This window comes from Phasianus colchicus, chromosome 6, assembly GCF_987193195.1.
Source record: "Phasianus colchicus chromosome 6, bPhaCol1.hap1.1, whole genome shotgun sequence".
Classification (NCBI taxonomy): Eukaryota; Metazoa; Chordata; class Aves; order Galliformes; family Phasianidae; genus Phasianus; species Phasianus colchicus.
This window is the reverse complement of record NC_143441.1, coordinates 20028498-21174206: the sequence shown is the minus strand read 5'-3', so window position 1 is coordinate 21174206 and position 1145709 is coordinate 20028498. Positions and strand designations below refer to the sequence as shown.

Here is a 1145709-nt window from a genome sequence, read left to right as displayed (position 1 = left end):
GGTCAATTCCGACTAAACTGAGCTAATTTGGCATGCGTTGGGTGTAGCTACCGCATTGCCGGCGCTTAACAACGTGTCCCTCGGAGCTTAACCCCCGTTTAAAAGAAATTTTAAAGAATATTGTGGACGCCAGGGGACGAGAAACGCTTTCTTTCTAACTCCGCTTCCGTAAGGAAAGCCGTCCCAGGGTCCATAAAACCGAGCAAATAAAATTCTGATAAATATCAAAGCCGGCGAGCGGGTGATTTCGTGGAGAATCTGAATTCGCGGCGTGCGTAGACAACGCTATCAAAATAAAACTTTATTGATCTAAGAAAAATATAATAGATGCATTAATAGCGTCGTTAAGCCGTTTTATTGGTTGGCCTAAAATTAAAAACAAAAAGGGAATAAATAAAACCCGACAGCTCAGCCCCAGCGAACTCCTGACTGGAAATTTCAAAACGCGTCACGTTAAACCGTGATTTATCTTTTTTATTATTAGCCCGTATAAAGCAAAAGATCAGCGCCGTTAATCCGGAGACCCATTTTGCGAGCTAATTAAAATATGTTTTTATTTGTAGACACGGGGAAAAGTGCGACGTGCGGAAAGGCGGAGGGCCTCGCAGCGCGCAGCGGAGTGCATGCGCCGCCTGGCTGAGGACAGAGCGCGCAGTGCGTCGTGTGCCTTTGCCCAAATTAATGCAATCAGGGTATCGTTCTTTAATATTGGAACTGTCAGTCGTCAGCAACGTGCGTGTGTGTGCGCGCCAGATTCCTCCTTTATTTATTTATTTACCCTCCCTTCTCCCCCCTCTTTTTGCTGGAATTGCTCCAAAGAAGGCGGATTTCAAACAGGAGGTTTAGGAACTGCGGCCGTGCCAAGTTAGGTGACAAATGACGGCCCCACTAATTTTATCTTGCCTAGAAATACTTTCACGCTGAGGGTTGGGGTGGGCGAGGGGGAGGGGGGAGCTTGGCTTGTTGTGGCGGATTATGCTGTTAAAAATTAAGGTGGGATTCAATTTTATTCCGCCATCCGGGGGCTCGTTCTCCTAAATATATTTCGGAGGTTGCGCGGATCGGTTTACTCGTTTGGATTAGGAACATATTTTGCGAATGAGTCTGACGAGCTCCGAATTCTGGCGTGCGGCGGAACAAAAAGCGCCCCGACCGATTCATTCCGGCTCCATCCCATCGCCATTCCCCGGCCCCGCTCCGAACAAGGGGGTCCTATTGTCTGCTGAGCCCCAACACCGCGAGGAAGTACCAGCGGTATCGGGTTATGCGGCCGTCGGTAGAACCGTAAACATACAAATCCGCCTTTTTAAGTGCACCCTTTTTATTGAGAGAGATGGGCCGCGCAGCTGTAACGGAGCGTTTGAAACTGTATCCCCTCTCCCCTTTTTGTAGCTGCCCATAAGATCTGGGTGCGCATACAAATATTTTTCTGCTTGTGGTGCAGCGCTCACACACACACACGTTGACCCGACGCTTTGTTTCGGGGCGTTTAATGAAAAGATTATGACACACATACACACACACACACAAATAGAAGACGGCGACAAAACACAAACCCAAAGAGCTCATGAAAAAGCCTCCCAGGGGTTTGGATGTGGTATGTGCACTGAAGTCGAGTACACGATTAATTAAACACAGTGTAGACACTGAGTTGGCTTCGCCTCTTCCCTCCGAAACACGCAAACCCAAATCATGTGAAATAATAAACAGTTATTGTAAGAAACTAGCTTGTTTTTTTTAAATATTATCCTATGACCGCGGCCGTCAGTAAACAATTCGTAACCAGAGGGCGCTTTAACTGCTGCTGGGGTCCCTTTGATTTATTCAGCGGAGTATTGAATGGAGCAGGGAAACAACAAGGGGAAAAATAAATATTTGATCAAATATGCTGAGTTTAACTCGGCTGGTGTAAAATGAAACGTTGCAAAGGGACCCTCAGCGACTGCCCCGCTCCTCCTCGGGACGTGACTTCTTAGGGCCCGACGTTTCCGAGGGGAGGTCAGGAGAGATCGGGTCCCGAGCTTTTAATGGAGCATCTTTGGTGAAATCGATAGGTTCCGATAATCATCTGAGAAATGCTCTCTGCCGGCTCAACATGTGCTTTTAACTAGGCTTGCAACAGCTCCCCAGGAGCACGGTTTTAAAGGCCGCTGTCTTTCAAATAGAGGCAACTCGCATTAGTTTATATACAAAGACTCTTAGGGGAGCAAAGACAACACAATTATTTTTTTTTTTTTCCTGAGATAGCTATTTAAATAGAGTATACCCTCTGTTAATATACAAGCGGGTTGAAGTATGTAGCCAAACCAGTATCTCCATACAATACCGCATTTCCTCTCCCCCTGCCTCCCCGCCCCTTCTCAAATGGAGACATAACAAAAACATGTGAAACTTTTATGGGCGAGAAAAGTAACCTGGAGTTAGGGATACTCATAGCCGGGATAGAGTTTCAAAGCTACAACCCCGAGCAGCCCTGAGCACATGAGAATGTGAGACTGCTGGTTGTTTACGGCCCATGTTCTAGCTCGGATAGATAGATCGACGGATAGATAGGTAAATGAATGGATGGATGGATGGATGGATGGATGGATGGATGGATGGATGGATGGCCAATCTGGTCCTTCATGCATGCTGACTTAACGCGCAACAGCACGCTTAATTTTGAGCGTAAGTGTGTCAAAACTTGTTTACCACAGGCTGCATCCAGCTGCGAGGAAGCAGGCTCTCCTTTTAAGTTACCAAGCGACCCTAACTAAACTACAGTTCAAGTCCAATAAGATCGTCAGAATTGTCTGTCATTTGTAGTCTGGGTTGCCATAGATCTAGTTGATTGAAGACACCTACTGTTCCCCACATAAATGTCAAGTTTCATAATATTTCCAGCGCTACAGTTTTTATAACTGGAAGAAATCTACGAGTTTCTCTGCAAAAAGAAGTATTTCCAGATACCGTGGATTTTCCACGCCGCCGGCCAAAACTTTACCAAGAGACAGAAAAAGGTCAGCAGCGCCTCAGAAGGCTCCTGCGACGTTCATTCACCGCTTTAATCACCAACTTTCGAGCTCCGCTTCCACTGCCGGTGCCGAGGCCGGCCCTCCCCGCGCCCCGCGGTGGCACCGCACCCGCCGTCCCCTCTCTCCGCGGGGCGCGCACGGAGCACTTACCTCCGCGCATTGCCTACGCCGGAGCCCCGCGGCCCGACCTCCGCCGGGTCCCTCGCGCTAATTGAGCGTGCGGCCGCGAAGTGAACAAAGGCCAAGATTCCGCCGGGCTGCTCAACTCGGCCGGCGGCTTTGACATTGATCTGACGATCGCCATCTGGCGGCCGCGCCGCCCCGCGCAGCTCCGGGCCCCGCCGCGGGCCGCCGGCCGCTCACCTCCCGCTCCGCCCGGCGCAGCAGCCGCCGCCTTTATAGCGGTGCATTCCGCCTCTGCGAGCGGACAAGTCACGGACACTTTTTATGGCCGCATTGTCACAGCAACACAGAGGATGCGAGTTTATTGGGCTAGGAAATCAAACCCCGAGCGGAGAAACTCCGTGGTTTAACTGTCTCTGGGATTGGCCGTGAATGCCAGTTAATTTTTAACAGGGAAAGGAAGCTTTCTCGCTAAACTTTCATTGCCCGTCCGCTCCCCATCCGTCCCTCTCTCCCTGCCTGCCGCCGGTCCATCCGTCCGTCGCCTCTCGGCTCGCGTTCCCCGCAGACAGACAGACCAACAAACAGACAAACAAACGCCAGAGCCTCCCTTCCCTTCGTTTTTCAGCGCTCCCTCCGCCGAGGCTCTGTCTGGCCGGCGGCGGTTGTCAGCGAGGCCCGCGTCAGTGGGAGTGCTTCACCTCAAGGTTATGGGTGATGTCCAAGCAATACAGAAGTTCAAAGCCAGCAAACAATGCGAAAACAGAATGTACTTTCTTCTCCCGATCAGGACCGGGGTCAACACTCAACATTCAGCTGCTCTTCCCAAAACACGTTCCCATCCCAGCCATTGTTTTGGTTTGGTCCTCCCCCCCCACCTATTTTCTCCCTGCAGCCCTCCCCCCGCCCCATCCCACCCCTCCCTGCCCTGGAGATCAAGGACAACCCCAGCCGGCCCATTTCCACCGCGCTGCCAGGCGCGTTTTTTCTCGAAGGAGGCAACGGTTTTCTTAGGGCCTTCATCCTCCTGAGCACGTCCAGGGCTCGTCTGTCCCTTTTCTTTGGGGACGGGTCTCTAAAATGAGCCCCAAGCACTCCCAGCACCGCTTACGTTGCCACACGTGGCGGAGCACACTGCGGTGTCACACGCTGGTGTGACAAGGATCCTCACCCTACAGGACAAGGACACGGTCTAACGAGAAGCCTTCTCCACCTTCCTTCCCTAACCAGCCCACGTCTGCTTGGCCACACCAAGGCAGAAGACTTGACAGCCGAGCTCTACGAAAGAACAGTCGTTTCTCCCCAAATGACCCCACAAGGTCATGGGGAAATTCGGGTGCCATAGCCACATGAGGCAAAGCGACATGCAGGAACGCGACGCCAGAATGAAAAAGAGAAAGTTTCCATTGTTTTTATTTGCCTTGTGCGCTGTTCCACTGTATACATGCAACCAAGTACTTTCAGATATTAAAAGAAAACGGTATATACACATAGTCGATACATATGGAAAACAGTGATGGCATATAAAGATACTGCGTTTGGTGAACCGTGACAAAGAACTTACATCCATTTGATAAATTTACTCATCAAAAAACTTCCTTATCACCACTTTGTTGCACATGTAAAGAAACCCCACACCCTTTAGCCCCGAAGGAGAAAAAAAAATCAGGAAAAAAAAAAAAAAAAGGCATTCGAACAAAATAGGTCCTGGGTTCCTCTTTTTTATTATTTACAAGTCTTGTAAAACATCGCTCCTGTATGAAATATACATTCAGATATTCTCAACAGCAAATTACCTTAACGATAGAACTCCGTAGCCTTTGTAAACTGATATAGAATTTTAAATATTTTCCTTTTTTTTCCTCTTTTTCTTTTTTAAATTGCATTTTTTTTTTTTTTCACGCTTTGGTTCCTGCAGGGAAATATATATATTTATAGATACTTAAAATAACTCCGAACAACTCTCCGTTCTTTGCATACGTCGGCTGGGCGACAAAGTAGAGCTCATGACATTTAAAGTAGACGACAACAAAATGACCGTATTTACACTGTTTGGCTTCTGATTAAACTCCTCACTGGTCACCTTTACAAGAGCATGCGTTGAGTTATTTTAATGATCCAACGTTAGCGCATTGCACAACTCCAAGTTTCAATTAAGTGTTGTGTGGTATTTGCTAAACTGTCGTTCTCCACAGGTATTTCCTGAAGAAAGTTTGCGAGCCAGAAGCCAGAAGGTCAGTTTCCTCTCCGTATTTTTTTTCTTTTAAAACGCTGAAATTCACACTTTTTTTTTTTTTTAACGGTTTATTTTTAGCATTTTAATATGATTTGTCTCCAAAAAGATGGCAACGCACAGGCCGTTGTCATAAATAGAATGAGAGCTAGTTACAATTTGAGAGATCTTTGTTTTGTTTTGTTTTGTTTTTCCTTTTTCTTTTCAGTGATTGTTTCTTTGCGATGTATGGCAAATTTATACCTGATTTTTCTTTTTAAAGTCAATATTTCAGTCTTTCATTTCTTTCTCTTCCCACCCCCATCCCCGCTTCCTCCCACCCCAAAGGAAACACTATCGTACCCATCGCTACATCCATGTTACTACTGCTCTTGGCCGGCCTCGTGAAGGTGTAGGCATGTCACCCCCCCTCTCCCCTCCCTTTTACTTCTCTCCCCCCTCCCTTAATTCCCCTTTCAAACCCATGGGCAATGGCGCACTGCCTCAACCACAGACATTTTCCTTCCGGGAAAGACGAGAGATCATTTCCCAAAATTTGCGTCCTGGCTGCGGCCGCTCGCGGTGCCGGTACCCACGCCACGCTCCGAGGGGGCAGCGGGACACGGGGACAACCCCGTCCCCTCCCGGAGCTGCCCAACGCGGTGCCCGAGAAGGTGAGAAGCGTGGGCCGGGCGCTCGGAGGTGACGCGCGCGGTGGAAATGGATGGACGCCACGTGTGGCAAAATCAAACCGATTCCAGTTGGAACGTAAATATATAGACAAAACAATAAACCGTCATGGAAGGTCCAGAGCAGATTTACATGTATGGAAAACCTCGGGTTCTTCGAGTCCCGTCAGATACACACCTCCTTTCTCCACGTAACCTCGTGGCTTGACCTTGTCAAGGGCGAAATCTGAATTTAATCTCGTCTTGAAAAACGCTACGAGTTTTAGAGTAGTGGATTAGCTGAGTAATATTGTAATCGGTCCCTGTTAATTTTTTTTTCTTTCATTCTTCTGTTTTGAAACCATATTTTTACTTGGCGGTCGGTCAGATTGAGCATTCGGGAGAGCTGGAGGCGTTTCTCTTTGTTTATGTAGACACTGAAGAAGAATTCCCTTTCTAGCTCTCTAATCTGATATTTGGTGTAGGGGCATCTCTTTTTACGGGTCCGTTGTCCACCTGTGGAGCGAGAAAAGGCAGAAGGTTTTGTCACGACGGGGCCGGGGAGGGGGGGAAACAGCGGGGCAAAGCACCTCGACACGCTACAACGCTCGTTCCGCCCGCTCCGCGGCCGCCCTCGGCAGCCGCAGGACTGAGCGCACGGAGGGCTGCGGGGAGCCGGGACCCACCGGGACGCCTCCGGCCCCGGGCAGGGCGGAACCCCGCCGGGAAGCGGGGCTGAGGCCTCCTTCCGCGGGAGGAAGGGGCGAGCGGCCGGGAGGAAGCACCCGGAGGCGGCTCGGCCGGAGCCGGGCGAGCTGAGAGCGGGCAGCGGCCGCCCCCCGCCGCCCTCGCAGCAGCCGGGCGCCCCGCGGAGCTCCGTTCCCCGCTCCGGAGGCCGAGGGCGACCGCGCGGCCCCGGCACGGCGCAGCCCCGCGCCCGCTGCAGCCGCACGCTCCGCCGGCAGCTTTCCAGCACGCTCGGCCACCATCTCGGGGTGTTCTCCTCGCGCTTAGCAGCCGCGGTTTTAAAGTTCATTAAGCGCAATAGAAAAGGGCTCGAGGCTCAGAAACCCTTTGCATTCAATCTAGCCGCTACCCCTTTAAAAACTTCCTTTTCTGGTACAGTTCATTGTCGAGGTATTTTTCCCCGAGCTGTATACTGGCGTTGCCTTTTAAAAAGCCCACATAAAAAAATCAGCCTTTGACAGATTGAATAACAATTGTAAGTAACAAACTGTTGGACAGAAGGCAACGCGTAATTGCCACAGCGCCCGGGTAAAATGGCTTCCTTTAGACAAAAAGGCCAGCTTTAGGTTAATTTGTTTCTTTTAATATATTGCTACAGTTCAGGCGGCTACTTTATCTGCTCAACGCGGCTCGAGCGCAATCGTTAAAGCGGCGATGGCTTTGAATGCGGCTCCTAACTAGGCTCCCGGTGCAACACATGGCTTTTATAAAATCACGGGATTACATCGGTATCAAAGGAGCCGGGATCGCCCTTCTCTGCCGAATTTACAGGCGCCCGACGCACGTTATTATATTTTCGAGAGCCGACCGCAGAGCCCCCTTTTATTACGATTCCCGAAAAAAAAGAAGGGGGAAAAAAAAAAAAAGGGAAAGAGGAAGGAGAAAGAAAATTTTTTAAAGGCATCCGTCGCCCGGTGGGTATTTCACGGCCAATTTCAGCACTAAACACGTGATCTCGCCTTTTATAACAAAGTTTTGTTGGGGGAAATCTAAAGGCCCTTCATAAACCTTATATGCTTATAAAACAGCATATAAAAATTTAACAGCGGCGGTGCGCTACATTTCCAAGTCCCTCTCCGAAAGCGCTCGGGCGCTGCCTTTATACGTACTGGAGCTGCCGGATTTCTCCTCATTGTTGCCGGAAGATGACTCGGGGCTGCTGCCGCTCTCCGGCCGCCTCCGCCTCTCCTTCCCCGCCGCCGCCGCCCCGCCGCAGCCGCCCTCCGAACTTGAAGTTGCCGCCGTCGCCCCGGCGGCCGCGGGCGCCTTCTCGCCGCTCTTGTCCGGCGGATAGTCCGCGGAGGACGGGTTCTCCGCCGTGCCGTACGCCGTCTCGAAAAACTGGTCGAAAGCCTGCGGCAGGACCCCGTTCCTGCCCACCGTGCTATAGAAATTGGAGGAGACGTTGGCGCTGGGGTGGTGGTAGACGTTCGCGGTGCTTTTGCCGAACACCTCGCCCATGCTGGCGGTGGTGGTGGAAGGCAAGCAGTCTCTGTGCATGATCTCCTCTGCGGAGTAGCAGTGGGGCAGGTTGTTCCGGGGGTGCCATTTACTGGAGGGATCAATGGCATATTCCCTGAAGGTCACTTCTCTCACGGGTTGGACCTGGGGCAGGTTGGAGGAGTAGGAGTATGTCATAGGGCGAGAAGACGGGGTCTGGGGCAGAAAAGAAGGGAGGCTGGAGAAATCAGGACCCGAGACGTAGTACGTACAACTTGGCAAATACATGTTAGAGGAACAAGGAACACGCTCATCAAAATCCATCATTAGGGCTACCTCGGCTTCTCCGCATTAGCTGAGCTTAACATGATTCTCTAGCGCAGCTGCCCCTTTGAAGCAGATCCGTGAAGTAAGAAATTGGGAGACGTAAGCTGACGTGGAGAGCCTCCGGCCTCGGCGGGGAGGTGCGGCCACGTGACGCGCCGTGCAAATTGACAAGCGGCGGCTGCGGGCCCGCGCCTCTTTGTAGCCATCTCGGGGGAAGCAACAGATCGGCGCGGCGCGGCCCCGCACCGCACGGCCCCGCTCCGCACCGCGCCGCCCCGCACCCGCACCGCGCGGCCCCGCGCCGCCCGCCCCCGCCGCTCTCCCAGCCCAGCGCAGCACCGCGCAGCAGCGCGCAGGTTGGCCCCGGTACAGTGCAGGACACAAAGGCACCGCTCGGCACTGCCCCACACTTAGCGCCCGGCCCCTCGCACCCCCTGGCTCTGCAGCACTTAGCAATGCCCACAGGGCTAGGTGAGAGCTCTCTGTTTGTTTGTTCGCTTGCTGGGGTGTGTGGCGGCTCGTTGGCAGGCTCCGAAAGGAAGGGAGCAGGAGAAATGAAGCAACGACTCCTTCTAGAAAGCTGCTTCCTAGCAGGAAGCGCTCTTTGGGAAAGCGGTCAGTTTAGGGTTGATGGCTTCCCCCACTTTGATTTTTTCCCTTATTTATTTATTTATTTATTTATTTTACATTCGCCTTGATTGGGTCTTTAGGTTCACCCCATCCCCCCCACCCCTCACCAAAAAAAAAAATATATATATATATATATATATATATATATATATATATATATTTAAAGCCCCCTCGCCCTGCAGGGTTTTGCTGGAAACCTTCCTAGCAAGAATGTGCCAGGGTCAAGTCTGCACTGATTTTCATGGTGAATAGATTACATGCTTGCATTCATGTTCACTTCCGAAGCGCTTAGTGTCTTCCTTCCCTCCCTTACATATTAACCTCAAATACCCCGTGCGGCTCCAGCCAAGCCTCACCAGAGGTACTTAGCAATATTGGATTCCCAGAACGCAGGTTCGCTTTCCTCACCGCCACCCCCGCCTCCCCGAACCATCGCCTGCCTATTTGCCACGCCAGAAAAGCCCTTTAAACTGCAGAGCACTGGGCTAAAAAGTGTTTGCTGATCTCTTCGCCTCCGCACCGCCTCTAAACGCTCGGAAAACCGGTGGATGTAGGGCTGCCCCGCTTCGACAAATACTCCGGCTTTAATTGCCAGAAGCCCAGTTAAAATTATTTGACATACTGTTAACCCCTAGGAACAAACTCGCCGTCCCGAGATCCTTTCCTTTCTGCCTCGTACCGTCGCCGAAGGCTGAGACCCGGGGAGACCTATTTTAAAAACGTGGTTAAATTTTTACTATTGTTTCATGAAAGGGATGATATAGAAAGCGGATTGTACAGGGCAGAGACTAAAAAGTACTTCTCTGCCAATAAAAAATGCACACCCCACCGAACGAGCGCAGCCAAAGAAAACAGAGAAATACGCCAAAGAATACAGCACCTTTTGAGGCATGGACATCCCTCGGCTGTTGGGAAAAATAATAAAAGTTGTTGGTTTTTTTTTTTTTTTTTTTTTTTTTTTTTTTTTTTTTTGCTGTTCTGATGCTCGATTTCAGAAAAGAAACATTTGGGTTCCGGCTGGATTTAATGATAACAGAAAAACAGCGTGGCAAAAGGCTGTTGTGGTGTCGGTGCTCTGATGAAATCAGATGGAGCTCGAGGTCTCTGCCCCAGTGGACAGGGGAGGCTGATGGAAAGGAGACCGAAATGCTGGAGAAATAATATTTGGATTTCCCCCCACCCCACCCCCCTTTTCCTCTGCAGCGCTGTGGAAGTATTTATATATCCGGAGAAAGTTCTATAGTAAATTCTGGAGATCTTCGGTATTTAAATATCAACATCGATTTGTTTATTTATTGCTCAGCTTATCGTAACCGACTTGATAACAAATCTAATCATGTTGCTTGCAGAAAAAAAAAATATTCTCATTATGTATTTTCCCTACGTTATAGTTAACTGATGCATTTGAATTCGAGCTGTAAATTCAATATTATCCAGTAATTACTTTGTAGTGGAGTAAACTAATTTATTAGCATTAATGTTTATATGCCGTTTTCTTATTTTACAAGGGTTACCGTTCACAAATCAAACGCTCCGGACGTATCCCCGTAATGAACTCTTTATTTTGGTTTGCTGCGAGAACTTCTTATGCTCGCTGCGTGTCTGCGAGCTGAACTTGAAATTAGTGAATTAATCTTCAGGCTTGACGTGTTTGCTAGAAAGTGGATGGAAAGGGATCGCATGTCGTCAAAACCGCTAGCAGAAGACTGCATTGTCGTTTGGGGATTGTAAAAGCGCTTGGGGATTCTCCTTCTCCCTCTCTCCCCCCTCCTCTAACTTGGGGGTGGGGGGGGTGCAAGAGCTCTGGTTGGCTTTTTCTTTAACGCATCTCATTTCTCCCCCGGTTCTTCGGCTGGGAAGGGGGGGTCGAGGGGTGGGAGCCCTCTTTGGGCACCCGGCATGGACCGTGCCCCCACCCCGTCCCCCCGCGCTGCCGCCCCTCCCCGCGCACAGAGAGGCAGCGTTGGGATTTCGGTGACTTTGAGATAACAAAGGCGCCACCATTGCAGAGCCTCGCCCCGCCTCTGGGTGATGGCAAACAAATTCTTGCACTTGTATTACGGCTTTTAAGGCTATAATTGAACGCGGCGCGTCTAGGAGAACCGAAAACAGTTCTAGACTGACCTGCGGTTTTATAGCACTTTGGCAGTCAACTTCAGCTTGTGTCAGAGCAGACACGACAGGGCTGCCCGGCCCCGGGACGCCACCTACTTGGCCCGGCTGCGCCCCCCCCCCCCCGCATTCACCCCGTGGCAGAGCCGGGGCAGCGCTGGCACAAGGCTGTGCGTGTCCGAGGTGGGGGGCAGCTCCTGCACACAAAGGGAAATCGAGGCAAGGGGGAGGCGTTGGAGGGGGGTGAAGGGGTACGAGGGGAGGCTGGAGCTCGGCCACCGCCTGCGAACCGGGCGTGTGTGTGCGCGGGCACAGCGCGCACACGTGCGGCCCCGATGCCTACTTTGAGACTGCTCCTCCCCGCTGCTCGCTCCCAAAAGTAAAAATAAGAATAATAATAAAAACGCGACACCCCCTCAAGCAGCATATTGGTTTCATCCAGTTTTCAAGGCGGGGGGACCCCAAAACGCCTCTCCCAGCCATCGGGAGAGTTCCGGGGAAGGCAGGGAGCGAGAAAACACGCCCGGCACGGACTGTTCTCTGCTTTATTTGCTGTTAAGTGAAACAGAGATAATGTTCGCTTAAAGCCCCGGAATGTGTGGGTAATTGCAGGGAGCCTGCTGTTAGGTTGCTGCGCTCAGCACAATTATCAATGTCGATTATTTGGTCTAACGTTGAATTGCTCTTTTAATACAGTAATTGGGACTTCCGTGTCGAGGAAGGGGGAAAATCGAGCCTTCCCTTTCCTAAGCCCGACGAAAACAACATCAACAAAGGGAGGCTTTGCGTTTGGAGAAGCAAAATGCATTCGTTCCGCCTCCCCGAGTATTTCGGCCGGATTAGGGAGACTCAAAACGCTGCGAATTTTGCAGCTCTGCTGCTGCAGAACGTTTTGCAAAGGACGGACGTGGCCAAGAGGCGGAGAGGCTGGGAGCACGGTCACCCGGTTAGCTAAGCTAAACAAAGCGGGGGAAAGCTACAGCTCTTCTTTGGAGGAATATAAACAGAGCCGGGACGCCTCGATAGCGCGGCTCTATGTATACACATCGCGTGCAAAGGGACTGTTTAACTTACTGCCGCTGTTCTCCGAAAGGTCAAGTTCTATAGTATCCAAATTGTTGTCTTTCTTTCTTTCTTTCTTTTTTCTTTCTTTCTTTCTTTTTTCTTTTCCTTTTTTTTTTTTTTTTTTTTTTTCTTTTTTTTTTCCCCTCGGCTCTGTTTCGCTTTAAAAATATGGTAAGCCGAGTGTTTACCTTTGCCGGTAGGGTGGGTGCCTGCAATTAACAGCAGCAACGTGTGCTAAAAGGCATTCGTTGTCGGGTAGAGCTAATTGAAATATTCCCGGTTGCTGGTTTGAGCCTCGTAGGCTCCTTCCGCGTAGGCACGGCGGGGCTCGCTCCGACTCTGCCACGGGAAAGTAGCTTAGGAATTAGGACAGCGCTTTGTAAGCGTGCGGACTGATGACAGCCTACAAAGTCTTATTAGAAAAATGTAGGATGAGGGAATTCACGGCTCTCTCGCCACATCCCCTTCTCTCTTTTCCAATGAAAATAATGCCAGAAGGCGATAATTCTTCTCAAAATTGGCCAGGAATGCAGCTTCAGAAAAGCGTGGTTATTGTTTGGATTTAAAGTATTTGGAGCTCAGAAGGTCTTAACAGGCGTTTGTTCTTTTCTTTTTGCCTTTTGTCAGTTAGGGAAAGCACGTATCTTTCTGTTAAAATCAAACCAAAACACCACCACCAACTAAAACCTAATTTCGCTTTAACGCCGCAATGGAAGGAAGTGCTACAATACTTAGATACGATTTTTCAAATACTGGTTTACCCCGTAGTATGAAGTGATTTTTCATATCGGCGAGAGGGAAGCCCCATGCTGTGACACAGAGTAGCTATTTGTGTCCCGAACCCGAGCGGTATGGTTGTGATTTTGCGTAGGGAACTGCAGACTACGTGGAACGAGAAAGGGCAGAGGTAAACAGGACCCGAGGCAAGGTGATTCTGTCTTGTTTGTTTCATTGAATCTCACCGCGTTGTTTAGGAGACGTGAACTTCTCGAATGGCTGTGCTCATCTGGGCGTAGAAAAAATTAGGTTGATTTTTAATATCAATTACCGAGATTCTTTCCTTTGCTCTGTCACGCTCTCTTTTTAATCGCAGAGATGCAAAAGTTGCAGGGAGGTATTTTTTTCCACCTCTCAGCTTGAGCTCCGGACCTAAAGAGATCTGCCCTGTGTCTCTGGCCACCGAACACGATATTTTGCATCCCTTTGCGTGGATGGATCGCTCCTTCTGAACTCACCCTGTCTCCTATCGTATCACCAAGCACAAACACTGAGCGCAGTTTTCAGAACAGGAAGCTTATTGCGGCAAGGAGGCTTTCCTTTCCCCAGAACTATTTTCTTGCCCTTTTGCAGCCGAACAATTTGTTGTCGTCATGCACACCCAGCATCTTTACAAGCGCGGAGGGTTTCTCATCGCCGTGTGCCCCACAGCCCGCCTCCCCAGCATTGTGTCCCCCCCCCTCCGGTCTCTCTGAAGACCCTCTAAAATTTAGGTTATGTTTACTGCTCGCGGTTTGCTTCCGACTGACAATACAGGGAGATTTGGCAACAAAGAGGGCATAAGGAGGCTCGATCGTAGACGGTCAAGTATTTCAAACTAGACTGACTGGGGATACTGCCGTCATGTCTCCTTTTCTGCACTTGAAAGCTCCGCAGACCTTCTCGACGCGTGAAAAGGCACAACCAGTCTTTCCTCCCCCTGTGGAGCCAACTACAGGTGCAGGAGCGCTCTGACAAAAAACAAGGTGCAGGGAGGGCTGTCCGCACCGAGCGGCGGGCTCGAGAACGAACCCGAAAGCCAACTCCCTCCGTTATTTCCCCCCGATACCGAACCCAGCCTCTTTCCACCGTTTCCCACCCAAATCCACAATAAAAACCGGGACATTGGCGCCGGGGGCGGCCGGCAGCTCGCAGCCACCTTTCACGCCCAACGCTTTTACGTGGGATTAATCCGAGCGTTTACTGAACGTCCCCAGCGAGCCTTGGGAAGCGCGGGGCCGTCACACAACGCCGAGATCCCCGCACACGGCCACAACCCGGCGGTGTTCCCGTGCAAAGTTCCCCCGCAGCCCGGAACGCCGCTTCCCTACATATAGGGGAAAGAAAAAAAAAAAGAAAAGAAAAAAAAAAAGAAAAAAAAAGTCCTCCCAAACATTCCCACGTCGCTCTACGTTTAAAAGTATCGCTACAACGGGTGCCTTGAACTTGACCTTAGATTTGTTAATCCAGGAAATATATTCGGCGAGAGAAAAAAAAAAAATCCAGCCGCCGTGCCTCTGACAAAAGGGAATCCTTCTCCCTCCGAGCTCCGAGCGAGCAACACACGAGAAATACGAGCTATAGAGAACGTGCCCTCCGCATCAGGAGCAGAAAAACTACCGAAATCGAAATGCCTCAACGCCGGGACGCGCTGCTCGCAGTCACACCGTTCCGTGATGCTGGGGTGCAACTTTACCGCACTCGGTACAGCAATTCGAGTCGAGGTAATCGACCGGGATTCTCAGCAGCATTGAATTTTATAGGATATGAGGCTTTCTCTAACGCACACTGGTTTTTAACAGTGATTTATAAACTTGCTGGGTTTTGGTTTTTTTTTTTCCCTTTTATTTTTGCCCGACTCGCCAAGAAACACAGAGGATTTTACTGTACCACACCGCTAACTTTATGGGAGAGCCTTTTTCACATATCATGAAACCCACCGGAGTAAGAACGCTTCTTCCTCAGGATAGTTCAGGGGGCGGGCACAGGAAGTATCCCAGTGCCGGGGCTGTCAAATCAACGACTTGAAAGCCCCAACTTCGTGTATGGATGGCTTCTCAGAGCTGCGTTATAATGGAGGTACCTGTACTCAGATAACGACCTTCACAGCAATCTATTGATCTAAAACCAGAGCTGAAAACATTCATTCAGTTCCGCACGGAGCCGTTTGCCCCGCACAGCCAACCCGGCTCCGCGAGGACTGCTCTCTGTCTGTCCTCCTCTCTGTCACGCAAAGACACCCGCACGGGCAGAGCTCCCCGTGCGCCCAACATGGCTGCTTCGGGCGGTGCGGGCTGAGCTCCCGCTCCCGGTGCCGCACCGCAGCGCTGCGGGCAGAGCCGCTCCGACAGCGCAGCGCGGAGCCGGGGCCGTCCCGGCACTGCCGTTCTCAGCCTTTCCCTTTTTGGTTTACTCCTCATCTCCAAGAGCTCACACGATGCGGTGTTTCCATTTTGCAAAACCTGTCGTATTTAAATGGTAGCCAACCGCTGGCCGCAGCCGGAGCTCATCCAAGATGGCCTTGTATTCAAATCTATCGTTTTTTACGCGTGCCCGAGAGCACATCGAGGTGTAAGTCCAGAGCGTTGCAAACAGCCTAGTAGTAATCGAAAATTACTGCTAACCCAAGCCGACGGCCGAGGCCAATTTATGCTATCAGGAATAAATACACACGCATTGCCCGTTGTGTTCAGCCCAGAGCGGCTCCGACGCCCTCAGATCGCTGTAAGCCGGCAGGTTGCAGCACCCGGCCCGCGTTTCCTTCCCCAGACACACGCCCAAGACCTGGCCACCAGCAGACAGGTTAACCCGCCTCTCACATCCTTCCCCGCATCATCCCACACAGAGCGTCCGACCCTCCTCCCCGTCTCATCAAAGAGTACAGTAATTTCAGAGGCGACCACGCACAGACGACCGGGGATAAATAACAGCCGGGAGCCGCTTCGCAGAGCCGCCCGACCCAACGCTACCGGCGTACAAAGCCCGGAGAGCCGCAACCCCGACTGCGAGCACTCTCGCACCCTGCGCTCTGCCCCAGCCCTCCCGGCCCCCCGCCAGCCGAGAGCCTTTTTCCACCTATGCTGGGTAGCTCTGGGAAAGGTGGAGTCAGCTGGATAAACGAGCTTACATTTGGGAGCGGCTCCCCGTGCCTATCAGCATCACCCCGCAGCCTCCGCACCCCTCTCCCAGTGAGCGTGGGACGCACGGAGCCGGGCGGGTGGGTGGGCGCGGGGAGGGGGGGGAGCGGGGCCCTGCAAAACCCTCCGCAAAGGCCTTCCGAGTCACGCACGGGACCGTGCGGGTGGGTTTGTTGTTGGTTTCGTGGCTTCGTTCACCACGGAACACGGGGAGAGGACAAAGATTCACTTCCAGGAAGAGCAGGAAAATCTTACCCCGGCATCCCGACGTGTCTCTCCCGTGCAAAGAGCAATCCTCGCGGAGGCTGACAGCGAGGATCCTGCGCTGGGCTGGAGACCTCCACAGCAGTGAGGATGGAGCGCACAATTTTTGGTTTTCTCCCCTACTGCTTAAATATCCCCGGTCCACAAAATATTCCTTCTCGATCTCCCATTACTCAGGTCTCTGTTGGTTTGGGTTTATATACGTATTTTTTATTTTGTTGCTCTAGTTGCTGTTTGACTGCCTTTGAACGAAGAGAAGTGTAGCCATTAGGGCATAGCGTCCTTCCTGCCAGCTCCAGCCTGATTGCAAAACGCAGCGATACCACGGGCTAATTAGGATCGTTGCCGTTATTATCACTGCTGTCAGAGCTGTTTATTTTCCCTCTCTCTGTCTCTCCCGGTCCCCTATGCTTTCCGATGTCGATTTGCACACACACAAGGTGATGGCAGGAGGCTAAAACGCTGTCTAATTCCATCGAATCCCACCGCAAGAGAAAGAGAGGGAAAAAAAAAAAAAAAAAAGAATAAGGGGAAAAAAAAAAAAGAGGAAAAAAAAAAAAGAAGTCCAAGTGTTTTTGATCACGGGACACCCGTCCGTTCCTCCCCAGTACACCCCGGGTCACAGTACAGTAATGACCGTGGGTTGCGCGCTGTAGGACTTGACCTTTCCTACGTAGCAGAGGGCGCTTTTCTCCCTGCCACGGGGAGGGGAGGGCGGGGGAGCGAGGGAGGAAGGGAGATGCTCTCTTTGGGGATGTTTAATCACAATTCAGATCTAGGAGCGGGCAAAGCCTCCTTCCTTTCAGCACGCCATGTTGAAGCCATTCACTGGAGCAAAAAAAAAAGAAAAAGAAAAGAAAAAAAAAGAAATTCTTTTTTTTTTTCTCTAGGATGGGGGGGGCTGGGGGGGGGGGGGGGGAGGAGGCCGGAGGGAGGGAGGAAGGGAGGAGGGAGGGAGGAAAGACTTAATGAACATTTGCATTTCGTCCCCTAGTTCATGAATCAACTGCATTCACGGGGGAGGCTGCCCGGCCGTGAGGCGGGGGCAGGGAAGGGCCCGCGATGAGGTTAAAGCCCCACGGGCGGCACCCACGGCCCCACGGCCCCTCCGCGACACGCGGGACACCCCTATGACCCCCTCTTCTCTCTCGACTCCCGCACCGGCCGGGGACGCACGAGGCCATCTCTCCAAATCATCATTAAAGTGCATTAAAAAGCATTTAAAAAAAAAAAAAGTTACGAATGGCAACAACCGGCCTTTTAGCGCCTGCCAAATCATTTTATTTTTTTCCGTATGAAAAGCTGTCTTGCTTTTACTGCTCACACTGCCCACGGAGAACGCTGAAATGCGCGAGGAGTGGGGTTTCATTTAAGCGTTAGTCGTTTTTTCCCCCCTCAGCTTCAGTTTATAGGCTAAAGGCCGAGATGCTTACCCGCTCGTTCGTACACAAAATAAAGCCCCCGCTCTGGAAGCACGGGGCGATTTTTTTTTGAATGCTTCAATGTTGTGCACCATATTTCCCCCCCTTCGCTTCAGAAGGGCTCCTCGTTCTTAAGCGGAAGTCTTTCAGAGATAAAGAAGGCGGAAAAAGAGACATCTTTGCAGTTCTCCTTCTCTTCCTCTTCTTTTTCTTTTTTCTTTCTTTCTTTTTTTTTTTTTTTTTCGGAAATATGCTCCTGTCAGAGTTTATTTCCCACAGCAAACCACCTTCTCTTCTGCCAAGAGCTCGAGGAGCGGATAGATTGGATAGATAAAATACGAATTCTTTCCTCGGTGGGACAAAAAAAAAAAAAGACAAAACATTTGCTGTGCCCTCTGCCCGCATCGCAGCCGAAGGGCCCAGTTCTGTCCATGGGAATTCCCAGTTATAGGGACTACGGACGTCAGGAGCTGGGTGATCATACACAAAAAAAGAGCCGACACTCGGAATTCGAGTATCAGCGCCGAAACTTGCAAGAATTATTTGAAGTGAAAGCGAAGTAATTAAAAATATTTATCTTGAATTGTATTTCGCGTTTTACACTGGGAATGAAATATCGCTCTGACGTGAATGTTTCGATGGAGGCTCTCACTGTACAGCAGTAACGAGCTTCTCTGTCCCTCAGTGTCCCTCCTCACATCGAGTTCTATGGGCAACGGCTGTATTTCTGGGGGAGCCGAGAAAATATTGGGTTTGTGCGCAGTTGGATTTCTAGTTTTGTGTTTGTTTTGTCTCCAAATCCCTCTTCCGGTATATATATGTATACTTTTCCATGCTTTCAACTAAAACCCTTGCTGGTCTGTCTCCGCACAACAAGGCAGGACAATGAGCTCCCCACCACCGTCTTAAAACATTGCCGGTAACGCGAGGAATATAAATACTAATTCCTTCCGAGCCCCGTATATGGACGGACGACGTGAAGCAATGCGTCCCGGGGCTTCATTATTTTCCTTGGTGAAAATTTTCTTATTTAACATATTAAAGATGCATTTGAGCACTCTGGCGGCGGATTGGTGAGAGGGGAATACGTACTACAACAGCAATTTGTACTTGAAAATGCATGTGCCAACAGCTTTTGGACGGTAAATGAAGGCAATAAATAACGCGAACACACACACACACATCTCCACCCGAGGCCCCGAACACGCGGCGATGGACGGGGCGATGGGTGCGGGCTGCGGGCTGCGGGCAGAGGTGGGACGCGGTAGCGGTGTTTTACACGCTTTCCCACGAGCCCCGCACACGAGCAATCCCCGCGGCTCGGCGCACCGCCCGCTGCCCCGCAGTCCCGGCCATCACTCACCTGAGAGAGCCGCCGCGCTCCGGGCCGTGTCCCGCAGCCCGAGGGGAGGCAGCGGGGTCACCGCAGCTCCTCGGGGACGCACCGGGCCCGGGGATGCTCGGCTCCGCCGCCCGCGGGCCCGAATCCTGCGGCCGGGCCGTGCGCTGCGCGGGGAAACGCGACCGCTCCGCTCCTCCTGCAGAGCTCGGGCTGCCTCGCACGGGAGCGGGGGTCCGGTCCAAAATGTCACCTTACTCCTGCCAGCGGTCACAAGTCAAGCTCTCCCCTTTTTACCCTGTGAAATATATCTGCGACGCAGCTATTTGAACGGTAGTGGGAATTCGAGTTCGCTAATCCACGGTCTAAAAATGCTTAGCAGATTTGAACGGTAAGCACTGCAGTGTGAAAACATAATCTCCAAGCGGTAGCTACGATTCCATGTTACTTTTTTTTTTTTTTCTTCATTTTTCCCCCCTTTCTTTCCTCTTTTTTTAAAAATTTTTCTTTTTTTTTTCCTTTTCTTTCTTTCTTTTTTTTTTTTTTAAGCGGTTATTGTACTAAAGTCGGCCATATTCTCGTTGAGCTTTTCTTTCAAGGTCTCCTGAATTGTATCGCTCTGGGGCACGGTATGAAAAGCTCTTGCCACAGATTCACAATCACCGCGGGCTCGAGTCGTGCCTGTCGCCCTCAGCTCCGACCTGAAATACATGCAATTTGCGGCGTGTCTCATGCCATAATTACACAGGTTGCGAAATATAACGGGATAAATAGAATTATCTTCTCTGTTCGAGAACAAGTGCAGGTCACAAGTGCCTTTCTCCAGGCCATTTGGCTCCTTTAGAAGGAAGCTTTGCAATGAGCTTTCCTGCCTGCTGCCTGTCTCAGGTATCTGCCGGCCGGCCGCAGGTACACTCCATGCAAGCAGCTATCGCCAGACCTGTGCGCATGGTGCAACCGAGAAGAACCCATTCCCAGGGTCCAAACAGTCCCAGCACGGTATTTTTGTGGAGCTCTTGGGCTGAAAATCAGCCCGGGGCCGGGCAGGCTGCTGCACTTCAGTGGGGCCGTAGATGCTGCTGGCATCCCAGCCGGGCTCTGCTTGGCCCTGACAGCCAGAGGCCCCGCAGTTCCGTGGCCTCTGCTCCCCCTCAGCCTTGCCATGGGGACTGCATCAAGTCCCCTCCTGGAATAACGCTGTCACCCCACAACAGAGCCCAAGGGCGAGACCCACAGACCACATGGCCAGTTCTCTCCTGCTGTTCCCGCACAGAAGTTGGGGAAACCTCACTCAGAGAGCTCCCAAACATCTCCTACATGGGTGCATCGGTGTTCTCATGTCACAGTGTTGTGGGGTGCCAGAGGCCTGGCACCGCCTGAGCCATCTCCGCGCTTCCCAGGCCCTGCCATTCCAACAGGCCTCAAGCATGGCGGCTTCCTGGAAAACAGAGAGCTTTCCTGCAGGTACTTTCCTTGTAAGTTATGGCACAGATGTATTATGCTCCAGTCTGAGCGCCAGCAAGCCCTCGGCAGAGGTACGGCCCTTTGAATTTCAGAAATGTAAGTCTAGAAGTCTGCACTGCCAGCGGCATCCGATACCCTCTAAACATACCGTAAAGGTTCCTCGATAACTCTAATTAGAGCTGCAGACCACCGAAGGAGACAGGAGGCGAAAGCGGTTCTGCTTTGTACCCGACCGAACCCGTGGCGCTGCGGCCCCGCGCACCGCACGGACACCGATTTTCAACGCCGGGCCGGGCCTGCCGCTCCCCCACCACCTCCGGAGAAGGGAGAGCCGAGCACAACCGCTACGCCTTCTTTCTCCCTCCCTCACGCACCGTAGTCAAGAAGAGATACGCGAGCACGGTGACGCGGAGAGCCGACGCCGAGCGCGGTGCCGCGCGGTTGCAGCCGGCTCCGGGGATGCTGCGCGGACGCGGCCAGGTGCGGGCACGGCGCGGCCACCAGGTGGCGCCATCGTCCCGCGAATGGCGGCGGCGGTCGCGGCGGCGGCGGCGCTGGGAGCTGTCAAAAGTCAAGGTCACAAACCGGCGTTTTTCCCATCAAGGTCAAGGTTTGGGCCTTCCCCGGCCCGGCCTCGCCGCAGTGCCCCCACCTTCCCCTCCGCCGCCGCCCCCGCGGCCCCAGGACTGCTCTCCGGCTTCCATTTCCCGGAGCGGGCCGCCCTGCGCTGCTGGTGCCATCCTCCTCTTCCTCCCCCGGCCCCAAAACCTCTGCAAAGCTCTCCCGAACATCACTGCGCATCTCTAGAAACGCCGGCTACCGGGCGGGCCTGCTCCCACACAAACACCCTCCATCAAGAAAACAAAGTAAAAGAGCCACCGATACATCTCTACGCACACGTCTATCTGTATATAAGCTACACAATGGAAGGCAACAGTAGCACAGTCCCATGACAGGTCATACATTATATTTTTTCACTTTCTTATGGAATGCATGTAGGTATCGAAAAATAAAGAGTGTTTCTTCCAGGTTTTATTACAGTGACTATTTTATTATAACAGTATTAATACTACTATGCCTATCTACATGTCTTGGATTTTCGTTTTTCAGTAGAAATATTTAAAAAAAAAAAAATGAGGGTGCACAAATACATTTTCACAGTGCGCTGATTTTTTGTCTTTTATTTACACAATAGCTTCTTATAGTGAATAAAAACAAAATAATGTGCTGGTTGAAATAACTGATTGGATTAAAAGGTGCTGTAAAAAGAATCCCTAAACGTCCTACTGCGGCCTCATAACAGACAATAAACAAGGAGAAACGACTAATTACTTATAGATCAAAATATAGATTATATAAATCAAAATACTTCTGGGGAAAAAAAAAAAATGTATTTCAGTTCAAAGTTCTCGGGTATTTTTTTCCACAGAGGGATTTATTTTTTAGCTATGCAGGAATGCCAATGGTGGTGTTTTGGTATCCACCCAGAGTCAAACAACTACAAATTTCCGGGGACTTAAAGTATTTATTCTAGAAGATCATTTGAGGTTTAAAATAGGCAGAGTCCTTTACAACGTATCTATTGTACGGTCTGAGGGGGAACACAAAACAACAAAACAGATGACAAGAAATCATCTTTTGGAAACAAAAATAATAAAACCAACAGATATCTCCAAGCAAATATTTCCCTTTCTATCCCCACTGTGTGCGATGGTTCTAATTTGCTATCAGGATAGATCCTCCACAGAGCTTCCTTCATTACTGATGTCTCTGAAATCCTTATTCAGTACCTTCGAGGTTTATTATTACTTTTTTAAAAATCTTTTTTTTTTTTTTTAACACTAAATGCATTGCTTTAAAACATACAGTAATTGTATTTTTTTTCACTATGGTTTACCTGAGCAGTCATTCAACATACAGTTTGGATTGCAATGGAAGAAAACAAGCTTATGTGTACGCATCGAGCTCCTGACGTTCACCAGCTCCCATCGTGGCCACGACGAGCGTTCTCAAACAGGAAGGTCACCGAAGTACTTACAAGTTGCTCGGAAAATGGTGTGTCTGAACTGCAAGCGCTTCTCTCGGGCGGGGGATGTGGGTTTTAGTTTGGCAGTTACACTGTCTGCTTGGGATTGCGGGAGAACTGTCAGCTTTAACCATTTGCTACAGCAATCTTTTTTTCAAAAATGCTATAATTCCAAGGATACAGATCGCTTGTTCTGAGAGAAGAGGTTCATTGTCTTTTCTTTTCTTTTTTTTCTTTTTAATTATTATTAATAATTATTTAAATCTGAACACCAAAAAGAAAAAAAAAAAAAAAAAAAAGGAAAAAAAAAAAGAAAAAAAAAAAGAAAGAAAGAAAAAAAAGAAAGAAAAAAAGTTCGGATCCTTCCGAGCTGCCGCTTCTCCACGGTTAATCCATTAACTGGTCGTCTTCAATTTGTTGATGACTTTTTTCTCTTTGACCCTTCTGTTCTGGAACCAGATTGTGACCTGTCTCTCTGACAGATTCGTGGTCGCCGATATCCTCCGCCGTTTGTCTTTGGTTATGAATTTATTTGTAGCATATTCCCTTTCGAGTTCTTTTAACTGCACCTTTGTGTAGGGCACTCGCTTCTTCCTCCCACGTCTGTACGAGTTCGCATCCGAGGGATGCGAAACGACGTCTACAACACAAAAACCAAGCGACAAGCGTTAGAAAATCGCAACGACCGCTCGGGACATCCTCCGGCGGCCCCGAGCTCGGTGCCGACTCCTCCGGCCGCCTCCCTCCCCCCTCCCCGGTCCCGGCTCCGCGCTCGGGGCTCGGCTCAGCGGCACGGGGGGGCCCGGTCCTGGCAGCGCCCGGGCTCATCCCTGCGAGGGGCAGTCCCGGCCTCAACGCTTATGGAAAATTCTGCTCCGGCGCGCTTCCCCGCGGGCTCCAGCCCCGGCAGTCCCTCTCAGCTGTTTCCTCTCCCGCAGCCCCGGGCGGGCGAGGCGCGATGCGTCGGGCGCGGGGGAGGGGGCGGCACCGGTGCCATCCCCGCGGCGCCGGGGCGGGCTGGGGCCGGGGAGCGCGGGCGGGGCGGGGACGGGGCAGCCGGGGGGGAGTCCGGGGGGGACCCGGACGCGGGAGCGGGGAGGGGGCGAGCGGGTGGGGGCCGAGAGGAGCGCAGGTGGATTACCCGGGAGGGTGGACTTCCAGAGGTGAGGCGGCTGGCTCTGCTCCTTGGGGCAGTACACTTGCCCGTTCCACCCGTTGGTGATGGCCCACGGCTGGTAGCTGTCCATGGGGAGCAGGGAGTCGTGGCGCGGCTCGCCGGGGCCGCCGATGGTGGGCACCACGGGCATGTCCAGGTAGCCGGGCACCGGCTGGTAGGGCCCGGCCGCGTAGCCCTGGTAGAAGGCGAACTCCTTGGCCCGCGACGTGAACTCCTCGCCGGAGACCGACGTGTCCATGTACTTGTCGGCGAAGGTGGAGGCGGGCTGGGCGCAGGACTTGATGGCGTTGTGGTGGGTCATGCGGCACGGGTAGTAGCCGCTGCCGAAGTAGCCGTAGGGCAGCGCGGCGCCGGAGGAGCTCTGCACGGCGGCGGAGCAGGGGCTGCACTGCTTGACAGCGGGCTCGGCCATGCCGGCGGCGGGGGCCTCGCTCGACGTGTAGGCGGCGGCGCTGGGGGCGGCCAGGGGCGCGGGGTGAGCCATCAGGTTGCGGCACGGGTTGGCCGCCGCAGCCGCCGCGAAGTTGCTGCCGGCGTGAAACCCGTCCATGTTCTTATTGATCTCATCCAGGCTGTTGTCGTAGAGGAACATGACGGGCTCGATCCAGCGGGGGTGGAGGAGCACGGAGGCTGTCATAGCCCGCTCCGCATTGAGACTAGTGGCTCTTTTTTAAAAGCCCCAAAGACTGAAAAAAGAGATACTAAATCTCCGGGACTTGACCAAGGCTGACGCGCCAGTGTCGCGCCAGGCGGGCCCTCATTGGGCCGCCCGCCCCCACGTGATATGCAAAGCAGCTGATAAACATCTGAAGGAATAAAGTGGAGATAATTAAATAATGCAATAACCGCGCGGGGCCGGGTCCCGGCCCGGGGGCGCGGGCACGGGCGCGGGCACGGCGCGGCCCGGCGGCCGCCGCGCGGGGCACGGGCGCGGCCGGGGGGGGGCCGAGGGGCCCCGTCTCCTCCCTCCCTCTCTCCCTCCTTCCTCCCTCCCTCCTCCCCTCGCCACCGAGGCGTGAGCCGCTCGGCCCTGTTGTCGCCGCGGAGCGCTCCCCGAGGTGCGGGGCTCCCCCCGGACCGCGGCCGCTTCGCCCCCGCGCCGATTCCCTCGGTCCTCCCCGCCCCGGGAGCCGCGGAAACCCGAGAGGCCCCCTCCGGCCTTCGCGAGGAGGGGAAGAGCTCCCCTCACCCGCTCCGGTTTCCCGAGCTCCGCTCTGCGCGGCCGCCGCTCCCCGGGGAGGGCCCGGCCCCCCCCCGCCCAGGTGCCGCGGGGACCCCGCCGCGAGGACCGGGCGGAACAGCGCTGCCGGGGCCCCAGATAAGGCTCCAGCAGAGCCTCCCGGGGGCCTTTCGGGTGCTTTCCCTCTTCCTTCCTGCCCGTCGACCGCCCGAGAGCCGCTCTGCTCCTCTCGCCACAAAGCTTCTGAAGCCAGATAAGAGGAACTGACTGGGAAATCCAGATTTGCTTCGTGTATTGATTTGTTCTAGGATAGGCTCGGGGAGCGGGAGGGTTAACTGGATCTCCGTCGTAACTCTGCTGTATTATTTGTTACCGTGATAATAAAAGCCGGGGCCTACAATTCCGCTTGAATCGTCTTTGGCCGTAAAATCTCACGTCGGATTGCACAGTGTGCACACGGAGCCACGGCGCCTTTTTGTGCTGGGAAAAATGCTTTATTGGCTGTTTTATGTATATATATATATTTAAGGTCATACCTCTAATGCGAGCGATCTCTAGAAAAAGAAATTACGTTCTTCTCTCGCGGTAAACGTCGGATTTTTATTATTATTATTTTTTTTTTTAGGGCGAAATGATTTCCATTTTTAATACCCTCCGCACCTCCCAGCAATGCGGATGCGTTTCCCCGACCTCCAGATATCCGTTCACAACCTTGAACCACTGCACTACCCATAAACTTGACCCAAAGCGGCGATCATCCCATCACCACCACCAGCTCCCGGCCCTCCCGTGTGCCGGACGAGCACCCCCAGATCCTCCCATCCTGAAAATCTTTTTTTTTTTTTTTTTTTTTTTTTTTTTTTTGCTGTTGCATGTCGCTTTGTTATGCCCCTGACAGCTCGGCGTATTTATGATGCTATTGTGCTTCCCATTGACGTTGGAGCATTGTTTTTCCCGCATAGCGACCAGCGCGGAGCGGTCCCGGGGACGTCCATCGTGGCCGCGAGGGCTGTGCTTCGCCCATCGCTGCCGGCCCTGGGAAATGGCCCTTCGGAGCCCATCTATCTTTCAAGGTGATTTTTACGTGCGACGGGCCGGGATACCTGAAGTCGCTGTCATTCCCCCCGCTAATTTGGCAACGCTTTAGCCCCTTTCTTCCTTCATTGTAGCCAATAAACGGTTCCCATTTTGACTTAGCGTACTCCTTTCCGCATTCTTCCTCGTGGCCAAAAGCAAATATTTATTCCCCGCATATTTTTCCTTTTCTTCCAGGCTCCAGCTCTGAAACCTGTGGATTCCCCCGGGCAAACGGCGCTCGGCTGGCACGAACCGGGCCGGTTTGTTTTCCTCCGCTTCCCGAGCCGCTTCCCCGCATCGCCCTGCGGCGGAACGAAGGAGGGGGAGGGGGGGGCAGGGAAAGGCGAAGGGGCGGCAGCTCCGTGGGGCAGCGCTGCTTTCCATACGGGTTAGACACGGCGAGAGGCCAAGGTCAAGTTGAAAGCTGCAGCCTAGCCAATGTGAGAAGTGTCATTCACAGCCCGAAGATGTGTCTGATTTGTTCAAAGCGGGGAGCCATGAGAAAGCGATCTCCCCAGCTCGCCTCCCCCCAGCCCGCCCCCATCGCCCTGCTCTCCTCTCAGCTCCGCTGCTCGCTTATCTGCCCCGGCTCTTCCAGCCTCTTCCATCGGGAAGGAGAAGCCGTGTGAAACTGCAGCTCTGAACCCCGGTGCGAACTGTACAAGTGGTGGAGAGGGGGAGCGGGGGGAAGGGGGGTGGGGGGGTGGGGAGGCATCCGGTCTGCTGAGTTTTGGTGGTTGTTTTTTTGTTTTGTTTACTCACTTGGACCCGTTCCAGCTCTGTGTGCAAAAGGGAGAAGGGAGATCAGATTAAAGAGATCTCTTTTCTCTCTTCCACGTATCTCTCCCAACGCCAGGGCTCTATTTACCGCTCGGAAAGAGGGCCGCGCTTTTCAGCGCTGATAAGAGCGAGGATGCAGCCGTACCCTTCCCCTGTTGTTGTGGCGCGGGTGGGAGCCCTGCAATGGTTCCGTTCCCTCAAAATATTCAAAATTACGGGTACGTGGGAGGCACCAAGAAGAAGCTATTGTCGGACACGGGACCTGATGTGTTTGTTTTGCTTCCGAATTTTGCCAGGACTCGCTTTTAATAAATTATTGACACCGAGAGGGGAACTATTTCATCCCCCCAACCCCCTCCCCAATAACTGGTTTAATTCCCCAGCTATGGGGCTGTAATTCCTTCCTGCCTTAATGGGGATCTGCCATTAAATATCAGAAAAGAACCGTGAGGGCTGAAGGCATCGGGCAGAACAGATGTTCTCCGAAAATCATGGACCCTGTAACGAACACCAGGGATAAAATAGGCTTGAGCCTATCCCCTCGCCATGACAGTGGTATATTTCTGATACTACTGTGCTTCATTCCTTACCAATTCTAGAGGAGCTTCTATTTTATTTTATTTTATTTTATTTTATTTTATTTTATTTTATTTTATTTTATTTTATTTTATTTTATTTTATTTTATTTTTATAAAACGGAGTTTGGGATGTACTAACTAAATTAACCAAGAGTAAGGAAGCGTTCACTTGAAGCCACCGATTGGTTTTGGCCATTCTCTACAGATACTTAATTTTGGAAATTTGGCTCCAGAGCTGAATGATTCCATTTATGCCTCCGAAAACAAAAACAAAAACAAACAAACAACAACAACAACAAAAAACACCACCATGTAAAGCTTCTAAGCTTCTTCTATGTTATTTTTTTCCTATTTTTTCTTTTCTTTTTTTTCCCTTCTCGTACAAAGTGAGGTTAAGATACAGCAACCACGCTCCTATGACAGAGCGCATGTATTTTCCAGGAGCTCTGATGCAAACCTCCAAACAGATTTTCATTTACATAGCGCGCAAAACATCTCGGAGAGAAACACATCCGTGAAGTCGTTTCCTCTAAGACGAGCGTTAATACCTTGGGGGACGAGGCGATGGACAGCCGTGATCACAAGGGGAATTTTAAAAAGCGCTGGATCCTCTCGGAACCGGACCATTTTCGTGCGATTTTCAGTCTGAGCGCAGCGCGCAGCCATCCCCGCGGGAGCTATCGCAGCTGGTTGCAGTGGCAGATGCGTCCCCTGGCTGCGCTGGGGTCACACGCCCGTCACCCAATCCGCAGGTGTAAGCCGAGGGCAGAATTTGCCCCCCGTAAGAGCTCTGAACGCAGCCACTGCGCGCCCGTGACGCCGTGAAGGCGAAGGTACAGCCTTGTCCCGCCGAGGGCTGCAGGATTTTGGCCTCAGACGGGAAATTAGAAATGATTTGTAAATCTCTCCCTGCAGTAGTTACAGAGTCACTCGTTTTTCTGAAGAGGCCTTGCGTGCGACGTCTCTGCACTTCGAGTAGCAAAAAGTGCTTTCGGCTGAATGTCAATCTTGGCCAAAAAAAAAAAAAAAAAAAAAAGCCAAATCAAAACAACAATCAACAAAACAAAACAAAAAACAAACCCGGGTTTGTCGGCACGGATTACCTGGGAGGCTTTTTAAGCCTCGTCCCTTTGTGTGACAGCACTCGGAGTGCCCTGCCGAGGGGATCCGAACTTCTTGGGGGTTAATCAAAGTCGGACGGAGACGGAAGAAAAGCTGTAGTCAGAGGAAATTCACTCTTACTTTCCGCTCCATTGTTTCTAGCTAATTAATGAGCAGTGGGGAAAAATAAAAATTAAAATTAATCGGGGTTGATGGCTGAAAATATGTGTTTAACCCGGAGCTAAATCTCTGCAAACCTGCTGAAAGAGCTGAGCTGATGATTGAGGAGATAGAGCGTGATCTTAGTTACTAATACGAACCTCCGTGCTCCCGAGCCCAGGAGCCCTGGGAGTCGCGGGAGTCAAGTGATGGCAGGAGAGATCCTTAATCGAATCTGATTTTCATGAGCGAGTGAAGTTTACCTGCCAGAAGGGCAACTGGAAGGAGAGCTGTCACCGCTGTTTTCTTCCACAATTTCTAAAGCATCACGGATGGAGATAAACATTCCTGAGCCCGTTTTAAAAGACACTCTGTATTTCAGGATATTCATGTGTTTCTAATGGAAGTGAGCAGCTTTACGAGCGGGGTTCGCAGGACATCTTAACTCTCTCCCTCCCACCGCGTTCTGCGGGGGGGGGTGTGGGTGGGAGGGGTAGCGAGGGAGCTGCAAAATAGGGAGAATTCGTAAAAGAAAAGGCAGATGGGGGGGAGAAATAGCGGGAAGATTCGCCAAGGACTTCATCCCGCATTTTCCTCAGGTAAAAAAAGGCGTCCCACAGCTCCTTGGGCGCACGTTCGATGCGGACCCACCTATGTTGTCCACCCAAACTCTCAGGCTGCCACCTCCTATAAATCAGGTGTGCTCGAAAAGAGCCGAACGCCGTACACGCGAAGTGTGGCACACGGAGCCATCTCCGCAGAGCACAGAATCTCGGATCACCTCTCTTCGTATTGTTTTTTTTCTCCCTAGAAAACACGCAGGAGGTGTTCCAAGCGATTAAAGAGAAAAAGGAACAATCCTGATTTGTCCCTCACACATAAGGTCTACATTCTGGGTTAGGTTGGGTTTGCTTAATTATTCTCTGATCTTTTCACCAGTGTCCTTCCAGCGGGTGCGAATGCTTTCTGTTAATATTCGGCGGCTGGAAGCACAGAAATCCGTCTCTCCACGGTGGCAGTGAGCAGAAAGGATTTCCCTGCGGCTGCCGTGTGCACGCACGGCCCTGCAGCCCTCGCTGCCTCTCTGTCGGCCGCGGGCTGCCCGAACGCAGTGATAAATCCCACCTCCCACCTCCATCCACGTTGCTTTGCCATGCAAACCGAGACGGATTCCACCGCAACCGGCTCTTCCCGTCCGCACAAAGGGAGCCGGGAACATTTTCATTTTAGCCTTTGCGAATGGCGATAAGTGAGGAGGCGGACACCCACCGCAGCAGTTTATCAGGTCGGTTACATCTGCCCTTGGAAACGCTTCAGTACGAACGGGAAGGGGGCGATGGATAAATGCACTCAAATTAACGTCCCTTGGTAATTGTTGGGCTTAGAGTTCGGAGGGTGTATTCATTTTTGCCTTATCTATCAGCGGGTCACGTCTTTTGAAAAAGAAAATAAGCCCGGTGTACAGCGAGCTGCAATGGTGTCGCCTCTATTTCTGCTGGGAGCGTGTAATAATTGCTACCACATGACCGCATGGTGTATTGTTGCAGCCTGATTACAATTAAACGTATCCTTCCACCTTTTTCATTACCAGAAAGAAAAACGGAAAAAAAAAAAAAAGAAAAAAAAAGAGGGGGAAAAGTTATTCCTGAACTTCAGGCCCACTTTGTGCCTTTCTCTTTCCCTTTAAACGGCTGTCGGGGGCAAGCTGAAGTCGCTTGTTCCTTAACAGGGTGGGAGAGAGCGTTCCCCCGAGGCCCCCCCGCATTCCCGCAGCACTGTGACATTCCCACAGCAGCACTCGGTGGCCGCAGACGTGGGTCTGTGTTTTTTGGTGCGGACTCCAAAGCCGTACTTTCACCTAAGGGAAGCAGCGAGGCTCGCAGTGCTGAGGGCGGCTGTGTGTAGTCTATACAGAAAGAAAGAGGAGTGAAAAAAAAAAAAAAATCATACAGGAAATATTGGACATGTTTGCCTTTACTGGAAGACAGCTGTTTGAGTACATTCTCCAAGAGGTTTTTTTTTGGTTGCCTTTTCAGAAGTGGTTTTACTGATTAAAATGTTGACTTGATGGAGGCAGTTTATCTCTAATGTCTGGGTCTGTCTAACAGCTCTTTTTCCTCACATTTCCAGTCCCTTGCTCGGATGAGACTTTACATCCGTGGGGCGCTCATCGCGGCTGTCCTAAGAAGTACCCCATGAGATACGGGGGCTCAGCGCAGTGAGGACAGCGACTGCTTACTCGAGCCACGAGTGGAGATCCACGGAGAGGAAAACAAACCCCCCAGATAAACCACCGTGCGTCTGGCAAAACTACGCAAGTTTACTGCAGGTTGGGGGGTGGGGGCTGCCCTTCCCCTCCGTAGCTGGCAGTACTCATCGTCTGCCTCAGTGACTCCTCCAAGGGGCCGGGTGACTGCGGAGAAGGCGGCTCGGGGACCACGGTTCGCCCTGTCCAGCTCCGTGCCCATCTCCATCCCCGACTCTTCCCGACTGGGAGGCGGTGGGCGCTGTTACCAGGCGCAGCCGGAGCTCCCCGTCCCGTCGGGCCCCGTCGAGCAGCCCGGTGGTCTCGAGGGTCGACGGCCAAGGCCCCAGTCCCTGTATGGACGCTTGGAGCTCATAGGCGGCCCCGTTACACCTGTGCCCCGCCGCCGTGCCCACGGGCCAGTGCCTCCCTTCACGCACCGAGCACCAGCCAGTCCCACACCGAAGAGGCTCACTCCAGTGTCAGCGTGTGTGTGCGCCCTTCACCTTTTGAGATGTTACATTCCCCCAAAGTAAGGGAGTGGAGCACCCCTTGGTCTCAGAATGGGGTTCCCATCGCCCTCCACGCGTTCCACTGCTTCTCGCGTGGGTGGCACAGCCGTCGGGTCGCGCCCCGCAGGGCTCCACGCACCATCTGGGACCGGGTGAGGGGCAGAGGCGGCCAGCTGGCCTCGGCGGAGCGCTCTGCAGCGTCTACGTGCCCTCGGCTCAAGCCCTGGGTGCTCTGGGCTTCAGCCACCTCCCAGCAGAAAGTTACCCGATACTGCGATACGATCCCGTGTTCTCCAATTAGCTTTACATTTCACCACGCACACGCATTTCTGTTAAAATTTTATTCGGTAAAACACTAGTAAAACCGGAGTCTAGAAAATGCTTTCTAGCGCCTAGAGTACATTTCTCAGGTATATATATTACGTGCTGCCTTTAATAACAACAGACATTTGCTACTCTTCATGTTAGATGGAACTAATGTTTTTCCACCCATACCGTGAACACGTTCTCCAAACAGGAATTATCCAGTATTTTCCTTTAAACATTACACCAACCAAATGCACGCTAGCCGATAACTTGCATCTCCGGGTAAATATATTACTCCCTCTATTTTTGCTGAATCATGAATTTTTTCCAAAGCTTATTGTATTTTATGTCTTCTTTAGATAAGCACTTACATATGTGGCCCTGTTGAGAGCTAAATCCCATTCTTAAATACCCGACAGCTGACTGCGCTTCCAACACGTTCTTCACTCTGGAAGCGACCCAGACCTCTGCGTTTGAGCCCCGCGGTTATCCAGGACGTGGAGGAGGGGGAGGGGGATGTGAGCCGGTCCCTGCTGACCCCTCACGCGGCGGCTCCCACCTGGGCGCTGCCACCCACCCGTGTCCCCGGACCCACGCACGGCACTGCGCTGAGCGCAGACAATGGGCCGGGCTCTCCCATTGTCTCCGGGGCAGGAGGAGCAGCTCCCGCCCGGCAGGAGCAGCCCGAGATACCCGGGGAGGAGCGGCGGCGGTGCCAAGCGGCTGAGAGGAGCTGAGGGCACACGCCGGGGTTCCCACGCTCTGAAGACAATTCGCAACGTCCCGGGAGCCGAAATATATTTAGTCCAATAGTGGCACAGAGAACAGGGAGTGGTCTCGTAGCAACCTCTGTGACATGCAGAATAACGAGCGGCCGAACAATGAAGGTCCGTCTCTAGCCAAGCGTGCCCCCTGGTCCTGAGCACCGATACCTAAAGGAAGAAATTCCGCCGACTCTTGCACGCAACTCGAGGTCGCTTTCCTGCCGCTCTGCCAGCTCCGTGTCCCCGCTCCGAGCCGCTTCCTTCCCATTGTGAGCGAGGAAGATCCCTGCAGCCTGCCAGTAATTACCGATTGTCATCCACTCTCACAACGCCATGTTGCCTTGCGGGTCCTTTGCGATGTGAAATCATCTGCCATCTCCTGGCGCAGCCCTTTGCCAACCCTTAAGAAAATAATAATAATAATAATAAATCAACAAATAAAAAGGAAAAAAAAAGAAAAAGAAAGAAAAATACAACAGCTGGTTGTAACGTAAAGCTGCATCTCATAGGTCGCGTTGCAAAGGAAACGTGCAGAGTGCCGTGCCTTTGCCCAGCAGAGTTGTCCTTATTCACCAGGTGCGAGTTCTCCCTGCCCGACAACCCCGGGTGTGGGGGTTCGCTGGGGAAGCCCGGGGTGAGGGCCGGGTGGGCAGGGAAGTGATGAGCGGAGGGGCACGGCCAGGGCTGGGAGAGCCCCGGGAGCAGCTGGGGCATCCCCAGAGCCCGACCTGGGGCCCACCTGCTGCCGGGGGAGCCCCGCGCTCCCGTAACCCTTTGGAAAGCGTTGCCTAGAAGGAATAATTCCGCGGTGAGGTGATGAAGGCACGAACGGACACGTCATCTGTACTTTGGATGATGTAAATATTTGGCAAATAAAGAAGAGGGAGCTTGTTTGACCCATTAACTTTAGTGGGAGGCTGGAGGGAGAGTGTTTCCGGGTCTGTAACTACCCCGGGGGTCACTAAAAGAGAGGTCAGAAGTTTGCTGAGGTTCCGCTGAAGTTTGGACACCACCGTATCCAAAAGCCACACTATTTGTGGCATTTCACAATTAGCTTTCAATCAAGTTCGCATCCTCCGGAGGATGGCAAAACCACAGCAAAAGGGAAAAAAAAAAACAAAACTAATCCAACCCCCAAACCCAATAATTAGCCGCTATCTGTGAAGAAATCATTAGGCATACAATGCTCTAATGAGAGAGTTAAGATGAAGTATCTGAGAAGAGAGAGGGAGCGACAGATTGTACTATATATACTTTTTACTATAACCACAGGATGGAAACCTTAAAAACTGTGAGCAAGAATATGCCAGCTAACATGAAAGTTGCCTATATAGAAAAAGAGAATCCCATATAATTCCGCAGCGGAAATCAGTTAGCAAGTACCTTCTGCCCCTTTGCAAACATCAAATGCTCCTGCCATATGTCCATTCTTATTTGTATGCCGGCTGAGAAACCTGAAATGTATACATGCGATATTAAAACAAAACATGAAAGATTTTCTCAGAAATCTGTGAAAGGGGAATGTAGTCTGAGGCGGGGGTAAAAGGAAGTAAAAGACCAAGTGATGCTATTGCCAAAACCTTTAATATTGAACAACACAGCTGAAGCTTTTATCACGGTACGAAATTTATAGCCTAATAATTCAAACCTGTGTGCTCGCAACAAGATGTCTCTGCCCCTATCTGGGTATCGAAGGGATGGTTTTACTTTCTGAGGTGCGGAGCATCCCCGCAGGTCCTGGCAGCCTCTGGGGACTGCAGGTGAGGGAAGGGCAAGAGGTAGAGGAAAGGAAAGAGGATGGGGGCTAATTGGGATCTGAAGCGGATTCTGCTATGTAAGGTGGGGATAAAAATGGGATCTCTGTGTAAATCAGTGAAAGAACCAGACGACAGAGAAAACCCTGCCTGGAAGAATGAAAAACCAAAACCCAGAGCAGAACGTGTGGGTTCGAAGAGCATTAGTGTGAGTCCTTCCAAGGTGGCAATCTCTGAGACCATGCGTGAGCATCTTCATCATTTGGGAAGGCGATGGGACTACCCGTGTCTCAGCTGCTGCACAATAAGGTATCGGCTGGGAGGCTGGAGGTGATCCGAACATCCTGGGGGGGGAGGGGGGGCAGGTGGAGCGGGGAGCAGATCCCTAAATGTGTACCCACATAGCTCTGAAGGAAATGGGACCAATTCTGGCGTCAGCGGGACTTGCTGCAGCTTGACAACGCTCGTCAAGACCAATAGATCACCTGCTAGATGGGGACACCTGGATCCCCCCAGCACGGGGTCGGTGGCTCAAGTGCCAGCACGTGTCACCGCTCACGGGGAGCGTCTCATATCCTCACCCTCCTGGGACACCCCATTCTCTCCCTGGACCAGCGGTCGAGGCAGACGCTAACCGCGATTTAGAGCCCTCCCCGCCTCCTCTGCCCGCTCCCGGCCACATCCACCGCTCAGGGAGCAGCAGGAGGGTCTCCAGACAATCTCTCGCCCCTCCCGGAGCAGCTCCCTGCCCGCCCCGGCTGCTCCGGAGCCGCTCATCGATAACCATCGGCTATTTCAAGGGTAAACAGCGACAGAGCCGGCGGCACAAGCGAGGGAGGGAGGGAAGGAGGGGGAGAGCCTCGCCTGCCTCGGGAGCACCGCCCGTGGCACAGCGAGCGCGGCAGCGGGCAGAACCGCACGGAAAGCGGCGGGCGGAGGGGTCGCGGGCGCGGGGCCGAGCCCGGTCTGGTCTGGAGGGGTCCGTCCCGTCGGGGCAGACCCCGGGCGGGGCCGGGTGGCGGCGGCGGCCTCCAATGGGGGCGAGCGAGGGCCGCTCCACGGGGCTGCCCGCTGCCCGCCGCCCTCTCCGCGCTGCTCGGCGGCTCTCGGCGGGAGACGGCGGCGGGGAGAAGCGGCCGGAGGAGAGGACGGAACCGGGCGGCCGAGAGCCGGTAAGCGCCTGTCCGGGGGCCGGGGGAGGGCGGGTTGCAGTGGCGAGGCTTTCCCGCTAGATGTCTGTGCAGCTAATGGTTGCGGAGGGCTCTGCCCTGCCCGAGTGTAGCCCCCGAGAGGGCGACCCTCCGGCCGCTTTGAAGTCTGCCATCCTCGGTGCAAATGGTATTCCTTTTCTCCCTTCCAACCCCTTTTCTTTCTCTTTATTTTCTCGTTCTTTAACGAGCTCTGTTTAGCTTAGCCTGGGATGAAACACGGATTTCTCCACAGAGAACGCTTTCTGCTGTACGATTCATGCTATTGGAATCCCTTTATGACCTTTGATGTGTTTAAATAACACGGTAAAGCTGTGCACACACCTCGGATTAAACTTTAATCATCCGAAGTCAAGGACGTCCAGGTGGTAAATGACTTTACTTTGACATTTCTACTTTAGAACAATATATGATCCCGGCGCAGGTCAGAGAGACGTTCCCGTTCTTCTCGCCCTCAGAAGTGCAAATATGCTTTTGCCAATAGAGATTAGAAACTCGTTGCTCCTGTTACCTTATTACAAAACAAAACAAAACAAAAACAATGAGCTCCCCGAAAACAATGATCATAATAGGGAAAAAAAAAAAAAAAAAAGAAAGGAAAACAAAACTGAACCAAGAATCATGGCTCCCAGGTTTCTAGTTCTGTAGTGTACCTTCGGACTCCTCACAGGACTCGGAAACCCTTCCTCACTATTAAGCACCGCTCTGCATCCCTCAGCGTGTGTGCATACAGTGACCCATACAGGAATCTAGAGAAGGCTTTGGGATGTACGTACACGTACATATATATGCATAAAATTACAAACATTGTAAAATTAAAAATTTCAAGTTGGCCAACGACTCGGCGCATTTGAATGTTTCCTTCTCAGCAAGCCTTACCTCTGACAAACTCCGTCCTAGCTTAACCTCCACCCCCCCTAAATCCCCAGCAGGATTTCTTCTTGTCCCCGCAGTGAGGACACGGCACGTGAGCCCAAGGTGAGCTGCTCCTCGCGAACAAAAAGCGCAGCAAATGATGTCTGTTTAATAGAAATCTGGAACTCTTTATTTGCTCCGCCGCTAGCACCTGGTTTTAAATCAGACAACTTTTGGTTAACGCGTACAAGTGAGGGGGATTTGTGGGCCTTTTTATTGGCAATCAATCGGTGACAGCTAATTTTTGCGCTGATTTTTACCAATGAATCCTTGCTTTGCCTCGGCGTACGCTTGGAAGCAGTGGAGCACAGGGAGTTAAGCCAAAGCTTTCACAGGGAGCTTTAGGTCCTGGGCTCTGTTGAAGGAAAGGCCCAAGCATGGGAAATCCTATCCTTTAAGAAAAATAAAAACGTTCTCATCGCTGGTTTGGCCCACAGAGGCTTTACACCCGCTCTGAAGGAAATTAAAATTTGAAGAAATACCGGGGAAACTATAGGAAAATCGGCGGGAGGGAGGTGGGCTCAAGCTGCAAACAGAGAGCTCTAGCGGGCAGCGCAGTCGCAAGGGGAGGAAGGGTGAAATTTCGTCCCCACAGTGGAGTGGGGGCAAGTTCAATTCCTCGGGCACCGAGCGTTCGCAGCCCGGCGACCTTCACGGCACACAGAGAAGGAGATGAGCGAACGGCCGCCTTGGAGGCGCGGCGGGAGGAAAGCAAAAAGGGCATCGGCGCCTCCCTGCTGGGCTCTGCCCCTCGGCCCCGCCGGCTGAGTGGTGTCCCACGGGTCCCCGCGGGAGCAACGGGGCGTCGAGGGGAAGAAGCGTAACGCAGCCACCAGGGAGAGCCGAGGCTGTGCACCGACCTTGCAGAACGCCGGAGACCTTACAGCGGTCGTTTCGAGGCGTTCGGAAGCGTTCAAGAAGAAATCAAACCTCTTCGCTCAGCTTCGTTTGGTAGCGCTGCGGATGCAGGAGCCCAAATCTCTGCTCCGCACTGCCCGGCAGCCGGGCGCTGCGCAGATCGCGTTACCTCCGCGCCCGTACCGGCGGCGTTATCGTCCTCTGTATCGGCGCTGCTCGGCGCTCGTATCTCTGCGCTAAGGAGGAACGATCGCCATAACCGAAGCTCAGCGTTAGACAAAAGAGTGCTCCCTTATTTCTGAAAGGTCCCGGGAAAATTTTCCCTAAAATCCCCAAGTCCGTTTATTTAGCTGTCCGCTCTGTTCTCCGTTTTTAATTACGAACTCGTGATGTTTAGTGCTGGAAAAATGCATCGGTTGTTTTATACCCGGACAGAGCCTTTACTTGTGAAACTCACTTCTTCTTTAAAAAAAAAAAAAAAAAAAAAAAAAAAAAAAAAAAAAGGAAATCTGGAAATAATTAACTCGTACAGTTGAGAACATTATGTTGCTTATACTGTAAACGTGTCCTTACACCTTTACAAGACGTTACAGAGGACTTACTCAACTAATTGAAACTGTTATATAGGAGCGTTATGTATTCAACATTCTCGTTACATTTCATCTTTATGGACTTAGGGTTTTATTCCTTTCACAGTCTTATGATTTTTTTTTTCCTTTTTATTTTTCCTTTTTATTTTTTGCCTCTTTTTTCTCTTTTTTCATTTTTACCCCTTTTTCTTTCAGCAGCCGGTCGTTTCATCTGCAAGGAGGGACACCAGTAAGGTTGTGAATAGAGAAGAAATGCAGTATTACCTTCTCTATGGAAGGGTGAGATGGGTCGTACCGTCACGGATAGAGCACTGGGAAAGGAGCTGGGCTGGGAAAGCATCAGCTATAACACAGCCCAAATACTTCTTCCCATCCCGACACCTGGGAGAGGAATGAATATACGTGTACGGGAGGGTTTCTATGCTAACTGTGCTCGGGTGGTGGAACCTCTTATGACAATAATAAAAATAATGATGATGATAGTAATAATAATGACGATGATGAAAATAATAATTGCGACAATGGAACTCCTCCAGCTGCATCTCCAAGCAGAGTGGCGGGGCAGAGTGAATTCGGGTGGGCTGCGACATGCACCCATCCTTCTGGGGATGGGAGATGGGCAGCCCCAGGGAAGGACGCGATGTCCCCACAAGAGGAGCGGGGGAGCATCTATGAGTGGAAGAGTGTGTCCGCATGCCCACCCGCTCCCTGCTCCTGCAGTCCGTTCGCCCTTCATGCCATGTGAGCCCACCGCGAGTTGCTCTCCCCGCTCCCACCGGAGTTCCGCCTTCGGGAGCTGATGGAGACTTTTGTTCAGGGAGGAATAAGTAGCACTCACATCGGTGCATACAAACGCCCGATTCACGGGAAATAAGGACCAGGATGTGGGCTGCCCTCTAGGCTCGTTTTTGCCGAAGACGCAGTCCTGCACTGAATATATTACGTTATTTTCAGAGCAAGGGACATGGGGCTCCTTCAGATGAATAGATATTTCTCCCGCAGAGATCGCCCCGAAAAACTTCTGCCCGATTGTTGACTACAGGCAAATACATGTCAGAAAGTCGGGCGAAGAGAAGAAGGAAAATCCCGGAGGTATCCAAAGGGTCACTTACAGGAGGGAGGTAGGCGCATCGCACTCACGTCTACAGTCCGATACGCCACGGATGTGTTTGTCGATGTGCGGGAGTGCACGTTCGAAATGTTGTTTTACGCAAAAGTGTTTCGAAGGGCTCGCGAGGAGGGCAGCCGGCGCGGCACATCGAACCCTGCAGCCAGGCGCTGTGCCCAGAAGCCGTGCCGCAGCGCCGTGCCCCCAGCCGGCTGTCAGAGCGAGGACCCGCCCCAGCGAGCCGGCGACAAACCTGCTTCAACCCGTCACCCCGCGTGCTTCACAGCGAGGTGTGGCGGGGGCAGGGAGGGAGACAGAAAGCGAAGGGAACCAGGGGAAACCCCGCGGGGGCGACGGGGCGAGGGCACCCGACGGGGAGCTGAAGGCGCGGCTGCGGGCGGGCCTCGGGCCGCGCAGGTGCCGGGGTTCCGCGGCCGCGCTGCCTTCGCCTCGCTCCACGGGGCCTCGCGCAGGGCCGGGACGCCCTGCACAGGTGTGGCGGGGACGGCGACACCGTCCCGTCGGGTTCCCGGCCCAGAAGGAGAGGGGAGCGCGGCCGTCGGCACATGTGCGCTGCACACACCGGCGCTGTCTCCTCTCGACAAAGCGGACCCGTGATTAATGCCGACGGACAGCTCCCCCCGACCCCGCTCCCCCTCCCCTTTTCTCCTCCCCTCCCGCCCCCTCCTCCCGAGGTCCTCCGCTGGTTTCAATAAAAGGCAGGATCCGAGCTTTCTCTCGTTCGAATCAAAGAGGTGTTACGATTGGCTGAAACGAGGGGCACGCGGGGTATTTGCAAAGATATTTCCAAACAATACCCGGCCGAGCCTCCCGAAGTTCCTCGGGAAGCGAGCATTGTCTGGTAAAACAATGACAGAAAATAAATCAGTCGTCGGGGTCCCGTCGGGATCCCGGGGGTTTCAGCCCGGCTCGGTGGCTCGCCTTCCCAGGCTCTCCTACTCATTAGAAGGTTAATAAGAGGCGCCGGAGACTTACCCCGGGGTAACAGCGGGGGGACCGGGCTGCCGAGCCCGCGGCACGGGGGGCTCTGCTAACAGCCGTCCGCTCAAAGCGGCTCCGCCGCGGCGAGGCCGTCCGTGAGCACCGTGGCGCGACCGCTCCGCGGGGCTCGGAGGGGGCGTTTCGCCGCGTGGGGCGGCCGGGCGTGGGCTGCTTCAGCGCGCTGCTCGGCCGCGGCCAACGAGTGTTTTTCGGGAGGGTAAGCGGGCGCAAAGCCTCTGTGCGAGAGTAAATCTCGTTTTGTGCGTGCGGTAAACCAGAGGAGCGTTTCCCTTCGGAGTAATACGGAGTTTATCAACTAAAAACCGAGCAAATAAACGTCGAAACTTTATTCTGGTGCGCATTTTATACCCGAAAGACCGACTTCTCACGTCTTCGCAGAGGCCTATAAATCTTACTTTGCACCCGCTTACCCTTCCGAAAGAGATGGTGGAGCTGTGAGGTCCTTTTGAATACGCTCTGCTGAGCCCCACACCTCCCCGTCCCCCCTGAACGGTGCGAATATTCTGCTGCCTCGGATGAATGAAAGCGAAGATTTTTATGGCCTCCACCGCGACTTCAGCTGAAGAGTTTCACATGAGATCAGTGCCCCAGAGCTACATTTTCCGCCGGGGAGCTCAGAGCCCTGCACAGAGCCGCTGTTTTGCCGGTAAGTGCCCTCGTACCGCACAGCTCTATCGACTGTCACTTCCAGAGGGGCATTTTCAAAAGGGATTTCACTTCTAAGCGGACACTCGTTTTAAATCTTGAGAGGTTCAAACCCAAGGTAGAGCTGTCTGGCGATAAGTAACCCGCCCCAGTGCCCAACTGTTAATGAACAGAACGATCCCACTTTCATCTCGCCCCTCAGAAATATTTTTGCTTAGAAAGGACTGGCTGCTAATTGGGGTGTGCAGTTGCCTTTAATCTCCAACACAGCGCTTGGAACCTACCCAGAATGAATTAAAATAAGTCTGATAAACAAGAAGTAAACATGGCTTCCCAGTAAAACCCGTTTTATGATCACAGCTTGTGTGCCACCTCCAAATATTAGGTTTAGGCATTTAGGGCATAAAGAGCAAACCCCTTTTCCAAAGCCGCTAATGCTCACATTTGGTACTGTTTTAATCTTCCCTATTAGAAGTACAAGGAAGGAACATCTTTTGTTCCAGTAAACTCTAGATGGAGTACAAATTTGCATGTTTACACATACTTTCTGCGCTGGAACGATCTCCTAAATCTAGGGATAAACATGTGTAATTTTTTTTATTTTTTATTTTTTTCCCCCCTGAAAGCAGCCTGCGGGAGAGGAATAATCAGCAGAGGAGTGATTTTTTTCTCTCTCCTCTTCTGCATTTCTACTGGCAAGGAGAGAGAGCAGAGCCTGCGTAGAAGCGTGTGTGCAGGAGAGACTCCGTCTCGCACCTCCGCAGACTTTCAGGTTTGTACACGTCGAGACGGCAGGGACCGCCGCTCCGAGCACCGACAGCCCCGGGAGCTGCGGGTCCCGCTCCCACCGCAAAACGCCGTTTGCAGTTTATCGGCTTGTTTCTTCTATTTATAGCCTTTCTCCCGAGCTCGTCCCCGGAGCGTGCCCGCTGCAGCGAGATCTGGTTTCCTGGGCGCAGCTCCATCCTTCCCCAACAGCAGAGCGTTGCGAATGCCTCCTGCTAAAAAGGAGCGAGCCCGAGCCGCAAGATCCCGTTAAGGACCGGAGTCCGTCCCTGTGCTCCCGGCCAGAAACACAGCACGGCCCCGCGAGCCCCAGAGCTGCTCGACACAGTTGAAACGCCTCGTGTTTGTCGAAGGATTTCAGAAAACAGGTGAAGAATTAAGATAGGACTTAATGCCGTGCTTATCGCATGTAAATGAAATATTTAATCTGCCATTTCATCTCTCCTGTGTGCTCAAACACCTCCAAAAGTTCTTTGAACAAATATTTAGTTTCCAAGCTATAAATTCGTCTTATGCAAAGAGAAAGCTTTCAGGATCTCCAGTTTAAACTCGTTCCTACCACTTGTTGTGGTGCTGGGAATTATCAAACCGGTCAGCTTACCTTTCCCACGAGTGGTAATTAACAGAGAGCTGGGGGGCGTGGGGGGAGGAATAAAACAGGCAATAATTACATTCAAATACTGGGAGCTCACAATTTGTGATCAGCAGCCTTCCTACTTCACTTATTTATTCAGTTGATTATTATTACTATTTTTATTCTCAATATCTCCACAGCGACTCTGCACATAGGGTAACCCTGCAGCATCTCAAGATCCCCTAATCATTGTCAGAAAGGAAAATGGAGAAATAAAACTGTAAGGGGGGAGGAACCTATATGTCATTCTATGGTCTGTCAGGGGAGCTATCTAAATCGAGAACTTCTTTTCCTAATCTTTCTGAGATCCAAGAAAAGCATGCAGGGATTGTCTGCTTTTTTAGCATGCTGATTTGGAATGGGATGGGATGGGGCAGGGAGGGGGGAAGGATGATCCTTCTGAAAGGCTTCCATGGAGGCAAGTGCCCTCCACTTGTGAAGAGGAGAAAGCTGGCCGTGGTGACAGTGAGTTAGTGGCTTTGACAGGCAGGTGAGGGGCCCCTTTCCCAGCCAGCCTTTGGTGGGAGGGTCAGGGGGGGAGCAGGAACCTTTTCCAGGACCCTACACTACTTAGACAGCATTTATGGACGGATAAAGCTGAACATTGGACAGGACTCCCTGTAGGAAAAGAACCTTTCAGTGGAGCCATCAACCTGTCATCGCTGCAATAAAGGTGTAACACACAGGAGTGCTGGTAAGAGCCCAGGGTTTATTTCCTGGCCCTGTCACATGACATGGGGCCAGGGTTACCAAAGGTTACCCCCTCACATGGAAAGGATCAGTGGCCATCAAGCAAGGCAGCTACTTCTGCTGCCTCCTGTCTCATTTTTTTATTTCAACTCATGTGAGTGTCTTGTTCAAAATGGAAATTCATCCACACCATTCAGCTAGAATCATACAGGTGATGAATACCCACTGCCCTGGAACAGCAGCCAGCTCAGAGCCAACGGTTGAGCCCCTTCTGCACTCACCTCACTGCTCTGGAGGAGCTCCTTCTCCCAGCTGGTGGAAGAACGCCTCTCCAAAGGAGTCATTCAGTGTCTTCCAAGTCAATCCCTCTGGACACATATGCTCACACGCTTTGGGAAATGTGTGGTGTTTATGGCTGGGTATTGCAGTGTCAGTCCTCTCATGAGTGGCACTGTGAAATTAGTGCCAGGATTTCTGTGAGAAATCTAGACAAAGACTTGGGCCATTCCTTGTCATGTAATTCTTTGTCACATGAGAGATGCAAACTCTATTACAGCTTCCTAAGCAGAGCATATAGGCACAACAGGGACGATGGCAAGAGAGGCCTGGAATCAAGGAAATAGAAGGGAAATAACCAGAGACTACAGAATTAATAAGAAAGGCTGTTTTCCACAAAAAGTTGGTCATGATGGCTTTGCTGTGGTTTCCTCCAGACAGACACTTGTCAGACACACTGTCCTACCCAGGATGTGGGTGTAGGTAAATGACTTTCTATTAAACATTCTTGCAATAAAATCTACAACGGAACATTAGAGAGTGCAAAGCATTGGTTATAGATCTTGGAGGTTTACATTACTTTTATAGAGGGTTTGGGCTATATTTCAGATTTACTTAGTGCTTACAGAGCCAAACAGTGGTGTGACAGATGGAATATATTTGCCACCTCTGAAGAGCCCGAACTACAGATGGGTCCTTTGGTTCAGCTTCCCAACCCTCCATACAAAGTCTTGGAGCAAGGATGGCCAGGAACTCTTGGCTGCGCCTGTCTTCATGGGTCAGATAGGCTGAGAATGGCCTCTGGGACTGCTCCAGCAGTGAGGAATTACTGGGGATAACAAATCCTTCGTTGTACCTCTTCATTGCTGTTATTACTGCCACTGCTGCTTAGCACCATTAAGCAGGACTCAATTTGGAGACAGCAGAAAAAACAGAGATGTCCCCTACCACAGTGGGTTTTCTATCTCTGGGAAAAGAGGTGGTGGATGAGCACTGGGGACAGCTAAGAAACACAAGATAGCAGCAGCTTACTTAGCCACAGTCTGCCCAGGGAGTGGCTTGGGAACATAGGTGGCTTGAAAAAGAGTTGACAGCAAGCAGCTATTTTTCATGAAAAAAAATCTTAAACAGAGACTTTAAATCTGCAAAGTTTCAGGAGTTTCATTTTAACTTGTTGAGAGGGAAAAGGGAGATGTTTTTGTGTGATCAAAATGGGTAAAAAGAGAAAGTGGTACAGGATAGGAGCCTGGGGGAAAGCGTGAAGATTGCCATTTAAAAAAATTTTCTTCCAGTCAAAATCTGCTGTGATGAAAATTGGGCTGTTTCCATTTCAGATGTTGCACAGCAGCTGTATAATGCCTGGGATGCCCCTAAGCAGATGAATCGGATTACAAACTGGATTTGTCCCTTTTCCAGATACAGACTTGTGGAGGAGTGCTGTAAAGTGATCCTAATGAATAGGGTGAGCGGGTGGGTTTTTCTGTGCTTATTGTCCTTAAATATCAATATGAACAATGAGGATGTTGTTCCTCTTTAAAATACTACTGGCAGTAATGTTCAAAGTTTTCTTTACCATAGAAAAACTGCCAACCGGTCACTCCTGCAGCCATCACCACGAAGTAACTGATATTTTACAGGCCGGGAAGTGGAGTCGGAAAGATTAGGGCTTGCCCAAGGCCACAGAGCCAGCAGTCAGGCAGGAAAGGAGCTCCAGATTTCCTGGCTCCCACTCTCCTCCTAAATTCATCATCCACACTCCAGTGCCTTCTAAACAGATTTTTTTTCTGAGATTAAAAAAAAAAAAAAGCCTTTACAACCGGTTAAGCTATGTCACGAGGTTCCGTCCCAAATCTGTGTTGTGGAATCAGGCAAGGCTGGAATGTGATTTAGCACGGTTTGGAGATGCTGTTTTGGAGATATCCCATACAACAGGACACAGTGTGTGAGCGCCCTGTAAACATGGCCACAGTCTGAGCGGTTTGAGCTGAGCAGAACAGTCCAGATGGGAGAGCAGCAGTGTGGATCAGAACAAACCCATGTGAGCATGGATAACACCAAGGAAAATTTATTGTTGAGGCTTCAGAGCTGATCTGCAGCAAAAAAACCCCATCACTTTAGCTAGAGTTTTGTCTGTGCACCCATTTACACAGGTTACAGGAGAAGTAATGTTTGGTTAAACTGTTCTGTAGATGACATTTCCAGAGGTGACATCCCCACTCCTGAGTCATTACTATCTTAACATGCTGACTGGTTGCCCTCTTGCTGACAAAAAGCTGCTCATATAGAAATGAGATGCTTAAGCAGGAGTAAATACATAAGCAGTGTATCTGGGTAGCACAGCATTTAGCTGAGGGCCATGATTGATTATTCATCTTCAATTTAGCTGATGTAGCTGAAGAGGTTACTGCTGTTTTTGCTCCAGCTGTAAAAGGGGGATGTCTGCTCCTCAGCCGTGGTGTCTGGTGTGTTAATTTAAACTGAAATCATGTTAGGTTAATTAATAACAGTAACTGGGAATGAAGCAGCTGAAGGTAGAGATCTCTTCTGCCCTGTCAGCAGAGCTGTCAGGGCTCAGGAGTCAGAGATTCTAATTAATGTGTTCCAGCAGTGGTTTCTACAAACCTATTTTCCATCTCACTGTGGTGGACTATGAGATGCTGTGTCCATCAGCTGTGCTGTCATAGCTGTGAGGTGCTAACTTGCATCTGAGCACATCATCATTCCTCGAGTGGTCTGCCAGGCACAGTGGGGGTGAGTGGGTCTACTCTGCTCAAATGAGGCCTCCTCCATTTCCAAACAAATTAGTTTCAACACCTCGTACCCAACCTCTGTTCAGAATTTAAGTGCCCTGCATTGTGGTTCCAACCGAAAATCTACATGGAGACTTATGGGAGCCGTTTGCCTCATCTGAGTTTAATTTGATTACACTTAGATGAGATGAACACGGTGCAAACCATCACAGGACACTCCGGATGAACTAGGAAGTTAGTGAAAGGATTACACCATGCTAATTAGCATCTACTATTAAGATAGGATCTGAGTCTAAAACACAATGGGCCTCCCGGAGTACCTCCATACATGAACATTCTTGTTCTGAATGAGATCCTGTGTTCTTCCTTATCTCCATTGCAAACTTGGGTTTGTCTAACAAGGAAACTCACCCAGGCTGAGACGGGGTGTGGATCTGAGGTGGAGTAGCAAGTTCTGCATGGATGTTCGCAGCTATTTCCATGTGTGAACAAGTCTTTAGCCTCCAGTCACAGACTTCTTTAATAATAGCTCTCTATCTGGAGCTGTGTCACTCTACAGATTACAAAGTACAAATTACTCATTGAACTTGCCTGGTACATAGGTCAGATCCACCTCTTCGTTATGTAGTAAGCGAGTAGGCATCTGAAAACTAGCACCCACTGAAAAGCATTGGTTGGCTCAAAACAAATATCCATCACTTTTAACTCTGTGATACACACATCCTCTGAACTGTTCTGATTAACTTCTGCCATACAAAGAGTGTGCAAAATCCTCCAAGTAGGAGGCAGAGAGGTTAGTTAGTGAATCCAAGGTGCATCTGAGTGCAAGTACTTGCATGCAGGAAACTTCAGTTCATGGGTATTGGTGGGAGACTGCCACTCCTTAGGAAGGATCTCATGTACGAGTGTAAAGGCTTGATGCCATGGAAAGTCTCTGGGCAGCACATCTGCCATTCATATAGAGATGGTGCCTTTCTCTTGCACTGGAGAGGGAAGCCCTCAGACACTTGGCAGAAGGGGTGCCTTCTTTCTCCTGGCTAGCTTTTTCGGTTCTTTTAGGATATGTTATTCCTGTTAAAAGATACCTCATCCAACACTGTTAGAAGCCCAAGTTCTCTTCATGGACCACTGCCTCTCTGAAGGGGTTGGAAGCAACCGTGTTTTCACTGAGAATATCCTTAACTCATACATTAGCTCCTGTCCTAGGAGCGAAGCGCTGGCTTCTATTCTAGACTGCTTTCACTGAGGCACATACGGATCTCCTGTAATCTGCCAGAGCTCTGACCAAGACCCACGTGTTGCCTTCCTTGGCATTTACCCCGTGGAGCTCTCCTGCAGAGCCATTTCTTGCAGGGGAGGTAGAGATGGGCTCTCTCTAAAGGTTGTGCTATCATCAGGAAAACACTTGGCAAATGCACAGCGTAGAAGTAAGGAGAGTGGAATAACATCCCTGTATGGAGAGACGAGCTGAGAATTCCCCTCTACGCAAAGAGCTATCAGGTTTAGAGCACTACTTTCCTGATTCCTGTCATCATTGCCACTTGCATTTGCTTTTCTTGAGCTGGTGATGACTGGCTTGGGCCTTAACCTCCTGCAAACACAGACCCTTCGGCTCTCCCAGCAGCTGCTCTTCCACTGTCCAATTTTCATGCTGAGGTATCCATTTGATTTCATCCTAATCCACACAAAGTTCGGATTTCTCAGTGCTGGGGGAATTCTGACCCAGCAGGCACCAGGGTGGTTATTATATGGGATTAATGCATCTGCTATACAAAGATTCCTTCAAGACTATTTGTTTTTGGAGGGGAGTTTGGGTGTCTTTTTTTTTTTCTTCTCTTTCACAGTACATACTTGAAGAATATTTTAACCCTTCTTTAGGCATGACTTTGTGTGTACGTGTGCATGGGAGTGTGTGCCTAACCCCCTAATGTGGGTGCAAGTTAAGGGATTGGTTTACAAACCCACATTTCCAAAGCACTAGATCTTGCATGGATCTGGCATGGAAACTTATGAAAGCAGCCAGAAATCAAGTCGTCTCCACTCCCACCCTTTTTATTTCTGTGAATGAGTATGTAAGAGACCTATAAATCCAAAACTGTGCAGGCGTGGAGGAAATCATAAGAGTCAGCCTGGTGATATTACCGTGGGGAGCTGTGAAATCACCGAGGATTTATACAAGCACACACGGCGATGTTGTCATTAAAAAGAAAAAAAAAAAGAAATGGAAGGATGGCTGTTTGGCTGCGTGCTGTGTGTGGCAGCCACTTAGGACACATGGTTTTGGTATGTCCACTCTGTGTTCTGCTGGGAGTTGCCAACTCAAGGGCAGAAATTTTTCCAGCCCTATCGCCGGATTGGAAATCAGCCCCTTCTGGGGCAGTATAAAGCAAAACAAAGTTGGTTTGGTGACTTCAGCATTAGGGGAAAGGCTTTTAGGGGAGAGAGGTTATTCCCAATGCTACATTCCAAGCTGCTGTCACTGAAGCCAGCCTCCAGATGACCTCAAAAGGATCTGACCCATCTCACTGCCCCTTCTGTAGGGTAAAATAATAAGCTCCATGCAATTAAAAATGTTCTGTCTACTATGAAGTTGGGTGTCCTCCCTTCCACCATCTCAGCAGAAGATGCTCTGCAGGGTGCGGTGTGCAGCGAGCTCAGCCCACACTGCTCCATTGGATTGGGTTGGTGGATTTGTCTCCTCCACAGAAAATCCACATCCACCCATGATGGGGTGGGCAGCCAGCTCCCACCGTGCAGCTGCCCCCTGCAGCCCCCAGCCTTGCTCCTTCCCCCACTGGGAGGGTTTGGCAGCACGCACTCTTGGCTTTATCCTATTTCTAGTGCATCTCTTGCACTCAGCCTGGGTGTCAAGGAGCATTTCCCCTTTCACACTGTATGTATCTGAGTTGGGAGGGTTTTGTTTTATTTATTATTATTTTTTTTAAATTTATATAGAGGTATTTTCAAAAGAAACATAGAGAATGATAGGTAGGGTTTTTCCCCAAGCACTCTAACGACTGCAATTAAACATACTTAGGAAATAGAACTGACCTGCTCAGGTTTTTCCCTTCTCTACGGAGTGCTTATTTGCCGCAAGGGAAATGGGAGCAGGGAGGGGGTCGGGGATGCCTTAGCAAAGCGTGGCATCCCGTAAAGAGCACTTCATGCGTCTCAAGGGCCCGGCAACCTGCTGCTAGGCAAAGCAGAATCAAAATGTGTTTAAAGCGTGTGTGCCTCTTCTCGCGTTTTCTGGTGTCCGGCTCTGCCGAGGGGACCGAGCTCCGGCTGCGGGCCGGGATGGGTAGAGAGCTGCGGGCGGCGGCTCCCATCCCTGCGGTGCGGGGGCTGAACCCCGTGATAATGCCCTAGCGGAAAGGAGAGAGAAGAGCTGGAGGGGAGAAAGCCGTGAAGGGAAAAAGTTTCAAAGCTTTCCCTACGGAACGGTCTTGCCGTGTTGGTGCCGGGGGGAGGAAGATAAAGATCGGGTCATTCGTTTTTCCTACCCAGCACGAGTCGGGGTTAAGTAGAAAATCGGCAATCGAGGCGTACCTGAGCACTGAACAAGAAAGGAGCAGCACGTGGGATGTGTTCCACAGACTTTCACTTCTTATTTTTTATTTTTTATTTTGATTGGCAGCGTGACTAATAGCATTCAAAACGGGCGTTGTGGATTGGAAGTGAATGATTCCTTCGGGTTGCTGCATAGCCGTGGCACGAGGTATGTGCTGGCATGTTGATGTGGTCCTTCCGGATTTGAGCAGATTTTTTGAAACTGGATTTTAACGGGAGAACGAGGGCAGGAAGATATATCTATATGTGAAAGTGTCATAAATAATGTGCGTGTGTGTGTTTATATTCGGATACATGGATATGCATATCAGAGAAGATGTGGGATAAGGCACACACCATGGATTTAAGTGAAGAGTGTTATGTCTCAGGAGAAGCCGGTGAAGCCAGCTAAAGCACAGAGGGGTGTTTATTCCTCTGCACTCACACTCTGCACATCCGATCCTTGGCCACCTGTCCATTTTTGGGGTGGCCAACGGCAGCCGGGAGTGCAGTAGGGACAGATGGACAACTGCGGCCAAACTGAGGCCATGTGCCACGACATTCTCAAGGTGCTGGAAGGACTTGTTCCAGTTCAGATGTAACCTGTAACGGCGATTTCTCCCCTAGCCGCGTTGCCAGAACTTTTACGTTGGTCTGAGCAAAATGTTCTTGGCCTGGAAAAATGATGCTGATGTCAGCTCGGAAAGACCCAGAGAATTTGTCCCGGATTGTGACACTCGGGGGGAGGCATCGGGAGGTGCCGGTGCCCCCAGTCGCTGGGGATGCCGCGGTCTCGCTGTCTCCTGCGTTGCCCGGGGTGCCGCCCGCCCGCTCCTGGGAAAAGGGCTTCTCTGTCACGGGGGAAAAAAAAAGAATGGGCGAGCACCTGGCTTGGCTCCTTTCATCTCTGCGGCCCATCAGCAGTGGGGGGCGCAAGAAGACAGCAGTTTGTGTAGGGCCGCGGTGATCACAGCCGGGGACCGCCGGCCGGGTGGGAGGAGGAGGTGGGATGCGGCGATTGGCGCTGCGGGAGGAGGGATGCGGCACATGGAGGGGAGTGGGAGGCATGCGCAGGGCTGAGCTGGCCGGGAAACAGGGATCTCGGAGCCCCGCAGAGCCAGGGCTGGGCCGCGTTCCCTCCTCGAATCCTTCATGGATGCCAGAGACTTTGGGATTTGTTCCCGGGAGATGAATCTCTGAAGGCGTGCGCTCCGAGCCGGCAGAGAACCAGAGCCGGCCAGCATGGAACAGCACTGCAGGACAGCCCGGGAGAGAGCAGTTAACCACGTCTGCAGCCTTCACGCTATTAGCCGTGCCTCGGGCAGTACTGCCCTTCCTGAGAAACAACCCCTGCCTTTCCCTGCCAGGGCTTCCCAGTATGTGCTCATTTCCTCTTTCAGAGACAGCAAACACACAAGCACTTGAGCTTTGCTTCTAACATTAGCCTTTCTCACGCCCACTTTCAGGCAGGGCAGTTGCACGAACGTGCCCTGATTTCTCTCTCCCACACAATGCCAATGCACCCCGGAGATGGTCTGTCTCAGCTGCAGGCTTCCCACCTCGGTTTTCAGGATTCCCTGTTTGTTCCTAGCTGAACTCAGTGCCTGCTGACAAAAGCATGTTACTTACTGTGAAAGTTTCCTACACCTCTACTTTTACCTTGTTTATTTTTCTCATAGGCTCAATAGTCTTCTGAAGTGCAATCAAGCTGAGCTCTGGGAGCATGGAGACAAGCACGGGTTGCAAGCTTGATCCCCATCAGTACAATTCAGCTGTGCTGCCAGCAGTGCTCAGGGCACTGCTCCGTGCTCACCTGCCACAGGAGATACCCCTGTCCCTGGCCAGTGGACTGTGGGTTGGCCAGACAGGGGAAGGAGAGGTGGTGGGCAGGCATTGGGGATGCAAACAGGATGCAAGCCCCAGGCAGATCTGAATGAAATAACTTGAAGTACTTGGCTAGAGCTCTGGGATGGATGTTCTGCTTTTGTCAGATAAAACCAGCCTATGGATGCAGTACCCCTGAGAGCTCTGCATGGACATAGTGGTGCAAAAATAAACCAGGCAGTCACAGCTGCCGTCAAGGTGTACGATGATAATTTGGTGTTATTTCAGCTTGAATGCCAGTAGTGAAAGTTTCTTGAATTCATGGCTGGGTGTTAAGAGTTTTGACTTTTGACTCATGATAGTAGATATTGGGTAAAATTTTCAGTCAGTGTCCCAAAGGTCCATATTTGAGGTTTGTTTGTTTGTTTGTTTGTTTGTTTTCCCCTGGGTAGAACTTGAATGAGGCAGAGATGGACAAAAGCTCCTGTCTCAGTCCATCCACTTTTCTCAGGACCCTCGGCATGGAGTGAGGAGATTGCCATTGGAATGGCTGTGCTAGGTAGCTGGATTTTCTTTTTTCTTTCTCCCCCCCCCCCCTTATTTTTTACCTTCTTTTCTAGTTTTGGTTTTTTTTTTTTTTTTTTTTTTTGTACATACCTTTCCATTCCTCCTCCCCCAAATGGAATGCCTTTACATGTATCTTTACATATATCTCTATTTACATGCAGTTTGTTCCCATGAGGTCACATTTTCTCCTATGTGAATCAAAAGGAAAATTCCCCTTCTTTCCAAGTGATGTACGGCTGTGTCTCTGGAGCAATACATCCACTTCAGAAAACGCTTGATTAACCAATCCCCTGATTGTGAGAGATCCCTCAGCTCTTCAGAGAAACGTTCCATAGAGACTTCTCAATCCTTTCCTGGGGAAGAAAAGGGTCCCCAGGATCCCCAAGCTGAGACTTCTGGAATCACAGAAGCATAGAATAGCTTGGTTTGGAAATGACCTTAAGGCCCATCGAGTTCCAATTCTCCTGCAATGGGCAGGGCTGCCACCAGCTCAGGCTGCCCAGGGACCCATCCAAACTGGTCTTGAGTGCCTCCAGGGATGGGGCATCCACAGCTTCTCTGCACCCATTCTCTCTGTCCAGAGCAGATGGGGATTCCACTTCTACCTCTCAGGGTTTATCCCCAGTGCTTTGAGCTTTGGCTCCACCCCTCTCCACCCTGGCTTGATAAGACTGTGTAAGAGTAGCTTTGCTTCAGCCCAGTGTCGATTTGGCCCATATGGAGTAGAATGAGGCCTAAAACTTCCCTATGTCTGGGAAGGGAAGTTATGCAAGAGGGAACAGACAGCTGCATGCTGTGTGATGAGGCAGACACCAATGACACCGTGTGTGACAAACACCCCTCATTCAGCCATTTCTCCTGGGGCACAGACACCCATGATGGGAGCCCTGGGGGTGTATAGCTGGGGGCTGAGTTCTCCTTTGGTTTAATCTAAAACAACCAAAAATCAAAAGTCTTCATCATGGGAGCCACCAAAACTCTGTCCATTTTCATTTACCTATGCCTTCTGCCAAATGAAATTCACACCATAAATATTCTTCTGTTTTCAAATCTGTGAGTTTGCCACGCAGATTGTGTTTTTACAGTTCATGGTAACATTAAAAAGATGCCGCAGTTTTATGGCTCTCGACGAGTCTGGAAGTGATAGCAACTGAAATCGAAAGCCCAAATTCCTTCACAATGTACTCACTGACAACAGTGAAGCAACAGATCTGGTTTCCACGAGCAAATTGTCCTGGTTGTTCTTGGAGCAGAATCAGGCCCTTCTTCTTCAGGTCTTGATGGAACAAGTAATAATCTCTGAAGCCTTTGGCAGTGGCAGAGAAATGCTGCTTCTGGCAGCTAGCAAGGAAAACAATAATAATAATAATGAAAAGAAAAAGCAGATGCCCTCCGTGCAGATGCCTGGATCCCATATTCAGAGCTACACAGAGGCAGATATCTGTGCTGGATCGGATCCTGTAAATGCCATTACATGCTCTCCTGGGCACATCCCACTCGCAGAGCTGTCCTCTCTCCTCAGTGCCACTTATGTGTTATTTGCTGTCAGTCTATCAGCTTGTATTTACACCCAGCATCATGCACCTATCATTCTCTTCTTTCCAAAGATTCCACCTCTAACCGTGTTGTAAAAAATAGCCTTAATAAAACAGTGCTAATTATGCCATAATTGTTAACACTATCCATTAAAAATGGAAAAATAAGCTGTTTGATTTCGTTGCCCATTTGCGCTGCATATCAGCCTTCTTTGGCATTAAATTGCTATGCGATGTGCCAGTGCTTTCTCTCTCTTAGGGAGACTACAGGGGCTGTGTTTCAGATGGGCTGAGGATGCACCGTGGGATCACAGCCACCACCGAACAGCACTGGCCTAGAGTTCCCATATCCAATGACCGACGGGAGAAAAGGAATCTCCCGCGGCTAAAATGTGTGTGATGGATTTTTCCTTCTCAGGGCTCTACACTTCCGAAGGACACCTTTGATTTATGACTATGTTACTCTGGAAATGTTTGAATGCCCCTCTATATTTCTTTGGTTTGGGATGGGAGTGTGTTCGTTGCCTATTTGTACATCGGGAATCCTTTCTGCTGCGATCTGTGCCTTCTGAATGCTGTCTGCCCGCTATTGCTTCGGCTGTATTTCAGCAAGGAGAGCTGAAAGGTCGAAGGAATAAATCAGTTTGGAAAGTTTTGAGGGTAGTTCTGACGTCCGGACTGTGACCAACAGAGCGAGGGAGACTTCATAAAAATCTCTGTAGAAAAAAAAAAAAAAAAGAAAAAGAAAACCCCGCAGAGATATACTTTCCAATCTGCCTGGAAATTAATCCCAAATGAGGGAGCCTCCTTCCAAATCGGACTTGACAGATCTGTGGGAAACACAAGGCAGAGGCAGAGCCGGAGCCGTTCCCGGCGCAGCATCACCGCGCAGGGAGAGGGGAGCGGGACGGGACGGGCTGTACGGGAAGGGGCTGTCGTGGCCGTGCATCCTCCTCGGGGCTGTGAAAATAAAGGCAATGTACGAAGCGCCGTGCTAATGCACTTTGAGCCCAGCAGAGCCTTTTTTCTTTCTTCCTTTATTTTCTTTTCTTTCTTTCTTTCTTTTTTCTTTTTTTTTCTTCCCTTCCCTTAGACTCCATTCGGGCCTTGAGCTCTATGTTTACTCTTGGCAAATAGCTCTGCGTGTAGGGTGTCTGTCTGCCTGTACGTGTGTAAGTGTGTTTTGCAGCCCGTGCTGCCGCTGGCTCACATCGCCCCGCACAATAGCCGACAGCACGGGAGCAACAAACCCGGGGGGTGGTGTCCGGTGGGATCGGGCTAAGAGCAGGGCGAGGAATGGATTATAAACGAAAATAATCAAATCGATGGGGATCGGCCGGGGAACCCGTGGGGACCATCGCGAGGGCTCCAGTCTGATGCAGGCAGGAAGATCTCCTGCAAACTTCCCGGCAGTCATCATGTACATCGGCCCGTCTGGGGAAGCTCCCCTGAGTTCTGCATTCGGCTCCCCGTTACTGTTTTATTCAGAAAGAGACATGAACGTCCCTCCCCTCGCTGTCCCAAAACTCGAAGTAATGGGGAATCGCGCAGACGCAACAGACCTCCTCGACTACCTGCCTGAGCCAGGAGGCAGTCCGAAGGCAAGCTTCCCCGTGAGACCGGCTCTGAGCGGGGCCTCGGGGGAGGCGAACCCTTCACGCAGCCCTCAGAGGCGATGGTGACACGAAACCAGTCCGCAGCGAAGCGCAGTGGCGATGCCACCGGACGTGGGTAAGCGGCCACCAGAGCCCCACGGGCACGGCGCTGCCCGAACCGCCCCACCTCGGCCAGGCTGCTCCGCTCCGCGCTGCCCTCATCACCGTGCACCGCTCCCCGTCCCAGCCTCGGCCTCTGGGAGCACGAGGCGGTGGAGATGGACTGCCGTCCATCCGTCCTCCAGCAGCTGGGCCCGATTCTGCAGCCCGCTTCTGGGGCTCCCCTGTCCCTGTCCGCTCTCGGGAGCCAGACTGCGGCGGGTCCTCGTCCGGAGCACGAAGGGCACACATCGGGTCTGAGGCTGGCAAGGGAAAGAAGGGGAAAGGAACCGAGAGAGGAGTTTTCGATACATAGGCAACACACGTGTGATGAAATCAGTGCGGTCTGAGCGGGGTGGGTGCGTGGTGTGTGTGCCCATAAACGAGTACGCGTGTCTCACAGGCAGAGCGAGAGATTGGTGGCGGTACCCTGTAAAAATTCCTGCTTTATCCCCCTGAAATCGGCATGCGTATTGCTGCAGCACGTCTTCACCCATGGACCGAGAGGATGGGGAATCTGTTTGTTTGTCTGTCTGTCTGTCTGTCTGTCTCTCAGTCTGCCTGCCTCCTCGCTCCCTGCTCACGGGGCTCTACAGAAAATCCCAGCGTGTTTCCCATTGCGCTGCCCGTTCCCTACCAAAGCAACGTCACCTCAAATATGCCAGTAAATTCCTTACCGGGTAGGAAACGTAATTGGCTGAATGTTTTCTGTAACCCGACTAGCCAATAACGCTCCGAGAAAAAAAAAATTGAGAACAATCTCGTTACGGCAGATGGTGAGAATGACCTGACACTACACATGCGAGTCAATATGAACTCGAGATGAGATCCTTGCTGCACTCATTAGAAATATCGAAATACACCAAGGAGAGCACATTTTTGGTGCGAGGTCTCTGATTTTCAGACAAGTGCTGTTCGAGTGGCTGCCCCCGTCATCTCTGGTTTGCAGCATCTGCTGGTGAGAACGAGTTCTGGCCTTGATAATGCGAATTTCTCTCTGTATTGCTCTGGCAGAGCTTCTTCTCGCAGTTGTTCCTCCTGAAAGTAGATAACAATATATGCAAAACTATTAAATAAAAGATAGAAAGGGGAGGAGGAAGAAAACCCTCCTAAAAGCGAATCGAAAATATGAAAAGTGAAGGAAGAAATGGGAGTAAATGATAAAGATCAGGTAGACAGACTACCTACAGTTACGAAAAGTGAAGTCGGTTCTATCTTTTCCGCTGTAAAACGCAATAAATTTGTAACCGCATTTCCGAATTTTCAACTATCGTTTAATCTCAATCAAAATTCTACGAACAGGCACCGGTACTTAATCAGCACGAGAAGCCAAGGCTGTTTCTACATTCGAATGTCAGTAGCGCATTTCCTTATCCTCGAGTTTGCAAAGGATTCCTAAAGCCTCATCCATGCAGCTCTGCGGAAGCCGATTGCCAGCAATAAATAATGCATCGAAGGAAGAGGCTTCGGTACGCATCTTCTCACTCCCAGGATGCGGCTAGGGCTCTTCGCCTCGGTTTTACATCAAGGCGGTGGCTTAAAGCAATCAAAAGGCTCTATTTAATGGCCAAGCGAGGCTTCCCCCCGCGGAACTCTGCCCGCATGTTACAACCTCTTTGCAGCTCCGCTCCATATGCATCTCCCTTTCACACTTCCCTCTCCATCGCGGCTCCTACACCAGGTGCATCACGCGTTGAGCCCATTAGCTCCGACTCTTCCTTTCATCTTCCCCATGGCAGACGTTTCTATTTATCCGCTGGCAATCAATGTGTGGCGTCACCAGTGGTACTGTAATGACGACTGCACCATTGAGGATGACAGCTTAGAAAGAAGAGGGCAATGGTGATCCCTCCCAGAGCAGCACGGCACAGAGCAGCGCTCGCATCACAAGGTCACCCCATCTCCCCGCTGCTCCTCCGCACCGCCGGCAGCGGGTCGCGGGCTGCGCACGGGGCTGGGGCGGGAGCGGCGGGGAGGGGGGGGACGAGATCTGGATTTGTTTCCCCCCTCCCTTAAGAGAAGCCACGATGGAAAGCAGGAAGGAGATGGTGATGTTTCTGGAAGGGACGCAACTTGGAGCTCTGGTTGGCAAGAGGGTGCCTAATTTGGCCGAAACGGTGAGGAGCCCCGCTCCGGAGCCGCAGGAGAAGATGATCCCTCGGAACTGCCTCAGCCCCAGACCTGGCCCCTTGTCGTCCCGGGAGAGAGGAGGAGGAGGAGGAGGTGGCGGCGGAGAAGACGAAGAGGAGGTGGAGGTGCTGCCGGGGACAGGGACGGTGCCGGAGAGCCGCTCGGCGGCGGCAGCGCTGCTCGGGGCCGGACAGCAACCCCCCGGCACGGAGCCCCCCTCCAGCAAAGGGCAGCAGAGCAGCTCGGACACCGAGTCGGATTTCTATGAGGAAATCGAGGTGAGCTGCACCCCGGACTGCGCCACGGGGAGCGCCGAGTACCAGCACAGCAAAGGTACCCAACTCCTTCCCATGCCTGCAGCCCCCTCCCGCTCCCGGGCCGGGGGGCAGCACCGGGGGGCGGGGGGCTGCCGGAGGGGGGCTTCCCCTCAAAGCCGGGGCGGGGGGTGGCGGGGGGGATTCCCTTCTCCAGTCCTTCCCTCGGCCCCCGGCTTCCTGGCATCGGGCGGCTCGCTGGGGAGGCGGAGGGCACGACAGCGGGCAGCCGCCGCGCCCCTGGAGGGCAGCCAGGTTTCCCTGAACATCAAGTCCCGCAGGGCCCCTTGGCCAAGAGCCCCCCGCACCGATCCTTTCATTTTATTTTCGTCCTTCCCTACTACGCGGACGGTGCGTTCTCCAGGAAACCCCTTCGGATCTTCCCCAGCGGCGCGGTTCTGAGGGCGAAGGGGGTGGGCACGGGGGAGCAACATCAAACGGGTTTTCTGGCCGAGAGCTGTTTGTGGTTTTGCAGGGTGAAATGTGCCCGGGCGAGTGCGGAAGCGCCCGTAAAGACCGTAAAATCGCTCGCCGACTCCTGCCTGCCCCGAGTGCGGCGGAGAGGTCCTTGTTTGCACGTTGGGTTTAAAAAAAAAAAAAAAAAAAAAAGGGAGAGGTCCAAATTACCTTGTCACTTCTGTGTCTCGATGGCGCCAGCTCGGAAATGGTCCCAATGAATTAATTGCCTTTGGTCTCGGGCACAATGAGAGAGAGTTGCATTTGAAAGCAAACGCAGCAGCCAGGCCCCTTCTCCCCCTGCCCCCGCTCCCTATTCCCACCTTCTCATCCCGGCGGAGCCCCCCCACTCCTAACAACGATCCGCTTCTCTCCTCTCCCCGCTCCTCCATCACTCGAAGAAGAAGCCGAGAAGTGCGGACGGCGATGTCCGCCTCCATTCCGTCCTTTAGGGGCTCTTGGAAAACATCCCACCTCGAGCTCTGGAGGCTGAGCAGAGGGTCCCCAGGGCCTGACCCCCTCCCTGGGGTGGGGGCTGGGCTCCTGCCGGCCGACTGCTCCGCTCCCGGGCCCTCGCTGGGCTGCGGGAAGGCCCTGGGCACACCTGCCCTTCCCAGCCCTCGGGGCCGGGGATGCTGCGGCAGCCTCCGGCTTCACAGCGCGGGGTTGAGCGGGCGGCCCAGCGGACACTGCCGGGGTGCCGTGTGTGTGTTTTGGGGCATCACCCCTTTCTCCAGCCCCGCTCTTCATAGTTATCTCCCAAGCATCCCTACTTTAGGGGAGCAGGCATAGAAAAGACACAAAAGGGGAGGTGTGTGGAGGAGAAGGCAGCTCGACGGGGCGGCGGACGGGGAGCATTGCCCCGTGTCCACCCGTCTCCCAGCACGTGTCCTTTCCGCGGGCTCCCTTCTTAGGCCAGTGCTCCGAGGCTCGTGCCGGCAGCCCCGGCGGCGGCGGGGATCACCCCAAGGGCGGCGGCGGCGGCGGCTCTCAGGGCCCGCTGAGCTGCAGCGCCAGCGACCAGATGCGCCGGTACCGCACCGCCTTCACCCGCGAGCAGATCGCCCGGTTGGAGAAGGAGTTTTACCGGGAGAACTACGTGTCCAGGCCCCGGAGATGTGAGCTGGCGGCTGCTCTAAATCTGCCAGAAACCACCATCAAGGTACACACGGCTCGGACATGTTTCCAATTAGCACGATATAAATCTATATAGCCAAACTTCCTTGCAAAACTCGGGAAAGCACTTCGCCAGCGCAGCCCTCTCTCACCCCCCCATCCCCCGCCCCTCTCCCGGCCCTGCCCGCACCCCGCAGCATGCGGCATTGCGGGGGGAGGGGGACGACGCGGCTCTGGGGCCATCCCAGCCAGCACCGCTAATCCGGTCTCTCCCCACTGGATTACAGTTTATCTTCCCCTCAGCCCGATCCAAAACTCTCTCGGCTGTCGAGGGAGGGAATAGGAGGGCAGTAGAAGCTCCAAATCTCTTTTTTCCCCGCTCTGCTTTGCTATTTGCTATAACATTTGCACAACATAATAATAATAATTTAAAAAAAAAAAAAAAAAAAGGAATCCCAGGGAATTCTGTCTGCAAGAGGCAGAGCGGTCGGGTTTGCCCGGAGGGTTCCCTGAGACGAGCCCCCGGTAGGAAGAAATGGAGATAAGCACCTTAACGAGGCAACCCCATTGGGTCTCTCTCAGGATTTAGAGCGCTTTAAGCGATCCCTTCAGGGAGCGGGGGCCGGCACCGGTGTCGGCTCGGCCGCGGGGAGCGGTCCCGGGGCTCAGCCACGCACGGAGCCGGGAGATGCGCGGCGGCGGCGGGTGACGGCTGTGGCCTCCCCTCTCTCCGCAGGTGTGGTTCCAGAACCGGCGGATGAAGGACAAGCGGCAGCGCCTGGCCATGACCTGGCCGCACCCGGCGGACCCGGCGTTCTACACCTACATGATGAGCCACGCGGCCGCCACCGGCAACCTGCCTTACCCCTTCCCATCCCACCTGCCCCTGCCCTACTACTCCCACATGGGCATCGGGGCCACCTCGGCCTCGGCCGCCGCTCCCTTCAGCACCCCGCTGCGGCCGCTGGACACCTTCCGCGTCCTGTCCCACCCGTACCCGCGGCCGGAGCTGCTCTGCGCCTTCAGGCACCCCTCTCTGTACCCAGCCCCGAGCCATGGACTCGGCAGCGCCGGTGGCAGCCCCTGCTCGTGCCTGGCGTGCCACGGCAGCCCGTCCAACGGGTTGGCACAGAGACCCGCCAGCTCAGACTTTACCTGCTCGGCCACCACCAGGACGGACTCCTTCCTCACTTTCACTCCTTCGGTGCTGAGCAAAGCCACCTCGGTTTCCATGGACCAGCGGGAAGAAGTACCTTTAACGAGATAAAGCTTCGTCTCAGGGTTGTTCAATAATTTGCCCCTTTCCCGGGTGCTCTTCGAGTTAATGTACGTACGGTCGATGTTTATTTAATCGTGTTCTCTCCCTATGGACACCTATGGGGGAAAAAAAAAGAAAAGAAAAAAAAAAAGAAAAAAGAAAAAAAAAGACTAAAAATAACTCAATCTTGAAAGGATTTACATTCCAAGGGGAAAAAAAAAAAAGAAAAAGAACAGGGATGAGCAGTGATTGATCACGGAGAAGGGTTTTAGGCACGGAGGAGAAACAAAATCTACCTGAATGAAACACATTTAAGTAATGCACAGAGATGAGCGTGGACTTTCTTGTCGATTGACGGACTTACTACCGGGGCCAGAACTTCTGCGGGTTACAGCAACCGACCTTATGCACAGAGCACAGAGCATGGGACTGAGAGGGGAAATCTGAAATACTTGAAAGAAACATTATCTCGATAACGAAATGGCTGGTGAGCATGAAGAAAGCAAAGCTGCGATCTACCGGGGCGTTCAGAAAACAAAACCAACGATCAAACAGCAAAACCAAAAGGTTTCCGGATTGCAACTCAATAGTATTATCCAGTAATTTCTATAGAGAAAAACAATGCTTTGCCATAAAGAAAAAAACTGACATTCTGTACATTGCTATCGTGGTTTAATTGCATTATTTACTGTCCCTTGTCTCTTCCTTCGCTCTGAGCAGAATTGCAGCACCGCGTCTCCTCTTTCATTCCAACTTTTAGTTTTAAGAGGTAGACTGGAATTGGCAGGGAAAAAAAAAAAAAAAACAACCCACGAGCTGCTGCTTCTCTACGGGTCAGAGCTATTTGTCCTTTAAATAACAACGTCCTATTATCAGTCGCAGAAATGTGCACACACCGACGAAATTAGCAAGTGATGTATATGTAAGGAGGGTTTTTGAATATCGAATGTATAATGCTCCGTGAGCAGAGCCCCCGTGCCAAACGCTAACAAGCCGCCAAGGGAAGAGATTAGGTGACAGGGAGCAGCACTCCTTCAGACAATCACCAGTCTGTAAATTGGAGCAAAGGCGATTTCCCTTCCTTTGTACTGCCTTCAGTTCTCTCACTGACTTCTCCTGGATGCGGCTCTTTCCCACCCGCCTCCCTCCCCCCCACTTTTTTTTTTTTTTTTACATTTCAAGTGCTGTTTTTTATCTCCTTCCCCACCCCTGCTCTTTGCATCTGTATGTGCCCTTCACACTGCTCTCTTCCTCTGGAGGAGGATTTCTTCCGCATCTCCTCCCCTTTCCCCTTCAGGTATTTCGGAAGGAGGTAGCACCATCGCTTTTGCTCGGGTTTCCGTCAGCCTACAGTTCTAAAAGCAAACACGCACACCGAGCTGGGCTGAAGTTCCTTCCAAAACAGAATTTGTTTATTTGACTCTATTTTTAAATAGCCCAAGAACCGTCATCATTTGTTACCGTGTCGGAACAAAACACAGTACCACCACAGTACCACCACCGCCAACTGCAGTGCTGACAGGCACATTTAAACACATCATCCACACTTTTATTGCGCTTGTTTAAAAAGAAAAGACAAGAAAACAAACAAACAAACAAACAAACAAAAACCGCCAACAAAGCGTTGCTTAAGAGAATTTCACCTCCGTGAGGTTTCTAACGGTTGCGGTTCGCCAAGCAGGAGGACAAGAGATGGCCGAACCGAGCGGGCTGACACCTCCGCTATCCGCTGTGCTTTCAGCTGCTGAGGACCCTCCGGTTCGTTGTCGCTCTGTCCTCAACGCGGGGAGCACATAGCAGCTCTTCGCTGCAGTGGATGGAAAGCAGGGGAGAGACACGAGCGTGCCAGGATATGTTTTTCCAATCAAAAAATTATTTATTAGAGTCTTTTCTTATAAAACGGATCCAAAGTTATCATCTTTAAATCGTTAAGGGCAGATTGTTCCTCCCTCTCTGAGCGAGATGTCCTCATGGACATGGAAACTGATGGCCCTTTTTGGACACTCGCAAATAGACTCCCCTCCCCCCACCCTCTGGAAATAACAACTGTAAACAGCGTCCAAGGGCAGAGCTAGGGAAAATCTTGGCTTCCCTCTCCTCCCCGACTTTGTCTTTTAGCACGCTCGAGAAAAAAAAAAAAAAAAAAAAAAAAAGAAGTTCGGTAGGACAGGAGCTAAGGAGCGACCCAGAAGCCCTGGCAACGCCGGGGACAGACGGTATCGGGTGGGTCGGAGTGCCACGCAGTAAAATCCGGGGGGAAATGGGGGATCCTGAGTGGCCGCAGTCCTCCCTGCGGCCGGGTAGAGGCACCTGCTGCCATCGCAGGGCACGGTCACCCCTTCTGGGATGCAGCGGGTTGCAATGCGCAGTGAGCTAGGGGGCTATATGTATATATATACATACAAATATACATATTAAAATATATATACACGCATATACATGTGCGTCAAATACACATATTTTATATACATGGGGGTGCGTGATGCGCGTGTGAGGGGGAATGTAGCCACCCCGCACCACCTGTGAGGGTAAAGGGGACAGTCCCCGTGCTGAGACACGCACCGAGCACGGTCACCCCGCACCCGCGGCTCCTGCACCCCCCGGCCGTCGTGCCCGGAGGGGGCTGCGGCACAGAGGGTGGCAGTGAATTTCTCTGCGGCTCGGTCACAGGGCAGAGATTGCCTGCGACAGGTAAATAGGCTCCGGGTCGCAGTAATGCCGAGAGTATTTTCATTTAATAGGGGAGGGAAAATGAGGTGTCTGGAGCGATATTGGAAAGTACAAGATCGATGATCCGTCCTCGTGTCCAATCAGCAGCCTTTAATTGACTGTATTTTCTAGGTAATTGAGCCGCTGTGCTCCTAAATTGAAGTGGAAGATATAACAATACATCTCGCCGGGAGGAATTACTCATTACTTCATAATGAAATTTTCCTTTTGCTGCGTGGGGCCGGGGCCATTAACGCCTTCGCCGCCGGAGGGGGTGCCCACGGCCCTAAGCGGGGCTTCGCTCTCGGCCACACGCGGGGCACCCACCGGGAGGGCAGCGGCTCTGCCTCGGCCCTCTCCCCCTCCCGACCCCCCCGCCGCCTCTCGGCTCCTACGGTGGCCGAGGTTGAGACCCCCGATCGCTGAGGTGTTGGGCCGGGCCGGGTCCTGCGGGAGGTGCCCACCCCCGTGTCACCGACGGGCTTTGGGCTGCCTCCGCTCCACAGCCAGTCCAATTCGGCTCCGAAAGGCCTTCCCCGCCTTGTTAGCGTTTGATTGATTGCCTTATTAAAGCGTGTTCTTGTAAGTGTGACCGAGCTGATTGCACTGCATATGTTTGGGATAATGCTCATTTTAAACAACTGAATAATAATAATACCAATAAAAAAAGGACCGTGAGAGGAAGAAGATGAGCTCTGGAGAATGGGTTAAGCCTAAACGATCCCGAGGAGCGGTGCTGTAACTCGCGCATTAAATTGCTCCGTTACCATCAAATCACTCAGCCCCCTTCGGCTCCGCTCAGCCCATCTCTGTTGTGTTTTATGTCACCTTCTGTGCCATTAAGTGAGATAGCGCCGAGACTGCCGCTTACGTCCCCGTCTCAGACCATACGTTTTTATTAAGGCTGTATGATTAAACGGGACCGGATCTGCTTTCCCAGCACTATTCTTTCCTCCAGCGCCCAAATCATTAGAAAATCGGCTCTCCATCTTCCCCATTTTCTGCTCCGTTGTTAGGTCGTTTGCCAGCACCTGCAGCAAGGCGTGCGGCACCCTTAGCTTTTGGCTCGTGTATCCGAAGGATCCTTTTGTTTCCTATTCTTCTCCCGCTCGCACGGCCACTTAATTTTACTGCCCCTGCGAACACCCTCCGCCATATGTCGCCCCGAGGCCGGGTCCCGCAGCTCACAATGCTGTCACCCGGGGTACCGCACCGCAGGGGTGAGTCGGAGCGTCCTAGCACGAATGGCTCCGTTCGGGCGCATCAGGTTCCTGCGTGGGATGCGACTCCCACGTCCTTTCGCTTTATCCCTTCACTCTCGATCCCCCGTTTGTTCCCCGCTCCCCTCTCGTTGTTCGTTTTCGCGTCCCTCCGCGCCCGCAGAGGCTCTGAGCATCCTGTCCCGTGGATGGGCAGATCCCGCGTGGGGCAGCTCCTCGCCTTCGCCAAGTTTTTTCTTTTTCTAATTCTCTCATTCCCTCCTTTCAAACAAGAAAGCAAAGAAATCACCACAATTTCCCACTCTTCTTTTTCCCTTGTTTTTTTCCCTTTATTTTTCATTTTTTTTTTTCCCCAGTCAAACTGAGTGTGCCCCCGCCTGACCCGGGTTGACACCAATATTTACACAACTCGCGTTAAAGAATCACCATCGGTGCATCGCGTGAACGTACACAGACACAAAGCAAGCAGGCAAAGTGCTTTTCCCCGCTGCCCTTCTTGCGAAGGAGTGCCTGGGATTTGAGAGACAGAAATTGCCACTTAAGAACATCACATGAAAGTATTAAGTAATTATTTAAAACAAGGCTGTTTAGAAAAATATTTGTATTTATTGCAGCTGCTCGATTGGCCTCGTTAAAGCCGGAGAGCATTTAAATTGTGTTACAGTCTCATTTAAATCCAGTTTCGTTCCAGCAGGCTGCAGAGCCTGAATAGAACCAATCACTCCATAATGATGATGAATGAGAAATTAATTCAGATACAAGCAAGACAATTTAGGCCTTCATCTGTTTAAATAGCCTTCCAAGATTATTCGCAATTGCAGGTCACAGTTTTAATCAATTGTCCAATCTTGTGAAAGTCATATCCTTGCATCTTCATCGGGATTATTTATAGTGCGGCAGAGCCCGGTGAAAGGTACACGCTCTTAACAGGAACAATTACTTAAAGGGAAGCGTTCGCAAAATGAAAAACAAATGCCTCCGTGGGCAGTAAATGATGAGCCACCTCCTCGCTCCCGGCACATCCTCGGAGGGAGGAAGGGAGCTGCAGGGAGGGCGGAAAGGGGACAACCGCCCAACTCCATCCCCGCCGTCAGCTCCGCATCGAGTGCTCTGTCATTTTTCCCTTCCGCCCTTTTGAAGACTTACAGATAGAGATGAGCCTGAAACCCTAAAATCCTTCGGAATGAGGGCTCCAGGCTGCTGCCCAAAGCCGGGAGAGGACCGCGGGCTCATATGGACACCCGCTGCCAACGCACGGGGAAGGCAGCACAGGGGGTGCCCGAGCTGTGAGAGACACCGCTCCGGCTGCGCACCTCTCTTCCCAGGGAGGGCGTGTGTGGAGCCGGCCCCGGGGTGAGGTTTTCCCGCATCCTGTCGCAAAGGGGAGCGGGGCCGGGCCGGCATCCACCCCCAGCGAAGACATAGAGATTTGGGGCGGGTGGGTGCACGCGTGGCCGTGTACCGACACGGGAACCCGGAGCATCGCTGTTCTTTACAACAAAAGCCTGCCCGCAGGACCCCCGGAGCTCGGAGAAGCCGATCTCAGCGGCGGACTTTGATGTATTGCTGTCCAATTAGTGCCTTTAATTGGTGTCCTCTGGGACAGGCAACCCGGGAGCATGGACGGCGAGCGCTCGCTCAGCAAGCTCTGCCCGCTCACGAGGCAACGAGGGCATCTCTCGGCTGGGGGCACGGATCTCGCACCCCTCCGAGCAGATCAACCGCTGCAAGCCGTCCCGCGGGGCCATATGCTAACGGACACGCCGTGCCCGAGCGGTGCGGGGGTGACAGCATCCCGCATCAGATCCGCTTCTGCTCCAGAGGAGGAAGGGTGTTCATCGGCACTGTTTAAAACAGAGAACACGTTCCTTCCAATTTGGCTAATGAAGCTCGTCTGTTAAGAGTAATTTTAGAGGTTAAATGAGGCTGAGTGCAGATTTAAAGATGCTTGATAAAACGTTTTGTTTAAATGCCACATACTGTATATATAGATCCCATTACATGCTCTGGATTTACCTTGGGGGAGGAGGAAAGAAAACAAACAGCCGGACAGGGAGAAGAACCCAAAAACGCTCAGTCGAAAAAGAAATTGATCGCTTCATCCATCAAACATACAAAATACATTTCTGAGATCAGAAGTCGCTCTGAAAGAGAAACGAAGAGTCAGGGGGGAGGAAGTTCGTTCTTGACAAGCACCCTCAGAAGGGCTGTGCTAGAAAAAACAGGAGGAATAAAAGACAGCTGTCACTGTAAGCTCACCTTGATGCAACTCTGTTTTTCTTTCTTTCCTTCTTCCCCCCCCAGCCCCCAGTACCCATAAAGCATTTTAAGCGAAAAGAAATCTTATGAAGGCAGAGAAAGATGAGACTTCTGATGAATAAGGAAATAAATTTGGGAGAATGGAAAGTGATGCTGACTTCAAGTGTCTCCAGGGAATGTGGCCAGCCCAAGGCTGCCTCTGGTGCCATCCATTCCCAGTGCCTGGGTACACCTCGAAGAACAGCCACCAGGTTTCTGCAGGAAAACATGTCTGATGATATTTGTAAGGGAACTATTTTATTTCCTCTTCTGCATGTTGTCTTCCTGCTTTGAAGTACTGCATCTCAAGCAGCAATACAATATTACAGCAGGGATGTCCTTTACAGCTGGCCCCCAGAAGCAGACCTAAAGATGTCATCCATTTCCACCAGAAATACCAGCCTGAAAATGCCACTTGATTTCACCCTGCTGCAGTTACACTTTCCACCTTGTTTGTCTCTGACCAGATTCTGAAAGTTCTAACTAACCCCCAAACACATTTTTCCTTCCTTAGGAGAGTTTGCTTACTGCTGTTGCACTGCAGGATTCAAGATGAATTGCAGAGCAAATAAAGTAACTATTACGAGGTCCACACAATTAATATGTGGCCTTGTACTCACATAGACTGTGAATCACTCCTGGGAATGAATTACAATTATTCTAACATTTACTCAAGCCCGTGGACTTTAGGGAGGGAAGTTTTCTCTAATGCGGAGACATTGAGTCATAGGTTCCAAAACCACTTTCCACAAATGACCTGACCTGAAGTAAAATTTAATCCAAAACCAGAGGGTCTGGCTTACTAAACCTTCAGCTAGAAAGGAGCACAGACTTGTCTCCTCTGACAGCTACAAATTAAATAGAAAATCATACAGAAAAGAGAAGGAAAAAAAAGAAAAGGGAAAAACCTAGGTTTTGTCAGTGTTTATACTTCCCTCGCAGCCAGCTGTAATGTGGCTGGGATCTATTCCAGAGGCAGGAGAGTGCTCAGCCAGATGATGGGGGTTGGTTTGGCTCCAAATGATGTTCCTAACACATTCCTTGTTTGGTGGCAGTGCAGATTTGGATGAGAGGAAAAGCGCGAGTGTCTCAGCCGTTCTCAGCCCTGAGCAGTACGTTGCTGCCCACTAACGCTTGCTTACAAGATATGAGAACATAGAGTGCACAATCCCATTCCCTTCTCCCTCTGTTTTGGCACTCAAATTCCCACCTGCAAGCCTGCATGCCATTTGTGTCACAAAGGCAAGCTTTTACAACAACTAAACTGAGCAACCAAATCTGATAACAAGGCACTTACTCCTGCAGCCATTAAGCACATTTTAACAAATCTAACTCCAGGATAAAATGCAATAGCATCATTACTTACAGTTCCCCACTTGATGTCAACAGGGCAGTTCATACCCATATCTTTGACACAGCTACTGATTTTTGTACTATAAGATGCTAACTGGAAGCCATTATATCTCAAATAATGTGCCCAAGTATTTCTAGGCTGGTAGTGCAAGATGGGCAGGAAAAAGAGCAATGCGACTTTCATTTTCTAAAGCTGCTCCATATCCACCTATGGGAATCTGGTGTGGGAATGAGAGATGCTGGTACTTTACTGATTCCCACTGTTGAACTGCCTAGTATTGCAGGGGATATCTTGTGGTATTCTCCCACCAAACCCAGATCTCAGCTGAGATTTGAAGCAAATGATGATCAGCAACTTTGGCACATCCAGTAGCTCATAAGATGCCCATACCTAATACAAAGTTTGTGCCCAGACATTTTGCCAGAAGAAAGGTACTCCTAGGTTTGATTTTATACTTCTCAATATGTAAGTAGTTGGCTAGGGTAACACTTCTACACTACGGCGCATAGCTTTGTATCACCACTGTTTAACTCCAGCAAGGGCAAAAATGTCAACTCTAATAGCTCTAATCACTTTTTATTCAGGAACATGATTCTCACAACAGCCTCTTCTTGGAAAGAAGTTGTAAAGCTGAGCATCTGTGTGCATGTCATTTCACTTTGGCATAACTGCTCCTTCAGCAAGGGGTGCTACTGAGTCATGTCTACTGCAATCCTCCATACCAACAGAAATCAGAGTTGCTGTTATCTCCTCATACTGATGCTTTTTAAGTATGCCTCTGATGCATCGTTTCCCATACTGACTACAATTTTGTAGTATGAACTGCAAGTTTAAATCTAGAAAAACCTACAGCTTGGTCTGTACATCACAAACTGTTAGATTTTTCCCTAGTTGTTTATTATGATGCATTTGACAGTAAAAGAGTTTTGAAACAGGTGCCTGATGTGATCTGGCATATCAGCATGTAGAGAATCTTGGTAGTATATGCCAAATACGACTCACTCTTACTGAGAAAACAAACAGAAGAGTTCAGGAAAAAGAGACCCCACCTCACTTTTCTTTGTGGTAGAAAAAACATTTGGCAGTTTATCCTTCTGTTCTGCTTACTAAGTGACTAAACTGTTACTTCCCTGTATTTTCCACAGAAGAATTTTGCATGCTGTAGTAAACCACCATGCTGCCTTCACTCTGACAACCTGAGCAAACCAGATTTGTGTGGCCTGTCAGTGAGAGGCACTTAGTTCAGTCATTGATCTCTGAGTGAGGCTTTCCTCTACACCATCCCCAATTTTACAGTCTCCTTTTTAAGCATGTATGACAGTACTTAGCATGTGTTCCAGCAATAGTCTGTCATTCATGTTTCATCTTTTATTTCTATCTAACATTTCCTGTACAGGCAGCCAAGAACTGCGCTCGTCTGAAAGCAGTTCTGCAGCACTGCAATGGGACCTCATGGTCTCACATTTCTCCAGTATAATCTTGCTTTTCTCCATCTCTGTTTTCTAGGACATTTTTCCCCAGTCTGTAAGGTCTATAAGGTGCTACATACACAAACCCTTGACACACATTTGGGCAACGGTGGGCATGAACAGACTTCTTGTTCGCAGCAATCCCACGTCACGATGCTTTCAACACTGGTAACTCCTCTTGGTGATCTTTAGTAAGTTGTCAAACAAAGAATTGCACTAATCAGGGACACTGTACAATATAGTGACAATGTACAGTAAGATTTGAATGTTGTGTGATATCTTCCTTACAAAGCCCACGCTGGGGCATCTATAAACTCAACTAAAATCTCATCAAAATAAATTAAATGTACAATGTTAAGACCTATTATTTCTTAAAGATTTGACTCGCGTCACTTTTACACCTTTCCTTTGGTATTAATTTTAATAATGAACATGTCAGTTTTGTTTTTATTTTCTTTTATATTGGCCTCATGCTAATCAGCCCAAGTAGTATGTCACCTCTTTCTACCCTTCTGAATAGAAGCAAAACCCCTTTTGGAATTCCACCAGTATTCCAAGACTTCTTGCAAATAAACATCAGATTTCTCCCCAGTCACTTTTTTTAAGAACAGCAGATTTGCTGATTATCTCTCTATCCCATTAGGCATTGTTTAACACCCTCTTCAGTTAATAATCTCATTAAAAGTGCTTCTTTTTTTTTTTTTTTAATGTCACTCTGCTTCCCAAATGCAAATTAAAACATCCAGCTAGTATCAGTTGAGAGGATTTATTTATTATTATTTTTTTTAATAAATTCAACCTTTTTCTTACTGCTTTTATGCATATCACTCCTGAAGCTTTCCTCTTCTTTTTATCTTCCCTTCTCAACTTTCTATGTTTTAGGATTTTTAATCTATGCTAATTGCTACTTACTGCAGGTCTCTCATGTTGCACAGTGACCTTTTTCCTTAAATTATTTGCTACCACTTTGTTCTCTCCTAGTAGTATTCTGTACTCAAAAAGCTGCCCTACATAAAGATATTGCTCAGAATTGCTCACATTCAATGTAATTTCCAGTCTCCAGCCATCTACCATTTTCCTGTCTAAAAATCTATCTACCATAACAAGATTCAAAATATATATTTTTCCTTTTTTTCTCCATGCTAGACAGCACACCTTCCAAGTTGGAAAATTGTCTACGATTTTTAGAAGCTACCAATGATGGTTTAGTGCTACCTGCATAAGATAATAGAACAGCACATGTGCTGCACTGAGTTTGTCCAGATGTCACTACTTTTATTCCTAGATATTGCAGACAAATGTTTAAGAGGTAATTCATCCCATTCTCAGGTTTGTGACACACTTCTGTCAGCATTCTTGGTCTTTTTTTAGTCAGTACATCAATTCACATGTATTTGAGCCCTTCTAGCCAAGAGTTATAATTACCAAGTTGTCTTCCCTCCTTCTGCTCACTGTTTTTACCTACTCCATCTCTTTATCCTTATAACCTGTGTGTAAAGCTCTGTTCACATGCACATCACACACTAATGATGTTTTCCCAAGTGAGAATTTCCTGCATTACTCACACACCCTTCTGCTTTGGTAGAAGAATCTGAAATGTTCATTTTTTTCACATTCTTTGTTACATAGGTTCAAGGTTTATCATTTATTAAACCATATCTGCAGCTGGAAACATGTCTGTATCTTCAACTGCTTTCCCTGGGGTCACTGTACTAATTCACTCCTGCTGTTCTAGCTAACTTACTCATGGATGGGACACACTATTCACACAGCCTCTCTCCTACTGGCATGTCACACCACCATCAAAGAAAATGTTCAGCTTCAGACCAGAAGCAAAGTCCCAAGTTGACTTCATATATCCTTTTCGTAATGTGTAAGCATGGAAAGATCTCCAAAACTTTTGTATGGGTATTCATCCAGCCTTTCTTCTTTCTTCCCTCTCATAGCCCCAAAACCTTTCTTTAACCCCCTGCCACTAACTCCAGTCAGTATCAGAGCAAACACTTCCAGGAATCTTTCACAAACATTATTGCTTATATCATGCATTAAGTCTTGTTTTTTAACATATCCATTTTAGTGACTTCCTTGTCTTACTAGCTGCTTGCAACCCAGCAGATACCAAGTTGTGATTTTTAAAGTCTCTACGTGCTTTAGAAATCCTACAGCATTAGGCATCTGGTTTAGCTACAACCCCATGTGACTTGTTGAACTCAGTCTATTTCAGTTCAAGCCATTTTCTGGCAACTTTTCCATTTCCCAAAGCTTTTAGCCATGTCACATCATCACAGATACTTTCAGTACAACATTTAGCAATGACTGATGAGAAGCAATGGTACATAAACACAATAACACAAATCTTAAATTGAATTTTTGAATCTAAATTGCCTCCTTCATTAAGATTTTTCCAACTATTTTCACAAATTGTCTGTATCTTTTACACACGAAGATTATATTTTATTATTCAACTTGTATTAAACAATATTTAAAAATATCTCTGTACTTGCTACCTCCATTTGAATTTCTTCTATGAGCTACCGCATTGCCTTGGAAATTTGTATAATCAATGAACACACAGATGTCATAATTATGAAACATACAATAGAGTTTGGCTAAGCAGGTTATTACACCAAAAAAGAATAGACTTGCCCTTGTCCTGGGCTCGCTGTAAAGCTCCAAAGGAGGGACCTCCAGAAAGAGATCCTTCCCCACTGGCAGTCAGCCCTTAAATGGGGTCTAGGAGAGGTGCAGCCAGGCTCCATCCCTTCCAGCAGCACAGGTGAATTGCCTTCACCTGTGCTCCCAGGGCTGACTCATTGCTCACCTCAGCTGATCAATCAGAGGTTCAGGCTGTGACTCAGCAGTTCCCACACAGAATTCATGGTCGTGATTCTCTCCTAATCCTTTGGAGGTTTAAACCTTTTCGAACACAGGCTGCCCCACATCCACATTCTGTGATAAAATCTAATGGAGAATTAGGTGTGTGACCATTTACCATGTGATCTTGGTAATTTTGTCAAAGTGAGACATCCTAACAATTTATTTATATTCAAAGATGTGTGCATTCTTTTCCATTATCTCCCCACCTCAAAATATTGATAAAAGTAAAGAGCAGTGGTAATCTTTAGGAAAACTGCTGGAGGTTCTGTGATAGTTTTCCCTTTAGGTTAGGACTGTCTCCCATGCTGATCTATTAGTCCTCTGGTTTTCTGCCCATTTAATATGTGTTACATTCAAATAATATTGCTTTTTACATCAGAATCTGGATAAAATCAAAAGGAATTCTGAGTCTGCTAAAGAAATGCAAAATTTTTTGCCAACCAAGTATATTATCATTAAAAGAAAAAGGCAGATCCTTTTAACAGGACTTATTCTTTCTTAATTAAGCAGACCAAAAAAAAAAAAAAAAAAAAGCTTTTAATGGCAGTAAGTTGTTTTGTCATCTTCTCGTTCTTTGCTGGTTGCAACTTACATTAGTTCTTCTGTGGCTCTGCCTCGAAGCAACTACTCATTTTTATTTTGGTATGCTGCTTTTTTTTTCTTCTTTTTTTCTCCAAGCTCTTTGAAACTGCCTCAGTATTACAAGCATTTCTACAAGCCTTTAATGCACCCTGTATTCTTCAGTGTTGCATGGTAATTCTTTGACAGGAAGTCTAGAATTCAATCCCATAGATAGGTTATCTATTCGTTTTGATCATCTGCATTTGCAGACTGCCCTTCAATCAAGCACACTTGGGACTTTTCATTCCATGATTCCAACACTTCTATCTGTTAGCAGGCAGGCCAGAGTGATTTTGCCAAATGGGCTCGTTTTGATCTTGTTATTTGAAATATGCAGAGCTTTGAATTTTAACCTCGGGCACAGTGCTTGCTGTGGTTTTGTTGTGTTCAGCTCCAGTATCTATTTGTAATTCACTTTTTACCCATTTCTTTCCAATGCCTGAAAGCAATCTGCCGTAGAATCTACCAGTGCAGATCTGATTAAGAAACTCAGTAAAACTTCTGTTTCGTAAGCAGAACTTCATCTTCCAGCTGCATTTTCACACGTGCAATTTCCTACCGAAGAGCAGTGCCAGCACCTTTGTGCTGTGTCAGTTCACTCCAGCGTCACGGCAAGCACTGGTTGCTACAACATCCTTCCCCTTGCAGCCTCACATTCAGTTTGGGCATGTGTTTTCAATTGCATGCTTTATTCTTCCAGCACTTATTAGATACTTGGATTAGGAAAACATGCTTTCTGCTGTGTTTTAAATACCTCTGCAACTTTGAATTTGTCTCTCACATTAGAATTGCAGTGGCCTACTTATCCTTTATTTTGTCACAGATAGCTTTGTTTAGTCTGTTAGTCTGTTAACATCCATGTGATTTGGCTTCACCACACAGACTGATGACTTAATGGGTCAAGCATTTCAACAACGAGGTACTTTTTGCTGAACAGAATGTCTTTCTTTAGAAGAGATGTCTTCTGCATGGATCTTCTTCCTGCTGCTTTGTGCAAGGCGTCACATTCCCCCGAATTATCTTCACTTAAAAAATCCCAGTCTAGGAAAGCCTTTCAGTCCTTCTAATCTTGCATTGCTTTTGTCTTCCGTTGCAATACTGCGGGTAAGGACACACTACTGCTTCTTTCTCCTGTTGTAACATTTCCACTGTTATAATTTTTATAATCACATCTGCTCCTCACAGCAGGCTTTGATGTAGGCCAACAGATGTAGCTCAGGCTTAGCTCTAGCAGACTGAGGTACAGCTCCCCAAGTAAAGCTCTGTTTAGCAATTGCCTAACCCCTGAAATATTTTATTCAACTGATATCAGGCTCCAATCACTACAGCTAAGGGGACCTAGGGAGAAAGGAGTAGGACCTGGGGATCCCAAATAGCTTTGGAGAGTAGATTGTACACAACTAACTGTTTTATTATGTGGTTTCCTAAGGGAAATACTCATGTTCCAGTAGATGTATGGTGTTGGATCCTGTTGAACCCTAAAATGGAAAAAACAACTGCAGACCTACCTGAGGATGCAGGCTCTGCAGCAGGAAGGGATGGATCCTACATGTGTGTCTGCTCCTCTGTGCTCCTGGAGAAAGTCCTGGTGCCTAATACTGCCTCCTGGATTTGCTGCTGGAGCCTGGAATACTTCTGAAACTCCCTACTATATTGTTATATAGTGGTATTAGTATGCAAAGGGCATTTGTGTAAAGTATATTATACTAAATCATATTTTTGGTGGATGAAAAGCTCAGCATAAATTAGCAGTGTGCACTTGCAGTCCAGAAGACCTACAGTATCCTGGGAGGTGATTGTCCTCCTTTATTCTGCCCTTGTAAGGTCCCATTTGCAGTAGTGAGTCCAGGCCTGGTGTCCCCGGCAAAAGAATGCTGCAGAGCTGTTGGAGAGGGTCCAGAGGAGGATCATGATGAACAAAGGGCTGCAGCACCTCTCCCATGAAGAAAGTCTGAGAGAGCTGGTCTTGTTCACCTTGGAGAAGAGAAGGCTCTGGAGAGACCTAATTGTGACCTTCCAGTACTTGATGAGAGCTTACAAGCAGTAAATAAACTAACTTTTTACACAATCAGATGGTGACAGGACAAGGGGGAATGGCTTTAAACTAAAAGAGAGAAGACTTTGGTTAGATGTTAGGTGGAAATTCTTTACTCAGAGAGTGGTACAGGCTTCCCAGAGAAGCTGTGGGTGCTCCATCCCTGGAGACACTCAAGACCAGGTTGGATGGGGCCCAGGGCAGCCTGAGCTGGTGGGTGACAACCATGCCCACGGCTGGGAGGCTGAAATTACACGGGTTTTAAGGTCCCTTCTAAACTGAATCTTGCTATCACTGTGATTAAACTTACCTGTTCTGTCAGATCCTTCTTGAGGCTGGATATTTAAAGTAGCAATGAGGAAGTACATGCATTGCAACGGCTCTCAGTCTGTTCCCAGCTACCAGTCCATTCATACTTCAGAATTTAGTACTCTTTTCATCATAATCAGTCTGTTATGTACAGTATTCATTTATTTCTCTTGAAGAGACATTGAGTTTGTAGTCCAAACTGTTGGGTCTAGAACAGTTTTCTTCTCATTCCTGAAAATAATTGCATTTTAAATGATTTGCTTTTAATAGCCTGCATGCAAACCTCAGCAGTGCACATAATAAGTTCTGAAATATTATTGATAAAAATAGTAGTTTCTGGACCATCCTTGGATCTTGCTCTGAAATGGCAGAAGAAAACCATTTTAGAAAAAGTTGGATAAAGCAAAACTTGCAAGTACAATATCTCCCTCTGCAGACACGTGCCTTCTGTAAGGGTAATTAATGACTCTTGTTAATAGCAAGATGTAATTTATAAAGAAGCCAGCTTAAGACAATCATGAGAAAATGAGATAAATAATCAGCTGAAACAATAAAGATCAGTTGTGACATAATTGCAGTATTCAAGCACTCAGGAGATCTAATGCCTTTCTATTCATTAACTGGAGTAGATATAACATTACAGATGTTACTTATTCAAAGATGGTTGCGTGTGCATCTGAGTCTATGCAGCATATCTATGAGAGCAGCTGCCAAATTAAGTATATGTAGCTTCCTGGTTCTCTATATAGAGAACACAGATAACAGCAGGATCCATAAGAACTTTAAATTCCAGAAAAGCTATTTTTAAGCTAATATATAGCTTTGGTGGATACAATATTTAGCTTTCATGTTTCAAGTGTTGAGGAAGAACACTTTCAGATCCCAAAATCTCTCCAGAAGACAGGTTAAACCAGAGAGGATTACTGTAACTAGGTTCCCCTTGTGACACACTCCCATTTGGGTAACTCAGTAAGGTACTGTATGGAAATGATGAAGTCCAGTTGGAAGATGCTTGAGCAGCCTAATACCTACCTGCACTACTGGAGTGAGAGGTGTTCTGTTATATAACTCGATGTCTCACCATTTCTATATGTGCCAATAAAAGCTCAGACATAATTTTGTCTAAATTGTGAGCAGCTAACCAACTTCAGAATTTACAAATAGATATCAGGTGTAGCATCTCCTTGACAGATCTACCCTATTTCCTTAAACTGGGCTGGTGGAAACTGTAGTTCTCCTTGCAGCTTCTCTTTACAACTGTCTGCATTTTACTTAGTGGTTGATCATTTATCTCTGCAAATTTTATACAGAACTTCATCTGGGCATCATCATTGTGCAGGCTGCTGAGCTAAAGCCTACTCTGCCCCCTCCCAGTTAGTGCAAGCGGACTTTGCCAGTTGTGTGCCACAAGACTAGCTGAGAAAGGCAAAAGTGACACCAAATGGATGAAAAAAACCCATTCCATGTTATTTGCTCCCACTTCTGAGATCTTTGTTCCAGACCATATGTTAAACCTAGGGAAAATGTTCTCTTTGTGGAAGTCAAGTTGCTGGTCCACGGGTCAAATTTTCTCACCTATTATACCTATTTCCCAAGGAGTAAAGTTCTGCTATATATCTTGCTTTCCTCAATATATTTCTCATGAGCTCCTTGCTGAAATATATGGTTAAAGATGTGAAGCAGAAAATCTGCCAGTGCAAGATGTTCTCCACCCAAGTTTTATTATATGCAAGTAGGACAACTCTCCCTATTACTATGGTTGCCTGATGTTTCCCATGATAGAATCCTTTGAGTAACTTTCAACTTTGCCAAACACCATAGAAAATGTCTATGTTGGGTGTACAGTCCGTGGTGAACGTACACACATACACGCACGCGTATATTTAAGCAGAAAATAAACTATCACTTCTAAGAAGGAGTATGGAGAAAACCATGGTGTTCTTCCCATGCTAAAAATTTCTGTTGACCTTTTATTTGGAAAAACATAGGTCATCTCTCCCCTGTCTTGAAATCTGGCAGCATTTATTCATGTGTGGCCTTTACCCAAGGACATGCCTTTTATCATCCCTTTGAGACGCTCCCCAAACCTGCCATCATATAAGCCCTTGAAAAATTATGGCTCTCAAGAGTTCGGTAGGAGTATTTTAAGACTGACTGGACAACAAAGTCATCATCTCTCTTTTATTCTCAGTCTTTGACTCACTGTATCATGACTTACTCCATGGGTAGGTACACAAGTCCATGCATCTCAAAATATCCTATAGGTTGGGAATGAGGTTACTTGTATGAGAGGTGTAAGATGGTTGGTATAGATCCTACTATGAGAAAATGGAGCATAGGCACCTATATACCTACATGCTTGTGTATGTGTACAAAAGCAGGCAGTCCTACCTTTTTAGCTAAATTTTGAAATGGACTATTGTGTTTTTGGTGGAGTCAGATCCTGCAGTTGATGGCAGAATGCACCTACACTTTCCAGAGCCTCTTGGAGAATGGAGGGATGGATAATTTCTAGTTTCTGCTTTAGATTTGGAGTCAGATAGGTAACAACATTTTCAGAGCTGTAGCCCCGTGATAGTTCTAGGACAGCAGATACAACCTTGGTACCTGGGAAGATTTACAATAAAAACAAACAAAAAAAAATAATACAGAGCTTAGAAATCGACAACTTTGCAAAGAGGTTTTTACAATTGCAGTTTTGGACATTATTGCTTAGGTTCTGCCTAACTTTATGCAATAATCTTCTATAATGCCCGTGGCAGGAATATTTTCCCAAGGTCATGAATGTTCCCCTGTGTTAGCAGTAGGCTGAGCCAAGCTCATGCTCCTTGTCCATCAATCTAGCCCAGGTATTAACAAGATCCAGGCCAGGGTCTTCCTACTATGTGTGATGGATCTTTAGGTCAGTAACTTCTTAACTGAGTGACACAATATTTCTCCTGATAAAAAACCCAGCACATAATCATATAAGAAAATGCAGATTGAAGTCAATCAGATTTTTGCCTTCTCCTAACTTTACTTTTATGATCTAGCAACTTCAAAGACTTCTCTTCAACATTCTTTCTCTCTCTTATCTTCCAAACACTGTTTTATGCTTACTTTGCCATCCATTATTCCCACCTCCTTTGGGTTGCCTTCCTTCCTCCGTTGCAGTGCTGAAGACTCTTAGAGTGAGGACTGCCTTTTTAATTAGTGTCTACATGGCATCTAGCACAGCAGGCAACTGAATCTGGTCCCAAACACATAATTTATGTACCTTGTTTGAGTCACCTCACATCTGCTCATGTGATTTGTATGGCCAAATGTGTGGGTAGCTTCTGATCAATTTCAGACTGATTTGAAAGTGTGGGGTGACAGAGCACATCAGATATGATGGATCAAGAGTTCAGAGAAGTTCACAGCCCAGAACTGCTGCTGCTAGAGAACATTTTAAAAACAGTCCACTCATTTCTATATGTAAAACTATTACTTAACAATGGTCAAAGGGACAGTACATTTCTTTACTGGATACTGCTAATATCTGCTAGAATTTACTGGTATGTGTAGCATTTGTGCACAGTGCCTGAAACAAAGGACAAAGGCTTAGAATATTTGAAGGAGTGTGATTTCAAGGGGAGAAGATGTGAAGAATTTGGACCAAAGGGAGAAGTGAGATCCTTTTTCATAAAGGGATGAAAAGTTTGAACGAGTACACACTGAAGTCAGGGGAAATATTTACATCAATTTGTTCCTTGCCCAGTGATGCAGGGTGTAATAAACACGATCAGAGTGAGCTGCAAACCAAATGCTCTGCAACATGGACAGTAATGAGCAAGAGTCAAGAAAAGTCCATCAGCTCCATGAGAGGTTTCATTATTGGTATGCAATGCTGTCAAAGTAAGGAAAGATTTTTCCTCCTGCACTTTCCCCTACAACTGGTGTTTGTTTAGGTGTGGGTGTGGGCACACAGCTCTCCTAGCTACTACTGGCACATGTGTGGGTTCTTGGATAGTTTTTGGCTTTCACACAGTGTTGTGGTTGTGGATTTTAACAGCAAGAATGGTGTGCTTCAATGTGAAACTGGAAACTGACATCTGACTATGAAATGATGATGTAGATATTGTCGTGATGATTATTTAATCAAACAGGAGAACTGAGAGTGTCAAACGAGTACTAGCAATTTATCAAGAGCAAGTTGTAGAAGGAAGCGTTCTCTGAAACATCAGAGTGCTAATTACCACTGACATTTCCCCAAGGGGAACCGCATTTTTAATTGTTACAAATATAATCACACTTCTACAGAGAAATGGGAACAGAATCCTCTCAAGCCTGTTTCTGGAAATAGAAACGTCTGAAGTTTCCATGTGGAAAAAATTTTGTGATAAGAAATTATTGGGTACACCAGAATAAATATGACATTGGAAAGGTTAACTAAAATATCAGCTACTGTGCACTAATTTCCAGAAGAAAATACATTTAACAGCAGTCTCTGGGTTAAGCCCTGGTCCTGCTGCAGCTTTCCTAGCTGGGCTGGGCTGCAGGCAAAAGCCCTTAGCTACCCATATTTCTCCTTTCATTCTGACAGTTGTGCAAATTGTGGGATTTTTCCTGACAGGATGCTCTAAGAGTGAAGGTGCTCAGTGCAAGTGCTGACTTTTTGGTTGGCTGTTGCTTGAAGACTGCTTAAATGAACTGAGTCAATTTACTTGCCACTAAAATCTGCTTACCAGTTTTGTCAACGCCTTTATTAATTAAGGTGGCTGTGCTGCCCTGAGGATCAGGGAGGTAAGTTTGGTAGGGGCAGATTATGTCTTTTACTGAACCAGGTGATAAAAAGGAAAGTGAATTTTCATCAGGGCAGCAAATCATTTATTCTGTCAGCTGAAGCAATTGAAAATCTTTTAAACTAAAAATTATATGAGGTGTTTTAACTTTTCTGCTCTCAGAAGAGCAACAGTGGGGAGGCAAAGAGTACTTAATCCTTCCTTAATAGTGTGTACTCTGCCATACGATGCCGTCACCAGCACAGGTCTGCCCAGCCCCAACTTCCTCCCTTCTGCTTGGTCAGGTGCTGCTCCTGTCCCAGTAGCATGCAGATCACAAGCGGGCACCTCTAACTAAACTGTGATTTGTAGAAGCTGCAGTCTTTTTGTTCAGAGGCGTTGATTTAGCTAGCAGAGGCTGAACATCAGTGGATAATACAATCTGATAAGTAATCTACACGATTTCGGATTTCAGATGGTAAATTTGTGGAAAAAAATACCCAGTATTGCACTGTTTGGCTAAGAACTATTTGGTTTTACTCCTTTTTCATTAAGGACTTTGGCCCTTCTTCAATTGAAATCAATGGAAATTCAACTCTAGGTTAAGGAGACACCACTCAGTAATGCTGACACAGTCATTCCAATTTAGCTCGGGCTGCATTTATTCTATTAAATTACAATGCTCTCTGCCCCTTCCTAGCTAAAATCAAAAGGGTTGCTTTTGTTCTATGTTAAAGAAAAAAAAAGACAATACACAGAGAAAAAAGTCATACTGAAGCAAAATATAGAATACATATTAGCTACCACTTTGTTAATACACTAAAAAGGGAAGAAACACTATATTCAGGAAGCTGTAAATAGCTTAGAAGGGTGCAGATAACTGATCACAGCAAGATTTGCTGAAGTTTTACCTCAATGTATAGGTGAATATGAAATTAAGTAATAAAAACAAAGAACAGAATTTGCACGCATATTAACTCTGAATGTGCCTACAATCAGGAGTTGCATGTGCAAACAGTTGATTTGTTACGGCTTTGCTTATCCAGACTTTACATGATGCACCATCTTGGAAACTGAACAGAATTTAGGAGCACCTGTATACATGGCATTTTCTAGAAAACCTTTATTTTCCTTTTTTCTTTTTTTTTTTTTTTTTCCCCAAGGAGCTCTGTATAAATAGGACTAAACTGTTTTGTAGATGTTTCATGGCATTCCCTTCCACCAGACCATGAAATCACAGATAGGTTCCTCAACCACCCATCTTTTTCCCCATCCCTCATCTCAGCCCTGTTGTGAAAACATGCAGATCTTTCCAACTCCAACTCCAATTTCTGTGACCTTGTGTTTGCCACCAGTTTGACGAAGGGCCTTGGCTTATGTTGACAATAGAAGGTATTTCCAGTCCAAGCATTTCACAGGAACAGACCTTCTTAGCTGCCAAAGATCAAATACGAGGAGGTGAATTCATTCTACTACAGTCAATTTCTTGAGCTTACCTTAACACTTACAGAAAAATTACAGCTTGCAAGATGAGTCTTCTAAATGAGGCCAGTATTTCAAAGGGCTCACTGGAGCACCGCATTCAAAGATATACAGATGATGTTAAGTCTTTGCAGTAATGCATGGTAGTTACATTTTATAGACTACTAAAAGCATGCAGTACTTTCAATTATAAATATAATTTAACAATGACAAAAGGTTCTTAAAATAACTCTTTAGAAAGCAAAGCCTTGAAGTATTTGACAGGATTTCACCCATTTCAGACTTAACATATATTTCAGCTTTATACAAACACTTTTTTCCTGGATGTCTGAAGCTATTCCTTCCAATGCAAAGTTGAAAAGCTATGAGATCGTTTTCCTCTGGAACAGTAAAAAGAATTCACTGAACAATTCATGATGTCAGGAGGTGTTTTGACTGATCACATTTGATGTGATTTGACTCCACAGAGGTATGATGCATGAGTTATGACAGAAGAAGAACTTCTGGCAATTTGTTCCTAACTTATAATGGGACATCAGCACTTCTTGAAAGCTAATCCAACATACAGGAAACATCCCATTTTCTGAAGATCTATCTCTATTTTTACCATTACAGATAATATTCCTTAGTAAGCCTTTAGACTTTGGTCTGCTTAACATTAAAACTTTTTTTTTTTTTTTTTTTTTTGAGTTATGTACATTTATCTCTCACCGAGGAAGATAAGTGTCCCCTAGGAGAGACATGATAGAAAGATTTGTGAGATCTAACAGATTTGTATAAGACAATCATGACAGGTATTTCATAATGGAAAGATTCTCAAAAAGATAAGTCTTCAGCATACAGATGAGTTTGCTACCTTAGCAGATGTTCACCTTTTCAATAAAAATATGCTTTTAAGAGACTCTCTGAAATGTCACAGTTATCCCCATTATTAAAAGATATCTTGATTTATGTTATTACAATTGTTGAAACACTGCTAAGCAACAGGTTTTGAAAGCGGTACTTTACCTGCCCTGCAAGACATTTAATTAATTCCACACTTTCATTGTAGACACTGCAATTAAAATAATTCTTGACTACCTCATGGAATTTTAAACATTTTCAAGAAATGAATTCAATACAAGATAGTGTGTGTGCAATTCTGCAACTAGGTCTCCCAGCTGTGCAATAAATTGCTGGGAGAAACAATTAGTGTAGAGTCATTTGTTAGAGAATGAACCAAAAATGTATCTAAAAATGCCAGTACTAAATGTGCTGACAATTAAGAGCAAATTACTTAGCAAAGATGCCATGTGTTCATATGTATGCTTCAGCTACATGCTTTTGATGTTTACACCACATTTTTGTTTAAGACCTAATTGCGCGTTTTGTTCAGTTTTGCATCTGTACTGAAATAAGATGATATGATGCCATCACTTTTTAGGGAGGACTCCCTGGTGACTCCAGTTATCACCATACCTTTTCATTCCAAGGGCAAAAATATTTTTAATTAAATGTGATGCAAATCTTACTCATTCATTTTGATTATTTTCCCCCTGCCCCCCAGAAAGTTTTATAGGGCAACAGAATGAGAAACAGAAGTGACTTGCAGTGAATTGATATTACATGAAAACATCTCTCAGGGGAAGCCCTAGGACTGTCATTGTCCTATCAAGTGAAAACTAGACTAGACAAAGCATTTATTAACCCTTTGCTGAGGACATTCCTGCATTGCTTGGACTTTTATGATGGCCTAAAAGCTCTCAATCCCAAAGAGTTTACTTTGTAGAATGGTTTGCATTGCTACATTTCACTAAATGCTCCTAGACAGATACACAGAGTTTTCTGATCAGATTTGGCTTCACAGTACACATTAATCATAGAATCATAGACTCATAGAATAGCTCAGGTTGAAGAACACCTTACAGATCATCAGGTTCAACCACAACCTAACCATACTACCCTAACTCTAACAGCCCTCCCCTAAATCATGCCCCTGAGCACTACATCCAAACGATTTTTAAACACATTCAGGGATGGTGACTCAACAACCTCCCTGGGGAGCCTATTCCATCTTAATAACACTTTCTGTAATGATGTTTTTTAATGCGTTGCAAAGACATTTCAATAGTGTTTAAGAATAGATTTACAGTTTACACAGTTCAGAAGTGCTTAAGTAACTGAGAACTGATCCTCTTCCCTGAAATAATAAGATCTGACAGAAGGAATCTCTGGAACTCTCTCTGAAGTCCAGAGAGGAGGTAACACTTTGGGAGCAGTAAGTGGCAGTTTTACTAGTCATGCTTGGTGAGTATGAGCCTCAGTCTCCCACAGACTACTAATAGTTACTTGTTCCCATCAACATGTTTCCCTACAAAGCTGAAACCAAGGTGACATACACAGATGCAGTGGAAGACCAAAACAGAAGCTATTTCTATCCAGTAAGTTTATTAAAAGCTGAAACAAGGGTTGAATTTTCCAAACGATGCTGTGCTAGAAATGTATCCTTCTAATCCAGAAAACTGGAGCAATAAACTTCAAAATCTGTTGCAGTTCTCTCACATTTCAATCAGACCTCTTTCAAGATTACTTAATTTGCTCCTTCCAAATCTGTTTTGGATAACAATAAGTGAAAATTATTGTGACATGCATATAACACTGTTGTGAATTAATAGTGCTTCATAGTTAGAAGGCAGGGAAAAGATCTGTATTAGCACTTATAGCAAAGATTCACTGAAATAGCTTCTCTTTGTCAACTCATTTGCCATACTTGATAACTGTCTAGTGCTTTCTTAAAAGGTAAATCAGGACAATGGTCTGGGAATTTGACTCACTTCCAGTGCTCCTAACAACATTTCTAAGGTTTATTACTTCAAGCTTCAGCCAGATCGAATCATTAAAATTGTTCTAATTGAATAAGTACTTTGCTATAGATCTATCTAGTCATTTGTAAACATCATGCATATAGAGAATATCACCAACTTCTTCACCTGCTGTAGGTCTTAATGGCCGTAGGTCCATATTTATAGATCATACAATATGTAGAGATGAGGTACGTAATCCTTAGGATAATGAAGCCAACTCAACCCTCAATAGATTCATTTTCTCCTGCTTATGTCTTTTCATTGGATTTTTGGAAGCTTTCAAACCCTTTTATGATGCTAGAAGATAAGTAAGCATTACAATCCTTGTGTCTTCAGAGCTGAGACTTGCTAGAAATTTTGGAAGAATGAGGAATAATGTATTGTAGCTATGTCCTTCCACTGAGATCCCGCTTCATAACAGACTTCACTTTTGGACAGCGAAACAGTAAGGAGTGTGACAGAGAAAATGGATAACTGTATTTTCTTTATCTGGACAAAAGTTAATCTGTCTAAAATGCTGACAATATTAAGGTCAACAAAAATAGCTTTACCCTTAGGATTCCAATTATATACATTTCCTATCTTCTAGTCCCCTCCAAATCACATTGTAATCCACTTTTCTGCAAGGAAGCCATCTTATCCAAGAACTTTATTTCCCACAAAATGGGGATTTTTTAGGTTTCTTCATTTTTTTTCTTTCTTGTCAACCTTTCCATTCCCACTTACTAAATTCAATAGCACCCACCTTTCCTGCATTTTCTTTTATTGTGCTTTTGTTGTCTCCTTGGATCACTCCTTATTTTCCCATTTCCCTTTCCCTGAGGAAGTAGGCATGCTTTTTTGAGCTTCAGGTACAATTCCTGAAGCTTTAGCTGTAACTATCTACGAACTCTGTCTCTAGATCAAGCTCTGTCTCTCATCTAAGCTCATCTCTCTTTTATGACTGCTCTATGTCTTAAAAAGCCTTGTGTATTCTAGCATCTTCCTTTCTTGCTAATAGATCCTGAAGTATTCTGGTTTCCACTCTCTCCTGTCCTATCATGGCTAATTTTGCTTTTAGCCTTACTAGCTGTGCATTAATATTTTCCTTTTTACTTTTCTTTGTTGTTTTAAAAAATATCTCAGTGAAAACCATCATCTTCTGAGAACATGCACCAGAGAAATATTTCCTTCCTTCTGTTGGCCACTGTCCTCCTTCCATTTTCCATTTCCACTTCAAACTCCTCACTCTCATTTACAAAGTCCCTGCGTGTATCTTCAGTTATGTTTCATTTCACATTCTTCTTTCCTCAACTTCTCTTATTCTAGTATCCATTAGCAGAAAGTGACCTTAGTGAGACTTCTTTTATCTTTCTCATTTTAGGACAAGCATTCTGACACATCTTCCAGTGCAAGTCACACCTTCTTCTTTCTTGTACCAGACTCTTCATTCTTGTTTAGATCCACTTCCTTCCTTCCTTCCTTCCTTCCTTTCTTCCTTCCTTCCTTCCTTCCTTCCTTCCTTCCTTCCTTCCTTCCTTCCTTCCTTCCTTCCTTCCTTCCTTCCTTCCTTCCTTCCTTCCTTCCTTCCTTCCTTCCTTCCTTCCTTCCTTCCTTCCTTCCTTCCTTCCTTCCTTCCTTCCTTCCTTCCTTCCTTTCTTCCTTCCTTCCTTCCTTCCTTCCTTCCTTTTTTAAAGATCACTTACTTCTTCAGGCCAGCAGTCTTTTGTCTTGCATTTCTTGCCTTGAAAACTGTGCTATAATTCTTTCAGTACTACCAAAGTACTGTGTCATATTATTATGAGTAGAATGTAATGGTTTCTATTTATATATATAATGCAGTTATATTAATACAGATGTTAAAATACAAGTCTTTCGGCATGGTTGTGTTCAAATCTGATCCAATTTTGCATTCACTTTTTTTTCTGTTGTTTCCACATTTTTTAATACTTTTCTACAGTGGCTGGCTAATAAAGTTTTTCATTTGTTGAAAGTTTTGGAAGTGTGACTCCTTCGTTTATTTATTAATTATTTTTAATTAATTATAATTAATTATATATAATTATATATATAATATATATTATATATATATAATATATAATTATATTTATTAATTATAATTAATTAATTATTAAAGAAAATATTAAGTGCTGATTTGAATGTGATCCATAAGTAGATAGAGATATTTTAATGGAATAGTGTTTTTCAGACTGTCAGATATGGCAGTACTTAACTATTTGAAGCTGAACACATGCAAAAATAGGAAGTAAGATTCATTTTTAAGAGCGAGAATAATTAGACATTGAAATAACTTTGATATGCAACAAATTCTTCTTTTCAAACTTTTTCATCAAGATTGGATTTTGATAACATCTTAAAGTAGATATAATTTAGTTCAGACAAAATTTCTGAGTTTGACACAGGGATTTCCAGATGAGTTTCCTCAACTGACCATCAGACAAGATGGCTGTTATCTGTACAGTCTGTGTGTGAAGGCCTGGCCATGTTCCAGTAAACTCCTGATTTCAATGGGGTCAAGAGTTTAACCTGGATGTATATGAAAAACTGCAGCTATGAACAAACAGCTAAACCTCACTTTGACAGTCGTTACTTGCTGGCCACTGGTGGATCCCACGTTCCAAAATGTCCTAAGGCAGTCTTGTGCCAACAACAATTTTGCATGGTTCTCACTAATGCTGGTTTATCAAGTGACAAGACAGCTTTAAATGTTTTCAGCTACACACCCTGTTTTCTTGCTTTGCAGAACAGGAATGAGTTTTGATACGTGCTTTAAGATAAGCAAGTACTTTGCAGAGCTCAGGTAAAACATACGACACTCTTGGTTTGCTAACAAGATGGTTATTTTCTTGTCGATGAAGGAGGGGAGAGAGTATTTTTATTTTGTTTTTCAGGTTGGATTTCCTGAGAGGTTGCATCATGAGAAAGAAACCTTCAACCCTTTCATGCTGCAGCAGAATTTAACTCAGAGTATTTCTTCCCATGCAGCCAGAATCATATTTCTGAGTGCAATAACCCTGTGTCGAAAGGCTACTGCCTGCCAGCTCTGAAAACTAAAAGTCTTTCTATAGCAGTTTAGGCTTCTTGCCACAATCTTGGCTTGAAGTATTCACTTCAAGAAGTGCTATTTTTTCACCACACCACTGAGCACAATATTGATGAGTTTTTTTGCCTCTCTGCTAGTACCTACCAGCTTCAAACTGGGTTAGATTTTGAAGGCAGCTACATCCGAATCCTGAGAAGCACCGAGATGGAGGGCTAGATACTAAAATAACTCTAAGGACCTGTGGTCTTTTGTTCTGGGAGCTATGCTGAAAACACTGTCTGACAAATTTCACGTATGTTTTTTGAATAGCCGTCCAATGGTAGCATCATTGACTGTTATTCTTAAAGAGAAACATAGACAATGAATGCTCTACTGAGATAGGTATTTGAATGTTTTTAATGAATTATGCAGGCTTTTTTTAATGTAGGTGATCATCTGGCAAAGGTTAGGTTGAGCCCATCACTCATTCACTTGTGACCTGTCAAGCACATAAAAATACAAACATCTACCAGTAAGAAGCTAACGCCTTAGACTACAGCAGCTCTTCACAGCATACTGCAAAGTTCCCAAATGAAATAGCAGGTCATTTCCGATAATGACCACACAATCAAACGATCAAGTATAATTAAAACAAGAGATTCATCATTTTTGCCTGTGTCTGCACTCCTGCTTAAACACTGTCTGCATGCCACTATGTAATTAAGCACCTAACTAACTGCCAAACTCTCTTTCTGAATCCAGCATTTCACTCTTTATCTCTCACTCTCATTCATCCTGACTTGCATGTTAATATCAGATTGGAAAATGGCAGAGGACCAGTGTCTGCTCTCACAGAAGTCACTGGCAAAACTCCCGCTGGCTCCAAATCTTACTTCCCCCATACGTACATGCTTACCTGCTCATAGCTTCAAAGAGAAGTATTTTCTTTAAAACTCAATTATGTATAACTTAAAGAAAACAAAAAGGCAAACACTGAAAAGTCTTTGTTGCATCTCAGCACATGCTATTCTCTTTAATAAAAGATTAAGATCCATTAACTCAAGAACTGTCAAATCTCATCCAGAATAACAGTGCCTAATGCTAAAGCTGGCTTATAAAGTGTGGGAGGACAGATAAACTATCTTTTCCCCTGGGTTCCCTCTTTTTCTTTTTCCTTTCCTTTTCAAACGACCCTCCCCAAATAATAGAACACAGTGTTTTATGTTTCAAATGTACCATATGGCATGACGTGAGTGCAGTTTAATTACATATTAGCATATTCTTACAACAAGGGTTGGCTGTTTAAAGCAGCTTGACAAAACATGAATTAAAATATATGCATGAACACTTTTGGACTAAATCTGTCTTTGTCATTATGAACACTTTTAAAATTGTGAATGTGTGATGATTTCACTAAACTTTCACAGCATGATATTGTGAAACAGCAAAAAAACAACAACCCTAGATCATCCTTTTCCTGATAGAAATTATAACTGTTATATTAAGGATCACTTAAATAAACAAATGACAACAACTCTCAGCTCTCTATGATCATATGATTTTAACTCATTTTTCAAATTTTAAGGTGAAAAACAGTAAAGTTAATGATACAGTCAATATTCCTTTAAATTACGAAGTAGGGAAATTTGCTGGTCAAGATTTACCCTGCTTTCTGTCTCATTAAGAACGCTTCTTTACTGATATATTTAACCACCCTTGTGCTGTCCTCAGCACTTGCAAATGATCAATGGGATCATTTGGTTTCTAAAGAAGAAGGAAGCAATTAGCAGCAAATTTATATGAAAGATTTCTCTGAATGTGAACCTTCTCCTACACTCTGCCTTCTCTTCTATTATTTCCTCTACTGTTGGGGAAACATCACAGTTTAAAATCCCTTTTAGATAGAACAATCTAAAAAGTACCAATGCAGACTGCCTATACAATGTCTGCTGCCCTCAGATGGTACTGAGGACATCCTTCCCTTTGATGTTCGAAATACAGTTTTGGGGCATTTTTTGCAAATGTTTATATATGTATTTCATGGAATTACTTCTGCTGATGATCCCTCATACAAATAATTGTTTAAAGGCTTAGACCCAACATTTGTTAAGTGGTCCGGCTCTTTCCCGTACTGACATTTCAACTCCCCAGTGCTCAATGAATTAGGGGGCATTCTCCAAACATGCTCCTTCAATCCTTTATCAGTGACATTTTCCTCACAGTTTGTCTTGAATTGTTTTTATTTTACTTCCCATGGGTAAAATTCTTGACTTTCTATGGTCTGGACAAAGCCTGTATACCCTCGAAGCTTATAGAAGAGGGATTATGTGGAATTCGTACGGTACATTGGCCTGGTGCTGGCTCCATGTGCATGGATGAATGGCATCCATGTCCAATTGTTAGTCTCCCCAGAATGCTCTCTACAGTGATAAAGACAGCTCATGTTTCATGACGATCGGTGGGCCAGCAACATCTGATCAGACTTTTCCCATCATTTGTTCCAGCCACCCTTGGACTGAATGTTATCTTCAGAGAATTTTTTAAACATATAAAAGAAGCATTCAAGAGTTTGCCAGTAAAATGTATATCTAATCCAATTTGTGGGATAATTTTCATTTTAAGCCTGATTTTAGCCCTGGCTAATTTTCTGAAAGCAAAATAAAAGCTACTATTTTTCACACGAGATATACAAAAATAATATGCTTTCTACTGGAAAGCTCTGTGGGAAGAGGAGCATTGCTATTGGAAGGAGTCATCAGATTAGGAATAATAATAACAGCAATAAGTCAGTTTAAGGTGATCATTTTGATAGATGACATTTGTCCTAGTTGCAGAAGTTTGCATGTAAACTTATTCTTTGTCTTGATCGTCTGTATGATGAGTACAATGCACTAATTTTCCTGCACCAGAAATCTACTCAAGAGCAATCTGTTTTCTATTTGTGCTTGGGGATACAGTCCTTGCACATGCCCATGTGTGATTTGATGTGTAGGGGTGAAGGTAGCTTGTCAGGCAGGAACGAGTTGATCTGAAAACACAAGGATAGGGCCCTGCCTCTGCTGGCAAAAAAGGAGAAGGAGAAAGTAGAACCTGGAGGAGCAACACTTGCAGCCCTTGTGACAGAGCTTCTTGGTGGCCTTGGTCTCACCCCCTTGCCCACTCTGGTGGAGCAACGACCAGCCTAAGCTGTGGCACTAATGGTAGGCAGTGGGGATGTTGCAAAAGCTCTGTCATTTGCCTTGAGTTGGATTAGGAACAGATATGGGAACCATGCACAGAGCATCAGATCTCCATGGCCAGAGAGAGTGTACTTGAGCACGTCCACAAGTGGGATCCCTAGAGCTACTGATGTGTCACAGCTGTGCAGACAGCCTCCGCTCATCCACTGCCCATGTCAACATGGTGGTGTCAATGCAGGTTATTTAAGAGTTCACTACCAAAATTACTAGGTTCTCCAAGCAATTAGATGCATTTCCTCTCTCCCTCCTTATCAGGGAAGAGAAAATTCTGGAGTACCTTCAATTTCTTTGGACAGGTCAAAGTGCTGTTTGAGCCATGCTTGTCAACCAGTCACATTACTAGTAGTTTACTTGAATAAAGGTTTATATGAGGGCAACTTTGAAAATGAGCTGTGTATTCTGGCTTGGGTACCAGTCAGGTGTGTTTAAAGTGTAAAGTGGGCTTTTAGTTTTACAGTGCATTTCTGAGACTTCTGCTTAAGATGGCAGGAATCTCACAAAATCCATTTTTACTGAAGGGTAATAGGAGTACCTAAATCTGGACAAGAAAAAATGATTCAGATCTGAAGCAGAACCAGTTGCTTTGTACCTGAAAGTGTGCAAGTGAAATGTCTCAGCTCCTAGAAACACAGATGAACTTAGTTTTGAATTTCTGTCCTGGACCAGTTTCTGTATAAATGGTACTTTTGGTGATGTAAGTTATTTGGGGAGTACATATTCAATAATGCTGAGTTATAAACCATACACTTAACTCCTGAACTTTCAAACAAAGCCATAAATGCGCATTCCATAGTTCCCAGACAAAAATAAACAGAGCTTACTATTTCTAATCCATTCCTCCTCTCCCTGGGTGCTGATTAGATTGCGTATCCTGAAAGGGAAGAATTCAGGCTTTTCTGAAGTTATTTCTATGAGATTCATTTGTGATTCAATGCAAATGTTTTGTAGATTTGAAAGATATACGGAACAGCTGTTCCTTCTGCATATGACAACTTATGTCAAAAAAAACCCAACAACCCAAACAACCTTAGTTGCCACTGGATGCTGTGGCTTTCTTAAAGCCTGAAGAACCTCTTCTCATTCCAAAATCTTAGATAGGGGGTGATTTTGGCCATCACTTATCTGACACTAATTCCATGTTTAGGAAACTGAGAGATGGTATGTTTTTATCTCCTCTCTTAAAAAACAAAAAACAAAAGACATTTCCGGGGTCAAAATGAAATATCTTGTAATGAATTCTGATAAGTACAGAGTAACCAGATAAATTAAGAGGCTTTAGAAGTAATTCAAATATCAGTGTTTAAAATAAAATAGCATATAAGAATGTCTCCACAGAAAAACAATTTCAGCACATGATTTAACTGAACCCATGCTCCTGGCAACTGCCCGTGTTTTCCCCTTAGATGTTACATTTGTGCTCCAAACCCAAGTGGCAAACACCAAGCTCTCTGTTTTTTGCTTTGTACTACTGTCAGACTCTTCAGATGCAAAATAGCACCCCACCGCCTAATCCCTAATCTGCACTAAAATCCAGAGTTGCCCTTTCAGGTTTAATGCTTATGGGTCATTTTTAACCTGGTAAGGCAGTGGGTGGTGCCTCCAAAGCCAGCTTTTTCTTAGGTTGCCAGCAGATTGGCAGATGAACAACACAAATGGCACTTTATAAAGGCCGATCCTTCCAGCGACCTGAAGATAATCCAGTGCTCCTCTACTCTCAGTGATCTGCCTGATTCATAGCCAACATGGTCATTTTGACTTTTCCTGGTTGGAACCAATGTATACCAGACTGAAGGACAAAAGCGCGACACAGCATCAAACGCCATTAATAGTATATGGATTGGCATCATTGAATATGTCATGGGAGTGAGAAAAGTCTCAGGCTGATATGTTAAGTGTACAAAGGCCTTAATCTCTGCTTATTTCACACTTCCTTTCTGAATAGACTTTCAGGGTCAAAAAATGCTAGAATTAGTGATGTTTAAAAACACGCATTGATGATAGAGGAACCTGAAAAAAGAGCATGCAAAGCCTGGATAGAAAATGTATGGTTAAAAGGTGCTCCAAAGCAATATAAAACATGGAGATTTGTAAATAAAATTTGAAATAATAGTAGCGCTATTTTGTCTTAAGGCATGGAATATGATAGAACAAAGATACAGTTAAGAGCAAGACAGATTTATGTTTTCAGTCCTAAATAGATTAAACTGATTTGCAGCAATTTTTTTTCAGACATCTCTCTCTTCTCTGAAGGAGCAGAATGACAGTGTTTGGTATGTAACAGCATGCATTCATAGGACCTACCTGAGATGTTAGCTGATGTAATTGTTGATAACAACCTGTTTCCTCCATATGTAGCCTGTTCTGATGACTTACATTCTTTGGAACCGCATTTGAAGTTTAAGATTGACGACACCATTATGCTGCTATGACCTCTTAGTCTGAAAACAGTTGGCAAGTGTTCCAACTTCTACAGATTTATTTTGCTGTTGATTAGTGACTGATTAAAAGATCTGTTTGAAAACCATGACAAAATCATCTAATTTTCAGTTTTGTAGCAACACAAATAGAGGGACACCAACCTCTGAATGTCATCAAGAACTTGGAGGTTGGATTCTTACTTGGGTGACATAACAGCAGCCTACTGAAAGCAGCTAGCTACTCCAGACTGGATGTTCTTTGCCTGTGATGACACTTTTTGTCATTCTTCTAGGCCCTGTTTTAACCAGGTAAATTTTCCCTGTCTCTCAAGGGATATTAAAAAAAAATTATTTATTTATTTATTTATTTATTTATTTATTTAGATTTTTAATTTAATTTAATTTTTTGAGAGGATCAACTCAAAGCAGGAGCTTTGTGTACCATACTGCTCTTTTGGTTTGGTTTATATTGTGCTGGTAACTTGTGGGATCCTTTTCCCGGTGTCATGAGGCAGCTATGTTATTAAAAAGCCAATTATGAAAATAAAAGGGTATTTGATAGTGATACGGAAACAGGAAAGCTCAGTCTCCATGCTTCCTTATCTCAGGAGCACTGAGATACACAGTTTCTGTGAGCTCATGTGAGCTCTACACTTACTGTTATTCAGAGGAATCAAAGAAACGAACAAAAAGGAATCTGAGGTTGTGGCTGAACTTCAGGAAATGCTTTTTTTCACGTGCAGGCGACAGAGCTGCACAGAAGCTGTGGGGTCTCCTGCTTGGAGATCTCCAAAAGCCACCTGTACACGGGCCTGGGCACCCTACTCTGTAGGTCTCTGCTGGAGCTGGGGTTGGACAGATGGATCTAGAAGTCCCTGCCAACCTCAGCCATTCCATAGGAAGATTTTGGCATAAGTGTACTTATTTTATACAGATCTAATTTGAGATTCCAGTACTACCTTACAAAGTCACCTTCAGTTTGAGGACTACCAATCATTTTAATCTGAAGATTATTTTATCTTCATTCTAAGCTCGGTGTTTAACCTTTCATGTTAAGCTTTCATGTTTCTTTCACAAACAGTATTTTTACTTCAGTCTTTGAGCGCTGTTGGGTTAATGCTCATGAAGTGTGGTGGGCTCATATATACCATTCAAATCAGGGTAGGTGTTTGCAGTGTAATCCACTTCAATTAATCATCCAAATGCTTTTTATGTCTCTATTAGCTCAGAAAGAGCCACTATGGTATCACAAACACTGACCTCATTGATAGTTAGACTCCGGACCTTACATTAGCTTTTCTGTGCAAGTACACTGAGAAAACACATACCTGAAGAAAAAATTATAATAATTTACATGGGATAAGAACATGAAAAAGTCTGTGTGCAATGTACAACAAGAGACTTGATTTCAGCTGGTCTTAGCTTCTTCCATGTTTTTTTCTTAGTGCACTCTAAATGACCTAGCCAAATGCCGAAAGAACCGTTCACACAGCTCAAAATTAGTCTTGTTCTTTCTTCTTCACAATCCAGAGGATGAACAGAATAATTGTAGAGGATTAATCCTGTGGAACTGTACTCTGTTAGATTCCAGCATCAGGAAATAGCTGGGAAAAATTCCCATACTGACATGAGAAGAGTGCAAAAGCATGAGTTTTATTAATTCAATCTAATTACATTATCCACCCCTTATCTATGCAGTTAGTCAAAATCACTGTTATGCTCGACAAAGAGTCTTCATAAAACCCAAGTACTAGAGGAGAGGTGTTGTTTGACAAGATACAGTTTATGACAGAAAATGGTTTCCTTTCCTTGAAAAGAATGTCATTATGGTCATGTTCAGAGATGATTAATTGTAATTATTGTGTTTGTTTCACTTAATTCCCCCTAGATGGGCTCATTGGATTTCTGCTGCATATGTGTGTGTATGAATGCACTTTTTACTGGACCTCTCATGCAAATATGAATGATGTGAAGCTTGTATGGATCTGTTTGGAAATGGTAGCCAGCTTTGTTGAAATGCAGAACATCACCCAGCTGGCACAGGGAAAGCAAATGACACTCAAGCTTCAGACTCTCTGTGAGCATGCAAGAAAACCACTTCCTTTACATTTTTTAATGCTTCACAGCATTGCTTCTAATCACAACTAATGCTTACTTTGTGCCTAATGGTGCAAATATCATGTATGATGGCATTTTATCTGAGGTGGCATAAATACAGTGCAAGAAATCATTAGAGAAAACACTAAGCAAATGTGAAAAATCAGCAAAGTTTAAAATGAAATGTTCTCTCTTGATTTCATACATTCCTGACATAATAATACTGTAGCATATCATTATCATTAGTTGTGCTGCTTGAATTAATGTTATATAAACCAGTTGGTTCTGTCCTCGCGTTAGAAGGCGTTCTTTGCAGTCTGATTCCACCACAGCTGTCCGAGCTGCACTTCGATATGAAGCTTCAGAATGAAAGACAATATATCTAACCACCAGTTTGACCCTTTCTTCAATTAGGGTGTGGGTTTGCTACACAAATAATGGAGAGAAAACCTGCATTTTCACAGCTTCTCAAACAGAAGCTAGGAATGGTAAGAAATAGAGAAGTCTACAACAGGTGACTTATGGGCTCCCTGTAGGAGCTGAAAACTCAGGGTCAGACACAATACCTGAGTGTCTTAAGTCAAAACAGGAGATCAAGCTGGGAAAGGAAATATTTAATCATTATGACTACTTTTTTTTTTTTCTTCTCTCCAAAGTAGTGCTGGACTCTCACTTGAAGTTGAAATAGCTGCAGGGAGCAACTGGCAAGATTGTGGTTTAGTACATCTATTTTAGCCTTTGCAAACCATGGCTGAAGGAAGAATGTAGTGGTCAGATTGCTTTTTCCCCTCTTCTCTTTTTTCTTTTCACTCAAAATAAGGAGGGATTTGTTATTGTGTCTATAACGCAGTTTCATTCTATTCACCCATTTCAAAAAAATAAGCACAGGTAGAATTCTACTTTGAGCCCAGACCTAAAATCCTTATCTTCAGACCATAATCCATATCCCCTCCATACAACCATTTCGAAGTTAATCTTGCTCATTCAATAAAATTTTAGTATCTTCATAAACGTAGGAAGGTGTGTACTACTAGAAAAAAATGAAACCAAAAACAAAATAAAGAAAAAAATCTCACAGATCAACCCACAGATTCCCTAAAAGGGTATCATGCTTTTAAATTACAGGTACTATTTTATGCATTGCCAGTGTGTCAGGACAGTTCTTCTGAGGATGAACAGTGATTTGTATGCAGATAAAAATGCATACGACCAGAAAAGGATATTAATACTTCCTGTCACTCCTCCACACTGGTAGTAGCCTCTCAGAATTAGGCCAAGAAGCCAGCTGTAACTATCAGTCTGCCAACACTGCCTACACTGTAGGTTCAGTGTAAGCACAAACACAGCACAAGTAGTCAGAAAGAAAAGTCAGGCTTGTCAGATTCATACTTTTGAGAGAGATATATATATACACATATTTATTGACATATATATATGTATATTTATTTATTTATTTCCCATTACTTGTTTCCATTTTACAGCTTTGGACTGCATGGAAGGGAGACCACTGAAGTAAACTGAGCCATGACTTCTGATGGAGTTGTCCTTGAAATGCAAGAACTACAGTTTTAAATGACATCTGTATTCTATATGAGGCAAGAGTATACTCAAAAAAAGCATAGTTCCATTAAAAATCTCTCTTTGTTTTGCAGGGAAATTTTATATCAAACAACAAAATAATCATTTTCATTTTGTGGTAACAATATCCACAGCAAAGTATTTAGAGCTGGAAGTGCTGAAGAACAAGACAGAATCTTCAAATAAAATTTCTTCCTACATACTTTCTGCTGAAATAAACTTCAGTGCTATGTAGGAAACACTCGCACCATATCAATACCCTGTTATATTCTCAGGCGTTCTCTCAAAAGGAAAACCAACAGCACAATGCAAATTTTTATGCACCTAAGTGATGTGTGCTCAGAATAGTGATAGGCCCCCTGTGGTATAGAGAAAAAATGAAAATCTTTGCTAATTAGACACCTTTATAATAAGGAAATTTAATGGTTACTGTTATGCAATCGAGAATGAGAATTTCTTCTATTACAAAGAGCTATTCTTCACTACTGTGCCAGAGCAACCACTAATTTTATTTTCTGATCAATAGCTTGTATGTTGAGTTAATAAATGTGAAATGTTAATGCAGTATCAAACAGCAATCTAGGCCTCTGGGTCCTAGTAGCATCCCTTCTAATCAGCATGCTCTGCAGTGATATATAGGGCTATCTATAGGGACAGATGAATCATACAATGTGGAGAGCTGCTGTTAGCTCTCATAATAATTCCAAGCTGGACAGGCATCTCAAAAGAGGAGCAGAACATCCATGTTATTTTATCCTGTTGGTCTAATAAAATCTGTGTAATTGTGAAACTTGTTTTCTCAAGAGATATAATGCATATTTATTCTCTGTCTCAGACCAGTTGAGCTAATAATGATTGCAATCAATAAGAAAGTCTTTCATTGGTATAGTTTTCTAATAGACACTTTAAGGGTCTCCAGCTCTCAGATGAACCCGCTTATATCTTGCGCGTAATTTACCAGAGACATCTTGCGAAAATTACTTAGAGGAGCTAACACTTATTTTCATTTGAAGCTTGTGAAAACCCTGTGAGATCAAGGGAAAGAAAAAATGTTTCATCTCTGCACTAGAATAGCAACTAGCAGATTCAGTTTTCAAAGGCCTCTTTTCACAGCCTCTGAAATTACATGAGGAATGGTCACACGCCAGCCTTCACGTGCATCTCAACACAAAAACATGAGTTTTACACAGGCCAAAATCATCATATGAAAAACAGACATGCAATGCTGCATGAAAAGTTAAGGGGACACATTTGAAAATTTCCCTCTAATTGTCTAGTTTTGCAGTGCTTGCAAATGGGTTCATTGCCAATGTATATTTATGGGACACGTGAAAGTCATTGTTACTCTCTTTTTATTCCTTTTGTCTGCTTTAGTAATTTGGGTGCTCTAACATTTTCCATATGGAGGTGATGGCAGCAGAAGGCCTCAGTGCGAGGCTCTGGGCGTGCTCATAGCTTTCCTGGGCAGCCAGGTTCCTCCTCGTGGTGTACTGGAGATAAAACAAATAGATGTAATGGTTTCATGGTGCCACAAGGCTGACAGCTTTCCTGACTATCCTGTGATTCCTGTAATGTTCTATTTTTTTTTAATGTAAAGCCCCAGGCACTAGGCTTAAGAGGATGTTGGCTTTTCTTTGAAGAAAATGAGTTTCCAGTCCTCATCTTTGTGAAGAAAAGCTTCAAGTTGTAACAGAGATGCATACATTGAAGCATATGGATTAAGACTAAAAATTTTGTTTCAAAACACCACAAGTTCTAGACAGAGTACTCTATATTTCAAAGAGCTGGAGTTGTTCAGCCTGGAGAAGAGAAGGCTCCGGGGAGACCTGAGAGCAGCCTTTTGGAATCTGAAGGGGGGTTGTAAGAAAGAAAGGATCAGACTCTTTAGCAGGGTTGGTTGTGATAGGACAAGGGGAAACAGTTTCAAACTAAAAGAGGGGAGATTTAGACTGTATATAAGGAAGTAGTTTTTACAATAAGGCTGGGTTGCCCGAAGTTGTGGATGCCCCATCCATGCAGACACTCAAGGTCAGGTTGGAAAGATCTCTGAACAACCTCCTCTGGCTGTAGGTGTCCCTGTTTATTGCAGGGGAGTCAGACTAGATAACCATTAATGGTCCCTTCCAACTCAAACTCTATGATTCCATGATTAAGGTTGAACTCTTGCTTTTGGAATTATATGCAATAGCGATATCAGAAGTTTTAAAAGCACATCATTACTCTTACCTTGCTGTTGTTGCTTTTATTAATAATGGCATTTTTATCTCAATGTTTATAATGGTGCCTGAAGGTCAGCCAAGCTGAAGTTTGCTCAAATACAATTTTATTTAAACAGTTGCAAATAGTGATCTCTATGAAATATATTAAAAAGATATCATCTAGGATTTCTCTTGTAAAACCTTGTCATTTTTTAGTGAAAGATGAAAGTAAAAAAAATGTTGATAAGCTAAACCAAAGGTGCAGACACTAATGTGTTGTGAATGCTTTTCCCCTTACTGTACGGAAAAAAATAAAAAGAATCTAACATTCTTCAAGTAGAGGTCTTGTCTTTGCAGAACTAGAGTCATTGTAAAGCCATTTACAGTGTTTCCCTTCAAATTATAAGCATGTGTTTGAGGTTCAGAGGGAGGGCACACGCTTTGCAGTTTACAGATAGCATGTGATGGCTATGATGATTAGCACAGAGAGAAATTTCACTGAAGTGTTTTGTTCATGTGGTACTTTAAATCCCACAGAAGTATTACATCATGATTCAGAACACAAGGAGGTTCTTTCCCTTTCTCATCATATTTCATATCATGTTTAGTTAAGGGCAGACATCCCCTTTTTGGAAAAAACCTCCATTTAAAAGCCTGCCCTCCTGATGTGGTCACATCTGGGAATCTGCAACCACATATTCTTATCATCATTTTAAAGACAGTACCAACGTTAAATTTCCAAAAGTAAAATTTGAGAAATGAACAAGAAAAATATTTTTGTTTTCTGTAGCAACTGGAGGAAATAGTGATCAACCATTACAACTAGTCTATCATAAAATGTGGTACTTCTTGTGGAGATGCACATTTCTTCTGCCCTGATCTTTTGATACATTAGTAGGAAAATATTTACAGTGAAAATACTGCCTATTCAGTAAACTGTAATTTCACAGTAAGAACAAAGCTGTTGCAATTACTTTCCTATCATGTAATCCTGTGGATTTACACTATCATTTAGCAGGTGGTGTGTTGACCTTCAGCCACTGGATAGCTCTATGTGTGTTAAGGTGGCCATTCCTAAAATATAACATTTACCTGCTGAGAATTACATTATGCTATTTATGAAACCATATAATTTCAATAGCCAAGCTCAGCAAGATTTTATTGCTCTCTCCACTTATAATTGTGGGAGTGCTGATTCATCAGTCCATAATCACCTCTCACCAATGAACTGCTTTGCTAAAATTCTTGAAGAGACTGGCTTTCTTATAATTCCTTCAAGTGTTACCTCTCAGATGCAAGCTCCTCACTCAGAAGGTTGTAGTTAATTACAATTCAGATTAACACTAGGGGAACATCTATGTGACAAACTCTTCACTGCCTTGTTCATCAGAAAGATGTACAAGGGCTTCTCCCAAAGCAATGCCTATTTCATAATGTCAGCCCATGATGTCAGAGGCAGATGTTGGTGGTAGCGCAGTAGATGCTGAATCTTCCCAGCAATATTCCATTACATATTGTTGTCATGTGACAGATGGCAGCAGAGGGGCAGTCTGACAAAATGGTGTCAGACATGGAAGTGTAGATGAAGCAAAGGTGTCCCATTAAATTCCTCCATGCAGAAAAAAAGGCACCCACTGACATTCATCAGCACTTGCTGAACATTTATGAAGACCAAATGGAAGATGTGAGCACAGTGAAGTGGTGAGTGGTGCATTTCAGCAGTGGTGATAGCAACAGCGGATCACCTCCAGTGGTGCAGATTTTGATGAGTGTGGCATGCAGGCATTTGTCCATCACTGGCAAAAGTGCACAGCTAATAGTGGTGAATATGTTGCAAAAGAGTGTTTTGTAGCTGAGAATTTGCTCTATCAAAGAGTGTTTCTGTGCTCTTTGCAGCTGTTGTAATTTCCACAAAAATAAATAGGAGGCGTTAATTTTGGAGCAACCAGTGTATATTTTAGTAACATGAAGATAAATTAAAATTCATTAATATCTAAAAAAAGTTATGGGCATTTTAACAGTCAATTAACCTTTTATCTAAGATGTAGTAAAATAAACATTCCTTTAAAGATAAATACAGTTTCCTCTGTTTTTCCTCATTCCCTACTACATAATGCTTCGTAAAATGTTCTCATCTACCTGACAACTTTTCTCTTTTAAATCTTGTAGTAACAGAAATTTTCCACTATGATCTCCAATATTTATCAAGGAGCCAAACATCTGTGAAGTCAAAAATTTTCCTATTTATCCCCTTCAATGCTTAGTCCAGAAACTGGAGAGAAATTTTGCTTTTGTAATAGCTATAGCTATAGCTCTGCATTAATACAGGACTGTAGTCAAGTCATGCTTCAGGGTTTTAGTGAATTAGTTGCAAGGATCAGGAAAGAATGCCCAGCACTATGGAATGTAACTGGAATTTGCACCCTTCTCCCCATCCTCTGCCCCTGTTTAGGCATTTGCTCTGGTGGCAGCTGGGTTGGGATGTTAGGAAGGATGGCACTGCATTCTGCTCCTCCTTTCTCAGATGTTTACTGGTACATGGTTTTATAACCTAGACAAACGAGTGACCAAAGTTGGAAGGAAAGAAGATCTGACAGAAACCCCATTTTTTTTTTTCTTCCCAACATAGAATATAGGTCACCTGTCAGAACAATCTGATTCAAACAAATTCCCTGCCCTTCAGCAAGACAAACTGTTATGCTGAAGAGTATGGCCATATCTGCAGAGCAGTAAATTAGTGCTCTTCAGCAGATAAATGGTTGGATAGTTCACCATAAATACCTCAGAGTACCTGTTTTCTACTTATGGGGTACAATCAGTGTATGACTGATGAACTGAAATCCTTCAGATTCACCTAAGCCATTGGACTCAATCTGTCAACAGCTGTACTAAACTGCTTGGCTTGAGCTCTGCAAAAGGTCAGGCTGAACAATGCAAAAAATCCCCCATGGCAAGAGGCTCTGAATTAGGGGGATTTGTGCAACAGAATTTTAATCTCTCATTTATATTTGCAAGGGAAGAAAAATATTGCCAGAGGGACTGAAGGAAAGCCACAATAGAACTCAGCATCTATATCTTAGTAAATCCAGGATCCTGGCTTCAAGACCTCCTGATGTCAGAGCATGGGGTTCCCTTTCTTCTCTTTTTTTTTTTTTGGCAGTAGAGCATGTAGTTGTTACACTTGATTAGGTCATCATGCCAGATATGTTACTAAATGCAAGTAAGGGTTAGTTGTTACTTTGGAAGATGATACTAACCTTTTTAGATGGTTTCCCAAACTCCTCCATCTCCTAACCTTCTCCTGATGAAGGGAAGGTGGTATTTGACTTTTACAGTTCGCTTGCCAAAATTTATCTGAAAAGCAAATGTTCTTTGTTGTATAAAGACAAAAGTAATGTTATTTGAATTAAGGCTACATCTGAAGTGCTAAGTGGTGCCTAAAGGGAAAAAAAGAAAAAGATGGAATATGAGCATGGGTCAGATTCTCAGCAAGTAAAGTTGTCATATTCTCACTGCTTTTGAGTGAACTTGCACCAGCTGAAGCTTTGACCCAAACATGAAAGATGCTGGGAAAGGCAGTTTATTAGTCATCTCAGGTAAATGGAAAGAATGCTCAGAAAAGAAAGACAACACCCTTTATTTGACTTCTTCAAAACATTTTGAGTCTTTATTGTTAATAAGATTAAAAAGCAGATGAGCAATAAAGATATTGGAGAGGAGTTTATTATGAGAAAAAGTACACTTCAGGAAGAGTGCTCTCCCTCCACTTAGCCTGAAAGTTTGTGTACACATCCTTCCATTCACGTTTTTTTATTGCTGTTTGCCTAGAAAAGAAGTCGCTGTAAAAGAATGTGAGTGGGAGTGCTTTGCCTCCCCTCTCCAGGTTACTCTAGATGCACCGATCCACGTATTTCCCTGAACTGTGTAATTTTCTGCCAGTCATCACTGTAGATCCTTCAGTGGGTGAAACCTAATACTTCCTTGAAAATAAAGCAAGTCATCTGACAAACTGTATGCCTCTTGCCTTTTGTGGGCCATTCAGTGACTTTATTTTACTGAGGGAACAAGGGGAAGTTTATAATAGGATCAGTTTTGTTTGCAATTTGTTTCTAATAGATGCCAATAAGCCGGTTAACTAGGCTCTAGTTAATGGAAATTTTATTGTTTTTCCCCCTGCAGTGCACATGACCTTTTCTTACAAGACTTTGTGATTCTTGAAAACATGTATCTGCTGCCTTGCCTCAGGGTCTGCTTACAACAGCAGGGATATGACCATGGGCTCTTCTGAACTTGCTCACCAGCCCTCCTCTTTGAGCAGACCAAAATACTTTGATCATCCTGTCAGTGGCAAATTTACAGCAACGTACCAGCTTTTGTTCCATGTGTATTTCTCCAAATATAATATCTCCCTCAAGAAATCAATGATAAGCTGTTAAACTAAAGAGCATGGTAACATCCACAGAGCAGTAAATTAATGGTCTTTTGTGGATAGATGGTTACAGATTTCATCATAAAAAATGGATAAAAGATTACATATCACACAGAGCGAAACTTTTAATAACTCAACATGACTTTTCTTAATGGGTTTTATTCATTTTAATCATTATAGTGTCAATGATGATTATAGCCTTATTAGATTCTGGTGATTGAGGAGCCTGTTTATGAGATATTGAAAATCTTACTCTGTTCAGAAGTGGAGTTGCAGTCTGTGTAGGTTTGATGTGTAACTTCATCTGCAGAAACAGGGCTTGCCAGAAGAGTTTCAATTAATACTTTTACTAAATTGCTCCTGTCTGTAGTGACCTAGGTCACAGATGACTTAAGGATTCCACAACAGTGGCTTCTCAAAACAGTAGACCAGAGACTGTATAAATCAAAGAGAGATGAGAAACCAAAGAAAATGAAGAAAATAAAAGGAGGTGAGGGTGGAATCCTGTGGCAAAAGAAACTGATTTGCCTTCCTCTCTAGCAGCCAAATAAAGATCCAGACTTACGTTATCACTCCAGCTGAACTTTCATTCCTAGGCCACATAGACTTGAGAGTATATGAACAGGAACAACTAAAATGGCTCTTAATATTATCTGGAACACAAACAAAATCAGGTTAACTGATACAACGTTGTGTAGTTATCTGCAAGGGAGAATTACAGTGCCATTAAAAAAAAAAATACTTAAAAATGGATATCTATGTTCATTTCCTTTAGCATGGCCAAGAAGATGCAAGACGCCATTTTGAGTTTGGCTGGCTCTTGTTTAAAGCTTGTTAAAAGAACACTTTTCCTGTGAAGGTACAGATATGATCTAGAAATCACCAGTTGAAAATGATGCCCTAAGATCCTTTACCATTAAAATATAATATTTTTGTAGTCACACATAGCTCACTCTCTCTGTAGGACAAGTGCCAACTTAGTCTTACAAATCCACAGTGTATGAACTAGAAAAGGTTTAGATCTGAATCACATAAATCTGTATAAATCATCCTGAATTCATTCAATTTTGGGTCCTGCAAATGTAAGTAGTATCTCATACATATCCTTTTTCCTAACCTCCCTCTTCCATGTGGCCTTCTCCCTCACCATCAGATGTGTGGGGCTTCCGGGCTAGCTGGCTTCCTGCAGGTGCTCACAGTCACAGTCACTCCTACCTATTCTCAAATGTCTCAGGAGTGTAGAGCTCTCCCTATACTGGGGGAATTGGCAGGATATCTTCAGAAGTGTCTGTGTTCTCAACCTCTCTGCTTTGCTGGGTATGGTCCAGAAGCAGCCATGGCCATGTCTACAGAATCTTCACCTTGTTGTCCGGCAGGTACTCTTAGGTACTGTCATGACTTCTTCAGAAAAACTCTCTGGAATCTCTGCAAGTTTATCCTGAACAAGGATTTTGGGATTTGTCCTGCTAAAGATTCAGTAAAATCTGCCATTGCCACTGTGTCTATTCTTTTTTCCCTCTTTTCAGCTTTAAAGCAGTGCTAGCAGTATTCAAAGATGTAAAAGGTATCTCTGACAGAAAGGAAATGATATTTCCTGTGTCCACTGGTGATAAATCAGTGAGTGTTGGGCTTAAATCACAGTGAAGATGGTTTAGACTACACAAAAAAACAAGGCATTATAGATGAGTAAGAGCACAGATAGTTACATATTTATGTTGGTGTTGTATGGATGTTGTGGGAAACATCACCTCTGGAGGGAAAGAGCTAGACAATTTTCAAAGTTCCTTTTAGCTCAGTTTTTGATGATTTCTAAGATTCTCCTCCCTGTTCACAAATCCGTACTACTTTTTAATTTCTTTTTTTTTTTTGAAAGCTCCAGATAGTCAAACTCTAAGTTACTTAAACTTCCTCCAGATTTGCTTTTTTCAAGATGAATTTTTCAAGGACAGCATTTTCTTTCCTACCTGCTCAGATTGTACTAATCATCACAATAGTTTGTCAATAGTTTCTTAAACCACCATATTTGTAACTGAATAACCATACTGTGTCATAATTGCAGTTTACATTTTTTTAAAAAAATCTCATCATTCTTAAGAAAGAGTGACACAAAAAGAAGCCAGAGAAATTCAACATGAAAAAGAATCTATCAAAGGCCTGTCAACATAGTCTATATGATGTTGTAGTTATGTACAACTGCTGTGAGGATTTGTTGTTTTTGATTCACTCTTCTATTACGCCACTTGCATTGCAGACAATGCCCCCACTGCAGACAATTCACAATATTCACAAAAATATTCACAATGAGTGAAATAGCATTTGCTATATTCTTATGGATACCAAGGGCTGGCAGAAGATAAAATACAGACTTAAATCCCACTGATCCTTATATTCCTTTCTGCACGCTTGGTGTCAAGTATTGCTTCTGACAGCCAAGGAAACACCATTCTTGCTTTGCTGTATTAGGCAAAACACGTGTACACAATCAAGGTAAGCAAAGAGATTTCTGGATTATCATTTCTACAGTTCATTCACTTGATTCCTCAGTTTATTGCAAAGTGCATTGGAAAGGTAACAAACATCTCAAGGAAGGGGGAGAAACAACAAAGAGTGTTTGTTTTAGAAATGTCTGGGGATTTTTTTTTAATTAATGTGCTGATCACTTAGGGAGCTGCAGGGCAGGCTCAGTAGCTGGGACAACCCATATAAAGCCCACATGCTCCTGTTCAGTCACCTCCCTTTCCTCAGGGTAGGCTTATTAACTCAGAAATGGGAAACCATGGTTGAAGGTAGTGCTTGTGCACTTAAAAGCAGAAATCCTTCTAGCTGTGCATAGATGAAAAGTTGGGAATTGGCCTCTCTCCATCCTGATATCTCTGTTTGAGCCATTGTGCAGCTTCTTTGCCAATCCCAAGTTTTTCTGTCGCTCTCCTATTTATTTCTGTTTCTCTGCAAAACTGTTACATGCTTTCAGATAGAGCACCCAGAAAGGACCAGCATCCCCAAAAAAGGGAGCAAAAAGATTTTATGCCCTGGGGCTGCTGCACAGCTCCATCTAGATCGGTCTCACTCTACTTGTGAGGCAGAGTGCTGCCTCCTCAGGAGGCAGGAGCTGGGCAGCAGTGCTTTCCCCTGTGGTTCTCCCATTAATGAGAGAGCAGAGCCGGCTGCCCCTGGCCCAGATCACCAGTAAATTGCCTCCCGCGGTGTGCCGGGCTGGGGCTTGGGGCTCCCTGGCAGCCAGCTCTGCTCGTCAGGCACAGCCGGGATGCACGGGGGCCACCCAGGGAGACTCTCACTTCCTTATTCCCCGCGTGGGTGCATGGGGCAACCTTGCCCTGTACTAGCAGGAAACACACAGCACATATATCAAAAGCACCAGGGCAGAACCTTGCAAACCACAGCCTCTTTATGCTTCTGGGAAAGGCTGATAGCATTTAATAGAAAATGAATCTCTCTCTTAACTCTCCTATCAAGATTCATAGGGATTTCCACAGACTGGGTTTTGAAGACATAGAGGTGAACATGGCTGCAGGAATCCTCAGAGCAGTGTGAAAAACAGCTATCCTCCTTACTGTAGTCATCTGTTGAGCTCCATCAAACATGTAGTCACCTACTGAGTTTCCATCCTATCAAGCATTATGAGACACCATAAAACTTCACATGGTCCCATCAGATGGACTGAACTGCTCTAGCATGGGTGTACGTTACTTTGGGATGTGGCAGATTTGGCCAAGTGTGCTGCAGTCTGCATGTGTTACCAGCTGGTGACTATCCAAGGTACACCGCTGCATGTTCTGCTCAACCGCTTTCTTTTCAGATGATGTAGTAGGAGATTTGTAATGCAAACAAATAAATGGTCATTTATCAAAGTGACTGATCAAAGCCATTAAATTAATATAAAGCAGTATCAGTGGTAAATTGGGTGATTAAAAAAAAATGAACCAATTTATTTAGAGAGATATACTAAAATATCTACTCCAAATATTTGTTGGTTTATTCTTTCGTTAAGATCAAACAGCCTATGCTGTTTCTTGGAATTTGGCTGGTGGGTTCACAGTCCCATCTTTCTTTTTATTTTATTGAGGTAATAACGAATTGTTTCTGCTCCATACCTTTGTCATATGTAATTGCCATTTTATTGTTCCCTAAGGTCAGTTTTATGAAGACTTTTAAAAAGCTGAATTTAAAATGACTAATGCCGATTAAAAGTAGGAATTCGAGGTTGCAAAGCCTATCACAGCCTTATGCCATTTCCTGTGGCTGTATTTTAAGGTAATTAAGAGCAGATCTCCTTGTAGTGCATCTTTGTAAAGTAGCTGCAAGTGCATTAAGGTGCAGGCCTACCTACTAAATATTCACACTTGTTTGTGAGATGGAAAGCTTTCCTTTAGTTTGTTTCTAAATACTTCTTCAGTTCCACATGCATGCCAGCAAAAGTTCTTCCAGTTGGTTGTCATCAGAATTAATTTAAACCTCTTCCCCCAGAAAATAAAACCCAGAGACAACAGCACGTTATACAACAGTGATGTAGTCCTGCCACCTTACTCACCCAAGAAAACTTCTCATGGGGGTGACGGTGTTGGTTGTACTTCTTTTGTTCAGGGTGGGACCTTTTGGACTGAAGATCACTTTCCAGATCTTCCTATCCAGTTGGAGAGGATTACTTTCAAACTAAAATCCTGGCAGCTTCCCTGGGTCTGCTAGTGCCAGCATCTTTGGAAAACAGGGCTACTTGCTTACAAAGATAGCAAGAGATTTTGAACATTTGAAATTCTTGAGCTGAGAAAAAGCAGGCTGTAAGTAAGCCTGATGGAGTTAATGAGCCTGGTCGCTGGGTGTGGAACTGCTTGCAAAGGTAACGAGTTTTACCTTTCACAGAGCTTGCCAGATTTAGTCTATTTCTGGTCTTACTCCCAAGGTTTTACTTTTCAACCCAGAATTCACAGCAGAGGAAAATAAAGGTATGTACTAAAAGTTTCTGGAAAGACACTAGTCACCCTGTGGGAGAAAGCTGGCTAAAGTATGATACAGAGGAAATATTTGTATGGTAATTATGATGATTTTTTTTTGCAGTTGTATGATGCCTCTTTTTAAAGGTACTATAAACATTATTCAAACCAGGTTCCCATTACTAGGAAAGGTCAAATCTTACAGTAGACTCACAAAGTCAGGCTAGCCATTAGTAAATAAGGGTTTATGGAAAACTCATAAAGCACCTAAAGTGCCAGCTTATGTAATGTATCTAATATAATAAACACTCTGAGGGGAGTCTAGGAGTGGAAAAAATGCAGTTTCTTATTATAAAATATTTGAGCATAGTTGAGACTTTAGAAATGATGAAACTGTGAGCCAGAAGGCCCTGTCACAAAGCCTGAAAACTCGAGAGACCTATAGCTTGCTGAGAGGAAGCATCTTAGCAGACCCTACAGGGTGAATGGTTAATATAAACTTAAATTCACAGTGCTCCAAAGTTGTGTATCTGGCACGGTCATTGTTAGATTCATGTTACACTAACTACTGTATAGGAAACTGCATGACTTAGGATTGTAACAACCATACTGTACTGCCAGCGAGACCAAACACAGGAGGAATGGAGCATATCATTCATTTTGTTGCACAGATGCCTTTTAGTGGCTGAGAAAGTCAGTCATTGATGGCTACTTGGCACTGAGTCGGACTGCTTTCCTGAGCAAGGGTATTCCCACAACAGTTATCGTCACCTGGTATTGTACAAACCGCCTGCTCACAGGCATTTGATTTGACACACCATCATTGTGCTATTTTTGGCGTGCTCCTTCCTAATTTGTGATTAACAAGGATTAGGTTGTTCTCACTTTGTAAGAGCTATTTATAGTTCAATAGGAGATTTCCCCCCACCCCTTCCTGACCCTACAGTGTATCAATGGCACAATTTTAGTCTTAACGTGAGCGCTCTTATACAGCCATGTTAAGTAATTAGAAAAAAGAAAAAGAGCTGATTATGAAGCACAAATGACTAACTGAAAACATGTGAACAATATGTTGCATTTATGCAGCATGTATTTCGCTTAAGAGAACCAGATCCTGACAAGACTTTGTATGATGCTTTCACAACTAATGTGCTAACTAACAGTCCTTTAAATGGAATACACTGTATAGCAGTTTCAAAACACAATAAAATCATGTGCTACACGAGCAGTAGAATAAACTCAAACTTGAAATAATTAGTCAATGACTGATTCTTTCTAACCCTGAATACAACGACAGTATTATGACTGAATGTAATGGGAGCAGGAGCAAGCTTGGAGAACAGTCATCTATGATGGAATTTGAACGGGAATGTGGAGTTATGATGCAAATTATGATTTACAAGTTACGATGCAACCCATGTGACAAAATTGTGCCCATAACAAGTTGGCTGGAGGACAAGCAATCAGTATACAAAAGTTATTAAAAAGACTGAATACTGGACCTGTGAAGCTGTGCTTCTACTGACAGCAGTAAAATTGAAACATTTCAGTATTTCTTTTAAAAGCTGAATGTTTGTCCCCTTCAGATGGGGACAGTAGTCTTCCCAACTTCTTCCATCATTGAAATAATAGGGCTTTCACAGTAAGTCAGTTGAGTGATGCAACAGAAACATTGGTCACAGGTCCAGAAGAACTGTCAGTAGCGGGCTGCTACTGCTACTGGTCCTGAGCTCTTCAGAAGAAAAGATGTATGTAGTTGGAATGAGATACACATCTGGTAATGTCTCCTACCAAAAAAATCAGGTCCCTAATCTAACTAGGTCCTAAGCTGGCAGTTGAGAGAAAGATGGTCTTTCATCTCCTTGCAAGACAAATGTGAAAAGATGCATGTTGAAATATTCTCTGAAGGAGCTTGCCTCTGATGAAAGGACAACTGCAGGATTCTAGACAGATGAGATGCCAAGCTTTTGGACTGCTCATGGTGCATGAGATGCATTTAATGTCAGTGACTGCAAAGTGCCTGCCTGGAAGCTCCCACCTCCCTTGCTGTGTATGCTTGTCTAGTCTGCTTCAACCATATGCTGTTAATGGGTAACTTGAGCCTGAACAGCTAGAGAGCTGTATTTGTGATGGGCTGCTGAGATTCCTGGCTTTGTTTGCTTTCCCAGTTGGGCTATCTTCATGCCCACTTAACTGCTGTGTGCAATCCGCTGTGCTTGCCCTACTGAGCCAAACCTGTGCTGTTCTGTTTCAATTATCATTTACTCTTCCTACATTTGTGCATCAGCAGATGGGTCTGTTACCAAGGTGTCGACGGTTTATGGGCTGGTTCGGCCCAGTTCCGTGACTAGTGGGTCAGAGGGACCCCAAAATAATTAAAAACAGCGGCAATGATCTGAGGAGAAACAAACTAATTTACTAAATACGGTATCAGAATTCAAGATAACACACTATAATACAATATAATTAGAACTGAAGCTAATAAATATAATGAGAGAGTGTCCAAAAGCTGGATAGGCCTCACCATAACACTGCGGTGAGATGTGCAGTCTGGTTGAGCAGCAGGGAGGAGTGCCTGACAAAGAAAGAAGGGGAGGTCAGATGACCTACCAAGGCTTTATATCTGTTCCCCCTGAGCAGAAATGACAACAACACAGCGAACAGTCTTCTGGGGAATGTAGTTCTTCTTCTCTTCTGGGACAGGTACCCAGAACTGGAGCATTAACACTTTAACTCCCAGTGCACTGCATGATGTTATGATGTGGAATACCAATAACCAAAAATCATAAAACCATGACACAAGGCTGTTTGTGCTGGTGTCAGTTGTCCTCTTTTCCCATCATTGTTCTGTATAGGGATGCAGCATGCTTTGCTGAAGGTGTGCTTCTTTGCTTAGTGCAAGGAGCCTGATAGGAGTAAAGCAATGAGATTTAAGAGAGCAAAAATCTGGCAGACAGCCTTGTACGTTATTGACAGAGAGCATTCCAGTTCCCTTCAGTCCCTTTCTCAGTTTCCATTTCTGCATATCCTTTGAGTGTGACTCTGTTCAGCCCCCCTATCTTCCTCCGGGTTTTTTTTTCACACTGCTGTGGGCCGAGCAGCCTCCAACCCAGCCTACTTTCTACCCCAGCGTGTTTTACTCTTCTGACAGTTTCTCTAGGAAATGCTGTGCCCCAGAATGGTTAGTATTAAGCTGCAGCTGGCAACAAAATGGCCACTCTTTTCATCTGTTAGAAACCTTTCACCTACTTGCTCCCTTTCTGTTTTGTCCTCTTGGTAGATACGCCCTTTGGTGCAGAGATGCAAATCTCAGCTAGCTTTGATGTCATGAATACAAATGTCTTTTTTATTAACCTTCCAAACGACTGCTGCACTGGGGCACATCCTGCTTTTAGTTAGTCAAATGCAAGTAATGTTTCTGCTTGATTTCCTTCTGTTTTCCAGGCACTCATGGTGCTTGATATCATTTTGCACAACAATATTCTTATTTTCATGTGTCTTTTTGATTAGTTGGTCACTTACATATTATTCTCCTTCACTGATAATTCCTTTGCCTTTACTGTATATTTTCCTACCCTTACTAAAAAGTGAAACATGAATAAGAGCCATTAAGCATAACCAAATATAATGCAATGTACTTTAGGAAGTCATTACACTTGTTCATTTGCATTCTTTATTGCTTGTTTTTCTTACAAAGTATCAGGAAACATGTAGATTACCATTTGGTTTTATGACTTAAAAGCCATAGCCACCCTTACTTAAGATTAAAATCATTGTTGCCACAATAGCTCTTCCAATTCATAGAAAGGGATTGAGTTTGCAGAGGAATGCAGTCAGTATAAATAGGTTCTGCTGCATCTCCAAGTCTTCTGCTTAGATTAGAGCAGAGTTTTAGGTTGGGAAATGACATATCTGAGCTGTGATCAGTTGTGCTATCCAGGCAAGTCTATTTAAAAGCACTTTCCATTTTAAATATAGCAATAAAATACCCCACTAGCAAACCTTCTTGATAAGGGTAAAAGCAATACATCCAAATCCAATCTAAATTTGACAGTCCCTAGAACAAGAATTCACATTGATAAGTCGGGACTCATTTACAGGGCCATAAATGGGTGTGTAGCTATAATTTGGGTATTAAACTTGTAAAATATATTGATGGCATGCAAGGACTAAATAAATAATTTACTACAAGAAAATTGGAAATCTTTACACGGTACTTAATTGACCAGCTACTCTCCCATGTTTTTGATAGTTCCCTATTTTGCATTTTTTTTTTTTATTTTTCACACACGGAAATTTTCCCCGTGTGTATTTTTTTCCAACTTCAGCAAATATTCGTAATTTGCTATTTATCTGCAAGCATCACCTGTTTCCATCTTTGTTTCATCAGTCAATTACACTTTTTTGACATTTTCATTTGTTTGTTTAAAGACATGAATTAATCAGATGGATTTTCTCAGCATGGATCAGTGTTATTCTTAAAACTAAAATGAAATTGCCTCAGTGATCAGCCTAACTTTTAATGTTAGTTAAATCCATTTTCAGAGCAAAGCCGAGTGAGGTAGTACAGTTAATGGGTATTCCAGTGGTCACAGTAAGAGTGAGATTGTGGCTTTATACAAGCTTATAACAATTCTCATGACCACTGGCTGGTGGAAACCAGGGTAGTTGCTCTACAGCCAATGGATTTTGGCTTTGAAGGAGTTCTGCCATCTGTAGATATTGCAAAACTGGTTTTGAGATTTCACACAAGCCCATTGGTTTACCGTGCCCTCCAAAGCACCCCATGAGTCATGGATCAGACCTACAACATTCATAAGATTTTATTTTTAACTGCTCACACTAGCTTTTTGTTAGAATTTTACTCCAAGGCCAGATCTGCAGGGTACACAGCCACTACCTTTTCCTATGACCCCAGGAAGAGAAGTTGTCTACTCCATCTCCCTAGAGATTGTGACTTCCTTGCAGGTCTGTAGCATAACTGTACTGTGGCAAGGTGTTTGGAACTAGATGATCTTTGAGTGCCTTCCAACCCAAGCTGTTCTATGATTTTGTAATTCCATGTTTATGACTCAATGTTCGTATCCCTTCGATGGTATGGTGAGGGAGGAAGGGGAGATCCAGTCCCTGTTGGAGCAGCGAGAGGACAGAAATATGCCTTTTTTGTCCATTAAGTGTGCTATAGTCTCTCATTGTAGTGGCTTTCACTGAGTACAAACAATAAGATGACAAAGCATATAAATGCTTTTAGGGTAAAAAGGAAATGTATTTGAAGTCAGGTTATTCCTGGCTGTGTTTTGGCTCATTCCCGTCTTTAGCCATCCACAGTAAACTTCCTCATGTTGACATCCCCAGAGAGTCTCTTACCAGAGCTACCACTCACATGAACTTGGCACAGCCCATACAGATTTCCTGGGTGATACAAGGTAGAGTGTCAAAGCACTCTGTAGCCATTAGTTCTTCTCTGTGAGGGCTGTTACCAGAATGAAATGCCACAGTGAAATTGGTTCTGTAATGCCCTGAGTCAAACACCAGACCCAAGCACGACAGAGGTAAAGGAGCAGATCAGAAGGGAGTACAGCAAAATTAGGTTAACCAGAGTGGGAGCTTTGCTCCAGCTGCTCTGGGCCACTGCCACCTGCCTCCCTACTGTTACAGGTGCCTTGAGACTTCCATCAGATTCCACTTTCCACCTGCCCTCCACAATAAATTCCTTTTAAAACTGTAGTTGTTTTTGCTCAAAATATTTCCATTGCTTCCTCAGGAATGTGACTCCCCCTCAGCTGGAACTTGCATCCTAGATCAGGTTGACAGTACTCTTCTTAGCAGCCACATGACCAGTTTGGAGCCTGGACATGGCTTCAGAATAAAATATTTGGGGAGGAAGGAGGAAAACCCACTGTTGCATGAATGGTGACATAGTGGGTTGTGGATTAAGATCTTTAAGCAAGAGTCACTGTATCCAGATACATATCTGAAAAAACTCTCTTGGCTACAGGAGAAAGGGAACACCCTGGCAAGAGAGCCAGAAGAAGGCAAAACCCAAATGCTCTGCTTTACATGTGTGTAGAATGCTGCTGCCTGAGGGAGTGAGAACCTACTTACAGCCCCATGTGGATTACCCAGGCTCTGTCCAGGTGCATGAAACAAGCAGGGCCACACATCTGCTTATTTCCTCTCCAGGGATTAGAAATTGGAGGGTGGGAAATGAGTAGAGCCTCGGGTCCATTCTCCCTTGCCAGCTCAACTGAGCTGCTCAGCACTCGAGGGGGCTGAGGGAGGAAGGGGGAGTATTATTTTATTTCTGGCTTTGGTCAGAGGTAAATGACTGCCTGAGGGAATAGGAGAGGAGAAGGTGTGCCTGTGAGTTACTGTGCCTCAGAGGGCTCCTGCTGCAATGGCATGGCTATGTAACTTGCTCCCTTGGGGACTGCATCTGAAATAAAAATGCAGCCTGTTACTTATTGGCATTAACGTTCACTTACTAATGTCTTTTATTGCTTAACTCTTCTATTTTGGCGCCTGGGTAACCACTTAGGCTCTTATAAATTCACTGAACCAAATTCAGAGATCACATATCCAGAGATCTAAGCAGAGTTCACAGCTGGCAGGGTAGTCTGGATTAAAAGTAATATGTTTAAGAAAATTGAGAGAGAGAGTCATCATTTATAAAAGGACCAATGCTGGTAAGATCTCTCTCACCACCCCCACTTACTTTCAGTGAGCTTAATTTGAGCACAGCGTTGTGTCTCCAGGCCCCTTTAAATAGCATATACTGGTTTTGGATCTGAGGTATCTCTCAATGCAAGGAAATGTTGACTGAGAGCAGACTCCTAGCACACTCAAGAAACCTCTGCACAATATTTGGTAATACAACATGTAGATATTACAGTAATTTAAAGGCAAAAAAAACCATTGCGATGACCTATATGAAACTCATCATGAACTATCCTCCTAGAAAATCCGTTCTCAATCCGAAAAGAACCCCCAGATCCTTGAAATACTGAGTACATTCCAGAATCCACATTTCCTTACTTAATTACCATGAAGAACATTATCACCCTTCACTGTAGTTTGGAACTCAGACACTTTTACCAGGTATTTCTCTGACTGTATGCATTCAGATTACCTGCAGAGAAAACCTAAACAGCCTTTCTCATCCATCTCTCATGACTGTTACAACAGTTGTTGATTCAGTCCCAAGTACTCCCCATGCATGCTATGGGTATGGATGCTGGATCAGGATTGTCCTTGTTTTCTGGCCATGCCCAGCAGATTTGTAGCTGGTTGTTGGCCATTAAGAACACTGTTGCCAAGTTCTTTTCCACAGCTCATTGTGCTTTTCTATGCCACCTCCCACTCATTGCCTGTTTTCATTTTCAGACCACCTCACATTATGTGCTCACTTTTTCATATCTCTTTCTAGCACTCCCTGTTCCCACTTCCCATTGGAAAGTATTAGGGTTAGGATTAGGCAAGTATTGTGTGCTTTCTCACCTATTTTCCTCCAGGTACAGAAGGTACTCCCCTAAATCCCTACCAATCCATTTCATTCTCTGCAGCCAAATGCTGTCTTGAGGCACGAGGCATACAGCTATGCTGTATGTCCCTGCTCCCCCATTTGTGTCTGCCCATTTTTTGCCATCAGCAGGACTGCTTGTACAGCTCCTTGCACCATGGGACTGGCCTCATTGTTCTAACCACAAAAATTGCATGTAACAATATCTTCCTCAAAAGCCACAGGCATCTTCCACAAGATTTAAAATTACATGCCAGCCCCAGAGTCTTGCCCCGTTGCTGAGCCACCGCACGGCAGCTGTGGAGAAGAGGGAAGGAGAAGAACAAGCTTTGTGTATTTAGTTACAGTTAATTATAAGTTTATGACCTTATGATGCAATTGTTGTATCCCTTGCTCAATATACTTTTTGGGCAGAGCATGCTGAACCTACTAAGGGGGTGTATTTTATGGCTGCAGTGTTTGCTTGAGCTATGTAGATAAGAGTTGTGGAGAGGTCCCTTGCAGGACAAGGCAAAGACATTCCGGCCTTGTGTTGGCAAGGTTTGAGTTTTTCTGCCGAAGGAGAGCGGAGTTTTGATTTCACTCCTGTGCTTTCAGAGACAAGGAAAGCTGAAGAAGGGAGTAGGTATCAATAATGTGTAAGGAAAATGGAATAGGTTTTAAGGGAGACAGCTTTGGAATTTGACATTTGTTTCACTCAAAGATTTTCCAATATTGCACTGTTTTTTTTTTTTTTTTTTTCCCCACACACTTCAACATATGATGCCCATTTTATGGATAAGTTAACTCAACCAGAAGGTGAACAGTCAAGAGTCACTGCAGGTCTATGAATAGATTCAAAGACTCCTGAAACCTTAATCCACTTGATTCCACTTAATGCTTTCAAGATGCATTAATAGGACAAAAAGATGCGTAATAAAAAAATATCAAACTCAGTTTAGGAACTGTAGCTCTTCTGCTTACAAAACTATCCCACATAATGAAAAATAAGAAAGCATTAGTTTGAATTTCCTTGGAAAAAAAATGTAAGCAGGAATTTATGCCACATCCTGACTGGCATTTTAATCTCATCAAAGCTGAGCTTTAAAAATGGCTGTTCTTTCCCTATCGTGCTTTCCAAGATGCACAGCACAAATGCGCTGTGAACACTACAGAACTAATTGAACAATCACAGCAAAGGAGGTCAAAACCCAGCAAACAGTGTAGCATCTAAAATGACTCTGGAGGATTTTAACAGATGGACACTTGTAAATCTAACAGGATTTCCTACTGGTGAGAATGCCTTAGGTAAAATTCAGAATGTCTCATTAAATTGTCAGCCAGCTAAGAGGCATTGCTCATGTGAATATGAACAGCTATGCAGCTTTACTATAAACACACGCAGTCATACGTTAACGTAGGCAAGAAAAGCAACATTTGGACGTGTGTTAGGTTAGAAAACCCTTTCAAAACTGCAGGAGGATCAGATGTAATGTTTCTGGCTGGGATCCACTGGAGATACAGGTGGGAAATGAAGCCAGAGGTCAGGGTTTTTCTCCATTCTTGAAGTTGCACAGCTTTACCACCGCATGCGCTTCCATTCAAATCTGCAAATCAACGCAGCTTAGACTTCTCTAATCCCTTTTGCTATGGCTTTCTTGTAACCTTCAGTGGTCTTGTGCTGTTGGTGAAATGCGTTACCAGACCCAACATAGGCATAATAGTGCTCTGTGTCTCCCAGGTAGATGCCCTTGTGCCAAGAATTTGAGGGCAGGTTCGCACAATGCAACGACACAGTGGTTACACGTTTCCATTTTTACATGTCTGTTTTACACAGTGCCAGTGATCTGGATAAGAGCAATTAGTCTGCTTCTCACCGAAATGCTGCGTGTGCCCCTTTACCTCATCCAGTAACCCCACTGCTCACGGGATCTGTGTGGCTGTTGTTCAAATCCACATTCCTGTACAGCCCCACTTTCTCGGTAAGAAATAGTCTCTGCTGGGTTTATTGGCATTTCTCACAGTATCTGAGTTCAAAGAAAATGATTACAAGTTAAGGCAGAGCTCTGTTCTTTAAAGCTCCACAGTGTATAGATTTGTTGAGTGATATATAACATAGAACAACTTCCAACTGGGGAAAGCTTAACACAGCTCGGGCTAGCTTGCTGATAGCTGCTCAGCTCCTAGAATTACTGCTTACAAATCATAAAGGCCCCAGCTTGAGTTTCATGGCGGGTGGGGGTGCGGTGTGTGCTGCGCACACCGCAAATAGAGCCACGGGGTGGGTAACCTACCAGGTCCCAAACCCCAGCCAAAAAATCTGGCCGCTGCCTGACAGGCAGTGTGTGTGCATTCACTATCAGTGGCAGCAAAAGAGCTTCGAGTCAAAAAAGAATCGTGTGAAACCACCGAGTTCAGTCATGGGAGTGTTCATGTGCCAAATCAACAGGCTCAGGATCTGTTAAAACTGCCCTTCATTGCTGTGATATTTTTGGCAAGGGAAGAGCCCATAAATATAAACAGATCACTTCTCTCCTCACTGAAAAGCAGGCACCTCAGAGGGAGGAAGCACAGTGCATGTTTATCAGAACTATAAATTCTGCACATGATTTTAGAACCAGCACACAGGGGCAATTCGCATGATGGGGAGAAGAGATCTGAGGAAGGACAAGTCAGCTACGAGAGAAAAACACATGCAGCATAACCCACAAACCACAGAATGCACCTCTGTTGGGACTGTTTGCTCTAATGTGAGCAGGGGAACTGTGCCAGGACAGGACACACAGGTCTATGATTACTGATCCAGTCTTTCAGCAGAGAATAGGCACAGCAGCTGTGGGCTGAAGCAATAATCATGGAGCTGCATTCCCACACAGCATCCAGTCCAAGAGCCATCATCGCCACCTCGACAGCCTTTATTTAGTGAAGCACTGGAACAGGTTGCCCAGAGAGGCGGTGGATACCCCACCATTGGAGACATTCAGGGTCAGTCTGGATGGGGCTCGGAGCAACATAATCTGGCCGTAGCTGCCCCTGTTCACTGCAGGGCTGTTGGAGTAGACCACCTCTGAAGTTCCCTTCCAACTCAAATGATTCTACGATTCTATGATCTGCCCCACCACCCCTCGCCCACTCTCAAGGCTCTTGCATTTGGTCTGGCTCTGGAAAAAGAGGATATGATATGTACGCACGAGAAGGGGTCAGGTGCCTAGGCCAGTACAAAAACTGTGCATGATGTCACTGTAATTCAAGGGGAAATAGTGTGTAGCATATTGTTACACTAAATAAAGCAAATGTAATCTTGATAAGAGCTTCAACAAAGCGGAGCGACCACAAATGCCATGCAAGATACATCATATTATGTTATATGAATGCTTCATATTTAATACAGTTGATCAGAAGTACAAATTATTTTTAATAGAAAATTGTAAAAGACTGCAAATTGCAATTTTTTAAAAAAAGGATTTTGATTGAAAAATGAGTAAGTTATTAAATCCATTGTTTAAGGACTAATTTCTGTAGAGGCTATTTTTTTCATGTTTAATTTTTTTTTTCAGTTTTCTCCATCTTAACTGCCCATCTTCATTTGCATTCTGCCATCATCAAGCATATACTTGTACTTTGCCTGAAGACACCAAGTTTCTGATAGAAGTTAATCTACAATCACACTTTTATATTTATATATACTTCTCCTTTCTTCATAATTTAAAAGTATCTTTCTTTTTCCTTGTGTCTAGACTGAGCGTGAAGGAGAGAAGGAAAATTAATAGAGTGTTAATGACAGAAGATATGCTAAATCTTCCAAACAAGTAAGTCCTGAAAACATACATAAATATGGAATTCCTATATTTGTTTATCCTGCCCAGTATGTACTAACTGCTCTTCTTCAGCAAAATCTCTTTGACAGTACTCCTCTATGCTGTTTCGAGGCCCCATCTGGAGTACTTTGTCCAGGCCTGTAGCCCTTGGCACAAGAAAGATTTAGAGCTGTTGGAGTGGGTGGCTATGAAGATGATCAGAGGGCTGGAGCACCTCTCCTTCAAAGACAGGCTGAGGGAGCTGAGCTTGATCAGTCTGGAGAAGAGAAAGCGCCAGGGAGACCTCATTATTGCCTTCCAGTAGCTAAAAGGAACTTGTAAACACTGACAATCTAATAGTTACAAAACAAGGCAGAAAGGTTTTAAATGAAAAGAGGGACGATTTAAGTTAGAAATTAGGAGGAAATTTTTTACTCTGAGGGTAGCGAGGCACTGGCACAGGCTGCCCAGAGAAGCTGTGGATACCCTATCCCTGTAGATGCTCAAGGCTGGGTTGTATGGGGCCCGGGGCAGCCTGAGATAGTGGGTGACAGCCCTGGCCACAGCAGGGGGTTGGAACTAGATGATCTTTAACGTCCCTTCCAACCTAAGCCTTTCTGTGATTCTATAATTCTAACCTTTAATAGGGTGCGTGGCAGATAAAGTCAGATCACAAACCTGTAATTCCCATGATCAATCCAACAGTCCTTCCTAACATCATGTTTATGACCTCAATGCCATCTGGCATCAAGTCATGTGTGATCAGTAAGTTACCTGTACAATAATTATTAAAGCAGTTTTCATACTGAAGTTCATTTAGACCTTCTGTGTGAATACTGTCTGACTTTGGCAATTTCTTGCTGCTCAATTTATTGAGTTTCCTGTAGCCTGGGTCATTAACTCCAGAATGTAAAAATAATCTTTAAATTCATAGAACAGCTTTATTGTAAGAACATCACTGATCTCCAATTAGTGAGCACAAGTGCAAAGGATTCATTTAGATTATCTTCTAATTGTTCCTTCTGTAGTTTGTAAATGTTTTCACTATGCCAGGTCTCTGGAAGGCATCCTGTTTCTGATGACTTTGTTATTATTAGTTTTTTATGGCTGTAACATAAAATCCAAATCCAGATTTGAACTTTCCCAGATTTTAGATGTTCAGATTTGGATTGTTAGAAAAACTGAATCAAGATGTGGGACCTGAGGGATAGCTGTGAGCCTAACATTTCTTTGCATACATGGCCATGCTCTGCAAGGTATGTCAGCATGGTGTGGCTATAGGTGCTCATCTTCAGAAAACCTTCTACATTCAACTGCACATAAGAAAGAATACATTGTTCATGCTTTGCAAATGAAAGGCGGAATGGGGGTATTTGCTTTTTAGGTGTAAGCATCATAAGGGTTACACACACACAACCCTACAGAGAAGAAGGCCTCAAAGTTCTTTACTGTTGATGATCATTTAAGAGAAAGAAAGGATCCACCTCTGAGACAAAACCTGCGTGTTTATCTCTTGCCAGTCTGTTGGCTGTCAGATCTTACAACATCTACAGGAAGCACCTACACTTTTCTCTGTTGTGTTACAAGCCATTGTCAGCTCATTCTGAACAGCTTCTGAACTGACTGCCAGCCATGTAGCTGCAGGGAGGGTAGTGCCCTAGCTAATTAAATCCTTCTGAGAGAAAGGTATATTACCACTAAGTTGTGGTGACACCGCTTTTGACTATCTTGTGGTGCAGACTTATAGCTGTTGGGCTTATACCACTTAGTACCTTCTGAAGAGAAATTTCAGGTTCCACCTTTAAAGTATACTGTGGCTTCTGAGTCTCCTCCAAACCAGCAACCTTGCATTAGTATTCTATGAGCTGCTAAAAGTAAAGATGATTTCTCAGACAAGTGTCCATCTTTTTAATTTGCTATCTTCTCCTTCACTGTTATGTCCCATGCGACAGCTCTCATTGTACCTTCATATTCTGTCACTGAAACAAGACACCAAAGTATTGTGTTCTTTTCCTGTGGTATCATTTCACATGAGGCAGGAAGGTAAGAACAACCTAGATTTGCTTCTAGGAAGCTGGCTTAAAAAAATATCAAAGCAGTGGGAAAGGTTAAATAGTGAGCTAGTTTTTTCTTCCTAACCACATATTTCAGTTCTGTAAACAGTAAATAAACCCAACAACAAATTCTCATTGAGTGACGTTTCCCTTACTTGTCCTATTATTAACTGTCAGAGAGATAAGAAAGAAGTGAACAAAGAGGATAGAAACTAGTCCAAGAGGCTTATCCAGGGGGGAAAAAAAACCTAATTTGCAACTTCTGCTTTTATGTTTTCAGAAAACTCATGGCTTACACTTAAGTATAGCAGTACTAAAGACCTGACTGACTGCACATCAAATACAGTGAATAACTCCCCTACATAAAGAAAAAAAGCTTTTCTGTAATTGAACTCTCACCAAGAAGGAAGTGGAGAAGATAGGGAAAGACAACTCCTAACATAATTCATGTATACCCAAACTTAAAAGATTATCCAGCTAAAGAATCAATTTTTTGCCTTTGTATTTGTAGAAAAAGGAGACATTATTTTGGTGGAAAATTTTACATACAAAGAGGCAAACTCTGAAGAAAGCCATTGCACTTTTCAGTAATGGTATTTCTTACAACTAGTTAAAGACAGTAAGATTTATGTTTTAAGAGAAACAGAATGTAGAAGCAATAGAAACTATATGAAGCAGAAGAATGCTGAGATTGGGGTGAAAACCTGCATTAAAAAAATCAAATGCAATTGAAGAAAAGCTTCAGCATATATTCAGACAGATGTTTTTTTCTGAGCACATCCAGTGCAGCCAGCAAGGGCTGTCAGCAATAATGCCCTTCCCTTTTGCTCAGGAACCCAACTTTTCTCTGAGAAATGAAAGACTTTGGACCAACGCCTCTCTCTGATCCCTGGACCATGCATATCTATCCTCTCTGAAAATCCCTATTGACCCAGACTATGAGAGAAGTTCATCCACTTCTGTTGAAGCTGTTTTGATGTGCATAGGATGGGCAAATCTGCATAGTGAGGAAGGAAGGAGAAAGATTGTCCGGACAGCCTCTTCAATCCAAGGCGTTTACAGCTTTTACTGATAAGGACTGAAGCTTATTATCCTAAATAATGTTTAATTCAAATGCAATGTAAATCAACCCTAACAGAAGAAAGAGCAGCTTTCCCACTCTGGAGCCCTGTAAGAGTCAATGGACAGATAGGAAATGTCCTTGTACAGTATGTATTCAGAACCTCCTGGCTTGGAGCACTGGAGGCACCTAATGTAGCTGTGGCAACTAAATGCAGAACCAGCTGTAATTCCCTACTAACTGAAAAACAAACCCGTTTCAAGTAATTATACATGTATTTACAGCTTCCAAAGGGAAAATAAATACAGCAATTAATGTAATTTACAAAAACAAAGCGGCTTGTTCACATTAGGAACGTCTCACTCGACGAAAAGTATTTTCCGAAGTGATCAATTTCTTAGCAGTTTAGAAAACATAGAAATAATGAAGTAAATAATGATATTACTTTGTTTTTAAAAAGGTGCAAAATAATGCAGTTAGGATAACAAAAATGCTTCAGATAAAACCACATGCTGAGTTTCTACTCTAGGAAGGTTTTGCCTTTGTTTCTGAAATCAGTAGACAATATAGCATATCCAAGATTTGTGGGCTGTGGCACATGCATCCATAATAGAGATCACACACAATGTATGTACTGAATCTCATGCAGTAATCTGGCATCAAGGGAAATGCTCCCTTTGACTTCAGTGGGAATTGAAGACACCCTTAAGGAATAAAGAGTACACCAAAACAGAAACAAAGCTTAGTTTAGATGTAAATCACAATGCTGCCATAGAGTTTATGCTCAGTTTAACCTATTAAACAATGTAAGATGAGCAAAAATTACTAATTTACATACTGCTGATTTTGCAGGCTTCAGAAACCCTGAGCATGAAATAAATAACCTGCTCTTAATAAATGTCTACTTTCAGTGCGTATAATATATTTAAATGTAGGAAGATGTAAATGATGTATTTTTATTGCGTTGCTGGTTACCTTTCTATTTCAATATAGATAAATGCAGAAGTTTAAAATTACAATGAACTGCCTAAATTATTTTCTCTGCTCATCACAAGTAATACATCGTGTAGACTATGCTGTTATGGAAAATTCTGAAGATCGAATCAACTGTATCAATACAATCAGTACTTTATTTCCTCAATAACTGGCCTGGTTGTGTAGCTATGCCTGTATCATAAAAAAATGCAATGATAAAATTGCACAGAAGAGTGGAAGCCACAGTACACAAATTTAAGTAATATTTTACTGCATTATTCTTCATTAGATGGATTTCCTGTGTCAGTACACCACGCTTATACCTAAAAAGAGCACTCTGAAAAGAGAAGATAATTCTGAAGAGCCCTTAGCACTTGGGAAGTGTGCAGCTGATGGATGCTTTTTTCTTTAAATAAAATGAACATTTCTTAGAACCAATGCTTCCGGAGTTAAAAAGATAAATTATTCACATTGCAAGACAGGATGTAAAGGACTAATTTATCTGACATACTAGGGAGCATTTGGGAAATTGGTGATTATGAAATTTGTTTGCTTTTCTGCTGGCTAATTTGCTGATATGATAAATCCTTATGAAATGTTCCTTATGCTTAGTAGGTAAACTGTGGTCATTTTCTGCATAGCTGCTTGCCATTGTGAATTCTTTTCATCTCTCTTTCTCTACTGGACCCAGACTGTGGCACTTTTCACTGCCAAATCTCAATTTCATGTACGAAACTGATGAAATAATTGAGTACACAAAAGTCGCTAATCTATCCTCATTCCTCTCATCAGCCTTATTTTGTTTTCTCCGTCTTATTATGTTTTCTTCCCAGTTACTTTTCCTGTATGTGTTTTCCTTGCCCTGACCATGAAGAGTTGACGAATCAAAAATGTGCTTAGTACTCACAGATCCACCTGTGCAGGTCTGAGTTCATTGCACCCATAGCTATTTTGCCCTAGAATCAAAGAATCACAGGATAATTTGAACTGGAAAAGACCATAAGCTCCCAAATCTCCAGCTGTAGTTCACTAAATCAGGTTGCTCAAAGCCCCATCTGACCTGGCTTTGAACATCTGGCACATCCACAACTTTTCTGGACACTCTCTTCCAGTGCTTCTCCACTTTCATAGTAAAGAATCTCTTTCCAATATCTAAGCAAAACCTACCCTTCTTCAGTTTAAAAGTGTTACTCCTTGTCATTATGCTACACTACCTGACAGAGTCCCTCCCCCAAATCTTTCCTTTGTAGCGTTTCCTATGACTGTAGCTGCCTCACGAGAGCAAAAATGGGTTGTCAGGTCCTTAGAAAGCATTTCATAAACAGCCAAAACTATTAGGGGACTATTAGTATTACTGGGGGCCATTAAAATGTATGAGACTATAGTTTGATGTTCTTCTGAATACCTGTCATGCTTAGAAATGGAACTACAGTAGTTGCTCAAGTTTCCACACATCTTCCTTCAGTAGTCCTAATGGTTATACATTTCTTTTTTCTGAGCTCCTGCACCATTGGATGTTTGTCTGTTTTCAGGATTGTTCTCTTTGGCTTTGCCTTACTAGAAAAATGAATAATTTCTAGCAACAGGAGCTGGCAGTGGGGTCAGCTGCAACAGTGCTGTGGCCTCTCTGAGTGCAGACAGAGAGATTCAAATCTGATGGGAACACAAAATCTATCTGTGAGACACTGGAAACCACCAGCTTGTGTCATGTGGGTAAAAGAGCTTTTGGGAAAATAATGACTTCCATAGCTCTGAAAATGTGTAACTACTACTTTTTTTTTCCCCTCCCCCTGAGGTCAGGGCACAGCAATCCCCTGAGTTGAAAGTGATCTGTTCCTGAATACGAGCTTCTGCAGTTCTTTGCCATTGTGCAGGAGATGAGCTCATGCATAGTGACTCATTCTGCATGACCCATTATTTCTGAAAAAGTCAGCATTCAGAGGGTTGAGAGAAAAACCATAACTGATAAACAGCAAGTGAAAAAAATACATAATGCGTAGCATTTGGGATTTGGATCTCACTGAATATGAGAGAAAAAAGGAGAGAGGAACAGAGAGGGGGAAAGAGGAACACACATTTGTTAGCTTAAAAGAATTAAAGTTCTCCTAAGCTTTTAAAATCTCCCCTCTCAATATGATCTCTTTTTTTTTTTTACAACAAAAAATACTGGACTATAATATGGATTATACTATGTATGCCAACCCATAAACAAAAAAAAATATCATACATGGGACGCCTTATACTCAAATCCAGTTATCTAGGAAACAGATGTTGATTTTAGTTCAGATATAGCTCTGGAATTATTGCTCCTTGTTTAAAAATAGGAAGTTAAACTAGGTTTGAAGATACAGTATGTTTCATTGTGATTTCCATTATAAATCCTGTATGATGCATTTTAATTCCTGCATTCTTATTTGCAGAGAGAATTTTTTTTTTCTTTAATATAGAGAAAAACATTTTGTGATTTTTAAAGCAATGTATATGAATTAAACTTGGAATCACCTTTCAGAATAAGTTGGTAAACTGGATTAAATGGATGACAGCAAATCTGCAAAAGCGTGTCTGGAGGCAAGCTCCAGTAAGACTGCAAACTACATAGCCTTTTTATTAGTGGTGACTAATATTTTTTGGAATGGACGAAGATCTGATTTTTAGCAATTAAACTCATAATAGATATAATCTCATTAGGCAAATTTGTGTACAAAGAACACTCTGCTTTAGCTGTTTTTTCCTTAAAGTTCATTTTGTTTTCCATCTGCTTTTTATCAGATCAGCAACTGCATGATGAGAAAGGCACATAGCAGAAGTTTCTCTACTTCCCTGAGAGGAGTCAGTAGGTGGGGCCAACTGTTTTGGGCTCTCAAAGTTTTCAGCATTGTATGTTGTTATTTTCAAAATCACCGTTTCCAGATCGCCTTCCCAAGCTGATTCATGGAGACAGGCAGATGCTGGCTTTAGCCTTCATTACCGTAGCGTCACAAGGAATTAAATCAAGATGTTGAAAGTATCTACCTGAAGATCCTCCCTGAGATGAATTCCAGTGTGTTCTATACTTTGAAATAACAGCACTTTCAACTTGGCATTGACCTCTTACACATAAGAGTTAAGCCTAACAGTAGAAGAGATAAACATCAAGGGGTTACCAGAGGTATGCCAGTTCTTTACATTGTTTCAACATAACCCAATATTTATGTCTATACTTTATATGCAAAATCCATCATTTACTAGATATTTGAAAATCTCTTCATGCTACCAGTCCTTCTTATTTTTCTGTAGGTGAAGCAGACAAGACTTTAAGAGGAAAGTTGCATCAAGCAACAGAAGATGGAGTTCTCTAGGGTAACGTGCCCTATGCTTCCTGCTGCTGCAACTGCCACAGAAACAGAAATGCCACTTACACTGTTAAGCCTTGTCTGCAATGAAATATCACCACCTGAGGGGATTTAGATGGTCACATGCAAAGGCCTGGACCCTGCCAGGTGCTGGACGCCTGTAGTGAGGTGCTGGGACCCTGATCCCCAGTGTATTTAGATATATCACATCCACCCATTTCCAAAATCAGTGTGAGCTCGATGCAGAAAGACTGCTGAAGATGTGAGCTCTGTGTCTTTAAACTCTTGTTGAAAGGGCAGAGGGTCTAGAACTTAACTCATTTTCCACTGATATGGTATGGAACATTTGCTGTTTAAATGATAATAAGTCCAGGCCCTTTCTAAGTCTACATGGTAATTTTCTGAGGTTAGATGTATTTGTTTGAGGCAGCTGCTGAGACAGTACATACGTCAGCACTGCCCTAGGTGCATTGGTTTAACTTGCCCAGTTCTCACTGTTCTCATATCCTTACTTCAGAACTACCACTCAGGTGGCTGATGCATGATATAACTCTTGTTTGACATTGAAGGTACCAGAAACTATCCAAACCAAGGCCAGATAACTGTCTACATTTTAAACAAAATTTGGGATTTCTTTTAGATCTATTAAGGGATTTCATTTTTTTTTTTTTTTTTTACAGAGAAAGCAGACTGGGGCAATAATGATCAAAGTAATATTTACCCCTTAATAACTACCTATTTTTACACCGGTGCTAGAGGTTAATAGCACTGTTATTTACTCCTCTGCCAAAAAGTACCAAAGGATGTGAAATGTAGCAGTCAATAAAGCTGAGCCGTCAGATAAATAACATTCATATTACTCCCTGACAAATTCTTTTGCTATTCAGGGATATAAATAACACTAAGAAAGCGATTCCTACATTACAAGTTTACTGATGTGTAAAATGTAATTTTAAAAAGAGCCCAAAGCACCAGGATCGTGGCTCACCGTAACATGATATATAGAAGGTGATACATGGCATATCTAGCACCTGTAAGGAGAAGAAACTAGAGAGATATCTTTGTGAATGTGGGATGCAACACTAAGGCAAGAGAGAAAGAAAGGGACCAACTCCCATTCAGAGCAGTGAAGATATTTTCGTGTGAAATAGTACTGTTTGCACTTTTACATGGGGTTTTTGAGTGATTCAGTAAGGAAAGAGCTATAGGTAGGTAGGAGCAAAGGGAGGAAGGGAGGGAGGTAAATAAACAGAAAGATGGATAGGTAGACAGGCAGACAGAGGAAGATAGACAGACAGATAGAGGAATGTGACTCCTAAACTAACCAGGTACACAATACTGACATTAGAAAAAATGGATGAGGAAAACATACATGAAATGAGCTGGGGTGAGAAATAAATGTGAGAATTGTTTTCAGCACTGTAAATGTTTCATGCAAATACATATCCCTTGGCAGAGATGGAGAAAGATGTATCTTTCCCCTGGATGAAGTGATTCCAATTCCTTTAAGTTGGTCTACCTCCTGTTTCTATACTATTTGTTCTTTCAAAAAGCTTTTTTTTTCTTTCAGTTCCTTGGATTCAAAACTACCCTGGGTTGGCTACTTCCATGAAGTATGCTGAAAATCAGTGAAATCTTTGGCTTCATATAACGCAGCTTGTGAAATTATGGTCATATGATTAGGATGGAGAGGCCCTGAAGCTCTGCCTGGAGGATGGCTCCATGGCCATGCTCTAAGTGCTGTATAACATGACCTACTGGGTGACTGCTTCCAACAGGTTTTATTTTAGAGCTTATTGAATAATTACTTCCCACCCCAGTGTCTGTGAGTCAGGTATTTACAGGAGTCTCTTGTCCTGCAAATAGCTGCATTGTGTTCAAAGCTCCTTTATGTCATTAAAGAGAGTTGCTACACCGTGCTACCCATCAATATGTACAAGTTATAAAACTTTCAACTTTCTGAAAATCTGATTTTGAAAAAATGCCAATCTTGCCCAATGTTTGGTGCACTAAATCCAACAAAGACCCCAGTGATATCTGCCTTTTGTAAGATAAAGAAGAGAAAGAAGAATAGAGAGAAAAAAGAAGAGTGGACTGCTTGCTATCAACTTTAAAGCTGATCTTGGCTATTGCTGAGATAGATGGGCATTCCGGAGTAGCACTAGATTTTTTTTTCCTTTTTTTTAATGAGTAATAATAAAAAGATAATCTGGGCTTATTGTCCTTGATATTAATATTTTGATACTTCTTGGAAATATTATGTTAGCATTTTAAGGTCTATGTTTCTGGAACAATTGCATGTGTCTCTTGAATTCCAAATGTTCAGCCTCAGAGTATTAACAAGCATTCAAAGAAATGAGAATAAGAAAACCATTTTTAAAGTGTCGGAAATGTCTTTAGCCAACTAAGAAGACTTACAGCACAAACCAGAGGAGTGTTTAAACTGAAGTAGAATAATGACAAAAATCAGCAAATGTACTCATAGTGTGCAATAAATATTTAAGCAGCACATTTCAATCAGACCTTGATATTCTGGGAGTATTTAGATGTGAGTGGACAGATCTCTTCAGACTTTTCCCTAACAATTGGAAAAGCATTTTTGTAATTCAAACAACTTCATATTCTGTCTTCTTCCAAGAAAATAAAGTACTTGAGTTAATATTAAGGCTATATGGGAAAGTAGTTTGCAGCAGTGGAGTGAGACCTCTCTAATTCCTTTTAAAATGTGTTTCAAACACGGTAGCTGGCATAATCAAAAGGATAAATATTGCAGACTTTAGAAACACATCCCTATGATAAGTCAAAACAAATATAATGCAGACCAGGCTTTTGTCATAGATAAATAGTTCTTTTTGTAGCATGCCCTAGAGTATTTAGAGCAACCCAGCAAAGTCCAATGAAGTGTCAGCTCAAGCCAGGAGCATTATTATTTTTTGTCAATTAGGACCTTTATCACTTTCAGACATCACTGGAAATATTACCGGTGATTGATACTGATGGCAACGATGATTACTCTTGCAATAAGCTTAATTAAAATAATGAAGTACTGTTGCACAGAACTTGGTTGTTGCACAGGCAGGATAATGTATAAGCAGCACAAGGAAGCCATCAGCTCTGAGAGTGCTTCATATTTCAAGTGTGACATAGCTAGGGAAGCAAAGAGGCACAGCACATTGTTTCACCACTATCCCTGCTTCATCTCCTACATACATGCATACAAGTAATTGCAGGAGTAGACACTGCAGTGATTGCCTCAGATATTAATCCTGGCTCTCTATCATAATGGAGTATATATATTGGTCACACTGGCTGTATTGCTGTTTTTATAATATACTTTGTACATCCAAGAAACATTTTTTGTTATTATTCTTCAGGGAGCTTTTCTCTCTGACCACTTGGTTATGGCACTTTAATTGATCTTCATGTGCCACAGTAAGTAACCTGTACAAGCAAAGGTTGTAGGAGACTTGGAGGGAGGAGAGTCATTTCTGACCTCTCTTGTTCTAGGTACCTGATGTTAGAAAAAAAAACAAGCAGTAAGGTGTAATATCGTCTCATTACTCTTAGATAGTCAACTGAAGCTGCTTGCTGTGCAGTTAGAAGCTCAGAATATATAAATCTAAGCTCTGAACTATCCAGGCTGGCTGAGCTGGTTGCAGGCACTGATCTCCCCCAGCATGGGGAGCAGCTATAGAGATCATGGGCAGCTCCAATCTCAGAACAGAAAGATATGCATTTGTAAATAATACTATCCCCATATTCTTTTTGAATTGGGTTATTTAATAGTAAGCTATAGTAAAAATTCAAGGTTAAATTTTATTATAAGGGTTTTCCTAAGAAAATTTGTATTTTCAGCTAGTGTAGCCTAATTATTCAAAGTGAAGGACGCATAATTTAGAAGTGATTTAAAGAATGTCACATGCATTTTATTAGCTAAGACTAGGATACACAGTTAGAAGGAAGTCTCATAGAAGGCTAGGAAAAAGCATTTTGTGAACAGGTGAAATGCAACTGTGTGATCAAATCAGGAGCTAAGTTGCCATCACACTTTGACTGAGACATTCTAGTTTTGAATATTCTGTCAGTAGCCCTTCCTTTTTCTAGGAAAAAGACTGATGATGTTCACTATTGTTTTGCATGGAAGCTTGCACCTTGTCCTTTTGTCTCTTTGTAGCTCATGAAAAATGCCAAATGTTGTATTTCTTCCCTGCTACTTTCAACTTACTAAAATTCATTACACACTTTCCATTCACACCAAAGTTTTGAATATAACCTTCCTCTTCAATGAGAAAATACTGTAATGCTAAGCAATATGTTGTATAAATTACATACAGTGTATGTGAAAAGAAAGAGACAGCTGATGTTCAGATAAATCTGGAAGGGCACGACATGGGCACTTGTGTTACTTGCACAGACTTGAAGAGATTCCTCAGGCATGGGGGATGAACCACCCTCCCCAACACTGGTCCTGTTCCAATACTCCCAGTGTACCCTCTCAACTGATACCAGTAAATGATCTTGCCCCAATAAATCACCTTTTCACATTAGTTAAGCCTGGATTCTGTTAAGAGGAATGGAACTACAAAAGAGATATGCAATCAGTTGAACACTGTTGGTTGTAAAACTGGTTTCACAAAAGATGGTATCAGGGTTCAAATTATCTTGTGCATACCAAGAAAGTATATTTGCCTTTGCAATGAGACGTTTTGCCTATTAAACAAGATAAAGTGCCAGTTGCAAAGTGGGAAACCACCTCAAACCTCTCTTGCAGTTGTTAGAGACAATCACACAGATTGTGGTCTCATATTTCTTAATGAAAAGATAAATGGTTCAACTAAGACAGATGTGGTTGGCTAAGCTCCTGTTCTCATCAGAAAGCAGGGTGACATTTTCAAAGAGGTAAATCTGAACCAATTCTACAGTAAGAAAGATCTCTGTGTTTTTGCATCTTGATAAACCATAAAGATGCTGAAGAAGAGGTTGCCTCATTCAGGCCATTTGAAAAAACTGGAGGGAATACATTAAGCAGGAGTGGAGCAGCAAAGAGAGACAAGAATCATGGAATCATAGAATATCCCAAGATGGAAGGGACTCACAAGGATCACTGCGTCCAACTCATGGTTCCATTCAGGACCACCCAAAAGAGAAAGAACACTGGAGTGTGGGTATGCATGCCCAGATGTATGCTTGAGAAGCAGGCATGCTGGCCATATTGCTCTTCCTAACTTATTCCAGAAGGGAGAAGACTCGTGCAAGTGGAAGTATTCAGAGTACAGGCTCAAGAGAAACAAGAAATTTATTCAGTTAAAATAAAAAAAATACCTCTTGAGTAAATCAATACTTAAAGGTGTAGTACAGGAAAGGAGTAGAAAAAAAAAAGTAAAGCACTAAAATATTCAAGACTATATAAATTCAGTGACAATATGAAGCCATACAGCTTTAGTTAAAAAACAAACAGGAGCTAAACTTTAAATAGGCGTACTTCATACTGCATAGTGTAATGCTGAACAATAAAGTTGGAGGGGGCTGGCTGGGGGCTACTGCTTAGGGACTGCCTGGGCCTTCCTTGGCTGGTAGTGAGCAGTGTAGTGAGTTGTGAATCACTTTTTAATTTTTAATTCTCATTTTTTCCTCTTTCTTATTAAACTGACCTTATCTCAACCAATAAATTTTTGTTATTGTACATTTTCTGATTCTCCCCTCCCATTCCAGCCTTTTCAAAATTCATTATATATTTTTTTTTTTACCTCTTTGATACAGGCCATCCACATTTCTTGCAGTCTTGACATTTGAAAGCAGATCTTGTGTTAAATATTATGTAACTGTTTTATCTCAAAGTAGAAATTTAAATAAATGATGAAGAACACAAAAGCATTTCTGGCAGAGTTCTACGGGAATTGGGTGTATGCTAAAAAGTTGTGTTTTTAATTTAACGCAGAAAGTACTATTGTGAAGCATCTTTGATAAGGATGGAGGAATTCATTTACTATGACACGAGCAGGTCAGGTAGTTTTGTGATCCTGATAATGTGATGAATTGGAAACAGTGCAAAAGTATGCAGTTTAACAGTCATTTACAAGGTCATATACGTAGGAAGAAATCACAGAGAGAAAATATGTTCTTAGCACTGGGAAACGTGGTTTTGGAGAGGACTGAGAGGTCACAGCAGACAGATAATTAAATGTGATTTCTCAGTATAAACTATCAGAAAAAGATTGTGCTGTTTTGATATATAACTGAGAATAAGAGCATGATATTGTCTATAAATACAGTATCAGTTCAGTTGTATTATGCTATGTTTCTTTTTTAGTGTCCTTCCTCAATAAGGATACTAAAGCATTGGTTAAGAGAACATCTTTAAGAACAATTTGAAGCTGGAAACATTGATTTATAAAGGAAATTTATTGTATTTAGTTTATGAAGGTAAAAATTAAGTTCTAACCTGATTTTTATTTATAAATATCCATCAAAAGAAAGAATTTCTAAGTAATTATAACACTTCTCAATTAAAAAATGCACATCAAGATCCAGACAGCAGAGGCCAAAAGTAGAACTTAGAAATGTGCAGATTTGGAGGTGAACAAGTTCATTCCTACATCAGGCTAACAATAGAGAAAGAAGTCTCCTGCCACTTGATGTTTCTAAATTGACATCAGATTGTCCACTAAAATTTGTGCTTTAGATGAACCAAAACAACCTATCACCATCTAAGGATCTACAGTCTGTGCAAACAGCTCATTAAGATGATGTTTTATTGCTCCAATCTTCACTATTTATCAATATATCAAAAGAGAACCATGAGGGCACATAATGGATCAGGCTTTATCAGCATTTATTTGAGGAAACTGATCTTATCAAGTACAAAACCAAAGAGAAGGTAGAAGACCATATTTCCCTACATATGATATTATACAGAGGTAGAGGAGGAAGAAACGTCACTCTTTGTAAGGGTGAAGATCAAAGTAGCAATGCTGCAGAAATGACAGCAAGATTTAGGAACAAGAGATAAAGTCCTACCCAAATCAGATGAAAAAGCAATATGCTGATAATAATTCTAAATGATAAAATATGAAGTAATGCATATAGGAAAGATTAATTTGAACTATCCAAACTTATCTGGTTCTGATCTGGTAGCTACTCTGTAATACCAAGTCAGCACCACTTGAAGTAGAAGAAAAAACAAACAAAAATGATAGAGACTGAGCCTGGAACTATGGCATGATATAAATCTTACCAGGTTTCTTTTGTTTTCCTATTTCAAAGATGACATAACAGAAATTGGAGAGCTTAGAAACAGCTAAGGATGATAAGAATGGTAAGTAAAAGCTTCTTATTGAGAGGTTTTATTGTAGAATCATAGAATGGCCTGGGTTGAAAAGGACCACAATGATCATCTAGTTTCAACTCCCCTGCTATGCGCAGGGTCACCAACCATCAGACCAGGCTGCCCAGAGCCACATCCAGCCTGGCCTTGAATGCTTTCAGGGATGGGGCATCCACAGCCTCCTTGGGCAACCTGTTCCAGTGCATCACCAATCTCTGAGTGGAGAAGATTAATTTAACAACTTATAATAGGATATAGCATCATGTCTAGTGTAAAGAAGATGGGATACTTTGTACTTTTGTCTACCATCAGTCTTAATTCAAAAATGAAAGGTAGTCAATAAAATTAAAGGGCAACTTTGTGTGCGTGTATGTGTACAAGAGATGGACACATTTTAGCCAAGGGAAGATGTATACTGCCTAAAAGAATGGCAAGCATCACCTTAAACCCCCCCAAAAATATATTTTCCTTAAGCATGCAAATAAACCATAATACCCAAGGGCAAAAGCAAGCCAGCCAGCCACTAGATGACAGACATCAAACAAGCATTTTCTCTATTGTAGCAGTTACTCTGTAAGCCCAGCAGTTCAACACCCTTTAAGAAAACATGTTGAGAGGAAATTTTCAAAGGGGTAGAGAACAACGAGGCGTGTAACTCCCATTCAAAGCCATGGGGAGGGGAAAAGGAGAGGTGAACGCCAGACTTACAGGTTGTTGAAAATCTTCCCACGCCTGAAGTTAAGCATGTGCTTAAATGCCTTGGACTTTCATGGTACAGACAGGAGCCTGGCTTAGACGGCTTGTGGAGTGGATGGAGTGTAGGGAGCCCTATGCTGCTGTACAATAAATCTGAAGTCTCTTTTCCGGTTGTTAATCTCTTTCCTGTCTGTTAGCCTCAAGGCGCAGTGAAGAGTTAATTGATTTTCATCCAGGAAAAGAGGACTTCACTGAGAAGTGCAGTCATGGAATTTTTTATTTTATTTTAAGCACCAGGCACACCTGCCAGGCCTCCAATTATTCCTCAGGAGGAGAAAGTCTACTGTTTTTCCTGTGAGGAAACCCTCTGATCCAAGCACTTGTCAGAGGTTTGTACTTCATCTACGCACTGTGTTAATCTGTCTTCCCTTTTAAAACCCAGCTGCTGGTGAAGGAATGAGGGTGCCTGTCTTTTAGTATAGGTGTTTAGTAGCTAGAGCATTTAACCAGAGAAAGAGAGAGCCAGAGCTGGTTTCCTCTTCAGCTGGGGATGCTAAAAGTCCTGCTGGTTGCTAAGGCTCTTTTCAGCCTTACTTAGTACCAGAACAAGGGGCAGTGGGCACAAACTAGAACACACGATCTTCCACCTGACCATGAGGAAACACTTCTGTGCTGTGCAGGTGACAGAGCACAGGCTGAGCAAAGAGGCTGTGGATTTCCTCCCTGGAGATCTCCAAAAACCACCTGGGCACCTTGCTCTGGCATCCCTGCTTGAGCAGAGGTTGGACCTGTTGGACCCAGAAGTTCCTTCCCACCTTGACCAATCTGTGATTCAATGAAGTGATGGGGGTGATGAGGTTTCCTGATCTAATGAAGATTAGGAATCTAGAAGTGCCCATTGGACCATGTCTCCTTATTGAGTTAGCAAGCAGAGTTGGTGCTAACACAGCATCAGAGAAGAGACAACTTCAGAGTTGTTCTGTGTTTCTGAGGAGAGTTGTAATCTGATATTAGGAAGCACCAGTAGAACCAGGATCTGAAGAGAGACATTTTGCCTCACTTTTCCCAGGATCATTACCATGATGTTCAACTCCTAAACATCAGGGGGCTGTGTCATTACAAAACATGGATCATCTCTGGTGAAATCAAATCAAAAGTTCTCCTCCAGGACCACAGAGTACTCTAATGACTCACAGTCTACTGCACAGGAAGGGTGCTGGTCTGAGGTTTCTCAATTTGTTTCTCATTTTGATACTGCCAATTTCTGCTTCTGCTGCACTACTTTACACATAAATTAAGCCTTAGGTGTTCAAAATCAGTGGAATTCTTATTTGTGGCATCTCTTTACTTTTTGTTTGGTTTTCATCAGCCATGTTCCGAGTCACTACAGCAGTACTCTGCCAGAATAATTTTGACAGTATTATATGGGGAAATTAAACTCATTTTGAGGTTTGAGATAAAAGAAAAATAAGCAAGAAAAGTGCAAAATATTTGTAATATAGTCAACATGCACAGGAGACTATAATGGCTCTACATTTTTTTTTTTTAAATACCAGCATGAGTTCTGTTGTGTGTCTTGTACCCACTAATGGATTTTAACTTTATTACTATCCAGTTTTATTGGAACTAATCAGAAGACTGTAGGAATGAAAGGACTCCCACATTACTGAAACAGTTAATTTTTTTTAAAGCCAGGCTACTGAAGTGCAAGTTAAAAGGGAGGAGCAGATCAAATCCATGTGCAGGTCATTTAAGAGCTCAGTCTCATTTTTGAGATATAGATTATCCAGGATAACATGAATTCAGCTTTTCTATGTAATGTTTCATTGATTGATCCCTTAGGCCAACAGGATTTGGCTGCAGATAGATATCTAAAAATGAGTTTTAAAACTTTACCATCTTTTAATATTTTTACAACCTGCCAAAAAAAAAAAAACAAACAAAACCTGTCAGTCAGAGGATCTGTCTTTTCTCAGGTTCTGATATCATGGCAGCAGATCCTTAGCAGAAATGAGGTTTTTTTTTTTTTCCATACAGCTGAATGGTAGTTGCCACAAAAGCACACAGTGAGTCATGACTCCTAAGAAATTCCTGGATGAACAGTTGCAAAGGTGAAATGAATGGCTAACACCTGCCAAAACCTGCATGTAGAGTGCTGATGTCATCAGCAGGGCCATCATTTTGCAGGCAAAGCCTCCGCTCAGGTCTTGACAGGTAAGGGTAGGAGGCTATGACCTTCAAATGGTCTATTTTAAGATGCATTTTCTGTGTGGTCCTTTTAAGTCTTGCTGAAGCCTGAGCAGGGCCCAGCCTTTTACTCATCAGGTCCTTATTTATGTTTATTTATAAGCTTTTCTATGGAGGTCATCCTGGTAGTATGCGAGTGCATTATGTATATTAATGGCCTTGTCCTCAAGCTATGCTGGGAGTGATGAAAGTGTGATGCCTCCTTTTAACCGCAGGGAACTGATGCATAGAGGGGTGAGGTGATGGGCCAAGGTCATGCACAGTGTCTGAGACAGCAGCTCCTGCACCCCAGCCTCAGCCTTAACTACTGTTCTCACTGTGTTAAGTTGCAGCTGTTCAGTTCTGTTGGAGCTGATGGCATTCATAACACTTCCCAGGGACAAGTCTAAAGTGGTTGCAATGTACCAGTAATGAGGTAAATGAACAGACAGACACACAAGCATGCCATACTATTTGCTAGGATCAAAGCCTCATGAAGAGTTTCACAGACAACCCTTAAGCTCTTCTGGCACATTCCGTAAGCAGAATGGAGACATTGTCATCTAACAAGCAGAACTGAGGATGAATCTCTGCCTTTCCTTAGGCTCAGCACAGGAGCATTGGCAAGTTGTTTAATTTCACAGCAGCATACTGTAAAACAGACATCCTGACACTGAAGCCAACCCGCCAAAGCTTTTTTGAACAAAATATTCAGATTAAAAGCAAGAAGCAATAACAAATTCCAAACGTTTGTTATCTCAAAATGTGTGTTAAAAACTGTCCAGCCAAACACTGGGGATACCCACTTAGCATCACATGACACTTAATGCAGTTAAGTATCAGTAGTAGCTATAACAGCAAAGTATGATATTTGCCCACTTGCCAAGCCACCATTCAGGACAGCTCTGCACATGGAACTAGTTAACCTACATGATAGTTAAACACTAGCAATTTTTATTATATTGACCTTAGTAACTAATCATGAAAAGGAGAAAACACAAAGGAAATTGCAACTTGCTCTGAAGGATACTGCAAAAAGTGTATTACTCTCATCTCTTAAAAACCTAGGTGCATTGCAGTATCAGAACAGATAGCTCAGGCTAACTGGCAACAGATTTAAGATTTCAGGACACACAGCAGCTGAAATTGAAAGTAATGTGAAGGAAGGCGATGTGTTTAGCCTCAGGAAGCATGGAATTAAACTGTCTGCTGGTAGGAGGCGAGAGGGGGAAAGGCTGGGAACACAGCAGTCCCTCATTTCAGCAACCCACAGGAAGGTGGGAGGGGGGAGGAAAGAGGGGGATGAAACCACAGCAAGTTTTCCCTTCGGTGCACCTAGCAGGAGATTAACAAAGAATATGCTTAATTATTGCTTCCTGCCCACCTGCCTAGTTCCTTCAAGAACCAGAGCTCTCTCACTCAAATAACATACGCTTCCTTAGCAAATGCCCTCTTAATAGAAGCAGTTACAAATTGACCAAGTCAGTTCACTTCTTTTAACCAAGAAGAATTCCAGTACTATCCTTTTTTTATTTTTAAACAGACTTGCTGATAGATTTTCAGTTTTCAAGGATCACAATCTAGATGTCATGCTGGGGTAAATCAGCGTAACTTTTGTTCAAGGCAGCAATATCATATCCATTTACACCAGTCAGTCATCCATCAGTTCTGGATGATCAAACTCACTGTCCTAGTTACTGCCTTCAGTAATTGCGTTATCCTAGTGGTGCTAGATTTATTTGGTAAATAATTCATGTGTTGCCTTCAACTTATGACTGTGTTACACAAGTGATGTGCAGTAATTAACTACCTTTAAAACACCTTGAGTGCTGTTGGCAGGAACAATAGCAAGTATTTAAAAGAATATTTAATATCACGCACTGCCAGTATGCATGCTGGGAAACAAACTCACATCCCAGAGTCTACCCTAGGCCAATCACAGGAGAATGGCTTAATTGGTTAATCATATAAATTACAGTCACTTAATCATTTTAATCACCATCAGCCAATTAGCTCAGAGTTATGGGCTCTGAGGTAACAGTTATGCAAATGTTTGTTCCACTGCAAGCTATTAGCAGCCATATTTTCTATATCAAGCTGACAGTGACTGATGTGAAGAGAGAAGAGAAGGAAAGTGAGCATTTGTTTCATATGAACTTCTCTACGGTTAGAATAGAGCAAATTATGGGAATGACCTTAAAGTGGAGCAGTTGTATTTTCAGCATAGAACATAGCCTCTGTAGATTATGCTGGCGTGGGCATGCTGAGGTGCCCGCCTCATTTTTTGTGGAACACTACAGTGATTGTCTCAGTGTCCTAGCATCACTATCACAATTAGTGAACTGTTTCACTACTGGGATAGAAATACACAATAGCATTCAGCTACTGGAAACCTGCAATAATGAGTGGTTCAACAACACTGGACAATTTTCTGGGACAGGGGCACAAGACTTTCATTGCATAAATTTGGGTTTCACCTGCTCCATTTCTATCAGAGTGACTCCAGAGTCTCATCTCCATTAGTGCAGTGGCACCACACTGGCTTGAGTAGAAACACTTACTACACAGGGTGAGGATAAAAAGCTCGATACAGGTCTTTTTCAGAGATCAGATTTTTCAGTATAATGCAGTTCATTTGCACTGTTCAGATAAAAATGGGTGACACTGCAAGAACTCAGACACAGGACACACAGAACAGAAGGAGCATGATTAGTACAGGGGAACCCATGGTGCATCAGAGCTGGGACGTGCAAGGCATACTTGTGATCAAAAGATCAGCAGTATTAGCTTTGTTCAGGTAATACACTATCATTCTGTCCTGTTACCAACCCTGTCTCACTTGATACACATGCAGAAGTCTCAGAAACACACTGCTGTGATTAAATTGATATAGAGAAGGAGAAAGTCTAGTGATACTATGTCTTGTAGTATATATTTATCAACCAAAACTACACATAGTAGATAACTATGGTGCAACTAACACGATTCTCTGAGGAAACTGGAAGTCTCAGCTTGGTTTGCCATTGAAGGAGTGACACATCTCTTAGAGAAACACTACACAGCTGGAAAGCCTCATACAAAACTCCACAGTTAACAAATACACAGTTAGAAGAGTGGTACAGTTAGGATGGTACTTCACAGGCTTATAATTGAAAAGATCAGATCATCATGGTGGAAAGAGAGAGAAAAAAAAAAAAAAAGAAATACTCACCTATGATCTAGGCTCACAGTAGAAAACTCCGTAAGAAGAGATCTCCAAAAAGAAACCCCTCCCCAGTGGCAGTCAGCCCTTAAATGGGGTCTAGGAGAGGTGCAGCCAGGCTCCGCTCCTTCCAATCACACAGCTGAATTGCCTTCACCTGTGCTCCCATGGCTGACTCAGTGCTTGCCTCAGGTGATCAATCAGAGGTTCAGACTGTGACTCAACAGTTCCCATACAAAAATGAACTTGTTATACTTGATGTGAGAAGCCACAAGCAGCCCATTTAAAAAAATGCCATGCTACAGTCAAGAAACTGAGGTAGAAGTTTAAGGGCGAGTTTTCCATGAAACTTCACTAGCTTCCATAGCAACCATACCATTTTGGCTCGACTTTTGTTGTTGTTTCAAAACATTCTGGGTAGTAAAGTTCCATAACTGAGAGACTAAAAATAGCGATTACATATGCATGTGTATCACACATACCAGTTACATATCATGGCTTAAATTAAATATGTGTTCAATGGATATTGACAGAAAAGATTATAAACAGATCTAAGCCATGGTTATTTGAAGCCAATTAACCTGTTGGTCTTTATAATTCAAACTGTAACAACTCTTATTAGCCATTTATTGGTCCTTTTATTACTCATTAAAAGAACCTTCATGTAAAGCATTATCATTTTGGCCATTTAGATTAACAGCCCTTTTGGAGAGTCCTGGCAGAGCAGAGGGCCAGCTGCACTCTGGGGTGCCCCAGACCCAGCACTGCCACCGGGTGAGGGAGGGTTGTCCCACTCTGCTCTGTGCTGTGCAGCCTCATCTTGAGCACTGGGTGTGGGTTTGGGTTCCACAATGTAAGAAGGGTGTAAAACTATTAGAGATCATCTAGGGTACAAAGGTGGTGAAGGGTCTAGAGGCAAGATGTATGAAGAGCGGCTGAGCCCTTTGTTTGTTCAGCCCAGAGCAGAGGAGCTGAGGGGAGGCCTCATGGCAGCTGCAGCTCTCACAGGGAGTGGAGGGTAGCGCTGAGCTCTGCTCTGTGTGACAGTGACAGGGCCCGAGGGAACGGCATGGAGCTGTGTCAGGGGACTGTCAGGTTGGGTGTCAGGAAAAGACTGTTCACTAGAAGGTGGTGGACACCACGGCAAAGTGCAGAGTTTTGCACTTGGGCCGGAGGAATCGCAGGCATCCATACAGACTGGAAGGAGCGGTCCTTGGGAGCAGCCCTGTGGAGAAGGACCTGTGGGTCTTGATAGATGAAAAACTTAACATAAGCCAGCAGTGTACACTTGCGGCTCGGAAGACAAAAGGTATCCTGGGCTCCATCAAAAGAGGGATGGCCAGCAGGGACAGGGAGGAGATTGTTCCCCTCTACTCTGCTCTTGTGAGGCCCCATCTGGAATACTGCATCCAAGTGTGGAGCCCCCAGTACAAAAATGACAGGGAGCTGGAGAGGGTCCAGAGGAGGGCCACAAAGATGATCAGGGGACTGGAGCACCTCCCCTATGAAGACAGGCTGAGGGAGCTGGGCTTGTTCAGCCTGGAGAAAAGAAGGCTGTGGGGTGACCTCATTGCAGCCTTTCAGTACCTAAAGGATGCCTACAAACAGGAGGGGAATCAACTCTTTGAAAGGGTTGATAACTGCAGGACGAGGGGAAATGGTTTTAAGTTGAGGGAGGGGAGATTTAGGTTGGACATCAGGGGGAAATTCTTTACAGAGAGAGTAGTGAGGTGCTGGAACAGGCTGCCCAGAGAGGTTGTGGATGCCCTGTCCCTGGAGGTGTTCAAGGCTAGATTGGATGGGGCCCTGGGCAGCCTGGTCTAGCATTAGGTGAGAAGGTTGGTGGCCCTGCGTGTGGCAGGGGGGTTGGAGATTCATGATCCTTGAGGTCCCTTTCAACCCTGGCCATTCTGTGATTCTGTGATTCTGTGACATGGAACTGGCTCCACAAGACAGTGGCCATGGCACTCAGCTCCTGGAGCCCAGGAAGCACTTGCACAGTGCTCTCAGGCATAGAGTTTGAATTTTGGGTGGTGGTGTGCAGAGCCAGGAGCTGGACTTCATCTTTGTGTGTCTCTTCCAACTCAGAGTAATCTATGAGATGATGTATAAGTTAAGAGAAGAAAAATCAAACTCTCCATTGATCACCAACCAACACAGGAACAACTTGTGACTGGAAGAGCTTTGCATGGAGTGTTGGGTGTTCCCTTGGTTGCAAGGGAATAGGAAAGAAATATATTTCAGAGTCTCAATGATGCTGCAAATAAAGGTGCTGGTGCACGTATTTGAAATGCCTCGAAGAACAAAGCTCTACAGATAGGTTGCCACCTCTGACATGCAAAAATATCTGGCAAAGCTGGAGAAAAAATGGCCTATACCATTGCAGACGAGTCTGTACATGCAAAATAACTCTGATGCCAACCAGTAAAGTCTACAGAAGAGGCAGCCAAGCTGAATGGCAACCACCCAGAGGGCAATCCCATTCATAATAGCTCTGTGAGCTGGGAAAATATTTGCATACAAGTTTTATGGAGGAAATTGAAATTGAGATTAAAGCCTTGATCTAATAAAAAGACTAGGCCAAACAGTGTTCTATGCCTGAGGAGACAAGATACATTTGTGGCACTGCACACACAAACGCAGCCTGAGTGGCTGGGAATCAGAGCTGCAGGAAAGCCCAGACCTGAGGCTCAATCCCAAATAAAACCAAGTTGGGAATGACACATCCTTTCCTTGCAAAGGAATGACATGCCTTATTTCACTCTTACAGTGCCCCAGTGTTACTGCATTTTTTTATAATATCACTTAGGAGAAATCAGATAAATACTTAAGTAATACTTTTACATTTCTGTCTTTAAGCAAAATCTTACCTTTCTGTAGCACAAAAGATGTTACCATTGCTGGCATTACCTTTCAGCTGTGTTGACAGGGTCCCCTGGTCTTTGCCATGCCCTCAGCAGAGAGACTTATGCCTTGTAAGCACTGCTTCCCATCAAGGTTATTTTGCAGCTTCACAGACACACTGCCCGAAATAAATTAATAATAGAACACACCTATCAATATTTATTACAATTACTTAGCAAGAATATAAAACAAAGGCTTCATCCACTGACACTGTCTCATCAGACTAGTGCAATGACTCCAGGACCAGGCTCCCAAAAATTCCCCCCCCTGCAAACTATGTCACGTCCCATCAGAAGGTTGAGGTTGCTCTTCTGCTTCCATAAGGAAAATGAGCACAGTCTAAACAGGAAATCTTCCCACAGAGGAATGAGAAGGCTGATAGGACTCAAGTTAGCCTTACAATAAAATATTTCCTGGTGCCAAAGAGGATTGTTGTCAAGGATATTCATTTATTCTATCAGAGTGAAATACTCTAAAATCTTTCTAAGGCCGTAACTTGTATACCAAAGCGTATGTTCAAGATAGCGGTTGTACAAAACCACTGCAGTTGATAACTAAGTGGTCACATTACAGAACATTGCTTTTCAGATATAAAATATAGGTACAGCTTTGATTTTGGGTGTGTGGCTTCACTCTTTAACAACATTAAGGAGGAGTTGTATTATTTTTTTGCTAGTGTGTCAAATGACCATTACCTTTCATATTTCGTGGCTGCTACATTTTTGTGGATGCTTAAAAAGATGTCTTAGTGTCTTTTATTTTTCTTCTTTTTTTCCCCATTTCTTTATAAGCTCTATTGTTTCTCTGGTTCTTCATTCACTTCAACCAAGCAGTGTGCAAGAAGTGCCAGATCAGGCTTCCTGAAAATTAAGCTCAATTAAGCTAGGTGGCCTTTGATTGTTAACGATTGATTAGAAAGGAAAAGACAGATTTACAGCAAGTTCAGTCAATAACTGAACATTTTTTTTCCTTGGTAAAAGAGACTTCCTTTCTGCCTATTGTTATTTTAGGTATTCTATTAAGATGTCTCTATTCATGTTGCTATGACTAGATAAGAAAGGCTTTTTTATTCTCTTGGCAAACCTGTCACCTAGAAAAGAACCTAATGCTGCTGGTGGTTTTACTGATTAGTGGTAGTGTTGACTATATTAAATACAGTAATGATGCTAATATATTGCTGCTTAGGTACACAGTGATGCTTGCTTTCTGCATATAGGGAGGTCACACTCTACCACACTATTTGTTTTCATTAGTGTGGTGAGGGCAGAGAGGTACATCAGTGCATAACCCCAGAGCAGGAGTAATCTGCAGGTTGGAACACCACTGCACAAATGTTTTCTTTCTGATATTTCTAGCCTTACAAAGAGCATGATGAATCTTTGACCTGACTTAAGCAACAGTGTGCCTAAGGAGTGGCTTGCATCACAAACTCAATCAATATTTGTTTCAGGCATTTTATTCCAGACAGACAAGTTTTCTGAGGTTGTGAATAGCAGAAAATACAGGTGGATGGCTAAAGCCAGGGAAGGGTGCAGCAATGCACAGCACCAGTGGAAGTTTAGTACCTCAGGGAACAGCGTCATAATTTTCTGAATTGTAATTTTGGCCTGAACTCCTGTTTGGATGCTGCTACATTCACTAGCCATTAGTATCAGTCATAATTTAAGTTGCTAAGTACCTCTGAGAAAAATGATAGTCACTTCTAGTTTTAGAAGCCTACATACTTTTGAAAATCTGATAATCAGCTGCACAGTAGAGCATCTTGCAACCCACTGCCAAAGCTCAGGGAACAGGCATGAACAGGATTTTCTCTTTTCCTTCCTCTCTATCTGATCTGTCTGTCAGACATCCTCACCAGGCTGCGGGAAACAATGAGCCGCTGAATCACATCTAAAAGCAAGGGAGGGACGTATGGGAGCGGATAAAGTAATAGGTAAAGAAAACGATTGGGAAAGCGTTTTATGATGAGAGTGAGTTCCAAAACTCAAAACTCTCCATCAAGCACCAGTATGGCCTGCGTTTATCCAGGGCATGCCACTTTGATACAGTGCAAAGGCAGTGTACAGCAGCAGTTTTATTGAGGGCACAGGAAACCGCAAATTCCCTACTGACTTTCTCCCTCTGCACTGATTGAAAGTATGGATTTTAATGAAGTCTAAGGGTAACAGGGAAATTAAGACAAAATCACAGCTGTACTGCTTAAGAAACTTAGGAATAGAAATGACATGGTCAAATTAATGGAGGTGTTCTGTTGTTCAGATCTGGGAACATGGAATACAAGCCTGGTCTGGGCAATGGATGTTAAAGAAGCAGTAAAATGGGTAGCATTAAAAGTATAAAAGGACTATTATAAACTCCTGATGTAGCCTTCTTAATAAAATCTTAAAACTGGCATTGCTTCCAGTAAGGGCTACTGAAAGTGTGACTGTGTTAGTTCAAGTGGGGCCAAGAAGAGGGAAAGGAAGAGAAAACAGAGCATCAGGAGAAAGTGTGTTTTTCTTGTCTGATTTTGGTTTTAATTAGCAGAGTTTGTAATGGAAAAAAAAAAAAAAAGAGTTGCTGGATTCCTCCACTTTATGTAATGAAGGGGAGCCTGAAGAATTCCCACAAAGAAGGACCTTGTTTTTCTGACATGTGACCTCTTCCACCTTTGTTTCCAGAGGTTTCAGGCCCCAGTTAGCGGTCACGACAGAAGTTAAACTAAGAAGACAGAAGAGCTTCTCTCCTTATCTTTGTGCTGGCAGTAAGTGAGACATCATCTGACTTCTCTAAAAACTCTTAGCTCATTGAGGCAAAGAAGATGATGACCTTGCGTTGGCTATGGACTGGAAAAAAGCAAGCTACTGTTACCTCACCAAAGTCTGACTCACTCATCCTCTGGAAAGGTCCTTGCCTTTTTCCCCACTGACTGCACTAGGGGCCTTAGCAACATGCCCAATTAAGGTGCTGTGAACCTGGAAGCACTTTGTGACAAAACATGATCTCTCAGTATGCTGTGGATCATTCTTGCCAGTGCCACTTCCATCAAAGATAATTACTTCTTCTTGTTGTGTGCTAGGTTTCTGGAAACGTGTCACCAGTCCAAAATTCAATTCTGGAGGCCTGTCCCTATCCCAGACTAGGGGCTAGAGGCTTTATTCTTTGATTATTATCGAGAGAACCCTGTGCTGTCCATTCTTTTCTCATAAACTGTATTTTTAATTAACTAATGAATTTTCCCCTGAAAAACTCCATCTTCTTCTCATCGCTCTTACTCCTTTAGCCCTTAACTATAACATGTAAAATGATTGAGAACTAGAAATAAAATAGATAAAAATGAAACAGCTGTTGACCCTGATCTTTCAACTGTTCTTTTCAATTTTACTTACTCTTGTAAAGACCTTTAATGAGGAAAACATAGTAGTTTTATCATCTTAACTAATTCCAATCATTTTCTTAGTTGTGTCATGTAATATTCTGCTATTGATTATGATAATGCAGATTTTTTTCTTAGAAAGAAGTAGGGTAGATACATTTGTGACTGGTCAAGAGATTTGGTTTACTGTTGTTCTCTCTAATTGAGAAAGTAAGGTAGAGAAATGATTGAAAGACCATTTCACACCAAGTTTGAGTTGGATAGTGGATTCACATTGACCTAAGTCTGCAGATATGCACGTATGAATTAGGAGAACCATGTTTAATTAATTTCTGCATATATTTATCCATTTACAGGATATAACTTCCTGAGCTGTCTGATCAGCTTCAGAGAAATCACATGATCTGATGACATAAAGAATGAGTTAGGTGGCACTGAGTACATCCCCTCCTGCTCATTGTGTAGCGTCTTGCAGGATTAATCCCAAACTGAGAGGTGTTATCGTTCACATTTATTAGAGTGAGCTGGTCATTATAAGAAACAAGACACAAATTTCAATCAAATTTTGATTGAAAACTAGATTGGCTGCTGGTCAATTAAACAGAAATTAGATTATCACTCACTAGGCCAAAGGCATCAACAGTATGTTGATGCATTTCTCAATAGCGATTTCTTGAAATCATTCTCAGCTGTAATCAGAGAAAGAAGGAGGTTAATTTCTCTGCTTTCTTGTAGCTCTGTCCCTTGTGAGTCCAAGAGGTGGCAGCTGTGGTCACACTCTGGTATGTGGAAGCTCAGGAGATTTGAGGCTCTATATAAGGAAGCCATATGATGAATGGAAGGAATGAGATGACAATTTGCAAAGTCTGGTTCCTGAAGATACACACAGGGTCTCATGTCTCCCTGGGAAAAACTGACTGGGAAAAAAAAAAAGTGTTTTAAATAGACAAACAAACAAAATAATCTCACCAACTATGAGGTGGAGTATGGAATAAGAGTAGGAATTTCTGTGGATTTAGCCCCCTGGAGATGAAAAGAATGTGGTAAGACATTACAGGACAAAATGTCCTAATCATTGCTTGAATTTTAACAAGTAACTATGGAAAGAGGTGAGGAATCAGCATCAAGGTCACTAGTGCAGTAAATACAGTAATTGTTCACTGAGGAATATAGTTATGTCAAGAGCACTTTGTAAAAGTCAGGAAAAGCAGCTGTTTGATCCTGTGTTCATGAGTAATACGTGTCTTACAGGTCTGTGAGTGCTTACTATGCATCATACTCTCTGTATTTCCATTTTTATTTTATTTTATTCCACATAATTACAAATGGCTAATATTCCCACAAGTACAAAGCTACAGGGATGTACTTTCATCTCTTTCTGAGGACTTGGTGTCATTTTAAGAATAAGAAAACCTCCCACAACTGGATCAAGTGTTTGCTCTGGAATAAAATTATATCCTAACTATAAGAGAATGTCTCCCAACCCAAAGGCTGTCTGAAGATTCCTCTCAAAGATCAAAGGATTGTGCAAAGCACTGTATGTGGGAATCTATGTGCACTTTATGCTCTCTGCTGGATAACAAATGTTGTGAGCACTGTTGCAAAAACTTAAAGATGTCCTTTTGATTGTGTTAACCTTGTTTGTACTTCCATCTTCACCATCTTTCATTTACTTTCACAATGAAATGACAAGGGTCAGAGGTAGAAAAAATAATACTAGAAAATTGTTCATTTTAACACTAGAGATATCCATTTCAGTAACATAGCAAGTGCCTTGAAGATTCAAAACCGTTTATCAGCATATTTATGAAAAAAAAAAGTCCTACCTCTGGGCTGGTGTTGGTCAGGTACCAAGATAAGGACAAAGGTTAAGCCAGCAAAGTTCAACAGCAGAAACTGTCATTTTTGACTCTATGGAGAATGAAGGAAGGTGGACCAGTGTTTTCAGTATAGTGAATATGGCATTGGAGGCCAGCAAGGAAATATGGAAAAGTACCCAAGAAGACAATACAGTACAGAAGGTAGCAAGCTGAGCAAGGAGCTAGGGTGTGCAGACTGAGAAGGAATCATGGGATGAGAGAAAGGAGACATCATATTGATTACAACACTGGTGTCAACAGGCAATGAAACAACAGGCAGATGACAGGGGTTGCCCAGTGCAGTGAAGGTCCTGGGGCAGGAGGATTCTGCAGCCTAACAGAGAGGCTGTAGGAGTCCTGGCTGAGATCCATGCTTTAGAAGGGGAGAATATGAGAAAGATGTCTCCAGAGTCATAAATGGAACACAAGATCTTACTCCAAGCCTCCCCGTTCCTCTGCCAGCACATAACTATGAGAACTGGTGAATATTCCTAGTACTGGTCTCGCAGAAGGATGACCACTTAGTACTACTTGATTACTCCATGAGCTCATCTACTGGAGGTCTAAGGGTTCAGCTCTGCTGATGGCCCATAGAAGCATCGGTGTGTTGCCATGTGATGAAGTTTGTTTTTCCATGGGCTTTCCTGAAAGCCCTAGAAAATTACTCTCACAAAACCGTATTTAAAGGACCTTATTAATACAGCACAGCTAATCAGAGGATAAGCTAGGAAATGCCAGAAGTGCCACAACCAGTTGACTGTTTCTCCTCTAGGGTGTCACAGTGTCCGCTAATACAATGTCACAACCAAAATTGTAATAAAAAAAGCAATCAGATTTGTTTTAGACAATCATGCTTTGAAAATGACTGTGTGGCAAGGCAAGATTTAAAAAATTCCAAACAGAAGCAATTGAGTAGGAAAAAGAAAATATAGCTATTTGCAAATATGCCTTCTCCTCCTTCACTCTCCAGTGCAAGAGTGCTCCTAAGGGACCAGTTAACTTCCGCATGTATGTGTACTGTTCTTTAGGTCACAGTACAGCAGACTGAGACACAGAAGTTCAAGCCAAAACTGTTTTGCAATTAAGAAAGTGTTGCAAGGTGAAGTCGTGAGGGGAAACAATAAAAAGGAGGTCTTAAGTATCATATATATGTATTTTTACTTCAGTGGGTCTGAATGTTTTAACCTAAAGTACATACTTGAGAAATATTGTGTTGAGTTAGGCCAGACGCAGGTGTTTAAGAGAATTCATGAACAAGGAGCAAAGCCATTTATGCTACACATTGTTCAGTACTTGGCTTAAAGTTCTCTGGCTATCTGAGGACAAAACTGATATAAATCACATTAGACACATGAAATATGAATAAAACTTGAGAAAGGACTGAGTGAGGAGCAGCTCTAATTGCAGGCACCTTACAACTAATGGAGACCCTGCTTTATCACAAGGAATTGCTTTCCAGCAGGCCAGTGAGATATCAGCAGAAATTAAGAGTCTTTTCCATTGTCTCAAAGAAGACTTTGGATTGAACCGGTGTCTTCCAAGCCTTAGCCCAAACTTATAAGCCCTAGGCAGTTGTACATAAGCCCCTCCATCCTAACTATAAATAGGCTTAATACATTTTAAATGGAAAGATTTTGAGAATTGTGTTTTCTCAACAATACCGAACAAAGCAGAGTCCAAGTATTAATCGCTCCAGCCTTGTAATTAAATGCAGACATACTGTACTCTGACTGTGATTCTTGAAAGCTTGCCCACTTGATTTTTTTTCAGTGCAATAAAAAAGAACACCACCAAATTTTTGTTTGAGTAAATGCAGTTTGCAATAGCTGATGTGACAATAGGTCGTTGGCATCATTACAATTAGAAATGCTTTCATGCATTAGTTGCAAATAATAATAATAAAAAAAATCAGTACTCAAGCCACTGCAAATTATTCTGCTTATTAACATTCAGTATTATTTAAAAATCAGTGAATGCTCATCTGTTTATTTTGTGGTTCTGTGGGGGAACAGCCCTGGGATCTGCTTTGGCACATGCCTGCCCACATGAGCCCATGTTCATAGTTGGACGGATGTAAGCCTGTCTGGCCCAGAAGCAAAACCCTCCGAACAGAGTAGTATCGTGAGCAATGGTGTGTCTTCATCAGTCTGGAACAAAAGCCAGGCTATTTGCTCCCAAATCAAAGTGTCTGCAGCCAGAACCATTGTCAGTCTTCCTCCATTCATGTCCCATGATCAGTTTTTCCCCAGCCCAAAGCAGGTAGGTGCTGTTGTCCCTCTCCAGACCTGACCTTCACTGTTGGCTCCATCTAGGAATTAAATGCATGCTGAATATTTATGATTTAGCTTTGCCAAGATCAAGCCTTTACTTCCCACTAAAAATCAGGTGGATGGTTTAATAAACAAGAAATCAGTTCCAAAAACTGAATCAACACATTATATGCCTTCAGGGTTTGGACCCCCTAGGCTACCTTCTGCTTCTCTTTTATTTGCAACCTGCACATTTTCTTTGCAGACCTAAGGCATTCAGTTACAAACAAAACAAAAGCTGAGATTTTCTTACAATAGCTTATGTATTCTTAAATCAGATACCAGATTTGATGGGCCACAGTAGCTTAAGGGCAATAATTTCCATTTTCAGGGCATTGCTTCCATGAACCACCTATAGGTCAATGAGTCCCCTGGGACAGCAAAGGAGCCACAAAGCTCCTATTTTTGCCGTGGGGGCCCTCTGACGATCCCTGTGAAACCCTGCCCAGCATTGAACCAAATTTTTACATTGTCAGATAGTGATAGAAGAAAGGAGAACAGTTTTAAACTAAAAGAAGAAGAATCTAATTTATATCTAAAGTAGATATGAGGAGGAAATTTTTTATTTAGGGAATGGCAGGGTGATGAAACAGATTGCCCAGAGAAGCTGTGGGTTCCCCATCCCTGGAGGTGTTCAAGGTCACGTTGGACGGGGTTCTGTGCAGCCCCAGGACTGCAATAAGCTGCCTCTGAGTAACAGCCAAGATCAGGCCAAGAGTTGGCAGGTATAGATCAGGGACCGGACCAATAAGGAACATGTGGTGCTTGAGCATCCTCTGCTTTCTCTTCTTGCATCTTCTGCTCCCTTTTCTTCTCTGAAATGCCTGTATATCAATACATGCAGCATATACCAACTGGAAATCACAGGACCATGATCTCATTGCAATCATGGAGACATGGTAGGACAGTTCAACATGGTTGGAATGCTGTCATGGATAGCTATGTACTTTTTAGGAAAGACTGACAAGCAAGGCGAGGTGGGGATGATGCTATTTATGTGAGAGAACAACTGGAATGCATTGAACTCTGCCTAGAGATGAATGATGAATGAGTTGAGAGCTTATGGATGAGAATTAAAGGGCTGGGTATTATGGATGACACTGTCATAGATATTTAACATAGGCTGCCAGATCAGAAGGAGGAAGTTGATGATGCCTTCTTCTGAAAGTAGCTGAAAGTAGCCTCACAATCACAGGCACTGGTTCTCATGGGTGATTTCAACCAGTTTGATACTTGCTGGAAAAGCAGTACTTCCAGGCACACACAAGAGATTCCAGCAGTGCATGGAATGCGGGCGATGGAGGAGCCAACAAGGAGAGGTGTGTGCTGCTGGGCCTTGTTCTTACAAACAAGGAAGCATTGGCTGGGAATGCAGAGGCTGGGGGCAGCCTTAGATGCCGAGATCACGAGATAGTGATGTTTAGGATCTTACATGGGAGAAACAAGGCAAAAAGTAGGATTTCAACCCTGGACTTCAGGAGAGCCAACTTTGACCTCTTCAGAGACTCGCTTGGTATCTCACTGAAAGGTAAAGAGGTCCAAGAGAGGTGGTTGACATTCAACCAGCACTTCTTCCAAGCTCAAGGTATGTGCATCCCTAAGATTAAGAAATCAGGCAAAGGTGGCAGGAAACCTGAATGGATGAACAAGTTGCTCATGGAAAAACTCAAATGGAAGAAAAAAGTCTGCAGAATGTGGAAAAGTGGTCTGGCTACTTGGCAGGAATATAAAAACATTGTCAGGGCATGCAGGGATGTGACAAGGAAGGCTAAGGGCTACTTGGAATTAAATCTGGCAAAGTAGGTCAAGGACAAGAAGAAAGGCTTTGTTGAGTGTGTCAATAGGAAAAGGAAGATTAGGGAAAATATGGTCCTGCTGCTGAATGAGGTAGGTGCCCTGGTAACAGAGGATACTGAGAAGGTGGGGTTATAGAACTCCTTCTGTGCTTCAGTCTTTACTGCTAATCTTGCCTTTCAGGAATTCCAGACCCTAATGGTAAGAGAGAGTCTGTGAAAAGAATGATCTCCACTGAATTGAGCAGGATCTGGTCAGAGACTATCTAAGCAAACTTGATGCACACAAATCCGTGGGCTGCAATGGGATGCACCCGTGAGTGCTGAAGGAACTGGCAGAAGTGATTGCCAAACTATTCTCTATCGTCTCTGAGAGATCATGGAGAATGGGAGAGGTGCCTGAAGATTAGAGGAAAGCCAGTGTCTCTCCAGTCCTCAAACAGTGCAAGAAATAGGACCCAGAAAACTACAGGCCAGTCAGATTCACCTGCATCCCTAGGAAAGTGATGGAGAAGTGTGTTCTGGATGTCATCTCCAAACAAGTGGAAGAGAAGGTTAGCAGGAGTAGTCAACATGGAATTCATCAAGGGGAAATCATGCTTGACTAATTTGGTGGCCTTTTATGATGTCAGGACCAGCTAGGTAGGTGAGAGGAGAACAGTGGATGTTGCGTACCTTGACTTCATCAGGCTTTTAACATTCTCTCTCATAACATCCTCAGAAGTAAGTTTAGGAATTGTGGGATGGATGAGTGGATGGTGAGGCAGACTAAGAAGACTGGCTGACCAACTGAGCGCAGAGGGATGGGATCAGTGGTGCAGTGTCTAGTTTGAGGCCTGTAGCTAGAGGTGTTCCCCAGGGGTCAGTACTGGGTCTATTTTTATTTGACATCTTCATCAGTGACCTGGATGAAGTGATAGAATGCATCCTGTATAAGTTTGCTGATGATATATTAAGATTTACCTGGACTACTGTGTTCAGGCCTGGGACCCCCAGCACAAAGAAGATTTAGAGCTGTTGGAATGGGTCCAGAGGAGGGCCACAAAGATGCTCAGAAGGCTGGAGCACCTCTCATATGAGAAAATGCTGAGGGCTTGTTCAACCTGGAGAAGAGAAGGCTCCAGGTAGATCCCATAGTGGCCTTCCAGAATTTAAAGCATGCTTATAATCAGAAGGTAGACAGACAGATTTTTTCATGGTCTGACAGTGATAGGACAAAGGGGAATGGTTTTAAACTAAAAGAGGGGAGATTTAAATTAGAAGTTAGGAGGAAATTTTCACTCAGACTGTGGTGAGGCATTGGCATGAGATGCCCAGAGAGGTTGTGGGTGCCCCATCCCTGGAGGTGCACAAGACCAGGTTGGGTGGGATCCTGAGCAGGCTGAGCTGGTGGGTAGCAGCCCAACCCATGCAGGGGAGCTGGATGATTTTTAAGGTCCCTTTCAAACCAAGCCATTCTATGATTCTATGAAATGCATGTTGCCAGTGTCTAGAGCCACTTTTGTCCCCCACTTGCACCATCTGTCCTTTGACCAATTTACCTTCTGTCTCCAGATTCCCATACAGAGAGAGGCTAAATCATTGCTACACTTGCATCCTATGCTAAACAGACTTTGTATCACAATGGTTTCTGCTATGCCCCTGTACTGGCTGGTAATTTGAAAGGTGCTTTATGATCCCTGCAGAGTGAAATAAACTCGTGAGAGGTAAAGCCTTGAGCCTAAATAGTGCCATAAAGCTGTTTAACTCCAGCCAGTTAGGCAGTCTCAAATAGTATCCCCTTGGGGGCTGAGTACATTCCTGTGGAAGAGGAGACAGAGGATGAAGATGTTCCGCAGGCACCGTGCTACTATCAGTGTTGGGACTTCTTCTGTCAGTGCAGACCATGCCCTTTGTTCCTCCATCCTTAGCCTGGTGGTCTGTACATCAGTCACAAAGTCACTCTCCAAGATTGTGAAGAGGTCTTCTGACTCTCACTTGCATTTCCAAAGCATCTCTAAATCTGATCTGATCCTTTGCTGATTATCCCAGTATACCTGCTATTTTTTCCCCCCTCAGTATCCAAATATAATACAGGTAGTGAATTAATTGATGGTTTTTCTTCCCGTAGCAGTGCTGTCACATTTGCATTCTGCCTTAGATATTCATTATAAATAAGACACTAAAACTGAGGAAGCTGCAGGTGTTTTAGGGAGTCTCTGACACACTTAAGAAATCTTCCCAGAAAAATATAAATTGTTCACTTCTAAATTTATTTCAGATCAGAATAAAATCATTCTTCTGATGCTATTAAATATAATGCAATTTCTAAAAAACTGTGGCGTGCTCAGCCAAGATCAACAGTATCATTCCATATAGGTAAACCACCCCTGCAGAGTGTCTTAGAGATCCTTTGTAATAAAAGTAAATTATTAATATCAGATCTATAACCAAACTGTTTCAGGCCCATAGGAATGCAGGGAGAGAGCTGACTTCTTCAGTGAGAGCTGCAGCCATTATTTTGGCAGCACTGAATCTAGATTTATGGTATTCCATTAAGAAGGAATGCATTAACTCTACAACTGTCACCACTGCATTGATGTCAAAGGAAGTGCTCTGCCTGGCTTTGCTGACTTGATTGATGGAAAATAGTATATCAGTCTAGTTGCTCTCTCTCTGATGAGAAAGGCAAGTATCTTGGATCCCTGAAGCTAGAGAAAGACTCCATTTTTTTTCCCCCTCTCTTGGATAATTTTCATGCATTCTTTGGCCCTGGCCATGGAAAATGAAAAACAAGACTGTTGACTTTTTTTCACATTGTCCAGAAAGGGAACAACCCAATAGGCAGAGCAATGCAGTTGAACCCTTCTCCTTTTCCACTCCAGTTCAGTTCCAAGCTTGAATGTTGCACCAAGCACTACCACCATAGCAGGCCAAATTGAAATAGTGAATTCTAGCAACTACAGATTCTAAGATAATCACAGGTTGAAACCCAGTCAAAATCTTGATTGCAGCGCAGAGATTTCTCACCATGTATCCACTCTCCCAGCAGTCTGCAAAAATATTGGATTAATCTCTGGCAAATACTTAAAATAGCACCTATTCCTGCAGCACATTAAAAAGGCATTTATTTTTGCAAAACAGGGAAGTCCTGCTATTGCTCTTGAGCAGACGGAGAATTAAGACACACAGGAAATGTCTAATAAGTAAAATAACCAGGGCCCATTCCCGGCCCCGAGGCCAAGCAGCACAGCATGGTTCAGCTTTACATATCATGGTCTCTTCTTTCCCTTCCCCACCCCCTCAAAATGAGGGTATTTGAGTCGAAATTGCCTGCTGGGAGTAGTCCCTGGCATATGCTCTCCCCTGAAGCATGTCTGTGTGTTGTCTGGAGGAGCAGCAATCAACACAGCCAGAGCTCTGGTGCTGGTGAGTGTGCAAGCAATTAGAGAGCAGGGACAGTCACTGGCTTGTGTGCTGCCCTGTTCTGTCTGGCAAGCAGACAGCTAAAGGAGCTGTGGGCCCTGTTATGGACCCATTAAGGACATGGCAACACGGAGGCATTCAAGTCCATGAATTTTATTCTTGAAACTCTCCTCTAGCCATATTGGCTACATTTTGAACAGCAAACCATGTTGGTAACGTGCTGTGTTGGCGCTGTGGTGATCTAGATGTTTGCCTTTCTGCTCTGAAAGACCTTGGTCTGGGTGCCATTCGTTTCTCAGGGAACAGTGTACACAAGAGATTGGATCACAATGAGCTTGATCAGGCCTGCAGATGAGATTTGCAGAAGTGTGCACACAAGCATGCAGAACCCAAGAAATATTGCCGAGTAAAACTTTTCAGATCCATCTAACAAACATAGGCAGAGAGTTTTTATCCAAAACGGTACATAAGAGGTGGACATGGCAATAGAACACATTTTCTGATTATTTTTCTTTGTGTCAAAAAATAAATTCATATTACAGAAGATGTAATTTTGTCAACATCTTGCCCATTGATGGTTTTGATTCCATCAGGATGTTTTCTGTTAGTTTTCTTCCTTTGTTATTATTAGAAGTTGTCCCTGAAGACTTAAATGTTCTCTTTACAGAAATAATCTCCATAATTCATAATATTTTTGGCCTGAAATTAGACCTTCCACAAAGCCTTCCCATCTCAGCTGAAAGATCAGTCTCCCTACTGGCTTGTTTCACTGCCCTCTTCTGTTACTTATCTGCTTGTACTTCTCATCCAGAGCTTTTGCAAAAGCAAGTGGTGTACAATGAACTCATTAATCAATGTTTCTGGAGTTAAGATGTAGTGAAGTCTCACCCTTGCACATCCTCTCATCATTGCTGTGCTTATCATCATCTTAAATTGGTTTTTCAGACAGCCTCTCACCTCACTTGCTGTTTCTTGCTATGCCAGCATCACACTCTCTGTAAGAAATCACAAATTATGGCATGTAGCGAGGTTCCCGTTCCATTCAGCCAAAATAATCACTTAGAATCGTTACCTATATTTCCCTCACAGCCTCCTGAACAAATGAGTATTTCTAACACAAAATTTTACATTTTCTATCAGCCAGTTTTCAGTCTCATGCTTTTATTAAACTGTGTTAGTTTATTAAACTATGTTAGCTATTGAACTAATTCAGTTCACTGAGTTATTTCATAAATGATTGACAAAGATCATTCTGAAAAACCATCACCCTTAATTCTTTACCATCCAAAATGTATTTATATATTAGATTTCTCTGAATTGCCCGAGTAAGAACCGAGACTGCAGTTTTCTGATCATGCTACTGGAAGAACACTTGTATTCACAGCATGTCAGATTAGTATAAAAGATCATAAATGTAGCTGTGCACAGAACAGTTAAAAAAAAAAAAAGTCCTTTCCATTGCAGGGGGTCATTTTCTTTGTATTTGCTGGGCCACCATCTTGCCTTTTTTAATGCACTTAGTCATCATTGTTTGAGAGTCCCAGACAAAGTGATTCAGCAGTCTTAGGCAAAACATAGCACAGATGTGTTTGGTCAGTCTGCTGGTTAATTGATAACGTATCAGCTGGCAGCCTGAGGGGGAACCGGCTACAGATGTCTTGTACTGAGAGCCATGTAGCTGTGATGACCATTAGGAGTGCACTGAACTTCCAATTTTGTATTCTTGTAAAGAACTCTGATCACCTGATGAGCAGTTAAATATTCTGAAATAAATACGCTAAGCATATTCTCGACTATTGGATTTTATTATCCAAATCTGCAGTTTCCAGGGACTTGTTTTTAATATAGCCCTAGAAAGTACAGATGGAATGAAGAAGTGAAAGCTTTATTTGATAATATATATTTTTAATTGTTTGCATAAACCCTTGTAGGAAACAACTCTGCACCAGCCTAGCACACACTCTCATCTTTCAGTTTGATTACATCCGAACAACCACTGGCAGGACTAGCAGAATGCAAGCATCTGCATGTCTGCATCAGTTTCTATCGCCGTGACAATTATCTGTATGAAACTGGTTCTTTACAGTAATACGCGCTGTACCGTAACAGACCCAGTCAGTTTGCTACAATGACTCTTCAGAGGATTTAAGTTTTTATTATATCAAATCAAAAAGAAAGAAGCAATGTGACTGAATAGCTGGCTCTTGATCTAAAACACGTTTTATCCATTCATTTTTCAGCAGGCTATCAAGACTGCACTGCATAAAGTTTATTTTAGCTATCAAAAAAGCTATCAAGATGCGTTACTCATTTTAAGCAAATGTTCCTATTGTAGTGTCAGATTTACATGTTTTTCTGGCTCTGTCTGACTCAGATGAATTCTTCATGGAGATCAAAGTGGTAAAGTTTCTTATATCAGAAAACACACTTAGATCAACTTGCAGTACTTCAACGAAAGCGAGTTTCCCCTGCTGGAGCAACTTAAAGTACGTGCATACATTTTGATATTCCTGATCCCAGTCCTGTGATGCTCTCAGGCCCAAATACTCTGAGTGGCTCCAGAGACACAGAAAAAGTCATGCAAATATTCTGAAATTGTACTAATATAAAAACAGGTCCCCATGATGAAAGATTGATAGAAACTGAATTTATTTAACTTTCCCACCAAAAGCCCAATATATCATTCAGGATAATTTTTACAGTCTTCAGTGGGCTCTAGGTTACACATTTAATGAGCTGTGTAATTTTAGGTATATCACAGCCATCTCCTATAGAATATTGCCCAAACTGTAACATATCTTCACACACACTCACCTATTTATGGAAATGAAAGGAAAATCAGGTAAAGAACTTTAAAAACTGTTTTTAGTGAAAAAAATACAGATCTATCCATTGGAACATTTTGTGAGAAGTTGTCTTTTACACAAATATTACAGAAGTTGGAGGATCCAGAATGGAAATGGCTGGGTTTTCCTTGGTTACTGAAATGTTGGATCTTCTGAGCTGGAATTTTTTTCTTTCCTGTAAAATGGGTTGAGTGAAGCCTCACTTCGAGATAAGTCAAAAGCAAATGCCAAACACTGTTTTTTTCTTTCCCAAAACAGAATTTCTGTTTTCCATTCAGCCCTACCTGCATAAAACTGATGGCAGAATTAACCCCTCCATCTTCTATTTGCACAAGCTCTTTGATTTCGTACCACATTATTTTGTTGGACAGTATTTCCACCTGAGTTGATCACTGTAACTCATGATTTACTAGTCAACAGTGTTTTCAAATAGCTAAATATTTCTTCTGACATCTTATTAGCAGTAATGAAGACTATGGTACAGCTGTCTGACTTGTCCTCAAATAGCTTTTTCCACCACATGCTCTATAACTTCTGGAGGGAAATTTTCTTGGACACCCTTACCTAAATGGGGCCCCTTTTGCAATTGCCACTTAGCAAGCACTTCTGTTCTGTTGCAAAACTTCAATTTCTCTGCCCTAGGTGCTACAGCAAATGGGCAATCTTGAAGCATGCGGGATGTTCCATGACATGATTAAAGATAATGTCGATCTACTGCTGTATTGCTCAGATAAGTACCACCAGCCCATGTGACAGAAATGTGCTGACCTGTGCAAAGACAAGTTAAGTACTCGGCAAAATGGCAGAGTTAGAAAGCAGTGTGTTGAAGGCATGTGTTTCAATGGATTCCCAAAGTGCTAACTGTGAATGTCTTTAAGTGATGGGTGGATAGTTTAGATCTAAGCCTGAGAACATCTAAGTACCTGCATAGATTTCTTACCACGTGGCTGTTAAGAATGACCAATGAGGACTTGAAAAGTTATGCTAAACAGGGATCAGTAAGGCTACTGGCTGTTCTAAAGCACTTTCTTCTCTGCTTCCAAACCTATTTCTACATCTGACATTAAAACCAAGCCCCAGTGAGACTATCAGATACGAACCTCTGCCATCCAGATCTTAGCACTAAGTCTAACTCAAAGATATCTGTCTTTCACAAGGGGAGAAGCGTCCCCTTTAAAGATGAGGGCAAATATGAGAATTGCAATAGAACAGATGATTTCATGAAATTTTCACAATGTTGAGATGAAATCTCATTGGAGTCCCTTAGGGGATTTCTCTGCCTTTAAACCAGAATCTGAACCTCAGCCAAGGTTCAGCCTTTAACTTGAAATCCAAACCTTAATTTAAAGGTGATCTTGGACCACATCTGTTCACCATCTTCTGAGTCTACATACTAAAGAAATCTCAAGTTGGCTTTGTTCTTTGTAAAGGTGATGTGCTGCTGTTTGAAAGGTGAAGAACAGAATGATTCCATTTTATTATTATAGTAACTTACATTTATATAGTATGTTTTCATCCCAGACGATCCTAAAGTGCTCCAGAAACTATACAAAGGAATCTCTTAATCTACTTCTGAAATACAGCACTTAATGCACTAACACATAGTGGTTTAGGAGAGGATGTATGCCAGAAGTCTTTAATGACCACAAGCAGACAGGACCTTGGTTTTAAGTTTCACCCCAAACACGGTAGCTCTATCAGCACAGTCTCTTAAACTCCAGGCTGGGTCAGCAGTTCAATTCCTACTCCAAAGAGAGATTGCCACCTACTAAATCATGGATGCCTTGTTCAGCAGCACCGGCACATTCCACAGAACCCTTCTGCTCAAGCCCTCCTTGGTCACAAATCCCCTCTAACCTGTAAGATATGATATGCCTATGCTGGAAAGTGTAAGGAGTGGCAAAGCAGGGAGGAGTATTGGAGAAAAAATGCTTGCCACCCAATCTACACTTTCTTCTTGCCAGACTGGTCAACCTGCCAGATCTTTCAGTTATCTTGTTTATAGAAAGCCCAGAAAGAAGCTTTCTTAAAACATAATACCACTGAGGCATAGTTGCTAGCACATAAAGGTTAATCCATAAATCACATTAATTCACGTATTGATCACATCATCTTTTTTAAAAATAAGCATAACAGCCCCTCTGGTAATATAAAACATGAAGGAAAAAAAAAAGGATACATCTCAAATGGTACCTGAATTATCTCTCTCCCCAGAAAACCTAGATTCAACTATAACACTGACAATTCACTGTTTGTTTTTCATAGAGTGCATCTGCAAAAATAAATTTCTGAATCATCGTGCATACTTTGATGAAAGTTATCAAAAACATTCTTTAAGCATTGTGGTACAACTCAGATTTATGTCCTAAATATTTTTTAATCACCAAACTTCTAGAAATATGCAGAGATGAAAAACAATCCAGGCAATACTTTTACAGTATATATGTTCTATCACAAAAGAGCAAATAATGAAAAAAAGTACTGTCAAGCAGACAGTAGCAGACAAGATCAGCAAACAAGGTCAAAAGAGGTTTCAAGCAACAGGGCTTACACTTACTAAAGCTAAAGGCTAAGTTTTTCAAGACTAAGTAGCAAGTTGGGAATTCTCATTTTTGATTGCTCAACCAGGCAAAACTCTAGTTTTCACTAAAGATCTTGTATTTGGCACTCCAAATCACTTATCCTGTTTTAATATTTTAGTTGGAAAGTGAAATAAAAGAAAAGAATGAACTGTTTTTGTAGATTGTATCTGTGATAAGAAAGTGGAAGAAGCAAATACATCTTAACAATTGCTGCAAGTTTTGAACTTGGCCATTTTCACTTCCCAAGTAGAAAGCCATGAGAATAATACAGGAATTGAATCCACTTGCACAAAACTAAAAGGCTACAACTACCATATCAGGAGAAGGCAGCTGCAGAAGAAGGATCCAAGAGATAAGCAGGAATAATGCTGGAACTCAAGAACTAATGAAGTCAGTCTCATTTCATTCCCTTCAAACTGATCATACACTTTTCCTGTAAAGTAATTTCATAAGAACTTAGCTTGGCTCCTCCAAAATTAAGAGTATTATAATACAAGAAACAATATCAAGTCAGCTTTTTCCTTGGTAAACAATGCAAAGCCTTACTGTGCTATTAAGGTACACAATCCAATTACTAAAATACGTAAAATTGAAATAATAAACATGTAGTTTTGATTAAATGAGGTTATAAAAATTGTGGTAATAAAGTCAACATCTGAATCCATCATATTTATGAAAATTAAACTAGCAGAGCATGCACATATTACTTAAGCAAGCTAGCATTACCAAAGGATTCAACATTTATTAGGGAAAGTTTTGTTTTCATCTAAAATGATATCACCCAACACACAAGCTCCATCATCTCGTCAGTGCTAAGTGAGCTTAGTGGTAAATGCCCTTAGTAATTCTCATTGTTTACTACTGCTTCTCATGGAAATTTTCATTATTTTTGGTGCTGCAAAGTATTAAAATAATCACAATTTTACCCGAGCAAACTGTGACTATCATTTTTGCACACAGAAGGTGCAAAGGAAGGCCCATGATGCCAGTCTGCCTTACTCACACTGAAGACAGCATTGCTCCTGAGCTATGAGTGCCTGTTTCTATGAGACTGCTTCTAGCTGATGGTGTTTGGATTTTAGTGCTGAATCTTTTCCAGTTTCCAGACTTCTGCCTCTATTGGTTGCAACAGAAAAATAAAATGCAAAATCAAAATTTCAGGTTAGTTTTCGCATTCCATTTGGAAAAATGCATTCATAAAAATGTATATTTAGAATCTGAATGATCCAAAACAGATGGAGTGTGGATAATTTTCTCCCATGTGTTCCCATTTCTATGCTTCATACGCAAAAGCAAAGGGTCATATATAATGCAAATGGTAGTAAGAAGAAATGCAGTATCAAGTCTGAGAGCCCATCATGTGTAACAACACCTTGAGGGCCACTGTCAATTGCTGAAAGAAAAAAAGGGTGCCTGCTGCCTAGGGATGCATATCTGCTCCATTTATGGCCCTTCTGTTTCCTTTATTAGCCCAAATTGACACATTTTCCTTGATCTCTTTCTCCTGCTCCAGAGATCCATTCAAAGGTTATTTTCCCGATGAGGAAACAAGTCTTTAGGCAGATTTGTTATCCTGAATTTAGCAACTACAAGGCTAATTCGTCCTTCTGCGCAGAAGAGATACCTGCTCATCTGCTGGCCACCACAGCTGTTTTGTCCAACCCTTTCCTGTAGCCTCTGGCAACAGATTTGTGTCTCCAGTCTTCCTATCAGACAAGTTAGACTATCTCCTCTAAACCTTGACCACTGATGTCCAATTGCTTGAGGGTTTAAAACAGTTAAATGGGATGTGTTTTTTTCTTTCTTCTTAGTAGCTGCTATTAGCCTTATCCTTATGTTTCAGTGAGTTTTCTCCCAGCAGGGAAACTGCCTGCTGCAGGGTGCTTTGTTGCTTTCAGAAATCTCTAATTAGGTCCCTATCTGATTTAACAAGAAGTCAGTCCTGTCCCCAGCCATCCTGAAAGCTTTACAAATCTTTGCTTTTTGAAGATCCCAGTGAGAAAACAGCTTCCCACCTATCCCACAGCTAATGTTTTTCACTTGCTTTGAAGGTGTTTACTAATACTCTACCCTCCTATCTAAATAAAATCAGAGCAATTACATAGGAAAACACTGTATCATAAATTTCCATGCTCAAAGGATGGTTGGGAATGGTTCCTTACTGAGGGTAAGGCCCTGAACTGGCAATAACAGGGTTCATAAGTCAGATACAGCTCCGCTAGCGCTTTGGCAATGTCAGGATATTATCTGAATATCAGAACCCTTGTTTTTCTTTTTCTTTTTCTTTTTCTTTTTCTTTTTCTTTTTCTTTTTCTTTTTCTTTTTCTTTTTCTTTTTCTTTTTCTTTTTCTTTTTCTTTTTTTTAAGACTAATTTATTTTAATTTTTATTTTAATTTATTTCATTTTAGTCACTCCTTGCCTGCGAAGTACAGGAGGAAAATGGAAGGAGCAGCTGTTTGAAAGCTGGAAACAGTCTGGAAATTGAGACCAGGAGAATACAGGCATTGATTGTGTACTTGAGATCCCCCTGGGCTTTTAAAAGGAAATGTAACATTTCCAGAGTCTGAAGAGATTATTTCTGTACATATAACACAAGTGGGATTAAGAACAAGAAGTTTCTCTGATAGCAAAAACTGAAATAGCAATACTGATGTTTACCCCCCTTAAACTTCTTTCATGGCTTTCATCCCCAAGGACAGTCCATCTTGGCTCAGTGATTGCCTATGTGGCCCGCCTTTCTGTGCAGTTTTCAGCTCAAGTCAGGGACCAGATAAGATTCTTTCACAAAGTCATACAAAACAACTTATGAGAGGTGCTGGGTGCCCTTGTCTCACAGGGCCAGGTCCATAGGAAAGTAGATAAATGACTAGAAAACATGAAGAGTGCAGGAGAGAAGGAAAAATGTCAGCCTGTCTTTCCTTGTTGTCACATTCTTCCCACCAGGTCCATCACTTGCTGTCTATGACAGCAGGCAGAGCAATACAGTCAGACCTGATGTGGTGTTTATTCTTACACAAGACCACAATTCAAAGGGAACAATTTTGCATAAATTGTTTCACTGTAACTATACAGTCATTCACACAGAAAACAAATCGCAGTTCTTACACTCATAGCCACATTTCCAAGTGCAAACTTTAGATTTTAAAAAATTTATTCTCCAGTCAATTCCAGCTCAGTTAATTTAGTGCAAACAGGGAGGAAGAAGAGCTGAAGACGCAGCTGAGAACACTGATTATGCCAGAAAGAACTTCAGCTCTAGACACCATTGAGAAGAAAGACCCAGAAATAGCTTTCGTTGCTATGACATAACAGTAAATGCTGAAATCCATCATGAATGCACCTGTATCACACATCTAGCTATCACTGGGTATCTTGTACCACAAATTAATAGTGCAAAAAGCTAAAAAAAGCCACCTACATTCTAAATGTATTGAATGGTTGTTATTGTGACGTCTCTTCTCCCAGGTAACTAGCAATAGGATGAGAAGGAATGGCCTCAAGTTGTGCCAAGGGAGGTTTGGGTTGTTTATTGGAAGAATTTCTTCTCAGAAGGAGTGATGATGTATTGGAAAAGGCTGCTCAGGGAGATGGTAGGATCACTGTCCCTTGGAGGTGTTAAAGAATCATGTAGATGTGGCACTGAGGGACATTGTTAGTGGGCATGGTGGGGGGATGGACTGACAGTCAGACTAGATGACCATAGTGGTCTTTTCTAACTTATGTTCTTTATAATGCCAAAGCCCTTGTTTAATATTGAATTCAAATAAGACAAAAATTCAAGGGTCATCGATGACCCTGATTATGATAAACCAGTAGCTGAGTGACTGAGCTAGAAAAGGCTGTTAGATGCATTCTAAAGAATGAATTTGTCACTTTTCCTCATTAACTGCTTGATGCCATCAGAAAGCATTTTATTTGCCTCGCTTGACTTCTTCAGGACTCTGTGCTGGTCACTGCAATAGAGCTCATTCCTCTGCCAGGCTGAGGAGGCCACCAGCCTCGGAAGGCTCCCTGCCTTAATCAGGCCTTTCTTAGCCTCCTCTTTGGATACCCAGCTGATTCGTGCTTCCTGAGCACATCTGTTATGTGTGCTGTCCACACACTGTGGCCACGGCCCTGCAGCAAGCACTGGGAGGCCAGGTGGGTCAGAGGGGCCCTTGGCCAACACAGTGCTGCTGGCAGCTGCCCCATGCAGGTGATGGTCTGGCAGTGAAGTTGTGCTCCATCTGATGTAATCTGTCACTCTGTGGCCGTCCAAAGATGCCTTTGCCTGTGACAGAGCATGTGTGTGGTTAGCACCCTCCAGGCTGTCTCTGTTAGCAGTATTACTAATGTGGGCTTAGCACAGCTGGCCAAAATACTCCTGGAACTTTTGCCAAGATCACATCCAGCTTTCTAATGTGCGCATATCTCTAAATATCAAAGCTTATCCTAAAAGCAACACTGGGACATCAGCGGTGCTAAAAGGGACTGTGAAGATGTTGATGTGCAAATGAGCAGCCTGGCTAAATCTCAGGTTAACTCTAATTTGAAAGCTTCTTGGTATAGAAATTGTTGGACGCAGCAGGTCACTCCTTCGGAGCTTGTTTCTGCATCTCAATACACAGCATGCACTTGTGGTAACTGAGGAGCTAAGCCAGCAGTAAGCTGGCAGGTGGCTCTTTTGGGGAGGGTCTCCATGAGAACTGAGATTTAATTTTGGGGGGTATGAGGTCTGTGAGTGAAGACACGGCAAAATTCCTGCATATTGAATGTGCAAACTGACAGTGCAGTACAAGTGAGATTTGTCACCTGGCAATGTTTTGGAAGCACTCTGGGTACATGGCAAGGGGCTCGCACACATGCAAGTCACCCTTTTGATCTAAATCAGAAGAAAAAGGCAAAGTATAAGGCTAGCTCATCAGCACAATAAAAACAAAAACCTGGAGACATATTCACACATTAAAGCTATACTCAAGTCACCTGTGAGAGTGATGAGCCAAAAAGAAGGGCTGAGAGGATATACTCATTCATGATGCAACATACAAAAGCTCTGTGAATGCTCAAAGAAAACAAGCAATCTATTTAAAAGTATTGGGTCTGTTAAAAACTTGCATTCTGCATTAAGGTGATAACAGAAAACAGTGACATTTTGCTGCCTGGCTCTTACCTCCTGCTAAGTACATTGTATTACTGCCAAACGGTGACAAACAAAATTGAACATTTCTCCAAAGGTCACATCTATCACAGCTTTTATTTTCTCATTTGATTCAGTGTATTAGGGTCTTGTTATTTATTCTATTTTATCTGCTCATTGAAGTAAACCATTCCTTCTCCGGATAGAAACCAAATGTTATTTAGAGAGTTGAGTGAGTGTTTCACAGCAAATAGCCTATCCAGCCAGTTCAGATTTTCTTTCTGGTCATTATTTGTTTATGATCAGCTTGCTATTTGTTATCTCAAATTAGAGGCAGTACTTCAGCCTAGATCAATGGAAGATTCAAACTGCCAGGCACGAGATCATTGTACTTCACCAAGTTATGGCAAATGAAATTATTGCCAGTTGAATCTGGAGTTTATCCTTCTGCACATTAGCAGAAAAGCCTCCAAACAGGACACTGCAGCTATACTCAGACTGAAGTCTGCATTTCACTTTGATTATGACTATCACTGCTCACAAGGCCACGCTATAAAGGGGAAACAGACAAATTTGTAGCACCAAGTACAGATTCAGACAAAATCTCTTTCCCACAGTAATAAGCATGAACTTGATAGCTATACCACTGCATGCTAGGATGAATTTCCAACTTAGAGCCTGAGCTGTGTTCACTACAACTCCTTTTGTGTATCCCTTTTGGGCACCATTACAGATCTTTCACCTAGAGCCTCGATGTTATTTTTTTTCCCTTTAGTTCTGCTTATAGAATGAATAGTACAAGAAAATCTTCTTTTAGATGGCTTGGTCTTTCACAGAGGTCTTGTGCACCTCTCTGGTTGTGTAGGCAGAACACTACAGTGAAGTCATAGGTTTCTGACCTGACCCCAAGGCAGAGCATCTCATCGCAGAGCAGCCTGCCTGGCTGTCTGTGGGAAATGCTTCAGATGAGAACATGCAGAGAAGCAGGGTTTAGTCCCTGTTTCTCCCCAGAGAAACTCTGCCCATGGGAATTTCATCAACGTGTGCTTTTGGGGTGGGAAAACAGCAGGCAGTGTCTTCCATTTGGAGTTAAACATCGTTACTGTGGAAAACCAACAGAAATCCCTGGAGACAAAAGCTGGCTTATGAAACACACACTTTGAGAAATTCAAAAATAAGTATCCACTACGTACAAAATGGTACAGCATTTTTACCCTGCCATCCTTAGATCAAGCCACAGCCTAGCTGCAGAAACCACTCAGCAACAATCCCAGTTCTTTGAACACCAAAAGGGGATCTCTTATGGGAACATCAGGATATTTAAGTTCATCAGTTTTCTAGCTATATGCAAGACAAATGCCCACCTATGATACGGCTGTTAACAGCACCACAGAGCACTGGCAGGTCAGGCAGTGCAGTCATAATGGTAGCAAGCACTGACTTCACCTTTAGTGTCTCACTGATTTCTTCCATACACCTAAAGCTGCAGGGGATGACAGAACACTGCTCAGCATGGCCACATCTGCAAATGTCACCAACAGGTTGTTCTCATTCACCTCTTTATCTGTGAAAAGTTTAAATAGGGCAGTTTCCTAACTGGAACCCTGCAAATCCTGACTTCTAGATATTTAGTATTAGGCCACCAACTTTTAAGTTGAGATGATTTGTACCCTTTGCATTTTTGAAACATCCTATCACACGGTTATATGATGTAGAATTTGACTTCATTCTTCGTGTTGACTGTTTCCTGCAAAATTATTTGTTTCCATGGCAGAATCATAGGCTCATAGAATCATTAAGGTTGGAAAAGATCTCTAAGATCATCTTTAGGATACAATTATTCTACAAAAATCCCAATACTTCTTGTAACTTGAAGAGCCATATTCTAATTTGAATTGCACTCCCCCAAAAAAGAAAATTCTGCCATTTTTCATGCCCTACTGAAATAAATAACAAAATTTCCATTAAATCTGTAAGGATTCAGATTTTCTGAGTTGCTTATGATAGAAACGTGCCCAAGTGGCACAACTCAAGTCAAAGAAGGAAAGAAAGATGTTCACATCTACCAGTTGCACCCACAGCGGTTTTTCTCCTTCACATTCGTAATAGTACAATGCATCTCAGGTCTGCCTTACAGCACAGCCGATTAATATGCCTAATGCTGCCACGATTTTCCCATGCAAGGAAGAAGACAAGGAAGGAAATTCTTTAAGATAAGGATTTTTTTTTTTCAATATTAAACACTTTTAGTAAATACCTTGGCAGTATATCTTTAGTACAGTACAGATTGTTTGCCTTTATGGCATGCAGTAAATTAGTAGGACCTATACACTGTTTTTTATTACTTTAGGTAGAAAGATCACAGTCTTCTCAATGTAACTGAGCAACTGTAAATTACTGTTAACAACAACATGAGAGAGAAGGAAGTGGAAAACATTAATGCTTGTTTTCTATTCTTCCTTTGTGGATTTTGGGAAGGGACGCTCTTAAATAAAATGAATAAATGAAATGAAAGAGAGGCTAATGGGTTGGAAGCCCTGCATCTCTACCAGGGCTGCTGAGGACTTTGTAGCTCACCATCAAAGGAATTCTTTGCAACTCGTGGGGTTGTCAGCCATTATGTTGTTAAAATACATTTTTCACAAATGCAAATGTATTTTGAAATCTTTTAAAGACTGGAGTCATAAAAACAAGGTCTCACAGAGCATAGGTTTTAACCAAAGTTACTCTATTTTGTTTCCACAATAATAACCTTGTTATCTCTATTGAAATACAAAGCTGCAACTCTTCTAACAGAAAAGCTACTGGTTTATATTTAGGCTAGTATCAGCATGCTTCCCAGAGAGAACACTTACAAAAAGCAGGATATGGTTTTGGGGATGATGTTTCACCAAACTGAAAATACTTTTCAGTTTGGATCTCTCTTTGGATGAGAGAAAAGAGAATCCCCACAGAAGTCCATGAGTGTGGCTGTATACAGAATCAATGTTGATAAGTGGAGGATCAGAGCCATACTGTTGGAAGGCCAATCTTGCTTGCAATCCCACACTGATCTGAGGTGGCACAGACAGATCTCAGCTGTTACAACAAACAGATTTTCAACAGCAGTGAAAAATCAACTCCTCTGGCAAGGAACTTCTACATTTCCAGCAAGTCTGGGAAGCTCAACAGTTGGTTTTGAGGAGCTGGTGTCCACTGTCTATGTATATTATAGATGGAGTTCTCTCCAGACTAATTGCAGTGTGCTCCTGTGTACAGAAGCCCCAGGAGGAAGTCAAAGTGCATGAAGCAGACCTTCTGTCTATTGCTGCTCTTTAAATGACGATGCAACATGTGTAACAGCTGTGTGAATATCAGGGGCTGCAGAGGACGAGAAAACAGAAGTGCAGTTCAAATGGAGCAGAAGGGCTAAGGGAGACAAAGCGAGCCGGTTAACAAGAAAATGTAAAGGAAAACTAAAATCAGTGGTGGCTGACTCTCAGGTTGGATATTAGAAAAAAAGTTCTTCTCAGGAAGAACAGTGATGCATTGGAACAGGCTGCCCAGGGAGGTGGAGTCAACATCTCTGGAGGTGTTCAAGAAATGTGGAGACGTAGCACTGAGGGACATGGTCAGTGAGCAGGGTGGGATGGGTCGATGGCTGGACTAGATTATTTCAGGGTTTTGTCCTACCCTAGTGATTCTATCATTGTTTTTAGGGATGAGAGTGATGTGTCTCTGTGGATCGTGGATATGTGCATTTATGTGTGATAGAAGAAGCCAGAAGACCATATGTCAGACTGGCTGTGGGAGGAGGCAAGAAAAGATTGTATTTTTACATACTGGTCCAGAGGCAAACAGCAAAGTTTGCCAGAGAGGGAGAAATGAGAATCAGCAATAGGATAAACAAAGAAGGCTTGGCTTATGCAGAGTACATTGAAGATGTTGCCTTGTCCACCCTGGAGGTAACATGAAGCAATATGAGCAGATACGGACACCTAAGGAGTGGATGAAGACAGAAGAGGGTTCCATGAAGCTCAGAAAGATGCATTTGTTTGGGTACTGAAGTGTGAAGCCACGCAGGGCAGGGAGCCCATTACTGCCCCTGGTTGGCCTCTGGGGGTTGGTGGGAGCCGGGCAGCAGCTGCAGTGCTCAGGGACAGGGCACCCCAATGGAGGATGTCACACCCTGGATCACAGCTGTGTTCCACTCAACCTCACTTTTCGCCCTCAGCCATACTCAGCACTCAGAGCACCAGAAAAGAACAGGCTCCAGTGCTTTGCAGTGCACAATGTGCTGGCGTGGTCGGAAGGGGCTAAAGACAAAATACATTTCTGCCTGCTATTTGTATCCTTAAGCGTAAGATTTTATTACAGCTTGCTGGATAGCTGCGTATTTTACCAAACCCTTTAAAATAATTCCAAGAATTTGACACATTGGTCTCCAAGAAGAAAGCAAAGAATTCCAAGAGGTGTTTTACATGCTGTGAAATTGCAGGTTCTTTCCTTTGTTCTAAATTTACTAGTAATTAATTTCCTCTAGCAATCCCATATTTGAATCTTGGCACTATAAAACGGAGGGGCTGAACACAGGCCTTCAAAGGCAGACAGCTGATGGACTAACGCAGAGTGCCCTGTAATAATGTAGATCTTATTTTTTGAGGAGGTGTTTGGGTAGTGTTTCTATCGAAGCCTAAGTGAAAAACTAGCATCTGGCTGGTGAAATAAATAAATGAAAGCCAAACAGGGATTTACAGGGAAGAGTTTATAACTATATTTAGCATGCCCGAGAGAATGATGTGTGTTTTCCTCAGTCCAGCCTTCCACCCTATTTTTGCAGGCACAAAGACACTAACCTATGTTTACTTTTCAAGCAAAAGGGGAAACAGTGTAAGCAGTGAAAAAACAGATTCATCGTGCTTACCCTGGAGTTACAGGGTAAGGCAGAACTTCATGATTAACTTTCCCGTGTCTAACATAGGTATTGTGTTCAAAACTCATGTACCTCCATGATACCCCTGACTGTATACCTGTCACTCCAAAGTTTGTGAGACTGTTAATGCAGAAAGAATCTAGTTTATCATTTTTAAGATCTTCCCAGCGGCAGCAGGTTTACTCTGAAAGTGCTGACAGCAGTTTCATCGAGACTTCACGGGTTCTGTTTGTCCCAATTTTCTGGTTTTGTCTCCATCAGAAAAAGCTGTGCTTTTACTGCTTTCTTGATTCAGAAGAATAGCAAACCATTGGCCAGGGTGAAATAAATGGAGAAGTAATGCACTTTAAAATGCAAACGATACTGAAGTACGGTGCTCTTCAATGCTCGAGGGCGAGTCCCACCATCTGCTCTGGCTGTGGCTAAGGCTGACCTCCCTTTGTATTAGGGAAAAAAAAAAGTAACTGTGCAGATCAAAAGAAGTTTAAACAGGGAAAACCTAACTCCCAAATTCACAGGCTGCACACAGCTTCTGCACACACAACAGCGAGCATCCAGGAGGAATTTATTTTATTCTGAGGTGATGAGTATTTTACAGCCCAGAGAAATCCTCTTCGGCGAACCCTTCAGCCCTGGGATCCTTCTCACTCACACGCCCATGTCTGCTTCACAATCCCCTCTATGTATGTTCTTCATCAAACCAAGGATGAAAGCCACCAGCAAGCAGAGGGAAGTCACTTTCTTCCGAATTTCCAGGTATTTGTGCAGTTCCCACCCTCCGGCATTAAAGATGCTCAGGAAACACACCAGACCGTTGGTCACCATTTGCATGTTGACATCTTTGCAGGGAACGATGCTGTTTCTAAGTCATGCTCCTCCTTCTCACAAAGCAGTTTTTGACTGAGACTGCTAACTAAAAGGAATCCAGTAGCTTTCCTGCAAGTAAATAGCTCGTTAATGCTGGGAGTAGGGCTTGTGTGCAAAGACTGTCCTATGCAAATGAGAGCTGATGAGCACTTAACTAATCTGTTTACAGACCAGAGCTGCTGGGCAGGCCTCAGCGATTTTCTATCAAAGCAAAGAACCATTCTTTATGGGCATCTGGTTGTCCCTGAATTGGTAGTTTAAACATATACCCTTGCTTCAAAGAAAGATCAAAGGATTTATTACTTCTAAATGAGTGCATTATTTCCACTTACTACTTTCTTGTTTGCAATGTGTTATTAACAGCACCATGGCAGGGTTACCTCCAGACCTGAGTTTCTCATAGCTTCCAGAATGTGATTTTAGATGGTATATATAGCCAACAACATGCAGGCTGTTACATGGACGGAGAAAGAAGCAGGAAACATATTAGAGCAGCCAGTTATGGAAAATGGATTAAAAAAACAAAGCGGCTACAACTTAACATACAAAAGTGGCAAATTATCATTTGAGCTTTAAAAGAACACAATGTGTGTGTTTCAAAATGACAGCCACAGTTCTGCAGACAGAGCCAGTTCTGGCTCCCCCTCATATGAAAAGAAACACACATCACTCCTGCTTGCAGCAAAAGCCGAGATACCACAGACATGAAGTAGCACAACGATGGGTTCAATGAACAAATTCCTATTACCCCATAAATGCCTACCATCCCCATCCTTTTGGCTTACTGTTTATAGCTCCGTTTACTTATTAAGTCTGGAAGAAACAAGGGAGACACATTCATTATGTGCTTTCTGGCACTACTGGGAGCACATGGAAAGCAAGTAAGACCTAACATCTTATTTACACTCACACTGAAGGCCCACAGTTAGCTCAGGCACAGAGCTAAAAAGGAAATTTTCAAGAGGAAGTGCAGAAGTAGGTTCCAGGCAGCAAGGGCCAAGGCAGACAAAGCTGCCAAAACTATAGCCACAAGCGGCCCACGGGAGAATTTGGAGAGGCTGGTGTGATGTTTATTGCTCAAACTTCAGCGTTGGGTGGTGCAATGGGGACAGGAACTGCATTCTGCTGCCTGGGAGCTCAGCAGCAGTATCTAGAGATGGCTGCGGACTTGGCATCTCCACCTTTAACACAGTTCCACAGGGAGCCCATTGCAGTCCCTATCTGTTTTACAAGGAGCCACCTCACACTGATAGGCCTGGCAAGCCACATCAGCACAGGGTCTGTTTAGTTCTCCTCTTTTTATTACACCCAGACTCAGTTTGCATCCACATCATCTAGCAGTTCCCTATCTAGGACAAGCAGAAATAATACACGTCGTAGCATTGGGGGGTTGGGGACACAACCTAGTGACCTTGCAGGAAGAGCATCATGTTGGTTTTAGCTCCTGTGATAGATGTAAACCTACTGATTTCCACTGGTTTAGCAGTGTTGTTCTCCCTTTTTCCTGGCAGGGACCAGACGTTGGCTAATTTTTAGCATTAACTGCAATGACAACCCCAGCAAAGTCAAAGGAAGTAATGGAGTAATGTAATAGCCCAGTTTAGTGTTTGCACCACAGCTGTAACAAACTCAAACAACTGATACACTGCAGGCTTCTGGTTCCAGGCAATCCATAGCTGCAAACAAGCAGAGCTTGCATTGAAGCCTGACTGCACAGGAATCCATGCATGTCTTAAATCCACATATCTGAAGCTCCAGATTCCATCACCATTAAGTGGCATCAGTTAGCCTTCCTTGTGGGTTGCAGACTGATTGGAAGCCTGGTGTTATCATTACAAAACACCAACAATTCACATCACAGTTAAACATAACAGTCAGCAAATGTTTATCAGCAAAATCCTGTCATACATAGTACAGATATAGATACTAATGCACAAAGGCACTGGAAATAGCTACTCACAGTTTAAAAAAAAAGATTTTTTTTTTAGTGTACGTAATTGTGTAGAGAAAAAGGAAACTAGAATATTTAACCAAATACATATCAGTATGGTATGTAGGGATATAGCACTAAGAGATGTGATTTAGTGATGGCACTGGGGAGGTCAGGTAGATGGCTGGACTTGATCTGGATGCTCTTTTCCCACCTAGATGATTCTATTCTATGGTTTGATTGATGATTCTAAAGCTATCCAGAATGTGTCAGGAATATATTGGGAAGCTGGGATCTGAAAGATAGCCCTTGAAAAGTCCACAGTTTTGTGAATTACAGGAGACTGAGCAGATAAGATGGTTCAACAGAACCATCAGGCAGGGGATACATCCTGGGCATCGTGCAAAAAGAGAAAGCAGCAGCAGATGATGCCAAGATGATGCTGTAAAAACAGACAAAAGCAACAACATCCAAGACATTAGCTTACTAAATATTGGTCGCTGAATTTGAACAGCATCTACAGTCATGGAAAAACAGGCATGATAACTGGAATCCTCCTATTGTTACCCACAAACCATCCAGTTTAGGTATTGCAAACAGCCTACACAACACTTGGGCTAGGTGCCCAAGTATTCACCAAGATCCCTAGGAAAGTCTCTGGGACAAAAGAGCTGTAGATATGTAAGCAAAGTGCAGCTGGCTCAGATGTGACTACAGCCCAGTTAACAGTGTGGCATCATCTGGAAGAAGGCACTAAGAACAAGTATAATACACATTATTATAAGTATTTTTTAAGTTACTTTCCAAATCCTTTTCCAAATCACTAATACTTTTGTTTTACTTGTCTGGCTTTTCATTTGAATTTCTACAAAGCAAATTTTTAATATACAATTAATTTCTTTTCTTAAAATACCGTAGGCATTGAAATGTACTATAACAATACTTGCTTTTCTTTCCAGGGTATCTGCATTTCAGGTATGAGCAAACATACCTTTGTATCAGTTGCATGATATATATCAGCAATCCAAGTTTTTTTGAAATCAGTAAAATTCACAGAATGTATGTTTGCATATTTATTATTTCCAGGCCTAACATTTAGCTTACTAAGCAGAACACTGCTATCACCAATGAGAGCTCAGCAACACCAAATGAAGAAGCACACTGAGCTATCTCCGACCTTAAATGAAAATCAAGATCTCATTTCAGGCCAAGGTCAAAAGGAAGAGTTGGGTGTCAGCACAGAAAGAGCCAGACGGCTTTTAATCATACAGTTGCTATAAGAAGACATTTAGTACTTTAAAAAGGTTTATCCACCTGTTTCAATTTACTGCAAGTGCTCACCATCTATGATGAATACGACCACCAACAAAAAATCATTGCCATATGGATGCCTAATTCTATGTCATACATCTACTGAGTGCACCAGCCATAAAAATACTCATTCTCTGTCCACCTAAGAAAATTTTCTAACTGTTGTTATTACTCTTATTGGAGAAAAAATTATGTGCAACTGTGCCAGCAGACAGGACGCTCTGCGACAAATCATATATAGAAAGCAACAAATCTTAAAAATACCAGCAGCCTTTAAAGACCATACATCCATTATGCTATTGCACAGAATGTCAAACATGTCTTGTAAGCTTGCGCTTTTCTAAAACACTGCTTATTCATTTGTAGACCTTGAATTAAATTTCTCCCCCTGCAGAAGTATAATTTTTCAGTTTTGCAGCAAGTTCTAAGAACTTGATACAAACGTCAACAAAAAGGCTTTGCTTTGTAATGTCCCATGACTTTAAGGGGATCCTACCAATCCATAAATCTAGAACACCACAGAGGGCCCAAGCTCCATGCATTGCTTCAGTGAGCCATGAAAACACAGCACAGACCTCTACACTGCATCAAAGTTTCTACAACTTGTTAGACAGTTTCCTCTTGTAAGACAGAAAATATTCTCAGCTTTTCTTGAGCAAAATGGAATTACATCTGGTTTTATACGGAGAAGGGGACAGTAATGATGACATAAAAGCAAATCAAAAGCAAGAGGTACCACTCCAGTCTTAAAGTACCCTTTGGGTAGGATCTGGATAGTTTTGATCTTGCTGATCAAGATGGAGAACTAAGATTGCAGAAAGACATTGATTACATAAATATCATAGCTCTTGTACGACAGTTTTCTCTGCTTGCTCCATGAACAGCCTCAGTCTTTATGTTCTGCAGATCATTTGGGAACATCCTTTCATGTCAGTTGTAACATTTATACAGCTGAAAAGATGGGCAGCTCTGTTCTCAGGCTGGAAGTGACAGCAGCTGTTCTGTGCTCTCAGCAGCTCTATCATCTGCTGCAGGACAAGGCTGGGACACAGATTGACAATATCACCCCCAGCAGCTCCAGCTGTCTCCTTCCTTTCACAGCCAGCACCCCAACTTTTCAGAATCCTGATGCCATCAATGTGGCACAATCCCTGCCTGAGACATGCCCTGAAGCTGCATCTTGGCCACATCAGCACTGGAATTACACCACCATTCCAAAAATGCTGTGAAATCCTGACAGTTAAAGGCAACATTCTCATTGATTAAACCAGAGCCAGACTATCATGTATAATGCTTTTACTTGGTCAAAATGCCTCCTCTTCCACCTGAGGCTCGTAAGAGCCATAAATAAAGTTAAAGCAACATCATACTCAGCAGTTTTAATAGAAGGCCTCCTCTGTTAAACGACCACCAAAAATAGTTACTTAAGATGGGTTATACAGAATCATAAATGAGAGAAGGCTGCTTAGGTATTTTTTTAAAAAACCATCACTACTTTTATTGGTTGACAATGTTTTCCTGCTAGTCAATAAATGCATTTGATATAGGTGAATTTCCAAGCAAGCACGATGGGAGGGCTAGTTTAACATTCCAAACAATTTTAAAAGAAGTCACCTCAAGTTTCCCTTTGGGACATTTATAAAATATGCAGCTAATTTGCTGTACCTAATTTGTGTGTATGCACTGGGAAGTAATTAGTGTAGAAATTTAACCAATTTCACTGTCTTTCTGTTCAGCTCAATAAATTGCTGTTTTCAACACCTGTTTCTGGCAGTGACAACAGTTTTAGTACTTGCTTAATTTCCATAGGCCAGAAGTATACCCCATGCAGAGCAAAAGACGCATTACACACACAGGCAGATGCAGAATAGATGTAGCTAGCATGAATACCACCACCACTATATGTACCCGGTAATACAGTATTTCCCTGCAGAATTAGGAAAAATGTGTATTCTACCAGAAATTGTATTACTGGTTTCAGGTATTGGACATTATTAAAAGTTTCAAGGCACTTCCCACAGTAAGATTTATGTTATAAGTTGTTTCTAACTTTGCCAAACTGCTCGGTCTAAAATTTTACATGCTGGCTGTCTGCCCTGAGGCTGGCTTTTGTTTTGTTTTGTTTTTGTTTTTAATTTCAGCCAAAATCCTCCTCTAAGAAACAGATCAGAAAACATTTAATTTTGTTGGTTTGCCAAGAGAGCATTCGGGCAGTCTCTACTCCAACGTGAGCTTCAGAGCAGGAATTTAAAATTTGATCGGTGGTTGTAGGAGAGGAGAAATGGACCCCAAGGAGCCTGAGTAAGCCTTGAGCAGAAACATACAAGTAACTCAAAGTTTTTACATGCTTAACAAAGACTTTATGATTTCAGAAACTAAAAGTTTCAAGGGGTCTGTCTCACTAAACGTATTCCGTTCCTCGTGGCTCCTAACGTTTATATGTGCATGTACCATATTAAGAAAGCAAATTATTATGCTTCATGCAAGCAAACACATTGATAGAAACTGCTGCACCAAGCTGGGCTGGACGCTAGAAGGATACATCTATCAGAAATCCTCAGCAATCCTGCTACCAGACAGCTCTCCAAGTCAAATACAGAGGAGACTTAACCAGACCTCCCCTACCATTCCTTGTCTCATTCACTGTAAAACTGCCAAGCGAACAAGGATCCTATCAGCAAAAGCATCCCTGTAGTCTCAAATTCATTATGAGACTGGGTCCATCTTTTGTGTTGTGTGAGGCAGGAATGCTGTAGGAAAACAAAAACACCTCTATGTGATCTTGCAGTCAAAGGTTGAGCCACACACCTCTAACAGTGGTTCCACATTTATGCATTTTCCAGCGCTCATGAGGTTGACTTGGCAATTTTAATAGTTTTTATTGCAGATAGTTTTGTGTCTGATTTCAAGGAATGAGTGGAATCAATACCTTTATCAAATGAGAGAAGAACAACTATTAGAAAGTAGGATTGCTCCTAGTAGTCTTCAACTCATACAACATTAATGAGCCCCTAAGCTCTGAATAACCTGGGACGTCATAGTCTTTGAAGCAAACTGAAAGGAAACCAGATCAATCTGTAGTTTAATGACTTCATATAATGTCACTAACAGGTTAAAATGTAACATTCAAGTTATCAGAAGTTACCGAGTTAAGCTAATTCAAACACAAAATTTTCTCATCTGAATGTGCACATATAAAGGGATCTGTCACAGAACCAAAATTGGAATGTAAATGCATAATTGACCATTGATTGAACCTAGAACCTGTGAGTCAGTATGGATGTGAGTACTTATATTCATAAATTTAAGTTTACACTTGTATTTTGCCAGAAGCAGTGAATGATTAAAGTAATACATAGGCAAATATACTACTGTATGCATCACACAGTCAAGAGTTCTTCAAAAACCTGTTCCTGAAAGATAATTTGTAAAAACCCAAGCAAATTAAAATGTAAGACCACTTAGTGCCTTTTTAGTGAATTGTGTGTATGCAAGATTACATCAAAACTAAAAGCAAATAATCATAGAGCAAGTATTTACCAGCATAGATTTTTATTTCTTCTCAAAATAATGGGGTTTAGGTTTCTATTACTTCAGTAGTTGCTTAAAGCAAACACACACTTGGTTAGAACTTCTGGAAAGTGCTGTTCTTGAGCTCTGAAAAATGTGTGACAGAAAATGTGTGACAGAATACAAGAAAATATAAAACTGGATTAGCAAAATACAGTAAGAGTTTTACAGCAGAGACACGCATACCATGTTATTTTAACTAAGTCTATCAGGCAAACATGCTGTAACAGCTCTCCACTTAGTAACATGTGCCTATAAACTTAATCTGCAACCTGAACCCCAGGTAAAATTCACTACATATCAATCCAAGGCTAGTAGGTCCAAGAAAAAAATAATAAAACCCATCTCAAGCTGTGTTTCTTCATTGAAAAAGAAATCTTCCCTTTTTCCATACAGTATTCACTTTTAATTTTGATAGATCGCTATATATCATTAAATCACTATATAACTTTACTCTTCAAGATTCACCTAAGTTTGCGGTCGTAATGTAAATTATTTTATATGCAATTAAGTGTTTAATAAAAAAAAATATTCATTTATTTATTGCATCTAGTGAAAAAACTTTTGATGGTTCTTATAAAACGAAATCACTGTCTGGCTAGCTGCCAAACCACCCCTTCCTCTGGCTCACTTTTTCAAGAATTGATGAAGTCCCGGAGTTTGTTGTGATTCAGACAACCAAAGATTATTAGTCTGTATGAGATCAGTATGCACAGTATTTCATTAAACCCATGTATTTCTCAAATGAGCTGTAAGGATAAAAAAAAAATGTGGTTTATTATTGTGTCCATTGCCAAAGGACAGCTCACAAGCTTTCCTCCTCACGTAAAAACTGGAACACAGCTGAGAAGTCTTTCAGGGCATAGCCTTTCGCACACATCATCCTGTAGATCTGATGTGCCTGGGATCCCAAAGGAACTGGTGTCTTTGTGTTGGTGGCAGAAATCTGGGCCAGGCCAAGATCCTGAGAGGAAGGATAGAGGAAGAGGGAAGAGAGGAAGAAGGGAAGGAAAAAGGTCAAGAAAAAAATGACAAGATTATCAATAGCCATGTACATACAATACGTTAAATGATTTTCATTATTAAGAGAAGTCTACTGTATAAGATTTCAGTCCTGGAAGAAAGAAGTCTTTGTTTAGTTTTTAATTTTGAAAACAGTAACTCAATGTTATTCAATAGGAAAAAAACAAAACAAAACCCAACCCAACCCACACACAGCTCTGCAAGGAAGACAACTTCCTTCAGGACAGGGAAAATTTTCTTGATCACTATGCAACCTGATAGGAAGGCTCAGACTTTTTTTTCCTCTACTTTACTACACTATCACCAAAACTAAAATTCTTCTGGATATTTACTTAAGTATTTCACATACGTTTTATATTGTTTGAGTGAGACGACATTTTTCTTGCTAAGAAAAGTTAAAAACAAAGGTATTTGAAAAGCAACAAAATTGAAGCCTCTCATTTACATTTACTATAATGTGACCGTGCAATTAATGAAAGAATGATAGGTGTGAGCCATTTTGCGAATATAAATGGTCTGCAGCCTCACTGAAAGGATGTATTAAGGAATTCCCTAGGGAACTGTCCTGGTTTTGCAACAACTTGATACCTTCTGTAATGAGCGAAGATGAAAGGATATAGAGAATAATTCAATTGCATTTTTAAACACTAAGTTTGGGGCAAAAAATGAGGTTGTCAAGAAGAAGAATTTGAAATCCTTTCCTTCCAGAGCATTTGGTCAACTATATCTATAATCCAAAATAAACAGGAGAAAAATAAAAGGCAAGTACCAGCACAATGACTAACTAAAGTTAGTTAGAAAAAAATCAGCTTCATGCTGGACAGAAATGACGAGTCAGGTTCGAGGATGTCTTGAATTTTAAAGCTGAATCAGACATGAAACTCACTGACGAAAGAATAGCTAGCAAGAGCCTGGATACAGAAACAGATCTTTTTCTAAGTATGACAGTAATGCTTACTCTCAAGGTTGCTTTCATAAGGTATTGCAAGAGAATGGAACTTAATTATGAGGTCCACATTTTAAGAAAGCTGCAGAAACACTTCTCCAGTGTTACTAGTGTGTGACTACATTTGCTGTCCATCCAAGACTGTGGTGGCTCATAGAATTTGCACTTTTTAGTGGGTTTAATTTAAAAATATATGTATATTTATGACAAATAAGAAGAACTGAGAGACTGTAGTACTGCTGAGAGCACTTTTGGCTTCTCAGGAATGACTTACAAGACAGGTCTTTACTTTCTGTGCGTCTGTATTTGAATTAGCACAAGGAAATTCAAGATCTTACTCTATTCTCTAAATGTCACTTCGATCTGTAAATCGGCCCTATAAAGGTCATTCTGATACAAATCAGAATTATAGTTACTCTTCCTATTACCCTTGAATGACTTCAAGATCTAGGAAAATGGGAAAAACATACGTATCACATGCCACAGGATTCAGATAAAATTCCTCATCTGCATCACTGCAGATCATTCCTTTTTGCCTAGCAATGACTGATGACTTAAGTCTAAGAATAGTGACTTCAGCCTAACTTACAGTAAGATATTCCATGATATAATCCTAACCTTGTCCAGCCCCTCTTTGTGAAATGTTGCCATATTGTCCACTTCATTCAAAAAATCTTAAATCACTTCATGTAATAACAGAACAGCAAAATCATCCTGCTCCAAACTAATGAAGGTCCTTAGTTTCAATAGTAGTGGTTTATTTTTCTCTGAAGGGGCTTGCACAAAAACAGTCCCTGAAACTCTCTGAACAGACTGCTTGCACAGGGACAATTTTATAAAGCAGGTCTGTTTGCTTTTACAATGAAACCTGGGCTCCAAGATGGCTGAAATATTAGATAGCATCTCAGCATTTACTTGAACCAGGACTCCTGACTCCAAAGTCAGGAAGGTCCTGGGGGTTTCTGTTTGTTTTTAAAATTTTCATTCTATTAATTGGAACTTTGAAGGAATAAAAACACAACCTGGTAATAAAGTTTATCTTTAGCTTGAGGTTGTAAAAGATTTTGCATCTTTTCTCTCAAAGCTGGAGATTCCTTGAGTGAAATAGCACAAAACTGCTCTAAAGGAAATTTGTCTTTTGCTGACCTTTTGGAAAAAGTGAAAATCGGAGCATAATCTACGGGCCTTCTCATACTCAACAGAGCTGATAAAACCTTGCAGATCTCTTACTGTACCAACTATTTTGTTCACTTTTTCTCAGCTTGGAAAAGGGAAACATTCTCTTTCAAGAGACAGTTGCAAACTTATTTTAAAAAAGTAAAAACAAACAACAACGACAAAAAGATCCACAAAAAATGGTCACAGTAGAAACGTGTGATTCCTTAGACTTATTTTGGAGCTGATGTAAATGAAACTTAGTCATTTGAAATAAAGCACAATCAGTCAAGAATACTATGGTATAAATCTTGCTTTTCTCAGGATTCAAGGACAACATTTAATCAGTAACCATGCTGTGAACATAGTTGGCTTTTGCTTCTTGTAAGTGGAAAAGCATGCTTTGTACTTCCCAGACAAGAGTCCCCAGCTCAACTTATATACTACATGATCTATCACATACCAGGATGAAAGGGATCATAGAAGTCCTCTGACAACTAAGGAGCAGTGTCTTAAAACTGGTCACTACTTCACCATGTAAATCACAAATGTGATCAGCTTTCTCTTGGCTCCTTACTCATTCAAGTAATTTTCTATCGATACTGAAGAGGCATGAAAGGAATTTATTGTCTTTCCCTCTTACTGAGGCAGCCTATAAGCTGTCTAGAAGACAGGATGGGCAGGTGAGGCATCAGAAAAGGTGAAGAGCAACTAAAAATGTCTGAGAAACAATCCTCTTTTGTGTTGATAATACTTTAAACAAAAGCTGACAGTTTCAACGAACAAGCACAAGCCAAGCTGCTGTTCCTCCAACAAAGATCTTAGACACAGGTCCCTCTTAGAAGCAGAACAAAAGGGAGAAAAAATTCACCATTTACACAGAAAGTTAAAAGGGAGGGGAATATGTTCCATCCTATTTATATTATGAGGTTAATCAAGACAAGTGTGACAGTTAAGAACCAGAAGAACAGAGATTCCAGTGTGAAACAATGCACAACAGGCAGAATGGATTTTGAAAGCTGCACGTGATAGCAACAAGAGCTTTGAGACACAGCTAGGATCATGTTGCTCATCTCCAATCAATAACCCTGGCCAACCTCAAATGCATAATATGAAGCATTTTATAAATCAGGAATTTTAATAATGTTTTCTTGTCTCCTGTGTCCAATGACATGAACACGACGTAAAAACTGCTGCTTTCCAGTATTTTAACACATCCCTCAAAGACATGAAAGCTGCTGGCTGTTGTTGCATAAACTTAGATTACTGCACACCAGCCATCAAGGGATGAGATCAGAGTTCTCCTCCAGGGCTGTTTTTGTAATTAACCTTAGGCAATCATTGTGTAAAAGCAGAAGAAGTTCAAAAGTCAGTGCCCTACAGTTCCTCCCTCCAACTGCATCCTCATCAGCATGATGCACAGCCCTGACCTCCTTGCCTACTTTCCTCTGGCCTCCAAGAGCTTTGCTTTCCTGACCACAGAGTGACTCAGGACAGTACTTTTCCTCTAACAGCCAAGAGTGTGGCAGTAAGTGTACCCTCCTGGGATGGAATAGCTGTAAGTTACAAATTCTTCATACTGAGAAGGACCTAAAACCCAGATTTCTCACTTTGCAGACAAGTAATTTAAATCACTGGGTTATTACTTCTTAGAAGTATTACATTTGCCGCCACTGACAACAATTCAAGAGAGGTCACAGCACAGCACAAGCACTTGTAGAAAATCAGTCTGCAGAGGATATGGGTAGAAGCCTGTCTGCATTATGCATTCTACATGATCTTAGGCAAACACATTAGAAACTGGCTCAGCAAGGAAGGGGATGCTAGAAGGCATTTGTGGTAGCACAGCATAAGGTATCTGGAAGAGATCAGGCCAAAAGTTTTAGATGCTTTCGCCATTATGGGCAAGTAATTTGTTCAGCACGGTTTTCCTGAACTTGAGCTGAGGCTCTTAAGTTTCAGAGCAGTCATGCGAGAGCCACCTAAAAGGCTTGCTGAGCACTTGCCATACACACAAGTCCATTGGGAGCTCTAGGGCAAGTGAGAACTAAGAAAGTGCATATCATCTCACTGAGTGGCTCTGCAGTAACAATAGCTAGGAAGAGGCTGGAAATTAAAGGAAAGCCCACTACACTACTCATTAATTCAGAGCTACAGTAACAGGTTGAGATGTCCTCTGTCAATGCACGCACATCTCCTTGTAATCATAAATCTTCACTGAGAATGCTTGCTAGAAGCCCAGAGAGAAGCAATATACCTTTACATGTCAGTATTCCATACCTTAGCCATGAGCGTTGTTCCAAAGCCACCTTGATAATTATTAGCAGATGGTACTCCTTCCATCACTCCAGGAACAGGGTTGTACGTATCGCTTGACCAACAGCGACCCGAGCTCATATTTAGAATTTTGGCCAGCAGCTTTGGGTCAAGCCCTAATCTGTCAAAGGTCAAGGAAGAGAACTGTTAATGTCAAAATGCGCAAGACATGGGTGACTTGTTTTATATTTTAGGACTCTGCCATCATTTCTCTCCCTTTACTATGAGCCATGAAAAATGACACAGTATTGATATTGGGGGTAGCAGAGCTGTATTTTAGATTAAAGACCATCAATCCACCATTTAAGCAGTAGATTTTCAGAGATTTTTTCCTTTGCACTAAGCAAAGTGCCTTCAATCTAGCAATTCTGAAAGTGCAAGCAAAATAAAGGCCTTCTCAGAAGTGCAGCTCCCTTCTAATTGCTATAAGGCATTCTGTTCTGTCAGTGACTAGATCATACACCTGTTCTTTGTAACAAAATTGTACTATCTAAAGCTGAACAAAACAAATAATTGAGAAGCAAGTATCGAACCCGATACATTTCTAAAAATATATATATTACTATTGTATACATCTGTATTTTGCTTCGCTGTTACTTGATCTTCATTACATACTCTAGCTTATGAGGCAAGTCTGCCTCTTACCGTGACATATGCTATCTATTCACAAACATACATCATAGTTCTGGGTCAACTGTTGATAAGGTTACTGATCCTGGTAAAACAAAGCTTGTCCAAGTAGAAAATTTGTTTTAGAATGGTTCCATTTGTTCGAAAATAGAGCTGATGGCACAAACTGCTGCTCAATGTAGACTGAAAGTATATTAATATTTTAGAAAATTAACTGTTTTACGAATTTGTATTAATGCTGACATCAAGTTGCTAATATAAATTTTACTCTAATTATATTTATACCAACGCTAATCGACAGTAGCTTATCTGATCCTGTAGAAATGGTCAGTTACAGTTGTACAAGAAAGAAATCAAGGTAATTATTTCCAGCAACAATCAAAGATGAGAAAAGGACATTTTAAAATGGATATATTGCACCCCCTTTGCCAGGGACAGGAAAACAGGTTAAAAATAAAAAAAACTTTCCCACAAAATTCCAGAGGAGCTTTAGCCTTTATACAAGTCCTTACATTAGCTTTTAACACAGACTTTTTGCAGATCTCCATAGCCATTGGAATCCTAACACCCCTTCCAGGCTCTGCAGCTCTCGAGGTTTTAATTTTTAGGTGATTAAGTCTCATTATCAGTGGAACAGTTCCTAAATTTATGTCTGTTTATTCCAATAGGATTTTAGGATTTGAAAAAAAATGTTTCAGGCAGCAATCTCTACAATACGCTTCTTGTTCCCACAACAGCACACGTCTCTGCAATTCTGTCTTCCTAATGCAAAGCAAGATCACTTTCTGTACTGCAGAGGTACCTTTTTAGCATCACTGCTGTACAGCCTTATTTATGACTTGCTGCACCAGCCCCTGGGACTGGGCTTTATCCTCCTCCCCATTTACTGAAGTCCTCTGAAAGCTTTCAATTGCCATTTCTTTAAAAAAAAAGGATCGTATTTTCCAGCACCAGTATGTCCTCACAGTATTTTAATTGTACTTTTATCCTGTATAGCGTATCAAAATCTTCATCAAGAACCTCTCAAAATAAAGGCCTTAATTGTTGTCATCAAAAATATCAAAACCAAATGCAACCGACCCAAACCAACCAACCAAAAAACCCCAGATGCATTGGGAGCACACAATGCCTGAGCTTTCAAGCACAAAGCAGCTGCTTTTTGGCCAAAAGAAATCTTTTGGTTTGTTTGTTTCCTTATCATTCTTACACCCAGATCGGTATTTTTAGCAGTGCAGTGCCTGCGTGCAGTGATCTGTAATTACAGCTACAAGTACACTGCAAGGCAGAGAACTTATTATTTCCAAATGCATATATAACCCTTCCCAAAAATGCTCTCCTCAAAGCGTACCAACTGCCTCTCTGTGAAAATACATTTTAAAAGATAACCATGTGTCAGGCAGATATGTAAAATACCACCTGCATTACTGGCATATTTTTGCTCCAGCAAAGGAAAAAGGCAGACAGCATCAGTTTAAATCCCTGCTCCTTCAAACTCCGCTGCTCTTAAAACATCATGCAGATTCTCTGCAGGAGACCTGAACCTATTTTTTTTTTCCTCCTTTGCAGCAAGTGTATCATTAATAAGAGCAAGTTAGAAGTGCTTTGCATTTCATCTTTCTGAGGATTCATCCAATGGTGCATATATAACTGACAGTTAAAATTAGACATATTAAAATCAGTTACTGAAGAAGTCCTCTGTCTTCCACTGTGCCCAAGGCTTGTAATGGTCTGAAACTAGCTAGAATATACAGTAATTGTCATTCAGTGAGAGTCTATCCTAGAAAGTCATGCTTCAGTGGAGAAGACTGAGTTTCCATTTGAAATCAACAAATTAATCCGAGACAGGTATCTGAAAGGGCAAGTTTAATAGGAAGCAGCTACTGGGCTCTCAACCATGATAAAATGTTATTGCTGTTTCCCTGTAAATTGGCTGGGAACATATGATACTCTCTGCATAAGAGCTCCATTGCTGTTCAGGAGATATACTGCTCAAGCTATCAAAATGATGACAGTCTGCCAGTCCCCATAACAACTTGCCATTGAATGTGGCAAGAGCTTGTGCATGTGCGTGTGAATTTACAATTACCAAAATATTCTTATTCCTTATAAGCAGAAGTCTATGTACTAACTGTACTTCTAATAGAGCACAAAAACAATTCATTGCCCCAAATTACAGCTTCTTCACTAACATTCCTCATGAAACAAATAGCAGAAATTAAGCAATGAGCACACAAACAACAACAAAAAATGGTTCAAGTAGGATCCCTTTGAGCCACTGCTCAATATTTAAGTTTTACAGAGCTTTAACAAAATAAAATACTGCATTTTTCACACATACCTCCAGGAGTTCAGTCTGGAACAGAGAGAGAAACTCACAAGACATTTCACAGAAAAGAAAAAAATATATGCCCTCATATTATGGTGTATATGTCTCATTTTATGGTGTAACAATGGTAGTAGCTGAACTGTTGATCCACATCTCAAGGTGCTTGGGAGAAATACTATATGAAGTTGCAAAATATTCAAATGGAACCTTATGACTTTTCTACCACAGCTAAAAATGATTGTGCTATTGGTGTTTTAAACAAGGTAAGTGCTCTGAAGCATCATTAGTAACCTTCAGAAGACTTAGATGAAGACAGCAGAGACAGAGTTCTCAGAGGAATTCAGTTTTAAGGCCTTCTTTCTAAAATTTGTGATGGGAATGCGCTCAGGGCTGCATGCCTCAGGCTGGCGCGCAGGCCTTTTTATGCTGCTGACTCCCATTTCTGCTCATCTACAACCCAAGGATGCTCACTAAAACCAGATCTGGAGGCTTGGCAATAGACGGCAAAGTTCTTTCACCATCTTTGCACTTTAAAGATCTAAAAATGCACAAGGAAGCACAAACTAATTTACAGTAAAACTGCTAAGGAAACAGCAGTCTTCTGACACAAATCTGAGTACCAGAGTAATTCCTTCTAGTGGAGAAGACTTCCTCTGCTGTTAGAAGCCCAACAGTGATTCTGCAGTGCCAAAGACCACTTACTGCTGTCATGGTCCTTCATATCCCAACCCCATTAAACTACCTTGTACTGTCTTGTGTCAGCAGAGAAGCCCTTCCCTGAGCCTCTGAAGGGACTAAGCACTGCTTGACGAGCAGCAGCTTCCATCTGACCCAAACACAAACTCATTATCATCAATAACTCATTTCCAAGCCTTACTTTGCTAGTATTAGACACTGCTACACTGGAACTCAGAACTCAGTAAGCTACTGACGTTGAGATGAGAGAAAGAAAAAAAGAGTAAGAAAAGTAGTCTCTGGCTGTGGATAGTTTCAACTAATGTTTTCATTTTTTATTTGTGGAGCTTACACATAATCTGTGCATTGATTTGACACAGTAATTCACTATGGCATTTTGAGATATGCACATTACTGAATGTGTTTAAAAACCATTTGGATGTGGTGCTCAGGGACATGATTTAGCAGTGGTTTGTTAGAGTTAGGGTAGTATGGTTAGGTTCTGCCTGGACTTGATGATCTTGAAGGTCTTTTCCAACCTGAGCCATTCTATGATTCTATCATCCATAAAAACATGTAGTAAAAATCTACTTATGCAAAATTTTTCTACTGAGGACTGTCACTATCATGCTAGAGAAACAATAATACAAATGAAAGTGTAAATTCATTTCCAGAATGTCTGCCACAGCTTCAAAACTTTTAATGGCAACATTCATAAAGCATGAAATTAGTGGAAAAATAAAATAGGTTTTTCAATGATCAGACCTCAGACTGAATTTTTTCTTAATATTACTTATGGAATCCAAATCCAATAACTTCCAATGAAAGTGGACATTTACATTAGTAAAGGCAGATGATACTGAGTAAAGTCTAAAGGCAAGCTAATATAATAAAAGCAATTATGTAGCAATATCACCTGTTTTTTCTGGGAGCTTATGGGGATTTTTTGTTCATTAATGCCAATTTTCCTTCCTTCGGACAATGTTCTATTTGCTACTTATGCTGAAGTATGGAAAAATTCTGTAATTTCAAATAGAAATAAACAATAACAAATGTAATTTAAAAATCTGAAATGAATAAAGTGAAAATTGAGGCCACATGGTTAATGAAAACAATAGAGAAGTGGTTTATTAATAGTATAATGCCATACTGTTTTAAAGAAAGTACATATTGATTTCTGAAAGGTACTGTAATATGACTTTCTAGTGGCATATAGTTCAGTCAGTAATATTTTGAGTAACTGATCATCCAAAGTGCTTAAAACTCAAGACTAGAATGCAGCAAATATATGCGATGTATGACAGAGATTTTATATTGTATCTAGAAGTTAAAAAGATGTATAAGCTCCACTGTTTCTACTCTGAGGGTATTTTTGGGTTTCCAGAGTCCTTTACTATTATTAGGTCGAGTCAGATTTTATCAGTTCATCTTCCAACTCTCCCCAGGTAGTCAAACCATTTCTCACTAGGTAGTCAACCCATCATTAAAGTTTTATACTTAAAAAACAAACAAACAAACAACAAGAAAAAAAACACCCACAGACAAGTAATCCATTTAATAAAAATTGAAAACTTTTAACAATTAGAAAACTGTGACTTGCATGTTAGAAATCTGTACGCACCAAGAGTGGAAAGCTCTTGTTCTACTTGTACACAAAAGTCATCTCCAGGATTTAATCCACGGCACATTAAAATCAGTGCAAGGGTCCTGAACTGCTTTACATTACTGCCTACGCCTTAATCTCGTTTAGTCCAAAACTGCACGAGGTTTCTACGTTTCATATTATTCAGGTTACAATCAGCAGGTTTCTTCTACAATAACTACAGTTTCTTCTTGACTGCTATCATTGTAAGCAAGGAAGGACAGTAAATCGTCACCTCCAGATGGATTTTTGCTCTCAAATACTGAATACAAATTCAGCCAAAATTTTCAGTGGAAGCCAATAAAATGAAAATTCTAAAAATTTTACTACAGTGGCTGCAGGCATCCATTTGTTCTGTGCACAGATTACATGCCCAGAATACCTGTGTTCCAAACCTCTTGACTTTATTCTTTATTTTTAATTCTAAACATAGTAATTTCTACAAATGCAGACAAAAAATTAATGAAAAATCAGTTGCATATGCTTTATTAAGTGAAACATGACTTAAACCAGAACATGATGAAAGCTTTACACCATACTAAATTACAACAGTTGTATACAATGCCACTGTTTTTATTATGGCTTAATACAGACGTGCCTCTGTATCTTACAGACTCTCAATTTTAAAATGTAAATGGTACAGGATATTGATAAACCAATTAGCACTGATGCAAAGCAAATTCCTCTTTTATCTCAATTACAACATGACAACTTAATAGGTCAAGATAGTCTAACATCTGAGACAAGGGCAATTCAATAAAACAACTGCATCTTGATATGGTAATTAAGAGGAAATGTGAATCCATTACGCTGCCTCGTGTATTTGCACACACATAGGTGTTCTTTTTTATTTATTTAAGCATTTGATGCCCTCTTGTTGTTTTTATAGTTCAGCAAATCCACATGAGCATACCAAAGCCCAGTTGATAAGTATCTACACTACCTACAGTTTTAGCAGACCAACTGGAAGGATGCAACTGTGAGATGAATAATTCGTGAAGAGCCCTTAAAAGATACACAACTGGAAGATAATCTCTTCAAACCTAGAACTGCATATAAATTTGCAAATGTTTTAGATCTGGCCAAGAGAATTTAGGAAGGTTCAAATACTGTGATACTGAAGCAGTACTTGCGCTCATTGTATTTAAAAAATTTCAAACAAAACAGGAAAAATAAATTGGTTACACAACTGGAGAGGAAAAATCAGTTTGTTTCAATATACTGCTTCTTACAAGTCAAATGCATCACCTGCTAGAAATGAAACTTTTAGCACTGAAAAGAGCAGAGTGGAACATACTCCAGCTCTTTGACAAAGCATTAGTTTTGGAAATTAGGTCAAACCACAGTGATAAACTCTGACAGAAAGGATGTTTTTTTATGCGCTGATCTTAATCTGATACATGCACTGCATAAGAACTTTTATTTCACAGTATATTTTGGAAGATTTCACAAAGGTAAATAAAGCCAATATGAGCCATATGAGAGAATAATGTTCAGAATACAATGCACATTAGCTTAGAATCTGAATACCTATCTCTATATTACCCCCTATGCATGTGATATAAGACAAACATTATTGTATAGAGCACTATAACAGAATAAATAAAGTCTTATCTTCAGATGCAGAATGTAACAACCTTTACAGTCAACACAAGAGAATATTCCTGTTCTGAAGAGCCCTACCTTAGTTAAATAACACCTTTAGCATGCTAATGGCTTTTATAAGAGAATTTCTGGCAAAAGATTTTCTATGCCATCCAATTATCACTGTCTCAGCAAAAGTCAACTGTAAATCACAAGACTGTTAACACAGAGAAAACACCTTCAATCCAATACAAAAGTCAAACAAACCTGATTCCAAGATTCATAGTCTCAGCAGTTCCAATCATACTGATGGCCAAAAGCATGTTGTTACAAATCTTTGCAGCCTGGAAATAAGTTTATCAGTCAATTAGTTTTTGCATTTTCAATGAAAATGCATTACATTTATGCATAAGTAATACACAGAGATCTTTTTAACTAAATTGGGGATAGTTTTGATTAAATATGCTCAGACAGCTCTTCTCTAGAGGTAGCATCAGTAAGCATAAATGTATAGTAGCATAACACGTCAATGAAAGGTGCCCTATGGTTTCTTTAGCGATTAGGAAATATTTTTTTCTTAGTACAGTAGCTCAGTTAGTAAACATGGCACGTGGGTGCTCTTTATCCTCCAGAACATTCAATAAATCTAAATTTAGAAGAAATAAAATAAAAATCTGTATCCTTTAACAAGTACAATTTAAGAAGACAATGTGAAAAAGCACCAGGTCAGATGTTCTGCTACTAAGCTAACTTACAAGGAAGGTTTTCATACAGAGAGTGGTGACACAGTGGAACAGGTTGCCCAAGAGGTTGTGGATGCCCCATCCCTGGAGGCATTCAAGGCCAGGCTGGATGTGGCTCTGGGCAGCCTGGTCTGGTGGTTGGCGACCCTGCACATAGCAGGGGGGTTGAAACTAAATGATCATTGTGGCCCTTTTCAACCCAGGCCATTCTATGATTCTATACAAAATACTGGAGAATGGTACCAAGATATTATTTCATCATGGTTGAAGAATAAGGAAACAAGTGAGAAAACATAATACAAGGCATTTCATTTTGGAATACGAGAGTAAATATCATTCAAGAAAAATAAAGTAGTCAAAGTAAAAGTCTGAGATAACCCTTCATGCCTCAGCATTACCTGTCCAGTTCCAACCTCTCCACAGTAGACTACATTGGAACCCATGCATATTAGCAACTCTTTGGCAGCATCAAATTCCTGTTCCACTCCACCAACCATGAAAGTAAGGTTTCCAGCTCGAGCAGCTCCAACACCTGAATCAAGACAATATTGGATTTAACACCAGTACTTTTAAAAAGCCTTAACAACTTCACCTGATCAGTAGGGTCCGATGATGTAAAATCTATGCATTTAGTATGTCTGAGTATTTACAGGGTTATATATCTTAATTCTCAAACACTTGAGAAGATAAAACCATCTTAAAGAATGCTGTATCTTCAGCAATAATGGCAGACAAATAACTCATAAGAATTACAGAAAACTGGTAATGTGACTTTTCATAATTTCATACGAAGAAACAACCAACCCTTCCTGTGACTTTGCACCCCATAAAATTCATTGTAACTGAATCACTACATAAAATGTCTGTGTCGCCAAACTGCTCTTCAAACACGACTATTCACAAACAGTTGCTCAAAGTTAGCTCTTGTTTTATCAGCTTTTCCAAACTCCTAAGTTTTTATCAATGCTTGCTGACTGATAACTGAACAACTAAAAGTCACAGACGTGCGAAACCTACTGCTTGCCTTTTGAAATGCCACAGTTCTAATGGTTCTAATCAGAAGCAAAGTTCTACTATGTTTCAGAAACCTTATATTAGCTTTTTATGCATAAACATAACACACAATCATATAAAGTACTAAGTAAAACCAATATATAACAATTGACAGGCACACATACATACAAACTCACTATTCCCGGTTTTATTCAAAAAAATCTATCCGATCTTTACCACAGGTCAGTAAGAACACCCCATAGTTCTTAATCATATTCTTCTTAAGCACAAAAAGAGCACCTTTTTTTTTTCCCCGTGTGATATTTAGCACCTGCATGAAGTGTTTCACTCTTTAAAAGATGCCTAATTCTAATACAAATTACTCTTATAATGTCGATCTCCTCAACACCAACAGATTTAATTGGTAGAGCTTCTAGGAAAATTTACCCCAAACTAATTAACACATTGGCTTCCCCAGTATTTTTCACTTCAGCAAGAAATACAACCAGTACAAATTTTCTGTGTTACGCATCAAGCTTTGGCCTTTTAGGACGTACAGCTACAGATTATGGCCCCTTTGATATAAAACACTAGTTTTATTTGAAATAATTTGAAATAAAACTAGTTAACAGTGTTCTTGCAAACAGAACATCCAAATAAAATGGTTTGTTCTCCCTTTATGGGGTAGACCATTCTGCTTCTACATAAGCCAGACTGTTCTCTAGCTATGATTCACAATTCTTTTTCATGAACTAACTACCATCACATCCATAACAATCCTCATATTGAAGTAGTTTCCAGGGTGTAAGTGGAACACCCTGCACTGTGCTAGGTGCTGTGTAATCACAAATGAAAACCCACTCCCAAAATGGAATTTCACGTATTTTAGTTTGCACTCATTACCTCTTGTCTTGGAACAACTAATAAAGATCTGCCCCTCTCCTTTTCATCAGACACTTCTATATAATAACATCCCCTTGAGCCTTCTCCAAGCTTCTCCTCATGAAAGATGCTCCAGTCCCCTCATCAGCTTAGTGGCCCTTTGCTGGACTCACTCCATTACTGGGGAGTCCCAAACTGGAATGTCTTGAAAAACACAGACCCAAAGCTTTCAAGTGATATATACAAAACATGCTGCTCCTTGAAAAGCACTTTTGTACTGAAATATCGACAATGGTGAAGACTTTTCTGCTCTTGTTAAGACATCCTATCTGCAGCCAATCCTTAATCTCACTTGAACACCTCCTCCCCAGCCAACTCATGTGGCAAATCCCAAGAACTTGGCAAAGAGCAAAGCCTAGATTTAGAACTAACACAAACAGGTCATTGTCATCTTGTTGGCTACCAATTTACTACGTAGCAATCTTTGCGGTCGTGTACATTAATAAACACAATGATTTTCATTCCATTCCTCCAGCTATTTTTATTCAAACCACATAATGGCCTTTACCACTAATCCTGTGATCTGACCTGCAGCAAATTAAGTAGACAATTTAAGTCAAAGCTTACAAACAAAATCCAGTACTATCCATCATAGGTCAATAGCCTTGTATCTAGATTACAGACTGCTAAATAGCTTCAGAGAGTCATTTATTAGAGCAAAATTAATGCTGACAATAGTTTTCAGCTGGTTAATCTTCTGACAGCTGCACTCTCTCACTTGTTCAAACACTTACATTTTAAGTAGAAAAAATAAATTAGCTAACCAGAAAAAAAAAAAGAGCAATTTGTCGTATAATGCAGAAGGCTTGGAAAGTTCTGTTTTTAAAAACAAAAGCCTATGTAATTCACAATAGATTTTATCATTGAGGCCCCTCCCCAATTACTAGCTGTTTTATCAGAATTAAACAAACAATGCAGCAATTCTAGAACATTGGTAATTTCTGCAAGATTAGGCAGGAAGGAGCAGAAGAACTGTAACTTCAGCTAAAAATAGAAAGTCATTAGATAAGAATATACTGCTTTATTTCAAAAATCACAGATTCCTCACCAACAACGCAGGCCAGTGAAGTATTCACAGTTTCTAACACTGATGAGAGCAAGGAAGAAAGAAATGCAGCTCAATGTAATAAAAAACAAAGCTAATGACTACTTTTCACGTTTTGACTTCTGTAGGATTTCTTACCGCCTCAGACATCGCTTTGCGTACCGTGCCAGGTCAAAAGTCCATATCCAGGATCTATTTGTTCTTTTCAAAATACTGAGAGCTTGTTCTTGTTGTCAGGGGGCAGTTTCTGAGAAACTCTGTTAGCAAGCAACATGTGCAAAGACCTGCTCTTCTGCAAGGCAGGGCTACTGGTGCCCATGGCTGCAGCCCTGTGCTCCGTAAGAGCCCCCCAGCCCACATGCAGAATCCTCTAAGGAGGTCGTGCCAGCAGATTGCACAGAGTAGCTCAATTCTGAGTCAGTAAATCATAAGACTATCAGAGTGTTTCCCAGAAATATAAATTGACAGGAACAGGTTTGCAGATAAGAGAGCTAGCCAGTGGGAGGGAGGGACAGACGGACACGCGCGCACACACACACACACACACAAAGAATCTGGGAAAAAAGCACAATGAGAAGTTCTAGAGAAGGTCTGTGATACGCATACCCACCTAGGGACAGGCTTTCCACTTGGGAAGATTAATTACCACTTGGGAAGATTTGGAAGATTAATGTCTTGCAATGAGAACAGGTAAATAGAGAGCAGCTCCTTAAGACATTCTGTCACATCTGCCTGAGTCATTTGCAGGGCAAGGATTAGTGCAATCCACGTAGTTCTCACTGAATGCCCACAGTATGCCCAGCGAACCTGACATAGAGCAGCTCCTAAGTTCACAGTTTTATATGAAAAAGTGAATGGAAGCTTAGGGGCCCTCATATAATAGCAGCAACTGGCCACAGCTGTCCTGAGACAGTTTGGATTCAGACAGTCTCAAGTTTTAGGCTCCCAGCCAGGCAGCCTATAGGTTCTCCAGTCACCAAGCACTTCCATATCCATTTTTCCTTGCTTATTACACCTCCTGCAATATTTAGTACCTTGGAAACAGTCTTGTAATTTGCAACGGATGGCTCCAGCTCCAAAAACAAAGGCCCTACCCCTAGAGATACATCAGTAAGAGGAGTTTGTCTACAAGCAGTTTGCTTATTATAAAGAGTAGAAATTGCTAGGAAAATGAAAGTTAATGAAGATGCTACATGAATATATCTGCTTCTAGTTTCAGTTGTGTTATATTTCTGAAAGAAGAGGAGGGCACAGTCAAGTTAAAAAGAAGTGGCACTGCAGGGCTGTGCGTTAGAGGAGGATTCCAGCTACACTGCTGAATACACAGAGCACCCAACCATTCCCCTACGCCAAGACACTTAGATCACTGTTGTGTTGCACCTGCAGATAATAACTTTTGCTGCTGACAAAGTTGAGAAGAAAAATTTAAAGCAAACATGAATGAAGCAGCACTTAGCTGCTTTGAACAAACTAAGGATGAGGGAAGAAGCTCAGAAAGCAAACATCCATTTCAACGGTGACCTATTCAGCATACAGCCTATTGAGCAAGACGTAATTTCAGCAACTGGCTTACGATCCAAAATAGATGTAAAAATCAACAAGAAAAATTAAAGTGATAAAGTTTGAATGCTCTCTCCTATTTTACAGTGTTGTACCTTCAATGAGCAAGGAAACACTGGTCCCTTATCCCAATATCTTTGCAAAACTGTAACCCAAGTGATTATGGTTACCCCAAACAAGCAGTTTCTTGTTGTGATTGCTCTCCTTCAGTTAGGCTGAACTTAAGAGCTTGCATCTGTCTATGTGTGTACGTGCTTCTAAGCGCAAAGCAGTGCCTTCTAAGTACCTGACAGGTCAAGAGGAATATTTTGGCTTTTGCAGCTCGCAAGAAGTTAAACCAAAATACACAAGGAGAGATTAACCAGAAAGATTACTATTGTTTTGTTACACGTATAAATCAAAAACCAACTAAAAGGCAATTGCAGGTACAGGCAACCAACATGTATGGGCAACATCAGCTACAAATCCTTACTGGAAATAAAGGACATTTAAAATTATTTTAAAATGTAATTTCAAATATATATATAATATAATTATATATTAAAAATAATTTGAAATTATACTGTAAATGTAAAATGACCCAGAGGAAACTACTTATTTTATCCAATATAAATAGAAGGTCATTCCCTTCTAGTTGCTTCATAGACGAAGTGTTACGGGCTTAATCTATTTCTAAGAAATGAGTAAACAGAATGACCTCAGATAATTAAAAAAACCAACAACACAGAACAAAACCCCCCCCACCGCTCCAAGGGATTGCATTTCTCTCCCTATTACAAAAATCGGCACCAAAGGTAGAGCTATGAAGCTATTCTATCGCTGTAGAACCGAAACACAGTAAATCACTTAATTTGCTCCAAAGAACTTAAATGTTTTAACCAGTCTGCCATCACCAGAGATAAAGAAGAGGGCCGATGGGACCGGGCTGCGATGTGAGCCGTCTTTAAAATGCAATTGTTCTAATCATTTTCTACAGATGCAGCCTCACAAGGGGCTGCTGTCACAGGGACCATTTACGACTTGTTATGGTGTCTCTATTGTTTACCAGAGACATTCGCTAAAAAGGCGACAGCTGGGACAGAAAGCTGCTACTCAACGAACAATATAATCCCGTGAAAGTAATCAACAAATTTAAGGGTGTTAATTAACTTTACACTTTATCATGTTCAATTAGTTGTCCTTTCTCGAAAAGATTGCCGTGCACAATCGGTTTAGAGCGTGCCATGTTTGATTTGTAAGCGATCACGGTCTCTGTTCCTTAGCCCATGTCAGATGTCCTCTGGGGTGCTGGTGACACAGACGGATGGCTCTGCACATGCTGGGGGTGATGCGGAATAGCTGGGACCAGCAGCACGTCAGCCCGGCCTCGCACAACCGGAGCACCACCCGTGCACAAAGCCCCTCTGCCGCAGCACAGCCAACAACCCAAAGTTTGTTTTTTTTGCCGAAGCACAAAGGCACAAATAAACGGGCAATTTTTCATCATTATATCCCGGAGCACGGGGCTTGTCTTTTAGGGGCACGCTCGGGATCATTTCCTCCCAGCAAGACCCTGAGTCGTGCCGCATTATGCGCACGTTCCTACATTTTACATAATGCACGGCCGCCTCTCCGCGTGGCAGCTGAGCAAATGGGAAGTTCTTGTGGATATAAAATTCTGCAGTGACTTTTAAATGTCCATTCTGCGTTTATGACGGCAGGGATTCTAGCGGAAAGTTAATTTAATTTATTACTAAAATCTGCCATTTTCCCTTGCACGCACCAGTTTTGCTTGCTAATGGGACAAGGCAAAGCTCATGATGAAGCGATGGCATACCTGGAATTACGCCTTAATGAAAGTCATTGCTACCTCACTCTTCTGATGAATAAGCCTCGCACCAGCATATCTCACGAACTACTGATGTTTGAACAAAAATGGAGGTTCAGGTCAGTGCTTTGAAGATTTATACAACGAGAGCTCAGTGCAACTCCTGGAGAAAAAGCACGCTTGAGGAAGTAGATGCATCCCTTTTACAGCATCACCCAATTACAAAAGCTGCAAAATTATGGCTGTGCAAAGAAAAAAAACGAGTTGATTTCTATTCTGCAGCAACAGGCAAATTAAATGCACATTATCATAATTATTAAAGCACTTACGTTGTACATAAAAACAAACTGAAAAAAAAGAAAAAAAACAACAAAAAAAATCGAAACAATAAAAATGAGAAGAAAGCCCCATGGAAAAGTTGTTAACTCTGAAAGCTAATAATGGACTAGGTTAAATATTTAAGAGGAAATTATAGGCTATATCAGAAATAGCTGAAACCACAAAACAAAGCAGTAGAAAACATTAGTTTTCTGCTCGGAAGAAGATCTGCAGGGAGAAGGGAAGCGGTCGATAGATCCTTAAATTGGACGCAATAGCTGTTCTTCTATCCCAAGTTGGCAGCTGCTACATTTGCAGCCCTGGTTCATTATTTACCCATAATGACCATCAAGCTCCAGTCAAAGTCAGATCACAACAACTGTCAGCAGCTCTTTTAATTAGCCTTGTTTGAATTCAGATAAATATCACAATGGCCCAGCTTCTGCTGAAAAAGCAACAGAAGACTGCAAGGAGTAAGCTGCTCTGAATTCCAAACAAACAGCATTGTGAAGAAGTCTAGCAAACAAAAGTTTATTTTTTTAATTGAGGAAGGAATGATGATGTGCACGCTATTATTTCTCCCTCATGCGATATTCATATCGCAGCCCACCGTTCCTGTTTACGGGCAGATTTGTGCTTCTCAAATGCCAACTCAAAGCATCACTCCTCAACCTATAAGGTAAACTTCAAGAGATGGTTTACAGTTACTAATTAAATCTCTAACCTCTGTGAAATTGTACGTTTTGAAAAACTGAATCAGAATTAAGGAATGCACATATTAACAGGATTATCCTCTCTCCTAATTTATCTCCTTCTGTTTGTTTATCCTCAGGGAACATAATCTTCTGTTGCATCAAGCCCCTCTCATTCTCCCTGTGTCAGCAGCAGAATAATAATTCCCTCCTCCTCCTCCACCCTCGTCTCCCACAAGCACAGGCAAGAATGAGGAGTGGATCAGGCTGTGAGCATCAGCACTAATGCTCCATGCAGCTATTTTCATAACAGTAGCATAGAGTGAAAGAAAGATGAGAGAGAGGTGAGCAATATGCTACCTGTTCTAGAAGCCCAGTGTGAGAGAGTAATTGAAAGCATTTTGCCTCCTAGAATAATATGGAGACAGAAGATGGGGCAGAGCACACTTTAATACCCATTCTCTAGCACGTGTGTTGCCCTTGTGGTTGGCTATATTTTGCTAGATGCTGTGCAAAGACAAAAGCCAGCACCAATCTCTCCCATTCCCTGTGGCAACCAAAGAGGCACTGATGTACATGCAGGGACCCATAGGGACATTAAGAGAACATGCTGAGGGAATCAGGATACATATATGTGAACAGCAGGAACACACATGTGCTACACTGGTTCAAGAGCACAGAAAAAAATATTTAAACGTCATCAGGAAGGCAATGTAGAGAGAATGATGAAGAAATAATAAAACAGGCAAAACAGTAAAGAGAAGCTTTTAGAGGAAGCACTGAGTGGAATTCCGCAGGGATTACTGCATGAACTTGGCCATGGACACCAGCATAAAAATCTTCCATCTGATTTAGATGTATTACAGAAGGATGCCAAAACACAGAAAACAATACGTCCTCTCAATAAATCATGCAAAAACGGAGTGGAAGCTATTGTTAAAGAGGCTTAACATGAAGCAAATGCACCAGAAAAAATTATGAGATAGTATTAAGTAGCAACTGACACCTCCAAAATGATAAGCCAAAGAAAATAAGTTGCAACAGACAAATGCACACAGAAGGTGCTTTAACCTTGTCAACAAAGTACAAGCTGAAAGAAAGGCCTGATGAGGGCTGTTCTGTTGGCAGCACTGTGTTTAGTTCTAGTTATTGGAATGGCAAAGTGAAATACCAGAGCACCTGGAAAGTTACCAAGAAAAATGGTTCACAGCATTGCAGTAAGAAAGGAAATAAAACACGATCAATTAAATTAGCAGCTTATTTTTAATACCCCAAATTCTGCATCAGAAACATTTTTGAGCAGTAGTTCATGCCAGTCATCTCTCATATGCCCTCTCTTTAATCCATACTCCACCATAAAAAGCCCTTGGGTGTCCCTGCTGGAGTACCACAGTTAGCTGTTCCTCAATATCTACGAGTATGGTCTAAATCTCATTTAGGGCCACAAGCCTATACAGAACTATTAAAACTTAACACCAACTGCAAACATCTACCATCTTGGGCTAACTGCATACGGTTTAGCACAGTTCAAAGCAGGTATTTCAGTTTTTATCCCAACATCAGCAAGAAGGCTGGCCAGCCAGTGCACAACTGAGTGCTATGTTCCAGGCATCCCATAAGCCAAGTGTTCCCATCAGACTTTGGGATAATCCACATGTAAAAAGCACATGGCACTAAGCTATTTTGTTAACCATAGCTGTGTTTTGAGTAAGCACAGCATAAATACAAAAGAAACAAAGAAAATAACCCAAGATCTTCTTGGCCAGCACTACTGTTTGAAATTCTAGGGCTTCAGTGAAGATCTGAAAATGAAACATAAACATGCACACAGTTCATCAACCATGTGGGCCAGTGCTATCCCTCCACACAACTGATTTTCAGCAGACAGGCTCCAGCACAATTCCCATGCTGGCTGGATTACGCATCACATCCTAGAAACAAAAGAACTTCTCAATCACATATTGCAAAAACAAGAATATTTTATGTTTAGCATTAGAAAGATGGCAGAACCTCATATTTAATATACACTGATGGCTCCACAACTCCTCTTTCTTCAGAATATTCCAGAAGACCAGCAACTTGAAAACTTGAAGTCTGTTATGGAACAATATGAGAAAAAAGCTGAAGGGGATGAGCATTTGCAGTGTCCCCTTTAGAAAAAGTAAAATGCTGGAAAAGCGATTCCATCTGCTCTAGTCAAAATCCACAGGAAAAACCCAAACAAACTACAGTAACCAAATCACCACATAAGCTTAAGGTTTGTGTGGAACAGCAAAGGCCACACGCAGAACCAGAATTCCACCTTGGCGTCACAGCTTTCGATCTCATCAGCCTCGAGTGAGCACCATAGAGCTGCTGGGATCTGTGACCAACAAAAAGAGACATTTGGTCACATTTGCTGAGCTCTGCAAATTATAGAAAGCAGTTTGCCATACGCCACCATGTTTGCAGATTTTGCTGGTTGGACCTGGATGTCTCTATTGAGAAAGCATGAAATACTCACGTATAATACCTTAACTCAAAACAAAATGCAAACACGTTTACATTCCACTGTGGAACAGATAAACTGCAGCCAAAACCCCACATTTTAACAGCATAGCAAGGACTTTATGAAAGAAGAATAGACCAGGAAATATTATTTCTTATATATTCCTCCAGTATCAGTACTGTAACGTTATTCCCTTTTTACAAAAACAAAAAAACAGTTTTGTCCTTTGTACTTTTCTTTACCATGTTACTCTCAGATTGGCCCCCAAAAGCAACAAAACAGAGCAGCATTTTTCTTTCTTTCTTTCTTTTTCTTTTCTTTTTTTTTTTAAATAAAGAGGGCATTAAGCACATTGTTAAGAGAAAAAGAAAACTAAATCACACAGAGGCATGCATTTAAACTGCACTGCTCCACAGGTATGGGTTCTAGTGCTCTGCTTAGTAAAACATTCCCTTTTAAGAAAGCCAGCTACAGAAGCATAAAGTCACACAGACCAATTTCTGTTGATGCATTCATTAATTCTTTCTTGTCATATAATAAAAAACATTGCAAAAAAACCCAAAAAATCAACAACAAAAAAGCATTAAAATGGGGGTGGAAGAGCACAGCATACCTAGCCCTAAGCATTTCTGGCTTATCTAAGAGCTGAAGATGTAGCAATGCCATAGTCCGACCCCAAGCAGTAGGAGCTCATTTACATTTACAAAACTTATCTAGTTTCTAACTGCATCAGTCTAACGAAATTCTGAACAACATTGGGCTAGATATAGTCAGAAAGAAGGGCTAGATGTTATTTTAAAAGTATCAAATATTTTCTGCTAGATACTTGCCCAATCCAGAGTTTTAATTTTACCTACTTCAGGTACAATCTATGATTGGACAGCTGATAAGGTTTTACCAGATGAAACTGGAAAGAAACAGTTGGAAAAATAACAGGACTGAAGACTGCAGTGAACATTTTTGAAATAACTTTTGGCTTCTGTCCCTTAAAATGCTTTGCATGGTATGTGGACCACAGATTTTTTCCATCAGGTGAGCCACTATCACAGCACACGGCTGCAGATGTGCTGAGCATTTCTGCAACTGCTGTCACTGAATCTTAATGTAGGATACAGTAAAAAACCCATACATCACCTTTCAGTTTCTCCTTTAAAATACGTGCTTATTTTTAAGCAAGCCTAACTTTATAACCATAGAGTAATATAGCATTTTCTGCTGCCTTCTTTCAGCATATTCGTGGTTAATTCTAGAACTTTTATTCCACTCTAAAAAAGAAAGTAGAAAATGCAAGATGACATCTGCTAGAAGAGCAGATGAAATTGGAACGATCAGACCTTCCATTTAAGGCATCTTGTCGCTTTTTATTTTTATTTTTAAGCCTGTTCTCATACCTATTTCCTGTTTAGGAATCCTCTGCACATAATTCTATTATTATTCCTTTGCAAAATAGAAAATACGTATCTTCCACAGAACTAGATTTAGCCTTGCCCTCCAGCCTAAAATGTAATGTACCATTCGATGTTCTCAAATTTATTTAATGACTCTTACCCAATGAATTCAAACCCTGTAATTTAATTACGAGCCTAAATACTTCTTTACATCACACTAATTCTAAGTTTAATATGGAAATATTTTTAAAAAGAGACGTTATTTATATTATTACTTTTATTGTTTCAGGAAGGACAAATATGCAATCGTATGGTTTAAATTTACCAATCTTTACATGCTCCCAATGCTGCATTTTCATGAAACAAAACACATTTTCACATTGAACTGTACAAAATGTCAGCTGAAAGAAACTCACTATAATTATTGTACTTTTTTTCTTCCAAGTAATTGCAACTATTCCAGTGCTACAACTTAAGAGATTTTGCACAAAACCAAATTAACATTTTTCTTTAATGTAAAGGTATCTAAAGCAAACACGCACCCTGGTCTTCTATAAGAAGAAGAAAACAATAAGACTGCATTTTGCCTATGAACAGAATCAAGAGGGTAACAAAGTTAATTATTCCTCATAATCAGTAATTATGATTAGATAAGAGAGTCTTTGGTAATGAACTGCTCTAATGATGGAGGACCTCCATCCTAAGAAATATAATAGTACATTAACATAACTGTGTATGCAAAGTACATAGAACCACTGCCACAGTTAACTTGTCATTGAATGATTAAATAGGAATTCATAATTAGAAAAATCCACAGCGTAATTTATTGGCCTTCCCGACGGTTCTGGTTCATTAGAAGTTGATTACCAAACAGTGACCTCTAGTGGCCTGCAAGTTTGTCATGCCACCTTGTTTCTCTAAGCAGCTCCTTGCTGCTAGCTCACCTACAAACCTCATCAGAAAGAGGCAATTCGAGGAATTTAAAATGTTTCCCTCGATAATTCATTTCTTACTTTTCTTAACGCCTACAGTGTGTTAATGGTTTCAAAAAAGGTTTCCCTTTCTGAGAGCAGTTATAAATGTATACACTGACACAAGATAGACGGATATTAATGTACATACACTGGAACACAAAACAGGCAAAAACCAGCTTCTCAATTTTAATGTTAGTAGCAAGGCTAACATAGCTCTCGTGCTGCTTAATACCGGTATACTGATTAAACTCACTGTTTCCTGGAGCTATTTAAAAACATCCACACCAGCAGTGTTTGTTAGAGATCCTGATTAGCTCAGAGTACCGTACCTTGAGGCCAAGGGCCTCTGAGCAGTGCCCCTACATACTCATTCCTGCACTAAAGCAAATGATACTGGCACAGACAGGCAGGGCAGAGAGCTCACGAGAAATAAGCCCTATGTTTCATAGTAAGTGCTGAACAGATGCCTTGCAACGCTTTCAACTCCCATTTCATTTACAAGAACACAACTTAAGTAGGATCCACAGCTAATTGCAAAATCTTTGCAAGCATTAGAGGGTGGAATTTCCCCCTCATTCAACATCACAAACCCATTGGTAAGCTAGTTGGGAAGTTTTTAGGTTTTCCATTAGGATATCCATACTTTATTATTATTATTATTATTTTTGCAAAAGGACAGCAGATAATTTGCTTTTTTTTTAAATCCAAATATTTTTTAACAGGAAAGAAGCACATCTGAAACTAATACAGAAGTCACTCAAACACAGCGTTAAACAAAAATCCGCGTTCAGGGAAATCCAGGCAATTTCATTTCAGTTGTTTTCATTTTGCATCTTGTTAGTGTTGGAAAGCAGAACATTTTAGAAGCGACGTGCACGTAGTTTTCTTTGTTTCTGTCTAACATAGAACTGAATATACAGAAGTAATACTCTCCCATCAGGGAGAAGCTAGAAAAACTGCAGAGTCCTGTTTCACACACAAACAGATTTCCCAGAACAACTCCCGCCTCTCAAATGAGGTGGAGCTGATGGTGCCAGTGTGCTGGAAACCAGTTGCAATAAACAGAGGAATGGATAGAAATCTGCACCCCTGATTTTCCCATGCACGAGTGAGAGAGTGCATGTGTGTGTGCATATGTGTGCACATGCTGGATTCTGGCTGTTTGTGGCGATGATTTAATATAGTGAGTGGATAATGAGCTGTGCTCCCCGCAGCAAGTGAATCACCATTTAATGCTATTATCAACAGTTCATGACCCACCGGCATGAAGTGTCAGCCTGATTAATCTGAACACCACTGACCCCGGCGAGGGAAAGCTACCTTATTGTCAGAATTTAATATATAATAAAATCACGGGCAGAATATAAATACCCGATAAAGCAAAGCTGATAACAGAAAATACAGTTTATTCTGGTCTTCCTTTTGCACTTGTTAAGGCCCGGTTTATTTCTTTATTTTTAAATAAATATTTTTTGTCTAGTCAAGCAGGAAGCAATCCATTAGGACCTATTATTTTGATGTACAACGAAACGTCTCAAAATGGCTGTCCAAACACAAACCCCAGGTTGATACAAATAAGAGAAAAAAAATTAGAATATGCCAGTGCAGTACTTGCTACTGTCAATTCGTATCAGGAAATGATCAGAAATTATTCGTGCTTTTCTAAGGTCAACGAGGCAATAAAAATACTTATCTGTAAACAGTAAGGGTTTGTAGAGTGATGCTGTATGACTCATAGAAGAACACTACCTGCACCGAATAAGACCAATATACATCAGATAGATTAGAAACCTGTGCCAGTTACATCATGAATATAAGGGGAAGAAATAACCAAACAATAGACATTTACAGTCAAGATTTTTGCATATACAATTCAACATCATCATCATGAGCATCACTCAATGCAATAAAAATTTAACCATTCTCCACAGAGAATAAACCACAGAATCAAGGAAAAAAGCCCTATCACACATCACAAGGATATTAGCACAATGCTGCTCTGTCTTCTCTACACTTCCTTCTAATTCAACCCAGTCACAAGCCTGATAGAATGTGTAACTTTTAAAATGTCTTTTGTGAATCCTATACATCACAAGATATAAGTAAGTTAGATTAAAGCTGGTGGGACTATATGGCATTTACCTGTAAAATTACATAAACTTATGCAAGTACAGGAACTGCTATGGCTTATTATTAAAAAGGCCTACTGCAAAATAGGTAAAAACTACTGCAATTATTTTTAAAATTAAAACAATTGTTTCACATCTCACTTTCCACTGTTACCACCTGGTACTCTGAGGGTTATGAGATTTTCAGGACAAGGGACTGAGAAAGAACTGGGACTGAAATCCCCAAATCTGTCCACATATGGATGGAATGATGGTGGGTGAGACAAGAGTCTGATCATTCCAAGTATTATAACAACTGGCAGCCAAGTGGAGGGGAACATGTCAAACTGACTTGACTAAAACTTGGACAAAACAAGAACCTTGGTGTCTGAGCTCCCAGTTAAGAGCTCTGCTGGAAATGTAAAGAAAGAATAACGGAATTCTGGACACTTATGCAGGAAAGTAATTTATGCTGCCAACACAGACATATGTTTAAACTTCACTTTTCCATTCAGAAACCAAAACGTTCTTGTATGCCAGCTGACTAGTAAGAGTTGGCTTGTTCTGCAGAGGCTGTTCTCAAATACAGCTAGCTGCAGTGTGCCCAAATGGGTAAAGGAATATGATTAGCTGCTTAAAATCTCTTATGAACCTTCTTTTATAATCTCTTTCTGAGCAAGTTTGCCACACAACAGCAGAGAGCCACGGCGCACTCAATTCCTGGAAGCGTTGAACCCAGGAATAAGGAGCCTTAACACAGAGAAACCATGTCTAGGTCTCCATCAAGGACAGACTGTACACCTGTTTGCTAGGATGCCCAGAACCCTCTCATTTATCTGATGACCATCTTCATGACGACGGGACTCTTGTAGATCAGCCTGGCTCTTGCAGTTAGCTCACTTCTGCTGTTAGAAGGCTCCACCAATTTCCTCTTCCATACAACACGTTGTTATTTCCATGGTTCCTCACTGTGCACTTGTTCTGCAACCCCCTTAAAGACCCAATTTGAGTAAACGCAATTTTCACTGCATTTGCTTCTTAGAGAGGCAGAGGAACAAGGGAGCAGACATAATTTTTCCCTAATCAGCTGCATGATACAGCCAAATCCAACAAGGGAGCATGAAGCAAACAAGGGGACTACAACACCTTCCAAGAGTTTCATATTCACAGAGGTGGGGAGGCATAGTTGGGTCTTATTCCTACAGTGTGGCATACTGCCCAGGAACACTGTTGAAAGCACTGTTGAAATTAAGTAGAGATTCAGTAGAGCAATGACTGGTTCTAAGTAAAATTAAAGAACAACAAAAGTTTAAACAAACAGATGAGAGATCAATTTTCAACTGGTGGTGATGGCTGCATATACACTGGCCCATGTATGTGCTCACAGATGAAGAAAATAGAGGTAAGGAAGAAAGATTATCTAGAATATGGAATCTCAAATTCATTTGTATCTTATGAAAACAAAAGCTGTAACTAGGAAATACAAACATAGTACATATGAAGCAACTTCAACAGCAGTATATTAGAGAAAAATAAAAAAAACACCACTTAAGTATGTAAGTCTGCTACAAAAACAACAACAAAGAATAAAGTAAGCATAGAAAATGTAATAGTAGACAAGATTAAATTGTTACTGCTCAGAGAGCAGTCCAAGCAACAAGGGATAGGCACCCAGTGAGGGCACAGAAACATTTCTTCCTAAGAAAAGAAAGAATATTAGCATCAAAAACTAAATAAATAAAAATGAATTACAAAAGCCACATGTGGAAAAAACAACCTGATAACTAGTAAGGCTTGTGTGATGCATGCATAAGAAACAGGCATCCTCCAGGATAAAGTATTGTCTCATCTCGAGCCGTGTTTATGTTCTGTTCTCAACATTTTACAGAAATCAATTACATCAGAAATGAACTGGATCATACACACTGAAGAAATGCAGCTATTGGCAATACTGTAGAAAGAAGTCACAGGGTTGTATCCCAAAACCTGTCATCTTCAAGTGTTCTCTAGAATATTTTGACATGCATGTAAATTGTTCAGTTGATTTTAACTTCCTCAATCAAAAAATATCATGAAGTAAGAACCTGGAATAAACTGTGCAATTTCATGTTTTATACTTCATTTATAGCTATCTATTAAATGCCCAAAAAACATTACAGAAAGAAAACAGTGGGTAAAATAATTTTAATTATGCTTTTTAAAAGCTCTTAAATCAGAAGAAAAAAAATGTGGAGATAACACTGCAGTTTCAAACTAGCTTTTTAATTACACCCTGAAACGAAGATGGAAAAGAACTGCAGTTGTATGATAAAAGCATAGAAAAAAATGTTCATGAGTGATTGTACTGCGATTCTTTCCGTGCTTATTCTTGTCTCAGAACATGTAACTAGGAAGCTGCATTTATTTTTTTTTGTCCCCAGAGATCTGGGCTTTCATTCATAAATGACAGGGAAAATGGGAAGAATAGGTGAACTACAGCAACTTAATTCTGAATAGACACTTCATTCTAACAAACATCCTTGAACAGCAAAACTTCCTAATTTTGGTACTGTCTCCTCTAACAGGAGAGAGGACATGCATGAGTATGGCTCTTGCTCATGCTGTACACCTTGTTAATTAGCACAATACACTTTAGTGGGCACTTTAGGGGGAAAAATACAGAAATGTGTCCATAGCAGTATTCAATATACTTGGCAAAATATCCAGAGCCTCAGGGGGAAGTCAGTCTGTGTTCTCTGCACACTCAAGAGGTTTTGATGACACCCACATCACCCTTTTCCTGGAAAGTGGATGAAGGAGGAAGGCAGAAGAGAGTTGTTGCCTGATAAACTTACAAAGCACATTTAATTCTATGTATACTTAAATAAATAATTGTTCAAAATGTGAATTGAATATTCTACATGGCATCAGAAATTCAATGCATGAACCAGCTACTGAGCAACTGGCATAAAAGTATCCACATCAGAAACTACTAACACTGGCACAGATAATACACAGACAATTATCAGATCTGCTAAACACAGCCTAACATTACAGTATTACCAGGGAAGTTAATGATGCCTGATACAATGTTTGAAATGCCAGCTCCTTAATCACTTTTGGCTAAACATATAAGGTGTACTTTTGCCTTTCAGTAATTCTTCTTAATTTCTCTGGAGTACTTTTTCAGACTGCATTCCTTATCTCAGTGCAGCCTCTATATTCATCTCAAGTAAGACTCCTCATGTTCTTTGTGCAAAAACAGGAAAGCAAGCAGATCAGAATCTCATACAGAATCCAAAGATGCAGCACTTTGTCTTAAAAAAGGCTTTTTTACATCTTGTATCGAGAGATAGCTACAACTCAATGTACGAAACAGTGAAATGATGATGTAAGCATTTTGAAAACGTCACCAAAACTCTCTTCCTCAGGAAGCTGCTTAATGCGTCAGGAAAGCCCCTTCAATCAACACTTCCCAAAATTTGAGTCAATTCATGGAAAAAAAAGGACATCTCCAGAATCAGATAAAAGCACAGTCAAAAGTATTTATTTAGAATATAGGCTTAAAGAGAATATATATATATATATATCAGACTTGAAGGCTTTTCCCATTCCAAAACAACGTACGTAACCAAAAAATAAGGTGGCAAGGGAATACAAGTATGTTCTCCAGTTTTGGGGATTTTTTTAAATCTGATGGACACAAATTAGTGATTTCATCATCCATCACAGCTGTTTGAACATAAATGCTTTCAGTTTACTGTTCTACAAGCTAAATCTTACAAGTTTTGTGTTTCAGTATTGTGGGAGTCAATAAAAATTGTAACTTGTAATGTCAGCTTCTTTCATGAATGGATACAAAAAATAATTAAAAGGTTCAATAGGACTATCCCATTTCTTTCCAAGAGAAGTTTTTTTGAAACTACTTATTGCATACTAAGCATGTAGTAAATAAGAAAAAAATAATTTAAAATGTCACAAGTCTGCAAAACAGTGTGGTCTTTATTTTGTCATTTTCTCTGATCTGTTCTCCATTCACGTGAACCTCTTTTAGAAGAGAGAACCCTTTCTGGACAGTGCTATCACAATACATTTGATAAAAACTCTCCCGAATCAAACAAAATAACTCTGAAATGAAAGAAAGACCCAGCACTAAGTTAATGTGCTACAGCCAGCTCAAAAACTGGGTTGCTGGGATGGATCACAAAGCTGTTTCACACTGCTCTCGCCAATACAGAGTCCTGTATGTGCAAGGCCTTTTCTGCCAGTAACTGTCCTGACTTCAGTCGGGTACAAGATCCTCCTTCATCAAAGACAGGCTCTACTCTAGCCTGACCAAAGGCAGAGTGCTGAAGTGCTGAACCTCAGCCCACCTGCAGAGACATGAACCTTTACAGCAGTAATGCGGGAGCGCCTCTGTTACTTTCACATTATGGAGTGGGTGGGGAAGAGTTTCCAGCCAGGTTGCCCTGAGCTGAGATTGCTAACTGAGCAAGGCCACGGCAGAATTAGGCATGCCTGTTACAAGTAGTGAAGTTTCCAGAGGTGGAAGGGTAAGGGTGGATAAAGGTCGTCATAAGTTAAGTCATAATCATGTTACAGTACAAATGAAGTGATAAAGGCAGAAAAGAGTACCAGTATCTACTGGACATGTTTACAAAGGCTAAACATTACTTTCTAGTAGAGAGTACAACAAGAAGGAAAAGACTAATGTCCAATTCTGATTTACTGCTTTTCAGAAAAAAGGCAGAAGTTAGGGCTACTGGCTTGGCAAAGTCTATGGATGATACCTCCTCAGGACAGTTCAAACTCTAATACTTGAACAGTAGGAAACACCTCTCCTCCAGCGTTCCCAAATGAAAGTAAAGTTTGATGAAGCAAAAAGATCCTTAAGAAGTTAGGACATTTAGGTATACTAAAATCTTAGTTCCCTCTGTTCATGGTGATTCGCATGTATCAAAAAATGGAGTGCTCAAACCACAAGCCCATATGTTAAACAGCGGCACCTACTTCTGTCAGTTGTGGCACCTAGTAAGCAGGCCATGTAACACTAATGGGGACAGAAAGGATAAGTTGATGAGACTGCATAGCTCCTGTAATGGTTTTGTTCCTATTTTGAAAATGGAATGACCTGGACTCTAAACTTGTGGTGAACTAGAACTTTCCCAATTTGAGAGGGGGACCAGTTTTAAATGTAACACCTTGGTGCTTAGTGTCTGAGGCTCAGGAACATCAGAGTTAAGCAGCTTGGAACAATAAAGGAATAACTTGATTTTTTACATAATTTGAGGAGGATGACTGAGGAAGAGATTTCTAGAATCACATGTTCTTTTCCTACCTACACTGAATATTTTGTGCACACTGTTCAAGTAGAACAGTTGTTGCCTGGATTGTTACTAACACTTTCCTTTACAGCGTATTTCCACAAACTGCTCCCTTTAACTGAACGTGGGAAATCCAGAATACAGCAGGATTAGTTCAGATGGAAGGAATACAGGAGGAAAAAAGCTCCAGCATTTCATGTTACAAATGTATGAAGTCCATAAAACTCATTTATGTCACTGACGGGGCATGCTTGGTTAGACACATAAATATTGGTATTGAAACCCAACATGTAGAAACTAACACCAAATGAGAGATTTCCAAACAAACTGCTGGAGAACAGGTCTGTCCTGTCCTTGTTAAAGGATGGAAAGAGCTTTCAGGAGGCTCACTCTCAGCGGCACAGCAGCAGCCATTTAACAGAAGCAGGCTTCTGAAGCATCTTAACAACTCTCACTGGTGACTTGTTACATCCTCCCACCGGTCCCTGCAGGTCCTGTACCCTGACAGGCAGGATGAAAAGCTCCTCTAGCGGGGCCGCGGGCTGTCAGAAGCCACCAGCTGTCCTGCCAGGGCTCCGCCATCGCAGGGGCCAGCTGACAGCCTGGGTGTTGCTGGCCATGCTGAGAAACGTGCCACCCAGCTGCTGTGTGGTCACGTCCATCTGGAGATCTCCAGCCAGACAAATCTCTGGGCCTGTCAGCTCTCTTCAGCAAGCCTTGTTATGCAAATTCAATTACTCAAGTGTGCCCTATTACTGCTGGCTAACTGCTCCTAGAACCGATCTCACACTGACAGTCAGCTCACATTTTTACCCACCAAAAGTACCTCATTTATTCTTGCTCAACTACTCCCTTGTATCATTAAGGCAGAACAGACAAAGTCCATAGTACTGTAACCTCTCTGCAGTGGGTTACTATTCCTTGCAAAGAGCTTAGAGATAAATTAATTTGAAAACATAAAGCTTCTCATCAAACACGAGTTAAAGCCACACTGTCTACATAACTTATAACTGGAAATAAGAGCTAGTAAACTTCAACAGAATTCTGGTTCACGTGGCAAGTTTTTAAAAAGCAAACAGATAAACATGAAACATTACTGAGAAAGAAATGAGCCCTGTTTGAGGTATTTACTTTAACGGAGGGGTACAGGTAATGAGAAGTACAATTTCTCATTTTCTCTAGCACACCAGTGTTTGGATTTGTTCAATTAGTGGGACTGCTACAGCAATAACCACCTACTTCTTTCACATATTTATTTACGGAATCTAATTTAAAAGTAGTCTGAACTATTAGAAGTTTTCCCCAATGCAGAGATAAGAAGTATTTTACTTAGAGGACTCAATGTAAGTATGACAACGTGTAATAAAAAGTTAGATGAAAAATTGGAAAGGAAGAGTATGGCATCATAGTGTATAGTTTCCCCATATATAAAAGTTTCAACTCAAAACATTGTCACGAAATTGCATGCCTTCATTTAGAATAATTACTCAAGATCTGTCATAGGAGACTGTGGCAGATAGTGCAATTTGCTACAACAAATGAGTGTGTCTGTATCTAGCATATAAGCCAAATCTCAAGGATTTGTTTTCCAAACTGCCAACAAGCAAAAGAAATACTATTAGTGAGCAATAATACTGATGGGATTTTCTGAAACAAAGAACTCAACTGTAACCAGTACAAAGCGACAGTACGATTATTTGGCTAAACCAGTAAGCAGATTCAGGTTTCAGGGCAAAAGACAAGTCAAGCCAAGTTTCTGTAACCCCGCTCTCTTCACCTTCACAGGAATAAAGTTACATTTCTAAGTATTGATTTCTCTCTCAATGCCTTTCAAAAGTGAATTTTTGGTGAAGGGCAAAAGGATGAGGGGAAGACATGCTTTGAAAACTTAAACACCTACACTCAAATGGTCTTTTCTTTAAAAGCAACTGCTAAACAAATTTAAAAAAAAAATAAAAAATCAGTGTTGGAAGACCACGGGGAAAATACTGAAATGTGAGATTGTGAGTTGATTAATACCTAGGAACTTGAGAAAAGATATGAGTCCAGCTCTGGGAGAAACAGGAAAAATGGCACAGCACACTGTGCTGGCAGAATGCTTGGCATGAGCGAGGGAGATGGGGAGAAAGATGTATTTGAGGGATAAGAATTGTTGTGTTAAGTCTTGAAAGATAAAGATATGTGATGCAGACAGATCAGAAACCAGGACAAGGATTCCAGGAACATATTTAAAGCAGTTTGCAAGAAATGCAGTCTTTAGGTTAAAGATAATAGAAGGGAGACAAAGGAACGTGAGAGACAAGAAAAAACTAAAAAACCAAAACAAAACACCCACAGTTACCAAAGTCTGAGATAACTGGGTCATGGACCACAGTCATATCAATAGCATGGGAAGATTCTAAAACAAATCTAGGTGAAATATCAGCAATACTTAAAACATAACCAACTTTGTGGAAGAAAGAGAAACTCTAGTCACATTTGGTAGTGAGACTGGACTGTGAATGGGAGTACTAGTGACTATGGAACAGCAAAACCTCTCTAAGACTGCAAAGTGGTGGGAGTGAGACGGATGTTTGTTACAAATCAGTGCAATTAATAAAATAAGACATCCGCAAGGACATTGGAAAACAGGTATCTGAATTCAGAATAAGACTGATACTAACAGAAATGATTTTGAAAAAAGCTGTTTTTGCTTAAATTTTTATAAAGGCATCCAAATTCAATTAAACACAGTGACTGAAGCATAAAATTAACAGCAACAGTGAAGGGTCCTCACAAATTAATAACCCCAAAGAAGTCAAAAGGATTACCATTCTCAGAGATTATTTTTGTTGATTTGAGCAGCATTAGAATGAGACAAAGAAAGAAAAATAGAATGGAAAAGCACATCATTGACACATCTGGTTTTGATTGAAGATCACTACTTTTAAAGGAGATTTTTTAAAAGCCTCATTCCTAAGAAGCCAACTATATTCTGAAAATCAACGGAGGGATGGGCACTGACTTCACATCCACCTCCTCATCCTCTCCTTCTTAAAGAGGCAGCATAGAAAAGCATTTGTTTTTAAAACAGTCTGAGAAAAAAACTACATCTAAAATGAATTTCATTCTACCAGTTCTTACACACATGCCTATATTCTATCACCAAAACCCACGACACCTCTATTCAGAGATAAATTAGCACTGTGGGAAAGTTCAGTTTCATTGACACCTTCCAGATAATACAATGACAGCTCTGATGACATCACCCCCTGTCTACTGGTGTCTGACAAAACCAAGCCAACATCATGTAAAGTTTCTGTAACAATAATGCAAATACTGCGGCCAGACTCAATCTATTCTTCTTGATTTATGTGACTTCAAATCAAGATACAACTGTATAAATGGAAGCTAAAGAAGCAATCCTAAGGCACATTCCATTGACAATAAGACAAGGACAGTAATCCAAAGAAAAGTATTTCAAGAAAATAGAGCAAATATCAAGTCAACTAACTTGTTCACCTGAGAAGCTGTGGTGATTTCACACCAGTAGATAGCTAAGCTCCAACATGCTGTTTTTTAACTTCCCTTCCTCAAAAGGGCAGGGAGAGAAAATACAACAAAAAAAACCAAACCAACAATCCTGTGGATTGCGATAAGGACTGGGAATTTACTCACCAATTACTGTCATGGGCAAAGCAGACTCAGCATAAAGGAGATTAATATAATTTATTACCTATTGATAACAGACTAGAGCACTGAGAACTAAAAGCAAACTAAAACCATCTTTTCCCCCCCATCTACTCTCTTCTACCTCCTCCCCTCCAGCAATACAAGGCAATGGGGGCTGCGGTCAGTCCATAATGCTTCACCTCTGCCGCTCCTTCACGGTCACTCTCTGCCTCTGCTCCATGTGGGGCCCCTTCCATGGGATACCCTTTCAAAACTGATCCCACATGGGCTTCCCACAGGCTGCAGCTCCTCAAGCGCTGCTCCAACACACGACCATACCACAGAGCCCATCCTGCAGGAACCACTCCAGCAAGTAGTACCCACAAGCAACAACTCCCCCAGATCTCCTGCCTCACCATGGGCTTATCCCCACAGTCTGCAGCTCTGGCCCAAGACTACTCCTGTGGGGGCTCTCCACAGGCTGCAGTCTCCTTTTAGCCACATCCAGTGCTGCTCAGAAGGCTCCTCCATGGGCTACAGGGAACTCATGGCTCAGCGCTGGCCGACAGTGGGTCTCTTTTGGAACAGCGCAGTTGGCCTTGATCTGACATGGGGCAGTGTTGGACTGTGCTCATAGAGGCTACCCCTGCAGCCCCTCTGCTATCAAAAGCTTGCCATGTAAGCCCAGCACAGAAGTACCCTCAAGCCAACAGGATTCTATGTGGCTTTCTGTTTCCTCAGTCATGGTGTGCCTTATAGTATGGGCTGAGGGTAGTTACTGTAACTACCCTGTAAGCCAAGCTCTTAATTGTTCAGTTTCTTGCTAAGAACATAGCAATAGCATAATTATTTCCCTATCAACAGAAGAAACATAAGTAGTAATAAAAAAAAAAGTGCAATTGGGCAGAACGAAGGCATGCAGAAAAAGCTCCTTTTTTTGACTTTTTCCTCTCTTACCTCCTTCCTACCAGAAGCAAGAAGAGTTGCACCACTCAGGTATTTCTAGATCAAGCTAGAAAAGCCCCATGCCTTTCCTTCAAAAATGCCAAAGAAATCATTAAGGCTGTTCATGAAATTCTCATGGCAAATTTTATCCCTGCATTACGCAAAATTTTGTGCTGATGTTCATTAGAAATACAGCTTTAAAGCTCACACAGTTCAATGTTCTCATTTAAAAGAACTCAACTGCTCTCTCCCATACATACATTCAGAAATTCCAGAAGCAAAAAAGTCTGAGATCTTACATGAGAGTAACATGAAAATTATTCATTCTTAACCTCTGTCATTTCCTAGGTTTTTGATGCAGTGAAGTATGAAAATGTATATGTCTCAACGATTTCTGTTTAATTGTGTCTAATGAAGCTGTGGGTGTTCTTGGCAGCTGTATATACTGATTTAATTCTTTAATCTAACAAGATTCTACCCCAAATGATAATTTATGGCAGTATGTTCACTCCATACATTAAAATTGCACTGAATTAGAAAAAAAATTGTTCTAGCTGTTAGTTCATTGCCTTTCAGTTGTCCCAATGTCCTGTTATCATCATATCTTTAGAAAAGCCAGACATATATGAGCTTTTTACTCAGTCCATGTACATACTCTGTATATACTTCTACCCATGTACACCTCTGGAGATGCAATTTCGAAAATGAAAGGAAACGATTATTTCCTTCCTTTTCCTATGTTTCAAATTCTATTGCACCAGGCTGAAAGTCTCCTCCATTTTAGCTGCATCCTTGTGATTCTTACAATCAGAATACGTTACACATAAAACTGGAGTGGCACATCACTCACTACTACAGTGGAATTACATTTTAGCATTACTTTTTAGGACTTGCTTCTCATACACACCAACATTTGTTTGTTTTGTACGCTGATCAACATTAAACAGAAGTTTTTGCTAATTACATGCAAGGATAAAGTTAGTGGCGTGAAATAAAAAAAAAAGTCTTAAGTGCACCCAGCTAATTCAAAATCAGGCAACAATGAGGAGTTACTCAAGTGTTTTTCCCCTTAGTGATTACCAGTTTATACATATCAACATTGAACTGTATTTGACTCCATGCTGCTTGATCATGAATCTTAATTTATTGCCTTACAATTTAATGTAATGTACTTTTGTCATCGTATCTCCCCAAAAGCCAGTGTATCTTGCTATTTTTCACTCACAATCAGAGTAAGTCTGAGGGACTTGTAAAAGATTTATCTTAATTTTTTCCCCCTCAACATAACTAGTTCCCAAAATGGAGGGTTGTGGGGCAAGAAATTGTAATATTTTTAGACTGAGTGGCAGCAGGTGGCAAAAGGTGCAGAGCAGAAATGAAGGTTAAGGCAGCTGTAGTTTTCCTATTCTGAAAACAGAAACAGATCTTGAAGAGATTAGAGAAATAAATCTCTCTGTAGATCAGAATTAGTTCACTTAGGGTCACTGCCAATAGTTAAGGGGCATTTTAAAGGGTTAAAAAGAGTAACCTTCCTGTCTAGCCAGACTTTTCCACTCATACAAGCTGCCAAAAAAGTTTGGTCCTTTTTTTTTTTTTTTTATATAATTTTATTTGAGTACTCATCCTGTCACACCCACCATGTTACTGCTGGTAGCCAAGTTGAGTTTTTTTTCCTGGGCTCACTGAGACAGTGTTGTGAGATAAGAGATCATTTGTATTGAAGCTGACTTCTGCTTGGTGTTGTGATCCTTTCAACAGCAGCTGTTGGGCATCCGCCGTCTCCCACATTCCTAGCAACTACCACACTTCTTCTCAGACACTGTTCTCATAAAGGAATTAAGAGTAGATCCAATTCACATATACTATACTAAAAGCAGACTTCCAATGGGCCTAGAAGAAAAGAATATATGCATGTGGACCTGAATACAAGTATTTTAGTATTCTATTTAGTATAAAATATTAGACAACCTGGCTCAACTGCTTCTGCAAAATGTTAGCAATTTCTATTAAAATATAAGCCAAAAGAGAAAGAAAACAAAGCAGAACACATACTTTCCTTGCCTCAGTTCATTATGAGCAGAGTTCTGAATGTTTTTCTTTGAAAACCATTCCTTTCTGTACGTGAGATTAATAATGGAGTCTGTAAGGTCATTCTTCAGCAATTTTCAAGTTCTCTGAAAACTGAAGTGGTCAAGTCAGAAATATAATCAAGTCAGAAACAGAAGGATGTCTATGACAAGTGTTCACCTTGTAAAGACACTATGACAACTAATTTATTCCAAAACAGATGGGAGCTGTTATTTCCATATAGCAAGCTTCCATCTAACTCACACTAAAAAAAACAAAACAACAAAAAAAGAACAAATATAGTTAATCTGCAATATTTTAACATAGGTGATGAATGAAAAGAATATATAATAAACACTTTCCAACATTTCACAGAACTTGCCAAAAAGTGAACTGCAGACCTGAGACTTTCAAAAGAAAAAAGAAATTGCAGACACAGTCAAGAATGTTGTCTAATGGAGGCACCTGTGAATTGGTGGCGGTAGAAATCTTTGGATTGTGCAGTTAAGAAGACAAAAACAAATGTTACAAGGCTAAACCTCCAAAATATACAACTTTTTGACTACGTGAAGCAATCAGGTGTTGCTTCTTCTATCATTAGGTGAAAATCTAGGGAAAGGTTTTTTCCCCCCCCATTGTACTTTTTTCCACAAAACTTGATATTTACCTTCCAATCCACCTATATAAAATGAACATTTAAAAAGAGCAACACATGAGTAGAACATGTGTGAAATATTATCTGAGGATAATGATGTATTACAGTAGTAAATATTTCACAGAAATGCACTACAGTAATGGAGATCTGCCTGCTGAAATTCTGAACTTGACCGTTTGTGTCCCAGACTTTCATTTGTGTAATCTGACATGATGATATTGCATTGAAACTGTTTCACTACTTTTTAAAGAAATTCTGGGCAAGAAATAAACAACTTTGAAATAAAATCTAATCTGTATGCAGACTTCTTTCAGCACTGCCTTTAAGTTTCACATTTAAATACCATCAAGAATGGGTAATAGAGACTCTGTAATCATATTGAATTATTTTCCAGTTTATAACCTTGTGTCAGTGTCATTGGAGTTCACTGGAGTTTTGTGTGTATGTACAGCAACTTCTACACAGATAGCAAGCCAACTATAAAACAAGTTAACATACACAGAACGTATAACCAACACAACAAAGTCTCCACTCTTTTTTGCAGTTAACTCAAGTATTTAGTAGTATGTAGTAGAACAGTCTGACATTTAAGTACAATTTTATTCTACCATCACTAACGCAGTCAACCAATAATGCAGTTAGTTACCTTCAGAAAAATTTTCTTGAGAAAATTCTAATTCTGTTCAAGTCACAAAGGACAGAAGATCAGATACAACAGAGATACGAGAGCACTCCTGGTAGCAAAAATTATAGTTACCGCTTTGATGAAGAAAGGAGAAATGATATGTTACTCAATTACGAGGCCAATGCCAATCATAAACACTACCTTCCATTTCGACTGTGTTCTCTGGAACAACAAACCCCTCAAGCAACATCTCTGAGGTCACATAAGCTTATGCTAACCAAATCTAAGAAATTTGGATCTGGCATTTATTTTTCTTGTCTGTGCTAGAAGTCACATTTTCCTTGGCATGTTTGCTTTGGCAAAGAGGATTTCTATTTGAGAGTTAGATTTCAACCACAGAATTATGTCAGAAGGTTTAAGCAAACCATTACTGGTATATTCTCAGTCATGACAAGCCATCTTTTCTTTATGACAAAATAAACTCCTAGTTCCCCCACCGTGCCTAGTACCTGCTACTGTATACTTTGATGAACTGCAGAAAAGAAGTTATGACATCATGGTAAGACATCACCAAGTTTTAAGTCACAAAACCTGTGAATGAGGAGATAAACATTCAATGAAAGATGACAGCAAACTCCAGAGATGGCTTTAAGTAGTTTTGCAAAAAGAAAACTGGGAGGAGGAAAGTACAGTCACCCAGGAGCCTCAAGTCACAGCTAGAGATCTACAGTGAGATTCATTGTATAGGAAGTTCTTCTTGCCTGGGAGAAGAATGTTCACTTGAAATATTTCACTAGAGGAAGTTAAAATGAAGCCATATGGCCACCTGGTCAAAGCAAGGAAGAGTGGGCCAATGGAGGGCTATCATTAATGAGGTCAAGAGACACACACAATTAAACTGTCAAAGTGATAGCTATGCCACAGATAAGATAACCTAGTAGAAAAAAGAAAAAAGAATGGTGGATCAGAGAATTTAATCTTGTGGAATGACAGGCAGGAACATTTTAGTCACAGTTTTCAATCATCCTAGATAAAGAAAGCTTCCTTCTGGTACCTTGAATGGCGTCTTTACAATTTGCTTTGTCACTGTTACGATCAGTTTTTCTATTCTAGCTGCTTCCACTTTACTGTGGGGTACAGCCTGCTGCATCAGTTCCCAAGCAAAATGAAATTCTACAACAGGCTCATCTTAGCTTCAAAGCAGGAAGCATTGTATTAAATTTATTGCCACTTAATACACTCCCTTTTGAAGTTCTGCAGAAAACACAAGCCAGGGGTCACAGATTCAGGATAGCAGTACCATGCAACAAATCACGTGCCAGCCTCCTGCAGTTCTCCCCAAATCTCTACCAGAGATGGTCCATCACAGTGGTGGTCTGATAGCACTCCTTTCACTAGAACAGTCAAGTCCTCCTTCTTGTCTTGTAACTCTGTTCTCTTGACTATGTTGGTTAGGACTCTACTCTCATTGCAATAGCTGAGGGCTCCAGCCAGGCATCCCACAGGCACTCTGGATACTCTGCTAATTGCAGCAAGTGCAAGTGGATGATAATCTCTGGAATAAATACTCTCCTGCACTGCTAGAAAGGACAGAGATGGAAATAGACGTTTTTAATTACTTTCTTCCTTTCCTTATCAATACCAACATTACAAATCTGCCTGCATACTGAATGGATATCTCTTATGCATAATGACTTAAACCGATAGTGCTGGTCTTGGTAATGATATAGAGATATTGCCAAAAGAGGAAAGAACAGGAGCATTTCCATAAACATCTCCCCAGCCAGAGAAGGCAGTAGATGAACATCAATACAGTCACCTTAGTTCCTACAACAAAATTGTATTAGTTTACAGAAATAAGGGTGCTTGTGTCCTAGTTACTTTGGAAATGATGCTAAATGTCAGGTACCAGAACTAAAGATTATGCCAGGAGAAATGAAACATTTCTTAAGGTTCATCACCCCAGTGAGTCACAGCGTTCACCCAGGCAATATTTCTCCAGTAGGTTTCAAACCCCTACAGCAAAGTTTTCTTTACTGGAAAGAATCTCTGTATCTATGCATACCATTGACTATATTAAACTGAAGAGGCATATAAACTCCTTCCTACAGATCTGCTTGGGAGATTATTTCCCATGAGAACAAGATGTATTGATGTCATCAAACCAGTCAGATATCAGTTCTTTTCATCACAAGATATGAAAAAACACCTCTATGATCTGTATTTTATCTGGAGTTGGAGATGGTCCACGAGTTTCATCCTTATCTCCTATGTCTTGGCCCTTTCACTGAAAAGGGTACTGGCCATTTACATAACATGTTAAATGTCACTCTCTGAAGCTCTCACACAACTATTTTTATGATCTCTAGGAACTCACTGGGAAAGCCAATGAAACCACATGGGCTGAAGCACTAGGAATACATGAAGGAAAGCTCAGAACTACATCTTCTTTGTATTTATTCTTAACAATCACCAATCTTTCTCAAGTCAGCATCAGTACTCAAATAAAAAACAGCTGACTGAAAATAAATGCCACTACCAAGAAGTATTAATAGACATCAAACTGTGGAAATGACTTGAAGAATGTACACTCTATGTTATCAGTGTAGTGAAAGGGACAAATAAAGGAGAATACCAGACCTACAAAATTCTGCTACACCTCTGGCAGCGGAATACATGCAGCTAATGCGTGGCTAGCTAGAAGTCTGTCTATTTATCAGGCTTTGGACACACTGTAATTAGACACTGCAGATACAAATCAGGCAAGAATTCCCACTACACAGAAAAGAGATGGTGAAGGAAAATGAACAACTTCCAGAAGAGCCATGGAAAAAAAATATCCCACCACACAGCACAATTCATGAACTTCAACCAATACCAAAATACATAGTATCACTTCTATAATAGTTTATGTAGAAGCATATTCACTCCTATCCTTATAAGACCCCAGTATATTAGTTCCCCGTCGAACTGAGCTGATTTCACAGTCCTTACCATTTTTCTGGAGATGTTCCTACTTGCGGATCTAGCTAACCATAAGATATTCGTTCCCTTGGTAAATAAAGCTCCCAGCAAACACCACTGAAGTTCACCAACACCAGACGTACACACACAAAATAGAGAAAACGTATAGCAGTTGCTCTAAGATTACAGATGTCAATTCTGTGAAAATAAAGAGAAGTATATCAAGTGATACACTATTTACAATACATTCTGAGCTAAAACAGATTGTGTGGTTTTCCCCACATGTAAATAAGAATCTTTATAAGCTAAAGCTTAAAAGACAGTTAATGTATTTTCTGCTTTAAAACTAACTAGAAACAGCTCAGTTATTATGGTAACAGACAGAAAAGGAAGGTCTGTAACACTGAAGTTTAAAAGCTAAGTAATTATGTGCCCATGTACTGTTTATAGTCAGAAAAGGGCTTGACTATTTGACCTGTAGCAAAATATATCGGTATTGCTGATAAGACTGGTAATGCATACATGCCTTCAGCAGACGGTGTCTCTGTTGATAAATTATGCCAGACATTTTTCAGAATTGGCTCTTATTATCTTTTACCTTTAGCTCAGTCAACTTATCAGTTTTCAGTTTCTGAGATCCTACTACTAGAAGTGCTCCCAAGTACCTTTTTTTAAAAGTTTATTTAAAGTATTACTTTCATCCAGCTTGCATGTAATACTCATGTGCCAGTTTATGCAAAAAGTTATTCCTTTGTTCATCCATTCCTAGAATACCATCAGAGATGGGATAGCAAAATAACTTACGTGGCAGGCCTCCAAGGCAGTATTTTTGCTTAATCTGGCCACTTAATATCTTCTAACAGTTTAAAAGGTCTTAAAAAAAAAAAAAATGTATTAAACAGCTCAACATTACTCTGGCAGAATAGCAAGGTGCTTACTTTTAAGTGCAATGTATAATTAAGAGGAAAGCAGTACAGCATAATACAATTTGATCTCATTACATTTGCTGTCAGCAAAAAAAAAAAGTAGCAAACTAAATTTCCAGGGAAAGATAATACACCATAGTTCTTAATATCCTCATGTTGAGAGGGTTACTGAAGTATCCCCTCAACATATGTAAAAATGTGGTCACAGTGCCATAAATTCAGTATGTGGGAAGTGTTGGTACTAATTACTGGTATAGAACCTTGACATTACACATTGCAAAAACCAAGCATCAACTAGACCAGCTCTCTGACAGCAAAGAGATAATTATTAGGCTCCTACTCTCACAGAATTCCCAGGTCTTATTAATGCCAGTGTGTGCACAGACACACAAAACTCAAAAGAATGGAAGCTTCTCTCACTTGATATGATAACCCACTTAAAAAAAAAAAAACAACACAGAAAATAACTCCTTTGTTATGTGCTTATTTGTAGCTGTCCTAATCTGATCACTTTTTTTTTTCCCCCCCCACAGGAGCATCTATGGACATGATTGACTAAATATGCCAGTAGTTTCTTACAGGCTGCACACTTTGAAAGAGGTCTATTTGTTACCTTTCCTTTAGTATTTGTCACTATCTATCCAAGACAAAGACAACCCAGCAAATTTGTGACTCAATCTGTTTGTTCACACAAATGCAGTGAAAATCACGTGCTCAGAGAAATTGTGGGTTCATGTATCAACTTGTCCTAATTCTGGTTCCCACACACATCCCAAAGCCTGTTTTAGAACTAGTTGGGTAATACAAATATTAAGTCCAACACATCACTGGATCACTGCTAGATATGTTAAGAACAATTCTATAGATGATGCCACACCCAAACAAGAAAATTTTAGGCTAACTTAAAGGTTCTTGGACAGCTAGGCTGATCTTATTTATCTTTCCCTTACGATTTCTTTAGAGAATCTTCTTCCTTCAATACAGCCTCCACCATTTTACTTGCCTGTCCATTTTTACTGGTAAAGCACTGATATTATGCTGAGAACACCAAATATCCCTCATTCAACACATTACGTGGAACAAAGGGCTTATAATAAAGCAATATCATATTTTTTTTTTTCCTCCAGTGTCTAATCACACTAACCTGCATTTTCCATAACACTTTATATATATGTATGTTATTTATATATAAATAATTACAAAGTCCTCTCGGTACCGTGAGGCATTGCAGTGTTGTAAATTTTAAACATCAAAAGACTGTACATGGACACAACAATTGAGATCACAACACAATTTAGTTACTGTCAAACTGAAAATCTATCAATTCTCCTTTCTGTAAACTTTTGTAGTTGCAACAAAAATTAATTTGCTGGATAATCATTAATGTAGCAGAAATAATCCAGCAAGAAAGTAAGGTGCACACTACTACAATTACTCTCATTTTATGGCTTCGATACATATTTGTGTGGAAGGCTGAATGCAGTAAACACATTAGAGAACATCTTATTACCCAGTAATGCACACAGTCAACTACCTCATTGGCATTATAAAATTGTTATTTTGGGTTGCTGTTGTTGTAAGGAAATTTTACACTTTTTGTTATTCATTTTATTGGCTCACTTCTGATGTGTAAGGTAGGGCAATGTAAGATAAGAGAAAAGAACAGGGATATAAATGCACACATGCATACTATTTAACTTGCCCTACATATACCAACACCTAAAAAAAATACAGTTCATAGGTGAGAACTTTAAACAGTTTATGAGCACTACTACTAGCTTTAAATATTATTTCTGACATCATTAAAAAGGGTCAAACAGGAACACAAAATGATGTACTTAAAATAAAGCCTGAACCAATTTTTTTTTAACCAGTTGTCAACCCTAATTGGTATTTTATTTTAAAGAAAACAAAAAAGTACAAAAGTGCTTATATCAGCAAAATGTTTACAAACCCATAAAAGACAGAAATGCTTGTTCTTCCAGAATGTACATTGTTCCTTCAGAGAGGAAACCCTTTGCCTGTTGCCTAGGAGAATATTACTGCTTTTGCACTGTAAAACGAAATTAGTACTTGGATGCTGAACAGGTTGATAACATCCTGTTCTATGATGCAATCCATTCCTTTCCCTGTGAACCCTTCCATTTATTTGTGACAGCAGTCATCTAACCATTTGTACTAGGCAAAGAAAAACAATAAATTTCCAAGAACCACATAGCTGAGATTTTCTTATTATAGTTATTCATTGTCCTGAGAGGAATAAGATCTCAGTCTCACCACAGTGTGCCCAGCCAGGTACAGCCCTGAACAATGATACAGAAGAATTTAAGTGCAGTAGAAAGGCTGTAACAGGACTTACTTTGGGATAGTGTTCATATCTATTCTCAATAGTACTCCATTATACAACCAGTGTCAGCTGTGAATCCCGCTTTGAAAGCATGTTCTGCAGATTTCATTTTTGGATCTAGTGAAAGCTTCTTAGCTCTTACCTTATGACCAGTTTACTGATCTATTTTACACCTGGTTTGCAAAATTATGATGGTCCTGGGCATCTGCTATAAAAGCTTTCCACACAGGTAGCAGTAATTTTGTTCTCTACAATTATTTCTAAACATGTATCAGCAGGAGTATTAACCACAGATCAGAAATTTAACATGGTACCATTAATGTGATATCTGTATTTTCCACTAACCAATGTTGGGCTAAAAAAGATAATTGGATTTTGTTTTATTTTAGTAGTGGGATCTCAGTGCATCTGTTATGGATCTATGAGTCCTTGACAGTGTGCAGAATTTTTTTTATTCCTCTAAGAAAAGACCTTTCTATACTTTTTGAAATTCATGTAGGGGTAGAAAAAACATCACTGGGAACATCAACTGCAAAAAAAAAAAAACCAACCACATATATGCACAGACACAACCTTTATATATATATGTATAAATATAAAGGTTGTGTACGTTATCTTATAAAAATCCCACTTTTGACAATAAAGTAGTCAAACACTTTTCGTATTTTCTAAGGATCACATGCTGCATGCTTAAGCATTTCCATTTTTACTGACCCAAAAGCTAAATATTTTTACAAACAGAAAGAAAAAAAAAAAATCAGAAGTGTCTACGTAGGAAATAACTCTTGTAAAGTTTAAAGCAGTACGTATACAAATACTATAAAATCCAGCCACTCTAAAAGGGTGGTAGGTGTAACTGATTACAGTAATTAAACATTCCCATTATACACTCTTATTGAATTTTCTAATTTAAAATACGTTTTTATCAAACTACTTTAAGAATGGGCAAAGCAACCCACAACATTAGCACCTTTTTGACTCAATATGCATACATGTATATGTCAAATGAAAAGTCAAAGAGAAATCTCTTTTCTAAAGACATTAAAATGCATTTTATTAGTTCATTCTTCTCCCCTTCTCACCCAATTCCCAATTTATTTATTTATTTATTTATTTTTAAATCAGGCTAACTCATGCAGTGGATCTTAGAATATACTCATTTGTTTCTTCCTTTAATCCAGACATTCCCGTTTTTCACCTCTCCTCTATGATTCTCATTATTGCTCCCAGTAGCAGTGGTCACACGAGACTGAGCTGGCAGACACAGAATCAAAACTGTGTTATGATTAAATAGGTCTATAAGAAAAACACTCCAAGTTACAGAGATTCTTTCCTCAGCAACCATTATTTTTAATGAGGCCAGTTTACTTTTGGAATCTTGGCAAAAAACAGTCATTTACTCTAGTCCTAGAGCAATGACTGCAAACTGGGCAAATATAAAGATTACATGCAATATAAAATCTGCATGTGCATATCATTACACAACGAAAGCATGATGTGCTGGGAAAGAGGCCTGTCAAGCTATTCTGTTTGTTAATGAAAAGAACAGTTTTATTCCAAAACAATCTACTGTATCAGATTTGATAGAGCAAGTGTTAACTAAACATTGTGCTTAAAAGCTTTGATGAGAAAATCTAACACTTTAAACCAAGAAACAGTTCAAGGACAGCAGGAGGCAATTCCAGAACACAGGCACAATCTATAAAGGCGAAGTACCACAGCTTTTTGATGTTAAGTAAGTAGCAATATCAGTATACAACAAAGCTTAAAAGCAGACTGTTGTATCAAGTTTAAAAGTTTAATATCCAGGGTCAAAAGCCTCAATTACCTATTCTACTACTACTCCTCTTAGCAAACAGATCAGTATTACTTTTAAAGACTTATTTGCTTAAAGCATTACCTGAATGATCATCCTTTCTTTCCTTATTCTCTTAGTATCTGCATTTTTAGTATTTTCATTATGCTGCATCTCAGACACTAAGGCAAAACACGTATGTTTGGACTTGAACAAGGTGGGAGGTCAGAGACACTTAATTTGAAAACATACATTTCTTAAAATGGGCTGTGTCCATTAAGTGCACTAAGAAAAAGGGCAATAGCACAAGAGGAGTGGCACTTAGTAAAACTGCAGGTAAATTACTGCAATAGCGTTTAGGCTGAAAGCATTAAAGTACACATTCAAAAAATACAAGATTGGGAAAAAAAAATCCCTCTTATGCAGACTAGGGATTTATTACACTTTTGACTATGCTATCATATTAAATTTGTCAAACGGGCCACATGACACATGTTATTAGCCATGTAATAATTTAATTAAGTGATGAAAGATGATTTCCTAGTTATTTGTAATGGCCACGTGCTTTCTTTTATCTGTTTCTAAAACAGTATGGAGGGTATGATTAAATAGTAACTAGAAAACATTTGTAAGGCAAAAGAAGATTCAAAACCAATTTCATGAATTTGCTTTCTCAATTTTATTTTGGAGATATCAAGATACCTTCACACTTGATACAAGAAATCATATGGATTCCTCTACATATACTCTTATGTCTCTGCACTCCATAGCTTATAAGAAATTACTGTGAGCATCCCAGCAGACAAATCTAAGTTCATTCATTAACTTAAATAGGAACACAGTTCTGTTGTTGTCGCCTTACCAAAGAGTAAATATTCTGGTATAGCAGTTTTAACACTTCTTAATGTTTGTAAACAAAATGTAGCACTAAATCACTACTGTTTAAAGGAATATTAATGATCATATATTATAAATTTAGCCCTAAAACCTAGAGAAAATAAATAAATGGAGTGAAGGGGAGAATTGTAATCTGTACAAGTTTTCACAAATTATCAAGTGCTCATGTTGAGCAGGCTAGGCTACAATGCCACCTGGTGGCTTAGAAAACATACCAGGATTCTGTGTGAACAGTGCTTAGTGGTTTGGAAAATATGCAATATTCTACAAAAATACCAAACATGGCAACAATGTTTAAGTTAATTATTTGCATTTCTTAGCTAACTAGTCTTTTTTCCTTTATTGTGTTGCTTCTGTTGCAGTGTTTTATTTAAGTTTTAAAGCTTTATAATGTCCAGATCTAACCAGCTAGGATTTTACAGTTGTTTTAAATAATGAGTTGAACTTGCTGTTGAGTATATTACACTGTACACATACACACAGCATAATTCACACAATCCTTAAAATTGAATTCTTCCCCATTTGAGGAAAAATCAGATGCAGCAGAAGTCTAAAAGGAAGGTTACTGAAATGCTTTGTAAAATTACACTGTATAATTAATTCCATAGTAAGAACGTTTTTATGGTGTGTGTTGGTGACCTTTTATTACCATCAAGTTCACAATGCTGGTGGGCTGCCTTTTAATCCCTCCGCAGACAAAGGCCCTAAATAAACACAGATTCCTTCCTGGGAAAAAGTCCTCTCTGGTTAAATGGTAAGGAAATGAGTAAATCATTAGTAATCTTTAAAGCCAAAGCTATAAACTCAAGTTACCTTAAGTTAAAATGAAAGTGTCCTGCAAGAGTTTCAAAGTTCTGTCACAGATAGAAATCTCCAGCTCTTGACTCCAGACTAGGCGCCAGCTGATAAACAAACAATTTAAGTCAAGAGCTGGAGAATTCCCAGCTTTTTCATTTAATGGCCTTGGCCAAGAGTATTTATTGCCTCCAGTTTTATTCTCACTTAGCTCTAAGAGGAAATTTAAACTCATCATTATCTTAAAGCCCCATATGGGCCACAGTCAGCTCACCTGATAGAGCTCCTTTTACTCTCCACAAGTTCTACTCCCCACTAGAAGTGATGTAATAGTGTAAACTAATTAAAAGTAGTTTTAGGCTGACTTTTTAATAGACTAAATAAATTTTGTCCAATATGGTTTATATTCCCACTTTGGGCAGTAACGATTCCAAAAAGTTTAACTTCACAGTTTCCAATCTAAACTACTAAGAGTTTATTCCATAAAAGACAATTGAAACAAACAAACAAACAGTCTTTCGTACAAGAGCATCCAGGTGTTAAAACGAACTCCTTTGGAAATTCTTTGCCATAAATTGATTTTGTGGCTCCAAAAGATACACAGAATTGCAAAAAAGCAGACTGCGTAACATTTCTGACACTTCTAACAAAACATTTCAGGAATGCAAAGTCGTATGTAATTAGAACACTATACTTAGTATTTGTTCTGGTCTTAGAATGAAAACAATCAAAAATATGGAGATAGAAATTAAATTTTAACTAGGCACTGGTGGTTAAGCCAAGGTGTTGAATGTGGTGAGCAAATTCAACATGGAAATACTTTGTCCTAACAGGAGAGGAAGATAACACGATCCTGTGTCTCAGACAACACCTTCCTTCTGTTCTAATATAGTACATATAGTACTGGAGGAGGTTAGGATTCCTTAGTAGAGATTCTTTCGCTCCAGAGATTCTTAAATCCATCATCAATTAGATTCAGCACTTGCCATCTCATCTCAGGCATCTCCCCCAGATAAAACACATTGGTCTTCCATATAAAGGTTTAGAATCTTTTAATTAAGAAATCAATTTCACAATTGTCAGAGACAGAGAACCTTACTTAGCAGAAAGTCTACCATTCCTAAAGGGTTAATGGAAGTCAAACTTGAAGCCAGAAGGTTGTATTCTCCTCCCACCCAACCCCCTCCCCCAGAAATACTTTCCTAACCTGACTTGGCTGAAAAAGGCAATTAATTGTTCCAGTGTCTGCCAAGACTTCTTATTCCTTTAAAAATGCGGATAGTGTTTGAGACAGCTGGCTATTCCAAACCCAGGTAACACTCCTAAATGTGGAAAGAATGAGGGAACATGAATTATGATTAGTATTTTAAATGGATTTAAAACAGACAGGCTGACAGATATTTTAAAGCTACTGTACTTCCAGCATGTATTATTTAAAAAGGAAAAGATGTTATCTAAATGTCTGCACAGCTACGCTAAGTATAAGGAAGCAGTTTAATGCAAATTACATTAAAATGTGTAATTAGTTTTTCCATCTTTGTTATGAACTAAAAGCGCAGACAATTTAAACACATGCACACACACAAAGCAACCACAAAGTGACAGACAAGAACCTGTCTGAGCCTGAGCCGTTACAATTCCTACAGAAAGTATTAATTTTAGGTCAAGTTGAGGTCATTGTAAGGCAGAGAAAAGAAACCCTGAAGACAGTAGTCTGCCAAGTATCTGACTTAGTACTGAGAACAGAAATGCAATTAAACCCTTATTTGTTTTTCTACAATAGTAAGAACTCTGAAAGATACCACAATGCTAGGGAAAACAACAGAAAATCCAGAAAATTAATCTTGCAGCATTTCTGCTAATGAAGAAGCTCACAGTAAGAAATTGCTGGCTGATCAACTGCACTTGGAGTCAATGTAATAAGGAACATTAAACGCTTGCATAATAAGGTGAAACATTCAAATATTATTAATTAATAGCTAAAACACTGTAATTTATATGTAGCATATGTAATCTATATGAAGTTATGATTATGCTGCATTATTGTAATAATAGAAATTACTTTTAGAAGAGGCAGCAGTTACTTTTATCTCATGATAGTACTTCCATTATCACCAAATACAACAGATCTATTGTCTTTTTGTAACTTCTGGTTTATAGGACGTACAAGTCACAGGATGTATTTTTAAGAAATAATCTTCTGTTTGAATAAACAGGGATACCAGCCTGTAATTTTTTTGGTGCACTTTTCAATAGTCATTCTATTCTAGATATACAGCACACAGGTTAGATGTGAGCCAATATTAGTAATTCCTAAATACTGGAAGAGATATTACAGGGTTTTACAAACATGAGAACTAGCACAAAAAAAAAAATTAAAAAAAAAAATCAGGCACATCCTTCTATCCTTTTTTTAGTTTGCTTGCTTTTATTTGTTTAAGAAAAAAGTCAGGAGTGCAACACTTAATACAGTGGCTTTACACCTGAACTAAATTGCTCTGTCTCTACCCTTGATTTTCATGCAGGTTAAATACACTGGAAGCTACAGAGTTCTATCTCATTATAGTACTTATTCATATTGACAGTTACATTTGTTGGTTTCCACAGGGACTGTGTGAGGCAAAGTAATCACGTGCTGAACAGATCACCTCCCAAATTTTACTATATACACATTATACTGCTGTCAGAAAATGCATCCTCAACTTGGGAAAATCAGAAAAAAAACATGCAAGATTCAGTTGAAGCAACACATGCAAGTGACCACGATTAGGTAGATAGCTCCCTAGAAACTTGGCAGAGTTGCAGACAAAGTTGTGTAGTTTCAGAGACCTACATGAGCATTAGGAATAGTAAAATCTCCACGCTAACGCCACACACCAATGAAGGAAACACTCCTTATTGCTTCTTTTGCAACTGCAGTCTGTGCCAGGTACTTACAGACAAGTACCTTCCAGCTAATAAACCTTCTCTTTCTCCCATGAAGTGCTGTATATTCTATCACTGGAAATCCAGGGCAGCGTTCAGAATTTAGAAAATGTGCTTTATTTCATGAGCCAACGCAGATGATACTCAAGTCATTATCGAATCAAGTAACAGAGACTCAAGAATGCTCATTCCCAGCTGTGACCTCATTACAAACAGCAGAATACATAACACAGACGATCAGGGAAGAATGGATGTTATTTCTGCTTCAGTTATAGAGTTAGGAGGTAAGGGATTTTAAAATGAAGCCAATATTGCTGTGCTGAGGAGACATGAATACAGTAGTAACAAAACATAGCTTGTCAAACATGTGATTCTGCTTCAAGATCACATTTGCAGGAGACATTGCTTTGAAAATAACAATAAAACTGTAAATCCATACTATCCCATTTCCAAGAATGGCAAAAAGGAGTAGAAGGCATTGTGTCAAATCATACTTTGACAAGGTTTAAATTATATATCAACAAGGCTAGATATGAAAAACAGAAAACAATAAATCCCTGGATGTAGGTGACACCAAACAACAAATCCTCTGTGTATAGTTCAGGATGAAGGATATAATTAATACTCTTAGATGTACTGCATCCCCTTATTGCTGAACTACTTAAAAAAACAAAACAAAACAAACCCTCAGGTCCAGATGCTTAAAGGGTTTTATGCTGCACTGGAGCTTTACAGCCGTACTTGGTCACAGGCTCACCTATAGCTACTTCTAACGATAGGATCCCATGACTGCACATAGCTTAAATTTCTTGATTATAAGCAGTAAAGAAATATCAGTGACAGCATGACAGTTTTGATAGTGAACTGATAGTTTTGATAGTGAACCTTGTGACATTTGCTACTTGAGGAAGCTTATGTTTCCAGAATACAAAACTGAATTTGGTGGGTTTTAACATATACCATAGTTTTAGCCTTCAGTGCTTTTAAACACTAATACCAGCGAGTTAAAAATAAAGTAATAAAATTTGAGATGAGTTGTCTATAAAACACTTAACATTTGGAACACGTAGGAATTTGTCAACATCTGGAGCTAGGAAAAACAAAAACAAACAAACTCTTAAACGCTTCAGTGGGATCCAGTGGCCCACAGTTCAGAAAGCTGCTGATACTTGCCTCCACAGTTAATTTTACCTTCGTCTTATTGACAAGAAAGAAAACAAAAGCAGATGACAAAACACAAATCAGTTTTATTATGTGTTTGTCCAATCAGTAAGTATCACTCTACAAATCCAAACGTACTACCTGAACTAGATGACCTCAAAATGATGAGGACACAAGAAGTTGCCAAACCACATATCCTCTTCCCACTTTGTTTTCCATTCAGTAGTTTTTTCTTCTGTGTAATTCAATAGAAGAGGAAAAAAAGTTATTGTACTTTGCTGCTTCTTGCATAAAGTGATGAAAGAATTGATTCAAAGACTTGTTTTCTATTTTCATCTGTATTATTTGGTCTAATAAAAGCTTCTGTCCCTCTGTACACAGTCCTCCTCCTTTGTATTCTTAAACCATCATGTAAAAGAACACTGGCACTGTGTTACTGCGAGTGCTACTGAGTCATTATAGATATGTTATTTGTGTGGCAAGAATTTAATTAGCATAATACTACAGTACTTTGGTAAAAATTTATTACTAGGAGGAGCCAAAATGCCTCTGTGGTTCAGCATCCAGGAGCATGTGAAACTGATAATGCACACCACTTTTAGACTGAGGGGATTAGTACACCCAATAGTAATTCACACGCATCCCACAAGCAACAGCAGAGCCATGGCAAATGCCATTCTTAGCCGCATAGGGCTATATTTGACTGACAACTGCATTTGGCCTGTCTTTTTCCAATTAAACTCCATCTGTTTGCTCTGCTGTACAGGCTGGCTTCAGGCTTCTCAACAGAACATCTACAGTATGTTATTGCATCCACTTCCCCCAAACTGTTTGATGCCAGAAGCCTGGAGATGCTTCCTCGAAACACGTTGTTGGGAGAGGCAAACAAGATGGGCGTGTGGGTAGGAAAGGATGTCTGGCATGCGAGTACTGGGAGTGACTTGAAAGAAAGCATGGTTTTAATAACTTTGGCACATCCACGGAAGGGTTAAGCGCCTACCAAAAAAGGTAAAAGCACCATTCTTCGTTATATAGTCTGACCAAAATGTTGCTGAAACCAAAATTAAATGTTATGATCCCTTCCATTCCCCAGCTTTTTCACTCAAAAATAAAGAACAACCAAACTGAATGAATTTAAATGAAATTCTGTACAGGAATTTGTGCTCGCATGAAAATGGGGCATTTGAGCCTGAAGCAAAAGTAAAACCACAAAGTTATAAACCTCTCAAAGGGAAGGTTTATAATGGATATGCCAACAGACCCTTAACTATAGTGCAGCTGTTAGATGCCAACATATAAATAACTTTAGTTTTTGTGGTCAGCTAATGATAAATCAGATACAGTGCAAGTGGATACAGTAGGGTTCTGATTCAGTAAACAGTAAGGGCCAAGAGTGCATGTTTGGATTTTTAGACAAGTATAGCATAGATTTGATGCTGGCTCTGAAACAGCCTATAAGGGACATTTGGACTTTTAAGTAGTACACAAGCCATATTCTGAATTCTTGAGGGCTTGTAAAATAAAACCTCCTTAACAAGCTTTGCTGCCTACTGTTTCAACCTTCTAAGAGTCCTTTAACCATGTTACCAAAACATGCTTCACTCAAATTTGGTATAACTATCTGCTAAGGAAAACAACATGCTAAGTAAGTATACATAATCACCTTCACTAGTATGAACTGCTAAGCATACTCATACAGTACAAAAAAAAATGTCAGTGACAGAACAGTAACAGATTTGCCATCTTCTTTATTACCTGTCAGTTACTTCATCACTAACAGCCTTCCTGTAGCCCAGTTCTGTTCAGCACTGGAACATCTTTGTGTGCAGGTATATTTGTGTTGGCCCTGGGAAACATTTATTACATTGCTCCACAGCAGTCAAGTCTTACATCTTATGATATGTGGTGGCAGTGAGCAATGCTATTAGTATTTGCTGTGGGACTTCCATCTTGGAGCAGGGGGGAGCACTCAGAAACAGCCAGGATTCAGGCCAAGGCTGATGAGAGGATGCTCCAGCTCAGGAACTTTGCCAGATCCACATCAGCTTCTCATTTGGTCTTCCACTACAAAATCTTCACAGTGCCCTAGCATCACCCTTAGCTTCCCACTAATGTAAGCCCTAAGATGAAAATCTCTAGAGATAGGAAAGCTCTAAAATAAAGCTCTATTACAACAGGGCCTCACGCGCTGATAACGCACAAGCAAAAAGGTTCCCACTCCCACTTGCCAATTAAATTCTCAAGGAAAAAGAAAAATATCTATTCTTTCACCATATTCAACACATTATTCAGGGCAAAGATTACATAGCTGATCTCTCATACAGTTTTCAGGCCATTACCAATTGTAGCAATTTGGGAAAATAGATTCATATCAGAAAAACATGAGACATAAACCAAGTCTGAAGACCTAACTACATACAGTCATATCCCTGCATGTGCTATCTGTAGTTAAAACCTGAATTTATGTTGACTACTGAAAAGTCATGAATTCAAGCAAAACCAAGAGATCTAATAAACAAAACACAAGAAGCACACCCCTCAGCTCAAGTCCAAGTGATCTTCTCTATACTCACAGCAGCAAGTATACGAACAGCCACAAGCCATGCACTCCTACATATATTCTCAGAAAGCAGACTGAAAACAAAAGGACAGCAAAAAACACGTTTCTGACTGCGCATTTGCAAAGCAACTAGGATCTAATAGTTTACAGCAACTCAAATAAAATAAATGAGTAATCATGTCAGTTTAGTATTATTGCCAATGATCTAAATTACATATTAAAAAAGCCCCAGAAGTTTATGAAGAATTAAATACCATATAACGATAGCATCACATCATTATGTGATTTAAAATACATAAAGGACTTAATAAAGTGATACACCACGTTTTACACTTTCAATTTTACTAGGGACAAATTCAATATGCTTCCACAGTTCTTCTTCAGCTAAATTAATTACAAGAATGAAAGAGGTAACTACATTTTAAGAGTTAAAATTGAAGGTCAAACACAGTACAGCAAATCATTTTGTTTCCACTTTGGGTTGTATGCTGTGCTTTGCATTAAGAGAACCGTAATTAGAAACTCTATCTTTCCAGTTCAGGAACTCATTTGTCCTCTGCATTTGAGGAAATAGAAGGAATGAACTAACAGGACTAAATACTGTTGAAGACACTGAAAGGTGAACATTTACATAGTTTGTGTGTTTACACCTGAATTCTAACTGCATATCAACAGCGAGAGACCATACTGTTTGTTCTTATGCTTTTGTTTCATCATACAAATCACAGACTTTTAAAGTGTGGCTGAAGCAGAAAGTATAAAGAAATCTTGTTTTTACCATGTGCTCTCTGAGAATTAATCAAGAACGATGATTAAGCTGCTGAATTGTCTCAAAGCTGGCAATACTAAAAACAGCATAAAAATTGAATAATATGCAGGTATTTGTTTAAAGTACAAAGGGAATACCTTTTTCTCCCCTCTTTTTATTGGCACAAGTTAAGAAACCTGTCAGAACAAAGATGCTCTCCATTACAAGACAATTTTCTATAAGCTAGCACCTTACAATGATTTTTCCACCTAAACCCCTACCTCACTCTACTCATGACCATGATTTTAAAAACAGAAGTAACTCATAACACTAACATCATTCAGATGAGGGGCAACTGAAGATCAACCTTCCTTTCTTCCTACTGATCTTGGATTCAGCCATTCAAAGGGTCAGTGAATGCTGTACTTTCAAAGACCAGCCTCAAAGGCCTCTGCACCACTGATGAAGGGCAACCGACCAAACAGCAAAGTTTCTCCTACTGTTTTACTCCGCTCCTTTGAAATAGCGTGTGTATAATGGGACTAACAAAGGAGTCTTCTTCAAAAGAGCAGTTCGCATGAAAGTGTCCCAAGACATTGGTTCAAGTATTACGATATTAATCTTTCTTCTTATGTGATCAGTGTAAGACTTACTGATTTGTTTTGAAAACAAATAAGACAAATTAAAGCTTGCAATTCTAACTCTTCAAAGGCCAAATCCACTTAACCAAGTCAGGTTTCTTTGGATTGGTGTGGGATTATTTTGTTTGTTTAAACCAGAGGAAGTTGCACCAGCAAACTGAAAAAGTACACTGAAGGCAACACTGAATTGTTGCAAGTACAACAGCTTTTAATTAAGATCAGAATAAGCTGCATTTTCTCTAAGGCACCCCCAGTGCTCGCAGCTGGTAAGGAATGTCCTTAAGGTGAAGGCTGCAGTGAAGACAGTGTACTTCCAGTTCTGCTCTGTGCTACCTGCTCCACTTTATCCATCTAGCTCCAGTGTGCCATGGTGTTGGGCTCATTCCTGATGTGTGCCATCCACATTTAGTGCAGTACAGAAGTAGGATTCAGAGGGAGACAGGGTGTTACTAAGAGCTGGTGCTGATCATCCCCCACCATCCCAAACACAAGAGTCATGCTAAGTTCCTTAACAAGATGAAAAACACACTCTCTGAACAACACACTATGTAATGAGCAAAAATAGAAGATGATGCTCATGGACATTTAAAAACAGAACAAATCTGGTAGAAAGCTTCAGAGTCATCAGTGCATTCCAGAAACGTTTCCAAACACCACCTGCACCTCCTTAACTTTAAAAGTTCCCTAGAAGAAGCAATCAAATCTTAAAAAAAATAAAAATAAAAATAAAAAATTAGTTTTCATTTCCTAGGACTTACAACTGGCTGAAACCTGAAGATCTTTCTTACTCTGTATCTCTCTCTAAATGCTTGCTGGGATGAACCAAAGTAAACAGAGCAGCTATTATGAAGTCAGTAACAGTTTACATGCAGCCATGGATATTAGAAGCAGTTTTATTGAGAAAAGGAATGTTGGCCATAATTCCACAGTTATCCCTTGCTCTTTTTCAAAGAGTGCCACAGGGATTTTCAACTTCCATCTGGACAATTTTCTTTTAACTGTTTTTGAACACCATGTGAGTATACAACATTAGAGATGGAAAAGACCTATTAGATCATGTAGCCATCCCTCCACCAGTTAACAATTTTTCCCTACAGAACAGTTCCTAGCACTTTGCCCAGTACTGTTTAAAGCATGTTGAGATGCTTGGCTTTAACCATCCCCTTTGGAAAGTTATTCCTCAGAGTGTGAAGAATGTTGTTAGGAAGTTTTTCCTGGTAGACACAGCATGCATTTTTCTTTCCTTAATAATTTCCAAGCCACTATTCCTGGTTATATCCCATTGGGCCTGCCTGAATAACTCATCTTTACACCTTCAAATAAATGGAGACAGATATGTTTCCCTACACACGGGTCACTAGTTGGCCAGACTACACACACTTTTCAAGCCAAAATATACACTGTACTTTAATAAAAAAAAAATAAAATAAAAAAATCAGTCATTCCACCCCTTAAGTCATTGTAGGAATGATGATTCTCTCCACCCCGGTAAATATTTTCAGATGACACCCTCAATAAATCTGTTTATTCTTGGTTATATACTATCTTTATTTCCATTTTACGGAGAATGCAAAGAAGCATAACACCCACAGAAGAAAAATACACTCAAAGTCAGCACATCAGTAATCATAAGGACTAATCCTTCTGCAATGGAAACTACTGCCAACAAAGTAATCTCTACACAGGGTTTATACTTTCTCAGAATCATTTTGACAATGTGCACATTTAAGAACATCACTCCTTTCCCTTTTCTCTCCAAGGAAACAGACTTCTATTAAAGAAGTTTTATTTTGACAAAAGTTGTTAAATTGTTTCAAATACTGTAAAGGTATTGGGAATCACAGAATTGTAGGGGTTGGAAAGGACCTCCAGAGATCATCGAGTCCAACCCCCAAAGCTTTTTAAACATCTCAGATTTCAAAAGCATTTGTTGTCATTTCAGCCTTCTTCAATGACAGCCTGATAGCTCCCCGTCTGTATCAGTTACTTCCTGCATGAATTTAGCTTCATGTATGTCTCAGAAACTCAGTAACATTTTCCATAATACCTTAATATTAAAAGGTTGCACAATGAATTTTTATTACTGTCCCAAAATCACAAAGCTTTGCAAAAAATGATTAAGATCAGAAACATTTGGCAAGAATGTAAACAGAGAAACTGAAAAGCAGAAAGTGATAGCAAGGTAGAAGTTCAATACTTGGGAGCAAAGAACATTGTGGCAAACATGAAATATGCATATAAGGAATTTAAAACTAAAAGCATAAATCCAGAAATAGTGATGCAGGCTTCTTCTGACAGTGTTTCAAGGATTGTAACATATTCCAATCACCACATCAATAGGCCAAAAAGGCAAGTACTAACAAAAACTCCCCAGCACTAAATACAGAGAATTCCTTCTTTCATGTACTTTTTTACTACATGGAAGACATCATCTCTCAAGTTAGAGATGTTACAATCATAGAATCACAGCACGGTTGGAAGGGACCTCAAGAGCCCACCCAGTTCAACTACTGCCATGGGCAGTGTTGCCCCTGACCAGATCAGGCTGCCCAGGGCCCCATCCAACCTGGCCTTGAACACCTCCAGCAGTGCAGGCCACTCAGAAAAGCTGTGGATGTTCTAGCATCTCGCCAACCTCTCAATGAAAAATCTGACATCTAATATAAATGTCACCTCCTTTAGGTTAAAACTGCTCCTGTTCAATCAACTAACTCCCATGAATTCATAATATTGAATTACTCTTTAACAATGCATAAAGCACAAGAAATACAGGGATCCAACCTGGGAAATCTAGTTTGAAGAGCAGTTCTATTGAGGTTCTCCAACAAAAGACAGATCTATAAAACCAGCTTTATTATGACAAATCTATCATTGATGCTTCATTAGAAAATATTTTATAAGCCAAGAGCTGCAGCGTTTGAATCACTCATTACCATTTTAAGACAATGAAAAGTATCTTACAAATAATCTCTGCAAGCATGAATATACGTAGACATACTCCTAACCTCTTAAGTCTCTGCTTCTGTTGGAGATGACACTGCAATGATCCTTCAGTGTTAGAGCAAGACAAACATTCACCAATTTCTAATTGGCCTGTTTCACCTCTTCCATTATGCCATAAATTACACCACTGATACACATTCACTTCTCCAGTTTTGAAATTGTGTCCTTATTCTTCCTTAAAAGAATAAAATCTTAGAACAGAGATCTCCACAGCATTTCTAAATATTGTTTTACTTTGCTCCATGTTAAGGATAGATCCAGCTGAGCATAAGTAAGCCTGGAACTCATTCTTCCAGGTCTCAAGTTTTACTCCATTATCAGATACCAGAAGTCTCAATTTGTCAGTGTTTTTAGTAATATTCCTTCCATCACTTAGCATTTAGCTGGGGCTTATGGAAACACTACTGCAAGATGAAATAATTTGAAGTGACAGCTGGATTAAAAACTCCAGCCCACGGTTCCTACAAAAATGTGTTTATTGCCATTTTAGCACGATTCCAGTTCTCTATGACAGCTCTTATTAACAATTACCAACCCGACATTTTTATTGATTCCTACACCTTGGCTAATGTTGACAGTGAGGAGAAAGAGTTACCTAAGTTTCTAGAGAACCATGCCTAAACAGTTTTCAATTATATACCTGTAACTTCAAAAACATAAAAGCTAATCAAGCTGATACATTTTTGTGAAGTTCCAGCAACACGCAACACAACATATTTTGGACCAAACAGGAGCTAACAGACAGTATCTGAACACAAATACTGCTTAAAGTGAAGAAGATATCACACTGGAAATTAAAAGCAATAATCCACAAACATTTTATCCATTGTACTTTAGACAATCTGTATTTTGTGTGCTGAATTCAAAGAGAAACTGATGTTACAGTGATATCTGCAAAACAAACAAACAAAAAAACACTAGAGAAGTTCACTCTGAACTTCACAATGAGAATTAAACTTTCAATGAAAAGACTAAGTTGACCCAGATCTCCAAGTCTAAATTTAGACCTCTTGCTCAGCCTCCTTTCAGTGGCAACGGAAGTTAGTTTTAGATATGACTGTGATACTTGGTGCATTAAAAGCCTTTTACATGTACAAAGTCGCAGAATCTAACCTGAAAACAATGTTTGCTGTGCTAGATTTTAAAAATATTAAACTTGGATTATGAGGACATCTTCTCATTCACATACGCTCACAAAGAGTTCACAAAGCAGGACAGCATTGAACTGTGACACAGCTTTCTCACGGGGAACAAGGGATCCTAAGCCCAGGACAAAGGAAGTGCTATCTCTAAACAGCATTAGCAGCATAATCTGCATGCACCTACTGGGTTGAGAAGTAGTTTCCAAAGTTAGTCAATACAAAATGATACTACAGTAATGAGGTATATTAGCTTCCACTTAATGGGTCTTGACTGTAAGCTGCAGATAAATTCTATAGGCCAATCATATGAATAGCACAGCATTACTATATTGGTAGCATAGGCCCACCTGAAAGAGATCAAGGGAAAGAATCTTTCAGGAGTAAGGATACAAACAAGCTACTGTAATCTGGCTCTATCTCTAGGCCTTAAAACACTTTATTTGCAGTGTTAGAACAGGAATAAAAATCTCTAGTATTTCTCCATGAAGTTAATATTTTGAAAATAGCTTTATCTATTATTTGGTTTTTGAAATAGTTTCATTGCAGTGCAGATTAACATTCATTAGACATGCCCCAAATACTCAAATACATAAGTGGAATAACCTGCCAGTTAGAACTAGTAAGCTCGCATGTATAGAAATGAGAGCTAGGCTCACTGGTTCCTTTCACCCCACACATTTCCTCATTGATGCTCCTGCCAAGGCTATTGTGTTTTACAGTAACAGAAAAACATCTGTCCATTTTTAGAGAGCTGAGCGTAATTCTTCATTCAGGGCTTTGTCTAATGGCCAGCAATGCAGTCAAGACACACAAAAATACCCTGAATGACAAGATGCATTAGGTCCTAGAAGATATAAAAACCCAAAAATAACACTGAAGATTTAACCACCAGTTTTCCAGCAACTGGCCACTCTTTAAACATGATGTGAACAGTGTGCTATTTGGCACAAAATTCTCTTCCCTCCTTCAGAATATCACTTAACCTGAAATTCACATCAAACAGCAAATAATTTATATTTAGATGAACCATTAAACACCAAAACAGCTATGTGTATTCAGACTAGTCAGTGGTATTGTGTAATATAAACCCAGCCTCAGCACTAACACTTCCCAAGGAAGCAAAACCCAAAAGACAGCTAGAGTTGCTCTGGAATAAAACTTTACTTTCTTTATTTGTAGATATAGCATAATCAGCCTTTAAGCAAAAAATTATCAGTAAAAACAGATTACAGATGTGTCCAAAAAAAAGTAATTCCCGCAGAAAAACAAGATATTTGGAGGAAAGGGATTGAAGAGAACCACATAAAAGATGTCAGAATTGCCCAAGGAATAAGAATAAAGCTATGCTATATTTAGAAAAGGATCAGACATAAATACACACCACCCACGACATACATTTCTCTGTGCTTTTTATTCCTCTGCAGAGAACTTATTTAACTTTATAAAACAATGTCTAATATTTTGGATATGAGCAATGATCTCGTCTTCCCCACTGTGATCTTGAATATCCTTTGGCTCTTCTTACTTCGTATTCACATTAAATTGAGATGGATATTTTGATGTCTAATACGTTGCCAAATGCTACCTCATTTTTCACTTGAAGATTAAAAAAAAAAAAAGGTTAGGTTTTGATCCTCATCTACACTCATCCGGATGACCTGAAATACAGCTGTACACTTTCTAGCTTGTTCATCACGCCTTTGATAAATGATGTAAAGCCAAATTCTCTCATACCTTTTGCATTTTTATTATTTCAAGTGTAACTATCTGAATCATCTTAGTTAATACAGTAAAAATAAAGAAAACTATTCACATTATTAGTATTTTTAAAGAGTGAATTGTATGAAAACATCTTGTGGGTTTTTTTCACAAAATGAATTTTCCTCATCTAATTCTAGGAGTTTCAGATAATAATTCAACAACAACAACTAGCTATGGTTCTGTTTTCAAAACCTTGATTTTTTGCTTCTGCTCACCTTCATCCACAAAATGAAAGACTTCCCTACTCTAAATTATTTTTTACAATAGATGCAGTGCTCAAAAATCAGTAGTTAGCAATTTCCAGCTTCAACACAACACACACTTCAACCATCATGAATTGAAGGAAACCTCTTACTCTCGTTTATTGAGAATGAAATCCTCTTTTCTCTTAGCTTTAATTTATACAAAACAGAAGAACTGCCCAACAATAACCAAATAGCTTTGCCCTGACATAAACACCTGGAGATTGAAGTGATACGAACACCTGCATCATAATACAACTGATGGAAGCTAAATTAAAAGGACCATGTAACTTGTGAAAACTCAGTTAATCCAGATCTATCACAAAAGCAGATTCCAAAAGGGTAAAAACATTCCTAAAGCAACTTAAACACCAAGCTTCCTCAACTGCTCCAAAGTCTGTAGTACAACCGCAAAGAACAAAAAATACACTGCACTGGAAGATCTGGTTTATCAGCCTGAGGTTCTTCACTGCTACAGCACTGCCTTAAGGCAAGAGATGACAAAAAAGAATTGTGCCTTGTTTCACAGAAAGCATTAAACTCTTTCCACAGAGGTAAATAGCTGTCCACGACACAGAAAACAGACATCATCATCTTTAATATAATGAAACAACAACAAAAAAAAAACTATATATACAGCAAGAAAAGCAACCCGTACTAACAAGAGCACAGAGTGGCAGCTAAGATTGCTAACAAGACAAGACATCCAATGTTAATGAAGACTTACCTCCAGAAACTGGTGCATCCATGAAAACAGCTCCCATTTTTTCAACTGCTTTAGCCAATTCTTTCGAAACAGAAGGGTCTATAGTACTGGAATCTATTAATAACGAGCCTTTCTTCACTTTCCTAAAATAAAGATTAATTATTTTTAAATATCTGGTGGAATTACCATGGTAATGACTTTTCTCAGCATGATAAATACACATTTTTTGTACAATAGTCATTAAACAGTTTTAAAATCTACTGAGCAAGGTCTACTCAGTGTACATACTCCTGAGTGTATAACTGCACTGAGTTTGAATGACTCAAAACACAGTAGGACTTAAAAAACACACAGACACACAAAAGTAATTTATTTTTTTAAAACTAAATACTACATTAAAAAAACCACAAACAAACCTACATAAAATGAGCTCCTTAGGAAAGTCTGCCATCTTACAAGCTTTAACAGTTTATCATATACAGATCACTGAAGATACATTCTAAGCAATAGAACTAAATGCTGATATTGCTTAAAGTTTTATATACCTTAATATAGTTTTCTTTCTATATACAGTATTTTAAGCATCTTACCAGAATAGTCTGATTGCATTCTTTTAATTATTTTCACAACTTATTTTACATAAAGATCACAACTTGAACATCAAAAGCCCATTACAGACTTAAAAGCAAAGCCTGTAGAAGAATTTCCATGCTGACAACTAGTAATTTTATGCAGATAAATTGTATCTCAAATGGTGGAACATAAAAAGTTGCACACGTGATTAAAAACAGGCAATTAACTTTTAAAATGCGTTCAACAACAGCAACCTTCTATACTCTTAGCCCTTCTTCCATTCAATTGCACTATTATTTAACGTCCTCTGGACCCACAAGCACTATGAAATGTAACAGCATAATTTTTAAGTCATAAAAAGGTGAGTAATTTAAAGCTACATGTTACATTAGACAGAAAGCCTTTCTGCATCTAGAAAGGAAGAGACTCAGGGGAGACCTTATCGCTCTCTACAACTTCCTGAAAGGAGACTGTAGCGATGTGGGGCTGGCCTCTTCTCCCCAGTAACTAGTGATAGGACAGGTAAGAATCAAAGCATCATAGAAGTCTTAGGTTAGAAGGGTCCTTCAAGATCATTGCGCTCCAACCTTATGCCATGGGCAGGGCTGCCACTCACCAGATCAGGCTGCCAAAGGTCCCATCCAGCCTGATCTTGAACAGCTCCAAGGATGAGACATCCACAGCTCCCCTGGGCAGCCTGCGCCAGTTCCTCAACACCCTCTGAATAAAGAATTTTTTCCTAACATCTAACCTAAGTTTCCCCTCTTTTAGTTTAAAGCCATAGAAGAAGTGAACTTCCCTTGTGTCAGCAGAAATGACTAACGCTTCAGACCTTAAGTTTCAGGTTGATACCAAGAAAAGTTTATTCTAAAGAGCAGTGGCTCATGAAAACAGGCTGCCCGGGGAGGTGGTGGAGTCACCATCCTGCAAGGCATTCAGAACCACGTAGATGTAGCACTTAGGGACATCATTAGTGGGCATAGTGGGAATGGGTCGGTGGTTGGACTTGATCTTAGAGGTCTTTTCCAACTCTTAACGATCCTATGACTCTATATGAGTCTATACAGTGCGCTGTGGAACAAATTCCTAGAATGTGGATGACTAAGTTAACCCTTAAATGTTCCATAACAGCACTGTTCTCTTCAGAAAAAACTCAAAAAGTTTTAAAAAAAAATTCAAAGTCAAAACAGTTGTCAGTGAGGAAGCCACTCAGAGCAACAATGAAAAACTGTCAAATGACACTTTCTTCTCTTGAATATGCAGACTGAGAAACTACATGACGGCCTTCTGTATCCTGTTTCCCTCAGTACTAGGTACTCAGAAGATTAACTGTATTAACTGGTATAATGCAGGTAGTAAATACTGCCAAGCAGTCTTCAAAGCACTGCCATCCTGGATACAGTTCTCCCACAGCTGTTTGCCCAGATTTGTGGGACTGATCCAATTACCCTTCTTCCTTGAAAGGTCTAAGCTACAAAGACTTAGATCTGCTCAGTCCTGCTTTGTGCAGAATTAAACTACAGACAGTAAGGGAAGAAAGCAACTATTACTCCCTGTGTTGAAAGTAGGAAAGAAAAACTGCTCTCCATTTCATTTTCTAGTCACTACTCCTTAATATAGCCTAAATCAACAACTATAATTTTATCAGTTTTAGTAGACCTACTGCATTTTTCTCACCTTTATGTATGTTTCTTCCTCTACGTTATTAAGATGGATAGCAGTACGATCCTGCAAAATCTAGGTAATGAGTAGCCTTAGTCATCTTGCTAGAAGCAATGAGCACATGGCCAGAAGAGGTTTTAAAATACTATTCATTTATTAATTTGGCATGTCCCGAAACTATTCCTATTATTAGAACTCTGCAAATAATGGATTTTAGGCTCAGTGGGAATCCCTCCACAAAAGCTAATAAAACCACCACTACAGACTAAACAAACTCTTCAGGTATTTTCTTGATTAATAAACAAGGAAAGGTAAGCCAAAGCAAAGTTTTCTTCCCAGATCTGAAGACTGAAGCCTACCTGAACTTGGAAAATAATAGCAAAATAAAACTGAGGTTTCAAACAAATTCTTACATTTTTTTCCCCCAGTCAAATCAGTCAGACACAGAAGTGGTAATCTGAAGCTAATCATCTCTAAAACTTACTATCTCTAAAGACTTATTTCATGGTTTTTGGAACAGGAAGAGTATCTCCTTTTTCAGGAACCTTATGGCAAAACATAGGTCAGAGTGAATCCTGAAGGAACCCTGTAGTCCACTACTTCTGTGCAAGATCCATTAAAATCATTGAACCCTGAGTCAAGACCGCAAGCTACTCAGAACATAGAGTTATTTTTAACAGTGTTGTATATAAAAGTATTTTCAATAAGTCAAAATGAGAAGCTGATTAAGTCACCTTTTATACTCAGAAAAGCCTATTATCTCTAATAAAGGAATTAACCGTAACATTGATCTTCACTCTTAGGTATGAACAGACGCAGATGTTACCGTAGCTTAACCAGCAAGACAGTTTGGTTTAGTGTGACATACAATACTAGATTCAAGAATTTTCAGTGATCCTTCCTGTTCATATTTATATAAAAATCCCAAAATTCCATTATCAACAGTAAGGAGTCTGCCAAGACTACAAACAATAAGAGTTGAAATTATAGAGTTTTGTCAGCTATTTTATGTTAATACACTTTTAACACAATGAGAAATAACTACATCTTTCAGAGCATTTCATTTATGAGATGTGATGTCAAGAAAAAGAGTAAAAATAGTTGTTGTCAGCAGTTATTCTACTTTCACTTGTCTGCAGTGCATAAACTTATCTGTAAGAGACACGAGCATCTGAGAAGTTTGGTAAGTCAGTTATCTTAGAGTCACATAAATTGTTATTCCACTGGAAATAAAATTAGATTTTAGCCATAAGTCAATCAAAATGATCACAGTTTAAGAGTTCTCATGTAATTAGAAATATCAATAATAAAAATGAGAGAGTATCCAAGTATCAAATTAAGCATGTTGAAAGACATTAAGAGTCACAGCAATAGTTACATAACACAATAGAAAGAGCAACAAGACAGCAAAGCAGCAAGGTCCCAGGCCACAGCAAGTAAAAAAACCACTCAGATGCAACAGGAACAGAAATAAGGGAAAGAAGCTACTTACCTTCAGGTCTGTAAAGCCCTCAGGAAGGTAGGGATCTCCAGTGAGATACCCTTACCTTCCCTGCCAAACCTTAAATGAGGTATGGAAAGGGGTGGATCCTGGTTCTATCCCTTCTGATCACTCAGGTGCATTGTATCACTTGCACCTGAGCTCCCCTGGGCTGGCCCTGCCTTCTCACCAGCTGCTCAATCACTGCTTCAAGCCCTGACAGCATTTCCACTACAAGCTATCATGTGAAAAACACTGTAACAGCGATTGAGTACAAAAGGGAATTCTTTAGACTACAGTAAATTCTTACTTTAGAATTCCATTTGCTCCTGTGTAAACTTCTATTGCATTGGGACTTGAAGGCAGCATGGTAATAATTCTGTCTGCTCTTTCAGCCACATCTGCTGGGGAATCTGTTACCTTTAAAAGAAAAAAAAAAAAAAGAAAATTTAAGTAAGCTTTCCCTTTTTGAGAAAGAGTTGCCAAATATTTGCAGATTTTAAATATTTGCAATTCATTAGTAACACCTAGGCTAAGTAAAAAAACTAGAAGGCAAAATCTGCCCTTATAATGGAAATGTCAATTAATTTGAATTAGTAACATAAAAATTAAAATATAAAAATAAAATAGAAAAGGATGTTCTGCTTCTCCAGAACATCCATCAGTGGAAATGTTTGTAACCCATTCATGAATCTTCAATTTGCTCAAAAACATGCCTCTAAAGAAAATACTGTTCCACATTTCTAAGTAGGAACAGCATTAAGAATCACAAAAATCTCTTTTTTTTCCTCAGATTCCAATCTTTTGGAATATTTGTCCTTGGATTCCTCTCTTCTAACTCAGAAAGGGAGATTGAGGAAAAAAGAAAAAAAAAAAGACTCACTGTATTCCCAACCTCACCATAAATAACATCAGATAAACTAAATGAAGTTTCTCAAAATATTATACTGACATTTTTAAAGAAAAAAATTATCAGCTCAAGCATCATTTACCAAAATGTCTAAACAAACTGAAAAATATATTGTTAGAACTTTTAAGAAATATTTGAAGTACAATTTTATATGTATTTATTACTCAGTATGAATAAATCAGAATTTTCATTCTACATGGCATTAGGGTTTAAGAAATTGCAGTTTAAAAGCTTTCTAAAAATTGATTCTTTTCTCTAAGGTATACAAATTAGCAAAGAGATTATCTTGTTTCACCATTCCCTATCTGTTTATACTTACAGGTATTTGTTAACTATTTGTGTTAGTTTTGATACTAAAGGCACTTATGTGAATATATACAATGTTTTTTTAAGGTCTTAGCACCAAAGAAAACATTTTTGTACATGTTGGGAAGAAATGACAAATAACATCTTAAATGACTCCTGGAGTACAAGATAAGCTTCTTGACTGCTACCACTGTGAAATAAGTAAAAGAAGGGAAGACTGTATATTCACTGTAAAAAAGTTCTAAAATAAAAAAGGACTTAAAAACTTGTACATTTTGTTTTGAAAATATAAGTTAATACTAAGTTAATACTACATTAAACAGCTGGTATCATGCACAGATAGAAAAAGAAAACATATCCTAGACCAAAGAACAAACATTAGGAAGAATAAATGAGGGAATTATAAGCAGAGAAGATTCTACACCTGATTAGTTAATTTTATGACTGGTGTATGACACTTTTGCCTTTAGTTCAGAGTGTCTCTGGTTCAGTTCAGTCCCAATGTATATTATTAGAGGAGTAGAGAAAAAATGTGTAATTAGAACCTGGATTTATGTACATCTTCTTACTTGAAAATATTACCTCCAGTATTCTCAAAGGTTTGCAAGCTATCAACTGAAGATCCTGTGGTCCATTTTAATCTTTCAGCAAGTTGGAAAATGCAATATTTCACACACAAATTAAAAACTGTAGCAGCCTCACATTTCCACTTTGCTTTACAGATAGGATGAAGCTGTTTTATTGTAGTCTGGCAGATATAAGGAAAGCTCAGGCAACACAGGTAGAAGGCATAGTACAGTAGTCATCTATACACAAATTTTTCCATTTATATCTTTCAAAATGTGACAATTTACAATTTGTAATTTCAAATTAGAAAAATGTATTAGAAACGAAAAAATGAGAGTAAGAATGCACACTAACTGTGAGAGCACTTCTGCAATCATGCAAAGGAAAATCATTTTGCCACCATAAAGTACATAGCAAAAAACATGAAAATTCAAGTGGGAATTGTTATTCTTGACTTTTTGGTACAAATATAATTAGCAATCCCAGAGGAAACCTATCTAGCTCTTCCAACAAGCAGCTTGCATTTTTTTTTTTTAATTTGGAACCTTATGTCTCAGAATTATAAGTTAACTTGAATGATTTGGATGTTATTAAAAAACATTAAGCATTTGAAGTTACTATGAATATGCATGTAACTTTGAAAAAAAAAACCAAATACTAATTACTGACTACTAATATAGAACATACTAGGACAGACTGGCAGCCCAAATTCCATATATCTTCTGACATAAGTCAGTTCAAGCTAATTTTTGCAGTATGCAATTGGATAGCTCAGACTTTTCTTCACACTGGTCACTGGCTTATGTCCTCCAGCGTGTACATCTGCTTATATTTGTTCTAAAATACTTCTCTATTTTTTTCTTTATATTTACAGTAAGTCAACTAACAGTTGCCTGAAATGCCATTCTTACTAAATACACTGAAAAATGCTCCATGTTTATGCTGCTTTACTTATCAGCTGACTTCAGTAGTTTTTCCAAATTTGAGATATGATTCAAAGACACATAAGCTGAGGCAAAGTAAGTCTAATATATATGCAGAGCACTGTGAGAAAGAAAGGCTAAATATGAGGAAAGCAAAAGTACAGTAGAGAACAAGAGTGCAGGAAGTTCACTTGCTCACAGTACTACTCATTATTCCCCATTTGTAAACCTGCAGGTTTCACCCCAGCTGCTAGAGGGGTGAATAACTCCCACTCAGCCAGTTTTTCCCTTACCAGTTACTACCAGCAGGCAGGTGGCTGCCTCCTTACATATACTACCTCCCAGTTCTTACTTCAGAGAATAAGGAAATTGGAGTCATACAATATGCAGTCTTTATAATCAAACAACCCTTGTCTTGCATCTACCCTGGCAGTAGCATTGACTTTAAACAATGGACATTTGAGGACATTTACTGTCTCTTGGGGGGCATCTTTTCACCTCTGTAACATTCCTGATAGTTTTACCCTACCAGCCAGACGAAAGAAAAAACAGTCCTTAGAGCCCAATGTTCCTTCTACATCAGTTTCTACAAGGCCCCTTGGACCCACAAGTTTCTAAGTCCTGAGAAAAGTGTTGAGGTAGGATTTACACCTGTAGATCAAAAAGAGGAAGTTATGTTCAAATATTTTCTTTAAGTGTGTTTTATTTGTGTTTAAGCCTACTCACGTATTCTATTAGTGATTTACAATCTTAAAACATACCTTTGGCTCTTAGAGCATTATAGTTCACCTATAATATCACACATGAAGTCTTGCAGTGGATGCTAAAGATTCTATTACTGTGGCAATAAGTTACCCAAATGGGCAGGCACAGTAAAGAGATCTCACTGCAGAAAGTGAATTTAGAACATAAGTAATTGTTCAAACCATTTCATCCATGCAGCCTCTTACTCAAGATCCGGTTCATCACTGAAAGTCTCACCAACTTCAATTAAATAAGAACAGCAGTTAGGAAAACAAGCTGAAAAGCTTCTTTTCCCACTTCAAGCCAAGATTTTGTAATTATTTCCGGGGAAGTATAGTTAATTATCAAGAGATGCATTTTACTGTTTTATCTATCAGAAATCTTGATGTTATCTCCTTATTTAAATCAGCTGCAATTAGATCCAAAAGTTTAGACTTTCATAGCATACGGTTCTTCTATCTAGATTTATCTAAAATTTCCTTGCCACTGATGCAAAATTTCTTCCATGTATGATTTCTGTACTGGTTTCTCCTTACTCAAGCACATTCTTTATTTCCATGTTCTACATACCTCTCCTTCATCCACAACTATCTGAACTGCTATAGCTTTGAAGTACGTCAAAGCCACAGAAATACTTTTCAGACATTCAGAAAAGACAGCCCAACTATGTGAAAAATGAAATGAGATTCTGGGTGTATTAACAGATTAACAAAGGCAATAGCACTGGCTGGAACAGGGCCAAGATTTCACAGGGTATATGGCAGGAAGGTAAGCCTCCTTAATGTGATCAATTTCCTTCCCCCCATTTTCCTTTTCATTCCTTCCTTTTCTCTCACTATAACCTTCCTCACCTCCAAGAAAATAAGCACTTAAATAATTAGGTTTTTCCCCAACCCATGAGGACTGCACCTTGAAGCAGCAGGAAAGCTCATATGTCCCTATAACCCTTACAGCTATGCCAGCAGGAATTTTTAACTAGGGTCATCTAACCTGAAAAGGTCAAAGTAGGAACCAGATGAAAAGCAGCTCACTGGCCATCTAGACCTGGGGGAGGAGGAAGCAACAGAAAGGAGGTGAAAGAACAGGCCATCAACTTACTCTCATAAAAGAACACACAACAAAAACACACACACACAAAAACAAAACAGGTAGCAATTCTGGCTGACAGTATGAAAATAGCTTAGGGTGGAATTTTGTCTTTGCTCGACATAAAATCTCACAGATTCTGACTGTATTCACTAAATTGTTTAATTCTGAATAGGATCATCACCAAAACAAAACAAAAAAACAACCCAAACAGATTATTCAAAAACCATTCCATGTAATCACCACTAAATACATACAGTTATTGTCAGAATATAGAAAGCGTACTACTATACCTGAGCACCCAGGTCTTGAAATTCCTTGCAAGCTTCTGGGAAAACATCATATGCAATAACTGGATATCCGTGTTTTATCAGGTTTTTTGCCATTGGATTTCCCATGTTACCAAGACCAATGAATCCAACGGGAGTTTTGGAAGCCATTGCCCTAGAACACACTGATTTCAAAACAATAAATATCAATATTTCTGTATCTTAAAGTGTGATAATAACACAACAAAAAGCACGTAATTAGTGTGCCATGCTTTAAACAACTTAAATATTTAAGCTTAAAAAGTGTGGAAATGTGAATCCTATTCCACATAATTTAAATTGTTAAAGCTTACATTGAACCACAAATACCACCCCAGAATTATTTTTCTACTTTTCAGATAAAATTATTTTCTTGGGGAAAATGTAGATGTTTCAAAAAGTGTAGTAATCATCAAACTGCAGCAACATCCCTGAAAGCTAAAATCAGAGTTTCAGTCTGAGAAGAGGACTTCAAAGCATGCAGGCTTATCACTGTTCCCTTTTGTGTCTAAATCCTAAACTGGATAAGCAAAATCATTTTTTATATATATTTTACAGACTTCTTTGCAATCTTGGCTACAGCCCTGGGATATTGCACTTGTTCTCTAGAAGTGGACTGAGGCTGCCACTTTATTTCCTGCAGCTCCTAACAAGCAGGCAATAAGCAGACTATTCTTATCCTGCAGTCAGACATGAAGCCCAAATCTAAAGGTGAAATTCTCTGTAATAAATCACTGCCAATTCTTTGAGCCATGGAATCACTTGCACTACAGTTTAAAAGCAAATATTGAAAAATAGAACAAAATACAGTATAAATACAAAATGATTAAATTTTTAGTGGAATGTGTGCTGTATTCTATTTGCTCTGCTACCAAGGTAGAACTATAAAGCATATTCTATAACCAATGGAAAACACTGCACTTTCAGCCAGCTACTACTTTTTACAAGTAGCTAGTGACTATCAAATGCTGGATTACTCACTAGTTTTGCAGGCCTGTAGCATGCTGGATAGAAAGTAGTGTTGCATTCACATACTGCAAACAGCGTTTCACTACTTTTAACACTCCTGACCCAATGCCAGCAAATTTGGTGACTCCTAGATTTCTTTGTTGATTCCACAGGATAATTTCTCCTTTACAAGAAAGGAAAAAGTTATGCAGAATAAATGCTAAAGCATGTGGCAGTGAAGCAAGCAGAAACAAGGCTAGCTATGGAACTACTGCAACTCAGAAGCACACATACAGAAGTGCTTAAGCTGGATCTGGACTCTAAGAGGTCTCAACGCTTAGTGAAGAATCCTCTCTAGGCCAATAACACTTGATTAATCATTTTAAAGTCTTTCTGACTTTAAGCTCCTTCTTAGCCAGCAACGGTCATGCTCTTTCATCTCCAGCACTATTTTGGAAGTGCCACATTTAATAGATCAAGTTCATTGAGAGAACTTTGGTCTGAGACTGCTTCAACAGATGCCTGCAGTAATTATATAGCTACAGAAGTAGCACGATTTAAAATAAAACTGTTCTGGGAAAACACTTAATGCAAACTGAGATAAGTCACAGAAAGAGCACACTGCTTTTTTTAAGAAGCGCTACATGCCAAATCTAGGAAACAAATGAACAAAGAGCTTAAAACACCACCATCAGTCACGGAGATCATCTTGAAGTCCCTTCTTCTCATAGTTTCTATGAATCAGTCTTCCCAAGTATATCACTTCCATTGACCTAAAACTACTCTGTTTGCTAGCCAGCAGCTTCAAGCTTACTGCAAAGGTTCAATTCCTGATTTTCAGCATCTTTCCTTCTTTACCCCATAATACCAGGGGATGTTATTTACCTTAATTCTAGGAAAATCTTAATTACATGTGAGATACAGCTTTTCTCTCTCAGTTATGTCAAAACTTGGCCACCTGTTTCAATGCATGCAATTTTATCTTGTCCTTCGAGGAAATACTGGGAACCAAGAAGGACATTTTGCTTACACTGCTTTGTGCCATTTCTTCACTTCACCCTGCCTTGCTTGTCTCCACCATCACCACATAACCACAGAAGGCTGCTTTGTTTTAATGACTTCCCATGATTACCTATCATCACATTCTATGATTAAGATACAAAAAGCCTCTGGCAATTGGGCCATAACAACAGACCTATTGCCAACAAGTATTTCTATGACTTCTCAAAGACCCTCCTCTCAGTGTAAATGTCTATGAAGCTAACTCATTCTACTATAATACCTTCCTTAAGGCCCATTATTTCACAACATCCCCAAAAGGCTTAGATATAGATCAGCTGTAATATGAGGTAACATCTCCGCCAGTCCCAACAGTTTTGTCTCACTGTGTTCGTTCTGCTGTTTCCCCTTCTGGCTATCTCTGTAGTTATCTCTTTTCTTAAAAGTTAATGAATCAGGTGTCATTTCCTTTTCTATGTTAATTAATATTCCAATCTACAGGAAACGAGACTTCTTAGAGTAACAATTCAATCCCTGACTCAACTTTTGTCTTCTTCATTAACTTCTCACAGTCCAACATTAAATTGGCCACTTCAGTACTATACAATCACACAGCTGAAAAAACGCTCAGTTCACTTCCAACAACTAACAGAGTACAGAACATCAGTAACAGGAACAACAGAAGCTACTTTTGAAATTATTGCTGATACCACATGCAATTAATTTTCCTTCACTGGAAATAGGGCTAGTAGCATTATGTTAATTTATACATGAAATTAATTGTTAGCAAAGCCAGCTATAGCTACACTAGTTCCAAAGAATTTGGCTTTTTCTGGGAGTGTCTTCATTATTATTTGAGGGAGTTTGTGCTCAAGGAATCCTGTGCCTGTTAAGACTGCACTGATGAGGATCTACTCACAATCCTCCCATCATATCAGGGGCTAACACACAATACAGATAAATGTTTTGCATTGACAAGTTATCCTATAATATATACACTTAATTAAATCTGTGTAATTGCACAAGAATTTTCCCTTAAAAATAATTTCAGAAAGAAAATCAGTATGAGTTCATGAATTTCAAAATGCTTTTTCTTGAACAACATATATCCATTAAGAAAGGAAAGTCAGAAGCGCACAGACAGCAACCTGTCTTTAATCCTGTCCTTAGAATACCTGGCCTGTCAATGACCTCAAAAGCAAGTCTTTTCTAGCTACTACATACTATTTAAAGTAACTTTCTTTTTGAACCTGAGCAATGACAGTTACAAGTTTAAAAGATCACTTCACACACACTTCATTTTACACTGTTTCCTGAGTTAATAATTCTTAGAGCCTTAAGAAGAGATTTCAAATCCAGTGGTGCCTTGAATTCACTGCGAAAAGTAGACTGCACAGACAATATAATATGCAGTGCAGAGCATCTTCTTCTATACAAAAAAACTACTGGCTGGCTAGAATCACAGACAGTATAGCTGGAAAAGGTCCAGTCTGCCTGTACTCTAAGGCACTCTAACTGGCCAAGAACAGGCCCAAGAAATCAGTGACTTTTCAACTGTAATTTCAGCTCTTTTATTTACTTTTTGGATGTAAAAAATACATCTTGAATTATGTTCACCAAAAATGCCTAGCTCCTGGGCTGGAATTCTTAGCTCTCATGCCAAACATGGTAAGTATAACTGGCACAAAGGATAAGAGCCCACAAATTCATCTCTGATATGAATTCCCTAATTAGAGTGGCTGCGAGTCATACTAACAATCCCAATCCCTCTAGATCACTGAACACTGGCTTCTTTCCCATCCAGTAGAAGAGAATTAACAGGAGTATGGGAAGATGCCCATAGTGAGTTGAGGCTATCAAAGAAGGCTGTTTTTTTGTTTGTATGAGAAAGTACAGTTGAACGTGAAGTACTTTGACATGGACAGGGAAGCATGTTAGCAGCTCAGTATGGGCCACTAAATGAAAGCTGTTGCCCCTGATTCAGTATACGGAATTTTGGTACAATAAAAAACATCACCCTTTTCACTTTCCTGCTTCGAAAAAAAGGATCAGAGAGAGCTTCTGTATTTTGTGCAGAGTTCTCTATGGAAACTCCTACAGTCTATACTGAAGTAGATCCTGGAGGGAAACAGATGAAGAAATACAGAAGTTAGGAAGGTTAGCTGTACTCATGTAGCATCAGGTCTTTCTGCTCCTAGAAGCTTTGCCAATGGAATTTAAATTGCCCAAGGGTCAGAGGCTTTTAAAGTTTATGGAATGATTTTGTGAACTGCACTCTGCCAAAATCATGATTTAAGAAGATTACAAGACTCTAAATTTGGCCAGCTTTACATTGAAAATGTCCCACTTGGTTCTCCTTGCCTCTGTAAAGGTTTGCTGATGAGAAACAGACACACTATCTTCTAAGTGTCAGTATTCTTACATCTTACATTTTTTTTATCTGTAGGTATAATTCATTACATGCTTGTTAATGTAATAAAGGCAAAAACATGTACTAAGTATTTTCATCTAAAAAGAACATCAAGTGTACACTTGATCTCTTAACTAAGTAATGTGCTAGGCTTTAGAGCAGTAGGTCTTTCAGTTGTAATCCTTGCTTAGTAATTAATGCTTCTCTGCACCAGAGCATGGAATCATCCAACAGTTCACACACAGCTAGTGCCATCAACAGAAGTGTTATTAAACTGTTAAGTTAAATGGGTTCCTTTTACTCATCCAAAGCTGTTGGCAATGACATTTGCACTCTCTAGTAGGATATCATCTTCTTTGATGAACAGCTCCCTCAGATGATGCATTTCTTTCACCTGTAAATCTTTGTCTCTCAGCCACAAACATCCCTCTTCCTTCATCCCTACTAGCAGTCCCCAGGAAGGATTTATCTACACCTAGCCCAAAAAAGTGCTTTAAGATCATGAACACCCTCTCCAAGAAGCACCTTTGTCAGCAACATCACAAGACAATACCTTCTCTGTCAACTATCCAGTTTGCCAATACACGAACATACATAACCAAGGTGTCTTCATCTATTTCCACCAGGAAGATTTAAGCCTCTAGTATGTACAGAAGGAACAACCCACCATGGTTTGTTGTCCAAGAGGAATTAACAAACTAAAGAACATTCTGTAAGTGAATGGCAAGAGACCACTGACAAAGCTGTTATGTTGGACATGCTATGTTGTGTTGGACAGATTCGTCAGATTGGGCAGAGCTCCTTCTCTATCATGGTGTTTCACTCAGAACAATGCTCACTGAAATCCCTAATCAAAATACAACTTTTAGTCTACTGAAAGCCAAAGAAAGGGTTGCAAATCTAATAAAGACATTAGATATGAGGATACCTAGACATGTAACAGTGCAATAGAGCTTAGCAGATAAGAAAGCTTAATGCTCTTCATCCCATGAACAGTTTTCAGAGTCAGAAGGACTTTCAGTGCAGTCACTACTAAGTCAGTAGCTTAAACACTGCGGTTGAAAGTTTGTTCTGTGGGAGATTCCAGAGAGACACAATTTCTCCTTATAGCCAGTTTCTTGATCAGGTCTTTCAGTCAATGGCAAATTGTATTTTTCAACTTAAAGAGTCAGTGTGGTGGTTTTGGTTGCTTTTTGCAGCTGTGCTCACCACCAACCATCTTCATGTGTGCTGTATTCTTAACATGAAACATGGAGACCAGGATATTGACCAGGATGGGATGTCAAAGCTCTTATACAGATATTCCTGATGACTACCACGTAGAGAAAATTCAAAATGCATTGGAAGCTGTTGCTACAAAAATGGCAGCGTCACTAAAGGTACCAAATGCACAAGCAGGAATCTTGTATTTAACTTTACTAGCACATGACCAATACACCTGCTGCACTTGAGCTATTACCTGGCATAAAATCAGGGCTGCAACCATGAAGAAAAATCATGCATTAGTAACAGAGTAGTAATTGAGCAAGATAACACTGAAAGCTAATTTCAAAATTAAGTGTCAAACACTTTTCATTGATCTGTTTAAATGAGGTTTGAGGCCAAATCAGAATTTAAAAACTTACTTTAATGATCTGAGTAATTCCTGAATCTCTTTAAGTGCCATGATTTTAAAAGCATATACCACACAAAATATTATATCTCTTCCACTTTACTACTTGAAAAGTCTTCACCTACTAGTCTATTGGGAGCCTAACATGACATATGTGAGCTGCTACTGATATTGGCTGGTTACATCACTTTCAAAATGACACTAAAAACGCTGCTGAGGGAATGCTTTCAGATATCTGCTTCAGTGGGTAAAACTGTGAGGCTAAAACATGTTTTCAAGCCTCAGAGAAGGAAAAGATCTGGGCACCCGCTCTACCAGAGCATTCCTCTTCCCTAGCACTGAGAGGACTCTGAAATGCATCCCTCCCTTTCACCACCAATTGAGCACGTGTGGAACTCTCACGGGAAAAAGTGCTGCCGGGTCTACCTTCAGGTAAAGGAAATAACTTGGTGCAATGATTAAGAGGGCTGAACAGAACAGATCCAGATCGCTGGTACCGTTAACGTGTCACCGGTTCCGCAAAGAACACGTGTGTGTTCTCTCACTCTCCACGCACGCTATTTGAAGAGGCAGAACACCGATGCAGTGAGGCCACTCCGAGCCCCTGAGGCGACCTTGGCACATCTGGGCAGCGGGCTCCGTGCGGCGGTGCGCGCCGTGACAGCCGCGCCGTGACAGCCCCGCCGCGCTCCCGGGGGCTCCATCCCCTCGGCCGCCGCTCGGCGGGGCGGCGCGGGGCCGCCCGCGACAGCGCGGGGTCCGGCGACGCCGCCCGGCCGAGCCCCGAGCCAGGCCCGGCCCGCCCGCCGCCCGTGTCAGCGCGGAGCCGCGGGGAGGGACAGGTCCTTACCCATCGCCGCGCGAGCGGCACGCACCCCTCGGTGCCAGCGCCACCAGCCCGCCGGTCCCCCGAGCACCACAGCCGCGGCCATGCTGCGCCCCGGCGCCGACTGACCTCCGGCCAACCGCCAACCGCCACCCTCCCCGGCGCCTCCCCGCCCGACACCGCCACCGCCCCGCGAGCGGCAGCCGCCGCAGCCAACCACGGCTGGCGCACGGCGGAGCGCAGCCCGTGGCGGCGCAGCCTCCTCCCCGTGACCGCCCGGCTCCGCCCGCCGCTCGATGACGGCCGCGCCGTGCCCGCTCCGCGCTGCGGTGCCAGGAGCGGGGCGGGGCGGGGCGGGGGCCGGGGCACCGTACTGGGGTAGCGCAGCTGGCGGTGGTAACTCGACTCCGCTGCCCGCGGCGGCGTTCCAGCACTTCTCGCCGCTGCCTTCTGTGCCAAGGCCGCTCCCTGAAGGGAGGGAGCGGGCCGCGCTGCGGCATTGGGCCACGGAGGCATTTGCCTTTCCCCGGGGCGGGGCGGGCAGCCAAGCGAGTGGGGCCTCCCCAGGCCCGCGGCTGTGGGGTGGCCTGTGAGAGCCTCCCGAGGCGGGGCCCGGGTTTTGTGGTGAATAGGGTGTTGTTTGAGGCTGAGGCGACACGCGATTTTGTGTGGTACGTTGCTTGTCCCTGTAACATGAAAACGGTGTGGTGTTCATGGTGCCCTGGCTGTGAGGAGAAAGGCCCTTTCCTCATCTGAGTGGAAAACAGCTGCTGGTGTTCGTCATATAATCATTAAACTTGGAAAAGACCACTGGTCTTTTCTAGGCATCTGGTGTGACCATCTACTCATCGTCACCATGCCCACGGAACCACGTCTCTCAGTGTCACATCTACATGTTTCTTGAACACCTTCATGGGTGGTTGCTTAACCACATCCCTGGACAGCCTGTTCCAATGCTTGACCACTCTTCCTGACATCCAACCTGATTTTTTTTCTCCTGACATCCAACCTGAATCTCCCCCTGTGCAACTTAAAGCCGATACATCTCATTCTGTTGCTGTTAACCTGGGAAAAGATGCTGACCCCCACCTCACTACAGTCTACTTTCAGGCAGTTGTAGAGGGTGGTAAGGTCTCCCCTAAGCCCCCTTCAGACAAACAACCCCAGTTCCCTCAACTGCTCCCCATAAAACTTGTGCTCTAGACTCCTCACAACTTTGTTCCCCTTCTCTGGACACTGTCCAGGGCCTTAATGTCTTCATTGTAGTGTGAGTCCCAAACTGAATACAATACTCAAGGTGTGGCCTCAACAGTGCTGAATACAGAGGGATGATCATGTCCCTGCTCCTGCTGATTATACTAACTGTCATACAAGCCAGGATGCCATTGGCTTTCTTGGCCATCTGGGCACACAGTTGGCTCGTGTTCAGCTGGCAGTCAACTAACACTCCCAGATCCTTCTCCTCCATTCAGCTTCATGACCAGCTTCATTGTGTTATGATCCCAAGAGCAGTTCCAGAAGGTCTGACCACCACCAGTTAGCAAACAACTAGTGAGAATTGTGCTATGTGTCTGCAATGTGGGATCCAAAGGGGCCTGGAGACCTACAGACGGTGTGGGGAAAGCCCCAGACTGGGTGCAAGGCTCTAAGGGTGAGCAGGATAGAGCTGCGCAACTGACATATCTCTGTCTCATGAACAGAACAGTTACTGTCTTTTCTTGAGGGCAAAACTTGCCTTAGTTTGTTGTGGTGCCACTGTAGAGCAGCGTTGGGTACTCCTTTAGTCATTAAGGTATTTGTACTTTGTCAGAGGGTGTTGTGTGTTTTTCTTTACTTTGTAGCTGTTCCCTGAGGAATGTAGTTATCAGGAGACCTCAGGCCTCACAAAGTCAGGTATTCACTCAGTTATGTGTTAGTACAGAAAGAATAGGCTCTCTCTCCCTACATAAATACACACTTGGCTCTTCTGTCAGTATCACAGTGTATACTTGTATACTTGCCCCTATAAAACAGTGGATGATACACAGTTAAATTAATGCAGCTCAACATAAAGGCATCTTGTGGGCAGGAAACAAGGCTGTGGTTATACAATTGCTTTAATCTGGCATGTGTCACCACTCCACAGGCTGATCTCATGCCTTCACTCAGTTGCTTCTTGATTCCTACAGCTAAGGCATGGGAAAGAGACAGAAAAACAGAAACTCTTTAGCTTGCTAGCACTTTGCAAATTATTTGAAGCTCCAGAGACTCATATATGCCAGTATTTTCATAAGCTCACTTGTTTCTTCCAGCGTGCCATTTGAAAAGTGCCAAGTGAATGAAGCTACTGAGCTGTGTTTACTTATTTCCTCAGTGGTGACGAGGCTAACAAACATCTTAGCACAAATTCTGTTGAGATGAGGTGTGATTCCCCATCAATATAGCTATGCTGGCAGAAATCTGTACTAGTCCAAATAAGGTCTTTGAAAGTCATTAAAACCTGAATTTTACACACAATCACGTGTAACTTTTACTCAGCTTGTTAATGTGGTTTTTACCTTCACTGCCTTGCAATTTTAGAGTCATTTATCTTTTTCCAGCTGGCTGCAGACTCCTGCTAGAGCTGAACTGAGTTAGAAAATGATTGATTTGATGTTCTGGGGGGTGGGGACCAAGCAAGCAGTATCTACTGATATCACTCACTGTTCTAGTCACACACAGAATTTTAATTCTCATTACAAGACACAGCTTTGCCTGAACAGCTGCACCTTTCCTAGAACTTTATCATGTCCAAGAGGGTTTTATTTGTACAGGTATATGAGATTCGTACTAGCAAAATATAAATACAGCACAATCATTTCCAAACATAGCATGAGAAACTGCAAAAAGGAAAGTCCTGATGCTAAAAGTATAGCAGACTGAGGCTTACATTGCTTTGCCAGCACACCTGTGAATAAACTCTATTGTCTATTGACATGTTCGCTCTTATCTTACTGTGCTTTTTACATTGCTTTTGTACAGAACATGATTTTGTAGATGACAAAATACAAGAAATTTGATTAATTTCTGCTCATACACTGAGCAGTGATACAACTTATACTAGTACTTTAGAACTTCTAAGATGGACACTATGAGAAGAAAACATTTGTAGGACTAGATGGTATGGATTAAATATTGCAGAACACTTATAAGAAAACAGACTAAAATGAAATCTAGCTGCTTTTTTCCCCCTCCAAAATGCCCTCCAGTGATGTTTGAGCTTTTAGCAGGCGTATAGTAAAGTTGGCTCATTTTGTTAAAAATAATTTTGTCTTTCATAAAAGTTTATCTCATTATAAATTAACCCTTGCTAGTTAATTTTATTTTCTGTGTTTCTTATTTCTTTCCCAACCTAATCACATTCTTTCCATGCAAAATGAAGAAAAAAGACTTAGTTAAGATTGCAATATTTTTAAGTAAATAGGTATGAAAGCTTTTACTTACAATAAAACACAGGATAAAAACATTCTGATTTTTTTTGTTGTTTTGTAAAGCAGCAGTATCTCCTTACTCACACCTACTTAAGAGAGTATTTCATGAAGATTTGTATGAGATGATTTCTTAAACTGTTAACTAGTTAAAATGCAGATAAAAAAATTATTGTTTGTACAGTTTGTTTCTACAAATTAAAGAATATCTTTCCCATGTGTTAAAATGTGGATATGTACCTCATTTGAGAGCATAAAAGCCCTACTTTTTAAAGTAAAATGCTTTAAATTAATATGAGGAAAGTCTAAAATTGCCTATAAAAATAAATTCATTAAATATTTCAAAATATCTTGAAGTGCCAAAAAAGCTTTCCAGAAATCAGCGATTACACTCCAAACATGCCACAAAGGGGAACTGTTAACAAGTGTTACTTTGCCAGTGGTAGGAAGATTGCCAACATTTAATTGGCTTTAAAGTTTTGTTCTATCAATGGTGTATTGTATCTTAAAAGCATTAATACCAACCTTATGATTTAGGCATGAAATGGGACCTCAAAATATCTGACTGACTATGGAAGGAGGGAACTATTTTCTAAAGGCAAGCTAGCCAGTCTCCTTGTTACTCTACTATTAGAAAACAGTTCATTTTTTAACACAACAAAAAGCGTATCATAAAAATAAATCATATGTGAGAATGATGAATAGTAAATATATAACCTGTATGTATCTGTTTTCATCAGTAGATCGATCTTGCAGTGCTTTATCAAAAAGAGTATGGATGCTATTACAAAAACTGATCTGTTGGCTGCCAGGTCAATCTAAGTCAACCTTGCTCTGCAAACCTAGGTGGATCCCAGAGGCTCCTCTCTCTCTCTCAAGATCATTGAACCTCCCAGTGTTACACAATCCATCAGTAACAGCAAAGGGAAAGTAAATAGAACTTTCTTGATTGTCCTTATCGTATAATCATACCATGCTAATTGCCATTATTTCCATGTTCATTAAGCCACATTACCTTGCTATTATTAATGCATAGTTGCCATTATCATCTTGCTTTGTAGACTGATATGGGCTCATTTCTGCAGAATCCTGAGAAATGCAGAGGAAGAGATATGGTGCCTTGATACTGCACAGTACAGTACTCTGCTGTCATCTCAGTGTCTTAGATCATCGAAAATATCTATGTATTTATTCACATCACACCCAAAGGATGCTAAATCAAGACCTTTGTGTTTTAGTGACTGACATGTATTTCTTCCCCTGAAAGAAATGTGTGTAGACCTTAGGTGTGCTCCATGGTATTTGTGACATTGTAACATGGAAGTTAAAATATGAGAACTGGCAGAGCACTTACAATATAGAAAGCAGATGCTATTTATACCCTGATAGTGTACCTGTTGATACATCATGCCCACTAAGGTCTGTGATGTGTAAAGAAATACCAATAAAAAGAAACCAGTGTAAAGATGGCTACTTTGTATGTTCTTTGTGTTGAAAATATGGCCATCTCAGTTTGCTTATAGATCTAATATTAAAAGGCAAAATACACATAATGAATTTTAAAAAATAGGACATTTATAGTATATTTTTGGTAATGTATGTTTTCTTGCATTTAAGGATGTTTTCACCTTAATGAGAAACTCCTTAAGGCAAAGGGAATTGTCAAATTATGCTAAAGGTTTCTGGATCAGCTTTCAGAGCCTGCCCCTGACATAACTGCATTCATGTGGGATATTTACTGTTAATCTCAAATATATATGTTTCCATCACTTTGGGGAGATTTCCTTTTTTAGGACATTGACTTTTCCAGTTATCCAAACTGGTAACTATGCACTGTGTTTACTTAATTTAGCAAGTTATGTATTTTGGAGCAGTATGTAATCCAGTAATTAACCATGAACTGAATACGTGCAGTATTCTGAATATTGCATATATATACATACAGGGAAGCACATTCCAGACTTCTGTAAAACATTGCCCTGGGGAAACACTGACACTTTTTTTTGTAAGAAGAATTCTTGTCTGTTTTGTCAGGAACATTCCTCCTGTTGTCTGGAATTGAGTTGCATCTCATTTGGATGTCAGCTGAATGCAGAATGCACAGGTTTATATAAGCACATACATACCAGTGCATACATACTTGCACTATTTAATACCAAGGTCAGTTAAACACTATAGGCAATTTGTTTTCATTTTTATGCTTTAACTGTAGCTTATTTTTACATGCTTATTTTGCATGACAAAGAAATGCAATGAAGAGGATGACTTTGGTTCAGATTTAGATGAACAGTTAAGGAAAAAAATTCCAAAATAAATATTGCTACATGTGATAAATGATTAGTATTGATCATGCTTACTTGATTTTGACCACTGCATGCAGTGCATCACATACAGTACCCATTGGCTTGTTGCCCTCCAACTGTCAGTCAATGCCCTTCTGTTATTTATGGGATATTGACATTGGAAAAGAAAATGAACATGTTAGGGCAACATGGAAAAGTGATGTGGAAAAGCAACACAGTTGGTGTGCTGATGATCTCAAATTTAAGTGTCCCAATCAAAAAAACATAGAAAAAGTATGAAAAACATAGAAAATAAAAAAAAAGAAAAATGTTGTCCAACCAGCATACATATATACCAGTATTTAAACATCAGATTTGCATTACTCTCATAAAATCCTGAACTAACCCCATCATGATATAAAAATAAAGAGGAATATTAGCAATTACTTATTCCTTCCTACACAGAAGTGCAGAGCACAGTTTCTCTGTGTGGTATGTTCCTGAGCAAAACCTTGTGTTGTGGTTTAACCTGGCAGGCAGCTCAGCACCATGCAGCTGTTCACTCACTCTCCCTGCCCAGTGGGATGAGAGAGAGGTCTGGAAGCAAAATAGACCACGTGAATTGAGATATAAGCTATTTACTAAGAACAGAAGAGAAAAAGGTAACAAAAAAAAGCAATTACAACCATATACAATGCAATTTATATCTGCAATGCAATTACTCAGCTAACAACACAACTGCCCACTGACTGATGTACGAGTAGCAGCACAACATCTCACCACCTGCTGACTAACACCCAGCTAATCCTCAAGCAGCCAGTGGTCCCTGGCCAGCTTCCCACAAAGCAGGACCACGTGTACCTAATGAGGTTCAACAAGACCAAGTGCAAGGTGTTGCTGTTCCATCAATGTAATCCCAGATATGTATACAGACTGGGAGAAGAACTCATTGAGAACAGCTCTGTGGAGAAGGATTTGGGGATCCTGGTGGATGAAAAGCTGGACATGGGCCAGCAGTGTGTGCTTGCAGCCTGGAAGGCCAACTATATCTCTGGCACAAGAAAGATGTGGAGCTGTTGGAGCAGATCCAAAGGAGGGCCGCAAAGGTGAGCAGAGGGCCGGATCACCTCTCCTACAAAGAAAGGCTGAGGGAGTTGGGCTTGTTCAGCTTGGAGAAGGCTTCAGGGACACCTCATTGTGGTCTTCCAATACTTAAAAGGAGCTTATAATCAGAAGGGAGAACTCACTTTTTATATGGTCTGGTAGGACTCTTTGGGGCCATGGGGTCATGGACAAGGACAAGGGGGAATGGTTTTAAACTAAAAGAGGGGAGACTTAAATTAGGTGTTAGGGGGAGCAGGAACTGGGAGGGTTTTCTGCTGAGAGACCTGCCTGCCCTGGGACACTGAATGACTGTGGCCTCTCTCTTTTGCAGTTTGTGACACCTTCTGCCTACTGCAGCATTAATGAGGGGAGCAGCTTCCCGATCTCAGCTCTCCCCAGCTGACCACACAGCCTGGGGCCATGGTGCCATCAGACTGGACTGTCCTGTTTGTAGGCACAGTCAGGATGATATTGCCTACATGACTCCCCAGTCTTCACCAGCTTTGCTAAGGCTGTGAGCTCTGATGGGCAAAGAAGAAGCTGAACTGTGCTGTATGTGAACACAAAATAAAGACCATCTGATACTTGGTGAGGTCAGACAATGATTATGCCATGTCCCACAGCCCACAGCACACTCCAATGACGGCTTGCAGGATGTGCAGGGGCCTGCAGCGCTGGTGCTTATGGCTCCTGAGCACAACTTCCCACTTGAGGTCTGGGCTGTCTTTTTCCAAGAATGCCCAGGAGACCTTGAAGCCTTGCTCCGGTGGCTCCAGGAAGACACTGAGAGAATCTGCAGAGACAAGTGGTGGGAGGTGCTTGCAGATGGAGCACCGCTGTGAAGCTTCCTATGTCGGTACAGGCCACTGTGGGCCCTGAAGCAGAAGGCCTGCAGCAGCCCCCAAGACTTGCCCCCACCCCTAAAGAGGTGGCTCTTCTGGTTCCCCATTGTGGAAGACAAGTCAAGCAGGCAACAAAAAGATTCACACAAAATTTAATGACTATCAGAAACCAAGGGGCAGTTTTGATTTAAATTGGCCCTCAGTCCTCAAAAGAGCTCAGTTTTCTAGATTGCATTTAACCTGGGATCTACATTTATTTGGATGCATGATACTTCCAGAACATAACGTACAGTTAGCAGAAAAAAACCAAAACAAGACTTTTAAAATTTGAGAATATCATTAAAGAGAAGAAAATAAAAAATAAAAAGGTGATCTACAACATATCTGCTAACTGATATATCAGAAGGTCATACTTTTGGGAAACCCTTCATATTGATCAGCTGCTTTCTCACATAGCAACAGTATGCAGATGTTTGCAGCCAGCACACATTCTTCTGTGTGAATTTCTGCCCACAGCATGTGTTAAAGCCAAGAAGCCCCTTTATAAATTTTTAGGTATTTGGACAACTCCTCACAAGAGTGAACTGCCATTCTATCAAAGGCCACAAATTATGATTTATAATTTACACATAGCACTAAGCTTGATTGGTTGGTACTGCTTGGTTACTAGCACATAGTTACTACATAAAAAAAGGAAAAGAAGTTGTACAGCTAATGTAAGAGCTATTGGCCAATTTATTTAAGGCTCACAGCATGCTTCATCTGTGTTGGCTGTGATATGAATTCCAGTAGAGCAGAATCACAAGAGTATCAGTCACCAAAACAATAGGAACATTATGTAAAAGTCAGAATTACAGTATCAGTGCTCTACCCACCACTCCCCTCCAAGTTCTCTGTTAAAATGTACAGTACTAAGCTAAAACTTGGCTATGATATTAATCCTAATACCAATAGTAACAAACAGTACTACTAATAATACTATTAGTAATTAATATCACTGATTACAAATGAATCTACTCTGGGCTCGTGGAGTATAACTAAATATAACTGAAATGCAAATCTGGTCTGCTGTGCCTGCCTTTTGATATCTGGCTGAATATAGGAAAAGATGCACAAGAAAAACCACTATGACCAGTTTCCAAAATCCAGAGTTGTTGATTTAGGAAAACTGGAATTTTCTGAGTTTTCCTCAGTATTAGTGCTTCTGTAAAATAGACATGGTATGCCTGCTTATATACACAAACTGAAGCTTTGATTGAAAAATAAGATGGACAAAGAAATATTTTCCATAATGGATTTGTTTGAAAGAAAAATACTTTTTGAATGGTCTGTTCCCCCTCCCCCCCCCCCCATTATCTTCACTGAACATGAAATCAAATTGTGGTTTGTTATTATTAAAAATGAACATAGTTGTATCATTATCACTAGAGGATATATAATCCTATTATCATTTTACTTGATAAGCAGTGACAATGTTGTGTTTGTAACAGCCTCCAGAGATATAATAAATCTAGCCAGGGAATGTCAGCCTGGTCCAAGACAGATTAAATTTAGAGAACTGGAATACAGTTCCCAGTAAACAAACACTTCGAGGTCAGGAGGTCATACTCACTCAGCTGTACTTCATAAGCCCTATTGGAAATAACTTTCATACCATCACTGAGTATATTTCATGCTACCTAATAATACAGAGGGCCAAGCACTGTTGAGTTGGAAATGATTTCTTGGTTAAATATTGAGTGTAAAATGATCAAGAAACAATATGTAATTGGCAAATCAGTATGATGTTAGACATTCAGAGGGTGCAATTCATGGGATCTCCTCTTCTGTGGGGAAAAAAACTAATCCCACTCTAAAGCTTGTGGAAATTCCCATTGCGAAATGAGCTGGATTTGGCTCTGCATGACTGTGAATAACATAGCACCAACTAAGGTTAACTGTACTTGAATGCAGAAGAGTATTAGGAAGAATATACAGCCAAGGAACTCTCTCATGGCAGTTGACTAATTACCACAGAGTGGGGACTGCAAGTCAGCAAAGGTCTGGGAAGGAGAGAGAGAACTGCATACTGAATTTGCTTTTGGCATTTCTTCTGAGAGAAAAAAATGCCTGGATTTTGACAGTCCTAAAATAAATACATACCAATGTGCTGCTTAATATGGATAAAGTTTCCAAAAACTTTTAAGATCACTTGGTGCTTTTTGGAGGGACTTGCACACCTCAATGGCCTTGCTTCAGGAAGTGTACTTCTGAGAAGCCGTGTGCCATCAGCAGATGCTACTGACAAGCACAGGCAGGGCCGAGTGGTAGATTTCAACTGACACTTTAATAAAGCCTCAAAGAGTCCCCATTAGCACAAACATTGTATATTCAGGACATGTGGATATACAGACTGAATGCTGCGACGGTATGAAATACATTTTAAAAACAGATTCTAACTATGGTGTTTGTATACAAAACACTATTTAGGCCCAGAAAATTCTTGCTATACAATAAACAAAAGCCATATGTCATGGCTGTGACATTAGTGTATGTTTAAAAGATAAATAGTTGTTACCCATGTTAATAATGTAAGGTACATTTTGATTGAAATAGCCAGTTCTAAAACACAAGAAGCAGCAACTGCACTCTGGACAAAATTGCTAACTTAAAAAATTGCTATCTTACAATATAAAGTACTTATTAGTGAAAAAGAAGGTCATTTGCTAAATACGTGCCTTCTTGTAAAACACTGCAGAAATATGAACACTGCACCATTGTTTTTATAGTCCTTATACAAGGAAGATCATTGCAAAATAAGAAAAGATACGAAAATTTTTCAAAAATGGTGTATGGTAAAATAGTCTGCATTTCTAAGTGAAAATGTGCTTGATGAAATAAAATCAGAAAAACTGAATTACTTTCTGTATACAAATTTGCATAGAAAATCCAGTATATTCTAATCTGTACAATGTTAATAGGCAAAAGGATAGTCAGGAGGATGAATTAAACACCAATTATAATTTCTGTTCTGCATTTCCTAGTATTTGATTTGCACAAAATGTATGTTAAAAGTTAATATTTTCGCACAGAATGTAAGAGTTCCTTACATCAGAATTAAGAACTGCAGCAGGAGGAGGATTCCAGATCTGTTGGATGTTTTCTGTACGGATACGAATACAGGTTTAGACCATTCTCCAAAGCAAATGTGGTGCTACAGAGAATAGCAGGGCTGGCTGTCTCAAGTCCCAAGTCAGGCACAGCATCACTCAGATATCCTTATATCCTATGAGAAAAATATATACTATTAAAAGAAAACAGGAGAGCTGTCAGGCTCCTTACAGATATAGCCTGTACAGCCACTCCTGCATGGTGTCAGTGATGGCAGTCAGCAGAGAGGAGACCTGGAAAGGGATACAAACAGCATGCTTGTGTGGCTATGGGGAGTGTCTTTCTGTTCTCCATCCTCAGGCTGAGAGCTTTGCCCTGAGGGATAAGAGCTCAGAAATCTCCTTGCTTGTTTGTTTCCTGCCACAGGCAGTTTTCCTGCCCTGAAAACAAAATGTTGGTCATTTGGGAACTTCCTATTACTTTAAGATGGCAAAGATAAAAGGCTGGGAGAAACAGTAAATCTACCAAAGCACACAAAGCAAAAGTATTTACCTGTTTTATATCTGTTAAGATTTAAGTGACACCTACTCAGTGGTCATGTACATGCAGCTCTGTGTGTGCTCGTAAGAGGTACGCTAAAGGCAAAAAAAAAAAAACACCAACAAAACCCAACAAAACCCAAACCCAACCTGCTAACATCATAAATAAGAAATGAAACACTCCCCCAGACCTGGGTCTCCAGTGCACATATAGTAATTACACACCAGAGAGTAAAGCCTCAGTGTGTGCAAGCATTTAATTTGTTATTTGCATTTATTAAAAACATTCCTTTTCACTTTAACAATACAGTAACCCAATAGTGAAATAGCAGCAATTCAAATGCAGTCATTTACCGACATGCGGTTTCTTGTGCCCATTGTACAGTGCAATGCTGCCAAGTCTCACACCTCAGGAGTAAGCTCCTGCTCTCTCCTCTCTCTGTCACACGCGTACATGCACACACATGCAAAATATACATGTCTGCTCTCACCTACACTCTTTTGGGAAAAGCCACAAATTTCATCAATCTCACTCATACAGATCTAAAAATCTTGGCAGCTTTTGAATAGCTTTTTTTCATCACCTGCAATTAAGTGTTGGAAAAGAAATCCAAAATATACACAGAGAAACTTTCTCCTTAATAGGAAATGTTAGCAACAGTGTGATTGCTAATATGTTCCAAAGTTTTGCCACACCATCTTACTGGAAGGCAAAGTCCGTATGCCCTGTGATTAGATTTCCTTAAACGCTGGGCAATTCAGTGTTGTCAGCTGAAATATAAAACATTATTTATAACTATTTAACTGTTTTAAGAGTATAGTTAATAGCTTTCTGTAACATGATCTTAAAGAAGTTGATTAAGTGTGCTTTACAACGTGACCAGGAAGAGCTTCCGATTAGTGACATCGATCTATATATTTTACATCTCACATGGCCCATACTCTTAAAAGTTGGGAGTGTTTAAATAGGAGTTGAAGCAAAATGAAATCAAATCATTAGAACCTAAGCGTTTCCTTACCACACTTCATCAATATCAACATGTCATGCCAATAGATTGAATATCCACAACATAAAGTACCTTTCTCTGGTCATAAAAACTAGAAATATACAATTTTTCTGTCACTCATTCAAAGCAAAGATGGCTCTCAGGGGAATAATACAGATCTGGATCCAAAATTCATCATGGCTTTGATTCAGGCCATAATACCAACAGTAAACAGAAATACATTGGGCTCTTAATCTGAATACCAGTTCAAACGTAGCCAAGGTTAAACACATGTGACAGGGACACATTTCTAATTTCAAAGCAGTAAATTGCTAATGGAGCTCACAAGTTTAAAAAGACATTGTCGTTATGAAAATAATAAATGATTTCTAAACTTGTAACACTGTTTTCCAAGAGTCTGTAACATGCCCCATGCTTCCCATGGCAATCCTGGTTAGTTACCGCTTGGAGTTTTTATTCCTCATTCATCTTATGCCTGAAGAAGGACTTGTGCAGGTCTCATACTTAGCAGAGAAAGTCTCTGTATAACTACAAAGCAGAGGGATTTTTACATCTCGGTCTCTATTTCCAAATCCATCAGAATTTAGTATTGCTCAAATCCAGTTACTGCATTCACATATATTTTTACCTTATTTAGGCGCGCAGTGAAAGAAGAGGCAAGGGACGAAATAGAAACACAAGGGATTCTGACCTGGTATTAAGAAACTTTTTTTACAATTAGTGTTGTCAAGCACCAGAGCAGATCCTCTAAGTGATGATGGAATCTCAGTCCTTGGAGATATTCAGAAAATAGGTGGGCTAGGCCCTAAGTGCTCTCTTAGAGCTGCTCTGGAGGCCTCTTCCAATCTCTGTGGTTCTGATTCCATGACATAGATAGGGAGAATTGTGTCAGAAGGATGCTTGATTTTTTCCTTAAAACAATAAACATAAAATTAAACATTGGCTAAGCAATGATTCTACATGCTTAAGAGTAAAATTCTGGTATACATGTTAAATCCATTATAAAATACTGCTTGAACAAAAACAATTTCCTGTGTTCTTGAAATCAGTGTGCTTGGAAGGGTGGGAGTCAGACTAAATACAGGATTACTGCCACCGTAACAAGCTTTTCTAATTGAATTAGCGTATTAGAGAGTCTCACATGACAAGGCATTCACCAGAAACACTATCATTTTTTTAATGTTACAATATTAAATATAATGCAGATAATATAAACAATAATAGAAAAAATAATATACTAATCAAGAGCTAGTTTCTCAGAAGTTTTATATTACACAGATGTATTTAAAGAGTTAGCACCTTATGATCTCTGCCTAGAAAATTCAGATCAATTAAGGCACTCAATCATTAATTCTAACACCAAGTCCTCCACTGTACAAGAGAGATATGGAGCTCCTGGAGTGAATTTAGTTAAGGGCTACTAAAATGATTAAGGGTCTAGAATAGCTCTTCAGCGAGGAAAAAGCTGAGAGATCTGGGCCTGTCAGCCCGGGGATGACAGAACTCAGGGGGGATCTGATCAATGCGTAAAAGTATTTGAAAGGAGAGTATCAAGAGGATGGAACCAGACTCCTCTCAGTGGTGCCAAGGGATAGGACAAAAGGCAATGGGCACAATCTAAAACAACGGAAGTTCTGTCTGAACATGAGGAAATGACTGAGCACTGGAACAGGTTGCACAGAGAGGTTGTGGAATCACCTTCCCCAGAGATATTCAAGAGTCATGTGGACACAACCCTGGGTAGTGTGCGTTAAGGGACTCTGCTTGAGCAGTTTACTGCCTTGAAATTAGAAATGTGTCCCCGTCACATGCATTTAACTTTGGCTGCATTTGGGACCAGTTGACTCCACAGGTCCATTCCAGCCCCAAGCATAATTCTGTGATTCTACTAAGTGCAAGTTTCACCAATTCCAATTGCAAATTCTGTGGTTGAAATCTTTATTTGTAGCAGTAAAAGCATGTTAATTGTTGAAACTGGGATGATGGAGCACAGCTTTGTCAGTGTACTTTCTCAAAGTGGCAATGACAAAAAGACAGAAGGCTCTGCAACATATTTATGTAGAATAGTCAAATTGCTAGAGGGATAAGACTGCTGTCTAAACTTACAATATAAATATATCAGTGCTTATTAAATCATATTTATTTCAGTAAGAATAAACATTTTTAGACTTAGGTGGTTAGGGTTAAGTGCATTTTTCCACTAAAAAAAAATGTGAATTTAAGTACAAGGAAAGACAAGATTATTCTTTACTTATTTGTCCTTAATACTTTGTATGAATCACAAGCATATACAGTTTGTTTTAACTCTTACCAAGACATTTAACGATATAAATAATAATTCAGTGTAGAAATATGACTAAGTCATAACTAGTTTTCTTGACTGAATATTATGAACTGAGTACAAAAATAATCAAGATTCTTTAAAAACTCAGAATTGTGGATAACTTTTTAAAATTGGCAAACAGAAGTTTTTTTTTCCCCAGGCTTTTACTGTAAAAAGTATGTTAGCTGTGGAAGAAAGAACATCTTAATTTCAAAACTCCCAGTATATTCCATAAAGTAGCACCATAATGATTGTCAGTGAAAACAAAACTATTTGTCTCATCGCAGTTTATACTTCTCAGATACTGACTGTGAAACTGAAGTTCTTTCAAAGTCAGAGCCCACAGCAGAACAGTGTCTTGTGACTCTTAGACAACCCTTTATCACATCATGACGTGCAAAGAGCAGTGAGAAGAAATGGAGGGTAGAGATAAGACAGAATAGCTCTCCCCACCTCTTCAGAAATATGTATGGCTGGTTATTGCACCAATTTTGTTTACCACTACACAAATTTCCCTGGTCTTAAGGAAAAAAAAAGTTTTGCACACATACTTACTGTGTCTTCTACCTGAAAGGAGGTTGTAGCGACTTGTCCTCTCCCAGGTTACTAGTGATAGGACGAGAGGTAGTGGCTTTAAGTTGTGCCAGGTGTTCAGGTTGGATGTTAAGAAAAATTATTTCTCAGAAAGAGTGAAGCAGGCTGCCCAGTGGTGGTGGAGTCACTGTCCCAGGAGGTGTTCAAGGGTAGCTGTGGCCCTGAGAGACACGGTTAGCGGGCATGGTGGTGATGGGCTGGTGGCTGTACTAGATGATCTTAGTGTTTTTTTCCAACCTTAACGACTTTATGATTCTAAAACAATGGGTTTGTATATAATGCAGAGAATGTGTTGCTATCCAGGAAAAAATGGAACATATGAATAACTTAAGGAATTATTATGTCCAGAAATAAAAAAAGATTACTGAACCTCTTGTACAGGTTACATGTAGACATAAGATTGCTTTCAGACGACCGTTAATGACTGAAGAGTTTCTGTGCTCCAGCTTAGTTTCATTAGGGGTGACCATTAAAAAGATGACAATCTTGCCAAATTCTCAAATCAATAAGCCCGTCATTATGGCTTAGAATGGAAATGGAATGAATGGAAATAGAGTCAGCTATTGGAAATAGAAACAGCGGTGGTAAAGAAGTAAAGGTGATTTCCAAGACCATTTGCTGTAGTGGCCGTGTACTGGGAGAAGCCCGACATAGCAATGGTTACTCATCACTGAACGCTGTTCCTCATCTTCGTTGTTCTGTAAGGGAACTACAGCCTGGCTCTGGACAAAGCCCAAGTAGAATCGGTGTATTTATGAGGCTATGTGCGTTACCGGGGATTTGCCAATTCATGGCAGGCAGGACCGCGGATTTATGCCCGCTTTTATCACACTCCTTGGTGGCTCAGAGTCAGGCATAGGCCGGAGCTTTATAGCAGCAGCTTGCGAGACGCAAGCTCGGGTGACGCGAACACAAGCGACTGCACAGCGCGCCGCCCAGCCGGAGCGGCGCTCCCCGCCCCCCGCGGGCAGGGCCGGTGCTGGAAGTGACGCGAGCGGGCGGGGCTGCGCGGCGCTGATGGTGGAGGCCCCATGTTGATGTCCCCGGCGTCCTCCGCGCCTGCCTAGGTAAGGGGCGCTGCCGGGCGCGGCCGTGGGGGCGGGCAGGCTTGGCAGCCCCTTTCCCGCCGGCCCCCGCCACCCGCTGGGACGGGCAGGGACGTGAGGCGGCGGGCGGCGGCGCTGCGCCACCGGGCGCCCCTTCCCCCCCCGTCGGGGGCCGTGGGCCGGGGCAGGAAGGGGCCGTGCCGGGCCGCGCCGCGCCGCGGGCGGGGGGCAGCGCGACTCCCTTTCCCCGGGTGCGGGCCGGCTGCTGAGCGGGCGCTGCTGAGGGGTGGCCGGCGCGGGCAGGCAGGGCCAGGGCCGAGGCCGGAGGTTTGAGGGTGGAACCGGCCCGGCCTCTGCCTTTCCTGTCCGACGGGCTTTTCCTCATCCCGTCCATCTCGCCCGGCTGGCCGTCTCCCGTGAGAATCGCTTGTGACGCCGCTAGCGAAGCCCAGGCGTAGCTCTTCTTCCTCCTCTTCCTCCTTTCTGTCGCCGCGAGGTAGGCGCGCACCCGGCAGCCGCTGCCCTGCCGCCGGCTGTGCGGGGATCTGCGCCCCAGAGCCGCGCGTTCGGTGCCGGGCGGCGGTCAGCTGGCGGTCAGCCGGCCGGTTCGGGCGGCCTGTGCAGGCCTGGGTATGGGAGAGCCGCGGGCTGCAAGCCAGAGCAGTCTGCAGAAGTCGTTTCGACTTTGTAGCGCGTTCTTAGAATAAACTTACTGATTTCTAAGGAAATCTATTTCAAGAAAATTATATTCTAGTGTTTTTCTTACCGAGGCACTTAGGGGTGATGAAAATTGACACGGTTTGTGTCATTTCATTGCTTAGCTTCAGATAGTAAGGCTGTTCTGTTTCTTTTAGGTTAGTAGAAATCGTGGCTTTATGCCTTTTAATAATTCGAAGAGATGGGTCGTTATGGTCTACTTTTGAAGCGTCTTGTGGTGCTGTAACTTTTAGCACAACGTATGCAGAATGAGGTGGTGAAGGGAAAGGCTGATGGAAAGCTTTTGCAATCCAACTGAATTAGTGCTAATCCGTCCAACTGCGCACAGACTTGAGTGACTGCGCCGTCAGTTCAGTCTGTTGTTGGTAATGTGCAGGACTGAGGGGTATCTGTGTTTAAAGTGGGTACAGCAAAATGTGCTCCCAGGCTGCTAACATCAGAAGAGAGGAGAAATCTTTTGAAGAAGATAGGGGGGAAAAAAAAAAGCTGATTAGATAAACTTTCTTCTTTGTTAAAATGTCTTAAAATGAAGCTTTTTTACTGTGTGGGGAATGAAATTTTGTTCATGAAAATGCTGTCAAAAAACACTGAGAAGTGCAGGTTTCCCTGAAGCATCCAGAATCACTAAAGACATTTAATTAAGTCAGAACCCTGCCTCATTTTCCCACCGCTTGTATTTCCTTCTTTCTGTGTTCTGTATCTGTGTTATAGCAGTGGGGGCATTCACGTAAGTGGTGCTTTCTCTCCATCTTGATTTCATCACTGGGATGACTGCCCTTTTTCATTCTGAGAAGTGATTGTTTTGGAGTGAAGCTGAGGCAGTGCATTTTGGTGGGCTTGGACTGTGGCTGTCTGTTGTCGGACTAGAGGAGAGAATTGTTTATTTTGTCTGTCTGGTATTTTTCAAATGGATTATTTTCTAACATAGTTCTTCACTATATTGAAGTAACAGCTTCTGCAATTTTGTTGCAGATCAATCATGTCATCCTTTCAAGAAGTTCCATCTTCAGCTAATGCTTTACAGACTTCCAATTTTGCACATGTGATTTTTCAAAATGTGGCAAAAAGTTATCTTCCGAACACACATCTTGAATGTCACTACACTCTGACCCAATTTATCCATCCTCATCAGAAAGACTGGGTTGGTATTTTCAAGGTAAGTAAAATTTGATCTATTTCTGTTTTTCACATGTTCACTGTTCACTTGTTCACTGTTTCACATGTTCACTGGTTCATTTAACCAGTTAAAAGTAGAGCAATCTGAAAATAACAACTTTCTTATAAGTGCAAGAGGAAGAATCACAGCGTGTTAGTTAACTGCTTTTAGAGTCTGAGCTTTTACAATGAGACTGGAGTGATAAGTACGAGTGTGCTGAAGTAAAGGGGAGCCGTGATGTGGTAGAGAATTAAATGGAAATGATTTGGGAGGAGGATTTTTAATAATATATTCAGTGACTACAGTCAGTGAATTGTGTAAGGGAGGCATTAACTACAAGCAGGGTGATTTTTCTCTGGTGGGAACTGGTTAAAAATATATACTTGTATTTTGATTAACTGGTGTGTTTTGACAAACAGGAGCGTGACTGAGCACGCTTGATATTTAGTGAACAGTGTGAATGGAATGGAAGAAAAGTCAGAAGTTTAAAGATAGTGCTGTTCAGGTTACACAAGCATTTTGAAATTATTTAAGTGTATCCTGAGAAATGAATGTTGTGGTTTTGTATGCACAATCTAAGTGAGGGAGGCAGTTAGACAGGTTTCTTGAAATACAGATGACGTTTGTTCTAAAAATGCATCGCAAAATGTGAAACATTTTTTCAGTGACTGCAGTGACACCGTGTCCAATCTACAGATATCCTTCATTTCATTGTCTGTGATGATAATTTCATAAGCTATTGAGGTATTAGGTTTTTATTCTGCTTTGACAGTTGCAGGCAATATAGCTTAAGCAATTGACTGAGAAACGCTTAGAGCTGACAGAAAGTAACACGGTTGTAATGCACTTTCCCTTTTACTTATTTCTTCCCCCTTCATGTGAAACAAGCTCTTGTGTGATGAACAAAATCAGGGAATTGATGTCAGGTTAAGTCCAGTGTTCTGGGAATAAATTATTATTAGTGGGGAATTCTGCAGCTGAATTTCTAGTCCATCTCATTCTCATCACCGCATGGGAAGGAAACATTGCGAGATGGGGAAAGGGATGGAAATTGTTTTCTGTTTGTCACTACATGTTATGAATATAATTTCTTTCTATAGTTAGTTATAGTAGAGTGAGGTAAATGAAGTCAGCTGTCCAACTGTATCTGTGCTTATCAGTATATATGTGTGTGAGTAATGCTTACTGTAAACAGTTCATACTTTACTACATTTTCACTAAGATTTTTTCCTGTGAACATTGTGGTGTTGATGGTTCCAGTGTGTACTACCGTTCTATTCTAGGGGGCAATGGATTCAGTGTATTCCTTCCTGTGTTTGCTCATCTAGTTCACCTAGAACTTTTTTCTTACTGTGTTGAACAAAATTTATAGCTACCTCTTTCAATCTGAATGAAAATCATTAACTTAAAAGTCAAATTCTTCAGCTGCAGTGATTTCTTCAGTAAGCACTGTATCCCTGTGTCATCCTACTTGTTTTTCTAGTCCAGCTGTTTATGCAGCTGCACAGCAAAATGGACCAGGGAAATGATCTGACTGAAAAATACTATTTCTTCTGCCCCAGCTTTTACCATCTTTTTTCCCAGTTGGTTTGATTCCTCAGTTTGATCACTGTGTGATGCAATGGACAGCTCTGCAGTTTTAACTGTGATGGAAGCAAGTAGATTAGGAAAGTGGGGAGGGAGTGGAAAGGTTAAGCCTGAATAATTGGCATGGATTCTTGGTATGGAATGACAACATAAGTTCATTTTTCAGATCTTTCCAGAATTCTCTAAAAAAACAAGTAGTTCTAGAAACAGAAACAGATTTAATATACCAATTCTTAGATTCTAGCTTCTGAGTTTTAAAGTATTTCCTTAGTTTCTGCATGTCAAATGACTGTTTTTATTGCAAATGCACTTGTGTGTGTGGTTATTGTAACTGTCCTAGTTTGTGCAACTTACATGAAAAAGTGACATTAATAGTGGAATCCTTTGTAGGAGCCAGAGGTTAATTATAAGGCTTTCTTTCTGTGTGGTTGTTTTATTAATTTATGGAATTTCTTTGCTCTTAGGTTTTTCAGTGTTTTTACTTGGTGTGTGTTCTTTCCCTTACTGTTTGTGTGTTTTTTAACACCTTTGCACTTTTATGTTTTCAATTTTCTATGGATATTCAATTTTCTACTGAATATTCCAGTTTCATTACTGAGTATGGCATCTATTTAATGCTATGATACTATGAAAGGTACCACAACTGGTTCCTTCATGTTTGTGGTAGTTTATTTACAGATATCCTCTTCTCAAGGGTATTTTACAAAGCAGCTTAAAATAAAGAGCCGGAGCAAGATAATCTACTACCTCACTGTTGTCAACAGACATAAAAAAAAAGTCTAGGAAGGTAGAACAGGTCTAGAACCTCAGGTCTAAGCTAAAGATTTATGCCACACAACTTTATTAGAAAGAACTAAAAAAATCCCCAAACATGCAACAGTTCTGAAATTTAACACTTCTCTGTACATGCTGTAGATGCAATGTTTGGGGTTTTTTGTTGTTCCCAGTGTGATTTATACTGCTTGATTTTGGTGTTCTGTCACACCAAGCAAAAGGAATTTCTTGCTGATGTTGTACACAGAATAGTTTGCAAGAGAGTTGTGTATTAATGCAAGCACAGTGTTCATATACTAAGAGGGTAACATTGCATATGCAGTGACTATGGTACAGCAGGATATTTTTAGTTGTACCAGTTTTCTTACAAACTAGATCTGTCTAATGGACGTACATGTTGAACTATACCTTTGGCAAAAACGTGGGAGAAAAAGAACAGCAGTGAAGATGATGTTACCTTTATCTTTGTTATTTGTTTAAAAGTTCTGAGTATACGTACAAAAAAATAAAAAGACTGTATCTTTCTTTTTCTTTTCTGTTCCCCACAGGACATTTTTTGACTGAATTTCCCAATCTGCTGTCATTCACTGCTGCTATTTCTTTTCTGCTATTTTGATGTTCTAGTGGGTCATTTGTGATCAAATACTAAAAGATCTTGATCAGCTTTATCACCTGTTACCAAGGAGGAAAAAAAACCAAAAACACAATAGCAGTTTTACAGTTTGGTGTTGGCCTAGTGCTTGGCGTGTGCTTCCCTAGCCTGAATTCCTCTTCGTGCTATTTTATGGGAACTAGAATTTGAGATCTGCTTTCCCTCTAGTAAGGGATTCTGTGCAGAAGATCCTGATGCTCCTAGAGTGTGTGAGGGGAGAAGGCTTATTGTTCCTGGTAGGTTTAATAGCTGATCTGTACTCCCAAAGTGATCCAAGCTCACTGTCCCTTTCTTCTCCTCCCTTACTCTTTGATGAGCTGAAATGTGGAAAAGCCCTTAGGGTAATCCAAACTGAAACCTTTGAAATGAGGGAAGACAATTAGTATGTGTTCTGCATCTGTTTGCAAAAATTGACTGGCTGGTAGGTGGTCCTATTCTCCGGATGGGGAAGTCTACAGTTTGTTAGTTTGTTCTACAATAAAGTGAAATAATCATATGGCCACATGATATATATATATATATTTGCATTATTAATATGCAATGTCCAGATTTGCAGAAGTGTTTGGAAAAAAGTGTTTGGCTTTTAGGGAGAATTGCTTATGCCTCCATCTAGAGCATATGTGTGCAAGTTGGCCTGGCAGATGTTCAGTGTGCAGTAGATGAGGCTTTACTACACATCTCAAAAGCTCAGTGAAGTAACTTACGGACATGATAAGGTGTGTTGCTTCAAGAGAGTAGAATTATAAGTCTATGTATTTGTGGTATACATTGTAATAATATCTAGATTTCTGAAGATTTAATTTTGCAGAGTCCAGCATGCTGGAAGGACCTCTAATATCAGGTAGGAATCTTACTTTTTTTAATGTAATGGCTTCAGTTATGCTTCATCATTAACTAATCAAATCTTTTCTGTTTCTTGGACCCAATAGTAATAATAGATTTGTAAAGCAATCAACATAGCTGTTCTGATAGGATCTTGACTTGAATTATAGATGTACTTTTGGTATTGACTGCCACAATATACGCCAAGAGAAGAAAAGGAAATTCATTCTTAATGAATTTTTTTAACATTTTTAAATATCCGCAATCTAAAAATGATGGTTTGACTTTCTGGTAGTTTGAAGTATGGAAAAAATGGATAACCAGGGTTGGGAAGATCTTGAAAGGTTATTTGAACACAAGAAGTACAGGCTTGTTCTGAAGAGGTGCTCATTATTTTGGAGGTCATACCTCAGCTACTGTTTGTGCATCAGTGCAGTGTGTGTGTTTACGTGCAGATTAATTCCTGTCCCTTCTGTGCACTGATTTATAGCAAACCTTGGAGTTAACTTGTCTGTTATCTGTAAAATTTGTGGTGGATTGACAGGATGGCTAACAGATAGCTTGGTTTTTGTGTTGTGGCAAGACTATAGAAATGTTTTTTTGCAGTCCTCTGGATTATTTATTCTCCTTTGAACTTTGAACTGCAAATACCAGCACAACTTGTGTGAGCAGTTTCAAAGTCCTGGTTATGTCATGGGTTGATACGCTAGATAATAATTACTTCCATATCTGCAGATCACATTATGAAGTACAGGGCAACAGCTGGATGTGTTACTGACACAGTCATATTGAAATACATTTTTTCTGGCACGGAATCATCACTGCACAGCACAACATGGTAGATACAGGAATATGTAGTGAACAGTATGTCCTGTTTTTAAAATAGTAGGGAAAGAATTACTGAAATTCAGAATATTTTGAGAATTACTATATCCACCAATAATAGTGATTCTTTCTTTTTTTCATTTATCTTCTTTAGAAGGACGTCTCAAATAATAGAAATATCTCTTACAAATAATTCTAAAAATAAGTCAATTGTAATGTCATTCACAGTTTCCTCACTAAGTTTACATGATGCTACTTTAGTAAGAAATTTTCATGTTCAATTCAAAGTGTTGTTAGTTTTCTAAAAATATTTGCTGTAATAGGCTTGTGCATTAAAGAGGCAAATAACACAACAAAATGGTCAGTAGCTGGTGGCAATTTTGAAATAAGAAAGGTTGGGCTAATATTGTTTTAGTGAAATGTGGTAAATTAATATTTTACTTAAACCCGACCACCTTTTTTTTTTTTATTTATTTTTCTCTCTTAAAGTAAAGAGTAACTTTGTTACTCTTTGATCTGTCATAATGTTTCCTTGGACAGTCATTTACATGTGTACCAGGTTTTCTTTCAGAGTGTTCATATTGTTTCTGTATTTATTTTGATTTATATGTAGTGAGACAGAAAGTTGATCATGTGGTCTGGGCACTCTGTCCATGTCACTTTCACATATTCTTCTGAACTATGAGATAGAAGTACAACCAACAAGAGATGATAATAGGTTGGGAACCTGATAGTACCTTGATACAGCAACAAGTACCATATGTTCTCAATAGCCTGAGTTAAAAGGTTGCCTGTACGTGTTTGTAACATTCAGCAGAGATGGACAACTTTGGGGTTTGGGCATGCAAGTGATTTCCTTCTTTCAGAAGGATTTCACTGTTTACTTGCAGTACTGAAGAGTACTTTGCCAAATTTTATTCCAGACGGCATAGTTTCCTTTCCTAATAACAAAAAGGAATTCATTTCAACTCTGATAATTCTTTTAGAGTTGCATCATATTAGGTATTTACTATAAATGCCCTATTGGACGTGTCAGTGTTGCTTCAGCTGAACAGGTCTTTCCTGGGTTTGCTTCTTTGATCTGTTGGCAGTACACGTGCTGCGTAGTTAGGTAAGACGCTGTCCAATGGAGTAGAGTGAAAAGGTGCTGTTCTGGTGGTTGATGAGAACTGTTGGAGGCCAGTGAAGAAATGGCTAAAGATTCTTGTGCAACAGTGCTTCCTTGGAGCAATCACACTCCAGATTGAGTTGAAATGGCACAATATATATATATATATTCATTCATCTCATTCATGTAAAACTCAAGAAATAAAAAAAAGGAAGTTTGAAAATACTTTTACATTTTAAACACTGCAGTTGTAAGACAGACTTCAGAACATCATCTTAATAATCAGATGCAAGTCAAAAGAGGTAAATTTAAAATAAAATGGTCATTATTTTTCCTCCGTAACTCAGTGTAGGCATATGGACAGTTCCCAACTGTACTGTTAAGTTTTTTTTTTTCTTTGCATCATTTGGTTTATTAGTCAGCTGATTTTTTTTTTTTTTTTTTCCCCCCCCTAGCTTCTTGATGGAGATGTACTATGGGTAAAATGTAAATATGGGGGAAACTAATGACAGTGAGGACTGTTTTGGTGAGAAAGGGAATCATATATGCAGGGCAGCATGGAAGAACCAACTTTGACAACTATATACCTATCAGTAGAAGGAAGTGCCGTGTGGTATGGGTGTTGCAGACAGCTGAGTCATCCCCACAAGTCCAGCCTGACTGAAAAGTACTCAGTGTTCATCATCTTGAGTTTACTAAACTTCGGTATTTCCACTGTGACTACAAAACTGATTATGTAACTAAAAAGTAGCTTATGATGTCTTAAAATGGAAAAAGCCCCTGTGCTCACAAGTAGCAAGTAGAATGAATGGTTTGCTCTATAATGGCCTATTAAAGCTTTCTGTTTTATGAAAAGAAAGTGAACTATGCGTGTATTGTTTGAGTAACACACTGCACATGGTTATGTAATCTGAATATGACATTTGTAGGAGACATGATGTTTGGCTGTGTATATTGTGTTTGGCTTAAAAACGTGGGTAGAGGTGGTTGAAGCAGGTTTTGGATTCTGAGCTGTTAATTTGTTAGTGTGGGGAAACGAATACTGAAATGTGTACACAACTTTCTGTTTTGAAAAAGGATTTCTGAGTAAAATTTTTGGCAATTAGACGTAGAGAAAGAGAGAGGCTAAAAGGATGTACAAAGTACTAGGTTAGCAGCAGAAACGTTTTCTAATTCTGCTTATAACATTGATTTGTCATTATATATATGTGTTAGTTTAGGGGAATTGTATCATGTAAGTCTCGTTTTCTCTTTTGGCTGAGAAACAAGAACATGAATATTTCTTGAGGTTTTTAATGTTGAACAAAGAACTTTGAGGGCCACGAAAATGATCCAAGGGATGGAACGCTTCTCCTGTGAGGACAGGCTGGGAGAGCTGGGGCTGTTCAGCATGAAGAGAAGGCTTCAGGGAGAACTGTGAGCAGCCTTCTGGTATCTGCATGGGGGTTATAAGAAAGAAGGGGACAGACTCTTTAGCAGGTTCTGCTGTGATAGGACAAGGGGAAATGGCTTCATACTTAGTCGTCTACAGTGAGGGTGGTGAGGCACTGGAACAGGTTGCCCAGAGAAGTGATGAATGCCCTGTCCCTGGAGATACTCAACGTCAGGCTGGACCAGGCGCTGAGCAACTTGATCTATCTGTAGGTGTCCCTGTTAACTGTAGGGAGTTGGACTAGATGACCTTTAAAGTTCCCTTCCAACTCTAACGATTCTATGATTTTGAGTTTTCATTGAGTTCCTTAAAAAGTAGTGGCATCATTGCAGTCTGTCAGTGCATTGGACATTGGATGATGAACTTGAGATCAGAGTTCATAACAAGTTTTGTACATAGTTTGACTGCTTATTCTTTTTCTCTTCCTCTAAAATTCAGAGGGTTTTGTGCCAGAGTTCTTGTGTGTTTTATAATGTTTCTGTGCTTGAATGGGAGTATTGTATTATTTGCTGTTGCTTGTGCCATGATTTTGCATTAGAATTGTGAACTGTGCCTCTTCTATTCCTCTTTGCTCTCAGAAGTTCCACAGTGCATCTTGGTGAGATTTTTCATTTTAGATTTCTGGTGGGAAGCAAGTGCATATCTGCTAGTGTACATTTACTTTGCACTTTGGAATTTTGGGTTTATGTCAGTAGTTGATGATGCGTATTCTTTCTTTTTTTTTAAACTGATGTGAAGTTACTTTCATTAAGGGAATCCCACTGAGTTCTGGCACAACAATAAAGTCTGTAGCTATTTTGATGTAGATACTGTTTTGCTTGATGGTGCTTTCATATTGAAAATCTTATTCTAATTTTTTATATTTTTTTAATAGAAAAATAATTGTTTTAAAGATAAAGGTCCTAGACTTGTAACATCTGATACTTTTCTATTTATTTTCTTCTCAGCATATACTTACTTTGATTTTACTCTTTGTTTCTTTCACTTAAGAAGTAATCCTGTGGAAGGATGGATTATCGTTGTTTAGTAGGAAAAAACATGGAGAAATGTTACTAACTTAACAATACACAAGCTTCTCCTTTCTTATGTAACTGTAAGGATTATGAGATTTGTTCATGTTTTCTTCCTTGCATTGTCATGTTTTTACATATGCAATTCCTAGCAGGGAAGCCTGTTTTCTGAAATCCCATGTATGAAAATAATCATTGGGAAATCTGCTCATGCAGATAACCTTGCATGTGCCTTGTTACGAAGTAGCTGGTTTCTAAGAATCAGAAGAGTGTAAGATAGGAGCTTTGGTAGGGGAAGTGGATGATGAGTGACCAGAAATAGGGGAAGTTAAGGGAGAAAATAAGTGCCTGGTGAACTTCCCAGGGTATTGCCTGCTGGTTTGTGATGTGTCGCAATTCTTTCTTTACCAACAACCCACATACTACGTGTGAAAATACGGTATCAACTCAGAAACAGGCCAGAAGAGTTGGTTAATTTGCTTTCTATGTAGTTGATTTTTATATTCATAGAATCATAGAATGGCTTAGGTTGGAAGGGACGTCAAGGGTCATCAAGCTCCAGCCTCCCTGCCACAGGCAGGGCCGCCATATCAAATACTAGACCAGGCTGCCCAGGGCCCCATTTTTTTGGTAATTTGGAATAAAAATTTCAAGTTACAAAAAAAACCAAAACAAAACCAAGTTTAGTGTTATTATTAGAAATAAATTATTCACAGCCTTTTTTGTTTCAGAGTAGATTATTTAGTTTACACATCAATGTCTGGTTTATTTTTTTTATTTTTTAAATGCTTCGGTCTGGGAGGAAGGTTCAGTTGGAGGCTGTGTTGGACACCTAAAGGGGGGATCGTGATAGGAACCATTTTTTGGCTTTATACCCACTGGATTTTGCTCCCTCTTTCTTATGTTTTGGGAAGTGCTTGATTATCAGAAAGAATTACCATTTTACTCAGGAAATCATTCTATGAATGTCTGTTGACTTTTTTTTTTTTTTTTAATTTTTGCTGTATTTTCCCCATTGTTTTTAAAACAAGGAAAAACTGGAGCACTCTGAAGAGATTGAATTACTCTGTTCAGAACAAACAGGGTAGAGAATTTGTTTCCCTTTTAAAATTAAAACAAACAAACAAGAATCAACAAAAATTCCCCTTCCTCCCCATAAGACCAGTTATTGAAAATTGAGTTTCTACATAAAAAGTTTTCTGTGCTGTAGGGCAGCAAATGTTCCTTTTTACAGAGGTGAAAGCTGCTTCTATGAAGAAAGGGGTATTTGCATCTGAATTAGGTTTGAGAAGATAACTAATATGAAAAATTTGCTGAATATTTTTCCTGTGGATGTTTATTACAGAATACTTGCTTTTGTCCCCCCAAGTTACCGGAAGAGCTTTTCTTCTATTTCTGAAATATTTTACAATGTGGGAATAACTGCCCCAGGAGATCTCATTTAATTTATGCCTTTAAAAGTTCCTCAATAGGGGATATCAGAGAAATCTTCAAAACTTGGGCTAAGAATAGGCTTGAAATAGAACAGTTGGTTCCATTTTGGTGATTGTGTCAAGTCAGCCCAACTTCTCTCTAATGAATATCGCCTTAAAAAATGTTTATTGTTAGCAAAAGGAAGATCTGATCTGTTTTTTGCTGTTGTTCACCATTGCTTTTTATTAACATACGAAAGGCATGATCATCTCAGAGCAGTAATTTTTTTTTGTTTTCCGAACATTAACTGTTGGCACATTTCTTAATACAGAGTGAAGTAGTACTTCTGTATTAGACAGACAGCTATGGAATCATGTCTTCAGAATTCTTTTTACTAATTATAATTATTTTTTGTGTACACTACTTGAAATGTTTAACTATATAATTACTGTTCAGTTACTTTCAGTTCTGCTGTTCTCATTACCCACATGAGCAACTTTTTCTCTTTTTTTTTTTTTTCTTTTAGCAAACAACTTCTTAAAAATAGTTCTTAGTTCTTTCAAAATACACTGTTGCAATCTATCCCTTATGAAGGAAGATTTGGTACGATTAAGACCTCTACATTTAGAGGTCTTTCCTATTGCAGTAAAAGATATCCTGTATGGCAACTTAATTTTTTTTTTTGTCATTTACTTTTTTTTCCTCTCCTTTCTGAAATGTGGATAAATTTGTCCCTTGTCTTTCATTGCTCCAGGACACCATGCCCGGTTACTGCAAAAACAATTGCATCTTCTTTTTGACCAGGTTTTGATATTTTCTTCAGCGCAGTGGGAGAAGTTCTTCTCCACTTCTGCTATGCTATTATTGTTCTCTTAGTAATACGCTCTGCTTTGTAGTGACTACTTGCTTTGGGTTTCAGGCTTAGATGTGTGTATGCAGTGCTACACACTTGGGGCAGAGTGGCTGGCAAGCTGCACGGAGGAAAAGGATCTGGGGAGATTAGCTGACGGCTGGCTGAATGAGCCAGCTGTGTGCCCAGGTGGCCAAGAAGGCCAATAGCAGTCCTGGCTTGTATCAGAAATGGTGTAATCAGCAGGAGCAGGGAGCTGATCATCTGGCTGTATTCAGCATGGATGAGGCCACACCTTGAGTACTGTGTTCAGTTTTATGCCCCACGCTACAAGAAAGATATTGAGGCCATGGAATGTGTCCAGGAAAGGGCAATGAGGCTGATGAAGTCTCATGAGTCCTGTGGGAGTGGCTGGGGTAACTGGGGCTATTTAATCTGGAGGAGGCTCAGGGGGGCCTTACCACTCTACAACTGTCTGAAAGGAGGTTGTGTTGATCGGCCTCTTCTCCCAGGTGATAGCAGCAGGACAAGAAGTAATGGCTTTAAGTTGCACCAGAGGAGGTTGAGTTTGAACGTTAGGAAAAAATTATTTCCAGAAAGAGTGGTGACTTATTGGAACAGGTGCCCAGCAAGGTACTGGAGTCACCATCCTTGGAGATGTTCAAGAAGCACGTAGATGTAACAGTGAGGGATGTGGTTTAGTAGGCATGGTGATGAATGGTTAACGGTTGGACTAGATGATCTTAGTGGTCTTTTCCAAATTTAATGGTTCTACGACTCTATTTCAAATATGTTGGAATATATTTCTTTAGGGGATAACATTTCTTATTTCAAGGATCTATGGTCTTTATGAAAAACTGGAAAACTGGCATTTGTTGAAGTTATCAGGGAAACTGCACTAACTAGGATGAATTAAGTTTTCATGCATTTTATCTTTTTTCCTGCAGATATAGCAAGTTGTATGTTTGGAAGAGTGACATGCTGATCATTAATGTTGCAGAAGCTGTCAAAAAAAAGTGCTAGCTTAAGCCTATGAAATTTTGCCTTTTCATTGGAGGAAAGCTTTTATTTCGTTCCTTCTTGTTTTATGATCAGTTGAATTGTGGACATAAAATAGTGAGATGGGCAGAAACTGCACTAGGAAAATCTCAGTATGAGCTTCTGAATTAATCTTTTTATATTTTCAGTGTATCTTTTCAGAAAAAAATCTAAATGTATTAAGTAGGAGGTTAATGTATACTGAAAACTGTCTGGTGTTTTAATTTATATGGACCCTTTTATTACCTTAGTCGCATTTATTGACTTAGGTAACAAGCTTAATAAAATTCATGCTAAATCTTTGACATGCTTGTTAAAATATTCCTGATTTGTAAACATTGTTAACTATCTTTTTATTTCATGTTGAATGAGAAATATGCAGATTATGGTAAGTTGTAAAGGCCAGGCTGTGATATCTTAACTGTAATAGTGTATTTTTCTCTTAATATTTCTCTCTCTCTCTATTTTTTTTCTTTTTTGTTTTGTTGTTATGATTTAATGTATTTTAGGTTGGTTGGAGTACTGCAAGAGATTATTACACGTTTCTGTGGTCACCTATGCCAGAAAATTATGTGGAAGGATCAACTGTCAACTGTGTCCTGAACTTTCAAGGTGAATTTAAATAAAGCAGTATCTGCCTGCATTTTCTGGCTTCCTCAGTTTAAAAAAAAAAAAAATAATAAAAAATTCTATATTAAGGTATTTGGGGCTGCAGAGTAGTTCTAGATTTTTAAAAACATATGTTGGAAGAGAATTTTCCACATTAGTCTTCTGTGTAATTTTTTTGCTACTGGTGTAAAATTAATTCTTACTTTAGATGTCAAGGAAATTGTACGAGTAATTGTGTGAATTATTATATTTTTACATGGTAATTGGACAGTGTTCACAACTGATGGAAAGAGAATATAGAAACTATCCAAAGTGATGTCATTTAATCAGTGGTGAGGTTTTTTTTTTTTTTAAATCTTGACATCTCTTAATGCATTGTGGCTTTGCATGTGTTTAGTCTGTGGACTTCAGATTCTCAATTCAAAGTAATTCTTTCAGAGAAAGAAGGCATAAATAACGTAAATGATGGTTTATTGGAAGTTCACAGTTTCAGAGACCTTTTGACAGAGAGGGAAAACTGCTGAAGTTTTTAAGAGACGGATAAGGAGCAGAACAGAAAATGGTACACCATGAGTTTATATTGTAACTATACTTCCAACACCACGTGGATATCAGGTCCTTTTGCTTTCCTTCCCAGTCTCAAAAAGATGTGGTAGAACTAGACAATAAGCAGAGAGAGCAATGAGGAATATGAAAGTTAAGAATCACCTTCTGTATTAACAGTTACATAATCTACTCGTTATTGGCTGACCATTGTAAGAAGGAACAATGGCTATAGATTCTGGCCTAAATGCTTTAGGTTTAACATTAAGAAGAGTGTTTTTTTTCACTGAAAGAAGTGAAGAACTAATAGTAGCAATACTTGAACAGGTATCCTGGGGACATTTGGAAGGATAAGAGTTCCACACGCATGATTAGACAGAGCTGCAGGAGGCTACTGAGAGCAGTCTCTTTTTGAGCAGGAAGTTGGGCTAGATGACCTTCAGAACTTCTTTCTGTCAGACTTTCCAGCCTGGGAAAGGAAAACAATGGAGAAAAAAACACATCTGTAAAATCAGTTACTGATGGCATGAGTTGATATCCATTTTTCCATTTAGAAAAAGCAGGGACCAGGGACTGGCAGTATAAGTTACCAGTGATGAGTTCATAATGGAGATAGAGATGATACACCATCAGGATTTTGTAGATGTGTGTATATGGGAACTGTAGAGTTCCGGCCTGAACCACTGATTGATCACCTGAGGCAAGCACTCAGCCATGGGAGCACAGGTGTAGGCAATTCAGCTGTGTGATTGGAGCCTGGCTGCACCTCCCCTAGACCCATTTAAGGGCCGACTGCCGCTGGGGAAGGATCTCTTTCTGGAGATCCCTCCTCTGTGGAGTCTTTCCTGTGAACCTAGATCTTTGGATACAGGTGAGCGTTCCTTCCCTGCTTCTTTCTTTTCCCATTTTCACCATGATAATCTTTCCAGCTGTAACAATGTTAAAAAGTCCAAATGTCCAAACTTGTAAAAAGAGCACCTCCATTAAAGTTGTTTAATTTAAGAGTTTGTTCTGCTTACTACCAAACTGTTATCGTTGTGTTTTTTTTCACTTTCCTAAAGATGGCTTTGGTGTTTGTGTGAGTGTGGACGTATTGCTTAAAATGTAATAATAGGGTGTAATAATAGAATATTAAAGTCCTAAAATGGCTACTGATATTAGCTTATTGTCTTGTGTAAAAACAATACATTTATCTGTACCTGCAAGCAGCAATAGCTGGGGTGAGTTAACAGTCCTTGTATTCAGTAATAATATAAATGTCAGTTATATGTAATACATGATGGGTGTGTTTAGTGCCTGTTAACTGATACTATTCTAGACCTCTGTGTATTATAAAAAGGATATAAATAAAAGGCTAGGAGAAATTTTGAGAGTCAAAATCAGTGAGAAGGACGACGTTTTCCTATTTGCTGTTGCAATTGAGTGTGTCTGTACTGTAACATAGATAATCAGAATGAAATTCCAAAGTCATGTAGCCTGATATGTATTTCTACATGGAGACTTGCAAAATAGGTTTATTTGTGTAGAGTGTTTCTTCAAATTTGAATTTATTTTGATAGGATATTACCTACCAAATGATGATGGAGAATTTTACCAGTTCTGTTACGTAACTCATAAAGGAGAAATCCGTGGAGCAAGCACACCTTTCCAGTTCCGAACATCTTCTCCTGTTGAGGAATTGCTCACTATGGAGGATGAAGGAAACTCTGATATGCTAGTGGTGACCACAAAAGCTGGACTTCTTGAGGTTTGATTCAATGTTTCTTAAAATATTATCAATTTATACGTTCTTACATTTTATATGTACTTATGTATGCACAAACATACGTGATTTGGATAAAATCTTGAGGAACAGGCCAGGAAAATAATATACTCTACAGAAGATAGATATATTTCTGGTTGGCTTTTCAGTTTTAGATTGGAGTTCAAAATATTTACTTGTTAAAGGAGTCAATATTTAAACAAGTTACAGGTATGACGTTGCACTCAGCATAGGCTGCTTGTCCATTGCTGCCATCTGTGCTCTCCAAGTAAAAGGACTGTGGGTGGGGTGGGGGTTGGGGGGCAAGATGTCCTTTGTGTGAAAGTTTTTTCCCATTTTTTTTCTGTTTTCATCCACAATTCCTCCAACATTGTTTGTGTCTGTGTGTGTGTTTACACTAAGCAGTCATTTTGTCACCAAGCTGTTGTTGTCTTAATTAGCTCTTCCCATGTGACAGTAAATATACAGTAAAAGCACTTCATTAAAGAGGATAAAATTGTATAAATAAAGATGTTATAAAAATTGCTCTGTAATGGTATTGTGGTACTGTAATGTAATGGTGATGTAATTAGAGTCGTGAAACTTCAGAAATTTGGGAAAAAAGATAAAGCTGTAAAATCACCTAGCCAGAGGACACACATTTTATGTTTCTGCTCAAACACTGGAGTAATTTGCCATTCACTTAATGCATAGGAATTGGGGGAGAAAAATTTGTAAGATTTCTTTTGTTTTTTAACAGTTCAAAATAGAAAAAATAGTAAAAGAAAAAGAAGAGTTACTAAAGGTTACTTCTGTTCTGGAGAAAGAAACGGCACAACTCCGGGATCAAGTTGAAAGACTGGAAAAAGAACTTAACCTTGAAAAGCAGAGATGTGACCAACTGCAAACAGAGCAAAAGGTTAGTTGTTTTATTGATGAAAGCCAACTCATAATGTCTGTAATCATGTTTTTTCAAGAACCGGTTAAACTGGGTGAAAATCAGCTCTCAAACCCCTCTGCAGTTAGATAGACATTTACACTAGAATAGGTCAGTTCCAATTAACCTCCTGCCACTATTCCTTTTATGTCGTAAAATGGTTAAAATATTTAAGCTTTTTGGTACCAGGCATGGTAAGGTAATCGATGACAACTGTTACCAGATGTTTGACATTTAATTGTGGAATTCATAGTGGAGAAGTAGTTGATAGTTTAAAGTTCGCTTGCTTTACCTTAAAATGAAGGATGGTCTTTCAAATAACTCTCATTAAGGAATAATTACACAGAAAACAGGGTATTGAAAATGGGAATATGGGGTACTGAAAATGGTAATGAATAAATAGTAAACTTTTAGAAAAATGTTGGTATTAAAACAAAGATCAAGTTTTGGTTGGGAGAAAGATCAAGAATGCTGCTGCCAGAACGTGCCAAGAGTGAAAAGTTAACTATTAGCTTCTCTAAAAGATTTTACAAAGATCTAATGATTCTGAAACAGAAAACCTTAGAAATTAAGTTATAGTTGTAATTGATAATGGAAATATAAATCTAACCTGAACCAAAGCTAGCTTAATTTGCGATTCTAAATGTGTTAAAGGGTAAATGTATACTATAGCAAAGACATAAGTTGAACTTGATATAAATATTTAAGCTACTGTTTTTTTTTTTTAAACAACTTTTAGGAGAAAATTAAAAACATGTGGGAGAGAGGTGGTGACATGGACAAATTTGAAGTAATGAAGCCTATATAATTCAGCTGTAGACAGCAGTTAATAGGCTATTTTGAAGTACTAGTATGTATATGTCAACAGTTCTGCATGATACACCTTTGGTAGAAAGGTATTTGTTGAAGCAGTTTGAGGCAACATAGTTTACTTTTGGTCATAATGTAGTGAGCTACAGTTAGGTAAGGAAAATGGCAGTGATGAGATCTGTTCTAGGAAAAAAAGGTGTAAAATCTTATTAAAAATAATTTTAATTTCAAGCACATAGGAGGATCAGTTTAACAAGACTAGAATTAAATACTTGAAAGCATGCATTTCACCTATTTGCAAAATCAGAAGCTTGATGGGGAAATGAGTGAGCAGCTACCTTGGTACCTTCTGTTGTTACCTGAGGTTCTTATTTTAAAAGCTGCTTGAAAAATTGTGAGTTCCAATACACATCAGATCTAGAATGCATTTTTGGAACAATTTGTCAGATGGGATTTTGACAGCTGTGCAGTGAGAGTAGCTAGGAACAAAAATGTGATAATATTTCTCATGCTTAGCTGTGAATTCCTATAAACAAAAATAATTTCTCTTATGATATCAGAACTTAGCAATTAAAACATTCCTGAAATTAAATTCTATTTTTGTATTTTGTTGGGATGGTGATGCAGCTTGAAGAACTTTGCGCTTTTATTTTAGCTGAGCTGTAACTGAAAGTCTAATCAGTGGTTGATACAACTCCACCTATCTGGAATACTGTTCTATTTTCCTAACTCATGCATTTATTTTGTCTCACTTAAGTCTTTGACCTTTTTGTTATTTGACTTCTTTTATATTCTATTTTTTCTTTTAGAAGAATTTCTGCTCAGTTTATGTGTATACATATATACGTTCCTGTTTATAGACATAAGCAGAATGTAAATGCAGCGTTACTCTTGAAAATTAAATTTGCATCTGCTAAATCAGATGTGGTAATTTAACTTGTTTGTCATCAGAAAGTTTAATAAACAATACTTCATACGCAGCTTTCTCTCAAACCTTTGAAGCTAAAAGATGACTTCCTTTCTTCCTTTCTCATTTTTTCCTTACTCCAATACAACAACAGATCAAGAGGTTACATGATTTATCTTTGCTGGGAACACTGGGTTAATGGATTGATTTAAAGATTCTTGAGAGGCAGTTATGCAGCACTCAGTTCAATTACAATAACTGTATATGGTTTGTTTGAAATACATAAAGTCAGCTGATCTCCTCAGCTTCACGTGACGTGGATAATTGTTATTGGCAAGAAACCTGAACAGTTCATTAATGCACTTTTTTTTTGATAAGACCACAAGGGATAACTTTGAAATGTTAAGTAATTAAAATGTAGTTATTTTATGTAACAACAGAATGAATCTCCACCTATGCTTAGTATAAAGTAGGTGGTTTTGGTTTAGATCTTTTTTTTCCCCCCAATTAAGTTTAAGAATGGCTATTTTAACTAAGTAGTTGTGTGGATTTGTTCTTCTTTTATTCCCAGTGCTTTCTTGTCAGTGCATGTAGAGTTTCAGTTATACTCTTAATATTTGCTACATGAAAAATTTTCAACTTTTTTCTATTATATTTTTTAAAATGCTTTATTTATTCAAAGGTTTAGATATTTAGAGTTCTATAAAAAAAAAAAAACCTTTCAATGTACTTCAGAGTATATTAAAGAAAAACAGTTATTAAAATGAAGTAGCCCATGTAAGAAAAACAGAACTATTGTAAAAGCTATGTATCATTACTTTTGTAGTTTAAAAGGAAGCTATAGGTGACAGAAATCTTAATTTCTGTTAAAATAAACTTAAGGTATGTCTTACTTACTCTTTACAAATTTTATCAGTATTTTCTTTTCCTTTTTGCAAATACTTCCATCAAGACATGCACAAGTAGTAGTACTAATTAACCAAAAAAACCTTGCTTAGTTTTCTCAGGGCAAATAATATGACTATCTGAGTTAATATTCTCATCTTTTGATCAAATACATTATTAAACAGCACTGTATTAAACTAGTCTTTAAGTGTTGGGTTGGGGTTGGAAGGGACTGTTGGAAATCACCTGCTGGGGACAGGGATACCTTCCCCTAGGTCAGGTTGCCCATGGCCCCATCCAACCTGACTTTGAACACTTCCAGGGGTGGGACATCTGCAGCTTCTCTGGGCAGCCTGTTTCATTGTTTTACCATTCTCTTGGAAAGAATTTCTTGATTACAAATCTGTCCTGTTTTAGTTAAGAACTGTGATTCCCTTGTCCTGTTGCTACAGGCCCTGCTAGAAAGTTTCTCTGCATCTTAGAAACTCCCTTTAAATATTGGAAGGTCACAGTGAGATCTCCCCAAAGACTCCTCCAATCTGAACAACCCCAACTCTCTGCTTTTTTTTAATCGCAGGAGAGTTGTTCCAGCCCTCAAACCATTTTTTGTAGCCTTTAAAATAACTGAGTTGCACAGAGTTTGGATTGTGTGACTAGGTGTCATAAAATGTAAGTTATCTTTTTGTGGTACAGTGCAACAAATAGAAGTGAAGCTAGTGATAGAAAACCTCTAGATTTGCAATTTGAAAATGACTTGCTAAAACACAATTCTCTTAATGTCCCCTTTTTATTCATGTTTGTTTATATCCCCGTGGGATAATTTGCCCTTTTCTTGGTACTGATTTTTCAGTCTTTTGTTTTTAGAAATAGCTCAGGGGTTATTTGGAATGAGCAATGTTCATTAGAAAAAAATTATTTCCTAAGATGAACAATGTCACAGTTCTACCAAACTACTGTTTCCCTCATACTCTTGATTATTGCTCTCACATGCTTAGTTACTTTCATAGAGTTCTGGGCAGTGGAGTCATTGTCCTGTGTCTGCCTTTTGACTTGTTGGGATGCTTTATAAATTGTTCTTTACAGACTATTTGGGGGAGTTTCCTATGGAGGTATTCATGACCGGTGTGGATGCCTGTCTGTGCAACCTATTGTAGGGTACCTGCTTTAGCAGGGGGAGTTGGACTCAGTGATCCCTGCAAGTCCCTTCAAACCCCTGCAATTCTGTGATTCTGTAACTCTATGAAAATATTAGGAGAAAATACAAGCTAAAGGAGGATTCTGTCTTTTGGGAACTTAGTATACCAAATTAAAACTATTCAGATGTAATGTAGTCAGTGTTCCACGAAGTTTGAATAGTGGACTGTATGCACACTTGTAAGTGAGGCAGAGACTTGCATTTCTTGAGCTTTAGGAAAAAGTGAGTCCTCGTTTGTATTACTACTGACTGGCAATTCTAGAAGTCACAAAAAACTACCAATTTTGGTTTGGTATCAGTGTCCTTACTGCTCAGGAGATAGTCTTTAGTTGCCTTCTAAGGAGGGGAAAGAAAAACGAATTCAAGGCATAAAATGACTGTTACTAGAGTTGTTGGAACTTGCTTTTCATGCAAGTTTTGCATGCATAGTGCTCCAAGTCACCTCCTGTTTCTAAAGGCTTCTATTTTAGGGTTAGCCTTTTCTTTTATGTTGGAGTGAAAAAAAATCTGTGATTTTAGTAGTACTATACACAGTGGTTCTTTAACCTAGTTTTCTTAAATTTTCATCATCACTAGCACAGGAAAAGAATACTTGCGTGACACCAAGATTTGTGTTAGCCAGTGTTGGTGCTTAAATGGAGCATGTGCTCCAGCACCCCTGTTGTTTTGCCTACAGAATTCCCAGCTCTGTGCTGGGAATTGGATAGGCCCAAGAGAAAGCATTCAGTTCATTCAGCAGTTTTGTCTATTGAAATTATATTTTGCCCATCATATAAAAAAGGCAATGAACTGATGTGTGTTTGTGTTCCACAGTAATACAGGGCAACGTTTGCAAAACTTTAGCAAGCAGTTCTCCATGTGCCATGTGCATATTTTTGTTTTCACTTAGTGAGTCACAAGAACACAAAGCTGGATGGATTTCACATAGTATTTTAATTGATGAACATGATGTTTTGTGGCATGTTTTTTTGTTGGTGTGGATCAGCTGTCCTGGCTGTACCTCTGCAGCCTATTTTGTGCTGATTAAACTATTCCTACACTTTTTCCCCTAGATTACATGAAATCATCTGTCAAAAAGTTTAACTGCCTGCTGCTATGTGTGGGGATTCTGAAATACTGGAAATATTTTAGAAATGTTGGAAATATTTCAGAAATGTCACATCTTTTTCTTACTGGTTTGTTGATATTTTTATTGCTGTGATGTTCCTTGATAATAGCATTTTTTAGTTTTGAATCATACTGTATATACAGCTTGCAATTCTAGTAATACAACACTGTTAAAATGATGATGTGATTAGTCACTATAGTTGTCTTATTTAAGGTGATGCATGGTAAGTATGTGGTCACCAGAACTTTTTTGGGTTGCTTTCAACATTAGAGTCTTTGCTTTTCTTTCCTACTGAGACCACTTGTTTACTGGTACATGCTCTGTTGTGAGAGCTGCATCACTAAGCTGCTTTTACCTGAAAGGTAAAAGGAAAGCTGAAGAACATTGATTCAAAAATTGATTGCCTGTTCATATATAAAATAGTAACACTACTAAAGCAATAATACAAATATTTCTAGTGTTTGTCTTATACATTATAAATATAAAAAATATTCCTGAACGCATGCTTCTTGTGGAGTTTGTTTGTTTTGTGTTTCCAGTTCTGCACATACTTAAAGTGTACTCTCTGGCAGCAGTGCACTTACCTACTCTGCTAAAGTTTAATATTACCTTCCAGAAAAGAGGAAGCACACAGCAGTTATAATGTCAGTACTTCATTGATTTGCTCTTTTGACACTGCAGCTGTTCAGTTTTGTAAACACAGGTTTTCTGTATTTTTGCAGAGGACACCTTGTATGTCAGATCTTTTGCAATCTTTTGTCTCCCTCTAGTGGGAAAAGAGTACTTCTGATTTCTTCAGTGTTAGATTGGCTTTAATTCTTATTCCTACAGCAGTGGTATTCCTAAACCTTTAACTTCAGTCAGAAGCAACAGATGTAGGATTTAGCAGCTTGTTGTCTGACCCTATGAATATCTACAAAGTGCTTCCATTGTGACACACGTAAAGAGGGGCAGAAGTGAATGTACTAACTTAATAAACTCGTTCTTTTCCCCAGCTTTTTGAAAGTTTATTTCACTATTGAGAATTCACCTAGTAGGTCATTTTAATAGGATACCCATCCAAACCCAGATTCCCCTGAGGTATGCATCTGCATAGTAGCTTTTTTCAGGAAAGAATTTTATTCAAATATTAGGATTCTGTTTGAATTTGCTTCTGATACCATCTTACAAGGGGAATTTCTCTGGTTAGATAGCAACAGAATGCTGCTGTGCAGTGTGATCTGTCTGTAGAGCAAGTACCTAGTTCAGAGTGCATGAGTAAATTAATCAAGTATTTTTTCAGTGCCTCTTTAAATCGAACTGTATTGTTTTTATATACGCTACACACCCTGCGGGCTAAAGATCAGGGAGATTCATTGTTTTAAAACAAAAGCAAAGTGAAAGCTGACTGTGTAAAATAACAATTTAAAGATGCAAATTAAACAATCAGAATTTGAATTGTCACCAGCAATTATAGTACCAAACGGTGCTGTAAATGTTCTGTGAAGAGAAAACCCTGTCTTATTGGTTCAGTGATGGTTTAAGAAATACTCATACATAAAACTAATATTGGTTTTCTAATACTGCATTTGTTTATATAAATTTATTTCACTGAGCGAATGGAGATACTCTTAAGTGTTTTAGATAGCTGTCCTGCCTGAATTTCAATTCAAATTATGTATTTATATGAATGACTTCTTGCAGCTTCTAGTGAAGTTGCAAGGAAGTGAAGAAATGATCATTCTGAAATGCCTGTGCTGCAAACTCAGTGTGTAAATGTTTGAGTTGTCTCCTGGAGAAGAAGTGCACACCTGCACTTTTCATGACAGTTGCAGGATGACTGATGTTCTGTAGATGAACTTTTACAGAGTTGAGCCTTAATTTTGTACAAGGAGGCACATAGTGTTCATTCTGTTTAATAATGTTAGTTGAACTAACACATTTAAATTACTACCGTATTAGATTTTGGGTTAGAAAGATTTGAGTGTTCAGAGCAGTATTTCTGTAGCCTGTTATGGTGATTAAGATAAAGACTTAATGACATAGAGTTTGTTTGAGACTGGTTTACTGTCTTACTTTGCTGAATGATTAACTTTCCTTCTGGAAATTGTTTCATTTCAGGATGTTTGGGCCTTGACAAATATTCAGATGGATTTTTCAGTGGCCTTAGGGGCTCCGTGTTGTGTTCATTGCTCATCCTTTGAGGTAGTTTAGACAGGGTATGATGTCAGCCAGGTATTTCATATGATTCTGTTGGAGTTATTCTGATATCAGTGGGCTAAACAAAAGGCTCCTGCAGATAATCAGTCCAGATTCCTGAAATTCTCAGTGGAGTATGAAGCGTAATGATTCCCCAGACATAAAGTTTCATCCAAATAAATTGAAGCAGCCTTGAAGCTTGAAAGATGTTGATAGTTGTTTTTTTTTTTAAAAAATTTAAAAAGTAAATACAAATATTATTGTGAATCTAGTGAAATTACCTCTTAGCTTGAGAGTTGCATAGCTCACTTTAAAACTTTAGTTCTTCTTTTATAATGGATGTATTTTCTAAAAGTAAAATAAAGGCTGTAGGTACTAGCTATTACTCAGATGAATAGTTTTGTTATGGATTAGCTTTTAAAAGGTGATCAGGGCTGTAAAGTATTTGTAATCGGGATACACAAATGTTAAGCCACTGATGTATAACTCAGAAATTTTTTTATGATGTAATACCTCTTCTTTTAGCATCTTTTTATAAGAAAGAATAAGTGAATGACAGTGTTAAAATAGCAGTTTTTTTGCAGGGGGTAGGATAGATTTTTATGTGATTATGATGAGGTTCTTTTTAAAATAATCAATTTAAAGTCTTTTGCCAGTTTAGAATGATAGCAAAAAAAGACTTTGGGTGCACTATCTTCAACTGTCTGGAGGTACATCTAACTTTTCAACCTGGGATTTTGGTTCTTGGAAAATAAATTCACTTGGCAGCTACCTCATGTTTTCTTTGTTGCATTTCTTTAGTTTGACTCTTAGAAATTACAGTAGCTTTTGTCCTGGCAGCTTTTGTTTCGCAGCAGTGACTTATGTAACTTCTGGCTTTTTATTGTGACCCTTGTGATGCAATTTGCTTCTCCCTTCCATGGTTAAAACTGTTGCAACTCTTGGAGGTGGGGGGACTGCATTTGTAAACTGGATTAAAGAGAAGATCCAATGTAAAAATAATCTTTCAAATAAGTCTTTTTGAAGCAATTTGCTGAAATGATTCATGCTTTTCTGTGTTTTTCTTGTAGTGAAGTCAGTGGAAGAAAAAGTAGGTTTATGGACATATCAGATAAATTAAGATAAATTAATCAGCAATTTAATTATCATCTTGGTACTGGTGGTTGTACATGTTGATACATTTATTATATTCTCCCACTTCAGACTGTGCCTAGAACAGAGTCGACCTTTACCTGTAAAATAGTCAAAGAGCACTCATTTTAAATTTTATAGGTGCTGAAACCACTGTAACCGGAGTGTATGGGACTGGGATTGCAGCATCTAAATTGAATTGCTAAGAATTCTGTAAAATAACAAGTCGTCTCTAAAAATTAATCCTTTCTTCTTTCAAAACTGTAGGCTTTAGTTGTATCTAAACAAGTTTATTAGGTGAGAATCTGTTAAGTATGGAACTTTTACATTTTAATACCATGTCCCTTTAGAATAACTAGCAAAGCAGCATCAATTGTAATGCTGTTTGTGGAGTGTATTTTTTCAGGCCATTAATTCCTTTTAATACATGTTACCTTTGGCAGCCTGTTTGAACTGTTTGTACAGTTTGTATATATAATGTATCAGATTAAATTCTTTTGAAGGCACTTAGGTTACAACAGTTACAGTTATGCCAAAGTGGTGTTTAGAGAAAACACAGATATGCATTGAAATAGCCTTTTTACTATACTAGACTTTCAAAACAGAGGTGGGTAATTAGTCTCCACTGCACTAGGGAAGGACAAGCAGTTATAATGTGTTGTTGCTGTTGGTTATATGGCAAGTTTTACTTGCAATACAGGCTTTAATTAAAATATCCTGCCTTCATTATGCCGAAGTACACACGCTTTTGTTTGCAGGAAGCTGATAGCTCTTCAAAAATAGAAGCCTTATAAAAGTTGTCGGTCTCGTTGAAAACACTGTTGGAGGACAAACACTGTATTCATGATCCTTCTTCCAAATTCTTAATTATTTTAAGAATTTATATTATAAAGCCAATTAGATTTCAGGTAGTTGGAATGGATTGCTCCTCTTCCTTTTTAATAGTATCTGTAACAAAAATGAAAATCTACTTTAGGTGCTCATTTAAGGTTCAGGAAGTGTTTGAGACATCAGTCATGTATGCCACCCTTACAATTCACTTCCCCACAGATCATCATGTCCAAACCTCTGTTTAGTTGCTTGTAAAAGCAGGGCTTAATTACTCTTGCAAGCAGCATATTTTTGACAATTAATGAGTAAAAACAGTCCTCATTATATTTTATTGTACTTAAAACATTGTTAGTTAAGTGGAATCTGTCCAGTAGGGGTTCTCCATGAACTCTGGCTGATGTGTTTCTCATGATATAACAGTACGTTTTTGTTTTGAGGCATTAAGTTCTGTTTAGAAATGATGAACAGATGAACTAGTGCTTTTATCTTCCAAATGCAGAATGAAGGGACAGCTTGTACCTTAAACTCTGCACAAACATTGTAAGTTATGCTGGAGTCTCTCATGTTGGTCAGTCTGTCTTGACCTTGTTTACATTTTGATTCATATCACTGGCCTGGATGATATTAAGCTGAGCTTTGTTAAATTTTGGTAACAGAAATGGTAATGTATTATTGTGTTGTGTGTTACTGATTTCTTTTCTTGGAAAAATAGCTTTGTATTGAAAATGTTTTTCTGGACCTGTTTTTAAATAGTCATTTTACTGTAGCAGAGATGACATTTAACTCTTCACTGCTTTGAATGGTATGGACATGACTGCAATCAGAGTAATGAGTGCTGTACTTGACGCAGCTTCTCATCTTGGCATTCTCAGTGTGACAAAGGATTCACTTCTGGGAGTTGTCATCATCCTGCACCTCCTTGTGAGGTTCCCAAATGTTCAAGCTAGTATAATGCAGTGTCATAACTAACTTTCCATCATAAGGAGTATCAGTGCATTGTTTTTCTTCTGACTGTGACTTACTCGAGTGGTGTAGTCAAATGTATGTCTCCCTTCTTTTCAAGTGAAAGGAAGTACAAATGAAAATATAAATTCTTTGTTTTTTAATCTGAGCAGCCATTGGTTAATTTGCAGAAAGGTGATGGGCAAAAGATACAAAATATATCTTTGTTTGTCCCATGTCAATAGTCTGTGATAGTTTCCACTTAGCTGTATGCTTGTGTTGAAGCATATCTTTATTGACTCCTTCCTAGTATATTAAATAAGCACAGCAAATGTAATATGCTTTGGTACCAGGTGGGCAGTTCAAAATAGGTATGTCTTACATTTTGTGGAAGAACAGAAATGCAATGGCTGTCTGCTTCATATTGTAGACTTACGTTTGCACCAAAGTAAAAGCATTGAGTAACTTCAAATATTTTACCTTTTTAGAATGTTTTATATAAAATATTTTAATTGTTTAAATGTGATACTGTTTAAGCAGAATGCTCAAATTCATGTTTGCTGCATGGCTTACTATGTTAGTCAGTTTGAATGGTAAACATGATTTGGAGCATATGTATTTTGTTTTTTTTTCTGATAATAGATTAATTGCTATAATTAATTTTTATGGAAACAATATACGTGCTGTTTTATGTTGGAAACTTATCGTGTAAGCAGAACGTTTGTAAAGTAATCATTGATATTACAAATAAAATACATAGAAGACCTATATATTGTATGTGAGCTAGAAATCAACAGTATTAAAATATTTGAGCATTAATTCAAATGATATTTTGTTGTTTTGAAAATGTGCATTCTCAAATTACACACTTGCAATTTTTTTATAGACTAGTATTCAAGCATCAGAAACTCTTAAAACTGAAAACGATGATTTGAAGAAGAAACATGATGAGGTTGCTTCAAAAGTTCTCCAGCTTGAGGAAGACATCATGGCTGTTACTCAAAAAGCCATTGCAAAAGAAACAGAGTTAGACAGGTATTAAGTCTTTTTCTCCCTTTCCTTCCTTATTTTCTGGGTTTTTTCAAACTAACACTTTTTAATATACTGATGATTGTTCTGCATTAATAGTTTTTTACTATTAATTTGTTTATTTCTTAGCATGAAAGACAAGCTGAAGAAAGTGATGCTTGAGAAAGACCAACTTGAATGCGTGTTAAAGACAGAAAAGGATGAAAAAGAACTTTATAAGGTAACTTCATTCCTTATACATGTATACACTGAACTGTTGAAATAAAAGTAATTTTTTAATGAGCCTGCTGTACTACTTTGCCTAATTATATGTGGCTCTTTTCTTAGCAAAGTAGATACAGAAACTGATAAAGCTATAGGAATATTACCCTTAAACTTAGTTGAGCTGATTGATAACCATTAGTTTTCATACTTTTTTTTTTTTTTTGAAGGAAACATCCTATTTCTGGTTGGTATGCTAAAATAAGGAAGTCTTTGGGTTGTGGGAAAGAAACTGTACTTATATGTAAGATTATTTACATTCATAAGAAAATATCTTGTATGTGGCAGAGAACATCAGATTTTATACTGGAAATCATCTTAAGTCTCCAGATGTCTTTCAATGTATGCGATTTGTCTGTAAATAAGCAGCAGAAATCTAGTCTTTGAATGGACAACACTTGAGCATAACAGTTATTGTCCAACAGTTATTGTCTATAGGCATTATATGATAGTCTTGATGATGTTTTAAAAGCAGCTCTAGTGTTGTACTTGTAGTTTCTTGTCTTGGTAGCTGGGTATTGCTGGTGTAGTCCTGTTTGCCTAGGTAACTGCAAGTAGATACAACCAGAAGAATAATTTGTTGTGTTTTGTTCAAGTAATTTTGCTTGCATTTAGTTTTTCTGCATTTGTAAAGAGAGAGGTTAATTTCCAAAAGCTTGGTTTGAGATGCATAGAAACCAGGATTTTAGCTTCTAGCTGTAGAGTGCATCTGTTGTTAGATGATCAAGCTGAAAGGATTTCAGCAAGGAATCTTCTTCTGTGAGGGCAGTGATGTTACCCAATATTTTATTTTTCTCTTTACCAGTTCTGCTTTGTCTCAAAGATGAGTTAGAATTTAGCAAACATTTAAAAGAGCAAGTAGACAGTAGTTTTTTTTAATGTGAAAGAAGAGTTTGACATTTTTTAGCATCATTACAGATACACTTGAAGAATACAGAAATAGAAAACACCAAACTAGTAAAAGAGATCGAGAAGTTTAAGAATTTGGATGCAAACAAAGAAAACATGATATCGTATTATAAAGAGGAGGTTGGCAGATTACAGCTATTTATAGCTGAAAAAGAAAATATGAAGAAAGCTTTTTTGCTCACCTCATCAAATAAGGTAAGCATTGCTAATATAATTGGCCTACTTTAAAATAAATATATCGAAGAAATTATGTGCTTGACAAGAGAAAGGAAGATATTGATATTTTCAGGAAACAGGCTGAGAGTCAAAAGGATTGTGGTGTCCTCGGCAGAAAATAAGCAAAGGAGAAAGTAAATTCAGTTCTCTTTTGGTTATTCTGAACTTTTTGAGGTGCCCCATGTAAAGAAGACTGAGGTGAACTGTGTGTGGGAGAAAAATGATTTGTGAGTTCAGGAAAAGAGGTGCATTCCTCTGAGTTAGGAAGTTATAAGCATGACAGACTGAAGAATAGAGAAAAGATTGCAGCATTGAGAATATAGAGGATGATGGAGAAGAAAGGAGGCTTCAGAAGTGTATGGAAGGACTTTTGTACTGTTAAGATACAATGATGTAACACTGGAGGAAGGGTAATGTACCACGTAAATTGACTTCTTCAACTAAGAAGCGAGCATTAGAGTGCCAGTAGGACTTATAATGAGGAGGTGACTTTTACCATGCAGTGTGGTAACACTGTGGCTAGCAGGCAGTTTGGTGTAGTACGAGAGTGAGTGTGCTAAAGAACTGATATCCATGCTGTATGTGGTCCAAGGGGGTTACTTAAAAATAGTTTTGGTGTGGTGCTGTGAATAGAATACCTATTAGGTGTTGAAATCTGTTAGGTTTGATCTTCATGCACATCTTCTGTTTTCACTTTATCTGAGAGGATTCTAGTATCCCTGCCCTGAGAGTGTTCTGTGATGTGATCTGAAGTGTGGTGAGTAATAGTAGAATGATTGGGTGCTTTGCTTCAGAAGTCTGCTCTTGATCCAAAACAGAGATGTTAGCGTTTTTTGGGCCAGCATGGAAAAGTCAGATTATGCAGGTGATGCAGATTTTATTTGTCTTGTATTTTTTTCAGTAGTCTTCTCACTGAAAAAGCAATGAAAAACGTGGAAGAAGAGACATTTCTAACTTGTGTTGCTTTTAAATGTAAATACCAACAGAAAAGTAGTGCTACTGAGAATGGGAATAGCAAGAAGAAAAAAAGAGATGCTTATATTGCTTTAAGTTACAGCTTGCATTCTTCTTGTTTTTTGACTGCTCTACAGTTTTGTTTCTGACCATGTTAAATAACTCCAGTGTTTTGCTTTAAAATAAAAACGTGTAGTGTGTACACCAGTACTGGAGGCCCAGAACATTTATGTCATAGTTACTAAGACAGAGAAGCATTTATGACATTACTGGTGGGATTGTTAACATCTACGCTATCAATTTGTAGACGTATACTGAAATATGTTACTGATGCATGATGTGCTGTAAAAATACTTAAGGGTCTTCATAGCATCTCCTAGTCCATCCATCTTCATAAATGTTTACAGAATCTATATTCCACTGGATTTGCTGTGTAATCATCTGTGTGATTATTAAAAATTAACAGTGGACTAGAGATATTTGATTTTTATGTCTAGACTCACCAATATGAAATTACAGTCTCTTCAGGAAGCCCAGATCCTGCAAGTGGCTTGCAATATTTACTTTTTATTTTATTTTTTGTGATCTTGGGCTTTTCCTGAGGACTGGGAGATCAGTAGTGCAGCTTGATCAGTGGCTCTTGGGCTGCCCTATAAAGCTGCTGCAGTACCAAGTCTGAGGTGCTGCATGCTTCAGCTTGCTCTCCATTACTACTTGTTCTCAAGACCTTCTGAAAAACATATTGGGCAAGACCTTAGGAGATGAAATTGCATGAAGAACATCTCAAAATTGTTTTATGTTGTCTTACATAAACTAGTTGTAGACATTGTAGGGCCTTTAATGCTGTAATTCTACAGTCTTAGTGCAGAATCAAATGAATTTTTTTGAAGTTGGATGGCTGTTCATGCCTGTTATTTCTGTGTATAGGGGGAAAAAAAAAAATGTTGTTGAATGTGCTTAAACTAAAGCTGAAAATACATCAGAAATCCAATATATGTAAAATGATAATGCCCAAATGTGTGGTTTGAGATGGCGATTGCTTGAAGACCTTTATATTATAATGCAGGGTATTTGCAGATCATCCATTTGGATTTAGTGTTTTCTTTTTCTTGCTAGAGCAGCCAACATCTTTCAGATGTTCCAAATCCCTTCCCAACTTTTATTTAAACTTTGAAATAAAGGTGATTGATTCTCTTCCTCTCTTTCCCAGGAGGATGCAGCTATTTTAAAAGAGCAGCTTCGGAAAGCTGAAGATCAGATTCAGGCTAGCAAACAAGAAGCTGTCCTAATGTCAAAAGAGCTGAGTGATGCAGTAAATGTGCGAGATAAAACAATGGCAGATCTTCACAGTGCACGTCTTGAAAATGAGAAGTTGAAAAAGCAGCTTGCTGATGCTTTAGCTGAACTTAAAAAAATCACAGCTTTGAAAAGCGAACAGGTAAATTGTTAGTTCTTAGTGCTCAAGTTGTTGTGCATTCACAAAATCTGTCAGAAAGATTTGTTAATCTTGGTGAGTAAAAATGCTTTCTTGGGTAGTTCCTACAAAATAGGAACTTATTCTGTACTTACGTAGACTATTTTGCTTTCTTTAATTAGAAAATAAAGGTTTTTGGGGAATAGTACTGCTTGAGCAGAAGGGAGAACAGGTTCTCTTTTTTGAATTTTTTTAAAGGAAACTTCAAACACAACAGAGCAGGAACTGCGCAGAGAAGTTGAAGATCTGAAGCTTCGTTTACAAATGGCTGCTGACCATTACAAGGAAAAATTCAAAGAATGTCAAAAACTTCAAAAACAAGTGAACAAGTTTACGGAACAGGCAGTAAGTGAATGGAGAAATTGCACTTGCTTTTTCTAACTTTTCAGCAACTATTTAATTTCTTTTTGCAAAGAAAAAAACAACAGTGCTTTTAAAAATAATTAAAACTGTGCTAAACAACTGCGTTCACTATTTTGTTCTATAAATCTGAACTATTTCTATGCCTTTTTTGGATGCACCTGTTATATGTAGAAAAGTATTAGAGTTTGGATGAATGTGAACTTTGTTCAAGGAAGAATTTTGGAAGTGAAACAGGGAAATGCATAATTAATAACCACCACTTCAAGAAACAAAAGACAAACAAATAGAAACAGCCTAGTCCTAAAATCATGGAAATGGAGAACTTAAAGGAAGACTCTGAGTGGGGAGGGCATTTCCACAACCCAGTGTATAATTGTATTTCATTTCTATTTGATGTTCTGATCACTCTTGAAGCTTTGTTCTATAAATAAATGAGGATTTTCCAATGATGATATCAGTCTTATGCCATATGATAAATGAACTTGTTAGTGAATTTCAAACAGGTCTGAGGGCAGAGCTGGTGATGGAGTAGCAGAGAGGCAGTGTGGAAAATGGCAATGGCAAGATCAAGAACGTGGTTTAGTGAGAAGTACTGGTGATAGATGGATGGTTGGATGGATGACTTTATAGGTCTTTTCCAATCTCTGTGATTCTATGAATAAATGTGATTTAGAAAAAATGGACAAATTATTTAGACTACTTGCAGAACAAATGGATAAACTGCCTGGCTTTGATCAACAAATTACTTTCAAAATTTGTTTCTCATCCAGAAGGTCAATGGTGAATGAAGTCTCACATCAAAATGCTTGAGGCTTTTCTTTGGAAAATATTTCAGAGCTTGACTATGTTGTAGATCTGATAGCAACCTCGTATTTCACTTCTTTAACTTATAGCTGCAGAAGTATAGTACTCATTATTAATACTGACTTCATATTCTAATGGAACATTAGCTTTAAACTGATGGATTTAAGTGTAACTTTTTCTCTAGAGAACAAGATATTCTAATAATTTGCTTAAAAACCATTGTTTCTAGGGAAAAGGAACTTTGTAAAGTAAGGTTACAAAAATTATCTGAGACTATTTTCAGTGTTAGTAGAATAATATTGGTTTGCTTATTTATTATTTTCTTGGTTTCCACTCTTCCTCATCCAATTTTGGAGGAGGTGGCAGTGAAAGAAATGTTACTTTGTGCTTTGGATTTCATTTAATAAAATACCAAAACAAAATTTCTTTTCACAAAGAAAATCGCGGGGAATCAGCAGAAACTGACAGATGCATCTAACATTGTGACAGCTACTGCCATCGTTACAGACAAAAAGTTGCCTGCATCTCCAGGTATCAACAGCTTAGATTTTTATCTGTTTGTATCTGCCGGAAAGTGGTGTCTTTGTGAAGCAGTCTGTAAACGCATTTCTAGTATAAATTAGGTGAAGTTGTTCTGTCCTAATTAAAGGAAGGAAAGCTGGTTAGAAATGTGAAAACTCATCTAAAAAGCTGGTTTTTTTCCTCCAAGGAATGGGATTCAGAAATAATTTCATTGCTTTTTTTCAAAGCAGTTAATATTAACTGGGACTGAAATCTGATTGTTTTGCTTGATGGTTAACACAGAACTGGTTTTGCCAACAGAGTTGAGTTAGGAAATAAGAAAACCATCCCACTTAAATTCTTGAATTATGTACATAATTAGCATGCAAATTTTGCAGTTGTGTTACAGTGACTGTCCAATGGAATATTGTGCTATAAAATCAAATCCCCAGTAAAATTCTGGTTATTTGATGACAACGTTAAGTCTATAGAATGTTCTCATTATTTATAGGCTGTAGTAGTTTTATTAGAAAATGTTTAACTAAGTTATAATTTTTATGGTCTATTAAGTTCTTAGAAAACTAATCTTATAGAGTAGACATAATAGCTTATAACTGAGCTTAGTTTATTATTCAGCTTAAACTGATAAATGCTGAGTAATTTTGTGCTTGATGCTTTAAAATTGACACACCTTTCTCTCTACTGACTATAATTTGTAATTTCTGGTCAGTTTCATCCCATTTTCATTAAATACAAGTGTTTCCTAGAACAAGTAGGATTCCAGTAAGACCAGTTATGAGGTGTGATGGGATGAAATAGATTGCTGAGACATTCCATATTGTAGCAGAATAATAAAATAGCTAGTGCAATATTGGAATGAAAGCATTCTAATGTTTACTTTCTTGGGAGCTCATGGGAGAGTTGCCTGGTTTTGATCTGTGTAGTAGGTGTGTGTGTGTTTACGCTCCTCTCCAATAGGAGAGAGTGAGCTGAATACATGCTGATATGACTGATGTTTCAGTATCATGTGGCTAGTGATACATTTGTCTCTTTGGATGACATGGAGCACTCTGTTCTTGATGTAGTGTCAGATTTGGTCTGTCATCTCTTTGATACAGACTTCATTTATAGAACAAAAAATCCAATGTTTGTGTTTTTTCCTCACTGTTCACAGTTAGCCCCATTTCATCTGATGTAGTTTCGGAATTCATGGTTAAGGAGCAAGTACGTGAAATGAATAAAGAAATTGCTGAGAAAACAGAGAAGTATAAGAAATGCAAGCAAATGTTGGCAGTAAGTAAATGACTGACTTGGAAAGCTGAACAGAGCGCTCTAGGTGCTAAATCTTTAAACCACAAAGCCTACCCAGATGGCTTGCCTTGCTGCTTGTTTGTGTGATACTCCATGCTTAAGATAGAAGTGTTAATATGATAAAATTATTTTATTGAGTCAGCTCTCAATTACCTATTCGTTTGCTTCTTGTTTGGAGATTAAAAAATAACACTATAAAGTCAGAACAGATAGATTTAAGGTTAGAATTAAAAACTTGGAATTTTAGTGTACTAATATGCTTTGTTTTCAAATAGCACATCCACAAACTGCCGTGAACACAGTTTATAATCCTAATTCTCTTACTTATCACAAGATGTCTGCATGTCCAGGAGAGGATGACAGAATAATTGCCATGTAATTGTGCTCACCATCCCATCAATAGACAGCCTTCATTAGCATCCACTAGCTATTACTTCTGTAGTGGGGTCTGAGAAAAGCTTTGCCTTTGACTTTCTGGATGAAACATTTTTAGGGTGATTGTAAAAGTTGCAAAGGGAAATTGAAATGAGACGCTTGAAAGAGTAATGATGTAGTGTGGTATTGGGATCCTGTTTATATGGAAAAACTTAACAGTGAAGCTAAGGAGAAGTAGCAGTAGATTAAAAACTCAAGAAAAAATGTATATTGAATGCCATGTTCATAATATCCAATGCTCAGAGCCACTGCAGCGAGTCATGCTTGATTCACTGAAGACACTTGTAAATAGGTTAGTTCTAAAAGCATTGAGTTGCACAGTGCCTTTGCTTAAAAAAAAAAAAAAGAAATGAAAACAGTTATAAATGTTTCATGCTATTTTATGATCTGTTTCAGGGTGAGAAGATGAAATGCAGCGTTTATGCTGATGAACTGGCTAAACTGGAGCTGAAATGGAAAGAACAAGTGAAAATCAATGAGGGTATAAAATTACAGCTAGCAGTAATGGAGGATCAGTATAAAGTACGTTACCAATTTTTTGTTTGTTTTGCTATGACAATGAGGTATCCTGTTCTTAACTTACGTGCTCATTTCTAATAGTTCAATAGTTCAGTCTTAATGGGAATAAACATGAAATACATTTTTTGCTGTAAAAAGAAAATCTGTCTTGCTCTGTAGGAGCAGCATGTTCTTTTGATGTTTCTTTCAAATTAAGTGAAACTGCTAAGTAGTACACTTAGCAAATGGCTATCAGTCTTTTAATATTGTGAGTTTAAAAGAAACTGTAACTTTAATCTAGTATTACAGCATAAAGTAGTGGAGTTCTGATTTCCTGTTGCTTACAATAATATTAGCAGGAATATTGGTTGGTATGTTTGTCTAATATCTTGTTATTGAATTCTGCATGACCGTGTAGTTACATGTAATGCATTTTACTTTGAGTTAACAAGGGACACTGAAGAAGAACAATGTATTATTTTTAAAATCATCTTGAGAGAATTACTTAAATTTAGGGGATTTCAACTGTAATTGTAGTGATGTAACTTATATGCACCAGAAAGTCAAGCATAATGAGCACCTTTATCTTACCCAGAGCCTTAATCTTTGAGGTTGTGCTATTAGCACATGTGTTCCAGTGGCTTCTTGGGTAAACAAGGGGAACATAAGAGTGACCCATTTCCCCCAGACCAGCTTTTAGACTTTTGCTCAATCTTATGGTAATTGTTAATTCAGTTGATAGGGTAGGAATGCTCTATAGGCCCAGTGAAGGAGGCTGAAAATGAACTGTGGTTGTATTATTTCTAGTAGGAGCCCCATCTCATTAGGAATTGCAACACCTATTCATTATAAAATGCTAAATTAATCTACAGCTCATTTCAGAATTATGTAAGCTGTGCTATCCCTGTGTGATTTTAAACACTCTTTTAAAGCTCTAATTTGCTATATAAAATGCATGACTCTTCCCAAGTTATTGAATTTTGTTAATTAACAGCAATCACTTGCCACATATAATTTAATGAAAAATTATTTATTTATTTTGTACTTAGTAGCAGGAGTAATAAATAATTGGTTCTGAATTTGAAAATGTTTTAACTGCAATTGAAAAATATATATATTATTGTGAGTATGGAGTAAGGATGGAAGAAGCTTTTCATTGCAGACAGCAGATTTCTTTCTCTTTGAACTCAGCTAAGGAAAATAATTTTGGAATTGGACAAAAAAGATACTTAACTGTATGAAGCATTGAGGTTTTATACCAGATAAACGAGTGGAGAGATGGTTTGCAAGTAACCTGATCCAAATAAAAAGGCACTCTGTAGAGAAAGGTTGTTTAAATAATAATTTGGAAGCCTGTAGAAATTGAATAGTATGGCTGCATTTCTCTACTCCCAGGTCACCCAGTAGACATGCAGTAGGTGTTTGTGAAAGAAATTCAGTGTCTTTGAGGTGCTGGGGGGTTTTGGTTCTCTTGGTTCTTTTGTGGGACATGCGGGATGGAGAAGTGAATGACAGAAATAACCAAAATTCTTTTGTGTGGATTCTTTAGAAATAGTGTGGTGAGGTTTCCAAATGTGCAGCTATTTCTGGACAGCAGTTTCCCTCTTCACCATAAGTGTCACTGGTGTTTCACCTCTTGGTTACCTGGTATTTCATCTTTCCACATCTGTTTTCTGTAAACTGGTAGGAGAAGGCTGCCAACATCCTGCTGCTATCCAGTAGATAAGCTTACGGAGAATGTTTGGTTTTGATTATTTGTATAGTACTTCGTGTTTCATGTGAGTAGTGTAGACAAGTTCTTTCCCATCTGAAAGATGAACTGAAGTCACTGCATGCCATATCTTCATGATATAGCATGCAGGATTAACCTGCATCTGTATGTTCACTAATACAAGAACTGTAAATCAAAACTGATTTTCATACAGGTTCAGCTGGCTGAAAAAGAGAGACGAATCAAGGAACTGGCATCACAGCTGGAACTCTTTAGCACTGAGAAGGTATTGTCACTACTACTGTAACATCTTGTAAACTGGAAGCCACGGGGCTCTTTGAGGAATTGTAATTCACTGTTAATTGAGAATTTGTTTACTGTCTAATGATTCATTTCCATATTTGAATATCTTGCTAGGATTGAGTGGGATTTTCAGCAGCAAGCTCTGATAACAATACTAATTCTAAAAGGGAAAAAAGTAAGCTGATTCTCTCCTTCTAAAGGAAGGATCAGTCAACAGAAATTGGAGGAATTTCATTTCTTTGCAAGAGCAACTCTGATATCAGGAGTTACTGGCTGTCAGGCAGCACAATTAGTAAATCTTATTCCCTTTGGAATTTTGGCATAAGATGTGAATAGTATGTGCCTATCTTGACAGTTTATTTTTTCCACCACTGGTTAGGGTTATTTTTGCTTTTATCCAGTCATGTGCTATAACCAGAGATGTACACATTTCAGCAGTAAAATTGCTGCATTTTTCATGACGTGTGCACACAACCAAATCCATTTGACATCTGCAGTTCTCTTGTTGACCACTTGTAATAATAAGAGCAGTTTGACATGTGACAGCAGTGACTTCGGTAAATACAACTGAAAACATATCTTTATAAGAAAAGAATGATACACAAGCAGCACTGTGCTTTTTGAATGTATGATAGAAAGTGAACGGCTGCTTTCAGGAGTTCACTCTCTCCTCAAATTCATTATCTTTACTGTTGAGCCAGGAACGTTGATGAAGTGCCAATGTTAGAAGTACCTTGCAGGTATCACGTGAAGGATGAGCAGAACTGTTTTACTGAGAAGTAAATGATGTCTTCATTGCATTCTGATAATACTGAGTGATACTGTGGAAAAATTAGAATTGTTCAGATTGTTTCTTTTTTTTTTATAGGATGTGGTTTTAAGTATGGACAGATGCATATTAAAAGCAGGATTTTGCATTCTGATATGTTATAATTAATTTCAGATTAAGATGTATTCTAAAATTCCAGAATTTCAAGTAGTTGGCGTTTAAACTCTTCATTTTTAAACAGTGATGTAATTTTTAGTACTTTTTTTCTCATGTTTTCCTAATTCGAAAGAAAGTAAATTCTGAGTTCCAATTAATCTGTTTTAGCTGGAGGGAGTAATTTTAAACACCAGGCATAAGGAGAGCAACTGTAATAATAATGTATGGAGCTTATAAAGCCTTGCAACTTTGTCTACTGAATTTATAGATATTTACATTACGAAGAAGAATCAAAGTGCCTTGCTAGAACTGGAATCATGTTTTAAAAGGTTCAGCACAGAATAGTAAACAGCTTTTCAATTTATGCTCCATTATCAGTGTTTGTTTATAAACGCCACCAAACACAGCATGTTAGAAATGTTCATTTGCTGTCTCTTCAAACCTATAAAACTACTTGGTTCCTTTACATGCTTACAGACTTTGATTTTGAATCAGTCTCTACCCTGGTTGTCCAACTTCTGGCTGAGGCTCTCTAACAGCACCTTTTTACAGTCACTTTGATCTGCAGTCTGTTTTAATCTTATGTGATGCTAAAATTGAAGTTTTAATGCCATTCCTTCTCATTCTAAACTGCTTCCATATTGTACAAGAAGTTGATTTTAAAAAGGAAAGTCTTGATTTCAGTGATAATTAACTGTTCCTGCTTTGTATTGGGTAAAGATTAATTATTTAGATTTTACATGCTCACTACAATTTTAAGATGCAATCCTAACCATTTAACCTTGGCCACTTCAATCATATCTGCAAGGTAGTCAGTAAATCTAATATAAATTAGCACATTAACATTAGTTTTATATCATATCTACATGAGGAAATTTTACTTGGAGTGCACAGAAAATGTGCTGTTCTGCATTGTAGTGTTTTCTAAAGTAACATAAAAGTAATGAGAAGTATTGTGTTTACAGTAAGCGCTCTAACAAAAGGTAATTTTCTGGAAGCTGCCTTACTTAAATAGCATTTTCCTCCTTTTCCCTCTCCTTCCTGTTTGAAAAAGGCTTTGTATTGTTGCTGTTGGATTCTAAGCCTTCTGTGTCTGAAATCTCACAGTACTTATTTATACAATAATATAGTATACATTAATAAATGTGTAATTTCCATTTTTCTTTCGTTTGAGTTTTTCTAGTTGCACAGTAATCACTGAAACTTGAAGTTGCATTTTTTTTATCCTCTGGTGCTTGGGCTAATGCTTGTTTGTTGTTGGGCTGTTCCTTTCAGTAACTGAGACATTTCACTTCTCGTGTGGTTAAATATGTATCCAAAGTCTTAGGCTTAATTTCAGTTTGAAGTTTTTTGCGGAAGACGTGCTTCTGTGTGAGAAGTTTGTGTTAACTTTGAAAGGAGAACCCAAAAACCAATGCTGTAACAGAAGTGGGGAAAAAAATATCTGGGAAACATCTGTTTTAAAAAAAATCCTTATTTTTATTCTTCTTACATCTCAGAATGTTTGCTTGGTTCTGATTTGTAAATGGTGTTTTTCCTCTGGTTATTCTTGACCTGCATGCTCTCTTTGCCAAACCCATTTTATTAAATGGAAGGAAGAGAAGATTTCCTTTGGAAGAATTATAGCCAATGGACTGGCCACACTTAAGTCACTTTAACTACTGTCTTTTTACATATATATTGACTTACAGTTTTAGTGGCATATAATTTATATAAATCCTTTAGTGGTTTATAATAACTGCTATCTGTGTGGCTCATATGTAAGCAAGGTAACTCTAAGAAGTTCTGTTGCACAAAAATGACACTGGTTCCAAGTTCTCTGCTGGTTTCTTTCCGTGTGTGTGCATGTGAAAGATACTGAGCAAAAACTTGTTCTAATATTCTTTCATTTCCAATTGAAAGTGACAGCCTTGAGCTCTACTAATATGAAGTTACGCTTCACGTAGATGAGCATTTTGCTGCTAGTTATCAGAGAGGATCCAGTGCAACATACTTGATAGCTCTTAATACCTGCCCACTTAAGGGTTTGTAGGGAATTATATCCAGTAAATCTGTATCTCCTTCACTTATTAAAATGATGCATTCTTAACTCTCCTAATTGTACAGACTTGTCACTGTTACTTCAACTCATCCTTTGCTACTTAATAGCTTTTTCTTTGTTCTGAGAAGGCTGCAGATTCTTTGTGAAATATTTGGCAGTTCTGTGTATACAATTCGTATTAACAGACAACAGATCAGAAACATTCTTTAAAATATCTGTTTTCTTTGCTGAAATGTCACATTTGACATTAGGTCAAGATGAAATGAGAGTCTGAAGATGAGCGGATGTGGGTTTTTTTGTTTTAAATTTAAATAGTTCATTAAAAGAACCTCATCTTTTGCCTAAACCTCTGTGGAGTAATTATGTTTTAAACTGTGTTGTTTAGGAACTTGGCAAGACAGCAGGAAATCAAGCTGGGAGGATGATGGAAGGACAGATTTCACAGCCGACACTACATTTTTGCAACCCATACTCAGAAGAGAATGGACCAGTTCCTGCAGTGCCAAGTAGACTACCAGTACTGCAGTATGGAAACCCTTATGCAATTCAGGAAAGAAGAGGTGAGTGAGTGTGTGTGTATGAATGTATATTTTTTTCCCACATATTTTCTTTCCTACCGTTTTCTCTATCCCACCAGTCTCAGTACTGATGTACAGTGCTTTTATTTGTTAACTTTGTTAATGAGAGTCATTAAATGCCTTTGTTTTGTTGAAGAGAATCATTAAGTTAAGCAAAATTTTACAGACATCTTTTCAAACAAGTAGATTTGTTTTTTCATACCTTATCTAAAGCAAAAATGTTTGAAAACCTTGATTTAGGGTGTAAGGTGGCACAGCTGTTTTAAAAAAACAAAAACGAAGGATCAATTGATGAATTTTTCTTCAGATGGAGCAGATGGTGCCTTTAATCCTGATGAGATCCAAAGACCACCTGCTAGAACTTCCTTTTGGGAGCTAGAAGATGATGTAGTGTGTAGTCAACCTTCACGCAATCTCAGTCGGCCTGATGGTTTAGAAGACCCTGAGGATAGCAATGTGAGTTATCTTCTATATTATCTTTAATTTTCCTTCTTTATAATCTATTATGTTTAATTTTCCTTGCTGTGATTACTACTGAGCATTGGAGTTGCACATAGGTTTTCAGTATGGGATTGATTGTCTTTATTTGCTTCCTTTTTGTAGGCAGGAAGTAAGTTGGATCAGAACAAATAAAAACCTAAAGTATTCTGATACCAGTAGTTTCAGTTAAATACTGAAAGAAAATGTCTGTAGTATCAGATTTTTCATCCCTACATATAAACCTCTTGTTCTTTTATTAATCTGCATCTATTCCATTTTGATTTTTTAACTGTTAAGCATGTATTTGGAAGAGCTAATTGACTAAAGCTGATTAAGCAGATGGTGACAGATTCTCACTGATGTCTTTTTCATGGCTTTATATGTTTGAAGTGGAAACTGGTTAGCTTTGCTTTCTAAAACAGTTAACTTTCACACCATACCACTATAAAACATAGTTATAGTAAATTGGCTTCTGTAATAAACTGGACCAAATGGCTTCATTTGAACAGGAGCAGACTTATTACTCTTTCCAACTCTAAGTATTCTTGCACCTTCAAAAATATTAAACAAGAAATACTCTTCTGCAAAGTATTTTGCTCTTTGCAAGTACAGTGGTATCATGACCTGTTTCTCATTTAGTCTAGTTTGCCACATTTAATTGCTATTAACCTTTGCGGAAACTGATCAGTGTTCAGACAGGCATGATTTTAGCCCTGGTGCTCAGCACCTATAATGGAGAAAAATGTATTTCTCCCTCCTACCTTTTGCCCCTGGTGTCCATTACTGTGAATAATTAGAAAAACTGTCAGAACTCCTGCAGCCTGTTTAAGATCTCGAATGTGAGCTTAGTACTGTTGCCCACCTTTTCTCCACATTCTGCATATTTAATCTGATCGTTCTTGACGTAGATACTACATATGACAAGCTCTTCTCTTCTTTAGTCACCTGCTTCAGTTTAATTAGCAGGGTGTTCTTTCTGATCTATGTGCTTTGCCCTCTTGCAAACCCAAGAGAAACAGTGCTATAGTCTTGTGCTCATTTGCTGACACAGCTTAGATTTTCGTAATGAGATGGAATATAGCAGGCTTAAATAAAGCTCAGCGCCTAAAAAGGTGTCTTTAAATCAAGTCATTTACATCTTTATTTTTGACTCTCAAATGAGAATCAGTTACTTGCTGCCATCCCCCCTAAATTAAGCTGTAGGTGTGGAGTGTACAATTTGACATGGAAATAAGTAGTCTCAAAAATCTTTTACAGAGTTTTAATGTGGAACTTAGACATCAATAACCAGGGAAAACACCCATTCATGTGGGTGATTCATGATGAAAGTGAGCTTGTTGTTTCTGCCAGAGGAAACAGCAAATATAAAATGATAAATGTGAAGTTTAGTTTGTATTACTTCTTGTACAGTTTGTTTTGAAAACATGTAATTCTGTGCATTTTTAAACAAGATACAGAACCTTTTGTTGGAAGATGGTTCTTCTCCAAAAGAAAATATTGGTAGTCTTGCTGCTGCATTGAAGTATTACCATTGTATAGGCTTGTCATCTTCCTCTGCATGCTTCTAGTGCTGCATGTTATATTAGGTTAAGAAATTGAGGGTATTGTACTCTCTCACTACTTCATAGTTTTTTTTGTAGTATCTAATGTATGATGGTGGAAATGTCTAAAATATTTATCTAAGATGACAGATCTTCTAAACCGTGGGCCAATACATACCTAGAAAAATAAAGTAGAGGCTGTCAGCACACACCTGTAAATGGACTTATCAAATATGACTAAAATTGTTGTTTTTCTGTTTGTAAAACAAGGTGAGAAGTGTGCTTGTGTAAGTAAAGCTTTGCCAGTTCATTATTGAGAACGAAGAACCAAAATGGGACCTCACTTTCTTTCACATAACTCACCTAGCCTAAGGAATAGCCCAGCAAGCTGAGAGGTAGACTGTCTGTCACATGTGGTAGTTGCTGCTTACATTTCTATGCAGTTGAGTAGCATTGTAAACATGAATCTGGGTGGCAGAGGAGAAAGGCTGAATGTTTCTTCACACTGTTTCTTCTGACTGGGGATTAGATAGTCATATTGAACCTATAGGTCACATCTCTGCAACTGTTCTACCTCAGGCCATTGTAGCAGTGATTTCTGAGGAGGATTAACTGGCCTGTTAGTCATCTCAGAAAAGCACATATTCTGATTTTATGTAGAGTAGTTGGCTTGCCCCAAGAACCTGCCATCATCAAATTTCCATCTTGCTTATGCTCTGTAGTTGAACAAATTATAATTACTTGAAGGAGGTATGTACAGGAGAGTTCCATTAAAAAAAAAAAAAGCTTCTCTAAAACTCACACTTTAGTATGAGATGTAGACTTGATTACAGTTGGCAGTAAGCCCAGAATTTCTGTCCCAAGATTTAAAGAAGGCTGTTACTCACAGCAAATCTGTAGGGTGAGGGGCCTACATTTGGCAGCCTGGTCAAGCTGTTTGTTGAGCTGAATTCACAATGGTCTGTCTTTTAGCCCAAAAACCCCACTGTGTTTTCATCAGCCTGATCATAGCTGCCATTTACTGTCCTTATCTGATAACAGACATGAAAAGAGCAGTTAGTGTCCGTGCAGATGTCCACATACCTCTTGGGAGACCAGGCTACTTGCAGAGATGTAGAGGATTTGATGTATGGTGCCCTTGCAGAGCTGAGTCACTGGAAGAAAACTGTGTGCCCTTCTTTGGTGGACAGAGCAGGGAAACCAGTGGTGTGGCTGTTCTTTGATTGCTTAAAGCTTGAGATGGTCTTTGCTTTGCTTTCTGTCCTGTGCTAATGTTCCCTGGAGCTTGGAGACAGAAACTGCTCAGGTCTGTGGGTTTTGTACTGCACCACGTGGCTGACTGTTGGCTTCTGCTGGGCAGCCTCGGGCTTCTGATTGCAGTCATTAAAGCAGTAGGTGTTGTGTGAGACAAAAAGGGTCAGAGATGGTAAAACTAGGTGAGTTGTGCTTGTGTTTAGCTGTTAATGTCTACTTGCCCTTCTTCCTCTTTCGGTGGCAAACAAACTCCCTTGTTACCAAGCTTTATTGTGTGTAATTGTGTGGGTAAGTGTTGCGTGGTAATGCTGTATTTATCTTCATGATTCATACAGCCTGTTGAACTCACTGTGGCAGTTTTAAGAGTAAAAGTTACGATCGTGAAGTTATGCTGTTAAAGACAGCTCTTCACAATTCATTAACCTTGACATCCAAATTTCTGGATTTTGAAGGCCTACTATTTTTTTTTAAGCTGCACAACCATAGGGGCAGCTCCTTGGTGCATCACATCATCCTCTTCAATGAGGATGGAGGCTACATATCAGCCATGTCACATCACTGCCAGCTCTGCACAGGTCCTGGGGCTTCCGGTGTCCCTGGTCACCTCTGGGGTGAAGCAGGTTGCTGCTGGGCCCATGCTTAAGGCAGTCATGTCTCTCTTGTAGCATGAAGGATGGGCTTCTGCCCAAGTAAACTGGGGTTGACTAAATGGAGGGCTTTGGAGGGAGTAAGCTGATGCCAGTTCTTAAAATATAGCACTGACACAGCTGTCATGGCCTGGACTCCCAGCCTGTGTGGGTAGCTCTGCCTGTAAAGCAACTTCAGGTAGCTTCCTCAACTAGGCTTTCGGGCTTTTATGGGGTGGTTTGTTACTGTGGGAAAGTGGATGGTTTTGAATGTTACACGTGCTTTCCAACCTTGCATAGCATAGTAGAGGAGACAGACTCTGTATCTTAACAGATAACACACCTGCCACGTTCAATACTGTCACTTTGCATGGTGTGCAGGTCAGGAGCTATGGTAAGGAACACACAGGCTGATTTTTATCATTAATTGGTGGGGCCTTAGGACACAACCAACAAAGTTAGTCTGACATGGAAAAAGCCTTTTTTAAACTATTATTAATTTAAGCTTGCTGGTTCTGAAGCAGTCTGTGTTCTTGCTGACACAGCTAACGTACATGGGTGGAGGGCAGTGGCAATCACAGAGTCATAGAATATCCAGAGTTGGAAGGGACCTACGAGCATTATTGAACCTAACTCATGGAATCATAGAATGATCATCTGGTTTCAACCTCCCTGCTATGTGCAGGGTCGCCAACCACCAGACCAGGCTGCCCAGAGCCACATCCAGCCTGGCCTTGAATGCCTCCAGGGATGGCGCATCCACAGCCTCCTTGGGCAACCTGTTCCAGTGCGTCACCAACTCGTGGCTCTACACAGGACCACCCAAAAATCAGACCTTATGACTGAGTCCAAATGCTCCTCAAACTCTGGCAAGCTCAGTGCTGTGCCTGCTGCCCTGGGGAGCCTGTTGCCGTGCCCCGCCACTCTCTGGTGAAACCTTTTCCTGATACCCAACCTGCCCCCCCCGATGCAGCTCCATGCTGTTCTCTTGGTTCCTGTTGCAGTCAGAGACAGATTGCTTTCACTTGAGCATTGTACAGTACAAACTTATTTTATTTGCTACTCAGTATGTTTTTGTCTTTGACTAATGCATGAAGGCAGAGAGGTTTTATTTTGCAGCAGGGGAGACAAAAGTTTTTGTGGTAGTCTAATGTTGGTATGGACAATGAATAACTTCAGGGATGATCAGTTCTGCATTCTGTTATGGTTGAGCATCCAGGTTAGAGATTTCTTTCAGATGCAAAGACCCTCTCCAAAAGTTGTGCTTTGTTGTATGCCTCGGTAATTTTGAATGGAAAGAGAGCCCCATGTGTGTATCATCCTATCAAGTCACGTAATTTTGGTTAATGCCCTCAATACCCAGTAACATTCAGTACTGATAAACCCTGATTCATTATTCAAAGAACTAAGATGAATAACCCTTCATAAAGCAAGTTGCCTATACTGCTGTCAGAGAGTCACTCTCTGTCTTAAACAGCGCACGCCTCAGAGGCTGGAGGCTGAAGAACCCTTGCACCACAGCAGGTCCTTGTGCAACCAAGTGCTGATAAGTGCTAACAAACTCTGCCTTCTGCTCGTGGAGTAGCTGGGTGACCAGCAGCCAGGGATGATAAAGCCTTTTCTAGAGGACTTAAATGTTAATTAGACCTTCCTGTGTAGTGAAACTTCCTTTCTTCAAAGATGCATTCATTTTCTCACATAAGTCCTGGTTGGTGTGCAGGCTGCTGTTCAGCAATGTCATGTTTTTGGCACCGTGTCAGCTGTAGTGTTGGAGTACAGGAGTGCTTTAAATAGTTTTCCTCCTGTAACACATACATCCTACCTCTTCCGTGACAAAAGGAACAAATAGTATTTTAAAACCCATATGCCTCTTACTGCAGGTGCAAAGCAAGTGAGTTAGACAGGAAAATTTGTTTGTTGCTAGCATCTGTCACAGCAAGCCCCACTAGCTGCCTAATGGAAATGTTAAATGGCTGAAGCAGAACAGCTGTTGTCAGGAGAAAAATACTGAGGGAACCTTTCTGTCCTGCCTTACTTCCAGTATTTCTTCCTAACGACAAAGGATGTTGGCCTGGAAGGAAATGTTGGACTATTCCTGTGTTATCTGCATAGAACATATTGCATGTTATGTATGGCCCCATTTCTGAAGACCAGCTAAATAGCTGGCAATTCTCGCATGTGCTGCATCTTTAAAATGAACAAGGCAGTGATTTAGGAGCTGGAGTTGCAGAGCTCTTGCTGTATTTACCTGTTTTCCCACCTCATGACCCACCTCAAAATAGGTGGGTGCTGTGCTGTGTTACCTCTTTGCAGTACAGAACCACAGTGCTGTGACGGGGAGTCTCAGAAGCAGTCCCTGTAGGGATTCCTCATCTTTCTGCTCAATGTTTCAATTTGAGAAACACATTTCTGCTCTTGTGAGCAGTGAGGGGCAGCAGCAATTTCTCCGGAGGCCGCTGGCCTTCCCAACTTGATAAAAGCCTGAATCCATCATGGAATGGTCCTCAGCAGTAGCAGCCATGTGTTTGCTGCCACTGCTGGGTAGGGGATGTGCCTGGCTGCTGGGAGCTGTGCAGAGCACTCAGAGCTGACTGCTGGGAGGAGGTGTGTGCATCTGCATCAGTGGCCTCTGCCCTTCCTGAAATTTTAAATTGATGGATTTTAAGAGCTTGCCTCGATGTTCTGTTGTGTGGAATTAATTTTTGAGTTGTAGCTCCCTGGTTGAAGCACTATGACAGTTGGTAGCATGGTGAATCATTTGGGTGAGCACTGGTTTTCTGTGCTGCTTTACCCCCAGGCATGAACAGAGAGAGGACTGTATCAGTGGCAGCTTTAAGCAGCACAGCTTGTTGCTATACATACGTAGTCAGAAGGTGTCTGTTCAGCTTTCTGTGTTCATTAACCTCTTGTACACTGCATAAAACCTGTGCTGCTGATATTAGAATCATAGAATTGCTCAGATTGGAAAAGATCATCAAGCCTAACCATACTACCCTAACTAACAACCCTCTGCTCACTTGTGTCCCTGAGCACCACATCCAAATGGTTTTTAAACACATTCAGGGCTGGTGATTCAAGCACCTCTCTGGGCAGACTATTCCAGTGCTTGACAACCCTTTCTGTAAGGAAGCTTTTCCTGCTATCCAACCTAAATTTACCCTGGCACAACTTAAGGCCATTTCCCCTCATCCTGTCACCCATCACCAGTGAGAGGAGACCAACCCTGCTCTTGCTGTAAGCACCTTTCAGATACTGGAAGAGAGCAATAAGGCTTCCCCTCAGCCTCCTCTTCCCCAGACTGAACAGCCCCAGTTCCTTCATTCTCTACTCATAGGGCATGTTCTCCAAGTCCTTCACAAGTCTTGTTGCCCTTCTTTGGACCTGCTATAGCACCTCAGTGTCCTTTTTGTATTGAGCTTCAGTCATGTTCTTTCTGGAAAGCAAAAAGATGCATTTAGAGGGAGAAAAGTAACTCTCTTTATTGGGTAATTAAAATGCCACTGTTTTTTTTACCAGGATGATGACAACACTGTACCTTCTGCTCCTGATCCTCCAAGCCTCCTTCTGCATGAACGTGGGACGGGTTTTTGCTTTGATTCCAGGTAAACATTTATTTTTTTATTAGTCTTCAATGGGATGGATAGATTTCTGTATAGCTAGAATCCTTTCCTTGGTTTTGGGGGAGTGGAGATGGAAAGGGAAGGAGAAAGCATTTTCAGTTGGTGTTTGGTTTGCAGTTAACTATGAAGAGAACTCCCTGGGTGGACTGTTTGTGTTATACCTGATTTTGACTGAATGTCAAATGTCAATTGGTAAATGAATGAATAATTCTTGGGTTTTTTTTCCCCCTTTCTTTCCAACCTAATTGTGAACCTAAGTTTAGAGCTTTTATAAAGTGCTATGTTTGCTAAGAACAAGCATTTATGAGCAGAGAGAGTGGTTTCCCATGAAACCGCCTGGCCATTAAGGCAGCCAGTGGGTTTGTATTCAGTGGTAGCTGGAATCGTGTCAGAATGATGTAACTTCTGAAATGCAGAGTTGGTTCTTCTGGAATTCCTGTATAAAACTGCATGGCTGTATCGAACACCTTCAGCTCAGATGTTTTAATTAAGTGTGCAGTGCTGCCCAGGTACTGTCTGCTCACACATAGGTTGGTAGCAAAGCTGGTGACGTCGGTGGCAGCAGATCCTACTTCTGACTTCTGCTTTGCAATAACAGATTAAATGACTGTTTCCTTCTTTTTGTTTCTTTCTCTCCGCCTCCTGACGAAGCTTTGACGTGCACAAGAAATGTCCTCTTTGCGATGTGATGTTTCCACCCAACTATGATCAGAGCAAGTTTGAGGAGCATGTGGAGAGCCACTGGAAGGTGTGCCCCATGTGCAGCGAGCAGTTCCCACCTGATTATGACCAGAAGGGCTTTGAGAGGCACGTTCAGACGCACTTTGATCAGAATGTTTTAAACTTCGATTAGGTACTTCTGTTTTGCAGTGTAGTTTAAACATAAACTACTTTGAGTAGTCTACCTATGGAAAACAAATAGCACATCTTTCCTTTAACAGTGCAAATCTCTGAGTAAAGCTAGTATACTCTAATGGGAGCCATGATAAGTTTTGGCTGTGAGCTGCTATTTGGGTTATCTTCTCTCTACCTAACGTGATACTAAAACAAACAAAGGAACCCACCCTTGTTGTGTATGTAGTTATTTATTCCCCTACTTAGTGGCAGTTGTTAAGGATGTGGGAATGACAGCCTGAGAAAAGAGCCCACCTTCATGCTGTTCTTCAGTTGCATAGAAAACCATCAGAGCACCTATGGCTCTCTTCTCTGTGGTAACTGAGGTGTGATTAAAATGTGATACACAGATGCTTCTCCTACTGGAGTCATGCACTCTCTTTGAGTATCAGTTAAATCAGAAGTTGAAATAATGAACCCAACAAAAGTAGAGTTTTCTAGAACCTTTCTGCAGTGTAGCTGTACGTACTGTGAGATTACATGCCTGCAACGAAAGCAAGGGTGAGTACTTCAGTTTTACACACAGAATGTTTGCCTTAAGGAATAATGTTAAATGAAGTATGTTATGCTTTAAGGCAGTATTTTTGAGTTGAAAGACAAGGCTGTGCTTAAATGCCTGGAAATGAACTGTTTAAGTCATTAACCATTATGTTGCAACTGCATTCAGTAAAAAACGTTATATTTTCACGACAGTGAATTGTGTTTGTTTTGGCTTTTAAAACCTTTTAACTTTATGTATTTCTTTCTAGTAAATATAAATGTGTGTATAGCTAAACATTTTATATTTACTTAACTGTATTAAGTAAAATTGCTATTCACTTGTTGTACAGTAGTCTTGTTACATTAAAAGTAAAGCTACTCATGGACTCTGTGGTCCTGTTTCCCTGCTGCTTGTTTTGAAATAAAGCAGAGTTCAGGTGTTGCATCATTCTGACATGTGATGTTGATTCTGTTCTGTATGATAAAGGAGCTGCTGCTCAAAGAGGTATTAGAGGTTCAGAGTAACTCCTGTGCTGTGCAGTTATCTTCCATGAGCATATGCAATACGTAGGGCAGGGTTCAGTAGAGGCTGCATGACACAGATGTGTGGCAATGCCCCCACTGCTTTGTTCCTCTGCATTTCCTTTTGTCTTTATCTTTAAACTCAGAGATTCCTGCTGGCCTAAAGCAGAGACGGGCTGAAATAATGATCTGTAATGTTCTAAGTAACTCAGTAGTGCATGAAAACAGAACAGGTTACAGAAACCAAAATGTAATCATCGTATTTGTAAAGATGTCTGAACTCTCAGATGCTGGTATATTCCCCCTGGGAAGGACAGCATCCCAGCTGTGTTGTGCCAAAGCACAACCCAGCCCTCTGGCTGTGGCTACTTAAAAAAAAAAACAAACAACTGTAGTGAGGGTGCACCACAGAGGCCAAATCTCTCTACTGAAACCTAACAATGGAGATTGCAACAGTTCCTCCTTTCATTTCAGACAGGACAGCTGTTGTAAGAAAGGTTTTCATATCCCAGCACAAAGAGGGCATTTTGGAGCATCCAGATGGACCTGGTGAGCTGAGCCCTGCTGTCCTGTTGGAAGGAAACAACCTGTGAAATTCAGCATCCTTTGACAGACAGAATCAAAATGCTCAGTTTTTCCTCCTCACTGCAGCATTCTGTGCTTGCGTGCGGGTGCGCATGTGCTCTGAAGTTGCTGCAGGTGTTAAAGGAATGCAGCTTGCCTATACCAATGTAAAATCCACAGCTGAGACTGTATGCAGCTCCAGAGCTGAACTCCATGTCAGTGATGAGCCAAAAGCGGTCATTTTAGGTCAGAGGCAGTTTATTTTAAATGTGATTTGATTTACATTTATAAGCAGCTTTCTTGACAGGAATTTGTTAAGTTGCCTTCAGTTCTCAAACAAACCTCTGTCACTTTCAAACTTAAAGACTTTGTCCCCAACAAAACATATGAAAATATAATTTAAAGCACACTTTTTCACAGACACAGTACAATACATTCACTATACACAGTATAACAAAATAGTCCCATCTTTACCTGTTTAATAATACTGTCACAATGAATAGGTAAATAGAAACTGGAATTTCATTTTTATAGTTGAAAGGAATTTACATGCAACAATGACGTTTTACGACTGTTTAGCTGTTGGATTTACTTACCCAGCCTGTAGGTTCTTGCACTAGGAGCAGAGCCAGGACAGAGTTGTTGGCCACATCTGTTGCCAAAACTGCAGAAGGTAGGAAATGGCCACCTGGGGCCTTTGGTGCACCACTAATTCTCATGTCTGGATCATCCTTAGAGCCCAGCTGACAGCACTGTGCAGTACAACTGCTGCTGTCTCGTTAGGGTTGGAAAAAGAGGCATTTCATTTAAATAAGGATGTTCTACATGTATTGGATCAGGATGAGGCCCAGCCTTTCAGAGGGAGTTTTAACTCAGCTGAAGAATAGGCAACTGTTAGCCTCCAAACATTTTCCTTTAAAGCTTTAGAAAAAAAATAAAGGGAAGGCTTATTCCTCACACGTGAGCTTTCTTTTGCACTTAGAAGAACAGAAATAAGCAAAGGCGATTGCTGTACTGAAAATTTTGCATTTCTCACCGTGTCAGAAATGTTTTGAGGTGGAGGTGCCCACTTGATGCAACTGGCCAGCTGCATTCCAGGAATAGCACTTGTGAGAGAAGAATGCTCAAGGCAGGATGGTAAGCAACAAATGTTCAGGTATGGTCCAGACACGGAGCTCTCTCATGATGACTTCTAAGTCAATCTCTGACCACCTGCTGCAAGAAGCACTTAATCTTCAATAAGGCTCATATGTCACATTTTAGCAAAATTAATTGTAAAGCTAAACAGACACTTCCAAAGGGAATGCGGTGACTTATGGTAAGAAGCAAAAAACATACAAAGAAAATCTGAAAATACAATGAAGGTGAGGGAGAGACGTTAGAAGCTCCCTTAGCACAAAGAACGGACCTCCTTAAACCATGCACAGAATTGTTAATTTTTATTTGCAACCACAGGCACACGCCAGTACAGTAGTTGCAAGAATTGGCAACACATAAAACATTAAATCTGTTGGCAATAGAGAACTACAAAGTGCTTTAGAACTTCATCTGAGATGAAGATAATTCTTTCTCACACACACATAAATTTGCACTTAAGTATTTCCAAGCGTCTTTCTAAGAGATACTTCAGGGGTAACTACTGAGCTGGACTGGGATATTGGTCCTCCGAAGTCTGATGGGCATGAACGTAATATGACATCTCATATAAAGAAAAGCAGATATCTAATACTAACGTGATTGTTTACTAGTTCAAATGGCAAGATTTTCAGCATTTCAAGAGGGGGGAAAAAAAAAAGATTTGCAAGAGAATATAAAATACAGCAAGCACACCTTTTTACGTATGTTATTTAAGTATGAAAATATTTTTAGCATATTATGTTAAACATTCTTTCTTATTTATATTTTCGTTACCTAAAAGACTCGCTACTCCACTGATAACTCCATATGTAAGGCATGTTAGCTATGGTTTGACAACGGTGGTCTCGTTTTGGTTTTGCACACACACTGACGGATGCATCGAGAATCTTTGTCACATTACAATCTTGAAATGATGTCAGTGCCAAGCTTTCCTCCTCTTACTCCTATTCAACGCTGCCATACAACTGAATACGCCACACCCCCTAATTCTTTTGTTTTGGAGAAAAAAAATGTTCTGAAGAATCTATAGCTTTTATAGCACCTTATCTCGAAGTAATGAAAATGGGTACGATGATTACATGTGCAAATGTACAAAATCATTAACTCTACAAAGATACATCATTCCAAAATTACAGAAAATTTTAAAGCATGCATTTAATTGTTTAAAGGGTTGCTGAATGCTTCCCCTGAAAAAGGTGGCTGTTCTCAAAATCAGCAACTGCTGGTGAGGATTTCTTGGCACATTTGTGACCAGCATGTTATTGCTGCATCTTCCTGATAATCTCAGCAGACACGGGGGGGTGGAAATTGATTGTGTGGTGCCGCAGGCCCTGAGCTGTCTTGTAACTCTTTCCGCAGCGACATTTGAAGGGTTTGCGTACGCGGATTTGTGTTCTGTGGCCATTCTTGGCGTGGTACTTGATGCCATTCACATTCTGCGGGGGAGAAAGCAAAGTGTTAAGTGCCTGCTGCTCTGACAGCACCTTGGGCCTGTTAGAAGACAGCACTGACTCAACTTTACAGCACACTGAGCTTTGGGAACTCTCTCCAGGTGTTGGGCATATGTTGCGCTTCCAAGGCAGGTGGGATAAGGAGGAGAGGATCTGTGCAGCTCTCATGTATCTGACCTGGCTAAACCTGCTACCTCCCCGTGCGCTGCACTGTATGAAGATCTCATTAATTGGCTGCACATAAAAGTTCTTTGCTTTCTGACATTCTTCTTGCACAGCATTGAAACATTTGACTCTGAGGGTCACTGACAAGCTACAAGTTGGCAGAAAGACTCCAGTCTTGCTTCTCCAGAAAGTGGGAGCTTCACCCATGGCATTCATGTTCCACTCCATGTCATTGTTTCTGGAGATGTCTGTGGGCACACATCAACTTGTGACAGCTTGTACGTTGCCTCCAAAGAATTAACTGCAGACAACAGAGAGGGAATTGCACAGGACACTGGAAGGTAGTTCAGAGAACAGGCTGCCCAGAGAGGTTGCGGATGCCCTGTCCCTGGAGGTGTTCAAGGCCAGGTTGGATGGATCCATAACTACTATTAGATATGGAGGTTGGTGGCCCTACACGAGGCAGCAGGGTTGGAGCTTCATGATCCTTGAGGTCCCTTCCAACCCTGCCCATTTCTGTGATTCCCAGAACGTGGATATTCCCACTGTGTGGGAATATCTTACAGCCACAACTGGAGAATTTCACCACTGCACTTTGGAGAGAAAGAACAAGACACAGCATTCACATTACCCTGGCAAAAATGGAACAAGCTGTTGTGGCCTAACTAGCACAGATGCTGTGTTCCCTGAGATACCTGAGGTCCTGCAGCTGCTTTCAGACAGTTTTGCAGATGGTTACGCTTTTCAGCACCTAAAGGGCTCTTAGGGCATGAGGACAAGGGACATCACTGTGCAGCAGGACAACTGCCACCAGACATCCATCAACACCTGAGCACAGAACAGACCCATGCCTTTGAAAAGAAGGAAATCTGAGGGTAACAGCCAAACTGTTGCTACTGCAGTTTAAAAACGAAGTAAACCTCAAACCCTGTATTTATCTTGGAAATTAAAGAAGCCTGTTCAGACTCTGAATTTTTTTAACCAACCTCTTTAAGATACTCCTAACCATTGTTACAGGCCCCACAACTCTGCAGTCACAAACATCCTCGCTATTCTGTGCCAGCAATGCTCTTCTCCTGTTGCAGGAGTTGTTTTTAACAATCCACTCAGCATCAAGTACAGAACATACCACAGGATTTGATGAAGGGAGAAAGCAATGTAAGTAATTTCAGGTGGAAAAATGAAAGGAAATGCTAAAACAGAAACCTATGTGGAATTAATTGGGCTATGGAAGGTTTGAAAACAGTAGAACACGCAGGGTATGAGGAGCTAGTATAACATGAAACCCAATCTGAACTTCTGTCTTAAAGAAAACCGTTGTTAGAACTCTTCAGTGCTTTTTCCACCGCTGCAATGTAAACACTTTGTTGTATGTCTGGGTTGAGTTTGTTGAGGTATGGTAAAAAACGCTGCCAAACTCATACATCACTTTTATTGCTCTGGTTACTTAAGTTGCTCATTATTTACTCTCACAAATGATTGAGGAAGAAGATGGTAATGTAGAAGGGCACTCCAAAACCTTATACAGGAGGAAACAATTATTAACCTGGGACCAGATCAGGTGGAGATACGGAAGTTCAGCCTGGCACTGCGTGTCCTGCAGAGACACAAGGACATCTGATGGGCAGGGCCCCTCGCATGGTTGTACTCATGAAGCTACCCCATTCCAGAAGCTGAGAGCTCACTACCTAGCCAGCAGGGGAGAGAGATATCTCTTCTTTCAGCCATGGGCATCCGTGTGGCTTTTTAAATATCTTCTGGCTGTTCCTTTACAAAAACACCAACCAGCCCAGCCCACCTGCTTCCCAACATTTTCTCAGGGAGAGCAGGGAAATGAAGAACATCCCCATGTCTCCTTCTTTCTCCTCTCCCTGTAACATGGTTGCTTTTGCTTCTCACGCTAAAATCACGCTTCTCCCAGCTGCAGTTTTCTTTCTGGGTGCAGTTCCTCTTTGCTCAATGAAGTTCTGGCTTCTTCATTCCTCTCATGTCAATCCTCTTCTTTCCTTCTCTCACTTCAAAATTCTTGAGGGGTGGTAGTCCCAGTGTACAGGTCAATTTTTCTGGGATCAAACTCCCAAACAAAATGTCTGATAGCATCTGCACCCCAGAAACTCCACAGCACGAATAAAAACCATCCATCAAGAAAGAGAAGGCTGCACAGAGAAACATCCTAAACCAGCACCAATTTTTCCAGGCAGGAAACACCTTCAGCACATCCCACATTTCACTATCCACATCTGCCTCTGAACTCATCCCTTGCATTGCTTCCCTCTTTGGAAGCACCCTCCCTACAAACATGTGTGCCTGCCTGTGCTCCACCACCAGTAAAGGCACTCATCACATAGATGTGACTGAGACAATCATCTTGAGCAACCGTAACTATCAACACACCAGCAGCAGAGAAAAACCCTTGCAAAGGCAAACTGTGCATGTAGATGAGCTTTGGTTTATATGCCCTTTCAAACACTATCATAAATGAAGCGTACTTAGCAAAGTACATCTTCCATCCCAGTCAATTTCTGACCTGGCAATATACCTGCAGTGATAAACTATTACTGTTTTTCATGTAGGAAGCACAGGTAACTTCAAACTTAACTCAATGACTGCAAAGAGAACCCAAATTGGTACTTTCTGGACAGCCAGAAATTTTTCAAAGGCCAAGAACAGCTTAAGTCAGGTTGCTTTTCTAGTGTATTTGTAGGTAAAAGATGAGAACTCAGGCACACTTAGATGAGGACTGCCTCAGTGCTGACATCTCAATATTTCATGACTGCACCGACAGAGATGCATATAAGGTACATTTTCTGTGTACATACAACAATCTGTTATTCTTGTGTCACTGCATTTGCACAAGCTGGAAAAATGGTGACAGATACTCTAGGGTTTTGTCTATAATAGTATACATATGTTATTTGTGGGATTTTTTCTCCCTTGCTATTATCTATCAAAGTCCATTCTATCTTCAGAACTTGTCTTAATCAGTTTATCTATGTCACATACACATTTCCCTTCTCTTGAATACTCATCATTTTCTGCCTAGGTCAGAAAAAGAAAGCAAGTTCCAGAAATTAGCAAGCTTCAGAGGCTGATGGGCACCTATAAGTCAGCATGCTCCAAAGTCTTTCAGCTGCTTTGGAATATCCCACCAACCAAGTTTACAAGCCATTAAAGAAAAAGTTAATTCTCTTTCAGTATCTCTGGCACTTCGAGAAAAACTTGTGCCGTGCCATGCCTTACAGAGTGCTTGTTACCAATGCATCTTACAAGCAAATGACTTCATTTCTAAAAAACAAACAAACAAAAAAAAAAGAAGTTCCTGAAGAACAATTCAATTTTTACGACTCACTTCTACTGCGACGCCTATGGGAGACCGCCAGCAGATAGCAGCTGGGCAGGAGGCCAGAAGGGTCTTCTGATACTCATCTGGGCTTGTGTATAAACATGTTCTTATTACAGTTTCCATTGTCCGCCCCAGCCCACTCCTTGGGAGTATTTGTTGTACTCATTCTTGTCTTATTTACCTTTCCATAATGACTTTTCAGTGCAGAGGCCATCTTTTATCCTTGTACATTGTTTGCAAAAAGGAGCCCTGATCTCTACTGGGTCCTTTGGGCAGTACTGCAGTACAAATAACACACCTAAAAATAACATCTCTGCTTCTCAAATGTGCGTCACGTAGGGCCAGACAAAAGAAAACTGTGTATATTCTCTTTTCCTCCTCGCTCCCTAAAAGAATGCATCCTTTCTCAGCCGTAAAGTGAGCCTGGCAATTACTGTATGTGCATGTCCGTGTTCCTGTTTGTAGCTCTATAATTGTTTTACAGCCCTGACTGTGATTATCCAGTACCCACCAGAAAATCCCAGCGCTTTGATCACAGGACTCCCTACCCAGACTCGGCAAATAATTCATCTGGGGATGGGGGGGTAAGCAGAAGGAAGATGAAGAGGAAACAAGAAACACTGCTGACACAAAACTAAAAGGAAGGAAACGAAGATAAAAACGTAAAAGGGAAAAAAAAATAGGTTGAAAAGAAAAAAGGAAGGAAGCAGAGCCCACAGAAAAGAGAGATGAGGTGAGGCAGAGTTAAAGGAAATGCATTTTCCTATCTGGACTGAACAGAGGTGAGTCTCTTAGGAATATATGGTACTTTTTATTTGCTGCTGCTCTCTGTCTGTCAGCCTCTCTCTGGGTCATTAATTTGTTCCCCATTCGACTGTTCTAACATTAATGGTGTACAAGATATCCCTTAGACAGTCCTCATGCATTTGAGATGAAGGTAGCGAGATAGCAGAAGCAGGCAGGAACAGCTTGCTTATTTGGGCAATAAAATGACAGAGGGCTGGCAGTCAAACAGAGAACAGACAGGATATAGCAAATTACAGGGTTCCCCTTCTAGCCACTGCCATTAAATGAAAGTTTTCTGCAATGCATAGATGCCCTATGGGCATAGTGACTTCTAACAATCACCATGGCTTGTTTGCTTCCTGAGCCAGGGATTTAGTTTTTATACCATACCCTTCATCTGACGCAGCCTCTACCACACACAAGAAAAGTGGTTATATCCATCACGTAATACATGCAAATATTCTCAAAACATCTTTCCCTCTGCCCTGTCCTGAGACAGAGAATAATCAAGACACAGGTCAGATACAGCTCTGCAAGGCAGACTTGCATGAAATGAGCGCACTGCTCTCCTGCTCATGTTACAAATATTTTCAGCAAGCATTAGCTGATCTCCCAGCGCTGTACATGAATGCGTCTCATGATCTGCTGCTAACGGAGAAGCCAGTCCAGAACAGCTGCAGGATCACTGACACACATTTTCATCCACTGCACGTTTTCACATACAGTTTATTCATTCTTGTCACAACTGCTTTATCTCAAATGTTACTGGACTTCCTACATTTCTCTTTCATACTTCTGTTCTCCTTCAAGTCCCTAATTTGCTAAGGGCTAACCCTAAGATAAAACAAGTATAAAAACAAACTCAACCACCACTGCATTCTGTGGGATACAGGTCAGTGCTCGAGTTTCCTAGTGCTTCATGCAGAAATGGTTTACAGGAATTGTGACTAATACATTATTTCTGACTCTAAATTTCAGCGACTACCAAATACTGTGATGCAGTCTAAACTGGTCAATAAAATTCTGTCTATCCCTGCACCAGTTCACATGAAGCAATATCCCTGTCCCCACAGCACAGCAGTATGCTCTTTACCAGCCAGCTCAAGGTTCAGAGTTAAAGACTTTTCACTCCCATAAACAGACACATTTTTCTCATGATGAAGAGTAATCAGAAAGGGAAAAAAAAAAAAAGAAAAAGAAAAAGCTTCCCAGCATGTCACGCAGAGGGATGCAAGCCCAGCACTCAGGGCCAGACACAGAGACGACTGTGCATATGAGTCACTGGGACACTGACCCGGGACAGAACGATGCCAGAGTTCCTCTGAGGCTGTGCCTTTTGGGAGTGACCTCTAACTTGCAAAACATTAACCACCACCTTTCACCTTTCTGCATCAGCTTCATGAGGCACAGCACCTGGGTGCAGTCTCATGAAGGAGAGCTGCATCTCTCCCATGTATGCAGAAGGAATCTGTCCTGGTACGGATGGGCAGAAGCTTCTTACTTAGTGCCTCTAAAAGCGACATGTGATGGATGCTGGTACTGCTTCCCAGGCTGCCATTGATTTGTCTAAGTAATGGAAAGCCAAGTTGAAATGTGTAAAGCAAAAGTCTTGCAAAAGTCACCATATACAATCTCATTTGACAACATGGATGCAAAAAGCTTTACATTCTTCATAAAACTTCTAACTTGATAAAGATTGCAACTTGTCTGTGCTCAAGAGGAAACCAGTGATTGAAATCCATACTCTGCTAAAACAGCACAATAACACATGGGACAAGTCTATTAGATGAGAAAGGTATAAAATGATTTTACAGGCTTTTTTTCCCCTCTCTTACCTGCACCAAGAAGAGGTAAGGCAGGTCTGCACTACTTCTTACCTTATATCTTTTTTTACATCCAGGAACAGGACAGGCAAAAGGTTTCTCATCCCCTCCATTCATGCACATTGAACTAAGGATAGCTTCAGAGCTGATAGCACTTTCTGTAGTCCAGGACTCATCACTGTCTGATTCTTCATAGTCTACTTCCTCCTCATCATATTCACTACCTAGAAAAGCAGGGTAGCGAGATAAAACAAGAATAAATAGGAGCGCAGTGAGATAACGCGTTCTGCATTTATTACATCAGTTACAGTGACTTGCAATTTCCCCACTTCTGTCTTTGCTGGAAGACAGCTTCTTTTAATTTTATAAACCTATCCTTCTTACAGCTATTTATTCTTTCATAAAGATACCAGTGGCTCTTTTTCTAATAACCGAGACAGGCATTATTAATACATCATCATAAGGAGTTAACTGCGTGGCGCAGCAAGTTGAAAGGATTGATTTTAAAATGCACTTTTCATTGCTCCTCCAACAACAGGATCCCTCCTTCCTTCCCAATGCCCAACAGAAAATGTGTTTTCCCTCTGCCCTGCAATCAAAGCTCATTTTAAGGCTTTTCTTTATGCAATACAATACTGAAGAGCGTAATTCTACAGATCATAAACAGTGTAAAATAATATGTTGACAAGTCCTAATGCATTTACTAGCCCTTTGGAATTAATGGGAATTATAGCACAACATTAATAAGAATTATATTGTAGCAATTATAGTTGTGAAATTCATTCCCTCAGGTGTAGGGATAAATTGCATTGTGTGGCTGCCCCGGACAGACCGCATTATGTTCCAGATATGCTACGGCAGCCATTTGAGCAGCTGGTGCTGAGTTTATTTATTATTTTAAATTGTAGTAACTATTAATGAATTTCTCTGAAGAAACTGAATGTGAAACAAGAGAAATTGGGAAAGCAGAATTCCAGCCGTAAAAATACAGTAAAAAAGAAGCAGGGGAGGGAAGAGCCCTGGCTGATTAAAAAGAAAATATATACACAGAGGGAGGGAGAGGGAAAGCTTAGGGAAACTTCTGTGGTGTCAGCAGGAGGTGGTGCTGTGTTTCCCCTCCCCTTTATTCTTCCCCTTTCCCAGCTCTGCTAAATTTTATCCTTTCTGCTGAAAGACGATTTGGCTCCGAGTGCTGGAATGGCTCCCGTTATTAAAGACAGTTATAGGACACTCGCACGGCTCTATTTGCTTCCCTCACATGTCCTCCATGCAGCTCAAAACGCAGACAGTTGCCTTATGGCACTTTAAAAAAGAAACATCGCGACTTCACGAAGAAAACCTCGCTGCAGTGTACAATGGGGGCTTTGTGGGCTTTCTTTTCGCCCCTCTGCTGCTCGTGAAATTGAATACGCACCTATGGCCTTCAGTTCTCCTCTCCCGACCCCCCCTCCCTGTAGGCTCCCTCCTGCTCAGCACCTCCTGCTCATTAAGCAAAAATGCATGTCAACTAGTAGCTGTAAGCACTTCGGGCTTCTGAGCTTTAATCAGATACTGGAAGGCAGCTTACAGATGTCAGGCTATCCGTGTTGCCTTCCTGTGGTTTCCATCCTTTCGGGGTGGTGTGCAGATGAGGAACGATGGATCGTTTCCCCATGAGCGCACGCACACACCCTGTGCAGCATCTGCAGAACTGCAAGGCCACTGCCTGAGATCCCTCATCCCACACAGAAGGACTGAGAGCCAAGGAAAGCATTATTGACCTCTTAAAATATTTCTGAACTCTAGGAACAGTTAACCTAAAATGAAGTTAAGAGTTGTTAGAGTTTAATTAACTAATAAAAAAAAATGGAGGCAAAACCACAACTCAGCTTCTACGATTTCCTGCCCTTGATTGTATCTTGATGGAAAAAATTCCTCAAGCTGCTCCTTTCATGCTTTTCAGCTCAGTCTTTTTTTTTTTTTTTTGACCAAATGCAATAGAAAAACCTATTGCAAACAACTATATGCATTATTAGGATAAGAAAACACACGAGGGTTTTGGTCGCTGCCAATTTCTGCCATCATAAAGAACCCCATGAAGGGGGGTGATCTCCTCACAAACAGGATTTTGTCTTCCTAAAGAAAATATCACCTGAGACTGTGACATCTACTGAGGATATCATCACTCTCAGTGACAACAAGGAGCATGCTTTTATAAAACGTGCATTAGAAAACCTAATAGGTAATACAAAACGGAAGGGACAAGATAAGCAGAAGTGGTAGGGAGTTGAAGCAACTACAACGATGCATTTCTTCCTTTACTTTCAAGGCATCCTTTAATTTTTCTACTAGCTTCACACAAACCCAACTCTGCAACAACATTTGGCTCGCTTTCCTTACAACACTCAATGAAGGAGGGAAGAAAGCAAGAAGCACGCCTGAGCATCTGCAAGGTCAGCACATCCCCACAGTTTCATTTTCATTAGCTTACCTGCACCAAAGCACGACATTTTGTCCAGTGCAGACAAAAGAGTTGTTTAACAGTATAAACAAGCTCTCTGGTGTCTCTAGTTTTTAAACTCAGATTTGCCTATTTTACAAATAAGATTACGTGAATAACCATAGGAACATGCTTTTCTTCTCTCCTTCTCCCTGCTTTCGATGCAGCATACCTCGAAGGCATATGACTTTACCCAAGCTGGAACCACAGAGTCTATCACTGCTCTTACCTAACAGCATCCTACTGAACTTAGTTGCTTGTGCTCTCTTAAAAGACAACAAACAATACCCAAAATGTATTTAAGAGGGAGCTGGTATAAACGAAACGTAAGAACCGACTGTCTAAAAAAGAATTCATTAGCAATAAAAACCTCTCCTTTAAATAATTATGTTGTTTCAGTTGCCATAGAAAAACAACACCGCTTTAGTCACGCTTTTAACTGATTCCGCCTCTGAATTTAATTTCCTCAGTTGTCAGTGTCTGAGAGCAGCGACCCAAGCAGTGCCCCACCAGCCTCACTGCTTGCGTGCAACAAACCAGAAAGGAAAAAAAAAACAGAGAGGAGAAACAAGAAGCCCAGCACGCAGGTCAGGGACTTTAATTAAGCACCACACGGCCACGGCTGGGCGCAGCGTTCCCACGCCGGGCGGCAGTCAGGTGTACAGGCAGCCGGCCAGGGCACAGCAGTGCTGCAGGGACAGCAGTGCACAGCTCCGCGCTTCCATTGAGATACAGCTTTCTTATTTGCTGCTGCTGCTTTCTTTTTTAGACCCGGGTGCTGTTGCGCAATAATAAATGTCAATATTTGCTTGTAAAAGGGAAAAAATAATGTGTCAGCATCTTTGCGTCTAACCTACGGCCTGTGTCAGGGTGTGACAGCCATCTGAAATAACCACCGCACAGCTCCCGGGGCCTCGGCTGGCTGCCCCCTGCCAGGACAGCGGGGTGCTGAGTTGGGGCACAGTGCTCCTCTGGGCAGCGAGCAGCCCCTCCTGCAGCACAGCACACGTGCGGGTGGCGTCCCTGCTTCTCATAATGCTCAGAAGGGTCACTGTTCCCCACTCCAGTGTTCAAAGGAAAAACGCCCCAACTGCACTTCTGAAGCAAATGGCTGCTCCAAAACTCAGCAACACGCACCTTTATTCAATGAGGTTCTAAATACCTGGAAGGGAAAGGCTGATGGAGCAGCTCCTGCTTTCAGCAAGGTGTTGTACAAGTTTACAATGTTACTACCGTAACCAAAGACTAGTTCTGCAATAGCAGAAACCCCCAATTCTCCAGCTCTCTCTTCTGGCCATGTTCTTTCCAAGCCTTTCTGCTAGCTCCCTGCTTTTCACCATATCCAGCTGTATGCATCATACAGTTTTCATTCTGAGACCCCACAAAGACCTCACCCTGGGCTAGAATTAATGCTTTCTCTTCCCAGTGCCTAGTAACATCTTCCTACTGCTGCCCCCTACTCCTTGCATGCAGTGTTTCTTTGGTCCTGGCCCACTAAGCCACCTCCTTTCTCCTTATTCCAGCAACTACACCAAAAGGTTCACTTCAGCTGCGCTGTCCCACTATATTAAAAAAAACAACACAAAACAATCCAAAGGCAAGGAAAGAAAGCTAGGGTTTTGTTTGTTTGTCTTATGGAATTTCCCATGCTGAGACCATGCCACTGCCACTCAAGCAAGGGGTGGGCTCCAAAGATCGAGATGGACATGAGCTGGACACCAGAAGGCACTGCTCATGTTGGCTGCCATGGCAGAGCCAGGTACTGCATGAAATTACCACTTGTGAGAAGGCATAAATTACATACAGGGTCACAAAAGCATACTAAGAAGTTATTTCTGTTTTAATTTTTATGCAGTATAAACAAGACACATTACGACTGAGGTGGTGCTCAGCGATAAACAGCAGCTTACATGCCAGAAGAAAAAAAATATGCACTTAAAGGAACTATGACTACTGCCTGGGCACTAAAAAGTATTAATAGTGTGATGAAAAGCAAAGTTGCAGCATCAAGACTTGTTCCACCTCTTTTTCTACTCAGCTTTGCTATGAAGTCTATGAGTATGTCATGCCATCCTACAGCAAAGACTTGACCTGTTGCACACCTATCTTCTACTTCTTCCAGCATGTGAAATAAGTAACTTAAACACCTCAAAAGCATCTTGCAGGAGTTAACTATCTGACATTCTAGCACAGACAGCATCCCAATTGCAATGCTGAAAATCTAAAACTTCATCTTTTAGACTTGTGGAGGTTACTTGGTATTCATGCCACTGTAGTCAAGATCCAATTCTACCTTTCCTGTGCACACCTTCATTCCTCTGCGTGGTTTCCAGAGGGCTTTCTTCCCGAACTCGGTTCTAACAGGTGCACATCACTTGCAGTTATTTAATGTGTATTTAACTTGTGTAGCGTGCCTTGTAGCACTAAAAACACAAAGCTGATTAAAAACAGCACATGCTGCATGTGCAATTACAACAAATATGTAATTTTTTCTTGATCTGTGATCAAGAACATTATGAGTCCTTCCTTTCTCCTCCCAAGAAAAAAAAAAAAAACAACAACAAAAAAAACCAAACACAAAACAAGATATCCTTGCCAATTATTTCCAGGACCAGAAAGCATACATTCACATATACAATGAATAACTATAAGCAAAAAGACCACTGCAGTGGGAAGCAGCATTGCTAGTGTCACTGAAAGTTCACGGTTGTTCCAATGATCTCTCATAAAAATTCAGCTTCACACTTCGTCCTGTGCGGGACTTGCAGTTTGTATTTCACAGAAACAGTTTTATGAGAGCACTTCTTATGTTAAGGAGTTTGCATTCCCATATACTGTGACAGCTTCCTCAATTAAAGAAAAAGGAAAAAAAAAAAAGAAAGAAGAGAATAATTAATATTACAAGAATTGTGGTCCAACACTAAAGCAGTCCAACACTAAAGCATTTATGGAATTATCAAAGTTCTCCCCTGCATGCCCATGGATGCACACAGTCTCCCTCCATGCTCAGCAGCAGAGAGAACATTCCCACAGCTGATATTCATTGCTGGTCTGAGGGCATATCGAGTCATTCGAAACAGAATATTCTTCCTTTATATTAAGCACAGGAAATAAATGCTAGGAGCAATGAAATACAAAACAGTTAAATAAAACATGTCACAGCTGCCACGTAAGTTCTTAGCCTAGAGGCTGCAGCAGGGCTCTTTGGCTGTGACCTGGTACTGGTGGCACAGTGAGCTGGCTCTGGCAACAAACTTCCAACTCTGGATCACCCAAAAAGTCTGAGCTGGGGTTTTTCCTTTGCTTGCTTGCTGTTGGAGAAAGAACTGAGAGGACAGAAAATACTTTACAGCCTCTGTGACAGGTCCATTCAGATTAGTTTTTCATTTTTCCAAAAGTATGTTAATCATTCATGTCCGCGAAGATGCTAACACATATATAATACAACCAAAAAAAGCTTGAGTAGATAAAGCAGACCACTGTGTAAGTGCTACAGATGCTGGTATTTCAGACTGCAAGTGCAATTCTGGTGTTTGATTAAGCATCTAAGTGGCATGAGTGCTGGGTTCCCCATGGAGAAGGCTGGATGGGCTTTCTTCAGGCAGCAGGCACAATGTGCACTCAGTCTTCTCTCTTACTCTAGCCAGCATCTCTGGGCCTGGTTCCTGAGTGAGAGGCAAGCACGTTCCCAAAGGCAGAGGAATGCTTGGCAGCACTGCCATCGCTTGAGAGAGCTGCCTGAGGTGGTTATGGTTTGTCAAGCAGGCGTCCGCCAAGGCTGGCAGAGACCTCCGTCCCTCTGCACGACCACAAAGGAGCCCCCAGAGCAGCAATGACAGCTTATTACCGCCTCGGCCTTCCAGGGAGCCGCAGCAGGTCGCGGTGGCTGTGCTCTGTGTGCCCTGCCCTTCAGCCAGAGCCCTGCCCTTCCTCACAACACCAGTCAGAGCAGGATTCGGCCAGAAAAATGTCTTCTGGAGAAACCGCCTTGCCTTCCAGCGCTCTCCCAGCACAGATCCAGTATTGGGCACTAAATGACTGGCTGTTTAGGAACCATTATTATTTAGAGGAACTGATTTTCTATTGTCTCTGGATGAGGCAAAGCTCAGTTAGTGAACAAACCCCATGAGCATTTCAAAAATGTGCCTCGTGTAATGATGTGCATGCAGATTCAAGTACAAAGAGTAATATGATTTTCAACATTGTTTTAATGCACAAAGTACTTTAAAAAGCTCCGAAGAAGCATTATACCCATGAACTACTTGTTGTTTGTTTGTAGCAGCTGAAGGGTAGCTTTCAGCCACCAGGGTCTGCTGCACCAAGAGGCAACATTTAAGCAGGCAAGGGTGTGATCAGGGCTTTCTGGACATCCCCAGGGGCACTCAAAGTGGCTGTAGAAATGGCAACTGCAACTTGGCAGTCACAGGGTGAGCCCAAAAACCTCGTCTGAACAGTGATGCTTCGGACAGGATCATTCCACAAGTACAGGTAAACACCCACTGATAACCACAATGGGTGAAAAGTAAACCAAATAAAAGGGCAGACGGGGCTATTCCAACCGTTTAAAAGCACTTTTGGTTTCATTTAAACGCTAACTGTAAGCCCACACTGAATTTTAAGCAACCTAAGATATGTTCAATTAAAAAGTTTGGATCTTAGGTGTAAACCACAGAGACTTCAGATCCTATAGACAGAAACACAAAACCAAATAGACTGCATTTTCACATATAATGACTTTGGCTGAGGCAGCCTACTAAGGAAATCACCCCAAAAAGCTGGAGATAAAGCTAAAATGACAATGGGAAAAAATCACCATCATCATGCTTATTTTTTGAAGTACTAATAATATCACATTAGCATTCTATATTTTTATTTGCTGTTAATAAAATTTGAAACTATTTACACGTTAGATCTGCTCAACATTCTGGGCTACAGGGGAGTCAAAAATAATAAAACTAGGCTTAAAAAAATTCCTCTAGAGCCAATATATAGCTAGTTGGAACAGCTGGATTCTGTCTGGCCTTAGGAACAATTACATGCCACTTTCTATCTTGATATATCTGTATCTTGATATATGCATGGCAAAGAACACTCTTTAAAAATAAAACAGAAAATCCCAGCTCGGAGCTTATAAATCCATCACAAGGAGCCTGCACACCTCTATAAGCGGATATGCTGTAACTTATTGGATGTATAAATGCAAATAAAACATCCACGTAATAAGGTAAATAATAAAAAAAAAAATCTCTATTTGCAATTAATGGTGAAACAGCAACTAATCACAAAAACATGCATGGAAAGAAGGGATTCTGGAAAGAAACAGTCAACTGATACCGTGCCATGTGTTTTGTAGAACAGGACCTTCTGAAAACGCTGCAGAGGTGCTAAAGCAAATTGTTCGAATGTCACTGCACAATGTGCTGTTGAGGTTTTATGGTCACACTGCGCCAATAGTCTCGGGAAGTTATTTTGCATTCTTACATAAACTTTTTTTTCCCCCCCAATCCTATTTTCCACACACACAAAAAAAGGGCTTTCAATAACGTACAATCTTCTGTTTATACGCAGTACAAAGAAAACACCCTAAACCCAAGGACACAATCTCTGCTTTAAACGCATCTTAAAAGTAGATTTCTACTGCTTCGTATAAAGAGGAATAAGCTATGAAATGCTCACCAAACAAGAGCGTAAGCTTCCTGTAATTAAATGGCAGTGTTTTACATGGCAACTTCTTAAAAAATCATGAAAATAAAAAAAGTAAATAAATAAATGAATCCAGCAGACCCCTCCCAACTGAGGCTTAACTTGTAAATTAATGTAACAGTAATAAAACCGATGCCAGCTGGAATCCTTTCTTTCTCTGGCTTTGGCATGAGCCACAAGTGCAGGTATATGTTTGAGGAAAAACAAAGCAGGACATTTTCCACCTTTAGTCACGGGATGTTAATTAAACTCTGGCAAACGTTTAAAGATAGACTCAAAATGTTCAAGAAAGAATTAAAACCAGTTGGGGCTGAGAACAACTCCATCCTTCCTCCCCCTTCTCTCCCTCCCAAACATCTGTTCCAAACTTTTATTCCAAAAACCACAGCGAGAAGAACATTCATAATTAATGTTATTTTGGCTTTTTAGTTGCTAGGCCTGCATTCTGAGGTTAGCAATACAAAAATGCAAGCTCAGGGCGCTTTTGCTGTACTTAAGGACTCTCCTGATGCATGTAACAAAAAGGTAGGGAAGAAAGAGAATAGAAAAGCTTTTTTTTTTTTTTTTTTTTTTTTGCTTTTCATAAAAAGAAGGAAAAATGTAGAAGCAGTATCAGGAAGCAGTTTCATGTTTAAGATAAAGGATTACAATAAAAAGTACCTACATAAATGAACTGCAGTTTATGAAGCTATGAAAATACATTTGAGACGTGTTTTATAACATCAGGTTAAACATGCTTTACAGCTGCACAAAAGCCATTCAGCCACTTACAGTACAGGCCATAAAACTTGCAATGAACACACTCCTTACCTACCCAACTGCTATGTGCTTCCCATTTATCAGCACGCAAACCCAAAAATGATGCACCCAGCTATGACCAGGCAGCAAGTCCAACGAATTGCTGCATTGGTAGCACTTGCTGCATGGAGAGCACAGCTGATTTCAGTATGGCTACTTCCAAGATGAACTGAATAGGTTGAATCATCATGCCCAAGGTGTCCTGCGGCAAGCTGCCCACAGAGGACCAGGGCAGCCCAGAGCTGGTTCGGCAATTTTATGCTGAAGAGATTCCATGCTTGCAAGCCCTGGGAGGATTACAGCCTTGCCCAACAACATGGGAGGCAATGGCAGATTCTCCATTTCAATGCAGTGAAGGCTAGGAGGATTTATTTTGCACAGAAACTATTCTACCTGCCTGACCAACTAGATTTAAGAAATTCCATCAATGTAACCTAAAAGGTAACCCAATACTCAAAATCAATAGTAAAGACTAAGTTTAATTCTGAACCAGGTTGGCTTTTGTCATCCTGCCTATGTACAGGATAGGGCTGTAAAGGTTTTTAATAAAACCTCATTATTTTTTGAAAAAGAAATACAATTTTAACATCCTAAGATAAGCACATATTCAGGAAGGAATCGTATTTCCTCTCATTTCTTTCGATAAAATAAAATTTGCACTGCAGTGCCCTTGGTATGCAGCCACAAACCTTCCTTTGAGGCTATCATGGTTTCAGTAAGGTGTGAATTGTTTCATACAACGCATCATTACCCTAAGGCTGAAATGAAAGTACTTTTCAAGTTGTTATTTTCCATTGCTCCTTGGCTTCTGGTATCCTTTGGCATCAGAGGCAGAAGTGTCAGGAAACTGCTAAGGATGATGCTGTCTGACATATGGATATACGGAGATATCTTAACAAGACAAGAGACTGTGCTACGGTGGACCAGGTCTGATCTTCAGTTAGAGTTGTGCCTCCCACCTGCAAGGCCACAAGTGCTTAAAATGTAAGAGAATATATGGTTTTGGGGTTAGGAAGCCTTTAGCTCACATGCAAGAGCTAAACGGTCCCTGCATTTCCTGGCATTTCACCTCATTTTGATGACCATGTACTGGCTAACATCAACTCACAATACACTATTTCCCCTGTGAAATAAAACTCTCTGTGTTTTAAATCATCAAGTGTGAAATGGCACATTAGCCCTTCCTTTTTTCTACCTCTGATTTGCTTTGGCTAGGGTGCAAGGAAAACTCAAACATTTGCTTAAGTTCCACCGTCTTCAGCACACTGAAGTGCTGGCCTAAGAAAGTATGTATTTTTTTTTTTTTTTTCTGCTAGGCACTGTACTTTCTGAAAGCCATAACTCCTTTCAGTGTGCAGACATACAGCATTGGTAGAGCTAGAGTGTTCTTCTCAGTTCTTGAGTCACTATAATGGTAGAAAATAATCCCGTTCAGTCTTGTAGTGTGGTATTTTGTGTGTGAGTACGTGTGCACATATGTCTACACGATTTAAGCAACCATCTAAAAATGCCATATGTCCATCTATTGTTTCCAACCTTCTGAAGTGCATTTGTGCATTCAGTCAGCAACTTTTGAGGTAACTAGGAGATTATTCATAAAGCTAAATAGTTGTGGGGTTTTTTAAAATCCTTCCACCAATTGGCCCTTGCAGTGTAAATACACAAACATGAATGCTGTCATTGTTACTCAGGACCACTGAAGTTCCTTTCTAAGTGTCAAGCTATTCCTACATTAAACCAATTATGCCACAAGCCATGAAAGGCAGTCACATTTAGACAAAACATATGCCTCTTTTTTGCATTTGGGGGGATGAAAGATCCACGTTCAAAGGATGCACTTTTACACCAAAAAGCTCCTACCACAAATTAACAGAAACAATCTTTACTTTAAGCTCATCGTACATTTTCTGTTCCTGACCCCGTTAAAAACGGTTTGACAGGTTAGACTTCTAAGATGGGGATTATAAAACAGTTCCTGCACTTGGAAGTACTTTAAATCTATGAGCCATGGTTCTATTACGGCTTTGTAGCTCAAAAATCAAAACCAGTGATGATTTTACGAGTTGCTGTAGTCTAGACAACATAGTTACTTTTCAATGAAATTGTTCCTCAGGGAGAGTACTGTGAAAATTCCCATACAATTAATTACAGGTATGTGCAACTAAAATACAATTCTACCGCACAGTAGCTCTATAATTGCTGGTACGTTTTATGTCTGTATCAAACAACAACGCTCCAAATGAGCTGGGAGGAGGAAATACAACGAATGGGAGGCTGCACATAAAGCTTCCTGCAGTGAGGGAGATGAGTACGATGCAATATGTATTTTCTGATGCACCTTCTCCTCTAGCAAAATACAGACTTCTGCAGGAAAGCACTACATCTAAAGACCAAGTCAGTCTTTACAGAACATTTTTTTCACAGAAAACTGTGCTCAACACATTTTTTCCTGCCAAAGTAAAAATGAGAAATTTAGCAAAAGTGTAAGGAAAACGTATCCATAAAGCTGGAAAAGGAAGGACAATAGAAAATGCAGAGGAAAGCTTTGAGAAGAATTTTTTTTTTTTTCCCCCCCAAAAAAGCCTTCATGTATTTTCCCCTCACAGCACAGCCCTATTTTTTCCCAACAACTATTTAAAATAATTTGATTTTCTAAATGTAAGGCAGATGTGGATGTGGTCTGCAGAACGGCTGAAGCTTCCAGTTTTGCCTGCGAGATGATAAAAATTAACCAAACAAAAACACCAACACATGGGCAGACCTCCCTGGCTCCTGTTAAGAGACATGCCCATCACACAGCTACATTTCATTAAATGCCATGTAACAAGACGGTACAAAGGAGAAAAAAAAATAATCAAGATATTCTTTGACGGATCAAAGATATGAACAAAATAATGAAATAGAAATGAAATAATTTAAATAGAAAAGACCTGCCTCTAAACTTTCACCCTGTTTAGATTTTTCAGGCAAAATCTCCCTTCCTTTCTCACCTCTGTTCCATTTCCCGTGCTGACCCCTGGCCCTCAGCAACCTCTTATTGCCAGAGCCCCCCCTGCAATCTTGCTGGATGCTGTTCCTTACCTGGCTTATCTCCAATGCTAGATATGAAAAACTAATCTATCACTAATCGCTTTTTTTTTTAAATTAATCTTTTTGTTTTGGTTTGGTTTTGTCAGTGAGTAATCAATGTCCTATGTATGTTTGCTTCTTTAAGGAATCTGTACAACAGGATTACTCGAAAGATAGCTTTTACTGAAGCCAAAGCAGAGCGATAAGCACTTGAACATTTTTCTCTGGAAAACTGGGAGAAGATGAATACAAGTTTCACGCTTGGATCCCTTTAAATCAGGGGAATGTAGCATTGAGCTCTGAAAAAGCTATGTCTTTATAGCTGGTGCTTAGAACAAATCCCACCTGTGCTAAGAAAATGCCTATAGGAAATAATTGCACTTTCACTTATTATTTTTCATTGTTATTGGAAACCTCCTCCTACAGCTTTATTCCTCAAGGCAGAAACTACCACTGATTTTACTAATTATTCATGCCCAGTCACAACCTCAGCCAAAAGCCTGTGCAAAAATCTCCTACCATGTCTCAGCACACACACATATTGCAGTTAACTCATATGCAGATCAACTGTTTCACACAATGGCCTTCATTATTTTTTTAATTATTTATGCATTTATTTTTTACAAGAACACCCATAAGGCTCAGTTAGAATAGGCGCCTCAGACTGCTAAATGCTGGGCAAACATACGTATATATTAATTACTGTGTAGGATTAATATAGGCCCCCAAACCTGCAATTAGATGGAACCATTTTGGCTCCAATAACCACAAAGTTCTCATTCGTCATCTGCATGGAAAAGGTGAAATCCTGGCACCAGCCAAGTCCCCCAGAGGGAAGCTTTGCCACAGACCACAGTGCAATCGCCTCGAGATACTTGATCATGTATTTTATCGTACATTGTAGGCCTGAAATATCAGATGCACTCAGACAAACTTCCATTATGCTGGAGAACATGATTTGGTCTACATATTCTAAGCATAGCTTAGTTATTTGCCCACACTTTTTATACAAGAGTGGGTCTGCATATCTAACTTTTAAGTAAAAACACTGCACACAAGTGGCAGCTAAGCAAGTAGAAACTTCTGTTAATCTGAACAAATAATGAGATGGTTCCTCTTACACTTCAAAGTGTGTTTTTTCAAGTTATAGTAGAACTTAGTTGATTTGTGCTTTACTACACTAGGCATAAGTCATACACACAAAAGTGTGGCACTCTCAACCAACTTCTCAGTGACAATTCAGTAAAAGAGCCCAGGGATTTGATCTCATCTTTCCACTTTTCATTATTTTTTTTTCCAGTTACATTTGCATGACACTATACTATATTACTATGAGGTGTAGCAATTAAACCCGAGTATTTAAGATTGCTTATGCAGGTGAATTTTTTTTTTTTTTTTTTTTTTTTTTTAAGTGAATGGCTAATGGTTTGTGCTTATATAAATTCTTGAGTGTGCAACTCTGCAAAGTGCATACATGCTTTATTCTGGTCTGACAAAACAATTTGTTAAATGCTCAGATTTAGGCATTCATTTTCCTCAGCGACTGGTTTGATGCTTACCGCTAATCCGTGCTTAAATGCATTTGAGACAGTTTTATGCATTTGCATAAAAGCTGAATTTGTAGCAAATTTTTAAAACACCACACCCATCAACTTGACTGTCCTAAGATAATTTTGCAACATACTATCCTTAAAAAAAACCAGCACACCACAAAAGAGCGAGCTCTCTTCAACTCACATCAGTACTGAGCCAAACTGCATGGCTCCAAGAAAAAGCTGTTGCAGATTATGAAGCGAATAGCAGATTTAATGGTTCACAGTCTGCTCTGATTCACCCTAACATGGAGTTCAGAAATACCATCTGCTGACAGAAACTGAAAGCACTCTGATATAAATAGCAGTTCTGCTAAAATTTCAGATTAACTGGGCTACATATTGATACCACATCTGTAAACAAAAAAACTCTGAGCACCTCGCTCCCTCTCCTTTCAGTCCTCATTCAATTTCAGATTTATTTTACATTTCTACTGTCCACATTAAACTTACAAAGCAGCTTAGCTGAGCAGATCTCTTTCTTTGCTGGACTCCGTTTAACGTGCTGCAATGGCTCTCTGCACAACAGCTGTCTGTGCCATGTGATAACTTCATTGTTGAAAGCTTAACATATGGAAACTGTGCTAGAATGTTAGCTGCACTGATACCTATGAAGCGAGCTTTTGCGTTACAAAAACCAACACATTTTTCAAACAACTAAAGTAACAAAAATCAAACACACATTTAGAATCTAAACCATATTAGTTTCTGGCACGTCTCTCACCCCATTTCAGTACCCAGTTCCAATGGCTGATTACTATTGTGTTTTTGATTGCTATTACCAGCAAACAATGGGTGGTTTGCTTTCAACTTCAGCATTTCCAAAAATGAAAATGAATAGGTTCAAGAGAAGGCCCTTGGGGTTCCTTCAAGAGTTATCCATGAAGGAAAATGCTATACAGGAGAATTCTACGAATAATATCTCATGTCACTGAGATAACATTACTTGATTTAACAATGCTTATTGAGAAAGCTCCCAAATTGTTCCATGCTGCTCTGCAATCTCCCCCAAAGCAAAGCTCCCATGAAGACAAGCTCCCAGTGAGCCACAGGCGAGGTGGATTCTTACAGACTCATTTCTGAGACCCAGCTGCCTTGGACAAGAGGAGAAAAGAGAGCCTAAGCTGTAACACAGACAGTTTAATCTCCTTTAAATTAGTCACCCATAAAGGGAACAATGAAGCTCTAAATTATTTCATCAGTAGCAACACCCGTTAACACCAAAAGGAAGCTGTAACTTTTTGGTCAATGTTTGGCCAGGAGTTGCACTTGAAAACTGAACAAAATCCAAATGAATAAGAGGAAAGATTAATAGCCTGAGTTGTAAGAATCTATTAACTTTATTGCATATAAGTTTATACATACATGGTATTAATCACAGAAGACACTCTGTAGTGGAGTGAATGGGGAATGATTTTCTTTAAAAGAAACTAAACCTACAACACAACTAAACATTTAAAATCATTGTACAGATTTAAGAGTTCGGTTACGCTGAGTATCGAAAGTACTTATTACAACAGGCTCTGAAAATACACACTAGCTGAGGACTGATTTTTTTTTTTTAACTGAAAAAAATATTAAGTTTCACTTCCTGTCCTTAAATCATATATTATGTAAGTCATGGTTCACCACTGGTATGATTTATTAGAAAAACATTAGCCCATTTCACATGATATATTCTAACTGGCTGAAATGGTGCAGCTTTAGGATTACTGACAACAGCTACAAAGCAGTCTTGATTTCAGCTATGGATATGCTCTATGCACTGTATCTAGACATGCACTATAAATACAGAGTTGCCATAGATCCGCTGAATCGTTATTCAAATAATACCCTCAGATGGTAAATACAAGGTTTTCTACATCAATAGTACTAACTTGAAAGCCTCAGTTTTCCTTTATGTCTAAAAATATTGCTGTTTAGAATCTTGAAGCCTGTTTGATTATATTACTGGTTTAGCTCTAGATTTATTAAACATTCAATAATACAAAGTATTTTTTCCAGCAAATTAAAATTAATTATCATTTTCATATTTTACTTTAAAAATAAAACAGAAGAAAAAAAGAGGTCAAAAAGTCGGGGGTTTCCTGTGGGTGGAAAATGGGGACAATTTGGTAAACATAAGATCAGACTGGTGGAAATTTCAAAGAACCTGTAGAAATGTAAAACCTTTCTAATGAAGTCAATCAGAAATGACTGCACAAATGTGACTCCCCAGAAAGGCATTTACCCTAATTAGTAAGATAAACCAATAGGTAGTCAGCTATTTAAATGACAGCTGCAAATCAAAATGTGCCTTGCCAACTCCCTCATAGGGTCAGCTCTGACCACCCATGAAAACTTACTCCTTTCATCTCCTTTACAAGTGGAAGAACTGACACATGGCTGCAGCTATTGCAGTCAACCATAGAATCCTCAGTGCTTGCTGCCAGGACTCACTGCCATCAGCTGCCCAGTGCAATCAGGCAGTAAGTAGGTTTATAAATGTATTAAAACTGCATAAATGTTATACCTTGTAATCTATTAAAATCAAAATAAACAGGAAAGGAGGTCTGAGAGCCAGTTTCTTTAGAGCAAAATGTAATGCCAATTATGAGGTTTCCAAATATTCCAGCCTTTTTGGGGGGAGGTGAAAGGGACAAGACTTCGGGCTGATCCATTAAAAAGCCAGTTGGTAGTATTAAACCCTTGCTTTAGGATTTATAAGAGGGCCAAAAATTCACTCCAGGCTGAAATTTACAAACCCAGGTTTGGAATCATTAAAAAAAAAGAAAAAAAAAGTCATATATACAGAAGAAAAAAAAACAAAACAGTGACTTCAGATGATTTTTGGCACTTCTTCAATGCAAAAAACCCTACTATTTATTTTAGTTTTTAAGTTTGAGGCTTGTTACTATGAACTACCTTTTTAACTAAAACTGGGACAAGGTTATTTTTATAATAAATTACTAATAAATCACTATCACTGAATCTTTTTAAAGCCTTTCAGTATGAAGAGATATCACAATTTTCAAAGGAGCGTCAACGCTCTGACTTCCACTCAAAAGCCAGGAAATTAGGGGTGGAAATTTCATCTGTGAGCCACACAAATGTATAAAAATGTTTAAGAAATTAACAGCGTATGTTAAAGATGCAATGTCAGCCCCATTTTTATCCACAACTAGACTTCATTAGTTTTGTGGGTTTAAAGTGGACATTTAAAAATAAAGGCAACACAAGTCTTTGTGACTTAATTGAGCACTCCTTAAAAGAAAGATATTTCAATGTTTGAGAATGTTAATGTCTTTCCAAAATAAGCTGTGTGCTGCTGCTACTTAACTCTACTTCCCTTGCACCCTAAGGAGTCTATTACCGATGGAAGCCATTTCTTCAGCTAAATCCTGCCTGTGAATCCTAACAAGAGCTTTAAGCCACTAAACGAAGTCTCCTGGGAGACACTATTGTTACAACAAAAACTGGAACAAATTTCTTAAAGCGAACTGTAGGCAATTATTGGAGGATGTAGGTCTTGAGAAAAGAAAACTTGTTACAGGAGATGGAACAAAAAGTCAAACGTAAGCAGAGACAGCGGATGCCAGTCACCCCTGAGGGAACAGAAGGGAGGTGTAGAGAATTAACTGCTGCCTTTCTGCTTCCCACCAAAATCACAAATGGGCAGTTTCAGGGGACTAACACACAGATTTTGCAGATAAATGTGTGTCCACCTCATTACCTGAAAAGAGCCTTCAAGAATAGACTTCTTCGCTACGTATTTCTGCTGAACATGCCATCAGTGAATAATGCCATTTGTGCACAAGAAGGTGGTGTACACACACATGTAACGTTTGCAGCATGTATGTTGTCAACTTGGAAGCAGCTCAGCTCTGTCTGAGAATTTGGCCTGTAGTCCTTTGGCATACATTTTTACTGCAAAGCTTAACATTCTCTGCAGCCAAACCACCTCAACTGTTTCTTATCAAATTTCATAAGCTAAGTGGGTTCAAATCTGGTCAATATGTGGATGGGAGATCATTATGTGAAATTACACTTTGCTGAAATATGACAACAGTAGCTGAAGAGCATGAGGCAATGGTGGGACATACACTCTAAGGACACAGAGACAACTGAGGTTCAGGCCACTTTCTTCAAGACAACACCATCACACCTAGTAAGGCCAAGACAAGTAGCAAACCTAAAATGGTTTCCTAATTGGAAAATGGGACCCAAAAGGTTCCCAGTTTGTACCACAAGAAAGAATGGCAAACAGCCATATAAAGGACAGCTATTCTCTGCTAAGGGACATGCAGATATTTGCATGCCATCTCATCAGTTTTTAAGGAATGCTTTCTCTCTGTCTTCTAAAGTGGAACCATCCTGGACTTGCACCTGGCACAGCAACAGTAATGCCACAGCTGAATTTCAGTACCCTTACAAAATACAGAACAACTGAGATCAGAGATAATATAAGTAACACTGCAATGATGAACAAAATTGGTAAAAGCAATTCTATTTCTTTTTTGATGAAGTATAGGTATAAAGGATGATGAGGACAATGCTTATTTTGGATTCTAGCAGTTAACACCTACCCAGACGACGTTTTCCTACACCCCCTATGCAGTGCCTGCATAGGGATGAAGAAAAGAAACTCAGCCACAACAGGACTCTGAGCACATGATCTACATATCAGAGAGTCACAGCATAGTTAGCAGTGGAAAGGAGGTCATCTGGTCTAATCCCTGATGATCAGAGGGAACATCTAGAGTGTATATACATATATATACATACATACATTTGCATGTATGTTATAACTGAGAATAAAATTCCGTGCCGAGAAAATGCTAGGAGAAATTGTCGTTATCAGAAAAATTGCACCGCTTATTTTAGGTCCAGACAAATTTATAGGATGACAAAAATGAAAATTCTGAGGTGAGAAGTTTCTGCTGAAATATAATTCAGTTAATAATAATTATTATTTTTTTAAAGAAACCAAGTATCTTCAAGAAAGAATCTCTGTTTTATATGTTGTTTTTGCTACCAAATTCTATTCCAAATTCTAGCCTTGGAATATGGCTCCAAGGGGAAACTTACAACACAACGCAGAAAGTGGAAGCTGCTATTATTTATAACCTGGCAAGTAGGACTCAGTTAACCTAGAAACTCATTTGCCAAAACAAGCTGATTTTCCTAACTACAGGTAGAACAACATTCTGAATAACTTTAAAAGATTGAAAGTTTGTATAAATAACAAAAATAGAATTATTTTAGTATAAATTTTCTTTAGGTTTAATTGAGTGTATTTCAAACAACAGAGAGTTAACTGGTCCTGACAGACATTCAAAGTTGTGCTACCTGACCACATCATGAATTAGTCGACTCAGTAGAAGTTGGAAAAAAACAAAAGGAAGGACAAAATTCCTTGACATCTGTATTAAAGGAAGTGATCAGTTCATTCCAAAGAGGAGATAATTAAGAAAAATTTACTTGTTAAAATTTTTGTATTACGTTCAGACTTCATTGTTTAGCTCTACACAATATGCTTCCCTTTTTCATGTTCAGGGACGCACAGGGACGCACCATTCATTTCCGAACTTAGAGAGTAACACATGGACCACTACATTCTTTTCATTTAATTGTTAATACCAAAATGTTAAATAGCTTATGCAAAATACATGGCAAGGCAATTTATCAAAGCAGGGATACTAGTGCTATTTCTTACTAAGAGAAATATGTTCATTCTATTTATTAAAAAACCGCACAGATTGTAGCAGACCAATGAAAAACCACTTTATCTATGGTACACCTGAAATTGTCTCAAACACTTGCAAGATAAGACCATTGCCATGACAACAAACTGAAGGTTGAAGACTTGGTTTGGCAAAGGAAGCCCTGTGTAGACAGGAAGGCACTGCTTTGTCCAAAACTCCCATTTTGCTGCATAAGTTTGACTGCTAACTTGTATATGGCAAACTTACTGCAAACTCATCTGTTGTGGACTTATCAGTAGACTTGCAATGGTGAACCCTGTAAACTCCAGCAGGCACAAAGGGATGCCTGAGAGAAGCTCTGGGAGTCTTAGAGACTTCAATACTTTGGCTGACCCAGCACTGGACAAGTGATCTCTCTCTGTTTGCCTCCCTCCCTCTCTCACTGCTAACATCTCCGTCCCTTCTTTTCTTTTTTTTTCCTTTCATAAAGTTAAGTAACGCAAAGCTAATTTCAATTTCTTACGAGGTCACATAGTGTAGCTGCACAGCTTAGACAGATAACTGTAAGAGTGCCAATACTCTTAAGATAATTGTAGTACAGAGATTCTCATTAAAATTGATGACTGTGCTTTGACCTTGAATATTTCTTAACATTAATCTAATGGGAAAAATTTACAAATCTGTTCACCCGTCCCCCTTCATAGGTGGAACATGACATATAAGCATTTATATTTTTAGAATTGAAAAAATGAAATTTAACTTGAAGTGTATCACTACTGTCTGAAACAAAATCTCCAGGTAATATAAAACAGAATGACTTGGGTCAAGAGATCTGGCTCAACATAGCAAGCAACCTTCAGTTTCTTCAAGTGGTGAAAAAAAATCATCTCAGTATTTTTATACCTGGGAAAATCAGGATGACTTAGTTATTGACAAATGTGCTGACTTTTCAGTCTGTTGGCTGATTTCAATCAAAACTATAAAAGATACTAATGCATAATTCATGGGAACTGCTAGACTGAGTAGACAGAGTACATGAATGCCTCCAACAGAGATAAAAGAGCATTCAGCACTTACCTGTTCTCTAAATAAATATTCTCAAAAGCCACACAGAAAAAATGCAAGCTGATTTGGGAATAAGTGAAATGGTATATGCTTACCTGTTGGAGTACTACTACGAAACGAAGAGGAAGGAGTGATTGGAGGGGTGACGGGAGGAGTAAGGCTTCCACTGCTGTGGCGAGGTGGAGTGGATACATTCCCACGGGACACTGTGCTTGACAAAGTCAAAGAGAGTTTCGGCTGAATCTTTTTCTTCAAAGACTCCTGCTCACGTCGAGCTGCATCAGTCATAAACCTATAACAAGGACGATTGAGAGGATGAGAGACTTCAAATGCTGTCAGCAAGAAAGCTTTAGGTAATGCTCTTAGTGACCAACTGGAGCTTCAAAATCAGCCCTGACAAGTTCCTCCACAACATACAGATTTCAAGAACACAAACTCCTCCATCAACTTTCTGATTTTTATATAATTTGTATTAGGCATTCACATCATGCACAAATGTGCAGGCTTTTTAAATCTCCAACCACAGACCAGTATTGCACACAATATTACAATAACTACACTTAATCTCTATGAAAAAGTTGCTGAGTAGCTCTAGTGGACATAAAGTTAAGGTCAAACACATTGAATAGGAAGGTCAAAGTGGTACTATGAATTACAATGTGTAGATGCATCATTTCCAACGTGGGATAATCAGAGCTTTTTATTCTAAGAATTTTAGACAGCACTGTCTGGAATAAAAGACATCCAGTTAAACTGTAATTCCTCAAATGGGAATTCCCAACTCTGGAAAACCAAGTCAGACTTCTCTGTGGAGATTTGGTACATGCTACAGAAAACACTTAATGCAACTCAAGGTTCATCTCTGCGGGATCCTAAGAGGAAATTCCACCAGCACAGCATAAGATGCAGTTCATAAGTGCAGTAGTTCTAGCAGTGCAACTTTTTACTTGGGAATATCTCACCTGGAATGATATTAGCTTTTTTCACTTCTAATCTGACTCCTTCCAAAATAGAACAGTTAGAGTGAAAAAGACCACTTTTATTCTAATCAAAAGTGCATATATACACAGTTACACCAGAACACACAATACTGCACTACATTGACACGTAAAGCATCACTGCTAGCACCTGCCTTAAACCTCTCTTGAAAGAGCTGGGGATCTGCTACAGTGGGTCCTTTGCAACTCAGAGCTCCAGCATTAAGTGCTCCAGCAGTATTCTAATTCTTACTTCCTCTCACTTCCACTGAACAAGGAGCCACCTTGAAGGATTCACACAAAGACAGCCCAAAGAAAATAATCTTTTTTCTGCATAGTCCTCTGTTTTCATGCCAAGGCATAAACCATGTCTGTCAGAAATAACACAATAGCATGTGATACAGAATGTTTAAGTTACATAGAATCATAAAGGTTGGAAAAGACCTCTGAGATCATCCAGTCCAACTGTCAACCCACATCCACCACGCTCACTGATACACATCCGTCAATGCCACATCCACACGCTCAAAGGTTTCTCTGACTTCACAGGAAGCCAGCTTTTAGCCAAGATCCTAGGTTTAAATGATGAGCTTACAACCTTGACAAATTGTGAAGGGTGTAATCAGATAAGTGAGAACTGTGCAGACTTCATGCTCAGTTGCCCTGGAGCCAGCTGTCACCTAGAAACTCATATTTGCAATCCAGTAAGGAAACAGAATAACAAAAATTACCAGCAATTATTTGTATGGGACTAAGGGCAACCTGGCATTCTTTCAGTAGTTACAGTCTCCTCAGTGAAGCCTAAGAATGAGGTAGACTCATAGGTGGAAGCAGCACCAGAGAACAACTCTGGAAGAAATGCTGAGGATGCTGAGTTGTCACACAGGCTGCAGGTGGGCAGGGAGAGGTGCTGGGAACCTCTGTGAGAAGAGGTAACCTACTGCCCTCTATCAAGTTCTTGGTACACAATAAATCTATTTCCCACCAAATGGCCTACTGTGTGACATGATGTGTCCCGCTATTTTAGAAGACATCAAAGCAGCCCCTGATCAACGTCCCAAAACCAGCACAGAGCTGGGAAATAGATGTACAGTTAGCAGCAGACCTGAGAAAAGGGATCGCACGGGTCAGCAAATGAAGAAGTAGGCTACAGGCTGGCTGGACCAAGTGATTCTGCAGATCGCAGTATTGTAATGATTGCACATAAAGCGACAAAAAACAGGAACGCACAGGTGAGAAGCAGTGCTGCCAGGGGCATCGTTTTGACCATCGGTCACCTTGGGTCTCACAGCAATACATAATGTATACCACACAATCTGCAACATGTTGCTATGAGACAGCCTGATTTCTTCTGCAGACTCAACCAACAGTTTCAATTAATGTGAATTACTGTATTCATGGAAACCCAACATTTTGTGACTGCTCGCAACACCTGCTGGTTATGAGTGCACACCAGAGATCTCTAAGAAAAACAGCTCTTGTGGAATGGTGAGAGATGCATAAGGAACTGAAGGGAAATTAAAAAAAAAAAAAAGAAAGAGAAAAGGAGGGGCTTTTAGACACGTATGTCAAATATGAAAGACAAAATTGGTTCATATCTCCAGCTTGTTTGAAAAAACAACTGAGGTATTGTCATGCAGCAGCATAAAAATTCAAGTATCCTCAGAATAATAAAGATGTATCCCGCCCAACCACACCATGAAGGCATTAATAAGCGGATCTTTGCCATGATATGTACCATCTGCACACAATCTGCAGACATTAATAAGTAGGTATATGGCATGACAGCTTATCTTCTTTGTAACAGAGACAATGCATCATGTCAAACATAGATATGGCAGTTTTATTAAGTAAATATTTAAAAAGAAGATATCCGTAGTAACAGTTCACTTTTAAATTTCTTTTCTCTCAACAGGGTAGAGATATTATTAGCAAAATAGTCCCCAAACATTATTCTAAAATTCATTAAAGAAAAAAAAAAAAGCAATAATAAAATGGCCTTTCAGTACACATTCACTTTCTGCTCACCAGGAAACATCTAATTCACTATGTTTGGAATCTGTAGTATGATGTGTGCTTGCTTCTGGATGGGAAGTGTTATTCCTTATGAAAATGTTATGGCAATGTTATAAATCCTTGAGAACTTGGATGATAACCTCAAGCATGAGATGTTAAAATGCACCAGCATGAATGCTGTTATTCAATGAACTCAGCCATGAATAACAATGTTAAAATAATATTGAGGTATAATTAGTCTGGTTGAGATCCATAAAAATCAGGAAAATTTGAAACTTCTCCTTGTCCTGTTAACTCAGTCCCATTTGGGCTAAGCATGTCGGGTATGTTCCAAAATGTCATTTGTTGTCTTCACTGTCGACTTGAGAGAGATGGAAGGCAGAGTCTGTCGAGAAGTTCAGTTCCTGATACGTGAAGTATTAAATTAACCTTTTCAGATCTGAATAATCTCTTATGTTTGCTGAAGCATTGGCAGTACTAAGCTTTTAAAAAGAAATCTTGTTTAAATAGATTAAATAAAATATTTTTCAGTATTCTAACTGAAACGGTAGTGCCCTTCAAAGCCTATAATGTAAGTATTTTAATGATGGGTATAGAACAACATTTCTGACTAAAGCTTTAATTTTCACATTAAACATACATTATGGCTGCAACATCAAGTGCACAGAAATGAAACAATTATGGTTGAATATTGATCTTACATGACTGCATACAATTTTCTCTGCCTCATTTAATTGCACAAGATGTATAGGAATCAGACAACAAACTGTAACTAAAACAGGCTGTCTTAAGACTACTAAGGTTATATCTCACCTTCCTTAATAGTCTCTCCCATTATCTTCTGATCCATCCCATCTCCTTGCCGAGTCAGTCTCCTGTTGCTTTCAAGTCTTAATTTCAACCCCAGAATCTTGCTATTCAGTTTCAACACTACACAGATTTTATAGTCATGGTTCCCTAATGCACAAGATTCTGTTTGCACTTCATAGCACTCTCTCTCCAAGCCCAGTATACCATGTAAGCACAGTGGAACAAGAATAACTGCTCAATTCCCAGTCATTCCCCAATCATATTTTGACAAGTGGGGTTTGTGTGCCTCTTTATGGGTGGCTCACTGTATCAGGGAGGAGCCCATTCCTTAGAAAAAAAAATCTCTTTTACTCATACTTTTTCTCCCCTCTCCCTTTCACCTTCCTAATAATTCAAATCCCTGCTCCAAAGCACATAGGTGCTATGATTGCTGAACCAATTGCTTGCAGCAAACTTCAATAAACATGAGTAAAATAGAGTATTTCCCCTCGCTCTCATTCCCTAGAATAGTTTGAGTATTTTTATTGAAACTTTCCCAACAAATTCAGCCTGAAGGAAACACCCAGCATGGAAAATTTCAGCCCCAACAGCTGAATGTTGGCAACATAATAATCAAATGAACAGTCTTATAATGGAAAGTGTTGCCCAACCTTCCATATAGGTGGCAATATAATACATCAGCATTAGCTGCTGTTAACAGCATGAAAGTCACAAAAAAGCAGAGGCGACATTCAAATTTAGAAAGTCTTAAAATCAAAGCTTTGCAACATTTATAAGTTCTCCTCCTCCCAAGCCCTGCATCTCTAAAAACAACTATGAAATTAAGAGTGAACAGAAGAACATACAGAAATCTCCATGAACTAAATATACTAGCATGTATTGTTTTGAGATCATGCCCCATCATGACTCACATCATGATGTCAGAGTTGTTTATCATAAACCTCTTAAGATGCACAATTCTGAGAGAGTTTAAGCATCCTATACTCATATCCACAGACTGAGGGCAATGGCATCATAAAAACAGACTGTCCTACAGAACATACCTTCATACTAGTGGCGTGGTGATTAAGATAAAAGACACTCTTTCCTCCTCTTCCTCACAATAACAACCACAACAGTGATACCCGAGAGAAATGCGCATTTCCTACCCTGAACCTCACCAGTGATATACTGTCCAGACCATAACATGAAAAAGCAGCAGAACAGAACTAGTTCTGACCCTTTTTCTCATTATCACACAATTAATTATGGAAAAATGCTGATATTGACATTAAGCTCATTGCATTTGCTGAATTTCAGCAACCTGCTCTGGGAATAGGCTGTCATTTTTCCCACAACATGAGAACATGAGGCTAAGCTTCCATCACTCAGATTTCCTCAGGCTGCTCCTTAACCTGACAGCTGATCAGCTTTAAGACTGAATGGAAAGAGAAGAAAAGAAGTCCCATGTGCTTTACAGCAGATTTGTATCACGTTTTGTGTACTGTATTCATTTCAAGAAGGGTCAAAATTGACTCAACTGATGGCCACAGACTAGATTAACTACATACTGAAAGTCACACATTAATTCTCTTGCTATGCTTTACACCTATAAGGGCACAGTGCTGATTACATATCTGCTTTTCCCCTTAATCTTATTTCTACTTTTGTTTCAAGATTTTTGTGCAGTTTTTGGTCTCTGCATTTCCAAGAGAAAGGAGGAGGTGAGGATGTTAAGTTTAGGCTAGAAGTAACTCTAGTTGTACAGTATTTTAAAACTTTAGGAGACCTCTACTATGATGAGGTGCCAGGAGGATCCATCTCTCGAGGCAGGACACGCAAAGACAAAGCAGTAAGGTTTGGTATTGCTAATACTAGGAAGAGGAGATAATTGTTAAGTTGAGCTATTACTGGGTTAAGCAGAACTCTGATGAAATCTAAACTGCAGGAGCTCAGCAGTAAGCTGTCTTGTCTCTTGGGAAGCATGAAAGGCTTTTCTCTGTTGAACTTCATGAAACTGAGACAAAGCAAAGACAACCCATGTCCCCTGTAATGCCTTGCACACTATGTGATAACAAGGAAACAAACATATGAGCAAGTCTCATACCACCTAATAATTCAAATTATTTGATGAAATCCCCCACCCCGAGCACTTTCACATGCCATCCCTTGTAGTCTGGGGGAAACAGAAGTATTCTGCAAAAAACACTAAGAAGTCTCCCTTGCTTCACAGAAGCTATCAATCACCTTTTTCTTTAGAAATCTTCCAGTACAGTTTTAAGAAGAAATACCAGTGTGACAAAGCCCAATTAAGACATGTGCTAAATCACACATTCCTTCACGAGTATCTACATCCTGCTAAAACATACCATTTATGTAAAGTTTCTTTTTGACTGTCTTTTTCCAATTTCAAAAAAAGTATCCAAAAATGGGGAAGAAAGACAACAAAACGATCCCTTTCAGTGATTCCCCCAGACCTGTACTTCACTTACCCTAAGCAAACCAAACACATAATTAAAGGGTGTTTCTAAGTTTCAGGACAAGAACCCTTTCCAGCCCAAGATACATTACAGAAACACCAGGCATCTGTATTGGACTTCAACAAAGCACATTCATGAGTTCAGGTCCTACAAAAGAATTGACTATTCATTCTCAGTACTTATTCACACTGATCTATTGGAAGCTTTCCGTGTCGTAAGTAAGGAATATTTCTGACAAACAGATGACTATCTTAGGCCAGAATCAGATTTCTTTTCATTATTAGTATTTATATAATAATTTACTGATAGTACAATTATTTTGTTTTTCATTATTCAACCTGCTGACTCAAGACGTTAAAATTATTATCACCATGAGATATACTGTAATACACAACAGTTTTCTGAATGCATGCATATTCAGCAGACGTATTAGAGATTATTATTATTACTTAACCCTTAGAAAAAGGTTAAAAGCAGAGTTTGCACTACATTTCTGCTGCAGCACTGATAAAAGCACAACACGCAGCCATATTCGTGCTGCAGTCAGTAGAGTCAAGGGTGCAACCTTAGGAAATCTGCCCAACGTGAGCAAGACTTCAGTGCATTTCCTTTCATTGTCTGCTCGTCACGCATTCTTATAAGACACAATAAAATATCCACCAACTACATATTCTGTGGATCTAGCATGGAAAATTGATTTATTAGATTGAGAAACTTCACATTTAAATATGCGTAAGTGGAGCTAATGGTAACATGCCAAATAATCCATTATCACTCCAAATGAATAACAGTGATGCAGCAATTATCTAATCATCCTAAGCCATATACTTGCTCCAGTAAAACTCGTGTTTATTTGTGTTGATCAATACAAGTAGAGTTAGAAGTACAGAGGGGGACTGTAGTGTTTCTTGATTTTGTGAGTAAACAAAACCTTCCATCTGAGTTACATTTCATATTTCAGTTGATGTAAATCTGGACCTAAGTCCTACCTTCCCATTTTTCTACATTAATATTTTGTGTTTTGCAAAGATTTATTTTTTGTTCTGCTTTTCTGCCCTCTATTCTGTTAGTTGGACACTGAACACTAATTCAACCTTGTCATCTTTTCACAGGGCACCAAAGTAATCTTTACTTTAAAAAATCAAAACCCAAAGGCAGAGTTGTACATTTCCCCACCATAAAAAGATTTGTTTACTTAAAAACAAATGTTCCAAGCCTTCCAAAAAGAGATTTTATTTTTAAAGCAAAGTGGTTTTTTGTCTGTTTCCTTCCTTTAATTTGTGTAGGTCACATAACAAATGCAAAATTCGGGAGTATGCTTGATTTAAATATATACATACATTTAATGTAGTCAGAAAAAATGTATGCTACATAGAAAACATTAGAACGTAATGCAATCAGGAAAGAAGCAATCTTATTTCAGATATTTCATAATAAAAATCTGTCACTTATGCCCTAGACAGATGATGTGGACTTGAGGAAGAGCCCACAAATGCTTTCTGTCGTTGTTAAAATAAACAAAAATTATAAACGATATGCTTAGAAGGAGCAAAATTAGAAATCATCTTGAGAGCAATGGTAATTTCTAAAAAATTAGAAACGTATTTGTTTCTTTCTTCTTTTCCTCCCACTCTTTTCCCAGTTTTTCTGCCCAATTTTGAATTGAAGCAGTGAGTTACAGAAAGGAGCTATAACTTGTCTGCAACATCCAAATTCCGCAATTTCCATGGAGAGAGGCTGGAAGACACTGCTTGTTTGTCACCTCTGTTACAAATAAATAAGAGCTTACAGAGTTGCAACAACCCTCTCAACCATATCCTATCATAGCATTAACCTTGCTGTGCTTTACTTCTAGTTGTTCTCTATCAAACTAGTTCTGAAGTTTTGCCATTGGCAGAAAAGAAGCATTCGGATGGTGTGAAACATTTTGCAGGCTTTCTCTCATTAGGGCTAGATTTTCAGAATGCTGCAGCAATCCTTTGCCTTTGATGCAACTTTGCAGTCATCATTTCAGAAATCATCCTCCCTGCATTTACTAACTGGCTTATTAGGGTGCTTATCAACCTCAGGTTTACTTATGGTCATTAATGAACAAACAAACAAACTGCTTCTAGCAACACATATTGTAATGTATAACTGCTTAATTAATTGTTAGATATAACTCCATAAATCCTTACAGTTCATATTTTAGTTAATATAGAAAAAAATAATGTCACTGCCATAAAATGTTAGACGGCTCAAAATGAGAATTTCAGTAGACATCAATAACGTGAAATACAAAGTGTGACTAATAAGAGTTCTTCCAGTAAGACATGTGCATATAATTTAAATAAGTTTCTTTAAAGCACCTCTTCAAAAAGGCACACTGTCACTTTTAAAATTTGTATCTCACAAAGAAGAACAAATTTATTTTCTCAGCAAGAATAACTATCCTGACTACAGATGATCTCATATGAAAGAATGCTGATAGCATCTTTGTAGGAATACTCTCATCATATCAGTTATTCAATTTAAATGATTAAATATTGCTATTTTTCATTTTTTAAAATTAGACTACTCTGTGCTTTAACATGAACAAAGCGCAAAATTCTTGAAGGCAGAGTGAAAATTAAACATTTACTTAAGAGGAAGGAGAATGCAGGGGAGTTAAATAGTTTTGTTTTTTTCATTTGTAGAAATTGGAGCTTCAATGGATTCCCAGTCTCTGTGAAGATGAAACTACGCTGCCCATATAATAAGAAATAGGGGGTCTGCATCTCCTAAGTTTGACTCGAATCTCAAAATAGTTCTGGTGTAGGACTTAAGTAGTGTACCAGCCGTGCTCTGGCTCACTGCACAGGCTCAAGTACTGTCAAATTGCCTAGTTCCAGTAGGACATTTTACTTTCAGATGTGCTTAACCTAAAATACTGTATTTTTTCCATTACCGATCCACCCTCTTTCCTTCTTGAAGAATTTATTATAACTATTTAAGTTAATTTAACTTCTCGCAGTCAATCCTACAGAAAAAATAGATCCGTGTATTTGTGACATCCACTTTTACTGTTGGACTTGGTTTGGCTTTATTGATGCCTCAGGGATTTTAAACTTTAAGGAGCAGGGAACCGAAATGTCAAATATTTTACTCTTGTAATGTTCCATTTAAGTCATGGTATTCCTGTGTCATTTCACACCAAGTTCCTCTGTGAATTCAAGTCAACACCCAAAGACAGATTCATCAAGGAAGAATTTAAAAATAGATCCTATCACAAAACATTCCTTATTAGCTACGAGGATGTCAAATATCAAGTACATAAATCAGTCAGCCTTCAATGTTTTACACAGTATTAATTGGACACAATAACCAACACATTGTTCAGTCTTCCACAAACGTGTCACATACTGTCAAGAGCGGCTCCACCAGCAGCACCACTACAGTATGAAATCCAGGATACCCATTCAGAGAAATACAACAAAAATAAACTCTGGCAATAATAACGTGCATAACAAATAAACTCTTAAAACCTATAAAAGTTGGTTGCCTTTTCAATACAGAGACCCCAAAGAGTCTTATGATGCAGTGACTGTTTAAACAAACACTACACCCACCTGGGAAAACACTTGATATAAAATACAACCCTTCCATTGACAAGGAGCATTCTGTTCAAAAGATGCTGTCCTGAGCTTAAAATCTAAGCAAAGACTTAGATGGAAAACATTTTTTTTAAAAATGAGTTATAAATCTGTATTCAGAGGCCTGGGTGGGGTGAAGCTTATAATGGAAAATTGCAGCAATCTTAACATTAGGAATGTGAAATGTCTGGTCTTAATAAACCAAATTTTCAGATTCTTGGGTTGTTTGGAAGGATGATAGCAACTTGCTAACAGCCCACCCTTGCTGAAATGGCAAACCGAACATTCCTGGGGCTTCGAACTCCACAGTAATTAGTCACACATCTGTAAAAGAGCTGATGAGAAAGACTGCTCCTAAAAGGCAAGAAACTTCAGGTGAAGGCAGGTGAGGGAAAGCAGAGAAAGAAGATAACCATAATTCATGTTTTTACTCTTCCGCGCAGAAGGAAAACGCTCATTTTTGTACTTACATTCTACTTCTAAAATGTACCTTTCTATACTTGAGGCTGATTTGCCCGGGAGGAATCAATGCCTGACTAAGTCAACAGTTCATTATGGAATCACTGCATCAGGGGAAAAAAACTGTACCTAAGAATCAAGGACAACTCCCGAGGTCCCATTATTCTGCTGTGAGGTACAAAAAGGAGATTTGCATTCCGAAACTGTGTCCCACTCGTTTATCCCAGGAGCCTCAAGGGCGTGCTATCGCACCAGAACCAGGCCTGCCTGCGAGAGCAGCAAACCGTCTGGTCTGCTGGGTCCAACAGACACCACTTCCCTCTCCGGCAGCCACTCTCCCACCTCAGCTCGGAGTGAAGCCCTGCGAGGGTGCGGAAGAAGGGCCGGCCATCTGAGCGGCAGACAGCAGGGAAGTTCCTCCCGTGCCGTTTGATCTGCTTCGCTGTGCCGGCGGTACTGCATAGAGCCGGGTTTTCATTAGGCCGGGAAAAACAGCGCCGCGTCGCAGCCCGCTACCATGGATTATGAACGCGCCCTAACACAATGATTGAAGAGAAAATAGATGGTGTAATACAGAAAGGCCTGACGCTTGTAAGTGGAAAAAAGTATAAATGACTATTTTAATTAATTTCCTAATGTAAAACACAGCTGTAGTCATGTTGGCAAATATCACCTGCCTGTTTTAAGTTTGTTAAATGAAATCATGCTCTTTAATTGGGTCTTAACGCACAAAAGAATGTTTTATTTACTTTTATTACAATATCAGCATTTTAACTTTGTTTGCTTGTGCAAAAGCTTTATAAATTACTTGAATCACTTAAATCCGAATGCTATAATCTGCAGTTACAATGTACCAGTTTGAGTTTCAACAATTAAATGCCTTTTTTGTGGACTCCCGCTGCTATGTGAACTAGCTGTAGGCTATTAAAATAATGAGTCCGGACTGAGTCATCTGATCTCAGGCTTGGTGCAAAGCCTGAGGAAAAGGCCCGAGCCCACAATTCCCGGTCTGTTTACCAGACCGAGCGCGGCGCACCCGCGCCGCTCCCTTCCCCCTCGCGGCCCATGGGCGGGCGCACAGAGCCCTCTGCCGGCCGCAGCCGCCCAAGGCGCCGCCCCGCGCTGCCCACCTGCTGACGGCCGGCCCGGCCGCGCCGCCCGCACCGACACCGCACCGGGAAGCGGCGGTGCGACTGCCTGCAGACACACGCAGCGTGTTCAGGGCGACAGACGGCCTACCGCAGCCTCGGCTCCAACTCCCAGCCGTTACCAGGGGCCGCTGCTGGAATTTTTCTGTATTATTATTAAGTCGGCTCACGTGCCGAGTACTTCATCCACTTCCTTCATCCTTCTGTGGTTTTTGATGCCGTAAGATCACTTGAGGCAAAAATAATTAAGCGGAGAGCTTTCTTTAACTAATCTCCTTAGGTTTTATTTACTGTTACCTTCCACCTCTTCTGGTGTATACAGTTGTTATTTCTTTACACTCCGGTTTTATTTAGACATACAACCAACCCATACCTGCGCTCTTGCCTGGCTCTCCCAGAATGCTGCATCATCCCGTGCTCCTTCTGACACAGGGGTCCTTCAGATCCCTGCCCTCTCCATGCCACGCTACCGCTCCACTTCAAGTTGTCTGCACTAGTTAAGAATCCACGCCCCCAATTAAATCGTGCAGCACTGCATTTTCGGCTTGATCACGTGTTTCGATGTATATCTGTGTGTATATACATACAGACACACGTGTACTTATGTATACAGTACATATGTATACATGTATGCAAAATATATGCACATATGTACACACAATACATATATGTATACACATGTACACCATTACATTCATATGTACTATGTATGAACTAAACAGATGTATGTTCACTACACATAGATGTATATTATTTTTTTCATTTTAATAGCTGAGGGAAAATCTCTGCTGTGCCAAAGTAATTAAAAAAGAAAGTTTAAGAAAACCTATGCCCAGATAATACGGCTTGCGGAGAGCTCCTACTCAGCACGTACCTAATGAGATTCAGAACAACTCATACGATTCTCAGTCTCCTGGTGTTTCTCTAACTTAGGTCCTGATTAAAGAACCAATTTGGAGAGGAGAACCCTAGCAGCTACATAAATGCTACACAGCTACATGATCTAACCCTTTACTTGCAGATGTGTATTTTTTTTAACCTGGTTTAAACTCCAGAAACACAGCACAAACAAGCAGTGAGAACATCTTTAAAGCTCCCAAACTACAGATTAAGGAAGGGGAAACCTTACTATTAGTTGAATTTTGAACTGTAATTAACTTGCAATGAAGTCTTAAGTGATTTTTAAATTTCTGAGGCTGAAACACATTACCAGCAAGCTAAACTCTAACTGTAATCCCTTTACAGAAACAGCCTCAAACCGCCACCACCAGTATCTTTAGTCCTCAGTCAGAGCTTAATGCATTATCCCACAAGAAAATCCCAGTGGCTTTAAAAATCCTTGAATAAAATTTGTCAGAAAGCACTGCTCCGATATTGTTTGGTCATGCTTTGAGTTTGTAATAAGGAAGTGGCAGTTCAAGTAGAAATCATTTTCCATGAATGAAAACTGTTTCATAAAATTGACTTAGACAGGAAAAAAAAGGACATTAACACTGAAAGAAAAGGCTAATGATTACGAGAAGACACTTCATCACACAATCTTTGCATTTGCATGTGTTAAATAATTCCTTTTGCTTTTTTTGAAATGTTTAAAGCAACAGCGTTTCTTTGTCCCTCCTCTGCCTGTAAGATGGATTAGAGCTCAGCTTTCTTTCTGAATGTCTAAGAAATCAACTTCAAGCAAAGTTGTGAAGCATTTATTGTAATTCTATTTTATCGTTCTATTTCATCATTTGTATAGAAAGAAAAATTTAAAAAGTTATTCTGAACAATGCTCTGGAGTTTCCCTTGATCCCAGTAATAGAACAAGCCTTAGAATAATTTTTAATTGATAAATATAGGAATTAAAAGATTAAAAAACTAGCCTTAGGAACAGGCAAATGGAGAGTGCCTCCACTGACATTCCTGGGATGCTCTGCCATAGGCAGCAGCAGGGCCTGGATCTGTGCTTTGCCATCAGCACAGTGGTTCTGCAGTGTAGCAGTTGGGCAGAACAGAGCCAGCCCTCAATATTTTCCTCAGATCATAACGCACCAAATCCTACCCTCCTGCTTCTAATGAGCAACTGTTGAATGCAATTTTGTAGACCATAGAATAACCACTAAACATAGGCCATGGCAGCTGCTGCACTAGTTGACAAGAGCAGAGGTTTCAACTCCTCCTGGTCAGCCAGGTCAGTTACTAAACACAGAGCTCACTGCTGTGCTTAGGATCTACTTGGGATGAGTAGATGTGAATATGAAGCATTTTATTATGGTATTTACAGGTAGTCAAAATAAAATAGGGATTTGAGTATGTATTGGGAAATACTGTGGTGAATCACTTGGATAGGTTCACCCCTTGACACAGACCCTGTTCTATAAAAGGAAGATTTCTGGAATTGCCTCTGTGCTATTTTCCTGTGCAAGCTGTAAGCACATGCTCACATATAATCAATTGTAATATTTAAACTCCTTACTATACCTACAATGAATATAGTATATATCGAACCACATAATTGAAAGAATAGCAAATTTTGTGTATACAGCGTCCATATCTTGAAAGAAGACTCACAGAAGTCATTATTTTTAAAAGGCAAAACAAATTTAAGAAGAACATGAATTTTAATTACAACTATGAAAATGAGAGTAACCAAATATATTATATTTAAATATTAATAGCATCTTAAATTGATTTTGCTGTTGTCCAAAAGCCCTAGACGTCCCACTGAACCAAAAACATTCAGTGAATCTTTTGATATCTCTGGAATATCTGCTGCAAAGCTGTCAAACACTTGACCCTACTCTGATAACTCTACACTGAGATTTTCAGATAAAAAGTATTGAGATGAAGCTGGATATAGCTGAACACACTACTGAACTGCAGAGGTCTTTACTCTAGCAGAGTCAAAAGACTTAAATATATGCAACATTTTTCTTGCATTTGCTGGAAATTGTTGTATAGCACTGTAGGTTACCAAAATGAAAAGTAAAAAAAATTGATGAACGTCCATCTGCAGTAGAACTGACACTTAGCATCAAACTTCACCAGCAGCATTCCCCCAAAGTTAACTCCTTCCCTCGTAAGTCATAAACTCACAGTGATGCAGGCTAATCTATTCTCAGTGGCAGCATAGCAGCAATGCAGTGTGGTGGAGCTGCTCAGCACCATTTTTATCCTCATCTCCCACTGATGTTGGAGTAATTGAAAACACTTGCCTGAGGTGCTCTGCAACTTGCACAATCAAACACAAACACAAGCAAGCTTCAGCACTGCTAGAGTCCTGCATGCAGAGGAGCAAAGCCATTGGGGTCACCACTGTGTTTGACTGAGGGCCAAGATAAGTAGAATAAAATGGGAGCACTACCATAAAAGGGCTCAATACTGTGGGTGTTAACACTTGTGTCAGCAGCAATTCAAAACAGTAATGACAACCTTGTGGGACAAGAACTAAAAATGAGCATAAGTGGGTTGTGGAAGGGCAGGAGAGAAAAGTCAGGAGCTGAGCAGCTGGGTGGATGGCTGGCAATAGTCCCATGGTAACAGAAAAGGGGAGAGGTTAAGGCTCAGCTACTGCACTGCAAAGCAAGCTCGGCATTAATAAGTAAATAGGTAAAATGATAATCTCTTTCCAAAACTAAGTGCTATGCAACTGTCCTCCATAAAACAAGATGAGAAAGACACTGCCCAGTTCTCCAGTTATAAATGGCACTTGGTCCATTTACATGCACCTGTGAACTTGCTGAGAAAACTCTTGTCGGCCATCAGCATTACCCTTGCTTGGTCTGCTCTGACAGCACACAACTGGAGAAGCACTGCAGCACAACCCTCAGCATACCAGATTGCCTAGAAAACAGCAGCTGAATAAGAGCTGGCACAGTTTGTGGGGTTAAAGTCCGAGCAAAATTTACAGACTGCTTCTTCATCCTCCCCAAAGTATTACTGCTTAACTCTAATGGACCAAAGCACAATCTCAACAATGTTAGTGCTTTCCTCATGCAGAATGTGGAAGAGGACAGGTGATGAGGATTAGGAGAAAATAAAATTTGAATGTCTTCAGCATAGCTGAGGAAAACCACACCATAGTGTCATGATGTAATGGCAGAAACACGAAGAGCATAAAATTCAAAGCAAACTCTGAGGGAATAGAAAAAGAACCCAAAACCCTGAACATCAGCCCTCCTGTCCACCAACACGTGCAACTGATATAGGAGTGGAGGAGGGAGGCTACTCAGTGTAATATTGGCAGTGATGAGCAGATGAGAGCTAATGGAAGAAACAGAGCTAGCAGTTCAATCATCCATGACATCAGGCTATCAAAAACAATCTGGTTATTATCACATTAAAAATCTATAAAGTAAATAAAATAAAAATAGAGATGAGAACATAGAGCTTAAGACTTACTTTAGTAATGGACTAATGACTGTCATTAGTTTGGAACACTCTGAAAAACAATCTACTCAAGCTAAACATTATTATCCATATTAACCGATTTACTATCAAGAATGCTGCCTCTCTGCCAAGATCTGGTGCTAAACCAGATAGACATGTTCTCTTGATTTCTTTTCCAAGTTCTGATGCAGTGGTTGACTTGTCTTCTTAAGCCTTTGGCTATCACAGCGAGTTAGAAAGTGGAAAATAACTTTTGATAGTTTTCATCCAATAAAGAAAGAGTTTTCACCAGAACACGCAAGCACCACAGCGGCCACAGAACAAAACCTGAAAGTATTTTTTAGAGGGAGCATTTTAAATGTACTTTAACTCTTAACTTTTCCAAGAAGAACTCAGGAAACTGTTCACTGTGTGTTATAAGCATACATAATGGTCCTTACTTTTAAATAAGCAAAGATATAACATCTAGTGGATGGGAGTTAGAAACACTCTGACTTCAAATTAAAAATAAATAAAACAATCTTCTTAGTAGCAAGGAAAAGTTACCAAGTGAAATGAACTTTGTCACTTGGCCTCAAACCAAAACTGGATGCTTTTCTAAAATGTATGCTCTACTTGAAGTCAGACATTACAAGATCTGGTGTATACTCACTGATGCAGCAAGAGTGCAATTCTTCTGCAGAAGCAGAGGGGGAACTCCCTTATCTTTGTTATGCCTGAAGCAAGAATGAATAGGTCCCCTCCTGTACTATCAAAAGCTTTGTAAACTGATACATAGCTGTTCAGAGGCCTACACACAGCTCTTAATCGGAAACCTTTCACTACAGCCATTTGAGAAAGCTACTCCTTCAGGAGAAAAGAGTGGGAAACAACTTTATGTCACTGGGAAGGACCTTGCTGCATCAAATACAGAGACCAAGTTAATTGGTCATCTCCAACTCATCTCCAGACAATATGAATAAAGCTCCTAATCTACTTCTTCAGTCCACTGTACATCGTTCACCTAATCTTGCCAATACTCTGCTGATATTGTCCTTGATGCAGACAGGGCTGAAATTGCCCAATCTAAACTATCACCTTGAGAAGCATTACTCTAATCCCTACTGTCTGTGAACATCTCAATGTCAGTTACCAGATTTACCAGATCCACCAACCATATTAGCAATCTTTCATCTCATGGCTCATCTTACCTTCCGCATTAGCAAATTTTTTTTCCCCTCACGTTTTATTCAAAAACTTTCAATTTGCCAGGGAAATTACATAGAACGAGTACAACAGAATGGAGAAACCTGAACCTCTCCAATAACTTTTTAAGGTATAGATAAGACAAGCAGCAAGAATTATCTCTGTTAGAGTCTACAAAGTGCTGGCCTTTAAATTACACGCTACTTGAATGCATCATATTTCATGAAGCCATAAGTAGAAGTATTCTATGAGGCCACCTTCCCACTGTTAGGCACTTAGGAAAAAATAAAATGTTTTAGAGCGAAAAAGGAAAGAGCACACTGCTGAGAGAAATCTCTAGCACTGTCCTGCGAGAGTTGTGGTTGGGTTTTCTCATGTCAAAGCTTCAGATGCATGAAACAAAAATCTAGTTCCTTTCCTTGTCCCCCAGGCTGACAGTGAAGAAAGGAATGATGATCTGACAAAAATGAACTGACCAAAAGTGATCACAGCTCATTTGCAAACGCACAGTATAACTAAGAATGATACCCTCCTTCTGCTGGTTGTAGCATGTAAATGCCCCACAACATGCATTTCTACTTAGACTTTTTAATAAAGTTTACTAAGGCCCATTGACAGCACTTATGTAACTATAAAAGAGGCCTTATTTTTGCTCATCAGATGAATTTGAGACCTTCCTCTAGCACAGAAGACATACAACAGCTTTAGTTCCAAAATACAAAATTACTGAATGCAACAGATGTCTAATATCAACACTACCATTCTCTTCACAAGATAACTTTCCGTTGTCATCATAAAAACTGAATTCTGCAGAGATGTTATAATATACCCCTGGCCTTCTAAATGCCATGACCAGGTATTGGACAACAATTATTTCTGTTTTGTTGTTTCATTTTGCTTCTTGAACAAATAAACAAAATCAAAACAATCAGCAGGAAGAACCATACAGACTCAATTCTCTACATCTTATTTATTTCCATTTTGAAATAAAGCACTTTGAAATATTCTGGCTATTTCACTAGCGTTGCTCTTCATTTTGTAATTCTTAGTCAAGGAGACATACATCACTAAGAAACTAGTAACCACATGTGGGAATAAACAGTTGAATCAGAATGTGCTTTTCCCATTTCTCTATCATCATTGTCCAGAAACTGACGAAAGAGCCCATAACCGGTTTCTCTATTGGGATAATCAACACCTCTGCGTTTATAAGATACCATCTCACTGTCTTTTCAAAATGAAAAAAAAAAACCCAACTAAATAATTAAAATCAGGACATGTGGTATTGATGAGAGAAGGGGAAAAAAAGACTAGTTTGGACTTCTGGTATAGCATTTAAGCCAAATCTGTGAAATTCTGAGGTTCTTCTCACAGATAATAGTGAAACAGGGCCACATCCTTAACAGTGCAGAAAGAAGCCAGCTCAGAGAAAGCAGCAGCTAACTTCACATCCTCTGGAAGAAATCTATCTCTGCTGGTATTTGAAACAGAACTAGTTCCTATTTTATTTGCTTACAGGCATTACTGCAATGCAAGAAAACATCCCAATCTTTCTTTCCTACCTAAGGCTGGCTGCAACTCAGCTAGGGTAATGCACTCCATCTGTCCTGTAGGAATACGGCAGGGGAAGGGCAATTACCCCCAACCAATCTCCATGCTGATTTGCCCAGTATTTCACCTTCCCCCCCCTCCCTCCCCAGTACTAACCCATTCACTTGAGATTTTTGGGTGCTGCTACTAGCTGCTACTGCCATATATAGCAGTACTTTTGTCTCGCATTATTTTCATAAAAGCAGACATTTTCCTCAAGTTTATTTTTATGGCTCAAGGTTTCCTTTGGTTCCTCAGTAGAGTACTTCTTATCCAGAAAGCCACTGCTATTCACATACTTCCAAAAATGAAAACAACAAAGTCTATACCAAACACACCTCCAGTGACAGCAAACACACAGCCCATGTTATCAGGCTCTCTCAGGAAACTGTTTAGACTCCAAAGTCAGGACTTGTCCTGTACAAATAGTTTCTGCAGAGCTTAAAATTACATATTTAGGGGAAAGTCATAATAGAATCTGAAAAGAATCATTTGATGTTTTTTCCTAATATCAGTGGCATTATCTATTTTTTTTTTTAACAGTTAAACAGCATTTCTTCCTGTCTAAGTTTGAGGCTGTTTTCACTTAAGCAACAGTCTTCTGCCAAAAATTTTGGTACATTTGCATCTGCTGAACAATGAAGTGAAAATATGATTGCTAACGTGGCTTAAGTCAAGAATACACAAATGATTAATAATATTTTATTTAGGTTTAGCCACATTTGACTCAACCTTTGTAGAAGTCTTGAATCATGGCATATTAATGATATTTTATTAGATTTCACAAGTTGTGGAAGGTGTCTTTTATCAAACTAATTCCGAATTTATTGCTGACAATCCTTTACAATTCACACTCTAATGAGAAGTAAAACATAATTGTAGCAGGGGCTGCTCTTAATACCTTTTAGTCTAATCCAATAATACAGCAGATTTTATTCGGCTCTTAAGTATTTAGCTTCCCATCTAAAACCCTTCAGCCATTCACACGCTAAGACCACACTAACAACAGATTTCGACAAAGAATGCGAGAGGACCTTTCGCTTTGCTTTTGCCCTTTCAGGGCTTGATTATTCTCATATGTTACAGAATGCATCTGGAAGTAGGCAATGGTATGTATATGCATTTTCAGGTCCCAAGTTCTTTTTCCACTTGTTCACATGGTCCTCCACTTACTCAAAAGCACGGCAGGGCTTTCCCCACTGCCCAGGGGTGCAGGCTGGATAGACTAAAGCCTATTTTTTAAAACAGACAAACATAACATTTCTCTTTAAAATTCCCAAGTTAATTCTAGGGAAATCAAGGAGAAGCAGCTCTACAGGACAAGTTACACATTCCTCAAGTAAACTCCCTCATCCAGTTCACATGGGAAAACTACAAAGGCAAGGTAAGAGTAAAGCCTCAGGCTCTCTTCTCCCCATTTTCCTTTCTCAAGAGTGTGAAAAGCATCTTATATCCATGTAATGACACCCTTCCAGCTCTCAGATAACCCTACACAGCCTCTGTGCAATTTCTGGGGTAAATCCAAAAAAACAACAGATCTAACCAAGTTACTTTTATGAACAGTGCCAGTTTTACTGCTCAGCTTCTTCATTCTTTCAGTATCTTTATCACCAGCCAAGAGTTTGTGATAATTGGCATTCTGCTTTGCAAGCAAGATAAAAGCTTGCAAAAAGTCACTCAAAAGGAGTAGGAAACACTGTCTAGATGTCTGCATCCATTCTTACACTTTTCCCACATTACTTTTCAGAACAGAAATTGCAGAATTATATGCCCACTAGCCTATGCTAGAGCTACAATTCTTTTTCCTAAGGATTACACATGAAGATCTGCAATTTTACTAATATCTCCCCCAGCTGACAGAACTGCTGGTTTTTTTCATGCTGAAACAGCTAGAACTATTGAAATCCTTAGCAGCACGAGGTGTCACTGAACATAGGGCTATTTCCTTGGCCGCAAGAAATCTCCTCCAGATGAGTATCATGTCCAAAATGTGATGGTCATGCCACAAGTAACTACCCTACTGTCAGCTTGCACGTTACCAGGAATGGAAGACAGACATCTGTATCATGAACAGCATTTCACAGTGATGTAGAAATACTGAATGAGTAACACTGTCCAACTGAAGTGTTTTTTTAGCATCCTGTTTTACTGTAAATTCAGTCTGTAGTTTGGGAAATGACATTAAAAACCATGGAACATGAGGCACTTCTTCACTACGCATCTGGGATTCTAAATATTATGAAACTTGGTTTGCTTTCGCCAGTTTAAATCTAAGGCTGAATTTAATGTGTTTATCTTTTCTGAAAAGTCACCCTCATTGTCAAAATGTCCTAAATCCAAGTAAGAGGTATCTTTAAGGGGCTTTTTCCTGGACATAACCTATTTTAAACGAGTTCACCTAAGTAAAATTTATTTTATTTTACTTTATTTTTTATTTTGTAGTAAAATTTCTATGTAATGCCTGTTGGTAAATCTATGGATGTTCCATGGGTCTTGTATCCTGCTCCCCTTGCCCCATTCAGCACAAGGATCTAAGGTCTCACTGCAAGGAATATCTTTCAATATAGCTCATTACCCCCAGAATACAATGTTCCCAAATCTTAAAGATGTGCTCTTTTAGGAGTCAATAAAAAGAGGAAAAAGTAAAAAGAGAGGAGAAAAAAGGCCCTTTATTACATCATCAATATTAAATGTCAGAAGTCAATGACACTATAACTACTGAACACAGTTTGGAGAGACAGAAAAGAGAGACTTAAATTTAAGGAAAACAAAGCAACAGTACAAAACCACAAATATGTATTTTACGAAATACAAGCAAGCAGAAGCATACAGCTGAACAACTCACTTGGGACAACAAACTTCACACAGTCATGGAGACTCTTTTCGTAATGTTTCATCTGCTGGGAAAAAAGGAGAGGGGGAATAAAGAGAAGCAAGAATGAGATATCTGCCAATTACATATATCACACCTTCTTTGCTTGATCTAGCCAGCTCTTTGTCTTGCTTCAGTCAAGGAAGGGCTATCCAACTGCTTTTTATGTGAGATAGTGAAACACAGGCATATAAATGTATTCACTAAGCACAGTGTAAGTATTAAAAAAAAAAAAAAAAGAAAATCAGTAACTTCAGTGATACAAGTTGTTATTTTAATGGTTTTACCAAGGCCTTAAGAATGTTCCTGTTGATTGCCTATTACCATTCTCCACCAGAGCCCTTGGGCCCAGCCTCTGACCCTCCCGCTGTCCCTGTGGAGGTGATGGTTTCACACCCTCCTGCTTGGCTTGATGCCCGCTGCTGTCAGGGCAGGGCGGCTCCCTGTTCCCTTCCGTACCAACCTGCCTGTTCTCACCGCTGCTTCCAGCAGGAGTGTTTGTGCACTTGTGGGCAAGCTGGAGCACAGACCTGATCCAAGTGGAAACCAACTCAACCAAAACCGCATCAGATGCGCAAAGCCAGCACAAAGGGAACAGGCAGCCTAAGCAGGGAGAAGCAACCAGCCCTTTCTGCAGCAGCAGCAGCACCAGCTTGTGCCAAATGAAAGTGATGACAACCTCAGAGTGACTTGCCTCATCGAGGACTCTCTCCAAATATTCCTCACACCAATTTTTTTGCATGACAAACCTTTCCATTGCCTGTTCCCATATACTAATCTGGACATTGGGTTGGAAGTACACAGTGGGAGCAATTTCTAAAGATACACTGGAGAAAAGGAAGGGACTTCAACCGTGCAAAAGCCTAGAAGCTATTTGTCACCATGTCATTCTCCAATTGAGAGTCCTCTGCTCATCCAGCTTAAATTAAAAAGTTATGCGAAGAACAGAACTAATGAAGCATGATTTCCTAAGGACATGCAAACTACTTCCTCCAACTTCCTACAGCAATAAACACCAGCTCTTTCTGTGTCTTCTGCCATTCCCCCCCTCCCACCCCTCCACAGTCTTCATTTTCTTCCATGACCCATTTCACAAGCCTTCTTCCAACATCCAGGTCCAGATCCTCCCTTGCTGTGTTTATAGCTGTTTCAACCACAACTGGAACCTTAGACAAATCTCTAAATATACACTGTATTTCACTGTATCCCACTGACTTTCAATAGCTCCATAAGTAGCCACATTATTCTGAAAATATCTATGTTGTCTGAAAATAAAGCCCTTGCAAAGGCACCTAGAGTTGGGTTTTCCAAACTGCTAGTCACTTGGAAATCTTCATGTAAAATCTTGACTTGGTATTGAGCCCAAACCTCCCACCCAGCTCATTTGGTACCCCAGGAAGCCTTCTGAGGATGGGCTGGGGCTTTCACTCAAGCCAGAACTTGGCTCTCCTCCCAGCTACATACAGCAAATAAGCAGCAGGCAACTTCCAACCCGCAGCAGGGAGAGAAAGTTTAAAGCTGGGCTATTTTCACATGTAGAGCTCAAGAGTGACTCTGCTAGGAGGTGTGGATGAAGCAGTGAAGACACACCAGGCCTGCATCCCACCCACATGTGCAGTCTGTGCATCACCGTGGAGGACTGCTTTACCTTAAACTTTTGAGATGCATCTGAAGAGTTATTAAGTAACAAAGCCCATTCCTTAAATTTAATGATATATTCTTATTGATAGCTATTGAATTCTTGTATTGGTAAGACAATATAAATGGGATTTAAAAGAAATAAAAACATCCTGTCCTAGCAATTTGTTATTTTAAAATATGTTTCCCAGGGGGAATTAAAAAAGCATTTACATTTTAATACATACTATCTAACATACATTCCCAAGGACAAATATCTTAATGGAGCATTTAAGATGTTTTCTTAAGAAGTCTGGGTCTTTGATATTAAATTTATGACCAGTCATTTCTTGACAATTGTAATTAATATGCTGGGTGATTTTCTGAATTGTGCTTCCAAGAGACATTATTATTTGTAATCTGTCAGTGTAGCACATAAATTATGAGCCATGTTCACCTGTAATAGACTGAAATGAAACTTCAAAATTGACATTTATGAAGAAAAATGAAAAAGTCCTTTTCCACCATGAGAACGGGCACATCCCACAGTTTGCAGGCAAAGTTGAAATTTTGTGTTATGAAATACCTGCCTGTCAAAAACAATTACATACTTAAAGAAAGATCTCATAAACCAGGCAATGTCATGCATGATCAAGGAGTTTTACGTACACGGCAATTTTTTCTTGCAATACATAGTCATTTTTCATTCCTTTATGAGATCTTTCTTGATGCACTAGTATGCATGAATATAAAGGAATGAAAAAAAATCACCTCCCTGCAACAGAGCATAAACTATTCATAAGAAAATTCCCTAAAATATAAGAGGCTTCATCTTTTCTTAAAAAAAGATAATTTCCACATAATTCTCTTTCCATTAGATAGTTATGCTGAAATCCAATTTTTAAATCACGTGTAACATGGAAACACAAAGACAAAACCAGAAACAGTTCAAAACAGATACATGCCAACCATATACTTTGATGATCTAGATATGAAAAGCATTGTATGTAAAAACAGGCCTGAACATTTACCAGATTAATTTGCGTATTTGAACTTGCGTATTAGAAACAGTTGAACATTCTTTCAAAGCTGTTGATCATTACGGCTACAAAATAGGTGCGTGCAAAAGGTAGGTAAATGGAGAATATGTAACATGTACTTTGTCAGATAAGGAGCAAAAAACATGTGCTGTTAAAGGCATCTAAATCGAATGAAATGCCTGAAATAAGTGCTATGAATTGGTATTACTGCAAATGTAAAGCATCCCCAGATTCCACTAGCTTCAGGTGGAACCACAGTGGTGAAATTTGCAAAAGGAGTTTTGGCACACATTAGGAAAAAAACAAAACTAGTACAGAAGATGTATGTTGACCAAGTCTAACAGAAACTAGAGGAAGGAACTGCCGCTCAAAGATTACCTCTGTAGGGCATGCAAGCTTGTGCAGGAAATGCTCTGGAGTCCAGGTGTCCCAAGACCTAACACACAGATGAGAGAAACAGAGGCACCTAAGCTAAGCATATGGAGAAAATTAGGCTGCAAGTTACTGAGAAACACCTGAAGGACAATGCGGGCATTGGTTACAGCCAGCATGGGTTCATGGGCGGAACGTCCTGTTTAATTAAGTTAATCTCCTTTTATGACAAGGTCACCCATCTACTGATCAAGGGAAGTCAGTCAATTTTATCTTTTTGAATTTCAGTAATGCTTTTGATACTGTTTCTCATATAATCCTTCTAGACAAAATGTCTAGCGTACAGACAGACAAAAACACAATGCAATGGGTGAGCAACTGGCAGACAGGTCAGGCCTAAAGGGTTATATAGCGAACAGAACTACATCAGGTTGGTGGCCAGTCAGTATCGGTGCTCCACAGGGCTTCATTTTAGAGTCAGTTCTTAGTCTTGGGTGCCATGGTACAGAAAGGACATATAACTGTTAGAGGGTCCAAAGGAAGGCTACAAAGACAGCAAAGGGTCTAGAGGGCAAGATGTATAAGGAGTGGCTGAAGTGCCTTTGTTTGCTCAGCCCAAAGCAGAGGAGCTGAGGGGAGGCCTCATGGCAGCTGCAGCTCTCATAGGGAGCTGAGGGGAGCACTGAGCTCTGCTGTCTGTAACAGCAACAGGGCCTGAGGGAACGGCATGAAGCTGTGTCAGGGGAACGGCAGATTGGGTGTCAGGAAAAGGTTGTTCACCAGAGAGCAGTGGGCATGGAACAGGCTGCCCAGGGCAGTGGTCATGGCACCAAGCTGATGGAATTCAAGAAGCATCTGGACAATTCTCAGACATATGGTCTGATTTTTGGGTGGTCCTGCATGGAGCCAGTTGAAGTCAATGATCCTTGTAGGTCCCCTTCAAACCTGGGATATTCTACAATTTTAATACGTGCTATCACATCCTATGGAAAGATGCTTTTTAAAGCAACGTGGACCTACCCTACTGGGCTCAGCAAGTGATCTGTGGATCGTTGTGAGTTTTGGTCTTTATCTTAATTGAAGATATAACTTGGTCATTGTGTACATTAATATAATAATAATATATTTTAAACTTCTGAGAAAAAAGGTAGAAAAATCCTTAACATGGATCAGAGAAAAACTACAGTTTTAGGCAGACCTGGGCTATTCAAACAACTTAAAAAAAAAAAACAAAAAAAAAACCCACTCAAAATCTGAGAGGTGGAAGTTTAAACTACAAATCTAAATAAATGAGATCAAAGTGAAAACTAAACCAAACTCTGTCTTTTTCACAATTCAGCCTAAAATACATGAAAGTACCAAAGTTTAGCCTCAAGTTTTGTGTCAATGTTCTGATACGTTCACATAGGAAAATCTAGCTTTTGTACTTCCGAATTCTAAACTCGTCAGAACATTCTGACAATTTTAGTCTGGAAAATATGAGGCATGCAAAGTTCCAGGGAATAACCCCGCAGAGCTTTTTTGTTTTCTGTTTTGGTTATGCAACTAGCTTTCCCTCAAGCATTTATGTCAGAGTTCAGTGTAAGGGAGCCTGATTTAAGAGTCTGTCACTACCAGATTTCTCTGGCTATGTACTCTCCCCCTGATATGCACACATCATAGATACAGAGTAAAAATATCCACTTTGAAGGGAGTTCTGGGTTAGCTACAGGCTGAACCTAGAGCACTTATCTGCTTAATTACTATATCATTCTTGCTAGCTCCCAGTCTTAGGGTTACATTAGCTGTCTAGGGTGCAGTGACTAAAATAGAAGTGATAAAAGCCCTGAAGTTAAAGATGTCAACAGAATTACTGAAAATACAATGAAAGGAAAAGTCTAACCAAATAGTCTCAGATTAATAAATACATCTGTTGCTTGCCACTACTGATAGAATTGTTGGTACTGTAACTATATAATTATTTCTGTCTGTTTTTAAAAGGTTTAGTCTTTGAATTAGTACAGTCAATGCATTCAGCCTACAAAAAGACGTCTGTCCAGATTGAGGATATTTTTTTTTGCACACTTGTGGACAAGATGTTGGCTTCATTTTACAACCAACATCTTGTCCACATCAGGGGAGCGTTCTCACACAGACATGCATACCATGTGGGCTACCTGCTGAGTTTTGGCAAGCTTGGCAGACTGCAGAACATAAAGGGTAGGCAGTTGTAGTGGAAAAAACCTTCATGGGAATTTTTTTTTATGCAATGAAAAAAGAAAAAGATTTTTTTTTTTTTAAAGCAAACTGTTTTCCAATGAACCACACTGTGAGCTGGCATAAGGAAGATAAGGGCAGGAAATTGGATGTAAAATTGTGCATAGGTCCTTAAACAGAGGAGGCACTCTGCAAGTTGCCAATGTGACATACACATTTCTTTTCTAAAATTCAGCCACTTTTTTTCATTTTAATTAGCCATATGGAAAGTTGAAAGACTTGTGAACTTACAGCATCAATCCCACATGTTGAGCTTAATTTTGGAGAGGTTTTACTCGATCTTGTGTCTTTAATTTACTTTTATACTCACATATATACACCGTTAGGCAAAACAACACACGTAGAACAAAATACTCCTTATGTCATGAACAAAATTTGATATTACTTTGTTCTTATATAAAGGTGCTAAAGTGTTTCAAATTAGGAAACGAATTTCACCTACAAGTGGTTACATTTTAGTGCTCCACCTTCATAAATTTTACAAATATCAGTGCAGCCAACTATTCTTAGTTTCCTGGTAAGATTTAGAAAGCAAAGCAGAATAAAAATGATTGAAGCTCTGAAAACAGCAGAAGCTGAAAGCAAAAAATGCAACAGCACCACCTAAGGCCCATCTGAAATAGTGCAAAAAGTCATCAAAGATGTTACAGATTCCTACACCTATTTATACAGCTGTAACATGCATTATACAATTGTAGCACAGCATTTCTTCAAGTCTTGAGTGTTGGCTGACCAAATCCTGATACATATTTATTCACATTTAGATTTCCATACAGCTCACAGTACTGTATGAATCAAAGGGTGTGGGTTCAACTGCTAAATGCATTTATACTCCTGATTTTTCCATTCTGTAATTATGTGATATTGTATTTCAAACACATCATGGACAAGAGAATTTTAAACAAGCATTTTAAAGTACTGTGACAAATCTAACCTAGCCACCGCTGGTGAAGTTTCGAAGCATGAAAGTGCAGGCAGATGTAGATTTTCTATTTACTAACCTAACAGAAGTATCAAGATCACTAAAACAGCGAAGAACTTTCTTCCAGTTGCTAGCCTCAGGAGATCAGTTGTTTCTTCTGCTAATTATGTGACTGTCTTAGATAGCTCTCTTCTTTGCTTGTTTACACTCCATATAACACTCAAAGCTGTTCTCTTCCTAGCCTTTGCTAGCCTTTAAATGAGACCCAATCTTCTCTTTGACTTCATTTATTTCTTTTGATCTACAGCTTACTCCCTTCACTTAAACTCACTGCCCCACACCCTGCCACAAATGAGTCTCAGTACCTCCTCCAACAGCACTGGTATTACCTTGTTGCCTATGGAAAGAACCAACTACAACACATCTGACCTTTTAAGACGTTACAGTAATCCAACCATCCTATGCTGTAGGATGACTGAAATGTGATTGAAAGTCTGCTCCTACTGAGGAACACAAACAAGCACAAGTCACTTTTGATTTTGTTCTATTATTTTATAAGGAATTAATTTGTTGTAACAGATGGTATCATGTAAGTTTAAGACTTCATCAATTAGTCAGTGTGAGACCACTACAGAAGACAGACAGATGCAATCTCTTTGTCTAACAACATATTTTTTCTTCCTTGTTCATAAAGTAACAAGGAGCTACCAAAACCAAATCACCTTTCTGACAAACAGGCCTGTAAGTGATGCAATAGGTTTCAGGAGCTACATTAGAAATAGATTATCACAGCAAAAGGGAGGTTGACATCACATCTTCTGCCAATATCGCTACAGGTCATGCGTGTTGCTCAGCTCATTAGCTGCAAAACCTCATGTTGTCCAAACCAGATCTTACAGAGAAGAGGAGCATATGCTGACAGCAAAGTCACTGTGGGCATCTGATTGAACCCCTTTGCCAAGGGCAGTGTCCTTCACGCATCCCATGTGAATTACGGCCTGCTTTGAGCAAATGCTGACTATGAGCTGTGTGAGTGAGGAGAGGGCACCCCGAGGAAATGTCCCACAGACAGAGCTTCCCATCAGCCAGACCTGACCTAGCACACTCTCTTAGCTACCCAGGCACTCGGCACCTCTCCCTGCTATCCGCCTCCGCCCACCTTCCAGGTGCAGCCCATGGAAAGCACCGCCCGGAGGGCCTGCAGGCACAGAGCTGCTGGGAGTGGCCTCCTTCTCTTTCCTATTTTATTCCAGGCACAACTCCAGCCACTGTCCCTTGTATTTAGACTATGAAAGGAACTATTTGAAACCAAATTCCTAAATAATGCCCTCTGAGCAGATGTGATTCCCAACCTGCTTGCAAACACAGCTCTTTCACTGTGTAGATTTAAACTCACACCTCCCCAGGATTTGTTTACATTATTAACACAAAATTAACAATGCATTAACAATGTTCATTTGAAAACTCTAACCAGACTGGGGCAGGAGAGATTGCTGGGCCCATAAAAGCTTTCAGCCTGTATCTTACATCAGTGGTCCTCAGCACTCGCAGACCAATGGCAAAAGTACAAGCTATTTATGTGCTGCAGTCAGCATTGTGCTCTGCTCTCCCTGTTGGCCTCAATTTTGGCTTTAATATCCTGTGGCCCAAGCAACAGTAGAGTCTTACACATAGTGAGTTGTTTCCACAAGCAAAGGGTTGAATGCTACAGTGATACATCCTCCTGCTCCCTGTTACTCAAGTGGGATAGCAAGGTGCTTCATTACCTAGAAATGAATCTTCAAATAACATTAACATTATGGGAATGTCATTCTGGCAGTCATACAAATAACACAGCAATGCTTACATTCAGGTATTTCAAAGCATTAAAAACTAATGCAGGTATAGGAGAAGAGTCAGTGCCATACAAGCTTTATTTCAAGTGCCTGACCACAAGCTAAACTTGCCCCAGGACAGATCCATTTAAATGCTTTATTCTCCACATATAAGTGACATTGTTCCTGATGCAGCTACCAAAATGTCTCACTGTTTTCATGACTTGAAGGAGAAACATTTTCTAACTAGGCTTTACACAGTCAACACTGAGGAATGCCACAACCCCTGATCCAAATCCTTGCTCTCACACAGTGAAAACCGCCTTCCCTTCTCTCTCTTAAAACAAAAGCAGAATATCTCATGGAAAAAAAAACAAACTCAGAGCTGAACACCATTTTAAAAGAGAATGTATGCTCACAGATAATTAAGGTTTAACAACTGAAAATCACCTACTTTTTGGAACTGAAAGATACCTCAACATATCTTACATTCCTTACAGTTATCCTTTAAACATACCTAAGATTTGATAACATTTTTTTATGTTGGTTGGTGTTTTTCTTTTTTTACAGTATCAATGCTTCATTCTTTCAATCTTACCAAAAAGAATTTCACAGTAATTAATGCTCTCCTTAAACAGATGATTATTAAAGTGCTATCATTATAACAATATATATAACATTTATTATTTATATAACAATATATTATTTATATAACAATAAATATAACGTTTCCAACAAGCACTGTTTTCAACAAAGTAATGAGTGAGCCACGAGAGCTGCCAACCAAGAAATGGAAACATCAGCCACTCTCCATGAAGTATTCAATGCTACAAATAATCAGAAAGGACTTTAAAATCAAGTTTGTTAATCTCAAAACACATTCTCTAGTTGAACAAAGTGGAAAATAGTAAGTTGTAGACACAGTGATAATAGAACACTACTTATTTAAGGAGTTCTTACTAAGAACCATAGTAAGTTAAGATCACAGAATCACTCAGGTTGGAAGGGACCTCAAGGATCATCAAGTCCAACCGCAGCCTAACTAAAGTACCCTAACTCTAACAACCCTCTGCTAAATCATATCTCCGAGCACCACATCCAAATGGCTCTTGAACACACCCAGGGACAGTGACTCAACCACCTCGCTGTGGAGCCTATTCCAATGTTTAACCACCCTTTCTGTAAAGAAGTGTTTCCTAATGTCCAACCTAAACTTACCTTGGCACAACTTGAGGCCATTCCCCCTTGTCTTATCACCTGTCACCAGTGAGAAGAGACCTACCTCGCTCTCACTGTAAGCACCTTTCAGGTACTGGAAGAGAGCAAGGTCTCCCCTCAGCCGCCTCTTCCCCAGAGGAAACAGTCCCAGCTCCCTCAGCCTCTCCTCATAGGGCTGATTTTCCAAGCCCTTCACTAGCCTCATTGCCCTTCTCTGGACGGTCTTGCAGAAGAGAAGGAAAGCAATATAAGGAGTAGTACACATCACCCAGACATGGAAGCTAAAACCGCTCTGTATTGTTAAAGAGGCATGAGAGGCCTAACTGGTATAAACACATTCTCTAGGTAGCTACTGCATCTAAGAAACTTTTGAAATTCCTTTTGAATACAGCATATATCTACTAATTACTCATCTCTGGGCTAGCTTTTGTCAGGAAAACACACTAGGTTCATAAATGCTAATGTTCTCATTTGATTTTGTACCCTTAAGAAGATACAGGTGAACATGCAAGTGATGTGTGAAATACACCCAACTGTACAAACCGCCTTCAAAAACATATTTTGATGCAGCATGTTTTAGTAAATGGGTTTCTTTAATTAAATTAAAGTGCCATAGAGTGTGTCCATATGTGAACTAAAAACAAGAGCTGTGTTAAATTAAAAGCACGGTATCTTACTAATGTTAATAAATTAGGTCTGCCTCCAGGATAGAACATTTCTTTCTTCTAAGTGTCAAATTATTATGGTGGTGATAGGAATGGAAGAGTCATACTATATCATCTTTTCAAAATTAATGTTTCTTTGTAATCAATTAAGAATGAAATTTAAGACTTAAACAGATACGAAGTAGAGACTCCTGCACAGCATTATCTCTTCTTTCATAAATAAGCTCATTTTAGAGACATGATTCTCCTGCCAATATTACATGAAATTAGCATGGTAAACACTGAAATAAAATGTTTCTTAAGCACTACTTGGCCTAATTCTTTTGCAGACTGCACTTAATCTTTATTCATCTGTAATCAGTATTTATTGCGTGACCCTGACAGCTTGCTACTGCTGTGATAAATTATCTGACTCAAGTCAGATTAAAAATGCAACCCTGAATCCTAATTATCTCAGCAGATCCGCTTAGTAATAGCATTTCTTGTCAATTATGGAATCACAGCATGGGTGTCAATTGCAACAAACGCATGGGGCCATCTCAAAAGCAGACTTCCCATGATGCTTTCTTATCTGCCATATGTAAATCCCAGATTCTTTGTACCTTTGGTGACCTTTTATTAGCTAACTGACAAAATGATAAAGCTAGTCATGGCAAAACTCCCACCACTAGACAATTATCCACTACAGCTCCAGTCAGTGGGAGATCAACAAGACATAGTTAATTGTGATGCATTTTATTGACTTTCCCTGCTAATGGACCCTACAGGTCATCCAAAATGGTAGGATTAGGTGTTTATTTCCCATCAGAAATGGACAGCAATGTAATTTTGACCCAAGGGAGAGGATCCATCCTTTGTTTTCAGTCTTCAGTATGATGTCTATCATCTGTTCTTAAGATTTGTGAAGTAATTTACTCATACATGAAAATAGAAGAGCTGGCAAAGAATGATCTGCTTCAAGAATTTATAAAGCTGAGTTACTTGGTGCAGAAGAGCATCAACTAGCTTGAAACAATAAAGAACTCTCTTCCATTGCCTCACCTAAATCACAAATTTCATTCTCCAGGGGAGGATTCAGGCTCCAGGACACCTCTCTCTGGCAACTTACTGAGGCAGAGAAAAGAAATGCAAACAAGAATGAGAAGCATGAAAATCAAGTAACCTCTCTCTTACAGAGATTATCTAACAGGATGATGATTCTGCAAAATGCACCTACTTGAACATACAGATATTTCACAGATAAATACAGCTTTAAATACAGATAAATACAGCACTCCAGAACTATCCTGCAAACTCACACCATCCTGCATTGCCTCCATTGCAGTGTTACGCATACATAATACTAACGAGGGTAAAGAGAGAAACAAGTTCAAAACTTCAGCGCAGTTCAATCTTCCTGCTCCCTCACAGCTTTTCAGGGACCCCTCTATTGGAACACCATCCAAGAATTTTATAACACACACCCAGATGTTGCACCAGAGATTGCAGATTGGAAAAGTTTGCTCTGATTTTGGCACTAGTCACTGCACTCCAGCTACCTTCTGGCTGTCTGCAGTCGATAAAAGCATCAGGCTCTGCACAATGCAGCATTGGTCCAAGATCTGTCATTTAAAAATCTGATGCGTATTTGTTTTGTAATACCATTTACTTCTATTAGTAAAAGTTGGGCACAAGAATTACTTAAGATTTTCTCAATTGTGTGAAATGACATTTTTGGAGAATACACACTGAGCTACATCTTCCATAGTCCTGCTACCAAGGATATGGATATTTAAACAGCATTGGAAGAGGTTATCTAGACATGTGGTTTATGCCCTGTCCCTAGAGACTTTAAAGGCAAGGTTGGATCAGACCCTGGGCAACCTGATGTAGCTGTGGTGTCCTTGCTCACCGCAGGGAGTTGGATGGCCTTTAGAAGTCCTTTCCAACTCTAAGGATTCTATGAAACAGAGCCAGAGCTGCACTGTGATGTGTTGTATTTTGGAGAGATACTCTTATGTATCTCTGACAACCAGCACTCCCATGTCATCAGCTCCTGAAAAGGAAGTGTGCAGCATGAAGAATAGAAAATAAGAGAAAAAGTGCTCCCATTTCATAGCATTTTTGTTCAACCTATTCCTCAAATGCATTTGCTTCTTTTAAGTAGGTAAGATTTACATAACTCTCAAGAAGTGAAAAGGGTGATGAATTATTCACAGTAATTCCAAAGTGAACGATAGTAGTAAACTGTGATGTCTTTTCTTACACCATAAACAGAAGCAAGAGCAAAAAAAAAGCTTACAAGACAGATAGGAAACATGAAGCACATGTGGGAAAAAAAAAAAAGCCTACTGTCCACTTCTTAATACTTCAACTAAGTTATGAGGTTAAAAACAAAACAACCCTCATGCAAAAGCCTTTTGCCACATTTCCCTGCAGCCATATATCTGTGTCCAAGGTAGTTCTTATTAATGTAATTCTGTTTTCCACTTGGGTCATTCTTTTATTATTCTGTTTTAAGAATGCAGGACACTCTAACAGCACCCTGTAGGATTAAAGACCATAACAGACTGACAACCAATGCTTACACTCATGAAGCAGACCTAAAACACTGACCAGTTTTGCACACAAGTTTGTAGGCTAAGCTCCTTGCTCGGTTAAACGATTCCAAATGCTGAGAAACTAGTTTATTTCACTATATATGAAAAACTTGTGAAGATTGTGTCAGTTTATAAATCAAGAAGATGGAACAGATTCAAATGTCTATATCAAGTTGCATAACATTCTTCCAGTAACACATCCTCTGAAACAGTCCCAAAGCAGAGAGGAATACTTAGCTCAGATGCGATGGTTCTCTGAAAAATCAAGGAGATTGCAGTCCCAGCTGCAAATGGAATGAAATAACTCTCAAATTTTGAAAAAATATTTTTGAAAAGAGCTCTGAAAGAAAATATTTCAGTGCTGCATGATTTCTTCTTTCCTAAGTGAGCTTAGTGTAATGACCTGATCTGTGTGTCAATAGTTAGTCAAATTAGTACAGCAAATATTGAAATCAAGTGTTTCACAAGTTCTACATGGTCAGGTTTTCTCTCAGGCTGCACTTAACCTTTAGTGATTATCCTTCATAATTACTCTGTTTCCCTGCAAAGAAAATGTTCTTGATTGCTCTTTAACTGTTGTTTAATTTCCTCCTCTATGGAATTGCTAGGTGTTTTCCCTTGTTATAGACGTCTGTGAGCATAACCATCATACTTGAAACAGCTGAAATTGAATACCAACAGGAAGATCCCATACCACTTTGCCTTGACATAAAAACAGAAGTTCTTCTCGTCCTTTCAAAGTGGAGGTAGTTACTGTGATAATTCTGTAGAAGTTCTACACACACTCCAGCACAGTTGACTACAAAATATTAGACAGCACAAAGCTATTCAAAGCATAGAGGAAATATGAAAGCCATGAAACCAGGTATCTTTCACATTCCTGTGGAAAGCATATCTGGAAGTTTTGCATCAAAGATTAGACTAACACAATACAGAGTCCCCTTTTCTCTTATGCTCATGTGCATTCAAAAGGAATAATAAAAATACTTGATTCACACCAACCCATAGCAAAGAGCAGAATTTGTTCATCAACTATAGCTGCATTCACCAAGGTACTTCTACTGTTAGGCTACATGCAAATCAGGTTTCAATTTGTACTCCTTAAATATGAGATTACTATAATCATGTTTGGCATCTAGAAGTGCTGATCTGTTCCAAAAATACCATCCTGCTCATCTCTCTGCTTGATTTATTTTTATATATATTATAATGCATATATCCAACACAGTTTGTATTCTGCATAATGCATATCAGGCAATGAAATCTACAGTGCAGGCTCTGCAGGATGGTTTCTCCATTTAGACTTCAATCCTATTAGCAAAGCTCCATTTGCTCTCTAACATTGCATCTGCATTGTTACATGAGAAGTGGAGAATGGTGTGAGATTCCTCAGCTGCAGAAAGGAATGAAAGAGCCAGCGCTGAAGGCAGGCAGGTCTTTGCTGGTTTACTGCTGCCTTTCCCTTGATAGCAGAGTGCATATATGAAAGTTTGTCTTCAACCCATCTCCTCCCATGCTGCTGTAGACCACACACCTTTGCCTGCAGCCTGTGAATTGGATGCACAGAGTCATCCCTCTGCAGAGTGATGGAGCGAGTATACACAAACAAAAAGAATATTATAGCAAAACAACTTGTTCAGTTCATTACCTGGGAGAACATACAGCCCTTACTCCTTCAAGTCTTTTTAAAAACTATTAGCGATACACTTACTAAAATACTTAGTGGTTACATTTGTAATTGAAATACATCACTGAAGACATAAGCTCATGAGATGACCTGAGCTGTTCTTAGTAACTGAGTCCCAAGAGGAGTGCTACCCAAAGAAAATCCCTCTCAGAAACCTGGGTTAGATGTGAACTGAAAATTTGGTGACTGGTAGTCCAGCTTCTGGTGTTTAACAGCAAGCCACATTTGTCATCTATCACTATCTGAGCTTCCATCTTTTGTTTATTTATCTACTTACCTAAACTACAGCAGTGCTACTACAGATCATGCAGTGAGTAAGGCCTTGGGAAATGCAAAGAATTGATGATAGAAAAGAAACTCAACACTGCAAAAGACAGTTCTCCTGCTTTTAAACTGAATAGTGAACTGTAATCACAGCCCTGCATTAGAAATCTGCTGTGCTCAAACACAGCTTTTATAGCTGCTATATAACAGGACATCAACTTGAGAATGACAGAAGGGTATTGAATTTCTTCCACTGATCCCTTATAAAGTCCCAGCTTTCCTTCTGTAACATTCTGCTGTCTACAGAATTTCCCTTGAAATCTGGAAAAAGCCGCAGCTGGTAGAGTCCCTCTGCAGCTCTGCCAGAACACGGGAACTTTTAATAAATCTGTACCAAGCACTGTAAAGCAATCCTAGCTTTGCCTTTCATTAAAGAGTGTGCTTTCTTCTGAAAGAGACTGGCTCTCCCACTGCTCCCAGCAGGTTTCTTGGCAAAAACTACTGCCAAGTCTTGTACCTGGGACAGAATAAGCCTATGCTGAGATGCAGGCTGCAGACTGGCTGAAGAACAGCAGCTTTTCGGAAAATCCCCTGTGGATTCTGGTGGTCAAGGAGCAGGAAGAGCCAGAAGGGCTTGCAGGCAGCAAGACAGACTGGCCATGTCCTGCCTTGTGTTAAGCAAGTCTGAAGCCCTCATTCCCTTCTACATGGCACTCAGGAGAAACAGATCTGCAAGCTGTAGTAGAGAAAATTTCAGTTGTATATAAAGAAAAATGGTTTTGCAATGAGAGCAGTTAGGCACTGAAAAAGGCTGCATAAAATGACATGGTCCCGATCAAATTTACCCAGCTTTGAGGTTAATCCTAGTTTGAGCAATGGGCTGGACTACAAAACCTTTTGGGATTCTTTCCAACCTAATTATCTGGTGTCTGAAAGAGGACAGATGCCTTTCCTTTCCTACAGGAAAAAGATCTTGTCTTAGTATCTCCCTCCCACAACACCAATACTTAGATACTCAGTGCTGGATTTTATCTTGAAATCAAGCTAATGCAAAATTCAAGGACCTGAAATACAGAGATCCGTGATTTATCCTAGAAAAATGACATTAAAACTTCCACTGTATTCTTCAGTAAAGTCAAAAGCCCCAGCTTCCTGCTATGGTCTGCGTAATTCTTTTACCCACACTATCAATTACTCTGTCAAAACAGAGCTGCTCTTTGATGTTAAGTCCTGAGATCCCCATATGGAAAGCAAAAAAGTTTACCAAGCTGCTGTGTGTAAAACGTTACCTTGTGAGAGAGTAGCTTACATTATTTTCCTTGCACTATACTCCTCCTCTGTTGTGACATTTTCATTCATTCCAATATAAAGTAGGTTTCAGAGCATTCAGAGTTGTAACACAGACACATTAATCACCAGCCTAATACATGTCCTGTGTAGTAGCTTTATTATCTTTTCAAAGCAGGCTTGTAAAAACAGAGAAACTGTGATCTTTTATGCTATCCCTTAATAAAAGTTATTTTAAAAATGCTATAAAAATGGTTTCGTTTTTTTTCCAAGCTACAGCTTAATGCAACTAACTCTTGTACATCCAAAACAGTAAAGTCTGAATAAGTAGTTTTAAAAGTCCCTGTGGACTTGTAAGCTAGTAAGAGTGAAGAATTCTAACCACGAGAGACAGAAATGGGAAGGAATCCTGAGTTTCAAGTTACAAAACATGCCTGTTCTTTTGTCATTCTGACGAGGCACTGCCTTGCAAAGTACTCTCACTTCTGTGATAAATTTTCAATTTCTATTTCTGTATGCCAGTATTTACATATTTAAGACAAGGGTGTTGTGTTTTTTTTTCCTATTTTCTTCTTCGTCAGTCTCAATGACAGCCTAAATCCTTATGCACTTAAGTTAATGAGTATTTTATGCTGTCTACGACAGTGCCAAGATAGCACAGCCCTAGCAGACCTGTGCTTCCTTTCACAAAAGGGGATCGGTCATCCAGGGCAAGCATCTTCTCCACACAAGCGAGCAGCAGTGACTTGGGCAGCAGAGCACTGTGCCTTCCAAGAAGGGCACGTTCCTCCAGTGCCACAGTCTGATCCCTTCCCTCCCTGCTCCTCTTGCCACAGAAGCAGGACACAGTCACATGTTTATAGCTTTCAGAAATGTCACTTTCTAAGACAGATCTGAAACCTCAATTCAACATAGAACACAGCCAAAATGTTGCAAAAACCAGTGCTGGTGATACACAGCGACCAACAGCAAGTTTCAAATCTCTTCTTGTCTTTACTCACCACAGTTCATCCTCCCCTCCTTGTGAGGTGGCAACAAGCAGTAATTGAAAAGAAAACTGGATGAGTTAGGTGCAACTTTTGCACCCATGCCTTGGGCACACCTGCACTTCTGGACAAAAATCTGCCACAACCGTGCAAGCCCATCAATGACAGACATAGATAGGATATTTGCATGAACTGACGTTGGCCTTGAAAGAAAAGCTTTCTGACTAACTAGAGCTGATTCATTAATACAGAATCAAAAATAATGGACTTCTACCAATCCAGCACGAAAACAGCTCCTTAAGCTCTGTGTGAAGCAATGAACCAACCACCCAGACCAGTGTCACATAGCAAAGCTCTGGATGACATGCTGGAGGCCTCTGTGTAGCCACTAATATAAAGCAAGACACATTTCTGCCATTTCCTGAAGAATCTCAACATTTCTCCATTCCCCTCCAACCCCCCCCCAGTGAAAAGTAGATCTTCTAAAAATTACCACAGCAAAAGCAGAATAAAACCTTGCATCTCATCAAGTATAATTTTCAACAAGTCATTCAATAAATCTCCAGAAACTTCACCCTGAACTTGAAACATTTCCTTCCTGAAGGTTCAATAAAAACCTATCAGTTATTTGGGTGAACCAAGATCTTCATAAGAGATGAAATCTTTAAAATAACCTTTCTCAGGAAAGACCAGACAATGCATTGTTCCAGAGCAACTATCCCTCTGGAGAATTTCAGCATAGTTACATCACTTGAGAACCGTTTCAAGATGGATGTAATCACCACTCAACACAGCTTGTGGCCAATGATCCACCTCTACTCTTGAGGCAAGCTGAACAGCAGCCAAGTGCAAAGCCACCATTCCCTTCAAATCACCGAGGAGCTGGTGGTATTCAGCACACTGCAGGGCAAAAGATGGTGTTTCATTATAATCATGAGCTAAATCCTTCCATCTTCCCCCTTATACCATCCCTCCGCTTCCTGAATTTTATTTATTTATTTTTTTAATCAGAGCAATTCTGAAGTTCTAAGAATAAAAAGAATTTATCATAACAAGGAGAAAATTTAACTTGTGCTTTATTGAACTCTTTAATTGGGGCAGAAAAAAAACCCTGAATTCTTTCACTTTTATTTTTACATCTGGTAAAAAGTATGGAATTCAGAGAATTTGTGCCAAGTTTTGACTGGGAATGAATTTTTACATCCAAGTTATAAATGGCTAGGGAAATGGAGTGGTTTAAAATGCAAATGCAGGGATATTAATTATTGTTGTTATTGGGACATTTACAAGAATAGCATGAGCAGTATTTTAGAACAAGTAATGTCTAATCTTTTAAAACTACTCTAAAAAAAATAGAGGTAGAATAAAAAATAGTATTAAAAAGTGAATTCCCATAATGTTTTAGTTTGTTCTGTCTGAAAATTTATTTGAAGTCTGGAAATGCCTGGTGTGTGTATTCACTATTTTATAACTTAATTTGTTCAACAAGAACAGCAGTATTTTAACAACCTGAAACAATTTCACGATTAAAGCACTGCCGGCTTCATCAGCGCTAAAGAGCTCACTGAAAACTATCTAATCTTTATAAGGCAGAGACTCATAATTTAACTGCTGAGAACAAATGAAAAGTATAATTCTTTTTGTGTTGCTTTAGTAGTAACATGTGGTGACAGCAAAGTATTAGCATAAGCCAGAACTTGGTCACACTTTTCTTTCCAGGCATGTAGCAAATATCTGATGTCTATGCAAATTTCACCCAAAGCAGAGTTGTCCCAGCTGGAAAGACATACATTGAAAGGTAAATTACACAAAGCTGAGACCATCTGGACTAAAATACACTGTCAATAGGATTTTAAATCGACTAATTCCATAGAACGAAGGGTAATATATTAAGTATGTACAATGGTGTTTTAAGGATTTTACCTAACGCCGCTAGAAACAGAAAAAAATGAGAAATGATAAAAATTGAATACAAATCAATTTTGCTATTTTCTTGGAATGTGATTTTGAAATTTGCATAGCTGAAATTTAGTGGTATTCTACACACACCATACGTTCAAGTTCATGAATGCCTATTTTCTGACAAATGGCAGGTTCAGGGAGCCAGCAAGCCCAAGCTATTACATGAATGACATGTACAAGCAATTCCACTCAAATGACAGTATTTTAAATTGCAAGCTGGATTTCTCAACAGTGATGAACAGAGCAGGAGGTACATAAGTCCTGTGCTCAAATAAAGGCAAGACCTAGGAATTTCATTATCTATGCTTGTTAAAACAACCTCCTGTTTTCTAAAGTGTTAAAAAATAAATTAAAATGAAACCTCTGAAATGTGCAGTAGGTCTCTCAGCATAGACATTTTCACATTGGCTGTTGGTACTACATGGTTCTATGCAGGCTGTTACTAGAAAGAATGCCTTGACAGAACACCTTGGAAGCTTTGTTTCTTGTTCAAACCACACACTAAAAAAGCAGATGTGTAGAAAAATTAACAGCTAAAGGAAGGAAAGTCAACCAAACCTTATGAACCACGGCAGTCTTCACTTAAGATTGTGGAAATCTCTATTGTTAATTCACACTGCACTGCTCATCTTGTCCAGTCTTGGAAAACTAATCTCTGTGTTATGTATCAGGGAATTTTAAGTAACATCTGTTTCACTGAGATTAAATTAACATATTTGTATTTGATTAACTTATTAACAGTAGTTCTCAATATGTTGCAGAAACAGACACCAACTAGAGAAATGCAATTGACAACACCACCTGTCTGATAATGCTAGGAAAGAGCAGTTTGAAACTTGCGCTAGGTCAACAGAGGAAATATTTGATGAAAAGTACATTTAAGGTGTTTTATGTGCTACTGTGAATATTTGTTATACCAGTACTCTAATCTGTGCATTAAACATTTCCCATTTCATCCCTACAGAATTGGAAGTGTGCATCCATCTTAACTTGGCTGCTGTCAGCAATCTTTCTTTAGTAACTGTGACCCAAACAGCATCTTCAACAAAAGCAGGACACCAGAAAAGATTCCATTCAAAATGCCTCCTCCTGTAGCTCACCTAAAGGTGTTCTAAAATACAGATTCTCAGTCTCTAAGCTGCAATGCATGGACAGATGTGAAGAGCAAATATGACTTCCTTACATTCTACTCTATTCTCCCTCCACTCTCTTCTCCTATCTGTTACAAGATCCTTTACCTCACAGCAGGAAGTCTTTAATATCCTGACACCTTCTCTTAACTTACATGACACTTCCTAAATCACACAGCATCTCAACAAATCAATTGCAAAACATCACGTCTCTCTCTACTAATTTGATACACTGAGAATTAGAAAAGCTCTGAAGTAATTCAGAAACGAATCACAGAAGTACATCCTGAGTTGCATTATATTCATTTTCACAAGAGACCAGGAGAAAAAAGAACGCAAATGTGCATTCAGGATGCCAAGGCTAATGGTGGCTAGGCCTCACAACTCTGAGATGCTTTGGCTGAATTCCTCCTCAGGGCTCTGGCTTCGTTCTCCTGAAAGCTGCACCACACAAGCAACCACAAAAATGTTGCCTTCTGAGAACTGCTGCTCTCATGAAGAAAACTTCTCAGTATACCTTCTTAATATATGTACAGTTTCCAGGCTTGATACTTCAAAGTAATTGTTCATATAATTATCTAGCTGTGTCTTCAGAGTCTGCCATCTGAAAACAGCCATATTTCAGCTAACGTGAACCATTTGTTGAAAAGTTAGCATAAATGTTTGGGTGCAGAGAAAATACGCACACTGCCCACTGCTCCAGGCTGAGAGTGTTCGTCCTTTTAGATACTGCTCCCCATCTCCACTACCATAGGATACCTAATCCCAACTCCACAAGCCTTACGTACACTTGTCTGCAGCAGGCAGCATCTTCAGGAAATGAGGTATTAAAGAGAAGTAAAGAGAAGGAAGATTGAATTCGGCAAGTTTCTTGGATAATCTGGGCAATGCTTACATCAAGTTCCCCCTAGAACTGCTTCTGTCTTACACTGTTCTTTACAACTCCCAGTGTGCTGAAGCTGCATTATAGCACAGCACTTAATTTCTCATAGGTGTTTAGAGAATCCCTTAAGGACAAACTAGAGGAAGCATAAGTGTCAAACATATGGACTGTCAAGTCCATACAGAGTTTTGCATTAGATGATATGAACAGAACACAAATTGCTTATGACCACTAAAAATAATGGAAATCTACTTTCCTAAAACACTTGCATGCCAAGGCTGGTTCAGGGCTGCTCTGCCAGAAAACAGCCGAGTCCTTCCCTCAGAGCATTCCTGAGGGTCTTTCTTGCTCAGCCAAGAACTTATTAGATGAAGATGAGAATAATTCATCTAACTTTAAGATCTCTATCCTATTGTTAAGCCTGCTCAAAAAGGCAAGTAGGTTCCACAACTTTGGCACCAAGTATGGTAGGTTCCTTGAAACCAGGCTTCATAAAGACATATCTTTTGTGAGATCACTTCAGATTTATTACTCAATTTTATTTTGTCAAACACATTCGCACATATTGGAAATTAACTAAAAATTCAGCAGCTTCAAGTGCTGCCTAAGCTGATTTCACATTGTTGACAGAGAAATAAGGAGGAAACTCTTTGTTAGCGGCATCCCAGAAGAGTAATACCAAGTCCCAGACACTCAAACACGCAATCATGCCATGTGCTCCCATGACAGCTTACAAGAGGGATGTAGACATCAACATCAGCAAGTATCCTCTGAGGAAGAAGAATCAAGGATTTTTAAGAGATGCCCATCAGTCAGAAGATCATATTTACTAGAGACAACCTAAAATAGAAACTTTCCTTTTACATTTGCTCATAAGGGTCCAGAAATAACTCTGATGAGAAACTCAGTGTCTCCCTCTCCAGCTGCCAAAATGAGATGCTGGCCCGCACCCATCACATTGAAGTAGTCTTCCTGGACACACTTTGTGTACCCTCCTCCCTTGAATTATCCCTTCTGTTAGTTTTAGTCACCATGTACCACAGCTCATTTAACTCTTTATTACCCTCAAACACTCAATTTCTACCTCATTTTCCCCTGACAAAATACCTTCCCTGAAAGTCCCATATATGTATCCACAAGAGGAAGCTACATCATCTGCACTCATCAGCTTTTCCCCGTTCTCCGTTAAGTGGTTCAACACTGCTGTAGTACTTTGCACAGCAGGCCAAGAAGGACCAAGAGAGACTTTCTCCAGTATGGCTGGAGATGGTGCCTACACCTGCCTTTCCTCCGTGCACTTCCAGGCATGAAGAAGCCTCTTGCTTTCTACCGCCTTCCCTCCCACCTGATGGGACTCTCTAACCTTTAATCACACCTTACTTAAAAAATTACTTTTCACAGGTTTCAGCTCACTTTCACTTGATTAGGAACAAGCAATGTCCAGCTCCTCCTGAAGTCACCAGTGGTGTGAAATGACTGAAACCATGTGAAACCAATACACTTCGTGTGGCTCTATTGACACACAGTAAGTGAGCACAGATTGGCTGCAAATTCAACCCAGACTTACAAACCTCAGCAAATGTTCCTGTGAACTTGATCCAACCTTCAGGTTTGTTTCATCCAGTTTCAGGTTTCATCGTGAAAGCCTCACAGTGCCCTACACATTGCCCCAATAAACGATGTCTCAAACAAAATGAGGACATCAGCAGAAATGAAGAGCTCTTCAGATAGCAATGTTTTAGTTTTATACCATATGTGAGAACATGCACTGACAAGCAGCACGCATACAATTACTGCTGTTACAAATCAAAAATTGTTCACTGCTAATGGACTTCTACTTTATTACCATTTTTGCCAAGAAACTATTCTCAAGAAATACCTCTGTGACATATTTCTTTTTTTTCTTCCCCCATTGTAATCATTTACAAAGAAACTGTGAGCCTTTTCATCACCATGCTGGAATAAAAAAAAAAAAAATCAGCATGCTTTTCAGATATCCAGGATGTGAAACAGGTTGGAAGCAGCATTTTCTTCATGCAGACACCATCACTGAGGTGGCATTGGGGAAGGAAAAATAATGATGAGGAAATGGAACATCTTTTATAGATCGTAAGATACAATGCCAAAATACACTTAATGGCCTAGCTCACTGAACATACGAGGTCTTTTGCTACAAAACTGGTATTACTGGCCACGTTTCCTTACATCCCCTCAACCATATTTAAACAATAAATAAATAATCTCTAGACTTACTATACTTTTGGGAAAGGATGTAGATTTTTTTTCTTACACTGCATATCGCATAAGCAAAATATTGTAAATTTAATAGTCCGAACTCAAAACTATTATAGCCAGTTAGGAAAGTTATAACCAGTTATAGGAATGGTTTAGCTCCTGCACAAAAATGTTGCTGAAGGAAAAATAAGCTTCATGATAAGTCACAAGATAATCAGCTCCAACCTCTTATAAGCAACATTCTGCTTAGATCACTGAAGTCAGACCTCACTTATGCAGATGTGGCTTGTAAAAGAAGTTAATCAGAAACTGCAACAGGAAATTTCCCATAACAGATTTAGAGGCTGATACACCTGAAGTCAATGTACCTACCATTCCAGACTGTGGACCTTACTGGACTGGCCTCTAAATCTAAAGGGAAATCATTATTGACTGCAAGGAACGTACACCAGCAGAGCAGCTGTACTGTCTGAAGTTTCAAGCTTAGAACAGCATAACTGCACAGCTAACTTAACAGATGAGCAACTTCAAAACTAGTTATGAATGCACAGTAACATCTCAGAGGCCCTTAAAACATACAATGTGAACGATCAGTTACATGTACTGAACCCCAGGTGCAGTAGGAATAAATGAGGGCATACTGCATGTAGAATTAAAAAAAAATAGAAGTTGCTATCTTGTGATTATACACTTAGTTCTATCATACTTATTTCATCCACCAGAGGTTTTACAACTCTTTCTTCCAACCTCCTACATTAAGCACTGAAGAACAAAAAATAATAATGGGAAGCATCAGGTTGTATAATGACTGTTTGCCTTTTGTTAACAGCACTACCCAGCTGACATAGTTAAACTGCTTAACAACTTTTGGTAAATAATGATCAGCTAGAAACAGCATGTGAGCAAGTAAGATAAATAATAGAAAGGGAGGTCATGCATACACAGAGACACCTTTCTGAAGAGAGGGAAGTGTTTTCCATGTTTTTTTTAATCCTTTAGTATGAGCATCTCAGATCGGAAGTCAACACAGGGAAGGAAGCTGTGTGCTAACTTTGTTTTTGCTGAAAGCACTTTACATCGCTGTAGCAGCAAGGGAATGTGCCACCATAAATTATCAAGGAATGCTCCACCACCACAGCAACTATGGGTAAGCAGATGTCAAGAGGAACAGTCTTGTATCCATATTACTAAAACAGGTATACAACCAAAAAATTCCCAGCCTGAGTGTTTTGGGGCAAGTTATGGATTCATGGCACAAGGTCAATCCTTGACACTGATGGTGGCCAAAAAGAAAAGTTATTTATATGCAGCTGTGGAGCAACTTGCCTCTTCTGCACCTCCACCCAGAACATCCCTTCATCAGCTTGTAAGAATGCACCAAGATCATAAGTCCTCCTCAAAGCCAACACACTGCCAGCATTGCCCAGACTGCAACAGAAAGGGACACAAGTGGCAGAAGACTGATGAGGCTGGGGGCAGGAGGAAAGGCATAGAAAACAGCAGGAGCAGAAGTCAGCTACCAAGAGTTAGGAAGCATACAGCTTCATCATTACAAACAAAACAGGTTGCAGAACTCATTGCAACAGTTTCATTAGAAATATAATTAACACATCTGATACATTAAGAAAGGCTACAAAAAGACTATATGGAGAGAAGCTAGAAGAACAAGGATACACCAAATGACTATATCTACACCTGCAGATGAAATCACATTTGTAATTATTTCTGTCTCTGCCTGTATCCTTAATACACCAATACTCCAACAATAGTAAAGAAAGAAAACATTTCTCAATTCACAAAATATTAAATCATTTTGACTAATTCTTCTATAGCTGAGCCAAATTAACTGAATAAAGCCTCCTTTCAATAGCATTTGCTTAGGGAATCAAGCAAACAATTTGTGGAACTGTTCCATGCCACCTCAATCTAGTACAAGTCACTTAAACAATGCATAATGCCAACATACAAAGTAACTATTATTAAAATACACTGAATCAGGTTTTAGAGCTAGAATGAGTGAAAAGTATACAAGTGCCTACTTGTACGCCCAAGTACTTTCAAGAACTGTACATCACAAGCGGCCCTGTACCTGAACCAAGGGGTGCACATGCTTACCTTCAGATAAGCAACAGATGTGGTACTCAATGCATTGCTCTGTAAGGATTTCTATTCTGATCTACTTTTTTGTGCAAATTCTTCACTTCTATCACCTTGTAAAGTATCATCCCTTTTCAAGGTGGGAACAAGGAGCTTTGGAAAAATTCAAGGTCAAGATGTAAGCAATGAAATAAAGGAAAATCTTATGGTTTTGTACGTTTCTACTCTACTGAAAAATTATTTTCTGATTAGGTGATGCCATACTATGTTTGCAAAAACAGTCAGATTATAAGAGAGCTTTCACAGATGATGTGCCAGGTCTTCCTTCTTAACATTAATAGCACTTTGCCTATTTGTTAAAGCAGCTTCAACGTTAAATGAAAAGTCAAACAAAATTCAATTACACAGGAACATCTCTCATATGTTTCTTCTGATGCTATTAAACATCTCTCTACTATGTAATACTTGCTCACAATCCATGCAATCAAGCTTCACTGACTCCTTGTCATAATACATATCCTCACTGCTCTCCATTTCACCCTCAGGTTTGGTGCCCATCAGGTGCTGACTCCAGTTTTAATCCTTGTTTTGTAGCTCCATGGCATGAGGCGAACAGGGGCTTTACAGCACAGAGCACAAGTTGCTTGCAGCTATGCATTAAAAGGTGTGAGGTGACTGTTACAGTCTGTCATTCTGTCCCCAGGTCTCAGAGAGCCATCTCTGAGAGCATTTCATGGAAGCCTGCAAACTCCCTGGTCAGCATGCTGAACGCACTCCTGCCCTCATTAGGAAATGAGAGAAGCAGCCAGCTTCATCAAGCCCTCCACCTGGTCTCCATTTCTTTGGACACTGGAGTATTACAGAGGAAGTGGTGGGATAATGAATGCATCTTTGCAGGATATACAAAAACTTTCCTTCTGGCTCACAACCAAATCGAGAGGTCAACTCAACTGCAAAAATATTTTGGGAAAATTAAGGCTCAAACTAACACTTTGGAGTAGATTTTATGTAACGGAAGATGACATCAATATTCTTTCCTCATGAGCCAAATCTCCAACACTGCGTGTAGTCTCTCATGTGCACTTAATCTCTAGAATAAGCTACAAGCTGCCCTAAAGAAGGACCAGGGCAGCCTCTGAATGCAGCCTCCAAACTGCAGCCATGTTTCTGAATGTCTGCAAGACAAAAAGACACTGTGCAGCAACTCCATTTTGTTAGACTGACAGCTGACTGTCCCCCTCCTGCCCTTAATACTGAAGAGACCTTATGAATGTTGGGTGAAAAGCTGTTACTGAGAAGTGTTATACACAAAAGTGAGAAAGAGGGGAATGAAGTTCCCAAAGGCATTTCAGGAATTATTCCGGAATGTAGCCTGTTACAATTCAATAAATTGCAAACTAGTGGGCCACTCCTTACTAGAAGAATACACAATATTAGAGCATATAAAAACTAGTATAGGAAAATAAGTAATGCACTACAGTTTGAACTACTAAATTTATTTGAAAATCTCATTTTTAAGTCTTGCTGCAGGCTGATCTTATGCACACCTTTTCATAACAAACCTATTACTATGAAACAAATCAGTAGTTTTAAAAAATTGTATCAGTAAAACTAGAAAAAGCAGAACTACTTCATAAGAAACAAAAAAACAAACAAAAACCCATACACAACCAAAGCCACAAAAAACTCCAGTTGTTCTATATGACAAGAAAACTGCAGATAAAAAAAACACAAACACACACCAGGCTCCAGTTGAGGAATACAACTGGCTGGTCTAGAGTGCCTTACCCGGGATGGCAAATTCCTGATCTGTAAGTCACTATGTTTAGCTCAGATGGTCATGACAAGCTTTCAGCAAGACAATGGATAAAAAGGAACTTCCCTAGAAAGCCTGCAGTTTCCTCTGTGTCATGTTTTGTTGCTGATAGTGGTTTAAAAAACAAATAAAAATCAAGAACACCACAACAGCAACCACCATAAGGACAGGAGGAAAGCAGCTGTCAACAACAGCCATTTCTGTGAGCAAAAGGTAGAAAGAGCAGTGACTAGTTTTATCCCTTTTGTCTTCAGTCACACTTGAAAGAAAACTTGTGCACCAATGTAAAATTTTTTGATCGTCCTTTACTCTGAAATCAAAGAGTATCAGAATTTCCACAACTTCTTTCTGCAGAAACTGGTGCATTAGTGTCATTTTTTAAATAGTTCTGCAAGCATGTTAAATAGCTGTAATATAAATTATGAGCATTTTCTGTTTATATTCCAGAATCTAATCTCATTGTGCAAGCACACAGAAATGATACTGAGAGGGCTGTTACCCACCATATGAATGACAATGAAATGATTTCTTTTTGAGGCAAATACATTCCTTCTGAAAGCACTACCACTGCTTATGGTTGTATTTAAGCATGTTTATTTTAAAATCAGAGAACAGAATTGTTTTCTTTTTAAGAAGGAAACCAAAGAATTATTTCCCTCCTTCCCCATAAAGAAGTGACCTGTCCAAGAGTAAATGGAAAAATACATGTAGAAAACTGGAAATTGAAACAGGATCCAGTGCCAGAAAGACAAAGCAATTTTTTCATCAATTTTGGTATGCCACATTGACCAAAGATGAAGAAAATCCTCATAAAGACAAAGCTCTTGAAAGCCTTGGGGACTTACACTGATGGCTCTGCTGTTTGGTAACTAAACTGCACACAGAAGTGTGTGAACACACACTCCCAAGGAACAATGGGGACTTAAAAACAATTCTTTCACTGGAGACTTTTGCGTGCATCAGAAGTAAAGAGATGAATATTTCTTTTCTATGAATTTTCCACATGAACAATGCCAGAAAAAAAGCTAATCACCTCTCAATTAAAAACAAAAAACAACCTTACAACTAAAACACATTCTTTCAGCGTCCTACACTTTTCAATTCATTTTATAATTCCTATTTCAGGGCATGGCATTAGGGTTTTTCTTAAAATGCCAATCTGCTTTTTGATCTTTACAGCTGACATGAAATAAAAGAGCTGTACATTATATAAATCTTCGGTTTCGCTTAGCTTGAAACTGATAAAAAGAGAAAAGAGAAAACAAAGCCAACTGCATAAATCCTTCCAAACCAAAAGGCATTCCCCTCACTCTAACTAAAATTCATTTCTGCACATCTTGTTTGAATTATCATCTGAAGTTTGTCTTGTTCCATCTCCAAACAAGTCAAAAAGCAGAGCATAAAGATATGGCTACATGAATAAAAACACATGATCTACTCGGTCACTGCAAACATAAAAATAAGCTCACACAGAAAAATATTATCTGGCAATTGATGTGTTACTTTGATCCCTTTGTTTCTGTATTCTGTCATATGCATTGAAGCCAGCAGCTACTGGAAGCATCAGCATGCATCTTCAATGAGATGAGAATCAATAGTTAGCGGGAATCACTGCACTTCCACAGAGATATGATATTTAATTCAAGGAAGACAGCACCACATTACAGCAAGAAGTAGTTAAATTTCAAGACAAAGGGCAAGAGCTGTGGTAGTAAGCACAGTAGGATGCATCTAATCCAAACACGTGGTACAGCTATAGATTTCTGGATTCACAAGCTCGGACTTTCTTGTGTGGAAAAAATGATCTCCAGCAGGATTCAAAAAAATGGAAAAATTTTTCTGGCCTTTATTCTTCCACTTCTGAATCACGATGAGAGATTAAACTCATGCAAGATGTTGGAAAAACCCCTGAAGAGGTCAGTTTGTTTTCTTTAGTTACTATTTTGTTTTGCTTTTTCATTTAGAAAGTCAAATTAACTGTTCTGAGATTTAAAATCTTATGTATTTCCTTGTAGCATGTCCTAATAAATCTGCAAAGTACTACCAAAAATGCACCTTCAAAGCTGAAATCTCCAGCCTGAACTGAAAAAACTGATCTGGTCTGACCTCCTGTTTATCAGATGAATGCTACAGTGAAGTCATTTTAGAGGAAGATTCTCACTATTTCAGGAAGGTTCTATTCTGCACATGCTTTCTGACAAAAACCTTCACTTAGATAGTAAGCAAAGAGAAACAAGCTTACATCTCTCCAGCTTCACGATTTTAACAGTTTCTTCAATCCAAACTGTGCTCCAACAGTCATTCAACTGAAGGCACACCAAAATCACAAGGAAGAGAAGAGAAATCTCAAGAGGATAAATTATGTCCTATCTCAAGACAGTCAATAGCTTTATGACTGAAACACTCCTAAAAGATCAAAGAGGAGGAAATTGAATCTTTGTTTTCTACACATTATACAAGCGTAAGTCAGTATATTTATCCAACATGCTTACAGTGAAAACCAAAGTGATACACAGAACCAACTTGCAGAGAAAACTCACTAAACACACCACATTGGATATCTGCAGTGACAGAAAATGGATATGAATGGAGGTGACCAATGGGAAGAGAAAACCTCCTGTACAGAAAGGAATAAGACTTCAGATTTCTATCTAGTACTGAACTCAGAGCCTTAGTGAAAAAAAAGAGTCAATGCCAAAGAAATAAGTTGCCAGTATCATGTGGCTTGAATGCTCTGCTGGGAAGCCACGTGGACAGAGTCAAAGAGCAATGCTTCTAAATCAAAAACATTCAGGTTGGGTATCAGGGAAAGGTTCTTCACCAGAAAGTGGTTGGGCACTGGACCAGCATCCCTAAGGAAATGGTCACAGCTTTGAGCTGCCAGAGCTCAAGAAGAGTCTGGACAATGCTCTAAGGCACATGGTCTGATTTTTGGGTGGTCCTGTGTGGAGGCCAGGAGTTGGACACCATGATCCATATGGGACCTTTCCAACACAGAATACTCTATGATTCTTCTTATTTCATTAGTAACATATGTATGCTAAATATATTGCTACCTGAAGACTGACCACTTTTTAAAATAACTTACAAATTAATATTAAATCCTATAATTAACAGCAGTACAATCAAAATTAGTAAGCTAGACAACACAGTGGGAGTTTACAGCAGTTAGGTCTTCATAAGCAATTAAGTCCTTTCACAAAAGTGTTCAAAGAAACATTTGATTTTATTTCAAGTTAAAGTTATTAAAAAGAGAAACAAAGTTGGGAAATCTGTTCTGGAGAAGTCAAAGATCAGCAAGACAAAAGGGAAAAGAGAGGCCTGGCACCTACAGGAATTAAAAATGGTAACAGTGAGGGCAAAATCTTACTAGTTAATATCAGAATGAGAAGTAGAAATGTCAGGACTGGCTGGAGCAATCTAGTGACCCAAGAATGACATCCAGCCTTCATCACAGGCTTTGTTTGCACACAAGAGTAAGGTTTATAGACATGCAGGTAACACTGAGAATATCATTCCCAGCATTCTGTAACTGCTTTCATGACTGATGCTTAAAAAATATTGTTATAACTTTTCTTTTATATTCTCAATCATCAACAGAAACCTACTTTTAAAAAAGAACCTAGTATTAAAGTAATTTGAAGTATTTGGTAGCTTTTTAGAGATTTTAAGATTAAAACAGTCTTTGCTTTCACCGTTTCCTCAGTGTGACTTGGAATAGAAACACTAATATAATTAACACAGTTTATTTTCAGTTGTATTAGTATTCTAGTTTCCTTTTTTTTGCCTGACTACAATAAGTTTTTAATTAAAGCAATTTCTGTGTCAAAGGATAGAAAAAATAGTTACTTTTATTAGAAACCATACCAAATGCCTTTTTATGGCACATGCTTCCAATACTACAAGCTTGTATAGCACTTCCCACCTACCATCTTGAAGGCACAAGGAGCTTTACTCCAATCAAGCTTTGCTCCCATTTCTGATCCTCACCATCTGAAAGTGCTGAGTCCAGATGGCTTCTGAAATATTTTAAAACATTCAAATAATGAGAACTCCCTCTCCAGTAAGCCCACAATCCTAAAGGCCTCGACAGTATGCTACAACTCCAGAGCTTCATATTCCATACAGAACAGCAAGCCTGAGAGCCATCTCCACTGAAGTCCCAAGCAACAGACTCAGAGGCACAAAGAGGTGAATATATTCCCCAAAAGATTAAGCAAAATCCACACCCATTATAATTAAAGCCACACTGAATTTAAGAAATAGAATAAGCAATACTATAGACACTAACCATTGTAGTTCAATGCAATGAGAAATATGAAGAAGTTGCAGGCAAAGAACTATCTCTAGGAACTACTGGAGGATGTAGATCCAATTGCTTGTACCCAGCTACTGACAGACCACTGCCAGTGCCCCACCCATGCAGCAGCACCACTGGACTCCCTGCACACAAACTACTCCTCTATTTACAGACTAGAATCAGATTAATTTTGTCTGCTTTGCAGCAATGCATCTTACTCCAATTTTGTCTTTTAAAAGGGAAAAAAGAAAGCAAATAGAAACAGCGCATTAAGACTACATTAAACTCTGTCTGAGAAAAGGACTTGCTGCAATCCAGTCAGTGACCATTAGAAGTGTTTGATGTAGAGATAAACTATTATAGCCTATAATTTATATTTTGTCTGCCAGTTTGAAAAGAAACTTTCTGACTGCATGAGGATCACACACTATGGAAATGGCATCTGTGTGTAGTTACTGAAGGCCGTAATGGCAGTAAATTTCCAGCGTAGGAAGAGGCTGAGCCTTACAGACATCCGCAATCTAAAGGCTGTTTCAGAATTTAAGTGCATATACAATACTGTCAAATTAACATGCCTGAGAAAACCCCGGGAGTAGAAGGGAGATGGACACAAGAGTATGTTTCAGATTGTCAACAAGACTCCTCTTGTCTCTTCTTTTTGCTTTATTGATACTTTATCCTCCCAGCTATCCAATCAGACAACTCAGATTTGTGTTTTATTGTTTTAGCTTACAGTGGCCACTATGCAACAGGGCCATGAGCAGAGTACAAAGCACACCCACTTCATCATTCTTTTATATTTTTCCTACATCAATATATATTAAGTATACATTCTAAGTATATCTTAGAATGTAATTTTGACAAGCCCTGAGAATCACAAGTCTGTTTTCCCAGGCTTCCCAAGAACATGCTGAATATACAGACCTGCAGAGGAAGATTGTTTTAAGGTCTGGAAGTCACAGCAGGAATGAAACTAAGTTCAGTTCCACTTGGAAGCCATAAAAACACGGGTTTAAAAAAATGTGCAGCAGTATCTGGTGTTTGATATCTAACGGTACGCAACATGTTTATGACATGTATTAGGCTACAAAATCAGAGCCCATAGCCTAGGACAACAAAACAGAACCCAGCTCTGGCATATGTAGCGGGAAATAGAAAGGCATGTCTATTAGTGTAATGGATATTGCTGCTCCCTCAAGAGCCTGAGCCGCCCAGAGCAGGTGGTTCAGTGAAAGACATCAGCACTTATAGAAGGAAAATTAAATCACAGCTAGAAGAATAATTAAATAGCAGCTGATTTAAGTAAGATAAAGATTGGGTTTTGCTCCAAAAAGTACTTAAGTTAGTTCTGCACAATTATTTCTCAAAAAGAAAGTTTAGGTAAAATAGGTAGCAACTAAAACAGACTCAGTCACACAGAAATCAAGTAAAAAGGATACCAAAATCATGAAGTCTAGACAAAGGATCTTTACTTTTAAAAGCAGTTTTTGATTTTGAATCAGACAATCCAGTCCCGTGGACTTAAAACAGCTTTTTCCTAATTTTTATAAAACTTCCCTTCCCCTCACATTAAGTAAAACAACCACAGAAGGAACAAGAGAAAACGCCCAAGTATATAATGGAAAAAGAGAAGCAAACCAATATACATGACTACATACCAAGCCTACATAGTGCAAAAGAAGTTTTATACATTACATGAGATCAACAGAAGTTAAGTGTTAAAAAGGGTCATGGTTAATTTCAAAATACGCTTTAAAAGAGTAAGACTGTGTTCAGGAAGAACAGCAGCCACTGCCCAATTAGAAAATCATACCAATACCAGCTATTTGCAACTGTACCAGTCTCATGCAGTGGAGAAAATTTAGTCAATTCACCAAGTGAACATCACTTTTTACTTTCCTACCTCTTCTTTTTTCTCCCCTCACTAACACCCTTCCCTCTGCAGGAAACATTATACAAACCCCCAGCTCTCACGCTGTTCTTCACTGTAATGCAGCTCAAGACACAGCAGCTCTCCCATAGCAGAGCACTCAGGAGGTTTCAGTTCTGCCCTCAATCAATAAATGAAAAGCCAAATCTATTTTCCGTTATTTAGGTGAATGCTTCAAAAATGATAAGTTTCTTAATTTTTTTGATGTCTTAGGTTACACAGGTCTGACAGCCTCATCCCCAAGTATTTGAGCAGTACTGCAAAATGGCTGCTTTTTTTTTTTTTTTAATTGAAGTGGGTAACAATTTAGTTTAATTTTAATTCAACTGTCTTCACAAAACAGGTACTATCACAGTGTCATATAACAGAAAATGAAGTGCAATACTTAGGAATCCCCTTTTGGCATATGCATATCCACATATACTGTGCAAAACATGATCAGTTATACTTGAAAAAGAACCATACTTACCTGTTAATGTAACTTAGAGCAACATAGGTTGGCTGCTGAAGTTCTTGTTTCTCTAATACACGTGGGTCTGTATCTGAAATAAAAAAAAATACATATACTGAATTGTTTTCTGCTTTTATGCTGAAACATATGGAACTGCATACAGTGGAGTAGCACAAGCAAAAACAAGAGATAGAAAATAGCTCAACCCAGTTGATCATCATGTAGTATGCTTAGCACAGCACAATCATTTGTTCATTCATTCATAAACACAGTATTGCATTACTTTATACAAGAATTTGAAACATCAACAGTGATGTAATTTCCAACTGTCACACAGGCTTTCACAATCCCCCTCATAAATATTAGTTTTCACTGCTTTCCATGATTTACGGTGCTAAAAGGATCAAGCTTTCTTCCTTTTTAATGTAGCTATTTCTAAACATGGTTGACACATTTTGAGATGTTTCAAGACTGATTATATCTCCTCAGTTGGGACTTGATACTTTTCATCTGCATCTGAGTTTCACTTTCTCCTTTCTCTGCAGCTTATTTTTGAAACTCCGATCAGAAGTCAGAAAAAAAAAAGGCACTTGAAGCAAAATGTCTGCCAAGCAGAGCACTGCCACCACCAAAAGCCCTGAAACAAATGCAATCCAAAATCCCTGAAGTACCAACTTTCTTTCTCAAATGAAAATAATGTTTTCAATCACTATTTTCATCAACCCTTTTCAGTTAAGTTTTGCTTTTATCTGAAAAGAGAAAATATTAATTTTCTCAAACTGAAACTCACGGAATATGCTCATAATTTAAGTAGATTTATTATACAGAAAAAGAGGATTACATTGAAGTTTCAAATACAGTGGTGCCCCCACAGTGTAGAAAGGCACCTTCAGGGGCTGAGCACAAATAGCCTTCAGAAGTTTCCAACTGAAAATGTGCATCATGCCTGCACATAAGACCACAAAACCATTAACAATATATTTTATGCATGACTTTAAAAGCAGTTCTGGATGCAACTTCTGCTTTTTTTTTTTTTTTTTAACTATAAACACAAATTGCCTTCAGTAAATAGCTCCCCATAGTGCTGCTGCTAGTCATCTTTTATTTTGGAGAACTGTGCTTGGAGGAGGAAAAAAAAAAAACAAGCATAACCTACCCAAGAACAAGCAAACAAGGAGAGTTCTTGTAGTTAGGCTGTGTTTTAGATTGCTCTCATTTCTTGCTGCAACTTTAAGCAATGCTAATCTTAAAAAGCTCATTATCTTGCTAGGCACATTTGTTTAGTCTCAGTTGCTTCTGATGGGTTTTGTGGTTTTTGTTTTTAAAACATGATAAAAATTATTTTGGAATGTCTCAGCTACCTTGCCATAAGGAAGACTTCTAACTGAAATGAATGGAGACTGTGCTTGAGGTAGGTGCAGTAGTTGCCCTAATGCCTGAAGCCAATAATGTCTGTATCTAGTGAGCAGAGAACTCACTGTCTCACCCCTCAGAGCTCAGACTGATGCTAATCTTTCTTCCCACCTTTGTTCCTGGGAAGCTCAGACTAGGATTTGCTGACACATCTTATCAATACACCCCATAAAGAGAGAAATAATATCAAGATAAAAGCCCAAGTGCCAACCCAGACAGCAACCTAGTCTATCTTCCTTGCCTTTCTGGTGCCTGGGGAAATCCTGCAGCAATTACCAGCACAACACTCTCCACATTAAGTTCCACAAAGACAACAAAGCACTGGCTACCTTCCCAGCTATCTTGATAATTCTGTATGAGGAAGCGAGGTTCCCAAGATTTTTTGCTTGCCTTTGTTTCCATACAACACAGCCACATAGGAGGCTGAGCACACAACCACTGCCCTGCTGAACTCTGTCAGATCTACCCCTCTTTAGGGCACGGCCTGCCATGAAACTGCAGTATTGATGTCTGCAGAGCACAGATCCCTGACAGGGCCGTCCGAACCTCAGCCCACACATAGGCCTCCGTGGTTAAGTGACTGTATCTTCAATAATTCAGCTCTTAAATGGGATTAACCTCCACCTATAAACCAAAAAGTTTTGTGACTGAAGGAGATAAAATTAGGGGTGTTATACACCACAGTGCTGCACCTTTCTGTGGGAGAAAAGGGAAAGCTTTGCTGAAGAGTCCATTGCTCTTCCCCTGCCTGCCACCATAACACTTGCTGCAAATGGAGAAATCAGGATGAAAACAAAAAAAACCCGTAACTTTTGGAGAAGTGTGTTACTGAAGTACACTATCTGCCAGCTGGCACCTGTGCAGAAGAGCCCTGCTCCTCCAAAGGTGCCATCTGACACACAGATGGCCTAGTCAGCCAGACTGTCACTTCAGCTGCTCTTGGAGCACTCATCTCCTCCTTGGGGCAGCTTCAACCCATTATAGCCTTAAAATGTCAATTCTCACCTCAGAGCACTCTTCCTCATTCCCTGCCCACCATCAGCACTTTTCCTCTCCTCTACCTCCATCTTTCACACAGCCCTTCTCACTGCTCCTTTCCTTTGCAACCCTTGGTGCCTTTGTGTCAAGATCCCATTCCCTCCCAGAAAAAAACCTTCCTGACATGCAAACAAGTTAAGAAACCACATGGAAATGTGTATAACTGCCTGTCCACCTTGTGCCACAGGACTTAACACCTATGCAGTGCACGTACGCAATGTCCTCCCCATGTTGTTCACTCATCAGTTTCCCCACTGCTCACAGAATGGCTGGTTGAGTAAAAAAAAAAATGTTTGGTCAGTGTTTCTTCAAGTATGCACAGGCTGGTCAAGTCAGCCAGGGGTAACCTAGATACTTTCCAAACAGACATCTCTAATGGATTAAACACTCACTGATGACAAATCTCCTTCTTGAAAAGTATTTAAGCAGCACAGCCTCAGACCGATCTGAACAACTTTTCTTATAAAGAAAGAAAAATACGCAGACAGAGCACACAGAAACAACCAGATTTGGTTTTGAGGGGACTGATCCAACCCTAGCTAATTTGCATTTGATCACCTTGGCTTCTTCAACTGACACAAGATACTGCAGATTCACTATTACATTATTTTTGTCATATCACTTTAAATCCAGTGGGACAAACTGCCACCCACTGTCCATTACCTGTTTCTTCTCATAAGCATTATGTTCCACTGATTTCTTTACACAATGGAAAGACGGAAAGTACTATATACTTTCTGTAACACTCAGGGTTCCATTTATTTATTAGCTATGTACTCTTATTTTACTGCGGTGTTAGATTTTGGAAACCCTGTTGTGTTGGGTTTTTTCTATTTTTCTATATCAAAGTGTTATAAAAATAAAATCTTGTGCTTTTTTTTTTTGTTCTGGGTGCTCCAATTCACTATTAGAAGACTAATTTGAGGGTGCCAACACCCACGTGAGATACAATTTTTGACTAATTAGGGATTAGGCACCTCCAACTTCTCAAATCCACAAAGCGCTTCATACTGGGCAACCAGACAAGTAGTATGAATACATAATTAAGGCTAACACCATAAATTGCACCGTACTTCCTTTAAACTGCTCAAATGAAGCCAGACATTTCTGCAGAGCATGTGCTAACCAAATGAATCATGGACTGCTGAACCAAGCTACCATTACTAAATCAACTCATTCTACAGAAAAACAGCTTGCAGCTTGAAAATGCTGCAAAATCCTGACCTGGTAAAGTATTTTAAAGAGAGCAAATAATAAAAAGGCATACCCATCCCATCTAGAGTACAGACTTCATCAGATACAGAATCTTTTTTGACATGAGCATTTGTGCACAAAATACATGCCATGTTTTAGTTGTTTAATAAAGTAGAGCACTAAGTTTTGCCCTACCTTTATTTTATAAGACACGTATAATGAACAACTTCATATGGGAAAATTTTTCTAATGTTTCTGCACTTAAATCACTGTGAAAAATAATTTTTCACCTTAAAAGACAGAGACAAGGGCTAACAAATTTCAATTTTTGACAACCACCAGCTTTCTTCATGTAGTGCACAGGAAAAGCGCTAAGTGGCAAAGATGCCCTCAGAAATAGAAACGGTGACTTAAAGATGGTAAAATTGAAGCTACTCTTGAACATCTTATGTACGAAGCGGTCAGTACTGTGAACACCCCATTGTGCCATTATACTGGCAAGAACCTGAGGTCAAGACTCACAAGAGTCCAGGTACTTAGAGAAAGGACATCTGAGTACTATGTGTAAATGAAGAGACAGGATTATCAAGTTTCTTCAGTAGCTGTAGAATCTCCAATAAATTTTACTGTCATTGTAGATGTAACATTTCAGGGGGAAGAGGGAATGAAACCGTAGCTTAAAAAAAAAAAAATGGTTGACCCATCTCTCAAAGTCACTTGGAGTTCTTTATGATAATCACACCTTTTTTGTGCAAGATCAGTGCACGCACATAAAATGGAACGGAACAGCTCATACAGAAGTTCTCCCATCTCTCTCTTGCTTGCTAGAACAGTCCTACAGACATCCCACGCACCCACCACTGGGTTTGCAAAGTGTCTGTCTTGTATTTCACTTGGCCTTAAAAACTGGTTGATATAAGGCTGCTCAGCTAATTAATTAAAACCTACACTTCCCCTGAAACTAGCTTGCTTCACTAATGATGCCAAAGGAAACATTTGTGTTGGCTTCTTCCAAAGTCCACAATTGGTCTTATATGGACATGGCTTAAAAAGCCAGAAACAGATAAATTCAGTGTTACTGGAAACTGTTCCCAGCCCAAAACTCCCACTGTAAGGAAGCCACTAGGAATTTCACAGTTTCAATTCCAGATGCAGTGCTATTCAGGTCTTCTGTGATCATAGTCTTGAGATTCATAGACAACAATGATTTCACAGACATTCACATGGTACCTCAGTAGTATCTTCAACAAAAAAAGTTTAGCTTTTCAACTTATAACACACGCATTCTTGTTCAGTTAAGAGCAACACCCCTAATCTAGCACAGTCTGCTGAATATCCTTTGCTCCATGTAACACATCATCTTCCATCATCTCTGAAAGGGAAGCAATATGCAACAGCAGACAGTGCTCTGCACCTCAGAGAGAGGAGACTGCAGATAAATACCATGAGTCTGCAAGAGTTTTAAACCCACTTGACTTCAAGGACACCTTTACTTCTTTTTCTTTAAATATTGAGAAGCTTAAGTTTTTTCCATGATCACAGTGCTAAATGCCAGCGAGATAGACTTAATAAAATGTGAAAAACAGATTAGATGCTAAATGCTTCCACATTTCCAGAGTGAGCTATCACTGAATAGATGACAAAAAAGCTATGTTCAGGCAAGTTCAAAAAAGAGAACACTATTTATTTCATCTTTCAACTTTCCAGTGAATGATGGAGGCTCCACACTACTTTTTAGTACAAAATTCCCCCTATTTGGTCTATCAGGATGCCACTGCAAAGGGGGCCATTCAAAAACAGAGGATAAAGATGTTCAAAAGCAGTCTGCTGAAAATTAAAGCACAGAAAACTCCAGCAAGACCACAACAAACAGCATCAATTCACTGCTGCAGTCCCTTCCAACCCACACAATTCTATGGCTATAATGCAAATAAAATAAGACAAAAAAATCATAGCTTTTTGGTCTGAGAAAGCTTTTTTTTTGCTGGACACTAAGATAATTTATATTACTTAAGTTAACTACACAGAAATAAATCTCTGCTTTAGTCTGACAGCAAACAGAATGGTAGAACATGTTTTATATAACACTACTACTGTGCAATGATGCTCATCCTTGCTAGCTGCCACCACTGAATTCAGACTTGAACTCTCAGAAACAGCCATCCTGTACCCTCCATAATCCAGACAAACTAGGCTCTGATTACAGCTTTGAACGTACTAATTTAATACATAATTATTGAAAGGATTACAGGCTAAAATGGTAGATAACAGAACACAACTGAGTAGATCATGTGACACTTCCAGCTTTTAATTTAAAAAACAAATAACCAAATAAAGGCAGACAATACAATGACGTGCAAATGGCCTGAAAAGTATCTTCCATTAGGAAAAAACAAAAAACACATTAAAGATAATTGATGTATTTGTAATATAACCACACATAAGAAAAAGGTATTACTGATTTAGATAATAGAAAAGAACACAGACTGGAATCATGGATAGAGATTCTTTAAAATGTTGAAATTTCCGCAATTAAGTTAATTATTGCATACTAGTAAGCGACTACAGTGCTCCTCAGCTGCTAAAAGCAACCTTTGGATCTGTCACACTGTCTTCAAATAGGCAATTAAAGTGAAAAATGAGAGTGTGCATAACTTTCCAGCGCTATATATTATATATAAATAACACAACACACAAATAGGAGCAGAACAGAAGTTCCCAACCCAAACACTTGATCAACTAAGCCACATCCTCATTTGTCTGAAATTATACTACTTTGCTACTTTCGTGGTCCTTATTACAGACAACCTACTGACTTGAGAATAGTTTTTCCTTGCCAGAAAATAAAAGAATTTTTCATTCCTCTATCCCCCAAGTGATTTGCGTTACTCAAGGCTGCACAGTATCAAACACACAAGAGCAAGACGGCTAGCAAGAGGCAATGAACAGACCTAAGCAACTTATCTGTTCCTTTATTTCTTAATGAGGTAATTTCATTCACCAGAATTTGCTTGGGCTTGTCTACAGAGTCAAGTCTCTCGCTTTACATCAACTTACAGTCCTATGAATCAAGCATAATATTTGTGAAATTTTTCATATAAAATGTATCAGTCTGTAAGCGCTCTCAGTGGAAGTTCGAGGGCCACATGCATCCTGAGAAGAGCATGAAACATCCCTTCCCACCTTTGCATCTCTCATGCAGCTCCTTCTCCAAAAACCTACCCAAAAGACCAGCAGCCTATGAAGCAGGGAGCTGTGCAGAAGAGCACAACTTTAATTAGTTAAGAGAACATTACTGCGCACTGTGATGACAAGCATCCTTAAAATATTCTCGGTAGCTCACGTCTCAGTATATAAAAAGCAATGCTGTAAGTCAGATACCTGACTTCTATTCAAATGGGAAGTAATTGCTGGCAACTAAGCTGCAGAACTACAAACATCAAAAAGGTGTCTCGTGATCTTTCAGATGTAGTGCTACGATGCTTTGCCACTTATGTAAATTAGGTTTTATTTGAAACATATAATTATTGCTGTAATCAAATGCAATAATTGATAGTTATTTTAAACAAGTAAAACAGTCATTAATCAGATCAATAGGAGACGAGCAGAAAGCTGGGAAGGTCCCCTAAAAGAAGGGAAAGACTGCAAGTCTGCTGCTACTTTAAAAAGTAAAGTCTGATATGTATTCCATTTTTAAGCATTTGAAATGTTAACATCTTGCTTGCAACTCCTAAGTGCAAATATACTTAATGAAGCTTGAAATAGAGAAAAATTAGAATGCCATTTTCACTAAATTTTCCAACATTTAATTCAAGTCAAATAATCACGGAAGGTGGCACAGCAGAGTGTTAAAATAAAAGGTCAATTCTCACTTAACAGTCAAGTGAACACAAAGGACATAACATGCAATGTAAGTACTCCCTAAATGACCACATTTCAATAATGAAATGAACCTTTATTTTTTCTTCCTCACCACACTATGATCAGTTTCTTTTGTCAGTTTTAAAAATGCACATACTGTGGAAGGCCAATCACCTCTCATTCACCCAAACCTGAAGTCCCCACAAAATAATAATTTAAAAAGTCATAATTTAGAGGCGTTATTCTACTCTGAAACTGATAAAATCAGCTTCATAACACACAGCACTCCCGCCATTACACACACATCAGCACGATGCTCTTTTCCTCACGCTGGCCTCACTCCCTGCCCTCTGCACTAGCTGCAAGAGCACAGCTATGTTGGCAGAGCCCTCTGATGGGGACACAGCAAGAGTACATCAAAAGGCCTTCTGTTGACAGAGTTGTATCGCCTCACTGAACGACACGGGAGGCCAATAAAAACACTCTGCCAGCATAGCTGTGACCACCCCTGGGGCGAGCAGATATGGGGATGTTGGTTGGGGAGAGCATTTTTCATTCCTCGTGCTGACAGCCTGGAGACAAAGGGGGAAAAAGGCTGGAGGTTACTTTCCAATGCAGACTCAGCCCTTGACACAAATTTTCTAGGTGCTCAGGCAAAACGCCCCTATTTCCAAAATTCACACATTTCTCCACTACATCATTTCCCATTACATTTCGAAGTTAACAAAAAATAAAAAGGAGGAACATTTGTCTTACGTTCAGCATTTTGCCAAAATTATGAGGAAATAATTTTTGGAGTTGGCACCAGGCTGATTTAGGGTTGAATTTAGTGGGTTATTATGAGAACCAGGTTCTGTCCTGGGCAAATCCGCTGGGAGGATTGGCCTTTTTTGGGCAAAACCTGGTAACCTCCAGAAGAGCAATTTTAACAAAAAACACAGGAAGCCTGTGCTTTCTCAAATCAAGTGTGCAAGGTGAGTACATGCTTAAATCCATATTCCAGGATAAACAGTTTTGCATAAAGCAAGCAGTTATTTCAAAATAGCTAGTTTTCCTATTAAAAATTTTTGAAAATTTATAGGTTGGTGTTTTGCCTTTTTATTATCATTACTCAAATACTCAAAGCCTTGTTTTAGTCTAGTTTTAATAATGAAAACCTGGCTAAGCATTCCAAAATAAATAAAACCCAGTATTACTTTAAATAAAAGTTCAAAATATATATCTTGACAGTTCTGATGCTTGGGGGCTTTATTTCCCAAAGTAGTAATGATCTCCAGGAGTTAAAATAATATAATTATATCCCAACTCCATGGCCAACTAAACCACAACTGAACTTCAGTGACACATATTTCATCTGCAATGTCAGAAGATCTTCATTTCAGACGATCAACATAGCACTAAATTTTCAAGTGTCATTGAAAACAGGCTGCTTCTAAATTTGGCTGGAAACACTAGAATCTACTACCTCAGGCAATGTATTTAAGGCATAGAAGGTTGCTCCAAAAATAATGCATCCTATTTTGTTATGTTGGCCTATGCTGTCAGAGGCAAATGTTGGTCTTATGGCAGTAGGAGTTGAACCTTTTCACCAATATTCCATTACATATTATTGCTGTGGGCAGACTCACAGAATGATGTCTGACATGGAAGCGTGTACAAAGCAAAGATGTGCCACTGAATTCTTCCATGTGGAAAAAATGACACCCACTGACATTCACTGATGCTTGCTGAATGTTTATAGAGACCAAACAGTCCATGTGAGCACAGTGAAAGTTGAACTGCATGGACAATGTTTTTCTAGCAATGATGCCATCAAAGCAGCTATGGAACTGTGGGTCACCTCTGTTTGTGTAGATGTTTATGAGCATAGAAAGCAGGCTCTTGTTCATCACTGACAAAAATGCATAGCTTATGGTGGTGACTGATGAAAAAAATGTTTTGTAGCTGAGAGTTGGCTCTATCAAATAGTGTTATTTTACTCTTTGTAGCTGTTATAGTTTTCCAAGGAAATAAACAGGAAGCATTACTTTCAGAGCAACCTACATAAATATCTTTACTGTGTCCAGTTCCAGGCTCCCTAGTTCAAAAAAAGACTGGGATCTCCTAGAAGGAGTTCATCGGAGGGCCACAAAGATGATAAAGGGCCTGGAGCATCTCCCATATGAGGAAAGGCTGAGTAACCTGGATCTGTTCAGCCTGGGGAAAAGACAACCGTGAGGGGAAGTGATTAATATTTATAAATATCTAAAGGGAGGTGGTAGGCAAATGGATGAGGCCAGGCTCTTCTCAATGGTGCAAAAAGGAGAAATATCCTAAAATCTGAACACAGGAAGTTCCAGACAAACACAGAAGAACTTCTTTACAGTAACAGTGATGGAGCACTGGAACAGGCTGCCCAAAGATACAGAGATATTCAAGACCTGCTGGATGCCTGCCTGTATGACCAGTTGTAGGGAACACCTGCTTTAGGAGGGGGGCTGGACATGATCTCATGAGGTCCCTTCCAGTACCGTGATTGTGATTCACCAGCAACCAAAGGAAAACTGCTTACTGTACAATATTTGCTGTCATCAACGTCTTGCATACAGCAGTTGTTCCACATTTGTTTTCTTTTGAGAGAAGGCTGTTTTATAAGGAGACAGATTGCATCCTTCCTGTGACTCACTGAAGGTGCTGTAAGAGGTCACCTTTCGGGCTGCTGTTTCACACAATTTCACACAATCACTGAATCAGGAGTTGGGAGGGATAGGATCGCAGGAGATCAAGTCCAACTCCGTGCTCAAGCAGTTTCTCTTCAGCAGGTTACACAGAGAAGCATTCAGGCAGGTTCTGATTACCTTCAGAGAAGGAGACTGCCTACCCCAGTGCTCCGTCACTCTCACAGTAAATACGTTTTTTTCCTCAAGTTCACACGGAACTTCCAGTGTTTCGGTTTGCGCCTGCCGTCCCTCGCGCCATCACCAGCCACCGCCAAACAGAGCCCGGCCGCGTTACTCCGACACCCGTCCCGCACATCTCACCAGCGACGTGCCTTGTCCGGGACGGAGATCGGGCCGCGTCGCCGCCACCACGGCGCCCCCTCGTGGCGGCACCGAGTGCACGGACGGCCCCGGGGCGCGCGCCGCTCTCCGCCGCCATTTCCCGTGCTGGCAGCCGCGGGCTGCCCGGCGTTACTTCACCCCGCGCACCTCCAGCCACCTCTCTCGGGCTGAGGTGTCAGCCCTGTCGTTTCTGACAAGCACGATTCAGTTAAGCCTAAAATGCTGAAATCTAGTAGAAGCTTAAGAAAAATCAGAGGTGTTTTAATGCCAAGCACATTCTTAAAGATTGTTTTCTCTTTATCACTCCCAAAGCCATGCTGAATTCAACAAATAAAAATGAATTTCCCAGCATGAACACAAAGCACTGAGAGTTACCAATGCCCTTAAAAATACCTAAGATGACTGAACCACCTATTAATACATGACTATTGTTGCACACCTGAGCTTGCTACGCTGTTTCCAGTGCAAACTACTGGCAAGCATTGCCTCACTCCTCACTCAGCACAACTCCAAGAAGAACCACCACTGCTTCAAGTCGTAATAACTTGGAAACAAGGGGAGTAGGAAGAAAAGGACATCAGAACGTTGAAAAGTCAAGCAAGGCTGTCTTAGAACACGTTACATAAATATCTACAGTAAGTATACACATTTCCTGATAGCAGTGTTTATCTCAAAGATGCACATTCCTCTCACAATCCACTGCTAATTCTATATTTAACTGCTGCCAAAAAAATTATTTCATAAAGTGATGGTTCAGTGTCTTCTAAATTCTATTACTGTTGCTACTCTAACAGCAATTATCTGTTAAAAGCTGATAGGATTGGCCATTATTACAGCAGTAAGTCAGTATTATTTTTCTTCCATACTGTTCATTTTCTGGTCAGTGGCTCGTTATAAAAAAAGTACAGCATACACTTATTGAAATTAGTAAAGGGATAAAACAGTAATTCAGTAAATAAGGGTTCTGATGCTGAATTTAAAGGCAATTTAAACTGACACATTCAGCTCAATATGTATTCACCTATGCTCTTACTGCTCTGTTGAATTTACTTCAGACACAATTTTTAAAATTCCCTACATAGCATTAAATAATTTCACCCAAAAGACTACCAGACTACAGAAAAACACTTTTTACTTTAAAAATAGCAGTCCTTTTTCAAAATATATTTCAGTAATAACCTTACAAGTCCAATTGCACATACAAGAGAAAAACAACATCACCTTTCCAAGCCCGTTACTATACACAATAGCAGATGGATTTCCTTTGTAGTCAATTCTCTCTCCTCAGGAAATATCCTGAAAAGTTTAACCAAACTCTTTAAAATATTTCCAGAGAACATTTGGTTAAAAAGGTAAGGCCTGTTAAAAGGATATGTACTTAGAGGAAGAGCTTCTTTGCTGTGCTGTTTCCAAACAAACTAATAAAGGAAACCAACTGACAACCAAGTCTTTCTCCAGATTCAACACTTGCATATCAGCATCAGGACCATATAACTGCATTCCTGCCAGGATTAGTTCAAGATATTTGACTGAAGTTGCTTTGAACTCTCTTGGTATTCAGGACTAAGTGTGATCACTGGATTACAACAGAAATTAAGACCACCAGCAAGAATACTCCCCTCTGATCTTCCGAAGTTCCTTAAGCTTTTTCCTTATCCCTCCCAAATAGCCTTTTCTATTCACTGCTCCTGTTTCTAAATAACTTTGCCAAGGCTAAGTGAAATATCTCTCTCCCCATTCAGTTTGGATTTTAGTAGCTTTTAATATTCATTGCTTAATCCAGTGTGAGCATTTTCACCCTTTGCTCTACAGAGTAGTATTGATTTGCAGTGAGAAGCAGAGAAATGCCTAGTAACTCCTATGTAATTTATTCTAGCTCTAAAGCTTTTCTATGCAGTTAGTAGACTACCTAATAACCTAGTCAAAATGAAGACAAATATTTTCTATGACAGAAAACTGTGGGAAAGGTGGCATGAATTAGAGGGCATGGAAATGAACACCTTAAACAAATCACCGCAGTGGGAGACTGACATTGTTTGTCTGTCAATGAACTCCAGACAAGATGCTCAGAAAAGCTCTGTAACAAAGAAAAAGCTGCACATTGTTTCAGGGTTCCCATGTCAGCACCACCCTTGAAGCCAGAAAGCAGTCCTACAACTTGGCTGGCTCATTAAAAGCTTCAGATGCTCCTCACCAGAGAATCTCCAACTCAGAGACTGAGCTTGCCAGCTTGACGTGGTAACAAACCCTGCTTACCATCTTTACCTTAGTAGATCTACCTCTTTCATCTACATACGCTTGAAAAACAGTTTATTAAATTAGCAACATTGAAATATACCAGACTGACAGCTGTCTTAAAACCCAAACCAAACCCAAAGAAAAAAAACCAATACACCATCAAACCTCTGTACTGCTTTGGTAAGGAGAAATCCTTTCTGAGCAGTCAAAATGCAAGTTTTCCTATTGTCACAACCACTTGGGTAATCACTTTCCAGCTTCCAGGTCCGAAAGCATGCACTGACATATCGTTCTAAACAAGATGTGATCCAAGCACTGCTACGTTTGCTTGCAGCCTGACTTCAATGGGAAATAAATTTGGCAGAGTGGGCTGTGAAAGGAAGGCACATGAAGGTACAACCCTCTCTAACTGTGATTAGGACAGGGGTACATGACAGGAGGCACACAGCACTACAGCCATGATGCGGCCTGAGGTAGCGTCTGCTGCAAAGACATGGACACAAAGTCCATTCTCCTTGTCCATGCAGTAAGTAGCCTTCTTTCTGCAGCTACCAGCTAGGACTATAAATCAGCAGGGTTTGCAACATTAAAAGCCACTACAGCTGCAAAGGAACCAAGATCATAAATTCTTTTCAGTGAACCCTTGAACAGCATCAGGAGGAGCAAGGCTTTCCTCACAATGTTGGACTGCTGTAAATACTTCAAATTTAGTTTCTATTACAGGAGATGGAAAAGACCTGTATGAACTACTTAATTAAAAGGATTAAGCCAGTAAGACCCATGAGAGTCTTTGAGTTCATATCAGCTTTTTTTTTAGCTCCTTTTCTTAAAATATTTTATATTCTCTTGAATGCTAACTGGACAATAGCCTGAAGAACACCTCCAGATCTGGTCTCCCCATTTCTATTAATTCATATCAAGTTAACAGAAGGGATATAGCCTGAAGTATTTGTCAAAAGGATTGGCATGCCATCTAGAGGTCTGGGGAATCCACATGCGTACACATCTTCATTCAGCCATGAAAATCTTGGGAAGCTATGAAAAAGATAATCATCCATTTAGGCTCTATGAGAAAATAAGCTCTTCTTTTCCAGTTGATCACTTAATTTAACAAAAAAAGGAGCAGACTACTTTTTTTTACAGCTCAGTATAGCTGTAGTTTCCTTCATGTGCTACCTATGCGAACAGTATCTCTCTGGTATATACTAAGGTGCCTAAGAATCTATGATTCTGTGATTTAAGAGTGACTTCGGAGTGGCAGAGGAAAAGAAGGTTGCAGTACGTGCCAGTCCTTGAACTTTCTGGGAAACTGAGGAATAGCTGCAACTATTGCTCAGCTCTTTCACTGTGGCTCAGGCTTTAAAACTAAGAGAAGAATGTTAGGAAATGTGAGTGGATACCATCAGTAGATGGACCACAGTTACACTTCTGTAAGAGAGCACTCATGAACAGTCTATTACCAGGGGCTTAATTCCAGTCATGCTTGACAGGAATGAAGAGGAGTACTTAACAGCTAGCATATTATCTGGAATAGCGGACATGGGGGCAACAACATATCTAAGTCTGCTAAGATTGAAACAGAGTTTCATGGATGCTGTTGAACAGGATAGGAGATGACACAGCATTTTATCCTTTATTTCTTCAAGCAATGCTGGATGCAGTTCTGGTGTAACCAAGAGATTCTGGATGTTGTTTTCCAACCAGATATAAAGATTTTTGTATTATCAGCTTTACTCCTCCATGTGTAAAGCATAGTTGAAAAAATGTTCATGGGCAATAGGAAGAACACTACATACAAAGCATTGTTTTAATCTATCAGCATTAATTATAAAGTTCATCTTGAAAATTAAGTAACCAAAGTTAATTTTGATCCCAATTTTAAACAACAGAATGAGGTTTCTGCACTGGCTAGGATCAAGGGCTACAAATTCCATTTCCAGCTTGGCCACAGACAGCTTAATTAATGGTCCTGACAAACTTCAGTCTTTGCTCAATTCACCAAGAGTTTCCTGTCCCCTTCACCTTTTGTCTGCTGTATCTGTTTACATTTTTAATGCAAAGGGCATTGTGTTTGGTTTTTGGTTATTAAAAGCAAAACGTAAAAACACACCTCAACCCCATTTGTCTGCTGTAGATAAAATGAGAATCTTTATGCTGTTTTATATGCAGTTTACATATACGCATGCTGGCAGAACTGAGAGAGCTGTGAAAGTAACTGTACTCAAACATCTTGCCATAAACACACTTCTTTTCACAGTTCCAACAAAAAATGCAATTTGCCTACACCATTATCAGTAGTACTATGACACTTATGCTTCACAATGTAAAGCTGTAAATAAGGATGCAAGGAACTCAAGCTGTGAGGTACAGCACCCAGGAGAAAATGCAAGAGATCCTATCCTGTGTGAATGCATGCTGACTGCATCCAAACATTAAGTGGTAGACAAGTGCTTGGAGCCACTAAAACAGAGAAATGAAGGAGAGGGGGAAGGGAGATGACACCCCAACCCACTACCACCACTCTGAATGAAATAAAAAAGCAGCACTCAGTTTGAGTTCACTGTGGTGTTTCTGGCAAAATGTCTGCTGAAGCACTGCAGATTTTATAGGCCGAGAGGAGACACCGAAGAAATACAAACAAATCAATGAATACCAGCAGCGAGAGATAAACAGTTTCAAATGCTTCATATAACCAGAATCACTTTGCAGCCAGATTCATTGCCAAGATGAAGACTTGGAAAGCTTCTGTCAGACTATTTCCAATTACAGTGCTTTATGAAAACACAAGGGATACAGTACGCCTTGATGAGAAAAACCAGTGTATATATAGACTCATCATCCCTGAGCAGAAAGCACTGAGGTAAGTACTAGTTGTTATGGATACGTCTGCATAAGTAATGGTGTTATTGCATCTAACCTTCAGTTTTCATTTATTTTCTATTGAGGCGGGGGGGAGATTTACATTTTATGTTATAAACAATCGTCTGCCATCCTGTGTGACTGAGAAGTACATCCAAGGGATGAGTTTAATATAAACCTCGAGACGTCAAATACCATACTTAGGTTTTGGAAAACTTTAGAAAACACATTGCTGATTGGTCTTTTAATTAATGAATACACACAATTAAATGCAAATCTTTTCATGACAATGGATACACAACTCATGTGTGTGCTCCTTGTGCCAACTGACCTCCTATGCTAAGAACTGTTCTTCTATTAGTGAGAAATACTATAATGGGGAAAAAAATCATTGATGACCTCACAATTACTACACAAGGCACACACATGCTAAAAATAGGACCATATTTGACAGATTTTCCTGTATCTACGTAACAGTTGGAGAATTTTAAGGACTAGAATCAACAACTAGGCAAAATCTTAAATCAGTTTTGGTACTGATATCACTGGTTAACTGAGGTACTAGAGATATTAGGAGATATTTAGAAGTTGGGCTCAATGACGTTGTAGTTCCCTTCCAACTCAAGATATTCTATGATACATACCTGAAACCATTTGTTTGTTTTTAAGTAAATTTTGATGCCAGTAGGAATCTCTTGGTTATTAATAAGAACCTATGTTTTTTTCCAAGCCTGTCTTTTTCGAAGGCAAATCCGACAGACAAAGTCTAGGTTTTGTACTAATAAACTAAAAAAAACCCAACACTTTTTGTCGTATTTAAGCAGTCATTGAATACACATGTACACAAGGTAGTTTGTGCTGCCATGCATGTTTTGGTCACATTAAGACAGAAACAATAGAACAAGCCTACAGTGTTCACATCCTGTACTTGAGACCAGGAGACTCCAGCAGCCCAGAAGAAGAGTTGCAAGGCAGCTCTCTTTCAATGTCTGCAATAAAAAGCTTTTTATAAAGTTGAAAAACTTTTAGAAACTTTTAGAAACTTTTGCTTCTTTACTGTTTCTAACAAATCTGCTAGGTTAAAAGAAACAGTGACCAATTTCCAGAGACATATAATCTTGCCAAATTTGAATGGTTTTCATAAAACCAAGTACTCTTCACTCTCTGGTAAATTCCAAGACTTGTTCCAAAAAAGAGATACGGATCATCTGAATGAAATAGATTTCCTTTGTTTAACATCAGGAAAACACATTTTTTCCTAACTTTCCATAAAATCACATGAAACTTGTTATTTAAAAAGTTACAAAATAAGAATGCTTCCAAAAGCAGACAAAGAATACAGAAATGCCATTCCAAATGGAAAGAATATAACAAACAGTCTGGCAATGGAAAATGGAAGCTCAAGGAGAGATCCTCCCACGATTCCTTTGCAGATCTCAGGCAGTTCAGTATTTTAAGTTGTCTTTCACACAGCTACAGAACAAGGAACTGCCATAAACAAATAATCTTACAGAAGAAAGAAGAGCATCCTGACAACAAGAACACTGAAGGAAATACAATCTAGCAAGATCTTCCTTCTGCTTTTTTTTTTTTTTTAAATAAACATATTTCTTTAACCCATGTCCTTCACATTTAAATGAGGAGTGGAGAGAAAAACATGCCAAATAATTTTGCACTTATCTGTTTAATAGAAAACAATCTCTGAAAGTCCCTCCTCAAGCCTTTCGCAGCTCAAAATTTCCCAGCTCAGTTTTTACCAGCCTTGGGCACATCAGCATTTATTTCTTGTTATATTTTCTAGTAACTTTTCAACTACTCCCGCCTTTACTTTCTGCCAGACCCATAGCATCAGCAGCTATCTCTACTCTGAAACATTCCTGAAGTACAAATTTGACAAAGAGAATGAATTCAGACCAACGGAACAAAGTCATTAGATGAACACATTCTCTGATTTCTCACCCTTACTGTTACTTCTACTGCAAACAAGGATCAGGTGAACTCCTTTTAACACGAGCTCCATTATTTTTAAAGCTTTAATGAGGTTCCAAAACCACGAAACACCATCCAGCTATATATAGGAAAGATTGATTATTGAAATCAAAGTAAAACAAACAAAAAACCCAACAAAAACAACAAACAAGCAAAATGAGAATAATATAGAATTAGCATTTTGAATAGGATTTTTGGCCACAAAAAGAACTAGAAACCAGATTATCTGTCATTCCTGACTGTGACACGTTCTTCAGAAAAAATACTCAACTCCAATGCACCACTTATGTTAGTCAGTCAGAAATCTGTAGCACAAAATCTATGTATTCTGATTTTTGCAAAAACGGCTCCAATCAGAAAAGAATACTTAGTTTGCTTGTGTGTTTTAGCAGCTTATTTGTAAAATCTAACCACATGATTTACAGAACTGCAACTAAAAATGTATGTATTTCCATCAAAAAATGGTTAAACTGGAATCTCAGATTTAGCCCACTGAAGCAAACAGCAGGCCTCCTGGAAACACCAGTCCCAGAAGAGTTGCATCTTCTAGATGGTGGAATGTTCTTCAGCTCTCATCATGGAGAGTAGCACTGACAATTCTCCTGTGTTCTCAGCAGTATCAGATTGTAAGGAACTTCCCACTCAATGGAACACGCAGCAGCATTCCTCGCCCTGCTCTCATCGCCAGCCATATCCCACAGAAGCCTCCTGTTTCTGGGAGGACTCTCTCTTTCAGAAATGGGTACACTCAGTGCAACTGCTGCAATCTCGCTACGCCTGGAACTTCATGAACCTGACAAACTACTGGCTGCAAGCTCAACTCGAACATACTTCAGTCTGTGAGAACTGCCATAACTCTTGTTTACATTGCCTGTTCTCATGTTGCTTCATCTCTCCCCCCATCTGCTTACAGCAGCCATGGAGCACTTTTAAAAAATTTTTTAATTCAGAGGAAATTCAAAAATCAACTAAAAATAAAGGGTCAAAATTTAGGTCTGTATTTGACCTGCCAAACAATCAGGTACTTTCCTAGAAGTCAAAAAAGGCATTCGGACTTCGATACTGCCAGAACAGAAAGCAGCTCTCCTTTTCAGATGAGTAACCACTCTCTTCTGCAACTTCAAAAATAAACCAGACAAAGGCTGCACTGGAGCAAAAGGTACAGTAACGATTTACAAGAGCTGCAGCCCAAAATAAGATCACAGATAGGGAGAGAAAAAGAACAGCTTTCTCAATTTCATAATTTTTGCACAGCCAAATTTAACTCATGAAGTAAATAATTCGGAGCTGAGCATAAGATTTTATCCTTCATTTCCTGTGACTTCTGGAATTTGCAGAGTGCATTCTACCAACTCAAAGCTGCAGAATGAATAGCGGAAAAACTGTTCATACTTTGATACTTTCCCCACCACAAGTTTGGAAAGAATGTAACTACGCAAATTCTACTTGCAGCATGCTATATATAGGGATGAAGTTCTGCATGTCACAAGGGAAAGTGTCTTGTCTTTGTTGCTGTTTCCTGCCTAGGTTGTGAGAGTGAGCAATATCTGAAGCCAAAACGAACATCAAAAATGATAATTGCAAGAAAGGAACAGGTACTTACAAAACAATTTTCCAGGTCTTTTAGACAGTTATTAAGATGGATTTGTTTTACATGCTATAGCCTTGGGCACAAGCTTAGATGAACAAATGGGTTGATCCTGCAACCTTTCTTTGCACAGCTTAATCTTACTGCTTTCGAGGAGTAATGTACAAAGACCAAACACTGGAGGCCCTGAGATCAAAGAACTCAGACAAACAAATGAAGTAAAAGCAGTGCTGGAAGAACCGAGTCTAGCTGGTTAAGAACTGGGTGCAAACAAAACTTCAGGCATTCCTTCTTAGGACTCTTGTGATGCATTACATTCATCTTTTGGGCTAGCAGGCAATGACGACAGCACTAGCAGCAGAACACAGAAGGTGAGGTCCAAGAGTGCTCTTCAGATGCTCCCCTCTCCAAAACAACCAGCAGCAGGCAGAGACAGACGTAGGCTGCCTTGAGAAATCAGGTGCTGCCTGCCACCAGCCACAGCATATTGCTAACTGAGGGAGAAATTCAGCACTCAAAATAGCTGCCACTGTAGGAAAGAAGCAGCCTGTGCTGGGCAGCAGCTGCAGAACCAGAGCAGGGATTTTACTTTTCAAAATACTGCTGCTGTCATGCAGAAGGACTCAGGGGTCAGACCTCTCCAGCAGAGCAGTCAGAAATTGAAGCAATTAATTTGTCGTTATGGAGTTTATCAGCCAAGATAAAATGAAGCATGCAGGAACTGTACCCTCCAAAGCCTCAGATAAATGGTAATTTGCTCTGTGAAAAGTTCATGAGGCAAAAACAAGACCTCTGATAGGTAACACATTGCAGCTAAAGGAGGACAGGGTGGCAGTGCCACCTGGAAATGGGAAAACCCACATACTCAGCCCCTTCACGTGGCCTGCAATAGCCTGCCATGAATGCAGGAAATTCCTGCCATGGCCATACACCTCTCAGTAATGTTATACATTCTTCAGTAAAGCATTTTTAACTGCAAAGAGGTTCATCCTTTGGGTCTCAGTAGAGAAAGGCAGGATTTCAGGAATCCCTGTGAAAACGGAAATACCTGCTATCAACAACCACCTGTCAGGACAGATGCATGTGAAGCAGTCACACTCTGCACTGTTTTACCAGTGGCTCAGAAAACAAGTAGCTGTGAGTGTTACAAAACCACACGCTCTGGACAAAGTAATTTCACTAAGATTGCTGATGTCCTTTTCAGAAGCCTGGAATTTTCATTACTATGGGCACTGATTTGATTTCTATTGGACACCTTACCACATATATCCTGCTCCACATCTGTATCACACTGAGGCCTTACTTCTTCTACACAGACAGAACCCGCTGAACAAACAATGCCTCATTTAAGCTCATTTATTTCCTGTAAGAACATGCTGCAAATAGGTATATTGCAGCAATCTCTATTTGCAGTCGGCACTGTATGGGAGATTGAAGAGCATTGAAGGAGCTTGAGGTGCTCTTCTGAGGGCTGCAGTGTGTTTTAGATGTGCTGAACATGGTGACTGTATTCTAGAAGATGATGACAAATACATCATAAAGAAAGGGAGATGCAACAGTGCATTTCAAAGACTTATTATCTTAAAGAATACATAGCTTCTTGATGGTGCTCAGAATCTGTACAAATAGCTGATAGTGCCTTCAGCTACAGAGGCAAGATTGCACTATGGCGCACCAGATAAAATGCACTTCCAGTTGCTCACGGTATTAACAATGGATTCCAATGGTAGTGTTTTGACAACATAAGCACTTATTCTTTATCAGCTTCTGAAGCTGGGAGTTTATAACTTTATTTTGGAGCAAAATGTTGTTTTAATAAACATAGCAACACGAGATGAAGATTGTCTGAAGTCCATCCTAACTTGTGATTTTATATTCATATTTCATAAGCTTTACATACAAAAGAACTTCATTAACCATTTTCCAAGTTCATCTAGAGGCAATACCACATTAAATAGTTTCTCCTTTATATTGTGTTTCTTTTAAGACTAATAATTCAGATACCTTAATTTGAGAACTTAGCAACAAGTAGGTATGAGAAAGCTTTCCAGGAAGTTCAGACCTCACTTTAAGAATCATGATCTACAGACAACCCACCATCTGTACAAGACTTTTTTAGGGGGAGCCAAAAAACTCATTCTACACAAATTACAGAGAAGGGTACATTATAAACCACATAGTTGTGATTTAATGGAATTGAGGCACATCCCAGATATAACCTGAGGTGTACGTATATAAAGGAACTATGGTTTCTTATCTGACAAAAGATTATGGCTGCTTAAATACATTCTATGGTGCTCAATGCTAAAATCATCTCCATTTCTATAGCAGTCAATCTCGAAGTTGTAACTTAAAGGGAATGTTCATTAAGGAAAACTGTGGCTCTACATCAGAACTCAGAACTCCAAACTGAACCAGAGTAGACAATTATTAGAAGAACACAAAGTAAGGCAGAAAAGGAGAAATCAAACTAGACATCTGCTGTATGAGCTACAGATAGAGTCAACCAAAACAACTTCTCTTTCACCTTTAGATCCCTTTATTCCCTGCTCTCTCAGCACTGCAACACTATGTTTTCAAGCTGAGCTGAAGTCTTGAGTTGAAGAGAAGTCTTACGCTGCCAAGGAATAGATATACATTTTACACTGGTGCGTTACCTGACGCAAGATGTAGTAACACAATTATTTATTTCCCAGTGAAAATGCTACAGAAGAAAAAGGTATGAAAAACAGATGAGCAGGGTCCTGTTTCCAGCCTAAATAACCTCATATCTTTTACTGTTACACACACAAAAATGCTACTAGAGATATCAGCTGCAAAAGGAACTCTCCCACAGCAGCCCAGCTCCCAAGTTAGCAAGTGCTTCTGTATCAGCTTTGGATCATGCCTTGGGAGACTAACATGGTTATTAAGTCTCTCTTCAGGTGCTCAAGGAAGTTAGAAATTCAAATAGTTTCATGAAAAACATATACTCTAACCCTATTAAAACAATTTAAGGAGCACTAAATATTGTAATTCCCTGCTGCAATTATATTAATGATGGTAGAAGAAAACTTGTACACATCAAGAAGCCTCAGAAAAGCCTAATAGTAGTTAAATACATTGGAACGCTATTAAAGGAAATCTGCATTTATTTAAACCAGCTGCCTAAAAGTTCTGAAGGAGTAAGGCACAGTTATTAATGTAAGCAGAGCTAAATGTTGCTCAGATTCAATTTGTAGCCATTTTAAACAGAAATACTGGCACTCAAGAGCCAAACAGAAAATGTAATTATCACAGTTCAGTTTTTATTTATTTATTTAAAGTCATCCAACATTCCTCTGAATGTTTTAACATTTTAAAGGAAATATTTTCAAATAAAACATTAATGTATTTTTTTCCCCAAGAGTAAAACAATTAGCACAGCAGGCTTTAATCAAATGGTTTACATTCCCCTACCCTGAACTCTCCAACTACAAGCATCACAAATAATATCTCTTTTCAGATATCAACAGGCTAAGAAATGCCAGTTGTAATTACAAACTTTATGAAGTTGACAAATGAATTCATGGTAACAGCTCCTTACCCCCATGAACTCTCATAAACCTGGACTAAACCTAATGGATTCGGCTCTTCTGTAACCATACGCCAGCAGCTCTCAAGAGAGAGTTTTGCTAATTCTCCTACAGGAGACTAATGAAGCAGCAACAATCTAGCAGGTTACTTATAATGTAGGAATGCTTTAGAGGATGAGATATCTGATTCTATAGAAATTCAAGACAAAGAATAGTAATTCAAAAGCAGGACCTCTACCACTAATTCAAGAAAGACTATGGCTGGTAATTTCCATTCACAGACCTCCAGCAAATATGTGAGAAGAATTTCACAGTACTTCAAATTCACTGTTGTGTCCACTAGATATTATTTCAGTTTCTGGAAACCTATATCTGAGATTTCAAACCCATGGTCAAATTGTGGCATAGACCTGCCAACACATCCAAAGGCAACTGGAAAGAGATACAGCAGTCTTCAGCTTGTGTAGCTTGTGGACCTAAGGAACTAACCAGTTGTTGTCATCTTTCAGGAAGGACTGTGCAAGATTTACTGTAGTATGTGCATACATTTTAAGACAAAAATAAATTGAAAATTGCTTGGCATGTTACCACTCCCTTGTTTTATCAATTCCTCTATCCATAGGGTTTATGGAGAACATGGAAATGATGTTCACTTGACACGAGTCTTCCCCTCTTCTAATTTCCCATGACCTACTACAGCATAATTATAAAGACAAAAGGAGCAGGATTCAAAACTTAAACCTGGCAATAGCCTGTTCTGGAAGCCTCGTGTTTCCCAAGCATCTTTGTAGTAGAACGTCTGGCATGCTGTGAAAGCTTTTCAGTGCATCTGCTATATGGTGGAAGTCCACTGTGAGGAGTGCACATACACAGTAGCATCTCATTCTCTATGAGATGGAAATACATTCTTTATGGTGGAAATACAGCAAAACCACTTTCTGTTTTCAAAGGTCCAAGCTAGTTTGTTTTCAGTCAATTTTTCTTGCAGTTCTTGTACACCTCATCCACCCTCTGTCATTAGATATCTGTTCTGTAACTACAAAACACCACTTTCATTATCCAGTAATTTGCAATAATTCAGCTCTTCTGTTCTGGAATTTGAAACTTCTGATGGTGACAGACATTACACATAAGTGAAGGTTACAAAGCTGCATCTGATTCCCAATAGCTCTGCATGCATCCAGCTGCTTTAAGTTAAAGAATGACATGAGAAGCCACCAGATCATTACTGAGACACCAAAGAAGAAAATTTAAAGTAGCCTTGGGGAAAGAGGGGAAGCTGAACACCTAGACTGTGTGAAAGGTTACAGGGTATTCATGACACAAGCTATAGTAGGTTTTTTCCATCTTGCTTCTCTTAAGACTTCAGCTTCAGGAGCATGAACACTACCCAACAACATTAACTACCACTATTCCACAGTCCTTATACAGATGCCAGATGCTGTGGGAGAAGAGGGACCACACTCCTACGTTTAAAATTGAGGTCTGCTAGAATGCAGATCACAGTAACTAAACAGATAGCGGAACAATGAAATAGCAGTACAAGGCAGTTGAGTGAATTATTATTAAGTTCTGTTTCTCTGCTTCCTTCTTTCCAAATCTCATACCTAATTAACATTTTGGAAAAGTAATCTGTGTCATTGGTTCAACAATTCAGATCCTGGGTTTGAGTACAAAACCCCACAGTAAAAATCTGAGTCCCATAATAGGTCCTCTCTGAGGAATATATGCAATATCACACCAATACCATCATAAGAGGCAGCAAAAGAAATTTAGTTTAAAATGAAATTACCTGTAAGACAAATTATTCCACCCAACTCCTAGGGCAAACTCTTTCATATTCTACATTAAGAATCTGAGGCAGAAAACTTTAAAACTGTGTTCAGTCTTTAATACGCCATACATTCAGCTCTACAACATACGCTACAGTCTTAAGTGACTTTCTAAATGAACAGAACAAATCCGTGTTTTTGTATCCTGCAAAATTTTGCTACCTACTGATTTCCACAATGTTGGTCATAGCCATGGGATTTTAAGACGACTGTTGCAGAGAACCACTCTATGTGCAATACACCCCCGATGAGCTCTTCACAATTTTCATTAGAAATATAAGAAACATTTAATTTCAATGATTTGTAACGTTCTTCCATAGATTTCTTCCAGTCAGAACTACTGATAGTAATTGCTCATAAGGGATGCTTTAGCTCCTTCTAGCAACCTCACTCCCACAGTATAAACCATGTGTTTTGGGCTACTGTCAAACAAAATCCAGCATTGTGGTCTAGATTTAGGACAAAGACTAATGGCTATTTCCATGTCTGGTCAATTAAGTCATTTTTCCAAGTCTGGAAACAACAATACACAGACAGTAAAGTCTCTTAGCAGGGGTGAAACGACCTTTTATAAATCATATGATGCAGTCCTGATCATTACCTTCTCTCAGCAGAACATAAAATAAAGATGTCAGCATGAAAGAAAGTGCAACAGTGCAGAGATAAGGAAAAAAAAATACCCAGAGAGAAGAGAGTTGTGTGGAAATTAGAAGAGCAGAGTTCAGCCTTAATTTGCTCATTCTAAACAAGCAGGACAAATTTTTCCTTGTACATGCCCCTACCTCAAGGAATTTGTAAGTGATAACTATCCCATTCAAAACTGGCTTAAAAGAGGGTGGATGGAGCGTGAGCATATCATCAAAGAAAATGCTATTGAGAGCCAAATACTCCAGTTGAGCTGTGCTAAACTGCTGGCACTAAACGGGCTGTATCCCCAGAACACAGTATTTTCACATGTAACACACACATTTTTACTCAGAAAAAAAAAAGAACAGAACTTGGCAGAGCTACTGAATAAAGACAGTGCAGGGAGAAGGGAGATGAAAAGAAGTTTCCTCTTATTTCCCTCTAGCTTGTTCTACTATGGAACTGCAGGTTGGGTTCTTGTCACTGCTTTCAATCACAGATAAACCTCAAGATGATTCAACAGGAAATGCAATGCCAGTTGAACCATCAGCGACACAAAAATCCTTAATTTCCCCATTAGCCCCAAAGAATATCTTCTGATTAAGCTAAGAAGCTGCACCAAAGCCACAGCAGTAAAAAACCTCTGTTTATTAATGCAATAAAAATAAAGCAACTCTGCATGTCAGATTGCAGTAATGGCACTGAAATAGCATTTTGCTTCCTAAAAGAAGTGCACTCTCACAACACTAATGACAGGACTGAGACACTTCAGCCTCTTTACCACTTAGCTTGCATACCATCAAAGAAAAACATCTCTATCACTTTCAGATACTCTCATCCAAATGACTGTCAGAGATTATTCAGCCTAATTCATGAGAAAGCAGTCAGTCCTTTAACTAATGGGACAGAAACATTCATCTGTAATGTGTGGCCTACATACTCCATTTCTGCTTTTGTGTACTGGACTTGTAGCAGCATACCTGCACTTCAAACTCAGCAGCAAAAGCCTCATCTCTACTGAGTGTAAGTATTTCTTACTTATTCCCAGGCAGCACACAGAACTTCCTCGATGAGGCAGTGTTTGGAGCTGCTACCCAGAAGAACCACCCCTCAATCATTTGTAACTCAGGGACTTTTCTCCCACTGGGTTCTCCAGTATTCAACTAGGGTTTAGCTTATACCACGATCCCCTCTTTACCCCTAATGCCTCTTCATCCAGAAATAAGCCCTCTCTCCTTAAAAGCTGAACGTGAGAAAGAGAAAAAGAGAGATAAAACACTTGTTTTGCCTTGTTTCCCAGAAAAAACAGATAACAAAACAAAAAGAAAGAACACGGACATCTAAATGTCACCCTGGCCAAAAGAGGAATAAGGAAAAAAAAAGTTGGAACAGGCTTCTCAAAAGTACAGCAAAGGAAGCAAAAGAACAGCAAAGAAAGGCTGAGAAAGTTCTGTTCTCGCACAGCCATAAATTAGCTAAAACCAAATTAGTTCATGTTTTTCTAACTTGAAACTGTTGAGTTGCATCTTTCCAAGAGGGAAAGAGGTCATCTTGTTCTCCAAGATGAGCTGCTGATGTTATCGACCTTCAGCAAGGAGGGCAAATTTACGTTACAGCATTCCAGACCAAGAACTAAAGCTTTCACGTGCTCTGCCTTATTTGCTAGAAAATCTGTGATTCAAAACCTGCATAGAGTAGATGGGGCCAAAGAATGAAGGACTGCCATGGCTGCCTATCTCACATCCCTTCAAAAAGGACTGAAGAGCTTTAACTAAGCCAAAATAAGGTAAGCAAGAACATATTACCCAAATCTTAGATAGTTTCCACTTCTGCTACTGAAGATAACCAGAGCAAATCATTTGTTCTGGACTTCACCTCTAATTTAAAGCTAAGAACCACTCAAAATATGGCTGTTACCATTCTAGAATCACATCCAATGTACTCTGCTTTATTTTGAATGCCTGAGCCCAATTACATATTGACACGGGTAAGACTGCTATCACACTCATACTGAGAACATCTAAAACTGCTTCAGGTTTATTACGTGCTGCAACAAACTCCATTCCCCTATCTTCAACACCTCTTCACAGCCCATTAAAAAAAAAAAAAAAAGAAATTAGATCTTCACAGAGTGATCAGTTAGCCGTCTAATGGGGAAGAGGGGGAGTGGGGTTTCCTTGCACCTCCACCCATACAAGATGCAACTCCTCCCATTAAGCAAAAGAGTAAAAAAAATTACAAAGAGTGGAAGTACTACAACTGCCATAAGTGCTAGTTAACAACAGCAGGGCAAAACTCAGTTTCTAAGAAAAAAAGAAACAGGAAATCTCATTCACTGAGGTCACCACATTGAGCCATCTGCATTAGAAGTTTTAGCGTAGGTTTGCAAACATTTTGAGATGTTTCTACTTATAGAAATCTGGTTGCACTATAGCATTGCTTTAATCTAAAAGCTGTACTTCTGCATACTCATTTTTTATTGCTAGTTTCACTTGCATTGAACAACAGAAAAAACAACCACCAAAGCTCAGTGAAAACATGTATGAAATTTCCCAATGAAGGTCATTGTGCAATGAAAAAGGGTTATAAATGACACAGTCCATCAATATTTAAAGCCTGCAAATAAGAACAATTAAGATCAACTACAAAAGGGAAGTCAAACAAAAATCACAGGGAAAAGGATCACACCTTCAGTTGATTTAAAAGGGCAGTAGAAACCCTGGCATGTGATTTACTGGCAGAAACTAAACACTCTGGTGTGGGCTAGTTGTAAAGAAAAAATATTGTCATTTTTTTTTTCCAGTTTGAAATCTAGTGCGCTGAATCTTAAGAACGTAAAGGTTCACTCAAAGTGCAACCTTCTTTTGATGTTAAAGGGAAAAAAAATAACCTCCTTCATATCTTCTATATTAAAAAAGTTCATTAATGAAAGGCTAAACGTTTAATTCACAGGGATGGTTCTGTTTTTTGTCATTTTTTGTATAGTTAACAAGATCATAATTCAAATAGGTCACACATTGTAAATATCCTCACTATATTGTTTTCCTTTCCTCTATAATTAGACCACCTTTTGTTACCAAGAATCCTATAAACTGTTTAAATGTGAATGGTTGTAAACTGCTCGTATTAAAAATTAGGCATCTCCTCCTCCCAACTTGGTACAATGGGAACCGCATCCACAAAAACTACGGCACATAAAATCAACATTACATCTCTGACACCTCTTTCTGCAGGGGTCTGACCCACATTACATCATCCACACACTTTATACAGCTTCTGTCTTTTCCTCCAGCCGTGCAAATGACTCTTGCCTAAATATCCACTAACAAAGGGAGATGTGCAAGCTCACTGACAAACTGCCATGAAAAGGAAAATCACCTTGTCCCCACCAGATCTATGGGAAGGGCAGCACCACAGCTATCCCAGCAGCTTCTGGGAGGGAAACACAGAGCTCTGCTTGCTCCTTTGCTGCCCAAGAGGATTGCCAGCAGCAGCAGCCAGAGAGAGCCCAAGGGCCAGGACAGTTTCCTGAGAGCCAAAGCATCTTTGTACTGTTCTGTTGTATTTAGATGTCCAAACATGCTTTCTGCAAACTTCTGAGAACAAAGGCAGTCCTCACGGGAATGATGGCCCCTTCCTGAACATGCTGAGCTGCTGCCAACCCAAGGCATTTCATAGAATGCACTCAGAGTGCTTTCTGCTCACACATTTTGCCATCTCTTCTACCCCTTGAGATCAAACAGCAGCAGAAAGCATCAAATGTTCCCTTATAGTATAGTTACACTGCATTCTTCCTAGAATAAGCAGTCATGAGATCCAGAAATAGCATATGAGTATTAAAACCCAATGAACAGGTAATGCTCACAGCAGCCATTAGTAGAATTAGTGGATGTTACCTATAGATTTTTTTTTTTTTAAACAGACTCGTTATGACTGATCTCTTTAGCCACACAGACTGTATGGAAATGATCTGATTGACCAGAGATGATGCTATCAGAATGGCTTCCTACAGTGCCAGGGTTCGATCAGCAAACACAGCAAAAACGCCTACAAAGATTCTCAGACAGAAAGCTGGCATGCTTGTGCTCAGACCAAATGGACCTGAATGGGGAGCACACATGCACAGTATTAGGAAACACAGCACACCCAGGTTAATTTTTTGTCTCACCTAAAAGAAAATAAACAGAAATTAAACACCCAAATTAACAAAATGTTTTCAAAAATTGAATTTAAAATAATGTCCAAATTAACTGAAGTTCTTAAAATTCAGCTTTTTCTTCCTCTTCTATTTGTTAGCAATACAAATTGTGGATTTTTCTGAAATACACAGGAATCTGTTTGATTGATTACACTACAGATTCACCTACAGATGATTACATGATTTTTCTGAAGTGAAACAGATTTCTTTTACACTTGATTTTGACAACAACCACTGTTTGACACATGCTGCATGAATCCTGATGCAACTTTTTTCCAGCAGCACATATTGAACCTTTACCCATTACATACCAGTAGTCTACAGAAACCCTCATTGCTGACAATTGAAAATCCCCCTTTTTCCAAGCACAGCTTTCATATTCCAAACTTTGGTTGTCTCTCATTTCATGTCATTTGGTCAGAAGAGATCATGGATTCCCCTAACTCCCAGGGAGAGCTGCAGCCTGTTTATCCTCCCCGTTGCAGGAGTATAATACAAATGCACGATGCAAGACAAATCAGTTTCCACAGTGCTGCTGGGGGAAACAGGGTGCAGTCAAAACCACTCAAACCAGAAGGATTTAATTCAGATGAGATAGAGATATTATTCAGAAGTAGAACGTAATAAAAAAGAAAATAATATTAATCAGTTTTAAAAGCTTCTAGATCCTGGAGGGGATTATAGCCTGAATTAAGTACTACAGAAAAAGACAGCATAATTTTTCACCAAGTACATCTGTCTGGTTAATCTACTCAGGACAATGCCTTAACAGGAATCATGTAGGAAAATTGCAGAGGTTTGCTTTGCACTTCACAGGCTGTTTCCCAGCACATTCCAACAAAGCAGTTTGGATGGCTTCGTGACCACAGTGGGAGCAGACACCAAACCCCACACCCCCCCACTGCTAAGAAAGGCATTTTATAAAGGTGCCAAACTGCTGCCTTCCATGGCATCCCAAAATAATTGTGAAGCGCAGCTTACCATCCATTTCTGTACTTCAAAGAATATTTTTAAAGCATTTTGTTATCTAACAAAAACTGCGAGATGTTTCCCATTGCTATTCTATACAATATTTCAGTGTTTAAAAAAGATAAAGAGAAAAGCTCCTATAAAAATAAAATGGTATTTGATGCACTACCATCATTACAATAACTAAAAGAAAACTAAATCTCCCTATTGCAAACTACTTTCCACTTGCAATAAAAAGCTTGGTTTTCTCCTTTTAACCCCCATTAAAAGATCAGAGGGAATGCTGACATACAAGATTTGGCAGGCACTCAACAGAGTGGGTACCCCATCAGACATCTCTTGTTCTTAAAGACTAGACATCAAGTAAAAATGAATTTTGGCCTGATATCAAACCTTAACAGTAATCTATGGTAATTTAGCTGTTCATAAACGAAAACGTTCAACCTTTTTTAATTTTACCTTCAGGAAAAGTAAAGTAAAACGGAAGAGTAATTTAATATTGAAAAAACAGCTTGCTAAAGGGGTAATTTCATTATTAGACTCTTTTAATCTTGTTCAGAACACCAATATGTTTTATGGATAAAGAGCCCATATTTGGACCTTGGTTCATATCCCATTTTCCACTTACATTAAGACCTATGCCAGGGTTTCTTTCCTACCACTACTGCACTATTGGTCTTCTCTTTCAAGAGAGAAATATTTCTGACAATAAATATGATTCACCCTACTCTGTCACAGAATATGAAGTATTTCTTACATAGTCACAATAAACATCCTAACTAGAAAGCTGGTAAATTGCCTTTACGTTTGGTGTACTGAAATGCTTAATCCCGGTACCATAAATTACATCAATACTGAATGACAGCTGGCTTTCTAGTGTGATTAACAGTATCAATATATTGCCCACCTTGTAAATCTATGTTATTCCAAATTCACATTCAGGCTGGTTCCATCAGACCTCTAGGCTTCACCAAATGCTGCATATTCACTTCTTGTGTCAAACCCCAAGAATGAGTCTAGGTAACTCACACCACATCAGAGACTTCAGCCTTAAATGCCACGTAGATGTATTGTACTTGTACTAAATCAGAAGTGTAGGCCAGAGCAGGGAACCCAATCTCATTAAAATGATCTCCTTTTTTCAAGTGGTATTACCAAAGACAAAACCAGAAACACTACATTTTAATAGAAAGTACACTTCCATCTTCCAGTACTGTGAAAAACATCGACCTTGTGACAATTATTCCAGTACTAGCATCACTGATGGAGTGATGCAAAATGAACAACCTGAATAATGTTGCTAATTTTTTTTTTTAATGTCACCACATTGATGGTAAGAGTCTCACATTTTTACACATAGAACTAACGTACTACACATAAGCTGCTCTACCATACACTCCTTTGCAAAGACTGTACAGAAAGGGAGTGATTATCATGGACATTTTCAAGGACAACATCAATTACAGCAAAAAAAACCTCAGCAGAATCCAATGGAAACTGATGTTTAACTTCCACATAAAATTAAAAAACAGCCATCCATCACAATATCAACTTGGTAAAGATAACAAGCATCTAAAATAATTCAAGTATCATCACCAATTCAACATAACATTAACTAGCAAAATAAAGCAAAACACAACAACCACAGAATGACAGTTTTCACGGAAATGCTTTAACAATGTAAATGTGTACTAAGTGCAGAAAAATTTTTTCTGATACAGCAGTTCAGATACCTTAGTATTTCTACTGTGAATTTGTCCTTCCATATAATTGGGGAAAAAATGGCAACATACTTTGTTAGAAATTTTATGACAAAAAATAAAAAACAACATCTGAAGACGGAGCAGCAGTAATAATACTAAAATGGTCAATAATTGTTGATGTCAAGCACAAGATGACTTCTCAGTGCTGGATAATTAAATACAGTATAGGAGTTTTACAATTCCTATGGTGAAAAAGGAGAACTCTCTAGTTAGAAAGATAGTTTTTCAAATAAAATACTGTATGGAAACAAATATGATAAATTTAGATTCTGAATTACTTCTTACCACTTTCAGCAATGTATGAATGCCTCCAAATAATATCAGCAACTGCAGTAGAGCAAAGAAAAATCAGTTCTCAATGTACTGAAATTTGCAGTTAACGCACATGGATTTTGCTCATAATTTACTTATGCTCTATGGTAGAGCTTATGAATATCAAAACAAAATGGCACATTGTTTGTACTTAAATCCTTGGTGCATCCATCATATACAAAATAAATATCAAACATGTAGGCTCATTCTTAGTAGGTCAGAGTATTTTGTGTGTGTGCGTGACTCCAAGATGAATAGTGGTTCAACATTTAACTGCATCCATTCCTCTTCAGAGGTAGTAGACACTTCATTTTGAAAGACTCCTACTTGGGAAATTCCCAGCAATACAGGCACTGAGCAAATAGGCATGTTGTTATATTGTTTTGGCAACCACAACTGGCATCAGTTAGACATTGCAAATCCTGCCCTGATTTAGAACGCTCAGAAGAAATAAGCGTTAATAATCCTACTAAGAAGAGCATGAGAATGTGTTCTGTTTGCAGAATATCTACGAACACAACAGCAAGCAACATATCGTGAAGTATTAAGGAATATTTTCTCTGATTCCAGGTCTAATTTTCCTTCAAATCATTAAGGAGGGAGCCTCCAACAAGCTAGCCCACAAAGTTCAGTTTAAAATAGCATCAGATGTCTGAAGAAGGTATTCCACAAAGGAGGTAATGTGCTGCTTCTTGTGAGTAGGAGAATTATCCTGCGACATGCACTCTTTATTTGTTCTGGGCAAAACTCACTCTAAATCACAAGTGTAGACATGTTTAATGCTTCCTTTCTTCCTGCTCCAATGCTGCATAGTAGAAGGCAGCAAAGTCAAAGTAAGAAACTTTTAACGAGGTACTGCTACAACACGGGTTTCCACACCCTGCCCTACTGCAGATGGTACCACTATTACTGTTTGCAAGCTTGCAATGACTGCTCATTATTTGTGTCCGGAAGGTGGGTTTTCTGTCTTACAGAAGACACCCCTGCTATCCAGGAATCAGAGAGGTTGGTTGTTTTCACCTCTTACAACAGAGATCTTGTAGTTAAGGAAAGGCATACGATATTCTGTCTTGAAAGCACACTGCAGCTCCCACCAATGCAGCCCGTAACAGGGGACAGATTTGTCTGGTATTTCAAACATCACAGTTATCCCCATACTGACAGTATCCAGGAGAGGGCAGGAAGGGAGGGAATTTCCTTCCAGGACTGTCGTGCAGAAAGCAAGGAACAGTTGCACCACGTTTATAGACACAGTCAAACAGAGAAGGAATGTGAACTATTTGGCAGCCGCTGCTCAAGGAAGGCAAAACTAGAGAATAAAAGTGGTATTTTGCAAGGCTCAGGTGCAGTCACAGCATGAAAGCAGAAACCTGCAAGAACTCATTTTGTACTTAAAATTAAAGGTAAAATGTTAAGTATTTACATAACAGAGGACTATTAGAGGAATTAAGGAATGCAGCAAATATTACAGACTTAAAACTTTAGGTATCTAACGTACAGAGAAATCTAAGGAATTCAGATACATTACACAACAAGCTGCTGCAACAGTTTAAAAACATGTCAGCCCCCACAATAAAATCAACCTACAAATTACAGAAATCTTTATAACCATTGCAGTTGTAAACTGTATTAAAATTACATGATGAAATTACTAAGGTCACCAAATATGGCCTCAGCACATTCATCTTGGCTAATGGGAATGGAAAAAAAAAAAACACGCATGGATGAGTAACTTAGAAACATTTGATATGGGTTGCAAACACTGCTGATATTTTGTCTTTCAGGCAGAGCAAGAGAAGAAAATTCTTCTCAAGATAGCACAAGTGGAAGCACACCAGTATACAAATAGAAAGAAATTCATACTTAAAATAGTACTAAGATTAAATTTGGATTATATATGAAGTAACAGAGAGCACATGCATGCATGCACAAAAAAACATACCAAAGATACCTACACTAAATATTGCCAAGGAAAAGTCCAACAACTACTTATGCATGTTTTAGCCAGATGAAGTACATTTATTTCTGTCTGACCAGCAAAATATAAAGCAAACCTTGTGCTGTTCTACTAGTCAATAAGCATACATGTACATTTTATACATACATGCATGCACACTACATAAAAAAACCAATCAAGTAAATCTGGAATTTCAGACATGCAGTTTCTGAAAATCCAGTAAAAATTCTGAGCAATGATAATTTCTGCCATTACTTTTGTGTGATCATCCAAAATCAGACTTAACAGCAGTGTGACTTATCTCCCTCCGAATTCAGATCACAGCTTTCTTCCAGTGGCACTTGTGAAGCATGCACTGATTTATATTCTGTAAACGAGTACCTTCATTTTATAGCAGCTATATTACCTCAGTTTTTATACCACCAAACACTGCTGAGATACAAAATACCAAACTCTAAATGAAAAATAGCTGCAACAGAAGGATGGCCTTGAAATTTCACTTGCATGTTTTTGGAAACATTACCAATCTTTGCAGGAGTTCAAAAATAAGTCCATTAGCACCTCAGGCAATCAGTGGATGATTAGGCACCAAATCAGATTATAACTGAAATCTAGTCCCTTATGTGGGGATCTTGTGAGGAAGAAAAAAAAACCAAGCTTCATAGACTGACATCAGGTGACAAAAGACAAATAGTATTCTAAAGTAAAATTGAAAAACAGTAAAAAGAACAAAACAGTAAAAAGAAACAAGAAGCAGCAAACACACCTCTCCATCTCATTTCTTTAGCATCTTTTGAGATACATATCTCACAAATACACATGCACTCTGTCTCTTTATGCATAGACTATCACGCCAAGTTGCCTTAGCCCACTCTTCCTTCAACAAATCAATTTTTTTTTTTTTAAAAAAAAAAGCAATGAATTTCTTCTGCATAAGAACAACCCAGCAAGTACCTGCTCAAGAATTAGTCTAGGATCCATATTTTCCTTGGGCAGGGAATCAATGATGACACTGCTCAATTCATCAGAGCAGGGAAACCAAAACTCACCCATGTCTGTGCAAACACTTGGCAAGAAAAACCACTGCACATCTACTTCTGCTGTTATTCATCTTACACCAGTGAGTTCAAATGAACTTTGATCATCTCTTCTTCCCAAGCATCCATTGAGTTGGCTTTTGTCTTTACAGTTTAATATATAGTTTACAACAAAATTTTACAAATGTCACTGCACACTTGTCCATGCATGTGTGATAGTTTGTGCCTATCTGCATGTTATTATGATGCAACTACGCTACAGTTAAAACTCATGTTTGTTTTAACTTTATTTTTTGGTAGGGGTGCACGTAACTGAAGTCCTGTTTTGGTTACAGTCTGATTCTCAGAGGGCAATTCAATGGAAACTGCAGGTGCTTACCACTCCAAGAGGAAAAAAAAATCACTCCAAGTATAACATACACAAGATCCCCCTGGCCCCATAACGTCTAGTCAATCTAACCTCAGCTCTCTCTACACCTAAATCCCACCAAGGCAGGACAGATGTCTCTAATTGTCTTGGGCAGGTTGTGCACATGCATTTTTCAGTACTTTGCATGTTATTGAGATAAATCCAGTAATTTAGAGTGGCAGAGTAGGCTCTTCTTCAACGGATGGATATCTTTTAAGTCCTTATCTGCATATAGATGCAGATTTATGATCCTATTACCTGTAAAACTGTGACCAGCACTTTCCAAATATTCCTTAGGGTGTCAATCTGGAGAGTTAACAGGCAAGAATAAAAGCCATATTTTAAGCCTGTGCTGGAATTTTACATCTACTATGAATTGCTCTCAAAGAAGTGCCCCAAAATAACCCGGAAAAAAAAGCCTTAATTTCAGGTACAAAAACTGTCCAGAGAGAAAAGCAGCCCCTGATTCCAGAGTCCTTCCCTCATGCAGTCATACAACATGGCTGCTTCCCCTCTGACACTGTATTAATGGGAAACTTTAAAACAGTGTCACAGCTTTGAAACTGTAGTTTAAGGGCAAAAGACAATTTTAGAAGAACAGCAATTTTCAGTAGAACTAACAGAGAGAACTGCAGATACTGTAATGTGATGTTGGTAACATTACAGTGGTAAGCAGCTGCAAAATACTGAAGCAAAGTAACTGCACGCACAAGCACACACTTGAACACAAAATTCTAGATTTCTTTTTTAATTTCAGAGTAATTATGCCTTCATAGAAAAGCAGAATCCTATTGTTCATATGCATCATTCTGTTTTCTCAATCCAAAAAGTCAAGAGATGAAGCAAGGAAGATACCAGCTTGCAAAATGGACAAAGCCAGGTGATATACATGATTATTACTGCAAACCTACATACCATTATTACTATTTAAATATATATAATACATACCACAGCTTGTTTTTTTTTTTTTCCTAAGAAAGACATGGTGCTGTGAAGTTCAGTAAGAGGTTGTCATATTAGTGAAGTGATGTTAAACATTCAGGACACTGTATTCACTCAACAGAAGAAAACCCAAGAAATTAATTACCTATTGATCCTCACAGGAGTAATTAAAAAAAATAAACTGTATTGAAAATAGAGGCAAATTATGACAGCAAATATTCATCGTTTTAGTAAAGTTCTTGCAATTTAAAAACGTCCATTTCTCTTCAGAGATCTTTTTCTCCTAATACAAGCAATCAGTAATTTTTGCATAGGAAATTATAGTTTTTTTTTCATTTTCCCTTTCCCCTTTCATTTACTACTAGGATGTTTGCTAAAAGATCACTTATCAATGCTCACCCATGAAAGCACACGTCCAGACAGGTTTGTCAAAGATTTTGTACATATTTATCTCCATAGAATCTTCTAGATATATACAAATGTTCATGCTTTTTATTGCCTTTAAGGGTATCTTTGAATTTCTTTCAAGTGTCTTTATCACTTCAACACATCTTGGCAAGCCTGCTACTTCCTCATATTTTTAAATAACTTTAGAGTTTGAAGACTCTGAAGTGGAGAGATTTTTATACCAACTAACAAAGAAGTGTGTCTTTAATTAATGCCTGGCTTTTGGGGTAACTGAGCAAACTTTCTTATGGACTATGTGCTTTTCTGGACTCAATTTTCAAATCAGTTGCATGACAGTTTTCATAAAATGAATATGCCTAAACATTTTCAGTGCCACTTATCACTGCCACATATCTCTTCAATATAAGCTCTCATGTGCAATGCACCAACATACCCTACTGTATATACTTCATCTCTTATTCTAGCTCCAGATTTACCCTCAAAATGTGTTTTTTTTTTTCTAAATAGCAGACTGACTGGAAAAAACGCTTAAGTACCTTGCTGCAAAAAACTCATTATTTGATATAATTGTCTGATTTCCTCTTGAAATACTAAAATGATCTGTCAAGAAAAACAGCTGTTTCCCAAGAAGTCTTTGACCCATCTCAGCTATCAAATGTTTCCAGTGAGGCATCCTCTGAACTACTATTTGTTCCAGTTCCATCCGATCCTGTCCAGCTTACTGACAGTACTGTTTACCTTCCCATGGCATGAAATATGACAAAAAAGTGAGTGAAGTTACCATCTAAAGGTCTCGCTAGAAGTTTCCTCAACATTTGAGAGGCACTGAGTACAAATGTTACGCACCTAAACTTATCCAACTGAATTTCAATTGGCCCTGGTCCTGCTAAGTGGCGTGCTGACATCCCACATGCAAAATAATTGCGAAGGTGGGCAACTCTAACTAGAATATGGGTCTTTCTTTGCAAACCTGAGCATGCCTTTCTAACACTGACCCCTACTACATTGTACCATAGTTGCAGTGTTTCTTTTTCAACCCAACTGAGCATTTTCCATGAAAACAGATCAGCGCTTATCCATCACTGCAGACTTCCTTGTGCTCATACAAGACATGTAGTAAAGGTACACAGCTTCCTCACACCTTCTCTTGTTCTGTTCAAAGGGGAAAGATCATAAATGCTGAAGCTCTCTACACTGAAATTCTTGAGGGACCTTAAGAAGCCGTATGGAACTACCTATAAATGTTGCAATGGGAATTTTTCCTACCATAAATATTAGCAGTCAGTTACATTAACAAAAATAAACTCATTTTTGATGTCCACATTAGTCTTAATAAGTCAGTATGACTGAGGTACTGTCACCTCATAAATATATGTGCATACACTACCCGAGGCTGCTGAGCATCAAAAGGTTGCATGAAGGAACATACCAACAGAACAGAACTTAAGGATTTCTTCTTTGATATCCTCAGTGAAATTAAAATTAAGATTACCCACTGTACTATAAACCCCGTTAAGCATAATAAGCTTTTTTTTCACCCCCATAAGAGTAACACTGATAGCATTATTCTCCTGTAAGATTCCTGTGTTTAGTCTTTTTAAATAACAGGAACTACAGCTTCATGCTGTAACAGTCCATTAAGAGTCACTATTGCTAGAGTCAGAATTTCATTTCTTAGACTTGTACTGATTTTACTTTTATCATCTATTTATTGTTCCTCATCTAATTTAATCCTTTTCCTGGTTTACCACTGATAGGAACACATGGCTGGTCTTATGGTCTATATTACATTACTTTCTCTTGAGAGCTGATCAGATGACTTGTGGTAAAACCTTCTCAAAGCAACATCAATAGCTAAGCTAAATCTAACTAGACTTACCAGTCCTTACAGAAATACTCAGTCATTTACTACTACTACACATATAAATTTGTTATATTTATCCCTGTGGGTTTCCTGAACTGTAAATAAAGGGTACTTATTCTAAGAGCGTGCAAAGATATTCTGTAGAATTTTTTTTTTTACATTGGAAGAATTTGAAGTTGTTATAGGAAGACAACAAGATTTCACAGACTAAATGATACAAATTCAATGCTCAGAGCTTCAGGAGTTTAAAACAAAGAAAAGAGGAGGAGGTTCCTCCAAGAATCCACGAAACAGGTTGAGAGCTGCAGTTATTGGTGAAAACTCGTTGGATGTTTAGATGGCTGCAACCTTGCCAATTGTTATTTATCTGAGGAAAGGGGGGGAGGGTGTGTGTGTGTGTGAGAAAAGCAATTCAGCCCCCACACACACCAGTGGTTGCTTTCAATATGTGATGGCATAGCCTACACAGAGGCTCGCTTAACACAGCAAAAGAGTACATTTGTTTTTGTTGCACACAGAACTTCATAGCTGATGGAGGTTATTCTAATTTCAGGATCCCAAATTAAAGCTACCTAAATTGCATCCCACTTCAGTCGCACTGATGGACAAAGCAAGCTCCTTGTTCAATCCATCAACAACCATAAAGGCTTTGAGTATGATCTCAGATAATATTTTTATATCATATCCTGGTTATACTTTCTTAGTGCCATATATATATGCACACACACACACAGATACATACAAACACAGGTCATAATAGAACTGAATAGCATGCTGTCTCCTAACAAGGTAGCAGCATGTGTATGCACACATGTACTGCATTAGTATGTACAGACAAGACATATAGACATTTATGCATTAACATTTGCATCCAGTCATTTCTTAATAGAGAAGTAATCATTTTGACAGCCCTGTGCTCTCAGAACGCCACTAAGAGATTTACAGAATTCAGCCAATGTTTGAGACATGAGGACATAGCACTCCTGTGGCACTGGAAGCTGAACAAAGAACATAATATAAATGTGGAACCTCGGAAAATATGGACTGAGTATTTCTCTTTAGTATTTCAATAACTTCCAGCCTTTGTGGAGGTATCATAAAACTGAACTTACAATTCAAATATTGTGTAGGTGTATGAGGAGGAAGGTCAATACATTAGATATTACAGCTTCAGAGATATAGCTCACAGTAACATTAAGGAGAAGAGCTTGTGCATTTCATCAAGGTCTGGCTGCCCTACAAACACTAAATCATCGGTGCTTGTACTTCTGCAGATTGCTAAATCAAGTCATTCAACAGTAAAAGCACAGAATTACTTAACACAGCCACGCACAAAGCAGAAGGTACGGCTGGATTTTGTGCTATCGCAGAAAAGACAATGTTAAATGTTACGTAAAGCTATTCCCTATGTATCCTCCATAAAGCATAGCTATCACTTAGACTGTTTAACCAATGTTCAGCTCAGTAAGGGATTAAAGGGAGGACAGCCAACTATTTCACATGTGGGCATGTGTGTCCAACAGGAACCATCTCTATTGTAAGAGTAAAACCCTATACCAGTATTCATCACCTTCTGACTGACACTAGGCAAAAAACCCCACCCTTAGCCATATATCATATTCAGCAAGTAAGGGACTTTCTATCTTCCTATCTTGACTTGCTAAAACGCATGGAGGAGCCTCCTTTGAAAGCCTCCTCTCTGCTGCTCAGGAGGGCATCTCAACCTCTGTATGAGACAAGCAGCAGAGCCTGGAAACCACCTCCCTGCTACACAGCCTCTGTTAAGGAATTACTACAACAGAACCTGAGTACACTTTTGTTTGCACAGCCCCCAGGCTACATAACTCCAACACTTTATTTGCTTTGGAGTATAGAAAAACTGGTAACTTGACATGTGAAAGTTGCTTTGACTACTCTGCCACTTGCAAATATTTTTCCTGCAGCTCCTTTCCTCTGCTGGTCTGGTGCCCTCCTGCACCACAAATATTCCAGTCCATACTGACAGCACTTAGGGCTGATTAAAGTGTTTCCAAGTGATGACAAAAATATGCTCAAACAGCAGTAGACTTGCAAAGACAGATATGCAACAGAGAGGGAAAAATTTTATGAGCAGAACCTGCTTTGAATTTGCACAAGAATCATTACCTTCACCATCCTCAATACATCAGGAAAGCAAATAATTACAATTACAGATGGGGCATAGCTCTTGCATATTTAACATTCTCAGTAATTACAGAAGTAAAACAAGTCAAATCAAATGCAGCAAGTAATCTTTTCTTCTACAGAAACGAAACATTTAATACCACCCTTGTCTATCTCATTCCTTAATTTAATACTTGTTTAATTAATATTAGTCCTTTAAAATAATTCTGACTCCTACACTTAAAAAAAAACCAACCAGGAATTATTTCAGAGACAGGTAATTAAGTTTTAATACAGACTTCTTTTTGTTAAGTGGGAGATTGATAGCACTTGTTAGATTCAGACACCAAGCCTGTGGGCAACGTGCTGGCTTCGCTCTGCCCTACAGCAGAGTCCTCAGCTGCTACAGCCCTGTCAGGTAGGGCCTCAGCCACAGGAAACTACAGATGGTTGAGTGACAGTCTCACCCACCCTCTGAGACGTAGTCCTTGCAAAGGGCTTTGCATTGCAGAGAGCCTGTTAAGCAATTTGTACTTCATGAACTCCAGAGACTCAAAAACCTGCCATGGATTCATCTCCTGCGGCAGAAGAAACTTTGTCAGAGATGAGAATGTGAGCAAACACCAGAAAAAGGGAAAGGAGAACACCACATCTTGAAGTTCGTTCTTTGATAGCATGAACTCCTCCTCGATACTCACTGCCTCTCCACCATACTGCACTGCCTTTCTATCACCCAGAGGCACAAAATGCATCTTTCCTTGGAAAATTTAATTGGAACCCCAACTCTCTGACACCTTCTGCTCCTCGATGAAAAACTTGGTTACAACTGGCCAAAAGATTAGACAAAAACAAGAAAAATAAAATATATACATAGTAAGCACAGCTGGGTCAAGTCATGCTTCCTAACAAAATAAGGCTACAGGCAGACACAAAAGACAGACTCCATAAAAGCTTTACAGCAGAAGTAGCCCAAAAATCTCCAATCACTGACATAGATACCAGAGAAGCACTAGGAAGTTTATTCTTTTTTATTACAGGCAAAAATCACATCATAACAGAAAGCAAGATGAGAAGAAATCTCAGATATTTACCCACTCCCTTTATTTGCCACGTTGATCAACTGTATAATTAAACTCCTAACATTGTTGAATAACTTCCAGAAATGGAGATACCAGCCTCAAAGTATTTCCATCACACCTGAGCCTTTCTTGCTGTTAATTCAGGTGGGTCACTTTTTATCCTCTTAGCATTTTGGGGGGGGTCAACTGAAGCCCACTGCTTCAGTTGGCTCTTAACTTAAATTCCAGCTTTAGCCTTCTCAGCATGAAGAAAAAAATTACAGAATCACAGAATTGTAGGTGCCAGAAAGAACCTCTAGAGATAATCTAGTCCAACCCCCCTGCCAAAGCAGGCTCCCTAGACCAGATTGCACAGGTAGGCGTCCAGGTGGGTCTTGAACATTTCCAAGAGAAGGAGACTCCACAGCCTCTCTGGGCAGCCTGTTCCAGTGCTCCATCACCCTTACTGTGAAGGAGTTCTTACGCACATTTGCACAGAACTCCCTATGCTTCAGTTCCTGGCTGTTTGCCCTTGTCCTATCGCCATGCAACACTGAAGAGAGTCTGGCCTTGTCCCTCATTTATAAACACTGATCAAATCCTGAGTCTTCTTATCTGAACAGACCCAGGTCACTCAGCCTTTCCTCACAAGAGAGGTGATCCAGGCCCTTTATCAGATTTGTGGCCCTCCACTGAACTTTTTCAAAGAGATTCATGTTTTTCTTTTTTTTTTTTTTCATAGCGGGGAGACCAGAACTGGACACTCATTAGGTTCAGCATCCAAACTGCACTGCCCTGTTTGGAGTTGTTTTGATTCTCACTTGGCTTTTCTTTTACAGTACCTTTAACTACACCATCCTCTCTGGTCAGAATCTCTTGTACAAAAGGCTTAGTGCAGACAAGGCCATACAGAAAACAACGGAGAAAAAGGAGATGCTGAGTAGAAGTAGACATTGAAGTACAAATACAAAAATTCATTCTTACTCTGTTATTCAGTTGTTTGTCCTAACATACTATATAAGCAATCATAACTCATGGTAAGACAATCAAGTTTTTAACTCACTAATGGCACTGATTTAACAAAAGATAAACACAACTTGGTCAAACCTCAGGTCAAAGAAATTCACTTTCTATGAAGAGCCAAAACAAACAACAACAAAAAAAAAATAATTGGATAACGGAAAAAACAGGCTTAATGCAAGGAGTTTTTTTTTTTTTTAAAAAAAAACCCTTTCCATTATCTACTTCTGTGACCTACTTTGCAAGTTAGTAAGGCTGAAAAAAAAAAAAAACCCACACAGGTAACTGAACTAAAACTTCACTAACGAAAGAAAAGCAGGGAACAAATGAAACATCCAGCTGAGAAGCATCCCTCAGGGAAGCAGTAATTCCAGTGAAGTCAACCCTAACATTAAGAAATGGAGGAAGCAAACACACTTAAAAATACTAATTTAAAAGAGTGAGAGAAAGAAGAAAAAAGGATGAGCCTGCAAGTTTGTCATTTGTCACATCTTTCCTTTAGCATCAATTAGACACATCTGCTTTAGAAATTAACTGAAGCTCTGCATGCAGTAAAAATGTACCTTACAGTAGTACTGTCTACTTCCTAGGGTCTTTTCCTACATACTTCCTCAACTCTGATCTGTACTGGCGTGCCATTTTCTTGAAGCAAGTAGATCCAGAAATCTAGCAATGAACTGCTTATGAATTTACCTAATCTAAGGTTTATGTAAAGGCACAGGCACTTCTGACATTTAAAAATGCATTTTAAGTCTTAATTTGACAATAAATGCTTTGAACCATGAGTATTAACAACGCTATAAAGACAAAGCTAACAGATAAAATAACAGCAAGTTGGTAAGTAAAGGGAGTATCTCTTCTAGTCTTAAAAAAACCCACAATATGTGGGAATGACAGATCTGCTCTGACTAAAAAGACAAAGTTGACATGTTTAAAATACATGTTTAGGATCCTAGAGTTGGCTTAAGTCAAACAGCTTTGATTGGATGGGGTCCCTCACCAGTATTAAAACTGCTCTAATTGCATTCTTCAAGCCAGCTGAAGGCTGACAGCTTCCGCTTGCCGGCTTGCTATCAGGGCACATCAAGGAGCTCTATTATGAGAGGAGCACCTGGTCCAAATTTATTTCAACAGCCCAGAGCAAAATGGGAAGGTGCTTTATGTTCAGCCACAATGGTGACATTTTTACGATACATCCAAAGTTCACAAACAAACAAATGAAGGATTTGAAAGGTGCACGAACAGAAACTGTGATAATAAAAATTCAACATTAATATATCAATTTTAAAACATATACCACCCATATTCCTCAGAGCAAGGCCAAAAGTTCAAGGCAGAGAAAAGAAGCAAGCTGTGTAGCTAGCTTGGAAGAAGAAAAATCTCAATACATTTTTGAAAAAAATGCTGAGCCTGTTTAATCACATTCCAGGTTAGCTGACTACGAGTAGTACCAGTCATCCCACCTACACCTAAAGAGGTGGCACACTGCAGATTCAGCAGAATACCAACAGACAGAACTGAAAGTGTTCTACTTTCTGTTCAGTTCTGCCTGCGCAGCCATGCCTTCCCTGACTTCACATTAAAAATCAAAGTGGGGAAGTGTGAGAGATGCACGTGGGATAACATCACAAGATTTTCAGATCAGCAATCAGAAAAAAGGGAATAATTATTACAAAACCTGTTATCATTTAACATTTCTGAATTTGAGAGATAACATTACCATTTTCAATCAAATCTTTATGAATACAACGCCCTTAATTCAACCCAAGATGAGGTCAAGCTTATTTTTGCAGCTACAACTCCATGAAAATTAGTCATTATGTACCTTTATAGATTTCTCAGGCACAGAATGACTGAAGACTGGACAATGCACTAATGTTATAGTTACTACAATTTTTTCAAATTGAAACACTAAAATTCTCCACAGTAATCACTAATCACAGTAAAGGAAGACTGCATTAAAATTCAACTATGCAGTGTCTTAGTAACTGTCAACTAACTCTTAAGAATAATATCAGCTAGGAACAATTACAAATGTATGTTTCAAAAACAAGAAATAAATCCTTATAAATAGTACAGAATTGTTTAATATATCAAGATAACAAAAAATTTCTAAGATGTCAAGCTGCTAACTATAACAATATGCTGGAAAAAATAAATATTTCAATTGGTGGATTGGCTTTTGGGCTGCAGCAGAAAGCATCCATTTCCCCCCACTTGACAACTGCAGGCAGGCTCACTTTCCAGTACGTATGACCAGATCCACTGCCTCATGTGAAGTTATTAGCACGCACAGGAGAGGTATTTTTTGTTAACAAACAGATAAAACTGTAATTTAGTAGCTGGCTGAGAGAATCTGCAGTACAAGCTAAACAGTAAGAAAAAGAATACCACATTCGAGGAAGATTGAAATAAATAACTACACTGGTAAAAATACACCATCTTGAAAAATGAATCACAACTAATGTACAGAACGCTTAATATGGCAATGTCTTTTCAGCTAAAGTTGCAGCTTTGTCCTCTCCCAGTTTCCCCTGCTATTCTGCGTGGAAATTAGAAAACAGTGCACAAGTGCAGATTTTTCTTGATGGAGTCTGCTGATACCAATCATTATTGTTTCATGACTATTCTGTGCTTGATCAGCAGCATATTTCTTAGAAACATTTTCCATCTGCTTTCTTCCCATCAACCGGAATAAGTTTGCTTAAGGCTTCTCTGAAAAAACGTTTCCTTATTTTACTTGTTTTTATTTTAGTATTATATATCATATAATATTCTCACAAAGTAAATTATTTTATTAAGTAGCACTTAGCATTTAAAGATTTAGAGCATTCAAAGCCCCACCTTTGCCCCAAGCCTCTGAAGAGATTTTTAAAAAATGCATATAAATATAATTTAAATAAAGAAAGTCTCAAGGGGGAAGAGAAAGACACACAGTATAAATAGGTGGATAGCAAAAGAAAGAGTTAACAAGAACTGCAGTACGCCTCAAAATTAGCTATAAAAGTTCCATAATGAACCTTCCAGTCCTGAACCATCTCTCAGGAGCATTCACGTATATTTCTTTATGCTGCCATCTCTCACTGCAAGTGTAACAAGAAAGTTAAAATGCAATTTTACATGTAGGTATATCACCTCAAATTAGCAGCATAAAATTACTGACATTTATTCTAAAGAAAGCCCTACTGGCGAGAGGTAAAATGCTGAACTAGCATCTGTCAGTACTGCTAATTGAGGTAAGGTTGAGAACTATAAAGTACTATTAAAGGAGTAAAATAATACCAAATGGAAATGCTGAGAAGGTACACTACCCTTTTGACACTCTAAATTATTATCCTGATTAAAGTAGCTAGTATGTTTGACTCTTAAAAGTGCCACGAACAGTAATGCTCTTCAGAATTGCAGGGAACATTCTTATGCTCCGCATACCTGAATAAATACATTTACAAATTCTGGCAATATAATACCTGTACGCTTGATGTGTTTTTAATGAAGTATTCCATCTTCTCTATTTTTAAACAGCATCTGTGTTTTTAGAAAAAGGCTGGAATGCCACATTTTCACCTACAGGTTCAACAGTTCCACCTGGCCCTTTTCAGCCTGAGCTGTCAAGAGACCTGTGGACCATGAGCTACTTACAAGGTTCTCGCCATCATCCTGTGAATTAAATCCAACCTTGTATTTAAAAGGTAAAACTAAATGTAGAAGACTACTGGCAAAACTCACTCAACTTCCTTTTTTCTTGTTTGGCATATCTACCCCCGTGGCATAGCAGCATGACTAAATCTGCAGGGTTCTGCCTGTTCATTTAGAAACATAAGGCAAATTTTGCAACAGCATCTAAAAGTCTTCTAGATAATCTGTATCCGTCAGTTTATCAAACACACATTCTTTCTTCCTTTTCCAGGGTGAACAGCAGGGGAAGAAAAATCAAAGATTATTCTGATCTTTGCAGTCTGACCCATGCCCACAATTTGTTGCTAGCCACAGCTTTTAAAAAAAAATTCAAGAACTTGCAGAACACCAGCAGACATGGTCCAAAGTAAAGGCAAAGTGAAGAATATTCAAAGATGAAAAGGACTATGTTCCACTTCTTTCAGCGTGACTCAGTGTAGTAGGTTAATTCACCCGCAGCTACCTGCTCTTTGGGGGAAACATTGAAACCTAAGGGCAAAGCAGCCACAGTAGTACGTCTGCTCTGCTGGTATTCTCTGAAGTATTAAGCTGTAGCAGTTCAAAAGCAAACATTTACAGCCAGCTCCTAAGGGGTTTGTTTTTGTACAGACTGCTCAGACTAGAAAAAGAAAAAAGCATGCAGTTTCGACTTGCTAAACCTTCACAGTTAACAAAGAAAAAAAATTGTGCCTTTCCCTTCACTCACATGATTGACTGAAGCATTTCACCTGGTTTAACATTTTGACTAAAACAAAGCCAAACAGAGCATACTTTATAACTAAGCTTACTTTCAGCTTATGAAACTTATGCAGTTCATTTGCAGTCCTTTAAAAAAAAAAAAAGCTTCAAGCCTTGGTGACTGTCAAGACCCCACAAAAGTATCCTCCACCTTCTAAATGATCTGAAAGTCAATTTTCATATGTCAGATTGCATGCATGCATACACACAAAAACCATCCTCATTCCTTCTGAAGCAAAGGATTAATGATAGTGCATTTAATTATTTTACCATCTTATCTCAAAAATTTTAAATCCCAAAGGTCTTTTAAAAATTGAAAAGTCGTGGTGAATCAACTACAAGTGAACCGTTCTGAAAAAGTAAAAGGACACAGTTATCCTGGAGTTCAGAGTGTCAGAAGTCCACCGAGATAACGAAGGACTTGCCTGCTGCAAAAATAAGTCCCTGCCTTCACTAGAAGAGTAAAGAAAAAGCCTAAAAAGCCACCAAAGTTCTCTCCTGCATTTTATCAGTATTCAAGTGACATCCATACTTCAGAATGAACAGAAACACAGCAGCTAAGTAGGGCATTAAAGCAACCTCCACAGAGCTGGACACTCTGTAAAGTTCATTAGCACCCAGATTATCTTTCTGCAGACTTTTTGCACCCCTCACAATCATTAGAAAGATCATTAGATTCTGACACATCCTTCTCATTTATCCAAATGACCTTTCAGAAATGCTCTTCAGGTTCTCACAGTTAACACTACATGCCAAATGTCACCAAAGTTTTTTGAAGGAAGCATCACTAGCAGGCATTTTGACAGGCCATTTTGTTGCTAGATACCACAAGATAACTTCATTATGCTGCAGGTGGAGATCAAAAGATAGAAAATGCATCTGTTTCCTAGCCAGGTATACCTTGTTTCTGCCACTCTGCCAGTTTTTCAGCATACGCTTAGGGAGGACAAAGAGGTCCCTGTCCCCAGGAGCCAGAAGCTCTGAGAGCCTGGCACTCCCAGCTGCATTGGGAGCTTTAGAGAGTTTGTGGCAACTGGAGAAAATAGTCAGGATGGGCTGCATTATAAAGCAGCTCCCCAGTTTGGAAGGATCCCAAACACGTCAAGAAGAACAGCTGTAACTGCTGCCAACTGATGTGTGGTTTTCCCAGACCTCATATGTACCTTAGCATACAACCTCTAAATAAACTTGCTTCTTCAGAGGCAGAGACTCAGCTTACACCCCACTGCACATTCAAAACAGAGCCTGCTGTCAGAATAAATACATCCACCCCTTCCTCCTTGGTCACAACTGCGAGCCCACTGTACCAAAGAGAGCAGACACATTCTACCTCAAGATTATTGATGACAGCAGGGAGCATCAGGCTTCCCAGTGACAGGCTGAGAGAGCTGGTGCTCTTCAGTCTGGAGTAAAGAAGGGTCCAGGGGAACCTTATAAAGGCCTTTCAATACATTAAGGGGGCCTATAGGAAAGCTGGGAAGGGAAGATATGTAACAACAATATGAGGGGAAATGGCTTCAAGCTGTAAGAGCATAGATTTAGACTAGATATCAGGAAGAAATTCTTTACTGTGAGGGTGGTGGGACACTGGAACAGGTTGCCCAGAGAGGCTGTGGATGCTCCCTCCTTGAAGGCACTCAAGGCCAGGCTGGATGGGGTTTTGAGCAACCTGGTCTAGAGGGAGGTGTCCCTACCTATGGCAGCAGGGCTAGAGCTACATGATCTTAAAGGTCCCTTCCAACCCAAACCTTTCTATGATTCTGTGATCAGTGGGTCCGTTTCTATAAAAGGGAAAAGGTACACGGCTTCATCTCTCCCTAAGTGCGCTCCTTCTCTCCTATCTTCCAGAGGCAGTAAGATGGTCTGGCTCAAACAAGTTCTATAAAAAGCATCAAAAGAGATGAATCATGCAGCTTGAGCATCACAGGGACAGGTAAGTTTCAACAGAAGACGACTCCAGTAACTTCCAGAAAACTGAATTATTTCCAAAAACTCTTCAGCAAGCAGATGAGTGACAGAACTGGCTCAGAACTCCTTAATGCGTATCCCTAAGCTCTCTAACATTTTATTTTTAATCGGTGTTATCTAGTACACCAGGAGCGTTCAGCCCCATAAGGCTCTCCAGCTCTCAGGAGCACGGCTGAGTCTGGTTTCAAGCTCATCTGACTGCCACTGACATTACAGCATGCTCCATGTGCTAAAACTGTGTTAGAAAACCACAAAATGCCACAGAATTCAGACTTCTTAGAGCCACGCAATTCACAGAATTAATTCACTAATAGGCAAATAACTTACCAAGGGAATTTTAATGAGGAGGTAATTAACAATCTCAGCAGCCATAAAACAATCTTATAACAAATTATAACACAGGGCTTACATGAAATTTCCCAGGACAAATTGCACACAGGAACCAAGCAGGGGGCTGTGCCTGTCTGCTCGACATGCTGCTTGTCAGGGCCGACTGCAGCTTACACAGGAGGAGGCTTTAACCATCTTGTGAAAACAGAGATAAGAGGAGCTGAGGTACCACAGGAGCGTGGTACAAAGAAAGCAGCTTCTCCAAATAAATAGTCTGCACAGCTGTAAACTGAAGTTCTTGGGGAAGCAGGAACATATCCTCAGATAAAAACCACAACTACTTAACGAATAGATACGTGGGAGCAAAGAAGGGCTGACATTTCTATAGCAACAGAGTTAATGGTGCATGGAAGTATTTAATTCCATTTTCAATTAAATTTGCTGGCTTTTGCTGCTTGTTTTCCAGTTGTGATACAAACTGCCTACAATACTGTTCAGGGTTTGGAAGTACACAGATTTGAGAACTGTGAAGTAAGAACCGAAGTGCAGAAGTCAGCAAAATTGGGTGGACTTTATCCCATCTACAAGCTTTGCACATCCAGAAAAGTTTCCAAACACCAGAGCAGAACCCTGGCATTTCTTAAGATGCTCTTTCCCAGGCCTTTATAAACAAAGGCACTAAAACACTGCAGGCAAAGCACCCTGATCTTAGACACCATGTAATATACTTATAGCAGCCACCCTATGTAAGTCCTGTTATTGCTGCCTATTAAAAAGAAAATATCTGAAAAACGGTAAGTTAAAGCCTTGCTGCCACAAAGTAAAGGAATGCCCCTTTTTATGGTGTGCTACTGCTGCCTTAAGGGGAAAATCCTGTTTAGGGCAAATCCTAGTAACAAAAAAGCCCAGCATCATTGTTGTATTAAACAGATCCCTCTTTTTGCTGATTTTATGGCACACATAGAGCCAAAAACCTCCTTATCAAACCAAATGCTCAACTACTTACTTCAGAGCCAATTAAAAAGGATTGTAAGATGACTTTCAAATTAAGGCTTTCAAGATATCCAACCAGCCAAGTAAACTATGAGAGCCGGATGCCTGCCCTCAGAAGGTTTAGTCCTAGCATCCCACCACCCACTCCCTCTGCTTTTATAAATAAAGCTATTGAGATTCCAGGTTCCTTCTTTGATATGTACAAGCTGCTTTTGGGGAGGATTGGGGTTTTTATTTGCAGATGGTGAGGGAGAGGGGAGGAAATATGAGAGAGGAGAGAATCAAAACCACTCTGCAGCTTCAACTCACATCACAAATGGAAAATGCATAGGGAAAAAAAGGATGAAATTTGTTTCTCCTTTTTAAACAGTATATGAAAAACAGGGAGGCTGCTTGCTTACATGGAAGGTAAGAAAAGACTGATAAATCTTAAGACATGCTAACTAATGATATGGTATTGAATTATATTCCATATAATCATATGGAAACAAGAAGTACTTGGCATACCTATTGGGAAGAGGCCATGCATTAAGGTCCAATCATTATCTGCCGTACCACCAGCTTGGAATACAGAAACACCATTCTGGTATACTACAAATACAGCTTATGTAGTTTGCTTTGAAATCTGAACCAGCGTTACAATCTATAAAAGGAAAAAAACACAAACCACAGACAAACAAAAGTACATTTAATACTGAGATAATGACTAAAAGAGGCCACAAAAAACATTCAAAACTGTTTTAAAAGTAGACGTTTCACAGTGATGTTGACCACCAGCAGCACAGAAGTCTCTCTAGATCTGTTCTACTGCATTAGACACAAGAAACACAAAGTATAATTAAAGTAAAACCACTGACAACCATAAACTATTCCAAAATGTTTGTAGTTTGTTTAAAACATGCTTTAAGTAGCACACTTTTTTTTTTTAAAGAAAAAAGTTAAATCACAGATGGGGGTGAGTGATATTTTGCTCCAAGCAGTCTCTATGGGTTTACATAAGTTAACTTAATCTAGGTGAGGATCATGCTTAGATCCCTGTATTTAACTGAATATGTTTTTAATGCTTTTCCCACTGACCTTCACACTCCATTGCAGCAATTATATTTTATCTATAAATTGGTGTTTATTGTTGGTTTATGTTGCAGATAAAAGCGTTGAGGTATTAACACCGCAAGATTTTTTTTTTAGAAAGCTACTGCACACATACTACATTTTAAAAATATTTATGATAGAAGCATATATATGTATGTATGCATATAAATGCACACACTGACACTGAGCCCAACTTCCACTAGGGAGCAAAAGGTAGCAGCTGCCTTTCATCTTAAGAAAGAAAGTCACTTCTCAGCTGCAGAAATACTCAGTATAGATTAAGGGAAAAAAAAGCACTACGGTGGTTTCTAACTTTATTCAGCCATTCCTTTTTCTTTTTCTTTTTCTCTTTTTTTTTTTTTTTAAGTATATCTGTATTTTAAATTACTTGCTTACAGTCTAGAAGTCGAAGGTATAAATTTCATCCCAGAGTGAGTTTTTATGATGGAGTTATAAACCCCTAAAGAAACAGGGTTTACAATGGAAGTGCTGACATAACTAACTATAGCAGCACTAACAGTGCCTCTGTAATCAAGGCACATTATATTTATGAGGTAGGTAAAAGTCTGTAACCATTAATCACTGAAATCATATTGACAGATTCTAAGTTTGAGGTCCACCAGAATTAATGTATTCACTTTTTCACACCATTGATACGAAGGGGAGAATTTGCAGGCACTTTTATGGTCTTAGGCTTTGACATCTTTACAGAAATCAGAGAGGGGCTGCCTTGCTGGAACACTGTGTTAATCTGCTGCCTCAGCGTTTCCAGCTTTCGTACCAACCTTTTTGCAAAATGCTGGAGAAGGTTGTCCAAAAACCAAACATGACCTTATTCACACAAGTATGTTTCACGAGCTGGTCATTACAAACATTAATTCTTTGTATTTCCACCAGACATTTAAATTATACCTAAGAATGATTAATCACCCAAAGTATAACCAACTCCTAAATTATAACTCAACATCCCTATATAAAACAATCTAAAATGTCAGCACCTCACTCTTTATGATATCACACCATTCCAATAATTCTGTTTTACAAGTAAATTCCTATTATACATTAATAAGTGCTGTTGGTGGCTAAACTTCATGCCTTTGAGTAATGACCAGGTTGAAGGCAATTAGGCTGGCCAGGTGCAGCTGGGTTAGGTACTAATAAAAAGTTTTTAAATTTTACTATTTCCGTTCGGATTTTGGGGATGCATTCCAATCTGCCCAAATTAGGGAGGAAATTGTTTCCATGTTTTCAGCTGTTCCATGGTCTGTCTATTGCTGACCAATAACCCTCAGATTTTTTTTCTCCCTCCCTTCTCCATGCTCACACATGTGGATGAGTTCCTGGACCCAACACCTTTATTTTTCAATTTGACAGAGCAGTATAATAAAAACAATTAAGAAATTATTTTGTAAACTCTCAGAAAATGTTTTCAATTTGGTTACAGAATTAGGCAAACTTAGGTGAAAATTGTCTGAAAATAAAAATTCTGGTTGGTTTCCAAAGTCACTACTTGTATATAGATGCAGAGAAAGACCTGAAATACAACTATGTCATTCTCCAGCCTCCTGTTCCCTCCACTCCGAGAAAGCCCAGACTGCCAACCATTTGTATTCTGTAACATGCTAATATTACAATAAATAAAAGCAACCAAGCAACCACCCAGAATCACTTGAAACACTTATTTTGGAATCAAGATGGTTTAGCACCGTTTACACTAAATTTAAAAGCTATGTTTTTATTAAAGTCTATTTATAATGAATGAAATGCTGATGCTTGTGGTTTAAGTCCAAAGGCAATGGCCTTCAATCAGCCTGCAAAGATCCCTCCCTGTGTGTGCATGCATATTTACTATGCCTTGCTGCCCTCCTGCCCTCTTACAGGTTTTCATGCATGCATCTTGATCTAGCACAGACAGCACCATGCCGTCCGCAGCCAGAAATAACATAGGCTCTTTCTAGGTGCTCACAGCAGCGTTTGTTCATTTTCACTCACCCCTGGTAAGCCACAGAGATGTCACCTTGGCATCAGAAGGCTGTGGGTCATGACTTGCAGATCAGTGGGAGAACACCCTCCAACAGGATCAATGAAAGCTCGGCTCTGGAAGTGCTTGCTTGCTCAGTGCAGCCTGTGCCAAAATACCACCTAATCCAGGCCACCTGCATTAACTGGACAGCATCACCAAAGCTGTTATGACTTCACCACAACTCCTGCTTTTCTTGTTTCCATAGTGTTTGTACTGCTTTGACTCTAGAACATGAGAAAAATAAGACAATGGAACCTACAAAAGTAGCTATGTGCCAACCAAAAAAGACGACATCATTAATTCCTATGAGGTTAAATGTGGCATAGAAGCAGTGTTTGAAGCCACCGCTTTGCAGACACAATGAAGCAGCTGCACCTTCAGAGGGCCCCTGCCACACAGCCCTATCATAACGTGCAGGGAGGAAAGCTGCAGGATACCGAGCCAAAACTCACTGAGAAATGCCAAAGCACTTGCCCTATATGAAATATGAAGTACTGTTTCCAGGCATTCTCCATTACTCCAATGCCTTGAGCCTTGCAGGAAGACAAGGTTCCAGTGATGAAGGCTCTTAGAAGCCGTACGATGCCTGGAGAAAGCCAGCATGCAGAGGGACCCCGCAGCTCACAGAACACCCACTCTTCATAAGTAAAACCAGAGGCACTTTGTAAAAGGCTTTTAACACAGCCAATCGTCCAGTCAGCCTTTTTCTACTAGACACTTGCAAAATAAAAATGCACTGTAAACAGAGCGGGTGGGATTTTTTTACATTATTATTATTTTTGTTCGGCTTTAACAATGACTCGGGACACATTCGCAGCGCGGGGCGGGGCCGCACCCCTCAGCCATCGGCGGCCCTGCAGCGCCCCCTGCTGCCGCGCGGCGGGACGCGCGCTCCGACACGAGCCGGGCTGCGGCAGGAACGCCCACAGCCGCAGTTCCGCTACACCAAAACACGCCCACAGGGCGAACTATACACGCTGAAAGCGCAAGAAGCGGTAGGCACGGGTATTTTAAGGCTTCAGGAATAATATATTTCAATTCTAGTAAAGCAGCTTAAGTTCTCTCTTAGCATAAGATCTTTTCCTACACTGAAAAAAGAAATACTTTGCCTAAGTTGTATATATTTACTTGACTCTAGTGTACACTATGAGACCCATCCTTCAATTACTGCCACAGTACCTCTGTTAAATGCCTTCTCCACTCCTGTGATGGATGGGGATGTATTTTCAAGTAACACGTTTTCCTGTTACAGTAATTCTCTTCAATTGTGCTATTTCAGTGTATCCTTAGAATTCTAGCCAGCAAAGAACAGAACAGAATCTTTGTGAAACAGACAATAAAACTGCTTGTAAAGTCAGGTGCATTGCAGTCACTTTGTTTGTATTTTACATCTGTTTAAAAGAAAAACCAGGATCCCTTTCCAAAGCCATCAGTAAAGAACTGCAAAGGATGATGCTGTTGTTTTTTTTTTTTCCTGTGACCCACAAAAGCAAAATAAGTGAAATACCAGAATCCATCATTCACACTGACAAAGCACACGTTCTTTCACATCAAGCACCATTAAGACACATGGTTTTTACAGATGTTAGTTCAGAACTCTGCAAAAAGTGCCTCTTCTAAGCAGTACGTAGCTTCTTTGTTGGAGCCACCTACCATGAAACAGAGCGATGTACTGCAGTTAAAGGCAGCCATCAAGGAAACTTAACATGCTTCCAGGAAATGTGTTTTCCTAAAAAGTATAGGAAGAGATTTTTCTGCATCTTCCCTAGAGAAAAATGTTGGAACGCAGCCCAGCACAATTCCTCGTCTTTTTCTCTCCCTTGAGGCTGAGACCTATAAGTAGAATCCATGAAGAAAGTCTCAGAAGTAGAAATCACAAGCAGAGGTTTTCAATTTCAGTAAATAGGATGCTTCCATAACATAACATAAAAAAAAAAAATCACGATTTTTCAAAATGTATTGATAGGGATTGGTGATGCATGCACCTCACATCTGTCTGCTGCAAGAAGCTGAGAGCTAGCCAGGTGTCACTATGAGTGTATGGACTACTGAAGCTGTGACTGCAGCAACACAGACACATCCAAGCAAACGGCAGCCTTGCTGCCTTGGGTAGGAAGAGACAATCTGCAGCAGCGCCAGCCTCAGCAAGGCACAAGAAAGTCCAAGAACATCACTTTGTCCAGATATCATTCCTTCCTCAACGTTTTTTGATTGCAGAGATGGGAAGATTCAAACACACTTGACTGCATTACGACACTGTACCATTTACTTCCTGATTCCATTTGACTTTGAAACAGCACCAACTTGCACCCAAGTCCACAGATGCACAGTATTTCAAACTCCCAAACTCTCCTGAATCCTACAAAATTGAAAAGTTTTGCCTTTGGAAATGAAGCTGAAGACTAACTAAAGTAAACAGTATTTTGAAGAACAAATATGTAAATTAAGTAAATAGGTTTCCTACACTGTTTAGGAGAAAAATGGACACCATCTTCACAGTGCCCTGAAGAGAAACACACAAGTTGAGAAAACAGAGCACTGATTTGTGTTCAAGAAATGTTCGCACATTTACTGTGGGATGTGGTTTAGTGGGAAACACTGGTGACAGGTGGATGGTTAGACTGGATGATCTTAAAGGTATTTCCCAACCTCGGTGATTCTATGACTCTTCATCTGCTTTTAACACTTAGCTACCTACAGCACTCCTCCCTGGGCAGGTCATATTGGCGTAAAACAACCTACCTGACCTTCATGTCCTAAGCTAAGATGATAGGGCTCTCAATGCTCTCGCTTAAAAAATAAGAAGTACTGAAATGAGCCTACCCAGATCCCTCTGCAGGGCCTTCCTACACCTAGGCAGATCAACACTTCTTCCCAACTTAGTATCACCTACAAGCTTAGAGGGTGCACTCAATCCCCTTATCTAGATCATAAAAAAAAGATACAAAATAGAGTCAGCCCCAGAACTGACCTCTGAGGAACACATTTGTGACTGATAGCCAACAAGATTCAACCCCATTCACTATCATTGTCTGCGCCTGGCTATCTGCTGAGTAAAAAACTAACTAAAGAGTACACCTGGCAAAGCCATGGGCTGCCTGCTACCCTTCACTTGTGGCTAAGCTGGGTGCCATACAGCCACAGGCTCCTAGACACTGGGGCAGAAGGCAGCCTCTGAGGGTGCTGCCTCATGCTCCAGCACTGGGGGGAAAAACAGTCCTGCTGAGGGAAGGAACTGAAACTGCATGGTTACTCTGATTTGCAACTTTCTAAAGTTCAGGTCTTCAAGCAAGTTACTATTGTCTGTTTACAGACTACGAATACTCTGAGATAGAGAAAGAAATTGCAGAAAATGCTGATGGGAATTGAGAATCCCAGCAAGAATCCAAAAGACAGTAGTGAGTCAGAAGATCCCAAAATAATGCCACCTTGAAAATGTCTTCAGTATTAACAGGATGGTGAAGATGGGATATCTGCCCAGGAAACATTTATTCAGGAAAAACTAGGGAATTGAGAATAATAGGTACCAGGGAGTGGGGTCGGAAAACTGTAGCAGAGAGATATTTTGTAGCTGGATTCAGAGGGGTCCAAACTCCTAATGAAGTACATGTTTTTAATAGTGAGAATAAACCACTGGAACAGCTCACCAAGTATTAAGATGACTGGTACCACCAGTGTTAATCTCACAATTGGATAGGTGCTTACAGAAGCCCAACAACCAGAACTCTGCAAGGGTCTCAGCATAGACCAATACAGTGAAGTTCCACTGTCTGCAAACCAAGTTTTTATAGCAATGTTTACTGTTTCACTTTTTTTTCCAAATAAAATTGAGCAGAGCTAACTCTGTGCTATCAAGCCCAGAGGATTCTTACCCCACAACTTATTTCTCTGGAGCATGGGGTCAGCTAAGGAATAGCTGAAACTTCCCTTATGCAGCAGGGATTCAAAACCAACTAAGTTTTGGATTTGTTGTTTTAAAGTCAACCTGAGAGACTGGGAATTCTCATTCAACAGCAAACTGTAGAAGTTAACCAGTTCCAACATGATATTTTTTTTCTTGATATGAGGCATCACCTCAACAAAAACAGCCAAAAATCCCACATCACAGAGGCACAAAACCTCTTCCTCTTTCCCCCTCCACTCACAGAACCCACCTAACCTGACCATATTGCTGGACACTTCACGTGTCACTGATGGCATACAATGAAAATGCAATGACCTGAGTGGGACAAAAACCCACCGCAAACAGGAACCCTTGCATATTTCCACATGCACTCTAGCTGCCTGCACAACATTTATTTCAGTGTCCACTTTATACACTTTCCCTTTCCCCAAAGTCATCCTCCTGTCACATAGTTAATCCTTTGAAAGAAATTCTGGCTAGAAAGTACAGACTCAGTTGCCTTACATGCAACGCTTAAGCTTATAGCTTCCTCAGTTTTTCCCTATATGCTGTAAAAGTTACCAATCTTTGTTATTAAACAGAGAAAAATCACCCAGACTGGTCACAAAGTGAAAAAAACAAATCACTTCAAAGTAGAAAATCAACATAAATATATCTTTGTTTTGACATTTACAACAGTATTTAATGGTGAAGAAGCTTGAGATGCAAACCTTGCTAACTTTATTACCAGGTTAAACTCACCAGTAAAGTCCCAAAACAACATTTAGAAAAGTTTAAGGTCTAGCTAATATTTACATGACTATATGAAGTCAAGTCATGGTTAAGTTGGAGTCATTATGTATCCAGAAGCCACATTCAGGATTCTTTTGGGCACCCTTTCCTTGCTCTTGTCTGGAAGGTCATTATCACCTGCTTCTTTTGCCAATCCAGTAACTAATTTGCCAAACATCTTCTGTAATCTTGCCTATTCAGGACGTTTAGGCAGAGTGGGCCATTCCCAAAACTTTATGCCTTGTTTTAGTGTGTCTGGCTAAACAGGGCTCCCAGTTAAGCAGAGAATTTTTAGCTATAGCCCACGCCTACAACCTCAATTTGCTTTAAGACCCTTCTTAGGATTGGAGACAGATTTCTACACTATTCTTTTAAAATTATATTATTTTCAACTAAATTTGTCACTGATTATCAATTTAGGTAATCCAAATCATTATCAATACCCAGCACAACGCCTCTTTGTGAATTTGCTTTTTTACCCAAATAAGTAATTGCAGAGCTCTGAGAACACAAAATATCACGACTGACATAAAATAGTATTTAAAATACAAGAAACAATCCAAGTCACACGCAAAGTACAACACCAAGAACAATGCTGTTCCTTTTGCCAAGTGAAGATGCCTGATCTCAGAGAACAGAAAGTGCTCTTTTGTGTGCAGGAGCTAAAAGCGTTCCTGGTACCCACAGTCACGACACTTCTTGCCCTGGGCTTCCAAGATGATGCTCTTTGGCAACATCCCATGTGATGTAGTCTAAATAACTAAATTGAAAACTCTGACAAATGCACTTCAGCACAAAGCAGGCACATGCCATAACGCTCACAAAAACACAGCCTGTTGGTGTACCCAGGTACTTTCAAGCAGTCCCAAAACACAGCAAGAAGCCAAGCAAGAGAAACCATCTAGCTAGCAGAGAACAAAAATATTTAAGAACACTGCATGGCTTACAGATCTGAAAAAGATCTGCTGTTTCAACATCAATAGCTGCACATATTTACCAAGTTAGCTCTATGGTAGTAGCACTGATGAGGCACAGAAGTGAACGTAGAAAGGCTGAAATACTGTCACACCCACTGTTTTTGCAGCAAGGTGTAAGAAATCAGCAGTTAAGACCAATGAAAAACATAGAGGCTGACTTCTAAATAGAAAGAACTCAGAAGACAGTTCAAAGAGCTGGAAGACTATAGACCACAAGAAAAGAAATAGAAACAAAGGCAAATGAAACCAGGCATTATTCATGTTTATACATACAGCAGATGAGCCGGTTGCAATTAAAGGAGCTTTCCCAATTGTACCAAAATACCAGCCAGCTGCATCCTCCATAGCCAGAAAAAAGTGAAGAACAGTGGCTGGGAAAATGGACAAAAAAAAAAAAGAAACCCTAAACCTTCACCTGGGGGAATCAAGTCTAAGAACCTTAATTGACTCAATTAAGTCTGCAGAGAGCTGAGATACTGTAAATACCAAAACTCACTAGGAAGAAGGGGAAAAAAAACCCCTCCAAGGCAAAACATTTCTTTATTCTATGATCTCTGTTGTGCTGTGCAATTCAGAAGACAGAGCTTTGCCCTAGGGCTATATTAGGGGTTATGCTTTGTGGTTTACAATTTTGATATGCCATATCTGAGGTTTCTCAGAATATCTCATGAGAAGGTAGGATTACAGAGTATGACAGAAACACTTGTTCTGTTGCAGAAGTTCAAATCTAGGGAAGAACATATTACAGTACGTGAGCAGTCTGTTGAGCTGCCTGTTTCTCCCTATTTACGGTAAACAGAAAAACAGAGTCCTTACTGCTTTTTTAAGCTACTAAAATATCAAAACATATATGGGTAAAACCCTATTGTGATTTTTTCTTAGCATGTTCTCCACACTACAAGAAAGATGTTAATGCCCTGGAGACCTCACTGCTCTCTACAACTGCCTGAAAGGTTGTAACAAAGTGGGGGTCAGCTTCTTCTCCCAGGTAACAGCAACAGGATGAGCCTTAAGTTGGTTGGTTATTAAGAAACATTTCTTCTCAGAAGGAGTAGCAAGACACCAAAACAGGCTGCACAGGGTGGTAGTGGAGTCACCATTCCTGGAGGTGCTCAAGAAATATGGAGATGTGGCAATAATAGACATGACTTCGTGGGCATGTGTTGATGGCTGGACTTAGTGACGTTCATGGTCTTTTCCAACCTTAAAAATTCATTGCTATCTAATTTGATAAAAGAAAAAAAAGTCAGGGGGAAGCTTTCTTAGTACTATGCTGCTACACAAAACCTGCTGCAATGCTGGTATTGGGCCTCCTGACTAAGTGTCAAAGCAAAAAACACTTAGTATGAAATTGCTTCATAGTCACAACAGACAGAAAGCAATAATAGAACTGGCAATCTCATTATGAAGTGCATTCTCACTCCCATACCTTAGCTAGGGAATTTTAACATTTTAGCTATAAAAATATATACTCAACCTAGGACTGGTGATTTTTATTAGAGTATTCTTATTCCAAGTGTCATTCCAGTCAGCAACAGAACGCGGGACCTGAGCTGGACTAGAGTTTAAAGAAAGGATTTAAAACCTGTGCACAGAATAAAGTGAAAGTTTAAGCTCAGAAAAACATTATCTAAACCAGATGTTGCCTTCCCAACACTCTATTTATGATATCTTGTTTTAATATTTATACCTAGGCCAGGCACTGCCATAAATCAGGCAGAGCCAAAATATAACGAGCGCTCTGAAGTAAAGAAATTACATGCTCCCGCAATGTAAAACCAGTTTGTTTGGATTGTGACGAGAATAAATCTCACAGTGGTTTAATGATGTTTTCCTTCACCTGCCTCATCGTGCACCACAAAGCCAAGACAGAAAGCCTGAAAAACAAATGCCTACGGAACAGGAGCCATAGCACAATTCAAGCAGGCAGCAGAAGGCCTGCAGCACTGGGGAGGCATCAGGCAGCACTGCAGCATGGCCACATGGCGGCTCCCCTCAACCTCTTGCAGGCTGTGGGCACTGCCTCAGCCCACTCTACCGCAGTGGCACATCTGGTCAGGCACTGCACATCTACCTCAGCGTGAGATTGCAGTGCACCCAGGGGCAAACCGTATCACGGGGCACGTTAAGCATGGCATAGCTGGGTCATAACAGGAGAACTGCCTCTTCTATTTAATGCTGGTGCAGCTTCACCTTGAATATTATTTGCAGTTCTGGGCTACAGAGTACAAAGAGGATGTCATGTTCCTTGAAAGCATCCAGAGGAGGGCTCTGAGGCATGTCCTGTGACAGTCAGAGAATCACAGCATAGTTTGGGTTGGAAAGGACCTTGAAGCCCACGTGGTTCCAATCCCTGCTACTGGCAGGGCTGCCCCAGGGCCCCATCCAACCTGGCCTTGAGCACCTCCAGGGATGGGGCACCACAGCTGCTCTAGGCAGCCTTGTGCCACTGCCTCACCACCCTCCTAGTAAAGAATTTCTTCCTAACATCTAATCTAAACCTACCTTTATAGTTCAAAGCTGTTAAACTTTTTCCCTTCACTACACTCCCTAATTGAGGTGCCCCTTCAGCTTTTTCCTGTAGGCTCTTTATAGGTACTGGAAGGCTGCAACAAGGTCTTCCTAGAATCTTTTCTTCTCTAGAAGGAAGAATCCAGTTTCCTCAGCCTTTCTTCACAGGCAAGGCGCTCCAACTCTCTGATCATCTTTGTGGCAGACGACATTAGCTGTCCAGTCTGGAGAAGCAGAGGCTGAGAGGGAACCTTGCTGCTCCCTGCACCTCCCTGAGAAGGGGAGGCAGAGGGAGGTGCTGGGCTCTGCTCCCTGATAAGCAATGATAGAATGTGAGGGAATGGCACAAATCTGGGTCAGTAGAGGTTCACGCTTAGTCATTAGGAAACAGGCTTTTTTTAACCAAACACTGAAATAGGCTTCCTAAAGAGGTGGCTGATATCCCATGCCTGCCAGTATTAGAGGCATTTGGACAGTGTCCTTATGAACGTACTTTTGATTAGCCTTCTAAGAGGTCAGGCAGTTGGGATCCTTGAAGGTTCCTTCCAACCAAATTGATCTAGCCTGTTTTTATAATGGAGGCCCTTAGTCACTTCATCACATTTCTCCTCAGTGTATCAACATAGACAAGATTTACGTTTCAAAGACAATGGAAAAGATTAAATCAAAAAACTATGTTCAGATTGAGAAATATGATGTAAACCAAATGAGATGAGAATCAAATACTCCTGATCAAGACCTGCAGAACTTCACCTCTGAAAAACTGAAAGTGTCATTACAGTGATGCACACATGAAAGAGCGGCACCTGGAGGAGAGATCTACCATTTCATACAGCACCAACATGAAGTGAATGCACAGACCACGTCCACAAGAACACAAGTTCAGTGGCATGACATTTTGGTTCTGTGCAGAACTGAGCTGCTATAGACAGCTTACATCAGAAACAGATATTGCAAGGCAAGCTTCCCATAAAAAGCCAATTGTTTAAGTGTGTTTTGCTGTCAAGAGATTTTTTCCTGAGATCCCACTCAATCTTACCTCATCCCCCTCACTCTAAGGGCATCACCAATGAAGTGTCAGGTGGCTGCACTGCCAAAGGGTGTGGGGAGAGGACGCTTATGATCATTACAGGCTAATAGCATGAGCTATGAAAATAGGATGAGTTTGCATTTTATTTAGAAGACTCCAAATACTGTCTTTCCACCTGAAAGCATCTCCACCTGAGAGCATAAACATAGTGAGGCAGGAAGCACTTGCTACCTCCCAAGACTGAAGAGGAATTCCATTTATTCTGCATCTAGGAATGAAGGGTGCCCTAAGTGCACTGAAATGTTCCCTTCAGCACAGCTGGACTGGTAGCTTTCCACACTGCCCACTGAGTAAACAGGATCAAAAGTAAACAGTGGAAAGTAACATGTACAGAAGGGAAAAAAATCACCTGGGCAGGCTTCAGATGCCCATAGTGATTTGAAGGAATTCCTAACTTTTCAGTAGAGGCTCATAATAATATTGGAGATGGTCAAGGCAGCTCTAACTCAGTACACAGCTTACAGCAGATGCCTCACTATTACTTTACAGTGCATTTTCAACATCAGCAGGAATCCAAGCAGACAAGGAGCCACAGCAAGTAGCAGAGGGACCCCTCAGCTTTTAAACCTAGGGCCTTTTTTTGTTGCTGCTTTTAGAGTTTCCCTTTCTTTAAACTTGGATTTCTACTGGCAATAATTTGCAGTCAACTTAAAGAAATGAACAGACCACCACCTCTATCTCTATCCCTACCCCCAACGTCCCCACCACCCCAATAAAAAGGCTTTTGGAAGCAACACTGTACAATAGTGCTTTCATGGTCTAGGTGTAATTTACAGCACCATCTCTGAACGACAACCTCGACAAGTGCAGAGAGGAGAAATACTTGACAAGAATAATAGTAGTAACAAAATCATGGCATTGATGAGTACACAGTCCAAAGCTTAATTCACACCAGCCCATTTGTTTGATTTTGCACCTGATCATTCCTGCTCTCCATGAATGGCAACACTGATGCACAGGTGCATTGTGTGTTGGTGGAAAGCTGAATGAACTGCAGCAACATTCAGGCAATTAATACTTTCGACTCCGGTGACACAGAAAAATTGAAGTCTATATTCCACTTGCTATTTGTGACATTTAATAATAGGATCCCCCATTATAAGGTAGCAGTTTATTGACAAGTCTGTGATGTCTGCTCAGCAGCAGAGCACTTTGGTTTGATGCACGAGCAGCTGAGTCAGGAAGTGCCACAGACACAATGTTACCTTGATAGCTACTCAGGGCAGCTGCAAGGGCCTTCTGACCACTTCTGGATTGCCTTGGCTTCAGCAAGCTCCAACAAAACCCAGACCACCTCCAAATATTAAAATAAAAAACAAAAAAACAAGATGTTGACACCAGGCATGGGAGAGTACTGTCAGAATGAAGCCAGAAAAACAGCTCTCAATCTGATGTAAACCCTGTTCAAATACGTAATCCTTAGGAAACCGCAGGTGTTGCAGTATTGCACTAAATTTAATATAATTACAGCAATCGGGTAGAACATTTTGTGTCAGAATATGACCAGCCACCAGTTTGAAGAACACTGCATGCATTAGGATAAGAGCTAACCAGGAACTTTTCAGGAATGGGATCATCCTCTTGCATTTCCAACTGAGAAGCTAAACAGAACATGGGTACAGACACAAAAAGGATTGTGGGAGTACATTTTAAGGTAAGAGATGCAGTGACCTGGAATATTATCTCAGCCAATGTGGACAACTACTTAAATTCAGATATTTCCATAACAACATCCATTGAGCTCAGTGTTGACCTTCCCTTTGTGGACCCTTCCAACTTAAAGGATTCATGGATCTTAATAATCCATGATTCAGTGCGGACCATTTAAAGGAGAGGCAGCGGACTTCCCCAACATCAGAAAACAGGGCATATAACCAAACCCAATGGTTTCTTAATCTTTTCAATGCCTGTTCCAGGCAAAGCGCAGGCCAGGCTTGCCTTCAGAAGATCCAAATGTTGTTTCCCAGAGGCAGCAAGCAACTTATGAAGATGTCATCCTAAGTCTGAAACCTTGTATGCAAATAGGCTCAGAAGAGCTAGAAGCAATAACCACGCCAAAGAGTTTAAGTCCATACAGGTCCAGCCTAGAGAAGGTGCAAGACCTTGGGTGAGATGAAATGACAGACTAGCAAGCACCACCACCAGATTCCTGCGAGCACTGCTGCCCAACAAGTGATGCTTTGGGGTGTCTAGCTAAGCTTTCACAATGGGTTGGGGGCTTTTTTTCCTGAGCTGAAGCAGAATTTTGAGTTCACAACTAACCACCATAAGGCAGAACAGAAGGTACTTCTACAGAAATATTATTTCTCTGTGAAACTTGAAGCCTCAGGTAGTTCTGCTTTGTTGAGAGCTCACAGAAGTGGCATGGCTGACAGTTCTATCTACACCAGTTCGTTAGATACATTGCTTAGACGCTTACAAATCAGCCCATGGGAAAAGAGTTTCTGTGCCTGAGGACTAGGAAGTGATAACATCCACACAGAAGATTTCTACCAAAATCAGGCTCATATTCACCTAAATGAGAGGTGAATATTTCAAAAGGGAACACCACTTGAATTTTCCTGCTGGACTGGAGATTGAATGAGCCCAGTCAATCAGATGGCTAAAAATAAACAAATAAAATCAGCTGACACTAAAGTTGTATCAATTCCCTGGTAAACTTATTTTTTTCAGTTCCTACAAGAGCCACAGAAGTAGGTGGTTAGGTGCACATACATACAGAAAAAAAGCAGTACAGAAGAGTTGCAATTGTGCCTTCCGGGACAACTGCATGCTCATAGTGCAGTACCAAAAGCAGCAACTTAGCACAGAGACTCCAGCAACAGTCCCACCTAGACAAGCCATACAATGACACACATTTAAGGAAAAACAAGAATTATTTCTGGTACGGAAATAGAATGGAAAACCATGGTCTCACACCTTTTTTCATTGTCCCTTACAACGCAAAGATGGGCTGCTTCTTCACCTTGAAGGCAGGAAGTTTCATACAAACATGTCCAGAGGCCACAAATAATCCAAGGGATGGAACACCTTTCCTACAATGACAGGCTGAAGGAGCTGGGGCTGTTCAGCCTGGAGAATAAAAGGCTCCAGGATGACCTGATAGCAGCCTTTTGGTACCTGAAGGGGAGCTACAGGAAAGAAGGGGACAGACTCTCTAGCAGGGTCTGTTGTCACAGGACAAGGCAAAATGGTTTCTAACTAAAGGAGTGGAGATTTAGGTTGGATATAATAAGGAAAGAGTCTTTTACAGTGAGGGCGGTGAGGTACCGTAACAGGTTGCCCAGAGATGTAGTGGATGCCCTGTCCCTAGAGATTTTCAACGCCAGGCTGGACTAGAACCTAAGCAACTTGATCTAGCTGCATCTGTCCCTGTTCATTGCAGGGTAGCTGGTCTAGATGACCTTTAAAAGTCCTTTCCAACTCTGAGGATTCTATGTGGAAGAACTTCTTTAAGGTAAGGGTGACAGAACATTGGAACAGGCTGCCCAGAGAGACTGCAGAACCTCCTTCTATGGAGGTGCTCAAGACCTGTCCAGATGCCTACCTGGGAAACCTATTGTAGGAACCTGCTTTAGGAGGGGGGTTGGACTTGATGATCTCTTGAGGTCCCTCCCAAACCCTGGCATTCTCAGATTCACCTACTTGGACTTCATGCATGATGTGATAAGATTCAATTAAGAGGTTGCAAATAAAGTTGCAATTATGAAGAACAAGATTTGAACAGTAATTGGAGAGGGAAAAAGGAGGAAAAACGTACTGCACATAAAAAAGCCCATGAAAAGCATTCTTCATACACCAGCAAAAGAACATGAAAACAGCCAGGAGTAAATAAAAACCCTGTTTCATTATTGCGCTAGCAAAGCATGAGAAAAGTGAGGCAGTGCAGTCATGACATGATGTCACACATGGTACTGGGATCCAGTTTGCTGCCACAGCCAAGACCAAAAGGAAAGAACTGAACATTCAATAAAACATAACAGAGTGATATGCATTGAAATATAGGGAACAATCCAAAGCCCAGAAAGATACACAGGAGACAAGCTGTTGGACTATGCATACCCTATATGCAGCCAAATCTGCTCTTTAACTCGATGCCATCTTAGGGTCTCCATCCATAGATTCACATGGCACAAGTCCTTCATTCAAGCCCTTGCTCTGAGGGTGAATTGTGTTTTGCCATTTGAGCCTCAGGCTTTACAATTTTGTCTTTCTTTCACATGGGTCAGAAGCAACTCTGCAACTCTAAGTGCATCTGCAAGGTAGCAAAGGCAGGATACTGTCCCTTTCCATTGACATAAAACAGCCAGAGCCAGCAGCCTCCAGCATATGACAGTAGACAGAATTACTAAAACAGCAGATAATTTAAAAGGTTACCTACACTGATACAGAGGTATGAAAATATAATTTTGTCTCTCACAAAGAAATACTACAGTCTGTTCCACCTTTACAGTATTCCTTCAGACATACAAATTGGATATAAAAGTACTGTTAAATAATCATTTTCATTTGGTGGTGCTGAAGTCATTCTCTTGGCAACTCAGCAAAAGAATGACAAAAGTAGTAATCTACCAAAAATTAAATTCAGCCATCAGCTCAGCCTCTTCATTCCCCTAATAAAAAGAGGTTCAGGTTATAATTAGAGCTCCTACAAAAAATAACGACACTGATTTAGCAATACGTTACATTATAGCGAGCACAGGCATGCACACACACATCTACATATAAAACATAAGTTTGCAAAATTTTCTTCTGAAACGAGTTGGAAAAAAAGTTTGGAATAATATCGTAGGGAGCCAAAACCAAATACACATCAATGTTTGAGCCCTTGCTGTTCCCTCTCTTTCATTCACATTTTCTGAACCTCATCTCAGTACCGACCTGCACACTGTCAATCACTTCCAAGAATGTGAGCCTTCTTCTGAAGAGAAAATTGAAGAGTTAAGAAGCTCAAACAGAACTAAAAAACTATGAACTAAAAGTCACTCGAACTAATCTGATTTTGTTTTTCATCACATCCACAAATGCAATTTCATCATTATAATGGAGCCAATACTTGCCTTCAATAAACAGCTGCCTACTCTTCCCCAAACGGAAGACTGTGATCAAGCATAGCCTGCTTGTACTATTAATAGTATCTACAAGAATCACAGAGGTTGGAAGGGACCCCCAAAGATCGAGTCCAACCCCCCTGCCAAAGCAGGTTCCCTACACCAGGTCACAGAACTAGATGCCCAGGAGGGTCTTGAATATCTCCAGAGAAGGAGACTCCCTGGGCAGCCTGTTCCAGCGCTCCATCACCCTCACTGTAAAGAAGTTCTTGCGCACACTTGTGAGGAATTTCCTATGCTGCAGTTTCTGACTGTTCCCCTCATCCTATCTCCACATACAGACTCGCCACTCTGCCCCCCACACCTTAGAATATTTACAGACCTGGATCAGGTCCCCTCTCAGTCTTCTTTTCTCAAGGCTAAACAGACCCAGTTCACTCAGCCTTTCTTCATAGGGGAGATGCTCCAGGCCCTTCACCATCTTTGTGGCCCTCTGCTGGACTCTTTCCAAGAGACCCCTACTTTTTTGTACTGAGGAGCCCAGAACTGGACACAGTACACCAGATGAGGCCTTACCAGGGCAGAGTAAAGGAGGAGGATCACCTCCCTCGACCTGCTGGCCACGTTCTTTTTAACGCACCCCAGAATGCCATTGGCCTTTTTGGCCACAAGGGCACACTGCTGGCTCGTGGCCAACCTGTCATCCACCAGGACACCCAGGCCCCTCTCCGCAGAGCTCCTCTCCAGCAGGTCATCCCCCAACCTGTACCGGTGCATGCAATTATTCCTCCTTAGATGCAAGACTCTACACTTGCTTTTGTTAAACCTCATCTGGTTTTTTACTGCCCAGCTCTCCAGCCTGTCCAGGACTCACTGAATGGCAGCACATTCAGCCAATTCTCCCAACTTTGTATCATCAGCGAACTTGCTGAGGGTGGCCACTATCCCCTCATCAAGATTATTGATAAAGATTTTGAACGAGACCCGACCCAGCACCAACCCCTGAGGAACACCACTAGTTACAAGAGCTTTGGCACAGTCATATCTGAGCAAGAATTAGTGGTAGACTTCAAAGAGATTGGAAAGTTTCTTTTCTTTCTGTACACCTTGAAGTACACATGGAGTTGAATTTTACAGACTTTTTCCAAACAGAAACACTGATATTGCTGTGTCGGTTAGGAAATGGTAGCCTAGGCCTTTTATAACCCTTAGGCTACAACATATTATGGGACTGAGAATGCAAGTTGGAAATCTTTTTACTTACGTTTTAAGAGTCTTGCAGCCCTTCAAACAAAACACACTGAACACCTCAAGCTGCTAACAGATAGATTATACATTTGAACTGCTATTTAACAGCTATTTTAGACCAATGTGCTTTCAGGGTTATATACTCATGCTTATCTCCTGCAAAGTCTTAACACAAAGAAATACACTGATGAGTCATAGAGACTGCATACTCAGCTAATTTTTTGGATATCTGCTTCTCTCACTTGTTATTATTGTGATAATAAAGCCCCCTAGGTTTTTACTCTCAAGACCTGTTTGACTACTGTAGTAAATATTCAAGATTATATTCAACAATATTCAAGTAAATATTCAAGTTCATTCTTACAATTGTATTACAGGTTGTTCACTGTTGCTGTGCTCATTTTCATACCAAAAAAGGTAAATCACAAAACAAATTAGGCTCACCAAAACCATGTAAGCTTCTACTCACCAGCAGTTAGCAACAGTATAATCACTACAAACTCTTGCAAGAGGTGCATACAAACACCTGATGAAAACTATATGGTAAGCACAGGGAAAAAGTAGCATCATTTGATAGTCAGCAATAACCAAAACAATGGAGACTAATTTACAAGGTAGAGAAATAGCACAGACGGATCATCACAACTAAAAAAGAGCAGTAATACATGAGTGGCTCTACGAGCATGTAATATATAGCCAGTAAAATACAGAAGGATCAACGCAACTAGGAACATGTCCCATGTCCTGAGATGCCCTGTTGGAGACAAAGATAAAAGCAGCAAATGCATGAATGAATAAGCATTGCTGTAGGCCCACAAGAAGAACAATAAAAAGTTCAGAGTTGGTACTGAAATCAATGCAAAAAGAAACCAAGTGGGGATATTCTATTACTAATCAAGAAAATACAGTGGTGAACAATTAAGTTCACCCACTCACAGCGACGTTGTGAGGTCAATAACCCTTTCTAAAGTAAAAGAGAACATCACAAGTTACTTTTGTGCATCTTTCTAAGAGCAGAGATGGGCAATGGACCAATTCTGGTATAACAAAATATTAAATCCAGCACCCAGAACAGAAGTTTAATATACAGAATCAAATTAAATAAGAATATTTTGTGTGCATTTTCATGCCTGTAAAAGTCAGGCTCCAGTAAAATACTGCCAGAAAAAGCAAAAAAAAAAACCAAAAAAACATCATCCTGTTCTGTACTGCAGTTATTGTTCCAGAAAAAAGAAGTTACAGGAATTATAAAGGAATTGTAAGCATCCAAACAGCAAGGAGCACATGGTGATCTTGCACTGTGCAAGACAGAAGCAGTCTCAATGGCCAGTGTCCTAGAATGTATCTGCATGTGCCTTTTAAACATTTCACATGAAACACGGGAGCAGCAGCAGGATTCTGAAGTCACTTGGAAGATAACAGTCACTTAACACAGATACAGAATTCTTTAGCAAATCTCCCCATGGATAATTCTGACTTTGAGCTAACCATGCTCCCTCTCTGCTGCTGCATGGTGGGGCTCAAGGTCTACACCTTGTCCTCCTTCCTTGCCAGAGCCCAAATGCAATGAGGGCCTGCTGAAGGACTGCAGACTCGCAAGCACCAGCACCTGAAATGCAGGAGCATGCCAATAAGAATTAACATACTGACCTTCCTCTACAACCACATTGCACCATGCAGGCTTGTTTTTTTTCCTTCCCCCCTCCCTCTCCCTCCCCCTCCTCTTCTTTGCTAATGAGAAAAAGCAATTTTATTTGGTATTTTCCAGTAAGGAATGCAACAGGTGCTAAGAGCTGAATGGAAACCACATCTGTTCCCCTGAGATGGCAAGCCTTGCCCGATCACATTTTACAATACATATTTCACATGCACAGATTGCCCAGAATCTGAGGAATGCAGCCCATACCACTGGGAGACTGTAAAAAAGCATAAGGAATCCATGGGCTTTCCTGCAGCAGGGATATGGAATGCCTGCCTGGTTCACACAGCATTACGATCATAGCAGTCCTTGACAGCAGTCAGTGTGATTAAACCCAGTAGCGCTCCTGTCCTGGCCAGAAAGACGGTCATTTACGTGTCACACTTGTAAACCTTGAATCCTTTTAGTTCTGCACCAGCACAGAAGCCCATGTGCCCACTTAACTTGACCATGAAGGTGGAAAGATAAGAATTAGGGCTGTTTTCTGAAGGGATTAAGATGGGCTAACAAGTGAAATTGGGCCACCCTCTTCCCAGGCTTAGTGAAGTTTGAATGTCCAAGAATGTCTGTGAGCTGCTGATGCATGAATAATGGCTGCTGTGTTTGCCTACACAGTCACTGTACGACAGGCTGACGGATGGCTTTGTAACAAGCTCTGGGGTCCGTGAAGCGAGGAGGATGGCATATCCCAAACAAAACTGGATGCCGTCTGGCCTGGCTGAGCAAGGAGGTGTCTCCCATCCACCATGCGAGAAGCCACATTCCTTCAACTGCCTTTAGCAAGTTGCAGGGCATTGCCACATTTATATGCGCCACACAGATAATGCACTCGAAATGCTTTGAGACTGATATGAATAGGAACTATTCTTCCCTTTAATTAGCATTTTTGCTAGATGAACACTGCAAAGTGCCAAGCTGTGGAATGCTATTAGGAGTTCAACTCGATAGACAGTTGACTGCCAGAATACAGCCCAAACTGGAAGGTTTCATTTTCCATGTATGAGTCATTCACATCACTTGAATGAAAATAACTATCAAAATGATCACTCCGTCAAAGGTCAAAAACTACGTGCCACACAAACTCTGGAAAGCCATACATAAATTCATCTGCACTCTAGGCAACTGTACAACGTTCTTTGGCTGGTGACTAGTACTCTAACCACTAGCTAGCAAAAAAAAGGCATTGGAGTTACTATACCTCTAAAAAGATAGTTTATCATTAAAATATCCAGACTTTTTCCAACAAAGCCAAACAGCTGATCTTGTCTATGTTCAAAAAAAAACCAAAAACAACCAGACAACCAAATCAGTCATGAATTAAACTATTTACAAGCATATTTCAAATTTATTTATCCGGGTCTCACTAAGTTCTCAAAAGTAGGAAAAAATACGCATCCAGAAAAGTAGCAAAGACATTAAAGTTATAGTGTCCGAGTGTTGGTGTTCTTATACTACCAGATGACTTCCCTCTTAAATAGACAGTATGGATTACTAAAAAATAATAATTAAAAAAAAATACAAAAACATTGGCTTGTTTCCTAGCAACAGCTCAGCTAAAATTACTAACATTTCCACTCAATCAAATGTAAATTTGACCATGTTATCCCTTAAATGTTGATTATAACAGCCCTTTTCAAATGCAAATTCAATGTGTAAAGTGAATGTAAACGTTCACAAAGCTGATAGGAAAATCTCCTGATTAACATCATTTGCATGTACACAGCAACATTATTACAGACCTTAAAAAGACAGAGGGAATTGAAAATTTGCTAGAGAATCACCTCTTCCCTCATCTTCTTCTTTCCCACTTTAAAGACTAAAAGAGATAAAAACATAGAGCCTTTTGGACTACGTGCAATATACCCACTGTTGAAAAGTGCAAAGCACCAGCAGTATCTGGATTACATACATTGTTTTGAGAAACTGCTTCATTTCTCAGCCATAGAACTTGCTGGTTGTAGAAAAATACATGCAGCACTGGGGAGAGAGTAATGCTTATAATACCATATGGGCTGCAAGTTCTCTCGCCTCTTCTAGCAGCAACTGTAGCATAAAAAACAAACACAAAACGACTGAAGGTAGGGGTGAAATGAACTTCAATCACTTCCTTTCAAAGTCTGGAAGTTTGTTCTTTGCACTATGATTCAACTTTGAGATTCAAACACATTCAGGTATGCATTCATTATAGACGAGGTAATTTTTGCATAAGACAGAAGATGCTTAAATGGAAACATTACAGTTTTTCTTCTAATTGCAGCATTCCACAATATGGATATTAAAATACATAGTTCTACAATAGGCACATTAGGCTGATTTGCTGCTACTTATCCAAAAGTCAGCAGGAAGCTGAGAACAGATGCGCTGCACCTCCAGCACATTAGAAGAACTCAGAATTAACATCTTCAATCGAGAGCACTTTCCAGCAGAAAACATTATCCTTCCTTCTTAATCATCTCCATAAAGATGCAGGCTCAAACAAGATTCATATCCACAGGCATAAAGCAGACTCGTAGTTGGCAACAGGCCAGATTTGTTTCTTATAGTGATGTACCTTGATAGCTCACTGTGACACAAATGTGCTACTCCGTCACATTTACACTGTAATGACTTGCGCAGCATCAACTACATCAGTGCAAAGCAGATAATTTAGCACTCAGCACCATAAAACATTACAAGACAGATTATATGTTCCTAAGAAAAGCAGAAGTACTTTCTTCATCCACTGAAGATTTTTAATACAGTTATTGCAAGCCTTTTGAGGATTATCTCCTCTATCCCAGCTTGGAGTTATTTTAATATTTTTCGTAAGGCACAATCCGCTCTCTCTGCAGCCTCAGCCTGCAAACTTCAGTAATATCAGATTCTGAAGGCTGATATGGAAGACTTCACAGCAAACAGCACAACACAACAGATCAGTAACTAAGAAGAACAATTACTCAATGTTTATATCAGTATCAAACAAATCATCCCCTTCTCAGAAAGCCAAACCCACTTCAAAACTGTGGATCTGGGACAGAGCCAATTTTGAAACCACGAGCTGGGAAGGGAAGGAAACTTGGGATGACATATGCAACACCATCTCATCCTCCCATGCCATTCCCACTTGCTTCCCCACTACGTACAGAGTTCTTACGTGTGCCAACTGTTGGCCACAGTACAATTTCAAAGATACAGGTCACATTTGGAGAAGCATCCTGAATCAGACAGGAGATGATAGGAAAGCCAGAGGCAAAAAGAGGTCTGGAACTTATTTTGCTAATCCTTCTCCCTTACACTGCATGCTTGGTGCTCCATTCTACCTTTTGGGAGGAGAAAAAGAGTAATGCAGCCTTTTTTTTTTTTTTTTTTTTAAATTTTTGATGTGTTAGTTTATTTTTGTTTGAAATTATTCTAGAAACCTTTATGGTACAGTACAGACACATGAAAATTCTATTATCCCCTTATTAATATGTTCAAGTTACTTTTACAGTCTGAAAGAAGTTGGTCAAAATTATTTACTGCACTGAAAAAAAGACTTCATTTGACTTCACAGGCAATATGCTTAAACACACAGCACAATTTTTTTTAATCTCATGAGTCTCCCTAAATGGCTCACAACCAGATTGTTCCAACATTTCAGACTGAATCCTGCAGAATATATGATTAACCATTTTCCAGTTATAACCAGCGAAACTAAGGAAAACCCATTCAACTGAAAGACTTACATCCAGCGTAAGATTTGCCATTAAATATACCAGCAATGGGCAGATAACAAATGCATGCTGATGCACAGCTGGGCATCAGTAATGATCAGCTGACTGGACGGACTCACACCTCAAGATCACAATGCAACAGTTTGCCAGTTCAAATCCACTACCACGACTGGAATAGATCTCAGATTTAAAATAAATGACTCATATGCAGTCTGCTAAGTTTCTGGAGAAAAGGCACATTTACAAGTAACATGAGAAACATTTGCTACAGAACAAAAATATGTAAACAAAACACAGGAAGGACATGAACAAAGCCTTAGCCTATACCATATGGAGTATCGTTGCCAATGAAGTTCCAGTTACAAACATTTTAAACAACTGAAACTCATAAATCAGCAGAAGTTAGTCAAATGCAGACAAGAAATCAACCAACAACTTGTACTTCAGTATGGATACCTCACCTACAGAAAGAGCCTCACAGGAATTGTTCAGCCTTGGCTGAGCTGCTGTAAAGACTCCTAAAAACGTGGAGTGCAGCTATTCAAACTGCATGATGCATCAGAATCCTGGTGTAGAGAAAACCACCATTCCTCAAATTAACCAGGGGCTCAACTTTTAAGAAAAAAGTGTTTTATTTCAAATAAAGCACACCTGAAGTTCATAATTGTGTATGTAGTACCTTTCACATATGCTTAGCATGAGCATTCAATTCAGTGTACTCACAATGATAACTTGTCAAAGTTTAAAGATTTTATTTCCACTTGTCACACTCTTACAGACCTAAGCATGTAGAATTCAGCATTTCACCATGAATTTTACACGCACAACTGAGAACAAAATGGGGTAAGCTGGACATAGTGAAATAGGCAACAGGAAACAGTACAAAGAAAGATGAGAAAAAATAACCCAGATTTAAACAAAAATTTGAGTAAGATTAGCAAACTTGACAGACACTAGTTTTTAAACACTTTATATTCCTCATAAGAGGTTATCTCAGTAGACAGGTTTTTAAAATAGAGATTGAAACACTTCTAAATGAGACTATGAGACACAGCTGTCCGGACAGTTGATCCAGAGGATCCCATTCAGCTCTGCACAGAAGAACCAAGTAAATGAACATGAGGATTAGAAACACAGCAATGCAGAAGTAGTGCAGGTAGGGGAGCAGCAAAATCACAAAAAAGGAGAAAAAGCAAAACAACTGCAAAAAGACTCTAAGTCTTCAGTAAAGCATAGAATAAAACAGCTCAGTTGCAAGCAGCTCGACAGTCAGAAGAATCCGAACAGAAATCTGTCCTCCTCTCACAGGGGAATACAACCAGGGCAGCATACCTCTCAGCCTATCCTCCTGATGGGGCAGCACTCACCTGTCACACAACCTACCAGTGACAGGAAACCCTCTCCTCAGATATTCACATCTGTGTGAAAGAACTGACACTGAGAGGGGAGGGACAGAACTGGAGTTTATATAAAACTCTCTTGCAACCACACGCACACTACATGACCCTGGCAAGCGCTTTAATCTTTTATCTTGCAGGCAAACCTCTCCAGATTTAAAAGAAAATAAAAAGAAAGAAAAAAGGAAAACCACACACCTGTGAATGAACGAACACAAACAGTGCAATGACCTAGAAATACCACCCTGCCTCACAGTGTGAGAGACCTCAGTCGCCCTCCATTTCTACAGAGGGCAGGAGATGCGGGAGGGGGGAAGGCAGAAGAAAAAATAAATAGCAGCAGTCTTCATGGCAGTGTCAGGCTCCACAAGCAGGCCGCAGGCCAGACCACAGTATGGTTTATGATTCATAGAGAAAAAACTACTTTCACAGGCTGTGATTTCTGCCCTAGCTTTTTTCATGTGCAGTGGTTTTAGTAGATAAATTGTATCTGAATCAAGAAGTGGCTTCTGTAAGCATCCCAGACCAGCCTCCTACCATTGGCATGCTCCTTTCCAGCCCACAGCTGCACACCCCAAGTGGTTTTGGAGAAACACCACCACATCAGCACCCTTTGCCCAGGGAAGGCAAGTGTCAGCAAGTGTTATCACAAAGGATGTGATAACAGACTAACTGCTCATCAACACCCACTGTGATCCTTAGTAGCTTCACAACACTGCTGCTGTGTAGGCATGGAATTATTTTCCCCACAGCAGCCTGTACAGTGCTGTGCCCTGCCCTTACAGCTAGGAAAAGCTGCCAAACTGATTTTTGGCTACTGCTGAGCAGAGCACAGCATCAAGACTTGTTCCAACTCCCCTAGAACCAGTAGGCTGGGAAGGGGACACCACCAGGAGAGCAGGTCTAATCCAACTATATCTTTTGCCATCTTCTTCCTTTGAGGAGAGGGGCCGCTCATCAGGGCAAAACCGCCAGTCACTGAGGACCCTGACACTCTAACTCATCTGCCCTACTAGGACATGCAGGCAGTGGCTGCTGCATCAGACCCCATTTACTCAAATTTCTCAGTTTTCAAAGAACAGAGAGGAGACAAGGAGCATGGGAAAAAAGGAAAAGACAGGAAAAAGTTTTGCTAACCATAAGAAACTTTTACAATCCCAGTCCCACCACTGCTTAACATTTTATTCCTCAATTTTCTCTTCAGCCAGTTGTTCTCTTTCTGCAAAGACAATCTGGCAGCAGCACATTCTTTTATTCAATATAAAGTCAAATATAATCCGAGATCATTAAAAAGCAATAAAGCACTCCTTCAACAGCTAAAACAATAGCAACAGAGTCAGCAACAGCACTCTTGCTGATCTGGAGTCTCTCTGTCCCTCACTTTCTTAGGGCTGTTTTGGGCATATTCTCCTGTTTCAAGCATACACATAAAAAAAGAGGATCAACTGAAAGAAGGAAAAAATATATAATAGAAAATGTAGAACAAGAAAAATGTAAATATAGCAACTTATAAGTAATCTTTAAGCACTTAATAAGCATTGGATTTGGAAATGGCCTCACAGACACTGCTCTGAAAATAAAGCTCACAGACACAACAGAACGTTTAAAAAATTCTACTTGGCTGCTAAAATAAATACTTATGGTTCACCTCACCTGTCCACATATTTTGACCATTTAAGATTTTCTCCTTCAGAATCAATTGAGATAACCACTAAAATCTCAACAGCACATAGAAACAGATGTTTTTCTGTGTGAAAACAAATATCAAGAGTTATCATAAATGTATGTTTAAAAAAAAAGAAACAATGATCAGAAATAGAAAGTAACCATATACTCCACTAAGTAAAATCCATTTTGAATTCTATGATGAAAGGGAATTTAGACTCCAGTTTCCCACCCAAAGTATTTATTTACATGCAGCATGTTTGCACTCAGATAAAGGAAAAGTAAAGGTCCTTTCTGCCTATGTCACTCATCTTTATTTGTGCATAGGCTTAGTTATGAGCCTACATCACCTGATACAGATATTGGCATCTTCTCATTGGAGAAGTCACTCATCTACAATCCAGAAGTATCAGAGGTCTCCTAAAGCCTCTGTTTTCACAGCCCTGCTGCCCACCATCAGCTGCTTCCACCTCCCTTGAATTCATTCTCTCAGTGACTAGGCTGAGACAAGTGGCCCTTGCAGTAACTTCTACATACAGAAAGTAACTTCTACATACAGAAAAGGCACACTACCAAGCATCAGCGTTTATTATTGCCATCAACTTATCTGTAACGTTAACATTGTTATCAACCAACACCTTGAACTTAAGCAGGAAAATTATGTTCACTTGCTGTCTTTCATTACACAGTATTCCCTTCCCCCCTTTCACCTAAATCAATGTGGAAATTCATACATCAGACCAATACCTGAAACAGAAACATGGCCACATTCTGGAAACCTCAGAATTCAGATTTTCAGCCATTTTATTACTACTTGAAAGATTTAGCAGAAAACAAACAAAATAACAAAACCAAAACAAACATTTTAAACAGAGCATAAATAAGATAGGAGTGCTTTAAGTTTAAAAAAAAAACCTCACAGGAAGCAATACTCAACACCACCACACAGTTCCAGCATTTTCCTCCTCTCTCTTTTACTATATTACTCCCAAAGTAAAAGTTCAAGACCTGTTACGTTAAATAAAACAGGTCATGGAAGAAGAGATTAAATGGCAAACAAGTAATGAAAAACTTTCAGTACTCTAGATCTATTAACACTGCATCAGCAAATAACTTGAATGTTATTCCACCTGCTTTGCAAAAGGTATTCCTATTTTCTCCACACCATCAGACAGAATCCACAACAGCAAAATTGGTTCTCCACTACTTTTACACTGTAACATGATGGAAAACGCAACAATGACAGCACAGTAGCAAAATCCCAGGCTGCAGCCCAGTGAGGGTCTGCTCAAATGCAGCAGACAGGGACAAAGAAACAAAGGGAAGAATCTACCTACCTTCAAAAGGCCTCACATACACAAGGATCTCCAGATGAGATACCTTACCTACCAACCCTTACATGAAGTCTGGGAAGGGGTGGATCCTGGCTCCAGCCCTTCCATCACTCAGGTGCATTGCATTGCTTGCACCTGAGCTCCTCTGGGTTGGCCCTGCCTTCCTACCAGGTGCTTAATCACCAGACAGCACTTCCACTGCAGTTACATAGAGTTAGAAATACGCAAATTCCACTTCTACACTGTATTTGATAAGTAAATCTCTGTAGTCCATATATATACACAACAGCAGCACTCTGGCCATCTCTCACAGGCAGTACTTCATCTGGGTAACTTCAGTTGGCTGAAGCAGTTTAAATGAAAAGAAATGTATAGGACTAAATCTTTGATTCACATCAACTAACTCCAAATCCGTACAGAGACAAGAAATTATGATGTTGAAATAAATGCAGAAGTTTCTGTCTAGTGGCAAAGCATTGGCGATTTTTAGAAATTATCTTCAACATCCATTTCTATAGGAATGCTGGATGTATGCAGAAAAATTTCATTCCAAATACCACAGACTCAGAATTAGCTACAGAGTGCAACATGGGTAAGCCAAGTTTAGGAAACAGGGAACGCTGTTTTCCTAAACCCACTTCAAGATGGTAACACTGACACCACAAATGCACATCAGTGAAAAAATATTGTGTATACTGAAAAATGTTTGCTCCTCAACAAAAGGTCTCTACAAGCTACTCGCCCAAAAACAAAACCTGATGAAAGTCAGCTGGCCACACACAGGCACGTGCTCAACACGAGACCCATGGAACACAAAATGCATAGGAACATCTTCGTTCTCAGGAAATGCCCACAATCAATCCCCAAATTCAAGCCCCGAACAAATAAAAAAAAATAGTATGAATTGCTATTCTATTTATCTAATGCCTCAAACCAGGCCCGCACTGTGGTTATCTGAGTGCTTGAATACAACTGATGAATATACACTGAGTAGCCAGTCTTATTATTACTATGTTTCTGTGACAGGTGTTTCCCTGTTCTCCGCCAATCAAGATATCTACTAAGAAGTCCGTGTACAAGCCAGCAACTATGTTATTCAAACCTCTCTGGTAAGGTCACGTCACTATTACTGGATGTCTTTCATATTACAACAAAATAGCTAAATAAGTTGCTGGTATATTACCATGCCCACCAAACAGCTAGTAAATGTAACCATCAGGAAAACTTTCATAAGCGATGTGAAGTTCTCAAGTTTTCCTTCACAGCACGGAAATAACCCTGTGCTCTCTCTGTACTGCCTCCCCATTTGCATCCATGAAGGGAGGACAGAGTGGCTTTTAACTAAATCTACCTCTCACTACTACATCTTCTCTTTTCCAAGGTCATCTGATTGTAAGAGCTGCTAAGTTTGGATTATTTGTCAGTTTAAGTATTTTCTGCAGTTTACCATGTAAGAATCAAGCTTGTTTAACTAAGCCATATACATCTATTTCAAAAAGCAGACCATAATGAAAGTAGGCACTGCAGAAGGTACTACCATTTTCAAGAGAACAAATAAATAGCTCAGCAGTCCCTAAGTACTAAGTTCCCCTCTAGAAACTTATCTTACAGTGATTACACAAGATCTAAAGTACTCCTCTACACATCAAGACAAATCCAAATCATCAATTCTCCCTTCCCAAAGTAAATGCAGAGAGTTATCTATGGATATGAGACAGTTCAAGCATTACAAAATGCTATTACAGCTCTGCAAAAGAAAACAGCCCAGGCTGCAGCCAAGTGAGGATCTGCTCAAATGCAGCAGCCGTGGACAAAGAAACAAAGGAAAAAAATCTGCCTACCTTCAGAAAGCCTCAGGTTCACAGGGATCTCCAGAGAAATACTCTTCCCTTCCCCCTGCCAACCCTAAATGAGTTCCGGAAAGGGGTGGATTCTGGCTCCACTCCTTCTGATCACTCAGGAGCATTGCTTGCACCTGAGCTCCCCTAGGTTTACCCTGCCTTCCCACCAGGTGCTCAATCACTGATTCAAACTGTGACTCAGCATTTCCACTACATCTTTCACTCCTTGCTTCAACTTCAAATTTATCCCTCTTTATACCTTGTTATACTCTGCTTCTTTGCTTTCTCTAGCAAAGAGTGCGTGAAAGATCAGGAACAAGATGTTAGGCATCAGTAAAGAATTGAGCCAATACATGCAGACTGGTTTCCTCTTGACTTCAAAACTTGGAATTTCAGCATTAGTCCTTCAGCTTGAGAGATGAATATCACACACTTGGTGAAGACAGAAAAGGAACCTTCTGTGCTTAGAGGGTTCAAGTACGAACACAGGGTTCTTATCAGTACAAGTAAACTGTATCATGCTATTATATTTGTGTAAGCATTCTGTTCCTAAGCTGTACTTGCACCACAGAGTATAAAAAATAAATCAGAACAGTGAACATTCACAAGAAAAGAAAGCTTTGAGATTTTACATGGAGTGGTTCTGTGGTTCCAGGACAGAGGAGCAGCAGCTGTGACAGAACAGCTCCAATTCCAATGAAGAAAAATAAACCACCTACCTGCAGAACAGCAGGAGAGCACAGACAGGCTGGAGATTTACTGAAAAACAATAGATCAGAAGAGCAAGCAACTTCTGATCTGCCTAAAAATCCTAAACCATGTACCTACCAATCCTAGCACAAACTGCATGCATGCCTTTCTTGATGGATTTTTATTACACACAGGACAAAACACTTTGTATCACCAATAACCAAAATCTGTGGTCTGTGTTTATGTGTACTGGAACAATTGCTCTTCTTAAGCTGATCACTGCCTGAACAGATTTTCACATGCAGACAGCAATACGTAGGTGTGGGATTCATCATCCTTTTCCTTCCACCTGTCAGAGCTTGACAGATGAAAAGAAAGGTGGCAAGGAAGGAGTGGAGCTGAATCTTCCTAATTTAGGAAACAAAGCCAGGAGATTAACAGGAAAAAAAAAAAAAAAAGTGTAAAGGTCTGCCTTTGTTCTACGTGTCAACACACAGATGAGATTTTTCAAATTTTATTTTAAATTTCACCCTACCCACCAGTATGCAGTTTTTTTGTTGATGTTGATGTGAAAGGATGACTTAGCCCACACAACTGTCTTCCCAAAAAGCAGGTACAGGAAGGTTTTTTTCTTCTTACCTCTGCAGATTACTATCCTCTGTCAATATTGCCAACAACAAACTAAACAGGTGGGCAGTTTCAACCACCTCTCTCCAGCTCTCACTTTTCATCAAAACATCTAGTTGGTCTTCAGTAAGAATTAATATTTTAAAATTACACCTGCAAAACGATCAACATTATTATTATCCTAATTATTGATGTAACAAGTCTAATAGAACAAAATGACTGCATAATAAACATTGTGCTACTACAACACAAGTTAGCAGCACTGCCTGAAGAACTGTATACTCAGTTCCATGTCACAGTTCTAGCCACGCACCACACAAAGTTACAAATAAATACTCGCATGCCTCAAACATTTATGCAGACCTGCTGCTACAGAAAACACATAAGCAAAATGAGTGTCTGGGCTCAGTTTCAGACCTAGCAATACGAAAATTGCTCTAGAGCTAAAATCCACCAGGTAAAGGTAGCTCAAAAGTAATTTCTTCTAAAGAGTTAATATTAAAATACAAGAACGCAATCAAAATCAAAAGGTAAGAGCAACAAATACCTTTTCCCCATCCTGGGCATCCAGTTATCATCTCACACTGTAACAAGCTGTGCTTAAAGGCTCTTAATACTTACCCAGGCCCTGGAAGCTGGCTCAGTGAGCCATTACAAGTCCTTGGCATGTAACTATGTTTCAGATCACTATGTCCAATGCAGACTTTATTTCCCACCCTGAATCTGGTCTAAAGAGAGCCCTGGTAATTGCCTCAAGATAACTGTCAGCAAAAATGTGTTGTTTGCTCTGTTCCGAAAACAAAATCTCACCAAAATTGCCAGTGAAAGAGATCATTCTGGATAGCTGAAATAAGACGACATTACATCCAGATAACTGACTCCCTGGATAGCTGCCCTATGACAGGGAACAATAGCTGGAATTATACTAAGATAAAAAGCATGAGAATTGACACAGGCACAGCATCTACATTTCTCACCTGCAGTAGCATTTATGTGGCTCAGGATTACTCAGTCAATTTAAGAAATGTTCTGATATGTAAGGAAGCTGAAGTATTACTGATGCTAGGACTGTCTGGGAAAAGTTCTAAGCACACGTAGAAAGCCTCCCTAAGGTACAGAGAGGTTCACAGTATTCTGCATTGAAATGATGAATCTCTGGCTTGAGCATACTCCTGAGTTACCTCCTGTGCTCTCACAGCTGTGTAGATGTTCTGCTGCCCTTCCACAAATCCATCTTAGGAGTTAACTCACTAAACAAATCAGGAAGTTCTTGTAACATGGCCTAAATGAATCTGTGGGGGAAAGGAGTTCTTTGGTGGTTTATATAGATCTCTACAGCATTTACTTATGCATCTCCCTCTGTTCTCATCTTAAAAAGTTCACATAACAAAGCTGTAAAACTTGCTCCGCAGACATCCCAGGAACTTAATGGGATAAACAGGAAAAAAACTTGCCCAAACTGAAATAGAGATGAGTGGCTTATTCATGTATTTATTGCAGAACAAGTACCTTAACAGCTCACAGAGCATCCAGGTGACCCAGTGCAACAACCAACGATGCCTGAGAGGTAGCAGACACTCCTCTACCAGTTACAGGAGCTGCAACACTGCTCCAACAGATTGTAACAAAAAGATGCAATCTTTCTGGTCTTGTCACTAAATTTACTAGAATCTAAGTCAGTAATTTGATCATGTTTCCTTTAACCACTCAAAGAAAACATGAGTAATGGGCAGATTCTCAATAATTTGGTAACTGGGAGTAAACAAGCATCCAAAGTCTTCACCAAGCCCTGAAGTGAACTCCCATATCACTCACACGTGTGCTGATGAAAACACACAGAATGATACAAACACACAAAACCTTCTGTAGCAAGAAGGAGGGAGTGATGACATAGGTTTTGTTCATGGAATGCTACAGCCATCCAGCGCATCATGGGGCTAAGTTCACATTCACATACCCATGCCAGTTTCAGATAGCAGTGAAATTGGATCTCTGGTGTCCTAAATGCATCACCCTCCAAATTCTGTGTTACAGCTCCACTTACAGCTCCTGCCTGGATAACTCCTAGAAAGGAAGATGACTACAGTACACATTACTGAAGACAGAATACTTTACAGCTACCTGCTTCCACAGCACACATATTCAGCAGTTCTATTTTCTTTCAGTCAGTATTTACGATTTGTCAAAATATGCTGGGGAAAAGAGAAATTATTTTCACGAGAACAGAAACATTTGCAGAACTGTCAAGTTTGAAAAGTAGCTGTGGGGAAAAAGAAAAAAGTTGGGGGAACCTCAGAAGTGTCCAAATACTTCCTAAATTTAAAAAAAAAAAAAAAAAACCACCAAAAAAAAAAATTCTGATGGAGCAGTTTTAGAAACAGCAATGTTTCAGAATGAAAGTGCTCACAAAAATTTTCACGAAAATATCATAACACCTTTTTAATTCAAGCTTGGCTTTTTCCCCCACTTTTCCCATCTAACTGATAAAATCTATTTAAACTAATGAATTTATTTCCATTTTATCCTTTGAACTACAAAATGGAACATTCATAAGATGTAACACCTGTATTTCAGTCAATTTACTCTTCAGTGCATTATGTTACCTTAAACAAAACTCAACAGTAAAAATATACTCCAGTTTGAGTACATCAGAGACACAAACAGCACTGCAGTCTCTTTCGTGAAGAAATCCATTCCTTTTCTTTATCACAGCCCATAGTTAAGAAGGAAAGTCCTAAGAATGTGCCCTAAAAATGCAAAAATCATAATCAAAGAAAACCACTAAACAAGAATATTACTTCAGCCTCTCAAAACTAAAGGAATGTACAACAAATAAAGCACTTGAAACTGTCTTGCTGTAGAATTAGAAACTGAGTAACAGTACAGGTTGCTTAAGCTTAATTGTTTAATTCACAGACCCTTAAAACCAAGGATCTTTTTTGTTAATTGCAGCTAATTTAACAAATATATTGTTTAATTAACACTAAAAATCTTTGTCTCTGCTTTCCTCAAAGTGTCTATAGCAGTTATCTACTTAGATTTTTATCATCCAATTTCTGAATTACTGGTGTTTACTAAACACAAATAAAATTTGTTCTCAGTGAAACACAGCTTGTTCAAGAAAAGGAACGATAAATAAAGAAAGAAAAAACACATTCAGAAAAAATACAAGAAATACATTTAAAGCAGCTGGCCTCCAGTGCTTATTTGTTTTGCATGGAAGTATCCTGCAGCTTGACATAAAATATTTCTGATTACTTGTTTATGTTTGCACTGTATCATATAGGAGGAAGGAATGCTAGAAGAATTTGCCTCTGAATTAGACAGGCACGTTCCCTCATCTTTTGGCATCACTTCTTCATTTAATTATTTTATTATTCGCATCCTTGACTCTTCACATTCTCCAAGAAAAGATGAAGTAGACAAAGAAAAGAATTCAATAAGTATCTACCTGGTTATTTAACATTTCTCATAAGGACTTAGAAGGACTGATTAGTCACAGAAACATTCTCTCGCAGCCTGAAGAGCAGACACAATAATCACTATACATTTTCTTCCAAAGACAAGCATGCTTTACACCAGCAAAGTGTAACACAAGCATTGCAAGTTACCTGGTATTTCTTCAGCTTGTTTTATTAGCTGATTCATATTTAATCATATCTGTTATTGTACAAGATGAGCAGAATGAAAGCTGCCAGTACACAGCCCAGCAACAGACCTCACCCAAAGCCACTCAAGTAGGCAAAGAAAACACTCCCAATAGCTTTATACAAAGCCTTCAGCTTTAAAAAGGAAAAATGTGCTTGTAACACATTACCAGATGTTTGTTTTCAGCCCCTTCTTCCAATAACATATACGACTGAAACTTTAGGGCAATGCGTTAGCCTCTCTATGTAATTGGTAACCTCAGAACAGGACTGTATTTTATGTATCAAAAATCATATTTTAGTTGAAACTCAACGGCAATTCCATTTAGCTCCATGTGATTAATTTAACTTAGACTTAGTTACAAATATTGCATTTAACATTTTATCACAATTTCAATTCAAACCCAAACAGTAAAGGAAATCAGATCTAGAAATGAAAAAGAATCCCCAAATCTGTTATTCTCAAGATTACAAGCAGGGAAAAAATTGCTGATCAGAACCATTGGTCACAGAAGGCTTTACTTAAGATAGGAACAATTCCCCAAAACAAAACGGCTTTTCTCACCAGACCAACTTGCAAAGCAACTAAGCAACATCCTGGGAACATGCATCCCTCCACACTGCTGGGAAATGCATTTTCCATAAAGAACAAAAAATCCTGGACAGATCTGGACAGAAGATTAAATTAAGATAAACACAGCTACAATTAGGTTTCTCTAGTTGCTTTCTATGAACAATAATTGGTACTACTGCTGAGGTAAGTGAGTAATCACTCACTTATTTTGCAAGGCCATACAATTACACACATTAGGTAGCACAATGGAGAGTACAGGTGTCTGTCCCTCAGCTTCCAGGTACTGGACAAAGCACCCCCTATACTACTCTACCTGATTTCCTTAGAAGGACTGCTGCTCAGCCACAAACATTCCCTCGTGCCCTGAAAAGCACACATGACAGCAGCCACTTCGTATTTTCTCCCAAAGACTATCCCGTACAATTGCTGCATCACTTACTGCATAAAAAGCCTCAGGATAAGATCTACCATTTCTTCAAAACAGCAACTCCCAACTTCAAATGTTAATTTGTACATTAGGCAAAATGCTAAAAAGTAGTTGTGTGAAATAATCACGCAAATCATGTTCATGCACTTCTGAAGAGTTGCTGCAAGATTCATCCTACTGCTGGGGAACTGGTCAACTCTGATGAGAAGCACCACAGCTCTCAGCTTTGACAGCAGAGGCTTGTATAGTTATATCTCACTAGAAACAATTCAACAGAACTTATAAAGTTATGATGACATGTACCTACAGTAAATCATCTATGTTTGTGTGACTATCTATGCAGATGGGTGGATTCTTCCTTCCGTCAAGATCTACCAACCATTTCAGTCAATACAATTAACAGCCTTCAACTCCATTAACCACAGAATGGCTTAGGGTGGAACCTTAAAGATCACCTAATTCTAACCCCCTGCCAAGGACAGGGCTGGCACCCTTCAGATCACGATGCCCAGGGCCCCATCCAACCTGGCCTTGAGCTTCTCTGGGCAAGCTATTCCAGTGACCATTGTACGTTCAGGCACTCATTTCATTCACATTCATTCCCTCAGCACTTCTCAGGAGAAGAAATGCTGTCCAGAGCCATACAGATGCACAGGTGAGCATATAGCATGTTAGCCGTTACCATGGAACAAGTGAACACATACTAGCTCATACAAACAACAACCTCATCTGCACATATGATTACAAATACCTACCTATAAATGCAAACCACTTTTTTTTTTTAATTATGTTATCAAAATCTGATAAAGTGATTCAGCTCACTTCAGTGATGAGTTCAGTTAGAATAAACTTTAAATGGAGAACTAGCTTCAAGGATCTAGTGGGTGGCATCTCTGCTCATGGCAGTGGGGTTGGAACCCATGACCTTTAAGGTCCCTTTCAACCCAAGCCATGCGGTGATTCCATGATCATTTGTACGTATGCTTACATGATCTAAAGGATGTAACTCAACTGCAGGTAGACTGATGAGAAATCAAATCACAGATAAAATCAAACCAAAAGCCAAAGCATTTTGTTCCCACCCTAGCAACATCAGAGAAGAAAACCAGCAACCTGCAAGAGAACAGAGCAGCCAAAAACCAAGAGGCAGGGTGACTGCCTATTAAGGCAGACAAACAGGCCCCTTCTTGGCACATTTGCTGAGGAGGTGGCAGCACTTCAGACTGCATGGACAATCTGGTAGAAAAAGCTCCCGGAGAAGCATCATAAAAATTAGTAATCAATGGTTTTGAATCAATGTCAACTTTCAGCTGCAAGCCATATAAAATGCAAATAGAGCACTTTTATAGTCAGTGCTGCTGCAGAGTTACAGGAGTTCCTTTTGCAGACGTTCTCACTGCAGAGGACACTGTTAGGGCCTCTGGGAAGTCCCAAGAGCTATGCTCCCAAATTAGCTTAACTATTTTCAGTGCAACAGAATATATAAAAGTAATAATTAAATGCAAAAAATAGAGACTAAAGCCAATATGCTGATGGGTCGTCAGCACCATCTCATATTTGAATGTTTCATCCAACATGCCCAACTCCCCCAATCTATCAGCAACAATCCTTTTTTTTTTTTTTTTTTTAAATGTAGTGGTCTTTATCAGGTGGTCCATAAGATGTTAGTAAGAGAAGAGTAAAACAAACAAACACACACACAGAAAGCCCCATAATTGCACAATAAACTACTTCATTATCATATCATTATTCACGAACGCTATGTTACAAGTAAGGAAAGGAACAGCAGAAACTAAATACATTCCGACCTTGGAATGCCATGAGCCTTTACAGTAAGTTGAGCTTTATTGGCAAGGCTGATGGAAAAGATCCCTGGGTAAGCACTCGTTTCCATCTTTTCAGAGACAACATAGCTTGAAAAATGACCAACTTCTCACCAGCACTCCACTGATGGAGCTCCCATTCCACTGCATGCATTGCAGCAACTGAGTCTACATGCAGAGACCACCATGAGTCCACGCTATGGATGGTGTCCCACAGTGCTGTTCAGAGCATCAGGCCTGTTATCTGCAGCGTGACACCATTTGCCTTGCAAGCTCTCACTTCAGTTTAAAGTAACAATGGAAAATAATTGAGTTTCCTTTATTCTCGCAGCACACCTGGAACATCCCAAGCAACTTATGTTTTACACGGCACATTACTCTGCTCTGTATGCCAGAAGCTGCAGTTAACTTTTAACATGACAAATTTTGGTGCACATTTCTTATCCTGTGTGACAGAAAACACTGGACTCTGTCTGCGCCAGACTTACAGAGAAAGCAGGTGCAACACAAGCTCCTATTTGGAGGTTTGCTTCTTCACTCCAAGGCTGCCTTCAAAAACATTAATCACATTCTGGGAGAATCTGCACCTGGTGAGTTTGGGGCTCTGATCCTTCAGGCTGCTCCAGGAGCCCACCACATGCACCAACTCGTGCAGCTGAGGCCTGGAGGTGAGAACTGAGATCCACTTTGGCATAATAGGTGCAACTCCCTATTAATTTGTCAAGCGTTTGATGAAGTTGAGCAACACAACATACCTGCATCATCTACGCTTGAGCAGGTTGTCTCTACCTTATTGCCACGTGGAGGGGAAATGTTAAAGCACATTTGTGCGATTTTCCACCAGTTTGCACCCCATCAGTTGCACACGTGACATCACATGGGCAAAGCTTCAGCTCTGCGTAGTCCAAGCACTGGCAAACAAGATGTTAAATGCAGGTGTACACACTGAAAGTTTCTTGAGACAGGAAAATAAGCGGCAAACATTACATATGCGATGATTAAGGAACTGCAACATTTCAGCATGAAGTTATCCTCTGCACAGAGGAGCCAGAGAGCTGCTGACCCCAGATTACAGGCCACGTGAGCTGGTCTCTATCTGTCCTGACACCCCACAGGCTGTAGCACTTCTGGGCTGATAAGTACTGGAGGGATGCAAGATGACTTGCCAGCTTTCGGTATGGGTCACTGTTTCTCCCGAGCTTTTCTGTTGTGATGCACAATGTGGGAAAAGCTCAGCAACTGAGATTCAGCAGAAAACCCCCAAAGCCAGAGCACTATCACAACTCACAGCACGCCGAGTCATAAATTACAGAGCGCTGCGGTGTGTGGTTTTGTTACCTCATGCTCAACACGATGGTAATTACGAGCTGCACACCTCCCATCTCCCTGACCCACAGCACTGCATGAAGGTAACGCTACACTTGCGATTTAAGCTTCTCTAATTTTTCAGTCGTTCAGGCCTGCTTATTGAAATTAGTCTGAAGCGAGCACCATCAGCTCCATCATTTTGTAGCAGCACGTTATTTTGTTACGCCTCCGCTGCATCACGCAGCCTGCAGCCCAGCGGTGCTTAAAACTTCTGTATTTTCTGCCCCGCTTCTAGAAGCAGCAGCCCCGTTTGGGGCAGCTCGAACGCCGCAGCTTCTCTATGAACGAAGAAACGTGAGAAAGCCGGGGAAGTCGCCTGAAACTCCAGGCAACACCTGCCGGGGCCGAGCCGCCGGCGGCCAACCGGAGCGGCGTGGGGACGCTCCGCCAGCGCCCGGCCCGGCGCCGCGCTCCACGCGGGCACGCCTGGGGCCTAGCGGCGGCCCGCAGAAAGTTGGCGTGAACGGCCGCCGCGCAGCGCCGCGCCGCACCGCCCCCTCCCCTCAGCGCCGCCCGCACAGCCGAGGGGCGGCCCGGCGGCCCCTGCGCACGCTCCCTCCCTCCCCGCCGCCCGCCCACGAGGCACCCTCCTCGCCGGGAAGGCACTGACGAGTCATCGCCCCGCCGCCCGCAGGCCCCGCCGGCCCGGCGGGACGGAGCCGCGGGGAGAGAGCGGGGCGAGCCTACAGGTGACGGCCCGGGCTCCGCCGAGCGGACGGCACGAAGCCGCGGCTCGGCCCCGGGAGCTCCGCCGTTCCACGCCCCCCGCCCGCCCGCAGCCGTCCCCCCCGGCGCCTCCCGCGCGGTCGGGCTGCGGCGGGCGAGCCGTGCTCCGCCACACCTAGCAACAGCGCTGACAGGACGCAGCGCGGCGGCGGGAGGAGGAGGAAGCGGAATGGCTGCCGCCGCGGCGGCTCCCTCCCTCCCTCCCTCCCTCCCTCCCTCCCCGGAGCCCTGACAGCCGGAGCCGGGGCGGAAGCGGCAGGCGGCGCGCTGCGCCCGTCCTCCTCCTCCTCCTCCGGTCTCCGCGCTCGCCGCTGCCGACGCCAACTAACTCCCCTCGCTGCGCCCAGCGGGCTGCACGCGCCCACACCCACCGCGCGGCCGCCTCCCCCGGCCGCCCTCCACGTCGCCCCGCGGGACCGCTCCGCGCCCGCCCGCTCCCAGCGCCGGCGGCGGCCGCCGCCCCCCGGCTCCCGCCGCACCTTGTGCCGCCGCACACGCGGCCGTGCCCTGCCCTGCCCTGCCCTGCCCCGGGCGCTCACCGATGTGGTTGTCCTCGATGTGCTCGATGAGCTCCGCCAGGGTCGGGAAGTGCAGCCCGCAGCCCCCGAACCTGCAGGCGTTGGAGAAGAAGGAGGCGGCGGCGATGCCTGTCATGGTGTTACATCGAGATCCCCCCGCCGTGCCGTGCCTGCTCTGCCAGGGCCGGCGGCGGCGGGGCGGGGAGAGGCGGGGGCAGGGGGGGAACGGGACGGAGCGAGAGATGGGGAGAGAGCGAGGTGGGGGTGGGGAGAGGAGAAGGAGGTGGCGGCGGCGTCGGGAGCGGCGGAGGGGAGGGCCGGGCTGGGTGGGGGGAGATGAGGCAGCCGCAGCTGGGAGGAGGGACCAGCGCCGCTCCGTAACAGCTGTGCAGGGCACCGCGCTCCGCGCCCGCCGCTGGGCCGGGGGGTGGGGGGGTTGCGGCCGCCGCCGCCGCCGCCGCCGCCGGGGGACACCCGCCCGGGCTCAACGCGGGGGCGGCGGAAGCGACGGCACGGAGCCGGGGGCGGGCGGGCGGGCGAGGGAGCGCTCGGCCGCCAACTTTCCCCCCTCGGGGGGCGCCGAGGTGAGGGAGCGGGCTGCGGCGGGGCGCTCCGCACTCAGCCGCCGCCTCGGCCGCATCGGAAAGCACGAGGAGCCCTCGGCCGGGATCACGCAGCCGGGCGGCTGAGGGGAGGCGAGGCCGCGGGACCCGGCGCTCACCTGCGCGGGGCCTGGGGCACCTGCCAGGCCTCGGCGGACGGCGAGGCGCCCGGGGGCAGCGCTGGAACGGCACGGCACGGCCCGCGGGCTCGGAGAGCGCAGGGGGGACCGCACCGCGCTCCTGGAACCTATTTTGACTTTCTGTCTCCGGAAAGCTATTCAGCGGAGAGGCTGGCTGATTAATTGATTTTAATGAAGGTCTCCCTAGGCTCAAATTCACAGACAGCTTTATTTAAAATTAAAAGGAAAAAAAAAAAAAAAAAAAGTGAGTGTGCTTGTCAGGAAAGCTGCTCCTCTTCTTCTTTCTTTTTTTTTTTTTTGCCCCCCTCCAGTTCTGTTATCATCTTTATCTATATTTATACAGCCCTACAACGTTATTAATTATTTGGAGCAAAAGGGTGACTAAAAAAAACCAAAACCCCTCAAAATCTGCATAGAGCTCTGTTGATTATATAGGCATAAATAATTTCACTAATCCTGCTGACAGTTAACAACTTCAGATTGTTCTCAGCCCTATAAAATTAACCGTATGTATAAGAACAAATAGAACCCACATCTGTCTTGTTAACTGTATTGCAGGTGGGGATGTTCCTGATGTTGCTGCAGTAGCTGAAGAGTAGCCGAGCCTGAAAATGCAGTAGGAAGGTCAGTGGATGGAAAATGAGCATTTGCCCACTTCCAAACAACACAAAAGTGTGAATAATCATCCTGGTTTAAGTGAACAGTGTCCTACGTATCACAGAGCCTGTCAGTGGTGGTGACAAAACAAGCTTTGTCCTTTAAGTTGGATTAGTCATTTTCTTTTACGTTCATTTTTTTTTTTTTCATATACTTTTACATACTTCTTGTGATATTTCCTCTCCTCTAATTGTATTTTTCTTACTGTTTTTTCTTAGTACAAATGCAACCCCTGTTTTTTAGAAAGAAAAAAAAAAAGCCGGTATAGAAACCTTTTACTTCAACACATAGAGTTTGCAAGCAGAGTTTGCAGATAGACTTCAGATGTTGAGCCACAGAACTGCTAACAATATGGAACCACTTTTGGGGGATGAAGGTGGAAATAGGTGACAGACACACAGTGGTTCTCAGAACATTGTCAGGGTTGAGGTCTGTAGTGAAAATCACAGAATCACAGAATTGCCAGGGTTGGAAGGGACCTGAAGGATCATGAATCTCCAACCCCCCTGCCACATGCAGGGCCACCAACCTTCTCACCTAATGCTAGACCAGGCTGCCCAGGGCCCCATCCAATCTGGCCTTGAACACCTCCAGGGACAGGGCATCCACAACCTCCCTGGGCAGCTGTTCCAGCACCTCACTACTCTCTCTGTAAAGAATTTCCCCCTGACGTCCAACCTAAATCTTCCCTTCCTCAACTTAAAACCATTTCCCCTTGTCCTGCAGTTATCAACCCTTTCAAAGAGTTGATTCCTCTCCTGTTTGTAGGCTCCCTTTAGGTACTGAAATGTTGCAATGAGGTCACCCTGCAGCCTTTTTTCCTCCAGGCTGAACAAGCCCAGCTCCTTCAGCCTGTCCTCATAGGGGAGGTGCTCCAGTCCCCTGCTCATCTTTGTGGCCCTCCTCTGGACCTTCTCCAAGGGTTCCCTGTCTTTTTTGTACTGGGGGCTCCACACTTGGATGCAGTAGATGGTAGGTGACAGCTTGAACCAGTGATTGAGCACCTGGTAGGAAGGCAGGGCCAACCCAGGAGAGCTCAGGTGCAAGCAATGCATTTGATTAACTGGAAAGGCTGGAGGCAGGATCCACCCCTTCCCAGACCTCATTTAAGGGTTGGCAGGGAAGGGGAGGGTATCTCTCTGGAGATCCCTGTGTACCTGAGGCTTCCTGAAGGTAAGCAATGTCTTTTTTTTTTTTTTTTTTTTTTTTTTTTTTTTCTCACCTCCTCCTCTTCTTTCTGCTGCAGTTGTAGCTGAGTGAATCCTAGCTTGCAGTAGTCTGGGATCTTGCTGCTGTGCTGTTATCATGGTGTTTTCTATTGTGTTATGAGGGTGGTCAAACTATAGCCTGGAACATTGTGGAATGGGTGCTGTTAAGCATTCTGTGAATGTGTATAATTTTTGGGGGGGGAGGATAATACAGAAGCATATGATGTCAGATGCCTCACTTGATCCATCTTATTTGAGAATAAGTACTTTGTGAGTAACTATTCTTTTAATTTCTCCACTATCTGTTATTAGAGAAACTTATTACTGAGAGTTAACTTGGCAAGGGAATTGTTCTTGGGTATGACTGTGGTTCTGCAACTCTACACCGTGTGAGATGTCACTGGGAATAATACTGTGAAATTGAGTACATGCCCCTGTGATCAAAGCATAAAGCAATAAATAGTGCATGAGAAGGAAGAATTAACATGGAAGGGGTACCTTCCACAAGAAACTGCTGTACTGGAAGCCACTTTGTTTAGTTAAACGTGTAGGCCTTTTTAAATCTGTAGTGTTCTGGGTAAGCATGGATTCTCTATATTGTTAACAAGGTCAGGAGTGCAGATTTTGTACTTCTTTGCCCATTAAGAGGCACCGTCTCAGTGTAAACCAGCTAGCATAAATCAAAGAATATTCCTAAAACAGGAAATCAAGATTAATTTGAATGTGTATTAAATATAAGAATTTCATGAGGCTGAACTACCATGTTCAACAGATGCGTGAATAAAGTCTATTATGAAACAATACTATAATGGATGTTAGGTTGGTGTCAATAACTTTTAATAACTGTTAACAGAACACTTACTGCCTACAAAGAAGTCAGAGTACTTGATTGCTACAAGCCTAATCAGAATGGTTTGGGTTGGAAGAAACCTTTAAGACCATCTAGTTCCAACCCCCTGCTATAGGCAGGGATAGTAAACATCCAAGGTTAACTACCTGCTTACAATAGGCATCATCACAGTTGCTTTCTGATGCATTAACTCAATTGGTTAGCTTCAGGTCTGTTTTCGTTCCTTGCTTGTTAAATTCTCTGGATTTTTGAAACCTTTTGAGCTAGGGCGAGTACTTAGCTCTTGCAGCAGTTAAGCTGGAGAGTTGAGAGCTACTCAGTATCCCACAGAGTAAGGATTCTAGTAGGTATATTTTTCCTACTACTTTCTCCTACTCTGTAGGGCCTGAATTTGTAGATATTCAGCTATAGTGCATTGCTAGAAAGTTAATAGTTAAGCCACTTCACTTTTTTCTCCTATGATTTAAGCATTTGGAACAAGAAAGTTGTGAGAGGACAAGGGGAAATGGTTTCAGACTAAAAGAGGGGAGACTTAGATTGGATATAAGGAAGAAGCTTTTTATAGTGAGGGTGGTGAGGCACTGGAGTTAGTTGACCAGAGAGGTGGTGTACATCCCATCCATGGAGACATTCAAAGTCAGGTTGGACAGGGCTCTGAGCAACCTCATCTGGCTGTAGGTGTCCCTGTTTGCTGCTGGGGAGTTGCACTAGGTGACCTTTAAAAGTCCCTTACATCTCAAACAATTCTATGATCTGGGAGATTGAATCATTTTTAACAGACTAGATGACTTCCAAATCCACTCTATCTTAAGGTCCTTTGTTATGAATAATCATTTTCTTATTCAAGCTTTACTGGGATAGAAACAACAGTATTCATGGAACAAACTAAAGGAACGTGGAACTTGGTCCCTTGTTTTGTTCTTTGGGAGAAATAAATGCAAATTGGACCCAAATGGTTGTCAAGCTACAGCTAATTGCTGAGTAAATCTATTTCAGGGGTGATAATAGTTATCTGAAAGGATACTTTAAATAAATGGAGCTGAAAAAAGCTTAAGTGGGTGATAGACCCTGCTTTATTTATTTTTGAAGCTAATTTGAAGGCTGCTAAGACCCTTGGTTCAGCAGTTACTTCTGCTTAGGCAGAATCTTGCACACAGCTGAGAGCAGGGTGCAGGTGAAGAAAGGCTGTGTTGCTATTCAGGCCTTATGATGCGGAGTGGATTGCTAGATCATCTGATTACCTGCTGATAAATGCATACCCAAGGTCTGCATCTGTTCTTCACTAATGTAACACCTTTAAGTGTGCTTCGTGTAAAGTCAATTGTGATAAAGAAACATGCGTAGGGTGGTTTTAGTTATCTTCATTAAAATTATGGTTTGTAGTCTTGGATTGGTATTCCTTTTCTCCCTAGGTGTGCTGGCTCTTAAAGAATCACAGAATGGCCAGGGTTGGAAGGGACCTCAAGGATCATGAATCTCCACCCCTGCCACAGGCAGGGCCACCAACCTCCCTGTTTAATACTAGACCAGGCTGCCCAGGGCCCCATCTAATCTGGCCTTGAACGCCTCTAGGGACAGAGCATCCAAAAGTTGGTGTTCTGATTGCTGGTCTTTCTGATAACGAATTTTTACTAATGTAAAAATGTTGTTAAATTGTGGTAATAACTGCTGTAGTGTAACTGCTGGGCCTTATCTGTGGGTAGTTTGCTGCCATCTACTCACGGTGTTCTGAATCCTGGATTATTCTGTCCTAGAGCTCTCTGGACAGCTAGAGGTGGGAACTGGAGACTCTTGGTAGCTGTTGTCTGTGGCATCCTGAGGGTGATAAAGCTTCTGTTAAAGATATTTCATCCCCAGCTAAATAGTAAGAAAATCATAATACTTGGTTCAGAATTTTATTTACAGTATTATTTATTTAAAGTACTTGGTTTTAGCTGCATTTCTAATAGTGAGGCATTACTGAGAACATTGTTATGACTTGCACAAGAATGATGTGAACATGTGAAACTTCTTTAAAATTATAGTCTTAATGTGGTCCTGATTGTCTTTAGGTCATACTTGAAACATTTACTTAGGTGTTCTTTTCCTAAAGAAAAAATAGTTCAAGGATAGCTGGGTATAACAAAGAAATGCTGCCAGCGCTCTTCCCTAAAGCATCGCTCATTAATTTCTCAATGTAAGTTTTTACCATTTTATTTCTCTCTACCTATGCAAACTGGCAATGTAAGATGCATCTCACAAGTTGGGAAGAATTCATAACAGAGACATATCACTGCTGCAAAATCATTATACAAGTAAAACATACTTAAGCATTTTGTGTCATGAGAATCCTATTTTTAATTTATATTGCTGAATTAGTTTTCTCTTGGCAGTGTACTGTGTAGCTTCAGGGTGCAATGGAAAAATAGAATGTGAAGCTGGGAAAGCACTGTATTCCCCACTAGTTCCAGATGCCCCAAAACAATAGATAGAAATCCTGCTTAGTTGAACTTGAGAGGCTTCCACAATTTCAGAAGGACAAATCTTCAGATAAACAGGAGATCAAAGCTATCTCTACTTTCAGTTACTGGCATCCTAGGAGAAAAGGAATCCTCTTGTTTTGACTAATTCAGGAAATCTGCAGCTTCAATGATGTTATAGCATAAACTACAGTTACAGTGTTAGCTTGCCTTGGAATTATGAAAAACAAGCTGTCTCAGTGGTCTTTTTTATTTTGAAAAAAAAAAAAAAACTTTGCAATTAGATGGGTATTGAATACCCTACTCTATTCTGCTACAACCCAGAGGAAGAACACACTTCTAAAACTTTTTTTTTCATTCAGAACATTGGAGACAGTGAACATATACATTAAAAAGAAAAAAAACACACCGAACACTTAAAGAAATAGCAATCTTGTAAGTCTATCTCAGTGAAAGCATAACTTGTCATTTAATTAAATCTAATAGTATGTAGCAAAACTTCCTGTTGAATAGCTTTCGTGGCATCTCAAAAGCACATTCTGAATTTCTTACCTGTTCCAGTTCCTAAACTGAGGACCCAACTTGTAGCTGATTTTATGACATCTACTGCCATTAACTACAAAGTTAGTAAAAAAAAAAAAAACAACTTTCATTCCAAAATGCATCAAAATTATACTATAAATTTTCACCGAAATAGTTACAAGTTAGAATAAGCTTTTGTTTTCTTTTCTTGGGAGTGAAAGTGTCATCACAACTGACAGGACATCAAACTCCCTTACCCTCTGACCCTGAAGATCATTTATGATGCCGTAGTTACAGGATGATTTAAAGCAGTCCTAAGGCTGTTCCGTCAGCATCAGTGATCTGCAAAGACATGAAGCATAGCAGGAGCTTAGTGCCATCTCCCATTTTTCTTCCCATTCCTCTGCCCCAGATCGAAATTTAGCTAATAAACCCCAGATCCTTCATTTCTGGAACTCCTCATAGAAAGTTGTGTATTTTAGAGCCTGCAAATTCAGCACAGGCTCCCTTCTGTTTAGCCTGAGAATTTCCCATTTAAAAAATTCTTCATTGAGCCAAGAATACCAGCAATACAGAAAATTCTGCACCAAGGCATAGGTTCCAACAAAAATCCACAGAAGTACAGAGGGCCAGAGAATCCTCTGTGTTTGAGCAGGAGTGCAAGAAATTGCATAGGGAATTTCTCCTTTTCTTAAAAGGCTTGTCTTTCTGACATGCTTAAATTAGGTTAGGGAGAAGAAAGCTTTGATGTGAATTCAACTTAGCACTAGCGATGGTCTGCTGTCTCTAAGAGTAGAGGGACAGATAACTTTGTTAACAGGAGGCTTCACACTCACTGAATATAGAGCCTGATGGCACTGGGAAGTTGATACACAGGGCATTGTTCAGAATAACATCAATTTTCAAATAAAAGAAAACCCTACCTACAAAAAAATCTCCTGTGACAAACAGACTGTCAGAAGCTCAGCTTCAAGAATGTTGTGAATCAGGATATTGCAAGTATTACAAATCATAATTGCCACTATCACTGCCAAATAAGCATGTATTTCTTGTGGCAGCTTAAATCAGCAATACAAATAATGTGCTCATCTTCCTTCTGTTCCATCTTTTGTTTATTATGGGGTCTGAAAGTCACCACTACAGTACTGAACTGAAGAAGATCTATTAGTGAAAATTTATTATTTCCCAGTAAAAGTCTAGAATCTGCAGACTGGATATAAAGAAGTTTTTTACTATAAGGGTAGTGAAACACTGTAATGGGTTGTCCAGAAAAGTGGTGGATGCTGCATCACTGGAGACATTCAAGGTCAGGCTGGACAGGGTTCTAAGCACCCTAATCTGGCTGTAGGTGTCTGTTTATTGCAGGGGAGTTGGACTAGATGGCCTTTAAGGGTCCCTTCCAACTCAAATGATTTTATGATGTGGTTCTATTATATCATCTACAGATGAACTTGCCTCTCCATCTAGCAGATTGCTATGTAAGGTTTACTTTGAATCACCTCTTTGTATCTGCAAATGCATCACATCACTAGAAGTAGATATTGAACAGCAGTAAGAGAATCAGTGTCTCTGGGATGCTAAAAGGGAGTGTTAAAATGGCACTGCACAAAAAATCCAAACTGAAGAAACTCTTGTGTCAGTAATAAAATATTAAGAAAAAATTAAGAGGAATGGAGAGAAAACGTATGAGGAGATTATGTGAGAGAAACATGGAAGAGGAGAGATGATCAAGAATAGGGGTTTAGTATCTCCTCAAAGAGTATTTGTTGTCTGCTGTATTAGGGAAGGGATACAACTCCATATCAAAGAAAATGTGAATTCTCATTGCTGTAAAGGCCAAAGGATTCCCCCTTTTACTTTACTGGAGTGCATAGTTGGGAAGGATTCAGAATTCCTCTAATACATTTCATGTGTTTTATATCATAAATACTAGGTTTAAAAAAAAAACTCATTTCCATAAAATATACCCTTGTCTTCATTTGCATAACAGTGTATAAGGGTTTGAAGTTGGGGATGCTTAATTACTTTGAAATCCCACTCATTGAATGTATGTTCTGACTTGTGTATACCCACTGTCTGTAATTTTAGGTATACAGTGCTTTGCATAATTTCATCTGTAAACAGCTGCAGAAGCTCCTGCTTTACATAAACAACTGCTCATCATAGTCTCAGAAAGTCATTGGTCTGTTTTGTAAACAAACAAAAAATGCCTGTGCATAATGCAGTATTTAGAAACAAACTTGGACATTACTCACTCTTCAGAACCTCATCTGATTTCATTACCCTACACGGAAGAAGCTGACATGCCTCTCCATTAGATGTCAAGAGCTCTTAATGAAGGAAGAATTGAAAAAAGATTCAAATTCACCTTATTTCAACTGAAACAATTTACTGACTTTCCAATAATGACATTTTCGAACTATGGTATGTAAAAGAAGCAATATTTAGTAGATATAGAGGTACTTAGTCTTCTAGAAGGAAAAATGGTGTATCTCAATAGCCCTATTCATTTTTAGTATCGTTCTTACAAGAGTCTTGATGGAAATGCATCTTTGTAATAATGTCTATGGATAGCTGCAGTTCCCAATGTCTTTGGTTATTTTCCCCCACCTCTGTGTATGTAACTGTAACTAGACCATGGCCAGCCCCACAAAGGCAATAATGGAACAAGAATCCTTATCCCTGCATTTCTTCTGAGGAGGGACAAAACAGAACAGATTTTTTTTTTTTTCTTTATTGACAAGAGCTCCTTCTTTGTTCTTGGTTTGTACTCAGGTTATTTGTGTTTATTTTCACTACCAAACTGTCTTCCAGCATATAACTTGAACACCCAGAGTTGCACCAAGGAGGGGAGGAAAAAAAAAAAAACAACTTGAGCTCAATAAAAACTGTCTTTTCTCTGAAGGAGGTTCACCAATGCATATATGTGAGAATTCTTTGTTCTACTTTTATTTTCAGTATTTCCCTTTGTATAGGTTTGCATGTAGGGGTGTGCGGATCTATCGAATAGAATTAGGGGCCTCTTAATGTTTAACAGGTGCACTGTGACTCCTTGTGATGACAGTAAAGATGTATTCAAAGGCATTGACAGGTTCTCAGTTTGTGTTCCACTCGTTTGTGGGGCATATCAACAGCTTTAGCTGCTGCTTGAGAAACTGCATGCTAACCTTGTGCAGTCTTGGAAGTATACACAAGTATTGTGTCCCAGATTTTGAACCTGAAATGATTTTTTCAATGTACTAATAGAAAATGGGTATTTTTTTAAATGGACAAAGCAGTAATAAACTCTGTAAACTTAGTATATTGTGTAAAGTAGGAGGAATCTTTCAGCTGAAATGATCAGACTTATGGCTGTCGGAGCTGATTTCATTTAGGATTTCACTTAAGGTGGGATTTTGGAAGAAAGAGTAGGTTTCCTCAGGCTGATGTGAAAATGTGGTCATACCGAACCATCCCACTGCAGTGTTTCCATTCATGCCCTGATCATAGAAAGCAGATGGATTGCTTTTTCCCCTCCTCTTAACCAAGCCCAGCTGAAGTCAGAGGGGTTCCACACCTAAATGGATTTATAGGCAGTTCACAGCTGCTTCCCCACATTAATGTTTTCTGAGCTGCAGTGTCAAACTTAAAAGGTCAGCATTGGGGAATTTATGATTCACTTTGTTTTTACTGTTGTTCAGGTTTTCTTTATTTCTGCTGCTTGGGAAAACAGGAGCCAAATATGTTTTCCTCTCTCCTCTGTGTTTGATAAACGTTTAAAGGATTGTTAGTACTCAGCCTCTGCAGAACTGAGGATGTTGCCTGTCTTTGCTCCTTTGATCTTAAACAGCTATGGTGGTGGCTCAACTTAGCTTTTGAGAACATAGAATCACAAAAACAGAAGTTTGTAACCTTCGTAAACTAGAACGTGTCAAAACCAAAATGGAGGGCAGTTCTTTGGTCTATAGGAGATACAGATAGGTGGATCAAATGGAAGAAAATGAAATGCTTTTTTTTTTTTTTTTTTTTAAATAATCAGTGCTTCGGTTCCAGTTGGGAGCAATTGATGTGATAGTTTTAAGGAGCTTATTGATGGTAAGGACTTGAAAACGACTGAAATTATTTAGCATATTTCCAGTGCCTGTCTTCACTTTATAAAGTGGACTTTGCCTTGAGTAGGCTATTTTCAGGTATGAGGTCCCTCTTGTAGAAAGCTCTAGGCTGCATCTATTCCTGGAATCATCAGGCCAGACTTAGAAAATAAAAATGGGGATGTTAATGCTGTCACCACAGCAGCTGCATAATCATAGTTAACAGATTTCATTTTGCTGGACAGGTTAGATCAGTCCAGAGCAGTGTTTCTCATCCAGATTGTTACACTGTCCTTCACTAAAGGAGAGCTGCCTCTTTCTCTGTGAGTGATGTTCAATTCCATCAGATCTATTTACTTGTAAAGGAGAAGCAGAAGTGCCAAGAGGACCACATCCTCATTACTGGAATCTTTCAATAGAATAACGTACATTTTAGGAACACTTCTGATGCCCTCTTAGGACGCTTATGACTTATCTCATTTTTACTTCTAGAATTGTATAGAGAAGTGTTGAGTCTGTTAATGGCAGTAGGTGTCAGAGCTTCATTAAGGGCCATAAACTCTGAATTTCACTTGAAAAACACACAGTTTCCTTACTTGTTGGTGAAAATCTTGCTAATTATTACCCAATACTCTTGTTATTACCACACATTTTTATTTCAGTTTTAATGCTGTATGGGGGCAATTATCATTTTGTCTTTTAGCCACAGTGCTGCTTGACCCATATTGTTCTGATTAGTGAGCTGTGAGTAGAGTAGGAATACATTACTATCTCCTTCTGGAGGTGATTTAGATCTGTGCTGAGCCCCTCACTACCTTGGATTGCAAAATGGTGTTGTTTTCTTTGCTAAATGAAATGAATGAAGTATCCTTTGGATGATTCTATTCTCACCTTGCTGAGTATTTCCAGTTGCCAAAGTTTGTTTCCTCAGTGAATTTCATACAATTGTTTCCCTCCATTTGATGCATATATGTAGTCACTAGAGAGTATACGTTCAGTTTCTTTTGTACTCTGTGTGCTCTATCAACTGTGGAAGAAAGCAGCCAGGATGGATGAGGACAAACAGTTGTGACTTAGTCATGGCAAGAACTAAGTAGTATGAACACTAGAGGAGAAGAAGATTTCAATCTTATTCTTTCCAGAAGGTTTGGACTACACTGTTAGACACCTAACTGTTCATTCTTTCCTCTCATGTCAGCAGAGATAAATACTGCCTGATTAAGGGTCTCTAGATTGTATGTATTCTTCCTGGGCAATCGGTTGTGTCTTAAGACATGAGCTCATGGGACAGGGGACCCAGTGCAAAGGAGAGCAGATGGCTAGTGTGAAGAAGATTGTGTAAGTGTTACAGGTAGATTTGTTTAGTTCTGCAGCCTGCTGCACACACTGGTCATTTTCCCATAGACTTCTCTGTTATGAAACTTCATCTCAAACAGAGTTTGAGGCTACTGTATAAAATAAATGACAGATTTGTTTTCCTAGTTGCATTAGAAATCTTGTTGTCCTGAAGTGTCTGCTTTCTGGATCCTGGACTAATTTTCAGCTGTTGGTTGTGATCTGTAAAACTAAATGACCAGAGTTCTAATTCGCTGAGACATTAACTCATGAGAATTAGAGTAAATTGAGTCGATGTCCAACTGCTTAGAGCAGTTATCAAGTTGTGGATTTTTTTTTTCTGTTAGCAGACTCTGTAAAGCTTTTTAATAGAGGCACAGATGAAAGCTTTGCTTTTTCTTAGTTATTTTCTTTGGATTGGTTACAGGTAGCACAAAGATTTCCTTGGGGGTCTGTGAATTCAATATAGGTTGATGAGCAGTGTAAGAGAAGAGCTATGAACAGCCAGTCTTCTTTAGGACCTTTGGCCACTGCATCTTCTTCCTCGTGTGTGTGTGTGGTGGTGGTGGTGGTGTTTTTTTAATAGACCAAGATTGTATTTCAGGATAACCTTTTCATCCTTGCCTATAGGAACAAAATGCTACTTTAGCATGGATTTGAGGTCTGGGGTTCCGGAAACTACTTGCCAAGTCAGTTTTTATAATATATACATAGCATCTATTTATGAGAGCATACCTTACATTATTTTTTTGATAGAACTTTGGAGTAGGTTTTCTTATTTGTTTAGTGTGGCACTGTATAATAATGAAAACTATATAAAGGAATATTATATAATTTAATAATATTAAGATGTTATAATAATGAAATAAGCAAGAGAGTTAGGCACAGCGAGATAAAGAGAATAAATAGGAGGCTTTCCCATATCATGGGCTCGCTCAGGAAACTCCAGTGGAGTGAATCTTCCGAAGAGAGAGAGATCCTTCCCTACTGGTAGTCAGCTCTTAAATGGGTCTAGGAGAGGTGCAGCCAGGCTCCACCCCTTCCTGCAGCACAGGTGAATTGCTTTCACCTGTGCTCCCAGGGCTGACTCCTTGCTCGCCTCAGGTGATTAATCAGAGGTTCAGGCCGTGACTCAGCAGTTCCCATACAGGCACCAAGGTTTTTCAACAGTAGAATGCTTCAAGGTTAAAGCTGCCATTTAACCTAACAGGGGGAGAGGATCATGGCTTTTGATTCTGGGTTGCAGAACGTTGCTTTGCTCCTTCTCACGGCACCAACTAAAGAGTCAAGAAATAATCCTATTAGATGGCCTCAGTAATGCCAGAGGCTAGGACAAATTAAAACGAAAAAAATAGCAGTGCTGTGGTTCTATAGAAGAAAAAGAATAGGGGTAAAACTTATGTGTACATATGAATAAATCTATATAAAATAATACAAATATGTTTTTGTTGAATTAGGCTTGTATGTTGCCAAATACAGACAAAACACACCTTAGACATTGTATATCTGAGAACCTACTTTCAATTTCACTGATTACAGAACTTCATGTTCCAAAAGCCCTTTAAACAAGAAGCAAAAAAATCACCAAGTCTCTATGAAGAGGAATTTAGTTCACCTACAGCTGAAGCGGTTTCTTTGAATTTCATTTCAGACAAAAGGAAGCAATCAGGTTGCACCCTCATGGAGCAATTGGTTACAGCTGTACGGCTTTAGTAGTAGGAAGAGGTGTTTCCTTCCAAATATGGGACTTCCTTCTCTGAAAATAAACCTACATAGAGAGAATTTGTCCTCCTTGAAATTAGCTTTCATTATCTTAGCGTAAGCTTTTGCGTTGACACTGTCTTTATTTCAGAAAAGTATTTAAATTTTATATAGCTAAAGATTTAAGATTATACGAAAGATTCCAACAGGATTTTCTACTGACCTAAATACATTGTGTTATATTGTATTTAACTCAAGCCAGTGAGACTTCTTTGTGCAAACAATCTTTGTATAATCAGTTCTTGTATAACAAGAACAGTCATTAATAAATATCCAGGCAAGTTGCAATATCCTTTAGAAGTCTTTTCATTCTAAAGTGAATGAAGATTATATTACTGGTTTATCCAGAAATAGAAAAAGCATTTGGAGAGAGAAATAAATGAAGAAAATATGCAGAAGCCTGAGTTCTGCCTCTAGAAAACACAGTACCATCTTAAGCACCTCTGCAAATGTCTGCAATATTATTCTGGCACCCTTGTAATTAATGAAAATGATGCATGGATTATAAGCAAATGGGAGTGGGGGGGGGATGCAAAACAACAAAACAACAGACACATCTCTTCAAATAAAACCTCTAGACGTTTCTTGACTTTTTCATGAAGTCAGTGTTAATAGTAACAAGTTTTTGTTTTGTTTATGTGTGGTGACTGTATAACATTCCAGAACATTCACAGTGAGTGATGGTGTGATTAATGCTAACTTCCCAAACACTTAATAATTTCTTAAGTAATTTGAGCATTTTCAAAGTCTGGCTTCCACCTTTCTGCCTTCAACTGGGAAAAACAATGGCAGTGTATGATTTTTCACCCAGAATTTATACTTGTCCATAGTTTAAGAACCATAGCTACCTCTTTGTTTTTTTCCTCAGATAACTTTATTTAAATAAATTACTTTAAATATTCTTACATTTAAATTTCCATTGACAACAATTGAATATAAGTTATAGGGGCCAAAAATGAAGGTCTAATAAAAAAACTTTGTAATACAAATTATATTTCCCTTTCCTCTCCATATGTGCATATGTTTCTGCATGTGCATTTGTATCTGTCATTCATGTATCATATTGAATATGTGGTAGCCTTCTGAGTTCTGTGCACTCCAGAGTGAGGGCATTACACATGTTGATGGGCCCACTGGAGGGCCACCAAGCTGATCAGGGATGGTGTATGGTATACAAAGAGGCTTTCTTCAGCCTGGAGAAGGGAAAGCTACAACGGGACCTTACTGCTCTCACAGGGTACTGACAGAGTCAGACATCTCAGAAAATTATGGTGACAAGAAATGCTACAACAGATGCCAACTGGAACATAGGAAATGCCAGTTAACTATTAGGAAAATCTTTTTCACCGAGAGGGTGGTCAAAAATTAGAGAAGTGCCCAGGGAGGCTGGAGAATCTGTCCTTGGAGGTATCCAGAATGGGGCTGAATAGGGCTGTGAGCAACCTACTCTGGCAAGACCTGCTCCTGTGGGGGGAGTGGGCTAGCCAGAGAACCTCAATCTCCTGTCATTCTGTGATTTTTGTGCTTTTGATGATGGATTACATTTTGCTCTGATCAGCTTTTAAGCCTGAGTAATTAGGCAGTTCTATACATTGCCTTTTCCTGAAAGGGTTTTTAAAAGTCTCAAAAAAATAAAAAGAGGATTATGATTCTCTGCACAATAAAACTGACCCAGGGAAAATCGCGAGCAATAGTTTACAACATATCATGTGGAATTACTGTTTTTTAAAGTCTAGTTAGGAGTTGCAGCTGCTAAAAGGATAGCTAATAGTCTGTTTTCAAGAAAGGTGGTGGTGTCCTGTCATTAACCAGGTGAAGGCTTCTTTCCTAAAGTACTGTTTTCCCTCTAAAAATCTGGTTTTCCAGTGGAAAAGCCGGCCTATGGAATTTTATTTCAGATGTCTGCTGAAATAGTACATTCAATATACTTCACATTCCTTAAGTGTTGTTCATGCCTGTAGCCCCTGGAAACCACAGGAGCTTTCATCACTGTATGGCCTAAGAATATCAGTTTAAACGTTTTGTAAGCATAGATTCTTGCCCTTTGTATTTTCACTGTAAGTAGCAGTTAAAACTAAAATCCTGGTAGGCTTTCTAAACAAGTAAGACTGTTTCCTGTTGCATGTGCATCTCTGAATGAGATTCTCCATTATGGAATCTGGACTGTAAGTGTATTGAATAATGCCCTGTTGATCTTAACTATTTACCAAAAGGCTGCACTGAATTTCATAGAACGGTACATCTTATCCACCTTCTTTCTTCATTGAGGAATGACAGCATGACTGAAGCAAAATCTGCAGCTTACTGTAGATAAGCTATCTAACTCACAGAATTGTAGAATTGCTCAGGTTGGAAAAGACCATCAAGATCATCGAGTCCAATTGCAGCTTAACCGTACTACCCTAACTCTAACAACCCACAGCTAAATCATGTCCTGAGTGCTAAATCGTGTCCCTGCTCATTCAGAGCAGACAAGGCCAACAGGGGCTTGAAGCCTCTGTTGTAGAGCATACTTCACACTCTTTAGATCTTGGTGTTTTTTGACTTGGTTTTGTTTTTGTAGAAGTTTAAATACGGTCTGTTTTTTCATTTCTCACTCTAACTCTGCTAGAATCTCCGTTAGAGTCACAGGGAAGCACTGCATTTTTTATTTTTTTCCACACTCTATGAGGAGTCTAAGTTGTCTGACATAAGTGTTTGTTCAGTTCCAGTTTTCATTGTTATGCAATTCCATGCAAGGAATAATGTCTGAAGATGATGTTTTGTAAGATATGCAGCTGTAGAAGAAATTGTTATAAAGTATGACTTAGTCCTCTGATACAAGTCACACAACTCAATGACTCGTTTACCATGCCTTTGTATATTAAATATAAGATTGAATTGTCCCTACAGGCAAAATACTTGCCTTAATTCTCACAGAAATTAAAATTATTAAATGGTGAGGGAGAGCATAGTGCATTCTTTGACCGTTATCTGAGGGCTTTTGTTAATGAGTTATATGGAGCTCGAGGGCTGTACATGGATAAGTGGTTGCACTACAAATTGAGCAATGATTTTTTTCAGCAGGATCTTGCACAGATTCTTCTTCTTTTTTTTTTTTTACTAACAAAACTCCCTGAGATATGGTTTAAGGGATAAAATCTTCATGAATGAGGGTCTTTAAGGAGCTTTGAAGTCAGAGATTATGCAGAGTGGACAAATAGTATATCAAATAATATAATTGAATGATAAAATGAGTTGGAAGGGACCCACAAGGATCACTGAGTCCAATCCCTGGCTCTGCACAGGAACACCTAAACTCTATGTCTGAGAGCGCTATCTGAATAGTCCTTGAGCTATGACAGGGAGTATAGGACACAGCACAACTTCTTTTTTTTCTTTGACAACACCAGTACACTAATAATTACCATACTAAACAAAGCTGAACTCGTACTATCTATACATAGGAATTTGGGGGCTGCTGTGATTGTCCAGAAGTAAAGCAGCAATGATGTGGTACTTTCAGGTTGCACTTATCCAACTACAAACGATGTAGGCAATAACACCTGACAATATAAAAATCACTGAAATGTTAAACTTTCAAAATCAAATTTCCTAATTCATTAAATGTCAAAAGGCTGCAACAAACTTCAGTCATTCCATGCTTTTTATCTTGTGGTTTATGAATGTATGAACGATTGCAAAAAAAAATATTCCCCGTCTTCCTTATGCATACAGTGAAGCAAGCAAAAGATGCTGAAAACAAACTTTGACTGTTTTCCTGTTAACTTAGATGCAAAGTGAAACAATCATAGAGTTGCTGCAAAAGATGGTCCTGAAATTTCTTTTCAAGAAACTTTGGTGGTTCTTTGACTGAAATATATAAAAACATCTTCTCTATGTTACTTTGTATAATAGCTTTGTGTCAGAATTAGGAAAGAAGCAGATCTCTTGGAGCCAGTCCAGTTCCTCAGACAGTATTATTTTTTGCCCAATACAATAAATAGATTACAGAAAAAATATTTTGTGATAGTCTGTTTTCTGCTATACACAGAGGGTCAGAGTTAATTCTGACATTTTTAGTATTTATTACACAGGCAACTTAACTTAATTACCATTGTTTTGACTCCAGCAAAATTATGAGCAACTAAAAGCAGAAATTTGAAACAGAATATTAGTGTTGTGTATAAGCTTGTTTGTCACAGCCATACAAGAAAAAATAAATACAGAAGTATTCAATCTAACTGTTCTGTTAGTAAACCATACTTGCTGTCCAACAGATATCCTATAACTTACCTGGATCCAATCTTAGTCCATTTCCTGAGCTAAAGCATGATCAGCTAGGAAGTGACCAAATGCCAGCCCTTTCTGAAGCTTTCCTTTTCCCCCATCCCTTTGGATGGAGGATTAAAGGTGGTGATATTTTTTTTCTGTATTGCTTGAGAGAGATCTCTGTGGATCCTTCCCATTTCAGAACTGCTCTGAGTAAAAACAGACTCCTTATGTCCTCCATTACCCTGGAATAGCTACAACTAATTGAATGTACAGTTTTTCCTTAATTCCATCAGGCACATCATGGTGATATCTACTGAAATTCTGGATTGTCTGGTATAGATCATATGAATGGAGGTCAGCAACACTGCACTCTCAGTTGCATTGCATTCTGAAATATTCTTTGTCAAATTTGACTTCTAATCAAGCTATGATATAGCTAATGAAATGAAGGCTATTGATTTAGAACTTGATACAACAAGGAAAAATCCAGCCTTACACTGCTCTTTCAGTATGAGCAAGCTCACTGTTAGATCTCTCTAGGTAACAGATGTCATCATATGGTATGATGAGGATACTTCCCACTTGAGAACCCTTCCAAATAATTTGTCTGCAGATTTTGATGGTAGTGCAGTCACTGCCATAAACTGAAAATATCTGTACAGTTCAGAGCATGTTACTCCATATTATAATCTGTCTAGAAGTGTGAACTAATGGCAGGTAATGTAGGTTTTAATCTCACTAAAAGGCTTTTATTTTTTAATTTTGTTTTCTTTTTTGGAATTAGATCTCTTCCCTCTGAAGTCAGTGGAAATCTCTGGTGAATTAAAGAAGAACTTAAACTGAATGTTTAGCATAGGCATGTTTCTTTTTTAATGTATATCTTTAAGATTAAAAAGGGTAATAATCTTAAGAGAATGTGAAAGACAGTGGAGTAAACATTAGAAAATGGGAGCCTTTGAATTGAAATTTTTCAGATTACTCAAATACATTTGCAATAAATTATGTAGCACATTGAAAATATGATTGGGAGGTTTTGTAATACTTTAACGTAGAGAACATAGCCACATTTAATGAAAGATGAACATGAAGAGTCTGCATTTGGTAGAAGTAGCATCTGTTTTAGGCTTTTCTAATCAAGGACACTGGAAATAGCTAAGCACAGATCTACCTACTTCTTTCAGGTTGTAAATTGTGCCCTCTTTATTCTCTGCATCAGAGTATTGATTTCCTTCTGGAGCTTCAGGCCAGATTGCCTTAGTAAGAGAGCTGCAGGTCAAGGCTGTTTCTCCAAGCGAAGCAGCAGTGGTGACTGACATGTTCTCTTCTGCAGTTCCCCAAATCTGGATGCCCTGTAAGAACTTGAAGTGTGAAAGGGCTCAGGTGTGAAAGAAAGCAAGAAGGTGCTAAAAATTTCCAGCGTGCTGGTTGACTAGTCCTCTAGCTGTAAAGCAGGTATGGGTAAATGCAAGATCTGCTGAAATAAGGGAGTGTTTTAAGATGGTCTTCAAGAAGACCACAGTACTGTCTGTAAAGGAAGACTCTGAAAACAGCATGTCTCAGCCAGGTACATCTCACTGCTGCAAGAAATCCCTTCACAGCCAGTTTCCTCCCAAACAGCGAGGTTCCTGTGTGTGAATACAGGCTTGGCATACCACCTTAGCTCTGATTTCAGTGTTGGTGAGTACTTTGAAGTCTCTGTCATGAGACCAGCGACTTAATTGTCACTTTGCTTGCCAGTGCCTGCAGAGAGGCTATGCTGTGTGGGAGCAAAGATGTGTGTCAGTTGTTCCCATGAATAACCAGAGGATCTCCAAATATCCATGACCTTTGATAAAACACTGTTCAGCTACTAGAAATTCCACAGTCTTCAACTGGAACAAGTAGAATTCTCGTCATGCTCTTAACTTCTACTCTTCTGCATAAAACACTTGATTTCCCAAATGAGGTTTTCGTGAAGAGATGGGACACCTTCCCTTTTTTTCCCTTCTGCATTTAATCATTTCATCATCCATTATGTAGTCTATCTGCCCTCTTGTGGTTTCCTTTTTGATCTTTCCACTTTTACTTTGCATTTTTCAGAGACTTCTTGACTATTTTATGTTTCCTGTACTCTGTGGGATGAGCTCACAGATCAAGTTTCACCTCGCTGTGTGTTTTCCTAGTCTAACTAATTCTGATATCCACTTTTAGCATTATACAAGACTGGAAATTAGTGGCAGCTGTGGAAAGAAATCCAGTGTAATGGTCAGTTCTCAGAAATTTTCCCACTTGTTCTAACAATTGGAGCTGAAAGTCTTTTCTCCTCATTTAAAAAATTCCCTGTTTCCAGTGGATTTTGAGGTGTTTTCCATCTGAATCGTCTTGTATGGAGAATAGAAAATAGGTGTTGAGAGGCAGTTCTGGGCAGGGTGAAAGTGTGGAATTAGAGAAAGATGCTATCAGAAGTAGAGCGTTTGGCTAAGGTATAGAATTAATTATCTCTTAGCCTGCTGAGCACTGTATTCCATGCAGTAACATTATTAATATCAATAGGGATATTTGTTTAAAAAGAAGCCCTTTTGAGAGGGGAGGGATTGCAATCATGTTGACAAATCAGGCCCTGTAGGGCAATAGGCTTTGTGTGCCTGTTTGTATTGTCCATGATTGTATCATGCGAAGCAGGAATGCTCATGGTGCCTGTGTTGTGATACAGAAGTGTATTCTTCCTCGTTGTCCTGTGTTCATCAAACAGTAATTACTGAATTTCAAGCACTGCCATCATCACAGAGGGATGTACTTGAGAGGAAAAGTACTTCCCAATGTATTGCTCTCTGGTCTGACTTAAGGGTCGCTGTAAGGAAATCAAGGATTTGACTTCTGTTTGTGGTTTTGACCTTTGAAGATGCTTTTCAGATCTTTTGTCCAAGATTGTGTAGCTGAATGTGTGCGGGAGGCAGCTGACAGGAGGAAGTCACAAGGGATGAGTTCTCTCAGTGGTTCTCTTCCAAATACTGTTTTGTACAAGTTGTCTTAAGACCACCGATCTCCCTGAGTTGTGTGCTAGAGTTTGCTGAATGACAGACTTAACAAATTTGGCATTTATTTTCTTCCTATGTCAGTTTCCAGGAGTGTCTCACTGTGACATGCTTCTAAATCCCACATCCTACAGAAGTAGGTACAGAAGTGCAGTGCTTGAAACCTCTCCCATTCTTTGTGGCTGCTATGTGATTCACATTTGTGACCCCGTATTTCACTTGATGAGAATTGCTAATTGATGAGAAGGTATTTGTCAAAGGTTCCCACAACAGAGTGCACAAAGTGAGAGAAATAAGAATGGACTATTGCTGCGTTTTGGTACTACTTAGCTTGGAAATAAGAACTGAATATCATGTATAAAAGTACTCTATAGGCATTTATAAGGTCAAATGAACTTTGAAAATTGAGGAAGCTGAAAGGTGCTTCTGGGAAGCCAAAGGGTGTACCTATACAGAGAGCTGCAGACAGACAAAGCATGCTCATCACAAACTCTGTTTGGTGGCTGCAAGCCAGCTGGGAGCAAGGGCAGAAACAGCAATTGGAGCATAGTCCTTGGAACTGGCTAACATGCCTTCTGCCCTGGGCAGTGCTTGTTCCAATAGGTATTTGTTTCCTTTCATAAATTCCTCAGTTTCATTTGCTGTCTCACAGCTACTGAAAGATAAATTTTCACCATTCGCTACTGTACTGCACATCCAAAGCCTTTCCTTCCCCCTCAGGACTTGTAGTAAATGTAGTTAAAATGTAAGTCAGACTTATTTAAGGCTGTGACAGAGAGCAGAATTGCAAGAGCTCTTCACTACTGATCCCTTGCACAATGAATATTGGTCTGGCTCACTAAACACACCTCAAAATGTTTGATGATGGAAGGATAGTATGCCTTCATTGGTGTAGGAGGTTTGCTTATTATAGAGTTTCCCACTTGCCAGATTATTTATGTGCTGAATTGCAACTTGATGCAGAAGAACTTCTGAAGACAGAGCCATAAGAAAGGAATAATTGGCTTGTATTTGTATTTATCCCTTGCTCCATTAGAAAAGTTAAGTTCTTTTCAGCATGACAGATTCCTTAAGAGCTGATGCTTGGCCTTCTAGGGGTGAACATACATTTCAAAGCCAGCTTAACCTTAGTAAATTAAGTGTCTGCTACCTGTGATTGTTTATTGTTCCTGACAAGGTTGAGTTCCAGAAAGAGAGCACGTAATTGTTACTCTTGCCCTTCTTCCCCAAAGCAAAAATAAACTTATGGCATCATAGTGATACACTCTTCTAAATGAAGTTCCTTTGGCTTGATCTATGAAGTGCAACCAATTTTATCTGTGGACAGATGCTCCAGTTTTGTAGGTATAGGGAAAGAAGCATTATCTGTGGAACAAGCAAACAAAACTAATCTTGTTTTGGGCCTTGTTTGAGAGCTTCTGGACTTGGACTGTTGGCTGAGTTAAAACCTTTGCTGGCAGTAAGTCATTTCTGCACCCTTCTGCTGGAGGCTGTGCTGCTGTTGGTTTGTGTCTGTTGAATCAAGCTGAGTTCTCATTGCAGCCTTCCAGTACCTAAAGAGAGCCTAAAACAGGAGGGGAGTCAACTCTTTACAAGGATAGATAATGGAAGGACAAGGGTATTAAGTTGAGGAAGACTTAGGTTGGATATCAGGGGGAAGCTCTTTACCAAGAGAGTGGTGAGGTGCTGGAACAGGCTGCCCAGAGAGGCTATGGATGTCCTGTCCCTAGAAGTGTTCAAGGCCAGGCTGGATGGGGCCCTGGGCTGCCTGGCCTAGTATTAGGTATGAAGGTTGGTGGCCGTGCAAGTGGTGGGGGGGTTGGAACCTGATGATCCTTCAGGTCCCTTCCAATCCAAGCCATTCTATGAAAACCAAACCATCCTATTCTGCAGACTTTCAGAACTTAATTGTTCTTGTTCTTTTATCTTAAAGCTTAATTGCTTCCATTAGAAATAGGGCATAGAAGGAACCAAAATAGAACAATTTTATTTCCTCGATCTGTTTTGAAAACCTTTAGAGCTCAATTTTTTGGAAGGAAAAGTGTTTTTTTTTTTTTTCTTTCTGTTTATTTCAGGACAGTTTTATGTCTCACGTTTTGGCTGCAAATACAATACCTGTTGGTTTTTTAAGCTTTTTCTAAAAGTAATTTTACATTTAACTGGAATATTAGAAGCCTGCAGATATTTCAGCATTCATGAGAAGAGATTTGGTCAGCAAAAGCTACTGAATGTCACCCAAAAGTCACAGTCATATTTAAAAATTTGGGGTTCAATTTTGTGTTGAGGTAACCAGCGCAGTTCTGACTTCTATGTAAACTCAGCAGTGGCTGCTGCTGTAAGCCACAGTTTTCACGTGGCTTCTGTGAAATGTGGCACTTCATTTTTTCCAGGCAAAAGTGATTTGTAGTAACATTTGAAAGTCCATTGGCTAGGCCTGTGGTTCTGCAGATTAGATAATACTTAAATTTAGTTACTGAAAGGTTAGCTTGTCTAAGTCATTGCACAGGAGTAAATTAGAATTCCAGGTTCAGGAGGTTTTATTTTATATAAAAGATACCTAAGTTAAAAAAAAAAAAAAAAAAGTGGGGAAATTTATTTTTCTTAATTGTTCTTGTTACAATATATGAAAAATAAAAGGCTTTTCAATTTATGCTACATCTTTGGTTATCAGCTGTAGTATTTCTGGTTTAAGCAGATGTAATATTTGTCCTGCTGTTTATTGTACTTGTAAATGATGTAATAAATATTATGACATCATAATTTGATAATTAAATGGATTGGAGTTACATTCTTGCTGCTTACATGACTGCTGATACAAATGATCTATGATTTTTTCATACAGAAATGGTTGTATTTAGTAAGCTATGTGACATAACAAGTGTCAGAACTCAGAACTGGCTTTTTCAGATGATCATAGATAAATCAGAATCATCAGATTATTACAGAATTTATATAATTTTCTAATTGAGGAAGCCTTGCTCTTGTAAGACATAAGCATGGGAACAAGAAGTTCTGTTTGAGAACTCAGGCTGAAGTACACCTGGAGTTTAGCTGACCTTGAGATAGGAAATCCAAAACCAGCCTCACCTCTAACAGCTGTGACAACTCATAAGTATCTCCAAAACAATCAGGCCCCATCTCATTTATACTATGGGTATCAGAGCAAAATTAGTATTTTTATAATGGTGAAGTTAAAACTGGAGAACTGTATGTCAGCTTTCATCACCTTGGACTGTTAAGAATTATAAAGCCTGTATCACCTGTTAGCCTGAACTACTATCACTACCTTTGGCACAAACGTGAAAATGTACAGCAAAAGACCTTTAAATTTAGCTGGCATCTAGTCTATGTTAAATTTTTGTACTTTAAATTCACTCATGTAAGAACTTACATTAACCAAATGCTGAAAAATGCCATTATTTTTAGGAGGGCATGGACTACAACAGTGCTCATATTGAGTGTAATTTGATGCTTGATGTAATTATTTATTTACTTATTTATTGAGATTTAAATACATCTTGAAGAAAATGATCCAAAGAGACATAGCTTGAAACAAAGTCTATTCTCTTCTGGGAGTTTTGTGTTGGTTCTAATAGAGGTGCTAGTAGTTAAGAGGAGCTGGGCAGCATAGTGGAGCATTCTACCTGTGGACTGAATTCAGCTTGCACTGAGACAGATGCAAGTGTCTCTGCCTTTGTGACCTTTAATAAAAATAGAAGCCTTTTCCATTTATTTGAGACACTTTCTAACTCCTAGTATTTCTCAGAAGCTCATTTTTTCACGTCACCTTCCACTAACCTTTCTATTCTAAGTTGCTAATTTCTCCTAGAACCTATACTGAGGGACAAAGTGGGACCTTCTGGACTTCTCATTCTAATGGGCTGATCAAATTATTATAATCACTAATATTTCCAGTGCAGTTCTGCAACGTTTATCCGGATGATCCTGGAACAGCTCCAAAAGGTTGACAAGGAAACAAACTGTTGAGTCTGTTTTTGATAAGTTTCAGAACAGTGGTATATTTAAACAATGTATTTTCACTGAGATAATTTTTAAAGCTTGCCGTTTGGAGTTACATATTGTGGACTTCCAAAGTCAGTGGATCTGCATTTCTCTGGTATCTGGTTTTCATGGCCCGTGTAGTATTTTGTGGGTTTTTTTTTCTTTCTATTGAGAGACTTAAGATGTTGGCAGTGGGAATTCTTCCAAGTATGTTAAAAAAAAGTGAGTAATACTATTGAAAGGTGCTATTGCACCTCCTTACCCAACTGAAGAATAACATCCCTGGAGCTCTGACATTGCTGTTTCATCATTGATGTTTTGTTCTTCCAAATGATCAGAATATTAAAAAGACGTTTATCCCAAATCCAAATGTGGGAAACATCCCCTTACATTGTTGCCTCACAGGCTAGGCTGGTGCAGCCCCTGGAGTGCTGGTAGAAGAAAAGCTTAATGCGAGCTGCAGCGTGCTCTTGTAGCCTGGAAGGCCAAATGCATCCTGGACTGCATTAGAAGTGGGGTTGCCAGCAGGGCTGGAAGTGGATTGTCCCTCTCTGCCCTTGTGAGGCTCCATTTGCAGTAGTGCATACAGGTCTGGAGCTGCTGGCATGAGGAAGGTGTGAGCCGCTTGTGAGTGTCCTTATCTTTGAGCTCACCTTATTTACAGGCAGACACAGTGCTTGCAACTTTGTATTAAGTTGAGTAAATCCGTAAGACCCTGTGAAAAGTTTAAAACCACTGAAAGTTTAAAGCAAACTAAGGAATAGCAGAGAGCCAAGATCGTGTTAATACTGGTGTATGCAGCTCTCTTCAGGGGAAAAAATCCTGAAAGGAAACATGGCAGCTAACTGTCTCAGCACAGGAATCAAATCCTGAATGTACTTCATGAAAGCTCCACCCTTTCATCATGGTGTGAGGTTGGGTCATGACTAAAGTAGACTGGGAAGGGAGAGTATTCCTTGTGCTATCCTAAGACGAACCATTATAAAGCCTTGCCTTCAGAGTGAGGAGGAGGAAGAAACCTCTGCCTTGTGAAAAGCAACAAAACAGCTTGTATTTTGCTCTTGTAGTAAATTTGGTCATGCTGTGAGTGCAGCAGAACAAATCTGATATGACCCTACTGGAGTCTTCAGTCTTCAGAACACCAGCTGAGGACTCTCTCCAGCTGCTACATTCACACAAAGCAGCAGTATAAATGAGATCTTCAGTGCTGCCACTCATCAAACCCTCTGAAGAAGCTTCTGTCCTCTCTGAATTCTAGGGAGCACAACCATTAGTTGCTATTGAGTATTATATTTTTAATGTTTACAGCTGTAAATGCCACAATTTTGAATAGGTAAGGACAAGTGGAATAATAAAAATCAAAACAGCTACACCAAAGATGTCTTGTTTTTTGTAGGCATGCATGTTTTCTCTATTCACTGTTCTGCAATTAGAGGAGGCTGATCCACCTCTTTCAATCTTAGACTGACTTCAGATTATTTTCTATGTTGTCTAGAAGATCTGTCTCCCTTGGCCAGTCTTTGCTCAGTAATAAATTCAGTCAGCAAAATGCCATCTCAGAACCAGATTTGGAGCTGAGTAAGAAGGGGCGAACTGGAAGCGTTCCTGGGAGAAAGGACAAAGAAGCTGTGTTCTAACTCAACAGTTTCCTCTTGCATCCACTTTAACACTATTATCTCCCTCCCCTTGTCTTTTCCTGTGCTCACAGATCCCTGAGTTGCCAAATCACTTTGGTTTGGAATGGGTGGATGTTCTTGTGTGGGCACACCTCATTTTTTTCAGAAATATGTCAATGTCTTAGTGCTATGTAATTCATTATTCTGTTTTCCAGAATCAGCACATGCACAAATCAGTGTGGTCAAAGAGTAGACATCACAGTAGAGTGTTGGATACCTCTGTCATCAGCTCTGCCACCACAGTAAGTATGACTGAATTTCCAACGTTATTCACAAATGGTGCATTAACACAGGGCATTTCATTATAGAAAGGGACAGATGTTGACATCTCCACAGAGGAGAGGATCAAGTCTGGATGAAGATCTTGATTTGCAAGCCTTTCAAATAGGAGGCAAGGTGGAACTGTACTACTATTCAGGCCAAGCAGCTTCAAATCACTGCAGATATGTGTCTAAACACAGATGGTTCCCAATTTCCTGCTCTTTCTGTACCCAGAAACATTACAAGCTGATGTTCTAGGCATGAGAGAATTGTTGGCCACCATTTGGAAACCATAGAAGGAAATTCTACCTGAAAAATCTTTGGTTTTACTGTATTTATCTTTTACCCTCCTACATCAGAGATAATTGAATATCTATACTCCCTTCTCACATGAGATGTCACAAAAAGTTGAAAGAGCATGCATAGCTCATGGCTGAGTGCAGATGCGATTCATTGTATTTTCTTGAAGTTACTGCTTGTTAAATCACTTTACATCTAACAAAGTATTTCTAAAACAAAGCAGGCATTGTAGTGCATTTTAACAGCATTGCAAAATTTATGCAGAGATCTTGGTCATGTATGTTCACTACTGTGCATTTGAGTCAGACTAAGCAGTATGCCCAAGAGATAATGGCCTTCAAAACTGAGCATATAAATCCTTAGTGGTCTGCTCAGTACTTGTCACACCTTTTCTGGGAATTGATGTTTCTTTAATAAAGTAAGTCCATGGACTGGTCTTGAATATCAAATATAGTAGTGGTTTTAAATCTCCTAAGTTTGCCATCTGAATTAGCCCAGTTAGAAATTACATTTCCCACTCCCCTTTAAAAATGTCTAAAAGAAGGTTTCCGCTACAGTTAGCGGGATCTCCTGTAATAGCCTAGTCTTCTGCAGTGGAAAGATGGAGAGAAGGCACAAGGCAGACCCGGGGTCTCCAGGCCCATGTGCTGTCCTCTTGGCCACATACAGCACCATGCAGAAACATCAACAACATTTGTCTGAGTTGTCAGAGGTATGTCCTAAACTGAACACCATGGTGTTCCTGAAAAAACACCAAGTGCTTGGCCTTGAATTTTGCTAGGAGTAATGAACTGGGAAGCATAGACAAGGCTGCTGGAACTTCTCGGTTTCTGTGGTGAAAGCACATCCCACTGCCTTGTGGGACTGACTGGGTGGTTGTCCTCCTCTTGATTTCATGCAGGAATTTGACAGAGGGAATTGAAAAAGTAAAGTTTACTTCAGTGGGGTAAATATGAGAAGAAAATTAACTATAGTTTAAAGAACCATCACGATCTTTAAAGAGCTTGTCTAAGATGTTGTAAGAAAAATCTAATGATTTAAGAAGTCATTTAAGAATAATTTAAAAATGAATGTTTAACTTGGGGAAAAGTAGTGAAAGAAAAAAAAGGGAGAATTTAAATTTGCTAAAACTAAAATATAGGAAGTCTTGAGAAAGTAAATGTTCTTTATCAAAATTCAATCTTAATTTTAATCCTTTGGCCATCAGTGTAAAGTACCATGCGGTCTTCTGAATGTAAAATTACCTCCTGCTGCAGAGATCTTCAGAATCGTAATGTGCAGTCCAGCTATGCTCGTGTGCCACAAGCTGTCAAAATACTGATGAGGGATACTGACCCTGAGATCCCTGATTGGAAAAAAATGTTACCACTAAATGGCTGTGCTATAAATAGTTAAAGCTGACTATATTTCTGCAGGGAGGCTCTTGCTGGCTCTCCGTGAGCTGCCTTTGAACAACGTTTCACACAAGGTGCTCTCCTGCTCCCATGCCAAGAAGCAAGGAGCCTGGGGGCCTCCGAGGGCCACCAGAAGAAGTTGCCACCGGGTGTAGTGGAAAATGTCTTGGCTGCTATTACTGGAGAGAATTTATTACCCAATAATAAACAGCTATTCACAGCTATTCCAGAGAAAGTTGCCTATAGTGTTGTCAGAAAGTCAGTACTATTGTTTTCCCAGGTGTTTTACAAAGTTAAGGGTTTAATAAACAAGCTGCAATGAGATTTGGTTTCTTTTAAGGGAAACTCATTTGTTAAAGGCATGCCTTTTAATGGTGTGCATTAAATTAAAAAAATATATCTAGAAATAACACCAAACTATTAAGTGTATGACTGCCAAAGCCCAGAACAATTGCTGTCATCTTAGGTTAATTTCTGTTGTACTTCCCCTCCTCCCATTTCAACGCCACATAAATCCAGAATGGGATCTAACATGGGATGAGGCACGCACAGTTCTTACGTGCTCTAAACTTGTGTTATTAATCTTTCTTGGGAGTGAAGTTGTTTCTGTATTGAGTGTTGAGGAAAAGAAAAGTTTCTCCTGCTGCTGAGTTCATGCCCTTTATATATCCCATGCACCGCAGTTAGAATTTTACACAGATGGGAATGGAGGACCCTAGAGAGTCTGGGTAGATGTGTGAGACACCAGATCAGGACTCGAATAGCCTTGTTAAGATCTGAGCTTTATTACAGCCTTTATTTGCTACACCGGGCAAGGCACTGAGTGTGCTTCTATCTGGAGGTATAATTGCAGCTTGAGTTTGCTTACGTGGTTAACTGTAAACTAGCTCAAGCAGTCATAGCTATTGAGAATGGCAGCACAGACTTCAGAGCACTGGCAAGACCCCTTAGGGTCTGTGGACAGATGGTCAGTAAATGATGTGTAATTTAAGTACACCACAAGCCATGCAACCTAGTTTAAAGTTCTGATCTGGTGCAGCTGTAATTTGAAAAGGCAGTGGATTCCACCATTTGTTGCTGCAGTTCCCAATTGTGTTAAGGAAACATAAATATTATTCTTGTCCAAGCTTTTGTCTGTCTTGTCTACTTAAATAGTGACCTCTTCATTACAGCAAATCTCTACTATTTTATGTTTATAGAGCAAATAAGGCTTGCATTTTCACTGTGATTTGGAACACTTATTGAAGTTATGGAGTCACCTCTAGTCTACATCTGAGAGTATATTGTTTCATGAGTCTGTTGCATGAAGCTTTCAATAGGATATATAGCTGAACACCCTTCTGCATGGAAATGCTCTGGACAAGGGAAAACCACCCTCATGTTTCTCAGGATCACCAGGCAGGAAATCTTGGCTGCCCACTGTTACAACTCTTGCCTAAATGAAATGGAGTTCAATGAACCAGATGAAGTCTGATTTTTAAGCCTTTGGCTGTAAATGGAAGTCTCTGTGCCATCATTAGTCAGTGCCTTTTCAATGTGGAGTGCTGTAACCCAGAAAATCAGTGGTGGAATTCTGTAGCAGCCAAGGTAAATCCTCTTGCAAAACTCTCAGCTTGCAAGTGCAAGGCTGAGCCCTATGTATGGGAGGATATACGGCTACACTGCACAAGAGTGAAACATGGACATTTTGCAGTACAGCCTCACTTCTGATTCCCGGACCAACTCTGAATTCTGTGGTGTTCATGGTTGTAAACTGCAGATGCCCTTTGTTAACAAAACAATATATCTGGTAGGGTGTTGTACTTGGACCAAACTAAAATTCCAGCAAAAGTGAGGTTTCTTCTGTGCTCTTTGCTGTTCTTCTTTGTATAGCTCTAAAATAGTGTTTTGAACTTCAGGAAATGCATGCAGACAATCATTTAACATGAGAAAGACTCTGCTCTGTTTTTATTTGTGTAAAGTTTGTATGTCCATAAAACCAACCTCCCCTCCATCAGCTGCCAGTGACCATGGTTTTCTTTTCTAAACCTCTCTACTAAGGTAACCTTACCAGACAGGAGCCTTTCCAGGTAGCTCAGTAGATGTGACTACCAAATCACATAGGGAAGGTTCCTTTTGTCTGGGCAATGCCCTCTTGTCAACAGCAGTGCAACAAGTGGCAGTATTTGAAAGGCTGTTCTTGCAGGATTCTAAGTATGAATGAAAGTGGTGGTGCCTCTTCATTTTCTTCTCTTTTTAGCTGCATTCAATGGAGATTTTAAGGAAAAACAGCACAGGGTGATAATGTGACTAAAAAAAAAAGCACTGAAGGCTTGGAGCATGACCAATTCTGCTGGAATTTGGTGTGTTAGGATTTCTGGAGGGCGCTTTTGAGGGAAGAGAAATTTTACAGCGGTTGTGTATATGGAGTGAATAGGTAGGTAGAATTCTTCACGAGTGCTATTTTCCTTCTGTTAAACCCTCCTTCAAGAGTCTGTTCTCTTATCACTCCACATGAATTCCCCCATCTCATCCTTCCACCACAGAAGCTTACCTTAAATATTTGTTGCTATTGTCTCATTTTATATTGCCTTCTCAAGAAGGAAAAAACAGTGCTATCTCTTCCAAGTCCTTATTTTATTAAAACCCTGAAAATTAATTTTTTACTTTCTTCTACTACCCTCAAATTACACAAAACACTCATCATTTCTGAGAAGGACCCTTGCAGCTCTCCACCTTCATCTCTTTCCTCCTTTGGTAGCTTGGTTTTTCTACCCAAAGAAAGGAAATGGAAGCATTGGCTGCATTTTACAGTGAAAAAGTGAGCAACGCAATTAACAGTTTTCATTAGAAGTTGTATATTTAAAATAAAAAATGTGTGCTGTTCTGAAGAGATCTTAGTTGCATACCAGTTCAGGTTATTTTTACATATTGTTAATTCCAACAATACATAAAGAAGTAAAATGTTTCCATTTCAACTACTTATGAGAAGGATTCAAAATGATTAGTGGGATAAGTCCTGTGACACAGTGAAATGTACTGTTCAGTAGGTTATCATGTTGTAACTATGCCATTGCAAACGGTTGCCTATAGCTAGGAATAGAAATCTGTGTGGGCCACAGCTTATGGTAGATGGGCAATGACAAAAGATCTGACTTTACAACTGATCATTTGTGTTGCAAATGATTTGGAACAGTCTCAGACTTGGACAGGCATAGGTCAGACTGAAAGAGCCAGTGTCCACCCATGGCTGCACTTTTTGTTGAAAGGACTGGCGTGCACATAGATTTAATAAAATGTTTCTGATGAAGCTGCTATGCAAAGCAATGAAAAATTTGCCAGGTACAACACATATCAGCTTTATGCAAAAGCTCAAGCCCTTGAATAGATTTAGGATTTGTGGGTATCTAAAGTCAGCACAGCTGCTTGTGTCAGCATCAGCCTTGGCTTGCTCACTGTTGTTGCTCTGTAAATGCAGTACACTGGGTGTTCATTTTACAGGGGTGTCTTTTTCACAAAAATCATAAGGAATTTATATAACAGCATTTGAACTGCAGAGTAACCAAAGCCATGTCTTGCAGGAAAGACAAAACAATGTATTTTTTTATTTTGGATTATAGAAGAGTGAGATAAAGCTCTGGGTTTGATATCTCCAGAGATGTATGAATTTTCTGTTTGCTTTATGCTATCACTTTGAATTGAATTGTTGCTGCTACTGTAACTTGATTTGCGCTGACAGGTTCAGTAACACCATATTATGTCAATTCTTAGACAGCATACATTAAATGAAATTCTTTAACAAGAGACCTTACTCCATGGCCAGTCCTCGTAAGCGTGCTTACTTTTCTTCTTCTTCTTCTTCTTCTTTTTTTTTTTTTTTTTAATTCTGAATAGGTCAGGGGAAATTTTTCACTGAATGTGGTGAGGTACTGCTACCCAGATGCATGCTCCATCCCTGGGGATGCCCAAGGCCAGGTTGGATGGGGCCCTGGGCATCCTGATCTGGTGGGTAACAATCCTGCCCACAGATGGGAGTTGGAACTACGTGGTCTTTGATTTCCCTTCCAATCCATTTCATGATTCTATGACTCCAGAAATGAGAAAATTACATGGTAATATGTTAGTGCTGCTGGAAACAGGCACAAAGATTGCTCACTGGGAATGTGTTAGAACTTTCTTCAGATGATGTTCATACTCATTGTCTACTTTTTCAACTACTTAATAGGATGCCCTTATTACTCTTAACTGCTCATTAAGTTTCTTATGCTTTTTCAAAGTAGGCAGAATGAATGCTTCTTAGGGACCTCCATCATGTTGAATGTTTTTCCTCAGAGCTTAAGACATCTGCATTAAACATGTTACACAAATCTATAGAACTGTTACAAGATGAAGACTTTGGTCTAATGCCTTGACTCTTCTAAAAATATTGAAACAAATTAATTGTAGAACACAGAACCTCACTCTGTTCACATCCACTTTTTGATCTCCATAAATGTTCAGCAAGCATCAGTGAATGTCAGTGGGTGCCACTTTTTCCACATAGAGAAATTCAATTCCAACACCTTTTCTTTGACACGCTTGTCAGATGTCAATCTGTCAGTCTGCCCCTCTGCTGCCATCTGTTGTACTGCAACAACATGCAATGGAATAATGGTGGGAAGGTTCAACCTTTACTGCCATATCACCAACATCCACCTCTGATGTTGTGAGCCAACATAACAAAATAGGAGGTGTTACTCTGGGAGCAGACCTTGATTATTAACCTTAATCTGTCTTTAAAGTCTAAGTTTATAATTATATATACATTTTTCTGTGATTAAAAAAAAAAAAGATTTATGTTCATTATTTTCTTAAAAAAAAAACCAAACAAAAAAACCAATAAAATAGTCTTCTACCACCTGAACAGAACTGGACAAACAGCTGCAGCAAATATCCAGTCCTTCAATTGTATTTCTTCCATAATCCATCCTGTACCTTTCACAGGAAACAATGCTGCCGTAGTGTTTGAAGGGCACCCATGTCCCATGCAGAATTAATACTGCTTCTCTGTATAGTTGCTCTGATAAGGCACCTAACAAAGTAGCTCATCAAAAATGCTCTGTACTTTCACCATCGAGCTCAGCCAGATTTTCTATCCTATATAGCTATTAAATACATCTTTTTTTTTTTTTTAATATCTATGTATGAGGTATTTACAATTTTGTCATGACTAAATGTTTGCAGTCTTAACGTAACCCACACACTTCTATGTGGTTGTTTAGGTCTAACATTTCAAAGGTTTGCAATATCTCCTTGTGCTTTAGAGGATATAAGCAACGTTCAGTTTAATTAACGTTAGTGAAGGTGTGCTGCAGATACATTTCCTCTACTACTGGCTTTCTCAATGTTCTTAGTTTCAAGATGTTATGATTTCCTATATATATATATGTGTGTGTATATATAAATACAAGGGGAGAAACCTCTTTCTGTTTTTTGCTAGAGAGGAATTGTTTCAGCTGGAATATTCATCATCTTGGTGAGAAAGTAGTGAGGAAGAGGTTGCTGTGATTGACTGAGGATGCAAAATAGAGAAGATTGTATGACGAAATGAACCAGTGCTTCACATAATGGTATCATGCAGTTACCACATTCCCTATACCACACTTAACTCAAACTTCTTGCTCTTAAGATATGTTTTCTTCCTTTTGTAGCACCATTTAAAAAAGGAAAAAAAGAAAACAATTCTTGGGCCCATTAACGCATCTGAAGATCTTTTATTATACAGCAAAGAGAGCATTAATTAAGACAGAGGGCTTAGTGCTCTTGATTCCAGAGAGAGTAGGTGCCAGGCCAAATCTCATCATAATTAAAACCAGTTTCAAAGCTATTTCCAATTGCAGCAGCTGGTGTTGGACTACGTTCCTCTCCCTGCCCAGATCCTCTCCTGGTCATAGAGGAGTGGGGATGTCACCAGAGCATCTCTGCACAGACCTCAAACCGCTTCTGTGCTGGTGGCCTTTGCAGGTATGGGAGGAAGCACTTTCCTGTAGGTAAGGGATGGAGTGCACAGTTGCAATCCCAAGTTGCAACTGGAAGGTTACTGAGGAGGCAAGGGCTCTAGTTTCCCAACAGCAGCCTTAAAAGGCTGTAGGGTACATTTTCAAAGCACTGTGCAGGATTTCAGCTATGTGACTCATGAATGTCAATGGGAATCATGTAGTTAAAATTCTGTGCAGTGCTTTAAAAACATATTGCTACCTTCTGGGCCTTTTTTTTTTTTCCCCAAAGAAAGTTTTCAACATTATATGCTAATAAATCAATGGTTTAGTAGCTTGATCTGCGCTTGTTCCTTCTTTCTCCCCTTCACACTTTCCATTTTATCACTGACTTTGATTTTGTGCAGCGTGGTGGTAACGTATAGCTTTTCCAGACATTGCCTGAAAAAAGAGTGCTGGAGTGTCAGATTGGATTGTAAATTGTGTGAAAACCAGCAATGGTGATGTAGGGGTATAACAATATTTGTTGCATTGTTCAGGCTGTAAGGCAGAATCAGTAAGGTGAAAGAATCTACTTAGGTTTTTTTTTTTAAGTGTGTTTCAATTAGCAAATTAGAATCTCTTAGTTAAAAAAAAAAAAAATAGTTTGAAGTATTTGCATTTATGTTTTCAGGGTAACCCTGGGATCTGCTAATTACAAAATATCAGATATCAAGAACATGTGTTAAGCAAAAAAAAACCCCAAAAAAACAAAAACAAAAAATGATGAGATCTCTCATTTCCCAGGAAGAATTATGCTTCCCTTGGTTCCACTGAGTACTGTGGGAATTACCCTGCAATGCTGGTAAGCTCTGAACTGCAACAGAGGAGTGAATTGTGTGCTCCTACTAGCTGCATTTCACATTTGTTCAGCACGCATTGCTATGCTTTTCATTCTTCCTGTAGGAGTGAGAGACATCTCCAATATGCAGTTCATTACTTGCTCAGTGAAGAGTTGCATCATTTCTATAAGCTCCAAAGCTTTTCACCTTTAGACCAGGAGTTCACGTCCGTCCTTGGAACCATATCTTAATTTGAATTAATCCCTGGAATAAAATGATTGCTGTCTGTATGGACAGCATATCATATGCTTCTGCAGCTCCATTTCTTAGTCGGCAGCTGTTCCATTCAATAATCATGCTTTTACAAGTCTCAGCAAAGATAGAAGACTGGAATTACACACTCTTTCTTTCTTGAAAGTCACTGTTGTGGAACTGTTTTGAGATAGCGCTGTTAAGAAGGTTTGTCTGCTGCTGCTTTGTATGTGGCAACTAGAAGGCAGTCAGAGCAGGATAATCTGAGCTGAGAATAGAAGAGATCTGTCTTTCAATTGCTAAATAGGGAAATAAGGGAATGCCACGTTTCTTCCACTGATTAAATAAAGGTAAATGGAAGTACTCTTTGAGAGGGTAAACAAAATGTGCCCATCTGCTTACCTGTTTAGTTCTGTCTTCATTCTTCCTGTCCAGGAATAACTCGTGTTTTTGTGCAGTTTGCCATGTTCCTCAACTTCCTGACAATATTGGGTTTAGTTTATGCAGTGTCCTAACTTAAAAGAGTAGAATCATTTTGTTTAATGATGTTTTTATGTAAAGATGTCCTTCTGTGTTCCACTATTTATTCAGCTTAAAACGTACTCCCTCTTATGACTTCATAGAAGATGGCATTGTGCCACTGAAAAGGGGATATCTGGATTATAACACCAACTACAAGGATGCCACAAAAATTATTTTGGGACAGATGAGTACCAGTACATTTTCCATTAGTTGCATTTCCTCATGTGTCATTTCTAACATTTTTTTTCTGCCTGCTATAGGAATTAGAGCTGTTCTGTTACAGCAGCAGTCTATGTAAGAATATTGCAGCAGACGAATGTCTGATTCTGCCTAAGAATATCCTGTCCTGTTCCAGAGACAAACTAGCATCCAAAAGTATTTAAATATGACACCCTGAAGTGTTCAGGAAAGTCTAGCTTCTGAATTCTATTGCAGCATCATATTGGTTTGCAGGAAGACAATAATTATGGAGTGAATCAGAGAATATAACGTTGTCTGTGAAAATTAGGAACTCTGTTCTATAGCTAGTGGTCTTCCAAAGTAAAATGCTTGGGAAAAATCTGAGTTAGAAGAGTTCGTAGGTTTTTGTGTTATCTAATGTAAGGTATGGTCAGTAGCAATTATTCCAATGTAAACTGAAAAAGAGAAAGTGAGAGTAGGTTGAGAAGGTTGGTACACCTTCTTTAAATAGATGTCTAGGGATCCAGCATGAGCAGCACTATGAAAACAACAAAGAAATGCTCTTATGCCTTTTTTCCTTCATTATCTTGATTGTCGTTAGGAAGGTAATAGCTTTTATTTCCATGATAATTATTCTCTGCAAAGCTCAAAGCACTCTAGAGTGTTGGTTGAGATTTGTGAGTACTTTATTCAGGTGGAAAAACTGACACGCAGAGTGGTCTGTCTTCAGCACAGTGCCCAGACATCCCACTTTTCCCTGGTGCCCTCATTAGCGTCCTCGTTCTTACCGTACCTGCACTCACAGGGCTTCCGTTTTGTTCTCTGCAGAACACCAAAAGCTCCCATAGAGAAATTTTAAAAATCCTTTGTGTTTGGATACTGTAGTGATAAATGGGATATAAAACTTTGGTGGGAGAAACCAAACACCGAAGAGTTTCTAAAAGTTAGTGGCGTTGTTGTTTTATTTTTCTTTGCTTTTAACGTACCGATGAATTGAAATACATTTCTATTCACAAGGGTGGTAAAGTCACTATCCTACACCAAGTTGATGTACTGTGAATCTTTTTACAGTCATTACCATTATGATTAATTAATCTTTCTGGAATATTTTCCATATTGAGACTAGGGGAATTCTGTTTTCATGATGGTTTCTTTCAACTATATGCCTTTAGCAGAAACAGGATCGAGAAGCTCTAGAAATGACAATGAAATGCATATTTGGAAACTTCAGAAAAATATTTAAAACATGAATGCTGTTTCCCAGTAGATTTTCAGTGTCTCACCAAGTGGACCTGCTGCCTCATTGCCTCCTTTTCCAATGATAGAGGATTTCAGTCTCTAATACTCACGGAGAAGCAAAAATCTCTGAATCTTTAATTAAATCCTAGGCAAGCCATATTTTTTTCTTATTAAGCCCAACAAAATACATATTTTGCTTAGTCTTTACACAGTGACTCTCTGCTTCTCAAGTACTCTTCCTCTGACAGAACAGCGAAGTACGTAACTTCTGTTCTTTCTACTGTTCAGGTAAATTAAGATGATATTTTGAGTTTCTTCATTTTTCTGTCTGGTGGAGGAAAACCAATGTCTTTTGTGTTTGTCTTCTGGGTTTAAAGACTTCTTTCTTGTGATCCTCTGAATGCAAACTGACAGCACTTCTCAGATGGTTATACTGCTTTCCCTTGGAGCAGGGTTTGTCACAATTAGATTGCTCCTCATGATGTGTGATTGGGCTGATACAAAAACTAAACACAAGAGCTGAGGATCCCCCACAGCCCAGTTTTACATTGTATCATACCTGTACAAGTCATTAACCTGCAGTTAGAGAGAAAGTGAATACTGGGCCTATCACCAGCAGGTTGACAGGGGGGCTTCAGAAGCCTCGGTTATCTCTATATCTTCATCATTTTCCTGCATGAAGGGATAGAGTCCACCCTTTTGGCTGATGATTTGCTGATGTTTGCTGATGATACAATGCTGGGAAGAGTGGCTGATGGCCTGGGAGGCTGTCCAGTGGAAACTGGACAGGCTGAAGAGTTGGATAGAAAGGAACCAGATGAGTTTGAACAAGAACATGTGTACAGTTCTGGGGAGGAATAGCCACCTGCATCAGTACAGATTAGGGGGTGACCTGCTGGAGAGGAACTCTGCAGGGAAGGACCTATGTGTCCTGATGGATAACAGATTGGCCATGAGCTGGTAATGTGTCCTTATGGCCCAGTGGGCTGATGGTGTCCTGGGGCGCATCAAAAGAGGGGTGGCCTGTAGATCGAGGGAGGTTCTTCTCCCTCTCTGCTCTGCCCTGATGAGGCCACATCTAGAGTACTGCATCCAGTTCTGTGCTCCCCAGTTCAAAAAGATGGAACATCTGGAAAGCATCCAGTGGAGGGCTACCAAGATGATCAGGGGTTTGGAGAATCTTCCTTGTGAAGGAAGGCTGAGAGACCTGGGACTGTTCTGCCTGGAGTAGGCTGAAAGGGGATTTTATCAATGCTTGTAGATATCTAAAACGTGGGAGTCAAGTCACTGGGGCCAGGCTTTTTTCAGTGGTGTTCGGCAGCAGAACAAGGGGCAACAGTCATAAACTGAAACAGAGGAAGTTCCATACAAAAAGGAGGAAGAACTTCTTTCCTATGAAAGTGGCAGAGCATTGGAACAGGCTGTCCATGGAGGTTATGGAGTCTTCTCTGGAGATATTCAAAACCCGTCCGGATGCAGTCAACTGCACTCTAGATTCTGTGATTCTGCATGTTTCTGTGAGGAACAACTACACTGCCCATGTAAGTGGAGCAAATTGAACAGGAGATGCCAACTGAGCTTCCAGTTTGATCAAAAGCACAACTGAACCAGGCATTGGAGCAGCAGGTGGGAAGACTGACACAAAACTGTTCAGTGACAACCCGTGAATTCTGTATTCTAACCTATTAACAAAAAAGTTGTATTTGGTACTGAGTTTAGTCAACTTTTTTATAGAGAAAATAACAAAAAGGGAAAATTAGCTCAAAACCAGTCACTTCTTTGGTAAATTCAACTTAACCTCCTTTAATGGAAGACCTAGGGAGGCAGGGAGAGCTCCCACATCTAGAAGTCCCACAGACTCATGGGTCTGCCAAGGTCTGGCACTTTGCCTGCGCTAACAAACTCTCTGACAAGTGGGAGCACTGGGGATCTGTGTGCTGAGATCCCCCTGTGGCCCATGTCTGGCAGAACTGAATGACTCAGGTTCAGCATCGTGTGAGAGCAGCTGCATCGCTGCTGGACGTGGTCCCAGAGCTGGCTCCAAGTTCCTCAGCAGCACAATGACTCAGTCTTGCAGTGGTGCCTGAGAAACTTTGTAGCAGGTAAAGGAGCGGGGGTGGGAAGGTGGGCTGGGGCAGGGGGGGCCCTGCTGCCCCCTGCTTCCAGGCTGGGGTGGTGAGAAGGGAGCAGCTGACCTGTGGGAGCTCATTGCTCAGGCTGTGTGCTCACATCCCTCCCTGACTGCAGGGTAACTCAAGGTTGTTTCCCTTACGTTGATTATAAATGATTTTTAAATGCCAACAAATCCACTTTAAAGCATTTTCCTAAATAAAGCTGGAAAATTTATGGAGTCATTTCAGATCCAGGATTATCTCAGCTTTCGGTACCTACAATATTTATCATATTTCTAGACACTCATGAAAACAGCCATTGTTGCCTTACATTTTTTTCTTGTGTCACATTTTATTTTTCTTTGAGATTCCATGGCTGTTTTTGTCTTCATTTTTCTTCTAGATTTTACTTTCTTTGCAAAATTGTTTCTCTACAATTATCTTGACTTAATTCTGTTAGCTAAACTTTCATTGAGTGTGTGTCCATGTGTTCATTTGTCTGGATGTGGCACTGAGGGACATGGTTCAGTGGTATGGTGGTTTGGATTGGTGGTTAGACTAAATGACCTCAGCAGTCTTTTCCAAACTTAATGACTCTATTATTCTGTGTTTTTTTGCAAATATTTTTAATTACTATTTTGAAACAACTTTCTCTAGTTACATCTTTTTCTTTTTTTCCCTCCATAATAAACTAAGAAAGGAAATAAGGGCGAGGGACAACATTCCAGTACATTTTCAGTGAAAAACTGGTGAAGTAATTTGTGTTGGTGCAAAATCACGTGAAGTGAATGCAGGGTCCTTTTAGCTGTAGAGCACGGTGAATGAAACTCAGCCCTTTGGGAAAGGTGAGCAGAAGGTCAATGGGCCATGGAAATCCCACTCTGACTTCAAAAAATAGAGTTTAAGATGAAATGTCACTTCATAGGTAGATATTACATTAGTTTTTCTTTTTTATTCTATTTTAGACATTGCTGTCTCATTTGTTTCTTCTCACTTTCTTTCATTTCCTATTTCTTGTGCAGTTGGTTCTTTTGTCCCACCTCCTGTCTTTCTCCACCTTGCTTTCCTGACTGATCTGTTCTAGAGATAAATGCCCTATTAGAGATACATGATGCTTGCTCCAGATAGAAAGAAGTGTTGATTTTGCTGCTAGATAAATAAATAGATTCTGACAAACAAATAGATTCTGATTCTTGAGAAAACAGCTTTCACACCTCCAAATCACAAGGAGAGGAGACAGTGCTACTAGGATCTGAAGTAATGAAGGTTTTGGTTCAGTGCTGTGTGGATTGAGTGACATAATTACACTTATTTTATTTTCAATGCCAGTTCTTCTCTGTACGTGTTAATTTTACCAATCTGTTTTTGTTTCAGGTGCCTCCAAGTACTGTTTTCAGTAATAGCGTTATTACATTTAAGTTCTTTCCTCATATTTCATGAAAACTACCAGCCAAAAGATCAAAAGTTTTCAGTGCAAAACAGATTGTTTAAACAGCTGAAATACTTCTTACACGTGTCTGCATCTACTGCATCTTTCTATGAAGTACTAAGTATCACACATTTAGGCATCTGCCATCTTAGAAGTGATTTCTGAGTAATGGATGTGAACAAGTCATCTCTTCAGATGGCAGCTTTCCATAACTGCATTCAATTTCAGGAGTGCTGTTATTTGATATTACTTCTTTTTCTGGTAAATTTTATTTCCAAATTTCATTTTCATTATGTTTCTTTTTTATACCGTTCCATTATCTGTCCCGCGGGAGAAACCAAGACAAGTACTTTTGAAATAATAATAACACAGAAACTGCATTTGTATTCTTTTAAAGTTGTAATTTATATCCTCTCTCACAAATCATGGGAATTCATAACAATAGGCCCATCTGAGTTCAAGATGAATAGAGAAACATTCCATTGACTTCAGAAAGTTTTGAAAAGGACTTGTTCTATGTTCTCTGAGGCACCAGTAAAGCTTTTATGCTTTTAAACACTCCTGTATCTTTTTTTCTTGCAGTAGTCTTTTTATTTCCTTTCTGAATTTTTGGCTTCAAAAAGTTCTGCAGATAAACTGTGCATGGATTAACTTCCATTCTTATTTAGACTAACAACACAACTTACTAACTTACTACTTACTTACTTACTAACTTAAACTTACTGGATTTTGTTTTTACCGATTGCCCTCTTGATCTTGTGTAATATAAATTAAAGTCATTCTTTTTTCCTTCTAGGTGACTAATATTATTATCTTACCATGCCTTGTAGCTGGTTTTCTCTCTGAGGCAGACAGCTGCAATATTTTCAGTTTCTCTTTACATGTGATCTTTCTTATGTTCTTTTTCTCTTCCAGTTCTTAATTTCACGCTACCTTTATTGTATAGAGTAATTTTAAATGCTTCTCACAACAACCAGTCAACAAACATCCTGAGCTGGTGGGAAGACCTTGCTCCAGAGAGAGAAAGAACAATATATTCTCCATAGGTTAAGATGTTAAGCACATGGGTGTTGTACTCGGCTCTAATTCAGTAGACTGTTTTCTCACATGTTAAAATAAAGTTTGTTTTAGGTCATCAGTAGCTCATTTGCAAAATGAAGTTCAAGTGATTGCTTTCCTGTGTAGGTGTTGATTACAAATATATATATATATATTGCAATGTTTGTTCAAGATGTGGGAGAGGAATCAAAATAGGCACAAGGATTTGCAGGTTTTCATCTGTGCGCATGTAGCTAAAATTAAAATAGGGCAGAGAAAGTCCTTTTTCATTTTTCCCAGAATATAAGAGAAGCAAGTTCTGTCCAGCTGAAAACACAATAAATAGGTTACATTCCTGAAGGGAATTTCTATTCCCAATGCTTAACACTGGAGCAACTCAGCAATTCCCTCTCTGAAGGCTGGAATTTAGTCATTAATTTATTTTTTTTTTTGGGAGAGGCAGAGAGAACCTGCTCCCTTGCTGTGTGTGACTTTGCCTATTCAGTTCCTTTAGGGATTAACAGTCCTCCTCAGTGCTAATGGTGAGATTTTCCTGATACCAGCTCTGTATGGCAGTGCCCTCTGAACAGTTCAAGGCTGCTGTACTTCTCTTGACAGCAAAGAAAGAGCAAGTTGCCCAAGCATTCCAACAGTATCGTATCAATATAGACTGATGAAGAGTTGCAATTAATGATTCTATGGACTAAATTCCAATTTCAGTTCATTCAGTTTAAATTTTCCCTGAAAACTGGTAAGTGGTTTCAGCTACACCAATGTAGCAGAGAGGAATTTGGCTACAGGTCTGACTTTGGCTAACATACTGTAATGTAATTAGTTACGGAAACTCTAAAAATAATAACAGATGCTTTACCATTTCTTTAACCAGTAGATTTTGGAATGTCAGTTTCTTTAAGAACAAAATAATTCGAAACTTCTTTTGTGTTATCTGGTAAAAAAAAAAATCTCATTTTCACTTGAAACTGCTATCAGTGACTGACAGGGCAACTTCATCTGAAAACCAGCTTGTCTGGCTTCTTATAACTTGGCCATAGGTTTTGGATGACATCTGCAAGTCATTGCATGAATCACAAAAGTACAAATTCACAACAGTTCTACTCTTAAGTTGCGTTTGACATTTCCTGTTTTTTAAGGTTTCCTTGGTACCTAATACATAGGCTGCTAAACACCAGCTGCTCCCAGTTACTCAGATATGTGACCTTTGATCAATTTATCTTGTCCCTATTAATCTATTTCCATGTTGGAGGGAGGACGTTGCTGTTTGTTGTGAGTATAAATGCTGAGCAAACATCCTCTTCCTTTCTGTGCAGCACAAATCCCAGTCTTCTGTGGGTAGCAACCCTGCCCATGGCAGAGGGGTTGGGATTTGATGATCTTCAAGGTCCTTTCCAATCTAAGCCACTCTGTGATTCTATGGCCTGTAGCTTAGTAGTAGCTTCTATATCTCAGGCTGGTTAGTTATAATGGCAAACTAGCCCAAACTAGCCTCTTTCTCCTCCTTTTCTGAATCCTGTCAAGGATACACTTAGCAAGGATACACTTATTCTGGACCTAAGATATTGTCTATAATGGAATTTAGGCTGTATGACTGAGCTTGGCTACATTTTTTTTCTTTTTTTTTGAACATCCATTTTCTTCTAAAATTATTTAAATGTTTTTATTTATTCTTTGGCAAGCTCAGTAGAGGAAAGAATAAAAAATGAAACAGTTATAGTAGGTTGAATTTAATCTGCATCTTTTTAGAAAATAAGACATCTTTTTGTTCACTAGTTGCCTATATGGAGGGTTTTAATCTTTTTCTTTTTTTTTAACCAATGAACATGGAGGTCCCTTTAGAATTACAGTATTGATTTATTTTATTTTATTTTATTCTTTTTTTCAGAAGCTTTTGAAAACTTCAGGGATCTGTGGATCATGAACAAGAAATGCTTCTTTGGGGTATAATGTGTATGAGACAAGTAGACTATGGTTCTACATATGGATTTATGTAAGTATACATATGTACATATATTACACCTGTTAATCATTTTCCATGAGATTTTGTAAATTCCAAGACAATTGAAATTCTGAAACATTATAGAGACTAGAGGCAGTATATATATTAAACATCCCCCTTCCAGGCCTGTGTACAAGTTTATTTCTGTTGTTTGGATTACGTCAGATAGGATCAAGAGGGGCATAAAGGGATGCAATCATTCTCTTTCTCTGGCACAGGTCTAATAATCCACCACTCACACTTAAGTGAGAAGATACCCAGTTTCCCTGTGATGTTTAAAAGTCATCTAATATCAATCCAGACTGCTGCATACTTTTGGTTTTAAAGCAATGGTTTAAACTAGTGGTTTTAAACTAATGGCTTTACACTAAGACAGGGGAGGCTTAGGTTAGATATCAGGAGGAAGTTTTTCACACAGAGGGTGGTGATGCACTGGAACAAGTTGCTCAAGGAGGTTGTGGATGCCCCATCCCTGGAGGCATTCAAGGCCGGGCTGGATGTGGCTCTGGGCAGCCTGGTCTGGTGGTTGGGGACCCTGCACGTAGAAGGGGATTGCAACTAGATGATCATTGTCGTCCTTTTCAATCCAGGCCATTCTGTGTTCTGCAGGCAGCATGTATCTATCCAAGGTCTCCCTTTTACTATGTCATTCTGTGGAGACATTTATTCATTTATTTTTGGGCATGTTTGGTAGGTGAGACTGTCACATTACACAAAAGATATCTTCAAGGCAGCACTGCATCAGTGTTCACATTGCTCCAAATACTAGATTTTAAAATATGACCATTATATATGGTTTTATGATGAAACCTTTTTTTCATTTGGAAGATTTATTTATTTATACGGTTAGCAGTACTACTCTCTAGAATGGGCATTAGCTCAAAATGCAAAGATTTCAAAAAGTTAAAAAAAAACACAGGATTATGCTGGAAATCCAGCCTATAGAAAATATGGAATGACTATGATGTGTTAGTTGTGCCAAAGCTTTCAAAGGTCAAATGTGGGACACTTGCTTGATCCATGATGAATGTCATAATTAAAGACTAAGCCTTTGAGGAGTTCAGCTCTAAGGTGATGGACTCAGCTCCCAGTGTGATGGAGGAATCCCTTTTCCTTTTTCCTCTTCATCCCAGGACTGAGCTGCTGAACAGCCATCTTCCCACTTCTCAGTCACTCCAAACACTGCACACAGATCTGCCAGCAGAAGTCCTCTTTGTTTGAGAGTCTATGATCTGTCCGTGTGTCATCTGGTCACAGAAAGCTATGATCTGTGTGTCTATAAGTACCTGTGAAAAAAAAAGAAGGTGAAATCAATGGATTGTTGACTAAATCTTATTTTTCATTGTAAAAGCTGGTGATATCTGCTTGGGTGATACAGATCATCACTTCTGTCTAGGAAATGTTATCTCAGAGTTAGCTTTTTCCCCACATCCTTCTGTCTTAGCTAGGCTTTTTGTTTTGTTTTGTTATATATAATTTTAGGTTAGGGTATTGTTTTAGGCCCGAGACAAATAGATATTATAGGGAGAGAGTATTTAATACAGAAATACTTTTCCTGATGTACCTATAGAACTCTTGTTTTTAACTGTCTCTGCTTTTAGCTACCTTTTCAGACTGAGCTCCATGTAGACAAGCAGGTCACTAATAAAAAATCTTTAGAATATTAATTAAGAAGTACTAAAGTAGCTTCCTTTATTCCCCATATTTCCTCTTTTCCCTCTTCTCTTTATCTTTCTGTAGTAAAAAGAGCAAAATAGGCTTGGTTCTTTAGGGAATTCCTGGCTCTGCAACCCCAGTTGGGGTATCTGCTGTTGTTTTCATATGTCTTTTGACCAGATTCACCCTGTGTTCGACTATCCAACTGTATTTTGAAGGATCCCTTCTTTTGATGCAAACATTAGCCTATACAGTGTGTTAGCTAAACAGTGTAATTGTATTTTAAACATCCATACTACACCAGGGTTTTCTTCCTTAAGTGTAGAATATTTTATATTCTGATCAAAATATATCTTGCACAGATGTGAACTGAAGAGTACTTCTGCTGAAGAGTTAGTTTATATTGGTGTATCACAAAGTTCTTGCACATGGGTAGATGAGAAAATGTTTCTTAGAGTTTGTCTGGTCTTATGAGAACTCTACGACTAGGTTGGGCCACCTTACTGCATCTAGTTTGTTATTCTTGTATGGTTTTTGGAGGATGGGGATGCAGACAAAGAAATAATGTGATAATACAAAAATTTTGATACTATTTAGGCATACTGCTATATAAAAAGATATATATTTATTTATTTCTACTCTAGTGAATTTCCAATTCACAGGTGCAATAATCCACTTCAGTTGTTTTATCATTCTCATTATTGCTAAGTCAGTCCTGTACTTGAACACTTCTTAAATATCAACCTCTTTTTTTTTTTTTATTTGGAATATGACAAGACAAATCCTCTCATCCCTTCCAAAAGATAGGCAGTTCAGATGTTGAGAAACAGCTGAAGAATGGGGTTTGACTAGATGATCTCCAGAGGTCCCTTTCAACCCCTGTGACTCTGAGATTTGGTGTACACTTGTATTCAAAGGATAACACAAGGACAATGAGAAGACCTACACAGATTCTGAAAGATGATAGTTCAAACTGAGCATCCCAAATCCCTTCATACTGCAATTTCTCATCTATGTCCACCAGCACCATAAGTTGCACATCAGTAGATCTGATTTTTTTTTCCTTCTTTCTGAGAAAAGGCATTCTGAGCCAACAGCAAGAATCAGGAGAAACACAGAGCATATTTGCCTGCTACATTCCCCTTGAAAAAGCAATTTTTCAGGAAATGCCTGTGTTTTTTGAAGTCCTCCTCCTACTTCAGGATTATTTCCCAGCTTCCCATGGTTGGCTCCCGTAGCCAGCTTCTCTGTTGTTTCTTCTATCTCCTGAAGTAATCACCAGTATTCAGCTTTCTCTAAAGATTTGTTATTACTGATAATATATCCCCTGTTGTAATAAAACAATTTCCAATGAAACATCATCCGCTTATCTTGGCAACAATATGGAGGTGATTTTTTTTTTTCTTTCATAGTATCTCTTCCATGAATGTGGATTTAAAATGAAAGGATGGGGAATATCTCTGAAAACTGTTCATGGCAGTTTTGCTGGTTTCTGTCAATGGTCTTATGAGATTGTCAACTTTTTGTCCTTTTGCATTCATATTCATGTTGTTAGATTCAAATTAGACAACTTCTACCAGAAATTCCCAGTGAAACAATGTTCTTGGCAGTTTACTCTTGTGATTGTTATATTACACTGCATCTTTCATGGGAAGAAATCAGCACAACACATTTCAAATGGTTGATGTTTATATTGTATCCATCATACTACTTTGTTTTCATGCATGGTTTATTGAGGGCTTTGGCAAAAAAAAATTTAAATCAGATTTGCTCTGATAAGAAGTTTGCCAATAGCCACATACCACAGGGCTGTAAAACAGGCTCCCATGAGTGCAGCGTTTTCACAGAGTCAAGAGGCAGCCATGTGTGTGAGTGATTCAGCCAGGTGTATCAGGCATCTTTATTAATTTTTTCACACATTCGCTTATTTAAGCAGAACCTTTTAATGGTTGGCTGTTGGTCTCATTGTTTTAATGGGCTCTGCAAATGTTGATGGGAAGCGAGAACTCAAAGAAACAAAGCATTCAGACTTTTGAATATCAATACAGACTTTTCATACTTCTCTTTGCTGGGTCGCATTAATTCACTGTAGATTTTGTTACACTATAATGATCTTCAGGAATTTTTCTAAAATTAAACCTGCAGAAATATTTGATGTGAAATTGCTTACATTTAAACACATTTTGGACAATGTCCTGCGATGTCTGTGAAAAAAAGTCTGTCAGAGCTGGGTATGAATATCATTTTACATTGTCTGGAAGTCTGGAAACGTTTATAAGTAGATTATATTGATGAATTTGAATTTCAGTGTTTGGGAAGGGAGTGATCAAGAAATTGCAAACCTAAAACTACATGTTATCCATTTCAAACCTACCTGCTCTCAGCAAAGGTTGCTGAAGGTTATTTGATTTCTTTTTTTTCCCATGGAAACAGTGGTTGGGACTTTTACAGTCTGATCGACAAAAAATAAACAAGGAAGAGTGTATGTATTTTTTCAGATATTTCTAAGAGGCAGTCAAAGAGGCGTGTAGGATCTATCACCTAGATGTCAGTCATCCTGCAGTAGAGCAATCAAGGATATTGTTTTGCTTTCTATTGTAATGTTTCTACCAATGAAACTCTAAGATGGGGAAGGAGGACAGAAGTAATGGAAGTGGCCTACTCTCAGCTAAAGTGAGTTACAATGCATAAAGTTGATCTATTCCTGCATTCAAGCAGTTTCACCACTGGACGATGGTGATGGGAATGGGTGAAAACAAGGAAGCCCCAAGGAAGAGGCATAATATTCTACTCTGAATCTTGACAGATACATAAAAATATTTAGATTTTTCTTCAAAATAAGCCTTGACTCCTTTGTACTTTGATCTGATTAATATACATAGCTGAGCATAAGTGAAGCAGCTCTTTTGCAAAAGGCTCGGCATATCTTTAAAGCCAAATACTTTCTGTGCTGTTAAAAAATGGGACGAGGAGCAATGCATTTTGGGATTCAGGGCAGAGGAAACTATATACAGCCTTTTAAAAACAAAAGGCTTACGCAAAAGCTGCCTTTCCTTCTGCTTCTGCTCCCTGGGTCTTCTCAAAGGAGCACATGACTTCTGTGAATGGACAGGTCATGCACTGAGTCATGCCTTGGCTCCATGCTTACAATGGAGGCAATGGATGCTGGCAGGGGAGCCCTCCAGGAGATCTGTCCCATCTGTTAGGATCGCTATAGACAGTATCGAGATAGCTCGGCGTATGATCTTTCTATGAATCATCATTGCTTCTCTAGCAATGTGCAGAATTCAGTTCATCATAGCTGGTAATGCTTTGGGGACACATTAGGTAAGAAAGCTATTTTCTGCAGTTCCTTTTTTTTTTGCTTCAGTCCACTCTTAGCTGCTTCTCATTACAGACCTGCTGCTGTCCTACCTTCTAGAGAAAGCTGGTAGCAACAGAACAAGTCCGTGGCAGCTTAAGAAAAGGACTTGCAACATAATACCTTTTCTTTGTTCTACTTTTACTTGATTCTAAGCAAATGTAGTCATTCTCAGTGACTTCTCCCCAAGTTTGAGCATACCAGGAGTGAATTTGGCCTGAAGACAGCGTGTAATATAATGGACAGAATGTGAATTATTAACTTGGAGGTTAATGAAATGTGAATGACCAGTGGAGTTTCTCCAAACACACTTTTTAAATATAAAAAGTGGGCTCTTGCTCTCTTTAATCAGATTATTGGCTAAGTTTCAGGAATCATTTGGCAAAATTATGTAGCTTATTCAAGCTAGGTTTACATAATAGTCCATAATAGAGGAAAAACCTTGTATCGTGATCAACCTTCAAAATCACCATGAGCCTTCAAAATTCCAGTCTAAAGTATAAAGAACCACAGAAACGGATATAGTAATACCCAGAGAAATACCTTTATTCCCAAACAGCCCAGCTGCAATAAGCAGAGCTCGTTGTTTTAAACAGAAGATTTTAACCTTCGGAAGACTGTGACCTTAATAAGAAACTTTCATCTTGTTTTGTCTTTGAGGAATTTAGTTCTTTTCCTAAGAAAGTTAGTATGTTTTTGATAGGTTAATATTAATTTATATTTGTTTATAATTAAATCTTGCCTTTATGTTTCACCTCATATTTGTATTTTTGCTAACCATCAGAATGTGGGGGTTTTTTTGTATATAACTGAAAATGGAACTTTGCCTTTTAGACCTTAAGCAAAATTCCTGAATGTTATTAGGCTAGAAAATATTAAATGATATTTCTTATTTATTGGAATACTTGCTCTTATTCATGCTTGGGTAGAAATGCCTTTGGAAAGATAGGGGAATTCAAGGTACAGTGCAGAAAACAATCTAATCTGCCAAAACAAAATAAAGTGTGTGGAATGAGTTGGATGCATGAAAAAAATATGAGTCATTTAAAACTGATTTCTGTTAAAGGAATTTTACCAATAAGTGGTCAACTTATTATTTCTGGTCATGAAGTCCTTCAGAATTTAAGAATTAAGACATCCATGCCCCTTGGAGTTTTTATTCATAGCTTGGGAGAGGAAAACAGGTTTTTCCTATTTTTTGAATCCAAATTGTTTTCTCACTTTGAAGGAACTCACTACTGGCTGAGTAAAACTGAATGAATGGGAGTGAAGAGAATTTTTTTGCCTTCATCAGCCACTCAGAAGATCCCTAAAACCTGCGGACTGTCTGTGAGAGCACTCCGTAGCCATGGACAGGCAGAGAGGCCTTTAATATTTCTGTACCAAAAGGAATTACCAGCTCGTGCATTAGGTGTCACTGCTGCCTAATGACTTGAGATGGACCTTCCTGTGTGACGAATGGAGACGGAGCACAGTAGCACAAGAAGGAGGATGCTACATGCAGGCTGTGGACAGCATTTTTCCTTTTTTGCTCTTCCTGCTCCTCTCTGCAGCTCTTCCTGGAGCCAGATTTACTTGCATCAGATTGGCCATTTTTTTTCAGTTAATGGCCTTGAGCTAAGTGCGTCCCAGGTGTGATGCTTAAAAAAGTTTCGGATACACAGAGCCTCATTGCCACGGCCTTGGAGGTCTGTGCAGTGCTGCATGACCACCTGAGAGTTTTTGCAAGAGGGACAGCCCCCTACAAGTCAGAAGTTATTGCATCCCTACCAAGGAGGCTTACACTAAATAAATCACACTAACACAGTTAACTGATGAGAACAGCATTCAGCTCCAAAAGAAAAAGGATGAGGCAAAAAGGGTCAGCCATATGTAGGAAAGCATAGCATTAGAAGGTGCTTTCCTTAGTGCCAAAAACATTTCATTAGCTTCCCATGATTCCTCTGGAGCTCTGTTTTTCCAACCCCTACTTGTTCTCTGATTACAGGTACATCTGCCGTGTGATTGAGGCTGTACAGTGTTCAGTGTTTCTGCACAAGTCTTTAATGGAGCTGGCTTTGAGAAGCCCATTTCTCAGCACGCTGCTGGCTAACCAGGGGCTCAACCCTGGGGCTGGGTGGGCTTCTAAAGGTAACTCAATACAAGGAATAGCAGCTGACCATCAGCATGTCTGCTAGGATGTCTTCACTTAACTGTAGCAAAGGCAGCTTCAGTAGGTAACAACAGTTCAATTCAGTGAAAGGGCAAAAAATGGAATGTGTGTGTTTAAAAACAAAAGATGTATGTATAAATATAATTTCTTTATTGAAGTTAAATCAAAGGACAATGAACATTTTGGCCCAGAAAAGTATAATTAAACAGTGCCTTTAATCATCTGATATAATTCCTCACTTGATTTCTCGTTTTCTTTCCTTCATGAACATGTGTTTCACAGACTCAGCCCTTAAAGCTAGCTGCAGACGTTAGAGCTTTTTTTTTTTTCCACCAGAGTTTAAATCTCTTTGCTTCTTTAAGCGTTACATTAACCTTGCAGTCTGTACACGTGAGCATGGATGCATGGCTGTGAACGAGAGCCAAGTGTGCTCCCAGATACTGTAAGGAAACGGGTCCTTCTGTTCTCAACTCACCCGGAGGTGAGAGTTCTGTCTTGTCCTGTACTCCTAGGGCTAGGCTGTACAGAGGAATATCCCCAGGGCAACTGAGAATCTGGTATTGGGTTAGAAACTCTTTTAAGAAGCTACTTATGGTTTTGTCCTCACCAGTTTTAGGGACATTTGCTGCTGCCACCCAGCCTGTGGTGCACAGCACTTGATAGGATGGGTCTGTGCCAACCAGTGTGACTCTTGCATGTCCTGGAGCTGCAGCAGATGTCTGCCTGATGCTGGGGAGCAAAAAAGGAGGGAGAAGTGTTGGCATCCCTGTTTGGGAAGGCAGGAAGATGGAGTTTGGGAAGCCAGAGAGGGGATTCACAGTGCTTTGGAAACTGATGAAACAAAAACTAACAAAAGGTGGGGATATCTCTCTATTCTGGTGTATTTGGGAATATCTGATCTGCTGAATACCATAAAAGTTTGTACGTAGTCTTTGTCCGTGGCACTTCTGGCCAGAAACAGGCTTACTGTACTGTGGTAACTCATCACCTTATAAATCCCCTCCGAGAGCATCTTTTCAGCTTTTGCTGTGATTCTCTTTCCTCTCCTTACCCCATTAGTAGTTACTTCCTTTAGCAAGTTTATCCTCCCTCAGGGCAGAAAGAGGAGCAAAGTTACTTCATGCTTCTTACTGCTGTGGAACTATATGATTTTATAATTCTTCTTTGCTATTATATTATTTAATCTTTTAGAATATATATCTTTAATATTAGATATCTGATGCTGTACATCTCATCTGGTTTAAGATAACTACCTTTGGAAAGAAGAGTTGAGCCCTAAAAGTGCCTCTTTCTTCTCAGTGAAAGTCAGAGCCCTTTAAACTCAGATACGTATCAGAGTTGATCAGAGGAATCCCATACTTGGTAATTTGAACTGCCAGTTTTAACAATGATATAAGCAGTACGCTTCTATTTTTAAAATAGTAATGTTTAAACTTGCTCTATTTTTTTTTTCTTGTGCTTTTCCTATAAAAGGTTCATTTTCATTGGCTAGAAAAGCAATTAAGACAAATGAACACATCATGTTTAATTTGGTACTTTTTTTTTTTTTTTTTAGAAAGAAAGGACAGACTATATCTCAAAATATTAATTTAAGCAATTAAATTGCTTGAGGTTTATCCAGATTCTCAGTGTTTATATTTTCCTATCATGAAGAATGACACGTGAAACATTGCTTATTTACTGAATTGCAATTTTTACTGTGGAGTCTATCAATCTGCATTTGGAAACTGTAACATGATGTCAGTGGCCAAAACAAAATATTACTAATTTTAGTAATTTATTTGTCAGAAAATATTGAGTAAGAAAACAATTTATGAAATCACTGTTTTGCATATAAAGCTAACAAAAGTAATGATCGTATGAAAGAAGCAATAACTAGAGTGAGTGGCATTACAGGCCAGGTCTGTGCACTACAGACATGGTGTCTGAGAGATAGTCTCTATCCTCAGAAGGATTTCTGAAAGAGCCCAGTAGCCTCAGTGCCCATCCTCTTTCATGCTCATTCATGAGGAGTCAGTGGGAGTCATACATTCTGAAATCCTTGTGTCTTCTGATGCCTTTGAAAAGTGGATGCCTTTTCTATAAGATCTGATTGTGATGAAGGTTAGATTCTAGGATGATTTCACCAGGAAAATAATTTTTCTTTATTCCTTTTCCCTTTTTCCATTCCTTCTGCCTTTCCTAACCTTTCTTTTCCCTTTTCCTTGCCTTTTTCCCTTTTTTCTTGCCTTTTCCCTCCCCTCCTCCTCTCCCCTTGCTCAATTGCAGAGAATGAAAATACTGTAAATATTTAATGTAGCGCATGACTTTGCAACATATTTATAAGGTGAGCTGACCTCAAAAGTTTCCTTTACTACATATAACTAAAGAATAGCACATTTTATCTCATTAGAGTTTAAGGAGAGCTCATTGATTCAGAATATTTTTTAAGTCTACTTAAACAGTTTTCAGGTATTAAATCTTGGCGCTAATATAGGGTGTTATAAAATCAAATGTAAGTTTAAGCAGGCCTATTTTTTAATAATAAAAATATGTTTAAACAGGAAAAATACTAGCTGTGGTAACGCATCAAATATTATCCAGCCTGCTAGAATTGTTTAAAAAATGCAGTGGGTTTATGGGTTATTTTGGCTCATGTGAATTAAAGTTTCTTGGGCTGACTGAGGCGGGTGATGCTGATAGCCTGTGCCCTACTGTCTGTGGACTGCAGGTCTGGTAGTCAGTTAGTTTAGTATGGGAGTTTTGAGCAAGGGGACTCATTTATTGGAAGTTCTCAGACAAAGATGCCATTTTTTGCCTTAGCCAGGAAAATAAGAAAGTGTAGTGGAAGATGATAGACTGGCTGGAAAAGCAGAGGCTGTTTTCTCTGCTTCCAAGGGGATCAGAATCCCATCTTCTTGACAGAAGGTGGTTGGTCAGATTGGAAGCCAACATATGTCTTCATCCTTGGAAGAGCAAGAATATGCCTTGTGAGAGTCCTGGTGGGCCGTGGAGGCTCAGGCCGAGTGATTCCTCATCTTCCTCTTGAGCTGCAGTATCAGTTGGGGCCATTGCTCTGGGGATGTATTTCCTTGGGAAAGGCCAGCCTGAAAGATTGTTATGTCTGGAGAAAATACTGTTTTTCTTTGCAGACATTCCTTTTAAGAGAAAGGTGTTTCACAGAAAAGTTAAACTCAGCATATTAAGCCTGCCTCAAATGGATGTGTCACTTTTATTGGAATTCTAATTAAATGTAGACTCATAAAAGTATACCTTCCCAATTTAAATATGGCTGGCTCTCACATCTATACAATTCCAAAACTTACGACGACAGATTAATGACTAGGCTGAAAGTCTGTCATAACCTGGTTGGATAAAGCTAATCCAAATCGACTATATGCCATGATTTTATGACACAATGTTATTGAAAAGTACAAGAATAATTAAGTGGAAATATAATAGAGGAAGCATTTTCTGAGCTCTGGCTCTGTGGCAGAGCCTGCCACCTGATACGGTTGGTTAGAATCATGGGGCTAGAGTACTAACACATTTTCTTCTACTTTTTAAAGAAACTGTGGCTCGAGTAGTCCGTCACTGAAAGTTATTCTGAAAAAAAGAAGTGTGGCAGCTTTGGCAGTTATAAAACAGAGGTGCCTTGTTTAGCTGGGTGACACTAATTATAGGTAAGAGCTCTATAAACACTCTCCTTTGTTCTCTGGGAGCTGGACAGCATATAATAAAACTCTGGCATAGCGAAAATGTCGTCTATAAATAAATGGAAAATAATTGTTCTTGCTTTTAGTAATGCTATTTAAATGATTTTTGGAGTACCTGTAGGGGAGGAGTGTCTAGAAAGCTGCCTGATGGAAAGGGACCTTGGTGTACTGATGGACAATCAGCTGAATATGAGCCAGAAGTTTGTCTAGGTGGTCAAGAAGGCCAGTGGCATCCTGGCTTGTATCAGGAATGGTGTGGTGAGCAGGACTAGGGAAGTCATCCTGCACCTGTATTCAGCACTGGTGAAACCTCACCTCGAGTACTGTGTTCAGTTTTGGGCACCTCAGTATGGAAAGGACACTGAAGTGGTGGAGCAGGTCCAAAGAAGGGCAACAAGGCTTGTGAAGGGCTTGGAGAATATGGCCTATGAGGAGAGAATGAAGGAACTGGGGCTGTTCAGTCTGGGGAAAAGCAGGCTGAGGGGAGACCTTATTGCTCTCTTCCAGTACCTGAAAGGTGATTACAGTGAGAGCAGGGTTGGTCTCTTCTCCCTGATGACAGGTGATGGAATGAGGGGAAATGGCCTTAAGTTGCTCCAGGATAAGTTCGGGTTGGATATCAGGAAAAACTTCTTTACAGAAAGGGTTGTTCAGCACTGGAATAGGCTCCCCAGGGAGGTGCTTGAGTCACCAGCCCTGAATGTGTTTAAAAACCGTCTGGATGTGGTGCTCGGGGACATGATTTAGCAGTGGTTTATTGGAGTTAAGGGTAGTTTGGTTAGGTTGTGGTTGGACTTGATGATCCTGAAGGTCTTTTCCAGTCTGAGCAATTCTATGATTCTATGCTCTGCAGAGATGAAGGATGCATGGGATGGGTAAGTGGGGTCAGGGCACTGAATGGGGCTGCATCACACCTAGAGCAAGCTAGAATTTCATGAAATCATAGAATTATAGTGTCATTTGTGTTGGAAGGGACCCTTAAAGGCCATGTAGTGCAACTCCCCTGCAATGAACAGGGACACCTACAGCTAGATCGGGTTGCCCAGTGCCCTGTCCAGCCTGACTTTGAGCGTCTCCTAGGAAGGATAACCACCACCTCTCTGGACAGCATGTTCCAGTGCTTCACTATTCTTATCATAAAAAACTTCTCTTATATCCAGTCTAAATCTCCCTAGCGATCTGGACGTTCTCACTGAAGCATCATTGAGAACAGCACAGTTGAGCTGCTGAAACTCCAGGGACACCGCTAGCAACTGGCGTTCCTTCAGCTCCTCCAGAGCAGAGCAGAGCCACGAGAGCCCTCCGATCTTTCCCACCCAGGAGGAGCGGGTTGCGCGGACGCTGCCCATGGCCGTACGCCTCCAGCGTGCACAGGTGCGGCTGCGGGGTGAGCGCCGGGCTGCCGGCAGTGCCCCGGGCTGCCTCTAGAGGGCGCTGGCTGACGGGGAATGGCACGGGAGGCGGCGCGGCCAAACGCCCCGTGCTGAGTCCGCCCTTCTGTGCTCGAAGTATATAGCGCTACGGCCCTTCATTTAGGATTGCCGAGGCATCCGAGCCATTCTAAAACCGGGAATGTCGTTACGATTTTAGGTTAGTTCGCTTTTTTGGTGTTCTTCACGCAAACAGCTGCTCGAAAGATAGCGTTTGTGTGGCGATGGTTGCTGAGTGAGTTCAGGGGTAAAGCAGGCGGTGTGATGCGCTCACATTCCGAGGGTGAGGCAGAGGGTCAGAGGCCAAGAGGCTTTAATTGTGATTGCAGGAGAACAGTTGGCAGCCAGAGTGCTGACCTGGGATTTGGAAATGCACTGGCATTCTTAGGGAAGAATATAGACAAAGGTACTTAACAAGTCAGTCTGAAAGAAGATCTGTATTTTGAGTGTGTTTTCATGGAATCATAGAGTTGTTTGAGTTGGGAGGACCTGTAAGGGTCACTGAGTGCCACGTCATTGCAATTACTGTGCTTAAGTTAATGGCTGTCTCTCTCTTTTCTTTATCCAGTTTACAAATAATACATACTGATATTTAGCTTCTTTTAAACTCCTTACTCCACAGCAATAACCAAATGTTAGGATAACTTACTTTATAAAAGCAGAGCTGATCTAGGTAGCTTGCCCCTAGGCCTTCCTGTACTAGAAGGGAGTGTATAAACAGGAGGGGGAGCAGCTGTTTACGAGGGTGGATGGTGATAGGACAAAGGGGAATGGTTTTAAACAGAGACAAGGGAGGTTTAGGTGAGATATTAGGAGGAAGTTTTTCACACAGAAAGTGGTGATGCACTGGAACAGGTTGCCCAAGGAGGTTGTGGATGCCCCATCCCTGGAGGCATTCAAGGCCAGGCTGGATGTGGCTCTGTGCAGCCTGGTCTGGTGGTTGGTGACCCTGCACATAGCAGGGGGATTGAAACTGGATGATCACTGTGGTCCTTTTCAACCCAGGCCATTCTATCATTCTATGATTCTATGATTCTATGAAATGAAGGAGGTGGTGGTAGCTAAGCTTGCAAAAAGTGAGCCACTTAGATCTTTGCAACATGAAAATTAATGTGAAGTTTTATGTGCCTTTCCTACATTATTGAGGAGCTCATTTTAAAACTCCAGTTTGCCCCAGAGTTGTGAAGAATGTTAAAATGTTGCCAATTGGAAATATGGCTGTTTATTTTAGGTGGCACTTGTAAATTAAAAGGAGAAAGAAAATCAAGCTGAAAAGAGAAATTCATTTAACTGAAATAAGCCTGAGTGAATACGGGCAGTATCTCACCCAAATGAAAAAGCATAGGGCAAGGGCTTGTTTGCTGGAGACCTTCTGGCCTCCCTATGTAACTTTTTTGTATTTTTAAATGGTGTAAATACTTGAAAGTTCTGGGTATTTTCAATTACTATTGTTAGAGAGAAAACAAGCTTCGGTTTCTTCAAACCTTATTTCATTGAATGTGTCTGAGTCATTGGAAAAGTCATTCCATCATGTCTAGAGACTGTTTTTATTCGGAGCACTTGTCAGGAAAGAAAATAAACAAGTATTAGTTCCTGCCACCATTCATTTCAGAACAGCTAAAACTGATATAATTAGGTCTCAGATTAAAAAAAAAAAAAAAAAAAAGGGGGAATGAAAAGATATAGGATTATATATGTCAGTCGCTGAGCGTTTGGCATGAACAGCTTTTCCAACACTTGCTCTGGTTATTATAAGTTTTGAGCTGTAAATGACTGCATTCAGCAGCAAACCCGTCAGGCTGGAGAGTTTTTCATTAAATGTTTGATCTAGAAATTTTTAATCAGCACACAAATAAAACAAATTACTAAAGCACTACATCAGCTACGGTGTACGTAATTGGGATGAATGGGTGATGTAAGCGGTGGGGAACAGCGCGAGCATTCTTAGCAGAGGGCCTGGGGCTGCAGGACTTGTTACCACTAGAGATGGAGGAGCCTGAGTCCTAACCTGCATCTTGAACATGGTGAGATGCACCTATTAAGGACATTTCCAGAGAACGTACTGATAAATCATGCATGCTGTACAGCTTTGCTGGGGAGGGACCAACTTCTGGAACAATGACTTGTGCTCATGAAATAATGCTGTGATGGGGTGTGTCCTGAAAACCAAGCAGATTTTATCTTCTGAAGGAAAAATGAGCATTTTATGTTCTCAAGTTTTCATCACTGTTTTCTGTCCTTGATGAAGGCAAGTCCAGAGGACCTACCTTAAGGCCTTATCTGATGAAAAACATTTTGTGACTTCAATATATTAATCAAGGTTAGAAGTTGTAACTGTGCTGAAACGAATGGACCTGCTCTGACTCTGTAACCGAGGCTCTGACACAAGGGTTATTGACCTTTTAGCTTGAAAACAGCCATTCTTTTAGCTGGTCTTGTTAGTGAAGTTTTGGAAAATGTCAGCAGCAAAATGTTGCAACCAGATGAACAATTCAAAGGGGTGATTAAAAAGCAGCAGCACATAATGATCAAGAGCACTATTACCCTGCTCATCCTAACAGTGTGGATTTCTTAGGGCAGTTGTGATTGACGTTTGTATCTAGCCCAAGATAGAACACTGCTGTTTATTTAATTTTGGTTTCCTGCTTTTGAAGAAATTAACCTAGGGAAGTTAATACAGCCGTGGGGGCTTATGCTGTGCTCTGAAGGCTGCCATGGAGCTAAAGTTTCATGGCTGACAGCCTGCCTTATGTCAGCTCGTCGCTAGTTGGGAATGAGACCATTGCCCGCAGATCCGTGTGCCTGAAGCTGCAGCTGAGGCAGGTTATATTCCCACAACGCAGCTCGGTGATGAAAGCTCACCTCTATCTGGATCTCCAGAAACATGACTGTTGTTTCTATGGATCCAGAACTGCTCCTCAAAATACTGGACTGAGCAGGCAGGAGCGGCAGCAGTCTGCATCCGGCGGGGGCTGCGCTAACCCAGCGTCTGCCGGCTTTGTGTGGGCTGTGCAGGCGAACCTTCGCATGTTTTCAGATATGGCATATGTGGAAAAAAGCTCCACCTCACAAGCTCTGAAGCAACAGGAGATAAAATATGTCCTGAAAATGATCAAAACCCTCCTGACAAAAACTCAGCACAACAAACAAATCTGGCTCTTGCTCTCAAGCTGTATATGTTAGCTAATGCTTGTCACAAGGGAGGCACCAAAGATAAAGGAAAGCGATCTTTGCTATAAAACCTCGATTCTGCTTCTTCTTTCTCCCCCTCCTCCCCCTTTTATTTTAATCCCTTGCATTTCAAATAGCAATTTATATCAATTTATATCCTGTGTATATCCTGTATGCCTTATCTCAGGTAAGATAAAAACAGTGGCTTCACTCCATCAGCATAATCAGTTGTGTTAATATTGCTGATAGCAGGCCTGGCTCAGTGCTCACATTGCCCCATTCGGGCTGTGTCTGTGCAGGCACAGCTAAGGGATTCTTTTAAAAACTTCCATACGTTTTAGAAAAGAAAACATAAAAAACCCTCATGAGGAGATAGTTTAAAAAATGAGAAAATTAAACCTGTTCTCCTTCAATTTTCAGTAGTCTTTAAAACATGAGGAACTTTTCTCAAACTGAACAACTTACTGCATTTTGTTTCATTTTTATTCTGCTTTCTGAAGGCTGACAGAGTTCAAGTTAGTGCTTATAGACACTGAAAGAAGTTCTTGGTTGCAAAGTGTGAAAAACTGTCATGCGTTTCTCTAAATATGGTAAACAAAATTAGAATTAGATGCTGGCATTCACCATCTTTGAAGAAGGAGGACTTTGGTACAGCCAAGTATCTAACAGTCCCTGTCAGCTCTGATGAGCTGCATATCTTCTCTGTCCCTAAGGACATCTTTACGCACTACATCTCATGGCTGGCCCCGCTATTTTCTGCTCTACTTTCAAGCTGAATGCTTCCAAAAGAAAATTAAACTCCTTAGGAAATGCTCAGCTCCCTCTTCCAATGTTGCTCTCATCCAGAGTCTTTCTCTTCTGGAAATATTTAACAACAGTCTTTGAGACAAACTTTCTCTTCTTAATTTCATGCCTGAGTCATCCATGGCGTCGGCATTTATCTGTGTGTATGTTCCAGCAACCCACAGCACTTCTTCCACATCTTCAATCCCCTTACCTGGTGTGTCCCATGTATCCTCCTCGGGGGAAAACAAGGGAGTGAACACTGAGCCAGCAATTAATAGCAAAACACGCATGAGCATCACTGGGTCTAGGATTTCAGTGTGAGCATTTTTCCCCTCATGTTTCCAGCAGGCATTTTGCCACCTCTTAGGGCTTTCCACAAACAAATCGATGTCTCAATCAACTGAGATCACATTGTTTCTGTTCTACTGTCCTGCACACAAATAAGCTGATATGTTTTTGTACCCAGGTATTTTTCCTATCATTGTCTGACCATTTAATTTCCATCCTCACCTCGTGATCTTTTCAGTGCTGCCTACCTCATGCTAGGTTGTGCTGAGTGTCACCGGATCTTCTGGCAGCACTTGCATCGGTTTTCTCTCTTGACACGAGCTATTTATCTCTGCTACTAAAACAATGCTTGAAACAGTTTAGAATTGCAGCTTCAGAAAAACAAGTTCTCTCTTTTTCCACGATGCACCCGTGTTTTCTAAAGGTGTTTCTAGTCAGCCGTGCTGTAACTGAATTAGTTTTAGTGGCACTGTTTGCTTAAATGAACTAGGTAATCCGTCCTAAATATTTAAGCTCATTCGTCTTTTCTAGGAGCACAGAATCTAAAAACCTGTCTTATTCTTCATTCTGATTCCACTTCAAACTCTTGTACATTGCACATCCTTTTCTTAAAATGGGTAGATGTGGCACTGAGGGACATGGTTAGTGGGCATGGTGGGGCTGGGTTGGTGGTTGGACTAGGTGATCTTAGAAGTCTTTCCCAACCATAATGATCCCATGATTCTGAGATCCCAGCTATATGAATGAGGTAGGAGTATACCATTTGTATGTTTCATACAGTAGTCATTCAGGTAAATTTTCCTTGTGTACAGATTAGTTTCCACGTTCCCCATTTTTGTGCAGGTAGAGCATCCCTTTCACTCGTGCTTCCCTTCTAATTTATTGAGGGGGGCCTTGAAAAACTTTTAGGATGACAAATATACTGAGAATTTGCTTTCCTTGTTGCTCTTAGGAATGAAATACATCACTTTCAAAAGCAGGAATTAATTTAGTATATCATTCTGATTTACTTGCTTATCCAGTGAGAAGTCTGAATCAGAATTTTTTTGTTTATTTACATAAAGTTAATTTGGTCGTGTTGCTGTTAGCTGAAGTTCAGCCATATCTGAATAAATGTCTTATCTGTAGCTCTGTGTAATACGTAAGAAAAAACTCCTTGTAGCTTTCACCGCACCTCACAAGCTGTGCATTTTAGAAACCCTGTGCAGCCTCTTCAGTTTTCATGCCTTAAATATTATGTAAGTCTGTCTTTGGGACATGGGGTGTGTTGCTTGGTCCGTGATAGATGGGGGAGGAGAAGAGGAAATCAGGGTTCATGCCATGTACTTCGTCTATTGTTCTACTTCTCAGTTTTCTGTCACTTTCATATGTCATTTCTTCTTTTTCATATTAGCGTGCTGATCTTTAGAGACAAACCTAATGGATGGCAGAATAAGATTTATTACCTCTAAATATGTATCTGTCTTGTTTTCTTGCACTATCCTCTAAGAACCATGAATTTCTCTTTCTAGAAATTTAAGAGGTTTTCCTCCTCTTCAACCAAAGGATAAAATCTGCAAAAGAAACTTATAGAAGTGACAAGGGATTATTGAGAAAGACATGAAGTTAAAACCAACGTATTTTTAAATGTCAAATATAGAGCAAGCTTTGCAAATCCTATCTGGAAATCACCTACGTACAAGCACTAGTTTTGTAAATGTTTTTCTAGGAGTAACTAGGAGAGGCATTATTGCCTGAGTCTCAAGTCTCTAAAATATTTGCAAACTACTCAAAGTATTCTGCTGTAATTTTTTTCCTGTTTAGTCACTCATTGGAGCAGGCTACATTTTAATGATTGATTGCAGACACGGGATGAATGTTGGCCTGCCTCATTGAATCCATGGGAGTTTTCCTATTGACTTTGGTGAGGCCAGGATTTTACCCATGGATTTACAGCAGCAAAATGCAACAAACATGATTCTGTACTTCAGCTAAAATAAAACACGTGACACATTCTGCATTACAAGAATGAAAGCAAAGCTATACCCTTTCTAAAAATGGTTTTGTGCAGCTATGAGCTTTTGATTAAACCAATGTTTTTGCACCTGCTGGTGTAAAAGTCCTAAAAAGTCAAGCTGCTGTTGCTATTTTGGTATGTATATCTAATTTTATAATACATAACTGCAGTAGTCCATCCTAAATTAAAAATTGAAAGTTAAAGGTTGTTTTTTTTTTTCCATGCACTAGTAATATAACCTCTAAGTCACATGTGAATGTACCGTGTAATTTATATCGTTGTGATGTCAGCAGTATATTATGTAAGTTCTTAGAGGCAGATGAGGTTTAGTAGTGCAGACCAATTTTCGTTTTTCTTAATGTGATTTTTAGTCATTTTGTTCTAGAAAAAGTCATGTTAACCCTTTGGCTACTGTGGCTTTTTATTTCGTCCTGATAGGACTGCTCTTTACGTGTGCCTGAGTCAAATCCTACTCGAAAGTCATTATTAATGTCCTCATCCACATTTGTGTGAAATCCTGATGCTGCAGCCTGGTAGCAAACACTTCACTTTCTCCTGCTGCATCACCGCAATTAGTAACTTTGCAATTGCTTGGGAACTAATACCTGGTCTGATATTAAATGGGGAAGTTGGTGGCCCTGCATGTGACAAGGGGTTGGAGATTCATGATCCTTGAGGTCCCTTCCAACCCTGGCCATTCTGTGACTCTGTGATATTACTTGTCATTTCCTTTGCAGCTCTTGGACTGAAAAATAAGGCAGAAATGTGACTCTCCCTGCACAAATCTTAACTAAGCAGGCCGTGCAGGGAACTGCAGTGGGTGTTATGAACTGGGCTGTGGAAGGCTCCGTTACCACCCTTCTGCAGCCCTCATCCCTGAGCCCCTTGATATAACTTGAGTAACAGTGGTCCTCTGTTAAGGACCATTCATGTATTTCTTCCCTCCTCTTGGGTTTTTAAGCATCCTGATATAAATGTTAGAAGAAGCATTTGAAAAACAGTATCTGAAGATTCTTATTAATTATATTTCCCCCCTTTTTCTGTTTCAAGCAGCAAAAAAGTTAAAGTGAGTCATATGAAGGTATGAGCAAACCATGTCATTAGCATACTTAAAGATGGAAGAGCAACTTTTGTATCTCTGATATTCCTGATATCACCACAGACAGAATGGGTAAGACAGAGTCTCTTTAAAAAATAATAGCACTTAAAATGTCTCTAAGATCTTTTTGTCGCATGAACCTCTGTTTTTGTTTGTTTGTTTGTTTTTGGTTTTTTTTTTTTTGTTTTTTTTTAATGCACAAATGCAGCTGTTATTCCAGTCTATTAAAAAGGGATGTGACAAAATAGGACAAATTAGAATTTCTTTTTTCCTCCATTTTTAAATATTATTTCTCAGAAGCATATAGAAATGCCATCCCCTTATTTCCCTTTCTGCTCCCAAGGCTAAAAAACCGACAATCCAATACAACAAAAAAGACCATAAAGCCCAGCCAAACAGAAAAAGCTATGTGTGCCTCCATATGTGTCTGACTGGAGCCATGTTCTCCAGAAAATATGTTCCAAACCAGACTTCCATATTCATACGCTGAACAACAGTCTCAGTGCAGTTATAGCTAGGAATATTCCAAGAAGGACAGCACCATGACTCCTCTTTTACCAAGAATAAGGAGTAATGTAAGGAATAAGACTAATTTGGGTAACTCAAGAAGAGCTCAAAGTGATTGTTTAAGGGTTGCTCAAAGTTCAGTTAGATCGATGCAATCAGCACATCTCTGCCATGAGTTAAAAGTCAGCCAAGAGCCTCCTCCCAGCGCTGTGCTTTGTTGCTTCTCAGTAGCAGTGTGCATTGGCCTCCTCATGCTTTGTCAACACTTGGCAGTTGAATTCAGGTGGGGAGTTTAATGTGGTCCTTCACAGGTAAACTTCCAGGGAGTGGAAAAAATATATGGGCAAAAGTTCTGGGCTGTGGCAGAAGGCAGTGACTCCCATTTGATAGATATGTAGAAATTCAAGTCAGTTTGCCCTTGCAGAAAAACGTGTCAAAGAAAATAGTAATCCTTTATTAAGTCCTGTCTCAGGGTCGCACAGCATCTGTCACTGAGCCACAGCCTGGGGCATCATTCAGAGATTGGAGAGAGGTGACGTTTCAATTTGATGTTGCAAGAAACAAGAGGTGCTGGTAGGCATCTTTATTTTCCGGAAACAGAAAGCTGTGGCTTTTTGTACTATCACAGGATCAAACACACTCTCAAGTTAATCCATATTGTAGATGTATGTAGAAGGAATGGGGCAAGTCATTTTTCTCTCACAAAGCTCTTTTGTTGCATTGCAGTGGCTCCTCCTGAGATCTGCTCTCCTGTCCCCTGCTGAGGACAGAGGAACGTGGTGCAGGACAGGTGGGACCATCAGATGGAGAGACATGCTACAAGTGAAGAAATGCAGATGTGACATGCTCGACATCCCACACGGCTGTTTCACATCCCTGTGAGGTATCACACTTCCTTTCCTCTCCAGCCCGCTGGAGAAATGACAGTGTTGAACAGGAACACTGCTTTCTGTTTGAATTGCAGCTAATAGAAGTGGTTTTTTGTTTTGTTTTGTTTTGTTTTTTTTTTAAATGCTGAATACTCCCTGACTTCTGGTTAATTCTCCAATTTCTGCCTCAGCTGTAAGACTAATCTGGTACTTCCTAGTGAGCCCCTGAAACCATAGCAAGTACTTGGTTCCCTGTGCTCATATCCCTTTCAGTTTGTTACTAAAATAAGTAGGGATAGGATCTGAACAGAGATGTAATAATTAAGGAACCAAGTGTTGCATTAAAAATACCAGATTTATATTTGTTCAGGATATTACTAGGATTACTATATATTAAATAGCATAATTTGTATCCCCTTTTAAAATGCGTTTTACTATGGCCATGGATTAAAGAATATGTGAAGATCCAGAAATCAATTCTTCTCCTTATCATTTTATTTCCAAGGCTCTGTTACCGTGTCTAGTATAGATCTTTACTAAAAGAAAAAGAGTCCTGAATTATATATTTTTTACTTTTCGTAGATAGTTTTACAAGACACGTGTGGAGATCTGAAGTGTTTAGCAGAGTATAAGGAGGTGAATAAATTACTGTTCAATTAGACCAAAAGATACTGCTGAAAGGTACTTGTAATGAGATAATTGCAAGGGCCAAAGCTGTGCTGGCAACAGCTTGGTTAAACATGTGGTTAACGATGTCATAGGAAGAAGAGGTATGTAAAATATTAAACTGTGCCAGCAGTAAATATTAATTTTATGTGACAGCAATAGTGTCTTCCTGAGACTGATATGTGACATGCAAAAGTCTTGTAATTATTTTAGTATCTTTACTTATCCGTGATTTTAATGATATGACAAAGATTTGAGGTGTTTGCTGAAGCAGCACTACTGTCATTTACCATCAGTCAAACAAAATGTCATTCTAATTCAATTCACTGTTAAAGTCTGAGTAGTTTTCATACCAATGAAGTACAGCTCTGAAGAGTATGTTCTTCCTGAGTTTTGTAATTATAGGAAATCAAAATGGCAGAGATTCTCTGGAAACATTTATTAGGACATATATAAGACAGAGAAGTATTTAAGTAGTGATTTTGCCATCAGAAGAAAGCAGCTTTATAAAAATAGAAGAGACGTGATTTCAAAGAATCATAGAACCATGAAGGTTGGAAGAGACCACTGAGGTCACTGAGTCCAACCGCCGACCCATCCTCACCTTGCCCACTAACCATGTCTCTCAGTGTGGCATCCCCATGGTTCTTGAACACCTCCAGGGATGGTGACTGCACCACCACCCTGGGCAGCCAGTGCCACTGCAGCACCGCTCTTTCTGGGAAGATATTTTTCCTAATATCCAACCTGAAATGACTTCATACCTTAAACTTAATTACGAGACAGATAAAACAAGTAGTGCCCCATGTAGCTGATTACTTAGTGCTTCTCATTACAAGTTTCTTCAATCACTAGAAGACATTGCCAAGTTTGAAGCCATTCCGGATGAGGATTTCCGTACCAGGTGCCTGCCCCAGGCTGGAGTATTTTGGAAAGCTGCTTCTAAAATTTAGCCATTCCAGAAACAATGTACCAGAGAAAGTAAATTTCCTTGCCTAACATTATCCCACCCCCCTATTTGTTCCTGGAACCTCTATTGCTTTTGGAGCAGGAACTCAAAGTGGTGCAGAAACCACCCCATTGTCCCAGGCTGTGCCTTTGATGAGCCTCTAAGATTTGCCCAAATTTGTCCCCGGTACAGAGCAGGTTCTCAAGTTACAGCTTGTCAGCGGGGCTGTGCTCACTGACTCCGCACACATTTCTGATTTGCTGAGTCCATTATGCTAATCTAAACCACCTTGATAGGAGCTGCTATTACAGAGCTGCTCAGTGCATCGCCGGCATGCCAACACGCCTCGGCTCAGCGGGAGGCGGCCGCTCTGCTGGCAGAGCCTTCCCTGCCATAGGGCACCCCTCGGTTTGCACCAGCAGCTCAGCAGCTACATTCCCTGAATGTCCCCTCTCTGAAGGCAGAACCAAACAGAGCTGTGCATCTCGGTGTTGCTTTTCACATCCCCGTGTGGGTCAGTGCGGACTAAGAAAGTGGTTGGCTGAGGATGGAGAGAAGGCTGCCGACGGATGAGGGGAGATCAGATACAGGCAGGGGATGAACAGGAGGAGGGCAACAGGAGCTGCTGAGAAGTGCAACAGGAACTGGGCGGGGGGGGGGGAGGAAGTGGCAATTTGTGCCACACTGCAGTGGATTTCAGCTGGAGAGGAACTGGAGCTTTGCCTGTGCTCACCCCTCAGCACACACAGCTCATTTCAGGAGTCAAGAACCTTCCTTTGGGACCGGAGAGTCATCTCAGGAACACAGCATCTCTCTACTTCGCAGTCAGCACAATTCAGTGTAACCACCTGTCATGAACACAGAGTAGAGTCAACTCAGGAACTCTGTACACTCAAAGCGTTACTTGCTCTTGTAATCTGTGTACATGTCACTGAGAGTCTGCAATATGATTCATAAGAAAGCAATCTCAGTAGACTGGCAGTATAAAACTGCAGCTAACACTTAAGAGTTATAGAACTGTAGAATCATTTGTGTTGGAAGCGACCCTTAAAGGTTACCTACTCCAGCCTCCTCTGCAGTAAACATGGACACCCACAGCTAAATCAGGTGCTCAGTGCCTAGTCCAGCCTGGCCTTGAATATCTCAAAGGATGTGGCTTCCACCATGCCTCTGGGAGACTTGTTCCAGTGCCTCACCTTTACTAGAACACTTTTTCCTATATCCAATCTAAATCTTTCTACTTTTAGTTTGAAATAATTTCCCCTTGTCCTATCACAACAGACAGGACTTCTGCTAAAGTGTCTGTTCTCTTCTTTCTTACTCTAGATACTGAAAGACTGCTCTCAGGTTTCCTCAGAGCTTTCTCCAGGCTGAACAGCCCCAGCTCTCTCAGCGTATCCTTGTAGGGGAGGCGTTCCATCCCTGAGACATCTTTGTGGCCCTTCTCTGGACACGCTCCAACAGCAATATGTCTCTCCTGTAATGAGGACTCCACATCTGGATGCAGTACTCCAGGTGAGGTCTCACCAACTCAGAGCAGAGGGGCAGGATCACCTTCCCCACCTTGTTGAGCGTGCTGCTTTGGACTCAGCCCAGGCTACGGTTGTCTTTCTGGGCTGCGGGGATACATTGCTGGCTCCTGTCCACCAGCGCTCCCAGGTCCTTTCCGGCAGGGCTGCGCTCCGTCCTTACATCCCCCAGCACGGTCACCCCGGGCACGGCACCCGAGTCCCGCGCTCTGCGTCACCCATTCTCCGGATAAGAACCCCGCCGCTCTCCCAGCAGCGCGGGGCGCGGAGCACCTCGGGGCCGCCCCATCCCGGCCGCGCGGTGGCGGACCCCTCCGCTGTCCCGGTGCGGGGCGGGGCCTCCCGGCGCGGTGACTCACCCCGGCCCGCCCCGTGTGCGCCGGAGGTGGGACCGTCCGAGGCCGCGCCCCCGCCCCGCGCTGCCGGCAACCCCCCCCCCCCTCCCTCCCGGCACGGACTGCAATGATTTAGAAGTTCAGGAATCCCACGTGACGTCACGGAGGGTGATGTAATGCTTCTCTAAATAGAACGTATTGTAACCTTCCCTCAGTCCAACGTGGTTCCTCCGGCCGCGCTGCCGGTCCCGTCCCCGCCGCGCCGCGCTGCGCCGGGCGGTAAGTTCCTAAAAACGCAGGGCTGCCCCGGGAAGGCGCTCGGCGCGGCGCGGCACGGAGCGAACGCTGCGGGGCTGGGGAAGGGGCAACCCCGCGCCCGGGGACGCTTTTCCCCGCTGCCGGGAGCCGCACGGGTCGGTGTCCGCCTCCGCTGCTCCGCCGGGACCGCGCGGGGAGAGGGGCGTGCGCGGAGCCGGATGGGGCAGCGCCCGGGGCGGGCATGGCACGGAGCGGGATGCTGCGGGATGGGATGCCGTGCGATGGGATGGGGAAGGGGCGCGGGCAGAGCCTCCCCGAGCGGGATGCGGGCGCAGCTCCGCGTCTCCGCGCTCCCCGGCGGTGACAGCTTCCCCGCCGCTTCGCAAAGTTGCGGACGAGTCGGGCGGCCGGGACTCGCAGCCCCTCCGGTGGGCGCAGAGCTCGGTGCACCGCTGCTGCCGGAGGGCCGGTGCCGCGCTGCTGCTCCGCTTGTGATGCGCTGTCCCCCCGTTGCAGCCGTCCGCCGCTGCCCGCTCTCACGGGGCTCTCTCTCTCCCCAGCGAAGTTTGCAGGACGCTCAGAGCTTCGGGAGTATAAGGGGAATACTTGCTAAATTCTGCCTGCTCTATTATTTATGTCCCGGCATGGTGAGTGATCCTTCATCTCCGGGGCTTTCTCGCTTTGAGAGGTCGTGCAGAGGCGGGGGTAGGGATAAAGGAACGTCCCTATGTTAAAGTCCGGAGCGATGTTTGGAGTGCGCTAAAGCAGCCCGATGAGATTTCCCTGTTTTATCGGTGCTTAGCTAGGGGAAGTTCGAGAGGGAAGAGCGGGCTGCTGAGTGCGGAGCGGCATCTCCGGGCTTCCCTGCGCGGCTCCCAGAGCCCCCCAGCCCGGCGCCGTGCCCCGGCCCTTCCCCGTCCGAACAGCGCGCAGTGCGTCAGGGAACAGCGGCGGAGGAAAAGTTTATTGTAAGAAAGTGTCACTCAGAAATAAGCCAGAAACCGCGCAGAAAGAGAATCGGGAGTCGGAGGGTGAGGGCTGGATGCAAGCGCACCGCCTAAATCACGGGGCGGGGAGCGGGGGGGTTGCTGAAAGACGGTCGGCTTTCAGCAGGAGAGTGTCGTTGAAAGTCGTCGCTTTGGTATTTTGTAACTTTCATGCGGTGAATGCGGTTGCCGTTTTCAAAAGCTGGAAGTTCTTTAAGAGAAATGGCTGAGATCCTTATTTGTGACTCCTTAATCCCGAGGGGAGCTGCGCGGGTCGCAAAGCACCGGGGAGAAGTGTGATTAATGATCGGTGATTAGCGATAAGTGATTAGTGGTTTTATTCAAACTGTTACCTCTGACCAGAAGCACGCATCAGAGGATTAACGGGCTCTTTAGATAAATGCTCATTAGTGGAAGGGGGAAAGCAGAGATAATAGGCATGCACACAGGGACAACTTTCTAGGAAAATCAGTCCCGTCTCTGGCATAATAAGCTCTATTAGCAGAGGGGCGCTTTAATTTAAAAGTTGCTTTTATCTTGTAAATCAAAGATGGACGCAGAAGTTCGCCGCGCTATTATAGCCTAAATTTTCCCATATCCACTGGATGTGGATTATCTCAGTAGTGATACCTTATTAAAGAAAAAAAAAAAAAAAAGAAAAGAAAACACACTGTGCAAACCAATGGCATCTTGGAGAGCCTCAGCCCCGCATCCCGCGGCATCCGTCCATCCATCCGTCCATCCATCCACTCGTCCATCCATCCATCCCTCCCGCGGGCGGAGCGAACTAGAGGGCGCAGCGCTGCGCTGGGTTCTGATGCCAGCAAGTTGCAGCTTGCGAGGTGTCCTTCAGCACTCCCCACAAAGTTGGTTCCGTGCTGGGTTGGAGGCTAGACAGCGCTACAAGTTTGTAGTCACTTTTTCCACGTCGGTTAATCTGGGGAGTTAAAGGCTATTGGAAAAATTAGGCTCATTTACTCGCAGCCACGGGGAGCGAGGGAGAGGGGCAAACTCTGCAGCCTGGGACCTGACTCCTGATCGTGCTGTTTTCCACTGCTTTAAAGAAGCCCCGTTCTGATGGCCTTCATTGCTGAAGCCTGAAAGCTCTTGGTAGTTTCCTTCCAGCTATCACTGTGAAGGGAGGTGGGTTTTGTAATTATTTTAAAGTCACTAAATAGAAAGAGCAGTTAGCGGTGGTTGAACAAAACGACTTGGACCCGACTGTACTCTACAGATAATGGTAAGGAGCCTCTTTTTGTGATAACTAACTAGGATTTCTCCTTAATCTGTACCGTGCATGGCTCATGTAGAACCTGTGCCTACTGCTGCCCACAGGCTTTGGGACGTTTCTGCTGCCCCATTTGCTTAAATGGGATTTATGTTTGCTTGCATCTGCTGGGATCATAAAAGTTTCAAAACTTTAAATGAAACACTTGAGTGAAGCAGGAAATAGAAATAATGAGTTTATGGCTTAAAAAAAGAAACTGCAGTCTCCAGTTGTTACAGTTTTGATTGGAGACTTGCAGACCGATGCTTGAAATCAGAAGGTTTCATGAGAGCACATATAAAAGGCAATAAGCTCTGTTTGCCACTTCTGGATATTGGGTGGCACTCTTCCAGAAGTTAAAATCATGGGATTTTTAAAGCCTTCTGCATTTTGGATGGTCAGAACCCTCTTTCCCTCGTCAAAGCAGACATTTAGACTTTAGCCTCAATTAATTGAACTCTACCACTGCTAATTCAAGCTGAGTTATGTAAAGGGAAGCAAACTTTGTATGTGGATGAATAGGAGAGATAGGAGCGAGATTGTGCTTGCCATTTTATATATATTTATAATACCATTTATCAGAATGACAGGTAAAGAGCAGTACGTGCTTTTTAATTTGATCTTCACTTCCTCACTTTGAGAATCTCAAATATGCTGCAACAACTCACATTTACCCCGGGCACTTCGGAGGGGTCTTCTGTAAGAGATTACTTCTGGCAGAGCTGGAGTTTGCTCTGGAGTTGATAAAGCAGAGGAAATCTCAGGTTGCCTTTGGAAGGTAACTTTAAGTACTGAAACTTCTGGCTTTGTGTGGCAGAGCCCTCCCTGCCATCGGTGAGTATCACAGAATGATTTGAGACTGACTTAGCAACACCAACCAAGGCAGGAGGGTCTTCAGTATTAGAGGAGCTCCTGAAATGGGTGTTGTTGCTTCTAAAGCGGTTCATTTAATCAAAGACGTTCTCCCCTATCTTAGTCATTCCTTGTCTCTAATTTCTGCTGTTAGCTAACTTTTGGGATTTTCTATGAACCTGTTGCTTTCAGGACTTAGTCCTTTCCTTATATACTATTAGCCGTCTTTAAAGAAAAATATTTCTGGACAGGATTTTCCAATAAAAAGAAGAAAACCATTTCAGCTTTAAGCATTTTTTAATTAGTAAGCACGGTATGATTTATACTTGCAGCTAAGCAGTACATTTTCTCAGGGCCCACAGATACGGATTTTTCTTGCAACTTGTTACAAGAGAGCCATGTTCGGTAGATGCCGCTACTTGAATCCCAGATATGTGTGTAAAGCAACAGGTCTGGCACTTCTGCTTCGTACATCCAAGCAGTTCTTCTGTTTTGGTGCTGGCATCCCATACCAACCAATTTAATAAGTAGACATATATATATAATTAATTATATATATGTAATTATATATATCTATAATTAAGAGAGCTTATTTGGCTTAGTGTTTCATGCATAAACTCTCACTGCAGTGAACACACGTGAGTCCTAGTGGAAATATTTGCAACATTTAGAGTTTCTGTCAGTCATGGGCACTCAATGCCAGGGCTGATCAGGGAGCACACTGTGTTGCTGCCACTTCTGCACCACCTCACAGCGATTCCGATCGCTTTGCCCCCTCCATATCACTGTTCATCCCCTGAAAAAGATGATTTATAGATAAACAGTGCTCTAGGGTTTATCTATAAATACCTCTCAAATACCTTCAAATACCTCTCTGTTTTGGGGGCTTTTGCATTCTTCTGCCTTGAAAAATGCTTGAAGTTGATCACCAAATTAATGCAACAGTTCAGAATAGGAGCTATAAGAACACTTTTCCTCTTATTAAAAATTGCATTATGCGTTAAGTTGAAATTTTGATGGTGCAGTATTCTTTGATACAAACAAAACAATGATCTCAGACGGTATCTTACCATGCCACACTTGAACGTGAGCCATACTGCAGGAGTAAATGCCGAAATCAGCTTTTGTAGACTTGACACGTGAAAACAAAGTGCTGTTACGGAAATACTTGTTGTTGTTGTTGTACTCAAAGAAACAATTCAAATCATCTCAGGTACACATAACAAGCACACATAACGTACGCACGGCAATTATGTCAGGGATGCAATAAAAGGACTTGTTGGAGCAGAAAGCTGTTGCGCCCTGTTGCATCCAGGAGCTGTTCTGCTGCTCCACGCGCTGTTTGCTCACGTCGTGCCTCAGGTTGAAGGGGCAACCCCGGTACTTTCAAATAATACTGCGCCTACTATATTACATTCACGTATTATTTTACTCTGTAATTAAAACTGGGGAGAGTCAGCATTTTTTTTATTAGCCGCCACATGGGAAATGCAGCTGTTATTTGGCTTTCGAGAGTTTCAGAAGGGTTGCTTGCACTGCTTTGTAGGTTTCTAGATGGTGATATCAAATGCTATTTTATAAACACGGGGAGATTTTCCAAGGATTTTGCTGAAGGCTGTAGGATTTTCGAAGTAAAACATTGAAAGCTTACTACAATTTCCTTAGCTTAAAAGATGTTTTGCTTTTGGTTCTCGTTTCCATCCCCCCCTTTTTGAGAATTTGTTCCAGAAGTCAGTCCTGCACACAACTTCCAAATAGATGCCTCCGAACGTTGCAATTAGCGCTGTTTGCATAGGTGTCCTGCTTTTTTAATCTGTCTTTTGAGGCAGTTGGTGTCACCGTCGTGACACTGTTCCCTGTAAGAGGATGTGAAGGTACGGGGTTCAGCCTTAGTGCTGCACTCCGTGATGGAAAGGGCAACATCTTTAGAAGAAGAAGGGAAGAAGGAGATTCAAATTTAATTGGGGGAAAATACTACAAATCCTCTGCTGCCTTTGCCAGAACTGGGAGTCAGTGCTGCTTTTCTTTGGCTTTGAATGCTTTCATTACTCTTACTAGGGTTCCGAGAGCTCTGGTAATAACTCAGGATCTGGGCATCGTTTGGTCTCACCCTCAGCTTTCTGCCCCCATAAACTCTACAAATGGTTTGTGTTGCTTTCTTTTCATTTGCAGTGTTTTCTCAGAGGATTTTCTTCACATGCCCTCCTCTCAGCTTCTCACCGAAGGCTCTGTCTTTGGATGTCCCCGTCCCTGAACAGCCCCATGCATATTTGGAGGGCTCACTCACAGTCTCAGCGTATTTGTGTCCTTTGGAGTTTTCTGTCCAAGAGTGCTGAGCTTAAATGTGTCGAGCTTACTCCCTAAATCTAATACAATAATTATTAGAGAAATGTATTTAAGTAGGGCAATTTTTTTTCTTGTTTAGAGGGAGAACTCTTTACCCATTTCCTTTGTGGCCTTATGCCTTCAGTTACTTGCTGCATCTAGCACAGCGTTGTTCAGAGCCATCTTTTCTGAGCTGTTCACAAGTATCCAGAAGCTACTTTGCCAAAGGTGAGAATTTCCCCTGGACAGTGATCTCCATGTTTAAGATATGAGTTATCTAAATGTAGGTTTTACATTACTTAACGTGTATGCTCAGCACAGGGGGCTCTGCAGCACAACAAATGCAATTTGAGACTGGGATTAGGATGTGTTGCATGGAGCTTACTACACCAGTAAGCATTGAATGGCAATGTTTTCACATCGCACTCTGTATTTTTTGTCATTTGTTGTGCTTTAAATCTTTCAGTTCTGGAGTGCTGAGTTGGTATGGTGGCTGCCCTTGGAGTACCACTTGGCCTTAGAAAGCAAAGAAGCCCTCTAAGATACAGGTGATGCTCTTACCAGGTCGCTCTGTTGTGCACTGATACTGCAAACCAACTGCCAGTAACCCAATGTTGTGTGAACTGGTTTAACATTATTCCCAGTCTAAATATACCTCTTACTTAACTTAAAAAATCTTTGTATTTAATAGCAATAGTTAGCTGCTAGGTGAGGACCTTCAGATTGTGAATAGTAAACCCTGTCACAAAGGGATCTACTGTCAACTGATTTTGGCCGGTGGGTTTAAGCTTGGCCTGCTTCTAGTTTTGGTCAGATCAATGAATGAGTTTTTCACTTTTAGGAGCCCAGCAGGAACACCAAAGGTGACCTGAATGTGCTCACCCAAAAATGAGCACTGCTGATGTTAGAAATTTGGGAATGAGAATACCTCACTCATAGGAAAATTTTCTTCTTGGAGTGGAAGTAGATGTTAACCTGAAAAAATTGGAAGCTGAGCAATGGGGTACGGAAAACACAATCAATTGCTTTGTTCAGAACTGTCTTTTACTACCTGCTTTTTAACTTCATTTCTGAGTGAACGTTTTAGGGTGAAGAATTTTTTTTTTAAAGATTTTGTGAGCATCTCAACCATAACAGCATCTTACTTTTTTGTGACTTAGAAAACAACAACTACAAGCAAAACTTCTCTTGCTGGTAATAATTGGTGCACTTTTTTTTAAGGTTGACAACATCTGTATCTGTACAACTTTCCTTCATTTCCCAGGCAGTATGAACAATAAGTGAAAAGAATAGATTTTGTAATTAAAAACAAGGAATTTTCCTTCTTTTCTCACTTTCATATCCTTAAGTGTGTCTGTGTAGCACTTTAGTATTATCTTACACCTGTTGTAAAATGAGGTCAGTGTATGGGCTTTTTTACTGGCTGTGCAATGGAAAGGTATTAAAAAAAGGCAGTGAGAGAAAAAAATGAATGATGTAGGAACTTAAAGACTTTCTAAAATCCTTGTACTGCCCCTTTACTCCTCAGTGCAAATAAAGTGGTATATGGCTCAAGCATAGAAATGGGTAAAAAAATGGGTAAAATTTGAGTAATTGCTGGTTTGACACAAAAAGTGAGAGAAAGCAGTAATTTAACTGTTTTGATGTATTTGAAAGACAAGTTTCTCTAGACAAGTGGAAAAGATCAGAAGAGTTTGGCTGGGTGAGAAGAATCAGATCTTTGTGGGTTAAAAAAATGATGACAGCAGAACCTAATTCTCCACTTACCCCGATACAAACCTGGAGCAGCTCTTTTAACGTGGAGTCGTAGACAGTTATAACACTCATTGAGAAGAAAATTAGATTCCTGGGGTCTATTCTGCATGCAGCCCATTGGCCGTGCGCTGCGCAAACCCCAGTAGCAAAGCAGCGGTCTGACACGTCGCGTTACGGGCGGCTCTTTCCTCAGGATGAACGTGTTTGCAGCTCTCCTTGTCTTGCGGCCACTTTTCAGGGGGCGGGGGGGGATATTGAGAATTCTTATTTTGTGCTCAATTAATATTCCTTCCGTGCGCTCTCCTTCCTCTCACGAGCTTTATGTGTGGGTGCGCAGTCTGCACTCTCCATCATCTATCTGTCTGCGTCTCGCTGCCTGTGACAGTCACCGCTCCGGCCTTGGGCTTGCATAGCACAGGGGAAAAGCCCACCAAGATTTCCAGTGAGACATGGCACTGCTGAATTCCAGTGCTGATGGGCCTTTTCTCTCTTATTTTTGTGCTGTTGTCAACTGGGAGGAACACCTCAGCCCATGGGATTTTGTGGGCTTTTTCCTTTTTCTTTTAAAAAAAGAGAGTGGGGGTGTGAGGAGGGGGAGGTGGGCAGGGGGAGAAATGGAAAGACAGAGAAATCCCACAGTTTCAGTAATGTTGGTAATAGGGCACAGGATACTTCAGCATCCAGCACTGTTCGCAGCCTGCAAGCGAGAGCAGACAAAGTCTTTCCAAAATTGTGAAAAATCTTTTTGCTGCCTGAGCCATTCTGATTTTTTAAAAGATACATCAAGTGGAAATTTTGACCAAGAAAAACATTGTTAAGAGTGGTAAACGGGCAACATTGAGTGCACAACCCCCCCACCCCAAGCCCTAATGGTATACACTTGCTTTCAATTTTCTTAATGTGACCCAGGATATATGGGGTCAGCTCTGAAACTTCTGAAATCAATACCACTCCATTGACCCCACTGAAGCTGTGCAGGTGGGGTATGGCCCACCCTCATTTGATAAGGGCATGAGCCAGGCAACGTCTGCACGTCACCTTTGTAGGAGGATGCAATAAAAAGTTTCTGGCCTTACAACTGGCTCTGGTGTGGAAAGGTTCTCTGCACCCTTAACAATCCAGAGGTTAATTTATAAAAAAAATGAAACAAAACCACAACTATTATTTCATTGCCAAACATTTTTAAAAAGCACTATTTATGTAGGGCCTATATAAGCAGACATTGTTTTATGTTCCTTCTGCTGGCTTTGCATTTGACTAAACCATTATTCTCGGAGCGCTGCTGTGCTGAGATCATCAGCGATGATGGTGTGAAAACAAACAAGTTTTAGCAGGAGAAGTCACTATATAATTTGACAGGGACGGTGTTGGCATCAAAACATCTACATTAATTTTATCTCTAGTCAAAGCAGAGTAAAACTCAAATGGGGAGTGGAAAAAATTCTTTGCTTGAAGGGGGGAAAGGGGATTGCAACTGACTTAGCAAGGTGCTGTGTCAAATCAAATGAGGACCTTTCTCAACCTCCATTGAAGTCAGTGGGCGTTGAGGGCACTCGGGGACTGGTGGCATTGGGTCCTTTTTCTCTAAAGTTCAGTATAACTGCTGAGATGAAACTTAATTCCTCATTAATTCAAACTCCTAGCAAGTTCTTGGGAAAAAAGCTTTATTCGTTAGAGACTGAGGTACTCTCCATCTCTTCAACAAAGCAGTAAAAAGTACATGCTCTAATTGTGAAGTTTTCAAGGAGTCCTTCATCACAACAAGCATCAAGCTGATATTCTGCACGTACCTTTAAAGATGCAAAAATGCTGCTTTGAAGGAAAACATTGCTGGCTTCTGTTATGGAAAATAAGGACACAGATGCCTATTTTGTACAATTGAAAATCATCTTTAATGCCATCAAGGATGATTTTACATTCCCTAATGTAAATTAAATGGCTTTAGGAGTAGTGAATACAGTCACATGTAGCCAGATAGGTTTTGTGAAAAGTAAATGCGTGTTCCCTCCTTTTTTCCCTTCCTCAGTAATGTTTTTGTTTTGTTTTGTTTTTAAATATAAGTACTTGAAGTCAATGAATCCCAGATGAGTCAATGAACTTAATAACATCCAAAAATTTAGGGGTTCCAGATATTTCATTTTACTGCAGTACTGTGGCCGTACACTTGAGCCTCTTACAGGATTATCTAAACTGAGTGAGGCTTGCAGGATACACACTGGAACACTATGAAAGTGTTGCTCCCTCCTTAGCAGTTAGGTTGCTGTGTCCTGTATTTCCTTTTGCATTGTTTGATTCTATATGTTTTTTTTTTTTTTTCTCCTTGCCAAAAAGCTAGCAGCCTGAATTATAAGGGCAGCCTATTTCTAGGCTGTCAATCTTCCACTCGTCTGTTTAGTTTTTAGTCCATGTGCTGTCAGCCAAATGCTTTTCAGCAGACTGAAAGTTTTTAGGGCCAGAATAAGCTGAGGAGAAAGATTTTGAGCATTGTAATTAATGACAATTTATAACGAGGACAGTAAGAGATACTGTCTTATGAAACAAGTTATGAAAATAGATTCTTGTTTTCAGATTTGAATTTTCTAAGTTGGTTTCAGATAGCTTAAATGTAGTAAGTATGCCTTGTGATGAAGTGTGGGTTTGGCACACTACATATCATGAGGTAAAAAGGATGATCCTTTTGTGCCCACTGAAATGCTTCTTCCTTGTCCACCTGAAGACCACCTCTGCTTAGAGCATGGCATGTGTGAGATGGCCTCCAGGGTGCAAGGTGCTGAGAGAACCTCTTCTCTCTTGCCAAGCCCCAGATTAAGCATGGAGGGGATTTCCTCCTGCCTGTGCAGAAGAGGTGGTTGGGCTGCACATTTTCTGTAGCCCCATCACATCCTGAGTTAAAGCCAGCAGTGGATGCCAAAGATAAGGCCAGTGCCCTATGGATGGGAAGGAGTAGAAGCTCTGTGAATAGTTTTCTTGGTTATGCTGCTGTCTTAGGTTTTTAGGGTCTTCTTTTTTAACTTCTTCTTTAGAGGAAATGTGGGTGTCTTAAGTGGAAACCTATTATTGGGAATTAGCATCTGCTGGAAATTCTGGTAAGAGGTTAGATTTATTTGAATATTCAAAAATGGATTAAAATGGCAATGAAGGAGCAATTTACATTTTGTAGGTATATTTTGTTTATTGTTCTGTAAATTAGTTTCTTAATTTTTATCATGAGGTGTCAAGTCTTTCGGAGAAGAAATACTTACTTATTCTTAAGTGTGGAATTGCACTTCTTGCAGCTTTTCTTGAATCAAGTGAAATATTTAATGTCCATGTGATGGCTCTTTAGCATGTCTTTTCGAGTGTGCTTTTTGGTGGCTTGATGGTATGTAGAACATTTCCTTCCTGTACTCCAGCATTTCTAACCAAAATCTGAGTATGTTTGAAACCTTAGCTTATTCACACTTCCTAATCATAATCCCCTTGGTTTCCTTGTCAGCACCTTTTTGTGGTATTTCTCTGGACACCTCTATCTAATATCTCCAGAGGTTATTCTACAGAGTAACCTTTGACAAGATCTATTACTTACTACTTACTGCTTTTAACAAGGTGAAAAGAGGTCAGCCCCTGTAAAGGCAGGCATTATTAGAAGGCTGCTGTGGAGTCCCTCGGTGGCTTGTCCATCTCTTCTGGCAGCACTGTCTGCAAATCAGCTTAGGAACGTCCTCTAAAGCGTGAGGAAAATACATGGTTGGATATGAGCATATGAAGATAAGGTATGTCCTTGGGAAAGCAGTTACCACAGGCATTACAGAGCTCCAGGCTGTTCCTCTGTCAAGGTCACTGACTACTGTTGGACCCACTGGAATCTGAAAGAGTTCTGCTGTCTGCTTCAAGTGTAACAGGATTTAGGGCTATTAGTTTTGTGTGATCCATTTAATCGAGCCTCATGACCAATGCTAATGACTTTCGCTGCTGGAAGAGTTGAATTGGTAATTTGGTTACCTCTCTTGCTACGAGTTGGAGTTTGTCTATTTCTGTAACCAAATTTAGATGCAAAATCTATCTCTTCATGATTGGGGGTGGAGAAAAAGATTGCAAAATCTCACCTTGTTAAGAGAATAACTTTAAGATCCTTTCAATTGACACAGAAAATCCCAGAAATTAGAGAAAACATATTTTCTCCCAAATTAATTAATAAAAGCTGAGAAGTTGTGCAGGAGAGTTTAGACAGATTCCAGAAGTATTTAAAATAACATTTTTAAAAATGGCTTCTTGATTTATCTGTATGTGCCCATTTACAAATGAATGAGAAATCTTCCTAGGGTGCCTTGAAATATCTTAGTCTGGCCTTCCTTGTCAATGAAGGAAGGTGATTTTTTAAGGTGGGTCTGTCATTTGCTTACCATAGCTTACTGTTTCATGATTTTTGTACTTGCAGAACCTACAAAAATTGCTAGTGTACCTTTCAGATGCAAACTGACAATGACAACCAAAAAACCAAAAAACCTTATCTGAGGCTTAGCAGTAAATTGTAAAGATTTTTCCTCTCACCTCAAACACTGAAGGCCAGAGTAACTTGTTGCTAACACAGCTTTCACTTTCTATCCAGAGTCGAACAATTAATCACATGCAGTCAGTGACTGGAGTGCTCTGTCTGGGGTAGCATTTAAATTTGATTTACGTAATGGGAACTGATTGCCACATGACTCATGTACTGAGCCCTCTGCAGAAAGTAGGCATGATAACTGTCCTGAGAGTGTCCAAAAGTGCTTAGGGAGTATAGGATGTAAATGGGAAACATAGATTGCTTGTTTTGGCTTCAAACATAAAAATGAAAAATGAAAAGCTTTTTTTGTTAATCAGATGTGATCACACTGTGGTTACAATGTGTACTGTCCATGCAAAACAGTATGCGAGATGTAGAAGATGCTTCCTTGGCACGTTACAATTCCTGGTGTTCTGTTTGTTTCCCATGTCAGCAACCTCCCAAAACTTTGTTCACTAAGAATTTATATGTAGGAGTGTCTTGGCATATTCCCTTTTGCCCAACTCACCCTTTAATTATCAGTATACTGGCAAGGAGGCAAGTTAGAGCTGGGCCTCATGGCCATAGGGTGGGATCTGCTTTTCTCTCAAAGCCTTCTAGTTTTGTGAAAGTTTTTTGAAATACAGTATGAAGTCAGCCTCTGCAGGTTCAACGAATCCCTGCTGGAAACTGTTTTCCTTTTAGAGTAAACCTAAGTCTTAATACAAGTTTAGTGAAGTGATTCTAATATTAGGATTTGTGCATTTTAAATTATAGCTGCAAGAGTAAAGTGCTACCAAAATACAAAGAAATTACTTTCCTCTCTTTACCCTGATATGTATCTGATCTAACACACAGTTGATGAATAATATCTGATTCACATTCTGTCAAAGAAGAGTGTGTATGTGCTTTCTTTGTTTATTTTCCCTATAAACTGTCTACAAAAGCCCTACTGCTCATCTTTGTAAAACTGTGCATTGGCTTAAAGGGGAATTCCATGTAGAATTTTGCAGAAAAAAAGATGCAGAGACAGTAGTGTGTCAGTGTCTCACACCAAAAAGGGACACACTTTCTCTTTCTCCCCACTTCTGCTTTCATGCTTGCTTTTATTCACGATTTTCAAATACTAACAGTATAAGAAATAGTAGATGCAAGAGTGTATAAAGTGGGTAAATTATCCCTGAAAAACAAGTTCTAGGTGGCACCCAGCCTGTAGCAGGGTTTCTGCAAAGCCTCTCCTTTGTACCACCAAACTCCTTGTTAGGCTCTGAAGCTGTAAATACAAAGGGAGAGAGTGCTTGGAGCGGTAGTTAAAGGTCAAAGAAATTTAGGAAAGCTCAACAAGTCCTTATGGGTGTGGTGGCTGAGTAGAAAAATTTCTTTGACTGTTAAATTTTATTTGTGTATAGTCTGATTGAGAATACAGCTCAATTTAAAGGCACTTCAGATTTTCCCACTTGAGGGTCCGTTCTATGCTGATGAAAATCCATCTACAAATCTGCCACCAGTTGAGAAACTCACAGGTGACCAACCCCCCTTCTGTGTTGAAAAAACAAACAACAGGAACAACCAACAGTTACAGGGCTTTCTGTCCAAACTCTTTGCTTTCATTTTGTTTTGAAACTTGGAAATGAGAGGCCTGCTTGGCCCAGTCACCGTAGATACAGTGTTTTCATAGAATCCTTAGGATTGGAAAAGACCTCATCTTAGTGCAACTGTAACCCATCCCCACCATGCCCACTAACTTTGTCCCTCAGTGCCACATCTCCATGGTTCTTGAACACCTCCAGGGACGGTGACTCCATCACCCCCCTGTGCCAATGCATCGCCACTCTTTCTGGCAAGAATTTTTTCTTAATATCCAACATGAACCTCCTCTAGTGCAACTTAAGGATGTTACCTCTCACTGTATCACTGTTACCTGTGAGAAGAGGCTGACCCCCACCGCTCTACAAACGTCTCTTCAGGCAGTTGCAGAGAGCAATAAAGTCTCCCCTGAGCCTTCCCTTCTCCAGACTGAACAATCCTAGTTCCCTCAGCTGCTCCTCGTAAGACATATGCTCCAGCCCCTTCATAGCTTTGTCGCCCTTCTCTGGACACAAGTGGTGGCTGAGGGTGTGCTTCTTTTGCATCTGCTGAAACCTGCAGCCTGCGGGGAGCTGAGGCTTCTCACCAGAAGCTGGGCCGCGTTGGCTCACCCTACCTGTGCGAATCCTGAGTGCACCTGCCCTCCAGTCGCTATGCTGGGCAGGGAGGAGGCAACTCTCTTACCCTAGCAGGATTCACTCATCTTCTCCCATTCCTTTTCCTTTTAAAATTCAGGTATTCTCTCTGGAGCATCACCGTACCAGGCCTCTATGAGGAAAGGCTGTTGTGACTCCCAGCAGGGAATGTTCTCAGCAAACGGTCTGCCTGGGCACCCTGCATGAGCACGAGCAGTGGCATGCATGTAAGGAAATCCCCCAAGTTCAGAGTCATCAAAATGACATGTAAACAGGGTTCTCTGGTGTTTCTAACAGGAAACATCACGTACGAGAGCAAGAGGGCTATCTGCAGGTTTCCGGACATCTTTGGCGGTGGGAGCTGAAGTAGGTGGAGAGAGAAAACTGACACAGGGATTTGGAAGTGGGGTGAAAGCACAGGAGGGTGCTACTTCCCACAGCAATGCTTTCTGTTACCCCGGGACTTGCCATAAGGTAGGGACTCTTATTGTGAGCAGCATATTCCAAAATAGCAATGGCTTTAATTGCAAAGCAAACGCAAAATCCTCATTCAGGTGAACCTGTAAGTCAGTGAGGGTGGGTTTTGTTCAAAAGGCGGATTCTTTCGTGGCTGCAGGTGCTGCTGCACTATTTGTGATCCACTACTACTTTTTAAATTATGCTTTTGCCTATTAGAACGAATTTACTTTCGAGATGATGGCATGCTTTTTTTTTCATAGTGTTTATTTCACCTGGTTGCAGACCGATGGTGATTTCTGACGGTATAAATACTTTGAGTTGGGTGGTTCTGCTCTGCCAGAGGGAGGAAAAGCCTGGCAGTCAATCAGCCTGGTATTAAGGCAGATCGCTGCTGTTCCTGCTGCTGCGTGGGGCCTCTGCTCCAAGGCACTTGTCCTTCCTGCATTTCCAAAGGCTTGGGAAAATACTCTCGTGAAAAACTAAGCACGGTGGGTAGCAAAGTCTAAAATTGTTTGTGTGAATCACATCAGTTGGAAAATGATCTTCACTCAGCAACTGTTTCCAGCAAATCAAGGCAGCAGTGTGTTGGTGCTGAGGACCGGGTTCCTCTCCAGCAGATTTGCATGGGCTCCTGCTCCATGCTCTGCAACCAAGCAATCCAAGTGCTTCTTCCTTTCCTTTGGGGAAGGGCTTTTGCTTTCAGCTGTGTAATTTGCGTAAAAAAAAAATTAATACGTAATTTGTTCTAGTTTATCCAGTAAAAGTCGAGGTTAGTTGTCTTTGCACCGAACAAGTGGCTGCAGCAACACGCACTTACCGCTTGGCATTCCCCGTCGCAGCTCCCCATTACCTCTCGCAGGTTCCTTGAGATGAAACTTGGAAACCGGTGGGGCTCTTCTCCGGGCTTTCTCCCCGGGCCGCGCTGTACCCCGCCCGGATCCTCTGCCGCGCGTACGGCTCCCGCTCGCCGCGCACTCACCAGCAGAGGCTGCTGCCAGTCCGCGCTTGGCGCCTGGCGCGGGCACGGGGCGCGGGGGCGCGGACAGAGCCGGAGCCGCTCGCGGGAGCGCGCCTCTGCGAACTGCCGTTCTCTTGCCCGGCTGCGGGGGCGTGCCCGCAGCCTCGGCCTCAGCGCGGAGGGTGCGCGCTCCCGGATCCGCGGGCTGGGCCTGCTCCCGTGTAAGTGAACGGGTGGATTCGCTGCCATGGGGCGCTGTGAGCAGCGCGACGTTTGGAACCGTCCTATTGCTTCTGTGGCAGAATGCTGCCTTCCTAGTAACCCAGCGCCACAGGTATGGGTGATTATTTCCTACCGACGTGCCAGAACTCTGGTTTTCCCAGGAGTGCCTCGGTGTGCAATCAGTGAGAGTTGGCCCCTGGGCTGTTCTCTCAGCATGGCAGTAGTTTATCTCCAAATCTTAAGGAGATGCTCCTGAATTCTGCTGACTGTCAGTGCAAGGCTTCACGTCCAACAACACTGATTTATTTAAGTATAGGTTTATCTGCTTTTTAAGAGCATACCGTCTGCTTAAACTGTGTTTATGCTGTGTAAGAAGTCAGCGTTTACAGGTGAGCTATAGAGAAATGATAGCCCAACTTATCCTCTCAGTGACACCTGTTTGGGAATCATTTGCTAATTGCCGCTTTGAGGTTGATTCTTCTGTTCTTCAAATGAGTCGGTGTGGTTAATGTCACGTGCTAATTTACTGAATTGCTGCTCACTGTAATGCAGCAGCAATACCAGGTAATTACCTGCTACAGTTACCCCAGCCCGCCTGCAGGACTGGGGGAGAGGCTGTGGAATGGAGGAGGTTGGATTCTTTGCTGGTGTAAAGCTGTGCCAAGAGGCTGCAGTCTGTAAATCCATCGCCCACTTGCCCCATGCTGAAAGCCTCTCACAGAAGGAGCTCTGGTGTGGTGCGGCCCTGGCATCCCACAAACAGGGCTTGTCGGAGTCAGCGGTGCCGCTGTTTGCACAACTGCAGCTCTGAAGCATGTAACAGATACCTTTTAGTCTAATTACAATTTTTACAGCTGGCCCATGCTGAAAATGATTGAAAATTTTTCCTAATGAGATAAGGGGAGTTAAATTTGTTTTTGCAAAATAGTTCTGCATGTTTTATTACTACGTGCAGGTCAAGCCGGCATATTATTTGACATTCTAGCAGGCTGTATAGACATGTGTGGCTATGTACCTCTGCTAATGTTGTTTTCTTAGCGTACATGGAAATTTCACAGGTCGGGCTGTGAGGCTTCAAAGGGGAACGGAGCGTAGGAGCAAAGGCTGAAGGCACAGTGTAGGCTGCACTCTGCCTGCACTGTGCTCGGCGCTGGAAGGGGCTAACTTCAGATTAGGCTGCTGCAGGCCGCAGTCCTGGACAGGAGCATGTAAACAAATGTATGTAAATCTACATGTAAACAGGTAGAGCAGTATGTACCAGAGAGCAGCCATTGCAGTGTTTGCCATTAATTTCCCAGTAGTTTTATGATGGTATCGCACTTGGCTCTGCAAAGGGACAGAAAACCTGTTATATATCTCTCCTTTTCTGTACAGAATGTACCACTAGGTAATGAGGAAAATGTTTCTCCTGCAGAGAGGCAGCGGGTACTACAGAGCACATGGGTATTGTACTTTGTGTACAATGTTTGGGTATTAACAGGTATGGATGCTGCTGCTCCTCATGCCTGTGATGCTTTAAAGCTGGCATCTCATAACTACCTTTGCCTTCTTTCCCTCTTCTTTAACTTCCTGGCACATCCCTCTCCCCCCATGCATTCAGATGATTAATCAAATAAAAGCATCTCATCACTGATGCGTAGCAAATCTGGAATGATGGCTATACACTCTATCCACTAGTGTTTGGGTGTTTCTTGGAGGTTTTGGATTTCTTTGGATTTAGCCTTGAGTCCCCATGTCTAAAGCAGGAAGTCACATTGCTTTTCCATTTCAGCTTACTAGTTTTCACCCTCTTGCTCCACTTTTGTTTAAGAATAACTGAAACCAGTTCTTACAGTGCTAAAATGCCAGTTGCTTAACATCTTCAGCAATGAGAGCAACACTGAGATTGAGAGTCCATTCTTGTGTCAGGTTCAATTTACAGTGGGGATGGCTGGTGCCCTGAGGGTTTATATTTGATAGCTAATTATGCAGCAATGTCTCAGACTTACTTTTGTCAGCCTAGACGAATATGCCCCAGATACATCATGGTAGTATTGCCTCCATTGGTGTTAATGGCTTTTGACCTCTTCATTGTGCCTTTTTTTTTCCTCCCAGCTTTTTTGAATCAGTGTACACTCTCTGATTTATTATGATTTCCTACTTTTTTCTTTTCTGATCTAGTTTCTGCAGGTACAGTGCTTTTTTTGCAGGGTTTCTGGATTCAATCATTCTACTAATACATGAAAAATTCTTCATTTTAGTTTGGTTGTTCTTGTCTCTGCCTTATTTTCTAAGTGTCCTTGTCTTTGAAACTTAACCTATATATTCAGTCAGAGCTCTGGATGACCCACAGTGGCTGTTCATCCTCAGGGTATGAGACGAAGGAGCCGTGGTGTTGTGTTGCATTCAGATCCATGTCTCTCTCTGCCCCAGTGCCCAAAGGTGGGTGGTACTGCTCTGAGTCATCTGCTATAAATGCCAAATGATAACATCTTCTGCTTCACGATGCTCTTATTGGCAGCATCATGCATCACCAGTGCTTGGTCACATTTCTCCAGCCTGATATTGCTGCTCATCACGATTGTGGAGATCATATTGCAGCTGGCTCCGCAATCCAGCTGGAATCCAACTAGCTGTTTGATCCAGTGACACGGTTATGGATATGGCTGATAGTTTTCCTGTATAGCATTAGTACATGGACAGTCTTTGCTTAAGTTACGTGTCATAATTTGTCCTCCTATAGGAAATTTTTCTGTCCTCAATCACTGTCAGTGCAACTCCCTGTGCTCCCCTCTTGCCACCCACCCTGGGATTACTGCAGCGTTAGTATAAAAAGCAGTTCTGTTTCCCACAGTTGTCCTTAGTCTGTGTGTTTTTTTCTTTCCATCTTTCCTGATGCTTCCCAGATCTTGTGCTTAGGATCAGGGTGCCAGCAAGCTTAGTCTGTCTTTGTTCTGCCCCTCTACATTCTTCTAACATGTCCCTACATCCTTCATCTTCACTAGAATTTCTCATTGTTTTCATCCTTTCCCTGTGTAATTCAGCTGCCTGTGTTGTTTGCTGATATTTAGCTTGGGTTAAATTTGTTTCTTTCTACTGATCGTTCCACAAATGATCCTTCCCTGATTAATCATTTTTTCCCATTTTAAACTTGAAGAGGGTGAAGGCAGTCTTAGCTTTCTAATTCAAGCATCTACTTGTACTAAATAAACATCTCATGGCATAAGGTTAAATGTTTTTTTTTCTACAGTATCATTTTTTTTTAGGATCACAGAACTCACTGTAAGCATTTCATCACCTTTTCCAACATTTCCAGAATGTTTAAAACAATTTTCTCATTCAATTTTTGTTCATGTATTTCCTATGTTCTTTGCTATCAGCATGAAGAAGTGATGGGACAATAAGGTAAACAACCTTCTAAAAATTCAGTCAAAATATATTGCCCATGCTTAGGAGCAAGACGTATCTGAATCTGAATCTGTACAAAAGTCTAATTTTTTCTGTTCATCTGTGTCCCTCAAAGCTGCCAATACTTTCTGATTGTAAAAGCTGTTTCTTGGTTTTCAGCTCCAACCCTTTCAACTACCCCAGTAGTCTGGTTGCTACCAAGTTTTTCGTGTGTTGGGCCATAGTTATTAATGCCAGAGGACTGTATTAGAAAAATCAAGTTTGTTAAAAATTTAAGAGAGACTGCTGCTTTTACTTCTTCAAATGCTACATTATGCTTCTTCAACTTTGTGAACATGTGGACAATTCTGATAAAGTCAGTAGGAGTCAATGACTCTTCATTTCCTGGCCTATAGGTTCATGCCTCTATGCCGGCTATGTGCTGATGCAGGGATGCTGCAAGGATTCCACACAGGGAGAATCAGGTCTGCGTGACTTATGATGAGCCACACCACTGCAGGCCTGGCTGTGATAAAGCTACTCAGGTTTCGGGGCTGTGTTTCTGGTACTCTGATTTCTACAGAAGTAAGTCTGGCGTTGTGCAAAGTTCCAAGTTGGTGTTTTGATACACCTACCTGTTCAGATTTTGTAGGAACCTGGAGTTTCTGGGAAATGCAATGCAGGCAGACAATAACATGGCTTGTCTGGAGTCAGCTCTGGTCCACTCAGGCAACTTCCACCCATGCTGAACCCCAGGTCATGCTCCCACTGTTCCTAGCTATGGTGGTTTTTTGCCTGAATCACAGTTAATCCACTGAATCTGGTTAAACCTCCCATGAATAATTGAGAGTTGAGAGTGTCTGTGTGTGCTGAAACTTTAGCATGCCATCGAGCACTTTGATGAACTGGGGCACTACTGATTGCTGAGAGTGGGGACTGGAACCAGGATTCTTGGGACTTCACTGTGAATGTGGAGAAAACAAGGCAAGTATCCAGCTTAAAGCTGATTTACAGAAGCAGATGTGCTTGTCCTGCATCCTGCAACTCCCTTAGTCATGCCATTAGCTTGGGAAGACAAAGGTGCTAACAACACTATTGTCCTTTCTGTAAACTTGTCCCCTTTTTTTAAAAAAAAAAAACAACTTTGAAACCTTTCTCATTGGTATCTGCTGTGAACACAAGAGTTTGTGGCTCATCATTTGTTGTTTAGTTTGTACTGATACTGATGCCTCTTACCTCTGCTCATATCCCCTATCAGTAGAACAGAGATAATACCACCTGCATGCCTTCCTGATGCCTAAAGGGAGCTCTCTGCAACTGAAAAGTGCTTATGGTTATTACAGCATGATTTTACTGAGGGTAAAGTTTTTAATTTTTCCAAATTATTTCCAAACTTGCATTTCTCCTGTATTTGCCAAATCTTGAGACTCATTCCAGGTTCAGAGCCAATGACATTATCTCTATTAGTCAGAACTTGCTTGGAAAGGTGATTTCTTCCATGTTGGCCTACACTCTGTCATGGCACTGAACTCTTGGAACGCCTTGGCCCCTTCACTGAGCCCTATTTCAAACATGTTTGTGCCAAAGGAAGAAAAGTAATTGGGTAAAAGCGAGCGATTATAGTATCTTTAAAAAAAAAAAAAAAAAAAAAGAGAAAAAGATTATTATGTTAATTTTCCTTGAGGGACTTCTCTTTGGATTGTTCTGCAACTTATTTTAAAAAAATTGTGGTTCAAAAGCTCATTCACTATGTATGAAAGGATTGGCAGTTTGCTTATAGGTTTTTTTTTGTTGTTGTTTTTGTTTTTTTTGGTGGCAAACAGTATTTTTATACATTGAAGGCAAGTGAGGAAAATATTCCCTTGTTTTGGAGGGATATATTTCCGGGGAGAAACCAGGCCAGGAATGGCTTTCAGACTTCTAAATCTGTTTTATGTGGTGTATAAGAGATCGCTGTCATCACCCAGACGCAGGAAATACCAGTGCTGGACTTAAGGGGGACAAAGTAAACTCGACAATGGACTGAAAAGAAAAATAAACAATCAACCAACCATTTTTATAGCTTGTTTTTTTCTCCTGCCTTAACAGTAACATTCACCTTCACTTACCAGAGTTCTGTGAAACATCTGTATCAAGCTTTAAACTTGCTTGACCTTAGTTGAGGTTCAAGGTTCAATATATTCCATGTGCACGGATGATTTTACAAATCCATGAGAGCTCCAACTCTATGCAAGCCCTTTTTCCCTGTCCCAGTATTGGCCTCTTTCTTGCTAAATAAATCCAAGGACAACTTTCTCTGTCTTTCTTTCTCCAAAGACTGCTGCAGGGATGCCCTTGGGGCTTGCAGGGTGTTACGGGGTTTAAGAATAAAGAAGAAGAAAAGTTACCTTGGAGGATGAACTCAGCCTACCATAACAGCTTCCCCAGATGGAGTCTTTCATAACTTGAAGAATGAAATGTAAAGGGTTCATTTTGCTAAACCTTCTAAAACAAATGGCTCAGCATTTGTATAATTTTAAAATCAGTGCTTCTTATCTCATTTGTAAAATCAGGTCAGATCTCTAAATGGCTCTGAACAAGTGAGTCTCAAAGCTGGATGATTTCTCTCCTCCAGCTGCCTGGCTGTGTTTCTTCTCAGGGCTCCTGCAGGTTACTTTGAAGCCATGTAACAAATTTTACATGTATAGAGTACAAAATCTGGGACAACTGTGGAAGGGTTCTACTGAACCTCACGGCAGCCAAACAACAGGGCTAGAAATAGGAATTGTTATACATTTGTTACAAATTCCCAGCATGAGTTATATCGATGGCATTATCATTTAAATATACTTAAAAATAACTTTGCCCTGCTGTAAATTAAGAGCAAAAGCTCACAAGCTCTACTGCTATCTAGAGTGATGTCTTTTGCAGCAATTATCTGACAGGAAAACTGCAGGGTGAGAAGGCAGTCCTTGTTTTCTGTGGTTCACGCAGTCTCTGTGCTGGATTGCCCCTGTAGGCACCTCAGCATCCCGCATTGCAGCCGTGCCCATGGGAGGAAGATCTGCTCGCACTCTGCTGGAGGGCTCCTCTTACTTGATCGGGCAGGTCACCGTGAGCTCTGCGAAGCATTCCTTTCCCCTTGGATGGTGCAGGATATTTCCCCTTGCTAATTCTAGCCAGTCCCAGAGGCTGGAAGTGCCAAGAGAATGCAAATGCAGATATCGGAGCCAGCCTTCTATTCCAGCAGCAGCAAAACATGATCTGGTTGCAAAAAAAAAAAAAAAAGTGATGGATCTCGAATAATTTCTTAACTTACAACTTTCTATCTAATCTATTCTTTAAGAATATGAATAACAACAGTGTCATGCCTTTTTTTCTTTTTTTTTTTCCAGCACATTGCCATCCAGAGGTTTAAAGGCACTGTACAAGGAGGCAGATAGTGTTACCCTAGGTCAGACACCTGCAGTAACTTCAGGAATGGAAGAATGGGGTTTTCTGACCACATACAGGCATTTGTGTGGTATCTGAGGTAATCCTCCAGGCATCTTTCAGCCCTAGTAGAGAGAAAGTGGCTCTTGTAGCCCACAGTTCCTCTCTTCACAACATAGATGTCTGCATCAAATGTATTGTTTTCATGTGCCTATTTCTCTCCACTGGTTATGGAGAGACTGAGGTGGAGATGCTGAGGTTGTTTGAAGTCAAGTTGTTATGTATCCATCATACAGTACAGAACCTCTCAAATTAGTGCAGATGAGCAGATGTAAGGTTGGAAGGAGCACATCACCTCAGCAGAGTTTTGTGTGTGGTGAAAGGCATGGCAGTTTAGTGCAGGAGCAATGCCATTTCTTTCAGCATATGTGTGGGTATCTCTGTCCAGCTCTGCATGGTGCCATGTACATAGGCATAGTATTTTTTGTGGCACGGCTGAGACAAGTTGGCCAAGGCATAATGTTTGGAGGCAGTGAACTTAAAAGCTAGCGTGTGATTTTATGTACCTATAGGCATGTTGTTAAATCAAAGACTTTCTCTCCAGGGGGCAGTTTTTTGCAGAAGTAGATAGTACACTGGTAATTGTCCTTCTCCAGGCGGAAAATCATAGAATGGATTGGGTTGGAAGGGACTTCAAAGATCATCTACTTAAAACCCCCTGCTGTGCTTAGGGTTGCCAACCACTAAATCAGGCACTAGATGAGGCTGCCCAGGGCCCCATCCAGCCTGGCCTGGAACACTTGCAGGGATGAGACATCCACAAATGTCTCCTTTCAAGTTGGCAGAGAACAATTCTCCTGGAATGATTTTGATATAAGGTGTAGCCCTTATTTATCAACACACCTCTGGGAAACTATAAAATCTTCCCTCTTCCTTTCTCCCATATCACTTCACATTTCCCTTGAAGTAAGTAAACTTTAAACAACTGGTTTTTATGGAAGAAGGTTCATGGAGCTGTGATAAAGCACTTCAGGCTGTAACTTACACTTGTTTCTGAGGCTTCACTTTTATTGCTTCAAAAAATTCTCATATGAGCTCATTTTAGAATTGAGTACTTCAAAGGTTGTTCAGTCCATGTTCCTTTGAGGCTGCCTGTGCAGCCCTATAATTTTTTCCCATGTTCTCTTCTCTCTCTTTTTTTTTTTCCCCCCCCTTTCATCCTTATTAACTGGAAAACACCAAAGGGATTTTCACACACCAAAATGAGTAGTCTTGCAATAGTCTAGCAAGGTTACTGTAAAATCAGTCCATAGTGGATATGCATTTTCATGTTCATACTCTATCAGAAGGTCCATGAACTGGTCTTGCTACATTGGCTTGCTTGCTGTCGATCTGCAGGTGGAACTATTCTGATAAAGACCTCCAAAGGGGATTTGAGCTAAATGAGAAATAATTGTTTTACCAACTATGATTTATCACATAGCTAAAGTCTCCCATCAAAACCCACAGGCTATAGAGTTTTTGAAAACAAGTGAAGGAAAGAAGGGATCATTGCCAGCCTGTATGTAGTCTGATAATTTCTGCTTCCTCCTCCCTTTCTACTAAATATAAGGGCATATCCAGTAGAGCGAAGGGCTTGATCTCTCTAACACATCTTGAAGCTGGGATCCTCACTGTGAGATTCAACTGCTTGAATTGTAGGACTGCATTATCTGTTTGGAAGTTGTACTAACATTGCCTTATCAACTCCTGCAAAATGGATTTTGTAGTCAGTCTTGTCACATGTGTGAACAGAAGAGCTAGTGTGGAATTATAAAATTGCCTAAAGTGTGCACTGAGAAAGAAACCTAAATATTTCCATAATTCTACACTTAAACAATAACACAAACACCATTGTCAAAGTACTTTTTTTCCTGTGGCTTCAGTTTATTTCCTTTTTTTTTTTTTTTTTTCCAGCAGGAAAATAGGGGTAAAAACTGAAAAGAGATTACCAGAAGTCATCCTTAGGAAAAGAAGATAGGAAGGTCTCGATTGAAAAATTAAGTACATGGGAAAGCAGTAGTAACTATCTGAAACTTCATAGAGATAGAAACTTCATAGAAATTTCTCTCTGTGAAGAAAACCTAACCTTTGCCTATGGAGTTGGATAGTAAGTCAGGGAAAATTATGACAGCTAGAGTACTAGAGTACATGGTTATAATGGCCTTCATAGTATTAGCATGTACTTGGAAAGAAGAATCCTTTAGTAATACAGCTTTCTGGGAGGAACTCCTGACTCTCCTGAGATGCCTGATCTGAGGCAGGTGGTGCACTGTGAGGATCTGTTAATCTCTTAGGGTGAAAGTGTCTTTCCAGAAGTGCTCTGCGTTTCCAAACACCAAAGGCATATCCCATTAACACTTGATTGGAAGCAGTCATTGATACTGCTAACCGATAAAACCTGCCTTTGCAGGAATTCAGCTACTTCAATTGTATGGTTATGTTGTGATGATGGTTACTGCTGTAGTCTAGGTGCTCTGAGGTATAAGTAGACCTGTTCAGTTGATACAAGACATCTATAGCATGTTTGTTGTACGGGCAAGTAAACTGTAATAAGTTTGGTGATTCTGTATGCAGATATTATTGGGTTGACTCTTCAGGCTTTCTGTGTACTGGATTATATTATCTATAGCATTAGAAGTTGTTAACACTTACATTCTGATTAATTCTGAAATAAGGGTATTTTTCACTGTTCTGGTATAAATCTCAGTGAACTTCTCATCCTCCATGAGGGGTCAAAGGAATTATATATTCATATGCTTATTAGACCAGCAAAGCAGCTTATGTAAGAAATACTCATTTTAGAAACTGAGGCAATTATATGTTGAGGTAGCTTTTTTAAAAAAAAAATAAATTCTAACTTCTCATACAAAGAATTCATTATTCATAACTCTCAGTAATTGAAAATGAGATAAATTGTATTAATTAAAAATGCAAAAATCAGAATCTGTCTATGCAGCCCAGTCCCAAAAGAATGACCTTGTAGTTACAAAGTACGCTGTGGATATAAACACGTATGTGTTTATTTCCTGGCTTTCCCATCAACTTAGCATGACTTGGGATATATCATGTCAGCTGGGATTTTAAAGAAGAGGCCACAGGTGTAACACACTTAAAGGTCACTGCAGTTAGTGAGATTCTGGACATCTCCAGACTCTGTTTAAAAAATTCAGACTTCAAATTTGTTGTCTTTATCTTCTTGTCTGTAATTTCAACACAATATTACATCTATGTAAGAATCCTGAGAGAAGAATGAGAGGAACAATGTGCATGTGTCTGACTTTTCCTTATTTGCTTGCTTTCTAAGATAAATATTCCCTAAAGGGATATGATGCGAAGAGGGTGTGTGCAGCATAGCTTGAAATTGAAGTCCTTTTAAAGTATTTTTGATTGGACAGCTAAAGAACTGGAGGCAGTCAATATCACTACGTGCTCTAGGAAATCTCAGCCAAGATTTTTTCATTTTTCCCAGAAGAGCTATGGCCAAGATGGCTGAGGCTTGAAAGCTGTGTATTTACATAAGCGCAAGTTACAAATCTGTGGTTTTCAGGGATGTTTGAATTTCACCACTTTACACTTGCAGCATGTTACAAGTTGCTGTGAGTTGTTCGCAGATTGTGAATGTACAGCCTATGGAGAATTACTCCTTACTTTGCCTCCTTTTTAGGAAAGTAATAGTTTTTCATGTGTGCTGGATTGTAGTATTCTTGTTTGAAGTTATGGATAGGTCACTGCCAGAAATTAGTGGTTGGCGACTGGCTGAGAATCTTGATGCACTGCCTCCTTAATGAAGACAATAATCCACCAGCCAGAAAGTGTGCTTTTTTTAATGCAGTGTGGCAGTCTTTTTCAAGATGGATTCTGGAGAGTTTCATCCTGAGATACATGCAGTCCTTCAGGATGGAAAGAAATGTCAGGAGCATTCCCTGCTGTTTGCATGTGCGCTTGCCTGTTGGCAGGTGCTGCTCAGTTGATTCTGGATAGCATGGTCACATCCCTGCCTGTCTTGGGGCTTCTCTGAGATGCCGCTGCTTGAACTGCTGTTTATAGGTATGGATACAGGCAGATTGTTGTTTCTCACTTTCATGCAGCAGATGTTCTGCAGATTGCAGTTTGTGAGGGGTGATCACCTCACAAATACTTCTGGATGCTTTTTCCTTTCACCCAAGTGGCGGGGAAGGTTGAAATCACTGCTTCTGTGCTCAGGGCAGGCGGACACATGAGAAAAAGTCAAAGACCTCTTTTGGACTCTCTTCAGTGGTAACCCCTCTCTTGGGTCCAGTCTTCTTGATTGACCCAAGGGTTCAGACACTTCTGGGATGGACACCAGACCCAGACTGGAGGGTCTGTGGGAGGGGGAGCAGCTCAAAACCCTACTTTTTTTCGTTTGTTTGGGATGTCTGCCAAGCAGTCTGTGGGCTGTCCTGTCTCTCTCCTGGTCAGATACATGAATTACCAGGGCACAGCCCTCAGGGGGGAGGAGAGCATCAATATGGCTGAGGATTCAGAGCCAGCGCTGTGCATGGCTCACTTCTTCTGGCTGCAGACCTCGGTGGTGGCTCCTGCTTTCACCACTTTTCTGAAGAAATCAAAGATAAGCATGGCTTCCCTTCCCAGTGATATGTGCAACTCCCCGGGGACTGCAAGGGGCCACTGTTCCAGCCTCAGAAGGCCTATGTGTGCCCCTAAGCTCCTCCATGAGGAAGGTGCTGAGCAGGTATCACTGGCTCCCTCATAAGAGTGATTCTCCTCAGGAAGCAAAACATGATTTATACAGTGGTGGTTGGGCAATGCCATCTCGATAACATCCAGAACAAGCTGAGAAGGGCCCAATTTGTTGATGGTATCTGCAGCTGGCGATACCTGCAGTGCACAAATCTCATGACTGCTGGTTTACCTTCAGGTCCTCCAGCAGATGTACACTAAAATACCTGGCCTCAAAAAAGACTTTGCTTAACTTTTTTAAGCTGCACTTCTGGTCCATAGTTATAGTTGTTTTGGCAGGGTGAAAGCCTCTAGTCTGAAAAAGGAGGTAGCGGAATACAGGAGCTCTCACTTTAATATCTGCAACTTCTCTGAGTATATATTTTTTTCTAAGCTACTGATAAGTTTGAGAAAATCCTTGCTTACTCCTTATGGCCCGTTTAAAGTCTAGTTGTGTTGTGCTTGTATGGGACCTGTGGAGTCACGGCCTGAACCACTGATTGACCACCTGAGGCAAGCACTGAGTCAGCCACAGAGCACAGGTGAAAGCAGTTCAGCTGTGTGACCGGAAGGGATGGAAGCTGGCTGCACCTCTTCCCATTTAAGGGCTGACTGCTCCTGGGGAGGATCTTTTTCTGGAGATCTCTCCTCTGTGGAGTCTTTCATGTGAACCTAGATCTTTGGATACAGGTGAGCATTCTTTCCCTGCTTCTTTCTTTTCCCATTTTCACCAAAATAGTCTTTCCAGCTGTAATACCAGCTGTAACACGTGCTACATAAGAATGAGGTGGAAAGAGCTTTTTAACTTGAATCCAAAATTCAAAAGCTCTTATTTTAACAGTAGGATGACTCCATCTCTGCATTCATAAAAAATGTGCGGAAGAGGCTAAATCCAAATGAAACTCACCTGAAATTGGTTTTTAAGCTGCTGTCAGTAAATGTTGTTACAGGATGGTGAGAAACGAAGTGTGTCTGAGGGTAAGGAATATGTAGTGGAGATTTCCAGTAGTAGCTTTGGATATTCAGAGTTTGAAGTGCTGCAGATCAGCTTGCCCTTGATTGTTAGGACTGTAGAGAAGAGTTTTCAGTTTTTAAAGTCTATGACTTTCTTGTGCTGAGTGCTGCCTGAGGGGGTGTGCAGGCTGCCAATGTTCCCAGCAGAGATTTGTTACACCAAAGGATTTTATCTTACACTAAGAACAGTGAATGCTGAGGCTTGATTCAGGAGTTTTGGTCTTTTTGAAGAAAGAGAAGTTACCAACTATTAAAAAAAAACTTATGAAATTTAATTATAAAAGGGTGAAAGTTAATAATTAACGGCTTGTAGCAGAGTTATTAATGGCCTCATTTTTCTATGTAATGAAAGTCTTAAGTTGTCCTGTGTGTTAGTTATGAAGCCAAAAAGTAAAAAGCAAGATTGATCTTAATTTCAAATTATTTTAAATACACAGAATTGCAAAATTGTATCTCTAAAGTGTAAAAAGCTGGTGCACCGAGTTCTAGTTTTAAGGATTATTTTATATAATAAAATGGAGGGAGAATTTGGGCTGGCAGAATTTTCAAAGCCCGTGTTAAAGCCCCTAACTGCTTCTGGTATGAAAGTCAGCTAAGCAGCTTTGTGTTATTGTTTCCCCCAGGATATCTTTTATGCTTTCTTTTTTTCTTCCTTCCCTTTGGAAGTCCAAGTGTTTATTTGCATGCAAGGTAGGTGAATTCTTTTATCTATTTGTGTATCATAAACCAAAGCAATTAGCATACTGCAGTTACAGTACACTTAAAAAACAAAACAGCCGTTCAAAACCCTTGGTCAATATTATTCCTGGAGGGAAAACTCTTAATTAAATTGTATGCAAACTATAACAATAGGCGAAGTTGTTTGGTGTTTAATAATAACTGTTGGGGGCGGAAAGGGGGGTGAGGGGGAAAGAGTGAAAAAAGTAACTGTAGCATGGAGCTTTGCATGCCATTAACCCAAGGATAGAAATGAGGTCAGCCTTTGAAGGGACAGACAACATGCTTATCTGCCAACATTGGAAAGTCCCAAAAGATTAGCTTATTTGCCAGATGTTACTGGGAGTTCATCATTGACACCCTCCATTTCATGGGCTTCATTTCTCGCCACGGTTGCAGTTGCCTTTTCTGCCCTTTATAGACTTCCTGTAGATCTTCTCCAGTACATAACACTTGAATTTTTCTTCAAAGTTGTGGTTTTTTTTTCACTTCACAGCAATAGACATGATGAACCATCTTAACTTGCGAAGATGATCTGCAGACTCTTTGTTTTCCTTTCGTACATCCACAATAAAGCTCTTGGCGTAAGAACTACTATCAAGAAGCATAGCAGCTTCCACAGCTATGGGAATGGTGCTGTGCTTGTGAAAGGGTTTGCAGAAGACAGAGGACCCACTTCACTTAACACTATTAACCTTTGGGAGAGGAGTGAAAACTGGGGCAGGCTGACAAGCCATGCATTTTCTGATCTTTTTCCCCCTTTTTCCTGGCAAATAGCTGTATATAAGCATCCTGTACGTAGTGATTAGTGACTCACTAGGGCATCACATATTGCACTGTATTGGCATTAAGTGTGTAACCCTCTAAAACCTAGTAATGAGAGAGCAGGTGCAATTGGATCTGTGTTAATAATGTCTGTAAGAGTCTGGAATGGAGTCCTTTGTGTGTATCTTCTCCTTTAAATCTTGTGTTTGCTGGTAAATATTGATTTCAGCTAATGGTGGTTTTAACTTCTATGTGCATGTTCTGTGCCCCAAGGGACCATGTCCCAAACAGGGAGAAGCCAAGACTTGCTTATAAGGAAAAAACAGATCAAATACATTTTTTCCTTTAAAACACTCTCTCTTAGTGTTTGTATCTTGAAGCAAGATTTCTGCCACTGCTGTTACTGGAGTTTTTTTGCAGTTTTCCCCACCTCTTTTTGAGGTGGATGGTGACTTATGTATAGAGAGGGTATTATCACTATTTGAGCAACCAATCAAAAGTTGGTTGAGACTTTGAGATTATAGAGTTTTCTTCAGATCATTTAAGGTGTCTTTTTGAATCCTGTTATAAGATTTTTCTCCCTTTCTTTCTTCCTTTCTTTTTACTATTTCAGTACCCACAGCAGTCTAAATCTTCTATCATATTCACTTAAGTTGAATACCTAATGGAATAGTTATTAATGTTAGGATGAATGTGAATTTGACTAGCCATAGACACTTGACATTTTCCTTAATATTTGGCATGTTGAATCTGTAGACTTAGATTTTGGTTTTACTTAGAAGATCTAGGTTTTTCCAGCAGTGAAGAAGCTAGCAGAAAAATTGAAAGTAGGTAAAATGGAGAAGTGATATAGGTGGTGTTTCTGTCTGCCTGTGTGTGAAATGTTCATTGTCAAATAGTGACTCTTCCTCGTATTGCCTGTGTTTGTGGTTATATTGCTACAGCCCGTGTTGCTGCTGCTGCATGTTCTGTGAAGCAAACCTCTGCGTTGTCAGCGAGGTTGCAGTCAGGTCTTGTGCTGTTTCAAACTTGTAATGAGGGAAAGCAGGTATTAGCCCTGTTCTGCAAATGACATCAGTGGGGGGACAGTTGCAAAGCTACAAGCTTGGAAGGCTTCCAGGGGAGGCAGTCCCTACTTGGTCTGTTGCAGAGTATAAAAGAACCATAATATTCCTTGAAGTGCTTTTGCAGAGTTGAAGTAATAGATATCTTTCCCTATAAAGATCTGATTTCTCTTATAGAATATTTCTGTGCTGAGATAACTTTCATGAACTTTCAAGTGCTTTTTTTTTTTTTAAATTTGTTCTCCTATTTCCCTTTATTTTGTCTTCTGTTGCTTGTGCTTAATAACACCATGGTTATTTCCATAAAACAGCAAATCCTCTATACCAAGAAAATTCATGCTGGTTTTCACATACTGATGTGTAGAGCATAGGTGGTGTGTATTAATAATCTAAACTTGTGCACCTTCTCTAGACTTAAGATAAAGCTCAACCAATGCAGAGGACAAATTGTGCACTCTACCAGATGTTCCTTTCTTGTGTGCATGGACTACAGTGTTGGGCTCTAACTCTGCTGTTGTATGGGAAGGCAGCAGATCACCTGCTCGCTATTTTGACTTTCTTTTTCAGAAGAATCCTTTTACTTTTTTCCTCTTTTCTTGGTTCTGTACACAGTGGTCTGCAGGCCTCATCTCCACTTTCTCCATCTCATTTCCACTGTGGCTCCTTGTCTCCAGCCCCTTTGGGGTGCTGCTTTCCCCCAGTTCCCCTGCTCCTTGACTCTTGAGTTTTTCAAACTTCATTCTTCCTCCCTTTGGAAGAGACTTCCTACCTTTTGTTTCTCTTTTCTGTTTGATTACTCTCAGTTCTACTTCTTCTCTCTTTCTTTAGAAGAAAGAAGAAGATCTGCGAGAGACAGTTATTAGGTTTTCCTTGATTACAGAAAAAGTGTTTTACAGTGGCCAAATACTGAGCGGGGAAGCGAGAACACTTCTGCCTCTGGCCTGGAGACAGATGGGTATACCTGGAAGAGAGAGCAATAGGGAGAGCCTTTAGACAGTTGGGAAGCCTTCCCAGCATTGGGTTTTGTTCATACAGGTAGTAAACAAACTGAGTAGCTCTTTAAAAAGAACTGAGGTGTTTGGCAAGTGTGAAAATGCAATATTTTTGGTACTCTCCTTCAGGATCAGCTGAAGACATGCTGCTGGCCAGCACAGGTGGCAGGGGACATCAGTACCAGCAAGGCACCTTGTGCCACACAGGCAGTGATCTCTGCTGCCAGCCATGGGGATGGAACCCAATGTGGCTCACTGTTTAAGCAATTCACACATCAACTGCTTTTTGAGAGTTCTCTGCTCTGCCTGAAGATTTATGGGACTCTCCTCTTTTAAAACAAATGAATAAAGGCCCAAGCTGAGTGTTTTTCCACATATAAATGTCATAAATGTAATGACAAAGACTTCACTGGAGTACCAGGAAGGGCTTGAGCCCCAGCTCAAATGTGTATCACATTAAAGGCCTTCTTGGGGACTCCAGACACAAATTTCTTTCCAGCATCCAGAACCATTTGGAAATGCTTTAGTCCTGAAACAGGGGGGGTTCTAATGGAAATGCTGACAGACCCTCTGTTGTAGCAGCTGGAGCAGGCAGGGCCGTGATAATGAGCCCTGTATGTGTGCATGTGGAAAGCATGATGCTAGCCTCAGAAAGCAAGCGCTTCCACTGGGTGCTCCATGCAGATGAAAACACCAAGCACTGTTTCAGCACAATGCTACTTAACATTGGTTTGCTCATGCAAGGGCATATTGGAAACAACTGTAGGCATTAACCCTGCATGTGCTACACTTTCAAAACCAACAAGTTGTAATAGCACTTGCAATAACCCTGTAATTATCTGTAAATAGTCCTGCGCTGAAGAGCTGCCACTAGCATTTTAAAGCACTGCATACGTTGATGGGGTTCTTTGATATTCACAAGTGCACCGTAACTACATCTCCTCTCACTTCTTGTACATTGTGACCGTGACCCTAAGAAATAGGTGATGCTTCATTTATTGCTCATGTCTCTGCATAGTGGCTGCAGATTTTGTGCTTGTGTTTGGCAATCTTGGTGACCTGGGTCACAGCAGCCTGAAGAAACCTGTCCTGCAAATGTGCCCAGGTGATTAATTTCAACAAACAGGTTGCTCGTATGAGCATAATTACTCACTTGGGCAAATGACAGGATTGGTGCTCTGACCTGTACCAGGCACATGGTAGTACACCTCCCCACTGGTTCTTTTTCACCGTTAATCAGAGGACTGAAAACCTTGCAACGTTTAGACAGCTTGAGGTTGGAGGCTGAAATGTCACTTTTAAAAGAGGGTTAAAAAGGTCGCACAGCTGCAAATAATAATAGCCCAATGAAAATCAGACTCTTACTGCAGCCCACTTCAAGAATAACATTGAAACAGGAAACAAGCCTGCTTGATGTTTTTACCAGTAAGGCAATAAGATTACTGCTGAGTTTAAAAAGGGGGAGAGGGAGTCAGAAAGGAGTGTGCTTTCTTGGTGTCCATTGTTAGAAGTATTTTTCTGATCCAGAGGGGACGGTTGTGGGGTTCTGCTTGAAGAGCGTGAGGGCACGGCGTGCTTCCCCTGGATGCTGCTGGGAGGGGGTCTAACTTGTTGCTGTGGTCTGAGAGTGGTTTGTTTCTTCTGTTTGCTTTATATTTCTTTCTTCTTGTAAGCCTCACTGCAGGCTTCAGTTTTATTATTTACAATAAAAAATGTTTAGAAGCATCTTATGCAGAAATCAAGAAATAGAGGAACATGTTGGCTTGCTGCAGTGCTTACTTTCTCCTAGATGTGGCATGGCTTGGAGAAATCTGTGTTTCTTCTATATTTTTGTTTATTTATTTTTATAGCTGGAATACCTTAGCTGCTTCTGAGCAGAGTGATATTTCAGAAGAGTGGCAGACTACAACAGCGTAGCAGATTTCCTCACTTCTATATTCAGCCAATAAGGCTCTTTACATGGTCACAATAGGGCAATAAATGCTGACAGATGTTGTTAACATCTCTATTAAAATTCAACCCCCTTTTCTGCTGCATTAAGCATTCATATCTATTGTTAATAAAACCAGGACTAATGCGAACAAATCAACATTATTGCTCACTTATGTTTGTAACTTATAGGTCTCTTTGAAGAGGCCACACAGTTGCTATAGGCTGAATTATCGATAAATGAATAAAAATAAGGCAGAGCAATTCTTAACCTTTTCAGTCATCGCGGATTTGCCTGATATTCTTTGTGTGCATTCATTGTGGCAGTCATGTATAGTACTGTGGAAGGTGCGTGAGTGTAACTTGAATATTTAAGACCCTGAAGGTTAATAAGCACCTTAATTTAGATGGAAAGGTTGCCGTGATTTACTTTTATTAGGTGCAGTAGATATGTTGCCATTGCTTGTGTGATTTCCTTCGTACATGCTGAACCACCTGCACAGGCTGTACAGAAGGGAAGAATTGGGTTGTGTGGCCCTGCACACTTTCTCTAAGGGCAGCAGGCAGCTTCTTTCACTTATTTATTCTTCGAAGTGATTCAGTGTGATTATAGCCACAACCACAGTGATGGCGTTAGATATGAATATGAATTCTGCACAGTGCAACTTGACTTGAGGGCATCGCACTAACTGGTAACTTGTTTTATGGGTCAAGTCACACGAGGCAGTTTCCTGGAGGGCACACATGATAGGGCCATTCTGGATTATTTATTTTGTTATCTTTTTCTTAATGTTAGCCTCTAAAATAGTCTGCAAAGAACGATTCTGGGGAACCAGCAGTTGCTCATACATTTGTGGCAAGCACTTACTTGATGTTGGATCTGACACCTTCTCAAAGTACTGGGGATAAAATCCAAGTCCATGTTTTCCTCAGTCAGTTCCAACATTCTGGATACTGATGTGCACCATGTATTACTTTGGTGCTAGCCCCACATTGTCTACCTAGATAACCCTGGTAATTATATAACTGTATGTACTTATGGATTTAGGGATTAAATCGCAGTGGTCAAAGAGAGCAGAGAAGTCTTACATGTTCAGTACTCAATTAGAAAACAAAATCCAAATGATTTATGGCAACATATTAAAATTCACTCGGACACTTGGGACCAGAATTGTTGTTCTCTGTTTTCTCTAACTAAGTACCATCCATTGTTCTGCTATTGAAAATGCAGTTGTCACTGTCCCTTGAGGAGGGGAGGAAGAGGTAACATAAACATTTGGCAGAGCTTCAGTTGCAGGAGTAATTGAGATCTCAGATAAAGCCTTTTTTTTCCTTTTTATTCTGTGAAAAGGTCTTTAGGAAAGACAACATTGCAGGGTCACATACCATAAATAGAGGTGGATTTAAAAATCAAACTAGCTGGGGGTTTTGTTTTTGTTTTTGTGGGGGTTTGTTTGTTTAGTCAGTTATCTCTCTGCTGGCTGTTTCTCTCAGGCAGGATAGCATTAATTCTGAGAATTTTTATTGCTTCACCTCTGAAGAGCCTGTCTCTGCGCAGACTGGAACTGAAATAACTGAAATTAGAAGAAATTTAACACTTTAGGTTATTTTAATGTAAGTCTTGATGTAAACACGCTCTTTCATTTCTGATTATGAGTGTCTTATTTCAGTTTAACAGAGATGTAAGTTAAATCAAAACAGGATATGAATAATCTTAAGGGAGTAAATCAGGTACAATTGCAGCTATTTCAGTTCTAGCCTGCTGTAGCTGGATAGCTGAGCTGGGGTCTTTCTTACCACCTGACTGTATTTGGTGCAATGAATCATCTGTCTCAGGCCAGGTTTTAGTGGAGATGTTTGTATCAAGAAAACCAGTTGATGCTAATCAGCACCTTGAGGGGTAGGATCCTTGCGGAGGTTAAAGATGAAATGAAACAGGAATGGGAGTCAGTGGAGGTGGTAAAGGAAGCTCTGTTGTCTTTCTTTTCTTTTTTTGGTCATAGGTGGGAAATACTCTTAGTCCAATGCTGTTCACTGGAGTAAACTATAGTAAAAAGGAAATAGTTATCATCTAAAAGTTTTGTTTCTACAAAAAACTTACATTACTGAAGATAATCACTGTAATTACAGGTCTGGGCTGATGTTTGAGTTAACAGTACATTTATTGTTTGCTCTTGAAAATAAAGTCTACCTAATAATAAGATGAAGTGTGGGTAAAAATATTCCCGATAACCAGAAGTGACATATTGATTTTAGAAATTGATGGCAAAGTAGCGTAATTTTAGTACTTGTACTGCACAGTTTTGTGCCTTTAGGATCAAATTCTGCTTCTCTACTAAGATATTCATTTTTGTTCTATGAGAGATTCACACAAATACAACTCTAATATCTGTGTAGCAGGGTTATGGTGAGACTGAATTTTAAGGGATTTAAAGCCGAAGTCATGAAGTCAGAGATGGTGCTGTAATTTAGTGGTCAACTACTTCCAAATCTTATTGCTAATTGTAACAACAGGCTCCAAAGATTCAGCAAGAAGAGATTTGTTTATTTTAAGTCCTAGGCTGTTACTAACAACTGATTTTTGCTCACGCTGGTCAGAGCCACTCTGGGAATATTGACCCACATCAGCCACCTTGCTGCGTTCTGAGGGCAAATGCTTTCCTCCTGCCTTATTTACTTAAGACCCAGGGGCTCTTCCCCAGGCTTTGGAGCTTAATTATGGGGCTGTGAGTACTATGGTGAAGTTGCAGTTTTAATCAAAGCTTCTGGAGCTCCTTAGGACCTAGTTGATCTTTTAAAGGGTTGATGCATCTTAGTCTGGTGCATATCCAGAACCTGCATATAATACATTTAAGTTATTAATATTGAACAGTGTGGACAAAGAACTTTGAAAAATGGGCTCTTTCTCAGAAATAACCTAGACGTCTGGTTTTAATGTTGTTCAGGAGGAACTGAAGAAGGAAAGGTAAAAACCCTTAATTCGAGATATTTCTGAGCAGACACGCTCTTATCTAATAACAACATTGAACATATGCTTTTTCTCTGAGGTGGGATTTCTGCTGCTAAAGCCTAATGGGCATTTTTTTCTTCCTTCAGAGTAAATATGTGCTCAGGAGGAAGGAGAGGAAGGGTAATTAGAGCTTAGACTTAGAGAGCCTGCTAAATATTAGCAAATGCAGTACTGTAAGGATGATACTTTGCTCTGCTTTTTTGGGGGGGTTTTGAAATGAAAACAAAAACTGTCAAGATTGCACATCGCATGTACTCGTGATGTTCAGAATGTATATATTCATAGGTTCCCTTTCTTTTCCCCTTCCCCCTTTTAACATGTAGATTTATGAGGAATCAAAGATGAACTTGGAGCAGGAGAGGCCTTTTGTCTGCAGTGCCCCAGGCTGCTCACAGGTGAGTGGAGTCAGCGGTGATATTAATTGAGTCCTCAGCACTAGCTCTGGCTTGCATGCCTCCTGATATATTAGCACGTGTCTAATAATAACGTAGGTTGTTTTTTTTTTTAAAGTCCTTTCTGCCCCTCAATTCCCTCTTTGCTCCACATGATGTTACTAAAAAATATTTAAGGCAGACTTAACAGCAATTTAAGAGTGAGTTGGTAGAATGCTTCTCAAGCTTCTGTTCCATCCCTAGTCTCATCCTAATGTTTCAAGCCAGCTATTGCAAATTCCTTAATAGCTAGTATGAGGGGACACACTAAGCAAGATGTATTTGTCTTTTTTCTACTCATATGTGGGATGCAATATGTTATGTTTCATACTATGTTGATACTATATTGATATTGAGACTCTCCTGTTTTTAAATGTTTAAATATAACACTACTTTTTTTTTTTTTTTTTTTTTTTAATCTTTGAGAGATTTACTCTGCTAAATATTCTGCATTGAAAGTGCAGCCTATAGATGAATTCTGCCCCAGGACGCACATATGGGATTCCTGTTGACTGGCAACCTGCCATGTGTTTCTGAGGATATAATCTGACCTGTAACGTGAGATGTTTTATTTAAAAAAAAAACCAACCAAACAAAAAAACAACCCGAAGTGACAAGGATTTAAGCTGCTGAGATGTTTAATTGAACTTAAGGGTTTCTTCTGCAGAACCAATACCATCATCTCTTCCTGTTCAGTGCCAAGGGAAGAAGTTCCATGTGTGGCACTTCCCATCCTAATTGGCTTAGTGAAGAGCTTGCAAGGAAAACTGAGGCAAGGACATATTTTGTGCTTTTGCCACAGGCTTCCTGAATGCATCTGTTTTAAGTGATTTAGCTTACCCATTTCTCAGATTCCTCCTCTCTTAATGAGGGTAATATTTCCTTCTATGTTGAAGGTTTTCAGCTGGCTCATATATTTACAATCCCATAGGTTCTTATGGTGGAACAATGGGCTAACAAAGTACTGTGTGAGTATCACCAGAATGTAGGCGTTTCTGTTCTGTTCTTAGTTCAGGCAGCTGAACTAAGAAAAAGGAGAATTCTGAGAATGAAGGCTGAGCAGTTTTGCTGTTTGTCTAAGTGGGAGCCTTTCTGTAGATGCTGGAGTGCATCTTTCTGATTGTTCCTCTGACCAAGGACTTGTGCCTTCAGCCCTCCACAGGCAGAGTTAAGCTCCCACTGGACTATTCTCTCGCAGAGATAGTATAGTAATATCTGAGTCTTATGGTCAAAGTTGAACTTTTTGTTGAATTCCAGAACAAACTTCCACTCAAATCAGTGGACTTAAGTGTTTTCAGTTAGTTGAGGGGATCTAGTCCTCCCAGCAAACTCATTTACGTGCTCAGAGACACTATTTTGTTGTATGCAATTGCAATTTGGAAAGGCAGTAAGAGTAGGTGCAACTACATCATAAGAAGCATTTAATTTCCCACTCCAAAGCATGATTTCTGATTGCTGCGGATGTGGAATTGACACGAATATGTGCTGTAGCAAGATGCCTGATGGCTTCTCCACCAGGGAGTGTGGATGTGTCTGAGGATGTTGATGTTCTGCATAAGAAAGTAGTTTACAAAAAAAAAGACACAAGAACCTGGGCTGGAGTAGCAGCTTCTCCGCATTCACACAAAGCCCTCTTTAAGCTTGGCTGCTTTCAGTCTGGAGACAAAGCATGGTGTTCCATGAAGGGAAATACTTTATTTTTTTGTCTCACAATTTCATTGAGCAAAGTCTTTCACAAATTCCGTTTGTTCTTAACATAAATTTCTAGTGCTGCATTTCTTCCAGATGAGTAAGCAATGAACCAGGATTTCTCAGTGAGGAAAAGGTCTTGGGTTTTTTGTTTTTTGTTTTTTTTTTTTCCAGGGAACTCATTTCCATTACTTACTCTGCTTTGTCTGTGGGCTTAGAGTCTCAGAAGGTGTATTCTACTGCAACTATTTATAGCATAGCCACAAGCAAAGTCACTTAGCCAAGAATATATACTGTATTGACAGACTTGTGTCACTTTAACTCTGTCATTGCTAGCTTTTGACAGTCCCTATGTACCTGTTGCTTTAAAAATCTGCTTTTAATATACAATATAGCTTAGACACACATGTATATATATATATATATATATATATATATATTTTTTTTTCCCCCAAGCCATGGTGAAACACCTCTTGGTCTTTACTAGTCCTGAACTAACCCTGTTACAACTACTACAGTAGTTAGCATCAAAGTTCTGCAGATTCACTTAGTGAAGGAAACTTAACTGAATTTTAAGTTAGCAAACCATGTATTCAAGTATTCCAACATCTTTTCAAGCTTTCTCTCCTTTGTCTTGATCAAAATGAGTTGTTTATTGTAAAATTCGGTTATCAGAACCTATTAGCACACCTATTAATTGCATAAAAAACAGAGCACCACTTCTCTGCCTCACAAAGGGGAGGGAGATAATTTACTATTGTGAAGGATCACCAATAATTGTAAGGTACTGAGCACCTTTGTACAGACAGTTTGATGTCAGTGTATTGGTTTTCCACAAATAAAGAAACATTTTGCCTGAATGCTTCTAGGTAGGGAGGAGGTGGCTTTTGTGAATATTCTTAGGAGTTCAGGAGATAGGTTGCAGAAAGACATAAAAGCAGAAAAATCCAGTGAAGTGATTTAAGATACGCTCATTACTTTGCATTTGCCATGGGCTGAAAGCACACACAATAGCAGTTATCACAGTTCCTCAGGCATGTGATGACTTGTGAAGCTCTGGTAGTGGAGCATGTGTCCGAGACCCTTAGAACCCCAAACTTGATCTTGCAACAATTTCAAGCAAATGTGTGACCCCTTGCTGTTTGTAACCCCAGTGAGAACTTCATCAAATATATTTCTAAGGAGAGTACTGATATTTGTTACTAACACTCACTTGCATTTACAAATAGTCTGTGGCTGTTCTTGTGCCATTTGGACACATTTCTGGTAGGGTACATTTCTTTCAAACTTTCATTTTTAAAATTCTGACTAATGCCAAAAGTTTATTAGAGAATTAAATTCTTTTTTTTTTTCTTCCTCTCTCTGTGTTTGCCTGACAGCGTTTTCCAACAGAGGATCATCTGATGATTCACAGGCACAAACATGAAATGACTTTGAAGTTTCCTTCAATAAAAACAGATAATATGTTATCAGGTAAGAAGACATGAATTCAAGAGTCAAGATAACTATTCAGATGATGTTGAAAGTATGACTTCTACTGGAGAGCTAGTGGCAAAATACCTCAGACTTTTTTTTTTTTTTTTTTTTTAAAAAAAAAGCTCCACTGAAATAACAAGTAGAGGTAAAATAAGCTAGAATGTGTATCTTTGGGCAAAAAGACGGCTGCCATTCCTATGCCATCCTACAGGTATGGCAAGAGAGGGAAGGAAATTGTTGAATCTCCGCCGTGCTGGCAGCTCTATCAGTGACTCCCTTGTCAACATACCAATGAAATATGGGCACTTAAGTGCATGTCACCTGGAAGCCAGCAGTGAGTGTGTTAATGAAGTGCATTTGTGCCGTTCCTGTAAGGCTCACTATTTTAAGTTTGACAGGCTCACTTCAGCAGCTGGAACAGGCCACATCATGTGAATCACCTTTATAAAGGCCTGCCCACTGTAAATAGCTGTAAATCCTTCAGCTGAAGAAAGGTAAATCAGGGGGTAATATCCAGTATTCTTTCTCCCTAGAATTAAGCCTCTCTCTCATCACTTCTCCCCATCATACACAGATGTTATACAGAACTATGTTTACATACAATTACAGTCATTAGCTTCTTAAGTGGTTTTCTTATATTCTGGTCTGAGTAACCACACATTGGTTGCTTGCTGACAATCAACAACTGCCAGGTAAGGTCAAACTAATGTTAGTCTTACCATTTCTTTCCTCACCCATTCACTTTCCTATTGTATATTCCTTGGACTATCATAACAAATTCTTAAGAATAATATCATTAGGATTTGTCAGGCTTTGAAGTAGTTGTAGAAAAAGGTTGCTATGGATGTGTGTGTGGATATTAATCCTTTTTTTTAAAAAAAAAATTCTTGTTTGAAATAGGTTTTTCAAGGTTAATTGTTCTTATCGTAATCTAGGAGTGTTTGCTCAGCAAAAATTCCTCCATCTATTGTCATTTCAGGTACTCCTGTATCATGACTAAGAAGTTCTTCCTCACTGGTGGATTAAACACTTAATTTTTATAAAAATTATAGTTCACTAGTGATGGCTTGCAAATATTTGATTTGGATTTTGTTTGGGACTTTAGGTACCTGTGAGAAATCAGAGATCTAATCCCAAACAGTTTTTATCTTTTTCCTCTCTTATTCTTGAAGATGCCATGATGCACCAAGATTAGTATGAACCAGAACTCAGCACACGGAAGCGCAGGGCTCGTGCAGCAGGTGCATACCAGTTGTGCCCACAGGATCCTGTGTTTGCCAGCACAAATGAGAAAGTGCTGCTCTTGCACTAGACAGTGTCCTCTGGCAGTGAAACTGCTTGAAGACATCTGTACTATGAACATGTTCGTTCTGTGAAAGTGCTCAGTTTTGTTAGAACTTTGTTTGGCAAGAGTTTTGCTCTAGGGCAGTTTCAAAGGAGTGTATTTGGTCCCCTGAGTAGAGTAGCTCCATTTATGTTTGGTAACTTCTGTGATCCTGCTCCTTCCAATGGATTGCTTTTCAAGGCAAAATGCATGAACTGGTTTACACCACTGCTACCAATAGTGAGGGCCCTTGACATGCAGATAGCTAACTAAGTACATAAAAGTGCAGAATTTTGTAACCATTTTGGCTACAGATTGTTTCTGAGGGATGTGTTGTTTGTACTTTGTGTATGAATATCCTCCGTAATAATGAGAGTGAAAAGCTGTATGTGTTCTCAGAGACTATGGCAAATACGTCAGCAGCTTGCTACTTTGTGTATGGCTTTTATTTTATTTTATTTTATTTTATTTTATTTTATTTTATTTTATTTTATTTTATTTTATTTTATTTTTTATGGTGGATTTGTTCGTCATTATGCAGTCCTTTGTATCGAAGCATTGCAGACCTCCTCTCTTCAGAGAGACATTGAAAAATGTTTGTTTTCTTACCCACTTAAACCCTGGGGAAATCTACGTACCTTAAAGTTTAAGATGTTTTATTCTTAGATTGTGTAATGAACAGTTAATGGTGTATGGGGAAAAAAGAGACAGGCATTTTTCTTAGACATTTGTCTTCATCTTCCTGTTTTTTTTTTTTGTTTTTTTTTTTTTCCCAGTTTTGCTCATTCTATTTTATTATTTCTTTTTTTCTTTAAATTTTCTGTCATCGGTAGTTTCAAAGAACTGCAGCAGCAATTGCCCTACAATAAGCAAGGTGCAGTATTGCTAACTGATGCTGCTTTTCTTTTTTTATTTCTTCCTTTTTTAAGCTGTATAGAAGTCAGTCTCTTTTTTTTTTTTTCCCCCCAGTTGTGTACTATAATTTAACGTGGCACTTTGTGGTTGATTCCATTCATTATTTCAAAAAGAATGTGAAAAAAAATTGTAAGTAATTAGTGCATACAAAATTGGCTGCATGCTTTCAGGTAGTCATTACATTATCTTCTGTGCTTCAAGATGTAGTTCATCACCCATTCTGATGGTTAATCTGATATCAGTGATACTTAGTATGCACTAAGCATCTTATATGATCATCTTATAAGAACCATTATTGGCAATATACGCTAATATTGAGGTGTTCTTGATCTTGTGCCAATACAGCATGGAAACCAAACAAAATATGATTCAGGAAGTAGGAACATGTTTCTTATGTGGATTCTGCTGGGATCTGGAATATTGATTTGCAAGTGAAAGTTAAAATTATGTGCTATATAACAATAACAGTATCTACTTTTATGTATAGGTGGAGTTTGTTTAATAAAAAAGATTCCATGACCTGGTTGAAATTATTGATTCTATTCTGACTCATTTGGTGTACATAGCAAAGAGCTCACTATGTTATCAAATAGCTCCACTACATTTACTTCAATTTTTTGATGCTGGCTGAAGAACAAATTTTATGTTATCTGGCAATTTTTGAACTAACTCAGAAACTTCAGGTACATTCACAGAATCACAGAATTGCAGAGGTTGGAAAGGATCTCAAGAGATCATTGAGTTCACCTCCTCTTGTAAAGCAGGTACCCTACAATAGGTCAAACAGATGGGTGTCCTGATGAGTCTGTGAATATCTCCATAGAAGATTTCACAACTTCTCTGAGGAGCCTGTTCCAGTGCTCCATCACCCTTACCACAATTAAACAGGTTTATGTTCTCTGTTGTTATAAATGGATAGAAGGTCCTTAAGAGGCATTTCATTATAGTTAAGTGATTCTTCTGTTGGTTAATTTGACATTCATTTAAAAAGAGGAAAAAAAAAAAAGTAATGTTATTTGTTCCTTTGTGTGTGCATTTTATTTTATAACCTTGCTGTAGTGAGAGTCATGGATAGTTTCCACTTCCAGCTTTATTAGCCAAAGGAGAGCTATTCAAGTTAACATGGAATATCTTGTGTAACTTTTCTAAGTTAGTCATTCCTGTAGGAAACTTTGTAGTTAGGTTGACTGAAATAGACATCATCTCTTTGCTGTTGTGCTAACTGCACATTACATTGCTTTGAAACTCTGTAGTTTGATGTGCATGTCAAAGCTTTTTTGTTTTTGAAATATAAATGCCTGGTGACAGATTGTTCCCTCCAGGTAAATTCTGGCAGCTGTGTGGGACTGAACACTAGGAGGGAGGGACACTGAGTTTCCCTACATATCAAATTTTGGAAGGGTCTGAAACCTTACCACCTTTGTGGGGGAAAAGGTCTTCCCCAAAGTGCTGCTACCAGGTAAAGGGGAGGCTAGGTTTACCTGTATGGAAATTTTATTTTATTTCTGAGTTTTTGGTAGTAAAGCCCACTACAGAAACACAATCAATGTCTAGACAGAAAAAGAGTATCTGCTAAAGGCAGTGCAAATGTATTACTTTTCCAGGTAATGCCCATGCCAGTGAGGTAATTTATGTCATCCTCCTTGATCAACTCATTTTCTTTTTCATTGTGATTTACGTGGGGAGGTTTATCTAGTCATGAATTTAGTAGAGTGCAAAATGTTTGGATGTAAGGAAATACAGTTTCATTTGATTTCTTGTACACTTCTGTGTCCCTCACTTTACCTAACAATGAAATGTCAGTTGCACTTTTTTCTTCTAAAACTCACATGAGCAAGCTCTGAGAAAAGGTTGAAGATGTGTTGTACCTGTTATGTGCACCCTCACAGAAAGTCCGATCAGCTCTTTAAATAGTTAATCTTTTAGCAGTAAAGTTCATGGGGAGCCCTCTACTGTGAGGGTAGTTTGGCCAGGTGCACCTGGGCCACTTCTTCCTCTTCTACTCTTGTCACATACTTGAGATCTCATGACCTTGAGCTTCTTAGTACACTTGGGTGGTAGTGTGCTGCATCAATGAAGAAACTTTATTGAATTTCTCAGGACGTTAGTCTTTCCTTGTCGCTGCTTGATGGGCAGCCCTTCAAATTTCATTGCTAGTCCTGTTAGTCAGACTTTGTTATCGTTGTGTGAAAGTATAACATGGGTAAGTATATAACTTCAACAAAGCCCACAGCTGAACAAGCCAAATGGCTGTTATTACTGCACATCAGACTAAACATTTTTTTTTTTAAAGATGAAGAATCAAGTTACACTTCGGAGCTGTGCTGTTAGATTGCTTTTATTGAGGATGAATAATGTTTGCAGTAGTTTAATGTTCAATACAAACTCTAAACTTATGAAAGTTTTTCTTCCTTTTTTTTCCTTCTTTTTTCTTTTTCTTATCTTTCAAATCAAAGCTCGTTTCACATAGCTTTCCTTTTGGTTCTTCAGTTCTTTTCTTAATGGGTATCATGTTTTAAAGTTTTCATTTGTGCTTTGAGGGGTAGAATTCTGGGATTTGGTAGTTTTACAAAATGATGATTTACTTGATGATTTAAATGAACTGTATGCTGCAAACTAGCATGGCATTTCCTGGGATTATACTTAGGCTGTTATTTTGAAAGTAAAATATTCAAATTGAGTATCCTTTCTGAGGCTGTTATCTTGGTAATTAAAATGAAAAGCAATCAACCAACACACACACAAACTGAACCACACAGACAAACATAGTGAATACCTAAAGGATTCTTTTTCTTTACTAAATAAAAATTTCCTATTGCCTTACAGTGTATACTTTCAGTGTATTCAGAGAACAAATATCATAGAATCACAAGGTTGGAAACAACTTATAAGATCATCTAGTCCAACCGTCTTACCACTGCTACCACAAGCTACTAGACCATATCTTGCAGCTCCTCATCCATTCCTCTTGAACACTGCCAGGGACGGTGACTCCACCACCTCCCTGGGCAGCCATTCCAGTGCCTGACCACTCTCTGAGAGAAAAAGTTTTTCCTCATGTCTAACCTAAACCTCCTCTGATACTTGCTGCCATTTCCCCGAGTCCTGTTCGTTGCATAGGAGAAGAGGCCAAACCCCTCTTCACCACAACCTGCTCCATCACTCCAAACACTGAAGACACATTTTTCAAAATGTTCAGCAGCCCAAATATATTCTGTGTGTGAAGTTAAAGTCAAAATCTGATTGCTGACCTTTCTGCTTTAAGAAGGAATAGGTTACCCTGGGGTCTGCATAGATTAAACCTTCTGGTCTTGCTCTAATACTTCTGTGTATCTACTTACACGTTTTGGGTTTATTTAAACTTTGTTTCTTGCAGCTTTTCTGTCTATGACTACGTTATTAGAGAGGCTGATTGTTCATCTGAGTAATAGGCTGAACAAAGTATTTATCGCCCAGTTTGAAGCTTGATGAGTTCTGTGTACAAGCTAGTGGTAAAGGCTAGATAGAATTAACTTGCTAAGTAATGGTCTGATGGAACATTTAGGTAGATGAGATACCTGAAAGCCAAGGAAATAATTGCTGGCAGCAGCTTGGGATGGAAAGACTTTTGTTTGAACAATGGGACTGGATTGGGATGGCCAGTCAGTTTAACAGCTGGATATCTAGAGTTAACCCTGAGTGAGCCAAATCCCAAGATGCTCTCAGTTAGAAATGCAGATTGGGCCATTGAAAGTCAGGGCTGTGTGGATAACACTGTGCATGCAGGACAGCTTTGCACAGTAACGCGTGTCCTCAGCAGGAATGCTGAGTGTAGTGCTAGCTCTGTCTGAGTTTTAGTCCAGATGGGTCTGGCACATCCACTTGCTGAATTACAACAAATCAGAGCCCTGTTCTCAGTGAGCCTCCAATAGTTGTGGGCGCTAGTGATAGCAACAAAAGGTTTGTTTGTACCAAACAGGGAACAGTGAGGTCAGGCACAAGCTGTTGGAACTATTAATGCATTTTTAAGTGGTGAGAATTAGGAATATTTTATTAATTCTAGGAGACCTGAATGTGTAACTTATGCTAGGGTCTCCTTTGTAATATTGTTCCCAATTAAAACATGAAGGCACACTTAATTTATGCTTAAGGGTAATTGTGGTGTTGAGTAAACTCTTCTACAAATTCTTCCACCGCCTGAGGAAGAGCTTTTTTTCCAGGGGCTAAATAGTTGTCTTAGGAGCAAACAAAGTCTGATGGGTTTGGTAGACATGAGGTCTTGAAATAAGTGGATGCAGTGTATGTGCAGTATAATTATTGTGCAAAGTAAAGTCTTGGTGCTTTAGAGTCTGGATCCTGATCAGTTTTGCTGTCATACAAACACAGAGGTTTCATGGACTTCTGGTTTCTACAGGATGAACAAGGCAGAAAGTTGTCTCTTGGTTTACATCTGGCTGAGCTGTCTTCCAGAAGGCTTTGTGGATGGAGTTAACGATGGTACTTTCATGGTATTTTTTTTTCCCTCCCTTTACAGAGAGGAGAGGAGAGGGGGACAATCTGTTTTAATAAAATCACATTTAGAATTCTTGCCAGTCTGATTTTTCAATCATAGAAGCTACAGCAACTGTGTAGGAAGACTGATGTAGTCATTGACAATTGCCATGTCGATATGTCAGTGATCTAAATAATGTAGTTTAACTACCACCTTTAGTGCTTTTAGATAATGAAGCAGTTAATTGATAAGACTGGGTGTAGCCCACTGCAGATAACAAAACAGAGCAGATTATCTCAGTCTGCTTGTGATACAGAAGACACACTCTTCCTACACATAGAAGAAAGCAATATGAAGCCTTCATATGTTTTATCTGGGTGGTTTGTTTTCACTGTTAAAATGTATTTACTTAATGGAGAACTTCATTCTTTCTGTTTTACATTCATGGAATAGATGCTGAACAGATCCAAAACAATTATACTGGTTTCTGTTACACATGCCTTATAATCAACTTGTTACCCATTAAGTTGCTGATGTAATTATTAAAGTAATTCCTGATTTCTTGAACAGCTGTACATCTTGATGAGAAATAACAAGACATTTTTTATGTTAAGATAGATACCCTGCACCTCTTTCCCCTTCCTCACACACAAAAAATTATATATATATGTATACATCTGGATTCAAGCAGCTACAGAGAAACATAGGATCTTTAGTTTTGGTGAATGTGGTGCTATTAGCTTGCTTATTATGAAACCCTGGTTTCTCATCTCAGTCATGAAAATGACACCTTATTTATTTGATATGAATATGCCACTTCTAAAAATAAGATGTTTCATGTATTTGCCTCACATTCAAATACCTACATGCCTTTCATGCCATACTTGGCAAAGATTATTTTTGTATGTTTCTACAAGGCAATAGGTTTTTTTTGCTAAAGTAATATTTGGTTTCTCTCTCCTTCTTTTTAGTACACTTCACTTCTACTGCAAATTCCAGTCCATAGTCCAAAGGTATTCCTGGTGAAAATCTACTGAGATCAGTAAGGTTACCCCCAGAGAACAGTTTGGCACTTCTTGTTTAGGGTATGAACCTATACACTGCCAAGTACCCTCAGGCACCATGGTGTCAGCACCTCGTTGACTTGGCTCCTTATGCTGAGTTCTTGTGAGATTCTAGGAAAGTCTTGTGCTTCTGCCTGGTAATACAGTAATCAAAAAACTGTGAAAACTAATAGATAAATACGTGCGCATTCCCAAACACTTGAGTTTTGTTTCCTTTACGCTCACAAGTATGATGCTCAAGCCAAAAGAAATAAACCAGAATTTTAACATTAGGGACTTGTCTTTCGTGTTACCTCAGTTTGTTCCATCAAAAATATAAATGCAAACCCGTGTGTTAGCCCTTATATTACTTAAGAAAGTCAAGCCTGTAGAACCATGCCTTCTACAGGTAGAAATCGACTTCACTGTGGCTTTATGGGCGAGAAGATGGATTCCAATTGCTTAGTTTTCAAGTGGAAACTGCATTTCCTCTTGAATGCGTTCCTTTTTTGCTGCTTTCTGTTTAGGGTTTGCTATGTGTTTCTATTCTGATCATGTGATGTTTATTGTGTCTGGTACTGTTCCCTGTAGTGGTGAAATACTGGATCTTAATTGAACTTAGCTAGGTACAAGATACTAAATTTTTCTTTCAGAGCTCACTGAAGTGGGATGCTTTCTTCTGAGGTCACAATTGGCCCAGTATAGGCAACGGGATTAGTATGACTCAGTTTTCATTCTTAAAACAATGAGTTTCAGACAATAGGGTAGTTGTCTACGAGTATGCAGAAGTTGATTTTTGAAGACAGCTCAGTATTTCCATAAAATTAGGTACTCCAAAGCAGTTTGAGCTGGAACATGGAAGTGAGAAAAAGAAACTACCATGCAAGAGAAGGTTTTGTTAATAAGCTTTTGTTAATGTGGTTCTATACTGTAGTTCTGGGAGGATGCTGATGTGCAGTAGCAAAGGACTTGCTTCAGAATGAGTGGTATTGCCTCAGAGCAGGTCTTTGAAGAGACGATGGTTCCCAAGTTTGGGCTTGATTTTTCATTTCATGGACAAGGACCAGCCAAAGTCATTGCTTAAGCAACACTCTACAAAGCACTTTCGCTCATCTGTCCTGCAGGTTTTTGAAAAAAAGATTAAAATCTTGTACCTGCTTGAGTTCCTACAGCCTGTGAGATTCAAAATTATCTTATCTTTCCCTGGGTTTTTAAGAGGGCAAAAATATTCCTAGAGATGCAGAAAAGTATTAAAAATCTTTGTAGTTCAGATCTCATAGTTTGTATGTATTATCAATGACTTTTAGGTATAAAACAGATATGGATGCTTCTTTGTGGTCAAAGTTTATTTTTCCTTGATGCTGTTTCATTTCTTTGAAAATTGCACTAGAAGCAGAACTTCATACCTTGGCTAATGCCCCATGTGTTTCAGATACGTGCTCATTGGAGGTGTTTTTTCAAGCTCTGAAGGCATGAGTTAGTGCATGTCTGCCACATTTACCTGCATGCTGCAGTATAAATGTGTGTTATAATGCAGTCTGTGCGCTGTTTTGCACGCACCTATTATTGGAGGCTTATACATACTTATAATGACCATTTCCACATGTTAAGGATATACATTTGTGTTACATGCTCTGTGAAAATCTGGCCTGTTTTCTTTCTGGTTGAACGATGACTGCTGCCTGCTTTCAGACACTGCTGGCAAGCGCTGTCTGTCTGCAGTGCACAGTGTCAGACTTCAGTGCTGTGTGGTTTGCTTTTAATGATAGTGCGGTAGGAGTGGGGCAGCCTGGAAAGGTTAGCTAGAACCTCTTTTTTTTTTTTTTTTTTTTTGGCAGACTGTCTCCCTTTACTTCAAATAGTAAATATCAGCGATCATTTCTTTCCATATTCTCAGATCAGACTCCTACACCAACACGCTTTCTGAAGAACTGTGAGGAAGTGGGCCTCTTCAACGACATCGACTGCTCCTTAGAGCACGAGTTTAGGAAGGCACAAGAAGAAGAAAACAACAAAAGGGTGAGTATCAGCAGGCGGAACCTTTCCTCCCCTTAACAGACATGGTGAAAGCAGACTGTACTCTTACCAGCTCGTAACCTTTGGGTTAGAAACTAGGTGGCACTCTAAGTTGTGACATGCTGTTCAAATGATCCCAGCAGTTGACAAAAGAAACCCCAAACCAACAAAAAAACGCCAGCATTAAGTTTCTAAAAGTGTGTAATGTGTTTGCCAGCATTTGATTCCAAGTCTCTGCTTTTAAGTAAACTATAATAAAAACCACACACCTCTTGAGGGAGAGGCTTGGGAAAATTATATCATCTTTTGAAGTGAGGATTGCAGACTTGCTGAAATACATTTCAGGGAAGTGCAAATTATGAGAAGACATTTAGTTTAAAAAGCAGTGTTGATCTTTCCTCTGCATCACGGTGGATCCTTGGATTTAGCTGTCATTGCTGCCAGCTTTGTTGTGTGTCTTTATTTATCACGAAGTATTCATGCTGGGGTTGGGGGATGGGAATTTGACTTAGTAGATAATGTATCAATTTTGAAGCACTTATTCTACTACTTTTAGTGTTTGTAAGTTCATGTTGAGTTATATAGGCCACTCTTTACCAGGTTATGCATGTTTATGTGCCTGAAGGTTGTTACAGTGTTTTGAGGCATCCTAAAGAGATGTTAAAACTTTCAAGGAACTGTGAAATAGCTCAATACACTACAGAGCAAAGAGGTAATGCATGAAATTTTAACTTTTCAAATATGCATCCAATGATCTGGTTGCTTCCGAGAACTGAAACACATTACTGAACACATTCTGCAGTACTTGGAAATTCATATGCTATGTTCCCTGCCATTGAGGTTCTCCAGCTATTGGACATTTTCTTGTTTGACTTAATTCTCACAGTAATCTCTGTTTGTCTGACTTGAACATTAACTGGTATCATAGGCTAAAAGTAGGAAAAGAAGGTCACAGTGGCTGTGGTGCTACAGCCAGAAGGCACTTCTCCTTAGCGCACGCCTCAGCGTTAGTTTCATGTGTCTGTGTCTCCAGCTGCAACTGTTTCCTATATAGGTGTTGCTTCTTGTAGCTGCTGTATTGCATCACTTGCTTTGCTGTCCAATTCAAAATTCATACATGTGAGACATGTGCCTGAGTTGATGCTTGGGATTGTGAAATCTGGAGGTAGCAGCATTTAGGGATCTTTGAAATACTTTGATGTCTGCGAAGTGAAGGCATTAGAAGACTTTTTGGAAGAAGTGAGAACATTGGTTGCTGAGATAAAGAAAGGAAGAGCAGGCATGTAGAAAGAATATGGGAAGGGAATCTAGAAATTTGAGCCTTATTAGGAGGAAGATGGAGGAAGATATAAGAGAAGAGGAGAGAGACTGTGACATAGTAAGATGAGCAAGTAGAAAGTCCAAATATGTGAGTCCAATGTGGTCAAAGGCTGGGAAAATATCCCAGACTGACCACTGATCCTCACAGCTTTACGCATATGATGAATGTGAGGAAACAGAATTGTAATATAATAAATGTATCTAATTATACACTTTAGTTGTTTCTTGTGTGCTGCAGAGGGGAGAACTGGCCAACATCAAGGGACATCTATATGTTCCTACATCTCTGCAGAGTATAAGTACTGAAAAGGATTCCTAAGTGCTACTTTCTGTATGACACTTGTTTTTGGGAACTGGAAATATGTAGAAATCTACTGATATGAACTTCTGTGCAACTAGCAGTAAATTATGAGGCTCGGTGTTGCAGAGTCCACAGAGCTCACAAAAAGTAGTTGCATAATGTGATTAAAGCCTACAAAAGGGCATCAGGTTACCTGATGATACTAGGTGTCTAGTGACCTCTGGATGTCCTATTCTTCTGGATGTCCTCCTTCTACCATTCCATTCAGCTGTCAACGGTGATCTTAAGGGTTCGAATGGATGATGAGAGGAGGGAGAAATAATTTAAATAAAAATTTAAAGAAAGGCTAAATTCACACTGGCTAGCTAAACCTGTAACATTCATACTGTGTTTTCAATTAGTCTGCTGTATGTTCATTCTTACATTACCAACTGACAGATAGGAATTTGAAGTGGGCCCCAGCAGGGCTTTATGCAAATGCTAGAGACAAAGGCCACAAAAGTAAAGGGACTTCTCAATAACTATTACTAATAAAATGCTTCTAGCAGCCTGTACCTGGAGTAAGTGCGAAGTAGTATTTTCCTAACGGACCTACCAGTGCTTGAAGATCAATACCTGCAGCATGGAAAACTTACTTATGGCACAGAAAAGCCTTGTGAAAATATTTTTGTCAGGTTAAGTTCTTTGCACTCTGAAAGAAAGTTTTATTTATTTTAGTATATCACTGTGGCTTAGCACACAGCATGACACTGAAATCTTGTAAGAGAAAAACACTTTTTTTTTTTTTTCCTTCCTTGGGAGTCATCATTTGAAAACTCAAAAGATACAATCCAGTTAGCCTCTTTCTCCTTCTTTCCCTCTTTATTTATTTCAAGGAAGTGGGAGCCCGTGGGTAGTAAATGAGAAATGAGTATTTATTGTGATTAAGCTGGTTAAACCAAATTAGCTGTGAAGTGCTCAGAACACTGTGTGTACCTGTAGCAGAAATGCTAATGGCTCAAACCAGTGATTGAACACCTGGTGGGAAGGCAGGGCCAACCCACAGGAGCTCAGGTGCAAGCAATGCACTTGAGTGAGCCAGGATCTACCTCTTCCCAGACCTTACTGAAGGGTTGGTAGTGGAGGCAAGGGAGATCTTTGTGTCCCTGAGGTCGGAAGGTAAGCAGTTTCTTTCTTTTATTTCTGTGCCTGTTGCATTTGAGCAGGTCTTCATTTGCTGTAGCCTGGGGTCCTGCTGCTGTGCTGTCATTGCTATACTTTCCATTCTATTGCAGTACCTTTCTGGGTAAGGTGGTACTGAGGTACTGCATGTGCATTAATATCCCAGTTGTTTGACCTGGAACAAATCACTGTCTCTCTGTGTAAAGTGGGAGTAGTGTCTCTTTCTGCCTCTCATACTTGATGTGTCTTACCTACAAAGACTGTAAGCTCGTCTATGAAGAGTCATCTTTTAAAATAGACTTGGATTAATCTTCTGTATAGGGACTGAGTGGACTTAAGTAATGGTAATGATGATGATGAACCCCTGGACATGAACTGAAATGAGAAGGACAAGAAGAAGCTTTTTACAAGGGTCTGTAGTTGTAGATCAATGGTTTTAAACTAAAAGAGGGGAGGCTTGGATTAGAATTTAGGAGGAAATTCTTTACTCAGAGATTGGTGAGGCAGTGGCACAGGCTGCCCAGAGAAGCTGTAGATGCCCCATTTCTGGAGGTGTTTGAGGCCAGTTTGGACGGGGCCCTGGACAGGCTGATCTAGGGGAAGATGAAACTGCCTGTGGCAAGTGGTTGGAATTAGATGGTCTTTACATGTCCCTGTAGCCTTAATGATTCCATGAAATGAGGCTGTCAGCTTGTTTTGTCACTTTGATTACCCATACCAATAAATATTAGCACAAGGTCTTGTCCAGGAATGACCCAATGCTTGACAGCAAAGAATGCTATAGATTAGAAAGAAACATGCTGGTAATCCTATGGGAGAGGTTTTCTGTATCATCTTAACAGCACTCTTCCCGACACAAACATGTCAAATTCACTACCAAAATTAATATAGGTAAAAGCTATAAAGCTTCCACTTTCAGAAGAGTAAATACTACAGCTCTTAGGAGCTTGAGGTTTGCAGCACTGACAGCTCTGCCATAGACAAAATTTGCAACCCAAGTCAACAAGGTAGAATATGCTGGCACCTTTTCCTGCTAGCTGCATGTTTTAGGCTTCCACTGCTCTGAGCGTTTAAGTATCTAAGGAACTTGTGATGGGTTGTACCTGCAAATATGGCTGTTTCTGCTGCTGGATAGGCCTTCCTGTCACATCATGCTTTAAGTTTGGGTCTGAGGAAATTGTCAAGGATGGGAGGGGTTAGGATTCATTTCTGAACAACTGGACCTGCTTCATTAAAATGCATCATGCCTCACCTTCCTGCATGGAACGAGACAGAAGGAATTACGCTCAGTGTAACATGTAGAATATCACATGAAGTAACCCTTAGAAGTAGCGAGTTGAATATTTTCAACATGAAAGTATTTTTAAAATAACTCCTGCTGGAATTTGCATGCATTGCTTGTGAAGGCTTATCCTGCCATTTTGAAATCTTCTAATCAGTATTCAATGCATCAAGATAATATGTAAACAACTACTCACATGTAGAGTCTGACTATAATGTGGGAAGTTCACGGCCAGTTCAGAAAGCTCATAGCCAGCAAGTTCTCTGTGTGACTTAATGCTCCTGCACTAGGCATGCTGTTCTACTGTAGGCACCTTTCTGCTATAAAAGTATCAGCAAAATGAAATAGTCCAGTGGAGAAATAAATTATGGTGGAATATGTTCATGTGATTAAAGTGCAGCACAGAGCCATGTTTTAAGAACATTTTTTCTTTTTTTTTTTTTTGGTTCAGTTTTCTAGTATTGCAGCATAAGATATCTGCAAGTTGAACTCCTTTTAAGTATGGTCTTGTGGGAGGTAGTGTCAGTGCTGTAGTGTGCTGATGAAAAATGGTATAACTTCCGAGCATGTGCCCTGCCTCTACAGCAATCATGTTAGCTCCCTTCTTCCCTTGCAAATATACTAAAACCTTAGGGGACTGGTTGATGAACAAGAATATTGTTCAGGTACACATATCAGAGACAAGTGCTTAGAAACAACAGTATTTCACTCATGAAATAATACAAACCAACAAACTCATAAGTCTTCTTCCAGAACACTTTTCAATTCTCATTGATTGACATGTTGTACACCAGAAGAAAACAAAGGCCTGTGTTTAAATACTTCTTAATGGTTTTTAAATTATGCAATCATATACACACATGCACACATCTAAACATGTAAGAAGAATCATATTTTTTTTCAAGTCAAGGTTCCTCCTGACTGCTTATTCTCCTCTTATGACTAAGTGTACTTGTGATGAGTTTATAACAGAAGAAAAATAAGACTAGGAAAGATTTATGTTAATATAGTACTTAAATGCCAGGGTACAATTGTTGTAGGAATAGTAATAGCTTCAACCTGTTGCTTTATCAATCAGTTAAGCTGTTGTCAAAGTAATAACTCAAAATTCTTAAATTCAAAGTCCAAAATATTACCCCAGACTCAGAATGAAATGTAATAATTCCCAAACTTTGAATGTGACATCTGTACATGTGTTGAAGTATCTTAATTTCATAGCATTTTTTTGCGTGGTGCATTCAGTTAACCCTATTATCCTGTATCAGAAGTTTTCCAATGGGTTGAGTTTTCATATATGCTAATTCCATCAAGTTAAAAAGTCTTACTCATCTACTTTTGGGCTTACAGTTGGTTTATAGTCACCTTTTCCTAAACTAACTTTTGCAACATTCCTATAGAGAAGGGGAATGCTCTTTTTCTTGTCTTCTAAGGAAAAGGAGATTGCAGAAGATGTTGTTTTCCAGGGCTCTTTCATAGCGGTACACCAGGCTCCTGAAAGAATTGCAAGCACTGAGTGATGTTTCCAAGAGGGTTGGGTCCCTTCCACTGTTCCACCAAGCAAGCAGTTTTCCATGTCTTTCGGTTCCTAAATATCTTTAGCGCTGTAACCCCAAAAGATTGATAGGGATCTTCAAAGGCATTTTGGTGTCTTGCTCTCACTGAAATAAAGCAGGAGCAAATCACTGAGCTACCATAAAGGATCTGGACTCAAGTGATGTGCTAAAAATTGCAGAGGAAGTCTGTGGCAGAGCCTCGGATTGATTCCATATCTCCGCAGTCTCAGTACAGGGCATCGCACAAACCATGTGTGTTAAAGATTTATCAGCTGTTGTTCAGTGTTGCTAAAGACAGGAAGAATGCTCTCCTCCTCTCTCCAGATGGGTAGACTTGCTATACTTTAGCTGCTTTTCTGAACTTGTGGTGCTTTCATAGTAGACACATGGTGATGCATTTTATACAGGAATTTTGCAGTTGGCACTTTGGTCCAGTGACTTTGAGTCATGTTGTGAGCATATATTTGTAGTCAAGACACTTATTCCAGGCACTTTGTTAGCATGCTGAACTGTTACAGAGCTGCGCAGAAAAACTTCCAAGACAACAGAGTTCATAACATGACCTTGCAAAAATATTTGGAGGAATGGGCTTTAACTTCACTTGTTTCTGTCAGTACATTTTATCTTCTGCTGGCAGGCAGGTCTGTCTTATCTTCTTCTGTTGTAATGGAGTGTATTTGAATGAATTTTTGTATTAGGTCCTCATACTCTGAGGGAAGGTCTGAATGTTTTTCCAGCCTATTTTATGCAGAAAGGCAATATTTGAGGGCATACGTTTTTGATTGAGCTAAATCTCCTTAGCCATAATCCTTCCATGTTCTTCTGAATTCCAGCTGATGAATCATCCTGCAGAGCTCAGTCAGGGCAGTCCACTTTCCTTCTGCTTCATATTGTCTCTGTCCCAATGAAGTTGAGTCACTCTCCTGTAATGTTTGGGTTTTAGTTGTGTTTTGTATATTTTGGCTATCCCCAAAAAAGGAAGGCTGCCTGATTTCATTCTGATATTTCCTTCAGAACAACACTGCATAGCTGTTGTGTGTTTTGCCTTGGTCTTCCTATGGATGTTTTTAATGGCACAGCTTTCTTGGTACATGCTTAGATTACAGCAGCATGGACTGGATGGCATATGATGAAGGATAAACCTTGCTCCTAGTAGTGTTTTCAGTAAGTCTGTCTTTTAGGTAAAGCCTGTAAATCTTGGCAATCTCCTTAGAGCTTACACTCTGCTATTAAATACAAACTCTGCTCCCAAGAGCCAAATTTTAAGTGGACTGCAGCCTATTGGGTTGGTTAGGTAATAAGATACTGCTGATATATTTCAGAGCAAGGTGCACTTTTATTTTATTTATGAAGATAGACATGCTGGTTGAGGGCTTAATCACAGCTGATAAATCATTTTAAGAAAGCCTATTAGAACCATATGCTTATTCCTTGTATTAATATGGCATGTCTGTTTCTAGTCTAATAAGTCAGGGTCTCTTCCCCTCTTCCTTCTCCCTGCCTGGTGTGTGAACTATTTATCTGTTTAACTGATATTGCTTGCTTGGGGGCGTTTCTCTCTTTAAGAGGTATCATTAATAAAAGGTGAGCAGAGGAGAGAGAAATTCCCACTCTCCAGTGAGAATGGGAGAGCTGCACGTTTTCGGTCATCTTTGTGTAGGTGGAATTCCAGAGCAAAGGTCCAAAAGCTGAGAACAGGAAACCTATCAATTAATGACTGGAGAACCATGGCATGGCCTTCACTCAGCATAAGGTTGTCATTTTGGCCCAGGTGGTTGCAATCCTGGAGCTCGAGAGCTGTGAGGGGGTGGGTATGCAGACATTTTGGTTACCTCACCTTTCCCTCCCTCAGAAAGGACTGCTGTGGGAACAGGTTCCATGGCCATCTAATGAGATCCACATTGGCAGTTATATTGTGCCAAGTCCTATTTATAATTAATTGGTGGTTCACTTGCAGATCTTTCCTATTATTTATTGATTATACCCCTACATATTTATTATTTTGCCAAAATTCAAATGCTAATAATTTCCTGACTTATTTTTTGCTTACAACTTTGTCTACTGTTGAAGTGGACACAGTTAGAAGAATTCAAAACAGCAACGAGTTCTAATGTTGACTGGGTTTCTTTCACATTTTGCACATGGCAGTCGTCTATTTATAAACCTCCGTAGGGACTCCTAAACCTTTACAGTTGGGTTTCTCCCACTTCAGCCCATTTTCTCCCTGGCTCCCCCCAGGCAAATCTTGTGTTTTTGGCATAAAACAATGATGGTGATTGTTTTATGGATAAAACATCTACACGCTAAGGATGGTGGGTAAGGTTTTTTTTCTTAAATTTGTACCTCAAGCAAAATAAATTGGAAGTTAGAAACATCCAAGAGAATAAGGGTATTTTAACCGTAAAGTAGGAGGTCCTGGTATGAGTTTCTGGTAGCCTCTAGAGTTACAAAATGGGAAATAAGAAACTTGCTTTACACCAGTTGTGTAGCATGACCCTTTTCCAGTACTGCACAAAATTATTCTCTTACTAAAAGCCACGAGACTTGATCATTAGATCTGAAGTGCTTCAGAGTAACTGAAAGAGTAGTGATTAAGAAGCCAGAACAACTGAGCATGTGCTACAGTAGTTAACAATTACTACTTTTGGATGTATAATATCATACCTTGTGGGGGCAGCTTCGCTGACCCTAATGGAATTTGAAGTTTTTTAAGCCTATTGCAGCTATGCAAAGATCTGAAGGAAGAAGCCTTTTCTCAGAGTTGAGAAAAAAATCTCAGTTCATGGAGAGATGTGAAGTATCTGATTACTTAGCTGAGGTCTTGATAATATGTCTGCGTCTTTTAAAAACCATACCAGAGATGCAGAAATGTACGTTTTAACTATTGTTCTGCTTTCTGACACGTGCTTCTTTACAGGAGTTGCCAAATCCTCTCTTATCAAATAAATATCAGTTTGCTTTCTTCCTGAAATGTGTGTGGCTTGCTTGGTCCCTGGGAGGATAACAGACATTAGTTTGCCACGTGAATGTACATGTCAAAGTGCAGATCTGCCAGCCAGTCTGGGGCTGGGCAGGGAGAATGAACTCAGTGTTACAAACAGCCTCTTTTGAATTTCTACAACCTATTAGTCACAGCAAGCTGCCCTTATTGATTTTGGTAAGAGAGGTCACTTTTAATCCTCTAAAGTGGAGAGAGCTACATGCGCTCCTCCATAGCATAACATTAAAATTGACACAGCTCTGCATCGCTTCTATGAAAATGCCCTAAACCTAGATGGATTATTGCCTTGCTTTTAGATGGCTACAAGCTGCTAAGAAGACTGTGCTACCCCAGAATTTGTATAAAAGATTCAAAGTACTTGATAAGGAAAGCACAGCCAAAAAAAAAAAAAAAAGCTGAGAAAATATGAGCATGCTTTATAAAATAAATAAATAAATAATAAAAAAATAAAAATAAAAAAAAAAAGCTGTCCCTGTAGCAAATGGGCATTAGTCTTAAGAAAGTTTAATTTCACCTTTAAAAAAAATAATTAAAAATCAATAGAGAAGTTGAGATTATCTTATAAAAGAATAAACAAGAACTGACCTTATTTTATGATTATGAGGAGAACTTTTTCTGGTTGATGGCCCTTGCCAGTTTTGTTTGTTTTTAACAGAACTAGATCTTTGAATACAATGAGTGTAGTCCCGCTTGAATCCTAAGAGTGCCTCAAAATAAACACCAGAGGTGAACTCTCAGCAGTTTTCTTTTTCATCTTTGTTATCCCTGTCCTGACCCTCTTTTTCCTGCCTAATGATTGTTTGCAGCATACTGTTATTAAGTGAAATCATCTTGAGGGAAAAATACGCTCAGTGGGGATAGAAAAATTGTTGTGCTTCTGGAGAAGACTTTTTGTTTTTCCCTTTCTTTGGAATTCTGGAAAATGACTACTGCCCCTCTTGATTTTATGCCAGAAGTTATTTGGAAACTTTTTTTTAAATGTTTTACTCATTTTCTGATTCTCAGTAAAAGATGTACAATGCAAATTTTAAGAAAACCTGTTACCTTGTCCTGTAAGCTTTGTTTTCCCTCTTTTCCTTTGTTGTGGCTTTTTAATTGCTCCTCCCACTATGGCAAAATGGATTTTGTTTTGACCCTGTTCTCCAATAACAAACAGCAGTTGGTCCTTTTTGCTGTACATAATTTTCTAAAGGTCTGTTCTGATATCAACTGAGAGAAGCTGTAGTTCAGGCAGAAATGCCCAAGTTACAATCACAAAACAAATTGTATTCTGCATGCAAGCATGTTTTCCTCCCTCTCCTCCTAGAAAGCCTGAGAGATGGTGAGAGGGAGGGTTGGTAAAAACCCATGATGCTGTTCACCGACGAAGGACACACAGGCTCTAGACTACTTGCTTCTCACTTAGAAAGGGAATTTCTAACCTGAAGAGACAAGTGCAAAAGGAAGTGCAGTAAAAAAAAAACAAAACAAAAAGCCTGAACAAACACAAAAATAGTTCATCACTGACATAAGAAGACACACATTAAGGGACTACGGCAGGCTCTGAGCCATACAGGCTCCAACTGTAATGCATGTAATGATGGAGGTTCTTGACTTCCATGCCACAGCACCTTTCAGTTGGCTGAAAGTGCCCTACAGTCATTAGCTAATTAGGTCACTCGGCTCCTTCTCAACAGACATTAAAGTAAATATGTGTGTGTGCAGTGTGGCTTGCCCTCATATTAAGAGAGATTTGTTCTTTCTCCTCTTCTTCCCTCATTTGAGGAGAGGTTTCTCTTTTTTGTTTTGTTCTCTGTGCTTGCTGTTGGGGCAGAAAGGCAGCTGGGTATCTTTTGGCTTCACCACTCCCACTGAGAAGTGGTACAGCAGTGGCACCTGGAAGAAAGCTGCCCCATCTGCTCATTTTGTGTTTTTATCAGCTGTATTTTTCTTTCTTTGTCACAGACCTTATTTTTTCTAGCAATGAGGAAAATAAAATATATTGCCTGTCATTCCTACTGATGGTAGAGTCTGATTTTGGAGTCATCTCTTGTGTCCTAACACTGTATGGGAGAGAGGAGACAGGAAAGCATGGGTTGCTGATGGGGGGGAAAGGTGTGAAAAGAAGTACTAATCACCAATACTTATATAAAAGACTTATTCCTGACCTGAAGCCAGGACCTGATTAGGAAAATGGAGGGGAGCATTCACAGTGAAGAAGAGGAACAGCAACATCAATTAGATGGAGAGCTGAGAAGTATCTATCAAAATAAGAAATTTGAAGATCATAGAATCATAGATGCTTTGGGCTTCTCTGTGATGCTGATTTTCACCTGTTTCCCATTCACCAGCACTGGCACAGTTTCGCCATATTTCACAGCTGCTGCTTTCTTATAGTTCATTTCCAAGTAGTCCTTGTTCATGGAGTGGAGCATGATTAGATTGCTGACTTTGCTGAAGGGCTGGATGATTTCTTTTAATGTCCTGGTCTGAAAAGCCATTGTCCAGTAAATTGGGTGTCTGAAGGGCCGTCCCACAGTTCAGCAATTCCTCTCTCAACAGCCAGATATACAAAGCAGCCCGAAGCCTGCCAGGTATTGCAGGTGGATGATTTGATGATGAAATTATGCCTTGTGGAGACTGAGTCAATTTCTCCTCTTAATGTTGAATGGAAATGTAGAGCTACATCCCTTGACAAGAGCAGAGATGGAGATGTTCAGCTGATAAGTATTAGAATATTTTTCTAATAAAGAAAAGAAGGGATATTGTTGGTTCTGCTTTCAGTTGTATGTGATTTTCCTCATACTCTTATCTCTGAGGTCTTCATATCCCATGGCATATAATATCTATGTCAGACTTGTTTCTCTAATGACAAGTAGTTACCATCATTCCTATTAATACTATTTTTTAGTTCCAATACAGTAAACTCATGCAGATGTGAATGCCAACGTAGACATTTCAGGAAAACTAGGAAAGCCATTAAGTGTATCACACCTTTGCACAGAAGTTCTTATTTTGTGGGTTATTGTTTGGCCTGAATCTTTTTCAGGTACACTTCCCCTATCCCAGTGCCTTTTCTTTGCTTCATCCATCTCAGCCGGTTAAATGTGTCTATAAATGCTTTTCTGAAATGAGGCCAGAGACCATCTACTTAAATAGTTCTTAAACATGTGGCTAACTTCAAGCATGTGTTGTAGGGGCTTGTTGAATAGAGACAGTTTGCTGAATCAGGACTTCCAAAATGGCAACCAATCTCCTGTTTTAGTGCATCCATTGTTACTGCCTTGCATAAAATATAGGTAGTTATTGTTACTTGAGCTCTGTAGGTGAAGAAAGTTGCAGTTTAGTTGACGGTTGTCTAACTAAAAATAATTTTTTAACTGCTCTTCCGTTACAGCTTTCTTTTTCTAAATCCCCACTAATAATTTTTTTTCCATTGGTGAAACGTAATTAATTATAATTTCATGTTGTGATTAAAAACTTATTTCTCTAGTGAAATGCTCATTAACCTATTCCATTAAAAAAGTAATTTGTTTCCACTTTCTTTTCTTGAGATTTTGTTTTCTAACAAAATGTGGCACAGAGGTAGTAGTAGATATGCATTATTATTGACTAAATTAACGGGAAGTACATATCCAGTCTTCTGCACACATAATTTTTTTTTTGTTATATCCTCAGAAAATAGTTTTAAAGAAAAATAAAATTAACATCCCACTGACTTTTTCATTCACTGGCATCCTTCCTTATGCAAATGAGATAGGATGCCTGCCCCGTGTTGTTTTGGTTTGCTTTCTCCATCCAGGATCGCAGGTAGCGTGAGGTGGAAAACAGGTTCCACAAAGCAGATGCATTTGTGGGAAGATGAAGGCAAGGGAAAAGGGGCAATGAGGGAAATGTTTCAAAGTGCTTCTTAGTGTACTGTTAGTGATGGAGGGCTCAAACTGGCTTCCTGATGGCAGTCTGAGTAAAAACAAGACCAAACGTTTTACTATTGTAGTTGAGTCACTTAGTACAGTGTTTCACAACAGAGTGCACTTCCCTTGTATTTATGTAAGACGATAAGACTCAAAAAATATAATTGGGCTTTCCTTCTCTTTTCTCACTGCTTTTCAATATTCACTTCCTCACATTCCATCTTCAAAACAGTTAATCCGTATCCCCTTCTTGAATAGCATTATCGTGACAACACAGCAGTGAAAAGAACCAAGGCTGCGGGACTTCTAACAATACCAGAGGAACAGGAATGCCCTGAAAAAAATGTGCTCTCATCCAGCTGCCCTTCATATTGTTGTCTCCCTATCCAATTTACTAGAGAATTTCCCACTGGCTCTTGGCTCGTTCCCAAATGAGAATGTAATCTTTTAAAGATTACACTCCATAATGGAAGGACAAGGAGCTCTTTATTAACTGGGATGGGGAGTCACTTGCTATTAGGAAAGGGAGAGGGATGGACTGTAGCAGGGTTTTGTGAGCTCTGCTTTCTGCCCCTTTTTGTCTCCTCAGTGATAGGATGGCAGGTTGGGAGTGGGAAACTGCCACAGCTGCACTGTAGAAAAATAATTGAATGTAGGTTATGATTATGGCAATTACTTTTATATGCAGGGGATTATACCATAACTATTACATTGCCAACAAGATTAAATTACCTAATACTGCAGCATGTTTTGTTTTGTTTTGTTCAAAAAAAAAATTAAAGAATCTCTGCTTGTTCTGAAGTTGATGCATTTAAAGACTATTGATACAGTGTAAAAGAGCCTAGAAACTAAGGAACTTGAAGTGCTGCTGTACAGATACTGTTTGGATCAGATCCCCATCTCTTCGATTTCAATGAGCAAATTTAGCTAGACACCCTCATCCCCTTTTGCTGCATAAAGCAATGTAATACTCCACTGATTTTAAATGCTCCCTTTCTCTGCTATCAAGCAGAGAGGCTTCCACCACTTACAGTTAATTCAGAGATAATTTAAAGTTTTACTTGTAATACAGAATTTTAAAAACTTCATGAAGGGATCACGTTTTTCTCATGTGGACTCATTGAACTGATTGCAAAGCCTCAGCAGCAAATTGCTTTCACACTATACTCTCCTTTTACTATGTATTTTAAAGATGTGGTTTAATACAGAAGGTATATGTATGTAATGTAATCAGTGCTAAGTCACTTTTAGCATGGAGTGAATTTTGCTGAACCTGGTAGAGTCTACGTAGTGTGATTCATCCCTGCATCCATAGAAAGGTCACAGATGAGACTTTTTCATAAGAGTAGCATGGATATAGCCTTTGTGCATATATCCATACTACTTGTGGTAGTATGCTCTTGTGGTAGGAGTATAAGCTATGTTAATTATGCAGCAAGGGCAGTTTCCCTTTGTTCATCATCTGGAAAATGAGTAGAAAATTAAATTTTGTGGGCATCAGAAATATATCACATGTTGGTCATTACCAGAAAATTAAATGCTTTGATGGAAGATCTAATGTTCTGGTTCAGAAAAGAAATGTAGGTGAACAATATTTTTTTATATATACATTAATTTTTTCTGTTATGCCCTGAATGTTAACTTTTGTGTACGCACTTAAGTTTTCTCACATTACTATGCCTTACAAAAATACCTATTACCACACAAAACTAGTCAATATGTTGGGGAAGATGAGATGTACATTTATAAATCAACTAATCCTCCTTTTATTTCCTAATGACAACCTAGAGTGTGGATAACAAGTTTAAGTCAAACAGGAATGGTTAGTTTACTGTTGTTATTAGCGGGATATGGAAATCCTGAATGGCAGGCTACAAGTTATTAAAAAAAAAATAGTTTTTATTATTATTTTTTGTTTCCTTTCTTTCTGGATGTTTCATGTACAGAAGAAGGAAATCTGATTCCATGGTACTTCTGTGTTGAATCCTCTTCTCACAGATTGCAGATATGACTTGTGACATATATGAATGGTTTGACTCCATGATGCAGACTTTGCTTTCTGACCTTACTGCTCATATGAGCTTGAAAAAGGGATCTTAGATAAAAGATGCTCTCAGTTATCTTCTGGAATTGGAGAGCACTGAGCACTTTGTGTGCATTAAGAAGTTGGTATTTTCAGTGGTTTCATAATTTTCTTGTGGTCTCTACCTATGCTCACAAGCATAGGTTCTCTAACTGTGAAACTTCTCTGTGGCTATCTTTTCATGCCCTCCCTTGGCTTAGATCATTTCTGTACACAGTCCTAAGGGCTTTTTAGGTTTGTTGCTTTGCACTAAATCCTCCTCTGGTAGGAACAGTTGCACAAGGAATCAACTTCTTTTCTTATGTCCCTTACACCCAGGCAACCTGGGAAGTCTTTGGTTGTTGTCTTCTTTTAGAAGGAAGATGAAGAACCAAAGTGTGGGCTTATTGTGTATCTGCCATTATGATAATGCTAAATAGAGCGACATATGGGCCCAACAAGCAAACACTGCTGCATGTGGACCATGCAGAGGGAATTATAACCAATAGGGGGAAGGGGCCCAGATGTCTGAGGGCCATACTTCAGTCTGACCATGTAGTTTCACTAGTTCTTGCTCTTCGTTGACTTTCTTGACCTCTGCACACCATGTGCTTAAGCACCTTCTTAAAAGTACTTATCAGAATATGGGGAGGGCATTAAAGACAAACTGTAGTGCATTGTGAGCTATTGGAAATTGTATAGTCAGTAATACAGATTTCTGTGCACTTCTATATATGTCCAATTACTGTTAATGATAAAACAGTAACACTTGAGTGTGGTGGGGGCTTTTTTGTGCTTACCTTGTATTTTACTGCCATAAAGATACAGGTGTAAAGTTTTTCAAGTTATATGAGAGGCATTCTAATACTATCTAAAGATACTAGTATGTTCAGGAGCTCTTAGAGAACAGTTTGGGTGATTTTCATGATGATGTGGATCTTAGAACATAAACTGAGTTGAAAGAAATTATTTTTCTTTCTTTTTCTGCAGTCATCTTACTGAGGTTATTTTGGGGGCCAGAAGGAAATTTCTGTAAGAACTTCTTGGAAGATATGTTTGGAGGCTTTTCTGCTCTCCTGTTGAGCTGCAACTTCACTGTAATTTTTTTAACACTTTCAATTTTTTCTTTTTGCATGTAAGTTTCTATATAGTTATTGTTGAAATGAGGTTTAAAACCACAAGTGCAACTTTTATTTATTAAAATATAGCTTTCAGTTTAGTCTGGCCCAAGACTGCACACATCTGGGATAAAGTAGCCCAAAAAGTTAGCTTCTTTTTTTTCTTCTTTGAAGTGCAACTGGTACTGCAAATAGTCTTAGCTTGCCATAAATATCAAGGAGAATGTGTTTCCTTAAACCATCAATACATAGGGAGAAAAACATGTAAGGGTCAATTACCATGGTTTACTTGATGGACAGTAGTTTATTAAATTGCTGTGACACAATTGTTTTCAATAATGTTTATCAAGTCACAATCGAAATATGTTGGGAAAACTTCTGATCTTGCCAGCAGTTAAAAGAGCCAGATCTCATGAGTCTTTCTTGTGATGCAATACGGACTATAAAGTACTTGTGTCAAGTATGGTATTTGCTGCCTGCCTGTAGATCACTGTTCTGATTCCATCTTTAAATAATACCGTAGTGCACAGAACTCCTAAATTATGAGCATTATTTGTACATTGAATGTTTTCAACTGATGATCTTTTTGTTGCTTTGAAACAATACTTATTTTTGTAATACATGGGTATAACTTAGAAAACATATTGCAGTTCCTTTCAATGATTTTGTTGCTTGATGTAGTGACATGGCACTAGTGTCTAGCAAGCAAATCCATTCCTATGGTGTTTTCAAAAGCATATGAGAAACCATATGTTTTCATAGGAAAACAGCTGTTACCAAGCATATGCTTTCTTAGATAGAGTGACAGTTATTAAAAGAGCAAGATACGGCCATGACTGGTCTTTTAAGTTGAATAAAGCTGGTGGGAACTGTTGCTTTGAATGTACAGTGCTGCATGTAGATATTGCCATGTAGAGTTGTAACTGGAAGGAGAGATTAATGTTTGTAGTCTGCAGCTTGGATGAGACAATATAAATCTCTGTCCTGCTTTGAGCTGTGAATGCCTCTGTAGGAGTTATAGTAACAGACAAATTAGCATAATGTAATTGGTTGGCAAGGTCAGCCCCTCTCTAGGAGCATTAGTAATGTTTACTGCAAGAAGAAACATACCAAGTATTGTAGAGTAGTGCGTTGTCTGTCCTTTTTGAAGGAAGAATAATCGTTTTGGACTCCCTGCATCACAGATTCTAATAATATCTTGTTAGAATTCAGACTATCATATTTCTGCCTTAAAGCAAATATTCTAGAAGAACAATATTCTCTACTATCACACCATTTTTTATTCATTTTTTTAACTTTGAACTTTGAGTTTACATCTCTTTTATTTCTCTCTGTAATGAATAGGTTTTCTTTGAATGATTAACTTATGCATCGCTGACAATACTTAATAAATCTTACTGAGAGGGTGAAAGAGTTTCTGGGCTTATTGTATGAGACATAATTCTTAAATACGGATAAACTCATTTACTTTTTTGTTGGTATTTTTTGAAAGCATGACACTAGGTAGAATTCTGGGCCAACTCAAGTAATACAACCTCACAGGTTTCAGCTTTGCAAACTCTTTCACAACTGCATGTCAGAGACATGAATTGGTGCCCTCTTTTAGAGGAGACCTTGTGCTGAGTCACAGATAGAATTGGCTTTTAAGCTTTTGATCTTGAATCTGATAATTTGTGCCAAGTATTTGAGAAGAATTTCAGCATTCAGCTGTAAGATATTTGGGAAATGACTTTTGCAGTATCACATAGGGGTTGTATTACCTTTTCCTGTATGCTTATTGCTGGGAATGCTGAAGGCTATTATATTTAGATGCAATCTTCAGGTTAAGTTTTTAAAATACTGTCTGTGATGAGGCTTTGTACTACAGCAATTTTCCTAGAGAGCTGATAGAGAGTCCAAAACATGCACAGTATCACCTTCAGAGTACTATCTTACTAGAAAACCTACTTCCTTATGCTCAGACAATGGAACTAAATGGATTTCCAGACTATAGTCCTTTCTGTGGTCTTCAGATGATGAAGAAAGATCCAGCAGCAATTCCTGGACTCCACAGCAGTTATGCTTTGTGCCCTGTGTAGTGATAACTTCTAATCTTACTTTGGTTAAGTGGGTTTACAATGAGTAGGCTTGTTACTGTGTTCTAGGGTAAGATGTTCTTTAATGCCAGCACACTCTTACCTAGCCACTTATAAGAATGGGGTTTTGATGCTACTTATTCCCTCTGTCCCTCAACTTTCAGCTCTTGAGTAGCTTCAGTTGCAGACATACCACTGACGTTCTCTTTATAGGCAAAAGCTGCTGTGTGGAGAAAAGCATTTAAGAAAAATAATGTTTCTCTGTGTGTGCTCTAGTTGCTCTTGCATTCAAGGATGAATTCTTGCCCCGTTTCTTTCATGGCTCAGCTGAAATTCCTGCTTTCCATTGTTTAAATTAAGTTTTGCCTCCTTGCACAATGCTGTCTGTCCAGCTGGATTACATCATTACAAGTGGGCCAATTACTTAGGAAAGGAAAGGAAGATGAGCATTCTGGCTCCTCAGGTAGAATGAAGCCTCACCAAAGCATTTCAGAAGTGTGTGATATTCTGAAGGAACTTACGTAATTTCCCCAGGATGGCTCCACACTGCATTTAATTAACGTGACTGGAAGCGTGTACAACTGGATGGTTGTCTGGTAGCATTATCAAATATAGTGCTGCTTGTTTGTTGTTCTCTCTGTTTACTCTAGTCAGAAGAGAAGCTGAGCAAAATGTGTCCTACTTTGAGAATTCAACCCCTCCACTACCACCACCATGTCATCTCAGTAAGATTTTTCTAGTCTAGAGGACTTGTGATTTTTAGTGCCCGGATTTGGATATAGAACCAGAATTACTTAAACTGGATACAATTTCCTGCAGATGATCTCTCCTCTGTGGAATAGATCTTGCAATGCTATCTGGATTTAAGCATGCAACATTTTTTTACATGTCATTCTCTGTTTTCCCGTTTCTAATCACCAAATAACTGTTTAATTTTGCTGTTTTGCTTAGGTATTGATGTCTGGGTTATGATCTTATCATTTCTGTGATGCTGGAATTCAAATGCATTCTACTCTGAATTTCTGTGGAGCTGTGTGTACTTGTTTCTTTCCCCCTCAAAATCCCTTCCATTCTGCAGCTGCTCTATTATTTTGCCTTTCTAGGTATACTATGTGGTCTCTAAAAACTATTCGCTTGTCACTTCCAAGTACTCTCTAGGTGAAGATACTCATCTAGTTTTAGATGTAAGGCAGAGGAATATGAAGTAATTTGAACGTGCAGTCATGTTATGCAGAAATTCTTGTAGAATGAGAAAGATGGCTCTGTGGTTCCCAGTGTACTTGACCTGCAGAGCACCTCTGGAGCCCAAAGAGTCGCATTCTGATCTCTTTCTCTTGTCCTGAGAAGATTTCCAGCTTCATACCACCTTGGTCACCAAGTTTACTTGCTGTAACTCCTCTTTCAGCAATCCCTGGAAGCTGTAACTTTCAGACCAAAGTTGCATACCTTTGTGGACAGTAAACCCTGCTGTTTCCAGGACCCTTGTTGGTTTCTTGCTCCTCTGCTCTTGTTGGTTGTTTATCATATCTGTCTGCAGCTACAGAAGGTAACTGTCTGAGCTGCTTCCAAGTAATGAGCCTAGTTCTCTAAATTCTTTCACACCAAGATCTAGACTGCACTGGTTCTCTTCTCCTGAAATGTCAGCCTAAAGTTGATTGAAACAGTTGTGGATGCCACAGAATGCATGACTGCCTTTGTCATTACCTCCCAGAAGGTTTGATACATTAACTTGGTTAACTTGGCTTGATGCTTTGGTGTTTCTTGTATAATTTGCACTGATCAAAACTATTTGCTTCCTACCAGTTCACTTGCCAACCCAAACCACTGGTAGGACCTATGACACATTTTATGAAGCAGATGCTCTGTCTGGATGTTTTTTGATACCACCAATGACCTTGACTCCTGGGCCTTTCCTGGTAGTTTGTGTTAGTCTCTGTGTAGAACTAGCCAGCCAGGTCCAACATAACTGTTGCAGTGGATGTGAGTTAAAAGAATATTTTGGAGGTGTCTTTTATTACCAAGGTAGCAGCACTTCCACTTGACTTCTTAGCAGGAAAGTTAAGCCTGCTGGTTTTCTGCTTGAAACTGCCTGAATGGAAAATCACTGGCTGTTCTGTTGCTACCAACCTTGCTCTCCTTTACCAAGTGCTCTGTCTAAAAAAATGTTCCAGTTATTGAATGCAGTCAAGCAGCCACTGCTGTAACTCATGCATGATGCCAATAACTTATGCAAGTGAAATCAATGATGAGAATTTCAAAGAAGCTTTAAATAAAATATAACAAATTTAAATGCCAAAGTGCTGTCTCTGGGAATTTGCTATTAACAGATTATAAATGGTTTGCATAATGTTGAAAAGCCTAGTGCATTCAGTTAGTGTTATCAAAGGCTTGTTTAAAGCAGTTGCTGGAGGATTGCCGCCCTCCCCCTCAGCTTTCTGTTTCATGATGGATAAAAACAAAACTCCTTACAATAAAGAAAGGAAAGCCAGGTTTCAACTACCCTCTGACTGGCCTCCAAATCTGGCAGCTGCTTTTGGGTGTCTAATTGCCTCTCCTTCAAAACTTGACATGCACCTACTTTGAGAAAGTTCTTTGAGTACCTATTTTATATGTACATTGTCTCCAATTTACAAAAATTAAATGATAAATCTGAGTTGAGCTTATAATACTATTACTGACTTCTGTTTTTCCTTAAAAACAAACAAACCACAAAGCACCACCACCACCAAAACAATTTCCTTCTTTTCTGAATCCATGGTCAAGTATTAGATATAGAAAAACTGTGTAAAGTAGTGAATAAAAGATTTGACTGGGAGAAAGAACCCTTCCATTGACTCCTGAGTTTTGGCTACACATATTGCTTTTTCCTCATTTCTCTTTCTTTGCTCTTTCTCCGGACTCTAAGGCTTGTGTGCAAGTATAGCCCACCAATATGCCTATACAGATTTCCACACAATAAGGAATTTATTAATTTCAGTTGAGGCCTCTAGGAATTGCACCTAGTAAGTGTACTAGCAAATCTCTCTTACTTTCAAAGTTTCTTACTAGTCCTTCTACATTTGAATTTATGGCAAGCTCACTTGTTTACAGCAATTTAATGGGACCGTAATTGGGTCCCCAAGATAACATTACAGATATAAGCCGGTTTTTCCTAAGACTAAGTTCTGTGAAGAACATGTTTTCTTCTAAACATACTCTTTATGAAAAGGTTTGCTGTTTTGTGTTTATTGGTGTTCCATCTGCTCTAGAGAGTACATTTGAGAAAAACTAGCTCCAGCATGGCATATAATGTTTCATTAGCAGGCATAACTTTGTTTATTTGTTTTTTTAAATTGTATTTAGAAAAGGAAATCAGTTTGCACCATTGACATGCTGCCAAGTTCCTGTTTATAAAAGTCACAATAGGCAACTTGGAAGAAACAAAATAGTTTATGGCTTTTGCATAAAGTATGACAGAAACTATATAGGGCTAAGCAGACAGTTGTGATTCACCTATTTTGCAGCCTTCCAGTTAGCAGGATGGGATGTATTGGTAGCAGTGCAAAACGCCCCAAGTGACCCAAATGAGGCTATAGACACTTAGTGTTACTGACGTTTATTTGAACAGAAGAAGCTCTTTGTGCTATAATGCTTAAATTGCTATCTTGAGCAAGTAATTGTATCTGAAACGAGCAACCCTGAGGAAAATGCAAGATATTTGTAGGAAACTTCAAGACATAAGCATGCAATCTGATGTCATCTTTTCCCACAGAGAAACTATTTTCTTTCAAACTCTGGTGACACCAGTCTTCCAAAATTTCCTTCTCCCTTAAAATATGTTCATTGCATTTCCTTTATATCGCATTTTTTTTTCTTTCCTCTGAATGGTTTATCATGGATACATCTGGTACGCACCACATATTGCTTGCTGTGTGTGTAAAGAAGGCCTGGTGTGTCAAAAACGCAGCCTGAAACAGTCATGATGAAGAGGGCATGAGGAGGATAGTGGGGGAAGAGGGGAGGGAATCCTGGAAGACAAGGGTCATCTTTCAGTATTCATTTCTTCTGGTAATTAGAGGGCACCACTGAATGTCTGTAATTAGATCATGTCACAAAAATTAAGATAAAAGACCAAAAATTCTAGATCCCCTGCATTTCGTTCATAATATCAGAGGACTCAGAGCGTTTGTTTAAACTGGCAGTCAAAGTGCTGGATAAGCAGGGAGGCTTAATAAGACCCTGCAAGAAGTTCATATGCATTTTCCTCAGAAGGTGGAAGGAAGAGAGCAGAGGAGGTGACTGTGCACTTCAGGTACTGAGGGGCAGAAGCAAAGTGGAAAGGCTGCATTGCCGTGACTTTGTGCAGGGCTGTCACTTGTGAGGCAATGGTCTGAAGGGGATTTGTAGTGCCTACATGGGCCCTGTGGACTTCAAGGCATGGTGGTGACTGCCGCAGACTTGAGATGGCTTGGCTTAGCACTTCACAGCCTGTTCTGCATCTTTTGCCATGCTTTTCAGCAGTACTGCGTAGTTTGCTGGGGATTAATGGGCTGAGATAGCATTTGAATCACTTAGTGTATCTCAGAATGTCTTGCTGATACCATAACAGCTATTACAAGAAAATAGAATAAAAAGAATGAAATGGTTGCTTACAAAGGTGATTTTTTTTTTTTTTTTTTATGTGCCTCCTTAGTAGCAACCATCATGTCTACATTAGAGAATAACTCATATTAACTTAAAAGAAAAAAGAAAGTTTCCCTGCATTTTTGAGTGTAGATATTTAGGATAAAATTTTACAAAATTATCCACTAAAGCTTCAAAATACCAAAGACCATTTTTAAAAAAGGACTTGGGCTGCCTGAGTCCATAGATGCTTTTAGAAATGTTATCTTTGTTGTCAGGAAATTCTAGCCACGGTGCTCTAAAGCAGTATGTGGGCAGCGTTTAAACTCTGGCCTGTGAACTGCTGGTGGTCGCAAAGCTGTGGTAAGTCATCTGCAGCTGCTCTGTGGAGTCATCTTGCCTTAATTACACAATTTATGATAAGAGTACGGAGTGGTCTGTGAGAAATTCAGAGGGTTGACAGAGGTCTCTGATCCAAAAAATTGGAATCCAGCGGCAGAGACTGATAAGTACAGATTCAAAGCTTCATGATTTCAGGGAGAGCAATGTTTCCCTTTTTCCCCCATCTGCCTGTCATTACTTGTCATTTTTGAGTAAAGAGTTTAATTTTTCTTTAATTTTTTTTTACCCCTAAGGAGATCAGCCTGATAACATTTGACTGAGCAGTGCTCGGGGTTATTCTCTGTGCTCCTGCCCTCAGTGTCCCTGCGCCGAGGGGACAGCGAGCTGTGTTCAGCGTGGGGGGAAGCAGCAGCCAAAAGAGACCTGGGGGCGAGGAAGAATTCTTCTGCATATGTTATGCCTGTTTTATTTGTGTTTGGTTGGTTGGTTTTTTTAAATGTGTCATTTCTATCAGGTAGCTGCTGCGTGATTATTTGCCTGCCTTTGAAGTGTTTTGAGAAGTAGATCCTTTGGCATGTGTCACCCTCATTCACTGACTTCATGCCTCTCGCTAAGTGCGAAAGTTAAATGGATTTTAGCAGTCTGCGATAAGATCTTCCTAGTGCTTTGTCCCTGTGCTATTACACAGCATTTTCCAATAGTTCTTTTCTGTGTCCTTTCCCTGCCTTAGTGCTTTTTCTCATTCAAGCCATACAGATGTTACAGTTTAAAAAAAGAACAAGTATTGCATTTCATTCTCCAGCAAGCTTCCTCTCACTCATCTCTTGCACAATGATCCTTCTTTTTTTAAATTTACGTCTTTGTAATAATTTTTTTTCCCCTCTCTATAATACTTTAACTGCTTTAATAACCGGATTTTTTTTTCCCTTGTTTTTTTTTTTTTTTCCTCTCCCAAATCCTCTGCTGTGTTTATTGGTGTTATGTGGACAATGTGCTCAGTTTTATAGTTAGGGTGGTTGGGACACTGTATGTTAGTAGCAAATGAAATAGTGAAATAGTTGAGATGAACTGGTGTGAGGATGTTTTCCATTCATACTGATTTGAATAATGAGAAAATTATTTGGTGCTGTTTCTGGGAAGATCTAGTAACGTTTGCTTTGGGATGATCTTTCTCTTTTGACAGGATAGAATTCATAAAGGATCATTAATTTTGACAAGAGTCTGTTTATGATTTCCCATATTCAGCCTATTATTTTCTTTATTACTAGGTCATAAATTTGATTCTATTTCTCTTGAATTATTTGAATAATATTTAAAGTTGCTGTTTGGGAAAGCAGGGGTAAATGATTTTTTTCAGAAAAAGTGCAAAAAAGATGCTTTTGTCTGTATTTAGATCAATTGGATTATTTCTCTTTTTTTTTTCTGCAGCAAATACCTTCTGACTTAAGAATTTTTATAATAGTCTGGAAAGTGGGCTTTATGTATTATTAGTTTTAGTCACGGATCTATTGATCTGAGAACTCTTAGAACAAACCTGAATGACTTATCAGTTTGTATCAAAGTGGTATTTATAACTTTCATTAAACTTCATTAAGAAAGAATCATAGGAGAATATAAGGTAGCTTCAGAAACTAGTTCTGATAGTTTAAAAGCACAACAAACAGTCTGACACTCAGAATATTCCAATGGATAGTAACGGGTTGATTCATTTTGTTAATCCTGTGCCTTCAGGAGATGGGGATGTGTGATTATGGGAGATGATGTAAAATGGATGGATGTTTCTCTGGAAGAGATGGGGTTCAGTAGAAATGGTGACTGCCCAGAGCCATGGGGTTTATTTTGCCAGTGTCTACACAGCCATCATTTCTCTGCTGCGCTTGCCAACAGGGCGTGTGTTCTTGCAGAGTGATGTGTAATTCTCTCCATGAGCACATGGAACCATGACTTTAAGAAGTTTTTATCCTTTAAAAAAAAAAAAAAAAAAAAAAAGCACTGCCTATCCAAAGTTAAATGTTTGCATATGGGAGAAAAATGCTTAAATGTTCTCTTAATTGAAGCTAAAAGGAGAAATATTCTCAAAGTGGTGAGAAGTTAAGCTGGTGATGATCTATTCCTTTTCCTCTTGCAGTTGGAAAGGTTGAGAATGAATACATCTAAGCAGTTTGTGGATGCATTTTTTTTTTCTTCACATTATTTATTTTAACTTTGAATGTTAAATACTGCTGGAGAGTATAGCATAGGCACGCTGGCAAAAGGAGCATTTCTATAAAAGTTCTTTAGTGTCATAATCCTAGTTTCTGCTACAGCAGGAGTGGCTGGGAACTTTGGTGTGGTATGAAACTTAGTCCTAGAGGAAATAAATTCCCAGCTCCTGTCATTAGTGGCCCATTCCCTACACGAACACTTCAGGCCACTTGTAATAAAATGAATAATAGTAGTAAGCCCATATGACCTCTTCTAGGATGGTTGTGAAGGCCTTTGAGAAAACTCCAAATGTGATATTCTCTCTGAGTATGCACAGGCCTCAGGAGTGTGAAAAGCAGGAGGAAAGCTCTGTGTCATGACTCCTGTTGACAGCTCCTCCTCACTGGTGTGATGGGAGCTCCCCACCTTGTAGGAACTCATCTTAACCATCATCTCAAGAGTTGGAAGAGAATGAAAAGGGCAGTGAAGTGATAAGTTATTCGTGGATATCTGGTGGAAGAGTATGTAGAACTCCTTAAAAGTAGAAGCAGCCTACTCAAATAACTGTTTAACTAATGTAAAGGTCTCTGTTTCAGTAAATACTGCTGAATTTTACCTTCTTTTATAAGTGCCAAAAGTCATGTCTAGACTACAGCGTCCATATCCTCTCAGAACTCATGTGATACAGAAGACAGTTTCAAGAATTTTGAAGGTCATCTGCATCACGTGTGCAATGGTTTGGTGTGCTAGTGACATAGTGTCATTCTGTATGTTGCGATCCATGTGACCAAATCAGACAAACTTAGGGTAAGAGCTGCTGTGCATAATCTTCCTGCCATCTTTCAGAGTATAGGCCTTGTCATTTAGATACAAACTTGCTTGAACTTCTCTGCGACTTTACAAGCATCTCACCAATGTAAATTGTTCTGAGTTTGCCAAATCCCTCTCCTGTGAATGCAAGAGTCATGCGGAGTTTGACATTTTGTTAGGAAATCTTAGGCTTTCTTTTGGCAACTCTGTATATACTAAGTATAGTTCCTACCCAACAACAGCACTTGCATTACTAAGAAGAATGAACATGCGAATGCACTGACAAGCTTTGGCTTTGCTTTTTCTTCCCAAGTTCAGCCTACTTGCTGAAGAAATAGTGTACTGGAATTGGCTAAAATTTTGAGGTAGCATAACAAGTATATGCTTGTAAGCCAGCAATTATAATGTCTTATGTGCTATCGAAAGTTTTCATACCTTTGTAACTCAAACCACTTACACTCTTGAGAGCTCTGAAATCATAGGTGAAACAGGTAAAAATAAGGAAAAGAAAATGGGAACACTGAATCTAGGAACTCGGAATGTGAAATTAAATCTTTAAATTCTGCCAGTAGATCTGAAGTAGATGTGGCTGTGATTTATTTTGTTTTGGCTTTTTTTTTTTTTTTTTTTCTTCCCATTTCCCCCCATCAGTAAACACAAATCCACTGCAGAAGAGATATTTTTATAGGAATGTGCTAGGTCAAGGGGAACTTATTTTGGAAAAGATTCAATATATCGTAGTTTATTCTCTATTACTACCTGATGGTCATAATATATTACTGGGCTATGAAAAACTGTAGTTGAAGTCCTTGGTCTGAATTCCTCTTGCAATCCAGGCTCCAAAGTGAATACTGGCTATTCTCCTGTTGGACCTGATTCATATTGTGTAAATTATTTACTAAACAAGATCTCAGATGGGTGAGTAATCTGGCTGTGTGGCTGTAGGCAGTCCCTCTGCTTTTTTATTTAAAATCAAACAGTCAATCCATCAATAAATCAGCCTATCTATTTATGGAAAAATGAATTGGGAGATAGGAGGATGACAGCTATGGACTTCCATGTGTAGACCCTTTATTTATTGTCTCCTTTTCCATGAAGAATGTCATTTAAAAGGCTTGCTCTTATTTTGGTTCAAAATCCAATCTTTTGTTTAGCTATGGAATTCAATATATTGTTTATCTTGCTTGTCCCCCACATTTGAGCAGAGATTTGAGTTTCATTTTTCACCAGCTTTTTCTATCACTATCTTGTGTTTTGCGTGTTTCTGAAACACATTGTGTCTTAAATTGGAATTCTGAATGAAATTTAACATTCTTTTGCAATCCTGATTATTGCAGTGGTCAGGAAGTGAGCCTGGAGGCTGGTGGCAGAGTGTGAGTGTAGAGATGTGCTGGTTTTCTTTTTTCCTTATCCTCAGCCTTGCATTAGGTGGCAATGGAAAGTTTCTTTTTTCTTGCTGCTAAAAATCCAAGTGTTGATACCTGATAGAAAAAAAAAAGCCATTAATATTGCTGTATTTTTCATATGCATACACTGTGGGTTATCTCTGGCTTGAGATTTTTGTTTGTTTTTAAATGCAGGCCAAGTCAAACCCTGCGGTTTAGCAACAGTGTGTATTGTGTATGTAGGGATAATAAAAGACAAGTTTCATTCCAGTGTTCCTTCCTTCGTATCATCCTGTTCTCCTGTGGCTTATTCACTTTGTAGATATGAATAATCTGTGATTTGTTTTCCTAAGAACTTTTGAACAGCTCCAAGCTACCTGAAGCAAAGGTTACACATGTGAAAATACGGTGCTATTATTCTAGACCTTTGGAATATTATTGCTCTACAAAATATATGTAGGCTATTAGAAATGGCTGTTTCATGATATACCACATACTGCTTGTTACTTCAGGACTATAAAGCTTGATCTGCTTGTCAGTCTAAGCAGACCTAGTACACAGTAAACAACCCACACAGTAAATCAAAGTGCCATGCACTCACCACAGAAGTCATTTTCAAACAAAACATATATCACATTCAGTCAAAAGAATGTGTGTTAAATGTCCCCATTATAAAACATAAGTCAAAATCACAGAACAGTGATTAGTCAACTTGCAGGTATTTTTCCATTTATACTGCCCAGCAAAAGTAGTTATTTTTCATTTCTTTATAGTTGTTTATTACAAAAAGATGTATTGATTTGGGATTTCCTAGGAGTCAATAACTTTTCATACTGTTGATGCTTCCAGATTTCTAGTTGTTGCCTGATAGGACTCACAAAAAATATACATTTTTGTCTGCATTCTCCCCTTTTCCTTCCTTTCACAGAATATCTCCATGCATAACGCAGTTGGAGGAGCAATGGCAGGACCTGGATCTCACCAGCTGACAAATACAAGGATGCCGAACCACGACACCAGTGTTGTGATTCAACAAGCCATGCCATCTCCGCAGTCCAGTTCTGTCATTACACAAGCACCTTCCACAAATCGACAGATTGGGTAAGTCTGTTACCTTTTTTTCATTTCTCCATTTTTCTGGATCCAGCATTTGCATGCAGTACAAGTTGTTGTCCTATTGGTTTTGCACTTGATCCTGCCAGCATACAGCAAGAATCACTTTAATATACATTCCTGTGGGAAAACAGCCATAACACGACATCTACTACAGACCCGTCACTTTGGTTCAGCAGGGGCAGAGTGCTGTACTTGTAGGAAAGTCCTACTTTCTCCTCTTAAAAAAAAAATAAATCTGCTTATAGTCAAAGTTCCTGTTCCTGTAACTGTTCTGGGCAGGCAGATGCAGAATTTCTGAGGCTGATCATTCCACTTTTTTCAGCAGGAGTTCTGGGTGTAGGTACTTGGTGTATATAAAGAGGCCTACCAGGAAAAAAAAAACCAAGTTCATTAAGATAAACAGAGTTTGGCACAAAGACCTCTGAGCAGTTTGTAACTATGGATCTGAATTTATACCCTCAGATTGACAGTATGGATGCTCACAGTATTGGCTTGAATGTCTACTTCCAGCAGACATAAGGTCTTCATAAATCATGATAACTCACTTTTAATTATACAGAAACTGCCCAGTTTGAGGGTATGGGTTTTTTTTTTCCACACAATTCTACAAATTTAGACTTTTTTATGCATGAAAACATGTGGATACGAAGATAAATCAGTGGACTGAGAATGAAGCAGCGGTCTAGATTCATTAACTGTCATTTGTAACTTGGTCACATCCATTATATGATAAGTGCAAAAGCAGTCTCCGTCCCCAGTCATTGTCTAAATAATTGATGAGCAACTTGCTGTTTCTTTGGAGTAAGAGTGACAAGTGAAATCCTGGCATTGAAATCTCAAAGTCCAGTTATTCTTTAGTTTTCTTTCAAGATTCTTTGTGGCTGGCGCAGAATATAGACTTCAGGCTTTTCATTTCTCAGTGCCCTGGTGGCAGGGATGGCTGTGCACTGACTGCTCCAGAAGTGTTACACGAACAACAACAATCCCATCCACAGTTCCAGCTTGCCAGTACTCTTGGCAAGGCTCCTTTACTTCCCTTTTTCCTATTGTTTCAGGATTTGGTTATTAATACAGAAATCAGTTAGTACGGGTGTGGTAAAAATATTTGATAGTTGTGCCTTCATACGTGTTATGTATCAACAAAACACTGTGTTCACTGCAATGGTTTCACTTGTGAAACCATAAGTTTTTATCTTACACATGTCCCGCTTTGTTTGAAGATGGGCTGACAGAAGGGGGAGCAGTAAGGAACAGTTTATTTTCCAGTTTTAGAAAGAAAAACAGCTAATTCCATTATCTGGGTTAAGGTTGATAAAGCTGTTGTTCTAATTGTGAATTAATAGGTCTAGTGGTAATAATGATCTTAATTAAAAACAAAAACAAGAATAAAACCCAACCAATTTTTAATACTCAGTAATGAGGTGTTTTATATGAGACTTTGTTTGGCTTCCAAACAGTTGTTTCTATATAATGAGGAAAAAAACTGCATGTGGTTTTGCAAGACTCTGCCAGTCAGGTTTTCAGATTGCATTGTTTCAGGGCCATGGTGATTAGAATCTCCAGAGTTGGAGGATTGAGGATAAAAAGGTCTGTTTCCTAGTCACTGGTGAGTGTCTTGTTTGGGAAACTTTTGTCATGACATATCTTAATTCTCCATGTGACTGATTCCCACAAATGTTTCCAAACTCTGAGTCTAAAGCTGCTCTATTAGGAGGCAGTTGTCAGTGTTTAGTCTCTGTGTGAGCTGGTGTGTGAATGAGACTTATGGTATGACCTCCAGCACACTCCCTTTCCCATTATTCCCTCTTCCTAGGAGGCTTTTTTTTTTTTTTTCATGGTGTGTCCTGGGAGATAATTGCTGCATTTTGGATTTCATCTACTTGCCAAACTGTTGAGCATCCCTGTTTGCCTTCTTTTCCTTCAGTCTTTTCCCTGTGGTGTCTGCTATATTTATTCAAAGAACATATCTTGTCATTTCCATTTATCTTCATCTTATCCTTCTAAATGTGCTAAAAATTATATCCAAGAATCATTGTGGGGAATATGGGCTTGACAGTGGTTCCAGTATTAGGCAATTAAAGATAAATCCAGATGGATTCTGAAAATGTTTATGAGTTCTGCAAAGTTCGGTGGTTTTAGTTTGGTCTTTTTTTTCCTTTTTTTAACGAGCCTAAATTCTGAGGTGCTCAAGTAAGTGGTTTTGGGTTGGGCTCTCCCTCCTTTTTAAGACATCTGAAGTTGCCCCAAAGGGTAGATGAGTCTTTACCATGGAGAATTGTGCCAGGGAATGGCCTTTTTAATGAGCAATAAAAACAGCAGAGAGCAACTGGAGCACTGAGTTCTGTAAGAGCAGGATCAAGCCCTAAAGGTTATATAGAACCATCTTGTAGCAATATTCTGATTTTTATCACAACCACAAATATTTTAGTGTCAGACTACGGCCAAGCCACCTGCAAATGTTTGTGATGGCCTTACTCCAATGAAAACAAGGAACAGCAATGAAAGTCTTCATTGAGACCTTGCTCATAGGCTGTGCTCCAGTAACAGAGAATGGAACCCACCTGTGCCCCCATACAACTTGCTTCATGGGGGAGGAGTTGGGTGAGTTTGCAGCAGCTGAAGTTCCTGAGGGATGTCATTTTCCCTTCCTTTCTCCTCCCTCTGTTTCTCTCCATACCTCTCCTTTTCCTGTCTTCTACTCTGCCTCTGAGGGATTGCCTATAAAATGAAATATTGACACAAGGCATGGGAAAACATGACAGAATGAGTGCTGCTGGGCAAGCCTTACTGGCACAGCGCATATACACACATTGTTTCAGGTATTAAGCTTTATCTACTACTGAACAGGCATCCAGCCAGATTAATCAGAGAAAGGGAAGAGCATGAAGAGTAATAACTTAAAAAATAAGACAGGGTGCAGTCCCACTTTCACCATATACCTTATGGAGAGCAAGCAGCAATGTTATTGTTGCAGCAAACTGGTGGATAGGCATAAAGGTCTCAGATAGCATTTACATGGCGAGGCAACCTCCTGGCCACCCCTCCTCCTCCTACCACCAAGTTTTTAGCATGTGGGAGGAATGCTGCAACTAGTAACTACTTGTGCTGATGAAAAATCAGTTGAGGAACACTTAGCAGTGAAGGGTGTCTCTGGCTGATTAATAGCACATCATTTGGAGATAAGATATGTGGAGAAAAAGCAGTAAGGCATATGGAGGAAGGAGAGTAAAAATGATATCAGACATGCATTTGTCAAAGGTATAGAAAGGCAGATAAACTGAATCAGCTCAAGATACAGGACTCTAAATTGGTGTGTACGATAGCTATGTTTGTCTCTCTTTAAAAAAAGCAAATTCATTATTTTCAGTGACAAAGCATTCAGCAATGGATCTGAAAACTATGGTTAGACAAATTAGCCAGTGCAGCACTCTAATTGTTTTATTTGAGCATACTTTTTGCTAGGCAAGGTGTCTTGTAAACCTGTGAGGGCTTTCTAGGCTGTTGCAGCCTAACAGTTCCACTTCACTGGAGAAAAGAAAACTGCTGCTGTTTTTCAAGTTAGTAGCAGACATAACTAGTGATTGTTCCAACTTGAAACACATTGGTACAGCTCTATAGCTAAAAGGAAACGCAGGAGGATTCATGGTTGTCACAGATCCAGAAAGTTGTTAACACTGTACTTAAGGCAGAGGGAGATGTGAGTCCAGCTTCAGTGAACTCAGACTCCAAAGTGGACATAGAGCATTAACCATGTGATGCAGATTATCTGTTTTCAAAGTGGTGCAGAGCATTTTAATGAAGATAAGATGGTCTTTTGGCACAGCATAAGAAGGAAAAAATTGCAACCACATTTGATGAAATGCAAGCAGGTAGGAGAAGGCAGCAGGAGGAACTTCGGAGATGCCTTTGGTTCCTTTATGTACTGAAGAATATGGTACCAATAGGAGGGCAGCCTTTTAGTTCCCATGTGCAGCACGGATTTTAACACCTATGCATTTCCTTCTTGTTCCTTTCCTCTCTCACACTGCCATACATCTCTCTATGGTTCCAGTATATAATCCCAGAAAGCCTCAGATAAATGCCTCTGTTCCAATTCATGTATATGGAGAAACCGTAGTGTGTTGTGAGATGAGAAGAAAATGGGAGAGATGAAGTATTAAATGTTCTCTTGACTATTTGATCAAGTTTATTCTGTAGCCTTGGTTGTGAAAGTTGTAAGAACAGCCAGCAGATCAGTGGAAGGGGAGGAAAAGGAAGAAGTGGGAAAAGAAAGCATCTAACAGTGTCATTCTGTCCAAGAATGTATTATTTTTGTCTTCGTACTGGAGGTTGGAGCTATATTCCCCACTTAAACGCTTCTGCATTTTTTTAAATTTTGTTTGCTTATGCCAATAGATTTTTTTTTATAGTTCTTTTTACTACAACACTGGCCTCAGCCAACCTTACCATAGAATCCTATCATGCTATATGTGTACAACAGCCAGAAAACTGTGAACTCCAGGGTACGTTTCCTAGGAAGCTTTTACAAGTGAGCCATTTGCAGAAACAAATTGTCTCCTAGCTGATGGCTAGTCAACAGCGATGTGAGAGAAAACGCCTGGTAGATAGATTCCGTTGAGCTGTTTCTTCCCTTTTGGCTAACTGCTGCCCAGGGTCACATGTTTACCTGCATGCTTAGCAATGCTGGTCTGTGTGTGACATTGGGAAGTTCTGTTTGCTTCTCAGCCTCCTCTGTTGTTTACATCAGCATGTTCAGGAGCTGCTGACTCAATCTCTCCTGACACTGCTGAGTCAGGAGGAAAAAAAAAAAACAACACAGCACCAGTGTTTCAGACACAGCATAAAGGGGTGATTGTTAATGACTTTTCCTATATCCCAAAGCACATTCTCCTATACCCTCCCAAAAACTGTTTCTTGCTGTAAGGACTGGGGAGAAGTTGGAAGTACTGACATATATCAAGATGACTTTCAGGGGACTGAAAGGAAGATCATTAGCTATGTGATAAATAGCCTGTCAGCCAGGAATGGAGGCAGTTTAGTGTGCTTCTTATTTGACTTTTGAAGTCAACTCTTATCCTGAGAATTACATGCTAGTTATACATGCTGGTTAAATTTATTAATGCATGAGGTATGGCATGCCCTGTGCTTTCTATTTAACAAAAGTCCTAAGCTGATTAGAAATATTACTTGTTCATAACAACAATAAAAACTGTGCCAAAGATATTGTGTGACTTCCTGTCCACTGATGCTTTGTATTATCATCTTTTGCTGTGAAGAGGAAGTAGACATCTCTCTCTCTCTCCTGATGGTTGTTTCAGACAGGTAGTGATGCCACATTATAAAGAATTTCTATATTATTTGTTTTCTAAGGAATGGATCTTGAAAATTTGTCCAACCCAAGAACCACAGGAGAGCAAAGTCAGAATAGGTGATTGCATAATTGTGACTGAACAGAAATAAGTAGTTTTCACAGACACAGATTGACTCTTGTATCAGAGTAAATTATAGAATGGCTTAGGTTGAAAGGGACCTTAAAAATCACCCAGTTCCAACTTTCTGCTATGAGCAGGGCTGCCACCCACCAGCTCAGGCTGCCCAGGGCCCCATCCAACCTGGCCTTGAGCATCTCCAGGGATAGGGCATCCACAGCTTTCTGGGCAGCTGTGCCAGTGCCTCACTGCCCTCTGTAAGGAATTTTTTCCTAACATCTAACCTAAACCTTCCCTCTTTCAGTTTGAAGCCATTACACCTTGATCTATCACTATCAGCCTGTGTGAAAAGGCACTTCCACCCTTAATTATAAGCTCCCTTCAAGTACTAGAAAGCAGCAATGAGATCTCTACTTCTCCACTCCAAGCTAAACATGCCCAGGTCCCTCAGTCATTCTTCACTGGGGAGGAACTCCAGCCCTCAAGATAGGACTTCATAGATAGGACTTAAATATGATACACAGAGAATATAGCATTGATCGCTTAGTTTTAGTGGTTAGTATGTCTTATGTACATACCTCCAGTGTATATATATATTACACACAGTGTATAAATCTTCTTTAAAGGTGTCCTCAAAATTTATAGTCAGATATTCTGATTTATATGACTCTTTGAACTGAAACAGATGTAAAATCATTTTGGGATAGAAGAGGATCTCAGGGTTGCAGTGGGTTTGATGCAACAGATCAAGCTTTCCTAGACCAGAAATGATCATTAGAGTTCTGCACAGCCAAATCACATAGCTCTGTTCTTCATCAGAAGTTTGCACTTAATCTTCCCTGATGCGTGGTTCTAGTGTGTGTTTTATCCGAATGTCAGCATGTTTGACAGGTAACTAAGCTGCAATAAAACACTAACTAAAACAATACAGACTTTGTTAGGTGTAAGGTTTTATTTTCTTTATATTAAGAGAATAATGTTCAAGTTCCAGAGAAAAAAGCTGCTTTAGAGATGCTCCATCATGCCACATCACTTCAGCAAAGAGCTTAAATGTTCGGTGAGGGCAAAATGATTGTGAGTGATTAAAAAGTGAAGCACTTTATGTACAAAATTGGTATCGATGTGGTAAACAGAAACCTCAATTTTAAATGCTTTGTCTTGTCTGTGTATTTTTTTGTATTCTTTCAAAGGGATGTAAAACAGTTAGTGAAAAACAGTGTTAATGATTTATTTTTTTTTCTGTTTGAAGCTGGGAGTTGGCTGAAAAGCAATGGCAAGTGGTTGTGGACAAACACAGAAATTGTAGACTATGCGTGTTAGATGATTTTGCTATCTGTGAAAGTAGACCTCTATTAATTGATGAGTTGAGTTTAGAAATCAATGGTATGGTATGTATTTTGAGCAATGTTTTGTAATAGTTTGCAGCGAAGTCTGCCCAGATCAGCAAGGAAGTGGTGATTAGGTAGAACCAGCAGGTAGACTGAGAAGTGTTCACTTTGAGTGCTGGAAAAGTGTTCCTTGGAATAGGAAATAAATTAGAGAACGTGCTTTAGAAACATTTACTGTTATGAGCATCTGTATTCTGCCAACAGAGACCTTTATTCTGAGCTCATATAAATGAAATGGAATTTTGCCAGTAAAAAAGAGGGAGTTGTGTTAGTCCAGTTGTAGGATCCAGGTCCTAATTGGTTTATGAAGTGAAGGGGGCAATCTTTGAGCTATTACCAGCTTCCTCTGCTGTAAGTGAAGTGAATCACAGCTGTTCTGATAGGGTCCATAAAAACTTGGCAAGGTAATAAATGTTTTTAGTGGACAGTCCTCAAATGATCAGAATCCAAATCTCTAGCTTATTTGACAGTCTTTATAGAATTGTATATACTTCCTGGGGAATTCTGATTTATATTTATGGCACTTTTATCTAATTCATTAACTGTAGCATCTAGGCTGACCAGTGCTGTAAACATTAGGACACAGAGAAACATTCATGGCTTCAACTACAAATTGAAGCACAGTGTGTACATATCACAGGTATAAGAAAAAGATTGTGCATGTTGTTTCTTTTCTCCCTTTCCTTGCTCATTTTTTTTCACTGTGTCCTCGTCTTTTTTTTTCTTTTATGAGATTCCAAAAAAAAAAAAAGAAAAAGCACAGCACGAAATGGTTCTAAATACTTTTTTTTTTTTTCCCTAATGTTTCTAATCTTATAATTTCTTTTATGCAAATGCTAACTTTCAGGCTTTGTAAATTTTCTTCAAAAAACTTGAAGTTTTCTGGAGCTGGTTGGATATGTTGGATATGTCCATCCTGACTTCTCAGTAGAGCTGTTGTTCTGAACCATTTGTTCAGCTCCTGGGAAGGTAGAGAGTGTTTATTTACATCTAAGAGTCAAAGATATCACTCCCTAAAGATGCCAGGCATAGGCTCAAGTCCAAGCTGTTATTTTTAAATTGTTGTATATATTGAGGAATTCACCATTTTCCAGGAAGGCCATTTGGTGGTTGTTTAGAAATCTGTACTACTTCTTGCCTTTGCTGGTGTTAAATATTTTTACTTAGCGGCTGGATGTCTTTAAATATATATATTTTTTATTATTCCCAGAAATGGCTAATTTTCCAGGCGAGGATAAAATGATTCCATTTCTTTTAAAATTAAGGTGACTTAAAAATAACACAAATAGCATCATGAGAAGTTTCTTAAAGAATAAAGATTTGGGTTTCTGTGTTGGCTGGCCTTGGAACTTATGCTGTTATGAGCGTCCACTTTCATATCTGGGCATTTATACAACATACTGAGTGAAGTTTCTCTCTGTGTATCAGTCCTCATATGCCAGATGCTGCTTTCACATCTTAGACTTCTGTCTCTAGTGTCTAGAAAGCTGCCATTCCACTGCACTTCAGGTGCAAGGTGATGTCTCTGATGCCTCTGGTATTAAAGGAATGCAACCAGGAAGGAGGAGAATATCTATCTCTATCTTCTGACAGGTGGTTTCTCATACCATATGTCCATGTCCTGTAACATGCTGTAAGGTTGTTCGTGTATTGCATAGGAAGAGGGGTGAACAGGTCTGAATGGTGCTGTCATGGAACACCTGGACAGAGCTGTGCGGGGAAAGCTTCCCTGACATGCTCATGGGCAATGCTTGTGTTCTCACTAAATGTTTTTGCACTACTGCTGGCTGACAGCTGCACCTGGAGACATGAGCAGCTGACTGTTCATGAAGGATGCTCTTTTTAGATGAGCTGGACTTCATTAATTCATTATCACTGCAAGTTGTTGATGCAACTTCTTGGGGTGGCACAAAGTGACAAAAATTATCAATAGTCTTCAAGTATTCAGTCAAACAAGAAACTCAATTAAAATCAGCAGGCTGCGATGGATGGCTGACTCTGGATGAGTTACTGATTTGAAGAAATAAGCTGGAACTGATAAATAAGACCAATTTTGAGCCGATTTCCTATTATTTCTCTCACATTTTGCTTATTCACTCAATTTTTGCTTATTTCAAGTGGTTCCATTTGCTGGAGGTTGCATGGCACAGGTATTAAACTAAGTCTGTACTGAAGATACATGATTTGTACATGTGGAATCAGAGCTGGTTGTTGCATCCAACAAAAAGAAGGGTCTTGTGGAAAACTTTACTTCTTTACAATTTCCTCTTTAGCCTCGTTTAATTTCTTTTTTCCCTGCAGTCCATTCCAGGCCCACAGAGAAAGGAGACCTAGAACGCCTTTGAGTTGTTTGTGACCTGTGGGAAGTAAAATATTAATCTGAATAATATTTTTAATGTGAATTAATGAAAAAAACTGGAAGAATGCATTCACTGAGTTCCCTTTATGCCATACTAATTTGATGTGGAGAAAGATAGGGATTCTGGGCTCCACAACAGGGAAGAATCCATTCTTGCTTCCAAATTTTCCCCTGGCTTCTATATAGTTCTGTTGTTCCAACAAGAAAGTTGTGACTCAAAGGATTTATTCTAAATCTATATAAAACACAATTAGCAAAGTTCATTCCAGAAGCCATCAAGTGAAAATATATTTCTCTGTGGGGAAAGCTGGGGTCCCTTCCAGTCTGGTCTTCTTCTAAATACAACCTAGGGGTGTGGGTGTTTCTGCTGTGTGTTAATGTAACATCAAGGGTTGTGGGCCCTTAACTCCTATAAAGCAGATGTTAGAAGATATACTGAACCTAAGCAGAATTCATGAATGTAGAGAGAAGCAAAAAATTGTTATACAAAATAAAACATGTTGGGAGCAATAAAATAAAATAAAATAAAAATTTTAACTTCAAAGGAAAAAAGTAAATTTTTGATTTGGAAGAAACATCCTTGGAATATTCAGTGTTCCTTATGACCAAGTTGGGAAGCTATTAAGATGTGCCCTTGATGACAATGTAAATGATTCCAAGCCAAAAAAACTATGTTGACAATAAAAACTTACTAGTGAGTGTACGTTTCCTTCTTGCTCCTTCTGCTTGTTCATTATATGAACAGAAAAATGGAGACACCCCTGCCATGTTTACAGGCCCTGACTTGTTATTTGTATGATGTACAGAGAGTTGAAAACTGTATGGCCATCACTGTATATTGGAAAAACCTGGAACTAATTAAGGGACCTCATTTGTTAGTGCTCGTGTGTTTGGTAGTAGAAATAACTGGAGAGAACAGTTTCACCAATAAAGAAGAGTGCTTTGTAATGGAACTATAGAAAAATAACAAACGCAGCAACAGTTTTGGGGCATTAGCATGAAAAATATTAACTTGATAAAGTTTATTACATTGGTTTGTAAGGTTTTTTTTGTGTGTGTGTATGTGTGTTTCAGTGGGGATAAGACAATTCAATTTGTCTGTAGTAGTGACGGCTAGTAATGTTTTTACTTGTTAATGATTTACTTTCTTGACTGAAACTTATGAATTGAAGTAAAAGTTTCAGTTAAGTAATTTTCAGTATTGGGCTATATTGTATTACTGGGTCTACTTTGGTCCTTTCTGTGACATTTTCTTCAAGGAATTATGAGAACTGTGTATCCTTTTCATGCTACTTTTTCAGAATCACGCTGTGCATTCCAAAACCAAGAAAGCAAGCTAGGCAAGCAAAGGGGCTTTTTTGCTTCTCCTTTTCTCCCTGCAGTTCTTCTAAGCTGTCTGCTTAATGCTGAATTTTAGCAAAGCTGCTCCCACAAGTTGGGATAGGTTTTTGTTTACAAGTTGGGTCACAGTGCAAGAACATAAAGTCCCGTTGTACAGTGCCTTCCTTACTGTTGCTAAGATATATTGTAGTTTTCTGGATGGGAAGCAATAGTAATGTCACTTCACTCCAGAAAGGCATAGTTGTTGAGTAAATGAGAATTCATTGTCATTAAGGCAACCCTATGTAAAAAAAACAAACAAACAACAACAAAAAACCCAACCAACCAAACCCAATAATCTGAAATCAGGTGAAGATCAGTCTTGGAAGATTTCAGGTTTTGTTGTAGATTCTGTTTGCAGTTCCTTCTGTGTCCTGTATTATGTCCTGGATACATTTTTTTGTCTGACATTTGATGAGACAGCATAAGGCATTTGTGTGCATGTGCACATGCTCCTGCAAGTTTTTTAAGATACCAGAGCACTTAAGGTTGTTCTTAGATGCTCATCCCCTCCAGTCCTCTAGTTTTGCAGTGTTTCAAGGGGACGTGATCTTTTACTAGAAGTTGTGACACTTCCACTCCCAGTTCAGTGGTGGCTCCAGGGTTCAGGCTTGTAGCCTCAAAATAAACTAGACTAAAGGGTCGTTACTGTCAAGAATAAAGCCATGTATTGTAACTGAGAGTAATCAGTTTGGAACGTATTTGCAGATTCTTTGTATTAGCTTTATCAAGTTGGGCCATCAGAGAGCAGATAGACAGGTAAGACCGAAAGACCTCTGAACCCAATTAAAATTGTACCGCAAAGAAGTCAAATTCATGTGGTTTACATTTCAGAAAGTTACATTTGGTGGGCTGTACTTACTTTTATTCTGTAACCTAATGCAGACCATGCGAACATTTGAAACGCTTTTAACAGTTAAACCAGCTCAAATAACACAGAACCAGAGCAGCAATAAAGAATGAATTAAGACTGATTGCAACTACAGCCAATTTTTTTTTTCTGCTTAAAGAAATATAAATGAGTGATATATTTAAAAACATTATATGTAGTAATTTTGTCTTCAGGTTTTAGCACTGCAATAGCCATTCTCTTATCTTTTAAAGCAAATGTTTTGTTTAAAAAGCAATTCTAAACCCACAGGCTTTTATTTGCGGTATAAGAGTAAGTCTGGATGTACGGTGGAACCACTGCTATTCCCACTGATGCACATAGTTTGGGGATTGGTCATACTGCTCTGAGATAATTCTGAGGAGCTGACATTTAAAATACTTGGCAGAGCAAGGCCATGAGTATGCAAGGATAAGAAAATAGGTGTTTTATTTGCAGTCCCTTTTGTGAAAACCAGTAGACGTGTTCATTCATGAACACTCTCCGCTCGCTGACATTAGATAGGCGTTATGTATGGAGCAAGCCTTCAGCTGGTGCAGTCTGGTATGTGTTTAGTTCCTCTGTTTTCTGAACAAAGAGTCCTGAAGCCTTCAGAATATTGTGCTGGAGGTGCCAGTGCCAAGTGTGCCTAAATGCTCCGTCTAAATTCAGGAGAATGATACTGTTTGCATCCAGGGGGAAGAAAATGGTTGGCTTAGTTAGCACTCAGACCATTCACTAGATCAGTCTTCTCATTGTTTCTGTCATAACAACAATTTTCCAGGACATTGGGAGGTCTTCCTGGCATTGGGGAAGGCGATCAAGCCAACAGCTGTTGTCTGTGTTGCATTCTGTCCTAGCGGAAGAACTTCCTAGGGCCCCAACCATTTCCTTGCATCTCCAAGACACTGAAAAGCAAATCCCGTGCCATTCTGCTTTTTGGCACAGAGCCACCTGGCTATCAGCAGCTGAGCCCAGCTTCCTGGCTCCATCCTACAACTGCTGTCCTGAGTGGATACAGCTTGTTTTCCCCAGCAGCTGTCCTGATGTGTCCATACAGCAGCTTTCCTCACTGTTTCTGCTGCAGAGCTGGCTGCTCCGTCATCTTTGCAGCCCCTCTTTCCCAGAAGATTTTGGGGCTGATGTGGTGGAGAGCATGTTCTGGCATGGGGCTCTCAGCCTGGCCTCACTGAACCCCTAAGGCTGTATATCATCGAGATTATTTTTGTGACTGCTCCTCTTTCCATGGGACCTGGAATTCAATTAGCATTCAGGAGGACTCTCCCCCTCTCTGGGGGGAACAGCGTGAAGATCTGCTGTCATGATTGCTTTTCAGAGGCAGATCATTAAAGAGGAAAGATCTTATTGATTAAAAAAACAAACAAACAAAACAACAACAACTATTTTTTAAATCTCAATTGAAGGTAATGCAAAATACTTTTTTTCTTTAAAGAAATATTGGCTACATAACCATTCCTAAACAGTGGCTGATGCACTGCTCCTACAGTGCAAGCTCTTTTAAGGTGTTAGTGTGGGGAGCTTGGACTGCTGCGGCCCCTTCTCAGAAATGGTGGGACTGGAAGAAAATCTCCAGCTGAACAGATATGTAGACATTGTTCTACAGATGGGAACCAAAACCATTAGAATGGAGAAGAATCTTCTCCCCGCTCTCTCACTTTTGTTTTATGAGCTTGGCAGGTAGTTCAGGATGCTTGTGCTGATTCTCTGGGTGAGGTATCTCAGTCCCAGCAAATATTTTTTTCCTTTTTTTTTTTTCTTTTCCAGTTTTAACCGTGTTTGCTCTTGCTGGAGAGTTGTTGGTGCCTGTAGTTGAGATTTTTCTCTGAATGTAAGGATTAGAAAGATACTGAAAAAAGGAGATAGGCATCTCCTACAGGTGCAGAAGCATAGGAGCTGGGACTAGTAGCTATTCCAGTGTTGTTCTCTTTTGTCTGTACAAGGAGCAACAACAGGCTTAATTCTGAAAGGAGAAAATGTATGTTTTGTATGCTAGTTTGTGGCAGTTATTTTCCTTCTGAAAATAAGGGGTTTAATGAAAGGTTCTAAACTCCGTTTTATGCTTTCATTGATACATAAAGAAATGACTCTTCGAAGTGTCTGTATAAAGCAGATAGAAGAGTGGAAGTGGGGCTGGACCCAGGCCCAGAGCATTGAAATGAGAAGGCCACACAACTAGCCATTCAAGTCGCCGGCAGCGAAGTAGTGCAGCATTGCAGCCTGTAGTTGTGAGCTCTGTATCCGCTGTCCTATGGCTCTTTCTAAGCACGATCACTTCTTATATACCCATGCTGGCTTACTATTTCTGCACAGTATACAACTAGACAATAGACAACACTCAGTCGCATTGTATTTTCATGTGTGGGCTGACTTTGTTCAACTATTGGCAATTTTACTTATCCAAATATAATAATAAATAGTGGGAGTCTAAATGATTAATAGCAGTGCTTGTTGAAACACAAGCAATGTTAGGAATTAGTGTGTTTTCTCTCTCCTTATAATGATCCAAAATTCAAGACTGTGACAAAGAATGAGCACAGGGGATGATCTGGCTCGTGCCTTCCTTTTCAGCAGATGTATCCTTGGGGATAGTTTAAATATCATATTTCATCCTTGTTCTGCACACAGAGCGGAGTGGAAAGTAACTGCTGTTTTTGTATCGAAGGCAGGGGATGTGATGGGAGAATAGCTTTGCTAATCCTTCATTTCAGCCTAGCTGAAGCTTCCTATGTCTGTGAGCACAGAAAGCACTGTTGCCTGGTTCCCACACTGAATGACCTGGCTCTCTGGGAAATCTTTGAACTGCATCTCTTTCAGCACCTCTCTGACAGTGCCTTCTGGCAAGCTGTCCTGACCGAGACCTAATGTATGAGAAACATTGCGATGGGACATGCAGGTTTCTATGAAGGCAGAAGGCTTCCTTCTCGCCTGGATGCCTGAGCTCAGTGTCTGATTTTATGTGGAGGGAGTGGTGATAGGGTGGAGGGTGAGAACTGATAAATGCGTTGACTGTGAAACATTTGGAAACGCTTGAGCATGAGCGCTTTTCCATTCTTACCCATCTGCTGCTTTCTCTGAGTACAGGGAAGTGATGGGTGAAAGACTAAGATCGATTCCTAAAGTTTCCACTTAGCGAAGATGAAGGGTCAGATCCAGGGAAAGCCCAAAGAAAACATATTTTTCAGTTTATTTCCCTTTCATTTCTTTCCCCTTTATTAGACAGTTTAGTAATCACTCCAAACTATGGAAAGAAGTTTGGCCTCACCATTCTTTCCTTCTCCCAGTGCAAATCTATTTACTTACAGCTAGTCTGAAGCAATGGTTCAGTCCCTGTACCTTCCGTGCAGGGGCCGTCTGCCCCATGATGCTTAAAACTCTACCTCCTGCCCATCCCTCTGGAGAGACACAGGGGCAGAGTGTGCTTTCCTTCTGGGCAGTGACTGGGAGAGAGCCTTGTTGCTCTTCCACCTCAGGAGCTGGTGCTTGGCATGGTGTGCACAGATGGGCATCTTTCTCTTGTTTGAAAGGAGCAAAGTGCAATTCTCAACATTTGAATTTTTACTCAACACATTCATCTTACTGCAAAAGTTACAAGTTCATAGAATCCAAACTAAGCTGTCAGGTAATGTGTTTGCCTCAACCTTGCTATTTCTTTTCTTTTTCTTTTTCTTTTTTTTCTTCTTTCTTTTGCATTGTCCTTTCACCAAACTTTAAAGAAATAACGTCTGCTTAACAAAGCAGCATTTCATTCCTAGTGTTGTAATACATATAGCAGTCATGGGCAGGCAGATACAGGATTTTAGAGACCCTCAGGGAAGGAAGGAGGGCTACACAGAGAGCCAAGTCTATACTCTCTGCCTGCAGAAAACTTAATGCAGAAGAGGTTCAGAAATTTCTATGTGAAATATATTTGGGGAAGATATGAGAAGACAGCAGACTTCACAGGAAAGCCAGGGTCCATGCTGGTGAAGAATATTCTCTCCCTCTCAAGCCTAATGTGCGTAGTTCGCACTTAGGTTCACTCCAATCCTTGGTAGGGAGCTTGAACTTCTTGACCTGCTGGCCCAGAGATGAGTGTGCATCTAAGTGACTCTGACAATAAACAGAGAAACTATTAATAAAATTTACTTTCTGGCACAAGCAATCCCAGCAACAATTTTAGATGAGAGGATGCCTAGTGAGAAGAGAATAGTGGTGACTAAGGGTTAAATAAATGTGGACTGGGCAGGATCCTGCTACATGATTCTTTTCCATTGTTTGCTGATGAGGTGCAGACACTTGGCTTTCTTTAAGCGACCTGGAATCTGGGAATACCCTGCTTCTTAATGGGGAAAACTGATCTTTAGAGATACCTTCCTTCACAGCTTCATTTTTGAATACTTAAAGACACCTGTATTTTATGTAATATCAGTTTTAATTTGAGCAAAAACTTGATCACAGAACCTCCGTGAATCTGCAGTAAGTGGAGGAGAAGGCAGTGATGCAGACTGCTTGTTTTAGCAGTCTTTAAGAAAGCAAGCATGGAGGGGCTGGCAGTCACTGAGCTAGAAGCTGGCATGAAAAATAACTAGGTGCTAAAGAAGGTTCTCAAGGTAGCGTAAATGCTGTGCAGGCCATTACCTGTCCAACCAAGGGCACCTTTGAAAGGATGCCTGCTGGGAGGGGGTTGGGACAGTACCCATTGGCACAACATGCTTGATCTTGTTCCCAGAACAGGCAGCCTGGTATTCCATCTCTAAAACTGGAAGTCAAGAAGGGCACAGTAAAAGCTTTTTCCTTGGAGGTAACCTACTCTCCTTATATCCCTACAGTTTCCTGGAGGGACACCCAGTAAAATAGACTGGGCAACGAGCAAAGGCAATCTGACAGCCAGCATGCCTGAAAGGTCAGATTAGATTGAACACTTAGCCTTTATCCATTAGCATAAGCTAATAAATCAGGGAAACCAGCAATGGCCAAGAAATAGCTGTGTCTTTGTAACATAACCACGTCTTAAACCAGATGGAAAGGGCTCCAGGAAATCTGAGGACTCTAGATAATACTCTAGATAATTTGAGAGCTGCTTCTCAGTGACCTCTTTGATAACCTTCACCACATAAGGATGTTTACGGGCTAAAATGTTTAGCTATGCTGAGATGACAACTTTATGGGGTAAGAAAAATAGCACAGAGTTTTATTGTTGTTGTTCGGATGTGGGTGCAGCTTTGAAAGGTTGCTGCAGCCTGTCAATAGGGCTTCTTGGAAATTATGATTTTCTGGTTAGGCCTTGGGCTGCATTAATTGTTTAGAGGGTGTTAGTCTTCATCTGTTGTTAATAGGTTGTTAAAAATGAAAAAGACATGAAGTGTTCATGGAGCAATCTGTTCTACTAGCCTAGGAAGTGCACCAGGTGGAAGTTATTTTACAAAGGTTTTACTTTGAAGGGCTGCTGGACAATCCAGTGTTTGCTGATGTGAGAGCATATGCAATGCTTTCCCTTAGTCTCTAGACACCTTTCCAGCTACCCCTTGAGGCCGTCACAGACTATCCACTAAAAGCCATGGAATTCAGTGAAGCCTTTCCATTAGGGAAAGTTAGAGGGAGTTCCTGTTGATCTACATGGAAAACCTTATTCTCTTCTTTTTTAAAACACTTTGTCTAATTTAAATAATCTGCATGGATATGCCTCCAAAAAGTCACTTTTACATTCTGCAAATTCAACTTGTCCCATGGAAGGAGAGTGGTTAAGTGCATTTTACATCTATTGCACAAGCACTACGAACACTGGCAGTATTTCATAACTTTCCATTAATGAAAGGAATCAGGATGGAAAGCTTCCTCAGATTCTATCTGCCAATGAGACAGTTTGCATAACCCGGTCTAGAGAAAGCAAGGAAAATGCACAGAATGTGATGAATGAATCAACACCTTCTGAAGAGATAGAAGAAAGCGTGTGACAGCAAACTTGAAAACAAGGGAAAGAATTGTAGGCTTGTCCTTCTCTTGATATGAAACTCATTTTCTGAGCATTTTGAAAAGAATGGGGTCTTGATTTAGAGTCTTTTATGGCTAGTGTATTAGAAATAATGAACCAGAATGAGGGGAAAAAAAAGTGAAGCCTAATACTGTACATAGAATAATAATACAACTGTAATCTAGAATAAGACACAATTGTTAATTAAAATGTTAATAGGTGTCCTTTTCTGTTTGACATCTGTTTTTTGATCCACTGGGAGTATGCTGAGACATGTTTTCAAGCCATAATGCTCAGGTTTTCTCTGTGTCTGTGAGGGCTAGTAATGTCAGTTTTCTTTTTAAATGGAGCATTAAAGTCACTTTTTTTCCAGAGTCACTATTGTAAGAACTGAAAACACTGTGAGGCTCATAGTCATTCAGACTCAGCAGAGAATAGTGGGAGGAAGAAAAGGTCTCTTATGATTGTGGCAATATTCTATTCTTTCCTCTCTCTACTGTAGTTACTTTCCAGCTCTGCTGTGTGGCTTCTTAGGTCTTTCAAGCAGGTGGCAGAACCTAGCGAACTATTATAGAAAATTGGCAGAGAAAATAGATAGAATGACATGTCTCTGAGATGTCAGAATATCAGTCTATAGTTTTGGTGTGGACCTTCCAGTGAAGTATGTGGCTTTGCTCTCGCTGTGGCAACCGCCACCTAAGGATGCCTGGTTTCACCAGGAATTACTTACGTGTAAAGGAAAACAGAGAGACTTCTATTTGTGATACAAATGCTGGTGCCTCTTGATTATTGATATAACTGTAAGCATAGGATGTATATATATATTATTTGTCTCCGAAAGTGGCAAATTGCCATTGGAGAAGTTAAAAAAAAAAAAAAAAAAAAAAAGGTAGCTATTGTCAAGTACCTGTTTGCATCAGCTTGAAAGCAAATTTGGGTACTACTTGTTGTTGCTCTTGCCTGCTGCAGTTAAGCAGCTTTCAACCCACTGGAGATGACAGAATGGAAAAGATGGTGACCCTGCTTTAAAATGTGCTCTTTCAAAGAAAAAAAATACTGGTAACTAATCCTCACCCTGGCACAGCTAGCGTGGCAGCAAGCACACTCTGCCCCTTTGGGCAGGGAGGGACGCGTCTGGCCGACGTGCTGGCACTGGCAGGCTGCCGGGGACCTGTGTCCAGCCCTCCTGGGCCGAGGGAATGTGCAATGAGAGTCATAGGGCCTTTGGGGATGGGTGGGAGGAAGGAACTGCCTGCTAGCGAGCACATGGTGAAGGACTTCCACAGCTTCAGAAAAGTCTTGGAAAGCAAAGTCCCATATGTTCACGTCATAATACATGAAGTACAACAAACTTGGCTGTGATATAAATGAATGCTTCTTTTAGTGAACGTATGTGTTATTGAAACTCATACAAAGAGTTTGGAGAATAACTAACATAGGCCTAATAAATATCTCAGCATTATGTTGAAGAAATGATTTGGAAGCCATCATCTTCAACTGGTTCTTAGTCCCAGTGAAGATATTAGCAAAACTTTTATTGGTTTCAGCATAACTAAGACATCTCCATTACATACTGCATGCTTGATATGTAGTATTTGCACATAAACTTTTTGCAGAAAAAGTCACAACAGACACATTTACCCCAAATGTCCATTTTTGTAAAAGCTGAGGAATGGCACATGCATTTCATGAGGCATTGCATCTTTAAAGAATATTTTGTGCTGAATTAAATCAGTTTTTTTGTAGTTGCTTGTTTTGTTAGAAAGATCACAGCATTCTTTTTTGCAGCATTCTCTTTTTGGTCTTTTATTTAGAATGTGCTCTGTGAGAACCCAAATCAGCACAGGATTTTCTGGGCTATGTCACTGGTTGAGAACGTTGTTTATCAATTCTGACACAAGAGCATAGAGATTTTCTGACATTTCTTCCTCTTCTCCTGTGCAGGTTTCCCTGAGCCCCCTCTGCTTTTCTTCTCCATTCTTGTCTGCCCTTCCTCTTTAGGCTGGAATCAGGATGCTGATTCCTTCCAAGTGCTTTTAACATTCTTTCCTTCTCTCCTCCCCTTTTATTCTTGTTGCTTCTTTAAAGGTGATAGGTATAAAAGTCAGAAAGGATGAGAGTATTGATATTTAGCTTCATAAACTGAATTATTTGTTTATTTTTTAAAAAAATGGAAGATTAATTCTGAAAAATTTAATGATTTTGATAAACACTACCCAATTTGGGAACAGAAGAAAGCATTAAAAAAAAAAAAAAAAAATTACACCAGAGAATTACTTTTGAACTGTCACTAAATTACCACATCTGATTTCTTCTGCTTGCATCATATTTCAAATCTACTCTCTCCCTTCCCCAAAGGTCAGGTCAAGGACTGGCATGTGTTGTGCACGTCAAGACCTGTGTCTAAGGATTGAGACTAAGCCACTACAGCACTTCATTCTTCCCTGGTCACTGCCTATTTAACACCACTTCTCTGACTTTAACTGTGCCCACTGTTTTACTGCCACAAAATCTGTGACTGAATCTATTCTCTTTGCTTCGTATCTTGCTTGTCAAAATGTTGGTGAAAAATTCAAGAGAGTTTTGTTATAGGCTGAAATTTGTCAAAGAGGGAGCAAGTAAAATGTTGTAAGATTTAAGTCTGAACTATTTTTGAGATCATAACAAATTTGTTTCATGGAGACTTTTTCTCTCCAGACTTTCCAGAGGCAGGTCTGTGTGCAGGTCAGATGCAACTGAAATAGGCTGCAGTTTCAGTACACTGCAGATGCTTTGGGATGTGCAAACTTTACCCATTAGCTGGTTTTGCTGGCTGTGCAGCATGACTTACGTGCTCTTGGTGAAGCCCAAGCTGAACTCACTTAAGCTCAAAGCTACACCCTACTGTTTAGCAAGAACTCAAGATGTGCAGACTTACTTGTGATTAGCATCATTGCCTCAGGTCTTTCAAAAGACTAAATTGGAGTATATTCTTGAGAGAGATTTGACAATTTAAAGAAATTTATCAATTTCACATAGAATTGACTATATTCCTAAATAAATTCTGAAAATGATTGTACTGAATTCTACTGAACCACAACTCTGCTCCTCTGCTTACGTTATTTGATGAGGAAGAAGCTACATGACTTCTACACGGGCAAACACAATGCAGTTAAAATTACTGTGATGAGGGAACTGAATTTAAGTTAAGGCAGCCGCTTACTTCCTCCCTTCATGTAATGATAGAAAAATGCCTTGGCCATGCCAGTGGGATGTGCACCCAGGTGTCTGCGATGGCACACAGCTGCTGCAGAGCACTGTGCCTTGTGCAGGAAGTGCTTTCCTCCCCTTTGCTGTCCTTGCTCTCCCGATAGCTGGGTCAGGCCGGCACGGTGCAGCAGCAGTATCTTCGCCCTGCCAGCCTCAGCCTCAGCAGTTTCTGACCTTTTCCAGACCTGATGTTTATGAGCTGACAGCCGCTTAGGCCCTGCTTGTGCCAGACTGGTTGTTTTGCTCTGTGATGATGGACGAAACATGATGTTGTTCTGATCTGTATAGCAAGTGACATGGTTTGTCAGAAGTCTGATTTGTAAATAATGGGAACAGTACTAATAGCAATTAAATAGTATATTTCCTGCAAATCTTTTTATCTTTATTTTTCTTTCTTCCATCTCAAATCAGAAACTGGTTAATAAGTAAAACAGCAGATTTCTGCAACAGTACTTCTATACCTGATTTAACAGACTTTAAGGCATTGGTTGCTGTATGGGTTATTTGTGTTTGTGGCATCTATTGGACTTCTTTAAACATAACCTGTATTAAAAAGGCCAGATTTCTCCTTTTGCCCTGTAACCCCCATTGGGGTAGTTCTGCAGGGCTATTGCCTCTGTGCAGTAGAACTGACACCTGGGTGGCCCAGTCCATGGCTGTGGCTGTGGGGCTTAAGCTGAAAAGTGGGATGAGGGTGCCCTGGTGGTGATGGCCGGGGGCAGAGAGCGGCGATGCGGCAGGAGGAGGACGCCAGGGCTGGCTGTGGCTGCGCTCCGTCATACCACAGGAATCTTTGCCCTGGGTGACGGTCAGTGCCGATCAGGAAAAGGGTAAATGTCAACATTGTTCTGAACTGCTAACTGGAAATATTCCAAGAGCATTTCAGACATGAGACTTTGGAGGTTTTCTCCTTCCAGGCTGCTCTCCCTTCTCCTCCTCCTCCTCCCCCCCCTTCAACTGCAGTAACTCATTCTGTCAAGGCCTGAGTGCTGTCCCTTCAGACCTTCAGATAAATCCTTTACAGCAACGACTGTAAAAGCTGCCGTAGTGTCTCTTTCTGTCTGTCTGTCTTTCTGTCTTCCCTTCGCCTTCACTAATTTATACGGGGAAGAGTGTCAGCCTGGTAAGAGGACGGCAGCCCTGTGTACAAGGTGGGGGGAGTGGACCGGGGGCTGAGAGCCCTGCTTTGACACATGGGGCTTTGCTTTTTTGCAGAGGTCATTAGTGCTCTGCTTGGTGACCACAGCTTGATTACGAAGACTGTGGAGTGGTGACACTGTGCCAAAGCATTTGGAGAGGAGGCCTGTGTTTTTGCTCCCCTTGTCTGATTTGTTTTAAAATATATTAGTACCAAAAAAGATTTAAAGAAAAATTTATTGCTAGCAAAGAGGGAACGAAGTCCCCGGGGTAGAATAAATAAAATAAAAACATGAGAAGTGCATTTATAGTCCTCCTGAAAATAAGAGTGCAGTCTTAAAAAGGTTTCCTTAAAATGAAAAATGGATGACTGAGTCGCCAACTGCTACTAATCTCAAAGTTAGTGCTTTTGATAGTGACGGCTGTGCTGCTAACTCTTCGTTAGCAAGGGTATTTAGTTGTAGGATAAGAGGGCTTTAGAAAACATTTGCTCCTCTGTGGTTTAGAAATTAGCTTGTGTGTGGAATAAGTGAGCGAAGATGGAACGTATTTTCCATTGCCCCAGTTATTCCTATGCACGTGTGTGTGCTGGTGTGCTTTTGCATGTGCGTGCACACACTAATAGCTTTGCGGTGATGATGGAGGCGATCAAGATGATATAGAGTGGAAATACTGTGTGATTTTCTGGAGTCAGCCTTTTAGGACGCCCTTGAAATGGGAAAGGCAATGATTTCTGGAAAGCAGGTTTGCCAGCAGGCTGCAGTTAAGATCCTCAGATGGTATTTACTACAGAAATGCACGATACTGCGATCTGTTTGAATCTGGAAATGCTTTTTCCCACAAGGGAGAAAACACCTTGTAATAAAACATCTTGTATTTTACTTGTTTATTCAGTGTTACGTCTTTTTAATAAACGGTGGGCTTAGTTTTGCTTGCATTTCTGCTAGTGGAGGATTTTCACTTGACTTCCGTCTAGTAAAATCAATATCTCGCATCTAACTCCAATGCCCAGTGTGAGATTTGCCATACAAAGCTCAGATGGGTATCTCTGGTAGTCAGGAGGTGCAGCTGTTTATCAGGCGATCTGCAGAGTTGTGAGTCCCAGCAGCAAACGTATAAAACTGTTCTTCCATCTTTAATTGCTGCTTTTTTGGCCCGCATCATACTTTGCCTGAGGGATATATCCAGTGGTCTCCAGAGAGCAGGAATAGAGACACTAAGGTAGAATTACACCAGAGCTGTCCTCCAAGTCTTGCGGAGAAGAAATGCACACCAGTGGGGTGAAGAGCCAGGAAACCCCATGGGCAGGACTTTGCAGCTCAGCTGCCGGATCTGTTTTTTTTTAAGAGAGGCTGGTGATGGGGAAATGAGGCTTTTGAACTGATGGGGGTCCTGCTTATACTCTAGAAAATTGGACTATTTATGTCTAACTGTGCTCTGCTGAAGGGGAGTATTGTTTCCTGTTCTTTCCTGGGAGATGTAAGAGAAATTCCCTTTCCCGTTTTGTTTGTCGAGCTGTTCTCTCTGTAGGTGAAGTCCTTTGCTGTGACACTGTACACTTAACTCACCTCACCGCCTTTTGTCAGCTGTTTATGCAGTGTTGAACTCATTAGTGGCTTGTGCCCCTGAGCAATTTCTCAATGCTATTAATAATAATCCTTCATGCAAAATTTATATTTCTAAAACTGAGAGTGCTGATACTAATTAAGCAAACCTCTCATTAGGAACCACAGCAGCGTAAAGCCTCAGGAAGAGCAGGAGGAAGTGTCTTCAAGTGGAGAGTGTAGGGTTTTAGTCAGTCACCATGTGTCGACTTTAGTTATTTTGCCTCAGAGTAACGCTGGGCATCCTTGGCAGAATGGTAGTACAAGCCTTACTCATTGAAACCCCTCCCAGCACTGCGGCCATGAGAACACCCCACGTATTTTAAGTTAGCTACGTAGGTCCTATTCTTAACTTTCCATCTCATCAGATACTTTTCTCATTAGAGCTCAAGAGCCTTCCCTCTAAGGTAATGATGATGTATGTTAAGCTTCACTGTTCAAGTCCTAGCTTGTGCATTTCTAATGTGTTATGACTGTGATCTGTGCAATAGCTGTGCTCAAGTCTTTTTGGGCCATGTGACTTAATGGCGGTTTTAATTTCCTTCTTCCAGGCCTGTAGCCTGTTCATGTGTAGGAAATTACTTTGTTTTTCGTGTTAATTGATAGCATGACCTGTTTCAGCAATTCACCATCTCAAAGGTATGTCTGAGATCTCCGAATGACTCACTGACATAAATGCACATGAGCTAAAGCCACTTGTGTTACAGAAGGGCCGAAAGCCAAAGCAGAGTGTCTTGCTTTCCAAGATAGCCTTTTAGCCTGTAGGACCGTGAGCCCCGTGGCCCTCTTTGTTAATGACTGCACTGAAGTCTTGTGGCAAACAGTAGGTTGTAAGAGGCGGCCCGCAGGAAGAGTCATGTTAAATTCATGGCCTCTAGCTCACTTGATCAATTGCAAGCTGGTAGACGTTTATTTAAAATTTATACCACATGAATGTCTGAGGTAATAGGTGAATACTGTAAAGGGTTTATTTAAAAAAATATTTTACCAGTAGGGTCTTTGGAGATCAAATATTTCATTTTCAAGGGTGTCCTGAGTATTCAAAGAAGAGGAGGGGGAAGTAAAGAGGGATTTGGATAATGCAAAATACCACATAAAGCAAGATTTTCCAAGGAAAACACCAGGAAGCTTGGTATGAGCATTTAATGTATGCTCGAGTTTTTAAAAGGAAACATTAATGGTGAAACATGCCCTCAAAGGACAAGCCAGCAATAAATTTTGTGTCACAAAATTACCTGTCAGTGAGATTATGTTTAAATAAAGTGGAATTGTTCCTGCTTCTTGAGGGGTTGGGAGAAACTTCACGGGAGAGTGTTCAAAGTATTCAGAATTATGTGCAGAAATCCCATTAACAATAATGGGATTTGTGTGCTCAGCCCAGCTCAAATGGCATTGAAAAATGTGACTGTTGCTTGTTCTTCCCCAAAGCACAGAGATAACAAGGGAGAAACGAAATCTATAATATTTTTTCTCAAGATTTCTTTTATTACCTTCCAGACACACAGTGTATCTCACTAGTAGCCTGTGTGTACTTCATCATGATTAAAGCCTACCAACAATTCTTTCCCTTTTTTTTTTTTTTTTCCCTTGGTCAAGGATAGGGTGGGAAGTGGCAGCAACAACAAAAACCAAATAGATTTGACATGTCAGTGTTTCCAAAATCTGTGACAATGGGGAACATTCTTGCGTACAAATTCAATGAAACAGTGAACATTATGAATCTCTGAATACCAGTAAAGAAGGTTTGGTGGTTTGTTTATTGTTGTTATTGTTGTTTTTCCTAACTTCCTTGTGGACTTGCTTAAAAAATCAGATTCTGTGTGTGTTTTGACATATTGTAGATGACTGAAAGTGAGCCCCCGTAAGTTAGCAACCAGCATAGGGAAGAAAATCCTCCAAAACTGGAAGGCAGATGAAGAAAGGGTAAAAATGCACAATTAAGGCTTAAATATGACTGAACATGTTGCCATGGGATTTGATCTTATCCTATTTACAAGAGAAAACTTATGACTCATGGGTGCTAAATGATCAAGCCATTACTCATGTATGGAGTAAAAAAAAAAAAAAAAGGATACCTTTTATGGGATTTTTAAAAAATAATGATTACTTCCCCATATTTGTGAATACAGAGACATGCTGCAGTTATAAAGCTTAATGCGTGCTCAGCTTCTGTGCAGACTTTTTGAAACATGTTTAGCAGTCACTGATTTTTTTTCTTCTCTTCAGAGCTTTATTCTCTGTCTTGTTTTTCTTATTGACCATGCTGACTTGTAACTCTTATTTCACAAAATCACAGAGGTATAGCCAAAGGCCAGTTAGGATCCACCTAAAGAATCCCTAGTGCCATTCTGGAGGAACATGTAAAAGGTATTTTTGAGCCATTTTCTTTCCATTTAGCCTGGGAGGGCTCTGCAGGACTCCAGCACTGTCAGTAGCCAGCGGTCTCCTGTGGAGGTCATGATACCACTCACCACATACATTTCCTATTGAAGACTTTTCAGCTGTGCCTCAGGAGCCTAAAAGACATTAGCCTGGCCCTGCACCCTTTCAGGACAGTCTTGACTCTGAGTTATCACCTTGAGGCTATCTGGTCCAGCTTTAGTGCTCTTTTCTCCTTCTGGTTAGTGCTAAGTACAGTTGACGCTTTTCTTTTATCACTACCACTGCGCGCACTTACAAGGTTATTAAACGGTAAGCACTTCGATATTTTTTTGAACTCTAGCTTTTTGTGCTAGGAGGGATCCATGCTTTTATCATGGTGTATGTAAAGCTTTAACCTTCTGTACTGCTGACCCTCCTATGTGGGTTTTAAGAAGTGGATGTAAACATTTGACCTCACTGCAGCATTTCAATACCTAAAGGGAGCCTACAGAGGGGAGGGGAATCAACTCTTTGAAAGGGTTGATAACTGCAGGATGAAGGGAAATGGTTTTAAGTTGAGGGAGGGAGATTTAGGTTGGGCGACGGGGAAATTCTTTACAGAGAGAGTGGTGAGGTACTGGAACATGCTGCCCAGAGAGGCTGTGGATGCCCCGTCCCTGGAGGTGTTCAGGGTCAGATTGGATGGGGCCCTGGGCAGCCTGGTCTAGTATTAAATGGGGAGGTTGGTGGCCCTGCATGTGGTAGGGGGGTTGGAGCTTGATGATCCTTGAGATCCCTTCCAACCCTAGCCATTCTGTGATCAGTAGGAAAGAGTTATCTGCATACCAAGTTGTAATCTGATTCAGTGATGGAGGAATCTGCCTAAGAGTTTAGATAGCGTAGACACAGTCTCAGAAGAAAATGACTATGCTTTGTGTAGTAGCTGGGCAGATGTATGAAGATGGACTTATTGAGTGGAGAATGCTATTTTTATTTCATTTGATGCACACTTTCTGTAGTACCGCATCTCCATGGATGGTTAGTAATTTTATGATGGCCCAAATTGGATTCTGACTGAGCTTAAAATCAGGAGTGCTCAGGGTTCCTGAGGTCAAGCCGAATAATAAGCTTTGCATTAGAAGTTATTTGTGTTTATCTGAGGTAGCATATGTGAAGTTGTGAGGATCTGGGAGAAGTGAGTGCCACATTCAAATATTGAATTACAGTCTACTTACCATTACAATGGTGTTTGAATATCCTTTCTCTTCATGTGTATGAAAGTATTTATCTGAAAATCAGAATCTACAAAGAATTCATGGAAATCTTGAAGCAGATGGCCATGCTATGGAGATATATTTCCAAAGCAATACTTACATAACTCAGAGAGATGGAGCAGCTGGAAGAGAAGTATAAGACTGGTATGCCCATAGAACAAAGGCATCCCAAGATATACAAAAGCACACAGGATGATTTTTTAGCTAAATGAATGCCAGAAGAAAGTGGTCTCTTCTTTGTTGTTAATTTTGCTTCTATGCCAAACTGTAAAAGTGTGTGTGGGAGATTATGGCTTTTCACATACTGGGCAATAAAATTTAGTGTTTCACTTGGTATGATTCTATCTGGCCTATGTCATCCTAAGTGTTACAATAATATTCACACGTTTCAGTGGTTGTTTCAGTTCTTACAGCCAGGCAAGAGGAGCTACATGCTGCCTCTGACTCCTTGAAACTGTCTCATTTAAAATAAGAGTCAGACATTATGTTCCCTCCTTCTCTGAATACATGCCTGTATTTCTTAGGATTGCAAACCCTAGAGAATCCTTTGAAGTAAATGGAAACGGCACAAAGTATGACACATTTGTAGAAAAACGAAGAATTCTTGCAGCCTGACTTGAATAGAAGATGTATGAGACATTCATGGAGACTTACTACAATTTTACTCTCAAAATTCTGTCAACAGTGTTCTCTTCATGGGGAACATCTATTATCAGTTCTATCAGATTTTTGCTGTGCTAGGTGAAAAAATGGCTATTACTCAATCAGAGATTGTTGCATTTAGCACATGTAGCCCTTGCGCAGTGTATTGTCCTTACACCTGTTGATGCTGCAGATAGTTTCCTATGGGATTATGTTATGCTGTTCTGTCATCACAGCAGGTCTGACCCACTTATCCAGAGAGCTCTGCTGGCTGGTGATCACACTGCCTTTCTGAACACAAGATTCTAGAGGAGCTGCAGAATCTCTGCACATGAGAGCATTTAGGAGCACATGAGATGGCATTTAGGACACAGTATGGGAATCAGTTGCATTGTGGGAGTTAAGGGGACACAATTTTCATGGAGTAACTTCACAGTGGGAGAGCCATGGGACTTGGAAATGTCGTCCAAAATCCATTTGAGATCAAGGGGATTTATCAGGATAGAAAATATTGAGGGAGCCCCTTGTTCAGTGTTGGCAGAACATCACTGTAGCCATGTCATCTGTAGATCAGAGGCCCTGAGAAATTATTCCTTAGCAAATGCTTTTTAGTTCTAGTATTCTTTTACTGTGACTACCCAGTACTCAAAGAGCCTTTTTGTAAGTAAAAGAAGCATTAAAACTTCACACATGCTTTAACTTGAGGATGTGGAGAGAATTCTGGATGGCTGCATTGTTCCTGTGAATGAAGCCAATAAACTATTATCCAAACTGTTCTGCTTTGGTGTTGTAGAGGGAAATCAGCCAAACTGCTGGACTTATCTGGCCCGTATTGGGTGTCAGCTATGAACAAAATTTTAATTCCAGCTACCAGAGCCATATCTCGTATCTGTTTTCAATGAGTTAGATCAAGAAAGCTTTTTTTCTTCTTCTTCTTCTTTTTTTAATCATTCTGCTCTGTGCAAGTGAACTAATGTTAATTGCGTTCTGGATGGCTGTTGGACCTTACAGCTGTAACAACAAAAAGTAAGATTTTCTTTTTAACATCATACTTCAAAAGTTAAATTAAAAATTCACTTGCAAAAATAAGTCTGTAATAAATAGAGTGTGCATCAATAAATGTACCAAGGAAGGTCAGTCTGCACCTGATATAATAAAAGTATTTCTCACAAAACCACTGCTCAAAGAAGTTCAGCATTTTGTAGTGATTGGTGACTTTTCTACAGAATTTTAGAATTCCCCTATAAGGGTGGAATTTCTGTTATATTAATGTCCCATTTATACCACTTCACCTTCATAAAAGGTGCTTATATATATATATAATTTGAAAATCTGGTCTATTGAAACTTTTGTACTCTTATGATCAGTTATTTATTAAGTTTTATAGGGTGCCATAATTTTTAGGTCTCGTTCTATAGAATTTAGAAGTTTTAATTATTAGTGCAAATACGCTAGACACCTGTTGCTTAAATTAACAACATTTAACACTTTCAGCTGTGTAATTATGTTTAGATTTATGCTTACAATTATACAGAAAGCTGCTAAATTACACTGCAAACACCTGGCAACATCTGAACTATCTTCTGACATACTTCTTCTGGGTTGTGATAATTTAACAGGGCAGTAAAATCACTGCCTGATAGAGGACGGCACTAGTGATAAAAGCATCTGGCCTTGAACTAAGCTGGTATTGTAAGTGAGCCTTTGTTTTCTTTCTGTCTCTCCTTCCCTCTTTGTAGTTTTCTAAATGCTTGTATATAGCTCATCAGTCACAGATAATAATGTTCTAGTTTACTGTCTTTTAAAAACACTCTGGTTTTAAATTTACGGATCGTTTGTATGACTGATCGACTATTTTGCACAGGATTTCCAATTCCCTTATTTCCAGAGAAATTATATATTTCCTTATAAATAAATACATTTTGTTATTATAATTCTAAGATGCTAATATATTGGGTACTGTACCACAGTCTGTTGTGAACAAACTGCATGTGTTCATGTTACGTGATTTGGAAAATGTCTTTGTAGAGTGAACAGGGTGATTTGGATTTTGAAAACACACATGCTTCTGCAAAGCAAACCAGAAGGATCTAGCACCTTTTAATCTAGAATCACAGAGCAGTCATATGCAATAGTTGCTCTTTTTGGCTATTATCAGGTGTGCTGCGTTTTCTCCTATAGCAGCATTAAATGCTGTATAATGGAAAACAAAGATATAATCTTGATGTGTTGCAAAAAGATGTGCTTTGATAAGAGAAACAACTTCTCGAGTATCATGAAATTTGGGTTCCAGTTATCAAACTAAGGATGATGGAGAACTATTGACTCTACCTACTGATATTGCCTGGCTAAGTGGTAAAAAATGGATATGCTGATTTCTGCCCCTTAGACTGGAACCAGGCACAAAAAAGTGCGAGGTTCTGCTAGCTTGAAGCAGATTATACACCATCTGCCAACTCTTTGAAGTGCTTGCAGTCTCACCGCTGATCTTGAAGAGGGCTTCTTTTTTTTAAGACAAGAGAGGCAATTATCTAATGGCCTAAGAGGCACAGAAAAGGGTGATGAAAAGTCATAGTCTATTGTCAGAATTGGAGAGACTGTCCGCTCTGCATCTCCTGCCTGTTATGACCCAGCTACTGCCATAGCGTTGCCTCTGTTAATCCCTGTATTTTCAGTTCTAGTGGAATATAGTAAACTTCTGATTTATTAGTAATTTTTCTTTATTTATCATTATTATTCTCTTTTTCTATTATTACTACATCTTTATTACATTAGAGCAAGACATTGCTCAGAAGAAGCTGGTTTTCCTCCTTTCACTTAAGGATTTCTCTGTCCTTCTTCCATTTCCTGTGTCCCCAAATTGTCGTGCTGCAAAAAAAATGTCTCTTCTGTCTACAGAGATAGCATTTAATTCAGGGTGAGGTTTACTTCATAGCCTAAAAATGGCTCATACTCCTTGATCTGACTCACTGTTGTAGTACAGTCGCTTATAGATCAATTTATTTTTAGAGCCTTGTAGACAGCTTCTATGGGCAGCATTTGTTTCTGATCAAGAGAGGGCTCCAAACTGAAGTATGCTGCTGGAGGGAATATCCTTTCAGCTTGACCCCTTATATAAGGACCCTCTGACAGTGGGGTTGTTTTTTTTTTGCCTTTTGAATGTCTGTTACACTCTTGTGCAAACTTTTTGTGATCAGCTTGAACAAAAAATGGGCTTATGTGGATACTCCTATGTCCTATGAAATACTTGCTGCTTTCTTGATGCTTTTTATGGGGTAATTTCATTAGAGGTGGAAGATTTTGCTCTTCCCTTGGATTTTTTTTTTTTTCTGAGAGGGGAAATGGGTGTGTGGGGAAAGAATTTGCATCAACAACCGCATCACCATCAAGTCATCATTTGGTGTTTAGCAGCTTCTGCTAGTATTGAAAGTGGCTTTCTTTGTTTTCCACCCAGAATTAGAAGGATTAGAAGCACTGCTCCCAGCTCTGTACTCACTCAGCCCAATGGAGCAGGTGAATTAATACTTCTTTGTGTGTTATCTGACATTTATTGTTTTCTGGATGGATGGTAAATACTGCAAAGGGTTTGTATTGGCATATAGTCACTATGAACTTAGCATGTTAACTCTGTATTCCCCTTTGTTTTATATTTCTTTTTTCTTTTTCATTTTAAAAATTTTTGTAATGAGAAAATATTAGCATGCATAGTAAAGTAACAATTTGCAGATATTGTCTGAAAGGATCAGGAATACCTGGGCTTCTCATGGACCTCTCATTCTGCCAGACCCCATCCAGATGCTAATGCATGATCGATCAGATCTTTCTGTCTGCTGGACTCCACACAGCCAATGAAAATGCCATTCCATGAGAGAATAATATCTGTAAAAAATGAAACATAAATACCCCAAAACAACCAACCCTGATTATAACTCTATAGCATTGCCTCTTAATTGAGAGTTTTGTGCTGTTGTGTAAGGAGTGTTGTAACCATATTTAGTGTTACTGTTCTTCTGCGTGGGCATATTCTATGCCTGCTGCAGGTGATGTTACCCTGGGCTGTGCTACTAATGATAAGAGTTACTACAAAAATGAAATGTAAGGAAATGCTGCCTTGTATCCTGGTAGCATATAAAATTACTATTCTCACAATTTAATGTCAGATTTAAACTGTTCTCAATACATACGGGGTTAAGTCCAAGACAAGCTAATTGTAACTCTTCTTGTAGAAACTATTGCTTCAGCCTTGAACTGTGAACTCTTTTTTAGTTCAAGGAAGACACCCAGGAGTCAAGAGCTAAAACTGTTGAAGGGAGAAAGGAAAAAAAAGAAAGTAACAAAAAACAAAAACAAAAAAATCCTGAGAGGATGAGACCATCTAGAAATATAACCCCCACAGAAACTCTTCCTCCACATCTTCTTGGTGAATGGCCATGAGTTGTGCTTCTGTCAGGGAGCAGCAAAAAAAATGAAGCTCTTTTCAGTTCAACAGCTTCTTTATATGGGTTCAGTCTTCAGGAAATAACCTAAAAAGCAGCACTTTGGGTTAGCTAGAAGTTAGCTCAGGAATGTATTCTCATTGTTGCTAGGCATAGCCTCCTAATGATGAGTGAATCTGGCATGTCCTTTAAAACTTACCAGCCTTCAAGTAGAGATTGAAGGCTTTCTCTTAACGGGACACTGCCTTCCGAATCTAAGTCATTCATAAATGATCTGCACCAATGAAGATTAAGAACATGAGTTGCTAACGTGATATTTCTAGCATTACATGGTTAAACTGTAGAGGCTGTCAAAATACTGTCATAAATTGGTCAATATAAATACAGAATTAATCCTTGTGTGATAGCATATCAGTGAACATCAACATTTAACTGATTCCTCACTTCTTGTATTTTAATGTCAGTAAGAATATCAGTGATTCTGTAGATCATTTGACTACCTATTAAGTGACTAGAGGATGTAAACTTGAGATCGTTAGTGCCTAGAACTCCTCCAAGTACTGTACCTGCAGCAGTACAAGGACTGTTTCACTACCATTCTGTTTGGCTGATTAAGAAGATTTTGAATGAAAAACTGAAACCAAATTGCTCTATGAAATGTGCAGTGCAGGTAGTAGTTTTTCTTTATGATATTTTTTGGGCATGCGTACATTTTTAGAAATAATTTCTTACAAAGATCATTTATTCTTCTTGGGCCATTCTTTTTCCTCATGGACACAACTGCAGAGACACATTACCCTTATAAATATAACTTTGAAAGCATTTGTTTTCTGCAAAAATCCATATAAAGATAAGTGTGTTAGGAAGAACACATATGGATTTGCATTCTTGTATACTGTCCTTCTGTGCTCCCTCTGGTTACTGCAGGATCTATTCCCTCCCAGTTTTACCGATACTAAGTACTCAAATGTTTGGACTGAGGAATCTGCTGGGGCTGCCCCATGCTGACATACAGTCAGTGAGGTTAGAATGAAGCACTTCAGCATCACGCAACACATGGTCCACAGATAACCTAGGAGGAATTTTGGCTGAATTAGGGTTGTACTTAGGCTATTCTTACAGCTTACTCCCTATACTCTTTTCAGCTAATTGTGAGAGATAATGCTCTCTCCAGACTTTTAGTCTTTTAATTAATGCCTATTATAGTATTGCCTCTGTGAGAAGTCATTCAAATCAGGCTATCAATCTGCTGTCCACCAGTTAATGATTCAAGCTGAATGTAAACTGATAGCATAGTTTAAGAAGAGCTGTTTATCCCTTTACCAGTTTCCTATGCAGCACTTTAAAAGTGTGTGTGACAATATATAGGGTTACCAAATCTGTATTTAGGGACTTGACTTCCAATGGAGACAAACATCTGCAGCTTTCATCAAGTTGTGCTGAAACTGCAGATAATGTCTCTGCAGATCAAGCCCATCTGAATTCTTGAATCTGTGGGCAACTACTACCAGGAATACTTCTTGATCACCTTTGCTTCTCACATATAGCAGTGGGCTAACCACAACCACCTTCTTCCTTCTCAATTTAAAATGGGAACTGATATCCCCAACAAGCAATCCAGCTTCCTCTTCAGATGACTAAAGCTTCCTTGATGCGATGGTTGCATACTCAAAGAGTAGTGTGACCACCTTCCTTCCTGACCACACTTCATTAAGGACTCCTTTCACATACTACACTCATTTTTGAGTGAAAAGGAAACTCAGAGAGGTTAAGGGAGGTCAAGGCTGTAAGCCAACAATGTAATAAATTTAACTCCAAGCGAGGGCTATGGAAAGGAGATCCAATAGGAGGTCAGAATTAACTGGGCAATGGAAAGCTCTTTGAAGTGTGAAACAAATTGATGTAGTTACAAGGTTGCCTATATTTTGGCCTGTAGGTAGTGGGAGATGGGAATGGAGGAGAAGAAAGTGTAGGAAGCATGTGAATACCTTAAAAAAAGATTTTGTTCATTCCTAAACAATGGTATTTTTAATGGTCATAATTCAGCTACAATTCATGTGCTAGTGCTTCAAGCATATGGCATTTGTCATTTGCGCTGATCCATTTTGTAATATCCATTATATTTTCTGTCTGTAATGTACTTCTTGAGTTAAGCTAATATGCTATGGGAATTGCTTAGGAAAAAAAACTTTAACATCAAGCCATAGGCAGCTACTGAGGCAGTGGTGGTGGTTTTTGATTCTCATTACTCTGGCTGTGATCTAAAGCCTGTTGAAGTGAATGGGAGTCTTTCCACTTACTTCAGTGCACTTTAGATCTGTACCCCCCTCTGTAAGTTGTGTTATGTCTTAAACATTGACTATTAGGAAGAAGATAGCAACACAACTTACATTTCCTGGCTCTGGAGTTTCCTTTAGGCTATCCTCAGGTCAAAACTTGTCTTCAAATTCTATCTCTGCAATGTGTATTCCCACAAAAGGAGATAAAGTTCTTTGTTCCTCTAGAAGTCCCTAGGTGACTAGATTGAACAAACAGAGCAGTAATGTTCCCACTGTTTTCCATCACCTACTAAAGTGCAGAACCTTCTGCCTCCCCCAGCGTTTCCATTTCCTCTACTTCCTGTCCTTGCAGATTGAGTAACAAATGCTGAATATTTCCTGAAGTTGACTAATGACAGGACATTGATGTCTGCAGCTGAGCAGTCTGGTTAATGCTGGGGTGAATTCTTGACTGAAAGGAGGTGCTATGGTTGTTTTTACACAGGCCAGAAAACTCCAAACCAACAATCTACTTGTGTCATTTTAATACCTTTGTATATTGAATCAGCTTAGTCTAAACACCCTGCAGCAAATATACTTCAAATGTTTTTTTATTTATTTCAATATTATTATTGTCTTAACAAAAAGAATGTTATCATAGGCCAACTTGAGATAGGGTACTGTGATTATAAATTCTTTTTCTCATGTTCTGCTCAATGAAGACCATTAATGATTGGGAAAATCCAATATTTGAAATGAATGACCTTTAAAATTAAGAGGAAAAGAGGACAAGATCTTTTACAGGTGGAGGGGAATCAACTTTTTGAAAGGTTTGATGACTGCAGAATGAGGGGAAATGGTTTTAAGTTGAGGGAGGGGAGATTTACGTTGGATGTCAGGAAAAATTCTTTACAGAGAGAGTGGTGAGGTGCTGGAACAGGCTGCCCAGAGAGGTTGTGGGTGCCCCGTCCCTGGAAGTGTTCAAGGCCAGATTGGAGGGGCCCTGGGCAGCCTGGGCTGGTATTAAATGAGGAGGTTGGTGGCCCTGCATGTGGCAGGGGGGTTGGAGTTTCATGATCCTTGAGATCCCTTCCAACCCTGGCCATTCTGTGATTCTGTAATTAGATTGAGTTCGGTTTACATAAAGTAAGGCTATGCACCCTCTAAGCTAAGGATGTTTAGAACTGTGTTTCTTCAGTCTCCCAGCTATCTTTTACATTGAGGGTATAACTGCCAAGAAGGAAAAGAATTTCATGTATTTTAGTTTATAGCTTAGGCTTTTCTTCTGAAATGGCTAGACTGTCTCTCCTCTTGGCTGTGGGATTTCTTTCTCATAATGTCATTAAAACTTCAATTGCCTTCATTCCTTTTGTGTTGACTGAGATGCACAGATCTTTGTTTTTGTATGTATCAAATTATAATGAATTTCTATAATAAAAAAGTCAAGTAGTGTTATCATTGTACATCTCAACATGATTAGTAATGGTACTGATGTGATCAGAGAGGGTCTGGTAACAAAGGAAAACAGTCTTACATATTGCTTCCTTAGCTATGCAATAGCTAAGGCTATTGTTTCTTTTGATTCTTATTTCCTTGAGCGCTATCATTTCTTTTTGCTTCAGAGTTAGAAACACCTCTTCAAAGTTGGACAAAGACCAGAAACCAAAAAAAGTGGGCAACTAAAAAATGTAAGCTTTTGAACATGGAAGGGAGAAAGATGGGAAAGAAATTAGTTACGTATTAATGTGATCAAGGAATCACTCCCATGTGATAGCAGTGCTATATGGATCTTCAATACAAAATCAGATTCTTGTTGTATGCGAACTTAGTTGAAGTAAGCCACACCCAAATACATGAATATGGCCCCTGGAAAAAAAAATTCTTAAGTGGGATTAACTGCTGACATGATTCAGAAAGCTGCTGCTTTAACACACATGCTTCCTTTGGTGACACTGGCTTGTTTTTGACTAAAATAGTGCCTTATCCTTATTTGGTAAATGAAAGTAGAAGACAGATGTGGGCTTTTGTGTAAATAGTGAAGGATGGAATCCTTCTGATTTTGCGATACACGTAGAACTCCTACTACTACTTCTGGAGCCTATTTTTACTTGCTGTAATCATCCATTATTTAAAATTGAATAATGTATTTGCCTTTAAATAGATAAAATTTTTATATGTTGGATATTGTAAAACTAGGAAAAAAAAGACAGTAGTTTCAGGGGGGAAAAAAAAAAAAAAGGAAAGAAACCAAAAAAGCAATACACCAAAACATACCACATAATCCACAATTCTTTTTCTTTTTTTTTTTTCCCCTCAATCTCTTCCATTGCTATTATTATTTTTTCCTTCACTGTTCTGATTCTCCAGTGTGGAGACTTTCAATTGAAAGTTAACAGATGCTATTCCACATAATCTGACTGCTCCTGTGGGGAGCTTGTTTCCACCAGGCATTTTACAACATCTGTTTGAAGCTGACTTCTTGCTCCTTCTGTTCCATCTCAAATTGGTAGTCCCGATGAGAAGAGATGAGAAGGTACATGTACTGAATGAGGGTTTGATCCATGATGCCACACACTGACTGACATTTCCACTTACATTGAAACACGCTGCTTTCAGTTTACTGCTTATGGTAGTAAACAGAACTGTTCAGCAAGCTAACACAGATGCTGTTGAGACAACAAGAAAAAAAAAACACAAGACATTTCTACTAACAAAGGTGAAGTTTTTTTTATTTTTCCTAAAACTCAGAAATATTTTAAACTGTTTGTACAGCCTGTTGAATCTTCAGTATTTTATTCATCTACAGCATGAAACTTCATGATTTTATTGATATCCTAGCACTCTTTTCCCATTGTACTTACTGGAGTTACTAGCCAGAGCTTCAGGATTTTTCTCTGTACCCAGTTTTGTCACCTCAAATTTATGATATTATAATGTGCATGTATAAATTTTTCGTTAAAGTAATGCAAACCTTTCTGTATATATTAAACTTTGTCATCAAAACACTTATTTCCATTCTTAATTAAAAACCGTTCAGTTTGAAATGATAACAATTAATGCCACCTCTTTAAATTATGGGGAAATTATGGAGAAATTTTCAGAGGGGGGAGGATATTGCATAATCATAATTTTTAAATAGCTAAAAATAGAAAAATGCAGAAACAAAGAAATGATTTCATTTCAGTGACACATAACAATAATATCTGAAGTTAACTCATATATTTTATCTACTAATACTGATGAACAGAATCCTCTAGAACTTTCTCTCCTTTTTTTACTGTTCTCTTTTGAATGCTGACTGATGAAAATAAAGTCATTTTATGCAGCAGTTATAAAGCTTTGATAAGATGTAACAACTTTTCCTTTTTTCCTCCCTGAAAACCATGTGGTTTTAATCTGTAAGCAGAATGCTATAGAAATATGGTGAGAAACTTTACTTCTAGACATATCAAGTAAAGATGGTGAAGGTTCATAAGAGATTATATACTTTGAAAACCTTTAGAAATTGTACCTAAAGACTTCTCCCTGGCTACTGAGAGTGTTGTCTATTCTGTTCTGGCTCCTCATGGTTTCATAAGGTATTGAATGTGTAGCCCACTGAGACAGGATAATAGAAGTAAATTGGGTCATCTTTCAAAGTAGTTGTGTTGATCAAATAATAATTTGGACAAGATTTTAGTAATCCTTCACAAGAATCTTCACAGGTAAGGCTATATTGAGAATGTGGTTCTTGTTCAAATTGAGTTTGTAATGCTTGAGATAAGATGCGCACTTTAGGACAAGAAAAAGTAATTGGAAGAGAGAGTACTGTCAGAGTCTGAGCTTTAGGGATACTCAAAGATATGTCACAGCCATCTCAAATATTTTACCTTCTTAAGATGCATCGAAAGGAAAACGCGATCTGAGACTTTTTTCTTTCCTTGCTGAACTTGATTTATCTGGAATTTAATTTGAGATTGCACAAAACATACAGAAAATACTAATACATTACTTTTGTCTGTTGTCCTTACTCTTTTTCTAATATTAGTAATTTTCCTCAATTATAACCTGCATTGGTTGCTCTGAAATTAATGTCTCCTGCTTACTTCCATGGAAACAACAACAGTTACAAAAAAGCACAATAACACTACTTGAAAGTTCTCAGCTACAAAATGCCATTTTTCAACAGCCACCACCATTAGCTGTGCATTTTCAAGGGTGATGAACAAGAGCCAACATTGCCACCATTGTGTCCAACAAATTGAAGCCAGTATTAGCAATGTGCACACTTCCCTGGTTGTAATCTAACGATTCATGTGGATGAGCTGATTGTGATGCTCTTCATTTTTTGGTGTGACAGCTGGCATAGCAGTTCAGAATATAGTTTGTTGTTCACACCGCTGTCACCACTGCCTAAATGCACCACCCACCACCTCACTGTTCTGACATCGCATCCCATCGTTCCACAATGATGTGGAAACATCACATAGAACAAGGCCTACGTGAATTTCCCTGTCCTCTTCCAGGCATTTTGCGTAGCGTCATAGCTTGGCAGACAGAAAGCATATTGTTATTTTCTTTTCAAGATTCAGCCTGTACAACTCACAGCTCCTTCCCTTTCTAGAAGGTTCACTTCATGAAAGCTTGGATGTTTAGACAGTCTGGTCACATCCTTTCAGATTCATGGTGGTAGGTCTAGCATCAGTGACATGGATGAATGACTTCAATAAAAAAAGTACAGTGGAACAGTGGAATAGCATCTTCCACAAACCTATTTGTACCATATGTTATGCCCCAAAATGCTCTTCTAGTAGAACACCCAACCTTGGGTCCTTCTGTTTGTTATTAGTAACATTTGCTTTCAGTTCCTCACCATTTTTTTTTTTTTTTTTTTTTTTTTTTGTGGAGGGGGGGAGGTGTGTGGAATATCTGAAAACAATAACTCTTGTTCATTGACATAAACCGGCTGTCAGTTCCTTGTGGGACCTGGGCTGATAAAAACCAGGGGAAAACTATTTTATTTGCAATGTAAGGAATTTTAGCCTGTGGAGATTTTTAGTTCAACAGCAGTAAAGGTAGGGACAGCAACCCGTGAGGCTGTTAAAGGTTACATTCCCTTCCACCCTCTTTTTTTCCCAGTCCCCTGAGTCATAATTAAAACTCCAGAAAGTGAGAAGCTGTTACTAATACTAACATACAGTTTGGCACAACAGAATCATGCATTTACTGACTCATGTTTTTTATTTAATTTCATTTTTTATAGGTCATGCTTAAATTTTACTTTACTATTTGGTTTACAAAGGGCTTTTCTGAATCTGAAACTTTTAATTTGATTTGAGAGTTTCCCAGGTATAGCAATTATGAAAACAAACACCTTGTTCAGCTGCCTGACAGTAATTGTCTCCTAATGGAACAATTAGGCATTTTAATCAGGTGTGCATTTAGTTCTCTCAAACTGAAAATTTTGGAGATGGTCTGTTGTGCTTTGTACTGCTTAGGATTTTGCCCACGAAGTTAGCTGGACACAGAGGTGATCTAATTATCTTTTGTATCTTTCTGAGACTGATCCAAATTTGAAGAAGCTGTTACACAATAATATTTACACATCGTCTTTTCCGGCATTTCAGTCTGAAACCCTATACAGTGTTAGCTAGAAGACCCCTAATCAGAAAAGAGCTAGTGAATTTGGTGGACATAGGCTGAGAATCAACCATGTAGTTCATACTCATTTGTAAGAAGGACCCTCTGTCAGCGTAGGGTTCTTTGGTGTATCTGGTTTATTTACAAGTCTGTTCCCAGTCATGTCTTAACTAACAACCCATGAGTCTTAGTAAGCCATTCCTCACCAGAAGATGATGATAGAAGATGATCAAAGATAAGTTGAGGTGGAAGAGTTTTACTCAACCTGAGACAGTAGCGTAAGAGCTTATAATTCCCGTGTACGCATTCTATTGAGGCAATTTAAACTGGGCAGTGAAATCCTTGGAAAGTCCCTCAGTGAAGGAGAAAGTATTATTGGCACCTGTTGAATTACCATTTGTTAAAATACACAGCTCCTTTTAAAGTCATCTGTTTAACTCTGATTACCCTTGACCTTGCAGTCCCATATGATTTCAGCCCAAGGTAATATGAACTGATAAATTAAAAAATAAATGTCTCTCATTCTGCAGATACATTTCAGTGCTTTACAGCCGTTGGAGTTACCTTTTTTTCCTTTCTTGTCAGTGTGGTAACAACAATGGATCTCAGAAAGCCTGGAAAGATATGAGTGTCAGTTTGTTTGAGGTTGTACTGTACTCTATTTTTCTTGCTAGTTCTCAGTTTTTCTTGTGTACTGAGATCACAATGTTTAGATCAACCATTCCCTCTTTCCTGTTTTGATGTTGGTGTGCAAAATACGGCTTACTGTAAAGCAAGAAGTTTTTTGGACTTAACTGCAGTTCCTCTTGTCTGTGCAAGAGACCAGACAAAAAATGAACATCTCTTGAAAGGCAGCTATAATCCTTAGATAGTACTTCATTGGCTGCTGTCCTCACAGTATTTCCTGGTGCTGTTGTCTGTCCAGCACAACATAAGAAACATGAATTGTGGAGAGAACTTGCTTTGTTTTTATCTGAAGAGTAGCATACAAGTGCTAAGTCTTCTCTATAAATTGCAAGTAACCAAAGACTATTAGATTATATTTGCAGAGAACAAGATGATGTAAATTGTCAAAATCGAGTACTTTCCTTCTAGATAACCTAACAGAGTATATCTGTTGCCATATTTAATAAGGTATTATAAGAAATTTTGCATTCAATTACGAGAAAGAAGCTTGAATATAAGTGCTTTTTATTGTCTTAGCCACTGAGATTGGAAAAGAGAATAGAATTACCTGAGAAATTTACCTATGCTGTTCCTTCTTGAGTATACTGTTTTTATGCTCATTTTTTATACTACCCAATCATTCATTTTTAGAAAGAGCAAAATGCAGACCAAGATGCCAACTTTGTATCTTCAGCTGCATTTTCATTATCCTGAGGAACGTTTATTTTTATTTTGAAACAAAGTGAACTTCACTAATATTTTAAATTTAAATTAAAAAATCTTGAATAGTGTATTGACACGATGCACTTGCTAAAACCTAAAAAGAAATCAAATAAGTATCCAGACTGAATAAACAGCTTATTTGCTTTCTCAGTATTTTTAATTCCTGCTTCTGCCCTCAGTTTGATCTCAGGCTTCTTGATTATTGAATCCTGAGGGTAGAGTCAGAGAACCAGATGTTCTCTCTCTTGCTTTCGGTCAGGGGTTGGAAATACTTCTTTCATGTCTTCATGGTTTGTGACCTGTAGACATCACTGTAACATAAGTAATAATAAACACAGTGTTGTGCGCTTGAAGGAACTACTATATTTATACTTATTTTAGTATAAGGTAAAAATTAGGTTGATTATCTACCTTAGAAACATCCTACATTCTATATGTATGTAAATATTTCTAATAACTAATATCTGTGTTGTTTTCAGAGTTGTTCCTATGGTGCAGCTGCAAGAGCTTTTTCTAGTGGTTTTCCTGTTTGTCTATGTCAAAAGAGATATTTAAATGTATGCCATCGTGGAGGAGTATTAGGAAACCCCCTGATACTGCTGAGCATCTTCTTGTTTTGCAGTGCAGTGGCGTTATAGATGGTAGTCTTTAGAGCCATTTAAAGTACTGCATCCCAAGCTCCTAGAGCTGTCTGTCTACGTGGCGTGACAGGAGATGGTGCTTGGATTGACATTCCAACACCTTTCTTGTCCATACAGCAAAGCTCCAGCACTGCCAGCTGACACTTTCTTTTCACACTGGAATCCTGTAGTTATAACTCAGTCTGTTTGCACGTCTCAGTTTCTATTTTTAAGCCCCACTAATCCTCAGCTAAGGGCCAGCCTCCATCTGGCCTTACAAGGTTGTGTGGCGGCGAGCGAGGTGTAAGGAACCTTCTCAGGCCTTGTGCAGTCTGCCCCAGCGCTGGGAGCAATCACTGCCTTAATAGCAGGAACATCTTGCTTGGTCTGACTTGAATGCAAAGATGATGTGTCCCTGGAGAAAACATGTCCTCCAGGACCCACATGTGCAGGAGAGACTATGTTCCCTCCCTGAAGAACGCTTCTCAAATGGCAGTATGAATCAAGCTCTCCCTCCCACTCAAGCTTTGTCTGAAACGTGCAGCTGAACTTTGAGGCTTTTAAAATACTTTGAAGGCCCTTACTTCATATGCTTTCCTTCAAATTAATAGTTGACAGCTCAGTCAAGGAAATTAGGGCTGTAGTCATTGCAGCCTTGTGTTTCCCTAAACAACAGGAAAGCAGTGATAATATTGGGGAAGTCCTGTTGTGAGCTGGGCAGCAGGCTGGGTGTGCTGAAATGGGTGAGGAAACAGACTTCTGCCTGTTGGAGGAATATTGTTTCTGCTTGAACACTGGGGAGAAGGAATCAGGGTACCAAGATAGGGATACTTAAGCAAACAAAAAGTTGATCATTGGGAGGACTGTCTACTGGCTCAGTGAGGAAGTGGAAAGAGACTTTTCTACTGCAGATTGCTCTGTCTGCCCAGCTGCTGTTGCACCCAAATAGACCACGGAGACTGTTTTACAGTCTTTTGAAATAGCTGGCTTATTGAAGCAAGACAGGATCGAGCCTGCTTTTTTATTGCTCTTGGGAATGTTGAAAACCATCCTGACAGCATCTACAGATAAAGAATTATGTTACGTTTTCCAAAGAAAAGAGGGTTAGCACGCATAATCACTTCCTGTTGAAGACTGTTAAAAAACCAGCAGAAATATGAGCTTTGTGGCCTGGAGAGGACATGGTTTCATGATGCTTTTACAATCAACATAGTCGAGAGTGATGTGGTCTTGGGGGATTTTTATTGAACTTCTATTTGCTTGATAATCTTTGCTCAAGTGTTGATTGAAGGATTATCAGTTGAATCTGTCTCTTGTTATGTCTGTAGGCAGCCCATCTAGGTCCTGAGCAATGTGGTAAGGCCTTTGGCTAACAGCAGTTGCAGGAAGGATGGTGACTTGGAGGCCATGTAGAAGGAAGATCTAATTCACAGTGGTAGTGAAGGATGTCAGTCTCCGAAGAGGCGTGGTGGCTTTAGGACGTCGGACTGCTGTGCTGAAAAAGCCTCAGGCAGTTTACATGCCTCTAGGTCTTAAACCCTCATCCATTGCCAATAACATTTTGCACAAAAGTAAAACTCAGTTATCTCTTTCTTTAATGTTAAGAATTCACAATTCAATGCGTTCTCATCTCTCTATTTACATCTGTTAGGGCCCACTTTCTATCTCATTCCTGTCTCCGTGGTATCTTTGAACACTAGCTGGGGAGGTCTTCTCCAATGCAATCTCACATATCACATTATATGCAGTCAAAATTGGAGGGCCAGTATGTCCTGTGCAAGTGAAATTAGCTTTGTTTTCCAATAAATATTTTCCACCAAATATTTGCGCGCCAAGCAAATAACTTGAGAGACTCCAATTCTATATTTAATCACTTGCATAGATACTCAGCAGGAGGGTAAGGCACTTGTGTTTATGTTGTTTTGTTTAATTCATTAGCTTCAATTACATTATTTCTTTAACTAGTGCTAAGCTTGTATGAAACAATGACATATACTTATTAGTATCTGCATCAAATTAATTTGAGCAGTGAGTAACAAACTGTTTTGCAAGCATCAAGTATTTTAACTTGGTTGTTTTCATTTTTAGCAGTAGAAATGAGAAAAGTAAATAACTAAAACCCTGTGTATGATGAAGCTATTAACAGTGTTTTGTTTTGTTTTGTTTTTTATTACTTTTCTTTATTACCAGAGAATCAAAATACACTATATGTTTTGTATTTCATAAAATTATGTAGGCAATAAAACTTTATGAACAAAGAAACAAAGTTTGCACTAATTCCACAGCATTTCTGTTTCATTTTATGATATACATTTTTGTTTTGCTTTGGAAAGTAATTCTATTGAATTCATGGAACAGTAGGAAACCCACCCACCAGCTAATTTAACCTCTAAAAATTGTCTTTCTGCAAGTGAAATAAAAAAAGAAGTAGCCTACTGACTACTTTATAGACCTCATTTCTGTTTCCAAGATTATAATTCATATCCTGTTGAACTTCGATTTTTCTTTTTTTATCTGTTCAATTTTATAACATAATCCTGCTACTACCCTACACCAGGAGAGAAGTGCAAAATGATCTATGTGCTTAGAAAATTGATCAACATCTCTATTTTAAAAAATTTAGATATATCTAGAGGTGTGGGATCTGTTTTAAACAAAGTAAAGAAAAGGCCAGCTTTTTTATTGTGGTCAAACTCAAAAGGACAAAATCAGATGGGGGTGGATGATATAAACCAACATATATAGTCTGTCATTCACAAGCAACAAGGCTTGTGAAGGGCTTGGAGAATATGCCCTAAGAGGAGTGACTGAAGGAATTGGGGCTGTTAAGTCTGGGGAAGAGGGGGCTGAGGGGAGACCTTATTGCTCTCATCAAATACCTGAAAAGTGATTGCAGTGAGAGCGGAGTTGGTCTCTTGCTGGTGACAGGTGACAGAATGAGGGGAAATGGCTGCAGGGTAAGTTTAGGTTGGATATCAGGAAAAACTTCTTTACAGAAAGGGTTGTTAAGCACTGGAATAGGCTCCCCAGGGAGGTTGAGTCACCATCCCTGGATGTGTTTAAAAACCTCTGGATGTGGTGCTCGGGGACATGATTTAGCGGAGGGTTGTTAGAGTCAGGGTAGTATTGTTAGACTGTGGTTTAAGGTCTTTTCCAATCTGAGCAATTCTGTGATTCTATGATTCTGTTTACCCCTGTGCTTGATCTTGAGGAGAGTGAGACTTTATGGACATGCCTCCTTATCTAGGTAAGGTATTTTGATTTGGCTTAACTGCCCTTTTACTTATTGTCTTTGAAACCCCCACATGCGATTTATTTTTGATCAACTAAGTCTCTTCTGTTATGGCCTTGCTTGATGCTGCTTCTCATTTAGAAAGCCTGACTGGAAGGAGACTGTAATCTTTTATTTTACCTCATGATGATTTTACTCAAATGTTGGGGTTACTTCTTCAGAGCAGAGTTTGCCTTTATCTGTTTTATTTGTTCAGTCACAAATAAGAAAAAACAAAGCAAAGCGATGAACTGAATTATTTGAATCCAGAAGAGTTTAAGTTTTGTATTTTTTTTTTACATTTTTATATGTCCCTTTTAATCACAGTGCTTCAGTCCTTGATCGCAATTCATTTAATTTAACATAAGAAAAATACTTTTTGTCCTTGTTCTGCTCCTCTTAAACACACACAATTTTAAGGCTCTGAGCTTTCATGTTCTTTCACGTTATTTATGAACTGAAGAAAACATGCCTATTTAGAAAGAATATTTATGTGAACTAGACAGCCAAAAGTAAGTTGTAGAGACAAAACCATTCTGATTTAAGAAAGGATATATCTAAGAGGATATTTCGTTCTTGAAAAATCGTTTAATTCTTCTCATTCCTGAAAAATTCTCTTGTTGGGTTAAATTAAAAAAAAAGTTTGTGACAGCATATAAATGTGTGTCATTTGCATATGCAGTTACTTTGACCATGCCAACTAATTTCCATCTGCGCTTGCACTGAAATGGCGAATAAAAGTCTGTATTTATTTATTAGTGCATGTGTAACAGGTGAAGTCTTGACCCAATCAATTACACATGTGATATTAATACAAGCTGGACCCTGCACTGAACTTCTTACAGAAGTTGGGGATTTATCCTTGTGACAAAGATGTATTTCAGGTTGAGTTATGGCATGATTCCTGCCTAGGTTTTATCTTTGCTTTTATTGTGTGTCAGTCTTCTTCCTTTTGCACTCCAGGACAGCCGTGTAGCTGGCCCTACTGTTCTGACTGTTCCTATTTTCAGCCCCCCAGTAAAAGTTCACGTTTTGTTGATATTTGAGTGTCTGGCCTGGGGCATGACACAGAAAGAATGATATTTCTCCCTTTTCCCAGCATTCTGCCCTGGGCTTGGGTCAAGGCTTAGGGTAACAGTAAAGGAGCCTTACAGAAAAAGAAACAGTCATCTGCTACTCTTGCACACAAATTCTGCTGAGCATTGAGAGATTTTGTATTTGAGTTTTAGCTATCCACTCCATCTGATGTATGTAACTTATTCTGTGCCCCAGTCTTCATCTTCATTCCCGTCTGTTATTTAGTGTTGTATAGAGGAAGCCCGGTGTGACTTTTGGCATGGCAGATAGTGGATCATTCAACATCAACACTTTAAAATCTGTGATTAAGGGCAGTGTTGTATTTAATGTACTTATAGAAGAACTGTGTGAACAGAAAAAGTTATGTGAACTGGTTCTTTACACTGAGAATCAAGTTTTAGTTCTTTGTTTTATGAAAAATGACGGAGGAGAAGCTCTCAGTGATGTGGACTTCATGTGTAATCTTTCAGAGCCCTGCCAAAGAGCTCCAAATACCAATACATGAACTGGATTTGCAGTCAGTTGACATCCAGCCAGTTTTGACTCAGAGGGTACAGTGCTACTAACCGGATTGTTAACACTGAGCAGTTGGGTTTTCCTAGGAGGCCACTAAGCCAAAAATGTGATCTTGCACAGCAATGCAGTACCTAATGAAGCATGATGAAATCATAATTTTATATGCTGTGATTTCCTTGTGCCTGATCACTTTTACTACTTAGTTGGCCATCAGATCTGGGTTAATTAACTATGCTTCCTAGGCTATGAATTGTGATGATTGCAACATTTGTTTTCTCACTATTTGCAGCTGTTGTCCAACTATGACTGTTATCTGTGGGTTGGGAACATCCATTCTGCAGCTCGTGTTAGCTTCTGCAGGCTGGCTGAGCTCCTGTTTCCCTGCAGTCTGTGCAGCACAGAGGTTGAACCAGTTGAGGTTCAACCTTCTGCTGTCCTGACTGTGTTGCTTACAGAGCTTGGCCAACATCGCGTCAAACCAACTTGGCATACATAGGAACTTCAGTCAGCGCTGTAGGGACTTAATTAATGGCTATCTGCAAGAATCCAAGTTTAGTATCAGTGTAGCCTGGTAGCTTGAAATTCTCTTTTAAAACAAAGTGTATTGGCTTCACCATGTCTAGGCTGTTTCTTTACAGACATTCTATGACGTGGTTTTTCAGTCAGCAGTGCACACGAGGGCAATGGAGATGTATTATATACTGACATATATTCAGTACTTCTTCCTTTTTACAAATTCCCCATCACTGCAGTGCAACCTTTTTGGCAGCTCAGGCATTTTTCCACACTATGCAGGATAAATAAGTAGTGTTCAGAATCAGCAGAACATTGATCTTCAACTATAGCTTGCCAGATCTAAAACAGAGCCTAAACTCCTATCTCCTGCTACTTTCCCCTTAGTGCCTGGAGGTCTGCTTTGGACTGAGCATCTGTCTCATGTTATGGTGATAGGGGGATAGTTGCTGATATTTGAGGCTCTCTGTTTTTGCCTGTATAATTCATTTTACAAAATTCTGGCTGGTCAGTCTCCTTGTAATATAGTGGAACCAATCAGCCATCTTAAACTGGCTGGTTAGATACATGGAAGCACAGCTATTAGTGCAGTCACATACTCATTCACTGGTGTATCTTGGAAAATGTTTTTATTGCTTTATTATGTTTGTAAATCTCTTTCTTTGCACACACAGTGGTTGAGCAGAATGATCAACTGCTAGTTATAATTTGCTAGCCATTTGCTGAGCAGGCACAATAGCCTGGCTAATGCTTTTAAATCTGCTACTGCTGACATCACTCATTCTGCACCTATCACTTCTTTAATGAAAAATAAGACACAAAATAAGGGATGTGGACAAGACCATGTCATGTGCAGCTTGAACACTGCCAGTAGTTCCTGCTAATGACATAATACTTGATGCCAATTTTCTGGCTTGCCACCAGCTCTGTAGGCAGTTTTCCAGAGACATGCTTTCCTGTACCCAAATACATTGATTATCTCATGCACTAGAAGTCCAAAAGCAAGCCCAATTTCGAAGGCTGCACTGGAATATTTTTCAGCAATGGATAACAGTGGCAGCCACATTCTATATGTAACGCTTTGGGGAATGTTACTCAAATATGCTTCCTCATCACATCTGGTTCCCGATTGCTTTTTGCTGTGCACCTAGTGTGTGCGTATGCATCTTTTCCTTTCTGTGCACTCTGTATCTTCTTCAAAAAAGATCATTCAGATCTCGCAGCTGTGTTGAAGGGCTCCAGCGTGTACAAAAAAAAAAGCACGTCTGCACTGATTCACACAGAAATGTAGAAGATGATATCAGATTGACAAGGAAGTCTACCCTGCTGGCCCACATGCAGCTCGCAGTGCTCCCAGGAGAACCTAGGCTGGGTTTCTCAGGCTCCAAGCTGATTAAAACAAGAGGTAATGCTAAGGCCATATCAAGTCTCGATGTTGGGTTTAGGGAAAGAAGCTGACAGCTGTCTTGCAACTGGAGGTAAAAGGGGCACAGATAGCAGCCGCAAGTATGGGAAAATCAGCTTTAGGGAGAGATATTAAAGAACAAATTAAATCCTAGTGCGACTGTGTTTTAATTCAGGGCATACATAAATTCACAAAATACACATTACATTCCTGAGCAGACTTCAAAGGTACCAGAGCACAGTGCTTACTGTTTCTCTAAACAGGGCACTTCCAGTTAGCTAATTTTGGGTATAATTATTACTTATGTTCTGAACATTATAAGTGCTCACTGCCATAGGAAACAGTTGATACAGACAGATGCTGTCCTAAAGACCCAGTAGCACAAGCAGCACCTGACTCAAAACAAGCAGAACTCACTGGGAATAACTAGGATGCGTACTTAGGTGCATCAGTGTTTGTTTTTATACTTGTATAATTGTGTTTAGGATTGTCACAGGTGACCCTTTTGAAAAAAGTAGTCTGTGTGGCTTGTCCTTCACTGTCATGTAAAGGAATCACCTCCTTCTGAGGAATGTAAGAAGTTCAGAGCCTTTCAGAGAAAGCACTGATTCTATAATATAATGTAAAGCTACTAAGTCCTGTTTGTCAAACTTCACAATTACGTACTGTATGACAGAGTCATCCCTGACTTTAGTCAACAGGACATGAAATAAACAATAAAACAACTCAGAATTTTTTGGTCCCTTGTGGGTTTTTAGTTTTCTTTTTTGTTTGTTTGTTTTTCCTTCTTAAAAAGTTGGTAATCTAACTTTCTTAGGAGTGACAATATGGTATAGGTCCTCCAAAAATTATGATGTTAAGTGTGGTGATAAATTTTTTGAACGTATTGTTTACTAACTGTATTACACTGATTTTTTTCAGTGTCCTTTAAGTTCTCCTCTCTGAAGATTGTTTTTGGTACTAATAGGGAGATTGTGTGGCTTTAGAGGGTTTACTGCACAGTTTGCGGTCAAGGAAGGGCTGAAGTCACTTGGGCTGTCGGCCTGAACTTAACATATCACCCATACAGTCCAAGTTTAATTATCAGAAAATTCAGAAATGCATGGCATCAGTAACTGCTGTCAGGTTACAGGGACTGAGAGCAATGCGTAAAATACTTCTTTCTCCATCATCGCTAAAATAATACTGAAATCTAGAGTCATTCCACCAGTAATTAAGCAAGCTTCATGTCAGCTCTTCTAAAAATAAATGTATTTTACAATAAATACATGAATAAAAATCCATAATCAACCCATAGGGACCTATAGATTAATTGTTAGTGTAATGGAATACTGATATTAAAAGAGCAAAACTCTTGGCTGGTTAGAGTGCAAATTTCTACTGTACTCTGCATATGTTTCTATTACATACTTCAGGTTCTAAAACACTGGTCAGTTTTGCATGCTTAACTTAAGTTCTCTTTGACACTGACATAGAAGCAATTTAGTGATGTAAACCCAACTGTAGACTGCTGTTAGCATTATGAATGCTCCAAAGCAGCATTCATGACTAGCAAACTCAAGTACTAACACGAAGAAATGTTAGGAGAACTTATTCTAGGGAGTATAGCTTCTAGGGAGTTGAATGTGGGCTATGGTATCAACATGGGTGTCCCAAAACAGTGGTGTAATAATGGGTTCTATCTCTGAAAAAAAAACATGTTTTTAATATTATTCAGATTTTTTAGTTTCTTTTCTTTTCTTTTTTTTTTTTTTAGGAATAAAATAAAGCAAAAAATGTTAATGGGAATATCAGACTTCTCATTCTAAGCACCACAATATTCCACTGTTGGTCTTATGTTGGACTGAGAAAATAAATCATGATATTCTCATGGAAAACTTCTTTTTTTTTTCAAAAATGAAGAATCACAAAAGTTCTAGTTTTTCAAAGGACGCTCCTCTCCCAGATTTGGTAAAATATTTTTAACTACTCCTCACCTACATTTATTAATATTGGTGTGGATTATTTAGAGATCACAGATAGACTCCATGGCAACTAATGGACAATGTGGCTGAAATGCTTTTTTCCCCCTCTAATTTAATCTCTTTTCTGGGAACTTAGTATCTTTCCTGATATTGTGTTCTGAAAGCACACCAAATGCTTCTGCTGAGTCTGTTCATGCATGAGTCTGATTGATGTGGCTGACATTTCTGTCAGAAGCAGATCTGAGGAATGGGAAATACTGCAGATGAGAACTGTTGCCGGCAGGGATGAGATGTACGTATTCTGGGGATAAAGGAGTGGCTAAGCTGCTTCCTTAAAAGGGAAACTATACCTCCAGAGTGATTTTTACAAGCTGTCATCCTGAAAGGAGTCATGCGTCATTAAGAAATCGGTCTTTAAAAGCAAGAAACCTGGGGGAAGGTCTATGCCTTGGACTGTACAGAGCATTTAAGAAACTGAAATAGGGCTGAGAGCCTGAATGTTGCTTGAAAGAACTTGGGACTTTCTGTTATCAATAGAACTTCTCTGAAGGCTGAAATAAACCTTTCTCTGAAGGCCTGTAGTAAATCTGACCTAATCAGTTGAATCGAGAAGTCTACTGAAATTCTATGAAAATGTGGTGCTACAAATGTGGTCTTATTTAATTAGCAAATACTTGGGAATAAGAAAGACCCTTCCCCTTTACATGTTGCACACTGACATGAAATACGCTTGGGGGAAAGTAGTTAGTCATGTCATGTTATAGGTGTAATTTCACTGTAAAGTTCAATATGAAAGAGTTGTCCCCATTTCTTTAAAAAAAAAAGTACAAGAGCATTTGGAATTTTTTTTTTTTTTCCCAAAGATGCTTATTTTAAGAGGCATTGTATGTTGAATTGTGGAAGCATAGTCATTGATTCATTGGTATGTAGCTGGTCTTGCACAGCCATATTGGCTGTTTCTACATATGCAAGCATTTTTGGTGTGCTGCCCCTTTTGTTTTTGCAGAAGAGCAGGCAGTAGCATTCTCACACATGAACTCCATCACTGTAAACATGAGTGATTATCTGTAAAACCATGGAGGCAACATGGGATGCACACTTACCTGGCTGCCTTGGCTTCTTTACAAATGTCAGCACAGGATTTAGTCTGTATGGTGAGATTACTCTTCTGACTTCCCATGGCAGTTCCCCAATTGTATGTTCTGACGTTGTTGGGCATTCTTTGTGCTTATTTTGAGGATTTTTCCCCCTCAACAACAGAAGGGTAAAGCTATTCTGCAGGACAAATTGCGTAAGTGTTGAGAGGGAGGAAATTAGTTTGAGGGCCCATAAAAAGCAGAACATTATTGAAGTGAGTTTGTGTAACAAGAAAATAAGAACTACCTTACATCTTTCTTGTTATTTTGTTTACATTAATAACCAACAAATTGATTTATATTTGTGATTACGTTTTGTGCTGTCTGGACTCTATTTTTCTCGCTAGCGTGGCAGCACAGGTCATATTTTTCTTTTGTCATTTTTGAATTGCTACTCATTTTGTGCTACAAGCTTTCCAAAGCACGTGGTAAGATAAGCACTTTGTATTAAAAACAGAGGAAGAATCCCACATGCATGGACGTGCATATAAAACCACTGAAAAAAAGAAAGTCATGAGCACATGATAGTTGCCCCTGAAACAACAGGCAAAGCAGCCAGCTGTGAAGGAAACTAACATGATGTACTAAAGCAGAAACACAATATAATGGGGAAATGCGGTTCTTTGTTCAGATCCGTTTCCTATTAACACTTATAATGTTATGCTTGTGCAAGCCATCCCCTGAGGACCACTTGGTCAGCCTTAAATGAATAACAGTGGAATATGTAAAAACTGCTAGATGCATAAAACTTCTGTGCACCCATAGTTTGTTGTGTGTATGTGTTCCCTTAAAGGAAATCTGAGTTATTTATTGCATGGAAGTTTGAGTTAAAATACTGTTGTGTTGCCAGAGGCCAACCACTAACAGTGATTTTAAAAGGTGAGAGCAGAATGAGATGAGGGCAATTTGAGCATGATACTTAAGGTCTCTCTGGCTATTAATGAAGGAGAAAACTTTTTAGAATCGAGGAGGGGGAAGAGAATTTGACCTGGTGCTCAGCTGTCTGTAGCAGCAAGACAGGCTTCTGTGAGGGGCTGCAAATGGGATGCCCTGTTGAAGTCATCTGTTTCTGTGCTCTATGGCATATCAGGTGCGTGATGGAAGTTCATGGGGAAGGTTGTGATGAAGCCCTCTTTCCTGCTGATAAGGAGTTGAGGTGGAAGATTTAAAGTAACAGTCTGTATGCCAGATCTCACATCCTTTGCTAATGGGGATAGTTGTTTAAGCCAGAGGAGCAAATGTTTGTGATTTATGAAAAATGTATTCAACTGAGCAGTGTGGGCATGCAAACAAAGAGAAGATAATGTGGATAGATGGGCTGGACTTGATGATCTTGGAGGTCTTTTCTTACCTAGATGATTCTATCGACTACTTATGTACATAACTTCCCCCGTATAAAGAGATCGTTGTTTCAAGCATTTAAGCATCTGTTGTACACTACAAAAGTAATACTGTATGCAATACTGTATAGTAAGACTGTAAGAAAATAATTCTGAACAAAGCTGAATGTAACAACCCAGACTGTCATTGACTCAGGAGTTAGCAATTACATTCCCAAGAAGTAAATAAGTTTAACTGACACCTGGATTTAAACACAGTAGGGATGTTTCACTGGCTATGGACTATTTCCAAAGTTTGTTCAAAATTTTTTTGGACTACCCCACTCAGAGCATCACCAACACTGCTTGATACAGAGCTGTGGATCCTAAAGACCTCTCTCATCAGGACAAGTGGATATAACACTTATGATCTGAATGTAAATTGGAATTAAAAAGAGAGAATTTTTCTTGTGTTAGACAGCTGTATGACTTACAAGAAAAATTGCTGGCCTTTACATTTGGGCGAAGATGAATTCGTAATATACTCATATAACAAAGTCTCTTTGGGCAGTTCAGTCCTATTCTGGTGAGGGAGGGAGCCAGGAAAGGAAGGAAGGCATTAAAAACGAAACAACAGACTCTTCTGGGAGAAACAAACTGGGTATCTCAGACTCCATAAGAACAAAGGAAATGCATTTTGCATCTCAGATTTTAGCCACCTTGCTTATATTTATCCCAAAGCACAGCTTCAGTGTGGTTGTAATTAAGCAGAATTATTCCCTTCTAAGACTCTATTACAAGACGTTGTCTCAGTGTCTCCGTGCATAGTATTTCTGAACACTCATCATGTCTGTTTCCCCACCCTGAGGTCTGACGAGTGGAGACTGATGAAGTCTGAGCACAGACTTCGAGGGATTTCTAATGGGATGATCAAGAGGTGGGTGTTGAGCTTCAGCACATAAGTCATTTCCAGACTTCAGCTGTTTTAAATCCTAAAGGGCACCTTAGGATTTGTGAAAGATTAGTGAGCAGGGCCTCCCAAATCTGTGCTAATGCTCTTTTTTGATGAAATTGACAGCACCATCAAGAACCTGTCGAGTGAGAGAGATAAATACAATGGAAGAGCAAGCATGGGGAGAAAGCAAGAACTTCTGTGATAACATATTCCCCCTAGATGTCATAGACCATGTACAAATAATGAGCACACTGAAAGAAAGACAGAACCTGGTTAAGTATTGTGTCAGGAGAGCTTGTGATCTCAGGCTATTAAATACTACAGCACTCTTTCAGAGCATCATAATTCAAAAGGAAGGTGACAGTGTGGTAGCTGTGGGCTGCTGCCTGCACGAGGCTGGAATGGAGGGGGGACGTGATCAGAGCATGCTTTGGGATGAAAGGAGGTTATCTCATTTTCATAAGGAAGATAGCTCAAATACCTGCCTTGACCTCTTGTGCTGGAGCATGAATTTCAATGAAGGGATAAATGGTGACATCTCACCCGTTCTCCAGTTTTAAGGCTTTAAGGTTGTGTTACATTAAATCGTGCTTGGAAATCTCTGGTTAATACATTTAGAGAAACAACTCTCAGGAACATCTACCTCCCTTCCTTCCTCCTTAAAACAGTAACAAATCCAAATTGCTAATAAAACATAAGAGCTCAAAGATGTTGTACACAGACCATGTTTCTGGGCTGGTTATTTTAATGTCAGTTTTCCCACAGCTGTTTGTGTGTTACGGTCATTAAGGTATCAAAACTGTTGAGCCAAGAAGAGGAGAGACTTTTTTTTTTCTTTGGGATCTTAAATTGTTTGAATATTTTGTTTAGCGGGGCTCCATTCCTTGTTGCTTTCTGCACAGAAAGTAAAGCTTGTAATCTATCCGTACCGTAAATCTCAGTTAAGAGCCATTCATTGAAGAATAAACTGTGCCTTATCCTGTGAGGCTATTTTTCTAACAATTCTGATGATGTGCCTGCAGACTAACAAAGGCAGTGAGCAGATACATGTAGTCCTCACTACGTTTTGAAACTCTTTTCCTAAATAGTAGAAAAGACGCATTTTAAAATTTTCACAAGGAATCTAACTTTCACAGCCTTTTTCTGGTTTGAGACAGTTTGCTAAGTAAAAGCGGAGGAGCTGTGTTTTTATTCTGAATTAGAAAGGGAATTGTGGAAGGGAACAGCAGTGTTTTGAAGTAGATATACGTACTGCAGGAAATTAGGTCCTTTTCTCTTGAGCATGGGAGCAATCAAACAACCAAGGATGGCTTCCTCTCCATAGCCCTGGGTCCCTGTGCTCAGCATCCTGACCCCAAAGCATGTTTTTGCTCAGGGCCACAAGCCAGCCTGTTTCTACCCCTTATAGGTAAGCTGTCTATTCATCTCTTGCCAGTATGGCAATGATCTACCCATGAGATCTTCCCCCAAAAAATGACCTGGAAAAATTTTCTACCCAGATTATCCAAATTACTGAGTAGCTCTGTGCTATTTTTTGACTCTCTATTCAAAGGAGGAAAAAAAAAAAAAAGAAAACGGAGAGGAAGTTTCAAGGATATTTAACCTGAAATTCAGCAATATATTCTGTGGGGTTATGTACATCTTTAGCTTTCTAGAGCAGAGTGTAAGAGGCCTTGTCAGCTAAAGGGTTGTGAACACTGCAACTTTTGTACTGAGGAGACACTCAAAATGCCTACAACTCTGCAGCTCAATAGGTTGGTGAGGAAACTCCAGGAAAAGCCAGTATGTTTGCTGAGGTTGTGTTCACAGTTCAGGGAAGGTCTCTTCTTTGTCCCTTTATTATCCCTTTTTTAAATAAGTAAAAATATGATGTGACAATTCTCCAAACTCAAGTAGATTCTTGCTAGTTTGTGGCACTGTTTGTTGTTTCAGATGTGAAACTCAGCTTTTCTCTGTGACTTTCCAAGGAAAGAAGAGTGCAAACCTCTGGTTATGCCTTTTTGGAAACAAAACAAAAAAAAACCAAACCAAACAAACAAAAAAAAATTGCAAAATTTATTTTGCATAAATTTTTCTGAAGTGTGTAATTTTAGCTATAATTCCCCTAAAATCCCAGCATGGTTTCCTGACGATATCAAATGTGATATATTTTAAGATTTATTTTTGTTAGATGTGGACTGGAAATGTTATTATTTTAAACTTGATACAAAAAGGAAGAAATCTGTAATACCAAAGCCATAAATATTTTCCTTTCATAAAAATTATGGAATCACTGAACTATATAGCTGCAGGGGACTTCAAGTGTCCATCTAATCCTCTACCCGAAGTAGAATTAAGTAACATCTACATCATTTCTGACAGAAATATCTCTAATGTGTTTTTGACAACCTCCAGAAATGGAGGGCACACATCCCAGCATTCAATTGCTGTATTTAACTGCATTTACTTTGAGATAATTTTTTCTTTGATTCTAACCTGAACACTCCTTGAAGCAAACAGAAGTTCATTTTATTTTTGGTTCTACTCAGAATAGGTGGGAAAAAATACTGTATTCCTTCTTTCTGTCTTCAGCAGCCTCTTGTGTATTTGAAAACCTGTGATGTCTGTTCTCTGTCTGGTCTTCTCCAGACTAACTAACCTGCTCAGAGTGTTCTTGCTCTCTTTTCTGGACTTTCAAGTGTTTCTCTAGAGAGTGGTCTCTGGCTAGCCCAGTGTTAACTAGGAACAGTGCTTAAAAGTGGATGTGGTGCTTCGATGGAGCTACCAGTGCTGAGGCAAAGGAAGGAATTTGCACACTGAGGGAACTCCGTAATCGCTTTGTTTAATAATGTGGGTGAGAGGCAAAAAATTTGCTCTATGTTGATGAGGACCAAGAAGTACAGCAGCATTTACACACCATTTGCATCTGAAACAAAACATGCACAACTGAAAAACTTAGAAATGAATTCTGTCAACTTCTCTAAACCAAATGAGCTCTGCAGAAGGAAGACTGTTGAGCAGCGACTCCTTTTATTTTTCTTTCTTTTCTTCTTTCTTTATTTTTGTTAATTGCAGAATCTATAGCATCCCTAATAAATCATGACAGTGTGACAAATGGCCAGTCTGAGCCTGAAATCCCATTTGGTTAATTGTGTTGCACCTACCAACACTCCCCTTGCAGTTGCTTTGGTGCTGACTCCAGGGGAAGTATGCCACCTACTGAATCACCAGCTCTGCTTCCTGAAGCACCCTGGGATTTCCTTGGAGAGCTCCCAAACGCATTTGGCCAAGACTAACTCTGTTTAGCTTATGAGAGCAGACCAGATCACAGCCTGAGGCTGTTATGGCTGCTAGCCATATTACTCATTGGGGATGTTTAGTCATGTATCTCTATGAAGGGAAACCATATTGCATTAAATGTCTCAAGTTAGTTCTGCATATATTGTTTGTAAATTGCTTTGTGACCCTTTCAGAGTGGAAAGAGCTACATGTGTATAAAATATTAAGACTTAATGGAGTGTCTCTAACATGTATGGATACTTTCAGGTCATTTTTATAATAACCTTTCATGTTATAGCTATATGATTGAAAATGTAATAAAACAGACTGAGAAGGCAGCCTCTTTTAAGTTCTGCTGTTCTGGTACTCAGTTATTCTGATTTCATTGTTGAAAGTCTGTTTTTGATACTTAAATACTGGTAAATCTTCACCAACGTGCTTGCTTAACAGTAGTGAGCACTAGGATCAACGCTGTCCAGCCAAAATGAATAGGAAAACATTTGCCTGCAGTAAGTCCTAATGAACATTTTAATATTAATACATTTAGAAATGGCAGATGGCTTTGCATAACGCACCTCATTTTCTCATTTGAGTTCAGACTTCTGATAGGTAGCTTCCAGCAATATTGTGCACATATTAGGAGGGGTTATAATCCAAAGAGAGTGCTTGTAGCTATACTGTATGAGGTATTTACTCCCTCACACTAATATTTTTAGAGGATAAGATCTAAATAAACTAAATCGGTAGCTGAGTATCCTCACTGCAGGCTGAGCTGTGAGGGCTGCTCCAAAAGTAATGCCTCCTATTTTATATGTTGGCCCGCAACATCAGAGGTGGATGTTGGTAGTATGGCAGTAGAGGTTGAACCTTCTCACCAGTATCCTATTACATTTTGTTTCTGTCTGGCAGATGGCAGCTGAGGGGCAGTCTGACAAAATGGTATCTGACATGGAAGTGTGCATGAAGCAGAGGTGTGTAATTGAATTTCTCCATGCAGAAAAAAATTGCTCCCACTGATATTCACTGATGCTTGCTGAAAGTTTATGGAGATCTAACAGTGGATGTGAGCACAGTGCAGTGTTGAGTGGTACATTTTGGTAGTGACAGGGACATGAAAGATAAGCCATGTTCTGGATGGCAATGAAGATTTTTATGAGCTCAGCATGCATGCTCTTGTACATCGCTGACAAAAATGCACAGTTAATGGTGGTGACTATGCTGAAAAATAGTGTTTTTAACTGAGAACGTTCTCTACAGAACAGTGTTATTGTTCTCATTGAATCTGATGCAGTTTGCATGGAAAAAGGCGGCATTAGTTTCTGAGCAACCTACATACATAGTTGATCTGGTTTCAAAAGTTCAGACAAACCCTAAATGACCACAGACTGACATGCTTCATATCTCTGCACAAATAACTCAATCTTTGTCTTCATTTTTCTTTTGAAGGTACTGTTATGTATGTGGGATCTTGTTCTCTATCAGTGGTCTTTGATCGTGGCATTAATGCTCCTTATGACTTTACTGCCTGAAGTCTTTTCCACATTGTACCACTGCTTTGAATATATAGTGAAGGAAGTGAAAATAAAAAAGCATTAAAGAACTGCTGGCACCTTGTGGTAAATGTTTGAAAAACATTTTTACTAAGTTTTTACTTTAAAAAAGAATTTTGAATTTACTCAGCCATTAAGACTATTTTGGTGAGGAGAAAAAAAAAAAAAAAGGATTCTTGTTGTTTTGTTCTATTTATATCCCTTTGACCTCTGGTCTATTTTCAACCTGCTGCCTGCAGTGCTATCTGGCTAAAAATATGTTTCCTAAAGCAGTTTGTAAAGATGCACTGGTCCTGGTTATTTCCAACTGAGATAATTTTGTTAGCAAGCCTCCTGAACAAAGGGCATGACTCCTGAGCAGGAGCACATTCATGTGCAGGTGAGAAAGCTTAGCTCAGTGGAAACATGTTTAAACAGAGGAGATAACACAGATGGTCACTTGTGCTGGTTCTACTGCTTGTTAGCTCTGTACAAATAGGCAATATAAAGTTTGTGAGCTGGTAGGATTTGAAAAAAAGACAAGTTGTGTTGGGAATTTCTCCTCTGAAAAAAGAAATAGCTATGGGCTGGTATTTTTACTGGACAGGAAGTGATAGGGTAGAATGGAGCAGAAGGACCAGGGAGGTCACAGATGTAGCCTGGAGAAGGCTGAGTAAGTGAGAACAGGAAGAATAAAATTGGTATCATAGACTGGGAGAGCCAACAGATTAGATCAGATGTATGTGTGAGAAGACAAAACAGAAAGCTCTTGTATGAAAGCGTTTCTTGTGAATTTGCAGAGCTGAGCTCCAGACAGCATAGGAGACTGTGTCTCTCATCTGTGCTTCTTTCTAAATTCACTAGCACTCTGCAGGTTACAAACCTTTTTCTTAGTCCCTATAAATTTTTTATAGAAGCTGAGCTAGCTGAAAAGAAGAGCTGTTTTTCTAAGGTGCATGATTTAAAAGCTTTGCAAGAAAACTTGTGGAAAACATAATTGCCCTAAACAAAACAAGACTTTGAAAGACATCACCAAATGAAACCTGATTTCTATCAATTCCCTCTAAAGCTTTTTTTTTGTTTTTCTTCAAGAGGACTGTTTTCATGGAAAAGTTCAACTTTTCCCAGTGTTTCTAAGTGTAGAACTCTTTGCGCTTTTCACTGCCTTTATAAAAGACAGACAAAATGGTTCAAGGAAATATTTTTTAAAATATTCATTATCTGGCAAAGATTAGGCCTTCAGTATTTAGCCTAAAAAGGGAACGCTTTGGAAGGTTTCAAAAGTATCTTTAAAAAAAAAAAGAGGAGGGGTTTAGAATGAAAATGAAGATGCAACTGTAAACATAAACATAAATTTTAATGTCATTCATCCTCCAATATTCTTTTAAGTCAGCTTTATCTTTTACATAGTTAACACTTCTAATAAGCATATAATGCTTTCTGTGTGATAATATCTGTTATCTCATTGTATGCTTGTGAGATGCATGCCTGTACATATGTGTATTACCAGCATAACAGCTAGGTAGATGAAATCACACCAGTGATCCTGGGATTAATTCTGCGTTTGCACTGCGTTTACCTGATCAGCTATCATTTGACTAAATCCCTGAGGACACTTCTGGGTACTTGCAGCTTCCTTTTTTTTTTTTTTTTTTTTTTAATAGTAGTTGCAAGTAGTTAATACCTTTCATAAATTGGCCTCCAAAATAGAGAGGAACACGAACCATACTGGTAGCTGTTAGATGCTGACTGTGGTGGCTGCCCCTGGTCCATCCTCACGTCTCTTTAAGTTGGAGATACAGAATAGGCAACACTGACAACCAAAGTGAAATTAAAACACAACAAAGTGAAAACACATTAACTGAACCAATAAAAATAATAACATTAATGATAATCAAGCAACCCGACTACAGATTGTGCTCTGAACCTTGCCAAATTTGGGGCTGCTGGCAGGCCACCAAGAACAGCAAATACAACAGACAAGGGCCCCTCATTTGAGAAAGCCTTGCTGCAATCCCCAGAGAGCTTTTCCCTCCGAACTGACTACAGAGCATCCCAGCTGGTCCGAACAGACACTGAGGAATTACAGCATGAGATTTCTGTGAAGTGAGATTAAGCTAAACTTGAATCTTTGTGTGAATTCAGATTAAATGAAGGGACTCTGTTGTTATTTAGCAAAAACAGTTTCCTTGGTAACCTCAGAGTAAATTTTACTGTGTTGGTATGATGTAATCGGCTGGTTTAACATTTAGAGCTAGTAAAACATGTGCGTGTAATTTTTTTTTTTTAAAGGATGTGCCTAATCACTTTCATTTTGCACTCACTTAGTGCAAACTCAATATTAATAGTTTGCATTGGCTGAGGATTTACAAACAGGCTATGGAGTGTAGTAGTCAAGATTTCAGCATGCGATGGCCTGAAAGCTAAAAGGATTGAAGTTTTGTCAGAGTCCTAGATCTTTCCTCCCACACACGCTGGCCACCAGATAAATCATATGCGTGAGTTTATAGTGGAGTTGGTGCTGGATGTTAAGCAACACCCAGAAGTGAAGTTTGTGAAACAATTTCCTGAGAAAGCAACAGTAGACAGATCGCGACATTAATCAAGTTAGCAAACCATCCATTTTTGTGGCATTCCTGAAAGCTCTTTTAGGGTCACCAAAAATTCTATAGAATGATACTTCCCAGTAATGAGGGTAATCAGTATAGAATGGCATGCTGTGCCCTAGAGGGCTTCTTGGTTCTTTGGGGCACAGATGCAAAGTTCTTCTAATACAGATGTGACAGTTGGTAGACACCTGAAATATGTCTTAAATGTTTCAGTAGTATTTGTGATTTTGTGATACTTATTTACACTGTTATTAAAACATTTATCTTAAACCTCCCAGAAAGGTTGCTTATCCCATTCCACCAGCTAAGAAAAATCTCAAGTATTGATGTGTCTTGAAATCTCAAGAACCACAACTAACATGGGGGAGTCTCCTCTAGGAAACAGGGCAGGTAGGCTTCATTTAGCATGCTTAAAATGAAAGTGCAGGTAGTGGAAAGAACCAGGATGGGGTTGAATGGGAAGGTGTTGGGTTGGAAGAGGTTACTTGTGGAGTTTCATGAAGTTTCAATGCAGATCCATTTTTGTTTTGTGCTTTCATTAATAACTGTAATGCAAGTATAACAAGTGCTGCTGGTGATGCAGGTTTGGAGACACTGGCAATTAAAAAAAAAAAAAAGGAGGAAAAAAAATGACCAACAAAAAAACCTGGATGATCTCTGAGTACTGAACTAATGGTAATGGAATGAAATTCAGTATTAAAAAATGCAAGGCTGTGCCTGGGGGAACTAATAAAAATTTCTAGAAGAAGCAGCAGTTCATCATCTCAGTACAGTGATGCAGAAGGAGGGCTTGTTAGTGTTGTAAGCGGTGATGGGCTGACAGCAAACTTCTGCAATGATCAGCTTGCTTTCAAGATTCAGGCAGTCTTAAATAATGTTGTGTCAGGAAGATGGCTTTCCAGAGGCACTGAGAGGTGTTAGGCTGGCATGGTGGATTGATCTATTAAGAAAACGTGCTGGGGAAGGTGTGGGGAGGATGGTTACAAGAGTCTAGAAAATGCAAGAAAACAGCTTCTCAGGAGGAAGTTCCGACTGTGCTAATTAAAGGACAAAGAAAGAGCTGGCACGTACAAGGCAAAGTGTTAGAAAAATGGTCTTTGCAGCAGCAGTCTGGACAAATATGAAAGAGGTAAAATTGCATTGGTAAAAGCCAGAGAAAATGATGTTGCAACTATTGACGTGCAGGGTGGTGAGACACATGTTCCAGTTATGAAGCAATTACAAGAATATATAAGCCCTGAAGTGGTTTCAGGCTGAATTCAGATTGGCATCTCTGTACAGAATAATTAACACGTGGAAATATGAACATGAGGGACAAAGGCAGCAGAAAGTTTCAAAACCCTGAGAAACTAAGGAAGGAGCAAAGGGAAAGTTTTGGGGATACGGGTCAGAAATGGTGCAGTCTCAGGGTCTGGAAGGTTAAACACATAACATCCCAGTTAAGCTGGGAAACAGATCTAGGTGCTGCTTTTTTTGCATCAAAGCCATTCAGATACATTCACACAAGTTTCCACTCACAGTAGAGGGAATCTTGGGCCGTAAGTGAACTCTGCAGGTTCTCAGATGGGTTAGTCATCATTGTTTTAATTTGTTTATCCTGTTTCCATAATAAATCTTTTTTTCTAATTTAAACAAATTAAAGACTAGTTTCTTGGGATTTATAAAATTGAGCTGACTGTGGTTCATTCTTTAGCAGAAAGTTAATCTTCTATCCTTATGTGAAAAATCACCAGGGATGCCAGCGTGCCAGTGCGATTTTTCCAGTACAGAATTCACAGGAGTGCCTCACTGACACAGACTGTGGTCAGTAAGGATAAACATGGAGAATCTGGGCTTTCACAGTAGGAAGGGACAGGCTAGAGTCAGAAAGTGTCCAAATACATGTCTGTTTCCAAGTGTAAATTCAGTAGGCACAGTTTGTGTGGAATACGCTCTTACTGCGTATTACCACGTACGTGCGTGTTTTGTAGTTAGATTTCATTGTTTTTCATCTCAAGACTGGAAAAGCTGTTCATTTTGATTCATAGAAACTGGTAAGTAAAGCAGCATCCTGCACCACCAAATGGGGAAGTCAAGATAGAAATATTTTCTCTTTCATTTATCATCAAAGTGTAACTCTGGCTCTGAAGTCAGTAAATGCAGATACTTTCCTTTTAGAGTCCTGAAAGATCTAAATGAGTGTGTGAGAAGTCTGTTTATTTTGAATATGTTCAGAGATAATAGATGGTCATTCTTTTCCAGAAGAAAAGCTTTGGAGGACTAAACATTGCATGTAAATCCTAAAAACATAAGTGAGTACAGATGGACCTTACTCAGTTTCAGAAAGGATCTCTCAGATAATGAGTCTGTGACTGGAGAAGTTGCTATGAAGGAAATCAAACTAGTATTTCCTGCTTAACTCTCATTACTGGAAAGAATGCACCACAAAAAACAGAAAAAAAAAAAATCAGAAAAAACAACAGTTTTTCCCTTTTAAATAAAATGTCTAATCAGGTAATAGCTTTATGTCATCAGCAGTGGAGTTTTAATTCTTATGGCTGACTTCTTACACTGGAAACATTATGTTGCACTTCAGTGGGATCCTGCAAAACAGGGAATTGCAGGCTGGCCCTGAGTTGGGACTCAGTCTCAGTCTCCTTGTTGCAGACTTCTTTGTTTTGTAACAACACATAAAAAGTCTAATCTATTCTAAAAGAAGCTTTTGGTGTCAAGATGCTGCATGTAGATTAAATTCAGACCTTTGGATGAAGCCAAGTTGCAAATGGTACCACTGATATGAGTTCTCAGCATCCTGATAGCAATTGAATGGTGTTAACTGTGCACCTGAGGATGAGCTGGGGCCAACAGGATTGCTTGGCTACCTGTAATTCATGGGGCTTCAATACTGAAGTCAATTTGTCCAGCAAGAGTCCAGCAAATATTTCCCAGTAATCAGGTACAGCTGTTTACTTTCATGAAGGACATATTGAACTGTCAGCTGGATTACTAAAAAGAAAGGACTCATCTTTAGGAACAAGTGACCTTGTGTGCATTTCTATGAAATAGCATTGTAAATCAGTGCTGCTGTGTTGAGGGTGATCTGAGTCCTGGAATTCTCCTTCTCCAAATTCAGCTGGGCCCCAGAGCTTTGCCTATTTTTAAAAAGCTTCATTAGAATGCTGGTTATTTTTGTCATGCTGGAAAAATAAAAAAGAGGCTACCAAAAAAACTTGAAAAAACAAAACAAAAAAACCCACCTGCATGAAGATGACAGAGATGATTGTATTGGAGCTTATCTGTACTGTTATTCAGAGCTTACCACACGGTGTTCCACAGCACAAATTTCATTTCAGAATATGAGTTTGCTCTTTTAATCCATACTTTGCAATTTCAGCTTACTTTTGTGGCATTTAGAAACACAACAAAAAGAACATCAAAACCCAGACCCTTTCTCCTGCTACAGGAGCTGAAATGCAACTATATGGGAAGCAAGTTTTAAACTAGGTCCAAGATAAAGCCTGAGATAGATAAAACATAATAGATAGATAAAGATAAAACATTAAATATTAAGATATCTGAGATGGGGGATCAAAATATTTAGGATACACAAATGACTGGGCCTTTGTGCAACACTAAAAATAGTGATGGCATCACTCTTCACCAAGCATGGACTAATTATCCATTAAGAGTAATCAGAATCACATTGGGGGAAGAGAATCTCCTTTTCATTATGGATGAACAGTACAGATTACGCAGCATTTTTAAAATAATTTCAGCTGTTTACTTTTGTCCTTAGTCAACATCTCTCCTCTGTGCTCCTATGCGGGTGGCTGGCGGGTTGCCATCACCCACGTCAAGGGTGATTGCATTGCATTACTTTTTATGGCTTGCCTGGGAGGTGCTTTGGGATCTTTTAGGGCGAAAGGTTCTATAGAGATGTAAAACATTATTTATTATTTTGCATAAATTGCTGCGTTATTTGTCTATGGTATTTGTGGTTTACAGCTGTAATAAAATAGCTGGCTCCTTGGACTGGATGACTCATTGATACGTAATTGGGTACAGAGCTCTTCACTTCCAGGTCAGCTGCTCATTGCTGGTCCACAGCTCTTTGGTGAAGGTATATAGGTAATGTTCCACCTATTTTTTCGTGGTTTATTGTCCCAGGCACTAAAAACATGATCCCAAAGTGGCATTAACCTGCTTCAGAGCATCATCTGAGAAGTTCTTGTCTTGAGATAGTTCTGGAAAATTTTGGTTAAAATTCATTGCATGAATGTGGAGAAGTCTTACTGCCATTACACTCATTGCACATATGCATGGTTTGTTGCAGAACATTTGTCTCCAGAGCTTTTCTAACCAAAATTCTCATTCTTTTTCTTTTAATATTTTCAATAGTACATTTCTAACCTTGCAGTGCATTTGGGCATATAAGTGAGAGGGAGAGATCTTTGTCCCAGGATTCGTTAAGACTTAGAATATAGAATCCGTAGTTGGATAGACTATCCAGAGTTGGAAGGGACCCCTAAGGATCACTGATTCCAATTCATTTTATTACAGTGCTCAAGTACAAGAAGCATGGGGCAGTTATCACAAAGCACATTTCTGGATACTTTGGATAGGCCATGGAAAAACGTGCTCTGCTTCTGCCAGAGCTCAGTGCTGAGCACTTGGGACTGAGTGTCCTTGAAGGAGAGCAGCTTTTTCAGAAGCACCTGAGTGACTTGGGAGTACTGTCCCACTGTCACATTAGCAATTTGAAAAATGTGCTCATCGCTGAACTTAGTGGATCTGTGCTTTCTTATGTCCTCGCTGGTGACAGCTGGCAGGCTCAGAACCCAAAGCCTCTCTGTGTAGGCTCTTGTGAAGATGGTCCCTCTGTCCACTTCACAAACAGGGGACACCCAAGTTGAACTGAACGCTGAGTAACACCACATGGGTTTGCAGTGGTCTGTAACTGAAAAGGTTCACTGGAAGCAATTTGCAAAGAAATCCTTAGGAAACCACCTGGACGGTTATTTTAAATTAAAAAAGGAAGAGATGCCACTTTAAAAAAAATAATTTTTAATACTAGGTTTAAGGTTCCATACATGTGATAGTCATTAAAGCTTGTTTAACCCTGAAATTATCTGGCCTCTTCAATTCCACAGGGACTGTAAGGCTCTTGGGTTAGAAATGAAAAATAATGTCGGAATGAAAATGAGACTTTCCTGAATGTAGAACCATTATTACAGAATATTTTCTTAATCAAGGCTCTTTAATAGCGAAGGAGTAGGGAGAAAAATAATCAGGCTACACTGCTTTCATCTCCAGGCATTGTCATAGTGCTTTGGGCCACTGATCAAAATAGACACAGGTCAGTCCCAAATGCTGTGTGTGACACACTCACCTAAAATGCATGTATAGCTGATGATTTGTTCACCAGCCATCTCACCATCTCAGCTGCAGTACACCCAGTTCCTTGTTGCAATATGCTCGTGAGATAATCCCAGTGTGCTCTGACATTTGGGCTCTCGAAATTCAGAGCCTTCTGGTTGTTCGGAGTGGAAACTTTCAGCAGGAGCAGTGATTTTGTGGAGTTTCTGTTACACCAAACATCTGTGGTGTGCCCCACCACCCTTTCCCTAAGGATGAAACATGCTGCAGGGAGGGTGTTGCAAGCATTCCTGAACGAGACAGCTAAGCTGGAGTCATAACTGTGCTGGCCAGGGCGCTACTTTGAAGAAGGTTCCCATTAGAATTAAAACATCCCACAACTCCCATCACAACAGCCCTATTCTTGAGTGTGGCTGAGCATGGAAATTTAAGGATAGGGGCAGAGAGGGGGGAGAAAGAAAAGACAGAAGAGTAAACAGATAAAGAGGGAGCTCTTGAATGCAAGCGGAATTTCCTTTGAGCACAGGACATTCTTTATCATTAACTGGTCTGTCACAGGAAGGAAAATGGGAAAACAGTGTTTCCTGTTAGGGGGAAGAAAAAATCAATAGGCCTTGGAAATACCTGCCTGGAAAGAGCCTTTTGTATTCCCACTAGCAAGCACAAATAATTTTTAACTCCTTTGGAGCACAAAAGCTGTTTTAAAAGCTGTATGCTTCTTGAAATGGGTCTTTGGTGTAAATAAATCGTTTAGAAATTACAGGCAGATCAGGCTGCTTGGATCTTTCTCCTTCATGTCAGAAAATGCTTGAATTCAAAAAAACATGTTCTATAATGCAGAGACTGTTTTCTAGGTGTTTTAAGTCTGAGGTTGTGTCTATGGTCTATGTGATCAATAATAATCAAAAGGGCTGTTAGCCATACAAATCCAGTCAGTCCTGTAATATGTTGATTAGGATGCTCACAGATGGACAATGGGTCTGCTCTTGATGATGGTAAACAAAGTTTTCTTTTGTGAAGGGAACGTTTGCCAGAGAAATGCTTGAAGCAGGATGGTAGTACTACCTCATCTTTTGGGTTGCACTTTACTTTCCATCCAGCAGGCTGCTGGTTGTGTGGGTCTTCTAGAGGAGTGAAGAGGCCGGTTCGTTAGTAAGGGCTTCAGAAATGGATGCTTATGGTCAAGCAGAATAACCTCCATTCCTTAGGGCAATAGTTTTTCTCTATGGTGGCAGCTTCCTTCCTTCCAGAGGTAGGCCTGGTGATCTATGTGCATAGGATGTAGCCATATTTCCCATCAGTTTGAAGCTGTTCTGAGCCAGGGATCTGTCCTGAGCTGATGAAAAACTTCACAGCAATGCTAGTGGCGTAAATGGAGGATGAATGCTGAACCTAAGGTGTGCAGTTCAGCAGTATAAAAATAAGAAGACAAAATAAAAAGAAGGAGAGAGGGAAGGCGACCTCTTAGACATGCACAGAAAAAGGGCTGGAAGTCACTTTTTTTTTTTTTTTTTTATAACGGAGAGGGAGAAGTGAACTGAGCTTGAAGCAAAACTATCGGCAAAGCTGGAATTAAAAGAAAGCTTTAAGAATGATCTAACTTTTATTTTATTACATTACAGAAGACAAAAAATCAATAGCTGGTAATTCAGACATAAATGAGTTATACGGGCCATTGACACAATGGACCAAACTTTATAACAACCACATCTGATGCTGTCAAGCCACAGGCTTCAGTGGCGCCAGTAATAATTATGGCCGATCACCTCTAATTCAGAGCTGCCTTGCTTGATAAAGGTGTCACTCTGAGTGGCTGCAGCATCAATATCAATTGAGGGTGTCACCCAGCAGGTCAGTCTGCTGCAGAGATCTGCTCTTTTTTAATTGAATAGGAGAAACCCTTCGTTTCTCTTTTCCTCTCACTCTATCTTTGAAAATCATATGTACCTCAAACACAAATCATTTGAGTTCATGGCTGAAACTACTTGAATTCAAGACTGAACCATGACTGAAGCTAGCCATGCTGATCCATAGAAGCACATTCTGGAGATAATTTATAACCCTAAGAGCATCTCGGGGAGGAAACTTTGCTACTTTACAATAATCTCTTTGCCTTGCTGTATAGGGAACATTAAATCACTGCTGGGATCAATTAATGAATCCTTCCCCACAAACTCTTGTTGATAAAATGCTGCTAGGCAATAGAAATTACTTTTCTGTAAATTCCATCATTATAAGGAAGAAAACACATTGACTGATATGTTTTCCTGCTGCTTTATGAATGTGGGGGATAGATGTTTTCACTGACTGTTCTAAAACTGAATTTCACTCTGAGACAATGGGTGAGGTGACTTTGTAAAATATGCTGAAATTCTTGATCTATAAAGCAAGCAGCCACTTTTAAACACCTCTCCAGTGTTTCAGGTGCCATTAATGCAAGCATCTCTATAGTCTGGCAATACAAACTGATACGCATACCAGCACATGTATGGGTATTGAGATATTCTCATGCATTGCTGTTATTGCTCAGGCTTTGCATTCTTGTGCAGAATGGCCACTTTTTACAGTTGAACACAATTAATTGTAAGTAATGAATGGTGAAAAAACTTCTATAGGAGAGCATTAGGGTGAGGCATTTCAGCTACGGTCGCTGCAGTGTGTAACGTTAGCAGGAGTTGGACTCTCCCATACCATGCTGAGCAGTCAGCACCACAATAGCTGATGCCAGTGCACGTGAAACATTTTGTTTTCAAAAATTGTCACTGGATATTCTCTACCCTTAAAAAAAGCCATGCATGTCAGGCTTGTGAAATAAACACCAGAGAGGGATTGTTTCAGATGTGGGGTAAACAATAGCAGCACTGCAGCTCATTTGGTTCATAAGCTGTACAGCTTGAGGCTTTTCTGCTACTATTAAAGTAGCAGAGAAAGTGCCTTGCACCGGTAAGTCTTCAGATGCACTAAGAAACAGCCCCGTAGTCCTCATTCAAGAACTCAGGGCTCGATTCCAGCCCTTCATGTGCCAGCTCCGTGCGGTTAAGGGGGAGAAAGCTCAGCGCAGTGGCACAACCTGCAAAATCAGTGCCGTGCACTCTCCCGGACCCAAACGAACATGCTGCGTCCGCTTCAAATCTTCTCTGCTGCTCTCTGGCTCTATCTCCTCCTCTCCCAATTGCTGGATCCTCTAGAAGCCTGTAGCACGCGGGCATTTGAGCGCGAGTGCGTTTTGTGTAGGATCTCCCGGTCAGCCTCGTCAATCAAACCAGCCCCGTCCCCGGGCTTCCCTGCAATCCCGCAGGCAGCTGCGCAGGCCGTTCAGAGGCGGCACTGTTTCTTTCTCTGTTTACTCGTTTCCAATGGCAATTGCACCACCAAGTCTCAGTACGTCTGGAACTTGGCCTGGGGCTGTTTTGGTTACATTGAAGTTTTTGCTTCAGCTCTGCCAGATTTAAATGGTGACTTCACCAGCACTGAGCTAAAAAGGAGAAAAGGGGAGGAGGGAGGCAGTGCAGTGAGCGGGAGCGAACGAGGGAGAGGGCCAACGCATTACATCATCATTTGGACGGGAATCAAATGGGAAGGATATGACTCACTCGGGCTAGTTAAGCTTTGGCTCAAGTTCTACATACACTCATTCCAGGGCTCTCATGTTCTGCACCTCAGCAGGGAATTCAGGCTCAGTGATGTCCATGAGGTTTGTTTTTAATTTTCTTTTCCTTTTCTGATTCCTATATACTTTTTTCCCCCCGTCGCCTTCCTCCTCCTCTTCTCCTCCCCTCCCTCGTCCCCCTTTCCCACTCTCTTCCACTTCAACAGAGTTTGTTTTCTGGTGTGTGTAACCCCGACTGTTAGCAGCAGAAGCTGATTCTTAACCCAACCAAACCCAAACATGGAGTGCAGCAAACTTGAGAGAAGTTTTTTTTTCTTCCTTTTTTTTTTTTTTTTCCATCATTGTGTGGCTTCTAATCGGAGGAGACGGGGAGAGAGTTAAAACGCAGGAACCAATCGCTTCAATGGTGATGTAATGCTGGAACTGCAGGGTTGTTAAGTAATGTGAGAGGAAGGGGGTCAGGGTTGCAAAGCATTTACCTGCTGTCAAGGGGGTTTAAGTTTATTATCAATTGCAGTGACTGTAACTGGCTTCAGACTGCACTCTCTAATTATTCACAGACTCCCCTTTTTTATCTTTTATTATTAAGAGTAAAACTATATCACGGTATTTTCAAAAATGTGATATTATCACAGCTGCAAATTATTTTCCACTAGGGTTTTTTTTAATTTTTTTTTTTATTATTTTTAAATGGTTTGAAACCGGGTGTCTCTTTCACAAAAAGCCCAAGGAGAGCAAAAAGAAAAGAGAAAGGCAAAGAGAAAAGGGGTGGTTCTCCGAGCGTAGTGCCGAATTTGAAAGTGCATGAAAAGAGCAGTTCAGCCTCTGCCCGGCAGTGAGTAAAGGATCCTATCGCTGCAGCTCCACAGCAGAGAACGCAACATGAAAGGAGGCAATTTGCAAAGCCTGTCCTGAGGAGCCTCAGTGATTTGTGTCTAACACTTGTCAGCATCTTTCGCATGGTTATTTCAGCCTGGGCTCACTGCTTCCTCACAATGTCTGGGACCACTGAGGTCCCGATCCTGTGTGACGGATCGGGATGCAATGAGTCTGCCCTTCAGAAGTACCTGCAAGTTGGGACGTCTGCCCACAGTGGTTTCCTTTGCAGGACAGAGCACTGTGCTTGTCTTATTGAATCTGTCTCCCTGCAGACCCTTGAGCCTTTTGTTCACATTTCCAACAACTTCTGGGGTTGAGGGCAGAGAAAAAGTTACCTCCTCCCCAAGCTCACGCATTAGCATTAGGGTGGGCAATGAGGAGTGTAATGTTGAGACCCCTCTTGGTCTGTGCTTGTGTGTAGATGTAGGGTGAGCGGGAGATGCCAGGTGGTGTCCTCGGGACACCCACTCTGCCTGAATCAGGTTTCTGTGTCAGGAGCTGCTCCTGGGATCCTGATCTCGGAAGTGCCCCCTTCAGGGAACTCCTCTCACAGAGCAAAGTGCTGCATCGGTATCCACTGGAACGGCAGCGTTCCAGAGATTTACTTGGCTAACTACAGACAGACTAAAATGCTGCTCCTGGGGGTTTGGTGATTTTATTTATTTACTTACTTATTTTTAAGCTCGTGTTGGTCCCTGTGTGGGTCCCCAGAATACCCCAAAGCATTGCTTTGCTGGGATCACAAACCCTCACCTCTGAGCAGGACAAGAGCCCCTCCCCATCCTCTGCAAAGCCATCTTGCACCTAGCTGTAACCCAGAGGTTTTCCTAAATGCTCTGATTTCCAGGCTCTTCAGTCAACTGCTCAAGCACAAACAGTTGCTCAGGCGCCAAACTTTTATCATTTGAGAGCTGAATGTAAGGCCGCACCCGGCTCTGGCCCACTCTGCAGTGCAGATATACCATATGGGTTAGATTGCGCAGTGCTCTGCTGAGGATGTGTGGGTTGTGGAGGGAGCTATGCTGCTGCAGGAGTTCCCGTAGGATTTCTGACTCACATTTTCTCTTAGAAATGTTGGGAAGTGCAACTCCACAAGCCATCAGAGTAAAGCAGTGTAGATTCTTCCCTTTGCCTGTCTTCGGATGCTGGTTGGACTGTACTCTTTCCCTTCCTGTCTCTTCTGGCTGGACACTTTGTGAAGGAAGTCTGTCAGTGTTGTCTTAGGACAGCGTCTAGCCATATTGGCACGGCGCTGGGTAGAAGGTGGCAGGCTTTGTCATGCTCCATCTTTGCCTGCACGTCCTTGCTACTTCTCTATCAATATCCATACAAAATGCATAGTGCAGCATGCCCTGGAAGTCCGTAGAGATCGGTTTATCATCATCTGGTACTATCTATACATGTTTCACCTGAGGGGAGGGCAGCAGAGGAGAATGTACTGATGCTTGGGATGCTTTGGGCTGACTGATGACCCTGTCTTATACTCACAACCTTCACAAAACAGCCACGTCTTGCCACTGTGCTGATTCCTGCTTGGAGAAGCTAGATAGAGGGTGTGAAGATGTAAGTCCTTCCCTTCAAAAAATGCATTGCATCTCTAAGTTACGATTTACTTCTGCTACTTAACTGATTTCAACGTGCTACCACAGAGGGAATAGTTTTAAATGCTTCTTACAAAAAATTACAGTTGTAAATTCCATACGCATTTGTACATGTGTATGTATAAAAATCTCCTGTGCCTATTGAAGCAATAAAGTGTATAATTAATGAGGTATAACTGTTTTGAAGAGAGCCAGACAGCTCTGACAAGTGCTTTTGAACTGCACATTTGTTTTGGCCAAAAATTTATAGCTGCTGCCCCTTCTGGATTCCTCCATTGCCCATCTTGCACTGTGTAGAGCCACATGCAGGTATGGCTGCGGGCTCGCAGCTCTGCAACCAGAGGTCGGCAGCTCTGGCTGTCGGCCTCTCTGCGTTTGAAGCTGGGCCTTCTGGCAAAAGGATTTTCTCATTGAAGGATGATATCTTTAGAGACCTGATTTTTTAAATAGCAGCCAAGAGAAATGTTAGCAGCGCTCTGTAAATGAGCATCAGAAGATATATTCAGAAGCACATGTAACCTGTCAAACAAACCAGAGGCCAAACACACCAAAGCTCGTAAGCAGTGTTTGCACTGGAGGCTGACCACGCGTGGTCGGCCTCTGAAGAAAGGCAGTTTGCTCAAAGCAGGGCCTGGCTGGAAGAGTCCCAAAACATTTTCCCCACCACGATCCCAAGGAACATTTCCGCCTTTGTTGTTTTATGTGTGCGTTGGCAGACTATCCTCTCTATACGCTGTGTGATCTTAAGCAGTAATTTGGTGCTCCTTAGCTGGTCTCTGCATGCACAAAGGAATTGACTCTGTAGTTGCTGTACAAAAGCATGAGGTACAAGAAGAAGATAAATTTTCAGTTCACTGAGCATGATTCACTCCATCCCTGTGCTCTTCAATTTTTGCAGTAAGACTATTTCCTTTACGTAGTTGAGGAAGACTCCTCATATTTGTGAAGCCCAATGAAATTTTCAAACACAGGGTACTGAAGAAAGCATATGTGATCATCAGAGATATTGTAGAGTGTTTTCACCACATGTAATACACGTTGAACAGGAACTGTAAGCAATGGTGGACTGCCTTCCCTGGTGAAGTCAAGACATGAGATCTGTGTGTTTAACATGCTGCCTTGCTCTGAGTTGAGTTAGGTGTGCTTCACAGTAAGCCGTCTTCCAAGCTTTACCCCTCCAAAGAGAGTTTCATTGAGTCCTGCTCCAAAAATATGTGCCTGGACCTTCACGTAGCTGGGTATGATGCTGGGATGAGTGCTTGGGTCAGAGCTGGACACTTCTGGGGAACAGGTGGCTCTAGCAGTGGTGGCCTCATGTCACATTTTGGACACAGGGGCACAAGGACTAAGTTGCCTTGCACTTCAGTGAGGATGCTGGGGCAGGAGGGGGCTTGGCCTGCCCTTCCCTGTCTCGATCTGTTCTCCTTCCCACCCATCTTTTGCTCGTCTTGCACAAGCCTGGGCCATGTTCAGCCCAAACTGTTGAGATCAGCTTTGCTGAAAATTACACTTCAGATTAAAATACAAGTTACGTTCCTCCAGTTTGAACTGAATGTTGGGTCTTTCTCTGCAGCTATAGATAAGCCAGATATGAAGGTAATTACATCTCATTCCTATCTGACTCTCTTATTTGCCATAATCTCTTTTAATCCCTTTGATACTCATCATAATAATGTTAATCTTAATGAACTCATTTGGTATTAATGCGGATGTGATTTGTAAGTTCAGAACAGGCTTGCCATCCTTGCTTAGAGTTCATTAATATCCACTTAACTGTGTTTACGCTCTCCTTCTCCTGCAAAACGGACTTGCATATCTTTGTCTTCCACCTAGTTGATGTGGCAATTTCCTTAGTGGAATTCTGTTTCCATACTCACGTTTGTGTTTCCTTTCTATTTCTCTGCCTATTTATACAGTCCCAAGGAGAGGAGTGATGGAAACACTGCATCCATCTGGTAATGACTCTTACCCCATCGCTTACTCAATTCTTCCACCTTCACATCAAAATTGAAAGAACCCTTATCCTCTTGGTTCTTATTCACGTAGCATTTCTTTTCACATTGCCTCAGAAATATTACCTTACTACAGCCTTCATTTTATTCTCTCAGAGGGTGAATAAGGAGGAGACGCAACCCCTACACTTGGCAAAGAGACAAACTTCACTGCTTACTACTATATTCTCCCCAAGTGCTCTGTTTATGGGTGGGGTACTTTGCCCAAACAGTTTCCGTTGTGACCAGCCAATTCTAGTGAGGGAGGACTACGTTCAGATTTTGAACCTGATCCAAAGCTTATTGCAGCGGATGGGAGTGCTGCATTTGACGGGCTCTGGAGAAAGTCTGTATCACTCCTTTGAGCACCCACGTACTTTTCAACATCTCTAGTTTTAGGATGCGCTCTCCTGAAAAACTACTACTTCTGCCACAGTAACTCCAGAGATTGATGAATCTTGGATTCCCATTATGACGTGATTTCCTCCTCACGTGGGTGCTTGAATTTGTTTTTAAATGTGGCATGGAATTTCTGTGTTGTGGAGCTTGCTGTCTATTCATTCCATTCCTCCAAAATTTTAAGGCCTTGATTGTCAAATAGCATGAATGATTTTTCAGCCCCAGTGGCACAAATTTTGCTTTTTAGGGCTTTTGGATTCTGGCACAACCAGAAAAGTATCACTTACTTAACAGAACATTGTTTATTCCATGGCTGCTTCTGTTCTTTATTTTTTGTCTTGGTATTTCCTTGTAGGTTTCTATGTTAAAATGAATAACTGTACTGAAAACTTCTCACTTCCAATTTACTTAAAGATTTCTGCACATTATAATAAAACCAGCCATCAATTAAGATAACTTCCAAGTCAAGTGTGAGAATTGTAGTCTCTCAGATCAGCATAAGCTATATGTGTGTGGTGGTCTTTATTCTAGCATAGCGTCCTTCATTCACCACACGGTGGTTTGCACACTGCAGTCATTACTCAAACATTAAGTCTAATATATTTGAGTTCTTTATTAGTCTGAATACAAGATGCACTCACATAAAAAAGTGGAGGGTTTTATTACAGGTACGTACAGCTGTCAGGTATGTGCCGCTATGTGACCGTGAAGAATAGGGGCCAATTTGGTTCAGATGGACACTGCTTTCTACAGATCAATAAATCTGTACCCACTAGCGGCACCTTAGTAATAACAATAAAAGTTCATTACATTTTCTCTAAATGTCAACTAATTATCACAAGGTCTGTCAAAAATAAAGCTAGTAGAAGGTTTTACCACACTGGAAAAGCCCATCAGCGACAGTAATTTTATATGTCAGTTTTAACATGAGGCATTTTTTTCCAAACTGAGTCTTAAAAACCAGAACAGAAAAAAACTTACTGGACCAGATCCTCTCTTGACCTCAGCTTGAGTGCACTCATCATCATACAAAAAAAAATTCCAGTACTTTTTTTCTCTGTTGTCATTCAGTTTCCAGATCTGCATGAATTTTTCTTTATTTCAGTTAAGGATATGATCTGTGTTTCTGCTGTACCATTAATGCAGTTCTCATTTTTCTAGATACTATTTAGCTTTCTGATGTACTGTGAATAAGTGAGTATATTTTTAAATTCATGTAGAAGATTGACTGAAAAATCAAAATGGAGACTAAGATAAGATTCAGTTTAGAGACTGATTGAAGAGACAGATTCCTTGCCATTGGAATCCTCTGATGACTGATATCACCTGTGGCCATTTGTATGAGACAGTCACGTCTTGCACAAAGTGCAGTTTAGCACAGAAACCCCTCTGTGTGGATTTATATATGTGCATATATGGACACACACGTGTTTGAGGATGCAAAGCAAAATGAACTTCTGTAATTCCTAAACTATCCTACCAGAAATGATTTATCACAAGAACAAGATTCCAAGTTTCATGACTTAACGTAGTGATGTATATGTAAATGCAAGTATGAATGGCAGTTTCTGTCTTTTTGAAACTGAAACCTGCCAAATCTTTGTCCCATTTCAAGTTTATGCAGAATGAGAAATCAAATAGTGGGCAAAAAATTAGACATCAGCTAAAGGGTGACATTGCTCTGTATGAGAGTTTTGTTTGGGTTTTACTTGCTAATTCTGTATCGCATGGAACTTTCTCAATTCAGGGGAAAACCTGTTAACATCTACTGCAAGTTGGTAGTTATTGTAATGTATTGAGTGAACAAACAGATTGTGAAGTGACTTCCCTTTTAGTGATTACTGTTGTCATTTTCTCATTTAAATTACTTTGACAAGACTTTGTGGTTCCCTATGAAAGTGTTACAACACTTACGGGAATGTACAGAATCCTACCAGTGCTGGTTATAAAGTTATAGGGAGAAAATAATATTATAGAAAAAAATGAATTGGAAAAGCATGAATTAATAGAGATCTGTTTAGAAAAGTGAAATGTGCTTGACTGAAATGTTTCAGTTTTGATTCAGTATTCCTAAAATATGGTCTTTTGACAATTAACAATTGTTTCAAAAGAAATTAAGAATTGTTTCAAGGGAAAATACTTTCCCTTTGCAAATCTGGAGTTGTTACTGCTGAGAAATACCTTTGTGTGTGTGTGTGCATGTGTTTGTTTTGTTTAAAAAAAGGTCTTAAAAATACAGTTTCTCACCTGCTGTGCACTGGAAAATGATCGAGCTTTGTACATTTTCTGCTTGATTTCCAGGGTCTATTCTAAATATTTCTGTTGCTTCTGATTATTACTATATTTCTGTTGGAAAATGCCTGGGAGGTGTGGAGAATAGCAAATGGTGAAACAGGCAGTAATATTCTGGCCGTCACATGTGGTATACATTCTGGATTTTTACATGTCGGTCTCAGATTGTTCACCTAGTGCCTGAGACAAACTCCTGACTGATGGTGCAGCCAGCACCAGCGCTATCTGATGTCTCCTTTTCTTTCCTTAAAAAAACAGCTCTTTATCTCAGGGAGACTTGATTTAAGGTAGCAATGCTCCAAGAGGGGGATGTTTTTGAGTGCAGATCTGATCAAGCTGTCTGGAGGAAGGATGTGAGCCTGCTGCTTCCCCATACAGCCCTGAGCATTGGCTGCTGGATTGCAGCAGCACATCTGCATTGGCATCTGTCTCCCGTGCACAGTAATTGTAGAATAGGACAAACATAAGATATAATAATTAACTGATTGGCTCAGGGTCAGATATTTGGGTTGGCCTACAAAAGCCCCAGAGGATTCGGAAAGACTGTAGGGAGAAGAAAAACATTTTGCAGTCAGAGAAACTCTTGGTCAGTGTAGGATGAAGTCTGCTTTGTCTGTTGAATGGCTCCGAGCAGGTGGTGCCCCCAGACACGTTCCTGAGTGAGCAATGGCTTGAGATGCTGCTGCAGAGGTAGTCTGGAAAGCTACATGGAGAGCAGATGCCATTGCTAATGTATTCCCTAGGCCGAAGGGAGGGCACAACAGGAGAAGCAGAGAGCGGGGACCTCAGTTTGCTTCACACAGAGACAGCAAAAGGGGGATGTAATTGCAACCTTCACCTACTTATAGGGTAGTTACTCAAGGGACAGGGTCTCCCCAACTTTGCGGCATGAAGACAAAAGATAACAGTCACAAGTTTCAGCAAGAGATGGTCCCATGGGACCAAAGAAAGGAAAGGTTCCTGCATGAGGAGTGTGGGGAAGCATTGCAACAGGCAGCAGAGAGGTGCAATCCCCACGGCTGAATGTATTCACAGTTTGCTCAGATAAGGCTCCAAGAAACCTGCTCCAAAAATTCAGATCCTATGCACCCAGTAGAAGAGTTTTAACTGTGGACTTTGAATTGCTGTTATTGAGGATGGGATGAGCTGCACTTCACAATTCTTCATTTCCTAGGTTTCCTATCATTCTGTAAAGGCCGTTCACCTAGGTTACAGGAGGCAGTTGATAAACCAGTGAAGATAAGACAGGAATCCTGACACCAACCTTTTTTGGCTGAAATGGGAACCAGAATGAGGCAAAATATATTTTTGCTTTACAAACAGCTGTATCTGTATAAGTATCTATATTTTCTGCTCATAGTCAAGAATTGTAAAAAATTCTAAAAGGTTTAAGAAAATCCATCTCTTAGGTATTTACAAACCAATAAGCTGCTTAAAGTACCCTTTTTTTCCTTTTTACAAAAATAGATCATCTATACTGTAACAAGCAGAACAGGTCTTCATAGTATTTTTCAGCATATTTTGCAAAATGAGGAGATAGGGTAATTCTTCAGCCTTCTGAGCTTTGTCCATCACTGTGTAGGGGATCCATTTGCTAATATTGCCGTAAGCTCAAAGGTATGTTTTACAGGAGCTTAGCTAGCAAAAGCTGTTCCCACTTTAAAAGTAATGGCACATTAATGCCTTTTTGCAGTGAACTCCCTATATACCTCATATTTGTCCATTAACTAATGACCATCCAATATGCTGTCACTAATACCACAGATAAAATTATGCCTTGCCCCTCTGAATGCTCCGTTATTTTACTATTGCAAAATTAATTATTTATTGGGGAACATAATGTAAAGACTGTGAAACAGTCACTGGACATGAGTGTCCACTGACATTCTGCCTCAACCTCGTAGTCACCTTGAGTTAAAAGGCTCAGAGAATGCTATTGTTCATAATAATGACATTACAGAAAGCACAACCTACAGCACACAGCCTGGCTCTCAGTGCACCTCTGTCACCTTGTTTACTGCCATCCTTTTGCCTTGTTTGCATCCTCTTTTGTTGTAATGAGGGCAAGATTTGCTCTTTTAAAGGGCTGTGTCTGATGGTTCGGTAAATGTCAAAGACGGTTTTGTACCGCTGTCGGGAGAGTGGCAAAAATGTCCTGGCTGGAGGAGCTAATCCTGCGGAAAACAAAACAGAAAGTCCCATACTTTCCTGCAGAATACACTATTTTCCCTTTTCATTAAAAATGTCATTCCCACCCAGTTAATTTATTAAGGGAGCTAATCAGTCATCCAGTTAGACTGTTTTGAAAGCATCCAAGTTACATTTTTCTTAATTCATCGGTATTGATGTTCACGTTTATAACAAGCTGTTAAAACCATTTAGAAAAATCACGAAGAAGAGACAGAAAAAAAAAAAAAAAACACATTTGGAATATCAGCTTGTTTTTAACAGAAGAGGAAATGAAAGAAAGCTGACAGATTTAAGGGTTCTTTTGTGTCACTGGTGTGTCTGTGGCAGGTGAGCTGTATCTCATTCTCCGTGGAGAACAAAGTGGTTGACATAGAGACTGAAATGAAAAATAATATTGTAAGTTAACGTTACTTAATTTTGCAATTATTTTTTGTAAAAAAAAGAAATAAAAAGAAAAAAACACAGGATTTTTAAAAATTAACTCCTTAAAATTAGGTAAATGTCCAAATTAATGCATCAGTTCAAACTAGAACATTTAAAAAGCTTGCTTTTCCAAATATCAATTATCTATCTGTAAGATTTACTAAATAGCATTTTTTTAGAGAATTTCATATTTTTGGTTTATCTGAAAATGCTGTGTTTGGCAAATTTTGTATTTGACCAGGAAAAAGAAAAGTTCAGCTGTGGCTTTTGAGCTCGGCTTTAATTTTGTGTGTAAATCGTGTCTGTTACAACGCAAGTGAATTCACTGTGATAAAGGGAGCATGTTTAATTTGCACATACTCTGTAGATTACTGAATTCTCTGTCCTAATATGACTTTAGTTGATACCAGGAGCCTCTAGGGAAGCTTTTTGTTATTTCTAACACAAGCATAGCACCATTCATGTTGGCAAAAGTAAGGGGTTTAGTGCGGAACACACTTTTGTGACTTGATTTTTTCCATCGAACCCTTGTCCTCACAGTGTGGGCTGTAGGGCTAGCAGTGCACTGTGCTATACTTTGTCATCTCTTCTGTTGATAGGATGAGTTATGATAACCAAAGATGTGAGGTTTGTAAGACTCAAGAATATTAAAAGGGGCCACGTACATTCACGTAGCTAAATGCTCACAGGATTGGAGATTAGATGTCCATAGAGGATGATTGAAAAAACTTTCTTGTCAGTGACAGGTTAAAAATAATCTGTTTGGTGACCGTGTCCCCTGGAGTTTAGGTGACTTATGATTTTTTTCTACCTGGGGCCTTGATAATGTGAAACACCAAAGGGAGCTGAAGTGGTTTTACTGTCTGGAGGACTGGCGCTCAGTAGGGCATGTATCAATGGATGCCCAAAATGTTCGCCACATTTGAAAATCATCTTTCTGTTCTGATGGGAAAATTCACAATTTTTTCCACCATTTTTCTTCAGAGAAGAACTAGAAGTTAATGAGAAAGTCCGGAAAACTCCATTTTAAGGTTGCATTCTTAAAGTCATAAAATGAAGGTCCTTTGGGTGAGAGAGACTAAGTGTATTAAATATTAAACACAGCATTCAGGATGGATTATTGTTTTTTAATGGTCATTTCCCTCGGAAAAGAACATAGCTGAAAAATATGCAACCCTGAGTAAGTCTAGAGAAATCTATCAAAACCTGTAAAATTCATGATGGTTTTTGTGTTTTGTGAATAGCACAGTTCTGGCTGTGATACATTCTGATTGCTATCATTTTTACCAGTAATCTGGGGTTCTCATTTGGTTATTTCTCCTTGCACTGATCCTTGATACGTTGCTTAAAAAAGAAGTCTGAGTAGTTGAACCATATGTTTATATCATAGCTCTTAATGTCAAGATTTTAATTGATTTTCCCATATTCGGGGTTAGGAGGGGGCTGTATCATGTTCCACAGCGTCATAAAAACAAAAATATTTAAAATATGTTTCAAATAAAATGAGAGGGGAGAAGAAAAAATGCTTAACTTAGAAAAGATGTGGGATTCATTAACAAAGGAAAATACTGGCCACGGACCAACGGCAAGCCAAATGTTTTGCCAGCAGTTTGCAGTCCACAGTCATCATTGCATGTCACTCTGCCTCCTGCACCAGCCCCTCCAACCATATACGCCTTTCTTTTAAAGAGAAACCTGTCTGGTTTGAGTTGAATAAATTAATTTGGGTTTACTTAGTTTAAAAACAAAAATATAGAGGGCCCAATTTTATTTCATTATGCCTGTGGGTAAAGCAGTCCAAGGTAATTACAACTACAGTGCTGGTTGCTCTATCTTAATTAAAGAGGATTTTTTGCACATAGGCTTTTGCACGACATAATAAAATAGTTTGTGGTCTGGCTAGGCTCAGTGTCACAAGAGCGTGCTCACTTTAGAAACTGTCTGGCTTTTCCGAAAGCTGAGGTCTTTTCATGAAAGAGGAAGCATAGAGGTGCTCAGCAGAGAACAGGTAGTTTACAGTCCTTCCTATTTAATGTAAGGGCACAGTCATAAATCATGCAGTGAACATTTCATACATTCTCTTGCACTAAGTAGCATGCTTGTCAGCAGCAATGAATGTGGACTTCAGTAAGACTTCAAAAAATCGTATGCATTAGTTACACACCTGTGACCAAACCTCTCATTTCTGCAAACTTTGCTTGTAATATTTTGGGTTCATTGGATTTTTTTGTTTGTTTGTTTGTTTGTTTCCTTTGCAAATAGATATGATTTATTGCTTAGCAAATCCTTTTACAGAAAAAGTATCAAAGGCTTACATAATGCACTTGAGATAGAGATTAAAACAACAAAAAAACCACCAACTCAAATCCCAACAAGCATGTTCGAGATGCCCTGTTATTAGAAAAGTCAGAGGTATGCTTACTACTTGCATAAATCATATAGTGTTGTAAAAACACTGTCTCAGGGATGATTAAGGGTAAGTGATTTTCATTACTACATTAAGTTCTCCTTTCTATTGCGGTTCTTTTTATATCTCATCAAGTTTGGCTATTTACTTATGCTGCTTTAAAAAGCACCAGTGCCTCAATTACTTAAATCATGACCCAGTGCATTGATTCAGAAAGATGGCAACCTAAGCCAGCTTTATTTAATGTTCATGAACCTGATTGGCACACATCCTTTCTTGGGTGCTCTGTCTCGAGCAGTTGGTAAAACTGGTTGAATTCACTTTTGCAAATAACCATGAACCAAACCCTTAGAGTGCTCAAGTGAGTAGAATGTCCTTATCTACAACAAGTTCCTGCACACCTGGAGGTAGTGCCTTCACACAAGCTCCCTTGTCTTGGATGCACATATTCATTATTGACATGACAGCCCCATCTACCTTGACTGAGTATAAATCAAACTGGAGAGTGAGAGCTACTGACTGTCCTTGGCTGAGCTCACTTTCCAAGGACAAGGTTCATAATATTTCTGAACCTCTCAAGAAAAGTCTCAAGGTTGGAATCACGAGCATCCAGACATTTTGCTCAGTGGCCAGCAGAGGATTTCCTTTCTCTCTGTTGGGAATATGGATTCTCCTATAGCAAATTTAGCTTCAACTGCTCAGGCTGACAGAGTTTCACCCAAACTTGCATTTATGGAGCAGCATTGCACCCTGTGCCGGGACTGCAGATGAGGGAAGGGCAGCCCTCGGCAGCATATGGATTGCTCTACAGCACTGCTTGCAGAGGCTCCCCTTGGGATATGGAGAAGTGGAACGTGTGGTGCTTGACAAAGCTCTCTCTAGGCATGGATCAGGTCCTTGGCATTCTATGTGTAGGATTGGAACTGTGATTATAGATGTCTGAGCTTTCTAGAGGTCTTCATACCAAGAATTATGGATGTGTAAATGGAGGGAATTAGCCTAGAGGTGGACCAGAGAAATGCTTAGCCTTACACATAAATTCAGAACATGAACAAACTGATTTACTTCCTTCTCTGTGGTGATACTGAAGCAACAATATCCAAAAACTCTCTGAGAGTACAGCTGCCAAAGAAGCACTTCACAATGAACTCAGAGGGGCATCCCTGTGGCAGCCTCAGCTGAGGTGCTAATGATTTCATAACCTGGGCTTTTATTATGCAAGCTATAAAACCTGCTGAGATGGCTCAGCACGATGGTGCCTGCTGCCAGGGCAGGAATCAGGGTGCAGTGGTGGATCAATAACAGGTTTCCGTGTGGAACAGATCTGTACTGGATGTTTTACATATATGGCTTTGAAAATACAAGAAAGCAGCCACTTTCGATTTCCATTTGTATTAGAGACTTCTCATGAATATCTGAAATAGACATTTATCATGACCATAACCCTACTGCAAATTAAAATCAGATTTCAAGTCCCCTGTGAAAAAGAAGCTCATGATAATGTATAGAGATGTCAGAAATGATAGTAAATGACACTTAACTCTAAACCCCAAGTACTGTGCTTATCCACAGCTTAGAGTTAAATCTGCAGTGGAAATAAGACCAGGAGCAGTGCAAAGTTTACAGAGGTGTGGGGGAGGTTCCCAATAGATGTACAGCCATGAGCTAAAGAATAAACAGCTGGTAGTATGTGTCTGCGAAATGCAAAGTATCTTACATATATACTGCTGCATTTTCTTCTCTTAAGGCACAGGTTACCTTTGTTATATATCCTACTCAGCCTGGACCAGATTTATTTGGTGTGTGATGCTGCTGATTTGTTGCTATAGGGAAAGAAATAAAAGACAAATTTCTGAGTTGCTCTAAAAAGCACACCTCTGATTGTGCCTATCCTTAAACTCTTAATTTCTCACCAGATTTTATGTGGAGCTATTCAGAGGACTTCTTATCTGGTAGGCTGACACCAGGCTTAAACCCAGGCTTCCTAAACTAGGGAGAGACCGTGGAAAAAAAACCAAAACCAAATACAAAACAAAACTGATCCAAAATCCAACTTTGCTGTTATTCTTTGCACTCGTCATATTTGCCTTTCCCATTGAAAATACATAAATAAAAAATGAAAGAGCTACAATAGAAAACGCACAGTGGAGCGAGTATGCCATGGCTTCCGACACTTGGATGTGAGCCACACTCACTGCTGTGCAAATTCCTGCTGCTCTCTGAGCTGAGATCATATTGTTGGAGATGGCAAGTGTATAGAGCACAGATCTGTATCTTTCCTCCATTGCTAAATATTAACAGTAAAAAATAAATGCAGGTGATGCAACAGGCTTTGTTCAGGCCTATTTCTGTGACTGCTGGGATATTTTAACCAGATCAATCAAATGTCTGGCTTCCTGAGGGCCAAACCAAATAGATTTTATGCTATTGTAAACTGAGTGGAGCTGCCACTTTTTTGTTTAAGTAAATTTAACATTTTTCACACATTCACCTGCATTGTGTAGACATGTCTTAGGCTGCATGTGTGACAAACACTTCGCTTATTTTACGGGAGACTTAAAGAAAACAGCAGGTCGTCTTCTTCCTGTTCCCTTCACTAGCTAACAAATAATCCTTAAATAATCCTTTTCCTCTGCCCTTCCAACAACTCCAAGCAAACAACTTTAAAAAAAAAAAAAAAAAAAAAAAAAAGGAAGAAGATAATTTAAAAAAAACCAACCCAAACAACTAATGTTTCTTGAATGTCAACATGTCAGGCCAGCAGGAGAAACAAATTACATTGTCAAAGACCTTCCACTAACTCCAGGGTAGCAACTCCCACAGTTTAAATCTGGAAACTCTTAAGGCAAATGCTGCAGTTGATTTCAGTGGTTATGGTGGCACTCCACTGAAAAGCAGCTCTTGATACTGGTTTTCACAACCTCAGTCAGACAATGTAATGCACAGCTACAATTACACTTGCGTTCACCCAGGGGCCTGTGTCAGACCTGCAGACTTGGTCTGTGTCTGGCCAAACAAGTGGGGTCACTTCAGCCCTGCAGCTGGGGAAGTCCTTCCAACCTAGTGAGTTTGGTCTCTTTAAACTGTTAGGTACAAAGATAGTTTCTCCTTGCCTGGCAATGCTGAAAACTGGTGTGAATGAGAGAAATGTTCAAAATCGTAAGGTTATCCAGTACATTCAGAGTTTTAAATTCACTTCTTTCAGTTTTTGACTTTGCTGTTTGTATTGTTGATTCATTTCTTTCCTGGAATAGCAGTTTTATTTTAGCTAAAGCTCTGTTTCAGCAGTAATCTTCAGCAGGGAAAGTGGAAGAAAAAATGAAACAGTGCAAACTCGGAGTCTTCATGGAGTCTGTGAACACTTACTGTTCACATTAAAGACACATGAGATTAAAACAAAAACAAAAAACAAACAAACAAAAAAAAAACAGCCAGTGTGTTAGTTCATACTACAGACTCCTGGAAGTTGACGAGATGACCTAAGCTTGCTACATGACTGATTCTTGCTCCTTAAGCCCTTCTCTCTAAATTGGTACAGTAGATGTTCTGTTAGTCTTCCACCAGAGTTAGGTTTGGGGAAAGCATTTCCTGTTTGACCCAAATTTTTTCTCATGACAAAAATGAAAAAAAAAAACCCAACACACAAACCAACAAAGCAGCTACAAAACACCAAACCAACCAAACCAGAAATATCAATATAAATTGGAACGTAAAGTTTTAAAATAAACTTTGCTTTGTTCATTTGTTTTTCTTGGTGTGATGTAGGGTGTCATTAACACACGTCAGTCAGCACTTCAGGGTATAATTTAAGAACATATCTTTATAGATGTCATATATTTTGCAGGCCTGATTTGGTTCTAAATGAATGCAACAGCATGGCTCCCTTAAGCTTCTATGGCAAGAGCATCATGTCCAAGGAAATATCTGCCCCAGTAGGACCAATCTCTCCTGATTTTTCTCTATTGCATGGGCTGTACAAGTCAAATAGGATGAAAACAAAAAAGTAGTGGAAAGCTAGATTGCAGGTTAGCATATTTGCTTCAGTGACAGTATCAAGAAGAGCAGCAAGGGTAGCATTTGGCCAGCACCTGCAAGAGAAATGCTATGAATGTTGTGGTGATCCGCCTGCTTCATTTCAGAAGCTCATCTCCACCAGGGGTCAGGAAAAATTGCTTGGTGGTGGTCTACAGTTGTCAAGGTGTAAGGTGGGGATTTCTATTTGTTTTTGAAGCGTACAACATTGATCACTGTTAAAGCTTGTTTTACAACTAGACGTAATGCATGTTATATACTGTGTGTTTATGGAGTGTGTGTGCATTTGGGTATAAGTGAGATTCCCAATTGATTTAAATCCACTGTCTTTGGCAAAGCTACATGTTTTACACCATTGAGAACTGGCTCTACTGCTGTTGATGGATCCAAGCTTCTCTTATTGTTTTCTCAAATTATTCTGTTAACTGTGTTACAGCTTGAACTCTCTATATTTTCAAGTTCACATTTCCTCCATGATATCTTGTTCATAAACAAGCACATTTTGAAGGTCACTAGGTAGACTATTATGCAGAGGTGTTTAGGAGAAAAGTTTTGCATATTCTGTCAGAAAAAAAGAAAATGTTGAAATACTTTTGATTCTCATTCCAAAGAACTGTTCAAGAGGCAACAAATTCCTATTTAAAAGCAAACCAAACCAAAACTAGAAGTTTTATACGTTTGCCTTTCCATATTTTATCTCATTTCCACTTACATTTATTTAAAATATTTCAGAATAGTAACAATCCTTTCTGCTTAAGCTGGAGATTATGAAAAAAAAATGTGCTCGGTATCTGACTGACATTATGGACCATTTAGAATTGCTGTTTTTTATTACAAATTTTGGCTGGTTTGTATGCATATTTTTAAAACTAAGATTTAAGATTTACATGTTATCTGGAACCTGATCTATAGCTTGAAAGGCTACCGTAGCCACAATAAGAATGAAAATAACCCTGAACTGATGAAAATTTAACTCTGAGCACCCAAAGTGGTAATGACTGCAATAGTAGTTTTGTCGATATTTATAAATCAATGCAAACCAGAACTGGATGTTTTAATTTACTGCAGTTTCAATGTAACTGATACTCTCAAGTTTAGAGCTTTAAGCTTTGTGAAGTGCAATGTTATTTCAGGGCATGCATCCAATTTTTAAAACATTATATAGATTGAAGACAGATGAGCTTTTCAGAATTATTTTAGGCCTATTTTGATTGAATGCCTGAGATGCAGTTTCCAGTGGAAATTAATTGCATTGATGTGAAAACAAATGAACTCTAACCTCAAAATTAGCTGCAGGTTCATGCTCAAACCAGTGCTTTAAAAGGGAGAGAGTGGGCGCAGATAGCGACTGTAAGTCACTGTGACAGTGTACATTTTGTTGCAAGAATAAAATAACCTTTTTTCACTGCCCGCTCGCTTTTGCTGTCTCTGTGTGCATACATGCAATAGAGAGAGAAATTTCCCCCGTGGTTTGTGTCTGCACGTGTGGACAATGGCTGCAATGTGCTATTGCTTTTTCCCTTTGCACACTACTGGAAAACAGGGCCCATCCTTGCAGGGCGGTGTCAGCAGCTGAACTTGGGTGCAATATGCACCTGTAGCACTTCTGTCATTTACATTGAGAATTTTGGAGCACACTGTTCAGTAATATATGCTTTTCTGGGAGATTTTAAGTAGCAGTTAAGGTGATTTCTAACCTTTAGTAAGTTTGCCAGAGCTATGGAAAAAATGCTGAAGACGAGTTTGGGATTCTTGTTTACTCGACTGATGTTCTCAATCTGCAGCACCTCTGGTTGATATGCAGGCAGAGAGAGCAATGTGTCCTTAAATGAGGAGAGCAGTTACTGTTGGCTTGGAGCTGAAGCTGTTCTCAGTGACTTTGTTCCTTCTGCCTTAAGATTCACCTGTCTCCCGTGCTTCTCATCATTAATGCATTAATACAGATGTAGGGTGGGAATTTTAGCATGTTTAGAAGAAGATGAAGCATGTGCAAAGGTTCCTTCCAGAAATGTCATATGTTCATTTTGGCTTTTATGAATGTTTGAAAGGAATCAGTGGTGTGGGTTGAGGTGGGAAGAGGATTACTGAAGACACAGAGCTATGAGTGACAATAAGATACTTTCACACCTGTAGGTGACTTGCAAAAAAGATGATTGAGAGTCCCCCCTCATGTACATGCTCCTCTCCTTTCTCCTCCACTGCCATCCCTGAAATGAGAGATTTGAGATACTGAAAAAGTATGGGGCAGTTAGCACACAAGTGCAGACTTTATTTGGGCTATAGTGAGATCTTGACTGTACAAGACCTTGTGTAATGGCTGAAGGGATGTGAGCATGAGGGACTGTGTGTGCGATTTCTGTGGTATTCTCGTTAAAGGATGAGATTAAGGACTGGATTTTGGTCTGCTGCCTCACTGCATATCAACTTTTCCAACCTTCTGATTTTCTTTTACTTGTTTGGTATGGCATTTAAGAAGTTGAGCTTGTATTTCCTTAAATAATGTCTTCTGAAAAATTTCTAAGATACATGTTAAATTTGTAGTATTTTTAGTGTTAAGGGTAGAATTTGAATCTCACCTCATATGAAAATACTGACTTGATTTTCCTCACTAGTGACTATGGGCAAAGTACATTTCCGTATTGCGTACAGCACGCCTGTGTCTTGTCAGCTTTAAAACTGAATGTTGAAGTCAGATGCTGTCACTTTTCAAAGAGACTGTTTTGACTGGTTAGCCTTTTTCTGGCAAAATTGTGGACAAAATGGTGCTACAGGTCCTACAGTAATGTTACGCCAGTGTATGCAGCCAGTTTTATCCCAGCATGACCTTCAAACTCAGCAACATCCAGAGCTACTATCTTTGGCTTTGTACCAGTTCTAGATGACAAAAATGAGTGAGAAGTTGACAGATAAAGTTTTATTCAGTTTCATGGATATGGAATGGAAGAAATGTAAAGATTCCCAAAATCACGGAGTGTTTGAGGCAGGAAGGGACCTCAGGAGGCCATCTGGTCCAATAGCCCTGCTTGAGTGGCATCACCAAGAGCTGCTTCACCTAGGGCTATGCCCAAATGGCTTTTGAATACCTCCAGGATTTGTCCCAGTTTTTAATAAGGTTGCTGAATGTTTGTTTTGGGGTGGCCAGGTCTTTCTTTTCTGCCCTGTGGCCCAGGGCAAATTTGTTTCTGTGTAGAGTTGAGTTGGGTGCCTGAAGTGAGTTGCCCATGGTTGGAAACCAGCCTGGGATTTTAGGCTATTCCCTTGAGCGGCAACCTGTTGTTTTAATTTAGGACGTTCTTGTCGGATACATGAAACTTTCTTCTCTAACTTTTACAGCATTGGATATGGGGACACATGAGGAGACTTGGAGGAATAGAAAGTCACAAGATGTTAAGCCATGCAGAATATAAAATTTTCAAGTAGTCCTTTCTGTCTGAAGATGAATGAGAAGATCAGCAAGTGCATCTTTCTTAGACACTCAGGCAGGCAAACATCTCTGGAGCACAGAGGCATGAAACTGCTGCTGCAGCATCCATCATTCTGTTGAGGACAGTGAAAACAAGTGCTGTCATCTTTGACATTTTAATTGAAAAGAAAGCTTACACAGATTTCGACCTTAAGCAGTGTGTTTATACAAGTGTATACAGAGAAATAATCTGTCAGTTCAGAGCAGACTCATTGCTATAGGAGTTGGTTTAGTAACCGAACAATCCAACATTAGCTCACACACCTTGCCCTGTTCCATGCCTCAATAATTTTTAGTAGAAATACTTTGCCTAGAGGCATGCAGTTATTAAAAAAGAGGCTCAGCTTGCTTAAAGTCTGGAATTATTAGCTCATGGTAACAAGCCTGCACTGGAGAAACTGTTGGTTCTTTGTTTTCGTGACTCTGCTGTAATTCACCATCTTATTTTCAGACACAGAATTCTGCTTTGTTTGGGAAGTTTAAAAAAAAAAAAAAGGAACTAAAAAAAAAGGGAAAAATAGTCACTTCAAAAAGATTCTTTTTTTCATTTTTATTATAAAGCAGGGTTTACAAGGAACTTTTATCATACTATTTCAATTAAATTTCACTGCTCTGAATAATAAGTGTGAATAGAAACAGAAATTTAATTATTTATTTTGCTGTATTTTCAGTGTTGGAATCTGCTGGTATGCAGTACCCACTAAGAGTTCTCTAAGTACTCTCTCAACTCGGTAATATTAAAAGGCATTTTTTCATCATCCTTTTTGTGACGTATTATCCTTTTCACATGCAGAGTTATGAAAGTTGAGTAAAGGCCATTTGCACTGCTGAGAAGTGTCTGTGAACGTCCAGCTGCTGCAATCAGTTGAGAAAAGAAGGCTCTGACACCTTTACATAGCAACCTGGCAAGCAGTCCCTTGGTGCTCAGTTGTCACTTTTGCCTGGATGCTGGGGATAGGACTCTTTGCAGTCTTTTAATCTGGTGATTTTTTTTTTTTCAATGAGCCTTACATTTTCAAGTTTTCATAAATTTTCCAGGCTGGAGCCTTAAGCCTTATCCTTAAAAAGAACAGACATATTAGAAAGCATTTGTGCAAGTTTTATTGCTGCTATTATTCCTGTTTTTAGGTCAGCTGCCATTACCTGCCTTTTCAGTACTACTGCCACCTTTTTTCTTCAGTGAAAACCAATTCACTTTTATTTGTGGTGATACAGAGTCATTTATTTTCCTGAAGAACTAAGGTTTTGGTCCTCTTGAGCTCAGAGAACGTGACAGCAATGGGATCGGTCTGGCATTGTGGCTTGCCTTTGTGATTAAGTGTTCTGTTATGTTTATGCTGCAGGTTTTTTGTTTTTAATCTCGTATTTGTATTTTTTTTATTACAAGAATATGTTTTTATATGAGTTAGCTCTTTATAATCCCTCAAACCTGCCTTTCACTGTTTCCTTGTTTTGCTTTAACTATGTCATTATCCTCCATGTATCATTTGTGAGTTCCAGCTGTGCGCATAACATTGTGTGGAACATAAACTTCTCGGAGGAGGCTGTAGTCTTAGAAACCATTCTAGCTTTCCTTATTTTTCTTGTAATGGGTCAGGCAATAAGACTCAGTGAAATATTTAGAGGGAAAGGAAGATTGAAACCAGCAGTTTCTAAGACCTGTGAGAGCCAAAAGGCAAATGTTAATGGGTTCTCTGAGGCTTCCAAGGACCTGCTGGTCCTTCTACTTACGCTTCATTTGCAGAGGTTCCTTGAGCACGTGTTCAGGAAATGTAGGTGGCATTAATGCAATTGGAGTTTCTAAAGGCAAGTTTCACCATTGACTAAATCCTTTTACTGAGTTTGTGCCACTGAATACATTGCAGCAGTGGGGCTTTTTGATTTGAGGGGCTTTTCTCCTGCAGGCTCAGGTGAAAAGTACAGCATTCTTAGCATATTTTGGAGGCATTTTTTGCACAGATTTCTTGTATCTTCCTGTACATCCATCCATTCTTTCTTTCTTTATTTTTATTGCCTTCTTCTTTCCCTTCAGTTAGATGTTCTGTCCCTTTGGATTAAAACTATTGAGCAAGAATGCATTTCTGATGGAGTTGCTTTGTTCCCATTGAACACCTACTCACATGGCATCAAGGAATACATGAACTGAGAAGAAACATCTCTTTGCTGACTTTTGACTATGTACATATCATTTCATACGGCTGCCCATTACTGCATTCCTTCTACCTCTGTGACAAAGTATGGCTTGTTACCTTAATTATGCCAGCTCTCCTCAAACACTTAAGTTGACTTTCTCTTCACTTCTGAATGAAGCTTCTTGTCTTTAAGCATTATCACAGCTTAGCCTTATCTTATCTCACTCCTCCAGCTTCTCATTACAGTGTCAAGCATCACTTTCCCTTTGCCAGTGCATTTACCATCAGCTGGTTTCTCAGGCTGTGATCTCTTCTTGTCCAACTTTGGGAAAATCCTTAAGGTAACACCTATGAAAAAAACATCTACACACTGTTTAAAAATCTCTACAGAAGCATTGCAAAATCATCGAAGTTATAAGCTACAATTTTCCCTCTCTGGAGTATTGCCCTTCCTGTGTCTCAATCTTAGTTACTCCCTTCCTCTTACAAACTTCCTCAGCCCTAGCATATCTGAGCTTATACGAGTTAAATAAAAAAGCATACAAAGAAACAATAAAACAACCAGAGGAGTGCCACTAAATTGTCTCCAACTCTCTAACATTTTTATTCGCTTCCATGTTCTGTCTCTGTCTTCAACTTTTCATCTGTTTTGTGTCTCCAGATTGTAAACATGCTGTGTAAGAATTGTCGCTTATCTGTGTTTGTACAGTGCCAGGCTCAATGGGGTCCTGGTCCCAGCTGGGACCTTTGGGCACCACCACAGTATAAATGTCTGCTCCTGATAATAATAATCTGCCCACATCATGTAGATGTCTGAATTGTCTGAAATACAAACAAGGATCTTTACTAGGTTGGCAATGATCCATTAATTTTAGGTGCCAGTTTTCTTTTCTCTTGAACATGATTTGGCTCTCTGGAAAAAAAAAAAAAAACAACTGGTGACATAAGGCTCCTATTTCTTGGAAAGCTTGGCTCTCTGATGATGCTGTGATTAAATAGTTGTTAAATGTGGGATATGGCAGGTCAGGTGAGGTCCCTGGAACTATGCAAGATAGTCCAAGTACTTGTCTAAAGCTTTGTTTTTGCTTTCCTTTGTGTTTGTTTTTGCTTTCCTACTTTGAATGACAAATGAATACACTGAAATTAGACAGAGCCGTCGTATTTTCTGGGGAAGAGTACATCTCAAATAATGGACCACAAATGAGGAATGCCATAGCTGGATTGATAAACTTAAGTTATGGCTGTGAATCAAATAGCAGCAGAACCTGCAGGTGAGCTAATTCCTCTAGTCAGTATACTTCTCTTGCGTTAAAACATCCCCTCCACCTCTTTGCCCTCTGGCTAATTTTTCAAATATAGAAGACCATGTTCAGGTTAGCTACTCTGCCCTCAATAGCTGCTGTGAAGTGGTCTGCAGCTGGTCTGTAGAACCACTGTGCTCCAGTGAACTTACTGTTTACCAGTGAAAAAATTTATGGTAATGGTAGCCAGTGGTCTGTGAGAATCTTGACCATTGCCAACAGCGCTCATTCTCAGCTTGAGTGCTTCATCCCAAAGACAGCCCAGACAACATGCACATAGTGATACACCTTGAATGGACCTAGGATGCTGGTGTACAGTGATTGTTCATCATTACATTGATCATATTAAGCCATTGCTGCCTTAATATCCCATGTTTTTCTGTTGCTTCCATTTTTTCTCCACCATTTTATCCTTGATCTTTAAGTATCTTGGGGCAGAACCTCACTTTGGCTTTTACATCAAGACTTCCAGGCACTGTTGTAATAATTATGTATTTATGGGCAAATCTATGTTGTGTAACGAGTGTGGTGCAGAAATCCCTGAGCCAGTGCAGTCCCAATGTGGCAAATTGCCAGCACAGCCAACCATTTATGGGCTCTTATGTATGAGCTGGCTGGGTCTGGAGGCCATCAAAAATCAAGAGAGGAGTTCATTTGCTCAAATGCACCTCCAAATACGTATGGCTTTTTTTTTTCCAGTGAAGAGCTAGCTATGCTGGAACAAGCTGGGTGGTGGTGTAGCTATTCTTGCTGACCTTGCATAAATGCTACATGCAGGAGAGTAAGGAGTGGGAGAGGGGATGTGGTAAGACCCACTGACCATGAGTGCTTTGTCTTAATAGAAAACATGCGGCAGTGATGCTTTAAATAGCATTCGCCCTCTGCACATTGGCCTGAATGATCTGTGTTAGTACTGACCTAATCTCATGGGAGCTCAGCACCAAATTGTCATCTGCAGAAATTATCCTTGATGAGTACAAGTTAAAGGGAGCCTGGTCTTTTAATAGACAAATGTAGTGTTAAGTCATCAGATGATCTAGAATACTGGGTCAGAGAGGAGTTGCATCATAGCAGGCAGAATATTTGGTATTAATCAAGAAGGCCCATAGCAAAGCATATAACATGAATATTTGGTTACATTAGTGGATTTATATTTAATTGTTGGATAGAGTCATATGATGGAACACGATCGAGTCACCATAGCTTAGCAGGGTACCGCCCATCTGCTTAAATGTTAGCAGAGATGAGTCACGGTGTTAGCACAACTGTGCAGAGGGAGGAGAGCCAACATGGTCAGTTAGAGCAGCAACATGTGGTATTCTACTAAGCCACCGTACAGATATCCATCCAGGCCCAAAGAGATGGCCTGACTGAGATCGCATTGTGTCCAACAGCAGGATCCTGTGGGAACAAGATGAAAACTCTTAAAAGTTGGGAAAAACCCCACAGATGGCCAATTTTTCAGTGAGGTTGAGTGCTTGCCAGTTCTCTATCTTATCTGTCCTTTATCTGTGGGCTGTTTGCCCAATGACCCTATTTATTTAACTGCATAGGTGCCAAGGATTTAAAACCCTTCAGTCAGCAGTATTGATGGACAGGCTGCAGGCCGCATGATGCACCTCCTCAACATTTGTGAAGACAGAATCAGTCAGTGTGTCCAACATTAAGTAACAATTATAAACTCTTACTGACGCTCTTTGCTGCAGGTTAGAGAGCAACAACAAAAGAGATTGTGTTGTCCTTGCAAGAGGAAGAAATGTCTTAGAACTAGACAAACTGAGTTTCTCAGCCTGTGTATATGTAGGTTCTCTGCCATAAATGTTCCTTGAGCTCACAGTGCAATATGAGTGCATATTAATCAATGACCTGTGCTCAGTGTGGAAGCAACAGAAGTATCTGTGAGCAGTGCCAACGTCAGGCTGCCCCAATGCAGATCTGAGCCCAGTGTGCATTATGTAGCGCTTTTACTGGTGGCAGGAGCGGTGCAGACTTTTTGACAAGGAGGTCAACTTTGAAGCACGGGGTTTCTCTGGCTGTTCTGCAGCTCTTTGCAAAAACACACTTGGGAGCAGATCTGTAGTTAAGCAAGAAGAAATACCTGAAGTACAGGATTTTTTTTTTTTCTCTAGCTGAGTGTAAAGCATATGCAGACCCTCAAAGCAAAGCAGCTCTGAAGGTGAAACTGGGGACAGAGAAGAAGCTTCCTTGCCATTTTAATAAATACTAATAATTCCCTTTTTCCCGAGTCCCGTATTCCCAAACTCATTAAAGCAATTTTGGAAATGTTTCTGGCTCTGTAGCATATTTAAGCAAGATTCAAACTGTGCAGTCCCTTGAGAATCACGTGCGCAAATTACATAGGTCAGGCAAAGCTAAGTTTCTGTCAAACAGCCTAACACCTAAGGTTATTACGAAACCAGTGAGTTGTACAAAAGATCTGTATGTGGAACAGTCTCTGAATGACTAAGTGAGGAGGGGGCTGTTGCCATGGTGTTTGTTTTACTTTGGTCACACGAAAACTCAAGTGATATTTTTATGATGTTTTCCTCCTGTTACCCAGTGCAGTTCCCTGTAGGCTGTGTCTCAGCTAGTGGACCCATGTGGCAGTACAACAGCACTATTCCTTCTCCTCCTTGTCTGCTATCCCTGGGAGGAAGCCCAAGGCTCGTTCCCACAGGGATTGTAGCAAATCTGATATCTTCCTTACATTCAAACTGGAATTTTCCTCCTTTCCCTCTTTCCCTATCCTGTCACTGCATCTACTTTTCTGACCCTGTCCTAATTATTTGTTGCCCCCTTTACTCAAATGAATGCTGATGCAGGGAGCAGCTGCATTTTAGGTGGAGAGTAGGGTAGGTTGGGGACTGTGTTCTTTATCTTCCGAGCTCTTTTTCCTGCACAGCACCCATTCTGCCTACACTACCTCCATAATGCCCCTGGCTCAGTGATGTGATGACAGGCCATAGTGTTCCTTCACCCATAAGGTGATTTGTGTTTGATGAACAGTACTTCTTGCACACACACCCCTCACGGGTTTATATCACATATTTGAGAGACACTGTCTTGAATTTCTTCGGATGTATGAACATGTAATGCACATCATGTTCCTCCACTAGATAACCAGGGAGAGCTTCTTGTCTGTATCTAAGCTACTTTTGTTACTATTGTGTTTTTGTTTTTTTTTTTTCTTTTCTTCTGAATAAGTACTGTATGTGTCTGGAAGGATTTTTTAAACATCCTTGAAAACACAGGCTTCTCTTCATGGAGAAACAAGACAAAAGAATGGGTTCATGATTTGCAGCTGCCTAGGAGAGGGCAGCTGAGGACAGAGGGGTAGGACACAAGGGTGTCTGGTGCAAGGGAATGGGCAGGACAAGGACTCGGAGGTGGCATTGTTGGGGTTGAAATGCTTCTGGGGGAGAGTGAGCTTTAAGAGAGGAGGGTTGAAGAACTGAAAATCCAGGGATGGGAAATACTGAGGAGCTTTGGGCAAGTGAGGTTAAGAGGTTTGAACTCTGGGCCGGAGAGGATGAGGTCTGCAGGTCAGAGGAAGCTGATATTTCCATGAGACAGGCACCACTGTTTTGGGACGCTGGATATGGTTTCTTCTGTTTGGGATGTCTGAATGCCATTGCTTACAGCTTCGGCCTCTGTGCTTGTTACTAGATAAACGGCAGGACAGCTAATGTCAGAAGAGAGGTGCATCCATTCATGGTTTCCACTGTTGCTTCCAGTGCAAGAAGTCCCATGGTTGGTGTGGTGTAGTTCAGCTAAGTGGGAGAAGCAAACTTCCTCTTTGCAGCTCTGAGACTGACTTCACTTTCCTGACCAGCCCAGCCTGAGTTTGAAGGTTTTGTGGCTAGATGTAGTTTGTCTCTGAAGCAAAAGATACTTTTGCCAAGGGTGAAAAGCAACCCTGATATTCAGAGATTCCAAACATCTTCAGACTCTTCCCTTGCTCCACCCTGCAGAGGCTTTTCAAACTGCCCAGTTTTGTCCTCTTCTCCCTGTTCCGTCCTGTACCTTTAGGGTTATCTCTTGTCTAATGAACAGTGTAAGCAGTGTATTACAATGCAGAGTGTTCTACGCAACTTTAATGTGTTTAAATAGTAGTCCCAGCTTTCTTTAATCCATTAATTTTATGGTTCTTCTATGTTAATAGGCCTACATGTACTTTTTCCCTCTGCTGTACTTAAAAAATATATTTCTAAATCTGTTAAACTCCTTCTGCCAAAACATCTCACTCTGATTTTTTATGTTCTTTACTTTTTGCCTTTACAAGGTAGTTAATCTGAATGAAATTTTACTGATTAATTTCACTAATTTTCTTTCTTCCTTATTCTCTCAGCCCCCATTTCTGCGTTCTGGTGGCATTCTAACTGGACCTCACTTTGGAGCAAATGCTTGGTAGAATTTTACAAGAGAGAATGTCAAGAGATGACATGACATACTCATTTTGGAATATTTTATTTTTGAGTGATAAAGCTTCAAAATTAATATGTGTGCTAAATTTTCTGTCACGGTCTGGCAAGATGATCATCCAAATATTTTCATTACTGGGGGCAGAATTTACAGGAACATACTGATGTAGCTCACAAGGAAACTGTCATTTTTTATCAGTTGAAATTTTTTACTGACCACTGTGAGATGCAGAGGTACAAAGGCTCAGGCCTGCTGTTAGGATTATATTCATGGAGGAAAATGCTGGACTGGCTTATCTGTGCCTGCTTGTCTAGAATGGTTTTCTCCCATCAGTGGCTGACAGCGTAAGGCTTGTTTAGGTCTCTGTAGCCCATGACAGTTTTCTTTCCTTTTCTCCTAGGCCTGTCCCAGGTTCTCTGTCTTCACTATTACATCTACACAACCGACAAAGACAGCCTATGCCAGCCTCTATGCCTGGCACTCTGCCCAACCCTACCATGCCCGGATCTTCTGCTGTACTCATGCCTGTAAGTTTTGGTTTTGTTTTTTTTTTTTTTTCATATTCTTATTACTATTAGTGGTTATGGCACTGTTTATTTTCATTTTGTTTCAGTCTATGAAGAGGTGAAAGTGTTGAATTGGCAATAAATAAATAAATAAATAAATAATAGTGTAATGAGCTAAATAAGCTGCAGAAACTGGACCATTTTCTCTGCTTCATCTTGCACAAGAGCATTTCTTATGCAGTTAATGGAATGTTAATTAGTGTGAGAGCGATTAGAAACAGTTTACATGATACTACAGTTTCTGGTTCTCACACTTGGTCATGTTTGTGAGATCAGTCTGTCTGTGCTGAAACAATAAGATTTTACTAAAGTCAGACAAAACTGGAAAAGTTGTGTGCATGGGTTATGCTAACAAACTCAGAAGTAATCCTCCTTTTCAGGAGTGGTAACCTGCCCTCAATTTTAACAGCCCTTTCAGTATAAGACATTTGGACAGATAAAGGATGGGAATGACTAAAGAAGGCCTGGGGAAGAGAGGAATGTGTGAGAAGTTTCTGCTTCATCACACAGTGTTCAGTTTAGAGTGAGAACATATGAGTGAGAGTCAAGTGCTGCTTGTTCTGGCACTGCTGGGGCAAGAGGGACATTCTGGGGGTAAGAAGATTCAGGTCGGCTGCTATGAGAGCAGTAGTTAACAAGTTGTAAATTAGTAACTAACCAATAACATTCTTCTGGAGCATCGACCAGGAACTTCAACCAAAAATGTAAACAATGCCACTGTGGACAGTTCTGATTTTTAGGGTTTTTTTTTGGGCATAACTGCTGTTGAACCTGAAATGGAGCAAACATCCCAATTTAGGGTAAGCTCAGGACATTGTGCTACTGTTGGGGCCCTCTTTGAGCTGCTGTGCTTGCACAGAAGCAGGTGAGAACCTCTCAGACATGATGCCTCCTGTCCACAGCCTTCCAAAGGGAATTTGGACAAGATCACTGTGGGGACTGCTTCTATCCTGCAGACAGTGTTATGACCTGCTCTAGAGCCAGTGGGAATTGGGTACTGGCGTTTATCCTGTAGGTGACCAGCACCCATCTGTGCTGAGGTCACGGAGAATGGGAGTCACTACCTGATCATGGTGCACAAAAAGTAGCTCCCCTATCTGGAATAGCTCAGGAAGCTCCACGAACTGCTTTCTTCCATGAGCTGATAATTCAAAGATTGGGCTGAGTTGAGGTAGGATGATGCAGCACCTGCCTGAAAGGAGCACTGTAACCCTTCTTGTCACCTTGACCCTTCTGGGTGAAGACCAGTTGTGTAACAGCAGTATTTTGAGGGATAGCACTATAGGAAATTATTTTATCCAGACCTTACTGCCATTAGGTTTCAATTGAAAACTGTGTCCCTCACTCACATGGTGCTTTTAACTTGCAGAAAGTGCTCTGCATAGCCAGAAGGAATCCTGCTTTGTTTTTTTGCTGCATCAGCAGTACATGAAAGCTTCCCGTACAAGACATATGGAAAAGTCCTCTCAGCTGGTCGATCTGAGTGGAGGAAAATGAGCCAATTCATTTTCCATATACTCAAGATTGTAGATTTTTATTTATGTTTTTAACAGGCTAAGTTGTGCTGCACTGACAGGAGAAGCCACAGCTTTATACAGTGATGCTTTTAAAACCACTTAACTCCAAGTGTTGTTATACTGAAAGGAAGAAAATCATTACAAAAAAGCGCAAGCCCGGGGTGTCTGCTACATTTGTTTAGTAAAGAATCCTTTTCCTTATAATTGGCTATGAGTTGTCAGGGCCGACTCTGATGAAACACACGCCTGAGTGCATACACACATGCAATTCATGACACAGGTTGTTATTTTTCCAGTCTTGACTTGAAGAAATAAAGCTGAGTCCATTTAAGTAGAAACCGGGCATAAATTCTTGCAAATGTCTGTAGACACTTTGAAACTTTTCTTTTTTTCTTTTTCTTTTAAAAGATGGAGCGACAAATGTCAATGAACTCCAACATCATGGGAATGCAGGGGCCAAACCTGAACAACCCTTGTGCTTCACCTCAAGTCCCCCCAATGCATTCAGAAGCCAAAATGGTAAAATGGAAAATTTTTAAAAATTATTTTGTTTTCTTATACTCCTTCTGCACGCTGGCTACCCAGACAGTGGGGGATGTAGCCAGACACTGCTTACTTCATTCTTAGTCATACGTTACACTCTTTTTAATACGCTGCAGTAAATTGCCTTTGTGTCAGTTTAGTCTATGAACTTTCAAGATGTTACCAGTCCTAGCTGAACTCTCAGCGAGACAACTGAATTAAAGAGCGGGCTCTCTGATCCGAACCGTGTTAAATGGGATTTTTGGTGCAGATTAGTGGAATTTAAGCGAATGATCTGGCTGGTTCTTTGCTGGTGTCTGTACTCCAAGACTTAGCTTGAAGAAAATTCCCAGTCAGTGGTGATGTAAAAGGTGTCTGATGTGGAGAGTAGAATGTATGTAGTCCTTGTTTTTTTCCAGATTAGCACATAGTGTGTCAGTGTAATACTAGAGTTAGAAAAACAGACCAAATGTCATATGTAAAAACACAGTATTCCCTTCTGCTTAATTGCAACAAAGGTGTTCCCATCAGAAAGCATGACCAGAATTCAGGCTGAAGTAACTTATTGATCGGATCTAAATGTCATAGTGTTTTTCAAATTGCATATATTGAGGTCAAGGCTTCTCAGATGTATGCAGTGGTATAGGATTAATGTAGGTAAACTAAGCTGCAAGTGGGAAGTTTTCTTCAGTTTTATATGCACTTTCATTGAGGAATTTGGCACCGATAACCTGGGACTTAGTGTTGAAACTTAGTGTTTCTAGTTTCAGAGCTACAATTTACTGGCTAGGAGAAATACAAGGACAGAGGTTTGCAGTTTAACTCTGTAGGGTTTTTATCCTCTCAAGATATCTCATTGTAGTGGAAAATAGGAGTGATTTCACTGAACTTCTTTCAGTGGCGTTATGCCAAGGTAAAATTGTCATAAGTGAGAGAATGAAATCAAGCTGACAAAGATTAAGCAACCACATGTTTTTATATATTTCTACTTTGAATGTTTGGTACAGCTTTTAATGTTGTCATCTATCCCGAGGCAAAGAAAAATATCTTCTTGTCTCTAGGCATGGTGCATACATGAGACTCTTGGTTAAGAGCAGCAAAATATACAATCTCTGTTTTCTTAGATCAGATAGGTCACGCCTTCACCTCGCTGTTGGTCTGGGTTAGGCTGTTAACCCAACCTCTGTTAACACCCTGTCTAAAACCGCACTCCATAAACATGCAGCCAGTTGGCCAGCAGAACAGCAATGGCCAAAAACTCTGGCTGTCCCGGCCAAGGAAAACCTGTGGTCAAGAGTTCTCTCTGCGCTGTACCACACAGTGACGGTGACATGCCAAATGGCAACAGCATCTGCAGCAGAGCTTGTTAAAAATTTTTTGGAATAGGCAAGTGTTTTTTCAACTCAAGCAAAGCTGAGCCAAGCTAAATACTCCTTGGCTGAATAAATCCCAAACTGGCATCTGTTTTGGGACTAAAGTTTCTGTAGTTTACTCCCCCATCCTCACACCCCCTGCCTTTTCTTTACTGGAAATGTACGGCTACTTAAGAACAAGATTAAATTATTGGTGTGTATGGTGAAAATTCTGCACTTTAATATTTGAAACTGTACATTAACACAAATTACGTTTTAATCTGAATAGACAGGTTTTGTCCCTAAACCTAACATATAATCGTATGGCTCTTTCAGATAGAAATTGCCATCAGTTCCAAAACACTGTAGTGAGCACAGAGCACATTCACTTCCAGTGGGTTTTCTACTGCTATTCCAGGGATGGAAAAAATCCACACATATTAACTCTTTAAAGTAAGAGGCATAATTCAGAGCTCCAGGATCATTCTTCTTCTCTAGTGTGGTTTTGTTGTTGTTTGGTTTTGGTTTTTTTTGATCGGTTGATTTTTTTAGTAGTCTGTATTTTATTTTTACACTTTGTTTTTATGTGAGCGCACCTACAATGTGAAAAGCTTCTTCATTTATCCAGTGCACAATATGAATCTATCAGCAATATCCTGTATGAGCTGAAGGTGGAAAAATAGAAAAAATTTAAAGTGAAATTATTTCTTATATGTGTACTCATGAATTACAAATTTGAATCATCAGTATTGCAGGCATCTTTGCTCTTATTATTAACTATTTCACTTTCGCTCAAAGAATGAGAGCTTGCACATTCTGGTTTCTTTTCGATTTTTTTTTTTTTTTATTAAAGTGGAAAGTGAGAGTTCTTAGTGCCTTACCAGATTGCATTGTGCATTAGGAAGGAATTTTAGATTTCATTAGGCTCTGCTAGTGCCATTACTGATGGTGAATCCAGTGCTGCATATGTTCTCTTTGGCTGGCCACACACGGATCAGAATATGTATGTGCTGAGCACTGAACGAAGCCATCTACGCCGCTCACAGCTAGTGCCTGGAGTAACTGGAGAACTTGGGGGGAGTGTGAGCCTGATTTATCAGTCATGCAAATCTGTGGCAGAGGGATCAGCATTTTCTTTGTGCTTACATGAAGGAATGCAGGACGGGCTCCTCTGGATGGGAGACCCAGATGTGATACCAAATCCTTCTGTCCTCACGCATGTGGACATGTGTACCTGAGCCATGCAAGCTCTATTTAGTATGAAGAAGTAATGTTACTTGGTGACTTGTGGAATTTAATTTGCTTCTTTAAAATAAATATGAACAAATAATGTAAACAAGGATACCATATGATGCCAGGTTTTCCAGAAGCAGCAGATAGATAGCAAAGCTTTTACTCCCTTGATTGGTCTATAATCAGTTTGTAGAAGGAAGTGGAAGTAAGCCTGTTAGGGACATACATATATGGACAGATACACATACATATAATATGTTGCATTAATTTTATGTTTCTATAATAAGCAATTTATTTATTAATTTGTATTACCTGGCATTTATAGAAAGTCATAGGGCTGCCACCAAAGAAGCTCATTTACTGTTCTCATGTTTATTCTGGAGAATGTTACTTTAGGTATTAAAATATTGTAGATGACATTCCATAACTGATTTAATTTATCATAACAATGTCAATTCCTCTCACAGTGTGCCTCTCAATTAAGTTATCACTTAATGCTTTAAAACTGTCCTGGTAAATGAGTGAGTGAACATTTAAGACAGTACCACTTCTTAGATTCACAGTGGAGAGGATAAGACCTTTATGCTGCCCACCAAGGACAACCATTGATTTTGTGTTAAGATATATTGCATTGGAAAGGAGAGGAAACATATAGCTATAAGTGTACATGGTAAAAATATGCAGAATAGTATACGTAGCATATTAACGTGTGGTTCAGTAGGCTGAGGATATTAGGAACTCAGAGTTGTTGGCTGTGCCTTTCCTCTAATATGTTGCTTACATACAGTTTGGTTTGCAGTTTCAGAGTATCCAAGGTTTTATAACTGGGAAGTGCAATACCATGTGGGTTACCTGAGTGAAAGATAAACAGCGTACACGAGACCACTGGAAAGCAATGTGACCACAGTTCTTTTCAGTAGAGCCGATACCTCTCTATCTGAACACTGCAAGGCATGGGTCTTTAGCTATAGAGATTTATGAGCTCTGAAAGGAAACATAAGAGGCAGGCTGGCAATGAAAATAATCTGACTTTATAATACAGTTTTTGGTTTGACCGGTTCACTTTTTCGTTTTCCCCCTCCCTCTGCCCCTGGCCAGATACATAGTTTTATAAAATTTGAATAAAATGTAATATGTGTACTTTGGCTGTGCCTGCCTTCCTAACAGAATCCATGCAGTTATTCTGAAGAAAAGTTCTTTTCATATCAGACGTTACATAGATTGGTGCTCTTACCTTGCACACATTTCTAGTTTGAGCAGTAATGATAAGGAAATTAACTTGAAAGTATCTATCGGTTGTAAAAGGAAAAACTTAAAAAGAAAAGAAAAATAATGAACCAGTAATGAGCATGCTCATAATTAGACTGGTAACATATTCATATTAATTGAACCTTCTAATTTATAAGAATGTTGAGAAACTCTGGGGGAAGAGAAGGAGGCAAAAGGTAGAAGAAACAACAGTTAGCCATTTGTCATCAGAGTTACATTTTATTAAACTTAAGGTGAGTTAAGGGTCCAGGTCCCAGGTGGTGGCTGTGAAAATCCCAGTCCATGTGTTGATCAGCTGCCCATCCCTTGGAAAGGCAGACCTGGCTCAGGTGCCTTTGATATTTTAGAAATAACTTCTGTTTCTATGCCTGTGAGCTGTGGTGGTGCAAAGAGAGAACACATCAGGGTGTGCTCTTATCCCTGCCCCCGATGATGCTCAGCTGAGCCATTTCTGCTGGTGTACAGGGAAACAAGAACTCTGTTTCAGTTTCATTGACATCTTGGGACAGCTCATGAGACTGTTTGGGAAGGAAATTTTGGCTGGCTTCAAACTATGGGGCCAGGTCTATGAGGTTTTGATGCTGAGGCTGGAGGCTGGTGCAGAGATCAAGGGCCACTGAGGTACTAGGTTCAGCTGTTGATATTTCAACTGGCAGTACTGGCTGGAAGTATTTTGTTATCTCTAATAAATGGTTTGAAGTCTGTGTTTTCATGTCAAGCTGAGTGGGAAAGGAATTGCTTAAACTGAGCAAAACACACTGCTTTGGGGCTAGTTTTCCTAGCATGGGTTCTGAACCACTGAGCAGAAAGAAAAATGTCGGTTCTCCATAGAGCTCTCAGCAGCAATTTCTCATGTTGTTCTCAACAAAGCAATAAAAACTGTATGGGGGAAGAAATGCAAAAGAGAGTCTTCCAATTAAAAAAAAAAAAAAAAAAAAAAAAAAGTTGTCAGAATTTCCTCTGTCAGTAACTGAGAAATGTTTTCATGAAAGAAGAGATAGTTAAACTGTTGACAAAACTCACTGTTCTGAAACTGTATCTCCTATTACATTGGCACTTATGTTTGTAAGTCTCCAAAGCCAAGCTTTCAGCGTGCTCCTGATCTACACTTCAAATCCTCCCTGGGCAGTAGCTTTGCCTGCAGACAGTATGCCTTGCTGTGGATTAAGGTATTAACATTATGGGTGAAGCTATTCATATTTTGTTTTGTTTACTGAAACAGGACCTCGTAGCCGTCATGCCTAAATGCTGGATTATGAACTAGACTCAGTAGAAACTAATTCTTCTTAAGCTGTCAGTGGCTCAGTAAGTGAAATAGAGAAGAGAGCTGATTCAGTTGCTCATAGCTGCTGTGGATACGTGTTGAATATTTGATCTCGCTTCCACTGAGTGCAAATGAATCGCGCAAGTTGTAACAATTCCTTGCATTTTTCTTTCTTTGTGTCACTGTATCCTGCGGTGATCTTATCGGTGCTATTTCCCTAGAAGAACTTAGATTTTTTATTATTTTGTTTGCCTTTATTCAGCTGGGTGTTTGAATGATCTCTCTCCCCCACCCAGACACCCTCACCAACTGTCCACCCTTTCTCCTTTGTCCCGTTCCTCCACCACCCTCTCTTTCCTCCTAGGATTTACCGTCTTCATACATTTGTTTCTCTTTTCTTCCTTTCCCTCCGGTGTCCACCCTGATTTTGTAACCATAGCAATAATTGAAATACAATCCTAATGTTTGCTTGCCGTAGCTATCGGCTACCCCACACATGAACTGCTGGGTCTGGTTCTTGTGTGTTTGTTGCAAGGTTTTGAAACTTAAGTCAGATGCATCTGTATATGTGAGGGTGACTTGTTTGGTGCTGAGCTGTCCCTTCCAGAAAAGATTTTATTTGTGTAAACTTGAATGTAAGTGGGAGCTGGTACAAATTAAAGCAAATCCTTATGATACCGAGACCAGAGAAAAAGGAAATTATAAAAATAAAAACAGGATTGTGTTACAGGGAAGTTCTGCTTCACAAAGATAGATTTCAGTCTTTTGCTTGGAATTTGTACAGCTTTCACTCTCCAAGCTTTATTCAAGAGTCACAAATAATGGAAATTGTTTTGCACTTTGAGCTGCCATGCCTTCAGTCCCGTGTTTGCTTGGGATGTGCATGTGCACCTCATTACAAGCAATGGGCTGTAGGGTAAGGGGCTGGTGTTAGAGCCTTTACCAACAGGGGCACAAGAGCTGGAAGCAAAATCGCATGGCAGTAAATCTCTTCTTCATGGACAGGCTTAAAAGGCATTTTCAAAAAACTGTGCAGTAGCTAATGAAGGAATTTGTTAATTATGATAGCATTCCTGAGAGATAAATAATTGTAGTCTGTTGAAGAACTGAAAGAGAAAAGTGAATTGACTTGCTTGAGGCCATGCAATCTGTCAGTGGAAGAATGGAAACAAATACAGAAGAATTTCTGTCTGCTGCTTCTAGAAAATGCAGCCTCTGTCTGAATTTATGTACATAAAATTAGTGTAAGTTAATATTCATTATTAATCCTTCCGTATTAATATGGTTATTGAAATGCAGAGGACTTAGAGGAAGTGCACTCTCATATTTAGGACTAAAATCCACATAGCTACGATGGTTTATGTTTGAATCTAATGCCTCTGAAATTTCCTGAACTTTGCTGATGAGATTCTGGCTCAGAATGACAAAAATTAACTGATCTTCTGAGACTTCTGTCATCCGAGATGATGGAAGCCTTGTGAGATCAGCTTCCCTGGCACTGTGGCTTTCACTGAAGTCTCAGGAGAGCATTTACTTTCGCATAATGTCAACCATATCCAAACCAGGACTAGCGGATACCCCTGTAGAGCTCGTTCGAAGATCACAGGCATATTTGAAATACTGCTACAAGCTGTGTTCAGCCTGAGGAAATGCTCGCAGCATTTGTTGTTTCTTCTGTCAAATGTGGCCAGTGACACTTTTCAGCAGCAGGAGGGTTATATACTGTCTTCCAGATGTTCATTAGTACAACTTTTCTGATTTACGTCTGGAGAGTTATCAAGAAGGTAATTTTAAAAGTGGGGCAGACGGGGTCTCCCACCCTGGAAACACTGAGGCTGCAAACTTTGCTCTGCTTGTGGTTTTTGCTAGCAAATTTCTGTCCAGTAACATTTATCTGAGATTTTAGAGCATGAAAAACCATGAATAATCTTCCCAAATGTGCTCTGTAGCCAGACTGTATGGGAGTGTAGTGTGGCTGGTGATGTTCTCTCTGAAGTCTGTGTTCTGCTTATACTACAAGTCCTGCATAGCTCACCTCTGGGACCAGATTATCTTTACTCCAGATATTCTGCTCATGTGCTGAGAACTGTTTGCAATTTCTCTGACAGTGTGGCTACCTTCACATTACTCTGCTTCAGATAATTTACTCTATTTATGTGACTTACATGACAAAGAAGACAGAAAGCAAAGTACTTGATATAACTGGAATAATTTCCGATGAATATTGCAGAGGCATGGGAACATGGACTTTGACCAGCTAAAAGTGAACTTCAAAGATTTGATTAAACGTCTATCAGTCTTTTAGGAACAGACTTCAGTTTATGCAAAACCTCCTTCCCTTAGTCATGGGTGCACTATTTTTTCTCCTATTTAAGACACTGATGACACACTGATACCTACTAATTACTTGAAGTATAGAAAAACATCCTCCAAAATCTTATTTTAATATGGTATCAAATTATTCATTTGGTAACAATATGACTACAAAAGCACTTTAATTCTTTAATTCAGGGTTGTTACTTCCATTATCTTGCATTTTCATTTATGAAATCTTGGCTTTAAATAATGTTCTTTAAAAAAAAAAAAAAAAGCCACCTCTACCAGCCACTATTTCTCAGTCTAGCAGAAATCATTAAAAACAAAATAATGACCTTTACCCAACAGCTCAATTTCCTCTCTACTCTCTTCTCCTCTGCAGTTTAATATTCCAAAAGTAGTGTTCAGAAAGGAAACAAGTTCCATAAGCAGTTTAAAATAGAATTTCACATTCCTCTAGTTTTAAAAATCAGAGGCAATAATTTTGGGATAGTTGAAGAATACTTCTAAAATTTGGTCCTGATTCTCAATGGCTGTAAACCTGTGTAACTTCAAAGAAACTCATTTTTCCATCAATTGGAGATCCAGTTTACATTTCTCAATCTTAGAATCTTTCTTTAGGTGGGCTCTGGACCTTCCAGAGTCTGATACTGCCAGATAAGCGTTTCTTTTGGTTTTAAGGTTGTTATTTTGTTTTGGATACAGTATATATTTGACTCTTGTTTTTAGCACACTTGTATTTTCATGCTTCCAGCATCTTATGAAAACTTCCATAATCTTCCAGCTTTGCTTCCTACAAGCATTTATTACATAATGTTTAAAGATAAATTACTTTAGTCCCCCAAACAATATCAGATTATTTTATAATTGATTCATCATACCAACAGTCTCTGGGTGGCTTGACTCCTCTGTCAGTCAGTGACAAGGATTGATACCTGTCCCCGGTGACTCATAATGAAAGATTGCCAGATATTTCTTTGAAGCTGATGGATGATTCATGATATTATATTTAGGCCACATTATTTTGGAATGCTTAAATTAGGCTAAGAGCCACTTCTGAGTGTACATGTGCAAACATAGACTACATTTTTATTTTCCCATCTGGAAATACCTGTGAAGTCCAGCGCTGTTTTCAAGTCGCAAGAAATATTGTTATATTTTTATTATGATATTTCAGTTCACACTCATGCTAATATGAAAAGTTTAGTAATGGCATATCCTCAACGCTGCCCTCAAATGCCAGGGTTACACATGAAGTCCAATGGGATCTTGCAAATGTTTAAACTTTTATTAAAGCCCAAAGCCCAAAATAGACTTTACTAGACCTGTACAAATTATTTTAAATTATGTAAATATTTTTAATATGTCTGGCTTCTGACAGAACACTACTATGCACCAAAGTATGACATTTGCCTTACTGTGCCAACTTTCACTTTTTTTTCTTCTTCCCAAAATACCTAGCATCATTACTGGGTTTGACTAGAGTCTGCTTTATGTGCTGCTTGTAGTTCAGGAGAAATATATGCTAAGTGAATGGACCGTGTTCCATGATTGTTAACAGAGGCTCTTTAGGATAAGCTTAAGCATGAACTTCAGTTTGGCTGCCAACACCGCAGCCAGAAGACACCCAAGATAAGGTGGGGGGTGAAATCTTGATCTGTTTTTGATCTGACGGACATGTACAGCTGCTCTGAAGGCTGGTGCTGGTGTTCAGGCTGTGTGTGTGTGTCGGAGAAAGCCATTTATTTGTGTGGGTTCTTTTTGTGTGGCAGATACTGCTCTAACTTCATTGCTAAAGTGAATATTCTTCTGGGATTCCTCTTAAATTAAATAAATCCCACCAAAGCATTAATATCTGGAAGTGTATGAAATCTGGTCTCCCTGGGAACTCAATTTAAACAAGAAGCAGGAGGAGGAGCATTAGTGCTAACAATCTGAGGAGCTGTCAAATGTCAGCAGGTGTGCCTGTTTGTGCACACATGCATGTGTGTAACTTTATTCTTTTCTCTGTGGTTTTTTCCTTCTTTATTCCATGCACTTCTGGATAGGTATAATTTTACCTTTGCCTATGTGGCTAACTTTGCTTATCTCTTTCTTTGTGCATGTCCTTATCTTTCATTAAAAACATGTTTTTCCTGAAATACTTCAGAATGTTGAAGAACAATAAATAACTGAAAATTCACATATATTACCCAGAAATCATTTAAAAACACTTACTGGGGACGACTACCATTTGCACAAACAATGGGAAATGTGTTCTGCCACATCAGTTTGCAGGGAGTTGTCAGTCTCCTAAATGATGTTAGTGGTGGATTAGTTTAATTGGAAACTTGATCAGAAACTTGATCAAGCGATGTTTGAATTAGCCGAATAAAGAAATCCCAGAGGTAATCTAGGGTTTATGCTAGAATTTGTATATAGCTACATTGCTGTCTGAGGATTGAAATAGGAATGAATTTCTCTTGGTGAATTTGTGGTTACCGGGATTGTCCAAGGAAACCCAAATCCTTCATTTCTGAAAACAAGGTAGCTTGATCCAATTTTAAAGGCTTTAGAAAGTAAATACTTCAATTTCTACTACACTTAAAATTCAAGATGTTATACTAGACAACGTAAAACCGGTAAATATGAGGCTGGCTCAGTACTGCCCACAAAAATCCCAGTAAAGCAGCTTTGACTTGCAGTACTCGCCTTGCATGTACTCCTCTCTCCGACCAACCTCAGGGCTTCTGACCACCCCAAACTGGGCAATAACCAGCTGGATGAATTCACTGCTCCTTACTTTACTAGTCCACTTTTTGGATTGTCCCTTCTACAAAGAAAACAACAGACACCAGAAATACATATTTCACTGGTGTGAGTGAGATTTTTATGGTCTCAAGCAAAAGTGAAACTCTCTTGAGCTTGATGCGTAACAGTAAGCAGCCAGAATGACGTCCTGGGTATCTTTAACCATGAGTAGTGTAGGTTGTGCTGACCTGAGATGTCTTGCTTTCAGAAATACGCTGTGCCAGCCATAATGGGAGGGGAGAAATCATGATGCTCACATGGCTGACAAGTGGCATTTGCCTGAACTGATACTATCTCTGTTCTTTGTTTTTTGGTGGAATATTTTCATCAAATGTGGTGAATTGATACCAACAGTGTTGCATCCAGGCTCAGTAAACCCAAAGCCGGTGCTGAGCAGCTGTGGTTCAGAGGGGGGAGAGAGCATCCTTAAGACTCTCTGCTCTTCATTTACACACCCAGCAGATACCGTCAGCATGGTATCAGTGAATGCTGTACCTGCCCAATCAATCTCACGTGCCATGTGATCTCCCGTAATAAATTATGCACTTAAAGGAGCAATAACAATAGCTGAGATTCTTGCAACGAGAAGAATCACATTACCAGAAGTACCAAAAAGGCTGATTAAAATTAAATTGTAGCAGACAGCAGTTGTGTTACAAAGGAAAGCTCTATTACAGCCAACTCACTTTCTTTGCTAACCTCTGACTTATTTATTTCTCCTGCATGCTGCAGTCTGCATGCTTTTTCTGGTTGTAATGAGCATTAATTGATTAGCTGGATCTATGAAGAGCTTGAGCACTCGTAAGTACCATCCCAGTGGGTACACAACTGAATAGTTTATGAGGTAATTAGTATTTTAATGCCTTTTCTAATGAGCCTTTTCAGTAATGAAATCTCATGAGAACATTATTAGTTCATATATATTTCTTCAGACGCAACAGAAGGTAAGCTAATGCTATTAAGAGATTTTAAAGCTAGTTTATAAAATGTTTTTTAGTAACTTATTTTTGAATACATGCCTTGATTCATTTTGCTTTATTAAAAAAAAAAAAAAAGCTATCTTAATTTTTCCTGCTGCTCTGTCTTTCGCACTCCTCAATCCTGACAGAATTCTTACAATATACTGCAATTTCAAATAATTGGGATAATTTCTCGGGCTGCTACCCGATCTCCTCTGCTCAGCTGTAAGTAAATAATACCATACTGTCTGAGCATGTTGTTTCAGATGTGTTCTCATCCTGGAAAAAAAAACAACTGTGTGCCTGGCTGCACAGCGCCTAGGATTTATGACTGTGTCAAGTTTGAGAGAATGACCAACCTCTACAAAGATTTTCAATGTCAAGTTGAGCCTGAAAAGCAGCACTGAGTTTGCAGTCCTACAGGCAGTCTTACTTAACCTCCTTCTTCAGGTTCATTGGATGGACTTTATCCACAGTTTGGAGGACAAGTGCTTTGCATTGCATTTTTTTTCTCTGGTATTTGAAATAACAGGAAGAGCTGGGAAGAGTTTTTTGGTGTGTGAATGGCTTATTTTGTAGTTGGTCCTGGAGACTTAATTTTTACTTTCTGGAGATCAAAAGGCATCAACAGCTTTTCATGTTCTCATGTATTAGGGCTCACTTCATCCATGTGGGAAGTGCAGTCTTGTCCTGAGTGGGGCTGTTGCAGCAATTTAATAGCAATGCTGTGAAATAGCCTAGGCCAAAGGATGAAGCATGTATATTTTGGAAACCTGTTTCGCAAATTAGTTTTGCATAGTTTAAATGATACATGCCTTAAAATATTTTGGAAAATTAATTTGGAGGTACAGATGTACAAATCCTATTTAACTCTAGGAACTGTAGCAGTAAAGCTCTAAGAAATTCCCTTGTATGGATCTTATTATATAATGTAAGATGTAATGGGCCTAATTCACCCTTTGGGTATCTTTAATGGTGTCAGCACAGCTTTGTAAGGGATGGATTTGGCCAGGGGACACCAACACTATAAAACCTTACTGTCTTCCACTGGTATTTCTCCAAAGCTTTACTGAGACGTGTCGCTGTGATATATGAACTCCTTGTACTTTTTGATGACTCTGACTTAGTAGTAGTATGCATATTGTTTTGTCAAATGAATACATACTGCCAGACTTTCAGTTAGGGTAGCTGTAAGAGCCCCTCCTTTTCCAACATACAGAAATGCTGTCATTTGACTACGTATATTTGATCTTTTAATACCACGAAGAATTAGCAACACTTAGGAAATAAAGAACGCCCAAGGCTGACCACTGCTTTCCACATCTTTTGCCATCTCCACACCCTTTTGCAACATGAGCCTGGAGGGCCTGACAGCTCAGGAGTGGCCCAGAACTCCTCTGTCAGTCCGAGGCAGCACCCACAGTGCATGGTGCTCACCCATATGACATGGTGGAGTCCTCTTGCACACGCACAGTCAGATGTGCTGTTGGGATGGAAGCTGAGCAGCCTCATCTGTTTCTTCTGCTGGGATGTGGTGGCCTGTTGCATCTACTGAATATGCAAAATAGATCAGTTTTGATCTATTGCCCTCAGGGGTCAGCCAGCCACCCCTGCTGCTCTGGGAACCCTTGGCAGGGTCAGCCGATCAAGGTGCAGGTCTCTACAGCACCAAGAGAAGGAAGTTTGAGGGAGAAAGTGCACATCACGTTACCAGCTCATGAGCAGAAGAAATGTATCCGCAGAGAAATATTTTGGTTTCCACTCTGGAAACTTCACAGAGGGTGTTTCTGCTCTGTATTCAGAAGCTTCCTTAGGGGAGAAATGACCTGTAAGTTGTCTGAGCATAAGAGCTCTGAGCTGTTTTCCTCTGATGGCCTTTGAACTTTGCTAAAGCCATCTTCAAGCATTAATGGAGCATAGTCAGGATTAAATTGGGGGAGATGTAAACCAATTGTCAGATCTTGCTTTTGATTTTGTTAATACTTTTTAAAAATTGAAGTAGGCTGGAATTGTTTTGCTTGCTTTTTCAGAGACTGTGCTTTTGTTTGGTCCTTTCTGAGTCATCACCTGTCCTTGCCAAGACTTTACTGCATCTAGGAAAAGATATACTAGTGATGCACCATGGAATGCACAAAGCTTTTTTGTCAACTGCACTGACCTTATGATCCTTCCAGCTTCATTTTTTCCCCATATCTGCTCCTGAGCAGGTCCGCATCCATCTCTGTTCTAAGAGTGTGGAAGCACCAAGACTTGGCACTTTATTGGCATAAAAGCTCAGCACACTACTTCAGATACATTTAGATTCATCCTTTTACCTTTCATTAAGGTACATAATAATAGGTAGTATGTATAAATATATATATAATCTCTTCAGTGATTGCCATAAGAATAGGGGAGGGAGAAGTGCACACTGAAGAAATGTCTTGCCTCTATGAGGAATACGTGAAAGAGCAAAAGGTGCTAAGAGGAAAGAAAGTTTGGCACTTTTCTATTTCCTTCTCCTCCTTGTGTGCCATGAGGTCATGATTAATGGCTTTTGTGATATTCAGAGGGCAGGAATCAAGTCTATGTCCAATTCAGGAAGACCTCTGAATTGGCTGGACCCAGGGGAACCCACAGCTCAGGTCTGGAAGGACCCGTGATGTCATTTTGTGTGGCCAGGGGGAACACAGCTATTGCTTTTTTAGGCTTTATTCTTGGATAGTATTAAGGTATGTGGGGATATTTTTTGTCCTCCTAGGCACATTTGAAAGATTAATTCTGCTCTGAGCAATGGAAAGATTCCCTTTTCCTTGAGGGAGGCTCTTTAGAGCTGGGGGAGTCTCCGTTTCCTGTTGAGGGTGTGAATGCAACAGTGCCACCAGAAAGACTCCAGACTTCGCTGATGCACTTTTAGTGATGCAAACTGAGTTCAAAGGAATTGAAAACTGTAACTTTACTTGAAATTAAACTACTATGAGATAGAGAAATTTGCACAGCAGAGAAATAGGATATTTTGACATTTTTCATGGCTTTCCCGGGGTGTCTTGGGCTGTATAAACTCACTGCTATTGTGTTAGTGAAATCCTAGATTCCCTGAAGCCATAACTGTGACTGGGATTTAACTTCTTTTGCTTTGAAGAAAGAAGAGAAAAAGTAAATTTATTACACTACCAGTGTAGCTCCCATCAGTTCCACACATAAAGGAATTACGAAGAAACAGAATAAATGGTGGACAAAAGCATAATTGCTTTCCAAATGATGTGCATTTTATAATATGTTTTTTCTATATAAAAGGGGGAGTGGGGCTGAATGCCTTCTTTTTCTTCAGTCCTTTTGTTTCAGTAAAAGAAGATGCTATTGAAGACATGCTAGATAGTCTGTCTGGTGTCACTGAAGAGCTGTGCAAGAGATACGCTATCTCTTTTTTGCTTTTAAGCTAAATGAATACATTTAAAATGCATGGATAGTTTAAGCAGTGTCTTCTCAGTGTATCTTATTTTCGAGCATGCCACTAAGCTTTAACTCAGAATAATTGTGTGCTGTGTTTATAGTTCAGACTACATAACATTTAGTTATATTTACCTATTATGCTTGGCTAATAGATGACAGACTGAAATTAAAACACAGGGAACCCAGACAATTAACATCCCAATTCACAGTCTGACTATGATTCTTTGTGCTTCTTTATAGTGTGATTTCAGCATCTGATTAAGCAGATGCTCAAGTAGTTTTGGGACCCAAGCTTTAAATTAGTATGTTAAATTATTGTGCCCTATCAGCATGAGTTTCAGTGCCAAAATGTAAATTTATAGTAAGGAGCAAATATTTGGGATGAAAAATATGACATAAATTAAACCACCTCAAAAAAAAAAGCCAGGAATAAAGTATTACCAAGCTGAAAATGCAGGAAATGGTTATACATCTTACCATGGGGCTGCCTATTTCGGAGAAGATAGAGCAAAGAGTATGCATGAATTTCATCATCAGTGCTGAATTGTTTTATGGAAATATGTTACTGTTTTGCATTCAGGCATTATCCTTATTACTAAACTGGAATGTATCCTCTCTTATCCTTATCAGAAATGTTCAAGTCAAGTGTTTGTCCCAGTGCATTTTCAGGCATGAGGAATAGCTTGTGGCATGTAATTTGAATTAGATGAATATGCTAACTGATGTGTAAATGATATAAAAATCAGAAATGTCTTACACATAACGTTTCATTACAAATATCAGCGCCTTAATTTGCTAACTGTTTTGCTCCCGAGCAAAGAAAAAGATTTCTGAATTTGTAAATGGAGCTGAAACCACTGGTTTCGCAGTATGAGGGCCACCCCGAGCACAATGTTCACATTAATCTTTGCTCCTTACACAGCCTGCTGGAGCTGCCTGCCAGAGCTAATGAGTGGATTCTGACTCCACCGTGTTAGGCTGCTACAAAATACAAAGGCTGGTCACAAATTATAGTTTGTCAGATGGCTTTAGATATAAGCATTAGAAAAACATTTGCTGAACAGCAATAATTAGTCGGCTATGGAGGCAAGTTTTACAGATTGCTAGGGAGCGTTGAGGCAAACGTGGTGTTCTGTGGGAAAAAGCCTGTTGCCTGTCTACTAATTAAGAGAAAGCAAAAAAGATGCTTTAGTAGCACGACTTCTAAAGGTGAGACCAAAACACAGCGTTACTAGAAAGCCCAAATAACCTCAGTCTTTAATGCAAGCACTGTAGTGCTTCAGGAATACCACTTTTCCTTAATCAAACAACAAAAAAGATCTCAGCGAAGAGATGTTCCTGGCTTGGATCATGCATGCACAGATAGAGCACTTAAATAAGTGGATTCTATTTTAGCTTAAACCTTAACAGTTAAATGAGAAGAAGACTCACAACTGGCGCAGAGGAGCTCAGCAAATCACCAGGCAGCCTCAGCTGCTGAGACGCTTTCGTTCTTTAGCAATGAACTCATACCTTGTGCTTTTGTATTCTCGGGGAGAAGAATCCGTAGTTCAGAGAGCTGCTAGAAACAGCATGGTTAAATGAAGCCCAACAGTAAGCAATTCGTGTTACTGAAGCATGTCATTGAAACTTGGCACAAGTGCTGGCTCTGAGCTTGTGCTGTAGACTTGTTTTAAGTGCTTGTCATCCCATAGATACCGCTGCAAATGTTCTGTACTGTTTCTCCTTTCCTGCGCTGTCCGGGAGAGTGAGTAAAATAATAAGTCTCCGCGTTTTCATTTGTTTTACTTTGAGTTTTCTGTGCTTTTGTTTCAGTAGCATGGCTATCAGATGAATGAGGTTGTATCCATGCCAGGATAGATGCAAAACAGCCCATTACTTCATTGTGTGGTTGGTTTGCTTGTTTGTTTTAAAAGTTTGCATGTACTCATGAATGCAAGGGGATGATAGCATCTAATAACTGTAGTGCTGGCGAGAGGGATACAAACTCACTCACACAGCCTGCCAAGGTGCCTCTCGTCTGACTGCAACTTCTATTTTTCCCAACACTTGTCCTGCTGCTGCAGCACGGAACTAGAGAGCAGCTTTAAGGCACTCAAACCTGGCATATGTGGCGAGACCACCAAATTAATCTTCCTTTTTGATGCGATTAAGTTTTGACTGCTGTGTTGACATCTCTGGTGCCAAGCCATTGAGCAGGGGTTTCCTGCTGTGAAAGTCCCCGACTCCACTTCTGCATTGGTGCAATGGGAGGGATACTATTCCCTTCCCAAGCTGATCGTTCTGGGAAAGATTTTAAGAGGAGACTGCCAAGAGCACAAAGTATGAATAGATTAACAAACACTGGTAATCCCTGCTTTGCAGAAAGAATGGCTTGGTTCTTTATATTTAGATGCTTGTTTCAATAGTGCAGAGGAATGTAAGAATATCCTAGAAAGCTGGTAACGGTTTTAGTGCTTCTCTGTCATTTATCTATAGGTCAGAGTATTAGTTAAAGGTGTTGTGATATGGGCTTTACCGGGTGCCCATATCCTGTAGGCACGGAGTCAGGCACTGTGCAGGATTTCTGCAGGGCATCTGGTGGTGTGACCTGGGCAACAGGGGCTGGCTGCTCATTAAACAACCCATTTTTAAAGGGTTTATTTACCAACACTAATTAAAATACCTGTAGTTACTAAATTATCTCTTTAGTTAAGATAATCCGCAAGGTTATTTTCCTTTTATTGGGTTGCTAGGGGTACATAATGCATCAATACGTGTAGAAGTGTTCAATGAGATTGCCAGATTTTTTGAAAGATAAATAGTTTTAATGCTTCAGAAGTAGAATCCAATTGGCTAAGGAATTGGCCACAGTCTAAAAACGTGACATCATTCTTGGCAACCGATAAAGATATATTTATGCTAACAGACACTATATAAAAAGTGCACTATACTACCTCTAAGCGAAAAATCTGTCTAAGAATAATGAAATGCCTTTTAATTGAGAATAGTTTTTAAAAGAAGTGCAATTTACTGACCAGCCTTGTGTGAGCCTGCTTAATACTCTGCATTTGTTCTTTTCTGTTTTTTATTTAAATGCATTCAATACATGTGATGTACTGATACTTTTAAATCAATACCATCGTTAGTAGATAAATATAATTATTGCTCATTAATTCTTCCATCAAATCCATGTCTGTGTAATAGACATACTGTAATTGTCTTCTTGAGTCCAATGACATACTTTGACTTTCAGCAATTACATTTTAACTTAATTCCAATGGCTGATTAAAACCATGTGTATTCAGGTTTAGATAGATGTGCTTGCTATGGGGTTGTTAAACCTGCAGAAAATATGTTTTTAATAATCCATTAGTATTTAATTAGCATGCAGTAACTGTCTTATTAAATCTGAATTAAATCTTTATTTGAGGCGTGTAATTGAAAGCGCCACTGGGTAAAATCTAATCTGTCAGGGACGAATTTGCTTGGAATAACAACTCCAAATTCTTCTTTTCTGAAGTTTGCAGGGTCGTCCCAAACATTTGCTTAATCATCACAGTGGAATCTTGCAACAATCAGTTTTCTGCAACTGCAGCATTTGAAATGCTTTCTGGGTCAGAGTTGTCATCTTTTGAGAGTTCCTCTTGATTTGAAAGATGATTCTCTGCGTGGAAGATGAAGAATTCTTAAACCTTTACCAGATGCCAAAATGTGTGCAGGGACCGAGTGAATGTTCCCCACCAGCCAGGGAAGGAGGGGAGCTCGTTTGCAATGCACACCATGTGGTTAGGTGTCCCTCAGCGCCTGAGCACACGCTCAGAAACATGAAAGCAAGAAGTTCTTTTGGTGACTGTACCTCTTTATAATAGCAGAGTTATTAGCACACATTGCTGTTTGAGCGATCACACAGCACAGCTGGTGGGAGCAAATTGCAGTAAATGGGACTATTTACTTTACAGAAATTATGACACTTTTCACTGTTCGGCAATAAGAGTGATCCAGAATCCATCCAGAAATGTGAATTCGTAAGTACTACTGGTGGATTTGCTTCAGCAAGGCAGCTGTAGGCGTCTGTGTAAATTATCAAACTGTACTGCTTGTAAAATTCTAAACATCATTGGTTTGAGATTAATAGCTACTCAGATCCCTGTAAAGATGTGTTTAATTAACTGGCTAGCAAATTTATAGCAAAAATCTCCTCTCAGATCTGCTTTGCAGAATCCAAGTCTGCTATTCCCCTTTCTCATTACAACCCTGTCTCTCTTTGACAGTAAGTGGGAAACTGCGAACACAGAAAGTGCAAGATATGAGATCTGTGATCTATGCTTCACCAGGTGAAGCATAGGAGATAATTTTTCTGCGATGGTATATATCAACTTCAGTCTGCTCTGGTGCTTGTCTCCATGGACATCAAGGCCCCAGTTGGGAACTAACCATTACTTTCTTCATATAATTTCTGTTGTCTTGGTATTGTCTATGTTTTTGTGACCCTGAGGAGGCTCAGCAGATAGCGATTTGGCTGCAAGGAGTGGAGTAGATTCCAGACCACCGTCTGGGGAGAGCAGTGGGCACAAGACTGTGGTTAGGAATGGAGTAAGATTGATGTGGCTGGAGGGCAGGGAGGAGCAGCAAAATATTTTCCTTATTTCCTAGCCAGTGTTGGCCAGCAACAGCTCAACTGTTGACAGACCTCAGTTCCAGTGTTGTGATGGACAGACTGTCCATGTTGGGGTCAGTTCTGTCCCTACCCTATCTGCCTGCGAGATGGAAATTCAGCTCACTCCTCCATTTTTATTTACAAGCTGAGGAGAAGGAAGGTAAAAGAGCATCAAAAAAAGATGAAAACAGGGAACTTCCTAGGGGAAGGAATAAGCATGAGAGGAGTTACATGCAGAAATGTGAACTTTGAAGGAGGATGGAAATTTGTGAAGAAACTGGCCACAAGGAGAAGTGAACACAGAAGGGCATCAGAGCTTACTTGAATTAGGCCAAAGAAAATTACGTGTGATGGTGAGAATCCTTAGGACTACCATAGCCAGATTAAAATATTCCTTTTATTTGTGTGCATTTATGACAAGGTCATGACAAATGTACTGTGAACATAAATTGAGATCAGTTTGTCTCAACTTAGACACTGCTACCAGACACCCATGCAAATCAGACCACTCTCATTCTGGAGTAGTGAAAAGTCTCCCAGTTTTTGTAAATAGTTCTATTTTGCTGCAATTTTCTTCCACCAGCTGTGTTATATGATGGGCTACGTGGAGCAACATGTGATATAACATCAAAACCATGGGTAGCAGAATTCAGCAAGATCACCTAAGCCCTGCAGTAGTAACCACCCAAGCACATGACTTTACTCAAATGACTAAACCCCATGAAATTGTTTAGAGTCAACACTGAGATATTGGAATGGCAGGGAGATTGCTAGGGAGAATGGCTGAGCAGAGGAAATAGGGTGCAAATTTATTTAATTGCTCATCTTCATCATTTGAAATTGGTGTATGTCAGGTCTAGCAATACAAACTATCTGGGGTTTATTTACATGGCCCAATTTGGGACACCTGTCTGAATCAGAAACCAAAGCTTATAATAGAGTTAATGGAGCACTTATATTAAGAGCTAATCACAGTTTAGGTTCTATTCATAGCTCTCTGGAGGCAGCAGGAGACCAGTGGCAGCTGGGGCTCCCAGCCAGGTGACTGACACCAGTGGTGCAAATACACTCTCAGCCCAGCTTCGCAAGGTTCATCAGTGGTACATTCTGCTGTGTTCATCGCTATGTGTGCATGTGGCTGAAAACTGCATGACTCTGAGAAGGACACAGTAACTGCTTAATGAGATGCCATACATCTCTTAGTACATTTGCATGTGCTCTCTTTCCCATTCTGGCTAATATTTTTAAGCAAAAGAAGCTGCTGTGGGATCACTGAGGCCAAAGATATTAACACGGTTATCAAAGAAACCACTGCATATGGTTCATTATATTCATTATGTTATTTTCACTGTTACTCTATAAAATTGGGATTATTAAAAAATTCAAAAAAAAAAGTCTCTCCCAAATTGCAAAAAGTAGAAGAATTTGGCTTTCATTTCTAATCAAACAGGCTAAATATTCATGTTTATGTGCCTAAATGAAACTTTTGTATGCAGTCTTCCACCCCATCTGCATGAATAGTAGCATTGTAACAGGATGAGGTCACTGCAGAAGGGAAAGTGAGGTAAGAACACAGCTGAATCTACAGCCTCTCTGCTACATGGTGCACCAGCTTGTGCTTGAAGGCACACGGTGTTTTTCCCGAGCCAGAGCCACTGCGGGCACTGCCTGCAGAGTCGAATGCCTCTCACAGAGCTCTAGATGCATTCCTGACTCTACTGTATGGTCTGATGCACAGTATATGGTTTCCTCTGCTTTTACAAACTGCTCTTCAGAGACCTCTTTACACATCTAATATAAGTGAAAATCCATATGGTTTATTTTAAAGCCTTCATTTAAAAAAAATAAACAGTTATCAGGCCTCATTCTGCTCTGACTTATGTGGCGTAAATCCTGAGCAGTCCCTTTGTAACATTCGCTGATGTTCAGGATTTATGCCAGCATCAAGGAAGCAGAGTTGGGCCCATCAAAGGTTTCTTTCCCCCTCACTCTTTTAAAAAGAAATGACTCAACTATATAAAGACTGATGGCTTCCTATTGGCGTCACCTTTGTACCCAGTGGGAACTCTTACAAATATACAGTGTGGCACATCCTGGTGTGCATGTCTGAGAACCGGGCAGGGGAAGGGCGACATAGCAAAGCGGTACTCCAAGGAGTGTGAGATTTGCTAAATCTGTATGCCAGTTCATATTTTACCTATTCCTTGTATTAACTTTAAAAGCCACATAAATGGATTGCCAAGGGTACACTGGCAAACTGCCTCTCCTCACCCACCATCGTAATTAGAGCTCTGAGAGCTTGGAAAAACCTGCCTGGTGAGCAAGCCCTTCTTGCCCTTTTTCCACAAGTCTCTCCAAGCTCACAAACCTGGGTAGAACTTGGAGCAGCTGCTGTTTCCAACAAGACTGTCCATCCTGCTTCACCACCCAGCGTGGGAGCCAAAGGGGCTCTGCTTTCATCCCACGCTGCCTCTCGCCGCTTCAGCTTCCCGGTATGGCTCCATGAGTTCCCAATGCATTTGTCTGGAAAGGAAACAACATCTTGCTCAAGGTCTCCTCTGCCTCCCCACACGGCAGCGAACCCGCTGCTCTTCTTGACTTGGATTTACAGGAGCAACTTCTTTCTATCTCACATATCAAACTCTAAATTCAAGGGTAGACTAGTACGCCATTTGTGTGCTCAAGAGTAGGCACTCCATATATTCCTGCTGCAGATGGTTTCTGATTGAGCTACACAGCAATTTTGGTTCTCTGTTTTCTCCTTTGGTTTTGTTATCGTTTTTTTTGGTTGGTTGGTTGTTTTATTTTTTTTTTCCATCACTTCACAGATAATGCATTGAGTCACTTAAAAATATTTTCAAAGTAAATTCAAGAAAGTTTTAGAAAACCTTTCAGGCTACTTTCATACCTTCATCTTTTCCAGCACTGGAAAACCAGCTTGGAGCTGGTGAGGCAGACAGAAAAATTGGGATATTTCCTTAGGAAAATGCTTTTCCTAGCTATTGTGTATCTCCCTGAGCCCAGGCCTCATTCAGCCTGGGTTGCTAAGAAGGACCTCTCTGAAAGGAGGTTGTAGCGAGGTCAGGCTTGGCCTCTTTTCCCAGGTTACAGTGATAGGACAAGAGGTAAAGGGCTTAAGTTGAGCCAGGGGAGATTCAGGTTGGATATATGGAAAAATTTCTTCTCAGAAAGAAAGGTTATGCATTGGAACAGACTGCCCAGGGAGGTGGTGCAGTCACCATTCCTGGAGGTGTTCAAGAACCATGGAGATGTGGCACTGAGGAACATTGTTAGTGGACATGGTGGAGATGGGTAGGTGGCTGGACTATGTGATGGTAGTAGTCTTTTCCAACCTTAATGATTCTATGATTCTATGACTGGTGTATACAGGTACTCCCTAAATGGTGCTAAGAAGTCTTTTATTTCTTGTCCATGTCTTCCTGAAACATCAAACACACTTTTGCTCTTGTCTCCCCTACCAAGTCTGATTTACTGAACAGCACTGGTGCCAGCCCTCTCACATGTAGTTTCAGACCCACATGAGTGTCAGTTATCTGCAAATGGTTGGCTGTGAGCAGCTCTGGTACTCCTGACATCTGCACTTCTCCTCTTGGAGAGAACTTTTTGGGGGTTTGGGATTGTACTGGCACAGCAGGAGAGGGAGGGAGAGAGATGAGCCAGGAGATAGAAAGAGAGTGAGTGAATGAGGGACTAGTGGAGGGTTGAGAAATATCTAGAAGTTGGGTAACAAGTGAAGCAGGAGCTAGAAAAGAAGAAAGCATAATTGCATGAGACCCTGCAAAAGGAAGAGACTCCAGAGGGATCAGCACATAGATGAAGCATCTGGGTAACGCTTCAAATAGCTACATTCACTATCTGGAAGCTGGGTGCGCAGCAGAAGATGTTTTTAGGGAGTGTAATGCTTGTGCTTCTTTCCGGTCCTGCTCTTTGGTGTAACTTGGCTCTGACCAGCTGAGGAAAAGAAAGGTTATGGGGCAGAAGGGAGAGGAAACTCATGTGGCTGGTGGAAGGAGTGGGTGCTGCATTCCCCTTCCTCTCCTTCCTCTTCCTGCCCTTGGCCACCTGTCAGCTTCCCCGCTCCCCCCACACTCAACCTTACCCGCTCCAAACCCTCCTTTGGTCCTAAAATGCTTTTTCAAGCCGTGCCTTTTTGTACTCTAATCGTATTTTCTGGTGACTGTTTTTTTTTTTCTTCTTTTTTTTTCTCAACTGCCTGTGTCCTGTTTTCCTCTGACTTTGGCACGGCTGGGAGGAATTCAGACACTCGCAGCCTGAGCATAAATGAGCCTTTTGCTTCCAGGTCAGTAGTTCAACTCCAGCCCACAGTTCACAAGCTGGAAAGGGTTTGGTGCTCTGGAGCCTGTGCCCGAAGCACTGGTTGGTGGTCTTGCTGGGCTCCAGAGCAGACAGGTGTCCAAAGGGCCACCAGTCCTAATTAGCATCCTTGCTGGCAGCCCCACAGTGGGGCTCAGGGCTACACGGGCACTGAGCCGGCAGTACCCTGCCTGGGTGGTCCAGGAGCTGGCTGGCAAGGGGACGGGGCTGCTGCTGTCATGTTGTGCCTGCTCCGTAAACAGAGACGTTTAGCTTTGAGCCGCTGCTCCCACAGCTTTGATTTCACTTGTTGTTGTTTCTTTTCCCTTTTTGTACCTTTTTTTTTTTTTTTTTTTAACCTTGAAGTAATTATACTTGAAGAAAATTAGTGGATTAGACATGTGGAGTATTTATAAAGACACAGAGAGGGGAGCCTCATTTGGGGGCCAGATGGAGATGAGTATACTGGTGGTACTGGGAACAACTCTCTCCAGGGGTCTCCAAACTGTTGAATTTAAATGATTTTTGTCTCCCAGGCACTGGCAGACAAGCTGCCTGCCTGTCCTCATTGCATTCACCTGTGTGCTAGTGCAGGACCAGGGAATGCAACTTGGAGCAGGGTTTTGTCTTGGTTTATGATGTTCCTGCACCACCTATCTGTTTCTACCTGCATGATAGTTTCAAAAATAAATAAATAAATAAATAAATAAATAAATAAATAAATAAATAAAGTTTTGCGGGGTTTTTACAAGCATCTCTGGAATCTGCAAGGAATCTTATTTTAAATAGGTATGCTTGCGTCCTTTTAGGAACTTGCCCCTTTCCAAGTTATTTGTATTCATGCAGCCTCCAGGCATGCTGATCCTATGGTGAGAGTGGGTCACATGGTGCTGCAGGGCAGCATTGTGACTGTTGCTGGTTGCTGCTCAATGCTCCTTTCCTTCTCCTGCTCCAGCCTTTTGCATGTGTAATGCAACAGCTCAGGTAGAATTGTTCTGAGTTGGAATGGTCATTTGGTCCCGCTCCCGTGCAGTGAACAGGGACACCTACAGCCAGATCACGTTGCTCAGAGCCCCATCCAGCCTGACCTCGAATGTCTCCAAGGACAGAGCATCCACCACATCTCCAGGCAACCTGCTCCAGTGCCTCACCACCCTTAATGTAAAAAGCTACCTTGTATCAGGTAGCTGCAGAAGGTGAAACCCCGGAGCCAGAGAACTGCAGCAGTGCCCAATTCTCTGTGCTCACAAAAGCAGCTTGAGTAGAACACAAGTGTTAAAGAAATCATGAGTGCTCAGAAGTGTCCTGCCTGATGTGCTCACAATTTTTAGCCGCTCTGTCAGGTTGTACATGTTTTCATATTCTTGAGTAGCAAATGTCACTGCCCAACTGACTTCAGTGCACTTTTGTCCAGTTGTTCCAGCTTTGCCAAGTAGTAAAAACAAACCACAAATGGTTCCCCACCTTTGTTCTGCTTTTGTGACGCTGTTAATCCAAATTCCACCAAGGCCTTCCTGGATCCAGCTGCTGCCTTTGGATTGTTTAACTGTTACCGTGGTGCTGTCATTGCAGGATATTGTAAAATTTGCTTTTTGGCTTAGCCCAGGTTCTCGTTGCTAATTGTACATTTTCATCCACAAGTGCCAAGTGCTTGCTTTGGAAAATAACCCCTCCTCCCCCCCATATGCTAAATTCCTAGCTACGTAGTAAAGATTGATTGCACGTGTTTATGTGTAATTTTAAAATGGTTCTTTCAGGAAGTGTATGGTCTCTTAGTGGCAAGTTTAAAACCCTTTAATTTTACATAAGTTTATTTATATTAGGCAAAAGGGCCTACAGTACTGAGCAAAACTCCATGATATATAGGGTTCACCCTGAGAATTCTCAGAACAATTTTATATATTTTTATTCCATCAATATGTTCTTTCACAGCTACTAATTAGCTTTGTTAGTTGACTTACAGAAAGGCGTATATAAAATGAGGAGTAAGTAATTCCACAGCACTAATAGTATTAATGAAAAGCACGAGGTCTGGAGGCAATTGTAAAAACACTGGTTTGACCAAAAAGTAATTCTCATTTGAATTAGCATGATTAATTACATAGCTTTTCCTTGTCACAGTGCACTGAAATCAAAACAGTCAAGAGGTTTTAAAGCTTTCGGTGCATAATTCTGGTATATGTTAGATAAATTAGAAAAAAATGTATATATAGACTAGGTACACATATGTAAAACTATAAATAAACAGGAAAAAATAAGGAAACAGTAAAATGCAGTTCTGTTTCTTGTTGATTTTTTTCCTGTTTCCTTTAATTGCCTAGGAAACAAAATGTGAATGCAAATTGGCTTTGGTTGCTTGTATGTCATGTAGAGAGCTATTAGGATACCACAGCTTTCACACTAAGTGCCCAATTGGCTTACACTCCCTATGCATTCATGCAGCTTGAGCTATTTTGCCTGGAGGGCTGAAAAAGGAATCACTTTGGTTGTTTCTTTCACAGTACTAACTATAGTATTTGCTTTCTAAATACTCTGACTCTACATACATCACAATTTGCTGCTGCTTAACATGGGCTGAAGAAGCGTTTGCTGATATGTGTAAGAGGATGGCAGAGGGTGTCATCACTTCTTGCCTGTGCATGTGCAGACCCAGATCATGGTTTTTTCTGCTTTCAAATACCACTCATCTTTTCAGTGTTCCTGACATGCCCAGGTTTCTGTAGGCCTGCGGTATGCCATGGGTGTTTATTATGTGGAAAAAAAGGAAATCCTGCCAATCCACATCACTAATGCAAGTTTGTCAAATGACATCAGCAGCAGAGGAGAATTTACTTCTTAACCACATGCAAATAGGTCCCAGACTGTTGGTTGTGCCATGATGTCAGCCCTGATTCCTCATCCATTATTTGATGGGCTTCAATGTGTAAATGCCAGATATGTTCTCCCTTCCTTTTCTTCCCCTCCCACACAGAACTTCTGGGTTTCTTTTGATTTTATTTGTAGAAAACGTGTTTTAAACAACAAACATAGCTCCTCAGAAGAAGTTAATCTCTGGGATGATTTTCTACACCAGGTCTTCCAGTCTTTGCTATAAGTTTGTGTTATACAGAGCAGTCAATTACTAAAACAGTTTGGATGGTAATTTCCCAAGGGACTGAACTAAGTATGTATAACAGTTCCAGTGTTCTTGATCATGAATTCACATTATCTTTGTTCATACAATTTACCGTATCAGCTTGGCCATGAAAAGTGTTCAGGCATGTCAGCCTGCAGGTCCATAATGACATGACAGCAAATCAAGTCGTGTTGTGCTGGTGAACGTCAGGTTAGATTTTACAGCATGTCTATCTGTTTAAAATGGCACAGGCCTCCAGTCTATATAATTTGGAGTGCTGGGACATGGAAGTTGTCTCTGCCAGGTCTAGAGGTCAAAGCCAGCAGAGCTATTAAAGGAGTGACTCTTGTCACCTAGCACTATGTGTCTAGTTCATACTGCACTAGACTCCTCCAGTAACCTGTGATGACTTGGAGGGGATAATTAATCCCTGAGACATGGGATGTTTTGCCCTGTGCAGAGATAATCTAGACATACTTTAGACTACTGACCCTAATTTTAGATTAATTCTGACCTTTATGATCAAGCAGTTATTACTCTCTAAGTGATGTTCACTTCCACTTGAAAAGCATTTCATGCCACTTTCCTTTTTACTGATATCTTTCCCACAGGCACGAGGAGGACATTGGCATCTGATGCCCTTGGTGTACACTCTTCTGCCTACATCTGCTTGGGGCTCTGCCCTAAGAGGGCACTGTATTGCACTTTCAGTGACAAGAATGAGATTTGAACCTGGGACTTCTTTATGACATCTGAATGTAGCCTGGCTTGATTTTTTTTCTGATGAGAGTTTAGACAAGGTGGGAAATGGGAAAACTTATGCAGATATCACTGGCAATTTGATTTCTTTCTCAACCAGAGGTCGCTGGGTCTCTTAATTTCACACAGTTATGCATACATCAGTTCAAACCATTTCCTTATAAGGCATTATGTAAATAATATTTCCAGCGCTAGGGAATATAACTCTATTTGCAAAGGCTCTGAATAAATATACAATACCAGCATATAAATCAAATTACAGGGACTGATGTATTTCTAATCATGCTCAGTTTAAGTAACTGAGGTACTACGGGCAAGTGAGAGATCCCCCCTAAATCACACAGATGTAATTAATTAATGTCTACATTGCCAAATAAAGGAAAGTATTTTGACAACAACTATTTGGAACAATTATGAATTGTTCTATCTTACAGCCCCAAAAGGCAAAAGCAGAAATGTAACTACAATACATGGCAGTTTTTCGCCTTATTTTTTCTTTCTGATCAAGTCCTAGCACTCACATAGTCTCTCTCACTGGGAGAAAAACCAGAAACATTCCCTTTACAAAGTGACTTTAAACTATGCATGAGGTGTGTTTTTTCCTTTTGTTTCATGGAAACATCTCTGTGCTGGCAAAGGGCTTAAGTTGAGAGTGTTGTTCTATAAATGCTGTGTTGCCAAGGTTTCAAGACCAGGCCTAGATGGTCCATAAAATGATTTCCTCTTAAACATGCATTCTGCCTTATTAAAAACAGAGGTAGTGGTCATCCGTTGCATTGCCATGATGGTGAATCCCTTCCCCTTGGGGGATTTATGGCTGGTGGAGGGATCAGCCGCCTGCTACTTCTCCTTTCCTTGGCTGGAGCTCAGCATGGCGGCAAATCTGGGCCTCAGTGCTGGCTGGCAGGTAGCGTGGGGAGCTGTGGGGATGTGCTCCTGGGATACTTAGGGGCGTCTCCTGTGTCTGCTCTTGTGCAGTCATGATGGGGACTGTGCCAAGGGCAGTGTGCTTATAGGGAGTGTGCTGCTACAAAAGCTGATGGGGGACAAATCTGTGGTGGGCCCTTCCCTTCACGCTCTGGGGCAGTTCAGGCACGAATGCTCATACCTCCAGCTCCTCATGGGAGGGGGTCTGATGGAAAATGTTGAAGGCGAAAGTCTGCGAGCAGGACTTGGCCTTCAGTTGCAATTTGCAGATACCTGGAGTCATATTCTGAGAATTTACTGCAAGCCCTGGCTGGAGAACTGCACATTGCTCACTGCCTGACAGGCAGCTGCACTGTGACTCGCTTTGAGCTTGGCACCCGGCACCTGGGTCATTGCTGTTGTGGAGATGGACAGGTGCAGGTTTATGAAATTGCGGTCAGCCTGGCTGGGTTGAGCTGTCCTTCAGCAAAGAAGCCACTACTTTATGACACAGACCCTACAGGGAGTTGTGTCCCTCATTCCCTTTGCACGTGGACTTGAGAGAAGAACACTGGTCTCTCTTCATGTACCACCCCCCAGCTCTCAAAACATCTTTGCAAATTGATAAATAATTGCTGGACTTGAACAAATCTCTGCGGATTATTGGTTTGAGCAATTCAATATAAATAATCCTTGTGATTAAATGAGTGTTTATGTAAGTTCCAGAACAGTGAATGGGGAGGTTGGATGTTTATTTCACAAACTTTATATGGTAAAGATATAGATTGCTGGAGGCTAAAAGGAGAATGCAATTAACCAAGGAAAGGAATTCAGAGTAAGAATTACTCTTGTGTCTGTTTCAAAACTACCTGGAAAAGCTTGTTGGGCACTTTAATTGAAAGCAGTGTTCTCATAGATATTTATTCTGATCTCAACAAATCAGCTTGGTGTGGCACATGTTATGTAGGTTGAGGTTGCTCAGTGCATCTGTTAGGCAGCTGTGTCTTGTACTTTAACTTCTCAGGTGTAAAGAAGTCACTTACACTTACATACGTTGAGAGAAATTTTCATCTGACCCTGTTTTTACATGCTTGGAGCCTTGCTGCAATTCTGGATTAGTTCTACGCTATATAAAATTCACATCCTGTTTGTGACATAAGCTGAGATGAAAATATCACTTCTTTCTTTACTTTGAGGGGGAAAAAAGGGAAGGCCAATTCACACTGGGCTTGATCTATGCTGAAACCTAATGGCATTGTTCCTCTTTATTTTATGCCAAAGGTATATTAAAAACACATCTGCTATCATATTTTTCAAAATATATTTCCCCTTTCTTTCATTTTGTTATCTTCAGGAAAAATTTTGGTCCTTAAAAGAGTGGAAAACACAAATCAGGCTACATAACACTGTACAAACTGGCTTGCTTGCAAATGTAGGCAAATTATAGCTGACCAGAGTAGTTGCAAGTTCCTCATCCTTAGTTCCCTCTCTGCCATAGGGATGGGCACACCTTGTGACTTGCTGCATTTCAACAGCAAATGCTGTAAGAATGACAGGATGAACGACACGTCAGAAACAGGAGTGGTTAATCATTCTTTGAAAATGCTTGTCTCTTGCAGGGGCTATAAAGGATGTGTAGGTAACAGGTTCTGACAAACTTTTTGGTTGTGGAAGTCGAGTAAGATAAGCTTTTATGTGAATGATGCTGGATAAAATGGGCCAAACCAGCGCACTTTACTTCGGCACAGATTGGCTGTTAATATAGAGTATGTCTGTACAGGAAACAATTCCAGCTTGATTCTATTCTGGGGATATGGTGTGATTGCCCATTAATTTTCATTGGAGTTCTAGGTGTTTCATTGGATTTTAAAGAGAGTGAATGCTGTACACGATATCAAAATTGTGGGCTTTTTTTTAATCTATGTATAAGTATGAATACAGGAGAATATACGTTTTTAGAGTCACTCTGCTAAGAGACTTAGCAGTAATTTACTACTACTTCTCAGCACCTCAGAAAGGCTGTGTTAAGAAGCAGTTAGTAAATACACATTCAAGAGTAATTTATTTCATGTGTTATTTGACTTACTCCCTTTCCACAAAGGTTGGAGGCAAAATATGTGCGGATGTCAGTGGGAACAAAGTCAAGTTTATTGTTCAGAATTCAGACCCAGGTTTCACTTCCTGTTAATAAGAAAAGAAGTTCAAAGCAGTAGATTATAAAGCCTTTACCTACCATATTACTCACTATTTTCGCTGATGCTTTTGTCATTTAATAAAAAAATCTTTCATACTTTACCTAGAGTAATTGGAGACTGGAGATCCATAATGCTCCTGCTATTTCCATGTTTAAGTTGTCACCTAGGAATTTATATCTATACTTAGGATAATGAAATTTAGTGGGGTCATTTTCACTCAGTGAGAATTATATAAATTGTGATTACTCACTTATGTTTTATGTGGCTTTTACCTTTTCTTTCATAGGTAAATATTTTATATTGTATGTTACTACTCATATTCTTTTTATAAAATTCAGCATATACTATTCATTTAGACAGTGGCAACAGCAAGAGGTAATATCATTTTTTTGCTATCCTTATGTTTGGGGTTGCAAGATCAAAAAAAGCTGAAAGCATAAGTTGCATTTCAATGCTGTATTTACTGTTTTCAGATGGTAAAAATGCTCTTGTTGTAATACAAGAAATGGCAGCAAGCACTGGCCATCACAAGAGGCAGTTAAAGCAATTGCATTATCAAAATTACATTTTAAAATTCAAAGCAATATAATAAGTTGCAGTATATGTGATCATTCCCTGAATGTCTTTTTAAATATCCATTGCAATGCACATATGTTCAGCTTTCTTAATTTCTTTTTTTTCCTTCAAATGTAAAGAATTAGAATCTCTCTTTTCCCTCTCTTTTATAATATTCTTAAGTAAACTCAGCAAGTCACTGTTTTAGGCTGCTTTCTCAGTTTTATAAGTCTGATCCTAGTAAAGCAAGGAGATAAACCAACCGGGACTTTCATCAATTCCATTTTATGCATTTATCATTCTTGGTCTGGAATCTAATTTATAGATGAGCTGGGCTTTACCGCCATTTGTCCAGACACTGTGGCACATTGGAACACTAATTTTGACTGGAGCTACATAGACTCATACAGGAAAACATGTTTGCTAGCAGGAAAGATGAGTCCTGCAGTCTTCTCGGATCTACGCACTGTCATTACTAGAAACTTCAGTGTTGGTCAGCCTCCCAGTAAGCACGTAAGCCCCACTGGTGGGCAGCTTTAGGGATTTTGACATTCCTTTTTTATTTGTAACTCGAAACTTTATCCGCTCCTACATGTTCCCGACACTGAAGGATCTGAGTTCAGCACACAAACGACACTGGGAATCCAGGACAGAGAGGAAAATTCTCTGCTTGCCCAACGCAAAGTACATGAGGGCACCACTGCAGATAACAACTCCTCGTATGATTTTATTTAAAATCCTTTCTCAAAGCCAGTCTGATAACCAACATCAGAAGGATATATTAGCATGGTGATGAGGAATACTGGTATACCCCATCCTTGCTGTAGGGGTGGTTTCTGTATGGATGTCCCCAGTGGGTTTTTCCTCTGATTCATTGCACCGGGTGGGAAGATGTTAAATACTCAATGTGCTGACCAGAATCATAGTGTCCTACCATACCGCCCAGCTGTGACCTTGTGTACTGTCCCTTTTAGCCCTCCCAGATCCACCAATTCCTGCTGGAGCGATTCCTTGCCCTCACCTTTGTGTTTTGTACTGTTGGTGATCTGTGGTGCTTTGAGCAAGGTACTTGCTGAAACTTTGCCATACAGTTTGTAGCAACAAAGAAGGAGAAAGTATTGTGCAAAAAAGCATGCACTGACAAACATTCAAAGGATCCGAAACTCCTGCTTGCACTGTATTTTGACAATAGCCCTATTAAATGTGAATCATTCTGTGTATTATTCTTATTACTCATTCACCTCATATAACAGGTTTGGTCCAGGCATTTGCTGAACTCTTTCCACTGACTTTACTGGCAGTGGGACCAGGTCTGCAACGCCACATTAAGGCCACTGCATGACTTCCTGGCCATTATGGCCATTGTTCCACATAACATAGAATAAAAATACTGAAAACTCATCTCCCAGTATAAGGTAGTTTCTTTTTTACTTTCTTTAGCTTGGCTTTTTTTTTTTTTTTTTTTTTTTGTCCAATGAAGATTGACTAATATTTCTAATAAGAAGGACACGTATCCTCATAATGATCAAGTCGTTTAAGTATTACAAAGTATAAAAATAATCTAATGACCTTTGGAGAGGAAGTGTGTACTTTCATTTTTTACCATGTCCTATTTTGACCTCTGGATACAAAGACCAAAAAGTTCTGGATGAACACACTCAAATTTTTAAAATGTTGCACTGGAATAAATCTATTGAAAGTATATATTTGGAAGTATTCAAATACAGTTGTTGTTAAGTGGAAATGGTGTAAGTCTCTTCACAATGTAAATACCACATTCAAGAATGAAGTCAAGTAAATGCAAATTCATGTATACTTCAGTAACATCTCCATGAAACATCTCTGCATGTAATATCCTGAATGTGTGTCTTTCTTTTCATAAAATATGGCCAAGGAATTGTGCCCATTAAATGCTAAATTTACTAGCTGGTGTTTTCTGAATCTGGCCCTTATTAAATGTCCAGACAAGCTTGTTGTAGTTTATTTTGTAGGACGTCTGGTTAGAGCATTAAATACAACAAGGAAAAATAAACTTTAAAGTAAAATGGTTCAACCCTTGCCCTACTGGGATTTTCTCTCATTGATTGGATGGAAGCAGAAACGGGTCACTCTTTCCAAATGAATTAATTCAAATTTAAAAATTGGATAAAATCATTTTTGCAAAAGTAAACCTTACCAAGAAATGCTAACATTATTATTTTGATGGTTCATGTTTATGTGAAGTGGATCGGATTAACACAATACCTTAAAATTTTTCTTAGTTTCTTCAGAAGAGGGTACTTTCATATAGCAGTTAACATTTACTTGTGAAAAGGATTTTTAATATCTTCGCAGCATCATTCAGTGAAAGCTCCTGCTTCCATTTGTGGTTTTTTTTTTTACATGTGATGACCAACCTTTATTTCCCCCAACTAGATATTGTAACTATAGTTCCTCTTCAAATATCATGTGAAATTTTAGACTTTAAAAGACAATTTTGTAGAGCATCAGAGACTGTGCATGTGCCACTGGAGAGAAAAAAAAAATAAATCTGTTTCTATAATTATTTTTTCTCTTTTTCCCATGCTCTGATGCCCTCAGCAAATTCTTAACTTATCATCAGAGTCAGCAGTGTTAGCAAGTAACTTCTTTATTTCTTAAGCAGCCTTGAGTCTAGCAGTAATTTCCACATTAATTTTAATTACTCACAGGTTTTTAACAATCTGAGATCACCGAAAGTCAGTATTTTCCCCTGCTACTACACAGTAACAGTGATAATATCGTGATAGTTCTCAAGCTTTGCATTTCTCTGTATGATGATGATTGGATCGTCTTCGGTGCCCTGACATCTGAAATATGTCTGTAATACAAGCACTGTAGTGAAATTTTTTAGAAGACCTCAGAAATAGAGAGTTACTAAAACTTCATGTGCACTAAGACTCAGCATGCTGTGATGTTTTCAATAATGTGCTTCTGGTACATTGTGTGCTAAAATTCACTGCATCCCAAAGCAAAAGCCATCAGAGTGGTCGGATTGCCTGTTTTGTCACCCTCTCTCCTTCCCAATTTGGATTTTAGTCCCAAGGACTTGTTTGGTTTTGGTTGTTTTGAAGCGGCAGGTTTTGTTAACTTATTGCTCCATTCAGTCTTAATACACATCAGCTGTCAGCCACTATCCTGCCTGGCTTTTGCCATCTTCCTCTTCCTAATCTTCATAATGTTTTTAATGCTCTGCCTACAGTTGCAAACACTGTCATGTCATGTTAAGTAAACTGGGTGAAATGTAACCGTTCCATGGTTTTGATTAGTCAAAAAACAAAATTAAAGGCTTCTTTCTATCAAGAAGTGGGCTTCTCAGCCACACTTCACTGAAAATGAAATGATTTGCCCTTAAATGGAAATGGAAAAAGAATGAAAATGTATGCAGTGATAATTGCTGTGGTGTTTTTTGGTTTTTTTTTTTTTTCTTCTATACATGCTTGCCCCATACAGCAGTGGGAGCAAAGTAGCGTCCTTGGCTGGCCACAATGGAGCTGATAGATAGTTGATAGAGCTCAAAATTGTTCCAGCTCAGGAGTTGCTTGAAGAAGACAGGATGGTTATGCAAATGTATAGTAATGTAATTATTATGTATCAGTATTGTCATAGTGCCTGAAGAGCCCAATATATTGTTCAGAGAGTCTGTGGGTGGATGCTGAAGTAATAGGAAATTAACAATGACTGTGGGTGATAGAAACCTAGAAGTACAAATTCCATGCAGTTCATGCTGGCAGGATGAAGCAATAACAAGCCCTTACTAAATCATCCCCAGAATATGTCTGTAGAACAGCGATTCTTCACATTTTTAAATGAGAATGACATCTCACAGCTGTGAAAAACTGTGCAGATAACATTGCATTCAATTACTGTGTAGACGGTAGGTAGGCTAGTAGGTGGTGGTAGTGGTGTGATAGGTGAGATGAGCAGCAACTATTGTAAAGTAAGTAGTACTTTATGAAATTATAATTTTGTAGTTCTAATTACAAACACATTAATTAGACGCTAAAATGAACTGGACAGTGACTTACACGTAGAGCCCTGCCTATAGACACTGACCTCCCAGCTGCACAGGAGCAAATATATGTGTTTTCAGGCATTTCAGGGATCTCCTTTCAGACCACTGGTTGACTAATACTACTCCAGGATAAATTGGGTCTCATTCTATGGATGTCTGGAATTGACTTCTTACATCTATGTAAAATGAAACCTTCGTTTCTCAGGTGGCAGCATGCTGCATTTTATACAGGTCCAAATGACTACATGAGATGCAAAGGGAGTTAGACATGCTGTACTTCATGCCAAAGCCTTTAGTGAGCTTGAACGGCTTTTTATACTAAAACCCTTTGAGGTGAAATGTAGCTTTGTACAGAGATTTCCAAACCCACTCAATACCTTAAAACTGAAAAGAGCAGATGCTGGGGAGTGCAAGCACAATCAGGTTTGATTTTCACTGGAATGTCTCTTTTGTGTGACTGTTCTAGGTAAACTTTTATGGTCCTTCAGTGAGTATCAGTGATCCAGGTTCGGTTCAAAGGAAGAAAAATGCTTTCTATCACAGGATTCCTGTCCCCTCACCCACGACACAATGCTATATTTTTTGCTAAAAAAGAAAGAAGCATGCCAGCTGGATTTATTCCTGCGGTAGCTAGGTTTTCCTTGGAGGTTTCCCGTCTATATACTAACTAGGTTTGACTACGCTTGGCTTATGAGCTTTTGCAGACATCCTTGCCAAGGTGGAATGACTGTAGGCAAAATGAGTGCAGCAGGGAGACAGAGGCAAATAAGTAGGAGTGATCAAAGTCTAGAGATTTGCTGGCAGACACACCTCCTTCCTACGCTCTGCGTCCAGTGGGTCCAGTGCTTTCCCTTCTCCTGTGTATGAATCAACACATCGACACGCATGGTGCCAGAGCAGGGGGTGGATAGGAGACAGCCTTAGCACTGTACGACAGCTGTTGTTTTGCCAGTATTTTCAGTAGGAAATTCAGGAGAAAACTCTCTTTCTGGACCACAGATCTCATTCAGGTTCACCAATGGCACTGGAAAAGAGAGAACTTAAAAGGTTTCCCTGTGTTTTTATTTTATTTTATTTTTTTATTGCCTTTAATGCTATTAGGATAGAAGACGCTATGTAGATGTTATAAAAGGCTGGCTTTTAAGGTTTGGTGAAGTTGTCTGCTGCCAGTTATAGTGAGACACTAGAGGTGGTAAAAAACTAAATTTGCCAGCAAGAAACACTTATTACTCCATAGCAGAAACTGCTTCCTGTTGAAATGTCAGTTTGGCAGAAACTCTGAAGCTAATTCTCCTCGTTTTCTTCACCAGGGTTTTACAGGAAGGTACTGGTGGGAGCTGATAGACGGCAGGGTAATGGTGCTGTTCTTTTGGAGGCTCTTTATTCTTGCTCTCCTCTCCCAAAGCAAGCAGCACGTACACACACTTTTAAGGCTTTTATTTTGTGGCAAAGACCCTAGAAAACAAAGTTAACCCAAAACATACAAGGAGGCCTTTAGCCGGCACCATGTGTCACATTATAGTGCCAGCTGCCAATTTGCAGGGTGCCTGATTTATAGTTTCACATATGGGCTTGAGTGGGTGGGTCACAGCTTTTTGGTGCCTTATTTTCCTTATTTTGTAACTCCAATTAATCATTTCACTGGCTGTAGTCACTGTGTCCATCAGCAGGCTTCTGCCCTTGATGGGCAGCATGTTGGTAAATCCTCAAGTGCTGAGCTCCTCCGCAGTGCTCCCTCTCCACCCTCTCCTCCTGGTTTCCTTGCTATGCTGGAGGAGGAGACCCTCTGCCAACTCTTTGAGCTTTCCTTCAGCTGCTGCCTTCACAACAACTATAAACGTTACCAAGCACCCCCGTTGTTTTTCTACTCCATCTGTATACTCTATACTTGCTTGGAAGTGAACCTTATGGAAATTTCAGGCTTGTGAAAGCCCTCGCAGATATTTCCATTCAAACTGCCATGGTAGCAATAACACAGCATGCTTGCAGCCTGCTGTCCACCTAGTGACCTTGAACTGCTTCACAATGGCTGTGGCCCGATGTGCTGAGTTCCCAACTTCAGGAGCAGTGAGAATCTGCTCCTGGATTTAACAGGGGACTAATGTGGGTCAGAGGGGTATACTGCAGGCATGCTGGTCCAGATAAGGCACACATGTGGGTGTTTGCACAAGTGTGCTGTTTTGAGCCCGGTCAATAATACATGAAAGGAAAGGAGAGAGAGACGTAGTTCAACGAATGTCAGACACACATGCAGCAATTCAGCTCTATAATCTGTGCAGTCAGTGACAACACAAATCACCCATTGTCCTTCGCTGTCCTAAATGCCACAATCAGCATTTGCAATCTACTATTGTATCTGAGTGTCCTTCCAACGCTAATGCAAAACCACATCCTAGTCATATGCAAGGTGACCTGCAAAATGCGTATGTTATGCTATTAGTATAACCAGTTGAATTTCAGTGATGCTTCGGGTTTGGGCTTTTTGGACTTGAAGGGACATGTGTAATACAGAAACGTAACCTAACTGAAAATGTCATTCTTGTGGGAATAGCACACACATGGGTATGAATAAGTCCATTAAGTTTGCTGCACCTCTTGCATGTACTTTACACAGTTCAGAGTGCAAAGACATAGCTTATGTGAAATAAGCAAAATCATGTTCAAATTTGTGGACTACGCAAATCCTATTACCTATTAAGATTATTAACGTTATCTAGTTCATTCCTGTTTCTTGGTCCAGGATACTGCTTTAGCAGTAGTATGTTGAGGAAGAAATTGAAATAAGGGAAGATAAAAGGTGTTCTGTGGTTTCGTCTTAATTGGAGACTAGAGGCAAAGTGCCTCCAGATAATTTCTCAAAGAAAAGTCATTGTCTTCTCCCACTCTTGTCATTAATCTCTGAAATTATTGCACAATTTCTGTTTAATGTGTTAAGATTTCTTAATATGTTAAGACAATGTGAAAAGACAAATTTGAACAGGAGGGAGCATGTTTCTTTGAATGCATAATTTTTAAATCTTTGTCTGAAGTCTTCATTTGTCTTACCAGAACTTTTGCTGTTAAAAACTTAATCAAACTCAGTATAATTAAAAATATGTATTTTTGTAAAGACAATTCATCAAAAAATATAGAAACTGCTGCAAATATTGAGAGTGATGGCCGTTTAGATTTTGTCAAAATATAGATGATTTAATGCCTGTAGATGTCCTAACTAACAGTAAAATCAGGGATTCCCAATAGATAGCTCCCAACATATTTGCAATTCTATAATGCTTTGTGTGTTCAAAAGGCCTTAATATATTCACAACAGAAAAATGTAAAGGTATTGTAGTGAAATGTTCTTAAATCATAGAGTCATAGAATAAATGTAATAGAACACCTAAATGTATTGCAGTGCATATGTTTTCCTGCGTTGTATGAAGTCCATTGTATTGCTTCCACAGAATTTGGAATCCCTTTTTCTAAATGATTCCTGGTTCTCTAATTTTAAGTTGCACTAGTATAGCCCCCTTTCAACACACAGAGTCAACAGGCATAATTTTGAAGAAAGATGTGAATCTGTGGAGTCCTCAAGAAAGTTTTTTTGCTTGGTTTGGTTCATTAAGATTTAAAGGAAGGATAGAAATCAAATCAAAATACAAAAAACCTATAAAACTATCACTTTAATTTGGAAATCACTCAAGCACTCTATGATATTTCCCAGGTATCTCTTTTATGTTTACACCTACTCCAGATTATTTCTATTGGTCGATTGATATGCATAATAGAGTTTCCTACTTCACTACCAGAACTTTTGTCAGCTCTCTTGCTATGCTTTGTATATTGCAGTCACCAGGTACAGCCACTAAAACTGATTTCTGGATAGATTTGACCCTCGTGCTAGTGTGGAATAACTCACTTAGGTAGCCCAATTTCCCATTAAGAGGGTCACTAGCTAGCTAGCTTTGATTTCTTTGATTTTCCATTCCAGTTGAGGTATCAGAGCCTGACCAGGACCCTGTTTTTTGTCCACTTATCATTCTGAAGTTTTGTATGTCTGTGCAGGTACACGTTTGTGATCCAAAATTGAGCACTGCATCAGAAACTCCAGCTATTTGAATGTGATGGTGGCATCATTTGTGAAAGCATTTTTTTTTCAGATCACTCCCTCTTTCCCCAAATGGTTCCACATCTAGCTCAGAAGGACATATTTATGAGAGTTGTTATTCTGACTCATTTAGCTGAACAGTATTACACAACTGTTTTCTGTCAGTCATGGGATAATATTGCCAAAACCTCTCTGTATCTTTTCCTACACATTTGCTGGTTTTGATGGATAGTCTACTAATCAGCAAGGTGGGAAGTACTTGAAGGGGCATCAAAATACAGCCCCTACTGCTGCAGAGGGTTACTCAAGTGACACGCCATAATTTAGATGCTCGATAATCAGCTCAGAGCATTGCGACAGTTTGAGCTGTTTTTGTTAATAGAGATGAAATTATGGGTGTAACTAGCTGGCAGTCTTCAAACAGACTTTTGCAAGCTGTTTACTCAGCTGTCTCAGGGCAACAACTTCATACGTGAAGTGAATTCTTCCAGTATCTCTGCTGTAGTATATTTAATTTATCCTGTTTTGCCTCAGTGCAAGAGAAAACACATTTTGAAAAAAGCAGAATTCATGTCAGATATTGCACTGCAGATAGGCTGTGACATTAGCTGTGAGGATTGACATTGTGGGTGAAGATTTTGTTACTTCAAATTACATTCTTATTTATTTTCAAGTAAGGTTCAAAAGGAGGAAAAGACAGAAAAAAAAATCACAGTACGTCTAGTATATGAACATAAATGAGTTTCAGATGTAAGTTAATATGAACGACAATAAGGCACAGCTTCTGCAATTTGTCTATATCTAGTTCAAACTAGATATGCCTAGTTTGAGTGGGTATCATTTAATCCAAAGAGCATGCATCAGTTTGTCAACAGTTTTAAAGTAAATCATTATTATTCCTTTGATGGGCAAATCCTGTCACATGTATGTTGCTTTTGATAATGTTACTTCTTAGTCACAAAACAACACATTTATCTGTGTCTCAATGGTTTTTAGCTAGAAGAAAATAATGGAAAAGATAACTTTTGGAAAGCATGGAGTTTGAAGACAAATGAAATGATACTGAACTCTCCTTTAAGAATAAGGTTGTTAAACACGAGAATGAAGTCATCTCTGAATCTTACTAAAATATTACAGAATGCTAATGTACAGGAACAGGAATGCACTGAACAGGAAAAAGAATGCTGATAAAATTAATGGCAAAGAATTAGGGAGAATTTTAAACAGCTTGCAGGTAGCTTTAGCCAGCACTATTACATTTCCCCTCGACCTCAAATAACGTGAAATAAAATGATAATGCAGTTCTTCTAGCAACTGTAGCAGAGAAGGAAATGATTTTATGGTCTGATTCAGAGATGTGCAGGACAAAACTGGCTGTAGTAGTCCATCACAGAGCATGAAGCCAGCCTGCTGTCCTGCAAAGCAGGAAGCATTGCTTTTGGCTAGAACTGTCTGTGCGTCTTGATGAATACGGTGGTCTGATCCACTTCTGGGGCAGGGAGAGAGGAGAAGAGAAGGAAGGAGAAGGAGAAGGCGAGGCAATTGCAAGGAGTGAGGTGAGGTGAGAGATCAATCGATCACTCCCATCAGCTGCACAGAAGACTAACTGCTTTACAATTCACTGGTGTATATAGTATGTCACATCCCTCAGCTCCAGAATAAGAAGGTGTAGCACCACCAGTTAGGGCTGGGAGAAGCTTTCTGTCTTTGCTTCATGATGGGGTATATTTGAGCATGTACAGTTATTTTTGATTTTAATTTTTTTTTTTTTTTAATTTACTGGGTTGCTTTTAATATTGTTTTTTGAAAGTTGGTAATGTCTAGACTGATTTCTCGTATTGCAAAACATGACGAGTGTCCCTCATGCTGCGAAATGTTTCTTGTGATTCATAGGTCCTGGGCACTCGCTTTAAGAACTGGAGCACTTGAGCTATAGATTTTCACTGTCATAAAAGTGATAAAATGTATTAACCTAAACAAAACCGCCTCTGGATGGCTTCTGAGAGCTCAAACACAAGCAGCTGCTCTGCTAACCAGCGGCACTGACACTGCTGGCAAATGGCGGGGGGCAGGTTCTCAGCTGCCACGCATCAGCACAGCCCTTGCAGCACATCTCCCCAGCATCCCACAGGCAGGGGCAGGAGGGGAGGGGACTGCCTGCTTTCTGCTGCCCTCCTGCCTGCAGAAATTCGTCTGCCAGCACCAGCTCTACAGAAGAAAACAAATTGGAAGCAAAAGATATGGGCTACTTTCATAGCTTTGCTTTTCTGTGTGAACAATTTATGAGCTGCGTTTTGACTGTTGAGCAGTTGTTTATAAACCAGGGAGAGAGGAGAGACAAGCAAAATGAAAAGAAAAAAGGAATCGAATAGCCAACCACTCAAATTCAGAATGCCTCTATATATGCCAGGTGATGACAGAGTTGCTTCAGACTTTCCCTTTGAAAGTGTGTAGCTTGCTGCATCGTCCAGCAAAGGAATGAATTTATTAGCTGCTGAGAAGCAGGAGTACCTCTTTAAGAAGAAATAAAGTGGCGATCAGATGTAAAGATGTGAGAGATTTCTATTCTGGCTTAAAAATGAAGCTTCTGATCAAGTCCATCTTAGAGCCCTGGGGAAGCCACTGCTGAGCCAAAAGTATATAGCAGGCAAAAGAAATTTTTGATTGACCTGTAGGACAAGGTACATCCCTATATACACCACATGTCCCTATCAGCACCCCTAGGTATGCAATCTACTTATCTGAGAGATCTATCTCAAATCAGTGAACATGTGATGTGAGAAGAATTACATGTTTACTGATTTGTTAGATGAGTAGCTTCATTAAATTTTTGTTTGGTTGGCGTTAGCTTCCAAAAACCAACCACGTAGTTAAAGCTTATGCATATGTATTCTATTGTCATAGAAGTAAGAAGAGATGTTGCCTCTACAGACACACAGGGAAGCAGATTCTTACTGCATCTTGAGCGCTCACAATATCATAGGCAAGAAGGAGTTAAAATGAGCAGGACTATTCCCTGTTTGTAAGCGAGTCAGCTCTTGGATTGAGTTTCTGGCTCTGCCACTATGGGTTTATATAATATTGAGGCAATCTCAGAGTTTTAGTTCACTAATCTATAAACTGGGTCTTATGCCACATTTAGTGACACCGGGGGAGCTGCCCAGGGCCTTCATTGATATACCAGTGCAAAGTGCTGGGGCATGGACCCATGCAAAGAGACCAGTCAGCCTTCGTGGCTGGGTCCAGTGTTTACAAAATGCTTTGGGATTCCTGGAAAGCATGAAGTATTATTGTTTAATCACTGCAGATTGTGTCACCGATTTCCAGGCCTGTTGCCTCACAGACCTGGATTAACAAACTAAGTTCTCAGAATATAAAATATTTTAAGTGGCGTGAAATTGTGCCTACTATTAGGGAAGGCTGAGAAATGTTCCAACAGGGATTCAGGCTCTGTGACCACAGGGAGGTTTGTTTTTGTTTGTTACAGAACTGAACGTTTTTATCTGAAGATTGTGGCGACCCTCTTCCTCACTAAGTTAGTTCTTTGCTACATGGCTCTTTATTTTTCCTTGTTGGTTCCATGATTGACAGAGCTGTAGGATTACCTGTGAATTTATTGAAAATCCAGGCTGCTGCTTTACTGAACAAAATCAGCACAGGCCCAGAATTACACAGGACAGCTTTTTATTGAAGTTTAATAGTTTAATTTCATCTTATGCCGCCACACATAGCAGATTTTCTGCAACATGACAGTAAGCGCTTGTTTTTATTCTTTTTCTGCTCTTGGCAAAGCAAGACCTGCACACTTATGGTTTCTTTTTTTTGTGACGGTTGCTTATATTTATGATGGCAAGGAGTAAAACATATTGAAACAGTCATGGTTACATTATTTATAGATGCTGAATGAATATTAAATTAGAAGCAAAGGGGAAACAGAATCACATTCGTTTTGTAACATTGCACAGTAAAGGCCAGGACCGTTCCTGCCAATGCATCTGCAAATGTTTTAGCTCGTAACTGAGACTCAGAGCAGCATTGCTAAACATGGGTGGATGGTATAGTACAGCTGAAGTGTCACCTATTGAATGAAGAACCCCACAGAGAATCTGGCTGGAGTAATTAATGAATCCATTTGGAAAAGTCAGTGCCCTTCAATTAGCCTGAATGTAGTGAAGCAGATGGGATCCAATCCTCCAGGGAGAAAATTGAGAAAGATCCTAAGAAATACTGCATAGGACTGATTTATCTGGGTAATTATAAGCCTCATTTGCACAAAACTGTTCAATATGGCTGCAGTGAGAAAATTAAGAATTTATAAAATGTTGATATGTGGCCTAAACTATCAGTGGGAGTGGAGTCATCTGTCAGGCAGAATCTCAATTCAGAATGTCAAGCTAATCATCAACGGGAGAGGCTGAAAGGCAAACTTGGCCAGGGGGCTGGGGGGTGGGGGGGATGCATTTTGAGGGAACCCTTTGTTAAAGGCTCCCATGAGCTCATCTCTGTTGAAACATTCACTGCCATCTTGGTTTGATGGGGTGTCCTGCCTTAAAACATCCTGTTGCATTTTAGGAAGCGAAAGAACATCTCTGAAGAAACTTAAAGAAAGCAAAAAGCAAAAAAAAAAAAAAAAAAAAAAAAAAACAAAGCCCAAATTTTCTTTAAATTCTGGTGTGATGACAGCAGTATATGACAGTGTGTGCATTGTGTCCTTATTCCAAGGAGAACCTTTAGCTTTGTGAGCAGTCTTGTGTTTATGCTGAGGCACTGCGGACTCATTTGTATGAATGGGAAACTGCACACTGTCTTTTAAAGGCTAAGCTGGAAGCCAGCACATCTATGTTGTAACTGTGTTTATGTGTGATAGGGAAGGAAGCCTGACATTTTATAGAAGCAGCAAGAGAAAAATAAACGCTATTTATGATAGCATTGAAATCATGCTGAAATTGTTCTCTACAGTTTCTAGGACTGAGAGGGATTTTAGCTTGTTGGGAATCTGCACTCCACTGTTCTGTTTTTTTTTCATCATTTGGTGTTGTTGGAAACACTTCAGCTCAGGTATCTCCAGCAGCATTTTGCTCAACATCTGTATCTGGAGCCTCAGCAGCCTCAGCAGCATTTCTGTGCCAGTCCAAGGCCAGCTCTGTTTATCCCCTCTGTTTCCCTCTGTTGCCTTCCTTGTGCATTCACTGGTGAGCAAGATGTATGCTATGAAATTCTGTGGCCTGAACAGCATGGTGATGAGCTCTGCCTGGAGCCATCAGGGTGACATGCTCCCATACAGGCCTCCTTCTGGCCCACCAGTCAACAGCCTGAGACCAGCACAGTGCAGCCTCTGATGGCATCTTCCAGGACTCTGCTGATAAATAAGCAGGCTAATTGAGCTAATAAAAAGATAGGTCTTTTTCCTGCCAGCTGGAGTGCCACCAAAATGTGATAAATTATCTGATGCTGCTTTAAAATCAGAGAAAAAGTCAGCTATTTTTACCTCCCTTTTCCTAATCTTCTCCCTGTTTCCTCTCCCTCTGTCCCTCCAAGTCCCTGGTTCGGTCAGCCTCCATCCTCCTCTCACCTGTCTTTCATTCTTTGGCAGATCTCCAGGGAGAAGTAGCTGTGAGACAGGAGCTTATGTGGCCAGATGACTAGTGGGTTATTAAAGCCACGAGCAGTGGTGGGATGCTGAAAATCCCACTGCTTGGTGAACAGGAGAGATAGACAATGTGGGACACAGGGATGTGTTAGAGGAGCAGAGGTGGTTTGCACACACAGGTATGCATCGGAGGGAGCAGGGTGCCCCACCTCCATCCTCCCACTGGCAGCCCACATGTCTGGGGAGGGTGCCCGTGCCCCATCTGCCAGAACATAGCCGTCCCTGGCCAACCCTGAGATGTATGCTCCTGCAGCTGAGACTGATGTAGCACACAGAGAGTAATGAGAGGTGCAGTTACCCACGAGCAGACCAGAGAGCTATAAGTCCTAAACTGACTTGCTGATGTGCCTGCCAAAAGGGGAAACTTAGTCATAACTTTTACCTGAATTTCACAAAGTGGGGTGGGCATGAGGCTTTTTTCATTTCAAATGAGAGGGAAATAATGGGGCATGTGGACTTAGTGATTTCTATTCCATAAAGTTTGCAGTGAGAAAACTGGAAAAGTCACCAGCCCCTGAGAGACTGAGATCTGAGAGGTGCTGTGAAGTGCAGTCACTGAGGAGACTGAGACGCGAATGAGATCACAGCGCTATGATCTTGTTCGGAACATGACTTTTCTTTCTGGTGCATATGTCAAATGAATCAGACAATGGTGGTGTCAGGAAGATGGATAATGCTGCTGGCAAGGCTGGCAGAGGAGACAGGAAGATGTGTTAAGCACCAAAACAGGACGGTATTTATGCCTTTCTCCTGTGCTCATTACAAATACACAAGAAATATTTAAAAAGGAAGGTAGAGCAATAGCAGGAGCTGTTGGACATGCTTTCTTAAATATTCGATTGTGCTGAGGAGGACAGTGAGAAAGGGCAGGAGTCCAGCCCTGTGAGCCCACATTACCTGTCCCTCTGCTTCTGGCAAGCAACTTGTGCATGGAAAGGTGTCCATGTCTGTGGGAGACACTTGCTGAGTGTCCTTGCTAAAATTCATAGTGCCACAATCAAGCGAGGCAGGATGCTCTCCATACCTGTCATTTAGTACTGGAAAGGAAATCCTGCTCCTGTTCAGCCACTACAGCTGTGAGTCTAGCCAGGTCTCTGAGCCATGGAAATTTGTTCTGTGTCCTGTGTGCGTGCTGTAGGACAGCCCAGACCAGCGACCAGCTGTCCAGAAATGGCTGAATGAGTCAATGGCTTACCAAACAGACAGCATCTTTCCCTTCCCCAGGGAAGGCTGTTTTTTTATTTGCTCTGACACATTGCTCTGTAAAGCAGTAGTGCCAAAGAGTAATTCTACAGAACTGAAGAGAGTGAGAGTCTGAAATACTGTGTTTTAATAAGTCATTGCTTGTCAGCTGAGCCACAGTAAGAGTGCTGGGATATATTCCTAGCCTCTTCAAGCACAAAGTAGAACTTATTAGCATAAACCACTGCCATGCTTTTTTTTTTTTTTTCCCAAGAAAAAGAATATTTCTGAGAGTTTTTGGTTTTTTTGTTTGTTTGTTTGTTTTTGTTTGTTTTTATTTTTAATTATTATTTCTCATTTTACACAGTAGCTGTGCTGAAGTGTTAAAAATCCTCAAAGAACTGATGGAATAGCTAGCTGATACAGAGTTGAAATGTTCCTTGAGTAGTTGAGTAGAGAATCTCTTCTTTCTGGAGCCTCAGGTAGCCTTGAAACTCAGTGTCTCTGACTCAGATGCCACTGCTTAAAAACAGCTGATCCATGCCTGATGGTGAAAAATAAGGCAGCAACTTGAGCTGCACGTGAACAAAGAGAAATGGCCTTATGGATGGAGAACAAATGGAGCGTGGTGAAGGGCAGCAGTCTAGTTGTTGAGGCCAGGAAAACTTTCCACTGGGAAAGATGGGAAAGCATGAGAGACCTTGCATGAGGTTGTGAAAGAACAGTACATATCAACACTGATACATGTTCAGTGCTAAATATTCATTCTATTCTTGCAGATAGCTGTTGTCATAGATTACATTTCTCTCCTCTCCTCTCCTCTCCTCTCCTCTCCTCTCCTCTCCTCTCCTCTCCTCTCCTCTCCTCTCCTCTCCTCTCCTCTCCTCTCCTCTCCTCTCCTCTCCTCTCCTCTCCTCTCCTCTCCTCTCCTCTCCTCTCCTCTCCTCTCCTCTCCTCTCCTCTCCTCTCCTTTTTTTTCATCAAATGCTGGAACTCAGCTTTAGAAAGTGTGAAATAACCTTTAAGCATATTCTCATTTTATATGTCACTATCCTGTACCATAAGTTCTAGTCTTCTTCAGAAAAAAAAAAAAAGATCCACGAATGCTTGAAAAATGTTTCAGGAATTACTTAATTTTAGAAATGAAGGGGAAAAATAACTTCATCTGAAACTAAGTGGCAATGAAACAAAGTCTAATTACCTGCATTCAATTCTCCAATCAGGCCAATAGGCTAATGAACATCAATACTCCTTCACAAAGTGCCCTGGGATCCCTAATGACTGTAAGTGGTCAGGCCTTTGGTTTTGCATTTCAGAGTCTGGTTGGTATAATCTTGAAGCAAAATCTGCAGATCAGATCATAGCCTATACTCAGTCTCTGGATTACTGTGTGTGTGTATGTGTACGCCCTTGAGCACTGCACATCTGGGATGAAATCAAAGCACTTTTAACTGCACATGTATCCCATTTCTGGCTTGCTAGTAGCCCTTTAAATGTGTTGGGTTTAATCCAGGAAAAACGAGTATTCAAAATAACACTAGTGAAGGGGAAAAAAAAAGAAAAGAAAAAAAAACCCTCAAGTTTTATATACTTGGATGGCATTTTTCTTTGAATATGAATGACTTAATCATAATCAGTCTTAGTGAGAGGTGGGTGATGAAAGTTCAGAAATCTTCAGACAGAGAAAGACTTTGAACCTGCCTTTCTCATGTCACTGGTGTGTATATTATGCCTGTGAGAGGGAAAAAGCGAGCCAGCAGCTTGCATCCTCTGCAAGAAACCGAAATAACTCTTTCAGGGGTCTTGAGACTTCAGAGCAGTATTCTGCTGAGAGGAATTTGTACGGCGCTAATCTACTCTGATCTTTGAGTACGGATTAAAATGCCCAAACCTACAGCGTTCTCAACGTTAAAAAGCACTCTGATTTGAGGCTTTGCTCTGTATCTGGCTTGTATAGTCAAATCCCAAACTTCCTCTGAATTCAATTCCCACTTTTCTCATTTAATACATTTGTAAGTGTTCACTATGTGTTCAAGCAACATATATATATAGCAGTATGAGCACTGTGCAAGCACTTCCTGCTTTCATTGTACTGGAAGATAGGAACATGGTTTTAGAAACCTGGATACAGTCTTTGCTTGCAGGAGCAAGGAAGACATGAGCTCTAGCCCCTTGTCAGAGACTTTGCTGGAGTATTCCACATCCAGTGCATAGAAAGGTTTGTTGTTTTCAGCTCTAGAATATGCTATAATACGGGCATTACAGGAGACATCTGGACATTGGAGGTCCAGGATCTGTTGACCCCCAGTTTGTCATTTCTTTGCAGGGTGTAACACTGAACAATTTTTTTGCCACCTCCTCTTCTATATTTTTCGCAGGTGATAACTTGGCAGGCATGATATGGGAATACAACATAGATAAATCTAGCAGAGTAACTAAGCAAAAGACTGTCCATTTGGAGAATGAGGATGGAGATGAGATATGTGCTTGGCTACTGACAGCAGGCACAGGCAATTAATCCGCACAGTGTCAGGCATTTTGCAGTCAGAAACCTGCCTCTCCGGGGGTAGGTAGCAGCTAAGTAGCAGTTTCACTTCTGGACTCTGGCACACAGAGGGGAAATGAGACAGAAACTGGTTGTATTTTTTGGATCCTTTCATTGGTATTGTATGTTGAAATTATATGACACCATTTGCCAGTAATAAATCATTTTGCTGTCTGTTATGTGATTACATAATTAAATATCCCTCGTCGTGGATACAAATGCAGGGGTTGACTTAGACTTTGTGGGAATTAGGGGTTTGATTTTTTGAACTTTACATTTCCTGACTCCTGTGCAAATCAAACCCAGTTGTTTAACACTACACTGAGAAATGATTCATGCAATCAGTTGTATATAGTGAGAAGCGCAAGCCATATTTTCAGTGTATCTTCTGTCTTGCTCATAAATTATTTGTTCAGTAAAATACATGTAGAATAGGCATGGAGAATTTAGCATTTCTCTACTGTTCATCTTTATAAAGGTGGTGCATTGCATGGGGATAATGATGTTGATCTCCTTGGTGAGTTGCTTTGAGATGAAGAGAGGGAAACTCCTAGGTGGAGATGGGCTGTGATCTCTCGTGCTTTCTGCTGTTCGTGAGCTGTTTCCATTCTCAATGAAATGCCATCACCAGAAGATGTTGGTTCTGGCCAAGTAACCCTGGGCCACTCTAGCTGCAACCTGTATTGCATTATTCAAAACTGGCTCTAGTCTGGAGTGGTGTCACTTGTCTTGATGTCACTGGAAAGCCAGACTCCTCCGAGTGCAGCAGCTCTTACAGCTGACCCGTCCTCGAGCAGCATGATGTCTATTAGTTTTATTGTTGGTTTGATTGTTTGCAGTTGGTTCTCACTTCTTTCTGCTGAGGTTTAATTCTGTTTGTGTTTGGAAGGACAAGGGAGCAAATTTGTTGTTTTTGTTAGAAACTAAGCTGTGCTGAAGTCTTGATGACGATCCATTGTTAGTGGTGTTACAAAACCTAAGTGGGCAAGAAAGTACAAAGGAAAGGAAAAGTACAATTCAGATTTGCCAAGCAACGTGAAAATAATTAGAAGATTAGCAGTTTGGCACTGTTTACTAGTAAACTGTGAATTAAATGCATCCCCCTTTTCTCTTTTCATTAGTGCAGCGTGTCATTTCAGTTCTGGATTTCATGTCCTTCTCACACACCTCACTCGTCAAAATGCAGGACTTTATTTTATTGCAGGAGAAATGAAGGAGCAAGCAGTTAATGTGGCATTGGAGACTTTCTAATCACCTTTCTCTGAAATGCGGTCATAAGTATCTGCAGTTCACTTACTGGGTGGAGATGAATCGCCTCCAATTTGCTTTTATGAACGCGAGTGGAACATTTGGGAACAGTGGTTTCTGTTACTGACACTGTGAAGTGCTTGTAGGCAGCCAGCTATAAAAGACCAGAGTGACATTTACACGTAAGTTCTCTCATCACCATCACTGAAGAAAGGATTAAATTCAGTGTGATGCCATGGCATATGCTGAGTGGTGTTCTGCTCTTGGCTCTAGCTTCCACCAGCATAACTCCATGTATTCATCTTGGGTTTGAGAACTGGTGTAAAAAGAAAACGTGATCGTCACAGATGAGAAAACAATACTGGTGTCACTGAAATCTATGGGATCCTTGCCATAACATTTGGCTAATCAAGATTTTCACCTTGAGGTTACTACCTAATTGCAGGATTGTAGAGATGTTTATGTCTGTATTTATGTCTGTATGGTTTCCCACCCCTCTCCAGTCGCTTTCCTGCAGGGAACTTATTGCATCCCTGTATAATAGGGACTAGAATCACAGCCACTAACCAGTGCAAGAAATATCTTTGAGATTATATTCCACCTGACTTCAGGGACCTGATCAAACCTCCTGATACAAATATACCAGACACTGAGCTGATACTACAGCTGTTCTTGTCTCTAATTCAGCAGAATTTGGGCATGGGGGCTAGAAGGGGAAGAGAGGCTTTTCTGAGTGCAAAGATGCATACTTGTTCAGAGCAATTCAATCCTTCAAAACCAGGTCTCATGTCTGTCCCAACATAAAATTCATCTGGATGATATTATAGTTTATTGCCTGATGCAGTCATAGAGCACTCAAGTAATAATCTATAAAACTGGGAGAGATTTTTTTTTGTAAATGGAAGGAAGTTTTAGTTGATTTTCATGTATATATTATGGTATATACTGTGATATTTATAGTCTGTTGTACTCTAAATATAACTTGTTAAAATGTTATAAATATTTATATAGATATGAAACTCCCAGAGTGATTTGAGTTGTGAGAAAAGCAATCTCCAAAATAACAGTTCTAATTAGCTTTTTATTATTTTTTTTTCCTTCTAACAAATTGAAATAATCCTGGTAATTTTCGCTAGCAATTTTGGAGAAAGAAAAGTGGGGCTAAAACTAAGACAACCCTGAAATCTATGTCATGATTAAGAAGTATTAGAAAAACAGCAAGATCTTGAACTGAGGAGTGTTTGGAAAGCTGCTATTCTTTTTCATTCACGATTTGAAATTCTTGAAGCCTGTTTTTGGCAGACCACAAATATATTGTGGTTAATGTTGATACAGAGAAAGACACCAAGTAATTCACTGCACCATAATGTCAGGTTTTAGGATCAGAACAAGCTGTTTCCAGAAAACAGTATTTCCAGTTCAGTGACAGCTTATTTGAGGTGTTAACTTTATACGATATACAGTGGGATGGCTTTAAACTAAATGTGTCAGTTAAGTGCATAACCATGAGCAATAGCACAGGAAACACTATTCTTGTATCTGTGGGGCAATATTATCCATTGTTTCTATTTCCTCCTAAACATCAAATGTGAGAGTGTATGTTCTTCTGGCTTCCTATAGGATCAAAAGGGAATTTGCTTTATTTACTTGATCAGAGGCAAAGCAGACTGTGCTCTGTGAAAGAGTGTCTCATCTCGTCTGTGCCAATGGCAATCATGAATGGCAATGCCAATGATCAGGTGGAAATCTGCTTGTAACTGACACTGGTTGACGTGTCAGTTTGATCAAATGATAATAATAATAAATCATCTAGGGCCTAAGATTGATGAGTAGCTGCATTTCTTGTTGGCTTGAGTGAGAACTCCAGGCTGGTGGGGATTTTTTTAAGACTGTACTTTAGGAAGATGTGAAGAGGACTGGGTCCTAAGGAACACTGTCACTGAGGCTGGCAGAAGTTTTGCTTTTTGGTGACAGCAGATCTGAGTGATGAGTCCTCCATCTGGCCCCATGACATGTGCTGCTGAGTGTCCCCAGGCCCCAGTGCGGTCAGTGACACACTTCCCTTAAAACCTGAACATCCACAGGATTCGGTCCTGGGTTATAATTTCATTCTAGATTTATTTGACACTAAAACAAAACAGCTGTTTGCAATTAGCACACATAAAAAGAACAATAACAAAAATGCAGCCTTCCCTTCCAGCTCTACATATACCCAGTGCAAAGAGCTCGCAAAGTTCTGGTGATTTTTTCCCCCCTTGCTCCAACTAAAACATCAAAACCAATTGATCTCACTGAAGACTGAATGAAAAAAGAAAAAAATTACGGTTCCCCAAATGTTTCTGATTGGCAGGAGCAACTCGGTAATGAAAGATAAACGCTGCCCTGGATGCGTGTGCATGCTGGGCTGTCTCTGCTGCAGATCTGATCTAAGCACGAAGCTATAGGGACACGAGGGCCAGGCAATGGCTGCGGCTGTGCTGGGACAGGGTGAGGTAGATAGCTGGTTTCTGACCAGGACTCTGATCCAGGGCAGCTGGCCCACCCTCCCATTGGGAACAGTGAACAAGGAGCTTGTAAAATACACATACCAAATGGAAATGACCCCCATTGACTGAAACCAGCTGCAAGTCAGACCTCTCACAGTCTCTCTTGATTTGCTATCTTAAATAAATGGATGTGGTAGAAGAGACTGTGGAAAGAAAACAAAATAATTTATCCTCCTTGAAGTTTCGCCATACTAGTAAGCCACAGTTTTTACAGCTGAAAAAAAAACAATGATTCTCCGCACATTGAGTTCTGAGTTTTGAGTTTTTTCTTTTTTCTTTCTTTTTTTTTTTTTTTTTGCTTTGAAAGTCTGCAGTTTAGAATGCACTATGCTGCAGGTCAGTTTCAGAGGTTTTTGACAAATATAGCATTGGTAGATTTTGTTAGGTGTTCATCCTTTGAAAAATGCTGGCTAACACGAGTCTGGTTTTGCACTGTGATTCAGAAAAGAGTTATGACAGCTTTCGCTGATGCTTTGGCTTAGAGCTGAGTGCTGCTTCAGCCTCACAATAAAGGTCTTGATCAGTTCTGAAGAAGAATGATGTGCAGAGTGACTTAGCTGATTTATCTGTTGTTTGCCATATTTTTTTGAATACGTTCCTGAGTAACACCTGATATCTGGAGCACTGTGAAGAGCTAATTGGAATAACTAGCATAACACTTGAACTCGGAAATATGAAGGATGAGTGCTATGCAAGTCTTCCTTTATATCCAGAACAGGTTACTGTTGTGGATGTTAGACTGAGCTTGGACGTACAGAATAAGTGCTCAGCAGTAGGGTAAGAGATACTTAACTTTGCTGTCATAATTGCATCAATTTGAGAAGATTGTCAGGTGCCACAGTGTAGCAGTAATTTGATAGGCTTTCTATGAAGAAACTTATTAAAGTCAGCAATCTAGTTTTCCTTAATACAACTGAGACAGATATGTCTTACAAAGTTATCGTAAGTTTTCTTTTAAAAATAGCAAAACTCTTATTCAGCCAGTTGATTGTTAGTGAAACAACATACTGAATTTGGATTAATGAATCTATTAGAATGCCTCACTTGACTGACCTTCTGCAAAAACATTTGGGATACAAAAATTATGGGAAAATATTTTGAATTGATACTGTTACTTTTTTCTTTTTTTCTCCTAAATTTTTTCCTTTTTTTATTTTTTTCTTTCTCTAATATTTTATTTTTTTCTTTGTTTTGGTTGAGAATGTGTTTGTATTTCACTTCCATGTGCAAATAGAAAAGGGTATACAAATATACAAATATGGTAACAGTAAAATACAAATACAGAAAACAGTAGCAACTTTGAACATAAGATCCTTTACCCATTACCTTGCAATAGAGTTGCACAGACAGATGTTACTTTAATATATTGAAATTCTTATATACAGATCCTGTGTTTCCTGACAATTTGGTTTTGCAATTCAATGCTGGAACAGGCTGCACAGAGAGGTTGTGGATGCCCCGTCCTTGGAGGTGTTCAAGGCCACATCGGATGGGGCCCTGGGCAGCCTGGTCTAGGATTAGATATGGAGGTTGATGGCCCTGCCTTCAGTAGGGGAGCTTGGTCATCCTTGCGGTCCCTTCCAACCCAAGCCATTCTGTGATTCTGTGATTCTATGATATTGTGATTACACTTCCACTTGACAAGAGTTATCCACATTGGCTGTAGGATCTTCTGACTGTTATCTGTGACCTACAATGGTTGCCACAGAGAAGTGCACACCTCTGTTCCTTGTACCACTACTGTTTCTTGCAGCTTGCCTGCAAATGACAGCTCTTAATGATGAGGTGTCTGCTTTTCTTTACATTGTCTGGCTGGATAATGAATTATGAGCTAGTTCATGGGTTATTCAGAATGTACTAGTCTGTTGTCAAGTAGTACCGTGGAGTTCCTTCCTTGCATTTTCTTCCTGCTATTTTTCTGCTGAATAATTACTTGCATTAGTGAGAGTTAAGCAAGTACACGTTGGCTTCTTCAAAGTGAGAAGCGATCTTGGGTGCCTGTCTGGAAAGAATGATCTACATTTAGCAAGGCATGGAGTTTTGGGTGTGAAGGAAGTTTCTCTGTGTTAGAAAGGAGCCCTTCTTCTAGCTGTCAGGCTCCGACTTCAGCACACTCGTCTAAAACACTGGTAATTTCAGTAGTCTGAAGGGCAGGATTACATCAGCGAGGCGGCTGTGTTCCGGTACAATTCGCAGCTTTGGGGTGACCCTGCAACTGTGCTGAACAGGAACCATTTTTTTCTCTGTGTTTCAGTTATTTATCATCTTGGTACACAAGTACAATACCTCGTAGCTCAAAATCTAACAGCCCTTCCCATTACTCTTTGGTGGTTTCTGACAGAATCCCATTGATATTAAGGAGAGCATTGTCCCGGTCAGAGCTCCAGGATCAACAAAACATGAGAAGAGTTTAGTGCATGATAACGTAGCATACATTTGAACTTTCAGTAAAGAAAGAGGATCAGACTGAGACCACCCTTACAATTTTCTTGTCTTTCTAATGAAAAAAATAACAACACAGGTTGAGTGCTATTACAGTTGTAGAATACTTCACACTTAAACTTTAAAAACACGTATCAATGCAGTGTATTTATCAATGGTCTTTTAAATAAAATCTATAGTACAAAGGAGAGGAGAACTAAATATCAGACTTTTTTTTCACCTTTATTTTAATCAGATCGTTCTTTTTAAAACTGAAAGAATAACAACTTGATGAAAATAAGGTTACTGAGCTGGTCAAACAGAAAAGAAGGAAAGCAAGTTATTTCTCTTCAGCAGCACAGTAGGAAATGTGCAACTGTTAAGTTTCAATTCATATGTTTACATCTCTACGTACTTATAGTGGAAAATTAGATTAGAGCCCAAAAATATATTCTTTCTCAAACTGAAATAAGATGTGTTTTATCAAGGGAACAACAAGAAAAAAGAATCTCAAAGCACAAGGCACCAGTTCTGCATCAGAAATCTTGTTCTGAATTCTCTGAACTCCACATATAAATTTTCTTCCTTGCTTTGTTCCAGAGATTGAAGGCAGCACTGACTCATCACCCTGCCGCCATGTCGAATGGGAATATGAACACCATGGGCCACATGATGGAAATGATGAGCTCGCGGCAGGACCAGACGCCACACCATCATATGCACTCACATCCTCATCAACACCAGACACTGCCGCCTCACCACTCCTACCCCCACCAGCACCAGCACCCAGCGCACCATCCTCATCCTCAGCCTCATCACCAGCAGAATCACCCCCACCACCACTCCCACTCGCACCTTCACACACACCCGGCACATCACCAGACCTCGCCGCACCCACCGCTGCATTCGGGTGGACAAGCACAGGTAGACCCTTATGCCATGCTGCTCTCTGAGTTTTGCTGTTATGTGGAGTAAAAGTCTCATGCCTGTGTTGCATCGCCCTCCAGCTACTTAAAAATGCTGGCTGCTGGTGGCAGAGAAGCATAGACTTTACTGAGAAAATTGTATGAATCAACAACTTATTTTTCTGCTTAATATTCGTGGCACTTGTAATGTCTTACTTAATAGGGAACTCCAAGGTTTTTCTGTACTCTGATCTCTGCACATTGCCACGTTATTCTTTTATGGACAAAGTATATTATGAATCTGTGTTATTATTTACATTGTACAATGTGCTTGACCCTAAACTTCTCAGGCCAAGATTTAAAGAGTTGCATGCCTTCTGTGTACAGAAATAGATAGCACAATCTTTAGTGAAGTAAAATGGCCACACATACGTGTACTCAAATTAAGGAATTTATGTATGTGTGTGTGCACGATACGTAAAGAAACAACCTCACTGAACTCAATGGCATATTTATTTCCTGTCTAGATTGCAGATAGTAGAGATAGATAGTTTTAAGGTACACTGGCTTAGAAGAAGAGATAAAGGATTCCAGACCCTGTGAAGGGGATTGTAACTCCTAGTTGTGTTGTACGATTAGGTAACAGTGTGGGCAGCAGTGGGCCTACAGTCATGTCAGGAGAAAGAGACAATGAAGCCAGTTCAAGGAGTGAGATTTAAACTAGGAAAGGAGTTCTAAACTGGATTCAGATGATGTTAAATCAGTGAAGATCTTCACTGAATGAGATGGAGGTCTCCACTTTTGGACCAGGTGTATTGTCTTCCACAGTTTGGATAAGTCAATATCTGAAATGTTTCTTAAACTGACAAACTGAGCAAGGACTTTCGCAGGTAATTTTAGGAGGAATTCTGCTAATGCTTTAGATGATAGGCTTCTGCATCAGGCAGATTGCACAAGAACAATAAAATTCTAAGGCCAGTGAATGTAGCATGTCAGGTCTGGGGAGCAAATGTAAGGTGTGCAGGTGGGTAGTACATATAGTGAGGACAATGAGCCAGCCGTAAGAATTTCAATCTGTGAAGTATTGCATTGCTTGCAAATACCTTTCAGACAAGCTCTTAGAAAACATTAAAGAAAATGAGAAGATTTGGCTGACATCCCAGTGTCCCACAACATTAACTATTTACTAACATCTAGCTTTATTATTGCAGAGACTGCAAGCACATGGCATTTCCCCAAAGCATTTGCTAATGTAAAATGAATTGTCAGCTTTAGAGAAACAGTCTAAATAAGAGATCAGCAGACTCCCCTGTGAGAAGATGTCCAGAGCTTTCCTTAGTTTAGTTCAGTTTTTACTTTGTGAATTCAATTATTTTCCCATCTGTTAATGAGTTATTTTCCTTGGAGTTGTTTAAAAACTCCAATAAAGAGACGTTATCTCATACCATAGAAACCAAAAGTAAGCAGATGGCTCTCGAGGGGATCCATGAGAGAGTAAACACTCCATGCATCAGATAAAGGCAACAGGTGAAATCTTACAGATTTAAGGATAAGGCACCAACCAATGAGCCAATGTGTTAGCTGCCTTTCCTTCTTAAGTTCTGTGCTGCTCAAGCCATTTTTGAGTCATTCTGATTGGAACAGCCTTGATTCCTTGTGCTTTGCATTCCCTGTTAGCTGGGTATTCCAAACATCTTGCAGTCAAGCACTGGGGCAGGCAGGCCGACTGGCAGCAACAAAGCTGTGTCCCAACACATCTGAGTCTCTGGAGCGGGGTCTTTGTGGTAACATGAGCTTTGCAGGGAACACAGTGGGTCAATGAAAGCAATGGGCCCCAGCAGAGAGCTAGTAGATCTTCACCTTGACCAGAGGTGTAAATGTCACCTAGAGGTTGTGGATGGAGGCAATGGCTGATGGATCTGAGTAGGACTCCTGGGATCATTTGCTTCCCCAGACGGCAGAGCTTTTGCTGCTTGCCTGTTGTCGTGGTGCAAAGACAAGAGTGGTTTCTGAATACACAAATGGGGAGAAAATAAGAGTTTGCTGAGTAGTAAACATAATTATTACTTTCTAAACTCATCTGTAGTCTCCATGGTATTGGCCTCTTTGGAGATCAGATTGCTCCAGCAGATGTTGATTTTATGGTGAATTTTACTAGTTCTTAACCTCCTTATTCTTCTGAGACAAACTCTTTGGTTCTAAGCCACCTGCCAAGCAGCAGCATGGCCCGTGTTGCTGTGAGCCATGTGTTCCAATGACATAAATTTCATTATTTCACCCCACACTGTTCTGTAATGTCAGCATTCGTATCACGATTTTCACCTACCTCTTTGATCCAGAGGAGCCCAATGAGCTAAGTTTTGCCAAGAAGAACGGATGGGTATTAATTTTGTAGTATGGTGCAAAGAGTGGAGATGAGCATTAGATCAAGGCTAAAAATAGAAATAATCTTCTAATATATTTATTTCTGAGAAGGAGATATTTTACCAAGCTGTAATTGTATTGCTTCAGCTAGTGCAAAAATTGATGCTATTACTGCCATTTTGGTCACATTAACACTTTTTTGTATCAAACCTACCAGAGAGATAGCTGAGGAGAGCAGAGTTTGGGATGTTTCATTTTATTACCTGTCCTACATTTGTCCTGATTATGGATATGTGATAGACATTTTATAAAGGATAATTAACATTAACTTCAATATATTTATATTAATATATTATTGATATATTTATATTTATATTTAATATATATTTTCTTTCTTACTAGAGTGTGTTTGTCCATAGGCAGGGTGGGGACGTCCTATTAGAGAATGATGCTTAGACAGTTACTAAGATATATTATAACAGATTACAGGGCCTCAGAGGATGGAGGGCAGCTGGTATCCCTCACTGGCCATCTCGTATGGCAGAGATGGTGGCTGCAGCACAGGGACAACCCCCTGTGTCAGCAGAGGATTGAAAGCTCTAGTTGCAAATGGGAGGACTTCATACACGTTAAAATTTTAAGAATCAGGCAGAAGGTGCAAGGTGGCTTATTTAGTTTTAAAAGTTTGTTGGTTTAGTTTTATTTTTTTCTGCTCCTACAGAAGAGAAATTACCTGTCTGCACAACAGAAAGCTGAGAGTAAATTTGGCTTTATGTGAAAAGCATTATCAGATGCACAGTATAATTATACGTAAAATTGCCACTCTAATTGACACAGGTTAGCTGGGAAAAGGAGCAAGTTCTTCTTCAAACTTTGGGGTGAGATTCTAGACAGAAAAGCAACCTTGTAAGATGATAGTATCATTTTAATTGAGACAGACAGATATGTTAAGCAAACAAATGTTAATTGCTGCAGTTGAAATTCAGGACTCGATCTGATAAAGCTCCGAGTATGTCCATTCCCTAAAGTCAAAAGGAAGCACCTTGGAGGTTTGGGCCTTTGCTAGAACAGCAAGGTTAATTTTGAGTCAACAATTCAGGTTTCTGGAGTGTTCCAGACTCCACTGGTGTAGGAGTAGCAGGAGTAGCAAAAATGTCTCCAGCTGTGCTTCATCAATCAGATCCGAACCCCAAGAAAAACCCAAAGCACAAGGGCCTGGGCACCATGGTGAGGCAGGAAAGCAGTTGGAGAGCTTGTTATTCCCAGGCAGCACCTATTGCCTTTAGAAACACTGAACATGAAGTCTGATACTTGTTCCTCACCAGTACGTAGGCAAGTATTTCATTCAGAAAAGTCAGAGCACAATCTTGTGGTGGCTGGCTCCATCACCAGCTTCCTCTGAAAGGGCATAGGCAAATTACTTTCAGGAGCAAGACTGATATTCTCCTTCACTTGAAAAGGTATAAATATGTGGTTTTCCATATTTTCATAGCAGAGGGGTTGTAAGTGGTTTTCACGATTGCTGTCAAATAAATAACCATGAAAAGGAGTATAGCACGTGCTCAAGAAACATTTAGATGTTGAACTGAGGAACATGGTACATGGGAAATATTGGTGGTATGTGGACAGTTGAACTGAATGATCTTAGAGGTTTTTTCCAACCTTGGTGATTTTATGATTCTGTGATCAAAAAGAGGACAAATAAAAATGCCTGAGGAGGAAACAACAGTACCTCCATGAGATACCAGCCTTCCTTCAAAATCCACATGTGTGTGGACACCTAAATCCTTTATTTCAACTACATCTCATGGGCATTGAGGTCTCCTGGTTTACCACCCTTGCCATAGCTTCCCGGGTGCACTCAGATGGCAGAGCACTTGTACTTCCCATCTCTGGAGGCTACGAGATACTGAGCAGAGGTGGAAGAGGTGTAAAACAAAAGACCCAAAATGTCAGAAGCAATTACCAAAAAATAAGAAGAAAGAAAAGAGAGACAGAAATAAGACCTCTACAGTCTTCTACTTCGATTAAAAGGGTTGCTGAGAGAAACTTGACATTTCAGCTTTGAAATACATAGTGGCAGAGAAAGTACCTTAGTGAAAAGTTTTTAATGACTAGCTGTAAGAGAAAAATATTTTTCCTACTAATATTCAGAGAATCACTTCAAAAAAAATCTCCCCTTCAACCAATGCAGCCCTTTGCCAGCAGCTAACATTAGAGGCATCTGGCAGCGTCTTTCAACACGTGCCTCTCCTGGCCTGCCATCCAACCGGGAGACTGTGGGAGATGCTCCCCATTCCTCAGCCTCGTTCCCTCTTCCTTTCCCCCACCCATTGCCTTGTCAATCCTCTACTTAACAGGTTTCACCGGCCGCACAGCAGATGCAGCCCACGCAGACGATACAGCCGCCGCAGCCCACTGGAGGCCGCCGGAGAAGGGTGGTGGATGAAGACCCTGATGAGAGGAGGAGGAAATTTCTGGAGAGGAACAGAGCCGCTGCCACACGCTGCAGACAGAAGAGGAAGGTCTGGGTGATGTCACTGGAAAAGAAAGCAGAAGAACTCACCCAGACAAACATGCAGCTTCAGGTGCGAGCCACTGTCTATGCCCCCAAGGACACAGAGGCCCTCTTTGTGCTCGCTGCTGCCCCGGCACAACCGCTGCTGCGTGGGAGCGCGGCACTATCAAAGGCGGTTCGTTGAGGTGTCTGTGCTCCAATTAGAGGAATAATTTCATTTTAGCAGGATAAGCCAGGAAAAAGTTGTCTTGGGATTAGAAGCCTTCACTAGACAGAGCTGTATTTATTTTCTTTTCTTGTCACTGTTCTGTGTTTTGTTTTGTTTTTTTTTAAGTGCCACTGCCTTGGCTATAAAGGATTTCTTCAGAGCAGGGCACGTAGCTAAGCCCTAACTCTAAGCCAGTGAGATGGGAGCATAAATTGAAGGGAAGAGAATGAATATAAATTTGAGATTAAAAGCACAGGAATGGTGTCCTTCTTACAGTGTGCACAGAAGTTAGTTTGTGTGTCAGCTTATGGCATCAAATCTGGGAGCCAAGTTGCCTCAAAAGGAGTTAGTTATAAAATAATGTCAAGGACATTCTTCCCATGTTGTGGATCATTTTTTGTTTTCTTCGATCTCAACTTTGTGTAACAGTGCGTTTTATGATTTGTGGCAAACCAAACTCTCTCTTTCTCTTCTAGAATGAGGTCTCCATGCTGAAAAATGAGGTAGCACAGCTGAAACAGTTGTTGTTAACGCATAAAGACTGTCCGATAACAGCCATGCAGAAAGAATCACAAGGATATCTAAGTAAGTAGCTAGTGTGCTTACTCTGTCTCCACACCACCCACAAGAAAACACAGTTTCTAGTTCTTCCCTCCAGAATCCCTTGGCCATATTACAACATGAACCTTTCTTCTCAAACATCATCCAAGCCGTCCCATCTCCTGCCCCTATTTATCCAGCCCTGCTTAAAATCCAAAAAGCCACAGTTTGCATCCAGCCCAGCACTGCTGGTCCCTCCCTGTCCCTCCACCCCACAAGGCGATGCACACGGATGGATGCTGGCTCCCATGTGGAGGATCCCTGTGGAACTCAGAGCTCCAGACCTGCAAGAGTCCTCCTGGGCACAGCGCTGCCAGCACAGTAACATAACTCTCCAAAGGGAAGTTATAAAGGAAAGCATTACAGCCCCCTCCAGCGAAAACGGTACTGTGCTCTGACTGGCGCAGACCAAGCGCGGAGCAGGTTTTCAAGGTTTGTTCTTTTTAACTCTTATCTTGCCTTTTTTCTTCTTTTTTAAATCACATCTGATGCCAACATTGAATCAATTCTGTCTAGCTGACGCATTTTACATGTACGGTAGTTTATGGACAAATTCTTTGCTTGGCTCTAGAGTGGCTCAGAAGAGCCTCTGGGTTAATATTTGCTAGATTGCAGCATTCTCTTAAAATAGAGCCCATTTCTGTCTCGTCCGCATCACTATGCATCTGTCTCTTTAACAGTACTCAAATTAAAAATACATAATTGCATTACATGCCTATCAACTGTTGCTTGAATTAGATTTTCTGTGATGCAGTGCACTACACTGTAATTTTTATTTCTGCTGGAGCGAATAGAGAATTTGGCTTTATAAACCTTAAGATACTGGACTTTTTATACTAGGTGTTGGTTTCATAGCCGTTAAGGTTTTGGTGTTTTTTCAAGGTGCTGGCTCCTACCGTTGGTTTACCATCAGATGACTGAATGTGCGCTCTGTCCCCCATCCTTTTCCAGGTCCTGAGAGCAGTCCTCCTGCGAGCCCGGTCCCAGCATGCTCCCAGCAGCAAGTCATCCAGCACAACACCATCACCACCTCCTCCTCCGTCAGCGACGTTGTGGGAAGCTCCACTCTCACCCAGCTCGCCAGCCACAGAACAGACATCAACCCCATCCTTTAAAACTGGTGGATCAGAAACTGCTAGGGGAAAGTGGTAGCGTATCAAAACGTCCTCTGTGCTAAGGACATTTTTGACCGTAACTCAAGCCTGGAAGATTCCTCAGTTCTTGAAAGACTCTGGCTTTCATTTTTATAGTTATTAAAATGTCTTTTATACTTAGTTACATAAAAGGGAGTTATGCAATTAATATGCTATCAGCTTGAGAAATGCTTTGGTGCTTTCTCCAGTTTTTTTGGTACCAGTTACTTGTTTATAAACCTAACTGTCTCTGTACATAGTCACATTTTCTTCTCACCAATCTAGCCTGAAGCCTCAGAAATACGGAGTTGTGTTAAACTGCAGCTTGTTAGCCAATGTGAGGCATGAAAAGTATTAAACAGAGTCATATGTAGGTAACTAGGAGTAATTAGGCTATAAATATAGAGACAGGGCATCTGCTGACAGCATCATAAAATATGAGTTAGAATTGTGCTATCACCAGAACCTCATCTTTCAACACAGTTACACAGTGTGTGGCTATCGGAACAAACCCAAACTCCAGTAAAGTGCCCTTTTGTCCAGCCATGCTCCTCCAGCTCTCTCCTACCCTGTCCTTTTTGTCCTTCAGTTGTTCTCACAACTCACTTCTCCCTTCCCTAGCCCTCTGCCCTTCTCTTAGCCAGGCTTCCCTCTCCTCCTCCCCGTCTCAGAGAACAGTGATAAACAAGTAAAAACTTCAAGCATACCTAAAAACTGCCAGCACGGCTGCTGCTTTCACTAGCTCTTCATCCACAGCTGGGCTGTACCGAGCTTTTCTGTTTTGAAAAACAGAAATGCTCCTGATTTAGTGCTTTTAATAAACAGGGAAAGGCAAAAGCAGTGCAGTTGCAGGTGAAGCAAGATTGAAAGCCAGCTGTGTTGATGCTAGGAGCCGTGTAAGCTGTTGAGGTAAATGGCTGTGGCACAGTGCAGGCATAGCAAGTAACACCTGAGAATTACAGCAATTCTTTAGCGCTGCCAGTCGTTAACATAGCAAATCCATGTAGTATATAATTCAGAAAAGTTCTGTTCCCTAACCTGCTTACATTGTTCTAGCACTGAAAGCTAACAGCCTCAGATTTCACAGGCTATAAATGAAAAATAAATCAGCGTAACCATTCTGACCAGTTGGAAAAACGCCACTTTTAATTACTGGGGCAAGTCCTGGTCTCTGCAGGCATCCCTTTGGATGTACATGGACTGGCTTTGAGCTGGCAAACATCAGTGGAGCTTCACTGACCATAATGGCACTTATTCCAGTTTACAGCGGGTAAGAAATTGTCTCATAATGACATTAAAAAAAATTTTATCGAGTGTGCAGCCACTAAAAAGTGCTGCAAGAAAGGCAAATTCCACTGCACTCACTGGATAAAATTCAGTCCTGTAAAGAGGGTCTGTAAAAGGGGCTTTATGCCACAATTAAGGGTTTTGTTTGAACTATGTGCCTGCCCCTCAGCACAACGGATTTGCATCCCAGAGTAGTAGCAGTGATTGATGGGGAAATCAGAGGCAGATGATGCCAGTTAATTATGCTTGCCTTTCAATATCCTGGGACCTGGTTTTGCTCTCAAGGCTGGTAGTAGTGACACCTCCTTCGTCTGCCCCAGGGAGCAGGACTGGGCTCTGAATTGGTGATGAACGTTCAAACATTTCAAACTGCATCTTTAATAGCAAAAGATAATTCATGCTATTCCTAGCAAACACTCCAGCCCACAACACGCTTCATTCTGAAGTGAGGTTCTTGTCCTCAGCTGTTTCTTGGTTGCGAGAGGAGTCACAGGTTTTAGTAGGGTGACTCTTCTCAGAGCAGGAAAGAGTTAAACGAGCGAAGTGAGAGGCGCTGTCAGGAGCAGGGCCCTTTTGGAAGGAAAAGCAAAGTTCTGAGGATTGTTTCTGAATTAGTTCTTATCTTGGTAACTAACTTTTATCAGTATTCTTGAACAGCTCTCTTTCCATTTATGCAAATACGTTCAAAAAAAGATTTTTAATGTACAGTGTAAATCTTGACTTGATTATATAGTCTGAGAACCAAAAAAAAAAATTAAGAAAAAATACAAATGTAAAGGATTTTCTATTATATTTTAGACAAACATATACTTTTAAAGTGTTTTAAATACTGAATCTATAATTTTTTTTTTTAATCTCCGGTTGTAATAGCTAAGTGGTTTTGCTTCATCATGGCTCCCAAAGGAACTTCTTTCAAATATGCAGTCGAGCAGAATGTTCCAGCTAATATCCACGATGTAAAAGATAAAACAAGCCTTTCCCCTGTGTCTGAATGTCATCCTTCACTGCGAAAAATAAAATGCCATCACAGGGTTAATTTGCAAACTTTCCCTCTATATGGGTAGCACTTAAATATTGTAAAAAAGTAAAAATCTAAGTAGTTGATAACATTTGAATACCCAGTTGAGCTGCACTGCACTAGAATTATGGTTTAGTTTCATTTTGTTCAGTCTCCTCAATTAAAATATTTAGCTGTTAAACTGAAAGCCTCTACGTTTAAAAGGAAAAAAAAAAAAAAAAAAAGGAAAAAAAATACAAAAACCTTGCCTAAGTTTTGTTGAATTCAGCAACTTGACAGTTTGACTGATGTGTATTATATATAGCTCAATTATTTCTTTTTTTAATGCTAACTAGGCAAGCCAACCGCACATGTTGGCCTAAATGTGTAATTACAATGAAATGTCTCCTCTCTATACTATTGGCCTTTAGGTATAATCATTGCTAGTGATGTGGAAATAAGTAAAGGATGAAAAGCTACTTGCTATTGCTTCTTGTAACTCTGTCACAGGTTCACAGGCCAAGCCAACACACAGCATATTTGTATCAGCTCTATTGGTAAAAGGACCAACTGTGCCAGGCACCTTATATCGCTCGTCAGACTCACTGCCACCTTAAAGCACTCTTGTTTTGCAGGGCAGGGACCCTGCAGCCTTTCCCCAGGCCTTTGGCCGGCTGCGCGCTGGGGCAGCCTGAGGAAGGACTACAGGACAGACCCTGCCCCTCCGCCCCGCTGCGGCCTTCCTCTCAGCACATGGTCGCCGCACTCCCTGTGCTCTTTCGTTTGAGGAGAAACCCTGCTTTTCCACCAGCTGCTGCTGGAGTCTGATGTGCTTTCTCCTGCCTCTCAAGCCCAGCCCGTTGGCAGACTCTGGGCCCCGTCCCACCGCCAGGGACTCGGTGGGGAGCTCCCCTGCTCAGCTTTGCTCGGCACAGGCTTCCTTTGCCGGGAAGAAGCCTGCTCACCTCAAAGATATTTCTGGGGATGACATTTCTTGTTGCATGACAGCGGAAGTACGTTGGAAATCTCAGCCACGGACAATTGCAATACTTTTATCAGAAAGAAACTATGCTGTGATCTAGCTCCTTCTCCCCCGGCCCCTTCCCTGGGTCAACTTATGCAAGCCATATTCATGACACTGCCTGTGGGAGACAAGTAGTTTGTGTGCTATCATGGTGTGTTTTATAAGGACGATGAGGATGATTTATGGAGAATTTTGTGCTGTTTGGAGTTAATTCCTGCTACGAAGCTAAATGTATGCTGCCCATGTTCTGAATAGTGGAAAGTCAATGGTTCAGTGCCTCGGTGCGTGTGGATTTTGTGTGTTAACTGACTCCGTCCTATTAACTAACAAGCCAGCTATAAGTGTTGTTAAATGCCCAACTTTTGAGAATTCATATTTTTTTAAGCGACAATATTTAGTGTTTAAAAGTAGCCTTTTAGTTTAGGCAAAATGTGCTTTTTAGCAGCTAATACCTTTTTTTTAAAAAAAGAAAAAAGCATATAGAGTGAATTTATGAAAACTCATGAGGACCAAAGCAATTTTAAAACAGGAATCTATTAATTTAGTATTCACATAGAATTTTATAAAGTATTTATTAATAAATGTTATTTTAACACATTCCATTTGAACAGTATTCTTGTACAGAATCTGTTTGGTTTTGTTTTTATTTTTTTTTCCTTTAAAGTTACAATATTAGTTTTGCAATAAAGTGCTCTAGGTGTGTGCATCTTAATCTTTCAGGGTCTCAAGCAGAAGATGTCCATCTAAGATGGAAAAGTTTGCTGAGGTCAGTTGTACAGAAATTCCTAGAATTAAATGTTTTCCTTAAAGCAGCATCTGCTTTTTTTTTTTTTTTTTTTTTTTTAATAACAGCAAAGCAAATTACAAACCTTCAGTTGTTTCCTTGTTTCCTTTGTGTTGGGAAATATGCTCTCTTGTTTTAGAAAGCATGGGTCAACATATAACTGGAAAGCCTGCCTTTTATTTTCTCTCTTTTTTTTTTTTAAAGACTGATTATGCCATGGAAGATCTAACCCCATTCTTGTTTCTCTCCTAATATCACATAGTGAGTTGCACTATACTGCCTTATCATTGCTTCTTCTGTCCTCTTACTAAGCAGCGTTCCTTAGATGTAGACCATTGAAACTCCATTATGCATCAGATAAAGTTACTGAAGGGGGAAGAAGAAAAAAAGATTGATCTGTAGACATGAAAACTAAACTGTGCCTATAAAACAAAAACAGTTCCAACTAATTAGTTCCTTGTTTCTACGTTTCAATTATTTATATTATTTTAAAATTGCACTTTAGCTCTCGCTCTCTTGCTCTCCCTTGTTAAGTCATTTATAATTCTCTTGTAAGATGTTTGCACCAGATACATTTATATGCTTTCACTGGTGGCATATCTACAACTTGTCTCTCACACCTGCCCGAATGGAGAAGCTGAAAACAACCAGGTCTGCAGTGTGACTTAGACTTTACACCCTCTTCATGATAGCATATAAATGTTTAATTATGCAAAGTGTGTGAGGCAGCATCTAAGCTAGGTTTATAATCTCTCATCCTGAGAACCAAAGTGTCCTGTATAGCGTAAGGTCAGGAGACTGGCTCTGTGGTGCATGATAATGCACTTTGACTGTTGTCCAACCCACAGTAGCTGTGACGCTGCAGTGATAACAGTGGCCATACTGTGTATTAAAAGTCAAAATCAATAAAATATGTTGCCTTATAACTTGACTAGGGACAGCACCTTTAAAAAAAAAAAAAAGACTAACAAAAGAGACTAAAAACTTCTAAGGACAAATAAAGCAATAAAATCTTAAGCGATCTAAACACCAAAAAAAAAAAAATCATTCCTTTTTTCATCATCTGAAGTCATCATCTTACTGCAAAGACTGTTTATATCAGTAACGTTTTTTCAGAGCTTACAGTTATCTGTTTTATCAGTGGCTTTACACACAAAGCTAAATTGCTTACTGTTGTTGGTTTTACATAGCTTTCAGAACTACTTTATAACAAATCTTGAAACTCTGTGAGGCCAAAAATGTCAGTGTTTGCATATACTCACAATAAGATTGATTCGCTAAGTGGAAATCTGATCCTTTCCCAGGCTCTCCTTGGACTGGAATCAATAATTGCAACTTGCTATATTTAGGCTGATGTGAAATACCTGGTATTCAGGATCTCCAGTTCTATATTTATGCAAATTAAGTGTTACTTATGCTATGTTTCCCTGGGTGGAACTTTTCCTGACCCTCCCCCCAAAACAGCATGCCAGCTCGTGTTGCAAGACCATGAGACCCAAATCTCTTTTTGGCTAAAATATGTGCAGCAGTTTTCTGAATGAAGACTGTAAGCTCATTTTGCCTTTACAGCAATTGTAGCAGAGTCAGGAAAGAAGGGACGGGGGACTGATAGTGTATCTGAAGGGAAATGTTTTCATTTCTGGATTCTAGGAAATTCCAGAGAATTTCTTCCCCCAAACCCATAGGAGCTGGGATTGCAAAGATATCAGAGACAGCCTTTACTATGCTTCCAAAAGACAAAACATTTTGCATGCAAGGTGTGTTCACTCTTCTGAGTGAGAGTAATTGCCACCGAGGGCTTTGCCAACAGCTTTATAATCTGAATCCAGTGTTTCCCAGCCCATGTTGGTGAGCTCTGTACTTTTCTCTGTAACAGCTCAATTTAAACACTGGGTAGCAATCATCCGTGAAAGTCACTTCTTTGGAATATTGTCATTGTTAAGGAACTTTTAGCACTGCTTGGAGTAAGCCTAAACTATCGAAGTTTATATATAAATATATATATATTATATTAAAAAAGGTGCTGTCACAGTAAGTTTTGGGCTTGAGGTTGTTTGTATTGTATGCAAAGGTTTTATGTTTGTTTGTCTGTTTTATTCTGTAAAGCAACCACCTTCCTTACCGGAGGGAGATAATTTTTTTTTTTTGGTACATAAGTGTAAATACTTGCTGCAGCATTTAATATGTTTAATTTTATGTTAAGCTTTTTGTTGCATTGTGAACCCATTATTGTTGCAAATGGACAATGAGTTCATTGAGACTGTTCAACTAGGTCAGATTTTTACATCTCTTTCTAGCTAGAAGAGACAGGATTTTTGTGCATTTGTACAAATGTTAATAATATCACTGCAATTCCAATATAATAAAGCACTCAAATACAAATATTTCCAGTAGTTTGGCTGTGTCTATAGCCCAGATATTTTATGATACAGATAACTCCTGCAAGTTAACCACGCTGCTTGTCCATTGTTTCTATTCTTAGACAGATCTGGTGGCTCATGCCTTCTTTGTACTTAGCTGACCACGCGAAATCTCTGATCTTCCCCAAAACTGCTGGGGGATTGGGGTGCAGGGCAGCACCCATGTGGCTGCAGGAGCAAGGCCACCCTGCTGACCACACTGCACAGGGCCACCACGTGTCTACCAGAAGACCTGGGGCCTTGCAGGAACAAGGTCTCTGAAGGTTTTCCACGTGCAGAGGCTGCAAAGCCTCAAACAAATAGACTGATGTGGTAGAGCCTAACATAAGGCCTCCGCATAAGGAAGAGACAAGCTGTTATTTTACTTTTCCTTGCAGCTGGAGTGTGCTTATATCAAAATACACTCTATGCTTGTTATCCTGCCAACCTTGCCTCTTGCCAAAAGCTGCCTGGAAATGGATTTCCTGCTGGGCTAATTAGCTCTAATTGTGGTGCCCCTGTTATCTTGCCAACCTCATTTCTCACTATAAATTGGTCCAATACAGACCTTGGCACAATGAACAAATAGTAACCTGAAATTTGTCAGGCTGAACCCATCCTTAGGTTCACACGATGCTATGACTGTGCTGCCGTGCTGGGGCAATGACCTGATGGCTGTGACCACAACCCATAATGTGCAGTCTTGCTGCAGAGACAAGCCTGCCAAGAGAACCTGTTTGTAGTGTCACCCTGTAGGAGATGTCCTAGGCAGTCTGCAGGGATGCTCCTTGGAGGCCTGGCATGGGTGCAGGTCCTGCTGCTCTCCCCCTGGGTTTTTGAAAGGCTGGATCTGGCCAAGAGCACTTGCCTCCTAAAATGGGTAGGAAAAAGGCAGAGCCATGCCATTCTCTCTTTGTAAGTGCCAGAAGATGAGGCTGTAGATGTACATGACTCCCTCTCCAAGGGGTTCCTGAAGACATGTCCCCACACATCAAGGCACAGCGTTATCTAGAGTAATTTCTGAGGCCATAAACCTCTGAACTGCCTTTTAAACAGAGCTGTCACACCACTGCCTAACCTGGGCAGGGCTTTTGCTCTGTGACCAAATACTGGAAGAGAATCATAATAACTATAAAAATAGATGCCTCCCATGAAGGCATATCACAAGACTTTGTTATTGTCCTCACAGTTATATTTACACCTGACTGTATGAGCTAAGCAAGATGTATTCGAGCTGAGGTAACACTGCCCTTTGCAGCTGATTCATGGTTTCCCAAAGCTGGACACAGCATTTGTTGCTCCTCCAAGCAGTCCGCTGTTACTACTGCTCTCCCCAGGTTGCTCTGGACAGCAGTCATCAAAACAAAGTTATTATTAGGGGAAAATGAATTGGTGACAGCAAAAGCTCCAGACCCTGTCCTTTCTTTGTGGGGAGGCAGGCAGATGGAGGATGCATGGGGTCGGTGAGATAGATGCCCTGACTTGCATCAGCTGGACATAGTCTTCTAGCATGAGGATGGAGCAGAAAGCAGACATTTGTGCTTTTTCAGCTGTTTTTGAGTTGATTTAAAAAAAAAAAAAAAAAAAAAAAAGCTGCTTGGGAAGAAGGTAAGAAAGTGTGGCCAGATTTTCTCCCCCACCAGCAACACTTGCCAGCCATAACTCCGGCACTGTACTGCAGGCCCACCTTTAGACTTGTCCTATGCACCCTAGAGCCAGCACTGCTCAGCTGAAGGCACATGATGGGCTCATTTAGAGGGAAAAAGCTTTACTCCCTGCAAATAGCAACTAGTCACTGAGGCCCCGCTGCAGCATGGGGACTACTGCTGGAATGACTCTGCTGCACACGTTATCATTGCAGAAAGGCAATGGGAAATGTGCTCAAGGTTTAAACTAAAGCTTCCTGAGAGGTAAGCTCAAGGAGTCAAAAAATAAAGCAAACGAGAGTGGGAAAGAAAGGATCCAAATTAAAACAGGACCGTCAGCACCCTCTTGATCAGTGCAAGCCAGGGAGGCCTCAGGGCCTCCTGCTGAATTCTTTGGTCTGCTTTGTTATTGCAAGTGGCCTAACTTCTTGTGCCTGACCTACCGAAACAGGGGCATGGGTTTTAGCAATGGTAAGCAGGGCATTAGTGCTTGTCATTTGCTTAACCCCCCTTCCTGCAGCAGTCTTTGCACCATTTTTCCTCCAGCCTGCTCTGTCCTCCAGTGCAACATAAAACCACGTTATGAGGCTGACCCCACAAAGCTGATAAAATATTTAAGAAGTGCGTGCTGATCGTGTTAGGTAAGCAAATACCCTGAGAGACCCACCATTAGTGAACCTAATCAGCCCGTTTCCCAGGGACGTGCCGCAGCACCACATGAGCAGCCTCAGCTTGAGCTGCCCTTCCTAAAGCAGGGGCACGAAGGGCTCTTCTGCAGAGATCTGAGGAATTTGTAACCTGCCTGCGCTGCTATAAAAGCAAGTGATAAAGCTGTAGGCATACAAAGGGATGATATGGATAGATGTAGAAGATGCAGCTGTATGAAGTAGATACACAGATGGTACAGATGTGTGTGTATAGACAGCAGGTCAGTAGGTGTTTCCATAGGGTGTTGCATTCAGCTGACAGCAGAGCAAGTTAAAAGAAACGCAAATACTTGACATAACTTGTCAGTTCATGTAGGAAATTGAGTCAAGAAATAAAACAAGTCAAGACAGAAACAGATTAATTTCAATCTGGGGCCCTTTGGATTACGATGGATCTCCCAAGGGGGCAGGCGGCTTTGTGCAGAAGGGCTCTACATCCTCCTTCTGCCTTCCTTTTAGTTTCACTAATCGCTTTCATTCTGGTGTGATCCATAAGATCCATAGTGACGGCTGCTGATCCAGATGAATTCTCTTGTTTTGCTGTGGCTGTTCTTCAAGGAGGAGAGCACCGCATGCTGAAAGCAGTGCTGCAGCCATATGCAGCCCTGCTGCACCTCTCCAGCAGTGTCTCTGCTCCCCAGCTGGACCTGGCCGAGGGACACTTCCAGGACAGGCCGTTGGCTGATGAAGGACGGCAGCTGGCAGAGGAAGCCAAGGACAGCTTCTAAATGCAAGCAGCATAGGGAGGAACAAAAAAATATTAATTTTAAATGGATTCAGGCTGGCCTTGGAACAAGGCGGGCAAATGTCCAAGCTTGTCAGAGGGAGTAATGAGGGCATTTAAATGAGATGTGTCACCCACCTGCGACTGTGCCCTGCTGCATGTCCCCGTCACCTCAGGGAGAATGCTATAATTACCCAGGGACGTAGGTAAACATAACCGTCTTCATTTCCCCCCAGCAGCACACAGAGAGGAATAGAGTGACAGAGCAAGGGACAGAAAACAGAAAATGGGAGCTGGGCCCCACTTCACAGCCCCTTTTCCTGCCCTCAGTAGCAGACAATCCGTCAGGGCCCAGCCAGAGGACTTCAGGCCATCTGAGCCCCACTGCTGGAGGCACAACCACACAGCTCTGGCTAGATACCCCCATCCCAAGGAAACAGGCTGGTTTGCTTTCCACTTGTCTTCTTCAAAGCTCTAGCCAAGCTCATCTTCATTACAAGGTCATTATAACAGCGAGGTTCTTCCTATTATGATTTTCTCTTGGATTAGATGGAGATACTTTTCACGCTGTAAAAAGATTCTCCAGTTCTGACACATCTTTGTTATTCGTCCAGCCAAGAGCTCATGAGATTTGTCACAGCAATGCAAAGCTGTATCAGCCTTCAAATAAATGCTGCAGCCACGCACAGAGGTGCGGGGAGAGCCCTGCAGCATCATTACCCAAACTCACACATGTTTATAATCCAGCTGGTGGGAGGGAAGCATTCCCTTGGCCGTGGATACCACCGATTTTCTCCTTAGGTTCCAATTCTGTAACTCCTATTCATCTGAAGATAAACAAGCTTTTCAGGCAGGGAAAGAGGGCTTTGGGAGCCGGCTCTAAGGCTTTTCATGTATTCAGTTGTCACTTGCCTTTTACATTCAAATTCTGATGGGTCAGGTTTCCTAGACGGTGTCTTTCAACACCTAATAACTCACCCTGCAAGCTCCAGCACGAATGCACACATCTCCTTATCAAGCTTGAAACAGTTTTTTTTTTTAATTATTATTTGAAAGACACTGTTCGATGTTCTCTCCCTCTGCATTTATACTGGTTCCTTCACGAGGATTATTTATGTGGAATTTCTTTCCCATTACACTGTTGAAAATATCACCATCACCTGTTTCAGCAGCAGATTTCTGGGGTGAACGCAGAAATATTTTGAGGAATTCAATCATCGCTATTTGTTAATGGAAAATCTAGTAACTGAAGTGGGGGGTTTTTAAACCACAATAAATTTTATATTTGTTACTGCTGGATTCCCATTAAACACATTAATTACAGGAATGTTTAATGAAGCAAATAAAAAAAAAAAAAGCCAAAACCATTATATATAGAGCACTGTGAAAAACAAGGTATTCAGCAGAGTGTGTTCTCATATACTCTTAATAAAAGACATTACCTTAAGGTAAAAACCCAATAAAACATACCATAATGTGCTATGGGACCCACCATTGATTTACAATGCATTACTCCTTTAGCAGTAAGCAACATTTGCACAATACACAGCAAGTTTTTATGTATTTTTACGTAAGACTTTCTTCCTCCTAACAAAGATTTATTGAATTTCCCCAGAGCATATTCATTTTCTAAAAAGTTCTTTGTTTTGCTCTACTATATTAGTTGTAATAAATGCAAGGATTTCATTCTTTATTGACACTTGTAGTATTAAAATTGCAAAAAACGGTGAGGGCCAATGTCACGGTATTTTCTATAGAAGTATTACTCTCTATGTCCTACGATACCAAATGCACACAGTTTGGACTGCAATTTCACAAAGCTATAGCACAGTGGGCAAAGTCTAGAAATACACGGTCAAATTATAAAGTCCCAGTGTCTAATTCCTCCGAGGAACTATAAATGAGCAACTTTTAACACAACACCTCCAGTTACCCCCAATTTAAAAGATGAATATGCAAAACCCATACCAATCTAACCACTGAAAATGTTAAATTATGCATAACACGATGAACATGGGTTGAAATCCTTTAAGAAATAAAAGAGGATTCCCTGAAATGCGCTTGCCAGTCCTTCACATGTCATCAAAGACTGTTTTTCAAGCACGATGTAATGTCTCATGATATAATGGAACAGTTCTCGGTGTTCTGTGTTAGTCACACTGGCTGTTATAGTTGGCACAGGGTCCTCCCCATGTTCATTTCTCAGAAGGATTGAAAAGTTTCTGTTTGCTCTCTGATTCCCATTCACTCAACTGTGAAATCCCTCAGGACCCCAGCCTGGTTTTGGAAAGGCCCCCTTCTGCCTCAGCCTCACCTGTAATAACGAGAGGGTAACATACAGTCCCTCACCCTGCAGCTCCATGCACACACATGCAAGGGACCAATCCAATGAAGTCCTGAGGTTTGCCTCCACACGGGCTCTCATTTGTGCAAGACTTGGCCTCCCATTGGAATGGTGCAAGAGATTTCCAGGGAATAAATGCCCCTCTCCTAGCTTTGGTCACCTGAGAAGCCTCTGCTTACCAGACAGCAAGTTTGCTCTATGCTTGCACACCTTTGGCACAGCAGAGCAGGGCAGAGCTATCTCCTTCATTTTTCAGTGCCTAAGGTCAACCAAGGCATTTAGAAGCATGTGGGATGCCAGGACCCACACCAAAGCCATGGGATTTCTGCATTTTCTTTTTCACTGGTGCTTTCTAGTGTTTGAGAAAGAAAATGCCCTCCTTGTGACTGGCCACGTGCACTTGGTTTGTGTGAAGGAGATCAGGGTCCATACAAAAAATAGGTTTACATTAATGGTTACCGCAGCTTTTCAACACCCCTGTTCAACTCCAGCAATTTGAAACAAACCAACCTCTCTTATTTAGGTAAGCCAGGGGCTGGGGAATGGGAGGGAAGGGAAGGGAAGGGAAGGGAAGGGAAGGGAAGGGAAGGGAAGGGAAGGGAAGGGAAGGGAAGGGAAGGGAAGGGAAGGGAAGGGAAGGGAAGGGAAGGGAAGGGAAGGGAAGGGAAGGGAAGGGAAGGGAAGGGAAGGGAAGGGAAGGGAAGGGAAGGGAAGGGAAGGGAAGGGAAGGGAAGGGAAGGGAAGGGAAGGGAAGGGAAGGGAAGGGAAGGGAAGGGAAGGGAAGGGAAGGGAAGGGAAGGGAAGGGAAGGGAAGGGAAGGGAAGGGGAGCTTTGCATTCCACATTCCTTCTGTTTTTACTGGTAAACTCTGCCTGGCTCTGAAACACAGAAATGGAGGTCTGATAACACTGGAAGAACTTCATCAGCAAGTGTTGAAGGGAAGAGGGAAGTTTGCTCAGGAAGTCAGCCAAGATGATCTCCTTTGTGCGATCAAGAAACTGAAGGTCTTGGGGAGTGGCTTTGGGATTACCCCTGTTGGTGGAACGTATCTGTACCAGCTGAACTGTACATGGATCACACGGTTGTCTTGCAGCTTGCAGAGAAAAAAGGCTATGTAACAGTTGGTGAGTTTGCCCCCTACTCTCAAACCTGTGGCCTTAAATTAAGGTTGTCAGTGAGCTGAGCGAGGCCACCTCTCTCTCCTTTACCAAATAGGCAGGTGGCAATAGACAAACTCAGATGGTGCTACAGATGCCATCTCTCCTGGGTCAAGCCTGCACTAACCTGAGGTGCTGCTGGCTGTGGGCTTCATTGGATGCAGGAGGACATGCTGCCAACATGGCAAGTACCAGCTCAGCTCAGTTGGCATGGACAAACTTAGAGTGGCTTAGCTTGGCAGAGCACAACTTGGCTTAACATGGCTCAGCAAAGGTTTGGCTCAGCATGGCATGGCACAGCTTAGCTTGGCTGGTGTTGGACTGGCTTAGCATGGTTTGGCACGGCTTGGCAAGGCATGGCTTGGTTCGGTATGGCATGGGTCCGCTTGGCAAGGCAAGGCTCTGGCGCAGCACAGCTCAGCTCGACGGATCTTGGACGGGTGCTTAGCACAGCTCAGCGCAGTTTGGCGCGGCACGGCTAGTCTGCTCTTGGCCGGGCCGAATACGGCTCGGCACGGCTCAGCACAGCACAGCGCGTTCCCTGTCCGGCCGTGCCCCCCTGTGGCGCTCCCGGGAAGCTCAGCCCACTGCGGGGGCACCTGGGTTTCGCTGAGCCATATCCCAGGATGCTGAAGTGATGCTCTGATTTGCGTCATGATTTTATATATTTTTATTTCCTCGGGACCTCTCTTCAGTTTGATGGAGAACACCGACGAGCCTCGTGTGTTCCGTGAGCTAAAATCTCAGCCTTCCCTCAGCGCTACCCAAAGGGGTGGCAAATGGAAAAGTCGACAAGAAAACTCACGGATGGAGGAAGGCTCCCGAGCACCCATCACAGCAGGAGGAAACCTGTCACCTCTCCAAAGGGTATGGGGTGGGCCAAGTGGAACCTGCGTGGGAAATCAGAGAGGTGTTGATGAGACCTGGCAGAGGTGTCAGACATAGGCTGAGCTCTGGGAACTGGGAGGAAAGCTGTGTGCTTCAGTGTTTAATTCTTTGTGCTTTGTTTTTCCCACTGCCCTAATCAGCAGTGAGAAATTTGTGTTAATTGGCAATAAATAACAAAGTAAAAATTCCACAAATTGAGACTGTTTCACCCGTATCACCCTGAGCACATTATATTGGCTGACGTGAAGAAGGAGGCCATCCCCCCCAGCACCCGTGCCCACCATAAATCTACCCCAGTGCCACACGCTCTGCACTCATCGTCCTGAAAACTCCATTATTCACCACAAAAGTTACTCATGCATTTGCAAGGATATAATTCATCTTTCGCCAATCTCTGACAGGGATCTGGTGAGTTATCGTTGGGTTATCAATGCTTGAGGCATCAGTGGGAAGAGCAGGCAGTAGAAATCCAAATCTTTTTGTCACGTGGGACTTCTGAAAGCAACCAGATGAGTCTTGACTACAAATATTTGAAGGTTCTCAGGCCATTTCCAAAGCAGTGTTCACTGTGGGTAAAAGCACTGAGACATGAGGTTTAGAATGCAAGAGAAATCTCAAATATCTGAAAAAAAGTCTGAGGATGCAGTTGTCTTACAGATGAATCATGTAAGTAAATAGAAGAGACAAATATTGTAATTTTTCATCAGTTAATTGGCTTTCTCCATTTTGCTGCGTTCCAGAAATTCACTTTTATTGAAGGGATCCTTTTTAAGAGAACAATGAAGATATCTTTCCTTATACCCTTCTTTAGAGTGAACGTCCAACGCAGACAGAGCCCAAACAGTTAGAGCAGCCCAGATAGTCATGCTGCTGAAAGTGGGTTCTGCTGCAAACTGCTTTGAAAAAAGTAGTTATTTGGTCAAAAGCAAGGCTGAAATTCTCCTTCTTTGTACCAATACTCCATTATGACACAAAAGCTACCTGTGCACAACACTGATTTTTTATGCCTTTGCTTAACTTTTATTGCTGTGGGACTATTTATGGTAGTGGAGATAAGCACATAAGTCATAAGTGTTTGCAGAAACCAGGCTTATCTCAAGGCTGCATTAGCAGGATTCAGGGCACTCAGCAGACACGAGTCGCTTTCTCTCAGGAACCAGAGGGTGAGCAGCCTCCGAGCTTCAGATCTCCTTTTCCACTCAAACTTTAAAGTTAAAACTTCAAAAGTCTCCACTAAGAACCTTCAGGGATTAATGTAATTCATTCTTTCCTGTCCAAGTTTTATGTTGTGAGGCTGTTACGCTGCTCACCGCAACTGCGAGCTCTTGGCCAGAGCCAACTGGTTCAGTTTATTTTATCAGGGTGTTTACCTTATTAAAGTAATAACAAAGGAGGATGATTGCATTAATTACTACATCAGACTAGCTGCCACAGCACTCCCCCTCCAACCCTCAAATCAATTAGTTGCATCTGGAACTAAAGTGACCGAATGGTTTTTTATTGTTATTCTTTATCCCTCTTTTTAAAAAAAATCCATTTTGCCATTAACAGTGTCACTTCGAGTGAAAGCCATTGTTCATCATGGAAAGATTTAGATGGTTTCCTAACGTGTGGTAAGAGGTTCAAGGCTTGATTCATGGTTACTCAGAACCTTCTGTAGTGATATATGCCCCACAAAGTGATTTTAAAATACCTCTATTTTCAACTGATAGCAGTTTAAGCTCCCTTTACCTTGGTGTAATTGGTTACAGGGGTGCCAGCAGCAGCAAGCCTTGGAGGCTGCCACATCTCTGTGAACAAGTGATACTACTGCTATCAAAAAGATGTAGATCCAGCATTAAGAAGATGACCAGAAATAGCAGTCTTGTTTTTAATTTTAGTTCTAGCTTCCAAAAGAAACTATGGTTATGTATCTTATGCAGGGGAGGGAGAATACGTCTTCTACCTAATAACTTTTAGTTCGCTGGACAATTTCAGAAATGAATGGGCAGTTGTCACAAAGCTCCCACAAGTTTTATAACAGGAGGCAGCTGGAGAAATAAAAGGATGAATGCTTGCCCATCGGTCAGGTGGAAAATGAAGATGTGAGCAGTGTCCCCCCATTCCAGCCTGTGGCTCAAACTCACGGTTCCCCAGTTCCAGGAAAGCATGGACTAAATGTGCAATTATGTGGCACTGGGGACACTGGCTTCTTGCTCCTCTACGCAGTTCACAGCAAACAAGCATCCAGGATGTTTCTGGGACCCTGAGAATCATACACATGTGTAACCAGTGCTTTTTAAGGGCATTTTCACATTAGAAAAAGGAGAGTTTCTTTAGTAGAAGCTGCATGCAGAGACTGCAGCAAGAAGAGCACAGCCTCCTGCAGAGATAAACAGCAGCTTCGTGGGTATTCTTGGCAGTACCCTACCTCTGTCAGTGGCAGCAGTAGGGTCAGAGGATGGCAGTGGAGCTGGCTGGTGCTTTCCAGCTGTGGCTTTATCTGAACCATATCATGAGCAGTTCAAAAAGAAAAGACCTCGAGGCTTCTCTAAGCTAAGCCAGTTGTTTACAAAGAGCTCACAAGGGCAGAGGACAGCAATACTAAGCCTGTCATCTCCTGTCTTCAGTATTCTGCCTACCACCAGCTGCAGCAGCCACTGGGGCTAGAGATTTCCCAACAATGGAATAAATTGCATCGTGGGAAGATCCATTTCACTCTGTCCCATTGTTCTAACAGTACAAAATGTGTCAGTGCAGCGGAGAATCTATCTGGCTGTTCACATCTCTCACAACTTCTAATAGGTTTCAGCAAGAAAATGTGTTGCTTGCCCCATTTTCTTGAGAGTGCATATTCCCAGAGACATTCAGTAAGGTTTTTGAGGGAAGATAACATTGCATATTGGACTTAGGTTGGCTGAGATGGGGAAATGCAGGAGAGACCTCAACCCTATGCAGTAGGGGTGATCTTCACTGCAAAATTACCAAGGTGAGGAAGATTACTATTTGATGTAAGTAACAACCTCAGTGCCACCATTGCATTCAACTAACAGGAACAGGAAATTCACTGGTATCTCTGGGTCAAATTCAGTTAGAGGATGCTTCCATTTGGCTTCCATTTCCCTCATTTGGGCCTCGTGCATGCCTCTAAGAGTGGTATTTGGCCCCAGAAGAGAAATTGGCACTTCTGTTACAAGCAGAAGCATTTGGTATGCCTCATATGGGATTTCATTCCTGGATGGAAAAACCTGGGGAGATCAACAGGGTTCCTTTGTTGCCCAGTGATTTAAGGTGTGTTGATTTGCATGACTTCATCTTCCACCTTCCAACACACACGAGTCTTTACTGCATTAACCCAAAGGAAAGAGGGGCAGCAGAGGATTCAGAGAATGGGTCCATCTCATACAGGTTGTCCATGTATGCTGGTATTTACAATACTGGGGAATTTGCGTGTTTAGCAAGAAAAAGAAAGGAGCCCACCCACCATCACTGCACCCTGGTGCTCATGGTATTACGCTATGCAAGTAGTAGATGGTATGTTTGTGTTTCAAAGAGTGTTTCAAAGCCAAGTGTGGTAAAGAAAATACCTAGTGTGATAATAAATCACTTATGATGTTTACAATCTTACAAAATGGGAATGGTTGAGGATTTTCAAGTTTCACTCCATGTTTTCTTTCAAAGGGACAGGAGGAAAGTTTTTAATTTGTTGTGGAGACATGTAATTTTCATGTTCATGTTGTGTCCTTAATTATTGCATTTAGAGCACTTTTAGCAGAATTTTCTTCCATTGCAATACCTTCTAAAATGAAGAATTAGATTCCATGCTGGTTTCTAATGCTAGAAGCATTTTTATCTTAAAGAAAAATTGTGTTTATGGCCAGAGGATATCACTGGGACTCAGGACATGTAAGGAAGGACTCAAGTGCCTAAGTACAGGCACTGAATGCAACAGATGCAAAGTCACTTCCAATGTTTTGATGTTTGAAGACACATCCTTGATGCTGACAAATGTGACTATGTCATCCTATAGCACATTTGCAGCCACTGGAAATGTATGTGAAGGGCAGACAGTGTCTAAAATGGCACTGCTTACTATGCCTTGGCAATAATGCTGCACATTATTTTCATAGATGACTGCATAGGACTGAAGTTCTTCTGGTTCTAGATTAAATGAGAAACACAAGAAAATACGTATGCGTGTCTTGCTTATTTTATCCTAGTCTGCCTCTTACCATAAACTCAGTTCTCATACAGACTGGTGTCTCTTCTGTAGTAGTACTACAGTAAGAAATAGTAAATTTTATAGCAATCTTTAGCTCAGTGATTCATCACAAAGCTGGAGATTACATCCTTTAATACAGGCAGGTAATCTTTTAAAATCTTAGATACTCTTCAGGTACTCAGATTTTTTCTTTTCCCCAGTACTGCATGGCATATGGCACTGATGTCTATGTGATCGATAGGTGTTTATTTAAAGGCTACAAGGGCATAACCCTTTGAAAGCAGAGATTAACAGCAAATTGACCAAAGAAAACCTAAATTGAGTTGGTATGTGTTTGATGACATGAGTGTACACTTCAAGAAGATAAATATCCAAAAAAAAAATTATGAAAAAATATGGAAAGAAGCAGGTAACACTCTACTGGTAGGCCAGGAGTTAGAGCAATACTGGTTGGGAACATCAGTTGATATAAAATGGGAGAGGAGATGGCATCTCTATGAAGAAACAGATATCAAGTAGATTGGAGAGTATTTTTTTTTTTTATTCTATTGACACTGGACTAAACGTATGTGAATGAAGCAAAAATGCTGAGTCACAGCCTGAACCAGTAATCGAGCACCTGGTGGGAAGGCAGGGCCAGCCCCAGGGGAGCTCAGTGCAAGCAAGGGGATCCACCCCTTCCCAGACCTCATTTAAGGGTTGGCAGTGGAGGTGAGGGTGTCTCCTTTGGAGGTTCCTGCTTACCTGAGGCTTGTCTAAGGTAAGTAGTTTGTGGGTTTTTCTTTTTCCTCTTTCTTTCTGTGTTCATAGCTGCTGCATTTGGGCTTGTCCTTGTTTGCTGCAGCCAAAGGCTTTGCTGCTCTGCTGTTATTGTTGTACTTTCCACCATGTTATAGTGAGCAAGGGACATTTCCTTCTATTTTGTTGCTGAGACAGATTTTTCAGGTGGGAAACTCAGAGAAGAACCAGGGAAGGAAAGGATGTTTAAAAGGCATAAAGATATATTCCAGGAGCATTGGCTTCATGTAATTTAGCTCATGTAACCAGGATGTTCCAATTGAGAAGAGTCAATGACCTTCTCAACAGTTCTAGAATAGTTACCCCAGAGAAACCCAAGACTAATTGAGCTTGTGTTCTTGTAAAGGAAATAAAAACATCTTCAAACAAAACCCATTAGGTACTGTTTCATAGACTCTCCTGGTTTTGTTTTACTTGTTTATTTGGCCTAGGAATTACATTTTCTAAATGGAGCTTTACTTTGACACTGCAAAGAAAAGGACTAAATTTTACAGAATCATGAAAACTAGAACTCCTTTGGCTGGCCAGAGTGGTACCATTTTCTATGGCCTCATTTGGAGAAGAACTGTTTAAAGGCTAAATTGTACCCATAACTAGGAGCATGCAGTTCTTGCCAGTGTCACTAGAAGTTCCACGTACCAACACAAGTAGTAAATTGTGCTTCATACTTTAAGTGAAAACTGGTGGTAGGGAGGAACTGATTTGTCAGGAGCTTGTGCTTTTGTGAGAATGATTGATACCATCATGCATAAAGCAATGAATATTTAAATGGGCTGGGGAATCTTATCAGCTGATTACTTGATGTTAAAATGTCATTTCAGAACTCTAAGTACCCTTTCAAAAAATTTCCTAACTTTCTTATTCTCTCTGGAGTCATTAATTATACAATTTTGAGAATCAGTCAAGGGACATGCTCAGTATCTTCTCCAATAGGCAGCAAAATCCAGTTCAAAGTATTCTACCTAGTCTCTCAGCAAATTAATAGGCTGGCATATGGGCTTCCTTGGCTAACAGTTTTCACCTGTGACAACTGCAGGTAATTATTTTGCCCAAGTGAAACTGATTCTGGGCATTCTCAATGAGAAACCCTTTTTTCCAGGTTCAATAAAACTTGGTGTATGTTTCACCCTGGGAACTTAGGTCTTTCATTAAAAAGTTGTACGGCAGTACAACTGCTGACTCTCCGCATTTGAATATTTGTCTCCAAAGAGACAGTGATGGTGGGAGCAAAAGGGCTAATGCTATTCTTTAAAGATGAGCTACGTTACATTCTGCCCAAACTTAAGAGCAAAATGAATTTGTGACACTTGGTTTCATTATAACAAGACTACTTTCTATAGCTGGGGAAAAAAAAGTAGCTGTACTGTGAGATTTTTTTTTTTGAGATAAAGGTTGAGGAAACATTGAATGGTTCTCCTATTTCAGATAGAATTGGCTAGAAACTGGCCCTGAAATCTAAAGACCAGTAGAGCTTTGGCAAAACCCCCTGTTTTAAAACTGGTGATAGTTTCCCAAATGATAAAATCATTGCCAAACATCAAGTCAGAGGAACATCAAATGAGATCTTGTTTTTTTTTTTCAGGTAGATCTCTGTAAACATGTGTTCTCCTTTGCAAATATCATTAAAAATGACAAAGAAAAAGGTACAGGTTCAAAACTGAAACCAAAGTAAGTGATTTCTCTGGGTTATGTTCATAACCCACCCAGTAGATCAGGTAGGTAACGCCCCTTTCCCTGTGCTGTGCTCTCTAGGTTGCTGTCATATGTTTTCCTCAATCTGGTCCTGATAACACACCTCAAGCCCTAGTGATGAGGTTTTCCTGTATAGGTTCAGCTGTAATTTGAGTCATGTGACTCTTTCAGTATTGCTCTACTCATTGCAGTCAAAGAAATGTTAGAAGCAAGGAAACAATGACTATGCAGAACTCCTCTTCTGTTTTAAGCTACTGACCTTGCCTATTCACTTGAATGATCTGAAAGTTAATAAACAGTGTACTAAGGAGACAGAACTGTAATCGTGGTATTCTGGTAATTAAAAATAAAAAGTTAATCAAATGAAAGCTGGCAGATGTTGGGTTATCATCAACAAAAATTCAAGCAACGCTGAAGTAAGCCTGAGGTGAATGCAGGAGTTACATCCTTAGTTCTCTAAAAGCTTTTCCCAGTTGAACTCTACAAATGAGCAAACAATGAATTTATTTCATTGGTAATTGAGTGTGGTAATATTTGTTCTTACAAGTTACTTTTATTGGGCATTGTTGCATCAGCTAATCATTAGCAGGTTTGCCCTAAGGCCATCTTGTTTAGCAAACCAAAACTATATCTCCTTCATAATGTAAAACAATTGACATGAAGGATTATGGCTATTATATGAGGGTTTGGATTTTGAAAGGAGGAACTAGAATGAGAGAGGCCCCAAAGCATGTGTATTCCTGAGCCAGGTGTTGTGCCATCTAGGCAAAAGCCAGGGAGGATCAAAGACTGCTTAATCATGGGCATGCTGCCTTGAATACCAAAGGCAGGAGGGTCCACAGTCCAGACCCTCCCTGCCACAGAAGGAAGGGAAGAGGAGGATCACAAGCAAACAGGCTCCATCCATTTTGCTTTTCATGTTCCACCAAATAATTGATAGAAAAATTAGCTTTGCATGTGTCCAACCTGCTAATTTCTTGGTTTTGTTACCCTCTTTTTAAAAAAAGTTATTTACATATATAAACTTTATTATATATTTTTGTGTGGCCCAAGATAATTCTTTACTCAAAGCAGCCCAGGCAGGCCAATATGTTGGAAAGCCAGGTTTTGGAGGAATGAGTGCTTCTGAAAACTTTCAGTGCTGCAATTAGGGTGCTCATGAAATCAATCTGCCCTATTACATGTTAAGATATTTATGTTCTTGGAAGAAGTGACAATTTTCAATCCCTGTTTGATTTGGGCAATAATGAGATTATTACTCATTTGAGTAGAGAGCCTTCTTTAAAATTATTTTTTTAACTAAATGCACTTCATGGTGCATATTTAATGTTGTGTCACTAATGACTCTTCTTTCCACACATGTACCATGGTATCTCCCCTCTATGTCTACCACCATAGTCCCAACGTACTCCCCAAAACAGCATGTAATTGCAGCTCAGTTGGATGCCCAGATTTTCTGGGTCTTTTAGCTTGATATGGATGGCTTATGAGGTTGTCATCTTGCAGGTGGACAAGGCAGATTCGACAGCCAGTCTTTCTCCCATTCACGTGCAGTTCAAGAAGCAGCAGTTGGATGCTGTTATATGCTTAATCTCTCCACATTGAAATCAGTATCTAAAGCCAGAAAAGTTGTTTTGCCTCTCATTATGTCCACTGCAGTGCTGTTGTTGACTTAAGAGAGGCTGTGAGGTCACCTCATACCTCTTATGTGAGATAAGTACATAGCATGATACCTCTGCTCCCTATGGACAATTTGATATGTGTGTTTCCAAGTTTTGAGAATAACTGGTTTTTCATTAATTTGGCAGCCAAAAGCAGTAAGACTTGCAAAATAAAAATCTTCATTACAACCACTTGACAAAAACAAAACAAAAATAAATCCTTCAGTCTGTTAGGAGAGTAGGAAATATATGGGCTTTCACAGTTTTATTGACAATTGAATCAGTGTTTAGAGAAGTTTGATAAAGTGTCCAGATAAGCTAATACTCTATGTGGAATCACAGACATCCTACTTTAAACTTCTGCAGTTTTACTGGACCACACTTTATTTAACCTCATTTGTATAACACACAGGACTTCACTGCTTTCCATCAAGGAAAAGTTAGATAAATATTACTGAAATGCAACCTGAATTTTGTGTTTTTATTTACACTACCTTGACAACAGCAGCTACTTATAAACGTTCTTCAGTACTGAGGCTTAACGTCTGAAAATCTATTTAGTCATGGAGCTTCCAGAGCAACAGGGGAAAATAATCAGTGAAATCCAGCACAATTAAAGAAACAATTGAATGTAATCTAATAATTCATATTGCCCCAGATGTTGACTAGATGCTTACTAGATCTCACTCGTGGTAAGGGATTAAAAGACTGGCCGCAACTTCAATATAAGAAGTGCATGTTAAATCCTAAGGCAAGTTGCTGCCTTGGTCTGCTATCCAAGAATTCAACACATTTTCTGCTTTTCAAATATATGTCTCACATAACACCTCAGTTTTAGAATAACCTAGAACCCAGTGATTTCTGTATGCAAAATGTACATCTTGTGAAATCAGATTTCCAAATTGAAACATGTTTGCACTTGAAGAAAGTTAAAAAACAGTATTATTTAGTGGACCAAACTTTAGTGCTGTTCTTGTGATAAGCAGAAACATCTTTCCAAAAATCATGTGCTATGTTCAGCTGGCATTTTGTAAGATCTTCTAAGGAAAGTCTATTCAATTACTGGAAACTGCAAGACTACACTTCTGTGATTCTTTTCTGGATATCTCTACTATTACTTGCCATGCTGCCCCTCAGTAGGGGTCCAACTCATAAGAATCTTCTACTGGCCTCATAGAGTTTTTAAGGAAAGCGCAAGGATAAAACAATCAAAAGATCGTGGTTAAAATAAGAGCTTTGTTTAGTAAATAGAAATTCAAAGGGGCTTCTGAATCTGGGTGCACCATGCTGGCCTACTTTTCAGAAATGCTCAGCACCTGCAGCTCCCCTTGCAAAAGAGACTGGAGAATGAGACATTCCACACCTCAATTAGGGTACTGAGAGCACAAAAGATTTAATTAACATAAAATCCAATGCAGGGATTTATGCAGATTAACCTTATTTACAGAGTTGAGCTTTAACAGGTGTTTTGTTGTCCTCCCTCCAAGTTCAACAATGTTTAAATTTTTCAGTTAAGCAATTAAACTCAAACAGAAACGAAGTGAAATAAATACAAGACTCTACTTTCACTGCTCTCACTTCACAAGTATCATTAAATCACACAAAACTGGCCATCATCATAACAAAAAAAAGAATGTTTTACAACAAAGGAGAAAAAAAGTTATGAGCAATCATGCTTGTGTATAAGAATGCTTTCCAGGAGAGACTGAATATTGAAGGAACTCTCACAGTCCTTGAAGGAAAGCTTAACATATTGTACCTTCACTCGTGGATTGTCAGTATTAGTCCTTGCCAAATCATAATTAACATCTGCTGTAGCTAAAGCACCTGATGCCAGATGCAAACTGCTAAGGTCCTTTTAAAATCTTGGCCCCACAAGTGCAAACAAGAATTTTCCAAGTGAGGGAAGGAGAACTCAGGACATGCTCTACCAAATGATTCATTTAGAAGTTATAGTGTTATTTAGCTGTGTTGTATATGTAATTCTGAAAAGTAAAGATTCTAGATTTTTGAAAAGAAGGGATGACGGATCAGCTGGTGGGGACACACCAGGCCATCACACATCACCACGGTGACTTGGCTTTGTGTCTTCATCTGCATCTGGCACCTTCAGTCAGAGAGGGGTTTGGCCTACATCTTACCCGGAGGAAAGGCTTCGTGTCCATTTGACCTATTTGATCATTCAATAAGGAGCTTTTTAGGATCACCTCCAAACGTTTTAGATGGTGACACATAAAGCCAGTAAACAGCTGTAAGAAAATAACCTGGAGATCTCCAGTCAAAAATAATTTTCATATTCAGTGAATGGGAAGGTGATCTTAAAGGTGGCAAGAACCAGAACCTCCTCCAAAATTAAAATTCAGTGTGGTATCAGCAAGCAAGGCTGTGTGTGTGCATACAAAATTAACGCTGTCTGTGAAAATAAATAGCCTTGGCAGCAACACTCCAGAGCTAGAGCATAATTGGCCTGCATTTTACTCCCGTCTTTTTTCCTTGTAATTTCTTTGTGCTGTGTTTCTTTGTGTAAAGAAGTCCTCATTCAAAGGATTTATAGCCTTTCAGAGAGGAAATTAAACATTCAGTGTCTTTACATCAGTCACAAAGAAAAAGATTTGATTTTTAAAATAAATTATGGTTGTTACTAGCGAACACAATTTATCTGCATATCTTCAGACAATTCTAGTTATTCTTGCATGAGAGCCTGACATACAGCTGCTAGTTAGCATGGCAGGATGGAGGTTAAAATAGGAAGCCTTTTCTTTCCCCTCCAAGGCATATTCAGCACATGGGATTCATGTGAACAACAAGGAGACGGCACATATTTGTACCTTCCCCCTCACACTCTCATGGATCAGGCTGACGAGGGGACCAGATCTGCGTTCATAGCATTCCTGCTCCTCCCAACACTTGATAAAAATAAAACTTAGTGAACTGATTATGGATATACCTTTTTTTTTTTCCTTCAGACATTGAAACTTCAGAAAAAGCGTATTCTAAATGGGGGCCTTAAAAAGCAAGATGAGAGGTTATTCATTACCTCCTGCAAACCGAACCACATTGAGTGCCTGGTCCTCAAATAGATCTGATCCTGAAAGAGAGGGAAGGCCTGGGTCCCACAATGGGCTCTGTGTGGCAGCGCCCCTTGCCAGCACAAAATCCCATTGACGGCAGTCAAACAATCTCCTCCACTGATGGACAAGTAGGGGCCTACCCTGCACTAGCTGTGCCACAAGGTTTTTCCAAGAATAGCTACAGTTATTCATCCTAAATGGCCCAGAAAGCCGGGAAACAGCTCACATATTCTTGTTGAACATTATAGGCACAAACATACACTCACTGAGCTAGCTGCAGGCTGAAGAGAGAAAAAACGTGAAGTGCCTAGCTTGATTCTGCCCATTTAGATCCATTTTCTCTGAAAAGTGTGAGAATTAGCCTGGTGATAGATAATCATCATCTCTCTTCTGAAGGTTGCAGCAAATGGAAACAATGAGTGAAAAAAAGTGCTAAAACTAAACCTGACCCCTGGGTAAATGACGTAAGCCTCCCCAGTGCCAAAATGTTGTCTGAGGAATTCCTCAGTTTTACACTAACCTGTTGTAATTCTTTTAGGTGTCCCTCAGCTCTCATACCCCTCCCACAGGCAAGTGAGAGCAGACCATTTTACTGGGCTTAAGCATTGGGACTGCACTGACAGCAAAAAAAGAACATAGGGAAAAAGGAGCATATTTGTTATGAAACAAAACCAGGACTATTTTTCAATATAAACAACTTAAAGAATGTCACTGTCTCATTATTGTACAAGCCTTACACAGAATAAAAATAGCTGCTCTCCTTTCCTTGTTGACCACAGCCAGATTTTACTCCTGTTTCATCTTGCCTCATTAGTGCAAGTCAGCCATTAGTTTACCAATGGGCCTTTCTCTTTTCATTTGAAAAATCTAATTAACAGAAAAGGCTCTCTTTGGTTTAAACTCAGCTAAATACTGATCTGCTTGGCACTGCCTTATATTTTAAACTAATATGCCTATTTGGGCATATATGTATCTATTTCACATAGCAACATTCCAAGTGCTACAGTAGTAGGGTGTTATATTAATAGGATACTTACAAGCTGAATACAGAGGCGTTTATTCTGAAGAAACACTGAGCAAGACTGAAGAAGGGAAGGGAACTCATCACTTCTCCTAAGGAGAAAGAGAACAGAACAGAAGAACAGAGTGGGTCCACAAATATTCCAGGAAGCGTCCAGTCTTTTCAAGCCACAAAAAGCTTCAGAGGTAAACTCAATAGTTATGTATAAGGAACATTGTAATCAGCTAAATAATTCCACAGGGAAGTCCCTCATGAATGTATTAGAATTCATTAAATGAACCAGTCAGACCACAGCCAAGCAAGGTACAGTTGATTGTTTGAATTTCTGAGATACATTAGACAAGTTGTTTCATCAAAGACTGGAGAAGAAGTTAAGGTGACACTGAGCAAGAGGGAAGGTCTGTCCAGAAAGCAGCAATGAATGCTTCTCAATAGAAGGAGACCATCCAGCACTCTGGTAAAACACTGCTGAGAGCCATGCTGTCCAAGAAATCTTTATAAATGTAGACAGGCTGGTAGGCAGTGAAGTAACAAAACTGTTGAATAATAGTAAGACACAGTTGGGAAGAGTTGCGGAAACATCAGCGGGTTCTCACACAAAATTCACAGGGAATGTGGTCAGGAAAACCAGCCATTGCTTATATATTATGTACATGGTGGGGGCTTCTGAACAATTCGTGACCACTTTTAGGAAAGAGTTTTTGAAGTTAAAATGGCTCTGTGAAAATGTTCCAGTTAAGAAAGACAGGTCATATTACATAAAATAGCAGAGGGAGATAGAATAAAACGGAGAATGTTTCAGAGCTACACCTCCAAAATTGATATTGTGCCGTTCTGATTCTGCTCCAATCGAGAAGATATAGATGACCTAGAAAAAGTACAGAGAAGGCAACCCTTATGATTGATGATAAGGTACAGCTGTCATATTAGGGATGATTAGGGAAATGGATCCTCTGGACCTGATCACAGAGTGGTATGATACAGCCTAATGAGATCATTTGTGCTGAGAATAAGGTAAATAGAAAAAGAAAGATTGCTAATTGTCTTCCAGTCCAAGAACTAAAAGCCACTCTGAAGATATAAGCAACATCAGGTTCAGATAAACAAGAGGAAATAATTTTTCATTCAATGTATTCTTAAGCCATAGAACTGTGCCATAGGTCATTGTGGAGTTCAGATTCATGGAGCAAAATCTACAAACAGCATCTGAGGCAGTTCCCAATCATGTATAGCCATATGCTGGGAGAATATGTCAGGGAAGCATCACTACGTGTTTGTACAGCTAAAACTCCCTCCTAGACCTCTACTTTTGACAAATGTCAGAGACTAATAATCTAGACACCCATATTTGAATTAAACAACAACAACAAAATCTCGTGTCCTAGATTTGCAGGAAAATCAGGACTTCATGTTGTGGAGGAGCATCTTAGAAGACAACTGAAAAAGAGACATTGGAGCGGTATATAAGATAATTCATTATTCATGAAAGAGTTCAAAAGAGAAGTTCCTAATCCCTCTCACAACATGAACTCGAGGCATTCAGTCAACGTTAAGTGTTGACAAAACCATAAGCTGGCTGAAGAAAGCACCTTTCCACACAATGTGCAAGCAGGCTTCAGAATTCACCGCAATAGGAAGCTGTCCAAGCCATGAACTTAGCAAGCATCAAAAACTAGCCAAACATTCATGTGGGTAAGTCATCGCTAATGATGATAACTTTGGACGAGACATTAAAATTCACACTTCTGAGGTTAAGCCTACCCTTACAGCCTAAGTTAAAACCCTAATGAGGGAAGTAAGTCATCTAATGCCTGCATAGGCAGGATTCTTACGCATCCCCTCCTTGTCACACAGGCATTCTTAGGCTGTTGGATTAAACAACAGGCTTCAGACCAGGAACAGTTTTGTGTCTTGCCCTTTTTCTTTGCCAGCTGTCATTTTAAAACTGATTTTTTAAGTATTTTTCCTCTTTTTAGTAAGAATTATAAATAATATTGTATGATGTCTTTATGTCTTCTATGTACTTTGAGGAAACTGAGTGGGAAAAGCAAGGAGGATCCAAAATGATTTGTGACCATTTGTATTGGCCTGGAAGTTGATTTATTCTCCATGTCACTGCATCTTTGGTAATAACCATTGCAACCAACCTGTGAGAAAGGGATAGAAATATCCTGCCGTATAAGAAGGGAAAACAGAAAGGGTCAAAGCATAAAGAACAGAGCTGTTACAGAGAGTTTGTAAAGTAAATACAGTTATGGTGCTCATAACCAGGACTGTGATGCTAACAACAGACAGCACCAAATGAATACATCCAGTTACTAAAAAAATACAGTAGCATAAAGACTCAGGGGGAGGGTGAGTGGGGGGGGAGGGCGGGGGAGGAAAGACAATAAGACAATAAAATTAGCTTATTGAATCTGTTGTTTTATAAGCACAAGCCTGGATTGTGATACCTCCACAATCAATAATCCATCTATTAAGGATTCTCCAGGCTGTGAATGGTGAAAATTATTTTAAAGCAAGCAAAACAGGTTACATTTACTCACAAAACTTATTCACACAAAAGTGAAGCCAGTTTAAACCCATACCCCATAGAAATGCTTCCAAGTTAAAAATTAAAACAAAATTGTTCTCTCCAGAAAGCATGTGAAAAGTATTTTGCAACCCGGCAACAATAAATCATTCTGTGAGATGAACTACACAAAGAGTTCAAGTAAATCCAATTAATGTATTCATATAAGGAAAAACGGAAAAACAAAATCCAGTAAATCTAAGCAATTAAAATGATTTTGTATTTTAAAGAGTATAAAAAATCACTGTTAATCGCAGCAACAGGCATAATTCTCATCCTTTTTTTTCCGTGTAAGTTGAACATGAGCACTAATTTAGTCAGCTGCATGACCTTCTGACCCAAAGCTGTCAGATTTCATTATCTACAAACTTAGAAAAGCTGAAATCTGTGGCAGAAGACACCTGCATCACTCCCACTGCCACCAGCCAGTCCCAAGGGCAGGACTCGTGAGCAAGTGGGTGAGGGAGGTGGAAGGAGAAGGACACGGCTAGACAGGACATGGTGAGAGAAGGGAGGCGTCTTCCCAGGAAGGGCTATGGAAAGAGACTTCATGGATGATCCTGGAGTAATAAATTTCAGTCCTATCATCATTCTCCACCCTTTCCCAAGTTATCACACCCATGAAGTTCATAAAGGTGTCCGGAGGCTTCACTAACATCTGTGAAGTGCCTTAAAATTATGTCATATTATTAAACGTGCATTGTACATGCCAAAAGGACTCAAATCCTGCAGCTCTAGCCTGCCCAAAATGGTTCAGCTAGGACCAGTGGGAATAATAATATCTGGGTGAGAAGGAAAGAATTTTCTTAAGGAAGAGCATGTACCCAACACCAGGGTCACTGTTGTGAGAGGAAAGGAAAACTCTCATTTTATGCATTTTATGACAGCTATTGCACAAATCTGCCCTCACAAGCTTACCCCCATGGGATTATATTCTTCTTAGTGATAGTGCACCTTACCACTTTTATCAGCCATTTATCAGCCATCATCTCAAGCTCTTTTTTCATAGAAGTGTAAAGAAATCATAAGGGATCTCCCACAGCAGCCGCCCTTGCCTAGCCATCGTTGTTGACATTTAGTGCAATCAATCTTATTTCCATCACTGAAGTAAGGGACTGGGTAACCTTCAGTGCACATAGTTACCAAAATAAGCATTTATAAATGAATATACAATGGACTTATTTAAAAGCAGCACAAAGAGGACTTGAGAGGGTACTGGACTTTATGACCCCAGTATGTGGTTAAAGCGGATGGACAAAGGGGTGGGGGGAGACATGAAAGAGTTAGGGAGTTGTAAGGATGGAGTTTTAAGGAGGTTTTCTGGCATGGAAATCAACATGAAAGAAAGAACCAAAAGATCCCTTTGTCCTTCATTACTAGATTTAAGCCATTCTTACAAGGAATGGAGAAAGAAAAACCTATCCTGCATACATCTGGAGGTCTGGTGATGATTCAATATTCTCATTTCTTTGTCCTAATATGGAAGAAAAAAGTTTTCAACCCGTCATTCTTCTTCATGCTTCCTGTGCTTACCACCTCTCTTGTGCCAAGGTGCCTCTGAGGAACTGACCCAGCTAGAAGCAGCTGCCCCAGGAATCTTCTTGGTTTACCATCAAGCCACTGAGCTCTCAGGTCTGGTCTCCTGTAAGCCCACAGTGGCAGGCAAAGTAGGTAAACTACTACCAAACAGTTAAGGGACAGTCAGTGGGAAGGACTGATCCACAGTAACAGGCGAAGACCAGCTGTGCATTACCATGAGTTAGGATTTTTAAAGGGGAAAAAAAATTGCCAAACACTAAGATTGTAAAATTTCACAAATTTTCTAATTTGATAGTAATTTGCAAATGAAAATATTGTTCCAAAAATAATAGCAAATAATCATATGATCATTAGGATTGGAAAAGATCACTAAGATCATCTAGTCCATCTGTCAATCCATCCCCACCATACGCATTAATCATGTCCCTCAGGGCTACATCTCCAGGGTTTCTTGAACACCTCCAGGTGGTGACTGCACCACCTCCCAGGGCAGCCTGTTCCAAATATACAATACAATACATACAGAGTCATGTTCCCACATTCCTAGTTCCCACCTGATTAGAGGCTGAAGAGGTTAACTGCCTGGATTTACTCTGCCAAAAAGCCTGGAAGAGCATCTTCCATAAGGTAGTTTTTAAGCGAGTCTCTTACTAACTCTCAGTTTAGTCTGTTTCTAATAGGAATGTGCTTTTGTGAAGCATTTGTGAAGCACTCTGTTGAGCACTGATGGTAGTTCTCTTTAAAGCATTGAGATCCCCTGCTGGAGTTAAAGCTCTAAAATGACTGTCTCTATCTATAGCACAGAACATAGGAGAAAAGCAAAGAAGGTTACTGACATTCTTAGAGAAATCAATAGAATTTGGAAGGCTGAAAGGAACAGGATACTGTAAATTACATACTTAAATGAATGTAGAATATAATCCAAAGCATATATAAATTTTTGCGAAACTATTGGGGAAAAGAAAGGAAATAAAAAAATCATAAGAAAGTTATAGGTAGGGAAACTGTCAGATCATGTAACCCAGCAACCTGCTGCTGCACAAAGACCTCAGGTGTTTTCTCTGCCATCCTGCAGACCCCACACCTTCAACAGTCTCAGATATTTTAGACTGCAGTGTTTTGCTGAAATCAAGGAATTGTACTGACTCTGTCACTATCAGTATTTTATTCTCTGCAAAATGATGTTACAAAAGTGGAAGGAAAAAAAATTACATATTTTTCAGTCTGTTGTGCATTTCATTCTTAGTTCAACTTTGTTTCTGGTTTCATTTTCACTGTTCACATACCCAAGTTAATCATGCAATGAATACATCAGGTTGTAGGGTTTTTTTTGGTTATTTTTGCTGCTTTTTTTTTTTTTTTTTAGTAGTTTCCCAAAAATCCACTATCAGCTTCAAGATTTTATTTTCAGAATCTTCATATGAATTGAATAATTATACTATATGAATTGAATAATTGTACTTTGAGTACATGCTCCTTCGTCCATGACATTGAAAAAGGGAGGAACAGATTCAGATTTGAAGGCTTCGTGTAAACATGCTGCAGAATTCAACTCTGTGAATTTAAGCAGATAATGCCATTACTGATAATGCACCAACTACAATGTGTGATCATTTACATCTTTCTTTCATTCTTGCAATATTTATAGTTCTATTTTTTATAACCCCGTGGGGAGGGGTTAGGAGGTAGGGGGGAGATTCCATTAAGATTGGAAAGACCTCTAAGATCATCTAGTCCAGTCATCATCAACCCATTAACCCTTGCCCACTAAACCATGTCCCTGAGTACCACATCTCCACATTTTCTGAACACCACCAGACCCCCTACCACCACCACAGGGACAGTACTTGTGTGATGGTGTGCTCCCCACAGCCCTTCTTTCCTTCTCCCATTTTCCTCCTCCAGTCTGGCCTTGCACACAAGGCCTTGCACAGGAAGACAGTGAGCAGCAGTACTGGTAACACTCTTTAAGACAGATTAATGACCACAAATCTATCTCAAACTGGGGAGCTGAAAGAAGGGATAGAAGACACCGTTTCAACAGTAGAGTGCCTGTTGAGCATGCAAGCACCTGAAGCTCTGAAGTTAGCACACACACGTTGTTTTGTGGAAACGCTGGCAGAACACATGCAAAGCAGCTTGGGTCACCCCAAATCCAAGCAGTTCTTTTGTATCCAAAGGAGGCAGTGACACATTTCTGACTGCTGCTGCTTTCTTCCTTCTAGCACTTTGAGGAGCAGCAGAGGTCACTGCATTATAGCTGTTACTGGCCTCGTTTCTCAATGCTTCGGGGAGGAGTTTCCCACAGCTGTAATAACCCTCAGCACCACTGGGTGGTAGTCGCTTTCTTCAGGTGGAGAGCAGAGCCGAGCGGGGGGATTTAGAGCCAGGGACTCCGCCAGAGGCCCTCCTCGGCGCTCCTCCTCGTACGAACTGCAGATTTTGTGGGATCCGCACTTTGCCGCAATCTCAGCTCGTTCAGAGGGCTGTGTGTACCTTGCATCTCTTTTTCAGTGAGCGTGGCTACTACTAAGGCAAAGAGCAACGCTACCCGTTCTGAATCCGGACAGCCCGCTCCCCAGCACCTGCAAGCAGGTGGTGTCACTGTTTTGTTCGTGAGCAGAAACACTGGTTGTGTTCTGGCAGGGTTAGCAACTGCATCTTTCTGCTTCTAACCTGGAGAAATGTGGTGAATATAGAGTGACTGGGGATAGCTAAACATGAGAGTAGTGCTCATCCTTCTAAGCCCTCTAAATTGGCCAGTGAGTCTTAGTGCAGCCTGTAAAGGAACGTCTAGCGCTGTCAGCTCTAAAGTGTGTCACATTAAAGTCTTAAAAGCTGGAGGAGATGTGTTGAGATCACCTTCAGTTCTCTCACACTGCTGGAGTGCTGAGCATGTTCCGGCAGTCTGACCACACTGTGGGTCAAGCAAGGGGCATATTTTTTATACTGCAGGTCAAGATTGGCCCAGAGAGGTTTTTTAGCCCCCTGCTCTGGTCCTGGAGTCAGCAGCTCCCTTCCTGTGAGCTGGCAGTAGAATTGAAGCTGGGGGGGGGTTCCAGCACATCAACTTCTGTGCATTTGTGTGATTTGGCTTCTGTGCCATCCCCCCCTCTGCACACACTCTCTGAGAAAAGGGCTGTAATTAATGATGCTCCGTGCTCTGTGGATATCTTTATTTAATTAGCATTGTTAAAATAGATGGCAAAAAGCAATCCCTCCTCTCCTTTCATGCATACAAAGGGTCCCACAGACAGCAGAACCAGAATCTTCCTGGGAAGCGAACTTTTATGACATGAGGCAGGAATTGTGCATTCCTCGAACACCACAGATGGTCTCTGCAGAGCCCGTGTGTGACTGAAGGCAGAAGCAAGAGCCTGAATGCCATTAAGCTGTTGCTCCTTTCGCTGAGCTAGGTCTAGTGTGCTGTTGATTTCTTTCAGCCCCATTGCTGGATTACTACTGTACTGAACTTTTTTTTTTTTTTTCCTCATTGCATTTATTTCCGAATCTCAACGTTAGTCTGGACAATGTATGGAGCTGTCTTTATCAGGGGTCCAATTAGCATGGCAGCAGGAGACCTATCATTCAAAGCAATGTGGAGGAAGTAACTCTGGGGCACGTTTTAAGATTTAAGTGATCTTAAAACATGATCTCACAAACATCTCCAACTTCCCAGGAATGGAGGTTTCAGTACTTTATTGTAGTCATCCATTTGCTTGGTACCCAAGTAAAGTAACTTACCTGCAAGCATTTAACTACTGGAGCTGAATGCTTTATTACCTTTGTTTCCTTTACATCAAACTGATCTTCTCTAAAAGCCATATATCACTCCCTCGTTAAAAGTATTGATTCTGCTCCAGCACATCAAGGCATTCTATTCTGTAACACAGTTGTACAATACAAGGAAATGAGAGGGGGGACGTCTCCATCTGGCAGATGATCCTCAGAAGTGGAAAAGAAGATGTGCAGGCTTATGCTATTAAACTTTTTGAGCTCAAATGGAATCCAGCTGTGTAGGATCCACTGCATTCTTGCAGTTTAACTACTCGCAGGATGTATATTTTCAATCCCTTTATTTTTGTTTTCTTTAATTGTTGGGGCCTGAGATCATAAACGCCTCAGTGTTTCAAAAGTGAAGTGCAGCTCTTGGTAATTTGTTCTAATCAACTGCCATAAGAAATGTCTGCTCCATAACCTTGAATGTTTTTTCTCTCCCCTAACAACAGAATATACTTATTGCAAAAAAATAAACATCTGGTTTGAATTGAACATCAAATTGTAGTTACTTCAAGTGCCAGCTATTAAATTACCTCAAATGTGTTATGTTTGAACATGATTTTTCAAGACAGCTAAATTTTTTAACTGTAGCACAAATGTGTGTGTAAAATTACTTTAGGAGATTGATTCCCTTGAAGACCCCCCCTTTTCCTCTTTTTTTTTTCATGTGTGTGGCTTGGTCCCTGTTTGCAGTTGCAGTTTCCAGAAAATGCTAATCACAAAGTTTCTTACATAGGCAAATACGCCTCATCAGGTGTTAACAGGAAGAAAAGCTCTATGTAGAACTCATGGCATTAATTCTGACCCATACAACATACAGAGGGATTGTCACAGCAGTCCAAAACCCAATAAGTTGGGCCAGAAAATCATGTGTAGCAAGATTACATCTGCAGTTTGGTCAGGAAACAAAACATTAAAATTGATATCTAAGACTTCCTTCATCTGAAAAAAAGCCAATCTCTAACAGAATTTTATCAGGATGAATCTTACAGTCTGATTTGCATCATGTCATTTTGTACTTACAGCTTTACACAAATTTTGCTTTATTCATTAAACACTTCATTAAGCTCTCTTTTTGTAAGAGAAATTTCACTTTTTTTTTTCTTTTTTTTTTTTAAAGTATGTTTCCAGCCCCCTCAGTCAGATATTTATTTATTTATTTATTTATTTATTTATTTATTTATTTATTTATTTATTTATTTGAACTACTGAAAACAAATTCAAACAAAGACCAAATCCGCTGTTTTGTTAATGCTCATAATTTCGATGGGATCGCTACTGACAGAGTTGCTGTGGCTTCTTTATGTTCTGAGGAGGAGGAAAAAAAGTGAATATTTTATTCACTGTGAGACGGCTGTAAAAGGAGAAGTGTAAATGAAAACCATTTCTGCCCAGCCCTCCTCCAAACCAAAACAGAGTAGCTGCAAGTGAAGTGCAGACTAATGCTACTATTGTTTACTTCTTCACAGACGCTGATCAAAAGGAGAATTGAAGAAAAAATAAAACTAAAAGCACAGATGACTGCAGCTGGGCAAATTGCTGGCAATTACTCTGATGAATTCTAAATTGGATGTGACCCAGTGTCAGTTGTTGTCTATGCTGTGTTCTCAAGGGAGGTGATTGTAATTGTTGTGATGCTAAAACAAGATTAGTCCAAGGAGGAAGCAGCAATTATAAAGGTGGGGCCGTCTGATCTGAAGTTTCAACGTTACTGAACGTTATTGATGACACTGACTGGTTTTAACTACAACGTTTGAGTACTAAAACACAAATTAACTTTCAAAGTCACTGAGAAATAAGAGGAAAATTTAATCATAACAAAAATCTACTGAATTACTTCATGTACAGCACGGGAGAAACACTGTTGGCTTGTGGACAGTAGATATAGCACAAGAATGACTTCATTGGCCACACATGTTGTTGGCTTGAGTGACAAGCATAAATCCAACAAAGAATACCAAATGGACACTTTTCATTCAAAAATCCAAAATCCTTACTAGCCAACTTCATCACTGCTAGACATTCAAAGTGTCCAGGAAGTGGACATATCTGAGCAGCTCTCATACTCCAAAATATGTGAGTAGGAGGAAGAAAACACCATCTTTAACCAGCACTTCTGCTTGTATGACTTTTCCTTGACCATCACTTAGAGAAGTCACCAGATTATAGTCCAAGGTGAAATAGCTTCTACTTAAGTAATACACATGGCTATGGCTGAAAGCTGTCAACTCCTTGCTAATTCTATTCTTTAACTTCTTTAGTTTGACAGAGTTATTTCAGTTCATGTTACTTGTTGGCAAATGTGCTGATAGAAAATGTAGTGAAAGCCATTTGGTTTCTTTAAGTACTTTGGAAGAGCTGACACTGGTATTTGTTTTCTTGAGGATAACTGAATCAGGGTGTAACATGAAAATTACTGCCACAGAAACAGCACAATTGCAAGGAAAACACAGTAGGGAGGTCAGTCCAGGAGGCAGTGCCCCTTCCCATCGGAAGGGTCATGGGGCACTAAGAAATGAAGAAGTGTTCTGGGACTGGATGTGGTGATTAGGCAGTGGGTAACCAAACAGGCACATAGCTGGTACAATTTGCAATTACACACCCTAACATGTAGAAAATGCATTCCCAAATGTCTGTTCAACTATCAAAGCCAGTTTTAAAAGCAACATTATTTATTTGCCTTCAATTTTTCCCCCAAAATTCACCTGCCTGATTATTACTAAATAATTAACATTAATTAATTTATTAAAAACATTAATAGTAAAAGTAAAAAATGGAAGACTCAAAAACCTTAAACTCCTGATTTTCAGCTCAGATGTGTTACATTACATAGAAAGCTGTTCCAAAGTAAGTCCCAAGTTCCAGCGGATTCTTTCTACTGCAACATGGAGCAGCTGCTTCTGCTGCAGCTCATGCAAGCAGGTAAATTCTAAGGATCTAGGCTAACATCTTTTCTTGCTGAAATAATTTGTTGAAATCTATTCCAAATGGTGTTATGACAAAATTATAGAATAGGATTCAATATCTGAGCAGGATTATTTCATAACTTTGCAACACGGTGTCTACACCCATTCTTTAACATCATCTACTGAACTGGATATGCCTTGAGCAACAGGGACGTTGAAACCTAATAAAGCAACTGGTTTTTATGTCTATGAAAGTTGTTGGAGACCACAAATTACTAATTTCAGAATAAATATACTTTCAAATTTAATGAAGGAGATGTATAACCTCACTCACCAATTCAAACAAGGATGTTTGGACAAAAGGAAATAGAAAGCATGTCTTTGCCTTGGAAAAGGGGATCCAAGTAAAACAGGGAGAAAAGGGTCAAAGAAGACTATCTGCCCTAGAAATGCTCCACAATCTTCTGCAGGAACAATAGGTAGTGGGAAAAGGACTGAAGTCATGGATGTTGCAGACTGCTGTGGAATCTCAGGCAGAAAATGTGCGTGCAGAGCTTTGTATAAACATTACCAAACCGTGGAGCTCTCAGAGCGGGTCCAGAGGAAGGCCACTAAGATGATCAGAGGGCTGGAGCAGCTCTCCTGTGAGGAAAGGAGAACTGGGGGAGGGAACTGGGCTTGTTCAGCTTAGAGAAGAGAAGACTCCGGGAAGACCTCATTGTGGCCTTCCAGTACTTAAAGGGAACATATAAACAGGAGGGGGAACAGCTGTTCACAAGAGTGGATAGTGATAGGACAAGGGGGAGTGGTTTTAAACTGAGACAAGGGAGATTTAGGTTAGATATTAGGAGGAAGTTTTTCACACGGAGGGTGGTGACGCACTGGAACAGATTGCCCAAGGAGGTAAATTGTTTGTCCCCAGGGATGAACTTCTGAGGAAATATTCTTGAATCAAGACTTTTCAAGGGGCTTAAATGAGACAGTTAGTAACCCTCCTATTTTCTGAGGCAAGAAGAGAGAAATTGTGTGCAGGAAACTGTTTAGATTTCCTGTGAAAAAAATCAGTATAGTTGCTGGCAATCCTCAGAATGTAATCAATATTTGTTGGGCTTTTTTTCTGTTTGGTTTTGTTTTGTTTTGTTTTTTTTTCCCCAATATCAAAACAGAGAAGAATGAATGAAAATAAAAGAGTGAAAGAAAGATAGAGAAGGAAATTTCAAATTGAGAGTGCAGTAGAAGAAGAAAACAAAAATGATACAAAAGAAACCAAATAAAGCATGAATGGTTCTATTTTACAAAATGTATGTAAGTTTGTGCATGTATTTCTTCTTTCCTGAAAATGAGTAGGGCTCCCTTCTCTCTATCCCTAGTTCCAAAAGTCCAAAACTGCCAAAAGTTCAGCTACTACTCTGGACATCCAGTAGTGCATGGAGAGAAACTTGGCTGTGGTGTCTCTCCTTCCAGCTGCCCCAGGGCCAGGAAGGGCCTGGGATCTTACCAAAATTGCTTACTGCTGAACAATGTAGCTCTGCTTCTGGAGGCAGAAAACTACTGTGCAGATGGGCCATTTTTTCCAAGAAATATCTGTCACCAGAGATCTCTGGCCACTCAGCTGGAAGAGGAGTGGTAGGGAGAGTGTTGAAACAGTGATTAAAAAAAAAAAAAAAAGAGAGAGAGAGAAAGAGATCTCTATCTCCTGAATGTCAGACAGGGATATAGCAGTGGTATGATTCTGCAGAAAGAAGCAATCCTATGAGATCTTCTGGCCTCTCTTGAATTTTTATAATGTGGTCACAGATGCTGCATGCTGCAACCCTGCTCCTTCCCCAAGCCCGTTTTGGCTGTCCTTCTTGTCCTTGCTGCAGTTTTATCTTCAAGAAAAGTCTCTGTTATTTTCCCATTCTTGCCTCCTGGCTCCACAACTGGTCCCAAGAATACAGTTTGTCCCCTGCGCTCCTCACCCACATGGCTGTGGTGAAAATCTGGGGGTGCTGCTGCCTGTCTCTCTCCCTGCAGTTGCTCCTCCCTGGCAGGCAAAGGGAGGCTGTCCTCCACATCCCATCCAGCTGGGATCAGTCTGCAGGGACTGAGTGCTTGCACACAGGGAAGGGCTCCAAGATCCAAGCAGGAGCAATGGGAAGCAGCAGCAGCAATGAGCAGGCATGCTGCCGGTGTGATATTGAAGGGCCAGTTTGAGCAAGCTGAGCCCAACAGCCTGTAGCACACTGAAGGTCGGAAGCTGAGCCTCCTTAGTGAAGGCTTAATTGTGTAGACGTACAGCACCATCATCCCAGTCATCATGGCAGCTCAACATGTATCTTCCCTTCCATGATGGCTGATGTGTTTGCTCACCTTTTAGAGCACGATGCCATTTGATTCAAGCCTGTTATTTACCCGGTATAAATGTTCCTATCATTTATGCTTTGTCATTCACAGGTTATCTTGACACAGAGCAACAGTGTGTACTGCCAGCAGTGCCAATCTTTAGTGCATGTGAGATGGAAGGACAGAAGGAATCAGCATGCACCAGCAAGCACAGCTGTTACACTAATAGTACTCATGCTAGCCTAAACTCAGTGTGAAAGTACAGCTTGTTTTCCTCCCACAGCTTTATTCAGCACACCAGCAAACAAGGGAATCACAACCTTACACCTGCACAGGGAACTGAAATCCTACACTGTATATGGAAAAAATGTTCAAAGTCAATGTGCATCAATGTGCAGCAGAGTGCTGGCACAAAACTGCAGTCCACTGGGGATATTTTCTCCCAGAGAAATAGTTTTGGAAGGAAAAACGTGTCCCCCATAATGCCTTTTAGTCATTTGTTTTTCTTCATCCTTGCCTATTTTTCTGCTGCTTGACATGACCCTTGTTGGGAGAATCTAGACAGATTGCAAGAGGTGCCACATTACAGAGAACTCAGGTTTGTCACAGTCAGTTGCTCTTTCTGCTGAATCCTTTTAAAGCAAAAGGGATTGAGTTAATATGTTTTTACTGTATCAGTTCCTCTGCTCTACTGTTTCCCATGGCCTAGCAGAGGAAGTCTGACTGCCAAGTGTTTTCTCATGTTGTTCAATCTGATACAAAAGGTCACCTCAAGTGTCCTTTTGGTATTTGCTCTAGAGCTGAGTATAATAGGTGGCAGCCCCGAGAAGAATGCATGTTGCTAAACTTTAGAAATGTTTGGGGTTTTAGATACAAACAGATGTTTCCTTTTGGTAGCTTCATTTTCCATGTAATATTCCAACAAGTATAACAGGCGTAGCTGAATCACAGATGAACATTTTCCAAAAATTAATTAGCTTCACACACTGTGTCACAGTAATGAGAATATAACTTCACAGTTGGATGAAAGAAATCAGTAATTGTTTTGTTTAATCAGACCCCAGTTTAAATAGACAACCAATTCTTCTTAATATCCAAAACTAATTTTTGCAGTGAAAGCAGGAAGACAGAAAGACTGACTCATGTTCAGGTTTGATGCAAATTGAAATTAGCAAAAATTGGTCTGCCTTGGGATTCACCATGCTACTCCAATTTGGTATGCTGTATTTACGTTCATAAACTAAATATTATAGGGAAAACAAATTAATCCGAGGAACTAGTAAGCAATTAAATTTTTGCGCTGTAAATCTGAAGTCTAGATTTCTTAATAACATATAATAAGCAGTTTTAACTACATTGTCACATTTCTCCAAAATAATCCTTTCCAAAGTGATATTTAGCTTTATGTAACTGTACATGGATAGCCAATAAAATCTTTCTGGATATAGGAAGAGGGTTTCTGTCCTCTCAGGACAAACTATTCCGTACTACCTTTTCAGATGCAAAGTACTTGATCTTAAGAAGTTTATATGTATGGGTCAGTCATAATGACTTTCAAGGAAAGGATGAGTCAGCACTATCCAGAATTTGAGCATACAGTAAGGATTGTAGAAATATTAAACAAAAGTTATTAAAAACGCTTCCGCTCTACAACTAAGCACACAGAGCATCAACTCCAACTACTGACCTCAAAACACACAGAGCTCATTCCATCACTCTTTGGAGCTCTGATGTAATGACTCACTGGCTGTAGTTACGTTTAAATACTTAAGACAAAGGGAAAAGGGGCATGGATGGGGCCGATTACACAGCAGGAAACAAATAAATGAAGAAACAAACAAAGAAATAAATAAAAACAAAAGCCAGCCCCCAAGGGGACCTGAGAAATGCAGGCTAAAGCCAGCAGCATGCAGAGAAGGATGTGCAAAATGAGAGCAGTGTCTTGGAGAAGTACGTTGGTTTTGTAGATCCTCTGTGTGATGTATGAATTACTCCTGTCTTGATTATTCAGATTTATGAATAAAACCTCCATTTCTGACTACTCCTGTCTGATTCTGACTCTTTTAGGTCAAAAAAGGACTGTCTGAAAAACAGGAAGCTACGCAATCCCTTTGATGTGCAAACCTATGCAGGCAATAAAAGCCCCAATGCTGTCCAGGCTGTCAGCATTTTACGGCCTTCTGTAAAGAAACTTAGGAAACTAGGTTCATCCAAAACAGTAAGATCAAATGCACAGAACAGGGGAGCTCTGACAGCTATTCCCCTCTCAGGAGAGAGGCAGCAGACTTTCAGAAGAATCAGACCAAATTAGAAATCACTGGGGCTGTCTGCCAGGATTATTGTCAGCTGAATGGTAAAGCTTTAGGCAAGGAACACATTTTCTAAATTCATAATCCTTTCCTCTTGTACTTTGTTCATATGACATAATAACAGCACACATTACAAGTACTGGCTGTTCTGGACAGAAATGCAGACTGAGTGGTTACAGTAGACAGGATCAGGTCAAAACTGAGAGTGGGAGGTTCAGCTCTTGACAGCTCCCTGCAGATAACAAAGAAGAACAAAAGGCATCAAATAATTATTAGGAGTTAAGTGGGGATGGTCACACATGAATTTGGACAGCTATCTATGTAATGGATAAAACGCTAAACTTGAATGCTTCCATCAGTCCACCTTTTGTGCATTTTTAAGGCCTCATGTTTTCTATGCACCTGCAGCTTCTCAGACTCTGGCTGCTCAGCATACCTTAAATACATATTTCAGTTGCTTTTGCTGTGTTATTGCAGAAACTTCCAGCCAAACAGAGAAGGAGGTAATAGCACGGGGGAGAAAACAAAGAATACTCTGGAAAAAGAAAACAAAACAAGAAAACAAACTGATATGTCCTACAGGTATAAAGTCAGTACTGGTGATGTTTTGCACATACTCAAATTTTGCAGTGTTCCCAACCTCAATAGCCAAATGAATATTCCACTGAATACACACAGTTGGGTCCTGCCACTGCTGTTCTGCGTTTGCAAAGTTCTAATCCAGCAGTTCTTTATTGTAACAGCAATAAACAAGTTTTTTAAAAGAAGAAATAAAAAACAACTAACCAACCAACCAAAAAACAAAATCCCCAACACTTGTTTTAGGTGTTAGAGACTGGCACTGTCTGAGGGCTAGGAAACCTTTTATTTCTCCTTTTCCGTAGGTGACTGCATATCGCAAATCCTTGTAGATTAAGATGATTTTCTATCATGATAGAAGTGAAAAGCTTAGAAGTACAAAGCTGTATGTGAGAACATCAGCATTTTTCCAGGCACTGCTGTGCTAACTGGAATGGTTTGCATTTTTAGCAGATTGCATGAAAATGCACCATCGGACTGAAGCCCAGTATGCCTCAGGTGCACTTGCAAGTGTAAATTTAACCAACAAATGCCTCCAAAATATAAGTGTGTCTGTATCGTTACAAGCTAACAGCTTGGAATTCATTGCCACTTTCTGGATGGGACATGCTCTAAATACCTCTAAGTGAGATCTTTTTGATGCTGCCTTTAGTGTAAAACCTACTTATAGCTTTATAGTTATAAAGCCAGCTTAGGTCAATATATATGTGTTACAGAATAAATACAGCTTCTAGCCATCCTGGGAGAAAGATTCTGACCCTGAATATCTTTTCCATGTGAGCCATGAGAGTGGAAGGAAGGGATGTCTTGAGCTCCTGCTGGGACTCTGCAGTCTCAGTTCTTAGGGATATATCCGGGCCGGAAAACCAGAAGCCTCTGCACTTGTCTTTGTGCCAGCAGAATCCTATCAGCAAGGTCACAGTGAGTCATTCCAATCACAAATTGCTTCTGAATAAAATAACTTCAATTTAAGCAGAAATTATTTAAAATTCATGTATTCCGTCTTCCTCTTTCTGAGAGCAGACTCCATTTCAAACAGGTGTTTGCATCTCTATTTCAAACCAGACAAAACAAACAAAAATATCTAGGAGAATCCTTTCCTCTACTTCTTCCTAATGCAGAGCCTGCTCTACATCCTCCTCTTCATGCCCACAGCCAAAATGTATGATAGAATTATGTGGGCTAACCAGGAAAAAAACACAAAACCTCCTTTATGCTGAGTTTTAAAAACAAGCTAAGAGAAAACAAATAACTGAATGGATACCAGGCTAAATAGAATATCCCTAATCTGTTTTGCTGAAGGAGAAAACACACCACCACTTTTTAAGATGTTCAGAGTTAGGTTTCGGAATTAATAGTGATTAAGAAAGATTCCCTCTTTTAGATAATTATTACCTGAGAAAGGTGTCTCTATGCTGGTTAACACTCAAGCTCATCTCTTCAAGCTGTATTTTTTCTTTTTTTTCTTTCCTTTAGAGAGAGAGATTATTACACATAGATTATCAAATTAAAAATAAATATACCTTGAAGATCCAACACTGAGATATACACCAGATTATAAATTATCATTCATTCTCTTCAAATTCTTAGATTGTTCCTTGCTAATAAACATCCTTATTGTGTTTTTAGGCAGTTTTTTTCCAGCTATTTATTTATACTTTATTATCCATTTAAATTCCTATGGCCTTGTTTGTGAAAACAAATGAAATATAGATTTATTTATAAAAACATACCAAAGAGCATTTATATAAATAAATTTCCCTGCAATGATAGTAAGATAAATATTTGTGTTCTAAGACAATTGACTATTTTTCTACAGGAATTTAATTTCTATGGGAATTAAAGCATGTTTTTGAGAAAAGTCAACTTTTTGTGGATAAAAACACAACAACAGTATTTGGACAGGCAGCCAAAACTATGATATATTTAGAATAGAGCAAAAAGAACAAACACAGCATCCAACATACACAGTTTCCTTACATTTAGACCACATTTCTACGTAACAATTATCAGATTATAGATAACATCTATAGCAGCTCCTTTCAAAAGAGTAGCCCAGATGAAAAATCAAGTATCTCAGTGTATATACGTAGTTTGGTTACTTGGTTTTAAAACTCAGTTTTTTAAAGCAAAGCTGCACTTGTGGACCTTGCACACCATACATACATCCTTGTTGGTCAAAGAAATATGGCTTTAGGAAGTGAGAGAGTATTTCTCTTACTCAATGAAGTACTTTTCTGCAACTATATTGTACTGTGAAAAAAACCTGCAATTTAAATGTAGGTTTACTAATTAAATAATTATCCTGGCAGAACTGAAGTAGACTCTTCTTCTTCCTATCAGTTCCACCTTTCCAGTCTCTCCCCAGAAACGGCAAGAAGGAAAAGGTAGAAAAGAAATATATAAAATGTATCAGGTTCCTTCTTTTAAGAGTAATGACATGGTTTCAATGATGGTAATTCAAAAAGTAGCATTCACAGTGCATTGTGAAAGCTGAAGATAGCACTGCATGAAGAAACCAACATCGTTACCACAAGCTCCGATAGTCGAGAGTTCTTTTCAATACCGAATGCTTTTCATGCACGTGTAGACCTTCACTGACAGCATTACGGCTCTGTTCACTTCTGGATTGTTTCCCTATAGCTATATGCCAAAATGTCAGTATTCTCAGGATCTCCTAGCACCACTTAAAGTGTTTTCAGTTTGCAGATCATTAACAATGTTCCAGTAAAGGTATGAACTCCTCCATATAGGATTTTAGTCTAATGAGAATAGTCTAGCTTTTCTTGGATTGAAGACACATGGGATGCCAAGAGTATCTGAGACTGTTTAAGCAGCTTCCTGTCTCTGGCTGCATTTTTCCTGCCTCTGCACTGCACCCCTGCATTTTGTCACTATTACTTGTGCAAGTTGAGCAGGATCAAAGAAACTGAGCTGGCCGAAAAAAGTCAGGGAGAGGAGGGGTACTGGGAAAGGTTATTTTCCTGAAGGATTAATTTTGGAGTTCACCTTCCAGCTGCACAAACAGCACCAGCTGACAGCAGAGAAGGGCCAGGGACTGTGAGAGCAAGCAGGAGGTGGGCAGAGGTGGCTGAAACAGCCAGGGCTGCTGCAGGGAAGCCCTCCTACCACTGGGCTACCCTCCTACCCTCCTGCAGTAGTCCACTGAATTGGATAGGACAATACTTGCCTGACTTTCAGGCCGTGATAGATAACCTGCCCAGTGATTACTTACTAGGAAAAGGGAGATCCATTCACTCTTCCCCAGGTTTCCTAGAGTCCTGCAGGAGACATGGCAGTAAAACTTTCTGATAGAAGGAACATTCTGAGCACAAACTGATAGCATACGCACCCATTCAGAAAGGGCTGTTTTTACAGTCATTCTATTAAAAGGACTTGACTTTAAACAACACAGGTACATCAAAATACTACTGGTAAAAATAGAGCCATGTAACATTAATAACATTCAGTCACCAAATGTCATTGACATTTCCTGGAAAAAAAAAAAAAAAAAGAAGGAAAAAAAAGAGCTGTAACATACAGCTTAAGTATTCCTAAAGTTAAACAGTTCATGTGACTTCTATGAAGTCACCACGTCAACCTTTTTTTTTTTTTTTTTTTTTTTTGTTAGGAAGATCTACATATTTACTTCTCCCAGGCTGGAACAACCAGCCATTTCATTCCTGAGAGGTTTGTATAAATTCAGAAAGAATCAGTGAATTCTTAACTAAAACAACAGATACATGCTCAATATGATATATTTGTATCAGTAGCCTGATAATACTGAATTGATATTATCTCAAACACTCATAATTTCCTATTTTGTTTAGAAAGAATCATTAGTTCTTAAATGTAACAGCATCTGGTTAGTCTGCCTTGGGCCAGTGGTTTATCTGTCACAGAAATTATCATTTTAATTATTTTAGTGTTTGCACTATCCTAACATAGTGTAACACAAACAGACAACATGATGTATGGTGAAAAGGTGTGAAAGAATGAACTAAGAGAAACTCTGAAGAGCTGCAGTCATAAAAACAATCAGTCCTAGTAATACCAGGAAGTTACAGCTAGTCCATATATCTCAGATCACTCTTCAATCAATGTAACACACCAGTTTTTCTTCAGCAAATGGATTTATTGATGTAACTTTTTAAAACCACGTACAGCATCTATGCATCTCCCATTGGAAGAATATCCAGCGATAGAGCTAATGTTAGTGTAACACACAGCTTTACCCAACAATTCTCATTACATTTCTAACAACAGTGGTGTACTCCATCGATGGTCATAAATGGCCAAAGCACCCAGATGATCAAAAGAATAGAAATGTAAGACTCCTATCAAAAAATAAAGCCTGATTCTGGATTCCTTTGTTTTAAATTTTATTCAATGCTGTCTTCTGTAAGTGCTATGAATTTTAAACTACATACCAACAACTGATTTCGGCCCTTGATATTCATCAAAACTGCTGCCTGTCAAAATGAAAATCTGAAGGGCTTTTTGCTGCTGACTCAGGAATCAACTCAAGTTGCCTCTGAATTTTTCTCTCCATTTAATAGACAAAGATCAAGACAAACTACCTAGTCCCTTTCCACTCCCCTGATTGAATAAAAATCCCTCCAAACTTTAAAGTCTTGTTCTCTCCATTCAGTCACTGAATTCCAATTGAAGGTACCAGTTATCAGGGTGTCTTTTGTAAACAGTTTGATCAACTCAAAAGAAAGAAAAACTCCGAATTGTCTACTTGCAATTATGGTAATAAAGAATTTGTAGTCACGAACATCTCATGTCAGTGATGAACGTGTGAGATGAATGCCTCCAAAGGCCACCAATTACCTCCTTCCAGCCATTCAGTTCAACAAGAGTTCATCTGAGGTTGCACATTAAATTCAAAGGAGAACAAGTGGTATCAGTGGTCTCAACAATTTACCAAACTCCATCTAAAACATCTGCATTTAAAGTGTAACCACAGTTTGGACATTTTTAATTAGTCCATTTCTAGACCACACAGAGAGAATTATTTATGTAAACTAAGCCACCATATCTAATAGTAACGTAACAACATTCTGTAAATATTTAAGAAAGTAAAACTCCAAGAAAGTAGAGAGCAATTGATCATAAAATGATTAGCATTGCTCTAATAAGAGAAACAAAATTCCAATCAAAAGGAAAAACAAAAAAAAGCACACATACAGCTTAAACGTAATATACTACTGCATGAGAGTTTAACTTCAGCACTGCTCACTCAGCTACACAAAACATAGAATCTAGATTAATATACAAAAATGTTTTACTTCACAGTGAGGTACATAAAGCTGCTAACTTTAGTAGGCTAAAGCTAAGAAAAGATTGCCTGTTATGATAAAGAGTTTCACATTTCTGACGTATCCATACCAATTACTGTTTGTGAAGAAAGGCACCAATATTATTTATCCATCAACAGTTTGCTTCTGCATCCACTCCTTGAGGAATGAAGATGGATTATCTGAGGGTCAGTGACCTACTGACCATCATGGACCCAGAGAACTAAAACACACATTCATGTGTACAAGTACCCAACAGCATTTATTAAAAAAAAAAAAAAAAAAAAAAGCTCATTTGTAAACATATTACAAAATTCTGTTAGTTTTTTCCTAGTGGTGTCAGCAATATATTCCTGTAAAACTAATCAGCTGTGTTATTGTTTCCCGTTTACAAACAAATAAGAAAACACGCTTGTGCACATTAAATTGCCTCACATTTGAGTTAAAAAGGCACAGCATCCAAACTGTCCAGCATGATATGGGCACTCCCAGCCCTCTGACGACCTCCCGGCTGCATGGTTCAAGAGTAACAACACAGAAGAAAGACATTTTAGTACAAATCATTTATTAGGAAGGGCTTGCACTTTGAAATGTCAGTTCAGACCATCCTTGTGCAGGGACGGGATGCTGTCAACTGCAGTCTGGGAAAACCACCCGTAAAATGTGACGCTTGAATGTATGTTGGCATACATCTGGCAGAAGAATTGGCACAGCTGCTGTCGGTGGTAGTTCCCTCACATCAAGGCACGGTTACGGTCACAGTTGAGTTATTTTCATGGGTTAGTGATGGTTTGCAAGGAAACACACCTCAGAGGTGAGCAAACAAGCCCTCCACTGCCAATAGTCCCCTGCTTGTGCTATGGGCCGGGCGGTGGGTGAAGGCGGTGGCAGCACCGCAGCTCTCCCGCTTGCAGGCCGTGACCTTAGGGAGCTGCACCAGCCCCTCACGGACCGATGGCCGCCTCATCCGCCACAGCTCCAGGCAGGCCCAGCTGGGAGGCAGGCCTCCAGGCACAGGGAGGCCGGGAGCCGTAATTCAGCAGCTCAGTCGGCGAAGCGCTGCAGCAGGTGGTCGTCACCGTGCCGGGCGCTGCCACTGTCCATGAAGCGCTCACAGGGGAACTCAATGAGGTCGGCCTCGCTGAGTGCACAAGCAGCACCGCGGGGTGGACGGTGGGACTGGAAGCCCGAGAAGTCGGCGGACACACCGGTGCCCATGGAGCGGAGCGGCCGGCGGGTGGAGTAGAGCTGCCGCACGTGAACAGGAGCCGCCTTCCTCCGCCGCCGCCCCAGCACCTTCTTCCGAAGCAGGCGGGAGGCCCAGGCAGCCAGCGCAGCAAAGAGCAGCAGCGCGTTGACCGCCAGCAGCACCAGCGTGAGGAGCTGCTGGTCGGGGCCGCGGGGCCCGCCCGCCGCCGCCGCGCTGCCCTCGGGCAGGGTGACCAGCCCCGCACAGTGGTCCCGCGGCGCTACTGGGCACACGCGGCCGCCGAGCACGCCCTCGACACACACGAGGTAGGGGGTGTCCGGGCGCAGCTCTCGCAGCGTGGCGGCTGGCTCGCCACGCTCCGGCAGATAGACGAAGCGCTGGAACTTGACGGCCGCACCGAAGCGGTCGAAGAGCAGGCGGAAGCGTGCGGGGCCCAGCAGGCGGGGGCTGCGGTGAGGCCGCACGGCCCAGCGCACCGTCACTGAGCTGGAGCCCACCGCCTCCACCGACAGGTTGCAGAGGAACAGCTTGTTGAAGTCGCACGGGTCAGACACCAGTGGTGGCACGCTGGAGGACGGCACGGAGCGGGGCTTGCCGCCGCGCCGGGGCCAGGCCACGCTGGGTGGCACCGGCCCCGAGGCCTTGGGGCGGGCAGGCGGTGGTGTGGGGTTGGGAGTCTCCGCCGTGCCCTGCGATGCCGCCATCTCATCTTCAGGCGCTGCCAGCAGGCGGGCAGTGGAGGCAGACAGAGGAGGCAGGCCTGGGGGCCCACGAGGCAGCTCCACGGCCCTGCTGCTATTGGCACCGAGCCCCTCAGCAGCCGGCGGTGGGGATGCGGAGGGAGAGGCGCCACTGAGGCAGGGGCCGCCATCGGGTGGCGGCGGCAGCTGGTTGTCCTGCAGGTAGTCGAGGTACTTGCCAGCCAAGGCGGGCGGCAGGTGGCACTGCACGAAGACGGTGAGCAGGCGGCCCTGTGAGTGCCAGGCCCCCAGCCAGTGCTTGAGGCCGCGGAGGCGGCAGTCGCAGCTCCAGGCGTTCCCTTCCAACTCCAGGCGGTAGAGAGCTGGGCTGGAGGCGAAGAGCTCACCGGGGAGCGTGGCCAGTGCGTTGTCTCGCAGGCTGAGCTCCCGCAGGTGGCCAAGACGGCCAAAAGTGGTGGGGTGCAAGGCAGTCAGCGTGTTGCGGCTCAGATCCAGAGCTTCCAGGCTGCTGAGCGGATCCAGAAGCGTGGCAGGAAGGTGGCTGAGCTGGTTTCCCTCGAGGCGCAGCTCTTTCAGGGAGCCCAGCCCAGCGAAGGCGTCCGGTGCCAGGTGAGCCAGTCGGTTCCCACTGAGCGAGAGCTTGGCCAAGGCGGACAGGTGCTGAAAAAGCCCCCCTGCCAGTTGCTGCAGGTTGTTGCTGGCCAGCAGCAGGGTGTGCAGGGAACGCAGTGGGCCAAAGAGTTCCGGGTGGCGAAGGGAGCTCTGCTGGTTCCCAGAGAGGTCAAGGAAGCGCAGCCTGGCCAGGCCGGTGAACGCCCCGCGGCTCAGCCAGCGGATGCGGTTGGACTCCAGGTGCAGGTAGAGCAAATTGGGCAGCCCCGAGAAGGTGGAGTCGCCCAGTGAGCCCAGCTCATTGCCGTCCAGGCGCAGCTTGACCAGGCTGCTGAGGCCAGAGAAGGAGGCGGCGCTGAGGCGGCCAATCTCGTTGGCATTCACGTAGAGGATGCGCAGCTTGGCCAGCGCGCTGAGCGTGCCGGGGGCCAGTGCAGGCAGCAGGTTGTTGCCCAGGTAGAGCTCCTCCAGCCGGCCCAGGCGCTCAAAGGCCTTGGGATGCAGCGAGCGGATCCGGTTGTACTGCAGGTCCAGGCGCTGGAGCCCGGCCAGGCGGTGGAAGTCAAAGGCGGAGATGTTGGCGATGAAGTTGCCTCCCAGGCTGTAGGTGAGGACATCCTGGGGCTCGGCGGCCTTGGGCACGGAGCGCAGGCCCCGGTTGGTGCAGAGGAGGTGCTGGTGCTGCTGGCAGTCGCACGGCTCGGGGCAGATGGGCTCGGCCGCGGGCAGCAGCAGGAGGAAGAGCGCGACGGAGCCCCACGGCACCATCAGGCGGAGCCGGCGCCGCGTCCCCATCCCGGGACGAGCCGAGGGCTGCTTCCCCCGGCGGCTTTGTGTCCCTGCGGCATCCCACCGCTCCCCGGCGGCTGCTAATCGGCCCCTCCTCTGCTCCGCGCCCGACCGGGCTCCGCGCTGGGCGGGCGGGCGCCGCGGCCGGTGCAGGTCGCGATGCCCGACACCATGGGGTTCCCGTCACCAGAGCCGGCCGGAGCGGGGAGCGGCGGGAGGGCGGCGAGTGCCGGGCTCTGCCCGGGGCCGGTGCCGCAGAACGGAGCCGAGCGGCCGCCCGCTGCTCCGCCGGCTCTCCCGGGGGCGGAGGGGGCGGGCGGAGCGCGGGGATGGGGCGGGCGGGGCGGGGGGAGCCGGAGAAAGACGAGCTCCGAAAGTGACCGAGAAAAACTCAGCGGAAATTCGTACTTCCCACACTGTGCCCTGGGGGAGCGGAGGATCGGATGGAGTGGGGGAGATGGAGCGCGGCAGGGAGGGAAGAGAAGGGGCGGGAGCCCGCGGCCCGTCCTGGCTCGGCCCGGCCCCGGCAGCGAGCGGGGGCCAAAGTGGGAAAGTGGGAATTGGAACCGGCTGCGGCCGCCTAACGCCACATGGGCTGCAGACAGAGCTGCGCATCGGGAGGGGGAAGGGAGGAGGAGCGCGCGAGCCACCCCCACCGCCGTCTCCCTTTTTCAGGTCGCGTTTAGGAACCTGCCAAAAGCAATAGTTACGGTTTGCCCCAGATTAAGGGCTGGGTTTTGTTTCGGCAGATGGGCAGTCAGAGGAATAAGCCGCCCGTGGTACCTCAAGGAATGAGTTTTCCTTCATCCTCTGCAACAGCCTGCTCAGGAGGTTCCTGGCACAGCGGTCAGTGAAGATGTGGCTGAGCATCTTCATCTCCATGAGGCTCGTTGGATGTTCCGTTGAAATAAACTCCATTTTTCAAAAATCTTCTCTCTCAACAGTATCCAAATTCCAAGTGAAAGGAAGGTGTCAGAAAGCATGCTGAAAAGCAAGTAGGCTATGTACCCGTCCATTCACTGCCTTGCTTTTCTTTCCTGTTGGCATGGGTTTTGTTTCCTAAGATACTGCCAGTGGGGTAAATGAGTGTCTAAGGGCAGGAGGAAATGAGTATATATGCAAGCTGTTTAAAGCTATCACATACAACAAGAGAAGGGAGACAATGCCCAATATACCATGTTTGAAATCCCATAAATACTTTGGAAACTGTGAACTTGTGCCTAACCGCATACATCTGAATACACTTCTGGATCATGCCTGTTCTCACACCAGAAAGGTTTCATGTAGTGATGGCTGTGTTTGTAATGGCAGTCTCAGTGTGAGCAGATAGTGTGGTACAGGACTTTGTGCTGAGGCCCTGTTGCCCACGATTATGGAGAGGCACTACTTTGAGCTAGCTCTGACTTATTTATTCTGTCTTGTGGTTGGAGAATAAAAAGCATGCTCCAAGTCTGCTCCGAGGATGAAGCAAAGTATTCTACATGGAGACCATCGGCAGATTTGCTTCAAAAGCACAGTATCAGGCAGAAGAAATCTTGAAGAAAAGTCATGGATCAATCAATGGACTATCTCTATGAGCATCTTGATTCGTATCTCTTGTAGTTACATGAGGTTTTATGAAGGGGAATAATTTTGTAGCGGTTACTGTCTTGTGCTGCTGTGGGAAGTCATGTTTAGGACAGGAGAGGACATTTTAGATAACCTGGACAAATTCTGCAAATACCTTCTAAAAATCAAGTGAGCAGCTATGAATTATTATGTGCTCCTTGGGAAAAACCAGTGTGAATAACAGTTCATGGGAATATAGTTATGGCAAGGTGGGTTGGTTAAAGGGAGTTTCAATGTAAAGCTAGAGAGGTGTGTGTTTTGTTGGTGTTTTTTTGTTTGTTTGTTTGTTTGTTTGTTTTGTGAGAAATGACGATTACAGCAGGCAGTCTTGATAGTCTAGAAGAGTAAGCAAAAAAATATCCTCACTGTACCCCAAAGTCTACTCAGAGGGAAAGATGCCATAGCATATCACCATCAAAAATGAAAAAATTCTAATTAAAAATAGCGATGATCAGAGTTGTCAGATTCCAAATCCTGTTGACTTCTGAAGATTTTTCTGCTATCTTGTCATCAAACAAGCACGTTCTTAGATTTTTTTTATTTAGAATTGTGTAGTAAATTGTAGCTGCATTGTTTTCTGGGGATAAGCAGAAGTTTATTTGTTGAGTTTCTGGCTTGACTGTACATGCTTTATTTTGAGCAGTATGATCAGTTAGGCATTTTTTTCCTACAGTGAGTCTAAGCAAGTTTCACATGATGAATTTTTTGCTGTCCTTTTTCCTTCTTTTTCTGTGTAACAAAAGATTCTCTTCCAGCATTAGTTCATGATTCTGATGTCCGTGGATAAGAATCCAGAGCTTTTTGCTCTTATTTACTGAATATGTATTCGCTTGCCAGGTTTTTTCTTCTCAGTGTCTATCACATCGTGTCTAATATTAACGACAAAGTAGAGTGTTCTCCTTGCTACAAAGACTGTATTTCTTTTCTCACTCTCAAAACTACTGCAGTACTGAAGAGGACACTCTGTCTAAGTTTTAATTGCAAGTAAAGCATAATCAAGTATGATCTTTTCCTCCAACAAATTTGGTTAACTGTGGTGTGCTTTAAAAAGTGAAATTTGAGGAAACCATTCTGTATAATGGTATGCTTATTTTCAATTCCTTTGGGTTTCTTTTTTTGAAACACACTTGAAAGTTTAAGGGCAATTTATGAACTGTCCTTCCTGTAGAAGCACTGTAGATCTTTTTCTGTTCGTGTGTCATTGCAAATACTTCAGATTTAAGTCAAATTATGTCTTTTGCAGTGGCACTGCTTTCAATTTATGTATTCTAACTCTTAGCCAACATTGTTGTTTTCACTGGGTTTGGGGGAATTGTGCGTGTCAGAATTTTTGTTGAAAAATCACTGTTGATGCTTAAGAAGAAAAATCATCATGTGCTTGTTCTTTCTCTGAAAATACCTTAAATCAGAAGCAGAATGCACAAATACAGTGCTTTTATTCTGATTTTTTTTTTTTTTTTAATTCAGGTAGGAAATTATTATTCAAAATACATTAGGAACACAGCTGCTCAGAAGAAAAATGCCACATTCGTTTTTCCTACTTTGGAATAGAAACTTTCTAACTGCAGTAGTTCTTGTTTCTTTATGCAAGCACACAGTAACATTTTAAATGTGTGATTGAGAAATAGTAATCATTTACCACAAACTGAAAAAATAATCTAGCTATGAAAAACAGTTGGAAGATAACTACAAAAGTAGTATCTTTTTAAGTTTATCTCAAAGTACACCTTCATTATTAAGATTTAAAGCTTGAGGACTTTTAAGAGGCATGAATAAATTGCAAAACCAGAAATACTCTCTTTCCTCTGATATATATCTATACTCCTGATGACTGTGAGAAAACTGACCTTAAATCAGGATTTCATTCATGACTAAATAGTATCCATATGGTTGTTACACTAAAGACTTTGGACTTTGTTGTTGTTGTTGTTTTGTTTTTAATTTTTGAGAGATGTTATCTAGGTACTGATTAGAGGGGCTGGTGGTTAAACATGATGAATACATATTTGTGGGCAGAATGCAAAATGGAGTGAAAGGAGCAGCATGCTTAGTGTGGCCTATCCCAGCATATACTCGGAATGTGGCAATACCCATTAAAGAAGGAAGAATTACTTTTTCTTGATTCTGTAACAGGAGAATACTTGGTGCCAAACTGGTAAGTTTAAGGCCAATAGTTCATAACTTTGTGTAGTTATTGGGCACGATAATGAGAGCTTTATCTCTCAGAAGAGCAATTTTCCATTAGTCTGTTCAGTCCCACTGCCCACAAAACATCAAGAGTGTTCTCATCTGAAATTATACAAAACATTTCTAGAAGTGTTAGCTTTAGCCTTTGTTTCTTACTGAGCCAAGTGGCTTAACAACACAATTAAACAATTTGACTTTAGTGTCACAATAATCATATAAAACAAGACAGAAAGCTTCTATAAATTGGTATATGGGATGCACATGTTTTGTTGGTTACAATAAAAAAACTTAACTTGCAGTTATTTGACTTCCAATGTCACTGGAGATTGTAGTATATACCCTAACTCAGTCGACATAAATACATAACCTGTGAATTTTCAGATGAAATGTATAGAGTTGCAATCAAAATTTTGATAATGTATCTTTACCATAAGCCCCATCTTAAAAGATAGAAATACCTTTCACTTCACAGCCACACTTTATTCATGTCATGGCTTTTTGGCAGTACACACATTTGTGAACAGCCATTTTCAAGGATGAAGAACAGGAAGAGTGAAATTTAATCAAAAATCTCTGAAAAACACCTTGGAAGTTCACAAAGAATGGCAGCCACTGCCATCAACCGGCCTGATGCATTGGTTCCAGAAAAACAAGGTCACATATCCCACTAGTTTTATGGGTTTTTTGCTTTCTTTTTTTGTATGTTTTAATTAAAAAAAAAAAAAAAAAAAAGTTTTGGTGCTTATATACATAGATTATAATGCTCTGCTTTGAAAGTAATGCCTCCTATTTTATGATGTTGTCCAGTGATGTCTGAGGTGGATTTTGGTGTACAGCATCACAGAATGAACCTTCTCACCAGTATTCCCTTAAAAGTTGTTGCCATGTGACAGATGGCAGCAGAGGGGCAGTCTGACAAAATAGCATCTGATATGGAAACAGATGAAGCAAAGGTGTGGAATGGAATTCATTCATTTGAAAAAAAAATTTGCACCCACTGACATTCACTGGTGATTGCTGAATGTTTCTGGAGACCAAATAGTAGATGCGAGCACAGTAGGGCAGTGGTGATGCATTTCAGCAGTGGCAGTGGTGACAGTGACAGCAGGTCCCCTCTGCTGGTACAGATTGTTTCGAGTGCGGTATGCAGGCTCTTGTTCATCCCTAGTGAAAATGCACAGCTACTGGTGGAGACCACACTGAAAAAACAGGGTTTTGTAGCTAAGAATTTGATCTATTAAATAGTGTTATTGTGCTCTTTGTTTCTGTTGTAGTTTCCATTGAAATAATTGAAGGTATTCAGAGCAGCCTTTGTAGATATGGCCCTAGAAAATTCATTTTCACTCAATGCAGCCCAGGCCAGTCAAACTGGACACCCAAGGATTAAATCATCTTTTAAGTGGTCACCATTTTGCTGCTATTCTGTACATCAGTGCCAGTAATGCAAATACCATAGTGTAGGAAAACATGAGAATTCTAGTGATAAATGTGGTAATATTTTTACCTTTAAAACTGCACAGTTCATCTGTGCTGTGTAATTTATACTGGTTGCACTTACAGTTGTAATTCACATTTTAAATGAAACTTCTTCCTGATATGGTGGTTTGTGTTCATTCGTTACGAAATGTCACTTGTGACATCCAGTTCTTCAGAAATAAAGCATGACTCCTAGAGCAACAGTTATTACTATATGCTTGTTCTGCTCCATGGAAGGAAAGCCACCAGATGTTTAATAGATATCTGTTCCCATTATCCGTAGAGGCTTGTGGGCTATAAGGCTCTGCTGATTGCAAATACCATTAAATCTTTACCAAACTAAACATCTGAGTGAAGTATTTGTGTTTTATGACAAGACGCTAGTCTAAACGTGCTTTTAGCATCAAGGGTGTGTTTAGTCAAACAACCAAAACCCAGTGGGAATTTCACACAGTGTAGGCTATTCCTCTTGGACTTTCTCTGGGCAGGTAGTTTCAGGATTTTGTGTTAACTATAGCAATTGATTACTTCATGTATGTTAAACTGCCAAAGCAGTTTCAAATCTGGCTTTGGGGTTTCCCTGTATAGGCGGTGTTAAACAAATTGCATGTTTGCATGTTCTGTCTCTGCACCTGTGAAAATAAGCTAGCTCCGTTTACACAGTTAAATGCAAATCAAGAGAAGGGTTGTTGCTAATATTAGTACTTCATAACAATGAAGAAAGTGTTAGAAATCTGAATTCTGATGTGTAACAATCTCTTCTTGCATGGATCTTTTATCAATGGCTTTCATCTGTTAGATAGGGTGAACCATACTTGCAAAAGTCCAACCAATTATGTAGCTAATATATTTTGCATTAGCCAATGCTTACTTCCTGAGAGAGAAACTCTTTAGCAGAACTACATATTTTTTGTGTAGTTCTACATCTGTGACAGGAAGAAAGGAGAAAACACTTTGTGTCAGGATAAGAGCGGTGTAATTCATGTAAAACAAATGCTTGTGTAGCTTTTGTAGGGCTAATTAGCTGTTGCAGTGTCTGCAATTCTTTCGCATTATTATCTGTTTATATACTGAATCTTTGCAGTACTGTTAGACCAGTTTTTCCATAACTGGGTAACAAATCAGGCAAGTGTTCTTGCAAACATTTTCTTCTTCTCTTTCTCCATAAAAGGATATGTGTACTTAACAGCAATCTCATTTATAATGGGTAATGCTCTCTTGCCATGTTAATAATGTGATAGATACTCTTTTCTATTCCAATCATCCCATTATTTGAAGAGTCTGTAGACAAAAACTGTTACACAAAATAGCACTTGGACCAGGACTCCGTTTACAGTTGGTAAAAAATGTTTTGGTAGACATGCACAGAAACAGAAAACATTCACTGTCCACTTTTAATTGACCTTTACAGTGTATCAGGTTAGAAGGGATCTTTCAGTGTCATTTTCACCAGCCTCCCAGCTATATCTAGTTGCTCCGAGCTCTGTCAAGTCTCCAGGGATGGAGGTACTGTAGTGCCTCTGGTCAACCAATTTATGATGAAAAAATTTTTGTCCTATGTGGTCACAATTTTCCAACTTCTGTTACAACTTCTGTTGATAGCTTCTTGTCCTGCCCCTGTGGCCTGATTAGTCTCCTTTTTACCTTCTTTTGCTTACAGCTAAGCAAATTCTTTTCTTTGAGCTCCTCCTCATACTCTGACCTGTACACTGGGCTTGCTTCAATATGTCAATGTCTTTCTTGTACTGGGGTAGCCAAAACCCAGGGGTCAGTAAGGTGGTCAAGGGACTGGAGCATCTCTCATGAAGAAAGGCTGAGAGAGCTGGGACTGTTGAGCATGGAGAAGAGGAGGCTCAGTGGGATCTCGTCAGTGTGCATAAACAGGTGAAGGGAGAGTATAAAGAAAACGGAGCTTGACTCTTTTTTGTGGTGCTCAGTACCAGGACAACAGGAAATGGGCTCAAACTGGAACAAAGAAGGTTCTGTTTGAACATCAGGAAGCACTTTACTGTACAGGTGACTGAGCACTGGCACAGGCTGCCCAGAGAGGCTGTGGAGTCTCCTTAGAGATCTTCAAAAGTCACCTGGGCATCCTGTTCTGTGTGATCCTGTAGGGGGATGTGGACCTGATGACCAGAGGTCCCTTCCAACCTCAATTGTTCCATCATTCAAAAACTGAGCACAGTACTTCCATGTGTTTACAGGGGTCCTTTATGCGCTCAGAAATGACATCCAGGAGGATCAGAGACAATGCCAAGTTCCATGTAGTGGTTTGGATCATCATTGCTCTCCTTGAAAATGGCCTTTTGCCAATCATCAGGAACCCTTCTCAATTCCTATGATCATTTGAAGTTAGTAGTAAGCAGCCTTGTGATGAAATCAACCAACATGCAGTTTGTCTGTGTATGGGAACTGCTGAGTCACAGCCTGAACCTCTGATTAATCACCTGAGGTGAGCAATGAGTCAGCCCTGGGAGCACAGGTGAAAGCAATTCACCTGTGCTGCAGGAAGGGGTGGAGCCTGGCTGCACCTCTCCTAGACCCATTTAAGAGCTGACTACCAGTGGGGAAGGATCTCTCTCTCTTCAGAAGATCCACTCTACTGGAGTTTCCTGAGCAAGGCCATGATATGGGTAAGCATCCTATTCATTCTCTTTGTCTTTCTGTGCCTGACTCTCTTGCTTATTACATTATTATAGCATCTTAATATTATTTGATTATATAATATTCCTTTATATAGTTTTCATTGATTATACAGTCTGGAACCTTGAATTTGCATATGTGCAATTATCTTTAGTGGTCCTTGATCATCCTTTGTTGTGGGCAATACTTTGCTCCCACACACTCTCTTACTAAGATGAAGGAGGTGGGAGAGCTAAGGAAAATCCTTACCAGTAAGACAGTAAAATAAAATGGAGGTGTAAGGGCATTAAGTAGTTTTTATTTTTCTATTTCCTTTACCATTAAGTCCCTGCTCTGTTAAGCAGAGGTTTCACCTTTTCATTATGTAGCTATTGTTTTGCTGCCAGTATTGAAGCCCTGCTCACTTTTGCTTTTCACATCTGTAGCTAGTTTCGGCTCTAGCTGAGCTTTGACTTTTTATGTGTGCATCCTGCACACTTAAGCAGTGTCTTCCTTTCTCAAGGTAGTCTGATTCTTCACCTGTCTTCAGTCATTCTCTGCCATACTTGCTTGGCTTCCTCAGTGTCTGAACTAATCATTCTTTTGCTTTAAGGAGGGTGTCCTTGAAAATCTGCCAGCTTTTCTGTGTTCCTTTGTCTTTCACTGCATTATCCCATGTGTCCTGCCAAGCAGCTCTCTGAACAAGGCAAGGTCTGCTTTCATGAAGACTAGGACTGTAACTGTTATAACCAGTCTTGCTCACTCAACTCAGGATTTTAAACTCTGCAGCGTTACGGTTGTTGCAACTAAGATTCCCTTCAACATCCGCATCCCCATATAGTTGTTGTCTATTCAGGGAAGCAGGTCTAACAAACTCAGTTTCTCAGTAACCTGTATCAAGAAGTTGGCATCAATATGCTTCATTCACATGTGCCCACAACACCTGTTTTTAGTGCAAATGAATCTTAAGTAGTTGAAAACTACATTAGACTTCATGTGTCTGACCCACTAGTTTTGTTTTTGTTGTCCTCTTTTTTACATGTTAATTAATATATGTATCTATAGATATATATGTGTATATATCTATGGCTATTTACGAGGGTGGATAGCAATAGGACAAGGGGAAATAGTTTTAAACTGAGACAAGGGAGGTTAGGTTAGATATTAAAAGGAAGTTTTTCACACAGAGGGTGGTGACACACTGGAACAGGTTGCCCAAGGAAACTGTGGATTGCCAATCCCTGCAAGCATTCAAGGCCAGGCTGGATGTGGCTCTGGGCAGCCTGGTCTAGGGGTTGGCAATTGTCCCCACGGCAGGGGGATGGAAACTAGATGACCTTTGATGTCCTTTTCAACCCAGGCCGTTCTATGATATAAACTATGATATAAAAGTTTTGTTACTTACATACATTAACTATATTATACATCTTATAGGCAGTCCAAGATATTTCCTTTTCACTCAATACAGCCCAGGCAAACCAAAAGATTAGATGCTCATGTTAGACCCTGAATTGAAGTTACTCAGCATACCTTTGACATCAGTAGAGCCATGAGGTCATGTGATTTCACCAAAGATATGTCCTCAAGTGGTTTTAAAGAAAGTATTTAAACATATGACTAAGTTATGATTAGAAACACTGCTTTGATCATGGGTTTAGTCATCTGTTATCAGAGTAAAGTGCCACATAAATCCTTTTAGATCTTTTCAAGAAATTGCTTTGTTGGTGGTTGTTGTTGTTGTTCCTCTTGCTGCTATTGGAAGCATTTCTGAGAACTTTCTGACAGTGGCAGGCAATTTTCCAATTTCTGATGCACCTTCTTCCTGTTTAATATTCATCCTCCTGAGGATCTAAATTGTCCTTTAAAGTAAAAAGCTCCACTTTTCTCCTGGCATTTTAGTATTCTGATATTTATAGAGGACCCAGTTCTCTCCCTTCTGGTTCTTTTGCTGTGATAAACAATGCAAGCTGGCTTAAGCTGTTGTGAACAGATAGACTCAATTCTCCTGTGGATGCCAGTGTGTGTTTTATCCCTGTTTGAGTTACTTTGTCTTAGATATAAATGATGGAAATCTACATGCAGCCCCAGCTAAAGGCTCTGTTGTGCCTGAAAACAGTTTTTTATGCTTAAAATTATGATTGGTTTGCTATCACTTAAGGCCATTTCATTCTTCCATCTTCACAAACATGTCCATTTGTGGTGATATTTGAATAGTGACCTTGCTAAATTTAATTGAAAAATAGACAATATTGTCAGTGCTTCTTAGTTCCATATCTTTGCTGTATGGCTGTGTGTGGTACTACGTGTAATCATTTTTAGTGAAAATTAAGGCAGTAAAACTGCATTAAATCATCATTCAGTCTTAAGCACCAAACATTTGTGTATGAATTGATCTGTGGAATATATGTGTATTTAGAATGGCAGATGTAAGCATTATTTCTTTCACTTAACACTGGAGGCAGTAAACTTTTTTGGAGCAGAGGAAAACATATTTTTGATCTTGTATTGCAATGGCTCTGCAAACACTTTAACTTGTGTAAGTGCCTTGGTAAAGTGTTTGTAGAATTTTTCAAAACATTTACTAATTAAAATGAGAGAATTTATAAAAACAAAGTAAAAGCAAAAGCACTGCAGTTCTTGTATTCTATTTGTATAAATATCTTCATTTTGATTACACTGTACTTAATACCACATGATTAAATGTTGTTTTGGATCAAAGCTGTTGCTAATGCTATAGCTGAGACTTGTTTAAAGTGGTCGATTTATTGGTAATATTCAGTTAGACATAACAGTACTGGGTTACAAGTTACTTCAGCTAAATATGTTCTTTTAGTTCAAAAGAGGAGTAAGTAATGCTGTACAGTATTAAGGACACTAAAAGATGCTTGCCATGACATCTAGCTTAATGTGTAGAGCTGGAGATTGCTCCTTGTGGAGTTTACTGTGAGCCTATGACACTGGTGAGCTTCTCCATTTTTATTATCTTTCTATCACAATCTTACTAAGCCTAACCTTTGTACATGTGTTGATTGTACAGTGGAGATCAATGTGGCTGGAAAAATTACACCTGGTCTGTATTAATAAGTACTCTAAAACTTGTTGGGTTTGTCAGCTTTCCTTCTACAAGGATTTATGCTGTGTCTGCTATGCAGTATTATCTTTCATTAAAGATCTGAGTGATGGAATAGAATATTCTCCTTTGACTTTTCTGGCAATGCTATTTGGAGGGAGTGGGGGGGTTGTAGATATTGGAAAATAGAGTTCAAGTTCAAAATTCACTTGACAACTAACTTTTCGTAGGAAAAAAAACCTGCAGTTCGTAATCCCTCAGAAATATTGAAGAAAAAAATGTAGACAGGGAGAGCAGCAAGGACAATGACAGAGCAATCTGGGGAGTGTACGTAGGGGAGAGAGTACGTAGGACTGGGCCTCTGCAGTTGAGAACTGACAGCAGAGGAGACCATAGCAAACAAATCTTAGTGACAGTACAGTCATGGCATGCTGGCTGCCAAAAGCTGAGAGCATGGTAGGAGAAGAAATCTTCTGTTGCTGCTAGCTGTGACTTTTGGGATGGGGACGACAGGCTGGTTTAAAACGTGCTGATGCTCATTCTTGGGAGCAGGCTGTTAGGATGTATGAACCTTTGGGTTTAAGTTTTCAGTGGTAAGTAAGAATACTTTGTAATGCGCGTGCCTGTTGTCTTCACCACTGTGTGCAGGAAACCTTTTGTTAAAAACATGTTGGGGCAGGAAGGGATTACTTTTATTTTTGGGATATTTAACCAAGAAACAAAGCTTAAGTTAAACTTGAGAGGCTTGTCACCTGCCTTGTAGTCATTACAATTTATGTAGCATTTAAATATTTATCACAGCTTCTGCTGACTGAAGCTGCAACTTTAGCTTAGAGGTCACTTCTGAAAAATCAGACTTCCCACATGTTTCAAATTAGACAACCTTGAAATAAAGGACTCCAAAATTGTGGGGGTTTGTGAGGTGATCTGTGATAGAAACAAAGATAGTCTAATTCTGTGGTAGCATTTATGTGTTTGGACTGAAGAAATGCTTTTTCTCTTTAAACCTTCTTATTCTTGTCTCCCATACAGTTTATGTCCTGCTGGCAGAATAGTCTCTTGCCGCTACATTCCCTGCCATTATACCAAAATACCTTCTTATTTGTTAATAATTGTGCAATATTTAAGGTCAGACTGTATATTAAATAAACATAAATATTTCATGGCATTCAAAATTCTGAAATTTCCTAATAATTAACTGTTTAACTTTTTGAATCATAGTACATTTAAATTTCATACTTACCTGTTTTTAACTTAAATTGTTAATGAATAAAATAGTCTAACACTGCTGGCAGTGTAGACTGGCACTATATTTTTCTTAATGTGTTATATAAAGAAAATTCCAGATCTAAAGTACTTCTTGTTTTCTGTATCCTCCCAGGTATCACCTGATGCTTGTGCTTGAGTCACTGCCTTCAGGTAACTCAAGAGTTGGGCACTGGATGCTGAGTGATGTTCTAAACAGGGTATTCTTTCTGATTAGGAAGTTATACTTATTTTTCATGGAGCACATTGCATTTAGAATATAAATTTCTGTGGTCATGTAAGATATCATTTCTATTTCTTGCATAATATGAGTAGAATAGTATGGAGTAGTGTCTTGACAAGGCTTGTGCGCCAAATCTGCTTCAATTAGACCTTGTAAGACTAATTGTCAGGAAAAAACATAAATTAATGCTGGCTGTGTAGATATCTTCATCATACTGTTCTGTCAGGGTTGTTTTAACTCACTTTTTTCCTCCTTCCCATCTCTGATTTTTTTACCATGATGGATAGCATTTGTGCACAAATTCAGTAAAATAATCCTGTATGAAAATTAACATCCTGAAAGTAATAAAACTTAATAGAAGCCACATCTGTGATGGACTGCTTGTTAACAGCAATCTGTAGGATCAGTGCAAACGTATCATGTTACAGATATCTGGTTCTTAATCAACATAGGCTTCAGAGGCAGAGGAAAGGAATAAGGGCGGAAGGGAGAGCTGCAGACATAAGAAAGTCGTCTTGGTGTATGTATTTTCTGGTATTTTTAGGATTCTTACAGTCATTCTCAGCTGATGGTTTTTATACCATAGTTTATTACTGTAATTGGCTGTAATTGCTGTAACAGGTTGGAGGTGACTGCCCAGCTTTAGTTACTATGTTCATTGTACATAAACTCTTCTTGAATTTACTGTTATAAAAGAAAGGAAATATGTATGAGTAATGCCACCAGAATACTTGTTTAACACAGTCTGGTGCTATCCAGCCTCAAAATCTGGAGACTGGTCTTCAGAAATATACTGATTTAGCTGGAATCTCTTCAATATACTTGTGTCTAAGGTACAACATGCATGTACTCTTCTTAAGGGGAAGTTACTAATTGATTTGCAGCAACTGCGGAATGCTGGATTTGTATTGATTTCTCTGCCTCAGTGAGTCACCAGGTAAGCCAAAACTTACTGCCAGATCTTCCAGTGGCATTGTTGCTCAGAGCGTTACAGGTTCTTCCTTATGCCGGTTGAAATGCTGGCACATCAACAGGTTATATTTTTGCTCACTTCCCCCGTAAGCATTTTAAAATCTTTCCTAACCTGAAGAGCTATTATGTGGCTGAATTACCATGGGAGTTAAATATATAGAAGAAAATAAGTCTTGTTTATTTCTCACTGGTAACAATGGCATGTTCAAAATCTGAAATATAATAGGAATGGAGGAAAAGAATGGTCGCAACTTTTCAGTTGTACCATCAATATTGTTTGTGCTGTAAAACAAATGAGAATGTGAAATAGGTCATTCATTAAGACTTTCTGGGGACTTCACCATGTATAGTAACCATGTTATAAGGCATTTACTATTCAGCATGAATTATAGTGATAGCATATATCTTGCATACCATATATAATAGAATTGTTTAAGCACATCATTAAAGTTTCTAGTAAAAGATGAAGCAGTGTCAAGTCTTTGTGAGATAAAAGTATCTCTCCTCATTACTCCCTTACTCCTCTGCTCTCCTCTGATGTCTAGTTTGTGTTTCAGGGTTGTCCTCTCCAGCTTTTGCCTTTAACAGAGCTTTACTGAAATAACCAAAAACTTTACCTGAAATTACGATGAAATCCATGGAATTGTTTTTATATTTGGAAGTATAATTTGTGCATTGAAGAACTACTATGTTGCTGAGAGGTGGTCCTGCAGATAACAAACAGTGCCATTTTATTTTATGGCATAATTAATATGAATGCAGTAGATTTAGAAATTTGCAAGCTAAAATAAGCAAACTCAAATATCACTTTTTAAAAGAAAAACTTAATGGATCAGAAATAAATAACTGAAACAGAGATAGTGGAAGAATTCCTACCGTTTGCCAATTGATACAGCATAAAGCTGTAGGTTTCTTCATGTAGGAACTTTCAAACTTCCCTGTCTCAATGAAAACTCATGTTTTTCCCATTTCTGGAAGAAGTTTAAGTGTGTTGGTGGAATAAACACAAAATAGGGTGCAAATGGAACTGTTCCTTCTCTTTAGGAATCTCAACTAGGAAATACCAATGACAGTGATGTTAGACAAAACTGTGTCTTTTAATACAAGTAAGAAGGATTCTTGAGCCTTGCTTCTATTCTAAAGGCATGCATCTGGTGGGGGGGGAAAAACACGAAAACAAGAATATGGTAGATTGAAAAATAAAATACATACTAAGGTCAGTGTTATGTTTGTTTGAAATAAATAATTTAAAATTGAGTAAAAAATACAAGGACTTCAATTGATAAACATGGAGGTACTATCCAAGTTTCTGAAGGAAGAAATATCACAAGGACTGAGGTTGTCATTAAGCATAAAGAACCTCAGGTTACAATTTCAATTGAGATGTGTATTAAATAATGAAACTTTGTAAGCTGTACTTGGATAAGGAAGTGCAACAGTGGAGATTTCTACTGTGTTCTGTCTGGCCTTAATTGCCCTCATGAGTCACAGCGATGCCAATATATAAGGAGAAAATGACTTCTGAGATAAATCCAAGGCTATGTTTAAATATTTTACAGTAGGGCTGTTGTTGCTCAGATTTGACTGACAGAGACAGAGGAGGGTCTACTGCATCAAAATACTGAGGTGACACAAGCTGGAAATGTTAGAGAGGAAGATGGAGAGTACCCTATCCTACTGCATTTGTGAATGCCTCCTCTTATTTGTTGGTGTCCACAAGCTTTCCTTTTTCCTTTCCTTTTCCTTCCTTTTCTTCCTTTTTTCCTATTTTTTTTGCCCTTATTTCTTTTCTTGTTCTTTCTCCTCTCTTTATTTCAGAACATGATTTAGAGTTATCCATTAAAATATCAGATATGCTTATTTTTGGCACCCCTCTTAATTCTTTCCTTGTTTAGATAGAAATTCTCATTTTCTAGAAAATTAGCTTAATTTTATGGTAAAGGAAGATTAATATGCCTTTATGTACTGCCACTTTCAGTTCACTATAAAACTGCAGCCTGATCAGCTATTTCTGTTGGCACAAAACAGAGCTGGACTTCTGCCTGGTGTAGCACAATCTTTTTACTTGCTGGAGAAACAGCTAGTCACCACCTCAGTTACATGATACTCTGCCTACTGCTATGCAGGGACGTAGTTGCTCACTGTTTGTGCTTGTGCCCACACCTCTAAAGCTCAGTGATGTCCACACATTATCATTTCATTTCTTTTGCTAACACTTCTTTGTATTTCTGTTTTTTTTTTTGTGTTTCTGTTGGTTTCTTTCCACTTCGTGCTCTCAGCTGGTGCCTGACTTGACTGCTTGCTTGCAGTTGTCATGCCAACTCCCAAGCCTGGAAACTCAAGTAGAAAGAGGATTTATCTTTTTTTCTTTTCTTTCTTTTTTTTTTTTTGTCAAGTACTCACTTCACAGTTACCAGGCTGCATGAACTGAATGCATAAGTACTGGCAAACAGCTCTGTGACTTTGGTCTGACACTTAAATTTCTAAATATTCATTTCTGCTTCAGGAGGATGTTTTTTCATCCTTTCCTTAATCGTTACTGCTTGCCCACATGCTGAAAATCAGGAAAATTAGAAATAGATCAGTCAAGTAGGGAAAGGATTTTATAGTCTGGTCATTGCATGTTTCTTATTTAAACAGAACTATAGACATATTTCAAATGCTCTGCATATTAATGATTTTTGAAAAATCCACAGGCCTGCTCAGTCTTTCTGAAAGTTAAATATTACAGAATTTGATTTGCTTTACATGCTGAGTCAGTCCAGATTTATACATATCAGCTCTCCAAATAACCCAGTGAAAAATACAAGAGGTACAGGAAATTAAAAATGCAAACACTTAACTCCTTATACAGAGCTCGTATGTAGTCACTATGCCTTGTTATTAATGCCTGTAACAAAGATGTAGCTCTGTAAAAAATAACTGCTGTCCAGAATAAACAGTACTTCTAATAGCTTTGCTGTAATTGACAGCTATACTCACATGTGAATTTCATATTGGAAAACATAATGTGCTTAAAGGGAGTTGGTATAAAGAGGAAGAAACATGGAAATTTCATCTTTGACAATATTGTTCTTTGGAGATTCCTGTAGGTAAGTTTGTACTAGGTTTCACAGGACCAACCTGTATGAATCATGTAGTATTACATCTAATGTCTGTCCTGAGTTTCTCAAATTCAAAAGTTGTGATTTATCTTTGAAGAAATTTAATGTATAAATACTTACTGTAACTCATTACAGTTCACAGATGAAAATTGAGCTTTCCTGTCTGCAAACTTTTTGAGAATGTGCATTTATTTTTCATGAAGGATTTCAGAGACTAAAATAAACTGGCTCAGTTTTGTCACAGTTGGTTAACAGTAATTTCCTTTTCTTCTACTGTATCAGGCACGTCTGTTTGTTTTAACTGAGCCTTGTCTGAAGTGGAAGACTTTTAAATCTCTCTGAAAAAGGCAAGAAACCTTAAACACCTAAAGAAGTTTTAATCTAGCAGGCAGCTGTTGTGCATCAGCATCCTAAAGCTATATTACATATTGTCCTATGCTTGGGTCACCTTGCAATGATCTCAGATCATTTCAGTCCTATTACTGGGGACTATGTTGTTTATCTAAAGCATTGATGTTTTCTTACCTCAAAAAGAACCCAAAACCAACAATCTTCAACTTGCACTGGGCCTGGGTAAGAAGAGAGGAGTAGAGGAGGTCAATAACTCCAGGCCTTAGTGATTATAGATAACCACACAGACTTTTAATCTAACAGCATCTAGAGACCATCTCTTACCAACACAGACTACAGAAGTTTGCAGAATGGGCCAATTTATAAACTGCTGTAAGAAGAAAGCACTGAAAATATCCTGAGATGTTGTGGTAGCACGATCTTTGGTCAACTGTTTCTTCTGGATCTTAAGAAGTATAGCATGCACACTACAGTGAAAGGCAAAAAATCCCCCGAAGGACTTGTTTTTCTGATCCTAATTCAGGTGACTTTCTAAGTGGGTGTGTGAACAAGGTGAAACAGGATGTTCTTGAGAGATTTTAATATTTTGAGGAGCATCAGCACAACCCAACTTCTTGATTTCTTCCTATGCTTTTCATCCTAATATTTCCTGATGAGACGCAGGATATAGAACACATACAAAAGCATGACCGTGCCTCATGATGTCCAAGGTTGTTTACATTCTATATCTGTCAAGAGGAAATAAACCCTCGATCTTCTATGATAGGAATGTCACTTGAAAAGCAGCACAACTTTCACATCATTGGTACTTCCTCGATGTTGCATTTTATGCAGCTTTTCCTAACTAGATTTATTGTGAGAAGATCCTGGAATGGGAGGAGAAAAGGTCAATTAGAAGAGTTAATCAGCTGGAATGTTGAGAACCATTGCTCTGAAGGCCTCGCATCTGCATGGCTCCATTAAATGCGCTTTGCTGAGGAAAGGACATCTTGTTTGTTTTGGCCATGATTCGTGTGAGCAGAGATAGCAAAAAGCCGGGGAATCCAACTGGATAAAGAACATCTGCAAATGATGTTCTGTTAATGCGCATTATATCCAAAGAAGCCTCAGTGCTTGGTCTCAGCTCCAGCCTCGGCCACACATGTTGCTTCATCAGGTTCATTCAGAACCAGCTTTGGTTCCCCTTAAACGAAGAGATTGCGGAGTCTGCATCATGCTATTTCATAGTAATACTTACAGCTGTTTAGGGGGAATCTAGTTGAGATTTGAAATCTATTCTTGAAATATCTTAAACTAATCGTGGATTTAGTCAAGTCTCTTGCTGCGTGATTCTTGCTTACATCTTATGTTTTCCTTTTGCTCAAAATGACAGGCTGAATTCAGATTGGACAGTTTCACGTTCAGCAGAGATACTCTGCATGGACTCACAGGTGATATCCAAGAAGGTATTGTTACAATGTGCTGTAGGAATCTTCTGTCTCAAGGATTGAACTCTAGGTTTAGGTTATCTTTTTTGCAAGCTTATTTTGGTGAAGCGAAAGAGATTAATTATGGAGCAACCTGTGACACTTGTGGTGTATATTTTTTTTATGGCATATTATCCAACAAGGTAAGTCATATGCTTATGACCAGTTTCACTAGAAGACGTTTGTATCTACAGTGTTCCTTCATTGGAATTTGGATTATGATAATAGTAAGTTATGATAATAGTATTTATTTTACTATAATTTAATTCATTCCTAAAGATACTTAACATTTGCAGAGTTGTTTCAAATTGATTTTTATGAATCGAAGAGTTTAACGTGAATTATTATTGGCATAATAAACCATAATGAAATAATCAAGTAGGCTTTCTTAATTTCTGAACTTTCTGAGCTGTTGAGTAAATGCAAACCTTTTTTCTCTCTTTTATAGTTTCTTCTATGTAAGGAATCCCTGTGACCTGGTTTAGAGCAAATATTTCTTGGTTCTTTTTTTGTTTCTTGTGATGTTCTTTCATCTCCTTTTATTAATCTAATTGTGTTAAATTGATAAGGGAAAAAACACGTTTGTTCTTGGCACTCATCTGCTGTTCTAAGACCTGAGCACCATGTTTCTATATTATGAAGAACATAAAAGAACAGTGAGATTTCCAATGTCTTTTCATCTTGTGTGATTTCTGTTTTCTTTATAACTCTAGTGTATCAAACTGACTTGTCAGCAGTTTGGATCCTTTGGGGAAAAGAAAGGTTAACATTGAGATTCAGCTCTTTATACATATATATCACTAGTGTATGAAAATGTCGTTTTGTAAAAACACAGTTCTAAATCATTTTGTCAAAATTGTCAAATCCTCAAAGAAAAGTTGGTCCTGTGTCAGCTGAGAGCTCTGGCTGTCCTTTAGTTGAATATAGAGACTACTTTCCTCTTAGTTTCTAGATGGAGAATCTAGAAACTGCAGAATGGATGTTATTACACATTTGCCACCTGATACCCCTTGCCTTTACCTGCACAGGACTACAGTAAGGGAATCCGCAACAACTATCCACAATACCTAAACTCAGTTGCCTTTCCCGGACCTGTTGTGACTACAGCTCACCAGTCATTATCAACTGAAATTATGGCCTTATGCTCTCTAAAATTTCTTTTTCAGGATAAAATGCCTTATGAATATCAAAATGATGTTCAGTCAACACTCTGCAGCAACTCTAAACACATGCTGATGTCCCCATCTTTAGTAACCCAAACTCTTCCATCCATCTTGGCCTGACACCTATACCTGTTCTGCATCCCTTAGCATGGGAGAATTCCACAAATCTTTCACTGTGTCTAGGAAGTGTCAGTAACTCAGTGTGTCCCCACAAGAGGGAGAGGCAGAATCCTTTGATTCAACAGGTAGCTCTTCCTTCTGAGCTGCCTTTTAATGCCTGTTATCGAACATGCTTTTGCAACCTACTGAAATGCAGAGAAAGTCTTGCTTACCTCCAAAGCATAGCACTAAAAAAGTATAGACTGAAGTTACTGAATTCCTTTGTTTAGCTAGAAGAGGGTTTCCAGCTAACTATCATGGAATATGGTAATCAAATGCCTTTAATACACAATGAATAATACAAAGAAAGTCTATGATGTTAGTAGCTTCAAAAATTTTTTCTTTGTATACTTAAAAGACTTTTGTATCATTAAAAAAGTCCTACCCTTAAGCAAATAGACTATTATTATGAAAATTAATTATGCCCCATAATTTACTTTGTTTTGCTTATAAGCTTATTTTAATGTGACAATCACATCAAAAAGTGAGTATGATTAACTCAGTACATGCTACATTGCATGCAGCTTCAGCAAAGTTAAATGCATGAGCCATCTTCTGAATGATTCTTCCATCCATACGTAAATGTGAGCAGGAATCTTTGTTAGCTAATTTTTATTGTTTAAAGGAAAGTAAAATCCTCCAAGGAAAAATAAAAAAGTTTGATTTACATTACAGAATGTTAGGCTTCTTTTAGCTTCTCTACAATGTTCTTGTCTAACAGCACATATGTTAACTCCCATGTCATTGGTTTTGTTGTATTTAGACTAATCATGGAATCATGGAAAAGCTTGGGTTGGAAGGGACTTTAAAAATCACCTGGTTCTGACTTCCTGCCGTGGGCAGAGCTGCCACCTACCAGCTCAGGTTGCCCAGGGCCCCATCCAACCAGGTCTTGAGCACCTCCAGGGATGGGGCATCCACAGTTTCTCTGGGCTGTTGTGCCAGTGCCTCTCTCCCCTTTCTGTGAAAAATTTCCCCCTGACTTCTGATCTAAATCTTCCCTCTTTTAGTTTATAATCATTCCTTCTTGTCCTATCACTATCTAATTCAACCTCATTAAGTATAAATTTAAAATATCTTTTATCCAGCTAATTTTTACTTCTTCAATTAAATTCTCTAAATTCTGAAAAATTCTGTATCTGACTTTCTAAGGTATAAGATTTTCTTTTCTTGAGTGATGCTTAAAAGACATATTTATTTCCACGGGAATATGAGATGTATTTTAAGATCTCCAGGATCCGAGGTTTCTGATGTTCACAACAAGTAAGAAGAAAATGCAGGAAGAGGAACATCACTGTGTTACATTGTCCTTTACCTTGACACTAAGAACACTCAGACCTCAAAGGGTGAGGGAAAATTCAGCCTTCATGCTAGATCAGTTTTGGGCTGTGCTCCCAGGATTTGCCAGCTATGCCAATTTTTAAGAGACACGCTGTAAGATTATGTTAACAGAAAGCAAACCACAGCCACCACATTCATTTTCCTTTGGCTGGGGATCAGTTTAAATCCCTAGAGAAGCCTGTGCTGCATCCTTGCAGACAGCCCTCACCCCGCTAATCCAATCATTACCACGACCAGAAACTAGCTGCTTGCTGCACTGTGAATTTCCTGATTTTTGCCCTAACTGTTGAACTGCAGGTACACCAGGCACAAGACAATAACTGTCTCTGGGAAATGAGCAAATAGCTGTAGCTGCTCTCAACTATGCTGTAGAGGAATGCACACTGCTGGGAGAAGTTGTGCCAGCACTGCTTGTGCACTGCAGCTCAACTGGTGCTCTTGTAAGAAACAGGAACAACACTGGGATGCAGTATCAGCTCACATTTACTGTGACTCAGATGTCCTTTTTGACTTCTGTGTTATCATAGAATCATAGAGACGTTAAGGTTGGTGAAGACTAAGATCTTCTACTCCAACCATTGACCCCTCGCCACCATGCCTACTAACCATGTCCCTCACTGCCACGTACACACTGTTTTTGAACACCTCCAGCAATGGTGACTCTACCACCTCCCTGGGCAGCCTGTGCCACTGCATCACCACTCATTCCGAGAAGAAATTTTTCCTAATATCCAACCTGAACCTCCGCTGGTGCAACTTGAGGCCATTACCTCTTGTCCTATTGCTGTTACCTGGGAGTAGAGGCCACAGCCTCCTTTTAGGCAGCTGTCAAAAGTGATGAGGTCTTCACTGAGCTTCCTCGTCTGCAGACTAAATAATTCCAGTTCCCTCTTCTGTTCCCCACAAGACTTGTGCTGCAGACCCCTCACCAGCTTCATTGCCCTTCTCTGGACACGCTCCATGGCCTCAATGTCATTCTTGTTGTGAGAAGCCCAAAACTGAACACAGTACTCAAGATGCAGCCTCCACAGGGCTGAGTACAGAGGGATGAATTGGTAAGAAGGGCACTGGCTGTAGGATTGTGCTCATCTGTCTGGGTAGGGACAGCTGAAAACTTTAATAAGATCAACGATCATTGAGCTGGTTTAATGGCACCATTTTTGTGTGTCATAAGCTGTTGTGTTCCTATTTGTAAGCCCTGATTAAAATAATGCTGATTAAATAGTTTTTGGTGTCTGTGTTCAGTTTTATTATGACTAGTCTGAAAGATTGTCTGCTCCTGTATCAATCCCTTCATACCTTAAGTAAAGGAAAGCACAAATTGTTAACTTAGAATCATAGAATATCCTGAGTTGGAAGGGGCCCATAATGATCACTGAGTCGAGCTCCTGGCTCCACACAGGACCACCCAAAAATCAGACAAATATGTCTGAAAGTATTGTCTAGATGCATCTCAAACACATCCCATTTACCTGGGACAAGGGCAGACAGCAGGCTCAGTGCCATCACCTGTCTACAGAACAGCTCCAGCACTGCCTGACTGTGCCATGGGAGTTCCATGGGGCAGCAGCGTGCTGGGTATGACAGTGATTCCTTCTGGCTTGTATTTATTTACATCCTGTTAAGCCACCTTTTGCTCTTTTATAAGTGATACAATTTAGAAGGAAACTGAAGCTCTTTCAGCTATCACCTGCCCTTTCCAGTAGCTCAGATAAGTGTCTCCAGCCAGCTTTATTACATCTGTGTCTCTATCCCTTCCTTCCTCCCAGTGTTTGTGACAACTGCTACCTCCTGGCTGAACCTTTTCAATCTCTGTGACAAATGCTGTTCTAGCAAAGCATGGTCAGGGCTCCCCAGTGCACCTCTTACAGAGAAGCTAAGGTCATGGATGTGAATGCTGCTGTTATTTACGCTGCTCAGCCCTGGGCTGAGTCTTAACAACTGTCTCAGGAGGCTCACTGCCAGCAAGGCTGGGAACGTCCTTGGACTGTTTTGCAGCACTGCATGTGAGGGAGTGGGGAAAAGCATTTCTGTGCTGTTCTGCAGAGCAGTCCCAGAGTTTAGATGAGCAATAGAATCTAAGTCCTGCAAGTAACTTAATCTAATTTTTTTAATAGACAAGCCTTTTGTTTAGAGTAAGTGCTAAAACAATCAGTGGAAGTCTCCAGTCCCTCAAACGGATATTATTAGAGAATTAGTGCATTATTAAAGGGGTGGTGTTTTTGTCCTGGGTCTTAGCAAAAAACAACTCATGCAGACATCCTTCCTTTTCTCTAAATATGTCATTGCTAAGGGCAAGCCAGAGATTTAGAATGGTCATTGAAGACTTTTTAAGTAAAAAATAAAAAGAATTATACCAGCGCCTGTAGTTAGCAGCATCCACAGAGAAAGGATTTGCTTTAGGTTTATCTATGTGATGCAAAACTAAAAATGATTGTGTACCTATTTTTGTTAAAATGCTGCTTTTTTTTTTTTTTTTCCATCTCTTTTCTCCTTGCTTTGTTAGCTCACTTTGTACAAGTGGTTCCTTGCGGTTTGTCTGGTATATCAGTAAGCATGTACAATTAAGCCAGTGAGAGGAGTACTGCGAAACAGATGTGGACACAGCCAGGCATAACGGGGTGAGTGAGCTGCTGGGAGCACCACGTGGAGAAGGCCAAGCGTGCTCTTGTTTTCTGAGTTCTGGCAGGGAAGGCAGTTGGCTGATAGTGGGTGTTTTGAACAGCCCTGCGGCTTTGTGGTCGTACTGTGCAATGTCACTTGGGACACCAGCTGGATTCCTGATGTGGAATTACTGTTCCCTGGCTGGGATGTGCCTCACAGAGCAACCTGTCTTGTGTAGGAGAGCTGGAGAGCTCTGTAGGAGGGAGCTTCACTCTGCGCACAGATGGATGGCAACTGCAGGAAACAGAGTCAGTGCAGAGTCAAAGGGAAAAAAGGTCAACAAGTGTGGGGTGAGGGAAATCCAGGGCCCTTGGACTGATTTGGGAATAGCTTGGTGTAGGGGAACTGTTGGATCACAGACTGAACCTCTGATTGACAACCTGAGGCAAGCCCTGAGTCAGCCATGGGAGCACAGGTGAAGGCAATTTCACCTGTGTGATCAGAAGGGGTGGAGCCTGGCTGCACCTCTCCTAGACCCCATTTAAGGGCTGACTGCCACTGGGAAGGATCTCTCTCTGGAGGTCACTCCTTGTGGAGTTTCTTTTGAGCATACAACACTGGTGAGTACTTTCTATTTAGCTCTGATTGTCTTTTCCGGCGCGATAATTTTACTAGCCTAACTTCTCTGTGTGCTTATTGATCATTCAATACTTTACAACATCTGTATACTTATTGATCTTACGCTTGGCAGGTGTGGAATGGGTGTCCTAGCACGCATCTCAGTCTGTAGTACTGAACTGACAAATACTGACATCATGTAATTCATCCATCAAGTTTTCACAACTAGATTTTGTACTGGTCTTATACAATATTTGCATACTGAGACAATGAGAACTTTATATTTTAGGCAATGCTGTATTTACTATTCCAGAGACATGCTCAAGTTTTCTTCAGTGTAAATTTCAAATTAAATATAACCATAGTGATTAGCTGCTTTTCTCTTAAGAATATACCCTGAGCATTCTGCAGTGTTTTCCCAGTAATAATGAGAATTTAATGTGAACTGACATATCCAACAGGAAAAGATGAAACACCATACGGAGCAGTCAAACATCACTGTAAAATCTAAACCAACTCTGTACAGTTTAAAAAAACAGTTCCAAGTTTCAATGAACCAAACAAGTGTGTTTCCTTTGCTGGCTCCCCATATCTGTGCTGGTGAAGGATTGCTTATTGTTCTTCTCTCTTGTCATATAGGCAGGGGTTGAGGCAGTGCAGGAGAGCCCTACTTTCCAAGGTGGAGCATACAGGGCGGATGGTTTCTCTCTCCACATGTCCCAGAGAAGTCCACATTGACTCATAACCATGATCACAAAGGCAATATCTATTTTACATCACCTGTGAACACCAGCTGATATAAAGACTCTTTATTTGCTCCTATTTATTACTATGAAAAAGGTGCTATTAAAAGCGCCTCCCCCTTTTTTTTCTGCCAGCATAAATGAAATTGTCCTCTCAGCTATTTTCTGAACAACAATGGCTTGTTCCTGTTCACTCTGACCCTCAGCAGCTGAAATGAATGCAGCAGTTCTTCATTCTGCCAGTGCTAATAGCAGTACATACCATTACATAAGCTGCCCATTGTGTCCACACTTGTGTTATAGGCAGTGGCATTCCTAAACACTTGTGTTTTAGCTGTGGCACTTGCATTCCCTTTCCAAGACACAGGACCTCCTGCTGATCCAGCAACTGACTGTGGGAATTTGAAACTTTGAAGTAAAACTGAGGTCACCAAGAACTTGTTCAAAGTTAGATAAAACCAACAATTTTAAATGGATGCAGTACAAATTGAGGGAGGGAATGGGGAGAGGAGGAGTTGCTTGTTCTATGAAGACAGGCCTTCAATGAAATAGGCAGGTGTTAATCCTATATTTTTCATTGAAGTATCATTCAGAACTGGATCTTTAATCACAAAGTATTACTTTACAGTAATGCCTATGAAATGTCAAGTTAAGACTGAAGACTTCTTGTGTTACAGTCCTACAGGTGTAGGCATTTACTTGGAGTCCAAAACAGGTCCTTGGACTTTGCATCTAACATCTAATAGCAGGTTATTTCCTTTGGTTATAACAGTATGGTGGGAGGATAAATAGTCCTGTTTCTTTCAGGATATTTTCAGTATTTGGAATATTTACTCACATTTTTACCCAAGCTAGTAACTGCAAAACAAAGGGAGTTATATTTTTTCCTAGTACTTGTGAGTAACTAATTTGTTAAGTTGCATCTGTATAGTTGATGTGAGATGTTCACATTCACTTCATGAGTGGAAGGAAGAGCATGAAATGGACAGCAAAAACTGTGATTTTTATATACTCATTCTATAAGGGTGAAGTTGAACTATTAAGACTAAGTTGCCTTTCAAAATGTTAATGATAAGCTATTATTCTGCCTGCTCCCAATCCTAGGAATTACTTCCTATTTAAAGTCACTGGTATCTTGGGAATGCAGAGGGCACGTAAATTTTTATTGTTTTTAACTATCCAAAGAAAACCACCTTAACTCTGCATTGCATATGACCGAGATTTTTTTATCATGGAATTGTAAAGTGAACATTGGCTGAGGATTATATTTGGAGGAAAAAGGAGAACCTCATGATGACAGAAGGTGTACCCATCCATCTATAGGGTTTGCACACACGTGTCCAGGAGGAACTGCTACCAAGCGCTCAGAGAGCCTGCATTGCCTATGTGCTATACCCAAGCAATTTACAATGTTTTCTAAGAGCCATGCCTAAAGAACAAATGTGAATCTAATTCCCTGTTTTGCAGAGCAGGTATCTGCATTTTAATTTAACAATGACCACAATAAAATCCAAGTTTTCTTCCTGAGAAAGAGTCATTCCAGCAATAATTATCTCAAATCTACTTAGCAGTTGGCAGACTGACTAATATGATGCAATGCCAAACAGCTGCACTCATCCAGAGGAGCCTGAACTCTGTGGAATTCTTCCCTCGCTAGGATGTGAGGCTTAGCCTTGCATGGCAGTATTGTTCCAGTTCAACATTAAGTACTGAATAGCTTTTGCCATTTGTCACAAATATATATATTTGTTTGCGTGTGTTTGTGACTAGTTCTTTAATTTCAACTCTTCCTAGGACAAAGGAAAACCAGAAGTAGCTGCATAGCATTTATCAGTTTGCTACCTGCATATTTTGTCTTTAGAAGATCTGCTTAGAAAGACATAAAGCTTTTGCCTTCATTTATTCAATTCCGTTTGCTAAAATCCTGCGCTACCTCCTATAAGGTCACTACCTTTTGTAGTGTTTAGGCTTTAAAAATTATTGTGCAAATCTTAAAATTTGATGATATCTCAATTGCTTCATTGAAATTAAACTAGCAGAGAAATGCCTCCCTAGGCAACAGGATTTAGGTTTGTTTGCGGGCATTTTAGATATAATGGCCCAGCAGCAAAACAAAACCTAGATCTGCTCCTTTTGGTTTAATGACTTGGCACTTGGAAGAATATCCAAAATTCCATTTTCAGTGTACAAGTTTATCAGCCTGTTACTAAAACAATTGCTTTAATTCAAATGCTTTCGAGTTCCAGTATGTCCATCTTTGCAATGTGTAAGTTTTCTGCACATTTTCTTTTTTCTTTTATCAAGATATTGATATGTGACAGCTTTACACTATTTTCCACCTCTGTCATATATTCACACAAAAGGTCAGGTACTGAATGAGACTATCATTCTCCCTCTATTGCCGCCTCCATGCAGAAGTGCTGAAGAACTGCTCTTACAGTGTAGCCCAGAAATTTTGTCCAGAGGCAGGACATTGGGCTAGTCTGACCTTTAGTTTTACCTAGTGGGTATGTTCCTGTGATGTCAGTTGATGTACAAACTCATTACATGAGCTAAGACTAGTATCATTATGTGCTAGTGATCTTGCAGTTATGCACTTCCAGTATATCCTTATCTTCATGTTTCCTTTCCTTGTTCCAATCCATACCAGAAAAGTCTACTGGGTAAAGTATATTCTAAAGAGAAAAGGCCAATTGTGCAACTCCAAAAGCATTATCTGTTCTTGAGCAAGTTGAGCTTGACTTTTTCACTCCAGCTCAAGCTGGTAATACAATAGCTTTGGCTCATTTGGGTAATGAGCTTGAATGGCAATGAAGATCAAAACTTTGATTGCATTCAGTTACTTGGACTCGTGTCTTTTTTCTTAATTTTGTGGCTTTTTTTCAAAATGTAACATTTTTTTCCCTTCTGTTTGATACCTGGGGTGTAGACAGTAAGCATCTATCATCCTGTAGTTTGTTTTAAAGTTAAGAGCCAAAGGGTTTGGCTGAAAAACTTTTCTTTTTGGTCAACACAAGCATATGCTTCTGTTTTATGTAACTAATGCTAAAATGAAAGTCCACAGCAATTACAGCCCATTTTTCCATTACCACACACTTACCATTTGTAAAGACTCCACAGGTCCAAGTTTGAGAAGAATGCTTTTTTGTTACTGCTCAACAATCATATCTGACATTTGAGCAGTGAGAAGACAGGATTTCAGCCAAAATTTTTATATCACCTACATAAAAATGCAAAGGCCTGGATACAGAACTAAATACTTCTTGCTTATCACAAACATATGTAAGTCTATTTTTTTTATTTCCTTTATGTGTACTCTGAAAGGTTAAAATATCTTCTCTGTGTATACATAGAAGCAGTTTGTTGTCTATTGGGTATACTATTGGTCTTAGATTTCTAACCTGGGTAGTCTATCTTTTGAATTTGTGACAGTCACCAGGGAAAACCCTGCCATCTCCTTTTCACCAGAAAAATATAATGGTAATAGAAACAGCTGGATGGTATTATAATCCATTATAATTGGTTGAACTTGATGATCTTGAGGGTCTTTTCCAAACTAAATGATTTTCATAATTATTTAGGATTGTGTTTTATTTTATGGAGATAATTATTGTTGGCTGTAAGTTGTTGGTAGTTTTTTTATAAGACTTTCAAGAAACTGATTTTTCTCTGCTTTCATGTACCCACAACTGGTGCACTAGTTTAAACTGGATCCACCTTCTAGACTGCTAATTACTGCAAGAGCAACAATTGACAAAAACAAAAACAGGCAGAAATGCAAGGAGGGGCAAACACAGAAAGAAAATTCAGGAGGAAACTTGAAGGATTTGTAAGACCTTGTCATATGAAAGGGGAGGCTTATTATGCCTAGCGTTTTTGTTCTAACTACTACATGTCATAATACTTCAAAAAAAAAAAAAAGTGAGAGAATAAATATGAAGAAAGAAAAGCTGTAGAACATATACTTTACTCTCCACAGTGGATTAAGCCCCAGGAAAATCTAGTTATGTTTCACTCTACAGAACATTCAGGAAAGCTAAATAGTTCAACCAATCCTCCAGCTGCTGACCCTCAAGAAATTTGTGGCCCTTCAAAGTCACAGATGTGAATACAGAGACCCTCTGGGACAGCTGTGTTAGAGCTGAAACAACCCTGCAGGCAGCCAGGACTAAGGTCTTGCCCCTGTGCTGCAGTGGAGTGTTCTCTCCTTGGGCAGGTTCAGAGACAAGAGCATCCCCTGCCAATGGGTGGCTGTGTGTGGTGAGGCAGGGCAGCTGCTCCATGTGCTCCATGAAATGAGCTGCTTAATGAATATTCCTTCTTCAGTGGGGCCTACCATCAAAATATTCTCAGGGTATTTGTGACTTCCCAGGAGCAAGGAACTGAACTGCCCCCAGCCAAGAGCTGTGCTCTCACTAAGTGGTACACTGAATGGTGAGGAATGTGTGGGTCTAGGGCAAAGGCAGGAAGGGAGGAAAGAGACACAATACACTGGTGAGAGCCAGGCAGCACAGAAAGGCATGGGCCAGTTCTCCTAAGAGATTACTTCAATTTGCAAAATACAAAAAATGTAGGTAAAGACTAAACTCAAAGCATTTGCAAATCTAAAGGATGCTTCTACTCTCCAGGGGCACTGTTTTTATGTCTCTCTAAATTGGATTCTGAAGGTTGCAGTCAAAATTTTTCTTGGCTCTAGGTGCAGAATCAGTGCGCGTTCTGCCTCTTTTTAACCATTTAATGTTTAGGTGGAGTAGAGTCAAATCAAGTTTCTCTTTTAATACATGCTTATTTTTTTACTATAACCAAGAAGCAACTACAGACAACTTAAAATGTGGCAAGATGAGGTTCTGGGAGGATATTCAGAGGAAAAGAAGCAGCACCTTGAGATGTCCTTAGACTGAATGAGTATAAGTCTATGGGGCCAGATGGCGTGCATCCCAGGGTCCTGAAGGAGCTGGCTGAGGTGGTTGCTGAGCCGCTCTCCATCATATTTGAGAAGTCGTGGCTGTCAGGTGAGGTCCCGGACGATTGGAGGAAGGGTCACGTCACTCCCATTTACAAGAAGGGGAGCAGGGAGGACCCGGGTAACTACAGGCCGGTGAGTCTCACCTCCGTGCCTGGGAAGATTATGGAACAGATCCTCCTGGACAATATGCTTGATCACATAAAGAACGAGCACGTGATCCTAGATAGCCAGCATGGCTTCACCAGGGGAAGGTCATGCTTAACTAATCTTGTGGCCTTCTATGATGGAGTGACGGCATTGGTGGACAAAGGGAAGGCAACTGATGTCATTTACCTGGACCTGAGCAAGGCCTTTGACATGGTCCCCCATCACATCCTCATCTCCAAACTGGAGGGAAGTGGATTTGACGGGTGGACAACTAGATGGATAAGCAATTGGTTGAAAGGCCGCAGACAGAGGGTGGTGGTCAATGGCTCTATGTCCAGGTGGAGGCCGGTAACGAGCGGTGTCCCTCAAGGGTCTGTCTTGGGACCGGTGCTCTTTAACATCTTTATTAATGACATCGATGAGGGAATGGAGTGCACCCTCAGCAAGTTTGCTGATGACACCAAGCTGAGTGGTGCAGTCGATACGGTGGAGGGAATGGAGGCCATTCAGAGGGACCTTGACAGGCTGGAAAGCTGGGCTCAGGTGAACCTAATGAGGTTCAATAAGGCAAAGTGCAAGGTTTTGCACTTGGGCCGGAAGAACCCCAGGCACCTGTACAGGCTGGGGGGAGTTGTCCTTGAGAGCAGCTCGGCAGAGAAAGACCTAGGGGTCCTGATAGATGAGAAACTTAACATGAGCCAGCAGTGCGCTCTGGCAGCCCGGAAAGCAAATGGGATCCTGGGCTCCATCAGGAGAGGGGTGGTCAGCAGGGATAGGGAGGTGATTGTCCCTCTCTACTCTGCTCTTGTGAGGCCCCATCTGGAGTACTGTGTTCAGGTGTGGAGCCCTCAGTACAAAAAAGACATGGAGATTTTGGAAAGGGTCCAGAGGAGGGCCACGAAGATGATCAGGGGGCTGGAGCACCTCCCCTATGAGGACAGGCTGAGGGAGTTGGGTTTGTTCAGCCTGGAGAAGAGAAGGTTGCGGGGCGACCTCATTGCAGCCTTTCAATATCTGAAGGGAACTTACTCCCAGGAGGGGAGTAAACTCTTCATAAGGGCTGATAATAGCAGGACACGGGGAAATGGTTTTAAGTTAAAAGAGGGAAGATTTAGGTTGGATGTTAGGGGGAAGTTTTTTACTAGGAGGGTGGTTAGGTCCTGGAACAGGCTGCCCAGGGATGTTGTGGATGCCCCGTCCTTGGAGGTGTTCAAGACCAGGTTGGACGAGGCTCTGGGCAACCTGATCTAGTAAAGGTGTATGTTTGGTGGCCCTGCTAGGCAGGGGGGTTGGAACTACATGATCCTTGAGGTCCCCTCCAACCCAGGTCATTCTGTGATTCTGTGATTCTGTGATTCTGTTGTTCTTCCACTCTGAGGAAATATGAACTCATCTTTATTGCACCCTTGTACATAAATTTGTATTTTTAGAAGATGTCACTGAAGGAATCAAAGAAGCTATCAGTTGTGGCAGGAATCTCTATTTGTTGCCATCCCTTCCTGAGAAATTGTCTTTGCTTATAAATTTAAAGAGACTTGTTTGAGAGTTTTGCAAGCTTCTTAGCATGACCATAAGAGGACTCAGACTCAGTTTTCCTAACTTCTGAAACAAACTTTGGCAAAGTCCAGCACTACAAGCTATTAGCACTTGTTCCCAGCATACAGTGTCCAAGGACTTCTACATTTGTTGTTCAGTTACCAGCAAGAGTACCTGTACTGTGGTAAAGAAATTAAGTATAGCTAGAACTGTAGTTCGGTTCAGGTAAATATAGCAAGAGTCACATGCCATATTTGAGAAGAAAATGTATCACAAGAACTTCATTAATATTTAAGCATAGTAGAGAACCCTGATTACTTTGACACTTGTATTTCCATCATTAATCCTGTAATAATTTGACTGGAGACACGGTGAAGCATTTAGAAAAGGTAGCATGCACCTCATTAAATACTTGAACTGGTACACAAGATCCTGATTTAATGTAGAGCAAGAGAACAGCCCTAGTGAGTTAACCAAGTCTGTTGTTAAATGCATAGACTTACACAACAGGGTTTCCTGAAGTTGTGAGCTGCCCTCTGTCCAGACTGCTGACTAATGACTCCCAGTACTGACTTCTCTGCTGATATCCTGGGACTAGACACTACCTTTTCCTCTACTGAGAAAATGCTGTTCTTGGCAGACACCTACAAGAGTATAAAAGCAAGATGCAACGTTGGATTATACTGGATATCAGCTACATGTTACAGCTTCCATTTAGGCATACCCACATCAACTTGATTCCTAAGGGATTTATTGCCCATGGCTACCAAGAGTCCTCTATATGGAATTTCTATGCTGCATCTTGCCCCTGACTTTGTAAGCACTGTAGACACTTATGCCCCATTTTTATGTAGGCTTCTATGACTGAAATTGTCTTTAATAATAGTGCATAACATAAAAACCCACTATTTCTGAGTTCAGGAACCTTTTCTTGCCATCTTGGCTTAGCATGTATGGAGGCCTCACCATTGATGTTGCTGAAAAGCTATTAGTGGGCTTATTGCTCTTATCAGCTCCCTAAATTCCTGCTTCTGGTTTTGGAACAGAAAACTACTTGTCTAGTTCTGATGGTCCTAATTTCACCTGTGTTTGCTAATAGTATCTTCACTATTTATCATGCTAATAAAGCAAAAAGTCTTGAAATAACAACAAAAGTACTGATAGTGCAAGATGGTTTTGACAGCAGTGTTTTGACAGCAGATTATCAAGAAATGATAATCCAGATACTAATTTCATTTCTATTCTTACCTTAGCATTTCTAGGTTCTATGTGTATGTGTAGACATGCTACAAAATGAAATGGCCTTAAGTTGTGCCAGGCAAAGTTTAGGTTGAATATCAGGAGAAACTTCTCTGCAGAAAGGCTGTTAAGCACTGGAATAGGTTCCCCAGAGAGGTAGCTGAGTCGCCATCCCTGAATGTGTTTAAAAACCAACTGGATGTGGTGCTCAGGGACACGATTTAGTGGAGGGTTGTTAAGGTAGTATGGTTAGGTTGTGGTTGGCTTGAAGATCTTTAAGGTTGTTTCCAACCTGAGCAATTCTGTGATTCTAAAAAAAAAATCTGTTTCAGAACTGAGAAGATGAACATGTAGAATAATATTCTTAGCACTTATCTCTGCAGCGGATGTATGCTTGTTGTCTTGACAGCTGTTGCAATCTCTGAACTTGCACATATGTGTAACCACAGTCTTGTCCTGGGAATGCATCTCCTAGCTGTGCCACTTTAGTACTGCTTGTCTATTCCCTACAGCACAAAAAGTACAAAGTTCCCTGCCACTTTGGCTGCTATTGTCGTCATCAGCATGTCCAGTGTATATCAGTTGTGCATTGTGTACCTTTGTTCTGGGAACAGCCAAAGACATTAAAGAGTATGGAAAGCTCTTACTCTTCAAATTCAGGACTGCGATATTCCCGAATTAATGTACTTTGCATTAACAGATAATCTCAGGATAGTTGAGGTGGGAAGAAACCTTCTCTCCAGGCCAAATAGTCAAAGCTGTCTCATCCCCTCCTTGAATGTTAGATGCTTCTGTCCCTTTGCTGGACTCTCTCCAGCATGTCCATATCTCTCTTGCGCTGGGAGGCTAGATCTAGTTCTTTTGATAAACTAGATGATACTTCTGTCAGCCCATTTTTCCATTCTGTCAAGGTGTCTCTAGCTGGCACAACACCAATCTGTTGTATCACCTGATCCTTCCAGTTTTGTATTATCTGCAAACTTATCCCTTCATCTAGGTCATCATGAAGATGTTGAACTTCATCGGACCCAACAGGGACCTTCAGTGTGTGTCACTCTTATGTATTTCTTGGGGAAAGGAAGGGCAATGAGGGAGCAGCATCCTTCCTCTGTCCTCCCTCCCTGTCATAGCCAAATCCTTTCCTCCCTGTAGTCTTTTCATCAAGGAGCTGAGGATACTGTGGGGTAAGATGCAGCAGCAGAGGACTCATCTCTATGCAAAGTAAAGACAAATGTGAAAACTTCAAGATCTCATTTCTTTTGAGGCTTCCACATACCTATCTGTTAACTGATTTCTTGCTCTATTAGACTTAAATTTTTGAAGCCACCTAAAATTTTGAAGGTGAAATGACTTTAAGCGATCTTTTCCTATATGTTTTGCCTTTCTTCTTTACCAGAAATTCTGTAGGTCATCAGTTCCTTGGCCTGCTCTTTTCTTTTAGAAGCAAATCACTAGCTGATGCTGTCATTTGCAGAGACCATGCTAGGCCTTAATTATTTTAGAAAGACCTAAAAATCCAGATATTACAAGGCAAGTTGGATTCCAGCATTCTCAATACATTCCTAACAGCTTCTAAAGACTGAGTAAAACAAAAAGCATTTCTTTCTGAGGAGTCTTAGTAGCAGTATTTTTTCTGCCTATTCATTTTCCTATATTACATGCCTACAGTGACAAAGGAAGAATTCAAAAAGACTTCAATGGGGAGGCACATCAATGATAGGGAGTTCTAGGGAGTGATTTAGAGCCAGAACTTAACTTCACACGCTCTAAATCGTATCTCTGGAGGAGCCCCTTTCTTTCTATTGCCTGTAGAGGAGTGCAAAGAGATTAGCCTCCATCAACAGTCCACTAAACTCCACGAAAGATTGCGTATGACAGCAGTTAGGAAATCAAATAGCTTAATGCAGCCATTAATTAAACCAAAATATTAAGCCAGTTTTACTATACATTTTCAGAAAAGTGTCTGAACTGGAATTTCAATGTTTAGAAGGATTTTTGCAATTAATTGCATTTATAGAGGCAACAAGCTGCTAACAGCATCTGAAAAATTACCCCTTGATGCCCTTAGCACATTTATGAGAGCCAAACTGCTCTCTTTTCGTAAGTGCTCTTGTGGCACAAAAAGAAGTGGTTTGAAGAACTGTCATTCCAAACACAGTATATAACTGTAACAGTGTATAAATACAGCAGGGTGAAAACTTAGTTAAAATATTTACACATGCTGTAAGAGTTAATGTTTTCCACAAAACACCATTTACAAAAATGTTTGACATAGTGAAGAAAAAAAAAAAACACTTAACCCTTGGACCATGTCTGAGCATTTCCTGGGATGGGTTCATGGTGGCAGCACAAAGAACCATAAATCCATGGAAGATGCTGAGGTAAACGTGGGAATCAGATGTTCCTGGGCTCCCTCACACATGCACTCCAAAGTGGTGGAAGAAGGCTGATGCATTTTGGTTCCCAATGACCAGGGGTGAGGAGAAAGAATTGTACCTACGTTTTATCAGTAGTCAAAAAGACAACACAATGAGTAGTATTCTTTTTAAATTCCAGGCTGTAGTGGTATTTATTTTTTGTATCAGTCAGGATCCAGCAGCAGTTTGGCAGTTTATAAGCCAAGATAGAGATCTTTTTGTGCACAGAATATGAACAAGCTTCTAATATGGGTTACTAAAATTCCCAAAGTCTATTTAGAAGGTTCATCCCAACTGGATCCGATGTTTATGCATTCAAGTTTATGTATTTTAACTGTGAGATTCTTCTCTAAACTATATTTTCTGAAATAATAAGAATCATTCTGCATTCTGTTTACATTGATTATTAGCATTAATTTCTTCTATTTTTGTTACTATGTGTTCTATTAGAGTGTACATAGTTTTATTTACATAGTAAATGTAATAAGATGTATCACAATATAATGCAAATGTGGGACTATGACACAATTGTAGCTAAGAATCACAGCCTTCCTCCATTGTTTTCTCCATCAGTAATTGTTGTAACAGGGCCTTATTAAGACAGAAGAATGAACTGCTGCTTTAATGACTTCACTAAAAAGAGCAAGACCTAACATGAAAAAAAAAACTCAGCAGGACTGCCTGAGTTAAGTAGACTGGTTTAAAAAAAAAAAAAGTATAGGAAAATGAGCTGGACCGCTCCAGTGTGCAGAAAACTTTTTCTTATTAACAGCATTTTATTCAGAACCAGTCAGATACTTATTAAATACTTATCCAAATTTCTTTTATTTCTGGTTGATAACATTTTTTTTCTCTCTTTTCTCTTCCTAAGGCTCTAGGATACTTCAGTGGTAATTATTAACATGATATCAGTGTTTTGGCCCCTAGTATAGAAATGCATATTAGATATGCAGGTACTGAGCCATGGAAACATCATCAATTTTCAAATGAGGAATTTGGGGGGACGTATTCATGGCTGCTGAGTTACAACAGATTCAGCCTTGCGGCTGGGCTCTGTGCCAGCCTTATGATCCCTCCCATATTACCAGCCATCAAGGGCATGAAGTCGCTGGTGGGGATGTCAGCTTGAGGCAGTATATGAGAAAGCTGAGACACCAGCTTTCACCAACCGTGTGAAAGGCAGGTCTGAAGCAGCTTGGCAGCAAGTCAGCTCCTCAGTAGTAATGCTTGTATTAAAGATATTCTGCCTTCCACGCTTAATAGTAATAAAATTTGATTGAAGACAAGTTCAAATTGCACTCTGTCTGATGCCAGGTATTTAATATTAAGCAGTTTGGGGAGTTTTGCTATCTAAAGCAAAAGGGATTTAGATTTATTCCAGATTCTCACAGTAGAAACTTGCTCTATGGCCTGGAGCCACTGAGCCAGAGGAAAGAGAAAAAGGCTACTGGAGGTCTGATCATCTTCCTTTCAGCAAAGAAATTCATGATTCTTCACACGCTTTTAAAAATTGTTCCACTGTAAAAGGACTTACCCTCTGCTGCAACACCAGGAAATCCCCATTTTGCCATGAAACTGCTGCAGGGTCCAATATAATGATTTTTTAATTTTTTTTTTCCCTGAAAGCATGGAGCTCAGGACTCCAGTGATGATAAGCTCTCATCCTTGCTGTGTCTCATACATGCACACATACTTCCAACCTTTCTGTGTTTGCAAATATAAATTTGCTATGAACAGGAGGCTCAAAAACAGAGAAGGAAATTAAAATAGCTGTGAGCTACATATTGGCTTTTTTTGTTATTTAGAGAGCCTACACCAAACCGATTATATTCAGAGCCTGACTCATGATATCTGAACGCTCAATGGCATATCAGATATCCTTGGGGATCCACATCATGCTGTGGCTATCACATAAAACCTGTATTAGATTAATACACAACTCTCCACCTAGAAGAAAGATAGAGGGACAGCCTTTCTGGTGCACATTCTTAATTTACTTTTAGATGATGGGAAATACAGAGCCTCTATTTGAAGCTCTGATTAAAGAATTTATTAGCTCAACAATTCATATCACTAGCTAACAGCACACATGCAAGTACGTGCTATATTCGTTTGGATTTGCATTTGCATGGATGGTTTTTACCTTCAACAGCCATAGCCATTTGCAGGATAAGAATTGTCAATAAAGTAATCTGTATACTTAAGGAGATAAAGCCCTACCTGAAGCATAAACAGTGATTTTCAAATTCAGAGCCATTGGCATAAAGGAGTCTGAGATGTGTCTACAGGGTAAATCTGTTTTTGGAACTCAGTTCGGGCAGCAAGAAGAAATTATGCTGCATCCTCCCACCCTAATTTATGGCCTGTGGAATAATGGCCTGGGAAAGCAGCTCACTGGCCAAAGCCTGCACACAAGTTGCATCCTCCCAGGCACTCAAAGTTACGCCCTTGCAGTAGCAGCTGGGGGTTGTTTTAGACTTCTTCTATCTCAATCTCTTATTCTGTTTCTAGGTGAGGATAATCCTTTGCAAGCAAACCTGTGTGCCTCTCCTAGTGGTTTGGTGACCTCAGTTTCCAGTGCTTCATGGTTTCCCGTTTGGGGAAGCGACAGAGCAGCATCATAGGTGCAGTGGTAAGCTGATCCCAGCTGACTGCAGCACATCTGCATTTTGAATGCTTATGTTTTCCCTGACCAAATGAGTCTGGATGGCAGTGAAACATTTGCAAGGAAGGGCATATGTTTCTCCCTTCAGCTGCTGGATATGGCTGACCGATTTGAGCACGTTCTCCACTAGGGCAGCACGACAGTCCTGGCTTTGTGCTGCTCCATGCAGCCCATGTTGTTCCCTTGCTGCAGGGAGCAGGGGGAGAGGAGAGGGAGTTTCCCTGATGCGATTGCTTGAGTTGGATACAGGTTCCATAAATCTTTTCTTGAGGAATTCAGTTCATTAAAGCCCAATTAGACAGTAATGGCTTGCTTTACCTCATTAAGGCTAATTTAAAATAGCACTAACAGTAAACTGCTCCCAGGGATTTACAGCCAGAGTTTTAGTGAGCTATGAACAGACAGATACTAAGGCAAAGGCTGTTGCATTTCTTTCACTTACGCTTTTCAGCATAAATATTTATTTAAAAAAAATAAATTACTAAACCCATAGCCAAACATGTAACAAATAAGTTAATAGCAAATATGGTAATTTACATGCAACTCTTCTCTTGTTTCTTTATTTGAAATGTAAATATATTTTTCCTTGTGCTATACTAGGTGAAAAGACTAAGAGACAAGAGAATAGCCTTGATAATTTTTTTTTTCCTTTTCCATGAAATTTGTAGTCAAAGAAAAGAAAGTTCCTATAGAATTAGCATTTGCTTGCATTGCAACAAATGTGTAGACAACAGCATTTGAAGATCAGGTTTATTTAGCTTCTGGAGCAGTTTCATTTGCATGAGTCAGTGCATATTCGAAGGAGAAATGTGTGGATATTATGAAATACTCAGAATTTTGAGAATTTTTCAGAACAAGGATTGTGGGTACAAATGATCCAGGTAGCATAGCCAGCACTTTCAAAGGCCCCCATCACCGTGATTGTGAACGTTACTTCTTTCTATTTCCAAACTGAAAACAGGAATAACATTATCTGATGCTTCAAACAAAACACTGTTGGGGAAATGGCTCCACAGGTACGGCAAGAAACCATCTACACACATTTATGTGAATCTGTAACTCTACTCACTTAGATAAATTCAGCTTGTGTGCCCAGAGGCCTAAAGGCAATCAAGAAGTTTGATATCTAATCTGTACTGCTTATCCAGGCTCTCTCTAGCATTCACAGAGACGTGAAAAGACTCGCACAGGTTCTCTATAGGAGGGAAAGGGGTTCTCTTGTCTCTGTTTCCAGACTGCATACTGTAGAGCTGGGTTTGCTGGGGCACCCTGCTTTAGAAGTAAGGTAAGATCACAAGATGCCTTTTATTAAAATTTTCAGGAAGTTTACTGGTAGGATTGTTTTCTAAAGTGCTTGTGACAATATTTCCATGGGTTTACTGAACTCAAAATCTCAAGACTATGAGTAGCTACATTGGACACAGGATCCTAAAAGTTGAAGCAAACTACAATGTGGATATGTGTATGCTTGCACGAGCATACATAAGTTACTCTAGTTGACAAAGGACATCGCATTACAATCTCCAATTCAAGCAAGATTTATCTTCCTTAAGAATCAGTCCCAGGAATTATTTTAACCCAAAGTTTATACTCAACTATCGAAGATTAAGTTAACTTTACATAAAGGCATTCAGTGTGCTTTTTCATCTTAAGATTCTTAAAGGTGGAGTCTAGGTCTCTTGCTGCTCTGATTTTCCTAACAGTCACTGCTAAAAAAAAAAACGCTCATTCTTCTGAGCTATATCTCCATATTATTCAGAAAGCAATGTTAAAATGCACTTCATCTGGAAGAGGTTTCTCTGGTGAAGTTTGTGGGAGAAGTTTAGAGATCATTTTACATGGAAAACCCGAAACCTATCATAACCTATCATATCACCTCACTAACTTAGGTGTGACATGGAGTCAGTTCTCACATTTAAAATTAATTTCCATTTTCCCTACAGAAAATTCAGTATCTGAAAAATTTTACACGTCAACTGAGGGGAGATTTCAGCAGCCAACATGCAGAACAGCTTTTCTTCAGCACCGCCTGCTCTGCAGTGAGCCAACCTTTACCCCAAAGTTAAAATCAACAGTTAGAAACTTTTGTAGACTCTGAATGGTGTGGCGTGGTGAGCAGCTGAGCCACACAGATCCTTTTGCTGCCAGAAGGCAACACCTCGCTCTGCTGTTCTTCATTGCACCCTCCTCCTCTCTTTCTGCTGCCCAAGCTTGAATCGGTCTCAACAAGAAGGGAAAACAGAAGTCAAGAAACTAAACAACGCCATCAAGATCACATAATAACCTAGCAGAAGAGGGCAGACCAACATTCTGATTTACTTTTTTTTTCTTTTTAATTCCTGTCCTTGACACAGGTCTGTGCTGCACTTTATCTAAACAATCAGAGATAGGCTAGTTCACAAAAACAGGAAGAGGTAAAATAAGCAGACGGCTTTTTTTTTTCTCCCTCCTTTCAGGAAAAAAGTAGTAAAATCAAAGGAGCCGAATTTTTGCTTATGTTTGGAGGAAGGCATTGATCTACAGATCATGTTTCAGTTTGACAAGTAATACCAAATAACATCCAGGTTGTGCAAGTCAGAGATGAGTGAGGCAGTGTGATTTTTATGCTGATGTCCCAAGGGTGGTAGCTCAGCACTGGTGGTGTCTGTCTGTCTTTTCTTTCTTTACTCAGTAAATTTTGTACCCTCTGGCCAATTTCATAATATCATAGAACACAATCATAGAATATCCTGAGTTGGAAGGGACTTATAAGAATCATCATGTCCAACCCGCAATCAGACCAAACATCTGAGAGCATTGTCCAGACACTTGAACCCCAGTATCTTGGGACCATCACCACTGCCCTGAGCAGCCAGTTCCACGCTCGCTGATGAAGACCCTTTCCTGACACCCAACCTGCCCTCCCCTGACACAGCCCCATGCCGTTCCCTCGGGCCCTGTTGCTGTCACAGACAGCAGAGCTCAGCGCTGTCCCCCCGCTCCCTGTGAGAGCTGCAGCCGCCATCAGGCCTCCCCTCAGCTTCTCTGCTCTGGACTGAACGAACTGAGGCACCCCAGCTGCTCCTCAGTATTTCCACAAAACATTTGTGAAAGACAATCCCTAGGGAGAGACATAAGAATGAATACTCAAACAAAAGCAGGGATCCAGACTGGGGTCACTGGGGGGGGAGGGGAGAGAGATGGTGATGTTGTAGAAGGATTTTGGGGCTACAGAGGTGATATAATAATATTGCAGTAAGGTAGAAGGGGACAGAAACTGAAGCTATTATACTAAAGAGCCATAGGAGGCAACATTATAGGAATCCAGTTTTGCTAATTTTGCTGTTTCCTTTCTAGAAGGAAAAAAAAAATGGCTTTGTGGGTTTTTGAAATAACATCAGGTGTCTGAAATTTTCCATTCTAAACCTTTTCTCTTGAGTGACTATTCACTTTCAAATAGTCAGGAAGAATGTATCTGCTTCAGTTATTTCTGGTGGGAAATTCTACATAGAAAATAAGTACTTTACATGATTTTGACTCTTGCATGTCCGCTGTTTTCTACGAGAAAAACCCATCAACCCACAACAATGTCTGTATTTATTTCGTCCTTTCAGAATAAAGGTTTTTTCACTAGTGTGTTTCTAATTACTAAAGTAACTAGATCCAAATTTTGAAACCAGACACCATAGTGACTGATCTAATTATCTTCCAATGGCTTGAAGTCAACACAGTACCACTCTTGAGCAGTGTGGTGAGTTCAGGAGAAAGCACGGAGTGGTTTTGGATCTTCAAAATTCATGATCAAAGTTACCATGAAACAGCTTTAGTATTTTGAGATCCATTCAGAAATAATGATAGCAAATAGTCCTGGATGACTCAAGCCCAAAAGAACAGGGAAATATCAGCTTGCTCTCCTTTGTCCACCTTGCTGAGGAAGACTCTAGAAGTTAAGCACATCTATCCATGGCAGAGCCCCCACCTTCAAGTTCTCTGCACTGCCCAACACTAGGATCTGTGGGGTTAGTAACAAACAGCAAGAGACAAGCGGTATCAACTTGCAGAAGAGTAATAGCATGGGTATGGTTTGTTTGTATAGAAGATTGTATGAAGAATATCTCACTCAGAGTGTTCAACTGCCCCACCCCCTTCAAACAAGACAGCAGCTAAAAAATGTAAATCTGAGGGAAGATTTTTTGGCCTCCCAAGCCTGATAAATTAATGCAAATTAATAACTGATCTGTGACGAGGTGTAGAATCAGGGCTGCACATTTGTATTGCTGTGCAGAGGTATGTAGGGGTAGAGTGCCTCAGCATCAATCAACAGAGGAAAGGAAAAAGACTCCAAGGCAGCTATCGCCTGAAAAGCCAAATGAAACCCTTCTAGGCTTTCCTGGGGAGGCTGGAACACTGCCTCATTTAATCCAGATGTAACCTACAAGACTCATTTGTTCTGTTGATGGCTAGATAGCATATTTCATATATGTGTCTCAAAGTGACTGGCGGTAAGTGACGAGCGATTAAAAATAGCAGTCATGCAAGCACTGTTCACATCAGCAAGCAAAAGATGTGGGATCATGCTTTACAAGAACATCTTTTGTTCTGGATTCATAAAGGCAGAGAACATGTCACCAAGAGAGGCATGAGATGACTCTGCTTGGCTACACGAGTTTTAGCTCAAGAAAAAAGCACCAGCTTCTCAACATTTTTCTCTGTAACTTGCCAAATTCTAACTTCTCTTACTCCTCTGTTTCTTATTTTTAACTACAAAATGAAGATACTCCATACATCATTCAACTTCTGCAAGACCTGATTTGTTAGTACATACAGACTTTCTCTGATGTTGAAAACATACAATGACAGACCTCAAGAAACACTGTCTTAATTCTAGAGTTTCTTAATAACTACTGTGCTGAGATTGTCTTGGAACAAATCATAATTATTATCCAGACATCTTTATTCAGCACGCAGAGATTCATGGGCAATCTTGCAGAACTACATTGCCGCTTTCTACTCATAAAAGGATAGCTTTTTTTTTAAATCAAGACATTTCAGCCTGGAGATAACTTCTTATGTTTAGTAGAATTTTAGATTAACTGCAGCATCACATACATACATGCAGATATAGATATACATATTTCATGAGTTTTCCTCCTTCAGGTTTGATGCTTATTACTTTGAAAAATTATAAAGACAGTCTGAAAAGACAGCCCATAGGTAAGTGCAATATAATTAACAGAATTAATCAAGGTTAACAAGTAAGGGAAAACAGATAAAACGGCAGCAACAACTGATATGTTAACATTATTACTTACAATTTCAGTCCTTTTTAGAAAATCCTACAGTGAGAACGCAATTCGAATATAAGGTTTAAATAAGGAGGTTCATTTGTAAATACACTTTGAATCTTGCAGATCAAATGAGATAATGCCGATTAATCTGTTAAAGAAGCAGAATTTTGATGGAAAAAAAAACTGCAAGAATTTTTAATTTATTTCAGTGATTAAAATCTAGATTATAGTGGATTATTCCCACTGTACATAAATTCTTAAGAAACTTTGTGAAGGAAGCAGATGTACTATTCTTATTTTTTTCTTTATTAAAACAACAAAATAAACTTTGCTTAGCTGAAATGTGCAGTTTGGGGAAAATAAGATAAAGCTGTATTTGCTGCCTTATTTATGTGTGACTGAAAGACATACATTTTTTTAACTGCAAAATCAAAGTCAATAGTTCAGATGAGGATAAAACTAAGCATGTTATCTCCCTCTTCAAAGGCCCTTTCTGGAGAAGAAAAGCAACTCTCCCACAACTTCAACTCGTGGATTGCTCCTACGGTAAACTCGTGAAATTATGAATGATTCTAAGTTTTACTTTACTTTGTCATAATAGAAAAATATCTGGTTTTGTTTAAAAGCATCTGAGAATTAGGTGCTATTTACATTTCAAGTAAAACAAATGATGTATTCCAACATGCCTTTTAAGTTGGACATTGACAACATAACTTTTTGGACATGAAAATATGTTTTGTGAGTTCTAATGAAATGTAAGGATGTGTTGCATATAGCAAATAATCGTGTAAGTACTTTTTTCTTTTGAGTTTGCTTAAGAAATATTTCTGAAAGAAGCATGGCTCTTAGCAGCAAATCATGTGATGACAAAATTGGAATAAATATTGCATAGATAATTCTTCAGGGAGCTATTCGTGGGAAGAGACAGAAGGAGAAAGAGAAATACACTGAACAGTAAATGAAAAAGAAGAAACTTTGATACGCAAAATGGAGTGTCTTCCACTAAAAAAAAAAAATAATTTCCTCCACACTCCCAGTTCCTTAAGGGGAGAGGCACTTACCTCTTGAACAAATGAACAAAAGGACTCAATAACCAAAGTGCAATTTTTCTCTTTACAATAAGTTTAATGTCTACATTCCGTTGCTTTCTGTATAAGCAGTGACTGAAATGAGGAAGATCATTTGGACTTTCAGATCTTAATGTGCTAATTGGGTACAGAAACAGTAGGACCTGCATAGTAGGGTGAAGCTGCAATTAGCAGAGATTTAATGAGCTGTGTAATGATAAGTGACAGGGCTATGTAACTTTACAGACATAATTTCCTGACTAGATGAACTCTTAAACACTGCAGTCCTACATCCTACCCCAAGGCACATTGACCTTTCTAGCTGCCCAAAGGAGAAGAGGCTGCCTGCAAAGTTTTTAGGACCAACACAATATTTTAGCAACAGGAAGTTCCTATAGTTTCAGGGCAGTTTCTCACTCTGATCAGAGTAAGCATGCCTTTTCTTGCTAGTCTAAACATTTTTTTCTTCTTTTTATGATCTAGTTTATGTGGATAGAAGAGTATGTCTGATGGCAAGAGGATCCTCTGAAGTAGCCACAGTCAGATAGGATATCAAGGGCATCCAATATCCGCAGCCACATGAAATACAGTTTGGGTGATAGCGAGTACACACAAAGAAAGCCTATAATAAAATACCTCATAAAAGGGGGCCAGAAAAGCAATCCAGGAAACAAAGCATAAACCAACAGTAGAAAACCTCTATTTGTAATGTTCACAAACATCAAGGAGACAACCTGCTAGATAAGTGTGGTCTGAGAGTCAAGCGATCTGAAACCATTAATTGCTTCTGACTAACCATGACTTTTGACAAGTCTGACTCTGCTGGTCTTAGCACGAGGGATGTTACAGCTAAAAAAGTTATTTAGAAACAATGAAGTCTTTAAAACCAAATAGAGAGAATATTTTACCCAGAATTTTAATCCTTTTAGGACAGATGAATCATAACACATGCTATACCTTTGTGATCCTTCACTTACAGCTTGCTTCCTTCAGCATGTAGCACGTATTTGTTGTGGCTAAGATAAGCAATCCTTGGAGCAGAGCTTGAATTTACCTCTGTTCTGTTTTCAGCCAACTCACAGGACATCCTGTGGACTATCCTTCCATTTTAACAGAGTTTATGGTGAACATGACTGAGAGACAATGCAACTGAAGAATACCTGGAAAGCTGCAAAATGCCTAGATATTGTTCCTATCAAAATTTCAGCAGACTTTAAATATTTGGATATATGGATAATAAAAACTTAATTCCTGCAAGAAATGTCCTTGGAGATATTCAAGACCTTGATAGATAGTGACACTGTGTGCTCATGTACGCAGAAATTAGCTGGGCTGAGCAGTGGGTACTCACTTGAGTCATTGTCCAGGATTTCTGCGTAAGTCATGGAAGCATCAAACACCTGGCATGCAGCAGGAAGACCAGCAGTACAGGTCATATCTATGGAAAATATGCATAGATTATATATCTGTGTATATATATATATATATATATAAAAGTACATAACACTGTTTCAGACTTCAAAACTGAAAACAATTTTTGAAAGTGAATGGCAAGAGAAGAAGCAATGAAGAAAACAGATTAAACACAGCATTCCCCAAATGCCACATCCTGTCCACTGTTATTTATGTGTTATGGTGGGTCTATAAAGCTAGAAATATTATAGCCTTGGTATGCTTGTCAAAAGCCCCATGCAGGTGATGATTATTCGGATACATAGTTTAGAAGTTTAGAAGTTTGGAGGTTGTGCTACACATGATGACATGGAAATCCAGCAATATTACCAGGCTGTGACGTCCTTCTGTCTTTTTCCTTTTTATCTTTTTCTGATGCTGACAGCAAAACAGACATGTTTACTTTACCTTTCCCTTAAGCTATTACCTGATCCCTGATCCTGGCTTGCAGGAGTTTGCACAGTGAAGGCACAGCTCTTGCGACAAGGGAGCAGGAGCACACTAAGCTGATAGTGCTTTGAGTAACACATCATGAAGCTATGTCAGAACCATGGCCTTATCTGTGAGAGAAGGAGTCAAATACAGCTGCTAAAGTCCTAAAAAAGTAATTCCTAAATACTTTTTGTTCTGAAATGCTGACCTAGATCTGGACAAGTGCTACTAATGCTTCATTTCAGTACTGCCAACAGCCACACCTATAACCTGCCCAACAGTGCATCACCATTACTGATATAATTATTCGAAGAGGAGTATGTGCAGGGCATATCTCAGCATTTCAAGACAAGAAGTTCTTTGCTGTGGAATTCTCTCGTAATCAACTTTCTTCTGGTTTGTCAAACCAACAGGATGGGCTGCAGTGAGGGCTCCAGGACACAGCTTCCAGCTACCAAGGTTATTCCTGAGAGCATCTCTCTGTCTCTGCTTGTTTGGAAATAGGGAAAGGAATGAAGGACATGGACCTTGTTGTGATCCTTGTGGCCATGCTGCACGTTGATGTGATGTCCCACATTATTGTTGAGGGAAGGGCAAAGCCATGCTCCATCTGCCTAAGGAACATCCAAACCATGTTTGTCTTGAGAAAGGACAGGTGCTATGAAGAGGAAGCTCCTTTCCAGCACTACTGTGCTCTGAGGGAGTGCAAGAGTGGGAAAAGGAAACAAATGGGGTCCTGAGACATCAGGTTATTGTTACTGCTGTTGACCTTGGCGTGTCTGTCTCCCTACTCCTAATACATTCTCACTGGGAAGCTGCATCTCCACAAAAATCAGAGTTAATGGGCTGCTGATAGGCCTTGTTTTTCTTTATTTCCTCACTTATCTTTACTGGCCACTCACTTGCACACTTCCCATACTCTGAACAAATGCTTTTCAGGGTGGATAACATCCAACTATGACAAAAGCTTTCAACAGCCGTCTCATGTCCCAACTAAATAACTCAGTCTGGAGCACAAAGACCACAGAACGAAGTGCCAGTAACAATTACATGCAACCTTTCCCAAATAACTGCCGTAACATTCACAGCTACCCCTTGCCAAGTAACTGGAGTGAACAGCGGTGCACCGCAACTCTTTGGGAGATAAGCAAGAGTTCCACAATCCACACTGGCAGACTGCAGAAGAACAAACCACTGCTTGTTCCTGGATTTTGTACCATGCTCATGTACCAATGACACAGCATAGTTATGGGTTTGGATAACTGAAGTGTTTTCTGTGTTAACATTGTCCATGAAACCTTCCTCAGTTAGTCACAGGAGTCTGAAGAATATAGTGTTCCTTTCACCCTTTTTTTTTAATAATTCAAATAACAGCAGCCAAACTTTTATGCCAAAAGATTAAATGTATGAGAATTAATTCCCGAGGTCTTTTTCTAATTTCAATATGAACAATGCAGCCAAAGTTGTGTGAGAGTCTTGAAAGATGGCCAATTTGCTCATGTGCCATATTTTAATAACTGCCTAAACCTGTTGGTGTAATATTTCCTTGAAAGTGGCAGCTAAAAACATCTTCTGAAAAAATCTTGAAACAAATGTGTAAACAATACAAAAAAATTCTTAAACAGTGAGAGGGAAAGGGATTGAATTCGTTCTACTGTAGAGGCAGCTTAATACAATCATGTATAAGAAACAGAAGAAAAACACAGCCTAACTTCCAAAGTATAGCATAGGAAATAGTCCAAGTTCATCATCAGTGAAGTAATATAAATTAATTAAATTAATCTTCTGAAACATGTAACTTAAGAAAATGAAGCAGCAAAGAATTCATGAGGTTTTTGATCCTTCCAGTGGAGGGAGTCTGATTTAGTCATCTGCTCTGTGAGACTTTCCAGCCAAACGTCCTTCTAATGCAGCACCTCACTTAAAACTGGTGTTTATCGACATAGGTAAACTGGTGGAAATTACTCTTCTCTTGTTCCAGCATGAGAGATTCCAGGAGAAGAGTAAGTTACCATTTGGAAGTAATCACCTTCCTTCTGTTACCAACTTCTTGTTTCTCCCAGTAATTCCAATAGTCCTCCTAAAATAAAATGTATGGCCAAAATAGGGCTGCCTGGCAAGTTTTTAGCTTAGTAATATTACTGCTTTCTTATACAGCAAAGGAGTTGCATGTATTGATAATGCTTTACCCTTGAGAGCCCGTGCATCTGATTTTCAACAACAACTTGTTTCCAACTTTCATTTTAATGCTGCTTGGCTTTGCTTCCTTGTAGTGAATGTTCTACTGTGATTAGGAGAAGATGGAGATTGAGTCCCAGTGGTTTTCTGAAAGCACTGAAGGCATTTTTCATGTATGTGCTTTAGGACAAAGCAAAAATTGTTCAACTGTCTACTTCTCTATCTGAATTTCCTTGAAGTTTAATCTCAGTTTGGATTTTCTGAGAGTATGATGATTATTCCTGTGATAATTATATGAAAATTGAATATTTTATTCTTTAATGACTGGTGTATACACAATCTCACCTGTGACTTAATACTACTTTCTATTAGAGGACTCGAGATTTTATAATGAAATATTTTTTATATATACAGTCTAAATAAAAATATCGAAGAAAAATTTTGAACTTCATTGGTTCTTTGAAGACACATACCATGCATACTATGTTCCTGCACATTGTTGGGATGGGTTTTGTAGCTCTGGCTGCTCTTTGGTTCTTTAGAGCAGTGAGAAGCAGTGAGCACCCAGCACCTGTGACTGTCAGTGATTTCTTGCAGTGCCTGGCCAAGTAAGGGCCAGCACTGAGGCTCACAGACCTTGGCAGTGATGAAGAAAACAAATCTCAGTAGCTGCAGGAATCTCAGCTTTGCACTTGGGCAGGCAGACACTTGTTTCTGACACTTGTAAGAAATGGAAACTTCTATATGAAGGGCCAAAATCACCAACTCCATGTCTTTCAGAAGAGCGAATGACATTAATTACAAAAGAAACAGAGAGCCTGAGAAACAGATATTTTCTTTCCATCCTTTCTTCCTCCGTTCTTTCCATCCTTCCACCCTTCCTCTCACCCCTATTCACACTCGATGGCTACATCCCCATTGAGTAAATAAGCAAAGAGCAGGGCATGATTTCTATCACCTGCTCCATTCTGGCAGTCACCAGCACAGAGGCCAGCCCTGCAGAAGGAGTTGCCTGCCTGGGAGGGCAGTCTGGGGGCAGTCACCAGGGGCTGTGGAGGAAGGGAGTGGAGATGTATGGATACAAGATGAACCAGGATGCTTTGCTGTAACAATACTGAATAGCCTTGGGCATCTTTAATTTAGTAGTGTAAATGTAGCTATTGAGTCTAGAAAGTACATAAAGAGGTAATTTTATATGGGATTAAGAAATAAAGTCAGCTGAATGGGAAGCAGAGTCTGTGAAAGCGCAAGTTTGTCTCAGTGAGAAATGGGAAAATACAACTATTATGCATTCCCTGGAGGCTGCTAGTGCACGAGATTTCACTGATTTTTAATTTAATGCGATGTTTGAAAGTCTATATTGTTATTTAGATCAAAGAGGTTTTTATCCAAAAAGATTACATTTCATTAAAGAATTCTTATTTAATTTTTACCCCAAGTAACTATTAAATTCATTCGTATCATAGTTTTCTCTGGATGTTGAAGGCAAGTACACTATGTCATTTGCACTTAATGAAATGCTTGACAGCAAAATTTAGTTCATAAGTGAGGAAAAGGGGAGAGAAGTGACTGAATTATTTTTTAGTGAGTACTTTGCTCTAAGAGAAAAAGTTCACTGAAGCTAAGAAGCATGATGACGGCCGAAAATTAATTCAGGCACATGAAAAAACAGAGCATATTGCACAGTGCTTAAGCTAATTGCAATCACTAAGTTAAAACCTCTTCTGGCTTTCAGACTAGCCTGGACCAGTTGCTCCACTTCATATTTACATTCTGCACAGATAAGCTGTGCAATACCTGCCCCAGCAAGCACTCAGATGGAATCTGTGTGCTAAATTCAGTTCTTTGCTTCCAGCTTGCAGCATACCGATATATTCTTTGACAAGGATTATGCTCCACTTTGGAGGACAAAACATCCATCACTCAACAGCACATAAGCTTGCAGCTAAGAAGCTTTGTAATTAAGAACTCTCGCAATTGCATTCCATAATTTATTCATAGTATCAATTACAGAATTCCTGGTAGAGGAAGTCAAACTAATTATATTTTAAAAAATTTAAATTAGTTTCTTCTGTTCAATTAAGGCAAGCCAGAAACTCTTTGGGGTACCCACACTGCCAATGGCAAATTATAATAGCTTTGCTACAGGATGATCTGATGCAGCAGCCAGTGGAAGAATGCTCTTTGCAAAACAAAAAGTCCTCTAAATCCATCTTAGCCAGTTTGGCCTCGGGGAGTGATTGTTTGGCCTGTTTTTTTCCTGTGAAACACTGAATTCTGAAACTTTTAGAAACAAAACCCAAGAGCGGTATACATCTTTCAGGATGATGAATGACCTCTCTTGCCTGGATGCATAAACACAGTGACGGCTAGTGAGGCGTAGTCAGGGACATTCACCTTAGACACCAGCAACCCTTTGTGGCTGCTGGGTCCTCTTTACTGATGCCTAAGGAGTAGAGAACAACTTTTTCCTTAAGACAGGCCACTAGAACTCATGAGCTGAGGGGATGGATTCATCCCTGCATTCCTGGACCACAACCTGGTTGTGCATTGATGTCCCCTCATGCAAAGCAAATCTCTGCCATGACTCTACACAGCCAATGATGGCTCAGGGCTGAATTGGTGGAGCCCACTTCATGCCCTACATCGCTGCTTCTGGCCCCCTTTCTTTCCTCTGTGCCAAGGGCATACTATGGCATTTAAGCGTTCATCTGAAAGGGAAACTACTCTACTTACATTAGTTCAAAAGAAAAACAGATAGATTGGAAGGAGAGTGGTGCTACCAGGAACACTGCTGGTAGAGAATATTGTGGGAATTTGCTGATGTAATTTCAAGTATCAGATAAAAAAGTGCTCGGTATGGTTTTCACTTGAGCCTGTTCATGCCCTGATAAAAGAGCAATGGGCCCCAGGACCCATCCCAGCAGTTATTACAGGACATTCCTTCACATATCCCACACAGTGAGCTGCAGCTTGCTGCATTATAAATCCAGCTGTATTTTTAGGTGCATTAGCAGTCGCCTGACTACAACTGAGACTAGTCAGAGGTCAGACATTTGGTAAAGATTTTTTTATTCCTCCTTTCTCCTAACAACTATAAACTAATTTTCCAGATATTTCACCCAAAACCTCAGCGCTTTAACCTTCATCTCCCAGTTTGGAGGGCTGATTCCTTTCAGGGAATTTTCCAAGAGAATTAATACACTGCCAAGCGGTTCAATGTGTCTCCTGGTTGCCAAGTGAGTACATTACCAGATCAAGCAAAACCAACACCTTGTCTTTGATCCATTCCTCACAATACATCAGTGATCTTTGGCAGAAATTCCCAGTCTCCAGATCACTGTTGCGTGGATGGCCAGGAGGCAAGATTCAGGCAGCAGCAAGACTGGAGGTTATATGGTTAAAAGCTCTTGTATCCATTAATAAGCCAACAAGGCTTTATTGTCTTCATCGTATTTTCAGTTTAAGTTGCAACTGTAGTCCAGTTATGGAAAGTGCGGTTTCTCACAGGGATGAATTTATTCAGTTCTGGGAGTAATGAAAATTGTGCAAAATCACTCCAGTCTTCAGGCCACTGTTGTAAGGGAAATTTGGTGGGAAAGTTGCTGTAAATAAAAGTACCCCAAACAACACAGTCCCTTTCCTGCATCGTCATTTAGAGATTCAAAAGTGTGTTATGAAATCACAACTTAAATAAGAAAAACTTCTTATGATTCTTGAAATTTCTCTTTAACACTTTGAAGTCCCAAATAATTTGAGGAGTTTCATTGTGTTTGTGCTAGAAATGAGGAAAAACACTGCAGGAAATTCCCCTTCGTGTTCAGGAGGATGGTGCATTTTCTGAAAATAAGAAATGGAAGAATTTTTTCAAAGCAGTCATGCTTTAGATACTGCAGTCACAATTTCTCCCATGGGAAAACACCAGAGAGAAACAAAGATGTCATATGTATTTTGTCTTCTCTCCCACTCTGTGAGAAATGAAGGAGTAAGCACTTCATTTTATGTTTCATGCATGCCATGCAATTAATTGAAGCTAATGATATTAAACTCACTTCCAGCAGTATTTCAGCATGCCTGTGCTCATTTGAACCCCACACTCATGAGGCTGGATGTATGGTTTTGGTTCTGAACCCTGAAATGAGACAAAAATATGTAGTTTGTTAAAAAAAAAAAAAAAAAAAAAAGAGGTGAAAGAGGTTTAAATTTAAATTTTAGTCTTTTAAATATCTCTTCATAGCAAAACATACAGAGCTTGAGTTGTCTTTTATCTTTAGTCAGTCAGACATAAAGTCTTTTATCAGTTGGGTCAAATACCTCTTCTCTCAGATATAGCATGTATAACTAGGACTGAGTAAATACTGTTTTCCACTTAAAAAAAAAATCCATACAGAGTATAAACACAACATATGGGGGCTGTAATTGGACATGTCATTTCAGCTTCTAATTTCATCTCCAAAGTGTAAAAAACACCTGAGCAGCAATTTTCAACAATGGACTTCAGGTGTCAAGAGAAGCCATAGCACTTAAGCTTACTCATAACATTTGTGAGTGAGTCCACAGCAATCCTGCAATGACCCTTACTGTATGGGGAAGTGCCTTGACAAAAGGTGAAGCAAAGGAGAGGTGAGACCATGCAATTATATTGCTCTTTGTCTGATCTATGTGAAAAGGAATGCCTCTGAGCTACAGACAAAGCTCTTATATAAAACATGATTAGGCTTGAACTTAAGAGATATCAGGAAGCTCATTAAAGCTTCAAAATGTCTTTACTGAAGGTGTTTTACGCTCTGAGCTTTAACCTAAATGCATGCATAAGCTCAATGTTAAAAGTGTATAAGCAGTTTCTTTGAAATGAATTGAGGTGCTCCTACACTTGGATCAACATACAATGAAATGCATGAGTAGAAGGCAAGGATAAAGTAAATTTTACAGTAGCTGCATTTCAGCTATTTCCGATCACTGGTTGAAGAAAAAAAGACACTTATTTGCATTAAGTTATGTTTTTTTGCTTGTACACTAAGTGGTATAGCAAAGTCATTTGTTTGAGTTATACTGAGAGCTTGCATGGCAATAAAAGGAATTATAAACGTTAATCTATTCTGCAACATTCTTAGAGAGGAAAAGAAGATGGATTTCATTATTATATAGCAAACCTGATAATATCTGGAAAAACAATTACTGTAAATCAACATGAATGTCTACATTTAAAGCACAAACCCTGGAAACAAAATTGTCTCCTACTTAAATCTGTTTTTTTTGGGTCATTTTCTGATGAAGCTTAAATTTGAATCTCATTCCTGATATTAATATTAAACAACTGTTTACATTTCTTATACCAGACACAGTGAGAGAAGAGAATGCTTTCATTATTATGCAAAGTGCTCCTTCACACCTGGAAAGAATTGCATTACTTCTTAGTTTATACGGCTTCCAAATATACATGGTAGCTCTAGCATAGAGAGAACTCAAAGGTTATCAGTTCTCTGTGGAAGATGAGTTAAGGCTGTTTGTGTAGCGTAGAATGGGTCTCAGTATTTTACACTACTTTCTTTTACTTGTAGTTTGTTAGACATTCATCTTGTCGTTCATTTTCTACAGGGAACCTAGATCTGCACTTGACCACACAGAAAACTCAGCGGGAACAAGAATATTCTGCTCTCTCATGGTTTTCATTTTCCTTTTTTTCTTGTTTCCCCTAAGTCTACATTTGGTTTGGTTTCTGGGTACAATTCGATTTGAAATATTTAAGTCTTTAGGACTTCATGACCAATTTTAGCTGCCGTTCAATAATCCGTGATATTTGTGCCCAGTGCAAGGTATTTTCAGAAAAGCTCTCCAGTCTGGATTTTAGCTCAAAAGAACTAATGCTTTTTTTGAAGAGATCTCTGCTTTCTTTTTTCCCGACTAAGACTCAGACATGCATATGAATAACAAGTCCCTGTAGAGCTGAAAGTGGACTGCCCTTATCTGTGTTACTGAGGTGGTTAAAAATACTCATTACGAGACAGGTCCCATTATGCCAGGCACAGTGGCATACAGACAACAAAAATGTAGCTTCTTCAGCTACCTTACAAGACTTCAGCTTTTATTTTATAGGTCATTATGTTATCCATGCATTGTATTATACAAAAAGCTCAACTACATTGGTTGTTGGCTTATTATCACAAAACTTCTCATCTGAAGTAACAGTAATGCAACTTATTTTATTTAACAGCAACCAGTTAATGCTAATTATCATTACTATTGAGTTTTACTCTCAAACCAAAATGATCCTTAAGTTTTTTAATCATTTCTTACAAAACGCCCTGGCACGTGTTTCTGTGAAGTCTCTCATCTTCCTTAAACTCAGTCTTCATGATTATCTGAAATTTAAGGTGAGTGGTGATATCAAGGGAAAGTTATTTACCAAGAGAGTGGTGAGGTGCTGGAACAGGCTGCCCAGAGAGCTGCGAATGCCCTGTCCCTGGAGGTGTTCAAGGCCAGGTTGGATGGGGCCATGTGCAGCCTGGTCTAGTATTAGATATGGAGGTTGGTGGCCCTGCACATGACAGGGAGTTGGAGCTTCGTGGTCCTTGAGGTCCCTTCCAGCCCAAGCCATTCTATGATTCTATCATTCTATTTATCCCACTGTTTTACTGGAGGTCTCATCAGACCAGTAAAATCTCTTATAAAATTGTTCCATTTTTCTCTTTGGCTCCCACAGCACACCTTTCATTTCTAAAAACCAAAGCTTGACGTCACAGAAGAAAGATTGAGAGTTGATCTGAAGCATCTTGTGTGACTCTATAACATTTCTGCCACAAATCAGTTCCTTCAACATGGCATCCAGTACGCTCAGAAGAATAGATTCATGATATCTTCATAGTCACTGAACTTCTGGCCTGAACAAATATCCCTTGTCTAGCATGCTGTGATAGCTCTTATTACTCACACCGATGTAATATGTGAAAGAATCTCTCAAACATACTAAATCAGAGACACAAAATTCTCACTTAGATGTAAGAGTTCACACATTACTTCATTTTTACCGAGACAAAGATAAATGGAACAAATAGTGTAAATTAGCTTTGCAGTCCAGTAGTTCTGTGATTGCAAGGTTATGAAAGCCACCTCTAAACATGACGCTTTGTTTTTTAAAACATTTATTTTTCACGTGTTGTGACATTAAGTTAAAGCATATCAGCATCTCAATCCCACTGTGGCATGCTATTCCAGCAGGACCAGGTATTTATAATTATCCCATTAGATACTGTTCTTTTCTTTAAGGATTTTATCCAAAGATACTTATCCATCTTGTTTTGGCAAATAATTTGTGGGGCCAGAGAAAAGAACACTTGGTTTTGTATACACAAAGCATCTTAACTTCCAAATTCAGATTATTTTTTCCTGTGTCTGAGATACAAACACATACATACATGTTGTACACAACTCATGATGGAGTAAAAAAGCAGATTAGTTTTTTATTTTAGACGTACTAAAGACGAAGGCAGGCCCTGTGTGATTCAGCATCTGTGTGAGCTTTTGCCACACTGCTTTGCTTTCACTGGCCTTAAAGTTTCCAATCTAAATTCAATCCAGACTCTGGAATAGTCTGTGTGTTGTAAGTAGTCTGTGTAACTTATGAATAGTGCTTTGAAGCAAAACAGGACTCAGACAAAGATAAAATTCAAAGATACAAGCAAACAAAAATGTCTGCCTTTGGGAATGCCCATTGTCAAACTGAATATCCTAAAGTTATCTGTGCATTAAGTTCCATCACAGGAAGAACTTTTTCTTATATAAGGAAGAACTATGTCTTATATTTCATCATGGGGGGAGAGTGAGGGGCAGACAGTGTTGCAGAAATCACACACTGTCTAACTGGGAATGTACATATACAGGTAATTATCTGACCTTGTTCATGAGACGTCTAATATTGCATTGTGTTTAATGAACTCGTTTTCATCCTTGTGATGAACATGCATCTTTGCCTACTTTACAGTGGGGACACTTGCATGTGGGGCCATATAGGTTCATTGTAAGCCTTTAAGGGCATTGAGGTAATTGGAAACTGCCAGCACTGGGACTAAGTGGGAATTTAGGTCAAGTGAATCCATGCCTTACCAAAAGGAGAGATTTTATAGGTTTTGAAACATGAGGATGTTACAGCACTGAAGTATTTGCATGGATGCAGCCTTATCAGTATAACACGAGCTTTATGCAAATAGCCCCTCCAGAGCCAAGCCAAGTGCAGCAAGTAAGAGCTTGGTTGCCTCTAGTCCTTATGCTACTTTCCCAGCTACAAAGGATGGGCAGTAGTTATACATACATAGGATGTGAAAATATTTCCCAAAAAGCAAAATAGAACATTTAACATAGAAATATTAACACAGAACTTGCTGTAACTTATTTGCGGTATATTTGTGCTTAGAAATGTCAGTGAGGGACAGTACCATCAGAATGAACTGCATTTCATTGTAGTCCCTGGCCAGCTGTGCCTTAACACAGAACTGCAACTGCTCAGCATGAAACCTATAAAGCATGCAGCAGGGTACACATCAGCACTCGAGGCTGCAGTCCTTCTGATTTTCATGGGATATGTTAAACCTTCAGGGCTCACTGACATTCAGTTAAATGAATTAAAACAGCTCATGAAATATGGGATTGTATAAATACAGTCTGAAGGCGCTCTGTTTGAAATTATGGCCAAGGCGGACACTACAAAATGCCCTTCCTTCCCCTTAGCCCGTGCCTTCCGCAGGGCCATTCCCAGCCTCCAGATGCTTTTGATCCCACTTCCAAAATGCTTCTCATCAAGTAGGGCAATCAAGTCTGCTTAATTACAAAGAAGAGAACGTGGAAACAAAGAAAAGGGAAACATCATGCCACACTGAGGTCAGAAAACTCACATTCATAAGCAACTACTCTGAAGTTGCTCATAATCTGGGTACAAGGTTTGTGGAAGTGAAGACAGCACTCAACAGCTGGTGCAGATTTCCTGTCCTAGGGCTGGAGGGAGTACGAGGGTGATTGATTAAATGAGATTTAATACAAGATTACAGTGCTCTGTTGTGTCTTAGGGCTGGAGGGTGTCACTGTTAAACTGCCTAGCAATATATTTTAATTCACCTTTTGCATGGAGATGATAGATTTCTGATCTTTTCATTTTCTACTTCTTTGTAGTATTCACATCACCAATTTCTTATGAACAAAAGTTATACTTCATATCACAACCAAAGGCATTCAAGATTCAGTGGGCAAAAACTATTAAATCATTTGGAGGACCTGAATAACAAAATCTCATTACTTACAATGGAAATTGAGCACTCTGACCACATAGAAAGCTGATCCATTAAAGTATTTTTTGCTGATTATCTAGGAACATGGAGGCATGGCATACAGCCTTTGTTTGCAAGTTTTTAGCTCACTGCACACAATATTGGGTTTATTTAAGCTGTGTATACTGGTTATGACTGCAAAGAAAAAGCCCAATGTCTGATCAGAAGAACAGGTGCAGAGCACCTGGACCAGTAGCACCTGGACCAGTGAACTGCCCCATTCATCCCTGCTAGCCCAAGGTGTGGTTTTATAACAGAGCTGAGCCTCTCTGGGAGAAAACTTTTTGCAAAGTGACCTTGTTCTTCTTCTCTCACTGCTTCCTCTGGGCTAGCTCCGATACATGCTTGGATGGGGAGTAAAACAAGTCAGGTAAATGGCACAGCAGAAAACTTGCCCTGCAGCATCCCTCTGCCCCTAGAAAGAGGAAGGGAGGAAAGAAGAAAACTTTGATCCATGCACTTAGAGGATGAGAAGAAAAGCTTTCAAATGTAGGAGTCTGCAAATTATTCCTCTCCTTAAGTAAGACTCAGTGTATGATTAAAAGCCTGTTAGTCTTAAATATTTGTTACCTTGTTAAAGATTCTGAGTTAGCTATGGTGGTGATAACATGCCTGCATAGCACTGAACCAGCTCTCAGAAGTATGTCAGCCACATCTGTATCCTTACTTGGGACCCTGAGTTCTTCTGACCTTCTTCAGATGTTGCTGTGCTGAGGGACAGTTTTGAGGTGCACACTGTATGCTGCAGTTCCATGAGAGGCTTACAGCTATGACCTCCTCCACAACCCCAGCCAAATGTTCCCATCCTTCTCCTGGGGAAATATCCACGCACATTCCCCTATTCACCCCTCCCTGCATGAATAGTCATGCTACCATCCAGTAAGTAGACGCATTAGTTGGAGAATAGGATGGGGCAGGTTTGGATTGAAATTGAATATTGGCATAACTAGGAGAAATTTCCAATGTGTGTTCATGGTATAAGCAGGCCAACAATTCTTTCTAGATTGGACAGCCCGTTTAGTGACAAATCTTCCAAGGCATGCTCTACTTTGCTGTCAGTTGTGAGATTTACTGTCCCAGTCTGTTTTGGCCAAGGCCAAAGGGCCAGCAGGGGCCCTGGATCAGAGCCCTGGGAGCAGAGAGTATATACATCTTCTATGGATCTAATTTCAGAGCCAGGTACATTCAGACAATATGGTAATCTACTCTTTGTCACCTGGTTTACCCTTGGGGCTATGTCATTGAAAAGTTTTGCTATTAAGCTCAGATAGTTAGAATCAATGGCCCACCATATAGTAGTCTTACTATATCTCTATTATAAAATTTTGTATTTCATCTACTTTCTTGACCACAGCATCTTCAGAAAATTAAATACTGAATGAAAAGCAGCTGACACAAGCTGAACCAAGCAGGAATGCAGGGATTCTGTTTGAGAGTGAAAAGAGAAATGCTTCGAAAAGTCTGTTATCTTCCCTTGCCTCTGTCTCTTTTCACGTCAGCATACAGACCCTAAGTCATGTTAATCCTATCATCAAGTTTAGCAAATCATTAGAGCATCAGCAAAAAATGCCTTTGACTTTTCTTGCGAGCAAAGATCTGATCTCTTTTAGCATTGTTCCTGATACTAAAAATGTGGGAGTAATGTGGAGTCTCATTCTGGAAGAGAAGTACAGCCTACCTCTTCTGGCAGCTGCAGACATGCCTGATGTAAAGTCATCTCTTTGTCTTCCAAATGCTGCTGGCCACATTTCAGAATTTAATCTTCACATTCCACCATCACCTCAAAATCCACCTATCTCATTTTCCAGACTAATTATGCAAGACCTAAAGAAAGTATTTTTTTTCTTATCAAAGGGGTTTAGTTTTCACAAGCAGAGTCTGTAGAGTAAAGTTCTAGTAGGTAAAATGGAATTAATCTATCCTTAAAGCTTTCCTTATCATTTCCTTTTGGACAAAGATTTTCCTCTTTGTATTATGTGCATATTTTCATTACCGTAACTCTACTTTTGCCCAAGGCAGAGAGACAAGAAATTTCCTGAAGCACAAACAAAAAAAAACAAGTTCAAGCATGATTCTGTTAAGGGAAAGGCAAGGAACAGTGAACCGGTGCTTATTTACTCACATAAATCTGAAGAAAGACATAGAAGTTCAATACCATAAAAAGCCAGGTACCCTATAATATTTCCTATGAACAAAAATATGAGGGCATGATTTTGCTCTGAAGGTGAGCAGAGCTTTATGGGAAAATGAGATCTGATTTCTGTTTCAGGAAATGTGAGACCACTTTTATATTAAGCTGGTGTAAAATGATAGGATGTGGTGGTAGATAAGAATGACAGCATTTCTTACCTTCTTTGCAAAGAGTAAAGTCTGTATTTCATATGTTTAAAAAAGATTGCTTGTTTATGTCTTTTCTGGCCTATGCTGTATCAATTATACAACTTCTGTGAAAAGAGGCTGACCTATTTTCCAGAATGCAAAGAATAGTGAAAGGAATACTTACACAGTCTAACCCATGGCAACCCTTTTTTTTTTTTTAAACCAGATCTCATCCGACATTTTTTCATCTTTTGCTACTACTAAAGTAGCAGCTTTCCTAATGAAGAAATCAAACTGCAATCCAACACTTCGGAGTAGCTGCAGAAAACCATAACAAAAACAATATCCTCTGAACCAGGACTTCACATGTGTTAGTGGTTACTATTGCTGCCTCCCTCAGAATTGCCTATCTGCATAACCACGGGCTGCAAAGTGAGTTCAAAGGACATTTGTACGTGCGAGCTTACACTGCACCAGGTACAGCACAGCACGTCCCCACGTGGACTCCTGGCCATGCAAAGCTGAAGAAAATACTTGGGGAAAGCAAAACCTGGTTTTGCTCATGCAGGAAAATGAACCAAGCTTAGCAATTTGTTTTCCCAAACCACAAAAACACTGCATCAGCTCAAGAGTTCCCTGAGTCACAGAGTGCTTGTTCTACTGCTGTTATATTTGCAGGAATTGCTTTTGCTCTTCTGCAGGGTGATGGGCTGGGCAGGCTGTGGGTCTGACATGCTACAACTGTCTGTATGTGCACTTGTGCATACAGCTCTGTATTTAGAGAAGGAATGACAGATTGACTGTGATCTCATCAATGGGACTTGCCCGTTAACCTCAAGTGGCCCAGGGTTTCACCTCAGACCCATAAAACTTGACAGCATAGGCTGGGAATAAGTTTCAATTCAAAAAATACGTATTATAGACAAGAATGTTTAAAAAAGGAACAGATCTTCTCTACCCTTTAAAAATCCATGCTGTCAAATCAATTGTGACCAAAGCTATGACACATGAAAAAGACCCTGAGATGTTTCACTGTAAAGCTAAGTGAAGCAGACATAATAACAACCATGCTATTTCCTTTAGAAGCACCCTAAAATCCACTGTGCCATTAACAAAAAGCTGATGTCTTGTGCTCCCTCAGCTGGTTAATTTGTGAACATTTCCTGGAGCACCACTATGAGCACTGGCTATATTTTGCAGCTTTAGAATCACAGAATCACAGAATACCCCAATTTTGAAAGAGCCCACAAAGATCATCTGCTGGCTCAGATTCAACTTTCCATTGACCAGAATCCTAAATCCCTTTCCATTAAGCCACTGTCCTGCCTCTTGTACCCCAGTCTGTACAGATGTCCTGGCTTACCCCATCCCAGGTGCAGAATTTAGCACTTGCTCTTGTACAACTCCATGTACTTGGTGATTACCCAGCCCTATCTTTAGTTAGCATCTCTCTCTGCAAGGCCTCTCTACCCTAAGGGAGTCAACAGCTCCTCCAGTGACATCCTCAAACTTAGGAGATGTTCAAGTCCTGCATCCAGACACCATCTCCAGATCAATCACCTTGTCATGTAGAGAGAAGCATGATTTAAAAGGCTTAAAGAACATCACTGATTTTGTAAGCTTGCTTTCTAAATTTCTAAAATATCAAATAAAAGCAGAGGAACAGAAGAGGAGTTACATATCTCCTGTTTATGCCATCATCAAAAATGCACGTAGTGTCTTTTTCCAGTTGGACTACAGAGCAGCCTTTGGGAGACTGCTGACATTGCAGAGCATGCCACCTTAATTCAAAATATCTTCCATTTCTGATCAGCAGAATCTGACTGAGTCCTCAGGCTCCCCTTCGCGTGATCTTCCAGGAGAGGCTGATCAAGGAACAATGTGGAATATTGTTCCAACATGAATAAAGAAACAAAAAATTCACTACCTTTTGCTGATGAAGAGGAAGCCAAATGTTTCCCTCTGAGGAGAGCAAAGCTGCACCTGACGGGCAGCCTCGAGCAGACCTGTACTGCCCCAGCTGTACCTGCAGCTCTCACAGGGCACATGCAGAGGATGGGTTGGCACCCTACCACAGCAAGGACAACAGCACCAGTTACAGGTTAATAAGTTGAGAGGTCATGGATAGATAGTTCTGGAAAGATGTTTGAGCAATTAACTTTGTCCAGTTTTGGGTTCTTTTAATTATCTATTTATTTAGTGGTTCCGGAAATAAAAGGTTTGAATAATAAACCTTTTCAGTTGTCATGTCCTTTTAGTCATTCACTCATCCATTCATTCATTCATTTATCTAATGGTGAAATCTCAGATTGAATCTGTATTTTGTCCCTCCAGAGGAAGTAGAAGCAATGGTTCTAACATCAATTTAATGGTTTTCTGTAAGAATTAAGCTCTAGATTCTTAGTTCAGGAGTAACACAAACTCCAAAGCATTGTTTCATTCTGCTTTTCAATGCTCTTCTCAAAACAATTTCCCATAAAATCTTAAAACTATCTTTTCATATAATGAACATCACAAGTTAAAAGGCTAGTAAGCTTTAAAAATTGCAGCTAAACAAACTTCTTTTATCCCTCTGAATTCCATAATTGCACACAGTGACAGGATCTTATTGTTGGAGTAAGATTATATGGATTTTTTTCCCCAAAAGAAACAAAACCCAAACAACATAAAGACCCCAAAGCTATGCTTCAGTAACTTTATTTCTCTACCAGAGACTGAAGCTGAAGATGCAGATCATTCTCAACTAAAAAAAAAACATAACAGCTACCCCTTTTTTTACCCTATCGTGTTTTTTTTTTTCAAAAAATACTATAATACTGAGCTGTAAATTAGGAACTGACAGCAGCATCAGCAATGGTGACATACAGAAAATGTTAAAAAGAAAAGACTGAGAGTGAACTCAGTGGATGTGCAAAGGGAAAATCTTTACGTACAACAACAGAGCTATTCACAAGAAGAATTTGCAGTAGTGATAACAATGTGTCATGGAGCAGCAAAGGGACCAACTCTTAGGCTTCTGCATATCTTGAGTTGCCTGACAGTAGTACCTAAAGATCCCAAATAAAATCAAACGTTGACTCTTCCTTCTCATTTCCACACACTTAATTAGACTTTGTTCTTTAAATTAAGAACCTGAGCCAGTAATTCTGTGCTGTTGTATGTGCACTTCAAAGGAAATAGGAAATTGTAATTCATTCAGGAAAATACTGTATTTTTGATACGGAATTTCCTTAAACCCTTTTTTTTTTTTTCTTTTAACTGTTATTTTCAATGCATTTTTATTTTTTAAGCATTGTTTTGAAAGAACCACACGTTCTCAAATACACAGCTTGCAGAATGCGTTCACTTTAAAATCCAATGTAGGCTTAAACAGGCAAACAGTGAGCTTCTCAGATACCCAGCTGTGGTTTTATTGGGAAACCAGAGCTTATCGTTTTGTCTCTGGACCTCTTTTCTTATGAAGGAAAATCATTTGCCACCAGCCTTTTTGGATGGATTGCTCTCTCTTCTTTGCCTTCCTTTTCAGGCAGATCTAACTGAAATGTTGTAGCCTTACTTTCTCTAATTAAGTTACTGTAAAAGCAGAATATAATTTGAGTATGTTTAATGAAAATATCTAATAGTGTGTCATCAAAACTAATTTAATCATTATTTTTAATGTACAATCTCTGGATAGATGATGGTATTATACACTTCATTGTAAATGGAGAGCTCCTTAGATGCCAGAAAGAAAAATAAGAACTAAGGTCAGGGCTCCTAGGAATAAAATTTCTCCAAAGCACATTTTTTTCATTATTTGTGTTTCTTTATAAATAGCCACTTATATTACAGGTATCTTTCACTGAGAGTTGTGTTAATTTTTTTGGTATATCTTCAGTAGGGACCTGATGTTTGCCTTTGCTAGACAAACAAGTGGAAGGACAGTCATAGGAGTTTAGATGTTTCATTTACCCATGAAAACTCACCTGAGAAGAACTTCTAAAAGAGTTGCTTGCTCTTATAACACCAGTCTGGAAAAACTAATCACCTTTTTATTTTGTTTCATACCTGAGGTATAGATAGTATCTCACAGTAAGAACACAAATATTCCACTTATAAACAATGTGTTACAGGAGTTAGAAATCAAATTAAGAAAACATCACAGGCACAGCTGAACTCAGAGGAACATAGAGATCTGCCATCTGCCTCCATAGTGATCCTATGGAGATGGACTCCTGATTTGCCTTAATTCCAAATTCACGAATAAAGAATTCAGAAAGGACTCAAATTTGTTTCAGAGTTTGAATGATTCCTGCAATACCTTCAATCAAGGATAAGGTCAGTTTTGAGTTTCTCTAATCGGAGAGGAAGACCAGAAATCTCAAAGGTTGCACCTTCCCTATGGAGTGAATGATGAAAAATAAAAACCTTTCTGCTGGTAGAAAAATCTGCTTAGAGAATACTGTTTCCCAGATAACGTCTAACAGCAGCCTGTAAGCAAGCTTCTTGATAAACTCCAGGACCATTTCTCTAATTTCCAAATACAGTTGGGAGCCTAGCTTTAAAAATCCAAGTCTGGGGATCCAAGCTGGTCTAAACAGCAGGAGTTGCTACTTGTGCCATCAAAATGGGAACATGCTGTAAATCTGATAATGTAGAAGTTTCAAGGACAGTTTCATGGGCTTATTGTATTAGTGACTCCTGTGAAGGAAATGAAATGAAAGAAAAAATCTGTTCTAGGCAGGTCTCTAAACTTGAAATATAAATCCAGTGAGTAACAAACCAATAACACCAAGCTTTCTTTAAAATTTATGTATAATAAGCTTTAGAAAGTTGGTTAGTAATTTATCTTATACACTTTAATGGTGGCATCCACTGATAGACTGCTTCTCTGAAGTAATTTTCTGAAGGAACTGGGAAGGAATGTGTGTAAACAAGAAAGATGTATGTGACCACTCTTCCTGTGAGGTATACAGAGAATTTACATATCCCCTTTCTGTCAGGTGATCTTCCGCTAATCTGGTAACAAAACTGAAATATGCCAATAGAAACCTTAACAAGTGGGCTCCAATACAGAAAATTACACTGTATTTCAAACACTTCCTATTCAGCTAGAAGAAGGAGTGCAGGGTTTACACCAGAAAATTGTTCCTACTTCCCTTTGACATAGGAAGATCCTAAATCTTCCTTTTCATCATTCTGCTCACTGGTCTCTGTCACTGGGTGCAAAGCAATGAAGATTTACTTCTCAAGCTCCCAAGAAATTATAAAGTAAGATAGCTACCAGGGGCCGGGGGCTGTGCTATCCAAACTCATTTCTCCACTAACATAGTAATCATTTTTCTGGTAGCACAGAAATCACTGGAAAATCTGGTAAGTGTACTGGACTATAAATAAAAATATAAATCATGCTTATATAGGAAATGTTCATCCAATTCAAGCAACATATTTAAAGTACTTTCACTTGAAACACACAGCAGGATTCCATACAGACTATGCAGGATATGATTGTTTGGATTGGTAGCTTTATCATTAGCAAGCTCATTTTGCTAAGTTTATGGTGCTTTAAAAAATACAACTGTCTCTGTTCTTGGTGTTGAATACATAGCTCCAGTCAGAGCAGTCATCTCATCCAGAATTCACATATTTTCTAGGAAATGCAGCCAATGGTAAAGGACATCACAGGTCACAACATTTCCAAATTGACCTTTGGAGACAGCAATTTCTTTGCAACAAGATGATATTTAGAATTTCCTGGCTCATTTGAGGGAAATTTGCATGGTGTCTATGCAAGCATTAAAGCTGAACTAAGTTCTGTTTTTTCAATCCTGCATTCAGCCAACAGATATCATTCAGTCTCAGTGGAAATGGGATGTGACAGTTTTCATCTGGTGAAGCTATAAACAGCACTGTCAAAGGAAACAGAGCTGTCCTTTCGAAAAGACTGAGAGAGCAGAGCGTATCTGGCTTTGGCCGCAGCCCTGGCCATGAGGGGGGCTGTTTTCTTTCTGAAATGCTGTATATACCTCCATGGTTACAAGCAAGCAGCAAACACACTTCAGGTTGGAGGAAGCAGTCCCAGGGTGATGACTGAGAGAAGTTTGCCTATCCTGAAAGCAGCTGTCAGTGGCAACAGCAAAGCCTATATATTTAAGTGAAGGAGTGGAGGGCATAAAGGTAAAAAGGGCCCATTCACCCTTAATTTCCTGTAGACAGACAGACATTTCTGGAGATTTTAAACTTGCCTTTGCTTTCCTCTCAGTTCTAGGAAAGGGGACTGTATTGGGAGGGGGAAGACAAATGAAAAATGTGAAACCTATAAAGAGACAGCTGAAATCAGTTTTCTGCACTAGCCTTTGATTAGCTGTTCCCCAGCTTTAAAACCCTGAAGCTAAAAGAACTAAAAACCAGCCATAAACAATGAACGCTTTGAATTAGCTTCTCTTCATATGTCATGCAAGAGGAGGGGGTCACATGCACACAGTGAGTGGCCACACAGAAGGTCAGACAGAATCTGCATCTAAGTCCAAGGGGGAAACACAAAGCTAAGGGCATCTTCAGGACTCTCAAGAAAACAAGCATTACAATCAAGGCATCTGGTAATTAAGTAAGCAAAACATTTGCTAATGGAGAAAAGCAGCCACAATGTGAAACTCCCCAAGCATATGATTGGGGTAGGGTGGGTCTTCAGCCTTCAGCCCCATGCAGCCTAATGCCTCTGACCTTTTCCCTTCAATGCTCTGTAAGATCACATCTCACTGCTTAGGGACACAAGGAGACAATCAATCTGGAAGAGAGTAAATATATCTAACACAGGAAATTCTATCCATCCACCAGAAGATTTTGTTCCTTAAGCACCACTAAAATCTCAAAATACCAGCTGATTGGCTGCCTCAACTCACTACTTAAACAATCTTGCTAGTTAATAGTAGGCTCAACATTCTGAAGAGAGCAGTACTCTTAAATCATAGTCCTGCTCTAAAAGCCATTCAAACAGGCCTGTAGGGATGCAGGCTTCAAGTCCACAAGTGGATTTTACACACATTTATATTTTTGTTAATAAAGACATCAAGGCTTTTGCTCGCAAGCAAGTTACTGGAGAAAAATCTTTTTAAAGGAAAAAGGAAGCATCTGCACCAAGCTGATTGGAAAAGAGCCTAAAGACAGATAATAGGCAAGTTCTATGAAAAGTTTAAAACAATTTTTGGTAGAGATAACCTGGTTTCATTCTTGTAGGAATCATGAATCATAAGAACTACAAGGCAAGAGATCTTTTTTCCATTATGAATCACTATTTATCTAATTTTTTTTTTCCCTTAAGTTTTCTATTTCTGATTTTCCTTTCTTTGAGTATTACAGGCAGTTTAGTCTAATAGGTTTCTGAACACCAATGTTTATCACTAAAAGCAGCAACTTCCTCATAGCTCCTTTCCACATAAACTTCTTTAAAATTTAAAGGAGAAAAATATGTTGAGCTAAAAAGACTTTAGAAATTGCCCAGGAAATATCAGTGGTACCAATTTTTGGGAATCCTAGGGACAAGTGCTCAAAAATGGAAAGTAATATTATCAAGGAAACAGCATTTACTCATATAAAATCCTTCCTCCAGACTCTTCATTTACAACGTATCCTGTTCCATTACTATAATTAAAGCTAATCCCAGCCTAACAGCATCTAGGATACGTGGAGAAGAAAAGCCTGCCCCTATCACTAACACTGCCTGTGCTTTTGCCATCTTTCACGGTATGTGGTTTCTTGAAATTAAAAAAGTTCTCCTTAAGGCCATTAAATTTTAAGAACCGAGGCATGTTTGGTATTCCAAACAAACCCAAGAAGATGGGACACTATATTCCATTTTATCAGCCTTCCAAAAAAAAAAAAAAAAAAAAAAAAACAGAAGGAAAAATCCGAACTGCTTTTCAACTCCCATTGTTCATCACTTGTGTGTTTCTGTCTGCCTTTCAGCCACTCTGTTCACCACACAGTAGGGCCTTCCAGAGGTGCAGACATGCATAGCCCAGGATGGAAGTTATTTTTAACATTTCCTCTAGCCAGGAAGAAAATGCATGTTGAAGTGAAGTTGCTCATTTACCGAAGAGATACTCAAAATATAGTTAGGTGGTTACAAATAGATATGCACTTTCACAGAAGCAAAAGCATATGCAGCTGTTGTTTTCCCTGTGTATGTCTATTATTCAGAAAACTCCCTGTCTCCAAGGGTTTCTTTGTGCCTTAAGAGCCTATTGCTAAAAGGTAGTTAGCAAGTATAGACCATTTGCTTTCAGGTATGAAGGAGAAAGCAGGTACTCAATGTTCGTACTTGCTGGATTATCCTTGGAAAGTATGAAAATCCTGGATATACAAGGGCATTTGGTTATTCACAGCAAACAGAATTTATGTCAGCTCCAACTCTTTTTTTGATAAATGAACTTTGCTACACAGTCTTTTAGATATTTCCCCAAATTCTGCTACATGTGCCACTAATTTCAGTGGCTTATGTTATGAAATAGCTATAATGCCAGTGTTATAATATGAATTTGGCCATGGAAAATGTGCACAAGAGACACCACAGCTACTGTATTTTCCCAGTATGTTCTGGATTATAAGTGCTGGATCCTTTCCATTAAAAAACCTGTTTTCATTTCCTCAATTTTGCCCATGTTAAGTTGAAATTTTCCACGCCAGGATTTTGACCCAAGACAATTGGAGAAAAACTCTAGCTTGACTTGTTATTATTTTCAAGACTCATCTTAAAGTTTCCTAAGGATATTCCTTTTTAACAGATTTCTGGACTTTGAAGCAGGGTGGTTAGTCTGCCCACAATGTGTGAGACGAGAAGTTGATGCCTATGTGGAAAGGGATGAGGATTGGAGAAGATAGGGTGGTGAATGAGGTGAGGATGGTGGAAGTGGTCCTCCTACCCACAAATACATAAGATATGGAAGTGCCTTGGGATGGAGAATACTGTAGCTGAAGGAGAAATTGCAGGAGGGAGAGCTTGGGATGCAAATAGCAAGTGGAAAGAGGAAAGGACCAGACAAGGAACTGTGCTGGAGAGTGGAGGTGACAGAGCACCTTTTGTTTAAACATGACAAGGAAATTGCAGAGAGGCTGAATCTTTTATTTGCTAGAAGTAAAACAAAATAAAATAAGATGTCTACATTTCTATTAGCTTTGTTAGTCTCCTTTGAAGCAGTATATGTTCCAAAATATCTCCTATACCAGCTGTATCAGAAGGTAAATGTTAATTTTCAAGAGACATCAACAAGGGAGATGAAACATTATGACACATTACACATGTACAACAGAGACAAGACGTAAAGGAGATAATGCTGGTGAGAACACTTGTTATCAAACCAGGAGAAAACAGGCATTACAGAGTTAATTGCAAAGGAAATGCTGCAGCTGAGATCCTTGTTAGCAGCAAATGGGCCACGTTCAATAAACAGCGCAAATAAAGACAGTATTTCCAATGCACTCCAGACACAGAGGGGAACAGATGCATTGTCTGGCTGCAACTGTTTAAGAAAGAAACACAAAAAGCTTTTATACTGTTTCTACAGTTAAAAAGAGCATGTCTTTGTTCAAGACACCTTAATTAGGTTTCTATTTGTCACAAACAAATAGTTTATTAATATTTTGGACAGTAAGCTGTAGATATGTGTGTCTCATCCATAACACCACTCTTTCTTTAAAGTTATATGCTAGGAAACACGACCTTTTTCAAACAAATAAGCAAGAAGTACAAGAAAGGCAGGCACTGCATAGACATCTATTTGAGGACAAAATATAACTGTGATTTATATTGGGGGAAGAAAAAAGATATTGCATAGTTCATAAAGTTTAATAGGCTGTAGAAAAGGATAAAAAATATTTAAAATCATTATATTTAAGATTTGCATCAATATCCTCTCTGTAGCAACCATGGAGAGCCACAATTCATTCAGAAGAAAAAGTCCAAAGCAAGAAATTCAAATAGAGAGCTACAAGGCAAGAAATGGTAGGAAGTGTGATACAATACTGTATGGGAACTGTTGATCACGACCTGAACCACTGATGGATCACCTGAGGCAAGCACTGAGTCAGCCATGGGAGCACAGGTGAAGGCAATTCAGCTGTGTGATCAGAAGAGGTGGAACCTGGCTGCACCTCTCCTAGACCCCATTTAAGGGCTGACTGCCACTGGGGAAGGGTCTCTTTCTGGAGATTGCTCCCCTTGGAGTTTTCAGCAAGACTAGGATATGGGTGAGTATTTTCATTTATTTTTCATTATTCTTTTCTGCTGTGATAGTCCTTCCAGTTATACAACCTGTCAAATACCAACTTAGCCCACGCCACTTTGTTCCACTTTGTTAATTGTATTTTTGTTGATTGTACAAATACTAACACAGAAGAAAGCATAGGGCTGAATTTTGTTTATCTGTTCCTACTCGAATTCACTGTATTTGTGTTCCTAATACAGTAACCAAATGTAAGTGCTACTGTCAGTGCACTCTGTTATACATGCAACACAACTCTTCAAGTAAGGTTTCACCTAGTTAATAATACTAACAGGCCGCCTATTTCAATTTAAAGAAAATCCAGGAATTTCTGAAATAGCTTGCCTTATTTCTATAAACCTTTAAAACTTTTAAAACATTTTCATGGGTGAGTGAAATGTTTATAAGCTCCCTTTCCCCTGGCCTTCTCTCAAACTGTCTTCTGATAACAAGACTTCAGAGGACGGATGTGCTTTAAAATCCTCTCTTTCTTAAGCAGCTGGAAGAATCAGAAAAGATGCAGAGAAATAGCATTTTTTTTTCCTGTCTTTTAATAAAATGCATTCTTCAGCTTATTAATGTAATGATGAAATACTTCTCTTAAGGGTTGCTGTCAATACTAACAGTAAGAAAATTGTTCTGTGTCCACTGAATTCTTTTAATGCCCCCTGCAGGCTGAGCGAGCTAGAAAACCTGAATCTTAAAGAAAACAAAATGAAACAAAACACAATGCTGTAGATAGTAATCAAAATAGCTATTCATACACACACATATATTCTGTATTATCTTGTCTCATGAACCTACTGATATGCAATCCTTCCTGCCCCAATACACACAACCGTAGTTTGAAGCAGCTCTAGATTGCTCTACGCTCACCTAATTGTGCAGAATGGCAAAGTCTGGCAGCAAAGCAGCTCAGAGATGGGCAGCAACAAATAGGGAGATAAAATTGGATATGTCCAGGCTACGTGAGATCTAGAGAAGCCTACTTCATCCCAGTCAGGATATGTAACTTCCCCTGAAGGCGATACTTTGCTATTGAGCCTTTTTATCTCTATCTAACTGCAACTCACGTGAATGAGCCAACTTCTGAAATTAGTCAAAATGCTCATGGCAAAGCTAATAGTGTCAGTTACCTTCAAGGATCTGAAGGATGCTGCTATGGTGGCTTCTTTCTGCTAAATGCCCTCTAAGGCTTCATTCTACCTGCCTGAGATTCTGTCATCACTGGGCTCTGCTCTCCAACTTGGCGTGGTGTGTCAGGAGCCTTGGGGACAAATGTGATAAAACTGCAGTATCTGGTTATTTTTCATTATTTTCCGTGCTAACCTTGGAGGCTGCACATGTTATATGTTTCTCATAAGGGATTTATTTTGCTAGCAGTTTAGAAAAGGCTGGCTTTCTGAGATGAAGTATTCTACTTCAGTACTCAGGAGAAGGGAAAATCTGTAATCACACATCATTAAATGAATCACCCACTACCCCAGCAGAATGTAACAGGATACAGTGTGCTGTGAAATCTTGCTTTAGAAAGTTAAAATGCCTCTTTCTTTAAAAAATAGAATCACTCAATCATTTCTGAAGAGATGATACAGGAGACCTGGAAGGCATTGTGCCAATATTGTGGGATAATTGCCAGCAAAGAAAAGATAAAGAAGAAACTGAAAACAGAAATATCTAAAGGATGTGTGTGAGATGAGTTGCAGGAAAGAGGCTATCACTGAGAATAGGTAATTAGCAATGGGAAATTAGTACAAAGGATTCCAAGGTTGTAATAACCTTTTTGTTCAGGCTGTCATCTGTTTTCCAGGAAAAACAAAAAAAACAACCCTCTGAGACATGTCATCTAAGTTTGAAGTGCACACACAGCCTGATCTGGGATTGTTCTGGACCTCTTGAATCAACCTGCAGCAGTTTGGAGCCAAGTGCAGCCGTGGGGACACTGTGGTGGGGGGGAAAAGGACACAAGGTGCAAGTGAGCCCCTCCAGAGGGACACTGCTGTTATCTGGCCTCTGCTACACAGATGTTAACTCAAAGGCTTTTTGTGCGCTTCCTTGATAGTCAGTGTCTGAGGTATAGTGCTTTTCTTCTGAAATGTCATCTTTATGCTGTGAACTGTGAAAGAATTGCTGTGTAGGGGCTTAGAGGTGTTCTCTTTGTTTTGTAGGGTTTATCTTTCCCAACCTTTCACATGATAAAGCTGCCTTGGCCAAGAGGAATGAGAAGAAGGGATTGCTGTTTCAGTTCTTGCTCAGTGTAAGGAAACTAGAATAATTTTTGCCATTTATTCCTTGGAGGGAACCAGAAGAACTTAATTTCCTTCCCGAAAACTGAGAGGAAATTAAAACAAGTGTTTAAAAGGAGCAGAGTATATGCTCAAAACAGTCATGAGAAAGTTGGGTTTGGTTAATCCATGCCCAACACCACCATTATTTAGTAAAACTTTCAAGACTTCATCTATTTTCAGTCACACTGAAAACTCAATGTATTTATTATTCATCTGACTTCTTTGTACATAACATTGCTCACCTCAGGACACATTCTGATTTATTCTGCTAATGGAGGTGACATTGCTGATTTAGACCTCTTCACACCACAAAAAAACTGTCTGAATGTGAAAAAGCCCTGTTTTCAGCAGACAGTAAGAGAACAGGGGAAAATTCACACCTTCAGCATCCAAATGAGACTAAGTTCCAAAAAACCTCTGGTTCCCGCAAGGAAAATGGTTCAGTGTGCAGCACTGACTTTGTATGAGTTGTGAGCCTTTGGGATCCAGCTGAAACCTCCCCAGGGCAGGTGTGGTTCAGGCTCTCTCCATTCCATTAATTGTCCTTCTTACATGGCCCAGCTCAAACTGAGCGCAAATACATCAGCACACACCTGAGTCGAGATCCAGAATGAGAACAAAAGAGCTTCTGCCATGAAACAGAACTTTCAATATGGGCTAATGAAGGAGGAAGGTAATTTATCATGCTTCTGGCACAAGATGCATTGCTTCAACTAATTTTATAAGATCCTGTGCTTTTGCTAGGTATTTAGTAGCAATTTGGAAAATATGAGCAATTTTTCTCATGTTATGAGAGGATGAAAATAAGAACCCCACCGGTCAATGCAAATGGTAACTCTCAGGATTTTATATTCCAAATTTTGAGATAGTTTTCAGAGTAGAGGTCTCATGCTTCTAAGATTTCCTTTGGAAATGAAGTGCTTAACAGTGTGTTCAGCAATATTTCAAGCATCACCACAGTTAATGAACTTTGCTGTTGCCATATGAGCAGTACATTAGCTGCATTGCTGCAATCTCATTTAATCTCTTGCTTTGATTCTTAATACCCGCGGCTTTAGAAATTGGCAATGACAGGGGTCTCCAGATCCCTAGTGAAGCCCAAGCAAGGAGTCTATAAAGCATTTTTCTCCGTGTTGTGCTTTCAAAAGACGTAGGCAAGTACAGATGCCTCAGACCTGCCCTCTATGGCTCACAGATCTTCTGAACTAGGCCTTCTAATGTTTCATGCCATCTCAGCCAAGCCAACAGAGCTGCTGCCACAGACAGCATCACTTGATTATACAGGAAGGAAAATGTATCACAGGTCTGAGATGAGAGGATTTCTTTTTTTTTGCTGCTGATTTTTACTTTGCTTTGCACAATGATGTATCATGTCATTCAGCATTATCACCATCTTTACATGGTATGAAGAATCCTTGAGGCATCCTTTATCTAATATCTCCTGCAGAACAAATTGCTTTCACTCCTTTAAGTTGTTCTTACTTTCACAGTGATGCAGCAGAGAAAAGAAAGTTTCTGATGACTTATGGCAGGAAGCAGATAATGTGTCCTCCTGGCATAACTGAAGGAGAAACAAAGTTTTCATAAACACACTTTCAAAAGGCAAGATCAGAAACAGTATATTACAGTTTCCAGAGATGCCCAAATTAAAGGCTTGCATTTGTGTCCTCAAATCTTTGGCACTCTGGGGTTGCTCAGCTCCCAAATATGTACCTAAAGCTGTTTTTCCGTGCTGATTCTGAATTTTAAATAAGCATTTTAAAAAAGAAAAAAAGAAAAGGGGAGGGGGAAGAAAAAAAAAAAAGCGAAGTATATGAAGACTTCAAGCTATTAAGGTCAGGGGTCTCTTCTTATGGGTATGCAACACCCTGCCAACCTGTTCTCCAGATACTGAGACTGTGGGAAGAATACTGAGAAATACTTTAGTTAGAAAAATTTTCCCAGGGGAAGCCTTATAACTTAGTAATACTAAAATACTTAGCAGTGCATGTTGGTTTCAAATCAGTATTCACTCCGTACAGTGAAACAAGCTCCATCATTTTGACATTTTCAAAGTAAAGGAGGAAAAAAAAGCCTGAACACAGATTCATCTAAACATGACAGTTCTTCTGACTGTTCAGAACTTCTAGCAAATGAAAGAAATAGTGTTTGGCTTCAGATGCTATGCAGATGAAGAATAGACAATGTCCTTTCTTAAGGCCTTTGTCTTCTGACTCTAGATTTTTTCAGCAGAAAAGGAATAATTTCTTTTTTCCGAAGTTCATTCATATCTTTATAAGGATTTTAGCAATGTAATACTGCAATGGGATACCTGACCCTGTAGACAAACCAATATTTTCTCAGCTTAGGGTATGGGAAAAGATAGTCCATAGATGGATGTAGCTCCACAATGCTTGCACAAAATTGGTAGTAGAAAATAAGGGATGCTGCTTATTTGAAGTCAGGGTTTGTGGTGAGGTACTCAGTCCACTTGGACCTGAAGCAAGAGAGAAATAATCCAGACAAAGAGAGTCACAGACTTTCTGGTGGTGCTCTTTAAATGATTCATTATTTAAAACTCTAAACCAGAAGAAGAAAGTGACAAGTTTTATTAATTCTTAAAGTATCTCTTGATCCTGAAGAGAAATCCATTCTGATTTTCTTGTCCATGTGAAATGTCTACACCAGGAAGTACCAGCTGTGTCCTGCCCAATACAAGCAGATACTTAAGTGAGAAAACAAGATTCAGGATTCCTCTCTTGACTCAGTAGGGCAAAGAGAGATCCCAAGGAAAACTCCTTCACTTACCTACAACTCTAATTTTCTGAAAGTCTTCACAGTTTTACAAAATGTTACAGATGGAACCTTATTCATACAAAGGACAAACAGTATTACAAAAACTTCTCTCACAGTGTTTTTTTTCTTTATAGATTGCTCTGTAGGCCCAAACAGATTAGGCAAAGACCATGGTTAATCCCTAGATTAATTCAGGTTCAGCACTTGTTGTAACAGATCTGTCCTGTGTTTCCACATATACTGTAGTATTAGTTTGGACTGTCAAGGCTGCAACAGAAGAAACGTGGTGGTTACACCTAAAGATGTTTCTTAACCTTAAGAAGATGATGAGCTTAAACTGTTCACTTTATATGTCTTTTCTTAATCTTCAAGAAAGACAGTGCAGGAAAAGTCTAGTTGAATTGCAGCATAGCTAAAATCTGAGAAAAAGGTTCAGTTTGCTCCTGCATCTGGATTAGTGGAAGAGATTAATGTGAAGATGATGCTGGCTGTTCGATAAGCATTGTTGGCTCTGAGAGTTCTTTTTAAGGCAAGAATCAATAACGAGCAGCCCATTCACCAAACACAAGTAATTACAATTTAATTTTTCGGTACATCCTGATTTCCTGACACGGATGTTGCACAAACTGCTCTGCAAAGATATTTCATGCAAGTCAGCCACATCCTTCACCATGGACTTAATGCTAATTGCTCTGCATAGATCACAGGGAAAATACTTAGAAGCGAAGCTTGTGCCAGGACTGCAGCAGCACAGCTTTTAGAAAGTGAGGCTGGGAATCAGAATGTTGGAACCTCAGTCACACCTGAGCACTTAAAAAGACACCACTTCCTGATCAAGTTTCTTACAGATAGGTTTTGCTGACCCCTTATTTCATGAAAATCTGCTTTTGAAAATTAATGCCTATTGGGTAATTAGCTGATATTAAAAGAATTTGACAGCAAAGGCAACTTGCTCTGCTGGATTCCTCCTGACTAAGATCCAGAGACGTACAACCCTGCATGGTGTGATTGATAAGACAGCAGGAGCACACAGCAGTGCTGCAGAACCATTAGTCCACATTTTTACCTCTCTCCTGGAGTAGTAGTATGCAGATAACACGGATGAATGCTTACAAGAGGTAAACTGATTTAGACAATTTCTGACTGTAATCTCATAGCATAATCATACGTGAGGTAGGATTTCTGGTATTTTTTTTAAAGCAAATCACTTACTTTCACGTCATCACAGAAAGCTAATGGTGTCACAGGTGGAAGGAAGTTTGAAGGCACACATTTTTGCATAAATAGCTGCTATAATTCCTTGTAAAATGAATTTCTTCTCAGATGTTCAAGAAGGTTCAGGTGAGCAGTAAAATATCTGCTTTCTCCTTTGACAAATACATGTAATAATCCACGTAAGAATATGATGGAGCCAAATAATTAATGTGAGAATGTTGGAAGGGAAGGATCCTAGCCTCCCATTTGGCTGCTGCTTTGCACTGTCACTGATCTGTCAGAAAGACCAAACCAGCAGCTTGGCTGTCTTATGGTGACAGTGCAAAATTCATATGTTATGCTGACTTCAGTTAGTATAAGTCACTCTTCCAGGACAATTGCCAAAACTCAGTCTCTCCTCCTGTATGAGTTTACTAAAGGCTTACTTTTAAACTGCATGTTCAGTGTTTATTTTTGTTCTAAATACTCCTCCCCAGTTTGGCACTGTAACAGCCAATGAAAAGCAGGTGAGAAGGGAGTTCTTTGTAGCCATGCAGCAATTCTGTGTCACTTGTAGTCTTCTGCATATTTAGGAGATGGAATAGAAGAGAATGTAAAATGGTGCTTTTGAATAGCACAAAAATCACATTTGTACTACTCGGATAAGCAGGAGACCTTCAGGGTACAGGCTACCTGAGATTTAAACTGGATTTAAAGAAGGAAGCAGTAAGCAGGAAGGCTCAGGTTTGAAAACACTGATTAGTGACTAGACAACCAGGTTGGCACTTCTATATCCAATATCTGCAACTCCTTGAATTTCTTGATTTCATTTTGCATGGTGCAATGCAGCCCCTGTATTTCACTTAGCTGAACACTTCGCCTGCATTGTGCTGCAGAATCTGGTCTGGTTTTGTTTGTAGCCTTCTTGGAGGCTCTAAGTAGATAGGAGAGCCATAGGCGGGCCAGTTGCAGAACCATGCATTTGGAGAACGACTGGCCAAAATCACAGCAGCACACTGAGGAGGGAATGAGTGAACCAAAGCAGCAATTGTGGCAGTACCTTGTTAGATCAGTGCAAACTCAAGAGTTACTAGGAGAATCCTAGGAGTCAACAGACTGGGGAATGGTTTTATTAAACAGTGTCCTCACACTCTGCTCAATCCATTGCAGAAGCAGGAACCCTGCCACCAAATCATATTGTGAATTTAAGGTCCATTCTGAAGAGAAAAGCCTGTAGCACAGTGCGTCTGGATTCCAATCCTAATTCTGAATTTGAATGTGGGATAAAAATTCCTTGTATCAGTAGACCCAAGAGGCACAGGACTCACAGAATCATAGATTCATTTAGGTTGGAGAAAAATGATGTGCAATAATAAGAATGGAAGCAAGCAAGGGAAAGAATGGATTCTCTACTGTTTGTGAAAAGCTATGGATTATTTTATGATTATATATGTGTATATGTGCACTGAACATCTCTCTTCCTGAAGTCTACTTAATGCACCTTGAATCTAGATCTAGAAGCAGGGGAAGCCAGGGATTTATTTCTATTCACTGAGATTTTGAGAGACGCACCTTATCAGAGATACCCATGATGCAGCAAGATGCTTTTCCTCAATTTGGTAACTTTTTATGGAGCTAAGTCGCTAGTGCAAAATCAGAGAAACAAATGGAATTTACCTTAAAATGGGAGCTTTTAGTCCAGTCTGCCTAAATACATATTTTACTAATGTCAGTAAGATTGTGTCTAAAATGGCAGCTAGATATTTTGACAGCATGGTGTTTGTGTGCTGCTTGGTAAGCTCTGTTATAGCCATCTGGTAAGCACATTAATTCCTCCAGAAAAAGAAGAGAGTGACAAAAGTAGCACAGATTTGCTCAGTTTGCAGGAAGGCCTTACACTCACTGCGAGGTCACAGCACTCTGCCTCCAGAGCAGTGCTTGGCAGCAAATTCCTTGGCTTCAGAGTGCCAGCCACAGCCCTTGCACCAGCAGTGACCACGTGCCTTCCTCTCTCAGCAGCTGACACGCATTTCTGGGAAGCACAAACACAAGGAAAATAACCCCAATCAGATTGCCTGTGGGATGTGCAGTCAAGCCTCTTGGAAGTGCTATTGCAACACTCTGGTATGTGTCAGTCTGGTGCCATCGCAGTTTCCACAACATTGCAGGAGCAAGTCACAGGAAGTCGCGTGAAAGGAGTAACAGCATGCAGAGGGCACAAGAACATCTGAAACATGGACTAGGAGGAGAAACCAACCAAAATAAAAGTTGGCAGGCTGTATCCAGCAGGGTGGAAGATCTGCTTTCAGAGAACAGGCAGGAAAGGTGTGAGGGAACATGACTTCCGTTCACAATTGTTAGTTACTCCACCTTGGCATGAAAAGAAAGCACGTAGATTTTATGCTTTTTGAGGTCACTGGAACAAAGTATTTCCTTTAATTTTCAACACAGTTGTCAAGTCAAATTCTGATACTCCTTCCACAGGTGTGATAGATGAGGTTTCCCATTGCCAACTGTGGGATGTTCATAGAAGAGTGTAATGGTATGGTTGGGGACAACACAGTCTCCACCTCTTTTTTAGCAATGAATATTTTTTTCCACTCCTGCTAGCCTCTTATAAGGTTTTGCTTGAAACAGAAGGGTCACCTCCCCATTCTCTTCCATGCAGTTAAGACACTGCCAGTCTGAAATTGCTCATCAGGTCAAGCAGGCTCAGGTGTAAAGGAAGATGCACCACACTGTGCTTCATCATCACTCCCAGCTAAGGCAATTTTTGTTTTCAGCAATGTCCCTTTAATTCATCAGACCTTTCACCCTAATTCAGCAAAAGCAGCCACTTTCTTTGGCAAAGTTGCTCCAAGATGACTAAACAATTATTATTCACCTTTCCACACCCAGCAGTAGCAGATGAGCATTACTGAAGGATCTTTGAACTGACTTTCAGAAAAATGTATGGATTCCCTATAGCCATAAAGTGTAGAGGCTCCAAAGCTTTGGTGGGCAGCAAGCCACAGTTCAGGAAAAGGATAAAATTGCTCTAGCAATTTTCAGATGAGTGAAAAACAAAATACATATTAAGATAGCAGGTTAAAGGGCCATCATCATCTGTCTGAAGTGACTACACAAGCCCTGGTATTCCCAGAGCTTTATGCTTAAAGAGAATTGTTTTCATTGTTGTTTTAATGTTGCTGTATGGAAAGGATGGGAAGACAGCCTTGCAGTGAGTGACATGTCTCATGAGCAATCTGTGAAGGTGAAAAATGTAAAAATTTGGCATCCAAGGCTGTGCTAACTTTATAGCATATCTCAAGGCTAAGCCAAAGCTCTTTTTTATTTATGTTGAAGCAGTTTCTCAGGAAATAACTAAAAGCAGAGGTCTAGCAAGAAGCTTGTCTAAGGAAGTTCAGATTTTCTGTCTTTCATCTACAAATAATAAACTCACAGAAAAGACCTCGGTTTTCCATGTGAATGATAGACTATTAACTTTAAAAATAAAAATTCAGTTCAGAGAGAATTTGGCACAGTGAAAAATGGATAAACATGTTCCCCTGCCATCAATTCACAGCTCTTGCATCAGTGCTATTCCATTTACTTCTACTCACAGACCTAAATAATACAGAAAATTCAGCTTACAGGAACTAAATTTGTACATAGTTAAATCCACAGCCATGGACTTGCACTCAATAAACAATTTGTTTCCTTTTGGAAAAAGCAGAATATGATGTTTCATCATATATGTTTGTCCCTGCAAATGAACTACTAGAATTAAGGAAGGAGTTTGTGGTAAAGACACGTGACTATAAAGCAGCAGTGATGTGCTGTTTACAGCTGCACTGCAGATTACATAAGTGGTGTTTTGAATCTGTAGAATAAAGATAGTTTAGTCATAACATAAAATAGTCAAAATAATGCTTATTTAAATCCATCTGCAGAAATAATTTGAAACCATGCATTATACCATATGCAAACACAGTCATAACAAGAACCCATATTTTATTTTATTGAAAATGCATTTTGTACATTTTAGTGGATACTAAAAGCATCAAGTTCAATGCATGTACACTTGATCTGACAACTTTCCACTAATATTGACAGTACTTGATGTGGAAGGATTTTTTTTTAATGGAATGATCCAGAAAATTGTATAGCACCACTGATTCTACGCTTGTACAATAACCAGAAGGGCAATATTATCTCTGAATAACAACAGCCTATATGGAACAAAGTTCTCCTGAAAAAGTTCCAACACCTGGTTGTAAAGCCAAGGATACCTCGTGAACGGAGGGGGAGTATAGATAACCTTAGTTCACAAAAAGATGCTCATCTCCTCCTGCACGATGTACTTGGCCCACACGCCTCACCTTTGACCAGCTTTAGCCAGAGGAATTCTGTTTTACTCCCATGGATATCAAGTGTAGGGAATTGAGACTTGCAAATTTTACTAGCCATAACAAAGTTAAGAAAACAATTTTTCAGACTTCAGCATCATTTTCTCTTCTGTTTTATCTAACAGCTCTTGGTGATTTCAGGAAAGACTGAAATAAATAAATCTGTGTTAGTGGCCGCTATCAATACACATGCAGCCAATTGATTTTCTCAAACGAGTAAATCACAGCAACCAAAAAATCATTTGTAAAGGACACAGCTTTATAGCTTTGTGTCCTCAGCATAAACCTGAAAGACTTTAGCAGTGAAATTATAGTATATACTTGCAGCAAAATCTCCTGGCTGATATCAACTTATTACATGATAATCTGTTTGAAAAGATTCCCCATTTACAGGATCAGACAACTCTACAGTTATTTATAGGAGCTGAGCTACAGGTGGAGATGTTTATCAACAGTTTTCCAAAAATATGTGATAGGATAGTGACAGTTCCAAACAAAATAGATAAGCAATGACTAAGTCAGATACTTGGGAGATACCAATACAGGTGTTCAGTCCTAGAGCACAGAACAGGCTGGTAGAATGGTTTCAGATTCTGTAGAAAACTCTCATTCTCTACCCAGGCCTTGTACCCACTTTCTTTTAAGCTAATAAGCCATTTTGAACAGTGGTCACTCTTTAAAAGGAAAAGTCTTATCAATGAGTTGTTTATTTTAAAAGCATTGATTTTCTACAAATTCCAGTATTATTTTTTTTTCACAAAAGAAGGATCTCAAGATACTGACATTAACAAGGACATAGATTGCTAGCACCAGCTTAACCAGTGTGTTGTCTTAGACTTGCTCCAACATATTTCTGTGCTAAACTCATTTTGCAGGCTGTTTTTGTCAGGGCAGGCAATGACCCATTAGTCTGTAATAGATTACTTTCTGCAATTTATTTGTAAAGGTAATTCCAGCACAACTTTGGTTGGAAGCATTCACTTGGCTTCTATTTTGCTTTGAATGCTAAAAATGTAAGAAACATTTTCTCTAATGGAAAACCAGATTCATTCATTCATTCTTTCACTTTGGATGATAGGAATAAAAGTGACAGGGAGCCAGGATTAAAATAGCAATGTCGCAAGAGCGAAAGTGGAGAAAGAAATTGCCTTCTCTCACCACACATATCTAGACAGGAGAACCCCTCAGAAAGTCCTTGGCAATGCCTGCATTGCAACGGCATTGAGCTGGCCAAGACTACTTCCTCAAGTCTGATGATCTCAGCCACTGTAGGATCCCATTTCATTGTATGGAATAGAAATCCTTAAATATACAGATTTAAATAAGATTATTCTCAAGCATGAAAAAGGCTCAAAGAAGGGAAATAAGATTTTACAGAACAGATCTTGCCTCTGTGACACTGAAATTATTAAAGGGCAATTGCCTGAAACAAGATGCACGATTAGTAAAAAGTATAGAATGGCCTGATTAAAGAAATCCCTTACTCTAATCTCTGAGAACCAAATGGACAAAAATCAGCAAGGCAAATCTAAGCTCTCTGGACTAGAAAAGCTGGAGTTTAATAAGGTGAAAGATTTAGAGGAACATTCAATTTGTGGAAGTTCAATCTGGGACTCATTTCCCAATGGGATTCAGCTCCAGCAGGGCTCACCTCACTTTAAAAAGATACCTATTACCTGGTCAAATTAATGGTTCTTTAAGATCTTTTGGCAGTATTGATAAAATCTTGATTGGCTGTAAGGAGATTGATGTCACTAAGGCATTTAGGTGCCTAAATGTAGATGTTCTTATACCGTGACTTCCACCTTCTATGGGATGACTTAAATAATTTGTAGCAAGCCTTTTAGTCATATTCTCACAAACAAGAGCTTCCAAGAAACCAGAAGGTCTGTTAAACTCCAGTCAAGACTGAAAGACATTCATAAGTCAAACCAAGAAGCAAACAAAGCAAACAAGCAACAACAACAAAAAAAACAGTTTTTCATACCTGCTTATCCACAAACTATTGTTTTGACTTTTCAACATATATTGACAGAAAATATTGCAATTAGAGAAAAAAAAAATGAAATCAGATCTGAAAAATAAGTACAATTAGACATCAAATAGCTTGTTCTTGTTTCAAGGTTGTAAAGAAATTCTGAATCAGTCAGAATAGAACAAGAAAAATAATCCTACAACTTGTGATAGCTAACTGCAGTTTTGAAAAAATAAAAGTTTAAATAGCTTATGAATTGCAGTGAAAAACTACTTGTCATGCTAATAAGACTAAAATAAATTAAACTAAAAAGATGCTGATTCTGGATCTTGATAAATTAGTTTATTGCCATAATAACAGATTTCCTCCAATCATTATCAATTTTTCTCTGAAAATACTGACTTGATCAGTGGGTCAGGTGACTTCATTGACTCCCATTTCTTGACTCAATCTATTACCCAGGTACAAGTTTTTCTGTTTTCTTCATTTTTATTAGCTGTAGTTTAAAAATGAATTCACTCAGGTTTTACCCCAAAGACTTCTATCAGAGTATTTTCCAAGAGCATATCTAAAACTTTTCTAATATTTTAGTATCCTCCCCGTTTCTCATGTTGTAGGCATTCACTCATCTTGAACAATTTCCAGAACAGGTAAGCAGATGTTACCAACACTCTATTCCTCTTCCATTTGCAATGGCAACCGCATCTCCAGTTGTGTTCCAGGAAGCTATAATGCTTAGTCATTCTCTGCTACTGTGTGATCCACAGGGAGCACAGTTTCTAAGTAGCCCAATTTGTTTTATGCCACCATTCTTCAGGGAATTGCACTTATTGAATGTTAATGTTCAGCATTCCATATTCTAAAAATGTCAAAAGGTCCACAGAATAATCTCTGTTGCTATTTCTTTGATGCAGTGTCAATGATAAATATTAATAGGTCTGTTGTAAGAATAAGCATTTGTCCTACAAAAAACATTTCAAAGAGTATAAAATTCATCTCAGCACTCTTCATATACCAAATCACGCACAGTAATGATTCCTTATATAATGATGGTATTAAAGTGCAGCAGAGTCTTGTCAGTGAAAATTTATTTCATATTTTTTTACTTACAGGCAACAGAGGAAAATGAGTTAAGACAGTTCTGATACAGATTGTGACAGAAGCATTCATCTTCCAATGCTTGTAAATACGAAAAAAAGGAAATAAGAACTGACTGAGAAAAAATTGACTGGATTAGTATGAAGCAGCTGCTACTCAGATCCAGTCTCTATAATGCACTTGGCAAAAGGTTTTCCTCCAGCCTAAGGATGAAATCAATAGTCATAAAAACACACAAAAACTGATGCTTGGCCATCTACTCAAGCTATGACTGAAGCTTTTGACAACAGGTTTCAGATTCTGGAAGTAGAGCAAGGTCTTTTAATAAGAGACAAAATAATTTAAGAGTCATTTAATGACTAATGTTCTCTACTTTCAAAGCTATGAGAACAACAGTATGTGAGCTAATTTTAACATTTGGAAAGAACATTTAATTTTATCAGAAGGAAACAATGAAGAATCTAATTTGTTCTCCACATGTGTGCGTAACCCCCATTGATATTAATAAGAATTAAACAGCGTATGGAGAAGAAAATAGGCCCCCCAGAAGTGGCAAAATGTTTTAAGAAAATTATCTGCAGCTTCCTAATGACCACAGAAATTATTTCTTCTATACCAGTGGAGAGAGAAAAGTGGCTTCATATCCAGCCAGTTATGAAAGGTTTTTGGCTTTCCCAAGGCTATGTGATTGAGAGCAGCAGTACATAAACACACACACAGATGTGGATATGGGTGGTTTCTCACATGTTCATGCAGACATATCCTTCTCAGTCATTGCCTCTTTCCCACTAGCCTGGTCCGCGGCATGGAATGACTGAAATTCTGCTGCTTTTCCCACTTGCTGTTCCCAATTAGGGATGAAAGAAGATAAATTTCACGTAATTCATATGGTTTTTGAATTTGAGTGCTTAACATATTGTCAGGGTAACTGACAGGGCCAAGGATGGCTGGTGAAAAAATTTATTTGCCTTGTGCCATCGTTTGTCTTAATTCATAGAATCATAGAATCTCCAAGAGATTCTAAAATCTCCAAGATCATCTAGTTCAACCATCCACCTACCACCAATATTTCCTCACTAAACCACGTTCCTCATTACCACACCTAAATGTTTCTTGAACACTTCCAGGGATGGTTACTCAAACACCTTCCTGAACAGCCTGTTTCAGGGCCTGACCATTTTTTCAGAGAAGGAATTTTTCCTAATATCCAACCTAAATCTCCCCTTGAGGTGCAACTTGAGGCATTCCCTCTTGTCCCATCATTAGTTAGGCATGAGAAGAGGCCAACCCCCATTTTGCCACAGCCTCCTTTCAGGCAGCTGTAGAGGGCAGTAAGGTCTCTCCTGAGCACCCTCTTCTCCAGACTGAACAATCCCAGTTCCTTCAGCTGCTCCCCATTAGACTTGTGCTCCAGACCCTTCACAGCCTCATTGACCTTCGCTGGATGCTCTCCAGAGCTTTAATGTTTTTCTTCTAGTGAGCTACCCAAAACTGAACACGGTACTTAAGGTGAGGCCTCACCAGTGCTGAGTACAGGGGGACAATCAACTTCCTTGTCCTGCTGGCAATGCTATCTCTGGTACACACCAGAATGCCATTGGCCTTCTTGGCTACCTGGGCACACTGCTGGCTCATGTTCAGCTGAGCATCGACCAACATCCCCAGGTTTATTTCTTCCACACAATCTTCCAGCTGCTCTGCCCCAAGCCTGTCGCATTGCCTGGGGTTGTTTTGGCCAAAGTGCTGCACCCAGCACTTGGTCTTGCTGAACTTCATCCCACTGGCTTCAGCCAAGCAATCCAGTCTGTCCAGATCCCTCTGAAGGGATTTCCTACTCTGAGGCAGATTGACGCTTCCTTCTACCTTGGTGTCATCTGTAAACCTACTGAGGGTGCACTCAATCCCCTTGTCCAGGTCATCAATAAAGATATGAAACAGGACAGGCCCCAATACCAACCGCTGGGGAACACCACTTGTGACTGGTTGCCAGCTGTATTTAATTACATTCAATACCATCTAACAAAACAGCCTGCTCTTGCACCTCTAAGACTTCCTTCTTGAGGAGCGTCCAGCCTTCCTGAACTCCTTTGCCCTTCAAGATTGACTATTTCTACTAAGTATTCTTGCCTTAGAGGGTTAATCTTGCCAATCATCATCAAATTTCCTCAGCTGCCCAGTACCACTACTATAAATGAATGCGATTTGACTTTAACCTTCACATTTGTACAAGATATTTCTATTTTCTTTTCTGGATGAGCTTTGATATAAGACATTGATTGTGAGCAGGTCCTTCCACTCAATTCTTTGTTCTTCCATGGCATTTCTTTATGAAGAATTATAGAATCACAGAATCATAGGATGTCATGGGTTGGAAAGGGTCTTCAAGCCCAACTAGTTTCAACCCCTCTGCAGTGGGCAGGGTTGCCAACCACCTGATCAGGCTGCCCAGGGCTCTGCCCAACCTGGTCTACAATATATCCGCAGCTTCTCTAGGCAACTTCTTCCAGTGCCTCACCAAACTCTCCATACAAAGAATTCCTCCTAATATCTTATCTAAATCTCCCTTCTTTTATTTTTATCCCCCTTGTCTTATCACTATCAGCTGTGGAAAAAGTTGGTCTCCCTCCTGATTATAAGCACCTTTTAAGCACTTGAAGGATGCAATGAAGTCTCCCCAAAACCTTCTCTTCTCCAGGCTGAACAAATCCAGCTCGGTCAGCCTGCATTCGTAGTAGAGGTGCTCCAGCCCTCTGATCACCTTTGTGGCCCTCCTGTGGACCCTCTCCAACAGCTCCCCATCTTTCTTGTACTGGGGTCCCAAACCTGGACACAGTACTCCAGATGGGACCTCATTAGGGCAGAGCAGAGAGGAACAATCACCTCCCTGTCTCTGCTGGCCACCCCTCTTCTGATGGAGCCCAGGATACCATTTGCTTCCTGAGCTGCAGGAACACACTGCTGGCTCATGTTAAGTTTTTCATCCAGCAGGACCGTCAGGTCCTCTCTGCAGGGCTACTCTCAAGGATCCTACCCCTAATTCTTGATGTCTCTATAGTTCTGTACTTTTTAGTGTCTGCATACTTGATAATTACAACCCAGATATGAATGCAAGACAAAGCTTGCCTTTTCTTCCTGGGAATTTAGACAACATCTAGTTGTAAAGTGCACAGTTCTATCATTAACAAGAACTTCATCATATCATTGCTTATATAATTGCTTTACCTTTCTGACTGGATGCTTAGAACTACAGAAAAGGATCTCGGGCAGAAGACAAATGCCTGGAAAAAAAAGTAAAGAATTAAATAAGCAAGATACCTCATGATGTAATTGTATCTTAGAATTAAGTTCAACTCTGGGATTCGTCAGAATCATGCATCAATAGCTAATAGACATAGAACTTCTTTTCTTTTGGTCTCTCTCTTATAAAACCACTAGTGCTCAAAATCCCATTTTCAACCTTCTTTGTGAGTGAGATATTATAAGAGTAGATTTGTTGGTAAACATATTTACTTGACAGCTGTCTCTGGTGGAATGGTACTAAGCAAGTGCCTGGGTTTTTCTTATTACTCACAAGGATGCATTTCCATTTATAAATACAACAAATCTCTGCTCTCCAAGAATAGGAATGTTTTTCTCCCCTAGTTTATTTTCTCCTCCCACTACTACATAAAAATATATATTGACATTGCCTTTTGACATTGCAGTTTTTACTGTGGTGCACTAGAGTTTCCAAAGCACTTCACTTTTTATGATACATGGTAGCTTAAAGGAAAAAGCAGTATCCAGCTGAGAAATGAAGGGTGAAACACCAGTCTCTTTGTAGTCAGTGAGAAAAGCTATTACTGTCTTCAACTGAAGCAAGGTTTCATTCCAAGCATTAAGGGACAAAGGTGGAGCTACATATTGATTTTATCTCTTAGGTAAAACTGTAGAGAAGAAAAATGCCTTTGTCTGGAATCTAGGATGCTTAATATCGGTAAGCCTTTAAGAAATTGCATTATATACTTGAATGGTATGTTGGTTCAATGAAAAATCCAAAATCCCTACATTTGACCTCTGATTCTATAAACAAAGCAAAACAAACAAACAGACAAAAGAGAGCCTAGCAACTGCAAAACCAAACTGTGTAAGATTCTATTTATGTACATAATACAGAACATTGAAATCTGAGTATATTTAAGAGTGAAACAACCAAGCTTGTGGCTACCTCTGCTTGGATTAATAAATTGCAAAGTAAGGACACAAACCTACATTTAGACAGAATTGTAATAAACAGGCAGAAAACATCTATGAAATCAAAGACAAGTTAATATGGGATACATTCTCTAGTAGCTGGCCCTCTATCATTTAAAATATTTTTAGCTAATTAAGAGAATTTTGTACCACAGTTAAACAGGAGAAACAGTGAAATAAATAATTCATGAACATCTGAAGTAAATAATGTCTAAATAGATATTTTGACTAATTTACTTTCTACAAATAAGTGATCAAAGCTTTGTTTTTGCAAGAATCTGATGAATGCAATTTTCGCTTCTGCAGCTGAAATAAAATTTATTTTGAACAGCTGCCCATTTAGCTTCTACAGGCTCATAACCCAATGCATTTAGATAACAAATCATATAGCTCCATCACTATTCATGAATTTTGAGTATCATAATGTATTTTTGCACTGAACTGTTGTCAAAAAAAAAAATGCACTAGTCAAAATTTACCAGTATAAAGAAATGCAGAAAGAATGCTAGAAATAGCTAATTATTTAATTTAACCCTTGTAGATTTGCATACAATTCACACATAAGGAAAAAATGACAGAACAGTTAAATCGGCTTTGCTGTGAGCCCCATTCTTTCTTCCCTGTTAATGAAAGAATAAAGCTGGGGCTTTGATATCACTACATTGTCATGGTAATTGTGAAGCTATGAATTCAACATGATGACTTTACTGTAGGTTCAAGAAAAAAGAAATTTTCAACTATGGGAAAAAGAATTTATTTGTCAGTCTAGATGAAAGGCCAAAGATTAATAAGAGCCGTGCATTGCACATCTATTTTAAAGTATGATCTACTTGAAACAATTCAGTAGGAAAATCTCAGTTAGTAGCAGTACACTCATATTTAATGTTGAGTTGGTTAGCATGTAGTAGCATGAGATTCAGAATATTCAAACCAGTCAGCTGAGTGTTGTTACGGTCTTCAACATCATTTCTGTTCTTCTTTTTCCACCTTTCCACCTACATCAAATTCTGTTGCAGTGATAAGGTTTCCAGTAATCACAGAAAAGAGGTGGAGAGTAGCTCATATGTAGACATGGCCTTCACAGTATAATGCAATTCATTCTGTTAAAAAACATGAAGAAAGCTGCAAAATACGAGGAAAATTCCTCTTTCCCCATATATGTGGTACTGGGCCAATACAAAAGTCTTCACTGGATGAATTCAAAATTATGAATGTTTATGGTTCAGTACAAAATCAATCTTAGCTCTGACTGATTTTTAAGTATAATTTCTGTAACATATGTTACTTTTTAAAACTGCATGAAATATGTTTTAAAAATTAGGTATCTACTTAAATATTTAGTAGCCATGGGTTTGATTGCTGGAAGAATTTAAACACAACAGCGTCGTTCAAAAACACAACGAACTGATGAGTCTGTAAAGAAGAATTGTATTGCAACTAGTTTGAACTTTTAAATTCTGTTCTCTAAGACAAAGGATATGAAAGTTGCTGTTTATTATTAAGAAAGGAAAAGCTCACTAAAGCTAAATTTCACCAGAATTTTTTTCTGTACATTTTTTTTTCCCCAGTCAGGTCTAAAAGCAGTTGTGTAGTTGATTCTAGTAATTTCAAAATCTTTATCAGCCTCCAATTATGGATGAGGGCTCTGCAGGAAAAAATCAAAACCAAAAACTTTGAAAACAGCACAATAAGGAAGTTCTCTGCCCCAGTGAACTTCCAATCTGAGATTTAATTAAAATAGGATGCATGAGACAGGAAGAAAGATGAAAAAACAAAAAAGATGAACATTCATAAATTAGTCATAGCAGCAGAGTTAGCTCTCACAAGTGATGATCAGCCTATTTGCTACATGTCTTTTGGCAGAGCTAACAAACTTCAATAGATGTCTCAAGTTTGTTCGTCCGTTGAAGGTGCAAAGATAAAAACGGTGCCAGATTTCAGAGGTCTCAAACCTTCCTCTTTGGAGTATTGAAAAAAAAAGTGAGAAATCACAGAGAGTCTTGAACTACGCAGCCACCTGCTGTTGCAGCCATCATGACTCACATAATTTATTCATACCAAAACGCAGTGTGCATCTGCTATTTACTGATATTTTGGTTTGTTTCTTATGGCTCTTGCTTATATTGAATAAGATTTCTAAGTTCTGTGGAAAGTATATGGATTATGTATTACTTATAAAGGTCTTTCCCTTTCGTAACATCAAAGAATGAATAATGCATTTCCTTACATTCCAGCTAGGCAAAATAAACATCAAAAGAAGGATTAGCATTTTAGATCTTTAACAATACTAAATCTTTGTGTCAAATGTCTTGCTGTCTTATGCAGAACATTTATATTTCTGTACCTATTACACAATCCAAGCAGTAGGCCAAACAAATTTACTTTCCTCTGATTTACATAATAAATTAAAAGCCAACATCTCTTGCCAACCTATCTACACTCACATTGAAATAATAAATGCCAGTTTTCATCTTGAAACAAAATCACTAACCAGATTTTGAACTCCTGTCACATTGCAAAAGTGCTTCAAGCCAAGTAAATCACTGCTGCTCCCTGATAATAACCCAGCCATCGGATACAGTGGATTATGCGAGATGCCATCAACATAATCCATGATGCCACAACTGTAAAGCTGGAAGGGCTGTAGTCGTCTATAGAGATTTGTCTGCCAGGAGTCAATATGAATCTCATGTGTTAGTATTGGATGGGAAGGAATCATGGCTAAAGAGACCCAAAGTGCACTGATTCCAGGCCAGATTCTGTCAGGAGAACACTGGGGGAAATATCAACGGGTGGAAGATTGCAATATAAGTACTTGTTATAGATAAATGTCTTTCAGATTAAGTAAGCAAGGCTGATGCAGAACTTCATGTCTCTACAGGCCCCATCTAGTGATCTAGCTAATAATTTTATTTTTGGTCTATACTTCTGTTTCAGCTCTCTTTTTCTGCAGCTAAAGCAGAAGAACTCTATCAGGTCAGTAAAATGAAGGAAGTTCTAAGAAGAGGTCTTTGTTTCTGCAGTGGAAGTGCCTACTTCGACTGAGGTTGAATAAGAAGAAGCCAGGGTGTTAAATACATGTGAATACCTAGATATGCAACAAGCAATTTAGTTAAAAGGAGAAAAAAAGGGAGTGTGGAAGGAAAGCAGCACAGATCTGACCACTGTCCTTTGTTATTTCTAGGTTTTCATCCTGTTTGTGGAAAGAGTAATTTTCTGTTTGCTTTTATCTCACAGAAATATAAAAACCTATTTATCACCTAGGATCTGCCTTCTCAGCCTCACAGAGTCGTTACGACGAGTTAGCTGTGATACTAATGACTGAGCAGTAGGTGAGTGGCCTGTCTGCACAGCCTTCATTTTGAAATCAGGACACAAACCAGTCTGCACCAGTTGTCTGAGGAATCAGGGCCACCTCTGAGGCCACTCCATAAGATGGAGGAAGTACAGACATATCTTCAAGTGTCAAATTCACAACGGTTTGCACTGATAGATCTCTAAGCATAGATCCTTATCCTGCTCACACCTATAATGTTAGTCAAATATCGCACTTCACCATAGTTAATATGAAAATGAAATTATGCATGCGCCTCCATGCTTATAGGTTTAGGACCATACTGTGATCCTTTTCAAATATATAACTTAGCTGTTTGCTGGATTCAGTAGGTCTTGTGCTTCTTGCTGTAAATATATGGTACTCGTTTTCAGTTACTTGAGAACAAAATGTGCACAAATTCAAGCTTGTACAGGAACCCTACCATGCAGAAGTATGACAGTCAGTAATATAAGAAAGGTATAGAAATAACCTAATCCACTGGCAGACTGAAAAAACTTTTCAGATATTCTTATAGATTTCTTTGGAAGCAGCTGTAATACTTCAGGGTTCCTCTAATCTTCCAACTATTACTTTGGGCTTCCCACACTTATTAAATTTTGGAATACCATGGCCTCTTCCACAGCAAATTTAATGTCATCTCAAATGTTATGGTGCTAGCTGAAGCAGGTAGTCACTTCTTTGGAATTTAGGCAGAATTTGAGAACCAGTTTGGTAAGTCTTCTTTTCTGACAAACTCCCTAATCTCTTCACTAAAACATATATATAATACAAAGCATGCAGACTGGTACTTTCCATCTGCAAGTCACTGCTAATGTCAAGAGCAGCATACATACTGACTTTGACCATCCTTCTGAGATCCAGCAAAAGGACAGTTACCCAAAACTTTGGGGAGATGGTACTTCTCTGGACAGTGAAGATTCTCCAGAAGGCAGTATTACTAGTTCTACCAAGAGCATAATGCCAGCGATTTGCATTTGATTTATACGAAGGCTGCAGGTGTGGTAAGCCTGAGAATAGTTTACATTTAATAGAGTATCTGTAAATTTACAATTTATTCTTGTTATCTGAGTACTTACATTACTAGCAGTGATTAAAGCCAACCTCTGAACAAATTAGAATCTGTTCACAATTTCTACAAAATAGAACTAGGATCTAGCTGCCCTATCTTCTCTTTACACTTTTGTACATAACAAGGATACTTCTGTTTCTTTCAAACATGCTTTCCTTTTGATCTAGTGATTTCCCCCTAACTGCATAAATATTTGTGTGGGAACTGAATATTTTGTGAGTCACAGCCTGAACCTCTGATTGACCACCTGAGGCAAGCACTGAGTCAGCCAGGGGAGCACAGGTGAAGGCAATTCAGCTGTGTGATTGGAAGGAGCTGAGCCTGGCTGCACCTCTCCTAGACCCCATTTAAGGGCTGACTGCCACTGGGGAAGGGTCTCTTCTGGAGATCTCTTCTTTTGGAGTTTTCTACTGTGAGCATAGGATGCAGGTGAGCATTTTTTTTTTTTTTTTGATTGTCTTTTTCCACCGTGATAATCTTTCTAAGTATAAAACCTGTAAAATACTGTCCTAACCATGCCACTCTTCTAACTGCACATTTGTTAATTGTACAATATTCATGTTCTTTGCTACTACCAAGGAAAAGGCTAAGCTGTCTTGAAATGTGAAAATTTGTTTTGATCTACAAGGCGTTTCACTTAATTCTATTAACTTAGCTTTAAATGTTGTGAAAATTGAAGTTACCTAACCTTCTATTATCACAAAGACATCAAGATTTGTCTATTTTTCAGGGATATTCAAGTTAATGACCAGACATTTCCATACTCAATGACTTTAGACAGAAAATACTTTACTTACAGTTAGTGGAATGCATGGAGTAGTCATTCTATAAAGAAATTATTCTCTTGCTTTATTCAGATTTATGGCTGGAAAGATCATTTAAAACCAATTATGAAAATCTTTTCTCAGCAAAAAAAAATGAAGTCTTTATTAGGTTATTTAGCAAATACTTCTGGCCTAATATTTATCATTGTAGTTAATACAGAGTATCAAAATCTATTTTAAGTGAATAGGTAGGTAAAATGATTGGTTTCTTTCCCTGCAAGAATGAATGGCAGCATTATCTAGAATCAGATTTCTAGTGTGAATGGTCAAAATCAGGAGCAAAAATATTCCACTAATATTCTCTAATATCAGCTATTTACTATTGCCAGGAACAGTCCACTAATATTTATCATCAGAACCTTCACAGAAAGCAAATTATTCAGGGCTATACATCCAGATGGTAAAAATGAAATGTGGTTTTGAAGAAATGTGCAGGTAGATTTATTTTTCTAATACTTAGCTGAAACCAATATTTAACTGGTTGAGAGGCTGTTATCTGGTTTCAAACAAAATCAGGAGAGATTTAGATTAGATATGAGACATTCAAGGTCATACTGGACAGGGCTCCCAGCAACCTGATCTGGCTGCAGGCGTCTCTGTTCATTGCAGAAGAGTTGGAAGGGAGCCTTAAAGGCCATCTAGTCCAAGTCAAAAGCTTATGTGATTCTGTGGTTCTGTTTTGTTTACACTACTATATTTCATGTATTTCATATGACACAGTTTTCTGACTGTTGATGGAGAGACATGAGGGCAAGATTAGGGAGAGAAAGAGATGTGACAGATTGTAAAGGGAAAATATTAGAAAGACATAATTGGAGGAGAAGAAAAATAATTATGCAGGAGAAAAGTGAATGTATCTCACAAAACATGATGTGAGTGGATAACTTACTATTACAGGTCTGACATCTCATAGAATCACAAAATTGCTCAGGTTGGAAAAGATCTTAAAGATCAGAATCCAACCACAACCTAACCATACTACCCCTAACTCTAACAAACCACTGCCAAATCATGGCCCTGAGCACCACATCCAGGCTGTTCTTAAATGCATCCAGGGATGGTGACTCAACCACCTCCCTGGGCAGCCTATTCCAGCGCTTAACAACCCTTTCTGCAAAGAAGTTTTTCCTGATATCCAATCTAAACTTACCCTGGTGCAACTTGAGGCCATTTTCCCCTTGTCCTGTCACCAGTGAGAAGAGACCAACCCTGCTCTTGTTCTACTCACCTCTTAGGTATTGAAAGAGCAATAAGGTCTCCCCTTAGCCTCCTCTTCCCCCAGACAAAATAGCTCTGGTTCTGTATTAATATTTACCATATTATGTGGCATACTACATTTTTTTTTTTTTTTGGTTCAACATTTAATCTTTAGAACACAAAACAATTGGCCAAAGACCAAAAAGCAGCGACGCGCCTGTAATGGTTTTGTTCAGGCCAGCTAGTAATTTGCAGATTAATAAGAGTTAGCTCTGAAGCCGATTGCAAAGGTTGCTGCTCCTCGTACGGAGTGAACTACCCTTAAAACAAAGTCTGGCAAAGCGAGCCCTGCGCCGCTGCCCGCCGCAGCTCCGAGGCTGGCGGGCAATAGCGCCGCGCCGGACGCTAGAGGGCGCAACGACACTTTTTTTCCGGGGGAGAAGCGGGATCCTGCGGAGGGTGCCGAGCGCCCGGGCTGCGTTTTGTTTCGGGGAGGATGGGGAGTAGCTGGGTGCAGGTTTCAGAGAGGGCAAGCAGTTTGCGCGATCTCTTGGAAAACTGTGCGGATTGGGTGGGTAGGGCTCAGCTCGCAGGAGAAACTTTAATGCGATTCGCCGCTCGTCCCGAAGTAACTTTATTTTATAGCCTCTATGTTATGAAACATGGAAGGCTTTCATAAATCACCATCAAGGCAAATGGGTTATAGCCTTCTTACGGATCCCATGCCAGCAAGGCTTGTCATGCCGCCTGGCATTTGACAGTCGCATGGCAGCTGACCACCTTCCTGCTGCCTTCTCACCCTCATTTAATAAAACGAGATTGGAGCTTTGGCTGTCCGTAAAGTGCTGCGAGGAGCCATATCCAGCAGCCAACCGAGAGGAGCTTTAAGCTGATGCTTTCTTGGCTCTCCCTCTTTTGCAGCTGCCCATTAAGAAGCCGCAGGGCAGCGGCCCAGGCCACGCAGCAGGGCTGGCAGGCACCGCTGGGGAGAGAGAACCTGGGAGGAGAACGGTGTAGGATTCTCTTTTAAGAATAAGAAAGCCAGGTGGGCAGAAAAAGAAATAAAGTGGACAAAAAAAAAAAAAAGGAGGGGGGGGAAAGGAGGGGACGGAGAAGATAAAAAGGGAAGAAAAGTGAGGGTGAGAGGTGCTAGATGGAGCAGAGAAGCAACAAGGAAGCAGTGGAGGAAAGAGGCAGACAAAGGGCTGATGCAAGCTCTGCCCCAGGTGCGCAGCCCCGCAGCCGGGAACGCGGGGCTGGGGCGCTCAACAGGCTCCGGGCAGCGGCACATGGCAGGAGTCGCGCTGTCCTCCAGCCCGGTGCCGGGAAGGGGCTCGCTGGGGCCGCCAGGGCGGTTCGACCCTCGCCCGCCGCCCCGAGGGCCGGCAGCTCCGCCGCCTCCTTTGTGTGCGCGGGGGGAGCGGCGGCGGTGCCCCCGCCGGGCTGTCAGCGCTGCCCGCCAGGAGGCGGGGAAGGGAAGGGAGGAGGAGAAGGGAAGGCGCGGGCAGGGCGGCTCTCCCGTCCCCGCCGCAAGGTAAACCCAGCTTCCCCGGCGGAGTGAGGCGCCGGGAGCGCCGCGGCCCCTTCCGCGACCCGCCGAACGGCTTTGCCCAGCCCCGCGGCGCGGCGAGCAGCTCTGCGGTGCCGGAGCCCCGCTCCCCGTAGGCGCAGGAGGAAACCGAGCGCGGGCTGCGGCGGCGGCTGGGAGCTGCGCGGCTCCGGCACTTGGCCATGGGCTGGCAGCAGCCGGACGGCAGCGGGAGCCGATGCGGGGCTCGCAGCTAAAGGGGTGAGGAAGAGGGACCATGGCAGCATCCAGCAACTCCAGTTTGTCCGGCTCGTCGGTTTCCTCCGGTAAGTTTCTCCCGGAATTTCTCCCTTCCCTCCATTTTTAGCGGAGAGCTACCTGTCCGCGGCGCCTCGCCGTCCCGCCTGCCCGACGCGGTGCCCCTTAAGCCCTACCCCCGGGCTCGGTGCCCCTCTCGAGGGGGTCGGGCTCGCCTCCTCCCCGCACTGCCTTTGTGCGGGGCGGAAGAGCCTCTCGCAGAGCTCCTGCAGCGGGAGCAGCCTCCCCCGGGCGGGCACGGGGCGAGCCCCGCGGCTCCCGCCGGCACCGCGTTAGCGGCCGCTGCTCCCAGTGCCACCCGTGCTCTCCTGCGCCCAGGGCTGCGGAGCTGCGGGAAAAGAGAAAAGTTGCGTTCGTGAGCGAGGCAGCCCGAAACTGAAAGCGGTGATAAAATAGTACTGTTGTCTGCTGCTTCTCTCGTTGGGTTATTTTAATACTTCAGTGATAATAGACCAACGAAATTGGCAGTGTGGTATCCTGGCGCGTACCGGGCTGAGGAAGTAAATAGAAGGATGAACAACTTTGGGGTTCAAAGGACTTGTGACTCAGTGTTTTATTGGAGGTGCCAGACTGAGAATTTGTAAGAGCTCTTTTTAAGAGCAGCAATATGTGCTGTGAAAAGCCGACGAGCTCCTTTGACTATCAATACAACCACAGGAAAAAAAAAAAACAAAACGTATATATGTAACAGGCAGTGAACGACTATTTCTTTTGAAGATGGTATATGGCTTACACAACTTACTGCATGTGTCACTGTTCCAGGATGTGCCTCTTACTGCCAGATCCAAAGAAAGAACTGGCTGCTTAAAACTAGTATTTATTCCAACCCTTTTAATAGAAAACATAAACACTGCAAGCCCGGATTGCCTTAACTAGAAAGCAAGCACCTAAAAGAAGTAGCATGAGAAATTGTGTAGTGTTCATGTTCATGATGCAAGAGTCGCAGGACCGGAATGAAAACAAGAAAGAGTCAATCCAACGCAACAAGCTACCAGTTAAGAATCATGTTCCCATGCACTTCCTTGCTCCATGAATGTAGGTCTTCCCTACGTTCCATTCCAGCCCATGAGAATAGTGCTCAGTGCACACTCCTGAGTCATTAAGGTTGGACCACTAAGATCATCTGGTCCAACCATTGACCCATCACCACCATGAATCTCTTTAGCTGTAGTCTCTGGGATCCATCTCCCATGCTGAACCCATGCAATTCAAATGCCCAAACTGCAGAGAGCAGTGGGAATTCGGGCACATCCTTGGTTTTGCATTTGATATGGAAGACTCCAGGTGTACTCTCCTTCAGTTAAGTGACTCCTGTTCCAAACTTAACATCCAGCCTAGGAGCTGAGCTCTGGGCTTTAGGTGCACGCTGTTGAAAGTTAGGTTGGTGCTTGCCAGCACTGTACTTTGTATTGAGCTCTCTGCTGCAGCCTTCAGCATTTTGTGGTCAAGCTTTTCTGTATTTTTTGCAAGGTCTTGGTCCGCACTTGTGGCTGTTAGATGCCACAGTGATAAAACTAATAAATATTGTCAAGTGCTTCATAAAGCAACAGAGTCCCTCTCACTTTCATACTTTACAACCTTGAAGTGCTTTTTGTTTTCTGCAGTGTGTTTTTTTTTTTCTATGCACATACTAATCAGAAGTTGAATTTGCTGCAGCATGCTGAAGTTTCCAATATTAGCAAATGCACCATATCTGAATGTGTGCAGCTGTATTTGTGCTGTCTGCGGTTTCAGTTCTCAGAACTCAGCAAGTCTTAGAGCATACTTTTTTACATAATCTAACCAAACAGTCTTGCTTTTAAATTTAATTTGCTAGAATTTATGTGTATGTTTAATTTAGCAGTATGAAGACTTCAAAATGACATAATTATTTCTACTCAGCAGGAAAGGGAAGATTATAGTATCATGCAGCATTTTACTAACAGAAGTAAAGTTCATGGCTGATAGCAGAACAGCAAGCTATAGGAGTCCATTCCACCACTGACTTGTCAAGCTGCGTGTTGTGCTGCTGGATCATTTGTCCATCTCTAGAAGCAGTTGTCCATCTTGCTCAGAACTTCTGAAGCCAAATTTAAGCATTGTTCATGTAATACCTCCAGGTTTTGCAGTATTCTATGGACAGCTTAGAGTCACCATCCCTGGAAATGTTCAGGAGTAGATGTGGCACTGAGGGACATGCTTAGCAGGCAGGGTGGCGATGGGTTGCTGGTTGGACTCGATGATCTTAGTGGTCTGTTCCTTGATGATTTTATGTTTCCATGAAGTATCCTATTTGTAAATGAATTTTTAGCTCCAGGAAAATGTGTTTTTTGCTGCTGCTGTTGTTTGTTTATTGAAGATGCATTCGTTTACAAGCATTCTGAGAAGAAACAGAACTGTTCTTGAGGGTATATAATTCAAATTTGAAACCACTGTCAGGGTCTACTCTGTTTTTGAGGTAACAGCAGATGTCCAGAGAGAAGTGTCTGTAACGCCCAAATATGTGGTTAGTTTTGAGCACTATGATGTTATACTTAAGGAGTTTTCCGTAATTTCTTTTGGGCATTGGTGGTGGTAGTAGCTGGGGGAAGTGCACAGATACGCGTTGAGTTGGTTGACAGCCAGATTCCAGTCATCTAAATGCAGTGTGGTGTTGAGTGTTTTCAGGTTCTCTCTGCTCAGATCAGAATTTTGGTTGGCCTGTATGATGTGTATGGAAAGGTGAGGGTTAGCCAGAATCTGACTTCTAAGGAGTAAAAGGATTTATTGACTGAGTGATAATAGGAGAAATCAGTGTTTGAATGGCAGATGGAAGAAGTCACCCCCTTTAAATAAGTGAATGAAAATTCCTGTCTATTACCTGCCTTTCTTAAAATACAGACAGTCCTCCTTCTTTAGTCATATATTCATTGTAGTGGTGAGCACAGCTGTATTGTAGGAACAAAGTAGTCGCACTAAGGCCAGGGAGGGGAAAAGAAGTCAGTTCATTAAAGATACTTCTGAAGCCTGAGGATTTGTTCCTGCAAGTGACCATTTGCCTTGTAGCAATTCTGTTTTGATTCTTGCCTGTTCATGTCAGTGAGGATGTTAAACAAGTCCAATACTAAACAATTCAAAAATATTTAATGTGAGAAAGCTGTCCAAGGATTTCAGGGTGTAGGTATTTTGCCAACCCTCTTACAGTCTGTAAGGGTGCAAGTGGGAATTATAGCCTTCACTTCAACTTGTGCCCGTGCATGACCAGAACTTAGTTCTGTCCTGGAGCAGTTTGCACAGTGGCACGGCGGGGTGACTCATTGTATCAGCACAGATAGGGAGCTGACACATATGGAGAGCTATGAGGTATAAACTAATGCTAGTGCAAGGGTTAGTTCTTAACAGTCTGTTGCTCCTTTGCTTTCACAGCTCAAAGACCTGTCCTTTCTTGAGTTGGGTGTCTCTAGTGCTGGTTCCAACAGCTACTGTGAGGATGCTAACCACAGGTTCGGCAGTGCCAGGTTCTTGTCATGGGCCCCATGTGACCTGAGTCTGACAGATTTTGTTCGCTAACGCATTTAAGGGCAGCAAAATCTACAGGAGTGAGCAGGGAGACATTTATGCTGCATTTCTACACATACTGCTTTTGGAGGCAGAACATAAGCTACTCGTTGAGTGTAAACAGTTGTTTCAATGTGGCTGAGAGATAAAAGGCTGTACTGTGCAGAGGGAGGAAGGTGGATCTGCTAAGCAGTTAAAATTTCTTCTTTGGATCTTGAGTAAATCTGCAGAGCAAATGAAGTGCTGAAATTATAATTACTCCCTCTGGGAATTCCATTTAACTTTCCCATAATCTCTTCTATAGTGAATACCCAGGCGATCTGTTAGCTTTATGCCTTGCAAGCTCCTAAATTTTGTTCTTCTTCCCAGATGAAGTGCTGATTCAGCCACAAGTGGCATCTTTTCTTGTTTTCTATTCTCTAGTTGACTGTATGCATTTCTGTGCTTTCCTTCACACTGCTTTTTCCTTAAGATAAACCTATTACCTTCTGCTTCCTGTCTTAGTATAGACACTTATTCATTCTGAACTTTTACATTTTTAATTTTTTTTTTTATTTTGGAAATTTTTCATCTTTTCTTGTCAAACCATTTACTTCTCCCACATCATCATCAGCTGACCCCAGCTTCCTCTACCCAGCAACCAAATACTGATTGTTTGTGACTGATGAACTTCAAGCTCCGCTTTCTGGAATTTAAATTCAGTCTTGGTTGAAGACAACTTTGCAACTGTGTCTGCTCTGCTTTTCTGAGGAGCAAAAAAAAACAAAACAAAAAAACCAGCGTGCTTCCCAACCAGGCTTCATGCAGCTGTGTTTGTGGGCATCAGAAGTCTTAGTCTCTGCACAGTTGTGCCACATAAAGCTAACACAAAGTGGCTCGTCCATGGAGGTTGGTAAAGGCCACTAAGATCATCTAGTGCAGCAGTCAACCCATGACTGCCATGCCTGCTAAGCCATGTCCCCAGATGCCACATCTACACACTTCTTGAATCCCAACTGCCTTAAAGACTTTGAGCCCTCCTGTAAAAGAGCTCTGCTTGAAAAGCTGTCTGCTTCCTGGTAATGGGCAGGAGGCTGAGATAATTTGGGTGTCTATCAGGTTGGGGGGGGTGCTGGCATCCGCACTGAAGGTAAGAGTAAAGTGTGCTGAAGGGCAGAATGCCATCAGCCTTTCTCTGCTAGCAGGACTCAGATTGTGCCAAAACCTTTGCCTTTATAATGCAAATGTAAAAAGATGTGCTCACAGTTTCTCCAAGCTCCAAAGATAAATCTGTGGGCATTAGAGAAGCTGTGAAGGCTGAAGGGATCACTGTGCACTTTTCCATTCCCATCTGAGCCAAAGCTTCTTCACGTGCTGTGTGCACCTCTATCATTAGGCTAAATGGTGGAGCTGAAACACATCGAACACACACTGGCAAGTTTTCTGCTGCAGGCCTGAGATGGGTTTACATATCTCGTCTGGGGATTTTTATTTTTTGTCTGTGTCTTATGATTAGCTGCTCTAATAAGATACTGCTTCTCCCTACAAGCCTTCTGTTTTTGTAAACTCAGAGGTAGAAGATGACTGTTATAAATTCTTCTTCTAAAATCAGCTGTCTTTGGTGGTGTTTTTTTGTTTTGTTTTTAATTGAAAAGAGAAAGCAATAGTTTTCTGTCCTGAAGCTCATGGAAAAAGAGACATTATATACCAGTCATCCTAAATTAATAATGAAGTTTATGGTTTGAAAACTCATTCTTGCTATAACTTGAAAAGCAACAAATTGCTTTCTCATAAATGAACAGGGATATGTTGTTTAAAGGCAGCATAGTTCTCAGCTATGTATTTTCACACATACTGTGCATTTTGATGATAAAAAAAATGGCTCAGTGAAGGAAGAAGAAAAATCTTTGATGGTTCCAGTAACTTAACAAGGTCAAAATAAAATATTAAAGGCTCGTGACTCTCTGGGGGTCATGAAGGTGCTATGATGTGAAATAGGCAGATATATTGTAAAAATGAAAGTCAACATAAGCTGATTTTAATTAAGATGCTTGCAAGTGAGAAGAAATGAAATTACTATTGTACACAGATTCAGAGAGATTCTAATTGGGAAAAAGATTAGTAAATGAAAACAGATGTTTATTCTCAATGATCTAATAGAAAAAGCATAGTAAAAATGGCACATGAAAGCCATTTCAATCATGCTGCCATTGTGCCTATAAGGTGCTACTTTTGATTTTCTAAAGGGCAATAAGAGGATGGTTGTTTTTTTCTTTTTCCTGTTCCTTATATGGAGCTTCCTCAAGCCAGGGTGTTCTTGCTCTAAATTAAAGCTGAAGTCTTTTGTATTTGGTGATTATAAAGAACTCTTCATTCTTATTAAAAATGATGAAATTTCAAAAGGGAAAAATGGCAGAGTACCCCATCCTCATGTAATGACTGATCCAACAGTTAGCTACTGAATGCATAGGCTGTGATTGCTAAGAATAAAACACACTGGAAACAGGTCTCTCCACTTCACCATTTAGCTTATATCTACACGCAATGAAGCAGAATTCTTATTTTTCTTACAGTTCTGCTCATCTCAGAGGCATATGTGCAAGATCAAGGGAACAGTCTTCCATGCTGTCATTATGATGACCTTTTTGGATACCCGTTCAATTGACTATTTCTTGCCTTCTGTTTGATGGTTTTAAGAAGGCTTAAATATGCCAAATGCTGAGCAACGATAGGAAGGAAAATTTGACATTGCGCACAGTCCTCCTCTATGTCTGTGCCCTTCGTGTTTTACAAAGCAATTTTCAGATTATAATCATTTGTCTGTTATGGTGCATAGGTGGGCTTTTTAACCTACTGTTTTAGATAAAGAAATATGGTTTTTTTGTGTCACTTTTTATATACAATGGAGGCATACCTTTGGCTAAAGAGCAGCAATGGCAGCGTTTGCCTCACTGAGTGCTGGCTCAGGGTGTTCTCATGCTGAGGACCAGTCTGTTGTCACTTGCTCTTCTCTCCCACAAAAGGAAGAGATACTTGGGAGATTAAATATTTGGAGAAGCGTGTGTTAAGGAATGGCACATTAATATTGCATGAAGGAGCTTTCATTGCAGGGAAATGTACCAGGATTTATACAAGAGGAAATAAATCAGTATTCCTGTGTATCACATTCTTCACAGGTGTAGTCACAGTTTGTCTAAGAATTATGCACAGTAGCTAGTGTAAATGTATACTTTTAGCAGCTATGCCTAATAACCCATTCTTGCTGTCTTTTTCTGACCTTTGATTATGAGAATGTAAATTTGAATTTTATATTTGAAGGCAGCTATTACAAACTATGAATCATGCACGATTCAGCAATAGTAGTTTCATCATCGCCCTGTTTTACTCAGCAATAGTCCAAATCCCAGGGCTGGGGATGGGCATAGTCCTGGTACAAGGAAACAGACGCTGCAATAATGCCCTTGTAACATTGATGGGCTTTGAAGCTTGCCAGTGAATGTTGAAACTTGGCGGCGTGGTCTCATGCATTTGTTGAGGTAGGAACAGTTAAAGGGCTTTTAAAATGAAGAAGATTGCATGAGTGTCCCGTGCTTTTCTTCCGTAGTTATTGATCAAGGTCATCATAAAACAATTAGTTTGGTAAATAAGACATCTGTTCTGAGGATATCTTTATCAGGCAGTTTGATTCTCCCAAGGCGAGGTGTCTTGATCAGAGTATTGTTTCTGACAGCCTGGAAGGTACTAGTTGGGCCTTTTCATGCCATCAGTGAATCACACGTCGCCTGTTGTGACCCAGTGCCAAGTCACATTTCTGAATTTTTTTCTTACATGCTTGTTGTGGTGCTGTTCCTCTCCTTCCTTCTTATCTTCCTGATTTCCTGATGACTGTTTAAACGTTGCTCTTGGTTTAAAAAAAAAAAAAAAAAAACGCTATGAAGTGTGTTTGTGATGTCATGCTTTTTTTATTTCATCGAAGAAGAAAATTGAATGCTAGAGTTGGAGAACTTAGTTTGTAAATGAAATTCAGCTTGCTGAGCAGATGTTTAATTGTAAAAATTTGTCTTATCATGACAGATCAATTGCTTAAATGTTTGGTTTCATTTTGTGGCAAGAAAGAAAAATGAAAAGCACACCATGTATGTGCGTACTGGGAAGGGCCATCACAAAGGCAGGCAGAAGTTCTTACAGCATCATGGTTCTGTGCCAACAGTGTGCTGGAGGGCTTATGCATGATCAAAAGCAAAATACGTCCAACAGCTCTTTAAGTTTTGGAATCTTTGCCATAATGTTTTTCTACTGTATAAAGCAGTTACTGAATCCACTTTAATTCCCCAATAAGCTAGAGCAGCGTGCTCCAAAGCAACGAGAAGATGAGGGGATCCTGAGCAGCTCAGGCAAACCTTCCGTTTTCAGCTTTTCCAAGGAATCAGGTTGATGTTAAAGGCTCAAGTGCTGCCTTACTGCATGAGATGTATTTAACCCTGCCTCTTGTGGTGGCTGGTCCTGCTTCACTTTGGGAAAAGATGCACAGGGTGGATCCTGAGGATTACTGAATGTAATCTCAGGTAGAGTGTGGGACAGGTAGTTTATACATATGGTGTGTGAGCATGTGTAGGTGAGTAGTAAACGCCTCAGCTATTAGCTAGGAGTTCAGGAATAGGTACTGCTTAGTTTAAAGGCATATACAAACCATGAAACTCTCTGACATGCAAAAATTAGAGATGCTGGTGGCTGATCTGGGCCTTTAGGATGTTTAGATGGATTCACAGGCGATCCATCCAGTGCTGTTAAACACAATAGTATCACCTCTGTCTACTGTTGCTGAGCTGAATGTAGGCCAGGAAACTGCCCTGGTGAGGTATATCACTATATAGCTACTGTATTCTTTTTCTTTAGGTATCCATTGATAGTCACTGTGGGAGATAATTTTCCCACCTGACGTGCTGTTGCTGTTTTTACCTATAGAGCAATTAGAGTTCCTGCTGAGTCAGTGTGCTGTGACTTCTAGGTCATCTTGCCATAGCCGAGAGCTCCTAAGAGATAGCAGAAGTTTGGAGGTTGAGACATGGTATTTTGACATCTCATGTTTTGAGTTTAAAACAAATCCACACCTATGTTGCAAAGAAATCTGATGGGAAAATCTTATTAACAATGTGCTGTTTAGAACAGCATATAGTTAATGGCACAAGGAACATTCATCTCTTTCTGCCTTGGCAGCTCACAGTATATCAGGGAAAAAGTAACTTTTTTTCTGCAGCCCTTCCAGTATTCTTAATGTAGTGCACAAGAAACTGTCAAACAATCAGATTTATTTAAAACTCTCCTTTGGAGTGAAAGGCTTTTTACTTCCTCTCCTTTGCTTTATGAGCATACAACCCAACAGGATTTATGATTCAGCTTTCATTATTTTTGATTCATGTGTTAAGGCTAATAATAAATGAACTTTTAAGAGCTAGAGCAGAGTTTTTCGTATAAAACTCCAAGATTTAGGGCTGTACAAAAAAAAAAAAAAAATCTGAATGTTGCAATAAAAAGTTGTGTAAAATCCAGGATTCTTTTTTAATGTAGTACATAGAAGTGTCATAAGGCTGAATTAATTGTTTGTAAAAGATTTTGTTTTCCAAATGAAAATCCCTTTATCAGTGCAAGGTATTCTGTCCTGACCCTTCAAGCTGCTTGGTACCTTCTGTTCCCACTGCACTGTGGTAGTAAATCAGCAGCTTGCAGAACTGGGTGGTTGCTTCTCTGAGTATTTTGATGTCGTTTCCATTAAAGCAGCATCTGCTGTTATGATGGGGCAAATTATGATAGACTTCTTAGAAAATTTCCCCTCCTCCAAGTGCTGGTGTGTAATGTATTTAATATTTGGTGCATTTGCATCGTATATGTAGAACATGTCATTTCACTGATGATGAATTTCTAAGGATTAGGTACAAGATTTAAATCATACATAATTTGTATAAGTACCTGTTTCATGAGAGAGCATGCTCTCCATAACTCCTGATCTCCTGCCAGGCAACCAAGATGATGGACAGCTTTTGGCATCATGCTGTGATAGCTCTATATTTCTTTTATTTTGCAATCTGAAGCATGCAGTAAGGTTGTTCTGTGTTGATGAAACTGTTTACAGAGAGAGTATTGAACCTTTGATGTCTTAACAAAACGGGAAGACAAATTTCAATTCTAAGCTTCCTTAGACCATGCTAATTTGAGTCTGATATATTGGCGTGTGTTGAAAATTGTGCTTAAGTTTAGACAGTAACAATGAGTGATGACTTAAATAGGAGTGGCTGCCATGGATAAAACGTCAGTTCTCCTGAGTGAGCGCTTGGGTCTTGGAGACAAATTAAAGCTATGGACTCAGTGATGGACAGGGATGCTTTTTTCTACTCTTCCATTGTGACACTGCCAACAGCACTAAACACAGAAGTCCCTGAGAAATAAAACTGATGGATTAGAGATGTACTGAGGTAAGTACATGTCAGATTGGTTAGAATTTATGAAATTATGCAGACAAGAGAACAGGGTGTTTTTATTTAGGTTGTGTGGAGACAAGAATACTGATTTCTGGATTGTCTTTACAAAGTGGAGTGTTATGCCAGACCATGGCACTGAACAGAGATAGAAACTATAGGTTTTTAATATGGGAAGTCTTGGAATCTTGATATCAGATGAGTACATCTCAGCATGTGTGAGAGAGAAACATCAGGTGCACTGATGGCGTGTTACCAAGCGTTAGGTGATGTTGGGTTCAGGCCATCTGGGGAGCACACAAGCAGAGGGGGTCTAAGGCATATCCAAAAGCATCATGCTTTTTTTGTGGAAAAACTAGGTATTGTCCTTTTTTTCTGTTTTGGCTGAACCAACAGGTGATCCTTAAAGTAAGAAAGCGACCTACGCAACAGTAGGTGCATATGCAATACAACGTGCTTTCAAGAACAGGAGAGCTAAGATTTGTATTGAACTCTGAGAGCTGCATTTCCATCAATGCAGAACTTGGTGTGATAGCCACGGTGGCTTCCTGTGTTGCACTTTGAGTGATTTTTTTTTTTTTCCTGCGGTTCGAAAAAGCGTTACCAACACAAAAGGAAGAGGTTCTCTGTGCCTGCTGTTGGTAGTGCTACATCACATTGCCAAGCAATTGTTGTATTTCCTTTCGGAAGTGATGGATTACTTGATTCAATAAGCTCCAAGAAAAAACAAAATCTCTTCCCAAACCCATTAAATTGCCTTGTGCTATTGATTTTTAAAATAAACTTCAGAAAAAAATAAAGTGCAGCCACAAAAGGGTTAAGGGTATTGTTTTTAATGATTAATGTTACAGTAAGGCTTTGAGCAGTAGAAGCTTAAGAAATCTACACATACTGTGTGATTTCTGCTGAAGCTACAAAATTCGACAGATGTGTAGTGTTTATATATGGACTTATTTGCACATTAAAATTATTTCAACATAAGTTCTTAAGAGTTATAATGAAATAAAGTGTTCATAAATGGAAATGTTCTGGAATAGCTATTGCTGAGCTGTATTCTGTTAAGCTATGGTATGTAGAGCATGGACTTGGAAGGAGCTGTGTGAAAGGTGTAGAAATACAGCATGAATTATACTCATTTGTCAAGTAACACACAGTGTCTTTTTTCTTTTTGCCTTTCTACTGGATTTGTTCTTGAAACCTGGTTGCTCCCTCTTTTCAGAGAGAAAATGCATTTCTGTCATCAGAAACTTAAAACTGAATCTGCCAGTTTCAAGGTTGTTATTCTTTTATTTAGTTTGGTGTTTTTTAGCACTGAAACTGATCACTTGGTAGTTAAATGAAGAAAACAAAGAAGAGGATAAAAAAAACATGAAGAAAATCTGAATCATGTCAGCAGAACTTTGCTGAACAGAATAAGCTGCAGCTAGTTAGAAGTATTCTTATCATGCATGTAAAAAGTACAGTCAGGACTGGAGGTCTACCTTGCTGAATGTTGTTAACCACCCATTTTAATTAGTGCTTTCTCATTTTTGCTAAGATATACCTATAATGAGCCCGTGTCCTTTCCATGCAAACAGGTTGGTGACTGTAGAAATGTAGAATAGATGACAGTTCGGAGCCAACATTTTATAACTTGAAGAATGCTATGAGAACAAGCATAGTGAGTATAAATTACAGCCAGAAGGGTGAAGAATTGGCACTGTTACTAATTACATGTATTGAGTATGCATGCGCGTGTGTGTGTGTGTAGGTTTAAGCAATCAGGGATATTTAGGAAAATATTAGGAATCTGTTCCCCACCCCCACTGTCTGTTTCTTTTTTCCTTCTGTGAGCTAAGAAGGAGACACATTGCCTTCAAAGAGCTGCTGCAGAGGGCTTTGACTCATGAAAGTCTTTTCTGTATTGTATTTGTTTAGCTTCCTTTGATCTCTTTTGGTTTGATGAGTACGTGTCATCACTGGCATTGCAATTGCTTCCTCTTGTGCAGTTATGACAGTAATACATATATTCACTGAAGGGTGTAATTTAAAATTTGTATTATTCACAGTTATTGGCAAGTGCTGTAGCCTAAGTGGTGAAAATGAGGGGAAATCTGGTTCAGTCTGAGTTATTTTTAAATAATTGATCAGTCTTATCAATATGCATAATAAGCTTATCAAAATAGAATTCTCAAAAATTAAGGATGAAAAAAACCCAATATAAAATGATTGTAAGTGTAATTGAGTAGTGTAATTTACTTTCCCTTTACAGGAAAAGGCTTTCAGCTTCACCTCTTAAGAAGCTTTAGAAAACTGCACACTGACTACTGGCAGCACTGTATTGATTGAAAGCTTACAGAGTGCCTAGGAAACACGAGTGTACACGAATTTGTCTGAAAGTGGTGTGTTTTACAGAAAGCTTGTCACTCTCTATGGTGTATAAGATGCATATTAACTTTACAAGTACTGGATACTAGTCTTATGTAATCATTACGAGTTTGTAATCAGCAAGATTTAAAAAAAAAACACACAACAGAACTTTTTTGCATAATTCTGTATATTCTTAACAAAGCACCTGTTTCATAATGGGGGAAAAACATGGGCAGAACAGTGAAACCACTCAGCTACTGCCAGGGACTAGAATTAAAATCAACATGGAGTGAAAAACAATAAAAAAGGATTTTCCAATAAATGTTCACAATTCATTAGACAGTACCACCTCCTTGGAGCTTATGACAGGTTTTTGCCCATATCGAGGACTGTCATGGAGTTATCTAGATCTATCTGTCTGTAACAGGGGGACAGCAGTCCCACAGGTCCACCAGCCCCAAAAGGGGAGGGGGTATCAATGGTTTACAGGCTGGTTCAGCCCAGTTTTGTGATAAATAGGGCAAGGGACCCACAGACCCATGCCCCAAGAAAGGGGAAGGGTGGAAGGCTAGGGAGATGGGCCTAAAAGCAGAACAGTGGCAACAATCTGTGAAGGAAGGTTAATTAACTAAATAAGATATCGGAATGCAAGATAGCACAATACAATATATAATTGGAACTGAGGCTAATAAATCAAGTAGAGTGAGATAGAGAGTGTCCAAAACCAAAGGTCTTACTCTAAAATTGAAGGCAAAACAGCTGGGGAGAGCATTCACACACTGCCAGACAGCAAGGAAAGAGACAGTCCCACAACTTGCCAGGAGCTTTATCTTCCCCTCTAAAGACAAAGTCCTCTGGGGTAGTTCTTCTCTTCTGAGTGCCAGGTATTTGGAAAACAGACAGTCCATGGAAGTAGGGTATTAACTCTTTAACTATCAGTGCTTTACATGATGTTATGATGTGGCATACCGATAATAAAAATCATAAAAACATGACAGGGACATATTTCAAAAATTCTTTTCCTTATTATGTTTCTTATTTTGCTTGGTAAAATACAGTGTCACAAATTCGTCTTTTCCATTGTGGTTCCCTTTATAAAAGCAGTTTAGGACATGCTTTGTCCCACTACAGTTTAATTATATTTCCTTTTGCTTTTCCCTCCTTTCTTGTATGTTCTTGTTCCTTCTACTTGTACATCTATGCCATTCTCAGGCTTGGAGTTAGGAAAGAATTGTGCTTAAAGCAGTGAAGTGGCTCCAACTTACATCAGTGATTGGAACAGTGTAATTCTGCATTTGTGTTCCAACAGTTCTTTAGTCTGTTATCAGCTTCCCCATGCCTGATGATCAGACTCCTCCCTAGGAAACATTTCAGAACAGATTTACTCATTGCTACATAATTCAAGAAGTTGATGCTGTTCGTTTCTGAAGCTGTTGAGTGCCATTTGGAATAGCAGCTGCTGAGGTAACAATTTTGATATGTCTCCTACCACTCTTGCAAGGAGAAACACCGTGGGTGGACAGAACCTTTCTAAAGTATCAATGATATGCACATCTGAAAGCATTTGCATATTTTATTTTAACAGATTTTTTTTTCCACCATGAATGTATTTATCTTGCTTGCAGATACTGAGGCTGATTATTTAACGTCAAGCAGAAATGACTTCAGAATTTTTTCTATGTGTAAACCTCCATAAGCCTGTGATTAAGGGCATTTTGTTTCTGATTTTCCACCAAGTTGTGACAAATGTGAAGAAATGTGATCTTATGAGTTAGCTCTGTAGTCAGCTCAGTTTACTGTACCCCGTGATTTATCAGAGGCTGCAGTCCATGTAATGGGAGATGCCAGCTCTCATTTGAAGGACCTGGAAGAGGGAACAAGAAGCTCCCTGCACCAGCTTTCTGAAGTACTGAGAAGGAAGAGTTTGTAGGGAGTTTTTACTTCAAACCAAATCAAATTTTAGGCTAAATTTCCAAGCTTTTACAAGAGCTGTTGACTTGCCTAATATATCATATTATCCATTTGTCTGTTAGTACTGTTCTTTTTAATTGTTTCTGTAAATTTGCCCAGAGCAGCCGTCAGGCTACTTGGAGTTTTTTGGCTTTCCTTTGCAGCCTTTTGTGAAACTGACACAATATTATCCCTCTTCCCACTTTCCTAAAATGTCCTCATTATTAAAGACAGTCAAGTGCCATTGCAACCCTGAATCTCTTAGAAAGTCTTTGGTTAGTATAACCTGATCTATATAAAATTGTTATTGTTCATGTGTTTGTTCTGTAAAGACCCACTGAAAGCTCAGTGTGAAGTGAACGGTCCAACGAGTCTCCCATAAGGAAGAGTTCTGTTGTGGGGGTTCTTTGGGCTCAGTGTTCTCTATATGCAGATCTCAAAATACTTATTTTCTTCTGTGATCTCCAAGGGATCCTTTTATGCCTTGACCATTTATTGGCTGGACTGGCAGGCTTGGCATTCCGTAAAGGGTTTGTTGTTAGTTCTTATGTCTTCTGCAAGTAATTTGTCAGCCTGTCTTTTGCTGTACTCTGCTGTGGTTTGAGTTTGCTTTGGCTGTATGTATTTTTTCATTTACCCTGCAACAGTCAACTTCCTTCATTCAGACATGACTTTAGCTTTCAGAGGGATATTTTTTTGCTTCCGATAACGCCTCATACCCTGCTGCTTAGCTTTGCCGTCTTCCTTTTCTGCTTTCTCAAATGATTTTGTTTAATAGGTAGCATGTATTTGCTCTGGGCCTCTAATGTCATATCTCTGTTTACCATGCAGCCTGTAAAGGTTTAACTCTCTTAGCTTCCCCATTTAGCTTCCTTTTAGCAAGATTTAATGTATCCTCCAGAGTGACTTATAAATCAGATTTCAAAGGCTTTATCAGCCCTGTCAAAATTTCCTAGTATGTGTATCAACACTACCTACAGTTACAAGCCCATTAAAAATGTCCGAACTGTAAAGACCTTGTGTGAACGTGTAAGCTCATGTGTCTGTTTATCATAGATAGAGAAGAGATAATAGTTTTCGACAGGAAGAATAATTTTAAATGCAGAATCTGGTTTCTATTTGTTTTTATCAGGTTGTAAAACAGCAGAAAGTGTTTCTTCGAGTGTAACTTTGCTTTCTTCAGCCCTCATGGCTGCTTGCAGCATATCACAGCTTCTTCTGTGTCTGGGGAGTTTGAAAAGTGGTGTTTCAGTTTTGAGTATTTGAGATCCAGAACTGGGATTGAGATAGATTAGTGTGACAGCCTGTATGATTACAAATCTCCTTTGGAGCCGAAGTAGGCAAACTTTATACTTGTAAGCATCCAAAGCGCCCCAAAATGTTTTTGTCTCAATTGGATTTGTGGTCAATCCATTGAGTGGCAAGCACACATTAATGAAGGGCCTTTATTAAGTATGGACCAATATGGTCTAAACAAGCTTATGACACTTAAATACTGTTTTGTTTTCAGGTTTTTTTTGTCTGCTTTTTTCTTTTCTTTTTTTTTAATGAAAACAATTTTAGAGTTTCAAAAAACGTCAGGGTAATTGGGTTTTACCATAACGTGTGGCTGGTCAAGGGAATGAAAAACTGAGCAGGATTAGTTATTTTTAAATATTGCAGTAGAAGAAGATAAAAGACATCAGATGAGATGAAACTGAGCACACACTGTTCTTTAAATCAAAATAATGAAGCTTGCTTGAAGTTAGTGGTTGAGTTGGCATACATATATATGTACTCAAAGGCTGTTCCTTTAGCAGTCCTTAATCCTGATCTGACCTGTTCCAGGCAAGGAATACACTCTGTTAACTTTTTTCTTTAGACTTCAAACGTGAGCTCCCTTTGTGCCAATACAGTATTTTTCATGCTGTTTTTCTGAACCTTGCTTTATGCATTTGAGATTTCCATTGTTGAACTTTACCTAAAAGCAAGTTTATTTTTAGACCTTGCAAGAGGAAGCAGCGGTCTGTGGAAGTGGTGAGGTCCAGAGGCAGGGCAGCCTGGCATGCCCTCACTGAGGGCTTCATTGAGAAGCACTTCGTACAGGTGTTACCCAAAGGCTTTCCAAAGAGCTGTTTCCCTGACCACCAGCTCACGTTCTAAGAGGAGAGTGGGTTTATGTCCAATTATGTTCCTCTCCTCTTCTTGCCCCTAGATGTGCGTCTCTTCTCATTCATGTCTTTATTTTTGGTGCTTGCGCCATGCCATGCCTTTCATGTGGGAAGAAATATTAACTGCATGCACATTTCCGTAGAATCATAGAATGGTTTGGGTTCGAAGGGACTTAAAAGATCACCCAGTTCCAACACCCAGCTGTGGGCAGGGCTGCCATCCCACCAAATCAGGCTGCCCTGGACCTCTGGGCATTTCTTTTTTAATGCTAGCGCATTCTGACTATGCAGGGAGCTTTATGAGAAAGGATAATACTCAGTATTACAAACAAAGCAAAATTTTGCTTGTAAGAGCCTATTACTAAGTGATGAGAAGCCACAGAATCCTAAAGTTGAGTGTCTGGGTACACTTCTTAACAGGTCACTGTCAGCATGAACATTATAATTTAATTGTCAGCCACATAATGGAACGCTTCTTCTAAAAGCAAATTATAACATAGTTTGTGCTTACAGTATTGGCACATCTTTCAAATGCTGTTTTATTAGGAGTGTGAGCTGAAATTCTACAAAGCTGTTTCGATTAAATGTGCTTATTAAACAGATAGTAATACCTAGTAACAGCAAAGGATTAAAATGAACAGAGAGTGGCAGGGGAGAAGTGTACTCAATGAGCATTTTAGAGACCTACTTTGCTGTCTTTTTTTTTTTTTTTTTCCTTGTGATACAGTCTTTTTTTTCTATCTTTTTTTCTTGTTCCTTTGAAATAGAGAAGTGGAGACGGCAGTGTTGTGTGACCCCTTATATTAACTTGGATGAGTTCCAAGAAAAGTTTTCTGCTGGGAAAAATAGTGCCAATTTTCAGGTTCAATATTTCATGCTACCTGGGCTATAAAGATACCGTGAGTTTCTGTGCAGCTGATGGTTTGTCTTAACAATTCAATACAGCAGTTACTAGCAACTGGTTAATTATTAATCCTTGGATTCAAAGCTTTCTACTGCTTTTGATTTCTGTTTCTTAATCTGAACCATCCTCTTGGGCCATTCAAGATAACACCTACGAAGGGTTAGTTTACCACAGGAATTTTAAAACTGCATCTTCCAGGTTTCAAAGAATTAATTAATTTCATACACGAAATATTTTACAACCAAAACTAATATAATTTTAAAAATGGAGAGGTTATCAGATTTATGGCATTTTAGGAAATGGATTCTTCTAGTTTAAGCATAGTCCATAAATATATTTTTTTAAGATCTCAATGACTTCTTTATAAGTGTAAATTTTCAAATTCACAATGGTCTCAGATAACATGATAGAATAAAAAAAAAAGGCCATAACATCTTTGTGTCCCTTGGTCCCATTCAGTCTTGGAAAACAACTCATACATCAAATAGCCATGGAGAGAATTTCAAAGATGACTCAGATGTTAATATAAAAATTTTGAACAATACAAAAACTGTTTAAAAAATGAACTTTTATGTAGGTCTTTCTAGCAGCAAGTAAATGCCCTTTGTGCTTAAATTTCTAGCTCCTCTTTGCTAAAACAGTACAAATGCTGTGGGGAGCAGTAAAATGAAATTGGCTTTGTTTTTCAGAATATTTGATCCATGTGAATGGTCAGTAACATAGAATAAGTGAGAAATCCAACCAGGAGCATAAAGAGATGCTCATTCTTACAATGGTCTCCATATGGACAGACATTTCTGCTTTTGCAGAACATCAGTGTTACCAGCAGGTCCCTACATGGACGGTGGATCAGCAGCATAGAGCTGATTGCATCATCAGAGTGAAGTGACAGCATGTCCCAACTGGTTGGCTAAATGCTGCGTGATACTCTTGATAATGAGGATAAAGGCCTGTAGTTATTTTGTTTCCATTAGCTGTGTCAGCTGTGTGCTTTGTGGAGCCATTCCCAATGTCTTCATTTTCTGTCTGGGATAGCACATGCTTGCGTTTGGATTGAAACCACTTAGTCTTAGCAGCAGTTGGGGAATGGCTGGTGGACAGCTTGGGGGAGGAAGTATGACAGTATGGAATACTGTGACTGCAGGAGTATCTGAATCCTCTTTCCTTTATCCTGAGTCCTCTGAACTGACCACTGCCACAGCAGCTCATTATGTCCTGCACGAGATCCCACCTGTAATGCTCCCAGTGTTGCCCCTATCTGCCATTTCCACACCCTAGCTCCTGTTTTCCCCTCTGTCCTGACTTCCTGCAGCACTCCCTATTTTCTTCCACCTCCTTCCAAATCTGTAAGTTCCTTACTGCAGTACTCTATACTTTGAGGTTTCTTCATTGGCCAAAAGCCTGATGAAACTTACTGGCCACGAAATGCCTGCTTTCTGGTGAGCTGAGCAGGTGAGTGTTTGCCTGCAGTAGGGTTTTCCCCCTGAAGTATTTATTAGTATTTGAAGCATGTCTGTGGCTGAAATAGTATCAATATTAATGAATGTTCATAGAATCATAGAATGGCTTGGTATGGAAGGAACCTTAAAACCCACCCAGTTCCAAATACTGCCATGGGCAGGGCTGCCACCCACCAGCTCAGGCTGCCCAGGGCCCCATCCAGCCTGGTCTTGTGTGCCTCCAGGGATGGGGCACCTACAGCTTCTCTGGGCAGCTGTGCCAGTGCCTCACTGCCTGCTGAGTGAATAAATTCCCCTGATGTCTAATCTAAATCTCCCCTCTTTTTGTTTAAAACTGTTTATTACTATCTACCTGTGTAATAAGTTGGTTTCCCTCTTATAAGGGAGCTTATAACTAAAGCTCCCTTTAAGTGTTGAAAGGCTGCAGTGAGGTCTCCCTGGAGCCTTTTCTTCTCCAAGCTGAACAAACCCAGCTCCCTTAACTGTTTTTCATTGGAGAGGTGCTCCAGCCCTATGATCACCCTCATAGCCCTCCGTGAACCTGCTCCAGCAGCTCTGCATCCTCCTTGTGCCGAGAGCCCCAGGCCTGCATGCAGTATTCCAGGTGAAACCTCATGAGGGCAGAGCAGAGGGGAACAATCCCCTCCTTTGACCCTGCTGCCCACTCCTTTTGATGCAGCCCAGGATGCAGTTGGCTCTCCAAACTTTCTGATTAATTAAAACACTGAGAAACTTCAGTTTCCTGTGACTTCAATTCAGAATGCTTCCTTTTCTTTGTGGCTTACCCTGGCAGTAATTACAGTATCTTTAAATTATATCTACTTACTGAAGAGATTGGATGTGAAAGCCTTTCATTCATTTCCAAGCAGATACGAGTTTGGTGGCCAGGCTAGACACCGCCTTATTTGATTACTTGTACTAACAGCTTATGCTCATGGAAGGTATTTAATCAGCCAGGAAATTAAAGAATACTCTATAAGAAGAGTTTGGGGCTTAACCGCTGCTGCAGCCTTGCATCACAGAGCAAGGTGAGCAGGTTGGCAGGAGAAGTTAGGAAGCAGCCGGCACTGCAGGAGAAATCTATAGGTTGAGGGGGCTGTAAACACTCCAGAGGAACTTGGCAGCAGTACTGGAGTCATTGCTGCTTCTGTTGTAAAATGAGTTATGAAAGGAAACATTTTGTTTGTTCATGAAATGAAACGAGCATGCTGGGTTACGTCTTTTTCTGAAACCTGGCATTGTGAGCAACCTGTCATCTTTCCACTCTGTGCTGGGACATCAGTGCAAATCCAAAGGAAGACATTATTGTCTCCTTCTGACCAAATGACAAAGTGGTATCTGAGTGGTCACTTCCTTGCTCCAGCTGTTTTGTGAGCAGATGTGATTACCATCGAAGTCATTAGCTGCATTTTCAGAGTTGAGAAGACATTGATTCCCGCAGCGGAGGTAGAATCCACATTATTCTGTCTAGACATGCTCTTAGCTGCAGCACCTTCAAATAACAATGCCCTTGTGTGAAAGCAGAAATATGGCAGCTAGCGTCTGGGTGTAACTGTGGGAAGGGGCTGCAGAACCGTTTGATTGTGGTGGTGAAATCAGAACTCGGTAGCTGATGCTAATGAATGGGCTGACACCTTCCCCTGCAGGAAAGCTGTGTTTTTAAAACAAATACCTGCTTGTAGCATACATCTGAATGATGCACATGGGCACTGAAGCTCCTAGTTACTCTTCACATACATTTCTGAAAGCTCAATGCTTCACAAATGCAATCAGATATGATGTAATATTTTCCAGAGAGGTATTATTTATTCTGAAAAGGATTTGGCATATATTAGCTGGAGGAGTTCTTTTCTTTTTTTCTTTTTCCCCTGCTTTCAATGAAGGACTCTGTAAGTTCTCACTGTCTTCTTCTTTCTTAATCAACATATGGAAAAGCCATAATGTTGGCATGATTTTATCTCCAAGCAAGTGTGCCAGTGGAGTGTTATTTTGCTACACTGTTTAATACAGGGAACTGCTTTGTGTTCTGTCTGTAATTTCATCTTTTCTGCATGTTTGTTTTAGGATTCAGAATGTTAGAATTGATGGTTTCTTCTGCATTTTAGAATGCTTAATACAAGGGATAATTATATCATGAAATATTTCCTGCTCATCTTCTGTTTTTTAATTGTCTCCTTTATGTATCTGTGTTAACTTTTCTGTGGCAGATATTTAAGGGTAACTATTCTAGGAAAAGTTGCAATTCAAAAATGCCAACTTTTTGTGTCTGATAGTCTTCATTTATATTTTTCAGAGAGAATTCTTTGAAGTCTATATGATTTAACATTAAGATCCAGATCTTAGCTGTGTAACAGAAGGCAAAACTGTCAGCTAAGATCAAATACTGACTCTCTACTGAAGGCAGTGACAGGCAAGAAAGGAAGAATGGAGTGGGATCTCTACATCCCACTTTGTTTCCTGGTTTACTGACTGAGCAAATTTGATTTGGGAAGTGACTGAGACAAAGTATAAAGGCTTTAAAATCCTTTTAAATAATAATAGCAATGATTTTTATAGTTTACCGTAGATAAAATCCTGGCTGTGTCGAAGTCAGCATTAAAAGTGTCTCTGACTTTTTCAGAGCCAGGATTTTGCAGACTGTGCTGAAAGTGCTGTCAGGACATCATTGGTTCCCTGCTGCCCTAAGAGGTGGACGTGTTTTGTTGCCTCTAACATGCAAACGGAGATAGCAGGATGAACTTGCTTGGTCCTGGCCTCCCAGGGAGTTGGTCAGCACTGAGACAGTCGTTTGAGGTTTCACGGGGCTCAGCAGGCAGTTCGTGGTTGGCACCACCTTTTGCAGAGTATTTTTGCACTGTGTCCCTGCTTATTCATTTGCTGTTTTGTTCTTTGGCCTTGTTTTTGCTTGTGCATCTTTTACCCACCCTTTCATTTATCACGTACTTTTGCGGCCTTTTTTTGTCTGTGTTAATTTACAGTGGTTCTATTTCTGGCAATCAGATTTCCTCTCCTCCTTTTATGGCCATAACAGAGTCCTCTTGTAAATCATCCCTTGTGCTGTGCTGGTTGCCTTGTTTCCACAAAACGTGAGCGACTCTGTCCTGTCACTGTTATGCACTGACATTCAGCAGATGTATTTTCATTGTTCCAGAAGTACTATTTTCTTAACATTTTAACGTGGTTTTGTTATTGCTAGGTACTTACCTCCTGGAAATAACGTTACTAGCCTCCAGTGTCTCTTTGTAAACATAATAGATGTATTCTAATACGTGTAACTATTTCTTGAAATGTTTTCCCTTCATGTGGAAATAATCTGTACAAGCTTAATTTTTATACTGCTGCCAGTTAAAGACAATTCAATTGGGTGATATGAAATTCTTTTATCGCTCCTTGTTGTGCATTGTATTCTACACAAAAACTTAAATTACTGTCATAACAAAGACATCATCTGAACAATGGAGGACTAGCCAGCTATATCCAACGTCTTACACTCTGCTATCTTTCTAAATCTCCTATTCATTTCCCCAGTCTGTTACTTGTTGTACTCGTTCCCAGCTAGTTTAACACTGGCTTCCTTCCCCTATCAAATTAGATCTGTTGGAGTACCGTGGCATGTACTGTGATTTAATAGTCATTAACTGGTTTTCTCGGTGGACAAAGACAGGCTGGCACATCCAAACCACAGGGTCTCTCTCCTTTCTCTTCTCCCCATGTGTGCCCCTGGAGCCTCAGGCTTTTTACCAGCTGGGGTCTCATCCACGTGCCTGTGATTTGGCATGTGGGTTCATCACTCAGTAAAAGAAAGTACCTATTTCTTCCACAGCTGTGGTGAGTGATTTTGTAGCGGTGTCAGATGGCTCAGGGCGAGTGGTCTGAACACAGATTTCCTTATATAAAGCACTCATCTATGTCTAGTAGTCCTTGTCGTCTTGCTTTTCACATGTACAGCAAAGTTATGCTGAAATTTGCAAGTTTAATTCTTCATAAGAAAGTTATAATGTGCCAGCTTGCCAAGTGCATTGTCACTTGCTTTCTAGTAAGCATTACAATCAGTTTTGGCCCCAAGCTGGAACCTTGTACCCAAGTTCTACATTTTTATCTGGAACAAATCCAGAATCCAAGTAGCATCTCTGTCTGGGTTCTGGGTGGAAAACTATTGATCTTTCCCAAAATTTCAGTATGATCTTATCTTTACAAAACATCTTTGGGACAAATAATTCTGTGTGATTTCTGCTAATGTGCCAGCAGTTCTTTTTTGGAGTTACCACCTTTGCTGGCACCTTGCGTTGTTCTTGTTTCCAAAGCAGCTGCTTGATCCATGCCTGAGCTCTAATGTAAAACTCACCAAAGTCTGTATCCAAACTATTGCTTCTTAGTGTTCCTTTGCCTGTGCCATCACATCACCATTTATATCAATGTATTTCCAAAGAGGAAGAGAGGGAAGGGCAGAGGAGGAACTGCCATCTGTCCAAGCAGCCTAATTCAGTATATGTTCAGTGGTTGTCCTGGACTATTCATTTTAAATGCTGTTATCTGCTGTTCATGAACACATAGCTGCATAGTAGCACTTGATCACATATATTTAAATGCTAATATTTGCTAAAATGGTAAGCACTCACTAGTCATTTATTGCTATAAGGATCACATGGATTAGAACAATTGCCTTATCTATTTGAATAATCCATAGGTTGCTTTGAATAAAAAAAAAGGGGGGGGAGGATATACTTTTGTAACCTAAGTATACCTTAGGGATATACGAGTCATGTATTCATCCAGAGATTTTGGAAATGCTTCCAGATAGGTGCAGACTGTGGTATTAAGTGAATCCCCAGGACCCTGAAATATTGTCTAAAATGTAACAAAAGGTGATAATAGGATTCATTCAAAAATTGTCTGTAAGGGTGCTTGATTCTTTGAGTCATCACTGAAACCCAAGGGTACTGGCTTTTTATGGAGGAATTCAGTATTACTGGAAAACCATTTCCATCATCTCTCACTCTTCCTGCATTGTGTTTGCATTGTGAACAGGCCAGATGGTGCCTTGCTGCATGTGAGCAAAGCAGTAATTGCAGTTCTCAAAGTGAATGACTACATTCTGCAGCATGACACCAATTTTATATGAAAATGAGTCCCCATGTATTGACAGACACCAGCATAGTGAAGCTGTGGCCCACAGAGTGGGAGTGAACTTGCATTCTGGCTATTCCTTCCTATTATTCCTTATGTCCATTAACAAATGTCTGTGTAAATTAGGGCTGTTTGAAGAGATGTTGGCTTGCAGTGATGTTTCAGAAATTATTCCCTTTCCTCCTCGAGGCTGTATGTTTCAGATTCTGACAACTTGCTTACAGTGTTCTGAAAAGCATTGGGTTTAACAAGTTATTTTGTGTTTTGAATTAAGAGTTTTTATTGGTGGAGCTGGAGATGATTTTGCTGTCAGCCACCCTTTATGATCTATTCCAGAACATTTGGTTTTGAACTTTACACAAAGTTGTTTCTGGCTTCCAAATAATTTTACCAAGTTTACAGCTAAGTGCATTTTTGCTCCCCACGTTCTTCTCTGCCAGAAATCCCATCACTGATCTGTTTAGAAATGCACAAACACCAATCCTCTCTTTCCTTCCATTGCATCCTTTTCTCCTCTCTTCCTTTTCTCTTGAAATCATGGTGTTCAGCTACAGTCTCTCTGCCCCCATCTCCCTGCACCTTCCTTCCCCAGGTCCTTTGCTTTCGTGAGGTTCAAAGCTTTCATGTAGGGGGAGGAGATGGGGGGGCAGGTTGTCAGCTCCAGAAGGTCTTAATAGGAGAGGCTGGAAATTGAGGAGGGGAAAAGAGGCTGAGGGGGGAACGTTGCTAAGGATTAGGTTTCCATCTGCCACTCTCTCATCTGCCCTTACTCTGGTCCTGTGCTGCCAGTGCTCTCTTCTTTTGCTGACGTGGCCCTGCTGTTGAAAAGAAGGAAGAAAGCGTGGGCTTTTGTTTGTTTAAAAGCATAAAAGCAAGAGGGAATTAAGCTCATTAGTCCTTCGTTATTAGGCACCATTGACTGTAGGGAGTAAGCTTGAGTAAATTGAGGGTACAGAACTGTACAATCGTTCAATAGCAGCATTTAAGAGGAAACTGAAAGTCTATTTTTCCTTTCTGCAAGTTTGAAAAGTACAAAAACTAGATGATTTTACCCCTCAAAATTATCATAGGAACAATTAATTGTATTACCCATTGTTTTTTTTCCCTCTTATTGATTTTCACATTCACATAGAATGTGAAGATTTTCTAACCCACAGTTTTGATTCATGCTTGGGTCTGCTTTGCAGTGTGTTACAGTTTGGATTGGATATTTTCGTATGACTTCTAAGAATAAATTTGTTACTCTATATGAGCGCTGTAGAGTAACTGCTATCTATATAGAAATACGAATATGTGTATCTGAAGTCTGTGAGTATGACAACTTGAGAACAGTGTTCTGTTTTTCAGAATGTGTTTATTGGGATGTTGTTTTATTTGGGAGTCAAGTTTCTGTTTTCCCACTCTTGACTTAGTCTTTCATAGAATCACAGAATCATCAATGTTGGAATAGACCTCCAAGATCACCTAGTGCTGCCAATATTACCTACTGAACTGCGTCCTTTACTACCACATCTACACATTTCTTGAACACCTCCAGGAACAGAGGTACAAGAAGGCAGATTTGATTCTCTGTTATCAACTCTGATTTAAAAAAAAAAAAAAAAAAAGGCTTTTTTGAATTTAATGTCAGAAATAGAATTTCTCTTGACAGGGTACTGGTTTTACCATGGCTAGCAGTAGGTTTGGTGCTGAGAGTGCTTAGGTATCTTTATGATACAAGGTGTATCATAAGTGTAGAATGTAAGTAATCTGTTATGAAATTTTAGCTCTAGAGTAGAGGCATCATTTGTCAGTGAAACAGTACAAAATCTGAGATAAATGTAGGAAGTAGCTATTGGCAGCCTGAAAATTCAGAGGTAAGCCAGTGATGTCTGCTAGGGCTGCTGCTGTCAGTTGTGCCAGACTCAGTTATGCTTGTGCAAATTGAAGTTACTAACAGGAAATATTACCTTGGGAAAATGGTAATGAGTACCTTCATAGCTCATTTACATGGTTTGTGAATAGGAGTGGTTTAGAAGCAAGGGGATTGGACTCGATGATCTCTGGATGTCCCTTCCAACCCCTACGATTCTGTGATTCTGTGAACAGACTCAGTGTTTCAAGAGTTGATGACCGTACAGGAAAAACTGATGATATTCCAAATGGATTGGAAACAGAGGCATGGGGATGGTCTGTGGTCTGCACAGTGCATAGCCAAGAGTCAAAGTGAACTCTTCTAAGCCCCACTTCTCGGGGCATTTACAGATTCTGTAGGATGCTGCTGAACAGAAGGGAATGTGTCCAGTAACGTACAGTGAATGCTGCCAGATGCTTGTGGAAAAGATACAAATACACCACTTCCTCCAAATACTTCACAGCATGACAACCACACATTCCCACACGTGGCTTCAAGCCCAGGAGCATTTGGAGGGTTGGGAACACCTTCCAAACCGTAATCCCTCTGCTTGCCCTGCCCATCGGACTAGAAAAGCAATTGTGCATCTTGGGCAAGTTCTGTGTCTGTAGCTTCAGCAGAGTAAGGCTCTTGGGCACTGGCACCTCACCCAGCACTGTGTGTAGGACTGGTACCAACACATTACAAGACGTGGGACCATTGTCACAGCCAGATCTGCTTCTGCTGTTCCATGACGGATGGTGTCTTCAAGCTGCTGGCAGGCTTTTTCTCTTTTGTGTGCATGTGGGAAGCCAATTTGCATAAAACATGCTGTTCAGTTAGGACGGCAGCAGGTGCAGGTGTTCTCTTGCATGTAGGACACGTAGAAAAGAAAAATGGGAACTAGATTTCATCTCATGGGCACCACTACAGTTTTCCTCTTCTTTTATTTTGCAAATAATCAGTTTGAAAAGTTTATTATAAATGAGGTAATTGCTCCTGACATTCTTTGAAATTAAGAGCATGACTGTGTGTCATTAGTTTGTCTCTGTATGTGAACTTTATCATATTTCAGATGGTTTACCTACTCTTCAAGAAACCAGTTTCAGTGAAGACATTTTCACAGAGGGCTTTAAGGCAGATGAGAGAAAATACAGTTGTTTATAGTGCTTGTAAAAACGCCTTTGCTGATATGTCTCATTTTTGAGTATCCTTTTATCTACATGTCTAAAATTAAATTAGGGCTCCATTACTAAAATTAGACCGAAGAGTTGCTGGGTTAGAAGTGCTTCTTTTCTGATCCTTAACTGAATGAAAGGAGCTTCTTTTGATAAAACTCTAATAGAATTAAATGTTCCGCATCTCATCTCCTGAAATGTTATGGGTAGTATATTCATTTTATTATAGTTACCAAGCTAACAACAGCTTAAAAGGTGGATTCAAATTTTTTTTGACAGGGAATGATCTCTCATTTTGTGAGAAGGAGAGATTAGTCATTCAGATGGGATTACCATCGCTACTGGATTTTTGTACAGGGTAGCCTTTCCACCTTATGCAGACAGAACACCTATTGTACTCAATACAAGTTTTTCTTGTTTGCGGCAGCATGCTTTTCCTAAACTTCAGTGGGTGATGCTTGTTTTTAATACAAAGCTTGTGCATAAGCATTTTTGCTAATTGGCACCACAGCATTCATCGTCTTTCAGCTCTGGCATCATAAGAGCTTGAGGATTAAATCCACTGTTTGGCACTACTACACAATGTATGTGTTTTGTATGATCAAGTGTTTGTATGTTTCTAAAACTATTTACTTTCTACTCCAGAAGCCCTCTGTAGCTGAATCTCAGTCACATTTTCTTCTGCTGGGGTCTCTGGCTCAGAAGTGTTGCTGAATCAATCCTTAGTAGAGATTGCACAGGGGAAGGGCAACAGTCTCAGTCCTAGTGCCCTTAATGGGTCAGAGATTGAGCACTGAACACATCAAAAAGTAGTATCCAAACTTTATGTTTCAGAGTGAGATACATCCATGGTATTTTGCCATTACTTAAAAAGTAGCCAGACTAAATGCCTTCAGAGCAGTTTCCCTTAGGAAACCAACTCTCCACAAGAGCTTCCTGTGCTGCTGGGGCTGATGGAAGGCCCTGGCCAAGGGGATTGGTAGGTGATTGTTTGAAAAGTGACTTTTTTCAAACAGCTTGACTCAGTGCCTATGCCTGTCCCATAGTCTGAGGTTATCCAGGAGCTGGGGTCATGGAGAAGTGTAGGGTGGGATGGAGTTTGCTTTGGAAACAATTTAGTCCCTTACCAATAATAATTGACCACTGTTGAACACAACTGTGTTTCCTGTGATCAGGGTAAGATCAATTTTTTGTATACCCTAGCATTCAAAAATTAAAAAGGAGGAGAATAAGATGTCATTTCAGTGCCACCATTGTAATAATTGAATTTTTCTTGGTGTGTGAAATGCATACCTCGTTGAATTTATCTATGATTTTTTCTTTGAGGTATACAAATATAATCAGCATTTGGTCTTCTTAGAAACAAAGTGGCATAAAAGAGAAAGCTGGTGTTTAAATTCCTTTCCCATAATCTGGTCATTCCTCCACCAAGAAATTTTCTAACTGCACCGAGGTTATTTTAGCATGATGCAATGTATTCTGTAATGTGACCAAGTTTCTTTCATGTCTTGAAAGAAAGTATGTCACTGCCAAGAAGTGTATTTTAAAAATGCTAAGATATTTGCCATTTCTCTGGCCTTCTTTTATTCATGTTGAAGCTATTATATCGTTTATGTCAGTAGTTCCTAAGCTTGCCTGATTTGGATTCTTTCCTTCCTTCCAGATTTGAATCATGGCTTCCAGCTGCAAGTTGGAATGCTGTTCTTGCATTACAGTGGTCGTGGTAGCCCTGTTTCTGAGAGCCAGTATCCCATGTGGGCTCGTGGACCCATGTTCAGACCTGATGTCCTGTGCAACCTAAGCTTGCTTCTGGCTACTTTTCAAAAAGTAATATTACCAGTATAAATAAGTCCATGTATGCATAAAGTTGAAGTGTAATACTAGATTGAATCTATTTCATCTTCTCATCTTAATTTTACATTTGGTCTTAAGTAATAAGATCCTAGGTAAAAGGTTGATTACTGAAAGTGAAGTTGCTCCTTTCATCTTTTTTTCAGTTGGAAGAGACTTGAAATGGTAAAGAATAGTTATGTTCACAAAGGGACAGGATGTGACAGGATGGGAACATTTGCTAGTGCACAGTGAAGCACTGATCTAAAGAGGAAGTATTTGAAGAGTGGATAAATGTCTGCATGTATATTTAGCCAAAAGCACCCATGATAAAGAGAGGATGAGCACTGGCGGTCTGGCCCCAAAATACTTCTCGTATTTGCCCAGTGCCATTTCAACAGCAACACTGTAGATAATCCTATTTTTCACTTACATTTCAATGAGGACTGCTGAAGTGTTTTTCAAATACAATCTTTTAACTGAATTGTAAAAGCTGTGAGGTCTGTATCAGTACACCTGTTTTGCAGACAAAATTGCAAAAGCACATAGAAGTAATCACTGTTTGTAATAGTAACATCTGTACAGCAGTTATCTTCAAAATGCACCTGAACAGTCTTTCCCTTGATATTTTTTATGAGTATGTGATAGCTATATGTAGTAGAAATGCTAAGTCAGGGCTTGAAGCAGTGTTTGAACACCTTGTAGGAAGGCAGGACCAACCCAGGGGAGCTCAGGTGCAAGCAATGTGATGCACCTGAGTGACCGAAAGGCTGGAACCAGGACCCACCCCTTCCCAGTTTAAGGGTTGACAGTGGCAGTGAGGATACCTCATCTGGTGGTCCCTGCCTACCTGAGGGCCTTACAGGCCTTCTGAAATAAGCAGTTTCTTTCCTTAATTTCTGTGCCCACTGAGTGGATCCTCACTTGCTGTGGCCTGGGATCTTGTTGCTCTGCTATCTTGTTGTGCTTTTCATCACGTTACACTTCATCAGTATTTCTACATTACTCATTTTGACAGATTAAATTTTTAATGGGACTTTTCAGTGGAGTGGATCTCTTTTGTAAACAAGTACTTAATAAATTAGAAGTTAACTAACAGGCTGTGATGACTAAATTAGCATGTAAGAAATATTCTGATAATAGTTCAGATATTTCAAGAGTAATTTGAGTTTATGGTCTCTTTCACACACAGCTGTTACACAGCAAACCAGCTACAGAACAAACAATCCCTACCCCAGAATATTTTTGCCATTTCTGGAATAAGTAATGTCAAGTGAAGACAGCACATTTCTTGTCCATAAAAGCAGTTTCCACTGCTGCTAGTAGTAGTTGTGTTTTGGTCTTTATTCATTTGTTGTCTTTAAAGTGTCATTTTTCCCATGTGTGTAGAGATCATTTCACCTCTCAGAGCGCCAAGAATGAATATATGCTGAAGGCAGTGTTTGATGTACATAAAAACTGAAGTAAAGAAGAAAAGCCTAGCAAGTCAAACTAGGGCTCAGAAATGCTGAGGAATAAATTTTAAAAAAAGAAAACAAACCCAAAACATTGCATTACACTTCAAAACACAAGAGTTGTTTGCTTTGTTTTTTTTTTAATAACAAGAATATATCAAAGCTTTTTTTCCCTGTTAAAGCCTATTGTAGGGTGAGAGGACAGGTAGTGCTATTCATGCAAAATCTATGCTAATTTCTGAATGCTTGAAGTTTATTCCTTTTTCCTCCTTGCTAAGTCTTCTAAGTTGATTAGTAATCATTTTTTAAGCCAGGGCACAGGGGAGGATTGTGCAGAAGAAAATGCAAGAATGACAAGCTTGTTTACTGGTTTAGCACACTAAGGTGTTGGGCATATTGCCATTAGTCATCTTGAATTTAGAGATCAATTCAAAGAGATGCTTGTCAATGAATTTCCAAAAGGATGTGTTATTCATTTCCATAGTAATGCTGGTGGTGATTGCACGCTCAGAAGAAGCTATGAAGAAACTGGAATTTCTTCTTTGTTCTCACTTTGACATATGATGTATACAAACTAGGTACTGCGGTATTAAAATTAATGAATAATTGTACATTGTTGTCTGGCAAGAGGAAAGTCAAAAGCACACTTCAAGAAGCTCCCAGCTTTGTCCTGACTTTGCCAGGTGCTTTACTTTCTGTGTGAACTCTTGTTTTGCATTACTGAGGAGAACGTGCCTTGATATGTTGGCTGGATCAGCCTCATCCAAATGCCTCTCCAGCGCCAAAGCAGGTCAGAATAAACTGAAGGAAGTTAATTCTGCTGAGGATGCTGAGGAAGTACTGGGCCGTAAGCCCATGGCACTTGTGATGGGTGTTCACATCTGTCCAGTATCCTTAGAACTCTCCTTTGAAAGAAGAGCAGCCTCAATAAACTGTCATTGAGTAATGGCTCTTAATAAGCCTTTACTGGATGACAGTTCTAATGGCTGGCTGTATTGAAATGCCTCTCCTCACTGTGGCATTTAAATGGAAATGATGTCCATTTCCCAAGTGTTTTCACAGCAGTAGTGAAACAAGTAGTTGGGAGGAGGAAGGCTGCTATCTTCTCAAGAGAGTATATCAGCAGATAGCTGCTATGGTTCTCCTTGAGCTGTGGGGCAGTTCTGTGCTATGCAGGAAATGCATTTTTTCGCACCAATTAGAATTCAGAAGGGCCGGTGGTCACTCCTGTCTCTTGTAGCTGTAAGGCCAGAGGGTTTCCAATTTTGGTTAAGTTTAAGGCAGACATGGTTGTTGGGAGAGGGTACATCCCAAAAAGCTTTTAGGGGTGCTGACAAAGGTCCTTAACTGGACCCTAGGTTAAGTGGAGGAAGAGAGTTACTGGAAAGATTTCTGAAATATATGTAAATGCATGTCATAGGAGGAGGGGAAAAAAAAAACCTGTAATACCTAGAATCTGAATTTAATCCTATCACCTGTGAGAGAATGTTCTAGCTAGTTTCCTACCCCACCAGTCAGCCTGAGCGGATCTGATCATCCTGTGAAAGATGTATCTCCCTTTTAAAGAGCTATTATGGTCAATGGCAGGAAGTGGTGGTGTTATCAGAAAGGATTTAGAACAGATTCTTTTTCAAAACAGCACATCTTTAATTTATCAGAAGGAAGATTCCTTGCTAGCAGAGTGGCCCCAGGCTGAGTAGATGTGGAAGAAAAGCCCTGCTGAAGTCATCACAGTGTTTTGTTAAAGGCCATCTTACTAGGTCTGGTTCAGCAGCTGCTTAGGTAGCTATGTCTTGTGCAGCCATGGTAGTCAGCAGAAATTTGGACTTGCTATCCCAAATATTGCTCTATGACGGAGCTGAGTGTAGGCATTCTACCAGACCTTCACTGCTAAGGTTTTACTTTAACAGTTAGACTATATTTCCGAAAAGTCTTGCTAGGTGAAGTAAACTTTTTGATAACATTCTCCCTGAAGTCTTCTTTCTAAAGTAACTGAAAATCAGAGAAGATATCATCTCCTTAATCTTTGTGTTTAACGCTTTGATGTCAAAACAAATAAAAATACAACTTTTCTATACCAATGATCCCACAAGCATTTTTAACTTCCCTAACAAAAGTAATTTCTTCCTCTGCTAATGCAGAACATTTCTTCCCTGTAGAAGCAATTAATCAAAAATTGATTATACCAAACAGACTAAAAATGTCCAGGGGAGCCTAAATCTGATGAATTCCCAATAAAGAAAATGGAAATCAAATGCAGCTGGATCAATGTGATTCCTATTCTCAGTTATTTATATAAGTAATAGGAACTAGGCTATGCTAATAAGCAAGTCATCCTTTGAAGTACAAAACATATGCAAATGTGCAAGCCAAAATTTGGAGTTTGGAATGTGATTAAATGAGTGGAAGAAGTACTGAAGAAGCAGAAAAGTTTCATGCCTGTGGCCCAGTTTCCAAGTGGAATTTACCGTGCTTTTTGAAGTCTGTCTTCAAGCCCCAAATCATTTTTGTACTTCTGATTGTAATTTCAGTTGTTAAACAATACGATAATCTATTTTGGTTTATGGATATAGCTTTTGCTTGTTAGCATTTGCACATCCTGCCTCCTGTTAATGTAAAAGAGGGACTTCTGCACTTATTTTTGCAATACTCAGATCTTAACACACGCAGCAGTTTTAGGAAATCTCAAACGTATATAATTTTGCTTCTTAAATTCTCATAACTTCTTTCCAGCAGCAGCACTGAGCCAGTAGTGTTAGGGGTTAGTTAGAGTAGTACAGTTAGTTTGCAGTAGGACTTGATGATCTTGAAGGCCTTTTCCAGCCTGAGCAATTCTATGATTCTAGTAGACTCACAAGAATAATGGGAATTTTTAAAGGGAAGAAGGCTGACACAGACCTAGGGGTATGGAAAAATGAACAGTGAGCACATGGAGAAAGTTAAGAACATGAAAAGGTGTAGCTGTGAATGGACAAAAATATTTGTTGAAGGAGAAAAAGCCAACGGAGTGTGGAAAATTAGGAGGGCAACAAGGGCTGCTTTCAATACTTGAACAGTAGCAGAAGGGAGTAAATGAAGTTAAAGAAGAAACCTACCATTTTTGTAGCAGGAACCTGGTATGCACTTTCAAAGGATCTGAAGCCTATGCTGTTTTTTTTCTCTTTGCTTGGAGGGAGGTTCTACATTTTCACAGTCCTTTGTAATCGGCAGGTGTGGTAGCTTAAAGTCTTATGTGCTTCTTAGTGCTAAATTCTGAATTTACAGGGACCATGCTGGAAGACTTAGTAACATAATGGCTCCAATTTCATAAATAATGACATTTAATGAAGGCAAATGTTCTGTCATGCGGGATAGAGTAAATCCCACATTATCCAGAACATGAGAAAAGTTTTTCTGGGAAAATTGAGTAGGTAATATGCAGTCCCACCAATGTTATTGCTTACATGTTGCAGTGTTAGGCTGTATAACCATAAAATCTAAGGATGGGTGCATAAGTAGCACTGTTAGAGTGCTAGATTTGAGAAAGTATGTGTTTGGTTACTGACATACCACAGAACTTCTATAGTGCGTGTTTACTCAGACACCTGTGGTATAGTCCAGCACCTGATTGCAGTGAAGGGAATGGCTAGGGAAGTATATTTTCAGTATATTAGTCATCATTTTGCAAGACTTGACAAAATACTGGTGTTTTGGTTTGCACTATGAAGTTTCTTATCTGATGGATGGAACTAACAACGAAAAAAGAAAGTTATATCTTATCTTAGATGAAAAAGCTACAGAATACCTTGATGCTTCCCAGTATGTGTGCTCTTCTGCATCTTAGTTTTTTTTTTTCTTGATTTAGGGGGGAAAAATCTTTCAAAACTAATTTGAAAGACAGATTAGGATGTATGTTCTATTTATATGTCTCCAACTCGTTATTGGGAGAAAATGTACTTAAAAAAACTTAGAAAATACTTTCATCAAAAATAAATTCATTATGTTTGACATCCATTATTAAAAATATGCTTTGAGTCCTACATGTTGAAACTGTTACTGGTATATCCTACTTCTGATTATTTCTTAGCACAGGACACACAGGAGTAGATGATTAAAACTGAGAGGAAATGATTATGATGAACACAGTACACTTGGAGTCCTCTTGTAAACTTTGTTTGTGTCTTGATTTTTAAACAGGTAATGATTGTGTATTTCACACTGAACTTTGAGGGTGTGGTATTTCAATTTCTCTTCTCTGGGACTGGCAAATGTTTTCACTAGGCATGTTTTCTATAGTCAAAATTTTTAATTGCCAAACTACCCATTATATTCAAGGTGGGATTGGGAACCTCATGACATAATCATGGCACGAAGAAGCAGTTTACCATTTAAGAAAGTTTTTTTCTTTCTTATTCTATATCCTTCATGGTGTAGAATACTTCAGCTGGAGAAGTGAAAATATTTAGATTCCCCTTTTATGAAGTTTCTTGCTTTCATTTGCTCTCTGCTCAGCAAAGTCATCAGGGTGTGTGCTGTACAGCGTGGCTTGGCAGAGTCATAACCCTTCTGCTGAGGAAATTTGCCAAAAGCTGCAGATCTTTCAATAATGCAGCTAAATATGTTGAGATCTCAGCTCATACATCCACAAACTGTGTGGAAAAAATAATTTTTGCATGTTAAGGTGCTGTTTAGAAATGGCTCCTATTTTCCCTGCATTCTGAGAGTGACTGATGCCTCAGGCAAGCTGTCTAGTCAATAAGGTTGCTATTACATTTGAGGCCTTTTTTCTTTTTTGTTTTTTCCCACGTTTGCTCTTGGTGGGGAGAAAAATGTTAGTTTGGCTTCATGTTGTTGGATAACTTGATGTCTAGCAAAACTGCAGTGATTTTGGAGAATGTTTACCTATGGCAACACTAATAGCAACAGTCTAAATGCTGTTAGGGATAAAGGACCAAGATAAGTTATCATAATTGTTCAGACTGAGATTGTTCAAACATTGGATATCCTGAGGCACTGCAGAATTTTTTATGCTGTAGCAGCCATATTCTTGTGGTCTAGGTAGACCTACAGTTGTTGAATAGATGAGTTATAGAGATGGGAGCTGATGGGATACAGAGAATTATCTTTATCTTGTGTTGAAAAGGAGATGAGTCTGATGTTATGAAGTAGTAGCAGTGCATGAACACTGCTTGAATAGGGAAAGATGCAGAAATTGTCTCCACCTTTCCAAACGGAGTGATAGGCGATGCTGTGGGTAACACTGGGAAATGAGAAATGGCATAGAGCAGTTTTCTATTTCAAAATAGAAAGATTCTTTCTGAAGATTGTCTTCTGGGACCTGTTAAAACTGGATGTCTTTGTTTTAATTCATGAGACCTGAATGTTTTATACAGTAACATATGTATTTGCATGCTTTGGAAAGTGATTTTGTTGTTGTTTTTGGTTTTTTGTTGCATGTATTTATTCGGTAAGTTCAGACAAACATCTTACAGAATGAAGCTGGTGTAATTAACAAAATTTTCAGTGGGGAGGGCCTGTTAGTGCAAAACTAAAACTTTACAAAGAATTCCTCACATATTGTACTGTGCATGTTGGAGTAGGTTACTTCACTGTGTACGCCTATGCTTAAAAATTGAACAGGAAGAAATCAATTGTTCACAGAATCACAAGGGTTGGAAAGAACCTCAAGAGATCGAGTCCAACCCCCTGCTAGAGCAGGTTCCCTACAATAGGTCTCACAGGTAGGCTCCAAGGCAGGTCTTGAATATCTCCATATAAAGAGACTCTGCAACTTCTCTGAGCAACCTGTTCCAGTGCTCTGTCAACCTTACCATAAGGAAGTTATTTAGCATGCTAGTATGGAACTTTCTGTGTGCAAGTTTTAGGCCTTTGCACCTTGTCCTATTGCTACACACCACTGAGAAGAACCTGGCTTCATCCATTTGCCTCTCACCTCCCTTTAGATTTTTATGAACATTTATCAGGTTCCCTCTCAGCCTTCATTTCCCCAGGCTGAACAGACTGAGGTTGCTTGGTTCCCCATCTCTGAGTGGATGCCTCAGTTTAAGCATGCTGAATTCAATAATAACTCAGAACTGCTTGGTATAGCCCCATTCTGTGTTCAGGGATGATTTACTGTTGTTATTGCTTACTATTTTGGGATGTATGAAGCCTTAACTGTCTAACTACTATGGCTTTCTTGCACAGGCTGCCAAGATCATAACAAATCCCCAGATGCTATTAAGTAATTCTTGTTACTGGACAGTTAGAGTGGAAAACATATTTAATTTCTATTTTAAAATATAAAATCTGGATAATCAATATTAAATAATCAATAAAACTGAGTCATGCATTCTGGTTTACACCTTCATGTAGTTTTATTTCAGGTGTGAAGATTTTGTTTCCCACACTTTCTGTGCAGTGATGGGAATGTTTTTTGTAGCAGACTGACTTCTAGTTCTCCTCTGTGTGCAACAATCACTTACATTTGAGTATATAATTTGTTCTCTGATGCCTATTAGAAGGAAGCAAGGCATTGCTGTATGACTGTGGTGTATCAAAAGTGCAAGGCATTGTGAAATAACCAACCCAGCACAGTCAGTTGCGATTCATTGTCATGTTTCCTTTGTTTTTGGTTTACACTGTACATGAGGATTTTCTAATAGGAAGCTGATTCTGAAAGCAGTGGAGCATATCAACAATGAAACAATTGTTTCAGAGCTGATAGTCACAAGTTTTACCTACATGATTTTTGTTTACTTCGTGGGCTTGATGCTTGTCTAGACTTGCTTGTAATGCTACTAGCTTCAAAGCTTAAGTACAAGAGGAGCCTCCCTTTGCCTCTTTTTACCTCTGGCAGTGCAGTTGTTTGAAGCTGCTCTTTGTTTTCAGTCTGTAACATCTTAATATTAGTCTGTATATAACATAGCTATTCAAGTTCTTTCTACTGTATGTAGTAATCACATTTATGAGTATGTTGTTAGGGCTGTAGACGTGGTATTCATTGATGGTGTAAGAGAACAGTGTTACCTTATCTGTAACTTTCAAATCACTGGTCTTCAAGTCTTTTCAATGGTAGAGAGCATCCACAGTCATTCAAAATATATGAAATGCAAAGCTGAAAAAGAAAACCAAAGCCAAATACAAAATAGATTTGAAAGAGTGCAATTGATCATACTTTGATAGCATGGAGAAAATCCAAAATGAGGCAGTTGACAAGCCTGCAGGAGTTCTGTGGTGTATCTGGAATAACTGGGCAATTGAACTTTTAGGGACATTTGCGTGCAGTGAAGAACCTCATACACAGAACTGAATGTATGTGGAGACCTTCTCTTGACAAAAAGGAGTTGAAAACTTGAGATAGAGCAGTGACGTAAGAACTGGTCAATAATATGCCCTATATGTTTCAGGTGAGTTTCTAAAGCTGAAAAGTTAGGATTCAGAATCTAATCTTCTGAAAACATGGCCAGCTAACCTCAGATTTACAGTGCAAAGTCCTTAGTATTTTAGAAATGTGAATCACAGAATTGTAGAGCATGGAATGGACCTCCAGAGATCATCAAGTCCAGCCCCCCTGCAAAGCAGGCCCCCTACATTTAGAACATTTAGTGCTGTGCTGATGAAGACAGATCTAGGAGAAAAGGAGACCTCATTTTTAATATTTGATACTCAAACACAAGTATTTACATATGTTTTGCAAGGTAAACAGACATTCTTTGTAATGCAAGCTTCTTGTTGAAAGATTTGCATGTTACTTTTCCTTTTATTTGTTTCCAAGCTTTAATTAATTCTTAAATATTCTTTATTATCTGATTCAGATAAGCTGTCATAGGATGTTGACTTGGTATCTGAGTGTGATAAGAGACACTCAAACTTAGTAATCAGGAGTAGGCTAAACAGTGTGTAGAACACCATTTAAATTTATGTGTATTTACCGTATCTTCGTTGCCTGAACAAAAATAAATAAATAATAAGGAGGGAACCCAGCAATTTCTAACAATGAGTAACATGGCTGGCAGGTTAATTGCAGGCTTCAGCATGAATATGCAAAGGCTGAGATGATTCACATTTGCAGGAATAAAGGGACAATGAATGAAGTCTTTGGCTCCATGTACAGTTATGCTGGTAAAGTCTGACACCTAAGAGGAAGAATATAATACTTCCTTGATTGGGCAATCACCCTCATCCAGAACAAGTTTTTCCATGAGCAGAACTAAGTTTCCTATGGGTTTATAACATAACCCACTGCTCAGCATTACTTCATCTCCTCTCCACTACCACATGTGCAGCTACAATTCCCGTGGTCTTCAGTGTTCTCTTGACTCAGCAGGTTCCCATGCTTACCCTAACCATAACCTCCTCCCATCATGATCTCTTAACTGCCATCTGGGCAAGTTGCAGTACATATTGCTCTTAAATTTACCAAACCTAGCTCTTAAATCTCTCCTGTGACCTTTCTTACATTCGTAAGTCACAGATTCTACTTAAATCTTGGAAAAGCAGCCAATAACTGAAATCTTAAGGCACTATTTAACTATCAGAAATATTGAGATGTTGCAAGCTGGAATTCAAATGCAAATTTTGCAGCTTGAAACCATATTCAATCTCTATTGGCCTGTAGGATCACCATGGCTTTTGAAAGTCTCTGGTCCTTAGGATGCAGAGAACTTTGACTAACTCTCACCAACTGAAGATGGAACCAAACAACTATCCATTCCATTGCTTAGACATTTAAAAATGAACATTTTCTTCCTTTGCTGTGTACTGCAATAGAAAAATGCATTAAATACACCTGTGTTATATAGCAGGCGTGATGCTCTGCTGTGGTTTCATGGCCAAAAGATTTTTGTGAAGGTGACACAGAGTACTGATGAATCTGGACAGCCTTCCAGCACAATGTGTTCTTAGCTGCAGTAGCACTTCACAGCAAACACATAATGGATGATAGAGCATTTGTGTGTGGCATTCTCAAATAGCTAGTGTTAGACTATTAATCTTTGATGATTGGTGGGATGAAGAACTTCCTAAAATGTCAGCATTTATTCAGAGCTTATTTTTCTCTGAAGGAAGTTTTCAGCAAGGATTATAGGATTTCCAGGTGTAAATTGATGAAAGTTACTGTACTGTTTCTAGGAGTTAGGGAACCTTTTTGCCATTCAGTCTTCAGAGTGATTTTTAAAATATAGTTTAATACTTTTTTTGTAGTTTCTTTTTGCTTCTGTATGGCCTTTTTGTTCCTTTGAAGGGAGCTGCTAGGAAAGGTCAGTGAGGCAGCACAGCTGATGCCTGCTGGAAGGAGGAGGAAGCTTGGCATACCATTCATCTGGTGATTAGGACAGTCTTCAGAAGAATCTGAATGCTGTAATTAAAAGCAGCTTTTTAGGCAAATTTGGTTCTAGTTAAGTCCTAAATACTCTCACTTTCAGCTGTACTCAGATCTGAAAAGGATCTACTGGAATGGGGGGTAATATGTGAATTTATACATTCCAGACCATATACCTTGTTGGTATTATAATGAAATCTGTTCAACCTCTTGACCTGTACCCCTTGCACGTTGGTCTGTACAAAAAAGACAAGACGTTTGTTCTATTTAATAGAATGGGCATATGGAGAAATACTGGGTGAGTCTGAGAGAATTGTCAGTAGTATGTGGGGTTTGCTGCAAGATTAGGTATATGCTCTAGTATTTACTTTTTTTTAATTTTCTCTAGCTGTTTTAGTATGCCAAGTGAAGCAGCATGTCATTGTTCTCGTTTTTGCCATCCTACTATTTAAAGCTAAGTTTGGATCAGGCGTGAGAATGATCTTGTTTCCTTCCCTGTTCCCTGTCATTAAAGGGGCTTTGGGAGGTGAATGGCTTTTCAAGACTTATGTATTTCCTTTTGTTTTTTTCTCCCTGGCTTAGTAGGATGAGTTGCAAGCTGGCAATTCTTTTTTCTCTGAATCACTCAATTTGGAAACTGAATGAAGGCTGTGCTGCAAATACAGCCCAAGGTACCCAGTCTGGGGAAAGGCTGTGGTTTGATAGTGCCCTTATGGGATCTGATGGGTGGTGTGGTGGCTACTAGTTACTGTCTGGAATCATCTTTGTGAGGGCAGCCTGACCTTTTTCAGGCCTGGAAACAGAGATGAGAAAATCTGCACTAAATGAGTATTATGTGAGAGGAAAAAGTAAAACTTCAGTGTTGTCATTTAAGGAAAAACATGTTCTGGTATCAAAACCATTATTAGTAACCAGTGTTTAGTGACAGCCTTTTTAGTTTTTTCTGTCATGTGTGTCCACTAAAGGAGCATTGACTTTTCAGTCTTACTCCTAGGGGAAATCTTAAGAAGATGGTGAGAGCTTGTGTGCACGTGTGTGCACCTAGAAATAGTCTGCTTTTAAGACAAGGATTCCCTGTTAAGTCAGGTAAAACAAACCTTACTTCAGCTGCAGTGTCTTCCATCAACTATGATACTTGACTTTCTTTGTTGCCGGCTTCTTACTAACGGTTGTAATAATACAAACCCGACATAAATAATAAATAGCAGAAGATAATACTGATTCTTCAGAAAAGAAGGTGAGCAAATCATGTTAAGGAAATAGCATTTTATATCTGTAGTTAAAGGTAGTTCTATCTTGCTTCTCTCAAAGAAATCATTAGGAAAGCTTAGAAGTACTTTATGGAGGAAGAATAACTTAGCAAGTCATGAATACGCATGTAATTCTGAAGCTAAAAGTATTTATGTCAGTATTGAGCTTCACATGGTAGTATTTCTAACAACAGATCACAGCTCAACAGCTGGTTTTCCCAAAAAGGTATACATCAGGAAAACAAAATACTTTAAAGAATATTAGTAGGAATTAAAGAAGAAATGAGGATTACAAAGTATTAAATGTGATTTATGCAATTGGTGATTATCTGGAACATACAGTGATGTAAGAAGCTCTAACCATAACTGCTCAACAGCTAAAACTCTCCTTGTAGAACACATTTGATTAAAAAGCAGTCCTCTTGCCAGTGACAGTACAACTGATGCCAGTGGTCTGCAGTGATGTGTCAAGAAGACAGGCTTTGAATTTTGAAGTGATGTTAATGTGGTTCAAATGAGTGTAACAGAACAGATGTCTCCATATAGTAGCATAGGAATGTTTGTCTTCCTTGGATGGAGAAGCCTGCATTTATTTTTGGAAAATTTGACCCTCAAGATCCAACTGGAATAGGCCAAAAGAAAAAAAAAACAAAACAACAAAAAAAACAACTAAACAAAAAAACACCCTACCCAAAAACCTACATTAAGAACTGAAACTTTAAAACTTCAGCTTCTCAGCTGTACTATTATAGCTTATAATTTAAGGGTGTATGTTGTTATTGCATGCCTACAAGAGAGTAAATCACATCAAGGCTGGTGTTTAAATATCAGTTTCCTGAGGTTTGGTGTAAAAAGAAACCAACAATTAAGTAGGTCTTCAGTTTTCACTTAACATTTGTTTATCATATGCAGATGCCTTTGGAATAAGCCAAATGAATGTCTTTCAAATGTTCCTTATGGAGGAAGCATCTTAAACTCAGGATTTAGAAACCAAAACAGTGATTTCCTGTCTCTGTGTCAAAAGAAATCATTTTAATTATTTACAATCCTGTTACCATTTCCTACCTTTGTTTTAAAGGGTTTGAAAGTATTCTTAGTTGAAGTAAGTGCAGTTACAGCTACATTTTGAACAGAAGCACACAGCAGCCAACACTGACTTTATAGAAGACACGCAGAAGGGTGAAATTGTAGGAGGCTTTGGGAGGGGTTCTTTATGTTAGATATTCAAAATTTTTAAGGTCACATACTGCTGGCAGGAAAAGGAACTTTTCCTATGTAGCAATAGCAAAGTATGTAGCAAAAATTTATGTTGTGGACTGGAAGTTAATTTTACTGTGGAGACTTCACATAAATAAAAATTCTTGAGGGGCAAATTTTGTACTCTGCTGAAATCAGCTTGATGTGCACACGTTCATCCAGGGATTGAAATTAATCCCATGAGATCTTTTCTCTAACAACATTCTCTTAATTCATTTGGGCGATAGTATTTCAATTTGAGATGATTGAAAGTACAGCCTTGCTCTGAGCTATATGGATGAAGTCTGTGAATATGCATGTATATGTTGTGTATCTCCTTTGTTTATGGGTGCATTCAGGACCTCTACATAACTTTGGATGAGAAATTCTTGACTTCATATTCATTTTCCTTCCAAAAGTTTGTTGTTTTATTGTTATACATAACTGCTCCAGTATCGATCCAGACTACTTATTAAAGTAGCATAAATTTCCTGAGACTAGACACACAAGTTGAGATAAATCCATAGAAACATATTTCCTCTCTTCAAGCTTTGGACAGTCATAGTAGCCATGATGGAGAAGCCAAGCCAGTTTATTTCAGTGGCTTTCCAGTAAATAGTGGGTTTAAGTCCAAATGTCTCAGTGCACCAGTATGTCTTAAATGTGGTAGAGATTGGATCAGATTAATGTAATGATTTTAAGTATAAATTACATACCAGTCTGACCCATGGCAATTAATGGAAAAGAAAACCCTGGTATTATTTTCTTTGCAAAGAATATGCCAAGCACTTCATTCTAAAGTAGCCCTGTCTTATTCTTTATGCCTTTTGACTCTGTAATATCTCTACCAGTGCCAAGCCACCAGAATCTAATGGAGACTTTAGTCTGTGCTTACCTCTTCATCCACCATCATGACACCATTTAATTAGCTTTGCAGTCTGTGTAACAATGGGCATTGGATCTTGACTAATGAGCTAATTGAATGGATCTTGTTAATCAGCTTCTAATCTGTTTTTATTGGAGGCTTTTGGCTGAGATTTTAAGGCTGTATTCAGGTTGGTTGGAAAAGTGATAAATTTTGAACTCCAGATTCGTTAAGTTTTACTGTTTGAGAAATGCCCTGTGTGTCAGTGAGCCAGACCAGCCCATCTGATTGGCAACTGGGGAGAAAAAAGGAGACAAAACTTTATGGAATTATTTGTGAAGTGACTGCTGTGAAGCAAGTAGGCTAAAGAGATTTTGGTGTTCTCAGGGTGTAATCCTGGCAGAAGCTAAGGAGAGTGCAGCCACTTCTATAGCACTTCTATTGCCAATGCTGAAACATGTCATTGATGTTTTTTGTTTTTTTCCAGCCCATCTTCATTGCTTATCATAGCTTTCTTGTTGGAAATATCTGTTCTCTCAGATTTTCCCACAGATCATAGAATCACAAGGTTGGAAACGACCTGTAAGATCATCTAGTCCAACCGTCTTCTCATTGCCATTGCTACCATAAACTAAACCATATCTCGCAGCTCCTCATCCAGACATCTGTTGAACACTGCCAGGGATGATGACTCCACCACCTCCCTGGGCAGCCATTCCAGTGTCTGACCACTCTCTGAGAGGAAAAGTTTTTCCTCATGTCTAACCTAAACCTCCTCTGGTACAACTTGCGGCCATTTCCCTGGGTCCTGTTTGTTGCCTGGGAGAAGAGGCCAAACCCCTCTTCACCACAACCTCCCTTCAGGAAGTTGTAGAGTGCAATGAGGTCTTCCCTGAGCCTCCTCTTCTCCGGATATGCTTGTATAAGTTGTTTCCTTACCTTGTTCCAATCAAAATGTGCATGGTTACTTTATGCAGCATAAAAAAAACCTGGCTTTGTTTAATGGTACTTCCTACACTTTGTGGAGCTGGGATATCTGGCTTGTTAGTGCTCTCTCCATAGAATCATATAAAACTTGCTTGGAAGGGACTTGAATGAAAACTGTGGCCAGCAGTGTATCAAGCGGACCATGGCTTTGTCCAGCTTAGTCTTGAACAGGAGCAGGAATTGCACTGCCTCTCTGTGCAGCTTTCTCTGCTGCTGCCCTGCTATCGAATTTTGTTTAAAGATCTTTGTCCAGTCTGAACTATCCAAGTCTGTTATGGTTGCCACTTGTTGCAACACCTCGTACTACCTAGGAGGGTTTGACACTGTCATCACTTCAGCTGCTGTTTAAGCAATCATAGGCTGCTATTAGATTACCCTTTGCTTCCTCTTTGCCACACTAACAAAGCCTAGCTCTTTTAAGCTCTCACTGTGGTTAACATATGCTCTGTATTATTCATGAAGTAAGCATTGTTGTCAGTTTGTGTTCAATTTGGAGTCCACCGTGACCCCAAGGTCTTTCCAACAGGCAACTGCTCGCTGGAGTTAGCCTGCCCCAGCCACCAGGCTTTGCACTCGTTGAACTTCATGAAGTTCAACCTGGCCTGACACTCAGTTAATCAAGGTCTTTCTGAACTGAATCTCTCAAGGAAAAATTAAGCCAAACAGTAGTTTACTGTTGTCCAAAATGTTGATAAGAAGTCTATCTTTCACTCTAATTGAAGATAATGAACAGTATCAGCCCACTGTTGATGTTGGGTTACTCTGCTTATCACCAGCTGTGAAACAGTTGTACATAAATTGACAGTCCCTATTGCAGGACTGGAAGACTGACCAATACTCAACAGAACAATAAGTTTGCTCTTCTAGCCCTTACTTGCTCAGCTCCCAAATGAGTATGAAGGGGCATCACAGCTTCGAGAGCGTTAATAAATCAAGGTATGTCTTTCTCTCCTCATCCACAAAGCAGGCGATTTTGTCATAGGAAGCATTCAGATTAATCAAGCATCCTATGCTTGTGTTGACAGTTTTGGATTACCTGCTTGTCTGCTACATGTCTGGAAGTGGCCTCCAAGAAGCACATTCTCTGCCCTCCTGTTATTCTCTTGGTCCTTCTTGTTCTTCTTAAACTCAGCATATCATCAGCATTTTCTGGTTGCTGGGGATTAACTGACCATGTGCATTTTTCATGGATAATGGCCACAGTTGCATCCGCCAAGTATTTCAACACTTTGAATGAACCCCATCCATTCTCAGCTATTTGAATAAATACGGGTAGTTTTGTTGGTGAATCTCTAATCAGTTATTTCCTCGCTGTTAAATGTCAGTCTTTTTCTGTAGTGGTACATTCAGAGGTCTAGCAGCAGGTTTTTCTATATTTCCTGTCAATGGATTGTCTACCCAGTTCATCAGTGGGCCCACATTTTTCTGACTTTCCTTTTGTACTGACATTGTTTGTAGAAGCCCTTCTAGTTTCCCTGTACATATCTGACTAATTTTACTGTAGCTGGACTTTGACCTTAGTGGTTGTAACCCCTATTGACAGAGCAATGCATTTATATCTTCTCTCTTGCCTTTTCAAGTAGCAGTTTGCTAGTTAAAAAGATGTGTATTTGCAGCGTGGGTGTTCATTAAAGCATGCAGAAGCTGGAAGTGCACAGGCAGTGTTCCTGTTGCTTTTCCTCCAGGGCAGAGGAGTGCCTGCTAATGATACCATCTTACTATTTACATCATTTCAGTCACCTGCTTTGTACACATATAGCAGATCATGAGAAACTATTACTTTCCGTGTCCCTGATGGCTATTTACAGTATGACTAATTTATTTCTCAACACACTCTGTTATAGTTATCTATTATATTAGGATACTAGCATAAATGGCCATGTTGTTCTAGAGAATTGCTCTGGTTCAACATAATACTTTTCCAGTTATACTACAGTGTTACTGCTCTTGATTTCAGTGGAGTTAAAGTGCCATTAAACTGAAATATAGGAAGTGAGCCTGTCTACAATTTGTACATTTTTTACTTCAGAGGTAAAATAATAGCAGCTGGCTACACTTTGTATTTCAGGGTTAAGAAAAAATGATGCATCCATAAACTTTCCCTTTGGTTATTCAGTGTGGATACTGATGTATGCTGTGGGCTCCAAACCACTATAGAGAGAATGAGTTAGGATGCAGCTTTGGTGTTGTAATGTGGCAAGGAGCTTCCTCCAGCTCAACTGATGGCTCTAAAACTCTTTTCTTAAGCAAATGTTGTTGGGAATAGCATATCTGCATTTTCCATTATGTGGTAATAAATAGCCATAATTTCATTAATTTTATTTCTTACTTAAGCTGCACGTCTTATTCCTGAGCTAGTTTCCCCTGCCAGAATATAACAAAAAAAGCAGTTGACCTTGACCTTAATTCAGTTTACCCAGTGTGACATCAATGTGTAAGGTCTGCTGCACAATTGTATTCCAGAATTATGTTTTTTTTTTAAGAAGACATAGCAAAGATCACCAGAGACACTTCTTGAAAGATTTTCAATAACAGCTTGTTTACAAGGTGAAATACCAAATCCATAAATGAATAATGAATAGAGCTGGAATTGGATATTTAGATAATTTAGAACAGGGCAAGGCAGAAGTGGCCTTTCCAACTTGAACAAGGGGAAAAAAAGAAAAGAGTACACTACCTGAAATCAGAAGAGACACCTCAATTATGCAGTTATTTGTGATTTGTTTGGGTTTTTTTGTTTGTTGTTGTTGTTTTTAACCTGGATAACTTTGTCTGCTCCATCATGCTCAAATTATTTTTTTTTTTTGTTGTTTGCTGGGAACTTTTGTCTTAGTACTTCAGTTACTTCCTGAGCTTATCTGTTCCTTCATGGAGTTGGGGAGTATTCAGTTATTCATGAGGAACTAAATCAATCATCACTTTCTCATGTCATCTTGCATTGCATCAACTTCCTTTTTGAGATGAAATGGATGGGTGTAGCACTCTATGGCGTCTGGCAGTGCTGTTTGCTGGCTTGTTTTTCGATGGTGGTTGCTCAATATTGATTTAAACATTTAAGCATTGCAGCTAATTTATGTTTATCCATGCCAGTGCAAGGCTTGGAGTTTAAGCACTGTTAAGGAAAAGTGGCATTTTTACTGCCATGATGTTGTACTATTATCCCCACAGTCATAATTGGAAAGATTTGCATTTTTAGTGGAGCTGGGTAAGGATTAAGAGCATAAGCAGGAGTGAGGTGGGTTGCAGAGATATAACTGAGAGCATAATTTGTTCTGCCAGCATCCCATAATTGGTAATCATGCTTTAGAAGAAGTAAAAGAAGTAGGGATTTTTGTCTGCAGGACTGCCAATTAATTCATTTACTAGGGGGCTGAAGGAATATTTTATGGTGTTTGAGAGCTGCCACATAGCAAAAGAAATATCATATCAAGTTTACTTTTCATTCTGGAGTCGCACTTAGCTTTGAGTACAATTGAGATCCTAGTGAAAGAGAAAACAGAGTCTGTTTCCAGTACACCGCTGCATGTGCTCTTCCACAATGATTTGGTTCCCCAGCAGCATGAGGCTTACCTAAGTTAGTTCATTAATATTCATTGGGTAGATCAGTATTGCACTGTTGAAGCCAATAAATTTTGGTTTAGTTTAAAAATCAGAGATATTTTATACATTATGTTAGCATACAATTTTTATTAGCTTATCACTTATTGAAAGAGTGATGCATTGAAGCAAAAAAGCCACGTATTTCAAGTAATTGCTGTTCCATTAAGTAGAAGTGGCAGTTTCAGCTATAAGAGAGGAGAGAAATGTTTGGCTAATGAAAAGAGCACTCAGAGTGAGAATAACCCTTTGATGTGGCAAATACACTGGTGGAAAATACCCACCTTGGCAGTCAGGATGTGAGGCCCTGGGAAGCTGCTGGTGACGTGGGAATAGCCCAGCCTGCAGAAGCACTTACAGGAGAAGGTGGAGAGGTCATGATGACCACTGAGGCTCACTCCTGTTTCTCCAGGTAAATAAATAAATAAGCAGCAGCTGAGACAAACACTAAGCAGCAGGTTTGTCTGAACTGAGCTGCTCCTTTCTTGTCCAGAAGGAGCAGCGTGAGAGATCAGAAACCACATGAAAGCCCTGGACTGGGGAGTGGCTGGTAGACAACTGCCACAATGCAACAAACGTATGTGCTGCTGCTGCAGCAGATGGCCCAGAGGCTTTTCTCACAGTGCTGTGTTAGGGGCAAGAAATTGAGGCAGGCCATCTTCCTACTGTCCTTCGTCTCCTGCTCTGTCATCTGTGGTGCTTTGAGCAGGTAGGAAGCCACCACATTAGAGATGAGCACAACCACTCCATCTCTTTCTTGATTTTCTTCCACTTCTGCACCCTGCAGCTTCTTTTCTCTGCTATGATATAGGAGGGGCTGCAGGCTGAAATGGAAGAAGAGGAAAAAGGCATGTGCTCCTGTAAGGCTGGGTATCTGGCTGGGAGCCGGCCTGCTGCCGCTTGTTCCGCATCAAGCTGCAGGCATCGCAGTTTGGAATTGAGGAAGGAAAGCTCCTGAGATACGTTTTGGCTCATAATGCAACAGCAGTTTTCTTGCCCATATCGCTCTCCAGTGACGCTCGGCAGCTGAAATTGATTTCTGTGCCCCTGATGAAATATTGCAACTCTGCCATGTTATTGGTGTTGGATTCAAAATATTTACTCTTCTGAACTTGGCAGTAAAGATGAAACTTGCTTGCTTCTGTCTTACTCTCTTATTGCCCTATCCTTGAGTGCCAATGTAGAGTGTCTTGTTTTTGAAGTGTACTCTAGTATTCATGGTAGCAGAAGTATTTGTTGCTTGTTTAACTGCAGTATTTAAAAGCCAGGTTCAAACTGAGGACTCAGTGCAAGGTAGCTCCCCAGCAAAGCTGTCTGCCTCAGAGAGGCTGGAATCACAGAATGGCTTAGGTTGGAACGGACCTTGAAGATCATCTAGGCCTGACCTCCCTGCTGTGGACAGGGTTGCCAACCAGATCAAGCTGCCCGACTTGACCTTGAATGCCTCCAGAGATGGAGCATCCACAGCTTCTCTGTGCAGCCTGTGCCAGTGCTCACTACCCTCTGAGTGAAAAATTTATTTGTAACATCTGACCTAAATCTCCCCTCTTTTAGTTTAAAGCCATTCCCCATTGTCCTATCATTATCCAACTATGTAGAAAGTTGGTCCCCGTTCAGCTTGCAGAATCCCTTCAAGTACTGGAAGGCCACATTGAAGTCTCCCTGGTGCCTTCTCTTCTCCAAGCTGAACAAGCACAGCTCCTTCAGCCTTTCTTCATAGGAGGGATGCTCCAGCCCTTTGTTCATCTTCCTAGCCCTCTTCTGGAGTTGCTCCAGCAGTTTTTATGTCCTTCCTGTACTCATTGCCCCAGGCTTGGATATTACTGGCCTTCTGGGCTGCAAGAACATACTGCAGTTTTTATGTCCAGCTTTTTTTTTTTTTTTTTTTGTCTATTTGGGCATATGAAACTCTATAAAAAGTATTTTTGACAAGTTTAAAAATTGATGGATACAAAATAAAATGAAAAATTGGTAAGAATATTCAATTTAATTTTGAAGTCAGTTAAAAGGCAAGATATCTATTGTTCTATATATTCCGTTCTGAAAAATGCTAAATCTGGAGTGTTTGAAAGTCAAGAGTAGTGGTGAGTGTGTGAGATGATGTACAAAGGCCACACTTGCAAAAATAAGGACTGAACCTCAGTGAAAGCATAGAGAGGTGTACATCTATTGTGCTAGTATGAACATATTCAGAAAAAAAAAAATGATCCTCAATAAACTTTTTCAGCTAAATTAAGATAAATTGACAAGAATTCATCTGTTTTATAATCTGTTTATGTACTACTGGTCTTTGGTCAGATCTACTGTTTTATTTTTGTTATAGGTAAAGATCCAGATATCAGTTCTGACATGAGATTATCTTTCAAACATTTATGGAGGAATTAGACAAACTAGATTTGAATTAGTGTTTCATACTGTTTCTAGTCTGGGATTTTTATTGCTTTTTAGCTTAAAGAGAGGTAGCAGAGTTTTTTCAATAGATTGTATATCTTTATTAGTTATCAGCATAGTCTGTGTTCAGCTGGTGGATAGTTTGAGGAGTATACTTCTGTTGTTCTGTGGGATATGTTAATCTTGACTACCTCAGTGGTTCATGTAAATTCTTACATAGGAAAATATTTCTGTATGTAAAAAACAGCTGCCTTTTCAGTGTCACAAGTTCTGGACTGTAAAGCATAAACTAGAGAGTGGCCAGTTAACAGCAAGTGTTGCAGGAATGTAGTGCACTGGTCTAGGATATGCAGAAGTAGTGTGTCTGGTTGGCTAATGCTGCTGTACAGCAGTAGTGAGGGCACACCTCTGAGACCCGTATTTGGCAGGACACTGCAACTTCAAGTCAAATCTGTTTTAGGAGAAATTATAGGAACTATGAAAGCTTTCTTTAGATCTGGCATCAAACCTCTTTAGCACTTAATCAGTGGTCTCTTAGGTTGTTATAATAACACTGGAGTATTTTCAGGTGAGTCTTGAGATTAGCATTGGCATCTCCAGCTTTATTAAAGATGTCTGTAATGCGCTTCTAGAGGAGGTTTGCTTTGAAGCTAATGATCACGAAGCACCACCTCACCTTGATCTTTTTCCTTAGCTCTTTTGTGCAAGAAGCTCTTTTGTTGCTGGAAGCCCATGTTTCACATCTCTCTTTTGCCAACTGTTACATCATTGTAAATTCTCTGTGGCAGGACTTGGCGTTCTTCTGAATTTTGCTGTCCAATGCCACCAATAGTGTGCCTTGTCTTCCTCATCAGATATACATGACTGCTTTCAAATCTGCTCATTCCACTGGGGACTGATTTTTGGACCCTAATGAGGGAGAAGCTGGTAAGAAATGTAGCCTTTCTAAACAATAAATTGGTTTTCAGAATACATAAATGAAAGAAGCGTTTCTGTTGGAAAGGTTTACTGTTTGGGGACTTCAACTAGACTTTGTGAAGCAGCAGTGTAAGTAAATTGACTGGCATCAGATAAAATGATGCACTGAAATCAGACTTCTAAGCAAGGGGATACAGGATGGAAGTACAGTAGCCAGTTGCTATTCTCTGGTACGTCTTAAGCAGAGAAGGGTATGCTCTCAGTGAGCTGCAGTTTGCTTGTGAATAATTCACATTTCAGGAAAAATAAGTTATTACAAAAGCTTTATCTGGAATAATTGTATTATTTATGTGATGTGTCACTTCAATAAAAATGTATCATAAATATATTGAGGTTGTTTTTTCTCACGCTCTCAGAGGGAACTAAATCTCCACCATTTTTCTTAACGTTTATATGCAAAGCTTCCTGGTGTAATAATAAATCACGTGAAGTTATCCCTTGTGTGTTTGGTGCCCAGTTATTCTTATATATTTTTTTTCTTGTTTTTAACATCATCTTCTGCTGTTTTCTGGCTATCTCTGTGTTGTAGTCAGATGGAACTTTCTTAATAGTTAAGGGAGGCTGCACTGGTGCTTACTGCTATGACACTGATAACCCTCCTGTTACTCTTTTGCTTTTCCATCCCTTTTCCTTGTATTTGCTGGATATACGCTATAATCACAAGCACTTTTAGGTCAGCAACTGCTGTGTTTTATTTTTAAACTACGCTTGTTAGCAGTTGGACTTGACACCAAACCTTATTTTGGGTTACAAATGCTACCATGATGGGAATATTTAATGATAATAAAGTGCTTTGATTTTTGTCTCATTTGGAGTTCCACCTAATCTGACTAAGCAGTCAGCAGCTACTCGGCAGAACTAAATTAAATATTATTACTCTATAAAACCATTTAAATTTGAATAGCCTTTTATTTAAGATGCATAAGCATTTCTCAAACATTCAGTCTGTTACACAAATTATATGCTGTGAAGGAAGCATTTATTGCTAACCTGTAAAAATAAAATATAATATTGGTAAGTTAGCTGGAAGCTTGTAGATATTCCGAAAAGATGACAAAGTAAGATTAGCAGCAGAGCTAAGCAGAAATTGTTGCAGAGCTTTTTCTGAATAGCTTGTCAGTTTTATGTTCTCCTAACACAATAATGGGCACTCCCAGGAGGTGTGAGTCTCATGGGATAATTATTCTTCTGAGGTTTAGATGGGTTTTGCTATGCCTTTTCCACACAAGGGAAAGACTGCCTTATAATTATTCTCCTCCTCTTTCAGTAGATTTTCCTAATGTAGAAATTAATAGAATTAATTCTGTATACATGCACAGTACTTACATTACCCAGCATATTAATGAATTTCAAGCAATATTGAATGATGCTATCAGATGGCAATAGAAAGTGGTTTGTAGCTTTTATCTTACAAATTGGTTTTAAGTCTCATTGTACTTGCCTTTTGAGAGGTATTTCTTTTTAATATTCAGGTCTATTTTCTGCTGTCGTCAACTCTCTCAATCTGGTTTATCTTCAACCATCCTTGAAAATAATAAACCCAAGAAGTAAAACTTTAAAATAAACATATATTCTACAGCAGTCGAATATTTTTATAGTGCCTGCTGCACAAAGCTATTTTTGTTGCTCACTCTCTCTCTCTGAGCATCAAATAATATTGATGAAATGCAGCAAAAACTTGGCAAAAGCTTAGCTTCAAAAGGGTGGCTTGTAGGGCAGCACATTTGATCATTAGTTACAAATCTATGGTGTTGCCAAATAAACCTGCAGACAGCTAGCAGCCCCAGTCCCTAGATTCCCAAGAAGGCTTGTATTTGGGAGGTTTAGCTGCTAGGGTGATCTGACAAGTTCTGACAAGCTCTCCTTTATGGTGTAACAACCATAGAGGAAAAGCGGAAAGATCTTTAAAGATGAACTTTCTCACCTGTTGCTCTCTTTACAAGATTGAATATCCATCATAGCTGTAGTGCTGTTGAGACGAGTGCTTGCTCATCCTCTCACCCAGATTTCCTATCTTCCAAACAGGAGTAGGTCTGCAGGATGGTGTCTGCAGGTAAGACTTGCAGTTCCTGCTCGGCACCAAGCATTCCCTTTAGCTTAAGGGGAAAAAAAGGCATCATATCACTTTGGAGATTTACCAAATCTTTCCAAGAGACTGACAGGAATTTGTGTTGTTCTTCCTTCTCCGTGCTCCTGAGTGCCACTAGTCTAACCGTGCTGACAGGTTTGAGTCTTTCAGCAGGTATGTACACGTTCATTATACGTGAATAAATAATAATTGAACCTTGTTCTGCTAGATGAAGACTGATATGTTATCAGGGAACAAAGATCTCCTAAGCATGAGGAGTAGGAAGTAATTGGTATAAAGCATTTTTTGTGTGCCTATAGCTATTGACCTGGTGTACATAACTGCATATGTGCTCTAGGAGCTGGGGCACGGGAACATGGCATTTCTGGTAATTCTGCAGTACAGTTAGCTGGTTTTCTGGTTTAAAAGGCTGTGATTATGCCTGAGCATTTGAAGGAATTTTGGCTCGTTTGCTCTTCCAAGAAGAGAAGCCGGAGCTGGGTCATAAAGGCTAGCTGCTGATTTTGTTCCACAGAACAAAAATTGAGAATATGTGATTTCTGAACTTCATCATTTAGAGAGTATAAATCACAAGACAAAGCGTACGTGCTTACTGATAGCATGTTGAATATTATCAGAGTCATAGAATCGTTTGAGTTGGAAGGGACCCTCAAAGTCCATCTAGTCCAGCCCCCTGCAGTGAACAGGGACACCTACAGCTAAACCAGGTTGCTCAGAGCCCTGTCCAGTTTGACTTTGAATGTCTCCAGCGTTGAGGCATCCACCGCCTCTCTGGGCAACCTGTTCCAGTGCCTCACCACCCTAAAAAACCTCTTCCTTAAATCCAGTCTAAATCCCCCTCTTTTAGTTTCCCCTTGTCCTATCACAGCAGACCCTGCTAAAAAGTCTGTCCCCTTCTTTCTTACAGCTCCTCTTTAGGTACTGAAAGGCCACTATCAGGTCTCCTGGAGCCTTCTTTTCTCCAGGCTGATTATCAGATATTGTTTAACTGCTGTTAAGCTCATAGTAAACATATTTGCAAAGTTTAATTTTCACTAAGAGTACTGCTTTTTTTCTGCATCTCTGCTGTGAAATATGTATTTTCATGCCAAAGCCATAGCTTTATTCATAATTAATTGACTTTACACAAGCTGTTTCAGTGGTGTGAGTTAGAGGGTTTGTTCAGATTTGTGGTACCTGAGCAAATCTTTAAAAATAATTCAGAGGATGAGCTTTTTTTTTTGCTTAGTGTCCAGGTTTTAGGATCATAGATCTGATGGATGAGCTTTCAAGTACTGGCTTCAATATCCTCTGAGTGTATCTGCAAGATAAGTGGGGTGTAGAGAAGGGAGAAACAAGTTTTCTTTGTGATTTCTACAAGGGTAAAAATTCCAAAGTATTTATTAGGAAAAATAGTGGTTTCTACTTAATTTCAAAGATAACTGGCCTATCTCACATGACACAAACAAAATACGTTTTCGTACTGGAAATTCATTCTTTCACCATATTTACTGCACACAAAGAATCTTTGTCTATTCTGAGACACTTATGTACAATATTCTTGTGTTCTACGCATCTTCTAAATTTGTAGAATAGAAGATCTACATGTTAGCCAGGCTGCAGTCACATTTTCCTTTGTACATCACGGGTGGCTGAATTCTGTCCTCCCACTCATTGCCACCAGAAGCACTGGTTACAATTGAGGCCACCACCTTCCCCTAAGCACTGTGCTGAATGTGTTGCGACTTGACAATTAAAATGTGGTGGAAACACAGAATTTGCCTAATATGGCATGCCATTGACCACAGTGTTGCTGTAAAGTAAGTGCAAAGCTGGAGGCAGAAAAGCAATACTGTCACCTGTGCCCAGGCATGAGGGTGTTTTGTACAGCCACACTACTTTGATCAAACGAAGTTGTAGAAGACATAAACATATCTTAAATTTTATTGTGTTTTGAACAATGTATTTGTAGCTATATGATACTGTAAGAACTCATCATCAAGCTTGAAAGTGCCAGGCAGTATTATAAGGATCCTGGAAGAATTACAGACTTACACAAAGCAATTAAAGATTCCTCCTGAGTAAGGAAACAATACATAAACCATATTCATTTGAGTAGAAATGGTTTATAATAGCTTTCTAACAATTTTAAATACTGGTAGTAACTTTTATTGCTGAGATTTCAGGAGAAAAGTGGAGTATTTATAAGAACATTGTCAACATAGAAATACATATTATGAAACAATTTTAAGATAAGCATTTCTTTATTAATTAGATGAAAATTTAATAACTTTAAGAACAGTGGTGCTAGGGGTACTGTTAAATCTGGGTGGCAGTATTATAGAAGGACTTGCAAAGCATTTGTGTAACATTTGAAGAGAAGGTGGGTGCCTTGGTAATATCTGACATTGGTAAATCAAAGCTATTTTAAAAAATAATGAATATCCAGAAAATAGCTTACATAAAATAATAATCTAATTGGCCTGGATTGTAACTGGCACACTTGGATAAAATACTTACGAAAGAATGCATTGCTTCTTATCCTATGAGCCGATTGTTCCGAGTTTTATCAGAAAGCTGTGGGAATGATTAATATGCTTTGCAGGTGGGTGGTGTTTTTCCTGTTTTTCATGCTCTAATATAGTATAAGAGCAAATATTACAGCAAATGCTGTGCGACCTGTAAAGGAAGTCAAGGAAAGACCTAATTATTTGCTAACCTTTTATTCTTCTGCAGGTCCTAACATGTGCTCTGCTTTGCAGAGTAGATCCCATTTATGATGTCTGAGAGTTGAAATTGTGTGTAGGATATATAGTTCAGTGAGGTCCCCAGTGTCTGAGCAGCCCTTGTGTTGAGAGCAATGTATTTTGGGATCTTTATACATTACCAACTTAAAATTGTGTGGCTTTCTTGTTTGATATGAACTATTGGGCTTCCTCTTGCTTCTGAATCTGCAGTGTTCAGCTTTAAAAATACTTCTATTTCTGCATACAGAGAGATGTGAGTGCAGGCCTGAGTGGCAAAGGCTGAGATGTTCCCTGGAAAACCGTTGAATGGCAGCCATGTTCAGTTGCTGGGCTAGAACTACTGCTCCCCTTGAATAGTCAAAAGCAAGCATTTGTGCCCTTAGAATCATGGAAGGATTTGGGTTGGAAGGAACCTTAAAGATAATCTAGTTCCAACCTCCTGGCTGTTAGCAAGGATACCTTTCGCTAGGTCAGGCTGCCTGGGGCCCCATCCAGCCTGGCCTTGAGTGCATCCAGAGATGGGCCATCCACAGCTTCTGTGGGCAGTCTGTGCCACCACTCATACATCTAACCTACTCTCCTTTAGTTTAAAGTCCTTATGCCTTGTCTTATCACTATATTCCCTGATAAACAGTCCCTCTCCAGATTTCCTGTACATCCCTTTTAGGTACTGGAAGGCTGCAGTGAGGTCTGCCCAGAGCCTTCTTTCTCCATGCTAAACAGCAGTCCCAACTCCTTCAGTCCCTCTCCATAGGAGAGGTATTCCAGTCCTTCCATCATCCTCATGGCCCTCCTCTGTACCTGCTCCAGCATGCCCATGTCCTTGCTATATTGAGGACCCCAGGGATGAAGACGAGACTCTAGATGGGACCACACAAGGGCAGAGCAGAGGGGGGCTCTGACTTCCCTCACCCTGCTGATCATCCGTCTTTTGATACAGCCCAGAGTACAATTGGCTTTCTGGGCTGCATGTGAATAGTCTCATGCTCTCCTCAGGCACAAGGAAAAGAAGCCTAATTAGAAGGTACTGTTATACTCTTTACCAAAAGGCCAGTATCTGCTTAAAGAACTTGAGGAATAATGTCCATCAAAAATTTTAATGGGTCTGTATATATTATGTAGGACTACATATTCTTGAAGGCAAAGTCAGAGAACCAAAGCTGTTATCATAACAGAAACTATGCACCATCCCTCTTCTGTCTTCCACATGACAGCTGAAACACATGAACCAGTGCAGAACTGACACTGTGGCCAAAAAAATCTAAGTAATCAGCATGTCTTTTACTTACATTAATGAATTCTACTTGTAAACTGAAGCAATTCAGGATCTTTTGAATGTGCTGTATAATTGAAAATTTACAGCAAGGGAAAGCAAATTGAGGAGAGAAATCGTCACAGCTTAAATCTACCTGTGTTCTTGGTTAACATCTTATTCTAAAGGTGGTCTTTCTTTGAAAATGGAATGATTGTCCCTGTGGGCCAGAGAGATAATAAAAAGATGCATGTCAAGAATAACAGTTACCAAAAGCAATGATTTGGATTTTGCTAAAGGTTAATAAGTTTTCAGGGAATGTACTGGCTCCTTTGACAAGCCAGATAAATGGGCATCGTGTCAATTTATGATTGCATTTCTGGAACAGGGAACGTGCTGACACTATTTCAATATAAATGTTCTAATTGAAATATTTCATCATAATCACAGTGACCCTTTTATTGCCATTTTTTGGCATTATTGCAGTTATTTCAGTCATGTGCTTTTTCATATAATGCATGGGTTTCTTTTGCTGAGTCCAGGCTGCCAACTTGCAGGGTTGCTGGTTGTTTTTTATTTCAATTGCTATGAGTAAATGACAGGAAATATGTTGTCACGTTCTGCACGGTGATAAAACTGCTTCAGTGAAGCTATTCTCATATATGCCAACTGATTATCGGGTCTTGATTTTTAGCCAGGAACTAACTGGTCATTACTTAGATGCTAAAATATATCTGAGTGGGATATGAGCTCTGCAAATGTGATGTGATTTTACTTATGTCATGTGTTTATTCCCACCAAAGAAATGCCAATCTCTCAGTCAGGCAGAGCCCTGACTGTGCCATTTTAATTTCTGGATACCTCTGCTTTCTAGATTAAATACATGAAAATGTGAAAATAACTATTAGATTTTAATTACACTGGCATTAAATTGGATAATGGTTGCAAGCACTGGGGCTTAGTTCTTAGTGACCAGATTAAATTTAATGACAGCCATTAACTAAAACAGATTTTTGGCAGTCAACCATGAAGGATATATTTTGTGGGGGTTTTTTGTTGCTTTTTTTTTTTTTCTCCAGCATCTTCCTTTTTAAGTTTTTAGGCACAATGTTGTGATCCTTTAAATGATGAAATTCTTAATTGTTGCTCTGTGAGCAAAATGCTTCAAAGCACCTAAATTATGGAGGCTCATAACTGCCATCCAAAATCAAATAGATTAGAAGTGATTCAGCATGATAAAAGCCTGCGTGAGATTAGGCAGTGTGGATACCACCCTACACTATAAATCATAGATTTCCCAGAAAATATTTAAGGCATTCCGAATATTTGTATCAGCTAACTCAGATCCTCTGTTGGGTTCTTTGATTTGCCATCTGGAAGAGCCTCTTTTCTCGTATTTCTTGGGCCCCACCGAGTATCCCCAAGAACTGCTTTCCTGAAGGACTTCTAAACATAGATTTATGCACATATTCTTCCCTCTCCTACTATTGAGAGCTGTACCTATTCCTTCTCTCCATTTCGAGATTTTGAAAGATAAGCTTTTAGCTTTCTGTCTTGTCTTACACTTGCAGTTACAGTTTTCTTGAAAATTTGCAGAATAGAAAGACAGATGTTTTAATTAAATGCAATACTGCTACAGTTGGATGATTGTAGCAGTCTGAGCAGCGCTCACCAAGTGCAGAATATGTCTCTTCAAGCTTTTGTTCCTAAAAGTTTAGATGTGGGTTCAAATAATTCAAATCCCCAGTAATGTGTTGGAGGTCATTTGTTTCACAAATACTTGACAACTCTTCTAAACCATTTACTCATTCACTGGATCTTTTCTCTTCGTTTTAGTGACCTAGATATGTGTGTAAAACCAAATTTTCTATGGATTGCCCAAACTTGTCTACAAAAGATAATGATTTGAAATCTGAAGCAAAAGTAAGAGAGCACAATTTAGGAAGACTGATTGGTAGAATTGAGTAAATGAGCTTCATTTGCAACATCAGTGGTTTCTAATCACAAGTTTATGGTATACAAAAGCAAAAGATACAAAATAGCTGTCAGTTTAGATTGTGCTTATTACAAGCTTACTGTTTCAGCCTGATCACTGTGCAGGATAGACCTCCATGCCTTTTACAAGTGTTTCTTGACATTTTGAATTGCACACTATGGCTGATTTTTTTGGAAACAGAATAGCATAGTACATAGGGAAGTACTCACTGTGTGAATGAATATACCAATTATCGTGCATGTTACAAATAATGTGATTGCTTCTGTCCTTACACTGGAGGTGAAATATCTTAGTAAGACAAAAATTGAAGTATCTTTCCATATTTTAGTCTCCGTGTGCTGGTGAAGAGGAAGTTCAGCAGTAAAGATGGCAACTACTGACTGATTCTGTAGGCAAATGTATGTCTGAATGAAACATTAAACAAGGCTTTTGACATGCTGAAGTGTTTTCAAAAGTTGCATCACTAATTAATAACTGCAAGAGAATTAATTTTGTTTTTCAAAGGAATGCTGACTTTTTAGGAGTCATAGCGATGCTTGTTTGACAGAATGATTATTTGCAACTTGGAAAATAAGAGCATTCTTTCTCAAAGGGTAGTCAAAGACGTGCTTGTAAGGGCAGTTACTATATGGAACAGAAGTACCCATAACACCCAAATGTATTTGCCATACAGCAGTCACACATAAAAGTGCCTATTCAAAACAGTTAGCCAGAATTGATGCAATATGAGCTAGTTGTGTATGCATCTATATTAATTTGCAACAGGGTAAAACAAATGAAAATAGCTGTTTGCCGTCTAGCTTACTGGCCATTAGGGGACCAGATAAGATGAAAATGAGCTTCTGTAATTGCTAAGTTTTAAGTACTTGGAGGAAATTAAATAATGCAGAGATGTTTTGCGTGCTGAAAACAAACTGCCCTTAGCAAAGAAGCTCCCTCACTACTCCTTCCACACAGCTGGAACAAGCTCTGAAAAAGGGGACATGGGGGTCTTGGTGGATGGCACGTTGAATACAAACCTTCCTTGGAGACAGTCTAACACCATCTGGATCTGGTCTTGGGCAAGCAGTTCTGTGTGGCCCTGCTTGAGTAGAGGCTTGGATGAGATGACCTACAGAGGTCCTTGCCAACCTCAGCCATTCTGCGGTTCTGTGATCTCAGTGCTAGTCAGTTGTACAATACAATCCTGATTTTATGAAGGGAAATGAAAAATACAAACGTGCCTTTAAGTATACAAATCCATTGATCTTTCACATGGCATTTTACTCAAGTACAATTACATATAAAATAAGAAAAATAATATTGAATGTTTTGAAAACAAAGCTATCAAAATGGAAGTGCAGTATATGGTAAAACTGCAAAATCTCTTCCAGGGAAGTATACAAAAGGCTTTGAAGTACTAGTAGGTTTTAGTCTTGGTCCTGAAAATAACAATAGAAGATGAAGAAATTAGTAACTAGACTTGTTCATCCGGTTAATCATTTATCTGCACACTGCCAGTAGGCCAGTCTCTTCCAAATTGGCTCTTCTTCACAAATAAGAGTCTTTTCTTGCACACACAGCTCATAGTTTTAAAATTAGTTGTTCCTGGAAAGGAAATCTGAAGTTCAGACAATGATGGCAGAAAATCCAAGCTGAGACAGTGCTTCCAAGGTGAAGTGCAGATATTTTTAATTTTTTAAATAGTTATATAAGGAGGACAGGAGGACAAAGGAAAAAAAATGTTTTCTTCCTTTTTTTTTTTTTTTTTAATACTTACTATGAATAAATTAGCAGAGAGTTATGGTGCCCCTTTGGCAGCTGTCCTCCTATGGTCTATGTAACTCTTTAGTACTACAGGGATCAGTACTTTTTGAAATCTCTAAACTGGTCAAGGCACATTTGGAGATTTGTTACTGTTCCCCTTGTAGTTAGACACTATATTTATAAATCAGAAATATTTGAGTTGTGTGACATGATATGTGGTCTTTCCTGTAAAATAGTTTCCTCTTTCCAGTGCATTAGCTTTACTGACAGTCTAAAGTCTTTCCTAATGGGTAGCTTAGTAGAGCTGCTTTTTCTAGGTCAGTCCCAGTGTTGGTAATACAGAAACGCAAACGTCGGTGTTACGTTGCTGTCTGCACAAAGTACAAGGAAGCAGTAAAGAGGAATTCAGCCATTCCAGTGTCTTTCACAACTGCTCCCAGAAAGGTGGCACCTTTGATTCAGAGCCAGGTGTGCAGAAGGACAGCGCTTGAAGTCTATGGATAACTTTGCTTACTCTGTAATTAGTGTAAGCTTTGTTTCTCAGAAATTGCTCAAGAATGGCTATAAGTAAAGTGTAGACCACTTATCATGCATCCTTTACAGAAATAGTCTTCTGTCTTCCTTGGTAGCATTCACCATTCCTAATGCCTTTCTGTATAACCAACTTCTAGTTATTTTCTTACACCTAATAAGTACTGACCTTTTCAACTGTTTTGTTTGGAAGGATTGAGCTAATGGTATTGCCTGTAAGACTCTTCATGGAAGTCTCTCGTGCCTGTTTTGCTACTTCAGTTTTTTCCAGTGTGGAAGCAGTGTGAGGATTTCTTGGATTTTCATGTTTTTTTGCATTTCTGATACAGTGTTGGTATTAAGACTTGAAATAAGAATAGTGGCCTAAACTTCTGGAAATGGTATAGTTCATTCAGAGAGTCTCTCTAAATTGAGGTGTATCGTATCTTACCCTGTGTCATTTGGTTGAGCTTTTCAGAACTGATACTCCTTTAGTGCTTTCAGTTTCTCCTGTGGCAGCTTCTTTTGACCTTGTGCTTAGCTGTCTTCCTTCTTGAATTTAGACATGTCACTGATGAAAGTGTGAACCCCTCAAGGGAACAATGATACAAGAGAACCTTCCTGTCTTATTACCTAAGAATATGTCAGTTAAACCTTTTTTCACGTACTGCCTATCACAGTTAGGATAAGCCTCATGATCAAAATTCACATTAGGAATATAATATAATGAGATAACTCACAAGGCCACTTATCATTTGTGCCAAGTCTGATTTTTTTTGTTGATTGATTTTGGCTAAGTATGTAGATCAAAACTGAAGTATGTGGTCCTTGCTTGAGATCGTTACCACATCCAGAACTGAAGATGAAAGCTGAGGGATTTGAGATGTCGTGTACTTCTTGCATTGACCACTGAAACTATTACTGGTAATCTCTGTGAGCATGCTATACTAACCCAAGTGAAGGAGAATGATGCACAATTTAATTAGTAGAGCCATCTTAGGGTAGAAGAGGGATAATAGTAAAAACAAAACAAAACAAAAACAGCCAGTCCATGCCTGCAGAGGTGCCCTCTGGCCTCCTTCCACAAAGGGAGCACGACACTGGGCTCCACTAAACATTTCCCTGATCCTTAAGCATGACCTCTCTCTCTAGGTTGTATTTAAGCTAATTGTTTTTATCTCCCTGCAAACGGATGCCATCAAATGTCATGCACAATAGCTTGATAATAAACAGCATTAATAATGCTGCTTGTGTTGTGTTTTGTTCTCCGGGCTTTAGGATGCTATCAGCTGGAGGGATTGGAGACGATGCTGCAGTACCTCGTGAGGGAGAATCTGGAGTTGGTGACCCATGATTTTCCTCCAAGTGTACTGCCCTTTACAGTTACTCCTTTCTGTCTGCTCTGGGCTGACAGATTAATAACCGTGACAGATCTAACATAATCATTGACAGTTTTGTTTTATGACTATCTCTGAAATGATTGTGTTTTTTACCTAGGCTACAGTGTTTCCAAACTATCAGTCTGTCTAAAGCTAATGAAGCACTTTATGGCCACTTGTAGAACAGCTTCCATTGTTTAATTTCATGCGCTCTTTCTAATTAATTTGCAAGATGACAGCAACAACTGATACTTATTTTTTTTGCATTGTTGATCCCACTATTATTTCCTTTGTGGAGTCACAAGTATAGATAATCTAATATTTGCATTATCTCAATGTTTCTCTATTTGGAAAAAAAAAAAAAACAACACCACCCAACCTGTTAATAAGCAAATTCAGAAATTTTTTTGCAGTAGTATGGAAGTGTGGAATAGGAATATAATACACAGTATTATGGGTTTATACTAAAAGACATAGAGAGCAACAGATGTATAGAAAAAAGCCTGAGTGATGTATTACCATTACAGAGAGGAGAAAAAATTAACCTCCTCTTGCATGAGTAAATTTCACTGGTCTGGTCTCATGAATAGCTTCACAGAATTTAAAATAATCCTTCTGTATAATGAATTTGCAAGCTAATTACTCTTGGATTGCCACAGTATGATATAACTCTGTCAGTCTGGAAGTGTTGAAAATTTTGCCAAAGTTGTGAAGTGGATCCAGCTGAAACCAGAATTGAATGGGTTTCCCAATCAATATATCTGCAGATTGTTGCAGTGTATTCTTCCAGTAACTGTGATAATTGTTGGGTTTTATCCTTTTTTAAAAAACAATAGAGTTAGAAGTGGCAGATGGTAGTTAATGATTAACATTCCTAGTAAACAAACTTTTGCATGGATATATTTAAAGTGGTTGTGTGTATATAAATAGACAGGGAGCATGAGCTATGCAAGTATAATTGAATTACATTAACATAACTTAAGTAGGTTTGGTAAATACCAAACACCTTAATTAACTTACACAGTATTAGGAGGTTAATGATATACTCCTGCTACAAGCAATTCTTCAAAGTGTTTGGCAACATGGCAGTTCAGAGCCAAGCTAATTCATGGTACCCCACCCTTTGTAGCTGATGTACAGCAGTTTAGTTAAATATTGCACTTATAAGCCTGGCCTCTGCTGGGATTTCTGGATGTGTAAGCAACAGTCTTCCTTAGGAAGGCCTGGAAAGCTCCCTCTGGAGTGAGGTTTGTGGTCTCATGTACTCAACATGGCACTCAAGTGGTGCAGGTCTCCGTTCCAGCCTGGAGAGCCTTCTGAACTCTCAAGATGTTTTTTTCTCAGGCTCTGTAAGCTTGCACTTTTAAACAGAAACTCCCTGTCAAAATTTTATCCAGCAGCGTTGTATAACTCTTGTGCTAAGAAAAGATAGCAACTCTTTTTGTGCCATCAGTTGATAAAGACAATTTCTATCTGTCTTCAGCTGCTGTTTTTGCAGTCTTTCCTCTTTCTGACTTCTTATTTATATTTCTTTTGCTGATGCAGATTCTGGAAAATATGCAAATTGCATCCTATAGTCAGTTCAAGAAGCATAATTGAATCTCATTGTTGGAACTGTCAAATCAGTGTCCAGTCTTAGCTGTGCATCTTTTTAGCTAAGCGTATATCATTTATTGATACTTACTCTAAAATCTAAGTAGTGGAGTTAGAAGCCTCATTGAAAGTCAGTAGTGGAAGCCGGAGTCTTTATCATGCTGAATAAAGTAAACAAAGAATGTTGCTACCAGTCTAGTTAATTACTTTAAAAATACTGGTGAGTCAGGAAACTATATGCAAATTGGTATGAAATTAATTCACGTTGTATTTGACTGATTTGGAAAAAGCACATTGGATCTACAAGTGGTTGAAATTTGTATTCTTCTCTCATATAGAAAACTGTTCTCTAAATGAGCTAGCATCTCTCTTGGGAAAGAAATGTGAATTTTGCTGACAAGCTGAGGACTCTCAACAGAAAAATGCATGCTGACAGTTTGACCCAGTGGCCAATTGACTGATTATTTATCTTTTTACTTCTGTTTTAGATGCTGAAGAATACCAGCCTCCAATATGGAAATCGTATTGTAAGTACACCATAATCTTAGTACCTTGCCAATATGTCACTGTTATGTCTTTTTCCTTTCTTCATTGGGAGGGAAAAAAAGAACAACATAAATGTCCATTATGACTGTAGAAATTACTAAATGGGATAATAAATGGAACAACAGTGAAACTTGAACTTTTCTGGGTCTCTATAGAGCAAATATAGCAGGATTTTGAGTGACAGACTCTCTGGGTTGCCTTACTAATGTGTAAATCCTGTGTTTCATGGCTTTTCTTTTGAGGGTTCCAAAGGTTGAGGTTAATGCTTCATGAATTTACTAAAGGGAAGATTTGAGTGTACTTGTCTTTTTCTATGGGTTGTCGATTCACTTTAAGATAATAAAATTTTTGATCCTGAACAATACAAGATGTTTTTTGAAGTGGTTTAGAAATGTGACCTTATGATCAGTTCTAAGAACCTTCCTGTTTTCTATTAGAGAAGTCATCTACATAGAGTGCAATGCAGAAGTGAATATTTTACGCTCTTCTTTGCTTTGTATGTTTTAATAAATTAGTACAGATCTAAGACAAAATATTACCTTTTAAATCCTCGTTAAAGATAGCCTTTAAATTTGATCTTATTTTGAACACTTACAGAAACTTAAGTGAAATGTAGCTTTGGGTGTTTTTTTTCCCCCACTGATTTCAGATACATAGCTATCCTAAGTGAAAATGACCCTCTTATTTTGGCAGCTTCAAATTCAGTACAGCACCATTACAGAAATGGAAGTATAAAAAGGATTGCAGTAGTTACATGCCTATACACGTATAATTCTAAAGACTTGATTAAACTTGTTGGCTTTGCTTTCATGCACATTACAGTATGCTTCAAGACACCACCTATGTGAGAATGACATTCTACCTCATAGTAGACTGGGATTCTTTCATCCAGAATTTGAGTATACCATTAAATTATAAAGATTGGTTTTCAGAGCACTGTTTTCCAGACACTTTTGGTTTTGGTGTTCCAGTATGTTGGAACTTTGTAGAGTATTTGAAGAAAAGTAGATGCTTGAGTGTGTTCTTTTAATATAAAAACCAAGCTTACTTAAAGTCTGGAAAAACTTCCACTGACTCTGATGAGACCAGGATGTGAAATGATAATAAGGAAGCTTCCTATAGAGAAAAACATCAAAAACTAACAGGGAATAAGCACGTGCCTTTAGGCACCTTCTCTTAGTCATCTCACTTGTGCAGCCGGCAGGTCAGTGCATGCAGTGAAAAAATTTGGTTACATTTTGCCTGAGAGTTTACAGATAGTCCTTTAAAAATACACAACAAAAGCAACAACAAAAGCACAACAGGATGAAATAACAGAATATGAGGATATAATTTCCTGTTTGGATATAAGAAGGATGCCAATATTGTGGCAACGACAAAGTCATCAACATCTCAACCCCATGCATGAATGACTTAGGAAAAAGTTACCCGGCTCCAAAATTCACATAGTAGTTTAAGCCTACAGAGATTTATTGCTGAGACTACTTAGCCACAGACATACGTTTTTCATTGCAGTATTGGATGAAATGCACTTCTTTGCTCCTCTAGAAAAATCATCATCTGTCCAATTAATTATAGAAATTATGACCAATGATTGCATTACTCTGTGATGTAATCTCCTCCTGTCTCGTCAGGTTTAAATGAGTACATGCATTTTACTCTTAGCAATCAATGCGTTCTGCCTATTTAATGATTATTTTATGTGTATTTTAGCTAGTAACTTTTTTTCCATGTTTGCTAATATACTACTGAAATACTTTGCATATGCTTTTGACTTCTTTTTAAACAGCTGCACTATGTGGTCATTCACTGACTTAATTATCAGTGCTTCAGCTCTTCCAGTTTCTCATCAAGGACAGATTATCCAGTTTGTGCAGGCAAAGTATTCAGTTATCCATGGGCAAAGGCTGGCCAAAGCAGAACAGCTTTTCAGTGTTATACTTGGTATAATTCAGAAGCTTGTTCCAGCTGGATTTGGAAAAGATGCACAGTTCTAATTCAGAAGATATTCACATGTTCATGAATAACTGTTTGAAGGCATGTAGATTTCACAGGTCCGCACTCTGTTGTGAAGTAATGTGGCAAGTTGCAGAGCCACAAAACTAAGGAATCCTATGAAGCATTCTCTGGCAGAAGGCAGTGCATTTCTTCACTGCTTTATAAAAACAGTGATAAGAATTTTTCCTCTCCACTGGAGCATCACTGATCATAGGTGAGTTAAAATAGAAAGCTGCAGACTGAAAAAGGTATGAAGGCATTGGTGATGATAGTCCACCTTCTCTGGCAGAAGAGGAGTAAGTGCTGACTTCTGCATGTCACCTCTATGTTGCTTTACACAGAACGGATTTTATAATTAGACATTTCTGTCTAAAATACTTAGGTTGCTCCAAAAGTAATGCCTCCTATTTATTTCTGTGGAAACTACAACAGATACAAAGAGCACAATAAACTGTTTGATAGAGCAAAACCACAGCTAAAACACTGTTTTGATATAGTCACCACTATCAGCTATGCATTTTCACCATTGATGAATAAAAAGGGCTTGCCTGCCTTGCTTCTCAAAATCTGCGCCAGCGGAGGTGTGACCCACTATTTCACAGCTGCTATGATGGTGACATTGCTAAGAAAATGTTACCCACACAGTCTGAACAGATGGAAATTAGAAGTTGCCAAATCCAGACTATTCGGTGGGTGTGGTAGGACAGTGTGCTCCATAGTCTTCAAATTGATGTAAGTGCTGGTGTTATCATATTTCAGGTAGAAGGTTGTCGTCTTCTCTGGTCTGAGTCTGGCAGTTTGAGCCTTTAGCTGAGTCACCATCACAGTGTGGTGTTAAGAGTTTGTGGTCTGGGTAGCGGGAAATCCATAAGGATCACCCCTTTCCTACTGCACATCATTTTACTTGTGAGGGCTGTGACTTGAACTTTTTCTTCAGTGGGGAATTCACATGTTGCTACTCCATGGACTGCTATTCTGACCCTGGATCATAGTCATGGCACCACATCTCTTCACCAGTAATGATGTGATCCAAGAAACTGCCACCTTCAGCCTCATTGTAGTTCAGTAGGTCCTAACAAACCTGTATACAATGTTCTTTGCATTCTTGTGTCAGCATTTGTGGGAGCCACCTGGTGCAAACTGCAATATTCCAACATTGCAACCATAATTTCCAATGCAACGAAGTAGATATTCAGCTACACGCATAGATCCCTGGTTGTAATTTGCGTAAATGGGCTGATTGTGATACTCTTCATTTCCTGCTATGAAAGCTGTGCATGGCTATCTGGAACGTGGCTTGTTTTTCATGCCGCTGTTGTCACTGCTGAAATGCACCACCCACCACCTCACTGTGCTTGCTTCCACTGTTTGATCTCCATTAGCATTCAGAAAGTGTCAGTGAATGTCAATGGGGGCCATTTTTTCTTCATAGAGGAATTCAGTGTCACATGTTTGCTTCACATGCACTTTCGTGTCAGACGTCATTTTGTCAGACTGCCCCTCTGCTGCCATCTCTAGCAACTACATACAATGGAATACTGTCAGGAAGGTTTAACCTCTTCTGCCATACCACCACCATCAGCTTCTGATGCTGTGGCTGGCATACTAGAACAGGAGGCATTAATTTTAGATCAGCCAGTGTTAGATTAGAGGATTTACCTTATTTATTCTGGGAAACAAGTCTCATCCCCTTTCTGCAACAAAAGAGCTGTATGTCTTCAAACTAGTTATATCTCAAATAAATGTTCACTTAGATATTCTATAATCAATTAAAGTTTTGTTGCCTTTATGCACTCCCAGGTGATTATGATACTATGGATGCTGGGAAGCTATTTGAATTATTAAGCTGATAAAAATTGTTCAAGGGGCATTTAAAAGATTGTCTTTCCCTTTTCCCTTTTCCCTTTTCCCTTTTCCCTTTTCCCTTTTCCCTTTTCCCTTTTCCCTTTTCCCTTTTCCCTTTTCCCTTTTCCCTTTTCCCTTTTCCCTTTTCCCTTTTCCCTTTTCCCTTTTCCCTTTTCCCTTTTCCCTTTTCCCTTTTCCCTTTTCCCTTTTCCCTTTTCCCTTTTCCCTTTTCCCTTTTCCCTTTTCCCTTTTCCCTTTTCCCTTTTCCCTTTTCCCTTTTCCCTTTTCCCTTTTCCCTTTTCCCTTTTCCCTTTTCCCTTTTCCCTTTTCCCTTTTCCCTTTTCCCTTTTCCCTTTTCCCTTTTCCCTTTTCCCTTTTCCCTTTTCCCTTTTCCCTTCTATCGCACCGCTGCATTTTGGTTCAATATTTTGTCCTAATAGTACTATGCGTTTCACTTGCATCTGGTGCTGGACCAGAAAGTTACTTCCAGTCTGATGCTGTTTTCTAAGCAGCAATAATACATTTTTCTCTTTGTGTGCTGTTGACTTTTTATGAAGTCAATTTTCTCTGGGCTAGAATAACAATGCATCATTTTGTTCAAGCATAATCTTTTTTATAATCAAAGTGAGTTTGTCTCTAACCTGCCTGTCAGTTCTAAAGGCTGAGATACACTCGGTCAGATGTCAATCACTGCTTACTACTGTATTAAATAAGTACGTTTTTATATTATTTCAATCAACCATATTCTTATGAATTGGATTCTGTTTTGAGATTTTCAGCAGTGATGAGAGGGAAATGAGGCAAAAAGCAAGGCTAGGATGTCACTGGAGGAAGTGAATAAGGGACGGTCAAAATCTTTCTGAACTTCTGACCATCCACTGGACTCTGCTGAGGTCTCAGCAGTGTGTCAGTCCAAGAGGTAAGCACCCAGCAAATATAATGAAATCAGGCAGTGCTGTGGGATGTTCTGCGCTTCTGAAATGAGGTCACTTAATGAGGTGTCTGTGCTCATTGGAACTTAGCTGTAGGGCACATTTTTATCGAGTCACCTTAGCCATCATATTTCACTTGTATTCATACCTCATCTGCAGATTTTCACATAGCAATCATTTGAAGCAGTAACAGGAGAGAACCCTTCTGGGGAAGACCACAGCTTTCTATAACATTACACTTGTTTTCCTCTGTAATGCCCCAGTCTGGAATATTGTCTTTCCTAGCTCTTCACTTACCTGCCCTTTTGCTGTTTTTGCCTCTTCCATCCTTGCCTTGCTTTGCATCGTTTCTGAGTATTTTTGCCTGTCCTTGTTGTTTCTTTCTCCTTGAACTGCTTGGCATCTCTCACCATCATGCCAGTGATGGGTCTCAGTCCTTTCTTTCTGTTCCCAGTATGTCTCTCTCCTTCATCCTAATGGTTCTACATTTCTCTCCAGTAGTTCTACTGGACAGTGTTTTCTGTGATTATGAACAGTCACAGGCTCTGCTGTGGTTGTTATCTGGGGGTCCTTTTCTCATCCTGCACGCTTAAGGCAGCATGTAGATTATTATTTATTTGTATAGTAGTAATATTACTTTATTTTCCTCTGATGTATTTCTAAATTAAATATCTTTCTCAGTTCAGATTATTGTGGAGGTTAATTACCCAAGAATGATGGCAGTCTTCTTCAGACTATTCAAAACACAGTTGTTAGGATGGTTTGTCCTTCTAATACCCATCATGAATGCCTGCACTGATTGATCCCACTGCATCCTATCAAAGTCCACTTTTCTGTGTTCACTTTCAAATTTTTTGTATAACCACCCTCTCTTGTTAGACATTCACAGAATCACGGAATTGTAGGGACTGGAAGGGAATTCTGGAGATCATCTAGTCTGACTCTTTGTTAAAGCAGGTTCCCTAAATAAGTTATGCAGGAGAACATTCAACCGGGTTTTGAATATCTCCAGAGAAGGATCATTTCACAGCCTCTCTGGGCAGCTTATTTCAGCGTTGCATAACCCTCAAAATAGAGAAGTTTTTCCTCATGTTTTTGTGGAACTTCTCAATCCACTTCACCACACTTCCTAAGCTTACCTACAGGGACGTTATGGGAGACAAAGTCAAAAGTTCTGCTGAAGTCAAGGTTGAAAACATCCACTGCTCTCCCCTCATCTACCCACTCAGTTATGACATCCTAGAAGGCTACCATATTGGTCAAGCATGATTTCTCCTTGGTGAATCCATGTTGGCTACTCCTAACCTTCTTCTCTTCCATTTGCTTGGAGATGACATCCAAAGTGAGCTGTTCCATTCCTCCCTTTGTTTTGTGAAATGCTGATGCTTCTTCAGTGATATCAATGACATAGTTTAGATTGCTTAAATAACACCTGATTTAGTATTTGGCAACCCTGCATGCAGCAGGGGCATTGGAACTACATGATCTTTGAGGTCCCTTTCAACCCAAACCATTCTGAGATTGTGTGATCAACCTCAGCGATCCTTTCAGACATTTCAAAGAGCTCTTTACCATTCTCATTTCTTCTAAGTGCTGCATGTTGTAAGTTAGGCTTCGTATGTGTTCTTCAGACCTATTTTTTCAGCACTGCAGCTATCAAGATTATTTTAGAAACAGCTTCATCAGCTTAATTTGCTCTGCCAGTTAATATTTAACAGTTTTGATTACTGAAAAATGGGATTTTTATAAAGTATAATTTTTCAATTAAAATTTAAATGAATGAATTGGGGAAATAGATCTTTCATTTAAAATGGCGAGGAAGCAATCTTGTACTTGCAGTATTTTGAATCCATAGAGTACCTTTTCCCTACTAGAAAAGTATGGGGAAATAAAAAAAAATTTCTTCTTTAATATGTTTAGTATTAAGCATTGTGGTGGTAAGCATCAGTACCTTGCTGAATCAGCTATTATACTGATTTCAAACATTCGGAAATGGTCTCTTAAAAGTGTAATACTGAGATGCAGAATAATCAGAGTTTTAAGAAATGGTCTCTGATTTTTGAAGCATATTTTTTCATGCTTTACTCAACAATTCTTTTGGATACACAAATAATTTGATCAGAAAAGAGTGAAAGGAAGGCTTTCAGTTTTACTTGGTAACACATTTGGAAAGGTAAGAAAGCCCAGAAGTTGTGATAAATCTTCTACAAAAGCAGCAGTAGGTCTGGCAGTGAAATGGGTTAAGACGAAATTCTTAGTACATATTCCAAGCTGGAGTGCATACGTAGGCTTTAAAACTGACAGGAGAAATGAGGAGTTACGAACTCTCCTGTTGTGTCCCTCCTGTGAACCAGGGATGCAGAGATCACATTGGGAAATGATATGTTTTTATCCACCTTGACATTAGCAAAGAACACACTCCCCAAAGCTTTCTTATTCCCTGAAAGAGAAATTTGAGTGCAAGCTGACGACTTTTCACTTCTCGTGTTTAATTACAGCTGTTTCTAGCCCTATTTAGAGAGAAGATGCAGAAGAGAAGGTGCTAAAGAGCAACACCTACCATTTCCACACCCTTTCTGTGACAGGACTCCTGTATTTACCAAATCTACTACCATTTATTTTCCTTCCGTAATTTACCACCATTTAGGGCATAATTCAGAGCTTCACAAGCACCGTGAAGAGCACTTCCCGAGGAACTCGGTCTTTAAAAAAATTCCTAGGCACAACGTCATCTTCCCAAATGCAGTATACGGAAGACCTTCCTCAAGGGAGGCAATCCCAGCCTTTGGGATTTTTACTGGAGTTCTGGAGAGACTGTCTGTCTGCACTGGAATTGATTACTGTCACTGTATGTCATCTCCCTTTCATGACTTTTGAGTGGAAAGGAGAGGAAGGATCTCATTAAATACATGAAGGGAAGAGAGTGGGGGCCAGGGTTCAGCAGCTACCACTGGCCTCAGCTCTTTCTCATGCAGCCTTCAGAAGACTGGTAAAATTGATCCTGGGCCATTTGAATGTGGCGTAATCGTTCTGTTCGCTTGCTCATAAATAGTCACCAGGAAATCTTAAAAACAAATAAATTATGAGATGATGATGGGCTCTTTCAAACGGGCTGAACCTTTTCTTGCCCCATCCAAAAAGCACAGGTGCTGCAAGTAAGCATTCTGTTCTTCAGATACAGTATGTGCAGAACTGAGATTTCATCCTGAGATACACCTGAAAAATCCTTCTAGAGCTTTTTTTTTTTTTTTTTTCCTGATATAGAGGCAGTAACAATTCTAAAGGGAAGTAATGATTCTAAGAGTGAAAACAATATTCACTTTTACTAGTTTACAGGTCAGCAAACTAGTCATGTTTTCATATAAATGATTTGCACATACCTAAATAACTCAGTTTGCTGTCTTTGCATTTGCATTTTATTCTGTAGCCTCTGGCTAAAAGACTCATCTGAATAAAAGTTTGTGTATGTTGCAGTCTTCTAATTATCTGTACATTTTTGTCTTTGACAGTGTATCAGTTACAACAAGAGGCACCACGTCCCAAGAGAATCATCTGTCCTCGGGAGGTCAGTTCCTCTTTCACTACACCTTGTTAAATCTGATGAATTGTCAGCAGCATCATTACCAAAAAATCTTTTGTATAGTCTGAGGGTAGTATTCTCTTTAATTTTTCTAAGCCATTATTTTATATATTCATTTTCCTTAAAGTTGATTAATTGAAGCAGATTAATAGCTTGCTAATTGGGCATAGAGGACTGATTCTACTACTAGAAGCACCTTATTGGACAAATACTCCTAATCCATTGCTTACTGTAATCTTCTGTATACTACCTCAAGTATTTTTTGTTTCTTTGTCAAAATGGAGCAGCAGAAGGTGTATTTTTTTTCCTACATCCACATACTAAAGTGCATGTGATGTGTTTCAGTGTGATTCATGTTGCTAAGATTTCTTGAATGCATTTTGCCAAAATTCAAGTTCAAGCAAAAAAAAATAAGTTCAAGGTAAAATATCTGGAGAACTTGACTCTGTCACAAAGTCTTTAAAGATATGTATTAGAAATACATAGGACTGAACATTTTACTGGGTCATCTTGTCTCCTGTTTTCTTTTCCTGTATTTCTCCATCTCTTCTTAGTTAAATGTATCATCTCCTCAAAACGCCCTGTATAATAATGATTGAAAACACACGTAAGCTTCTCTGCTCAATCAATAAAATTGTGATAGCCTTATCTTCTATAATGTCAGGGACAAATTTTGTGCAAATAGAAATGTAATACTTGTAACAGAAATACTGAATGCACAAAGTGATTACATGAGGTATAAAAGATTGTGTGGAAGATGGAAACTGAATCGTTGCTATGATATACAGCTCTTTTTTTAAACATTATCCCAAGCTTTGACCTGCTTTCCCACACTGTGTACCCACTGAAGAAGAGCCCTAGCACAATGCTATATCAAATATTAATGGATGCAGATTCAGGGCAGTTTTGTGGGGTGCAGAAGGTTTTGTACCAAGGCACAGGTAGATGAAATGAGTTTTCCTGGGTCATAAAACTGGGTCATTGCAAGGTCAGAAACAGAATCCATTTTTCCCAAGTCCACAGAACACCTTCACTAAAAGGCTGTTGCGTTTTTTTCTCAAGTGCCATATAACAGTTGTTTCGGAGCAGGATCTTGGACTAAGACCAAAGGTCTTCAAGCAGTGTTTATTCTGGACGTTCCCAAGACACACACACAGGATGGTCAGAAAGGCAAGCAAAACTTGGGAGTGGGTGAACCCTCCTGTCATCCTCCCTGGCAAAAACAAAGCTCATGAAGAAAGAGCATGCTGTAGCCATGTGGAGTTTTGCACACGTGCTGCAGGGATTTAGCAAGACTTTCCTCTACAGAATTGTTGTGTCAGAACAACAGGCAGGTCTCTCTAGCTGTGGTATTTTCAAAAGGTTTTACTAAATGAGTATCACACAGCAGGTATTAAGCTATGACTGATTTAGCTGAAAATACTTAAGGTAAATACTTAAGGTAAAGATTTTATTTCCTTGCAGACTTAGAGGAGTTTCTTACTTTGTGTGAGTCAATAATCTATCCAAGATCTTATTTAACCTGCGTACTGCAAGTGTTTTGAGGAAGAACTTCTCTTCAGGAAATCTGATTGAAAAGCATAGACTGCTGAGGAACTCTAGGCTACTATTTGAATTCATTTTCATAGGAATATAAATGACTTTGTCTGAAGGAAATTAATCCAAAATTTGTTACGCCTACTGAAGTTAAAACATTTTTGCCTACATGAATGAGAATTTGGATCAAGGTAAAATGTGACTGTAAAGTATAACAGTGATAGTATTCTTGATTCTTGTTCTAGAAACAGAAGTATCTATATAAATAAGCAGAGTTGATGTGCAACACTGAAATCTTCTCCATTATACTATATTGAAATTGCTTCCTTACATACAAGAACACGTTATGTACAGTTGAAGTTATCCTTTGCTTCCCTTAACTGATGTTTGAAGACCATACATTATTTAGTTCCTGTTCAGGTCACTTCTAAAGATTTGCAAAAGGAAGCTAAGATCATATTGTATTAACAAAGTGAATAAATAGTTGGCAAAGCAATGTCTAGCAAAGTAAAGTACAAAAAGTCTGATTCATATGATGTAGGTTTGTTTCTGACTAATTAACCATTTTAGTGGCTCACTTTATGCACTTAAAGCAGTCTTATTTTGATCTGCTGTATTTTTGTTTCTATTGGTGTGTTGGTTTTTTTGTTTTTTTTTTTGTTTGTTTGTTTGTTTTGTTTTGTTTTTTTGCCTTAAAATAAGAAACTTCATTCAAAAGATGATCTTTGAGTTCTTGCTATTTCAATTTTAAATCTTTGGGTAGAACAACAACCTGACTGATAGAAACACATTCTTTGGCCCCAAATAATAATAATTAAAACAAACAAACAAACAAAAAAGATGATGCTGCACTGGTGATTTGCTTTATTTATTTGTATTTATTTTTCTCTGTAAGTTGGGACAGGGTCCTGATGTCTAGATTGCTCCTTCTTCTTATTATGTTCTTATTATTGGTTCTGTATTAAGTAGAGCTGTGCAATGGTGTTACAGAACATCACAGATTATTTTAAAGAGAAAATTCAGCACTACATTCTCATAGAACATATTAGCATCTCCTTAACATACAGATTGTAGGGTGAATGTATTCATTGCATTTCCTCATTTTAGTTTCACATTAGTATGTTAGTGTCTTCTAATAATTGCACAGGCTTGCTTCACTAAAAGCTGTCTTATTAATATTGGATTTCTATCAGTTGCATAGAAAATATTTGAAAATCTAGTACCTTGTCATCAGTGAGAAAATATTGTAATTGGCAATATGATGGTTACTTAGTATGCAGCATAGTGCTCAACCAACATCTGGAGAGCAAGTGTCAGCAGGATGTGTGAATGACAGTGAAAAGATCTCTCTCTCCATGTGAATATAGGAACTGGACTTTGTTGAGGGTTTTCTCTTGTGTAATTTAGGATTCAAATTACTTCGGGCGAATGTGGTAAAAATTGCAAATTATTTTAAATCCTTCGTGCTCATGGGAAGATGTCTTTCATTCGTAATTGCTGAATTCTGCTTTTTTCTCAAGGAAATTCAGGCATCTGCTGAAAACAATATCTGTAGCACCAAGAGATAAACTTGTGAAGCGTTGGTTGTTTTTGCTTTCACCACTTGGCACTTTCATCATTCTTGTGTTTCTTCTACTGCTGTTTTCCACATTTTCTGCATTCATTTGCTCCCCCATTTCCTCCGCATTGCTCTGCAGTCACAAAGGTTTTAGCCTCAGATCTCTGCAGTTCTACCACCTGATTTGTGTGGCTTTCCTGATTAACTATACTGTAGAGACAGAAATCACCTCTCCTGATACGCAGCCAACCAGACTAAAAGCTGGGACCTTAAATAAAACATGAACATTTATATCTTTGTGTCTTTGTGCTTTGCTATCATGAATTTCTTTTCCTTTTCTGCCTGCATAAATATCTCGTCAGCAAAAGCTGGTCGTTCCTGCAATGGGAATCATATTGAATGAACTGTTAGGGCTTCAGGTATCTAACGGCTTTTAATTAATCACCACTGGCAGCACAAGTAGTGTGAATATCTACCTTCCCAATAACGCTGGATTCCTGCCAATATCCTCATTTATAACCATATTCCTCCCAGCAATGTTTTAATGATTTATTTTTTAAATACAAAAAAAAGTTTAGTTTAAAAGCACCATTCAGGTGGAATGTAGCTCTTAAATATTGTGCTTGCAGATGCAAATGTGATGATAGGTGCCAAAGGATCAGATTCATTTTGTGAGGAAGCATCTATATAGTATAAAGCATCTGTTAGCATTTTGTCTATGGAAATGGTGATTAAAAATGGCACTCACAGAAAATAATTTAAAACTTTCTGGTTTTACTATGAAGTATCTTTTCTTAAATTTATTTTTAAGAAACAGTTCAGTAGCAGTCTATTCAAAATTAAAATATCTTTTAAAGAAGTAGAAGCTTTAGCAAAGTAGAATGAAAGAAGGCTGATGACATTATGTGGGAACATATTTGATAACTACTGATAAGAGGCACCATTAGATACCTGAAGCCCTAACAGTTCATTCAATATGATTCCCATTGCAGGAACGACCAGCTTTTGCTGACGAGATATTTATGCAGGCAGAAAAGGAAAAGAAAATCATGATAGCAAAGCACAAAGACACAAAGATATAACACAGGTTACTTGTACAGCATCATTCAGTTATTCATACCTCTGAATGCCACTCCTTTTCCAGGAAATTCTTAATTGCTGACAGCATTTTTTGAGGCTGGTGAGTTTGTCTGCATTAGACCTTTAATATTCCTAACAGTGTTTTGGCCAAGCCAGTGTCAGCAGCAGTGAGAAACTTGTCTGGATTTCCCCAGTGTAGGCAAAGCCTTAGAGCCTTAACTTATATTATTATGTAGAAAGATGTCAGTTAATTGCCTTCCTCCTTGTTCTGAATTACAAATAGGTTGCACCAGAAGCAGAAATTATTTTCTCTGCCTTTAAAACATCAAAATTGTGGTTCTCTGTTTAAAAGCAAATATGATTACAAAAAGGGAATCTTTCTGTGGAAAAAAAAAAAAAAAAAGCTTTTTTTTTTTTTAGGTGATTCTAAGAGACAAAATAATAATGACATATCCAGACAGTGCTGCTGAGAATCTTTAACCATCCAGAGGGTCAGGAACTGTTTTGACCCTTTGGATATCCATTACTGAGATTCATCAAAACAAGTATATAGTTAGTGGCATTTCACAGAGCATTACTGTTGAAATGGTCACTAGCAGGTTTATAATTATATTGCCATTTTGTACTGTACTACATACATTCAGAATTATCACACATCTCCAAAATCGAACCACTGAAAATTGTTCTTTACTTGGTTATCCAAAGAGTCTTCTTGAAACTGGGATTCAAGCTTGTAAACAACAGTTAGCAGAGTATGAGTTAAGCAGTAGTAGTATGGAAAAACACCTTAATAAAAAATGCTTTTGTCAATCCAACTTTCAGCAGCGAGAATATTTTATATTTGTACAAAAGAAAAAAAAGCCTTTGAAGCAGTCAGTTCCATAATTAGGTAAACTTGAGCAAGGTTATTGAAATTAAGCCTTATCTGTCTGCATAATAACTATTTAATCATTGCAATAAGTCTTTCATGAATTTCCTTACCCTGCTCACTTAATGACCTTTACAAGTTGACTATTTTCTTTTTCTCCTCTGCCCTCTGTCTGTTTCTAAGAACGATGTCCATACTGCAGTAAAGTAGTTGAGAGCTGTAAATTGGCCATTAATTTGGTGGTAAATAATGAGAGTCAATGGTTATTTTTATGGCATCTGTTCAAATCACTTTACTGCAAAAAGTCAGGCAGAGCCATAACAAGGTGACTCTTACTGTCAGTCCGGAGAGCTTTTCTAGAATTATTCAGAATATTACATTATCTTTTCCTTGGAAGGAAACCTCAGAGCACATACAGTGACACACTAAGATACCCCATTAGCCAACAATTAAATGAAAATGAGCAAAGTTGTTCCAAAACCTATTTTCATTAATGAAAATGTTTGTACATATAAGACTTAATGGAACCTATACCTTCATGTTCTTACAGTGTTGCTGCTGCTTTCGTTATGTTTTTAAAATCCTGTGTTTATGATAGAAACAAAAAATAACAAAGAGGACACAGCAGTAGTCTGTGGGTTGCAAGTGGAGCTTAAAAACAATTCTGAATAGACATTGGCAAAAGGAAGAATGTTCTTCAGCTGAAATGTGTAGTAAAAGAAGAAAGCTTGGCTGCATTGGAGGGAAATGAAAATAATTGAAGGCTGGGAAAAGTCTTTGATTAAATTGGGGTAGAGGACCCAGATAATGTTTACATGCATTGTAACCAGCATCTCTCCAAAGTGAACACTAGTATGCTTTCCTGTTAGATATAAATTGTAGGGTTTTACCCAAGGTAATTTTTCTGCAGTATCTTGATAAGACACTTTTGATCTATAGAATGCCTGTGATTTTGAGCAGTGGATGAAAGGAGTCTAGAATATTGCTTGTCCAAAATTAACTTACATTCATCACATCAGACAAAAATGTCATTTTTTTTCTCTGTCTGGGGATGAGTCATAAAGTCTCAGCCCCCACTAGAAGAAGCTGCATCATCCTAACCTCAACAGTCAGCTTACTTCTGAGCAATGGAAAATAGTCCAAGTGTTCTGCAGTGTGATCGTTTCGTGGAAATAGTGACAAATAAATAAAATTAGAATAGGTTTGTCTATTCCAAATTTCATCCGGTTTGATTTACTGATGTTCTAGGTTGCAATTTGCAAATTAGTCTGATGATACTCTTTGCCAGAGAACTACTGTGTTTATGGACCATTTTGAAATGGAAGAAGTAAAGCCATCTTTTTGGAAGACAAGATGGCAACTCCTGATTAACGAGCAAAAGCAATAGCCAGCTGTCTTTATGAAATTATGAACTTGCTAGTTATTCCTCCATTTTGGTTGAAAGTTTGCTAGGGAAATTTCACCCTTCCCTTCATTTCTCCTTGATAATGTGTAGTGCATTGCAATTTTGCTATTGCCATAATTTTTTATTTCCTTTTATCTTTGTTATATACTAGTCTTACCATACAGTTCTTTTACTTTGACATGATGCCAAATTTAAGTAGCTTTCAGACCAAAATAAATGCCAGTTCCATCTCTCATCTTTATGTTGAGAGATCAATCAGCCTATATCTATGAGAAAATTCTGTGTGCCTATACAGTGCTATGTATCTGTTCTAATTCAGGCCACTGTTCTTTCTTCTGGTTGAAACAATATGTAGAAGAGAGTCTCACTGTGTTTGCTCTCTGATTAATACTTTGTGTGATGTCTGAATAGATGAATACATATAAAAACTACTTATTTGTCTGTATGCACCTGTGTATCTTACTTCCAGTCTTGCTATACGCACACGTATATATCTAGACAAAGAAAAATCAAATCAGTTAGTTACATACTTCTGTTTGGAACGCCAAAGAGAAGTAGGGATGATCACAGTGAAGTCTGTATTAATTTCAAACAAGGACTCCTGAATTTTCAGGGTTCAAAATGATAATTCAGAAGTTTTGCAATTTATTTTTTTGTTCATAACCTTGTTTCCAAAATATATGCCTATCTGTTTGAAATATGATAATTTAACCTGTACTGATATACTTCAACTATACTCTCCTACTTGGTAGTTAGCAGGAAATCTAATAAGAACTCTACATTTTTCCAATCTGGGAAACGTAGCTAGCAGTAGCTAAGCTCCATCATTCCTCTTCAGACCTTGTAGATAACCTGACATGAGAGATGTCTGCTGTTCCCAGGTACAGAGCAAAAATATTAATAGAGTCAATTATGGGAGAATAACTGAGTTGATGCTAGTGTTTTTGTTTTCATCCTTCCACTGTCTCCATGGATAGGTGTTCCCCTGGTGTACTCAAGTAACAGTACATATCTCACTCCATGATGGAACTTATTCAAGGCTCCCTCCTCTGAGTTTTCCACCTACTGTTGTTCACTCTCAGTTTACATGTCCTGTTTCCTGATTTTCCTTCTCACCTTCTGTCCATGGTTTTGAACTGGCTTCTCCTGACTGATTTCTAACCAGTCTCTGATAGATTGATTGGCAAATGTTCATTTAGTAATTTGCAAGCACTTTCTCTAGGTCCTTTGCTGTAGGGACTTGTTTTCACATCAAATGGTAACAGTGGTCTGGTTAGGAACATGGCATTTGGAGATGTGCTAAGGCAGATAACACAACACAGTGCATTTGTGAGGCTATTCCGTGGACAGTTATGACATGTCATATGATGGTTTTAGTGCTTCTCAGTGGTTACGGAAGCACAAGCAGCATTTATAACATGGTTAGGGTTTTCTGCATTTATCTGCTGCTGTTGGGGATATCTTTCCTTCTGTTTAAATAACTCAACATGTCAGTCTTGAAAAAAGAAGCACAATTAAATACTATATTTAAGTTTTTTATCTAACATTCAAGGTAAGATTGATCTTTCTTCTTCCATGTAATGATGCCCTTTCTCTGTGAGTGAAAACCGCATAACAAAATAAATGACTCCTGGTTTTGTTATCAAAGTTGTTTGAACGTGACCTCATCTCCCCTGACTATTTAGCAGCAGCCTCCCTGATTAAGATTTATTTCAATTTATTTTAGCTTGTGTACACAAGTACATTATTTTATTAGGTAACAAAGTATTTGTATTTTCTTTTCTTGTTCAACTATGCTTTTCCATGTTAAAGCTGAATGTATACAGAAATGTATTATTCCCTTTTACTAACAGTGGCAAGTGTCAGTGTCAGGGAAAACTGTATAACCTTCTTGAGTTTAAAGTGTTTTGATTGTATTGATTACTGCATGCTGGACTGAGAGAGCTTACTCAAGGTCACAGATAGGAAACTAACCCAAGTTAAAAATACCCTCATAAGAGATGCTTCACAGCACTTGTTTTGAAAGTTTGGTACAAGCAAACAAGAAAGCAAACAAACCAACCTGACTCTTGTTAAATTCTTTGTCTTTAAAAATGACAGGAATAACCTTGATGGAATGGAAATCAGCCTGTAGTAGATGTCATAGAGACAATCAGATCTGCTGAGCTCCCAGACTTCCTGTAATGCACTGAGGAGGAATCCTTGTGCATCAGTGTTCTCCACAGGTTACAGCAAGCCATCAGACTGCAGAAGTTAAGCAGCTTAGAACAGTAGTTATTAAAAGCAGTCTTTTGAATTCTTCACTTCTGTCTTAACTTTTATATTCTGCCTTGCAGTGAAGAACTCCAGTCATATATTCTCCCCAGGACTGTAAGTTTTACAGAAGACTATATATATAAATATATATATATATATATAATATATATATATATTTTTAATAGCCAGCATAGTTTGGCACTTCACTGTTTTATGTTATTTGGGTAAGCAGTGACCAGTTTGTCACCTGGTGGCTTGGCCTTCTGCTCTGGAGTAATTCATTCAGTCCACTGCCTTCTCCCTGCTGTCCTGAGGTGGTCAGGAATGTGGTACTGCTGTGGCTTTATACATGATTTATACTACCTTCTGCTCCTTGCTGATCCCTATCAGCCTGAGAGCAGGCAGACATGAGGAACTAGCTGCATCGTAGCATATCAGGGCTGGAGGAGAATCACAACTCTGCAGCAAGAGGAGATGTTTGTATATATTCTTCTTAAAGCCTTCCCCAGATTAAGATTTCATGAACACTTCTGTTTTCCTATGTATTGCTTAATTATTTTTAACACTTTCATGATATCTAAATCCTATCTTTTTATGCAGTTTAAGTCTATTGCTTCTAGTCATGTCTCGTAAGCACCCAGAAAACAAATTCTTACTTCCTCTTGAAGAAGGCTGCAGTTCTCCCACGTGTCTGCTATGGCCCCATCTGTCTTCTCTTTAGGCAATCTCTTTTCATTTTTCACGTTTGCTGAATCCCTGTTCATTTCATTGATTTGGTTCAGACTTTGTAGAGAATGGTACCCAAAGCTACACTCAGAATTTCATCTAGAGGCTTTCTGAATGGAAATTGCAAAGAGAGGATTACAAGAGGTGTCTTGTGGGCTGCACACTTGTTTTTATATCCTGCGGAGGGGCAGCGCTGAGTTCTGCTCACAGTGACAGTGACAGGGCCTGAGGGAATGGCATGGAGCTGTGTCAGGGGAGGGTCAGGGTATGGGTTACAGAAGGGTTCTTATCAGAGGGCTGTGGGCATGGAACTGGCTGCCCAGGGTGGTGGTCATGGCACCAATCTGACGGAGGTCAAGGAGCATTTGGACGGTGCTCTCAGACATATGGTCTGATCTGTGGATAGTTCTGTGTAGAGCCAGGAGGTGGACTTAGTGATCCTTATGGGACTCTTCCAACTCAAGATATTCTATGATCATGTGGCCAAAAGATCTGAACTTACTTACAAAGTAACATGGTCTAGATGGGCTCGTCATTGAAGCTTGTCCACTGGTCATGCTGAGTGCCACTGACTGGAGATCCTAAAGGGAAAGAGCAGCTTTTCGTTAGGTATGCACATAGTGACTGCCTGTAATTGGCCTGTCCTTGGCCAGAGATTGCAGGTGTTGTTACATGGCTGTTATTTGTACAGACTGTGTGACATGATGCTTTTCTCAAAACCAAGTATTGCTTCTCTTTGAAGACGCTGGAACCAGGAAGCCTGAAAAAATAGTAGCAAGAAAGTAAGGAAAAGAAAAAAGATAAATATTACCCTGAAAAAATAATTGTCTCCCTTATTAAATTAAGAGGCATTGATGTAAAGTAATTTCTCCTATTCAGAGGTAATTTACATTCTAATTGAGCTATGTAGAAATTTATTTAAGAGAAATTTGTAGGCAAAAAAAAAAAAAAAATGTATAGAAGGAAATAAATACAGCATTGTTTTTTTACTCTATTATACTTCTATTAATGAGGGCTTAAAATTTTTCTTAATATTTTTCTGTCATTGATTCCTAGGCAGAAGTTTGCAGTTGACTCATGACATTTTTGCCAAAAGCTGAACAATTTGGACAGTAAACTCCATTTTCTGTACAGTCTCCATTCTTTTGAAGACTTCTCTTCCAGACTACTATTTCTCTCTTGCTGAGTTGAAAACCATATTTATGGCTAGTCAGCTAGAATTACTGAAAAATAAATAATATTTTTTTCCAAACAAAAACTATATCTGATTAAAATTCCTTTGGGAAAATGTCTTACTGCCTGCACTGATTGACCACACCGACATTTTAAACTCCTGGATCTTGTTTCTCTGTTCTTTCTGTGTAATGGGAAGATGAGCGAAAAGCTGTGCATCTTATTGTTCCCCTTCCCCTTTCATATCCTCCTTGTGGTTGTATTAAAGCAGTGTTGAAACAGGTAGGCCTATGATGTTACATCATGCTGGCCCTTCTGAATTAGACAGATTGCTGTCCTAGAGGGATTTCTCAGTTTTCATCACAACATTTCTTGACTTCAGTGTTGGCCACTGGATAAAGAAATATGTCTTGTGCAATGAAGCTGAAGAGAAATTAATTCATTTTTTATTTTTTTTGAATTAGAGTCATCTTATTTCTGTGATCGTACTTAGGAACTCTTCAGGGTATCTCAAATCTTCAGTGCAGTGTGGCTTGGATGTAGATGCTTGCAATGAAAATCTATTACATTAGGGCATACTCACCTCCTGCCTGTGTGATTCCCTGTAGTTTTGCAACGACTTATCTGCAGAGTGCTGTAGGATTTTAATACAATAATCTGTACATTAGCAAGAGTATGTTATTCTAGGGCTAAACCATCCTGGCCAAAAGAGAAGCCACAAATCCCAGAGCACTAAAATTCAGTAAACTTAAAAATTATGTGAAAGTAGTATATTGAATTAGCTTAGATAGCTACTGTGTTTTTATGTAGAAGGCATAATTCTTTCTCAGCGTTGAGGTTGAACTCCAGTGCAACTGATTCCATACCTTGAAAAATATGCTGTAACATTGTAAAAAACTTGTAAAACTAGATTAAATGTAGGAGTGAGTCTTTTTTGGAGGCTGAGAAGGGGTGGATTTGGCAGGCTCAGAGTCAAGGATAGACTAAGGATAGAGTTTGCAGAGCCTCTCAAAACGATCTTCCAAATAAATGACTTTGGAGGGCTGTTTAATTTGTCTTTGAGAGTGCTTCAAAATTAGATGTTGTTGAATGTTGCTGGTTTTGTAGGACTGATGAACTGATTTAAGGCTGTTTCACTATAATTTGTATTTCCTGATCAAATTTGATATTCGCTGATAATTCATAATTCATGCAACTGTGCATTTCAGTACAAATTTTCAGTGCTTTTCACCAGATTTCTGGAGCAATGGCCAGAAGTGCCTGCTCTGCAACAATCTATTTGGTTTGAGATTGGCAACAATACATTTTCCTAAGCCTGAAAATCACTATCTCACATTTTACTTAAAAGCTGTCACTTTTAGTGAAGACACAGAATCCATTTTATTTGTCCTTTATGTGGGAGTAGTAAAAGCAAGTTACAATGTTCTTTAATGTAAATATATATTTTCACTACTGAAAACCTATTGTTTGCCATGTGTTATTTGTCCTGTCTATGTGAGGGTCCTGAATGATTCAGCCCCTCAGATTTCCTCACATGCTGAATGTCTAAGGGAGAAGAGTTGAAGTGTTGTATAAAACCACCTGGGAAATGTGGTCGCTTTTTCAACAAAGAAATTGTGTGGACTGTATGGCAGTTGATAGAAGTATTCTTTGTTGTCCTTAATCTATTAAAAAATAAATAAAAACAATTAGGTGTTCATATCCTCAGAATAAGGTTTATTATTCCGAGGGCTCCTGCAACTTGGAAGCAGTCACTTGTCTACCTGTGAGTTTTCTGTCCTGTCCTTTTTGAAGGATTCTCTGTGTCAGATCTGTCTGACTCTGTATGCATGCACACGAGCCCATTTATAGTAGGAGAGGAAAAGCTAATCCCAACTAAATTCAGTCACCTTTGCCTTTTGGGATACAGGCTTTTCCTTGAAGTCTGTACAGAATCTGCCGTCAGTGCAAAGCAGAACTACTGGCTGCTTTGATACTTTTGAGTTTCTGCTCCATCCATTGTGTTGGCTTTTGCTTTATTTCCAAGTTCAATCCAACATTCTGGGTTTGATCTAGAGACCCTGATGTCATTTTGATCTTTTCTCTCACTGTAACTTTGTTTCTTTGTGTTTGTTCCTAGCAGAGAAGTTGGTTTTAGGAGCTTAATGATTATTTCAGGCCAAAGCTGGCAGTGAGCACTGAAGAGAGTTTCTCAATTCCAGAACAACACAGCTTTCGTTTGTGTTCCTGGATGGTCAGGCAGATGTGCAGCTTCACTTCACAGAGCACTGCAATATCTTCCTTGCCTAAAACAAAGTGCTGACACTGTGGCTGTTTTAGACACATAGATGCTATAAAGGTGTTGAAGCAGGGAATTCTGCTTTAGGGAGGAGGCGAGGGAGAGAGGATTTGATGGGCTTTGTGTGGAATCTCAGAAAAGCAAATCTTTTAACTTGCGAACAGCAGGAAAAAGGGAAATCTCAGTGTGCAGGGCATTCCAGTTGGTTGCTTGTTAAATGATAGAAGTGTCACAGACAAATTTGGAATTTTGCATAAAAAGGTGTTGTGAGAGGGATTTAAAATGTGTCTCCATTTGCTGACAGGGATGATTACGGATTGCTTTTATACTTTTATTATATTTTTTGTATTTGTGGGGAAAGTTGTGCTTACAAGCAGTTTTGATGGCAGGTGCTAGTACTTGTAACTCACCTCTTTATCTTTCTGAGGTACACTGAAAGGATTCAGGTTTACTCTGTGTATAGAATCAAGGCAAAGGCAAATCACTTTTTTTTAAAGAAGCAGATTCTGAATCCAAGATGAAAGTCACACTTCACCTTCTGTGATGTGAAAGTTTTATTTGGCTTTCTGTGGGAGTGAAACTTTGTCTGCTTGTTCCTTGTCACCATTTTCAGTGTACTGAAAATTGGCCTTTTCTTCCACAATAGGGAGGATTGAATGTGGTCTCATAAACCTAACCCAGCTTCTGATACCCATTTTTTAATTAAATTCCCAACCAAAAATATATTTTGGAGGGTCATTCAGGTCCATAAGAACGAGGTCTAAGATGATAAAGCCAAGTCAGGCTACTCAAAATGAACATTTTCATTGCTGGGAGAGGTGGTGGATGCCCCATCCCTGGAGACATTCTAGGTCAGGCTGGGCAGAGCACCGAGCACTTCACATAGCTGTAGGTGTTCCTGTTCATTGCATGAGAGTGGGACAGGATTAGTTTTAGAGGTCCCTTCCAGCTCAAATGATTCTGTGATTCTATGAAAGTATCAACCACGTTCTCTTTCTGAGATAACACAGCTTTTTCTTGAGTTCTTTTACTTACAAAAAATATGACATTGTTCAGAGATAGGGCTAGGCTGGTTCGAATAGTAACAATTTTAATGAAGACCTCTTTGATCTCTTCTAGTTTCTGTGTGATGTGAATGACTTTTACATGAAGCCTGAATACTCCTTTCAAATTTCCAGTGGTCATATGAGAAGTGAACTAGGAATGTTTGAAAAAGAAATTGAATTCATATATTGTTATTTCTGAGTTGCCGTATTTGCACACAGGAACACAGAACCTACACTTGGCAATTCTCTGATTTTGGTCTTTCTTCTCTTCTTCGTTTCCCTTTTGCTTTTAATCTGCCCCTCAAAGCTCCAAAATGTTTGGATCAGAGTATTATTCCCAGGCAGGAGTTTCAAGGGTATGACAGTGCTATTGTCAGAGCTGTGCTGGGAAAGAAACATCGAGCTGGAAAGGAAGCACAGTCAGGACTTGATTGAACTCCCATAGGACTTCCATTGAAGATTCTCATTATCTTCTACAGACTTTAGTTCATTTTGCACTGCATTGGAGCCTTAGTGGCTGCAGGGTACAAAGGCAGCTGCTTCAATTTAATGCGCAGTGTATAGATTATCGAATCAAAAGAAACATTTGTTATTTAGAAGTAAAGGATCTCCATGAATTTAACGTTTTTATGAGTGAAATAAGGAGATTTAATCAAAGCAAGAACATCCTGATATCTGTAAATGAGGGTCCCCGGACCAATTGCAGATGGATCGGGTGGGTCTCAGAGCAGGATGAACGCTGGGGGAGCCGTGCCCTCTGCCGGCCTCTGCCTGCTGCGCGCCGGGCCATGCATCACCTGCAGAGCCCTTCCAGGAACCGGGAAGCAGTTCAGAGAGAAAGGCAAAGGAAATAAGGGGCTAACAAGGCTGGGGTTTGCTTTCAGAGAACTTACCAATTATTGGAGCCTGAGGAATAAATGCAAGCATCGGACTACCCCAAGTTTCTGTATGCAAACATTGCATTCCTGGGACTTGGTCCAAAGGTCTTTGGAATAATTGGGTGTCCTTCCAGCAAACTCAGTGTACTCTGGATCAGACCCGCATGTTCTTGAGACTCCAAGGTAATTAGGACTTCATCTAAAACCAGAAGCCTTGTTTTTTCCCAAGAATATTCTTTTCTTTTCTTTTCTTTTCTTTTCTTTTCTTTTCTTTTCTTTTCTTTTCTTTTCTTTTCTTTTCTTTTCTTTTCTTTTCTTTTCTTTTCTTTTCTTTTCTTTTCTTTTCTTTTCTTTTCTTTTCTTTTCTTTTCTTTTCTTTTCTTTTCTTTTCTTTTCTTTTCTTTTCTTTTCTTTTCTTTTCTTTTCTTTTCTTTTCTTTTCTTTTCTTTTCTTTTCATCGTAGGTTATTTGCCATGTATAGACAAAAAAAAAGTTTATCAGGAGATAAAGGGTATATAATGAAAATAGTCTTATTTTATAGTATTAGACTAGCAAAAAATACTAATACATGTTCTTTATGCAATTGATCAGATTTTATGCAATTTTATATAGTTCTGTTTTGTTGGTTTTTTTTAACCTCTGACAGGTGCTATTCTTCTAGAAATCCATAAGTAAAAGCAATTCTTCTCATTTTATTTTCCTGTTCTGGTCTGGTCATCATGTTCTGGTCACAGTTTTGAATCTGCAGAATTTCAGCACTTAGATGGGCGCAGAAGTCCTCATTAAGCATAATTTTTTATGTTGCTTATCTAAACTGTTTGAAACATTTTTTCCTTTCTTTCAAAATCTAGGTGGAGAACAGACCAAAGTATTATGGAAGAGAGTAAGTATCCTTTTCTTTTAAGTATCTCTTGGGTGTTGTAGTTCTAAAATTAAAACAACAACAACAAAAAAAACACAGTGGAGTTCTGACAAATAATTTCTTTTGCCTTTTGCTTCAACTTAAAGCTAAGTATCTTGAATGCCTAATATTGTATCGATGTTATTGATGTTACAGTTCAGTACTGCTGCTCACAATCTGTGCCACTATTGGAACCTGCAGGTTTATATTTATGAGGACAGTTTGGGGAAAAAGAGATATCACTTTGAGTGGTTTTTTCCTTTTTTTCTTGTTGTTCTAACCTGCTGGTGGCCCTGCGATGGGCAATTTAAAAAGGCATCAGTGCCTTTTTAAGGGTGTCCTTATGCTTCCTCCTCCCTAACACTCACAGCTGGATATGGAAATGCACACACCTACTGTGTGTCAAAGTACTGCTAACCCTGGTAAAGTTACGAGGTCTAAAATGGCCAAAGTGTTGGTGCATATTTTGTTGTAAGGAAAATAAGGGACCACTGGAGCATAATTTATTCAAGCTTAACAGCTTTCCTGCCTGTCAATAGCTTACTTGAAAGGAGCTGGATTCAGTATTTGCAAAGAATTTTGAGCAGGTAAAGCTGAAAGGGAGAAGCCATTGCAGCTGCCACCGTGGTCTCCTTGTTCAGTACCACTTGCAGTGCTAGCATTTGGCCTTTACTGGAGTAATCTGCTGAGGCTTAACATCTTATCACTGGCTAAACTGCTGAGATCCCATGTTCTTATTTTCTTCCATCCCAGACACATCTGTGTTTAACGATCCTTTTCTGCTATTGAGAAGCTCAAGAGCCAGCAGTTTGCCCCTAATTACCGTTTCATTTTTTTTAATACTATCTTTGACAGTAGGGAATTTAGATCTAGCCATGGGAGTACAACAGAGCCAAAGACAGCATCCAGCTAAGCAAGCCATCCCACTGTCTCAAGCAAGACTTGTAAAACCATTGCAACAACCTTTCACCCATGTTGTGCATGCAAGTTGGCATCCCGTGGGTGTATGTGAGGCTGGCAGGAAGTCACCTTGGGGACATCACATCCATTCTTACCACTCAGAAAGATTTCAGAACCACCGGGGACAGCCCTGTGCCAGCAACTGACTCAGTGCTCAGTTGTACTTGGAAAGAGGATCAGGACCTCCTAGGGAAAGAAACAGAAAACATGAAATTATATTACTGTATAAATCCACAGAGTGGCTGCATTTTAATCAGTGCAGGTAGTTCTGGCCCCCCTCTACCCATTCCTTCTCCCTTGTATGTAGAGTGTAGAACCAACGAAAGGCAGAGCAAAGTGATGGGCTGCAGGATATAGAATAAAAAACAACCCTTTCCCAGTGAATGCCCAGTAGGGGAGTTCACAGTGTCCTTCTCAGGTTCATTGCCATGGGATGCTGAGGAGGCCAAAAGCACAGTGATATTGAAGTTTTTCCAAGTGTGACTCTCTGATTCATGAAGGGTAAGGTCACAGCTGATGGACACAACTTCTGGCTTAACCAGTGATAGATGGATGGACAGGGATGTGAAGTGAAAGTATTTGACTGCTTCCCATACTCTTTCCATGAACATTTATTGTCTCCTGCTTTCACAGACAGGAGGCTGAATCCAGGCAATCTCATACTGTGCACAACTGGTTTTATACATATATTTACTGAAAACATACATGAGAAATGCACGGATTACCCAGTGCTTAACACCCATGGTTAAAGAAATTTCACAGATGCCCCAGGTATCCTGTCCCAGTAGTTTCCTATATTAAGTACCAGGAGAGGTTTTTTTCCTACTAACTACACTAAAGCTTGCTTTATTTTATAATAAGCTTCTGGTAATGCTCATTATTTTTAACTAGGTGTAGAAGTTGCCACGAGTTTAATAGTAAAAACAAGCTTAAAATATGTCATCTAGAGGATGCTTGTTTTGATTTGGATGCAGCAGGAAATGATGTGTCCCCAGCAGTACAGAAAGTATGAATCAATTTACGTGTTTTTGAATATAAAGTTACTATGGTAGAATCACCAAAATCTAATTTTTCCAGCATATATTAGTTGTGAAAATACAACTTAAGAGAATAGGACAACAATTTCATTTACATCCAGTGTGTTTTTCTTCTCTTCCACTACCATGCCAGAGGCAGTGTTAGAAATATGCCACTTCAAATGTACTGTCAGAAAAGAGAAAACACTTCAGGTCAGTACAATTTGGTGCCATTTTTCAGAGACAATGGCAAAAATAGAAACTTTCAAAACCTCTGAGTTGACCCTTGGTAAGTTATGAGCTAGCAAAATGCGTGTAGGAGTTAAGACTGAAACTGCTGTAAAGACTTTGTACTTACAGAAGGATCACAACTAAACATTGATTACTGTAAGGTTAATTGTGCATCCTACGGCCTCTTTCTTTCATAAAATACAATGGCAAAAGAATCACAGAAGTACTGCTACGCAGAATGAGGAACTTGACTGAAATAAAGAAAACACTGTTTTTCTCAAGGATGTGAAATATCTACTACTTCAGAATGTACGGAAAAGAATTTTGAGCGTTGCCATTTTTCTTCTCAGTTTCAGCTACAAACTTAAGGAAGCAGTATTAAAAGCTAAAGCAAACTAGTAATAAGAATGACCTCTTCTTTTGAAATAATCTCCATTTAAAATAAAAATATTACCATTATTGCCCATTTTTCTATTCTGTCCCCACAAAGCTTCTACGGAGGAAATATAGAAGAGAAGCATTGACTGATAGAGGAGAAAAGTTAAAAACATGGTATATTAATGGAAAAAGATTTTGGGGAATCACTTAGCTATTGTTTACTCTTTGCTTCTCACTTGCCAGGTTCTCACATAAATGTGAGACAGTGTTGTGTCCTGCTGCAACAGCAGTCTCATTTCAGAAGCTTTTCAGTAGTTTCTGGAGTAGAGCAGGGAGGCATTTCTGGTTAGGTTTTTCTGACAATTGCCTTAATATCTTCCCTTAGGTTCCATGGGATCATTTCTCGGGAGCAAGCAGATGAGATACTTGCTGGTGTAGAAGGAGCGTACATCCTAAGAGAAAGCCAGAGGCAACCCGGCTGCTACACACTTGCTCTCAGGTAAATACTGTTTTAATAGGGATTTACTGTTCAGCTGTAAAGGTGCTTGATGGAGGAGGTGATGTCAGTCCTGCCTGAGGGATGTCTGCACCCACCGGCACTTAAAACACTGCATGGTTTTGGGGTGGTTTTGCACCCTCTTGTCAGCAACCTGACTATTGCAGCACACAGTTACTAACACACTTTGTCTGTGTGTTAGTGCTTGGCTAGGAGATTGCTTTCAGAAGCCACTGCCTGTTTTCAACATTTCTGCTACCTAGAATTGAGCATTGCAGTGGGATAAACATTCAGTTTCTATTTCAAAACTCTACAATATGGAGGTGAGGATAAAGGAAGAATGACCCAACAGAGGACTCAGCTAGGTTGTTCTCTGAGCTCTGTGATGTGTTTTACACCAATACCGGCAACAGGAGATGATATTTAAAGAATCAGACCCAGGAAAATCATGAGGTCCAGCAGCAGATAAGAGGTCAGTTTTCTTCTTCTTCTGAGTGAAATTCAAGCTCACTGTAGAATACAATGTGAAGCATGGGATGCTCAGAGGAGAAAGTCTGTTGTACACCTGAACTGAAAATTCCATGAGATCCCAAGCTACAGCCTCACAGCCTATAAAAGGTGCCTTTCCTTGAAGATACAGCTGCTCCTGTCTTGGCTGTGCCATCCAAAACCTTCCCATGTGGCAGTCTTAAAGGTATTCTGTGTTAATGTTAAAAGGACCAGATATTCCATGGATTTTGTCAAAACAAACTACTTGGCAATATATCACAGTGCTTTTAGCATTATTCCTTCTGTGGGACATGCACAAAATAGAAGTTCTCATTTTCACCCTCCTACTAGTAAGCCAGTAGCAAAACTGCTTATCCCAAGTAGCTGTGAAATGGTGCTGAAATCCTTCTGAGAGTTCATATTGATGTGCAGATGGTAGAGTTGGAAAGCTGGTGAGTCATGCCAATTGCAAAGTGTTGTAAATTAAAAGCAACTTTTGTCAGCTGAAAAAGAACAAATGTAATTTCTTAAGGTTTTGGAGAGAGATTTAAAGAATTAAAGAACTACCAAAGGATGGGGATTATGGCAGATTCCCTGCTGTTTTGACACTGCTGCATGATTTCTAAGTCCATCCAGATAATATTTGTAGACTCAAAAAATGAATTTGATTATAAATTGAGAATTCATATGAAAACCTTGGGTGAAAAAATAAAAGACTTACACCATTTGATTTGAATGCAGTAGGAAGTGCACAAAAGGTACATATTTGGTACAGCATAGGTCCACATAACCCGGTGTCGTATCACTGAATCCTTTTGTCAAGAGAATTCCACATTGGTGTTGTAGCAGAACATGCTGCTGCAACGCTTCACCTTTTCATCTATTTTTAAAAAAATGAAGTTTACATCTGCCATGAATTTACACATAGTTTACACCTCCCAGAATTAGGAGCTCAGTCTCCCTGGCTCCCTGCCAGAAGAGTGGCTCAGACCTTTAAGTTGCTTGCTAAAAGTGCCCATCTTTTCAGTGGCTGTAAGTAATGGCCATGATTGTTAAAATTCTCCAGTTTCTGGACCTCAGACACATTTCAGGACAAACCAGCCCTCAACAAAAGTATGCATCCCACGTAAGGTCATGTCAGTGACAACATGCCCTTCTCTTGGTTTTTGTAGGCCCTTCAGGATTTATATTCAACCCACGTATACCAGAGTCATGTGGCTTGTATCCTACTTCATGGGGTGCGGTTAGGTTTGGATTCTGATTTGAGTTGGGGCACCACAGAGATGCATTTGCACCATGTGCATGTTCCATATGCAGTCCAGACAGTTTGACCTGTCAGCAAAATAATCTCTTCAAGTGTTTTGAAGTATGAAGTCCCTCTAATATTCTTCCCTCTGTCTTTTTGTCCTCTTCCTCCTTGTATGTGTAGATTTGGCAATCAGACCTTAAACTACAGGTTGTTCTATGATGGGAAGCACTTCGTTGGGGAGAAAAGATTTGAATCAATCCATGATCTAGTAACAGATGGCTTGATAACATTGTATATAGAAACAAAGGCTTCTGAGTATATTTCCAAAATGACAACAAATCCCATCTACGAACACATTGGATACGCCACTTTGCTTAGAGAGAAGGTCTCCCGGAGGCTGAGCAGAACAAAAAATGAATCAAGAAAAGCAAGTGTAACAAGTGAAGAAAATACCCCGGTTGAGAAGGTAGGTAAAATTTTGGCAATTGATACCAGACATTCTGTTAAGTCTTAAGAAAAAAAGCATTTTGTCTAAAGACTTTTTTAATATGTGTTCCCGTATTTCATCAAATATTGCCATCCTGCTGAAATGTTTGTGTCCTATTAACGCGCTCTTTGCTCCAAACTAATATTTGTTTGGAGTTTATAATGAAAGCTTTCTAACAAGTACCAAATCCAAATATTTTCATGGTGTTAGTATATATATATGTGCACTGATTAGCTGCATCTAGAATTACTCACAAGTTATGTTTCTTTGTCCATATATACTCAAGCATATTCCACAGTAGGTCTCTGATTATGAAACCGGTTCCCATCTGCCATTCACCATAGCTCAAGTTTGTTCTTTCCATTCACAGTGCAAAGCTCCTCTCTTCTGCCAAGGCCTTGGTGGATGGGTCTTACATTGGGGTGTTGTGTGGTTTCCTTTTCCTCTTCTCACTTTTCTCATTTGAATGGACTTTTCTTGATCTCCTCCTCGCATGTGCTCATATCCCTTAGCATTGTAAGGACTTGGGGTTATAAACATAATAGTAAGTTGAGAATCTTGTGCAGTTAGCAGTCAGCTGAAGATGTAAAATTAGAATTCTTTTACATATGAGAAGCAGTCTTGTACATAGTGACATGTGGATATTTTCATTTCCCAGGTGGGAAGGCAGTAAGAACTGCCAAACAAAACTTTTTTTGAGGCAGATGTTAGTGGTGAATCGATTTACTGACATATGTAAGCATAGTTCTGCTGATGACTGATGCTCTTAATGCTCATTGTGCTGGCTAGCTAACTGGGAAATAGAGGTGGCTTATATTTGGGAAGCAAGGGGTGAATTTGCTATTATATATCAATGTTGAGCATGAATGAAGATCTGCTTTTTTATGTGTATCTTCATTACTCCAGGACATTTCTAGGATAGTTATTATCTGTTGGGTTCACGTATCAGCACTGACTGATAATACGCTGGCTTGGATTTGATGATAATTGCTCTAGTAACTGACCTGACTTGTAAACCTCTGTAAGAAATTAATTCCATTAATAATGACATTTTTTAGGGAAGGCATACTGCCGCAGGGAAATCCTTTGGAGAATGACACAGCAACAAGTCCTCTGTTAAAGTTTTATTTCAAAATGAGTCCACTGATAATAGGTTTTGGATTCAGTTGGGTGGTACTGCAATAAGCAAGGGGACTGGATGCAATATAGAGACAGGCTTCATGCTGGTTCAGTTGATTCCTGAGGTTGTTTGCTGGTTGGCTGTGAATGCCACAATGGGTGCAAGAAATTGAACTTTGTCTTTTAATTGACTGTAAAGCAATTGTGAAAGTTGAATATCATGCTATGAAATTTTTGTACAGGGAAAAGCAAAAGCAAAAGTATTCAAAATTTTGAAACTTTCGTAGTTTTATTTCAGTTTTTGCAGTGGAATACCAGTGATCTTTTGTATAATGCAGTGCTCTCAAAGACTTCAAAGGGAAGTTGCAGTAGCTCGCATTTCATAACTGATTGTTTTCTTGCTGCTTGGGGTTAGATGTCATTTTTCTGGATAGGCAGTTTGGGGTAAGAACTGTAAAAATGCTTCTACAACAATGATACGGTGCCCGTTACTGAAAGAGCCCCTGCCTTCACTCCTTCACCATCTCCTTTTTGTTGCCATATGGTTTTATACAGCTACACAGTAGGTGACACTAGAAAGCTCTAGATTAAAAGTAACTCAGCCATAAGGTGAATTTTCAGCCAGATCTGCCACTCGATCCACCTCATGTGAGTGGAAATGCAGTACAAAGGAGAGGGCAAGACTTTCATCTGATGACAGCTCAAAAAAAAAAACCAGATAATAGTAGCTTAATAGTAGCTTGAAGTGACTGGAGAGCTGCATCCTTGTTTCCAGGTACCTGTGCTTGAAAATGTCACATTTGGACCTGATGTAGCTTCCACTGCTGATTACAGTGGAACTGTACCTCAGGATCTCATTAGTAGTTGGATTAAGTCTTTTCTTGTACTTCGGCTGAACAAAATTGAAGTGTTTAAAGTATTAGGTACCTTGGAGGCAATTTGCAGTGCAAAAGGCAGCATCATAGGTCCTTATCCTGCAAAGTGCTCAGCTAGATTTCTGAGCAGGTGGGCAGCAGCAGCCTGCAAGACTGTGCTCTTGTGTAAAAATAGCTGGCATCCGCTGAGCCATTGCCTTGCTGGCAACTATTCCTGCCATCCTCCCACTGAGGGAAAGCAGCAGAAGGAGGAATAGCAGCTGTTTCTAACATACTTTCCTTGCCAGGAGGAGTAGAAGCCATCGCAACGACAAGAGGAGTGGGGTTAGGTAGACAGAGTGCTCCGCTCACAGGCTGAAGGCCTGCCACATCCACTGGTAATTAAGACTTCTTCACTGGTACCTGTAGTTTTCCATCATCTCATGCAGATCTGTGCAAGCAAATGCTATTTTAACTGAATTACTAGCAAATGAAACAGTCACAGAAGTCTGTGCAGTTTCTACTATGGTTGCTTTTGCTCTTTTGCTTTATTTGTTTCCACTGGAAGCTCATGTGGGTTTGGAGAGCAGGTGAAGATGCAGGAACTGTTGTTCCCACTTCTTCCTCACAGTAAGCTCAGATGAAGTAGGGACTGGGCTATGAGATAAATCAATGAAATATTGAGAATTGGTCGGCAAAAGCACACAGAGACAGGGAAACTAAAGGGAATTTACTGGATGTTTTTATACAAATTTTAGATGTCCTTCAACATACAAAAGTAAAACTTGGGACGTGGTAGTTCACTGGTAGTTGTATCAGATGTTTTGCTTGTAATTGCCACATGTTGTACAGCATTTAGACAAAGGGCATGCTTCGCCCACAGATAAAAGCCTTCACCCTCACCCACTGCTGCAGTGAATTTCAGATCACTGGAAATAAGTATATGAATATTCAGTCTGACATATTTCTGCAGAGCACATTCATTGCTGCATGTGTGAAAACATAATTGAATTCTTTCTAAGCTGTGTTTTCTCAGCTCAGTTGAACAGGTAAAAGGTAATTTTTCAGTAATTGAACGGGCTTATTTGAAAGCGCTGCCTGGAGTATTTTGTGTTTCATAAATGATGGGGGGGAGGCCTTACACGCAGGACAGAAGCTTCCATTATTTCTCAGAAGGCACAGGGGAGAATTTAGCACTCTGAGGTTAAGCATCAGCGCTTCTGTTCCAGATTAGGCTTTTTACAAGTGAAATTCTGTTTTATACTGAAACCAATTGCAGAGTGTGAAACTGCAGCTGAAGGCATTCCTCTCTTTAGCAGATTTGTTACAGCACACAGGGAATCGGTCCGTCTTGCTGTGTCCCATGTTGACAGCAGAATTACTGGATGCCTCAGTCATCACCGAGCTGCACTCCCTGTTGGGAAGGTCGGAGGAAGGTTGCCACCAAGGCACAACTGCCAGGGAAAGCACGCAGCTGAACGAAATGTCGTGGTGCTGCCTGGGGTACCTGTCTGCTCCCATAATTATCATCTCTTGGAGGCTGTAATTAGTGGAGCTGTGCCTGCTCCGGAAGGGAGGTGTGATGCATGGGCCAGATTAAGCTGTTGTTGTTCAGACCTTTCTACTCAAGCTGTTTTGTAATAGGCTTTAGAAAATGTTTATGCTTTCAGATATTTAATGCTGACGTCTCATTCACAAGTTATTTCTGTAGAACTTTAAAGAGGTGTTCGTTTTGCAGACATCAATCCAGTATTTTAGGCTGAATTGTTTGAAAGATATTTAATCTAAAAGGAGCCACTATGGCTTGTAGAAATAAAGTGTTGCAGGAGAGCAGCATGCTGCATGTACTTCCTTACGTGTAGGCAACTGTCATTTTAATGTGATCCAAATTTAAAGGGGATTCTGGATAGGAAAACAGTTTTTGTGTGAAGAACTTTGGGGCCCTGAATTTTGCCTGGATGGGGCTGGACTGAAGTGCAGGCAGGCTGGGATCCCTGCCTTGTGCTCCAGTTGTGGGGCAAATCAGCACATGGAGGCTGCAGGGCAGATAAGGACCTAATACTATGAAAGCAGAAGTGTAGCTTGCAGTGAGCAATTAATCCTTGTGTGGGAGAGAAAAAATTGCAGTAGTCACACTGTAAAATACATCATTTCTGAAGCATTTATCGGTACCACATATCATGTTATCAGGAAACTGCTGCCATTACTGCGACAGCCATCCTTGTATCTCTGGCAAGGAGAGAAAAATTCTTCCTCTGTAATCCTACATTGGCAAGTGTAATTTGGGAAAATATATTTGAAGGATTGAAATGATGGAAGGAGATGCAAATTGGAGTTTCAGGACCACTCCGGGCTGGAAAAAAAACATCCTGGCTGCTCAGTTTGGGCTGCCCTGTAGCTTCTCAGATACTCATGGGAGTATAGGAAGGGTTATGAGAATGGGATGCTGAAGTTCCAGAAAATCTTTGGCAGCAATTGAGCTGGAAATATTTACAAAAGGAATGATACCTATCTGAGGGACGACAAACTGCTGGTAAACACAGTAAAAATTAAGGAAGGTGTTGTCAGTGCCAGATCCTGGCAAAACTCCTGTTCTCTCCAAGGAGGACCTGGCTCATTCAGCTAAAGCACTCCAGTTATACATGAAATATGAGCATGTTTGGACCCTGCTCTGCTTTCTGGATGCAAGTGCGTGCCAGAAGCAGCAAGAGGCCAGCAAGGATGATGGTCTAGGAAGAACAGTGTAGCATTTTGATCTGCAGCAAGGAAGCTGCATGTGGAGACTTCGCTTAGCAGCAGTACAGTGCAGACAGCTATGTATGGCTGCTTGTCATGGTAACCTCCCAGTCAGCTGTGCTGGAGCTCTCTACATTATGGATATCTGTGTGCAAAGGACAGAGCCCATCATTAGTGCTGGTGTCTAGAACTAAGGAACTGGAAAGATAAGCATATTGCAGAGTCTGGAAGGTTGTAGATTTCCTCAACAGAAAACTCCACACAAATAATAGACAGATAAGAAAGCTATTCCTGCTAAGGCAAAGGTGACAGGAAAGGAAGAATAACTTTGGCAGAAGTAAAGTTGTCCTCATTAGCCATGCTATTCACACCATTTCCCACAGAGTGAATTGCAGGACTTCCAGGAAAGTCTGTTTTTTAACATCCCTTAATTGGAGATGTAATCTGGTTATGGAACTAAATTTTGTTAGAAGCATTACAGTTTTTCTTACATGAAACCTACAGAGGAGACAGCCAATTTTAGGAGAATCTCTGGCTTGGTTCAATTTTTATAGGTATTTACACTTCTGCATTTTTATTCACACCACGTCTCTTTCAGAAGGCCTTTCAGCCCCATCGTACCTCTCCGTCTTTTGTTCTTCCCTGAATTTTCTCCAGGTGCTGCTGTTAGCCAGTGATAAAGAAATCTTTTAAGTCTTTAATTTATTCATTATTCTTTCCAATCTGCAGCTTCTCCAAACCTCTAATGATCCCATTATGGGTTACCAGCTGGTGTTTAACCCTCTGCTGGGATGTCTGCCCAGATGTTGAGCATTGCCTTTCAAGTGAGGGCTGCAGAGTGCAGTGGTGTCCTGGCAGCAGAGCAGGGGTTAAGGGGATAGTGAGCAGAAACATCTGTTCCTGCAGGCTCCAGGCTAGAACTGAACTGGTAGTTTGACCCACTGTGTTTTAACATTGCTAAAAGAGCAAATTGAAATGCTCACTGCTACATGGACCTTAACACCCCACTACCTGCTTATATTAGGGGTTAAAGTCTCACTCCTGCATGCATGTCCACCCAGTTCAGATGGGATTCTCCACGGAGGGACTGATTTTGCATGGAAGCTGCTCAGGCCCCACACTGATAAGCAACTGCTTAAAGCGTGAACGGATGGTGGCCTTCATCTGCAGATCCCAGTAAGACATACAGCCATAAAAGGCACTTGGCACTTTTGCGGCAAAAAGCAGCAAGCTTACACATCAAAATGACTTTGGGAGTAGTTAATTCCTTTCTTCTATCGCTTTAGCCTGTCCTGAGCAGCAGCAGTTCTGCACACAGGCTACCCATGTGAGTTCAGAATTGTGGTGTGCCCTGGCACGAGTACTCAGCTACATACACCACTGTCTTCTTTAAATAACTGTTAGCATTTAGTATTGATTTAACCCGGATACTCTTTGGTGTTCTACTGCAGTAAAGGGAAGCTTATATGACTACGGTAGATCTGAGAATAAACAGTTTTATATTTGGAATGACAAATACCATCTTCTGGAAAAGTTATCTGGATAATAATTTCTTTTGCCTTTTAATGTTGGCATTCTTTTGAGTTTTTCTCTGTGACTGTGTGTCTCCTTATAGCTTGTTTTATACATATATATAATTTTTTTAATTCATTATAAATATGAAATAGAATCATAGAAAAACTTTAGTTGGAAGGGACCCATAAGGATGGTCATTCCAACTCCTGACTCCACACAGAACCACCCAAAAATCGGCCCATAGGCAATATGTAAGGCATACAAATAAAATCTACCAAAGTAAAATCATGGAAATTATCTTTAATTCCTCCCCACTGGATGCCTGTGAATAGGAAAAAGGGATCTTCTTTGTAGTTGACCATGGCATACCCAGCCAGAGTGATAGCCAGTGTTTTTCCTGATTAGGCAGGTATTTTTGAGAATAATTGTGTGGGCTCGTGTTAGCTAGCAGTAATGAAAAATGAGGGAATTAAGAGAAAAAGAGATTCCATTGCAAAGCGTTTGCTTACATTGCTTCCCTGAGCATTTCTCTAGGTTGCTGGGTTTTGTTACATTATCACCGTCAGCTTAGGATTCATGTCTTTTGCCTTAGGCAGAATCAGTGATACCATTATGCCTGAAGAGAGCTTGTAAATTGCAGGCAACACTAATTTACACAGATGACATGATGCGATAGATACGATCTGATCTGAATGCTACTGATGTTAATGGGGAGACCTCCAGTGATTTCCCAGGGTCTTGAGCAGTTCAGGATATTGCAAAGCAAATGTAGCAAAGATGAAGTTTGCTATAAGAGAAGCCTTTCCTTATGCAGTTTTGGTAAGATAGCCTAATGGAAATGGTGCAAGAGCTCTGACCTGGAAAGAATTGTAGAATGAGAATGTCAGATCAGTACCAGCAGTGATCAGATGCAGCAGAAGTGTTTATAGTGGTGCTAAAGCAAACACTATTTGGCTCTGTGTGTTTCTTCAAGTGTAGTCCTATATCTGCAGCTAGGCTCTGCTGCATACATAAATTAATCTTTTTCTCTTGGGTATTTTCTTATTATGAACAAATTAGTAATTTTCATAAAGCTAGATGTTTGTTGCATAAAAAAATATGCCTTGTTTGATGTGTTACAAATAAAATGTTTATATGAGAACTTTCTTGTATTGACTTTTATAGCCTTTAAACAGTTTCATGGTATTAAATTAGTGTAAACAAGCTTCCGTAGGGATTGGGAGGGAGCCTTCAGTACAAATATTTCTTTTATCTAGTCACTGGAAAATAAACTGCCATTTTTAAAGTAAAAGTCCTTAGATGATTATCTCGCATGAATCTTGGGATGCTGTATAGAAGTAGGCGTTAAATTTTTACATGTGCTTCTGAACTGCCACATCTTCGTCTTGGAAAAGGGAGGTGAGGGAGGTGATCCTCCCCCTCTACTCTGCCCTGGTAAGGGCCTCATCTGGAGTACTGTGTCCAGTTCTGGGCTCCTCAGTACAAAAAAGACAGGGATCTCTTGGAAAGAGTCCAGCGGAGAGCCACAAAGATGGTGAAGGGCCTGGAGCATCTCCCCTATGAAGAAAGGCTGAGTGATCTGGGTCTGTTTAGCCTTGAGAAGAGAAGACTGAGAGGGGACCTGATCCAGGTCTATAAATATCTAAGGTGTGGGGGGCAAAGTGGCGAGGCCAGACTGTTTTCAGCAGTGTGCGGAGACAGGACAAGGGGAAATGGCCAGAAGCTGGAGCATAGGAAGTTCCGCACCAATGTGCACAAGAACTTCTTTACGGTGAGGGTGACGGAGCACTGGAACAGGCTGCCCAGGGAGGTTGTGGAGTCTCCTTCTCTGGAGATATTCAAGACCCGCCTGGATGCCTACTTGTGTGACCTGGTGTAGGGATCCTGCTTTGGCAGGGGGGTTGGACTTGATGGTCTCTGGAGGTCCCTTCCAACCCCTACGATTCTGTGATTCTGTGAAAACAAGAAGACACACTAAATTCTGTTGGATGATTTGAAATTAGTTTCAAAAGGGAAATGTTTATACACATAAGTACTTTTAGCAATATTGTTTGTCTAGCTCATATGTGGGCTTGCTTACTTATAAGGAAAACAATAACTTGTCACTGTTCATGCTGGACATGACGAGAGATGACAGGCCTAAAATACGGTGATGAACATTGCAGGTGAGGTAGTAAGGGAGGAAAAAAAATAACAGGGTGCAATGCCGTGATGGAATACCTGAGGGGGTTACCAAATCTCCTTCATCATATGGCACAGAAACATATTAGAAAACATCTGTGTGTAATGCTGTAGTTGTTGTTGATTTCTGAGGGAGGAGGAAAATGTAAGTAGTCCTTCTCTGGTTTAAGTGCAAAAAATAAAAAAAAAAAAAGTGATTCATCCTATCTAGATCTGAGGATACATGCCTCATACCCTTTGAATGGTTTTTTCACTGAGGAATTAAGTGTAGCAGTGATTGTGATGTTTGAAGCTTCCATGAAATGCCTAGCACTAGGCAAGATACACTCAGTTTTTCCTCATCTATGTGCCCTGCAGATATTCAGCCAAGGAATGCCTTGCTTGCTAGAGATCCTCATGGTCACCCCTGGGCAGAGCCAGCAGCCAGTTGGTGGCAACAGGCTCAGCCACAGGGCTGGCAGAGCTCACAGGAGATTTGGCAACTGTGGGCAACTAGTAACTGGATGCAGTGATGGACCTGCTATTGAAAGCTTTCTTGTCTGAAGTGTGGTTACAGAGGTCAGGGACTCTGGCTTATTATAGCTGTTAATATTTGGAAAAGAGGACACAGCAGTGTAAAAAGTACAAATTGTAACTATGAGCTCTTTGTTGTAAGATATTCTCATCCCTGGAGAACGGTGGGACTGTTCATGGTCCTTAGCATGAGTTATAAAGAATGAATACTGCCAGTTAGGCTTGATTGCCTTTTTGATAGAATTACAAAAGTAGTGAATAAAAAGAATGCAGTAGATGCAGAATAATTGCATTTTTAGCAAAGTAGTACAATGTGTCTTGAAATCATACTCTTGACATTAATTCAAATTGGTTGGTGCAAGAACATGGTCATGAGGATTGAAAATAGGTAGAAGAATTTCAAGGAAAGGGTAGAGATAACAACTTGATAAGCTGGGGAGAAGGAGCTGATGAAGTACTGCAGGAACTGCAGTTTGTTTTCAGATTTTTATTGATCAGGAAATGTGAACAAGACATTACCAGAAAATCAGACGGTGTGTGCTGTGATGTTGTTCATACAGGGATCTAATCCTTGGAAACATAACGAGTGTCCGTGGCAGAAACATCAAGAGAATCTCGATTAGAAATTTTAAGAAAACAATCCGGCATGTGTTATGCGTGTGAAAATGGGTCAAGCCCCATCCATACCTTGAGTGTCTCTCCTGTTGAGAATTGACAGGGTTGTTTGATTTAAGCATGCACACTGCTATTAAAGCAGAGGCTATAGGCAAGGAAGAACATTGTCATAGCCACAGGAGGAATTGTGTATCCACTAAATGTCAAGATAAATTGTGGTTGCTATACTTTGAAAGCCTCTGTGCCTGATTTTCTGCTGGTCTATCCATCTGAATAACCATTGCTGTGGAACCCATTGTCCATTGTTCCAGCTGTAGGTGGAAACTGCTTCCATTTCTCAAAGTGATTGTAGAGAGGTGCAGAAAGCCCCCTCCCTTTGCCCAAGTGCCATTTGGCTGGTGGTGCAAGTCAACCTTTCCTGCATCTGTTGGGCATGCTTGGGATCTTGGCAGTGGGGTCAGGGAATACCCCCAGATCCACTCTCAGTGTGGCAGTCTGAAGAACAGGCTTCTCAAAAAGGAAAGGTGAGCTGGGAGCCAAGCTCAGCATTTTGTCAGTCAGTTGGGGCTGAACAGTCCCAGGGAGGAAGATACTTCTTCCATTATAATGCTGAATGGTGTGATATTTTGGAGGAGAGGAGGCAGATGGTTTGAAGACTCCTTGTGATACCTCTGCTGAACTCTGTACCTCTCAGACTCGCAGGGAACAGCTTTGGATGTATCGATGAAAATGATTTATGAATGAAGTTGTTGCAATTAAACACTAGGTGGCATATTTACTTAAGACTTTCCAGAGACTGTGCTACTGTGCCTTCCGCAGTTGGCACTCGTTTGTGTTCGTGGGTCGTGTGACAGCAGCAATATCCCAGTGCAGGCTCCTAGAAATGTGTCCTGGTGTCTCTTTTTAGCAACACATTTTTGGCATGGGCTTAAAAAATGCAAGACAAAGATGCAATTGCTTACTTCAGCCTCAAAATTATTTTTTTGTTTCAGAGTCACTTCTCTGGTAATTCTTATGTTATTAAAGGTTGTGTGGTAAGATGTGGGTGTGCATGGTAATAATCCTATGGAAGGCTCTACTCTCACAAGAACTGTGTAAATACTGACAGGGGTTAAAATGCAAGCACGTATGGTATGCCTTGCTTATTTTTCATTCCTGAGAGACTGAATGTAGGAATGTTTAATGTGTTCCAAAAATTCAGATGAAGGAAACCTAACTTTTTTCCTTATGTGAATGCATAGCAAAGCTTTTGCTCCCAGAGCTGATATTTTAAGGTAATAGTGCCCAGTGGTTAGGGCAAACTAGTCAAAGGCAGAACATATGCCTTTCTTCTGTCTGTGTGACACCTGCTAGGGCAGCCAGGCTGCAGTTTTCCATATGCTGCCACTTCTCCATCTGTGGGAGAGAACACAACAAGCTTTCAGAAGTGCCTTTCTCACAGCCCATCCTTGAGAAATGCCATTGCCACAGCCAGCACTGGAGCAAAGCACTTAGCCACTACCAAATGTACCATGTTTACTACGTCTGCTCTAAAAATTCTTTGTTCTTCCTATTGATATTTTAAGAAGACAGTTATATCCGTTGGAGTAGCTGCAGATTCCCTGGAGTAAAGATAAACTTCTTTAGAAGTGTAGGAGTTATCTGGAGTGCTTTTTGCACAGGATGTTGCAGCTTTTCCTGTATGCACTACCAGCCTGGTTTCTGAGACCAGTGCTGTCGTCCATCACCCTGCCCTGTTGTAACTCATGTATTGACCTCTGTTCATCTTGACTATTTATAGCTATTCAATTCCAGCTCTTACAAGCAAAATGGGAGCTAAATATGTGAGTCTGAACTGGAGTGTGTTCATTTTGCCAATGCCAAGGAGTATGGAAAAATAGATCTTGCTATGAGAGCAGAATTACAGGGGCAAATCCTTTCCTGTCAGACTACCTGCTATTGACCGTACAACAGACAGGCCAGTCCTGCTCACAGTGAAATGAAAGTCACGTTTCTCATCTCTTTTCTGTTCACTCTTCACCCACAAGAAGCAGGCTGTAGCCATGGCATTATTTGTTGGCAGGGAATGTGGTGGGATAAAATCTGAACATTTTACAGCTTCCTTTAGGATATGGAAAATGTGTCTGTGGCATCTATGCTCTGGCATCAGGAGAATCTGTTCAGGTTTGTTTCACAGAGATGAATCTGTAACTATTCTCAGTAGTGTTTTTTGAGGTCCATACCCTGTAAGGTTTTTGAGTCTGTTATTTTGCCAGCCCACATGAAAACACTGGTAGACTGGCACATCATTTAGACAGTGAAGTGATGTTTCCCCTGTCTACTGCTGGGCTGCGTTCTCAGGGCTGTGTTTTAAAATACAAGTAGATAAAGAGATAGAGATAGCTGGTCAACTCCAACCACCTGAAATAAATTAGTCCTACTTATTTATACGTTTTAGGAAGTAGGGGAAAAATAATTTCCTTTGATTCCCTTCTTCTCCTCCCTTTGATTTGATTAATTCCATCTGGTCTATAATGCATTGCTGAATTTGTCAGGCTAAATGAATTTACAGGCAGTGCTTAAGGCACTTCCAGAATGGATGAAAATGAAGTATGTTGGCAGAGATTACAATCCAGCATAACAGAGAAGGAGCTACCTGAGAGAATAGTATATTCCTATAGGCTTTGGATGTTTTACTTCTCTATATTCAGCAGATAAATTTGTGCATAGACAATAAGTCTCAATATTACCAACCTCATACTACTTTAAAAAATTCAAGTGCTGAACTCAGTAGCAGTATAACAGAGTATTTATTGCAACAGGAGAGAAGTATTTTTCACGAGACTTCCACTAGCAAAATTATACTAAAAATGAGGGTTGTCCATGTGAAGCAGATATCAGCAGAGGAAGTGCGTCTGTAATAGCCCATATGGGACTGCAGAATGTTTTGGATTAGCTATGCACCATGAGTAATACCAGTTTTATCTTTTTACTGTTGTTGTCCTGATCACAGTTCTGTGTATTTTAAGATGCTATCCCTGGCCTTTTGGGGTATAATTACATTTTTCGCTTGATCTGTAATTTAGTAACTGAAACAAGAAGACAAAAGGTTACTTGGAATCAGAGCTGACAGCCAGGAGGCTGAAGTGCTGACATTAGTCTGCCTCCTGACAGGTCTATACCTCACAATTCATCTGTGCGTGTGTCTGTGATATATTTAAAAAGTGAGAAGCTTGGCAGAAAGGATTCTCAGCCTACATAGAGGTGCGGGCAAATGGCACAATAATGAGCCTCCAACTGCCTGTTTTATTATCAGCATGATGCCTTTTTCCTTGGCTCACTTTCACCAAACCTAATGAAAATAGTTGTCACAGACAACATCAGAGCACGGTTTTTTTGTTACATCTGCAAAGCGTGTCATTGCTCTCTGTCCTTCTAAGTTTTCATTCCATAAGTAGTACATACTGTTGGACTTGAATCCCTATTGCTGAGCTGATGGTCTGTCCCACTGATTTTATGTAGAGTGGTTTGTCCATCAGTGGTTGTGTTACTTGGTAAAGTAGAGAAGTGAGAGCTGGTGTTGTGTTCTGTATTTACTAGCCAAAAGCAGTGGATATCCTTCTCTGCTATCCACCACTGTTATATTAAGTGCTGTACCCACTGAGAAAATCTTTGTGTTCCAGCAGCTCATAAAGGCCTTTCTCATGGCAGAACAAAAATACACCAATAAAGAATTCAGGACACAGATGCTGATCTGTCTCTTTCTGACACTTATAATATGTCCCTATGGGCACCTGTGGTAATTAGGGTTGTTTCGTAACTACATTTTCATGGTGGCCTGTTTGGACTACCAGTACTGAGGCACAGTGTATTTTGTATATCTAACTTAAAAGTCATGTTTTAAAAGAAAGAGTCTGCTAAGGGACTGCTAAGGAATGTCTGTGACTGAGTTTAAAATCATTAAGGTTGGAAAAGACCTCTAAGGTCATTGAGTCCAACCATGCCCACTAACCATGCTCCTCAGTGCCAGATCCCCACAGTTCTCGAACACCTCCAGGGGTGGTGATTCCACCACCTCCCTGGGCAGCCTGTGCCACAGCATCACCACTTCTTCTGAGAAGAAATTTCCTGATATCTAACTTGAAGGCACATTTTTTAAGGCATATTTGTTCTAGTGGAGCTGTTGGAGAAGGCTGGAGTTGTACTCAAGTGTGTGTCCGTGTACCAGAAGACAGGACTAAGCCAAATTTGGCATTGTGTTCATAGCCTGTGCAGTGCTGCAGCCAGGCCTGAGATAAATACCAAACAGACAAGTCAAATCTCCAGCTGCTTTTCTTTTAATCAGCATCTCTTTATTGATCTCTGTGGCAAATGCAGATAAGATAGCTACTGTGAAGAAACCATAGAGCCATGAGAGACCTGAGACAGAATCAGCATTAAAAACATTTTTAAAAGTTTGCCGTTCTAAGTCATAAACCTTTTTCCTTGAAGATCCTTCTGCATGATAATTTGCCTTAAACATTTTTAAAGATTATGTTTTGATAGTTTAGAGAATTAGATAAAAAAATGGAAGATTTTTTAATGTATTTATAATCTAGTACTGAATACAGGAATGAAAATGCCAGAAATATCATCAGATTTAGTTCCTGAAACTTGAATCTTCAAATTCATTAGCTTTAATCTACTCAGATTCATAAAAGATAAGCGTATTGTTTGCATCTAACCATAGCAGTGCAGACACAGAGTGAGACTTTGGGTGAGATGATGGTGGGCAGCGAGGCAGAGTCAAAGCGTGAGTTTGGACACCACAGGTTTGGTGTCTTGGCTCAGGCCACAGCTCCACAGGTGCCATTGCCCCAGCACTGAGAGGATTTCAATGTGTGCTTAGAAAACACTTCCTAAGCAAGGTGCCCTTTCTTCAGTTAAACACCTCACATTGCTCTATGACTCTTCTAACCCCTCTTAAATAATGGTGCTTCTTAAGTAATGGTGCTTCAAACTTTACCTTCTTTAGCTTTGGGCCCTTCCTTTCAAACTAATTTTTTGCTTTATACAGGACTTTACTTTTTCACTCAAAATCAAGCTTGAGAACTTTTGGTGGCATAATAAAGAAGTCCAGGGAACTTGTTTCAGCAAAAGAGAATGTCTGAACCAGAAGCTGATGAGAGAGACACTATTTTAATACCTATAAGCATTAAAAATGTTAGTGTGGTTAGATCCCACAGTTTCCAAAGTCATTAATTGAAAGAAAGGAAGCATTGCTGAATCTGACCCTGTAGCTGTGCAAGGAAGTGCATGATCCATCCCACTAATCAATATTTATTTCTATTTTAAGTCTGCGACCGACTTTCGAAAAAAAAATCCAGGTTCACATCAGAAGAGATTCTGCTGTTCTGTTCAAGGGGAGCAATAGTAAAATGTAATGCAGTTATCTTGAGCTACCCCTCAGCCTCTTCCACCAGCCAGGAGAGAAGGGGCAGGCAATGGTCTGTAACTATAACCTGCCTGAGCTCCTGAGCTGGTGAGCAACAGGAAAATACAAGGAACCAGCAGGAATTTAGAAAGCTCCATATATTGAGCGCTTCAGACATTCAGCACCAGTTTGCCCCAGGGAAGAGACACTGAGTTATTACTTCCCCTGAAGGGAAATGAAGCAGTGCACCCTTAGAAGCTGCTGTTGCCACCCTTCAGTGGAGGGGTATTCTAGCAGCAGGCTACTGCTGATATTCTGAGGAAGAAATTCAAGTGCCCTGGGAAGTGGCAATATCGAGCTCTGTCCTACTATCTCATCCTTTGCTTGTCCACTGGATGACCAAACTCGATAAAAATCATAGCTGTGTTGTGGTATCTATCCTAATGCTGGGGAGCTGGTAGCACCAGCTCTTATTTATACCTCTTCCAGTTGGGTATTTGTAAATCTATCCCACCTTTTTGATACTGCCCTGAAGGACAGAAGTTCAGCCTCAGTCCCAGTTCTGCAGTGTGAATCTCTCAGGATAAATCAGAAATAATTTCTGCAAGAATGGAAATGCAGATATACCCACATTCTTTTGCAAAGAGGAGCACATGATAAAAAAATGTAGGTTCCTATTGCTGCTACTGGGGAACAGAGCATTAGTAATTTCTTCTGACAAGTGACATCACTTCCAGAGGTGCAGTGAAGGGAAAAGCATCAAAACTACGAAACAAAGATCAATCCATTGACCACTTCTGGTTCTGTTGACTCCTCCTTTCTCTTAAAGAACATAGACACATTTCTCAAATTGTCAATTGTTGAGGAATTTACAGAGAATGAGCACAGAAATCAGCTCTTTGTCTAAGGAACAGAAATTAAGACTTGGAAGCATTATTTTAAAGTCATGTTAAATATATATATTCTTCTTACAGTTTTTTTTTTTTTTTTTTTTAAAGGGATTCCACCACCCTAACATTTCTCTCTCTCTTTTTTTTTTTTTTTTTTTAGAAAAGAGAACTATTTTTTTCAAACATATGTTCAGGGACACATGCACAGGGAAAAAGCACTGGTGCTGTCATCATTACTCTTTTTTAACTTCCCCAGCAAAGTCATCCAGGCTGGTTGTGAAAAGCCCTCACTGAGGACTACTTTAAAATTTTACATCACATGTGTTGCAATCTCAGCTTTTCCCTTGTTGGGAAGAGGAACTATGGACACTACATGCTGTTGGCCATAGCAAGATTTATCAGAGCAACATCAGAACAGACCATCTGTACAAGGGTTCACAGCACTGTGAGTCAGCCCTTTGTTACCTAGGAAGATTCAACCTAAGTCAAACTGGAAATGGGGTTTTTCCAAGGAATCTGAAGAGAAAGTAGTCCAGGGAGGGCATAAGAAAGGCTTTCCCCGCTGTGTTATTGAATCTCCTTCCTTGTACCTGAGGCTTGCAAGGAGGCATGCCTGGCTGTTCTTCTGCTTGTAGCTTTTTTGGAAGAAAGGAATGGGGGAAGGAGAGGAGCAAGACAAGCAATAACAGTGATCCAGAGGGAAAAAAAGCCAATTCTAAACTGCTCTTTGAAAAATTAAAAAAGACACACCTGTTCCCTGGGAGCTGGAGAGATTGGCATGCCTGGAAACACAGGGTGCTGTGTGGAACAGGGCTTTTCCTCACAGCTGCTCTTGATGCACAGACACAAACCTCTGAGATCTGCCTCTGGGCTGCACTCCATAAGACCAATTCCCACAGCTTTTTCTCTGTCCTCCTCGTTCACTGGCAGCAATTAACCTCCCTGGGTCAGCCCCACCATTTCAGGTCCCACAGGCTAGGTCCTGCTTTTGGACTCTGCCTTTTAAGCGTTTGGTTGTTGCTCTGAGAGATCTTGGGAAAAGTGACATGAAAGATGTTTTGCCTAGTCTTCTGTGGGAGAGTGCAACAGGTTGCAAATTTATTTGATAAATAAAACTACCTTCCAGAAGTATCCCCCAGCAGGGACTTTGCCCAAATAGTCTTTGAAAATTTAAAAAGAGGGATCTACTTCAGGTAAAGTTCAGATGAGAAATTAACAGACGTTTTTCCAATCTGGTACACTGGAATACCTCCCCCTCACACTGTGGTTTTCCCTCAGTCAATTTTTATCTTTTTAAACCATTTAAACTATCATCCAGAAACTCCCATTTAAACTATCTCCAGGAAAAATCACCCACCTACACCACCTTTACTTTTCTTCATTATTTCCCCTTGCCTTCCCAGGACAAGAAAAAGTCTTTCTTTTGGCTTGTTCCCACTTTATGCTTCAGAAAGCCCAGCACAGATACCCTGGTTTCTACCTATGGAGCATCGGCACAGCAGAGGAAAACAGTCACCTTCTTCCACAGCGCAGAAGATGCAAGAAGGACCAGCAGCAAGGGGGTTAAAGGGAGTCCCATAGCGAAAATTTGCAATGCCTTGAAGTTTTAAGTACTATAACTCACAAATCCCCACGAGAATAAAACTCTGTAAGTCCAGTTATTTCTGGTTGACACACAACACTTGGGGCCAGTTATACAGGGTGCTTTTTTCTGTGAACAGTGGAATTGGTGATGCCTGGTTCCCTATTGATTTATGCTCTCTCTCTGTGCACTCCTCACTTTGTTAAGCCCAGCAATCCCTCCAGACCTTTGCCACATCTCTCCCTCACTCATTTCTCTCTCACTCCAACATCTCCCTTTCACTGCCTGCCAAGGAGGCAGCCCACACACGCTTGTTGGACTGCACTTGCATCCATCCAGCTACCAAATTGTGTGACACTCAGACATATGTTCCTCCATCGACACTGCAACGTGCCAGCTTATTATATCCCACAGAATGAATTCAAGTGGTTTCAAAAATAAAATCCCAAATTTGGCTTGACTGCTGTAGCTGGTGACCATTCAAGACCTGTCCGAAATGGAGAGATGGGTGCAGAGAGGGAGTGATATTTCTGTATAGGATGGAGAAAAAGGTTTCTGTTGTGTAGCTATTCTTCATGCTTGAGAAATACATAGCTCACAGCCTTTTCCCTATTCAAAGAGACTGAAGAGTGGAGAATGGTTGGTGCTGTCTTGAGCACCCAAGAATAGCAGTTTCTGACGTGGCAGAGTGTCCTTACGTCTAGCTAGATAGGTTGAAATGGATGAAGTCTCTTACCTTGACCTCCTAGAGCAGAGGTGCCTGACATACTGCCCTTTTTAACCTCCAGTGTACAAAATGAGAACTCTAGAACCAGGAGCATCACGCTTCCACCATCCAGTCAGGTTCCTGGCTGAAGAACACCACAGAGCCCTTGCTGTGTCAGGAAAAAAGGACCTTGTATAATCAATGAATATACAGATGTTATAATTAAGAAATATACAAGAAAGTTCAGCTAAACAAGTTATTACGCTAAAGACAAATAGATGGAAAGTTTACCCTCATCCTGGACTCACTGAGAAGACTCCAAGAGGAGCAATCTCCAACAGAGATCCTTCCCCAGTGGCAGTCAGCCCTTAAGTGGGGTCTAGGAGAGGCTTCACCCCTTCCACTAGCACAGCTGAATTGCCTTCACCTTGCTCCCATGGCTAACTCAGTGCTTGCCTCAGGTGGTCAGTCAGAGGTTCAGGCTGTGATTCAGCAGTTCCCATACAGGCCTCCAGAGAGAGTCCTGTATTTTTATCTGAACAGACTCTTTACCATTCAGGACAATATGTTTCAAGTTCATTTGCAACATCTATTATCCATGACTTTTCTCAGAGTTATGTGTGCTTAGCAATACTAAAAAATTTTCTCACAAAAAAAAATGCATCATGTGGTCTTTTCTGGTTTGGTTTAACTCTTCAAGCAGGCAGCTTCTAAAACACGTCCTCCATTTTTCTGACTGCTCCAGTTCCAAGAAAGATTGAGTTTGCTTTGCTTCTTCAGTGAGACTCATCTCAGTGAACTGCTGTCTTAGTTGTGCAGAGGGATAAATGCCTGATTTTTGCCTTTTGAAAAGGCTAAGAGGAAAAAAAAAAAAAAAAAAAAAAAGGCTTGCACTTCTGCTCAGCCATTTGGCTGGGAGGTTTCCATATCATATGTCACACTGGCTTTTCTTCTCCAGAAAACTGCACATATGAGATCGAGGGGAAGTACAAGGTTTTGACAGCATTTAGAAGATTCCAGCTAATTGAGTTCACTGGAAATTTTTCTACACAGCATTTTTTCTTTTGAAAAATGCCAGCTCCATGTGGAGGAGGGTCGGTTCCAACAAATAACTCACTTTAACAGAGATAGTTTGAAGGAGCTGGAGGTTGAAGGGGCCAGGCTCCAGCTAGTGCCTGGCACGGTGGTGTCTGTACCCCATGACCTTATAGGGCTCAAAAATTCTGTGTAGGAAATATCATCATTGCACTGTTGTCAGCAAGTAATTAAGAAAATCAAACTGTTACTGCATGCTTTTCTGCAACTAACCTGTGCACTAAGTTATAGTCTACTTCTTTAAGGGCATGTAGTGACAGGACAGGAAAAATGGTTTTAAACTGGAACAGGATAGATTTAGATTAGATACTAGGAAGAAATTCTTTACTGTGAGGGTGGTGAGACACTGGGAACGGGTTGCACAGTGAGGTTGTGGATGCCCTCTCCTTGGAAGCATGCAGGACCAGGCTGGATGGGGCTTTGAGCAGCCCGGTCTAGAGGGAGATATCCCTGCCTATAGAAGGGGGCTTGGAACTAGATGATTTAAAGGTCCCTTCCAACCCAAACCATTGTGTGATTCTCTGATTCTTGTTTGGTTTATAAGCTTTGGTCCAGCCTTGGACGATCAACTGTTTTCAGGTCAGTGCAGTTGCCTAGGTCAGACTTTTAGCCTGGGGAAGGGAGTTCATAAAACTCCAGTAGTAAGAAAAAATGACTAGGGGAGAGAGAGAGAGCATTAAAAGAGCTTTAAAGTGCAAAATTAAGTATTTGGAAGTTAGGGAACACCAAACAGGGTCATCAGCACAACCCCAATTGTATGTTTAAATGATTGGTACAATTTTTAGTTATGTGATCCCATTTCTTTTCTGTGGGGCTTCTGCCTCACTCACTGCACTGAAGAAACTTTGCTCAGTTGAAGAAGCACAGTTGCATATCAGAAGCGTTGTTGTCTACAAATTCGATTCAGGTGGTTTAAAACCAAAGAGAATGTCCAAATTTTGCCTTTCTCTGAAAGCCACAGCTATAGTTGACTACAGTTTCTACTATTTCCATTTTCTGATGACTGTTAAGTCATGGCTGTGGGTGAGGGGGTGGCTGTGGTTAAGCATCTTTTCCTTGCTATTTATGGAAATGGAAGGCGTGTGATAAAAAGGAAGAAGAGAGAAGTCTACTACAGCAATGAAATTTGTTGAAAGTTGCACCATGGGCTGGATTACATTGCTGCCCAGAGCTCTCACTTGGTGTTGGCAAGCAACTCGAACATGTTCAGAGGTTAATGAGGCTACTTCTGCTGCTGAGTGCACAAATTAGATTCTGCTGAAGTATTGAGTAAATGCAGGTGAAACTAATGGGATCTGTTCCCTGAGTATAGAAAATAGTACAGCGTATTAAATGTTATTAAAAAATGCAAGCTGCCACTACAATTAGGTACCAAAAAAGAGGAAAGATTAATATAATGAGTCGGCCTCTTGTCAATGAAATGGAAATAATACCAGTCTTTCTTCTCACTGTGATTTGGGGGAAATTATTGTGCAGCATTTAGACAACACAGTGTCCCATTCCCCAGTGAGGCAGGAGTGAGGAATGAGTGTTAAAGATTCAGAGGAGAACTTGAGAGGAATGTGCCTTATGTGAGCTGGCTCGGAGGAGAATAGTCTGTGCTCATGTAAACACAGACGGCATCATACGACTTCAAGGGTCAGAGCTCAGCCTGAATTAAGATAGAGCTCTCTTTTTTAATATTTAGCATTCAGAAGATGAAAGAAGCACTGCCCTAGAAAAATCAGTTTTTAAATTCTGCTGGATGCTGGGATTTCTCTTTAGAAGTAAATTAGGACATTCTATTCTTTTCTTTGCATTTCAAAGATTTACGTGCATGACAGTGAGTAATCATCTGTTCTCTAAGTGCTAGTCAGCACGATGGAAAACGAGCCATGAGCTTGTCCCATAAAGTCCTGGGAAGAAACAAATAAAACAAGTGACGCGGGGAGGGTTTGCCTTCTTTATGTGGCTGAATAAAGCATTTCTTAACAGAATGGATAAGGCAGTAGTCTGCCAGTTTTGTGGCTGATGCAAGCAGAATTTTTGGTCACAATATTGTAACAGAAAGGAAAGCAAATGAATCAGACAGCTTTTCCAGAAAGTGCTTCAGAAGGCTTTCTCCCAAGGCCACACTTAATCCCTCAGTTGTCACTTGCTTTCCATCACCCAGAAGCGGGTCTCTGCTCATCTCACAGGTATCCGGAGGATTACTAGTAATACTTTCTTTTCTTGTTCCTATCTATTTTCTGTAAGAGCACCCATGTGGAGTAAGCACTTTATGGACAAATAAGGAAGCAAGTTACTATTCCTAGAAACTTGTAATCAGTAAGGCTTTGCCTGACGTTGTGTAGGATGAGCATCTCTAGACTGCATTTATGTATACTTTACTTGTAATGATTTAGCTTGTGTGCCTGGCTGCAACGACTCTTATTTCACAAAACCTGGAAGTGCAGTAAGTGATCCACAGCAGAACCTGAGCTATAGGTTGTAACAATACATCAAGAAAAACAAAGAGTAGGTTCAGGTCTGTCTGGCGTGGTGCTTTTTCTTCCAGTTCACACTCCAAAACCCATCCATCTCAGAAACTGAGCCAAGTGGGTGTTCCCATAGACTGCCAAACGTGTATGTTAGAAGGAAACAGGAGGAACCAAGTTCTCAGTGTTGACAGAGAAATCGCTGGGAAGAAATGAATCCTGAGGAGTTCCAGTCTGAAACCAGGGTCAGAATATTATAGCTGGCTTTCCTAAAGCATCAGTGTGCTCAGAAAATGAAGGAGGAAGGGAGGGGTGTGTGCAGCAGGGGCAATAGCAGGGCCTGCAGCAAGACATTGGGTGCTCTTAGCATCCTGGCCCCAAGGAGATTGCTGCTGCCACGTGCGTCATGCAGACCCCTGGTGAGTGGGCCCCAGGTTTGAGTTTCAGCAGAGTATGGAGGTATTTCATCCTGAAGGTAGTATTGCAAGGAAGTCTTCTGCGAAATTAATGGCCTCACTGTCATCTTAGCTGTGTAAAGCACTGCAGTCCTATCCCTGATGGCTGGGAAAGAATGCTGGCTCAAATAGCTTTGCTAATCACTGGTATCATATTAGGGGAAGGTGATTTATCTTCCCTCAGTAAATAGTTTGGGTTCTTACATAGCAAGCACACTTACTGACAGTCAGTGTACACAACTGCTCAAGATAGAGAGCCTTTTTAATAATACACAGTCTTTTTTCAACAGTAACATTTGAAAGGCATGCAGGAAGATGGACAGGTGGTGCTTTTGGCTTGAAATAAAAGCTTTCCTATTTTGATTTTGCTCGGAGCTTAGGCCTATATAAGAGGAATTGTGCAATCTTTCTAACTAAGGTACTTTTTCCCAGTATACCCACTACTACAAAAAGCAGTAGTGTGGGACTGTAATATTCAAAATAGTAATTCTACACTTCCAAGTATTTGCATTTTTCTAATGAAATATCCTGACAGTTATATTTTATCTGTATGCGATTTATTTTCTCTGATTTAGAGACAGACTTTGGGTACATGAGTGTGGTGTTTACCATGCATGGCTTCACGTCTTTCTTTTGCCTGTAATACATTTTTCAAATACAGCCAACTACTTAAATTTAAATATGGGGATGCTTATATATTGATATGTTTATTATATGTCTATATACTATGTGTGAATAGCATATCAAAAGACATATACATATGCAGATATACCAAAGATAAATAGTGCAATGTTGTAGCATGTGAATATAATAGATTCATAAATATGAAATACTCCCTCTATTCTTTGTTTTCTATGCAAAGTTATGGTCCATCAAATAGATTAAAGCCTGTGGCTGCTGCATAGTAAAGTAGGCAGCTGCTCGATATTTATTTTTATCTTCAATGCTGAAAAAGTAGACCCACTGCTCATTAAATTAGTCTTGGTTCTTCCAGTAATCACAGTGTATCTCCTTCGGCAGAGGTCCAGGTGAGAGATATTTGGATTTTCTTCAGCAGCACAGTTTTTTATTTCTTACTTTTCAGAAAGTGTACATCCGAGCCCAAATATGTTTCATTAAAAAGAAATAAAATGCTTTACTGACTGCGTATTCACACATCACATCTACGTCCTCAGCACTCACACCTCAACACGGCCTTGGATTTCTTTGGGTGTTCCCAGCCTTACTATAATCTGCCTGATAGATTGGCTAATTATGCTGGAAGTTAATGATCGTCAGCCCTTAGGCAGCCTGCTATTGGGCTGGGAAGCCAAAAACAGCCCCCTGGCTAGCTGGCAGATCTTCCCCAGCACAGAAGATCTGAAACACTGTCATTTTCCCCAGAAAATTACTCTCACCAAATGCCAACTGGTTCCTGGGGCTTTTAAAATTTGAGCAAAAAAAAAAAAAAACAAGAAGTATTACACAGAACAAATGCCTTTCTTTACAGAGAAATCAATGTACACTCTTAGATAAATCAACACATTAATCCACACCACCTTTTTCTTAATATGTGTCTCTTTCCTATTATGTCCGTGGAATGACAGACTCTATTAATACACACACGCACATATATAGAATTAGACAAAATATATTGCCTATAAGTAGGTAGGTTCTTCTTGTGCTCAGAAGGGCAGTGCTGGGATTCTTCAGATAGTTCTTAACTATGCTATATCTTGGCTCCTAAACACTTTGGTCTATTTATAACTTTAGGAAGTTATTTTAAAGATGTGTTTTAATGGAAAGTCTAACTGTGGCTTGTTTTGAACTAAAGTATTTGTAATTTTTCAGTAGATGTTTTAAAAACATTTTCTCTTTGTACAAATTGGTCTGGTTGGGTGTATGTTTTGGACTTGTTACAGCAAAGGTTGTTTTCCAAGCAGACTGGCGTAGGTTAGAAATTACAAAATGAAGCATCTGGATGCATGACAATATAAACGATAATATTCAAGGAAAGCTCTAGGTTCTGACAAGTGTTGAATAAATTGTGTCCTTGTATGCATTTATCTCTTGAACTTGTGCCAGTTTGCTCTCTGAAGAAGCAGGGGAGCGGGTATTTGGGGCAAAACAGGGGGAAAAAAAATGTAAAAGTGTGTTCTTAGTGGACTGAAAGGAGGTTTCCACTTCCTTCCTCCTCTTTGTTTGCATGTTTATCAGAAATTCAGCATTTAACCAAAGGAGATCTGTGAGCCTTAATACTTAGGATATAATATATAGTGCACTTTTAAGACACTCTGGGGATTTACTGTTGGGTCCTTGCTCCAATATTTGCAAATTCTTCTTTGCAGCCTTAATGAATGTCTTTGTCTGTAGTGATTATGTCCCATTTCTTACACAGGAAAAAAGGACTTGTTATGAAGGTGGGGCAGCTTTCTAGACTGTACGCTCTTCAGGGCAGGGATTGATCTTTTCCTCTGTGTTTGCACAGCATCTCTGTTGTCATGACCTGGCCGAATGCTCAGGCTCCTGTGCACTATTGCAAGGCAAATAATAAACTTATGAAAAATAGAGTCTGTTCAGTGAATGGGAGTCTTACCTAAGTAGGAACGTAGGGAAATGCAGTGCCAAAGTCAGTGTTGTCCATTTTGTGCTATTTAACACATAGTAACAACTTAAAACAGTAAGTTTTGTAAATTAGCCATGCAGTACACTGACTTCAGAAGATTTGCTGATGATAAATATAATAGAAGTTCTTGCTAACAACAAATTGTAATATTGGGCAGATTTACCAAAGGGAAATGCTTCTTATTTTGTAACCTCACCATTTAAAATAAAATTGAATTTGATAGGAATCCTGCCAGTATAAATCACTGTAAGCTGCAGAATGACTAAGGCATACATGGAAATACTTCGGTAAATCTAGACTGCCTAATCATTCAGTTCACTACATGAATTACCATACTGTTAACCATAGAGGACATTTCATTTTTCTAAAAAAAATGTTTCTTTAGGCAATGCGTTAACATATATTACAAGTTTGAGACATCTAAGGGAGTAAAAATGAAATGTGAAATTAGCTCAGTAAGTATTTTTCTCATTTGATGCTTCATGCAGTTGTGAGAGGAGAATCATCTCAGCTGAGTATGAGCAAGAAATGACTGAAGTATTGATAGTATGAATGGCTGAAGCAAAACTGCTTGTGAAAACAGTGGCCCAGATGTGTTCAGTAGGATAGATGGCCCACATCTAGCATTAGACAGGCAATTACACAAGGGCAGGAATCAGAAGCTGAATAATAATACACAGGGTAGAAGCTGTCACTGTGAGGAAGCAGAGATCCCTGGCTAGAGCTGGGACCAAACCACAGCAGAATGATGTTGCAGAATGTTCACTGAATTCTTCAAGAGGAACACTCGTTGTTCAACAGCAAGCCATAACAGTAATGCTGCTCTGAGTTGTACCCTGGGAGGAAGAGTGTTTTAAACAGCAGCTCTGGCTGCTCAGAAGAGTTTCCTGGTCGCCCAGCTGATGTTTTTCTGCTAAGTCACAGCCATGGAAAAGCTACCAGACTCTATACAAGTTCTCACCTGCATTAACATCCCATGATATTGTTCTCTGCTGAATTGTGGAGCTAATCACCTTATCCTGGCTTGATCCCTAAGGCTCTTTGGATCTCATTTGGTGCTAAGCACCTACTATGGTTTTTAAGAAGTGATGCCTCCCAGCGTCTCACTCCTTGGCAGTCAGTATGTCAAAAGCTGGTTCCTGGGTGTAGGTAGCTGACACCTGGATGGTTCCTAACTCTTCCCCCTGGCTGAAAGCATGTACTTATTTCATGCTGCTGATACTATTGCTGATCACTGTGAACAGCTCGAGGGATGGCTATAATTGCTTTTTAGTGCCCTTGTCATTAGCTGGCAGAAAGCACTGGACCAGTGCTCTTGAATATCTTCAATTACATTGACAGTGGGATTGAGTGTACCCTCATCAAGTTTGCAGGTGACACCAAGCTGTGTGGTGCAGTTGACACACCTGAGGGACAAAAAAAAAGCCATTCAGAGAGACGTAGACAGGCTTGAGCAGTGGGCCCAGGTGAACCTCATGACATTCAACACATCCAAGTACAAGGTCTTGCACCTAGATCATGGCATCAGTACAAGAGGGAGGTGTAAGGATAGAGCACACAAAAAAAGGATCTGCCAAAAAGTATCTGGGGGTACTAGGGTATGGCAGATAGACATGAGCCAGTACTGTGCCCCTGCAGTCCAGAAAGCCAACCATTTCCTGAGCTGCATCAAAAGCAGCATGACCAGCACCATAGGGGAAGTGATCCTGCCCTTCATCTCTACACTGGTGAGACCTCACCTGGAGTACTGTGTCCAGATGTGTAGTCTGCAGCACAGGAGAGACATGGACCTGTTGGAGCATATCCAGAAGAGGGCAACAAAAGTAGTCCAAGGGATGGAACAACTCCCCTGAGATTACAGGCTGAGACAGCTGGGGCTTTTCAGCCTGGAGAAGAGAAAGTTCCTGAGAGACCTGAGATTGGCCTTTCGGTATCTAAAGGTGGGGCTGTAAGAAAGAAGGGGACTTTTCAGCAGGGTCTGTTCTGACAAGAGAAGGGGAAATGGTTTCAAATGAAAAGAGGAGGTTCAGATTCGATATAAGGAAGAAACCTTTTACAGTAAGGATGGTGAAGTAGAATAGGTTACCCAGAGAGGTGGTGGATGTCTCATCCTTGGAGACATCCAAGGTCAGGCTGGATAGGACTCTGAATAACTTGATCTCACTGTAGATGTACCTGTTCATTGCAAGGGAATTAGTCTAGATGACTTGTAGGGATACTTTCCAACACAAATGATTCTATGATTTTATGATTTCTAGTTGTTGCTTCTTTGTCCCACAGACCCTTGGATAGATGTTTCCCCTTGCCTCTTCCCTGCAGAGTCCGTGTCATGTGAAGCACTTTATCTTGCCAGGTCCCATGGATTTATGTCACGTGGGTAGCAGCAGCAAGGTGCAAATCAATATCATAGTCACCAGCTAACCCTGCCAAGGAACTCAGAAGATGACTCTGCTGCCTTCACCAAAGCCCTGATTCCCAACAGCTCTAGCTCAGCTGGAATTGAAGCTGAATGACCTGGAGCAACCTGGAAGTCTACAGGGGATTGTAACTAGACCAGGGGAATTGCTTTGTGTTTGTTACTGAAGCTGGGGATGTTGCTGCTCTTTGGCATTTACATGCAGTTGTATCTAGTAAAGGGTTTATTTTATTATTTTAACCTACATGTAACTGGTGACTGCAATGTTTTTTCTTAGAAGCAGGCATTGCCCTCACAATCAGTCCCATTACTACTACTTAGCTGCACATACCGCTGCTCCTTAAGAGCAAGCTAGAAATTGGTGGTAGAGCAACAGACTCTTCAGTGGATCATGCTTTGAGGAGCATATGGCACATGTGCTGTAAGGTACATCTTACCTGTTAATTCTCAAACAAATTTAAGATGTTGCATTCTGACCAGTGAAGGTCTATGTGATATGTGATTTGCCTGAAAAGATAACCTTTCTCATTGCAGCGTTTTGCCACTGCTGAAGTTAATGAAGAAGATTAGAAAGAAAGCAAAAAGATCCCCCAGAGGGAAGGGCTCAGCCTACACATCACAAAAGCATCCAAATCTGTTGCCCTGCAGAGTAGTATCACTTCACCGTACAGCAGGGAAGGCTGTGAGAATGGTGTGTGAATGAAATGTGGAGCACAGGCAAAACAAATGCAACTGGCTTTCTTTCTATGCCAGTCTTGTAATTATGTTAAATTACTAAGAGCCCATGTTGGCAAGTTGCAAAGAAATGCTATAAATTAAAATAAAACAAGGGCAGGAGGTAATCATGATGATGCTGATAGAAGATGGCAGTTTATTTAATGAAATCTCCCTGTATTACAGCAATCATAAGCTGACTTGTTAAACGCCTTAAAGCAAATTAGATGTACTACCCAAAGTCATGTGCATGGAGCTATGGTTTTCTTTCAGTGCAGCAAAGCCTTACTTTAGTTTTTGTCTTATGCTCTGGAAAGTAATTGGTGTAAACATGAGGTTTAAAATATGGCATTGTCTGCTCCTTGCTAAGTAAATCCTTCATTAATGCTGTGTATATTAAGTGCATCTCCGCTCCACCAGGGCTGAAGCGCAGTGCTTTCAAGCAGCTGAGTCTCTCCAGGGCATTCCTTCAGGGGCAGTCCTCTTGAATGAGCCTGTGCAAGGATATGGCCATGGCATGGCTTTTTTCTGTGCTGTCTGGATCAACGCCATCTTTCACTTGAGAGCAAAAATAAAAGTAGAAAACAGTCATTGGTAACACCAGTCTGCTGAATACACAAATCTTCTGTTATTTTCCATTTCAACTATGAGAACTGTGTTCTTTTCTGCTTAAAATGATAAAGTATTTAGAGATGTGTCTTTTGTTCTAGTAGCAGAAAAGCCTTTCATGGTGGGGCTGGGGCTGTCACTCCAGATTAACGGTGCACTGGAGACCAGCAGATAAACAGAAAGAAAAGAATGCAAAGATGCAAAGCCCCTGTGTGTCTGCCATGAGCTCGTACAGGGGAATACAGCCCTGCCTTGGGGGGGGACCGCCTTTGAGACACATTTTATCAAAATGCTGTAGTGAAGGCTTATAGTAGTAATAGAGGATTCCTACACATTTATTTTTACTTTGTTCTGAATGGTGATAAAAGTAAAAACCCTCAGCTTTTTATGAACTAGCCCTGAGGAAGCAGGATAAAAGGCAGAAACAGATCTGAGTTAGATTACTGTTCCAACTATTTTTAATGTTTTATGAACTGTTTTGAACAAAATCGTTCCAACTGGAAATGGAAAATTCCTTGTTAAGGTATTTCAAATTTAGACTTTGCCAGCTTAGGAAAAGATACACAGAATCTGGGTCTTGGTCAGAACTTCCCTGTGCAAAGTTCCCAGTCTGATGAGTCACATATCCTGCAAAGGACAGTTTCCCTGAAAATTCCCCCCTATCCATGCTCAAACATGCTGACTAATAGTTGATGACACTTGGTGAAGCAAATGGATCCTCCCTCTGTTCCCTCACAGGCCCTGGCCCAGCTCCCATTGAATTAGAGGCAGTGGAAGACACCCAGCACAGCATCAGGTTGGGCCCCTCCAGAGCGTGCTGTTGTTACCGTCAGCATTGCTGATATAGAGGGACTCAGAGTGGGGATGATGGGAGCTATTGCCTCTCTTGTCTCATCAGCATAATAGTTTTCTGCATTCCCATCCACTGGGCGCAGCTGTGCAAATCTGCTGAAAGCCATGGGTTTATTCCAGAAGCCTCGCAGATGGAGCTGGTTTGTACAGTTGTGCTGGAGGGAATAATTTGAACCTTATTCTCTGTGGTCATATGCAAGAAGAAAAAGCTTAACTTGGCTCTTTGGTCAAAACCACAGAGAGACGGTGATGTCTCCCATGGAACCTGAGCTGTGCTTTATCAGTAAAAACATCCTCCTCAGCTCAGAAGCTGGGACGAGAGACTGTGGGGCACTGCCTGATGCCAGGCCCCAGCCCCAGCTTGGGCATTCCATGCTGTCCCCTGTCCCTCAAGGAGCAAAGAAATACTTTGGTGGCAGAGGATGCTGGGGGCTTCCTTGATCTCAATAATGCCCCTGCATAGAAGATGCTCAGTGCCTCCCCCAAAGGAGCCTTTTGTTCTTTGTGGAGTGTTTTCATCTTCACACATGTCTGTCGGTTGTTTCAAAGGGAGGGTGAAATAAAACAGATTGGAAAAATCATTTCTGATCCTTTTGGCAGTGTGTGGAGCTGGTAACATAAAGAGTGTGATAGCAGCTGCGTCGCCACTTTGATAATCATCTTCAGTGAGACATTCCTCAACACAGTAACACCGCTTCACTGTAATAACCCACTTAGTGCACCAAAATGAACATTGCATTTTCCTGTTTGAGTTTTGTTTTACAAATTTTACCGAATTCTGCACTATTCCTTATAAAACTGCACTTCTGTTTGTTGTGCCATTCCCCATTCACCCTAACAGACTACTAACATCTTACAGCAGCCTGAGTATCATAGACAGGCTTTTATTTTGTCAGTTTTACAGCTAGGAATATGAAGGCAGGGAAAGGTTAATTATTTCATCCCAGTCTGTATAGCCAACAGTGTAACAAGAAGCAGAATTCAGAAATTCAGCTCTGATTGTCAGTGACATAGCATATATCTATGACAGCTTATTTCAAAAATCACACTTTATATATACTGCTAATTTGTTTCAGGAATTTTTCCACACATTGGAAAGTCCTGTTTGTAGACTTCTATTTTATTTTGCTGGAAGCCTCATCTGTTGCAAAGCAAAAACCTATATTCTGCAGAAAAACAAGATGGCACCAACTACAAAATACATGTAGGTGCTAAATTCCATCAACCTAAATAGTAAACAGATGACATTCTTCAGGCAGTGTATAAATCGAGGGAAATACTATCCAGGTAAACTTCAGGAAATACTTCAGTCAGGTGAGATCACTGCACACAACCCCATTCAGGGCTCCGGAGTTTGTCCCAGAGCATCACAACAGCTGCTATCTTTCGGTGTCCAGTGATCAGAAAGAAGAGAAGTCAGAGTGATTTCCCACAACTGGAGTTGGATTCATACTACAAAGCTAGAGATTCCAAAACCGAAATGTTGTGTTATTTAGTTCCTTTGATTTTAGTGAAGTTATGAAGCATGAATGAAATCCTTCACATACAAAATGTATTTTTTTTTTAACAGTAAAGCTCATTTATTCTGTTTTCCCCAACAATTTCTCATCACGAGCAATGCAAATAAATGAACTATAAAACAATTTGCTGCATACTGCAGTTGAGCTACAGACATGGAGAGAAGTGGGGTACAGCATCAGCCTTCCTTTTTGAGTGCTTCAGAATTGCTGCTGTTGGAAGGACAGTATCTAATTCAGATTAACAGATTTCAAAAGAAACATTTTTTTTTCTGCAAATACTGACTTTTTCCTTTGAGTGGGCAAACTCAACTACACTTTGAGTTTAAGTAGAGATAGTCCTATGCAGCAAAGTCTGAGCTGAGCAATGTTGTCATTCCCTCTGTTGGTTTTTAATCTCTTTTTTTTGCTGAGAGCAGCCATCTGTCCCCATCCAAACAATGATGGAAGCAGCTGTGTGAGTTGTGCCCCCAACAACAAAAGGCACCACTCCATACCAGGAGGCTGCGGTCTGTAGGTCGCAGGGAGCTGGAGGGTACCGGGGTCAGGTGACACCTGATGCCGTGCTGTGCAGAAAGATAAAACTGGGATTATACAGCCTTTATGTGCTCATTCATTGCAGAGAAGAAGGGTCAGTCTTTGTCTGGGGTTTTCTTTAATGGCCATGGGAATGTGTGTGTGTTTTCAAGGGTAGCAGCACAGCTACTTAGCCATGGAGTGAAAGCAAAACAAAAATAGCCTCAAGCAGCAGGCGAAGAAAACATGACACAAAACAGTGCTTTCAAATGGAAAATAAAACAACTTGAATACATTCTGGTACTTTATACAAGTTCAAAGTGTAGGATCTCAAGTGGCTTGAGTATCCTATAACGTGCCCTCAGAAAAGCACATTGAACCATGCTTTTCATGTTCAGCCTGCAGCATACTGTAGCTCCCTTGCTTCTCTGGGAAAGGAGAAGCTGATTGAAGGCCTGGAGCTGATCAGAAGGTGCATTCATAGAATCATAGAATCATTAAGATTAGAAAAGACTTGTAATATCATCTAGTCCAACAGTCAAATCCATCTCCACCATGCCAATATCCTTCAGTGCCAGCTACGTGGTTCTTGAACACTTCCAGGGATGGTGATTCCACCACCTCCCTGGGCAGCCTGTTCCAATGCATCACCACTCCTTCTGAGAAGAAATTTTTTCTAATATCCAACTTGAACCTCCTCTGGCTCGACTTGAGACCATTACCTCTCATACTATCACTATTATAAGGTTTCTCCTGAGCCTCCTCTTCTCCAGACTGAACAATCCCAGTGCCCTCAGCTGCTCCTCATAAGACTTGTGCTCCATCACAGCTTTGTTGCACTTCTCTGGACACACTCCCAGGCCTCAATGCCTTTCTTTTAGTGAAAGGCCCAAAGCTGAACACAGTACTCAAGATGTGGCCTCAACAGTGCCAAGTACAGAAGGATGATCACCCACCTGGTCCTGCTGGCTACACCATTTCTGATTCAGGAGAAGATGCTGGTGATACACTGAGCTGCTTTTTCAGAAGAGTGGGCTTGAAGGATGTAAAGGAGACTGCCTACTTTCCAGGACACAACTGCCCATTCTTGCAAGTAGCTTTCCAGTGTCCATCCAGCAAATGGACAGATTCTTACCCCAGCTACTTCATATCCATTCTATATCCATATGGAGAACAGAAGCAGGTTTGAGCTGTAGAAATTTTTCTCATACACCAAGGGCAAATGCAATATATGGAATAAAGCTCATGCCTTTAAGGAAATAAGTAAAAATTCACAGTGGAAAGCAGAGCCCCCAGTGTTCTTGTTAACCTCCTGTTACTTTTCTCTGCATGGATTCCTGCTCTGTTTCTGAGCAAAGATGCATTTTAGAGCCATTAGTCAGAAAAATACCAAAGGTCATACAGCCATACCACTTGTTTGGGATGAGAGTCAGAGATTTGACCTTGTCTTTCAGGAGTGACATTCCTTGAAGCTTGATGGGACAGAAGCATGTATGTCACAATTGGGTGAGCTGTAAACACTCGTCTTGGGACATGGAAGCATTTGTGGTTGTACACCTCATCTCCAGCCATGGGGCAGCCATGGCTGGCCCAGCACCAAACCCCCTTATGCATATGGGAAATGGGTTGTTATTACCCCATTTTATTTTATTTTTTGCCATGTCATCCATGAAAGATACTGAAATGCAAGTTTACAGTCATAAAGCACAACGTTTTTGTAAAACAAGCATGTCTCTTTTTATTTTTTTTTTCTCCTGTAAAATGCACTGGCTTTTTACACCTTTAAGTGTACACTTGTCTTATTTGCTAGTTGCATTCTTTAAGATGTAACTGGAATAAATCTTTGTTTTCTCTTTACATTGTCAAGTCAGTTTATGTGTTACTGCAGGAAGAAATCACAATGTGCTGCTATAAAACAGGACAGAAGTATTACTTACGATGGAAAACACTTTATTCCTTTTCTAGCTCATTGCTCTGTGTGCTTTACTTGACAGTGCTGTGACTGCTGAGCAATAGTGTACTTTGTTGTGCTGTTGGTAATTTTGAGACTGAAACTGTAGAGTTCCTTCACAACAGCCAGAAACTGCCAGAACTAGAGAAGAATCCTGTTTGCTGCTTGATGCTGTTCTTGGCATGCTCCTCCCTGCAAATTGCCCATCATCTCTATCTCCCTGTGAGCTCTAAACAGAGCACCAAGCTGTTGAGGATCAAGTTCTGAATTGTTACTTTCCAGGAACAATTATGTCTCAAGGACTGACAGTTTGTTAGACAAGATGATCACTGGCTCACAAATCACTGATCCACAAATTATTTGTCCTATTTTGCTTACATACATCACTTCTTCAGCACGCACTAAAGTCTCTTGTTTTAAGCTGTCTTAAGCTCTGGCAAAGCTCGTGACAATGCTGCTAACCTCTGAGGCTGCCTGAGAATGTAAAGCATACTTTACATTCTGCTCCTGGCATTGCTCTGCAATCCCTCTGGAGATCAGCTGGCTCTGCTGAGCAGTTAGTGGCTCAGAACACAAATGCCATTTCTGTCCAATTCTGTGGTTTCTGGGAAACTTTCCTGAAAACTGTTTTTCTCTTTGTTTTGTCACAGTCCCATGGGACTGGAGTTTTGCTTCTCTGTAAGAACAGAAGGAGCTGTGAATGTGGTCCTTAAGATTCAGCCTGGAGCATATACTGCAAGGTCTCCTTCTGAAAGAAGTTCACTTCCATCATTACACAGTATCAGATCTCAAAGTGAGAAAGGGAAGAACTTTTTGTATATTTATTTTTGTATGTTCAGTTTCACTGTTCATGGTACAGATAGCTTGTTACTGTATTGCTATGAGATAAGTTCTGCATGTACAGTTTGAGACTTAAATGGGAATTAACCCAAAAGTGAATAGGCAGTTGTGTGTACGCTGTGTTTGGGTGTGTGGTGGGGCATATGGTCCAACAAACATGCCTTATGCCCATCAACTACGAGTTGTATAGCAGTGGGATTTCCTTTCAAGTTTGTTGATTTAATGTCCTGGCATTAAACAGACTTAATGACACCTCACTAAGCATGGTTTCTGCTGTGATTTTGCATGGCACCCAACCAGCTCCTTCAGCACACCAGCAGTTAAGTTCAGCAACAGCACGGGAGCAAGCTGAGAGCCTCAAGGACGGAATGTCTGTGCTCATGGCACCTCCGTCCTCCTTCCCAACCCTCTATGGGCACTGTATCGTGCTCACATTATGTTGCCTTACTCCAAGTGGGCATTTTTGCCTACTTCTTCATCCAGACTGGGAAGTAAATGTGTTAATTTCTCCACTTCATTGTGGTAGCTCAGCAGGCTTGGCTTTCGTTCAAACTCTGCAGTCTGCTTGCAGAGCAATGATTGTTTTAATCAGTGGCAAGCTGGCTTTCCTAAGCAAAGTAGTATTTCTTCAGGAAAGAAGAGCTTCACAGCAAAAATATAAAATAATGCACAGGTCATGTATGTGTATAAGTTAGATGCTGAAAAACCAGTATCCACCCAGGATCTAGATAAAAACTATAATGTTCAAGATACTTTTTTAAAGTTTCTGTCTGTTGACTCTCTTGACTAATGCCCTGTATCTTTCAGACAGCGTGAGTCACTTCCCTCGTAATTCAGAGAAGCCATTGTATATCATATTAAGTTCATTATGTTGCTAGGCTATTTCCTCTGCGGGTGAAATGTCAAAATGCTGCTACCTGTATGGTCAGCATCAGAAAATTGTATTAATTCCTTACTGACTCCTCCAAAGTAATACTTCCTGAAAAAGTTCATCCAATGAGCCCAGATAAATTTATAAAGGTAAATACATCTGATTAACAAATGATACAGTAAACTGGCTATTTTGTGTTATCAGTCTTAGCCAGTTCTAAAACATGGGAAGTATTAATATCCTAAATGAAGTACAGTTAGCATTCTGTAATTATTCATAGATATAGTTCAGGCTGAAAGAATAAAGAATACCTTACTCAATTTATTCTAAAGTTGAATAGATTATAGAAAAATAGAAATAAAAAAGAGCCCAAAGAGAAATTAATCTTAGCTAATTTTTAATAACTTAAAGTAAGCTATCTATTTCTACCTCAGTCACATAATTTCCTTATATCATCCATAAAAAAGCTGCAGAAACTTGGTCTGTCTTAGAAGAGGATGAATCATTGTCTGGAGGTTTGTATTTTTCTCCTTTTATTGTGAAGAGAGTCCAGATAACTTTTAAATTAGATATCTGCCATTCATCCATCCATCTTTCCGTCCATCCAGTTTATTCCTAGCTGTCTGTTTCTTATTAAAAAAAAAATACTGAGTTAGTATTGTTTTCTGAAGAATTTCTTTCATAGAATAACAGTACTGCAGGTTTCTGACAAAAATTGGGATAAAGATTGTTTAAATTCTGATCTGACTACAGACCAGATCTTGTCATAGTTGTTCTTTATGATTTATAGGTGTGAAAACAGTACTCATTCGTGTGCACTGCAATCAGTCATATTCATTGTGTCCACAAAGAGAACAAGAAGTACATAATTCAGAAATAGATCCAGTGCAGTTCCCTTGAGAAAGCTGTCTTTGCAAATGAAGTGGCTTCTCTCTAGCCCAACTGTTAGGTTCTTGGTGCTTCTCCTCCTCTATGGTGACAGAAACGGCATCAATGTCTGGCTCTGCTCTCCTCTGCCCTGCTTAGCCTTCACTCCCTGCCCTTTCATCCCTTTGCTACCTCTTGGCCATGAATACTAAACACAGAGGAGAGGCTCATGAATTTGGCCAGGAAAATGTCATTAATAACCTTGACAAGTATGGAGATGGATTGGAAAGGATAAAGGAGAGAGTGGGAGGAAAGGAAGTTGAGGCAATAAATAGGCCAGGCCTGCTGTTACCATGTTAATCTCTACAGGGTTATTCAGGGAAACTAATGAATTAGTTAATCCTATACCTAGATCCTTTCTTTATTTCTACATATATTTCTTCCTTGATACCTGTAATAGATTTATGATACAACACATATTTATAACAGTTTACAAAAATGAAGTTTACTTCTGTTTACAAAAACAGAAGTACTATTTTAGACATATTAAGTGCAGTGGAAGGCATGGAAAGCAAAATTTAACACATTGTGACATAACTGTTTGACAATATAAAAGGATTTAGTCCACCCATTATTTTTAATTGGAGATGAGTATGTAATTGCTTGCCACTAATGTAACCTCCACTTGTTCCAAAACAGACAATAGTTTAGTATATTAATACTCCATAAGAAGCTTTCATCCACTATTATTTTTAGTAACAGTCTCCCTAGTGCCTTGCTGAATCTACTGCACTTCACCTTTGGTTCACAACATTGTTTTGAGAAAAATAATCATGATGTGTACAGAAAAATCTGCTTGAGAAGGATTTAAAAGGGGGGAAGGGTCTGAAGTTTAAGAGAGATTATATTTCCATTTACTGTAGGTAAATTACATCTTTTATTTGCAGGGGAAGGGAGCAAGTACCCTGTCAGAAAAAGGTGGATATAAATGACAGTTGGTCACTGTGAGGCTAATAAACAGTCACATGAATTTGGGAGCGGTATAAGGATTTCAATTCAGAACTTCAGAGGATTTACTGCACAAGTCCTCTTAAATGAGCATTTCTCTTTGTTCTGAACTGGTTTGTCTTCAAAAGAAAAGATTATCAGTGAGGACAGTCTCTCCAATATGGTGACTTAGTGCTAGCAGTAGCCACCAGTAACGAAATGTTCTTTTCTTGCCTTTGATTGATGTCATGAACTCTTGGGGCTGCTTTGATTTGCATGGACCAGCAGTCCTGAAGAGACCTTCCAAAATCTCTCTGTTCTCTCTTCAGTGATAAGGAGCAGATATAAATCTAGTTTGTACGAGGCGATGTGGTGGAATTTGGTGGTGATGGAAGTGCATCCAGGCTCTCCAGAATACTTGGTCAATGTAAATAATCATCTGCCATAAACACAGTGCATTACTGACAGTTCTTAAAACTCATAATTTGCAGAGGAACTCGTTATTAAAAAAAAAAAAATTGCAACTCTGAGGAATAAGAAGCAAAATGATAGATATATATTCATCCTTAAAAAAAAGAAAAAAATTGCTTTTTTTAATGGGCTCAAACTTGAAGATGTTCAATATACTGAGCTCCAGTTCACCTGAAAGTAAGTTGTATGCTGAAAACAAGAGACTTGAGTTTTTAGTGAATAAAACTACCTCCTCAAGGACTTCAGACAGACCTATGTTTGATAAAAGCTGTCACTGGTTGCAGCTGCAGCAGAGGTTTAGCAGAGGGTAGCAGACAGTGAATGCTAATTACTTTGTGTACGCTTATTTCCTGAGAGCACATGAACTGTGTTCCCCTCCAAAGCAAATGTGAGAGTAGCATCAGACCCATTTCTGTGTGGTCTGGCTCCTTCCTTAACGCTGAGGCATGTACTGTGGAGTTTCATGATTCTGCACACCTCCGTGTTCACCCACTAGGCATCAAGTGACTTCTCACGAAATGGGGAAATTCTTAGGAAAGTGAGTTTTGCAAGATCAGATTCACAAGTGCTGCTCTGCAGGCACTGCTTTGTGTTTAATACGTCTTCTGTATGAAGCTCCCCTTGTTACAACAGCACAGAAGCTTTGTGGTGTCAGCGCTGGTGCTGTGACAGAGGGAGGCACAGGCTGGCCACAGTGCAGTATGAAGACCTTTCACTGACTGGCTGCCATGGCCATGTCCCTCTCATGCCATTTGTTGTGCTAAGACCATGGCATTACTCACTGGCTCCTTTGGAGTTGTCTTTTGAGTGTACCGTGAGAAGAACTTGGTGGGAGAAAACCAGGAAAAAGTCCATTGCTGCAAGATTCCTCCACCATGTGTCATCTCCACATTGTGCTTGCAATTGAGCAAACGCAGTCTGTCTGGCAGATGACTCAGTGTGCTGTGTCTGTGCGGAAACAGGCCTCTCTTTGACCTATGACTGTGTTTATGTGTGGTGTTAAATGTTCTTAGGGATCAGCCACAGGTTTGTTGCAATTCTCCATCATGGAGCAGGTTTCCTTTGATGGTGGTTTTTTATCCAGAAAACATACTGTGTCACTCCTCTGCCCCTCACAGTTGTGTCATTGTCCCATCCCCATCAGCCACACACACGGGCGACAGCATCAGGGGGGATGGAGGAGGTGAGCCATGGCTCTCCACCATGTAGTAAAAGGGCCACCATAGAGTAGGCCACTCCACACACACACAGTGTGAGATGCATCTTTCTTTCAGCCAGTCCTCAGTGTTGCCCACGCACTTAAAACTGAAATCACGCAACATGTACACAAATGAAAGCTTTTCATACTAAAATTTATTCCTTCTTGCCCCCAAGGCCTTTGTTAGCTAACAAGATGGCTGTGTCTTAGGGAAGAGACAATTGTGCAGTTCAGCTCATTATACAGAGGCGTGCTGGAAATGTCACAGCAGCTGAGTCGCACTCTCCTCTCACTTGTAATTTTGTTATTCTGGTCCACTGACCTTTATTTTGCTGTAAGTGCTCAATTTTCTATATAGTATTTGTATTTTGCAGAGAGGCTAATAAACTGAAATCATATGTTAGACAGAAATCCTTTCATCTGAAAATGCAGACAGCCTATATTTGCCTTTCGGTCTTTACTAGTTCAGACATTTGGTCACAACCAGCAATAATATTTTTAGCCACTGGTGCTCTGCTTCTTAGCTGCAGGCTGACTTGTTAACTTGATCAAGAGATACTCTTTAAATGAGCTGACACCATGTCCTGTGCAGTAGATTTTATATTAAGAAAAAGAAAATAGATAAAAGAAAGTGCTTCAGTTCTGAGGCTGGCCTGGGGTATTAGTGCATTAGAACTGGTTGCTGCTGGGAATTGGATATTGCTGCTGTTTGATCCTGGCTTAGAGAAGGAAAGGGTTGTATTGCAGTCCAGCTCACCTCCGTTTCACAGCATCATTTTAGACAGCAAATTTGGTGGGGCTTGTATGATTAAGGTTCTTAAGAGGATGCACTCACAGTTATCCTTCTGTTCAGATGCAGTGTTTTCAAGGGATCCCATCAAACAACTGTCTAAACACAGCCCAAGAAAGGGAGATAAGGCAAACTAATGGATAAATAAAAATTCATATACAGTAAACAGTAAATACTCATCTGCCTTAGTCATATGAAGTAGTTTGGCTGCTTTCCGCCTCCAAGTCAATTAAGTTTAATGCTTCTATGCAAACAGTCAGAGTTTCCATTAAATACAGTACTGTGTGTCTGACCCCAGAATGACACACTAATATTCCAAAAATAGCATAATAAATATTCTGAGATGCATCATTGTAAGCCTGTAGCTTGAGTATCAGATCTGCCATGTTATGTAAAAAATATTGGTTATATAATGGGATTTTTATCAGTCCAGTGAGATAAATACAATATTAGAGCATTATTAGGCAACAAACGTCTCTGTGACTTTGGATCTGTCATTCTGAAAGTCAGAGTAAAAGTCACTTATATTATGTGGATTTAGATGCTGCAGCCCCAGAGGTGTCTGAAAATTCATAGCTAGTTAGACTTTCTTGGTTACAGATAAATGCAAATACATTTAAAATGGTACTGAGACAGGAAATGGGGATGCGATGCAAACTTCAAACTGCTCTGATGGCCAAACTGAAGCCATTGGTGCTGTGGGGAGTCAGGGATGTCCCTCAAACCAGAGCTCCTCATCTCTTGAAGTACAGTGAGAGACATCTGGGGAAGAGTAGCCTGCCTTTGTCTGCTAGAAAGCTGAAAGTCCTGAGCTGGCAGAAATCAGGACTTAGTGGGAGGACATATGGGAGAGCAGCAGGGATTTCCTCCAGGCAGAGCAATATTAATATATACATCACTGCCGCTTGTCGCTGGTGGTCAAATAGCAGTGCACGTGCTGGGGAAAGGCTGGCCAGGCAGCAACCGCTCTGGGAGTGAAGTCCTACCTATAGAGCAGAAGCTCATAAAAAAGGAGTTCTACAGGTTGCCCAAAAAATAATTACCTTGTACATAGAAATAGGTGCATCATTTGATAACTGAAAATCTGATTTTGCAGGTTACAGAATTTCTTGAAAACACTAAGTAGGGCATTAAATGAAATTGCATGGTCTGTTGTTACCGACGACCAACCATCTGTCCCCACGGGCTTTCAAATCAAGAGAGCATCATTTCTACTAAGGGCAGGCTATCTATAGTGTGGAGGTTTCAGTAAGTGAATTACACGAACCTTCTGACTTTTCAGTTTGAGGTAAGGGTAGACTGAAAAAAAGAATTAAAAAAAGGCAAGCTCAACTTCTCAAGTTAACATGAGCAAATTAAATAATTTCTCATGTTTTTTGGGTAGGTTGAAATGAGGCAGACTGTAACAGACTCATGTAGACTTTAGCATCTCTAGGTCAGGGAGCCTCTTTTCCCAGGAGAACTGATTTGCTCTGCCTCGGCATATCAACCATTACACACACCTCAGAGAATTACATCTCACAATAACTCCTGTCCTCCTCTTATGTTTGGAGAATGGGAACAGATTCACAAAAGGAACAGGAGATGAGAGCTAGAGGGAGGGAAAGCGGGGCTGACAGTTCTGCCCATGGGAAGCGTGGAGTCACACATCTTCTGTGTGCTGGGATGGGAGAGTCCTATCTGTCTTTAAAGACCTGAATCAGGTGCCCAAAGTAGCACTGCAAACTGTAGTGCAGGATGGCTGGGCTCTCTGTCTCTTCTGTTGCTGGTCTGTAAAGTCACTTTCCCTCCCCAGTCTATATATGTATGCAAGCAGAGTGAAGGACAGTGTTCTTTCTGCCTCACAGATGCTGCTCTGCAAACAGAGCTACATCCATGGGCTTTCTACATGTGCATGAAGTCCCCTGCCTGCACTCTAACACTGAATATGATTACAGGGCTTCCTACCTCACATCTCCCCCTGCTAAATTGCTAACTTTGATAGAGAGCTAACCCTGTACTACTAAGTGTGCTCTGACAAAATGTTCTGATATAAAACAGTATCAAAGTGCTTGGAATGCTGCTGGATTTTCCCCTTGCACAGGATATGAAAGAAAAGAGAGATTTTTAGCCCTGTAAGATTAAACAATCATCATGGCTTTAAGGGCTTAATCTGCTGGCATGCAGGCTGCTGGCTTATAAGTCTCTGAGTGTAATTGGATGCAGCATCACATTCAGTTGTGTGGGCTTCTCCAGGGCTTTCTGTTTGTTTGTTCATTTCTAGCAGGCTGCAGAGCAGCAGCATTCTTTCCCTTGAGAGGCTCTTGGCCATGGAGCCATAAAGCTGTGCCCCCGGCCGGGATTTCGGCAGCACCTCGCTGGATCCCACTGCCCAGGGAGGGAAGGAGGGGGGCTCTCTGCATGAATTCGGGCTATTGTTCCAGGCGCACATCTGCCTTCAGAAATAGCACGGCACAGGCCGTTACTTATTCAGATGCAGAAGCTCCTTCCGTCCCACAAGCCGGCCCATTCGAGTCACATGCCAGAGGTCTCAGCAGAATGGGCTGCAGCTGCTTCAAATCTGCTGTCTAACATCAGAAGCAGTTGGACAAACTGTGCTGCGCTGACGGCAGCGAGCCTGCCGGCTGCCGGGGAAGACAGGGAAAAGATCTGGGACCCGAGCGCGATGTTCTCGGAGGATCTGTGGCTGGAAAATGAGAAAAGCTGTGCTGTCGTCCACAAGTCGAAGAGGGGAAGGAAGCGCCAAGAGCTCCTGGCCGTGGCCCTGGGGGTGAAGGTGGGAGTGAAGGGGGCACTCCTGTGGCAACCTCTGAAACTCTTTGCCTATTCGCAGATCACCTCCTTGGTCCGAAGAGCAGCCTTAACTCAAAACGACAACCATTTCAACTATGAAAAAGCACACAATTTTAAGGTAAGCGTGGCTTCCTATTATTCACGACTGAAAAATTATGTTTTGATACCTCTTGATTTAGTGGTTTTTTTCCTGTGGATTTTCATGCAACCATCTGTTCTAGCTCTGAGAAAACTGTTGAAAAATGTTTATTTATTTCTAAAGTTCTGCTGACTGCATTCCTAATGTGCCTTCACCTAGCTACTTAATCCAGGTAATGGTTTTGCTGTTTGCTTGACTGTTTGATTGGTATATTAGTTATTTTTTCCCCAAGTTCAGTGTTCTTTTTATTGTTCAGAAAGAAAGGATACTTCATATTGATTGTCATTACCTTAAAGTGTATCCATTTCTAAATGACAACAATGCAGCTGCTATCAGAAGCCACCAGCACTTTATTGGCAACATTTTGTAACCTTTCTGCTTTGAAGAAGTTGAAAATGCTCCAGTGCTCACCCATACAGCAAAGTGCAGAGGGGTTTTGTCTCCCAGCTTTTGTTCCAGCACCATTTGCTAAGGACATGCTCTTACTCTACAGTCCCACTGAGCAATGGGACCTGAGCTTGTGCTTGTTTGTCAAACGAAAGCATGTAGCTGGACAAAGCTGGGGATGTTCAGGCATAGCATCTTACTGCTGTCTGATGCAGACAAAATCAGATTTTTCGCTTTTTCCCAAGAGGAGCAGGGAAGTGACTCAGCTTTGGAAATGGACTTCCAGGCAGCTTAGGCTGTTTTGCCAGAGGAGAGTGCTCTTCCAGAGCATGCCAGCCAGTTACTATATCTAATACTGTCAGACTGTGGTTTGATGGTTATTAGAATGGATATAGAGGGACTGAGAGGTGGTAGCATCACAAGAAAGGACTGCATCTCAGCTTTGAAACCTCGGTTTTCTCATTCTCCTTGAGGATGCTGATCTGGGTCACTGTCAGAGCATTTCAACTCATGAGCAGAAAGAAAATGTACTGATATTCATCTCTGGCCTGTCAAAAAAGGAGAAGCACTAATGAAAATGATTTCACTGATTTTGTGGTTTAGCAAAAAAAGCTCTACTTCTTGTTTTTCTGTATGGTCTTCCATGCAGACGCTGCTCTCCCCTGCGGTGTTTCAGCTGCAGTTAGTAAATCAATAATTTAATATTAGAGCAACGCAAATAATAGCATTCCTCTTCTGATTCCTCCTACTCGACCCAGTCTACAGAAAAGTCAATACTTATTTCACTGTTTCACACTGAAGGAAATAGGGGAAATACTCTGTGTTGCCTTGCTTGATTAAAACATCTTTCATTCTTTCTGGGTTTTGCCCTCATTATCATTTTAATATCAAAACTATTTTAGTTTAACAAGAAAATATTTTCTCATGGCAGAGAGTTTTTTCCACTTTGACCCATGCATTCTTTCCTCTTCAAAATTCCCCTTGTTTTGGCTTTGATTTATAACTGGAAGTGTGCCCAGTTAACTTTGTGTTTGCACAATCTAGCTGTTGTACAGCCTCTATTCCTTTCTGTTTCAGAAGAGTCATAGTTTTAACTGGAAAATCACATGATTAAATATGTAGGCATTTAAAAGCTTGACAACAGAGAAATTATTGGCTTCTCCCAGTAAAAGGGCACAAAAATCTCAGGGAAGAAACAGTAAAAAAACATATATTGTCCAGAAAGAAAGGCCAGGCAAAAGTGTTATATTTACCTAAGAACAAACATATTTACTATGCAAATAAAGTTAGTTTTCCAAAAGAATATATAAAAGCATGTCTAGCTACTGAGCAAAAAATGTATGAGCTTAGAGTCGAATATTTGGATTTAAAGGACAGATAAATGCAAGTCTATCTTTAGCTTAAACTAGAAAAAATATTCAGAAATCATATAAAAGAGAAAGAATGTTTTTTTGGGACTTGGAGCAAAATTCTTGATGGCATTCTGGGAAATCTGGGATTTTTCTGAAGGAAAAATTTTGCAGACATTCAAAGTCATTTTCTGAGTTTTTAGGTGAACACTGCCATGTACTGTATAATTCATTTCAGTTAAAGAGTCAAAGGTTACATATCCCAATGTTCATCTCAATCTTGTCATAAGCTGTTCTTCATGAACAAAAAAAAGTCTTTAGCTCTTTTTCTTTGGTCTTGAAGAATCTGAAGTCCAAAATTCAAGTTAAATTCATAGATCTTATATCTACTAGGATCTCCCTCCAGCCTTTACAAACCAGTATAGAAATTAAAAAGGACCACGGGAGTTTGGGGAGTGAGGGCACCAGCTCATCCCATTCTGAGCACCTCCGCTTTCTAAGTCAGACTCTTTTCCAAATTTCAAGGCACTCGGGGCAAATGAACAGAAAAACGATGTAGAATTCTGCCTGATTTGTTAACCTGGGTTTGTCCTAAGTGCAAAATACAATCACATGGATTTCGATTTGGAGCTGGCGTCTGTCTGGCGGGACAACTTTGCATAAGCCGGGGTAGACATACCATAACTCAGAAAGAAGAATAAATCTCTGAAGCCCTGTTTATAAAAACACAGAAGTATTTCTGAAACTATGTGGGTTTCAGCCTAACTGTGTTGCAAAGTCGCCTTGAATCTCAACATGATTTGGATCTAGCAGACTTTGGCATGCTTTTACCCACCAGTGTCAGTGACAAGGTCAGGCTTGTGCCTGAGGGAAGTTGTGTAGAGTTTGAGGATGCTCAATATAGAATCATTGAATCACAGAATTGTTAAGGTTGGAAAAGATCTCTGAAACCATCAATCCAACCATCAGCCCATCCTGACCGTGCCAACTGAGACATATCCTTCCTAGGAATTCATGATAGGGGCTCTTTGATGCTTTAAGGGAGCAAATATAGCTGAATAATGTGTTTTTATCACAATATTGTTCTTGTTTGCCATGATAGCATGGGCAAACCCCACTGTAGGATTTACTACTAGAGCAAAGGCAAGTCAGGAGCTCTACTGGGAGAAAGGAAGCTCAAGGTTAAATTCCCCCCTTGCATTAATCACTGCAGAGAAATACTGCTTCTGGGAAACAAAAGGGAGGTATTTTTTAGAAGCATCACAAATATTATACATGTGTATTTGAACGAAAATTGCAACAAAGTCAGTTTGTCTTTCCTGCAAACAGCTCCAGCTTAGCAGGAGTACACAGGAGAGTACAAATTCACATATGCTCAGGTGAAAGTCTGAAAAAACCTCCTATTTTCTTTGCCTGTAAGTAGAAAAGTCTTAAACACAGTCACATAAACAACAAAATCATCTCAGAAGCAGCAGCATCTAATTCCCATTAAAACCATACATTTCAATCCAGGACAATTTTTAGTTTCTTTCTATGATATTACGAAGGGGGTTATTTTTTCTTGCCACTGCACTGGAAGTCCTTCATTTTGATTTTAGTTTCTCCTTCTGCAAACACAGTTCATATAAAACTCCAGGCTCAGACTGAAACTTAAGGAGACAGGTAGTGCCTGTGGGGAATCTCTTCAATTTGGAAACAGGGGCAACCAGAGAACTGAAGGGCAGAAGTAGAAGAGGAAAGCAGTAGAAAAAGGCATGCAGAGGAATTTTGGTTGGCAATCCAAAGGTGGCTGGCAGAGAAGAGAAGGTGAATATAAGAAAGAACATTATGTTGAAAGTCACAGAGATGGGAAGGAAACAGAAAGAATAAATGAGAAGTTTGAGGAAAGATGAGAGATTGAACAGGAACAGTACAGTTTTGTCTTTTATGGAGAAATTATTGTTGTAAATTGGAATTCTTCATAGACCATAGTAATCAGCCCAAGTCTATGCAGCGTGTATTCAGAGAGGCCAACCAGTACTGCAGAATGGAGTGGCAATAATAATTAGATATTCACCATTTTTTCAAAAATCTAAGTCCAATCCATTTGTAGGAATACAGCTGCAAAGAATGGGGCAACAACTAAAGACCCATCTCAAAAACTTGAAGACTTTCTGTTATCTTTTTCTTGCATGCAAAATTCCCGTTTGCCACTTGAAGGTGATAGATGCAAGCTTTGGGCTGAGTTCAAGTGATGAGTTCACAAGGACGGAATTCCTTATTTCTTTAAATTTAGTGGCAAGGCAAGAATAAGAGACTTGGTTCAAATCTGCATCTTAGAAGATTTTTGTACGTTCATCCAGAAACTTCTAAAAGTTTTCCTTTTACAGTTGGAAAAGCAAGTATTTTGCTGTTTCAGCCTGACCAGAAATCAGCAAGACTAGCTTTTCTCAGGGTATTTCATCTGGGATCTTGCCATTTGAGCTAAAATGCAGAGCCATGAAAAACTGAAGTGAATGCATAAATAGAGCTAGGCCTTTGAGGGCCACCAAGCTGAAGAAAACAAGGGCAGGGTGTGTGGTCAGCATTTCTCAGCTGGAGCCCTCCATGAGCTCTAAGGACTGCTTGCTGTTAATGACAGGAGAAATCAAGGAATAATCAGCTCCCATTTTAATATGCCACAGCAAGATCAGCTGAAATAAGCTTTATGTAAAGCAAGCAAGTAGGCCACAAATATCCTAGCAACTGAGATGTGTTTCATGCGGAATGGAAATGTGCAGTTTTAAAAATACCAAGTGAGCTTTTACAGCCCCTTCTCACAAGGTTAGCTTTTGTAAACCATTGCGCAGCAGAAGATGTGGATAGCTGTCTTCCCTTAGCAGATGACTTCCACCCACAATTAAATGCAGGTGCAGATCTACCAATTACAGGGTTATCAGTCTAAAAATGCAGTCTAAAGATGCAGGCATAATTAATTTTGTCTGCAGTCTTTTTACCCACTGAAGGTCACATAGAATATACGCCTGAAACTGAGGTCATGAGCTGATGTTAAATGCTGCTGCTAAAAGCCTTGCCTGAAATTCCCATTGCCCTACTTCCCATTCAAAATAAAAATAAATAAATGAGCGCATGATGTGTATATATGAGATATTTCAAACTTTATTGCAAGGTGTTGTTTCCCAGAGATACACATTTTAACTGAGAGGCAAAACAACATTTTAGAAAATTTGACCCATCGGATTTTCCAGCTGAGACCCTTTATGATCAAAAAGGAGGAAGAATTACTATTGCTTTAAGCTCATCCACATAATTATTGGATGTGTGTAATTGGTCTGGAGTAATTTGTGGTCAGGCTCTTTAAAGTAATAATACCACATTTTATCACTATGTCAGGAAGAGGGGTCTGTACTACAGTCACGGTATTTTCCTGCTCAGGAGTGCAGAGTTGTTTACGCACGATCCTGTGGACAACCGTGGCTAAAACATTCACAAGCCAAACGCCTGCCTTCAAGCTTCACAAAGTTTATTTCAAGAAGGGCAACAGCCAATTTTTATTCTATGAAAAGAGCAACTTTCCCATCCCCTGGGCGGAAGCGGCCTGTCAGCAATCCGCCCCATCAGTAAACACAAACACGTCTGAAGGAAAAGGAAGCATTAGCAGCATGAGTGTGCATGATTTTTGTTTTGCTAACTTCAAGTAAGCCTCTGACCAGAACTGGCTCATACCACATCTATTCACACAGGTGTAGACCCTCACTATTTACTTTTTTTCAATGAAAGTGAAACGCTTACTTTACCAGAACATACATCTTAAACAAAAAGCTTTTCCATACCAGCCTTTGCAAATGCAGTTGAGGAAGCAGCACTTGTGTGCAAAAACATTGATCTCTCAGCACCCAAGTTTCATTATTTCTCCTTATTTACTTACATTTGCACTGCAGTGAAATATCTGCTGTACCGAGAAGGGCCCATGTGATATATTTTGCCTGTGTGAGTCCACTTTACCTACTGTGATGGGGAAAGATATAGTTTGCTTGTATCACTGATGGACTCAATGTGACAAATCAGATCTTTACCCAAGCACTGCCTTGAATGAGTGCACAAATCATTCCTTGTCATCCCTAATACGAGTTTATTAAAGTCACCATGAGTTTTGGTCAGTGCTGTTGCATGTAAATGCACAGGTAATAGCATCATCAGAGGCGTGCATGGTGCTTTCATCATTCTGGCTTTGCACCAGATCTCTGGGTACGTGGCTTTGTGGGAAATCAAAATGGGGTGCATTTGTGCCTCTTCTGTCATTTCATTGTTTCAAATGATCTGCTGAAGTATGTTTGAATCTCAGAAACATGCTTCGTTGGTTTGACCTCATCAAATAAAAGCACTGACTACAGTTCCTTGGATTATTAGTTTTACTTCTTTCTCCTCTGACTAACAAACCTGGTTTCCTTCTCTCTACTAGAACTAAAACGTCAGCTAGCAAATATTGTTTTTTTTTTAGTGTAAAAAAGTGTGGTTTAGAGAACCACAGCCTGGTTCTCTGTTACGCTAAGCCTATTGAAAGATAAACTTTGAGATCAAAGTAAATTTCTATGCCTGTGGTTTATTTCATCTAGACTATGGAAAGATGTGGGCACTGTGTGGTAACAATTTGCTCCTACTGAGTCTTCTGTTGTTTATCCAGTTTAGTTGTTCCATCTGTCAGACCATCTGCCTCCCAGTGACCCCATTTCTTTTTTTTTCTCCTTCCTTTATGTTGCAGGTCCACACGTTTCGAGGTCCACACTGGTGTGAATACTGTGCCAACTTCATGTGGGGTCTCATCGCTCAGGGAGTGAGGTGTTCAGGTAGCCTGCAAACATTTTCAGTCTTTATTGGGAAGTGCTCAGGCATCCATCCCACCCACCCCAGCCTGCATGCCCTGCAGGAGGGCCAAGCAGGGGTCCCTTTGCAAAACATGCCAAGAAGTCCTCCAGCGCCAATTAGAGCTCTGTCATTTTCTCTTGTCCCAGAAAGCACGGACTAGTTTTAAAAAGAAATCACATGTATGCAGCATCCACAGTAAAGGCCTGCTGTTAGAAAAGGGATGTCTCTGATGGGGCTTGTAAAAAGCATCCATCTTTCACATTTCACCTCCCCCAACACAAGAAGGACATTGAGCTGTTGGAGCAGATCCAGAGGAGGGCCACAAAGATGATCAGAGGGCTGGAGCACCTCCAAAATGGGGGCAGGCTGAGAGAGCTGGGGCTCTTTAGCCTGGAGAAGAGAAGGCTCCAGGGGAACCTTATAGCGGCCTTCCAGTACCTGAAGGGGGCCTACAGGAAAGCTGAGGAGGGGCTTTTTATAAGGGCATGTAGCAACAGGACAAGGGGAAATGGCTTTAAATTGTAAGAGGGTAACTTAGACTAGATACTTAGGAAGAAATGATTTACTGTGAGAATGGTGAGAAACTGGAATAAGCCCAGAAAGGATAGAATGGATGTGAATGCTGGATGGGGCTTTGAAGAACCTGGTCTAGAGGAAGATGTCCCTGCCTATAGAAGGGGGTTGGAACTAGATGATCTTAAAGCTCTCTTCCAACCCAAACCATTCTGTGATTCCATGTGAAGAACTAACAGAAATGGAACTACAGGTTTTTCAATTACCATAACAGAGATTCTGGAAGGCCTTAATGTGTTTTCTTTTAGAAAAACAATCTTAGCTGCCCAAACACAGCATTTTGTCCTGTTTGTTTTACCACACTGGCTAGAATGGGAGGAATCCATAAGCTCTTCTTTACTGAAGGTGGCATCCATTCAGCAGTGCCTTGGGAATGCACATGGTTTGGTGTATACATTAAGAATTGGCCTTTATGACGTTAGTAAGTTTTCACTTGACTGTTTTTACATCTTAAGAAACGAGCTCTGGAAACAGCAGAGCCAGCCAGCAGCCAGGCTTCATAATTTGTCTTTTTTGCCACCAATTGTTGAAAAGTGCCCTTGTCTGCAAAAAAAAACCCATCACCTGTTTCCTGTAAAAATACCATGCATTACTGCAAGCCTTAAATAGCCCACCTCAAGGGAAAGCAAATAATATGACTTCATTTTCCTAGAAGGATTCATTTCCTGATGCCTCTATAACTGCATTAGCATTTTAATAGCATTTTAATTACTTTGAATTTGCTCTCTTGTGAAAAATAATCATGTTGCAAAAATACAATAATCACTGAATCACGATCTTTAGGATTCAGCAAGTGAAATTGTATTTGGTGTGTGGCAAAAGGGGTTTCAAAACTTATTTCCACAGATCTCCAATTTCTTCCATGTCTCAGATGAATATGAATATGAACATCTTTAAGGTCCTTTCCAGTCCAAACCATTCTATAGTACAGTTCTGCCATAACTCTCTATGCCCTGACCCCCTGGCTGTTCCTGAACTCAGGCTGGCACCAAACACACTTGCCCTGACCTCTGCCTTTCAAGTCGAGAGGAGGTGATTGTAACATAGAATTTAGACAGCAGCTTGAAGGATTAAAATAGCTTCCAGGAATGCAAAGTTACTGTTCTGTCTTTTCTGCCTCTAGATGAATAATGGTAACTGAAAGAATATGGAAAGTATAGAAAAAGGAAAATGAATAGTAGTTTGCTTTTAAACCAATATGATCTTAAACACAAGTGTTCAAAAACTGACAAGCACAGAGCTGTGCTTGTTCACATATAAAATACTGAACTTATGAAAAGGTTTATTTATCTAGCATGAAACATAATACTCTCCCTCATTAAATTACCAGCATTAACTCTTAGACATATGCATTTGGACTTAACTTTGCATACTTGAAGAACAGCACTGAAAGAGAGGATCCTAACAGCAGCTGCTCTCATGTGCTTGGATTTCACACAACAGTGATTCATTATGCAGCAACAACTGTATGAAGAAACATAGAAAAGCACACCAATTCCATTAAATGTGTCAGTGCGTTCATAGTGATGATCTGATTTTGCTTGATTAATATTTTATGAAGAATAATACTGAAATGCATTTCAAGCAGTAGAGACACATTTGTATTTTGAATAGTTCTGGCAGTAAGCCAGCAGGAAAAAACAGTAAGCAACTTGCTAGTGATGACACTGGAAGTATCCAAAAGGCACTGGGTGATAGGCATGACTGGGAAAGCATTAAAACAGGAACCACATTTCTGTGAGATAATGTAACTCATGGTGGTGTTTGCTTTATTGAGGCTTATAAATTCATTTGGCTGAGTGCTTGAATCTATTAGAAGAATTCAATTTGTGGTGATCAAGGAATACCTTAAGTTAATAGAAACTCACCAGTGCAACCTAGAGTTGATTTTGAAATAAGATACCAAGAACAATTTGTAACACGAATCGCTCTCATTTACATTGTGCCTTTCATGGCATTTTATATGCTCAGACTGACCCGTAGACTAAACAGAGGGGTCACTTTAGTCAACAGGGAAGTGGCGAGACAGTGACAGTGAGGCTGAAACTGTTGAGCAGAACAAGTCAAAATGCTGTGCAGCAGGGATTTGGGAGGGGAGGGGAAGTATGGCCACTCACAGCAGTGAACTGACCCAGCCTTGAGAGGGGCTGTCCCCACCAGCTGAGAGGTGAGGAACGCTCAGAGCTCTTGCCGTCTTTGTAGCAGCAGTGCTAGGGTTCACTTTGCCCAGCAGTTTTTCATAGGAGATTTCTATGCTCATCCTTTTTGTCTTTGGTAATTCTGCTGCACAGTGAACTGTCACTGAGCCCTATCAGTGTTGAACATTGAAAGGCCAGCAAAGTCATAGAGAGTACTGTGGAAACAACTGATCTGTTCCATGGGGAAGTTCTGCCTCTTGGTTGTGCTAAGGAAATAAATTGTTAGACAAAACCTCTCAGCATGGTACTAATCAGTGAACCTGGCTAACTTTGTTTACAGACTGTGGGCTGAACGTACACAAGCAGTGCTCCAAGTACGTGCCCAATGACTGTCAGCCCGACCTCAAGAGGATAAAGCGTGTCTACTGCTGTGATCTGACCACACTGGTGAAAGCCCACAATACCCAGAGGCCAATGGTGGTGGATTCCTGCATCCGAGAGATTGAAGCAAGAGGTTTGTGTGCTTCCAAAGCAGCAGGAGTGATAAAATGACAGTGACTTGAATTACATGTTAAGAGAGTAGTATGCTCTTGTACCATGAGGACAGGATTTGAGAAGGGCTTTTTTTTTAGCATAGGTGATATGTTGCTTTGCATTAGCTAGTAAAATTAAATAATGACATTTCATAATGCAATTTACTGAAATGCTTTCTGAAAACATGTCAAAACAAGTATTATGTTACACTTTTGAAAGGGGTGAACTTTAAAGTGAACTTTAAGTTCATGTTTATGTGTCTTTTTTCATCATTTTGTTTTAGCATACCTAGAGACACTTCAAGCTTCAGAGTAATCAGTTTAAATAAAACCCATTATTAATAACTGTTGAGGGCATTCTGGCAAGAACACTCAAATGGCTGGAAATGTCTCAGGCAAATGAGGTCACAGACTGTGGCATTTTGTAGTATCTTGCAAACTGCTCAGATGAGGAATATTTGCATGACACTAACTTGCTGACTGATGGATGCCAAGGCTCAAGCAGCCCATCACAGCCCATCCAGCTTCAGACAGGTTTTTGCTATTCAGAAATGCATGCCAGATTGAAAAAAATAGCATCTCTCCCCCAGCACATCTATGAGGGACAGGAAGGGTCACATAGTTTTGTTCTGGATAGCAGCTGTGTGTGCTGTGCTGCCCAATAAGCCAAATTTCCCTGTCAGTCACAGCTTTAGCACAGAAATCTCATAATGTTGAGTTCGTGGCATCACAGTAATCTGCATAGCAACACACTGATACTAGCCATAGGGATTTCAAAGCCACGCATCATCTCCTGAAATGAATGAAAGATTTACAAGTAAATCCCCTGCACTGCTCTGTAAAGCTCTACCAGGATTATATCATCATTGCAGGGACAAATAGAATAGCTTGGAGTAAGACAGAAGAGCTTTACTGAGATGATACAACAGTCAGCTACACTGCATTTGAGATATAATCACTTACTTGTACATTTATTGATTAACAGAAAATCTGCTATGCATTCTTTTTTTCCAACATCTTTACGTATCTTTCCATAATTGTTGTAGAATGTCATTTTTGTTTTACAGTTTACAGCTGATTTTATTGTGAGTTGGGTCCTATAGATAGGTTAGCACTGTGCATAGGAAGAATAAGAAGCCCTAAGGTTAAAATAAGTGACATCAGTGTAACTGTACTTGGTTAGTTGTGCCTGCTTTGCTGAGCTGTCCTTCATTTCATGTTGCCTTGGAGTAAAGGTGGGAGGGCATAAAGCAGGTTTGTTGTGCTGGAAGAACTGCAGAAGGGATATAGTGACATGGAGGATAGCATCCATCACATATATCAGCTTTGTATAAGTGTAGGTTGACAGCAAAACTGGGAACAAATGTGCTCAAAGGCAAAGGCAGTCTCTTACTTTCATTGTTATTTATTACTAAGCAAATGGTAAAAGCAAAGAGAGCCTTTATTAATTATGGACAAATACAGGAAAATCTCCAATATAAAAAGTGTAAATCATGGCAATAACACCCTGCCAATAGCGATATGCAATATTTGATAGGACAATGATAGGACAAGGGAGAATGGCTTTAAACGGAGACAGGGGAGGTTTAGGTTAGATATTAGGAGGAAGGTTTTCACACAGAGGGTGGTGACACACTGGAACAGGTTTCTCAAGGAGGTTGTGGATGCCCCATCCCTGGAGGCATTCAAAGCCAGGCTGGATGTGGCTCTGGGCAGCCTGGTCTGGTGGTTGGCAACCCTGCACATAGCAGGGAGATTGAAACTGGATGATCATTGTGGTCCTTTTCAACCCAGGCCATTCTACGATTTTATGATTTTCTTCTAGCATTACCTGCTGTGTATCTATTGTATTGTTACAAAATCAGAAAAAATAAGTTCTTAAAGTTTTTAATCCTGTTAAAAAAAAAAACTATTTTAAAATGGCTTTATTTTTCCTTAAATGCTCCAGATTTTCACATCACCATTAATATTTTGCTGTATTTATCAGCCCCACCACTGCTTTTGCTTTGTTGTTTTTAAGCCTGCTGCTTTTTAACCTGGTGCATATTGAAGCAAAGTTAACCGAGAACTTTTTGTTCCAGGTTTGAAGTCTGAGGGCCTCTACAGAGTCTCAGGCTTCACTGAGCACATTGAAGATGTGAAAATGGCCTTTGATCGAGGTACAGCATTTTTAAATTTTGTACAGTGTTTTGTTTAAAGTTTCCAGTTGAGAACTTCTTCGTTCTTTTGTGTTTGCATGGGTATCACAGTAATGAAATTGGCATAAAAGCAGTACAGTAAACAGCCGTTTTTTTGCAGTACTCTTCATAAGAAGAAAATGTATTTCATAGCTGGAAAGATTAACTAAGCACTCAATAAATTATGGTAGAGGGAAGGCTAAGTGCTCAGGCTATTGGGTGAGTGCTCAACCTAGCAGCACAACCTAGTTCAAGCATAAGCCTAGACTGTGCCAGGGAAAAGTTCTTGGCCCTATCTTTAGCATACTCAGTGCTTTCTGTTTATGAGCTCAAGAAGCAGGAACTGCAACTAAACAGTCATTCTGAATGCAGCCTTGCAGGAAGCATCACACCAGCATGCATGTGGTGTCTGCGCTGCAGATGAAAGGAGCGTGAAAGAGATGAGTTGTACAGCTTATTGAAAAACTGTATTAATTGAAACACTGACTGTTAACCATGATTATCCTCGTAGCTGTTATTAATTGATTTGGTTGATTCCTTTAGTCCTGGTCATGCACACAGTCATTACACACAGTGGCTCAGTAGGTGAGGACCTCACAGCTAGGTCCTGTCCCACCACCTCATTCAGGAACAGATGAGGGTGGGGGACAGGAGAACAGCTGAGGTTCACCTCAAGCCCCATCTCTGGGCACCTTCCTGGTAGCCGGGTTGAGCGGTGAGTCCATGATTCAAGATCAGGATCAGGTCCAGTGATAGCAACCAGGGTCAGACACAACCTGAGTCATCCATGGGGACAAGGCAGGTCCAGCTCAAGCCAGGCAGTCAACCTGCAGGTTGGGTCACAGATCAGCAGAGTGAGTGACCAGGCACAGGCATGGCCATGGTGCAGCTGGAGACAGGTGAAGAGTTGCTCAGGCAGGAACTGCAGCCTGAAGTTGGCAGTCCCTGTGGGCAGAAGGTTTGGGATCAGGCTCCAGGCAAGGCTGCTAAGGGCCAGCAAGGTCTATGGGTGCCCTCAGGGTGTGGCGCACAGCACACATACTGTACCTGAATACTTCTTTGGAGACAGTGTGTCATGCAGATTTCACTGGCAAACAAGTCCAGCTATGTAAGTGGGAATTTCCAAAGTGATTGTTTTCATTCTATACTCAAATATTCTTTAAAAAATTATACAAGAAATGTATTGGATGCTGCAGTTGTGCACATTCACACGTAGATCAGACATCATTTGGATGAAGGAGATACCAAATGCCATGTCTGCTGTCATACCAAGGTGCACATTGCAGACTTGCTGCGTTAAGCAGCGTTATTGAAATGATCACAGGTCACATAGCTCCCATTCTGCCTGTCTGGGTATATCTAACCTGGCTAACTCTTCTGTTCTGTGTGTTAACTCTCTTCTACGTGTGCAAACCCGAACGAAACCCAAATGGGGAAGCACGGGCTGAGGAGGGATGGGCCTAAAGAAAGTAGCCAGAAATTTGTGTTTAAGCATGACTTGCATGCTGCTGTAGCTGTCATTCATTTGAAAATGCTTCTAACCACCAGAGCCAGCTCAGCCTTACAGAATATTCCGTTACTGTTGCGGATATTCCTGTCATAATCTGGTGACAATACGTACTAGAACTGGAGCCACAGTGGGGAATATAGAGTGATTTACTGGAAAAAGCAGCATCTGTAAACAGGAAGAATAAAGTCACTGGCAGTGTCAGATTTCCAAAGGAAAAAGTATGAATAAACACAGAAGTGGAGAAAGCAAGGACCAAGTTTGCATACACAGATTATGAGGAAGCCTATTGGGCATAAATTAATAAAAAGCTATGTCTTCATTTTCCTTTGACAATCTCTTGAGGGAAAGGGGATAAGAAAGGAAAGAGAGAATTGCTGTGTTGCCATAAGTAATGCTAAAAGCAGGGAACAGTGGACAAAAGATAGTAACGGGAATGTATGACTACAGTATTACTGAGACCAGACACTGAAAACTTCCCTTTCTGCTTCTGAAAATGTTTTCTCCCTGAACTGAGATTGAAAGCAGAAAGATATTTTTTCCTTTTTTTTTTTTTCTTTTTTTTTTTGTGTGTGTGTGTGTGTCTAGTAAGGGCTCTAAAAAAAAATAAATTTTTTTTTCCTGACTTGTGGGCTGCACAGCTTGAAGGTGTTGTCAGCTCACAGAAGGTTACATTGGCAAAAGACTTCCAACCTGACAGCTCAGGGCTGACTTCCCTGTCAGATCCAGGCCTAGAGAGACAGCGACCCTTGCCTTTCTTCTGCATCTCCTCCCCTGTGTCACCCTCAAAGCTTGAGCAGCAAGGAGTGCAACATCCCAAGGGCATGGCATATCCCAGATCTCTTCAGTAGGTGTCAGGGCTGGGCGGGAAGGGAACTGAGGGCCAGATGCTTGACAATTTAGAGGTCCTTTCTAACCATCTGAAAGCAAGGCTTTGAAAGGAGCATCTAATAAAAGTAGGGGTAAACACCTTAGCTAGTTTTTTAAATGGAAGCTGAGCGATTTATTGAAAGGATGGTACTGCATGTGCCTGTTGTTGCAGAGTGTCACACTCAGTGACTGCAGAAGTCTCCCCTTTCCTTTGTGTCTGAGCCACCCCCGGGCTATGATGTGCTGTTGCATCTCTAGAAATACAGCTCTCAATAACTGCTTTTGAAAACAAACAAGAAAGAATTCCTGCTATTCTAACACACAGGATGTGTGCTTCAAATAATGCCAGGAAGCCTTCTAGTTTCACGGCTTTCCTTCACCAAGATATGGGAGAGAGAAGACAGAATAATGTATGGATGAGGCGCACAGGGCTGACGCGGCCATGGGGTCCCTCTCCAGTTATTCCATTTGCAGACAATCGACAGAAGTCAGCCCTCCCCGTGACCGATTGTCCCAGCGCTGTCAAAGGGACACTGATTTGTTGCTGTCAGAGACATTACAATGAGGACTGAAAAGCTGAATATTTCAGAAAGAGAATGGCATCCCACAGAATGTTATTTTGGCTGTAAAGCTGTGGCAGTTATTTTTAAAACTGAGAGAAGTTGGTCCTCATCTTGTTTAAACGAAGGCTGCCTTCTAGAGCGAAAGTGGTGTAAATACTCCTGCTGTCAGAGAGGGTTGGGCTTGCCGGGGCACTGACAATGTTCCATTTCAGTGCTTTTCATAATGAGAATGGGGGGAATAATGTGGATTTATTTATCCTTGTGAATGTTGGTGCTGTAAAACAACAGTTGCTCTCTGTGAGCATTGTTGAGCTGTGGCACTCTAGCAGCCATAAAACTCCCATTGTGCGCTTTACCCACAGAGCTGCCATTGTCATAAATGCGTTCTGTCCTTCCACTTGTTTCTATGACTGGCTGGTACAATACACTTGCTAAAAATATTTTGCTGTTTAATATTACATGAGTACTCAGAAGCGTCCTACCTCATCCTCACACTCCTTTGCCAGTGTGTCTGAAAACCTGTCACACTGAAATTCCAAATAGCTACCAAGAAGCACATTAGCTTGGCAAAGGCTGTGCAAGAAAAAAAGAAAACATTAAGGGAGAAGGAACTTGGGTAGAAATATAATTCAGTATTCAGAGGGCATAGCTGAGACTTTAAGAATGTAATACTTACTCCATTTCCTTCTCTAAGAAACTGCTGTGGCATCGAAATAAAGGGAAAAGGCTTCTCTTGTCTTAAAAAACTTCACCATAATGCAACAAAATCTGTTGAAAGTCCAAGAAAGAAAAAGGAGTGACAGGTTTGAGGCAGGATTAGATCTGTAAAGATTAAAAAACTAGATGCTTGCAATATAATATAAAAAAAGGATTGTATTAACATATGTGACCACATGCAGTATCACTGCAGTGATCTGAGGAAAGTTCCTGTTCTGAAGAGCTAAAAAGACAGCTGTGGTAATGCAGAAAGTACTGTACCAAATATATGTATTACCTGCAGTTTGTTGGTGTAGATGAACAGCTGTAAAATAGGTGTCACAGCTTTACCTGCAGTGGATCAGTTTTCATAGTGCTTTGAATTTTAAGCATACCTGAATAAAATTCCAAATGCAGGAATTAGGTGAGGATAAGAGAAGAGTGTAGTCTGACAAAAGGCCTTCCATGACTGAAAATGAAAGGAAAAGAAAGACAATCCAGAATCTACTGAAAGAAATGAAAAATTCCATCTTCCCCTAAACAACCACTGCAGAAGTGGAGGTATTTTGTGACAGACGTATTATTAACAAAAATCTCAAAACAAAATCTTCTGTGTGTTTCCAATGGATGTATTTTTGTCTCTGAAGTGAAGAGAGAAATGTTTTACTTGGGAATTAATGCCTTTTTCCTACAGTAAGTGGACAGAGGTGTGTTTGAAGTACATTGTGGTTTGAAATACCTCAAGCCAAAGTGCCCCTTTAAGGAAGTGTGCTGGGCTGCTGTGCAAAAGTATTAAATAAATAACACTTCTATTTAGTGTGCCAGTGACCTGGATAATAGATGCAACCTTCTGCTTTGCTATATCTGTCCAGATGCATCTGCTGTCTCCTTGAAAGTATTTGTTTTCTGTGCAGCATTTTGGGCGCTCAGTGTCCATCAATTAAACAGAGCTCTCCACACAACACTTCATTGAACTAATGCTACTGGGCCTGGAACGTGTGGATTAAACAAAAGACTGGGGCAGTGTAAACATTCTCTGAGGGGTTATTGATGCTGTATTAAATTAAATGCTGATGGATGTATTCAGACTGCTCAGCTGCATCAAGAAAGGCTGCTTGTTTTAAACACTTAAGCGTATAATCTCCTCTTGATGAGAACATGTAGCGCTGTTAGTCTTAATGAGAATTATGTGCATACATTGGACAGGACGTATGCCTTCAAGATTAATGCCATAGGTTTGTATAAAACATCTACAATCAATATAAACTGTTTTACTCGGCCGTGAAAGCCTTTATCACCATCTTAGAACCAGTGCATCAAACACAGCCCCTCATCTGTCTACATCAGAGCATGTCCACAAGCACCAGCAATTGTGAGACAAGCAAGGCAATGGATTTACAGTGCATCAGCCCCCCAGTGGAAACAGTCTGAGCTTGTGCTTTGCACCTCCTGGCAGACACAAGCAGACTCCCTTCCACTGTTCCAGCAAGCACAGTCTTGCATTGCCCCAGTCTCCAGGTGGTCCCAAGTTGCTGCTGGCTTTATTTTCACTGCCTCTGGAAAGCGAAGTGCTGTTATCCTCACTCTAAAGAGCTCAAAGGTTTAACTGATCTCAGAGAAGACCAAAGTGAAGTTGGGTATTAAATCCAGACAGCTGCTTGACTGCTGCCCTGTCCTGTCCCTCTGCTGCCAGGCCCAGCAAGGGGAATAGGCACATCTCCTCCAGGGAGGGAGGACGCCCGCATTGCTCAGGATGTTAAAGTGCCAGGTAGTACAGAACAGACATGGACATTTGAACTTGAAAATAATATCCATTCAGCTTTGCTGGTATTACTTGTAGTTTCACTCATTGCAAGCTATGTACTGGGCACGGGCTGAACAGCAGCAATGGAAATTTTAAACTCACATGTTAAAAAGTGCTCCATAATGGAATTTTGAATAACTATGTTACAATATATAGGGGGAAAAAAAGGAAAAAAAGTATGTCATTAGGGTTGCATAATTCAACTATTTAGCTGTTCATCCATTACAACTATCCATATTCATTTAACAAATTGCAACCCACATTTGGGAATAAATTGTGTAGCTAAATGCCATAGCATGTCTATTTAAATTCAAATCTTTGCAACAAATAAATAATTCAGATATGAAGACATTAGAAGGCATCTGGAAAATAAGAAGACATTCTGACTAGCTAATCAGCATAGATGGATTGGTGCAGGACTCAAAAGATTTGGTTGTGTGCTCTGATTTTTGCTGCTTGTCTCCTGAGGGATGTTGCAAATTTATGCTATTTTTATACGCCTCTGTTTCCCTAAATGCAAATAAAAGTAGGGGGCTCTACTCCTGTGTATTGATCTGTGGATACTAAATACAACAGCAAGACAAGCTGTTCGTAGCTTAGTTTTGACATTTAATGAATTGGCCAAATTCAACAAATACATTATTAACATGACTTTTTCATCCAACATTAAACATCCTATGTGAGATAACACACTGCAGACACTGTTCATGCAATCACAAGCCTCACCAAAAGATGTCAGCTAATACATTATTTACTAAGTGATATGGAAACGGCCATTCCTCATTCATCCACTGTAAAGTTGGTAGCAATATATTCTCATTTAAGCCTTCCAAATGCTTTCAGGTTGTTTTTTCTTGTCAGGTTGGGCACAGTAAATCTGAATTAAGTCTGCTTTGCTTCAGTCAGAATTAGACTGTTTTCCAAAAAGATTTCTTCTTTTTCTTCCAGATGGTGACAAGGCTGATATTTCTGCCAGTATTTATCCAGACATAAACATTATTGCTGGAGCACTGAAGCTGTATTTCAGAGACTTACCAATTCCTGTGATCACCTATGACACCTATTCCAAGTTCATAGAGGCAGCAAGTAAGTATTGCATAGTAATTTGCACTGTTCTTCAATTACGTTTCCCATCCATAGCACTGCTTACAGTAAAGACAGACAACAAATTGGAAACAGGCATTTCTCAGCCATATATTTCTCTTAAATGAAAGTTTTGCCTGATTGTTATTGTAAAAAGAACATCATGCAAGTAAAAAAAAAAAAAAAAGAACCATAATAAATGCAGAGTATAAAAATACTTGACTGCTTAGCAAAGAATGTAGAGATCTGTGGTACCTAAGTAGCATACTTTCTTCTTTAAAAAGTATCCTTAGTGATTTTGAAATGGCAGTATATCTATAAGCAAGAGGTCTGTGTCACCATGCTGGGTTCACATTCTGGTCACCCAAACTTGCACTGCCCTTGCAGCCACAGGCAGCTTTTGCGCTCTTCTCTTCTTCCTTAGGCAGAGAAATCATTTTATACTTAAAATTATTTTATAACTCATAAATCACATACTCAGAGGAAGCAGTTCCTATTGTGAAATACAGTAATCTTTTCAAAGCAGGGCATAAAGATTCTTAATTTTCTAAAATATTATGTTCCTGATACCATTTTTATGAAAAGCCATGCAAGAGATACAAATTTGACTCACTTCATATTTTTCATGTAAAATACAAGTAAAAACCAATCAGATTTTTAGAGGGACTGCCAGTCTTAAGTGAGCACTGACATTCTCGCATCACTTATTCCAATGTATTTAAATACGTTCAGCAGTCTCACCTTGTTTGTGTCACTTCAGTCTCTCTACCTAAACTTCAGCACAGTCCAGTATACTCAAGAACAGTCTCTGAAGCACATATCCACACTCCCATCCATTTTGGATGGCTAATTGAAGTAATCTTATGTGAGATTTAAAGAGTCAGTTCCAGACAGTGTATTATGAAGAATTTAATGAAGCTCAGGTACTGTACCTACTACTGTAGCTAGAGCTACAGATTGTAGAGAAGGTAGTGTCACGCTGGAACAGGTTGCCCAAGGAGGTTGTGGATGCCTCATCCCTGGAGGCATTCAAGGCCAGGCTGGATGCGGCTCTGGGCAGTCTGGTCTAGTGCACATAGCAGGGGGGTTGAAACTAGATGATCATTACGGTCCTTTTCAACGCAGGCCATCCTATGATTCTGTGATTTTATGACTATGGGGTGGTTTTTGTTGCTGATTTCTTTGCAAAGCCATTCTTTTGAGAAGTTGCTTCTGTGCTCCCTGTTTATGAGTTTGGTATTTATCCCTGCAAGCACAATCAGTAGCTTGTGAAGGACTCCATAATGACAACTTAGCTTCCTGAATTATCGCTGTTTACAAATGAAAGGCTCTATTAACATTAATCTGTTTGGTGTTTTACAGAAATCTCCAATCCTGATGAACGTCTAGAAGCAATACATGAAGTGTTGATGTTACTCCCTGCTGCTCACTATGAGACACTTAGATACCTAATGATTCATCTCAAAAAGTGAGTTAATTGGCATGCAGGATAATTCTTGAAAAGCATAACAATTTTCTGCTTTGAAAGACCAGTATTACAGAAAATATCAATAAAGCTTTCATATCAGCACTACCACTACAGCAGCAACATTACAAACAAACAGACAAGCTATGTTTGCACAAATGCCTATAAACTAAGTATATATATAGTGTAGATCCTTCTGCTAGCAAATCATTGCAAGCCTTTGAAGAGTTAATTGAGGTTTGACACATTTCTCTGAGGCAGATTATATCTGAAAAAATACCAGAGTGGTAGGTACTTTAGAGAAGTGTTAGATGTTCTGTGGCAAGTGATTTGATCACCGTTTCCTTCTGCTTCCCCTTACCTCCCACTCTGTCCTCTGGTACTACAGCCCTAAAAGGAAGGAGCTGTCGTTCACTGGTTGTTTGCTCTCTTCATCTTTAAGCCACGAATCAAGTGGGGCCTATTTTATACTTACAAGTAGAAGCAGTTACGGACTCTCTCCAAGTATTTCATATCTCCTTCATTTTAAAACACAAAGGGACAGGATGCCTCACTCTCACTAATTTCAAGCAAAAAATGTTCTTCAAAATTATGCTAAACCACTTAGGTACTTTCTGCATTTGCATGCCTCAGAAAGTCTTGTTTGCAAGTGTTTAAAAGCTGAGTAGAGACTGACACAATCATCTCAAAGCAGGCCTCACTTTAAGAATGTATTGCCTGAATATATTTAAGAATACACAACCCTTTTCTCTGGTTAAAGTCAGTGATGCTACTTGGACATGACAGAAAAGGGGATAAGGGAGAAGTAAAACTACTTGCCTTTGGAGAATTTTCTGATTTTCATCTGCATATCCTGCACTATTAATACCAAAGTGAAAAGACCTCAGCTAAGGTAAAATCACATCAGAGAGCTTGTGTGAAGTGCATTTCATGTTTAATCAGGTTCCCATTATGCAGAGACTTTTCTTCGTTGGCTCAGGTCATTACACAGAGTAATTTTTTCTTTTGATGAGACATTACCTGGGCATGCAGGATCTCCTGGGGACTCTGCAGAGATGAGATGCATAAACACCCATCCTTGTAGCACATTTGCATGGACGGTGGTTCAGGATGAACCACACCAGCTTTTAAGAAGGCCATGTCAGTAATGAAAAATGAGTTTGTCAGTCAATTAATTAATTGCTATCTTCAATCGAATTGGAATGTTCTTGTAACATTTTACTCAGAATTGGAGGAAATAGAGTAGAATGAGCAGTCCCCCCTGTGGTGAAACACATATAGCTCCATCCACATTGAAGCTGTGCAGCTGAATCTCCTCTGTGCTCACCCCAGGCCTTGCTGGCAACAAGCTCCATATACCTGCACAGAGGTGCTAGTGAGATGTACAGTGAGATGTAGGTGTTGTAGCACAGCTGTTCAACATTCCTGTTGCGCACAGGCACAGGTCGAAAGCAGTGTTGGGCATATACTTGCACAATGTCTGGTGCTAAGCAGGCTTGGTTTGCCTTTTCTCCTTGCAAAGCTCAGCTAACCTGTATGTTAAAATGTGGTGATGCATCTGTAAGTAGGGACACTAGTGGTTTTGTGATCTGAAAGCAAAGAGAAACTGTGTTTTTCAGTGACAGTCACTCTTTGCAGAGGGCTGGTGGTAGACGGAAAACCTGATCTTGTATGGACCTTGTGAATGAGAAGGCTGGAACGTCTCTTCTGGGAGATATCCACTGCCCAGCTGCAATCCAGTTGGGCATGACTATGTTCAGGGCTGGTCCCAAGTGCTGACCATACTCAGCATGACACACACCAACCATAACACAGAGAGCTGTAATTACTGTAGAATGGGGAACTGCTCCGTGTGTGATGTTTTCTACCATGATTATGCTTCTCAAAAAAGCAGTTTCCACTAATTCTTTTACCTTAAAGGATATAATAATGGAATAATCACTAAAGAGTTGCAGGAGGAGTTTTTAAAGGCTCTGAAATACACAGCCCAACCATAATTGCATCATACTTGCAATGGAAATAGTTATTGTGGAAATTGGTACTATATATTGAGTGAAAACTCCCATAATATGATAAAAATACCATTATCAGGCAATGCTTGGTGTGAAGCAAAGCTGAAGTTTAAGATGCAATATGTGTTTTTCTTCGGGGAAGTAAACAACTACTTACTTTTCTTTTCTATTTTAGGGTTACTTTGCATGAAAAGGAGAATTTTATGAATGCTGAAAACCTGGGAATAGTGTTTGGGCCTACTTTAATGAGACCTCCAGAGGACAGTACCTTGGCTACTCTGAATGACATGCGGTACCAGAAGCTAATTGTGCAAATTTTAATAGAAAATGAAGATGTTCTCTTTTAGACAAATATGGATACATCTTCAAAACCACTTGTTTCAAAATGATTAGTTTGAAGGGAAAAAAACATTTCTTTAATTTTTATTTTTTTTTTTAAATAAAGGAGAAGTTCCTTGGCTGCACTTCAATTTCTGCAAAGCTGCAGATGGATGCCAAAATGTTTAGGGAAAGCCTGTGTCTCATAGACATATGCCTCTTTGTAGAAGGGGGAAAAAAAGGTCAGAAAAAATCCTCTCACCTTTTATCTTTTGCCTTGCCTCGGGTGTATATTTGTTTTGAGAAGCTGCAAGCAATTTTATTGTTAACTTATTAAGAAACACAAAACGTATTTTAATATGGCTAGAGAAGCAAAAAGGTACTTAATCAGCATTATTTGTATACAGCTATACATTTCCCTCTCCATAAGACATAATTATATATGTCAATTGTGAAACAAAACCTATATTATAAAGATATTTTTACTTTATCTAGCTGAAAGAATGGCATTTTATTTTAGCAAACTACAAATCAATGCGGTGCATTGATTGTTTTCCACATAATTCTTTCCTGCATTTTTGCTATGATATATTGAAAACAATTACCACGAATGCAGTATTATCCTGACATACCTCTTTCATGGCAAATGTTTTAAAGGAGAATCTTCTTTTTCTTGTGTGTATTCCAACTTTCCTTAGGTTTCTTTGCATTTAGGCACTAGCATTCCAAGACTGTGTAGTACACTTTTAACCATTTTGTATTTCTCAAAACATACAGTATTTTCTAGTTTTTATTTTGTTTTTTTTTTTTAATCCCATATTAAATATGATTTTGAGAATTTTCAAAAGTCCTGGTGGTAGTATCAGTTTCACATGCCAGATATTTTTTAATTATTATTTCATTAATATGTAAGTTAAGTGATGCTGGGACACTGGATATTTTCTGGCCTTGTTGAAAAGTTAGCACTTTTTTGCGTTAAATATGAAGGATTTGGTTTTTCTGTAAAAATCAAGCTATGTTTTGTCATGTTTCTGTATTTATAAATGTACAGTAAATCTGCTGAAAATGTAGGTTATTTCCCTTGAATGTGTTCCAGATGGTTTGTTGTTTGTTTTTGTTTTTTTAAAAAGAGGACAAAAAACCACAAGAATATGGAAATGTAGAAGTTGGTAATTTTAATTATTACCAAATTTTAATAATTTTCTTCCCTCACAAACATTGACTACAGAGTTCATCGTCTAACTGCAACTTATCCCTAATGTTAAAACTGTTTCTCAGCATGAGATGTTTCTGCAAGTATAGCAAATCAGCATACTTTACTACCAAACTCAATTTTCAATACAAAAGAAAATATAATAATCCCTCATCTTGATCGTTTGTATGATATGGTGGGTAACTCAGTTTCCTGAATTATTTCAGGGAGCACATGTTTCTATTCAAATTGAAAAAAAAATACATGTAACTATGATAATGAAGGAAAGTGGAGGGTATTACTGTAAATTTGTTGTCTTCTAGAGAAATAACTAAGGGCTAGATAGATTAACCCAGATTGCAGAGCAAATGCTAAATAGTCTGAGTTCCCAATACTTCTATAGATCCTCCTGACTTGTACAGGACTATTTGTGGTAGGTTATGTACTACTTAATACTGTCATAAAAATGATCTGGAAATGGTTTTATTTTGTGAAGTGAAATATGCTTTGTAATTTATGATAGTGTAAATGGAAGGAAAATCCCATTAAATGTGTTAAAGAGTTCTGGTGTCTGTCACTGACTACATGGCAAACTGCCAAATGAAAATCAATCACTTACTAACTACTGTCTTGGCATGGCTGGAAAACACTTGGAAAATGCAAAAGAGCTTAATTGAGGCAAGCAGTTTCAGATGGGTGCTTAGAACCCCATGCAGCCAAGCCTCCGTGCACCAGGATTTACTGCAATCACTCCAAAGCACCTCTGTGTAAAACTTCTAGCAAGCATAGAATAAAAAATACCAATTCAATCCATCATAATGCTTTCCAAAAATCAATGTAAGCATAGCAGTTTTCTACTCCCTTGAATGCAGACGTTTGCCTAGCAATTATTTTCTTTATTTTTTTCTAGCTTGTCCAGTAGTGTGTTATTTCATAAAGGCAGAAACAGAATTCTAGTGCCATAATTCTTATTTTTGCAGGAAGACAGGCAGTTCTGTTTCTGTTCCTTCCTTCCCCTCTCCCATTGGCAAACTGGTAGTCTTTGCATGTCTGATAGTCTGGGATCTTTAACACATGTCGCAGCCTAAGGATTCAAGCAGTATGTTCAGAAATACCCAAGCAATAGCATCTCTAGAGGGGCAGGAGTTTCTCATATGTTCAGTGGAGTGCTGAATACAGTTCTGCACCTCAAAGCCCAAACAGCCAATGGACTGTCCATGCCTACTCAGCTAATGTGGGACAAGTGTCTTCGGGTGCTTGCTGTGAAGATAGTAGGCTCCCTTCACCTAACACAGGACACAGCCACATGGCCTGGGAATCAGGCAAGCCACCTGAGCACAGTCCAGTGTCAGAGCCTCATTCTTCTCCAGGTCCTTGAGAAGAACTTTGGTTGGCTGCTGCAAGGGCTGCCATCTGCCAGTCAGCAAGCCCCATCTCCTGGCAGGGTGCAAGCTGCCCTACACCCCAACAAAGCTGGTCGCTGCACATATCGCACTGAGATGACTCACCTCCCATACAGCAGAAACGTCTTAGTTGTGCTAATAAAGCATTGCTTGGAGTTAATGATTTATAAGGCAGTCACTTTCATCAGTTTTGTGGAACTGCTGAAGTCTTTTCTTTGTGGCAGAATCACTGTGAGACTCAAAGCTGACTGGTTTAAATATTTTGAATCTCACGGGAAAACTTAAGGAAATGTTTCATGAGAACAGTGCAGCCTGATAAATTACAGCTGTGTCCCACACACTGCAGAGCTATGCCTTTCCTCTTATGCCCAGTTGGTTTCCTCACCTCCATCCCTGAAGTCCCCTGCTGCATAGCTGTCCCATCCCATGCTGGACAAGAGGCAGCACATGCTGTGCCTCCCTCCAAACTGAGTGCAAGGCTGGATGGGGAGCTGCCCAGGGATCTCTTTAGCCAAGATGCTGGGTCTGGGGGCTCTGATGTGGGCTCTTCTATTCAGACATTAGTTGTCACGAAACTTAATTCCTTCTCTCTCCCACAGTCAAATATCACTGAAATTGGACAAAAGATTCAAAAGTTACTGGGGAATAATTTGCAAAAAGAGAAACAAAGAGCCTACAGACAGTTTCTATGGGAAAATTTACAAGTTACAAAGGAAACAGCTTTGCTCTCAACTCCACTGCTCTGTATGCTGATTCCAGTTTAAGCTACAGAACAGGTGATTTGATTTCTAAGCAAAAAGTAAGATTGCAGTTTCTTGTGCATGCAGTAGCCTGAAGACACACAGATGAGAAGGCAGATCTGCAAACACTTGACCTAAGACACTGGGAAGGGCTATATCAGGTTTGGGATCTCTTCTGAGATGAGCTGTTTGAGGAGAGACCTGAGCAGTGTGTGACTGCCAAATTTTGGACAGATCTGTGAGTGCGTATCTTGCAAAACCCTTAGAGAGGTGCCTGTGGTAATAATCAGCTAGGTTGAAAGAAAGCTTAAAGTCCCATTGCCAAAGAGGTGAAAGTGAGCATAGGTACTGCAAGCAGTTTGCAGAGCACGTGGAGAAATCATGCCTTCTGTGATAAGCTCAAGCACACACAGTGCAGGTCTGTACAGGCAGGACACTGGGAGCTGCCTAACCTTGTTGGCACAGGACACCACCAGGGCTCATGCGAGTGCAGAGAGGACACTGCCTGAGCCCACCTTGGCTGCTGCTCTCCCATCTCCCATCACACCTTGAGGAGAAGACAGCCCACAGCAGTGGGACCTCCAGCTGCTCCCACACACAGCTTAGCTCCGGCAGGACAGAACCTGTCCTTCATATTTCTTTATTGACAAGTACAGACTCAAGGTCTGCAGAAAAGGGAGGGAGATTTGAGTGCCAACAGACAGACCCCACTGCCAGTAGCCAGGAACCGATGAAAACTGAGCAGGAAGGTAATTCACACTTACACAAGAAGAATGCCATCTAACTGGATCCTCAAAGCAAAATAGTTGTTCTATCTTCCCAAGCTATCTAAAGGCAATGAAGAGACTCTTATCTTGTTGAGATAAGAGAGTAAAAGCATCAGTACATCTTATGTTCTTTAGCTAGTAGAGATTAATTCCTTGATTAAAGCAAAGATCATGGTTAAAATTCAGAAATCTAAACCTTAAGAAATGGTGGTTATTGCTGAGTGCTGTAGGGCCTGAGTATTTATGACATCAGTGGATCTTACTAGGCCCATACCTTATACTCTTTCCCTGAAGGCATGGTCTTCTGGTTGTAATTATGCTGATGCTGTGACTAAAGCTGGGATCCGTAATTTAAATAATCCAGCCCAAAGGACCTGAATTACTGCAGGGTGGTGTAAAGATTACAGTTAGGTAGAATGTGTCCACTGGGGCCTGTACCTTATAAGCTGCAATAGAAATAAGCAAGGAGTTATAAATGAAGAACTTGTCAGGGTTCTGTTTATGTTACTTATGGGAGTGTTGTGAACCAAGCTTACCTCAGGATGTTGGAAGCTGAATTCCATGTATGGTCCTGTTGGGCCTGACAAGGAGTCAGTGTTGTCCATTTTCTCAAAAGTATCAGCCATTTGTCAATATTAATAAGAAGGTTAGAATGAGGACTAAGGTTAAATTTAGGGTTAGGAGCTATGGATCCTGAAGAATGCTAATTGCTGCTGACAGTATTTGAAGATACCTTATTTTTTATTCTACTATCAGGCGGGTATGTGTATGTCCAATGTGCACGAAGGTCCAATTTACTATGTGCTGCTGCCCAAGAACATAAGAAGGAAGCCTAGGGTACACAGGTATTTATAACAAGGAGCTGAGGTTAGGGTTAGGTTAGGAATCCAATACTGAGGAACTTGTTTTGTTACTGGATGCTGCACAGCCCTCAGTATTAGGAACAGGGCTGATGTCAGTAAGGGACAGCTACTGGGGGACAAGAGGGAAGAGAGCAAGTGTTGTAGACCCAAGTCTAACAGTTATAATAGAGGTAGGAATTAACATTAAACTTAGGAAATCTGAAGCCTAAGAAGAGAATCAGAGTTAATGCCAATATATGTGGATGTAACGTCTCTATTCATACACTGTGATGATAGGCATTAGTGCTTTATGGTCTGTTTACCTGAAGCTTTGGCCCTTCATTTTAGGCATGCAAATTGTTAGGATGAAGTTTCAGTCTGTTGTGCTCTGAGCTGAATTTATGCATGAAGTTGAATTCTCCATTGAATGACAGAGATCACTAGCATTAACACAAGCTAATGTTCTTGATTCATCCACAGGGCTAGCTCCTTTCATAAAGCTACCATCAGGGCCCATGTAAGGATACTGTCTGGGCTATTGCTGGAGGTGAGATTAGGAAACTTAAGACTACATCTGTATCACTCAATAAAACAGAGCTAAGGACTTCTCCCAAGCCAAGCAGCACAGACTTTCTCTGTCCACTTTACACAGGACTTAACTAAGGTCCCCTTAGGCCCCAAGGTGTCACTGTGGCCTTTGAAATTTTTCTAGAGACACTGAATCAAAAATTGTCATTTGGTGCGTAAAAGGCACCAAATTGCAGCCCATCAAACTGGTATATTCAGTCCCTGAGCTGAGGTTGTTCAGTGCATGTCCTAGACTGCAGCATGAGGAGCGGTTGTACATTGTGCTGTTGAGGGCACACAACCTATTGCAATAACTCTGGAGGACTGTGGAGGGAGACAAATTGATGTTGTTTTGTCTGTTCTGTATAGAGGAAGTAAATCTTTGCTCTTACAGTCTCCAAACCATGCCTGAGCAGTGAGTATTAAATGACATTAGGGCAAAATCAAACAAAGGAGTCACCATTAGCACTAAGACCAATTCAGGAGTCACAGATTTCAAACTCACTCTCCACCTCTTATGGGTTTTTTTGCCAAGACAGTCATAGGCTGGGTGTGAAATGCTTGATTTTTTACAGGATGCTGCAGTCCACAGTATTAACCAGCAATCTGGTGTTAGGAGGGAAAATGTTCCCTGCTACAAAACAGCTGGAGTCCTTCACTGTGGTTATAGCAAAGGCGAAGGTTTGAAATGCTGCCAGCACTTGGAAATCGAAAGCTTGAAGAATTGACAACATTGCTGACTTCTTCAGAGCAGACATCCTGATGTAGATGGGAGCCAATTTTTACCATAGAATCATAGAATTGTAGAATCATAAAGGTTGGAAAAGACTTCTAAGATCATCTAGTCCAATCAGTAGATCCATCACCACCATGTTCACTAAACCATGCATGTCCATATCTTCTTGTGGTCTTTTCCTGTACCTTGGTTATAATTAACCATAATTAGTAGGCTGACATACTGATATCAGTATGGTCCAATCATACTCAAAAGGAGCATGTTACAGTATAGAAGAATAGGCCCTACAGTTTCCTTTAGCAACATACTGTGGTGTCTGCTATAATCCTACACATATACTCTAGCTGAGACTACAGAACCACATTAGCTGTTATGTGCTGTTGCTTCCTCCAAAAAAGAATAGAATTTAACCTCAACAGTCATAATAGGAAACTACAATCTAACTTCAAAGTATTGATAGAATGTTTGACTGTTTTGCTTTCTTTTTGTATCAGTTTGATTAGTATATGCATATGAAGTAACACAGCAAGTACCGATGCAGTAAGGGGCAGAACAAACATTTTTCACTGTCGGTCTGGGCTGTTTTTGCATAAACACTAATCTTAGTGACAATCTCAATTGTACTATGGCTGTTTAAAGCAGTGACTTTCAGGCAGAGCACCCATACACACCAACTCTTACCAAGCTTTCCCAATGGCTTGTCCCCTTTCAGGAGACCCTGCTTTCAATAATGTGCCAAAAAAGACAAACGTCCTTCATTGCAAGGTTCATAGAAAACTGATGAATTTTTTGTTAAGTCAGCTGAGAAATCAGGTCTATGGTAATCAAAGTAAAATAAAAAGATAATATCAGTGATGTTTTGTGTAAGTCTACACCAGGGTGGAAACTATAAATGTCAACCTGTAACACTCTGTGAAAAGGATGGTTAATAACTGCACAAATTTCCCTTACTTACTCCTCGCACTTTTGAAAACACAAGGAGAGGAGAAATGCTTGTGTTCTTTCTCCACAAACACACAGATACAAACACATAGCATAGCAATGGGTCATACTCATTGCAGGAAACTGGATCCTGTGGTTTCAGAGTCCAATGCCCTGATGCTATGAATCTCAGAAAATGAGAGTTGTTTACTTGCGAGGATGCAATTCTTTTCTTGGTAGAAGTTACTGGTTTATTCCTGAATATTATTTTTTTTCTGTATGACAGAGTACTTTCAAGTGTGTATATATATGCACATTTCCCAGTCCCAAACCCTTTGTGTTTGAAGAGAGCAGTTTACAGAGCAGTGTAAGCGCACACCCTGTCTCCTTGTGCAATCACTTGCATTCTCCAGTCTTGATGTCTCATCATTGTGGGCCAGGCAGTGGCAGAGGTTGGGCTGCAAAGAAGAGAAGGCTAAAAGGTCACACTGCTTCACAAACTGTTCCATAAACAGCCGTGAATAACAGAGAGGGTGGCAGACCAGAGGGATGTTAGGAATCACATGAATTTTACATGTCATGATTCTCCAAAGGACTAATCACTGAGTTGAAGACATGGCAAATCTTTTTTCTCCTTTCTGGCTGAATGAAAAAAAAAGTACTCTGTTCAGTTTTGGACCCCACACTACAAGAATGATACCCAGGCCCTCAAAGCATCTAGAGAAGGGCAACAAAGCTGATGAGGGATCTGGAGCACAGACCTTATGAGAAGCAGCTGAGGGAACTGGAATTGTTGTCTGCAGAAGAGGAGGCTCAGGGGAGACTGCATCACTCTCTACAACTGCCCGAAGGAGGTTGAAGCGAGGTGGGGGTCAGCCTCTTCTCCCAGGTAACAGCGATAGGACAAGAGGGAATGGCCTCGAGTTGCACCAGGGGAGGTGCAACCAGGTTCATGTTGGATATTAGGAAAATTTCTTCTCAGAAGTGGTGATGCAGTGGCACAGGCTGCCAGGGTGGATTCACCACCCCTGGAGGTGTTCAAGAGCTGTGCAGGTGCAGCACTGAGGGACGCGGTCAGTGGCGCAGTGGGGATGTGGTGATGGCCAGACTTGATGTTCTTAGTGGTCTTTTCCAACTGTAATGATTCTATTCTATATTTCAGTGGCCAGCATCACACAACAATTCAAAGTCTCACATAAATATAATAAGCATAAATACCACATTGCACTGCTTTTCTTTTCTCAGCATTACAACTACTGCACTCACTTTTTAAAGATGCCCAACTAAAGACCAGCCTACAAAGCGCTCATCTGCACACAGCCATCACGTGCACCTAAAAAACGCACACCGTGTCACAGCCTCAGCCCAGCCAACACCGCACCTGCAGCCCTGTATTTCATTACGCACTTGCGGTGCTGCCTTACCCGAGCACCGCCCCGCAGTGCCCCCTCCTTCTCGCCCTTTCATTTCAGCGGTGCCACCAACCCCGTCCCAAAGCGGTGAGTCGCCCAACCTCCGCCCCTCCGGCCCCGCAGCCGGAGACCCCCGCGGCAGCCCGGGCCGGGCCGGAGCTCGGGGCAGGTGCGCGGTTCCCGCCGCCTCCCGGGGCCGCCGCCCCGCCCACACCTGCCGCCCGCCCGCCCGCCCACCTCCGGGCCGAGCCGCGCCGCACCGCCGTAGCTGCCGGCTCACCGGCCATGGACGCGTAGCGGCGGGAGGAGAGAAGAGCGTTCCTCAGGTCAGTGGATGGAGGGTGGGAGGGAGAGCCCCTCCGAGCCGTCGCTCCGCTCCGCGTCCCCGCCGCCGGTCCTCTGCTCACCTGCGCTCGGCTCGGCGCTCGCTGTCCGTTCGCCCTCAGCCCTCCCGCTCTGACGGCCGCCCCTCTCTCCCGCAGAAACCTCCGCGTCGCGATGGCGGACAGCGCCGCGGCCACCGCCGCCGCCCCCGCCGCCGTGAAGGGCAGCGGCTCGGCGGGGCACTGGTGGAAGTCGCTGACCGGCAAGAAGAAGCACAAAGAAGCCGCGGCCGCCCCGTCGCCCCCCGCGGAGCCCCCCGCCGCGCCCCCCAGCCCCGGCTCCCCGGAGGAGCCGCCCCCCGCGCTGGGCAGCGGGGAGCCCCCGGGGCCGGGCGGTGCGGCCCGACGGAGCCTCCGCGTCTCGCACTCGGGCCGCTTCAAGGAGCGGCGGAAGGTGCGCGCCTCGCTGCTGGCCGACGGCACCGAGGTCTTCGACGGAGCAGAGCCCGGGCGCGCCGCCCCTGAGGGCGAGTAGCCCCGGGGGGAGAGCAGCCCCGGGGGCTGGCCTCGCTCCTCGGCCCCGCGCGGGGGGCACGGCCTCGGGGCAGCCCCGTACGCGGCGAGCAGCCGGCGGCGAGCGGAGGCCTATGGGACTGCGTGCGTGATGGGGAGCGACGCTTCCAATCGAGGGACGACGTGATTGCCTTAACGATGATACCAATGGACACCCCCCGCCCTGAACCGCGGTGGACTGGCACGAAGGTGCTACCCGGGGTCTCCGTGCCTTCCCCGGCCCTGTCTGCGAGTCAGTGTGTCCCGCTCGGCCTGCAGCCCCCAGCCAAAGGTGCACCACCGCCTTTCGAAGGAAGGGGGAACGACGCGTTTGGCTCTGATTTCAGGGCCAGGGATCTTCCAGCAGTGCCTCCGAACTGCTCTTGGTGGGGGGTGTGCAGGGAAACAAGCCCTGATTGTGTTTAGATGCTGGGGGCGCAGGTGCTCGGGTGCTCTCAGGCATTGCATTTAAATATGCAAAGGCAGGAGTGCATTGTTTTCTGCTCTTAGTGCTAAGCAGGTGATTCAAGAGGTTAGTCTCCTATAGCTCTGTTGCAGCGAGAGGCCGGTTATTGTCTAACAACTCACACCTTCTACACAGAGAATGCACCGTTTCTTATAGTTGGTGATAACTGGCATAACGAAGTGTGATGAAGAAATGCGGAAGACGAGACCAGCCCTTGAGAGCATGGGCCGCATGGTACTCTAAGCAAAGTGATTGGCTTTGGAACCACTGAAAGTATTCTTTAGTGTTTACTGTGTACCAGGCTCCTGGGGCGAGGTGCAGAGCTCCTGAGACCTCTTGTTGGCATGCTTTGCCTTGGGCAGCCCCATCCCTGCAGCTTCAGGAGCTTCGGACAGAGTAAACCGTCCACCAGACTTGCACTGGTGTTGTGCCTTACAGAGCAAACTCAGCTAAAAATACTTAGCAATTACACATTTCTTGACAGTAGATCATGTAGCTGCAACTGCCTTATTTATTTTTAAATGAATTTGCAATATACTTGATATCACTGAAACAGTTTTAGCCTTTTTTTTTTTTTTTTTTTTTTAATGTGATATAAGATACTACATCGTGCAGGGACCAAAAATAATCTCCTAATAGTCAAGTATGATGCAGTTATGATTTTGGTTGTTGTAACTAATTATTTAAGGTAATGTCAACATAAAAAGTGACCTGTAAGGAAAAAGAGAGATGAATTCTGAACATATGGATTGAATCTGTCACTGACAATTAACAAAATGATGTAGTAGAGGCAGGACTGGTGCCCTGTGGTTCACTGTGCATAATGGTCTGTAATGAACTTTGAAAGCTCCTGTGCAATAAACTAAGACAATCTTGCTGCCTTAGTTAACAATCCTTTGCTCAGCTCCTTCTTCAGTGTCCTATATCTGAGGACAGTGGGACTGTATCATCATTAAAGTATTTTCATAAGAGTCTGCTTTCCACCCAGTGTGCTTTTTCCTTCCATTTAGTAAAGCTTTAAAACACTGATAGATTTTGACTGCTCTGTGTACTCTTGCCTACATGCTGACATTGCAGAGCGAGGATGGGGCAGTTCTTAGAAGCCATCACTGCTGTTCCTTGGAGATGCTGCTTTTACGTAGAACTTGTTTGCTGAGGGGTACCTAAAGCCATGAATGAGAAGTGACTGGAACAAACCCCATCTTGTTTGGAGGGATCTGAGAAAGATGAAGTTTAAAACTGGGAATGGAGACAACAATGACAAAAATAACTTAAGCAACACTATATTGAAAAGATAGTGTTTTGACTCCAAGCTATTTATTTCTACAGTGAAGCTCTGTTTGTTCTTTGGAAATTGGTTTGCAGGTTCATTGGCTGAAAGCCCTTGGGCACAGGGTATCTACAAATGATGGTTTTATCTGAGAAGAACTCTGGTATGATGTTCAGATGGTTGCTGCTAGGATTTGATACACACACAGGTTAATATGTGACTACGTATTAGTCATATCTGAAGTCCTGGTGACTGGTACTTTCAGCTTAGAGATTTGGTCAGAATATGAAGTCCACAAATACATGTAAAATGACTTGATAGCAACCATCCTCCATCTTAATCGTGACCTTGAGCTGTGGGAAGGAGAAGTAACTCTATCTTCCTGCTCAGTCAAATCCTTGCTTCAATGAATTTGATAGCAGCCACTGAAAAACTAGATCCATGAGAAAACTGGCTGCCTGCTGTGTCTCACTTTCCACACCCTCTGTGCAATGGCCACACAGCAATGCCTTCAGGTTAGTGCTGACCTCGGTTGGCTCAACGTGAGGAGCCCCACTGGCCATGACCAACATGTATGGCAGAAATAATCCTCTTCTTTCTCAGCCTGAGCATCAGATGAAGATTTAAGCAATGTATATGTCTGTAAATGAATTAAGCTGATACAGGAAAAACACTACATTTTATGGAGCATCTGAATTATTTTTTTAATCCTTGGAGTAAAGAAAGATTGAACTTTCTTTTGTATTGGAATACTTGTTCAGTTATAACAATAGTATAATTATATGCAGTGAATTATTAAAAGGCTGTTGGCATTCTTCGTATACTTGTTTTCCTCATCTGGCATTCTTAGTGTACGTATTTTCCTCATCTTATTATAAAGAAAATGCATCAGAAAGCAGGTTTAGGAAACAAGGCAACTGCAGAAGTAGTTGCTGCTTGTTTTTAAAAGTAAAAGCAGCTCATTGACAAAATAAACAAATAAGCAGATGAGATTGAACCCCTGCTACAACAGCAGTAGTGCACTTTTCTTGAAATTATTCCACAATTTGCTAAGGATTGCAGGTTATAGGCAAAACTAAATACTTAGTAAATAGCTTGAACTTTTCAAATAAACTTGCAAAGTATATGCCTACTTATTCTTGCTCTTGCTGAAGCCAAAAATAAAGCTCTGGGTGGCTGTCTGGTGATTCATTCTCTGCTATTGTAGGCTGGTCAGTCTGGCACTCAACAAAGATTATAGGGAGCAGGAAGCCCGCTGCAGCACCTGCAGAAAAAGATCCTAAATAGGAAACACTGGGTCAAATGCTGGAATAAATAGTTGGAAGGCTTCAGGAGTCTAAACCTCAGCTTTTAGGTCATGTTGTTGCCTGAACTGAGCTGAAAGAACGGAGAAGGGACTATGTGAGCTCCTCACAGATTCATTTATGTAAGTTTTGTCTTCACTGTAGTGCAAACAGTGGTAGTTTTGTATTTGAGATGTAGTAAAGTCTCTTGTCTGTTGACAAGATAATCTCATAGGAGGCTAAGAGCTGAAGGACAGAGCTCATAGCCTTGACTCAGGCAGTACATCTGGATATCTCACTTTAAAGCCCGTGTTTAATTTAGCACGTTCAAACAGCTGATATCTCATTGGATGAAAAGCTATTCCAAGTGCAGGTGCAAACTGGAAGCTCATTTTGTAGCCTTTGGGGTTCCTATCTAAACAAAGAAACCCAGGCCTGGTATTTTCTAGGGTGTCATTTCAAAACTGGGTAAGAGAGTGTCAGTTATAGAATGATATTTGAGACCATACAGTTACACCATTTTGAAAAACAAACCTTTTCATTTCATCACTAATTTATTGTCAATAGGAGAGGAGACCTGCTGGCTGTGATTTTTCATTTCAGAATAAAACAGAAGAGATAAACTTGCTCTACTTTATATACCACAGAAGTAGCTTATCTGTTTTAGCTTTAAAGATGTATGTGAAATTCACAAATAGCTCCGAGAAACAATATTCAGATGTAGTCTTCATGTAAAGCATATTGATTAGCAATTGCAGCTTAAGATCTAGACAAAGCAATATAATATCAAATAATGTGTTTTGGGGATAGAGAATCTCTTTTCAGAAAGTTCCAAGGGCTGTTTTTAAATGAAAAAATTAGTCCTATGTATAATCCTCATCAGAGCAAAATGTCATATTTCATATAAGTGAAAATGAGTTAGAATGTTTTTCAGGGTATTAGTTAGCAGACTATGGATTGTTTTGGAAGGGTTGGAGTTGGCTTGATTCTCAATGCCAGGAAACTTCTGCTACCTCCTTGCCACACCTCAGGTCTCTTCATGCAAAGCTGCTGTTTGTGGTGGCTCTTTCTGCCCCTGTGTTACTGAAAATAAGAACCACACCTATGTATGTCAGTTGAAATGAAAAATCAATTTTACTGTGCTCCCTTGTACTCCAGTAGCTTACATTCTTTTTGCTCTGCTAGCATCAGTGGATTTTGCTTCCCAGATCTTTGTTTTGTCCTCAGTTTGCAAATGTTAGGACAGATAACCCCACTGAGCTCACAAACGCTGCTCAGTGAGAGAAGAGTGGGCAGCAGTGGCTGAGGGAAAAAGAAAATATAGGGCAAATCTACTTCTGCACATGCTTCTGGGAACCTTCCCACTCGTTTTTGTGATCTGGAGCAAAATTGAGCCTTGATCTTGATTATGAAAATGCCACTGCCTGAGAAACATAGTGTGCCTATCTTTGGTTGAATTTATCTTGACTTGTGCTTTCAGTGATAGAGCTTTCCAAAAATCAGTTGGTTTACCTGTCCTGTTGAACTGCCAGGGGCTCAGGGCTAGGAACACGGCATAATCTTAAAAGAGCAGTCCTTCCAAAGCTGCTTCCTTGAAATGCTGTAGCTCGGACCTGTACAATATGGAGGAGGAAAACACCTACAGGACCTGTATTTTCTGGCTCCTCTATTTGGGGATTCTTTCCTTGGCATAAAAGCACTGTAACAATCTCCTTGCTCGCCCCCAAAAGCAGCTGGAGAAGAGGACTTCATGCAATCAGCACAAGTACAGCATACAAAAGGACAGCATTTTGCACTGGCGCTCTCTTGAGGAGACAAACCAACCCCCTAGACACTACACCATGCTTTTTAAGACAGTTTAACTCTTCCTTCAAGGCCAGAAAGCTACAGTTTGTTGCTGGCTCAGTTTTCAACCAGTTAGTGATATAGAGGAAAATGCCTCTGGGTAATATACTAGCTATCACAGCTGTTAATTAACATCTGCTGAATTGCATCTGGAATGGAAAACAGCAAGAAAGTTAGGAGTCAGGTTAGAATAGCAGAATATTGTTATCTGTGGCTGAAATCATGTAACCTCTGGAAAGCTAAGGTCACATTTTAAGTGATCACTTGCAGCACATGAAGTACATTACAGACAGTTGTTCTTCCTTAGTTCACGTGTTTCTGTTTTCTTGCTGTAGTAATTTACAATACAGCTATCTTTTTAATGACTAATCTTATACACCGTGTGTTAACTCCCTAGTTGGTTTTATTGATTTTCTTTTTTGTTGTTGTTCTAGAAAAGAAATTTGTCTGGACATGTCCTCAGTTTGCAGACATTCCTGTGACCCTTCTTTACCTAAACCTCAACTCAACTCAATAACAATACTTTGCAGTTGTAAGCTCACCATGGAAGGCAGATCATGATCCCCAAAATAAACATGCATCATTCCTAACTTAAGGATAGAAAATTCACAAGATAGAGCTTAAGTAAGGTTCTTGAATCTACACATTAATTGAATGAAGCATCTTGTCAGGGAGCAGAAATTAGGCTGCCCACGAAAAGTGAGTGGTTACAAGAGGTTCAAAGAGGCAGTAAAGTTTTATGTCCCTAAGAGGAACCTTCAGAAATGTGGGAGCTTTAACACATCATTGCATGGCTACCTCCGATAGAGTTGCTGAAGCTGTGCATTGTAAGCCATGCTTGGAACACTAAATGGATCTGAAGAGACAGGCAGAAGTCTCAAAGTATTGTACCTGCGCTTGTGGCATTGTGCATTGGCATCCCACTTGTACATGTAAGAGAAATAATTTTGTTATACCCTAAGCTGTGAATCCAAGCCAGTGTAGTTGTGTTGGGACATATCTCCCATCACCTAGCTGCAGATTTCTAGTGTGGCCAAAGGATAACATCAACAAAAGCACTGAGGTGTCTAATTCCACTCACTCCAGTGGCTCAGTACCCCTGGATCTGTGCTTCTGTGAAACCTCTTACAGAAAGGAGCACAGTCACACAAATCTATCAAACTTGTATGAAGACGAAGAATTTTAAATGGTAAATTTCTGGTATATTTACATGAACAAATAGAGTTAAGAATACAAAAGGACTGTGTAAGAACAAAAGCACTTTCTATTATTTCTTTTCAGCTGTTTGTGCTGTAGCCGTATAGTTCCTTTCTCCCCTCCTCCCTGGTATATTCTTGCTTTCCAGCTGCTATTTGATCTTTTCTAGTCTTGACTCAAAATCATTCCTTACAGAATCTCTCACTGAAGTGGTTTCAGTTCAGACTAGTATAACATTTCGACAGAGCCATTGTTCCTTTGTTCTTTTCCTCTAGATCAGTTTTACTTCTAAACAGCTTCTTTATAAGCCGCAGTTAAATCTTCCTTCTCTCTTTTTGTGTGTACTGAGAATAAGACCAAAGGTTGAGGATTGTTTTAAGTCCTGAGGTGTGCAAGCCCCTACTCCCTCCCCATGGCCCGGTGTTGGTTACTGCTTTGGCCTTTCCCTGTTCAACTTTGCCAGCCAGAATGGGGCACACCCTCACCTAGCACAATACAAACCCATTTAATTAAGAGCTATTCAAGCTCTTTTTTTTTTCTTTTTTTTTTTTTTTTATGTTTGCTTCAACAAATGCCCGTGTCAAGCAGCAGTCATATGACACCTTTCCAAAGCTGCCAATCCAGAGCAGAAAAACAGCAAAACGATTTTAAGTCACTTGTAGGACTGAACTGTCACCACAAAGACCCATGGCTTCTTTTAAAGACTAAGGAAAGGTTACTTCCATGGCTTTGCTAGTTCTTTCTGACATTTGCATGCTCTATTGCAGTTTCTAGAAGTGGAAGTTTTAGCCATTGGGGGAGGGTTAAAAATAGTGGTACATATGGAACTTCTGAGACCAAGTGTGTTGGCACGCGAATTCCCAATGTGGACTAGCAAATGTGGTGTTTTCAGGATGCACATGATACTCAGCCTTTGATACCTGCTTGCAAAATGTCACCTGCATGCATGAAGGATTTGCATTTTGGCGCGGGCCTGTGCAAATCAACATAAGCTATCGTGCATGGGAGGCATTTTGACCATGTTACACTTCTAGTGTGGCTTAGGGGATGTAGCGATGTCTGGAGAGCCACTGCATGAACCACAAGGCTCCTCAGTGGCACTTCACATGAAAACTGTTTGGCAGCCCTCAAGAATTAGAGCTCAGTGAACGAAACTGAAAGAGAAACTTCTACTGGAGGAGTTAATGCCACAGGCATGATGGAGGAGCACGTCTTCATTAATACTCTTTTCCCAATTAATGCTATCTGTGCTTTGGCCTGTGCAATCAGCATTGGTGCCTGTTGCAGTCACAGCTCCCCCACTTGCTTTAACCTGCCATTAAGTAGTGTGGAAATATTATCATTTGGATATGCTGGACAGATTTGAGAAGGGATATGTGGTTCACTGAAGGCTTGACTAAAGAAAGAACATGGATGAGAGCCATTTTAATGTAATAAAATTAAGCTCCTGCATTAGCTAGTTAAATTTATGGAGCGGGATTCCCCTGTCAAAGGTCCATATCAGTCCTCAAGCACACCCGTAAAGTTGTGGTGACTGAGAGCTGTAGGATCCTATCTGAAGACACTGTGGAGAGCTGATCTACCCTTCTGCTTCAGCAGGAATCATAGAACCATAAAGTCATTAAGATTGCATAAGACCATCAAGACCATTGAGTCCAACCATCAGCCCATCCCCACTATGCCCACTAACCCATACCCCTAATTGCCATATATACATGGTTCTTAAGACATAGTGACTCCACTACCTCCCTGGGCAGCTTTTGTTCCTGTGCATCACCACTGTTTCTGAGAATAAATTTTTCCCCATATCCAATGTAAACTTCCCCTGACACAACTTAAGGCCATTACCTCTTGTCTGGAGGATGTGGTTCTTGCTCTGAGGACCTTACAAATAAGACTTGTTACCCTTGCTAGCATGTCAGATCCCAACAGTATTCATATTATTTTCACTCAAATTATTGGTTTAAGAAGAGTATGCTGACACATTTGAGCTGACGGCACTGTATCAACTCTGCCATTTTGATCAGTCACATTTGTGGTTGCTCTCTCATTAGGCCAGCTAATTGCTTCCATCTTTGGACAGCTGCTCTTTATTCTGTGCTCTTAATCTTTGTTGTGAATCCATCCAGAAGCTATTACAAATACGCCTGAGGATGGAGGTGCTTTACTTTATCAGGTAGTTGGAGAAACCTGCCCTGCTAACTAAATGGGAAGATTTGCACCCTCAGGTAACTGCTGCAGGAAGGTCCCCCTCAGGCATAAGATAGCCACCTTCCTTGGTAAGTGCTTTTTATCTCAGCCTGGGTATCTTTGTGCTGTTAACAGGGCTTAAAAACAGCTAGGCAAATTCCAGTGAGAAAAATCCATCAGGAGCTGTTAACACAATGATTTTGTTACAACTCCCAGATGGGAATTGGCCTGCCAGGAAGCACTGATCTCTTGTCAGAAGAGCACCGCAGAGGAAATATCTGTCTGTCCTGTCCAAAAGAATAAGGGAAGTATTTGCTATCAGTTTCTGTCAGGGTGTACAGGCTTAGATGGATGTTTGTGCTAACCCTCTAAGTTCAGGACTTCCACCTGAGCACAGCACGTGAGCTGTGAGGAGCTCACAGCCCAGGATGGAGTCCAAAACCAAAAGCTCCTCAGTGAATCTGTACTTTGCTGCCAGGCCATAAGTTATGTGTTTCATCCACAACAGAGCAAGGGCTCTTTACACAAAAGCCCAACGTCACCCATTTGTCTGCATTTGTCAGAGCTGATTTCTCTGTGGTTCAGACCAGGAGGCACCTTTTGCAACTGCTGCAATGAGCTGAATTTTTGTTGTCCTCTATCTAACTGTTGCTGTACTTTTGCACATCCTGTTCTCATATATATATATATATGTTTTCTATACAGAAAATCCTCACCAAATACTTTGGAATTCTTCTGCACAGGAACTGAAGGAGCAGAACGGTTTTCTGTTCCTGAGGGGGAACAACTGCTTGGCAGGACTGCCTATGCCTGCAGGGAAACGTAAAGTATCCATAAAATGCCTCGCCACACTCAACGTCTGGAAAGACAAAACAACACAAAATAAACAGCTATGCAGGCATGCAGGATGACATGACAAACTGGTTTTATAGCAGTTAAACTGTCCAATGTTCAAACAATAAAATATTCACAATTACGGAGCAATAGAGAATGGCCTTCCTACTGATAGGAGGGGCTGATGTGCACAGCCTTTTACTCACATCCTTTGGGAAGCACTCGCACCCTCAGCCTCCTTCTTAAGGGATATTCCTCCTCAGCTCCAGGGGGTTTTCTTTTGCAGTAATTAACAACATTTACACTGTTTCTAGTGACTCCAGATTTTATACTTATCAACCAGGCGGAGTATTTTTTATATTGCTTAGGGTGTAACCTTAAGGTCATCTAACATGTCCTGGTAAAAGTTTAATCTGTAAGAAGAGTGAAAATTTTACCTCTACCGCTCCAGATACAGAAGGATGACCATTAAACAGTACTCTTTTTTGTACACATAAAATTGTCTAACATTGGCGATTTCATGAGCTGGAACAGTACCTTATAATTTATATTCTTCAGCAGCAGCCTCAGCCTCCTAGAGTCTCATGACTCCACATGAATCCTAGGCTCAACCTGCTGCTTGCAGTTTTCTCTCGCCTTGTCATCTGTTAGAAAACAGTTTGCAAGTGAATTTGTTGGGTACTGACAATAGGTGTTGTTATTGATTCCAACCCTGCCAAGAGTGATCTTGTTCAGATTTAAGCTCTCTGTCACACCTGAAGTTTCTGCTCTCTGATGCATTAGTCACAACATTCTCTTCTCTCTTTTACGTCTGAAAAGGAATGCTGAAATCACATATTGGTACTTTGAAGGTAAATACAACCATGGAATCGCAAGAGTTTTTAATCAGACTTTTAATCTTGTTAGATATAAATATCTTAATATTCCAATCATTAAGAACAGGGGTGTGTGAATGTTAATTTTTGTGTTTGTAGGCCTTCCTCTGGACACTGACAGTCTGACAAAGTCCACAGCTTGCACAAGTTTTCTACAGCTCTCTCCTACATATTACCCACAGGTAGTAGTAATACATTGTAGGAATAGCTTAATTTAGCTTAGTGCTGTGTGTAACTAAGTCACGAGTAAACCAGCCTATGATTTTATTAGATTCCAAGGAGAGGGAGTTACTCTGATGTTCTGGAAAAGTATGCCTGAGTGCTCAGAGCATTGAGATGAACATTTTACCTTGCCAAAAGTGAAGAAGTGAGAGCTTTAAGCAACAGCACACTGTCCTCTCACCAGTTCAATCTCGCAGCCTTGTTTTGTCTTCAGCCTGGAGCAATCTCAGTGGCACCAAAACAGGTTTTAATCTCTGCTCAGTCACTTTCCTTGGTAACTTCATTCCCCTCATGTGTTTGCTGCTGCTCTCTATTCAGTTTTATGGGGCCTATTGGGCTGGAGTAAAAGTCTCTCTCTCACTCTCTCTAAACTCTTGATTTTCTTCAAGTGCTTTTTACTTTCTCATCTTCACACATGAGGGGAGCTGACTCCTTTATTTGCGAAGCGGCTTTGCTTTTCCTGGCTGAGAAAGCCTGATGAATGTACCAACCTGCTGCCAGCTCCACAGCCAGGCTGACACACTGGGCACAGCCCGCACCGCTCGGCTGCTGGAAATGGTGCCTGGAGATGGGAGCCAGAGGCCTTCAGGAGAGATTCCTTCTCCCTGCAGCCAGAGCTCATTTTTCACACACTTGCCATGAGTGCTGCAAATGCTTTTGGATTTGAACTACAAATTGTGCCAGGCAAAAGTTCGTGGAGCAGGAATGATGGCAGTGGAGGAGCAGGACATACCGTGCTCTGGGATGTTTACAGAAGCAGCAAGGTAACCTTCCCCAAAGGAACAAGACATGACAAAATGTCTTGAGAAGTGACATCTATTATAAAGCAATTGGGGTGTAAATATTTATGCATGCTTTGTGCTCTCGGGTGGGCAGGCAGCCTGACTTGGTATAGGCTAAGAAATAGCCCAGTAAGGAGCCACAGGCAGGGTAACGCTCAGCCCATGGTCTTTGGTTTTGCGTTGTACCAGCATGACTCAAAGCCTGTTAACAGATCCTTTATTGGGATTTTAAGTGATGATGCACTATAGTTGGTCCCGATCCTTGGCTGGCAGACGAAAGAACATTTAATTTCCCAATTGAGAAAAGCAGCTAAGAACAGAACAGCTTTCTGACTGTAATGTTGACATCTGATATTCAACAAGTATACCACCAGTAGTTTCTGCTGACCTCAAGCACAGGTAAATGATGAGGTATTTCTGCTTTTTGTATGTAGAAAAAGGTAGATTTCTCACTACTTCTGGAAAACAGATGATTATTAGTGTGCATATGGAGTGCTTTATTGTGATTTTCAGACTATATCCCCTGGACTGTAGGACTAGGTGGCGAAACCAGTGCTTTAAGTTGATACGCAGCAACCACTGTATATATTTCATTACCCTTACACTTCCCTCCCAGTCCTGTCACTGGCTGCCATCAGAGGCCAGCTACTGGCGTGGATGGACCTTTGCTCCAACCCAATGTGACTGTGCTGACTCCCTGCTAGACACCATAAATCTGACTGTTTGACAGGCAAATACACAGAAATGAAGTTTATGCATCAGATAGTGCTGGAAGATATGTTCTATCTTATGGGAGTCCCATAAAAAGTATACAAGCAATCTATCATGCTATTGCAAATATATTACAGGGGAGCTACTATAAAATGACATGATGTGCTCGTTATCTACGCTGTATCAGACTATCGGTAGTAACTCAGTCCTCATATATTGCCACAGATTATATTATTTTCATAGCACGGATTATAGCAGAGTCGTGGCGCCAGAATTTGTGATAGCTTAAGAGGTTATATCTCTATGTAAGTCAGATAGTTGCTTTGAGATCAAGGTCTTGCTACCAATCAGTCTGGTTTAACAATAAATTAATGTACATCATCTTATAAACATAGATATGCTAAACTTAACCATGGGCCTGGGACGCATTAGAGTTCATAGTCTCAGATAAATCTCTGAAAATAAAACATGTCTTCAAAGAACTAAGAGTTTACAAAGTAAACCTGGATAAATTAATATGCTAAGCCTGTGTGTTCAAGAGAGCTGAGAAAAGGTGTTTTTTCTTTTCTACGGTTATAGAGAAATCCAAACTAAATCGTGGTTTATTTTTAATAAAGATCAATCACATATTCCCATCACTGTAGTGCCATTCATTATCTGAGGAACTCAAAGTGCTTTATAAACATGAATTTGCTGAGGGCTACAGAGTGGGCAAACATTATAATACTGCTTTTTTATAATGAGACTTCACTGCCAAAATTTTAAATGCTTTAAGAAATCTTCTCTGTTAAAAGGCAAAGAAAAAGTGAATTTTGTAAACACAGCTTTTCCTAATATCCATGCCTCTGCTGTGGTATATTTTCACATTATTTTATTACATTTTCCTTTTATTTAAGAAAGTAATAAGTATTTTTAAAGTGGGATATCTGACTTCCAGGTATGAAATTTTGTATTTTGTAGGAAAATAGGCAGTTTCATAGACATAGCTGAGCTCAGCTGAACTTTCCTCTTCATAATCCTATTCCTGTTTCCAAACTCCACTTCTGCAATTAATTCCCCATCAGTTTGTGAGTCACAGCAGTGCTACCTTCTGAAATCATAACAGCTTGTTTAGAAATCTCCCCTTTAACCAGAATATCTCCCTCAAATTAAGCTCACACACCCACCATCACAAAGCCATTATTCATTGACCAACTTTTTGATAGGGTAAAGAAAGTGTAGTGTTTTTGGGAAGCTAGAAGCTGGCAATCACAGTGGAGCAAAGTTGGCTGCGGCTGCTGCCACTTTGCTGTGAGCTATTGAATATGCAATGCACGTTTTGGTTCACCTGGAGTACCAGAAACTTGAGAAGGTTTAGCAAACAGTTCCACTAAGAAAGAGAGAGAGAGAAGGAGAAAGGAAAGAGAAAGAGAGAGAGGAAGGAAGGGAGGGAGAGGGGAAGGGAGGGAGAGGGGAAAGGACGGAGGGAGGGAGGGAGGGAGGAAGGAAGGAAGGAAGGAAGGAAGGAAGGAAGGAAGGAAGGAAGGAAGGAAGGAAGGAAGGAAGGAAGGAAGGAAGGAAGGAAGGAAGGAAGGAAGGAAGGAAGGGCAAAATGGCTGTGAATGTAAACATGAAGTGTAAAAACGGGACAAGGAAGGAAGAGGGAGAGCTGGATGAGAGCACAGGGATAAAGCCGTTCCCATTTAGCCCCACAGCTGCACCTGTGGTCTGCTGGATTGTGCAAAGTGGCAGAGAATATGGCTTCACAGTAATTGGATGGGGTACTTCCAAGGGAAATTAAGAAAACAGTCCTGAACTTAATATTGACATGCACAGAGCTGGCAGGGCAGACTGAAATATTAAATTCTGCCTCTTTTGGCAGTCCTGGCATTCAGCTGAGTTCCCTTTTAAAAATTCTGTCCCTTTAAATTGCTTTTCAACCTGAGTACCCAAATCATGAATCACTGGGTGGTAAAATGAAATAAAAAGAATTGCAGTCCATTCCAGAGTGAGTGTAAGCACTGTCTCCCTTCCCCTCTGAGTCATTCCAGTCACTGCAACACTGTGATGCCTGTGTGTTGGTATGGGCCATGCAGGATCAAAGTGCACCTTTTTTTTGCATGCACAGTCCTAGCTCCCAAGTGTTCATGTGGATCTTCAATTGAACTAAATGCATCTGGGAAATTTATTCTGCCAATTATTGCTATTTACACTGACTAACTAAAATTGGCATTGTCTAGCCCCTGTTGGAACTTGTGCTTTTTCCTCCCTTTTGCTGCACCTCTCCAGAAGATTGTTGCATTATCTGATGTGAGTCTCTTTGAATACCAGGATGTCTTCTGGTTTATTTTCCACAAAGTAACAAGATCTGTTTCAATAGTTTATATTTTAAATGAATAACATTTAAATGAAGAAAAACTACAAAACAGCTCTCTTGGAGGGAGGCAGAACAAAATGTGAACTCATCTCTCCTCAAAATCCTTCTCCTCTTTGTGTGACTGCTTTATGCTCTCCATAAAATGAGATGTAATGCAAAATGAAATTCATGTGAATAGCCAAAATGTCCAGAAATGAAACACAGAGAGTTACAAATGGCACCCTCTGGGATTAAGAAACTTCAAAAACTTGAGAGGAGAGGAGAGGAGAGGAGAGGAGAGGAGAGGAGAGGAGAGGAGAGGAGAGGAGAGGAGAGGAGAGGAGAGGAGAGGAGAGGAGAGGAGAGGAGAGGGGAGGAGAGGGGAGGAGAGGGGAGGAGAGGGGAGGGGAGGGGAGGGGAGGGGAGGAGAGGAGAGGAGAGGAGAGGAGAGGAGAGGAGAGGAGAGGAGAGGAGAGGAGAGGAGAGGAGAGGAGAGGAGAGGAGAGGAGAGGAGAGGAGAGGAGAGGAGAGGAGAGGAGAGGAGAGGAGAGGAGAGGAGAGGAGAGGAGAGGAGAGGAGAGGAGAGGGGAGGAGAGGGGAGGAGAGGGGAGGGGAGGGGAGGGGAGGGGAGGAGAGGAGAGGAGAGGGGAGGAGAGGGGAGGAGAGGGGAGGGGAGGGGAGGGGAGGGGAGGGGAGGAGAGGAGAGGAGAGAAGAGGAGAGGAGAGAAGAGGAGAGGAGAGGGGAGAAGAGAAGAGAAGAGAAGAGAAGAGAAGAGAAGAGAAGAGAAGAGAAGAGAAGAGAAGAGAAGAGAAGAGAAGAGAAGAGAAGAGAAGAGAAGAGAAGAGAAGCTTTATTTAAGCTTTTAACTTAAATCTTCACAACTGAACTTTACAAAATTCTTCTATAACTGTCCAGAGAAGCTGTAAATGCTTGAAGGTGTTCAAGGCCGGGTCGGATGGACCTTGGACAGCCTGACCTAGTGGGTGGCATCCTTGCCCATGACTAGGGGCTGGAACTGGGTGACTGTTAAGATCCCTTCCAACATAAGCTATTCTGTGTTTCTATGACTTTTTAAGAAAATGTTCTAGGTTTTAGACATGCAATTCCTGCTGCTTCCCAGTGGGAAAGGGAGCATGGAGTTCCCCTTCTTGCCACCCCTGAATTTTCCTTTCTAGACCCCTAGATCCCCAGATGACCTGAGACTAAGCAGTTTATTGATCTGACAGAAGAAATAATGCAGGTAGGAGAACAGTCACTGCTTCGATGGAAGTTCACTACTAAAAACCATGGAAATACTGCTGTTAGGAAGAACTTCACTTCTGTATGGAGCTTCCCAGGAAAGTACTGCAAAGGCTGCGTACTAATGACAGGCTGCGGCAGAACAACTAGGGACAGTGAGAATTGCTGCAGACTGAATAAACTGCATCACAGAAGTAACTCAGTGAAAATGAAGAATGACAGCAATTTACCAAAGAGTCTATATCCTCAATGAGCATAAGATCCCTATCATTTTACTGACAATGCATTTGATGTTCTGTTCCTGTTCCTGTTCTGTCCTCAGTCTATTGCAGAAATAGCAAGAAATCTCTCTGAAAGCAAAACAACAACAACTTTTATTTTTAATTAAAAATTAATCAGTAGATCTTATGTCCAGTCCTTCTTCCTGAAGCTCAGTTCTGACCTCTCCCCAGAATGCCATGTTGATACTTGAGTCTCTTACACAGTACATAGAATCACAGAATCATAGAAAGGTTTGGGTTGGAAGGGACCTTTAAGATGATCTAGTTCCAACCTCCCTGCTGTAGGCAGGGACATCTCCTTCTAGACCAGGTTGCTCGAAACCTCATCCAGCCTGGCCTTGAAGGCCTTCAGGGTGGGAGCATCCACAGCCCCTCTGGGCAACCTCCAGTGTCTCACCAGCCTCACAGTAAAGAATTTCTTCCTGATATCTAGTCTAAATCTACGTTCTTAGAGTTTGAAGCCATTTCCCCTCATCCTGTTATTGCATGTCATTATAAATGTCCCTCCCCAGCTTTCCTGTAGGCCCTCTTCAGGTGCTGGAAGGCTGCTATAAGGTCTGCCCGGCGCCTTCTCTTCTCCAGGCTAAAGAGCCCCAACTCTCAGCCTGTCCTTGTAGAGGAGGTGCTCCAGCCCTCTGATGGTCTTTGTGGCCCTCCTCTGGACTATCTCAGTTTTTACTTAACAACAATGCCAGTGTAACGTTGCAAGAAAGGTGTTGAATCAACAGTAGCACGGAAGAAATGCTTCAAACCTGTTCTGCATTGTTGAGATTGCAGTTGGAGCAGGCATCCAGGACTGAATCCTTCAGGCACTGAGAAGGAGGGAGCATAAGCAGTCTGTGGGAGGTGCTTCATATGCATGAGCAGGAGCCTAGAAAGTATGAGAGAAATAGTGGTTGGCTGCCTCTGGTTGCCAGAAGGCTGCACAAAAGGAGCAGCCCCACTGAAGAAAGAAATTTATATTCTTGCTGATTTGATTCTTGCTGAAAATATTTGCTTCATCCTGGTAAACATGCTGATCAATTCCAGCCCCCATGTGGACCTGCAATCATTTTTATACCAGCAAGGACCAACACCTTCTTATTATCTGTCATGTACTGAAGGAAGGCAGAGCAATGTAAAGAAAAGCTTCTTACTGGGCTGACCTTGGATCTTTCTCAGCAATCAGATTTGCAA

At 40.5% G+C, this 1145709-nt stretch overlaps 10 protein-coding genes and 6 long non-coding RNA genes across 30 annotated transcripts; 9 read left to right on the top strand and 7 right to left on the bottom strand.

Moving 5' to 3' along the window:
* Window positions 1-4568: 4568 nt before the first annotated feature.
* Window positions 4569-8670, bottom strand: HOXA11 (homeobox A11). Its single transcript, XM_031590017.2, has 2 exons — window positions 7874-8670; window positions 4569-6533 (listed from the first exon to the last, which is right to left on the bottom strand). The coding sequence occupies exons 1-2, from the start codon at window positions 8529-8531 to the stop codon at window positions 6301-6303; spliced, it is 891 nt and encodes a 296-aa protein (XP_031445877.1). The 5' UTR covers window positions 8532-8670; the 3' UTR covers window positions 4569-6300.
* Window positions 8671-23127: 14457 nt separating this feature from the next.
* On the bottom strand, window positions 23128-24559 carry HOXA13 (homeobox A13). Its single transcript, XM_031590018.2, has 2 exons — window positions 23887-24559; window positions 23128-23385 (listed from the first exon to the last, which is right to left on the bottom strand). Exons 1-2 carry the CDS (start codon window positions 24557-24559, stop codon window positions 23141-23143), a joined length of 918 nt encoding a protein of 305 aa, XP_031445878.1. The 3' UTR covers window positions 23128-23140.
* A 32558-nt stretch (window positions 24560-57117) lies between these two features.
* EVX1 (even-skipped homeobox 1) lies at window positions 57118-60396 on the top strand. Its single transcript, XM_031590019.2, has 3 exons — window positions 57118-57553; window positions 58905-59152; window positions 59843-60396. Exons 1-3 carry the CDS (start codon window positions 57118-57120, stop codon window positions 60371-60373), a joined length of 1215 nt encoding a protein of 404 aa, XP_031445879.2. The 3' UTR covers window positions 60374-60396.
* A 4220-nt stretch (window positions 60397-64616) lies between these two features.
* On the bottom strand, window positions 64617-72108 carry LOC116226963 (uncharacterized). Of its 2 annotated transcripts, none has more exons than XR_004166444.2 (3): window positions 72061-72108; window positions 66310-66437; window positions 64617-66187 (listed from the first exon to the last, which is right to left on the bottom strand). It is a non-coding gene; the product is annotated as an uncharacterized LOC116226963 (long non-coding RNA). The 2 variants fall into 2 exon arrangements; XR_016467468.1 differs by lacking the exon at window positions 72061-72108 and adding an exon at window positions 69495-69592.
* Window positions 72109-179141: 107033 nt separating this feature from the next.
* On the bottom strand, window positions 179142-259934 carry HIBADH (3-hydroxyisobutyrate dehydrogenase). 2 transcript variants are annotated; one of them, XM_031590153.2, is made up of 8 exons: window positions 259769-259934; window positions 252935-253095; window positions 248416-248525; window positions 244412-244533; window positions 192615-192748; window positions 191741-191817; window positions 184581-184737; window positions 179142-180140 (listed from the first exon to the last, which is right to left on the bottom strand). In XM_031590153.2, the coding sequence occupies exons 1-8, from the start codon at window positions 259848-259850 to the stop codon at window positions 179982-179984; spliced, it is 1002 nt and encodes a 333-aa protein (XP_031446013.1). In that variant the 5' UTR covers window positions 259851-259934; the 3' UTR covers window positions 179142-179981. The 2 variants fall into 2 exon arrangements, with proteins under 2 accessions (XP_031446013.1, XP_089998762.1); XM_090142636.1 differs by lacking the exon at window positions 259769-259934 and adding an exon at window positions 259416-259573.
* Window positions 259935-275903: 15969 nt separating this feature from the next.
* TAX1BP1 (Tax1 binding protein 1) lies at window positions 275904-325909 on the top strand. Of its 3 annotated transcripts, XM_031590154.2 has the most exons (18): window positions 275904-276038; window positions 277707-277890; window positions 289911-290013; window positions 292113-292300; window positions 293055-293213; window positions 304105-304253; window positions 304377-304467; window positions 305427-305612; window positions 307798-308025; window positions 308260-308406; window positions 309666-309759; window positions 310904-311022; window positions 311872-311997; window positions 313899-313970; window positions 317339-317513; window positions 317839-317987; window positions 324949-325034; window positions 325704-325909. In XM_031590154.2, the coding sequence occupies exons 2-18, from the start codon at window positions 277714-277716 to the stop codon at window positions 325903-325905; spliced, it is 2451 nt and encodes an 816-aa protein (XP_031446014.2). In that variant the 5' UTR covers window positions 275904-276038; window positions 277707-277713; the 3' UTR covers window positions 325906-325909. The 3 variants fall into 3 exon arrangements, with proteins under 3 accessions (XP_031446014.2, XP_031446015.2, XP_031446016.2); XM_031590155.2 differs by lacking the exon at window positions 305427-305612; XM_031590156.2 differs by lacking the exons at window positions 309666-309759; window positions 310904-311022.
* Window positions 325910-326601: 692 nt separating this feature from the next.
* Window positions 326602-503517, bottom strand: JAZF1 (JAZF zinc finger 1). 3 transcript variants are annotated; one of them, XM_090142634.1, is made up of 5 exons: window positions 501472-502409; window positions 411635-411707; window positions 356703-356899; window positions 336272-336441; window positions 326602-330085 (listed from the first exon to the last, which is right to left on the bottom strand). In XM_090142634.1, the coding sequence occupies exons 1-5, from the start codon at window positions 501539-501541 to the stop codon at window positions 329909-329911; spliced, it is 687 nt and encodes a 228-aa protein (XP_089998760.1). In that variant the 5' UTR covers window positions 501542-502409; the 3' UTR covers window positions 326602-329908. The 3 variants fall into 3 exon arrangements, with proteins under 3 accessions (XP_089998760.1, XP_089998759.1, XP_031446017.1); XM_090142633.1 differs by lacking the exon at window positions 501472-502409 and adding an exon at window positions 422143-422275; XM_031590157.2 differs by lacking the exon at window positions 501472-502409 and adding an exon at window positions 503350-503517 and having other exon boundaries at window positions 327735-330085.
* A 1192-nt stretch (window positions 503518-504709) lies between these two features.
* On the top strand, window positions 504710-571710 carry LOC116227072 (uncharacterized). Of its 5 annotated transcripts, XR_016467738.1 has the most exons (6): window positions 504710-505900; window positions 530034-530120; window positions 547280-547384; window positions 566982-567099; window positions 568261-568417; window positions 571345-571710. It is a non-coding gene; the product is annotated as an uncharacterized LOC116227072 (long non-coding RNA). The 5 variants fall into 5 exon arrangements; XR_016467736.1 differs by lacking the exon at window positions 571345-571710 and having other exon boundaries at window positions 568261-568825; XR_016467737.1 differs by lacking the exon at window positions 571345-571710 and having other exon boundaries at window positions 566979-567099; window positions 568261-568825.
* A 378-nt stretch (window positions 571711-572088) lies between these two features.
* Window positions 572089-813450, top strand: CREB5 (cAMP responsive element binding protein 5). 5 transcript variants are annotated; one of them, XM_031590159.2, is made up of 11 exons: window positions 572089-572161; window positions 609025-609096; window positions 612201-612294; window positions 621948-622069; window positions 650084-650256; window positions 748705-748831; window positions 750796-750906; window positions 806341-806664; window positions 811370-811597; window positions 812212-812320; window positions 813287-813450. In XM_031590159.2, exons 2-11 carry the CDS (start codon window positions 609043-609045, stop codon window positions 813448-813450), a joined length of 1506 nt encoding a protein of 501 aa, XP_031446019.1. In that variant the 5' UTR covers window positions 572089-572161; window positions 609025-609042. The 5 variants fall into 5 exon arrangements, with proteins under 5 accessions (XP_031446019.1, XP_089998756.1, XP_089998757.1 ...); XM_090142630.1 differs by lacking the exon at window positions 572089-572161 and adding an exon at window positions 587590-587802; XM_090142631.1 differs by lacking the exon at window positions 572089-572161 and adding an exon at window positions 599713-599900.
* Window positions 768792-775931, bottom strand: LOC149917481 (uncharacterized). Its single transcript, XR_016467467.1, has 3 exons — window positions 775821-775931; window positions 772532-772686; window positions 768792-769170 (listed from the first exon to the last, which is right to left on the bottom strand). It is a non-coding gene; the product is annotated as an uncharacterized LOC149917481 (long non-coding RNA).
* A 46522-nt stretch (window positions 813451-859972) lies between the features above and the next one.
* TRIL (TLR4 interactor with leucine rich repeats) lies at window positions 859973-864788 on the bottom strand. The gene has a single exon (XM_031590161.2). It carries the CDS (start codon window positions 864498-864500, stop codon window positions 862227-862229), a length of 2274 nt encoding a protein of 757 aa, XP_031446021.2. The 5' UTR covers window positions 864501-864788; the 3' UTR covers window positions 859973-862226.
* Window positions 864789-872240: 7452 nt separating this feature from the next.
* Window positions 872241-882977, top strand: LOC149917480 (uncharacterized). The gene is made up of 4 exons (XR_016467466.1): window positions 872241-872398; window positions 876839-876876; window positions 877831-877883; window positions 881305-882977. It is a non-coding gene; the product is annotated as an uncharacterized LOC149917480 (long non-coding RNA).
* Window positions 882978-888686: 5709 nt separating this feature from the next.
* Window positions 888687-905634, top strand: LOC149917479 (uncharacterized). The gene is made up of 3 exons (XR_016467465.1): window positions 888687-888726; window positions 902284-902404; window positions 904381-905634. It is a non-coding gene; the product is annotated as an uncharacterized LOC149917479 (long non-coding RNA).
* Window positions 905635-934650: 29016 nt separating this feature from the next.
* On the top strand, window positions 934651-937803 carry LOC149917478 (uncharacterized). Its single transcript, XR_016467464.1, has 4 exons — window positions 934651-934693; window positions 936270-936437; window positions 936518-936781; window positions 936876-937803. It is a non-coding gene; the product is annotated as an uncharacterized LOC149917478 (long non-coding RNA).
* Window positions 937804-960559: 22756 nt separating this feature from the next.
* On the top strand, window positions 960560-1121315 carry CHN2 (chimerin 2). The gene is made up of 13 exons (XM_031590162.2): window positions 960560-960939; window positions 1025559-1025597; window positions 1033901-1033956; window positions 1049627-1049658; window positions 1052647-1052760; window positions 1054676-1054961; window positions 1097129-1097206; window positions 1103705-1103789; window positions 1106860-1107033; window positions 1109134-1109211; window positions 1115618-1115755; window positions 1117115-1117220; window positions 1119405-1121315. Exons 1-13 carry the CDS (start codon window positions 960891-960893, stop codon window positions 1119574-1119576), a joined length of 1407 nt encoding a protein of 468 aa, XP_031446022.2. The 5' UTR covers window positions 960560-960890; the 3' UTR covers window positions 1119577-1121315.
* A 7025-nt stretch (window positions 1121316-1128340) lies between these two features.
* On the top strand, window positions 1128341-1130048 carry PRR15 (proline rich 15). Its single transcript, XM_031590020.2, has 2 exons — window positions 1128341-1128453; window positions 1128610-1130048. The coding sequence occupies exon 2, from the start codon at window positions 1128626-1128628 to the stop codon at window positions 1128983-1128985; it is 360 nt and encodes a 119-aa protein (XP_031445880.2). The 5' UTR covers window positions 1128341-1128453; window positions 1128610-1128625; the 3' UTR covers window positions 1128986-1130048.
* The last annotated feature ends 15661 nt before the right edge of the window (window positions 1130049-1145709 follow it).

What these genes read in the sequence shown, in the direction of transcription:
- HOXA11 (XM_031590017.2), bottom strand. Translation starts at nt 8,531, where the DNA reads ATGATGGATTTTGATGAGCGTGTTCCTTGTTCCTCTAACATGTATTTG. An exon ending in GGAGAAATCCGGCAGCTCCA is followed by an intron (nt 6,534 to 7,873) that starts GTACGTATAAAG and finishes CTCGCTCCACAG; the next exon opens with GTGGACAACGGACCCGTAAA.
- HOXA13 (XM_031590018.2), bottom strand. Translation starts at nt 24,559, where the DNA reads ATGACAGCCTCCGTGCTCCTCCACCCCCGCTGGATCGAGCCCGTCATG. An exon ending in CTGGAAGTCCACCCTCCCGG is followed by an intron (nt 23,386 to 23,886) that starts GTAATCCACCTG and finishes TTTGTGTTGTAG; the next exon opens with ACGTCGTTTCGCATCCCTCG.
- EVX1 (XM_031590019.2), top strand. Translation starts at nt 57,118, where the DNA reads ATGGAAAGCAGGAAGGAGATGGTGATGTTTCTGGAAGGGACGCAACTT. An exon ending in CGAGTACCAGCACAGCAAAG is followed by an intron (nt 57,554 to 58,904) that starts GTACCCAACTCC and finishes CTCCCTTCTTAG; the next exon opens with GCCAGTGCTCCGAGGCTCGT. An exon ending in TGCCAGAAACCACCATCAAG is followed by an intron (nt 59,153 to 59,842) that starts GTACACACGGCT and finishes CTCTCTCCGCAG; the next exon opens with GTGTGGTTCCAGAACCGGCG.
- HIBADH (XM_031590153.2), bottom strand. Translation starts at nt 259,850, where the DNA reads ATGGCCGCGGCTGTGGTGCTCGGGGGACCGGCGGGCTGGTGGCGCTGG. An exon ending in TTCAAGACCTGGGTGCTCAG is followed by an intron (nt 248,526 to 252,934) that starts GTATAGTAGTAC and finishes TTTCTTTTAAAG; the next exon opens with GTAACAGATTCCCCAGCAGA. An exon ending in GAGAGGTTGGAACTGGACAG is followed by an intron (nt 191,818 to 192,614) that starts GTAATGCTGAGG and finishes ACTTATTTCCAG; the next exon opens with GCTGCAAAGATTTGTAACAA.
- TAX1BP1 (XM_031590154.2), top strand. Translation starts at nt 277,714, where the DNA reads ATGTCATCCTTTCAAGAAGTTCCATCTTCAGCTAATGCTTTACAGACT. An exon ending in AAAGTTGCCTGCATCTCCAG is followed by an intron (nt 309,760 to 310,903) that starts GTATCAACAGCT and finishes CACTGTTCACAG; the next exon opens with TTAGCCCCATTTCATCTGAT. An exon ending in GGTTTTTGCTTTGATTCCAG is followed by an intron (nt 325,035 to 325,703) that starts GTAAACATTTAT and finishes CTCCTGACGAAG; the next exon opens with CTTTGACGTGCACAAGAAAT.
- JAZF1 (XM_090142633.1), bottom strand. Translation starts at nt 422,260, where the DNA reads ATGGCGGCGGAGAGCGGCGCGCGCCCCGGGGCCGTCCGTGCACTCGGT. An exon ending in CCGGACAAGGCACGTCGCTG is followed by an intron (nt 411,708 to 422,142) that starts GTGAGATGTGCG and finishes TTTTTATTTCAG; the next exon opens with ATACAGACCCACGTGTATTA. An exon ending in TCGTAGTAGTACTCCAACAG is followed by an intron (nt 336,442 to 356,702) that starts GTAAGCATATAC and finishes CTGCTTTTCTAG; the next exon opens with GTAGTGAATATGATGAGGAG.
- CREB5 (XM_090142630.1), top strand. Translation starts at nt 587,716, where the DNA reads ATGGGGCGCTGTGAGCAGCGCGACGTTTGGAACCGTCCTATTGCTTCT. An exon ending in AACAGATAATATGTTATCAG is followed by an intron (nt 612,295 to 621,947) that starts GTAAGAAGACAT and finishes CCATATTCTCAG; the next exon opens with ATCAGACTCCTACACCAACA. An exon ending in TGCATTCAGAAGCCAAAATG is followed by an intron (nt 750,907 to 806,340) that starts GTAAAATGGAAA and finishes GCTTTGTTCCAG; the next exon opens with AGATTGAAGGCAGCACTGAC.
- TRIL (XM_031590161.2), bottom strand. Translation starts at nt 864,500, where the DNA reads ATGGGGACGCGGCGCCGGCTCCGCCTGATGGTGCCGTGGGGCTCCGTC.
- CHN2 (XM_031590162.2), top strand. Translation starts at nt 960,891, where the DNA reads ATGGCAGCATCCAGCAACTCCAGTTTGTCCGGCTCGTCGGTTTCCTCC. An exon ending in TCAGGGAGTGAGGTGTTCAG is followed by an intron (nt 1,103,790 to 1,106,859) that starts GTAGCCTGCAAA and finishes CTTTGTTTACAG; the next exon opens with ACTGTGGGCTGAACGTACAC. An exon ending in CAAGTTCATAGAGGCAGCAA is followed by an intron (nt 1,115,756 to 1,117,114) that starts GTAAGTATTGCA and finishes GGTGTTTTACAG; the next exon opens with AAATCTCCAATCCTGATGAA.
- PRR15 (XM_031590020.2), top strand. Translation starts at nt 1,128,626, where the DNA reads ATGGCGGACAGCGCCGCGGCCACCGCCGCCGCCCCCGCCGCCGTGAAG.